General features: G+C 30.3%; 120 protein-coding genes, 3 long non-coding RNA genes and 1 other non-coding gene across 241 annotated transcripts in view; 59 read left to right on the top strand and 65 right to left on the bottom strand.

Moving 5' to 3' along the window:
* Positions 1-12,962, top strand: part of LOC130677753 (synaptic vesicular amine transporter) — a 22,221-nt gene extending 9,259 nt beyond the window's left edge. The window contains exons 3-12 of the mRNA XM_057484608.1: positions 2,172-2,396; positions 2,483-2,651; positions 3,813-3,955; positions 4,034-4,216; positions 4,305-4,406; positions 4,473-4,647; positions 4,741-4,792; positions 5,083-5,266; positions 6,000-6,133; positions 6,247-12,962. Of these exons, the coding sequence (XP_057340591.1) occupies positions 2,172-2,396; positions 2,483-2,651; positions 3,813-3,955; positions 4,034-4,216; positions 4,305-4,406; positions 4,473-4,647; positions 4,741-4,792; positions 5,083-5,266; positions 6,000-6,133; positions 6,247-6,315 (1,436 nt within the window). The 3' untranslated portion in view covers positions 6,316-12,962. The remainder of the gene's footprint in view (positions 1-2,171; positions 2,397-2,482; positions 2,652-3,812; positions 3,956-4,033; positions 4,217-4,304; positions 4,407-4,472; positions 4,648-4,740; positions 4,793-5,082; positions 5,267-5,999; positions 6,134-6,246) is intronic.
* Positions 1-19,895, bottom strand: part of LOC130677854 (uncharacterized) — a 72,525-nt gene extending 52,630 nt beyond the window's left edge. Inside the window, exon 1 of the long non-coding RNA XR_008991724.1 lies at positions 19,715-19,895. This is a non-coding gene — a long non-coding RNA (uncharacterized LOC130677854). The remainder of the gene's footprint in view (positions 1-19,714) is intronic.
* On the bottom strand, positions 13,851-14,934 carry LOC130677789 (putative gustatory receptor 28a). The gene is made up of 4 exons (XM_057484652.1): positions 14,480-14,934; positions 14,216-14,287; positions 14,047-14,136; positions 13,851-13,955 (listed from the first exon to the last, which is right to left on the bottom strand). Exons 1-4 carry the CDS (start codon positions 14,930-14,932, stop codon positions 13,893-13,895), a joined length of 678 nt encoding a protein of 225 aa, XP_057340635.1. The 5' UTR covers positions 14,933-14,934; the 3' UTR covers positions 13,851-13,892.
* A 2,179-nt stretch (positions 19,896-22,074) lies between the features above and the next one.
* Positions 22,075-24,950, bottom strand: LOC130670041 (uncharacterized). The gene is made up of 5 exons (XM_057473216.1): positions 24,855-24,950; positions 24,226-24,350; positions 23,744-23,907; positions 22,947-23,172; positions 22,075-22,375 (listed from the first exon to the last, which is right to left on the bottom strand). Exons 2-5 carry the CDS (start codon positions 24,301-24,303, stop codon positions 22,235-22,237), a joined length of 609 nt encoding a protein of 202 aa, XP_057329199.1. The 5' UTR covers positions 24,304-24,350; positions 24,855-24,950; the 3' UTR covers positions 22,075-22,234.
* A 1,184-nt stretch (positions 24,951-26,134) lies between these two features.
* On the bottom strand, positions 26,135-28,894 carry LOC130670355 (neuroglobin-like). Of its 2 annotated transcripts, XM_057473738.1 has the most exons (5): positions 28,681-28,894; positions 28,398-28,521; positions 27,589-27,752; positions 26,642-26,870; positions 26,135-26,413 (listed from the first exon to the last, which is right to left on the bottom strand). In XM_057473738.1, the coding sequence occupies exons 2-5, from the start codon at positions 28,473-28,475 to the stop codon at positions 26,273-26,275; spliced, it is 612 nt and encodes a 203-aa protein (XP_057329721.1). In that variant the 5' UTR covers positions 28,476-28,521; positions 28,681-28,894; the 3' UTR covers positions 26,135-26,272. The 2 variants fall into 2 exon arrangements, with proteins under 2 accessions (XP_057329721.1, XP_057329730.1); XM_057473747.1 differs by lacking the exon at positions 28,681-28,894 and having other exon boundaries at positions 28,398-28,628.
* Positions 28,895-49,470: 20,576 nt separating this feature from the next.
* Positions 49,471-59,651, bottom strand: LOC130674198 (phospholipase B1, membrane-associated-like). Its single transcript, XM_057479469.1, has 8 exons — positions 59,487-59,651; positions 57,862-58,180; positions 57,397-57,506; positions 55,868-56,072; positions 54,231-54,567; positions 53,995-54,154; positions 51,593-51,744; positions 49,471-50,223 (listed from the first exon to the last, which is right to left on the bottom strand). The coding sequence occupies exons 2-8, from the start codon at positions 57,979-57,981 to the stop codon at positions 50,042-50,044; spliced, it is 1,266 nt and encodes a 421-aa protein (XP_057335452.1). The 5' UTR covers positions 57,982-58,180; positions 59,487-59,651; the 3' UTR covers positions 49,471-50,041.
* A 14,392-nt stretch (positions 59,652-74,043) lies between these two features.
* On the top strand, positions 74,044-83,544 carry LOC130678334 (S-adenosylmethionine synthase). Of its 2 annotated transcripts, none has more exons than XM_057485519.1 (8): positions 74,044-74,468; positions 74,814-74,891; positions 75,166-75,288; positions 77,693-77,805; positions 79,368-79,511; positions 80,392-80,610; positions 80,873-81,189; positions 82,372-83,544. In XM_057485519.1, exons 1-8 carry the CDS (start codon positions 74,348-74,350, stop codon positions 82,475-82,477), a joined length of 1,221 nt encoding a protein of 406 aa, XP_057341502.1. In that variant the 5' UTR covers positions 74,044-74,347; the 3' UTR covers positions 82,478-83,544. The 2 variants fall into 2 exon arrangements, with proteins under 2 accessions (XP_057341502.1, XP_057341503.1); XM_057485520.1 differs by lacking the exon at positions 77,693-77,805 and adding an exon at positions 76,455-76,567.
* Positions 83,545-86,710: 3,166 nt separating this feature from the next.
* On the bottom strand, positions 86,711-91,851 carry LOC130678332 (zinc finger and SCAN domain-containing protein 30-like). Its single transcript, XM_057485516.1, has 3 exons — positions 91,510-91,851; positions 88,402-89,185; positions 86,711-87,358 (listed from the first exon to the last, which is right to left on the bottom strand). The coding sequence occupies exons 1-3, from the start codon at positions 91,672-91,674 to the stop codon at positions 86,997-86,999; spliced, it is 1,311 nt and encodes a 436-aa protein (XP_057341499.1). The 5' UTR covers positions 91,675-91,851; the 3' UTR covers positions 86,711-86,996.
* Positions 91,852-93,425: 1,574 nt separating this feature from the next.
* Positions 93,426-99,141, bottom strand: LOC130678331 (protein draper-like). Its single transcript, XM_057485515.1, has 7 exons — positions 97,626-99,141; positions 97,475-97,559; positions 95,368-95,490; positions 95,036-95,281; positions 94,706-94,957; positions 94,382-94,633; positions 93,426-94,122 (listed from the first exon to the last, which is right to left on the bottom strand). The coding sequence occupies exons 1-7, from the start codon at positions 97,722-97,724 to the stop codon at positions 93,860-93,862; spliced, it is 1,320 nt and encodes a 439-aa protein (XP_057341498.1). The 5' UTR covers positions 97,725-99,141; the 3' UTR covers positions 93,426-93,859.
* Positions 99,142-99,335: 194 nt separating this feature from the next.
* On the bottom strand, positions 99,336-103,774 carry LOC130678333 (zinc finger protein 667-like). The gene is made up of 3 exons (XM_057485517.1): positions 103,415-103,774; positions 100,855-101,560; positions 99,336-99,861 (listed from the first exon to the last, which is right to left on the bottom strand). Exons 1-3 carry the CDS (start codon positions 103,586-103,588, stop codon positions 99,509-99,511), a joined length of 1,233 nt encoding a protein of 410 aa, XP_057341500.1. The 5' UTR covers positions 103,589-103,774; the 3' UTR covers positions 99,336-99,508.
* A 2,211-nt stretch (positions 103,775-105,985) lies between these two features.
* Positions 105,986-112,680, top strand: LOC130678702 (DNA-directed RNA polymerase II subunit RPB1-like). Of its 3 annotated transcripts, XM_057486117.1 has the most exons (8): positions 105,986-106,140; positions 107,016-107,217; positions 107,882-107,985; positions 108,774-108,917; positions 110,407-110,486; positions 110,715-110,921; positions 111,005-111,094; positions 112,195-112,680. In XM_057486117.1, exons 2-8 carry the CDS (start codon positions 107,090-107,092, stop codon positions 112,471-112,473), a joined length of 1,032 nt encoding a protein of 343 aa, XP_057342100.1. In that variant the 5' UTR covers positions 105,986-106,140; positions 107,016-107,089; the 3' UTR covers positions 112,474-112,680. The 3 variants fall into 3 exon arrangements, with proteins under 3 accessions (XP_057342100.1, XP_057342118.1, XP_057342109.1); XM_057486135.1 differs by lacking the exon at positions 108,774-108,917 and having other exon boundaries at positions 105,987-106,140; positions 112,195-112,654; XM_057486126.1 differs by lacking the exons at positions 105,986-106,140; positions 107,016-107,217 and adding an exon at positions 107,505-107,660.
* Positions 112,681-114,630: 1,950 nt separating this feature from the next.
* On the bottom strand, positions 114,631-124,394 carry LOC130678685 (probable E3 ubiquitin-protein ligase HERC4). 4 transcript variants are annotated; one of them, XM_057486085.1, is made up of 10 exons: positions 124,197-124,394; positions 122,956-123,406; positions 121,350-121,625; positions 121,125-121,276; positions 120,675-121,058; positions 120,463-120,590; positions 119,648-119,816; positions 118,852-119,148; positions 115,966-117,228; positions 114,631-114,854 (listed from the first exon to the last, which is right to left on the bottom strand). In XM_057486085.1, exons 1-10 carry the CDS (start codon positions 124,197-124,199, stop codon positions 114,702-114,704), a joined length of 3,276 nt encoding a protein of 1,091 aa, XP_057342068.1. In that variant the 5' UTR covers positions 124,200-124,394; the 3' UTR covers positions 114,631-114,701. The 4 variants fall into 4 exon arrangements, with proteins under 4 accessions (XP_057342068.1, XP_057342086.1, XP_057342078.1 ...); XM_057486103.1 differs by having other exon boundaries at positions 124,208-124,394; XM_057486095.1 differs by lacking the exon at positions 124,197-124,394 and adding an exon at positions 123,899-123,917.
* A 1,456-nt stretch (positions 124,395-125,850) lies between these two features.
* Positions 125,851-133,601, top strand: LOC130666656 (PHD finger protein 14). Its single transcript, XM_057467846.1, has 11 exons — positions 125,851-126,009; positions 126,091-126,231; positions 126,298-126,462; positions 126,520-126,759; positions 127,745-127,956; positions 128,651-129,533; positions 129,603-129,891; positions 131,299-131,821; positions 132,023-132,348; positions 132,450-132,558; positions 133,431-133,601. The coding sequence occupies exons 2-11, from the start codon at positions 126,189-126,191 to the stop codon at positions 133,449-133,451; spliced, it is 2,811 nt and encodes a 936-aa protein (XP_057323829.1). The 5' UTR covers positions 125,851-126,009; positions 126,091-126,188; the 3' UTR covers positions 133,452-133,601.
* A 32-nt stretch (positions 133,602-133,633) lies between these two features.
* Positions 133,634-137,658, bottom strand: LOC130666668 (methionyl-tRNA formyltransferase, mitochondrial). Of its 2 annotated transcripts, none has more exons than XM_057467870.1 (6): positions 137,196-137,658; positions 136,308-136,508; positions 136,071-136,193; positions 134,676-134,854; positions 134,330-134,524; positions 133,634-133,947 (listed from the first exon to the last, which is right to left on the bottom strand). In XM_057467870.1, the coding sequence occupies exons 1-6, from the start codon at positions 137,429-137,431 to the stop codon at positions 133,769-133,771; spliced, it is 1,113 nt and encodes a 370-aa protein (XP_057323853.1). In that variant the 5' UTR covers positions 137,432-137,658; the 3' UTR covers positions 133,634-133,768. The 2 variants fall into 2 exon arrangements, with proteins under 2 accessions (XP_057323853.1, XP_057323862.1); XM_057467879.1 differs by having other exon boundaries at positions 136,308-136,504; positions 137,200-137,253.
* Positions 137,659-140,459: 2,801 nt separating this feature from the next.
* LOC130666666 (uncharacterized) lies at positions 140,460-142,974 on the top strand. Its single transcript, XM_057467859.1, has 3 exons — positions 140,460-140,734; positions 140,852-141,356; positions 141,428-142,974. The coding sequence occupies exons 1-3, from the start codon at positions 140,618-140,620 to the stop codon at positions 142,576-142,578; spliced, it is 1,773 nt and encodes a 590-aa protein (XP_057323842.1). The 5' UTR covers positions 140,460-140,617; the 3' UTR covers positions 142,579-142,974.
* Positions 142,975-146,377: 3,403 nt separating this feature from the next.
* On the top strand, positions 146,378-149,214 carry LOC130670755 (uncharacterized). The gene is made up of 3 exons (XM_057474246.1): positions 146,378-146,748; positions 146,869-147,373; positions 147,451-149,214. The coding sequence occupies exons 1-3, from the start codon at positions 146,629-146,631 to the stop codon at positions 148,596-148,598; spliced, it is 1,773 nt and encodes a 590-aa protein (XP_057330229.1). The 5' UTR covers positions 146,378-146,628; the 3' UTR covers positions 148,599-149,214.
* A 5,422-nt stretch (positions 149,215-154,636) lies between these two features.
* On the top strand, positions 154,637-157,489 carry LOC130668068 (uncharacterized). Its single transcript, XM_057470102.1, has 3 exons — positions 154,637-154,906; positions 155,024-155,528; positions 155,597-157,489. The coding sequence occupies exons 1-3, from the start codon at positions 154,796-154,798 to the stop codon at positions 156,742-156,744; spliced, it is 1,764 nt and encodes a 587-aa protein (XP_057326085.1). The 5' UTR covers positions 154,637-154,795; the 3' UTR covers positions 156,745-157,489.
* A 3,197-nt stretch (positions 157,490-160,686) lies between these two features.
* Positions 160,687-163,577, top strand: LOC130670340 (uncharacterized). The gene is made up of 3 exons (XM_057473714.1): positions 160,687-160,972; positions 161,090-161,594; positions 161,667-163,577. Exons 1-3 carry the CDS (start codon positions 160,856-160,858, stop codon positions 162,809-162,811), a joined length of 1,767 nt encoding a protein of 588 aa, XP_057329697.1. The 5' UTR covers positions 160,687-160,855; the 3' UTR covers positions 162,812-163,577.
* Positions 163,578-169,083: 5,506 nt separating this feature from the next.
* LOC130670947 (uncharacterized) lies at positions 169,084-170,750 on the top strand. Its single transcript, XM_057474593.1, has 3 exons — positions 169,084-169,346; positions 169,465-169,969; positions 170,043-170,750. The coding sequence occupies exons 1-3, from the start codon at positions 169,227-169,229 to the stop codon at positions 170,669-170,671; spliced, it is 1,254 nt and encodes a 417-aa protein (XP_057330576.1). The 5' UTR covers positions 169,084-169,226; the 3' UTR covers positions 170,672-170,750.
* An 18,912-nt stretch (positions 170,751-189,662) lies between these two features.
* Positions 189,663-192,249, top strand: LOC130669541 (uncharacterized). Its single transcript, XM_057472499.1, has 3 exons — positions 189,663-189,862; positions 189,990-190,494; positions 190,567-192,249. The coding sequence occupies exons 1-3, from the start codon at positions 189,731-189,733 to the stop codon at positions 191,715-191,717; spliced, it is 1,788 nt and encodes a 595-aa protein (XP_057328482.1). The 5' UTR covers positions 189,663-189,730; the 3' UTR covers positions 191,718-192,249.
* Positions 192,250-200,892: 8,643 nt separating this feature from the next.
* LOC130678182 (glutamate-gated chloride channel) lies at positions 200,893-275,011 on the bottom strand. Of its 19 annotated transcripts, none has more exons than XM_057485234.1 (15): positions 274,702-275,011; positions 243,452-243,655; positions 233,253-233,423; positions 232,646-232,734; positions 226,308-226,454; positions 219,778-219,842; positions 217,993-218,213; positions 217,822-217,904; positions 216,024-216,164; positions 214,253-214,345; positions 213,697-213,849; positions 211,321-211,535; positions 207,528-207,578; positions 205,688-205,813; positions 200,893-204,089 (listed from the first exon to the last, which is right to left on the bottom strand). In XM_057485234.1, exons 3-15 carry the CDS (start codon positions 233,411-233,413, stop codon positions 203,955-203,957), a joined length of 1,680 nt encoding a protein of 559 aa, XP_057341217.1. In that variant the 5' UTR covers positions 233,414-233,423; positions 243,452-243,655; positions 274,702-275,011; the 3' UTR covers positions 200,893-203,954. The 19 variants fall into 19 exon arrangements, with proteins under 19 accessions (XP_057341217.1, XP_057341218.1, XP_057341215.1 ...); XM_057485235.1 differs by having other exon boundaries at positions 205,688-205,804; XM_057485232.1 differs by having other exon boundaries at positions 200,893-204,104; positions 274,702-275,010.
* Positions 261,229-263,186, top strand: LOC130678184 (trypsin-1-like). The gene is made up of 2 exons (XM_057485252.1): positions 261,229-261,388; positions 262,311-263,186. The coding sequence occupies exons 1-2, from the start codon at positions 261,343-261,345 to the stop codon at positions 263,039-263,041; spliced, it is 777 nt and encodes a 258-aa protein (XP_057341235.1). The 5' UTR covers positions 261,229-261,342; the 3' UTR covers positions 263,042-263,186.
* Positions 266,164-270,910, top strand: LOC130678553 (polyserase-2-like). Its single transcript, XM_057485836.1, has 5 exons — positions 266,164-266,284; positions 266,627-267,357; positions 269,429-269,522; positions 269,599-269,861; positions 269,928-270,910. The coding sequence occupies exons 1-5, from the start codon at positions 266,236-266,238 to the stop codon at positions 270,405-270,407; spliced, it is 1,617 nt and encodes a 538-aa protein (XP_057341819.1). The 5' UTR covers positions 266,164-266,235; the 3' UTR covers positions 270,408-270,910.
* Positions 275,012-277,511: 2,500 nt separating the features above from the next.
* On the top strand, positions 277,512-281,357 carry LOC130672112 (trypsin-3-like). 2 transcript variants are annotated; one of them, XM_057476424.1, is made up of 6 exons: positions 277,512-277,668; positions 279,240-279,331; positions 279,525-279,613; positions 279,730-279,979; positions 280,932-281,003; positions 281,161-281,357. In XM_057476424.1, the coding sequence occupies exons 1-6, from the start codon at positions 277,632-277,634 to the stop codon at positions 281,308-281,310; spliced, it is 690 nt and encodes a 229-aa protein (XP_057332407.1). In that variant the 5' UTR covers positions 277,512-277,631; the 3' UTR covers positions 281,311-281,357. The 2 variants fall into 2 exon arrangements, with proteins under 2 accessions (XP_057332407.1, XP_057332399.1); XM_057476416.1 differs by having other exon boundaries at positions 277,513-277,668; positions 280,932-281,087; positions 281,161-281,349.
* On the bottom strand, positions 281,307-285,153 carry LOC130672089 (flavin-containing monooxygenase 5-like). 2 transcript variants are annotated; one of them, XM_057476368.1, is made up of 6 exons: positions 284,806-285,153; positions 284,594-284,735; positions 283,445-283,584; positions 283,151-283,354; positions 282,781-283,066; positions 281,307-282,562 (listed from the first exon to the last, which is right to left on the bottom strand). In XM_057476368.1, the coding sequence occupies exons 1-6, from the start codon at positions 285,030-285,032 to the stop codon at positions 282,278-282,280; spliced, it is 1,284 nt and encodes a 427-aa protein (XP_057332351.1). In that variant the 5' UTR covers positions 285,033-285,153; the 3' UTR covers positions 281,307-282,277. The 2 variants fall into 2 exon arrangements, with proteins under 2 accessions (XP_057332351.1, XP_057332360.1); XM_057476377.1 differs by having other exon boundaries at positions 284,825-284,914.
* Positions 285,154-287,028: 1,875 nt separating this feature from the next.
* On the bottom strand, positions 287,029-305,942 carry LOC130672030 (serine/threonine-protein kinase 10). 2 transcript variants are annotated; one of them, XR_008990610.1, is made up of 12 exons: positions 305,716-305,942; positions 302,890-303,370; positions 301,599-301,763; positions 300,085-300,283; positions 299,885-300,015; positions 299,483-299,806; positions 296,070-296,154; positions 295,829-295,986; positions 295,312-295,754; positions 291,685-294,280; positions 289,873-290,715; positions 288,583-288,719 (listed from the first exon to the last, which is right to left on the bottom strand). XR_008990610.1 is itself a non-coding variant. In XM_057476234.1 (11 exons), exons 2-11 carry the CDS (start codon positions 303,046-303,048, stop codon positions 288,564-288,566), a joined length of 4,416 nt encoding a protein of 1,471 aa, XP_057332217.1. In that variant the 5' UTR covers positions 303,049-303,370; positions 305,716-305,942; the 3' UTR covers positions 287,029-288,563. The 2 variants fall into 2 exon arrangements, 1 of the variants encoding a protein (XP_057332217.1); XM_057476234.1 differs by lacking the exon at positions 289,873-290,715 and having other exon boundaries at positions 287,029-288,719.
* A 23-nt stretch (positions 305,943-305,965) lies between these two features.
* On the top strand, positions 305,966-329,487 carry LOC130672149 (uncharacterized). Its single transcript, XR_008990643.1, has 3 exons — positions 305,966-306,054; positions 329,097-329,210; positions 329,356-329,487. It is a non-coding gene; the product is annotated as an uncharacterized LOC130672149 (long non-coding RNA).
* Positions 307,117-311,846, bottom strand: LOC130672078 (fatty-acid amide hydrolase 2-like). The gene is made up of 7 exons (XM_057476340.1): positions 311,374-311,846; positions 311,084-311,286; positions 310,337-310,563; positions 309,300-309,629; positions 308,662-309,209; positions 307,568-307,750; positions 307,117-307,482 (listed from the first exon to the last, which is right to left on the bottom strand). The coding sequence occupies exons 1-7, from the start codon at positions 311,395-311,397 to the stop codon at positions 307,393-307,395; spliced, it is 1,605 nt and encodes a 534-aa protein (XP_057332323.1). The 5' UTR covers positions 311,398-311,846; the 3' UTR covers positions 307,117-307,392.
* Positions 313,316-314,830, bottom strand: LOC130672104 (uncharacterized protein DDB_G0288805-like). The gene is made up of 2 exons (XM_057476401.1): positions 314,717-314,830; positions 313,316-314,402 (listed from the first exon to the last, which is right to left on the bottom strand). The coding sequence occupies exons 1-2, from the start codon at positions 314,771-314,773 to the stop codon at positions 313,485-313,487; spliced, it is 975 nt and encodes a 324-aa protein (XP_057332384.1). The 5' UTR covers positions 314,774-314,830; the 3' UTR covers positions 313,316-313,484.
* On the bottom strand, positions 320,673-323,601 carry LOC130672086 (uncharacterized). Its single transcript, XM_057476353.1, has 3 exons — positions 323,470-323,601; positions 323,218-323,390; positions 320,673-322,237 (listed from the first exon to the last, which is right to left on the bottom strand). Exons 2-3 carry the CDS (start codon positions 323,367-323,369, stop codon positions 320,962-320,964), a joined length of 1,428 nt encoding a protein of 475 aa, XP_057332336.1. The 5' UTR covers positions 323,370-323,390; positions 323,470-323,601; the 3' UTR covers positions 320,673-320,961.
* On the top strand, positions 324,069-325,445 carry LOC130672124 (NADH dehydrogenase [ubiquinone] 1 alpha subcomplex assembly factor 2). The gene is made up of 2 exons (XM_057476437.1): positions 324,069-324,219; positions 324,874-325,445. Exon 2 carries the CDS (start codon positions 324,920-324,922, stop codon positions 325,352-325,354), a length of 435 nt encoding a protein of 144 aa, XP_057332420.1. The 5' UTR covers positions 324,069-324,219; positions 324,874-324,919; the 3' UTR covers positions 325,355-325,445.
* Positions 325,520-340,989, bottom strand: LOC130672043 (poly(U)-binding-splicing factor half pint). 10 transcript variants are annotated; one of them, XM_057476273.1, is made up of 12 exons: positions 340,764-340,970; positions 340,494-340,548; positions 339,989-340,180; positions 337,334-337,401; positions 335,693-336,580; positions 332,027-332,187; positions 330,063-330,121; positions 329,462-329,675; positions 327,842-328,328; positions 327,533-327,744; positions 327,067-327,457; positions 325,520-326,003 (listed from the first exon to the last, which is right to left on the bottom strand). In XM_057476273.1, the coding sequence occupies exons 6-12, from the start codon at positions 332,081-332,083 to the stop codon at positions 325,894-325,896; spliced, it is 1,530 nt and encodes a 509-aa protein (XP_057332256.1). In that variant the 5' UTR covers positions 332,084-332,187; positions 335,693-336,580; positions 337,334-337,401; positions 339,989-340,180; positions 340,494-340,548; positions 340,764-340,970; the 3' UTR covers positions 325,520-325,893. The 10 variants fall into 10 exon arrangements, with proteins under 10 accessions (XP_057332256.1, XP_057332271.1, XP_057332262.1 ...); XM_057476288.1 differs by having other exon boundaries at positions 340,026-340,180; XM_057476279.1 differs by having other exon boundaries at positions 335,693-337,401; positions 340,764-340,811; positions 340,886-340,906.
* A 1,098-nt stretch (positions 340,990-342,087) lies between these two features.
* LOC130672130 (uncharacterized) lies at positions 342,088-343,900 on the top strand. Of its 4 annotated transcripts, none has more exons than XM_057476457.1 (4): positions 342,088-342,383; positions 342,639-342,902; positions 342,966-343,125; positions 343,474-343,900. In XM_057476457.1, exons 2-4 carry the CDS (start codon positions 342,807-342,809, stop codon positions 343,614-343,616), a joined length of 399 nt encoding a protein of 132 aa, XP_057332440.1. In that variant the 5' UTR covers positions 342,088-342,383; positions 342,639-342,806; the 3' UTR covers positions 343,617-343,900. The 4 variants fall into 4 exon arrangements, with proteins under 4 accessions (XP_057332440.1, XP_057332454.1, XP_057332450.1 ...); XM_057476471.1 differs by having other exon boundaries at positions 342,628-342,902; XM_057476467.1 differs by having other exon boundaries at positions 342,609-342,902.
* A 1,087-nt stretch (positions 343,901-344,987) lies between these two features.
* Positions 344,988-347,911, top strand: LOC130672096 (histone-lysine N-trimethyltransferase SMYD5). The gene is made up of 4 exons (XM_057476390.1): positions 344,988-345,144; positions 345,411-346,019; positions 347,308-347,485; positions 347,547-347,911. The coding sequence occupies exons 1-4, from the start codon at positions 345,100-345,102 to the stop codon at positions 347,873-347,875; spliced, it is 1,161 nt and encodes a 386-aa protein (XP_057332373.1). The 5' UTR covers positions 344,988-345,099; the 3' UTR covers positions 347,876-347,911.
* Positions 347,912-349,177: 1,266 nt separating this feature from the next.
* On the top strand, positions 349,178-487,016 carry LOC130668516 (neurotrimin-like). 6 transcript variants are annotated; one of them, XM_057470877.1, is made up of 11 exons: positions 349,178-349,302; positions 481,658-481,747; positions 483,095-483,204; positions 483,625-483,832; positions 483,905-484,060; positions 484,318-484,446; positions 484,937-485,074; positions 485,403-485,573; positions 485,679-485,747; positions 486,001-486,069; positions 486,700-487,016. In XM_057470877.1, the coding sequence occupies exons 1-11, from the start codon at positions 349,284-349,286 to the stop codon at positions 486,828-486,830; spliced, it is 1,290 nt and encodes a 429-aa protein (XP_057326860.1). In that variant the 5' UTR covers positions 349,178-349,283; the 3' UTR covers positions 486,831-487,016. The 6 variants fall into 6 exon arrangements, with proteins under 6 accessions (XP_057326860.1, XP_057326853.1, XP_057326866.1 ...); XM_057470870.1 differs by lacking the exon at positions 349,178-349,302 and adding an exon at positions 366,978-367,171; XM_057470883.1 differs by lacking the exon at positions 349,178-349,302 and adding an exon at positions 450,380-450,398.
* On the bottom strand, positions 382,491-384,924 carry LOC130668504 (uncharacterized). Of its 3 annotated transcripts, none has more exons than XR_008990033.1 (3): positions 383,379-384,924; positions 383,086-383,296; positions 382,491-382,721 (listed from the first exon to the last, which is right to left on the bottom strand). XR_008990033.1 is itself a non-coding variant. In XM_057470836.1 (2 exons), exons 1-2 carry the CDS (start codon positions 384,834-384,836, stop codon positions 382,718-382,720), a joined length of 1,755 nt encoding a protein of 584 aa, XP_057326819.1. In that variant the 5' UTR covers positions 384,837-384,916; the 3' UTR covers positions 382,491-382,717. The 3 variants fall into 3 exon arrangements, 1 of the variants encoding a protein (XP_057326819.1); XR_008990032.1 differs by having other exon boundaries at positions 383,086-383,278; XM_057470836.1 differs by having other exon boundaries at positions 383,086-384,916.
* Positions 487,017-488,099: 1,083 nt separating the features above from the next.
* LOC130668557 (uncharacterized) lies at positions 488,100-489,600 on the bottom strand. The gene has a single exon (XM_057470902.1). The coding sequence runs from the start codon at positions 489,488-489,490 to the stop codon at positions 488,351-488,353; it is 1,140 nt and encodes a 379-aa protein (XP_057326885.1). The 5' UTR covers positions 489,491-489,600; the 3' UTR covers positions 488,100-488,350.
* An 8,829-nt stretch (positions 489,601-498,429) lies between these two features.
* LOC130666111 (protein atonal-like) lies at positions 498,430-500,191 on the bottom strand. Its single transcript, XM_057466826.1, has one exon. The coding sequence runs from the start codon at positions 499,486-499,488 to the stop codon at positions 498,754-498,756; it is 735 nt and encodes a 244-aa protein (XP_057322809.1). The 5' UTR covers positions 499,489-500,191; the 3' UTR covers positions 498,430-498,753.
* Positions 500,192-508,071: 7,880 nt separating this feature from the next.
* LOC130666859 (DNL-type zinc finger protein-like) lies at positions 508,072-508,939 on the bottom strand. Its single transcript, XM_057468175.1, has one exon. The coding sequence runs from the start codon at positions 508,719-508,721 to the stop codon at positions 508,212-508,214; it is 510 nt and encodes a 169-aa protein (XP_057324158.1). The 5' UTR covers positions 508,722-508,939; the 3' UTR covers positions 508,072-508,211.
* A 1,001-nt stretch (positions 508,940-509,940) lies between these two features.
* Positions 509,941-512,512, top strand: LOC130673744 (ubiquitin-like domain-containing CTD phosphatase 1). 2 transcript variants are annotated; one of them, XM_057478926.1, is made up of 2 exons: positions 509,941-510,208; positions 511,030-512,512. In XM_057478926.1, exons 1-2 carry the CDS (start codon positions 510,055-510,057, stop codon positions 511,872-511,874), a joined length of 999 nt encoding a protein of 332 aa, XP_057334909.1. In that variant the 5' UTR covers positions 509,941-510,054; the 3' UTR covers positions 511,875-512,512. The 2 variants fall into 2 exon arrangements, with proteins under 2 accessions (XP_057334909.1, XP_057334900.1); XM_057478917.1 differs by having other exon boundaries at positions 509,942-510,214.
* Positions 512,513-513,287: 775 nt separating this feature from the next.
* Positions 513,288-513,359, bottom strand: Trnad-guc (transfer RNA aspartic acid (anticodon GUC)). Its single transcript has one exon. It is a non-coding gene; the product is annotated as a tRNA-Asp (tRNA).
* A 949-nt stretch (positions 513,360-514,308) lies between these two features.
* LOC130666605 (MICOS complex subunit Mic60) lies at positions 514,309-522,122 on the top strand. 2 transcript variants are annotated; one of them, XM_057467762.1, is made up of 15 exons: positions 514,309-514,530; positions 514,879-514,958; positions 515,036-515,083; positions 515,464-515,679; positions 515,745-515,812; positions 516,081-516,188; positions 516,996-517,206; positions 517,667-518,075; positions 518,146-518,280; positions 518,386-518,614; positions 518,886-519,044; positions 519,275-519,378; positions 519,465-519,652; positions 519,738-519,933; positions 520,024-522,122. In XM_057467762.1, the coding sequence occupies exons 1-15, from the start codon at positions 514,477-514,479 to the stop codon at positions 520,033-520,035; spliced, it is 2,217 nt and encodes a 738-aa protein (XP_057323745.1). In that variant the 5' UTR covers positions 514,309-514,476; the 3' UTR covers positions 520,036-522,122. The 2 variants fall into 2 exon arrangements, with proteins under 2 accessions (XP_057323745.1, XP_057323754.1); XM_057467771.1 differs by lacking the exon at positions 516,081-516,188 and having other exon boundaries at positions 514,310-514,530.
* LOC130666617 (fumarylacetoacetate hydrolase domain-containing protein 2A) lies at positions 521,168-525,196 on the bottom strand. 2 transcript variants are annotated; one of them, XM_057467785.1, is made up of 7 exons: positions 525,040-525,196; positions 524,668-524,828; positions 524,431-524,592; positions 522,792-523,008; positions 522,402-522,736; positions 522,248-522,335; positions 521,168-522,123 (listed from the first exon to the last, which is right to left on the bottom strand). In XM_057467785.1, exons 2-7 carry the CDS (start codon positions 524,781-524,783, stop codon positions 522,061-522,063), a joined length of 981 nt encoding a protein of 326 aa, XP_057323768.1. In that variant the 5' UTR covers positions 524,784-524,828; positions 525,040-525,196; the 3' UTR covers positions 521,168-522,060. The 2 variants fall into 2 exon arrangements, with proteins under 2 accessions (XP_057323768.1, XP_057323777.1); XM_057467794.1 differs by having other exon boundaries at positions 525,139-525,157.
* A 1,634-nt stretch (positions 525,197-526,830) lies between these two features.
* Positions 526,831-531,528, top strand: LOC130666590 (E3 ubiquitin-protein ligase UHRF1-like). 3 transcript variants are annotated; one of them, XM_057467734.1, is made up of 9 exons: positions 526,831-527,057; positions 527,711-527,802; positions 527,874-528,481; positions 528,552-528,900; positions 529,899-530,081; positions 530,201-530,357; positions 530,424-530,631; positions 530,752-531,174; positions 531,249-531,528. In XM_057467734.1, the coding sequence occupies exons 2-9, from the start codon at positions 527,719-527,721 to the stop codon at positions 531,469-531,471; spliced, it is 2,235 nt and encodes a 744-aa protein (XP_057323717.1). In that variant the 5' UTR covers positions 526,831-527,057; positions 527,711-527,718; the 3' UTR covers positions 531,472-531,528. The 3 variants fall into 3 exon arrangements, with proteins under 3 accessions (XP_057323717.1, XP_057323726.1, XP_057323734.1); XM_057467743.1 differs by having other exon boundaries at positions 527,670-527,802; XM_057467751.1 differs by lacking the exon at positions 526,831-527,057 and adding an exon at positions 527,599-527,605.
* On the bottom strand, positions 531,203-534,199 carry LOC130666624 (NADH-ubiquinone oxidoreductase subunit 8). 2 transcript variants are annotated; one of them, XM_057467808.1, is made up of 5 exons: positions 534,037-534,199; positions 533,623-533,878; positions 532,223-532,415; positions 531,937-532,152; positions 531,203-531,379 (listed from the first exon to the last, which is right to left on the bottom strand). In XM_057467808.1, exons 1-4 carry the CDS (start codon positions 534,080-534,082, stop codon positions 532,021-532,023), a joined length of 627 nt encoding a protein of 208 aa, XP_057323791.1. In that variant the 5' UTR covers positions 534,083-534,199; the 3' UTR covers positions 531,203-531,379; positions 531,937-532,020. The 2 variants fall into 2 exon arrangements, with proteins under 2 accessions (XP_057323791.1, XP_057323799.1); XM_057467816.1 differs by lacking the exon at positions 531,203-531,379 and adding an exon at positions 531,533-531,677.
* A 716-nt stretch (positions 534,200-534,915) lies between these two features.
* LOC130666589 (uncharacterized) lies at positions 534,916-538,059 on the bottom strand. The gene is made up of 3 exons (XM_057467718.1): positions 537,492-538,059; positions 536,825-536,882; positions 534,916-536,425 (listed from the first exon to the last, which is right to left on the bottom strand). The coding sequence occupies exons 1-3, from the start codon at positions 537,617-537,619 to the stop codon at positions 535,160-535,162; spliced, it is 1,452 nt and encodes a 483-aa protein (XP_057323701.1). The 5' UTR covers positions 537,620-538,059; the 3' UTR covers positions 534,916-535,159.
* A 2,040-nt stretch (positions 538,060-540,099) lies between these two features.
* Positions 540,100-555,834, top strand: LOC130666529 (uncharacterized). 4 transcript variants are annotated; one of them, XM_057467653.1, is made up of 10 exons: positions 540,100-540,597; positions 541,423-541,604; positions 546,442-546,558; positions 546,656-547,018; positions 547,074-547,301; positions 548,181-548,574; positions 549,223-549,681; positions 550,087-550,188; positions 550,282-552,111; positions 553,708-555,834. In XM_057467653.1, the coding sequence occupies exons 2-10, from the start codon at positions 541,428-541,430 to the stop codon at positions 553,779-553,781; spliced, it is 3,744 nt and encodes a 1,247-aa protein (XP_057323636.1). In that variant the 5' UTR covers positions 540,100-540,597; positions 541,423-541,427; the 3' UTR covers positions 553,782-555,834. The 4 variants fall into 4 exon arrangements, with proteins under 4 accessions (XP_057323636.1, XP_057323619.1, XP_057323627.1 ...); XM_057467636.1 differs by having other exon boundaries at positions 540,103-540,597; positions 550,087-552,111; XM_057467644.1 differs by lacking the exon at positions 540,100-540,597 and adding an exon at positions 540,839-541,093 and having other exon boundaries at positions 550,087-552,111.
* Positions 555,835-559,970: 4,136 nt separating this feature from the next.
* LOC130666553 (aurora kinase B-like) lies at positions 559,971-562,543 on the bottom strand. Its single transcript, XM_057467671.1, has 4 exons — positions 561,769-562,543; positions 561,557-561,691; positions 560,308-560,698; positions 559,971-560,233 (listed from the first exon to the last, which is right to left on the bottom strand). The coding sequence occupies exons 1-4, from the start codon at positions 562,245-562,247 to the stop codon at positions 560,159-560,161; spliced, it is 1,080 nt and encodes a 359-aa protein (XP_057323654.1). The 5' UTR covers positions 562,248-562,543; the 3' UTR covers positions 559,971-560,158.
* A 1,216-nt stretch (positions 562,544-563,759) lies between these two features.
* LOC130666509 (helicase POLQ-like) lies at positions 563,760-582,239 on the top strand. Of its 5 annotated transcripts, XM_057467613.1 has the most exons (18): positions 564,302-564,426; positions 564,751-564,882; positions 565,992-566,164; positions 566,239-566,515; positions 566,606-566,802; positions 569,076-569,221; positions 569,282-569,519; positions 569,578-569,718; positions 569,884-570,301; positions 570,366-570,523; positions 570,586-570,681; positions 570,765-570,938; positions 571,065-571,178; positions 571,311-571,445; positions 578,200-578,550; positions 580,046-580,555; positions 580,637-580,906; positions 581,881-582,239. In XM_057467613.1, exons 3-18 carry the CDS (start codon positions 566,090-566,092, stop codon positions 582,010-582,012), a joined length of 3,432 nt encoding a protein of 1,143 aa, XP_057323596.1. In that variant the 5' UTR covers positions 564,302-564,426; positions 564,751-564,882; positions 565,992-566,089; the 3' UTR covers positions 582,013-582,239. The 5 variants fall into 5 exon arrangements, with proteins under 5 accessions (XP_057323569.1, XP_057323577.1, XP_057323585.1 ...); XM_057467594.1 differs by lacking the exon at positions 564,751-564,882 and having other exon boundaries at positions 563,761-564,426; XM_057467586.1 differs by lacking the exon at positions 564,751-564,882 and having other exon boundaries at positions 563,760-564,426; positions 569,076-569,519.
* On the bottom strand, positions 572,155-574,104 carry LOC130666561 (ribosomal RNA-processing protein 8). The gene is made up of 3 exons (XM_057467680.1): positions 573,401-574,104; positions 572,481-572,717; positions 572,155-572,406 (listed from the first exon to the last, which is right to left on the bottom strand). The coding sequence occupies exons 1-3, from the start codon at positions 573,937-573,939 to the stop codon at positions 572,193-572,195; spliced, it is 990 nt and encodes a 329-aa protein (XP_057323663.1). The 5' UTR covers positions 573,940-574,104; the 3' UTR covers positions 572,155-572,192.
* A 375-nt stretch (positions 582,240-582,614) lies between the features above and the next one.
* Positions 582,615-587,434, bottom strand: LOC130666572 (beta-1,4-galactosyltransferase 7). Of its 3 annotated transcripts, XM_057467696.1 has the most exons (7): positions 587,032-587,430; positions 586,750-586,952; positions 586,448-586,671; positions 585,691-585,837; positions 583,916-584,536; positions 583,668-583,751; positions 582,615-583,002 (listed from the first exon to the last, which is right to left on the bottom strand). In XM_057467696.1, the coding sequence occupies exons 1-5, from the start codon at positions 587,138-587,140 to the stop codon at positions 584,296-584,298; spliced, it is 924 nt and encodes a 307-aa protein (XP_057323679.1). In that variant the 5' UTR covers positions 587,141-587,430; the 3' UTR covers positions 582,615-583,002; positions 583,668-583,751; positions 583,916-584,295. The 3 variants fall into 3 exon arrangements, with proteins under 3 accessions (XP_057323679.1, XP_057323687.1, XP_057323672.1); XM_057467704.1 differs by lacking the exon at positions 582,615-583,002 and having other exon boundaries at positions 583,598-583,751; positions 583,916-584,066; positions 587,032-587,434; XM_057467689.1 differs by lacking the exon at positions 582,615-583,002 and having other exon boundaries at positions 583,598-583,751.
* An 837-nt stretch (positions 587,435-588,271) lies between these two features.
* On the top strand, positions 588,272-598,381 carry LOC130670973 (dynactin subunit 1). 3 transcript variants are annotated; one of them, XM_057474623.1, is made up of 18 exons: positions 588,272-588,549; positions 588,639-588,790; positions 588,881-588,913; positions 590,138-590,282; positions 590,499-590,561; positions 590,916-591,077; positions 591,146-591,283; positions 591,344-591,583; positions 591,691-591,948; positions 592,050-592,166; positions 592,232-592,475; positions 592,558-592,840; positions 593,196-593,620; positions 593,694-593,933; positions 594,021-594,324; positions 594,438-595,044; positions 595,136-595,297; positions 595,629-598,381. In XM_057474623.1, the coding sequence occupies exons 1-18, from the start codon at positions 588,382-588,384 to the stop codon at positions 595,845-595,847; spliced, it is 3,960 nt and encodes a 1,319-aa protein (XP_057330606.1). In that variant the 5' UTR covers positions 588,272-588,381; the 3' UTR covers positions 595,848-598,381. The 3 variants fall into 3 exon arrangements, with proteins under 3 accessions (XP_057330606.1, XP_057330614.1, XP_057330623.1); XM_057474631.1 differs by lacking the exon at positions 588,881-588,913; XM_057474640.1 differs by lacking the exon at positions 590,499-590,561.
* LOC130671009 (casein kinase I-like) lies at positions 596,737-603,998 on the bottom strand. 3 transcript variants are annotated; one of them, XM_057474699.1, is made up of 6 exons: positions 603,302-603,983; positions 602,915-603,024; positions 601,945-602,167; positions 601,561-601,854; positions 601,256-601,487; positions 596,737-598,380 (listed from the first exon to the last, which is right to left on the bottom strand). In XM_057474699.1, the coding sequence occupies exons 1-6, from the start codon at positions 603,428-603,430 to the stop codon at positions 598,370-598,372; spliced, it is 999 nt and encodes a 332-aa protein (XP_057330682.1). In that variant the 5' UTR covers positions 603,431-603,983; the 3' UTR covers positions 596,737-598,369. The 3 variants fall into 3 exon arrangements, with proteins under 3 accessions (XP_057330682.1, XP_057330673.1, XP_057330666.1); XM_057474690.1 differs by having other exon boundaries at positions 598,302-601,487; positions 603,302-603,665; positions 603,777-603,998; XM_057474683.1 differs by having other exon boundaries at positions 598,302-601,487; positions 603,302-603,998.
* A 917-nt stretch (positions 603,999-604,915) lies between these two features.
* Positions 604,916-612,492, top strand: LOC130670993 (egalitarian protein homolog). Of its 2 annotated transcripts, none has more exons than XM_057474657.1 (6): positions 604,916-605,214; positions 607,272-608,724; positions 609,074-609,154; positions 609,415-609,659; positions 609,783-610,288; positions 610,459-612,492. In XM_057474657.1, exons 2-6 carry the CDS (start codon positions 607,327-607,329, stop codon positions 610,767-610,769), a joined length of 2,541 nt encoding a protein of 846 aa, XP_057330640.1. In that variant the 5' UTR covers positions 604,916-605,214; positions 607,272-607,326; the 3' UTR covers positions 610,770-612,492. The 2 variants fall into 2 exon arrangements, with proteins under 2 accessions (XP_057330640.1, XP_057330635.1); XM_057474652.1 differs by having other exon boundaries at positions 604,917-605,214; positions 607,269-608,724.
* Positions 612,493-612,695: 203 nt separating this feature from the next.
* Positions 612,696-618,257, top strand: LOC130671000 (pickpocket protein 11-like). Its single transcript, XM_057474671.1, has 8 exons — positions 612,696-614,189; positions 614,468-614,668; positions 615,178-615,426; positions 615,705-615,816; positions 616,150-616,426; positions 617,649-617,805; positions 617,878-617,978; positions 618,041-618,257. The coding sequence occupies exons 1-8, from the start codon at positions 613,969-613,971 to the stop codon at positions 618,166-618,168; spliced, it is 1,446 nt and encodes a 481-aa protein (XP_057330654.1). The 5' UTR covers positions 612,696-613,968; the 3' UTR covers positions 618,169-618,257.
* A 58-nt stretch (positions 618,258-618,315) lies between these two features.
* On the bottom strand, positions 618,316-630,207 carry LOC130670957 (huntingtin). Of its 2 annotated transcripts, XM_057474611.1 has the most exons (11): positions 629,957-630,207; positions 629,640-629,867; positions 629,383-629,566; positions 628,212-628,490; positions 628,011-628,152; positions 627,474-627,833; positions 626,687-627,195; positions 619,668-626,300; positions 619,212-619,375; positions 618,974-619,061; positions 618,316-618,446 (listed from the first exon to the last, which is right to left on the bottom strand). In XM_057474611.1, the coding sequence occupies exons 2-11, from the start codon at positions 629,720-629,722 to the stop codon at positions 618,333-618,335; spliced, it is 8,556 nt and encodes a 2,851-aa protein (XP_057330594.1). In that variant the 5' UTR covers positions 629,723-629,867; positions 629,957-630,207; the 3' UTR covers positions 618,316-618,332. The 2 variants fall into 2 exon arrangements, with proteins under 2 accessions (XP_057330594.1, XP_057330586.1); XM_057474603.1 differs by having other exon boundaries at positions 629,640-630,207.
* A 3,069-nt stretch (positions 630,208-633,276) lies between these two features.
* On the top strand, positions 633,277-634,818 carry LOC130663001 (speckle-type POZ protein B-like). The gene is made up of 2 exons (XM_057462022.1): positions 633,277-634,520; positions 634,619-634,818. Exons 1-2 carry the CDS (start codon positions 633,512-633,514, stop codon positions 634,633-634,635), a joined length of 1,026 nt encoding a protein of 341 aa, XP_057318005.1. The 5' UTR covers positions 633,277-633,511; the 3' UTR covers positions 634,636-634,818.
* A 1,036-nt stretch (positions 634,819-635,854) lies between these two features.
* Positions 635,855-637,895, top strand: LOC130663010 (peroxiredoxin 1). Its single transcript, XM_057462033.1, has 4 exons — positions 635,855-636,013; positions 636,285-636,437; positions 636,509-636,817; positions 637,519-637,895. The coding sequence occupies exons 2-4, from the start codon at positions 636,304-636,306 to the stop codon at positions 637,661-637,663; spliced, it is 588 nt and encodes a 195-aa protein (XP_057318016.1). The 5' UTR covers positions 635,855-636,013; positions 636,285-636,303; the 3' UTR covers positions 637,664-637,895.
* A 1,161-nt stretch (positions 637,896-639,056) lies between these two features.
* On the top strand, positions 639,057-642,069 carry LOC130662994 (probable metabolite transport protein CsbC). Its single transcript, XM_057462010.1, has 9 exons — positions 639,057-639,214; positions 639,277-639,439; positions 639,519-639,640; positions 639,704-639,942; positions 640,008-640,186; positions 640,310-640,545; positions 640,875-641,034; positions 641,102-641,217; positions 641,342-642,069. Exons 2-9 carry the CDS (start codon positions 639,279-639,281, stop codon positions 641,398-641,400), a joined length of 1,272 nt encoding a protein of 423 aa, XP_057317993.1. The 5' UTR covers positions 639,057-639,214; positions 639,277-639,278; the 3' UTR covers positions 641,401-642,069.
* A 7-nt stretch (positions 642,070-642,076) lies between these two features.
* On the bottom strand, positions 642,077-651,127 carry LOC130662981 (phosphatidylinositide phosphatase SAC2). 2 transcript variants are annotated; one of them, XM_057461990.1, is made up of 12 exons: positions 650,577-651,127; positions 649,870-650,501; positions 648,877-649,031; positions 648,408-648,580; positions 648,017-648,209; positions 647,633-647,960; positions 647,508-647,578; positions 647,140-647,364; positions 645,511-645,732; positions 645,116-645,429; positions 644,814-645,023; positions 642,077-644,300 (listed from the first exon to the last, which is right to left on the bottom strand). In XM_057461990.1, exons 1-12 carry the CDS (start codon positions 650,677-650,679, stop codon positions 643,474-643,476), a joined length of 3,453 nt encoding a protein of 1,150 aa, XP_057317973.1. In that variant the 5' UTR covers positions 650,680-651,127; the 3' UTR covers positions 642,077-643,473. The 2 variants fall into 2 exon arrangements, with proteins under 2 accessions (XP_057317973.1, XP_057317982.1); XM_057461999.1 differs by lacking the exon at positions 647,140-647,364 and having other exon boundaries at positions 650,577-651,124.
* Positions 651,128-652,060: 933 nt separating this feature from the next.
* On the top strand, positions 652,061-655,968 carry LOC130671143 (docking protein 2). The gene is made up of 3 exons (XM_057474867.1): positions 652,061-652,502; positions 652,578-652,751; positions 653,705-655,968. Exons 1-3 carry the CDS (start codon positions 652,431-652,433, stop codon positions 655,265-655,267), a joined length of 1,809 nt encoding a protein of 602 aa, XP_057330850.1. The 5' UTR covers positions 652,061-652,430; the 3' UTR covers positions 655,268-655,968.
* A 1,313-nt stretch (positions 655,969-657,281) lies between these two features.
* On the top strand, positions 657,282-661,449 carry LOC130672252 (anaphase-promoting complex subunit 7). 2 transcript variants are annotated; one of them, XM_057476819.1, is made up of 6 exons: positions 657,282-657,764; positions 658,049-658,378; positions 659,091-659,500; positions 659,562-659,976; positions 660,057-660,331; positions 660,429-660,556. In XM_057476819.1, exons 1-6 carry the CDS (start codon positions 657,696-657,698, stop codon positions 660,436-660,438), a joined length of 1,509 nt encoding a protein of 502 aa, XP_057332802.1. In that variant the 5' UTR covers positions 657,282-657,695; the 3' UTR covers positions 660,439-660,556. The 2 variants fall into 2 exon arrangements, with proteins under 2 accessions (XP_057332802.1, XP_057332714.1); XM_057476731.1 differs by having other exon boundaries at positions 657,285-657,764; positions 660,449-661,449.
* A 1,050-nt stretch (positions 661,450-662,499) lies between these two features.
* LOC130672358 (rab effector Noc2-like) lies at positions 662,500-666,576 on the top strand. 2 transcript variants are annotated; one of them, XM_057476942.1, is made up of 6 exons: positions 662,500-662,966; positions 664,099-664,253; positions 665,088-665,244; positions 665,391-665,891; positions 665,963-666,203; positions 666,381-666,576. In XM_057476942.1, the coding sequence occupies exons 2-6, from the start codon at positions 664,165-664,167 to the stop codon at positions 666,407-666,409; spliced, it is 1,017 nt and encodes a 338-aa protein (XP_057332925.1). In that variant the 5' UTR covers positions 662,500-662,966; positions 664,099-664,164; the 3' UTR covers positions 666,410-666,576. The 2 variants fall into 2 exon arrangements, with proteins under 2 accessions (XP_057332925.1, XP_057333012.1); XM_057477029.1 differs by having other exon boundaries at positions 662,501-662,966; positions 666,302-666,576.
* On the bottom strand, positions 666,265-673,252 carry LOC130672188 (uncharacterized). The gene is made up of 4 exons (XM_057476615.1): positions 673,093-673,252; positions 667,596-671,293; positions 667,340-667,508; positions 666,265-666,873 (listed from the first exon to the last, which is right to left on the bottom strand). The coding sequence occupies exons 2-4, from the start codon at positions 671,274-671,276 to the stop codon at positions 666,650-666,652; spliced, it is 4,074 nt and encodes a 1,357-aa protein (XP_057332598.1). The 5' UTR covers positions 671,277-671,293; positions 673,093-673,252; the 3' UTR covers positions 666,265-666,649.
* Positions 673,253-673,974: 722 nt separating this feature from the next.
* On the top strand, positions 673,975-675,309 carry LOC130670033 (uncharacterized). The gene is made up of 4 exons (XM_057473209.1): positions 673,975-674,197; positions 674,285-674,346; positions 674,420-674,531; positions 674,810-675,309. Exons 1-4 carry the CDS (start codon positions 674,163-674,165, stop codon positions 674,871-674,873), a joined length of 273 nt encoding a protein of 90 aa, XP_057329192.1. The 5' UTR covers positions 673,975-674,162; the 3' UTR covers positions 674,874-675,309.
* Positions 675,310-675,592: 283 nt separating this feature from the next.
* Positions 675,593-678,014, bottom strand: LOC130670023 (uncharacterized). Its single transcript, XM_057473199.1, has 3 exons — positions 677,857-678,014; positions 677,481-677,740; positions 675,593-677,415 (listed from the first exon to the last, which is right to left on the bottom strand). Exons 2-3 carry the CDS (start codon positions 677,697-677,699, stop codon positions 675,766-675,768), a joined length of 1,869 nt encoding a protein of 622 aa, XP_057329182.1. The 5' UTR covers positions 677,700-677,740; positions 677,857-678,014; the 3' UTR covers positions 675,593-675,765.
* Positions 678,015-678,723: 709 nt separating this feature from the next.
* On the top strand, positions 678,724-680,830 carry LOC130664001 (thioredoxin domain-containing protein 9). The gene is made up of 3 exons (XM_057463627.1): positions 678,724-679,037; positions 679,409-679,610; positions 680,244-680,830. The coding sequence occupies exons 1-3, from the start codon at positions 678,861-678,863 to the stop codon at positions 680,513-680,515; spliced, it is 651 nt and encodes a 216-aa protein (XP_057319610.1). The 5' UTR covers positions 678,724-678,860; the 3' UTR covers positions 680,516-680,830.
* Positions 680,831-682,118: 1,288 nt separating this feature from the next.
* LOC130671734 (vacuolar protein sorting-associated protein 37B) lies at positions 682,119-684,342 on the top strand. Its single transcript, XM_057475799.1, has 4 exons — positions 682,119-682,423; positions 682,491-682,662; positions 682,732-682,814; positions 684,073-684,342. Exons 1-4 carry the CDS (start codon positions 682,292-682,294, stop codon positions 684,331-684,333), a joined length of 648 nt encoding a protein of 215 aa, XP_057331782.1. The 5' UTR covers positions 682,119-682,291; the 3' UTR covers positions 684,334-684,342.
* Positions 684,343-684,403: 61 nt separating this feature from the next.
* On the bottom strand, positions 684,404-685,557 carry LOC130671725 (dnaJ homolog subfamily C member 30, mitochondrial-like). The gene has a single exon (XM_057475789.1). The coding sequence runs from the start codon at positions 685,258-685,260 to the stop codon at positions 684,556-684,558; it is 705 nt and encodes a 234-aa protein (XP_057331772.1). The 5' UTR covers positions 685,261-685,557; the 3' UTR covers positions 684,404-684,555.
* An 839-nt stretch (positions 685,558-686,396) lies between these two features.
* Positions 686,397-689,295, top strand: LOC130671636 (copper chaperone for superoxide dismutase). 2 transcript variants are annotated; one of them, XM_057475673.1, is made up of 7 exons: positions 686,399-686,547; positions 686,663-686,832; positions 686,899-687,097; positions 687,340-687,596; positions 687,669-687,850; positions 687,927-688,038; positions 689,141-689,295. In XM_057475673.1, the coding sequence occupies exons 2-7, from the start codon at positions 686,821-686,823 to the stop codon at positions 689,189-689,191; spliced, it is 813 nt and encodes a 270-aa protein (XP_057331656.1). In that variant the 5' UTR covers positions 686,399-686,547; positions 686,663-686,820; the 3' UTR covers positions 689,192-689,295. The 2 variants fall into 2 exon arrangements, with proteins under 2 accessions (XP_057331648.1, XP_057331656.1); XM_057475665.1 differs by having other exon boundaries at positions 686,397-686,547; positions 687,340-687,850.
* A 294-nt stretch (positions 689,296-689,589) lies between these two features.
* On the top strand, positions 689,590-692,121 carry LOC130671645 (omega-amidase NIT2-like). Of its 3 annotated transcripts, none has more exons than XM_057475694.1 (7): positions 689,590-689,757; positions 690,403-690,443; positions 690,524-690,670; positions 690,832-691,016; positions 691,118-691,286; positions 691,351-691,584; positions 691,816-692,121. In XM_057475694.1, the coding sequence occupies exons 2-7, from the start codon at positions 690,437-690,439 to the stop codon at positions 691,911-691,913; spliced, it is 840 nt and encodes a 279-aa protein (XP_057331677.1). In that variant the 5' UTR covers positions 689,590-689,757; positions 690,403-690,436; the 3' UTR covers positions 691,914-692,121. The 3 variants fall into 3 exon arrangements, with proteins under 3 accessions (XP_057331677.1, XP_057331685.1, XP_057331669.1); XM_057475702.1 differs by lacking the exon at positions 689,590-689,757 and adding an exon at positions 690,214-690,296; XM_057475686.1 differs by lacking the exon at positions 689,590-689,757 and having other exon boundaries at positions 690,222-690,443.
* A 3,029-nt stretch (positions 692,122-695,150) lies between these two features.
* LOC130675639 (omega-amidase NIT2-like) lies at positions 695,151-697,821 on the top strand. 2 transcript variants are annotated; one of them, XM_057481443.1, is made up of 7 exons: positions 695,151-695,227; positions 695,388-695,428; positions 695,509-695,655; positions 696,548-696,732; positions 696,835-697,003; positions 697,080-697,313; positions 697,545-697,821. In XM_057481443.1, the coding sequence occupies exons 2-7, from the start codon at positions 695,422-695,424 to the stop codon at positions 697,640-697,642; spliced, it is 840 nt and encodes a 279-aa protein (XP_057337426.1). In that variant the 5' UTR covers positions 695,151-695,227; positions 695,388-695,421; the 3' UTR covers positions 697,643-697,821. The 2 variants fall into 2 exon arrangements, with proteins under 2 accessions (XP_057337426.1, XP_057337417.1); XM_057481434.1 differs by having other exon boundaries at positions 695,201-695,428.
* A 199-nt stretch (positions 697,822-698,020) lies between these two features.
* LOC130675679 (small nuclear ribonucleoprotein Sm D3) lies at positions 698,021-699,246 on the bottom strand. Its single transcript, XM_057481504.1, has 2 exons — positions 698,756-699,246; positions 698,021-698,265 (listed from the first exon to the last, which is right to left on the bottom strand). Exons 1-2 carry the CDS (start codon positions 699,069-699,071, stop codon positions 698,153-698,155), a joined length of 429 nt encoding a protein of 142 aa, XP_057337487.1. The 5' UTR covers positions 699,072-699,246; the 3' UTR covers positions 698,021-698,152.
* A 491-nt stretch (positions 699,247-699,737) lies between these two features.
* On the top strand, positions 699,738-702,925 carry LOC130675629 (uncharacterized). Its single transcript, XM_057481423.1, has 4 exons — positions 699,738-700,191; positions 700,514-700,793; positions 700,874-701,365; positions 701,451-702,925. The coding sequence occupies exons 1-4, from the start codon at positions 700,019-700,021 to the stop codon at positions 701,466-701,468; spliced, it is 963 nt and encodes a 320-aa protein (XP_057337406.1). The 5' UTR covers positions 699,738-700,018; the 3' UTR covers positions 701,469-702,925.
* On the bottom strand, positions 701,399-702,797 carry LOC130675669 (histone RNA hairpin-binding protein). Its single transcript, XM_057481493.1, has 2 exons — positions 702,412-702,797; positions 701,399-701,684 (listed from the first exon to the last, which is right to left on the bottom strand). Exons 1-2 carry the CDS (start codon positions 702,795-702,797, stop codon positions 701,531-701,533), a joined length of 540 nt encoding a protein of 179 aa, XP_057337476.1. The 3' UTR covers positions 701,399-701,530.
* Positions 702,926-703,645: 720 nt separating the features above from the next.
* On the top strand, positions 703,646-704,725 carry LOC130675690 (anaphase-promoting complex subunit 13). 2 transcript variants are annotated; one of them, XM_057481524.1, is made up of 3 exons: positions 703,681-703,798; positions 703,934-704,166; positions 704,487-704,725. In XM_057481524.1, exon 3 carries the CDS (start codon positions 704,489-704,491, stop codon positions 704,723-704,725), a length of 237 nt encoding a protein of 78 aa, XP_057337507.1. In that variant the 5' UTR covers positions 703,681-703,798; positions 703,934-704,166; positions 704,487-704,488. The 2 variants fall into 2 exon arrangements, with proteins under 2 accessions (XP_057337498.1, XP_057337507.1); XM_057481515.1 differs by lacking the exon at positions 703,934-704,166 and having other exon boundaries at positions 703,646-703,798.
* Positions 704,726-704,744: 19 nt separating this feature from the next.
* On the top strand, positions 704,745-706,286 carry LOC130675648 (AN1-type zinc finger protein 1-like). Its single transcript, XM_057481456.1, has 2 exons — positions 704,745-705,188; positions 705,866-706,286. The coding sequence occupies exons 1-2, from the start codon at positions 704,745-704,747 to the stop codon at positions 706,235-706,237; spliced, it is 816 nt and encodes a 271-aa protein (XP_057337439.1). The 3' UTR covers positions 706,238-706,286.
* Positions 706,287-708,091: 1,805 nt separating this feature from the next.
* On the bottom strand, positions 708,092-717,463 carry LOC130675565 (inositol polyphosphate-5-phosphatase A). 4 transcript variants are annotated; one of them, XM_057481352.1, is made up of 13 exons: positions 716,655-717,463; positions 716,484-716,525; positions 716,301-716,401; positions 715,104-715,191; positions 714,976-715,039; positions 714,686-714,906; positions 714,449-714,589; positions 714,211-714,372; positions 713,493-713,669; positions 713,356-713,421; positions 713,113-713,155; positions 711,569-711,605; positions 708,366-708,464 (listed from the first exon to the last, which is right to left on the bottom strand). In XM_057481352.1, the coding sequence occupies exons 1-11, from the start codon at positions 716,709-716,711 to the stop codon at positions 713,123-713,125; spliced, it is 1,152 nt and encodes a 383-aa protein (XP_057337335.1). In that variant the 5' UTR covers positions 716,712-717,463; the 3' UTR covers positions 708,366-708,464; positions 711,569-711,605; positions 713,113-713,122. The 4 variants fall into 4 exon arrangements, with proteins under 4 accessions (XP_057337327.1, XP_057337321.1, XP_057337312.1 ...); XM_057481344.1 differs by lacking the exon at positions 713,113-713,155 and having other exon boundaries at positions 708,092-708,464; XM_057481338.1 differs by lacking the exon at positions 713,113-713,155 and having other exon boundaries at positions 708,322-708,464; positions 710,409-711,605.
* Positions 717,464-717,610: 147 nt separating this feature from the next.
* LOC130675608 (alpha-sarcoglycan) lies at positions 717,611-722,902 on the top strand. Of its 2 annotated transcripts, XM_057481391.1 has the most exons (10): positions 717,611-718,091; positions 718,163-718,299; positions 718,369-718,544; positions 719,286-719,387; positions 719,480-719,654; positions 719,721-719,965; positions 720,427-720,507; positions 720,882-721,025; positions 721,305-721,373; positions 721,476-722,902. In XM_057481391.1, exons 1-10 carry the CDS (start codon positions 717,917-717,919, stop codon positions 721,498-721,500), a joined length of 1,329 nt encoding a protein of 442 aa, XP_057337374.1. In that variant the 5' UTR covers positions 717,611-717,916; the 3' UTR covers positions 721,501-722,902. The 2 variants fall into 2 exon arrangements, with proteins under 2 accessions (XP_057337374.1, XP_057337382.1); XM_057481399.1 differs by lacking the exon at positions 720,427-720,507.
* A 416-nt stretch (positions 722,903-723,318) lies between these two features.
* LOC130675662 (39S ribosomal protein L35, mitochondrial) lies at positions 723,319-724,658 on the bottom strand. Its single transcript, XM_057481481.1, has 4 exons — positions 724,483-724,658; positions 724,171-724,351; positions 723,703-723,846; positions 723,319-723,628 (listed from the first exon to the last, which is right to left on the bottom strand). Exons 1-4 carry the CDS (start codon positions 724,514-724,516, stop codon positions 723,397-723,399), a joined length of 591 nt encoding a protein of 196 aa, XP_057337464.1. The 5' UTR covers positions 724,517-724,658; the 3' UTR covers positions 723,319-723,396.
* A 1,131-nt stretch (positions 724,659-725,789) lies between these two features.
* Positions 725,790-728,434, bottom strand: LOC130675622 (probable 39S ribosomal protein L45, mitochondrial). The gene is made up of 6 exons (XM_057481411.1): positions 728,185-728,434; positions 727,790-728,110; positions 727,268-727,419; positions 726,691-726,739; positions 726,424-726,573; positions 725,790-726,346 (listed from the first exon to the last, which is right to left on the bottom strand). Exons 1-6 carry the CDS (start codon positions 728,233-728,235, stop codon positions 726,044-726,046), a joined length of 1,026 nt encoding a protein of 341 aa, XP_057337394.1. The 5' UTR covers positions 728,236-728,434; the 3' UTR covers positions 725,790-726,043.
* Positions 728,435-730,257: 1,823 nt separating this feature from the next.
* LOC130675655 (CDP-diacylglycerol--inositol 3-phosphatidyltransferase) lies at positions 730,258-733,382 on the top strand. Its single transcript, XM_057481468.1, has 5 exons — positions 730,258-730,416; positions 730,528-730,628; positions 731,778-732,066; positions 732,219-732,382; positions 732,485-733,382. Exons 2-5 carry the CDS (start codon positions 730,583-730,585, stop codon positions 732,637-732,639), a joined length of 654 nt encoding a protein of 217 aa, XP_057337451.1. The 5' UTR covers positions 730,258-730,416; positions 730,528-730,582; the 3' UTR covers positions 732,640-733,382.
* Positions 733,383-733,544: 162 nt separating this feature from the next.
* Positions 733,545-736,416, bottom strand: LOC130675589 (pseudouridylate synthase 1 homolog). 3 transcript variants are annotated; one of them, XM_057481371.1, is made up of 6 exons: positions 736,219-736,416; positions 735,752-736,123; positions 735,334-735,673; positions 734,926-735,181; positions 734,402-734,547; positions 733,545-734,025 (listed from the first exon to the last, which is right to left on the bottom strand). In XM_057481371.1, the coding sequence occupies exons 1-6, from the start codon at positions 736,250-736,252 to the stop codon at positions 733,803-733,805; spliced, it is 1,371 nt and encodes a 456-aa protein (XP_057337354.1). In that variant the 5' UTR covers positions 736,253-736,416; the 3' UTR covers positions 733,545-733,802. The 3 variants fall into 3 exon arrangements, with proteins under 3 accessions (XP_057337354.1, XP_057337346.1, XP_057337362.1); XM_057481363.1 differs by having other exon boundaries at positions 736,201-736,415; XM_057481379.1 differs by having other exon boundaries at positions 735,752-736,151; positions 736,219-736,410.
* Positions 736,417-740,597: 4,181 nt separating this feature from the next.
* LOC130664621 (charged multivesicular body protein 7) lies at positions 740,598-744,102 on the top strand. Its single transcript, XM_057464659.1, has 3 exons — positions 740,598-742,020; positions 742,357-742,546; positions 743,573-744,102. The coding sequence occupies exons 1-3, from the start codon at positions 740,962-740,964 to the stop codon at positions 743,635-743,637; spliced, it is 1,314 nt and encodes a 437-aa protein (XP_057320642.1). The 5' UTR covers positions 740,598-740,961; the 3' UTR covers positions 743,638-744,102.
* A 36-nt stretch (positions 744,103-744,138) lies between these two features.
* LOC130664467 (modular serine protease-like) lies at positions 744,139-748,785 on the bottom strand. The gene is made up of 7 exons (XM_057464425.1): positions 748,145-748,785; positions 747,688-748,083; positions 746,852-747,270; positions 746,516-746,737; positions 745,112-745,413; positions 744,445-744,778; positions 744,139-744,380 (listed from the first exon to the last, which is right to left on the bottom strand). Exons 1-7 carry the CDS (start codon positions 748,222-748,224, stop codon positions 744,139-744,141), a joined length of 1,995 nt encoding a protein of 664 aa, XP_057320408.1. The 5' UTR covers positions 748,225-748,785.
* A 1,242-nt stretch (positions 748,786-750,027) lies between these two features.
* On the top strand, positions 750,028-755,812 carry LOC130664546 (uncharacterized). Its single transcript, XM_057464537.1, has 2 exons — positions 750,028-750,302; positions 751,841-755,812. The coding sequence occupies exons 1-2, from the start codon at positions 750,216-750,218 to the stop codon at positions 753,548-753,550; spliced, it is 1,797 nt and encodes a 598-aa protein (XP_057320520.1). The 5' UTR covers positions 750,028-750,215; the 3' UTR covers positions 753,551-755,812.
* Positions 755,813-755,856: 44 nt separating this feature from the next.
* LOC130664768 (probable small nuclear ribonucleoprotein G) lies at positions 755,857-756,999 on the bottom strand. Its single transcript, XM_057464896.1, has 4 exons — positions 756,876-756,999; positions 756,754-756,776; positions 756,526-756,650; positions 755,857-756,125 (listed from the first exon to the last, which is right to left on the bottom strand). Exons 1-4 carry the CDS (start codon positions 756,905-756,907, stop codon positions 756,075-756,077), a joined length of 231 nt encoding a protein of 76 aa, XP_057320879.1. The 5' UTR covers positions 756,908-756,999; the 3' UTR covers positions 755,857-756,074.
* Positions 756,912-759,380, bottom strand: LOC130664693 (anaphase-promoting complex subunit 10). Its single transcript, XM_057464783.1, has 3 exons — positions 759,128-759,380; positions 758,460-758,712; positions 756,912-758,214 (listed from the first exon to the last, which is right to left on the bottom strand). Exons 1-3 carry the CDS (start codon positions 759,150-759,152, stop codon positions 757,926-757,928), a joined length of 567 nt encoding a protein of 188 aa, XP_057320766.1. The 5' UTR covers positions 759,153-759,380; the 3' UTR covers positions 756,912-757,925.
* Positions 759,381-760,063: 683 nt separating this feature from the next.
* Positions 760,064-761,591, bottom strand: LOC130666427 (uncharacterized). Its single transcript, XM_057467417.1, has 2 exons — positions 760,326-761,591; positions 760,064-760,211 (listed from the first exon to the last, which is right to left on the bottom strand). The coding sequence occupies exons 1-2, from the start codon at positions 761,341-761,343 to the stop codon at positions 760,177-760,179; spliced, it is 1,053 nt and encodes a 350-aa protein (XP_057323400.1). The 5' UTR covers positions 761,344-761,591; the 3' UTR covers positions 760,064-760,176.
* A 937-nt stretch (positions 761,592-762,528) lies between these two features.
* LOC130666090 (protein roadkill-like) lies at positions 762,529-765,353 on the bottom strand. The gene is made up of 2 exons (XM_057466759.1): positions 763,747-765,353; positions 762,529-763,649 (listed from the first exon to the last, which is right to left on the bottom strand). The coding sequence occupies exons 1-2, from the start codon at positions 764,747-764,749 to the stop codon at positions 763,600-763,602; spliced, it is 1,053 nt and encodes a 350-aa protein (XP_057322742.1). The 5' UTR covers positions 764,750-765,353; the 3' UTR covers positions 762,529-763,599.
* Positions 765,354-765,710: 357 nt separating this feature from the next.
* On the bottom strand, positions 765,711-768,712 carry LOC130671683 (speckle-type POZ protein-like). Its single transcript, XM_057475734.1, has 2 exons — positions 767,181-768,712; positions 765,711-766,019 (listed from the first exon to the last, which is right to left on the bottom strand). The coding sequence occupies exons 1-2, from the start codon at positions 768,163-768,165 to the stop codon at positions 765,985-765,987; spliced, it is 1,020 nt and encodes a 339-aa protein (XP_057331717.1). The 5' UTR covers positions 768,166-768,712; the 3' UTR covers positions 765,711-765,984.
* Positions 768,713-769,029: 317 nt separating this feature from the next.
* LOC130671672 (vacuolar protein sorting-associated protein 33A) lies at positions 769,030-774,531 on the bottom strand. The gene is made up of 8 exons (XM_057475724.1): positions 774,221-774,531; positions 773,873-774,066; positions 773,304-773,797; positions 773,110-773,230; positions 771,864-772,024; positions 771,242-771,784; positions 769,985-770,107; positions 769,030-769,904 (listed from the first exon to the last, which is right to left on the bottom strand). Exons 1-8 carry the CDS (start codon positions 774,323-774,325, stop codon positions 769,810-769,812), a joined length of 1,836 nt encoding a protein of 611 aa, XP_057331707.1. The 5' UTR covers positions 774,326-774,531; the 3' UTR covers positions 769,030-769,809.
* A 1,194-nt stretch (positions 774,532-775,725) lies between these two features.
* Positions 775,726-778,470, top strand: LOC130664636 (phosphoglycerate mutase 1). Its single transcript, XM_057464642.1, has 3 exons — positions 775,726-775,994; positions 776,108-776,605; positions 778,087-778,470. The coding sequence occupies exons 1-3, from the start codon at positions 775,895-775,897 to the stop codon at positions 778,251-778,253; spliced, it is 765 nt and encodes a 254-aa protein (XP_057320625.1). The 5' UTR covers positions 775,726-775,894; the 3' UTR covers positions 778,254-778,470.
* Positions 778,471-779,371: 901 nt separating this feature from the next.
* LOC130664627 (uncharacterized) lies at positions 779,372-790,571 on the bottom strand. Its single transcript, XM_057464630.1, has 7 exons — positions 790,259-790,571; positions 785,961-786,177; positions 785,784-785,887; positions 785,524-785,715; positions 783,817-784,077; positions 783,281-783,736; positions 779,372-782,974 (listed from the first exon to the last, which is right to left on the bottom strand). Exons 2-7 carry the CDS (start codon positions 786,127-786,129, stop codon positions 780,356-780,358), a joined length of 3,801 nt encoding a protein of 1,266 aa, XP_057320613.1. The 5' UTR covers positions 786,130-786,177; positions 790,259-790,571; the 3' UTR covers positions 779,372-780,355.
* Positions 790,572-791,055: 484 nt separating this feature from the next.
* On the bottom strand, positions 791,056-796,808 carry LOC130678227 (alpha-N-acetylgalactosaminidase). The gene is made up of 7 exons (XM_057485324.1): positions 796,236-796,808; positions 793,400-793,574; positions 793,107-793,281; positions 792,693-792,787; positions 792,037-792,396; positions 791,799-791,963; positions 791,056-791,393 (listed from the first exon to the last, which is right to left on the bottom strand). The coding sequence occupies exons 1-7, from the start codon at positions 796,385-796,387 to the stop codon at positions 791,202-791,204; spliced, it is 1,314 nt and encodes a 437-aa protein (XP_057341307.1). The 5' UTR covers positions 796,388-796,808; the 3' UTR covers positions 791,056-791,201.
* A 2,479-nt stretch (positions 796,809-799,287) lies between these two features.
* On the top strand, positions 799,288-802,011 carry LOC130678228 (charged multivesicular body protein 2a). The gene is made up of 5 exons (XM_057485325.1): positions 799,288-799,470; positions 799,546-799,751; positions 799,842-800,017; positions 800,081-800,215; positions 801,299-802,011. Exons 2-5 carry the CDS (start codon positions 799,584-799,586, stop codon positions 801,519-801,521), a joined length of 702 nt encoding a protein of 233 aa, XP_057341308.1. The 5' UTR covers positions 799,288-799,470; positions 799,546-799,583; the 3' UTR covers positions 801,522-802,011.
* A 1,241-nt stretch (positions 802,012-803,252) lies between these two features.
* On the top strand, positions 803,253-808,795 carry LOC130678226 (DNA topoisomerase 3-beta-1). Its single transcript, XM_057485323.1, has 9 exons — positions 803,253-803,496; positions 803,580-803,722; positions 804,165-804,359; positions 804,460-804,627; positions 804,697-804,944; positions 805,065-805,265; positions 806,050-806,254; positions 806,317-806,709; positions 807,730-808,795. Exons 1-9 carry the CDS (start codon positions 803,406-803,408, stop codon positions 808,645-808,647), a joined length of 2,562 nt encoding a protein of 853 aa, XP_057341306.1. The 5' UTR covers positions 803,253-803,405; the 3' UTR covers positions 808,648-808,795.
* Positions 806,050-809,997, bottom strand: LOC130678229 (uncharacterized). The gene is made up of 2 exons (XR_008991774.1): positions 809,877-809,997; positions 806,050-809,800 (listed from the first exon to the last, which is right to left on the bottom strand). It is a non-coding gene; the product is annotated as an uncharacterized LOC130678229 (long non-coding RNA).
* A 59-nt stretch (positions 809,998-810,056) lies between these two features.
* LOC130678225 (lutropin-choriogonadotropic hormone receptor) lies at positions 810,057-820,621 on the top strand. 5 transcript variants are annotated; one of them, XM_057485321.1, is made up of 12 exons: positions 810,057-810,132; positions 810,746-810,911; positions 815,326-815,394; positions 815,622-815,765; positions 815,843-815,983; positions 816,107-816,172; positions 816,283-816,426; positions 816,829-816,900; positions 817,072-817,364; positions 817,451-817,630; positions 817,804-817,998; positions 818,846-820,621. In XM_057485321.1, coding segments are annotated over exons 1-12 (2,904 nt in total). In that variant the 5' UTR covers positions 810,057-810,131; the 3' UTR covers positions 820,279-820,621. The 5 variants fall into 5 exon arrangements, with proteins under 5 accessions (XP_057341304.1, XP_057341303.1, XP_057341301.1 ...); XM_057485320.1 differs by having other exon boundaries at positions 810,131-810,249; XM_057485318.1 differs by lacking the exon at positions 810,057-810,132 and adding an exon at positions 810,146-810,249 and having other exon boundaries at positions 810,678-810,911.
* Positions 820,622-823,543: 2,922 nt separating this feature from the next.
* On the bottom strand, positions 823,544-836,232 carry LOC130669226 (receptor-type tyrosine-protein phosphatase beta-like). 2 transcript variants are annotated; one of them, XM_057471977.1, is made up of 18 exons: positions 834,208-836,232; positions 832,284-832,819; positions 830,997-831,278; positions 830,597-830,863; positions 830,235-830,519; positions 829,833-830,159; positions 829,441-829,761; positions 828,600-828,932; positions 828,251-828,541; positions 827,819-828,016; positions 827,387-827,492; positions 827,038-827,264; positions 826,890-826,966; positions 825,947-826,204; positions 825,711-825,859; positions 825,034-825,169; positions 824,878-824,944; positions 823,544-824,478 (listed from the first exon to the last, which is right to left on the bottom strand). In XM_057471977.1, the coding sequence occupies exons 2-18, from the start codon at positions 832,804-832,806 to the stop codon at positions 824,339-824,341; spliced, it is 3,987 nt and encodes a 1,328-aa protein (XP_057327960.1). In that variant the 5' UTR covers positions 832,807-832,819; positions 834,208-836,232; the 3' UTR covers positions 823,544-824,338. The 2 variants fall into 2 exon arrangements, 1 of the variants encoding a protein (XP_057327960.1); XR_008990143.1 differs by lacking the exon at positions 823,544-824,478 and having other exon boundaries at positions 825,034-825,164.
* Positions 836,233-836,325: 93 nt separating this feature from the next.
* LOC130669238 (uncharacterized) lies at positions 836,326-838,043 on the top strand. The gene has a single exon (XM_057471993.1). It carries the CDS (start codon positions 837,006-837,008, stop codon positions 838,002-838,004), a length of 999 nt encoding a protein of 332 aa, XP_057327976.1. The 5' UTR covers positions 836,326-837,005; the 3' UTR covers positions 838,005-838,043.
* A 351-nt stretch (positions 838,044-838,394) lies between these two features.
* Positions 838,395-851,414, bottom strand: LOC130669245 (uncharacterized). 2 transcript variants are annotated; one of them, XM_057472006.1, is made up of 20 exons: positions 851,284-851,414; positions 850,770-850,954; positions 850,606-850,641; positions 850,509-850,535; positions 850,266-850,301; positions 850,167-850,193; positions 848,890-848,925; positions 848,793-848,819; positions 841,883-841,918; positions 841,777-841,812; positions 841,680-841,706; positions 841,442-841,477; positions 841,345-841,371; positions 839,655-839,690; positions 839,558-839,584; positions 839,322-839,357; positions 839,216-839,251; positions 839,119-839,145; positions 838,952-838,987; positions 838,395-838,881 (listed from the first exon to the last, which is right to left on the bottom strand). In XM_057472006.1, exons 2-20 carry the CDS (start codon positions 850,842-850,844, stop codon positions 838,804-838,806), a joined length of 702 nt encoding a protein of 233 aa, XP_057327989.1. In that variant the 5' UTR covers positions 850,845-850,954; positions 851,284-851,414; the 3' UTR covers positions 838,395-838,803. The 2 variants fall into 2 exon arrangements, with proteins under 2 accessions (XP_057327989.1, XP_057327999.1); XM_057472016.1 differs by lacking the exon at positions 851,284-851,414 and adding an exon at positions 851,079-851,259.
* A 1,521-nt stretch (positions 851,415-852,935) lies between these two features.
* On the bottom strand, positions 852,936-857,773 carry LOC130666478 (uncharacterized). Its single transcript, XM_057467504.1, has 17 exons — positions 857,511-857,773; positions 857,347-857,382; positions 857,250-857,276; positions 857,016-857,051; positions 856,919-856,945; positions 856,671-856,718; positions 856,574-856,600; positions 856,341-856,376; positions 856,244-856,270; positions 855,998-856,045; positions 855,901-855,927; positions 854,876-854,914; positions 854,780-854,800; positions 854,329-854,367; positions 854,226-854,252; positions 853,257-853,292; positions 852,936-853,186 (listed from the first exon to the last, which is right to left on the bottom strand). The coding sequence occupies exons 1-17, from the start codon at positions 857,583-857,585 to the stop codon at positions 853,160-853,162; spliced, it is 603 nt and encodes a 200-aa protein (XP_057323487.1). The 5' UTR covers positions 857,586-857,773; the 3' UTR covers positions 852,936-853,159.
* A 1,249-nt stretch (positions 857,774-859,022) lies between these two features.
* LOC130668956 (protein trachealess) lies at positions 859,023-944,696 on the bottom strand. 7 transcript variants are annotated; one of them, XM_057471561.1, is made up of 15 exons: positions 944,548-944,696; positions 944,158-944,457; positions 932,878-932,910; positions 922,843-922,890; positions 921,891-921,920; positions 880,454-880,692; positions 872,976-873,055; positions 871,082-871,171; positions 869,633-869,825; positions 869,084-869,205; positions 868,474-868,667; positions 867,567-867,673; positions 866,987-867,134; positions 866,448-866,572; positions 859,023-862,392 (listed from the first exon to the last, which is right to left on the bottom strand). In XM_057471561.1, exons 1-15 carry the CDS (start codon positions 944,580-944,582, stop codon positions 861,011-861,013), a joined length of 3,126 nt encoding a protein of 1,041 aa, XP_057327544.1. In that variant the 5' UTR covers positions 944,583-944,696; the 3' UTR covers positions 859,023-861,010. The 7 variants fall into 7 exon arrangements, with proteins under 7 accessions (XP_057327544.1, XP_057327524.1, XP_057327535.1 ...); XM_057471541.1 differs by having other exon boundaries at positions 859,024-862,392; positions 944,158-944,696; XM_057471552.1 differs by lacking the exon at positions 922,843-922,890 and having other exon boundaries at positions 859,024-862,392; positions 944,158-944,696.
* A 4,233-nt stretch (positions 944,697-948,929) lies between these two features.
* Positions 948,930-950,252, top strand: LOC130674801 (uncharacterized). The gene has a single exon (XM_057480227.1). It carries the CDS (start codon positions 948,974-948,976, stop codon positions 950,144-950,146), a length of 1,173 nt encoding a protein of 390 aa, XP_057336210.1. The 5' UTR covers positions 948,930-948,973; the 3' UTR covers positions 950,147-950,252.
* A 1,198-nt stretch (positions 950,253-951,450) lies between these two features.
* LOC130663031 (klarsicht protein) lies at positions 951,451-1,001,049 on the bottom strand. Of its 2 annotated transcripts, none has more exons than XM_057462072.1 (20): positions 1,000,873-1,001,049; positions 1,000,127-1,000,202; positions 999,631-999,760; positions 997,968-998,097; positions 997,711-997,875; positions 997,435-997,633; positions 996,081-996,205; positions 978,717-978,974; positions 978,199-978,444; positions 976,981-977,745; positions 975,750-976,165; positions 975,541-975,655; positions 973,899-974,501; positions 973,666-973,809; positions 972,676-972,775; positions 970,890-971,071; positions 965,744-965,907; positions 963,537-963,738; positions 958,656-959,017; positions 951,451-956,669 (listed from the first exon to the last, which is right to left on the bottom strand). In XM_057462072.1, exons 2-20 carry the CDS (start codon positions 1,000,146-1,000,148, stop codon positions 956,405-956,407), a joined length of 4,593 nt encoding a protein of 1,530 aa, XP_057318055.1. In that variant the 5' UTR covers positions 1,000,149-1,000,202; positions 1,000,873-1,001,049; the 3' UTR covers positions 951,451-956,404. The 2 variants fall into 2 exon arrangements, with proteins under 2 accessions (XP_057318055.1, XP_057318063.1); XM_057462080.1 differs by having other exon boundaries at positions 1,000,877-1,001,049.
* Positions 1,001,050-1,002,873: 1,824 nt separating this feature from the next.
* Positions 1,002,874-1,006,043, bottom strand: LOC130674294 (phospholipase A2 inhibitor). 2 transcript variants are annotated; one of them, XM_057479597.1, is made up of 4 exons: positions 1,005,085-1,006,043; positions 1,004,392-1,004,967; positions 1,003,945-1,004,315; positions 1,002,874-1,003,478 (listed from the first exon to the last, which is right to left on the bottom strand). In XM_057479597.1, exons 2-4 carry the CDS (start codon positions 1,004,964-1,004,966, stop codon positions 1,003,231-1,003,233), a joined length of 1,194 nt encoding a protein of 397 aa, XP_057335580.1. In that variant the 5' UTR covers position 1,004,967; positions 1,005,085-1,006,043; the 3' UTR covers positions 1,002,874-1,003,230. The 2 variants fall into 2 exon arrangements, with proteins under 2 accessions (XP_057335580.1, XP_057335574.1); XM_057479591.1 differs by having other exon boundaries at positions 1,002,875-1,003,478; positions 1,004,392-1,004,973; positions 1,005,085-1,006,042.
* A 2,265-nt stretch (positions 1,006,044-1,008,308) lies between these two features.
* Positions 1,008,309-1,016,779, top strand: LOC130670137 (eukaryotic translation initiation factor 5B-like). The gene is made up of 4 exons (XM_057473356.1): positions 1,008,309-1,008,626; positions 1,010,403-1,010,645; positions 1,010,761-1,010,913; positions 1,012,193-1,016,779. The coding sequence occupies exons 1-4, from the start codon at positions 1,008,516-1,008,518 to the stop codon at positions 1,014,242-1,014,244; spliced, it is 2,559 nt and encodes an 852-aa protein (XP_057329339.1). The 5' UTR covers positions 1,008,309-1,008,515; the 3' UTR covers positions 1,014,245-1,016,779.
* A 3,456-nt stretch (positions 1,016,780-1,020,235) lies between these two features.
* LOC130678144 (cytochrome P450 4g15) lies at positions 1,020,236-1,024,734 on the top strand. The gene is made up of 8 exons (XM_057485136.1): positions 1,020,236-1,020,392; positions 1,020,515-1,020,779; positions 1,020,857-1,021,054; positions 1,022,476-1,022,728; positions 1,022,850-1,023,054; positions 1,023,131-1,023,319; positions 1,023,388-1,023,625; positions 1,024,159-1,024,734. The coding sequence occupies exons 2-8, from the start codon at positions 1,020,548-1,020,550 to the stop codon at positions 1,024,521-1,024,523; spliced, it is 1,680 nt and encodes a 559-aa protein (XP_057341119.1). The 5' UTR covers positions 1,020,236-1,020,392; positions 1,020,515-1,020,547; the 3' UTR covers positions 1,024,524-1,024,734.
* A 1,132-nt stretch (positions 1,024,735-1,025,866) lies between these two features.
* On the bottom strand, positions 1,025,867-1,028,879 carry LOC130678147 (ubiquinone biosynthesis O-methyltransferase, mitochondrial). 2 transcript variants are annotated; one of them, XM_057485142.1, is made up of 5 exons: positions 1,028,734-1,028,879; positions 1,027,279-1,027,463; positions 1,026,656-1,027,145; positions 1,026,168-1,026,348; positions 1,025,867-1,026,045 (listed from the first exon to the last, which is right to left on the bottom strand). In XM_057485142.1, exons 2-5 carry the CDS (start codon positions 1,027,332-1,027,334, stop codon positions 1,025,927-1,025,929), a joined length of 846 nt encoding a protein of 281 aa, XP_057341125.1. In that variant the 5' UTR covers positions 1,027,335-1,027,463; positions 1,028,734-1,028,879; the 3' UTR covers positions 1,025,867-1,025,926. The 2 variants fall into 2 exon arrangements, with proteins under 2 accessions (XP_057341125.1, XP_057341126.1); XM_057485143.1 differs by lacking the exon at positions 1,028,734-1,028,879 and adding an exon at positions 1,028,682-1,028,705.
* Positions 1,028,880-1,029,229: 350 nt separating this feature from the next.
* On the top strand, positions 1,029,230-1,036,420 carry LOC130678145 (RILP-like protein homolog). 5 transcript variants are annotated; one of them, XM_057485141.1, is made up of 7 exons: positions 1,029,231-1,029,491; positions 1,031,622-1,031,964; positions 1,032,219-1,032,360; positions 1,033,136-1,033,263; positions 1,033,338-1,033,708; positions 1,033,772-1,033,870; positions 1,034,187-1,036,420. In XM_057485141.1, exons 2-7 carry the CDS (start codon positions 1,031,659-1,031,661, stop codon positions 1,034,239-1,034,241), a joined length of 1,101 nt encoding a protein of 366 aa, XP_057341124.1. In that variant the 5' UTR covers positions 1,029,231-1,029,491; positions 1,031,622-1,031,658; the 3' UTR covers positions 1,034,242-1,036,420. The 5 variants fall into 5 exon arrangements, with proteins under 5 accessions (XP_057341122.1, XP_057341120.1, XP_057341121.1 ...); XM_057485140.1 differs by having other exon boundaries at positions 1,029,232-1,029,491; positions 1,034,201-1,036,420; XM_057485139.1 differs by having other exon boundaries at positions 1,029,230-1,029,491; positions 1,032,219-1,032,351; positions 1,033,338-1,033,870; positions 1,034,201-1,036,420.
* A 512-nt stretch (positions 1,036,421-1,036,932) lies between these two features.
* LOC130678143 (microprocessor complex subunit DGCR8) lies at positions 1,036,933-1,044,588 on the bottom strand. Of its 4 annotated transcripts, none has more exons than XM_057485132.1 (6): positions 1,044,354-1,044,588; positions 1,041,864-1,042,322; positions 1,041,150-1,041,233; positions 1,040,477-1,040,864; positions 1,039,659-1,040,370; positions 1,036,933-1,038,651 (listed from the first exon to the last, which is right to left on the bottom strand). In XM_057485132.1, coding segments are annotated over exons 1-6 (1,977 nt in total). In that variant the 5' UTR covers positions 1,044,355-1,044,588; the 3' UTR covers positions 1,036,933-1,038,318. The 4 variants fall into 4 exon arrangements, with proteins under 4 accessions (XP_057341115.1, XP_057341117.1, XP_057341116.1 ...); XM_057485134.1 differs by having other exon boundaries at positions 1,044,305-1,044,587; XM_057485133.1 differs by having other exon boundaries at positions 1,041,864-1,042,310; positions 1,044,305-1,044,587.
* Positions 1,044,589-1,045,582: 994 nt separating this feature from the next.
* Positions 1,045,583-1,057,456, bottom strand: LOC130666335 (CD9 antigen-like). Its single transcript, XM_057467212.1, has 4 exons — positions 1,057,036-1,057,456; positions 1,049,217-1,049,528; positions 1,048,868-1,049,131; positions 1,045,583-1,047,640 (listed from the first exon to the last, which is right to left on the bottom strand). The coding sequence occupies exons 1-4, from the start codon at positions 1,057,099-1,057,101 to the stop codon at positions 1,047,488-1,047,490; spliced, it is 795 nt and encodes a 264-aa protein (XP_057323195.1). The 5' UTR covers positions 1,057,102-1,057,456; the 3' UTR covers positions 1,045,583-1,047,487.
* A 1,663-nt stretch (positions 1,057,457-1,059,119) lies between these two features.
* Positions 1,059,120-1,068,324, bottom strand: LOC130666269 (stromal interaction molecule homolog). 3 transcript variants are annotated; one of them, XM_057467096.1, is made up of 10 exons: positions 1,067,603-1,068,324; positions 1,067,379-1,067,518; positions 1,066,929-1,067,161; positions 1,066,348-1,066,463; positions 1,066,074-1,066,243; positions 1,065,693-1,065,836; positions 1,065,379-1,065,546; positions 1,063,203-1,063,467; positions 1,062,650-1,062,727; positions 1,059,121-1,060,823 (listed from the first exon to the last, which is right to left on the bottom strand). In XM_057467096.1, exons 1-10 carry the CDS (start codon positions 1,067,820-1,067,822, stop codon positions 1,060,381-1,060,383), a joined length of 1,977 nt encoding a protein of 658 aa, XP_057323079.1. In that variant the 5' UTR covers positions 1,067,823-1,068,324; the 3' UTR covers positions 1,059,121-1,060,380. The 3 variants fall into 3 exon arrangements, with proteins under 3 accessions (XP_057323088.1, XP_057323079.1, XP_057323097.1); XM_057467114.1 differs by having other exon boundaries at positions 1,060,685-1,060,823; positions 1,062,606-1,062,727; positions 1,067,603-1,068,320; XM_057467105.1 differs by lacking the exon at positions 1,062,650-1,062,727 and having other exon boundaries at positions 1,059,120-1,060,823.
* A 1,677-nt stretch (positions 1,068,325-1,070,001) lies between these two features.
* Positions 1,070,002-1,074,202, top strand: LOC130666238 (uncharacterized). The gene is made up of 7 exons (XM_057467047.1): positions 1,070,002-1,070,252; positions 1,070,588-1,070,846; positions 1,071,219-1,072,438; positions 1,072,798-1,073,118; positions 1,073,192-1,073,563; positions 1,073,694-1,073,804; positions 1,073,874-1,074,202. Exons 2-7 carry the CDS (start codon positions 1,070,657-1,070,659, stop codon positions 1,073,982-1,073,984), a joined length of 2,325 nt encoding a protein of 774 aa, XP_057323030.1. The 5' UTR covers positions 1,070,002-1,070,252; positions 1,070,588-1,070,656; the 3' UTR covers positions 1,073,985-1,074,202.
* A 396-nt stretch (positions 1,074,203-1,074,598) lies between these two features.
* On the top strand, positions 1,074,599-1,076,926 carry LOC130666321 (ETS-related transcription factor Elf-5-like). Its single transcript, XM_057467187.1, has 7 exons — positions 1,074,599-1,074,847; positions 1,075,309-1,075,440; positions 1,075,513-1,075,767; positions 1,075,850-1,075,930; positions 1,076,012-1,076,095; positions 1,076,426-1,076,621; positions 1,076,708-1,076,926. The coding sequence occupies exons 2-7, from the start codon at positions 1,075,320-1,075,322 to the stop codon at positions 1,076,823-1,076,825; spliced, it is 855 nt and encodes a 284-aa protein (XP_057323170.1). The 5' UTR covers positions 1,074,599-1,074,847; positions 1,075,309-1,075,319; the 3' UTR covers positions 1,076,826-1,076,926.
* A 2,035-nt stretch (positions 1,076,927-1,078,961) lies between these two features.
* Positions 1,078,962-1,082,316, top strand: LOC130666326 (ETS-related transcription factor Elf-5-like). The gene is made up of 7 exons (XM_057467200.1): positions 1,078,962-1,079,173; positions 1,079,633-1,079,764; positions 1,079,837-1,080,091; positions 1,080,244-1,080,324; positions 1,080,403-1,080,486; positions 1,080,821-1,081,016; positions 1,081,102-1,082,316. The coding sequence occupies exons 2-7, from the start codon at positions 1,079,644-1,079,646 to the stop codon at positions 1,081,211-1,081,213; spliced, it is 849 nt and encodes a 282-aa protein (XP_057323183.1). The 5' UTR covers positions 1,078,962-1,079,173; positions 1,079,633-1,079,643; the 3' UTR covers positions 1,081,214-1,082,316.
* LOC130666287 (uncharacterized) lies at positions 1,081,070-1,086,912 on the bottom strand. The gene is made up of 7 exons (XM_057467124.1): positions 1,086,467-1,086,912; positions 1,085,567-1,085,799; positions 1,085,285-1,085,437; positions 1,084,980-1,085,167; positions 1,084,034-1,084,260; positions 1,083,590-1,083,949; positions 1,081,070-1,083,174 (listed from the first exon to the last, which is right to left on the bottom strand). The coding sequence occupies exons 1-7, from the start codon at positions 1,086,804-1,086,806 to the stop codon at positions 1,083,065-1,083,067; spliced, it is 1,611 nt and encodes a 536-aa protein (XP_057323107.1). The 5' UTR covers positions 1,086,807-1,086,912; the 3' UTR covers positions 1,081,070-1,083,064.
* Positions 1,086,913-1,087,025: 113 nt separating this feature from the next.
* Positions 1,087,026-1,095,988, top strand: LOC130666247 (protein asteroid-like). 4 transcript variants are annotated; one of them, XM_057467077.1, is made up of 9 exons: positions 1,087,026-1,087,210; positions 1,087,564-1,088,066; positions 1,088,145-1,088,230; positions 1,088,363-1,088,490; positions 1,088,563-1,088,669; positions 1,092,207-1,092,367; positions 1,092,450-1,092,578; positions 1,093,306-1,093,494; positions 1,095,628-1,095,988. In XM_057467077.1, the coding sequence occupies exons 2-9, from the start codon at positions 1,087,964-1,087,966 to the stop codon at positions 1,095,889-1,095,891; spliced, it is 1,167 nt and encodes a 388-aa protein (XP_057323060.1). In that variant the 5' UTR covers positions 1,087,026-1,087,210; positions 1,087,564-1,087,963; the 3' UTR covers positions 1,095,892-1,095,988. The 4 variants fall into 4 exon arrangements, with proteins under 4 accessions (XP_057323060.1, XP_057323050.1, XP_057323068.1 ...); XM_057467067.1 differs by having other exon boundaries at positions 1,087,026-1,088,066; XM_057467085.1 differs by lacking the exon at positions 1,095,628-1,095,988 and adding an exon at positions 1,093,697-1,093,748 and having other exon boundaries at positions 1,087,035-1,088,066.
* Positions 1,093,763-1,125,515, bottom strand: LOC130666305 (annexin B9-like). Of its 2 annotated transcripts, none has more exons than XM_057467174.1 (7): positions 1,125,506-1,125,515; positions 1,098,025-1,098,074; positions 1,096,951-1,097,332; positions 1,096,412-1,096,564; positions 1,096,082-1,096,255; positions 1,094,868-1,095,049; positions 1,093,763-1,094,303 (listed from the first exon to the last, which is right to left on the bottom strand). In XM_057467174.1, exons 2-7 carry the CDS (start codon positions 1,098,049-1,098,051, stop codon positions 1,094,250-1,094,252), a joined length of 972 nt encoding a protein of 323 aa, XP_057323157.1. In that variant the 5' UTR covers positions 1,098,052-1,098,074; positions 1,125,506-1,125,515; the 3' UTR covers positions 1,093,763-1,094,249. The 2 variants fall into 2 exon arrangements, with proteins under 2 accessions (XP_057323157.1, XP_057323149.1); XM_057467166.1 differs by lacking the exon at positions 1,125,506-1,125,515 and adding an exon at positions 1,098,977-1,099,092 and having other exon boundaries at positions 1,098,025-1,098,080.
* Positions 1,109,625-1,127,693, top strand: LOC130666294 (palmitoyltransferase ZDHHC15B-like). 3 transcript variants are annotated; one of them, XM_057467134.1, is made up of 10 exons: positions 1,109,625-1,110,247; positions 1,110,331-1,110,357; positions 1,110,438-1,110,532; positions 1,111,275-1,111,395; positions 1,111,530-1,111,753; positions 1,111,856-1,111,985; positions 1,112,456-1,112,582; positions 1,119,700-1,119,783; positions 1,127,137-1,127,193; positions 1,127,384-1,127,693. In XM_057467134.1, the coding sequence occupies exons 1-10, from the start codon at positions 1,110,127-1,110,129 to the stop codon at positions 1,127,448-1,127,450; spliced, it is 1,053 nt and encodes a 350-aa protein (XP_057323117.1). In that variant the 5' UTR covers positions 1,109,625-1,110,126; the 3' UTR covers positions 1,127,451-1,127,693. The 3 variants fall into 3 exon arrangements, with proteins under 3 accessions (XP_057323117.1, XP_057323126.1, XP_057323137.1); XM_057467143.1 differs by lacking the exons at positions 1,127,137-1,127,193; positions 1,127,384-1,127,693 and adding an exon at positions 1,123,566-1,124,072 and having other exon boundaries at positions 1,109,626-1,110,247; XM_057467154.1 differs by lacking the exons at positions 1,119,700-1,119,783; positions 1,127,137-1,127,193; positions 1,127,384-1,127,693 and adding an exon at positions 1,123,566-1,124,072 and having other exon boundaries at positions 1,109,626-1,110,247.
* LOC130666342 (putative hydroxypyruvate isomerase) lies at positions 1,127,675-1,130,071 on the bottom strand. 2 transcript variants are annotated; one of them, XM_057467233.1, is made up of 6 exons: positions 1,129,884-1,130,071; positions 1,129,530-1,129,799; positions 1,129,194-1,129,305; positions 1,128,945-1,129,117; positions 1,128,309-1,128,428; positions 1,127,675-1,128,018 (listed from the first exon to the last, which is right to left on the bottom strand). In XM_057467233.1, exons 2-6 carry the CDS (start codon positions 1,129,723-1,129,725, stop codon positions 1,127,831-1,127,833), a joined length of 789 nt encoding a protein of 262 aa, XP_057323216.1. In that variant the 5' UTR covers positions 1,129,726-1,129,799; positions 1,129,884-1,130,071; the 3' UTR covers positions 1,127,675-1,127,830. The 2 variants fall into 2 exon arrangements, with proteins under 2 accessions (XP_057323216.1, XP_057323208.1); XM_057467225.1 differs by having other exon boundaries at positions 1,129,530-1,129,756.
* Positions 1,130,072-1,131,106: 1,035 nt separating this feature from the next.
* Positions 1,131,107-1,135,129, bottom strand: LOC130674092 (serine hydrolase-like protein). Of its 3 annotated transcripts, none has more exons than XM_057479369.1 (2): positions 1,134,813-1,135,129; positions 1,131,107-1,132,571 (listed from the first exon to the last, which is right to left on the bottom strand). In XM_057479369.1, exon 2 carries the CDS (start codon positions 1,132,558-1,132,560, stop codon positions 1,131,658-1,131,660), a length of 903 nt encoding a protein of 300 aa, XP_057335352.1. In that variant the 5' UTR covers positions 1,132,561-1,132,571; positions 1,134,813-1,135,129; the 3' UTR covers positions 1,131,107-1,131,657. The 3 variants fall into 3 exon arrangements, with proteins under 3 accessions (XP_057335352.1, XP_057335355.1, XP_057335353.1); XM_057479372.1 differs by lacking the exon at positions 1,134,813-1,135,129 and adding an exon at positions 1,134,166-1,134,188; XM_057479370.1 differs by lacking the exon at positions 1,134,813-1,135,129 and adding an exon at positions 1,133,847-1,134,105.
* Positions 1,135,130-1,138,743: 3,614 nt separating this feature from the next.
* LOC130669255 (monocarboxylate transporter 12-B) lies at positions 1,138,744-1,147,150 on the bottom strand. Of its 2 annotated transcripts, none has more exons than XM_057472027.1 (5): positions 1,146,855-1,147,150; positions 1,146,097-1,146,787; positions 1,142,579-1,143,635; positions 1,141,592-1,141,812; positions 1,138,744-1,141,485 (listed from the first exon to the last, which is right to left on the bottom strand). In XM_057472027.1, the coding sequence occupies exons 2-5, from the start codon at positions 1,146,719-1,146,721 to the stop codon at positions 1,141,310-1,141,312; spliced, it is 2,079 nt and encodes a 692-aa protein (XP_057328010.1). In that variant the 5' UTR covers positions 1,146,722-1,146,787; positions 1,146,855-1,147,150; the 3' UTR covers positions 1,138,744-1,141,309. The 2 variants fall into 2 exon arrangements, with proteins under 2 accessions (XP_057328010.1, XP_057328019.1); XM_057472036.1 differs by having other exon boundaries at positions 1,146,921-1,147,150.
* Positions 1,147,151-1,148,821: the final 1,671 nt, after the last annotated feature.

The following is a 1,148,821-nucleotide window of genomic DNA, read 5'->3' as shown; positions in this document are numbered from 1 at the left end:
ATCAATATGAAGGGAAAATATTTATCGGGCAATAAACACTCATATTGTTCCGATCAGTACCACTGTAATCGTATATAAATATTTGGAAAAAATATTTAAGAGTATAACGTATGGTCAATCACTTTTAGTTCAGGCTTTTAACTTCCAACATTGATATTCCCTCGTGCTATTTTTCCCCCTAGTACAATCTTTAATTCAATAGCTACTCATTCATGGTGTATGAGATCTATCCAAAGCACTAGGGGAAAATAGCAACCATGTGTCACGACTGTACCAATTCCGATAAGTGGTCATGCATTTATGGAAGATCTGAGAAAGATATATAATAATATATATATTATTTAACTTTTTGTAACCCGGGAAATGCAAGTGTTAAATCTTTAAAAAATTTAAAATTTATGAGCAATATTATCTTTTATTTATACACTAAAAAAACCCATATTAGAATCTTATAGCGATCTTGACTAAGCCTGGTCACCAGTAAACTAGTTGTCTACGTCTTTATATAACTATGGATGCTGCTGAAAACACTGTAGCAAAAATGGATGGATCTGATTATATATAATTATATCTGAACGGTTGGATACAACTAAGGTACCCGCGGGTAATAAGGCCTGTCGGGTAATAAGGCCTAAGTGACAGAAATGATATTTAAAATAACCGCCTCCGCTAAAGGCTACTCTAGTAGAAGGGTCTTGCATAGAGATGTTACGACAAGTTTATAGAGTCCCGATACCACATTCCCTATCTTCTATATTTCATCATCCGTCATTTGATGTCGTAGCGCAGAAGAAATTATAAAAAACAATCTAGTCTTTTGACTCTTAAAAAGGATACTGATAGTTTCAAGTGCTGTTGAACAAAACAATCTAGTCTTCTGTCTTTAAAAAGTATTGTTGCTAAATTTAAGTGATGATTCATCTCTAATACCAATTTTATTAAGTATAATTAAACTATTCCAATTTGTTTAACCCATAGGCCTTATTACCCTACCGTAGTAAAATAAGGCCTATTCGTATGGTTTTTGTAAAAGTTTAATTTTTTGTTCGTTTGTAGTATAAATTACCATTACTTCATTATATTCTATGGCTAATGTATTGAAATAGAGATTTATGATACATTTCTATAATTAAATGCAAATTCTATTCAAAATCTCCCTTAGCGAGGCCTTATTACCCACTGGTACCTTATTATGCACCTATATATATAATTAAACATATATTATGTATAGTTTTCATATCAATGAAGCCTGATCGAATCTAATAACAAATAGAGTCATACATAGCTATACGTAAGTGCATATCAGTCATGTCTGATCAGATCTAATTATATATAAGCCTATATATACCCCATATATAATCATAAGTAAAAAGTTTTAAATTGCAAGTCTTGTCCAAGACTTGAAAAAGACCATTGTGTTATGGTGTACTTGAAGAATTGTTCAAGAATATTGTGTATATCTTGCCGAAAGAACATTAGTACATTAACTTGAGCTAATCTTGCGCCAGAACTTGCATGTACAAACTCATATCTTGCGTAAGACCTGCACAAGAAGTGTCATATTACACTGTCTATCTCTTCTGTATCTGCCACTTTATCCCCTCCATTGACATACAATACAGAATCCCAGGATGAAGTGACAGAGATGGAAGTGAGATATATAGGCAGTGTAATATGAGACTTCTTGTGCAGATCTGCTGCAAGATATGCGTTAGTGTCTGCAAGTAATTTCTGTTGCAAGACTCGCACAAGATACGCGTAAGTAACTTTACTAACAAATCTTGAGCAAGACATCTTCAATGTTCTTTTGTACAATATCATGTGCAAGTCCTGCAACAATCTTGTCTTAGAATCTCGCATCAATATCTTGTGACAAATTGATAGGTATATAAAGACGTAGACACCTAGGGGTCTTCCGTAAGATACTTTCATAAAAGTAGTACAAGACCATCACAAGATTGTCTTGTGCACATCATCTTATACAAGTTCTTGTAGTATATATCAAAGATTCTTGTGGTCAGTGCGTTGACCGGCAACTTGTGATGGAACTTAACTTTGATAGCAAGAAAACTTGATGGGGTTAAAAAAATTGTTTTACAAGAAAAATTTAAGATTAATGAAGTGAAATATTTTCAAAAAATTGATATGATTGATTTTTTTCTTCAATGCAGTGCCGATCATTCCAGAGTTTCTTTACGATATCAAACACCCCAATAACACTTTAAGTCAACACTTAGATGGACCTCACTATACAACTCGTCCAATGACCATTGCTAGCATCATAAGTACTCCTATTCCACCAACTAAATGCACCTGTCCTCAACTGAATGCTTCAAATAGCGGGCAACTGGAATTTCTTCAACTAGTAACGAGTACTTCGTCTCCCATCGCGAATGGTTAGTAATTTTTCATGTAAAAAAAAATTATTTATACTTCAATTCTTTCTTTCACTATGATACAACTTTTTCTCATTTTTTTTAAGGTTCTATAGCTAATGTGCCCACAACTAATGCCACGAGTTTAGAAAATCTGGAAAAAGCTCAAAGACATCGAGAATTGCTAGAGGAAACTGTCGCCGTAGGAATAATGTTTGCGTCAAAAGCTTTTGTTCAGTTACTAGCTAATCCTATAGTAGGACCTCTGACTCACAAGTATACTCAAAGATATATTATATAAATATTTTTTTCCCGGATGTGAAGCAAAATCATATTATACTTCCAAATTCAGTAGTCTTCTTGCCAAATTTATTGAAACAAATTCATATTGCTCTTTTATATGATTAATAGGGTGGTCGTTAAAAATTAAATTTTCTCAGTCGCCCCATAAAAAGCTTCTTTTTAGTGAAAAAAACCGTGGGAAATTTGTTTTTTTTTTTTAAGTAAAAAGAACACATGCCACAGGACGATCAAAGTTCATTTTTCGATACAATCGCGGTTTTTTTTAAATATCTCATGAAATATGCAGATTAAAGGATAAAATCATAGAAACAATTTTGTAGGAAATTAAATTCTTAACAAAAAAGGTCATCTTCATTTTTTTTATAAAATGTATATTTATGAAGATATTTAAAAAAATTTTTTTTAGATTTGATGAATTGAGCGTTTTAAGGATTACAAATTTTGAAAATAACATTTTTCTAAGTATATAGAAACTACAACAAGCATTAATAATTGATATGTTACGAATTACGAAGTTGTCTATATTTAAGGAAAAAACGTGATTTTTAACATTCGTAATCCTTAAAATGCTCAATTGATAAGATCTAAAAAAGTTTTTTTTAAATATCTTCATAAATACACATTTTATAAAAAAAATGAATATGACTTTTTTTGTCAAGAATTTAATTTCCTACAAAATTGTTTTCATGATTTTTTCCTTTAATCTGCATATTTCATGAGATATTTGAAAAAAAACCGCGATTGTTTCGAAAAATGAACTTTGATCGTCCTGCGGCACGTGTTCTTTTTACTAAAAAAAAAAAAAATTTAATTCCCCACGTATTTTTTTTCTAAAAATAAGCTTTTTATGGGGCGCCTGAGAAAATTTAATTTTCAACGACCACCCTAATGAATAATAATAATTAAATAAAGTTATAAATAAGTATATTAAAGATATTCTTCCCTTATTAACTCCAATATAATTTTTCGCAATAATTTTAAGTATTAATTTATACACAGAAAAAAAACGATTTTTCGCCGCAAGAGTTTTTCGGCCCACCCTAACAGAATTGATTTTGTTTCACTCAATTACTGAATAATCAAAAAACTCTCAAAATTTTATTTTGATCGAATTTGGTGTTAAATTTTTTATAGAATTGGATACAGCGTTCCCATGTTTGCTGGATTTGTCATTATGTTCATCTCTACTTTGGTTTTTGCTTTTGGTCGGAGCTACAGTGTCCTTTTTATCGCTCGGGCATTACAGGGTATAGGTTCTTCTTGCTCAACTGTTTCCGGTAAACATTCAAAATTCACACATTTAAATTTTGTAGACAAAATAATTCAAATAATTAATATTTTTAAAAAATTTCAAGGCATGGGAATGTTGGCGGAAAGATATCAAGACGATAAAGAACGAGGTAATGCAATGGGTATCGCACTTGGTGGATTGGCTCTGGGAGTTTTAATAGGGCCACCATTTGGTGGATTAATGTATGAGTTTGTGGGAAAATCTGCACCGTTTCTTGCATTATCGGTCCTGGCTTTAGGTGATGGACGTAAGTATAAACTAATGCGATTTCATATAATTTTATACAATTATTTAAAATATATATATGAAAAGTCATTACATAATATATATTCTAGTGCTTCAACTTCTGATGCTGCAACCAACTGTCGTTTACACTGAAACTGCGTCACCATCATTGAAAGCCTTAATTACAGATCCTTATATTATCGTAGCTGCAGGTAAGAATCTCAGATGATGTCAAATCATTTGAATTCGAACCCAATTTAATTAAAAATTTTCATCAGGTGCAATCACGTTTGCCAACATGGGAATTGCAATGCTGGAGCCCAGTTTACCGATTTGGATGATGGACACAATGGGCGCAAGTCGATGGAAACAAGGCGCCACTTTCCTTCCAGCCAGTATTAGCTACCTCATAGGTACTAATCTATTCGGGCCACTCGGCCATCGAATGGGAAGGCAAGTGATCACCCAAACATATTTATCATATTATATAGGCTTCAAAAGCTATTGTTCCTAAGGAAATTATTAAATTTTCAAATGTAAATACAGGTGGCTGGCAGCATTAGTTGGATTAATTGTTATTGGGTTTTGCCTGATGCTCGTAAGTATTTTTTTTATAATTTATCATGAGTTTTATAAATTTGTATACAGTCGAATTCCATTAACTCGGACAATTAGTCTACGAAGGAGCGGAAATTTCCTGGAAATTCCGACTTATCGAATACCCTTTCTCCTTTCAAGAGTAATCTACAGCGCATGCGCTCTTACATCTTGGGTGGGAGACAGCGCAATTAGTAGTGGGGGTCAAGATTGAGGGGAAGTCCCGAGTTAGTGGAATCCGACAATCGACCGACTGTACTTATAACCTAATTGTAAATGTTTTTTACGTAGATACCTCTAGCAACGAATATCAATCACTTGATAATGCCGAATGCTGGTTTAGGCTTCGCGATTGGTATGGTCGATAGCTCAATGATGCCAGAGTTAGGATACTTAGTTGATATAAGACACACTGCTGTTTATGGCAGCGTTTATGCGATTGGTGACGTTGCATTCTGCTTGGGTTATGTTGTTGGTACGTAATAATCAATCAGAAAAAAATCGATTAACAAAAAATATTGGTATCTATTAGCCAAAAAAATCCTCTGTATTTATTTATGTTTACTTTTTTAAAAAACAATTGAGACAGAGGTCTAAATATTTTTGTCGTGATTTTTTTAAATTATCCTGGATGCAACTCTCAGTAATCACTGCATTTAAATGTTGCATATAGATCACATTAGAAGACTATAGTTAAGTCCGCAAATGAATGGGCTTTACTCCGACCATTTTTCTACAATCTAGTCATTACTGCGCATGCGCGTTAGTGCAAAGTCGTAGGCTTGATCATAGCCAAGTAGTGGGAGAAAAAATCATTCTTTTGCGGACTTAACGATAACTTATAGATTTATTTTTTAGTGATTTAATTTAGTCAGAAAAGTTTAATCCGTCAGCACTCACGTGAACTTTCTGGTAATTTTTACTCTCGTGATGAGAGATTTGCTCACGCTCTATGCGCATGCGTCTAACATCTCGCGCGCTTTGGCGCACTTGTAACGGAGGATAAGTTTAAAAGTTACGAAGTATACCGAGTGCGGCCGAACAGCTATTCACTTACGAAAAAAAAAAAGTTATCATTGTTTTAAATTGAGCGTGAGCAAAATGCTAACATGAGTGATGACGGGTTAAAAGATGAAGCTTAAAAGTTTAATCACTACAATTGTTAAATTTTGTAATTTAATAATCGATATTATTGAATATATTTTAAGGTCCTGCTTTGAGTGGAACTCTAGTCAACACGATTGGTTTTGAATGGATGCTCTTTGGAACCGCAATGTTATGCTTTTTATATGCACCTCTCATGTACTTTTTGAAAGCCCCTCCAACGAAAGAAGAAAAAAAGGTAAATTTATTATTTTTGATAGAAACCATGACGACAATCAATGAAACTCAAAATTAACATTTCAAATAACTTGATTGATAGCTTTACTAAATTATAATTATTTTTAATTTTAGTCTCTAATCATCGGGGAGAAGTCATCAGTTCGTTACGTCTCTTACGAAAATGATGAAGAGGAACAATAAAGAGTATCGCAATCATTGAGTAAATTTTTTTTTTCCATATTATGTTCATAAAATCTATTATTTCTTCATGGCCCGCTTCGCAGGAAAAAATTCAAAATAACCCACGTGTTAGTTTTATTAATTTCTTAACATAAATTATATTAATTTATAGTACAAAAAAAATGTAAGCTTGTGGATCTGGTTTTGCTTTTTTACTACACAGAATAATAATTCAGGGTCGCAAGTAGATATTTAATAATTATGGATACGATCTAGTAATGAATGATTTACTTTAATTGGAGAACAATTTTTCTCCGTGTAGTTGATAATTTATTCTAGTAAATGAGTGATTAATAATTGAGAAAAATTCGCATAGATGGCGGCCTGACAAATTACGGACATTGTTTAAAGACAACCGGCGATCATGGCCGAGCGGTCTAAGGTGTAAGACTTAGATCTCTCGAACATGATCACTGGCCAGGCGTGGGTTCGAATCCCAGTGGAAGCCGAAAGAATTTTCCACGCATAAAGTGTGAGGTCTTTCGGACCTGAGATTCGTCCCGATGCCGACATTTAAATAAGATCGGTATAAAGAAAATGAATTTGATTTGATGTGAGGTAATCTGTGGACTATGTTTTCTTAAGCTCAATGGAATTGTGTTCCTGAGCGTTCTTGTAACTTTAGAATGACCAGACTCGCTTTAATTAAAAAAAAACAATTGGTTAATGACTTTATACTTGACTGTTGTAAATCTCTTATTAGATAGTATTTATATATTTAAAAGAATAGTGAATTCCTAGCAAAATCAGTCGTGAGTCCAGAAAATAAAATAGTTTTTCTATTTTCGGTTATTTTCCTTACTATTGGCTCTAACATTGAACTACAGTAGAGCTTTGATATTTTTAAAAAATAAACGTTTTAGTAGGTTTCGCATATCTTGATAAGACAAATCAATCGGACAGGAAATTAAATTTTTTAAGGTCAGGATAAGGACGAGCTATTATTTAAACACAATGAATACTTTAAAATTTGAAATTTTTCTTTCAACCTAACTTCAATTCATTGATTTTTGAATATCATCGAAATATAAATTCGTAACCTAACCCAACTATAAAATGACAAATGTATGGAATTTTCGAACCTAGTTCTGTAAAATGCATGTTGAAACTTATGATTTAATTTTCTTTTTATTCAATTTTTGTGCAACGATTTTTCTAAAATTCGAAGGACAACGAAAGTATTTACATGATTTTATTTTGAAATATTATACCCCCTCAATATATTGTGTTGATCATAATTAAGTAAGTGAAAATTTTCCGTTAGTCATTTGAGATAAGTGTGCGCAGTGGGTAAGTATGCGCAAAACCATGCATTGATGTCCGAAAACGCACACTTGCCCCAAATAACTCTAACACTTTATTGGTAAATTTCTTGAAGTCAGAGGACAAGAAAAATTTTATCATAATTAACGACAGTTTTCATTTCTTTTTATGAAATTTTCCACTCAGGAATCTAGGTCATAGTTTTTATCACAATCAATCACATTTTTTTTCAATGCAATCAATAGTATTGTAGTAGAAAAAAATGAAAGACATTTTTCATTAGCCATAGCTTAGCTAATTAGGGCTTGGGTTTGTCAGCTGATCATATTTCTTGAAAAAAAAAAAAAAAAAATGATTGATAAATATATAAATACTATTTTTGGGTAGAAAACGTTGCTTTGGCCGAGTTTATAATTTTTAATTCCTTAATTTCTTCGATTACAAAGAAAAAAAAAATAGATTCACTGTAACGATGCATATTCTTGAAGTTGAAAGAAATTTTCAATATATTATTGAAAATAAAATGTTTTTTCTTAATAAGATATGCATGATGCATGTTGTGAGCTACTTGTACCGTCTGTAATATACATTTTACTTTTGAAAGTATAAAATATTAATAATTTATGCTAAACGTGAAAGAAGACATGATAATTTTTTTAGGTTAACATTTGAGGTTTTAATTTTTTAAAGATTATATAGTCGACCCATAGAAAGTTCGGGATTTTGCCGTACCACAATTATTCCTTCTTTACCACAATATTTGGATTGGCACATGCGCAAAATATCTTTTTCAGAATGTTATAGTGGAGGGACAAAGAATAATGGTAGGGAAAAATCCCAGGCTGTTTCCGGGATGACTATAATTAGTAATTGATAATATTGATTAATCAAAATATAATGTTACCTAAATGGTTAGAAATTAACCCCTTAGCGTTTGGGAGTCTCGAAAAGTCTCGGGGTGTGTCGAGTGGGGGAGCGCGAATCAAAAAGCATCGTGGATTCGTATGCGTGCAATGTGAGAGTAGTAGTGTTACTGTGTGTCCCTTTTCACTCATTTTAACCCTACTTTGTGTACAACGACCCGCTTGAACATGGAGTTAGGTTTCAAAATCAAGCGCTAATGGGTTAATTATCTAAATCATTACTATTTTCAATTATGATGAACGTAATATAAATTTAAGTATTAGAACTCATTAAAAAAACATGAGTTGGGATTGGCGAATTAATTATTACTAAAAGTAGTCTATTTTTCTCGTGTAACAAAATTATATTGTAATCAAAATTTCGATATTTGAAGAAAACTACCTGGTCAAGATTCTCTGAATGGCTGCAGAGAAACTGCGCAATAAAAGCAACTAGGTTTTATGAAAAGTTTTCAAATTTTGGATTTAAATTAGTAACTATTGTAATTTTTATATCTTCAATTAATTATGAAGAAGAATAATCTGAGAAAATGGAACTACTTTTGGAAATGATTAATAACGATATTTGATACTGAAATTATTGCATTTAAATGAAATACGGAAGTATAAGTTTTGAAATGGAGTATTTCAGCGAGGTGTTTGTCAAAGTGCCAAAAATTAAATGAAAAAGTATTTAAATACATTTGTAATGATCTAATGATGATAAATTTGAAGCGAAAATCTTTCTATTAATTAATAATATTAATAATGCTAATAATAATATTTGTCTAGTTACATAATAATGTTGATAAAAATTTTTGAAAAATGGAACCTTGAATAGAAAATTCGTAGAAGCAATACAAAGTTTCATGTACGCACGTATACTTTTCACTTCAGAAGCTTCACTTATATAATACACTAATTAGCTTTATTGTAGAATGCATACAATAATAATACATATTTTAAAATATTTACTCTATTGTAACTGTAGTTATAAAATTAAGAAAGTTGATGTTGAAAAAAATCGTACTGTGGCTGAATAAATTTTTGACTCGGAAATTTATTTTTTAGACGAGGGAGGTTTTTTTCAAAAAATTTTACTCGTCTAGAAAATATGATTATAAGAGATCAAATTTTCTCTATATAAGATGCATTAAAACAAGTTTAGATATCATCAATATATATATAATAATCTGTACTGGCGTGTATTTTATCTACTTAAAAATTAATTACATCTTGTTCAGATCCTAAATTACTATTGAAAGAACTAAGCGCTGATTTACTGTATTGAGTTGGGTGGCCCGAAAAAAACGACTACTTTTTTTTCGAGGCTCATATGAAAATTTGTTGGCTCAACATTTTTTAAAAACCCTCTCGAAAAATCAGCTCGATTCAAAATTTTAAGGGGTCACTAAAAAATTTCAAAATTTCCAAAAATGATTGAACTTCGGATTTTGTTCTTCTAGATTTTTTCTTTCTCGTGGCAGAAATATTTTCTAAATGTAAAATCAATACCATGCTGAAAATTTTTGCTTGAAATATAGACTTTTGAACGTCGCTCAAAAATTATGAATATTAACTCATAATATTTTATTAATACTTTGAATTATTTTTCGTACTTTTTTATGACTCAATTGTCATTTTACTAATTTATAATTTTGCATAACTAAAAAAATACTGGACAGTTTCAAACAATAAAATTGGCCAAGATTAGAATTATCAAAAAAACCAAAAATTGAATTAAAAAAAAAAGTATATAAATAACTAAATTTTTTTTGTCTTGGGTTCTATTTTTACTCATTATGATACAAATTAATGGTAAAAAAATCAAGAAGCTTTAATATTAATATTCAAGGGTCGCTCAAAAATGTCCAAAAGTCAGTACTCGGAAAAATTCAAAATTCCTAAGCGACAACTAAATATTTAAATTTTTGACTAAAATTTTCAGCATATTCGAGATTTGAAATAAAATAAATTGCTGCCATGGGAAATAAAAAATTCAGAAAAAAAACTGAATTTCAATCATTTTTGGAATTTTCAAAATTTCTGTGCGACCTCTTAAAAATTTTTTATCAAGCTGATTTTTGGAGAGGGTTCTTAAAATTCGTTAAACCAAAAAATTTTAATACGAAGCGCGAAAAAAATAGTCGGTTATTTCGGGCCTCCCTACTATGAAGTGAATAAACACTTGATCAAACTAGAACATTTATTATTAATAATTATTTCGTAACTCTCGATATATATCTATGTGTGCATTTGAATGAAAAAATGATCTAGACTTAACGAGATTCAATCAAATCTACTCAATCTAATTCTTGAGCAAATTTACTTTGCATATATAAAGAAAAATACATATATCTACTTAAATAGAGGTGAAATAAATATATATGAAAGATTATTAATAAAATTGGATTTATATGAATCTAAATATTAAATAACTACGTAAATCTAATTCATTATCTTTCTTGGATCATACATATACTTAAATATATATATAATAATATGACATGAAGAATTTAACTCGAATTATGTAGAGCTTTATATCGTTGATGTTTATCTCATATATATTAGAAATAATAGTAGAATATTATAAGGGTTCCATTGAAGATAAAATTCTTAAAACCAAAACTATTTGTCAGATTTTCGCTGCGAATTTACTTAAAAGCCGCTTGCGGCTACTCCTTATACGCAACGCGAGTCAATTTAATAAAAGTGTTTGAAATCGAAAAAAAAACAAAAATGATGATCACTGACACATTGACAAACACCTACAAATACTGCATGAAAAACAGAACAACGTAAAGTACTTCCGTTATAAAATTTTGAATGCAGATAGTGCCAAAAAAGATGATTGAAATTGTATACATATAACTCGATCATATCGTAAAATATTTACCAAAAATATATGATTGTAAACGAAAGTATGAAAAAAAGTATTGATAAATGATTATTTGTAAAATTAATGATAGTTTATGAATATTATATACAGTCGAATTTCATCAACTTGACAGTTAGTCTTTAGAAGAAGGGAAATTTCCTGGGAATCCCGACTTATCGAATGCCCTTCCCCCTTTGGAGAGTAAACTACTATCGGGTGGGGGCAGCGTAGCTCATAGTGGGGGTCAAGATTGAGGGGAAGTTTCGAGTTAATGGAATCTGGGTTAACCCTTTATCGTTTGGGAGTGTGAGTATAATCGAGTGCGGAAAACGCGAATCAAGGTCGTGGGTTCGGATGCGTGCAATGTGAGAGTAGTAATGTTACTGTTTGTCCATTTCCACTCATTCTAACCCTACTTTGTGTACAGTAACAGTGCCGTAGTTACATAGCTAAGTTGAATATGGAAAGAAAAAATTTTTTTTCTATACTACGCCCCTGCGGATGCTACGGGCCCACAGTTTCCTAACGACCCGCCTGAACATGGAGTTGGTTTTCAAAGTCAAGCGCTAAAGAGTTAATGAAATTCGACTGTATACTGTTTTATAGTTTATTTATATTGTATATTGGTATACTTTTATTTCATCTTTATGTGAATAACATCAAGCTTTCATATCTAGTAATTATATTATATCGGTATTATAAACGGCCGACATATAGTTGAATTGCCAATGCAATCAAGACAAATAAAATTTAATTATAGATAAATGTTATTGAAAAAAATGAAAAAACAAAAAAAAATTGCTATGGAAATCGGTTAGCGTACATTAGTAGAAAATAAACATCTCAACGGACATGGATATACATAAATATATATAGCTTCTTTTTTTTTTCATTACGTATGTCCAATACGAATGATAAGAACTTTAATTAAAATTGGATGATATCTGAAATAATGAAGAAATTTCAAACATATGATGAAGTTTGTGCGATGATTATTATATGTACTTAACTTTCGGGCTGCTATTGTGAACAGACAATAAGCCATGATAATGAGCTCGACTCCCCCAATCTTATATTGATTGGAATGTAGAGTTTTTTTTTTCAACAAAATATACGTCAGTTAATGATTTCGTTTATTTGAACTTAACTGTTTTTATTATCGTCGTTCTTTCACGTATGCATAGAAGTCAAAAAGTATGTTATCAAATATCATATTAATATATAAGTATTAAATCAAAAATTACATATTAAATAATATATTGAAGTGTAAAATTTATTGAATTAAAGTTTTGCGTGGATGCGTAATTTATTATTTATAATATTATTGAAAAAATGATCTATGTTATTAAATATATTTATATTGTGATTTGTGATGAGATTTTAAAAAAAATTATTGACACAAAATATATTTCCATTATAATAAAACTAATGAGCTGGTGTATGGGTCCGATTTATGTCTGTTTTAGTAAGGGATAACAAGAAAAGAGGATTAGAGTATATATTCTCTTCTTTACTTTATTATACTTGATTGAAGAAAAATAATAATTAAATAAACATATTATAAATCAATGATATAAAAAAATTTAGCTAAATTGAAATTTGTCAAAAATACATATATGACATCTAGACAATAAGTTAAAATATACATTGGAGATAATAAAAGTATCTATATTGAGTATATATATATACTATGATTACCAGACGAAGTATTTTAAAAAGTACACTAAGTAAAATATTTGTGATGTTCAATTTATGTATTATATTTAACTGATGTACTAATTAACCAAATAAAGTGAAGTAATCATTAATAACTTGTATCTATTTAACTAATTAAATTCCCTACCGGGTCAAACTTGCGTTAAATTACGATTTTATATAAACCAATTTACGGCAAAACTACACAGTAAGAAATATTTTGCATCACTATGCCAGTATAGGCCTGAACGCCATACTGTATGGTATTGAAGATTTTTATAGGTTATAAAATTTTATGCATAGATGATTCAACCATTGCGGGAATAGTAACATTGGCAATAGTTGTCGCGGACGCCGCAATGTCAGTTTGGCCGTCAGGCCCATACTGCATTGCCGTATCCACATTGTTTCTGGCCGATAAACCTAGTCTAACGACATCTATACAGTTTTGGTAGTAATACTATAGTATACATTGATTGACACGCCAGAAATTATGGCGGAAAAAACTAGTAGCATTGTGCCTTTGGCATTGAAGTATGGGTCTCAGGGCCATGCTGTTTCGCCGTGGCTGCTATGCATACGTGTGAGCTTTACAATCGCTCTAGTACTATACAGTATAGTAAATACGCCATATTTCTGGGACTCGTTACAATACTGTCTTGGAATTTTTCACATACTATTTTAGTATCTGTCTTGAGACCATACCAGCATGGTGTTGAACGCCATGCATTTGTTACCGTGTACAAATAGTCAACTATAAAATGTTACTGTCCAAGTAACAACTGCCACAACAATTTCAATTATTTACTTGAACCATAGAATTGTAATAGAAGAATAAGATATGTTGCAGTTACACTAAATATCTAGAAGCAATAATTAACACCAATCAATCCTACTATATTAATACTTATCTATATAATTGTTTACTTGTTATACTGGTAAAAAATTATTTACCGATCCCAAAAGTCCACAATCTATCGAAAACATACTGCAAGCCTGAAATGATATCTCCCGGTGTGATACCTCAAGCGCAAAAATTTCCAACTGGAAAAAATAAGTACAAAAAAACTACGATTGTACGCTTTCGTTTTATTAGAGCCAAGATCCAAATATAATATATTACCTCTGTTTTAATTTCTCGATGGAAATTACGAACATTTAAAAGCTGATAGATAACATCTATGACTTTTCTCATCTTAAAAAAAATATAGGCTACAGCTATCAATAAGAAACTTAATAGTATATTACGCACCTAGGAAGAAAAGTAAGACATTCCGACCCGCACGCATAAGTGCCTACCAAACCATTACGTAACAAACACGCGGATTAGACAGTGCTACTTTCCTCCCTAGGTGTATAATTTACTATTTTTTGTTTAGTAACAAACCTGAGCTATCACATCATTCGCCAGAACACAAATAGCAGTGACAGCAAGTACGGCTCCGATAAGTGGTAATACAGCATCGATTGTATAAATGAAAGATTTTTCATGTATATCGATAATACTGTTCGATATTGCCAAGTATGAGTAGTAGACAATTATTCCAAAAGCATAAGTTAGTGAAAAAAGAATTGAAACTCCATATAATTGGGAAATATCATCACATATATCGGAAAGAACCGCATAGTTACGACGAATCGTTGTCAACTGTAGCAATGTTCTACTGTACTTATTTTTTCCAGTAATTACCGTCGTATAAACTTGAAGCCCATTGTAAATCTCCGTAAGCTCTGATAATTTTGAATACAGGTTTTCATATTTTATTTTAATTATCGCTAATATGAGCGCATATTGAAAAATATGCAAACAGATAACAAAATCGAATATATTTGGCAACATTGATAAATTGATTCCTTCGTTTGACAGGTAAGTAGTGAATAAATTTGCTATGTTAATAATAACATGTACTACAATTAGTACGTAAAAATTTATATATTTAAGTTGAGATTGATCGAAATTGTTATAAATTTGGTTTATGTCTTCGTTCATAAATATGAAAGTATTCACTGTCGTCACCATATTTGATTGTTTCCAACAATAGTTAGCCCAAATGATGACTATTGTTAACATTCCAGCGATTTTCATTGATATTCTTATTTTACGTGTTAGTTGACTTTCGTTAGGAACTTCGTGATAATATGTATGAAGAAAATACGCAATACTTAGTCCCAAAATTAGAAGAATTAAAAAAATAATATAAAAATAACCGATACGAGAGCATGAGTATTTAATATGAGCTTTTTTTGACATCGATCGGTGATTTGGTTGCGATTTTTTAAGTTCAATCCGAAATGGAGCCAATCCGAAAATTCCGAAAAAAATTAAATAGACTGATTCAGTCATCATTTCTTAATTGGTTCTTTAAAAAAACTTTGATAATATGAACATGACTTCCGAATGAGTTGCACTGATAAAGATTCAGTAGTTAGATTTGTTCTATTTGAAAGTAATTATTCTGCTGTAGATTTAAATTATTTACAAGGAACAAAAATAAAGATTGAATCTCTTTTTCAAAATCATTTATGAAAATGGGTCACCTTGAATTTTAAGTGTTTAATCGATTACCGCTGATTTTAAGATAAATTTTTATTGTATTTTGAAATATAATCTGTGACTGAATATTTAATGTGACGAACAAAATACTAAAGTATGTTTAGAATATTTATTACATAGTTAAAAGTTTTAAAACAAGAATATATTGTTCTAATGCATTGTAAAAAAACGGTGTAAGTCCACGCTATCGCGGTGTTAAGGTTATCGGTGTTAAATTTAACCCCGAAAACGGTATTAATAACACCGGATGTGATGTTAAAATTTTTCCAGTGTTGAGCGGTATTAAAATAATTAGTTTTACTTTTGAAACATCGGCCTTCGTATAAAAAACTTAGCATTATAGTTTGCACTGTAATTAGTGTAACTTTGTGTAATAAAATAATTACAATTATAAATACCAAATTTTACAGTTTCTAATGCATATTTAGTTAAATGAAACTTTATTATAAACGAAACGATAAGGGACTGAAAAAAGTCTTATATAAAACTGTAATAATTACTACGTCTCAGAAATGATGTAATTTTTACACCTTCGAAGTATAGGGACTTCTGATTTTTGAAACTATAATTTTTTAACTATATTATATTATATTTTCGTGTATGACTAGTTTTTTTAGTCATGTAAATCTTAAAACACTTATACCCCCACTCTTTTACTCGATCGGAGTTTATTTACTCTGTATGTACACCGTTTTAACACCGGTTGGATAATACCGTTACGGTGTGTTCATTTTAACCGCACCAGTGTCAAAATAAGTCCATTATAACACTGATTTTTTCAGTGTATAAATAAAAGTTCGTAAAAAGAGAATATATTAGTCTTCTAATAATGTCGGAATATAAGTGTTTAATAATGTTGTATATATTTTTCAAATTTATTGGTTTAGCGCCATTTGCAGTTGAAAATGATAAAAAATTACGAGTCTATCAATCAAAAAACGGCAATATATACAATTGCATATTGTTTTTTTTCGGGTTATACTTGAGTTTGATTGCATATCAAAAATACATGAATTCTGAATTTCCGAGTAGATCAGATCTTGGCGCGAATTTGATATTTACTAAGACTTTAATAGGCAATTTTACTTTATTGTATTTGTGGACAGCCATGTGCTTCAAACAAAACACAATAATAAGGATTTATCATAAATTGATCGATATTGATCAACTGGAATCTAAAAAACTCAAATATATGACTTTTTATGATTCAGTAAGCAATATCATTGTTATATATTTCGGTATTAATACACTGTTATGGATTGGTATCATGGTTACTGATAAGTTACGATTTGACACAATTGATTATTTAATATGGCTAATATTGGCTCTGCCGCGATTCATTGAAAGTTGGTTTATAATTCAATATGGATTTGTAGCAAACTTACAAAGAAAGAGATTTCGAAAGCTCAATAATTCATTTCAATGCTTAGCTAACAGTGTCAGGGCATTAGATGAAGTAAGAATTACAGATGATTTTCATTACTTGAAGGACTTATATAATTTACTTTACGAAATGACTCAAAAACTGTCAGATTTTTATTCCTTTCCAATATTAGTAATAATAACACACTTTTGCGGAGCTATTGTTTATACGACGTTTTATTGCGTGCAACCGTTGATTTACCACCCTAAAAATTACACATTTTTGTCGTCGATTAATTCAATTACATGGTTAGCTATGGAGATGTTTCCATTGATTGTTCTAACCATCAACATTACCCGTCTCACAAATGAGGTTTGAATCAATCAGTACATGACATTAATTGGCTTTAATCAAACATAAATTATATATTGTGTATTTCTAGATGCGAATGGTAACTTCAATGGTCAATAAACTTATTAATCGCTGTATTGATTCCAATGAATTAGTGACAGAGGTAATGTAATTTTTTCTCAAAAACTATGCATACTTTAATAGTATCTTATACATCTTGTGGGAGGTATTGTGCTCGAGTGTGGGTTTGGCAGCACGAGCGAATCGAGTGTTGCCAACACACGAGAGTATAATACTCGATGTCACTAGATGCATACAATAGTTTATGTAATGAACGCAGAAAGAAAAACGCCGATAGATGTCTAAAGTCAGCGCCATGTAGTCGGAGTTATAAAAATAATTTACTTTATTATTATTAAAAAATATATATACTTTATGGAATTGGATAATTTGTTTAATACTATTCACTTAACAAAACTTAACTCAATAAAAAAAACGTCAACTTTGGTGTTATGTCGTATCAATTAATAGAGATATGTAAGGTTATAAAATTCAGCTGACGTTGCATTGATCTACACATGCGTGTGCTGATTAATTAAATGCGCATGTGCAGTCTAGAGATTTTGGTCACGTTAATAAGGCAGCTAAATTCAGAGTGACGTCATAAAAGAGGGGGGTAATAGATTCGTTAGTGGCTTGAATCATTGAGTAGGGATATACTCCGCCCATTTTACTAAAATTTCATGATTTAATATAAAAAGTAGTGATTTAATATATATTAAATGACACTATTGACCAATCAGAAAGAATTGTATTTTAATATAAAATTTTACACCGATTTTCTAATAACTCTAATTTATTTCTTTCAGCTGAAACGATTTTCTATGACATTACTTACAAGAAATTATCAATTTACGGCTTATAACTTTTTTCCTATTGATTGTACACTATTGCATTCCGTAAGCTAAAATTCATTCCTAAATTAGCCCCACTTGCATTAGTGATTCAAGTAAAACAACAAGTTGCGTCATGTCTGATCATGTCTGTCCATATAAATTCAAATTTGATGTAACATGAAGTGAGAAACGCTCAATCTACTTGATCAGATTCACTCATGTCATTAATGCATTGTTGTTTTGATAAAATGTTACATCTGGTTCAATCGCAAGAAATCGCACCAATAAATACCATGTTTCAAATTTTATTTTGAAATCGGTTAAGCTGTTCTTGAGTTATAAAAAATATACAGACAGACAAACGGGCAGACCAGTAGATTTAAATTGTAAAAGTAGAATTGGGATCACTAGGCCATAAGACTAATATTCGACTCAAAATTTGATGAATTGATTTTTTCAGATCATCAGTACTACTGCTACATACTTGATAATTCTGTTTCAATTTCAAGACAACTCTAACGAAGATGACAGCAATGATCTACAGAATCCGACTGAAAAAATTGATGAATAGATGATTCTCTTACTAAAGTACTGCATACGAATTTTCATTTACCAATTAACAAAACTATTCTTACAGCAATTGCACACCTCAAGCGCGATAAAATAAAATAAATTGATATCTAGATCCTTTACGCTTGGCAGTAGATTTGATACCTTCTAATTGAATGTAAGTTATTATTAAATGAAAAAAATTATAATCACTTTATAATTGTGAAGATATTTTTTAGAATAAATAGGTTTAAAAAAACCAGTATATAAATTTTTTTAAAAGAAATTCAAAGCTTTTTAGAACGAGTACCAACATGACGTACTTATTTTTAATAATTTGATAGACATACATATTAATTTATTTGGATGATTTAAAATATATGAACATCCATTAAATTATTGAAGATAAGTATGTCATGTTGGAACTCATTTGACAGGGATTTTAATTTCCTATAAAACCACATGTTCGAAAGTTATTATTTTTCAATTATTTATAAAAGATATATATGTATAAATCAGTATTTAAGCTATAAAAATTTCAATAAATTCTTCTTCTAACAAAAAACTACCGACATGCCAATTTTGTAAATTTTTTAGATGTACATATATTTATACTTGTATAAAAATATATATCTCTTAGAATATTTAAAATGTCATTATTAATTATTATTAAAATGTCATATTTCGTATGTCATATTGGATGATCCTGCAGTTAGCAGACAATTAAAAATTTTTTAATATTTTTTTCAACAAATTAATAACAAAAAAAAAAAAAAACTAAAAATATGCACTTGTAGAAAATTCAAAAAACTCAAAGTGCAATTTTTTAAAACGTTTTTTTTTTTTATAATTTATTGTTTTTAAAAAAATCAAAAAATTAATTAATAAAATTATTAAATAATAACTTACTTAAAATTTATCATAATTTTTTTAATACTCAGTAATTAAATAAATAATTGTCGCTAATTTTTCCACATATTTTTCCATAAATCATTAGTATTAATGCTTGTACTTGAACATTATTAATTACTTATATTTTATTACTTCCATTGATTCATATTTTCGAATAAATTAATAATCTTTAAGTAAAGAAATAAACAAACGTATCAGATTTGTTTACAATATCGCCATTTTGAATAGACCGCCCTCTATAAAATTACGCGGGAGGATTTGAAATTTAATTTTCCCAATAAATTAATCAAATATTTATATCAAATAAAATTTAAAAAAAACTATATTATTGTTAGAATTTTGATCCATAATTATAATCAGTGAATAAAAAACTTAAATCAATAATTTATTTTTCAAATTTACTCACGCTTCCCGCCATTTTTATTCTCCGCTGCCAGTGCCAGTACATTACCATCAAGAAATAAATATATTAAACACATAATCACTCACTAACACAATTCAATAATCACAACTAATTAATCACTTAATTATATTATTTATAATAAAAAAAAAAGACATTCAATTATTTTTATTCCCGTTTCAAAATTCCGACAGAAAACATGACGCTGAGTAACTTGAGAACCCGAGAGCTAAGCCGACACTAAATTTAATTTATTTAATAACTTACACTCACGGACACACATAAATTTATATCACAAAATGTTCATCACTTGATAACAAATCATTTGAAAATAACATTACAGTTATAATCGAGTGTCGCAATAATTAAAAGAATTATTTTACTTGAATAAAATGACAACGACAGTGAGAGAGCATCAGGCCGGAGACAAACTTACTCAGAATGCTTCTGCGCACGCGCGTATTAATTTTATTTCTACTGCGCAGGCCGTACCAACCGCTTCCACAACTGCGCAAGTGCTTCTGAGTGCAACTTCATACTGTCGCCATGGTAATGACGCCGGCATCGTCTAGCTCGTGATTTAATAAATAAATAATTTATTTTTGCAATCATATTTATTCAAATAAGTGTCTTTAAATATTATTTGACGGCCATTGAACATGTTGTGATAATAATTCAATCAGTGTGTAAAATATAAGTCGTAAATCAATTCATTTAAATAAATCGTATCTGTTTCCATTGTTAAGCTGTCGGTGTTCATTGTCATTTATTTTATAAATTTAAAATCAGTGAAAATAAATTGTATTAACTATTATTTATATGGACAAAGTATTGAAAACTTATCAGTGAGTGTTTTTGTGTGAGTGGAAAGTGTTTTTTATCAAGTGATGTGACAAGTTTTTTTTTTCTTTTGTTCAAGTTATTTTTTGCCGCCATTTTTAAAAACGATCCTGAAGTTAGCAGACAATTAAAGATTTTTGGATTTTTTTTGAACAATTAAATTTGAAGAAAAAAAAAATAAAAATATGCACACGCAGAAAATTCAAAAGATTACAAGTACAATTTTTTTTTTTTAATTTATCGTTTCTAAAAAAACCCAAAAATTATAAGACCTCAGCCAACTACTGTATCATTTTTTAAAATATACTTGTGTTGTTTCTTTTTTTTTTAAATAAAAAATGGTGGTTCATGAGTGAGTAGTGTTTTATTTTGTAAGTGGTGTCAGTGTTAAGTTAGTGTTAATAATTTATTTCAGTGTAATTTATTGTTGATGGTTATTTGATTGTGTCAACTACGTTTTTAAGTCGAAGTCCAATGAAGTCATCGAGAAGCAGCACTATGTGAGTTTTTAATTTTTTTATTCAAAAATTATTTATCATATTTAAAAAAATAAGCGATTATTTATGACTTTTAGTGATATATATTTAACTTATTACTTGTAATTATATATTTAATTTACGTCAAAAATTTATGATCCTGAAATTGCGACAGACAATCAACAATTTTTGGATTTTTTTTTCAAAAAATCAATTCGGAGAAAAAAAAACTAAAAATATGCACATGTAGAAAATGAAAAGAACTGTAGGTGCAATGTTTTCAAATTTTTTTTTTTTTATAATTTATTGTTTAAAAAAAATTCCAAAAATTATTAGATGTCGGCTAACTTCAGTATTAAAAAAATTTGAAAAACAAAAATCTTGCCGCCAAAAAAAAGCGACATCTAAAATGAAGGATATTTAAAAAAATTAAGATAAAAAACAAAAAAAGTAAACTGACAGTAAGAATTTAAACTTATAATTTGAAAGTTAAATAAAAATTCATAATTAAAAAAAACTAATATTAAAAAATAAAAGTAATGATTAAAATAAAAATAAAATGAGCGATTGATTTCTTTTAAAATAGAAATTTTATTTTATATTTCTTTATTAATTAAAATAAAGTATTAAATGTCCAAAAATGGAGCAGTGGCCGCAAATGGTCCTTTTACTCCCTACTTTGCTAAAAATAGTCATAAGAAACATTAAAACATATATAGAATGTATAGTAAAATTTACAGTAAACTGCACTGGAAATGACTAAACTTCGATTGCAGCCATTTCGTGGTTTAGATGTTTTCGTTAATCTTCATAACCTTTGAAAATATATTCCAAAATGACATCAAAAACTTTGTTCCAAACAATATTATCTTCTTGACTAAAATGATGTCCTGATTGATTAAGTCTCTTACGGAAAACAAAAAGAGAGCATTCTTTGAAATCCTAAGAGAATATTTTAAATAGAAAATAAATTAACTATTGAATATAGTGATTTAATAAATATACATATAACAGACATACTACCCGATCAGGGAACTAGTACCTGATTACTCATGTATTTTTATATCTATATTTACTAAATATGACTAAATATAGTATACACGGAGAAAAATGTTGGTTCAAAATCTACTAATTTTTATTATGCTGTCGACGAAACTTGAAACAGGAAGGGAAGCATCCAAAAAATTATTATGCTCATACGAAAAATTATTATGCTGTATCATAATACTTACTACGCGCGAGACACTTATCGATAAGATTTAATAAAAATTACTTCCATACATTATAATAGTTGTGATGCGGCATAATAATTTTTCATAAGAGCATAACAATTTTTTGGATGCTTCCCTTCCTGTTTCAAGTTTCGTCGACAGCATAATAAAAATTGGTAAGTTTTGAACCAACATTTTTCTCCGTGTAGATATACAAAAACATGGAAATTAGGTAGCAGTTCCCTGATTGGGTATTTAACTAGGTCTGTTGCCTTAACAGTAAATTTAAATATAAATCCTACTTCAAAATTATGTTTCTCTATTCCGAATCCTTTATGAAGTTTTCCAATGTAAGTAAGATAATTTTCGACAGCGTCAACGTGAGATAATGAATTAACAACAATATTAATTGTATCAACGGTTCTCAAAGATTGCTTTTTAATGTTTTTATCTTTCGGTATGTCGTTTCGTGATATATAGTGATCCTTGAGTACATATTGCCGAAACTCTGGGCTAGTATCGAATCCCCTGAATTGAAAAAATCCATAAATAAAAACATTACTTTTTTATTTGTCGATCATAATGAGTTACAATTATTTTGATTATATAGTATATTATTAGTTTTACGACTCAGCAGCATACCTGAATCGAAAAATTCGATCTGTTTCGAGTTAGTATTTACATAGTAAAAAAGGATCCATCAAAATCAACACATGTCATGTATAAAATGAACGTTTTACACTTATTTGTGTGTTATTTAAACATGTTGTAAGTGTTAAAAATAAAAGTTTTCCAAGAATCCAGTGATGGGCGACATTATTTTTAACATATTTTGTGTGTTGATTTGACAGTAACATATAAAAAATGTTACTTTCGAATAAAATAACATTTTTTTGTGTTAAAAATCAATCGATTGCGACAGTACAAACAAGATAAATACTGTGTTTAATTAACACACATGTTTTATAATTTTGACATACGCTTTTTTTTTTACACTTTGACGATTCGTTTTTTACTGTGTAAATTCAAACTAATTTTAACGAAATAAAATTTTTTGAAACCCACATAGAAATCTAGGATTTCTTTTATATGGTATTACCGTAAGAATATATCCATAGCAGTCTCCGATCGATTACTGTAAAGTAAGGCCCATGTACTTAGTACTCTTTTTATTTCTTCTGGAGTAAATACTCGCACAGCATCGTCACAGGCATCGTCATTGAAATTATTTGGTCTTTGTATCGATGGATATGTTGACGTACACTGTGGATTTATAAATATGTGAATTAAATTTTTGTTATTCAAGAAATTACTCGTTCTTTTTTACAATTTCTAACTGAAGAATTTATTTTTTATTTTATTAAAAGTATTTATTTTCCGATTCAAGTAATTGTAACCCTGGTGGAAATTTTCCGGAATTTTCTCTGAAAAACTTAGTTCTAAAGTTCTAAAGACTTTTTCAGAGTTTTTCAGAAAAATTCCGAAAAATTTCCACCAGGGAAGACAACCTCCCACCCCTACTCCCCAATTTTTATTAGCTTCATATCGTTAAATTTGATAATTTCTTAAATCAATACTTACATCAGCTGTGTCAGCAGCACAGATAAGAGTATTTGCTAGAATTCCGATTGAGGTAGTAATTAAAAATTTGACTTGCATTTTATTAATTTATTTGATTTCGTTTTTACGCTTAAACACTACCAAAGCTGGAAATTAATTAAATTATTTTTTTTTTTTTGTGGTAATAATAAAATAATATTTTAATATTGTAGCAGTATTAATTCATATACGCAATGAGTTCAAATATTGCACACCTCGAACGCGAAGCAGAGATGTAGTGCTCTATTGTCACCAAATTTCCGATTACTAATTCCGAAAAGACATAATTTTATACGCTCTTTTGGCTTTAAAAATTTTCTTAGAACCAAAAGGGCGTATAATTATTTTTCATGGCCAATTATTTGGTAGATTTACTTTAAAGCTAAAAATTTGAATCCAAAAGAGCGGGAATTTGAATTTTACGCTGTTTGAGCTTTCCAAATTTTTGTTTACTGTTTTTAGCTCCAAAATAAGTCCCCAAGATTGGTAATAAAAAAAAAAATTTAAGTTTTCAGCTTCAGAAAACTTTAAAGTTGAAAGAGCGTTTAAAAATTTGAGAATTAGTTACGTAAATTTAAATTTAAAAAATAAAAAAGAAATCAAATACTTACACCAAGTAAAGCTCGAAGCAAGAGCAGTAATGCGATACAGCCAATATAATATAATTAAAATTTTGAATTTGTATATATTAACGGTTCTTATATTTGTCTTTCATACTAAAAGTTTAATCACACATATTATTAATCGTTATTTACTTTTTTAAAATTTGAATAAAATAAATTATTGATTTTTTTACGTAACTGTCTGGGTCTTAATTTTTTCGAAATTTATTAATTTAAAAATAATATTATTATTTATTAAAAATGTTCAGACAAAATTCTATGAATATTTTTGTTCGCTTTTCTAATTTAAAAATAAAATTTTTCAAATTTAGCTTTTCGAGTTTTATAAGGACTCGAACTTTTTTTTTCTCATGATTCAACTATAAGAATCTAGGCTGGATTCCCATAAGGATTTTTTTGATAGGGTCATCTAGGACCGAGTAAGGGTTAGCAGAAGACATCTCGTTGCTTCGCCAATAAAAGTATTTCTTTCTTTCAATATTCAACTTAGCCATGGAGACAATCCTAACTACGGCACTGTTACTGTACACAAAGTAGGGTTAGGATGAGTGGAAAGAAATACACAGTAACACTACTACTCTGACATTGCACGCATACGAACCCACGACGCTTTTTGATTTTGCTTGTCTGCAATTTAAATGTGATTTAAATAGAGGGAGCTTTTTTTAGGCATAGGGCACCGCTGGTTTTTACTATAGTGAAGTCTCTCTAACTTTGACTGAGACGAATCCAAAATTCCAGGAATTAAAATTGTAGAAGTACCCCTTCTTTTTACTAGAAAGCGTGGCTTAAAAATAGTGTGTCAGTCGAAACGACTCACGAGTTTTTTAATTTTAAAGGTTAGGTTTTTCCAAAATTAATATGTCAATTTTATTGTTGTTAAACTTCTTAAATAGAAAATCAATTTTTCCAGTGAAACTCATTTTTCATCAAGTAATAAGTTTTTTTTTTTTTTAAACGATTTTCGCAATATTAAAGCTGATTTAACTTAAGTGTTTATTTACGTACACGAATTTAGGGTTAGAATACTCAGTTTACACGCAACGCCTATACGCAGAACCGCGCTTTACCTTTGCGCATGTACAGTTAAGTGACAGAGTGGGCACTTCCCCTACTGTCGGAGGAGATATGAAGGGAAGTAAAAGTTACAAAACGAAAAAGTTATAGACTCTACTGTATTAGATTTGACTATACTTAGACTAGGTCGTGTGAGTAAAAAAATTAACATAGGAATTGGATAGGTTAATTATAATTAATTATTTATTCAATTTCTATCATCCAATTCCTCACACTATCACTTAAAAATATTTGTTAAACTAAACTAATTATCCGACCAACTTTTAAATTTCCTGGACTCACAAGACGTAAATTTAATAAATCAAGATGAGTTTGACTCGGTATTATTTTTAACTTTTATAACCTTTAATCATAGGCTTAAGCAAAATGTCTAAGGCTTTATTCCATGCGATGTCATCTTCTTGGCTAAATGGATAACCAAGTTGATCCAGTTTTCGACCCATAACATAGAAAAGAGCTTTTCTGAAAGCCTGAAAAAATATTTGTAAACATAAATAGATCGTTAGATTATTACTTCATAAGTATAGTTGAGTCCGCGAAAGAATGATCTTTTCTCCCACCATTTGTGAGCAATTGAGTCATTACTGCGCATGCGCCTTAGTACAAATTCACGTACTTCATTATAACCAAGTAGTGGGTGAAAAGATCATTCTTTTGCTGACTGTACTACAAGAAGAGAATCGAATATGAAAACTTACTATAAAATCGTTTTGTCTCACTCCTAATTTTTGATGACGTTTTCCAACATAGAATAGAAAATCTTCGACTGTGTTGACGTAAGGAATTGATTTAATAAAAATATTAACTGTACTAACGACTCTCAAAGCTTGCCTTTGACACCTTTTATCTTTTGGTATGTCTTCTGCTGATGCTAGATTGTAAAAATCTAGTACAAATTGTCGAAATTCTGGATAAATATCACTTGCCCTGGAATAGAAACCCACAAATACCAGTGTTTTATTTATCAGTAATAGTGTGTTATCACGATTTCTATTTAACGCATGAAGGTGTATTTTGTTTTATCATTTCTGTAAAGCGAATCGTGTAGATAATCGACTATCATCTAGTGACCTGCGCGGTAAAAATGAATCACATATGACGATGCATGAATTATATATGACGATGCATGAATTATATATGGCATTACACAGAACATATAAGGGAGACCGAGTACGTTTGTTATATCGGTCATAAATGAAAAGTCGACGTCAAAAGGAGGTGAAACTTTTACGTATAGAACCAACCCGTTGATGATACCCGGTCTCCCTCATAGAGCATGTATGGACATATAGACTTTTGAATGATTTCGTATGGACAAACAATCGTTGCTTTAAATGCTAACATGACTTATAAAAACTATTCTAGTGAGCGTGCTTTCATTATTTTTTTCCTAATATCACAATATATCAGTACACAGAAAATAGTATATTGTACAACTAGTGCAGTAAGTTGTCGATAGCCCACGAGAGCAAAGTTGAGCGCACGAACGAAGTAAGTGCGCTCATTTGCTCGTGTGGGTAATCGGCAACACCGCACGAATTGAACATACTTTTTTTTAGTATTAATGTTCGAAAACAGCGGGAAGTTTTAGGGCTGGCCCGCAGGGTCAACCGATAGACAGATTTATATATGTAGATTTTATTACCTTGATATTATTCCTATAGCAGTTTCCAACGGATTACTGAATAATAAGTCCCATATATTTTGCACTCTTTTTATATCATCTGCTGTAAGTTCTTGTGAATCAATATAACACGCATTATCGTTAAAAAAACTCGTTTGTTGCGTTGATGGACATGATGATGTATCCTGTGAGTAATAAATATTTGTTTTGCATTATTTAAGTAATTGGATAATTTATCTTTAATTAATCGAATTTATCATGGTTTGAAAATCTTTTCAAATAAGTCTTTTCAAATTTATCTTTTCAAATAAGCATTTTTTAAAAGCGAAAAATCGCCTCGCTAAATAATTTGAATATTAAAAAAAAAAAAGAGGTTATTAGTTTCGACCCGAATTATGTAAATCATATTTCCAACAGATGTCTACCTTTTAGGATCATATAAAGGTTTCTTTTCGTTGCCCTTGCTCCGCAAGTAGTCGATTACCGAACATCGGCTTTACCGTTTCCTTTACCGGCCTAGGTTGCAAAGTATTCAGTATGTAACCTTTACACTTCACTAATTTCATTTTACTTTACGAACGGTAGAAAAAAGTTATGAAAAAAAAAAATTAAAAAGGTATAGTATCCGGTAGGACACAGCGTAATTTATAGTGGGGGTACTGGGGGTCAAGATTGAGGGGAAGTTCCGGGTTCCCATATGGATTTCCTACCTGGGAATCTAGATTCCTATATTCCGGCATGAATTTTTTCGATAGGGTTTTCAAATAACCCGTACTATAATTTACCACTTTTTGAATTGTATCATAAACAGCTAATAAATAAGTACTTACACAATTTGCATCAGCGGCACATATTAGAGTAGTCGAAAGAATTCCGATGTAGATAATAAATAAAAATTTGGCTTGCATTTTTATTAACTTGTATAGTTTATTTTTCGGTGATACGGCACGAAAACTGCAAAATAATTAAATTTATTACTTCAGGATGGTAATGATGGAATTTTATATTTAACTCTGAACAATACTAGATTAACTGGCCGCTTCGCGGGCTAAAAGTACTTCTAAAGCATAGTTAAAATTAAAAAAAAATTAAGAAGAAATAAATAGTACTTACGACCAAGTAATGTTTCAATCACGAGCAATAATACAATGAACCCAAAATGATCAAAAATTTTAATTTATAGATTATCTGGTCTTTATATATTTGTTCTTTATATATCTATTATTTAAATATCTGTTCTTATATTTATCTTTTACTTAAAAAACCACAAATAATTAAATTGAATATATTTATCTTTCGTTATTTACTTTTTTTAAATTAAAATATTCAATCTGCAATATTAGTTATTGACATTATTGCTTAATTTTTTCAAAATTTATTAAATTTAAAATAATTTTATAAAAAGAATCCAGATGTAGGGGAAGGGAGGGGAGCAGAACAAAGTACTTAAAGAAATACTAAGTTTTCGAGGACTCAAATTCGTTAATTTATTTTTTTTAATGATATTGAAAGGGAATAGAAAAAAATTTTCAGCTGCCGTTAAAAAAAAATTCATTTTTTTCAGGCAAAATGAGGTACCCCCTAATTATACTCTTTTTTTATTATAAAAGTGAGTTAGTGCCTTCTTTTTCTATATTTGAGAATAAACTATCCCTAATGAATAAACTGTCCTTAATTTTTAAATTTTCCATTGGCGATTTTTGAAGATTGATTTATCATGATCGAAAAAAAATTTTATTGTAGTATACTCTGAATTCGTAAATTATCTCGTGACTGATCAAATATTCTGAAATTCATGGCCCGTAGTCTCTGCAATTAATTAAGACACATAAAATTACAAAATTCAAACATTTCGAGCATAAGTGCACATGTGAGGTAGTGATGAAATGTCAATATAATAAGTATTCATCACTGTTTCCCAGATATTGTGTCTTCTTAAATAAATAATATAATATCTTAATTAAATTTATACATATTAATGGTTCTGGCAGCAGTAAGAAAGTTATCATTAAACTAAGCATTGAATGATTAACAAATTTTAAAAAATATGTATGACTACTCGACAAGAAATTTTAGTTAGGCAGTGATTAAGCCCGAATAAGGCATGCCAAAATCCAGACTTGCGTCGAATGAGGCAACCAAACTAGGTCGTTCCCGAAAGTAACGCAGTTGCGAAGCCCTGTCTAATTTGGCTTCCTTCTTAGGCAGCAGTTTGGAAACCATATTTGCTGGTGGTAGCTTAAAAACCGAGTTCACGCCAAATGAGGCAACCGTATAACGCTCGCATCGTATACAAGCCCTATGCTTATACATAGAAATTGGCAGTATATGGAATTCCAGTCGGGATATATATAGTATAGTTACCATTGCTACCTACCAATCAAGAATTCTAATATTAGGACTGAGTGTGACCTCACCGGAGACGTTCCTAGTTTCGTCTGTCATTGGCTTACCAAACATCGGCAAACCTTAGGTTTCGTGATCATACTCGAGTCTGGAATTTTTTCGGCATGCCAATGCTCGTTTTGCCTCATGAAAATCTGATAAGATACGAATCAGGCTTGACTTAGTTAGGCAAGCCTAGTTCGGGCCAACCTGATTTTTCGGCAAGCCTCACCAAAATTACTAGTCGGATACTCAATAATCAGAATAAACGACTTTAATTGCTGAGAATACCAAGAAGACGATGAAATGTTGACCGAATGGAAAAAGTTCCACGAGCCTTTCACTGAACGTGTACGAAAAAAACGTGAAGGCCTTGAGCTGGAATTCATCGCGGACATGGGACGATATGCCCATGCACTCACAAAACCAAAATAAAGTCATGCAGAGTAGCTATTTCGCGGAAAAAACTGCACGTCAGTCATACTCGCAGTGGGCAGGTTACTCGCGAGTTAAGAAAGTCACGTGCACAAGACTACCCTATCAAAAAAATCCATGTGGGATTGCATGGGAACTCATAGGAATTCATATAGGAAAGTTCGGATTTATATAAGAATCCATGTAGGAAACCATGGGTACCTGGGTTCCCATGTACGAACATCACATAAGTACCTGGATTCCCATACAGGAACTTCATACAGGAACCTGGGTTTCTATATAAGTAATTTTTATAAAATGCGGGGTATCTGGATTTCTATGTCTATCGTCTATTGATACGCGTATATTAATAGAAAAATAGATTAATTTTCCTATGGAAAAACCATATGGGAATCCATCCGAAAACGCCATTTAGGAACCCACATAGAAATCTAGGCTTGACTCCCACATGGATTTTTTAATAGTAAGAGGGAGTATCAGAGAGGAAGATAGCCTTAATTACTTAAAGTCCACTCGACATTACTGTCAGCAGACAGTACATATCTTGTCGGTAAATTTTGTACGGGTAAATAGTATTTAAAATTCAGCTCAATAACTGTAAATCTAGTCGAACATCAACAGATGTCTACACATATCATTAAATTAAAAATTATAATATATCGATAATGTAATTATTAAAGTATACGATAAAACTAGGTCATTGACGCGAACAAGCGTACTGTCACTTATTGAACATTAATATATTTTATCATTTTAGTTACAATAGAATCAATTTTTCAAAAATCTCGGTTATTGTTTATCAATCGAACTTAATGTTGCAATTATGGTGTCTATTTATAACCCAAGAAAAACAATTATATAGAATCCCATAAAAGTTTATACGATTTTATCTAATTATTTGAAATTTTTCATATTTAATTATATATGAATATCATATTAATGATGATAATAATCATTAATGTCACAACTATTGCCCGTCTAAAAAATACTAGGGAAAACAAATGCGACACCAAAAATTTTCATCAACTTCATCTTTCAAGTTTGTAGTTTAGCAAAGTAATTAATACCTCAGACTTCAAACTCGACCCACCCTGGTTCGAGCCCATGACCCGGCGGGATTTTTTTTCACCCAATATTTGTTGTATATATAATTTTATAAAATTATATATAAATATATAAAATTAAATCAAACGAAAACTCATATATAATTTTATATAACCATTAATATAATCACAGATATTTTTTTTTGTTGAAAAATTCATTATATTTAAATGAAAAAATCATTAAAAACTGCGAAGAAGAAATTTTTATATTTTTCTGGCTGTTCATTTTCTATGCGTTTACGCGCCATTTATTTAAAATACAAAAATCTGTTAAAAAGTGAGAAAGTCAAAATAATAACACCTTTTTTTCTGAAATCTTGCAATATTTAGAGTAGGAGATTTAAAATGCATGCTTGTAATCATTATAATAAGGGTATAAAATTATATTAATGATAAACTTTGGAGATAACTGAATGAAGGCCACAGATGATAGCTAGTTTTTTGTTTCACACATAAGATATCTAAGTATAGATTGATAATTATGAACATAAACATGGGTGTGGTTAAGAAATAGTCCGTTATATTTAACTTGACACTATGACCTTATATATAACATAAATTATCGAATATTCCGTTTTTTTCAGTACTCTTCGAAAACTGATTAATTAATTGTTATTGTTCACATGCTTGTATATATTTGATACTAATGGGTTTATAACCCTGAACCAAATGTTTGGTTTCTTAAAATAACTACGCATGTTAAGATCATCGACACGACCTTGAACGGTCGTTAAAACTTGAAAGTCTGACGTAAAAATAATCCTCTCTATTTGGGTTCAGTCACCGAAATCGCATGAATTTTTTTGGCTATTAATATTAATATCTTTTTACGTGTTGTGATTAATAATTTAAAAAAACTCGAAGTATTAACCTTTTAGTAGTCAGCATGATTAATGATAGAAAATTATATACAATTGAGTTATAACCTACTAAACAGCTATTTTAATTTCTTTAATTATTATTCAGCAACATATTTATACCCAAACTGGAAATAAGAATTCTGCTAATATCCTGAAGTTTCGATTGATTGATAAATGGTCAGTTAATTTCTCGTGATGTGACCAAACACAAAAATGACGGTTCAATTGGTTGGATCTGATTATATATAATTATATCTGAACAGTTAGATCCCTGCTTAAAAAATCCGATAGATTCTTATAGCTGTATGTATGAGGCCCTATACTTAACTGTAGCACTTTTCATAGAACTCATTCATTCTTATAAAATTTCTATAGGAATTTATGAGAATCTAATGGATTCTATGAGATTTTCTAAACAGGGATAGGGGAGACCGGGGCAAGACGGCCCACCTGGGGCAAGAAGGCCCACCTCAAAAATTAACCAAAATTTTTTTTTTCTTGTTTTCTTTTGATTATCACAAATTTAGATTATTTACTCATTTTTAGCCCGATACATGAAACTTGGGGCAAAATGAACCACTCAAAAATTCTAAAAGAAAATGTATTTCATAGTATTATAACCTAGTCATGATTAATTTAATAGAAATATCATTTTTTGGTTAATTATATGGATTTGGATTAAAATAGAGCATTTGAAAAAGTTAAAAAAACCAATAATCAATTTTCTACAGAAGTGAAAAAATGACTCGTATTATATCAAAAAAGGTTATTTCGAGTAATATTAAAGTAAATACAGTTGTTAAAGAGAAAAATATACACATTTGTCACGCGGGAAATTTTTTTACAATTAAAAAAAAAAAAATTTTTTTTTTAATTTTTTTTCGGAGGGGCCGTCTTGCCCCAAAAAAAAAAAATTTTTTTTCAGGAGCTTCACCAAAATTTTGGTGAATTGAGTTCAAGTTGGACAAGAGTAAATCGACTTGATGGTTAAAAGCCACAAATAATAATAACCGGCTTAGGTGGGCCGTCTTGCCCCGGTCTCCCCTACTAGATCTAAATATTGGCAGTATCTAGATATATATGACTATATATGATCATGCATAACTATATATAATTTTGCATAGTTATATATGATTAGATAAATTGAAATAATAAAATTAATTTCATTAAAAAATGAATTTATATCACCGCAGTTATATGTCGTAATGATCAATAGTTGTAATTTTTCTTAACAATTTACTTCTTTTGTTAATGAAAACTTGAAAGAGAAAATAATTATTTTGTCATGCATAGATATGTATAATTATATATGACCAGATATGGTTACACTTAATTCGATATAATTATATATTACTACGTATAGCTCGAATAATTATTGAAATCATACAGGAACTTTAGATATAATTATATATCGCTGTATATAATTATATCCGATCATGTATAGTTATATATAATCATTTTCCTACTTCAAGTGTCATATCTGGTTATATTTAATTAGAAATAATTATTTATAACTAGACTTCACTAGATATAATTATATATAATTATACAAAAATTTGGATATAATTATATAGAACTACATAAGATGATAGTATTTCATTAAAAAATTCGAATCAACATATTTGTTTATTTCTATAAAAATATTGCTAAACACATTGATATTACTGAAGATTATAATTATCCAATACGTAATTAATTTCTCAACACATAATTAAACAACAAAAAATAAATTCCACTTATTCGCATTATTTAAAAAAATTTCTGTAGTGCCCACAAGGTTGAAGAGAACTTATCTACCTTCGATAACAATATTTAAATAGGCCATAAAAATAATTGTAAATTTAAAAAATACATATGTAAGTCATGGTTTGGACTATCCAATGTTATGCGAGAATGTATATAAAGAGAGATGTAATTATTGGTCGGCCTCAATTAGTTAGAGACTGGGTCAATGATAGAGAAAAACAATGATGACAGAACAACACATCCTTCAAGATTTTTCTATTAGTTATATAAAAACTTCAATTTCCAGTGTCAGAGTAATTTTATTTTGATAGATGAGAGAGAAATTTATTCCATTCCTTTCTCGATTAATTTAATACAACTTTATTTTTATAAATTACTTCTTCTATCATTATTTATCTTCTCTTACAGTCACCAGTTGGGAAAACAATTTTTTGTCGATCCTGACTCATAATTTAATAGTGAAAGTGGAAAAAAATTAGACGCCTATTCGAGGGCTTAATTTTGATTTTAAGACTTTCCTAACTGAATTTTTACCCCCCCCCCCCCAATTTTCGAAAGGGATTGAACACCACATTAAATTTTTCAAATTTTAACCCGTAACTCGGGTTAATTAGAGAACATCCTACTAAAGAAAAATGATTGGAAAAAAACCCTGAAAAAATGATATTGCATCCCCACTAATTAAAGACTTGTGCTTTAGAGGTACACATTTTTCATAAATTCATGCACGAAAAAAAAAACTTGCTGCAAAAGGACTATCCTGTTGCAGCAACATTTTTTTTCCGTGTAGGAAATGTCTGTTATAATTTTTTTTTCAAAACTTTTCGTGATTTTAATGCAAAATGTTATCCTACAAGATATTTTAAACTACGATCGAAGCAGTGTGCGCACACTTGCCCCACATGACGCTATATAGTAAATAGTGTTTTGATTGGAATCTCAAATGCTGGAAGTACGTTACGAATTTTTCAGTATTTTTTCGATACATGTTCTTTTTTTTTTTAAATAAATTCCTCAAAAATACCGGTCAATGTTCCTGACTGACTAATAACCTGAATCTTCATGATCCAAAACACCTTGTAAATTCCGCAGGAAACATTTTTTTTTTTCACGGGATTCCCGTTTTATGCAATTAAAAGATCGTCTATTCATAATTTATTGCAATATTTTTTTCGACTCATTAATTATTGCCTGAACTATTGAATACATAATTAGATGTATATAAATCTTAATTATACTCTATACTCTTATCACACATAAATATACGCGTGTCTTAGAGTATTAATTTATGCCAAGCTACATTAACTTTCATCTATTATAAGTAATATACTCTCAATATCAATTGAATATTCAAATTCATTCGTTCTTTGCATAAAATATGATAATAATTTATTTCTATTCTGAATAGCCAGACACATCACTCATTATGTACATACGTCCGTTATTGCATTTAAGTGGTTTTACATAAGATGCAAAAAAGTAGATACACAATTAACGAATTAGCTTCTTAATAATAATTATGACGTCTTTAGTTGTTTCTTCTGAATTATATAGATTACAAACTAATTAAAAATACATTTTTTTACTTCATTTATTTTTATTCCTGATGTCGTTGGGAATTTTGCTATATATTTATATTTATTTATTCAGTACCGTTGCATATTCAAAGGATTTGATCATCTCATTTTTTTTTTTTTAATCTAATATGAATTTCTTTGTAAGTTATAAATAATAACGACTATACTTCCAAGAAAGCCGGACAAAATATAATACTTTCTTGGTATCTCTGCTTTAAAAGTTCTATTTTTAAGCCTAATACACTATACCACTTATTATTTCACGATCTATAATCTAATGACCAGTGGGCGCCATCGTTTATTTGTACTGAAAAATTAAATTGCCATCCCTGATTGAAAGAAACGTTAAATACCCATAAGAAGGGTGATTTTAAAGTATTCAAAAGCATCAAAAAGTATTTTAAAATTTTTTTTTCTAATCATTTTAAATCGTTTCTTTTAATAAGGGATGAGCTGAAAGCGTAAGTTAACACTTAGGGACGGGACAAATGGCTGATAGCGTTTCCGCAGCTTGAATGTGATAAAAATAGAGCCATTTTTACGGGAATAAGGGGAATAAAGGGAATCCAGTACAGTCGACTCTGTCTAAAGGTTCTCTGCTTAAAGGTTCCCGCTGTCTATAGGTTCCAGGATACATTGCGTAAAGGTTCCCGGATATTCCCCCACCCGCTTTCTTGAGTGACGAATCACAATTCAGTTTTCAAGCGCTAACTTTAAATGCACGTTTTTTTGAGGTTATGTTTACTGCGCAATGTGTTCGTTTTAGCGTGCGTCTCGGCGCTCGAGGGGAATGTATTGTAGGGGAAGTGCTGATGGTGGGGAGGGAACCTTTAGGCAATGGTCCTGTCCCGATGTGGAACCTTTAGACAGAGTCGACTGTAAAATCTCCGTAATGTTAACAAATCCTGCCGTCCCCACCATACTAATACTCGTGTCTTATGTGCGCAGGTCTGCGCAGTCAAAATGCGTGATGTACGAAAAAAAGGCATTTTTAGGTTAGGATTTAATCGTATAGGTGCAAATAGGAAGATTTGAATTACCTGCCACTTAGGTTTTTTTTTATTGGTTGCGCGAAAAAACGTAATGGGAGACAGGATTGTTAACATTAGGCAGAGAATCTTGTTAAATTTAGAGACAGTGTAACATTACGGGGAGTCACATTAGGGAGATTCTACTGTACCCCTAGTAACACGTGTTTGAGCAAGATTCTAGAGTAAGTATCTTGAGCAAGACCCCTAGCTGCTAGTGTCTTTTTCTACGTTATTATGCAAGATCGCGTATCAAGAAACCTATGTCAAGATTCGTGTATGTCTTGCTCATGGTATCGTATGCAAGAATATTCAAGATATCTTGAACACGTGCAATGAAACAGTGTCTGAAGCATTTCTTGCACCAGTAATTTACAGTAGATACTTACGCATGGTTCGCTCAAGATCTGATCAGGCTCAAGGTAAATTTCGAGCCTTGAGCAGTTTTTGAGCAAGCCATGTGCAACTATTTTCAACAATAGTCTTCCTCCAGAATTGATTTATAATCTATCACGAATTTATTGCGTAAGGCTTGCAATTTAAATCTAGTCATAAGTGTCTGCATCAAGACATACGTAGAAAAAGACACTAGCAACTATCGATCTTGAGAGCAGATTTGCTCAAGAATTGAAAAAGATTGTTATATGGGACATAGCATATGATAAAGACCACTGTCTTACTTTTCTGGTAGTGTTTACTATATGGTGGTATTTTTATTCGGTAGGCTTGAAAAATGGTAGAGATGCTAATGGTAAACATTTTTATAGGTAACCAATATTGTGGTAGAGATTGTTACGGTTGAGTTCGTTACTGGGAGGGTTGTAATTTGATAGAGTTTTTAAATGATAGAATTGTTGATTGGTTGAGATTTTCGCGGGTAGTTTTTGAAACTAGTATAGTTGCTTATGGTAGATCTGGTTATGGTTCGGTTGTCGAAAGGTAGAGATTTTTATAGTAGACCTATTAATGGGCCAGTTATTTTCTAAAGCTATTCAACAGTAGGTTTAACAACCTCTCTTCTTTTACTTAATACTTCTAGTTGAATCCTGAAGTAAACGAAACTGCCTTAAAATTATAAAGCACTTAAGCCTCATGACGTCAATGACGTCCTTTGACCGACTCAAGTACCTAAGGTTGTAAAATCCAACTCAAACTGGTTTATTGTACGAAAACACGATATATATTTTTTGGACCTAACGTCTATTTCTGTTACCAGATATATAATACTCCAACATAAATGCTATTTAAAGACAGAATAAAATATCGACTGAATATAAAAATAAGATAATTTTTCATAAATAATTTTTTAAAACAATCATCAAAGTTCCAATTAATCAAAGTATTGATGTTTTCCGAGTTTGAAAACAGCGGGAAGTTTGGGGTTAGTCCACATGGTCAACAGTTTCAGACGTTTCATAGTTTTTTCGATAATATTTAACTTTTTTCGACATTAGATTAATGAATTGTGGTTTGACCTACAGTTACCTCGATCGTCACGTTATTTACCAAAGAGGACTCTCTTCATGTACGTGTATGTTGATACATACGTATAATTTTTTTCATACCAGTCACGTCCGTTTTCTTTATAAATAGCATAACCTGAATTTTTGAGTTTATTACGATTTGTCAAAAATAGAATGCGGAAAAATTCCACAGATATTGTCGATATAATTATTATTTAAATTGCACACGTAATGTAAAAAAAAATCTGTATCGTCTCCTTTATTTAAATAGAATTTTTTTAATCTCCATATAAAACACGGAAAGAAACTTTTTGTAACCGGAAGATAAAAAAACTTACGGTAACAAATTTCTGTCTTCATATACAGATAACGAACAATTCGATATGATAACGATGTTCTTGTAACTCTAGCGAATTGATTACTGCACCTAGCAATGAACTGTAACTGCGAATTGTGTTACAGTAAAAAAATTTATTTGTAAATTAACAACTCATAGCTTTAATGAAATTTTTGTAGTCGTAAGCTAAAATTGCTTAGGGTAACAAATTAGGACTTGTCCCCATTGTCAACGGCAACAATTCTTTTGACAGAGAATCTATCGCTTTCCATAATTGCTAATATAATTTTTCTATCGCAGGGGGTCGTCCTTGACGCACCTGAGCAGTTATCGCCCTATAGCTTCATATTTTGATATTTTTTCCTAAGATTTTGTCGCTGAAATCGTCAATTTGGCCTGTTTTCGCCCATTTTCGAGGCCGATAGCTTTCCGGCTAAGACTCCATGGCTTCCATTAATTGCTATTATCATTTTTCTATTGCAGGGGGACGTCCTCGACGCACCTGTGCAGTTATCGCCCTATACCTTCATATTTTGATATTTTTTCCTAAGATTATGTCCCTGAAATCGGCAACTTAGCCTGTTTTCGCCCATTTTCGAGGCCTATAACTCTCTGGCTAAGACTCCACGGCTTCCCTTAATTGTTCTTATCATTTTTCTTCTTCAGGGAGTCGTAGTTAAAGCACCTAAGCAGTTGTTGCCGTGTAATTCCAATTTCAATATTTTTTTCTTACGACTAAATCGCCGGAATTACTTGCCTGCTCTGAAGTAATATGATATTGTTGTACAACGTAATGAATATCATGTGTTTTCGTAACCAATCGACTACTCAACTACGACATAAGTTTATTTGTAATTATAACAACCCCATTTGTTACCGTAAGCTTATTACGTCCGCCACTATAAATAAATTTTTCGTTATCTCGTCTTTCGTTGTGAGGACGAAACTCTCTTTCTTTGTGAATAGTAAAAGCTGAAAATTTATTCAGAAATACCATTTACCAACAATTTGTCGAAAGTATGACAGCTGAAACAAAAAGAAAATAATTAATTTTTTAAATTTAAAAATACTTTCAAATTACTATTTCCATGGAAAATATCCTTGGGTTTCGGGGACATCCAAGAAATAATTATTTATTACTATTTAATTCACCTTTGAACTTACCAGCATTACGTACCTGCATTAATCAAGGTCATTTATATGAGAAAAAAAAGACGTTCACATCGAAATATTAAATCTTTGCATGAATCGTCGTAATAAAAAATTGTCCCGTTGTCAATATTTTTATAATTTATTTTAAAAAGTAGTAAACGTGTATTCAAATAAATATCATTAATAAACGGCATAATAATGAAACCATAAAAATTTTTCCATGAGTTTTTTTTACTGTCAACAGAAGTCATTCATTAGCACGTGGAAAGTCCAAACTTCGGACGATGACATGCAAATGATAAAATTCCAATGCTTGTTTACGCATTGACGTCATAGGTATAATAAGCATAGTATAAAAAATTAGGGGAAACCCATACCGATGGTGTTCATATTTTTTGTACAAAACCATATAAAACACTACAGTACATCTAATTTATTTTCAAGTATTTACGCTATGAAAATACTCATTAGCTTTCACCTTTTTCAAGTTCATCCATTCCAAGGTCAGCGACATTTAACAGTACTTCATTTTTTTAAATCTTCCATATATATAATTTTTACGACAAAATTGTATAATCGGATACTAAACAAAATAATTAAAAAACATATTTTATTTTATTTTCAAGAAATGATACTTAAAAACCACTTGAAAGACGTCATAATTCTTATTATTCAAAAATTTAATAGAAACTTAAAATATTAATATACTGAAAAAAAAGCGGGGTAAGTCCAGGCGGTGTAGCCGCATGAAAATAACATATATGTCAAAATATATGATAAATATCAGAAAATATATGTAGCCGATTTAACTATATTTTCTGATATATTTTTTTTTATATTAAAAAATATAATATCCATCATATACGAGTCCGTATATGTTTAGCAAATATAAAATATATATGTCAATCATATACAAAAAATATATTTTTATCATATATGAAAATATATATTCTTGTCACATACGAAAACTATATTTTTATCATACATAAAAATATATATTTCTATCATATACGAAAAATATATTCTGGTCATATATAAAAACATATATTTATATTGTGTATGGAAAAAAAATTTTCTTATTCGTATGACCAACCCCAATTAAATTAGATCTAAATTTTAATATATTCTTTAAATTGCAGTTAAAATTTTCAAAATTAGTTAATTTGATGCGAATATATATACCCATATACATATACATACACCGAATAAAATATATGCTTAAATATAACAAACAAAATATATGGTGTCATGTATAATATAAATCATATGCTACCATATATTTCATTTCATATAAAAATTTTATAATTTTTTAATATAAAAGGAAATATATCAATACAATATATTATAAGGTAAATGTAAATGTATATATAGCTTAATATAAAAAACATATAAGTTACATATATGGAATACATATATTTTCTACTGTATATAATTTTATATTAAATCGGCCAAAATCTTTACATGATTTTTTATAATATACAATATAATATATCATATATTTTTTTGTTGCAAACATATATGATTTTATATATTTTAACCATATATTGTTTTTTCATGGGTAGGTGCTAAAATTTTCAGAGTAAATGTTCTCTACCGGTGTTAAAAAATTTTTTACACCTATTTAACACCGGTATTTTAACACCGCCGACACCGGTGTTATTTCATTTGAACACCGCTCTTTTTAAAGTACAAAAGAACATAATAAATTAACACTAATTTAGTTCAAGGTAATCGCTTTAGTTTTTCTTCCTCTTAAAGTTACTTGTCTCAAATGCAATTTATTTAAATGACAATTGCTTCTGACGTCGCTGACATTGACAATGAACTCAAATGAGAATTGTTTTTATCATTCAGTAGAAAAGTCCGCTGTCAGCATATAAATTTTTTTTTCATTGTTTTTGACCATCTACAGCAATAATTGATAAAACCACGTGATCTATTACGCAATTAGATTGATCCTGCGAGTTTTTAAATGTTTATAATTTATAAAATGACGTATTGAAAATAAAAATATAAACAAATATGTATACATATACTCACATACATACATATTTATGGTAATCATTTCACAGAGGTGGAAGAGGTACACAACACGTGAATACGATGGGTACCGAACCTTACCGAAGATAAATACCACAAGTTCGCAGGCTTTTTAAACGACTTCATACCGCAGTGGTCATCATTCGAGACCTAGATCTCGTAGAGTAAACATAACTACTGCTTACTTTAAACGAAGTTTATAATCGTATCTTAATAAACAGTTTTCCGAGTGAAAAGTGATATATATTGTGATCAGTAAAACAGTTTATTGAAGTCAAATAAAAATGTATACCAATCCGTTCAATCGAAAACACAGCACAATACGTCAAGTATTGGATCGTATTTTCGATCCATCGAAAAAACCAATCAGGCGATCCGAAAGTGTATCGAGTTCTGGAAGTGGAAGTTCAAAAAGTAGTACGAGTTCTTTTGGTTCATCAAACTCTACAAGCCACAATCGAGGAATTTTCAAATGGGGAAGAAAATGATCATATATATTTTCCCGAATTCGTTTTATAAACGAACGGAATCACATATATTGATTTTATAATATCATCCTACGTCTAATATCATCATTAAGTGAACTTGAAATAAATAATCGAAGTAAATAAGAAGACGAAAAAACCTTGACATCTTTTCGAAATTCATCCAAGTGAATATTGGATAGCCTTCGGTCTGTTCTCTATAATATAATGATGATATGAGGATGAGGATGACGACAACTGACCCTCAATTAAGTCCACGATGGGTTGCTGCGTCGTTCAACAGCAAATATCACGCACTTTATTATTACCAGACAATGGATTATTTATGAGTATAAAAATAGTAGAAAAATAAGTCTAGAATCATTATTTCAATTAATGTTTCATTTCATGATTAGTATCTATTTATTTTTTAAGCTACTAGTCAACAATTCAGTATTAGTTGTCATCTTAATCATTAATTTAAATATTTATATTTGCCTTTAAAGTTACTGATTATTTATTATTAACATTTTATTCAATGTAATCCTGCTATAATTAATTATTATAAACTGATGTAAGTAAATAATTGTAAGAGAAAAATTGTCTGAGAATAATTAAAAATATATTTATTTAAATGTTCATTTATTTGTGTACTTTCTTATTTTATTTATTTTTAAAATATGATAAGTTTATTTTTTTAATTTATGCTGAATATTTATTATAATATATATATATTTATCACTTAACTGTTGAATAAGTATTAGTGATAATATTTATGAGACAGGATAATATTTTTAAATATTTAATTTTTATTATCTAAAATTAAAATATCGCATCATGCATTTTGAAAAAAAAATGGTAATTACTTCTATCGTAACGAAGTATTTACGAGTATATGTATTATATAAATATATAAACCGAAAACAGTTGTTACTTTTCTTAATTGTTTTTTTTTATTTTAAATTGACGACCTCAGATTAAATGAGACTACCCACTGAATTTACCCCCATGAAAAAAATATATAAATATGTATAAAAAATATATTTTTAATAGCTAACTTTTGGCCGATTTTCGTATATATTTTAAATGCAATTTAAATATATTAAAAATACATCTTAGAATATATAAAAAATACTTGTATGAAAATATGAAAACATATATCTACAAAATTGTAAAAAAATATCGGTATGATATAAAAAAATCAAATATAATAAAAATATATATTTAATATATTTTTTTCATATTTTCATACATGTATTTTTTATATGTACTATGATATATTTTTTTATTCTAAAATTATATATTTTTCATACTTTAACATATATTTTTTTTCTGGGGGTAATTATTTCCATCTTTACATTTGAAAGATTCTCATTCTTTTATGTTAACTTTTCCTATCAGAGATGGTAACTAAAGTCACATTTTCTCGTTAGAAAATAAATTAAGTAATTTTTAATTGATTTTCTTAGAATGCATTATACTTAACACCAGAACGAACAACGACTGCGCTTTCCCGGCTGCAAGGTCTCTGTTTTCCGTATTCTATCGAAGATGGCTAAATTAAAACAATTTTACTATCTAATCGGTAACTATTACTATCGGCAATAATAAATTTTACTATACGATCATATGGAAAAAACTTGCGTACATATAACAATGGCACGAGATTAATAATTACAAACCACAACGAAATTTAATTTAAATCAATTTATTAAACTCTATAAACTAGAATGTAATTTAGTCACTTATATTGTATGCGGTCGTGAAATTAGTCGAGTAATTACCAGTTAAGAAATCGTTGACAAGTTCAACTACTATCAGCCTATTAGAAGTTCACGTGTTACGTACTGGCAACGTGACGTGTCTATCTAAGTCGAGTATTACTTTTTATACGATGTTTTTTTTTAGCGAAATGAATATTTCCTTATCGTAGTCAGTAAGTAGTTTCCTGATAACCATTTGTCTAGACTAAATAAATTCGCTTTTATTTATTTATGTATTTATAAATAACATAAATATATATATATATATAGAATACTACATTTTTTTTTTTACAATATCGTACGTAAGCCTAATTGCAATTTTGAAACATGTGACTGTTACTTTTAGTTAATATATGATTTAATTATGAAGACCTGAATACAAAAGAAATTGAGAACCATAATTATGATAACAAAAAAGCAATTTTCGTTTTCATAAACAAAACTTGATTTGTTATATACAGGACTTTTAAAAATATAATGTTGGATTCTCTCTACAAAAATCAATCTTTATTCCGATACATATTTTATTTAATATTTCTCTTCAATAAATATTCTGCTCGAAATATTATTTCGAACAGCGATTTAAGTCGTAGTATAGACATTATTTAAATTGAGTTCAAAATATGTTTTCGAGAAAAAGAAAGCTAGTATGGATCAAATTTTATGACCTTAGGTACTTGGGTCGACGAGAGATTGAGGCCCATGTTCTAAAACTAAGTAAATGCAAGGCAATATATTTTTCTTTATTTGCACTCATATATATATATATATTTTGAACTTAGACATCTTTGTTAAAAAGCGCGTATTTTAATAAAAAGAAATGATTTTCATTTGTCTACTAAATTGATTTGTTTCATTCACGATTAGCATACCTAAATTCCCAACATAGAGTAGAGGGGGCAGAGTGGGCCCCTTAAGGAAAACTTCTTTTCAGACCCTTGATACTAATTTTCACTTCATTATGCTGCGTCCATTAAAATTAAAAAATCGAAAATTAGGGGCAAAGTGGGCCCTCCAAAAAATTTTGGATTTGATATTTTTTATTCTTTACACGTGTGATATTTGCAAATAACTACAAAACAATTGTATTTTAATAATATAAAAGTCATTTTAATAGTCTGCTGCGATATAACTTTAAAACGTTATTTTATAATCTTTAACTTTCTTAGTAAATAATATTTAATGAACAGTTTTGATGGTCCATTTTAGCCCTCATTATAAAAGAAATTACGATAAGCTTATTATCCGTCCGAATTTATTAGCGTATAGAAAATTTTGAGGGGCCTGCTTTGCCCCCTTTCCCCCTATAATTTTTTATATGCAAAAATGAATACAATTTTATTGTTACGATAAATTTTTTCTCGATAAGCCCAATTATAATTTCGCAGCGATAAAAATACAGTTCAATGGTATCTAAAAATTCTTTATTTAATATTTCAAAAATAGCAAATAGATAATTGATACACGTAATTTTATTTGTACGATTTTTATCCAAATAATTTTTTATCGAAAAAAAAAAAAATATTCAAGTTATACTTTTACAATAACGTTTCTTCTAATCTTTGAAAAAAAAAAAATCACAATCCTATCTATCGTTAGAGATAATTTTATGATGAAATATCGATAATCAATTCCGCTAAAAAAAAAAAATAAAATAAAACTTATAAAAGTGATAATATTCTATGATTAGTGGGAATTTACGACAGTGTTACCTTGAAATAATCGAATAAAATTATGTCAATTTTCTAGTCAAAAAAAAAATTTACACCGATCTTCATGTCGATGACCGATAAGTTATGTATTCTTATTAAATGTATATGGAAGTAATGGTAATCAGTTCATTATCTATTGAGTTAATTGTAGGCTCTTAATTATTAATGCTTAATTTTTTTCAAAAATGACGTCGTTTCATCATCAGCATACGCAGTAAATCTTAAAAAAAAACAATTCAAATCAGTATATGATTATCAGATTAAATAAATTAATATAAGAATCGGAAATGCAAAAAAAAGTCCAGACGACAAGTCAAGGTTATCGATGCGTTTTATAACGCAATTAATTATTATCAATCATCATTAATAATTTCATTAATAATTAATATATATATTAATTATTATAACTGCGCCTTAGAATTTTTATTTATTAGGGGAGGGGGGGGGGCAAAAAGGGGTACCTAAGGAAATACTAAGTTTTCGAGGACTAAAATACGCTAAATCTTTTTGTTTTTAGTGATATTCGAGGTAAATAGACAAAATTTTAAGCTGCCGTTAAAAAATAAAATTTTTATTTTTGGCGGGCAAAACGGGGTACCCTTAAAAAAAGTTGAAAAAAAAAATTTCTGAAAATTGATCAAATTTTATTACTTGAATCTTTTATATGTAATATACATAAAGAAAAATTACATTTCACATCATTGGTGGACACGAAGGCAAAAAAAAAATTTTTTGTGGGGCAGAGAGGCCTCCCTCCAAAAAATGATATTTTTTTTTTTTTTTTTTAAATTGTTTTCATCATTAAGAATGTATTTCTTGCTCTTGACAACTATTTTTGGTTTTATAATACTCAAGAAAAATTTTTTTAAGTGTAATAAATCGTTTCCCCTCGATTAGCTTAATTACTAATTGCTATTTAATAAAAAAAAAAACAATTCTGTATTTCTTATTTGTCATTATTTTGAACCCAAAAAACGTGTTTTTTGATTTTTTAGATTGCAGATTATTTTGCATTATTTAAAATATTTTATCAATAAAAAAATAAAATATTATTTTCGAATATTTTTAGCGGCCAAATTTGCCCCAGCTATAACAAATCAGCCGAAAAATGGATTAATGTATTATATTTTTTTTAATTTGACGATAAAAATATAAAAGAATCATTTTTTCAAAATTTTCGGCTGGTCCATTTTGCCCTAGGTGTTATGGGTAAGGCTAAAAATGTGGAATTATAGCAAATTTTTTTTAATTTAACGATAAAAATTTGAAAGAATCATTTTTTCAGGATTTTCGGCTGGTCCATTTTGCCCCAGGTGTCATGCGTAGGGCTAAAAGTGCGCAAATATATCGGATTTATTGTTTAGCATTTTGTCTATATCTGCCCAGATCAAATTAGATCTTTTCAGATCTAGACAGGCTGATTTTTAAGCAGAAAGTTATGTTGGCCTAGATCTACTTTGATTTGAACAGATCTGTTCATACCTATTCATACATAAAATTTGATCAGACTTGATCAAATTTTATAAGATTTGATCTAAGCAGATCTAACTTTTTTCGCGGGATGTCATTGTGGACGAATATTTTTTTGATATCTCCATAAATTGATAAATCCATCGTTCCATTAATTTTTTAAAAAAGTAAACACTTTTTTTTTGTATTTGAAATTCAGTTCGACTTCTGATACTCAAAAAACAAAACAACTTTTTTTTAAAAACCGCTTAACACCGGAAAAAATTTCAACACTACTACCGGTGTTATTTAAATAACGATAACCTCAACACCGGGATAGCGCGAACGTATATCGGCTTTTTTTTCAGTATAGATATGAATATATATTACACTGAGAGAAAAGTCGATAGTCATTTTAACTAAAAAGACTTCAACTATTTAAAATTAGTTACTGGTACTAATGCGTTAGTAAGGCTAACTATTCAGTAGTTGCTCAAACTAAAAAAAAATTAATTGAAGCAACTAAAATTTTTCAGTCTCCGAAAATTGTTGTTTTAACTAAAAAAATTTAGTTGATAGTATATGAATTTTAAAATTAACGATAACTTAATTTTTTTAGTGTATGTAAATAAAAATTGTTTTTATTATAACTGCTGATTTAAAGTTAAAATAAAATAGTTGTTATAAATATAAATCTAGTTAATGGAACTAAAATTTTCAAGTTACTGTAATTGAGTTAAATTGAGTAGGCAGGAAATGGATTTTTAATTTTTTTTTAAAACTTAATGATTGAGTAAATAAATGTTTTTAAATCGCCAAAAAGTTTTTATCAAAAACTTTTTCTCAAACATATTTCTTTTGCAAGATTATTTTTTTCTAAAAAAATTATTTTTCAAAGAATTTTTTTTTCCAAAAAACTTGTCATCTTAATTTTTTTAGAAAACTTTAGTTGTTAAAAATATTTTGAAAATAGAAATACATATTTATATCAATTATTTAAGATAAATTGGAATACTTAAACTGAACTGTCGTACAAAAATTTTCGATTTAAGCATAAAAATATGTTGACTTGAGAAAAAAAATTTTGATTCAAGATAAAAATTGTAAGATAATTATTTACTTGGTGCCAGAAGATTTTTCTTGAATCAAGAACATTTTTACTTGATTCGAGTTAACTTTTTTTGATGTAGTTATAATTCGCAAAAATATCGGATAATTTTAAAAACCATTTAGGATCAATATTAATAGCTGACAAAAGTTTTTCCTTTAGCTAATAAGGTTCTTCATTTGTACGTTATAAAAACCTAAATGCGTCTTTCAAATTTTAGTTTGTCTACACTGTAAAATATTATTGGACTCGGTGTAGTGTAAATGTCTGTGTAAAAATTGTGGTGTGAAAATTACACTAAGTATTGTATTAAATTGAAGCGGTGTGAATTAGAAATTTTTCCTCTGTCAAGCGTGTATATGTGTAATTTATGTTTAAATTTTGCGTTTAAGGCAAATAATCATAAAAAAATTAAAATGTTCAAAACACGAGTTAATATCTAAATAAAATTGCTTAAACCAAGAGAAAAATTTCTTGAGAGAAAACATATGTATGGAGGAGAGGAAAGTCACCGGTACCAGACAGCAGTAGCGGGAGTAGTTCGATGCTCGCCACGAGATCGCGCCCAGCCGCTGTGTAGTGTCCCTGGCAAGATATATATCTCAGAACTGTTAAATTCCAAAGTTAAAAACAATTTCGGCATCAGTACAACTCTGTCATTTGACAAAGTGATACTTACATTTTTGGATTGTATTATAGTTTATCCTATATTACATCAAGACATTAATATTTATTATTGATGGTTCAATAAATAATTTATCTTTAAAATTTAACTTGAACTTTCAAAAAAAAATTAATTCTACTCAAAACTCTATAGAGTCTCTACTTAATAATTAAAACCATGTGAATGGTATATTTGTGCGAAAAAAAATTATTTATTTAATGGATTTAACTAAAAAATATTCATTGAATTAACTAAAAAAAACATAGTAATGATACTTAATATTTTTGTTTGCTTTAATGAAAGAGTTATAGATGAATTACCTACCTAAGTTCAGTTTAAAAAATTAAAAATTATTAATTGAATACAAGTTTAAAAATCAGTTACATTAATTATTTATATAGTTAATTGAACTAAAAAATATTTAACATAACTACTTAGAGATATTTATAATAACTATCTATTGGTGTTGTAGTAACTCCGAAAAAATAGTTAAAGCGCTATTTAACTGTCATTTTATAGTTAGATTTACTGGATTTTTCTCTCAGTGTACACACAACTATAATCATATCAAAGAAATGTATGAGAAATAAATATTTACTTGTTTTTTATGATGAAATTATACTTTTATTTTTGTCAATAATATATAACATTATTTATCTACAGTAAAATTTAAAATTATCAACAAATTTAATACTTCATTCATAAAACAAATACATGCTTAAAAATAATCATTTGATGTTCGCGGTTTTTTAAATTCATAATCGTATCGTATGTTCACATAAATTAAATATATATTTATCTATTTATATTAACTCGTAATCCAACCACGTGTCGCAACAAAATCTTTCATAAAATACTAGTTTGATTGCTCTCAAAATTTAACTAGATCTAATTCTTGATTATTAATCAGCTTCTGTTGCCGAAGCTCTGTTTAGAAAATCTCATAGGATCCAATGGATTCTCATAAATTCCCATAAAGATTTTATAAGAATGAATGACTTCTATGAGAAGTGCAATAGTTAAGTATAGAGTCTTATACACACAGCTATAAGTATCGGATTTTTTAAGCAGGGAGTAGATCAAAGTGATCAATTTTCCCAACAATTATTCGACCCCACATATTTCTTGTCGAAAACTATTGCGTTTCTTATCAATTTAATAACAAAATGGTCATTGAAGTCGACTAATTTAGTCATTAAGATCGTATCCATCTTGACTTCCGGTTTTATAATAACGTTTTGAATTAACATTTGTGAAAATATAAGGATTTTTATTAGTAGGGCACAGAACTTCTTCCATTACTCGTGGCATACGATCGTGACTTTTGTTTCCGACTGGTTGAAACATATTGTTCCACAACATATTAGCAACTGTAAAAATAAATCAAGTTTTTAATGAAATACTTACTTTCTAAACATGAATTAGTGAAAATAAGTGAATATTCGCTAATTCAAAGTGCAAACCGAACCACTAATTTCAAAAAGTGGTTCGGTTGGCACTCAGAATTAGTGAATATTCACTTATTTTCACTTATTCATATTAGAGCGTAGTTTTAGTCATTAAATAATTATTGTGACCTCGTGATGAGACTCAAAATGCATAAAAAAAAATAATCTAAATTCATCTATTACCCTGATTAAAAACTCCGATTAAAACCGCTGAATCCCGATTGAAATCCGATAGACTTTCAATCGGAATTCATTGGTTTCAGTTGGAGTTTTAAATTAGGGTAGAGAGTAACCTATCAAAAAAATCCACCTGAGATTGCATGGGAACCCTAAGGAATCCATAGAGGATTTATGGTATGGATTTATGTAAGAATCCATGGGAATTAATGTAAGAGTGTATAGATTTATATGATAATCCATGGGTTTCTAAATTCCCATATGGAAAATCCACATAAGAAACCATGGGAATCCGGATTCCCATAAGGGAAACCCACATAAGAAACCATAGGTATCTGGATTCTCGTATGGGACATCTACATAGAGTTTCTATATAAGTAATTTCTATAGAATCCGGGGTATCTGGATTTCTATGTCTATCGTCTATTGATACAAATATATGAATAAAAGAACAGATTAATATTCCTATAGGAAACCACATGGGAATCCATCTGAATACACTGTATAGAAATTTACGCTGGATTCCCATATGGATTTTTTTGATAGGGTACAAAACAACAAGATTTCAAAATCATATGTTTGTTTCAGGAATTTATAATACAATAGTTGACGTATAATGATCACGAAAATTGCATACATTACAAAGATAAAAGAAACAAAAAATTGCAAGTCAAAGAAATATCATAGTCACGTTTTGCGTCATTCATATATACTATGTTCGCGTATATATTTAAAGCAAACTTTTACAGAATCATTGTACAAACAGATAAATAAAACTTTTTTTCACTAATAATCAAGTCGAAAATCATGCTGACGTAGATAATTATTGACGTATGATATTAAAATTATAAATATGCGTTAAAAAAATATTGTTTCAAAATTAGACATAAGTCATTCAGAATAACGCTAAAGTCTAGCCGTGCGGTTTTTCCCTTTGCTTTTTATAACTATTGACATTATAAAAAATCTGATAAATATTGACTTAGATTATTTTATTATTTTCAAAAACTCACTCAGTTTTGGTGCATTTTCAATACAAGTGAAATGAAAAAGTATAAATGTTTAAATAGACTATGTTTGAGTTAAAAATATTGTTTATAGTGTTTTCCCTTACCTAAAGCATGGCCTTTTTGACTAAAATGGAAGCAATCATATGTGATCATATGTGAGTGAAATGGCGGAGCATTAACAGGATCAGCATTTGGTGCATTAAAATACTCGATGAATGGCTGCAGAACAACTGTAAAATCTGGCGATCTATCGTACCTGAATCCAGAAAATATTCATTTTAAAATCTCATTGCTAACGTATAATACCGTACTTTTGTCGTAAAATCCCGAGTCGAAATATTAGACGTAATTTGAACGTTCTTAACGTTTTAAACGTAAATTGAACGTTTTGAAAATAAATTGAACGATTTTTTTGTATTTTGGTTCATAAAAAAGTGGTAATTTCAAGAGTTGTGATTTTAGTTTAATGATAACATCAATTAAATTATTTCAATATTTGTAATCACAATTTTCATCACCTTGATATCATAATATATGAACAGATATCAATATATAGTGTTAAAGATAGAAGTATGAAACTGAAAAAAATTTTTTGTCAAAATACGAATTCTTTATTTAAAAGCCAGAAAATCGGACGACAAAATTTTAGGGAATTGACGTGATTATAATCCAGGAGTACAAAATTGATGAAAAAAATTTTTTGTATGCTTATGTTTTCTTATTGTAAGTCTAAATAGGTTTTAGTTTTATGATAAATATGTTTTCAATTTATGATACTCCAATCTACGTTCAAAACGTTAAAAACGTTCAATTTACGTCTAATATTTCGACTCGGAATGCTATACGTTCACCGTAAAATACCTTAATTTATCGTAACTATTTCAAATACCGTAATTTGGGCCCGCCAGGGAGGCATTATGATAAGTATCTGCAAAACCTTTCTATGCACAGCACTGGAAAACCAAGTGTGTAGTCGAAAAAGCCATAAGTGAATTATAGATACTTAACACACCTTAAAACGTGTTGTAAGTGATTACACACAAAAAACTATAGTTTTGCTTACGGCTTTACACATAGAACACATTTAATGTGTATTGAAAGAATACACTAGCAACACACTTGGTTTTAGAGTGAGACAAATATATAGCATTGCTCTACCTAAAACATATCTATCGTAAAATAAAACTACCTTTCCGAGTAGAAATTTTTTTTAACTTAAACTCTGTTTCAACCTAGTATAGTTTTTAGTCTGAACGTCAGGGTGAAATGGGCTTTAGAAGATAGAGAACTCCATTGAAATTAAACCCTATTTCAGTCCAATAGCGCCTAGATACGTTCGTTTTCAGACGAGCTAGGTTGAGAAAGGTTTTAAATTTGAACTGAAACAGTCTTAAATTTCAAATTAAACCCTGGTTCATTCTTTTTCGAACAATTTTGTTCAATCATTTTAGTGATGCAGGGATTATTAGATATGTGAGCTTGAAAATAAGCTCAAAGCTTAAGCTAGTTATGAACTGAATAGCCTACCGGTTATTCAGCTTGAATTCAGTGTCTTTTTTATACTATCGTAGGCTGTTCAGTTTTAAAACAGCTTGAAAATTTTACGTCAGTTTGAAATTTAAGCTTGTTCAGGTTGAATCGAGCTTCAATTTAATTCCAGTAGCAGGCTGAACAGTTTAACTTAAGGCTCAATTGAACGCAGTCAGTTTCAATGAAGGTTCAGTTCAGCGCAGTCAGCTTCATTTAAGGTCCAGTTAAGCTTACTCAATTTGAAGTAATGCTGTAACTTTTCTATTCGATGCCAAGACTATCCGAAATAACAATATTCATTATCGATTTAACTAGAAAATCATCGGTAACTGAAAAAACACGTGAATTTCCATGTTAACTAATATGTTTTCTCAGTTACCGATGATTTTCTTGTTCAATCGATAATGAATAGTATCATTTCGGATACCCTGGCGGTTTTGAATCACCCTGGAAACACCCTGGAATCACGGTGGACCCACGGTGGTTACTCGGTGTACCCACCCTGATTCCACGGTGGTTACACGGTGTACCCACCGTGATTCCCGTACACCGCGTAATCACCGTGGATACACCGTGGAATCTCGGTGCATACACCGTGGAATCATGGTGGCTACACCGTGTCACCATCGTGGAAACACCGTGTATACACGGTGGTGAAATGGCACAAACCCACCGTGTAACCACCCTGGATCCACCGTGATTCCACCCTGTTTCCACTCCCAGGGTATTTCCAGGCTGTTTCCAGGGTGATTCAAAACCGCCAGGGTAGTCTTCGCATCGAATAGAAAAGTTTCGGAATAAAGCTTAAGCTTGAGGAGACTTGTTCTGGATACAGATGTTTTGGGGTAATCAATTTAAGGATAGTTTTACTTTACGATAGACGTGTTTTAGATAAAGAAATTCTGTAGTTGTCTGTACATAGAGAAATTTTGAAGCGACGTCATAATGCCGCCAGGGATGATATTAATAATTTTACCTTCCAGATGAAATCAAAGTATTTACTGTTTGCTGGTACTGCCGAGCCATTTTTGATGCTTTAATATCTGGTCGTTTACCTTGATGAAGGCAGGCACAATATAATGGATGTAACAAATTACACATAGTACTCCGTGCTACTCTGACTGATACAGTTACATCTAAATTATGAATAACCAAATTATTAAGTAAATAAAACGTGAATAATTAATGTACTTATTTAGAGGTATAACAAACCTATTGTTGGCACCAAGTTGACTAAAGTTCTAGGTAAATGTAATTTTAAATAGTCTAAAGCTCTTCTTAAATGCCATGAGTACTTTGCTGATGAAAATTCTTTGGGATTGTAGCATTGTCCTGAGCAGATATCATTCGCCCCAAAGAATATTGTTATGAGCTTCCAATGTTTCTTAATGTCTATTTTACGATTACTTTTTATTCTCTTTACTAGTATCTTTGCTTGATGTAAAGCATCCTCAGTGGCTGCGACCGGAAACGCGACATTTAATTTCGCTTTTGATGAAATAAACTCACCAGTTCCGATCGCGTATCCCGTTAAATTTTTATTGAATTCCTTGAAAAATATGAGGAAGTAATTAGAGTGATGTTCGTTCTGTTCATTTTTTTCAGGATTTGTCTTGCGCCAAGATATCCTTCTTTTCTGTGCGGTTCCATACCTAATGAACTTCGAAAATTTGAAGTTTTACACTTTGAACTTGGAAATTTGAACTTTGGTAAATTTGAACCTTGAATAATGTAGTATTTCTTTCATCAAGAATAATTTTTTTTTCATGATCATGAATCAGGGCCTGACAGTTGGGGCCAACAATTAAACGTAAAAAAGAGAATAAAAACAAGTTCGAAAGCAATAATAGAAAAAAAAATTAACGAACGCATGCAAGTTCAGGTGAATGAATTCGTACTATAGCCTCTAACTCAAATGTCAAATATTAAAGAGGTTGACAGATGATTCATGATCATCATCAATTCATTCATAGTAGTTCAAATTTACCAAAATTCAAATTGCGAAAGTTCAAATTAGTAAAGTTCATTAGATCGGTCCCTTTTCTGTGTACGAAGTGCTGACCAATTGTTAATAAACTGCAAAGAGTATCTAAAATTTTCATGAACTTCTTTAAAGAACTGCTATGAAGTCACCAACAAATCGTTTTGAATAACAAAAACACTTAAGTTTATCACAGGTCAGGTGGCATAATAAGATCTGGACACTATGAAACATCTGAATACGTGAGACAAATGATGTAATATGTCCTCATTACACAATCTGTCAAAATCTCATAGCAATTCATAAAGTGGATAAAAATTTTAGAGAGTTTGTGTAACTATATATGACACTATCAGTCAGCATTTCGTGAAATGTCTAGTTTCATGATTTCGTTTCGAAATATAATTATATAGAAAAGACCAAAGCGCAACTACATAATAGGATTGCCCGACAAATTTAGAATCGCTGTATAATTTTTTTTAATTTTTAGGATACGTAGGTTCTGTCACAAGAATAAGATCCTGAGAGATTCCAAATTTAAACTTGAATTGAATCTAATACTTAATGAAAAGTTGAAGAAGTCTTTCAAGCATAAAATAACCCGTTCAAAAAAATTACAGTTATAGGATTGCGTAAAATTTTTACATAAAAAAATTCAAGTTTTTTGCGTGACTATGATGTCATTCGCATACAAAAATCTCTTTGTCAGATGATTTTCAAACCTTAAATTAAATCTGTGAGTTTTGTATTATTTTTCGTTTTTTACTCTCTTAGGTAACTTGTTACAGTACGTAACATGCCTCGGTCTTTTCATATGTATGTATGTATATATGTGTGTGTATGAGTTCATTATTATTTATTTTATTACTTTAATTAAATTTGGTAGCGTTAAATATTTTCGCCAGCTATCTTGACCACCAGCACACCAACTAACACCTCGTGCTTCAATGAATGTACCAATAGCAAATTCTTCTAATGCGCCACTAGCCGCAACTAATGAATCACCCAATCCACCAATTACATCAATATCACCCGGCCGCAACCTATGGACATTGTCAGGTGGTATTGATGATCTAAAAAACATACTTTATCATTAAAAATATACTATAGTACACAAAAACGATTCGAATTTGCTTAGTCATTCATTAAATAATTTTTTTGAAAATATCCCGAGTCGAAATTTAAGGCATACTTTGAATCTTAATGAGCATTGAAAACCTACATTTGACTTTTTAGGACATAATCATTAGAAACGCTTGAAATGAATCAAATTAAAGGCTTAAATTGAACCTACTTAGACTTACAATTGCCTGAATTAGACCTACAAAGACACATATCGTAAAACGAACGAACTCAGAAGTTTTTAAATCGACTCTCTATTGGTCCCAGACTGCTTCTAGGTCCTATTCCACTCTTAGGTGTCATTAATCGACTGATAAAATCGCTGGATCGTACCAATTTTTTACTAGCCTTAGAATTTTTTAAATCGAGCCTCTGTTAGTCCCAGGCTGTCTGTGGGACCTAATTCACCCTTGGGTGTTATTTGCCCATTGGAAAGATGGCTGGATCACTTGTATCAATTATCCAGTATTCAAATTCTGCAATTCATGCCTTCATAAGACTAAAGAGGTTCAATTCAAGCCTTTGTAAGTATAAGTAGGTCTATTTCAAGATTTCACAATGATTATGCCCTAAAAAGTTTAATACAGGTTGGCTGCGTAACATTTGACCCGACGATATAATACCCTCGACAAAATAAACGTGAATCAAAACACCCGACGACACAATACCTGCTGCCAAATTAGCCGTGATAAAATAATCGCAAGCCAAAATATCTATAAATAAGATACTAATAGATGCGGAATATCATAAAAAATCAAAAAGATAATTGAATAATTGTGTGAAATTAACGAAATGTGATCAAATTTAGAAAAAGAGGCAAACTGAATTTTTCGATCGTAAAGCACTCTAATGCTTCGCATTAAGAGTCGTGCAAAATAATACACAGACTTGTAATGGTATTGTGCCAATTTTCTACGAGTTTTGTGCGTGTGCAATTACTGAAATATATTAATGCACACGCATGCAATAGTACATGCCCTTTTTTCACGCGTTTTGTGTGTGTAAATATTTTATCTGGTGATATTAACGCGTGTCACTTCCCAACAGAACCATGGATAATTCAATTTGAGTATATTATCAAGTAATATATGCATTGAAAATGATAGATACATTGATTAATAACGTAAAATATTTCAATTTGCGGTTATTTTGGCAGTGGGTATTTTGGCATTAGGTCAATTTTCGTGTTACCATACAGGTTTCCAATGTTGATTTAGGTTCAAAGTATGCCTTAAATTTCGACTCGGGATATAAGAAAAATTCGAATTATGTTACCTTCCTATACTAGTATCACATGGAAAAGGTACAGCTTTTGAAATACTTCGTTGTCTTCGAACGCCATCTCTCAAAATTGGATAACTGATCCCAATATAATCGATTTCGCTCTAATTAGAGAAAACAAATGGAACATTTAATTTCATTTTGCCATTTCATTTAACAGTCAAGGAATAAATATAAATATATTTAAATTCTTTAGCTGTGAATAGTATGAAAAAATAACGCACTGAACAATGTACAGTAATTAAATTCACCGCACGGTTTTAAAAACTTTTGCTTTCATTAATTTGCATTCGAAGATATTGCATTGAATAAAAATATATTTTAATAGCATTCATACGTTTTATGAAAGACAAATTTCTTCGCTAATTATTTAATTTCATAATTTTAACATAAATTCCAGTTAAAACACTTAATGATATGTATGTAGATTAACAATTTGTTTTTTAATTAGACACTTACCCTTCCGCTTATGAATAATTTTCTTATTGTTTCTACAAATTGCCAATTTTGCGGTAACACGTAAGGCAGTAAAATGACAATTATAAATAATTTATTCTTTAACATCCTGATGAATTTCATCTTAACTTTCTTTCATGTAAATTCTAATATATTATATGTAAATCTAATCAACAGTAAAAGTTACTTGAAGGTTCTTCCATTTTCGAGTATGCAGTTGGCTTTAAAAAATAAACTTTTATATGATATTTTAATTTTGGATATCATTTAATTATTTATTTATTTATCTTCTTATATAATCGTAAATCTTCTGGAATTTAATCTGTAAATTAATAATAATTATAATATATATTTTTTATTTAGGTAATTATAGAGAGTTCGATAAACGAGAAAGTTGTTAGTGAATTTTAAAATGAAAATTATTTTTTTAAAAATATTGTGATAATTTTTAAATTATTTTTATTACGTTATATTATAATATTTTATGTTGGCTTTCTAATTTGCAATTTAGTTCATGGTAAACACGGAGAAATTTGACGATTGTCTCGTAGACGGTATATATCTGTCGTATTTAGCAACGAAATTTGCCTTGAGGGGTCATTGGTTTATGATTCGAGGCATCGAATATATTACTTTCCCCTAAGGTCGAAGTTCTTATTCTAAGCAACTTGCAGACAGTGAAAATAATAAGACATTGTGATAAATTCATTGTCACTACAGTAGAAATTTTCTTAATTGTCGATAAATTACTCAATATTTATAAAAATTAATTTTTTGTTTGAACCCGTGTTCAAAAAATTCGTTTCAAAAATTTTCCTGACAGTGAACTTCAAAATTGCGACAATTTTGAACTTTGAGATGAACAGTTTTGGAAATTTAAAATGATTGGAAGTGTGAAAAATTTTTAACGGGACTTCTTGCGGGTTTTTTTTTTTGAAATTTTTTAAACTAAATTGATTTGAATTAAAAAATTTATGAGTTCGTAATTCTAATTATTCATTTTTTAGACGTCAAAAATTTAAAAAAACCTCCAAAAAATTCTAATGAAAGTCAATAAATTTTGTTCATAATACAAAATTAAATTTTTTTTTTTGTTTTTCAAACTCAAAAAATTGGCAAATCAAATTATTTTTGCTCAAAAAAAAAACGCGCGGAAACCCTGGTGGGAAATTTTCGGAATTTTCTCTGAAAAACTCAGTTCTAAAGACTTTTTCAAAGAAAATTCCAAAAAATTTCCACCAGGGAAAGCCTTTAGTTGAAAATTGATCACTTTCTATTTTTTAAAAATTTCACAAAAGTTATAATTTTTTTTTTGTTTTTCAAACTCAAAAAATTTTCAAATCAAATTATTTTTGCTCAAAAAAAAACGCGCGGAAAACCCTGGTTGAAAATTTTCGGAATTTTCTCTGAAAAACTCAGTTCTAAAGACTTTTTCAGAGAAAAGTCCGAAAAATTTCCACCAGGGAAAGCCTTTAGTTGAAAACTGATCACTTTCTATTTTTTAAAAATTTCACAGAAATTCAGAATTGTCTCAATTTTTGAAGTTCACTGTCATGAAAATTTTTTTTAAAAAAATTTTTTTACACGAAATTTCTAATTTCCAAAAATTCTGACATTTCCATTCTTACCTGACATTTAAATTTTATTATGATATCAAGAATGTCATATTTAAAAATATCAACATTTTCATATTTGCAAAGTATATTTATTTGATATAATAATTAAAATAAATAAAAACAAACACTATTTGTCACTATTACGGAGACAACCGACAGTCTTAACGAGTATTCAACAAATATATGAATGAAGCTAAGCAGGAAGAAGAAGAGGTGATGTCTCTGCACGCATCATATGGCTTATTCCCCCTCCTGAATGTTTGCCTGTAATGTATATTTGACTCACTCTTTATATATACTCGTTTGACATACTGACAAAGAAACTAAACATATTGATCGCTGAGAAATATTTATTGATTTTATTTAAATATTTATTGTAGGGTAAGAATTTTCAGGTGCATTCGGTTTATAACAGTAATTAATTTAGTACAAAGTATTATTAAATGTCAATTATCGGTGAAAAGAGAAAGAAATTTATACCATACATTTATTCGAGTTGATCTTTTCTGATTAAGTAATAATGGCATAGGCTTGTAAAGACTTTCATCTGATGTTATTTATTTTGCGGAAAGTTTCTTAAATTTATTCCGGTTATAACATAAGTGACTTGTGGTATGTACAAGTGAGACAAAGAAACGGCTGTAATTTCTTAGGTATCAATGGTTGGAACACGAGTCAAAAATTTTTTTTCGTGAATGTAACTTATTACCAAATAGACCCGAATTACCTAGATATGATACCTTGTAAAAGTATGTTGTTATTAATTATAGTCATTTACTTTCTCTAAAAATCCATCCCAATGGTCGTCAATGTGAAGATCTGATACATAGTCAGGATTATTATTATTTTTATGAATGGTTGAGTATATGGAAAGGTAAATAGGTACTCATAAATAAATATGAAGGTTTAACCATTTGCCCACGAGCGGGCCTTTGAACGTCCCGCCGCTCGGGAATTAAAAATTATTTTTTCTTTGATTTTTCATTGAGAAAACATATATGATGTTCCGCGGCTGTTATGGGTTTCTACACACACTGAAAAAAATTATTTCTTGACGCAAGAAAAATTTTTCATTATCACATGAAAACAAAAATTTTCTTAGGACCAGAAAAAATTTATTGTGCCAAGAAGTTTCTCACTCTAAAAAGTTTTTTCTTAGCTCAAGAAAAATTTTTCTCGCCCCCAAAAATTTCTTAATGCAAAATATTTTTCCCGTTATAAATTGAAAACAAAAATTTTCTTGGAGCGAGAAAAAATTGTTGCGCATAGAAATTTTATCCAGTCCTGAGAAAATTTTTTTCTTCAATTCATAGTGCAAAATATTTGTTGCGTCAAGAAATCCTTTTTTTTTTCTGTGTACAAAAACATTTGTCAGCGCTATCAACTTATCAAAAATTTCTTGGGTCAAATAAAAATATTTTACGTCAAGAAATCCTTTTTTTCTGTGTATCAGTTAACTACTAAAATTTAGAAAATTACAAAATACGAAATTATCGTCTATTAAGATTTATTTCATTAGATATTTATTGAAGAAAGGAACCATGTTGACGCTGCGACTTGACGCTAAACTTTTTCATTTAGCGGAAAATTTAAAATTGCACCACGTGGCCTAATTTGATGCTAAAAAAACAATCGTCGAGCGCTGCCATGAGGCCGCACTTTTATACCGATGCAAGGTAACACGAATGTTCGTCCATACACAATGTTCGCTGATCAAGAATCAAGACTGTTAAAAGCTATAAACTTGCATATAACTTTATTCATGAATATTGTTAGTTGCTTCTGATATTTTTGTACCTATAATATTTTTTAATTAACGTATAATTGTAACGCCGTAACAGCTGCGAGTGGATGAGTTATTCTGAACCCTAATACTCTCATTTTAAATGCAATAAAAAAGCTATAGTTATGTACAGCTTGATTCCTGCTCTATGAATTTGAAAAATCGAGGAGTGTTTCATATTTTTCATTGCAATTAGTTGAGCAGCAAGTTGTTAGATGGCAGGAACTGTATCGTAGTGTAGGTTAGCCCCTACACTCGAGATAATTCTATTATCTACCCTGATAACCAAGCTGGTAGCAAGCTATCGACAACTACTGCAGCAATTTATCATCAATTTGGTCACAAAAAATGGGATTTCTTTAAGTTGACGGCAACTAGTTGCCAACTTTCTGAAAAAGTTGGCATTCCATCAGTTAACATAAAGTTGTCTTTAATTTTCTCACAAAGTTGACAACAAATTGATGTCAACAAAGGCTGATGTTGCTGACAAGTTGTCGTCAACTTGTCAGCAACTAATTGACACCAACTTTCTGACCAGAAAGTCACGCTATCTAATCAGGGCACAGATTATTTCAATTCTGCATTACTAAGTACCGTTGACAGTCGACATAACTAATTATATGTATATAAATATACATATTACACATACTTTCCCTTCCACTTTTTTTTTTTTTGATAACATTTTGTTTCGTAAATTTAAACTGATTAATTTCAAGTCATATACTTTTCGCTTATTCATTAATTTTTTTTTTTTAATCTATTCGACAACTTGTCGCATATCGAATATTTTACTTCGAACCCTTCGAACAGATGTCATTTAGACGACTCTAACCCCCCGGTAATTTTGAACTTCTTTAATAAATATTCGAAAGAAATAATCTCTGCATAATGACGTATTTTTTTATAAAATATGTCATACCTTGACTAAACAAAAAAATTTTAAATCATTTAGTTTTTGCATTGAATAGATACATAAAAACAATATAAATTTTTTCGAGTTGACAGAACGTAACAATCATTACTTACAATGTAATTAATGTGTAAATTATCTATACACATTAAGTTAACTACAAAATTAATTTAATAACATACAATTAATTTTGTTTTATTGAATAAAAAGATCACGCATAATAAGTACGTAGACGATAATCAATATCAATACATATTAACATTATCACATAAGAGGGAGAGTAAAGTTATTGCTCGAATAATTAAATTAGTTTTGTTTAGATGAACGATAATATCAGGAAACATTTAAATAAAAATAATCTTATAAAATAAAAATATTAACCACATAGAAAAAAAAGAATTTCTTGGCACAAGAATTTTTTACTCGCCCGAAGAAAATTTTTTTCCAGCCCAAGAAATTTTTTGCATTATGAATTGAAAACAGAAATTTTCTTACGGCGAGAATTAAATTTTCTCAGAGCAAGAAAATTCTTTTTGAGTCAATAAATTTTTTCTCGTCCCAAGAAAATTTTTGTGTTCAATTTATAATACAAAAAAATTCTTGCGCCCAGAAATTCTTTTTTTCTGTGCAGAAAGTGGAATAAATTTGACAACTTATTTATCTAAACACGCGGGAAATTCAAAAATTTTTAAACTATAGCATATCGTCAACTCTTATTTTAAATAAATAAAATTTCAGTGGTTACTCTAAATTGTAAACGAAATAAGAAGTGAATTCAATTTCAATGAATTATAAGAATCTACAAGATTTTGGGAGATTCCATAAGCAGGGAAAAATAACATTAAGAACAAACAAAAGCGATTCAAAATGGTTTCACTTGAATACTTAACAATATGAAATCTTATAAATACTAGTTTTTATGAGCAGTCAACTTTTTAAATCTTTTTTTTTCTTAACTAAGGAAAATATATCCAACAATAACAAGCAATAGTATAAATAAATTATTGAAACCGTACGTACCAATAATGTACGCATGTATTTTCATTTAAAAACGAATTTAAAAAATATTTATTGAACACAAACATTTGCAAGAGCAAAACAGCGTAGTGAGGTCAAGATTAAATGAAGATACTGATGTACCAACATGGTATGCAATACACATGACATAGCATATGTCAGAGATCAAAAAATTATTTTGATTCCTTGTAGAAGTATTCAGGAAAACTAACTAAAAGTAATAAGATATTATTCATACGTAATTTTTTTTTTTTTTTTTTTTATTGAAAATTATATGACACACCCGGGTAAAAAAAATTATATGCAATTCATATGTAATTATATATAATTAGATATAATAATATGTAGGGGAGGGTGGGGCAAAGTGGCCCCCCCTAAAATTTTCTTTACTTATTATCTAATTTATGTCTTACAAAATTACTTATTACTAATTAAGTTTATTTATCTTTTCACATATGCGAAAGTTTTATTTGTCTGAAAGAAAGACGGACTGAGAACTGTAAGAATTCGCTAAAGAGCATTGTTTAAAAAATATTAATTCAGCATACATTTAAATAAACTTAAAAAAAGTAAAGCAAATGAAGAACAATTTTATGACAAAATTTTTGGAGGGGCCCACTTTGCCCCATATTTAAAAATTCGTAATTTATTATGAATACAGCTTATTCATAACATATTTAAAGTGAAGAATTTAAAAAAAGTCAAACGAGCAATAAATTTGTCTTACACAATTTTTTTAGATGGGGGCCCACTTTGCCCCTAATTTTCGATTTTTCAATTTTAATGGACACAGCTCATCAATGTTAAATAACAAACAAGGACCTATAAAGTAGTGTTACGAGTCCCACCCTCCCCTAATTATATATAAATATATATAATGGTTTTTTTTATATAAAATATATTTAATTGTATGTAATCATATGCAATTGTATAGGGAAAAATGGGGGGGGAGCAAAATGGGAAACCTTTAAAATTTTATAACTAAATTTTTTTTTTAAATGTTTTTTGAACATTCCAAAATCCGGACAGATACAACCTCTGTATTTTAAATACAAATTATTTTTGCCTAAGCTATAAGTGTTATGATGCCTTCATAAACCATCGTAATTCAGTCCCAACACCATAATAAAATCTACCTGAAATATACAAGATACGTTTGTAATTTTATCAATGAAAGTTTTCGTTCTCTATACAACCATATAATAAAACTTCGTGTCACCCTTCATAATCTGAAGAGATCTTTACTAAAATAATTTTATGTTTTTGAATAGACAAATATTTTTTTATTTACTTTAAATTTACGAAATATTTTTAACAAAAGACAGATTTTAGAGTTTTAAAAATATTTTTTCTCCTGTACAGTTAAATGTTCAGTGAAAATTTCTCATTCAGTTGACAATCATCATTTTTGAAGGCAGACAGTGTAGTTTGTAATCCATTTTCTGACTTTTTCTTAAAATATTGATGTTAACTGGAACGTGAAAATTTTTTATTGTTTATTTGTTCGTTTGTTTATGGTGAATTAATAGTTAATAGTGATGGCAAATCAACAAAAAAATGATCATTCATTTAACGTAAAAAATCAGAAAACCAAAGGTTCAAAAAAACAGATTTCGATAGCGGATAAACTGAAATTGATCGAAATGAAAAATACCGGTGTTAAAACTAGCGAGATTTGTGAAAAATTTAACATCACTGAAGGCGCGGTGCGTTACATAGTAAAGAACCAAGAAAAAATAGTAACTTATGCAGATAAATCTTCAAGTTCAGTTTTAAACTGCAGAAAAAATATCAAAGCACCTCATCACCTTGAGTTAGAGGAGCATTTGATAACGTGGTTTAATGCAACGCGAGCTTTGGGATACCCAGTGAGTGAACAATTAATAAAAAAAAAAGCACTTGAGCTCAATAAAGACTTAGGGGGGTCACCTGAATTCACAGCCAGCAATGGTTGGCTGGAAAATTTCAAAAAAAGACATGGGATCAGGCAAAGTTCGATTCAAGGTGAAAAATCGTCGACAGATTTTGAAGCTGCTGAAGATTTTCGACAAAATTGTTTGTCTAATACTCAGGAAAATAACATAGAACAGGGTGAAGATGATCAGGGCTTTGATGTCAAGGAATTTTCGGAAGATGCTGCACCAAATAAACCTAAAGTTGCTCAATTCAATTCTACAACAACGGAGGAAGCGGCAAAAGCAATTCAAAAAATCGAAGATTGGTTAAAAACTACAGAGTTTTCAAATGATGAAAGTAAAAAACGCGTTCAATTTGCTGTGAACTATTTAAAACAGAGAATTGTGTCAAATACAAGTACTAGTGCTCGAAAATGAAATAGTGGTGATGAGACTTATCATAAAAATTGACAAATTTATTGTATACACACTGTAAAAAATCCGGAGTGAATTCGGATTGAAATTAAATCCGAATTCACTCCGCCACTCGGAGTTCTGGAGTTTATAAAAAATCACTCCGCATGCGGAGTGAATTGGGAGTTTTTTTTAGCGGGGTGATCTCGGAGTGACGCGGATTTTATTTCACTCCTAATTCACTCCGGTCCGGAGTTTCAATACTTAAATAAATTTATATTAATTTATATTAAGCTGCTAAACAATGTGTGTGTGTGCAAGTGTGTGTTTGGGTGTGTGCAGGTGTTTGTGTGCGTGTGTGCAAATGTGTGGGTGCGTGTGTGTGCGAGTGCGCGTGTGTGTCTAAATATGCGTGTGCATATGTGTGTGCGTGTCAGCTGATCAGTAATTTAATTAGTTAGTTAATTATTTAATTTAATTAATTAATTTTTTTCTAATAACAAAAAAATTATTTTGAATCATTGTTGCAAATTGTAGAATTAAATAATATTTGATTGGATGATAATAATTTATATGTATGTCGAGAAAGAAAATATTAAATGTTACAGATAAATTTTTTTTCTGCGTTTATAGACACCCTCTCACCCCTTTCAAGCGCAAAATTTTTTATTTGTCACACTAAGATTATGATATTAAAAAAATTTTATTTTAATAATAATAGCCCGGGTAAAAAAAATGATATATAATTATATGCAATTCATACGTAATTATATATAATTATGTATACACGGAAAAAAAATATTAGTAAATAATACTCAGATTCTCATCAACAGTGCGCCTAGACCGAATATTAGTAAATATTATGGAGTAGAACGTAAGAAATTAATAACAAATGCATTTTTTTGACAATTGTCAAAAACTCACTTAAGTGTCTTGTAGTTTTTTAAGTTTTGAGTAGTAATTTTATATAGTCAAGCAGTATATATTTCAACGATTAACTGTTAATTATATGTAATTACATATACTTATCTTGGGCCATTTTTCACATATAGGGAAGCCTGGGGCACGAAGGCCCCCTTAAGCCGATTTTTTCTTTTTGTGGCTTTTAACCATCAAATTCGTTTATTTTCCGTCTATTCCGGAAGAATCAGTCGAAATTTTGCAAAAAATCGAAAAAAAAAAATTTTTTTTCTGGGGCACGAAGGCCCCCTCCCCAAAAAATTATAAAAAAAATTTTTTTTTTTCATTTTCCGTCAGGTTATGACCTTTATAATGTTTTTATTATATTGAAGGCCAATATATGATATGTAGGGGAAAATAGACTACTCAAAAAAAAAAGTTGTAACGAAGAAATTAACTTGACGGAAAATAAAAATAAAAAAAATTTTTTCGTTACAATGTTTTTTTCGAGTGGTTCATTTTGCCCCACATATCACACATTGGCCTAAAATATGATAAAAATATTATAGAGGTCATTATTTGACGGAAAATAAAAAACAAAAATTTTATCTAATTTTTGAGGGGGGTCTTCGTACCCCAGTGGTCTTCGCGCCCCAGGCTCCCCTAATCATATTTAATTACATACAATTTTTTTACCCGGGAGCAAAAATCTAAACCGTTGTAAATCATACAGCGAAAAATGAGAGAAACAATTATTCTTAAAATTTCTCGCCAATGATATATCTCGAGCGAATTAACCGATTCAGATATATTCTGCAGTCGTCAATTAAGTTCATTGACTTTTGAGCTGATTAGATTGTTTAATCAATCGGTTCAATAATTTTTAAGTAATTCAATTTTTTATTTTTTTATTTGTTGCTTAAATGTCTCAAAATCTACAGTTCCTATTGATGTTACATTCAAATAAAATCTAAGTTGTAACAAACGCTTCCTATTGCCTCCATGCCTCTATCAAAATCGGTTTTTTTTGAGAGACATACATTTTTACATATTTTAATGGACACACACACGCACACACGCACAAGCAAAAACACACAAACATCCGGATATCATCTTAAAAATGAAGAGTAATTTAATAAGATTTAAAATTAATAACTTCCCGTTTTTTGATATATTTACAAAAATTAATTTTATCTTTGTGTTGAATTTCATAATAACCGATTAAATATTTAAAAATATAATTAATGTTTATCAAAAATGACAAACGGCAAGCAATATTACAAGTGTTCCATTACGGACACATTTAAGTGTAAATATACACAATGATTTTGAATTTTTTTAAAAAAACCGCCGTATCAAAGTCACTTTTATAAACAATCAATATTTTTAAATCAAAAAAGCTTTCAATGTTCATAATAAATTTATTTTCCCCCGGTTTTTTGAATAGTTTTTTATAATTTTTAATTAGTCTGAGTAAATTATTCTATATTTAACATATTTTTTTGGCGTAATTGCTCTTGATATTTAAATTTATTCATGCAATTATTTTTATTAATAGGAATTCCTTAATATATTCATAGATTTTCCGCACAAAAAAAAACGATATAATAACATATTTAGAAACTCATGTTTCGAGATCAACTTTTCTTATATTATCTTGCAGAGAGAACAATGAATTGAAAGATACATTATATTATTAATAACTTATGACAGAATAACCTATTGACCTCAACATTTTTAGATACGACGAATGCTCTCAAACGGAAGTAAATTAAAATTTTAACAATGGAAGGGTCATAGTGTAAATACTGAAATATATTTTTTTTATAACAAACTATTAGTATGAAAATAATGTTTTAAAGTACTCAAGGTTTTAGATTTAATATTTATGATATCAAAAATAGAAAACAATTATAAGACTTTATCACGACATTTGGTCTTGAACGATAGACAAAATAAATAATATGTTCAAGTTTTCTGTTTAGAACAGAATTAAATCGCATAAATAATTAATAATTTATTATTTTTTTTTTTTTTGCAACCAAACAAAACACGAGTGTGGATGTAGCAGATATCAGACAAATTCAAAATAATAAATAAATAGAAGAAATAATTTAAAAAATAATATTTATAAAAAATGCACTTATTAATTTCAAAATTTTTTAAATGCGCATTTTTTCAAATTTTATTTTATTGATTATTTACTCTATTTATTAATAATTTTAAATTTGTCTGATGTCTGCTACATTTACACTCATAACGAAACGAGTTATAAAAAAAAATCTTTTGACAGATAAGCAAAGTTCAAAATTTTTTATTTAAATATAAAATACTTTTTATGTACTCGTGTAAAAATGAATATTATTGCATCATACTAATGTCAAATTTTCGAAAATTAATATTTTTATTTTTAATTTTAGAAATTGAATTTATTGATACAAATAATGTTTCAATTTTATTATTAATTTGTTACTTCTACTAATGAAGTCTTTTTTATTAATTGACTGCAAGAAGACGTAACTCATTTGCGAATTAGGCCAATAAGAGTCGATCTAAGTTGATTCGATTCAAATCAGGTATAATTACTTTGGCTATAGATCAATTTTTGAAAGGGAAAATTGAATTTGTTTGAATTCGTTATTTATATTGTTCTTGCTTATTTGATAGGGGGGGGGGGGGGGGGGGTAAGTATCTCTTCTATACTATGAAAATTTGTATTCATAATATACAAATTAATATTCAGTATCTGATGATCTGAAAGGTGAAAAAATTCCCGGGTCAAAAAAATTTCTTTTTTTTAAACTTTATTTATTTATAATTTCAAATTTGTCTGATGTCTGCTACATTCACACTCGTATCATTTTATGATCCTGAAATTAACTGACAGTTAAAAATTTTTTTATTTTTTTTTCAACAAATCAATTTTAAAAAAAAATAAAGTAAAAATATGCGTATGTAGAAAATTTCAGTACGCGGATTTTTGAAAATTTAAATTTAAATTTATTTAAAATTTATAAAATTGTCTCATGTCTGCTACATTCACCTGAGTGTGAATTTAACTGACAAGTGATAATTTTTTAAATATTTAAATAAATAAATAAAATAAAAAAATTTTAAAAAATTAAAAAATACGTTTTTAAATAAATGAAAAATTAGTTCGCGCCTTTTTAAAAATTCAAATTTAAATTCACATGAGTGTGAATTCAACAGACAAGTGAAAATTTTTTAAATGTTTAAATAAATAAATAAAATTAAAAATAAAAAAATACGTTTTTACATAAATGAAAAATCAGTACGCGCATTTTTAAAAATTCAAATTTAGATTTATTTAAAATTTTAAACTTGTCCGATGTCTGCTACATTCACACTCGTATAATAATAACAGTATTAGGAAATAATTTTGTTATCGTTTTTGACAGAAGATTAAAATACTGAAATGTCATGGATTAATCAGAAAAGATTGCATTCCCCTTTATTGTATTTATTATTATTTCCTCGTAATATTAATTTTATCTATAAACTATTGATAAATTTATTTATTTTCTTAATACTTGTTTGTTATTTAAATACGAGTTTGTTCTTCCTCAGATATTTAAAAATTTTAAATTGAAAAATCAGCAACGAGTAATTTCCTCGTACAGAAAAAAGTTTTAAAAAATAAATAATCAAATTTAAAAAATAAGATTCAACATTTCCAAGTAATTGCATCAGAATATATTTTTTGAAACATAATATAGTTAAAAAAAGAAACTGATAACAGCGCCAACTGTACAGCTCTCATTTGTAACTCCACGTGTCCGACATAAAAAAAGAGATTAATAATTAATAAAAAGTCAAGTAGTTACAGTGAAAAATTAACTTCTTTTATTGATTTAACAAATATTAATATTGTTAATAATAATAATAGTTATCATAAAAGTAATAATATATCATATTATCATAACAATGAGTAAAAAAAATTCACTGATTTTTATCAAAATACGAATTAAATAAATTAATTTTTATTCACATCGATGATTATAGAAATTTTAAAAAGTGCAAAATAAAATTTCAAAATTACGCAGTGGTTATAATTTCCATTACGGGGTCAAATTAACAAGTAAAGAAAAAAAATTATTATTAATTTATCTTTTACTTTTTTTAAAATGTCATATATGTCAAAGTATGTTTGTAAATAATAAGATTTGATAGACGTCAAAAAATTTCTTTACACGATAAATTTAATGAAATTTAATTAATTGCTCTATTTATAACCTCTGGAACTACCGAGCACGTGTTTAATATGCGAATTAAAATTTCATATTTCTGACAATTTTTTTTTTTTTTTTTTTTTTTTTTTTTTTAAATGGAAAAGATAGTAAATTAATAAGTTAGAGTTACATAAATATATTATTTATTATTTCTGTTATAAGTCGGTGCATCGATGATTAGAATAAATCTCAGAATTATCATTATCAGTGACATGTGATATTTATCCTTATAACTGCGAACTGCGTAGTGTAGTTATGTAGTCTTGCGCAATAACGATGTAGATAGAGGAAAAAATCTATTTTTTTTTATAACTCAGTGACATATATTTTAAAATAAGTCACAGTTTATTTTAGTTGATATATTCTGAATTGATAAGTATTCTAAATTCGGAAACTAATTTACTTAAGACTACAAATTCTTATCAAAATCAAATTTTATAGAAATGCTGATGAAATTTTTTACAGTAATTACAGTAAATTTGAAATTATAATTTTTTTTCATTTTTTGTCGAATCAATATCATCTGGAAATTATTTATATTTCATATATATAACAACATGATCCTGAAGTATGATACTGACATTAACCGACGTCAGATAATTTTTGAATTTTTTTTAAAACCAATGAATTAAAAAAAAAAAATATTTGAAAAATTGCACTTATAGTTTTTTTAATTTTCTACATGTACTTATTTTTATTTTTTTTTATTTTTAATCAATTTGTTGAACAAAAAATCCAAAAATTGTTAACTGTCTGTTAACTTTAGGATCATTTCTGAAGTTAGCGGACAATTTACCATTTTTGAATTTTTTTAAAAAAAAAATAAATTCGAAAAATTGCACTTACAATTTTTTTAATTTTCTACATGTGCATTTTTTTATTTTTTTTTTTTTATTTTTAATCGATTTGTTGAAAAAAAAAATCCGAAAGTTGTTAATTGTCTGTTAACTTCAGGATCATTCCTGAAGTTAGCAGACAAATAACAATTTTTGAATTTTTTTTAAAAAACAATAAATTCGAAAAAAAAATATTGAAAAAATTGCACTTATAATTTTTTTAATTTTCTACATGTGCATATTTTTCTTTTTTTTTTCAAAAAAACACCGAAATTTTTCAAATGTCTGTCAATTTCAGGATCATAATCAAGAAACTAATCATGTAACTTTGAACCTTTATTAAACTTTATACTTAAGTCCGATATAATCTTTCATTGAATAAGTGTGCCAAGTTTCATGGGTGAGTCATATCTCAGATAATCATTTAATATAAATATTTTCCTTATATTCTCAAAACAAATCTGCTTTAAATAATATTACAAATTAAATTTTATCTGAAAACAAAAATGCCACTTTCGGGAGATCAAGTCTAAAGTTTACACTTACAGCTTTGCAAGTACCATTGGTTTAATGGAAGTAAAATGTCAGTTGCTTATTATTTTTCAACTGTTCTTAATTCAAAAATTTATAGTTGATAGAAGAAGCTGTAAAAATTTCCATTAATTGCTTATATATTTTTCGTTATATGAAAATAAATATATTCTTGTTTTAGTTAATGAATGTTACAGTCTACTGATTTTCTAATGATAAATATTCTGGGACTTATTGTCTGAAACTGTAATTTTTAAGCCCTTCTTCTTGAGTAAAACGCTACTATATCAAATAGTAAATTAAACTGGTGAGAATGTAAGCCGGTTTAAATGAATTTATAGAAAAAATTACGTCAGATATTAATTTCTACCACTAAATTTGAAGGTTGAAAATCTGTTGGCTATTAAGGGCTGGAAAAAGTCTTATATGAAACTCTAATAATTACTACGTCTCCTAACTGATATAATTTTATGTACCTGAAGATCGGAACGTTTTTCACGCAACGAAAATGAAAATAATTCATGAAATTTGTGTCTAATGGCGACTTAAGGGGTAGTTGGGGGTGACTTGTCATTTTTGGGTAATGTGCAAAACGTTTACGAAATCTAGATCCAGTAGATTTTTTACTTTTCATATCTTTTTTCTTATTTTCGTTCAGCGAAAAACGTTCCGATCTTCAGGGACATGTAATTTTTACAGTTTCGAAGTAGAGGAACTTTGCCTATATTTGAAACTGTAATTTTCCCGGGTTGAAATATCTAGCCTCATCGAACCCAAGTAAGCCTCAATCCAGCCTCATTGAGTAAAAAAAGTATTTTGAGCCTCAAATGATGTTCAAAAAGCCTCAATGATTCTCAAATAATACTAATCGAATTTAAATTACATAGTCGAGACTAGGTTTATTTGAGGCTCATCGAGGCTTCTTGAGGATCTTTGAAAATCATTTGAGGCTCATTGAGGCTTTTTTTACTCAGCGAGGTTGGATTGAGGCTTACTTGGATTCGATGAGGCTAGATATTTCGACCCGAGTTTGTCCACCATTTTTTTTCCGTGCATTTGAAATTTTCAAGGATAAAAAAAATTACATGCAACCCTAATAGCCACTTTAGCTTGAAATTGACAATAAAAATTACCGAAATTTGCTGCCTGAATTCGCCGACAATTTGACAGCAAAAGTTGGAAAGAAAAATTTCCAATTAATTTTTCCTCAATTTAGAGATAACTTTTTTTCAAAAAAAAAACCCTCCTAAAAGTTTCCTTGAGTTTTTCCTCAATATAGAGGTAACTTTTTTTTCCAAAAAAAAAAACCCTACTAAAAGTTTCCTTGAATTTTTCATCAAATTTCCGTCAACTTCGGACTTTTCTGTTTTTGACGAAAATTTTTATACAATTTTTGAAGTGAATTTGCATTGTAATTCGGGTAGTAAATTTACGTCAAATTGTATAGCAATTAGTATACAAATTTTTGTCAAAAACGGAAAAGCCTGAAGTTGACGGACGTTTGATGAAAAATTCAAAGGAACTTTTGTAAAGTAAACTGCGCTGTTAGGGTAATATAGAGTTAAAAAGAGAAGGGTAAAAATTTCCTACGATCTGTTACATTAACAGGGTGGGGATCAGTTCGTGATTTTCAGGGGATACGCTACCGGACCTCTTTCTCACACTCAGAAAAATAAACGGGACTATCTTTGTTGCACTCGTTAAGTAAATGAGAATTTTAAAACAATTTTTCTCGGAGACGAATTAGAATTTTTGAAAAAACGAAATTTCTAGCCCTCTGTTAAGGCTTTAAAAAACGCAAAAGACTCTCTATTTTAGGTTTCTAGTGTTTGTCCGTAAATTAAATTGAATTGAAAATCGGTTACCGTTACCCCTTAAGTGCATACTGTAATTTAACTACATCCCCTTCCCTAAAATCCCACGCTGAGTATTAAATTTTTGGCGGGAATTAGCCGTCACGTGACATTCGAATCTCGCCGAATAAACCCGAACTCACAGAAGTCGGTAAGTAGTCCGAGGTTATAAATAGCTGGTATCAACTGGCAGAGAGTCTCTTACATCTAAAACGTTGGCACAGTGAATTCATTGGTGTATTCATCGTTAGCCTTGTCGGTGGGTCAAGTAGTGTATCGGTCATCAGTTAATATAAAGTTTAAATTAAACAGACGTCAATTAAAGTGTTTAAATATTATAACATCACCAATTTCAAATTCAAATAATAGTAAATTAATTGGTGTGTCAAATATTTATAATAACGTGTACTATAAACAAATAAGACACTTTGAATTAAGTCGACTCGTGTTACTGGCTAGAAAAGGAAAGGATAAAGTAAAAAAAATGCCGGAAACTACACCATCACATCATGTTAATGGATACGCTAATGGACATGCTCCTCCAGAGCTACAACAGGCTGGATCTTTTCTCTTCACATCTGAATCCGTTGGCGAGGGTCATCCTGGTATGTTTTATTTATTTTATTTCATCATCCACTTAATTGCCCCAGTACTTTTTGGGAACGCCATCACCCTCGTGCCGCCATCGCGTCTTTTCTCATGCGCATGCTTTTATTTTTTTCTTTACGTTTTTACTTTTTACTGTAATTATTATTTTTTCATTCGTTATTTCAACTATTTTATGTTCATACTTTTTATATGAATATATACATATATTTTTTTTACTATAGTTAATAAATAAAAATAAGTTTTAGTTGAATTATTCAAATTTTTTCGGCTACCATTTACCTTCGCCATGTGCTCGCACAGTATTTCCGGTTTTGGATGATAAAAAATATTTATTCTTTCAGATAAAATGTGCGATCAAATAAGCGACGCTATTCTTGATGCACATTTGGAACAGGATCCAGACGCTAAAGTTGCCTGTGGTAAGTTTTTATTTGAATTTGAATTTGAATTTTTTCTGTAAGAGAAATTTATTATGATCCTGTAGTTAAGGATTTTTTTTTTTTCGACAAGTCGGTGACAAAAAAAAAATGCACATGTAGAAAATTTAAAAAACTACAAGTGCAATTTTTTTAAATATTTTTTTTCTTATGATTTACCGGTTTTAAAAAAAATCTAACAATTATCAGACCTCGGGTAACCAGTATCGTAATTTATTTGAAAAAATTTAATTTAATTTTTTTTTTTTTCTGTTAGAAACGGTGACCAAAACTGGTATGATTCTTTTGTGCGGTGAAATAACATCCAAGGCGGTCGTTGATTACCAGAAGATTGTAAGAGACACAGTAAATCACATCGGTTATGACGATTCTTCCAAAGGTAAGAAAATTTTTATTTATTCTGAAGTTAGTAGACAATTTAAAATTTTTGATTTTTATTAACAAATCGATTACAAACAAAAAATAAAAATATGCACATAGAAAATTTAAAAAACTATGTGCGATTTTTTAAAATATTTTTTTTTATGATCCATCGTTTGAAAAAAAATTCAAAAATAATTAGGCGGCTAAATTCAGTATCTAATTTTTTTATGACACTGAAGTTGGGAAACAATTAGAAATTTTTGATTATTTTTAAACAAATCAATTATCAAAAAAAAATACACAGGTAGAAAATTTAAAAAACTATGCGCGATTTTTTCAAATATTTTTTTTTTATGATCTATCGTTTGAAAAAAAAATTCAAAAATAATTAGACGTCGGCTAACTTCAGTATCGTGTTTTTTTGTGCCCTAACGGATCCGAAAAATCTTCAAATAAATAAATTTGAAAATTTTCGCGCCAGTTTTTCAAACGGTTTGAAGAACTGACTTTCCTGTAAAAAAAAAAATAAATATTAATTTGAAATTAATCAGTTTCAAATTGAATTTAATGCAAATCTTAATAATCGGGATTTCATAAACCGAAACTACATATTTCCAAATAAATTTGCTACAAAATAATATTTACTTTCCCACAAATTAATTCTAGACCATAAAATTTTAAAACTAAAATTTAATCCGGTCTTAGTTCAAATTCCCTTGTAATTTTTTTTTGCCGCTTAATTCAGTATTCAAAAATAAGTTTATTTACATTTTTGTAAACTAGTATGATAATTCTAAAATATTCTATATTTATTTCCGCATATTTCAAGTCTTAAACCGGAAATAAACTCAACTAAAATAAAATATAATCCATAAGTTAAATAAAATCAAAATTTCCACCCATGTTAGAAAGTTTACAAGATCCGCTAGGGTTATATTTATTTAAATCTAAGTATATTTATAAGTATTATGTCATTCAATGATGTTTTATTCATAGTATTTGCTACTCTTGAGTGCCATGATGTTAATAAATAATCCTGAGAATGACATTAAATTATAAAAAATATTTTAAATTTCAATTTTCCATAAAATATTTTAAAAAAATAACGAATGTTATTTAAAAAAAAATATATATATATATATAAATAACTGTAACGTAAGAGTATGAATTGGGTGGTGGCAGGATTTGATTGGCGTACATTGAACCTTTTGGTGGCACTCGAACAGCAATCGCCAAATATCGCAGAAGGGGTTCATGTGGACAGGGACGAGAAAGACGTGGGTGCCGGTGATCAGGTACATAATCCATTCTCAGCCTGTGCCACAGAGCAAAAAAAATATATGAAGCACAGAAAAGCAAACCAATAATTACATCTCAAATTTCAATTAATCAGCGATTACATTTTTTTTTCTTTTTTTTTTTTTTAATCGTCATCTTTATCATTGAAATGGAATTGTGTGGATGTGATCAAAGAATGATTATTGCGAGAAAAATTATAAAACAGACCTTGTCCCATGGAATATATTAATGGACACTTTTTTTAACAGCATCATTTTATGGGGTTGTCATTTACTAAATAAGAATCATGCTATGCTACCAACTAATAATACAATTGCTTTCAAATTACGAAATATCAATTGAAGGATCAACGGGTGGGGACAATAACGATACGGTAAATTATTGGAAAATTTTACGACGTTTCGTATCATCTTTAGTAGATCATCAGACAACTGAAAAAATTGAAATTAATATAAAGTCAATCACCTGATGATGTACAAAGAAAAAAAAGTATTTCTTGGTGCAAAAAATTTTTATTTGACCGAAAAAATTTTTTTCATTATGAAGTGAAACGAAAATTTTATGGGGATAAGAAAAATTTTATGTAAGGAAATTTTTATTATCCTGAAGTTTGCAGACAATTAACAATTTTCAAATTTTTTTCAACAATTTAATTTAAAAAAAAAAATGAAATACCAAAAATATGCACATGTAGAAAATGATAAAAACTATCGATGCATATTTTTTTTTTTTTAAATTTATCGTTTTCAAAAATATTCAACAATTATTAGACGTCAGCTAATTTTAGTATCATAAATTTTTACTTGCCCTAGGGATGAAAAAAAATTTTGTAGAGCGAGAAAAAATTTCATACACCAAGAAATTTTTTCTCTTCCTAAGGAAATTTTTTTTTCTGTGTACTAACGGGAATATGAAACATGGCAAGATTTTAAAATAATTTAACGTGAGTTATTGTCCACATACCCGCTAACCCTTCAAATCATTTTATAATTGGACGTAATCACAATGGATAATTACAAGATATTTGATAAGGAAAAATAAAATACTTAAAATATAATTGTGTAATGATACTTTGGCTGTATATTTAACTCATTGGGTTCATATAAAACGTTATTCAACAGGTTTTGACTATAAAACTTGCAACGTCTTGTTGGCAATCGATGCACAGTCGCCGGATATCGCTGCGGGAGTACACGTTAATCGTAGCGATGAAGAAGTCGGTGCAGGCGATCAGGTCAATTATAAATTAATCAACACAGTAGTTTGTTTATTTAATTGTTGTTCTATTAGATACTTCTGTAGATTTTATTCTTTGTTTCTTTATTATCATTTTTAGCTTTTGCACTGTTTTAAATTTTTATTTTTATTTTTAACTGACAGCTCGAATCAGTCAAAAATATTAAATTACAATGTCATTAACAGGGTACAGAAGTTTGTGCTTAACAATGAGAATGAAAGAAGAGAATTCGCCTAAATTTCTCTATATCAAAATTACGATCTCGAGCAAACTCAAGTGAATTAAATTAAAAGATATATTCAAATATCGAATGCCATAAAAGAATGTTTTAATTGTTGTGAAAAAAATATGTCAATAAGACAATTTTAGCAAGACTACCAGCAAGACAAGCAGCAAGAGCACCAGCAAGACAAATAGCAAGACCGTCAGTAAGACAGCGAGCAAGACAATTGTCTTGCTGATGGTCTTGCTAATTGTCTTATTGACATATTTTTTTCACAACCTTAATTTCGACGGCTTAAATGACACTCGACATTTGGATATATCTTTTAGAAATTTACGTGAATTTTTTTTCTTTTATTCTTATTATTGAGCACAAACTTCCGTACCCTGATCATTAATTATAAACTTTTTTTTACATTACTTTCAATTTCTAAGTCGTAAAAATTATCACAATTTTTTATTTCATTTCAACTCAATAATTTTTTTTTGTTCATCTCAATTAATTTTAAAACTGATAATTATTTGAAAAATCTGAATTTTAATTAACAATTAATTTTTTTTATGGTTAATTAGATTTTAAATTCGAAAAATTTCATAGCAAGTCTTTAGTAAACTCACGAGTATCAAAAATTAATTAAAGTTGAAAAAAAAAATTATACTCAATTTTAAAAATTTTTTAATTAAAATCCGACTCAATATTTTTATTAATCACAGAAAATAAATAAAATCAAAAATTTCTTTAGGACTAAAAAAATTTTCTTTCGGTATTCATAAAAAATCAATAAATTTTATCAAACTTCCATGACAATTGTCCTTGGAAATTGATAAAAATTTTAACAGTGTAATTATAAATCAATTAACTAAGTAGTTTATTAATTAAATTTTTATTTTACTAGATACTATATCAGTTTTTACTCTTTATCTCCATTTTTATTTTTTTTTTAAATTCCTATCTTATCGCACATCAAGTTTTTCCACTCTAAAATCCTTCAAGTGTTTTCTATACATTTTATTTATTTAAAAAAAAAAAATTAATATTTAATTCTGGCGGTATTTGAAAATTATAAATTTTATATGTTAATACGCATTTATTACTTGCACTAACATGGGTATATTTAATATAAAAATGTTGGTATACTTCAATAAAAAAAAAGGGAATTCTGCATGACTTGGTTTTAATTTTAATATTTTGCTCTGTAAAGAAGGCACAATTCTTTTTATGCATGTAATTTATTTTTAATAATTAATAATTCATATATTTTAATTCATTTAAAATCATATATATTTAAATTCATATCAAATAATAATAATAATGTTATATTTTATTTCAAATATAGGGATTAATGTTTGGATATGCAACCGATGAGACTGACGAGTGTATGCCACTGACTGTAGTTTTGGCGCACAGATTAAATCAAAAAATTGCTGAATTAAGACGAAGTGGTGAACTTTGGTGGGCTCGCCCCGATTCTAAAACACAAGTAATTATTTTATATTATTTATATTTTATTAAATAATCATATTTGAGGTAAAAGCCCTTACCCGCTCACTTTTCATTGGAGTGAGATTAAATCACTCAATATAAATTAATAAATAAAATGAAAAATCATATTTTTTTTTTATAGTTATTTTTTGAAGTTTCGAGTATTAGAATAAAATTTAAGTTTGAAGAATAATCTTGATAATTATTATTAAATTTTTAAATAAGGTCCTTGAGTGTACCCATAGTCGCTCACTAAAAGTTGTGATGTACCATTACTCGACCAACACATGGCCCTATAGTCGCTCAAAGACAATATCAATTAAACTATGATAAGTTTATTGATTTGGACAAATAATTTATAAATAATACTACTTTATTCTTTCGTAATATAAAATTTCATGAATTTTAAAAATGTATTTAATAAGATATAGTTATAAATATTCGAAAAAAATTTGACGTAGCCTAAATTTAATCTAACGAATGAACGTTAAAGTAAAAAATGCCCGGCTTTGCGCGATTTTGAAAACAGTCATTTAATTTAAATTTATAATCTATTATAAAATAATTTGATACATCATATTTTAATATATTTAGATTCACAAATAATTATTTATCAATAATAATATTTTTAGTTGTAATTTTTTTTTATAAAAATTATAAAAAAACGCTTTAAACAGTTAAAGTGAGCGACTAATGGTACTGAGCGGGTGTAGGGGCTTTTAATTTACTTAGATAATTATGATGTCTGTTTATTTGCTACTATTGAATGCCGTGATAATATCAAATAATCTGAATTATTATTTTTAAATAAATAATTATTTTAAAAAATAGTTTCTATTTTTTCTTTTAAATTCAAGTAATGGATTATATTTTTCTAGGTGACCTGCGAGTATACTATGGAAAATGGTGCATGTGTGCCTATTCGGGTTCACACTGTCGTGGTATCACTTCAACACAGTGAGAAAATAAGTCTTGATGAATTACGTAGACTTGTTATGTCTGACATAATTAAAAAAGTCATCCCAGCTAAATATCTTGATGACAAAACTATTTTCCATGTAAATCCTTGTGGTAATTTTATAATTGGTGGCCCACAGGTAATTTATATTTTTTAATTATCGTAGAAAAATTCATTTTTGATCCAAGAAATTAATTTATTACAAAAAAATTTTACTAATTACACAACAAAATATTTAAAAAAAAAAAAAAATATGAAAACTTAAATTTAGAAACCAGTAAAATTTCTCCAGTAAAAAAAAAATATTGAAAATTTACAATAAATTAATTTCTTTAATCGAGAATTTTTTGCTGTGTAATTGAGAAAAAAAAAACTAAATAATTTTTCAAAATTTTTCTCAGGGTGATGCTGGACTCACTGGTAGAAAAATTATCGTCGATACTTACGGAGGATGGGGTGCACATGGTGGCGGTGCCTTTTCTGGTAAAGATTTTACTAAAGTCGACAGATCAGCAGCATACGCAGCAAGATGGGTGGCCAAGTCTTTGGTGATGGCTGGACTTTGCAGACGTTGTCTAGTACAAGTATCTTACGCTATTGGTGTAGCAGAACCTCTTTCTATAACTGTTTTTGATTATGGCACATCAAAGTTATCACAAAATGAATTACTGGGAATAATTAACAAAAATTTTGATCTTCGTCCTGGTAAAATAGTCAAGTAAGTTATAAAAAAATTTATTTGTTAATTATAACAATAAGTATTTATTTATTTACGCCAATCGGCTTTGTAAAGATGACGAAGGATCTCCAAAGAAATTTATAGAAGTGCAATAATCATTAACTAAATTCGCTATCCTGTTCCTCGGCCCATAGTACCCACAGTTGCTTGGTGATTGAGTTGTACTCAATAACCTGTATAATTTTAAACCCGATTTATTACAGACAAGACCAAATTGTTCCAGTATTTCTATGTACCTGAAGATTGGAACGTTTTTCGCGAAACGAAAATGAAAAAATCTACGGGATCTAGATTTCTGAAATTTTTCGCACGTCAGCCGAAAATTGCAGCCTACCCCATTTACTTCTTAAGTAAAATTACATAAATTTTTTTCATTTTCGTTGCACGAAAAACGTTCCGATCTTCAGGTACATGTATTTCTGGGGAATCAATCTGGCCACTTATGGTTTTGTAGAAAAATATAAGATCTGTGTTTTTTTCACCTTGTCGACAAGAAGGTGAACAAATTACAAAGCAGTACTCTGGTATCGAACGAACCAAAGCTGAAAAAAATCGAAGATTCCCTGGATTCTCTCCCCGACCTCCATATAAATCCGAGTATCTTGTATGCCTGTCAAGTTATTTTGTTAACATGACTAGAGAAACTCAACTTCTTATCAATAATGACACCTTATAAATGACACCTAGGTCTTTTGACCCAACTTTTACGAGCTGTTATTGGTTTAGTTGGTAGACATCAGACCGCAAGTGTGGCGAACGGGAAAAAAACCGCTACACATTTCTTTACATTAAGTTTATTTTTATCTTTGTTGATTATTCTTCTGAATATTTTCAAGTTACCAGCAATTTTCAGCCCCTACGGGATTTCTCGAGTGTCGATATTAAATTTATTAAATTGTTTATCAAATCATCTACTTATTTATATCTTTAGCTTTTGATTATCATTAGGAATCATTGCAACAAAAGTTCTCATCCGGCGCTTAATTTTTTTTTTCAAAATATTTGAGATGGTGACAGACACAAAAAAATTGATTAAATTTTTTTGGTTTGCCAAATAAATATCACTCGTAATTAATAGAAACAAATGCAAATTTTTTATTAATTAAAATATTGTTATTTGTGAATAAAAATAAATTATTTATTTTTTTTTTTTTTTTGCAGAGAATTAAATCTACGTCGGCCAATTTATCAACAGACTAGTACATACGGACATTTTGGACGAGATGGTTTTTCATGGGAACAACCAAAACAATTAATTGTCGATTGATGAGAGAAAAAATATAAAATTTAAAAACAAAAGGAGAAAAAGATTTTTAAAAATGATAAATATATATTAATGTATAAACATTTACTATACTGGACTATAATAATAATTGACAGTAAATATTATATAAATTACTTTCAATAATCATCGAAATTATTATTTTTTCATTTAATTAAAATTTTCTCATTTACATATTTGTCAATTGAATGAAAAAATAAGGATATGGAATAACAGTTTTTTATATTTTAGTTTAAAATTTTTTTTTCTTTCATTTCTTTTGGCCCTAATTTAGGGAGAGTGAAAAAATAACTTAGCACTTGTATAAATTTATTTTTCTCTAAAAACAAAAAGTCATACATTCATTATTTCTATTTTATTAAATGAAATGTAAGTCTATGTACATATATAAAAAAAAACTAAATTATCATTATTGTCAATTTCATCTCATTTTTAAAATATTTGAACAATTGATAAAAATATAAATAATGAATGACAGAGCGTACATGTGAAAATGTACGTTTCCATGTAGAATTGAGTGGACAAGTAAAAAATTTAGTGCCCGTGTAAAAAAAAATTTATAAGAAAAGTTTGAAAAAATGTTTACGATTCGAAACTTCAAAACATGACGATCAATTTTTTTTAAATTTAAAAAAAACGTTCAGAAATTTTTCAAAATCAAAATTTTCTGAACGTTTTTTGCCGGGAAAAAAATGATAAAATTTTGAACATTAAATAGAGAGACAAAAAAGTCAAAAAAATTTTCATTTGTAGTCTTGTCAATTTTTTTCCCGAAGGTTAAAAATTAAAAAAAAAATTGTGTCACATTTTGAAGTTTAGAATACGCGGGTTTTTTAAATTTTATTCAAAATTTTTTTTTTACACGGGTGATAAAGAATTTTTGCAAAAATGAAACAAAAAAAAATGTATGAGAATGTGTGCGCAAAAAATATGATGGGTTCCCATTTAATTTGTACTGTTAAATTAATTAAAATAAATTGACGTTTTTCAATTAAAAATTTTTTCTCCATATCATTAATAGAAAAAAAAAAAAACCTGAAGTTAAAGTCAAACTATAACTATTTATTTTTTAGAATAAATTATTTGTAATAAATAAATAAGAAAAAAAATTATGATTTTATAAGACTTGAGTATATTACTTGCTTGTAAATTTTTTTCAAGTAATTGAATGCACAATAAAAATGCTGGTAAATATAAATGCAAATAAATAAAAATATTTTTCAATATGAAAAAAAATAAAAATTATTAAGAGTTTACTTATTTGTTTAAAAAATAAGTCGAATATCTTAAATGACATAAAAAAAATTGACTTAGTTTTTAGATTATTGAATAATACTTTAGAAATAAATTTTGTGCATAGCAAAAATAAATAATAGAGTAATTTTGAAAAATTGTAATCATCCTTAAATATTATACTTTATTATTAAATTTATTATAAATGTATTTGTATGCGAGGGAGAGAAAATGGACGTCGGTAATTGAAATAATTAAGGAGGCAAATTTGAAAATTTCTATAATAAATAAAATATGAAAATAATAATTGAAGAGGATGATTAGGAAAACTTATTGATAGAATTATTGATTAAATGTAGTATCAATTATGATTATATTGTAATTAAATTAAATATAAATATAATAATTAAAAAAAAAAATTGTGTGATTATAAATTTTTTTGTATTTTAAGGGTGACACGATCGTTAAACCGAAGACAATTGATCTGCGACAATTCGGCTGCCCAATTTCAAAACACAGTAACTGACAAAAATAAAATTTTTAAAATATGCATCGAATCACGTGATTCTACTGGAACTAAAAATACTAAGAAATCGATTTTGAAAAATTTGTCACTTACTGTGTTTTAAAATTGGGCAGCCGAATTGATCCATTGACAATTGAGTGACACGACTGTTGATCCGAAGACAATTTATCCGTGACAATTCATTCGAGCGATAATTTATTTGAAAAAGTTTTATTTGTATTAATAAATGAAGGTCATCAAAATTACACGCACACAAAATAAGTGAAAAAAGAGCTTAATTTTTCACGTTTATTTGTGTGTGAGTATATTTTTAAAACTATACACACACACATATAATTAGTGATGAGAAAATAAATACATATATATATATATATTAGACTGGGCCAAAAAAATCGGTTATTTTTTTTTTTAACGATACTGTGAAAATATTATTTGGGATGAGAAAAAAAAATTATTGTGAAAATTTGAGCCCTTAATAATGAAATTGAAAGGTGTGTCATCGCAATTTTTGATTTTTTTTTAATGAGCGGGTTTTTGTCTCATAACTCTCAAACCATCGAGGTAATCCAAATCGACTTAGATACATTTTTTGAAAGAAATTTGATGCTCTACAAAAAAAGGTTGATTGAAATTTTTCGTCAATTGAACCGTTTCCTTATAATCATGCTTTGAACATTGGTATGATTTTAAAATTTGATTGTTCAACTTTGAAATTTTGTAATATATGTAAAAATAAGTTTCCGGAGAAAGCCAATCAATATTCTTTAAGGAAATTGAATGCTCTACAAAAAAGGTCACTTAACAATTTTCGCTAAATTCACTCCTTCAAAAGTTATTCAAGGTTGAAGTTAAGCAAAACGACTTCAATAATCTTGAATAACTTTTGAATAAGTGAATTTAGCGAAAATTGTTAAGAGGCCTTTTTTGTAGAGCATTCAATTTCCTTCAAGAATATTGATTGGCTTTTTCCAGAAACTTATTTTTACATATATTACAAAATTCCAAAGTTGAACAATCAAATTTTAAAATCATACCAATATTCAAAGCATGATTATAAGGAAACGGTTCATCTGACGAAAAATTTCAATCTAACCTTTTTTGAAGAGCATCAGATTTCCTTTAAAAAATGTATCCAAGTCGATTTCGTTTATCTCGATGGTTTGAGAGTTATGAGACAAAAACCCGCTCATTAAAAAAAAAATCAAAAATTGCGATGACACACCTCTCAATTTCAATATTAAGGGCTCAAATTTTCATAATAATTTTTTTTTGTCATCCCAAATAATATTTTCACAGTATCGTTAAAAAAAAAAAATAGTCGATTTTTTTGGCCCAGTCTAATATATATATACATATAAAAAAAAATTTGGTAGTATTATTAAAGGAAGTACGAAATGTTGCATGGATCAATTATCGCTGGGATCAATTGTCCTCGGATCAACGGTCAGGTAATCGGATAATTGATCCTAGTGACAATTCATCCAAGCGATAATTGACCCGCCGATAATTCCTCCGAGCGATAATTGATTTGAGACGCAATTGATCTGAGTAACAACAGACCGAATGATATAAAATTTGGTGGTAGTTTATCCTTAGAGTACTTGATTCTGGTGTGAATTAATTTCACTAGATAATTTTTTCAGTACCATTGCAAGCATGGGTGTGTTTACATACTTTAGTAATTACACACACTCAAACCTTTGAAAAAAGGCGCATTGCCATTGCACACGTTTGTGTTTACGTATTTATGGTTCTTCCTGAAAATGAGTCGCTGTCAATTTCAACCTCCACTCTTAGAAAATGAGTCAGATCTCTCGCTGTTACTACGAACTATCATTGCAAACTGAAATTTTCGACGACGACTTTCTCTCTGAAAGGACTTTAACTGATATTTTATCTGGGAATATTAACTTGTGTAACCAATAATATTATTTGCATTATTATTCAGATCAATTGTCGCAGACAAACTGTCAGATAACCATTTTAAGGCCAACTTTTGACGGATTAAAAAAGTAGTGATTTATAAATTCATTAGTGACAATATTTTTATTTTAAAATCTACAATAACTGAATAGTTTAATCTACATTTATATCTGAAACTTAATCAAATATATATACATATATATTAGGGACGTGCGAATCGTATAATAATTTGTAACTTTTGAAATTTTTCGACTCAAAAGAAAATTTTGAATCATTCGTAAATTTTCAAGAACTTAAAATGTTTCGAATAATTACAAAAATTTCAAATTGTTCGATTCACTTTCTTCGATACGAATAATTTGTAAGTTCGAACTATTTACACACCCCTAATATATATTTATATTTATTCATAATATATATAAAAAAAAAGTTTTAATTCATGTAATTATACAAATATGTTTTTCTTTGAAAAAAAAAAATATATGAAATTATATCTAAATTGCGATTTGCTTGAATAAATTTGTTTTTTTTTTAAATTCTATTGCAGTAATAAAATAAAAAATGTAAAATTTTAGCTCTCTCTTAATTTTATACATTATAATTTACAAACTGATTAAAAGTGTCGATTGTTATTAAAATAAATTGTGAATGACATACTTTTTCAATTGATTTTTTAGATACTAATATGTATTTATATATATATCTCAAGTTATGTATTACTTATATATAACATTAAACGTTACAATGATTATCAGTTGAATTAATAGTGGATAATATAAAATGAAATAAAATAAAAAATATCTTCAATGATTATAATTAATATTACATTTTTTTGGGTGCATGAATACGACTGTGTCTTAGCAGCGAACTTTTATCAGTGAATGATTTTTCGCATTCAACACACTTGTAAGTTCTGCCAGTGTGGGTCACCAAGTGTCGACTTAGACCAGACGCATGACAGAAAGCTTTAGGACACAACTGACAATGATGCAGTTGAATGTCATTGGGGTCAAGTTTTTGATGACGACGCATGTGAACTCTTAATGCTTCACGTTGAGTAAAACTTTTATCGCAGTCCTGACACTGGAAGGGTTTTTGTCCTGAATGAGTCATCAAGTGCCGCAGCAAAATTTCTTTTTGAGCGAATGCACGGTGACAAATATTGCACCCAAATGGTTTTTCACCTGTAAAAATATTCAATTTTTTTTTTAATAAATAATAATTAAGGAAGGGTGGGGGGAGGGGGGTACTTAAGATAATAGGCAATTTTTGGGGGCTCCAATACTTTTTTTTTTTAATGATATTCAAAGTGAATAGAAAAAATTTCAGCTGCCGTTTTTTATTTTGGAATTTTTTACCTCGGCAATGGCTTATTGTACGAATAAGCCCGACGTACATTTTTGTCGGGAATTTAACGCTCTACAAAAAAAGTCTCTTATTATTTTTTGATAAATCCATCTGTTCAAAAGTTATTGGACCTCGAAGTCAAGTCAAAGTAAATTTCGAGATCTTTTTACTTTTTCGGCGAAACTATTGGACTTATCATAAAATGTCATGGAATCTTTTTTGTAGACAATTTTATTTTCTACAAATTATCATGAATAAATTTTTTTTTAATTCTGCACTGTTTTCTAGTTATTTCCATTTTAATGCCAAGCTCCTAGAAAAATAGTGTTCTGATCGATTTTAAGAGCTTGGCATTGAAATGGAAATAACTAGAAAATAATGCAGAACTGAAAAAAAAATTATCAGAGATAATTTGTAGGAAATAAAATTGTTTACAAAAAAGATTCTATGGCATTTTATGATAAGTCCGATAGTTTCGCCGGAAAAGTAAAAAGATCTCGAAATTTACTCTAACTTGACTTCGAGGTCCAATAACTTTTGAACAGACGGATTTATCAAAAAATAATAAGAGACTTTTTTTGTAGAGCGTTTAATTCTCTACAAAAATGTATGCTGGGCTTATTCGTATAATAAGCCATTGCCGAGGTAAAAAATTCCAAACTAAAAAAAATTTTTTTTCCATGTTATTTAAATGGGAAATCGAATTTTTTTTGTTCTATAAATTGTTCGTTTTTCAGGTAGGACAGAAAAAAAAATATCGCCTAATTATGAAACATCCTAGTAATGATATTCGAATAGACAATTTGGTGCACCATGTTTTTCTTTAAATAAATAGGATTAAATTTTTGTATGGCGTAAATTGAGTTAAATAAATAATTACCAGTGTGAGTACGTTCGTGTCTAATAAGTGCAGATCGAGTTGGAAACCATTTTTCACAAGCCTGGCAAGTGAACCCTCTCTGAGTTGAATGAACAGACTGATGGCTCTTAAGCATTATACGTCTAGTAAATGCTTTTGGACATTTGTCACATTTGAAAACTTTCAATTCTTCATTAGCATCAACCATTGTGTCTTCAACAGGTTGTAGCTTCATCGATTCAGTTTGTCCAGCACTGTGACTAGTTACTTCCATCATGTATACATTTTTTCTGTCAGCATTAGCAATTGCTCTTTGAACCTCATCAGCTTCGTCATCAGACTCGTGCTCCTGTTTGATACGAGTAGCGCGAATTGTGCAACGTGCTTTGGCTGCTTTCTCTTCTGATGGTACCAGAGTTATATTTGATGGTCCTTCGGATATATTTTCTTCTGCATCCAAATTTTCAGCGCCCATTCCTAGTATGTAACCGCCAACTAATTCTTCTTCTGTAACTTCTATTGGGTCGCCGTCGATTTGAGAACCGTCGCCTTTGGTTGATACCAAATCAGCAAGAAGTTGTTTTACTTGTCGTGATTTTCCTGATACTGTGTCACCTTCCGAATCTTCAATGCCCTCTTGCTGCTCTAATTCGTCCTCTTGACCAGTCAATTTTTGTATCATTTTCATGTGCTTGCGTAATTTTGTATCAGCAGCTTCACATTTTTTTTTAAATTGATACGACTTCTCCAGTTGGTATTTGCACGGGTGACATATCATGTTTGGTAGACCGTCTTCTTCATAAACCTGGAAAAGTTAAATTTCATTATTTTAAAAATTTTAATTAATAAATGATAAATTAGAGGATAAGATCGTTAAATGAAAATGCTAATTAGCAAATTTAAATTGCAACGTTTCGCTGTAGTTTTCAGCTTCAGCTAAATTTTGATTATTAAAGAAATTTTTGTATTTTTTTTTTAAATTTATTTAGAAAATTATTTATTTTGAATTTTAGAAATTGTTCTGTTACGTTCTGGCTTCAATTATATTTAAATAAAAATTTTAAAATTTCTTTTAGTAATATATAATAAAACTTTGGTCGATAAAAAATTCTTCGTGGCCCGTAGTCTAAACTCGTGACGAGGCATGAGACTCGGACCTCGACGACGTTCTCTAGGGTAATCTGAGATGCGACGTTGAACGATTTATAATTTAATAATTTTTTTGTACTGGATCTGCGGAGACAGAATAGTTAGTCAGCTGACGAACAACTAAGTCACCGGACCGAGGTCCGACTGACTGACTCAACCTTTAATTTTATTAATTAAAACATACCTAAGTTTAGTAAATTTGGTGTACCATTTATTATATAACACTAATCAAATATTTATAAAAAAATTCTTAATCACTGATAATCGACGACGGACACGCCTGAGGTCTATAGACATCCTAATGATGTCAAACCTGAACATTTAAATTAATAATATAAATTTACTTATATTTTTAATCAATCTGGGATAATACTCCAGTATGTGACAGTTCAATGATACTTAAGTTAGCAGACGTCTAATAATTTTTGGATTTTTTTTGAGACGATAAAATATTTAAAAAAAATATTAGAAAAAATTGCATCTGTATTTTTTTAAATTTTCTACATGTGCATATTTTTAAATTATTTTTTTGCAATTGATTTAATGAAAAACGAAAATTCAACAATTTTTAAATGTCTGCTAACTTCAGGATTATAACAGTTCATTATTGTCATTTACTCAAATTTTTTTTCTTTTATTTTTTTAATTAAAATGAAAAAAAAAATCAAACTGTAGATTAATGAGATGTGATTTTAAAAATGACTTTTTGTTTAAACTAAAAATTACTTTTAAAAATTATTTTTAAACGAACAAATATTTATTAATAAAATTGCAAGTAATTAATAATCAAATATTTTATAAGATTTCAATTATTTGAAAATAATTAATAATTCAAAAATGTAAATTACCAAAAAAATTTATCTAAACCCTCTCGAAATTTTAAAAAATTTCGCGCATAATTCAAACTAATTTTTTTCACAAATTTAATTTATTAAAAAATTTTAAAAATCAGATTTCTACTTTGAGTTTCTTCAAATAAAATAAATTTATAAAAAAATTATTTAAAAAAACTGGCCATGATTTTTAATCAAAACTTCTAATGAACTGAAACATTTAAAATTTATGACACTGAAGTTAGCCAATGTCTAATAATTTTTGGATTTTATTTTAGACAGTAAATTATAGAAAAAAAAAATTGAAAAAATTGCACCTGTAGTTTTTTAAATTCTCTACATGTACATATTTTTATTTTTTATTTTTTTGATTGATTTGTTGAAAAAAAAAATCAGAAAATTTTTAATTCTCTGCTAACTTCAGTATCATAAAAATTTAATGTTCAAGAAGTTAGCAGACAGTCAACAATTTTCGAATTTTTTTCCACAATTTAATTTAAAAAAAAAAAAAAAAAAAAAAATGCACATGTAGAAAATTAAAAAAACCATAAGTGCAATTTTTTCAAATATTTTTTTTTCCAATTTACCATTAAAAAAAAAATCCAAAAGTTATTAGACGTCGGCTGATTTCCACATCACAAAATTTATGAATCATTTTCCTTCAAAAATTGAATACTATTTAAATTATCAATTTTCAATTCTGGTTCCCGGAGTTTCCTGTAACTGTAATAAAATAGTCATAAAAAAAATTACAGCATCTCAGAATAATATAGTCGATAACTCGGTAAGGACGGTAGTTGATAGTCATAATTACTAAAAATTTACTCGTATAACAGAGTACAGAGTACGTAAATTTTACAGTTTGATAGTAAACTGTACATCAGCAAAGCAAGACAACAAATACGTGAAATTTACAAGATGAAAAAAGACGTAAAAGTACCGCGTCGATGTCGATATCCATACAATACCTCGGATGCTCAGTAGCGTACGCGGGAAAGGGGAAAGGGCGAAATCAAGTTGAGGTAAACTAGGTCCCTCCTATTCAAAATAACAATATTTTAAATAATAATAATAATAGCACTGAAGGATTTAAAAACCAAGTAATTGAACAAAATAAAATTGCAATAAATAAAATAATAATATTTACCTCGAGATTAACGCAAGCCATAATTCGTAGTGGCATAGGAACGGCGTCATCATCGTAAATCGGCACCATCTCTTCCTCTTTGGCCAAGCACAGTCGGCACAGCTCATTTACGTGAATTATTACATTACTTGGACTGTCGCCCTTCTTTCTACTGTACGTTTTCATTATTATATTTATATAAACACTTAATATTTAAATATATATATGTTATTAAAAATATTCAAACAGTTATTTTATTATTTATATATTTTTTACGAGGGAGATTGTTTAGTAACTGGAACTGCAACTCGGTCACAACGGAATCTATAATGGCAGCCGTAGTGGCCACTTTTACGTTAACAATATGGCTGACAGCGTCGTTTTCTTTCTTTGTTTATGGTGTAGGGTAGAGAGAGTAAAGCGGATGAGGCAACAACGATCCCGGTGGAAAAATAATGTGGCAACATGGTCGATACTAGCGACTCTATCGGAAATGTCGATAATAGCGAAAATATAATATTTATTTTTGTGAGTGTGAATGTCATGTGTGAATGTAGCAGACATTGGACAATTTTAAATAAATTTAAATTTGAATTTTTTAAAAATGCGCGCACTGATTTTTCATTTATGTAAAAACTTATTTTTTAATTTTTATTTTATTTATTTATTCAAATATTTGAAAAATTAAATTCACACTCATGTGAATGTAGCAGGCATGAGACTAATAAATTTTAAATAATTTAAAATTTGAATTTTTAAAAATGCGCGTACTGATTTTTCATTTATGTAAAAACGTATTTTTTAATTTTTATTTTATTTATTTATTCAAATGTTTAAAAAATTAAATTCACACTCATGTGAATGTAGCAGGCATGAGACTAAACTTTAAATAAATTAAAATTTGAATTTTTAAAACATGCGCGTACTGATTTTTCATTTATGTAAAAACGTATTTTTTAATTTTTATTTTATTTATTTATTCAAATATTTAAAAAATTGTCACTTGTCAGTTAAATTCACACTCATGTAAATGTAGCAGACATGAGACAATTTGATTAATTTTAAATAAATTAAAATTTGAATTTTTAAAAATGCGCGCACTGATATTTCATTTACCCTGATTAAAAAAAATGATTAAAAATGATTTCACACGTTAAATGTCCATAAGAGACAAGATTAGAAATGATTTGAAGGATTAAAAAGTATTTAAAATGATTAAAAAACAAATCATTTTAAATACTTTTTAATCATTTTTTTTAATCAGGGTATGTAAAAACTTATTTTTTAATTTTTATTTTATTTATTTATTCAAATATTTAAAAAATTGTCACTCGTCAGTTAAATTCACACTCATGTAAATGTAGCAGATATGAGACTAAACTTTAAATAAATTAAAATTTGAATTTTAAAAAAATGCGCGTACTGATTTTTCAATTATCCAAGTACATATTTTTTTGGTATTAAATATTTCTATATTAAAAAATTTTTAAAATTACCAATCGTCAGCTACTTCACTCATTTTTGTATGATACTGAAGTCAGCCGACGTCTAATAATTTTTGAATTTTTTTAAAAACGATAAATTATAAAAAAAAATATTTAAACAAATTGCTCCTGTAGCTATTTTAATTTTATTGAAATTATATTTTACTTTTTATAAAAAGTTATATATAATTATCACAGATAAATAATTTATACGAATTACAGTAGTTTGACTAAAATGGCGCGATTATTTGAATTTCTAATAAATTTTTAGTCATTTATATAATGATTTTTATAAATAAATAGTAGAAAATTAAATTATTTATAGAAAGTAAATTTGAGTTCAAAGATAAAAATTATTTTAAAAAATTTTAATCGGAAATGTCTTATAGGTCTCGCATTAGGTAGAAAACTTGCCAGCTGGCAGACAACCGGATAGAGTCGACGGCAGCCGAATAGATACAACTTTAGCGCGGGAATTTTTAAATTTAAAAATTGTCAAGTCAAAATATGAGTAATCGAATGCTTTGCTCAAGAAATATGTATGTAAATACGGGACTATATATGTGGTCTGTTCTACACTTTTTCATATTATGGCGAAGGAAAATAAGGAGAGGAGGAGATTGGACAGGATAAGAAACTGAAACTCAGTATTTAAAAATAATTTGTAGAAATAAATATGAAAAGAAAAAATGTAAAATGTCTTCAAGTCAGCTCTCTAATTTCTACTTTCAGTAGCTCTAGTTTTTGACCAGAAATTTATTACAAAAACCTTAACATAAGGAAACAATTTTTATTAGAAATCATTGCAAAGCCTAAAATACACAAAAAAAAACTCAATGGTCGACTTTTGGCACAGGCCAAATTTTTAAGCATTCACCCAAGAACCATTATATGTTTTCAACAAATTCACAATGATTTTTTGAGACAGCAATGAAATCCCGTTTGCATTCACACCGAAAATTAACACAAATAGAATTTTCAGCCACACACTGATCGTTTTTCCAACAATATCCATCTAAAATCGGTGAACATGATGATGTACTTAATGCAACATTATTCGATTTACAAACACATTTTTTATCCTTTGAACAAAGTGCATGCCATGGTTCACTACATTCTGAAGTATCATTGCAGGAGAATAGCAACTGTTCTGTAAGAATAATTTATTTTTATAAACTCAATAAAGTTAACTCTACCCTATCAACAAAAATCCCTATAGGAATCCAGCAGATTCATATATTCATATCAATAGACGATAGACATAGAAATCCAGATAACTCTGATTCATATTTTTCTTAATTTCCATACCCAAGTTCTTTATGGATTCCTATGGGTTCCCGTTCAATCCCTTATGAATTTTTTTGATAGAGTACCAATGAAAAAAATTGTTGACTTTAAATCATACATACTTTTGACACAAGTATCAGGAGATAGTAATAAAAAATTTGGTTTACATTGACATTTATTTTCAATACAAGTAAATCCATTAAATTCACATGATTCGTCACTCGAACAAAATCCATTTATAACTGGTGTACATGTCGATCGGTTGAATGCGAAGTTATCGTCATTACAAACACAGACATTATCCCCTACAGAGCATTTAGAATTCTTGAGATCTTTACAGTCTGCATTTGATACACAAAATTTTCCTAATGATCCTATCAAATAAAAACCCAATGTTCGATCACCTGGCAAGTATTTCTTACTGGTTATTTTTTAAAACAACTTACTGCGAATACAACGATGTTCTTCGAGTAAGGAACTATAACCAATAGTACATTGACATTTGTTTTCAACACAGATTGAATGTTTGATAACACATTGGTCATTTTTAAGACAAAATCCACCTAAACTCGGCTGACATTTAGTTTTACTCAGTGCAAGATAATTATTACTGCAAATACATTTTTTATCTTTTGAACATATTGCAAATCGAACCCCATAACAATCTGTGTGATTTTCGCAAGACTCACCCAAGTCTTCTGTAAAAGAAGCGCAACATTAAGACAAATAATACAAATTTTTATTTAGCTTTTGCTCTAAAAAGCAATTAAATTTACTTGATACACATTTAAAATCGCGAAAGACTTGATTAGGTTTGCATTGACATTTATTATCAATACAAAAACTGTCGTTAGCGCACGGTTCATTGTCCAAACAAAATGAGTTGTGTGCTCGAACGCAGATGTCTTCTATTGTTGGATAATAATTATTACCACACACGCATCTTTTATTTTTAGAGCATACAGTATTATTTAATAATGGCTCACAATTGGAATTGTCATAACACAGTCTACCCAAATAACCTGAATAAAAATAAGAAAAAAAAATTTACAAAAAAGTAATTAATGTTAATAAAAAAAAAAAAAAAAAATATTTCATCGAAACCTACGTCTTTTACATTTATTATTAGAGGCAGGTACATGTAGTGAGGTACATTGACACAAATTATCAATGCACTGAGAATTGCGCACCGCACATTCATAAGTAGAACGACAGGATACACCCAACATCGCTGTTATCATAAAAATAATATATTAAAGACAAAATAGAGGTAATCTATAGTCAAAATAAATAAATTAAAGGTGACTGCCTAAATATCACTACTAAATTTATAAATACGCAGAATAAAAGGATTTCTTGCCGCAAAAAATTTTAATTTGCACCAAGAAATTTTATGCATTATCAATTAAATACGAAAATTGTCTTGGGGCGAGAAAAGATTTTTTTGGTCAAGAAATAATTTCTTGCGCCAAGTAATTTTTTCTAGTTCTAAATAAATTTTTGTTTTCAATTCACAATGCAAAAAATTTATTGGGGTAAGTAAAAATTTTCTTTAGGCGAGTAAAGATTTTTTGTGTCAATGAATCCTTTTTTTTTCTATGCACACTTTTTTGGCTTTGAGAAGCTTCCTAAAACCAAAAGGGAGTAGAAAAATCTGTCATTTTGGAATAAGTAACGCGATATAAATAATATAGCTATATATCCAGTGACATTAAGTCATATTTAGTGACAGAATAATTTAAGTATTAATTTATTTAAAGAAAATAAATACGATCGTCTTTTTTCTCACGTAATTTAAATGTAATTAGAATGATATAGATAAATTTATTTATCTCAATACGTGACAATTAAAAAAAATTTTAAGTATGAAAAGGCACAAATTCAAGTCAAAACCTATCTAATAGGGTGGGCCGAAAATCGGCTTTTTTTAAATTTTCATTATTAATACCAAAAATATTTTTCCTTGTAGAAAAAAAAAATTTTTTCGGAAATCAAAAAAAATTTTAAGTCGTTATCTTAGGTTCGCAAAATCCCGCTAAAGTTAGAAGTTGTTTAAAATTTTTTTCCAACTCATTTTGATCGGAAATTTAATTCTCTACAAAAAAAGGTCCTATAACAAAATTACGTTAAGTTGATAGTTACTCAGATAATTGCAATTTTGCTCTAAAAAATGAAATTTTTCAAGATATTATTACTTTTTCAGGGTAAAAAATAAATTTTATCATAAAAATTTCGTAGGAAATTCAATTTTCTACAAAACAGACCTAATAAAAATTAATTCAAAGTTGATAGTTACAAAGATAATAGCAATTCTTGGTGAAAGCCACCAACTAACGAGTAATGTGACTATCTAAACATAAAACTGCCCGTTTCTGAATAACTATAAATTTCAAATTTTTACCAGAAGACCAATTCTGTAAGAAATTTGATTTTCCATGAAATTTATATGATAAAATTTATATTTTACCCTGAAAAAGTGATAATATCTTGAAAAATTATATTTTTTAGAACAAAATTGCAATTATCTCAGTAACTATCAACTTTACGTAATTTTATTATAGGACCTTTTATGTAGAGTATTAAATTTCCGATCAAAATAAGTTGGAAGAAAATTTTAAACAACTTCTAGCTTTAACGGGATTTGGCGAGCCTAAGATATCAACCTAAAATTTTTTTTTTGTACAAAGAAAAATATTTTTTGTATTAATAACGAAAATTCAAAAAAAGCGGATTTTCGGCCCACCCTATTATCTAATGATACCAATTTCAATAACATTAACATTCTATCATATAGATATGGCGGGAACAAAATTTTCCTTATTCTCTTAATAATATAGATTACAGTATTTTACGGGAAAAGTAAGTTACTGTAAAATTGCGACAATCCTGCGGTATTTTACCATAAAGTGAAGTACTGCACTGTAAAAGCTGTAAAAATGAAAAAACCATACGGTGCTCACGGTAAAAATACCGCAAAATTGCCGTATTTTACCGTAAATGACCGTAAAATATGGCAAATACGCCTTTCTTTCTGCTAAACAGAGCAAGAATTTAGACTTTCAGTGCAAGTATGCTAAAAAAACACGATTTTAGACTTCGGGTGTTGGCAGCCCTCACTTTCAGCTCGAGTAGCCAACTTCAGCTTCGTCTATAATCGTATTGTTTTATCCCTTGCCATACAATATACCATTTAATATTTTTTTTGTGTACTTAACCTTGACTTATACATGAAAAATACCCTCCCCCGTACTTGCAGACGTCATTGTCGTTACAGCATGCTTGTATTTTATACGGGCTACACTATTAATGAAAATATTAAATAAAATTTACTGTTTCCATTCAAATGTCTAGATTTTAATTACTTACTGGAGCCTCATGATCAGCGCACTGGTGATTACTTTCGTTTCCACTGGCACTTATTGAATTTAGCGGAAATAAAATTAAAATGAACAAGTAATCAATCATAATAGAGATTTCTAAATCTTGCGACAATCAAAAACTTTTATAATTATCAGCAATGACAATTAAATAGACAGAAAAATTTTGCACTCGAGTTTGGAAAAATAATATTTTTCAAATCAGCTTTTTTGTTCACAGCAAAAGAGCCTGACTTGAAAAACCCAATGATTGAACCGAGTTTTTTAATTGACGACTGATAATTAAAAGTAAAAATAAATGTGATCAACACTTAAAATTTAATAGACTTACGTTTGAAAAAATAACAATTATTTTTAATGATTTTCTACGTAAAATTTAGTGACATACAATAATTTGATATCTAGACTCGTTTTTTAGTTTTCATTTCAAGGTCGCTCAAGAATAGAAAAAAATATTTTTTATTTTTTTATTTTTTTCTTGCTACGGCGAATGTCTGAAGACTTCATCTCCCTGGTAAAAAAAGAGAATTAAAAAGGATTAAAAATATTGAAAAATTAATCCTTTTTAATGCTTTTTGATTCTCTTTTTTAATCAGGGCTCAATGCACAAATTATTAAGTCCGTAAAAAAAATCAAAAATCCGAAAAAATTACAAAATTTTTGCCCGTACTCTTAAAATTTCTAGGATATCTTCTATTTTCTAAACAATAAAATTTGCCGTAGCAAGAAAAAAAGTTTTTATATACAAACAGCCGATTCATTTCGTTTCTGGTGATAATTTTTCTGACTCTTCTCTGAAAAACTCTGAAAAAGTCTTTAGAACTTTGAAAAAGTCTTTAGAACTTGAGAACTGAGTTTTTCAGAGAAAATTTCGAAAAATTTCCACCAGGAGTTCCTAAAATTATCAACCCTGTTTAGAAAATCTCATAGAATCTATTAGATTCTCATAAATTTCCATAGAGATTTTATAAGAATGAATGAGTTCTATGGAAAGTGCTATAGTTAAATATAGGGCCATATACATACAGCTATAAGAATCTATCGGATTTTTTAAGCAGGGAAAATTCTCGAGTGACTTCAACAATTTTTTTAACCTCAAAATTTGGTGAAAATTTTTTTACCACACTAACATTTCAAACGATAAGAAAAACGTATTTTTTTTGCGAACAAACATATTTTTCAAAAAGTGTTCATGCGAAATATTTATCTTCCAACAAAACAATTTTTCAGTCATACTACCAACTTGAAAAAAAAAGTACTAATTTTTCAGCGCCATTTTAATGGAACAAAGAAAAAATGTCATTGTTTTTATACTTCTTTAACTTCACACAACGGTTTTTATTTTAGAACCTCAACATTTACACTTTTTTGAGAGCTTATTTGAGTAGAATTTCTCAAATTATTTTAATTATTTATTTAATTAATCAGTAGAAAAAATTTATAAACACATGCGACAATTGCACGTTATAAATTAACCAACCATTTTAATAATATTTGACCTTAATATCAATTGAAAACTATTAAGATAGTAATTTATAATTTTTTATACTCAAATAAATTCAAAATTTTTAAATTCTGTTTAAATTTAGTTTTAATTTTAATCATACGTACACAGAAAAAAAATATTTCCTGGCGCGAAAAATTTTTGATCAATAAATTGAACAAAAAAAAATTTTTTTGCGCCAAGAAATTTTTTTTTCTGTGTACTCTTTTATAAACTTTGTGACTTTAAAATAAAATTATCGTCTTATTAATTGCCATATAAAATTAGAATAAAAGAAATAAATATAATTATTAAATTGTACATAACTATATCTATGTATATAGTATGGGTTTCGGTAGAGCTTAGATACTCTTAGAGACTGTCGAATACTATAATGCATGAATCCGACTGTGTCTTAGCAGCGAACTTCTATCAGTAAATGACTTTTCGCATGTAACACATTTGTAAGTTCTGCCAGTGTGGGTCACCAAGTGTCGACTTAGACCAGACGCATGACAAAAAGCTTTAGGACACAACTGACAATGATGCAGTTGAATGTCATTGGGGTCTAGTTTTTGATGACGACGCATGTGAACTCTCAATGATTCACGTTGAGTAAAACTTTTATCGCAGTCCGGACACGGGTAGGGTTTTTGTCCTGAATGAGTCATCAAGTGCCGCAGCAAAATTTCTTTTTGAGCGAATGCACGGTTACAAATATTGCACCCAAATGGTTTTTCACCTGTAAAAATATTTAATTATTAAAAAATTTTTTTAAATCTCTCCCCGTCTGAATGATCCTGAAGTTAGCAGACAATCAAAAATTTTAGGATTTTAGTTTGAATAATTAAATTTGAAGAAAAAAAGAAACTGAAAAAATGCACATGTGAAAAATTAAAAAGACTATAAGGTAAAAGCCCTTATACCCGGTCAGTACCATTAGTCGCTCACTTTAACTGTTAAAGGCGTTTTTTTTATAATTTTTATAAAAAAAAATTACAACTAAAAATATTATTATTGATAAATAATTATTTGTGAATCTAAATATATTAAAATATGAAGTATCAAATTATTTTATAATAGATTATAAATTTAAATTAAATGACTGTTTTCAAAATCGCGCAAAGCCGGGCATTTTTTACCTTAACGTTCATTCATTAGATTAAATTTAGGCTACGTCAAATTTTTTTCGAATTTTTATAACTATATCTTATTAAATACATTTTTAAAATTCATGAAATTTTATATTATGAAAGAATAAAGTAGTATAATTTATAAATTATTTGTCCAAATCAATAAACTTATCATAGTTTAATTGATATTGTCTTTGAGCGACTATAGGGCCATGTGTTGGTCGAGTAATGGTACATGACAACTTTTAGTGAGCAACTATGGGTACACTCAAGGAGCTTATTTAAAAAATTAATAATAATTAATTATCAAGATTATTCTTCAAACTTAAATTTTATTCTAATACTCGAAACTTCAAAAAATAACTATAAAAAAAAAAATGGTTTTTTATTTCATTTATTAATTTATATTGAGTGATTTAATCTCACTCCAATGAAAAGTGAGCGGGCAGGAGCTTTTACCTTTAATGCAATTTTTTGAAATATTTTTTTTTATAATTTATCGTTTTTTAAAAAATCCAAAAATTATTAGACGTCGGCTAACTTCTGATATCCCCTAAATAATAAATAATATTTATATATATTTGTTATAAATAAATAATTACCAGTATGAGTGCGTTCGTGTCTAATAAGTGCAGACCGAGTTGGAAACCATTTTTCACAAGCTTGGCAAGTTACTCCTCTCTGAGTTGAATGAACAGACTGATGGCTCTTGAGCATCATAACTCTAGTGAATGCTTTTGGGCATTTGTCACATTTAAACACTTTTATTTCATTATTATCATCGTCGTCTAGATTCTCTTCAACAGGCTGTAGTTTCATTGACTCAGAATCTCCAGTACTGTGACCAGTCACTTCCATCATGTAAACATTTTTTTTATTTGAATTACCAGTCGCCTTTTGACTCTCAATTATTTCTTCGTACTCTTCTGATGACATTAAGATTATATTCGATGACTCTTTTTTCATACTTCCAATGTCCATGAGCTTAGTCTTCATTTTTGGATCGTAATTACTTTCACAGTCTTCTTCTGGAGCCTCAGTTGGGTCATCGATACTTTGGTGATTTTCAAATGATACTGAATTTGAATTATTCTGGTTGCTGTCCCGGGATTTTCCTGATAATGAATAACTTTCAGAATCTTCATTACTGTCTGCAGTTTCTATTTTGTCTAATTTTTGTACTAATTTCATGTGCTTCTGCAATTTGGTGTGAGCATCTTCACTTTTTTTCTTGAACTGGTATGCTTTGTCCAACTGATGCTTGCATAATATACAGATCATTGATGGCAAACCGTCTCCTTTATAAGCCTGAAATAAAATTCATTAATTTAAAATAATTAATAAAGAAAATTACACATATTTTTGATAGATTTCAAGTGGAAAAAAATTTTCTTTGTTAAAAAACACTTAATAGGTTGAATAGTTTCTATGGTTCGTATTATAGAATATTGTCTTCTATTTATTATTCAAATAAAAATTTCAAAATTAGTTATGAATTTCAAAAAGCGGTTCTATAAAATAATAAGGAAAAGTGGATTTAATTGGTCAGAAGTTATAGAATATTCACATAGATGCATATGTACGTGCGTACTAGAGCCAGAATTTTTACTTTGATTTAAAAATAACAATTAATTAATAATGCTGTGAAATTTTTGATATTACGGCGGAAATATTGGTCGTATAAAAAAATTTTTCAAATGAAAGTTGTTCATAATTTAATTTTATAAAAGAAATGTCTCTTATAATTTTTTCTTAGAACTAATAAGAAAGCTGTGATTTCAAAATTAAGATTTTCGTAATTAATACAAATTTGAATCACTCATTATGAATCTTAATTTTGGAATCACGGTGAAAATATTGGTCGTATCAAAAAATGGTAAGAAAGATTTTTTTTATAAAATTAAATTTCCCACAACTTTTGTTTGAAAACTTTTATGATAAAATCAATATTTTGGCAGTTATATCAAACATTAGAACCATTCATTTCAAAATTGAGGCAAAAATCTTGTCCCTAGTACGTACACACATTCATACACTCGGATGTTATTTTGAAAATAGTCAGGCCTCAAAACGTCAAGATGTTCAAAGTTCGGCTTTCGAAAATCGGAACGAAACTTAACTTCCTTTTTTTTTTTAAATTTCAAATTTTTTGGCGGGAAATTTAAAAATTGAAGTTGCCGCACTTTGCAAAAAATTTTAATTAAAATTTGAAATTTAAAAAAAAACGGTGAAGGAAAGAAATCAAATCTATCAGAAGTTGATTTTTAAATCTTGTCAAACCGCCATTTTTTGAAATTTTAAAAAATTATTTACTGAAGAGCTTTCAAATATTAAAGGCGAAAAATTAACAGATATTTCTTCCAGTGTAGGAAAAAAAAAAAAATTAATGAAATTAGAATATGTGAGATACGAAATTAGGTAATTTCGTGAGGGATGACCTAAAGTTTTATGAAAATTCCAATATGAGGACAAATTAATTATCAAGATTTCTATAAAATCAACAAAAATACGATTGCTATAAAACTCCAATAAATTCCCTGATGACCAGACTTTCTCTTCAGTATTTTTAGTCAAGTTAACATCAAGTTCTGCTGTTCTAAGTCTTGACTTTCATATGAATACAACATGAACTACAAGTTTTCAAAAATCTACAGCCTTAATAGGAATGCAAATTGACTCAAAAAGTTGCAGAAAAAAAACTTTAAGAGCAAAACTTTGCTTCCAAATTGACTTCAAGTTACCGTCAACTCACCACGAAGTTTTCGCAGTCAAAGTTGACAGCAAGTTGGCGACAATTTACCGCCGCAACCTGTCGCCAAGTTGATGGCAAAAGTTTACGGAAAGGCCTTCAATTTTCTCAGAAAGTTTTCGACGGATTGCGGCAGTAGATCATCGCGAACTTTCAGGGAAACTTGTAGTCAAAAGCTGAAAGTTGTCAACAACTTGGACGCAACTTACGTACACCAACTTTCTGATCAGAAACTCTGGCTACCAGGGCATGGGTTTAAAATTGGCGCTGGTAATAAAAAGATGAAATCCAATAGAGATAAACTAGATTTCTCTCATTTGAAAATAACCTTAAAATTCAAAAATTATGAAACCAGATGGCAACAATAAATAAACAACATTATTATCTAGTACATGAATATATAAATTAATCACCTCTATATTAACGCAGGCCATTAATCGAAGAGGAATAGGCACTTCGTCATCATCCTCTCCATCGAAAATCGGCACCATTGTTTCCTCCCTGGCCAAGCACAGTCGGCACACCTCATCAAAATTAACTGATAAATTACTTGGGTTATCAACTTTCTTTCTAATTCTCGATCCCATTTTATTATTATTTTTATCAACACTTATATTATTTAACTTTGTGATTTATTCACTGGTAATTTATGTTCAAGTACACAAAAGATTGGTTAGTAACACACTGCTATTCGGTCACATGGGGATCTATAATCGTAGTGTAGCCAATTACATTTTATTCCTAACAATGCAGCTTGAAAATGCGTCTGTTCTTTTTCCCCTCTCTCTCTCACTCTCACTGTCTTCGTATGTATATTTAAATGTATATACTATATAATGTATACTCTGTGTATGGATAACAACGATCCCGAGCCAGGAAATAACTTGGCAACATGGTCGATATCAGCCCAATCGAAGGAGTCGTTATATTATCTAAGTATGAAAAAATATATAAGATTTATGAGTATAAATTGTTTGGATAATTTTGAATTTATTTTATTTTCGCGGTAATTCAAATTTATAATTTTTAAATATAGAAAAATTTAGTACTTAGTTTGAATTTCAATTTTTGGCATCATCGTGGAAATGGCGGTAAAAATTTGAAATAGTTTTAGAAATTATGAGTGTGGATGTAGCAGACATCATCTTAACATTAGTTAATTAAGGGGTAACAGTTCATGAAGGTGATGACATTTAATTATTTTTTTTAATGTAAATTAATAGGGACAGATTTATGTCATGCTGAGAAAAATAATTTAGATCTACTCCTACATACAGTTAAGATCTACGGGGTTCTAATGTTTTTCATTTTTTAAATCTGCGAAGATTAATAAGAGACAATTCGGGAAATCACTGGAAAAAAAAAAATCAAAATTCCGATTTTCTATGGAGATTTCAAAGCTTTATAAAAAAAATTTTCACAAATTGTAGATCTTAAGAGATTTTGGAAAGTGAATTAATTTAAACGGATCTAAGTAGATCTTGATTATTTTGAAAATTTTTTAAATTATAGTGTAAGTGATAATTTCTCCGGTAGACAACATTGAGAATTTATTTATTTATTTATTACGCCAATCGGCACTATACATCATCTTAACATTAGTTAATTATAATATAATATACAATATATGAGATAATAGGGCTAGATTGTTATACAATATCGAATTTAACTGCGTGAAAGAAAATAGAGAAGATTGGTTGCTTGAAAGTTACAGTGTGTGAGCAGCTAGTATTTTAATAATCGTTTTCTAATGCAAGAGCGAAAATTCTGATATGACCTTTGGAAGAAGTTGACATCACTATGCAGAGAGTTGATTAGATTGCATTTCCGATTCTTAGGTCCATTTATCACATAGATTTGGTGGTTTTTAGGATCCTGCATTGCCTGAGATTCAGCGCGTTTGGTATAAACTCGAAATCATTCATGATTTCCGGGGGATCTATTAATCCATTGAATAGCTTGAAAAAGAAGGTCAGGTCAGCTATTTGCCGCCGATATTTCAAATTAAAATTATTAAAATATTACAAATTAAAAATTTTTAATAAATATAGTAAATTATTAATATAATACAATTTTGAAAAAATGCGCATTTAAAATTTTGAAATTAATAAATGGATTTTTTATAAATATTATTTTTTAAATTATTTACTCTATTTATTAATAATTTTAAATTTGTCTGATGTCTGCTCCATTCACACATAGAAATTTATATTCTGGTCTGGTAATTATTTTTATCAGACGGGAAAAATTTTTGTTATTATCAAGGATCGCGTGTCCGCGATAAAAATAGGCGAGGAAAAGGCCTCCTGTTAAACGGAGGTGGACTTCGATTCCGTTACATTAATTAATTAATTAATTATCAAGGATAATTACTGGGCGTCTTCTCTGGAAGACAGGGAAAGAATCCACGTTCCCAATTGATTGCTTAGGATTCTATGAGTATGGTCTCGTATTATGGTAAAAAAGTCGGGACAAATATTTGTAGCTCATGTACGTCTGAAATAGGTGAGGAAACGAACTTCTGTAAAAAAGAGGCAGACTCTGGTCCCGTTACATTACTTAATTTTCAAGGATAATTGCCGCGTAATATCCAACTTTTTGTTTTTTAAAATCTGAAGGACTTTGTCTTCCATCTCTGCTAATACTGACAAATTTCTCATTAATATCAAATACTTTGCGACTGAAAATGCAAAAATCTATGGAATATAATGACATTTATTTTTTTAGGAGACTCACTTTCTTCCCCTCCCTTTTTTTTCAAATTTAAAAATTTCCTATCCTTGATACCCTTAAAATTTAAATACCGATCAGACTTTTTTTATTCGAATGCTAATAATTGTGAAAATTCATATTTTGTTATAAATTATTTACTATAAAATAAGAATAAGGTCACGAATAATGTAAAAAAAATGAAGTTTGATGCTAAAAAAAAAAATTATGAATATAAATTACGCAGTATAAATAAGAAAGAAGCATTTATAAGTAAATATCACAAAAATAACTTGCGAAGAAGACGTAAGAGAATTGGTGGAGGAAACTTAAATCTCGAGGTTCCAGCTTTGAAGCTTTTACAATTGAAATTCAGTTACATTTTAACAATCTTCTTCTCCGAACAAACCACGCAAACACTGTAAACAATGTAAGTAATTACTTATATATTAATCAATACCTTTATTATTTTTTAATTGTTTCGCTATAAAAATTTGAACCTTAAAAATTTAAAATAAAAAACAATTTTTCTAAATTTGATCATTTATTTAAGAAATAATTATTTATTACATGCAATTGTTATAAATATATCGATGTTTTTGAATTTCGGTACGTCGCCATAGTAAAGTAGTAGGAAATTATAAATGAAAAAAAAAATTTTTTTTATTCTCGAATATGAATAAATTATTAAAATATGAAATCAAGCGGGGAAAGGGGGAAGAAAATTTTGCGCTGGATGTTGAAGATATATTTGGAGGAATTTAGTATCTAAAATAACCAGAGGCAGTAGGCCACGCTCTTATACTTTGTCGACATATTTGAATATCATTCTCTTACAATCTTACATAGTTTTATTATAGATACACTTATATACATATATACATGCATACATACATAAATATATACATTAATATATCTTACGAAAGTTAAAATCAACTTGTAACTCCTTAGTGTTGGCATAAACATCCTTGCAATCTAATACGTACTCATAATTTTATAAATATTATAAAAAAAATTCATAAAAATATTTTTTTTAAAGAAATATTATACAGAAAAAAATTATTTCTTGACACAAAAAATTTTTACTTGACTCCAGAAATTTTTTATTTGTCCCAAGAAATTTTTTGCAGTACGAGCTGCAATCTTTTGAGCCAAGAAAATTTTTTTTAGATCTAAGAAAATTTTTTTCTACATTTGATAATGCAAAATATTTCTTACATCAAAAAATTTTTTTTTTCTGTATACAATTAAAATTATTTGACTTTTTTTTAAATTTATAAATATATTTTATATAAATTTTTTCAGCAACATAATAAATAAGTGACATCACAGTCAATATTTTACGTGAAATATAAAAAAAAAAAAAAATTTTTGACAAAATGCTGGCAGGCCAAGCGCCGAAGTTTGTGAACAGACAATTTAATTCTCCTATAAACCTGTACTCACCTCAAGCAATTCAGGAGTCATTAGAAAAACAGACAAAATTATTATCCAATGGTGCTGTTGGGTGAGTACTATCTAAAAATATTATTATATATATAAATATTATAAAAATAGATATTATAAAATATAAAAATAAAAGTATTAAGTAAAATATAAAATGAGACATGGAAAGAGAAGAAATAAAGTACAGTTATAGTACATCTGTTGGCAAGGAAGAACAAGTGTAAACCACCTTGCGTCAAAAATTTCTTCCTCAAAGTGTGACCAAGAGATTGTTAATTGAAGAGCTTTGGTATGATTCATCAAGATTATTTTAAGAGGGGCGAATCATTCAACGCATAAATAAACGCTGAGGTTTATTTGGGAATTGCGCAAAAGTATTACGTGTACTTAATTTAATTTAATATATAATACCTTTTGTTCCGATCATTAAATATTTAACGGCTCGAGTAATAGAACTTTAATTATTAGCAGTTTCTCTATCGCAATGAAAGCTTCAAATCTAAGGTTATTTTTTTCTTCAGTATAAATATGAAGAAGAAAAAATTTTTATATTTTTTATTTATTTATTTTTTACATTTTTTTAAATTAATTAAAATTTTTTATTAATTTTTTTTAACTGTAACTGTGACTTTTTATTTCATGTTTCTTCTTTAGAAATATTTTAGTATTTAAATAAAATTTTTTTATTGATAATTACAATTTTGTGAGCTCGTTATTTTTTACAGAATTGATTTCAACCAACTGGCGAAGCCAGCAAACTTACAAAACAGCGCGGTGCTAAAAATGCTGGAGGAAGAAGAAACCAGGCGACGAAATGGAGGACAACCCGGTAAGAAGAAATATTATTTGTAAGGACAAGATTTTTGCCTTATTTTTTAAATGAATAGTTCAAATTTTTGATATTACGGGGAAAATATCGGTCTTAGTAAAAAAGTTTTCGAACAAAAGTTGTAGAAAATTTAATTTTATTAAAAAAATCTCTCTTATGATTTTTTGATACGATCAATATTTTCACCGTAATTCAAAAATTAAGATTCATAATGTATAATTCAAAATTTTGTTAATTATGAAAATCTTAATTTTGAAATTACGGCTTTCTTATTAGTCCTAGGAAAAAACTATAAGAGACATTTTTTTTAGAAAATTTAATTTCCTACAACTTTTGTTTGAAAAATTTTTTGATATGGCCGATATTTTCACCGTGATTCAAAAATTAAGATTCATAATGAATAATTCAAAATTTTGTTAATTATGAAAATCTTAATTTTGAAATTACGGCTTTCTTATTAGTCCTAAGAAAAAATTATAAGAGACATTTTTTTTTAGAAAATTAAATTTCTACAACTTTTGTTTGAAAAATTTTTTCATAAGACCAATATTTTCCCCGTAATATAAAAAATTTCACACCACTAATTATTCATTATTTTTAAATTAACGCAAAAATCCTGGCTCTAATTATTTGTTTTAATATTCTCTTAATTACATTTTTCTGCTTATTTTGAATTTATTTAAATAAAAAAAAAATAACAAAAATGTTTTCGCTTGACCACTTGCTACTGCAACTTTTATTTCTTCTTTATATTCTTCCTGCTATTACTCTAAATTGGAATACTAAAGACCTCATAGAAAATAAAATTTCTTCTTTAACAACAATGGAAGTCCGAGAAATAATAAGACCCAAAAATCGTTGTCGCGAATATTGGCCTCCTTTATGTCCACAGGACGGTCGGCGATGTCGTTTGCTTTTTTGCCCTTCTTCAGGTAAACAATAAATTTAAAAAAAAATAATATTAAGTGATGAATAAATAAATTTAAATGTTTGTTATATTAAATATATAACATAAATTAATGATCCGAAAATAAATCATTTTAACGATTCGATAGTTAGCTCCTCATTATAAAATTACATCAGTATATTATTAATCTATAAATTTTCCTTGATCGTTCCCTCTCCGTTTATTTTATAATATATCAATCTTACAAAATCCCCACCTTGATTTTATTACTTGTCCGACCCTGGTGTAAGCTCTAAAATCGTTCGCCGGGATCGTTACCGTGATTATTTGTCAATCCAGGGTAACAAGCTGGGATCTAGATTTTGAGTTAACTTCAGTTGTTGGCGAGATTCCTGTTTGGCAGAGCTGAATTTACATCTAATCATTTATTGTTTTCATTATAATTAAAATTAACAAAGTAATTGAGTCATAGTTTTTTTCTTAATTATATTTTTATTATATTCTATTGAATTAATATATAAATATATGAATGTGCATGTGTGTAATTATCAGTGTAAATTTTTTTACAATTGTAATTAAATAATTTTATAAAATTAACACAAAAATATTTGAATCATAGTTTTTTTTTTTTATATTCTATTGAATTAATATATAAATATATATGAATGTGCATGTGTATAATTATAAGTGTGAATTATTTTAGTATTATAATTATAATTTTGCAAAATTAACACAGAAGTAATTAAAGCATAGTTTTTTAAAAGATATTTTTAGTATATTGTATGAAGGGGGACCACTAGTGTGAAATTTTGAAAAAATAATTTTTGTTTTTTGCATATTTCGATAGTCTATATCTTCAAAAATAATATAATAAAATTTCTAATGCATCGAATAGTTTTTTTGAATCACAGCCATGTGAAGAGCAGCCGCTTATCGGTTCTCGAAAATCGATTTTTCAAAATTGCAGTTATAACTCAAAAACAAATCATCCGATCGATTTTATTCAAATTGCAGCTTCTTTTTTAAATGTTTCTGCGTACCATGAACCTCCAGTTTTCTGATCGAATCAAAAATATAATTTTGCCAGGCCAAGGATCATCAAATTTTCGCGGAAAATTTGAAATTTTTTTTAAAAACTCCGCCATTTTGTTAAATTTCAATTTTCTTCTTAGCCCGAGGGTCATGAGACGGGAAATACCTTCTAGTTTAATAAAATTTTTGGTTTTTTTTATTTCCGATACTTTGAAGGTCGCTATCACTGCAGTGGGGGCCTTTTTTTTAGAGCCTTGAGAGATTGTGAATAACTCGCTAAATTTTGAATTTTTGTGTCCAAAAATTTTATCATGTATTCATTATATATCTACAAATATATCCTTAAAACATTAAAACATTCTATGCAGTAGTTTTCTTTAAAAAAATTCCCAAAAATCATATTTTTTCAGGTCACACTAGTGGTCCCCCTTAAATTAATATATAAATATAATTAACTTTTTAATATTTCTTCTTTAAAAAAGGTTTGAAAAGAGTAGCCTGGCCACCACCGCAGGATTACGACGAAGTTGATTATATTGAACAGTCTCCAGTTCAAGCTAAGGTATAAATTACAACATTAAATTTAAAAAATTTACAGTAAACTCTTAATTAAGTTACGGAGTTTTTTTTTAATTTCGAAATTGGCGGGAAGAAATTGAGAAACCCCTAAGATATTCATTACGAATTTACTGTATTTTGGTCTTATGAACATTTAACATAAAATTAATAGCGAATTATTTTGAAAAATACTTGAAACTAATATGAAAAATTTAAATATTTTTAAAAAAAGACACGTGGACTTGGTGACTACGTTTCGTATCAAAGTAGTCCTGTATCAGGGCCATCTCCACAACCAGTCAGCCCCGGTGGGACATTGAAACAACCCTCACATTTTCAACAACAACCGAATATTAAAAATTGGGCGCCTGTTACACCGCCGACAACTTCGCCAATTCCGCCATCTTGGAGTCAACACTCCAATCAATCGCCATCACACGTAAGCAGAGAAATTATTTCCCAAAATAATTAAAATCTTTATCGTTTAGTTTTTTTGTAACAATAAATTGAATTTTATTTCAGTACCAATCATCGCAACATCATCAGTCTTCAGCAAATTTTGAACCGCCTCCAACGACAATCACTCTGAGACCAAAAGCGCCATTTTCTCAAGTAAATAATATATTTTAATTCGCCTAATTTTATTTTATGTATTTCTATTTGTTTCATAAATTTATGATATAAAGGTATTTTATTTATGAAAATAATATTGGCGGTTTTTCAAAAATAAGTATCAGTGTTTACGCATTGGCTGTAATATTTACAAGATCATAGTGTTTTATTTTTAAATTTTTACTGTGGATTTGCGAAACTTAAATATCTTACAACACTAGGAAAAATTTATGATAAAAAAAAAAGAAAAAAAAAAGTGGGCATGCGTCCAAAATTATGTATCGCTAAACAAGCTGGGATTTGTTTTCAAACGCGTCTCCAGTTTAATATATTGTCAAGGGAACTCGATTAATACATCAAGTTTTAAGCATCCGAATTCTTAAGTCTTCTAAAAATAATTTACAATATTTTTTTCAAAGACTGTACTCATGGTCAAGTGGTTAGCGAGCTGGTCTTTGAGTACTGAGACGTGGGTTCGAATCCCGGGGTCGCTGAAATAATTTTTCCGTTGCCGAAAAATTAAATAGAAATAATCTATGAAAAAATGACCTAGGGGTCAGTATGCTTGCGACTCGAATTTAGTTACCGGACGGACGTGGGTTCGAATCCCAGTAGTTGCTTAAATATTTTGTTAGCAATTTTTTGTTGGTTCTTTGGTTGCTGTGTCATGATGGAGTATAGACATAGCAGTACAGTATTAAGTCGGTCACAGCAATAAGACTCGGGTTAATAAAAATTCGGTTGTATAAAAAAATAGTTAAGAAACCCGAAAAAATCAGACGATCGCCATTAAGTCGGATTCCATTTACTCGGAACTTTCCCTCAATCTTGACCCCCACTATGAGCTACGCTGTCTCTCCCTCCTGCTACTACAAATTTCTGTGCGTTTGTATACATTTTTATGTAAATTTTTCACGTCATGTAAGAGCGCATGCGTATAGTTCACTCTTTAAAGGAGAAGGGGCATTCGATAAGTCGAAATTTCCAGGAAATTTCCAGTCCTCCGTAGACGAACTGTCCGAGTTAATGGAATCCGACTAAAAATTTTGCAGCTCGAAGGATCTCTGGCGGATAATAATAATAAATATTGTTTTGTTCAGGATCCAAGCCCAGTTTATCAAGCCCAGCCAGCAGCAACCATGGCGCCCATGAGTGGAGTAATGAGAGGAGACTTAAAATGGCCACCAGAGTCGGTGAAATATCAAACAGAAATGGAAAATCAAGCGAGAATGGCGTTAGCCAAAGGACCAGCTTTCAGACCACGACGTCCTAATAAAGACTACTCACAATTTTTTGCTCAACACGCTCTTAATAGTACTTATCCAGGTTACCGAGCACCACCTGGTACTCAATACTTTACGCCTTCTTATCAGCATTAACTCAACTAAATTTAAATAGACTATTATTTTTATCTATTTATATAAAAATTATATTTTTAATTTCATGATTTTAATTTTAATAACTATTTTAAATAAAAGTTCAGAAATATTTTTTTTTTATTTTAATCGAGAAAAAAAGCTTGAAATTTTTTGACATCTGGTCGCAATTATTTCGGTCTTCAGATTAAGTTTAAAATTTTAAAAATATATAATGCACGAAATATTTATAAAAAAATATATATATGTTTTTATATAACGAACGAAAAAAATCGAGGATATGATTTTTAAAAAACGACTATTTTAAAAGTAAATGTATTTTTTTATGTAATTCTCAAGAATAATTAACTATTGTTCTGATAATTATTTTACTAATAAATTTGTAACGAAGTAAATTATGATTTTTTTTTGTTGATAACTCAAAATATTTCCCGATTTGTTCCTTTTCCAAGTAACGAAAAATATGTGAAGAAACGTTGGAACAAAGTATCCCTATAAAAAAAAAATCTATATGGGAATCCAGCCTAGATTTCTATATGTGCTCCCGCATGGCGTTTTCGGACGGATTTCCATATGGTTTCCATGCCAAATCAATATGGAAATCTATCGTGGATTTCGACGTGGATTTTCACGATGATTTCCCAGGAAAATTTGCACCATGTCAAAATTTATATGAGAAATTTGCAGAGATTAGGAATCAGGAAAACCTTAGAAAAAATTTCTTGGCGCAAGAAATTTTCTCTCCCCTCAAAAAAATTTTCGTTTTAAATTTATGCGAAAAATTTCTTGTACCAAAAAATCTTTCATAACAATATTGTTTTTTTTATCATATATTTCTACATATGAAAATTTTTTTGTCATTTTCCACTGGTAGAACTTTTAATTCTTATTAAATGATACAAGAAACCTGCAGTCACTACGTGACTGTCCAACTATCACTACTAAATTTATAAAACACGCAGAAAAAACGTATTTCTTGCCGCAACAAAAATTTAATTTGCACCAAGAAATTTTATGCATTATCAATTAAATACAAAAACTGTCTTGGGGCGAGAAAAAATTTTTTTGGTCAAGAAATAATTCCTTGAACCCAGTAATTTTTTTTAGTTCTAAATAAATGTTTGTTTTCAATTCACGATGCAAAAAATTTCTTGGAGTAAGTAAAAATTTTCTTTAGGCGAGTAAAGATTTTTTGTGTCAATGAATCCTTTTTTTTTCTATGCACATTTTTTTGGCTTTGAGAAGCTTCCTAAAACCAAAAGGGAGTAGAAAAATCTGTCATTTTGGAATAAGTAACGCGATATAAATAATATAGCTATATATCCAGTGACATTCAGTCATATTTAGTGACAGAATAATTTAAGTATTAATTTATTTAAAGAAAATAAATACGATCGTCTTTTTTCTCGCGTGATTTAAATGTAATTCAAATGATATAGAAAAATTTATTTATCTCAATACTTGGCAATTAAAAAGAGTTTAAACTATGAAAAGGCACAAATTCAAGTCAAGACCTATCTAATGATACCAATTTCAATAACATTAACTAATTCTATCATATAGATATGGCGGGAACAAAATTTTCCTTATTCTCTTAATAATATAGATTATGATAAGAAGTTAAAGTCTACAATAAAATAAGAAAGTTTATTAATTACCACCAAAGTTACATAAATTCATATTCTTCACCTCTAGATATCTCGAATATTCGCACATTGATTATAAATTAACAAAAAAATAAATCATGCTTTTCTATGCTAATTAAAATAATTTTAAAACAAAGGCTTCACAAATGCAAATAAATTGATAATTTTTTTTTTTTTTTTCGTAGTAAAAGGCACGCAAGTGATCAATTTTCTATGAAAGAATTTATATATACATGTATTAAATATTGCTGTACATTTTTGATGTCAAAATAATTTTATTTGATATTTTTATCGTTGTATGATTGACAAAACTCTAACAAAAATAGCAAGTCGCTACTATACTTATGTGTGTACACATCAATTTTTATTGGGCCCGCCCAATTAATTTGAGTATTCTCTTAATCAAGCAAAAAAAAAAAGAAAAGAAAACCAATTTACAAAAATATGTTTATAACAAAGAAAAAATAAATTAAGAAATAATTTCATTATTCCACTATGATTTTTTTAGTGATGGAAATAATTAAAAAAAAAAAAAAAAATTAAGTTGGGCAAGGACATTAATAGTACTAGAAGTAATCTTCAATTCTATACCAATGAAAATCCCTGAGTTTGTTGAATTGCTTGCAACAGTTTATACCGTAATCTTTCTCTTGTTTGATAGCGCGGCAAATCCAATAAATTAAAACATGTGTGAGCAACTGGCAAAAATTTTTCATCAGTCATTGGTTGTATTGTGATCTAAAGAACAAAAAAAATGACAAATAATAAATATAACATATATTGAAAATTTTATAAAGATTTCTAGACATCAGGTGACTGCTGGCACTTACGGTAAATTACCGTAATTTGCGGCATTTTATCGTAAGTACGGTAGAATACTTCACTTTAGGGTCAAGGACTGTATTTTCGCAATAAATCTGCACATTTACGATGGAATACCGCAATTTTATCGCACTTAGACCGTAAAATACTGCAGGATTGCCGTTAATTTGCGGTAAATTAACGCAGCTTAATTAAAATACTACGAGTTACCGTAAAATACCGCAATTTACTGCAGAATACCGTATTTTACCGCAAGTTTTCCGAATACCGTAATTTGTATCCACCAGGGTAATGATCGACCTCATGGTGGATCCGAAATAGAGAAATTACCGTAATTTGTGAAATTTTTACCGGTGACACGACCGTTGAACCGAAGACAATTGATCCGCCGACAATTCCTCCGAGCGATAATTGATTTGAGACACCATTGATCTGAGTAACAACTGACCGAATGATATAAAATTTTGTGGTAGTTTATTTTTAGAGTACTTGATTCTGGTGTGAATTAATTTCACTAGATAATTTTTTCAGTACCATTGCAAGCATGGGTGTGTTAATTAATTGTCCACGGATCAATTGCCCTTGGATCAACTGTCAGGTAACCATTTTTACCGTAAGCACTGAATTTTATTTTTACAGTTTTTATAGTGCAATACTTTACTTTGCGGTATATTACTGTTTTTTTACTGCAAATTTACGGTAAAAATACCGAGCTTTTGCCTAAAATGCCTTATGTTTACCGTAATTCTTCTAAATACCGTCAATTTCGGTAATTGCCGTAATTTACCGTAATTCGGATCCGCTAAGGCGCACAAATAATTACCGTATTTTGATCTTAGTTCTACCGTAAATTTACCGAATTCGTACATTCATGCTACGGTAAGATTACTCTCGGTTACGTTACATTGCCCTAGTATCGTAATATCCGGTAATTTACCGTAATATTGAGCCCGCCAGAGATTTGATCTTCGGGTAACCTAACTAGAGACATCTTTTGTAAAAAATAATATTTAAAATAACTACTTACTTTAATAGCTTTCATTCCTTGTAGAGGTATCCGATCGCTACCAGTTAAGAACAAAAGAAATTTCTTCTTTTCTTCTAACGGCAATTCATGAAAAACTTGCCAAAACATAACAATTGTCGGATCATCTTTACTGTAACCTTCTTTGTACGTCGCATTTTCTTGCAACTCTTTCCAATCATAGTTTTCATGTCCAACAACGACAGCCATCAATTCATGACTGTGAAATAGTTTCAATATACGCCCGCCACAAACTTTATGAAACCCGTTATAAAATGCTTTGAAATGCGACTCAACAGATTTATTAAATATATAATCAACATACGAATTAACAAATTCCTGTTTGTTTTCTAAAGTAACCGGAATTTTACTTCCACCCGGTATCAGTTCATAGACTTTTTGCTCACCATAAACTTCCCGAGTTACTTCAAAATTTAATGAAAACACATCCGCTAAATCTGGTTCATTGTAATCTAATATACTTTGCAAACTTTTAGCAAGAACTGGCGACAAATCTTTGAGGTCTGCAAGATTTACTGGCTCGTGTAACAATTTTTTATACAACGCCAATGGAAACGGTAAATTTATTATAATAAAATTATAAATAACGAGTCCGCAGAGTACGCCAATTAAAAAGTACATCATTTCATCTTCAAATGAGTCTTCGCTGAACCAAATAGTTCTCGTTTCTTCGTATTGTTTGAACATACCGTATTTGGGATCTAATATTTCTTTTAGTAGCAGCATAAAAAATTCTTTCTTAACCCCGCCGGCATCTTCAGCCTCTTCACCATGAAATTTAACGCGCAATGGTTTTTTTAAATCGCTCGAATCTTTTGACGTCAATTCACGGAGAGTATCAACGACAATATTTTCACGCGATACATTTAACATTAAAAATTGTGATGTCTGATGGGGGTCATTGAGCATAAATGCATTGAACATAACGTTCGTAAAGGCTCGTGTTGCAGCTTCATTCATTGCCGAATGCATTTGAATCGCTTGATCAGTTTGGAGTAACAATAGCTTAGCTTCCGCGTCAAATATGAATGAATAATTACAAACTAATGCTACGCCAACGGAATTTGAATCTGCGTTGTGGAGCCATTTGAAATAATCGGATTTTATGTCGATCATTTGAGTTAATTCTGGCAAGTGGAATACATCGTAAGGCACACGAAGCCCTTCGTTTTCAGTTTGATTTAATTTGTTTATAAATTTTAATAGTTCAAGACTTAATTTCAACGTTGAATCGGATGAAAAATGCTAGTGATGTAAAACAAATTTGTTTTAGATAATTTTTACGGAAAAATTATATTTTTATTGTAAAAAAAAAGTAAGTCCAGTTTCTGATTTTTTAGAGATTATAGATGATATTCAATAAAATATATATATGTGCAATATATGTTTAGTTTTTTCTGGGTTATGATAAAATGTCATGAATTTTTTAATCATTGAAGGGTGGCCTCAAACCGGGAAATATAAGGAAATGTCAGGGAATTTCTAAAAGTATCCAAGAATTTAATTACAATTCGAAATTTTTAAATTTTTCAATAATACACTAGTCAAAAAATTTAAAAATTTTTAAGTTATTTTCAACATCAGGCTATAACTCGAAGGAAAACGGTCATACAAAAAAAAACAAAAAAGACAAATTATAGCTTCACGTGTCTGGTTTTCAGATTTGGTATTTGAATTTTTTTATTATCCTCCTCAGTCCCGAGGCATAATTTTAATTGCTATTTGAATAATTTTTTACGAGCAACCTGCAGTCACCACGTGATTGCCCCAATATCACTACTAAATTCATAAAATACGCAGAAAAAAAGGATTTCTTGCCGCAAAAAATTTTAATTTGCACCAAGAAATTTTATGCATTATCAATTAAATACAAAAATTGTCTTGGGGCGAGAAAAGATTTTTTTGGTCAAGAAATAATTCCTTGCGCCAAGTAATTTTTTCTAGTCCTAAATAAATTTTTGTTTTCAATTCACAATGCAAAAAATTTATTGGGGTAAGTAAAAATTTTATTTAGGCGAGTAAAGATTTTTTGTGTCAATGAATCCTTTTTTTTTCTATGCACACTTTTTTGGCTTTGAGAAGCTTCCTAAAACCAAAAGGGAGTATAAAAATCTGTCATTTTGGAATAAGTAACGCGATATAAATAATATAGCTATATATTCAGTGACATTCAGTCATATTTAGTGACAGAATAATTAAAGTATTATTTTATTTAAAGGAAATAAATACAGTCGTCTTTTTTCTCGCGTAATTTAAATGTAATTCGAATGATATAGATAAATCTATTTATCTCAATACTTGGCAATTAAAAAGAGTTTAAACTATGAAAAGGCACTAATTCAAGTTAAGACCTATCTAATGATACCAATTTTAATAACATTAACTAATTCTATCATATAGATATGGCGGGAACAAAATTATCTTAATGATATAGAACAGATACGTATTATAAAGCTGTAACAATAATTATTTTCATGATTCAGCAAATAGCTGCTCCTTGCCGAGCCTGGCAAAATTGTCCCCTATACGGGGCGTCAGGATCGAGGAGGATACGGTTCCGGAGTAATCCTTAGATAACCATCGAAAAAAAAAGTTTTACAAATTTATCCTCGTCTTAGAAACTGTCTACAGGCTTCAATAATTTTTTTTGATAATTATGATTGATTTTTTATCACTACAAAATTTAAAAAAATGGGAGGCACTGCCTGAGAATGCCCTTAAGTGTCAAAGTTGTCCACAGTAACGTTAATTGAGTTTGTTACATAAAATTTCCATTCGTAGAATTAAAAAAATTCTTAAAAGATCAGAAACTGGAGGTGAAATTACTGATTATTTCACTTAAAGTAAATTAATAAATTAATTACTTACCATAGTGTCGATATTTTTTGTTTGTTTCATAATGAATAAAATAACAGCTTTGTACGACCTGATAAGTCTATAAAATACTTGTACAGGCGCTTTACTCCACCAAATGCCGACTATTTTTCTAGCTTCAGGCTTTAAATTAATCAAAGCTTTGGCAAAAGGTCTTTGGAGTGTTTCGCAGTGTGTTGGCTCCGGAAATCTATGGTACAGCGGTAAAGTGAGATAAACTCTCAAAGCTTCAACATCTGGCGGTGAAGCAGCAAGCGATGGTACCAAGCCCTCAGTAATAGACATAAAAATCTAGAATATTTAAAAAAAAATAATAAATAAAGGCGAGGGTGCAGGGAACTGGTGCTACGGGGGTTTCTCCAGGCCTACATCGACCAGAGTCTCTATTTCCTGAGATGGTAGAGAGATAGACTCGTAGTAACTGTGGTTAGATACCACATCAATGAGGATTTTTGATTATACTTCCGGTTAATCTCCACCCTTAGTCACTTGATTATAGCTTTCAATTAAAAAAATCTTCTGGGGAGGAAGTAGGGGTCACGCAGCCCGTGTTTACCCAAGAGGGTGAGGAAACAGATCCCGTAAAACGGGTGGACTTCGGTTCCGTTACATTAATAAATTCTACGTACATATTTTATTAACTTATAAAAGGACTGCAGAAATTTCTTCGCGACAACCGAAAAATTTCATTAGTGGAACTGAAGTAAGGGAACAATTTTGAGACGAGCGAAAAAAAATAGAGGGGAAGTAACTTATAACCAGGTTGTACTGTATATTAAATTAAACCTACTAGTTCTTGTATCGTATTATTTTGGATGTCCGAAATAATTCCAAAGAGTCTGGAGGCTTGTTCGACGTTCACACCAGAATGTTTACTTGAACAGCCATAATGATTATCATTATCAAGTAAAAACGATGCATTCATACATGATTGGCTACGGAAAACAGTCTCTAAATACCTGTTTTAATTTGAAAAAAAAATTAATTATTACTTTTATTAAATAATTTGATTTTAATAGTCAGAGCCCGCCCCAGTGTGCATTCAGATTTTGACAAAAAGTCAATAGAAACAAACCTACTCGGCATTTAATCATTTTTTGAATTTCTATTCGTTAATTAACGATTTTCCATTAATTTTAATAACGACAATATTTTTTAGATTTTGTATTAATTATTTTGAAAAAATTTCCGGCTGACTGGCAACGCCCAATTCTATGATACTGAAGTTAGCAGACGTCTAATAATTTTTTGATGTTTTTTAAAACCACAAATTCAAAAGAAAAAAAATTGCACCTGTAGTTTTTTCAATTTTTTACATGTGCATATTTTTATTTTATTTTTTTTGCAGTTGATTTGTTGAAAAACGAAAATTCAAAAATTGTTAAATGTCTGCTAACTTCAGGATCATCCAATTCTTATATTTTTACATCTTTCCTAAGACCAAAATTATAAGAAAACTTCTAAAAAATAAAATACGTCGATTTGTTTCTAAAAACTTAGAAATTTAATATAAATACCCAAGTAATTTTGATATTTTCTTTTTTTCAAAACTATTTTTTTTATAGAGCATACACTGGGGCGCTCTGTTAATTTTACTGAACTTACATCATAAGATCATGATCTAACGGTGCCCCCATAGGCACTTTGTGACAATTCAATAATTGCTCTTCAGTAACAGTAAGAATTTGCGTTGATAAATCGAATATTCTAGAATCATCTGGTGGAATATTGTGCTAAAAATAATTACAATAAATTGACATTAATGATTTACTATTTGTACATACAATTAAATAATGAAAAATAATATAATAAAAAACCTCTCGTTTGGTAACGGTAACGAAACAATGATCGCCGCCAGTAAAAATATGTTTGACAACACAATCAACACTATATTCACTTGACGGTGCATCACTTTGATAAATTGATGTACCATTTGGTGAGACCCAAGGCCCGAGGACAACTTGAGGAGTCGTAACTGTTCGCGTTACTCGGATTCCTAATTGTCCAGCACCGCCGAGACCCCAAGCGTATACTCTACCTCGTGAAGGAATCAAAGCCAGCATATGTCGTTTGCCACACGATATTTGGGTGACAATACTTCCCATAAGCTCCATTATTTGACGAGGAAGAATTTCATTCGACACTGATCCATGTCCTAGTTGCCCGTACATACCAGCGCCACATGTAAATACACCACCATCCTGTTAGCAAATTACGTAACTCAGTTTAAAAATTTTAAAATAAAATAATTAAATAAAAAAAATTACCATTGTGAGAAAAGCTGAAAAATCTTCACCACAAGACACGTGTCGTACTTTTGAGTTTCTTAAAGTCCGTAATTGACAGGGCAAGTAAACACTCTGAATACCATTTACTCCCAATTGCCCGAATGTGTTTCTACCCCAAGCATAAATAGCACCTGCGAAATTTAAAAAATGATTTGATTTGATATGAAACATAAAGACATATTTTTTAAAAAATTATATATTTACCAGATTTCGAAACTACTATTGTGTGGTATCCTCCACAAGCGATGTAAGCAATCGGAACAGCTCCGAGGCTTTTTATTAGTTGCGGCTTATGTTCAATTTTGACTTCTGGACCGAGACCAAGTTGACCTTCGTCATTTAAACCCCATGAGTATAGTTGGCCATTATTAGTAAGAGCTATCGCATGTTTATAACCACAGGATACTTGAATTACTGTACTAGTTGCCAGTGATTTTACCATTCGTGGTGTTTCTTGAATCGGTACATACGAACTTAAACCTATTAAACGAATAGCAAAACTGTATATATACTATAAATAAAAAGGTAGACTTATTATTTAATTCAATGCTCTGCCGCAGCCGTGGATTAAAACATTAAAGGGGTTTGGTTACAAATAAAGGCCTAGGGTTCAAACCCAGAACTGGGCGCTATGTTGCATTCATATGGTAGTCAGAAAACCAAATAACAAAAATTGATGTATATTTGCCATCAATTTGAAGGGGAATCGGACCAACAAAATTGGATTTCAGTTTGTCCGAAATCTACGACCGGCATTTGGCAAAATGAAAGCAAACTTTTGGTAAGCAACCCTGGCTATCTGGGAAGGTTATTTTTGGAACAGAAGTCACTCGATTTTTTGAGGGATATTATGGCAAAATTTTTTAAAAGTTGAAACTAAGCACCTGGATTCTCATGTAAGAACTTGACATAGGAACTTTGATAAACGGATTTCTTTGTGGGAAGTTCATCCAGGAATCTGGGCTGGGCTCCATATATGAATCTGTTAGATTCCTATAGGGATCCATTCGAAAACGCCTTATGGGAACCCATATTGGAATCTAGGCTGGATTCCCATACGGATTTTATTGATAGGATTCAAACGAGAATAATTTCTCCGTGTATATTTCTATGAGAAATCAACCTAAAAACCCTGTCAAAAAATCCATATGAGAATCCAGCCTAGATTCCCACATGGCTTTTTCAGATGGATTCTCAGATACCCCGGATTCTATAGAAATTACTTATATAGAAACCCAGATTCTTATAAGAATTTTCCACAAAGAAATCCATGTATCCAAGTTCCTATGCCAAGTTTCTACATGGGCATCTAGGTACCCAGTTTCTTATATTGATTTCCCATATGAAAATCCAGGTATCGTTTCCTAAATAAATTTCCCATATGGGAATCCAGGTACCCACAGCTTCCTGAATGAATTTCTCATAAAGAAATCTAAGTACCCACAATTTACGATGTGGATTTCCCATATGGTTCCCAGGTACCCACGGATTCTTATGATCCAGAAGTTAGCAGACAATTAAAAATTTCCGGATTTTTTTTTAAGCAAATCAATTACAAAAAAATGAAAACTAAAAATATGCACATGTAGGAAATTTTAAAAACTACAGGTGCAATTTTTTCAAATTTTTTTTTTTTGTAATTTACCATCTAAAATAAAATCCAAAAATTATTAGACGTCGATTAACTTCAGTATCATTGGATTCTTACATAAATTTATACTCTTCTATTTAAATTTCTATTGGTTTCCATGCATACCCATATAAATTTTGTTGATACGGAAATGATTAAATAAAATAAAGTAAAAATTACCTAATTGACCATCAGAATTACATCCCCAGCTGAATAGCTGACCCCACTCATTGATTGCCAAGGTATGACTAGCGCCACATACTGCTTTTTTAAATACAAAGACACCGAGGTCTGATACTAACTGCAATTTTTTTCTCGGCTTATCGTGTCCCAATTGTCCACTGTCATTATTACCGCATGAGTAAATTTTACCGTCATGTGTAATAACTATCGTATAATTATTACCACAAGCAATGTCTTTTACTTCAGTTGCTTTTTTAAAATCAGTTACTTCTCGAGGTACGTTTATTATTTCCTCCTCGATGCCGCCTAATCCCAGTTCACCATGAACCGTACTGCCCCAACAGAACATATCGGCGTCAATTATAAACTGATCACTTTCTAGAATCAATTTTTTTGAATCTGACAAATCAATGTCACTATTGCGCTTACGTTTTTTTGATAAATTTGCCTGGAAAATAAAAATAAAAATTATTTTGTTATCCAGTATTAAAAATTGCGACTATTATTTTATTGATGCATTAAAATTTTGAATAAAAATGTTCATATTTATATATATTTTAAAAAGTAGTGTTAAATATATATATAATTTATTAGTAAATGCATAAAGATGTTGTTTTTTACATTCCAATTTGAAAAATAAATTACCGTATTTTTTTGTTGCTCCATTAATTTAAATTATTATTTTTTTTTTATCCTCACAAATAATTTACATTTAATTTTAAATTAAATTTAAAATTTACAGTAACCTATAGAACAAATCAGCGATTAACTAAAAATATTAGTGTAGTAAATTACAATTTTTTTTTACAAAAAAACAAATTTACGACTTAAAATTTAAATAAATTTGAAACAATTTCTGTTTATTAAACAAAAAAAAAATAAATAAATAAATAAAAAAAAAACTTGACTGAGTTTAAATAAAAATAAAATTGCGACCTACCATTAAAAACAATTAATTGTAATTGTAAATTACAAAAATTATAATTTAGGTTAAACTAGAGAGTAAAAAAAAAAAGAATTATCGGGTAATTTCGTTAAGAAAATAAATATTGTGTAGAATAAACTAGAACAATAAAAAAATAATAAATGCAAAAGCAACAAATAAAAATAAAATAAAAAATTTGAAATATTATTTTTATATAAAATTTATTTGTTTATTATTTTGTAAATAAATTAATTGAATATAAATGTCAGTTTTTTTATTTATTTATCAACAATTAATTATATTAAATACACACCATACACTAACCTATAATTAATTTAATTTGATTATTAATGTTATAAGCACTACGATGATTAATCACTATTATTTAAACTTATGTATCATATATATAAATATGTAAATTGATAATAAAAATTTTAAATCCCATAATGAAAATTTTTTCATTTGGTTAAAAAAGTGACATTTCATTCGTTAAAAAAAAAACTCACTGTTTTATATACACGTACATATATGTGTCATGTGTATGTGTATTATATACATATATATGTGTAAAAAAAATATGAGTGTGAATGTAGCTGACAAATGGTAATTTATAGATTTTTAAAGAAATAAATAAAATGTAAGGAGTAAAAATAAAAAATTGCGAATTTAAATATTTGAAAAATTAGTGCGCGCTTTTTTTCAAATTTCGTTATTTTATTTTATTTATTTATTTAAAATTTATAGTCTTGTTGCTACATTCAGGATCATGAAACAATAATACTGTAGCCGAGGTCTAATAATTTTTGAAATTTTTTTCAAAACGATAAATTATAAAAAAAAAAAACTTTAGAAAATTGCAACTGTGGTTTTTTAAATTTTTGTTTGTGAATGTTTTTAGATATTTTTCTTTTGTAACTGATTTGTTAAAGAAAATAAAAAAATTTTGAATTGTCTACTAACTTCCTGTTCATAACAAAATAATACGAGTGTGAGTTTAACTGACAAGTGTCAATATTTTAAATTTCGAAATAAATAAATAAAATGTAATGGAATAAAAATTAAAAAATGCGTATTTAGATCAATGAAAAATCTGTACGCGCATTTTTTTAAAATTTCATTATTTTAATTAATTTATTTCAAATTTATAAATTGTCTTATATCCGTATCAAAATGGCACGAGTGTGAATGTAGGAGACGTCAGACAAATTTTAAATTATAAATAAATAAAGTGAATAATTAATAAAATAATATTTCGAAAAAATGCGCTTATTAATTTCAAAATTTTTTGAATGCACATTTTTTTAAATTTTATTTTATTAATTATTTACTCTATTTATTAATAATTTTAAATTTGTCTTTGTCTGCTACATTCACACTCACAAAAATTTCTGATACTGAAATTAGCTGACGTCTAATAATTTTTGAATTTTTTAAAAAATTGAAAATTATAAAAAAAGTTTATTTTAAAAAATTGCACTTATAGATTTTTAATTTTCTACGCATATTTTTTATTTCATTTTTTTTTGTAATTGATTAAAAAAAAAAATTCAAAATTTTTGATTGTCTACTAACTTCAGATCATGACAAAATCATCGATTATTAATAAATATATTTTTTTATTATCACTTATCAGATGATACTGAAGTTAGCCAGCGTCTACTAATTTTTGAATTTTTTTAAAAATCGATACATTGAGAAAAAATATATTTAAAAAAATTGCACATGTAGTTTCGTAAAATTTCTACACGTGCATATTTTTAGTTTTTTTTTTTTTGTATTTTATTCGTAGAAAAAAAAATTCGAATATTTTTAATAGTCTGTTAACTTTAGGATCATACTTATCAGCTGATGGTTAAAAATAATCTACTGATTTTAATTTCTAGATGAACAGAGATAGCGCTGGTGACTTGAAAAAGCCGGCAATGTATATATATATATACATATATACACACATATAAAATTACATTTACTTGACTATTACTTCTAAGCTGCTCCAAGCTTTGGTCTACTCCAGTCTACTCTGTGTCTGTGTTACGTTCATATTTAATATCACTGGTAATAAACTTATTTTGAGTTAATGATAAAAAGCCGCAATAAAAATGATGAGAGCCACAAAAATAATAACCGTAAATTAATATTTTATTTATATCCAAATACTCCACTTTAATTCGTTGATAAATTTACAAAATATATATTTTTGTTTGCAGAATAAATCACGCGGTTTGTTGTAACATTTTTTATATTTATTGTAGATTATTATTAGATAAAAATATATATCTATATTGATATATTTTGTGTGATAAAAATGTCTCAAGAAGACGACGTGGGGTTTTTATATAAAACTATGAGTAAGTATGAAAATTTATATTATTTTTAAAATTCAAATTTACGTTCATTTGAAATGAAATTTTCAGTCGAACGAGATCCGAAAAAACGTCGGGTGAAACCAGTCGAGTCTGCACAGACTTCGCTATTAGATTTTGATTTAGGGGAGAGCTCAGATGACAGCGACTTTCGTATTGAAGATCATTGTGAAGAATCTGATGATGATTCCGTTGACTCCAATGATGATGGCAAAGGTGAGTTGAGGTGTAGGTCCAAAAAATTATTTGTTCTGATGGTGAATCTTTTTTTAGGCAACGCGAGGTCTGAAGAGTCTGATGACTCAATGGGAGATCCATTGATGGTTGGAAAAAAGAATGCTGACATTACGGTCAATGACATCATTGAAAAAGCAAGACAACAAGCAGCTAGAGGAGAAAATTTTGATGAAAAATTGTCTAAGATGCTCATCTGCTGCGGCTGTTTGGGGGATAGGAGTGATGACATCAATGAAATTGTCGAATGTGATGGCTGTGGGGTAACAGTCCATGAAGGTGATGACATTTTATTATTTTTTTTTAATGTAAATTAACAGGGACAGATTTATGTCATCCTGAAAAAAATAATTTAGATCTACTCCTACATACAGTTAAGATCTACGGGGTTCTGATGTTTTTCATTTTTCAAATCTGCGAAGATTGAGAGAAAATTCGGGAAATTGCTGGAAAAAAAAATCAAAATTCCGATTTTTATGGAGATTTCAAAGCTTTATAAAAAAAATTTTCACAAATTGTAGATCTTAAGAGATTTTGGAAAGTGAATTAATTTAAACAGATCTAAGTAGATCTTAATTATTTTGAAAATTTTTTAAATTATAGTGTAAGTGATAATTTCCCTGGTGGACAACATTGAGAATTTATTTATTTATTTATTACGCCAATCGGCACTATACATCATCTTAACATTAATTAATTATAATATAATATACAATATATGAGATAATAGGACTAGATTGTTATACAATATCGAATTTAACTGTGTGAAAGAAAATAGAGAAGATTGGTTGCTTGAAAGTTATAATGTGTGAGCAGCTAGTATTTTAATAATCGTTTTCTAATGCAAGAGCGAAAATTCTGATACGACCTTTGGAAGAAGTTGACATCACTATGCAGAGAGTTGACTAGATTGCATATCCTATTCTTAGGTCCATTTATCACATAGTTTTTGATAGATTTGGTGGTTTTTAGGATCCTGCATTGCCTGAGATTCAGCGCGTTTGGTATAAACTCGAAATCATTCGTGATTTCTGGGGATCTATTAATCCATTGAATAGCTTGAAAAATAAAGTCAGGTCAGCTATTTGCCGCCGATATTTCAAGTCATTTAGTCTTAATTCAGAATTAATTGAGTTTTCATACAAAAGAAAAATAGTAAAATATTACCCATCAAATGAAAATATTCCGTTCATATATTTTATCACTAATGTAAATCTGATTGTCTGGAATTTTATTTTTCAAAATTTTTTTTTACAAATTTCAGGATGTTATGGTGTATCGGATGTTGAAAGTTTTTCAAGCACTGATTCATTGTGCCAGTCCGCACCGTGGTTCTGTGAAGCTTGTAGTGCAGGAATTGAAAATCCATCATGTGAATTGTGTCCTAATAAGGGAGGAATATTCAAAGAAACTGATGTAGGTAAATGGGTACATTTAGTATGTGCTCTGTACGTCCCTGGTGTTGCATTTGGTGAGGTAAATTAATTTTCGTACATATATTATTCCATTTTCTAATTATTAAAATAGCCAAGTTGAAGGCAAGCTTACTGCTGCAACTTGTTGTCAAGTTGAACGCAAAAATTGTCACTTCCATAAGTTGACGACTACTGGACACCAACTCTGAGAACGTTGGTGGCAAAAGTTATCATCCATTAGTTGACGTTAAGTTGCCTTCAATTTTCTGAGAAAGTTGACAACTTGTTAACAGTTTCAAAGACTGAACTTGTCGTCAACTTGACTGCAACTAATTGACACCAACTTTCTGACCACTTTTGCTGTCAAGACTAATATACATATATTTTAAATATGAGGTTTATTAAAGTATCATCTTTTTTTAAATTTGACTTCGGAAAGTTGCCTTCAATTTTCTTAGGAAGCTGGCGTCAGTAGATTGCGATTGACGACAACTTCAGCGTTTCGTAACTGTGACTACAAGTTGTTGTCAACTTTTGCTACCAACTTCCTCACAAAATTATCTACAGACTACTGCAGTAGATTGTCGCCAACTTACTGAGAAAGTTGACTAGTCAACACTTACAAAGGCTGGAGTTGTCGTCAATTTGATAAATTAATTGACACCAATTTCCTGACTCTTGCCGTTAGATTTAATACACATATTTTAAATATGAAGTTTATTGAAAAGTATGACCTTTTTTTAATCCAACTTTAGGTTGATCGCTTAGCCAGTGTCACTCTTTTTGAAATGGCGTACAGTAAATGGGGTTCAAAACCTTGTTCATTGTGCGAAGATGCTCGATATGCACGCACTGGTGTATGCATTGAGTGTGACGCCGGAATGTGTCATACATATTTTCATGTAACCTGCGCTCAGAGAGAAGGTTTACTATCAGAAGCACACAGTGAAGAAGTAGATCAAGCAGACCCATTTTACGCTCACTGTAAATTGCATTCCGATAAAACATTAGTCCGAAGACGTAGACGCAACTGGTTGGCGCTACAAATTCGAGCCCAATATCGCCAGGAATTATTGAAACAACCAGGTCATTTAGACACTGAAGAACAACGACGAATTCAAAGGAAACTTGCCAAGCACAGACACAAATATTTGGCTCACAAAGCAGCGAGACAGCCGCCGTGGGTTCCGACTCAAAAAATGCCCCGTTTATTAACAACATCAGCATCTGCTTGTCGTCAGTTATCTCGAAAAGCCGAACTTATGGGTATCGATACCGCAGCATTGGAAGCTCAAGAAGCTCAACTTGTTGCGCTGGTTGATGTCAGAAAAAAATGGCATATTCCCCCCGCTTTTAGTGTTGAATTTATTGGATATTATCTTGATCGTAATTTACGTGTAATATCGATGAAACGTAGACTCCAAGAGCTATTGGATGTCAACTCCCAATTATTGACAGATCAGCAAAGACTTGACAGAAAGTATGACGAAGTTATGAAAGATAATGAAGAGCAAATTAGAATAAATGTTACATTGAAAGAAAAAATAGAACTATACCATCAAGTTATCAGACTTGCTGGTTATGTTAAACCATTACCGCTTATTGGAGATCTTTCAAAACCCCGAGTACCTACTTTAGGTAATAATAGTAATTATTATTATTATTTAAATTTATATAAGAAATCTATATTTGAAAATTCGTTTTCAGGTACCGGACTCGGGGTTCCAACTGCAGCAGCTCTTAAAATGGGTGTCGGTTTTCCACTTCCTGTTAGTAAAGGAAGTGAAGGTGGACGTGAAGGTCGAGTTCTTAGTAGCCAGGCTATGGAATTGAGTCATAAACCTGAGCTTACACTCAGACATCAGTGTGGAATTTGTCGTAGATCGACAAATCAGCATCTGCTTGCTAAATGCGACACGTGTCATCTTCATTATCATCTTTCTTGCTTAAGTCCTCCGTTGTCTCGTATGCCGAAAAAAACAAAACTCATGGGCTGGTACATATTATTGTCATTATATTTTTTGCAACACCTGCTTTGAAAGTTCAATTTCCGAGCGCTGTAAGTCGTGTCGGAAGCGCCAAATTTATTCAGTCTTGCCTATACATTTTACTTAACCGCGCGTGCGCAAAATAGCCTGTAACTTTACTATACTAACGTAGTAATAAGATGTCACGACCAGTGACTTTATTTAGGGTATGTTCTGTTACGGACTGCCAGTGTACTGTCACAGAACCCTAGGAAAATATATGACGTCATAAATTGCCGCGATTTTTGAACTATTAATACTGAAATTTTCGAGGTACAGTTTTACAGTTTGCATCGATTGTTAAGTCAAAAATTTAATTATAACTATATTCAAACAATTGTGTTTTCGTTGAATGAAAAATTTTTAAATAAAATTCATTTTCGCTTGTAAACGACGTCACTGGAAGGGAGGCAGTATTTCCTGATTAAACAACTGAATTCGACCGAATTAAAAATTTTAATTCTGCTCAATTCTGCAAAACAGAATTTAACAATTGAAAATTTCAATTCTGTTATATTCTGTTAAATTCGGTAAGACAGAATTTAAAAGAATTCAAGGATAATTTTCGAATTAAATAGAATAAAACTGATTTAAAATTTTTGAATTGGTTTCAATTCGATTTAATTCAGTCAGAACCAGAAATTCGAGGATTATTTTCGAATTAAACCGAATAGAATTATTTAAATTCGTTTTAATTTGGATAGATTCTTGTTTTCCTGCCGAATTAGACAGAATTAATTTTTAAGTTAGGTACCGAATTAACAGAATTTATCTGAATTAAATAGAATTAAAAATTTAATTCTGTTTAATTCAATCGAATTCAGTTGTTTAATCAGGGTTTTGAACTACGTTCCGTTTTAAACAGTAGCCAGTATAGCTGTCTATAAAGAAACGGTTTTACAGTATTCTAAATTGACGTCATACCACACAGTGGTCACAGTGCAAATCGGAATATAACCTTAATTTTGCTCTGTAACTAACGACGTGATTGTACTTGAAGCGCCACCACACGTTGTGAAAACGCATTACTTTTTGTCACTCATGTGATATGTATCGCATATGATAGACAACTTAATATCCTTGAAAAATTTGATTTAGAATAAAATTTTAATTTTTTACTTCTCGAAAGTTGAACTTTCATAGCAGAGTTTGCAAAAAATAATTTATCCTACAGGTGGACTAAGAAGCGACCATGACAATTCTGATCACGCCATTCGCTTTAAGGTTATGATGCATTGACATGAGGACACGTCAAGCCTTACGCTCATGTAGCGACATTATGATTGTCAAATTATTCGCTCCTTAGTACACATGTAGCATAAATTACTATTTTTAAAATTATGATTGCTATTTTTAATCAAATCTATTAATTATAGGCAATGCTCAGAGTGTGATAAAGAGTCTTCGGGATCTGAAGTTGAAAATGTCGACACTTCCGCTCCACGGAAATTACGTCACTGTAAAGATGAAGTAACGGCAAGTGAAGAAATTCAATTGCCAAGTACTCCGAGTACTCCTACATCATCAAAAAATATTGTGTCGAATGTTGTGACTCCAGAACCCCACCCAATGCCCAAGTTAACTATCAAGCCAATAATTACACAGCCGCCGGTTATTGAGCCTGTACTGGTTGATAATTCGTACAATCATCCGACGAGTGTTAACCCTGTACCGATTACACCGAGAGAAGGTTCTCCGCAATACATGGTGGCTTCTACTGACGGCACTGAATCAGTTTCTCAACGAAGCGCGAAAAAAAGGCGACGAGAAAAACATAAACGATACACCCCGGATCCTATTACGGGAGTAAAACAACGGAAGCGGAAGCATAAGAGGAAAAGTTTGGATGTTGAAAACCCAGAGACTCATCCAGAATTTCATAGGAGAATTACAATCAAGGTATTATATAACTACTTTACTACCCTAGCGTCTTTTTAAAGTCAAAACAGAACTGAGTACTGTTCTGGAGGTTAATGAGAACTACGAGATCTTTTTTATTTAAATATTGAGATCTCACTTTTTAAAATAATTTTAAATGATACAAATAATAGCAGTATAAAAGTTGGCTAAGATGAAATCTTATATTTAATTATATTCTAGATTAAACCGATTCCTCGACCAGAAGGTTCTGAAGTCTCAGACTCGAGTCCACAAATGTTTGTAGCAACTTCGACGAGTACAGAAATAACAGCACCATCACCGGTTCATGTCTTTCCGACTCCGATACCTCCGCCACTGCCTCCACCGCCAGTTCCTCAAACTTCTCCACTTCCGCCACCGCCTGTAGTTAATAACCCCTTGACTCCAGTAGTAATTAACACCTCCAGTAATTCTCGACTATCATCGGGAAAGAAAGTTAAAGATGCCGAACTTCTTACTCACTGCACTGTCTGCAGCTTAACTGGAACTTCACAAAATATTGTTATGTAAATAAATCATTTTTCTTCTTTATAAACAAACAGAATTGAAGCTCATTCTACTGTCTAAGAATATCCTTAATCTATTTTATTAAATTTTTTTCTCTCAGGTGCGACGAATGCAAAAAATGTTATCATTTTACTTGTTTGGATCCACCAGTTAAAAAATCACCTAAACGACGTGGATACTCTTGGCATTGTGCAGATTGTGATCCTAGTGTAAGTAATAATACTTTTTAAATGCACAAAAAAAATAAATATTAGCTGTTACATACAGGTACTAGGTCTTTTACCTTAATAGTGAAAAAATGTCTGCAGATTTTAATAGTATATTATACATCATGTGGAATCGGTATTATACTCGAGTGTGGGTTTGGCAGCACGAGCGAATCGAGTGTTGCCAACACACGAGAGTATAATACTCGATGTCACTAGATGCATACAATAGTTTATGTAATGAACGCACGAAGAAAAACGCCGCTAGATGTCTAAAGTCAGCGTCATGCAGTCGGAGTTATAAAAATAATTTACTTTATTATTATTAAAAAATATATATACTTTATGGGATTGGATAATTTGTTTAATACTATTCACTTAATGAAACTTAACTCAATAAAAAAAAAACGTCAACTTTGGTGTTATGTCGTATCAATTAATAGAGATATGTAAGGTTATAAAATTCAGCTGACGTTGCATTGATCTACACATGCGTGTGCTGATTAATTAAATGCGCATGTGCAGTCTAGAGATTTTGGTCACGTTAATAAGGCAGCTAAATTCAAAGTGACGTCATAAAAGAGGGAGGTAATAGATTCGTTAGTGGCTTGAATCATTGAGTAGGGATATACTCCGCCCATTTCACTAAAATTTCATGATTTAATATAAAAAGTAGTGACTTAATATATATTAAATGACACTTTTGACCAATCAGAAAGAATTGTATTTTAATATAAAATTTTATGAGCCTGACTTTAGCCAGTGAGCGGCGTATTCTTCGGCATGAGTTACATAAAATAATTATTCAGGATTCGATTATATTTTTTCACACAAATTTATTGCCCAAATAAATAAATCTTTAATACTTTTTACAGGCTTCAGAAGCTGAGAATTAACTGACGCAAATTTATCATTAAGAAAAATCGTTTTGCTTTTAAATATTGTGTAGAATTAAGTAATTTAAATTTAATTATAATTAGCGTTTTTTCATATATTTCAATTAATTAAAATGACGCAACAAAAATGATTTGTATTCTAATATAAGATGTATACATTTATATATATATCGATGAAAAAATCGATTTTTTTTATTAATATCTATCAGGATAATAAAAAAAATATTAAATACTAAGTAACAATTATACATATATATAATTATTTATACAGCAAAATATTTTAATTGATAACTGACGAGGAAAATGTTGTTGATTAATTAACTGTTTAAATATTTTAAAACCACTTGATTTGATTTTTTTGATAGAAATCCATTATAAAATTCTTTTGCCGACATTTTTTTTCGGTTAGCCATCGATACTTGATCCACAGATATCCAATTGCCATCTTTACATTGAATTATTAGCAAACCAATTTTTTTATCATACGACATAAGTCCTAGACATAACAAAAAATATGTAAATTACTTAAATTTTATTAATTACATCAGAATAAAAAGTTCATTTTATTATTAGAAATTAATTTCAAGGATGAAAATGAAATTTTTTGACGATTAAAATTACAATAAAATTTGAATGTCTACACAAAAAAAAAGAGAATTTCTGACGCAAAAAATTTTTACTCTCCCCGAGAAAATTTTCCATTATAAATTGAAACCAAAAATTTTTTTTTAGTCTTAAGAAAATTTTTGTTTTTATTGCAAAGTTCAAAACATTTCTCGCGCCAAGAAATTCTTTTTTTTGTGGGTTTCAAAAATTTCAAAATTTGTAACTTTTTAAATTTAATTAATTTTAAAACAAATGATTTATTGAATAGAAACCTGGTATAATTTGTGATGTTGCAGTCATATTTGTTCGATGGTTAAATAATTTAACTCCAAATATTTTTATCTTATCACCTTCAAAGTTTGTTATCAATGGATATATTCCTGTCAATGCTCTTTGAATATTATATACATTTTTTGCTGTCATTTCGTCCCAATTAATTGATGATATTTTCCGTGTAATTTTAGGTGCTTTAGTTAAAAAAAAAATTAATAAATAAAATAAATTGTACATATTTTTTAATATGAAAATATTCATTAATTAATTAATCAAATTTCTGTACCGAGTCACAGACTGCAAGAAATTCAAATATTTTTAGATAAATTAAGAAAAATTTTTTACCATAAGTCGCATTTACTTCAGATTGTGGTTTTCCAGAGTAAAGTGAATCTGGTAAATTTTTTATCGTCTCTATCAGTAAATCAGCCCCAATTTTTGATAACTTATTATAAAGTTCTGGTTGCGTTTCATCAGGATTTATATCAACAACTTTTTGTGCTAAAATGTCACCAATATCAAACCTGTAATTATAATTATAATAAAAAATTTTATCTTTAATTCTAAATAAACCTGCGAACTTGCTAATTTTAATAATTAATTAAATATATAAATTTTTAATTAAAAATACGACAAATTTAAGAAAAAATCTCATAAAATTCATCGATTTTCACTGATATCTTTCAAATGGGAGAGTTGGTTGCTGATATTTAACCCATCAGCACTCCCGTTATAAGCATTTTGTTCACAGGACACTATTCAAATTTTAGGATGTCGCTGTAGTGCAAGCGAGACACTAAAAAACACGGTAGTGCTGACGGGTTAATAGGGTTTCTCCAATGGATGAATGACAACTTCTACAACAAGAATTAAGTCGATTCACTCCTCATAGCGTGAAGGGTTAATCAGCCTCTAAAGTTTTCTAAAATTATTAATAAGTACACAATCAACTGATCCTTTGAATTTTTTAAATTACTTCAAGATTTAAATTTATTATTTGAAAATTTCAAAAATTGTCAGATGTCCGCTAACTTTACTGTCATATTTTTGTATGCGTGAGCATGATCAGATACTTTTTCACTTAACAGAATTATTTAATAAGTTTATTAAAATCCTCAATTAATAAACACAGGGGAAAAATAGCCACCGTTTCGATAAATGCTTGCATAACAGGAGTTATCAGATATTTTCGGAAACAAAATCTCTAAATACAAAATACGGACCGCACATTGATGCATTACTGTCTAATCTAGCGAAGTGCGCTTCAATTATTTGATAATATTTGTTTGTTTAAGAGAAAAACTCGGCCAAAGTTTCCATTTACTGCACAAGTGCAACAAAGATAGTTCCGTTCGTGGACTTGAGTGTAATAGAGAGAGAAGTCCGAGCCCCTGTTAATGAAATAAAAATAAAAAAATTCATGTTCACACATGTATTTTTTTAAATTTTATTACTTCAATTATTTAATTAAAAAATTGTCGTATGTCTGCTTCATTTACACTCATTACAAAAATATATACAAGACTGTGTTTGAATTATTTCGAAATTATTTTTATTAAAAATAATTTCAAATATTTAAATGCTATTTTTTTTTTTACGTTGTTTTAAGTTGACGAGTTATCGCTTATCTACGTCTGTATTTTGCGGTAAAAATAATTCATCTGATAATATTTTATCAGGTATACTAATAAATTTTCAAAACCTATCATATGTAATAATAAATGATAAATGAAAATTTACTTTTTTGGCATTATTTTCATGATTGATATTCCAGTTTGAGTATCACCATTCATCAGTGAATAAATAATTGGTGCAGCGCCTCGCCACCGTGGTAATAAACTTGCATGGACATTAATCATGCCCCTGTAATAAAAAAATTTTTACTTATTACGTTTTTTTTTCTCAATATCAAACTTGTAAGTGTAAGAAAAAATTGAATGCCATCTTGAATTGAATAAATAGGCAGTAATTACTTACAGAGGAAACGTATTTATGATCCATGATGGAATTAAATGACCGAATGACACAACAACTCCGATGTCAAAATTCGACAATGAAAAATCGATAGGCCAAGAATGGATTTTTATTTTGTGATCTTTACAAAATTTAATAATTACGTTTTCATATCCATTGTAAGAACATACGACCTCTAAACGTCTTAGTAATTTATTGGACTTGCTAACAAAAATTATCAGTTTTGTTATTTGATAAATTATGAAAAATTAATGACCCTGAAGTTAGCAGACATTTAAAAATTTTTGAATTTTTGTTCTCCAACAAACCAATTGCAAAAAAATGAAATAAAAATATGCACATGTAGAAAATTTAAAAAGTTACAGGTGCAATTTTTTCAAATATTTTTTTTTATGGTTTATCGTCTAAAAAAAAAATCCAAAAATTATTAGACGTCTGCTAACTTCAGTATCATAAAAATTAATGATGCGAAAGTAGCAGGCATGTAAAAAATTTATTTATTTTCTATAAAAAAAAGTCAATGACAGGCAAAAATAAAAAAAATTAATGATACTTAAGTTAGCAGACGTTTAATAATTTTTGGATTTTTTTTTAGACGATAAAATATTGAAAAAAAATATTTAAAAAAATTGCACCTGTAGTTTTTAAAATTTTCTACATGTGCATATTTTTATATTATTTTTTTGCAATTGATTTATTGAAAAACGAAAATTCAAAAATTTTTAAATGTCCGGTAACTTCAGGATCATAAAAAATGAATGTAAAGAATTTTCAGAAATTTTCTTGTTTAATTTTAGAAAGTTTTTTGACAATTTGAAAATTAAAACCAAAAAATTTTCAAATGCCGGCTACTTTTAGCATCGAATTAATACCCACATATATTTAACTTACTAACAACTTTCAAGTTTACGAAGACTTTCCAATGCAAATTCATCTGTACCAAAAAATAAAACATCAAAAGGTTCTTTTTTAGTTACTAATTTTATATTTTCACTGTTTTGTGTCTTATTATGTAAATATGAATATTTATAAATAAATCTTTTGTTGTCTTTATTGATAAATTTTAAATTTCTTGTTATTGATAATAATTTCTTTAGTTCATATCTTAGACTAGCACTCACTAACATTTTAAATTTTAAATATAAATATATAATATAAATAATAATTGTTTATTTTATATCATGTGTTTTTATTTTTTTCGTAACCTTTAAAACTTGACATTTTATTTTTAGTCTAATGCCTAATGATTTTAATAATTGCCATCAAGAAAGATTTTATTACACAGATTTAAATTGTTGAAGTCATTGTTAACTCAGTATTAAAAATATTTGAATAAAGAAAATTTGAAATTTATTGCAAGAAAAATATGTAAACATATATAATATAAAGGGTTCTATAATTCAGACTTGGCAGATTATAATAATAATTGTAATTTACAGAAAACAGTTTTTACGACTGTGGTAAAAAGTTATCTGAGAAAGTTTGTAACAGAAGTTACCATCAATTAGTTGCAGTCGAGTTGCCTTCAATTTTTCTCAGAAAATAGGCGACAGAATACCGCAGTAGATTGCTGTCAACTTTCTGGGAAATTTAGTAGCGAAAGTTAGCATCCATTAGTTGCAGTAGAGTTACCTTCAATTTTTTTAGAAAATTGGCAACATATTGCTGCAGTAGATTAACATCAACTTCCTTGGAAATCTAGGGGCAATAGTTAGCATCCATTAGTTGCAGTAGAGTTACCTTCAATTTTTCTTAGAAAATTAGCAACATATTGCTGCAGTAGATTAACGTCAACTTCCTGGGAAATTTAGTGGTGGAAGTTAGCATCCATTAGTTGCAGTAGAGTTACCTTCAATTTTTCTTAGAAAATTGGCAACATATTGCTGCAGTAGATTGACGTCCACTTCCTGGGAAATTTGGTGGCAAAAGTTAGCATCCATAAGTTGCAGTAGAGTTACCTTTAATTTATCTTAGAAAATTGACGGCAGGCTGCTACAGTCGAATGTCGTAATCGTTTTGGGGTAGTTGGCAACGACTTGAAGTCAAAATTTACAAAGTCTAAATTTGTCATCAATTTGATCGCAACTAATTGACACCGACTTTTTGACCAGAGTCTTGCTATCGGGAAATACTTAAAATGTGTATTTCAATTTTGTTTTGTAACTGTTGACTACAAGTTGTTGTCAACTTTCTCAGAAAGTTGACGAAAATCTACTGCAGATCAAAATGGCTATTAGGGTACATATAAAAATTTATTAGTAATATTGTTTATATTATTCAATTGTAATATAACTTGTACAAAGTTACCGTTATAAAGGGATCAATAATATTCGAATCAATTTTCTCGCTTCTAGGTCACGCTCATATGCACAAAGAAGAAATGGCGCTGCGTCAAGCTAAAAGCTAAATTATGTAACGATACTGATCTTTTTTCCGTATAAATGTTAAAAAAAAATCGAAAGTATAATTCAACGGATGATCATTAAATTAAAAGTTAATTGAGATAAATTAACTCTATCCTAAAATTAATGACAACTCTACGACTTGGCGACTAAATCTTTCCTATCTCAATTTTCTCTCAATTTATTGATTATCTTTTGAATTATACTTTCGATGGCTAATTTTATTTAACATTTATACAGAAAAAAAGATCAGTATCGATACATGATTTAGCTTTTAGCTGAACGCATTGCCATTACTTCTTTTTACATATGAGCGTGGCCTAGAAGCTGGGAAATTGATTTGAATATTATTGATCCCTTTATAACGAAAACTGTATAACTTATTAAAAAAATTAACTCTCATATAGGGGAGAGTGGGGCAGAGCGGCCCCCCTGAAATTTTGATCAAAAAATAAATTTTTTTTTTTCGACTAATTACTATAAATCCGATATGTTTGCGCATTATTACCCCTACGCATGACATTTGGGGCAAAATGGACAAGCCCAAAATTTTGAAAAAGTGATTTTTTCATATTGTTATCGTCAAATTAAAAAAAAATTATTATAATTCCACATTTCTACCTCTACGCATAACACCTGGGGCAAAATGGACCAGCCGAAACTTTCGAAAAAGTTATTTTTTGACATTTTTCGGCCGTTTCTCTATGTAAGAGGCAAATTTGGTCACTAAAAATTTATAAAAATAAATTTTTTTTTTTTAGTTGATAAATTTTTTTAATAAAGTAAAACTTTAGAATTGTTTTTTATTTTTTATTAAATAACAATTAGTAATTAAGGTAATCGAGAGAGAACGATTTATTACACCTTAAAAAATTTTTTTCGAGTAATATAAAACCGAAAATAGTTGTCAAGAGAAAGAAATACATTCTTAATGATGAAAACAATTTAAAAAAAAAAAAAAACGAAAAAAAAAATTTTTTTTATCATTTTTTGGAGGGGGCGCTCTGCCCCACAAAAAAAATTTTTTATTTTCAGAATTTTGGCAAAATGTCCACAAATTTGTTCGAAATAGGACAAAAGTAAAGTGATCTTATGGTTGAAAGCCACAAAAAGTAATAATTGGCTTAGGGGGGCCGCTCTGCCCCACCCTCCCCTACGTGAAATTATTGGCCCCTGTAAGCATTAATGAAAAGTTATCAGAATGAAAACTCACAATAAATTAGAAAAATTAATGCGTTTTCATTTGCGACAGTAAATTTTAAGTTGGTTTAATAGTACTAGGGAAGTTTTATTGTTTGAAATTGATTATATTGTTATGTATATTCTTTTTTTTTCGAATTTAAAAATAAAATTAGTTTTTTCTGAATCATAGCAAAATACGCTAATAGCATTTCAGATATGCGGTTCGCAAGATAATTTTTTTTTCATATATCAATATCATTCAAAGTAATTATGGAACTTGCAGTCTACAATTGTTTAGAAGAAGAAATGGCGGTGTCACAAAATAAAGCGGAAATGGTCAACAACATTGATTGAACAATGTGCGCACGCTCTTTATATTTCACCACGTAACCGCACGTTAGCCAATAGTTTTGCTCATTAGTCCCTTCTACTCGAACAAGACTTTCCTGAAAATGGGAAACTATACAGATATTTTATTTGCGCAACTCACAATGTCGACAATTTATATAAACCATCCCACCTCCAAGCAAATATTCATTCAAAAAAGACCGTCGAATATAGTCATCACTATTTAATAAAATTACTCTCTGTTAATTTTTCGATAAATGTGATCAGAAGTCTGTCTTTCAAATATCGGCAACTTTCTTCATTCAAATATTATCACTAAAATCAAATAGTTTAGTTATTTCAAAATCTATTTTTTGTTACAAAAGTTTTATAAATTTATTCATGATGATATCAATAAAAAATATTATTTTGAGTGTATGGTTTGCAAGTGTTTCTTGTTATAAATTCGAAAACTTCAATTTACCAGTAACAGATACTCCAATCACACACATCAATATGGTAACTACATTTTTATATCTTTAATAATTCCATCATGACCGTTATGAATTTTTTTTTTCCACAGTTTTTTTATATGTAATAATAATAATGAGAAATCTTTTGTTTGTTTTCTAACAGGCTCAACTTTTTGAACTTTGTTATGCAAATACATCAAATCCTATAGTCATCACTAAAAACTTGGCAACGAGTTTGCACAAAAATTTGGCCGATACGATAAAGGCACCTGTTATTGTCATAAACGATGAATTTATATCAAAAGACATTCAACTGTACTATCCAACCTATCCAATGTATATTTTATCAGTGTCGACTCAAATGGAACTGGGTGCTCTATTGAGCAAGCTCATGAGTTCACCCTTCTGGAGTATTCAATCAGCGTTTTTCGTGATCATCGAACCTATAAAATCATGTGAAAACGCTTCTATTGGAGTTTTGGGATTACTGTGGTGGTATGAACTGTTATCATGTGTCGTGGTGTGCTCCTGCACCGGCACTGAAACTACTCTCTATACTTACAATCCTTTCACGAAACGAGCTCCCGATCCTTGGATTGAAATTAAGAAAAATTGGTTTGACCACCATCAACGACCAGTGACCTTCTACAAGCAATCTTTCACTAACGGTAAATACCTCAGCCATCAAATATATTATTATTCATTTTATAATTAATACACCATGTTTTTTTTTATTCAGATCATAACATATGTGCGAATCTAACTTTTGATAAAATTAACCTTCTTGATGGTTATCCTGTTAAAATGGCCGAGGTGATACCGAAAGATACAAAGTTTTACTTGACTCAGACATTTGCTTCTTTGAATACAACTCCGCAAATGACTGCCTTCGAAGGAGATTCTGTTTTACTCGCTTTATCAATAATAAATAGTGAACAAGACATTAGTGGAGATTTGTATGCTGATTATGCAGCTCAATTTGGAGACGCAGTGCCCGTGATTTTCGAAAATTCTTATGTCATAGTAACACAAAAGCGAAGTTTTCAACCAGCATTTTATGAAACTGAAAGTGTGTTCGATATTAATGGGGCTATAGGGATAGTAATTATTCTTCTTCTAATTACCGTCCTGATTATATTGCACAATGGGTATCAAGTCAGATTGGCTATTCTGGATGTCTTGAAGCTGTTGATGAGTATGGGAATGGATGCACCTCTTGATCGGCTCACCATGAAATTAACCTTCTTCACTGCTTTTTTGTTCGTTTTTATATTTGGTCCAGCGCTTGAGGGACAAATATTCGCCTCACTGACTCGTCCGCCATCTCAGAACGTGGAGTCTCTTAAGGACTTGTATGATCAAAAGTACCACGTATATTATCTTCAATCGGTCCATAATCGTGTATTAGAAGAGGAATTATGGAAAACTGAAGAGGAAATGAAATATTTACATCCCCGTCTAAGACCTTTTCCCGTAAAAAGATGTTTGATACTAATGATGCGCGATCCTGAAGTTGCGTGTGTTATACCAGATTTTGCCATGTTATTTTGGACTAAGGAATTTCATTTTCACGCGTCCAAAAGATTTGTGTTTAAAACGAATTTTTTCTATCATAATCGATTAAATTGGGCCCTGGGCAAACGATTTTATCAGAGATTATTAAAATTCCAAGAATTAGGTCTCACACAATTTGACGCACCAACGTACGTACGGATTGCATCAAACAAAATGAAAAAAGAAAAAAGAAAAGAAAGAATGTTAAATCATGACATAATTGACGCTGAAGATTTGACAAATTTATATCTATTCATGGCATTTTTTCAGCTTTTGGCAGTCATCATCTTTGGTATTGAACATATTTTCGCATATTATCGCCGTCAGAGACGATAGAAATCAAAATTCAATAACATTGACAAAATATGCCTATTAACAAAAACAGATGCGCTTGAGTCAATAAATTTGATTGTGTAGATTTCCTCCATTCAACCAATTCTCATGTTTTTTATTTAAATTAAGTTATTTATTAACAGTCGACTATCATATTTTGTGAGTATTTGGGCAAAAGCGTCTTCATTAGATGTGATTTTTACAATAATAGTTACGCAAGTAATCATAACATCCCTCGCAGATTTGAATCATGGTGGAAACACGGCGGGTTTGTTCTATTTTACCACTGTGTATACCCGGTGGTGAAATGAAACAAACCCACCGTGTAACCACGGTGGATCCACGGTGTTTACACTTCTACGGTGTTTCCACCGTGATTCAAATTTGCAAGGGATATATTACGAGAATTTCAAAATAATAGATATAATTCTAACTACCATAGTTATAATTAGATGATAATACATATATATATATTTTTTTTTTCAGTTTCCCTGACTAAAAACTTCTATTGAATCTGATTCTGATGAAGAAGAATTGCGACTTTCCAAATGAGTCCGGTTAAATCTAATTAAATAAATTTCAATCAGATTCTATCTGAGTTTTTAACAGGGTTTCAAATCACCTTTAAATGTGTTATCAATTTAACTGAATTTTCGATTTTACTAATAAGATTCAATTATATTTTACAAAAAACAAAAAAAAAAACAAAATGGAAATTTTAGTGAGGCACCGTGTGATTAAATTGTGCAAGTTTTCATCATCTTTCCAAGTAATTTTTTGATTTAAGTCATGAATCATAGTTTATAAGTAATGTCTAACGTTTAATGAGGACTTTTAATGTATATCAATTTGTAATTCAAAAAAATTAAAAATAATGTGATTAATTAATAAAAATAACAAATAATTAAAAATTATTTTTGCAATTACTTATCTAACCTTATGATATAAATGTTATTGTTATCAATTTTTGCAGCATTTAATTTTTTGTGTACCCGGGAAAAAATGATTAGATATGATCATATCTGTTCATGTATGATGTTCATGTTTATAAACATTTTTTCCATCATTGTAAAAATCTGAGGTTTTTTTTCCGCTGATCGATACTTCTGATTGTTATACTAAAGGGTCAAGGTCACAGTCACATGAAAGAAGAAATGAAAATGCGTTGAAACAAAAGTACAAACATGTAACACTATTGATCGTATTATATTTCATAACTATATTTATTCAACTTACTAATAACTTTCAAGTTTTCGAAGACTTTCCAATGCAAATTCATCTGTACCAAAAAAGAAAACATTGGAAAGTTCTTTTTTAGTTATTAATGTTATGTTTTCACTATTTGGTGTCTTATTATATTGGTGTCATATTTATAAATATGAATATTTGTAAATAAATCTTTTATGGTCTTTATGAAGAAATTTAATGTTTCTTGTTATTGATAATAATTTCTTTAGTTCATATCTTAGACTAGCACTCACTATCATTTTAAATATGAATCTATAATTAAAAAATTGTTCATTTTATACCATGTTGTTTTTTTTTTTGTAACCTTTAAAATTAATCATTTTATTTTTAGTATGATTCTTAATGATTTTAAAAATCATCCATTAGAGAAGATTTATTACACAGATTTGAATCATTTAAGTCATTGTCAATTCGTATTAAAAATATTTGAATAAATAATATTTAAAATTTATAGTAAAATAAATATGTAAACATAAACGTTACTATAATTCGGACTTGGTAAAATATAATAATAATCGTAATTTACAGGTAGAAGTTTATACGACTGTGGTTAAAAGTTGGTGGCAACAGTTAGCATCTGTTAGTTGACGCAGAGTTGTCTTGAAAATTTTTAACAGAAAATTGGTGACAGGTTGGCGCAGTAAATTGACGTCAGTTTTCTGAAAATTTTGTTGTACAAGTTAGTAGCCATTATTTGGCGTAAAGTTGCCTTTAATTTGTCTTAGGAAATTCGCAACAGGTTACTGCAGTAGATTAACGTCAATTTTAGGGGACATTTGCTGTACAAGTTAGCAGCTATTCGTTGACGTAAAGTTGCCTTGAATTTTACCCAGAGAATTTGCGACTGTTTACCGCAGTAGATTAATGTCAACTTCCTGAGAAAGTTGGTAACAATTTGTAGTCAACAGTTACAAAGTCTACAGTTGTCGTCAAATTTATTACAACTAATTGAAACTAACTTATTGACCATAAAGTCTTGCTATCAGGTAATACTAAAAAGGTATATCTTCTCAAATATCAAGACTTTTTGGTCAGAGAGTTGGTGTCAATTAGTTGTAATCAAGATGATGACGATTCCTGTCTTTTTAAATGTTGATTAAAAGTTGATGCCAACTTTCCCAAAAAAGATGACCATCTACTGCAGCAATATACTGCCAATTTTCTGAGAAAATTAAAGGCAATTTACGTCATCTAATGGATGCTAATTTTTGACATTAATTTTCTCAGAGAGTTGGGGTCTAGTTTTCGTTAGCTTATGCGAATACCAATTTTTATGTTTAAGCTATAAGTTGCGGCAGTAAGTTGTCGCCAGCTTGGCTGTCAGCGCTAATGGCCAGCCTTGATATTCAAAAAATTGATGCTCAGAATTTTCGGTCAGATTAACGTCAAGTTTATGTTATATTCTGCTGTTTCAAGTTCTGACTGAAATAAGAACACAACATGAGCTTCAAGTTGACGTGAATCTACAGCCGCAACAGAAATGGAAGTTGACTTGAATTTGCGAAGCAAAAGTTAATTTCAATTTGACAGAAAGTTATGAGAAAGAATTCGATTCGAATAAGCTAAATTTTACTTCCAAATTGAATACAAGTGACCGTCAATGTTGCACCATTAATTCCCGTATCAGGGTACACATAAAAATTTATTTGCAATATTATTTTTATTATTCTATTGTAATATAAATTGTACAAAGTTACCGTTATAAAGGGATCAATATTATTCGAATCTATTTTCTAGCCTCTAGGTTACGGTCATATGCAAAAAGAAGAAATAGCACTGCGTCGAGCTAAAAGCTAAAACATGTAACGACATTGATTTTTTTTTCTGTACAAATATTAAATAAAATTAGTCATCGAAAGTATAATTCAACGGATGACCATTAAATTAAAAGTTAAATGAGAAAGATTTACTCTGTCCTAAAATTGATGTCAACTCTATGTCTTGTCGACTAAATCTTTCCGATCTCAATTTTCTTTTAATGTATTGATTATCTTTTGAATTATACTCTCGATGGCTAATTTTATTCAACATTTATACAGAAAAAATGATTAGTATCGTTACATGTTTTAGCTTTTAGCTCAACGCATGGCCATTACTACTTTTTGCATATGAGCGTGGCCTAGAAGCTGAGAAATTAATTCGAATATTATTGATCCCTTAATAACGAAAACTGTATAACTTATTAAAAAAATTAACTCTCATATACTTTAAATTTTTGGGTCCTGTAAGCATTAATGGAAGGATTTTATTCCGATAAACTTACGATCAATTCGATAAACCAATGCGTAGCATTTCAGATATACGGTTTGCAAAACTTTTTTTTTCATATAACAATATCATTCGAAGTAATTATAGAACTTGCAGTCTACAATTGTATAAAAGAAGAAATGGCGGTGTCACAAAATAAAGCCGAAATGGTCAACGGAATTGATCGAACAATGTGCGCACGCTCTTTATATTTTACCACATAATCGCATATTAGCCATTAGTTTCGCTCATTAGTCCCTTCCACTCGAACAATACTTTCCTGAAAATGGGGAACTGTGCAAATATTTTATTTGCGCAACTCACAATTCCGACTATTTATATAAACCATCCCACCGTCAAGAAACTATCCATTCAAAAAAGACCGTCGAATAAAGCCATCACTGTTTAATTACGCTCCGTTAATTTTTCGATGAATGTGATCAGAAGTCTGTCTTTCAGATATCGGCAACTTTCTTCATTCAAATATTATCACTAAATTCAAATAGTTTAGTTATTTCAAAATATATTTTTTGTCACATAAGTTTTATAAATTTATTCATGATGATGATATCAATAAGAAATATTGTTTTAAGTGTATGGTTCGCAAGTGTTTCTTGTTATGAATTCGAAAACTTCGATTCATCAGTAGCAGATACTCCAATCACACACATAAATGTGGTAAGTAAATTACTATATTTTAGATAATTCCATCAATACCATTATGAATTTTTTTTTCTACAGTTTTTTTTTTCATGGGTAATAATAATAATGACAAAACTTTTGTTTGTTTTCAAACAGGCTCAACTTTTTCAACTTTGTTATGCAAATACATCAAATCCTATAGCCATCACTAAAAACTTGGCAAAGACATTGCACAAAAATTTGGCCGATACAATAAAGGCACCTGTCATTATCATCAACGATGAATTCATATCAAAAGACATTCAACTGTACTATCCAACCTATCCAATGTATATTTTATCAATGACGAGTCAAATGGAATTAGATGCTCTTTTGAGCAAGCTGATAAGTTCACCCTTCTGGAGTATTCAATCAGCGTTTTTCGTGATAGTTGAATCTGTAAAATCATGTGAAAAGGATTCTATTGGAGTTTTGGGACTACTATGGGAGTTTGAGCTGTTATCATGTGTCGTGGTGTGCTCCAGTACCAGCACGGAAACTACTCTCTATACTTACAATCCTTTCACGAAACGAGCGCCCGATCCTTGGATTGAAATTGAGAAAAATTGGTTTGACCACAACCGTCGACCAGTGACCTTCTACAAGCAATCTTTCACTAACGGTGAATACCTTAGCCATCATTTATATAATTATTCATTTTATAATCAATACAACATGAATTTTTTTTTTTTTTTTCAGATCATAACATATGTGCAAATCTCACTTTTGATAAAACTACACTTCTTGATGGTTATCCTGTTAGAATGGCCAGGGTGAAATTCGAAAGAACCAGTTTTTACTTTAATGAAACATTTACTTCTTTGAACATGACTCCGCAAATGACTGACTACGATGATATTTTTTTAGTCGCTTTATCAATAATATATGGTAAACAAGACATTTGTGTAGATTCGTTTGCTGATTATGTAACTCAACTTGGAGACTTAGTGCCCGTGATTTTCGAAGTTTCTTATGTCATAGTAACACAAAAGCGAAGTTTTCAACCAGCATTTTATGAAATTGAAAGTGTGTTCGATATTAATGGCGCTATAGGGATAATAATTATTCTTCTTCTAATTACCGTCCTGATTATATTGCACAATGGGTATCAAGTCAGATTGGCTATTCTGGATGTCTTGAAGCTGTTGATGAGTATGGGAATGGATGCACCTCTTGATCGACTCGCTATGAAATTAACTTTCTTCACTGCTTTTTTGTTCGTTTTTATATTTGGTCCAGCACTTGAGGGACAAATATTCGCCACACTGACTCGTCCGCCATCTCAGAACGTGGAGTCTCTTAGGGACTTGTATGATCAAAAGTACCACGTACATTATGTTGAAGCAATCCATGCTAGTGTATTAGAAGAAGAATTATGGAAAACTGAAGAGGAAATTAAATATTTACATCCCCGTCCACACCCTTTTCCTTTAATAAAATGTGTGAAACTAATGATGCGTGATCCTGAAGTTGCGTGTGTTTATGATAATGCAATCACGTTAGATTGGAGTAGGAAATTTTATTATCACGTATCCAAAAGATTTGTGTTTAAAAAGAATTATTTCTATCATTCTCGATTAAATTGGGCCCTAGGCAAACGATTTAATCAGAGATTTTTAAAGTTTAAAGAATTCGGTCTCACACAAGCTGACGAGTCAATGTACGCACGGATTGCATCAACCGAAATGAAAATTAAAAAAAGAAAAGAAAAGATGTTAGATCATCAGATAATTGACGCTGAAGATTTGACAAATTTATATTTATTCATGGCATTTTTTCAGCTTTTAGCAGTCATCATATTTGGTATTGAACATATTTTTGCATATTATCGCCGTCAAAGACGATAGAAATAAAAATTCGATATCATCGACAAAATATGCCTATTAACAAAAACATGCGCTTGACTCACTAAATTTGATTGTGTAGATTTCCTCTATTCAACTAAATTTCATGTTTTTTATTTAAATTAAGTTATTTATTAACAGTCGACTGTTATATTTAGTGAGTATTAAAGCAAAAGCTTCACTATTAGATGTGATTTTTACTATAATAATTATGCAAGTAATCATAACATATATTACGAAAATTTCAAAATAATAAATATAATTCTATTAAATCTAGTTGAATAAATTTTGATCGGAACAAGATTTTTTTCCGATTGAAATTCGATCGATTATTTGTTCCAAGTGCATTCCGATTGACTGCTTTCATCCGACGGTGTTTTAATCAGATTCTATTTGAGTTTTTAAGCAGAGTTTCAAATCACGTTTGAATGTGTTATCAATTTAACTGAATTTCCGATTTTACTAATAAGATTCAATTATATTTTACATAAATAAAAAAAAAAATGTATATTTTAGTGAGGCACCGTATGATTAAATTGTGTAAGTTCTGATCATCTTTCCAAGTAATTTATTGATTTAAGTAATAAATCTTAGTTTATAAGTAATGTCAACATTTAATGAGCACGTTTAATGTTTGTCAATTTGTATTTAAAAAAATAAAAAATATTGTGATTAATTAATAAAAATAAAAAATAATTAAAAATTATTTTTGCAATTACTTTTCTAAAGTTATGATATAAATGTTATTGTTCTGAATTTATGCAGCATGTAATTTTTTGTGTACCCGGGAGAAAATGCTTAGATATGAACGTATCTGTTCATGTATGATGGTCATGTTTATAAACATTTTTTCTACCATTGTAAAAATGAGGTTTTTTTTTTCTGCTGATCGATACCTTTGAATGTTATAATAAAGAGTCTAGGTCACAGTCACATGAAAGAAGAAATGGAAATGCGTTAAAACAAAAGTACAAACATGTTTCGCTATTGATCGTATTATATTTCATAACTATATTTAGTCAACTTACTAATAACTTTCAAGTTTTCGAAAACTTTCCAATGCAAATTCATCTGTACCAAAAAATAAAACATTAGAAGGTTCTTTTTTAGTTATTAATGTTATGTTTTCACTATTTGGTGTCTTATTATATAAATATGAATATTTGTAAATAAATATTTTATTGTCTTTATGAAGAAATTGAAAGTTTCTTGTAATTGATAATAATTTTTTAGTTCATCTTAGACTAGCACTCACTATTATATTAAATGTAAATCTGTAATATAAAAATTGTTTATTTTATATCATGTGGTATTTTTTTGAAACCTTCAAAATTAATCATTTTATTTTTAGTACAATTTTTAATGATTTTAAGAATCATCTTTGAGAGAAGATTTATTACACCGATTTGAATCATTAAAGTCATTATCAATTCGTATTAAAAATATTTGAATAAATAATATTTAAAATATATTGTAAAATAAAAATGCAAACATAAACGTTACTCTAATTCGGACTTGGTGAAATATAATATTAATCGTAATTTACAGATAGCAGTTTATACGACTGTGGTTAAAAGTTGGTGGCAAGAGTTAGCATCTGTTAGTTGACGCAGAGGTGTCTTGAAAATTTTTCACAGAAAATTGGTGACAGGTTGGCGCAGTAGATTGACGTCAATTTTCGGAGAATTTTGTGGTACAAGTTAGCAGCCATTATTTAGCGTAAAGTTGCCTTTAATTTATCTTAGAAAATTCGCAACAGGTTACTGCAGTAAATTAACGTCATTTTTCGGGGACATTTGCTGTACAAAATAGCAGCAGAGAAAGTTGGCAACAACTTGTAGTCAACAGTTACAAAGTCTACAGTTGTCGTCAAATTTATTGCAACTAATTGACAACAACTTATTGACCAGAACGTCTTGCTATCAGGGAATACTAAAAAGGTATATCCACCCTAATATCAAGACTCTTTGGTCAAAGAGTTGGTGTCAATTAGTTGTAATCAAGATGATGACATTTTCTGTCGTTTCAACTGTTGATTATAAGTTAATGCTAACTTTCCCAAAAAAGATGACCATCTACTGCAGCAATATACTGCCAATTTTCTGAGAAAATTAAAGGCAACTTTACGTCAACTAATGGATGCTAATTTTTGACATTAATTTTCTTAGAGAGTTGGCGTCTCGTTTTCGTCAGCTTATGCGAATACTAATTATTGTGTTTAAGCGATAAGTTGCGGCATTAAGTTGTCGTCAGCTTGGCTGTCAGCGCTAATGGCCAGCCTTGATATTCAAAAACGTGATGCTCAGAATTTTCGGTCTGATTAACGTCAAGTTTATGTTATATTCTGCTGTTTCAAGTTCTGACTGAAATAAGAACACAACATGAGCTTCAAGTTGACGTGAATCTACAGCCGCAACAGAATTGGAAGTTGACTTGAATTTGCGAAGCAAAAGTTAATTTCAATTTGACAGAAAGTTATGAGAAAGAATTCGATTTGAATAAGCTAAATTTTACTTCCAAATTGAATACAAGTTACCGTCAATGTTGCACCATTAAGTTCCCGTATCAAGGTACACATAAAACTTTATTTGCAAAATTGTTGTAATTATTCTATTGTAATATAAATTGTACAAAGTGACCGTTATAAAGGGATCAATATTATTCGAATCTATTTTTTAGCTTCTAGGTCACGCTCATATGCAAAAAGAAGAAATGGCAATGCGTCGAGCTAAAAGCTAAAACATGTAACGACATTGATTTTTTTTTCTGTACAAATATTAAATAAAATTAGTCATCGAAAGTATAATTCAACGGATGACCATTAAATAAAAAATTAATTGAGATAGATCTACTCAGACCTAAAATCGATGTGAACTCTATGTCTTGGCGACTAAATCTTTCCGATCTCAATTTTCTTTTAATTTATTGATTATCTTTTGAATTATACTCTCGATGGCTAATTTTATTCAACATTTATACAGAAAAAAAGATCAGTATCGTTACATGTTTTAGCTTTTAGCTCAACGCATGGCCATTACTACTTTTTGCATATGAGCGTGACCTAGAAGCTGAGAAATTAATTCGAATATTATTGATCCTTTAATAACGAAAACTGTATAACTTATTAAAAAAATTAACTGGCATATATTTTAAATTTTTGGGTCCTGTAAGCATTAATGGAAGGATTTTATTCCGACACACTTACGATCAATTAGATAAACCAATGCGTAGCATTTCAGATATACGGTTTGCAAAACTTGTTTTTTTTCATATAACAATATCATTCGAAGTAATTATAGAACTTGCAGTCTACAATTGTATAAAAGAAGAAATGGCGGTGTCACAAAATAAAGCAGAAATGGTCAACGGAATTGATCGAACAATGTGCGCACACTCTTTATATTTTACCACGTAATCGCATATTAGCCAATAGTTTCGCTCAGTAGTCCCTTCCACTCGAACAATACTTTCCTGAAAATGGGGAACTATGCAAATATTTTATTTGCGCAACTCACAATTTTGACAATTTATATATCCCTCCGTCAAGAAACTATCCATTCAAAAAAGACCGTCGAATTTAGCCATCATTTTACAATAATAATTATGCAAGTAATCATAACACATATTACGAGAATTTCAAAATAATAAATATAATTCTAACCACCATAGTTAGAATTACACAATAACGTATATATATTTTTTCCAGTTCCCCTAACTAAAAAAACTTTGATTGAATCTGATTTAATCGAAGAAGAATTGTGACTTTCCAAATGAATCCGATCAAATTTAATTGAATAAATTTCACACGGATTCAATTGGAAAATAAAACAAGATTTTTTTCCGATTGAAATCCGATCAATTATGCGGAACCGTTCCAAGTGCATTCCGATTGACTGATTTCATCCGACAGCGTTTCTATCAGATTCTATCGGAGTTTTTAAGCAGGTTTTCAAATCACGTTTAAATGTGTTATCAATTTAACTGAATTTTCGATTGTACTAATAAGATTCAATTATATTTTACAAAAATAAAAAAAAAAAAAATGAATATTTTAGTAAGGCACCGTATGATTAAATTGTGTGTTTTGATCATCTTTCCAAGTAATTAATGGATTTAAGTAATAAATCTAAGTTTATAAGTAATGTCTACCGTTTAATGAGGATTTTTAATATTTATCAATTTCCCTGATTAAAAAAAATGATTAAAAATGATTTCACACGTTAAATGTCCATAAGAGACAGGATTAGAAATGATTTGGAGGATTAAAAAGTTTTTAAAATGATTAAAAAACGAATCATTTTAAATACTTTTTAATCATTTTTTTTAATCAGGGTTGTAATTTAGAAAAATAAAAAATATTGTGATTAATTAATAAAAATAACAAATATTTGAAAATTATTTTTTCAACTACTTTTCTAACCTTATGATATAAATGTTATTGTTCATTTGGTTTTTTTTAAGATAGTTAATTTAAAAAACTGTCAGAACGGTAGGTGATAGTATCTTTTATGTGACTGCCTTAGTTAATTAGTAAAAAGTAAATATTAACTGATTAAAAAATCAATTTATTTAACTAAAGTCAGGGACCAAGATGGCGGCGCGCATGAGTTGCAATTGTAATACAGTGCAGGGGTAATTATAACACGGAACGAAATAGACATTTTTCATCAAATTGCTTTTATTATTCATTCTTAATACGTACTATTATACTTTATTAACTCTTAAAGTCAATTATTTAAACTTATAGTATCACATTTATTGGGATCGTTAATAGAAATTATTAAACTTTTTATAAATTGTGAAATGATATGAAATTTGATTATTCAATACTCTTGATATGTCTCTTAAAGTATCAATACAAGTATCATATCATAACATTAGAAAACAAATTTGTTATTAAAAAAATTGTGAAGCGTACAAAAAAAAGTTTTCACGCGTTTTTTCAACAATTCTCAATATTTTGATATCAGAACAAAATTAATAACTGAAACTTTGATCTAACCAATAACTTACTATTTTGAATACGTTAAAAAAAGAATAATAAAAATATTGAGTTTTTTTAATAGATTTTTATTGAGTGTTACAATTTTCCCTTGTTACGATTGCAGCACCTCTCCCCTACTTATCCTCAGAATATTTGTAGGCACATAATAATGAAGAAACAGATGGAGGTATTGTATGAGTGATAATATGTTTGTCAACGAGTGGCCTCGATAGATTTAGAGACTTTAAAAAAATATTTATAATGCTTTCCGAGTTTAAAAATGCATTATTTGTTTCTGTAGAAATCAATAGAAATTACAGCAATTATTTAACACGAAGGCCAAAGTCAGAAGCACCCGAAGAAGAAGTACCCGATCGTAACGTATTTTAATTTGAATTCACTTTCAAATTATTGAGTTTTATTTGTTTGATAATAAGAAACTAATATGATATCTATCGCTGGTATCTTTTTCTCTTCGAACGATATGCTGTAAAGAAAAACCCAATCAATGAATATTCACTGCACAAATTGTTCCAAGTATATCACTGATTAAACAAGTAATATTTTTATAAGATCGATTCGCAGTGATTATTCACTGATTTGTAGGATTTTTGAACTGATTTATTATATGAAAGTACGAATCGATGCTGGATTTTTGAAGGAAATTACATTGGATTTTTCGGATGACGCAGTAATATTAGATATACGGTTTGAACGGTAGTTGTTTTCATAAATCAATATCATTTCCTGCAATTATAAAACTTGCAGTCTACAATTGTATTAAAGAAGAAACGTCGATACCACAGAATAATGCGGAAATGGTCAACAAAATTGATCGAACAATGTGCGCACGCTCTTTATATTTCACCACGTAACCGCTTATTAGCCAATAGTTTCGCTCATTAGTCCCTTCTACTTGAATAATACTTTCCTGAAAATAGGGAACTATGCAAATATTTTATTTGCGCAACTCACCTTTCCGACCATATATATATTCCATCCCGACGTCGAGAAACTATTGATAAAAAAGAACCATCTAATATAGTCATCACTATTTATAATAAAACTCTCTGTTAATTTTTCAATAGATGTGATCAAAAATCTGTCTTTCAAATATCGGCGACTTTCTTCATTCAAATATTATCACTAAATTCAAATAATTTTATAATTTAAAAATAAATTTTATTGTTACAAAAGTTTTATAAATTTATTCACGATGATGAAATCAATAGGAAATATTATTTTGAGTGTATGGTTCGCAAGTGCTTCTTGTTATGAATTCGAAAACTTACCAGTAACAGATACTCCAATCACACAAGTACATGTGGTAAGTAAATTTTTATATTTTTGATAATTCCATCATCACCGTTATGAACTGTTTTATTTATACAGTTTATTATGGGTAGTAATAATGATGACAATACTTTTGTTTGTTTTCTAACAGGCTCAACTTTTTAAACTTTGCTATGCAAATACATCAAATCCAATAGCCATCACTGAAAACTTGGCAGAGACATTGCACAAAAATTTGTCCGACACAACAAAGGCTCCAGTCATTATCATCAACGCTGAATTCGTATTAAAAAACATTCCGCCGTACTTTCCAACCCACCCAATGTATATTTTATCAGTGTCAAGTCATAGGAAATTGTTTGCTATTTTCAACAAGTTGAAATTTGCACCCTTCTGGAGTATTCAATCAACGTTTTTCGTGATAGTCGAATCGGTAGAATCATGTGAAAAGGATTTTATTATATTTTTGGTAGTACTAGGTCAGTTCACTCTGTTTTCATGTGTTGTGCTGTGCTCTAATACCGGTGGTGAAACCACTCTCTATACTTACAATGCTTTCACCAAACGAGCTCCCGATCCTTGGATTGCCATGAATGTTAGTGGGTTTTTTCAACGTGGTCGCCCAGTGACCTTCTACAAACAATCGTTTACGAATGGTAAATACTTTTTTTATCATTATTATTATTATTTTCCGATTAATACAACATGAATTCCTTTCATGCAGATCATAATATGTGTGAGAGTCTCACTTTCGATAAAACTGAAGTTCTCGATGGTTATCCTGTTAAAGTTGCTAAAATGAGAGATTTAAGAATGCCGTCTTACTTCCCGTTTCTGTTTTCATTTTTAAACATTACTCCACAAGTGACTGTCTTCCCAAATGATCCATATTTAGTTACTCATTCACTAAGGGAAAGCCATGAGATCAGTACATTAATATATGACGATAATTCAGCTAGATTCGGAGCCACAGTGCCGGTGACTTTTGAAATACTTTATGTCATAGTAACACAAAAGCGAAGTTTTCGACCAGTATTTTATGAAACTGAAAGTGTGTTCGACATTAATGGGGCTATAGGGATAATAATTATTCTTCTTCTAATTACCGTCCTGATTATATTGCACAATGGGTATCAAGTCAGATTGGCTATTCTGGATGTCTTGAAGCTGTTGATGAGTATGGGAATGGATGCACCTCTTGATCGGCTCGCCATGAAATTAACTTTCTTTACTGCTTTTTTGTTCGTTTTTATTTTTGGTCCAGCGCTTGAGGGACAAATATTTGCCGTATTAACTCGTCCGCCATCTCAGAACGTGGAGACTCTTCAGGACTTGTATGATCAAAAGTACCACGTCTATTATATTGAAGCGATAAATTATAGTATATTACAAAAAGGATTATGGAAAACTGTCGAGGAAAAGGAGTATTTACATCCCAAGCCATCCTCATTTACCGAAGATCAATGTTTAGAACTAGTTTCCGAAGATAATGGAGTTGCGTGTATATTTGATTATAGCCTGATCTTATATGAAGCTATGAACAAAAATTTTTACATATCTAAAAAGTTTGTGTTTAAAAATAGGTATTTCTTACAAACTTGTAAATATTGGATGTTGGGAAAACGATTTTATGAGGGATTATTATACTTTAGAGACTTAGGTATCGCAAAAAGAGATCAGACAATACCAATACGAAATGCATGGGCCAAAATAAAAATTGAGAGAAGAAGAGAAAAAATTTTCGATTATCAAATAATTGGCGCTGAAGATTTGACAAATTTATATATATTTATGGCATTTTTTCAGCTTTTGGCAGTCATCATATTTGGTATTGAACATATTTTTGCATATTATCGCCGTCAGAGACGATAGAAATCAAAATTCGATAATATCGACAAAATATGCCTATTAACAAAAACATGCGCTTGACTCAATAAATTCGATTGTGTAGATTTCCTCTATTCAACCAATTACCATGTTTCTTATTTAAATTAAGGTATTTATCATAACAGTCACCTGTTATATTTAGTGAGTATTAAAGCAACAACTTCACCATCAGATGTGATTTTTACAATTATAATCATGCAAGTAATCATAACATATATGACAAGAATTTTAAAATGAAAATATTATTTTATAACCACTATATTTATAATTACATAATAATGTGTATATATTTTTTTCAGTTTCCCTGACTGGAAACGTCGATTGAATTTGATTCAATCGAATAAGAATAGCGACTTTCTAAATGAGTCCGATTAAATCTAATTGAATAAATTTTAATTGGAACAAGATATTTTTCCCATTGAAATTCGATCAATTATTCGGAACCGTTCCAAGTGCATTCCGATTGACTGATTTCATCCTACAGCGTTTCAATCAGATTCTATCGGAGTTTTTAAGCAGGTTTTCAAATCACGTTTGAATGTGTTATCAATTTGACTGAATTTTTGATTTTACTAATAAGATTCAATTATATTTTACACAAATAAAAAAAAAAAAATGAATATTTTAGTGAGGCACCGTATGATTAAATTGTGTAAGTTTTCATTATCTTTCCATGTAATTTTTTGATTTAAGTAATTAATTTTAGTTTAAAAGTATTGTCTAACGTTTAATGAGGACTTGATATTTATGAATTTGTAATTCAAAAAAATTAAAAATAATGTGATTAATTAATAAAAATAACAAATAATTAAAAAATGTTTTTTCAATTACTTTTCTAACCTTATGTCGTAAATGTTACTGTTATAAATTTTTGTAGCATTTAATTTTTTGTGTACCCGGGAAATAATGCTTCGATATGATCATATCTGTTCATGTGTGATGGTTATGTTTATAAACATTTTTTCTATTATTGTATAAATATGAGGTTTTTTCCGCTGATCGATACCTCTGAATGTTATAATAAAGAGTCTAGGTCACAGTCACATGAAAGAAGAAATGGAAATGCGTTAAAACAAAAGTACGAACATATTACACTATTGATCGTATTATATTTCATAACTATATTTAGTCAACTTACTAATAACTTTCAAGTTATCGAAAACTTTCCAATGCAAATTCATCTGTACCAAAAAATAAAACATTGGAAGGTTCTTTTATAGTTATTAATGTTATGTTTTCACTATTTAGTGTCTTATTATATAAATATGAATATTTGTAAATAAATATTTTATTGTCTTTATAAAGAAATTGAAAGTTTCTTGTTATTGATAATAATTTTTTAGTTTATCTTAGACTAGCACTCACTATCCTTTTAAATATAAATCTATAATTTAAAAATTGTTTATTTTATATCATGTTGTTTTTCTTTGGTAACCTTTAAAATTAATCATTTTATTTTTAGTATAATTCTTAATGATTTTGAAAATCATCCATTAGAAAAGATTTATCCCTGATTAAAAATATTGATTGAAAAGGATTGAGAAGCGGTCACTCCATGCAAACTGTATATCTATATATACAAACAGAAAAATTGAAATCAATTGAAATTATTGAAAAGAATTCGAATTTCATCACTTTTAATTCTTTTCAATCAATATTTTTAAACAGGGATTACACATATTTGAATTATTTAAGTCATTGTCAATTCGTATTAAAAATATTTGAATAAATAATATTGAAAATTTACTGTAAAATAAATACGTAAACATAAACGTTACTATACTTCGGACTTAGTGAAATATAATAGTAATCGTAATTTACAGATAGCAGTTCATACGACTATTGTAAAAAGTTGGTGGCAACAGTTAGCATCTGTTAGTTGACGTAGAGTTGTCTTGAAAACTTTTCACCGAAAATTGGTGACAGGTTGGCACAGTCGATTGACGTCAATTTTCTGATAATTTTTTGCAAAAGTTAGCAGCCATTATTTAGCGTAAAGTTGCCTTTAATTTTTCTTAGAAAATTCGCAGCAGGTTACTGCAGTAGATTAACGTCAATTTTCGGGGACATTTGTTGTACAAGTTAGCAGCTATTAGTTGACGTAAAGTTGCCTTCAATTTTACCCAGGAAATTCGCGACTGTCTACAGCAGTAGATTAATGTCAACTTCCTGGTAACAACTTGTAGTCAACAGTTACAAAGTCTACAGTTGTCGTCAAATTTATTGCAACTGATTGACACCAACTTATTGACCAGAAAGTCTTGCTATCAGCGAATACTAAAAAGGTATATCTACCCTAATATTAGGAATCTTCGGTCAGAGAGTTGGTGTCAATTTGTTGTAATCGAGATGATGACGTTTTCTGTCTTTTTAACTGTTGATTATAAGTTAATGCCAACTTTCCCAAAAAAGATGACCATCTACTGCAGCAATATACTGCCAATTTTCTGAGAAAATTAAAGGCAACTTTACGTCAACTAATGGATGCTAATTTTTGACATTAATTTTCTTAGAGAGTTGGCGTCTAGTATTCGTCAGCTTATGCGAATACTAATTATTGTGTTTAAGCGATAAGTTGCGGCAGTAAGTTGTCGCCAGCTTGGCTGTCAGCGCTAATGGCCAGCCTTTATATTCAAAAACTTGATGCTCAGAATTTTCGGTCAGATTAACGTCAAGTTTATGTTATATTCTGCTGTTTCAAGTTCTGACTGAAATAAGAACACAACATGAGCTTCAAGTTGACGTGAATCTACAGCCGCAACAGAAATGGAAGTTGACTTGAATTTGCTATGCAAAAGTTAATTTCAATTTGACAGAAAGTGTTATGAGAAAGAATTCGATTCGAATAAGCTAAATTTTACTTCCAAATTGAATACAAGTGACCGTCAATGTTGCACCATTAATTTCCCGTATCAAGGTACACATAAAACTTTACTTGCAATATTATTGTAATTATTCTATTGTAATATAAATTGTACAAAGTTACCGTTATAAAGGGATCAATATTATTCGAATCAATTTTCTAGCTTCTAGGTCACGGTCATATGCAAAAGGAAGAAATGGCAATGCGTCGAGCTAAAAGCTAAAACATGTAACGACATTGATTTTTTTTTCTGTACAAATATTAAATAAAATTAGTCATCGAAAGTATAATTCAACGAATGATCATTAAATAAAAAGTTAATTGAGATAGATCTACTCAGTCCTAAAATTGATGTGAACTCTATGTCTTGGCGACTAAATCTTTCCGATCTCAATTTTCTTTTAATTTATTGATTATCTTTTGAATTATACTCTCGATGGCTAATTTTATTCAACATTTATACAGAAAAAAAGATCAGTATCGTTACATGTTTTAGCTTTTAGCTCAACGCATGGCCATTACTACTTTTTGCATATGAGCGTGACCTAGAAGCTGAGAAATTAATTCGAATATTATTGATCCTTTAATAACGAAAACTGTATAACTTATTAAAAAAATTAACTAGCATATATTTTAAATTTTTGGGTCCTGTAAGCATTAATGGAAGGATTTTATTCCGACACACTTACGATCAATTAGATAAACCAATGCGTAGCATTTCAGATATACGGTTTGCAAAACTTGTTTTTTTTCATATAACAATATCATTCGAAGTAATTATAGAACTTGCAGTCTACAATTGTATAAAAGAAGAAATGGCGGTGTCACAAAATAAAGCAGAAATGGTCAACGGAATTGATCGAACAATGTGCGCACACTCTTTATATTTTACCACGTAATCGCATATTAGCCAATAGTTTCGCTCAGAAGTCCCTTCCACTCAAACAATACTTTCCTGAAAATGGGGAACTATGCAAATATTTTAATTGCGCAACTCACAATTTCAACAATTTATATAAACCATCCCACCGGCAAGAAACTATCCATTCAAAAAAGACCGTCGAATAAAGCCATCACTGTTTAATTACGCTCCGTTAATTTTTCGATGAATGTGATCAGAAGTCTGTCTTTCAGATATCGGCAACTTTCTTCATTCAAATATTATCACTAAATTCAAATAGTTTAATTATTTCAAAATCTATTTTTCGTTACAAAAGTTTTATAAATTTATTCATGATGATATCAATAAAATATATTGTTTTAAGTGTATGGTTCGCAAGTGTTTCTTGTTATGAATTCGAAAACTTCAATTTATCAGTAACAGATACTCCAATCACACACATAAATATGGTAACTAAATTTTTATATTTTTAATAATTCCATCATCACCAGTATGGAATTTTTTTTTCCACAGTTATTTTATGGGTCATAATAATGATGACAAAACATTTGTTTGTTTTCCAACAGGCTCAACTTTTTGAACTTTGTTATGCAAATACATCAAATCCTATAGCCATCACTGAAAACTTGGCAAAGACATTGCACAAAAATTTGACCGATACAACAAAGGCACCAGTCATTATCATCAACGATGAATTCATATCGAAAGACATTCAACTGTACAATCCAACCTATCCAATGTATATATTATCAATGACGAGTCAAATGGAATTAGATGCTCTTTTGAGCAAGCTGATAGATTCACCCTTCTGGAGTATTCAATCAGCGTTTTTCGTGTTAGTCGAATCTGTAAAATCATGTGAAGAGGATTCATTTCAAGTTTTGGGACTACTATGGGAGTTTGATCTGTTATCATGTGTCGTGGTGTGCTCCGGTACCAGCACGGAAACTACTCTCTATACTTACAATCCTTTCACGAAACGAGCTCCCGATCCTTGGATTGAAATTGAGAAAAATTGGTTTGACCACAACCGTCGACCAGTGACCTTCTACAAGCAATTTTTCACAAACGGTAAATAACTCAGCCATCATTTATATTACTATTCATTTTATAATTAAAACAATATGAATTCTTTTTTTGCAGATCATAATATATGTGCGAATCTCACTTTCGATAAAACTAAACTTCTTGATGGTTATCCTGTTACAATGGCCGAGTATTTACCGGGAGGTACAAAGTTTTACTTGGCTCAAACATTTGCTTCTTTGAATACAACTCCGCAACCAACTGTCTTCGGGAATGATGCTTTTTTAGTCGCTGAAGCAGTAATGCAAGGTAAACAAGATATTAGTGGAGACTTGTATGCTGATAGTGTATTTCAATTTGGAGACGTAGTGCCCGTGACTTTTGAACTTTCTTATGTCATAGTAACACAAAAGCGAAGTTTTCAACCAGCATTTTATGAAATTAAAAGTGTGTTCGACATTAATGGCGCTATAGGGATAATAATTATTCTTCTTTTAATTACCGTCCTGATTATATTGCACAATGGGTATCAAGTCAGATTGGCTATTCTGGATGTCTTGAAGCTGTTGATGAGTATGGGAATGGATGCACCTCTTGATCGACTCGCTATGAAATTAACTTTCTTTACCGCTTTTTTGTTCGTTTTTATGTTTGGTCCAGCACTTGAGGGACAAATATTCGCCACACTGACTCGTCCGCCATCTCAGAACGTGGAGTCTCTTAAGGACTTGTATGATCAAAAGTACCACGTATATTATCTTCAATCGGTCCATAATAGTATATTAGAAGAAGGGTCATGGAAAACTGAAGAGGAAATGAAATATTTACATCCCCGTCCAATCTCTTTTCCCGTCGGAAGATGTTTAAAACTAATGATGCGAGATCCTGAAGTTGCGTGTGTCATTCAAAATTTTCACATGCTATTTTGGACTAGGAAATTTGATTTTCACGCGTCCAAAAAATTTGTGTTTAAAAAGAATTATTTCTATCATTCTCGATTAAATTGGGCCCTGGGCAAACGATTTTATCAAAGATTATTAAAATTTCAAGAATTAGGTCTCACAGAACGTGGCGGCGAGCCACTGTACATCCGGATTGCATCGAACAAAATGAAAATTGCTAAAAGAAAAGAAAAAATGTTAAATTATGACATAATTGACGCTGAAGATTTGACAAATTTATATATATTTTTGGCATTTTTTCAGCTTTTGGCAGTCATCATATTCGGTTTTGAACATATTGTTGCATATTATCGCCGTTAAAGACGATAGAAATAAAAATTCGATAACATCGACAAAATATGCCTATTACCAAAAACAGATGGGCTTGACTCAATAAATTTGATTGTGTAGATTTCCTCTATTCAACTAATTTTCATGTTTTTTATTTAAATTAAGTTATTTATTAACAGTCGAATGTTATATTTTGTGAGTATTACAGCAAAAGCTTCACCATTAGATGTGATTTTTACTATAATAATTATGCAGTAATTATGCAGTAAGTAATCATAACATATATTACAAGATTTTCAGAATAAAAATATAATTATATAACCACTATAGTTATAATTACATAATAATGTGTATATATTTATTTTAGTTTCCCTGACTAGAAACTCTGATTGAATCTAATTCAATCGAATAAGAATTGTGACTTTCTAAATGAGTCCGATTAAATAAATAAATTGAATAAATTTTAATCGGAACAAGATATTTTTCCGATTGAAATTCGATCAATTATTCGGAACCGTTCCAAGTGCATTCCGATTGACTGATTTCATTCGACAGCGTTCCAATCAGATTCTATCGGTGTTTTTAAGCAGAGTTTGAAATCACGTTTAAATGTGTTATCAATTTAACTGAATTTCCGATTTTACTAATAAGATTCAATTATATTTTACATAAATAAAAAAAAAAACTGAATATTTTAGTGAGGCACCATATGATTAAATTGTGTAAGTTTTGATCATCTTTCCAAGTAATTTATTTATTTAAGTAATAAATCTTAGTTTATAAGTCATGTCTAACATTTAATGAGGACTTTTAATGTTTATCAATTTGTAATTCAAAAAAATTAAAAATATTTTGATTAATTAATAAAAATAAAAAATAATTAAAAATTGTTTTTGCAATTACTTTTCTAAACTTATGATATAAATGTTATTGTTCTGAATTTTTGCAGCATGTAATTTTTTGTGTACCCGGGAAAAAATGCTTAGATATGATGGTATCTGTTCATGTATGATGGTCATGTTTATAAACATTTTTTCTACCATTGTAAAAATGAGGTTTTTATTTTCTGCTGATCGATACCTTTGAATGTCATAATAAAGGGTCTAGATCACAGTCACATGAAAGAAGAAATGAAAATGCGTTAAAACAAAAGTCAAACATGTAACACTATTGATCGTATCATTTTTCATAACTATATTCATCTCTATATTTATTCAACTTACTAATAACTTCAAGTTTTCGGAGACTTTCCGATGCAAATTCATCTGTACCGAAAAATAAAACATAAGAAGGTTCTTGTTTAGTTATTAATTTTATATTTTCACAATTTGCTGTCTTATTATATAAATATCAATATTTGTAAGTAAATCTTTTATTGTCTTTACGAAGAAATTTAAAGTTTCTTGTTATTAATATAAATTTATTTACGATGATGAAATCAATAGGAAATATTATTTTGAGTGTATGGTTCGCAAGTGTTTCTTGTTATGAATTCGAAAACTTAACAGTAACAGATACTCCAATCACCCACATACATGTGGTAACTAAATTTTTATATTTTTAATAATTCCTTCCACCATCACCCTTATGAACTTTTTTATTTCTACAGTTTTTTTATGGATAGTAATAATGATGACAATACTTTTGTTTGTTTTCTAACAGGCTCAACTTTTTAAACTTTGCTATGCAAATACATCACATCCAATAGCCATCACTGAAAACTTGGCAGAGACATTGCACAAAAATTTGTCCGACACAACAAAGGCTCCAGTCATTATCATCAACGATAACTTCGTATCAAAAAACATTCCGCCGTACTTTCCAACCCACCCAATGTATATTTTATCAGTGTCAAGTCATAGGAAATTGTTTGCTATTTTCCACAAGTTGAAATTAGTACCCTTCTTAAAGATTTGTATGATCAAAAGTACCACGTATATTATATTGAAGCGATAGATGATAGTATATTACAAAAAGGATTATGGAAAACTGTCAAGGAAAAGGAGTATTTACATCCCAAGCCATCCTCATTTACCGCAGATCAATGTTTAGAACTAATTTCCGAAGATAATGGAGTTGCGTGTATATTTGATTATAGCATGATCTTATATGAAGCTATGAACAAAAATTTTTACATATCTAAAAAGTTTGTGTTAAAAAATAGGTATTTCTTACATACTTGTAAATATTGGATCTTGGGAAAACAATTTACGAGGGATTATTATACTTTAAAGACTTAGGTATCGCAGAAAAAGATCAGACAATAGAAACACGAAATGCATGGGCCAAAATAAAAATTGCGAGAAGAAGAGAAAAAATTTTCGATTATCGAATAATTGGCGCTGAAAATTTGACAAATTTATATCTATTCATGGCATTTTTTCAGCTTTTGGCAGTCATTCTATATGGTATTGAACATATTTTCGCATACTATCGCCGTCAGAGACGATAGAAATAAAAATTCGATAGTATCGAAAAAATAAGCCTATTAATATTAACAAAAACAGTTGCGCTTGGCTCAATAAATTTGATTGTGCAGATTTCTTTGATTTAAAGTTTTTATTGAAACTAAATTATTTATTAACAATCGACTTGGATATTCTGTGAGTATTAAATTAAAAGCTTGATGATTGGATGTGTTTATTATAATAATCATAATGCAAGAAACCATTACATATATTTCAAGTATTTAAAATGGATCAAGTATTTTAAGTATCTAAGATATTTTTTCATGTTCTATTAAGACAATTATTAACACACTTGCAAAAATAAATCAGATCTAATATGATCCTTTTTTTTTATTATTTAATTATAAAGGTCACAAATAATTAATTATTAGGACACGGAAAATTTCACAATGTTTTGTAAAGCAGGAAAGAAAATTGTATAGAGATACTTTTGAGTTTTATAGATTTTGACATAAATATGATGATTTAATTTATTAAAAATTTTTCTTAAAAGAATAAAATTAATGAAACATTAATTCATTTGCTGAGAAATCAAATAAATTTTATAATCAAGCAAATTGTGACAGTTGAAAGACGACAATAGAAATAAAAACATTTTACTTATTTATGAAAAATATTTTATGTAAGCGCATGCCGAATAATACGCCGCTCATTCATATATCATGTGTTTTTATTTTTTTCGTGACCTTTAAAACTTATCATTTTATTTTAAGTCTAATGCCTAATGATTTTAATAATTGCCATTAAGAAAGATTTTATTACACAGATTTAAATCATTGTAGTAATTGCTAACTCGGTATTAAAAATATTTGAATACAGAAAATTTGAAATTTATTGCAAGAAAAATATGTAAACATATATAATATAAAGGGTTCTATAATTCGGACTTGACGAATTATAATTATAATTGTAATTTACAGATAACAGTTTTTATGACTGTGGTCAAAAATTATCTGAGAAAGTTTCTGGTAGAAGTTAGCATCCATTAGTTGCAGTCAAGTTACCTTCAAATTTTCTTAGAAAATTGGCAACAGGTTACGGCAGTAAATTGCCGTCAACTCTGCAAGGAATTTGCTGCAAAAGTTATCAGCCATTAGCTGACATAAAGTTGCCGTTAATTTTTCCTAGCAAATTGGCATCAGGCTGCCCAAGTCGATTGTCTTAAATTTTTTGGGGATGTTGGAAACGACTTGTAGTCAACAGTTACAAAGTATGAAGTTGCCGTCAACTTGATCGCAACTAATTGACACCAACTTTCTGACCAGAGTCTTGCTATCAGAAAATACTTAAGATGTGTATCCTCCCTAATATCAATAATTTCGATAACTTTCTCAGAAAGTTACATATACAAATTTATTGGAAATATTGTGTATATTATTCTATTATAATATTACTTATACAAATTGTCCGTTATAACAAGATCGATAATATTCGAATTAATTTTCCAGCTTCTAGGTCACGCTCATATGCAAAAAGAAGAAATGGTGATGCGTCAAGCTAAAAGCTAAAACATGTAACGATATTGATTTTCTTTTCTGCATAAATATTAAATGAAAGTAGTCATCGATAATATACCTCAACAGTAAATCATTAAATTAAGAGGTAATTGAGATATGACAACTTAATTCTGACCTAAAGTTGATCAACTCTATGACTTGGTAACTAAATCTGACCTATCTCCATTTACTTTCAATTGGATGATTATCTTTTTAATTATATTTTCGGTGACTAATTTTACTTAAAATTTATACACGAAAAAAGATCAGTATCGTTACATCCCGAGTCAAAATTAAAAAACTAGATTCAGCCTCCAAATTCTACTCGAGGGTAAGGAGGCTGAAATTAGTTTTTTAGATAAGCCCAAGCTGTACAACGAAACCTTAATTTCAGCCTAAACTTGGTATTTTTGTCCGCTTTTACCAAGTTTAGGCTGAAATTAGTATTACAGAACCCTAAAATGACCCTCCAAAGCCTACAATTTGAATCAGGTGCGGGGAAAGAAGGGAAAGGAGAAGGAATGGAAATCAAAATGGCTGCCGGGAGCGGGAAAAATTTAAAATTTTAAAATTATTTTTTTATTTATTAATTATAATTTTCAGAAATTTGAACAAAATATAACTAAAATTATCAAATTACTTTAGAAAGAGAAGACGCGAAAATTGAGCCATTTCTGTATTTTTTTTTTTTTTTTTTTTTTTTTGATGATGCATCAGATTTTCGATCATATTAATTTCTACCCGAGTAGAAATTTTTAATTTAGGGAAAAAACGCTATAAATATCAACCGAACGCACACGATTCAGTGGGATTCGAACCCGGGACCTAACGAACGAAAGACCGACGCTTTAACGACTAGGCTGCGCTACCAACAGTGACTGCTAAGTTTACTTGTGCTATATGAGATTGTAAGAATAACTCACTTTTGAAACAGCAAAATATAATTGAAAATCTATTATTAGTAATAACAAAAAAATTTCTTATTTTTTTTTCGTGTGCTATATAATCCTGCGTGTAAGTAATTGTGATATGTGTAATTTTGGTTATATAGTTATGTATAAAACTATTTAAAAAATATATAGGCTCTATATATGGCCATGTACCCCCATGAAAAAATTTATAGAAAAAATATATTTTTCATATTCAAAAATGTATTAAAAATATATCTTAGAATATATAAAAAATACATGTATAAAAATATATTTGTAAATATAACAAAAATATAGGTATGGTGAGATAAAAAAATATATTCGTAATATATTTTAAATTTATAAAAAATATAATTATCAAAATATCAAAAAATTATATAAAAATATGTTTTTCTGTTAATCAACAACATAGAAAAAGAAATATAAAAAGTTTATGTAAAAAACATATTTTTTATATGTTTTTCCTTACATTGTTGATCAACAATTGTAGATTGACGAAATTCTATGTTCCATGAAATCGTAAAATTAACCTACTTATACTCTTAGTAGGCTGAAGTACCGAAAAATAGGGTTTTAAAGCGATCTTAGGTTTTGGAGGTTGAAAATATTATGCTAAAACACGAATTTCGGCCTCCATACCCTATTTTGAGTATAGTGAGGGTCAAAATAGTATTTCACATTCAGCGGTAGGTACAACATCAAAAGAAATGAGGTTTTTGAGGCTCGAATTAGTGTTTTAATTTTGACTCGGGATCATTTATCTTTTATTTTAAAGCAATGTCATTACTTCTTTTTGAAAATGAGCGTAACCTAGAAGCTGAAAAATTGATTCGAATATTATTGATGGCCCGAAATGGATCGAATATTGATCTCTTGATAACGAAAACTTTGTATAAGTTAAGAGAAGTAATATTTCATATGCTTTAGACTTTTAGGTCCTATAAGCAATAATGAAAAGTTCTTTTTCCGATAACATACAATAAATTAGTCAAATTAATGCATTTTCATTTGGGACAGTAAATTTTAAGTCCGTTCAAAAGTACTAGGACGGTTGCATTGGTTGAAATTGACTATACTGTTATTGTTTTTCTTCGAATTTAAAAATAAAAGTATATTTTCCTCGATCATGGCAAAAATACACTTCAGGTATACGGTTTGCAAGATAGTTTTTTTTTTATAAATCAATATCAATTTACGTAACCGCATATTAGCCAATAGTTTCGCTCATTAGTCCCTTCTACTTGAATAATACTTTCCTGAAAATGGGGAGCTATACGTTCCTTATAACTATAAATATTTTATTTGCGCAACTCACAATATCGACCATATATATATTTCATCCCATCGTCGAGAAACTATTTATAAAAAAAAAACCGTCAAATATAGTCATCACTATTTATAATAAAACTCTCTGTTAATTTTCCGATGAATGTGATCAGAAATCTGACTTTCAAATATCGGCAATTTTTTTGATTCAAACATTATCATTAAATTCTAATAATTTTGTTATTTAAAAATCTATTATTGTTACAAAAGTTTTATAAGTTAATTCATGATGATGATATCAATAGAAAATATTATTTTAAGTGTATGGTTTGCAAGTGTTTCTTGTTATAAATTCGAAAACTCTAATTTACCAGTAACAGATACTCCAATCACACACATACATGTGGTAACTAAATTTTTATATTTTTTATAATTCCATCATCACCGTTATGAACTATTTTATTTCCACAGTTTTTTTATGGGTAGTAATAATGATGACAATACTTTTGTTTGTTTTCTAACAGGCTCAACTTTTTAAACTTTGCTATGCAAATACATCAAATCCTATAGTCATCACTGAAAATTTGGCAACTAGTTTGCACAAAAATTTGGTCGATTCAACAAAGGCACCTGTCATTATCATCAACGATGGATTCATATCAAAAGACATTCAACTGTACAATCCAACCTATCCAATGTATATTTTATCAGTGTCGAGTCATAAGGAATTGAATGCTCTAGTTCGCAAGTTGATATTTTCACCCTTTTGGAGTATTCAATCAGCGTTTTTCGTAATCGTCGAATCTGTAGAATCATGTGAAAAGGATTCTATTGGAGTTTTGGGACTACTATGGGAGTTTGATCTGTTATCATGTGTCGTGGTGTGCTCTAGTACCGGCACTGAAACTACTCTCTATACTTACAATCCTTTCACGAAACGAGCTCCCGATCCTTGGATTGAAATTGAGAAAAATTGGTTTGACCACCATCAACGACCAGTGACCTTCTACAAGCAATCTTTCACTAACGGTAAATACCTCAGCCATCATTTATATTATTATTCATTTTATAATTAATACAACATGAATTCTTTTTTATTCAGATCTTAATATATGTGCGAATCTCACTTTTGATAAAACGATACTTCTTGATGGTTATCCTGTTAAAACGGCCGAGGTGATACCGAAAGATACACATTTTTACTTTAATCGAATATTTGCTTCTTTGAACATGACTCTGCAAATGACTGCCTTCGAAGGGGATTCTACTTTACTCGCTTTATCAATAATAAATGGTGAACAAGACATTATTACAGATGTGTATGCTGATTATGTAACTCAACTTGGAGACTTAGTGCCCGTGACTATTGAACTTTCTTATGTCATAGTAACACAAAAGCGAAGTTTTCAACCAGCATTTTATGAAATTGAAAGTGTGTTCGATATTAATGGCGCTATAGGGATAATAATTATTCTTCTTTTAATTACCGTCCTGATTATATTGCACAATGGGTATCAAGTCAGATTGGCTATTCTGGATGTCTTGAAGCTGCTGATGAGTATGGGGATAGATACACCTCTTGATCGACTCGCTATGAAATTAACCTTCTTTACTGCTTTTTTGTTCGTTTTTATATTTGGTCCAGCGCTTGAGGGACAATTATTCGCCTCACTTACTCGTCCGCCCTCTCAGAACGTGCACGGAAAAAAATTAATCGTGAATGCAACATGATGCAGTCATGTTGCATTCACATGATGAAATCATGTTGCATTCACATGATTTGTCATGTTGCATTCACATGATAGTCATGTTGCGGTAACATGAGAAAATCATGTGGCATTCACATGATTTGTCATGTTGCATTCACATGATAATCATGTTGCGGTAACATGAGAAAATCATGTGGCATTCACATGATTTGTCATGTTGCATTCACATGATAATCATGTTGCGGTAACATGAGAAAAATCATGTTGCATTCACATGATTTCTCATGTTGCATTCACATGATAATCATGTTGCGGTAACATGAGAAGATCATGTTGCATTCACATGATTATCTCATGTTACCGCAACATGATTATCATGTGAATGCAACATGAGAAATCATGTGAATGCAACATGATTTTTCTCATGTTACCGCAACATGATTATCATGTGAATGCTACATGACAAATCATGTGAATGCCACATGATTTTCTCATGTTACCGCAACATGACTATCATGTGAATGCAACATGACAAATCATGTGAATGCAACATGATTTTTCTCATGTTACCGCAACATGATTATCATGTGAATGCAACATGACAAATCATGTGAATGCCACATGATTTTCTCATGTTACCGCAACATGACTATCATGTGAATGCAACATGACAAATCATGTGAATGCAACATGATTTCATCATGTGAATGCAACATGACTGCATCATGTTGCATTCACGATTAATTTTTTTCCGTGTGGAGTCTCTTAAAGACTTGTATGATCAAAAGTACCACGTACATTATGTTAACGCGATCCATGATAGTGTATTAGAAAAAGAATTATGGAAAACTGAAGAGGATATGAGATATTTACATCCCCGTCTAGTCCCTTTTCCCGTAAAAACATGTTTGGATCTAATGATGCGATATCCTGAAGTTGCGTGTATTATACCAGATTTTGCCATGTTATTTTGGACTAAGGAATATCATTTTCACGCGTCCAAAAGATTTGTGATTAAAAAGAATTTTTTCTATCATCATCGATTAAATTGGGCCCTGGGCAAACGATTTTATCAGAGATTATTAAAATTCAAAGAATTAGGTCTCGCAAAATTTGACGCGCCAACGTACGTACGGATTGCATCAAACAAAATGAAAATTGAAAAAAGAAAAGAAAGAATGTTAGATCATCAGATAATTGACGCTGAAGATTTGACAAATTTATATCTAGTCATGGCATTTTTTCAGCTTTTGGCAGTCATCATCTTTGGTCTTGAACATATTTTCGCATATTATCGCCGTCAGAGACGATAGAAATCAAAATTCGATAACATCGACAAAATATGCCTATTAACCCTTCGTCACACGCACGATGAGCGCCGCGCTGCCTTGTTAACCCTTCATGCTCTTTTCGAATTTTCTAGAAGGGATGAATATTAATAATAATTTTACAGTTGTCTTAAAAATTTAATAATTATATATTTTTGAGAATCATCTCGTGAATGCGACGCCGCGCCGTCCGGTGCGTGTAAGCGCCAGATCGCAATTCAAATCGCGCTGCTGCCTAGTCGTGTTTCCGCCTTGAATATACAGCAGTACACAAGGTAACCTAGCCTGTAATTGTTACTCATTGATTATTATTAAAAAAACAATAAATTTCAATTTTCAAATCATATTTATATTTTTTAATCATATAATCATAATAGTCAAATAAATATTATTTTTCAATTTGTACCATTAATAAAATACGTAATTATCTGTATGATCCTAAAATTAGCCGATACTTATAGCAATTTTTTATTTTTTTTTCAGCATAAAAATTTAGTTTGAAAAAAAATTGGCACTCGCAGAATTTAAAAAAATTATCCATAAATTTTTTCTAAATTTCCCTTTTTATTATTAATTATGTAAAGAAAATTAAATAATTGAGTTTGATTGAGTAGATTTCCTCCATCCAACCAATTTTTATTTAAATTAAGTTATTTATTAATAGTCGACTATTATATTTTGTGAGTATTAAAGCAAAAGCTTCACCATTAGATGTGATTTTTACAATAATAATTATGCAAGTAATCATAACATATATTACAAGAATTTCAAAATAAAAAATATTATTCTTACCACCATAGTTATAATTATATAATAATGTGTATATTTTTTTTTCAGTTTCTCTGACTAAAAACTTCGATTGAATCTGATTCAATCAAATAAAATTGTGACTTTCCAAATGAATCCGATTAAATCTCATTAAATAAATTTCAATCGGATTCAATCGGAACAAGATTTGTTCCCGATTGAAATTCGATCAATTATTCGGAACCGTTCCAAGTGCATTCCGATTGACTGATTTCATCCGACAGCGTTTCAATCAGATTCTATCGGAGTTTTTAAGCGGAGTTTCAAATCACGTTTAAATGTGTTATTAATTTAACTGAATTTTCGATTTTACTAATAAGATTCAATTATATTTCACAAAAAACAAAAAAAAAGAAAATGAATATTTTAGTGAGGCACCATATGATTAAATTGTGTAAGTTTTGATCATCTTTCCAAGTAATTTATTTATTTAAGTAATCAATCTTAGTTTATAAGTAATGTCTAACATTTAATGAGGACTTTTAATGTTTATAAATTTGTAATTCAAAAAAATAAAAAATATTATGATTAATTAATAAAAATAACAAATAATTAAAAAATGTCTTTTCAATTACTTTTCTAACCTTATGTCGTAAATGTTATTGTTATAAATTTTTGTAGCATTTCATTATTTGGGTACCCGGGAAAAAATGCTTAGATATAATCATATCTGTTCATGTATGATGGTCATGTTTATAAACATTTTTTCTACCATTGTAAAAATATGAGGTTTTTTTTCCGCTGATCGATACCTCTGAATGTTATACTGAAGGGTCTAGGTCACAGTCACATGAAAGAAGAAATTTAAATGCGTTAAAACAAAAGTACAAACATGTAACACTATTGATCGTATTATATTTCATAACTATATTTATATAATATTATTCAAAAAAAATTATAATTATGCTGACAATATCAAGGGTGAGTAAAATTTATTATAAAGCATTCGATTACTAACGAATTAAGCAGTTGTCGATTTTAGAACATTCAAAACAATTTGAAATCTCGTTATGGTAAAATTGTATTTTAATCTGAATGTCCTCTGTCACTCGGAGTTTTAGGGTTAAACAAAAAAACTCTGTAGATGGAGTGAATACGGAATTTTTTTTTTTTCCAGTGGAGTGATGTGGATTTCATTTTAGTGACTAAGCAAAGTCTAATGCAAAGTTTAATGATGGTTAAATTTAGCATACAGAGAAACTATGGTTCGTGTGTAAATTTTATTCCATCTTCTAGTATGTTAAAACTGTTTAATGTAAAAATGTATGACTTTAAAACTACTGACACTAATGAAGAACAAGCAGCTCATGAGTTCTTTAAAATTATTATTGAGTTGGGAATTAACATAGTCTAAATATTTATAATTATGAATATATATATTTTATTTATTTATAAATTACACGTACTGATGCCTATTCAGTAAATATAATAACTTTTTCCTATCGATTTCGTGTACTAATTGAATAAAACCTATTTACTTTTAATTTTCTGATTTAACATGAAAACTTATGTAAGTAAGTTAATTTATCAAATTTTAAACAACTAAAAATATTTGACTAATTTTTTTTTATTTAATTAATTCTATTAAGCAAAATAATATAAAATGAAACTGTCAATTCAAAAAATTTTTTCACGTTCGAGTTTAGGGTATTTTGGTTTGAATTCAGGGGATTTTAAAATAAACTTGGGGGAAAAAATTTCGACGAGTTGGCATCACTGTTTTAGTCCGCATCCACTCCGATCCGGAGTTTTAATGTTAAAATAAATTGCCCTCCGTAGAAAATTTAATTTCGATAGGAATAAATAAAAAATAAATTTTTTATCGTGAAGAGCTTTTACAGAATTACAACAGTAGAATGAATAATTTTCATGAAATCCAAAAGTGAATATTTATTATAATTTCATTTAAAAAATCTATTATTCAAAAGAAAACAATTTTCGGATAATTAAATCAGGATAATATCATCTGACAAAGTGATATATTTTGTATTCGTTTAGGTAATTTATTACTTAATTTATATTAATCGTACAATTATCAAACACAGCCGAGAAAAATGAGATAATGAACTTAAAAATTATAACATGTATATTCCTATTAAATTTATATAATGAATTAATTGATAAGTTTGACTTGTGATTTAAGGAATACATAATTGTATAAATTACTGTTATATGCATATTATTATTTTTCGCGATCGAGAAAATCCGTCACTTGGTATATTTTGTTATATTTTTTTAAGTACACAATTAATCTCGTTAATATTAATATATAATACGAGTATTCACTTGTCATATTTTAATATTATAATTTAACTTACAATGCAATATATCAATAACTATTAATTGTAATTGCATTTCCAGGCTTAATAATTAACCTGAAGGCATAATAATAGATGTAACTAAAAATTAGAAAGAGAGAGAATAAAAATATTTAATTATGCATTTCCGTAACTATTTTTCGTTTTTTTTTGTTTTTATTTTTTTTCTTATAATATATAGCAAAAAAATTATAATTTTATATTGATCACAGGCTTTTTTTTTTTATGTATAATTTAAAATTTCACTTTTTTAAGTAAAATTTATTTCCGAATTTAATATTTATTTGAAATTATTTTATAATTCACTTATTTTTTATTTATACATTTAACTGCACATCAGAGATAACATAAAATAACTATTAAATATAATAACGCTAATATAATAACAATAAATAGTGCAACTATACGTCGAAATGACAATAAAATCAATTTTCCATACATAGAGAAATTATTGTTGTTGAAAATTCTATGGTGATACAGTAAAACCAGACCATGCTGACTACCTGCAAAAATTAAGATAAATATATGGAAAAATCGTTATGGTCGTAGTAAAATTTACCATTACATCGCAATTTATTGTAACCATTGTAAATTTTACTAGGCATGGAAATTTTTGCATGGGTTTATTTCAACCTCCGTCAGGTGGCCAACATAGTCCGGTTTTACTGTAACACCATAGCATTTCAAACAAGTATAGTTTATTCGTGTATGAAATACACGGAAAAAAATAAATAGAACTGGCTACCATGTCAGATAGTAGTCAGTGCCATCTGTAGAAAAAAAAAATTGAGATAGCAGTGGGTCCTATCTACGTAGTACTGGCTACTCTCTACATTGTTCTCAGCGCTATGTCGGATGTTGCTCACTACTATCCTACATATTACACTCTTACATATTGCCCAGTTCTATGTACATAGCAGCCAGTCGTATGTCAGATAGCAAAGGTTACTTTTTAAACATATTACCCACTGCTATCTGCAGATAGCGCCTGCGTCTATGTCAAGATATTACTGGTTACTGTGTAACATAGTAGAGAGTTCTATGTAAGATAGCAATGAGTACTATCTGAGATTTTTTTTCCGTAAGGACTTAAATAATTTTCTTAGGGATGGCGCTAGTATTTATTATTGACAACGAACAAATAAAATTATTATCATAACTAAATTAATTATGACTTATTCAACTACGTTTCTGTATTTAAATATATAATTATTAATTATATATGATATTCTTTTTTATTTGTTTATATTTATTTATATTACGTATTAAAAAATATAATGGAATATAATGGAAATAAATAAATTATAATAATAACAATTATTATTATTATAAATTTACTACCGTAAATGAAAAAAACTTAATTTATAAAATAAAATTCAAAATTCAAGTGTTCATTAATTATAATTAATGATTGTAATTGTATAATAATTGTTGTTATAATAAATTTATTATCATGAATGAAAAAAACTTATTTTATAAAACAAAATTTAAAATTTAAGTGTTCAGCAATTAACGAACTCATATGATTTAATTATATTTTTTAATACGTAATATAAATAAATATAAACAAATAAAAAAGAATATCATATATAATTAATAATTATATATTTAAATACAGAAACGTAGTTGAATAAGTCATAATTAATTTAGTTATGATAATAATTTTATTTGTTCGTTGTCAATAATAAATACTAGCGCCATCCCTAAGAAAATTATTTAAGTCCTTACGGAAAAAAAATCTCAGATAGTACTCATTGCTATCTTACATAGAACTCTCTACTATGTTACACAGTAACCAGTAATATCTTGACATAGACGCAGGCGCTATCTGCAGATAGCAGTGGGTAATATGTTTAAAAAGTAACCTTTGCTATCTGACATACGACTGGCTGCTATGTACATAGAACTGGGCAATATGTAAGAGTGTAATATGTAGGATAGTAGTGAGCAACATCCGACATAGCGCTGAGAACAATGTAGAGAGTAGCCAGTACTACGTAGATAGGACCCACTGCTATCTCAATTTTTTTTTTCTACAGATGGCACTGACTACTATCTGACATGGTAGCCAGTTCTATTTATTTTTTTCCGTGTAGATTTCAAATTATTGTTCTAATCTTAACTGTATAACTTCCGTTTTCTACAGTTTTTACGCTTTACAAATTTACATTACATAGTTTAGGTTGCCGTAAAGTTGCCTTTTATTTTTCCTAGCAAATTGGTGGCAGGCTGTCACAGTCGATTGTCGTACATTTTCTGGGGAAGTTGGCAACGACTTGTCGTCAAAATTTACAAAGTCTGAAGTTGTCGTCAACTTGATCGCAACAAACTGACATCAACTCTCTGATCAGAGTGTTACTATCAGGAAATACTTAAAATGTGTATTTCAGCCTTATTTTTTAACTGTTGACCACAAGTTGTTGATAACTTTCTCAAAAAGTTGATGATAATCTACTGCGGATCAAAATGGCTATTAGAGTACATATAAAAATTTATTAGAAATTTTGTTTATATTATTCTATTATAATATAACTTATACAAAGGTTCCGCTATAACGGGATCGATAATATTCGAATTAATTTTCCAGCTTCTAGGTCACGCTCATATGCAAAAAGAAGAAATATACCCTCGCGGATTCGGGGTTACTGTGAAATCACAGTGAAATCAATTTTACCGTAAGTTTACTGTGTATTGATGGTAATTTCATAGTGAATTCACAGTCGTTTTGTGCCATTTCGTCACTCTGGTTATATAGTAATTTTACAGTAATTTTATGGTAGTTCCATAGTGATTTCACTTGTGATTCTTTTGTAGGTTTACAATTAAATTACCATACTTTCTTGATAATTTTACTGTCGATCAGCTATCGATTTATGGTAACCCAACAATGGTAACACTGAGGCTTTATCATGGGTTCACAGTCAGTTTATCGTGATTTCACTACGAATTCACTGTGATTCCATAGTAATCTGATAGTGTTAACTCTGTGACTTTACAATAGTTTCACAGTCAGTTCATAGTGGTTTAACCATGAATTTACCGTGATCCCATGACAACCTAGTAGTATTAGAACTGTGACTCTGTGATATTTTCACAGCAAATTATTAGCGTTTTCTCCATGATTTAACTCTACTTTGATAGTGATCTGATACGGTACATCTATCATTAATCCAATTTCAAAATCAAAATTCGAATTTTTAATGTCATTAATCGATAGAAATGGAATTAAAAAAAAAAATAATATCAATTATTTCATAAATGCTCCTATAATTATTTGTAAGTTTAGCAAATATTTGGGCACATATGTATTTTATTTATTATAAATTTAGCTATTTTAGGAATTTCCGAGCGAAACTTTATCTGTAATTATCTAATTTAGTTAATTTTATAAAAGCTTAAGACGGTAAAATTCTTCAGAATTATGAAAAAAAATAAATAAATAAAAAAATTGAATAACTTTTTTTTCAAAACTGTATAAATTGAATTTAAACTACTGCAAAAAATAAAGAGAACATCATTTAAATTAATATTTCAATAGTAAATATTTATTATTTATCATAATTTAAAATAAAATATTCTTAAATTAAGAAAACTTGATGATTTACAAATGAAGGCAAAATTTTTTTTTTTATAAATATCGAATTCTTTTAATTTTATAGTATTTAATAAAATAATTTTTCTTATAGCTTAGTCTTGAGTATATATAGTATTGAATAGCATGAAGTAACAGATTAAATATTTGGTTCCGAATGCGTTTTTTTTTTTCATTTTAAAAAGAAAGTTTATTTTTAAATTTGTCCTTATACATAAGTAAGTAATAAATTTTCTTACAACAACTTATTTTGTAACGTGAGAATTTTTAGTGGTGGTCTTCTCTATGAAGCTTCTCTCCACTAGACTTTATGAACATTTAACAATAAAAATAAATAATAAAAATTTAAATGTTAATTAAATACATACATTATTGAACTTATGCTATGGAAAAAATAAAATTAATTTAAATTAAAAAAAACCATTGCTCATATAAGTTGTCCATTGGACATGACAGAAAAAGGGGGGGGGGGAGGAAAGAGGAGGGTAAACGATGGGAAGGAAGGAATATGTAGGCTCGTAACTATTATTTTTATGTACATTTATAATATTAGCCTATTAATACTTGTAACTATAGTATAACTATTAATGCTTTGGTTTTATTGAGTTATTCGTCGCTGTTGTTGTCGGGTTTTTTTGAGCCTCGCTCTTTTACGTAACTCATCCATATGTTTGGCGTCAGGATGTAGCCACCAGTATTTTTCAGAGAGCCTCTCAAGGCTTTCCGAGTCATTTCTCGGCAGATCCATGGAATAAACCCAGCGATCTCTGGGGATATTATCTGTGTCGGTCCAAATTGCTTTTTTTGCACAATTCCTTCGGATGTGATAGATAATTGGGATGTTATTCTGGTCTTGGATACATCCCATTTTGTCGAGGTTGGTGAATATTTCAGGCGCCGAATAATTGCTTCGAGCCATTCGACGGATTTGATGTTCATTATCAATTTTCAGACCTTTAAGGTGTTGATTATCGATACTACCCGGGAAAAAATGTTTTTATAAAATTTTATAAAATAATGTAAAATTTTATACAATTTTATAAAATTTTGTAAGATTTTATAAGATTTTACAGCAAAACTTTATAAAAATTCATACAATTTTATAAAATTTTATAATATTTTATACAATTTTATAAAATCTTATAAAATTTTATAAAATTCAATAAAATTTTATAAAGTAAGCTCTGAGTAAGGAACGTAATAGATGAATGTAATTTTATAAAATTGTATGACATTTTATAAAATTGTATAAAATTATATAAAATTTTATAAAGTTTTACACAGTTGTATAAAATTATATCAAATTTTATACAATTTTATAAGACTGTACAGCGAAATTTTATAGAATTTCATATGATTTTATATAATTTTATCAAATTTCATAGAATTTTATAAATATTTATAAAATTTTATGTGGCAAGATCTTAAAAAGGAAGTAATAATTAGATGAAATTTTATATAATTTTACGAAATTTTATAAGATTTTATAAAATTGTATAAACTTTTATATAATTTCATAAAATTATATAAATTTTTATACAATCTTATACAATTTTATAAAGTAATTTCTTAGTGAGGGAAGTAATAATTAAATGAAATTTGATATAATTGTATGAAATTTTATAAAGTTTTATACGATTTCATAAAATTATATAAAATTTTATACAATTTTATAAAGTAATTCCTTAGAAGGGAAGTAATATTTAGATGAAATTTTATAAAATTTTATAATGTTTTATACAATTTCATAAAATTATATAAAATTTTATACAATCTTATACAATTTTATATAATTTCATGAAGTAAGTCCTTAGAAGAGAAGTAATATTTAGATGAAATTTTATAAAATTTTATAAAGTTGTAGACGATTTCATAAAATTATATGCAATCTTATAAAATCTTATACAAATTTATACAATTTCATAAAGTAAGATCTCAAAAGGGGAGTAATAATTAGATAAAATTTTATATAATTGTATGAAATTTTATAAAATAATATAAAATTTTATAATATTTCATAAAACTTTAGAGAATTTGATGTCACTATTGCATCTAGTGTGGGGTAGCATTTTGTAAAATTTGATAAAATTTCACACAATTTTATAAAGTTTATTACAATTGATTATAAAAATTGTTAGAAATTCAAAGTAAATAGACAAAATTTTCAATGGCCATAAAAAAAAAATTTCATTTTTGCGGGCAAAATATGGTGATAAACAAATATGAAAATTACATTATCAAAAATATAATTGATTACCTAAATATATGCAGGGTACCCCCAGAAAAATGTAGAAAAAAACAAATTCTGAATATTGAATAAGTTTGATTTTATTAAATTTTTTTGTAAGTTATTTACATTAAAAAAAAATATATTTTACACAATTATTGGATGCAAAGGAAGATAAAAAAGTTTTTAATAGTTTTTATCATAATACAAAATTCTTTAACGTTTTTCGACCGGCACTCGATTCTTGAAAAAGTTTAACGAAAGAAAATTCAAAATAATGCTCAATTATATCTACAAAAGTAATTTTGGGATGGTTATAACAGATTTAAAAAAAAAAATTTTTTTTTCATAAAATTTTTGAAGTACCTCGTTTTGCCTACCCCCGCCGCCCCTTTCTCTTACATATTTATATATATATATATTACAAAATGTGATAATTTTGAATTTAATGTTTTTAAACTTTTATTTTGTCAACTATCAATTAAAATTAATTCTTCATTACTCAAGGAAAAATTCAAAGGTTTCGCCATTAATTCAAAAATATAAATCATTAAAAATCAATAAATTTAATTAATTTTAAAATTTTATGTCCATTAAACAATCGATAGTTGAGTTATTCAAATCTTTTTTTTATATATTATTATAAATTAATACTATAAAATATGACTGATAAGAATTCATGAGTAATCATAAATACAGCCACGAATATTTCTAAGCTACAAGTGACCAATAGACGAGCGTAGCAGACAACGATTCTTCGATAACTAAAGTTAAACAGCATCGAGGGTGGCCATAAATTGGATGGGTGACCCGTCCCGGAAAAAAAAATCATTTTATAAAATTTTACAAAATTTTATAAAATTGTATACTGAAAATGGCCTGGTAAAATTTTATGAAATTTTACAAAGTTTCATAAAATTTTATAAATTCTTATAAAACTTCATAAAATTTTATAAAACTTTATAAAATTTGATAAAATTTTACCAGGCCATTTTCAGTATAAAATTTTATAAAATTTTATAAAATGTTAGTACTAAAATTTTGTAAAATTTTATAAAATTTTATAAAAACATTTTTTCCCGGGTATGCAGTGAGCTGAAGTAGTTCCTCGTCAGCGTCAGCACAAAAGTGTCAAACCTGGGAATGTTCGCCAGGTTATATATCGTCTCGTTGTCAATCATCTTCAAGTAATTTGATTCTGGTGTACGGTACCTGCCTAGGCAGGCTCTGAGGCATGATCTCTCAAACTAGCGGTATTTTTCCATTACGGAGGGGCCTACATTCCACCAAATGGGTGCGGCGTATGCAATAATGGGTCTTATGAGCAGCTGATAACAAATGATTTTAGCTTTGGACTCCAAGTGATGGTTGTAAAATATCTTGAAGTTAATTCTTAGTGCTTTCTTTGCCTTAGCGAGCTGGATGGCGTGGTGTTTGTTCATCCGCAATAGGTGGTCGAAATTAAGTCCAAGATATTTTACCAGGTTCTTGTTCGGGACTTCAGTGATCTGCCCAGTGTCTAAGTCATGAATGCTGATTTTGAAGTTTTTTATGTGCGGTACCGTCAGTGAAGTGATTTCGTTCACAGTTTTACGGAAGAGAATTGTTTCACTTTTACCTGGATTTATCTTCAGATTCCATTGCTTGTAGTATGCATATATTTTGTTTACCAGTGTTTCCAATTTATTCTGGATTACTGGGATTTTTTTGTCGGCGACATATATGACCTGGTCATCGGCGTAGGCACCAGAATGTGTCTTGTTTCCGCTATTTAGCTCAAAAAGATTAAGAACCTCGCTGTTATATATATTGAATAGTATAGGGGCAGTAACGGTACCCTGGTTCCGAATGCGTGTGGTGGCCGAGCGGGCTAAAGTACATGACTTAAGCTGCTCTCAATCGAAGGGTCGGCAGTTCGAGTCCCATCATGCGTTAAAAAAAAATAAAATTCCTTCTTTACCGAGAGTAAAAAAATGGCATTTAATCCTCCAGAGGAATTACATGAAGTCGTACAAAGGGTTAATAAATAATTTTTTTAAACAAGAAAAATTATTTATTGAAAAACCAAGATTAGGATTATTGTTGCTATTATAATATTATTATTAATTTTATTATTATTATCTTTGAATCAATAAATATAGGATCTCAATATTGCCCCTAAATCTCGATGAAAACTAAGCAGATCCAGGATTAAATGATTAAGAAATCACAGTAATATTACTGTCAATTCACAGCGATATTATTGTGATTTCACGAAGAATCTATAGTAAGACTGCTGTGAAATCACTATATGATGACGGTATTATTACCGAGAAAGCATGACTGAAACACTGCAGATCCTGGATAAACTGATAGTGAAATCACTGTAAATACACAGTAATACCACTGTCAACTTACAGCTATACTACTGTAAATTAACTGTAATGCTATTGTGATTCTACTATGAATAGATGGTGAAATCATCATAAAATTACCATCGGATGATAATTATCACACAGTAAGCAAATGGCACAAAGTTACAGTGATTTCACTGTCATTTCACTATGGGTTCACTATCTTTCCACTATGATTTCACCGAAATTTCACCATGATTTCGGAGTAATCCCGAGTCCGCGAGGGCTGGATTATAATGGGACAAGCATAAGTGATTTGGAGTGAAAACCATATTTTCAACATTTTTTGATTCCATTAAAATTTTCAAGGTTATCAAATTATTGGAAGAAATGGTCAAAATATAAAGTTATTAGTCAAGCTTTAAAATACTTTTTACAGGAAATCTCTATGAATTTTAGTTTGAAAGTTATATGGACTTTAAAAGGGACTAAAAACAGATTTTTTCGAAAAATCGTTAAAATTAAAAACAGCCATAACTTCTAAACTAATCGACCGATTCAGCCCATCTTCGAACTTAACCGTGGTAATTACACATAAAATAAGTGTAGAAAATTTCATTAAGATCGGATAAGAATTGTAGACGCAATCGTGTCCTCAAAAGTCCGTTATATTACATATATATATATATATATATATATATATATATATATATATATATATATATATATACATACATATATAAATTTTTTAACGAATGGTATTTTTGAACTCCACTCAACTAATTATGATAGTTTATGACGAAATCCCTTGAAAAATCGACCATGAGGACAAATACAATAGTTAGATTTTTAAAAAAATCTACCTAATAAAATTAGTCATCGATAATATACTCCAACAGTTGATCATTAAATTAAGAGTTAATTGAGATATGACAAATTTAAATTTGTCAGAATAATATTATTCTGACCTATCTCAATTTACCTTCAATTGGATAATTATCTTTTAATTATACTTTCGATGACTACCAGCATGGAAAAGCTATATATTGTTAAAAATATATATTGCGAACATGTGATAAATATATGGCGGCAAAAATATATATATTTATGAATATATGTTTTTTAGGTAGATTTTTCTAAAATCTAACTATTGTATTTGTCCTCATGGTCGATTTTTCAAGGAATTTTGTCACAACCTATCATAATTAGTTGAGTAGGGTTCGAAAATACCATCCGTTAAAAAATTTATATATGTATGTATATATATATATATATATATATATATGGGATATAACGCAGTTTTGAGGACACGATTACGCCTACAATTCTTATCAGATCTTAATGAAATTTTTCACACTTATTCTATGGGCGATTATCACGGTTAAGTTCGAAGATGGGCAAAATCGGTTGATTAGTTTAGAAGTTATGGCTTTTTGAAATTTCCATGATTTTTTGAAAAAATCAATTTTTTTCCACATTCAAGTTCATATAATTTTAAAACTAATACTCATAGACGATTTCCGTAAAAAGTATCTGAAAGCTTGTCTAGTAAGCTTTAATTTATGACCTTAAACTTTGTATTTCGACCATTTCATCCTATAATTTGATGGCCTTGAAAATTTTAATGGAATCAAAAAATGTTGAAAATATGGGTTTCATTCCACATATCTTATGAATTTCCCATTATAATCTAGTTTCATCAGTTGTATTTTATTGTGCACAAAATATCCTGTAAATTTTACTGCTATTTTATATTCTAAAAGTATTTCTTTTATTATTTATGATGTATCAAATGTACCTCTAATCCCTATGATTATCACTGCCCTGGTGGAAATTTTCCGGACTTTTCTCTGAAAAAGTCTTTAGAGCTTTGAAAAAGTCTTTAGAATTTTAGAACTGAGTTTTTCAGAGAAAATTCCGAAAAATTTCCATCAGGGTGGTCTTGCCATCGTAATAGCGATTACAATTATGATCTCATATTAATTAAATTTTCTATACTTCGTTTACGTGAAGGTTAGTTTAATACATTACCTATGTAATGTTTTGTCTAATACATTACCTAACTAATGTTTTGTCAAATCAACTATCTAAAGTTCTCTATCGAAAATAGTCGTTGTCTTTTTTTACCCTCACTCTAAGAAAACGAGCCTAATATCATATCATGTCTATACACTAACATGTATCACAAGATATGTATGTATGTAACTTTTTATATAGATTGATTGGCAAATCTACCTTCCATTTCGGCTGCCGAATGGCCTTTTTTTTACATATATTGGTATATATATTTTTAATTATATATTTCTTTTTATGTAATGTTTTATATTACTCTATATATATTATCTCATATAATGCTTAATATAGTTTTATCATATATGGATGATATATATGTAATTTATAAAGTATAATATAATATAATTTATATATATTTTGACCTACGTAATTAATGATATATTGTCTGTATATAATTGATCATACATGGAAGAACTTATATGTTTAAATCTATGGTTTGCGGTATATTGTAGTTATATTTTTCCAATATATTTATTATTTTATTTATTATTTTTACTTGTATCACATCGCATGCATCGCACTGCTCAAGTGTGTTTTACAAGATATTGTCAATATTTGTCCCTTTTATGTGTTTTTTTTTTTTTTTTTTTTTTTTTTTTGTGGCTGTGGCCCGACTTGTGCTTATGACTGTACTGCACACTGATCTCTATATAACTGGATAGCGCATCCATATGGCGTAAAATAAAAAAAATAATTTTCATTGAAGCATACACTAGCGCCGCTAAATGAGTGGTTGGAAACTAAATAAAGGAAATGAGCGCTTGCGCGAATTGTGGCTATATCAGTAGGGATTGTCATTTTACCGTAACGAAGTTACAAAAAAAAATGTTTTTGTAACAATAACCATAATTTACTAAGAACTGTCAAAATATTTTAATAATACAATTAAATGTAATTTCTTACGAGTGATTTTATGATAGTCAAGTTAGCGGACATCTGACAATTTCTAAAATTTTGAAATAATAAATAAAAATGTTTGTAAAATAAAAAAAAATCCATGTTTTGAAAATTCTAAACTCAGTACATGCAGTATTCTTAATTTTATTGTATTAATTATTTAATTTTCTTATATATCTTAAAAAAAACTTGTCGTATGTCTGCTACATTTGCACCAATCTGATTTTATTGTACACTGAGTAAACAAAAGTGTTGTCAATTTTCATAACAAACGCAAGTTTCAAAATTAAATATATGCCGTGTTCGAATTTTCATCACTAAAATTTTTTTTTTTTATTAGTTCAATACAAACTAGAATAAAGTTATAAAAAATTGTCTTGGAAGAAAAAAACACAATTAACGAAATTAAACATGATCTGTTTACTCTTTATAATGTATTATAAAAATTAATTTATATTATATACAATTAGAATGAGTCATTACTTAACTAAATTAATTTTTTTTTTAACAATAAAAAATGTACAATTTACGCAAATTCATTCCGTCGTGGGAATATTACACGGCAACCTAATGTCAGATGTTTAACAATCTGTTTCATTGAAGCGATTTTCTTCTTACTGCGTTTATGCTTTTGAGACAAAACTTGATTTTTGACTGTCAGCTGATGGAGTTTGCTTTTCGCTGCTATCAAATTGCTCTTCAGTTTTTCTGCAGTTCCTACACATGAATGATCGTGGTCAATAATGCGACTGCTAGCTACTGCATCTAAAAAAAAAAAAGAAATAAAATGATTTCATTTCAATTCTCATCACTTCTTTATTTTAACCAGTAATGTTGAATAGCGGTTTCAAAACTTATTATTTATAAAATTACTAGTGTAATTGAAAATAGTGTACTGTTTAATGAAAAATTTCCATCGACAATTTTTTTTTATGCGGTACTTTAAATTATATTACAATGTACATATTATGATGTACACTGATATATATGTAGAGAACAAACTTTACAAAAAATTTATAATTAACCACGTGTTTTCTTGAAGATGACAAATTTTTTGATAGAAATGTTAAATTAAAACGACTTGAAAGAAAATTTTATTTAAAAGAAGTAAAATAATTATGAAAAATTATAACCTTTAATTTTTGTGGTACTTACTTAAAAAAAGATAAATCGCTTGATTTTGTATCTTTTTTTTTACAAAACACGCACGATCGCAGTTTTCCAGTTTTATATATGAACTCAATTAAAAATTTCACTGTTTTTCACAATAATCACTTTGTTTTATAAATTTCACTTGCACAATAATAAACTTTTTGGACGAGAAACGTGAACGATATGCTGCATCTGCGAGTATATTTTTTAGGTTAAATTTTAAAATAGCAGGTATGTTTACGGTTGAAAAATGATCATCCCTACTTCTAATAGCTACGTTCGCGCATGGGCCGTATGACATAATTTAGTTTTAGCCATTCATTTGGTGGCGCTAGTGTATGATTCAAATATTTTCATTTCTCAACTACAGGATGCTCTATCCAGTTATATAGAGATCAGTGGTACTGCATCATTACGGTGATGCCCTGCTACCTCCCTTGTGCAATGGAGGTGCAGTGGCTAGGAAAACCACAGAGAAAACCTAGCCAGTACAGTTTCGGTTTGGGTGAAGCTCCAGTGGTCGATAAAATTCCCATTTTACCGATCACTGGATCTTCATCCCGCGCCTAACGATCAGAGACCTTCGTTCGAGCCCAACGCGTGGCTAAGCGGTCACCCAGCCAAATAGTAACCATGCTCGATGCTACTTAACTTCGGTGATCGCCCGAGCCACACGCGTGCCGAACGGCTGCCTCAGCCGCTTATTTTTCCAATATATTAAAAATTATATTTTTTTCGACATATTGCAAATTATAGTCTTTATATGCATATATTTTTTGAGAAGCTGCCCAATAGCATAGAAATGAAAATTACAAACTAAAATGCATGGTTTTTGTTATGTAGCATACCATAGTAAAAAAAATATGTATACACAGAAAAAAAGGATTTCTTGGCGCAAAAAATTTTTTCTTGTTCTAAGAAAATTTTTACTTGACCCAAAAAATTTTTTGTATTATAAAGTGAAAACAAAACTTTTCTTGGGATAAGAAAAAATTTTCTCGGAACAAGAAAAAAATTTTTTAGGCGAGAAAAAAATTCTTGAGCCAAGAAATTCTTTTTTTCTGTGTAGTACCATATATTTTCCAATATATTAGACGTTATATATTGCAAAATATATGAAGTAACATGTATATTTTGCAATATACTGGTAAACTTATATAAAAAATATACATCATACTGTATATTAATAAATATACTACTTTCAATACAATATATCAAGTATATAATAAAATATACCAAGATATATATGCTAAACATACATAAAAAAAGTTATATTGACAAATATATAATTAATATATTGTAGCAATATATTTTTATTCAATATATTAATACGGCGGAAATATAAATATTATTTTATATATTGTGCAATATATCACATTATAATATTCATATATTTTATAGTATATACTTTCACATATAAAGTTTTGTTATGCGGGTAATTTTATTTAACGTTTAGACGGAACAAAAGGTCAGTTTCGTTACATATTTTAGCTTTTAGTTTGACGCGATGCCATTTCTTCTTTTTGCATATGAGTGTAACCTAGAAGCTGAAAAATTGATTCGAATATTATTGATCCCTTCATATCGAAAACTTTGTATAAGTTGAGAAAATTAATATCTCATATATTTTAGACTTTTAAGTTTTACAACCAATAATAAAAAGTTCTCATTCTGATAACATACAATAAATTAAAACAATTAATGAGTTTCATTTGGGACAGTAAATTTTTAGTCCGTTTAAAAATGATGGGACAGTTTCATTGGTTGAGATTGACTATACTGTCATCGTTTTTCTCCGAATTCAAAAATAAAATTATATTTCTCTCGATCATGGCAGAAATACAGTTCAGGCATATAAAGTTTGCAAGATAGTTTTTTTTTTATAAATCTATTTCACTTCATGTAATTATGAAACTTGCAGTCTACAATTGTATAGAAGAAGAAATGGCGGTGTCAGAAAATAAAGCCGAAATGCTCAACGGAATTGATCGAACAATGTGCGCACGCTCTTTATATTTTACCACGTAATCGAATATTAGCCAATAGTTTTGCTCATTAGTCCCTTCTACTCGAACAAGACTTTCCTGAAAATGGGGAACTGTGCAAATATTTTATTTGCGCAACTCACAATTTCGACCATATATATATTCCATCCCGCCGTCGAGGAACTATTGATAAAAAAAAAACCATCGAATAGTCATCACTATTTATAAAAAAAACTCTCTGTTAATTTTTCGATAAATGTGATCAGAAATGTGTCTTTTAAATATCGGCAACTTTCTTTATTCAAATATTATCACTAAATTCAAACAATTTTATATTTTTAAAATAAATTTTACTGTTACAAAAGTTTTATGAATATACTCACGATGATGATATCAATGAGGTACATTATTTTAAGTGTATGGTTCGCAAGTGTTTCTTGTTATAAATTTAAAAACTTCAATTTACCATTAGAAGACACTCCAATTACACACACAGATATGGTAACTAAGTTTTTATGCAATTCAATATTTTCGATAATTTCATTATCATCATTATTATTTTTTTTTCTAAAGTTTTTTGATGGGCCTTTTAATATTGATAAGAACCGTATTATTTGTTTTCCAACAGGCTCAACTTTTTCAATTTTGTTATGCAAATAAATCAAATCCTATAATCATCACTGAAAACTTGGCAAAGACATTGCACAGAAAGTTAGCCGATTCAATAAAGGCACCTGTCATTATCATCAACGATGAATTCATATCAAAAGACATTCAACTGTACTATCCAACCTATCCAATGTATATTTTATCAATGACGACTCAAATGGAACTGGATGCTCTTTTGAGCAAGCTCATGAGTTCACCCTTCTGGAGTATTCAATCAGCGTTTTTCGTGATAGTCGAATCTGTAAAATCATGTGAAAAGGATTCTATTGGAGTTTTGGGACTACTATGGCGGTATGAAATGTTATCATGTGTCGTGGTGTGCTCTAGTACCGGCACTGAAACTACTCTCTATACTTACAATCCTTTCACGAAACGAGCTCCCGATCCTTGGATTGAAATTAAGAAAAATTGGTTTGACCACCATCAACGTCCAGTGACCTTCTACAAGCAAATTTTCACTAACGGTAAATACCTCAGCCATCATTTATATTATTATTCATTTTATAATTAATACAACATGCATTTTTTTTATTCAGATCATAACATATGTGCGAATCTCACTTTTGATAAAACTAAGGTTCTTGATGGTTATCCTGCAAAAATAGCCACAACAGAAGCCCAATTGACACAATTAACTTTTTTTGAAGTATTTACTTCTTTGAACATGACTCCGCAAATGACTGACTTCGGAAGTGATCTTTTATTACTCGTTTTATCAATATTAAATAATACACAAGACACTAGCACAATTACGTTTGCTGATTATGTAACTCAATTTGATGACGTGTTGCCCGTGATTTTCGAAACTTCTTATGTCATAGTAACACAAAAGCGAAGTTTTCTACCAGTTTTTTATGAAATTGAAAGTGTGTTCGATATTAATGGGGCTATAGGAATAATAATTATTCTTCTTCTAATTACCGTCCTGATTATATTGCACAATGGGTATCAAGTCAGATTGGCTATTCTGGATGTCTTGAAGCTGTTGATGAGTATGGGGATAGGTACACCTCTTGATCGACTCGCTATGAAATTAACCTTCTTCACTGCTTTTTTGTTCGTTTTTATATTTGGACCTGCGCTTGAGGGACAAATATTCGCCTCACTTACTCGCCCGCCATCTCAGAACGTGGAGTCCTTTAAGGACTTGTATGATCAAAAGTACCACGTATATTATATTGAAGCGCTCCATAATAGTATATTAGAAGAGGAATTATGGAAAACTGAAGAGGAAATGAAATATTTACATCCCCGTCCACTCCCTTTTTACCCATTAGAATGTTTGGAACTAATGATGCAATATCCTGACGTTGCGTGTATTTTTGAAGAGTCTTTCATGTTATATTGGAGTAGGAAAATTCATTTTCACGCGTCCAAAAGATTTGTGTTTAAAAAGAATAATTTCTATCATTATCGATTAGATTGGTCCCTGGGCAAACGATTTTATCAGAGATTATTAAAATTTGAAGAATTAGGTATCTCAAAACGTGACATGTTAGTGGACGTACCGATTGCATCAAACAAAATGAAAATTGCAAAAAGAAAAGAAAAAATGTTAGATCATCACATAATTGACGCTGAAGATTTGACAAACTTATATATATTTATGGCATTTTTTCAGCTTTTGGCAGTCATCATATTTGGTATTGAACATATTGTTGCATATTATCGCCGTCAAAGACGATAGAAATGAAAGTTCGATAACATTCAAAAAATCAGTATTGTGAAAAATAATCATGCGAGACTTAATGAATTTGATTATGATAGAACAATTAATATCAGAATTTTCAATCACGTTAAATTGTTTTTTTAAGTTATTTGAGTTTTCGAGGTTAACAATGAGAGTTAATCGTATTTTATCACAAAGAAATGAATATTTTAGTGAAGCACGATATGATTAAATTGTGTAAGTTTTGACCATTCTTTTACTTTTTAAACATGAATTAGTGAAATTAGTGAATATTCACCAATTCCAAGTGCAAACCGAACCACTAATTTCCAAAAGTGGTTCGGTTGGCACTCAGAATTAGTGCATATTCACTTATTTCACTTATTTACGTTTTGAGAGCAAGTAATTTATTTATTCAAGCAATGAATCTTAGTTTATAAGTTATGTCTAACGGTCAATTACTACTTCAAATATTCAAATACATAACAATTTGTAATTGAAAAAAATTAAATTTCAAAATATTATGATTGATTAATAAAAACAACAAATAGCCGAAAAATAAATTTCTCAATTACTTTCCTAATTCTGTTATCAATATTATTGTGATCAATTTATTCAGCATTTTACTTTTTGTATAAACATTTTTGCTGTCATTGTAAAAACGAGAGTTTTTTTTTTCTGCTGATCGATACCTTTTAATGTTATAATAAAGGGTCTAGGTCATAGTCACATGAAAGAAGAAATGGAAATGCGTTAAAACTAAAGTACCAACATGTATCACTATTGATCCATACGAAAAAATTTATAACCTAAAATATAATCGGTTATAATTATTATAATTTGAAATATATTGTCGGAATATATCCACAAATTTATATCCACAACTTATAAGCAACTTTATAATACATTATAATCCAAAATATATTTTTGAGGTTACATTCGCTGATATATTCGCAAATTATAACCGGAATTATAATAAATTATACCCTAAAATATATCTTTAAAGGTGTACCCTTAGATATATACGAAATTATAACCGAAATTATAATAAACTATATCCAAAAATATATTTCTAGAGTTATATTCTCAGATATATCCGCAAATTATAACTGGAATTATAATAAACTATATCCCAAAATATATCTTTTGAGTTATATCCTTAGATATATCCAAAATTCTAACGAGAATTATAATAAATTATACCCCAAAATGTATCTTCAGAGTTACATCCTTAGATATATCCGCCAATTATAACGAGAATTATAATAGATTATACCTCAAAATATATTTTTAGGGTTATATTCCCAGATATATCCGCAAATTCTAACCGAAATTATAGTAAACTATATCCTAAAATATATCTTTTAAGTTATATCCTTAGATACATCCGAAGTTATAACCAAAATTATAATAAATTACACCCTAAAATATATCTTTAAAGGTGTACCCTTAGATATATACGAAATTATAACCGAAATTATAATAAACTATATCCAAAAATATATTTCTAGAGTTATATTCTCAGATATATCCGCAAATTATAACTGGAATTATAATAAACTATATCCCAAAATATATCTTTTGAGTTATATCCTTAGATATATCCAAAATTCTAACGAGAATTATAATAAATTATACCCCAAAATGTATCTTCAGAGTTACATCCTTACATATATCCGCAAATTATAACGAGAATTATAATAGATTATACCTCAAAATATATTTTTAGGGTTATATTCCCAGATATATCCGCAAATTCTAACCGAAATTATAGTAAACTATATCCTAAAATATATCTTTTAAGTTATATCCTTAGATACATCCGAAGTTATAACCAAAATTATAATAAATTACACCCTAAAATATATCTTTGAAGTTCCCGGGAAGAAAAAATTATATATAATAATATATAATCATATATAATTATATAATTTTGTATAATTATACATGATTATATCTCATTATTTTAAACCTTTTATTTTTAATTATATATAAATATACATAATTATATAAATTTATATATAGTCTTATATAACTGTATATAATCATATATTTTCATATAAATATACATAATTCTGTTATTTTAAATATAATCATACATATTTTTACATTCGGTCGAAAAAATTTTATATAATTATATAAAATTTTATACAACTGAGTTCTAAAAAATTTTATCGAATCGCAATTTCTGAGTGAATATCAAGCTGTGCGGGTGTTTGAATCATAATATTTTGTGAAATAATTTAGATACAACCAAACAACGTAAGCCTATTCATAAAAACTGCAAAATGATTTAGAAAACAAAGTCTATAATAGTATATTACACACCGAGGGAAGTAAAGTAAGAAATGTCTCAGATCACATGTAATTGTTGGCCGAGGCGAAGCCGAGGTCAACAAACATGTGATCTGAGACATTTCTTACTTTACTTCCCTCGGTGTGTAATATACTATTAATTTATTACCGCATTCATAAATGTTATAAAGAAAAACTTTTTTTTTAATTCTTGGAAATAGACTAACAAAACCCAAAGCGGGATGACAGCTAAAAAATTTTGAAGTTCCAACGATTAATTATGTTATAAAAAACTCAGATATAAAATTTAAAAAGTTTTAGTGAAGTTTAAAAGATTTTAACTTCTCATTTTTTTTTTTGATTTGCCAAAAGAAGGAATTATTGCCCCGCTATCAGTGGGTATACCACTATTGGTCTCTTTACCCTATAAACAATAACATAATTGAATACAATACAAATAATAGAATCAATCATTTATTGATGTCTTCAATTTTCTAAAGTTGATTTGTATCCAAATAAATACAATTAACTTCTACTTTCAAGTGGTTCATTCAGCACAGTTGTTAATACATCCGACTTCGAATCAGAAGAGTTTGGGTTCGAGCCCATGACTCGGCGAGATTTTTTTTTTTTTTTTTTTTCATGGCTGTTATTGTATATGTAACTTAATAAAGTTATATATAATTATATATTTATACCTCGATTAGACTTTAAAATTGTATTTGAAAATTTAGAATTTAAATTCTAATTTAGAGTTATAATCTATGGTTTATAATTTGGATTATAACTTAAAATTATATTTGAAAAATTACAATTTAAATTACAATTTTGAAATTAGAATATGATTATTGTAATCTCGATTATAATTCTAAATTATATCTCACGGTTATAATCTTGCGGCAAAATGTCATATAATCTAGGATATATCCAAGTTATAATCATGGATACATATTTGACTACATTTTCGGTTATAAATATTTTCGTATGGGCGATCGTATTACATTTTATAACTATATTTATATTATATTATTCAACAAACATTATAATTATGTTGACAATATCAAGGGTGAGTAAAGTTAGTTATAAAGCATTCCTTTACTAATGAATTAAGCAGTTGTCAATTTCCGAGCATTCAAAACAATATAACTTGAAATCTCGTTATGGTAAATTTGAATTTCAATCTGAATTTATTCCTTCACTCGAAGTTTCAAGGTTAAAAAAAATTACTTCCTACATGGAGTGAATAGGGAGTATTTTTTTTCAGTGGAGTGATTTCGGAGTGATGTGGATTTCATTTTAACACGCATCCACTCCGATCCGGAGTTTTAATGTTAAAATAAATTGCTCTCGGTAGTAAATTTAATTTCGATAGGACTAAATAAAAAAAAATTTTTTTATCGTGAAGAGCTTCTACAGAATTTCAACAGTTGATTGAAATGAACACTGCATGAAATCCAAAAGTGAATATTTATTATAATTTCATTTGAAAAATCTATTATTCAAAATAAAACAGTTTTCGGATAATTAAATCAGGATAATAAAATCTGACAAAGTGATATATATTTTATTCGTTTAGGTAATTTATTACTTAATTTATATTAATCGTACAATTATCAAACACAGCCGAGAAAAATGAGATAATGAACTTAAAAATTATAACATGTATATTCCTATTAAATTTATATAATGAATTAATTGATAAGTTTGACTTGTGATTTAAGGAATACATAATTGTATAAATTACTGTTATATGCATATTATTATTTTTCGCGATCGAGAAAATCCGTCACTTGGTATATTTTATTATATTTTTTTAAGTACACAATTAATTTCGTAAATATTAATATATAATACGAGTATTCTCTCGTCATATTTTAATATTATTATTTAACTTACAATGCAATATATCAATAACTATTAATTGTAATTGCATTTCAAGGCTTAATAATTAACCTGAAGGCATAATAATAGATGTAACTAAAAATTAGAAAGAGAGAGAATAAAAATATTTAATTATGCATTTCCGTAACTATTTTTCGTTTTTTTTTGTTTTTATTTTTTTTCTTATAATATATAGCAAAAAAATTATAATTTTATATTGATCACAGGCTTTTTTTTTATGTATAATTTAAAATTTCACTTTTTTAAGTAAAATTTATTTCCGAATTTAATATTTATTTGCAATTATTTTATAATTCACTTATTTTTTATTTATACATTTAACTGCACAGCAGAGATAACATAAAATAACTATTAAATATAATAACGCTAATATAATAACAATAAATAGTGCAACTATACGTCGAAATGACAATAAAATAATTATTTATTTATTAATTTTAACATATAAATTAATCATACTTTTTATATTTACTTGTTCTTTGGTCCGTAGAGCATTAAATATATTTATTTTTATGCAATATTATATTATTTTTATAAATTTAGCTTTTAGCCTATTTTTTAAAATATATGTTAGGGTGGTCCTTGATAGAGATTTATTTAAAAATCAATTTTCCATACATGGAGAAATTATTGGTGTTGAAAATTGTATGGTGTTACAGTAAAACTAGACGATGCTGACTACCTGCAAAAATTAAAATAAACATATGGAAAAATCGTTATAGTCATAGTAAAATTTACCATTACATCGCAATTTATTGTAACCATTGTAAATTTTACTAGGCATAAAAATTTTTGCATGGGTTTATTTCAACCTCCGTCAGGTGGCCAACAAGGTCCGGTTTTACTGTAACACCATAGCATTTCAAACAAGCAAAATTTATTCGTGTATGAAAAAGATTTTAAATTATTGTTCCAATCTTAACTGTATAACTTCTGTTTTCTACAGTTTTTACACTTAACAAATTTACATTAGAGTCCCTATTTTCTTAGGTAAATATTTTGCTCTATTTCTAGCAAATTACTCTAAACTTTTTCGGACTGTCTTTCCCTGGCCATTTTTCTTTTCTTGTCTTACTATTCCTACCCCTTAAAAGCTGTCTTTCCTCATTACTTTTCCATATTCGTTTGCAATCGCGAAGCGAATTAGTGGGCAAGATCGCAGATAGGTGGCAGTCTGGCGGCTGTATGGAACGAACCTCAAAAGGGCAATGCATTGTATCAACTTGTGAAAAATGATTAATTTGCTCACTGTGGGATTCGAACCTAAGCCTGGTCGGTACTTGAGTTCGAGAACAAGAGTGTTGTCCACTCGACCACAGCACTGGTTTAAATTTGATAATATTAAATTCTTTGAATCATATTTTCTTAACTGTTCACTTGTAACTAAATTTATAAACTGTAATTCAAATTCCAGAAATACCCTTATCAAGGACCATCCAAATACATATATTTAAACATATATATGTATAAACATAACTTTAGTTAACTTGACAGCACATGAGGTATACACAGTATAAAGTAATTACTGCATTACTGATTATTATTAATTAGTCAAAATTTTTTTTTCTTCAATTTTTGTATGCATATATCTTCGTTGTGTCAATTATAAGAGCGATTTTTTTTTCTCCATTAATTTTAAATTTTATATTTAATAATTGTTATTAATTATTATTATGATAATTACTTTTATTTTATAATTATTTATATATATATAATATATATTAAATTTTTTTGGCGTTTTAATATGTGGTGCTTATTAATTAATCATTGACTAAATATAAATTAGTGCGAGAAAATAGTTTAAACTTTTTTTCATTTTATTTAATAATGTATTATATACTATAAATATTTTATTAAAAACAATACGCACGTCAAAGTAATGTCATGAAAATTCAATTTCTATTATAATTAAGACTTTAATACTTTTATTTATTTATTTTAATCAATGAATTTATTGTTTATGTTTATTAGATCATTTTTTTTTAACTTTCCTATACCGCGGCGACGTATCTTCTCGTTTAACGTGTATGTGATGTATAAGTTAATTTATTAAGTATTTCTTGCACAGTTTTCATACAAATTTAATTACCTATTTTTTTTTTTTGACATAATAGTCTACAATAATATTGCAGTGCATTTATTGAAAGTATAATACAATTTCTTCTAACTATTTTGCATAAAAAAATTTAATGAGTTAAAATTACGTTGCCAAATTTTTTTTCATGTTCTATTAAGACAATTATTAACACACTTGCAAAAATAAATCAGATCTAATATGATCCTTTTTTTTTATTATTTAATTCTAAAGGTAACAAATAATTAGTTATTAGGACACGGAAAACTCCACAATGTTTTGAAAAGCAGGAAAGAAAATTGTATAGACATACTTCTGAGTTTTATAGATTTTGACATAAATATGATAATGTAATTTATTAAAAATATAAAATTAATGAAACATTTATTCATTTGCTAAGAAATCAAATAAATTTTCTATTCAAGCAAATTGTGGCAGCTAAAAGACGACAATAGAAATGAAAACGTTTTACTTATTTAAGAAAAATATTTTATGTAAACTCATGCCAAAGAATACGCCGTTAACTGGCTAAAGTCAGCCTCAATGAAATTTTATATTAATATACAATTCTTCTGATTGGTCAAAAGTGTCATTTAATATATATTAAATCACTACTTTTTATATTAAATCATGAAATTTTAGTAAAATGGGCGGAGTATATCCCTACTCAATGATTCAAGCCACTAACGAATTTATTACCCCCTCTTTTATGACGTCACTCTGAATTTAGCTGCCTTATTAACATGACCAAAATCTCTAGACTGCACATGCGCATTTAATTAATCAGCACATGCATGTGTAGATCAATGCAACGTCAGCTGAATTTTATAACCTTACATATCTCTATTAATTGATACGACATAACACCAAAGTTGACGTTTTTTTTTATTGAGTTAAGTTTTGTTAAGTGAATAGTATTAAACAAATTATCCAATTCCATAAAGTATATATATTTTTTAATAATAATAAAGTAAATTATTTTTATAACTCCGACTGCATGACGCTGACTTTAGACATCTATCGGCGTTTTTCTTCGTGCGTTCATTACATAAACTATTGTATGCATCTAGTGACATCGAGTATTATACTCTCGTGTGTTGGCAACACTCGATTCGCTCGTGCTGCCAAACCCACACTCGAGTATAATACCGATTCCACAAGATGAATAAGATACTATTAACAAAATGTAAGTATTCAGACGTTTTTTTTTAATTATGTGTAGTTTTACACTATATACTAGCAGATTGAATAGTTTTTTAAATAACTTAAAAAAGCTTTGATTATGACTTAGTTTAAAAAAATACTTTCACATGTACAATAGTATAAATAGTATAAAAAGAATATAAATTAATATTCAAGTTTCTAGAATGTTCAATCTTAATACAAAAGAAAAATAAATAATTAAAACTAATGAATTAACTTTTTTTTGTTATCATAAAAATATGTGGAAAATCTATTATCTAGATAATTTAAGTCTGTAAAAGTGATTCTTGCAAAGCTGTTTATTTTTAAAAATCGACTGATATTATGGCTTTATAATTATTAATAACAAATTATATAAATAAAAATAAATATTATGTTCCTAAGGACCAACAATCTAATAAACTGTAGTTTAATATCATTGATAATATGATATTATATTATAGTTATGTTAATATAGATGTAATATTACATAAAAAAAATTCATCTCATCTACTGAATTTTTTTTGGCAGTCAGTTTCAGATGAGATTTCTGAAAGTGTCTAGATATAGTTTTATATATATATTTATATATATAAAAAGGGTGGCTCAAAAAAAATATATAGCTATTTTTTCATTCTCACTGTAAGAAAAGTTAACGTATGGTGAAAAAAAATTCCAGCAATTTCTATTCAAAAATTCAAGTTTGAAAGGTCATTCAATAATTTTGAAATTTTTTCAGATATTCAGAAAATTAAGTATTTTTTTTTTTCAAAAATTTTTTCTTATGGCAAATGTTACTACATAAGTTTTTCCCATTTAAATCTTATATAAAAAATAATCAGAAAATTTAACCCAAGATGAATTTTTTAAAGGCTGGTCGAAAACATCGAAAATTTTGAAACTATTCCGCGTCCTTATAAAATTCAAATTTTGAAATAAAATTTCTAGGAGAATATTTAGACCCTATTTAGTCAAGATTCGATAGCAAGATACAAAATTTTAAGAAATGTTCTCTTTAATAATGGTAAACTCATAGGGAGGTGGACAATAATACAAAATCAGAATTTAAGTTTGACCATATATTGTTCTCTTTAATGTTTTTTATATTTCTTAAATTTTCAAATTACTTGAGAGATCTTTCAATTTTAAGTTTTTGAGCCTAAGCTGGACAAATTATTTTGCCATGCATTGACTTTTTGAAAGATAAGACCGGAAATAATGAAAATTTTCTTTGAGTCACCCTAATTTACATATATTTTTGCAGTGATTGCAGTATTTTGGTAATTTTCTGATAAAAAAAAATGTGGTTATTATTCACTTCTAACAATTTTAGTAATTAAAATTTCAAATACAAAGATGTGAATGCTGTGTAGAAAAATTAATATGTTTTTTCTTCATAACCAACAATAATTATACAAATTTCCCAAAAAAAATTCAATTGTTCTCAAATATTACCCATATGAAATATTTAATTTTTCTGTTTGCTTTAGTAGACCCATACTTAAATTCAAAAAACAAATTATATATTTTATGTAACAAAACAGAATAGAATTATATAAATCATGTATTCATTTCTTATAACCTCAATTGGAAAAAAAAATTTGTTCAATCATTAATTGCTTGTTTTTTTTATTACTTATGATAGATATTGCAGTATATATGTGATAAAAAGTATGATGAAAATTACGGATATATAATTTTTGATAAATTTCAAGTATCAGTTATTATTTTTTTTGTTTATCATTTAACACTCAATTTTTAACGTAAGTGTTGGTTTCACATCAATTATACACAAGAAAAATATTGGTCTGTTTTTAATATTGCTGAATACTTTTTTTATATTTTTCACACTTAGCGTAAGCTTTGTTTTTTTTTTTTTTTTTACGTATTTATAAAATATCTACCATTTACTATTTCGCTTTAATAATATCCCACATAAAATTACAATATAGTTGAGTCTGCAAAAAAATGGGCTTTTCTTCCACTACTTAGCTATAATGAAGTCAATGATTTTGCACTATCGCGCATGCGCAGTAATGACTTAATTGTAGAAAAATGGTGAGAGAAGAGCCCATTCTTTTGCAGACTCGACTATATATGTTCAAGTACATAATGAACATATTATAAATATGACTATAATCTTTGCAACTGAAAAATAGTAATTTTTGCACGACTGACGTCACAAATCGAACAATTGGGTATCTCTATTATCTGCTGTATCTTTCCAGACAAAAGAAAGGTCGGGTAAAAAAATTGTCATATATTTCGAGTGTTACAAAAATGAGAATATTATAAAACTTGAGTGTTACGTCGGATGTTTTTATTTTTACTGTAACACACGTGTGTTGAGGCTCGGCCGTACCCAACGAAATCTCGAATTTAAGAATTCTAATTCATTTTTGAATATTTATGGGACTCGGATGTTGAAAATCTTCCGAGGAAGTTCGTCTTCTGCTTTTAGTCGGAAGCTAAGAAAATTGCTGTTATCATAATTACTTAATCAATAATTAAAATTCTTAAATTCGAGATTTCGTTAGGTGCAACCGAGTTTTAAAAAAATTTCAAAGGGTGCTAGAGCTAGAGCATTAGCGAATGCACTCCCTTGTTAAAAGAATCGATTTAAAAGAATTAGAAAAAAAAAAATTTTGAGTACTTCTTAATGTTTTTGAATGCTTAGAATACTTTTGAATTACCCTTCTTATGGGCATTTAACATTACAAATCGTTTCAAATTGTTTATTTTAATCAGGGCTCTCAGTAAACTATAAATTTAAGACAGTTTTGAATGTTTACTGGACTTAAAATTATGAATAGAAAAAATGATCAATTTTTAATTATAAGTGAATAAATATCAAAGTATACATTATACTTGACCATATATGACTTTTTATGCGGGATGCATTATAATAAATCAAAATAGCAATAACATTGAGTATCTCGTTATTCTCTCATCGTAAAAATTACAGTAGCATGTTTATAGATTATTCAGTAATATTTAGTTTTAATATTAATATTAATATTATTATTATTATTATTATTATTATTATTATTGTTATTATTATTATTATTATTAAGATCGCAACTGACATAATAGCAATAAATAATTCAATGATTTTCCTTTTTTTTTTCTTTATTATTTTCTTCTTTCTAATAACAGATAAAACATTCGGTACGAATTATTGTTACACCAAGAGTTCAAGTTAATTCTATTATCTCTCTCTTTCTTCATATTGATGTTTTTTTCTAGATACGTATTTATTACTTTCATATAATCTCATTACCCATTTTGTATCATCATATATATATATATATATATTTTTTTTTTTTTCGTCTTATGTAAATTTATACATCGTTGGTTATATATAATGATAAAAAATCAATGAATTTTCAATATGTTTTCAATAAAAAACGTAACAACATATAATTTATATAATTATAATTGATAAATACCAATTTGGTAATTCTCAAATTTCAATGTTTTTGTAAAGAGGAAGGACGGGCAGAACGGGCCAGGTGAGCAAAATGTATCATCCCAAAAATTTTTGTTCGATTTCGAGTGTTTCGAAATTGTTTTCCGGAAAGTTTAGTTTTTAAAATCATTTTCTAAATTGAAATCCATTTTTTTTTAAATAATTTTTTTAGCATTGAAACTTAAAAGAATGTTAAGCTTTAAAACTAAAAATCAAAATAAAATATCGTCTTCTTTCTGGGTAAATCTCGTAACTGCAAAATTATAATTTTTTCAGAAATCGGTCAAAACATATATTCTGTTACACGTGCGTTAATGGAAATATTAAAATTCAAAAGTCTCTCGAACATTCTGCTATAATTATTAAAATTTGAAACTTCTTTTACGCAATAGCAGTACTAAAGAATGTTTTTCACTCATAATTTGAACTATGAAAAAAAAGTAGTTACGAGGTTTACCCAGAAAGGGGACGATATATTAGTAATCACAGATAACGTCAATTTTGGCACTGAATCTACTATTCAGCGGACTCGAAATATCGCTGGCCACAAAAAATATTTACGATGTCTTCCCCCAATAATTTTTTGTTTTCGGCATTTTTATTTACTAACTGTATTACAAATTTTTTTTCTCCTCGACGGGCGGAAAGCGTCAACTTTCGTCCCGCTGTGCAAAACGAAGTTGCCGCTTTCCGCCTCCGTCGAGGAGAAAAATAGCATACACTCCTCGGGAAGTAAATAAGAAAGCCTCAGATCACATGTTTGTTGACCTCGGCTTCGCCTCGGCCAACAATTACATGTGATCTGAGACATTTCTTACTTTACTTCCCTCGGTGTGTAATATACTATTTTTCACTTAGATTACATGTAAACAATTTAATTATAGTCATTTTTTGAAATGAAAACCGAAATGTTTTTTTTTTTTACCTTTTTTCGGGGGTGGTCTGTTTTGCCCGCCCGGAAAAAATTTTTTCGATGGCAACTTCAAATTTGATTCAATTTTTTTAATTGGAAATCACAAAAAGAAGACCCAGCGAATTTGAATCTAATGCCCGCCCTTCCTCTATACGCAATAATTGAATTCGATATCGTACAGAATAAAAATAAAATTTCATAAAAACATATTAAAAATTTATTCATTTTTATGTACAATTTTATCACTGTAGAGATCTACACTTATCCTGTTATCCCAATAAGATTATTGGTCACCTTGGCATACAACAGATCATGTTTTTTATTTATACTTAACAATATTTTTTAAGAGTTTCTTTTTACAACAATATATTAAACAAATTTTATTTCTTCCCGTTGATAATTATTATGATGAGTTGATCCTTAGGAAGTCGCTCCTTTGTAGTGGATGAAGAAAAAAGTGAGGAACATAAAGTAAGCAACTGGAAACGTTATTCTTGATATTACGTCAATTGTTTTTGCCACCCGAATTGGATGCGGTGGTTCTTTCTTCCTGACCTGAACAAAGCAACACTACTCAGGGTCATTATAGGGTCATCCCACGCATGCATTGCATTCAAAACGAACTTCGTTATAAAACTATTTTTTTTTACACAAATAACGTTCATGAACTAAATATGAGACTCTAAATAAAAACATCTAATATTTGGGCCCGTCTTCAAAAATCTGGTAGCTTTGAGCTCGAATTTGAATAATAACTTTTATTTTTAATTATGATTTTTTGCAACCCCGTGTAAAAAAGTTCGATATGTAGAACTTTTAGATTTGAGGCAGATTAGAACTTAAACTTTTGGGATTTTAATAGTAAAAAATATCGTAGGATTTTTGCATTGCTTCTGAATGAGGGAAAAAAAATCATAAAAAGTTCTACTTGAAGTTCTAATCTGTCCCAAATTTGGAAGTTCTACGTCGAATTTTTTTAGAATTTTCTGGAACGAATTTTCTTTACACGGGATGTTTTTTTTATAAACAATGGGTTAGTTCTATTGTACTTCGAGGGAAGTCATATCATCTAGTATTTTATAAAAAAGAGTTTTTAAAAAATTAGACCAAGGAGCTAGCATGCTTCCAAAAAAAGTAACGAAAAAGATAAACTCGAGCATGAAATAAATTACTCTACATTTAGTTTATAATATTTGTTATCATACTCATATAATTCTAGTATTCATTCAAAATGCACAGGCAAAATAATGAAATAAATCTAGTAGAAGTCAAAATATATATCGATGAAACAAAGCTACCTGATTTTTATAGAATTAGTCATTTCTAGAAATATTTCTATCATAAATAAAACAATATTTCATGTCATAGTCAACTAAAAGACGATTAATACAGGCATCATTCAACCAAAAATTTTCTTAAAAAATAACAGAAATAATGTAATGCATTTCTTTCTGATCCACGAAGAAATGGAAACAGTAACCGTTGCTTCGCAGAACAGTAATTCAGTCAACGTAATATACGAAATAACGAAATATTTTGTGGAACTATGAGGATTACTCGGAATATAGCGATTTTAATAACTTTTTTTATAGTGATGCGGAAGAACGCTAGCACATAGAAGTATAGGAAAAAATTTTTTTCCCACCACCAGGCCCTAACTTTAAATTTTCTATAGAATTTCTTAGTCGGTGATCCTGATCCAAATTAAGGCCAATTGACCCCCGAAAAAAAAGTTGGTGCTGGGCCATTTTTGTGTTGTGAGCCACTGTGAGATGTTGTAACCCATTTCGGGCCGCCTAGAAGTGATTGAAAATTCAAACCCAAAGACTTTAAATTTAAAACCTTGATTGGTATATTACTCAGGCTGCAAATTTAAAACCGTTATTGGAAATTCATATCCTAGATTTTGAATTTAAAACCGTAATTTAAAATCTAGAAGCCAACGACTTAAAATTTCAAACCGCGATTGAGAATTTACTTGAGAAATGTCGATGTTCTGAACATTGACAGGATTATTGTTCTATGCAGTGACGGTTACTGTTTTTATTTTTCTATACATTTTTAACAAAAATATTAACCACAGAAACCCGATTTCTATTATTCAAGAACATTCATGCTAAACACAAATGATTGACTTATAAATTTTGGCCTACCTCTGCTGCACAGCCATTGGTTGCTGTATGTGTACAGGGATTAGGACCACAGTTTGTGCAGGCGATGATTTCATTTGGACCATTACTGCCAGTTGTTGCATTGCCACCTTCTCGTTTCTTTTCACCCTACGACAGGGTTAGGGTAGCAGAAAATATTTCTTTTATTGCTAGTTAATTATATTTTATAAATAACCATTTTCTAAAAATTCACTTTTTTCATATCTTTTAAAACACTTATTTTAAAAAATATAAAAAAATGAATTTTATCGTCAAAAAAAATCACGTTCATTGTTGATGAATTCTCGTTCATGCTTTTGTCAAATTTAATCCATGCGGCTAAATTTAATTGCCTACATTATTTTTAATTATAAAAAATCGATTAAATGTCTTTAGAAAATTTTAATATTTTCTTTTTATAGTCGTGATGAATGAATGAAAATATCGGCCTTCTTTGTTAATAATTTAAATTTAATTGATCTCATTATTATTTTTTAAATATATTATTATTTATTTAGTATTTATTATTCATGCAATGGGCGCCATATATTTATATTTATGATACAGCAGTAAAAAATAAAATTCAATTGTAAATTATTTATCATATATATTTTAACTTTTCCATTTTATTATAAATTAGTTTACTTAAAAAAAAAAAAAAAAAAAAAAATATATGTATATATATTTTACATAATTTTACTCGTATCCCGATTGTGATATGGAAGCTGATGTGCTCCTATGCTTATATACAAAATGATTTATAAATTAAGCTGCTATTGTTTGTTACAATGATAGATACGAGCTAGGAAAAAAAAAAAAAAAAAAGAAGTATTTAAAATTAAAATTTAACCATTTCTTCTAAATTACAATCAATTCATGCTAAATTACACATAAATAATTAACATTTTTTTCTAGTTTAATAAAAAAAAAAAAAAAAAAAAAGTAGAAACGGAACTTTACTAGCTAGGCTTCTATCATTAATGTCTGATGTGTAATCGAGTCCTGTCGAGACAAAAGAAACTTTTTTTTAACGTACCAACAAAATATGCAATTTTCTTTATTTAAATATGACATTTTTATATGCCGTTTATTTATAAATACGCAATGAAAACGGAAATGATGAAAGAAATAATTAAATGAGGATTTTATAACATGCAATAAAGTTTTGAATTTTTTTGTAAGAATTTTTAATTCAGTAGAGGCAAAGTGGGCGCCATAATAAAAAAATTTCAATAGTGAGTTTATTTTTTATGATCGAGGGCTAAAAAAAAAATTCAACATAGAAGACACTCCTCCCCCCTTAAATATTGAAACCGATTAATCGTTTTCACTTGACAGATTTAAATTTGTTTTCATTGAGAAGCGAATATTTGATAAAAATATTGGACGGCCATAAAAAGAAATCAATTTTCTCATGATAAAAATAATCCTGACATGAAATTTTGCATTGAAAAATTAGTGTGTAGAATTGATTGTTAATAATGAATTGTAAAAATTTTAGTTACATTATTTGCATTGAAGTTTGTAAACAAATATAATAATAGTAAAATTAATAGAAAAGAAGCATGAATCAGCATGACATGCTCATGTGCAATAAAATAAATGAATTTTGAGATAGTAAAATGTTAATGGAGTATGCATATATAAATTGAATAAAAAAGCCGGATATTTAATGCATGTTTGGTATCACTAATACTCTCTTGTAACTAATCAAATAATATATTAAATTATATATCGTATCATATGTGTGATATAATGCTAATTAAGCGACCAAATTGTTAAATTAAAAATTTGATGAGTTACAATAGTTTTAAGTGAAACCAAAAGCGAAGGGGGATCTTACCAAGGGGCTGGCCAATATTATCCCTATCCTGCTGAGCACCGCTGGTAGCCGCTGCAACATCACAGACACCAAACAAAGAGACTTACTCTCCGCAACATTCCGTCAACCAAATTATTATCAAAGATAATACTCAGATAAGCTTGTGAAAATTGTCTCTTTTCGAATTTCAGCATAATTTTGTTAATATAGAGTCAGATATAGCGAAGTGTATAATTAGAAAATGAAATTTGAATTATGATCCTGAAGTTAGCAGACAATCAACAATTTTAGAATTTTTCTTCAGCTAATTAATTACAAAAAAAAAAAAAAAAAAATGCACATGTAGAAAATTAAAACAACTATAGGTGCAATTATTTGAATTTTTTTTTTTTTGTAATTTACCGTTTTGAAAAAAAGCCAAAACTTATTAAACGTCGGCTAGATTCAGTATCATTTTAAATTAAGAAAAAAGAAAAATAGTATATTGAGTGACAAGGGATAGAAAATTATGAATGCAGACCAGAGTGAAGTTGCCTGCATGAGTCGAAAGCGAGAATCGACATTGCCCGTGACTGCATTCATGTTTCATTTTGGTCTCTCATTATATTTTTCATAAGATCTGCTCGAAATTTTAAGTTTCAATGTTTGACGTCAATCGAATCAGTTAATTTCGAGTTAATGTGGAAAGCTATTAGCGTATGTTTAAATCATGAATGACGATCACAATAAATTTAATTGACTTATGAATAGAAGCTGTCAATTATTGTGACATTTTGAATATACTTAAGTGGTCGAAATTATTAACAAATAATTGGCATGTTACTAGTAACATATATTTTGCAAAATGATAATTTTTATCGAAATATATGTATGCTATAATCAAAGTAAAAATAAAAATTCGAACAGGAACATTTTTCTAATGCTTACCTGAGTACATAAATTGAAAATTTCTTACGTGATTAAATTTTTTTTTAGTTTTATAACAAAATAATCTATTATTTAAAATTACTTCATAAGCATAATTTAATAAAAATTTTTTCTAAAAATAAAAAAAAGAAATATTCTCTCTATCCGGACTTGGTGCTTTTTTTCAATTATCAAGGGACAGTAAACCTATTATAGAAACTATTTAATATTTGTGTAATGTAACGAATATGTATGAATGTTATAATGGCTACAAGGCACAGAGTATTCTCACGGTACTTTTCATCACCTTTTGAAATAAATTTAATAGTATATTATACATCACGTGGAATCGGTATTATACTCGAGTGTGGGTTTGGCGGCACGAGCGAATCGAGTGTTGCCAATACACGAGAGTTTAATACTCGATATTACTAGATGCATACAATAGTTTATGTAATGAACGCACGAAGAAAAACGCCGCTAGATGTCTAAAGTCAGCGTCATGCAGTCGGAGTTATAAAAATAATTTACTTTATTATTATTAAAAAATATCTATACTTTATGGAATTGGATAATTTGTTTAATACTATTCACTTAACAAAACTTAACTCAATAAAAAAAACGTCAACTTTGGTGTTATGTCGTATCAATTAATAGAGATATGTAAGGTTATAAAATTCAGCTGATGTTGCATTGATCTACATATGCGTGTGCTGATTAATTAAATGCGCATGTGCAGTCTAGAGATTTTGGTCACGTTAATAAGGCAGCTAAATTCAAAGTGACGTCATAAAAGAGGGGGTAATAGATTCGTTAGTGGCTTGAATCATTGAATAGGGACATACTCCGCCCATTTCACTAAAATTTCATGATTTAATATAATAAGTAGTGATTTAATATATATTAAATGACACTTTTGACCAATCAGAAAGAATTGTATTTTAATATAAAATTTTACGAGGCTGACTTTAGCCAGTTAGCGGCGTATTCTTCGGCATGAGTTACATAAAATTATTTTTGTAATAATCAAGGTGATAAAAAGTTTTAAAAAATTATCATACCATGCAACACTTTGTTTATGATAAATATTTATTTGTTCGTAGAATATATGTTGACTAATATAATATCGTTATAAAATTTGAAAAAAAAATAATAATAAATAGATAATTCCTAAAATCCTAATTTAAAAATCTACGCGAGTACTCACGATTTTTTTTTTTTTTTTTTGGAAAAACTAATTCATTGATTGATTGATTTTTTTTTTTTTAATTTGATGAGTATGTTCTTTAGATACAAAAATGAGTGTTTACATTCGTTGTATAAAAAGATAAATAAAAAAAGACAGAGAGAGAGAGAGAAAGATAAAGAAAATAAAAAAATAAATAGACATGCAAAGTCTGCAGCCAATTAATATCATCAACTCTCTATTTATTTTTAATTTATTAAATTAAGTACAGTTATATTAGCAAAGTGGTAAAATATACAGAAATAATATTCGCGTCTCGTGGACTCGACTTTTATAGGAATTCAAAAAATCTAAGACTGAGGGTATTTTTTTAAAAATATTATTTGAAAAATAATAATAGTAATAAACAAAATTTATTTATCGTGATTAATATAAATAATGTACTTTGAAAATAACTAAATTAAATGCATTATAAACAGTGAAGAGGTTTTAGGAATTAATAAATTCAATCAATTTATGATATTTTATTGATAGAACTATTAATAGTCAATATACTCAATCACAAAATCTAAATATAGTTTAAATCTAAAATACCTATTATTGGTAAATGCGATGTTCAAAGTCTCTGAGATGCATTGAAGTCATATATGTATATATTAAAGGTAGTTGGTGCAATTTTATCACGCAAGAATCACAAAAAAAGTGTGCGTCGTCAAGGAAGAATTAATTAACGTGATAAAGAATGAGTTTAAATTATTTAGTAAAATTTAACACTGAACGAAAATAAATAATCAGTAAAGACTATGGAGGGTAGAAGTACTAGTCATCTACCCTCTATAGTTGAGATTGGTAGAAAAAAATTATTCGTGACGAGTCAATTAATTCGAATTTACAAATTATTAGAAGAATTGCAATTATTCGTAAATTTGCAAATTCTTTGAAAAATTTGAATTATTTATAAATTTTTTTATAATTTATCGCTAATTAGATAAAAATTTTAATTTTGAAGTTCGAATTTCATATTCGAAATTTTATCGATGAATGCGAAAATTTTCTGATAATTTTAAAACTTTCAAATGATTCGAATACTAACGAATGATTCGAACTTTTCGAATAATTAGAAAGCGCGAATAATTTAAAAACTGACGGATAGGCCGAAAGCTTACAAATAATTCGAATGCTTACGAATAATTCAAAAACTAATGAATACTTTGAATTCATGGAATAATTCGAAAACTTACGAATAATTTAAATTCTTTGAATTATTCGATTCGAATACTATACGCACAGCTCTAGTCAGTAGTTGTTAAGGATCAATAATCTGTTATCACTACTGATTATAATTTTCGCATGTGCTTTATAATTATATTTAATAATATTTAAAATAATTACTCATCCACAAACTTTATCGCGTTAATTTGATTAATGACAGGTTATTATAGATAACTAACGAATGACATGTGAAGTTGAAAAATGAAGTCACCACTTTATTTTAAAAGTATTTATAACGAAATTGAATACACCCTAGCTTTGTTTATCAGACACGATTATGTAAATGAGAATAAAAAAAAATTGATTTAATCACATCAATCTACATAAATAGTTTAATTTTTATTTTTTAGCGCCTTAACTATTTACTGTACTATAAAATAAAAAATAATAAAAATAAATATAATAATTTTATCAATATGAAAATTATGATATCAGTAGGAGTAAAAGTACCTGGGTGACAGGATTCTCGCCTGGGCGATAAACAACGTTATGAAGTGGTCGTTTCCGGCCCACATAATTGACGCACACGAACTCGAGTAGGCTGGCATAGATAAAACACATGCATACTCCATCCCATACGTTCATGGCAGTCAAGTTTGAGACAACTGGTAGTGTTGAACGAAATCCATTAGATGTAGTGAAAAAGTTGAGCATTGTTGTCACGCCTACAATCATTTTTTTTTTAACTTTTCAATATTATTATAAATTTTATATTCTACCGTAAATGGGGTGAATAGAAATCGTCTATTTGAAAAATAATTTTGCATTTCATTTTTTTTATTAAAAACTTTTTTTACGATCACTTTTCTATTAACATTTAAAGTGACATTTTTATTTTTTTTTTCAAACTTTTTTTCTCTTTACATTCAATTTTTTTTTTTTTAAATAAATTTTAGGATTCCTTTTTTTTGTGTAATTAAATCGACTGAGTGTTGGACTATTTTCTATACAATAGATCATTTTGTCAGAAAATTTCGTTAGCGCGTTAATTGCTACTAATTGGTCAACTTTTTATATGATATTTGTTCATTAATGAAACTAATTAAAATATACCTTAATTGACCAAAATGAAATTAATTTCGAATAATAATTTAATTGACTGCGTTTCTATTCAGTATTTCTGTTACTCATTAACTTGCAATATGTGTAATTAAGAGAATTATACATGTACTCTCATAAAATATATTTATTTATATATATATATAGGGGAGGGCGGGGCAAAACGGGGTAATGGAATCAAAATGGCGTACTCCCAAAATTTTATAAAAAAGTTTGTTTTTTAAAATGTTTTCTAAAAATTCCAAAATCACTTTTGTAAATATAATTGAGCATCATTTTGATTGTTTCTGTTGAACTTTTTCATTTAATCAATTTCATTTAACCCTTAGCAGTCACACGGGGTAACTAGTTACCAAAGACTCAGAAAAAGTGAAATTAGAGGTCTAAAACCTTTTGTTTTAGTAGATATATATGTATATTAAGGCCTCAACCAAACCAAAGTCAATTTTTAAACCAGATCAAATTCATGGATCGGCGACGGGACGAACCTCAGGGCCGAAAGACCTCACACTCTTTTTGTGAAAAATTCTTTCGGCAACCGCTGGGATTCGAACCCACGCCTGGCTAGTGATCAAGTGGTCTAAAACCTTTGAAATTGATACAAGTAATGACATCTGCCGGTAGTAGACAAGTGTGAGATATGACTCCATTGCATAGGAAGTCGAAAAAAGTCATATATGACCAGTTTTTAGAACACCATTTATAAACAGACCGATAAAAATCATTAGAAATGTTGAAGAACTCTTCAACAAACATCAAGCAATCGGTTAGAAGTCTTAAAACACCCATGTGTTTGTACAACGAAATTTTCCATCGTAAGGTTATGAGTTACCCCATGTGATCTGGCTGAGGTGTGGCCGCCAAGGGTTAATTTCCAAAAATTTTTTTTTTTTTCCTTTTTTGTTGATTTTTTATTTAAATAATATAATAAATAAGTGTGAAACAGTTACAAAAAGTGTATTGGAGAATATAAAAACGTTAGAGAACAATTATACGTTTTAACAGCTCAATGGCTTAAGAACTACTGACTCATTGCAATAATCCCTATTCGCTATGAGTGTGACTGCAGCGCCAGACAAAATATGAACTACGGGAGGCTGTCAGAGTATGTTTTTATACGTATGTCAATAGCAAGAAACAAAAATAAATGAATATTTTAAATAATAGTAAAAAAAAAAGTTATAAAAAATATGTGACAGTTTTATAGTAATTGCAGTTTTGTTTTTTAGTTAAACGAATCAACAACAAGTAAGTATAATGATAAAAAATAAAAAAGAACGCAGTAAACATTTAGGTTAAATTGTTTGAAATTCATATCAGAGTCAAAAAATCATACTACGGAAAAAATCAAAATGAAAAATAAATAATTAAATAGTTATCTCAATGTAAGATATAAATATTTATTTAATTATAATTTAGTAATAATAGCCTCCCGTAACGCCGAAAGTAACCACTACGAATGCTTCAGTCGATTTAATTTCCCCTACCATGGCTTCACTCAGAGCGAATTGGTATCTTTATGAGTAACCAATTAACTAGAATAATTACACAGAGAGATAGAAGTGTGCATGTTTGCTATAATTATTAAATTCTCAACATTATCTAAGAGATACCCCATTTTGTCCGCGAAAAATGAACATTATTTTTTTTTTAACAACCGCTGAAAATCTTTTCTATCCACTTTGAATCTCAGGTCCCCAAAAATTTAGTATGTCCTATAGTACCTCATTTTGCCCCCCCCCTCCTATATATACACATAAAACATACCAATCATGACTCTTGCGGGTACGGCATTCCACTCCAGCCAAAATGTTATAAACGAGCTTGTCACCAAAATAATTCCCGGAATAAAGACTGTGGTAAAGTAAAAAGCACGATCCCTCGTGAAGATAAGATCCACCTTTAGACAGCTGTAGTTACCTAGATTATTTTATGAAATAATAAGAATAAACTGGTATTATTGAAAAAAAAAATTTTTAACAATTTGACATCAAAATGCTTTTCTACTTCATCACTTGGGTTAACTAAATCACACGTTTATAAAATTAAAATTTGTTTATTTGTTGTAAACTCTGGATTTTCCTATGACATTTACAAAACTCGTTGTACTCAGTGACTAGCTTGCAAGCGACATTAAAGCTACAATTATAACAATTAACGGTAATCAATTTTTATAGTTATAAGCTAAGAAAAATTTATTTGGTAGTCTTGGTTCTGTCTCCTTCTTAAAATCTTCTTCCTTCAAATTGGCAAATTTCACTGTATTTATTATTTATTTTTTTTATTTTTTCACACTAATCAACATTCCAAAATGAATTGTTACCTTGTTCTTCAAACCTGCGCTGGCACAGTGAACACTTTGAGTCTCCGAATTCGTCAAACTCGTCCTCGTAGTCGACAATCACGTGTGCGCCAGCTGCAACAGAACAGCCACCGATCTGCTACCAATTTTACTCACGTCCCCATTGCATTATTTACTTTTTTATTCGTTAGTTATAAGTATATTTATAAATTCCCTACTTCTAAAAGACCCTCTATATAACTTTTTTCAAAAATTTTTTTGGAAAGCGAGACAGAATCCAAGATTGCCAATGCAATTTCTATTATTTATTACAGCAATACTAAAAAAAAACTATTATCATGCTTCTTTTTGCTTGGTCATTTTATTTTTATTTAATTGCACTCAATTTACTCATGCTTTAATAATAATGCATGCGAAAATATATTACAAGGTTCTTTGCAGTAATAAGCATCGATTTTTCATTGTATGCAGTTGCGAGCAAATAATATGAAACAATTAAAAGTTATTATTGTTACTGATAAGTTGTTATAAATTAAGAATATTTATATATACGTTTATATTTTATGAATTGTGTGTAAGAAAAATTAGTGTATCACACACTTAGGGAAGAAAGTAGGACATTCCGACCCACGTGTAAAATTTTGAATCCCGACCTCAGAGTGATTTAGATTTGGAATTTACTGCAGTATTTAAAAATATTAATTTATATCGAGCCGTAAGATGGAAGGTGGAGTATATGGTCCGCAAAGGTCATGGGGAATACGGAAAATTGTTTCCATGGTCTTTTTATTGCGTTATTGCGATCTCAAGTGGAGGAAAATTCATTTTGAATCCTAACCTAAAGGTGGTTTAGATTTAGAATTTACTCTAGTATCTAAAAATATTAATTTACATCAAGTCGTAAGATGGAAGGTGGAGTATATGGTCCACTAAGGTTATAGGAAAGACGGAAAACTGTTCCCGTGGTCTTCCTATCAGTTTATAGCGATTTTAAGTGAAGTAAAATTCTACTTCCTACCTTCCTCCGTAGTATGTATACTATTTTTCACCGAATCCGTACCTGAAAGTTTAAATTTTTGCCTCTGTTTGTGGGAAAAATGGCGCATGCGCTATTCTTTCCACAGTCAGAGGTACAAATTTAAACTTTCAGGTATAGAAATTATAAATTTTCTTCCTTGGCGTGTAATGTACTATTTTTTGCATAATGATATTCTTGGTTCAAATGAGTTTTCCTTGACTCAAATTAGTTTTTTTTTATCTGTATACAGAATCTACTATTCCCTAGGAAGCAACATTAAAAATCACAAAACAATTTATTACTAAACTTAAAAATTTTTCACTAAAGCGAACTACCATTCGCATAAAAACTAAACTTATTAATTTACACAGCTTCAAAAAATCTAGTCTACTCTTACTTTCTTAAACATTTAAAAATGATAATTATTAATTAACATAGTGGTTAAATTTATGTTATTGAAAATTCAGTAAATTTTGGGTTAAAACGATTCACTTTAATAAAAAAACAAAATACTTTCATTTTACAAAACAAAAAAAAAATGAAAAGTGTGTACGTACAAAGTAACAACATAAATACAATGGAAGTGATAGACGAAATAACTTTTTTTCTTAAGCTTTTGTAACAACCGACTTTCAGGGGATAAAGTACAGTGGATCCTCTTTTTTTGTTTGAAAAAAAATAATGTTGAAAATAAATTTGTAAAAAAAAAAAAAAAGAAATCATAAAACAAAACTAAAAAGCTTAAATGAACAACTAAACAAGCGTTTTACTTACCACGCCAACTAGCTTTTATCGGGCACGTTATTGTCTGATTCCGGATAAGATACGCATTTAGGGTCGTGAGACTTGGGCTCTTTCGTAATGTTGCCTCGTCATTCTTCCAGACGTAAGTTATTGCTGTTTGTTCATAAGAAACTGAAAAAAGTCATTTTGTTATATACCTAATTATGATGAGATAAAGTATCTAAATAATAATTAATTATTAATTATTTTTGTTGCAATCTTAGTTGTATAACTTCCGTTTTCTACAGCTTTTACACTTTGCAAATTTATATTAGATAGTCTTGGGTTATATTGCAAGTAATTCGAGTCCCTATTTTCTTGGGTAAGTATTTCACTGTATTTCTAGCAAATTACTCTAAACTTTTTCGGACTGTCTTCTCCTGGCCATTTTTCTTTTCTTGTCTAACTATTCCTACCTCCTAAAAGCTGTCTTTCCTCATTTCTTTTCCATACTCATTTGCAATCGCGAAGCGTTAGTGGGCAAGATCGCAGACAGGTGGCAGTCCGTTGGCTATATGGAACGAACCTCAAAGAACAATGCATTGTATCAACTTGTGAAAAATAATGGGGTTCCGTTTTTGTCAAGCTAAGCCCAGGGGGCATCATAGTTCATTCGATGGCGCGCAATAATTTAACGTTAAAAATAATTTCTTAACTTATCTAACAATATGGATACAAACAATAATAAAAATTTCACATGGAATGTTGCACAGTTAAAAGAAGATAACTCAACTATTTATTTACCTGTGTAATAACTTTCATTTTTTTCAACAATAACATCCTTCGCGAAATGGTTAGGACATAACCTCGACGATTTTAAAGACCGAAAATTAACATTTATAGTCTTTTCTCAAAGGGCTCGACGTTTTCCATCAGTGGGAAAAGTGAAAGTTGCTTTTCCTTCACAAGAACGAATACAACACTTACCTATATTCTGTATAATTTTTTAATTTTTCTGATATCGAATATATATGATAATCATGCAACACTTGTAGCTACTCCAGAACACATATGTAACTGACAAATATACTGTATATTTATTATGGTCCGACATTTACATTATTTATCGAAAACATCATATAATTGATTGTAAATTTGAAAATTTCTTAGATTTTTTTTTCCTAAATCACTCTAGAACAAATTTTTTATGTCTTTTTAAATTTGACGTTTGGCAAAACGGAACCCCATTAATTTGCTGACTGTGGGATTCGAACGTTATCCATTCGACCACAGCACTGGTTTAATTATTTAAATATATATGCTGAGGTAGTTATTGGTATACTATAATAAGAATTAAAAATTTATTTATTGCTACTAAAAATCAATAACTTTGAAGATAATTTTTCTCATAATAATTACAGTGCTAATAATATGAAGCGACTAGCGTTAACATATTTGTTACACTGTTCTTTGTAAAATGTAAAATATCTAGAGCGTATAAAAAATCTACGCCGTTATTAAATTACTTATTGGCGCAAGATGAATATGAAGTTTGATTTTAAAATATCTGAGGTGTGCAAAAAACTTTATTTCAGTAATTAAGTATTTTATGTTTTTTTTTCAATAGTAAATCAACTAAAATTATTAATTTCATATCTAAGTTGAAGAATAATTTTTTTATGGAAAAAAATCGAAAATTTTCTTCTCCGAGACAAAGTTTTCATTTACTAGATCAGTTCAGTTAATTTATGAGTAAAAAATTGCGAGTATTGGCTAGTTGGTAATTAATGTGAGTAATAAATTTTAAAAAATTCTATAATTAATATAATAATAATTATTGAATACTAACTGCTTTCGATAGCGAATGAACATTGCGGATCATCAAACGGAAATATATTGAGTCTACCTTGACATGAAAGAATAAGATGACGTCTGTAATTAAAACCAATAATTTTATTTAATAAAATCTTAAATTTAATAATTTTTTCAATGTTAGCTTTCGGAATAATTGTATTATTACCGCATAAGATAGTTGACAGTGCCATTACGATAAATCCGTAATGCAAAATGTACCGGAATTAGAGGATCTTTGAAGTCACCATGCATGATAAAATAAGTATCTGGCAGCCAGATGTCATTATGATGATGAATCGCATTTAAAAATTCGTATCGCGATCGATTGCTATAACGTAGCCGTGGATCGTACCATTGTTGTTGCAGAAGAAATTCAACTTCATATTTCTAAAAATTTAATTACAATAATAGAAGTGATTTTCATAATACCAGCATCGAAACTTAGTTTCAGTGCCTCTACAACCAGTCAAAAGAAGCTTATTTCAGTCCAATGCCGCGAACGAATACTAGCAAACGCGCAAATTGCAAATGCCAGTCAGCGGGCAGAAACAAATGTGTTTTGTCCATAGGGAACAAACAAATAATGTTTTTGCTCGCTGACTGAAGGCATTCGCAATTTAAACTGATACTTGTCATTTGTTTAATAGTAATTTCAGACTATTAATTATATTTACATAAAAGACAGTTCTGAGTGTGATTAAGTTTTATAAAAATTAGTGTGAATAATAAACAGTATTTATAGTTTCTGCTTAATTATGAATTGCAAATGACTATTCACGCTTACGCTAATAGTTGATCACACCATTGGTCTTAAATTAACTTGTTTCTGACTGGCTGCTGACACTGAAACTTTAAGTTCCAATGCAGGTAATCAGGAAAATTTAGTGTGTGACTCAGGATGAAACACGATTTCAGACTGCGGGTGATGTCAGCCAACTTCACCCTGGTCTAAAATCGTTTTGTTTCATCTCTCGTCACACAATATACCATTTAATATCTTAGTCTCTTAGAGTGAATTAGCGAAATTAGTGAATTATCGAAATTTTCACTAATTCCCAGAGCCAAAAAACAAATTCTAGTTTGGACCTCAGAAATTTCAATTCCTTTGATCTTTTATTTACCGCACGATAAATGATAGGATATTGGCCCTCTAAATCCTCAATGAGAATTATTAGGTCTAAATTCAAACTCTTCATCGGTTTTAAATTCTAACGAAGCTCTCAAAACCCTCACAAAATAAATTACCGTTTTTTGGACTTAAAAAATTTTTGAGTTGAAAAAAAAAATGGATCTGAAGATCGGAACGTGTTTCGTGCAACGAAAATGAAAAAAATTTATGTTATCTTAAGAAGTAAATGGGGTAGGCTGCAATTTTCGGCTGACGTGCAAAACATTTCAAAAATCTAGATCTAGTAGATTTTTTATTTTTCATTCCTTTTTTTTCATTTTCGGTTCGCGAAAAACGTTTCGACCTTCAGGTACATAAAAAAAATCCATTTGTTATACTTTATAGAGGTTCCAATAATTTTTCCGCAAATTTATACTTAATTATTTATTTTTGGGTCAATTATACTGAGGTTCTTAGTCTTAAGTATAAATTTTTCATAAAAAAAAGAGGGAGAACCTATGTACAGATTACGTCATTTGAGAAATTGAGGCCTAAACCTGGAGTAATCAATTTTATTATGTTATGAGGATTATAAGGCCCACGCTAAATTTATTGAATACCATTTTAGCCCTCAATTATGTAAAATCGCCCGTAAGGACAACATTGAGGCCTAAAATGGAATTACTTTCTACACAGTTCTCAATCTCCGAAGTCCAACTTGTCCCTCAAAAACCTCACGTAGTATTTTGAGGTCCGGACTGGAATTTGTTTTTTGACTCGGGTCAGCTTTAGAGAGTATAATTAAATACAAATATAATTGTTAAGATAAATATTTTTATTTACCAAACTTGATTCGTCAGGTGAAGCCAGACTTAATAACAATACGCTCACATTTACTGTTAAGGTTCCTGCAACAGGGTAAACAAATAACCGATTACTCTGTATTGAATATTTCAGTTGATTTTTCACAATCAATTACACTACGTTAGTAATTCAGTAGCAATCTACGGTGTTTTTTTTTAAGCTATCATTGGTGTTCCGATTTCAAATTTCGATCAATACAACTTTTGTCTCTTTATTATACAATGTGTTTTTTTTTAAGACATTTACTAATAATAATCTTATTGATCCTTGATTGATTTGATATAAATACCTTTTTATAAATATAATATTGCCTACTACGTAGACATAATAACATTTCTTATTAATTTTGCTTGGCGCTTGCAATACAAGTAAAAGCTAATTCTTGATATATAAATAAATAATCAATTTTTGCGCGACAATATAATATCATTTCCGGATCAGTCTATACAACTGTGCCTCTATTCTTGTAATCAATAATAATAATAATAATTTTTTTACCATCTGTTATACTTTTCATTTTAAAAACTAATTTAGATAAATTACTGTATGAAAAATTAGCGAAACTTTTACACAGTAACCAGAGTTCACTACAACACATTTTTTCGTTAATCCCAGACGCATTTTTTTTAAATTCATAAATAAATTAATCAAGTACAAAATTAAATTTCTACGCGTATAAACAAAACAAAGTTCTAGAGTTTTAATTTTAATTAAAATTTGCTCTAATTTTTAATTATTACAGAAACTGATTACTCACGTTGGCTGTATTATTTAATACTATACAAAAAAATTAACTTTGACAATTAGTGTTTGAAATAGTAATGATGCGCCCGAAATTGATGTCATCGTTCTCATTAACAAACTGCCTCACATTTTTTTTTTATTTCACAAGAGCCAAAAAAGTATTTTTTTTTAATTTAAAAATAATAAAAACAAATTGTAAATAAACCCTCTGTCAAACTTCATTACATTTCATCTAAAAATACGTTTTTTCTATCGCGGAGTATAAAGGTTTCGAAACATCAATTTTCGGATCACATGAGAAAACACTTTGGAAAGATAAATAATAAAAAATTAATAACTTTTATATTTTTAGAAAACATTGGTAGCAAAAAAGGTAATTCTAGACTTTAATCCCATTTAATTTCGAGGTAAGAATGAAATTAAGCTGAACAAACAACAGTATATTGTATGGTAAAGAATGAAACAGGACGATCTCAGACGAGGGTGAGCGTGTGATTGCCCGGGATGAAAGCGAGGGCTGGCATTTACGCGGTCTGCAATCATGTTTTATTCCACGCACACACTATATTTTTCATAACTAACCGCATTGACGATTCAAATTTGAATATACAGAGCAAGTCAAAACGGGACAATTGAAGACTAATCGCGCATATAGAACTCTGGTTAAAAAATGCGACTCGAAATGATTTAAACTGAACAATATTTACACTAAAGAACTTACGGAGTGGATGAATTTTCTAGTTTATTAAATTATTAAAGTTCCACCTTGCCCCGGTAAAATATTTTGCGTCGGCAGATGACTATACCTTCAAGAAATATAACAATAGAAAAAAAATAATTATCGAAATTTCCAAATTTACTTAAGGTAGTTCACTCGCGACCTATAGTGTGTCCTATTGTTTACTCTCTCACTCGCTATTGCTTCCTCTTTTACTTGATATCGCTAACTCGCTTTTTCTCATTTGAAATTGTGAGACAGATTTTTTTGAATATTTATAACTTTTTTACTAATCGGTAGTATGATTATTCTAAAATTTTTTTTTTCTATTATCTGTTAGTTTTTGGAAAAATTCTTGAGCAAAATAATTTGAAATATACGTGAAAATATGATTTTTTTTAGGTTAGTTCGAGCTACTAGATGTTAACTGTGCGCACTTTGATTATCAATATCTCGCCTTACAAACGATCAAAAATTCTGATTTTGCACACCTCGAATGCAAAGCGGAGAGGTAGTGCTTTACTGTCGTCAAATGTCAAAGCAGGGTTGTCGTCATCTTAAATCACCTCCACTATTTTATATTTTAAAATTACATGCAGGACATCTACCTTGATATCATATTTCAATTACATGAAATTCTTATGAAAAGTCGGTTTGCGAGTGAACTAACTTAAGGACGTTCATCCATGAGGACAGTAGATAAAAATTTTTATTTTTTAGTTTTGATAAGTTCAAGTATATACTAATTTTTCCTAAAAATTTGGAAGCTCGTTATGGATCATTTAGAAAAGTTATTAACGATTGAAAATTAAATTTTTAACATACAGTCTTATGGCAGATCAGATTTTTTTTTTGTTTTAAATTTTATACTTATATTTTTTAAGTAGATACCATAGTAAATATTGTTTTAAAATATTCTTTGAAATATATAGTTTAGAGATTTGTTATAAAAAGTTAGTGTTATCGAATGTTTTAATTAATTATTAATTTTTTAAACTGAGATACTGAAAATAATTTAGGTGAACTTTCCACCATATTGAAAAATGGCAACAGCGCACTGCACCGAAAGCTACACATACACATATAAACATATTGAAAGTGTCAAAATATTACATAGGTTATAATCAGAGCTGTAAGAAACAAGTATACACTCTCCAAAAAATTATTTTAATAACTTTGAATGAAATATATAGTCAACTTAGATAGTTCCGTTACTGAAAAGTTGATAATGAGTTAATTCATAATCCAAAAGAATTCTTTAATTTGTCAACAAAATGACATTACTTAGACTCTACAGGATATATGTGTGTTTGCCAGCTGAGAGAGGCGTTGTTGCCAAATTTATTTAGTTGTTAAAATTGAGTCAAATCAATCATCAATTTAAATTTACTGATATTTGCAAATAAATACTTGAAAAATATTTGATATACATTAATAAAATTGATAAATCATTGTAATATTTTTAATATATATTGAAAATTTTTTCAAATGCTAAATAAATTTCATAAAAATCTAGTACTCATTTGACTCTAGCGTAGCGAATGAACGTCCTTGAAGGGTTCGGTTTTGTTACAACGTCGCCTGTTAGAAATGTTTCATGAAAGTTTGACTTATACTACTTCTTATACTGAAATATATAGAAGTTTTCCGAAGTAATGAACTCTGTTTTCATTTGAATCGCTAATTTTTTACAGTATAAATCACTAAAAAAATCCAATGAGAAATTTTGAATAGAATCAGACAAAAAATTTCTCAATCGAATTCAATCGGAGTTTTTAATCAGGGCTACCATTGAACGGCGGTAATCAATCAAGAATTAATAACTTTATTTTTTAAATATTTGTATAAAAATTATAAATTTTTCACCATTTTATTAAAATATTAAAATCACAACGTCGACTATTACTATTTCTAAATTGTACTCATGTTTTATTGTTAGTATTTCTTATAATTATACATAAAAGCTAAAGCTTTTTAAAGCCATGCTGTGCACATGCTGCAGCTGTTTAAATAAAGTCACATTATTTTTAATTATTATTTTCTAGCTGTAATAAAAAAAATAAAAATAAAAACATAAATTAAAATCTAATACAATTTATCTATAATTTATTGATAATTTTATTTTGACGTTGAGTTACTGTAAAATATGATGTTCGATCCAGTGTTAATTATAGAAAAAAAAAAATTTTTTTTCAAAAATAGTGCAGGGTTAAAATAAAAAGTTTGTGTTTTAGTCACAAACAAAGAAATAATAATTGTTAAATTGATTTTTCTTACTGGTAATTATATTAATAATTAGTAATGAAAAATGTTGATGTAATTTATGTTATATTTTAATTTTTTTATACCTTGTTATTCATTCGATAAAGTATGAAGTATAAAGTAGTTAATATAAGTTAAGAATATAAAACAATATTGAGTGTCACGATAATATTGTTATTGTAGCATACATTTGAATGTATTTCAATACAAAAAACACGCTCTAGCTTTCTACAAAATCCTAACACGAGCATTACTGGGAAGTGACTTATAAGAAATAAAAACTTTTTTTTTATCAAGATATAAAGTTTTACCATAACACGTAATATAAGTTAAGCCGTATTCAGTTCGATAAATAACTGAGTAGTTAGTTTTACATTTGAACATGTAATTTTTTTTTTTAGATGAAACAATAAAATAATAAATTAATTATAACGATGAAAAAAAAATTTTATATAACTCATGCCGAAGAATACGCCGCTCACTGGCTAAAGTCAGCCTCGTAAAATATTTTATATTAAAATACAATTCTTTCTGATTGGTCAAAAGTGTCATTTAATATATATTAAATCACTACTTATTATATTAAATCATGAAATTTTAGTGAAATGGGCGGAGTATGTCCCTATTCAATGATTCAAGCCACTAACGAATCTATTACCCCCTCTTTTATGACGTCACTTTGAATTTAGCTGCCTTATTAACGTGACCAAAATCTCTAGACTGCACATGCGCATTTAATTAATCAGCACACGCATGTGTAGATAAATGCAACGTCAGCTGATTTTTATAACCTTACATATCTCTATTAATTGATACGACATAACACCAAAGTTGACGTTTTTTTTATTGAGTTAAGTTTTGTTAAGTGAATAGTATTAAACAAATTATCCAATTCCATAAAGTATATATATTTTTTAATAATAATAAAGTAAATTATTTTTCTAACTCCGACTGCATGACGCTGACTTAAGACATCTAGCGGCGTTTTTCTTCGTGCGTTCATTACATAAACTATTGTATGCATCTAGTAATATCGAGTATTAAACTCTCGTGTGTTGGCAACACTCGATTCGCTCGTGCCGCCAAACCCACACTCGAGTATAATACCGATTCCACGTGATGTATAATATACTATTTTATACTTTCTATTGCTTAAAATTTTGATGTATTCATTACAAAAATATAATAATAAATATGTAATAAATTAAATTTCTTGTAGATATTATTGATAAGTTATTAATTAGATAGTTTATGAATCCGTGCAACAATCCGTATTTTTAAATTAAATTTTCTATAAAAGTTATAAAAAGATTGAGTTAAAAAATGTGTGTGCTATATTATTTAATGGCAAAGTTACAAGAATTTGAGAAAGAATTTATAAGAAATATGAAAGAAATGTTAAGAAACGAAAAAAGTATAGATAATAAATGTAAAAGTATATATAAATAAAAGTAACAACATACATTGAATAATTTTTGTTGGGTATAAAAAATTCTGTATAGGTGCCAGTGCAATTCTATTAAACTTGACTGAAAAACTCGAAATGTAAATGTGTATTATGAAAAGCTTATTTATGTATTTAACAGAAAGAGGAGAGCTTTTGAAATAAATATTCATTGGAAAAAGGTTATTAAATTTGATGATAGTTTTGGAATAAATTATTAAACAAAAAAAAAAATTATACTTGGTTTTAGTTAAAAAATATGAAGATATACATATAAATATATATGTGCTATTTTTTAGTGTTTTCCATTTAATATTAAATATTCAAAATCGTGTTATAAAAAATGCATGGATCTTTAGTAATATGTTTGAAAAAATAAAAAATTATGACAACGGTTCATTTATGACAACAAAAATAATTTGATTGCGAAGCTGAAAAATTTTTTGAATTTATTTATTCTTAAATTTTTAATACTTTCAGTATTAAATATAAATTATAAAATAATTAGAATGATTTTTTTTACTGTAAATAATTAACACAGAAAAAAAATATGTCTTGACTCAAGAATGTTTTTTTGCGATCCAGAAATAAAGCTAAAATTTTCTTAACCCAAGAAAAAATTCCTTAGATCAAGACAAAAAATCTTTTTTAAATAAATTTTCTTGAGCGAAGAAAATTTTCTCCTCGAACAACCGGAATTTAGGTTTTTCTTTTGGATTACAAAAAAATATTCTTATATCAAGAAAAAAAGTTTCTTAGTTCAAGAAGAAAATTTCTTGTTTCCCAAGAATTTTCTTGAGCGAAGAAAATTCTTTCTTGAACAACCGGAATTTCAGTTTTCCTCTTGGATTACAAAAAAATATTCTTGTATCAAGAAAAAAGTTTCTTAGTTCAAGAAAGCAATTTCTTGTTTCCCAAGAATTTTCTTGGGCGAAGAAAATTCTTTCTTGAACAACCGGAATTTCTGTTTTCCTTTTGGATTACAAAAAAATATTCTTGTATCAAGAAAAAATTTTCTTAGTTAAAGAAGAAAATTTCTTGTTTCCAAAGAATTTTCTTGAACGAAGAGAATTTTTTATTGAACATCCGGAATTCCGGTTTTTTTTCTGGATTACAAAAAAAATTCTTGGATCAAGAAAATAAATCTTAAGTCAAGTTGTCTTCTCTTCTGTGTAAAAACGAGTAAATTTAAATAATATGGCGTTACTTATTGTTCAGCTTCTTAAAAAAACGATAATTTTGTGAGACGAGGATTATTCTAAAACAAATATTAAACTTTTTTTTTTTAACGACAAACAGTTATTTTGTTAGGTTGTTACAGATAAAAATTTAAGGACGGACCGCGAAGGTGAGTGCGAAGGTGTTGGTGCGGCGTATAATGGTTATTGTTCTGGTTGTTGTTCTGCGTAAGGTCGGTAAAGGTCGCTGATCGGTTAACTGGCCTGCTCGTGTCGCCAGGCGATCGCAATCCACAGCAGAAATCCGCATCTGTAACACCCAATAGCCCTTGCCTACGTCTCATCCATCAGAAAAAAAATAAACGAAATTTTTTTTTAAAAAAGTAGGTGACAATGCAAAGTTTATAAGAAGAAGAAGGAAGAAAAAAAAATCAGGCAACTTTTTATTGATCCAAAGAAATCTTAAAACTTCAAGGAAGCTTTGCACTATCGTTGGCATTCGGGCATTTGTTATTGATGGAAATTATATTTGTTTCTTTGAGTAAGTGGTAATTTTTGCATTCATGTGTGGGCAAAGTAGATGAAATTTAATTGCAAGGATAAGAGACTCTGTGGTCAATTTTTTTTTTGTCTAAATTCAATTTATTAAAAATATTAAAGACAAATTTAAAAATTTTTAACTGTAATAGAAACCTTTTAACGAGTAAGTAGGCTAAGTGTGAGTAATTGTCAAAAGAACAATGGAAAAGCTTAAAGCATTATTCTTGAAACGCTTTTAATCGATTGTTAAAATTCTTCTTTTGAATATTTGAATTTTCATTGTAATATATGAGAAATGTCAGAATATTTCCAGATATAATTTTAAACTGCGGTTTTTTAAATATTATACCCTATCAAAAAAATCGATGGCTTTTGGATGGATTCCCATATAGTTTTCTAGAGGAACCCAGCATAGATTCCCACATGAGTTCCCTATGGGAATTCACACCATGCCAAATTCATAAGGAAATCTCGTATGGATTCCCATGAGGATTTTTACGATGATTTTCCATGAGAATCTGCAGTAAAAATCCATATGGGAATCCAGCATAAATTCCTATATCTATTCTTACGTGGTTTTCCAAAGGAATTCATGCCATCCCCAATTCGTATGGAAATTCAGAATAGATTCATATGGGGATTTTTACTATGATATCCACGGGAATCTAGACCATCCAAAAATCCATATCGGAACTTAATTTAGATTCCTTGGTGGATTTTCTATATGAAAATCCAGGTACTCACATCCTCCTACGTAGAATCCCTACGAAGGAATCCAGAGATTTAAGTTCCCATACGCATTTCTAGTATGGGAATCCAGGTATCTATACTTTCCCACATGGATTCCTATGTGTCCTAATTTTCCTGTATTGATTCCCATGGATTCTGGTAAGCAAACCCATACTTTCTTACATAAATTTCTATGGATTCTCATACAATCCTACATGGATTTTTTTGATAGAGTATTAGCTACCTTAGATTAAATTCAAATATTAGAGAGACCAATAACTACTTTAGTCGAAAAATCGAGCCACATTTGAAACCCTAAGGAGCAACATCAAAAATAAGCGCGGCTTAGAGATTCAAATGAAGTTCTAAAATATTGATATTGATTTTGCATCACGATTTTTTTCCGTATAGTTAATGTCTTTTTCAAAAATTTATTTTCCGCGCTTAGAACTTTTTTAAGATTCTACTCGTATAATCACTATTGCCTTCTTAATCGATTATTAACATTCGATAATTTCGATAAAAGCTAGAAAGTTCTTCCCAATTGTATTAATTATTTTTTAAATAATCAATGAAAAAAATTTTTTGACCAAAGAGTTTCTCAGAAGAAAATAAAAAAAAATGAAACTGAAAAAAATCTGATAGGTTGATCTGCAGTATGAAGAAAGAAGAAAAATGTAATAAAAATGGCCTCGCTGGGTGTAAAAAGTCTAAAGTCTACCCCTTAAGATACAGGTAGCAACATCCTGAATGTTTTTTTTTTGTCGTTTTATGAAATTAGGTCGACCCTCAGACTCGCCGGTATGTGAATGTAAAAGCTTTCGCCGTTCTCGTGACAGTTAATGAACTTTGAATTATGCAAACTACCCTTTTTTAATTGACTCTGATAACCCTCCTAGCTGTATTCGTGTTTTCTTTATAACCGTTTTCGCTTCTGTTTGCAGCCAGACCTCGTTATAAGACTACCTTGTGGCGGTTAAAAATACTAATAACGTTTTGCTATTTTTAGTCTTGCTCTTAATCGATTCTTTCTATTGTCTGTACATAAATAACTTTATCATAAATACCGTCAAAGACCTGCATAATTTAACACTTGATGGTATTTAATTGTCGTATTTTAATACTTGTTATTTTATAATTTATCGGGAACTTTGTTCTAGAAAAATTTGTAAATTAGTTTCATTTAAAAAGAATTTGTTGGTTTTTGATAAATAATCTGATAGGAAAAAATTAATTTCCTGTCTAGGAATTTTATAACCAGATTAAGATAACCGTCGTAACAATTACTTGAGCATATTTTTATAAAATATTTCGACGTAGATAAGCGATAACGTGCCAACCCATAAAAAATTAATTTCTTTAATTTTCGTACCGAATAACTTCTTAGTGATAAAAAAAATGGCTTTTGAGTTGTTTACAGTTGAAAAAAAATTTTCTCAATGATAAAAAAAAATTGATGATACAAATTAATTATCCGGGATGAAACTTTTTGTAAAATTGAGTCAAGTAACCAGTGAAAAATTTTATAGAAGTTTCCTGTAGAAAAATCTGTTTATAAAATTTCATGAAATTTTCCCGAGAAAAAAAAACTTTTTTCAAAATTTAACCAAATTTTCCCGTAGAAAAATCTGTTTATAAAATTTAATGAAATTTCCCCGTAGAAATATCTGTTTATAAAATTTTCCCGCGAAAAAAATCTTTTTTCAAAATTTCATGAAATTTTCCCGTAGAAAAATCTGTTTATAAAATTTCATGGAGTTTTCCCGTAGAAAAATCTGTTTATAAAATTTCCTGAAGTTTTCCCGCGAAAAAAAACTTTTTTCAAAATTTAACGAAATTTTCCCGTAGAAAAATCTGTTTATAAAATTTAATGAAATTTTCCCGTAGAAATATCTGTTTATAAAATTTCCCCGCGAAAAAAATATTTTTTCAAAATTTCATGAAATTTTCCCGTAGAAAAATCTGTTTATAAAATTTCATGGAGTTTTCCCGCGAAAAAAATCTTGTTTCAAAATTTCATGAAATTTTTTTCGCGAAAGATTTTTTTTAGAAAATCTCGTGGAATTTTTCCGAAAAAAATCATTTTAGAAAATTTTATGAAAATTAATGAAATTTCCTACAGTTGTACGGAATTTTATAAAGTTTTATAAGAATTCTAGAAATGTTGTTAGAAATATATCGAAATCTTTAAACGCAATTTTCTAAAACGGCGTCTCTGTTCTGATATGTTATCTCTTATCTACGCCCAATCGTTCTTTTAAATTTTTCCAATTTCTTTTATGACTCAAGGGTTTTCACTTTAATTTTCCGCATCGAATAAAGAAAACGTAATTAGTTGATAAATATATGAAAGCATATTTTACCTTAGTCAAGAAATGTCTCAGTCAAAAATGAATTTTTTTATCAAAGAATTCGATTATACTGCTAATTTTTCATTGATGATAAAAAATTTTCAGTTACTCAGTACGCTCGGAAAAATTTCAAGTAATCGGAACTATATCGCTTCTGATCGTAAGTATTCATATCAGTCCTTTTAAGAGGCATCTGATGTTTAATTACTATTAAAAATTTCTCTCAGTGTATCCGATATTTTGATTTCAATTACAAGTAATAAATATAAAATCAAAGAACGAAATTATAATAAAAACAAAAAAAAGAATTAATTCATGTTTCTAAAAATAGAATAATATTCGAGAGAAATTTTAAAAATAATAAGAGATTTTACTCTATTACTTTTTTTATACATAGTTGACTAAACGAGAAATTTTTCTAAGCGAGTGAGTAACTGGAATAATTGAATTAGTTTTTTATTACACGTATTAATTAATGAAATTTACTCTCGTTCTTTTCACTGCAGCAAAACTGCAAAATTCAAGTAGAAAAAAAAGGCAACTTTACGGAGTACCAGGCCTTAATTGGTTCCGAAAATTAAAAAATCTATTATAGATAGTGGTAAAATAAAACTGATAAGAAAATATAATAGCGCAGTGTTAAATTTTTTCCCGATAATTTTCTATATAGATATACAAACTACAAAATTTTATTTAGCAAGCCCTTTTATTTTTACTCTGTGGTGCTCCACTTCATTAATCCGACAAATTTGCCAAGCCTCGAGTTGTATAGCAAAAGCTCAGAGAGGATTATCCGTAACCAAGTGCAAAGTGTATTGCGTTGCCAGAAACGTCCTGATAGTCTTGAGAATCTCATTGACCTAAACAGAATCCACCATTAAATCCATTGTTAACCCTCATTTAGTTTCAACTTTTAGTGTTTATCTAAATCTTGTTCCATTAAAATAAATAGAAAAGGAGATAGATGGTTTCTATACAGTTGCATCACTGATAGAAGGATTTATTAGAGAACAATGAACCAGATTTATTGAAACTTCTTTAAGAAGCTTATTTTAAACGATTGAATATTCATTACAATCCTGACTAGAATTTTTTCTGCTTTCCCTGAAGTACCATGAAGACCTTATTAGGTCAACATAAAGTCGACCTTAATAGGACAAACCTGATGAGTTCCTTATCAGGCCAAAGTTACTCTAAATTTTATTCTTATCGGTTGACTAGAATTTTTCCGGATTTCCCTGGTACCGCGACGACCTTATCAGGTCAACATAAGGTCGACAATAGGACAAACCTGAGAAGGTCCTTGTCAGGCTGAAAGTTAATCTAAATTTTATTGCTATAGCCTTGATTAGAACTTTTTTTTGGTTTCCCTGAAGTACCATGAAGACCTTATTAGGTTAACGTAAGGTTGACCTTAATAGGAAAAACCTGACAAAGCCCTTATCAGGCTGAAAGTTATTCCAAATTTTATTGTTGTGGTCGACTAGAATTTTTTCCTGGTTTTCCTGGTACCACGAGGACCTTATAAGGTCAACATAAGGTTGACCTTAATAGGAAAAACCTGGCAAAGCCCTTATCAGGCTAAAAGTTATTCCAAATTTTATTGTTGTGGTCGACTAGAATTTTTTCCTGGTTTTCCTGGTACCACGAGGACCTTATCAGGTCAACATAAGGTTGACCTTAATAGGAAAAACCTGGCAAAGCCCTTATCAGGCTAAAAGTTATTCCAAATTTTATTGTTGTGGTCGACTAGAATTTTTTCCTGGTTTTCCTGGTACCACGAGGACCTTATCAGGTCAACATAAGGTTGACCTTAATAGGAAAAACCTGGCAAAGCCCTTATCAGGCTAAAAGTTATTCCAAATTTTATTGTTGTGGTCGACTAGAATTTTTTCCCGATTTCCCTGGTACCACGAGAACCTTATAAGGTTCACATAAAGTCAACCTTAATAGGGCATTCCTGATCTAATTAAAATTTTCTTATTTTTTTGCAATTTAATACTTATTTAAAATAATTATTAATAAGAAAATCCTGATAAGGGCCTCATAGGCCATTAGCGTTACATCATTATCAGTACCTTGGCCTTAAGGTTAACCTGATAAGGTTGCTGTCAGATCCTTATAAAAAATTCTAGGGATAGTTTCGACAGTTCAAGGTCATTGAATATTTAAAAAAATTGGAGGTGGGGCTACTGTCTGAAAATGCCCTTAAAAAATCTTAAATTCAAGAAAATCCTTCTATCAATGAAAAGTAGAGAGTAAACAAATAGATTTATACTTCCGAATATTTCGTCACGATTCGGATGTACTTATATACGTCAATCAGCAATCATACTGTCAGTATTACTAACAGACATTCAAAATCACTTTAGATTTGAACGCTACTAATTAATCTTAGCCGACACTATCATTTAAATGTCAGCACATTTATGTCCCGACATAAACTGAATATCAAATTATGAAGTAACTTCTATCTGAGACCATATCTACCGTAACTAATTCGAATACTTATTAACATGAAAATATTAATAATTTCAAGATATTCAGAACGTTTGTAGGCTCGCGCGCGTGCGGGTTTTTGATCTACGTATACGTTAATCAATTTGCGCTAAGAATGTCTTTTTTTTTTTTTCGTGTATACATGTTGGCCGTCATCAACTTTATCAGCAGCATTCGCTCTGCTTTTTCATCAGATTCAATGAGGTACCCTTTCGACGAGACGTAAGCAGTGAACTGTGGTTGTGTCGTGCTGTGTGATGGTTTTGGTGCCGATGGTGTCGGAGATGGTGCTCGGGTTGTTGGTTAGGTTGGTCATTGGGTGAATCAAGATGGTCAGGGATGTAGTCATCTTGACGAGTATGGGGTGGGGGCCGTAGTGTACCTTGGACCGGCGGTAGAAGCCGCTTGTCATAGCGTGTCGACAGCAGCAAATTGTCCAGGATTTCCTTGTCCGATTTTCCTTCCTCAAAGCTGCAACACATTCGTCAAATAACCAACACACCCTAGCCCATTTTATTTAACCCATTTTACACTTTCATTATTTTATATCTCATTTATTTTTACCCGACTGCGGCTCGATTTAAATAATCTGTAGTTTTATATGTGTGTACATACTAATTACGGTGTATATTTTAACGAATCATGACTTGACCACTGAATCGATTTTGGTTCATTTTAAAAGTCAAATTTCTAGTAAATTAATAAAATATCGCAGTCGGGTTTTTTTTCTTATCATCAATAAATTCAAATCTTCTTGCTATAAATTAATTATCAACTCTATATATTATTAAACTATACTTCATTATGTATATGCAGAACTCTATTTCTAATTTAAATCATTTCCAAAAAAATTAAATCACATTTTGCTATAAACTATGTATAAAAAACTCTATTTTATTTTGACTTAATTATTATTATTGTTATATTTTTAGTAAATAACTATATAGTAATTCATAATTAACATAAACAGAATATATGTTCATACGTACATGTCCTCGGAATTTACGAAGGTGGCAAAAGTTAGAGCTAGGGTGAGGACACAGAGGGTAGTAAATAGTAAGGATCTTACGAGGGAGGCGAGAGACAGCGAGAGGATGGGTGATAAGCGGCTGCTACCACCCGCACGCCGCCCTAGCGCCACCCAACCCATTCTATGTCATCTGAAACACAAAACATAATAATCTAATTTATTTTATTTATTCATAATACATAGGGGAGACCGGGGGTTGATTGTTCCGATCAGTTTATTAAAAATAAAGAAAAATTAAAGTATTTTTTGAACCTCTGTCAATACGCGAGTCAATCGCGCAACTCACCTGTCATTGTTCGATTAACGTCAACGGACTGTGTAAATGTAAACAAGGGTTTAGTTTTGTATCAACTAAGTAAATATGCTGTCATTGATAGTTTTTGGTCTAGGTCTGGTATTTTTGGTGATCATAATCTATTCGGTTTTTATATTCCTTACATCATTCAAAGAAAAGAAACAATACCGTTTATTACTTTGTTTTACTACACAAATTAACAATTTGGTTAAATGTCTAAGCCGTTGAGTTGGGATATGTTCCGACGTTTCTTTACATGGTTTAGATGATCTCTTAAAATAAGATTATTGTGGTTAATACTCTTAAAAGTAATGATTTTAAGATACTCATCTAAAAGATTCTATAATTGCTATCCCTATAAAAAAATTCATGTAGGAATACAGCTTAGATTCCCACATAGTGTTTTCGGATGGATTCCTTTATAGTTTTCTAGAGGATTCCAGCATAGATTCTTGCGTTATTTCCAATCGGAATCTACGCCATCCCAAATCCGTATGGGAATCTAATGTAGATTTTTACACAGATATCCACGGAAATCTGCCCCATGCATTCATATGGGAACCTATTTCAGACTTCTACGTGAAAATCCAGGTACTCATAGCTTCCTATGAGAAATCTCTACATGGGAATCTAGATATCCAAGTTCCTTTATCCATTTCTTGAATGAGAATTCCGGTTCCTATACTTCCCTACATGGGTTCCTATGTAAGCCCATATTTTCCTATGAATATCCCCATGGATTCTTATGTAAACCCGTACTTTCTTACATGAATCTATACTGAGATTATAATTCTGTGCCAGGGCTAAAAGTTCCGTTTCGACTTGCCATAGAAAATCCACCATTAATCTATTAAAAAAATATCTATTTTTTATAAATTATTTAGCATTTTCTTAAAATCGGAACTTTCAGCCCCGGTCTCCCCTACTATAATCTTACATACTTTTAGTAAATCATCCAGACACAATAGCATATTAACATTAAATTACCATAAATTCACTATCTAATCAAACTATCAAACTATTTAACCCCAATAAATATTTAAATTTATATCAGAAAAAGAAAGAAATAACTTCCTTGATAATATGATATTCCGACCGAAGAATTACTTAAAGTTTATCGAGAAAACTTCTCGACTACTTATATATCAAACCTTTTAAAACGGGAGGTAATTCTCGCATTGTTGAACCGTTAACTCGACGTTGGATGTCAAGTAGAGTATAAAGAAACAAGAGGGAAGAAAACTTGTCGGTTAAATTTTCTCTAGTGTCTGTAAGTTCACCAAGCTCTTGGGGGATTGATGAAAGACTTAAAATTCATAGTTACGTATATAGATATATATATACATAATCTATTGTATACAAGTTGGCGTAGATTCATTGAAGCGAAAATTTCTACCAGCCTTCATTTACTTTAAACCATGTCGAACAATTTACCTTAGCTTTTTGCTTGACTTCATTCAGCGTATTAACTAGTTATCAGGGCGGCTTTTCCATTTGTTTGGATTTAAACATTCTTAAGGTTTCTGCTTTGAGTAATACTAATAATTGTGCTCGATAATGTGTATGAACAATGATTAGCTATTACAAAGCAATGTTATGTCACCTTCGGCGAGAAGACCTACAACGCATTGACGTTTTTCACTATTTTTTATTCTACATGTGGTCAAAAAGTCAATGTTTCAATAAAATTTGAACAAATGGGTCGCAGATACAATGGAAGATTATGTGGAAGTTAATTTTTTGATAACGGATCTTTTTGAAAATTCACGGAGAGAAGAGAATGGTAATAATTACCATTCTAGATGGTAACCAGTCCTATTTTTTAAAGCATAGGAATCGATACTACACTGTAAAAAGAGCGGTGTTAAAAATGGACTCATTTTAACTCCGCCCGGTGTTAAAATAAAATTACACCGGTGTTAAAAATACCGGTCTTAAATCGGGGTAACCGGTGTAGAAACGGAGTAACATCGGTGTAAAAGCGGGATAACCGGTGTAAAAGCAGGGTAAACTGCGACCGCTTGGATTATTAACTTTTAAGATTATTAAACACAAAAAATGTCAGTTCTTTATGAAAATTAATAAAGAATATCATTTATTAACAAGTATAGTGATCGAGTAAGTAAAAATATTCACAAAATAAAATATTTTAACACCGGTAAAGAATATCTACACCGGCGGCGGCGTTATTTTAACACCGGTCTAGAATATTTACACCGGTGGCGGCGTTATTTTAACACCGGTCAAGAATATTTACACCGGTGACGGCGTTATTTTCACACCGCTTTCAGGGGTAAATTTAACACCGATAATTTTAACACCTACACCGCTTGGACTTACCCCGGTGATTTTTTACAGTGTATGTAGCATGGGAATGATTACCATTCTTCTAGTAATATTTACCATGCTACATAGTAATCATTCTACTGGTAAATATTGCTTTTGTAGCATAGTAATCAAAGCCATGCTAGAATGGTACTGAGTCCCATGCTGTATAGCGTGAAAGCAGTTTAAATATTAATCGCTGCTATATAGTATATACGTCCAATATAACCTGTACATATATTAATCTTAATTACTTCTTATATCAATGAATATTATTTTAATGAACATTATCAATCATACGAAACTCAAGTATTATTTGGCAAGTATCATTGTCTATTGTATTCTGATTTAAAATGTTATTCTACCACACGTATCGTCACTGCTGCAGACGGAAAAATGTATATTCCAGAGCGCTGGATTTAATATTTTTAATTTAGATAATTGCATACTCTCTCTACATTAATAATTCATAATTAATAATTTTACTTACAATAAAATATTAATTAAATGCTCTCTAAACATGAATTAGTAAAAATCAGTGAATATTGACTGATTCTAAGTGCAAACGGAACCACTAATTTCAAAACGTGGTTCGGTTAGCACTCAGAATTAGTGAATGTTCACTTATTTCACTTATTCATGTTTAGAGAGTGTATTTTCAATATATAATAAAGTATTATAATTTTTTTCTAATAAAACTAGCCCATGTTAAAATATGATGATGTTAATATTTACTGTTTTATTTAAAAATTTTTTAAATCAGTTAAAAATTTATTTATTATTAATTAAATAACCTAATTTTTTAATTATAAAACCTTATTTTAATATTAACCTTACTACTTGAATTGGAAGCAGCTTCATCGAAATTGTAATAATTCCAATGTCGCATAGGAATGATTACCATGCTAGCATGGCTAGCGTTACCATTCAAAATCGGACAAACTACTAAGTCAAATAAATAACTCGGCTAAAAAACTTGCGTTACCATGCTACATGGTAATAATTACTATGTTACATTGGAGAATATACCATTCACTTCTCTCCGTGTGTTAATTTTCACAGTTGGTATTGTAATTTACAGCAAAATTTCGTGTCCATATTTCACTTAAATTTGTAGGTTAAAAATAATCAATTTGATTTTAGCAACCAATTCGCTACTGAAACTTTTAAATTGATATCTCATGGTAGTAAACAAATATGATTTATGAGATTTCCAATGAAAATTGATTTGTCGATTGTTATTGACGGGTAAATGTACACACGGGCCAATTCGGTTATTGGTTATGTGTCATTGGTTTTATTAATGAACCAAAAATATCAACAGTATTTTTAAGTTTTATTAGTTTGAAAATGATCATTCGAATTTCATAGATAAAACAAGTATTTGATTGAACAATTATTAATTACTCATGATACGAAACCGAAACGGTTTGTTGGCTATAAAAGTTTGAACTTTATTCAACTGATTACATTAGAGGAAAATTGATAGTATGTTCGTCGATTCGCAATGTGGATGTACATGTAAATATATAGGTATAGTTGAATGTAAGTATGTTGTGTTTTGTTCTAGAACTTTAATGAATAAATCAATTTTGATTAATGAGTATTCAAAAGATACAATTCAATTGCACGACTGATAATGAATGAATGAAAATTCGAAATAATAAAAACAATACCACAGATAACTGTAATTGTAATTTGAGTCAACTTGGATAATTTAAATTAATTGTAGTCTAACAGAACATCATTACATTTAATGATATTCGTGTTCTACTTTTTAGTAGGTTTCTATAAATCTACACTGAGAAAAAAACTCTTATCGTATTTTCTCACCATAAGAAATTATGCTACTAAGAATTTTTGATCTAATCTATTTTTGGTAAAAAAATTTGAAGACTTCATACAAAATCATTTTCTTAATGGAAAAAATCCGAGTTTATTTCAAGATTTTCCAAGTTTTTTTTTCAGTGTAACTATTGGCTTTGTTTTCATGGCGAATTTTGCTATAGTCTATCATAATTAGTCGAATAGGTTTCAAAAGTACTATTGATTCAAAAGTTTATATATATACATATATGTAATAAAAAGATGCTGTAACACCCATAGTGCCCACAATTCTAAATGGATCTTCAAGCAACTTGGCACAGTTATTTTATAAGCAATTATCTCAATCGAGCCTCGAAAATGAGCCAAATCCGTCAACTAGTTCAGAAATGGCTGACATTAATAATTTAAAAACTCACAAAAAATGCGACTTTTGAATACATCTCAAATAAATTTTGAATAGAAAGATCTTGCTTATTCCCGTAAAACGACCGTTAAAGCTGATACAATAAACGTCAACTTCCTTTCTTTTTTATTTAATCATCGTTTTTACCCATTTTACTAGAGTTTTCAGTTGATTTAATAAGAAATCTACTTCTATTTCAGTTACCAGACGGCACTTTAATATTCAAAAATACATTAAATTTTTTAGTAAAGTATTTGGTTCAAAAACGTTAATTCAACTCGTCTGAAATTTGCTTGCAATGAATTTTTTGTAGGACAAAAGTGTTTCAAACAATGGATCGTTAATCAAACGTATCATGTTAAAGAGATCTCTTCAAAGCTCTCTTGGTATACCATTAAAACACGAATTCCCGATAGGGTATTGAATTCCTGATGTTCATCGGTCTCAAGGGTGCGATTAATATAAATATAATCAAGTGATCGCAAAATAAAGGGTTCAAATAGTTAAAGTTATGATAATTTATATCGATCTATTGTTTTTATATATATGAAAACATCTTTTGAAGTATACAATCATTATAATGAGTTAATTTAGTTGGGTTTCTTTATGATTGATATGAATTCAAGGAATTTACAGCTGAATAGTTAGCGGTGAAGCCTTATCCCGCCGCTTCGCGTTTGAAGTTTGCAATTAACCAAAAAGGTTAAAATCGAAGTGTGCAATAGACAGAAAGTCTTACTCAGCATTTCATAATTTTTCCTGTATAGTCGATAGTAAAACGACAAATTAATGATTTCTTGAACCGCATTTCCGCTCGACATGAGTGTCAAAAAGACATCTTATTGGTATCATAAAGTTATCTAAAAAATGACGTCATCTTCCTGATGTCAAAAAGATATCTGACATTCATGCCGAGCGGGTTAGTATTTTATACTGAAATATATCGAACATTGATAGTATTTCGACTCGTTTTTTCCGTGCAAAAGAAATTTTGTGGCTCAGGTAATTTCAAATTTAAAAAAAAAAGCGCCAAAAATTATAACTTTTCTACTATTGGTTACAAAAAGAAGTTGTAAATTACCCGAACAATCTAAATTTTTTCATGTACGATAACTCATATCACAAGTTTTCCTGATGACGTTTACGGAAGGATAATCTTGAAAGCTATAAATCTCAGAAAAAAATATATCTAATCTGAATATGAAACAACTTTTTTTTTTTCGTTATTCGAAATTTTTTTCTTATATTTTGTCATGATGTTTTCTTATTATATTTTAAAAAATTATCTTCTGCGGCTATTTATTTGACCCGAGTGTCCTCTCAATAAAGATTATTCTACTTCATGAAGTAGAAAATCTAAGAGATTTTAAAATGAGACCGCAGGAATGCATTTTACACTATTTTATCATGCGCCGTCGGTGGTTTTATGCTTTGAAACCCCGTACCTTGAGGCATTTTTTTTTTCATATTTTCAGAAAAGAATTAGTTATCTCTATACTTAAGATAATTTATCGTACTAGTTAACGTGAAATATATAATTTTTTTTCTAGATAACGATAAAAATAAATACGGCTAGAAAATGACAACCTTTCATTTCAATAACTTTATCTATATCTATATCATATATATATATATATATAATATGGTAAATAAATATACATATATATTGTCTTATTACCACCATGACATAGTTTGTCATATAAAAATATCAATCTATATTAACCCTATCAATATCGATTTACTCTTTTTCTATCTCTCTTTCTTTGTATTTTATTTTATATATTTTTTTTTTTATAATATTTTTAGAACCAGAGAATATGTAAAAGTTGTAAACTAGAAAATTCGATAAATTCAATCAATTGTAAGTTGAACTTTGTTTGCGTCTTTGTTTTTTTTTTTTTTATAAAACTTTTAAAACCAATATTTGTTGTAAATTTGATGAAAAGAAAAAAAACGGAATATAATTTTTTTTATTTCTGTACTTTCTAAGAGAAAGTGAGGCAAAATGACACCATATTTTTCTCACGTGTGGGGTAAAATGAATTCTGATCAGGATTAATATTCAAAGTTAAAATTCATGTACAATAAATTTTCCAAAATTTTCACTGCATTCTATTTGCAATTTTATAAACACAGAAAAATTTTTTTTGCAGTGTAAATTACTCGGTGTAAAAATTTTGGTGTGCAAATATGTACCTGAAGATCGGAATTATGTACCCGAAAATGACAGGCCAGCCCAAACTACCCCAAAATTTGCCTTTAGACACAAATTTCATAAATTATTATCATTTTCGTTACGTGAAAAACGTTCCGATCTTCAGGTACATGTGTAAATTACACCAAATATCGTGCTAAATTTGCATGGTGTGAATTAAAATTTTTTACACCATCAAGCCTGTAGACGTCTAATTTATGATACTTTTGCGTTAAGAATACTCATAAAAATATTTAAATGCTCAAAATTATAACAAGTAACACCGAATGGTGTAAAAAACGTAAATTACACCATGTTAAAATTTCACGGATTAATAATCTGCATCATGACTTTTCACTACACGGCCGTGTAAAGTTCTCGGGCCATTTTCACACCAAAATTTTTTGCAGGGCATGAAAAATATGGTGTCTAATTTGTCCCCACAGCCCATCGCAGACTGAGGACTCCTATGAGATGAAAATCAGTAGGATTTAATATCCGGAAGTGGCATTAATAAAAAATGAATATGGCTAAAGCAATCTATTAACACGCAAACATATTATACCATTGAGTTTCCGTGATCCGTTGGCGCCTATAGGTCTAGATTGTAGTAATGGGTGTTAGTGTAACGCCGCCAACCCATTGGAGGTCAGTGGGGTAAGCGGTTAATCCATCGTAAACCAGGAGTTTGTCTGTTTAACCAACATGTTTTGATACTTCAACTTCTACGTTGATATTGTTACAGTATATACGACGATGACGTGGAAAAAATTTATATTAGCTTGTATGACAATTGATCTTCATGACGTCCTGTTTATCTTTTGTAATCACTGAAGAGCTTATAGCGTTTCGAGCTTAGTTTCAATAGTAGGACGATGCTTTTCTAGTGGTAAAGGCAACACTGTTAACGGTACAGCTGATGCCGTACGATCAATACCAGGCGTTGCGGCAAACTCGCTATAGTGTAAGGTCACGTGGCTTCATCTCGTCCTAGTACTAAAGTCATTCCACTTCCTGCAAGGATTCTTTTGTCCTCTTTTAATAGCTTATATATTCCATTTTTTACTGCCGAATGTACGATATTGTTTGTACGAAACATGAAAAGAACCTTTATTCTTTTCAACTCAATTTGTATAATTGAAGCTCGCTTGGTAATTAGATTAAAATCTGATTATTTAAGTGCAGTATAAACATCACTCTGCTTATTTTTTTTTGTTACGGAAAATTTATCTCTAAATTTTAAATGTTTTCTACCTCTGTCGTTATATTCTATGAATTTTTCCGCAGACATGGCGATTTTTTTTCAAAAATATTTTATTTGAACGTAAGTAGGGAGGGGGGGGGGAATTTTTTATGAATATTTTAGTCCAGAAAAAATATGGGATAAGTTGGTCCTCAATAGTGCGATAGTTTTAGAATTTCGACCGAAAAAAATTTCGTTTTTACGAAATCGGAAATAGATGCAGTGAAAATTTTTTGAGTATTTCTATAGAATGAATTGTAACTTTTTTGTTTGAAGAAACGGGACTCAATATAGATTTTTTTAAAAAAAAAAAAAAAAAGGTTGTTCAACTATTCTTTTAAATTTTTCATAAAATTTAAGATTGTCTAGCGCAATGTACCTTTTGAAAGTTTAAAAATAAATCACTGGGGAAACAATCGTAAAAAAGACAGAGAATTCATGATCCTTCACTAACGTAAATCCTATAATGTGACCTAGATGTCTTTGGATTTAGATAGTCACAGAGTATCCTGTAATCCAGCGTAAACCTCATGGAATCAGGTATAATTTTTATTTCTACACATGTTTACATTCCAAGATTCACACGTACACAGAAAAAAATAATTCTTGACTGAAGCTCGCATGAAAATACCATATATGGAGAAATATATAATATATAAGTGGCCAAAAACGATATATATTTTCTTATGTATAATATAGTAAGTTCTAATATAATTAATTATATACGTAAGTTTATGAGTTAATACATGTATTATATATATTTATAATCATATATGTAAACTTATAAGTTAGTACATATATGTATTACATATATTGATAATTATATATGTAAATTTGTAGGCTAGCACACATATATATTCTGAACACAATGTTTGAATCTTATAACAGAGAGAGGAAGGCAGAAAAGAATAGATTTTATTTATTCTTACATATATGGGGAGACTTATATGGTTCTATATATCGAAAAATATACAAAAATTTATAAAGTTAAATACATGGTACATATATCGCGCCATATAATGATGAATTATATATGTATTCTTACTTGTTTCCATATATAAATAACATTTGTTTTTGAATATATTAAAATTATAAGTTTTCAAATATATAAATAATATATTGAAGTTATACGGAAGTATATGAAATCATATAAGAGAAAACATATATAGAAATATAATAAAATCGGCCAAAATCTATATATAGTTCTATATAAGATTTCATGTATTGTCACATATATATTTATATCTGTAACATATATATTTTAATACATGTTTGCCATATATGATATTTTCATGCCGGAGGAAAATATTCTTGATTCAAGAAAATCTTGACTTGGTTCCCAAAAACGTTTGTCTTCCAAAATATTTTCTTGACCCAAGACGTTCTGTGTACGTACACAGAAAAACAGGATTTCTTTGCGCAAGAAATTTTTTCTCACCTCAAGAGAATTTTTTCTTGTCTCAAGAAAATTTTTGTTTTCAATTCATGATGCAAAAATTTCCTAGAGACAAGTAAAAATATTTTGCGTTAAGAAATTTTTTTTCTGTGTACAATAAACAGACAATTATTCATTTTAACGATGAAAAAAAAATCTTATAGTGACATTAAAACCATATTATTATATTTAAATTTATGTGCACCATTATAATAACGATAAAAATATATTTTCAAGGATGAATGGAGTCAAGCTGAATGGGGGGTCAGGGTTGATTCTAAGAATAAATTTATAAGAATGTTAACGACGATTATAATGCAAGAATGGCTAAACTATTTTACCATACAGTAACCAATAATCGATAATAAAAAAATAAAATGAAAAATAAATGATTTTTTTCTTTTTTAATATCAGTAATTAAACAATAAGGTCGTACCTTAGCTTGAAAAATGTCACTGGCCGCAAAGGACGAGGCAGATTGCCGATGCTTTGTTGTATCTACTTCAACTTTTATGCTCTGCCATTTTCATTGTTCTTTTACACTTTCTTACCCTTTACCTTTATTCAAAACTTGTGATCGATGGAAGAAAGTTTTCTAAATTTTCATATCGTCGATTTCCCGATCGATTTATTCCAGGATCTGTAAAAATAATTAATATCTTCATTAGTCCTCGTAAGAAAACTGTGTCATTTTTTAAAAATATTTATTTATATGACGATGCGATAAACGTTTTATCAATTTCATTAATTATCATAAAATTTAATAAATAATAAATTGAACACTAAAGTATATTGTATACACACTGCAAATTCACTCTAATAATAACAAGTGTGTTATTTAGACGTGCATTGAATACACGGAAAAAAGTGATACTAGAATTGAACCTACTGAACAAATTTTATATCGATACTGTTTTCAAATATAATGATACTGAATTGGTATCGCTTTCTGATACACAATCTGTATCTAATGTATTTTAAATGACGCTTAGCATACTATATATTATATATATAGTTTAGTACACATCAATAGAATGAATAGAATGTATATATTAATATAGTTATAGCCTAAAAACTTTTTTGGTCTTGTTCCCTGTTTAGAAAATCTCATAGAATCCAATAGATTCTCATAAATTCCTATAGAAATTTTATAAGAATGAATGAGTTCTATGAGAAGTGTTATACCCTTATTAAAAGAAGAGATTTAAAGTGATTAGAACAAAAAAAATTTTAAATACTTTTGAATACTTTGAATACTTTCAAATCGTCCTTCTTATGGGCATTTAACATTACAAATCGTTATAAGTTACTTCTTTCAATAAGGGTAGTTAAGCATGGGACCTTATACATACAGCTATAAGAATCTATCGAATTTTTTAAGCAGGGTTGTTACATTATATACATAATGAAAACGCCTTCAATTTTGTTGGTGATCAAATTTCAAAAAAATTCTATTCTTAATATTTTTTTCATTACCGAGACTCGAACCTAGATCCTTCTGCACATCAGTTGAAGTCTGGCAGCACTCTGCCAAACCACGAACTAAATAGTTATGAAATCTTGACAATGCAAATGATAGCGATGATTGAGCTGTTTATAAATTTTTACTGTATTTATATAGAGATCAAATGTACAATTTTGAGGTCAGAGTTTTTTATTTGAAAGATAGTCGATACTGATACCACTTTCAATAGTGATGTAGACTTACTAATTGGACTACTTATCAACACTATTAAGAGCCTGATCAACACTAATCACTTTTAATAGTGCTGTAGACTAATCGGACTGCTAATGATCATAAATAAAGGACTTATCAAGGCTCATTATAAGAATAAGGCTCCAATACTGTTGCAAAACTGACTAGTGGGAGTAATAATGATCATTAATAAAACACTATTCAACACAGAGTTTATTAAATGAAAGTTTTTAAATTAATTACACTAGTGATACGAGTTTTTGAATATTTTTTAAGCGACAAATCATGTTTCTTATTATCATTTGATTGTACAAAACTGAAACATGATACACTAGTCATAACACAGCAATGTTTGCATGAATGAGGACATGGGGCCAAGGCCGATGGGGTTGCAATAATCAACAACTCGCAACCACATTCAACCAATAACGTTACTTCCCTCACTCCTCAACCCTTAGTCGTCTGGCTGTATAATATATTATGAATGCGAAAAAACTAGCCTATTATTTTAAAAACTCAACAGTGGTAAAATATTATAACATTATAAATAACTATTATTGATTATATATTATACACGATGAGAATTTTATGGTAACAGTTACAATATATTATAGGAATAGTTCCCATAAAAATCATGATTACCATTCCTATCTATATGGGTTTCATTCCTATATAATATCGCAATAGTTCCTATAAAATTATAGTAATAATTCTTATGTCGTTATGGTAATTGTTCTCATACTACTACACTGAGGAAATTAAATAATAGGAATTACTATCAAGTTATGATAAAATTTTTTACCATTAATCCGATAGTAGTGAGTACTATCTAGATGATTGTATATATTATCTAGATTGTAACATTCACCATATTTATAATAGTTGTTACAATCTAGATGATTTATGGAATCATCTGGATAATATTCACTACTATCGGATTGATGGTAAAAAATTTTGCCATAACTAGAGAGTAATTCCTATTATTTAATTTTCTCGGTGTATGGTAACAGTTACCATAATATTATCGTGGAAACCTAAACATGCAAACCTCTCAATAAGACAATTTATAGATAAATTGAGAAAAATATAGATAGCCCGAACTGGGAATCGAACCCAGACCAATTCGGTATCGCGCCGAGTGCTCTACCAGTTGAGCTATCCGGCCCTATACTATATTCCGTTCAATTTGATCTATAACTTATTGAGCCACACCGTCCATCGTACGGTAATACACCATTTAAATATAGTGGAAACCTAAACATCTATCATAACATCTATAAATTTCTCATATTATGATAACAATGATCACAATATTACGGTAATGGTTACTATACTATCAAAGTAATCGTTACCCTACTACTATGGTAATAGTTACCATACTATCATAACAATCACTACCACAATGTATGGTAACAATTACTATAATATTTAGAAATTCTTCATGTTATGGGAATTATGATCATAATTTTATAGTAATGGTTACCATACTATTATAGTAATCGTTACCATACTATCATAGTAATCACTACCACAATGTATAGTAACAATTGCCATGACATTTAAAAATTCCACATGTTATAAGAATTATGATCATAATATTATAGTAATGGTTACCATACTATTATAGTAATCGTTACCATATTATCATAGTAATCACTACCACAATGTACGGTAACGATTGCTATAATATTTAGAAATTCTTCATGTTATGGAAATCATCACCATAATTTTATAGTAACAGTTACCATACATAGTAATCGTTACCATACTACTATGGTAACTATTACCATAGTGTATGGTAACGTTTAGCATAGTAGCATAGGAACAATTACCATAGTAGTATGAGAACGATTACTATAATACTATAGGAATTTTTCACATGTATTATGGGAACGGTTACAATTGATTTCTCGGTGACTATGGGAACTATTGCCATGAGTATGGTAATAATTACCATAAAATATGGAAACTATAATCACAATTATAGAGATTGTTCCTATAGCTGTGGAAACTTTTCCTAGTAATTATTACCATAACCTTATGGGTTGATATTTAATAAACGTACTGGGAAGAGTTACCATAATTTTCTCTCCGTGTATCATGTTATCGATAACCCCAACTATATCACAAACTTAATATTTTTTAATGTAGACTATACCGTAAATCTATTTAAATTCTATTAGTAATAATTAATTACTAATATTTATTACAAAATAACTTCGATTTTTACGTCAAACAAATACAATCATTAAATGTTTTATTTTTTACTCCATCGAGAATACTTATAAGTATACTCGAATATTGATTCTGGAATACTGGGTTCAAATACTGTTATAAATTTCATAAAACTTTTTAATTAAATGGATTAAATTATGGTAAGTTTTAATTTATTTTGAAATGGCATTAAAAAATTACAAGTTATTATTTATACAGTAGGAATTATTAAACAAAGGCATAATAATTATTGAGAAAATCTATAACAAGGAACTACTAATGTAAGTTTTAATGCATTAACGAGTTTCTTGGTGCAAAGTTTATTGTATAGTGAAATTTGAAATGCAGAACGCATTGTTAGTGAACTGAGAAGTATTATTATTATTTTTGTTTTTGAAGTAGTTCGCAATGAAAAGTAGTTTTAGTTTGCATTGAATATTATTTTTAGGTGGATTTCATAAAGATTCGGGTAGGATATTTATCCAAATGGTCGATTTTCATAGAATTTCGCCTTAATATATCATAATTAGTCGAGTAGGTTCCAAAAATTTATATGCGCATATATTTAGCGACAACAATTTAGGATTGGATTCAAAAAGTCCCCGTCTAAGTTACCAAATATCAAAGAGAGCGGAAACGTTGTTTTGTGTGAGTAAGAAAGCTTATGTACACATGGCAATATTTACAAATGAATGAGTAATGTACAAATAAGGGAATGTGAAAACAAGTTTTCATTGTGTGAAATATATCTTAATTTATGAAATACGCTTTAAATAGTGCTACTATAACTCCGTTGGTAAATGCCTTTTGTTTTAAAAGGAGTTCAAAAATCACCTGTATAATTAGCGTAATAGCTCAATAGCAATTTTGGTGGTATATACAAAAAAATATATATTCGGGAATATATACCAGCAAAATTGGATACATATGAGAATACTAAAGATATAAGCTGTATATATCTTTTCTAGCGGGCCCGAGAAAAAATGGTTGGATCTGATTATGTTGGAATATGAGGAACTGCGTGACCTATGCAAAGGGAATTAAAAGGTTTTATTAATCACTGTGTTACTTTATTAAAAGATAATCAACTATTACGAGAGAAATGTTTAAGTGTGTAACTGAATCTAGAATATTTGTAAATAGCAAAGTATGAATGAATTTAATATGACGTATTGAATGGTCGAGATCTTCCTTCAGACTGATTTGAGTGATGGTCATCGGGTCATCGGAAAAGGTCGCAGGTAACAAAATATTACCCTTACCCTCTATGTTTCCTCTCTACAGGCCTGTGGGTTACCAGTCATTTTTCGTTGCTTATTTCAACAGATGATATATAATCATCTGTTGAAATAATAATATCTGAACGGTCAGATATAACTAAATCCAAATATTGGCAAGATCTAGCTATATATAATTATATATGATTATGCATAACTATACATAGCTTTGCATAGTTATAGATGATAAGACTTTAAGTATTATATCTGGTTATATATAATTAGATATGATTATATATACCTAGATATGGTTAGATATAATTATATATGACCATACAGAAATTTGGATATAATTATATAGAACTATATATAGTTAGATATAATCAAAATAAGCTTTAGGTCCATTTTTAATCATTTTTACCAATTTTATAAAATATGAAGATTCAAAGTTAAAAAAACTGTTTTTTATAAATCTACTTGTCGCTTTCGCAGCCAAATGGCATCTTTTCAGTATGATGGCGTATCACAAAAAAATACTCTCCGGAAGTTCTCTGAATATTTTCAATGCTCTATTTCATTGCTCGATGTTCAGTAAACATTAATCATAAAGTTTGATAAGAAATATTGAAATTAAAAAAAGAAAAAAGTTTCTGATTGTTTCACGAACTCAACTCTCATAAAGATAAACACATTGGAAATTCATATTTTTTAATAGTTACTCATTGATGTGTACTTTGGTTTGTTTTATTATTTAAATGGAGCGGAAGATCAATAAAACAAAAAATTCGGTATAAATATAAAAAAAAACATTAACAATAATAATAATAAAGTGCAGTGAAACTGAAGTACAATAAACGAGCAAATAGTGAACATGTGAAACATATAGACCAATCGATCGCTCCGCTATTTTTACACTCGAGGCGTTTTACATAAGTGTGTGGAAAATAATAATAAAATGTCAATGATGGAATAAGAAAAAAAATATACAAACATTTCACTTTTTTAATGATAAAAAATAATGTTACTCTCTTTTTAAATCAAATTCAAATTAATTTCTGAATGATTTTTATTACAATCTGTTCAGTAAGAAGTAAACAGTAAAAACCAATCACATTTGAAAGTAAATATAAAGACGTATTCATTAAATTGAATTCAAGGATTTAAAATAGATTAAAGTGTAAACGATTGAGTGAGTAAATTTATCCTGATTGAAATTAAATTTTTATCAGCAAACAACAAACGAAAAAAAAAATTAATCAATTATTATTCCGTATTAATTTTTTATGTTACGCAAAACAGTAAATTGAAATACTTTTCACAAAAGATTCATATAAAATATCACATACAAATGAACTAATCAATTTTTGTATTGAATTGTTGGAATTTGTATAATATAACCTACTATTGTTAGTTTGAATATCAATTTATCAAAAATTGGCTCGTTCATTTTTTTGTTACTCCACAAATTGGCTGCCCAATTTCAAAACACAGTAACTGACAAGAATAAAATTTTTGAAATATATATTGAATCATGTCCCCGAGACTCTACTGGAACTGAAAGTACCAAAAAATCGATTTTGAAAAATTTGTCCCATACTGTGTGTTTTGAAATTGGGCAGCCGAACTTTGGGTGGCTCAAAAAAAAAAATTCATATATTTTTTAGCTCTTACCATTTGAAAAACTCACTGATTTTAGGCTTAAAAATTTAAGTTTTGGAAGAGACAAAGTTCAAGAATTTTGAAAATTTTGGAAATATCAAAAACATTTATAGTCTTTTTTTTGTTACGGTGAATGTATATAGAGAGCAGATGGTCTCCTAAAAATTCCATATTAAAATATGAATTTTGAGAAGAAGCGCAAGAATTACGAAATTTCACACATTTTTGATATTTTTGACTTTTAAGAATTAGAAAAATTCTTTAATTTTTGAGCGACCTCTTAAACTGAACACAAGTTTCTGAACTCAGATTTAGTTAAATTTTTTTTTATCATACATCAACTTTTCAAGGGGCAATGGCGAAAAAGAAAAAATCAAAATTTTTTTTGAGCCACCCCAATATACATGATAATAAAGTAATTGTGAGTTAAATTATGTAAAAAAATAAACTATCCAGTCTTAGTTACTTCCGAAGATGTATAATTAATGAAGTTAGTGATCGATGAGGTAAAATTAACAGCAATTCAAACTTAATACTGACTGCATATAAATCGCAATAAAATTTGACGTAAAGAAGTGTCTAATGACATTTATGTAGGTATTTGTTGAATGTATATAAGCCTGTAATATCGATTTATTTTAATAGCACTATAGAGTTTCCTCCTTCTTTACTAACGTCTTGTTCTATAATCACTGTTTCAATGGTAACCTTCACCTAGTCGCACAACTATTTAGATCGGTAAAAACTTGGTCATGTAAAGCATGACGATGTTAAGAATGAGAACAGAAAAACATAGGCTTATATATTTATCCATATCTATAGCCTTTGTCGTAAAAGATACTTTAAATCAGCGCGTTTATTGACCGACTGAAAAGTCTAGTCGACTAACAGCTTTAGTATCGACAATTTTTTTTTATGTATCTGAAGAACGGGACGTTTTTCGCACAATAAAAATGAACAAATTTATGTAATTTGACTATAACTCATACAAAAAAAAAAAAGAATCGGCCCATTACTGGGTCGTGAGTGGCTGCCAATTTTCAAGCATCGGCTGAAGATCGGCTAAATATCGGGTGATAACAGTATGCCAAGCATTGGCCAATCATGGCAATCAATCATCGGCCAAAGCTTGGTATCAAGCTCGATCAAACCGTTGGCCAACGACCGGCGGTTAATTGTGCGCCGTTTTTATAAGCAAAAATACGGCTGCCAATGATTTACCATGCACGGGCCAGTATAGTTAGCGATTTATTGACCAATCATTGCAAACCAGGCATCGGCCGATCTATGGGAAAATTTCTAAGCTCGGCGACTTTATATGGGAAGTCAAAATACCTGTGATATTTTTACATAAATAAGTAATAAGTGAAAATTTTTTTAATAATCGATAATTTAAATTAACTTTCGTAGATAGAAAATAGTGTGTGTTTGTAAAGAGTAAAAACAGTAATGTATAAAAAAACAACTTTTCCATTTATGGATATTTTCCAATAGAGAGATGATGAAGTTTTCAAATTTAATTAAAAAATTGAAATTGAAAATAAAGTTATTCGTTTTTTAATTTTTTTAAATTTCGCTTGAATAACTCAGAAACTATTCCATCAATCAACCCTTTAATCCAATCAACTGGAGATGCTGGTAAAACTTTTCGAATGTTACTAATTCTAATTCGTCAATATGTAATTCCTTCAACAGATGTATGTTAGAAAAAAAAATTATTTTTTCCATTTTCCTCTGAGCTTCTACAGTTCAATAATTCGAAAAATCAAATGAGATTCAAGTTTTGTGAACCCTATCAATTGCCTTGAGCTGCATTGAAATTAAAGGAGTAGGTCAAGAAGAATAAGGAACCGGTGAAATAAAACGAAATCAATGCCCGTCAACAGAGTTCAAATTTTCTGTACGGAAATAAACGTCGTCCTTTTTTTTCAGTGCACAATACATTTAAAAAAATTGATGAAATTGCGTAATTTGCCAAGTATTTCAGAAAAATATCTAAACTGTCCAAAACTGACCACGAACTGCAGATCTATCTTATGGCTTTTTTGTGTGGGTGAAAATCGATATTTTTAAATTGATGTTGAATTTCCCAACATATTTATTTCTGATAAGATTTAGCTTGCGAACGCTATCTGTTGAACTTTAAAGTTTATAAATTCAATTTATAAAAACTAGAATCTTTTTATGTGAATTTATAGTTTGCGCTTGAGAAATTTTTATTTTTTATATATTTTTTACGAGCGATCCGCAATCACAATATGACTGCTTTAGTACAACTATTAAATTTATTTATTATTGAGTTTAAACGTAATTATCCATCTATTAAATTACTCACAAGATTTTAAATTACATTTTCCGTCCAGTTCTCGTTATAAGACTACAGTAAAATTTTTACAAAATTAAAACGCTTCTGCGCAGGGCCATTTCCTGACCAGGAAATAAACTGATTTAATACCCGCATGGAAAAGCTATGTATTATTGTTAAAAATATATGAAAATATATATGGTGAATATGTGATAAATATATGGCGGCAAAAATATATATATATTTATGAATATATGTTTTTTACATATATCGGATTATATATTTTTAATAATATATTTCTTTTTATATAATGTTTTATATTTCTCTATATATATTATCTCATATAATGCTCAATATATTTTTGTCATATATGGACGGTATATATGTAATTTATAAAGTATGATATAATAAAATTTATATATATTTTGACTCATATAATTAGTGATATATTGTCTGTATATAATTGATCATACATGGAAGAACTTATATGTTTAAATCTATGGTTTGCGGAATATTGAAGTTATATTTTTCCAATATATTATAAATTATATTTTTCTCGATATATTGAAAATTATAGTCTTTATATACATATATTTTTTGAGAAGCTTCCCGATAGCATAGAAATAAAAATTTTAAACTAAAATGCATGATTTTTATTATATAAGATACCATAGTACAAAAAATATGTATAGTACCATATTTTGCAATATATTGGACGTTATATACTGCAAAATATATGGAGTACCAAATATTTTGCAATATACTGGAAAACTTATATAAAAAATATATATCATACTGTATATTAATAAATATACTACTTTCAATACAATATATCAATATATAATTAAATATACCAAGATATATATGCTAAACATACATAAAAAAAGTTATATCGATAAATATATAATTAATATATTGTAGCAATATATTTTTTTTCAATCTATTATCATATATTAATACAGCAAAAATATAAATATTATTTTATATATTGTGCAATATATCACATTATAATATTCATATATTTTGAAGTATATTTTTTCACATATAAAGTTTTTTCATGCGGGTAGATACTATTTAATGATTATTGATGATATTTCATTTATTTTCGTCGCAAATTAATAAAAAAAAAAAGAAAAAAATGTTATTGAATAAAAATAGATAATTAAAACGATTACTCTATTCACTACATTCACATTGACACTTTCAATCGACAATCCAAACAATAAAAAAAAAGTACAGAGGCCATAGAAACTATTGTTTCCAGGTAGGAAGCGTAAAGTTTTATCAAAAGCTGTCAAAACCAAAGAGGAAAAACAAATAACAAATGGCTTCTGCGTTTCCTCTTCAGCTTTGAGTACAAGCTTCTTTTCCAATGTTTCTATGAATATGAGCAAGCCATTCAACTTATTTTTTCTCTATTTGGCCTTCAGTATCCATATATGGCTTTTATAAGTTTTTAGTCCTCCATTTATTTTAATATTTTCTTGGCTGTAAAAATGAATGAGCGAAAATTATATACATGTCGTTTAAAAACAATCATCAATAATTTGTATCGGTTATATAGTTTTTTTGTAGCCTATTATTCTTTATGTTGTTTCTATAAAAAGATTATATATGTCACTGTAAGTATATAGTTATAAAGACAATGATCAAAAGACCTGAATTGAACTAGTTTTTATTTGTTTATTTTTATTTTTTTTTTACAACACGCGATCTCTAAATCTCAAAGAAATGATTGATCATGCGATCAGACATCGAGTTTAAGTTTCTTCTCTTCTGCACATAAAATATTCAAGAATCATAAGTTAAGAAAATAGAAACTGTCGAACATTAATTGAGACGGATTCGGTGACCCAGTGGTAAAATTTGATTATGCAGATAAGTTTTATCAGGGAGATCAAGAACGAAATTTTGCCAAAGAAGATTTCAAAAGTTCGAGTGGAAAACGTATGTCGTTATTTATTTCTGTTCATAAATGACGTGAAATTAGAGAACTGGCCTTCGGGAGTTGATTGTTGCGTTTTTTAATGAATTGGGTTCTCGTGAAAGTTGTGAAAAATATGCAGAAAAACTTTTAATTTTCATATATCACGATTTACGAGGTTCATTTTTTACTGAGATATTTTTTTCAGGGAGTAGGAATATTAAATTAAAAAAAAAAAACTCGTATGGAGTCAAGAATATAATGAAAAAATTCTCTTTTTTTCATTCATTAAAATTTAATCCTAATGATATTTATTTTAATTTTCTATAGTAAGTGAATTAATAATTCCAGCAATTAAAAAATTCAAAATTTTTATAAAAATTTATTAAAGAAATACGTGGAGAAAAATACCCTCGAAATTCTATTAATATTTGATATATTTCAGTATAAAATACTATTGCGTAGTGCGTTGAAGACGATTCTAATTTTTTTTTAAAATATCAAGTCCCGAGTATAGATTTTATATGGGACTTGGATGGGATGACTATGGGATTTCCTTAGAAGTAATTTGAAGACGATTCTAATTTTTTTTCACAACACCGAGTATAGATTTTGTATGGAATTTGGATGGAATGGCTATGGGAAGTTCTGAGTATGGATTTTATATGGAATTTGAATGGGATGACTATGGGATTTCCTTAGAAGTAATTTGAAGACGATTCTAATTTTTTTTCACAACACCGAGTATAGATTTTGTATGGAATTTGGATGGGATGATTATGGGAAGTCCTGAGTATGGATTTTATATGGAATTTGAATGGGGTAACTATGGGATTCATAGGAAAATATTTTACTTTGTAAATATTTTTACTTACTCGATGACTAATACAGCTAAACAGTCTTTTTATTAATTAATTAGATTATTGGTGATTGAAATGGTGGGCGTAAAATTGCGTAATTTTTAAATAAATTACGTATAACATAAATAATTATTCAAAAATGTACACTGCAAAATTTAAATTCCCTCCAGATAATATTTATTAAATTTTTAAATTTTTTTACATGCAATACATTTATTTTCTAATTTCTATACTTGGAATTTTTTATTTTTACACCAATTTAACGTCGGTATTTAAACACCGCCTACACAGTGTTTCATTTTAACACCGCGCGGTGTTTAATTGAGTCCATTTTTAACACTGTTAGAAACTTCATATGGGCTAAATGGAACATTATGTGGTGAAACTCCAAATCTATACTACATCGTGTAAGAAATAATGTATGGGAAGAACCTCCACCATCTAACAACCGTACGAATCAAGTAATTGTTACACGGTTAAAAATTGGTCACACTAATTTGACACACAATCATCTCTTGACACGAGCACCCGCCAATAAATGCTCAAAATGTGAATCAACTCTAACAATCTAAAATCTTCCAGTAGAATGTAGGCACCGCAAACAGGACCATCAAGCTACCAACGGAAATAACAGAATGTTTAAATGACAAAAACAATTTAATTACAGTTCTAACCCCGCTAAGAAACTTAAAATTGCTCAATAAAATCTAATTCTCATCTTATGTAAACTGTACCATATGTACACTACTGAAGTCGCTCATGACCTTTGTTGTTTATGCGACTTTGAAATAAATAACAAAAAAAATAAGTGATTCTTAAGTACATAAATAATTTAAATTATTTTCGTTTCAAAAAGTGAATTTATTAAGCCAAATCCTGATCTACGCTTTGATACTACGTCTGAATTTAAACAGTATGAATACCTAAAAAGATGTTTGATTACGAGTCTTGTGAATTTAATGACACGAAAATATCTTAATGTAAGCATAATACGAAAAAAAAATTCTTATTATCTTATCTTGGGTGGAAATTCGTTCTATGAATAATTTTCCTCTTATATTGTCCCAGCTCATTGACACTTTACTCAGACGATCATTGTTGTTATCACACTTTTCAACACTCTACACTGTATTAATATATTATTTTGAAGTTCATGAATTATTCATATACATACAGGGGATGAGCCGCATGTATAATTTTGATTGACGAACATTGTTCGAAATTATTCATAATTAAAAAAATGTTAAAACAGTTGTAATGTAAAAAATGTGATTTTTTCAAATTTTCGAAAATGGATGATCATAAAAAATGTATCTTTGTTGTTTAAGTACTAGGGTGGCTATGACAGATAATATCATAATAATAAAAGACAAAGAGCAGTATCAAGATGACGCACAAAAGTAATATCGGCACACGGAGAAAATTACAGTTTTTTAGTGCAAAAACATGACCGTCGTATGAAAACTTCGAGTATTATAGTTTGCATTGTACACCGTAAAAAATTTGGAGCCAGCGTATATAGAAGATATAGAGATGTAGTTTTCAAATTTTAATTTTTTTTGTTCTTTTTATGATGTGAAGCGATAATGAGTCAGAGAGTAAGCAATAGTGCGATAGTAAACATCCTAAAATGGACGGTCTGAGTAAAAAGTTCAAAATGGCGGGGTATCAATACCGCATCTAGTATTCTTCGTGGTTAAAAAAAGTAATGACAATAAAGTCACTGCACTATTAATTTCCCAAAATAAATAATTTCCAAAAATTATATAATTATTTACTGTTGTAAAATGGCTGGTGGGGTGTTAAAAGATTTATCTCAAGTTAACAAAATAAATTACAAACTTCAAACAAGCTGAAATTGAAATACTTCAGTTACCCGGTGCACGGGGTTAAGTAGGCTACTATTCGCCTCCGGGCTTAACCGGGTGAATACAATGGATCTCACTAGTGTTTTGGTTCTACTCGTACTAGTAGAAATGGAGTCTTGGGTGGGTATGTCAACATCAGCCTTTCTGAAGAGTTCGTCAGCATTCTTGAGACGAAACTATCGCAATTAAGATGCCACTATGTCATTTTGTACACAAAAGACATTAACATTCGTCAGCAAACGAAGAACTAAAAAGTTGACTACATTACTTGGTAATTATTAAGTTACGTTGTCTCGGCATCGTAAAAAATAGAATTTTTATTGCACTGTTAAAGAAAATTATATCAAGTACAAGGCCAAGGAAACTTTTTCCCTTCTTTGAATGTACATCTAAAATAAATGAAAAGGTGATGAAAAAAATAGTATTTTTTTGATCAACTTTTAAAAGTTCCCGCCATACTCTGTCCTTCTATTCCCTGTATACATTTATAATGTTGAGGTATTCATACATTCAATAAGCTAGCCCCGGTCTCCTTTATATGTAGGTTAATTGATTTAATGCAAAACACGAACACAATGGTTGAGTTTGAATACAATAGGATTGTATGTATAGTTCAAAAATTTTCTGTAATACACCGGTTACGTAAAACCCCAAAGTGATATAGACTTTTTAACTACACAGAAAAAAAGGATTTCTTAGTGCAAGAAATTTTTATTTGTCCTAAAAAAATTTTTAACTGCCTCAAGAAATTTTTCGAATTATAAATTGAAAATTTTAAATTTCTCGGAGCGAGGATAAATTTTTTTAGAGCAAGAAAAAATTTTTTGAACCAAGAAATTTTTTCTTGTCCTAAGAAAATTTTTGTTTTCAATTTATAACACAAAAAATTTCTTGCGCCAAGAGATCTTTTTTTTCTGTGTATGAAAATAACGTTAAAAAATTATAGTTTAAAAGTATATATATATCGCATAGTACTTCGTAACCACAAAAGATAGAGGCATGAAAAATATTGTCAAGTGCATGTTTCAAGGTACGTTGAGAGTAAAAGCTTCGCATTGCAGTACGAATCACTCATAACGATTCGAACAATAGTGCAATTAAGGTTAGTGAAAGAACAAGGTATTATTCGATAAACGAATCAAACTTTAAAATAATTGTCCAGAGTATGATAGAATGATATTTACTTATAAGTAGTATACTATAGTTTTCCGCAAAAAAATACCTTCAGTTGAATTTTGAAGCTGATTAAATTTCTAAATCTATTGGAAAAAACTTTTTTCTGCCCTCCGGCCGGAAAGTGGCAACTTTCGGGCCGCTGCCCCAAACGAAGTTGCGACTTTCCGGCTTCGTCGAGCAGAAAAATAGTATACGCACCTTGGCCAGTAAAAAAGAAAGCCTCAGACCACATGTTTGTCAGCCTCGGCTTCGCCTCGGCCAACAATTACATGTGCTCTGAGACTTTTCTTATTTTACTGGCCTAGGTATGTAATATACTATTTCATTTTAACTGAAGTGGAAACACGAGTTTCAATTTATCTCAAGTTATTTTGTTTCGAAGAGCTTTGGATATTGATATTCTGTTTCAATACAAATAATTACGAAAAATATCATGTGCGACATGGTATAAAACACGATTTCAAACCATGTAATGACAGCCTACTTAACATGGACAGCCAATCTCACCCTCGTCTTGCTTCATCCCTTGTCACAAAATACATTATTTTTTCTATTTCTTGAGTAACTCGAAACTTATTCGACCGACTGATGTCAAAATATCTTTAAATCTAATTCATAACATATTTCGGTCTCTCTAGAACTATTATCTGAATTTATTGATTCATTCAAATCAATTTTCCTTTTTTGTATTTAAAGTATTTTAAAGTAAATCATAAAATGTCAAGATTGCAGAGAGTGAAATCGGAAATTCCACTCATGTGATAAGACTGCGTACATAAGTACCCAAGTAATAATTAATTAAAAAACCTCACTTATAAAATCTATATAATTATTTTTGCTTATAAAAACTCAGATAAAATCATTCGATATAACATTTGATAAAAAAAATTAAATGATAATGCACATAGTGTTCAGAAACTACACTTTTTAGATACTATAATCTCAAGCAATCATTTCAATTATCTCAAACTTACCCTGGCCAGAACTTAACAGAGCAATCCTGACCAGGGCTTCATGCGATAATCGTTACTAGGGTCTTATACAACAATTCTGGTCAGAACCTAATAAGACAACCCCGGTCAGGAACCTAATCAAGTAATTTTGATCAGAACCAGATCCTAAGATAGTCCGTGACGATAAATTATAAATTATAGCAATAATTTATAAAAATAAAATTTTTTTTTTTCGTGAATTCTATTCGGAAAGGATCCACTATACACAAAAAAAAACAGTGTAGCAACAGAACAATTATTTACCAAGTTATAAACAATCAAAGTTGGTGCTTGAATTTATACCCCTCAAAAAGCACGTTTTTCAACCTTCAATTGTTTATACCTCGCACAAAAAATTTTTTAGGTTCATGAAATTTGGGATAGGAGTAGAAGATACTTTAATCTAACGATCTATGTGTTTCACGTTCTAATGCGATTTTTTTAAACACAAGTTGTTCATGTTTTAAATTTAGGGCCAATACTTTATGACCAGATAGTAATAAGGTAATCCTGACCAAGGCCTTATAAGGTAATTTTAACAAGAAACTAATGAGGTCACCCTGACCAGGACTTCATAGGGTAATTCTGACCTGGGTTTTGTAAGGCAATCCTGACTAGGTCCTCATACGGCAATTCTAACCAGGTTCTCTATAGGTAATCTTGATAAGGGCCTCATGGATCTTCTGTGTTACATTCCTATCAAACTTTTTTGCAATCCTGATCTAATACTCTCTAAAAACAAATTAGTGAAAATCACGTGACAATCGCTATTTGGCAGTGAATAGTCACTTATTGCCAATGAAAAGTAAATCACTGTTTAAATTAGTGACATACTTTTCATTAATAAACAGTGAATACACTGTAAAAAGAGCGTTGTTAAAAATGGACTCGTTTTAACTCCGCCCGGTGTTAAAATAAAATTACACCGGTGTAGGAGGAGTAACTCACCGGTGTTAAAAATACCGGTGTTAAATCGGGGTAACTGGTGAAAAAACGGAGTAATATTGGTGTAAAAGCGGGGTAACCGGTGTATAAGCGGAGTAATACCGGTGTAAAAGCAGGGTAAACTGCGTCCGCTCGGAGTATTAATTTTAAAGATTATAAAACACAAAAAATGTCAGTTCTTTATGAAAATTAATAAAAAATATCATTTTTTAACAAGTATAGTGATCGAGTAAGTAAAAATATTCACAAAGTAACATATTTTAACACCGGTAAAGAATATCTACACCGACGTTGGCGTTATTTTAACACCGGTCTAGAATATATTTACACCGGTGGCGGCGTTATTTTCACATCGCTTTCGGGGGTAAATATAATACCGATAATTTTAACACCTACACCGCTTGGACTTACCCCGGTGATTTTTTACAGTGTAGTCACTATTTTCACTATTTTAAATTTAAGAGAGTAGTTCTGCATGAAATATAGAATTTAACCTATCAAATTTTGAATTTCTATTGTAGGAAAAAGGGATTTTGGTACTGTAGTAAGCATTTGTTTCAATAACACACATTCTGAGAATATTTATTAAATAAAAACATCAATGGTATTAATCTACGATTACCCGTATGATAACATATATAATTTTTTCCGCTTAATCTTCTTGATTGAGATATTCTCATCGGGTATTATCTAATCAATTTTATTGTACAGTTAAATGAGATTTATTTATTAAACGATATAAAAATTATACCTATGATAAATTTTAAAAATATCTACTTCGGATGTATAAAAAAGTTCACCGAAAATACTTCAATTTTTTATTATCATCGGAAACAAACAAATTCAGATAACAAATAATAGATTTTTTTTTCATTTTCGTTAATAGCTAGCGTTTGAAAGTTCGTTGTTATGAAACTTTTTAGAACGAATTTGTGTAACACAAATAGGGTCAATTAAAAAGTTCAACTTTTTGAAAAGTATCATTATTTTAACAGATCAAGTGGAAAGTCTTCAAATAGAAATTCAAGAGATCAAAAAATAATTCAAAATAAAAAAAATGATTGGCTTTTAAAAATTATTTAGTCAAAGCTGATTAAATATCGGGATTAATCCAGTCAAGTGGTTTTGAAGTATAATTCAAAAAAAAACTTTCAATAAATAATAACTGTCTGTTTATTTATCAATTGTTGGAAATAATCTTTCACGTTGAAAAATTTCATCGCTTTCAAATAATCAGCTTCGATCTAGATTAAATAAATTCACAAATTGACTGCGTCATAATATCTGATAAGGCTTTAAATCATCCTCTTGAAATCTTGGAAATTCCACCGTTTAAATAAATCCGAGGAAGTAGTACACAGTAGTTAATTGTGATAGAGATAAATACATTAGATTTATCATCCTGCGGATATATATATAAATCAATATTACGAAGAATTGATTACCAGTACCGATTGTGTGAGAAGCCAAGATGTACAAACTTTTTATTTCGCTTGTTCTTTGTACGGTGGTGGCTGGTAAGTTTGTAAACATTTTGTTTTATCTTACCAATCAAAAGTAAATATTCTTTTAATTTAAAATTTTAAAAACGTTTATATTTTCTACATTAGAATAGAAGTTATTAAGAGTCGTATAAAACTGTGTTGTGGATTATTTACTCAGTGATTTTGAGTATTCTAAAATTTTTTGAAAATATTCAAATTTATAGAATTGAAAATATTAGGGTACTGTTTGTGGCCACTGTTATATTTTTGGACATTTCATACTTTATTTTAATTAATAAAAAAGTATAAAATATAACTTCCATTGTAATAGTGTGATAAAAATGTCTCCGTACACATTTGAAAAATTAATTGTCATTGCGACTTTTACAAATGATTTTATCTACATTTTTGAAGTGTCCAAAATTGGCCAAAAATGGCACCTCTACCCTATACTAAATTCCTTGAAGTCATCAAATTAATATTGAGTTAATTATATGATTGTATTAAAATAGTTTTCTATTTCAAATTTGAATTACGCGGGCAATCTGATGTTAGTTTTAAAAATTGCTATGTTCCATTGTAATTTAAAAAAAAATAGCAACTAAGTCTACCGTAAGATGCGTTTTTGTGACTGATGCTGTTCGTTTGAATAACTAACACTCTACATGATTGTAAGCCTTTCAGTAACCGTAACTTTTATTCAAAATTTCTACATCGAAATTTGAAGTTTTAAGATGCGGCATCATAATTTATACTAAAGAGCTTAGGGTTTAGTGTTATTTGTCCGTAGTAAAAATTGTGATTTTAAAAGTAGAGTCCACAGTGAAAATGATTATTAAGAAAAATTATAATAACATCATAAATTTAACTGGATTTTTTTTCCGTGCAAGCTTTGAAACAGTCAATAAATAATGTAATATAGAGCACTGGATTAATAATTAAATATTTTTTACAGCGGATCCATTGAGGGATTTCCCTTTCAATCCTCAATTCCACGGTCGGATTATAGGAGGCGAAAATACGACAATTGAAGATGTTCCTTATCAAATAAGTCTACAAATCTACGGCGGCCATAACTGTGGTGGCAGTATAATCTCAAAAGAATGGATTATTACAGCGGGTCATTGTGTGTCTCAAAGTACTAGCACACATACAGTTCGTGCTGGTACGACTTATCACAATATAGGAGGCTCTCATCACACAGTTGCTGAGATTATTCGACACGAAGGTTATGGTTCAGATGAATCAGGATTTCCGATAAATGACATTGCTCTAATAAGAGTAAATGAAGTGTTTCAATTCGATGAAACCCGACAACCTATTCCGCTTTTTAATGCCGATGAAGAAGCCATACCGGGATCAATTTCCGTTATCACCGGATGGGGAAATACCTTTAATGGGTATCCTGATAATTTACAAACTGTTGATGTGCCAATCATTTCAAAAGCACAGTGCAACGATAATTATTCCAAGTACGGTGGGATTCCGGATAATGAAATTTGTGCGGCTTATCCAGAGGGTGGTAAAGACGCTTGTCAAGGAGATTCTGGCGGTCCTTTAGCTATTGAAGGACGACTTGCTGGACTAACATCTTGGGGAATCGGATGCGCTCGTCCAGAATACCCTGGTGTTTATACTGAGGTTTCAGCTTTCCGATCTTGGATTAAGACAAAGACTGGAATTTAATTATTACTTCGAATAATCTATTTATTTAATTAATTATCATTAAAATTGTAATATATTTGACTTTAATTATTATTTAATGCTAAATAAATTTATACATAAGGACCAAAAGTATTGGAATACAATAAGCAATAAAAAATTATTTAAATATAAACCCTTTGGTCAAATAAAATTTTATTTTTTCAAAAATGTTTTATATGAGGTAATGAGATAAGTTGGGAACCCCGGGAAATTTAGGGCAAATTTAAAATAAAAAAAAATTCTTCTGTTACTGGAATTATTTCTTTTGAACTCAAGAGAAATAGAACAATATAATACTAGGGGTTTAAATGAACTGAATAAGGAAAAGAAAAAAAATATGCTGGTAAAAATATTTAAGTGACTACACTGCTCGGGGTGATAAATTTGCCCTTCCTGTTCTAGACACCGTAAATACATTTGCTAACAAAAAAAAATTGATTACAATTGTCTCACTTCCCTGGAGCATTACCGACTTTACCCGGTTCTCATATATATATAAATGCCATTTATAAAACTTTGAATAGAATATTTATACTTAAAAAACTTAGGGATTCTAGTAAGAATTTTACAAGATTCCTGTAAGGATTCCAAAAGATCATGTATAAAATCCGTTCCATTTTCTTACAGGGTTTCCTACATAATCTATATCAGTTTTTTTAACAAGAATTAGCGGGTGGGGCTTTTCATAACGTGTTAGTACAGTATAAAAGTAATAAACACGATTTAATTTGAGTGAGTTGCCTAACCTTGACAGGTCGATAGTAAAGCTCAAGCTCTCCGCTTGGCATTTGAGGTGTACAAAATAATCATGAATTTTATAGGATTAAAAAACGATGAAAATGTCAAATAAAGAACTAGGATTTTTTTTATGAATAGACTGCAGAAATGCATATTTTTAATGCTGGGGTATTTATCTCATCATTAAATAGTTAAGCCATTAGCTAGCAAAAATATAAACTGTGAAGATAATGATGAGCCTTGATAGTAAGTAGCAAAAAGTATGCAAGTCCAATATCACTGTATCCTAGTACGACGACTCTCATTACAATACTAAAGTTAAATGCAGCTTACGGCTTATCATTATCGTGTCTAGTGGACTATGATAGCGAAGTCTTGCTATTAGATGCCACTCAGAGTATCATGATAATATTTTACCTGGGACCTAGAAATATGGATACTATATAGGGTAAGATACCCGATTACCAGCTTCCTATGAGTATCCAGTACCCCTGTATATTTCATTAATAAAATGATTTTGAGTCAGTTATTATTTTTTAAATGAGACACTATTTTTTAAACAAAACATTATTTTTTTTTTAAAAATTGCCTAGCTGAACTTCGGAGCAAATCATGAGCGAATGAATCGGCATGTATGATCATGCTTGATTATGCATAATTGAGACAAGGCCGAGCATTAATCATGCATGGTTCATACGAAGCTATGCATGACGAGGAAAGTTTGATCAAACGTGATTCATGCAAAGTCGTGCATAAGCGGATATAAATTATGCATGATTATATATGACTACGCATGATTCATCTAAAGTCGTGTTTGATCACGCAGAATTCATGCGAAGTCATATTTAATTATACATGATGATACATTTTCGGGAAAAAATCAGCATGTTCAGTGATGATCATACATGATTTATTCAGGCATGCTTATACACAATACATGCAAAGTCATTTTCGACCATGCATGATCATACGTAATGACGCAAGAATGACGCACATGATTCAAGCGAAGTCATAATATTTCATTTTTTCATGATATAGGCTTCAAATTTTAAGTTAAAATGTTTGAGGTCAGTTAGAAAAAGTTAATTTCAGGTTAATGGTGCGGAAAACTTTCAGCACATGTTTAAATCATGAAATACGATCAAGATAAATTTTATTTATTTATACGCGAATTAACTTTAACCGGCAGGAATCAAAATTGCGTGTATCCCTTTTATTTTAGCCCTTGGCTATTATCAGTCTTTTACAAAAAGTTTACACTTACTATTTTTGCATTTTTTTTTTTTTATCACAATCATTCATCACATATTTAGCTGTCAATATTTTTATTTTACATATTCTTTTAATGTTTTTCTAAAATACTTCATTCTATCTTCACTTCTTACATTGATAGGCAAACTGTTATACCATTCATACCATTTACTTAATACTGAAAGACTCATATTCATTTTATTTTTAATCTCCTTCAAGTCGTCACTCGCAAAATAAATCTTTGTATCGTCCGCAAATAATCTACATTTGACACCTAAATTTCTTATTAATTCAAACATATCGTTAACACAGCTTATTTATCGAATTCGAGATTTAAGCATACACTGTAAAAAATCACCGGAGTAAGTCCAAGCGGTGAAGGTATTAAAATTATCGGTGTTAAATTTACTCCCGAAAGCGGTGTTAAAATAACGCCGCTGCCGGTGTACATATTCTTTACCGGTGTTGAAATATTTTACTTTGTGAATATTTTTACTTACTCGATCACTATACTTGTTAATAAATAATATTTTTTATTAATTTTCATAAAGAACTGACATTTTTTGTATTTTATAATCTTTAAAGTTAATACTCCAAGCGGACGCAATTTACCCCACTTTTACACCGGTTCCTCCGATTTAACACTGGTATTTTTAACACCGGTGTATTACTTCTCCTACACCGGTGTAATTTCATTTTTACACCGGGCGGAGTTAAAATGAGTCCATTTTTAACATCGCTCTTTTTACAGTGTACACTACACTTTGCCGGAAATCTTTCTGTCTGATTGAATTGAAGATATTTAATTTTCCCAGTCGGAAATTAAAAATAACAATGAAACCTCCCAGAACTACTTAATTTCTAGAAGTAAAATATAAAAATTTAAAATTCTAGAAAATCTCATCGGAAATTCCATTAATATGATAAGGCTACACGTGGTAGTAACTAAGATATAATTGATTAAAAAATCCCACTATCAAATTCTATACAATTTTTATTTACAACTCTGATAAAATCATTTAACATATTATGTAAAAAAAAAACGATCAAATGATAATAAATGGAGTATTGAGATAAAAATAACGAAAATAAGTTAATCTAAGTATATTATTTAGTGACTTGGAGAAGTATAAATAACGATTGAGTTTAGCAGCGAGACCAGTGTAAGACCAGCTTTAATTATAAAAATGATCAATTATCCTGCGTTAATTTTTGGCTTGGCTGGCTTAGCAGTAGGTAAGCCTATATTCAAAACTCTATTTTTTATTCACACACAAATTTTGCTACTGATATATGCGCTAAAAAATATTCCGTGACTATGAGTTAAAATAATAGTACTCCGATATTTCCTATTCTGAAAGCAACTTTTGCGTCATGTACCACAAATTTTATTAGATAGTAAAGTAAATTTTTTATCGTGAGTAAAATGTTTTTTTTTTGTTTTTTTAACTTTTCCACGCCAACAGTATTTTCATCGTCTATTGAACTGACAAGAATGACAAACAAATATTTTCCCAAGAGAAATTCTTCCACGAAAAAACATGAAGAGGAGAACTAAATTTTTTTCATCGTTTCCAGTAATAACAGGGTATCCAAATAATTTTCCACGGGATTGGTCAGATAGCCGTATTGTTGGTGGAGAAGATGTTAATATTGAGGAAGTACCTTATCAAGTTAGTGTTCAAGTTCGAGGGCGTCATTGGTGCGGAGGCAGTATAATATCGGAGAATTGGGTTCTTACTGCTGCTCATTGTACCCGACTTCCTCAACGCAAGTATTCAATTCGTGCTGGTTCTGTGTGGGATGATCGTGACGGAAACGTCTACGACGTTGACAAAATAATTAATTATCATGATTACAGTGATCATCATGATGTGCCAGAAAATGATATTTCTCTGGTTCATGTGAGGGAACCATTTGTCTTTGATGAAACTTGTCAGATTATAGAGCTGCCTGATCAAGGTGAAAAAGTTGAAATTGGAGCGTATTCTGTTGTCACTGGCTGGGGTGTGACGAAGAAATTGCCCATCAGTGGCCGACTTCAAGCAGTATCCGTTCCTATTATTAGTATTACAAGTTGTCAAAAGGCTTACGGCGTTGATGTTATCCCAGACCATGGAGTAATTTGTGCAATGGTACCAGAAGGTGGCAAAGACAGCTGTCAAGGTGATTCCGGTGGACCAATGGTCGTTGAGAGACGACTTGTTGGTATTGTATCTTGGGGAGTCGGATGTGCGCTACCAGGAAACCCTGGAGTTTATACGGAAGTTCAATATTACCGCGATTGGATTAAAACAATTACTGGAATCTAATGTTTACTTTATGTTGATAATAAAATAAAAAATTTTTTGAATATTTTATTTTGCTTATTCTGATATTTTTTTAAAATTTCAAAGATATCATAAGGAGATAAGTTTATTATTCATAGCTCGGTTGACTCTCGAGTTATCTGATGATTATATACAACGACGACGACAAAAGCGGTAATGTTTGCATTGGAAAAAATATTGGTACACTTCTAAACGATGCGAATTCAGTATTCTGAATAGTAATTTTTATCAAATCATCGCTTCTTCTTGCATATTTCTGCTCGTTAAGATATCGATCGACAGCGCAAAAATGTAATAAACTTTTGTGATTATTTGTGTAGTATATAATGGTATGAATATTATTATATAAACCACAATAAAAAGATATGGAAGTTGAATAATTTAAATTTTAAGTTTAGAAGTAATGGTTTCGAAATAGGCGGTAGTTTTAACAAAAGAAAAAATATGAATTTTTCAGAAGTTTCATTAGGAAATTAAAGTGTAAAATTTTCTATTTTTATTTCGATCGATTTCTGAGTAAATGAAAGGTATAAAAAAACTGTTTTTTAGAACCGACCCCGCCAAAATTAAGATTCCGTAATTCGAAAGAACAATTAACATAAAAAAATAGCGAGTAAACTTCTAATAGAAAATAAACGAAAGATTCTACCGATAGCTATTTGAAATATTCGTGAAAATATGACTTTTTTTTAAGTAAATCGGACCTACTACATATTAATTACGTGCACTGAGTATCGATATCTCGCTTCACAATCGGCCAAAAATTCTTGTTTTGTTTTTTCAATTAAATTCAGGACATTTATCTTGATATCATATTTCAATTTCATGAAATTCTACCGCTGAGACCTACACTGAAAAAAATTTGCGACGGAACGCGGATTAAATCCGCAGTGAATTCAAAGTGGATGATTTTTTATTTATTTTATTCCATCGGAGTGAAATTCACTCCGAATTCGACAGCCGAAATGGAAGTAGATTTCTCATTACTTATCTATCTATTGTCGAACTTTCACCCGAGTCGAAATATTAGACGTAAGTTGAACGTTCTTAACGTTTTAAACGTAAATTGAACGTTTTGAAAGTAAATTGAACGATTTTTTTGTATTTTGGTTCGTAAAAAATTGATAATTTCATGAGTTATGATTTTAGTTTAATGATAAAATTAATTTATTTATTTCAATATTTGTAATCACAATTTTCATAGCCTTGATATCATAATATATGAAAAGATATCTAATGTTAAAGATAGAAGTATGAAACTGAAAAAAATTTTTTTTCAAAATACGAATTTTTATATTCAAGAGCCAGAAAGACAGACGTCAAGATTTTAGGGAATTGTTGTGATTATAATCTAGAAGTACAAAATCGATGAAAAAAATTTTTTGGTATGCTTATGTTTTCTTATTGTAAGTCTAAATAGGTTTTAGTTACGTTTTCGATATATGATACTCCAACCTACGTTTTGAATAAGTTGAAAGTTGTCAAATTGAGTTTTTAATGTCCAAAACGTTAAAAACGTTCAATTTACGTTGAAAACGATCAATTTACGTTTAAAACGTTAAGAACGTTCAATTTACGTCTAATATTTCGACTCGGGCAGATTCAAATTAATTTAATACAGATGTTTGTTGAAATAGAAACTGTGGTGATTTGAAAAATTGTATAATAAAAAATAAATCCAAATTTATTAACGCATCTTTGAATTATTAATCAATTGTCTTGAAACTTTAGTATTTATACACAAAAAAAATGATCTTTAATCTATTCAAGCATAATCACAAGATATACTATCATCATCATTGCCTCGCCAAGATAAGATTTTGTTTAAAAAACGCAATTAACGAACGTCAATTAATTAACATTTAAATTTCTTGTGTAACGTTGACTAATAAAATTGAATATTTTCTTTGTTTGATTAAAAATAACTCATTAAATGACCTGTGATTTATCATATTTTATCACCGAAAATTATTCTTTGATACCAATCAACGAGTTATCGTATTTCAATAAGAAAATTAGGTCATATCAATTCATAATTTCATATAAATAGGCTATGAAATCTTCGAAACAGCAAACAGTAAGCCGACCATCGAAGAGAATGTTCAAGTTTTTCTTCTCTGCTGCCTTATTGGCCATTGGATTTGGTAAATATATATTGGTCAGATATATAAAAACGTATTTTTACAAAAAATCTTATTACATTAAATGGATTAATTCCAGCAAATGCATTCCATTGGTACCCGATAATTAACCCTTTCACTCCTAACGGGCGTATTGTCGGTGGAAAGCCAACGGATATCAAAGAAGTACCTCATCAAGTATCTCTTCAGGTTTACGGTTTTGCTTTCTGTGGTGGTACAATCGTTGCCGAAGATTGGGTACTTACTGCTGCTCATTGCGCAGTTTATTCTGCCAGCGCAATTGAAGTTCGCGCCGGAACAGCAACAAAAGGTAGTGGTGGAACTCTTCATGGTGTTTCAAAGGTAATTTATACCGCGTTTTTTTGTCTTCAATGTTAACAGTTTCGTTTATTTAATTCATCTTATCAGATTATAGTTCACGAAAATTTCAAAACGAATCGCTATGGAATCCCAATAAACGATGTCGCACTAATGAAATTATCTAAACCTTTTGATGTCGATGAGTTCCGTCAACCGATTGATCTTTTCAAATACCAAGAAGAAGCTGCCGAAGGAATTCATTCGACAATCACTGGATGGGGTGCTACTGTAGAAGGTGGCTCTACTCCTGACGTTCTAAATACTGTCGATGTGCCAATAATCAGCAAAACAGAATGCCACGATGCTTACCTTTCATTTGGAGGACTTCCAGAGGGACAAATTTGTGCAGCCTATCCAGAAGGTGGCAAAGACGCTTGTCAAGGTGACTCTGGTGGCCCTTTGACTATCGAAGGTCGTCTTGCTGGAATAGTATCCTGGGGAAATGGATGTGCTCGGCCAGGATATCCTGGAGTTTACACTGAAGTTGCGAGTTTTCGTGATTGGATAGATGATAAAATGGCCATGTAAATTATTGTATAATTTACCAATTGATAGTCTAGTTTTTTTACTGTTGGTTCTATTAATAAATTTTTACTTATGTGAAGTTATGGATTATTTCAATTAATCAAATTAATTATCAAATAACATCCATATATATAAGTATTACATATAAGACTTTGGTCAGTCGGGTGAAAAAATTCTTCAACAGTTACTAAAGTAGATGAGCGATTCCGTGGACACATTCGTGGATCGAAGTCTAAGCTTATGACGAGGAATGAGACCCGGGTTTCGACGACGTTCACTAGGGTAACCTGAGATGTGACGTCGAACGATTTATAGTTTTATAATTTTTTTCTACTGGATCTGCAGAACAGGCAGTCAGCCGAAAAATATCTAAGACCCCGGACAGTGACATCACAAGAGGACTATCGACTTTCCCGGGTTAAATTAATGAACCTACCAATCGTTGAAGACAATTGTAATTTCTAAGTTTAACGAACTGCAAATCAATATAAATACTTCACTATTCACTACATTGTAGATTTTTTTTAAGCTTTTTTCTATCTACACTTTTTTTTTGACTGAGTTGTAAGGAATGTCTCACCAACTCTCTCAATTTGACTCACGTATTTTGGTCTCTTGTAAAAATTCCTATCACGACGACATGGCTTTATCTGGAATAGAGACTGGAACTCGGCCAACTGATGCCAGCGTCTCAGTACTTCGAAGTATTTTCGTAACAATTTCTGAATCTTAAATTCTATAAATTTCTTGCTCCAAAAGACTGATGTAGAATCGATTTTCAATTAAATATTTTCCTTTGGTTCATTACTAATGGCAACAATATTTTATGTACTACGATAAAACGTTTTGTCTTAACTTTTGATTAACTGATTATATTTTTAGTGAAATGGGGAAATTTCTGATTCATTAATTGATATAATAAAATATTTTCAAATTCAAATGTAATAGAAAAATTTGAAATTTTCAAATCAAAATTAAGGCTATGAAAATTTAAATCTATCTAATATATGGTGTGACAAGGGATGAAACAAAACGATTTAAGACTAGGGTGAAATTGGATGCTCGAGTCGTAGGCGAGGTCTGACATCACCGCAGTTTGAAATCATACGGGAAACTTTGACTGCTAATTTATTAAGATCCTGTAACTTTGAAACTACTCAACCACTTCTCTAATTAGTTATCTACTCGACATAAAAACATTAGAAACTGTAAAAAAAAAACATTTCTCACCTCCGATCGAATCGATTTTGTCTGAATTTTCAAATTTATTTTTCTAGCGCCAATTAAAAAAACAAAGAATTCAAATTTGAAATTTGAAATTTTAAAAACTCTGTATCCTCTGTCACCTGAGACAAATTATGAAGAATAAAAAATTTTTTAAATTTCATATCGTTTTTGATAAAATAATTATTCAAAAAAATATAAATTCCAACAAATCATTCATTTATATTTTAATAACATCCATAAAAATTGAACGAGATTGACGATGGTGTCATGACCCATAAGCAATTATCTGACATTTAATGTAAAAAAAAAAGTAACTACGGTACGTCACGCCGGACTATACAAAAGCTTTTTCTACTGTGAACCAACTTGTTGTTGTGCTCAAAAGAAAAATATTATAAAAGGATTGTACTGCACGAAATATATGATACTTTTTTTAAAGCAACTCCTTGTGTCATTTTTCACTTGTCTTAAAAGCCTCAAACAATTAAAAAAAAAATAATAATAATAATAATAAAGAACTAGAATAACAATCTGTTGAATATAAAAAATTTAATGAGTACCTAACAATGAAAAAAGCTACAACATAAAGAGCCGTTAGACTCATATGTGTGATGATATAAAACAAAAGGACAAAGCACTTTAACCTCGCGCCATTTGTCAAGATATCCTAGTGCACTCATTCTGTACCACCATTTATTACTATCACATCTTATCCGGTTAGTAGTATTTTTGTTGTTGTACGCAGTAAAATATACTGTGTATCTATGTGCTGAAACGGTCCACCCAGTAAAAAATTTTTCGTATTTGTGTAAAGAAACAAGTCTGTGTTAAAAACTTTATATTAAATTACACTGTTAGAATTTTCTATTGTAAAGTTACAAGAAATGGATTGGAATTTTTTATCAAAACTTTTTTGTTATTAAATTTCTCATACAATTGACTGTTAAAATTTGAGACCGACTGTTGGAAATTTAAGCCTGTGTTTGGAAATTCAATACCTAACTCTTTAATTTTAAAATCTTTATTGAAAATTCATATCCTTCAGAATTTGAATTTGAAACCGTAATTGAAAATTAAGAAGCCAATGACTTTAAATTTAGAACCGTGATTGAAAATTCATTTTTAACACAAAAATGTTAATTGAAACGAAAGTAAAATTTACTAAGTGTTATTATCCAAAGAAGTGTTAACACTTTTAAACTAGAATTTTAACTAACATAGAGCGCGTAATAATTTTATTAAAGTAACACAAAGAATATGTTAAATTTACCGTAATCACTTGTAAGCTTATAAATACATAAATTTTAGATAACACTTGAAAATTGTTAACACATTTGTGTTTGTGTTAAAAAAAACAAATATTGGGTGGATTGTTTCTAACATACAGATGATGTTGGCTTTAACTTTAACAAGAATTTCGTATTGGAATTTTAACACAAATTTTGTGTTAAAATTTTAACACAAATAGTCGGTGTGTAAAAAAACAAATATTGTGTGAATTGTTTTTAACACACAGATTATGTTGACTTTAACTTTAACACAAATTTTGTGTTAAAATTTTAACACAAATAGTCGGTGTTAAAAAAAAACAAATATTGTATTGATTGTTTCTAACACACAGATTATGTTAATTTTAACACAATATTTTTGTATCTGTGCATAAAAAAATTACACACTAGTAATTTATAAAACATTAATGCCTGTAATTTTTTAAAAATAGATTATTGTTAAATCAATAAATGTCATCTTCATATTTTTTTTTTAAATGTGTGTCATAAAACAATTAATAAATATAAGTTTAATAAAAGCTTACATATTTTATAAAGTTTTTTTTCTGTCTATAAGTTCGAGCGGCCTTTTGTTAAATCGAATGTTCCAGAAAATAAAAAGAGAAAACGTTTTTTATTGGAATTTAAATAAATGTTTAAAATGGTAAACTATATAATTTATAAAATTCGTGTTAAATATTTTTTCCTTTAAATATTTAAAATTCAGCTATTTCGTGATATCATTTTATTTTTTTTTAGTATTTGAGAAAAAAAAAAACGAAAACTAAATTTCACCCAATGGAATTGCTTCGAGTTAAACGAGATGTTATAAAATAAATAATTCTAATGTAGAACAGTTTTTATCTCACGAGTTTAAAAAAGTTGGAATTTCATAACTTTTGTAAATTAATAATTTTCTCAACTCGTATCGTGACAAAAAATATATAAAAAATTTTAAAATTTTATGATGCTGGTAGCAAACATCCGATAATTCTTATGTTATCATGCACAAGTTACTTCTCATTAAAACAAATTTTTAAAATTATATACAAAAAAATTTATAAAAATTCGTGATACTGAAGTTTGCCGAGTTAATAATTTTTGTTCTTTTTTAAAAAAGATAAATTATAAAAAAAAATTTTTCAAAAATTGCACGTACAGATTTTTTAATTTCCCACATGTGCATTTTTTTTTTTTAATTTTGTTGAAAGAACAGACCGAAAATTATCGATTGTTTGCTAACTTCAGTTTCATTAAAAATGTGATCCTAGAGTTAGCAGACAATCGATAATTTTCAGTTCGTTCTTTCAACAAATCAATTTAAAAAAAAAAATATGCACACGTAAAAAATGAAAAAAGCTACAGATGCAATTTTTAAATATTGTTTTTTTAATTTATTTTAAAAAAAATTCAAAAATTATTAGACGTCGACTAACTTCAGCATCATAAAAAAAAAAAAAAAATTTAACCTAATTTATAAAATATGAGTGATCTATTTAAAAGTAATAAATTAAAAGTAAATAAAGTGAAATCGATTGATCAATAAATTGCGATCTATGTAAAAATGTGCGCATGCTTATATATAAAAAATGAATTTAAAGTTAAATTAAGTCAGGTTGTATTAAAATTGTATTTTAACTATTGATTTTTCTATTTACTTTTGAATATTATATACTTTTTACAATACCCATATATATACATATATCTATTGTTTAACATAAATATGACGTACTTGCGCGTTAACCATTATGTAAAACAATCGTATTAATTAATTAATGAATTATTTAATTATAAATACTTACCGATGCTGCTTAAAAATTTTTATCGAATCCTGTGACACTAAAATTTCAAATTATCGTTTTTTCGCATTATCGATTATTTTCAATACTGTTTTTATAAAATTATGTAAAAACTAAATAAACATACAAATTCACTTGAAAACTATTTTTTTTTTTTTTTTTTAATTATATGAGTATGAAAACTCGAGCATAATTATAACGATAATTGTCTTTACTTAATTTTTATTTATTTACGTATTTATTAATTAATTAATTAATTTTTTTTTTATTTGAATTTATAATACGCGTAACAAATAATACTTTAACATACGAGAGATCCTCAAAGGTTCGCGGTGAGTGAAACACTGAGAGGGTGAATTCTCATAGCGAATCTACACCACCGCCACCCTACGGTCGGTTTATTCCACCTCTGTAAAATATCAGACCAATAAGCAACTAATTCAAATATCAATAATAATAGAAATGTTTTAAACATTCAAACGAAATGTTATCTTATTTATGGTAATTTTTAAATTTGAATTTTTTAAATTATATATATTTATGTATAAACATACATTATTTTTATTATATACCTATGCTGGAAAAAAAACGTAATATAAAATTTTATCTCATCTCGTTGATAAAATTTAACGATATTTTATAACGTTTTATACAATTTTGTAGAATCTCATAAAGTTTTATGTAATTTTCGAAAATTTAATACTTACCGAAAAAAATAAGGTTATAATATTTTATTAAAGGTAATAAAAGTTTACGAAATCGATTTTAAAATTTTGAATTTCCAAACGGAAAAGTATAAGATATAAAGTAAATTGAGAAAACGGTTGACTTTGGGAAATAAACGCGAAACTTTTAGCTGTTGCTGAATTCGATAATATCATTATGAGTGTGTGTTTTCGAAATCGCACGCACACACACAGATGCACGCTTGCATACAAATTGAGCTGAGAACATTAAAGTTTATAATTTTTGAAAGTTTTCAAATTTTTCGCGGGAAGTTAAAAAAATTGACCAACAATATTATTTGATAACCCTGATTAAACAACTGAATTCGACCGAATTAAAAATTTTAATTCTGTTATATTCTGTCGAATTCTGCAAAACAGAATTCAACTGAATTGAAAATTTGAATTTGAATTAAACAGATTAAAACCGATTTAAAAATTTCAAATTCGTTTTAATTCAGTTTGATTCGGATTCAGAACCAGAAATTGGAGAATTACTTTCGAATTAATCAGAATTAAACCGAATAGAATTATTTAAATTCGTTTTAATTTGGACAAATTCTGGTTTTCCTGTCGAATTAGACAGAATTCATTTTTAAGTTAGGTACCGAATTAACAGAATTTATCTGAATTAAATAGAATTAAAAATTTAATTCTGTTTAATTCGATCGAATTCAGTTGTTTAATCAGGGAAGTAGGGGAGAGTGGGGCAAAATGGGCTGAAATTTATATTACATGTAAGCCCTCATTTCTTAAGGGGCCCATTTTGCCCCACTCTCCCCTATACTAAGTTTTTTTTTCTTTTTTTTTTTATAGATAGAAGAAAAATATTGATGCGAAAAAAAAATTCACTCATGATATGCTCAAGTATCTGTTGCTGCACATCTTGACATCGTGAGTAAGATATCTTTAATGTTCATTTGTACAATATCATGTAAAAAGGCCTACTATAATCTGGTGTTGGAATCCTGCAGTAATATTTTGTGAGATTCATAGGTGTCTAAAAAAGTAATCATGGAGGCTTCTTCTGCAAGAATTTTTCAAAAATAGTGCAAGACTACATGATTGTCTTACGGCTTTCCGAGATATTCTATAAAAAAGGAAATTCTGCCTTATCAAAAAATTCATGTAGGAATCCAACTTAGTTTCCCACATGACGTATTTAGATGGATTCCCATATAGTTTCCTAGAATAATCCAGCATAGATTCCTATGTAGATTTTTACACCGATATCCTCGGGAATCTTTATATAACTCCAGACTTTCCTACACGGAAAAAACAATTTACACAGAAAAAACTAATTTCTGGGAGCAAGAATTTTTTTGTATTATAAATTGAACACAAAAATTTTCTTGGGACGAGAAAAAATTTATTGACTTAAAAAGTTTTTTCTTGCTCTGAGAAAATTCATTCTTGGGCAGGGAAAAAATTTACTTGGGGCGAGTAAAAAATTCTTGTGCCAAGGAATCTTTTTTTCTGTGTAGTAGTGGCAACTCTCTGGGATAGGACTGAGTACTTTCTGAAAAAAAAAATATTAGACAGTACTGTATGCTATCTAGACTGTATCCACTACTGTCCGGGATAGTACCTGGGTACTATCTAGAATGGATACGAGTCTAGATAGCATACAGTACTGTCTGAAATTTTTTTTTTACAGAAAGTACTCAGTAGTATCCCAGAGAGTTGACTCTACTATATTGTTTTTTCCGTGTATGTTTATTCCCATAGATTCTTATGTAAACCCATACTTTCCTACATGGATTTCTATGGATTCCCATACAATCCTACATATTTTTTTTTGATAGAGTGATTAATTACTTGAAACTACGACCAATAAAAAAAAATTCAAATCTTCTTATTACACTGATTTGATTGTTCGGTTGAGAATACGAATATTTAAATACCAAATACACACGTGAGAATAGATTATTATTTATGACCTATAAATTACAATATGACTTTTAGGAAATTATTGTAATAATTACGAAATAAAAAAAATAAGTATCAAAGACATACATGTGTTCAGCATTGATAAGACTAAGCTATGTACGTCAAACACGTTATATTATTTTTTTATTATCAACATTTGTAAATTTACTCTAATAGTTACTTCACAACACTTGTGCCGGGTAAAGTATCTAAAAAAATTATGTTAGTTAGTCAATAGTTGCTTGATTAGAACAGGTCATAAAATTCGTTTATTTAATAATGAAAAATGTTATAATATTTTATTTATTAATTACTCGTAAGCAATTTATAAATTAATACATAACACACTTACATATATATCTATATACACATTCACAATTATTTTTTATCAGCTTAGTGATAAATAAGTTGTTAGTTTGTTTAAGAATAACTACTCGACGGTGAATGATTTTTTGTTGACGAAGACTCATACATTTTGGAAATATCTAATCTATTTAGATATTTATTAGTTCTGCACAAGAATTCTAATTTAAAACTTTTTTTGAGTGTCAGCAGAAAGATTGATAGTCATATAATAAACGTAGACAATTAAAAAAGTGGTGACCAGGTTTGCGCAAGACAAATCAAATTATATTGGATAATACTATCGCTGTACGAAACTCTAGTACTTCTTAAGATTTATTGTTCAAATATAAATTTTATTTTCATGAAACCAGCGTCGAAATTTAAAGTTTGAGTGCCTGTACAGCCAGTCGATGGAAGCTAATTTTATTCCAATGCCGCGAATGAATATCAGCAAACGCGTAAATTGTGAATGCCTTCGGTCAGCGGGCAGAAACAAATGTCTTTTGTCCTTCGAGAAGAAACAAATAATATTTCTGCAAGCTGACTAAAGGCGTTAGCAACTTAAACTCTGATACTTGTCATTTTTTTAATAGTAATTTCAGACCATTAATTTTATTTACGTAAATGACAGTTCTGTGATTAAGTTTTATAAAAATTAGTGTGAATAATAAATAGTATTTATAGTTTCTCCTTAATTATGAATTGCAAATTACAATTCACGCTTGCGTTAGTAGTTGATCACATCATTGGTCTTAATTAACTTGAATTAACTTAATTAACTTGAACTTAAATTAACTTGTTTCTGACTGGCTGCTGACACTGAAACTTCAAATTCCGATGCAGGTAATCATGAAAAATATATTGTGTAACTCGGGATGAAACACGATTTCAGACTGCGGGTGATGTCAGCCAACTTCACCCTGGTCTGAAATCGTTTTGTTTTATCCCTTGTTACACAATATACTACACTGAAAAAAAAAAAAAAAAAACATTTTTCAAGTATCTGCGTGGTTGTATCCCCCGAGAAAATTATTTATTTAATCTTAGTAAAAATGTACTCCAACCAAGAATATTTTCTTAAAATAAGTATACAAATTCTCAAATCAAGGAAATATTGCTCGGTTGGAGTATATTTTTACTATGATTAAACAAATATTTACTCGGAGGGGATACAAACACGCAGATACTTAAAAAAAGTTTTTTTTTCGGTGTATTGTTTACTTTTTTATAAAAATCTTCAAACAAATTAACATTAATATCGATGAACAGTCAAAATATCCATCATAAAAATATCCATCGCAAAAATATCCATGAAAAATATCCAACGCAATAATATCTATTGAAAAAATTATCCATTTATGCAAAAAATTAATGACTTATGGATATTTTTTCCACTGGATATTTTTGCACTGGATCTTTTTACATTGGATATTTTGGCCTAGAACCCTAATATCATAGTAAGCTGATAAAAATAAGTTGTGAAAACTATCAATTTTTCTTTGTTATTTTACTATTAATAAAACTATTCATTGTCTTTGACAGTTATTTCTGAAAGCCACTTAATAGTAGTCTCAGAAGATGACTTGAGTAGTGGAGAAAATAACATTATTGACATTGAAATAGCACCTTATGCGGTAAGTAGTTCTACAGTAATTGAAAAATTAGTGTTTTAAATATTAATATGCATCCCTGATTAAGAAAAATGATTTAATTCATGCTAAGTGTATATCTATATATATTACCTAATTCAAATTATTTGAAATAATTTCAAATTGTTTTGAATCATTTTTCTTAAACAGGGATTACAGTAAATACTGTTGTTTTTAGTTATCGCTAAGGCTGAATGATGATCATATTTGTGGAGCCGCAATTATAAATTCTGAATGGGGTATCACAGCTGCGCATTGTGTTACAACGTAAGGGAAGCAAAATATACTATATTTACACAAAAACATTTTTCATCGGGTTTAGACCTTTAACTCGCTTTACTTTCTTTTTCATATATTTTTAATCAATGTCATAATGATTTAAGATTTATCGCATCAGCAAGTAACTACAGCGTACGCAGTGGATCAAAATACCGTAAATCTGGCGGGTCAATTCATCAACTAACAGAAATAATTCCTCATGAAAATTTCAGTCAGGTAGATTCTGATTATGATGTAGCTGTATTTAAAATTGAACCAATGTTTCAATTCAATGCTTTATCAAGGCCGGTAATGTTACCTTCAGATGAAACTGACAATAGTTGGGGAGCTGCTGTTGGCTGGGGAGCATTTAATGTAAGAAAAATAAATTTAAATTGACGTCAACCTGCTTTGACATTTCGCGACACAGTAAAAAATATTGTGTATCGGTGTTAAAAACGGTCCGTGTTAAATTTTTTGTGTTGATTATTTTGTGTCTAATCAACACAATTCTTTGTGTTACTTTAAAATTTTCAATCGATCTCCTATTCAACACTTTAAAAGTGTTACCTAGTACAAAAATCGATATTATCAACATTTATTCAGTGTTACTTTAAAATCAACACAAAAAAGTGTTGAAACGACAGTTTAATTGTGTTAAAAAAAATGTCTTCCTTCTATTCACGCGAGAAGCGCCAGTAAGCATCAGTTTTGCTTGGTTAGTTATTATTTTTGTGACATTGATTTTATTTATTTTTAATTGGACATAAAAAAATTAAGTTGACAAAGTTCATGATTCGTATAGTTTAAAAAAAAAAAATATTTAAAAAATTGCATCTGTAGCTTTTTACTTTTCTACATGCGCATATTTTTATTTTTTTTTCGTAATTGATTTGTTGATAAAAAAATTCAAAAATTGTTAACTGTTTGCTAACTTTAGGATCATGTTTACTATCACAAAATAGTTTAATGTTAAATAATAATTGTTGACATTTTTGATAACCTAAAAAAAATCCATGGTACAAATATAAAAGTTAACATTTTTTTTGTGTCACCATTAACATTTAAGAAGTGTTGAAGTTATTTCTTATATTACTCGATTTTTTTGTTGAAATTTTAACACAAATTTTGTGTTGAAATTCAACACAAATAGTCTGTGTTGAAAAATAACACAAATATTGTGTGGACCGTTTCTAACACACAAATTGTGTTGATTTTAACACAATATTTTTTACTGTGCAGTAAAGCGCCACCTCTTTGCTTCGCATTCGAGGTGTGCAATATTTTAAAAAATTATGAAACATCGTCTGACTTTTTTTATTAACAGATTCGAGATGAAAATATCTTGTCAAACATTCTTAGAATTGTCGCTTTGCCGAAAGTTGATTGGAATGAATGTGTAAGTGACTACATTAGTGTTTTCGTTGTAACACCACGACAGATGTGTTATGGTTTTAAAAATGGAGGCCGAGATACATGCAAAGTAATTGAATAACTTTTATATATATTTCGGTAAATTTCTTTCGGCTTAATGAGGATTTCATTTTCTATTTTAGGGAGACTCCGGTGGTCCATTAGTTAATAAAGACAATATTTTAATTGGAATCACATCTTGGGGAGACGAGTGCGCAAGGCCAAATTCACCAGGAATTTATACTGATGTTCATCTTATCAAAGATTGGATTAATTTACACATAGAAACGTGAAACAGAACTTTAATGAGAAAAGTTTATTATTTTTTTAATAAAAAATTTTATTTATAACTTATATGAATAAAATGAGTTATTTTTTTAAATAGTATATTATACATCTTGTGGAATCGGTATTATACTCGAGTGTGGGTATGGCGGCACGAGCGAATCGAGTGTTGCCAACACACGAGAGTATAATACTCGATGTCACTAGATGCATACAATAGTTTATGTAATGAACGCACGAAGAAAAACGCCGATAGATGTCTAAAGTCAGCGTCATGCAGTCGGAGTTATAAAAATAATTTACTTTATTATTATTAAAAAATATATATACTTTATGGAATTGGATAATTTGTTTAATACTATTCACTTAACAAAACTTAACTCAATAAAAAAAAACGTCAACTTTGGTGTTATGTCGTATCAATTAGTAGAGATATGTAAGGTTATAAAATTCAGCTGACGTTGCATTGATCTACACATGCGTGTGCTGATTAATTAAATGCGCATGTGCAGTCTAGAGATTTTGGTCACGTTAATAAGGCAGCTAAATTCAAAGTGACGTCATAAAAGAGGGAGGTAATAGATTCATTAGTGGCTTGAATCATTGAGTAGGGATATACTCCGCCCATTTCACTAAAATTTCATGATTTAATATAAAAAGTAATGACTTAATATATATTAAATGACACTTTCGACCAATCAGAAAGAATTGTGTTTTAATATAAAATTTTATGAGGCTGACTTTAGCCAGTTAGCGGGTATTCTTCGGCATGAGTTACATAAATATGTATATAAAACTGATAGTATAAAAATAGGATCTATAAATTCTGTGAAAAAATTCATAGATTATTTGAGTCTTTTCTATAATGACTTTTAACTATAAATTCTAAACTTTCCTAATAGAAAAATATGTGCTCTGTTGAAACTTTGATTGACGCCCAATGCAGAGTATTAGAGTATTATATAAATCCAAAAATCAAATGAAAACATTAACCTTTTCATTGTTCACGATTTCAATTCTTGAATCTTTATATTTTAACAAGTTTTCTGTTTTTTTAATAGTCCATACACTATATCCATTTTTGTAAAACGCTGGAAGTTTATCAATTCCTGCAGCATTGGCTAAGTAATCATTATACTCCCACTGAAGATCTCCCAAAGCATGAAAATGTTTATTAGTTTTCGGTTTTGAATCTTCCATCATAATTTCCATAGGCGGTAACGTCACTTGGCCTTTTAGAAGCCGTAGAAAATATTGAATCTAATTTTTTTATATAATATATATATTATACATATACTAAAATAGCTCAAAAAACGAATTTTGATTTTTTTACGCTTTTACACTTCAAAAAGTGTGTGAAAAATTTCTTTATCAAGTCTGGGCTTAAAAAATTTCTGATTGAAAACCCATTCAAAAATTTAAAAGATTTTTTTATACATAAGTATCTTTTTGAGCAAAAAATTAATTTAAAATTTTACCTGGATATGAAACAGCGGAAACGGTATAATCCGGAACGGAATTCCTACTATCGCCATTTTGGGATGTTTAACGTTGATCAATTGTTTATAGAGGGACTCAACGTGATCATTGTTCACCTTAATTTGACAAGCTTCGTCCAAAAAAGGAAATGAAAATTTATATCCAGTACAATATAGCAAAGCGTTTGCAATAATGATCGTTCCATCCGTTAAATGAAATTCATTTCCGTTAATGAATTCCACTCTTACAGTCTGAGTCATGTTTTCCGGTAAAGAACTGGAGAGCCTAAAAATTCAAAAAATTTTACGAGTACTCTCATTGAATATTTATAAGTTTATAAATTTTTTATTGTTTTATTCTTCTCATTACCGAGGACCACTGTGACTTAAATAAACATGAGCTGCTTGCCCGGTTATCTCAATACCGATATCAATACCAGATGGACCTGCTCCCAGAATAATTACTGTCTTTCCATAATATTTTTCTGGGTGTCGATAATCATGACTGTGCATTACGTCCCCTGAAAACGTCTCTACACCCGGAATCAATGGAACTTTTGGTTCCGAGTAATGTCTATATGAAATTAGAAATAATAATTATAGTCTACAGACTTTAAAGGTCACGATTTATTGACCTAAGAAAATATTTTATATAATTATTTACCCATTACAAACTAAAACAGCATCGAAAGTTTTTTCTTCAATAAGATCAGTTTTCAAATTTTTTGTTTTTATCTTCCATATTGTTTCGCGCCAATTTTCGTCATTGATTATAGGTTGAACACTTATGATTTTCGTACTAAACTGTTAAAAGTTCATGGAAAAAAAATTGTAGTTGCTACAAAAGCATCTGTAGTTGAAGTTACTACAAGTTGGAGTAAAGAAATGTCAACTCCAATTTGTATCTCCAAGTATACGGAGAGAAAGGTCAAGTAAATATGCCTATGCAGCATAGTAATAATTACATTACTCTATAGTTTGTACAAGCAGTCATATAAGAACGGCGTGACATAAACTATAGAGTATTGTAATCATTACTGAGCTGCATAGGCATATTTACTTGACATTTCTCTCGTCCCTGGTTAAAAAAGAGAAATAAAAAAGATTGAGCCATGTAACGTGGCCATTTAAGAGAGGATTGGCAGTATTAAAAAGGATTAAAAATATTGAAAAATTAATTCTTTTTAATCCTTTTTAATTCTCATTTTTAACCAGGGGTGTAGTGTCTTTTATTGTAGTCCCAGACTGGGACTCCCAGTAAGAGAATAACCTCGGAAACAGTCCCCACTACCGAACATTTATGAAGTGCGCATGCGTACAGAAAAGTGGGAGAATATTTCCTCAATTCAGAGGTAACTTTTGTTACTAGAAAAAAAACCCTAATAAAAGATTCCTTGAATTTTTCGTCAAATGTCCGTCAACTTCGGACTCTTCCATTTTGACGACAATTTGTATACAACTTTTGACGTGAATTTGCATTCTAATTCGGGTAATAAATTTATGCCAAATTGTATAGTAGGTTATAGGTATAAAAATTGTTGTCAAAAACGGAAATGCTTGAAGTTGACGGACATTTGACGAAAAATTCAAGGAAACTTTTGTAAAGTAAACTTTTGCTAAGCAAATTGTACTATTAGGGTATGGAAAATTATATATAGTCATGTATAATCATATATATTTATATATAATTACATATAATTTTTTTTTTACCCTGGTTATTATATTTTTTTGCACAAATACAAATCTGGCTTTTTGGCGGCAACTTATTTGTTTTTTAAAAGTTATCAATAATAATAATAATAATAATAATAACCTGAATATATTGGTAAAGATTAAAATGATGAGCATAATCTTGTAAATATTTTAAAACCTGTTCATGAGTTCCACAACTGGGCTGAGTTTGATTCATTTGTGGAAAATCCGGAAAATTCATCAGTTGCAATGGAAAATTAGTTCTAACAATAAATATATAAAACAAATTAATGAAACCTAAACTATTTATCATCAAAAACTCAATTAAATTACCTGAGGTTTTTATACATACTAGAATGTATTGGATGTCCATAATCAATTTGAGTTTTGTCAACATAAACCCAAGTTCCGCCGACCACCTCAGTCTGTTCAAATACCGCGGGTTCGAAAGTTTGTTTATCATTTGATAAATGTCGTACCGCACATAGCCCAGCTGCGCCAGCACCAATAACACACACCCGAATTTTTTCTACTTCTACTCCCTCAATATTTGAACTCATTTTTATATCTTTTAAATATTTCAATGCGTCCTATTACTTAATTCAAAATATTTTTAAAATAGAATAGAAAGTATTGTCAATAATTACTATACATTTGTGGTTATTTTGTCGAAAGCAAATGTAAACTACTATACTGCACAACACGAGTGTCAGTTTTTATATCTTGATGCGAACCCACCAGAAATCACGTGCATGTAAACCACAAAATTTTTAAAAATCCAAGATAACAATTGGGCTTCTAGATAAGCAATAATTTGTCAACCATAGACGTCATTTTTTAAAAATTGCTATATATATATTTTTAATAAAATTTATCTAGAAATTATTCGAGCACAAATTTTTTTAATGTGTTTTTGTTAAATCAACGTTTAACAAAATAAATATAATTTGAAGATCTAAAATAACGAAGTCCATAAAAAATTAACTAAAATTTTGTATTACAAAATATAAAATAGTCAACGTAATTCTCAAAAACGTTCCCTGGTGGAAATTTTTCCGACTTTTTTCTGAACAACTCTGAAAAAATCTTTAGAACTTCGAAAGTCTTTAGAACTGAGTATTTTAGAGAAAATTCCGAAAAATTTCTACCAGGGTTGAATCAAATTTGACAAATGCAAAATTACAAATGATACTCGCTTATTAAATCTCATTAATTCGAACCCTATCAAAAAAATCAAAATCCGTATGGGTTTGCATGGGAACTCATAGAAATCCATATAAAAAAGTATGGATTTATGTAAGAATCCATAGGAATTAACATAGAAAACTGGGTACTTGGATTCCCATATAAGAACTTGGCATAGGAGATTTAATATATGGACTCCTTATGGGAAATTTATATAGGAATTTGGGTTTCTATATAAGTAATTTCTATAGAATCCGAGATATCTGGATTTCTATGTCTATCGTCTATTGATATGCTGGACTCCCATAGGAAACCATATGGGAATCCATTCAAAAATGCCATGTGGAAACCCCCATAAGAATCTAAACTGAATTTTCATATGGATTTTTTTGATAGCGGGTTTTGCTAAAATTATTACAGCAGAAATGTTGTTCCGTAAAAAGTCGACTACCCGAAAATTTTTAACATGTAATAGAAAAACTTCATTTATTATTTTCACAATAACGAAATTAAACGAAATATTCAATTATATTTTTATGGAGGGAATGAAAAAAAATTTTATTTTATAAAAAATTATCTTTAATTATTTTTTTAAGAACAGTTTATTTTTAGTTTTATTAAAATTAGTAATAAAATGTATCAACTTACATAATTAATTAATTAAATTATTAAATTTAATAGTATCCAGTTCTGAGCGAATTATATTGTTATATATTTCAATTAATCATTTTATTATTATTACATAAACTTATTGGGTAATAAAATACATAACATAAATCATTAAATATAATTAATATGAACTAAAATTAATAATAATAATAATAATAATAATAATAATAATAATAATAATAATAATAATAATAATAATAATAATAGTCATTAGATGTTAATGAATTAAGGATTTTTACCTGACATCTTTTGACTTTATCTCTTGTTAATTTAAATTTACAATGTGTCTATCATATTTATATATATATTTATATAAGAAACTATTATTAAATAACATCGAATGATGATAAGAAACAAAAATATATGAGTACCGACTGAATATTATTGATTTTAAAAATTCAAAAATAATTGAATTTACAAAAATAAAGAAAAAAAAACATAATACGAATTTAATTGAATACCATTTTGTAAAAATCACCTCATCAATTTAAAAAAACTGATATTTTTTTTTACTTTGCAGTAATAATTAAATTTCAAATAAATCGATGAACGAAAGATTGTTGAAATTAATCATATAATTTTTAAAAAATGGAATGGAAAAATAATAAATAGAAAAAAAATTTTTATTTTTTTTGTATATTTTTGATAACATTCTGAGATTAAAAAGACAACTGAAATTTTTTTACCACTTCCGCACTTTTATCGAAAAATAATCAGCAAAAAAAAAAAATTATTTTAAAAATCATGTCCTAATTTATTAATAATTTGATAAATGAATAAAATTTAATAAGAAGCTTAATTTAAAAATATATTTACAAAAAATACGTTCCGTTTGTTTTATTATATATTTATTTTATAAGAAATTCTACTTATATATATATAAATATATATATATATAAAAGAATTTCTTGACACAAAAAATTTTTATTTGCCCTAAGAAATTTTCCGCAGTATGAATTGAAGAAAAAAATTTTCTTGGGCCGAGAAAAAGTTTTCTTGACGCAAGAAAAAAGTTTTTGCATCAAGAAATTTTTTCTACACAAAAAAAAAACGATTTCTTGGTTCAAAAAATTTTTACTCAACTCCAGAAATTTTCCGTACTTTGAATTGAAAGCAAAAAATTTCTTAGAGCGAGAAAATTTTTCTCGCCAAAAGAGCAAAAAAAAGTTTAAGCCGACAAATTTTTTCTCTTAAAAAAATTTTTGACTTCAATTTGAAATACAAAAAATTTCTTATGCCAAGAAATTCTTGTTTTTTGTGCACATATATATATTTATATGATATACTGAATGTAATCTAATGATTTATTCAAAAACATTCACGCATCCATTCATTACTCACATTAATCACTTTTCGTCTTTTATTTATTTTTGTTGTCTCATCGTCTACGTATACATTGAAAAATAAATTTCTAAATAAACAAAATGATAATGCATCGTAATCATTCATATTAATATTACAGTTCATATATAGCGTTAGTAATTAATTAATTTATTTATTAATATAAACAATCAAAATTGTTTATTATTAAAATAGATAATAAATATTAATATTCATCTATTTAATTAATAATAATAATATATTATAAATGCTCAACTATTTATTTTTGGATTTTAATACCGTACAAAATTTAATAATCGAACATATATTATTTTATTTATTCTTAAACAGTCAAAGTTATTTTACGAATTCGTCGCTATACGAATTACCACTAAAGTAAGTAATTTATTTTATTTATTACTTATACATTAAATAAGCCATATTTATTTTTTTTAGTCTTACTTATTATGTTTCATTGACAGTTTTAAGTTAAAAAAATTTTTTTTCGGGCGGATTATTTTTTTTTTGTACCCTAACTTACTTTCGATTTTTAAAATTCAAAAAAATTATTTACAATTTTATTTGCATAATTAATAATTGCAAAGTCTTATTAGATTTTTTTAAACGTATTATTTTTAAAAATATGAGGAAGAACATTTTTTTTTTAAATTAATTTTTTTTAGACCAAAATTCACTTTGTGAATTAAATAAAAAAATAAATAAATCAGAAGACTAACCATTGAATAATGGAAGAACAATGTGATTATAATGCCATTTAATTTTATAGATTATATATATATATATACATATAAAAATTATGTATATATATATATATGAAAATTGTGTATTATAATTAAATTTTTTGGTGAGTGATTCGTTAATAAAAATGTATTATTTAGTATTATATTTAAATATTTTCAACCCTCGCTTACGGAAGACAGTGAACTTCGTGTCGAACCGGCTGTATGATGAGTCAAATCTGGAAGATCTGATGGTAGGCAAAGAGGAGTTGCATTTGGACCGAATATTGCCTCTTGTTCTTCCAATTGTAATACGAATATTTCTTCTAGTCTCTGTAAGAATTTCAAATTTTTTACATTAATAATTAAATTAAAAAAAAAATTCAAATAATAGATAAAATATATATATGACATTAAGGGGGGGGGGGGGGGGTCTGAGATACGAAACAAATAAGCATCATTCCAAGAATATCCTGCTAAATTTTTATAAAAAAATATTGAAAAATAAGCCAGTGGTAGCGGGGAGAGACGAGTTTCTTAAAAAAAAAGTCTCCATGCCGTAGGCAGGACAACTCATGACTGCCTCATCTGAAATAAAAAAACCAAAAAGATTTCTTGCGTACAGGAATTAATCTTAGATTTGAACGAAGGATTTTTTTTTCAATTACTTATTTTTTAATCAAACAAAAGGAACAATTTTTGGCAAAAATCAGAATTTTTTTTGCGCCTTTACAAAAAATTCAAAAATAAATATTTTGTTTGTTCCTTCGTTCAAATCCATGATAAACTTGTGTACCAAAGAAATCTTTTTGGTTTTTTTATTTCAGATGAGGCAGTCATGAGTTATCCTGCCTACCACATGGAGACTTTTTTTTAAAGTGACTCGTCTCTCCCCGATGCCACTGGCTCAGTTTTCAATATTTTTTGATGAAAATTTAGCAGCATACTCTTGGAATGATGCGTAATAATGTCTGAAATTTAAAAAATGTTAATAAAGAAGGTACAGTCGAACTCCATTAACTCGGACAGTTAATCTACGGAGGAGCGGAAATTTCTTAGAGTTTCCTAGTTAACGGATGCCCTTTCTCTCTTTAAAAGTTAACTATGGCGCATGCGCTCTTACATATACATGTATGATGCAAATATAACCATATACAGTCACATACAAATGTATAGCATCGGGTGGGAGACAACGTAACTCGTAGTGGGAATCAAGATTGAGGGGAAGTTCCGAGATAATGGAATCCTAGTTAATGGATTTCGACTGTACTCTGAAAAAAAAAAAATCACAAAAATATCCTCTTCTGTTTGTCTCTCAGACCAGCTTCCGCCTTTAATGTCATATATATTTAAATCATGTGATCTTCACTTTGGATAAAAGATAAAATTTTTCCTATAAATGTAAATAACAAATAATAATAAAAAAAAAAGTATTTTTGTGGATCAGAGATGATGAAATAATTTTGAAAATAATTATTTAACTAACCTTCAATACAATCGTTTTATTTTAAATTCACTTTATTTGCCGATTCCGTTGTTTTTTTTCTTATTGATTTTTTATAAGGGAGATTTTTTTTAAATTTCATGTAATAATGGATGAATTTTTCCCAGGACAAAAACAAAACATAAATAAGCATGACGATTGTTATGACAAACAAATGATCTTATATATAAATATGACTTTTATTTAAATTTGTAAATTAAAAATATGAAATATACTTCAACTAAATTGCGATTTCCCTCTAATCCACAAGCGATTTTACTAACAATTATAAAAAAATCCAATTTTTAACGCGACACTGATCACGCGAATGGATTTAATAACAATAATAATAATAATAATTGACATAAATAATATATGAAGTAACAAATATACATATAAGTAAGTGTATGTGTGTTTATGTTTAACAAATAAATTTTCAAAGCACAAGAAATGACAGGAATTAGCAAAAAAAAATAAAAAAAAAAAAAAGCTCAAAATTGGAAATTGACATCATCGATGGAGAAGACGCAGACGAACACAAAAGCATGCAGATAAAAATTATCTGCGAGATGGTGGAAAGACAACACTAGCTGGTCTAGACAATGTCCCAGTGATGGAACTAGAGTCCGAGCCACCGTTTCTGAGAGTCACTCTGGGGATGCTAATAGGAGTTGGTGAACTAGGAGTGGAACGTGTAAGCTTGGGTGACTGTTTCCAGATGTCTGTTGCCGACATCGTTGTGTGTGTGAGAGTAGCTAGAGAAATACGGGAATGCCAAGACTTTAAGTAATCTTTGTAACGTAACTCCAATGCTTCGAATTCGCTCGCCAGCTCTGCCTCTAAATTCTACAACAGGTTAATTTTTAAATTAACTTATTTTATTGGGATTTATTATTATTTGAGTCGGTGATTATCCTCCGAGTAGAGTTTGGTGAATAACGATGATGATTTTTGGACTAAAATTGTTGTGTGAAATTATTTAAAAAAAAAAAAAATGGGTAAATATTGTGATGCGAAATGGCTGTCATATTTATGATCAGTCAGATCGGAAAAATTCAATGACAATTGCTCGTCAATTGACGTCAATAATTTGGTCAACTTTTCGGTGTTTTATAAATTTTATGGTCAAAATAAAGTTGGCGCGAAACCGACAATAGATTAAAAAGATCATTGGTTAATTTTCCGCTGGTCAATTGACGTCAAAAATAATTGGGTAAATTTTACGGTCAATTGTTTATAAAAATAATTTTTTAGGCAAAATAAAATAGGCGCGAAAACTGACGCTAAATTAAAAAAATAACCGTTGGTTAATTTTCTGTTGGTCAATTGACGTCAAAAATGATTGGGTAAATTTTTCCGTCAATTGTTTATAAAAATAATTTTCTAGACGAATTAAATTGGCCCGAAAATTGACGTTAAATTAAAAAAATGACCTTTGGCCAACTTTCCGCTGGTCAATTGACGTTAAAAATGATTTAGTCAACTTGGCAGCCTAATAATTTCCTAAAAAATATTAAATGAACAAGTACTTGAAATTTCAAGTAAACTAAACCCCTATCATTCAAGAAACAACCGATTTGTTTATTAAAAAAAATTTATCTTCACTTCTATTCAAAAGCGAAATGACGTTAAAAATTTTTTCATTCAATTATCGATAAAATAATTTTCCGCAAAATCAAATTGGCGCGAAACCGGCATTAAATTTAAAAAATGACCGTCAATGTTTTCTAGTCAATGGACGTCAATTGTCATCAAATTTCTCAGCCTTACACTACCAATTAACAAAAAAAATATAAAAATAAAAAAAAATGTTACCTGCTTTCGAGGTTTCAACTGAGCCTTCCATTCTCTTAGCTCTTTAGTGTAAGTTTCCTCTTGCTCTTTAAGTTTCATCGTTTCATGCTCCATAAGCATCTTCCTCTTCTCATTCTGCAACTGCTCAAGCTCTTTAATCGTAGCATCACTCTGTGCTCTCATTTCTTCCAGTTGTCTCGCGTGTTTAAGTTCAAATCTCTGCTGTTCAGCACGATAACGTTTCTTCTCATTTTCCTGAAATTTCTTGAGTTTTTCCCTCTCAGCATCTGGATCCGGAGTGAGAGTCGTAGAAATCGAAATCCTCATCGATTCTCTGAACATCATTTCTCTAGCCTTCATTTCATTTCTTATTCTCTTGGGTAAATTTCTGCGCTCAATCGTTTGACGTTTAATTAATTCTTCTTCTTTCCTCAAATTCATTCGCTTCATCTGCTCCAATTCTTTGTCATGCCGTATAAGCATCTGATGACGTTGCAAAAAAAATATATCCTTCAGTTGCTTTTTTAGTAGCTGTTGTTTTTCATGAATCTGACGTTCCTCGAGTTCCCAGATCGCGGACTCACGCGCGCGCATCAGTTGCTGTTTCTGCTGTAAAAATTGACGTTCCATCAGCGCGATTTTTTCCCGATGCGAATCCGAGAGTCTTCTTAGTGACATGTCGTGACTTTCGTGTAACTTTTCAACGAACAATTTTTCTCTCTCCTCATGCTCTGCCTCCAGTTTGTCTTTTCTCACTTTGAATGCATTCTTTCGCTTCTCCTTTGGCATTAAATCAACTTCCTGTTTCAAAAGTCTCAGCTCCTGTTTCAAACCTTCGCGGAATTGTTTCAAGTCACGGTCCTGCTCACTGCGAATTTTTCTCGACGCTAAGCGAAGATCCGCTTCCTGCTGAGCCTCCGCTCGCTCTATTTGTTGCCGCTGATTTTTCGACAAATTATCAAGATCAGTGTCCGCGCCGCGTTCCAACATCTGTCTCTCCTGTTCGAATTTTCTCTCCTGCTGGTCTTTAGTAAATTGCGCCTTTTGGGTCAAGTCTTGGAACTGTTTCTGCTCCATTTTCTGCAGCATTTTCAGTTCTCGCAGTTCTTGTTTCCGGAAAATTTGATCGTCATACACGCGACCGTTTTCATCATCACCGTAAATAACTTTCGAAGTCGTCGTCGTCACAACAATCCCGTCTATTTCAAATTTCCTTGTTCGCTTTCGCGTTTTCTTCTTCAAGTTCATCAACTGAATGTCTTCTTTCGTCCTAGTGCGCGTTACCTCACGTGTATACTCGGGTTTCCGTCTCAAAACCACAGTATCAACTTCTTCAGTCTGACGAGACTCCGCATTATTTTCTTTATTTGACCCCCGACTGTCCTGACTTATCGTCGTCGAAATCGACTCGGCATCCGAACGATCGATACTTTTATTCGGAGTGTGAGATCGCGAGCTGGAGTCGCTGTGAGAACGAGACCCGTCGTAACATTCTGATGAAATTCGTTTTGTTTTCAAATCTTTTGGTTTATTTGTGATCCCGTTTAGTTTTTTCGTACTGATACTGAACTCGTCAACGTCCGTTGACTCTACGGTCGTACCTGAAACGACCATTGAATTTTTACCCGTAGTTTCATCTCCACTTAATACTTCCGTTAAATTACCGTGAGCTGGTCCAGATTTTCCAGGATTTTTAGGTGAAATAATTGAGGAATCTTTGACTTGTTCCTTCTCGTCGCCGACAGTCACCACAGACACGTGACTGGTGTCCTGTAACTCGTCGACGATTGGACTGACGATGATTACCTCGGACTCGTCTAATTTTTTCCCGATTTTTTTAGACGATTCTGTGACGACAATCGGCTGTTCCTGGGGCGTGTACTCTAGTGAATCCAAACTCGTAAATCCGTCGTCGTCTGTTGAACTTTCGTTGACTTGGGTCTTGTTTGTTTCGTTAGCGACGATCACTACCTCAGATGATGACGGAGGTCGTAAGTGAGGTGGCGTTGACGTCGCGTCGATTAAAACCGGCGGGTGAGTTGTCACGACCGTCACCTGACTTATATTTGAAGCCAAACTATTTGACGGGTCGGGAGACTCTGACGTTATGCGGACGGTTGTCGACGACGGGGACCGGATGTCTAGATCTGAAGGCTTTCCTGTTATTACTACGACGTCTCCACTGTCTCTCCTGGCCGTGCTGCGATTTACGACACGATTTGGAGTTGATGTTATGACTGACACGTTGACATTTGGGTCGCGATTGTCGATATTACGATCGGTGGTCAAATCGCCCTGAGAGAATGGACTTTTGGTGAACTCGGGAGTGAATTTAGAGTCTGACGGATCTAGTCTTGATGAGTCTATACTGCGGCTTTTGGTCAATTCGAGTTTTGGAGATGATTCGTAGTCGGTTTTTATATTTTCTACGGAACTCGCCTTGACATTTTTTTCAATTATGACGGGCGGCTGGTACTTGTCTGACACCATGGAAATACGTTTCTCTAATACTGCGGTGAGTTTTTCTTCGACTGACCGACGTTTCGCGTCAACGTTCTTGCGGCTTTTTGGTTGATGTTTGTCATCTTTTGAAGCTTCTGGTATTTTTTCCTGGGATCTATTGTTAATTGAACAGAAAGAGGAATTATTTTTATTTTTGTTAAAGAGTTTAACTGGACGTGGATATGCAATAACGTGTCGATAGAAAAAAAATTTATTTTAGCACCTGATGTGAACTAGTACCCGATCAGGGAACCAATAAAATAAATTTTTTTAATCTCCACCCCATGTAACAATCTTGTAGCAATCGTGCCCAAGCCTGGTCACCAGAACACTAATTGTCTACGTCTTTACATAACTATGGATCTTGCTGCAGACACTGGTACAAAGTTTTAAATTCCAGGTCTTGACCAAGACTTAAAAACAAACTTTGTGTTATGTTGTACTTGAAGAATTGGACAAGAATATTGAAGATATCTTGCTCAAGGTGCATTGGTACAGTGACTTGAGCTAATCTTGCACCAGAAATTGCTGGCATATACTAACGCATATCTTGCGCCAGATCTGCTCCAGAAGTGTCATATTGCACTGTCTGTCTCACTTCTGTCTCTGTCACTTTTCCCCTCCATTGGCATACGATACAGGATCCTGGGGTAAAGTGACAGAGATAGAAGTCAGATATATAGAGAGTGTGATATGACACTTCTGGAGCAGATCTGGCGCAAGATGTGCGTTAGTGTCTGCAAGTAATTTCTGTTGCAAGACTCGCTCAAGATACGCGTAAGTAACTTTACTAACACATCTTGAGCAAGACATCTTCAATGTTATTTTGTACAATATCATGTGCAAGTCCTGCAACAATCTTGTCTTAGAATCTCGCATTAATATCTTGTGACAGATTGATAGGTATATAAAGACGTAGACACCTAGGGATCTTCCTCAAGATACTTTCATAAAAATAGTACAAGACTACTACAAGATTGTCTTGTGTACGTCATCTTGGGCAAGTCTATGTAGTATCTATCAAAAGATTCTTGTGATCAGTGCTTTGACCAGCAACTTATGATGAAAATTTTTACATGGGACGTTATTGTAAAAATACTTTCCATCTTATAATTATAATATTTCAAATAAACATATATATCTCACCTTTTAGATTCTTCAACAGAATCTTGTTTTGTGGTCAATGGTATCTCCAAGTTCTCCCCATCGGATTTAGGAACCAATGGTTCTACTTTATCTTCAATATTAATGTCCTTTGTACAGTCAACTTTCTTTATATTCATATTCGTGTCTGCTGCAATGTCTTCAATTTTGTCTGTTACTTTTTTATCCGTCGATACTGAAGGTACAGCAGAAACGTTATTTGAATTATTTTCTAATTTAGCTTTTTCTTGGTCTTTAGTGTCATTTGAAGATGGACATGAACGCTCGTTCACTTCTCCAGAGTTAGATTTCTCTACGGCCTTTGACGTAAACTCAAAATCTTCATTTTTACTATTTCGTCGGGCCGAAGGTGGAGGTGGTGCTGGTCCTTTATCACGAGAGGAACGACGTTCATTTAATTCAGATGGTGCTGGAGGTTTTGGTGCCTTTTAATAAGAAAAAAATAAATAATTATTTCAATAAATTCATAATTAAATTAAGTATTAAATTAATAGCTTACAGTTTTCTTATCAACAGACGCAGGAATATTTTCTTTAGATTCTGTTTTACGAATTTTTTTATTCTTTTCTTCATTCTCGCCGTCACGATTTATTTCACGTTTGTTACTCTCTTCTTTCTTCGGTGATCCCGGCGACACAAGATTCTCCCTTTCAACAACTAAAAAATATATAAATATATATATATATTACTTATATTATTTATTTATGTAATTAAATTTAAAAATAATATAAATATTTTACGTTTAATTTCAGTGTCGCTGCGCATCGATGCTGAATCATCTCCGAGTTGGTCCAACTCCAGAGGTAACTGCGATGTGCGTTGCTCCTAAAATAATAATAATAATCATAGTAATGATAAATTATTGATAAAAAATAAATATGATTGTCATAAATATGCAACTAATGCAAAAGCAAATTTTAAAAAAATTAAGAAAAAAATATTAGATATCCAGCTGCATTAACATCAATCGGCCTTGAGAAAATTTGCTAAAAAATTCGTACAATTAATTTATATTATAATTATTATTAGTAATTAATGATCAATAAATTTTAATAATCAAATTACATAATATCCCTGATTGAAAACTCTGATTAAATCTAATTGACAATCAATCGGATTTCTATTAGATTCAATCGGAAACATTTAGTCGGGGTTGCTCGGAAGTGTTCCAAGCATTTGATTGAATTTCAATCAGATTTTATCGGAAAATAATAATTTTTTTTCCGTCTAAACTTCCAGTTTCCGATTAATTTTTAATCGGATTAATTTAAAACTTACCGATTAAAATTAATTGTAAGTAAATTTGAAATTTCCTATTGATTAGAATTTTTTAATCAGATTCAATCGGAGTTTTTAATTAAAGATTTTAATAAATTATTGTTATTTATTTATTTTTGTTTTTTCAAATTTATATATTTATAATATTTTACATAAATTTATATTTTTTTAACAGTTCTGGGTTTAAAATATATGTATCTTATATATGTCTAGATTGATAAGACATCTAAAAAAATAAATTTATAAAACAGCTGAGAAAATTCCAAGAATAAAAAATAATTCACTTTTGACAACAAATTGTGTCAATAAAAAATATTGTGAATAAAAAAAATTTTTTTTTGTAATTATGAAGATTTAAATTTTCAAACTTTAAATGGGAGTAAGCTACTAACCTGATGACATGAGTATGGGTGATGGGGCTGGTGAGGCCCGGGAGAGCCGCATGCACAACCAAATTTAATAAATTACGACATAACATTCAATATATTATTTAAAAATTTTCCACTGTAATTTATGTATTCTTAAATAACTTAAAATAATAAACGTAACCAAGTATCTAATATGCAGCCTACAGGAAAAATAATTAACAACTCAGTTAAATATAATTTTTTTCAGGGCAAACATTCTATTTAAATTCAGCTTCAAATTATTTTTATTTGTAAAAAAATATATTTTTGCAATTGTTTATTAAATTTATGATTAAATAAAAATTTTACAATTTACAAAATTAGCGGAAAGATATAAACTACAAACGGATTAAAAAAAAATCATTCGCAATTTCCAATGCAAGGTGTAGCAATAAAGTAAAATGATTTTTTTAACATCGATGCTACATATTGTTGTCTCGGGAGCAGCTTACCAATCCGTTGATACTGTTCTCTGTGTTTTTTTGCCTTCTTAGCCTTCTATTATTTCGCAAGCGTGTAAAATAATTTACATGAAAATAATTTATTTAGCAACGAACTTAAATTCATTTAATTACAAGTCTACTTCTTTTTTTTTTTTTTTTATTTTATATAATTAATTTTCATACTTAAATTTTTTTTAAAACTTTATCTCTCGCGTTTATATTTCATCCTAACATGCTAATTTAATTGTTTAAATATTTTACAAGGGCAAATGGACGTTATAAAAAATTTAATTAATAAGACCTACTTTGTCTAATTTAAATAATTTTAGTCAAGATCAAACAATTTCCTTGTGTTCTTTTTTTTTTATTTTGCAAATAGTAATTTCTTTTTGTAAAAATTATTTTTAAAACTTTTTTTGAATTGAGGGATCTAAAAATTAGCGTACTAAGCAAAGTTAACTCAAGATAAATAAATAAAAAAAATGACCATATGAAATGTCAATTTGTTAAAAAAAATTGTATTCTGGCCGGTTTTAAATGCGAATAAGGTAAAAGCTCCTGTACCCGCTCAGTACCATTAGTCGCTCACTTTAACTGTTTAAGGCGTTTTTTTATAATTTTTATAAAAAAAAATTACAACTAAAAATATTATTATTGATAAATAATTATTTGTGAATCTAAATATATTAAAATATGATGTATCAAATTATTTTATAATAGATTATAAATTTAAATTAAATTACTGTTTTCAAAATCGCGCAAAGCCGGGCATTTTTTACTTTAACGTTAATTCGTTAGATTAAATTTAGGGTACGTCAAATTTTTTAAGAATTGTTATAACTATATCTTATTAAATACATTTTTAAAATTCATGAAATTTTATATTATGAAAGAATAAAGTAGTATAATTTATAAATTATTTGTCCAAATCAATAAACTTATAGTTTAATTGATATTGTCTTTGAGCGGCTATAGGGCCATGTGTTGATCGAATAATGGTACATGACAACTTTTAGTAAGCGACTATGGGTACACTCAAGGACCTTATTTAAAAAATTAATAATAATTAATTATCAAGATTATTCTTCAAACTTAAATTTTATTCTAATACTCGAAACTTCAAAAAATAACTATAAAAAAAAAATATGGTTTTTCATTTTATTTATTAATTTATATTCAGTGATTTAATCTCACTACAATGAAAAGTGAGCGGGTATAGGGGCTTTCACCTTAAGTGAAGAATTTAAAAAAATTTCGGCTATTTAGTGCTGTCTAAGATAAGTCCGATAATTTCTTTGGAATGTCAAATAATACTAAAAAATTTACTGTGAATTAAACTTTGACTTTGAATAACTTTTGAAAAATTAAATTTTTGGAAAAATAATAAGATACCTTTTTTGTAGAGCGTTCAATTTACAATAAAAATATCTATTGAATTTTTCGAAACACTGATTCGCTGAAGAGTGATGAAATTCCAGTTTAAAAAAAAATTTTCCCATGTTTATTAAAAGGGAAATTGAAAATTGCGATGACGCGGTAGTAAATATTAATATTAAGAGCTCAAACTTTAACAGTATTTTTTTTCTCGTCATCTCGAACAATAGTTACCGTATAATTTTAGTTGTATACCAACACAATTTTGTACAATTCTATTGACTATTTAAAATTAGAGAATGCATCAGTTGATGGCATTTTTTTTTGCTTGAAATGTTTTTTTAATGTTTTTTAGTAAAGTCGAAAAATCCTACTCCTAAATTTAAAATATCATGACAATCATTGACTCGTATCATTGAAATTGTAAAAGTTTAACGTAAATATTATAACGTCCATTATTCCTGAGTACAATTAAACTATCAGTAGTAAAATTATTGGGAGACTCAAGTTGCAAGGATGAATTTTATTTGTCATTTTTAAATTAATAAAAAAAATGAACGTGCGAGGAGTTGATATTTTAGTTTAAAGGATGACTAATATTTTATAGTTAATGAAAGTAATGTAAACAAATAAATAAAAAAATAAACTTACTTCAGCCTCCTCATCAACGAGCTCCTCTTCAACAACATCAGCTTTATACTCTAAAAGAAGATCACGAATAGGTTTTGAGTCAAGTGTCCGATTAATGAATGGATGCTTGAGAAGTTCATCAGCAGTTGGTCGGGTCTGAGGATCTTTTATCAATGCTTTAGCAATAAAATCATTAAATTCTTTACTCCACTTTCCCGGTTGCTCTAATTTTGGCGGGTCACTTTTTTGAATTTTTAAAAGTACTCGCATTGGTGACATTTCATGATTTGGCGGTTCCATTTGAGCAAATTCAATTAATGTTATTCCAAGTGACCAAATGTCAACCTTTAATTTTTAAATTCATTTAATAAATATAAGAATATATATAAATAATTATAAATATATATTTTTTTTAGTAATTACTTTAAAGTCATAGGGATTGTCACGAAATGTCTCACACAAAACAACTTCCGGAGCCATCCAATACGGGGTACCAATAAAAGTATCGTGTTTCTGCAACGTGTGTTTATTCTTTGCGGATACACCAAAGTCAGCTAAAAATAAAAAAGATAAAATAATTAAATGGTTAAATAAGATGGTCGTTAAATAATTATTTAGCTCACCGATTTTAACACCACCGGCCATTGTCAGTAAGACATTTCCGGCTTTCAAATCTCGATGGATTATTTTAGATTTGTGTAAAAAAGAAAGGCCTTGGGTCATTTGTTGACATACATAAGATACTTGTGGCTCAGTCAATGGTTTTTCTAATTCAACCATTATCGAATCGACAGCACCACCATCGCAGTATTCAATTAACATCTTAAATTATTAATAACAGAAAATCAAATTATAATAATCTTGACTACAGTGAAAATTTTTGTGTCATTGTTAAAAAAATTTTAAAAATATACATGTGTCAAATTTAATGTAAAAAATTTTATTTACTAGAAAAATAAAATTTTCTAAATGTTACGGTCAAATTAACACAAAATTCATGTTAAAAATATTATCAACTTTTATGAAATAATTCTTAGAAAACTAAAATTAAAAATGATTTCTTGGCGCAAGAAATTTTTTCTCATCTTTAAAAAATTTTCGTTCTCAAATTATAATAAAAAAAAATTCTCCGGACAAGTGAAAATTTTTATGATACTGAAGTTAGCCGACGTCTTATAATTTTTGGATTTTTTAAAAAACGATAAATTAAAAAAAAAAAAATATTTAAAAAAATTGCACTTATAGTCTTTTTAATTTTCTACGTGTGCATTTTTTCAGTTTCTTTTTTTCTTCAAATTTAATTGTTCAAAATAAAATCCTAAAATTTTTAATTGTCTGCTAACTTCTGGATCATAAATTTTTGGTAATAATCTAGTAGTGAGGCTCCACATATTTTTCCAAGTTCCAAGTGCTTACACCTTAAATATCTATAATCAAACTTTTTTCACGTGTTCAGCTACACGACGGATTAAATTTTCTGTATGTGTTTTTGTCTTTAACACTAGATATCTATCCGGACCTTGCAGTCAAAGTGTACAAAATTTTAAAAAATAACATAAATCATGCTAATTTTCAAAATTAAAAATTTTTGAAATTGGTTTCAAGGCAATTTGTCTATATTTGGATTTTTGCTTGATATAAATAGGTGAAGCCCCGATTATAGACCATTACTAAATTTTCTTGGGGTGAGTAAAAATTTTTCGCGCCAAAAAATACTTTTTTCTGTGGACATTTCAAATGTCAATTCAAATTTAAAAAAATAAATGCTATTAAATTCAAATTTTATAAATTAGTAATTAGAAAATATACAGTAAGTTTTTAAATTCGAGTTAATAAAATAATATTTCTCATATATCAATATGATTTTTGCAGATCAATAATTTATGAATAAGTATGAATATTGAAAATACAAATTTACGTGTCATAGTAACATGAAAATAAATATTAAATCAATATTCTATTTATGTTGCAAATAACTTTAAAGTATTCAAAAATCTATGACTTGATTGTACAGAAATTTGATACTTATTTGCGTTATTTTTAACATACATAAATATTACTTATTTTTTACAAAAAATTTGTGTTAATTTTGTTGTAAAATTTTTTATTATACAAGTTGATATTTATATTTTTTTACCCATAATTTTCCATCGATAAAATAAGCTTCGTGCAGCTCAACGACATTGACATGTTTGCATTCAGATAAAATATCAATTTCTATCATAAAATCACTTAAATCATCTTCGCCTTCTAATGCGCACATTTTTGCAGCAGCCAGCTGTTGCGTCTGTTTATGCTGCGCCTAAATAACAAAAAAAAACATATATAATTATCTACATATATTTTAATAATAGATTGTGTATAAATTATTTTATTCTAAATAAAATTCACAGGAATTTATTTGTAGGTGACACAAATTTAAATCTTTAATTAAATAAATATTAATGACATAGAAAAACTGATGCGAGCTTGTACTAGATAGGGTTTCAGAAAGTATCGATCTGAGGTAATCCGTTTGATGAACTCGATAGCGAATTAAAAAAAAATACAAATCTATACTTTACAGCAAAACGCCGTAATTATGCAGTAAGTATGCACATTTATCATGAAATACCGCAACTTTGCCGCATTGGTAAGGTAAAATACCGCCCTTTTACTGTAAAATATCGCAGGATTACCGCACATTGACCGTAAATTACCGCAGCTTGCCGTAAAATACGGCAATTTACAGTAAAAAAAAGACCGTAATTTGATTCTACCAGGCCATAAGTATTTAAAAAAGATGGGAAACAGACAATATGCCATACAAAAGTTGTTAGTAAATATTAATAATAACACTTATTATCCAAAAAACAACTTATTCCTACTATATGTAAAAATGGGTATGACTCGAAATAATTTGAACATTTTTTACATTTAAGGGGTAACGGTAACGGATTTCCAATTAAATTTAATTCACGGGCAAACACTGGAAACCTAAAATAGAGAATCTTTAGCGTTTTTTGAAACCTTAATAGGAGGCTAGAAATTTCGTATTTTTAAAAATTCTAATTCGTCTCCAAGAAAAATTGTTTGAAAAATGCAACAAAGATAGTCCCATTTATTTTTCTGAGTGTGAGAAAGAGGTCCGGTAGCGTGTTATCAGGCGTTTTGAGCACCTGACAGAATATCCCCGACAAAATATCTCCGGACAAAATATCCCCATGAAAAGAAAGCAAAAATAGTGAAAAAAGTCAAAAAAACTGACACAAAACTGGGGATATTTTGTCGGGGATATTTTGTCAGGTGCTCAAAACGCATGGAACCCGGTAGCGTATCCCCTTAAATTATGGATATTAAGAATTTGCTAATTAACTAAAAGCTTTGAAATAAAATTACTCGTGTATTAGTATTTAAATTTTAATTAAAAATACTGTAGATTTATTTACCTTGTAAACTTTACCAAAAGCACCATCTCCAAGTTCGCCAATCATGTCCCAAAATTCAGATGGATCGCAGTCCATTTTAATATTATTATATATTTTTTTCTTTTTCGCATCATTGCCACCGAAGTGAAATGCCTTCTTCAGATTCGACAGAAACGACATTTTGTTTTTCTTTTTTATAATTATTTATATTTTTAAAAATTCAAGTGAAAGTAATGAAAAAAAAAAAAATAAATAAATAAATAAGTAAAAAAATTCTCTTTACTATTTCTCTTTTTTTGCTTTTAATTATCAGTTAAAAAAAAAAAAATAATTTTTTTTTTTCATTATTTTAGATCCCTGGTAGCCTCCAAGGGATCACGTTGAACACCTCCCGCATCTTGATACCAAAATCGACAATATTATTCACATAAATGTCGATAGGTCAATAAACTTGATATCGATACTTGAAGAATCCATTCTTTAATTAAATAATTAAATTATCCTGAAATAAATAATTATAATTAATAATTATAACTAAAAAATAAAGAAAAAGTTTTTATAAAAATTTTAATTTATTACAGAATTTAAAAAATTTCTATTTCTTTATGGAGAAAACGAGGGCATAGAACATCAACATTCCAGTAAGAGAGACCAGAGAGTGCATTTACTTTTCCTATTAGTTCGTTTCGTATTTTAAAAATTTAATTTTCAAATTTATTCAGCGTCAAATTAAAACAAAATGTAATACGTCTTGTTTACGTAAATTAATTATCAATTAAATTTAATTTTCAATTATAAAATTTACCTCTGAATCATTACAGATAAGAAATATCATGTTTATAATAGATAAGGATTTATTAATAAAACTACAAAATAAAACTATAGTTTATAATAATTAATTATTAGAGACTATTGTAAAATTTTGATTAATTAAAAATTATGTATAAAATAAGTGTAATTAAAATTTATAGATAAAGTAATAAATTAAATAATATTTTATTTGTCAATTATTTTTAACTTAAATTACAACTATGGAGTAGTGATAAAATTGTTGAGTTTAATTGATCGAACCGATGTCAAAATTGTGTACAACTTTTTGACAAAAGTATTCAACTGTCATTATTTTATTACCCAGTAATGTAATGTAATTTACACACAGAAAAAAAGTTATCAGATCAAGAAAATGTTTTGGAAGACAAACGTTTTCGATAATCAAGTAAAGATTTTTTTGAGCCAAGAGAATGTTCAGAGGAAATTTATACTTTATCAGAGAAAATTATGTACCTGAAGATCGGAATTTTTTTCGCGGAAGGAAAATAAGAAAAAGAAATGAAAAGTAAAAGATCGACGGAATCTAGATTTCGAAAATGTTCCGCACGTCACCCAAAAATGATAGGCCCCGAACTACCTCTAAATTCGTCTTTAGACACAAATTTCATGAATTATTTTCATTTTCGTTGCGTGAAAAACGTTACGATCTTCAGGTACATAGAAAATTGAGATTTTCAAAAAAAATTTATTGAATCAAGAATATTTACTTTGTCAAAAAATTTTTTTTCTGTGCGTGTGTAGTTTTTTTTAAATCCCATGATTATACAATTACGGAAACTAATGAATATACGAATTAATTACTTGTCTTACTAAAATTTAATGATTGTGAAAATGAACATAAATATATGACAGTATGTATCTGAAGATTGGAAGGTTTTCGGAGAATGAAAATAAAAAAACAAAATGAAGTAAAGAGTCTACTGGATCTAGATTTTGGAAATGTTTCGTATGAGTGATAATATGTCAACCGTAAATTGCAACCGGCCTCAATTACCCCTCAGGCCAGTTTTAAGCAGTAAAATTACATAAACTTTTTTCATTTTCGTTGAGTGAAAAACGTTCCGATCTTCAGGTACATCTGACAGTTAACTGTCAGGCTTTAAAAAAAATTAAATTTAAATAATATCCAATAAATTTAGTAATGACAATCGGGCTGTCACGTACTGACTGTTGATTTCTCGTGTTTTTAAATTTAGCAAATCGTAATTTTAAAAACTGCGGGAATTTCTCCTTTTTTTTAAATTATTAATTTTAATTTATTAATGGCGCCAATATTCAATTTAATAAAATTCTCTAGCTCTATTTTGAAAATTTAAATCTGATTTTCACTTATTAATTAATTATTTAAATCCCTTATAAACAATCGACTTCTCTGAATGCGTTCTCGTGTGCAATTTTTAAATTTAAGCACAAAAATTATGATCCTGAAGTTATCAGACAATTAAAAATTTTCAAATTTTTTTTAACTAATTTACAAAAAAAAAAATCTGAAAATATGCACACGTAGAAAATTAGAAAAACTAAAGGCGCATTTATTTGAAATATTTTATTTTTATAATTTATCGTTTTAAAAAAAATTCAAAAATTATTAGACGGCTAAATAATTCAGTATCATTAATAATTACTGTGATTAGCAGGTGGTTCATTTTTAAAAAATTAAATTAGTATTTTTTTGAAAATTATAAATGAAAAAAAAATGATAATTTATAGTGTATGTAGACAATTATAAATAATTAAAATAAATTTAAAATTTCAGTAATAATTTTAGCGGATTAAAATCGGGCGCGTCCTCAAACAACTTTGAAAAAATAAATTCGTGGAAAAAAATATTATATCATTCAGCAATAAAAAAAAACAAAAGTATATTGTGATACCATAATTTGAATAGTAGTAAATTTAAATAATAAATACAATAAAAAAAAAAAAAAAAAACAAATGAGAGTTTTAAATTCAATAGACAATTTTTTATTTTATTTTTTTTTTTCAAGTGAAAGGTTGCAGGAATTGAAATCATACCTTATTCTTATCTAGTGAGTGTACCGTTTAATTTTCACATCACTTGTTATTTAAATCTGCACAGTAACAATTATTTTATAAACAATTTATTTAAAAGAGTAATACACTTATGTCACTATATATGTATTTAAATAACTATAACGTAATAAAATGACAAATAATTGGGTACTAAGCACATAATAAAACAAATTAAAGTTGTGTCGTCTGCTTAGGCACGGCCATTTTAATGGTAATCCATACACGACCGAGACGACACGCCTGGATACAGAGAGAAGTCTGATGTTGAGAAGGCTGAGCTTCATGGAAATTTCAGTTCCTTTAAAGTAATGCCATCTTTAGGTAATTTTTCATTTTGACGTTTCATGTCTGCGCGTCAAATTTTATCACGTGATTGATTCATAAATTTCGCGCCATGTGTAAAGAAAAGTTTGACAGATCAGGTTTTGTTTATGATTGTGAATGTAGCAGACATGAGACAATTTAGAAATTTGAATTAAAATAATGAAATTTAAAAAAATGCTCGTACAGATTTTGCATTTATCTATGAGTTCACTCCGAATATTCTGCTGCCATTTTATTTTGCGATTTTTAAATTTTCTCCAATTTCTAATCATTTATTTTTCAAACATTTAAATTTACCGCGCAAGTAATAGGAGTAATTAATAAATTCTTGATGAAAAAAAAATTTTCGAGTATATTTTTAAGTCTAATCAGTATAATTTTTGATACATATAAATTTTAATGAAATTATTAAATTTCAATTTTGAAATTTCGCGCCAAGTTGGCGCTACTGCGCGTTGCTGTTTTCAGCGTTCAAATTTTTGCCAAAGGCGGGGACGGTCGATGGATCGCAAAATCGATTCCTTTGTTTCAACTGACGGTTCGATAGCGGCAGTCAGTATCATCGACGCCAGTAGTAGTCCAGATTCTTCTTTACGTTTGAATTTAAACAGTATTGCGGTTAATTGGCAGAATTATCAATAAAATTTATTGCTCATAGCCATTGTTTAATTAAAATGTGCAGTGTTTGTAAAATTTAAATTGTGCAAAGTGTATATGGTGTCAAGTGTTGAGTGTTGAGTGCTAGTGAAAAGTGTTGCGAATTTTTGATGCTGATAACTTCCAAGTTCAAATCATCTGGCATCGTCTGGTGGGAAATAGCAGTTAAGTGACGTTTTTTAGCTGAAATACACTTGGAGCAATTTAATTTAAATCTCCAAGTGTATTAGGACACCCTTCTGCATATTATTTTCCCGCCAAGGTTTGTTCAAACACTTGCATGTTTTTTTTTAAATATTTTTTATCATATTCTGCCGCCATTTTATTTTAACTTTTTTTTTGAAAATTTGAATGATTTTAATTACCAAGTTGTCATCATAAATAATTTTAAACAACACAAAAAAATTTTTATATAAATTTTAATAAATATAATAATTATTTCTATTAGGAAGAAAGTTAATTACAAATCAGTTATTTAATTAATTACATATTTTATGAATAATGTTAACAATTGTGATAAATTTAAAATATGAAAACACAGTAAAAAAATATATCCACCAATAAAACAAAAACAAGGAACTAAAGGCTGTTTAATTTCAGAACCCAGTGAAAATTTATTTTTTTACAAGGGTTTTAAATTAAGCAGCCAATTTTTCATACACGAGTAATTATAAATAATTACGATGGTGGCACCCATCCACCGAATGATTTTTCAAGTTCTTGTGCCACTGCAATACATAAATGATCGTGATATGGAGCAGCAACGACCTGATTATAGTAAATATTTAAAATTAATATATATATTTTTTGAAACAAGAATAAATAATAAAAATAGTAAATGATAATAATTTACTTGTATTCCAACGGGTAAACCGTCTTCGCCTAATCCGAGTGGTATTTGACAAGTCGGTAATTTTAAAACATTAAATAATGCCCAATACGCAAAATTGTAGGGTCTAAAAAAGTATGAGTAGTGATAGCTTGCAGAAAAAGGAGATGATGGAAATAATAATACTCCGTCGTCTCCAAGTTTTTCCTAAAAAAGTATTTAATTGAATTCATAGAATAATAGTATATTGTGACAAGGGATGAAACATAACGATTTCAGACCAGGGTCAAGTTGGATGACACCACCCGTAGTCTGAAATCGTGTTTTATCCTGAGTCACACACAATAAGGAACTATTACCCAATCAGACAACTAAAAGCCGACCAGGGAACTAGTACCTGATCACGCAGGGTACGGAAGTTTGTGCTCAGCCATAAGAATAAAAGATAAGCATTCGCGAAAATATCTCTCAATCAAAATGACGATCGCGGGCAAATTCACGTAAATTAAATTAAAAGATATATTCAAATATCGAATGTCATAAAAGAACGTCGAAATTGAGATTATGAAAAAAAAAATTTCAATAAGACAGTCAGCAAGATAATTAGTAAGATGATTAGCAAGACAATGAGCAAGACCGTTAGCAAGATCACCAGCAAGACCATCAGCAAGAAAATGAGCAAGACAGTTAGTAAGATCACCAGCAAAACAATAAGCAAGACAATTAGCAAGACCATCAGCAAGGCAATGAGGAAGACATTTAGTAAGATCACCAGCAAGAAAATGAGCAAGACCATCAGCAAGTCAATGAGCAAGACAGTTAGCAAGATTTCCAGCAAGACGATGAGCAAGACAATTAGCAAGACCAGCAGCAAGACGTGGATTTGCTCGCGATTGTTATTTTGATATAGAGAAATTTGCGCGAATTCTTTTTTTTTATTATTACTGTTGAGCACAAACTTCCGTACCCTGCCGATCAGAGATCTAATGCCTGATCAGGGAACTAGTACCTATCCAACCAGAGAACTAGTACTTGATCAGGGAACCAGTACCTGATCAGGGAACTAGTTTTCTAATCGGGTACCTGGGGTAGGTCTTTTACTTCATTTATAGACTCACCAGTAAGTATTTTTTCATATTATTAGTAACACTGTCCGCCCATGATTTACTATCTTTAGGAAAAAAATCCTCATCAATAAGTTTTAAAATAGCAGCTAAAGTAATATTTGATTTATTGGTAACAAGATTAATAATTTCATTAGTGGCACTTGTTCTCGACTTTCGGTTCATAATATCCGATTTAAAATCAGCTTGTTCTTGACTCATCCAATATCTCCATAGTCTAAAGCTATATTCTGAACCCGGTAGTTTTATTTTTTGCACAGATCCAGTCAAATTTTTAAAATGTGTTACCACTTTGTTAAATGTGTTTCGCGTATCATCAGTTACTTTGCTGACACGAAGATCTCCCAATGATTCTTGATAAAATATTTTCAACTGCTTAACATCCACAGGGAGATCCAAATTTTTTTTCAAGTCAGAGTTTTTAGTCATTACTTTTAATAACGGCAGTAAATCCTTAGCATGTTTGCATATCGGTCCAGCTTCAGCCATCGAATCGGTGAAATCAACTGACCGCAAGCCAATACCTTTTAATGGTGTCGCTTCTATTGGTAAAATAATTGAATATAAATTAAAATAATTCAATTATGAATTTTATTATCATTAAAAAAACTAATGATAAGACGAGTAATTACTTGCGCTGGGTTTTAAACCAAATACGCCATTGAAAAATGCAGGCATTCGTATCGAACCCCCAATATCTGATCCAAGCGCAAACGGGATACCGCATGCGGCTGTTATGGCTGCATCTCCACCGCTACTTCCACCTACAGTGCGGGTGGTATTGTATGGATTATTTGACTGCCCATACACCAAATTCCTAGACTCAACCCACAAATTAAGCTCAGGGATATTCGTCTTGGCGATAATTATGGCACCGGCATCTTTGATGTAACCAACGACAGTTGCATCTTCTGTAGATCGATAGCCTTTCCTGGCCATCATACCCACGGAGTGAAGTAAACCTTATCGTAAAAATAAGTGAAATAAATAGATAATAAAATACTCTGATTAAAAACTCCGATTAATTGCGAGGGAAAGTCAATTGGATTTTTTATTAGATTCAAACGGAAATAAAAATTCAACCAGAATTACTCGGGTGTTCCAAGTGTCCGATTGAATTTCAATTGGACTGAATTGGAAAAAACATGGGTCATTTTCCGATTGAAATTTTTCAATCAGATTTAATTGGAGAATAATAAATTTATTTTTCGATTATTTTCCGACTGAATCGTTACGATTTCTGATTAACTTTCAATCGAATTATTTCGGAACTTTCCGATTAAAACTGATTGAGAGTCAATTGGAAATTTTCCAATCGGATTAAATAGGAGTTTTTAATCGGTGTAATAACTTTGATTTTTAATGTGAATTAGAATGGCGATCGATTTAAAAAACTTGGAAATGTCAGGATATTCTGCCTTGGTGGAAATTTTTCGGAATTTTCTCTGAAAAACTCAGTTCTAAAGTTTTAAAGACTTTTTCAGAGTTTTTCAGAGAAAAGTCCGAAAAATTTTCACCAGGGTGATCATGGATTTTAGTCTTAGTCGAATTACGAGACTTGGAAAATGATCAGAAATTTTTTTCCTTTAGTAGAAAAAGTCAAGGAATCATAAGGAAATTTTGTGACAGCATTTCGATCGCCATCTAGTAAAAAAAACATCCAGCGAACCTTGAGCTTCATTGCTTTCTTTAGTAGTAAACGGTACACCCAAAAATGGTTTTTCTAATTTCAATTTGTCCACATCAATATCGCTCGCCAAAATTTTATCAACATTTTTCGCTTCTTCTATCGCTTGGTCATATCTTTCATCGACAATGACATTCAGTAAACCATTGACTTTCTTACATCTTTCAATGAACGTAGAAACAACTAATTCAGAAGAAATTTGTTTCTTTCTAATTACAAAAATTCAAAAATATTATTCTCATGTGCTTAAATATCATGACAGTAAAGTTAGCAGACATTTGAAATTAAAAAAAAATTTTTAACAGATAAATAATGAAAGAAAAATATTTCTAAAAAAATGCACATGTAGAAAATTTGATAAACTATATGTGCAATTTTTCAAAATATTTTTTTAATATTTATTTATTTGTTGTCTGCTAACTTTATTGTCATTAAATATCACAGGTAAAAATAATGATACTGAATTTAGCCGACGTCTTTTAATTTTTCAATTTTTTTAAAGCGATAAACTATAAAAAAAAAATATTTCAAAAAATTGCACCTATAGTTTTTTTTAATTTTCTACGAGTGCATTTTTTTTTTTTTTTTTTTTAATGATATGTTAAAAAAAAATCCGAAAATTGTCTTCGAACTTCAGGATCATGTAAAAATAATTTAAAATATTTATATATATATATATATATATATATATATATATATATATATATATATATATATATTTATGTAAACCTTATTTTTTCTGCTAGATCTACAGCACTTTCTAGTAGCAATTTATCATCAATTGGTGAAACTTTTTTATCTTTTCCATGGTAGTAAATCCGAAAAATAAAATTAATAATACTGTCAAATATACAATGCACTTGTACAATAAAACAACATAAGAATGAAGCAAGAAGTTTTTTTAATTGTTTAAGTAAAGAATTTGATTCCTCCTGTCGAAAAAATATACGAGTATTACTCTTTATTAATTTCATAATATTAATGATAAATATAACGAAATTATTTGTTTATTATTTTACCTTTTGAGAAGTAAAAGTACACATGATTTTTATAAATATTCCACTTTTTTATGGTTTCAATTCCATGGAATTTTTTACTCTTAAAAATAAAAACTACTCTGTAATTTTAAAAAATTACCAAGATGTTGATCGACGACTGAATAAATTAGTCATGACAATGATAAGGCAAATTGAATAATTGATCAGCGGTCAGCAGGTATAGTACGTTCATCTACTGAATCTGACTGCATCAACTGTTCCTCCACTCCATTTCCATGAACACATAAAAAAAATTTTACGGTAGTAACTTGAAATCGTGTGTGCATCTTTTGATGCGCATGGAGTATAGTAGAGTTTCAAATGAAATTTAGGTGCTTCAATGTATTTAATTGATAAAAAAATTGTATCGTAATTGAAATTCATAAGTATATGACATACATTATCATTTTGAACAGTTTTATAAAAATAAATGAGATAAAGACATAGATAACTAAGAAATTATTCTCAAGTTTATTCTCACTACTGTTATTTAGAGAATTGTCAAGCATGCGCGGAACGGACAAAATGTCTTGTAAAAGAGAGAGAATAAATATAGTCGGTATACTGTGGAGTTGGTACATTCTTTCCTATACTGATTGGCCATATAGGAGTACTACATATATGGACTTTTATAACAGGAACCCATAGAATCCATATAGAAAAGTATGGATTTATGTAAGAATCCATAGGAATTAATATAGGAGTGTATGGATTTATACAAGAATCCATATAGGAAACTGTGGGTATCTAGAGTCCCATGTAGAAACTTCTCATAGGAAACTGTGGGTACTTGGATTGCCTTATAGAAACTTGGATATATGAATTTATTTGTGGAAAATTTATATAGGAATCTGAGTTTCTATAGAATCCAGGGTATCTGCATTTCCATGTCTATCGTCTATTGATACGTGTACACGGAAAAAACAATATAGTAGTGGCAACTCTCTGGGATAGTACTGAGTACTTCCTAAAAAAAAAACAAGCCGCGTCGAATGACACCTTGACGATCAAAATCGGTTCATCCGTTTAAAAGTTACAGATATTTACATACGCACATACATATACTCGGACATCATCTTGAAATTAGTCAGAATAGCTTCCTAGTACCTCAAAACGTCAAGATCTGATAGAAATTCGATTTTCGAAAATCGGACCGAAACCAATAACTTCCCGAATTTTTGAAAATTTTCAATTTTCTTTGCGGGAAGTTAAACAAATTTCAGAAAGTCCCGATGAAAAAAGATTTTATACAATTATACATAGACTATATATAATTATATATAGACTATATATAATTGGATAGAAAAAATGGCCAGATCCAATTGTATACAATTTGTATAGAAATTGTATACAATTCTATACAAATTGTATACAATTATATACACTGAAAGAAAAAAATACTGTTTTCAAGTATCTGCGTGTTTGAATCCTCCCGAGTAAATATTTGTCTAATCATAGTAAAAATATACTCCAACCAAGTAATATTTTCTTGATTTAAGAATTTTTATACTTATTTTAAGAAAATATTCTTGGTTAGAGTACATTATTACTAAGATTAAACAAATAATTTTCTCGGGAGGATTCAAACACGCAGATACTTAAAAACAGTATTTTTTTCTTTCAGTTGTATACAATTGGATCGGGCCATTTTTTGTATATAATTTTATACAATTGTATAAAATCTTTTTTCATCGGGGTACTGTATGCTATCTAGACTGTATCCATTACTGTCCGGAATAGTACTCAGTGTATGAATAAAAGTACAGATTAATATTCCTGTAGGAAAACATATGGGAATCCATCCGCAATTGCCATGTGGGAACTCACATAGAAATCTACGCTGGATTCTCATATGGATTTTATTGATAGGGAAATAAAAATCAAGGATATAAAATGATAAAAAAGAAAAAGACGAAAATTATGTTTATAGAAAAACTTTTAATTTCAAATTACAATTAAAACCTTTTAACCAATGGCGTTTTTCAGTTGCTTTACTCTTGACTGTTCGGAGTAGAGCCGATTAATTTATTTTAAAAATTCATTGACAAATAAGATTATTATTAATTATATTCAATGTATGTAAATAATAATTATTATTTGTCATTAGTAATTACATTCTTATTATTATCATGATTATTATTTATAACAATCTTTCCCCTTCTATGTTTAACAGTAATTATATTAACATTATTTTCGTTGTTATTAATAGTTATAAGTTCACTATTACCATCAATAATAATTTTATTAACATTATCATTATTGTTATTAATAGTTATACTTTCACTATTATTTTTAATGTAAATAGTATTTTCATTTCTATCAAGATTATCAATAGTAATCATATATTTATTATTATTCATAAAAATTGTATTTTTATTATTAGTTCTAGCATTAATAACAAGTATTTTACTATCATCTTCAATACTACATGTATTAATATTATTATCGTCACCATGAATAGATATTCTATCACTATTTCCATTAATGGATATTGTATTCATATTATTACTATTAGTATCAATAGAAAGAACATGATTATTGTTATTAATAGTAATTTTATTTTTATTATGTTCTCTATCGCTAATAGTGAGTTCTTTACTATCATTATCAATATTTATTGTATGAACATTCTTATTATCAGCATAAATAGTAATTCTATTACTATTATGTTTTACTAATATTTCGTTCGAATTATCACTATGAGTATCAACAGTGATAATATTATTATCATTATTGATATTAATGGTGTTTTTATTATGATCTCTATCATAGATAGCAATTAATTCATTATTATTATACATATTCCATGTTTTAACATTATGGTCATCATTATAAATACTTATGCTTCTACTGTTGTTATTATTATTAGTTGTGACATTTAATAAGCCGAGATTATAAAAGTTCTTGTCAATGTAATTTTTTAAATTTGCAGAAAAAAATTCCGATGTACTTCCGGGCTCATTGAAATTAACATTTTTTCCCACTGAATTATTGTTTTTAATTGTTCGCCCCTTTAATGAAGAAATATAAAATTTATTATTTAATTATATTAGAAATATAATGAGGGGTTTGCAAATACATGAATCGACAATTTATTCAATTTCAATTAAGTTATAACCCAATAGTTGAAATGATTTGAATGAATTAAAATCGTTCGAATGTTAGAATAGTTAATCCTGATTAAAAATTCAAAATGAATCTGACTGAAAAATTTTAAACTGTTTGCATATTTTATTTGAAATTCGTATCAAAGAGTATTTGCATACTCCTTTACTATAATATATTTAAAAAGTATTATTATTATTGTTGGTTGTTAATTAATTACCTTTATTTCGGCGAACGATATTAAGAAAATGAAAATCAATAAATTTTTCAGACACATTTTTAATATTTTTTAAATGAAAAAGAAAAAAATTAATGGATTACTGATCTGCTGCTAACTGTTTTGTAAACTGTTTATTTTTTTGATATATATTTATATAAATCGATGTGATTATCTTCATTAATATCAGAGATTTAAAACGATATAACGAAATTGTGTCAACAATTTTCCAGAAATCTTTGATTTGTAATTTTTGTTAAGAATCTTAAGTTTTTACGCCCGTTTTTATTATAATCTTAAGATTAAATTATTTTTTTAACACGTAGATTCAAAGCTACGGATATTAACATTGAGATCGCAATGACAGATTCGAATTATTGCAAATAAATAAATAAATGAAATAATACAAGTTATACTATTGCTTTCATATCTCGAACAAATTATTCGATTTTGATGACTGTGGAATTGTAGAATCAATCAGTTTAATGATTTTGATATTAATAGGTAAAAACATTTTTTATGATCTCAGCACTGAAACTTAAAGTTTCAAAGTCTCTACAGCCAATCGGAACAAGATAATTTCACCCCAATGCTGCGAGCAAACACGGAGAGAAGTGAATGGTATATTCTCCAATGTAACATAGTAATTATTACCATGTAGCATGTTAACGCAAGTTTATTAGCCGTATTATTTATTTGACATAGTAGTTTGTCCGATTTTGAATGGTAACGCTAGCCATGCTAGCATGGTAATCATTCCTATATGCTACATTGGAATTATTACAATTTCGATGAAGCTGTTTTTAATTCAAGGTAATAAGGTTAACATTAAAATAACGTTTTATAATTAAAAAATTAGGTTATTTAATTAATAATAGATAAATTTTTAACGAATTTAAAAAATTTTCAAATAAAACAATAAATATTAACATCATCATATTTTAACATGGGTTAGTTTTATTAGAAAAATTTTATAATAATTTAATTATTTATTGAAAATACATTTAATTAATATTTTATTGTAAGTAAAATTATTAATTATGAATTATTAATGTAGAGAGAGTTAGCAATTATCTAAATTAAAAATATTAAATCCAGCGCTTTGGAATATACATTTTTCCGTCTGCAGCAGTGACGATATGTGTGGTAGAATAACATTTTAAATCAGAATTCTGATTAAAAAAGTGAATTGAAAAGTATTGAAAAAGATGAGAAATGAATCCTTTCGAATACTTTCTATACCCCAAGGTTTTCATTTTGACATAAAATGAATACTTTTTAATCCCAAAATAATAAAAGAATTTCTGAACTTCCGAGGAATTGAAAAAGATTCAAATGAATTGATATTTTTAATCTTTCTGAATCCTTCTCAATAACTAAATAATCCGACATTTCGGATCAAGTGTGGGATTGAAAAAGATTGAAATGAATCGAAATTTTTGAATCTTTCTGAATCCTTCTCAATACCTAAATAATCCGATATTTCGGGTCATGTGTGGGATTGAAAAAGATTGAAATGAATTGAAATTTTTGAATCTTTCTAAATCCTTCTCAATACCTAAATAATCCGATATTTCGGGTCATGTGTGGGATTGAAAAAGATTGAAATGAATTGAAATTTTTGAATCTTTCCGAATCCTTCTCAATACCTAAATAATCCGATATTTCGGATCAAGTGTGGGATTGAAAAAGATTGAAATGAATTGAAATTTTTGAATCTTTCTGAATCCTTCTCAATACCTAAATAATCCGATATTTCGGGTCATGTGTGGGATTGAAAAAGATTGAAATGAATTGAAATTTTTGAATCTTTCCGAATCCTTCTCAATACCTAAATAATCCGATATTTCGGATCAAGTGTGGGATTGAAAAAGATTGAAATGAATTGAAATTTTTGAATCTTTCTGAATCCTTCTCAATACCTAAATAATCCGATATTTCGGGTCATGTGTGGGATTGAAAAAGATTGAAATGAATTGAAATTTTTGAATCTTTCCGAATCCTTCTCAATACCTAAATAATCCGATATTTCGGATCAAGTGTGGGATTGAAAAAGATTGAAATGAATTGAAATTTTTGAATCTTTCTGAATCCTTCTCAATACCTAAATAATCCGATATTTCGGGTCATGTGTGGGATTGAAAAAGATTGAAATGAATTGAAATTTTTGAATCTTTCCGAATCCTTCTCAATACCTAAATAATTCGATGATGAAATGATGAAAGATTGAATTCTTTTCAATACTTTCGAATTCCACTTTGGAATTGGAAAGTATTCAAACGATCGAAATTTCAATTCCATTCAATACTTTCCAAAACCGCCGAGGGATTGAAAGGAATTGAAATAATTTTCAATACTTTTCAATTCACTTTTTTAATCAGGGAATACATGCAATAGATAATGATACGTGTCAAATAATACTTGAGTTTCGTATGATTGATAATATTCATTAAAATAATATTCATTGATATAAGTAGTAATTAAGATTAATATATGTACAGGTTATATTGGACGTATATACTATATAGCAGCGATTAATAATTAAACTGCTTTCACGCTATACAGCATGGGACTCAGTACCATTCTAGCATGTCTTTGATTACTATGCTACAAAGTAATATTTACCGGTAGCATGATTACTATGTAGTATGGTGAATATTACCAGAAGAGTGGTAATCATTCCCATGCTACATCGTATCGATTCCTATGCTTTAAAAACTAGGACTGGTTACCATGTAGAATGGTAATTATTACCATTCTCTTCTCTCCGTGTAATATTAGCGTATGCCTAAATTGCGAATTACCACCCAGCGGACAGAAACAAACTTGTTTCAATCTCTTAGAAAGGGATTTAAATAAATTAGTTATATATACTGATAATAATAACTCGTTTTATTTCATACTAATTAAGACAAAAATTAGTAATAAAAATTTAATTAATTATTCATTTTTTCACAATTAAAAAATTATAAATTTAAAAAGCCAACATTATTTTTATTATTTAAATTATAATCGTGGTAATTTGTGATAGTATAAGATAATTTTTCATTACATTTAAATGTAAAGGTCGAAAATATAATTTGTCACAGTGATCAAATTGTCGTTATCCATAATTTATTTTTGTTGTTAAAAAATATGTGTAGCAAAAAATGAATTGATAAAATATTTGCTCACAATATCCCAAAAATAAAAATATTATTAACAATATGATTTCATATTCAGTATATAAGTAATAATTTTTATTTGTCATTAGTAATTATATTAATATTATCATTATAAACATTATTTATAATAATCTTTCCCCTTTTCTTGTTAATAGTAATTATATTAACATTTAGTTGGTTGTTATTGATAGTTATAAGTTCACTATTACCATCAATAATAATTTTATTAACATTACTATTATTGTTATTGATAGTTATATTTTCACTATTATTTTTAATATAAATAGTATTTTCATTTTTATCAACATTATCAATAGTAATCATATCTTTATTATTATTCATAGAAACTGTATTTTTATTATTACTTCTAGTATTAATAACAAGTACCCTACTATTATCTCCAATAATAAATGTATTGATATTACTATCAATAGCATAAATAGATATCATTTCACTATTTCTATTAATGGAAACTGTATTTATATTATTGCTATTAGTATCAATAGAAATAACATTATTGTTGTTATTAATAGTAATTTTATTTTTATTAAATCCTTTATCGTTAATAGTAAGCATTTTACTGTCATTATCAATATTAATTGAATGATCATTATAATTATCAGCATGAATAGTGATTCTATTACTATTATGTTTAATTAAAATTTTGTTCGAATTATGATCATGAGTATCAATAGTGATAATATTATTATCATTATTAATATTAATAGTGTTTTTATTTTTATTTCTATCGTGAATAGCAACTACTCCATTATTATTATACATATTCCATGTTTTATCATTATTGTCTTCAGCATAAATATTTATGGTTTCACTGTTGTTATTAATATTACTTGTGGCATTTAATAAGCCTAGGTTATTATAAAAATTATTGTCGATATAATTTTTCAAATCTGAAGAAAAATATTCCAATATATTACTTCCGGGCTCATTGAAATTACCATTTTTTCCCACTGAATTATTGTTTTTAATTGTTCGGCCCTTAAATAAAGAAATGTAAAGTTTATTAATTTAATATATTATAAATATAATGAGGGGCTTAACCAAATAGTTGAAATTATTTGAATGAATTCGAATGTTAGAATTTATAATTATTCGAAAAGTTAAAATTTTATGTCGCGTTACTATTTCAAAAAGACAGATTTTGACTTCCGGGAGCTTCCTTGAGCCGAGAGAGAGTATAGTTTTTTTTTTTCATTGCCAATTGTTTGGTAGACTTATTTCAGAGCTAAAATAAGTTAACCAATTAATTGACAATGAAAGAAAAAACGTACGCTATTTTGGATTTAGGAAGCTTCTTATGGCCACCCTGATTAAACAAAATGATTTAAAATGATTTGTTTTTTAATCATTTTAAATACTTTTTAATCCTTCAAATCATTTCTAATCCTGTCTCTTATGGACATTTAACGTGTGAAATCATTTTTAATCATTTTGTTTAATCAGGGCGAAAGAGCGTATGAAAATGTAAGTCGTTGTGGAATTAATAACGTGATGTCAGTAGCAGGAATTTATTCGAATTTTCAGAACTATTTGAACATTTCAAAGTTATTCTAATAATGAACTAGATACCCTGATTAAAAACTCCGATTGAAACCAATGAATTCTGATTGCATGAAAGTCTATCGGATTTCAATCGGAACCAATCGGAATTCAGCGGTTTCAATCGGAGTTTTTAATCAGGGTATATTCGAATTGTTTGAATATTTGATTTAAAATTCGAATCAACGACTATTGCATACTTCTTTATTATAATATTTAATAAATGTATTATTATTATTGTTATTATTATTATTTGTTAATTAATCACCTTTATTTCGACGAACGAAACTATGAAAATGAAAATAGATAAATTTTTCAGCCACATTTTTATTATTTTTTAAATGAAAAAGAATAAAATTAAAGGATCACTGATCTGCTGCTAATTGTTTTGTACACTGTTTATTTTTTTGATCAATATTTATATAAATCGCTGTGATTATCTTCATTAATATCAGATATTTAAAACAATATAACGAAATTTAGTCAACAATTTTCCAGAGATCTTTGATTTGTAATTTTTTGTTAAGAATCTTAAGTTTTTACGCCCGTTATTATTATAATCTTAAGATTAAATTATTTTTTTAAACTCGTGGATTCAAAGTTATGGATATTGACATTGAGATCGCAATGGCAGATTAGGATTATTGCAAATAAATAAATAAATGAAATAATACGAGTTATTGCTCTTATATCTTCAAACAAATTATCCGTTTTAATAAACAAAAACATTTTTTACGATATCAACATCGAAACTTAAAGTTTCAGTGTCTGAATCCCAATGTAATTACCACAATATCCGGTATTCGGAAGAATTACGAGATTTTACGGTAAGCGTACGGTGTCTCACGGCTACAGTGCGGTATTTTTTACCGTAAATTTGCAGTAAGAGGACGGTCATTTGCCGTAAAATTGCGGCAAGCATGCGGTATTTTACCGTAAAGTAAAGCATTGCTCTGTAAAAACTATAAAAATAAAAAAGCATATGGTGTTTACGGTGAGAATATCGCAAATTACGGTAAATTGCCATAAATTGCGGCAAATGTGCCCTAAATATACCGTATTTTACAGTAAATTACCGTAATCTGGATCTGCCAGGGCATCTATTGATCACTTACTAAATAAGCAAGTGACTTATGCATATTTGGATTTCCCAACTTTTAAAATCTACTAAAGAAAAAAAAACGTAGCAATTTTTTTCAATGAACTTTTATTTACATATACATACATACTTACATACATGACTTTGAATAAAGACAACCCCACAGCTCTTGGACTCAGTTAGAAATTATTTATAAAAAATATCACTCATATTTTTTAAAATTAGGAATCTATACAGTGACTAAAGTTATAAACAAAATAATTATTTTTAAATTATCTTCTTAAAACGAATATTTTCTAGAACGAATATTTTCTAGACTCCAAACTCTCAAAGAATAATAAAAACCCCAAAGAATTAAAATTATCCAATAGATTCAGAGTTTTATTTATCCGGAGATTCAGTCAAAATACGAAATTGGTTCATTTTCATTCAATTTTATTTACAAGTAAACAAACTATCAGCATTATCTGATCTACATCTGAAAATGATTTAGTGTCCAAGTGATCCATGATATGATATTGTTTTATTTTAGTCAATATTCTGTCAATAAATATCAATATCAGCTCTGTATAGGAATCAATTTTTTTACTACCGTCCGCTGAACAATTTCTGTCAAGGGCAATAAATGTAAACTTAATTTTTTTTAGGTCTTCTGTAGGCTGTATTCCAGGCAACTCTTTCAGAGTAATAACTTCATCCCCAGCTTTTAAAAAATTTAAAAGTCCACAGTCTTCAACGATGTAAGAATTAGAGGCTTGAACGTCATAACTATGAGATAAAAATATTATCTGGCCATTGGTTCCAATGCCTACTAAAAATTTAACTACGGAATAATCCTCGTAACTGGAATGTCTGAGTGCGCGCTGTTCAATCGACGGAGTTGTGTACAGTCGATACTCGAGAAAATCGATTACCACTCGGCAGTTTAGACGCAGATTAAAGACGGGAGACATGGTCAGCTTCATTCTTTCTTCGTTGGGCCAATCAACAAATTTCTTGGCTCTCGGAAGTAATGTCTCTAAAATGCTGTGGAAAATTCTAGACGTCGTTCTATTAGCGATTTTGAAAATCCGCCCGAGCGCTCTAAAATTCAGCCCCAGTTTTATCCTCATAAGAAACAATAATAGTCGATTTTCACTCAAGACTTTCTTTATAAACTTTCCATTACTGTTATTCGCCTTAATATCGTTCAGCAGAACTTGGAAAAATGATGACGTGACACCTCCGAATTGTTTCATTGCTCCGTTGTCTTTCATGTCCTCGAGTGTCAAAAAGCTGGCATCATTTTTGTCATTTGATAAACTGTAATCGTGGTCACTTGCAGGAGAATCATCAGAAGTCTGAGTCGATTGTTCACAAGTTTGTTTTTTTTCAACTGGTATTTGAGTCGAGGCCACATTTTCTAATGGGTCATGCGGAAAAGAAATTTCGGAAACTTCGTCATTTGAAGAATTACTGAGGTATTCAATTTCGAACTCGATTTCGTTTGCTTGTTCCGAGGAATTTTCCGTAATTTTCCTTTTCTTTGGTAGTGGAAGTGAACTATCTTCCGACGTAGAGTGGACTGCGCGTACTTTTCTTGATGGAAAAACTGTTGGGTTGTATCCTTCCTTTCGTGGATCATTTGATCTTTCACCGCCGACGAAATGTAAGTTGCAGATTCGGGAGTTTTTTGTTGGCATCCAGGAATCATCTTGATTGCTGAAAATATTCATAGAATTCGTTCAATAGATTGTAAATTTTTTATAGATTCAATACTATAAATATGAGGGGTGTGCGAATAATTCGAACTTTTGAATTATTGGAAAATTTACGAGTAATTCAAAAATTTTCTTATAAGTGACTTAAAATTGTAATATTTGTTCCAATGATCCAAATTTTTGTCAGAAGTATATAGAGTTCAGACACGAATCCACGAAAGAATTATTTTTGGTTACTTTAAAAACTGGGCTCTCTAGTAAATAAATATTGAATATTTGAATGCGGATCAAAATTTTGTTGTTTCAAATCGAGTAATTTAAAAAGTTACACAGAAAAAATTTTCTTGGAGCGAGTGTAAATTTTTACGCCAAAGGATTCTTTATTTTGTGTACGAAAATTCGAAAATTTGAATTATTCGATTCGAACACGATTAGCAAATCCCTAATATATATATTGCAATCCGAAATAAGTTATTATTGTTTTTTTACGAAAGTCACTGAGAAATTTCAAGTCCGTACTTAAAAATCAATTTTATCTAGATTAGTAAATTTACTTTTATGAAATATTTTGAAATTAAATTCCGGCTGTTTATTCCTATAAATTTATCTTACACTTAAGAAAGGTCTGTAATAATTTTTATCAAAACTTTCCCTAGTGGAAATTTTTCGGAATTTTCTCTGAAAAACTCAGTTCTAAAGATTTTTTCTGAGAAAAGTCTGAAAAATTACCACCAGGGTTTCTTTGAAAAAAATTCTCTGAATCCAAAATTGAAAACAAGGCTCAATGCATTGCTCTATAATCCAGCAATCAACGTTTTCATTTTTTAGAAATTTTCATTTGTTAAAGAAAAAAACGCGGGCAAAGTTTCCATTTACTGCGCAAGTGCAACAAGGATAGAACCTTCAATGTAGTTTTCAATATGAGTTTAAAATTCATTTCGAATTTTATATTTTCACAATACAATGATATTTTATACGTACATATTTTCTCGCACATTGGCAATCCATGTAAATTTTCGCTCTTTTTCCCACGAGCGTCCTGGGAAACAGTAGTACTTCATATCATCCAGGTTCTGGTAATTACTTGTACATCCAACCACACAGCATTTACGGTTTAAATATTGTTTGTCCATATTAAAGAATTATATCGATATCTATTAACAAAATATTGAAGCTATGGTAATTTTTCAGATATCGTTATCAAAATTAAAGTTAGTCTGTAATGCACATAACCTGCGAATGTGAATTGAAATATTATGCCAATAGGTTGTGGTTCTGCTCTCTAGTAGTGTTGCCCTCTATTTGATATCAAGTGTAATAAGATGGAAAAATTAAATTTTCCATACCGTCGGTGTTTAAGATTCATATCGACCATGGTTACAAACTTATAAGGCAGAAGTACCATTTGTGGCCACTGATGCTACTGCTCTATTCTCGGGAATTTAAAACTTTCCCTAAAAGCCACTTTTCCTTGAAATTGACAGTAATTTGATAATTGACATTAACGAAATTTGCCAACAGTTTGACAGCAAAAGTTGGAAAAAAAGTTTGCGGTTAATTTTTCCTCAATTTAGAGGTGACTTTTTTTTACTAGAAAAAAAACCTAACGAAAGTTTTCTTGAATTTTTTGTCAACTGCGGACTTTTCCGTTTTTGACGACAATTTGTATACAACTTTTGACGTGAATTTGTTGCATTTTAATTCGGGTAGTAAATTTACGTCAAATTGTATATATATTGTCGTCAAAAGAAAAAAAGCTCGAAATTGACGGACATTTGACGGCAAATTAAAGGAAACTAGCCAAGAAAACTGTGGTAGTAGGGAGGGAATTCACATATGTAAAGTTTGTCTTTTAAACCCTTTCAATTTGAGGTTATATCAGGTTATAATTTCATAACATTAGATAATTAATAATCTACTTGTTAAAACTTGATTAATTGTTGGAAAATTCAAAATGTTTAAATAACTTACCTATGTTCGTTGGTAAGTCAGTTTTGATTGTCAATTTGCGGTTATTGTTTATGATAATAACCTATAGAAATAATTTTATGAGTAAAACAAATAAATTTAAGAGCCGGCAATAAAAATTGAAACAAAATTTTCTTGGGTTTTTTGCGTATAACTAATAAACCACTTGCCCGATTCGCCTCAAAATTTAATCAGTTATAAGCCAAGGTGAGCTTTTTCGATTGCCGCCAAGAACATTCATCCGGAAATAGTCGGAATAACTTTCTAGGATCTCAGAATGTCGATATCTGATGAAAACTCGATTTTTGAAAATCGGTCCGAAGCTAATAACTTCTCTTTTTTTGAAAATTTTCAATTTTTATACCGGGAAGTTAATAAAACAGGCTTATAACGGGTAGTAGAGAACAAAACTAAAGGCACGGTAGTAGGACTGAAATTTCAAGAATTTTTCCTAGGTCTCCTAGACCAGGCTTATGATGGATAGTCGACTAAAGAAATTTTATTTTACTTTTTCATTAATTAAAATAAAGTATTAAATGATAAAAAACGGAGCGGTTGCCACAATTGGTACCTCTACCCTACGCTAGCAACACTAATTTAAATCAGGATAAAAATAAACCCGGTTTTAAAAACTGGCCCTTAAGTTACTTTCTAAATTTGTACTTGCAGGTGACTAGTCTTCTTTTCTTCATTCTTGCGATAAAAAAACGAAATCATGGTAAAAGAACGCGGAGTTATTATGCCGATTATCCGTAATTTTATAAATTCATTGAAACCAAAAGCAAGTAGACGACATTTTGTAGGCGAAGACTATAATGGTACAAAATATTACGAAGATTTGAATCAACGAAATCGACGCGGGCGATCATTTGAACCGAAAGATCCTGAAAATTTTCAAGAAGAAATTCCAGCTGAGTGGGAGGCTTGGCTGCGATACCGAAGACTTGAAAGACCTTCTGATGAAGAAGTCCAGGCTAATTACAACTTAATGATTATGAAGAGAAGAAATGCTGCTGAGCTAGAGAAGAAATATAAAGAAAATGCTGGTAGAAGAGTCGAAGACAATCTTCCTAAAGAAAAATTAAGTTTTCCTACTTATGAGGAATACAAAGACTTTGGTCGAAATTATGAACCGAAGTCAGATAAATAAGTTGTAGAAATTTATCATAAAGTAAATATATATATCGAATAAATAATAAGCTTTGTAATATAAAAATTGTAAATGTTTATTATAACAAAAAGACACTAGTACATTAATTGTTTATTTTTTATAATTAAATCAAATGATCACTTAGTTAAGTGAATCGTAATATAATACCCCGAATACTATAGAAGTTATATATTATAATTAATATTTTTTTTTACAGATTTTTATATATATAAGTTGATGTATCGCTATGATTTTTTTCTAAATCATACTTAATTTATATAATTTCATTTCATTAACTTAGTTGACTTTTCTTAACTTAAGAAAAAAGATCGAAAAATAAGTTATGTTTTGTAACGTAACTCAATTTCAAATCAACATCAGAATCGTTAAAATTACGAGATTTTGTTTACGGAACTAAATTCATTTTTTAACACAGTCGAGTAAATTTTTAAATGAATCGTCGGATTTATAAACTAATTTGTTTTTTTTTTTGTAAATGTCTGAGTAACAGTAGATATTAATATTAACCCTTATAAATCCTAACCAGAATAGTCGCTATGGTCAAATAACGCCTGGTCATAGAGTTCGCCTTTTACGAGTCGGCCACCAAAGTAGCGACCATTTAATGAATCTCTTGCCCGTTCCGCTTCTGAAAAATAAAACAATGAGAAAATTAATTGGTAATTTTTTTTTGATTTTAAAGTTTTTTTTAACAATTAGTAGCATGAAGATATAATTTAAGTCATGCGCTCTCTGAACTTTCAAAATTTTTTTTTTTAACCAAAGGGACCAATAAAAATATACCCTCGAATTAATAACGCGATATAGATGTATCTGAAGATTGGAACGTTTTTCGCGCACCGAAAAAAAAAAAAATGGAAAGTAAAAAATCTACTGGATCCATATAAGAATCTTATAGCAATCTTGCCCAAACCTGGTCACCAGTACACTAATTGTCTACGTCTTTACATAACTATGGATTTTGCTGCAGACACTGGTACAAAGTTTTAAATTCCAAGTCTTGTCCAAGACTTAAAAAAAAAACTTTGCGTTATGCTGTACTTAAAGAATTGGGCAAGAATATTGAAGATATCTTGCTCAAGGTGCATTGGTACAGTGACTTGAGCTAATCTTGCACCAGAAATTGCTTGCATATACTAACGCATATCTTGCGCCAGATCTGCTCCAGAAGTGTCATTGCACTGTCTGTCTCTCTTCTGTCTCTGTCACTTTTCCCCTCCATTGGCATACGATACAGGATCCTGGGGTAAAGTGACAGAGATAGAAGTCAGATATATAGAGAGTGTGATATGACACTTCTGGAGCAGATCTGGCGCAAGATGTGCGTTAGTGTCTGCAAGTAATTTCTGTTGCAAGACTCGCTCAAGATACGCGTAAGTAACTTTACTAACACATCTTGAGCAAGACATCTTCAATGTTCTTTTGTACAATATCATGTGCAAGTCCTGCAACAATCTTGTCTTAGAATCTCGCATTAATATCTTGTGACAGATTGATAGGTATATAAAGACGTAGACACCTAGGGGTCTTCCTCAAGATACTTTCATAAAAACAGTACAAGACTACTACAAGATTTTCTTATGTACGTCATCTTGGGCAAGTCTATGTAGTATCTATCAAAAGATTCTTGTGATCAGTGCTTTGACCAGCAACTTGTGATGGTTTAATATGTAAATAAATAAATTACTAACCACTCATTTGAGAAAATTCAACGAATATTTTAACAATAACTTCAGCATCTTCATCATCCTCAGACTGACGTTCATTATAAATAATGACGCGTTTGACGACTCCGAATTTCGAACACTCATCTTGGATCTCTTCTTGCAGAGTTTCATCAACATCTTCAGGCGCAACCATATTCCTGAGTATTACAACACGTGATTCAACTTTGCGCATTAATTTTTGCATTACCAAGTGCCGAGCACTTTGGCCTTTTATTGACATATTTTCTTGCTGCTGCAAAGTCTGGGGTTCTGTTTCTTCAAGTAACTTCTTCTGCAATTCTTCTTGTTGTTTTTGGTGGGCTTGTTCTTGTGCTCGTCTAGTAACGTCAACGATTGGTGCAGTAGCTACTGGTATCTAAGCACGGATAATTTATTGTTAAAATAACATAATTAAATTATATAAAATTGTAGTAGTATTGATATTGCATACCACTGGTGCGCCAACAATCGTAGGAGCAACAACTGCTGGTGGAGGAATTATGACAGGTTGTCCAGGGATTGGTTGGATAATTGCTGGGGGTCGGGTCAAGGTTTGAGGGATAGCTATCCCAGGTGGGGGAATTATTGGTGCCACTGTTGCAATTGTTGGAGGTGTCATGATTGCTGTTGGAGACAAAGTTGGTCGAACTATACCAGGAAGAACTAAAATAAAATTAAAATATAAATTATTATCAATAAAATAGAAGTCGAAATTTTTTGTATACCACAAAGAAAACTTGATAAGCAATAAATATTTTACCAGGATTTAAAATTGGCGAAGCAGAAGCTCCTAATTTTGTAAGCCCAAGAGCAACAGCATTACTAGCGACGGCATCCATTGCTTGAATTTTAGCGGTAGCGGCGGCAGCAGCAACAGCTGCGGCTGTTGGCATCATACTTGTGCCACTTGGAGGTCCCATCAAAGCATTGGGAGGTGTAATAGCTCTTCCTACTCTTAAATATTGCCCTCCAAGATCGAACAGATTCATCGAAGCTATCGCTTCGAGCGCTGATTGCATCGTTTCGTATTCGATAAAACCGTAGCCCTTGTGACGATGGGGTGAACTTCCTTGAGCTAATTTGCAGTAAGTTATGGGACCGAAGGCTTCAAATACCGACTTTATATCATCTTCTGTTAAATCTTGATGAATGGATGCGATGTAAATGCGGTTGTAATGTTTACTTTCTTCTGTTATTTCATCAATAACTGACTGAGCTTGCGGCATATTTGACGGTCTTCCTACGACCTTTGAAAAAAAAAAATTGTATGAACATCTAATTGGAAATTTTTATCTTCTAACATTATTTTCGTTAATAAGGGAATTTTTTTGAGGATTGAATTGGGAAAAATAACTATGGGATAAAATTTTACCGTGTAAAAAAAATTCGTTACAATAAAATTATAAAAAAAGTACGTAGAAGAAGACACTGGTGGCCAGGGGTTTTGCTCAAGACTGCCACCAGAATCTTGCTTAAACACGTGTTACTTGGGTACATGATTGATTTTTGTGTTATGGTAAAAAAATTCATTATTACATCTTAGAAAGTTTTCCACGGATGATTTTGAAATTTCATATACTTGTTCTTTAGTCGATTATCTTGATTGAATTCAAAAATTTAAAAGATCGGTTTAGTATTTGGAAAATGGTGGTAATTTAATATTTTCAAATTAATGAAAATTTTCTTTTTTAAAATCTTCTTAAGACGAGTTTTCATTCGCACTCAAGTGGATGAACAGTACGATCTTTGTTGCACTTATACAGTAAATGGGAACTTTGTCCAAGTTTTTTTCGTAAACAAATGGAAGTTATAAAAAAATTGAAGTGCACTTTGCTAGTTCATAGAGTAAAGCATCGGTTCTGTGTTTTTATTTTGTGTTTAGAGCTTTTGTTTTAGAGAAAAGCGTGGACAAAATTATCTGATAACCGTTCTTAATTCAAACATATCTGTATTATGTATAAAGAACGTCAAAGCAGAGAAAATAAGTTTTACTTTCCTTTTTTACTTTGTTTTAGGATAATTGATCGAATTGTAATAAAGGTTCAAAGTCACATTATTAATTTCTGAGTTATGATTAAAGTTCCATTATTCGATCGTTGGTGGTCGCGACCTCGAAATTCATTAAAGATGTAAGTAAAAAATTAATTTTTAATTAAATTTCATCTTGAAACTTTAAAATAAAGAAATAATGAGAAATCTACTTCCATTTCGAATGCTGAGTGGCCTTTTTTATAATAATTTTGTAACGAATTTTTTCAACACGGGAAATCGAAGGTCTAATACTAGAATGAGGATAAATAATAAAAATATTGCCGACCTCCGGCGGTGAGAAAGGATCACGGGAAGGCGAGGAATTCATTATATGGGTACATCCAGCTACCTTGATGTTACGGCCACCAATCATTACACCATTCATTTGTTCAAGCGCCAATTGGGCAGCTTCAGGTATCTCGTATTCCACAAACGCAAAACCCTTGTGTTTTTGAGTCACTGGATCCCATGACATGTTGATTGATTTTATTGGTCCAAATGGCAAGAACGCCTGACGAATTGTGTCTTCTTTAAGTTCAAAACTTATACTTCCCACGTAAACCCTGCGTAATTAATAAACTTTAATTTAAAGTAATTTAAATTTTACTATCATTTTTTTTTAATGACAATTTACAAAATACTGTCATTTAAATAAATATCAAAATTTTAAATATACTATCAAAAATTTTTGTTGGAAAAAAAAATTCATTTCTTATGAATTTTCGTCTATGAAACAAAAGTTTTTTTTTATTTTATTGTTCAAAGATAAATGTACTGATTTTTAAAAGTAATTTGAATTTCCAATTATGGGTAAATTTGAATTTAAAAAATTAATGAAAAATGATTCCAAAAAAATTTGATAGCGTAAATGAGATTTGAGGCATAGGTGAAGATCTGAAGATTTTCGTTTGTCGAAATTGGTAGGAGCTTGAAGCAAAGAACAAACAAACCTGCACATGAGGGCGAGAGCCTGCTGTCTCTGCACTTGATTCCGTTGACTAGCCATTTGCTGTAACACAAAGGACCACAGGCCTTCTATTGATTTCCCTCCCCATTTTTTTTTAAATTTTATTTTATATATTTCATATAAAAAACTACTGTTTAAAAATCCCAATTGACGTTTATTAAGTGACCAAAGTTAATCAGTGATCAGTGAAGTTAATTAATATATTTATCTTAATGACAAAAACTCAATTAATATTTTGATCATTTAAAAGATCAATGGAATTTTTTAAACAGGTTCGTCTCGTTCACATCTCATGTATATTTTCCCTTAAGTTCCATTTGTAAAAAATAAAATTCGATTTGAATACAGCTCAGCTCCCGCCGGTTTTAAATTATGGCTCTTTTAATACAATGCGTAAATTTAAATAAAGACAAAAACGGAAATTGTTTTTCCTTCATATTTATATATATAAATACAATATACATACAAATCTTTTACACTAACCTGCACATTAGTAATAAAACTTGTTGCCGCAGGACCAACTTATTCTTCTGCAGGAAGAAAAAATCAACCAATCAGATTTTTTTTTTTTTTTTTTATTTGTGAAATATTTTCTTGAATAATTTTTTGAGCCGAGCTTCTTTTTATTTGCAATAAAAAACTTTATTTTTTTATATAAATATAATTTGAATATTTGAATGAGAATGTGACGGGACTATTCATACAAAAAAAGTAATAAAAAGTTTTTGCAATCTTTGTTGTACCGTATATTTAATTTCAAGTTTATTCATATAATATTTTTTATGATATCAGCAACGGAATTTCAAGTTTCAGTGTCGGTGCAGTCAATTGAAGAAGATGATTTCAGTCCAATGCCGCGAATTAATGTTAGCAAACGCGTAAATTGAGAATGCAGTCAGCGGGCAGAAACAAATAATGTTTCTGCCCGCTGACTGTAGGCATTCGTAATTTAAACTCATACTTGTCATTTGTTTAATAGTAATTTCAGACCATTAATTTTATTTACGTAAATGACAGTTCTGACTGTGATTAAGTTTTATAAAAATTAGTGTGAATAATAAATAGTATTTATAGTTTCTGCTTAATTATGAATTGCAAATTACAATTTACGCTTACGCTAATAGTTGATCACACTATTGATCTTAAATTAACTTATTTTTGACTGGCTGCTGACACTGAAACTTCAAGTTCCAATGCAGGTAAATATGAAAATTTAGTGTGTAACTCAGAATTAAACACGATTTCAGACTGCGGGTGATGTCAGACAACTTCACCCTGGTCTGAAATCGTTTTGTTTCATCCCTTGTCATACAATATACTATTGAACGAATAATATTTGTAAAACGTATTCAATTATTCAAGATATAAGGTAAATCAGGTACTAGTTTCCTGATCATTTTTTCATACAATATCAACAATTTTTATTTTCTTCTTTAAAATTTTAATGAAAAACTGACTGGAGGGTTATTATTATCATTATATCAATAAATCTATTTATCTATCTATCTATTTAAATATATGGAACAATAGATTGCAAAGTTATTTATATATCATCCAGATAATAAAAAAATAACTTTTTGAATTTTAATAATAAAAATCACAGTAGCAATAATAATAATTACTTTCAATGAATATCAATTACTATATTTTTTAAATTATTTAATTTGAATATATATGAAATACAATTGCGTAAGTTTAATAAAGATTCAGTTAAAAAACAAATAAAACATTGTAATTATGCAACATTTTTTTAAAAATCTCCCGAAAATAATTTAAATTGTGACAAAAAAATTGAATGACCTATTAATTTTCATTTATTTAAAAATTGAATGTTGTCCAGAATTTAAAATTGTCCAAAAATAAACAATGCAGTAAATTATTTAAAACGATTAAAAATTCAAAAAGATATTTTAAATAAATGATATTAATTTGAAGTTTATAAAATACCTGTTGTTGGTGGGCCAAAGTTTGTTTCATTAAGACCATCTTAATACTTTGTTCCATCGCATACTTTTTGGCTCTGTTGATTGCATCCTGTTGCTCCGATGATATCTTTGGCAAACCGGCACCAAGAATCCCCGGAAGAGAAAGATATTTTGCTCCAGGGCCTTAAGCATAAAGATACTTTTGTTATTAAAACTATTTTGCTTAAAATATAAAAAAGAACTGAATAATACATGAAGCTATAATCAGATCTTATCAGCAAAAGCTCATTGATTTCTTGGAGACGGCTGTCAACTTAACTTAAATTGATGCGTCTCAACAATAAAATTCACTTTTTCAAATATTTCATCACGTATACATGTAAAGAAATAATCTATTTAATTTTTGAAAGACAAATTTTGGTTTTAAATACTTGACAACAATTAGTTAATTTTGAATACGATTAATTGCGCGCCTCGAACGCGAAGCGGAGTGCTTTATAACCGACTTGTTAAGGGGTTAGGGGTAGTCAGAATTTTCAAAAAATCGATTTTTTTTTTTTTGCATTTTCTTAAAGTATAATATTTTAAAAATATTGTGTGAAAATTTGAAGTGAATCCGACAAATTCTTTTCGAGTTATTTAACAATGACCAAAGGACGCTCGGGTGCTACGTGGCATTCGAGAGCAGGTAGCTAGAAACAGCTGCAAGCAACCGACCTTTCGGGTTTCATTGTCATGAATATCTCCCCATTTTAATGTATTTATTATTATATATATATATATATATATATATATATATATATATATATATATATATATATATATATATATATATATATATAGGATATATAAATATATATATCCTTCTATATATATATATATCCTTCTACATATATTCACAATTTGTAGGTAGTACAAGAACTGAAAAATAATTTTTGGTTGCCAGTATACCTGTAGTCGTTGCACTGATCAGTCGATAGTTTTGTGATAAATTATTTCTCAAGTGAATTAAATTATTAACCATGGGACGTGATTCTAGAAAGGTTTCAAGAGAACTTCGGAGTTCTGAAAAAATTAATAAGTCGCGTTCAGTCAAAAGAAAGAATGTTTTTAATCCGAAAACAGCCGAACGTGATGAAAGTATTCAGAGTACATCTTCTAAAAAATTAAAACAAAACACTGAAGATGATGTACCTGAAGACAGCAGTACTGAATTTCGAATAATAAATTTTATTCAGGTATTCACTGCAATTTCTGCTCTTATAAAATGTAAAAAATGTGATGGAAATGTAGTGTTTCAAACAGCAAGTACACGTGGGCTGGGATTCAAAATTGTAGTTGCATGTAATAACTGTGGAAATGAATATATTCCTTCCTGTTGAAAATATGAAATCTGCTATAATGGCAACCTTTTATCACTACGGCTCGAGTGATGAAAAACCGAATCATGATATGTGTCCAAAAGGCGAAGAATCTTGGTGCTCTTACCAGCGCGCTGAAGCAAGAGGAGAGCTTGATACCTTTTCTCACGATTATTCTCCTTTACCTTCTGATGTTTTAAAAGCTATCAAGCCTATATACGAAGATCTTAGTAATGAAAATTTACTTTCAAGATGTGTAGGTGGATTCAATCAGAATAATAATGAAAGCTTTAACCAACTAGTATGGAAAATATGCCCAAAAACGGTAAATACTAGTTTTACTATCGTACAAATAGCTGCATACGTTGCTATGTGTATATTTAATGAGGGTATAAATTCATTATTAGTCTTGATGAATACACTAGGACTTAATTGTGGGCCTAATTCTCATCGGTATGCAGAAAGAATGGATGCTGCACGTATCAAAGTAGCAGATAAGCGCGCTAATGATAACACCCGAGAAGGTCGATTGCAACGTAGGCACCAGCAAATCGATATTTTGGAAGCTGCTATGTCGGCTGAAGAGCTATTATATGGTCCAGGAATAGATGACTCAGTGTAAGTTATTAAATAATTCTTATAATTCGACATAAATCCATAGCAAAACTTTAAATGCGTTTTTCTCAAAACTATGTTTTCTGAACTGGTGATCACTGTAACTTAAAAACTGCTCGGTAGATTTCAATAAAATTTATTGTACTTTTGAAATACATTAAAAACTCGTGCCTGATCGAAGGATTTTTTTTTTTTTCAAAAATTTCGATTTTTTTTTAACAATAAACTGTCGGTTTTTTTCTCGAAAATTTGAAAAAAATTTCCTGAGGCCGCCATTTTGTTAATTTCGAAAAAAAAAAAAAAAGCTTCGATCAGGCACAAGATTATCTATTAATAAAACTAATTTTTCTTGTCCGATTGATTTTAGATGAATCTCCAAGGACTTATGATGATCACCGCAAAGGACTTCGGGAGGAACGGGCTCTACAAAAACAGCGATAACTTTTTGAATTATTAATTTTTTTTTTTGAAATTTTCGTGAAGTCAAATCGAAACGTGTTCTAATAAAGCTATGTTTTTATTTTTGTCAAATAAAGTAATTAACTACAAAAAAAAAATTATTGAAAATCATCATTTTTTCATACCCCTGAGTACCCCTAACCCCTTAAAGTCACGCGATTTCTTCATATTAAACTGTATATATTATTTTTATATCAGACTTACACGTAACGAAAAGCACATCAATATCAAGAGAGAACTCTAATGAACAAGTCTGATACTTTTTTCAAGTTGTCCGAAATGTGTTAATATAAAAAAAAGTTCAACAAAAAGAATTTATCGTCGACGTCAATTAGTCTGTGGTTCAAAAAAGGTCTAGGTACGGATATCTCGCGAACAATTTGACGAAACGACTTAATTTTTTTTTTCACAATCTTCAGAATTATGCAGAGAAGGTTCGTTCAAAAAATCCCTACCGTTCTCGTTTTTTTATAATAAATCGTTGCTGTTAAAACCGGCAATTTCACATGTTAACAAACGCACACTGCCATTTTTATTATGAATGTTCTCCTTATCTTACTTTTTTCGCTAACTTTTATTACCGTATATTTACCATGGAAATTTCTATAGAAAAAACGAGGGCGATTCAAACTTTTTTGAAATTTAATTTTTTAAAACATAACAATAGCGTTCGAGTCATGCAATTTTGGATTTTTCAAATGATTTTTTTTTTTGCGCGAAAAACATTCCGATCTTCAGGTACATTTACAGGTGGAAAATTATAACTAAATGATCATTTAAAATCAATAATCTATCCACTCGAAGACAAATAACTGGCCTGATCTTCTTCTATAAAATAATCAATGGATTGATAGATTCGCCTGATATACTAGGAGGCTTTGGTATAGTCTGTAATAAACTGTGTCTCAGGAGTAATCGAATAATTAACACGCCAAGATTTAACAAAAACTACGTAATTAATAGACCGTACAATAGAATAGCTAACCAAGTCAACGAGTTCAATTCGGACATGGATTTTTTTGGTGGATCTCTATCAGTTTTTGACTCAAATATTAAAAATCTTCTAAATAATTAATCAAGTTTTTTCTCTCCTCAGTCAAAAAAGTCAAAGTTGAATTATAATTGAATATGTTTCTCCGTTCAAATCATAGTTTTCCTTATATTTGTAACTATATATTTTGTAACCAGTTGTATATAGCCGATTGGCGTATGATATTAATAAATAAGTAAATTATTATTTTATATCAACTTACCAGCAACCACTTGACCCGTTTGATTGAGGTCATAAATTGGTCCTGCCAAGAAGTCCGACGCATTTCCTATAAAAAATAACGAATTAGATCCCACTGTTTATTACATATGTTGTGTTTTATACCTCTACCATTACTCAAAAAAATATTATTTTTACGATCTTGTTACAAATACAGTAAAATAATAAATTTTTCCGTGTATTGTAATGGTAAAGATTATTTTAAATGTATTATTTATAAATAGTTTTATAAAAATTTAAGGATGAAATAATAAAATATTTTTTCTGTAAAAAAATCCCGTTTTTTTTTAAATTTCAAGTAGACTTTTACAGTTGAAAGAAAAAAAATAATGAAATAACATATGAATAAAGTAATAAAAAGCAAAAAATATCAAAGAGTATTGATAAATTTGAGATAAAAAAATATAAAAAAAAGAATCTATTGAATTTAAATAAAGTAATTGATAAAATTTTGATACTTCTAAGACTGATTTTAAAAAATTGAATGCAAAAAAAGAAATAAAGTAACGTCGCCATGCAGCAGCTCCCGACAGACAGGATCACCCCTCAGTACTGAAAGTTTAAAGATATTAAAATAATCAAGACATATATATGAAGAAAACAAATATCCTTTGGTTGAAAACCAAAAAAAAATTCTTTCTATAAATCCATCTCAAAATATGAAGTAAAAAGACGAACTTTTTTTTGAATATTTATAATTTATAAGATTTATTCAAGTGAATTGAATTAATTACAACAGTCAACATTTAACCGTAACTGTTTTGTTCGATTATATATTTAATTACTCTTGATAATAAACTCATTACTGACATCACACAAAAGCTTGATTGGTAACAATGTTATTTTCACGATAATTCACGACCATTAGTCTCTGGAACAGAAATCAGAACACGCTAAAACGTATTTTTGATCGATATCTATTCAGTTTTGCGTATATATTAGACTGTGCCAAATAAACTCGACATTTTTTTATCCCACACGGAAATTACGTCGTATGTCACACAAAAAAATTGGGTACCAAGTTGGACCCTCCAACTTAATTACAAAACGCGCGCTCGTTTAAATAAAATTTTCTATTTAAATAACAACGGAAAACTCTTTTTCAACTGTAATTTTATAACTCGTTAATGGACCAATAAATTTGAACGATCATGAGATATTTTCGTATAGAATTGAGTGCTGTACAAAAAAGGTCTCTTATCATTTTTTGATAAATCTAGCCGTTCAAAAGTTATTTGAGCTTAAATTCAAATTTAAGATGAATTTCTTGTTTTTTTTTACTTTTCCAGCAAAACTATTGGACTTATTAAAAAATTATAAGAGACCTTTTTTGTAGAGCATTAAATTCTTCACAAAACTATGTTATGGTAAGTTCAATTTATTGATTGAGTCATAAAATTTCAAAGTAAAAAAAAATTTTCCCATGTTATTTAAATGGGAAATTTTATTTAAACGAGCGCGCGTTTTGTAATTGAGTTGGAGGGTCCAACTGACCCAATTTTTTTATCTGACATACGAGGTAATTTTTATATGGGACTGAAAAAAAAATATCGATTTTATTTGGCACAGTCTAGTATATATATATAATTTAAGTCATTAAGTTGAATGATTTTCAACACCTAACCGTTCATTGGGGGTTGAGCAATGATTGGTTGCACACAAATAATCCGAGACTTGTTGCAACGCAGAAATCTGTAAGCACAAAGCAAAGGAGGATACGCTCAGTGCATTTTCTGCGCCAATTTTAAATTTTTTGCCTCTCTCAAATCCTAATCAACGAAACTAATCCCTAGTAATTATTTCTGTAATTCACTTTATTTAAATCATTATTTTTCTTTACTTTTTTTTTATTGATGTTGATTTCAGGTTTTTCATTTCTTTACATTTTTTATTCAAAACTTACCTGATATATTTATTATTTAATAAACGAAATATTTTATTTTATTATATATCATTATTTTTTTATTTCGCAATTCCCACAACTGATTATAAATTTCTACTTTCATTAGTAAATTTAAATTTCAATACTCGTTTTTTTAAATTTTATTACAAAAGCAATTTAATTTTTTAATTTAATTCTCGCAATTAATAGTTTAAATTATCAAGAATATAAATGTGTTGTATTATATTTTGATAGAACTAACGACTTAATACTCTCTTATAAAGAGTTTACCAGAACATTATATTGAAATTTAACACGTAATAAAGCTTCACACAAAGTAACATATTTTTTAGTTTTATTTGCTGAAAAATATTTAGTAGTATATCTGCTATGTGCAATTTAATTTTTAAATATATGTATTGATAAAAACACTAAAAATATGTATACTTCAAAGTACTAGGTGATAACATCCCCGACAAAAATATCTCCATTGGAAACTTTACTACTCATTAATATTGTGAACTTTGGAGTCTTTGGGTTGATAGCCAACTAATAATTTGTTTTTCATGTATAAAATTATGTATCTGAAGATTTTAACGTTTTCGGGGAATGAAAATAAAAAAACAAAATGAAAAGTAAAGAATCTACTGGGTCTAGATTTTGGAAACGTTTCGTATAAGTGCTAGTATGTCAACCGTAAATTGCGACCGGCCCTAATTACCCCTCAAGTCACTTTTAAGCGGTAAAATTACATAAATTTTTTTCATTTTCGTTGAGTGGAAAACGTTCCGATCTTCAGATACCGATAAAATCTTTGCTCTAGGTTACTTTTCTATTGGTCCTACACAAAAAAAAGGATTTCTTGGCACGAAAAATTTTTACTTGCCCCAAGATAATGTTTTCATTATATATTGAAACCAAAAATTTTCTTAGAGCAATAGAAAAAAATTTTGAGGTGAGAATAAAAAATTCTTGCGCCAAGAAATCTTTGCCAGTTCTGACAAAATTTTGTTTTCAATTCATAGTTGAAATATTTCTTGCGCCAAGAAATTCTTTTTTCTAAGTATTTAAAAACTCAGAATCTAATCAACTACAAGATATTAATTTATTTAATGCCGTAAGATATGCAAGGAGTGAAATGAAGATTTAAATATTGACATCTATCATGGAAAATTGACTATTAATTTTGCTACAAAAAATAAAACTTTCGATTTACTACTTCAAGTCAAAAGAGAAACAAACCTAACGAAACAGTAACTTACTTAAGAAGTCGGAATCAAGTCAACTCGATGAGTTAAGTTTAGCCAAAATTAAGTTAAACATTTAAAAAAGTTATAAAAGTCTGTCATCTAGAATTCATTTTAAACTTCAAAAGGAATAAAGTTAAAGCCAGCCAAAGGCAAGTTACTTTTGGACCTGAATACTTATATATTATTCTTCACTGGTAAATAATATACCATTGCTCGTAAATTTTAATTTTTAAAATCCCGCAATTAAATTGCGATCCTCAAATAGACCTCATACTCACTTCCCATACTACGATAATTAATAACAATCGTTATTCGGTGTCGTGTACTTATTTATCATTCATTAAGTAGTTTGAATCGTAGGTATGTGGACTAAAGAAAAACTTTTAATCAACTTTTTTGTGTGATATTAATTATAATCATTACGCAGCTATTTGTTATGATAGCAAAACTATCTTGGTTAACGCAACGAAGTGACATTTGTTGTGGTAAGTAAAGTGAAGTTGCTGTTGTAACAAATGATATGTGTTGAGAAAAAATTCTTTGAATACGCATAGAATTTTGTGCTTTAATTAGGTGAACAATATCATTAAGAATTTATCACGAGTTTTGGATTTTGGACATAAATTGTGTTTGTAAATTATGGCTAAAATATTAAACGCTATTTATTTTGAAAAGTATACCAGTATGTCTAAGTATAGTTAAAGGCGGGCGCCTTGAAGAAGTGATTTTCTTGACTCAAGAGAATATATCGAGGATAGCAATTTTTTTTTTTCAGTGCAGTACTTGATAACGGCTAAATAAATAGACGAAACGTCTTACATTGGTACAACCCAACATCTAAAAGTTTTTCTTTAGTCCACATACCTACGATTCAAACTACTTAATTAATAACAATAATATAATTTAAAATTATTCTGTCTAACTGATAACACAAAAGTATACGGGCCGTTTTTTTTCAGCAATTTTAGGTGAAAATTTAAAGTCAGTTGTCGTGATCTCGATTCTACCACGTGGTTATTTACTTTTGATATTTTTGTCTGGATTATTTTAGCTGGATATTATCACCGAGTACAAAAGTTAAGGAAGAAGTAAATAGAAATTTATAATCAGAAGTGAATCTGTAGGATTGACTACCCTAAATGCTGACCTATCTAAAGTAAATAAATCGAGCTAATTTTTGGTACTCGATATAAAACTGCTGTGTCAGTAGGAGTTCGTAATAAACTCATATTCATTTCAGTTCGAATTGTAGCGTTTCAGTTTCATTCGTTTGGCGCACGCTCATGATCACAGCTCAGATGAAGGCCACAGATTCTGTACTGTCTCCCTGCTGTAACATCTCAGAACAGAAGGATAACCATACATTAGTTTTATTTACGGCCATCTTAATTCCTTTTTATTTTCTATACCTTTTATAACAATTAGCCTATTATTATTATTATTATATTTGCAGTAACTGCAACCATATTAATGTTTAATTTACTTTTTCATTTAACAAATTCCTCGTTTGCTCCCTAACTAAATTATACTTATTCTTATAAAAAAAAAATTTTTTTTACTACGCACTGTAATGCGTAATGTCACAGATCAATTGCTTTGATTTTTTTACTCTAACTTAAATTAATAGTAATATTTATATGCTGGCAAAATACCTTCTATACGAGCTTTCTTCATTGGTGGCTCCGAGATATTTTGATTTGAAGAAGCCTAGAAAATTTTAAATTCTAGTGTTAATTTTTAAATTTTTTAAATTTTTTTATGCCTTACAATTAATTTTAATCAATTGGAGTAAAATCAATAATTAAGTGAAATTTAACCATATATACATATATATACATATATGTACACACAGAAATGTATATGTATATATATATATATATAGAGAAATGGCGGCATAATAATGTAATTTTTTTGAGACTTACCATTGCCATTGTGCCATTCATTTTATACAGAAAGTTACAAATAAATCACTAAAAAATATAATAATATTAGTTATTAGTTAATTAATATTTATAATTAATGATATCACGATAAAATAACACACAGTAGCCGGTTACAATTGTATTGAACGAAAAATGTCTGATGGTTAATGTCTGAACTGGGAAAGCGACAAACAGCGACAGCGACTATTAGGACAAAATTTGTTGGTTCTTTGCGGAAGTCTACGGAAGTCGTTTGAAACAAAACGAACTGTAGCCTTTACGTATACTATAGGATGTCTACTAGGGACTTTTGGTGACTAGGGTCTGTCTAGGGAAAAGTTACTTACAAGGTACTGGTTAGTTTTAAGTGGTTAGTTTTAAGCGGAGGGTTGCAGAGTTGAGGCAAGCGCGTAAGAAAATGGGAAATAGAAAATTTCAAAAATATAAAACGCTGCTGGTGGAAAGTGAATTAAAAAGAAAAATTAACAGCTTGGTCGAGGAAAAAATGTATGTATGAATATATGATATATTATTCTGAATTTTGTAGACAAGTATAAGTTTTAGAATTTTTTTTTTCAATGAATCAATTAGGGCCAGTTTTTTAAGTGATCCTGAAGTTAGCAAACAATTGACAATTTTTGAATTTCGTTTCAACAAATGAATTCAAAAAAAAGAATAAAATTAAAAATGTGTATATGTAGAAAATAATGAAAGTTTCGGGCGGGATTTTTTAAATACTTTTTTTTTTTTTTATAATTTATTACTTTTAAAACAATTCAAAAATTATTAGATGTCAGCTTACTAAATATTTTTCACGAGACTACAAAATGATTCTGTAGTTAGCAAACAATTAAAAATTTTCAAATTTTTTTCTAGCAAATTGTTTACCAGAAAAAAAACAACCAAAAATATGCACATATAGAAAATTTTAAAAACTGTAAGTGCAATTTTTTCAAATATTTTTTTTTATAACTTATCGTTTTAAAAAAAAACAAAAACTATTAGACGTCGGCTAATTTCAGAATCCCAAGTGGCCAGCTCAGCTTTTTGTTGGCTTTTAGTTATCTATTCCAAGTCAACTTTTTGCTATTTCTAAATGTTATCAAAATGGTAACAAAAAGTACTTTTGAAAAAGATAACTTTTAAAAGTTGTCTTAAAGTTAACATAAAAATGTTAACAAAATATAATATGAAAATGTTAGCAAAATGTTACCATAAAATGTAGTTATAAATGGTGACTTTTTAGAGATAAATAAAAGTTACCAATTTAATGTTGATAATTTATCATCGCTAAAATGTTACATATATGTTGACTTTTTAGTATTATTCAAAAGATAGCATTTTATTGTTAACATTTTACTAACAATTTTGGGTTAACATTTTGCTAATATTATAGTATTTCATTTTGTTATCAATTTGTTGACATTTAGATGTTTTCAACCACAAAAAAGGCGGTAAACGCTGTACAAGCCGCCATTTCGGATATATATATATATATATAAACGCTCGAGTGTGATGTGAACAACATAACCTAATATTATTTTGTCTTTTAATTACTGTGAAATAATTTATAATATAATTTATAGCTATTGATTAACAATACTCAACGGTTCATAAAAGGTAAAATTTTATATATAAGTATGGAAAATTTTCGACAGCGGATACGAAAACCGCTTGATTTGCTTGGACCACGACAACTAAAACGACGTACGCAACAAATACTTGCACTGGAATATTTGTTATCTAACTTAAATAATAATAATAATAATAACACTAACATTAATATTTACAACAATAACAATAACGACAACGACCATGACGACGATAACAGTAGCCGCGATTCAGACGTTTCAGATGATCCTAGCCGTTTTTCAGGAGCTGTCGATCAAGCTAATGATGAGCCTTTGCCATTGATTGATGGGCTTAACTTTTTTGATCAACCAGTAACCCGATCAGAGTATTAGTTACTTAATTTCCATGTGAACAATCAAGTTGCTAGTGGTGATAATGATTCGATTCTTACTGAGTTCATAAAAGAGTGGCATGTTAAACATAAAATCACACGTGAAGCGACTGACGAACTTTTACGCAAACTTCAATCATAGTCTCAAGAACAATGTTTCTATGCAAAATGAATTTGTAAGTACTAATTAGCTGTTGATATTTCATAATTTTTGAATAACTATCATAAAAATATTACAGAAAGACATGATACGGAAAGCTGGTGGTCGCAATGTACAAAAAGCCACTCGTTTTGCATTGGAATCATTCATTTCTGATGAGTTGGCAAAACAAGTGACATGGTCCGGATTACACAGTGAGATTAAAATCTCAGCATGTTTCTTCGTAGAAATTATTAGTGGTAATAGAGCGATAAATAATATTGTAAGATTAACTATCCTGCTTAAAAAATCCGATAGATTCTCATAGCTGTAAGTATAAGGCCCTATACTTAACTATAGCACTTCTCATAGAACAAATTTATTCTTATAAAATCTCTCTAGGAATTCATGAGAATCTATTGGATTCTATGAGATTTTTTAAGCAAGGTATCTACTCTTCAAGTTCTAGCAATAACTTGCTTTTTGAAGCCTTTGATTGATCTTTCTACTGTCAAAGTAAAATAATTTACAACCAAACAAGCTATAAATAAATGCTGTATTTAAATTATTATGTTCATTAATTTTTCTTCGTTTTTTTTCTTTTTTAGAAATTTTATTAAGCACTTTGAACGTTACAAAACCTGATGTTGAACATCAAATGAAAGCCTGGTTTCAACGCGGTAGTGACCGAGCCAATAAGAATACCGATCCTACAAATGGTTCTGTCAAAAAGCAAAAAGTTGCCAAATAATTTGTAGTTACGATCTTTATATTTACAAGTTGTTTTCAAAAAACTTTTTTTTAATAGTATAAAGAGTTTTCTGTTCTCTAAGCCTAAATTAATGATCTCAAAACATAAAAGTAAGCTTATCAGATAAAAATAAAACTATAAGTTAGTGTCACCAGTGCGCTAGTCACAACAACTAGTCTTGATATTAAGCTCACAATTATTATTACTATTATTGTTATTAATATAAAACCTATGAATGTTGTAAAGAAATTGTTAATAAATTTAAGCATTCCAATTATAAAAAATTGTATATTTGTCACAATAAACTGCGAGTGATTACAATTTACAAATAAATATAAACACAATTCTAAAAATATTCTATCATGAAATGAAATATTTATTTTTTCTTGTTTAATATATGTATATAAACAAGAAAAAATAAATATTTCATTTCATGATAGAATATTTTTAGAATTTATGTTTGTTTATTTGTAAATTTTCAAATTTCCCGCGGTTTATACTACCCCTAACCTCTAATGATCCTTAAAATTGTTAACATTAAATCAACTAAAATAAGACTGATTTGTTAAATTAAAGTCAACTTTTTTCCATCAACTTGTTACCAATAAAAAGTTAACAATTTGTTATGTTTTTGGTAACCAAAAACACATTGTGATTTGTTAACAAAAAGTTGAAAAATGTCAACATTAAGTTATGAAAATGTCAATAAATAGTTAACAATTTGTTACCAAAAAGTTATCTTTTTGAGACAGAAAAAAGTTAACATTTTGCTGGACATTAGTAGTGATATTTGTTGATAAAAATTTGCCTTTTTACATCTCAATATAAATGTTAACATTTTTTTTGTTAACTTTTTCGATACGAAAAAGTTAACATTTGGCCACTTGGGATAATATTAAACCAACCTCTAATACATTTTTTTTTCTACTTTTTACTAACTAATTTTTAATGATAAATTTTGACACAAGCATCTAATTTAATGCAAATGTCAAAATTTGTAATCATTTAAAATGTGATCGTGATTTTAGCAACAATTAATTGAATTATTTTTAGTAAAAAATTCTATTATATGCAAATAAAGAAATTCATGACCGTTTAGAACGCGACAGTCATTTTAGCATCAATAAGTTTTTGTTTTTTCAAAAAGCACAAACAAGACGGTCATGTAACCGAAACACAAAATGGCGGCCATTGCGTTTCTTATCAGACAATTTCTTTTATTCAAAACTTAAATCTTCTGACGGTCATAAATCGCTGCAGCAAAATATTTACAAGTGTGAAAATTTAAATATAGATGGCACTACTGTAATATTTTAAAAGGAATGTCAGTCCTTTGTGTCGACGCTCTATAATATTCAACGCAAGGTTAATTTTCACGTTGCAATTTTTAACAATTTGAAATAATTCAATCATTTGTTTATTAATTCTTTTAAATAAATTAACAATCGAACCAATAACAAAAAAAAATTTGTATCTTTCGATAATGAATAACGAAAGTTTTCAAGTCCGCATCATAAATAAAGAGAAAGTGCGTTGTTTAAAAATTCTACAACAAATACATTAAATAAAACAAGTGACTGTCACTCGCAACAATTTATAAATTTTAAATAAATAAATAAATTCCAGTAATTAAATTTTGAAAAATGCGCGTACTGATTTTAAAATTTTCTAAATTCGTATTTTTAAATTCTTATTCTTATTATTAATTTATTTAAAAATTTAAAAACTGCCAACTGTCAGCTGCACTCAGTCATTAAATAAAAAATTAACCAAAAAAATTATTTTTAATTTTAGGGTAAAGGAATTTTTGCTTTGCGGGCTTTCAAAGAAGACGACATAATATTCGAAGAAAAACCAGTAGTTTGTTGTCAATTTTCATGGAATTCTGATTACGGTTACTTGGCATGTGACAACTGTATGTATCCCCTAGAAAATGCAGAAGAAAACGCGCGCCGGTTGACTGGAAAAAATGATTTGATTTTACCGCATCCAGAATGCTGTGAGATAAAAAAAGAGTCAATAGTTGAATGTCCAGCTTGTGGTAGCAAGTATTGCAGCCCTGATTGTTTGAACGAAGCACTTGGTAAATACCACAGAATCTTATGCAGTCAAACGCGTGAAAAATGTGAAGCCCATCCGCTGGAAAAATTAAAAGAAACCTGGAAACAAATGCATTACCCACCGGAAACTGCTACAATCATGCTCTTGGCAAGAATGGTAGCTTATGTCAATCAAGCTGAAGATAAATCGAGTGTTTTATCTGTTTTTAATAATTTCTGTCACAAGACAGTTAATGAGGTCCATGAAATAGCACACAATTTACTTGGAGAAAAATTCATTGGGCAAATTGATGTGCTGAGACAATTGATGGAGCAGACGTTTAGTAAAGAGAACGTTCCCCAGGTATGTTTTTTATTTATAATTTTTTTTTTTTTTTAATACTGAGAGTAAAACGAATTGTGATACTGAAGATTAACTGAAAACAAGTTGTATTTTCATGTATATTTCAAATAGTTGTCGGTAGAATCTTTCCAAAAACTCAGGTTGTAGAAAAAAAAGTTGTAAATTAAACCAAAAAACATGAGATAAAAATAGGGATGAGAAAAGTATAGCCAAATTTTTTTTTATCTTGAAATCTACTGTGGGGATAAAGAAACACGAAATCGTTTTCATAAATTTTTTGACTTCGAACATTTAAAATTTTCGTATCAAGGAGAAGCAGAGACCAGTATAAAAAGAAAAATTTTATAATCGAGTGATCGTGTGAACTATCAATGAACACAATTATTTGAAATACGATTTAGCTTTGGGAATATTTTAGAATCGGTCGCTGTAACTTTTAGATTATCGAAAAATAATTGGTTGATAATTTCTTTTAAAATGTTTTCAATGAACAAAGTATGATGGATTTGTCACTACCCTATCACAAAAATTCTTGTGGGATTGCATGGAAATCCATAGAAATTCATATAGAGAAGTATGGAGTTATAAAAAAATGGATATCTGGATTCCCATATAGGAAATCCGCATAGGAAACTGGCCGTCTCAATTCCCATGTAGGAACTTCATATGGGAAACTTAGTATCTGGATTCCCATGTAAGAAACCCACATAGAAAACTGTAGATATCTGGATTCCCGTCTAGAAAAATGGACTTCTGAATTTCTTTGTGGGAAATTTATTTAGGAATTCGGGTTTCTATTGTAGTCCCAGTAAGAGAATAGACCTCGGAAATTGCGCCCACTACCGAGCATTTATGTACATCGCATGCGTTCAGAAAAGTGGGAGAACATTTAGCACATAAAACATCCAGAGTGGGAGTAAAAACCGACGACACCCGAAGTCCAATCTCTTGTTGGGATGTCAATAATTAAGTAATTTTTATAAAATCCGGGAAGTCTGGATTTCTATGTCTATCGTCTATTGATACGCGTAATTAATTCTATGCAAGATTCCCATAGGAAACCATCCGAAAATGTCGTGTGGGAACCGACATAAGAATCTAGGTTGTATTCCCATATGATTTTTTTGGTAGGGTAAAACTTCTTTAACTTTTTTCTCTGAATTTCGTAAATTTCAATGCATTCAAAAATTAGACTCTTTATTTATTAGTAGTAAATTTTATCCATTTGATTTAAATTCGTACAAATATAATTGTCTTAATTAATTCACTAACTAGGTTTTGATTTCAGTGGTTCACACCTGAAGGTTTTAGGAGTTTATTAGCACTAGTAGGCACAAATGGTCAAGGTATTGGTACAAGCGCATTTAGTAGATGGGTGAAAAATGTATCAGCTCTTGAATTACCCGATGATCGAAGGATTCAAATCGATAAGTTTGTCGATCAGATTTACGATGACATGGACGAAGGTAGTTAAATATTTTAGGAAAATAGATTACATGTTCAGTGTAATAATAATTTTGTTACTAGTGGTAGGAACTTTTCTGAATAATGAGGGATCTGGTTTATACGCACTTCAGTCAACTCTCAATCATAGCTGCTCACCAAATGCCGTTGTTGAATTCCCTTACTCTAATAGTACTTTGAGAATAAAAGCGACTCGTGATATTCAGCCTGAAGAAGAAATTTGTATTGGATATTTAGATGAATGTGAATTAGAGCGCAGTAGACATTCACGACAAAAATTACTAAGTTCCTTGTATTTATTTGTTTGTCAATGCGACAAATGCATTGCGCAAGCTGAGGATTCAGATGTTACTTCTGATGAAGATGACTATGATCATGATATGTCAAGTTAAATAAATAAAATATATAAGAATTTATATTGAATATAAACCGGGTGTTTTTCTTGAGACATCACAGTCGAATTATTTCACCAAATTCTTTATCTGATTCTCTTCCACGAACGTCCCAATTTATCCAGTGCGGAACCTAATCCAATTTCCAGAACTCAGAATATGTAAAACTTCCTCTATATTTTTATATTTGCATGACAAGTTTCGAATAGGCGATACAGGTGTTCTTAGTACCTATGGTTCATAAATATTTAATGGGAGATATAATGGAAGACACCCTGATAGTTGAGTTGGCAGCAGGCTGGTGACAACGTTCTGCAGCAGTTTGAAGCCAAGTTGGCCCCAAAAAGTGGTATTTCCATAAGTTGACAGCAACTTTCTGAGAAACTTGGTGGCAAAAGTTGTCATCCATTAGTTGACATAAAGTTGCCTTCAATTTTCTCAGAAAGTTGGCGACATGTTGCGGCAGTAGATTGTCACCAACTTTCTGGGAAAGTTGTCAACAATTTGTAGTCAACAGTTACAAAAGCTGAAAGCTGTGGTAACAAATATATGAGCGCAAAAAATTTCCTGCTACAATCATCCGAATACGATGCTCGCGCTGATTAACCTTTCGTTACTCGCGTCCACTCGCCCGACGATTTTCATCGCGTGGCGAGCACTGTGCCGCCCATGCTAAAGGAACTGCGACGTTGCCAAATTATAATGCTATAATGAATTATTTCTTACAGTAACAACAGTAAGTTTGGCAACGTGGTCACAAAAATTGAATCGACGATTTAACTCTCATAATGAGCACTGTGCCGCTTTTTCACATTCTTGTAATACATAAATATACTTTTTTTATATTTAAAATATATATTTATCAATTATAATTATATTTAACAAAAATATAGATTTCAAAAAGAGAATTGGTTAAGTATAAAGTCACAAATACCCATACAGTAATTTTCATTGTAATTTTAGTCAAAAAGGCGGCGTCACGCTCATAGCGCGAGTAACGAAAGGTTAACAAAGTCTTCGTAAGGGTGAGAATCAACACCTATTCCTTCCTGTTGAGTGATTTGCATTCTCCCTACGTTTTTTTATACTTTTTGAACAATATCCTTTTGTATCTAGTTCTTTTCAATTAAACCATAGTTTGTTCTTCGCTTCCTTTCGGTTTTTTAGGTGCGCGTAATCATGTCATTACTAGATCCCTGTAATAACTTATATCTCGACCCTTCTGATAATCCAACACTGTCTCGAATCCAGTATCCAATACTGTTTTCAAATCCAATATCCAATATTGTTTTCTAAATCTTTAGGTAATGCCATGGGACTTGAACATCATTTACGCGTTACGCCACCTAACGTATTCACTAGTATTCACGTCAACGTTTCCTGCGGAACCAACAATATTCAGTAATGGATGAAGATGAACGTAGCGGGTGAGTACTATATTAATTTATAAATTATTTAAATTGATACTGACTCGCCAATAGCGGCGTCACAAATTAACGTTTAGTCAAGAATTTTGTCAGTCACAACCAGCTAGATGATTGGACGCAATGTTTTTTTTAAATGATTGAAAAATTTATTTTTCCCTTCGTATTCTCATCTCAAGGTATTTTTAAGAAAATACTGGTTTCAAAATTTTAATTTATATAAAAGTTACAAAGGCGTTTGTAAGATGTCGCCACGATTGTTATGGTTTGCTCATGAATGTATTATTAATCATGATACCGTATTTTCTGTACCATGCACGATCTCGTGATTTTTTAATTTTTTTAAGAATTATATGAAAGTTTTGAATATTAAAGTAACGGCATCTAACAGATGTAACAAAATTGGAAAACTCTTTACTACTATCGTCATTGAAAATCACGGAACTATTAGCCATCGCTCTGAAATACTACAGACAAACACGATATTATGGTAGTGCTTTCATAGAAAAAAATGGCATGCAATAAAAAAAGGGACCAGCGACACAAACGTCCCAGCCTTCCTATTCTAGTAATCTTGGTCAAGATCACTCTCTAAAAAATTCTATAGAAAATCGAGACTCAAAGATCTTTGCGGAAAAAACACTATTTTTTCACACTTCTATGAGTAAACGTTGTTCCAAAAGATTCACTGATACTCCCGAGGTCTATAGACACTCAACGAACACCATTAATTTACTCAGGATTCATTCCCGATTTTTCACAGCGTCCCGTGTCTGTAGATTGATTACAAATCTTATTAATTTTCGTCCAAAATTGATATACATATAAAAAAATTTTATAAATTAAACTAAAATTGAAGCTGGTTTTCGGTATTCTGGTCCGAAAAATGGCAGTATTTTATGTTTCTCAATTCTCAGTCGTATTTTCGCCAATTAATTACCCAGACTTGAAAAATTCGGTATTCGAGGCCTGTGTTTGTACCTAGTTCAATCTGCCAACTGAAAAAATTGATAGCGTTTTGTCTCTTAATAAATTTCATTTTAACCATTTTGGGAGAAATCTCAGTCATATGCAGCTTATACTTGTAAAGTAGAAAAAGCGCAGGAAAATATGATGTTATTATGCAACATCGCAGGTAATATATAACAGGAAGTAGGAATATCGGAAAAAGTACATAGGACAGTTAAGAAATGAAAGCATCAATTTTCACTAGAGACCACGGGTTTTTCTAAAAGAATTGCCCAGATTTTCCGGAAATACTTAACGGCCATTTACTGCTGATTGTTAATAATCTTGTAGGTTTAAAATTCGTTTTAGTCTGATTCGATTTTTTCCGAAGGTACAAGGAAAAAAAGTTGCCATCTGCTACCAGAAATATATTATCAAAGTCTAAATCCTCAAAAGTGTGAAATGCTTTATGGCAGTAAGAAAGAAAGTAAGAAAACTTAAAGTATCGAACATTGATTTATATCCACCTGAGGTTTAAGTCAGAATTAATCGATGTTATCCTCGTTCATATTCACTAAAGAAAAAAATATTTAGACACTGACGCGTTTTTCTCTTTTCTATATATAATTTCAGTAGAATTACGAAGTCATTTTTTTTTTTTTTTTTCACAAGACTTATATACTATTTATCTACATATGTTTTATTTCGGGTTTTAAATCGAGATGAGCTACGGTACAAAAAAAATGTATTTTTTGTTATGAATGAACAGATGAATGAGCACGCATATACACGTCATCAAGATCAATAGTATCCCAATCAGTTACGGTTTATCGTCAGAAATAAAAATTTCACGAGGATAAAAGTCCTAAAAATGTGAAAAGTTAATAAATACTTGTTTATTTGATACTTTGTGATAAAAAATTCCGTGTGGTCTCGTTTGTAATATTGAGACGATAAATTTTTCATTTAATGAATTATTACCGATTTTAGTTATGGGTAGATATCTTTTATTCATTGTGATGGCCATTTCTTTAATTTATAGTATGAAATTTCTTGTAAGGATAGTATTGGTCAGGTTATTTCAAGGAGAGTCGGGCGAAATGGGGCATCTTTCAAAATTTGGTACGATTGGAAATATTTTATTCCCATTTTTAAAGTGAATGGTTATTTTCAAAAAACGAAGATCTTGAAAATTTAAACTGTCGATTTGAAATAGTTTTGGCGGGAATAACTAATAAAAATTGGAAATTGAATAATAATTTATATCGTAGCGGAGTGAATTCGGCTAAAAATTTAGCAAAACATAAATTTGAAAGATATTGTGATATTTTGAAAATAGAAAGTTATCTTACTTATACTGATAAAGTATAATCAAGTATATCAAAACGGCAAAAATCGTAGCATGAAAATATATTAAAGAATACTTTGGTAATCTATGATTTTTAAAAATTTCGGGAAGTTTTTGTTTTCACGCCGATTTAAGAAAATCGGCTTTGAGGTCTTAGGAAACTGTTCTGACTATTTTCAAAATGATGTGTGTGTGTGTGTGTGTCTTGAAGCATTCGTAAGAACTTGTCACCTGTCAACTTTCATGTATATTTTAGATCATTCGATCAAATAGATCGAAATTTTGAAAAAATATGAAAATTTTTCTTAGTTTTATTCTACTAGTCCTCTTCTATAAGTTTGCTATTTTTAAAAAAAGTTGTAGAACTTTGAACAATATGACCAAGAGCGAACACTCATATGCAGTCAAGTCTATTCGAGGTGAAAGATTACAAATGATCATAATAATTTTTGAATCTTGATTTTTGTTGCATAGAATAAATCGTCGCACAGGTAGCTTTATATCTTTATTCAAAGTGGAATTTCCTCCTTCTGACTCAAAGCCGAGAGAATCTTTTATACATAATATTTCAGGATTTAATGTAGTATATGATTTTCTATATAAATAAAACCAAAAGTTATAATTTTTTTTTATTCAACTAAAGATTCCATTTTTGCAAAAGCAGATACTCGTAAATGATTCAATTTCCGATTCGGGCTGGAATTTAAGTTAGTTAAGTTTTCTTTGTTTAAAAGGAGTTCGAAAACCGCGGAAAGTTTTAGGGCTGGCCCGCAGGGTCAACCGATAGACAGATTTTTTTTTTATTTTGACTACTGATTGTCATCTTGCATTATTTTTGAGGCTTTCAAAATGTAAAATAGTAGAAATTACAGGAGGGAAAAAATTTTTTGAGCCCTAGAAGATTCACGGGAACATATGTCTGGGTCAATCGGTATTTTTTCTTATTCTATTTTTGTTAATGACTTTCACGCGACTAGAAAAAATGTTTTAGTTCCCATTGAAAAAAAAAAAATTGCATTTTTTGCGAGCAAAATTTTAAGAGTACCCCATTTTGCCCCTCTACCCCGTTTTGCCCCTCCCTCTGCTATTAATAGATATTTTTTTTTAATGGTCGAAACTATTAGTATCCAATGGGAACATAAAAAAGTGACACTCATAAAATTAATTTTGAAGTATTTTTATTGTATTTTAAAATGAAAAAGTGTACACCGGGTCATGTTCTGTCAACGATCAAATTTTTTCTGTTTCTTTCTATGATAAAAACTGAACGAGAATAAAACGGTGAAAATATTATGGAACGACGCAATATTCGTAGCTCGTATTCAACGTGTCCTATGAGTTGGCAGTCGCGCTCCCTTCAGCGACAGCTTGACAGGACATACTACCGTGGCCTCTTTATTTTTCTTTCCTTCATAGATTTACTTTCTTTCTCGAGCCGTTAACGGCTTTTCGAAAATAAAAGTTTATAAGGTGGCATCTGTGCGGGTTGTGCTTGACTGTTGGTGGCACTATCGTTTTTGAAGAAGTGAGGGGAATGATGAGCATCGAAAAGAAAAGACAAGTAGTTTAAAAGTATGAGAATGAAAAAAGGGTGCAAGAATATGTCGTCTAAGATAAGTGGGCGACACGTGTGTGAAAACCTTTTCTTATTTTTGATTTGAGGCACGTAAACGAGGTATATTGAAATTGAAAGAAAACTTGGACTCTAAACTTATTTTTCTCTATGTCATATTTTATTTTGTCACCCCAACAAAAATAAAGTAGTAGATCATTATTTTAACTTTCAATAATCATTTTTTTTTGCAATTAATTTTAAAAAAATAAAGGATTTACTACTTAAATAGGATTAAAAGTATGAAAATTTCCACGGATAAACCATGTACGTTTTCACAAACCGGTAGCAATAGCAGTGGTGGTGGTTTCGATCGGATTACTACTAGCGGTCGACTTATTTCCGTCGTACTCGGATTATCTTTCATTCCCTACGGCATTTCTAATATCCGTATAATCTCATTCCCTGTATCCCTAACGCTGGAAACACTTGCCAAATATGTATTAGCCAAATGTGACAAATTTCATCCTTTTATCATCCGATGGATTAAGATGATCGAAGTCTATACTAAAAATAACATCTCTCGAAAAGAAATAACCATACATGAGGAAAATTTCTTGTATCGAGCTGAATAATGTTATATTTTAAGCATCAACTAGACAGTAAAGACCACAGTTTTAGTAGAAATATTTTTAATAATGAAATTGAAGTCACGCATTCAATGCAGTGAAAAGTTTTAATTAAAAATAACGAACTGTAATTTGTAAAAAGTATTCAATTATCCGGTAAATATTCATCAATTTTTCACCAAAGTGATTTTAATGACAATAAATATTTTTTTTTTGTTTTTCGAAAAATTTCAGACGATAGAGTTTTTTACAATAGTATAAATAGTTTTTGTTAGATTGAATCTATTGTTTGATTTTTTTGAGTAATAGTAAGATTCTGAGCCATGAATGAATCCCGCGGCGAACCGATGATTGGTTACTACTACTAGACTGGTGGTTATATCATGATTTCGGTCGGGTCGATTATGAAAAGCTATAGTGGTAATATCCGTATTGAACTTAATGAAGTTTCAATTTTTGATTCTACCCGAGGAAAAATGATTACGTCTAAATTTATGCATAATTGGATATGATCATATATAGAGATATATAATTATATCTAACGTTCGTGTATGATTTCAATAATTATATCGAGCTATACGTAGTAATATATAATTATATCGGACTAAGTATGACTATATGTGATCATATATAATCATATATATCTATGTGTAATAATATAATGATTTTGATTTTTAAATTTTTATTGAAAATAAAGTGAATTGTTAAGAAAAATTACGATAATTGATCATTACGATGTATATCATTGCGAAAACTTATATATGGTTATGCATAATCATATATAATTATATATAGCTAGATCCTCTCAATATTCGTATCTAGTTATATCGAACCTTTCAGATATAATTATATATAATCAGATCCAACCATTTTTTCTCGGGAAACGATTTCGAATTTGTTTTTAAACATCAAATTATTAAAATAGATAAATAGCAATATTGAAAGTAGAATTTATTACCTACCTTACGATTTAAGGGTTCTTTATTTAAAAAGAAATTATAAAACAACAAATAATTCTTTATAATCGTTTTTTTTATTTGTCACCATAAATTTAATTACGGTAATAATTTTCATTTATCTCAGTAATTTAATATACAGAAAGTTCTTACTAAAATTACAGCACTTTATTAATTATTAATTAACGATAGCGCCACTGAGAGTTTGCTACCAGTGTTTATAGCCTCTTAGTAGTAAAGAATAGATATGTACCGGCTAGCTGAATTATTCTAGAGCAAATCGTCCCCATGACTGTTCTACGCCACAGTGGGAAAACTTCGAAAATAGATGTATAAATATTTTAGCTATGAATAATTACACGATATTGGCATAATCTAAACTAGTAGATTTCGTTTATGAGAACAAATCAATTCAGTCACTTTACTTTAATTAATTTCCAATAATCTCTACATGTATATTTGATTATTTTATTATTTTAAAAATAGACTTTTACATCAATCAGGATAATTTAAAATGAGTGAAAACGAATTTGTTGAGAATTTTCTTAATATTAACACGAGCATACGAGCTTGACTTTTTCCCTACTCAACTAACACGTGTTTTTGATATATTTGGGAATTTTTATTTCCCTTGTGTTCTTAATATTTTATAAATATTTCGTGCTTATAAGTCTGCTGTATAAGCAGATAGTGAAGTATTAGAGCAGCTTAAAGTTATTAGTTTATTATATTTAATACATATGTAATTGAAAGTTATAAAAAATGACACAGGGGACTACGAATACGGTGATTCTAAACTCAGTGGACATTCGATCGTATTTTGAGGATACATGTAGGTTATCTTAATATACGGATATCTTGAAAGTTTTAAACTTTTATTACCATCAGTTTCTGGGTAAAAAAATATTAGTGATTCCTTCTTCCGGATCAACTCGGCTGATCTGTTTAAAAATTTAATGTAAGGCAGGGGATATATAAAACTTTTCCAAACACTAATAATCTTATGATTTCGATTGTTTTATAAACGAAACAAAAAGTATAGAAAACGGTTGACCTTTTGGGTCAGACCTAAACCTTTCAGCTGACAATACTTTCATACCTTTTCGAGCTCTTAAATTTTCCACATGGTCTGGGCAGATCAAATTCTCTGAATTTTTTCCAAAAATTCATTTGCCTCCCTCCCCTTATCCCCAATTTTTAGGATTTTTTATATTAAAAAATGTCATTTTCTAAATTTGTGGAGCATTTTTGCAAAAAAAAAAAAAAATAAATAAATAATTTCGTATCATTTTTCAAATTTAAAGAATTTCATGATAAAAATAACTAACATTTTTGTATGGGCTCGCATGCAATCCTAAATGGATTTTTTAGATAGGGTCCATTGTCACAGATCTATATACTACTCAGTTAATTTATCTGAGACAGTAGATTATTATTTAAAAATGGTTATGTTTACTTTACATAAATTTATTTTAATGCTTTTTTTTATATGGTTATGTTTTTAATATGGATGTTTATTTTCATGGATTTTTTTTTCTGGTTATGTTTATTATTTGTAAGTTTATTTTGCTCGGTTTATTATACAGATGTTTATTTTTAGTGTTTCTTTTTGTCATTTATTAATTTGTTAATGAGTTTTATATTTATAGATATATTTATTAGTTCATTTATTTTCTAAACGTTCTATATTTTAGTTTGTATTTTGAATTATTGGTATTTCATTATTCATTTATTTAACTATATTCAAAATTTATTTGGTATATTTATAGTAATGCGTTTATTTATTTTCATATATTTTTATATATATAGTATTTTATTTTAGGAAATTAATTTTTATACCGTTTTTTATATGAACTGATTTTTTTTTTCGATTATTTATTTATGACTTGTGTGTAAGTAGATGTTTAAAATGCAGAAGTTTATTTTACAGTGTTTTCAAAAATAGACTGGGATTAATGACGGCGATAGTACATATAATAGTAGAATTAATCTATAGAACAATTATAACAATGAAAAATTTTATAATTCCGGCGGTATCATATAATACTCAATTATGATCCTAATAAATTTATTTGCTAATCCCACCGACCATAAATAAATTTATAATTAATGAATAGCCTTATAAATTTCAATATAAATATCTTTATCTAACATCAAAAATCCTTTAGTTTTACAAAGAAGAAATTCTTATACTACGAATACTCTACAATGTTAAATTTATGAAAAAATATAATTCCCTTCAACTCTTCGCTCCTTAATTCTACCAATTTATCGTAATGGCGCCCACTTACATTTACAGACTTTACGCCTCATACTCCTTGTTCTCAGACACCTTATAATCTCCACCCAGAATCTGCCTTCCATTCCACCAATCCTACTTACCCCAAACCCAATGATTCCTCAGTTTCACAACCAAGCGAAGTTAATTAATTGAAATAAATGTCTTTGACTATCAAGTCTCTCCTTTTAGCCAGCTCTCACGTACAGCATAGAACTACGCAGTAGATAGATAGTAGAGCGTCATAGAACGGCAGTTGATGTTGAAACTATTTGGATAGAACGATTTGTACATGCTGTGCGGTTCGGTGGTCAAGAGAAAGACGAAATGATCTACATGGACTCGAGGCAACGCAACAGCAAACTCAAACAACCGAAAACTCCTTACTCTAATTTGTGTCGGTATAGTAACTGGATATTCGGAGACACTGGAAACAAGAGTGATTAGAATAATGGCGTATTATTAATATGCGATATTCATTGGGTGGATAATTCATTGCAACTGGGATCGGGTTGAATTCAAAGATTCCTCTTAGTAGTAGAATTACTAATCAAATTCTAATATAACAATTCAGTTTATTGTTGGTTTTCGTTAACAACTGAATTGATTTTTTCTATTGGTGGGAAAGCATTTATGATTGGGTAAGTTTAGTAATAATCGGTATGATATATTGATTCACGCTGCTGTAGAACTGTTGATCACGATCGGTTTATTAAGTCTACATGACAGAAACTAAAATATGAACTAAAGCTGGGCAAATAGCAAATAACTTATCTGACACTGATTGACTTTCTCACTTACCGACCGTAGATCTTGAATCGAAAATGAAATGTTGAATTCAAGAATTTCTATAGCAGGTCTAGAGAACATCTGGACGGTCACCGTCGAAGAAAATCTATAGAAATCCATAGAAAGTATGTAGAAAACCAGAACTTGTTATCGTCTAAGAATGTCCTCTAATGATTCCTATATAAATATACACAGGCACAGACAAACGCATAACATGGGGGTAGGAGACAACGTAGCTCGAAGTGAGGGTCAAGATTTTGGGGAAGTTCCGAGACAATGGAATCCGAGTTAATGGACTTCGACTGCACATAAAAGTATTGAAAATTCAAATAATCTACCTGACTTTCTCGCACAATATAAAAAATACCAAAAAACTGATTCATTTCAAACAATAAAATTATAAAAATATCTAACTGAAGACGATGTGATTCAAAAATTTCTATTCACACTAACATTTAAATAATAAAAGTATGCGCCAAAAGAATACCAAAATTAACTCTAGAAAATTCTCAGGTCAATGAGGAGACGATTACAGTAAATGTAGATCCACAATGTCTATGGGTAAGCGTGATGAGAGTAATATATTTAGTCGTAAACCCCAAGCATTCACAATCAGTGCTGAGAAAATATGCAACGTTTGCAAGAAAGATTCCTACAATTTATGTTTGTGTTCAAAGTTTTATGAGATGAATGTTGAAAAACGGATTGAAACAGCTAGAGAGCAAAGGCTATGTCTCAGTTCACTTCGATCAGGCTATACAGGGACAAGGAGTACACAAGAAATAACAGTAAATTTTGTGACAAGAAACGTAGCATTAAATTATATCGGGAAACATCTAGCGAAAACAATACAGCCAGACTAGATTTTAGTACACTTTCTCAAGTGACAGTAAAATTCTTCTTCTCAGACTCCAAAACGATCGAATGATTACTGCTATTACCCATATATTTATCTACAAAAACGAACTTATAGCACGACGACACTTGTTAGAAACTAAGGATTGACAGGCAAACTTCGTCGTTGACGTAAAAACACATAATTTCAGTAAAAAAACCCATTACGTAGTTAAAGCTGGAGCTAAATTACAAATCAATAATTATACGCATAAGTTTATCTTTTACACCATGCCTTCAATATTAAATAAAATTCCTCATCATCAGTTTGATAAAAATCACATAATAAATAAAAATCTCGAGTAAAAAAATATATGTATAATTATATTCAATTTATATATAATTATATATAATCCCTATATAATTGGATATAATAATATGTAATTATATATAATTATAAATAGAACTGACCAAATGTAATTATATAAAATTATATATAGTGGTTTTTTATATATAATCATGTATAAATTATATATAATTGTATGTAATTATATTGAATTGTATATAATTATTAGGTTTACTGCGTCACACAAGAACGTTGCGATAATCAGATGTCAGGTGATTGACAGATGTCCAATTTGCGTTGGTCTTTGGCTTCTCCCGCGCAATTTTCAGTTCTTCGCAGAGCGAGGCTACAACCTTTACTTAAAACTAATAGACAATTAGTTACTTCTACGTTACGAAATATTGAGTACTTTTTCCTTTTACAATTTTTGACATCCTCTCAAATAATTAGTTAAGAACTGACGTCAATAATTAATTTGATGAAAGTGATGTTATAACGCCATCTATAGTCACGATGTAATCCTACGTATGCATACAGAATTAGAATGAACAGATAGCAGTTCATCCATAAAGTTGTGATGTTTCTTCATATGTTACAAAAATTAGTGTACAATAGATCGAGAATCGCTTGTAGCTTTCGATGGTTTTCTATTTTGCTCATGATTTATATTCTACAGAACAGCAATTGAAAGAGAAATTTATAGTAATGCTGATAACAATTAGTCTGCGGGTCCAGTTTATTCGATAAGCTGCGTGATCTACGCCAAGGCCTGAGTTTCTCGACAGTAGTCGTGATTCGCGCTTATGAAGCTCGTCAACTGAGGCCGTCTACGCGAAGACTTTACTAGCGAACGTTGTTATACGTTGTGTAAAGCCTGAGGGTGTAGCCTTCATCACGTCTGGGTCACCAATATGGTGACTAAGGTGAGCGTTGTGTCTGATGTTTAGTTAGATACGAAGAAAGTCGTTGTGAGTGAGTACAAGAGAAGAGTGAGTGATAAGAAATTGTAGAGGAAAATACTTTTCATCACATATGACCTCCGACTCATCAGCCGGGTTCTCATTTGTCTTACTCAGAATGCTCGGGAAAATAGAGATGGAAATTTTATATTATATTCAAACGTGCTTAGTAACAAGTAACTATGGACGAGAGAAGTCCTTTTTTTTCATGAAAAAATTAGGGTAACGAAAGTTAGAAATATATAAATATTTTTAGTTTTACCCAAGAAAATTGAAAACTTTTGAAAAATAGAGAAGTTGACTTCAGTCCAATTTGCCGAAAGCTCCTTTTCATTAGATGTTGACATTTTTGTCAGATATCCTGACAATTTAAGAGTGTCAGAATCGATTTATGTGCGAGTGAGGGGTGGGAGGGATATGAGTGTTTATGAATATTTCATAGCTTTTGAATAGATCGGCTGATTGACATCGGACTAGCAACATTCGAAATTACTTTTCAAACATCAGAATTCGTGAAAATTTGATCTCAATCTTTCTAGTCGATTTTGAGTTACTCAAAAAACATAACTGTTGAAAAAATACTTCTCAAAAAATTTCAAACAAGAGTTCAAAACCTAATGAGCTCAAAAGTCCTAAAAAACAAATAAAATGCCGCAATGAGCATCCGAAGCGATCAATTCGATGGAAGGGTATCAGGGACAAAATAAAAACGATTTCCTTTATTTTTTTTTAAGATTCATAATATTACTGTCGACATGTTCTGAAAGCCCAGCAAATCCTTGTCTCTGCAGCTTTTTCGATCGCTTCAAGAATTATTTCAATCGATTTCATTCAAAATTGAGAATCGAATATCCGATCGATCTTATTAGTATTCTATATCGGCACACTAAAGATGACGTTAAAAAGTAAGAGTTGAAGTTTTTTTTTAGGACGATTTCAATTTTTATTACTGTAATTAAATTTTCAATCTAACCATAAAAATATATATTTAATCATTGGCTAAATTAATACAAAGTTATATAGAAATCACAATTGCTGTTATCAACAAATCTATTGTTAATTATAGCGAGAGCATCTCATTCCCAAAGGTGTTACTTGTGATTTTTAATGCAAGACGTATAATAATTTCAAAAATGTTTTTTTTCTCAGTCATTTATTTATTACGTTGACACTTGAGGTCTTAGAACGATCCAGTCACCCATTGGATTTTCATCCTTCTCAAGCCGTTACGGTACTACGACTTCCCCTTCATCATCTTGCCCTCTGCCGGCGGCGTCACGAGTTGCGCCATATTTCAAATGTCATATTAGCAAAGACCATGCATCTTCCACAAGGAAAATGTCCATGATGGCATAGCAGCCACTCCACTTCTCCACATCACTGGATGTGTTCTCTTCTACTCTTACTAACATTACATAGGTATCGTGTCACCTTTCCACTCAGCTACCAATTAAAAATTAATGTCCGAACACGTTATACGACCACTTGTCTAGGGAATATGCCGTTCGCAGTCAATTAACCCACTTCTCTATACTGTCGACTGTGACTTAAGTGCCAAGTTAGACGTGAAAGACATTTACCAATACCCTCTATCAAGGTCTTACATCACCTTGGGAGTTATCGGCCAAGTAAATGAGTCTCATGGGGGTCGTTATTGCTTCCCGTAATAGTGTCGATGGTCGTTATTAACCAACCATATTCATTAGCCATTCATATTATTCTTGATCTCTTTATTATGATAGTAAAAAGTACATTAGTTGAATCCCGATCGCTTTTTCGTATCAACAGTATTCTTTTTTTTGACTCGATTCGACAAAAGAAGAAATATTTATCTCATTGGAATCAAATGTACAATTCACATAGAAAATTTTCGATTCCGCCATTACTATTTTTTTTTTTTATCAAATTTATTTACACCTGACTTATTGACACGATCTATATTATAAAAGTTATCATCGAACTTTTCTGTTTCCATTCACGTCCTCAATTATTCACACTATTGATTTTTTTTTAATACAGTTATTGTGATCATATAGTAATAGAGTGAAAGGCTGCATTCATGTATTTCATTAAATTTTACTTTTTCTAATAACGCACTAATATCTATATTTTTTTGTCATACACTGAGAGAAAAAAATATTAGAATCATTGGATTTTCTTACGACCAGAAACTATGCCATTGGAAATTTTCAATCTAATGCATTTTTGGTAAAAAAATTTCTTGATTTTATTCAAAATCCTCTTCTTAATCGGAGAAATCTAAATTCAGCGCGAAAGTGCTGATTTGCTTTTTTTCGAAACAGGGTAAATATTTTGATTTTTTTCTTCTATTACTTGAGAAAAATTTTTTTTAACAAGTTATTTTTTTTTCATAAAGTTTGAAACATTGTCGATTAAAAATTTTTTTTGGTGGCCTCTGTTGCCCTGATAAGAAATTTGATATTTATAATTTGTTGATCTGCATAAATAAAAATAGATCATTGATATTATTGTGAAATCTTCGAATATCTTATGAAATCACCGTAGGCTTAAAATCATCTTCCGAAATCATTAGAGGTCTTCTGAGATTTATTCCAAATCGAGTTGTCATCAAATTTCGACGCTAAGGTCCTAGGAAGGTATTCTGGTTATTCGGCATGCAAGCGCATGTCTGTGGGAGTGAGTGTAAAAGTCTGAATGAAAATATAATTTGAGGTTAAAACTGAAATTAATTATAAATAAAAGTACATTCACATCCTGAATATTTTAACAATTTCCAATTATATAATTTTATGAATAGGAATGAATATATATGAAATTAATCTTTAGCTGGAATCGCTGAGTAGGATCAATAGATAAAGCTCCGGCTTTTTGGATATGAGGGTATAAATATCGTCGTCTATTATCAGTATCTACATCATTTATACCAAATGCACGTTATATTAAATTTTCTTTCACTAAAAATAGTTAAGATATAACGCTATAAATTTTTTATGAAACGCATTCATGCAGGTTAGAATTGTAAATAATCAGTAACAACAAAATGGCGCTGAGAGCACTTGGAATTCTTTCCACACTTGAGAAGAATTATGTCAAAAAATTGAAAGCTAACTTTACTATTTTTCAGTCATTGAATACGCGAATTTTTACTGCTCGTCTTCTACTACGTGTAGTTTTTTTTATAAATAATATAAATGAATTCCCTCCGGAGAAAAGTGTACTCCAAAAGGATTAAATGAATAAAAAATCACCCGTTCCGCAGTCACTCCGTATTTAATCCTCGATTACCCCGCAAATTTTTTTTCAGTAGATATTTATTTCAGTTGAGATTTATCATCTACTGACGTATATACTTTCACGTATTTATATCCGCTGTAATGATGTAAAAATAACATAGTAGTTGAAAGATGTCGGTTTGTCGGTTGATCCGTTGGTCTGTCGTTTTGTCTATTCAATAAGCTCACACTGTAATCTCACAAACAACTTGATGAAAAAATCTAAAACTTTTACATGGCTCTACGTTCAGATTACCAGCTTTTAAAATCGCGACATCCCATTCAATTCGGACTTACAGATCCCCGTGAGAAAAGTTCGATTTTTCCCAGTCTCTACAGTTTCTTTATTTTTAAACCCGAGCTGATGTTCTTTAGAATTTAAAGTACTATGAACATATTACTTAATACGTTTAAACTTTTATTTGTAAGCTTTTAACTTAGAAAAATAAAATTATCCTTGAGTATCATAATAAATGCATACTAAATAAAAATTTACCCGAAAAAAATGGTTATATCTAACTATATATAATTGGATATGAACACATAGTTCTATTTACTTATATCCAAATTTCTGTATAATTATATATAATCATGTCTAATTATATCTAATCATATCTAATTTACATAACCAGATATGACACTTGAAGTGAAAAATATTATGATATATAATTATATATTATCCGATACGATTATATATAGCGATATATAATTATATATAAAGTTTCTGTATGATTTCAGTAATTATATTGAGCTATAAGTAGTAATATATAATTATATCGGGTTAAGTATAACTGCTCGTATGAAAAAACTTGATATGTGAAAAAATATACTTTAAAATATATGAATATTATAATGTGATATATTGCACAATATATGAAATAATATTTATATTTTTGCTGAATTAATATATGATAATATATTGAAAAAAAATATATTGCTACAATATATTAATTATATATTTATCAATATAACTTTTTTTTGTATGTTTAGCATATATATCTTGGTATATTTTATTGTATATTGATATATTGTATTGAAAGTAGTATATTTATTAATATACAGTATGATGAATATTTTTATATAGGTTTTCCAGTATATTGCAAAATATATGGTACTATACATATTTTTCATACTATAATATGTTACATAATAAAAACAATACGTTTCGGTTTGTAATTTTCATTTCTATGCTATCGGACAGCTTCTCAAAAAATATATGTATATAAAGACTATAATTTGCAATATATCAAAAAAAATATAATTTTTAATATATTGCAAAAATATAACTTCAATATACAAACCATAGACTTAAATGTATAAGTTCTTCTATGTATAATTTATTATAGAGAGACAAAATATCACTCATTATACGAGTCAAAATATGTATAAATTTTATTATATTATACTTTATGAATTACATACATACCATCCATATATGACAAAAATATATTGAGTATTATATGAGACAATATATATAGAAAAATATAAAACATTATTTAAAAAGAAATATATTATTAAAAATACGTATATAATCCAATATATATAAAAAACATATATTCGTAAATATATGTATTTTTGCCGCCATATATTTATCACATATATCCACCAGATATATTTTTAACAATATATAGCTTTTCCATGCGGGCGTATCTAATCATATATAATTATACATATCTAGCATGACAATATAATTATTCTCACATTCAAATTTTCATTGACAAAAGAAGTAAATTGTTAGGAAAAATTACAATTATTGATCACTACGACATATAACTGTGGTAATATAAATAAATTATTAATTTTATTATTTCAATTTATCCAAGAAAAAATGAATAGACCTGATCATATATAACTATGTAAAATTATATATAGATATGCATAGTCATATTTAGTTATATATAGCTAGATCCTGTCAATATTTGGATGTAGTTGTATCTGACCGTTCAGATATAATTATATATAATCAGATTCAACCATTTTTTCTAGGATATTAGTTTTAAAAGTTAGTTTACTATTTAAATATTTTAACATTGTCACTAAAAAAATAATGATTTAATATAAATTTTAATAACACTATAAATGTTTGAAAAAGCGATATTCATAACAAGTGCCTGTCTATGTAGAGAATTATGGTAAAATATATAACTTTATAAGAAAGTAGATAGTAGATAACAGTGAGACAAAAGCAAACAAGAGGCAAAGCACTACAGAATTTCAAGATAGGCGAAATGAGTAGGGATTTTACTTGGTGAAATTCGAGACTGCGGGCCTGACATTCGTAAGATAATTTCTATCCTCGAAATTTCAACTTCTTCAAAGGAAGCAATTTGATGTTCTATATATACATATATACATATATATACACGTTGTCTTTGGTACTTTCCTCGAAAAAAATTGTGTTTGCACTAAAATCAAGTTCTTCTTTAGCACTTTATTCTTGTTGGGTTTTTTCTTACAAAATTTAAACTAAAGCTTTTTGTCTCATTACATTTTTATATTTATCATTTTAAAGAACTTTTGCTTACGCTAAAAATATTTTATTATAAACATATTTTATAAATTATACTGTAAAAAAAAATCGGTGTAAGTCCACCCTATCCCGGTGTTTAATTTAACCCCGAAAACGGGGTCAAAATTTTTCTCTCTCTAAAAATGAATTAGTGAAATTCACTGTGAATTAGTAAATATGCACTGGGATCCAGCTATAAGTATACCACTGGTTGAATTAGTGGTATACTTATAGCTGTAGACATTAGCAGTGTTACGCGGTGTTAAGAAAAAAGTAATTTTATTTTTTAAGTATCAAAAATCAAATTGTATTTCGAATATAAAATAAAATTTTTTGTATTTTGATCTAAAAATCCTTTTACTCACACCCTCATACTTCGATCTGAGTTAATTTACACCTTATGTACACCGTAAAAAATTTTTGAACTCAGTACAGTGTAAATCACTCGGTGTCAAAATTTTGGTGTAAAAGTATCGTATAAAGTTTAGCCGGTGTAAATTAAAAAGGGTGTAAAAAAGTAGATTACACCATGGTCAAAATCACACGGGTGGGTAATTTACACCGCGGATTTTTTACACCATTATGTCACACCACACGGCGGTGTAAAGTTCTCCAGGCCATTTTTACAACAAAATTTTTTACAATACACCGTTTTAACACCGATTGGATAACACCTCTACACCGGTATTACTTCATTTTAACACCCTACCAGTGGTGAAATTTCAATTTTAACACCTCCCTTTGACTGTATTTTTAATCAATAATATGATTCTACTATAGTACTTTTTATTTATTGAAGTTCTGTGGCTTCGTACGATAATCAGCGAATCTGTTTTATACCATCGAAGTTTTCGTCAGTTCATAATCGATTATACTGAATAAGTGATAAAATTTTTACGAAGATAAAATATTATTTAATTTACACGCAAAGTTAAATATTGTTAAATGAAATTAAAATGAAATTTAAAATGAGTTAATGACGTACTTGCCGACACTGTGAAACTTTCTGATTAATCTCTGAGCTAATACCTTAGAGATTTCCCAGATTGAGGTATAGTTATACGTATATATTAGGCATTTTGGGGTTGGGAAAGAGGCTATGGGGAGTGAGACAATGGGTGCGAAGAGTCGGCGCGATGTCTCTTGGATGTATAGGATAGGACCAAGTTTCTAAAGGAATGAGAAATAAAGAGGAGAAATAGGCACGTGGAAATTCAGGACGCATGCGTTACGTTGTTGCTCCTGCAAGAGTCTCCTCCTGTCAGTCAGTACCTAGAGCTCGATGCGAAACGAGTTTTTACAACAATCCGATGGTTAAATAAATTTCGGGCGGTCCAAAAAAAACGACAAAAAAAGTGAAGTATCCTTGGTGCTGTATCTAGTTAAAAGTTAATCAAATGAATAATAAAATGACTCTGGCCAAACTTTTCCCAGCTCTGTATTTTGTGATTCTCATCGTCCATGCAGAAGGTTCGTATTTAGCAGTAAATCTCTTGTTCGCTGTTTCTGTGGATGCTTTAAAATGATTTTGCATAAAATTTTACCCAGTTTTTATAATAAAAAGTATGATGTTGAATTCATAATACGAACACTTTTTTATTTATAATGTCGGTATACAATCAAGAGTAGACCGAATAAAAAAAAAAAGTAATTCGATTAAACGGAAGAGAAATTAGCATTGAGTAGAATGAGTGTTCAAGGGTAAAAAGATGAGAATTTAAGTGGAAACGTGATGGTGTCAACATGAACACACACGTGCTTTCGTAAGTGGATATGAAGGGTATTCAGGATTAACGTTGGATGTTCATAGCTTGTAAAAAAAAAGATAATTGTTTTACGATAATTCCGGTTATTTACTCCATTATCATATTAAATTTTTTTATATCATTAACCGTTTTAAAATACATTAGAAATATTACGTCCTGTGAAGTTTATAACTGAATTCGATTAAACATTCGGCTAATGAATAATTACATTACTCGAAATGATTTAAAGGAAAATTTTATTAAATGAAAGTATCAATATTAAAATTTTATTTTTTTTGAGGCGGGAATTATTATCAGTGAATACAGCCTGCAGCGTGGTACAGTTAGGTAAAATTGAACGGTCGTTAAAGTTCAATTGGCTTGCTAATTAATTTTCACGTGGATACTCGTTGTTTCCCCGTGGGGCGACTGAACTATATTTCTATCTACATTTTTTCTTTATCATTTTCATTTTCTGCTAAATTTCTTTTATGTTTTTTATTACTTGATTATGAAATAATATTCTTTATCTATTACCACAAGAAAATTATTTTTACTCCCCTAGAAAATTTTCGTTGGCCAAGAAAAAATTTTTCGGGGCTATAAAAAATTTTTTAATACTGAGCAGACGTCTAATAATTTTCGGATTTTTCCTAAAAATTGCACCTATAGTTTTTTAAATTTTCTGTGTGCATATTTTTTTTTTTTTTTTTTTTAAATTAAATTGTTGAAAAATATCCGAAAATTGTTAATCGTCTGCTAACTTTTTAATTCAGGGTCATAAATTTTTTGCGGTATAAAATTTTTTTAAGTTCTATGGAAATTTTATTCAATTCATAACGAAAAATTTTTATTGCGTCGAATAATTTTTTTCTGTGTACTATAGATGCCAGTGAAGTAGATAATTGTCATTTATTTTTAGAACAGGAAATTATTTTTCAGAACTTTTTTACATGGGTTTTTAAAGAGGTATTATTCCATAAGCCAAAAAAAAACGCAAATGGTCAAGACAGGGATTGAATTTTTTTGATGAATAATTCTATATGATATAGACATCTATTTTAAGCTGCTAAATTAACGGAATTAACATTTTTTTATTTCCAACTAAAAACGAAGTATAGACGAATTAATCCATAAGTATATCTTTTTGATCTTTTACGCAAAGAGAATTTATATTTTATTTTTTTTCCGCACTCTGCATTCACACTAAAGTTACTGCTTCCGCGACTAAATAAGTATTTAAATGATCATGTTTTGAAAGTGTCCTATTATAACATCATAAAATTTCAGTAATGAGCTCTTAGGAATATTTTTGTGTGAATTAAATTTAAACGAAATCGTTTTATTCATTAATCTTCATAACTTTTTATATAATTAGCTGCATTAAAAACCTGCTTTATTATTCAATTCATTAAAACTCATTATTGAATAGGAAAGGGAGGGGGGGCAAAACGGGGTACTTAAAGAAATTCTAAGTTTTTGAGGACTCAAATACGTCGAATCTTTTTTTCAATGATATTCAAAGTAAATAGAAAAAATTTTCAGTTACCGTTAAAAAAATTTTCATTTTCGCGGGCAAAATGGGTAGCCCCTAAAAAAGGCGAAAATAAAAATTTTTGAGGTATACCATTTTGCCCACCCTACCCCATTTCGCCTCTTCGTCGCCATATGATTTCGCCCGAAATAACGCAGTGAAATTTGACGGAATTTTATTTATAGATGACGGTAAACACCGAATCAGTAAATTTTGTAAAGTTTATTAATTTAGTAATTGACCAATGGTCTTGCCGAGGGTATCCCCACGTGCGCATACCACACGTAACAATAATGGGTAGTCTACCGACAGGTCAATAGCATCGAGAAACTCGTATTTACTAACCGCAAAGTATAAAACGTCAGTTGCACGTGGTGTTTTGCGCACCTCCGATGAAATTGCAAACACAACCACAACTATTTCTCGCCACTTGTGACATTCTCTACCTCACTCGGCCATTACTTACGCTTCGATTCTCTCTTCACTTCCAGTGAACCACTATATTTTCGATAGCTTAAATTCGAATACACTACCATAATTTAAATATAATAAAAATACACAGGTATATTTTTAAAAATATCACTTTTATTATAAAATATATATTTATGAATTTGGAGATATTATGAATATGACAGAGATACTGAAAATATATTTCAGTTGCTTTATATTACATTTATATAGAAGGACGAGTGTTGAAAGTTTTAGATTGCTTGACGCGTAACATAAATATAAAACCACTGGGCGTATTTATTATAAATGTAAACTTGACAGAAATTATGACTCTACTATTACGCTATCTTCTCTTATTTACTATAATATTCCTGTTAGCTTTGCTAGAATGTCTATAGAAGATGTTAACTGAGGAAAGTTGATTATATTCAGAAAATAAAAAATTGTACATCTCAATTGCGAAGCAATGAGATGTGTTCTTCTAACGTTTACTCGGTCCCAGCTGCTTCACTTGGGTAAGAAATATATTTATACTCGTTCAAATTTGCTCAACTAGAACTAAATTTGAATCATTTTATAGAAAATTTATTAATTAATAAAACGAATACAATTTTGGTATAATGATTGAAAAAAAAAAATCCAAACGTGCACAATTCACTTGCTCATTCAAAAAGCGATCAATAGATGGCGCTCCTATATGCAAGAAAGTATTTTAAAAAACTAGAGTAATAATCATAATGATGAAAAAAATGGCAGCTGAATTTTTTCATGAACTGCCAGTTTTAAGTTTTTATTAATTATAATTAAACCAAAAGGATTTGAATAGTAATTTTCCACACGGTCCTTTTATTTGAGAATTCAAGTGTAATAAAAAATAAAATAGATCAATCGATCGTGTATTTTTCAAGTTATTGTGTTTACCAACATCCGTACATACTGACGACATCACAGGTTTTTTTAAATTTATTTTTTTTTTCAATCATTATTTTTAAGAATAGTGACTTGAAATTGTGTTCGTTTTATGCTCTGATGAATTGTGTATAAAATGATACGAATATTGTTCTAGTTGAGCATATTTGAAATAGTATAAATATGCCCCCTCCCACCCTCAAGGTGCGAACATATTTTATGAACGTCCCCTCCATTGTAATTTCTAAAAACTTAATGCTGGCAATTTATGAAAAAATTTATTTATTTATTTATTTAAAGTGATTTTAGGATACAATAGTCCTTAATACACTAACAGAGAGATTCCATGGTTGCGTAGATATGTAAATGGAAAAAAAGTAAAAGTAGCAAAAAAACAAAAAATTTTATATAACTCCAGCTAAAAAAAGTGCATGTGCACCCACACGTCGAGGTTGATTAGCGCTGCGCACTCTTTCAGGAAATTGTAGAGCGCCTTTGAACTAGCCAACGAGAAGTCATCAAGTATCAGCAGTAAATTCATTCTCAGGCTCGAATCAGGAGTCACCTGCAGAAGTCTTGTCCGTGGATCAGTGAAATAAGAACATTCCAGCAGGAAGTGTTCAACCGATTCACTGACAAGATTGTAACAAACGGCTAGGCTGCTTGGGGTACAGCTTGATGATGGAATTGTTGACAGTAATATTGCAGGTTAACCGATTGGCGAGTCTTAGTTGGATTCTTGAGAGTAGTAAGTGCGAAGTAGATAGCCTGGTAGTTCATCAAACGAATACTTATAAAAGATAGTCTAGTATGAGCTCGATCGGTAATATCTAGGTCCTTGCTACGCAGAATACTCGATATTTTTTAAGAATCCTTGTTTTGTTGGTCTTCCAGAATGTAGGTGATAAATTATCAAGAATGCCGTCTTCATTTCTAAGCAAAAGGATGTCCTTCAGTAATACTTGCAATTTATGAAAAAAATTTAGCTGCCATTTTTTAATTATTATTAATTTAATTTTTTAAATGAGCAAGTAAATTGTGCACATTCGGATTTTCCAACTTTTCAATTATAACATTGATAAATTTAGATTTATTTTTATGTCAATAAACGAATTTCGATTTAAATTATATAGCTGAAGGTGTCAAAGAGAATTTAATGTCTAGTATAAAGCAATGTAAGAAGGTCTCACATTATCCTGACCAGGAGGATTCAGTCTTTGAAACATTTGCGAATAGTAGGGTAAGAATAAGATAGAGATTAGAAAACGAGCAAACAGACGAGGGTGGTATTTCTTTGGCGGCCGCGATTGTAACGTCGACATCCGAAATCCTTTTGGCCAGTCGTTTCCACCCGGATGTATCTCTAACTCCAACCCTGTCTTCAGGTCTTTTCTTTTCTACGGGCCGACGAATAAATCTATTACAGCAGAGAACGTTCTTTGTGGAGTTCTTGGTCGTCTAGATAGTTGGATGCTTGGGAGTTTGGGTCGAGGACCTGGAGAAAGACGCGAAAGCCAAAGAAGTAAAAGAGGTTTGGTATGTTGGCTATTGTTCAAATAGTCTATCTGACAATAAAAACCTATGCACGTTTTCTCTAACATTTCTCTATTTCCAACAGCAAATTCAAAGCCTAAAGCTTAAAAACATAAAAAGGATTTCTTTTTTTCTGTACATCTATAAATCCATTTATCTATCTTCATATTTTCTTAACTTTCTTGTAAGTCTATATAGTTAACTTTTTTCTTTTCATTTTTTCTTATTTGTTTTTATCTTTCGTCTCTTTTCAATCTATGTCTTCTTTGCTTGCAAACCCTCTTACTATCAGGCTGCAGTTACAAATGGAGCAAGAAACGTGTTTGTATTTGGAATCTGGCCAGATAATCCGCAGTAATAAATATCTGTGTGTACAGTGCCGTGTGATTGGTTTTATCTCATCGTGTAGATGTAACCCCCGCTACTTGCCAAAAGCTTTACCAGAATGAACCGAAAGAAATATCTCGCTAAAAATAAGAGACCACTGAAGCATAAGGTGTTAATGAAATACTATAACAATAAAAACATACATTTTTTTTTATTATATTTTATTCCACTAAAGTGTATTTAACGAAACGTTTATTGGAATTATCTTGATTCAATACGTTAATAAAACTGCGATAAAAATTTTTTACCGGTTAAATATAAGAATTGCGGTCCTGAGTCACGATATCTGAACACTAAAAAGCGGCGTTAAAATGGACTTATTTTAACGCTGGCGCGGTGTTAAAATAAAATAATATCGGTGTTATCTAATTGGTGTGAAAATGGTGTACATAAGGAGTAAATTAACTCTGATCAGAATATGAGGATTTTAAGATCTAAAATACGAAAAAAATCACAGTAGTTGAAATAACAAAATTATTGTTAATTGAGATAAAAAAAAAATTTATTACTTATAAAATAAGAAATGTCACTTTTATTGAACTGAACAAATTGCATAAATTTTTGATCATTTTTGATTATGAGGTAATAACTGATTTAGAAAGTAACAATAAAATTTTTTTCTCGGTCGAAAAGTGGCCGATAAGTAGGTCTAAAAAAAACCAATAATAAGCCGACTTAATTTATTGGTGAAATTTTAGGCCTCTTGAACTCAAATTGTATTATTTCGGTGTAATTTCGGCCAAGTATTTTTACCCTGCTGTCGTATTATTATTTATTGAAACAACAAAAATTTTTTTTTGTACTTGAAATACAATTCGACTTTTGATACTTGAAAAATGAAACTACTTTTTTTTAACACTGGGAATAATTTTGATACCACTACCGGTGTTATTTTAACACCGGGACTGTAAAGCATTGCTTTCAAAATTCCATCAATGGATTGTAGGATCTCATTCCGACGTCAGCTTATCACTAAAGTTGCTTGGTATCACATACTCAACCACATTGTACTGTCGATATAGGTATAATATTCAACATAAAATAGTATACTACTAAGCTAAAGCTGGACGTATAAAGCTTAAGAGATGAAGGGATCCACGAGTGAATTGAGTCAAGCTAAATTTTCTCTTTCATGCTAAAATTTACGTCTCTTTGTCTCTCGTAACTAATAAAATAAAATTTATGAGCTTATTTAATATCCACTGTACAGCATGAGTAACATTATCTGCAGCACTCCGTTTTTATATGTACACTGTTGAGCTTTGAAATTGATATTCTATTATTTGTACAAGAACGAGATATTGATTTATGGTCTTTTGAAAGCGATCTTTTTTGAATTCAAGAATATGTCGTTCATATTCCTAATTATAAGTTTTTTTAGCTTAGAAATATTACTCTATCAAAAAAAAAAAACCATATGGGAATCCACCCTAGATTCTTATGTGGGTTTCCACATGGCGTTTTCGGATGGATTCCCAAATGGTTTTCTATAGGAATCCAGTATAGATCCCGATATAGATTCTCACATGGGTTTCTATCGGAATCCACACCATGCCAAATCCATATGGGAATCTAGTATGGATTCCCATGTGGATATTTACCTCGATTTCTCATGGGAATTTGCACCATGTCAAAATGGGAATCCAAGTACCCACAGTTTTCTATATGGGTTTCCCATACGGGAATCCAGATATTTATGGATTCTTATATAAATCCATACTTTCCTATATGGATTCCTATGGGATCTCATGCAATCCCACATGGATTTTTTTGATTAGATATGATAATATTTTTGAATTTCGATACAAATATTTCTCAAGTTTTTCCTTCAAATTCTCATATCGATCAAAATTATTATTTCTCGAAATAGTTCAATTAGACGTCTTTTTACTCATTGTATAAGCGACGTCCTGTCTCATAGAATGAAAGAACATGAAAATATTAAAATACTTCCGCTATTCTACAAATCTCTCATATTATGTATCGATATGACCTACATGGACTTTTTTTTACTCCTTTCAAGTTGACATCAAATAATTACATTACTTCAGAAAATTCAATTTTAAACAATATCGTGCTTACATAAGAAAATTTTGCTGTGTATGTTTAGTCACATTATATTGTCATATAAATATTCATGTATGTATGAATATTTATCTGACAATAATGCGCGATTTGTAACTATTTGTTTTAATTGAAAGTTATATTTATGACTATTAATAAAGACATCTAATAAATAGGACGACTTGTGAAATAAAAATTAAAATTATCATATTGTCCATTCATGTATCGGTTGATTTGTTAACAACTGAGTATTGTACGAGAGTTTATCGTTGGAATAGGTTATTAGTTGAATCGCTGGCCATATCCGAGTTTAATTTATGTTTCTCTTAATCTAAAAGCCGTGGTTACATGATGTTATTAAACTAGGTCGAGTTGTTGAATATTTTCGTAGGTAATTTATTCACTTTTCATTGTTTTTTTTAACTATCTATTATTGAACAGTTCTACATTTTTGTACTTGAATTCATTATCATTTATTCATTGTTAAGGGTTTTATGATGCAATTTTGAATTCACCACAACATCTTCATTGCGAAGTTTTTTTTTAAAGTATGGTATTAAATTAGTAGACAATTAACAACTTCCGTGTTTTTTTCAACAAATTAATTACAAAAAAAAAAAACTGTAGGTGTAATTTTTTAAAATGATTTCTTTCTTATAATTTATCGTTTTGGAAGCAACACAAAAATTATTAGACTTTGGCGAAATTCAGTGTCATTTTTAAATGTCAATAGATCGAAGATGAATGACCTAGAGAAAGTTTGGAAGTATCTTTGTTGTAATTGAATATAAGGTAAAAGGCCTAATATCCGATCAGGGAACTAGAACTCGATAACTCCATTTGTATATCTATGTTTAGTAAAATTTAGTGATTATAGATATAGGATATAAAATTAGATTGAAACAATCACTGCCTAAGTCGCCAAATACCAAAAAGTAAAACGTTGTGAGTGATAATGAGAGTAAGAGAGGTAGAAAAATGAATTCGTGGGGTGAGATTCGTTTTGTCCAAGTATATGATAGCTGAGACTCCTCAGTTAGGTTTGTCTATCGTATACCTGCCTTAAGACGCCGTGTTGGAAATGTACATGTTGAAATTGTTATATATATAAACAGTCATAGGGACGAGTCACTGCGAGAGACGTGCGTCGTACAATGCCATCTCGCGGAGTGGATCCGCACCATCACCATGTAAATATATATATTTATATGGTGAAGGGATAATTATTTGAGTCATTTTTTTAAATTTATGTCAACATAAAATGTCGTAGTTATTTTCTAAAAATAGAACTTTCAATAATTTGAGTGCTATCGAAAAGTTGTTATAGATTGTTAGATATTTTTCAAATATCGGAAGTCAAAAGCTATGTCATATATTTACATGATTACTTCTTTCATGATAAAATATTTTTGAGTAAATACTCCTGAATAAACTCACTTACTAAATATGAACCATTAATATTAGTATTACGCTGGCTTTTTAGATTATGCGAATATTAAATTGAGAGACATCTTCTTTCTCTGTGAGCGATCTTTTAACGCTCATTTAAATTAAAATGAGTTTTCGAATAAAGCTAACGTTTAATTATAAAAAAAGTAATGCATTAAAAATCACATCGCTACCGAAATTCAAGAGTCTTACGGTACCATACTTTAAAATTACAGCGTATTACATTATATAACGTACTCTCTCAAGATGAATAAGTGATATAAGTGAATATTCACTAATTCAGAGTGCCAACCGAACAACGTTTTGGAATTAGTGGTTCGATTTGCACTTGGAATTAGTGAATATTCACTTATTTTCACTAATTCATGTTTAGAGAGTAGAATGCCATACTCTGTGGTACGATGTCGCAAAAAAATCGCGTTCTTTACCGCTAAATACGGTATCCTACTGTAAAGATAAAAATTTACGGTATAAGAAATATAACTTATCGAAGTTCGTCCTTTTCAGTAAAAATACCGCAATTACGGTAATTTTTAGTAAGTTACTGTAATCCGGATTCTCCAGGAAAGCTATAAGCCAATAATAGTTTTTAGCAGTAACTTTTAATACATTTTAAAGTATGTTATTTGCTTACAGCGTTTTAATGTTATTTGCTAAGTGCGTTAATTCCAATTACACACTTGTTTTTAGAGTGTACTACGCTTGATTCAATTCCTTTATTTTTTTTTTTTTTTCGTTTACATTATTAGCTTTGAATATTATTATGGTTCGTTTTATGAATTATTAATTATTAATGTTGGCATTAAAATTATCGAATAGATTATTGAAATTTAATATTTTATGCGCGATACTTTAAAACATTGAATAATAGCAATATAATAATTGTTCCATTTTATATCTATTTATGATCAGCTATCCAACATGTTTATTTTGTATTCAAATTCGTTATTTTATACAATAGCGATTCAATTTAACAATAATTAAACAAACATTACATATTATGAATATAAACTTTTATTCATTCAATAAAACTTTTTTATTTGAAATCGTTATTTTAATAATTGAACGATGAATTTTTCATATTTTAATTTCTATACAGCCCAGTCCTGTTATAAGCAACTTCACTCTTTGGCCGCTAAAATTTCATTTCATGACGCTCGTTATAAGCATCACTCATAATTTGTTGAAACCAGAATTTTAAAATAGTAAATTTTTGTAAATGCATAATAATTAGATTAAATAACAATTGCAGGCCATGACCTTTGATTTGTAGAGAATTTATCACTGATCATTAGTTTTTTTAACCTAATTACAATCGTTGCTTACAACGACCGATTACCAAGGATTCACATATCTAACGCACATGTTTAGAATGCATGCTAGGAACTCAGGTATAGGGGGAGCCTAAATCGGAGTTTTGCAATAATTATTTTCCCTGCATTTCCCTACCGTTGCTTATATCGAGCTTAGACTGTATTTAAATAACACGGCAGGCTCGCGCCATGACACTTCACACATATACATGTGTGTTTAAACGTGTACTTGGCGCGAGACACTACCGTGTCTCCTGATTAATACTCCAAGAAATTCTTCTTGACTGTATTCTTTCGTTTATCTAAGTATGAAAAATGATTATCAGAATGAAATAAAATAAATCTGATGGTTCAATTTTTCAAATTACGTCTTCATGTAATTTTATTAATCAACAGCTTATTTTATTTTATAAATATGATGTAGTCTCAGAAATCTACTTTTCCATTCTGGTTGCCAGATGGCATTTTTTTTTTTTTTTATAAATTGGTATAACATGTCTTAAAACCACATATTTCACTAACATATAGATACTTCAACCCTTGGCTATCATCCAGTTATATTGGGTTGGATGTTCTCATAACGCTTGCTGGTTAGTATAGAAAAACGAATAAAAAAAATATATAAAAAAGAAAAGTATGAAAGCAACAGTTTTAGTTTTCTATGTTGGCACACATGCTCGGGTGATTTTGTTCATCGAAATGTTACTGACAAAAGAAAATAAAAGTCTAGTAATCACAGTAGTATAGAAGCTGTAGCTAATGCTGCTATAATTTTAGAAATGAGACTTTAACAGGTTGATCAATAATTAATGGAGGTAGAGTTGGTTTTAAGGATTCCCCCAATGAGTTATGGGTACACGGTAAGATAAACGGCGTCTTCGGAAAATCGACCACATGCCTACCTAAGATTTATTTCACTGATCGTCTTTGAAGAAAGAGCTCAGTGATCTAAGACCAAATGAGTGGTTTAATCGACACTCTAATTTAGAGTAACAAGATTAACCGAGACCACACGATACTGCTACCACAACGACAATAAACCAAGTTAACGGATCTTTCACTGCAACTACTCTTGCTTCAACTATAGAACCTTCTTCTTCTCCCTTTAAAGTCCTAAGCTGCAAGAGTTTTATTTATCCTTTACAGTTTCTCTTACTACGGATTTTCTTCTTTTACCAACGAAGACTATACACTTAAAAAATATCCGAGACAGAGTCACCATTATTATTTTATCGGAAAGTACAGTCTATTATTGAGGTTCAATCTAATTCAATTTATGACATAAGATAAACCTTTGAAACTTCATTCGGATAGAAAGCTCTTCCAAGTAAAAAATATTTCTTCAATTTCGAAAAAATAAAATTATAAAATGCTATTGATAGAATTATCTTACAAATGGACTTTAACAATATAATATATTTTTTTTAAACTTGTCAACTTATGGTAGTAAAATTACTGAGTTTACTTCTAATCGAGGGCGAAGGTTTTCTTTAATTTTGCTGTTAGGGATGTTATTTTTTAGTCCAGATATATATTTTGAAGCCTTGAATACTTTCCATAATCATTTTCTGACGGCTAACTCTAAATAGTATATTACACACTAAGGTAGCAAAATAGAAAATTTCGACCCAAGTGTGTAAATTGCCTAGCCGAGTTAAAAGCGAGGGTGGAAAACATGGGGGTTGAAATGCCCGAGCTTCCTCCGTAGTGTGTATGCATTTTTTCGGCTTGGAATGTCCTAATTTCTTCCCTGGGTGTATAATTTACTATTTTACTCAGAAATCGTCTTATTGTGATTGATTGTCATTAGTTTTCTATGAATGAGAAAATTAGTAATTAGTAAAAACCTCACCTTATTTTCAACAAGAAATTAGATTTAAAAAAAAAAACGTCTAATTTAAAATAATTATTCAATATAATTTTTTAGTCAAAAGGTTGTATACTTTCTGATATTTATTTTTAAGCTCTTTCTGAAATAAAGGATACACTAAACAAAATAAATACAACAATAACAATAGACATAATTTTATTTATATTAAAATCTATAAATTACGATTATATTAAATCTTTTTAAGATCCATCTAACACGTGAATATAGCTTTGAACGACTTAACAAAATAGATATCATTTTTCAAACAATTTCATTCTAAAAGCCAATTTATATCTACGGCTTCTATTTTCATTAAACGTTATTAAGAAAGTTTTATTGAAGTATGAAAAAAGAAAGTATAAGAATTTTTTTTTCTTGTGTTTTATACTGCACATTCATTTTTCTTGTATACCAACTTATTTCTCTAATTTATGTGAGGACAGAAAATGTTAAAAATTTGCACTGATTCTGTTATTTTCAAAAGCAAACTTGCATAACCACACATTAAATATATCTATATACATCGATATATATAAGGAATATTTCTCAGTACTGCATTTTTCAGCGACGTTGACAAAGGCCCTATTGATTATCAAAAGAGCTCTTAATTAATATTAAAAAAGTAATATTAATTTTAATTTATTACCATCATAAACAATTAATTTATTCAATTAATTAAATTTGAATAAACCAGAATTCATAACTGTTTGAAAAATGCCGTAAAATTTGAAATATTACAATACTTAAAAAGTTTAAATTTATACCGTTTGAAAAAATTATGATTTCTGAAGAAGAGTAACTATTATTCATATAAAAGTTTATTTATTAACTCAAATCTATTTGAATGTTTCATCGATAATTCTCTCTTGTAGGTTCATTAATTTCATTAATTATACAGTGAAATAAAGCGACCCGAGAAGAAATAATCATATCTACCTAAATATAATTGAATACGACTATATATAGCTCTAGATAATTATATACAAATTTCTGTATGATAACATATAATTATATATAATCGGATACGATAATATATAGTGATATGTATTATATAGCGATACATAATTAGATCTAACCATTTTTTCACGGGGAGAACAGTAGATTCTGTATATAAATACATATATATTTATATATATTTATATACATAGCAGTTTTTTTTTCATGAGCTGCTTAAGGATGGAACAAAAAAATCGTAAATTTAATACGGAGCATAGTATGTAAACGGTGAATAAATAGAAGCATTCGATAATTTTTTTTATCTACAAATTCAAATTTAAAATTAATGGTGATATAATGATATAATTAATAGCTTCTTAAGCTGCTTAAGTTTTTCAATAAACCGGAATAAGGATAAAAATAAATATTAGTTTTAAAGTCGTATTGATTTTTATTTGTTTCATGTGAAATAAAATTAATGACATGGAAATATTTTTATTGCTTACGATGGGATATATTTACCAATAAACGTTAAAACTTTCTGAATGTTATTTCAAACCTTTTTTTTTATTAAATATAATTTTTTATATCACTTTTGAATTTCAATGCCTGTTTAGCCAATCGAAACAGCCCAATTTCAGACCAATGTGATCTAATAGGCAGAAACTGATCAGACTTCATTTTACTCCTGCCAAAATCGTATTTGTTTATTGTAAACCTTTATGTTTGTTTATGTCATTCCAATAACCAACCAAACTGACAGTTGCATTCAAAAAACTGGAAACATAAATCATTGCAAATAATATATATTCCAGTTAAAAAAAATTGTTAAGTTTATGAAAAACTATATATGTCCGTTTAAATGACTTGAATTTGCATATTAAAAATACAGACTTATTCCATAGCGGGCTATCGGTCAGAAATTAATCCGCTTTGGCTGCCTCCAGACATTAAAACTTTCAGTTTCAATGCAGGTTATATTAGATGTAGTGTTTGGTGTGGGGTAAAACACGATTCAGAATTCGGGCGATGACAGCTCTCGCCTTCGGCTTATGTAGCCAACTTCACCCTTGTCTAAAATCATTCTGTTTCACCCCCTGCCACGCGATACTACAATTAAACTTTAAATTTTTTACCAGTTCGTTGTAAATTTCAGATAAAAAATCTAAAAAGCAGTGGCTTTGCAGGCCAATCCTAGAACTTTCTCTTCATCGAAATAATAAGTATAATTCTGAAAAAGTTCACTTCATCTCCCGAACAAGTCGATTGATTGATACTATTTTTGCTGTTATCAAAAAGGTTCGCTAAATAAAAGAGCTGATTGAATTTTGAAATTGGAGTGATATTTTTGTTATCTAAAAATAGTAGAATTTAGATATTTTAGATTCCATATGACGTTTTCGGATGGATTCCCATATGGTTTCCGATAGATTTTCAAGTGGATTCCCATGGAAAGTTACACCATCCTAAATCCATATGGGAATCTAGTATGGATTCCTATGTGAATTTTTACAATGATTTCCTATGGAAATCTAAACCATACAAAAATCCACATGGAACCTAGTTCAGATTCCTATGTGGACTTATCTATGGTTTACCACCTATATAAAATTTTTATACATAGCAATCCAGGGACCTAGGTCTCTATGCGTATTTTTTGTACGGGAATCCAGATATCCATAGCTTCCTATTCGAGGTGGGTAGTTCCGAGAACATTCCGGATTGAACCTGGAACGTTTTCGGAGCGAAAAGGAACTAGTTCCTGGAATCATATCCGTGGAACTATTTAATGTTTTTAATTCTCATGAAGGTTTAGTATTTAGAACGTAGATATACAAAATATTCTAGTATACACAACATTATGCTTTGCGACCTATGTGTTTAAAACGCATTCACGGCGAACTATACTATTTTATACTAAATAGGGAATGAATTATGATTGGTATTCAACTCAAAGTTCCATAAGAAATCACCAATTATAAATTATTCTGCTGCTTTATTGCTTGTTGGTAATGACGGCAGTGGTGGACAAAAAAGAACTAGTGAGTATACTAAAGTGAATTTTGAGGAACGAACGGATACGTATTCGACAAAAGACATAGTTCATAGAACTATACAGGTCCGGAACTACCCTCTTCTACTTCCTATATAAATTTCTTATATGTACGGAAAGATTGGAACCCGACTGGTTACTGTTCTGCACCTGACTCAGCACGGTGCTGGGAAAAAATGCTCGATTGTGAGGCAGCACCACACTGATTACTGTGCGGAACCTGACTGAGTGATTTGCGCACACGACTCAGTCAGGTCCCGCACAGTAATCAGTGTGGTGCTGCCCCACAATTGAGCATTTTTTCCCAGCACCGTGCTGAGTCAGGTGCAGAACAGTAACCAGTTAGGTTCCAATCTTTCCGTGTGGGAATCCAAGTCTCCATACTTTTCTACATAGATTACTATGAATTCCTATATAATCCTGCATGGATTTTTTTGATGGGTTGATACCTACAGTTTCCTATGTGAATCCTTGTATTGGAATCCAGGTTTCTATAATTTCCCATATGGATCCCCATACAATCCTACATAAATATGTTAAGGGGTTAGGGGTACTCAGGGGTATGAAAAAATGATGATTTTCAATAATTTTTTTTTTGTAGTTAATTACTTTATTTGACAAAAATAAAAACATAGCTTTATTAGAACACGTTTCGATTTGACTTCACGAAAATTTCAAAAAAAAAAATTAATAATTCAAAAAGTTATCGCTGTTTTTGTAGAGCCCGTTCCTCCCGAAGTCCTTTGCGGTGATCATCATAAGTCCTTGGAGATTCATCTAAAATCAATCGGACAAGAAAAATTAGTTTTATTAATAGATAATCTTGTGCCTGATCGAAGCTTTTTTTTTTTTTTTCGAAATTAACAAAATGGCGGCCTCAGGAAATTTTTTTCAAATTTTCGAGAAAAAAACCGACAGTTTATTGTTAAAAAAAAATCGAAATTTTTGAAAAAAAAAAAAATCCTTCGATCAGGCACGAGTTTTTAATGTATTTCAAAAGTACAATAAATTTTATTGAAATCTACCGAGCAGTTTTTAAGTTACAGTGATCACCAGTTCAGAAAACATAGTTTTGAGAAAAACGCATTTAAAGTTTTGCTATGGATTTATGTCGAATTATAAGAATTATTTAATAACTTACACTGAGTCATCTATTCCTGGACCATATAATAGCTCTTCAGCCGACATAGCAGCTTCCAAAATATCGATTTGCTGGTGCCTACGTTGCAATCGACCTTCTCGGGTGTTATCATTAGCGCGCTTATCTGCTACTTTGATACGTGCAGCATCCATTCTTTCTGCATACCGATGAGAATTAGGCCCACAATTAAGTCCTAGTGTATTCATCAAGACTAATAATGAATTTATACCCTCATTAAATATACACATAGCAACGTATGCAGCTATTTGTACGATAGTAAAACTAGTATTTACCGTTTTTGGACATATTTTCCATACTAGTTGGTTAAAGCTTTCATTATTATTCTGATTGAATCCACCTACACATCTTGAAAGTAAATTTTCATTACTAAGATCTTCGTATATAGGCTTGATAGCTTTTAAAACATCAGAAGGTAAAGGAGAATAATCGTGAGAAAAGGTATCAAGCTCTCCTCTTGCTTCAGCGCGCTGGTAAGAGCACCAAGATTCTTCGCCTTTTGGACACATATCATGATTCGGTTTTTCATCACTCGAGCCGTAGTGATAAAAGGTTGCCATTATAGCAGATTTCATATTTTCAATAGAATCACAATGCCGGCGTATTGCTAAACCATAGTACACAGTTAGTTTGTCTATTAATTTTCCTGTGAGCTTACCTCGACCACCAAGACCTTTTTGTTTACTCTTCAGCGTACGTAATCGACTCCCCATCCGCTTTTGGACATGCCCTATACATTCCTTTTTATTTACAGTTGTATTTTCGTAAGGATCTGATTTTATAATTCCTGAATAGGTCTTGGAGTCACCATCACCAATATAGTTGGCATACTTAACTCCATATTTAGTTTCAGAATACGAAAACATTTCGACCATCGCATCCACCTCCATTTTCCCAGAAGACCCTTGATGATTAGCAGAACACACATCTTCATGCGATTGATACCATTCCTCGAACTCAACAGTATTTGTTTTTTTTTTCCAATACTCACATAGCTTACAATATGCACTTTTAATGTTTATGTCAAGAATCTTTCCAGTAAAATAGCCAATTATAGAAGAAACTCCAAATGACGATGTATATCCCCGTTTTTGCCAGGTTCCATCTCCCGATACAGTTAGATGATTTATATCTTCATTTTCAGTTGTTGGCATTGCTTGCTTTTCTTCATTCACAGCTTTCGTCATGAAGGTTTCTGCGACGGCTTTACTACAATTCAAAATCTGTTTCAGTAAAATTGTATGCGTAGATTTATCTAAAAAAGACGGCATGTCCATCAGGCCGCAAAACTTGCACAATCCTTCGTATCCTATTCCTAGTATTCTCATTACAAAAATGAAACGTCTGTTTATTTCATAAGAATGCCCAACGAAAGAACAGGAAGGAATATATTCATTTCCACAGTTATTACATGCAACTACAATTTTGAATCCCAGCCCACGTGTACTTGCTGTTTGAAACACTACATTTCCATCACATTTTTTACATTTTATAAGAGCAGAAATTGCAGTGAATACCTGAATAAAATTTATTATTCGAAATTCAGTACTGCTGTCTTCAGGTACATCATCTTCAGTGTTTTGTTTTAATTTTTTAGAAGATGTACTCTGAATACTTTCATCACGTTCGGCTGTTTTCGGATTAAAAACATTCTTTCTTTTGACTGAACGCGACTTATTAATTTTTTCAGAACTCCGAAGTTCTCTTGAAACCTTTCTAGAATCACGTCCCATGGTTAATAATTTAATTCACTTGAGAAATAATTTATCACAAAACTATCGACTGATCAGTGCAACGACTACAGGTATACTGGCAACCAAAAATTATTTTTCAGTTCTTGTACTACCTACAAATTGTGAATATATATATATATATATATATATATATATATATATATATATATATATATATATATATATAATTATAAATACATTAAAATGGGGAGATATTCATGACAATGAAACCCGAAAGGTCGGTTGCTTGCAGCTGTTTCTAGCTACCTGCACTCGAATGCCACGTAGCACCCGAGCGTCCTTTGGTCATTGTTAAATAACTCGAAAAGAATTTGTCGGATTCACTTCAAATTTTCACACAATATTTTTAAAATATTATACTTTAAGAAAATGCAAAAAAAAAAAAATCGATTTTTTGAAAATTCTGACTACCCCTAACCCCTTAATAGAGAAGTAATTACGAAAACTATAAAAATAATTTCAATCTATACTTAAAGTTTGCCAAAGTGTCAAAACATTAGGCACTTACTGTGAATAGCACAGTAATTTTTAACGTAAAATTTTCACCGTATATATTATCATATACATTAAGTGATGGAATCTTATTTATACACCCTAAAGAAATGTAAAAGTAAGCTACTGTCAATCCATTGGCTTTTTTTTTATTCATACGATAAATGTGGATGAAAAGAGAATGAAATTTTAAGACTTAAAAGCATCTGATTGTCTATACCGTGACACTGTGTGCCAAGACGAAGTAAAAAAAGCTTAGTGAGAAGTTCGTACGGGCAAAGAGGAGTGTACTTGGTCGATTAATCTCGCAATCTGGATGGGGTAGCTACGATAGTCTCTATGAATAACTCATGAGCATCACTACCTTCCTTTCTATCTATATTTTCCACATAGAAACATTTAACCATAATTCAGATACTTCATTTGTCTTTATTATTATATTTGATCGTTAAATAAATGATGATGTACCTCATAATAATATGTATATATGTACGTAATAGATTTTTTTTATTATACAAGAAAATTCAAATGTCAGTAAATAGTCGCTCGTAAAAAACAAAATTTTATCAACTTAAAATTTGATTTAATTTTTTTTCATATAAATTATTTACATATTTACATATATATAATCAGCTTTTATGAAGACGTACAAACTATGAAAGCAATTGTGGAACATGGAAATATTATACATACTTAATAATGAGCTTTTGTGCATACGCTTACCGCATATGGGATCGCGTGCACTTGTAAGTAATCCCATAGCCATTGTTCCGGACTTATTTCCTTGGTAATGTTGTCCTGTGTAAATGGAATTTTCTCTTACATTTCTGCATACTAAACGAAATTGTAAAAGTGCCTAAACATTATTATAACAAAGCAGCTATGTACTACATTTATACTAATTACTTTTAATGAAATTGAAATTCATCATCATGAAACCTCTAAGGGAAAGGGAGGATGGGCAAAATGGAACTCCAATTATCTCATATTTTTCTCGCATACAATTATTCATATGAAAAGTCACAAAAGAAACAATAGCGGCCCTAAAAAGTAACGAATATCTGTAAATAATAGACTAAAAACATCAATTACGTAGCTCGATAACACTAAACCATTTCACACTGGGGTTAAATAACCCCCAAGACCCAGAGTCATAATGGTTATAACACAAAGTTACGGACACGAATAACGTCATTTAAGATATAAATCATCTAGACACTCTCCACTCCCAATGTAATCGATAATTAAACATTCTACTTCAGAATACTTGCTGGTCCATAGACATGAAAATTACTTGGGGTGCGCCGTGTGGGGTTACACCGATCTGGGGTTCTACGGTTAAATTAGCCATGGGATCAAACCTCTTCATTAACAGAAACATCACGTGAAATTATTAGATTTGTTTCAGATTCATTTGTTCTATCACTTATCACTTCTTACAGTTTATGATCCATCAAAACTTTCCATTAAAAAAAAAAATTGATGAATTTCTTACTTGCTCTCTAAATATGAATTAGTGATTTTTCACTAATTTCAAGTGAATATTCACTAATTGTCAATGTTACAATCGTACCCCGCAGAATTAGTGAATATTCACTAAATTGAAAAGTGAATATGGGAATCCACTGATTTCATCGGTGAAAAAAAATATCATATTGCGAAAAAAAATATAAGACACTTGTAATTAGATCCGAAATGTAATTAATGTATTAGAATCATTACTTAGAGGAAGTATACATGATTTTGATTGATGAAAAAATTCCGGTGACTGCTGGACTCGAACCTGCATCCTTCCGATTCAAAGTCTTTGATGCTATCCACTGCGCTGACCTGCGCATGTGATCGCGTGAGTGTAAATATTATATGCGTTATGATACCAAACAATAACAGATGAAGAAATAAAAAATCCGTGATGTTATGATTGACGTACTCTTCATATAAATATCTTATTGTTCTGTACTTCTATTTTTTTTTTTATTTTGAAAGTTGTTTATTAAAATTTTTTAAAATAGCACCATAATTATTAATTGTATTTATATCTAGTAAAATATTTAATTATTTGCTAGTTCAAGTAACTAGTGAAATTGTAAAATTCATAAATTAAGAAGTGAATAACAGTTTCACTTGTAGAAATTATGAAAATATCGCTAGTTCAGTAGTGAAAATCACTAATTTGCTAGTGAAAATTATATTACTAAATTTATTAGTGAGAATTCACTAATTTGTTATTTAAATACACTGATTATGAAGTGAATATAGCTTCACTAACGTAATTAATGAAATTTCCACTAATTCATGTTTAGAGAGTATCAACCTACACATTTAGTCCGAGTTCGTTATAAGCAACAGTCAGGGATCGTAGGGGAAAAAATTCTTTGAAAATCCAAGATTTAGATTCCCCTCTATTTAGTTCTTGGCACGCATTCTACATGTGTGCGTTACGTATGTGAATTGTTGCAAGTCACTCGTTATAAGCAACGATTGAAAGTGCGTTGAAAAGACCAATGATCAGTGATAGATTCTGTTGATCACCTAAAAAAAATTAAAAACGAGTTAAAACATCGATAGTTATTGAGAACTCGAGTTCCAAAAATCGAAAAAAAGTTCACAACTTAAATTCTTGTAGTAAATTTTCATTTTGGAACAGTTTCGGGGGCTGTAAGAACAGTGACAGTTACGAGATTTTTTTTATCACTTATGCTACGAGTAAAATAGAAAAACAAAAAAAATCATTGCAGTGTTTTAATTTTTAATTAAAGTTTGAGAAGTTTCAAGTGTGAAAATAAATTGGAAAATCAGTTGCAGTGTCTCTGAGCGTGAAAATCTCAACGGTCTGCCGACGGATCGTTTTTCAGCTTTTAAATCGCTCTAACTTACTCATCACAAGATTTTATTATTTCTATTTCGTTATTGCGTTAGATAAAATAATTTATTAAAATAATATCTCAGAAAAAAGCACAAGGAAAAATACTTATTTGCTAAGATAAATGAAGCTCCATTCTCGCATAATTACTGCAGTTTTTACTGTCAGATCTAAAACCATTTTAAGAGTTTATCGACCAGAGAACAAATGAATGGAAAAACATCGTTAAAAACCTCTTAATCTCTTCTACACTAAAACCTTTCGAATATTCTCTCATGGTTTTCAATCTCTTCAACATTTCATTTTCTTTGTCTTATTATCGTTGAACTCATCAAGCCTATTATCGATTCTTAACTTTGCATAAAAAAAAAGAAAAACTATTTTAATAATTTATCATAAAAAAATATATGATTTTCAACAAAACTGAAAAATTAAAGAGCAAACAAATTTTTTTTCAAATTGTTTTAAAACAATTGTCACTTGAGAATACATTAGAAAACAGCATAAAGCGTAAATACTTATATAAGAATATTCAGTTAAAATAGTATCTTAGATAACTAGTGCCATCTAGTATAGTACTCGCGTTCAGGGCTTGGAACACGAGCGTCAGCTTATAATTGTTCTTAAATAATAGAAATTGGGAACCTTGGAACCGAGCTTTGCCTCGTGATAAACAATGTAACTATTCACAGTAGTCAACAGTGTCAATGTTACACGTAATCAACTATCAATTTCAGTTTGTTTAGATATTATTTCTTGTTAGCAGTACAAAATAGTACATTACACACCTAGGAAAAAAATAGGACATTTCAACCCGGGTGTGTGATTCTCTACCCGAGCAAAAACCGAAGGTTATATGAATACTATTTTTAAAAAATTCAAATTTCTGCCCTGTTTAGCGGGAAGAAAGTCATTATTTTCCTTTATGAGAAAACAAATGATAACAGTCAGCGCATGCACGATTCTTCCCACAAGCAGAGGCAAAAATTTGAACTTTTAGGTATAGATCTGGTGAAAAATAAAATTCACCTTACAAAGATAGGTATTGGATGTTTCAATTCGGGTGTTTGGCACCCTCGCCTGGCTCGGGTAGGCAATTGAACACAAGGCTTGGGGTGCCCGTTTTCCCTAGGTGTATAATATACTATTTTTATTAACTGTTATGAAATTATAATTTTTTAAAATAGAATTTTCACCTAAAAAAAGTATAAGTAACATAAATTGCTATGTATAGATATAAAAGTCATGTATATAAAAATGATACAGTTAGTTTTTATAATTTTCTACCAAAGAATGGAAATGTTATCTGTCAAAATAAATTAAATCAAGAAGAAAAACTGGATCGTTTTGATGCTTGGGTTGAAGTTTTGGAGCAAAATTGTTACCAAGTCTTGTTAAATTTTCACCACCAGTAAAATCGTTACTCTGCGGTGTTTGAGATGCTAATTTTTAAATTTCGAATCAAAAAACGCATTATATATATTTTGATACACGAGTATTCGTAAGAATCCCAATAAATAATTAAAACTTGAAACATAAAAAGACCAGCTGACTTCTTAACCTAAATATCAACTGGTTACTTTGCTTAGTTTATTTTTTGACCACCAGATGTCTAACATTTAAGCCACGCCTATTCCCAGGCTCCCGGTAACTTCTGTTTTTAGCTATGACCCTGATACTAGAAACACACGAACTTATTGGTCAATCTGAAGCAAAAAACAATTATTTTTGCAAGGTACTAATGACTATGTGCAGGATCATCCCACGTTCGGAATTATTTCACTCCAATGATACCAAAGCTTTAGTGCATTATACTAATGACATTGAATACACTTAGAATATGCTAAGTTCACTAATCATATTAAACGTTCTAATGACACTAATCCCACTAGTGCGCAGAAATACTACACTGAGAATAATAATTTGTGACTTAAATGAGTAATTTACTTTATATACATTTCTGTGAATTAAGAAAATTTTTGTTGCGTTATACAGTATATTTATATTGGAAATATATAATTATATGTAATTACATACAATCGCATATAATTACATACAATTAGACAAACCATTATATATTTTTATATAATTACATTAGGCCATACACTGTAAAAAACTTTTAAACCCAGTGTAGTGTAAACGTCTCGGTGTGAAAATTACACCGAATTTGGTGTTAAATTAAGGTGGCGTGAATTAAAAATTACACGCCAAATGTATAATTCATGATATTTTTGCGTTAAGAAAATTAATCATAAAAATATTGAAATGTTGAAAATACTATTTAAAATCTAAATAAAATTAATATAGTTATTGAATAAGTAGTTAAAAATATTCAATGATCGTTTGTTGCTCATTAATCAAAATTACAACAAGTAACACGGAATGGTGTGAAAAAAGTAAATTACACCGTGTTAAAATTACACGGGTGGAAAGTTTACAACAAGAAAATTTTACACCGTTATTTCACACCACACGGACGTGTAAAGTTCTTCGGGTCCATTTTTACACCGAAATTTTTTACAGTGTATTCTATACATAATTATATATAATCACATGTTATTTTGTGTTATAAGGTGAGAATTGAATTTTATTGAGCAATTTTATCTTTCTTAGCAGGTTTAGAACTGTAATTAAATTGTTTTTGTCATTTAAACATTCTGTTATTTCCGTTGGTAGTTTGATGATCCTTTCTGTGGTGCCTACATTCTACTAGAAGATTTTGGATTGTTAGTGTTGATTCACATTTTGGGCATTTATTGGCGGGTGCTCGTGTCATTAGATGATTGTGTGTCATATTAATGTGACCAATTCTTAACCGTGTAAAAATTACTTGATTCGTACGGTTGTTAGATAATGGAGGTTCTTCCCATACATTATTTTTTACACGATGTAGTATAGATTTGGAATTCCTCCACATAATGTATCTGTATCTGTCTTATTATGTATAGATTCTAAATAATTAGATATGAATGGAATATAATTATATATAATTTTTTTTTTACTCAGGTAAATATTTTAGTAGGTATGATTAATAATTATTTGAACTTTATTCAACACAATAAGTCATTGCCACTGTAACCGTTATATATTTATTTTAGGAGTGTTCGGATAGTATCTAAATCGAATCGAATATTATTATCTGAGTAAATTTAACTGCATTTGAGTTGCTGAATAATTGAAAATTTATATTTTTGTGGAGTAATTTTACTCTTAAAGGAATCTTGACAATCTATTAATATTCGAAATTATTTAATCATTTAAAATTTTAATTTAAAACATTACATTTAAGATTCTTGTATTTTTGAAACAATCAATGACGAATTAATTTTAGAATACTCTGTTCTGCTATAATTATTCACCAAAAAATAATTACTACTCTTTCGTTGATCGACCAAAAGAAGAACTCCCGTTCTATTTTCTTTTCACAATTGATTGCATCAACCGAACTAAACATTATTACACTGTAAAAACTTTGAGGAGCTAATGCAGATTAACGGTGGCGCTGATGATTTTTGATTTATTGAACCTTCTTTTCCGCTAAGTTGAATATAGGAGTACAAATTATTAATATTCCTGAGTAAAAGAATTTATCGATAAATTTGCGGCCTTAATCAGGCCTTATTAGTCTTAATATCTTTATAAATAATAAAATTTCGAGGTGTTTTCGGCAAACTTTCGACCTCTTCTAATAAAGTTCTATGGTTTCGGCAGAATTTCGGCCAAATATTTGTATTGCATATAAAAAGAAGGAAATGCAGATTGAAAATAAACTCTGGATTGACTTTCCATTTTGAACGGTTTAGCCTTCACCAATTAGAGCATTCCTGTATTCAAATTCAGTTTAATAATTTTTCTAACCGCAGTTGTTGTTATTTTTAACATGAAAAATTATATCCTTTATTGCGCGATTAATTACGTCAGTAAAATACAACGTCGACTATTACCACACTTGATCTTACGTCACTTAAAATCTCTTCAGCTTTTTTGATTTTGGCGACAGTCCAAAAAATTAACATTGGAGCGATTTCCTCGTCTTGCGATCAACGACGCTCAGTAAAGGCTACACGACCCACGAAAGGTCAATATATCGTTCTCAGAAACCGGCATTGTAGCTAACCCGTATGATGTTTTTTAAAGTACGTTTGTTTTTTTGTCTAAATAAACAATAAATCCGAATAAAAAGTTGTTTCATAGATTTCATGTATTCACTAAATCGAGAATTACCTCTTATACGAATTTAAATCCTCGTGGTGATTTATTAAGAGTTTCGATTGTATATTATTATCATGGCAAAAGCGTTTAAGGTGTACACTGTTCAGAAAATAAATAAATTCCAATTGATGTTTTGTAGATATCCGGGAAAAAATTATTTTGCCTAATCATATATATTTATATATGAATACATAGGGAGAATATAATTATATAGAGGACCAAATATAATTAGATCTTATCATAAATTATTGATATGAGCTCATATATAGTTATATATAAGACCAAATATAATTAGATCTGATCATAAATGAGTGATATGAGCTCATATATAATTATATATAGGACTATACATACCTACAGATATGCCTATATATGGTTATATACAAGACTGTATATAGTTATTTACAGTGCTATATATAATTATATAGGACTATATATAACTAGATCTGATCAAATCTGACTAATGAGTCCACATTATTCAAAAATTTTGTAGTAATTTAGAAAACTAATCTTTGTCCGTAATTTTATCAATGATTATACTGAATATAATTACATAAATTTATAATTTATTAATCACATTGGTGTTCAAATTTTCACTATACTATTGTAAAATTGCAACATGTACCTGATTCGTACTAAAATAATGTAAAATTACAATTTTATCTCGTGATTGCACGGCTTGAATATCATTTTTACGATAAGGCAATATAATTTTACCAATATTGTTCACTGTTTTGTTTTACGATAAGCTAATTTGTAAATTTCCATAACATATGTTCGATAAACAACTGGAAATTCACAATATTTGTTAACAGTCGAGATTTTTTAATTTCTTAAACTATTCAATTCACTCAAATTTATTGATTAAAAATTATCAAAATAAATGTTAAAACTAAAATTTTTAATTATTTTGTTTAATTTGAAAATAAAGTCGGCTTCAAAAATATTTCTATTTATATTAAAATTAGAAAAAAAATTGTAATATCGTCATAATTTTTTTACCGTAAAAAATTTCAAAAGTGTCGTGTAAAAATTTCAGGCGAAAATTCCAAAAGTATTGATTTTATGAGCCGGTAGGCAACCTGTGCCGGAGCAGCAGCCAATCAGTTTAGAACTTTATTTTCAGAGCGGGTTAACTTGATTAATTAGTTTTTTTTCCAACATTTACATTGCACAATAATAACAATCATAATAAAAGGCGAAGAAATAAAAAAATTAAAAAAAAAAATTGAACTACTCATGAGTTATAAAAAAAACGGCTGGTGATCTAAAAATGTAAAATTCAAGAATGCATTTATTATTGAAAGAAAAGTGAAAAAAAACATCGTGAAAGTGGTAGCAGGATCAGCCCATCTGATCGACGTTGAGGCTTTTGCGATAGAAGAGAAAATTTCATCTGACTGAACCGTGATCGATTGCCTGAGCATTCCGTTCTACTGGTGGAAGTAACTCTATAAACGATCAGTCTTCATCCGCAACAGAGAGACAACAGATGATCTTTTAAAGTTATTAACAGTAAATTAGCAAACAAAGAACTTACGATTCTAGTATTTCATTGTATTTAAATAAATTACCAATACAATTTTAAATTGGGATTTTATAGTTTTAGACGGTTCTACACGGAGAAAGAATATAGGGAACTTTACTTAAAAATATGAGTTAAAATTATGATATCAAATCCCGGATAAAAAAATTTTATGTGTTTATATCCGGTTATATATAATTATATGCAATTTATATCTAATTATTTATAATCTATACACTGTAAAAAATTCGCGGAGTGAATGCGGATTAAATCCGGAGTGAATGAATTTTTAATTATTTACTCCCCTCAGAGTGAAATTTACTCCGGAGGGGAGTTTTAAAAATATTATTAATAAAATATAACTCCACTAAGTAAAATCGACATAAAAATTCGCGTATTACAGTACTGATCAACCGATACGCACACACCCGAAAACACACCCAAACACACACACGCACACACATCCACAGACACGCGCACACACAGACACTCGCACTCGCACTCGCACACACACGCTGTTTAACAATTTAATATAAATTAATTTAAATGTTAAAACTCTGGACCGGAGAGAATTCGGAGTGAAATAAAATCCACATCACTCCGCTAAAAAAAAACTCCCAATTCACTCCGCATGCAGAGTGATTTTTTTTAAAACTCCAGAACTCCGAGTGGCGGAGTGAATCTGGAGTGAATTCGGATTTAATTTCAATATGGATTCACTCCGGATTTTTTACAGTGTATAATTAGATATCATAATATATAATTATATATAGAAATGGGCCTAATGGTACTGTATAAAATTATATATAAATATATATAATGCCTTTTTATATGTAATCATATATAAATTATACATAATAGTGTATAATTATATGCAATTGCATGTAATTATATTGGACCATTTTTATATATAATTATATATAATTGCATATAAGTATATATAACTTTTTTTACTCGGGATATTATAATATTTTTGAGACTCGTTTTTTCTGTATGATAGATACGATCTATTTTACGAAAAAATGTATGTGTTATCGGATCGAAAATAAAATATTGATTAGCAAAAATAAACTTCTGGATTTGAATAGAGCGTGAACACTGTAGTGTAAAAGTTGTATATTTTAGTAGACATATATGAAAAAAAGTAGTAGCTGTGTTGAATTCGAAAACGATGAGATGTTCTTATATCAAATGATGTCCTAATGAATATAAACCTTATAAATTTATATAATAAATAGAAATTACGTTAGAAATAACGAGATAGTATGTATGGAATAAATAAAATTTATAGAGAATACAGGTAAGATTTGCCGGAGGATAGTGAAGGCGAGTGAGGGCAATTGGCTGTGCTCACGCGGATAGAATAGGGCTCGAAGGCAATTTCATGACAGGATCTCAGGATGATTGGATCACTGTCCGCATGTGTGGTCTATTCTATACACAATCACCTTATCAATATAACTCTATTATCACACAAGGTATGAAGAGTCCAATTATCCAGATATTGCGAGTTTCCTTATATTAGTAATATGAGACTTCTATTGAATTTTCAATTTTCATTATTACGTTTTTATTTTCTCCAATTTCTTCTAGTCTAGTTTATCAATATTCTTATCTTTATAATAAAGTCTTTACATATTGAATTTCAGAATAAAACAAAAAAAAATAAAAATAAAACAACTACTGTTTCTATTCGGGAAATGAATTGTAAACACATGGCAATTGACTTTCCTTTGTAATCACAATATTGACGTATGCAAACTTTCAGTGGTCAAAAATTGATTTTTCTTTTCGCGCATTTCAAAATATTATTTGAAAATGATCTTTTATTCAAATTTTATTGCGGTGTAAAAAATGACGTTGCTTAGAAAATTTTTATGAATTAGGAAAATAATCCAACGACTTAATTGTTGTTGTAATAAATTATTTGTCATTGATACTTTGTAACCTTGACTATACGACAAGTAAAATAAAAAATTAGGCCCAATTTCCTTTTTGTTAATTTTTGAAGTGGGACCGGGAGTGTTATGTGTCGATCGTTGGATGGAAGGGCTCGGGTTTGTTTGCACATCATCAATTTTCTGGAGATCCTTCTACACAGAAGACCACTTTGATATGTGGGGTGTAATATACCTCTTGTGTACTCTAGGTAATTTTTCTGTAAATTTCTTTATTTTTTTTCGTGAGGTTTTATATTGTCTTTTATATAGAAAAATTTATAAGTATTTATCTAAATAAAGTCTAAAATAATTGGTAATGAAATTTGTATTGTCTATTTTTATTTTTATAATTTTATTTTAAAACAGTTAGTTTCAAAAAAGTACATTCTAGTGAATTTCCAAATTTGAGACGATTCTAAACTTTGAATTGATTACTTTAGGAACTTGAAAAGACTAGAAACATTTTCAATTTCCAAACCTCGTTGTGGATAAATTCTTGTAAGAAGTCAGAAAACATTCATAATTGGTTTTAAAGTCGTTTTTTTAAACGTTTTTCAAACCAGCTAAATTTTCAAGTCGACTATTTTTTGTTTAAATAATTCAAAAAAACGTTCCTGAAAAGTACTCAGTTGAAAATTATCTTTACATGGAAAAATTATTCTTGTTTGAAATACTATGGCGTCATAGTAAAGCCAGACCATGTTGGCCACCTGACGGAATTTGAAAAACATACATGCGAAAATTACTATGACCACAGTAAAATTTTCAATGGTTGCAGTAATTTGGGATAAATTCCTTGTCAATTTCACTGTGGCCATACTAATTTTTGCATGTATTTTTTTCATATTCCGTCAGGTGGCCAATATAGCCAGGGTTTACTATGACTCCATAACATGTTCATGTACACTGAAAAAAAAATTTGTTATCTTAACAAAAGTCAGGATTACGAAGTTATTTGTTAAGATAACAAATCCTTCTTGGTCAACGCAACGAAGTAACATTTGTTATGGTAAGTAAAGTGAAGTTGCCGTTATAACAAATGGCATGCGTTGAGCTAAATATTAAATTAGGTTTTATAAAGATTTCTTGACTCGAGAAAATTTTACTTCACCTAAGACATTATCGCTTCTCGATATATTCTCTTGAGTCAAAAAAATCACTGCTTCAAGGCGCCCGCCTTTAACTATACTTAGACATATTGGTATACTTTTCAAAGTAAATAGCGTTTAATATTTTAGCCATAATTTACAAACACAATTTATGTCCAAAATCCAAAACTCGTGATAAATTCTTAATGATATTGTTCACCAAATTAAAGTACGAAATTTTATGCATATTCAAATAATTATTCCTCAAGACATATCATTTGTCACAACAGCAACTTCACTTTACTTACCATAACAAATGTCACTTCGTTGCGTTAACCAAGATAGTTTTGTTATCATAACAAATAGCTGCGTAATCATGACTTCTGTTATTATAGTAATTTTTTTTTTTTTCAGTGTACTCTCGAATGTTTTCAAATCTACAAAAATGATCGACTCAAAATTCAGAATTGTCTCAAATTTGAAAGTTCACGGTCACGAACCTTTTTGGAACAATTTTAGAACGAATTTTTTTTTACAAGGGTATAGTTTGTATAGTTCAAGCATTTGATGGGGGTCAAACAATCATATACTGGTTAAATAATATTCAAGGGAGGTCAGATGAACAATCTTTCAATAGCGTAAAATAAATATTACTTCGACACACGTTATTTCAGCAGCATTTGATAGTCAATCAAGTAAATAATATTGTAATATGATGAAACGAATGTTAGTTTTATCTTTAAAAAATCTATTTATATGTTGAATGTTTAATTTAACAGAATTTAGTTCTGTTACTGACACAAGTTTATTTTCCACGTAACGGAATGATTTGAATTTCGACTGCGTAATTTAAAGATACCCCTGAATCCATCTATCTCGTTGTATTGTCCATTTTATCACTCTCTCCGGTTTACTCGAGCCCCACGAGAGGATTGCTGGTTCTCATTCTCAATAAACTATAGACATGTAGAGACCCTAGAGAAATTACTCCAATAGGCGGCAGCTCGATAGCAGTTACGCGATTCCACGCAGCTTTTACATAATTAGAATAGTTCTATAAAAAAAGCTAATCCACTTTCACTATTAGAGAACTTAGGCCGTAATCGTCGAAATGACAACTCACTATTCACATACTATTCGGCCGTCTTCATAGCAGGCAATTCTGCACTGAAAGCATTGGGACGAAATTCTGTTTATTTTAGATTTAAAAGCTGCCATTGCATGAGAACTGCACTATTGAGTGCTTAATGTCAATATTGGTGAATTTGATTTATCAACACGAGGTTCTAGTATTTTTTTTTAAATTTGTTGTCGTTCACAGAGGGAAAAACTTTTAATTTTGGTAATAGTTTTGTAGAGAAATGTGCAAACTGAGTTATGATGTTTTTAGTCCGCGATGATTATTAATTATTCAATCGATCCGGTAAAATTCGAAATGAATAATAAAGTTGTATTAATTATAATTGTAAATATATTGACTACAAAAATAGAAAATCTAATAAATTAGTTACGTCATCAAGCCATTGAGAACCACGAATATTTAAGTGAAAGGAATTATTGAGCGCGATCAATTTTATTATCCATGAGTAAGTTATGGATCATCGTGTTAATAATTGAAGAAATTATTAATTTGTAAAACACTTCAGAAATTCGCTGTTGCTTGTATTTAAGATTGAAAATAATCCTCGGGAATGATAAATGAGAATACGTTTGCTTATGAATATCTTTTGTTGATTTATTAGGAGATGTCTTGCTATTAGTTGTATTATCTTATGACAGTGAAATTCATCTAAAACTGTGTCATAAGACCTTTTGCAACAGATTCTATTCTTTTTTTGTGGAAATCTACTGAAACGATGCAAAAAATAAAACGACGAACCGGACAAAACTTTTTTATGTATTCAATACGTTTTCGCAAAGCTTGATTTAATAAGTTTGGTTATTGAAAATACGTCAAATTGTTAATAATTTAGATATCCGGTTACCAATAACTTTGTTTACATAGTATCGGTTTCGACATGTATTCAATAACGACATGTTTTAATGAAGTTGTTCAAAATAGATTTTGAAGAAGTTACCAGGATCGCATTTTTATTGTCCCAATGATCACGATATATACAAAAAAGTAAATGATGAAAAGTAACAATTTTTTGAAAAGAATGAGTCATGTCTAGGAGAAGAAGCTTCACAGCTGATTTTATACAAACAAAGACATAAAAGTTAAAATCTAAAAATAGATGATTGCGCATTGCGACTGGACTTTTTGATGTCTATATTATGTAAAATAAAAGTAACAGGTCGTAAACATTCAGTGTCTTCATTTTTTAAGGAAAACTGAAACCGTTGAAAGTGACAGATAACAATAAGTAACAAAAATATTTTATAGATAGGATGAATTTTTCCCTACACGGAAGATAATATGTAGTTTCATTTACTACAAGATTGCAGCAAATGTTTTTGTAGTTAAAAATATTATATAAAGGATGACAGTTATTAAATATGCGTCAAATTTTACTAAGTTAATAAGTTGAATTTACTCCTATCTTGCGGTTAATTCTACTGCACATTGCAGTAACAAATACTCTAGGCGGGAGTTGAGAGTACTACAGAAGGAACAGTTCCCGCTATTTCGCCAATTTAAGGTTAATCTGTTGTATATACTCGTATTTATGATAAAAAATGTCGTGAGAAAAAAAAATAAAGATTTCGATAGCTTTTTTGCCTTTAAAAATTGGAAAAAAAATTGGCTTTCATATTTTTGGATAGAATTTCCATTTTATCTTTTTTGATGTTTTTGATATATTTTTTTTTTGAACAGTACATGAACAAACGAACAATTCAAAAGAAAAATTGATCAATTGGATCAAAAAAAATTTAACATGGCTCAGCATAGGTGGACTTGAAAATAATTACCATGTTTAGTATATATAAATAACTCAGTAACTTATTTTAGCTCGAAGAACTCGAAAATGTATTCACAACAATATTTTCGAGCTCAAGGAGCTTTTGGGGCTGGCCTGCAGAGTCAAGCGATAGACCGATTTTTTTTTTGTGCAAAGAAAATTGATTATTATAGTCGATCCAAAATAATTCTTGAATCAAAAATATTTTCCTTCAGCTTTAATCAAAATAATTTTTTAAAAGTTTACATATACGTTAAATTGGCTTGAAATGTTGTCTGTATTAATCGTTATTGAGTTGTAATTATGATAGTATATCATTATTATTCTATTTTTAAATGTTCAAAAGAGTGTAGAAACGATTTAGCGTGGAACAGTAAAAAATATGATAGAGTAGAACTCACTCAGTGCTTTTGTGCTCGAGGTGGGCTAAATGGTGCTAAATATGTTGGGAAATATATCATGAGCATCAAGCTCAATTTTCATAATTGATCTATATATACATTTACAAATATATACTTTCAATTTACTATAAATGATCGACTATTACATACAATAATAAACATTATCAACAAATGCGGTAGTATTTCACGTCAAGTTTGCACCAATCTCATAGTAGGAACCCGAGAAACTTTATCGTGTCGTTAGACCTGAACAAACTATCAGTTCGTTAAAATTAAAACTTCAAACTTGAATTTTAATGGCATAGAGTAGTCGATGAAATTAATTTTAGAAACTCTATAAATCAATAATTAGCTATCAGTTGCCATTTAAATCACAGTATTTTCTTTAGTACTTAAAAAATTACGCTAACAGAACTATTCATAGGCTAAATGTGGATATTTTACTCCTGTTAAATTTTATATTATTCTCATTGGTATAGTTAATTTAAATGCATTCGAGCGTACAATTTAGTAGAAGAGACAGATAGAGAGATAGCATCACTCAGTTAAATTTAAAATTCTGTTAAAATTTAATTGTCTATACTGTCATTCAATTAATTAACTTTAATTTTGGTTCAAGAGACTAAAATTTCAATAAAAGTGTAGTATAGACAAATAGAGTGCCCGGTCCAGTCAATGATCATGTCCACTAAATTGATATTAATTGATTTTTATTTATATCATTTATATTTGAATCATAATTACGTAAAAACATACTCTATTGGTATTAATTGACCACTTTTAGCTTTTCCATTCTAATTTTGGAGAATTTTTCTGAATAAAAAGATTTGAAAATACAGTCGAATCGCGTTATAAGTCCGCCTACAGGGGTGTAGGGGAATATAATTCTAAGAATTCCTGTACTCCCACTTCTGCTCAGCAGTTGAACGCCGTAACTCACACTTCCTTTACTTTGCAAGCGTGTGAGTGTGTACATGATCATTTTCGTAGTCATAGAGGGGGAATGTCTTCCAAGAAATATAAGTCGGCGGACTTATAACGCGACTGGACTGTATAAGCACTCATTTACTGGCTCAGTCACTTAATAATTCAAATTTTTGGAAAAGAGAGAGGCTTGAGCAAGCCTAGTCTCAAGTTCGATAGACGTTAGTGTCTTTTCCTATACCTACACAGAAAAAAAGGATTTCTTGGCACAAGAATTTTTTACTCGCCCCAAGAAAATTTTTTGCATTATGAATTGAAAACAGAAATTTTCTTACAGCAAGACTGAATTTTCTCAGAGCAAGAAAAAACTTTTTGAGACAATAAATTTTTCCTCGTCCCAAGAAAATTTTTGTGTTCAATTTATAATACAAAAAAATTCTTGCGCCCAGAAATTTTTTTTTTCTGTGTATGTGTCTTTCTGCAGATACTTGTGGCTAGATTTAAGTAGTAAGTCTAGTGGAAGCCTTACACAAAAAATTCGTGCCAGATCATAACTAAATTCTGGAGGAAGACTATAGTCGAAAATAGTTGCGCATGGCTTGCTCAAGATCTGCTCAAGGCTCAAAAAAGACCTTGAGTCTTGAGCAGATCTTGAGCAAGCCATGCGTGAACCTGCCGTAAGTTACTAATGCAAGAAATGCACCAGAAACTTTTAAACTGTACCGTAGCTAAGATATGTTCAATATTTTTGTGTACAATGCCTTAAGCAAGTCTTGCGCAAGTCTTGATGACGATTTCTTGCTACATGATTTTGCGCAAGACCTATACGTAGAAAAATACACTACCCAAGCGGCACAAAAAAAAATTGTTGACTGTATGTTAAATTTAAAACGACAAATTGTTATCATGAATTTAAGTTAATCAATTGTTAACTTAAATTCAACAAAAACTCAACAATTTTTTTTTGTGCGCTTGGGTAGTGATGAGAGGTTATTGCTCAAGACACTGGCACCAAAATCTTGCTCAAGCATGTGTTACTTGGGTAGTGATGAGAATTGAATGGTTAGCTTACTTTTTACCTTCACGTCATGGTCATAAAACCGCCAGCGGGCCATTTTGTGACAAACTCAAAATGGCGGTAATTCTCCATCACTAGTTATATCACTTTTTATACTCAACATATTGAAAAAAATCATCAGATAAGAGTATATAAAATTTTTATTGAATAATTTGAAAATATTAAAATTTTTATCTATTTATGTTATTTTTCTTTGCTTATTTTTCAAAAAAATAAATGGGAAAAAAATTTTATTGCATGATAATATACTAGCGATCAACTTTTATTGAGAAGTATAATAAAACGAATTGAAAAATTTTTAAATTTAAAAATGACATTTTCAAACGCACACGCCCCAGATATGTGCTCGTATTGATTCCACACTGTCCTTTCACTACATTAATTTTTTATTTTGAAAATGAACTCGGCAGTTGTAATGATTTTATACACCCGAGTAAAAATACATCCCCAGCGTACTTATTTACAGAACTTTGTTTTTTGGCTAATGGAATTAGAGGTGAAAATAAATAAAAATAACAATTAAAATATATCTTAATAATGAAATTTTATTTATTATTAAATAATGTTTTTGCCGTATGCTAAATATCGTGTTAAGTTAATGTACACAAGGTGCACATCATTCCTCTAGCGAACTGGAAATTAGCATTGGGAGGGTGACAAACACGAGGGTTGTTGGCCACTGCAGTTGTCTGACCACTGGTCGACATATCCACTGTGGAATACAACCACTTACGTAGAACGTGGTTTCACTGAGGCTTAGTATAGAAATCCGTTGTTAACGACCAATCGCAATGATTCATTACTAGTGGCCTTAAATTTCTCTTTGTTCCTGGCATGAATTTTCCCTTTTCATCCTTTATGAGACCAATCGATTCTTACGCAAAATCACACCATTGTAGTTCCCACTTCCATATATAATTACTTCATGGACTGTGCTACATTTCAGCAATTCCATTAGTGGAGTCCTTTGTTTTGATCTCATTTACTTGATCCTTCGTTCATTGATTTTTGCATGGTCATGCAATAATCATACTGTAATTACCACCCGACAAAAACAGATTTCGTAAAAAAAAAATATGTAAAACCGTAACTGAAATTCACAAGTACTCAATAAATAATGACGACAAAGAATAATTTAAATAGTCATGCACTCAAAATAATTGCACTTAGCGTGATTATTGTAACCTTTAAATTTTATTACAAAATGGTTGATGTTAATTACGATTATTTTGAATTTATTATTTACTTTCTGTATAATTACTCTACGTTTTTTGCCTTGAATGAAATAGAATCAATCATTTACATTAAATATGCCAGCGTTATTTATTATAATAGTAGAGGTATTATTTTTCAAAGCAGACAAGTCAAAGACACGGTTACTGAGTTAGAACATGAGCTTAAAAAAAATAAATTCGCTTCAAATATATTTATTTAAATAAAAAAAATCATTATTTACCATTAAACATTATCCTTAGTGTGATAGTAAGTTTAATGAGAAATAAAACGCTGAAGGAATCATGAGCATTACTTAATAATTGAACTTTTTACACGAAATAAAATCGCTTTGAAGAAAAATGATCCACTGTTGCTAGAGTTCTATTAACTTTTACCCGTGCTCTGATCTCTTTAAATCTTTATAATAAGAAATTCAATGCGTATTAAAAAATATACACAGAGGAAAATAAATCGTAGATGCATGTAAATATTACTTGATTCAAGTAAATATATTATATTAATAATAAAATTTTGATGTTTAATCTCTATATAAAAACAGTGAAAACTTATTAGAGTCATGTAGGACAAGTGTGCGCTGTAGGTAAGTGTGCGCAAATCCATTCATTTTGGACTGAAATGCATTGGTTTGCGCACCCTTATCCCTAATGACTCTAGTTGCTTAATCATCATGATTAATATCGTTTAGATTGTTAAGATTATTGAGATTTCTATGATCTTCAAAATAATCCTAACTAATGAGTCCGTGGTTTGGCAGAGCGGTACAAGGCTTCAACTGATATGCATAAGGATCCAGGTTCGAGCCCTAGTAATGACGAATAATTTTTCATCGATATAAAAATTAATAAACATCAATTAGTCAGTACAAATAGTAATTCAAGTATATATCATTGGCTTCAAATTTTTTTTTGTCACGTTTCACCATAGATACTATGAAATAAGTGCATTACGCTTATGACATTAAAAATACCGAGAAGACTAAACGCACTACAGTAGAATCTCTCTATATTTGACTAATCCGTCCAGGATCTCTCTCTGTATTTGACTCGTCCTTTTGTCCCCACTACAGGAACACTATTGTCTCTTATGCGCAGGTCTGCGCGGCTAAATGCGCAGTGTGCAAAAACAGTTTCTATGATATTATCTGTATATAACCTCAATTACTAAATAGAATATTGTACTGTGCAATAAAAAATGTCAAATAATTCAGAAAATCGTAAGGCGAGATTAAATATTACATATCTTCAAAGTAAGTGATTAAAATTTATTAGATTAATACAACTTAATGTTTATATTCACAGCCCAAGAACATTCAAATCTACCCGCCACTAAGTTTTTTTTTGATTGGCCGAACGAAAAATCGTAGTGGAAAACAGGATTGTCAAATATAGAGAGAGAATTTGGTCAAATACAGAGAGCGGTCAAATATAGAGAGATTCTACTGTAATTACACTAAATCAACTAATGACACTAAATCATTAGTCCGCGAAAATACTAGACCATTAGTTTTTCATTAGTGTTTTCCAATAGTGTTCATTAGTATTTTTCCGTAAGGGATGTAAACAATGATTCGCTCCGCAATCATTCCGAATTCACTTTAGATTCAATCCGCGTTCACTCTGAAAATTTTTTACACGATAAAAATGATATTTCTGCTTAAATAAATTTTTAAATAAATATACATTCAATCCCATAAATATTTTTCAATTCAAACAATCGTCAATAAAGTGAATTTTTGATTAAATTTATTAATTATTTTCTACAGTGTATATATATATTAAGAAAAAGTTTTATTTTCATAAAATCACTAATGATTTAGTGAGTATATAAAAATCTTCCGAAAATTTTAGTTGGCTATTGTGAACTTAGGATGATGGTGTCGTTACGGTTATAATGACGGCAGAAGCTCTAAGAGTTTGGTCTTTCGACCCCTTGTTATCGTGTGACGAACGATCGATCTGGATGTTCCCACTTTGTGGTAATAGGGTCACAAATAACTGTGTAAGGAAGAAAAGAAATCAAGGCAGAAAATGAAGGCTTAAGGATCACTAAATAAGTTGAAAACCCACAATCTACAGGCTGTGGTAAGATAACTTATCTGAAGAGATATAATAATAGACCCTGGTCATATCATCAATCATTTACTTTTTAAAAGTATTTTTGAAAGCTGGTAAATAAAAAATATTATACGTTATTACGCAAATGTATTTTTTCACCAATTTCGGAAATGAATTTTTGAATAAATTACTAATTTGAAAAAAAAGGTCTCAAAACATCTTATGAGTAAATCAACGTTAATAGTTATTATGATAATCAAAAGTTTTAATTACATTTTAAAGTTAATGGAGCATTAAAATTAGTTGCACTTGAAAAAATAAAAGTTTGAGTAAAATAAACTGATTTATTTCAGACTTTTCGTTCAATACTTTTTTATCATAAATAAATATAATTGACTCTACTAAATGTGCAGTTGAGTCAAGTACTGTGATTACATGCTTGAAATGAATGATTTATTTGCGGTAAACTTTAAAAAGGGCGATGATAAAGCATCAAATACAGAAGGTTCGTACTAAAGTAAAGGTAGTTGTTGCGTGGGAAAATTTTCAAAAGACTTCGACGAAACTTTTCTTGATTGATATGTAATTAATTATGAATATTATGAGCTTATTAGTCCATCACCTGATAATTCACACCATGAAAATCTCACACCGTCGATTCACACCAAACAAGACGAGTCAAGTCCTCGGAGAGTATTTTCACACCAAAAATTTCATACAGTGTAATAACACCGAACGGTGTGAAAGAAAACACTCATATCGTATTACAACACACCGTTTGATATTTCACACTAAAAAAATTTCACACCGTTGATTCACACCAAACAAGACGTGTAAAGTCCTTGGAGAGTATTTCTACACCAAAAAACTATTGCAGTGTAATAACACCGAACGGTGTGAAATAGTATACTCATACCGTATTACAAGCACACTGTTTGATATTTCACACCATGAAAATCTCACACCGTCGATTTACACCAAACAAGACGTGTAAAGTCCTTGGAGAGTATTTTCACACCAAAAAACTTTTACAGTGTAATAACACCGAACGGTGTGAAATAATATACTCATACCGTATTACAACACACCGTTTGATATTTCACACTAAACAAATTTCACACCGTTGATTCACACCAAACAAGACGTGTAAAGTCCTTGGAGAGTATTTCCACACCAAAAAACTTTTACAGTGTAATAACACCGAACGGTGTGAAAGAAAACACTCATACCGTATTACAAGCACACCGTTTGATATTTCACACTAAACAAATTTCACACCGTTGATTCACACCAAAGAAGACGTGTAAAACCCTTGGAGAGTATTTTCACACCAAAAAACTTTTACAGTGTAATAACACCGGACGGTGTGAAAGAAAACACTCATACCGTATTACAAGCACACCGTTTGATATTTCACACTAAAAAAATTCCACACCTAGCGGACTGTGTGAAATTTTCAGGGGCTATTTTCTCACCAAAAATGTGTTGCACTGTACATCTCATCAATCGGTAATTTTTTTCTTTATATAGAAGGCTTCTATCAACTTTAAATCAATTATATTCTGACGCTTGATTTGACAAACTCCATAAATACTTTAATTTAGAATTTTACTTGAAGAATATATTCCTAAAATTTTGAAACACGCAGAAAAAAACATAATAAATCAGCTTTTTACGATTTGTAGACTAAAATACTCCCTTAACTGGAAACTAATTACCTTAACACATTTGATTTACTGCTAATAATATATATATTAAGAGTAATAAATGTTCTAAAAGAAATCGTTTATTTTACCATTAGTTTCCAATATTTCACGTGAGCTATTTCAACTGCTATCGGAGGTTGGCGGAATCTTCGCTCAGAGTATCGTGTCGTCGAGTTAAAGCTAACCAGGTTTTTCGGTACTAAAAGACCGGATTTCTTTTGTAATTCTTTATCTCAGAGGTGTCCATATATAATCAACTGGCATTTAGATGTTAGCTGTGGGATTTACAGACACATAAAAATTCTACTCTACTATTATGACTTGAGTAGATTTATTTATTAAGACAATTCAGTGGGATAAGCAAATTATCCACGTGTAGAATGTTATTGTATTAATAAATAGTTTTTTTATGTTACTTGTATTAAAACACGGTTACGTTGTCTGAATGGCCAGCAGAAAAAAGCTGAATTCAGACCAATACTGTGATCAACTATTAGCAAATGCGTCAATTGCAAATGTCTTCTGTTATCAGATAGAAACAATTCTGTTTTTTCTCTAGAGTAGAGTCAAGTTTATGTTTCTGCTCGGTGTAAATCATATCCAATGTTTATTAGATAGAAATCAGTGCCGTTGGAATTGTCGTTCCCCCAATGCACGAAGGGCTGCATTACTAGTCAAATCAATAGTGCGTAGAGAAAAGTTCTGTCGCAAGACTACCCTAGGATTCAAAACATTTTTTTTCTTCATTGCTCTCTATTATTTGACATTGAAACAGCCTCAAAAAAAGTGGGATGGTAATTAGAAGGTAGAATGAAAAAAAAAATATCCGATGGACACATAGAAGAGATGGCCATTGCTTACATTTGTGTAATAAAAGTACAGCATAATTTTTTGCCACATGTACGTGAAGATCGGAATGTTTTTCGCGGAACGAAATTAAAAATCTACTGGATCTGGATTTCAGAAATGTTTTGCATAAATGCTAGTTTGTCAGCCGAAAATTGCAGGCCACCCCAACTTCCGGAAGTACCCTTTGAGCAGTGAAATTTTTTTCATTTCCGTTTGGCGAAAAACGTTCCGATCTTCTGGTACATTTTACCGCGCTATTGGTCCGAAAATATATTGAAGATTTTCAGTTGAAACGTAGAACGATTTTTTTTTACACAGTAAACTTTTGAAAGATGAGAACGAAATAGAGACAAATTTTAATCAAGTCAACGGAACATATATATTGTGCTCAAATTTAATTTGTGATGAATTTGAAATTTTAAAATTCATAATCCATCAATTATTTGAATAGATTTTTTTTTTTTAAACGGAAGAGGCTTGATCATTCATAAAAATTTCAACTGTCACGATTCCTGATAAATTTAATAAAACGATCAAAGTAATGGAGTCGCAATAAAATCAATGTGAGCATTAATTAACTAATTACTCGCGATAACAGTATTACGCAAATTACCATTTCACAATTTATTTTCAACTTTTCGCTGTGTAAATTAAAATGTTTAAAATAGGCAAGTATCGATTTCAGTCCGATTTTCGAATACCGATTTCTCTTCATGTGCCAGTAGATTTAAATTGATTTGTTTCGAAATTGAAAGAGTTTTCTACGGTTAAGGTTTTGATCAAATTTAGAGACCAATTGGTTCAGTAGACTACGGGTTATTCAATAAATTCAATTAGAAAAAATATTTTTTTTCATCTTCAAAACTAATCAGCTTGAAAACTCGACAAATCCCTTCGATTTCCACAACATCCAGCTAAATCGGTTTACTTGTAAGAGATTTATCATTGACAAAAGGTTTAACTATTAAAAAATGAAAACTTTATTTTTACTGAACGTATGGGGAAGAAGAAAAATTTACTATCCTCTAGAAGAGATATATAATTGAAGTTAAAATCCTTGAGATTCTCTGATATTTAGGTAGTAAGCAAGTGTTGGCTTCATGCTCGTGAATGGACTTGATCTAATTCAATGTAAGAGAAAAAAGTTCCATAAAAGTTTTATTTTCCCAATTAAATTTTATTATTATGAAATTCAATAAAATTTATTCATAACTACTGCACGAAAACCATTCAGAGACAATATTTCTGTGCTTAAAATTTATTTTCCCGAAAAAAATGATTTTATATAAGTTTATACAATCAATAATCAGATATGACCACATGTAGTTATATATAATTATATGCAAATTTTTGTATAATTATATATTACCAGCTATGACACTTGAAGTGAAAAAATGGTTATATATAATTATATATAATCAAATAGAATTATATATAGCGATATACAATTATATCTAAAGTTTCTGCATGATTTCAATAATTATATCGAGCTGAATGAGTAATATATAATTAAATCGGATTAAGTACACTGATGGAAGTATTTATTTGATATTGATAAATGTATTTATTTGAAACAGTTTTTCAGCATTATTTGGCTGAAATAAGTATTTGTTTGCCTCAAATATAGATTTATTAATAGTTATATAGTTAATAAATCTTATATTTGAGTAAACATCGCTGCGATATTTGACTACCGTGCAACTTCATGTTTAAAATCTCGAATGGAATAAGCGAGATCGTTGGTAGAGATTTATTGTAATATTTCATTTTTTTATATATTTTGTACAATAATTTTCATCCTCAATTCAAATTAATTGTGTGTATTATTTTCTTTAAAAAACTAAAATTAAACAGTCCTATAAATTATTTGTCATGGCCTTGCTTAATTAACTTGATGTGTCATTTTTTTCGATTTAAATAAGCCATTTATTAACTATTAATAAATATTTATTTGATTAAGCTGTCAAATGAATCATTTATTAATTATTAATAAATCTTATTTGGTTCAAATAAATACTTCTATCAGTGTATAACCATATCTGATTATATAGAATTATACATATCTATGCATGACAATATAATTACTTTCATTGACAAAAGAAGTAAATTGTTAAGAAAAATTACAATTATTGATCATTACGACATATAATTGCGGTAATATAAAGTAATTTTATTATTTCAATTTATCCGAAAAAAAATGATTGGATTTGATCATATATAACTATGAAGAATCACAAATAGTCATGTATAATTATATATAGCTAAATCCGTACGTAAAAAGTATATATTCGGGCAAATCTGAATATATGCCGCATATATGAGACATATATTTAATTTTTCCCATATATATCCCGGTTATATACTTTTTCCGTACGGGAATCTTGCCAATATTTGGATCTAGTTACATCTAACCGTTTAGATATAATTATATAAAATCTGATTCAACTATTTTTCCTCAAAAGATCATGGCAATAATATGTACTTATATTATTATAGACACTTACATATGCACTTATCCGGCGTTACAAAGCCCAGTTTATAAAGTCTTGTTGAGCTCAGTAGTTTAAATGATAAAAAATTTATTACTTGCATAAGAGCCAGAGCTACAAATAAAAAAACAAAAATGTTATTATTCAGAACGATGAAATTTTTTTTATCATCGATAAATTATTTTTCCTATTCCATTAAAACTAGAAATTTTTTATTTTACGAATAGCACGACGTTTACTTAGAGCTCAGCCCGTTGCGCCAGTCTACAGTGACTCTCATAATTCGGTAACTTACACAATGCAAGAATGAATGCGCTTTTATTTAACACTGTTCAAGTCGCTGAATTATGAGAGTCACTACAATGAACGATGGACGATGAATAGTTTATCTTGTGAAGCCATTTGTTTAATACGTTGCTTGGTTAATTACATTTTTTAGTTATCACAAGTCGACATTCATGAATTTTTGCAAAAAGGTTTATTTTTTAAATATTGTTATGCATAATAATAATATGATATAATTTAATATAATTATACAGAAATTCAGATATAATTATACAGAACTATATATGGTCATATACAATTATATATAGTTAGATATAATCATTTTTTCTCGGGGCTACTATTGGTAAATTCACTATTTTTATTTGAAAACTTTATACCTTGGAAAGATTATAATTTAAAAGTTTGATGTTTTGCATGCAGTCTCGACATTTTTTCCCCTTTTAAACGAACTATTAAACTACTTCATACAGAGGATAGTTCATTTTTTTAGAGCAATTTGTTTGATAGGTCGCGCAGTTAAATCTGTGCTTTGGTCATAAAACAGAAAAACACTCGCGGTTTTTTAATGAAAGAGTTTTTTTAGTATTTTTCTAAAAACAAATCTGGTTTTATTTTGCAACAAATAAGTTAGCTTCAGTTTTTTTTTTTATACTTCTGCGCTGTATTATGCTGCAAAAGCATATATTGATAAAATGTTCACTTTGTATCTTTGTAGTCCTTAATCCGAGACGCTTAAAATTCACATATAAATTATGAGTGGAATTATTATATTTTTAGAAAGAATAGGGTATTAAGTTGTAAATTATTATCAGTAAAAAAATTTATTCATCACAGCCGCGTCGACATTAACATTTCTAATGGATGTGGTGATTAAAAGTTTTTTTCTCACGTTATTTTTTTGTGAACTACAAAATTAAATAGAAATATTCTATGACTACACTGAAAAAATCGGGAGTGAAACAGATGAAAAAAATTTTTTTGTTGAAAAGCGATGACTCATTTTGCCCCACTCTCCCCTACTTTTCATTCGATAGTAAGAGAAAAAGTAATTTTCGATGCAAGCAGTTATTTTCTTAAAGATCATCATCAAGCAAATATAATTTTATCTCATGAATTTTAAATGCTATTCAAGAAAGTTTTCTTAACAAAGATAGAACCTGATTTTGAATTAAGTTATACTTTTTTTTTAAATCATAAAAAAGAACATTGATTTTTTTACGCTAAGAATGTTTTTTTTTTTTTTTTATACAGAATCTCTTTAGTTGAATTAATTAATTACATTACTTTTAATTCGAGGAAATGTCTCATTAATAAAAAAATTATATATAATTGAATTGTCAATATGTCATAATTTTTTTTTTAATTAGAATATTTTTAAATTTTTAAATTGAGATTCATGTTTTAGTGAAAAAAAATATTCTGAATGAAGAATTGATTCGATATTGTAAAGAACCGATCGACATTCATTATTTATTCAAAATGAATATTGTAAAAGTGTTTTTTGTATAAAAACGCGAGTTTACTGTTTGTTGTTGCTAAGGTTCGTTTATATTAAAAAAAAAAAAAATATACTAGCAAATATAAAAAATCGTTTCATTTTTTTTTTTTTTTTCATTTCAATCCTCTAAAAACATAAAGAAGTGTTGACAAAGTTGTTTTTTCAAGTCCACAAAAATGTTTCTTTGCACTGTATATACATAGGTCAAGTAACACTTTTTTTATTTATTTTATTTCAATGCTTTACCCCTTGACAAAAACAGTGAAAATACCATGGGAAAAGCTGAGCATTCGTGGATTTACGGGTAGAGAAGCGGATTGTCGAGTTTTCGTTATCCGACGTAGCCAAGTTTTGCTACTGTATGCTTCTATCGCTAGCAAAGCCACGGTTAAAATAGGGTGTGGAACTACTGCTGGAACTATACGTGCTGGGATGAAAAGCGTTTGGAAAACTCTCCTTTATTTTATTTTATTTTTTATTTCACTGAAATATCTTTTCAGTATCACAGCAAAAATTAAATTCATCAAATATTTCGTTTTATTCATTTCATTTATATGTTTATTTTTTTTTTAACTTATAAAAGTTAATTGAAATAGTTATTAAATTATTAAATAAAAATTCATTAATTACGCGGGTGAAAATATTCGACCGAAATCACTACGAAACCATAGAATTCTATTCAATGAGTTCCATATTTTGCCGAAATCACGCAAAGTCGTAGAAATTAATCGAAAAAGATCGAAAGTTGGCCGAAAATATGTCGAAACCGTAAAATTTCATTCATTGAGGCCTAAATTTTGCCGAAATCACGCAGAAGTCGTAGAAATTAATCGGAAGACGTCGAAAGTTGGCTGAAAAAACGTCGAAATCATAGAATTTCGTTTCACAAGGCCTAAATTTCGCAGAAATCGTTGAAATTAATCTGAAAAGGTCAAAAGTTGGCCGAAAACCCGCCGAAACCGTAAAATTTCATTCATTGAGGCCTAAATTTTGCCGAAATCACACAGAAATCATAGAAATTAATCGAAAAGGGCCGAAAATTAGCCAATAACACTTCGAAATTCAATTATTCTTAACAAACAGGCCGAAAATCGGCCTATACATAGAGTCGGCCTGTTTTTGACCAAATTATCGTCCATTTTTCGGCGTAGGCTTTTTTTCGGTCGAGAAAAAAAAATTAAAGATTATTTTGGCTTTAAATTTTTTCACCCGGATAATATCATTAATTATTAATAAGATTATAAAAGATCTTGTCAAAAAAACGATATCCTTATTCGAACAGTTTACAAAGTAACTCGTTAAAATTTACCCATTTCCATTTTACCGACGACGATCGTTGTCCTGTTAAGAAGCTTGAAAGAAAGTAATAGAGAATAAAGTAAGAAGAATAAAGAAAAAAAATAAGAAAAGTAAGAGAGACAAAGAAATGAGGTAAGTGAAGAGTAAGACACCACCACGGACTATCATTAATATTCAACAGTTCAGTTATGAAAGTAAAGTGAAAAAGTAATACTCCCTTTCTGAGTATATAGACTATACATATACAATCGTCAGATGGCATATTTAAGTAAATTATATTTAAGTGAATTATATTATTTAGTAATGTTCGTGAATAACAGCTTAAGGAAGTCAATTATTTTTTATTATTAACTATTTTAAAATGCAATTCTATACTTTATTCCCAGTTATCTTCTTAAGTTCTTTAGTACGTTAAAAATAATGCAAATTCTAGTTACTTTAAAAGCATTTAAAATCGTTTTATATGAAAAAAAAATTTTCATAGAATCAAGAATAATACGAGAGAAGATAGAAGGAAAAAAAAAGAGTTTAAATGTACACTTGTGACATGATAACTTGAATATTAAAAATTGAATTTTATTATCATCATTATTTATATCCGATAGCTATTGAATTATAAATGAACATTATTATTGTATGTGTTCTACTTTCCATCGCAAATAATAATAGGTATTTTCGATACATATGACTAAAATAGGGCTTGCGGTATGCTTGTATTGGCGTACAAGTCTTGGGTTATGCCGCATTGTCTACGAGAATGAGTACTTACGTCTGTCTCGCACGATCGAAGTGAGTGCGAGAAAGACGTAGGTAAAAGTTTTTGTTGACAATGTAACGTAACCTAGGAGGAGTGTTGACAATACAAGTATATTGGATTTCTCATTTTAAACATATGTATACATAGAAAAAAATATCGTAGTTAATACTACGTCCGAATCGTAATTAATGACTAAAATTTTAACTGTAGAGCCCTGTGGGTAAGTGTCCGCAAATACATTTATTTCAGACTGAAATGAATGGGTTTGCGCTCACTTGCCCCACATTACTCTAATTTTCTTAATATATTAACAATTAGACCGGTTGGTGACTTGCACGGTCTTGTTATTATTATAATAAAAGCAAAACTTTTAGATGGTACAATTCACAGGTTAGAATATTGGACTGAATAAGAATCAGAATCATATGATCCCAATGCGCTTGCGAGAGTGAATAAATAAGATGGTAGGAGTATACAGAGACAAGACTTCCACTATCTTTTGCTATCTAGAGTGAACGACTGACGATCGCTCAGTGATTTGTATACATTTCCTATAGCAAATTACTTTGCGGCACAATAAAATCGTGTCGAAAAATCACACAGCTGATTTTTCATGCACTGTTCTATAGTTTGGTCAGTTATTGAGAGATAGGCCTCCCTGATTAAAAGAAACGATTAGAAATGATTCAATTTTAATACTATATAGATATACATTCATCACTGAGTGAATCATTTTGTGAAATCAGGGCTATTTTATTCGCGTCACAAGACGCTCGAATATTGAACTTTAAAAGTAGGAGTTATAAAAAAAAAAGTGTATAGTAAACTATAAGTTAGAGATGAATGCAGTGAATGAAAGATAGAGAACCGCATAATAGTTTTCATTATTGAAAAATTTCATGCTCAACTTTTCGATAGATTTTTTTTAATTAACAGTCTTAATTAACTCTTGTTTAAATTACAAACTAATGCAGAAGACTGTAATAGGCTTATTCTAAGCTTTCCGTCATCTACGAGCTACAAATTGAAAGATATGACGAAAAGATTTTTTTGAGCTTAATAATGTATTCTGTTTGATAAATTTCATATGAGATTCGATCCGATCGCTTCAGAATAAATTAACCGGCGATTATTCAGCCAAGAACTTCATCGAGATTATTGTTATCAAAGCTGCAAGCTGTAGATATTGGTTTAATTTTTAACATAAAAGTTGTCAGAATATCAAATTGATCTAATTTGAGAATGAAATTCATCTCTATGTGAGAGTCGAAAACCTGATTTGGATGACAATCTCATTAAATTTCAAGTGATTGGTTGTGGTTCCCGGATGACGGCATTTTTAAAAGACGATAATTTTCGGATAATAATATCTCTTTAAGTGAATACATTTTAACCAATATCGATTAACTACAGAAATCGAAATAATTCATCAAGTCGAATAATTTATAATATATTGAAAAAAATCGTTTTTTCAAATTCGATTTCCTATACAATGTGATAACTATTAGACCGATTGATTGTAAAAACTATGATCATAATTATGTTTGTCTTGAAAAACTCTTATCGATCAGGTAGACTTTATTTACGTAAAAAATAAAAAAACACTCACACTTATTCGGACGTCACTCTAGAATGTTCAGAATAACTTTCTAGGATCTCGAGATCTCGATATCTGTTGAAAGCCCAAGTTTCGAAAACCGCAGCGGAAAGTTTGAAGATAATTTCAGTTTGCGTGAGTATACAATATAATTGTGAAGTTTACTCTTTTCTCTTGACGAATTTCTATGTAATCGATGTAAGCAGTTTGCCGTCGATTTTATTTTGTATTATAAACTGAAAACTTAAGTGTTGTAAATTTGAGAACTCGTTCAGAGTTAATTACAGATAAGGCCCCTTATGATTCGATAATGGAAAGCGGTGAATTGATTAGGATTCTAAATACCACTATCTCAGGTATTGAATTTCCCAAACATAACTCTTGAGAGATTTTCAGTTTGACGTCCAGTTAAATTAGTTTCTGAGATGAATGATGTTCATATTTAACGTCTAAAGAATTTCTTTTCCCAGTTTTTGTTAGTACATAAAATAATAAATTCCTCAGAATAAATTTATATAAATTATTTGAATTTTATACTGAGAAAAATATAAGAATACCTGAACCTAGTTGATGTTAATTTTAACTTTACATTGAGAAGAAATATCAAATATTTTTAATTTCTGCCACAGCTATTTGAATAAAAAGTTGAAAAGTCTTAAAATACACGAAATTATTCTGGTTTGAAACACTATGGTTTCATAGTAACGCCAGACTATTTGGCCCAACACAAATTAATAGAGCGCATCTTGTTCGAGATGCGCAATAAATGTACTTGTGAAATCACTATAGGCATAGTGAAATTTACAACAATTATATTAATTTCTGATATAATTGTAAATTTGCTATATATATATTTAGAGACTATTTGATACTTCTCTGACCTTTCGTTACTCGCGCTACGTATGGGCGCCACCCTGACACTTCTCAACTTATGGTGATTGCTCGAGCTCAAGTGAGATGTTAGCCGTAGCGATAGTAACGAAAAGCTAATCGAGCTTTGAGTGAATACAATATCTATAAAAAACCGAAAGAATTTTTAAAAAAAGTAATAGACATTCTATTCTTATTAGATGGGAAAACTTTCAATGCAGTGAGCGATCTTAAAATCAAAGTTGAGTGCTAAAATTTAGTTGAAATTTCTTTTTTGAAACACCTTTATATATACAACGAAGACTGGGGCACGATGGCCCATCCCTAAAATATAATTTAAAAATAGTACATTATGCACTGAAGGAAGAAAATGGGGGATTCCAACCCGTGTGCGTAATATACGGTTGCCTGCGTTTTCATCCCCAGACAAAATATCCCCGGACATAATATCTCCAGACAAAATATCCCCGGACAAAATATCCCCAAGACAAAATATCTCTAAGACAAAATATTTTCAGAAATAAATATCCAATTAAAGATAAATACTTATTTTCAACAAATTATTAATTTTCCAAAAGTCATTAATTTTTTTAAGTTAGTGTTTTTTTTTTTTTTTTTTTTTTTTAATTGACAATTAAAAGAATATAAGCTAATGAATATAGATGAATTTTTTTTTAATTCCTGCGTAATAGTTCATAATTATATATATTTCTTAAGAAATAATAAATCCCATTATGCATCAACATAATAAACTTTATTTGTAATTATGGAATTGTTTAGGATATTATACACGATATCTCACGGCACATAATATTTTGTGATTACAAAAATGTAAAAACATCCACGCGTGCAATAGTACATGCCTTTTTATTCACAGGTTTTGTGTATGTGTAATTACAAAAATATTATAATAAACACGCTTGTTTTTAACTCAGGGATATTTTATCTTGGGGATATTTTGTCTCGGGTTATTTTGTCTGGAGATATTTTGTCCGGGGATGAAAACGCGTGTTACCTAATATACTGCCTGAGCCGAAAGCAAGGGTGACAATCACGCAGATTGTGGTATTCTTATCTTCTTCCGAGGTGTGTATACTATTTTTCACCTTATCTACTCCTGAAAATTTGAATTTTTGTTTGAATAACAAAGAAATCATTTTTTTAAATCTCATAGATTCCAGTAGATTCTCATAAATTCTCATCAAATTTATATGAGCAGACTAGAGCTTTTGAACATATATAGTAAATCATTGTGTTCCATTAGATGCATTGATCAGATGTACGCATTCTTAATCATAACTTACTGTCAATACAATTCTGAGGGAACATAAGAATTTTTCCACCAGTTCATAAAAAAAATATTAAAACTTCATGCTCCATTTACGTTATTATTCTCTTCTTATTAAAATCTTTATAAATAAATTAAATGTCAGGTTGTGATAACATGAAAACAGTAGGATACCAAGCTTTTGATCAATATGTCTCATAGACTTGTATGATGACAACAACAATACCTATTGTATTCATAAAATCATAGATTCGTATACTTCTATTTAAAGATTTAATATATTATTAAAAAAACAGATAAATCAATAGAACTGAAGAAACTATTCATCATAAATAGTAATGCTGTTTGTTGATGATTCGATAATATTAAACTTTTCAAAATTAAAAGACACAACAAAGAAAAATATCGAGTCTTAATATATTGATCAAGATTATTCTTGACGAAACGAATGGATTCAGACAGAAATAAATAGGTTATTAGATGAAAACTTGAATGAGTTTTGAATCAGATCAGACTATTAAAGTATGAAATATTCGAAAAAAACAACATGAAATATAAACTTATTTTGTGAATTACTTCTCGATAGTAAATAATTAGTATTTCTCTAGAAATAAAGTATTTTTTCCTTTGATTAAGAACTTTTTAGTAACAGTTTTTTTGGCATTTAAATTAAATAAATAAAAAACGTCACATGGTAGGGAAACAATAGATTTTTTCTTAGATATCCTAGATAAATAAAAGGTTGAAAAACTCCTTAAGTTATTTTTTAAATTAAGTTTAAGTAACTAAATTATGAAAAACTAATTTTAGAGGTAACTCTAAAAGTACTTTTTCCATCGACTTCAATCAGTTATCTAATCAGCTTTTGCATTAGTGGGACCAACATTTTGTCCGTCGAAAACAAGAAAGATCGGATTTCTTTATTAGTTTACAAAATATTGTCTCAAAAGAAAAACCGACAACATGCTGACCCCATGTGTTATATCTATATCTATATATGTTGTATTTATTCTTTCCTATCTCGTGAGCTATTTGTTCAACCGATCTTAAATTTTTATAAAATTTAATTCTCTATAAGCTCTTCCAACTGTCGTACGATCTATACTAGTCCGTTGATTAAATCCAAATAAATTGTTTAAAAATAAAGTTTTTTTCAGATATGTTTATACACACGCACATACACCCATATGCAGCGAAAAAAATATCGCTCTCATCACTATATGGTATTGTGATGATCACGATACTCTGTTGACTATGCTTTATATACTGAAAGCGTCGGCTTACGGTATCGTGACCATCAGTATCCAGACGGATCTCGATATCAAAAGGTTTTTTTCTATAGTAGCCATTCTGTTTCATTGCAATGAATGTCTAATAATTATGTCTTAAATTAGTAAGCTTTCTAACGCATCGTGAAAATCATATTTCAGTGCCAATTGCAATCCTACTTTAGCGATCGTTAGATTGCTACCAGTGAAATATTTTGGTTTTCGTGTATACGCCCCGGGTAAAAATATTTGGCCAAAAATACGCCCAAGAAACTAAGTTTGGCCGAAAACATAAAATTTTAGTCAACGAGGTCTTAATTTGGATAAAATTTCGCTGAAGCCGTAGCATTTTATTGGAAAAGCCAAAAGTTGGCCGAAAACACGACGAACTTCTACTATCCTTAATAAGTAGGCCGAAAACTTTATTATTATTTTGGCTGCAAATTTTTTCACCGTACACGGTAAGAAATATTTTGCGCCGTACTGTATGGTATCGAAGATTTTTATAGGTTATAAAATTGTATGCATAGATGATTCAACCATTGCGGGAATAGTAACATTGGCAATAGTTGTCGCGGATGCCACGGTGTCAGTTTGGCCGTCAGGCCCATACTGCATGTTCGTTTCCACATTGCTTCTGGCCGATAAACCTAGTCTAACGGCATTTATATAGTTTTGGTGGTAATACGATTGTATACATTGATTGACACGCCAGAAATTGTGGCGGGAAAAACTAGTAGCATTGTGCCGTCGGCATTGTAGTATGGGTCTCAGGGCCATGCTGTTTCGCCGTGCCTGCTATGCATACGTGTGAGCAATACAATAGCTCCAGTACTATACAGTATAGTAAATAATGCCATACTTCTGGGACTCGTTACAATTCTGTCTTGGAATATTTCACATACTGTTTTAGTATCTGTCTTCAGACCATCCCAGCATGGTGTTGAACACCATGCATTTCTTACCGTGTACGTATATTTACTTGAAAACTCTTTCAAATTCAGTGGAATAAGACGCCTGAAACCTTAAAATATGAATTTCTGTTTAAAAGACAATTTTTGAAAATCAAGTTAATTACTACTTTTTTTCTGGTTTTTTCTTTATTAACTCAAGAATGGGATAGAGTATTATTTGCTCAATAACCACAGTGCATACAGCTTATATTTGAAGTTTGCAATTACTTTCATATTGATCGTAATGTTAATAATAATCAATAATCAAAATACTAATAATTATTATGACGACTAATTTTTTTTTCTACAATTTCTTTATGATTAAAAACCTCAAGGAGTATTGATGTGATCCACAAAGAATAAAAATATAGCTTTTGTACGTTTATTTCAAAGACGATTAATCTTCATGAAAAATTAGTATCAGCTTTTCGGGCGGAATTAAATTCATATCTCGATTAAAATAAAAAAGTGAACAATTTGTTCATGTTATCTGAACATCTACAATATAACAAAAAAAAATTCTGATGGATATTTAAATATGCGGTAGAATTTGATTATGACAACCGACTTTTGATAAGTCGTAATTTCGAATTAATCTAAGCACGATATTTATTCGTCGGCTGTTCAATTGATCGATGGACATCTTAGGTTCTATTGTTAAGTTTATTGAACTGTAATCATTCGATAAAGAGAAGTATATAACGCGGTCCGCATATTTTCTGTAAGATAATTTATATTTTTAATTGGGTACTTAAGAAATATTGGCGTTGCGACACATTTTACTATAAGAGCAAGTTGGTGATCAAGGGCTGAGTAAGAGTGAAGGACGTCAGTTTTGTGCCAACATTTCACGTAGGCGTTTCTGGCGTGCGAACTAAAATTAATTAAGCTTGAAAATCTATAATGATTTAAAAAGTAGTTTTCGATATAATTTATACTAGGATTGGAAATGTCGAAGTAAAACTTGTATGATCTTGCGGATGTTGTTTCCGTATTTTTTTATTGTCATATAGAATATTTTTCCATTAGAAAGAATATATTCATTGCTTATGAAGGTTTCCTAACTTTTTTCCTTTTCCATCTCCAAAAGTCATATGAGATGTGTGTGTTTTTTTTATTTTCTTATAGATTTCGAGCTCTTTACTTTCGCCAGAAAGTAATCTCTCTTTATATACGGATAACGACGATCGATAATAATCGCTTGGGAAGATTCCGATGGTCGTATAAGAGGGAGCAAAGGTAGATTTGGTGAATGTGCTTGAAATGTGAATTGGTTTAAGCAACTAGCTGAGTCAACGTTCCCATTTCCAAGCTATTCACGTGCCAAGAAATTTCATATATCGCATTAATACGAGGATTATACGCAGACCGAGTTATAACAGTCGATTCAAGGAGGTGTGGTACCTTCGTTAGAAGTGAACGTGACTTTGTCACTAGCGCTTTTCAGTCACATGCCAAATTTTCATTCTGTTTCTCTAGAACATCTCATCTCGAAATATTCAAAATCATTAAAAATTGACAATTAACTTTTAAGATACGTCTAAATAATGCTTATAAATTTATTTCAAGTCTTGATAGAAAAAGTACAGCTATTTACGCGTATGGTTAAACGTACATGTAAATGTGATGCAAAGTATGGTCGGAGTTGGTTCAAAGTGGTACGGGGACGTGAATCGCGTGACTACACTACCCCTCTCATTGAAGTCTTAAGCCCACCCCTGTCACTCTTAGCTTCTCCAATCTATGAAATGCTTCTTTCTCTTCCTTCAAACTTTATAGCTATTTCTCTCTTCTTTGTGCGCTAGGTTACCTTCACTTTTCCTTCCTTCCTCTCTTATAAAGGAAGGAGAATCGTCCACCGATAGGGTGCGCAACTTCTTAAACCTTCCGCTTGTCAGGCCGCATGTTTATCTTGGAATATTTATGCGAACCACGCGCCACGTGGTTTTATCCTTTTCTAACTGTTCATTAGTGCCACTCACGCAATTTCTTTAAAGCTTCGATGGGTTGCCTATAACCATACAGATTCAGCGTAAAGTTTATTACGGAAATAGTTTTTTTTTTTAAGTGACTAAGAAATTTCAGAGCTAAAGCTCACTATATAGACAGCTTTTTTTGCAGATGATACTGTTAGTGTCAACTTGATGGGGTGTGGCTGTGAGGGTACACTTTAATTCAGTTTTTTTCTGATTTCTTACTCCTTCTCCGATAGGTAAGGAAACATCGATCCCACTTAATTGAACCAGCCACCGAAGTATCGATTTCAAGTTCATTCTTGCGTGACCAGAGATTCAGTAATCCTCTTTTTTTTATTTTTTATTTTTGTTCGGTGTGTTCTAAACGTGAAGATGAATTTTATGCCAGTCCGGATGTGCAAGCTGTTCGATGGAATTAGTGAAACGTGAAACGAACCTAGGGTATTAAATGACCTGGCTTCGATGGACCACTGGCCAACCATGCAAATGTATTTTATTCCGATTTCGCTTACAGTAGACCTTTGTTATATTATCGAGTAAGGTCATATTACTTGAAATATATAAAAGGGAAGTTATGATTACAATCATCATTAACATCAAAAGCGCAATTAAGAGTAATTTGAATTATTCGAAATAGTTAATAATAGTTTTTATTATGTATTTGTCGAAGTAAAGAATTTATATAAAGCTTCCAAGGAATTCATGATTCTTTTTTTAATACTGAAAATATCATGAAAATATTTCAAACATTGGATGACCTCGAGAATTCAGCAGATACTGCATTTCATAGTTGGTAACATCGCTGGAGCGTTGAAATTTTTATTCGTTCGTAGGTAGTACAATAGCTTTTTGCACGTCCACATTTCGGCCGGCAGCACTTGATACCACTAGGGACTATAATAACAAGCTTTCTCTTGGGCATCCCACTAAATTTCGAATCTCATCTCTTTATTATTATTTCAAAACTTACAAATATTATATATTCAAATTTTTATACGCCAAGTATGTTGTCTAACAATTTTTTTTAACCGAGAAAAAAATGATCATATCTGACTATTTATATTTGGATATGACTAAGAATAGAGCTCTATATAATTATATCCAAATTTCAGTGTGACGTTTGGGTGGGTCATGTGTGTGTGTGTTTGTGTGTACACAGTAAGAAATGCATGGTATTCAACACCATGCGGGTATGGTCTAAAGACAGATACTAAAACAGTATGTGAAATATTTCAAGATAGAATTGTAACGAGTATGGCGTTATTTACTATACTGTACAGTACTGGAGCTATTGTATTGTTCACACGTATGTACAGCAGGCACGGCGAAACAGCATGGCCCTGGGACCCATACTACAATGCCGACGGCACAATGCTACTAGTTTTTCCCGCCACAATTTCTGGCGTGTCAATCAATGTATACAATCGTATTACCACCAAAACTATATAAATGTCGTTAGACTAGGTCTATCGGCCAGAAGCAATGTGGAAACGACAATGAAGTATGGGCCTGACGGCCATACTGACATTGCGGCGTCTACGAGAACTATTGCCAATGTTACTATTCCCGCAATGGTTCAATCATCTATGCATACAATTTTATAACCTACAAAAATCTTCGATACCATACAGTATGGCGTTCACGCCCATACTGGCATAGTGATATCCGCAAAAAATTTCTTACCGTGTGAGTACACGTGTGTGTGTGTCGGTATTTTGTAACATTTTGAATTAATCAATCGATTTGACCGATGAAATTGAGATTGGCCAATCAAGTAGATTCCGAGCTATTTGAGAAATAAAAATAATTAAATTTGGTTCTAATATTTCAAAACTTCTTTGATTAGTCGATCTTAAAATCTAAACACCTGAAGAATTTAATGAAAGTTCTCAACTACGATTTCGAGCTCGGATATAAAAACGTACTCATAATAACGATTAAGTGCTTAATTTTTGCAGAATATAGCTATTCAGTAATTCTTGATAGAGTTATTATATTATTAAATTATTTGAGTTATTGGAAATTAAATTATTGATTAATAACAGTTTTTTTCTTATAAGGTTAAGATTTGTTTCTGAGAATTTTGTTATTTTTTTTTTTTAGCAAAAATAATTAATCTAAAATAAAAACAATAACGGTTGTAATATTTCATTTTCACTAAATTCATAAGTCAATATTTTATCTAGTTTGCTTCATAATACTCTTTGGCAAGTTGCCCCGCGATACTATAATAGCACATATAAGCATAATATACCTCAAATATGGGATTAATTACCCAGTGGCAGGTGTGTTAAAACAATATCTCAAATATTTATCAATTTTTACACTGGATCAAAAGTCCTATCATTTTAAATCTATGTGAACATATATGAAGTCATGTGTGACAAGTGTTTACAAACCCATGCATTTCAGTCCAAAATGTATGGATCTGCGATACTAAATCCGATATAACTATACATTACTACGTATAACTCGATATAATTATTAAAATCATACAAGAACTTGAAATATAATTACACACAGCTATATATAATCATACAGAAATTTGGATATAATTACTTAGAACTACATACACAGAAAGAAAATTCTAGCAAAATTTACGATGTTAATATCGTAATCGTGGACTAGACTTTCATTAGCGTCAATTTTAAAATATCTTATTTCAAAATTTACTATGTGGGTTATATTTTTCACTATTTAACATCGTAATTTTAACAAAGACTTTTAGGATTAAAAATTACTTTAAAAATTACAATTTTACATCGTAAAAGAAAAGAAATAAAAATTACAATTTAAAAACTGTATTTATTCCTTTATTTATCTTTCTATGTACTTTTGAGTAAAATAAATATTACAGTGCTGCTTCTGTTATAATACGATGTAAGCTATAATAATTACGATGTTATACCGAGTGGTCCAAGGCGTCGGACACTTCGCACACGAAAGGACTTGGGTTCGAATCCAACATCCGAACGATTATTATTTTATTCTTTTATTTAAAATTTCTCTTCAAATTTTACGATATTCACATCGTAATTTATATCAAAGAGCTTAAGGCTTCGTATTATTTGTCTGAAGTATTATTTCTTAAATAAAATTTCCAACGCTACATCGTAAAAATTATGATTTTGAAAGTCTAGTCCACCACTACAATAATCAATAGGACAAATTACGATATTATTATCGTAAATTTAATTAGAATTTTTTTTCCGTGTATGGTCATATCCAATTGTAAGTATACATATAATTATTTTTTCGCGGCTATATGTATATGCATGCACTTACCTGTTCCGTTTATTAAATTTTTTAAGATTATATGTTCTCTTATTCATATATTTCATTACGACGAAGTAGTAAAAGTATAAGAATTTTTGAAGTAAAGCAAACCTACAAATGCATTAATATTTCCTAAGAATACTTCGCATTATGCAGAGCAGTCAAGTCATATATTTTACCATTTTTAAAGTATTATTCATTAATTTAAATTGATGTAGCAGAGAGTCACTTGACCACATATTTATTTCTACCCAGTAAACTTAGATTATAATTGCAACACAATAGAAATAGAAGCTTGCTATGTTTCCTACTGCGAAAAGGGCTTACCCAGCTAGAAACAGAATTATAATAATTGTTGGAGTGTACACCAATGTAAACCGAGTTATTTGATGGAGAAAGCAACAAATATAATATCCTTCTGCGTTATACATGGTCGTTATACAAGCTTTATACACGATAAGCTTACCTTTGAAGTCAGAAAATACGGAAAAAGAAGAAAAGCGAACAAGTAAGAGCTTTATATCTTTAAACTCACGAGCTAACCTATATTTTAACGGACTAGTACAATTTATTGTATTTTCTTTTATTTGTCTAGTTTTAACGTATTAGTGAAAGAGTTACCGAAGTCCCGAGGGTTTGCGGTCTTTTTCTCTAGCCGATTAACGTTCTTACTTAGCTTAACGTTCGTTAAGGGAGAGAAAAAGAATTTAAAAAACTGAATAGGTCGACGCAGAAGGAGTCTTCTCTTGACTTGTGAAGCGAGAATACTTTTTTTTTAACCTTTACTTAGTTTTTCTTACACTCTTGGATTTTTTTTTACTCTATAAAGTTATATTCATTTCCTTTCTTATTGAGTCTTTTTTTTTTCAACTGTAATTAGAAGATAGAGATAAAAAAAAAGTGAAATAGAAGCTCTTTATACAGTTGAAACACTTTACATATTTTCTATTCAAATTTCGCAATGCTGCTAATTTTTGGTGAATGAGCTGGAATTATTTTCATTTTATACATAAGTCAAGATTTATAAGAAATCTATACTGTAGGGATATAAAAAAGCAATAGATAAAAAACGTACAACAAAAGTAAAGTAAAGCCAAATAATGCCGACCAATGAAATATTATTGAATAGTAGAGAAATATTGTCAAGTTAAATTTATCATGGACTTGGTATAAACTGTTTCATTCAAATTTATAATGCGTTTTTAGATTCGACTATTAACTTGACTTATACTAAAAAATATGAATATTAAGAAAAATCGAGTTGCGCTTGATATGAATCTCGCCGCGAGGCTATACAAGTATAGCGAACAGCAGAATAGAATCTAAAGAATGAGTCAACTATAAGGTTGAGTGAATTCCTTACGGCAACATTATGAGCAGTTAAAACAATCACATTTATCTCAAAGGATGTATAATATACAATGGAATTAATAAATTAGACCCGGGTAGAAAAAGTTATGTATAATTATATATGATTATTAGGGACACGATTTTTGCCTCAATTTCGAAATGAATGGATCATATGTTTGATATTACGCCGAAAATATTGGTCTTATAAAGAAAGTTTTAAAACAAAAGTTATAGGAAATTTAATTTTACAAAAAAATGTCTCTTATGATTTTTTTATACGACCAATATTTTTACCGTAATTACAAAATTAAGATTCATAATGAATGATTTAAATTTTTGATAGTTATGAAAATCTTAATTTTGAAATTACGGCTTTCTTATTAGTTCTACAAAAAAATTGTAAGAAACATTTTTTTCATAAAATTAAATTTTAAATAACTTTTATTTGAAAAATTTTTTTATACGACCAATATTTCCGCCGTAATATTAAAAATTTAACAGCAATAATTATTACTTGTTATTTTTAAACCAAAGTAAAAGTCCCGGCTCTAATGATTATATCTAATTATATACAAATCATATCTGAAATCTATGTATAATTAGATACATCGACGGTCGATATGACGAATAAATTTCCGTGTTGTTATTCAAATACGGAAAAGTCTAAAAACGACTGGTTACTGTCCAGCTTACGACCGAGAAAAAATGGTTGTGCACACGACTGGTTCATGTGCTCACAGTAAAAGTTAATGTTTAGAACCGTACTTAGTTTGGTGCAGCACAAGAATATCAGTACCAGCGTTAGTTGTGTGAAGAGAATACTGATTTACGTGCGCACACGAATGAATAATGTTCTAGGCAAGACATTACCGTATGTCACAGCAGTGTTGTCTAGCACAAGAACCATCCATGTGCTGCCCACGACTTATTCTGGTTTACACCGTAACCAATCGAAGTTACCCGTTTGTCGAAACAAAATTTTGTTTTTACGGATATAGTTCGTGTGTAGCACAAGTATCAGTTCACACGACTGATTCGAGTGCCGGAATTCTTGTGCTGCACCAGACTGAGTATGAGTCGTGTGCTGCACAGTAAAAATTTCTTCATATATATTAAGATTTGTCCAGATATGGTTATGTTCAAATTCGATACTTGACCTCATCTTCTTTCACTGGCAAGAAGAATCATTATTTCTTCCAAACTGATACTTCTTTATATTGATTTCCTCGATAAATTTTTAATAGTAACTATTAATTATGTAGTGAAAAAGCCATTTGCACCTACGTTAAAAGTATGTAACTGTAAAAATAACAGTAGGTCATAAAGTATACCTATTTCACAGTCTCAAGAGCTAATACTGGAAATATTTTATAGATCAATATTTTTCGCAGTAAGGCGGACGTCGTAGTAAGAGTACCAGCATACAGCTTAGATATCTAGCGTGTATAATAAAAAATATGATAAAGGAAAGGGAGTTAGGATGTTTTGCTGATAGGTCAGCTGGCACACTTCGCCCAAAACTGTTACCTTTTATGGTGCATTGTCGGCATTATTCTTGAATCAACTTATTGGTAATTTTATTTGAAATTAGAAGTTGATTTTTTCTTATAGTACTTCTAAAACTATTTATCGTACTTTATTGTTACACTGTTTGGCTTTCCGGTTGATTCAAACTTCATCTACGATTCACGGTTTTAAATTCTAGTGCTAACTCCAGGAATTAAAGAACTCAAAAATCATCGGTTTTGGTTTAAATGACATTTGGGTTACTGCCACATCAGCAGGATAACATATATTCGGTTGGCTGACTGTTCACTCACATGGGCTCAGCTGTCGACGAGACAAGACACGTGTGGGAATCACATCTGATCCAATCGGCTGTGTATGTGGTAACAGCACTCAACATAGATGACGCCCTATTTTATGCTGGACAAGATTCTACGGCTCATCGATTACATTCACGGACGGAATCCGTGGCACGAAAGCTAGCAAAAGTTATGGGTCCAAAAAAAAATTATTAACTGACTGGATATAAGCCTTCAATAGTTTCGCAAATCTGAGTAGACAACTGAAGCTTCACTAGTCAGAATTTATTGAAATTGGGTGTTTTGAATTTGGAAAGATTTCATTGTTTTCAAAAACTGTATTTTGGACAAATAAAACATAAACATTATAACAGTATCAATATCTATACTGCGCTTATTTCCGTTTCTGCTCTATAGACTAAAAAAACGCACTAACATTTGATAAATTGATTTATTAATATTCGATAAATTATTTGTATTAAATATTCGACTATATTTATTAAATACTAGTCCGTATGTATATATCAAATATTGATCTTTTACATCGAATACATATTACTCTACTGATATTAACATTTAATAGGTCGCTGATAAATATTTGGTATAAATTCATTAATATTTGATTAACTTGTATTAACTATTAATATGTGAGATTTGTACAGCAACCATGACTGTGGTCGCGTTGTATCTTCTAACCTAATAGACGTGATCATTTTTGCTCATAAAACCTCTGTGAGAATTTATTGGATTCTATGACAGTTTTTAAACAGGGATATAATCATCTATAGATATGTATTAGCATATCAAATTTCTGATAAAGTCATGCATGGCAATAACAATTATTATCCTATTTCCTTTCGAAATTCCACCTAACCTATATTAACCAAAGAAACCATTCACATCCCGGGTAAAGAAAAATATTATGTAACAATTATATATAATTATGTATGATTACTTATATTTACATTTTACACAGTTTTCAGAGATTAAAAAGAAATTAAAGTGACTCTTTGTCTATTGAATTGCATCTATTTTATTGCTCATTTCTGCAGAATGGTATGATGATATATAATTGTACACTGAGAGAAAAGTCGATAGTCATTTTAACTAAAAAGACTTCAACTATTAAAAATTAGTTATTGGTACTAATGCGTTAGTATAGCTAACTATTCAGTAGTTGCTCAAACTAAAAAAAAATTAATTAAAGCAACTAAAATTTTTCAGTCTCCGAAAATTGTTGTTTTAACTAAAAAAAATTAGTTGATAGTATATGAATTTTAAAATTAATTATAACTTAATTTTTTTAGTGTATGTAAATAAAAATTGTTTTTATTATAACTGCTGTTTTAAAGTTAATATAAAATAGTTGTTATAAATATAAATCTAGTAAATGGAACTAAAATTTTGAAGTTACTGTAATTGAGTTAAATGTAGGCAGGAAATGGATTTTTAATTTTTTTTCAAAACTTAATGATTGAGTAAATAAATGTTTTTAAATCGCCAAAAAGTTTTTATCAAAAACTTTTTCTCAAACATATTTTTTTTTGCAAAATTATTTTTTTCTAAAAAAATTATTTTTCAAAGAATTTTTTTTTCCAAAAAATTTGTTATCTTAATTTTTTTAGAAAACTTCAGTTATTAAAAATATTTTGAAAATAGAAATACCTATTTATATCAATTATTTAAGATAAATTGGAATACTTAAACCGAACTGTAGTACAAAAATTTTCGATTTAAGCATAAAAATATGTTAATTTGAGAATTAAATTTTTGATTCAAGATAAAAATTGTAAGATAATTATTTCCTTGGTGCAAGAAAATTTTGATGTTCCGAATCGTTAAAAAAAAAAGTGTTCTTGAATCAAGAACATTTTTACTCGATTCGAGTTTACTTTTTTCGATGTAGTTATAATTCGCCAAAATATCGGATAATTTTAAAAAACATTTAGGATCAATATTAATAGCTGACAAAAGTTTTTCCTTTAGCTAATAAGGTTCTTCATTTGTACGTTATCAAAACCTAAATGCGTCTTTCAAATTTTAGTTTCTCTACACTGTAAAATATTATTGGACTCGGTGTAGTGTAAATGTCTGTGTAAAAATTGTGGTGTGAAAATTACACTAAGTATTGTATTAAATTTAAGCGGTGTGAATTAGAAATTTTTCTTCCGTCAAGCGTGTATATGTGTAATTTATGTTTAAATTTTGCGTTTAAGGCAAATAATCATAAAAAAATTAAAATGTTCAAAACACGAGTTAATATCTAAATAAAATAGCTTAAACCAAGAGATAAATTTCTTGAGAGAAAACACATGTATGGAGGAGAGGAAAGTCACCGGTACCAGACAACAGTAGCGGGAGTAGTTCAATGCTAGCCACGAGATCGCGCCCAGCCGCTGTGTAGTGTTCCTGGCAAGATATATATCTCAGAACTGTTAAATTCCAAGGTTAAAAACAATTTCGGCATCAGTACAACTCTGTCATTTGACAAAGTGACAATTACATTTTTGGATTGTATTATAGTTTATCCTATATTACATCAAGACATTAATATATATTATCAATGGTTCAATAAATAATTTATCTTTAAAATTTAACTTGAACTTTCAAAAAAAAAATCAATTCTAATCAAAACTCTATAGTCTCTACTTAATAATTAAAACCATGTAAATGGTATATTTGTACGAAAAAAAATTATTTATTTAATGGATTTAACTAAAAAATATTGATTGAATTAACTAAAAAACATTGTAATGATACTTAATATTTTTGTTTGCTTTAATGAAAAAGTTATAGATGAATTAACTACTTAAGTTCAGTTTAAAAAATTAAAAATTCTTAATTGAATACAAGTTTAAAAATCAGTTACATTAACTATTTATATAGTTAATTGAACTAAAAAATATTTAACATAACTACTTAGAGATATTTATAATAACTATCATTGGTGTTGTAGTAACTCCGAAAAAATAGTTAAAGCGCTATTTAACTGTCATTTTATAGTTAGATTTACTGGATTTTTCTCTCAGTGTATGTAATTATATACAATTACATATAATTTTATGTAATTGCATTGGGCCATTTTCTATATATAATTTTTTTACCCGGGATATTAAAACAGTATATAATATATCTAAAATCATTGACTATATATCGTTCAAAAGGCCCTGGGACGATAAGAATACCGAATCGGCCCCAGAAAGGAATCGGGCTCATAAGTTGAGGAAATATTCGTACCCATGAAATACTTCGATACAGCAAGTTTCAGATTTTTATCTACTACCACGTCTGAATAAATCAAAAAATACTGAAAATTAGTAAAAATTGTTATTCTCTGCGTCTTGTTAATCGAATGATCTAGTAACCGGATATGTTTTGGGGCATGATGGTAGCGTTTTGGAAAAAAAAATAAGAGCCATATTTGTCCGTATGAACCTAAAAAAAATGAGGTTTATTAATATTTGATTAATTCTTCTTTCAGTGTAAAGGTTCGAACGAGGTTCTATTTTTCCACTAAGATAGAGCCTCAATTTAACTTTTTCAGCCAAAATTTGAGGTTGAAATAAAGTTCAATTTTTCGACTCGGGAGAGCTTAGGAACGTATGTGTAATAACGTCTTCGAGTTCATTGAGCTTGAAACAACGGAAAGTCTTAGGGTTAACTCAAACACTATTTAATAAGGTGTTCATAAACCTTCATAAATTTTTATTTCTCTTAAACCCTATCTCGCTTTAAGAACAATATAAATCAGTCCGTTATTGCAGTCATAATTAAATTTCATAAAAATATTTGAATAATTCTGTATTTAATATTTAAACTCACAAGTTTTACTACAGTGTTTTGACGTTAGTACGAACATGATTTAAAAATTCATATAACTCTCAAGTCGGTACATATGTGCACGTACTACTTTTCACTTTTTACTCATGACCAACAGGAAGGAAGAGCTTGTTGAGCTTGAAAATCAGGTATAAGGTTAGATCATGCATTATTGATGTATCCATTCACACAAGAGCATCCCAGCGCTTCAGATTAAATAGCATCAGAACATTATTGCTTCCGGTTGATAGTTTAGGATATATCTCAACTTTCAAAAGGAAAAATTTTCCATTTTATTGTCATAAGATGATATTATATAGAATGAAACTGATATACTTATAATATTAACAAATGCATTTAGAGGCATTGATAAATAAAATAAAATATAATAGATAGCAGATGTAAAATGGAAAAAAGTTACGGATGATAAAAATTGAGAAGAGTTTGCCTAAGGATCATGAATAGCAAAAGTTTGCGCTATATCCATGAGAGACTGAGAATTCAAGTGGGAGCATGAGGTAGAGCAAAAAGCGGTTAAAAGTACCAGGTTAGGTGCATGGAGAAAAGAAATAAAAAAAAAATTGCTTGAAGGATCGAAAAAACTAGCAAAAGAGAAAGAAGACAAGATACCACCGGTCTGATGGGTAAAAGCTTGGTGAGGGTGGGAAGTGGTGTCTTACATCGGTGCAGGCGTTTCGAATGATTTACTTCCGCTGTGGGGTTAAATCCGCAATTTTGTTTGGAACATTCATGAAAAATATTCCTCCTTAAGAAAAAGGACTTGGCGTTTAAAAAATTCTTTCAAAGTAAGATTTACACTTTTATTAGTGTTTTGTGAATTACTGTTATTATTATTTTCACTTTTAAATATCGCATCACATTTTACATGTATGTATTTAAATATTTTAATGGGACACGTTTTCTCATTCATGGAAAGTCTATTGAAAACTGAAATAGGCAGTCGATCGTTGTACGATTCCTCGTGAATCAATCGTCATGTATATATTCTTGCTTCGTGTTGCATGACAATACCAATGAATTTCGCTGTGTAATACTAACATCAAAAGCGAAAATTCATCCCAGACATAAAAGTCATGCATATTTAAGAGCCCAGGCAAAGTCGGAGCATTGAGAAAATAGGGTATTTTCATTGATTTAAATAAACTAAACCGCTTGCTCTTTACTTTCCTTTCTTATTAGCCTTTTTCTTGGGTGCATTTACTTTAAAAAAAACAAAAAAAAACTTTTAGGAATACCATTCTAGAGTAGGCAAATCACTATGATTATTTTGACATGTGTCACAACCCTAAAGTTTATTATTACCCCTAAAATGCTTGGCCGAAAAGGCTAGGCTTGACCGAAATCACGCCAAAACCATAGAATTTTATTCAACGAAGCCTAAATTTGTCCGAAATCAAGCTGGGACTGTAGAATTTTATTGAAAAAGATCAAAATTTGGCCTAAAACACGCAGAAATTTTATTATTCTTAATAAACAAGCCGAAAATTGGCCTACAAATAGAGTCGGCCTGTTTTCGAATTTTGGAAGTCTAATTATTGGCCATTTTACGGCCTAGCTTGTTTTCAGCCCTGTATTCACTTCCAAGGCCTATTTTCGGCAAACTTTTCAGCCGAGAAAAAATTTTATAATTATTTTGGTTTGAAATTTTTTTACCCGGGCAATTCAAAAGAATGACGATTACATGAAAAATAGATATGATTTAATAGAAAAATAGTAAGTAATGGTTTTCTCGATAATTTTAAATTTTTCAAGCAATATTGCTTACTTTGAATACGTATAAGTTGCAGATAGCATATCGAGTTGCGTTTTTCGTATATGATATCAGCGAAAGTTAAAGAAAGCTAATTTAAAAAAAATCAGAATAAACATTCCTGCGAACCTACTACCCCCAAGAATGTATGACGAGTGACTAAAATATAAGGTTTCCGTAATTTATTTCCTAGTTATCGAAAGTCCAAAAAAGGAGACTTGATAGCTCTTTCCAAAGTTAAACGTGTATTCCATCCATTTTTGATATGGTTGTGGTTTAGTTGACTTAAATTTAAGTAAAAAAAGTCAAATTTAAGTTACTTTTTTGACCCGGGAAAAAAGAACCATTAAATGTATTTTTTTGTAGTATTATGAAAAGTTCAAATATAGAGATTTATTGATTAGTTTCCATAAACGACAGCATTCATTAACTGTAATATGAAATGTTAAGAAAAAAAGCACGGTAAGAAGACTTAAGGAGAAAATTGAAACTTACTTCATAAGCTTGAAGACACACTTTACAAAAGTATGAGGAAGAAGAAATAGGATAGGAGATCGGACAAGATAAGGAAGGAACCTTCTCAATGAAAAGTTTATAAATAAATTGAGAAAAATACGGATGGTCTGAACTAGGAATCGAACCCAGACCATATCAGGTATGCGCCGAGTGCTCTTCCAGTTGAGTTATCCGAGCCTATGCCATATTCCGTTCAATTTATCTACATCCATTGAGCCACGTTCATCGTGCGGTAGCATTTTTAAATTAATTTAATAATGCTGTTAAGCACGAAAGTATTTGTTCATGCACACACTTTGCCACAGGGCAAAGTAAAGCATGTTAACGTAAAAATTTGTATACACATAATGGTAACTTTTAACTGCATTTTGAAAGTTGTTTTTTTGTAAAAATAATTATTTTTAAAGCTGCTGTAGCTGATCTCCGGGAGCACCTGCAAAAAAGGTGTCTTGCGGTGAGCCGGATATCTCTGGACTGGATCATCTAAAATGAAAAAACCATAAACATTTCGTTAATATAATGAATTATCTCGTAATTAGTCGAAGGAATAAATAAAATAAAAAATTTCGACAAAATGGCGGCTTCTTAAAAAAATCGATTTATGACCCAATTTTAGGCCTTACACTCTTTATAAAATGGAGAATATTTATCGGTGAGAAAAAACCTTCGATTAATTGCTAAAAAAAGTACATAAAGAGCTTGTATTTAAATTCGAGACTATTCACTGCTAAATAGTGATTTTCACTAATTCGTTTTAAGAGAGTAATGCATTTAAAAATTAAATTGAAACTGATTATTGAAGGAATGTATAAATTTTTTAGTCAAGTATGATAATCATTCTCGTCGGAGCCAATAATAGCGACTGTATGTATAACAATGATGACGAATACAAGATAATAATTTTTACTATTAATGCATTGAAGAAGATATCAAGTGGTTGTAATATTTATCACGTGATATAACAATAGCTAGTCGTTTTGCAATAGTTACTAATAGATCGATTTACCAGTCGGGACGATAACTATTGCCATCGTGTTTTACATATTAATATATTGTATTGTTGGAACTACAATAAATATGTGATTAATATGTCTCGCATAACAAAAAATCGAATTTTACCACAATGTGATGAGAATCATTACCATTAAAGTATGAACGTGCATCATTTCAATTAAATAGAATTTCGTAGCTCACAATACCAGTGCAGTAATAACTATTAGGGAATGTTGTGCTGTACATTTTATAACTCCATAAAACAATAAAATAATTAATGCTGTATTTTTATAATGAGTTTAATTATATTTTTTTTCGAAAAAATAAAGTTTGATTCATTACAAGTTATTATTTCATTCCGTGTTGAAATTACAGCTGAAAATTCGATATCAGATAACACGCAAGCAATGTTTCAAATTTTCATGAGAGATTATTCTCGGAGCGATTAATCGATTTAGTAAATCCTACGATAGCCAAAAGAGTGTATTGAAATAAAAAAATTTATAATTCTGGAAAATTATTTAAATAATAAACAATAATCGTTGAAAACTGCCCACACAACTATGGGGACCTATCTCTTCATGTAGAAGATCGTATCCTGTGATACAGAAATAATTTCCATACGCTAGGGGAATAGTCACCATAATTATGAAAGTAGATTCCATAAAATATAAAATTATTCCCTCTAATGTGAGGTGACCTGAGGCAAAATAAGACACTATTTTTTTCATACAAAAGAAATGGTTTTTCATTTGAAAATGCTGAGTTACGGTTTGTAGACAAAGGGAAATTATTATAATTTTTTTTGAGTGTTTCTTATATGAATTATTTTACTGGGCAATAATTATTGTTACAGACCATTTTAAAACCGCCATTCTGTGTCCGAGAGTAAGCTAAGAGATTTGAATCCAACTAAATAAGCTATCGAACAATAGATCCATGGTATAGATCAATTTATTAATACTTTTGTGATAATTATATAATCCGTCGAAATAGTCATTATGAATAAGTACGTGGGTCAGCCTAGTAGTAGGCTTTCACTGAGGTGCAGATGGACCCAGGATCGAGCCCCAGTGACAGCAAACGAATTTTCATTAATTAAATTATTAATTTCAAAGAGATAATTACTTTAAACGACTACATAATTTTGAAAAATGATAATTTGTGAAAATTTATATTAACTTTTTTTTTGAATTGATATTTTCCTAATTCTGTATATCTCCCCAGAATAAATAGATCGAATTCGATATCCAGATTCTGGAATGTCAGCAATATCTTAGTGTCAATCTGTATCCTCTTAAAATTTTAAATAGCTTTGGGGTTATTACATATTAATAATACGTCATTAAGTAACTGAGATTGGAAAAAATCAACCTGGTTACCAAAAAAACCTTTGTCATGCAGGATTGACAAAGTTTATTCATTTAAAAATGTAATACATTTTTAAGACCTGAAAAGAAAACTCAGCAGTCGAGTTTTTTGGCATCACAAAATTCTTAAAGAAAAAATTATTTTTATCTAAATTTATTCTACTTTTCGTTGTGAAAAATTTCCGGGAGAGTAAAAAGTTGTTTTAATTAATCAAATTTTTGAAAATCATATTGTTAATAAATTACAATATTTTGATGTATTAGAAATCACGAGTTGTTTTATTTTTAAAGGGAATAAGTGTGAGGTGCGTATGTTTCTTTTGTAAGCGGAATAATGGCTCACGATATCTTTTCAATTGATTGATAGCTTTGGCAGGTTCTTATGGTAATCGAAAAAATTTGTCAGAATTGATAACCAATAACCATTTGTCATAAATCAATCGAGTAGTTTAAAGCTACTCACAAAACATTCATTTTTTTTGTTTTTTTAATATAATTTTCGAAAAATCAAAAAACGAGTAAACTATCAGTTTATTGAATTAAAAATTTAATAAAAGCCCAAATTTATGTCGTTATACATTTCAATTGTCACAAGATTCAATTGAATCAACTGATTTATTCTGAAGAAATTTTTGGACAAAGTTTGAATTGAAATATTTAACGTTTCATTTTTTGTTGGGCTTTTTCTATAGGATCATGTAAAAGTTCTGAAATCTATGGCTAGTAAAGTAATGAGTTATTTCAAGCTCTTTTTTTTGCATCTCATTAATTTAATAAAATTCCACTCAATAATGAAATTAAATAATTTTTATATTTATGAATGTTAAGTATAAAAGCGAGACCCTTCTCGCAATTTTTTTTTTTAAATTTATATAAGTGACCCAGTTATTGACCGCGGTACGACTCTGACCCCCTCAGCGTTTATTTTCTTTAAAAATAAAATATTAAAAAATAACAAATTAATAGTTTATCACAATGAACCGAATATTTTATAAGTCGGAGTGCTTGTCGGCGCCTCTTTACAATCGATGTCTCAAGAATATTAATTAGAGTGTACTCGAATAGAGTTTTGTAAATTTAAATCATTTAAATATGAAAATTACATTAAATTAACATTAATGAGTGAAATTGATTGTATTTCTGTTTGATATTGTTAGAATACATCATGTACCTAAAAATCGGAACATTTATCGCGGAACGAAAATAAAAAAAACGAAATGAAAAGTAAAAATTCTACGGAATCTAAATTTCTGAAATGTTTCGCACATCAGCCGATAATTGCAAGCCACCCCCAGCTACCCCTCAAGTCACCTTTAGAGTCAAATTACATGAATTATTTTCATTTTTTTTGCGTGAAAATCAAAAAGTGTACATCTCGATCGTTTCTTTTAGTATATTACACATCAAAGGAAAAACGAAGGACATTCCAACCCGCATGTATAATTGCCTTCACGGAGAAATTATTTTTGTTTGAAACGCTATAGTGTCATAGTATAGCCCCGGATTATGTTGGCCGCCTGACGGAAATTGAAATAAACATCTAAAAATAACTATGACCGTAGAAAAATTTAAAATAGTTATAGTAATCTGGGATATAATCCTTGTCAATTTTACTATGGCCATGGTCATTTTTCCATGCGTTGATTTGAATTTCTGTAGAAAGCCACCATGAATCGTCTTTACTTTGACACCATAGTATTCCACATAAGAATAATTCCTCCGTGTACCTAAGCCGAAGGCATGAGAGGAAAACACGTGGATTGGGGCGTCCGATCTTCCTCCGTGGTGTGTATACTATTTTTCACCAGATCGGTACTTGAAAGTTTAAATTTTAGCATGCATAACTCATGACTTGACTAACAAAACGTTAAACTATCCATTAGTACCATTGATCTTTTCTCTATAGACAGAATTTATACTCTGTTAAAAAATGAGTAGTGAGTATCGTTTATTTTTAGCGTACAATTGAATACCAATATTGTCGACTACTATAACGATTGATGTACTTTATAAAATATGTTCTATCTTGAATACTTTTTAGCGTTCAAGTAATTAACTAAAAAAGCCATTGCAATTTTTTTAATTATCACGATGACCATTATTGAGAGTTAAATTATTTTCTCTACACGTTGAACTAAAAAATGAGAAAATCAATTTCCATTGCATTATAATGTACAATTTATATTGTTAAATTTTATTCATTCAGTTGAACAGGGCAAAAATTATGACTGACATAAAATGAAATGGCTTTTAAATGAAACAATAAAAGTATGAGTGGTAGATGCAATTAAATTATTGTGTAAATTTAAAAGTCATGTTCTATTGTGTTACTACTACAATTAAATCTATCAAAAAAGAAATTACAAAATGGAATCATGAAATGTATTATTATACTTGTTAAGCTAAAAAAACACGAAATTTATTTTTAATCATTTTTTTTTAACCTTTTGTTGTAAGAATTTGACGTTTCGTGAAAAAGTATGCAATGGATGCTGATATTCCGAAGACCGGGGTAAAAAAACAAGTACTTGAAAATTTTATTGAAATGAAATTTAGTTGCGCCCAAAAGCTAAGATGTATGAATCAGCAATAAATGGTAAAAATAAACGTAAAACGAATAGTATAGCATCAGAAACAAGATGAGAATGAGATGGTACGTATGTATACGGGTAAAGTTTCAACTCTTGGGGTTTCGAAGATGTATTTAACCCAAGAGAGATACAAATCGATAGCTTTCGACTTTGAACACGATCTTCTAGAGTGAAAGCCAGCGGTTTCTCTGATGCATTGGTAACCTTCAATGTTCTGAGTATTTTATGCTGGGGGTAAAAGAGGCAGAGATGAAAAATTTTTCCTGGCAAATAACAAGAGTTACATGCTGGATTTTCTTGATCTCATGGGACGGAAACTTTTGCTAAAACGTTTTCCTATGGATAAGTCTTGTTTACAAATAGCTCGGTTCAGGTGATGGCTTTAAGAAAGCCATTGCTTTTTAGTTATTTATGAAAGTAAAAATATCTAAGATAAAGTTTTTGTTTTTTCATGACTAAAATACACGAACTATGGGTAATAATAACTACCGTTTTAAATTACAAAAAAATAAAATAATAGAAAACGAAACAAAAAAGATCGGAAACTTTGTGGTTAACTTTCATAGAACTTCTTGCTCTCTATGGGCTCCGAAAAGCTCATAACCATTATTAAGGTCTATTCACTGCACATAAGCCAATTGAAGTAAGATATTAAAAATTTAAAAAAATTTTAAATTATAAAAAAATTCTTTATTCATGTCACCTGCATTAAAAATGCGAGTTTCAATGTCCTTTGGGTCATACAAAACAAGACAATTTCAAAGCAATACGATTTAGTATACAGAAACTGATCAGTTTCTTCCCTAGGGAAGAAAATCATTAGTTTCTGACTTCATTTCATCCCTGTCAAAATTGCATTTGTTTATTGCAAACCTCTGAATATTTATGTTATTCTAATAACCAATCGAACTGACAGCTGCGTTCGGAAAATTGAAAAAACAACATGAGTTTACTATTTTTCGTTGCGTTAAGGCAGTATTCTACTTTAAACGCTCGAAAAAAGGCTATTTTTTATGAATTTTTAATGAGATTATGGATAAATATATACATGTTGGGTTTGTTAGGCTCAATAAATCTAATCATTATATAAATCAACAATGTGTTGTACTTCATATAATACTTTTTTCTTTTTCATTATGATTTTAACATAGCTTAAACCGCTTAGTACTTGATGACGAATTCGGTGAAACCGAATTACAGAATATAAATCATATTATAAGTTATAGAAACCAGATGTCGGAATTTCTACCCAGAATTCAGATCGGTAATTTTAGAGCTATAACGATACCGACGAATCTCATTAAGTACTTTTTGTCGCTGAGAAAATGGCTCATATTATTAATAAGATGCGATGAGTTTCATTGATGGCTTACTCTCTAAATTTGAAACAGTGATTATTCACTGTTTCACAGCTATAAGTATACCAAATAGTACACTTATAGCTATGGAATAGTGTACATTAAGGTGCTTCAAAAAAAAACTTTAATTTTTTTTTTCGCTCTTACCCCATAAAACGTTAGTGGTTGTCGAGAAAAAAATCCTCCCAAAAGATGGGCTCTCTAGCTCAACTCTAAGAGGTCGCTATTTTAATTTTAATTTCCCATCTGATTAACATGCAAAAATTTATTTTTTTATTCAAAATGCAATTGCTTGTAAGCTGCTCAATATTTTTCTAATTTATACATAGAGCTTTAAAGCTCAGTCCTCAAGCTTTCCAAAACCCTATGACAAGTCGTAATTAACATTATCCAAATGTCAATTAAAGCTATCTGAAAAGTATCGATTTTGTATTTCAAAATGAAATTGTTAATTTTCCATTTTTTTTTTTTGCTAGCTTCAATTGGGGATAATTATGACTTGTCATAGGGTTTTGGAAAGCTTGAGGAATCAACTTTGAAGATCGATGTATAAATTTGAAAAATATTGAGCAGCTTACGAGTAATTACACTTTGAATAAAAAAATAAATTTTTACATGTTAATCAGATCGGAATTTAAAATTAAAATAGCGACCTCTTAGAGTTGAGCTAGAGAGCCCATCTTTTGGGAGGATTTTTTTCTCGACAACCACTAACGTTTTATGGGGTAAGAGCGAAAAAAAAAAACAAAATTTTTTTTTGAAGCACCCTAGTGTACATACACTATGTTTCAGTGGTTTTCACTGTTTCAGATTTTGAGAGTATCCCTGGACAGTTAATGAGTTGTTTGACTGTAACAATTTCATTGAATTTTGGACAGGTTGCAGGGTTAGATTTGTTCATTAAGTGGCCATGTGAGAGCTAAGTGTGTCTTATAATATTATATTGTTGAATATTCAAAAGATTGTAAACTTTTAAATTTCTATTACGGATACTTTACCATGCGAATTCAAAATAACAATTAAATACGGGAATAATAATAATAATAATAATAATAATAATAATAATAAAAATAATAATAATAATAATAATAATAATAATAATAATAATAAAAATAATAATAATAATAACAATAATAATAATAATAATAATAATAAAAATAGCCTTGGAACACTGACTAGTCACAAGAATCTAGAGAGGATAACCTCGAAGCTTAGACAGCTGTCGGCGGGCAATCCCTTGGGCTTTACTTCTCTTCTCCTTCAACTCCTTTTCGCCGATGTACTGTGAATTTGAGATTTGAAGATTGAGGACGCGGTTGAAAGCACATATGATATTACATGGCAGATCGATAAATTTCAAGTGTTATATGCTTGAAAATACAGAAGGCTTAAAATCGTATTAGTTATGACAATTCCTATTGGAAAGTTTGTAAAGTGCGAGGAAACAATGAAAGATTTCTCAAAAACATCATTTTTTAAAAATCTTTCAAGAGCTTTTTTTTATCCTCAATGAACTCTACATCCTTTGATTCAACGCATATAAACAACAAACCTCACTGGTGTATCAATATTACCAAAACCGTTCTATCCTGGCAGGATGACCCTTATTCTTACATAAAAAATAATAATTTTGACAAGAAACAACTTTTATTTTTCGTGTAATTCATATAATTGAATACAATATATATGATAAAACCAATCATTAGATTGATGTCTTCTAATTTCCTAAATTCATTTGTTTCCAAATAAATACAATCAACACCGGATACTCTCGTACGTGATTTGACGCAGTAGTTAGCAGCTTAGACTTGATCCCATACAACCCAAGATCGAGCCCAGAAGAGATACTGCGATTCTTTTATCAGTTAAGACTGCACGAGCATTAGATATAGGTACAATTTCTTCACGAAATTTGATTTCAAGCATTGAAATTTAATACAGTGGTCTAATGGACTAGACCCCAAATATCGATACATTTCAATATCTTTTAGTCTTAAATATAAAAGAAGTACGAAAAGAACTATGGGATTGAAAGAAGATTTATTAATGGTGATTTTAGCAAAGAAAAAAAAATGATCGAAAAAAACTAACCCAAGTCATTAATAAATTATAATTAAAATAAACTGAAATGCAGCCATAAATCTATACTACATCTGACTATATATTGTTAGATATCACGTGACTGTCTCTCCTTTAACCGCGCAACAGCCACTGCCTATCCCTACTCTGATACCGTGCTCGTTAATCCTTAAAACGAATAATTATCTGTTGCAAGAATCCATCTTTGTCAAATAAAATTCGTATACATCTCAATGTAATTATCTTCAGTTTTTTTCGTAATTTTATAGATTTTTAATACAAATGTGGAATATAGATTTTTAGATTATATTAATTAAAAGAAATTACAGGACGAGACCATATTTTCAAAAAGTATTACTATACTATATAGAAATAGCTTTATTTGCAAGGAAAGTAGTACACAACTGCTTACTAGCCTGGATGGTGTTAGACTGACTTAAACTACCTCTTGAAATTACCTGGGCCTCTCGGTCCCTATTAGTTCTATGTTATTATCTATAGCCATAATATATTATATTCAGAAAAAATTGAGGTATCATTGAATATATGATTGTATGATTGAAAAAAAAAAACGCTCATCATAGTTCTCTGTCAAATTCTGTTTACATACATAATCAAATAAATTAAAAGTTTAATGTAGTGACGCTAATAGTTACCATACTTACTTCTCGTGCATGAAAAAATGATAATAATACTTATGCGTTTGAAAAATATTAATTGGACAAAATATATTTATGTCATTTAACTGAATATCGTTGAAATAAGTAACAATCATTCTTATATTTGTCACAGTTGGAATAATATAATAATTTAATGACAGAATAAAATAAATTATACTAGGCTATTTCGTATAATAAAAAAATAAAAATTTTCCGAGACTTGAAGAATAATGTACTACAAGCCATCTTTTCGTTTGCATTTTCAGCGTTTTCTTTTAGCTTTTATGAATATAACGATGTCGTTATAGTATTATCAAATGTAAGTGACATTCAGGTTCACTTAAGCATTTTTTCTTTTTTTTACAATTATTATAGACGTCATATTCATTATTTAACTATCTCGGTATTAAAATATTTAATATCTTGATAAAATATTATCCTTCTAATAATAATTTATCTATTTTATATTAAAAATCAGGTAAAATGTAGAAATAAGTAGAAAATATAAAAAACTGATCAACTTTATAATTTCCTGCTGTCTTAGACTGCAAAGAGCTCAAGTTATTATTTCTTAGTTCTTTGAGGTAAAAATAAAATATGAAAAATTTATATTCTTAATACTGTGTCGGGTTAAAAATAGTTTTTCATCATAATACAGCTTTACGATGTAAAAAATTTACAGAATAAACCTGGACTCAATCCGGAGTGAAAGCCGAGATTATTTTTTATGTGATTAATTCCTTCGGAGTAAAATTCACTTCTCGGAGGGCTGAAGAAAAAAAATTCTCATTCACTTCGTACACGGAGTGATTTATTTTTAAACTCCTGAACCCCGAGTCGGAGTGAATTTGGATTCAAATAAAATGCACATTTACTCCGAATTCACTTCTGATATTTCATAGTTTATTAATATGCATTGTAATGAAAATGAATAATAAATTTAAATATTCTAATGAATATAAATATAAAGTAAACGTAGAAAATGAAGTGTTCTCTTCTTATCGTACAGCTACGGCATTCAACTTTTTTATTAAAATCAATAGTGAGGTACAATCTGACATTAAAAATAAATGCGTCCCTCTATATTTCGATATACGTTCATACTATTTGATTTTTCCAGTCTACATACAAATATATTTTTGTCTTATAAGATTTGGTCATTCTCTAGAAAATGAGTAAAATAATAATATTACATAAACGATAGATTTTTTCTAGCATCGAGATATTTTATGATTTTTCATTATCATTCGAAAACCGAGAGATCACTGTAATACTTGAAATAAAAATAACTTTAACGAACATTAGAGTTATTCAATCTCTTCAGTTATCACCTTCTTTTTTGATCGCTATAAAGGACCATGATTTGCTGTTAGTGTAATTACATTTTGATCTCCCAATTGAACATTTGATTCTATCCACGATCCACGACGCATGTAGACTCCGATATAACCAATTGACCATCCAAATGGTGATCGTGTTTCGTCGAATGCAATGTAGAGTGGTCATGAAGTGAGAGAAAAAGAATATATAAACCTGCAACAAGAGAATGAAACACTGAGGGGTGGCTTTTGAACGCCCAGCGAATTCGATCCGTGAGATATTCTCGTTATTTCATGGATTTTTTGTTCCCACATTGCGCCTGGACAATAAAATGATAGAACACAAAAAAAGTGAATGAAAAAAAATCTGAAATAAAAAAAAAATTGAAACGACAAAAATGATAGGATGTGCATGAAAGGGAAGATAACATCAAATGTATAACACAATTGCACTCTAGTATAAGTGGAACTTTTGTTTTCGCCATCGTTTTGTGTTAATTTGAAAATTTTTGTTATCTTAGGTACAAAGCTTTTGATTTATCACTTTGTAAATTATCTCTGAAATGTTCCAATAATAATCTCAAACAAAAATATACCCGATAGATTATGTCTCGGAATACAAAAGTCGTTGATAGTAATTTGACACTTGTAATTCATATGTTCCGTGAACCGATTTCATGAAACTTCTTGATCCGAACCTTAACATTATCAAGATAAAAAATATGTCCATTCCAACCTCGTTATAAGACTCGTCCCCCCGAGGTGTTCTAAACTTTGATTTGACTTGAATAATCAGAGCGCCTATAGGCTTGGAAAGTTAAAAATTCAACCTGATCACCAGTGCAGGGAGACTGGTACCACGGGGGGAGGACCTTTTCAAGCCTACTTTGACCAGAGTCTCTTTATTTCCTGAAATGGTAGTAGTGTCTGTCCTATGAGAGGTATGGACTTGTGGTGGCTGTGGTTAGATATCACGCGCAATGAGGAGTTTCGATTATACCTCCGGTTTAAGTCCCCCTTAGTCGTCACTCAATTATATTTTTCGGCTAAGAGTGTCGCCTGGTGAGGGGGTAGGGACTATCCCATAATGCGTGTATGCCCAAAAGGGTTAGGTAACGGCCTCCCGTAAAACGGAGGTGGACTTCGGTTCCGTCACACTAGTTTAGTCACTTTTCGGCACGACTAAAAAGTAAATTTGCTATAAGACACTTTACAAATCATCGAACATCGTTCACTTCCGCCACGTTGGTTATATACAGGAACTTCAATTGGAAATGTAATATAAAAATAAATAGACAAATTTCAATATAAATCATAGATATCTTGTCAAACTTCACTATGAAATGATCTTCGACATCATGTTTTTTCTTATTTAAAATTGAACTTTGTCATATTGAATATTAGATGCTGTCGTTAGATTAAAATATTGATTGATGTACATATGTTTAAAATGAAATATCTTGTAGAGTTAAATTGACAACACTCGTCTATGTTAATGTTACATTCTCCTCAAGTACGAGTATGTTCACTAGTACCTGCCTACGGCTCGTGTGCGTTCAAACATACTCGTTCTCATAGAGAATGCGTCATAACCTCAGACTTGTTAATTCAAGCCTTCGGAATACTTCGCTTTACACTCATGAATTGAAAACATATTTTACTCGAAATTTCCTTATATTTATTTACTCGAAATAGAGAAACTTTTAATACAGGTCATTAATAAATTTTTATTTATAGCAATTGAAATTTTCGCTAAAAATCGTTATTATTTTAGAATTGAAGCGCAAAAACTTAAAATTGTTTTCGGAAAAAGGGATTTACGAGTTTGACTTTCCTCTAAAAAAAGTGGAAAATTATTGAAAATTTGAATTTTATAGTTTGCAATGCGACTTTCAAAAATCAATTTTTTATTAAATGTCGGGTTCGCGCGCGTGTGAAGGGGGTCGGGGTGTAGCCGATTGGTCAATCATTTTCAAAACTTTTACGACAGTAGAATCAAAATTCCAAAATTTATAAATAATTACACATGCGTATTTATTGTCAAAATGTGTATTGATTCAAAAATTGAACTATTGAATAGATTTATAATTTTTTTTACTTAGAAGCTATTCTATAAATTCATTCTAATAGACAATTGACAATCTTGCGATACAAACTTGCTTGCGGACTTATTTTTCAAAATTAATCATTTTTTATCGTTCAGCACTGAGAGCTTATAAATTATATACTTGTGTCATAACTTCTTTTTGAACTATAAAATGATCAATAATACTTTATAAATTTATTTGTTCCATAGGTGCAGTGTATCTATATGATGTATCATAGTAAATATGATTATTATATCTATTGATTTCTTCCATTACTTGCCACGAGATGATACAATTTCATAGAAGGGGTTTAATCAAATTATATTCACATAATAAAAAAATATTTTAGAGTTGTATCATCAATAAATTTCTTGCAGTTAGCTGAGAAAATTTGTTCTATCTCAGTTGCTTTTTATGCTCCTTAGGGATTTTTTCATTTCTTGAAAGTTCATCTGGGAAATCTTGGGATGGATCAAATATCAGATTTACTTTTCTATAATAAATTTTTCACTCCGTAATTTTATCAACATTATTAATTTTAATATTTTTGTTATTATATATGATGATAAAATATTAACTCCAATATCTCACCCAGGAAATACTTTTTTTTATATAATCAGATATATCAAATATTCATGATTATATAACGTTATAGACATTCAGGCAAAAAAATATCTATAGTCTTATAAAATTTTTTACCATACCTGCGCCAAAAGTTTTAATTCCTGCCCTGCTTGGAGGAAAGAAAATCGTCAAAATTCTTCCCGAAAACAGAGGCAAAAATTTCAACTTTCATGTATAGATCTGGTGAAAAATAATATACCTATCACGAGGGAAAATGGGACGTCGCAATCCTCGTTTTCGGCCTAAGTAGGCAATTGTACACACGGGTTGTAATATCCTACTTTTCTCCCAAGGTCTGTAATATAGTATGTTGAAAAATATTTACTGCATATATAATTTTACATAATTATACAGATTTCTTTTTCTCAGAAAGTTACAAGTTTGGTAAAAATTTATCAAAGAATAGTAAAGTTTCTGTATGTGAACGATGTAGATCTTGGCTATCGGACAAGATAAAGTAGATATGTATGTTTCAATGGCATTTTATTCTTCTCGTCTGAATTAAATTGAATGCCAAGCTCTTTTCCTGCATGCCAATTTTATACTAAACATTTACGAGATTTATACGTTGACGTTGAATATCGTTGACTTTCACCTGCTGCCGCGGTTCTCGGCATCGTTCATACTCATATCGAATTCTTTGGGTAAGAAAAAAAATTACATTCCTATAAATATTCTGAAAATTCCATGACATAAATTTATATGTTCACAACCATTTCATCTTTATTGTTTCAAAAAAAAAATTTTTTTTTTTTAAATCATTATCAATTTATTCATTTTAAAAAATTCATTTTATATTTTTTCTATACGTTAAAAGTAGATTATCTTGAGTATAAAGCTAGACATTCTACCGTCTCTAATTGAAGTGACGTAAATGAAGGTGGAGACGTGGATTCTTTCACGGCTGGAGTTTGAATTTTTTACGAGTAAAAAATAAAAAGCAAGAAAACTTGAAACCCAGTAATCGAGTTGACGGGAATTCCTAGATACGGAGTGTCGGCACGTTTCACTGGCTTCAGTTTTTTTTTTTTTCATTTTTTTTATATCTTAAGAAAAATGTTTCAAGATACTTCGACTTAAATTACGATCAACAAAATCAATAATAAACAAAATTGTTTTCTCATTCTATTATCATTTGCTCTTTCAATCATAAAAAAATCAAACGTCTTGGTCTTAACAAATTTGTAATAATTCCAATAAATCTCTGAAGTCCTGAGCTTTTATTTTATTTCTATATTTCAACAATAGGAATATCCCGGGAAAAAACTTTTTATATAATTATACAGTAAAACCTGTACAAATGAACACCTCTGTAATCTGACCACCTCTCTATATTGACCAATATTTCTAGGAACCAGCTTAATTACGCTTACATTACCCATAGTAATACCTCTCTACTCTGACCGACTCTCTATTTTGACCACTTGACTAGTATAACCTCTATTTTGAAGTTGTTTGAGCTCCAATTGACCTGTGTGTATTGACAGATTTACCCCTGTCATTCTTTTTCGCCTTATCTATGAATTTTTTTTCGTTACTTTTGCTTTTATTACTCATTGTTCGTACGCTCTTAGTGCCGTTGACAGTTTATTAAGGTTTAGTTGTTATAATGAGTGTGAAACAAAATTAAACTGAGTTAGATGTAATTCAAAAACAAAACTTGACAATTATTTGAATAAAAATGATATCATTTCCAACTAAATTTTTGTTTATGTTGTTAAATCTTTCCTTACATTCTTGGCTTTATCATTTCTCCCCACCTTCCATTCTCTGTACAATGACCACCTGCATACAATGACCACTCTTATCGAAAACCGTAAGTGGTCAGTGTACACAGGTTGTACTGTATACTATTATATACAATTATATGCAATTCATATCTAATAATATATAATTATATATATTATTATGTAATTATATAAAATTATACATATTAATTTATATAATGGTTTTTTATATATATAATCATACATGAATTATATATAATTGTATGTAATTTTATGTAAGCGGAAAACATTACATATAATTATTTTGGTGACGTATATACAATGATATATAATTCTATATAATAACATATAATTTTTTTACTCGGGTAATTGATTTTAAATGTCTTCGGGCGTGAATGAGTGTAACCGAAATAAAACTTGTTAGTATCTAAGAAAGTTGAAGTGAAACATTTGAACTCACTTGAATAAAACTGTAGTTTTCTTATTTTAATGTTTAATTAATTTTCATAATATTTTCACTACTGCAAGAAGCAATAGGTGTTCAAAATGAGCACTTTGATACCTTACAACTTTTATATAGTATATTATAATAAGAAATAATCTATAGACATCAAAAAGTTAAATCAAGTTTCACAGTTAAAATTTCGTAAGTTACTAGTTAGTTATTAAATTTTCAATTCATTCATTTTATTTTAATTAATACTTTTTTTATTCTTACTGAGTATCGCATGCTAAAAAATAAAGAACTATATAAATGCTCTGCTGTTATTTGAATTTCATTAATTTTTTATTGAAAAATATTCAAAAAACTTTGTCCTCGAGTTACTTTTTTCAGATAAAAAAGATTCGTGTAGAAGTCGATTTTCTGAGTAGCTAAGTTAGAATTATACATTCAAATGACTAGTTGATAACTATACATGAGAATACAGCGTTTCTGTAGGGTAATGCGACTGACATTTTTCGGTTCATTCAAATTTCATAGAGTGTTTTTGCTGTAATCATGATTATATTTATATATGAATGGTAACGATTTCTTCTACTGTTACTACATGGAGAAAATTTACCATAAAATATACCGTGCTAGTAAAGTAAACTTAGAACCAACTGCGCTTACAAAAAAAAAACTAAGGAACTCTATTAAAAATTCATTATAGTGTTGGTTAATTATTTATTAGTGATCATTAGTACTCTGATTAGTCAATTTTGCATCTCTATTGGGATTGATAAGTATTTTGACTAGTCAAAATTTGCAACACTGTTGAAAATGATCAGTATTGAATAGCGTTTCTATAAATGATCAATAGTATTCCAACTAGTCAATTTCGCACTACTATTGGGAGTAATGAGAGTTGAATAGTGTTTCATTAGTGATCATTAGTATTCCATCTAGTGTGTCTTGGAACACTATTGGGAGCGATTATCATTGAATAGTGTTCTATTGGTGATCATTAGTACTCTGATTAGCCAGTTTTACAACTCTATTGGGATTGATTAGTATTTTGACTAGTCAAATTTGCAACACTATTGGAAATGGTCAGTATTGAATATTGTTTCTATGAGTAATCAAGAGTATTCCGACTAGTCAGTTTTGCACTACTATTGGGAGTAGTTTGAGTTAAATAGTGTTTCATTATTGATCATTAGTATTCCATCTAGTGAGTTTTGCAACTCCATTGAGAGAAAATAGTAGTAAGTAGTCTTTTGTTAGTGACCGTTAGAATCGTTTGATTCAGATTTTTGATATTAAAATAAGCATTATGAATTTGAATCATGTTTACTTCCGTAAATTTTTTACGCTGTCATATTGACAATAGATATAAGGATTCATATAACTTTAGACAACAACCCGCTGTTCTTTGAATCCAGTAAAAATTTCGAGTCCTATAATTTACATGTGCATCCAAACTACACTTAATTTAATTACATGGCCGATTATAATAAAACAGACGGTAACGACCCGTTCGTATAAAACCATAACCATAATCATCTGATTGCGTTGGTAACTTATCGGCAATTATTGGTTTATTCTATAGTCTCTTTAATAATTAATATTTTACTCACGCCTATCTCATCAACAAATGTAATTTAATGATAATAGCAATACTAAATCAATTTAATCGTATGTGTATACTCGGTCTCTGACTAGAATAATTGTACATACGGCAAACAGAAAAAAACAAATAATGAATAAGCTCGCACTGCCCTAATTCAGAAAAATTATTGTAAATGATTCGAATTCAAATCAATTTAAATAATTTCAAGTACTCCAATCATTTTGAATCATGTTTCTTATGGAAATTCGACATTCATTCTAAACCATTGCAAGTTATCTTTCTTATCAGAGTGTGACTAGAACAAAGGATTAATACAATCTACGTCTCTTTGACGATAACTTTTTAAACGTAATATTTATATCATTTTTTTTTCTGCAATGATTGAGCTTCGAACGATTGTACGATTCTATCATCACGTTTTTCACCATTCGCTTGATAATGCGAGGTACATCTTGTTAATTGTTTCAAACCGTATCTCGTGATTAATTCAATGAGATTGCGTAGGATAAAAACCTAATAGCTTCCGTTAACTCTAATTCACATTCGTAATTTCATTATGATTCGCAATACCAATTAAACACTTTGCTTGAATTTAAACCAAGTTACTGTTGTAAAAATTTGCAACTCACGTCTTTCTTTTCCTTGATTTACCGTTACCAATTTTCCGCGTTCTGACTTCAATTCCAGACAATGAATTCCTTTAAAACCACTAGAAATGTACAATCAACTGAACGTTGATTTTTACGCTGAAGGCCCATTGCTTCTTTTGGCTCTCATGCCGTGTATTTTTTACAAAACATGTAAACATTTAACCTTAGAATTTAACTCGAAAGAGAACAAATGTTCTCGATACTGAATATCGATTCCACGTACAGACGCTTCCAATTGAATGCGAAGTGACGATTCTACACGCGTTTTTTTTTCATCGAAAGTCCGAACTGAAATAAAACAAAGAAAAGATAACTCACTAAATATATGTCCAATGTTTTCTGAGACCGTCAATTTTCTGTTTAATAGCTTTTACGACGTAGTAAGAAAACAAGTAGATAATGACAAGCCCTGATCCAGACAAAGAGAAAGAAAGACTATTAGTAGATTCACGATTACACACTTGATTTGCATGGCCGAAAATTAAAACTTCTCCGTCGGTCACGAAAAATGAAATGTTTATATTCTCGAAAATGCTCAAAAATACTTTTTTGGAGATATTTTTAAGCACAAAGAGCTTATTGACACCATTAAGTTCAGGAGAAGGTCGATTTTCACTCATTACTTATTCAAATAACCCGAAAATAGCTCGGGCTATATATCTCAGAATCAATTCAAAGCCCTAAGAAGATATTATGAAACGTAACGTTATTACTGGTATTGTGAAAACTATTTATCTAACATGGTGTTTAAGTTCTTTTACTTTTTTAGCTAACAATAGACAATTATTGCGGCATGACGTGATAAAAAGTATTGGCAAAATTTTTATACGCTTTATTCCTCTTATTCTTGTTTTTCTTAACAAAACGGTAATCTCTATAAACTCTATGAGATGAAAAAAAAGATTTATTACTTTGGTCACGACTTTTAAGAAGAAAATCTAAAGCCAACGCTTACTAGCAATATGATATCTTTTGTTAAAGTCAAGAGTCTGCAGTGATCCTTGGGATTTAAAAGTATTCTCTTGATTTTCATTTGCTCCTGGAAATATCACTATGTCATTTTGCTAAATCTTATTTTTTTACCAGACGATTCAAGTATTAAAATAAAAATTTTATTAAAGATTTATGGGGAAAATGAATTGTTACCTTAACTATGGAATCCTTATGATTATGGTAATAGTTCCTATATCGTATGGGAATGACTACCATACTTATGGAAATAGTTTCTATAGTCACATAGGAATAAGTCCTATACCCACGTCGAAACGATTCCTAAATACGCATGGGAATAAACCTGGTACATCATGGTAACCGTTCCCACAATAATTGTGAAATATTTCTATAATATTGTGGTAATCGTTCTTATACTACTATGGTAATCGACCCTATGGTTTACATTATAATTTACTATAGTAATAGGCCAGTAAAAATAGAATTAAACTTTGCACTAAATTTCCGATCCAAATTTTTTTTTATAAGATTTAGGATCACTTACTGAGCATAAAATCACAAAATGCTGACAGATCTAGGTGGCGCTACAAGTGCTATGTTGAAAAAACGTTTTCAGCTGATATCTCAGAAACTATGCTTTTTAGGGAAAAAGTCACAGAGACCATTATTATAGAGAATAAAATTTTGCATCTTTTGTTTTCATTAAACTTTTTTGTAAAACTTACCGCTTACGATTTATGGCCCATTTAATGAACCGGTTTTTCTATCGCGGCCAATAACTTTTGAAATATTTGATTAATCAATAAAATGTATCAATCCATTTTTAAAGATCAGTTTATTCTCTACAATTTTTGTTTCAAACTTTTTTTTTTAATATCCATACTTTTTGAGTTATAGGACGTTTAATGTAGAAATGCCGACGCTCGGCGGGTGACGCGACAAACCTAAGGTTTTTTCCTAAAGCAGGTAACCGTTTCTTTTATATCTCTACACGGAAGCCCGGAATAATGATTCTCATAATATTATGGTAACCATTACTACGATAGTATGATAATTATTACCATAGTACAATGAGAACGGTTACTATTATGACATAGTTATTATTACCATAAGTTAATAGGAACTACTCCTGATAAATTCCCATTCTTAAATAAATTTACCGCAAAATTAGCGAGAGCAAAAAGACAAATAACCTAAGTTGTAATAATAATAATAATATTTCCACAGTGAATAATATCAATGACAGTTTCAAGAAGGCTAAAGTTTAATGTTATAGTATTGTCATTTACTAAGACATTGTAAGCAAAACGGCTGGCCAGTTTAGATTCCATGCTTGAACTTATAAGAGGATACAAACAGTTTTGTGAGAAACAACGGACCAACGTAAGCTTTATATACAACTACTTGACAACTTGTAAAGTGACTATATTTCACGAATCGCATGTTTGTCAGATACAGCTGATTCTTAGACGAATATCCATTATCCTCTTCTAGTATAAAACAGATAAATTCTCAAGTATTGTACTTTTTTTTTAGCATTTTCAACATATTTTTTGTTGCTGCATATTTCAGACTACAGAAGTCGAACTAAGTACCAATAGAAAAAATATAAGAAGTGTTGAAAGTCTAAAGTAGACACTTCAAACGCGATGTTGAAACATGAATAAAATTAACAAATCATTTCAGTGATTGAGAAATTTTTTTATTTTCATTTCTTTTCTACTTGAACTCTAAATTTTCTATCTACTCGGAACTTGTTTCGGGCGCAAGCGCGTGCGTATCGGTTTTCATACATTTACTGTAATGAATATTGTTGTCAATTGTGTACATTTCTGTGCCGTATTTAGCCAATTATGTAACGACTAATTTCGCTTCATACATATTTCGTTTACTTTTTATTTCTGGATAATTTTTTCCTAATTTGATCTCGGAGTAAAATTCACTCCAAATATAGAGTATAAGACCTATCTAAGATATATCATTCATACGTAAAACTCCGAAAGCGAAGTAGGAGTACAAATCGCGGATAGATAACTGAAGTATAGTAAGATTATATTTGAATGTTTTGATATTTTCATTGAGTGCCGAAATAACTACGAGTGTCATCTGAAATGTCTTAAAATTACAGAACATTATAACAGAGTGAAATAAATTTCGATTGCTCTAAAAATAGAAAAATTATTGATATCTGCCAGCCTTTGTAATCAGTAGAACATAATTACCTTCAGTAATAATCTTCATGGTTCTGGCGTTAAAGAAATAGAATCTCCATTTTCTTATATTATTCCAGTATAGATTCATTGAACTACAAACTGTTGTATAGTTTTCGATAAGTATATTGTGAGATAACCTTTTATATTGTACCAAAATATCAACTAATTCCATAATGATGTAGTAATTATAATTATTATTGTACCAAATTATAATTTAGTAAGTTAATAAAACATGTATGAGTTATAAATGGAATATATTATGTTTAATTATTAATATTTGAACCAATGATTAACATGAATGTGTAATTTTAATGTTGCACAGGAAAACTGTTCCGGAGTGAATCCGCATTAAAAATTCATTCCAAATTCACGCTCGTTTTACAGTAATATGAATTTTTCTGAGTATAATTATAAAGTAGTATTTTTTAAATCTTCAATTACCCCAAAAATAACACTATTGATTATCCTTTCATTTTTAACTCTCTGAAGCATTCAGTTGCGCAATTAAATTACAAACAACTCCGTTTCATTTTTATTGAAGCCAATTATGGAGATAAAATCTCGTTCAGATCTCTAAATCTTGATCTTCCGTAAGCAAGATCTACCCAATTATACTTAAATTTCAAATTCGTGCGAGTGTAGTCTACTTGAGTCTGAGCCAAACTTTAAATTTTCTTACGGAGTTATCATTTTTCATTGCAGTCTTTTTTTATGAGTACATTGTTTGAGAAATTACTTTATTAAATGCATGCACGGTCATCCTGTTTTGTCATAACTGTAAAACAAACCCTAAGTGGTCGTTTATCGACCGGTGTACTATAATAAATGGAAAGGCAATGCAGATTTCTAGATTTTCCACCAGCGTGACACAATGAGCTCATAATGACACTCTCTTGAAGCCATTTTTGAATACCTTTGTTGCACATACTGTACTATTACACAGTGTTAATGCCAAATAGTTTTAGAATGACGTACACTAAAACATTTATGACCTTTTAATTAGTTGTTTATATTTTATGTTAATTTATAGTTCCCACAAAATATTTTTACGGTGAAATTCCAAATATCTAATGAGCGCCAATTAGCACGGACTGAAAACTCGCCTATGGCTCTTGTGTGCCCGCCTTCGGCTTGTGTTGAAGCCACTACGCTTCACCAATAATGGCTGACTTAGTTCACTAGTTGCACAATGTACTAGTTTAAATTTCAAGTACAATATGCAATAAACCGCTTTTTAATCTTTGTAAAAACATTATATTCAACAGAAATTTACGGTTACATATTTTATTCATAAATATAAGTCTTCCTTTTCTGATAACGAAAAAGTTAAAAGCTTTTATTAATAAATTACATGAGAACGTATTGTTGTAGAACTTATAAAATTACGTAGTTTTAATATCAACTTTATCAAAACGTTCGCTTTTGTCGAAAACTTTTCTTCTCTTGTGATCTTTTATCGGTAGATTTAATTTACAGAAAATTCACAGGCGCCTTCATTGAAACCACAGACAGATTCTTAGACAAACCCAAGTGAAAATCACCGTTTTCACCAAGTGTTTAACGCTGTTCGTGCTCGTACGAAACGTGTTCTGCCCTAGAGGTAAAGTTGATTTACATATTCCTAACAGCTGCTTTCATCTGCTGCATCCTTTTCACCTTTGAATTTTCACTTCTCTTTATAATGATCTCTTTTTCATTTACCACCCATTCGCTCTTTTTTTTTTCTCTTAAGTCTCAAGTATTATTATTTACTTTTGAATTTCGTAAAGAAAACTTGAAATTATCATACCATATATAGTGTGATTTTTTATCCAAGTATTAACAACTATATGAAACTTCATTTCACATGAACTGTTATTTCGCTTAGAAGATCATTATAATTTTTCACTATTATTATTCAGTCAATTAAAAATTATCTTTTTGTCATAATTATATTTATTGTTGTTGTTGTTTATAAAGCTTATATATAGATAAAAAAAAAATAAAAACAATTAAAATAGCCGTGTACTAAAACTTCCAATGATGTTACCACTATATCTTTCCAGGCGTCAAATTGGAATCTCTTACATAAATCATACCGAAACAATGGTTTCTCGAGGTAAGCTCGCGGTTTTAGCCTCAGTGGTTAGTGAGCCGCATTGCAGAATGGCCAGACTAGCTTTTAGAATATTGCAATAGCCTTCGCGTGTAGGTATCTTTCTGGACTCCATTTGTTTTCCTACAATTTCCCCTAAGTCTAACTAGCGTTAAACCTATGACGTAGTTTTTCAGGGTTATGGTGTTTGCACAGCTCTTAATTATCTTATGGTTGTTAATTATTCACAATTAAATCTGTTTCTTACTGAAATTTTGATAATGTTATCTGTATAAAATTAATGGAACGGTTGTAAGTAATCAGAGGCAAATCCATAGCCGCAATCGATTCATTAAGAAAATGATACTTGACTAAAGTGAATAAGTTATTGTTGTAGTAGTAATGACGCGTTTTCTTAAATCAAGTATACAGAGATAAATTTACAGTAACAATTGCAATATAATATGGAAATAGTTCATATATCGTATGGAAACGGGTTTTCTTGAAACATCGATTATAGGAATGGCGCCCACATAAATTATGGTAGTCATTTCTATCTATATGGGATTCAATCCTATATGGCAAAGGATTAGTTTCTAGAAAATGGTAATAATTCCTACGTCATTATGGTCACCATATATTATGGTAAACGTTATCAAATATTATGAAAATTATTAGCATAGTAAACAGTAACGTTTACCATAGTAGTATTGAAATATTTCACATACATTATGGAACGGTTTCAATGTGAATATAGGATTTATTTCTATGTGAATATGGGAACTACTCTCATGAGTATGGTAATCATTACCATAATTTAGTTACCATACGATATAGGAACTCACCATAATTATGAGAATTGTTCTCACAGTTATGAACCTTCCCAGAAATTATGGGTGTATGCCATAATTCCGAGTAATTATTACCACAACATTATAGGTTGATATTCAAAATATACTAGGAACGGTTACCATAATTTTCTCTCCGTGCACTCTCGTAAATTTGAAATATTAAAAATAGTAACCATTCACTATTTACTAGTGAGAAGTATATCACTAATTCGAATAGCGGAATAATTTTCTCTAGCAATAAGTTAATATTCACTTTGAAGTAGTAATTTTAGTAATTAATTTTTAAAGAGTAAATTCAATAATTATTCCTACTTCAATAAACTTACTTGAATTAAATAGATATGCATTTAACCTAACAAATGATCTCGTGGTATAAAATTACCTATAAACTAAACGGTTTATTTGAATTCACAAATAATTATTCTTAGAGTAAACGAGTGTGTTTATAAAATTTAAAAGTGCACACCTCAAACGCTCATGTTATATTTTGAATAATTAAATAACTTTTGTGAGTAATCGAAGCGCGTATTTGTTCTGAAATAGTTTATAAAACGTTTTATCTATTTAATTATCACAAAATATCTTTTGACGATCCGATGACGTAATCGATGTTTTTTCACTTACCGAAACGATTAAACAAATTGGATAATAGTAATTATAGTTTTTATACAAATCTTGTTTTTCAGATCCCTATCGATTGAATAATAAATTGCACTCACAACAGTACAGGTCCGTTACTAGCGACCCATCGATATAAATACTGTACATAAATTATTCAACTCGGTTTTAACTGGAATTGAATCATATATTTTTATCGCATTTCTCAGCAGAACTTCATTAAAAATGCTAGTGTGTTCTCATTCACAAATATTCTCTTCCTAAAGCCTATAGTTTCAAAAGCCAGAGCTATGTAAAAGAAGTATGTAGGATTATGTGAGAATCCATAAAAATCCACATAGGAAACTATGGAATCTACGTAAGAATCTATGTAGAAATTAATGCTGAATTTCTATAGCAAACCATACGGAAATTCTTCCAAAACCGCCATGGGGAATCTTCATGAAAATCTAAACCGGGTTTCCACCGAATATTTGATAAGGAAGCCATAAATTCGTATGAACAATAAATTGCGTCTATTTTTTGAACAATCGATTCGAAAACTTCAATAAAATGTACACTTTTTTAAGGTCAAGAAACTTTTCCACAGCACAAAGTATTGAATGACTGAATAAATTAATGAGGGATGCCATTAAACTTGTAAATCGATAGAAAAAATCTGACAATTGACGAATATGTGCGCCACGCCTAAAATGTTCCGCCGTCTACGAGTTTGACGACATAATTATGAGAGGAATGTTTGTTAACATTTCGCGACAAAAAATAAAATTTAAACAATGTAAATTGTAGAACTTTACGACCTTTAGAGTATTGATTTTTCATATTCATATCAAAACGTTGTGAGAATGAAAATAAATCGAAAGCTAATAGTTATTCAAAACTATGTTTAATGATAACTTATGTTGTACATCCAGACACATAAAATAGATTTTTTCAACTTCCCGCTAGAAAAATTGAAAATTTCCAAGAAAAAGCGAAGTTATTGGTTTTGGTTCGATCTTTGAAAACCGAGTTTCGAACAGATCTCGAAGTTTTGAGGTCCTAGGATGCTATTCTGACTATTCCTAAGATGATAAGCGAGTGTATGTGTGTATTTTGCAAAATTTCATATAAAAATTTTTTCACGGGAGTTTAAACTTAAACAAACTGTGATTGTGATTTCAAAGTATGCTATGTAAATAACGAAATTATATGATTTTTGACAAGTTACGAATAAATTTAGTATTGAGTAATTTAGAATTTGGATTATCTCGTTCAGTTATATACCGACCTGTCTATCATAGTCCTCCAGGTGGTCGCATCGTAATTTGTAAAGCGACCATCCTCTGCTTTCTCTACCCGTTTCGTATACACTGTTAGATCTGTCAGGCTAATGGACTGAGATTCAGACAATACTGCTAGTATAATCTATTCATAGTAACCTTGCCTTTGTCGCTCAATTTACTAGTACATAGGTGTATAGACGTTAATTACTATCTCGAAATTATGTGACAATAAATTATTTTTGTCGATGTCAATCCGTTAATCAAAATTAAAGTAGGTCTCGTTTCGAAAATCATTCGTAACTAAAACTACTACTAAAAATATTGGTGTAATAGTTTCAATCAATTGACGGAAAAGTATTAAAATTGATTGGAAGAAGGAATTTAATGATCAAAATTAATTATGTAATTTTACGGAAAAGTTTATCAAAATTTCCATGATTTTATAATTGATTGAATCCTATGAGGGTGAGAAGGCGGGGAAAGAGTGAAATCTGATGAAACAATTGAGATTATTGTTCAGAATTATTGATGTATTTTTGATGTATTCTCTAAAATCGAGTTTGTGAAAATCAGTATTTGGCAGTGAATATTCGCTCATTGCCAGCATGAAGTTTGCCGCCAATATTTGAATGAATAATATATTTCTCACTACTCAGTAGTGAATGGTCACTATTTTTACTACTTCAAATTTTTTAGTGAATAAAACAGCAGACTTTATGACCAATTTATCATAATTTTAAATAGAACAGTGAAAGTAAGTCAACAGGGCTAATAAAAGAGTAAAAACTATTGATTTTGCTAATAATACTAATATGAATTTTTAAATATCCCACTTAATTTTAAATATACTTTTATCAATGGAACGGTGATACATTTTATTTTCATTTTAATACAGAAAATTAACTCGAAAAATTTATCAAGTATAACCAAAAAAAAAAGTTATGAATTTTATTCAAATCATACTTTTACCCTCATTAAAACACTGTAGTAAATCACATGACGGTTATGAGTAATGCTTGTAGGTTAACTTTTTTTCTTTGTAAGTAGTTGACCTTTGCTACTATTATCACCAATAATAATCATTCAGAGTCTGTGTGGGAGAATGAAACCAACGAAATAGAGTCGGGCACGATGATGTGACGTGTTATCAACAAAAGTAAAATAAGTAAATTGTAGCTGTTAATCGATAACACCACATTGCAGTTTCTGCCATGACAAGAACTGCAAATTGATCGATGTGAGAGAACACTGCATAGTTTATAGAAGCGAGTAAATGGCTTCTAACATCCGCAAATAAGTTTAATCTAGAAATGAAGATTTAGAGGGAAAAAAAGTATTGCTGAGGAATCGATAACAGAGAACCCGCTACTATTGGTTCGTTAGAGTAACGAATTTGATTTGTTGGGGTAACAGACTTTAATTTGTTGTAAAATTATGGTCACTAACTTTTCAGTGCGTTCTAATTATTTATTTTAATTCATCAAATTTTTATATATTATAATGCCCGAGTAAAAAAATTTCAAGCCAAAATATTAACGAAAATTTTTTCTCGTCCGAAAGAAGCCTAAAATAGGCCGACTCTATGTAAAGGCCAATTTTTAGCCTGTTTATTAAGAATAACAAAATTTCGGCCAAATTTTGACCTTTTCCAATAAAATTCTATAATTTCGGCGTGATTTCGGTCAAATTTAGTGTTTTCGGTCCATTTAAACTTAATATTTTTACGTGGGTAACAACTGAAAATTGTATGCGTAGAGATACTTATGAAAAGATTAACATGAGCTTTAATTTAAAATTTGAATCGATAATCATACATCTATAGTGATCAAGCTGTTCTTTTTCAACCAGTGCTTTAATCTCAATGTTGTGAAAGTTACAAATGTTTCAATGAGGACAGTATTGGCTCTAATCCGACTTTCGGAACTCGAGAAAATGACAGATTTAACGCTTTGTAATCTAAAGTATAAATTTTAACGATTTTTGAATAGACATTAGAAATTTTAAAAGGAAACACTGGCAGTGAATTTATTTTATAGAATAGAGTACCATTAGCTATCATCAATTAAATTGATTAACTTTTCGTTCATTGCGATGTGAGCTCTGTGCTTCAAAACACTATTCAATATACAGAGCATCGCTATAATGGTAGTAAATTATCTAAACGACACATCGGGGGAATAGTGAAACGATCTATGAACTTTTTTTTAAAAATTTATAGTTATCCTAAAGCCATTTATAGAAAGTTGAACAAAAATATTCGGCATTATAACAAATTTGATCAAAATCTTACAATTAATTCATATATATATCATATATATAATTATTTGTTTGAAAATGATGATATCTATGTATTTGGTACTAAAAAAAGTAGTCTTACATAAGAAGTATATATTATGATTGACAAAATTGTCAGATTATCCTGTATTATTTTTTTCAAGTTATAATACACCGATGCCTTCACTGCATCGAATAATCTCGTAACAGCTGTGGCAGGATCGTGTGAGCGCATATTGCACACTCCAAACGCGAAACGTTATGGGTGTGTTCTCTAACTCGGGCGATGTATTCGCACCAACAGTTGGACATATGGACTACGTTTTAACGTAAATGTTTTGTTATAATACAGTAAAATATAACCTAACTCGATTTTGTTTCACAATTTCTGAGCAACGTTGCCCTGTATTAAGAATACTAAAATATTTAAGGCATTTTAAATCAACAAAAAATACAATGAAGTAAGTGACAAAGCTGTAGTAAATTTACTACATGTTGAAAAATTTATATAAATTATGAATATATTATAATAATTTAATACCACAATTTTAACCGAATATGGTAACTTTCGAGTTTTAGTAACTTCTTCACAAGATTTATCAAATTTGATAAATGGAAAACGTCATTTGCTGATTTGTTTCCAGTTATGTCTGTTGTTATGTAAATTTATTTTTATACCCTGGGCGTTTGTGCAGAATTTTTTTTTTATATTATGTCTTTATAGTCTGTCAAAGTCAAAAGTTCAGTCTTTGCAACGACTCATCATTATTATCGAGTACTTGTCGAGTAACACAGAGGTAGCTTGTAATGTCCAAGAGGATGCCTTTGTCTCCTCGTTAAAACTAAATGGAGAACCCAGGCGTTGACTCTAGAGCTTCGGTATTAGCTTTGCACCATTGCTGTCTACATCAAACACTGATGAGAGAATCAGAGTGAACGCGTGGGTCGTATACCTTCCTATTCGTTATCCAACATGTCACGTTAACTGGAGTAGTATATAATATCATAAAATAAAGGCATAAAAATAAAGCCAAATGTATGTAAATTGTATTTCCATAAAACATATTAATAAAGCTTGTAAATTAGAAATTCGAGCTTTGCGAGTTTAATTATGTAATTTCAATTTAATTGATGCAATCATGATTTGAAAATTAATTCAAAAGCTTTTGCGAATTTTAAATTGAATTAATGGTGTAAAAAATCTTCGGTGTAAATTCTCCATCCATTACATATTTACTTGCTAGATAGTGTTGAAATTTTTAATTCACACAGCATAAGTTTAAGATATTTGGTGTAATTTTTACACCCAAATTTCTGCATCGAGTCATTTACACTAGACCGAGTTCAAAAGTGTAATGATCGATGCGTTCGTCGTATACTAACACACTATAAAATTTTTTGGCGTGAAAATGGTCCTCTTGGACTTGACACGGTCTACTTGGTGTAAATTGACGGTGTGAAATTTTCTTGGTATATATTTTCCTACGGGATATATCTAGCGACAGATATGGAAATCGTTTTTCAAAGCATAGCAATACAAGTAAATGAAAACAGCGACTAATTTTAGCACAAATTTTTTAATTCAAAATAATTAATTGTATATGAAATTAACATCAAATAGCATATTTCCAACTTGTATAGTACATTCTGAAAAAAATTTCAGGTAATAGTTGTCGAATAAGTTTTAGTGCTTGTCAAATTCTCGGTAGAAAAGCCAATTTATCCTGAGGCAGGTACAAACGTCAAAGCGATGCACTAGAATAATGTCGATGGTGGTTAGATCGACGTTGGACTGGCGTTTGCTTCGCTAACCTATGATCTTTGATGGTCTCCGAGCACGTTCCAATGTTAGAAGCTACTTGGAAATCTCTCTCCTCTGGCGAGTTCATAGAACTGCTTATACAATTAATTAGATTTCCTTTTGCGCTGCTCATTCATCGAAATTCTATTTATGCTTTAAGACTTTCGTGATTTTAGCTCGCCGACTTCTGTTGGTAATTGGTAGTAATACCAATTTCTAATATGCTTTGCATCACGAAATGTTGACTTGAATGACCCATTTGATATGATGAATGTGATTTCAATTAATGCAAAAATTATATAAAATAATGGACTTACAATTTGATTTAAGCGGATCGAACATCGTATGTTTAGAGTCAAAAGTATTGAAAATTTTATTGTTTACTGGAAATTTAACACCTTGAAGAAAATGAAGATAAGAAGAGCATTGGGCAAAGATAAGGAAGAAACCTTCTCAATAGAGTCAAATTCTATTGAGTCGGATTCCATTAACTCGGACTTTTCCTCAGTATAACCCCTCCCTGATTGAGAAACCTAATTTGAAATAATTCAAACACGATCCGAAACAATTCAAAGTCGGCAAAATTGACTATATATAGATATACACTTTAGCATGGAGTGAATCATTCCAAATGAAATTTCTGAATCAGGGCTACTACGAGCTACGCTGACTCCTATCCGAAGCTATACATTTGTATGTGTCTGTGTATATTTATCTATGCATCGTTCATTCAGATGTAAGTGCGCATGCGTGTAATTTACTCTTTCAAGGAGAAGGGGCATTCGATAACCCGGAACTTCCAGGAAATTTCCGCTTCTCCGACTAAAGGTCCGAGTTAATGGAATTCAACTGCCCATAGTTTCCCAAGTCGATAAATTAAAATTTTGACGTAATTTAAACATAATCGTCTTCACTCTGTGTTCGGCAGCCATTCGCTTTACTTTTTTCATCTGCTCAACCAGTTACTGAATCGGTTACTGAATCGGTTACTATTTTACAAAAATGAGTCTGATGAAATTATGAAAATTTTTATGTCAGAACAGATCAATTGGTAGATTTAGTTTTTGCCTTTGGAAAAGTTTCCGTTAGCCCGGAAGGTTTGCTGGCATTATGGTAGGAAATTTCAGTATTGGCTTTAAAAAGTCAACTAAATTAATGGCTTGTTTCCGCGCATTAAATATTTGGTATTCCAGACTGCGAACTTAAATTTGTCTCTCATAATTAAAAAATGTTTTCATACATTAATTCTCAATTTTCCTAGAGGTCATTATAAAATACCTGTCCTTTGATAAAATAAATCGTAGTTTCGGTTGTTTATATTTAAGTATGAGTAAATTTTTCGTTGGAACTATTTATTCTTTTCAACTCTAACGAGTTTTCTACGATAATAATTTGTTGCATACATCTGAAACTTAATTATCAGATTACTTTGGCGCGAGCATTGACAAAAGGAGAAAATGTACTAGAAGACCGAGACAGCAGAGAGATAGTCGATGGAATAGTGGAAATCTAAAATGAACTTAACCTTATCTCAGTTTATGAAAAACATGGAAATTCTTTGCTTTTCTCTACTGCTTTGGTTGACTGGTTCTAATGCAAATTTTGCGGCAAATAAAAATCTACGAATAAGAGTTTTATAGAATCCTCTTTTGAATTTAAGAAAAGTGGATAACATTTTTTCAGAAAATATTCGCAGACTTTCTTGCGATTTCACATTTGTAATGCACTTTTTCAATTGACTAAATATTCAGAAAAGTTTCTCTTTATTACACAAAAAATTATTTCAAATTTAATAGACAACATTTCTAAGGATTAATTGGCGTTTTGGTCAGCCTCGAAATTTCTCGCTATATTCTCAAGCTTTCATGTTAACTCTTAAGCTTGTCATGCTTACCAATACGATACAGTAATTTTCGATGATTTTATTCGAGAAGTTTCCAATTTGGTAATAAAAATAATCTCTATGTACAAACTTTTTGGTCACGATCTGATAAAAACAAACTGGATAAAGCGACAAAATTACCATAAAATTGCTTGAAAAATTTCGATCAATTTTTGGTATTAATTTTTAGATTAAGTTCGTGATCCATACATTTAGCGAAGCAAACACGAAGACATGAAGTAAATATATCCGTACTATAGTAATGCTAATTCTGTTTGATATAATCTTCTATTCTAACTTTAACTTTAAAACTGGTACTATCTTAAATAAAATCACTTAGAATAAAGCTGAAATCGAAGGATTCACTTAATGATCCATTAAAACCCATCAAATATGTATGAACAATTTTATTTTAATCGTAATTTTGAAATATAAGAGAAAGCCGGACAAAATGGGCGCACTGCGAAAAAAACTGTGTTTTAAAGAAAACGTTAAATTTATTACTTATCACTTGTAATTGGAAGAATTAAGACAAATTTTCGATTAGTGTTATTTCTTATAGTTTTTAGAACTCTGACCTTATAAAATAATAATGGCTGAAACTGTGCAGGTGTGGAATTAACAGAAAACAGAAAGAGTTTGTGCCTTAGTGCCATAAAATCGATTGCATTATCCACAGCGAATTTATTTGTGAAGTATTTGTGTGTAAATATAAAAAAACCTTTTTTACTACCTGCCTGATTTAACTTGAGCATGACTGCACAAAATACAATATCCTAGGTAGCAACGGACCATAACCGAGTCGAAAAACTTTATTTGACCCTTTGAATCCTGGTAGAACCTCAATCCAACCACCACAACCTACTCTGAACTTCGAATAAACTTCCTTGACCTAATTTTGTTAGTCATCTTTAATCGCATGGCATAGCTTCACTTAAACTTTGCCAGCGTCATCGATAGTTTAGTAAAAATCCTGACACAAAAAAATCAGCTTCAATTGAACTTTCCTCGCCTCATTGTATTCTACTTTTGTTTGATCTAATAATCAAATTTCGCGTTTCGGAAGTGCAGCTTTAATTCAAGTAAAAAGGATGATTTTTAACATAATTTATGAGTCAAAAGACATGGAACGGCTATTACATTTTTTTAAAAATAATCATTCAAGTCCATTTACCGAGGAAATTTCGTTGACTAATTTTTTAGAAATGCCCGATATTGTCTAGGGCACAAGGGAGTAGTTTTCAGAAATCTAGGTACCGACAGTTCCGTATGTGAAATTCCTACACAGGAATCCGGGTCACAGTTTCCTATGTGGATTTTCTGGATGAAAAACCAGATAACCAGTTTCCTATGTGAAGTTCCTACATGAGAATCCAGGCACTCACGGTTTCCTATGTGGATTCCCACATGGATTTTTTTGATAGGAACATCTCTAGAATGTCATGAAACCTTAAAGAATCAAATAATGGAACCAAAATTTGTGTTTATCACACTATTCGAACTTAAATATCCCGTTATACCCCACCAACCCTAATTTGTGAATACGTATAAGCAGTGGAAATGCATTAGACTTGAGTAAAAATACTCGGTAAATCATTTAATATTTATAGGAGTGCTTTTGTATTTTAAAACGGCTGCATAAGTTTTGTTTCGGCATTGATAAAATAAGATAAAGTATTTCTTTTTCACCTTTTTTATTGGTTGTAATCAAAAGAACCGAACAATTGATTTAATTTTTACTGAGAAAGAAAAAAGTATAAGCCAAAAAGTATTTTGAGTTAGTGTTACTAATTTTAAACTGCCAATGGCACGATATAAGTTCATGAAAAACTTTAAAAACTTTTTTCTTGATCGTGTTTGAATGGTCGCTGGATACTGAAGAAAATGGTAGAAAGAAAAGTTGGTTGGCAAAAAAAGTCGTACGTGCTAGGACCGTTAGAGTACAGAGAAAAAAACATGTAGTGAATTGCGAGAAATTGCTATAACCGCAAGCAAAGAAAAGAAGCGCTGGGGACGATCGTTGCGTGGACTGGATAGAAAGACAGACCAAGTAAAGTTTGAGAATAGCTGTGAAGTTGCTAAGGCCTAGGTGGTTTATATCAGCCGTGTACTTCGATTCAAAAGCGAGACGACGTAGAAAGGGAATTTAATAGGATGAGATGGTGCCAGCCAACAAGAAAGTTTACTTGCGCGCACCAGTATTTCGGTCATTGTTTCAAATGCTCGTTCTGCACTACTTACCTAACTTAATACTGAAGTTGGCAACATTTCCAATAATATTTTAATACTACTGAAACTATATATATATACATAAATATTATATGAGATTATTTATACGAGATATAACAGGCCTTGTCATCACAATAACTTTCGTAAATCTTAATGGATCAAAATGAAATTTCATATGCATATTCCTGAGATTGAAGTCTGGATGACGTTCGAAGATGAAAATATTCCAAAAAATTTTGATAAAATTGACATCTATTGATTCGAACATTTGTTTTTTTTTATTAAGTTTCGATTTATTTGGTCATACGCATGTTACACTGTAAAAAATCGAGAGTAAATACGGATTTTATTTCAATCCGAATTCAATTGGAATTCAGGAGTTAAAAAAAGAATTACCCCCCCCCCCCAAATGGAATAAATAGGGATTTTTTGAGCGTCGATATTTCTCATCATTTTCAGACTTTTACTTTGCGTACTAAACAAACTTTCGTTTCTGTACTTATAATAGTACATTACGCAACGAGTGGACCAAGTCAGCCATTATTCGTTAAGCGCTATGATTTTAGCATGAGCCAAAGGCGAGCACACAAGAGCCGTAGGCGAGAGCTAAAGAATTTAATATTAAATATAAACACCTAATTAAAAATTCATAAATATGTTAGTATGCCATTCTAAAACTATTTGACGTCAACGCTTTGTAATAGTAGAGTGCGTGTAAGAAAGGTATTCAATAATGACTGCAAGAGAGTCATTATCAGCTCATTACGTCACGCTGGTGGAAAATCTAGAAATCTGCATAACCTCCTCATTTATAATAGTACACCGGTCGATTAACGACCATTTAGGGTTCACTTTACAGCTATGATAAAACAGGATAACCGTGCACGCTTTTAATAAAGTATATATCACACCATATTTTGTTGTGATTAATTGTTAACTTTTTTTCTGAAAAATCTCTTTTATTCTGGCTACCGGGTGACATTCGTTTCATTTTTAATATAAAAAAAAATTGACTTTTTTCATCGGGTTGATCAATCACAAATATTCTGTCGTGAAGTAATTGGAAATGCGAACAATTTAAAAAACAAACAAAAATAAAATTTTATAAGTAAATAGGCGACGTTATAACATATTCAATGCAATTTTTATACACGATAATATTTATTTAAAATAATTATTTCCGTGGTTCTGAAAATCCTTAAAAAATAAATCCTATCAATTTATTGATTAATCTATTATTATTATAATCATCACCTATAGGCTAAATCGAAATCTATTCAAAATTTCTTTCTTTGTATTTTATACTCATTTATAGTAATTTTCAATTTTATAGTAGTTTTTTCTCTACATCAGCCAATCAACAGTATATAAAGCTTTTGATTTCAAAGTATTAGAAATGCATGAGATTTGTAATGACTTTATAATGTCCTAGAATTCATTCAATTTAAATGTAAAGATTAACCGGAATCGAAATTTCAGGGCTGTCTTATTCGTATTTTTTTCTCGTGCATTCAAGACACAAATACGACAATTACGGATTTCCATAGACGTCAACTTTCCAGCAATACCCCGGGTAAAAGTATTGAACCGAAAATACGGCGAGAAGGCTAATTTTGGCCGAAATCAGACCAAAACCATAAAAATTTGGTCAAAGAGACCTAAATTTGGCCGAAAACACTCCGATATTTCATTGTTCTTAATAAACAGGCCACCAGTTGGCCAATAAATTGAGTCAGCCTATTTTCTGTTTTTTTGAGGTCTAATTAATTTTCCGTCATGTGTTCACTACCTAGGCCGATTGTTGGCCACTCTTCGGCCGAGAAAAATTCGAAAATCCGAACGCGCTATTATTTAGATGAAATTACGTTTTCAAAATGAATTATTCAAATACTAAAAACTATGAAAAACAAACATTTAAAACTAATTCCTTTTTCGAAACGTTGGTTTAATTATTAATTGGAAATCCTTGAAATTTTTTACAGTTTCAAGCATTAAGTTACGAAGCTTATTTAATAAATATTTAATAAGCTTTAGGAAATGTTCAACATAGCAGTGAAAAGTGAACTTTCGTATGATTGTTCTATGGTCAAAATACACTTTTAAGTTCGCCTGGCTATATTCATCTCCGAGGATGTATCACGGTAGGACAGGCGGCACCCAGGGTGCTGGTGGTGAAAGGCACGTGAAAGCACAATCGAGCGCATGCGAATTGAGAACTATCTTGATAATCCCGCAGGAGGTAGCGATAGCTCGCTGCATAAAGGGGATGAGATAGGACATAGTAAGCGCGCGGGACGAACCCCTGGCGTGAAAATTGTCAGTTCGCACCGAGATTTCGGAGCGAAGTGTTCACGTTGTGGTGTTATAAATTATAATAGATGGATGTCGCTGATTCACAATATCATCATCGCTTTTCATGTGGTTGCGGTTATTTCATGGGTTGTGAAAGGTCAGTGACAAGTTAATCAATATCAATACGTCCATTGTTTATTGAACATTTTCTTGTGATTTAACAATAATTCACTGCACGGCTTGTTAGATCTTATAGATAAATACTTCACTAATTTCGTTTTTGACGATTAATTTAGAAATGACACCAATAACGTAATCAATCTTTTAAATACGTAGTCAGAGGTACCACTAGACCTCGAATTGTTGAATAAGAATGACACCAACCAGGAGATATTTAATAGTTGAGGTTTCCGAGCACACTGATGAATGCTTCTATGTAATTTCGCGTATAAATACTTGAATAAATTTTAAAAATTACTGCGAAGATCGAGATTTCATAAATTTAGTAATTAGTCTATCACTTGGACGTGATCTTTCTCTGGTTTATCAAAATTATGAAGCTCAGTAATTATTAATTTTTGTAAGTAATTTGGAAAGCCTGGATAAGTAATTGTGATTCGTGGAAAATTATACGTCATTCAATCTAAAAATATTAAATATACCATTCTACCGTCTTTAAGTATCTGCAGTATAAATATTTTTGTGGCATTTACTATTCTTGTCATTTCTCACAGTTGTATATAGGTTTCTACCAGGTACTCAAATAAGAATTCTCTAATATACATTCTTAAATAAATTTATACGAAATTGCTCGTACTTACATTGTTGAAAAATTCATCCTTTTCTTGACTATTTAAATTAAGTATTTTTTGGCGACAACTCAAATTTAATTAGAATTTGAAGAAATTTTCATAGAAAATATCTTGTGTATTGTTTTTTTATATTGATGCTATATAGCAATAAAAAAATCTGAAATTTTGATTAAATACTTTTTTCTTTAGTAGACAAGAATATAATACGCTGGAAAAATTTCGAGTCTGTGGTGTGGTCTGAATGATTTGGTGTTGAAATTTTCAACACTGTCGGTGTGGAAGTTACATGACGCACGGGTTCAAACTTTTTACCGTGTAAATTACAATGTTCACACCACCAATGATGTAATTGTATAAGTTCTTTATTGAAACTCGAGTACTTCTACACTAAGTATTCAATTTTTATTTGAACTTTAGAACTTTACACGGGCGTGTAGTGTAAAATAATGGTGTAAAAAATAATCGTTGTAAATTATCCGTCCGTGTAATTTTCACATGGTGTAATCTACTACTCTTGTAGAAGTTCTACCTTTTTGATCACGGGAATACCCACACCCACTCTATTCCGTACTGTGATTCTTGAAGTCCCGTACGAAAAAAGTATATATCCGGAATATATACGGGCAAAATTGAATGTATGTCTCATATATGCAGCATACATTCAGATTTGCCCGAATATATACGGATGTATACTTTTTCAGTGCGGGGTAACAATATAGTAAAACTATTTATTTTTTTATTTATTTATTACATGAAAACATTGAGCTTATAATGCTCTCGATGTTTTAAAAGATGGCTTAGTTCACTCTTAGACGATTCGTTACGAAAGATTACGTCGGTCGTAAATGTAGCATGACCGTGGATGCTATCGGACTGAACGCCATTCTAGAACCTAGTGAAGAGGGTCACAGATATAGTTAAACATCGTTCATAGATCTCAGACTGTAGTACATTTAGGGTCGTAAATTTTTAAAGAGTTAAATCGTTAACGTCAGCTAATAAGAAATGATTTCACTTAGGATATTTATTGCGTTAAAAAAAACAGCTTTCTTTTTCCATTGAGACTATGGACTAACCCTAGAAGTTCCAGTTCTTTAGAAGTAATGGATGAATATCTTGATATTGAAATAGTTCTTGCAAATTCAAAAATGTTGAGCATACATAAAACCATCTTTGAAATTTTCGAAATCAAACGTAACTTGAACTTCAAAACAGGCTTTTTTTAATAGTACCAATGTCAACATACTTATCACGTTATCACCAATAATGCAATGCGCAGCAACCTCTTGAGAAAAAATGGTTGGATCAGATTATATATAATCATATCTGAACGGTTAGGTGTTACTGTATCCAAATATTGGCAGGATCTAAGTATATATGACTATATATAATCATGCATAACTGTATATAATTTTTTATAGTTATATGTGATCAGATCCAATCATTCTTTTTCGGATAAATTGAAATAATAAAATCAATTGAATTAAAAAATGAATTTATATTACCGCAATTATATGTCGTAGTGATCAATAATTGTAATTTTTTTTAACAATTTACTTCTTTTGTCAATGAAAATAATTATAATGTCATGCATAAATATGTATGCTTATATATGATTAGATATAATTATATATAATCATACAGAAATTTGGAGATAATTATACAGAACTATATATGGTCATATTCAATTATACATAGTTATATATAATCATTGTTTTGGACTCCTAAATGTGTTACCAAAAATAGTTATTTTTGATTCTAAATTCATCAAAATTTTGAAATTATTTTACGAAAGTACTGTAAGTGATATATTTATATCACCCCTCGGGTACTTTTGTAGGATCACCTTCAGTAGAATTGGCGAAAAAATCTCTACACGGAGAAAAATGTTGGCTCGAAACCTACCAATTTTTATTATGCTGTTGACCAAACTTGAAACAGGAAGGGAAGCATCCAAAAAATTATTATGCTCATACGAAAAATTATTATGCTGTATCATAATACTTTCTACGCGCGAGACACTCATCGATAAGATTTACTAACAATTACTTCCATATACATTATAATAGCTGTGATGCGGCATAATAATTTTCCATAAGAGCATAATAATTTTTGGGATGCTCCCCTTCCTGTTTCAAGTTTGGCCGACAGCATAATGAAAATTTGTAGGTTTTGAGCCAACATTTTTCTCCGTGTAGATTGATTGATTTCTCCATATTTATACTTTGCTTGTTTAATTAATTGTTAATAAAAGAGAATTAGCACAAATTTTTGAAGCCACTTTTTTTTGCAAGTAAAAAGATAGTGTAAGGCTATGTTACGAAAATAAAAAAGGTTTCGGAACAGTGGAAGATCATGTCATGAGTGGAAAGGTCGATGTCAGCTTATCGCCCGTGAAACTTGCTTCGAACGTGCCTTGCTCTCTCGCAATTTTCGCTTATCCTCAACTTCTAGTTATATCCCCTCTACTTTCGGTAGACTGTAAAACACCACAATGCACTCTCGGCTGTATATTTTCTTTCTTCACTAACTCGGAATCTTTTACAGTATTTCCTTTTCCTCTTTCTTACACTTTTTTTATTCAGGCTAAGAAAATCTTATAATTAGAATAGCGAAAATGTTTCAGGAAATATTATCAATCACTTGTTTAAATTTTTTACTGGTTTGCCTCTAGTAATTCGTGATCTAATTAGTTTATTATTTCTCGTTCTATGGAATCAAATTGGTCTAGAATCCCAATTATTTTTGCCCACTTTAAGCGGTGAAAAATATTAAATCGTTAGTTGTATCTGGGTTGAAAAATTTGATCAATCATCAGTTTGATAAATCGTTTTATGGCCTCGTTAATTAATGGTTGAACTTCCCTAAAAAATTAAGTTCAGTCTGTCTGTTTGAAAAACGTCTTTATTACATGAGGACATCACGACTAAATCTCAAAGAGGCCAAATACGGACTAGATAAAATAAATGTATTCATTATCATTATTTTATGTCAAAAACTCTGATTTGTTCCTAGAAGCGACTAGATAAATAATATAAATTACGAAAGCGAGGTCGCCATTAGTCTGTATAAGCTCAGTATGTATAGCAAGGGTGAAAATTCAAGTGAATTTGACCGTTTTCATGACATATCTAAATATCGCAATTATATCAGACGGCAAAACATCAGCAGCCAAAAATTTTTATTTAAAAGTAAGTTTTTACGTATTCAATTCTAATTACAAACTGAACAAAAAAATTACACTCATAGTTCTTCGAGATTATCAACACACGTTTTCCTCTGTATCAGTCATTGATTTTACAATGACATTCATTGACTTCAATATTTCAACCTCAAATAAAAGTTTTTTATGGCGAAGTTGAGCGTACTCGAATTTACGCTCTACGAGTGAAATGTAAAAAAAAACTTCAGCTTTTAGATAACTTACGTCAGCATGTAAATTTACCGCGCTTAGATTTGCAGTATTCATATTGTACTATTTGCCTCATTCAATGCGTCATGCAGATCCGGATTACCAGCCTTTAACACAGTTACGTCTAAAGCCTAAATAGCAAGTAATTGAATATCGCGAAATGCAAAATAGTATGCCAGTTAATTAATGATTAGTTGTCATTATAATTACCCCAGCTCTTCATGCAACCAAAAAGTCATTACCAAAGTCCTCATTCGCTATGTACTGTTCAATTGTAAAACCAATAACGAATATAGTCAAGCATTTAAGCGACTGTAAAGTTTAATACTAAAAAGTACATCTCATAAAACTCTTTTTTAAAACCGTGACTTTTGCAGAAGTATCTAAAAATTGTCTAGTTTCTTATTCCGAGTACCGCGCTACTGATAATGAGTCTTTTTCGAATTTATCTTGGAAAATTTAAAAGATTAATTAACGAATGACTAATTCTCACATTTAATATTGTCACTCGCTTACATAAATATATATCACTTCTAAAAATTTTTGGTGAGCAATATCAAACTGTGTGCTTGTAACACGGTTGAGTATTTTCATTTACGCCTTTCGATGTTATTATCAAAGTAATCGAGAGTTTTAAATAAAGAACTTACATATATTTACACCATTGATAGTGTCAAGTTCAAATTTACACGGTCAAAAATTTAACACAGTCGTATAACTTCGACACCGGCAGGATTTAAAATTTTAACACCAAATCGTTCACACTACACCTCGAACTCAAATTTTCTTGCAGTGTACAAACATATTTACATACACACTGCAAATATTGACATCTGATAAAAACTTAATTTTCGAAAATCGAACTGAAAACAATAACTTTCAAATTTTTCGTTTTCTTAGCGGAACGTTGAAAATTTATGAAATTATGTTTATTTTTAAGTTAGCTTTCTGGATAGCAGCATAATAAAAGTTTAAATGATTTAATACACAATAGTTGCAGCAGTTAAATTAGTATATATTGTAAGCGTTTTTAAAAATGTGAAATGAGGTGATAGGTTAATTACACGCTAGCGCGTAACGTGGCCTAAGCAAGGTTAAACTTTGGACACCATTGATTTGTGGGCAACTACTACGGACGGAGGAGAAGCAAGAGTGAGCAAGAGTAAGAGAAAAGGAGACAAGAAAAGGGAATGAGAGTCAACTACTCTTGGGTGAGATCGTGTAGGTGATCAAGAAACTTCTTGAGAAGCCGGTTCTCTCTCATCTCCGGAGCTCCAGGCTAGAAGAGGCCAACGTTTCGTAGTACCAACGTTAGTGGTTTCAAGTCCATAGGAAACTTTGTTGTACCCTAAAGCAAGATTACGCAAGCTACCACTTGCTACTCCGACATTTCGCACGTTGTCTTATTATCCTTAGGTATTGGCAAACGTTTTTTCAAGTTCAAATCTACTTCAATCACGATTATAGTAGTTTTATCGAGCGCATTGATTGATGCATCAATTTTCAGCCAATATTGATTATATAAATGATAATCAAGTAATATTAACATATAGCGAACGCCGTATTTTCATTTCATAGCAAATATTGTCTACACTAAGATATTGGGCTCTATAAATTATATAATCCAAAAAATACGACTTATTAACGAATAATTTCAAGGTCTTCCAAATTATGCTAATAAAAGAAATATTTCTTTGCTTCGATGGATTGCTTTGTTAGAAAATTGGAATCGAATATATTTATCTTTCGAGAGATTTTCGATGTTATTTATGCGAGTCTTTTAAACAGAGATAGACTATTTTCATTTTAAGATATGTATATTTATGTATTTACAGTCGAATTCCATTATGACCGAAAGTCAATAGAGGAGCCGAAATTTCCAGGAAATTGATACTTCTAGAAGCCCTTTCTCCTTTGGAGAGTAAATCAACGCATGCGCTGTTACATTTACATAAATGATGCATATATGTATAGAAAAATATACAAATGTGTATGTTTCCAAAATCCGAGAAATTATTTCTGTTTTGGACGGGTTTTGTGCGTTAAGTACCTGCGTAATAAAAATTGTCTCATCTATTTGAGATCCGCAAAACCGTAAATCGAATTTACGAGCTTAGTAGGTTTCAAAATGAATTAATCAGGTACGTGTGATAAGTGATTGTAGAAAAACAGAATTTGTCAATAAATTTTTTAATAATCTTTGAAATCGCTTGATTAGTTCATCTGAGAATTCGCCTTAATTTATTATTCGATTCGATTGCCGCGAAATGCAATTGAATTAGCTATTTCATTAAAGAGATCTTGTAAACGAAAAGTTTGAAATCGTAAATTGTGTAGCGGGGGATGAAACAACGTGACTTCAAACAAGTTCAGTGGCTTCAGGTACCATGTAGCAATAAAAGGTAACCACCCGACTCATCTGAAATCCTGTTTAATTAGGCAGTAGGCATTATATTTTCAATAAATATCAGCATTAAAATTACAACTATTAACGTCTAACATTAGAAAGAACGATATGATTAAATACTGATGGCGCGTGTTCACTTTCAAGAATCAATTTGAGGCTGATTTCTTCACTTATTACTATCCTAGGGCAAAAGTTATATTTTTTTGTTGAAAATACAAAATTACCAGTTTGAAATTGAGCCACTTTAGAAAATCCGATGGTGTTGATAAGTGTTTATTAGTACTCCGATTAGTGAATCTTAACACAATTAGCAATGTTTAGTTTTGAATAGTGTTTTATCAGTGATCATGAATAGTCCGATTAGTGAGTTTAAATTAGTATTGAAATTTATATCAGTAACAATCGGGTTTCTAATCAAAAAACTCTAATCTCAAAATTTTGTCTTTAATCTCTGTATAAATACAGTACAAATTTATAAATTGCTCAATCATCACGATTCATATCATTTGCATTATTAAGATTTTTATGGTGAGTACATAGACCTTCAAAATAATTCTAACTTATGAGTCCGTGGTTTGGCAGAGTGGTAACAGGTTTCAACTGATAGACAGAAGGATCCAGGTTCGAGCCCCAGTAATGACGAATAGTTTTTCATCGATAAAAAAAAATTAATTAACATCAATTAATCAGTACAAATCGTATTCTAAGTATATATGATTGGATCCAAATTTTTTTTGTCGGGTTACACCTCCATACCATGGAATAAGTGCATTACGCTTATGACACTAAAAATACCGAGAACACTAAACGCACTAATGACACTAAATCATCAGTGCGGGAAAATATTAGATCATTAGTTTTTCATTAGTGTTGTCCAATAGTATTCATTAGAGTTGTCCAATAGTATTCATTAGTATTTTTCCGTAAGGGTTAAAAGTTCAAATTAATATTAAAAATCCAATTAGTGAAATTTCTCTAATTTATTTTAAAAATTACTAATTCAGCAGTAACAAAATGAGCCGCGACCTGAATAAATGAAAATTTAATTAATTCATTTGTAGAGAGCAAGTTATCAGGTGTACTTATATTAATTTTCCTTCTACTTTTATAGTAGAAATTGATAAACGAGTAATTGACTGTAGCATTTTCAATGGCGAATCGCTTAAGAAGTCGAGAAGTCGTTAACTAGAGGTCCAACTGGTAGAACAAAGAAAAAGTAAAATAGATAGTGTTGGAAAAAGACGGGAGACTTAAACTAAGAAACTTGTAAGTGTCCAGAAGGAGCTGAAGATGTAAGAATTACAAAAGTACAAGAAAGGAGAAGACAAAGACGTAGATAACGTTCAAAAACTTTAAGAGGATCGACATCGAATCCCGTCTTAATAGGGACGTCATTTTGGATAAATTGCAGGGTATCGTTGTGACGAGGGCGCTGCTCAAGGACCGTGAGTAGACGTGAGCAGAATTTGTTTATACACGCAAATCCACTTAGAAAATTTTTCGTTTCAAGATCTATGTTTTTTACGATTATTTAAGTTAACATTCTCATATGATGTTTCATTAAGTACAAAGGAAAAAGTATTTATTAATTTTAGTATATTTTTAAAATGTAAAATTTTGAATATTTTAAGTCTATTGACTAAAGTAGGGTAAAATAAGTAACTAACGGAACTTTTTATAAATACTTCTTAGGTTTCAATCTTTAACGTCTACTAATTCATTAACAAACTTCATAAACGAATTTAAATTTATAAAGGTAAATACTTGAACAATAGATGAGGCAGTCACAGATACCCAAGAAAAAAAGAATATTTTGTTGACAAAAATATCTTACTTTACTACTGAAAAATTCCATCAACTATTTATTCATTAGTTAAGTAATTGTTGTTATTTTTTAGTCCAGTATTATTAGAAAGAATATTAATAACTCTGATGTCTAATACGTTTTTAACGGGAAAACACACCAAGAAAAATAACAGAAAATAAAAAATAATGCAATAAGAGAAGATAAAGATTTTTCAACGAGAACATGTTGAACTTCATCAAAATACCCCTTGGGGTATATAAAACCATATTAACTGGTGCATAGCGTGAGCTTCGCCATTGCTTCTTCGTGGTTTCTTAGTTCTCAAGAGTATTCTTCCATGGTTACGTACTTGTCATTAAGTTCAGCTAAGTAAATATCATTAAAATACGTTTGTCAGTTGACATTCATCTTATATAATTATTATTGATGATAAAATTAAAGTACATACTATAAGTACTCAAGACGTAATAGAAATGTTTTACTATCAAAATATTGAATTGAATGAAAAAAAACTACAATTGAAGTCAGATTCAATATTGCGTTATCATTAACTTAGTAAAATATCAAACCCAGTTTATTATTCGTGTATTCAGTGGCGGATTCACTTTTAACTAAAGCTTCCCTCGAATTTTTGGAATTATTGGATTGTTTAAATACTTTATCCTGGAAACTTGTCCTAGACTGGATATCCTAATTTTATCACCATACGGAATTGAAATGATTTTTCCTCTTCTTATTCTGCATATATACGGAAAAATACTAATGAACACTATTGGAAAACACTTATCAAAAAATTGTGGTCTAATATTTTTCCGCACTAATGATTTAGTGTCATTAGTATTCTCAGTATTTTTAGTGTCATAAGCGTAATACACTTATTCCATAGTATCGTTGGTGTAACCCGATAAAAAAAATTGGACAGTCATATATACTTAGATTACTATTGAACTGACTAATTGGTGTTAATTAATTTTTTTTATCGATGAAAAATTATTCGTCATTACCGGGACTCGAACCCGGATCCTTCTGCACATCAGTTGAAGCCTTGTACCACTCTGCCAAACCACGGACTAATTAGTTAGGATTATTCTGAAGAGCATAGAAATCTCAATAATCTCAACAATACAAATGATATAGAGGAAGGAGGGGGACAAAAGGGGGTGCCCCAAAAATTTTGTAAAAAAAAAAAATTTTTTTTTTTCGTCTAATTAGTATAAATCCGATATATTTGCGCACTTTTAGCCCTACGCATGACACCTGGGGCAAAATGGACCAGTCGAAAATCCTGAAAAAATGATTCTTTCAAATTTTTATCGTTAAATTAAAAGAAATTTGATATATTTCCGCATTTTTAACCCTACCCATAACACCTAGGGCAAAATGGACCAGCCGAAAATTTTTAAAAAATGATTCTTTAATATTTTTATCGTCAAATGAAAAAAATATAATACACTAATCCATTTTTCGGCAGATTTGTTATAGCTGGGGCAAATTTGGCCACTAAAAATATTCGAAAATAATATTTTATTTTTTTATTGGTAAAATATTTTAAATAATGCAAAATAATCTGCAATCTAAAAAATCAAAAAACACGTTTTTTGGGTTCAAAATAATGACAAATAAGAAATACAGAAGTGTTTTTTTTCATTAAATAGCAATTAGTAATTAAGCTAATCGAGGGGAAACGATTTATTACACTTAAAAAAATTTTTCTTGAGTATTCTAAAACCAAAAATAGTTGTCAAGAGAAAGAAATACATTCTTAATAATGAAAACAATTTAAAAATTTTTCTTACTAATAATCTCTTAATACTTATTAACACTAATTCATTTTTATTAGTACTCACTAGTTTTTGTTCTAAGGTTGTATTCAATCCTACTTATGAATATTGCTAACTTTACTTCATTAACATGACTTTGATTATGGAGATTTTCCTTAATGGAACCAAAAATAAGTGATTTCCGTTGAAATTTCACATGACTGCTATCCAATATTGTTGAATTTACGGATGTGCGACTGAGATTGATTTTGGCATTCGATCCAGCAGTTATTAAACTAAATATTTCAACTTCAAGGGATATATAACCATTATTCTAGTCACACTTTTATTTCTCTGACCCTCATATTTTCTTGCGGCTTTTTCTAACTATGTACAAGTCACGTAAAAATTTCAGGTTTTAGTAATTGACTTAACGTCCTACCACTTGTACAAATCTGATTATCCTAAATTGCAATTAAATTTTAAACCGCTCTGCATCTTAAATGTAAATTTTTACAATTTATGACTTCAACTTAGTTTTTTTTTTTTTCAGCACTCTCGATAAGGAATTTCGATATACTGGGAGAATTATCAAAACATCATCTACTATTACTTGACTCCACTATCGATGACCATAAAAATTGTAAGTTAAGGAGTAGTCAAATATCAACTAAAATTTTTGTATAAACAATAAATTAATCATAGATAATTTGAATGCCAAAGTTCATTATTAATGAAAAATTTAACCAAACACTCATTACTCGCGGGAAAACAGAAAATGAAGACCAACAAATAAATAAGAGGATGAATGAATACAAACAAAATCTGTGTCACGCTAATGACCAAATATCTGCAGTGGAATTCATAAAATGGACCGTTCCATAGCCTCATCGTCATGCTACCCATTTGTTGGATCTTTTACTCGTCTCTTTTGTTTTTTCACGCCAACCATCATGAGCGCAAGAATGATTCAACCGCACCCTCTTCGTTTACACGCTCGTAGATTCTCACGGTCTATTTCCGACGAAGGAAAATCGATTTTTCCACCGACTTACCAATTGGAATAAAGTTTATATGTCTTAGTGTGCAATCGTGCATTGATAAAAAAAAAAAAAAAACACTGAATTCACCCTTTTTTTTTCTTTTTTTATTGATGAATATTGAAGAGTATCAAATGCTTCATATTTTATAACTATTTCACAAGCGTTTCCACTTCTTACGCTATAGGTGGACGTAAATCGTCAATTTTAAAGTGCAAAAAATTATTTTTCAGAGAATGTAAAGCTTTTAGAAACCTTATTCGGAATTGTAAATAGTATATTGTGATACAAGGGACGAAACAAAACCATTTCAGACCAGGGTGAAGTTGGCTGACATCAACCACAGTCTGAAATGATGTTTCATCATGAGTCACACATTAGATTTTTCATGATTATCTGCATTGGATCTTAAAGTTTCAGTGTCAGCACCCAATCAGAAACAAGTTAATTTAAGACCAATCGAGTCATCAACTATTAGCGTAAGCGTAAATTGTCATTCGCACTTTATAATTAAGCAGAAACTATAAATACTATTTATTATTCACACTAAATTTTATAAAACTTAATCACAAAGTCAGAATCGTCATTTACGCAAACAAAACTAATGGTCTGAAATTACTATTAAAAAAACGGCAAGTATCAGAGTTCAAATTGCGAAATCCTTCAGTCATCGGGCAGAAACATTATTTGTTTCTTCCCAAGGGACGGAACAAGTTTGTTTCTGCCGGCTGACTGGAAGCATTGACAATCAACGCGTTTGCTAATATTTGTTCGCAGCATCGGAGTGAAATTAGCTTCTTTCGACTGATTGTACAGACACTAAACCTAAGTTTCAATGCTGGTATCATGAAAAGAATTATTCTGAGTTTTTGAAGAGAAACGTTTTTACCAGGGTTACAAAACAAATTTCTTCAAAATCAGAAAACAAATAATTAAAATTTGTATTTCAGTTGCAGATGATCCTGTTCCTATGTTTGCTGAGCCAATACCGAACGTGACTGTTAGTATTGGTCGAGATGCGTTATTGGCGTGCATAGTGGATAATCTAAAGCGTTATCAGGTATAATAAAAAACTAGTATTGTCTTTTCAAGCAAACAATATCTTATCGACCGTCGAAACAAACTTTGTTAATGAAACAAGAGTAAAAATTATCTATCCTTTTATATTCTTGAAAGCTACAGAAGCATTTTTCATCCGATAAAATCAATTTTCTTCAAGAATTCTTTATGCATGACAAAGAGTTTTCGTTACGAAAAACATGATATGATCAACTGAAAAACTTTGTTTTTTTTCAACACAATAAGTGTTGGGAAGTTTTAGGGTTCAGCTTACAAATTGGAACGTTTTTCAAATTTTTCAGAGTTGAAAAGCTTAATAAATTTACAAAGAATCCCCATAAAAATTACCGATGTTCAAATTATTTAAAGCTACATATATTTGTGTAATTTGTCACAGTGCTAAAATATATTCTCTGTTAAGGTGGCGTGGGTTCGAGTTGATACACAGACGATACTCTCAATTCATGATAACGTTATCACTCAAAATCCGCGAATATCATTGTCATACAATGATCATCGATCGTGGTATCTTCATATAAAAAATGTACAGGAAATTGATCGAGGATGGTATATGTGTCAAATTAATACTGACCCGATGAGAAGTCTTCAAGGTTATCTTCAAGTTGTAGGTAAGTCGTATGATTGCTATTGTTTTCATTTGTCGATTGAACTGTCTAATTTTATAATTTCATTTTTTTTAGTACCGCCTAAAATTGTTGCAAAAGAAACAAGTACTGATATGGTTGTGAGAGAAGCTTCAAATGTGACACTAGTATGCAAAGCAGTTGGATATCCCGAACCCTACGTGATGTGGCGCCGAGAAGACGGCAGAAATATAAATTATAATGGCGAAAGTGGTAAGTAAAAAATCAGGTGAATGATTGATATTTTAGTACAATTATAAACCCAAAAAAATATAATAGAAGGTGTCTCAATGTTTAAATTTTTGCGTCTATTTACGGGAAGTATGGCGCATGCGCCAATTTGTATCATTTGTTTTCTCATAAAAGAAAAGAACGACTTTCTTCGCTCTAAGCTCAAACTTTCGGTTTAGGTATGGTGGAAAAACTATCTCTACATTAAGATCTAAGAGATATGTTTTCTTTTCTTGCAGTGAGCGTCGTAAATGGTGAGATCCTTCATATTGTAAAAATCAGTCGATTACATATGGGTGCTTATTTATGTGTGGCAAGCAATGAAGTGCCACCTTCAGTGAGTGCACGCGTGGATGTTCGAGTGCAATGTAAGTTATTTTAAGCAGATCAATTATTCTTTCTCAATAATCACTTTCTTAGAATAATAGTAAAGCCATAGCAATTTCCTTGTGTCCTGTTATTGGAAATCGCTTTAATCATTAAAAACATATGTCATAATTCTGCCTATTGAAATACGAATACAAGTAAAATCTGTTGTTAATTTAATATTCTAAATACTTTACGTATTTCGAATGATAGCGAGAAGTTCAACACAAAGACTAGAATTAGCATGAGTTATTAACTAAAAGTTTTTCGCCGAAATCGCACAGATCAAAAGCCTAAAATTGCAGAAGGGGGGGGGGTATATTTTGAAACGATCTGTTACTTAGTGAAGGTAGGGGTCAGAAAGTGATCCTAAATGTATGACGTAATTTAAGAATATCTTCTGATGAAACAAAAGTCCGGGAGTTTGCGAATTACAAACAATTGATCCTAGAACCGGACATCACGATACAGTGGATATTCCTTTTTTTCTAGTTCCGCCAATGCTGTCAATACCAAATCAACTGGAAGGAGCTTATATTGGCCAGGATGTCATTTTAGAATGTCATACAGAAGCTTATCCTACGTCGATAAATTATTGGACAACAGAGACCGGTGACATGATCGTTTCAGGTAAATTTGTTAGTTTACTTGAATGAAACATCTCATAAAGATTCAGTTATTTCATCAATATCTTGGGTGATTATCACGGAGAGACATCGATTTAGGACTGTCATATAATATTGATATACACACTTTCAATAAAAAGTCATGATTTAACCTAAGAAACGAATAAAATACGTATACTTTTAGATACTTATTCTAAAAATTCAAATGATATTTATGTGATCACTAAGGTAATGAAAAATATCCAGAAAGTATGTATATTATTATAAGATTTGTAGAAATGTATTCTATGTTTACTTAAGTTACGAATAAAGAATTGATTTTACTTGCCCAGGCTATTACCATTCGATTGCAGGTGAAAAATATGAAGCGCTTTACACCGACAGCGGTTACAATAAATATATGATGCTAAAAATCCGTAACGTTGGACCCAATGATTTTGGATCGTATAAATGCGTGGCGCAAAATTCACTTGGAGGAACAGACGGAGTTATAAAACTAGATGGTGTGTATAATTTTGAATATGTAAAGAAGCAACCAAAAAATTTAGAAAGCTTGAAGGATATAAAATCACTCAGTGATAATATTTACGAAATATTTACTGTTTCAGAAATTCCTGCGCCTTCGACTACCACAACGCAAGCAACGTACTACGTTACATCTTTAATAAAAAAGAATGGTAATATACATTTTCTTAAGAAAAAAAAAATATAGATCAAGCTTTTTATATGACGAGTCAATATTTAGTAGATGATGGAGTCAATAACTCCAAAAAATAAAATAAATTTTCAGTGACCTTTGTTAAAATCGGAACCAATCCAATCAAACATATCCTTAATTTTTTGAAGAATGATTTCTGTTTATCTTCTACACTTGAACTTTCTAATATTACATTAATCGAAACCAAAATATATTGGGTTTTATTATTGCAGCAAAAAATGGAAATAAAAAATATAGACAACGACCCAACGATTATGAAGTAGAAGAGTGGCGAGATACCGGTAAGTGAATTTTTATAAAATAGAGATAAAAAGGGTATTCAGGTGCTAATTAACCAATACTCACTGCATTAGAGCAATAAATTCGTATTGTAGCCACAAATCATGTTTGGATACTGTAGCTTCAAAAGTCTGAACCAACTGAAACTTTCATTCTGATTCACAAAATTTGAATAGGAACTAAACTAGACCATAACCCAGAAGCATAATTCGAATCTCTTATCACATTTCACAGCATAAGTATACTGTGAACTATGACTGGAATTCGATTAAAAAATTTTTTTCGGAACTTTTTTGAGTTTTTTCTACTAGAGGACATCATAATGAACAAAAAATGTTGATATTATGAAGAGGTATTTCCAACAGGTTCAAAGTTACGTTCCTCTAAATTAAAATACAGGAACAGTGTTCTCATCTATCCTTATAGGGGTCATAAGTGAAGAATATTTTCTTTTTCAGACATTTTGGAGTTAAAATCTTCATAGGAATTAATGACGATCTATCAGATTTTATGAAATATTTATAGCAGGGTATCATTGACTGTTAATTACCGAGTTTTGTTCTTGTCGATAGTTACATCTTTGCTAAATACTTCTTTTTCGGCTTTCTGATACATTGCTGTTGTGTTTTCAGATTACGAACGAGACTACGACTCGACGAAAAAGTCAAAACTCGATACTGAAGGCAGTGGATCTATAAGGTTTTCGGGCCCATTAATCACGTGGCTTCTATCATCGTCACTACTAGTTACTGCAGGAAGATGATAGTTTTCAAATGAATGGGGCTTCCAGTCGATGTTTTCTCCATAACAAACACCAATTGTTTGAATCTGGCCGACGGCCATTTAATACAAAACATTTGTGAACTAAAATTATTTTCATACTGAAAGCAACCAACCGAAGGTGAATTCACATAACAAGCATGTTTGTATGTAATTTAATGTATTAAAACAATAAATAATAGATAGAGAGATAAAAATAGATTAATGCGAAAGTGGCAGATATTTGTAAATGTATGGATAAATTATATGTACCTATAATACAAGTTAAAAAAATTTAGTAGAAAATTTTATATGTGATACAGCTTTTTATTGCAATAATTATGTTCTGGCAAAATATATGTATAATGATACGGTGCAACTGGTTCCCCACATCGAGATGATGAAGAACAAGTTACACGTTCAAAATTTCTTTATTTAACTCAATCTCTTCCCAATTAATTCACTCAATATCATAATTTACTCGTTTATCAGTATACTATTTATATCTTGACATTCAAGCCTGAGGTAGCCATAGTTCGGGGTGGCTGAGGACCCAATAATTATTGTAATTAAACGGGAAACTCAAAAAAGAAGAAAAAGGCGCAGCAGAAATCCACTGCATAGGTCATTTGAGGACAAAAGAGCTAGAAAACGACGAAATCTATATGAATATTATCGTCATACAGAAAAAACTACTCTATCGTGATTTTTATCTGTTTTTTGAGTCTTTCTCGAATTTTCATTGGAAGCGATATTAGAATTCCCTGGTGGAAATTTTTCGGAGTTTTCTCTGAAAAACGTAGTTCTAAAATTCGAAAGACTTTCAAAGTTTTAAAGACTTTTTTAGAGTTTTTCAGAGAAAACTCCGATATATTTCCACCAGGGTTTGCATAACCAGTCGTGGGATACTTCAAGACGGTTATAAACCGAATACAATCTGTAGAGAAAACGAAATATTGTGCGTAGAGAGAAATTAAAATGCATATCAAACTCTTTAGAGTCGTATAGAAGACCGGATACTAATGAGTCACAGCAAATAGAGGGTAGTTGGGACTTAGCGGCTCGCTGCGGGCGGTGAGGTCTCAGGGCCCAGGGCCTTTTTTTACTAGGATCGGGGTCATCTCCCATTGCTATTCTTTGAGTGCCAGGTGATCGATTTTTTGCATGGTGGGCAATTAGAAATTTTGGTATCAAACCTTCTATGCTAGAACTTAAGATGCAGTTAACGAAAAGAGAGAAAAAAAAATTTACTGAGTAAGAATTTCTTTGTGCGAAGACAAAAAATTTAACAAGTACCCAGGAAAAACCTGCATATTCTTTTTGGCTAATGCTAGATGGCATTTTCACAACTAATTTTATTAACATCTTTGGTATTTTACGATTGAGTTCAAAAGTATTGTAACAGCGCATGTGCTTTTTTCTTAATATAATATTGTTTTGATCTGATAAGTTAATAAAAAATATCTGCGTGTCAAATTGCACAAATTGTTTTTTCAACAATCAAAATCTTCGATTTGTGAAACCTCATACTATTGTACAAATGCTTGTACTCAAATCAACACCTAAATCGAGAAGAGTCTCGAGCAATGTCGCTCTTTTGACACACAACATAGTCATATCAATGGGCAATTTCGATATATTGACATAATTTATCGAATTCCTTGGAGCACATGGAGAGCAAGAAATGCATGCATCTTCTTTGTTTGTCTTGAAAACATCATTGCAAAGAGAAGGTATCAATTCTTCAGTAGATGAATTTTTCAATAGTTGAGATTTGGAATAGTTATTCCAAAGTTGTGACTCATATTTTGATATAAGATATGGTATATTTTCCAGCTTACATACAGATTCGACCAAACTCAAATTCGTTTTCAAATTTTGTTTTTCCGATCCGTTTTCTTTTATGGCTTTATATAAATACACTTGTAAATTGTATTGCAATGAATTTGCAACAGGAGTAATTTCATCAGGAATCTTTCCATATAGATTATTCTGCGTACAAGATCGATTTATTAACTTAAAAGATGTTATTCCAGTTGCATCTTTTTTTACCAAGTAACAGCCTTGGCGTGAAACTGAAGCTGTAGCAATATTATCCTCTAAATTACCATCAACTCGCATTTTCGCGAAAAGACCATGAATAATTCCATCATTTGACTTCAAACCTCGTATAAGATTCAAATATATGTCAAATTTTTCCTTAGCTTCATCTGTTAATTTTCTTTTTATCTCATTATATGATGTCACAAATACATCAAGATCTGGATGTTCTATTTGCGCTTGTCTATATTTTTCATTAAACTTAAGAATATGAATATCAGGAACTTCGGATAGTAACAAATTTTGAAAACTTTTCTCTTCACGAGCGGTTACCTCATGAGATAAATGTAATAAATCATTAAACTCCCGCAAATTCCCTTTCCGTAAAAAACACTCAATGTCTTTAATCAATATTTTGTTCATATAAACTTCTCCGTCGTCAATGTGGAAGTCCGCGTTTGTAAATATTTCTTTGAGTGCATTTAAACCTGGATTATTTTTTGGATCGTCTAAAATTTCCACGATTTCTGTTTGAAATTTCAACTCTAAGTTTTTTTCGGGGTCTGGAAAGTGGTCACTAAGACTGCGCAATTTCGTCAACAACTTTTTTATGGTTGACGACATAGCATATAGTAATACAGCTAACAATTAATATAAAATGGTATCTGTCGGTATGACTCAGAATTTAGGCAGCGTCAAAACTAATGATTCAGTGATAAATTCTAGTATCGCTTTAGTTGTCATCTACATTACAATGTTGTATATAGCATGCACACTTTGTTATAAATAATCGCGTAGATTATCTAATCTATAGTCACCTCGACAATATAAAATTTACATTATAATTGAAATGATAATTTTAAACATAGTCATAAATGAGCCATAGAACGTAGTAAATCTCAGTCAATGCAATTTAGGGTAGTTGTTTGGAAGTGTGCCATGGTGGAAATTTTTCGGAATTTTCTCTGAAAAACTCGGTTCTAAAGTTCTAAAGACTTTTTTAGAGTTATTCGGGAAAATTCTGAAAAATTTTCATCAGGGGGGTCAACCACATATTTGGAAAATCAATATTTTCGAATGTTTTTTTTTGTTTAATTGTTCTTTTTTACGGCGGATTTATGAAAAAAATATATCGATTTCCAAAAATAAAAATAAACATTTTTTTTACAATCAAAAGTTTAAAAAATAATATTTCACTAGTTTTTCATTGAAATTTAATTAATGTTTATGTTATCGAACATCGCAGTAATTTTTTTCAAAAAGTACATAAAAAAATGAATAAGTTGAATAAAAAAAATTTAGTTCCAACTATCGTGCATAAATTATTGAGTGTACGTCACTCTCGATTAATAGTACATTACACACCAAGAGGGGAAAGTAAGACATTCCAACGCGCGTGTGCGATTTCCTACAAACACGCGAATTGGGACATCCTACCTTCCGTGGTGACGATTTTTCACCTGATCTGCACCTGAATGATTAATTTTCGCTACTGTTTGTGGAAAGAATGACGCTTGCGCTGATTTTTATCATCTGTTTTCTCATAAGAGAAAAGAACGACTTTCTTCCCTCTAAAAAGGGCAGGAATTGGAACTTTCGGTGCATTAATAGTGGAAATTTTTCGGACTTTTCTCTGAAAAACTCTGAAAAAGTCTTTAGAACTTTAGAACTGAGTTTTGCAGAGAAAATTCCAAAGAATTTCCACCAGGGTATGTATGGTGAAAAATTTTTTTTCACTAATTCATTTTGTAAACTTTACATACAATTTATATACATTACTAATATGTGTAATTTTTCATATAAGAATATCCATCACAGGTTACTGATCAATGCACTTATCATAAGAATAGAGATGATGTACAGAAATGAAGAATTTCTTAGCGCAAGAAATTTTTACAGGCCCAAAAAATTTTTTGAGGCGAGAAAAAAATTGTTGCGCCAAAAAATTCTTTTTTTCTGTGTAGATATTTTTTGGACTTACCCGAGAATTCCAATGGTACTGAGCTCCGCAATTGCAGTCTAGTATTGAATCTGCGCCTCTCAATAATTATTCGCGACCTTGGGTCATTAGATTGTGGTTTAGTGTAATTTCCTTTACTCAAGCAATTTTAAGGGCCAAAAAATTAAACAAGGTATCCATCACCGACTCGTTTAGAAAAGACAAAAATGATCGAATTGAATATGATTTTAATATTTGAAGCAAGGGTTTGATAATTTTAAAGAGTTTAAGTGAAATCAAACATGTATCTAAAGTTCCGAACGTTCGAACATAAAAAATCTAAATTCTATGAAACTCTATGCCGTATTTCAACTCGAATTTATTTCTCCAACAAAATCTAATAATTTACGTATAGTTGCTAGTGCAGTGCCGGGTATTACTACTCTCCCATCTGTTATTCGAAATTCAAACTTCTTTGCCGTTCTCATGTGACGGTAAGTTTTATTTGATAGCCAGACTTTCTAACGTCAAGTTTATGTCTAAGTTCTGCTGTTCATATTTTTGACTGCAAGATGAGTACTACATAAATTACAAGTTGACGTGAATTTACAGCCACACTAAACATTCAAAATGAATCAGAAAGTTCCCTGATAGCCAAAATATACATATAATTGCTCAGCAAGTTTCTGGCAAGTCTCAGCTGGATAATACTTGCGTGCAAATTGATGCAAATCAACTGCCGTCATCTAAATGTAATTTGACAAAAAACTTGCCGTCAATTTCAAGTGAAACTTTCAATCAACTTAACGTCATTGTCTGACAGCAACACTTGTAATTAAATTGAATTCAAGTTACAGACAATTTAATGTCAACTTAAAGGTAACTGTTTGCTCTCCATCACATTCCTTTAAGTTGACTTCAGAATACGGCCGTAACTTGAAGTTAACTTGCAGTTAAGGTGGCTATCAGGATAAAATTTTTTTTTCAAATTAACTACAAATTACCATCGACTACATGCACTTTCAAGATTGCGCAGTCAACTTGACATCTTATTTTGGCTGTAGATTTCCGTCAAGTTGCGATCAAGTTGACGACAACTTCTGCCTTTGTGATTATTGACTACAAGTTGATGCCAACTTTCCCAGAATCTTGACGACAATCCATGCCGCAACCTGTTGCCAACTTTCTGGAAAAATTGAAGGCAACTTTCTCAGCAAGTTGGCGTCTAATTGTCGTCCACTTATGGAAATGCCAATTTTAGAATTCAGCTGGCGATGATTTCAGCAGTAGGTTATCGCTAGCTTGGCTATCAGGGTATACAAGTCAGAAGTTGTCATTAATTTGTTGTCAAGTTAATCATAACTATTTGACACCGACATTTGAGCAAAAAGTCTGACCACCAGAAATTCGTCCAGTAAAATGAAATCACGAGTGCGAATGTAGCAGACATCAGACAAATTTAAAATTATAAATAAATAGAGTAAATACTTTAAAAAATTAAATTTCTAGAAAATGCACTTATTTATTTAAAAATTTATGAAATGCGCATTTTTTTAAATTTTATTTTATTTATTATTTACTCGATTCATTAATAATCAACCGAGTGTCGTGATCATCATGAAACCGTCTAGTGATGACAGCAGTATTCAAAATATATTTTTTCTCCGTGTAACGTAAGTTAAAAAAAATTTAATAAGTAATACTAAGAAAGATTTTTTAACTCATATCTTTATAAATAATTTCTGGGCCGTGCTAACCGAATATATGAATAATACTTTCCCTGTAAGAAAAACTTTCGAAAGATTTTCATTATTTGAGTGTCATAATTATTTAAGACGTAATTAGAAAAATAAAACTTGAAAATTTGGTTATTAATGCCCACCCTTAACTACTTAAGTGGAGAAAAGTAAACCCTGATTAAACAACTGAATTCGATCGAATTAAACAGAATTAAATTTTTAATTCTATTCAATTCAGATAAATTCTGTCAATTCGGTACCTAACTTAAAAATTAATTCTGTCTAATTCGGCAGGAAAACCAGCATTTGTCTAAATTAAAACGAATTTAAATAATTCTATTCGGTTTAATTCTGATTAATTCGAAAATAATTCTCCAATTTCTGGTTCTGAATCCGAATTAAACTGAATTAATATGAATTTGAAATTTTTAAATCGGTTTTATTCTGTTTAATTCAAATTCAAATTTTCAATTCAGTTGAATTCTGTTTTGCAGAATTCGACAGAATATAACAGAATTAAAATTTTTAATTCGGTCGAATTCAGTTGTTTAATCAGGGAACATAAAAAAAAAAATAAAATAAAAAGTAAAGAATCTACTGGGTCTAGATTTTGGAAATGTTTCTTATAAGTGCTAGAATCCCAACCGTGAATTGCCGGTTCCATTTACTCCTCTGTCACTTTTAAGCAGTAAAATGACATAAATTTTTTTCATCTTCGTTGAGTGAAAAACGTTCAGAACTTCAGGTACATCAGAGCAGATGGGATTTGAAAATTTTTTCATTGATTTTATATCTCAAAATGACCTGATATCATGAGAATATTGATCGTGCAAGTAGTGATCGATTTATTTTAAAAAATTTCTGGGTAATTATTATCAATGACTTGTATTACATTGGACGATTTGTAACTTACTGCAAAAATATGTGATCTCAGCGAATAAATAACATCAACATTGTGGTAGTATTAAATATCATCAGATAAAAAAAGAGATAAGAAAAAAAAACACATGAAAGACAAATGGAAAGAGAGAAAATATCCCAGCCACCATCAAAAATTTGTAGCTAAATTTTTTTTCTCTTCTCTTTTTTTAGATCATCAGATTGCTTTATTCAAATTGACTAAACATTTTACGGTGGCGCTATGTCTGGTCTTCGGACGTGAGAATAATGTTATCTTAAGTTAGCCATCAGAACAATAAATACTATCATTTGTTGACATTAGTCCTTAAGTCGCACCTGGACTTGAATGAAAAATTACATTAAGAATATAAAATATAGATTAACTATTTTTTTTACTAATAGTGATTTTTTAAATCATAGAAATTAATTTTCAAATTATAAGCGTCACTTTTTTTGAATAATAGAGAATTAGCCTTTTTGAAAGTCAATTATCGAAACAAAATTACAAAAATTCTTTAAAAATACTCAGAAAAAAAACATTTCTTGGTGCAAGAAAAATTTTTCATTAAAAAATGAAGATAAAAATTTTCTTGAGACTAGAAATAATTTCTTGACGCAAGAAAATTTTCATTTTCAAAATAAAAAACAGAAAAAATTTTATGAATCCATTTTTTTTTAATTCGACATTGAAATACTTATAATTATCTAATTAATAGTAAATTCAAACAAACTCTCCTTCAAAAGAGAAGTCGCTGATCTTATATTTTTCTACAAAACCATAAATGGCCACATTGACTCCCCAGAAATTTTAGAACAATTTGGTCTTGTCTGCAATAAACCAGGTTTAAGATCATACAGGTTGTTGAGTACAACTCAAATATCAAAAAGTTGAGGGTACTATGGGCCAGGGAACAGGATAGCGAATTCAGTTAACGATTATTGTGCTTCCATAAATTTTTTTGGTGATTCTTTATCATTAAGGACAAGATTTTTGCCTCAACTTCGAAATGAATGGTTCAAATGTTTAATATTACGGCGAAAATATTGGTCTTATAAAAAAACTTTTCAAACAAAAGTTGTAGGAAATTTATTTTCACAAAAAAATGTCTCTTATGATTTTTTTATACGACCAATATTTTCACCGTAATTCCAAAATTTAGATTCATAATGAATTATTAAAATATTTGTTTATTATGAAAATCTTAATTTCGAAATTACGGTGAAAATATTGGTCGCATAAAAAAATCATAAGAGACATTTTCTCTAGAAAATAAAATTTCCTACAACTTTTATTTGAAAAATTTTTTTATACGACCAACATTTCCACTGCAATTCCAAAATTTGACACCATGAATTATTAATTGTTATTTTTAAATAAAAGCAAAAATCCGGGCCTATTTATCATGTTTTTCAACAAAAATAAAAAATATTGTACCACGTCACTAATATAAAATAGTACATTACATTATATTCTCGTACTGTGCAGTTAATGATTAAACACTACTTCTGTAATAGTTAAATGAAATGTATAAAGCCGATTGGCGTAAATAAATAAATAAGTAAATTCTCAAATAGATTTTTTAATAGGAATTTCGGTATAAATTTTTAACTTATCATTACATTTCTAATCTGATAATAACAACCTTGATTTCTGCTTTAATCATTAAATTGCTTTAAACGATTAAAGATAATTGATCTTAAATTTATAAAAACAAATAATTATGGGAAAAAGCGAATTGGAAGAAAGAAGTTATTTAGGAGGAGGTAGTTTTTTTGTATAGACTTTTGTTGGGAATAGATTTACTTTGCAATTTGTTATTTGAGGCCTTCGATACATTCTTCGTACGTATTTAAAGCCGTTTGAGGTATAATCTTTCTTTGATGCACTGAAGTGGTCCTTTTCTACAATAGACATTCACTTCTCTTTTCTTCGTGGCTACAACAGAAAGCGCATTACGTATTTTTTGTTGGTAAAATAACACGCTGTCAGACTTTTAGTGGATATGCTAAATATACACTATTTGGAGATGAGTTGGATTGATCGTTTCGCTTTCGAGTGTTATTTTACAAATCAAGTAACACGCGATAGCTCTATAAATTTATATATACTTATGTACAACACATACGTGCGGGTCATTCCACCGAACAAAATTTTAATCAAAGCGTGACCCCGATGGATTTTTTTGAAATTGCACACCTCAATTTTTTAAATATTTAGTCCTTTCGTAGAAATCATTTTTTGAATTTTGACTCGGACATCATTTTGAAAATAATCAGAGTAATTTCTTAGGATTTCAAAACGATATATATAGGCTTAGGATTTCAAAAATATATATATAGGCTGTAGAACTCTTGCTGTTAGTAGAAAATATCTGACATTATGTTGTTGTGCTGATATTATTAATAATCGATTGGATGTCCCTGAATTAGTTAGTCTGTTCAAGTTCATGGTGCCTCACAATTGACGAGTAAAATTTATCAGATAATTCTTACCGTGTGTGAATTTGAATGCATTAAAGGCAAGAAAAACGCACACATTTACATTCAAAATTTATACAATAGGTATTTTATTACTAGTAATTATTAGTAATTTCAATTTTCAAATTTACTGAAAAGATTTTGATTTTTCATTAAAAATATTTCAATCTTGACCAAGAAAGTTGATAATTATAATTAATCTGATTTATAACAAAGAAATAAAACCAAGGTATCGAGTCTTCTCAATTTAAATAATCTTATTATAGCAAATCATATTAACATAGAAGATGATATTCTGGTCAAAATCATTTTTGAGATCGAATATTTATCATCTTGAAAGTCTTATTTTACTAAAAAAACTTGGAGAAATTGATCCTTAGAACAGTCAAGGACTAGATCAATGAAAACATTATTAAAAATAAAATACTATAGTAATAAATAATGGTATAAATATTATTAAAAAAATGAAAAAAAAATCTGGACCGTTTGTTGATTTACTCTCTTTGACCAATTGGCTGATCAAACAATACAAGAACCGATTAGATCCCGTTTAGACCTACATAATTAAATGGGGTATAATAATTATCCTTTTTGCTTCCTCCCTTTCCGTCGATACTCAGATTAAGTTAATTGCTTTATTAGATTAGATTCACCTCAAAATTGAGGCGAAAACCTTAGAATGTTGTTCGCACCAATAACCTCATTAATTCAAGACTTTTATTATTATGTGGCAAATTTATTAATTATATTAAGTATTTAATTTTTTTTAACGATATTTTTTTCCCGTATTTTAATCTTGTACTGAAGGGTTTTGATATAGAAATAATAATAATCGCCCGTCTGGACAGGTAGTGACGAACATACAGTATAACACCACAACTAAAAGCGGTCAGGACTTAGCAAAGGTCATATGAGATCTCCATTTCATGTCTTGGCACATACTCACTTTATTGTGGGTCAAATGTTGTAGTAACAAACGGCTGACGTAGGCGGACATCCGAGGAACGAGTGGTATCAACGATTAAGTAGATTGAGGTAGACATTCAAGATATTTTTCATTTATTACTGATCTCAAAATTAGATATTAAACGATTAACAATATTTTTTATTTCTGTCCTTTTTAAATGTCAGAAGACAAACAGAACATATTCTTCAAATTACTAAAAGTTATGATTAGGACCAGGATTTTTGCGTTAATTTAAAAATAATTAATAATTACTAGTGTGAAATTTTTTATATTACGAGGAAAATATTAGTCTTATTAAAAAAATTTTTCAAACAAAAGTAGTAGGAAATTTTATTTTCTAGAGAAAATGTCTCTTATAATTTTTTTATACGACCAATATTTTCACCGTAATTTCAAAATTAAAATTTTCATAATCAACAAAAATTTGAATAATCCATTATAAATCTCAATTTTGGAATTACGGTGAAAATATTGGTCGTATAAAAAAATCATAAGAGATATTTTTTTGTAAAAATAAATTTCCTACAACTTTTGTTTGAAAAGTTTCGTTATAGGACCAATATTTTCACCGTAATATTAAATATTTGAACCATTTTCATTTCGAAGTTAAGGCAAAAAGCTTCTCCTTAGTTATGATTATCTATAAAGTTGATTCTAAAATAGTTGATAGTACGACTTTTGACAATAAAATACAGGCTTTTGATTATGGTTTATACTACAGATCTAATCATCTTAGTATTTTACCTCTGAACAGAGTATCTAATTTAATAGGACCGTACTCCTCAAACTTTTTGTTTAATTATTTTGTATCCTTTATTCTTCAAAACGAAATAAAAAGATTAAGAGAAAATTTTACCAAGTGAAAACTCATGTTGACACTACATAATATTGTCAAAATCGTATTAGGTGTTGAAATAAATAAAAGTTTGAGCAATTAAATTGTTTATAACAAAAAAACTGACTATATTTACAAAAAATAAACCATAGATTCGAAATCCAAAACCAAAAGACATCCAAAACTGACATCAAATTCCGACCTTAATATTTTTAACTTGAAGATAAGATCAATAAGTGGCGTATGGACTCACAAAAAATTTTTTAAATCATGGAAAGGCCTGAATTGAAAAATAAAAAATAAACGTAAGGTACATTGTCATTTTTTAAATACTTTAGTATCAGTATACTTAATATATTATTCAACAGTTCATTACACTAAATAATTTGTTTACAAAAAAAGGACAATTTCTTTTTTAAAGTATCAGTAAATTTTATCTAATGTAAGCCTTTGTAGTTATCATACAGAAAACATTTTTCTTACTATAGTAATGTCCAAATTTTTGTTTGTGCGGTTTGCATTTTTTAATGACACTAGTATTAATAATCAACTCAAAAAATCATATACTTTAACAAAAAAGTTTATTTTTTTGGTTTACTTTCTTCTGATAGTAAGCATTCACTAAAATAATTTTTATCAAACACAGATAATATTCTAAAAAAAATATTCTTAGTTATTAATATTCATAACAAGTGAGTGGTTTGAATAAGCCCTAAATAAATAATAATCGAACATTTTTTAGATGTTTATTTTCTAAAATAGTAAGTCATTAAAAATAATCACAATGCATTTCAGTCTGAGATCAATTAATTTCAAAAAACATCAACTATTTTAAAGTCCAATAGTATTACATATAGACAATTATTGATATCATAGTTTATTAAACTGATAATTAAAACAAATTATGATTGTCTGCAAGAAGAAAGAAAAACTCTCCGTGATTTTTTTCACTCTTTCCATAAATAGTAAAGTTCAATCGAAAAAAAGTTTTTTATTTACACTAATAAATTATTTTTATAATCATTAAATTCACTGGAGTAGATCATAGAGAGCAGTAATGTATGATTGCGCCATTTGAAGTGTTTCATATTTTGACAATTGTCTATCGTTACCCAAAGATGGCAAATACGCTCTAAGCCTATCAAAAGCTTTGTTAAGATTCTGCATTCGTCTTCGTTCGCGAGCATTCGCGGCAAGTCTTCGTTTTTTTACTATCGTTGAATTCACATATTTACCACGTTTGCTAGCCTCTTCTACATCACTTGAATTTCCATCACTCTCGAGTTCCATATCAATATGATCAGAAAGCGAACCAGAGCTCCCGATACTGTCGTGACTTAATTTTTCTTCACTTTGGTTTCCTTGGTTTCCTCCTTCGCGGTCTTCGTCAAACCTACTCATTTGCACATGAATTTTGAGATAACTTGATCTTTTTGATTCATCTAACTCACAAGGGACACTTTGGTTTTTTTTCAACTGTGAGTAATAGTGATTACTACTGTTAGTTACTAAAGTAGAATGATCTTTCGATGTTACTGAGGCCATTGTTGAAGGACTAATTGACCTTAAACTTGCTGGAGAACTCGGCGTATTCCAACCGTCACTACTATTATCATAAATAATACAACGAGATTGAACTGTAAGCACTGAACTCACTGGTGGCAACAGAATACTTTTTTCTTTGAGATGAGAATAGTCTGATAATTCAAAGTATGTTGGTGTATTTTTTTCTTGTGATGCAAACATATAACCATAGTGAAACATTGTATTTACGCAAAAAATGGTAACATTCAAAACTTAAAAATTTTCACAACATTTGAACTTTTATTTTGAATATCTTAAGATTTTTAAACCCCGTGTGAATTTTTAGAGAAATATTTGACGTTTAAACTTTTTTGCGATTAGTATGAAAATAAAATCTCATTCGAGCTATGAGAAGACTCTGAGGTAGCTAAGTCTAGAGTTTTGGGATTTATGTGTTTGAGAAGCGAAGAAGGTCCGTATCGCACGTGCCTCACGACCAATAGCAGAAGACGACTAGCCCCCACCGATTTTAAACTTCTCACCCTACGAAACGATCTTACAACAGGTGGCCCAGGCGCCCGCATCCAGACTTGCTTTTTTTATTTTTTCGATGCTCGAAATCTTATAATTATATCTATTTGAACATTGGCGTGACTAAAAAATGATCATCCTTATACCTTTTTATTTTTTCAGTCTTGTTTAGAAGTATTTTATTCTGAATTCGTAGTTTATTATTTAAGTACCGTAAAATTTGTTCATATTTCGATGGTTGCATGTCTAAATATCAGTCATAATATCACACGACAAAACTTCTTATAAAAAAATATCACATGCCAAAATATCATATAATGAATTACCACACGTCTAATAATCACTTTCTCAAATATCGCAGTTTCAAAATCATATGAAAAAATATGATGCTTATTAACATAAGATATATTAGCCATTGAATATCTGTATGTACACGATGTTCATAATTTTTTTTACGCATGATATTACTGTGCTGTGATTATACGATAATGAGCTCATTGGAAAATTTGAAAGTAAATCACGATACTTGGTAGTGTTTTGGCTCATGATTAGTCTAATCTCCAAATCAATATAATTACTTTTATTAAAAGTCATTCGACTAAGTAAACGTACTTGTAATAATTTATTCAGTCCATTTTTAATATGTTAAAAGTGAACCCTGTGTAATGTACTGTTCTTTTAATGTTACCAACATTAGAGATTTCTATTAACCGCCAAATTAAATTTGATCAAAAATCGAAGCAAATATAAATTCCAAAAAAATGTATACTATCGAAATGTTATCAAAAAAGAAATTGTAATAAATATATGAAAATTGTTGATTTATTGAAAAACTGTACAGTAATTTTTTTGTATGCATTGAAAATGAAAGTTTAACAGCAAATTTATTAATGAAAGAACAATATTGAAAGTGAATTTTATGCTGAAGCTGGTTTTTCTCCATTCATTTATTTTCAATGCTTATACATACTCTTTTGCCCTGGTGTATGCTTAAAAAAATTTGTAAGTGTGTGATAAGTATAACAATATAAGAGTAAAAAAACGATGTATTAAATGGCCAAAAAGTCTCACAAATACCCCATGAAAATAAGGTCCAGTTACATCTTTTCTCGTTCAATTAGCAAAAACAGGTAAGATAAAGTTTACGGTGGGCGCGAAGGTGGTCCAGTCAAACTTGTAATCCAATCTCTCGTTCTACGACTTTTTTCTCTCTTGTCCTACGCTATATCTCTGTCATTTGGGAATACAAGGCCTTAGGCTCTTTACAATAGACCTATATATTTATTCAGATTTTCTAAATACAAATAGAGTCGATAAACTTTGAAGATACTGAGATGATATTGGTTCAGTTTCTAAGATTCATTTAGTCGATTTCTATTTGCCATGACTATCACTCTAAATTGGTGAATGTTCACTAATTTTCACTCATTCAATTTTAGACAGTATCGTATTGACTGTCGAAGACCGTATCAATTCAAATCAATACACTAGAATATAGAGAAGAATTCGCCAATAAATATAATAGAATTTTTTATGTCCGATCAAAATGAAAAAAAGTGACTTGCAGTACACTTAGTAAATAAAAACGTCGAAAAAAAAAATTATTGAAGGTAAGTAACTTTTCTAAAATTTGAATTTGGCGATGAAGACATTCTTTATATTTTTTATGACTAACGATATATTGAGTCTGCTCAATTTTTATGATTTCAAATTGAAACTAAGGAAAAATTATAAAAATACGACGCAAAATAAGCGTTTTAATAACTTATAAAATGAAAAATAGTCATTTTTAAACATATACATAATAAAAAAGAAGTATTGTACTTAATAAAAATACTTTTTCAAGCTGTTCCCATTCAGTAATTTTGATGAGCCATGCATAAAGTTGAGATTAGTATATATTAGCATAAACTACTTTGAATCTTTGCAGTAACCTTTGAGTTGAAAGTGGATTCGTAATAGTGATCAAATAAAAAAAAAAGCAGCAGACATGTATCTACAGGGTTGGAGTTTCAAAAAAACTCTTTAAACAACTCTTTAAATTCGTCCATTTTATAATGATCACTGCTTAATATTCAATATTGAAATTGAATATAGTGTTGTCGATCGCTGTCCGTCCAGTTTATGGATTTAAATAAAATGATGAGCTCGTTGTGTGGTCTTAGTTTTGAGAATCGTGAAAAAAATATTTTTCGGGATAATATTTGCAAATGGTTATTTAAATAAAATTTTCTATACTTCCCTTTTTTTATTAATTGCTGTATAGATATAAGAGTTTTACACTAGTGTTATATATTTCCTATCTAAAGCATTGTCGGCACTTTTTAAGGACTTACTAGACCAACGAAATCGGATCATTCCTTGAGATATCGTTTACGAAAAAATTTCAAAAGTGCAAGGGGCTCAAAAATAGTTCGACTTTTTCGGGCTGGCCCGCAGGGTCAAGCGTTTTTTATTTTTTTTTTCTCAGGTTTTGACTATATCCTTTTTTTTAGCATTACAGAAAGACTGTAACAAAATTAGAAGAGAGCAATCATCCCCAGTTAATCGACTACTAATTTCACTGCAGAGTCATTTAGGGCAAATGTGCGTACACTTACCCACTTTTTGTATACATAATTTATAAAATTTTACGGACCATTTCCGGTATTAACTTTTCTAAATTCATATCGTATCTTTTTTTGTATCAACGCTCTCCTGAAAATGACAAATTCCCTCGTACTTTTTTTTGTAATAAATTTGATGTTGCAATAATTTCATTTTGAGAATTATCTTATACATTACAGACTTTATTAGATGTAAGACTTGTTTTTACATCGTATCATTGAAGTTTTGATCGGTAATTCTTTGATCCGAAAAATCATTGCCAACAATTTCATATGCCATCAGTTAAAAATGATTATACGAACCTTTTTTTGTATCTAGTTTTTTTGAGATAAGAGATAGTGTCATTAAATGAAAGAAACATAGGTTGTTAAAATGATGCGGTCGTAAGACTATGATCTCTAACCGATGTCTACTCGGGTGTAAGAAAATAAATCACCTGCAGCTTACAGGTGTCAACTAAATTCCAAAAGACTCTAAAATCCCTTTAGATATTTGATACTGATTCAAATTCTCTGGGTGGTCTCCACAAGTACTTGAATCTTATAAACATATATAGACCATCGTTTTCGATAAACGGTATTTTATATCGTAACTATACTTTTGCTTTTCTCTCACACCTGTATTTATTCATTTATTCAATTATTTATTAGAAGAAGAATATTCTGCTGATCATTCAATGTTTAGTTTTGCTCCGAGTTATAACGAGTAGCTACCAAATTCTTAATTAGGATCCATAAACCGCCTTCTAATATTGCCAACAAAAAAGTTAAGTATCCAAATATTAGTTTCCTTTGTTGGGCAACCGTAACAACCAATTGGTATCATTTGTGGTGGTTCGTCGAGAATCTTAATCTTATTGGAATCTATTTCCAGTTACTTCATAAGTGCTGCGTTCATTTTTTTGACCACCTTGAAGTGCAGTTAGTAGAAGAAGTTCCCTCCAAGAATTGCGACACATTGGTGACTTTGCTAGTAGATATACTACTATTTTCTCAAAAAAAAAAAAAAAAAAAAAAAAAAAACATAACTCATTTACCTTCAGTTACTTGATTCGAAAAACAAATTAAAAAACTTGTTTAGGCTTATTCTTGACACTAATTTTTGTACTGATTCAAGAAGAATGTATTCAGTATCGAAACGCCGACAAAGAAAAATTTAAACCATGAATTGCTGGCTGTAAATTGCAAACCATCGGCGTAAAGTTTTTTATGAGATCTTCAACTGACTTTTATTTATTCTACATCAATTGTATATTCAGTTATATTACTTTTTTAAAAATATGTTATGACCTAACAGTCATGACTTATTAATAGATGAAACTAATAATCTTATAAAAATTATTATTGCAACGACTTAGTGTCAGCTGTAATTATAAAAATAAAGTTAATTTCAATATTTTCAATTCCTCGATTTTTTCTCCGCATCGATGAAAATAATTTACCTCTATTCATTTCAATGACTAAATAATTCTTGAATTTCCGGTCTCGTAGAAAATTAAAAAAATTAAAATATATTAAAAATTCTGAATTTTTCTGAATTCATTTCTGTCAATAAATAAAACTAAATTTTTGATCCCGTTTATAGTTAAAAAAAAAATTAAAATTAATTCACGACATCGAATTCTTCTCAATTCATTCTAATCGGTAAATGCTTTGGGAATTAAAATGAATTCAAAAGTATTAAATTAGTTTCAATTCTTTTCAATGAATTTTTTTAATGACGTTTAAACGTCATTAGAAAAAAAGGTATATCTGATAAAAAAAGTAGGAATTATATCTATGTTTCGATTACTGCTGTGCTGCTTATACGAATATCTCAGGCAAATTACAGAATAGATTGCAGCGTAAAATAAATTTATGTATTAGATATATTTTTAAAATTTCGAGATTTGAGCACACTACTCCATATTATAAAGAATTAGGCTGGTTAAAACTTAATGTGAGAAGAGATTATTTCATAGCTTGTTTATTTTACAAAAAAATCAACCTAAATTATAATCAATTATTTAGATCAAAATTAGAATTTCTGCAGATTGCATTAAGGAGAGGTGATGTCAGACATGACTATCTGCGCTTACCAAGAATTCTGCTATTTATGAAAATTCTTTCCTAATTTATGGCATAAAAATTTGGAATTCATTACCGGCTGATATTACAGTAATTGACAACTTCGAAAATTTTAAACAAGCTTGTTTTAACTTTTTCTTGCAATCAAAGTAATTACGATTAATCCTGTGGTTTAATATGTTAGTGTTATTAATTAGTATCGGTCTTTCAAATTTTATTGCGAACAACGTATAAAATGTGTACCTGTAAAGTATTAACTTTATGTATTGTTGATGGCCTGAAGGAGCTTAAAACTCCAGGATCAAATAAATATTTGTATCTATCTATCTATCTATCTCTGTTGCATTGTAAAAATCTCTGCGTTCGCATAGAAATTATTTGAAGGCGTTTTTCAACTATCAGCCCTACAGACTTGTTACGTGAATAGGAAATATTAAAGAAGAAATCGCAATCGGCAACCTTCGACAGTATGATCAATTACGCAATCGGAACATTCAGGTGTTAGCTCACACGTACATAATAATCATTAAAAAATAAGTATGTGTTATTACTTAATAAAGTAATAACTCATTACATTGTATCGTAACATAATAAAATTAAAAGCCCTATCTGAAACTAGTCAATAAATCAATCGAGGTTGAAATTTTTTTTCCACTCATGACATACAAACACATCCATCGAGGTATATAATGACTTTTGTATCAGTATAAGAAAAGTAAATATTAGCGACGGGATAAAAACGGATGTGGGCGGCTCTCGATATTTTGATGGTTGGGTTTTAAGAAATGGGCTGAACGCAGTTACCTTTGTGATTAAACTACTATCGACTTTCATCTCCGGATTTTCGATGGGGCCCTAGGGTTTATGATACTTTTTAACGTCTCTTTTCCTTAATTTTATTACAAATTTATATCCAAAAGACGCATCTTTAAATTAACAGGTAAAATTATCGAGACAGACGAAAGGTTTTTTTTGTTTATTGTAAAATTTCAGATTGAATTTTCTTTCCATAACATAATACCGGAAATTAATATATTATCATTTTATAAAACCATTTCGACTAATTTTAAGTATCAGTATCTTTTTGTTCAGAATTTTTCAAACAACTTTTCTTACCCAATCATAAGAAAAATCGCTAGAGGAAAAATTTCAAAATTACTTTGCTGCTGTAACGTAATCTGTGGATTCAAAAATAGTATTTTACACACCTAGGGAAGTAAAGTAAGAAATGTCTCAGATCACATGTAATTGTTGGCCGAGGCGAAGCCGAGGTCAACAAACATGTGATCTGAGGCTTTCTTATTTACTTCCCGAGGAGTGTATACTATTTTTCTCCTCGACGGAGGCGGAAAGCGGCAACTTCGTTTTGCACAGCGGGACGAAAGTTGACGCTTTCCGCCCGGAGGTGAGAAAAATATTTTTTTGACTGAACCAGTGACAGGGTCATTTATCCTGATCATTTAACTCAGTATTGTCGGTAATAATTTAATTTAATAGAACATAGGCTGGTATTTGCACAAATATATTGACTTGGGAATCCTTGAAGATCGAGGTTTCAAAACGATCTTAATTTTTTGGAAATATTGTTTCCATTAATTAACGGAAGCATATAAATATATGTCTTTATGGTCTTTGATAGAAATGAAAAAGTCTGTCTTAGGAAAGTCACGGATAGAAAGAAGAAAAATTACGATTGTATTGTATATCCCGCTTGCCAACTGTCTCAGGTGTATCTAAAAGCACCAGACGTGTGCTAAGTCGTGTGGCTGGCACGTGCTAGCTCGTTGCATTAAACTCTTCCGACAATTTTGAATGCGAACCTTTACGTTGCCACATATATACTCGTCTCGAAGAAAGAATGAGCTTGGGATTCGTGCCGAGAGTATGAGAATCGTTGGTTTAATTAAATAATTTATTCTCCTGCTTTCGTCAAATCAACTATATTGAGAAAAATGATTCGTAAATTCAACTAAATCATTAGCTCTATAGAAAATTTTTATTTTAAACGTCATTGGAAATAAAATAAAAATTAGGGGTGGGCGAATATCGTTCGAATCGAATCGAATATTAATATTCCCAGCACTCGGTGTTGTAAAAAAAAATAGAATTATCGCCAGTTAAATTCTCTGGAAATCCCAGAGAAATCCCATAGAAATCCCATCGAAAATATAGACCCAGCACTCAGTGTTGTAAAAAAAAAAATAGAATTATCGCCAGTTAAATTCTCCGGAAATCCCAGAGAAATCCCATCGAAAATATAGACCCAGCACTCAGTGTTGTAAAAAAAAAAATAATTATCACCAGTTAAATTCTCTGGAAATCCCAGAGAAATCCCATAGAAATCCCATCGAAAATATAGACCCAGCACTCGGTGTTGTAAAAAAAAAATAGAATTATCGCCAGTTAAATTCTCCGGAAATCCCAGAGAAATCCCATAGAAATCCCATCGAAAATATAGACCCAGCACTCAATGTTGTAAAAAAAAAATAGAATTATCGCCAGTTTAATTCTCTGGAAATCCCAGAGAAATCCCATAGAAATCCCATCGAAAAGATAGACCCAGCACCCGTTCAAGAGTTATGGATATTTACATACATACATACGTACGTACGTACACACATACATACACTCGGACTTCATCGTGAAATTAGTCAGGATAGCTTCCTAGGACCTCGAAACGTCGACATCTGATGGAAATTCGATTTTCGTAAATCGGACCGAAACCAATAACTTCCCGAATTTTTGAAAATTTACAATTTTCTTAGCGGGAAGTTATAAATAGAATTATCGCCAGTTAAATTCTCCGGAAATCCCAGAGAAATCCCACAGAAATCCCATCGAAAATATAGACCCAGCACACGGTGTTGTAAAAAAAAAATAGAATTATCGCCAGTTAAATTCTCTGGAAATCCCAGAGAAATCCCATAGAAATCCCATCGAAAATATAGACCCAGCACTCGGTGTTGTAAAAAAAAAATAGAATTATCGCCAGTTAAATTCTCTGGAAATCCCAGAGAAATCCCATCGAAAACATAGACCCAGCACTCGGTGTTGTAAAAAAAAAATAGAATTATCGCCAGTTAAATTCTCTGGAAATATGCTCCAAGTTCGCCTCAACTCGAAAATCAGCGAATTTTCGTGAATTTATGCTGTCAACAATTACAAATTTTCAGGTACAAATGTACCTGAAGATCGGAACGTTTTTCTCGCAACGAAAATCAAAATAATTTATGTAATTTGACTTTTAGGGTGACTTAAGGGGTAGTTAGTAGTGTCCTACAATTTCCGGTCGACTTGCGAAACATTTCAGAAATCTAAGTCCATTAGAATTATTACTTTTCATTTTATTTTTTTCATTTTCGACTCGCGAGAAACGTTCCGATCTTCAGGTACATGCTTCTAATATGTCTTGGTAATTTTTAAGTTACCAGTTCATACTTTTTAGCGTATAATTAGCAGCTAAGAAAATGAAGCAAACATTATTTTTATTTTATTTAACAGTAAATAATTCGAGACGTAATTAATTACACCCACTTTTCGGTTCATTATTCCGATCTGCAATACACCCGACAGCTGGTCATTAACTGGAAAAGGCGGGAAAATTTGAATTCTGCTTAAATCAAAATCATAAGTTTATTTATAATAATTTGATACTCAAGAATACAAAAGCTCAGCTGGATTTCTATGAAATTAAAATCTACAGATAAAAAAATTTACAAAAAAGTATCACATGTATATTTTATTTATTCAACAGTATTGTTATTCTTTATTTACAGACTTAGTATCTAATACTTCTTGATTCTCAACTACTTCCAAAGTGTCATTGCCATATTTCGTTATTCTTCTGACAGTTTCACCTTTCATCGCCATAATTTTCTCAATATTCTGAGGTTTGTCGTTGGTGCCAAACCAGCCCAAGTTGTCAGCAATAAGATGATTGTTTTGACAGCCATCGCACCGAATAATTACGACACCTTTTTTGTAAGCTAACTTCGTAATTGTTTTAGATGATCGGAAATTACATTTTTTACAAGTGAATTCAACCAGAAGTCTGCCTTCTATTTTACCAATTTGTTGTCGTGATGGTGGATTTTCATTTTCATATTTATTAGCTGTCGTATCTTCACTAAAGTGACGAAATTGATTTTTGACTAAATGATGATGGCACTCAACAGTAGGAAATTTTCGCAGTGAACTTGTTAAGGGATACCCAGTTTTTGAAATTAATCGAACCGGTATTCTAAACAACACTTTCAATCCCAGCATCATTAAGGTTATGATTAGAGTTGTAGATAATAAAGCAATTTTTCATGAATACTATGAATTTATATGAATATATTATAAGTTATGCACACAGAAAATATTCAAAAATTCAAATTATATCCAATTCAAAATATTGATATAAATATTCACAATAATTTTACAGTAGAACTAGTAAATCGAACTGACTTCGACTTTCAATTATCTATTTCGTTGGTTAGCCTAAAATGCTGTTACTTAACTGCAAGATAACGGAAATCTACGGCCGAAATTTGACGTCAAATTGCTTGCGAGTTGACCCCAATAGCAGTTTGCAAATGTTTCCTTGAATTTTTCGTCAACTTCGGGGCTTTCCGTTTTTGACGACAATTTGTATACAGCTTTTGAAGATGAGTGTAAATGTAGCAAACACACCACAATTTTTAAATGACATATAAAAAAATTAATTAAAGTAATCAAATTTTTAAAAAATACATGTACTGAATTTTGAATTGTCTAAACATGAATTTTTTTATTTTTATTTTATAAACATTTCAATTCATTATTTCAAAAGTTTTAAAAATTGTCAGATGTCCGCTAAATTTACCATCATCTTTTGAAGTTAATTTGCATTCTAACTCGGGTAGTAAAATTACGTCAAATTTTATAGCAACTTATGATACTGAAGTTAGCAGATGTCTAATAATTTTTGGATTTTTTTTTAGACGATAAATAATAAAAAAAAAAATATTTCAAAAAATTGCACCCATAGTTTTTTTAATTTTCTACATGTGTATTTTTTTAGTTTTTTTTTTTTTGTAATTTCTTTGGTGAAAATTCACCAAATTTTGTTTCACAAAATCAATTACAAAAAAAATAAAAACAAAAAAAATACTCATGTAGAAAATTAAAAAAACTATGGGTGCATTTTTTTCAAATATTTTTTTATTATTTATCGTCTAAAAAAAATCCAAAAATTATTAGACGTCTGCTAACTTCAGTATCATATCATAGCAACTTTTATTAGAATTTTTTTCTAGTGAAAAAAGTTACCTCTAAATTGAGAAAAAATTAACCGCAAATTTTTATTTCCAACTTTTGCTGTCAAATTGTCTGCAAATTTGGGCAGCAAATTTCAGTAATTTAAATTGTCAAATTACTGTCACTTTCAAGCTAAAGTGGCTATTAGGAATAATACTTACGCATGCGCATTTTCATAATAACTATAGAAGGGATAGAAAACGAACGGAATGTAGTGTATATATTTATATATAAAGTAAATGTAACCTGACATATGCATTTTAACCAACTTTAATTTGTTATTTAAACAAGCTAAGATTTAAAAAAGTCATAACTACACACAATGGAAAATGGGACAACTATTATTGTTAAGTGGAATGGACAAGAGTACGAAATTAAAGATCTTCAAAATGACACTACTATTCACTTATTAAAAGCAAGAATTTATGAAGAAACAGGAGTTAGACCTGATAGACAAAAATTGTTGAATTTAAAATGTAAAGGTAATACAGGTTATTGTTTAGAACTGTGGCTGGTCATATTTCTTAAGTTAAAATGCAAACATTTGAAATAAATGTGTGTGTGTAATGTATCATTAAAAATTAGTATTATGTTACAATGATCAAAATACGAGACATTTGACAGTTTTCTTATGAGTGTGAATGTACCAGATATGAGACAACGTATAAATTTTTAATAATTAATACAAATTTTGTATTCTGCCTTAGACTGTCTCATTTGACAAATTAGATGCCACAACTGTAGTTATTTTTACTACGCACTTCGTTAGAAAGATTAATTTCATTAATTAATATTCAAGTTCTCGTCCATGATCAAAATATTTCAAATATGAGTGAAGATGTTATAAAATTTGCAACGTTTCGTTGATTTATTCTAGCTTCATCAGACGAATCTTATGGTTAACATCCTCGTCTAGTTTTTACAAAGTCCATAGATGTAATAGAGTAAAGCAGCATATTCATAATCTCAAACATTTCCTCAAATTACAATATCAACAACTTGCTTAGATTCCTCTCAAATACCATTCAAATTAATAAATGAATAAGATAAAATAAAATTCAGCAACATCTGTCTATCAAGTGTGATTACAACTGACTGAAATAAATCAGCGAAACGTTGAAAATTTTATAACATAACATCACTTATTGTCCAAATTCCCAAGATTAAGTCATTTGAAAAATTTCATTAATGTTCTTAAAAATTGCATTTTATAACTTAAGAAATGTCGGCAATTATGATTCTAAACTATTATCTAATATTTTCTCGTAACGCCTAATTTATTTATTATTTTTTAAAGACAAAGGACTGGGTGATGATCAGACCATCGGTATGCTGAATATTAAACCTGGCTTCAAACTGATGATGATGGGTTCCACAGAAGAAGATATCGCAGAAGCAAGCCGAGCTCCTGAAAATGTATCTGAAGTAATCAATGATCTCGATGTTGAGCAGGATGTTGAAGATATCGAAGTTGAAAATGCAGAAGTATATCTGGCTAAAATACAGAAAAGAATTGAGAATTATAAAATAGAAGAGTTGAATGCCCCAAGGGAAAATAAAAAATTATTAGTTCTTGATATCGACTACACATTATTCGACCACAGGTCCGTCGCGTCCAGTGGTATTGAATTAATGCGACCATTTCTTCATGAATTTCTCACAAGAGCTTACAAACATTACGACATCGTGATCTGGTCAGCCACAAGTATGAAGTGGATCAACGAAAAAATGAAACTTCTGGGCGTAACGGATAATCCAAACTACAATATAACTTTTCATCTTGACTACCTTGCAATGATTACTGTCCACACCCCGAAATATGGTCTCGTTGATGTGAAACCACTTGGGGTTATTTGGGGAAAGTATCCAGGATATTCGCCAAAAAATACTATAATGTTCGACGATATCAGAAGAAATTTCATAATGAATCCTGGTTCTGGATTGAGAATTAAGCCTTTCAAACAGGCTCACTTAAATCGAGACAAAGACAAGGAACTGCTCAAGCTCGCTGATTATTTGGAAGCTATTGCTGAGGTTGACGATTTTCAAACACTCAATCATCGTAAGTGGAAAGAACACAAAAATAAAAAATCTCATCGCAAACGTCCACACAGGACTGAAGACAACAGTCAGAATATATAGTTTATATATTTAAAAAAAAAAGCTTTAAATTATCGACGTTTTTCTAGCATTTTTGTAAAGAAATTTTCTTAATTTAATCTTACTTTAAAATTTAATTGTCAAATTAAACATATCTTCATTAATTGACTTCGTTATTATTGTCTGGGCTTTTTTCAAACTCAAGTTGGTTCTAAATAATTATTATATATTTGCAATGCAGACTAGTAGAAGTTGTTACAGTCGAACTCCATTAACTCGGATTCCAATAATTCGGAACTTTCACTCAATCTTCACCCCTACTACGAACTGCGTTGTCTCCAACCGATGTTATACATTTGCAAGTGTGTTTATTTATGTCATCATTCATGCAGATGTGCGCATACGTCATAGTTTACATTTTAAGAGAGAAGGGGCATCCGTTAACTCAGAAATTCCAAGAAATTTCCGCTCTGTAGACGAACTGTCTGAGTTAATGGAGTTCGACTGTAATTTAAAAAAAATGTCATCCCTATGCCCGCAATGAAAAGGTATAACTCTAATTAATTAACGGGAAATAAGGACACATATGTGCAATTGTTTTTTTATTTCTCGCCAACGTTTCGTCACAATTTGTAACTTTCTCAGGACTAAAATATTAAAATTTACACATTTGTCAACAAGTTTTATTTTTTAATAATTACTAAGTGAACATTTTTTGCACTTCTCATAACGCGAAGCGTTTGAGGTAGTGCTCTACTCTCGACACGTCAAGGTCAAGCAATTTTCTGGCCTTAAAATGACTCTATTACGTTCATATTTCATCGATAGGATAATATGAGTACACGTGTATCAAGAAAAGACTTGAGAAAACTTATTTTTAAAAAATATATTAGACATAACTATAACGTTAATGTTAATAATATTAAATTTCAATTGCAAAATTGACTTTTTGTTATTAACGTCCACTATGATATATAATACTCTTATAAAAATATACTTCTTATTTTAATAAATTTAATAATTGAGTTTTTATATAGATTCCATACAGAAATCTACTTATTGTATTTCTTATTCTAATACAGAAATTTAATTTCAAATTGCCGGATTAAAATTCAAAAAATTTTTAAATAGACAAGGAAACAAAACTATCAATAAAAGTATACAATTCCCAGTACAATATTGAAATAATAATTAATGAGTACCATTTTTTTTTTCAAATTTTAAATTTAGTAAAGTCACTACGTGATCTGTTAATCTTTCGAAAGTATTCGCAAATATTTTTATTTTTGTGCCTCTCTGGAGAATGTTGTAACTGGTAATAAGGTAGTGTAAAAATCAATTTTTGTTAGCCCCGATAGCCCGCTAAAGGTCGGACTTAGGAAAAAAAAAATTTTCATAATTAGCTGGTATATTTTAATTTTATAAATTGTGTTTTAAAAAAAGAAAAAATAGAGTCTCTCTGGCGGGGAATCGAACCCCGGTCTCCCGCGTGACAGGCGGGGATACTTACCACTATACTACCAAAGAATGGACATATTGGAGTAAATTTTGATGACGGATTTAAATACATGCACTCTTCCATAGACTAGTAATATAGTGCATTATTTTATGACAAAAAAAGTATACAAATGTATAGAAATATAACTTATTTATGACGTAATTGGTTAAATAGTAGCAATTTTGACTAAATGTTATGTAACAGAAAGGTATAGCTAGAATTTGACGTCAAGTTGACATCAAAAGTCCTGCATACAATCACGTTCGATCAGCAAAAAATTTCCTTAAATTTGACGTCAAGTTGTTGCCAGCTACGAAATATTTCAATGTTTGACTGTAACTTAACCCTTAAAATGATGTCAATTAATACCCGCTTTTGAAAGGGAAAAAAACTGAAAGTTACAGGGAAGTATCCGAAAAATAAACAAAAGTTTCTTTTAAATTTACTGGAGTTGTCTGAAAATTTGCGCCAACTTACAAATATCAACTTTTTGTAGTTAACATCGTGATGTTCCACTGAACCTCTGATAGTCACTTTAGTTACAAATTGACGTCAACTTATAATTTCAATTTGCGCGAAATTTAATGCCGGTATCAGATGTCAAATGCCAGCAAATACTGAAGAGTAATTGCAGTCAACTTCCTGTAACTTTGCACTTTACGTTGCACTCATTCTGTTGTTAGGAAATTAAACGTCAGTTGACGTCTCTTTACCACCAAATCGCAAAGAAGTCTAATCATTAAAGGGGATTCAGTTTTTCTGAATTCTACTGCCGACACCAGAGGACAAAATGAAAGGAAACTTTTTGCTGAAAATTTTTGTCAATTTACAGGTAATCTGTCTCCTATTAATCGACTTGAGACTCTGCGATTCTGTCCTAAAAAGTCGATTCTTAACTAAAATCGATTTTCCTTCCCTACTCTGTCATTCGTACCATGCAAAAAAAAAAAAAAGAATTGAATCAGCTGTTTTCAGTTTAAAAGAAAGAACAAGCAGCGAAACGCGAATATTAGTAACGATGAGAATCATTTTTAAAAACTATCTAATATAATTTTTCAATCTGTTTTTCAATAATTTACTAAAAAAAGGTTTAAAATTTAACAGGCATTACACTATTCACTAATTTTGATTTTCCTACAAAAAAAAATGTATCGAATCGGCTTAAAATCTTCAAATAATTTTATTTATCAAATCTATAAAGTGAGTATTAATTATACGTCAAAATAGAGTATTTATATAACATTAAAAAAACATGTTTTGATGAATGATTTTTACTATAATTATTTATGATAACATCTAAAAAATTTACAACTAATTTCCCATAATTTTTTACTGCCAAAAAAAATATTTTTTAAAAATTAAAGCCATAAAATATTAATCTAAACATCAAAACGTCAAACTTAACCTCTTACAGTTACAAACTTATAAATCCGAGTAATTTATATTATTCGCTAATTGATAATGACAGAAAACTTGTTCAAATATTTCACTATTCTGTGATCTATTGCATGTAATTTAGTTTCAATACATATGTTATGGATTTTTCAGATTGAAAAATTTGACACTTCAAAGTTGTATTCTACAGTCAAGTGTAAAACGTTGCAGAATTGTGCTAATAATGGGAATAAGTAATTAATTATTATAATTATTATTAAATATTGAGTTAAAATTTATTAATTAAAATTGTTAATAAATAAATTTTTAGATTATCGAATCGTCTAATCGTAAGATATTCATCACAGAACACACAAAGGTATCAATATATTTTTATACGATTACCTAACCGTTGATCCGAAGACAATTGATCCAAACACAAACCTGTGCCCTTTTTTATAAAGGTTTTGTGTGTAATTACAGTAGTATGTTAACACACCCACGATTGCAATGGTACTGAAAAAATTATCTAGTGAAATCTATTAGCTTCAGAATTAAGTACTCTCAGGATAAACTACTATACAATTTTATATCATTCAATCAATGGTTACTCAGATGAATTGCGTTTCAAATCAATTATCGCTCGGATCGATTGCCGGCGTATTTATTGTCCTCTGATCATCGGTCGTGTAACAATCTTTATACATTAATGAATTATAATTTGAGTAAAACAAAACTTTATACTGTTAAAATTTATAGCAATAAAAGCGGCAAGAGCAGAATCGGTGTCTTGGCTATTAGTTCAGTCACTTTAGGAACGTTTGCGATATTGGCGTACGCAAAAAATAACACGGATTTTAGGAATTTTCTTGAAAAATGGATTCCTGGAACGGATAAAACAATAAAACTTATATTTTTTGAAGAAAATTCTTTTATTGCTAATATTCAAGATTTCTTCAGTAATTTGAAACAAACGTAAGAATTTTAAAACTTTCTTTATGTTGAATGTAGTTTGATCTTACAGAATTTATTTTGTATAGCCTGACTTTCGGAATTTTTAATACTGCAAGTGAAACTGAAAATACAAAAGTGAAAGATGAAAAAAAAGGTAAGAAAATAATATTTGAAAATTAGTATCAATTGTAAGTATATATTTACTACATGAAAAATTTTTTTTACTGACATTTTCAAACTTGCTAGATGTATTTATGCATAAAATGTTTAAAAAAAAATAATAATTTATAACAATTTTTTGAATAATAACTTAAAATTATAAAGGAATGAACTTAAAGTAAAACTAATACTCACATTATTGCATGCTTACATAAATAATCTTACTAATATCATTCATTAATCATAATAACTAAAATTCTTAGCTTCAAAGGCAATAATTGAGGCGCCAATCGAATCTAAGAAAAGATCCGAGAATTTGGTCAGCACTGATAGTAAACAGAAAAAAACAAAAAGCGACGGAGTAGAAGTTGGTAGGTAATTTATTTTTATATTTTACTGCAATAGATAAAATAATAATAAATCAAAAGCATCATTAATGTACTGGGGAATTTCTACTCCAATCTCGTATTTTTTTATACGTTTTATGGCAGTGTTACAATTCTACTCACAACATCTCTACTCAAGGGAAGTAGTTACCACTCTACTCATTCACAACTTTACTCAGCCCCAACTCTACTCACAGTTTTTTTTACTCAGCCTCAACTCTACTCACAGTTTTTTTTACTCAGCTTCAACTCTACTCACTCGATCTTTACTCAGCCTCAACTCTACTCAGTTATATCTTTACTCAGCTTCAACTCTACTCACATTTTCTTTTACTCAGCATCAACTCTACTCACAGTTTTTTTTTACTCAGGTTCAACTCTACTCAGTTATATCTTTACTCAGCTTCAACTTTACTTACATATTTTAGCCTATTGATAAAATACCAATTCTTTGTGAGTAGAGTTGTCACTGAGTCTAGTTGAAGTTGAGTAAAGTTCGTAAAGATATAACTGAGTAGAGTTAAACCTGAGCAGAAAAAACTGTGAGTAGAGTTAGACTGAGTAAAGTTGTTTTCCCTTGAGTAGAGATGTTGCGAGTAGAATTGTAACACTGCCCGTTTTATAATAGAATCAACCACTAGAAGAATCTTTACTTATTTTAGAATTTCAATTGACCTACAGAATCATTAAAAACACCGGTTTCGGAAACTGTGTCTCAAGTGGACACTTGAAATTTAATTGTAATTACAGTGAATACGTCGAATAATTTGTTTTTCTTTTTTTTTTTTTTAGGCAACGACAATTCTCGTTCATCTCCTAAAACTATCAATGAATCGAAGACTACGAACCTAGAAGATTTCAAAAAGTCTTGTAGCCAATTAGCTGCAAAAGCAATAAGTGATTATGAAAATGCTATTCAAGTGATACACAACTACAACAAAAATGTCGTAGAAATTATTGACGCAAATGCGTCTGCTGTTCGCTCATCGTCAATATGGGAAAGGTTATTTTTTTATTTAATAAAAAATTTTTAAAATGTAGAAAATTTTCCAAGTCCAGAAAACGATAATTCATTTTTTGAGGGTTTCGAGAGCTTCGTTAGAATTAAAAATCGATGAAGAGTTCGCACGTAGACCTCACAATTCTCACTGAGGATTTAGAGTGTCAATGTCATTTAATTTTTCGTGCGGTAAATAAAAGATCAAAGGAATTTAAGTTTCTCGGGGTATCGCTCAAATATTGAACTTAAAATGCTTGAGTTGAAAATTTAATTTCGAACCAATTGAACTTTTGTTTCCCTAAATGCATCTTTTATCTTTGCGCTAGTATCTAAATAGTATAATATACTTCAGATCTCCGTTCAATTCATGTTTTATATCACAGCGTGAACGGAATTCTTCAGCCAAACATAACGAGGCCCGCAAAAAATATTTTATCTGTTATTTTTTCTTGCTTAATTATAGATTGAGAGAAGAGACCGAAAAAAAGAGAAAAATTACCCAACAAGTTGATAAGAACGCAGCCGATGTCATACAAGAAATAAAAAAATTCTTAAGTCTTGTGAATTCCAAATTTGATGTACCCGAGGGACTAAAGTCAGATGCTCGCAAATTTGCAGACAATATTTTGAATGAAATTGAGAAACGTAAAAAGCAATTCGAAGAAGAACAAAGCACCGTAAAGATTGCTGAGAAATACTGGGATAAGATAAAAACTGCCAGGGAAAATTTCCACGAGGAACTTCAAATATTATTCCCGGATATAAATGTTAGCGATGGACTTTTTCCTATTAATGACAAAGCATTTGATCTCTTTGTACTTTATATGTATAATAAAGTCAACCATCTGGAATCAGAATTGAGCAAACTTGAGGTTAGCAAAGGGTTAAATTATAATTTTTTAAGGCTCAATCTATTTTCAATGAAAAATTTTTTTTGTTCAGACAATTGGAAATGAAAAATTAAAAGCTGCATTACGATCGACAGGAGAGGGAGCAAGTGAAAGTAAAATCGATGAAGTTGTCAGCCGAGAAATAGAAAAAGAAAAACGAATTCTTCAAGAAGAGTTCGCTAAAAAGGTTAATATTCAAATTTCCGATGTTTTAGAACCGAAAACTGAACTCAAACCAGAAAGTTTTATCTTAATCTGAACATATTTTAATTAACATTGATATTTTTTGTAGCTTTTAGAGGAAAGAAAAGTTTTTATGGAAGAGCTTCGGAAGCAACTGAAGCTTCAAGCGCAGGTCAATGCGGATCAAATGAAAGAAACTCTTGATTTGAAAGAAAAAGAAACTCAGAGATTAATAAATCATACTCTCGAAGAACAACTGGAGAATGAATCGAGCAATTATAAGGCTCAACTTGGAGTTATTGTCGGTCGATTGCGTGGATTAGATGAAGCTCTTAAGTGTAAGTACAGATTAGTAATTAATGATAATTTTTTCAACGGTTTTTAATTTATTTATTTTATTCAGATGAAAAAAATCGGTAATTCTTTTCAAAAATTATATGAAAAATATTGTTCGAGACGAAAAAAAAATACTGTAAAAGTTTGAGCTCTTAATCAGACAAAAATTTTAAAAATTGTGTGTTTTTTTTTCCTACACATTCAGTAAAAATCTGTTACTTTAAAATTACAAACAGACACTGCAATTTTATTTATTTGATGTTTTATCTTTAGTGCGCTTGTCAGAAGAAAAAGGAGCATGTGAAGTACAGGTACTTTGGGCTGCTTGTCAATCATTAGTAAGAGCAGTAAAAGCTACTCCACACAGTATTTTGGGTGATCAACCATTAAGACCACTAGAGTTAGAGATAAAAGCAGTTTTAAAAGTTGCTCGTAAGTTTTTATTTTTTTTCTTCTTCTCACCGAAACAAATGCACCCAATAATTTCATAAGGGCCTTGATCTACTTATTTTAAAGGCATTATAGGTACAAAATATCACTCCTACTATAGACATTATCGGGATTCGCTCATTAAAATAGAGTTTTTGAAAAATATTTTTAGGAAACTGATTATAATTTTTGTATTTCTGTGTGTTCTCTAATTTCCCGCACTTTTTTGATAGCAAAAGAAGATACTCTTGTCCAAGCAACTCTTGCTGCGATACCCGAGGAAGCTGTAAAACGAGGAGTTTTTCCAGAAAATGCTTTAAGGGAGCGATTTTTGAAGGTTAGTTAAAGGAATATATTTTTTGTATCTATTAACAAAAATTATTGTCTTATTGCTAAAAATTTTTTGTAATTTAAAAATTCCAGGTTGAGCATATGGCGAGACGTCTCGCCCTTGTTCCTGAAGAAGGCGCATCTTTACCCATTTACTTCTTGAGTTATCTTCAGAACTTTTTACTCGTCAAGGCTGAAACTCCGATAACAAAAAAAGAGTTATCTGATGAACCAATTGATGTCAATAAACTCGATACTTACGACATTTTGAACCGTGCGAGGTAAAACTACATATTTTATTGTTTTTGTTGGTAGAAACCTGAATTTATATTTTATGTACAATATTTTTTTTTGTTGTATTTTCAGATATTGGCTAGATCGAGGAAATTTTAAAATGAGTCTTAAATATATGAATCTTTTGAGCGGAGCACCAAGAAGCGTAGCTAAGGATTGGATGAACGAAACAAGAATTTTGTTGGAAACACAGCAGGCAGTAGACACTTTGATCGCCTACACCGGAGCTATAGGACTTTTATTCCTGGGTAGCGATAACCAAAAAAAGGTTTGTTAGTAATCAGCTTTCTGCAATAATTATACTTCTAAAGAATCATTACCTTGTGATCTAATTCAAATTTGTCTATTTTGCTTACAGGTTGAACATTAGTGACTTAACAGAATACCATCCAGTTTTGTGCTTCACTGTATTGCCAACGACAAGCGCAGGCATCAATTCGCTTTGAATTTTCCACACATTAAAAAAAAATAGACATTTGTATAATTTAAAAAAATAGTAATGTATATTTGAATATAATGTTGAAAACATAGTTTATTGTTGCGACTAAATTTTGAAATTTTTACTGTTCACTAGTAGCAATTCATCGTTGATAATTTTTTTATTTATATTGTGGAATCACTATTTGAACCATGTATAGTTTCCTTGTACTAAAATTTTACTTATTTGTAGAATATTTCATATTCCAATACTCTTTCATCGAGTCGAATATAAGTATTTTAATTATAAATTGAAATAAATGTATTCTATCTACTCTCTTTCACTCAAATACTCCCCAGTATCTTAGGTATTGTTACGTTCTGGCTTCAATTATATTTAAATATAAATTTTAGAATTTTTTTTGGCAATATATAATAAAACTTTGGTCACTCCGATGAAGAAAAATTCTTTAACAGAGTAACTAAAGCAGATAAGCGATTTCCGCGAACACCGTCGTGGCCCGTAGTCTAAACTCATGACGAGGCATGAGACCCGGGCCTCGACGACGTTCTCTAGGGTAACCTGAGATGCGACGTTGGACGATTTATAATTTTATAATTTTTTTTGTACTGGATCTGCGGAGGCAGAACAGGCAGTCAGCCGACGAACATCTAAGGCCCCGGGCCTCTGTCCGGTGACCGACTGACTTTAAATTTAATGTTTTATTTAAGAATATACTTAAATTCATTTAAAATTTTGTATTATTTAAATTTAAACCCTTCAAACAAAATTTAAAAACTATGAGAGTCGAACAGTGACATCACAGGAGGTCTATAGATTTTCCAATGATGTCTACCTGGGAAATATTTAATTCTTATTTAATTAAATAATGAATAATATGAATTAACATTTAGTCAGAATGTTACAGTATTTAATTCCAACATTTTAGAAAGAACTACAAATAAATTAGCATTTTTGACAGTTAGTAATCCAGTTAACTAAACATCCAGTGTACACGTAATAAATTTTGTTTTTACGTGAATTATAAATTTTCTTAGGGAATGATGAAAAAATAAACATGGAATTATATTAAAAATTATATTTTATAACAACATAATATAATACAAAAATTAAAATAATGTAATATTCCATTTATCCACAAAACCATACTGTATAAAATGTTCATCTTTTTAGAAAATTATTATCAAAAACAATTTTTTAAATTTATATAAACGTACACTACCGACAGAAAGTTTAGAAGCATTTGTAATACTCTGATTAGGAAAATTTGCAGCCGAATTTCATTAACTTGACATTTAGTCTACGGAGGAGCGGAAATTCCGACTTATCGAATGCCCTTTCTCCTTGAAAGAATAAACTAGAGCGCATGCGCACTTTCATCTACATGAAGTACATAGGAACATAAGTACAAATGTATAGCATCGGTGGGAGACAGCGTAGCCCGTAGGGGGGTCAAGATTGAGGGGAAGTTCCGAGTTAATAGAATTCGACTGCAAAATGATTTGAATTCGTCAATGAATTTTAGGAATGCTCTGACTTATTATTATATAAATGCATTAGTGAATTATCATTATATATTGTATGGTCCACTGCGATTGATTAAAATGTAGTAAAATAATTTAAAACGATAGTGAGGTAAGAGACGCAGTACCCGATCATTCCTGTTGAGAAAATTTCATAGAATCCAATAAATTCCCATAATGATTCTATAAGAATGAATGAGTTCTATGAGAAGTGATACAGTTAAGTATTAGGCCTTATACGTACAGCATAAGAATCTATCGTATTTTTTAAGCAGGGAGCGAACTAATAACCGATCAGGGAACTAATATCCGGTCAGAGAACTAATCGGGTACTAATTACCTTATTGGGTACTAGGTCTTTCACCTTATATTGACTTACAACAAAGATAAAACTTTCTGTCGGTAGTATATATCTATACTATACAAAATTTTATTACTTAACGTGATTTACTAAACGGCCAATAGATTGGATTTCTGTTTCCACAACATCGCCTTTCTGTAACCAAAAAATTTATTTAATATTTTTCGACTCCTACTTAGCAACAGTATCAAAAAATTTATTCTGTTATTCGTACTTTCATTACTGATCAAAAATTAAATATTATAAATAATTATATTACCTTAAGAAACTCTGGTGGATTACGAGTGAATCCTACTCCTGCTGGAGTTCCCGTCAAAATAACATCTCCGGGTAGTAGAGTCATGAATCTGAAATTCGTTCCATTAATGGAGAGCTCAACTTTTAAATGAGAGAAAATCTAAATCAATATTTACTGAGAAATGAATGCTACGATATCACGAGGCTTGAAGATAAGTTCACTTGTGTTCCCGTCTTGCTTGAGTTTTCCGTTAACCCAAGTTTGAACTGATAAATTATTGATATCGCTTATAGTTTCTTTAGTTACCACAGCAGGCCCAAGAGGACAAAAAGTATCCATCGCTTTGCCAAGAAGAAATTGTCCGCCATTACGTTTACCTTTTTGCCAATCACGAGCGCTAACATCTTGAGCTACAGTGTATCCAAAGATGCAATTTTCGGCATCTTCAGTACTCAAGTTTTTACCGCTCTTACCAATAACTATCGCTAACTCTGCCTCCCAATCAACTTTCTGATAAAGTAATTACATTAAACAATTATAAAATTAAATATTATATTCTACTCACATCAGAGATTGAAGGCAGTACGATATCATCTGTTGGGCCAACAATATTACTGGGAAATTTACTGAAAATTACTGGGCTTGTCGGTGGTTCAATGCCTTGTTCTGAACAATGCCCGCTGTAATTAAGGCCAACACAAGCTAATTTGTCCATTCGATTTATAGGAGCTAATAAATTTACCTCTGCTTCTGGAATAACGCTACGACTTTCAACAATAATTCTGAAAAAAGGAAATTTAAATAATCTATCAAATTATGGCCGGTTTTTTCCTCAAAATATATAGACATAGAATTAACCACTTTGTGAAATCTATAAGATAGCAGTTTTGCCTTTTTTGACCTATCGATAGATACTATGTTGACAAAACAATCAGAAATGTATGACGTCAGCGCGTATTATCAGAGATTTGGTTGGTAAAAGTTAAAAACCAAGAGAGACTTTTATTGCTTGCTTATTTTACAAACAAATTTATTTGAACTGTAATCAATTATTCAAATCAAAATTAGAGTTTCTGCCTGTTTTGTTACGTAGGAGAGATTATTTAAGAATACAAACATGTAGATCAACAATATATGAAAATTATTTTTTAATGCATGTATGGAATTATTTACCGCCAAAACTGACAACGCTGCAAAGTTTTTAAGAGTTTAGATGCACCTGAAGATCGGAACGTTTTTCACGCAACGAAAATGAAAATAATTCATGACATTTGTCGACTTAAGGGGTGGTCGGGGATGGATTGTCATTTTCGGGTAATGTGCGAAACGTTTACGAAATCTAGATCCAGTAGATTTTTTACTTTTCATTTCTTTTTTCTTATTTTCGTTCAGCGAAAAACGTTCCGATCTTCAGGTACATGAGTTTAGAATGGCTTGTTTTGATCATTTTTTTAATGTAAATTCAATGAAACTTTAAAATGTCAGTTACTTATTATTTTTCAACTGTTCTTAATTGAAAAATTTACAGTTGATAGAAGAAACTGTAAAAGTTTCCATTCATTGCTAATGTATTTTTCGTTTCATGAGAATAAATGTATTGACAAAAACAACTGAATTCGATCGAATTAAATAAAATTGAATTTTTAATTCTATATAATTCAGATAAATTCTGTTAATTTGGTACCTAATTTGAAAATGAATTGTCTAATTCGGCAGGAAAACAAGAATCTAGCCAAATTGAAACGAATTTAAATAATTCTATTCGGTTTAATTCGAAAATAATTCTCAAATTTCTGGTTCTGACTTCGAATTAAGCTGAATAAAGACAGATTCAAATTTTTAAATCGGTTTTATTCTGTTTAATTCGAAAATAATCCGCGAATTTCTGGTTCTGACTCTGAATTAAACCGAATTGAAACCAATTCAAAAATTTTAAATCGGTTTTATTCTGTTCAATTCGAAAATTATTTTTGAATTCTGTCTTAACGAATTTAACAGAATTTTCAATTGTTGAATTGTTTTGCAGAATTCAACAGAAGTGAGCAGAATTAAAATTTTTAATTCGGTCGAATTCAGTTATTTAATCAAGGTATTCTTTTATTAGTCAATAATATTGAAAGTTAGTGATATTTAAAACTGTAATAAATCTTGTATATGCATTTAATTTTCCCACAATTTTCAAAAGTCTATTAATATTAACCTACCGCTTGGCTTTATTTTGAATAACTTCTCCACCTTCCAAAAATTTTCTCAAGTTATTCGGTATTCTAGAATCTATAGACGAAATAGCAATAATGTCACCGCCAGCTTTCAATTGTACACCAAGATGTTGTGGTCCGCCTTTTTTATTCGTAAACTGTACAAATCTGTTAAGTAAAAATAAATTTGAGAACAATTATTATCAAGGTCACTTGTGTTTTGTGAAAAATTTGAATCTATACCTCATCTTTTGAACTCCTGAAGTTGAAAAATTTTTCGACAAATTTGAAATTGAAGTAAATTTAGATTTTATAAAGTACTTTTGACCCAGTCTTTGTAATGTTCCGCAGTAAAACATATTTACAAAATTTTATTGATGTTTGAGTTAAAAAATATTTTTTATCTATAAAAATAATTAAAAATTTTCAAAAAATTTATCATATTTTAAGAACTGTCTTGAAATTAAATTGTTCAATTAATTTTACGAAAACTTTTTTAGTATCGAAAGTTTTATCTCGTGAATTAAAAATTTTTACGCAACAAAATAATGGATAATATAAAAATAATGATATGATAAATATGTTACTACATATGTATGATAAATATAATCTTACGATAATGATTTAATTGATATCGTCCAGTGTTGAATTGTTATCTATGTAATTATCAGTGTAATTGTTTAGTGTTACTATTAATAAATTGTATATTTTTACTATTTATAATTTTTTTTTCGTAGGCAGTGTATCAGGATCAGAACTCCTTAAAATTTACTTTAGGTGGCGCAATAAAAAATTATGAATTAAAATGTTCCATGTCGGTAAAAAAAATTTTATTTGTACCATTTCTAAAATAACATGAAAGATGATACCGGAATAAAATTAGCGGCGAATGCTTTTTTTTTAAATAAAATGATATCTCAATTAATTGCTCCTTAAATGCTTTTTCAGAATCTGCAATTGCTCCACTTCTATAATTACTAGTTAATTAACAATTAATTTTTTGAAAAATTAATTATTAAAAATGTAATTTTGCTATAGTTTGAAAAATTTTCATATTTTATACATTTTTTTTTGCTAAAAAAATTGCTCTCGATTTGCTCTATCAATTAAGTAATAAAACTAATTAATTTTTACAAAACTTTTAATAATTAACTTAAAACAATTTGAAAGATGATTCAAAATTTTACAGTACGATTTTTTCTTTTTTCTTTTTTTTAAATAAAATATGATGCCTTTGATAATTGATGTCTGTTTTTGAATTCGTAAAGTAAAAAAAAATTGCCACCTTCATTCAATTGTTAACTTCAGGATCATAAAATTTGATTTGAAAGTAACAACTGTATTTCTGTAATTAATGACAGAAGATTTAATTTACTGCAAATAAAGGCAGGTCAATGAGTATTTCAGTTGAGGAAATTTAAATTTAACCGGCTGATTATTCTTTTTATTTGAATCATAAAAGGATTGATTATTTTGCAGTGTCAACAAAGTTAGGTGGTGTGAATTTGAAATGATACTGAAATTAGTTAAGATCTAATAATTTTTTGATTTTTGAAAAATGATCAATTAAAAAAACGTAATTATGAAATTTGCAACTGCAATTTTTTTCATTTTCTACATGTGCATATTTTTAGTATTTTAAAAATTGAATTGTTGACAAAAAATTCAAAAGCTGTCAATTATCTGCTAACTTCAGGATCATAATTTTAACTAATTGTTGATTCATTTTAATTACAAATTTTTTTATTTAATAACTTTAGTAATTTTAGAAAAAAATCAGTTTTTTCTTTCGTATAAATTTGCTCATAATAGCACAGTTTGCTTTAGCAGAAGTTTACTTACAAAAGTTTCCTTGAATTTTTCGTCAAATTTCCGTTAACTTCGGACTTTTCTACATTAGGAAACTTACCCCAATAACCACTTTATATAGAAATTGACAATAATTTGACATTGGAATTGCCTGAAATTTGCTGCCAGAATTTGCCGACAATTTGACAGCAAAAAGAAAGAAAATTTCTCTGATAGCGACACTCTAAATATAATTGCTCAGCAAGTTTCTGGCAAGCCTCGGCTAGATAATACTTGCGTGCAAGTTGATGCAAATCTACAGCCGTCATCTGAATATAATTTGACAGAAGAACTTGCCGTCAATTTGAAATGAAACTTTCAATCAACTTAACGTCATTGTCTGACAGTAACACTTGTAGTCAAATTGAATTCAAGTTACAGACAATTTACTGTCAACTTAAAGGTAACTGCTTGCTCTCCAACACTTTTCTTTAAATTGGCCAGAATACGGCAGTAGATTGAAGTTAATTTGCGGTTAAGGTGGCTATCTGGGTTCTCATTACTTTTTTGAATATGCAAAAATCTACGGCAGCAATTTGAAGTCAAATTCCGGTGTAAATTTCCGTGTAGTTGCAAAGCTGACTACGGATCCACTTATTAGATTTCTTTTTAAATTGAGTCCACAAAAACAGTTAATAAAATTTTCAGTTTTAATCACAACATCAACATCTTACTACCAGACTCCAAAATAATACAAAAAACTCTTAATAAAATGATCCCAATTTCTTTATAACTTACTCAGAGAAAAATAACACTACGATATATATCTTTTTTGATAGTTTATGGTACAAACAATTTTTTTTTCAAACTAAAATCTCTGTTTACTTTAGTAAATAACAACATTGATTTTTAAATACACCAACAATAGTTCAGTTTAACCGTAATTGTTTTTCCAGGAAATATCTAAATATGAATGCGAATGTAGCAGATATGAGACAATTTATAAATTTAAAATAAGTAACTTTAAATAATGAAATTCAAAAAAATTCGCATACTGACTTTTCAATTATCTAAGCGCATTTTTTAATTTCTATTTTACTTATATTTTATTTATTTATTTAAAAATTTAAACAATTGCTGATTGTCAGGTACATACGCACTCATGCTTAAATACATATGTATTTATTTATGAGTGTAATGCAGCTGACAACTGTAAATTTTTGAATAAATAAATAAAACGTAAGTAGAATAAAAATTTGAATTTTTTAAAACTTTCATTATTTGAATTATTTTCTTCATTTCAAATTTATAAGTTGTCTCATCTGCTTCGTTCACATGATCCTGAAATTAACACACTTTTTTTTCAACAAATCAATCAGAAAAAAAACTACAAGTAGAATTTTTAAAAATATTTTTTTATAATTTATCGTTTTTAAAAAAATTCAAAAAATTATTAGACGTCAGCCAACTTCAGTATCACTCATTTTTTTTTCTAAAGATCTCATCATGTTCGTTATCATTCGGACAATCGATGGAAAAATCGAAAAAAACTTGCAAATATCAAAGACTCTCAGCATTCGTGACTTCAAGGTATTTAATCATGCCTTCAAATATCATAATAATTATGACTTAAAACTAAATTTCACTTTTTAAATTTCCAGGCACAAGTAGCGAAAATTTTTTCCATTGGAATTCCATTAATTCAATTATTTTATCGGGGCAAACAGTTAGAAGATTGTTACCGAGTACTCGATTATCATCTAAATCATCACGAAGTTGTCCAGTTATTAATTAAACCTGAAAAAAGTACCGAAGAAACTGAGAGTCCAGAAGATCTTGAGCCCAGTGATGAAAAATGTCATTCAGCATCCGTACCTCTAGAGGAAAACGTGTCTATTATAATCAAACAACCAGAGACTTGTCAGTATCAATCAGGTGATCCAGTTGATTGCATTAATGAGGACAATGGAGCCTGGTTTGAAGCGATAGTCAAAAATATTTACCAAGACACTAGCAGACAGTCTCTAATTTATCGAGTTCAATGGAAGTTTTTGGCAGATACTGAACCTTTTGACGTAAGGGAACATATGATCAGACCACGGGCTAGACACTGTCTCAGTATGGATCAAATAAAAGTTCATGATAGAGTTATGGTCAATTACAACGTAGACGAGCCTAAAAAAATTGGGTATTGGTACGATTTTACAGTAACGAGTTTGAATAAAAGCAGACGTGGTATAGAATTAGTAGGAATTCTTCATGTCGGCAGGTAAAAAATATGAACAATTGAATGATAGACAGCAATATAAATTATTATTTACTAATTAAATTATTCTTAGTGGTGCCACTGAAGTGAGGATTGAAAACTGCAAAGTTGATTCAAGAAAAAAAATTTATAAAGTAGAAAAACTATTGAGCGGAGGTTTAAATTCATCTTTGAATGAAGTAGATGACAAGCAAAGACCCATTGCGATAATTTGTAAAGTTTGTAATGACGATATAAATCAGAAGTGCAAAACATGCGGTTGCTATGTTTGCTTAGGAAAAGAAAACAGTCGTAAAATAATATTGTGTGATGAGTGTGATAAAGCTTATCACATAAAATGTTTGAATCCGCCCCTTGACAAAGTTCCTGAGGATGATTGGTACTGTCCAGAATGTAAAATACCCGATAATCTAGTAATTAAAGTGAGTGTTCTATTGTATTAATGCTGTTTGTAACATTCTGACTAAATGTTAATTCATATTATTTATTATTTAATTAAATAAGAATTAAATATTTCCCAGGTAGACATCATTGGAAAATCTATAGACCTCCTGTGATGTCACTGTTCGACTCTCATAGTTTTTAAATTTTGTTTGAAGGGTTTAAATTTAAATAATACAAAATTTTAAATGAATTTAAGTATATTCTTAAATAAAACATAAAATTTAAAGTCAGTCGGTCACTGGATAGAGGTCTGGGGCCTTAGATGTTCGTCGGCTGATTGCCTGTTCTGTCTCCGCAGATCCAGTACAAAAAAATTATAAAATTATAAATCGTCCAACGTCGCATCTCAGGTTACCCTAGAGAACATCGTCGCGGCCCGGGTCTCATGCCTCGTCATGAGTTTAGACTACGGGCCACGACGGTGTTCGCGGAAATCGCTTATCTGCTTTAGTTACTCTGTTGAAGAATTTTTCTTCATCGGAGTGGCCAAAGTTTTATTATATATTGCCAAAAAAAAATTCTAAAATTTATATTTAAATATAATTGAAGCCAGAACGTAACACTGTTACAAACTGAAAATCTCTGTTTTCATTTGAATTGTTTTTATATTTTTTAATATGGCCGATCTAATCGTCATATTTTTTATAAGGATGAAAGATTTAGAGGATCCTGGGCAGTCGGTCCAGACCAATTCTCATCTACGTAGACACTGTTTTGTCTCCATTTGAACTGCGTCAACGTTATAAAAATTCTCAGCGATATTTCGGTTCAAAGTTTTTCAAATTTTTTCTGGATGATTTTTAAAAATTTCTCGGCTATATTCTATTATTCCATGGCTTCATCTTATAGGAGAGAGAATCCACATAATTATTGATTCTAATTATTTAAAAAAAATAAATTTTCGTTCCTGAATGTAGCAGCAGATGAAGACGCAAATGTTTTAAAAATAATGAAAGAAGTGTTTGTTGTTCTTTAGATGGGAGAAAACTTAAAGTCGAGCAAAAAGAAAATTATAGTAGACTTAAAAAAAGGTCAGAAGGATTGGGGTCGAGGAATGGGATGCATGAGTAGGATAAAAGAATGTACAATAGTTCCAACAAATCATAAAGGTCCTGTTCCAGGAATTGAAGTTGGGATGAGTTGGAAGTATCGTTTACAAGTATGATTTTTATCACGACCACTTTTTAAAATTTTTAATAGATTTAAATTCTTAGTAAAATTACAATTCAAAAAGTCGTGGGCGGATTGAATTTTATAAAAATTCAGGTATTTCTTTAGGTATCAGAAGCTGGCTTACATAGACCTCACGTAGCAGGAATTCACGGCAGAGAAAATGAATGTGCATATTCGCTGGTTTTGTCAGGCGGATATGAAGACGATGTTGATAATGGAGATGAATTTTTATATACTGGATCCGGTGGTCGAGATCTTTCAGGTAATTTTTAAACAATTAGTTAAAAATAAATACTTGTTTTGCTTTACAACAATGAAATAATTTTAGGAAACAAAAGAACTGCGGCACAAAGTAGTGATCAGAAATTAACAAAAATGAACAAAGCACTTGCGTTAAATTGTAATGCTCAATTTAACGATGTAGAAGGTGCTACTGCAACAGACTGGCAAAAAGGAATTCCTGTTCGAGTTATAAGAGCTGCGAAAATGAGGAAACATCCACAATCTCGAATGTATGCACCCGAAGAAGGTTTTCGGTTAGTTGATGATCTGTACAATTTTCTATCGAAAGAAATTTAAAAGTACCTGGAGTAACGACCAGTGCATTATTGTAAATTTTAAATAAATTTCTTTAATAGTTTTTTCATTTCTTATAGATATGATGGAATTTATAAAGTAGTAAAATATTTTCCGGAAAAAGGAAAAAGCGGTTTTCTTATTTGGCGTTACCTTTTACGCCGAGATGACTCTACCCCTGCTCCTTGGACCTCTGAAGGAAAACAAAGAGTCAAGAACTTGGGCTTACGAATGATTGACTACGATTCATCTACTAAGATATCGATGACAAAACCAAAAGAAAGCGAAATAAATCCCCCGAAAAAACATTCAAAACGCAAGAGAAATAAATTAGCGAAAGAAGATGAAAAAAACGATTCAAAAAAACCTAAAATTCATTATGAATTGGAACAGGATTTGGTTGAGTTAATTAATGGCGATAAGCTTAACAAGAAAGTTTGGAAAGATTGTTGCTCTCTACTTCCTGAAGGAAAAGTTAACTTTATAAACAACGTCATTGACAGGTAATGATTACACTGAAAATCACTTAGATAATGAATAATTTATGTATGATTTATTACATATTTTATTTTTATAGATTTACATGTGTTTGCTGTCTAGAAATAGTATGGAACCCGATAACAATCAAATGTTTGCATAATATCTGCCAAAATTGTATGCAAAGAAGTTTCAAAGCTGATGTCTACACATGTCCTGTTTGTCGACATCCTATAAAAAAAACTCTGTTAGCGAATGTAAATAAACCACTTGCAAAAGCTCTTGAAAATTTATTTCCAGGATATGGTAGTGGAAGAATCTAGTAATTAATGACACTAGTATTTATAAAATAAAATGATATTTTTGTTAATAAAATTAAATTTTTTATATTAAAAGTTCAAGTTGATTATTGGTAATGCGCGTTTACATCCCCCGACAAAATATCTTGAGATATAATTTTCACAATTTTCCTGAAAAACTAACAATCTAAATAGGTAGTTATTTTTTATTCATAAATTCCCACCGTTTCCTGAAAAACAAGCACCAAATTAGTTGTGAATAGTACAAATATAACATTTAAATAACAAAGAGAAATTTTGCTGATAGGATATTTTGTCGGGGATATTATGTCCGGAGATATTTCATCGGGGGGTATTTTGTCGAGGGATAAAATTTAATTTATTTGATGCATGAAAAATAAAATGAACGCATACTAATTGATGATATATTAAAAAATATGATGAATTTATTTAACGAAACTTTTATTTACTTTATATACATTTTTTTACCTGTTGTCATCGCCGACAATGAAATGTAATACTAAGTAGTTTATACTCATTGAAACAGAATAACTAAGACCAGTAGTAATATTTTTATCGGTACAAATGATCAGCTTGAATATTGCTAGCAATTTCACTTTCCCATCTATCTCCATTATTCAATAGCTTTTCTTTGTTGTACAATAATTCTTCATGCGTCTCGGTCGAAAATTCAAAGTTGGGACCCTAAGAAAAATATCAAACATTAAAAACAAAACTAATTAGTTTAACCACATTAATTTGCAACAATAATTACTTCGACAATCGCATCTACAGGACAAGCTTCTTGACAGAATCCACAGTAAATACACTTGGTCATATCAATGTCATATCGAGTTGTTCTTCTAGAACCATCTTCTCTTTCTTCTGCTTCGATTGTTATAGCCTGAGCAGGACAAATCGCTTCGCAAAGCTTGCATGCAATGCATCGCTCTTCTCCTGATGGATATCTAATTAAATAAAATTAACTGTATGAAAATACAGATCAAGCTCTGCAAATATATTACATTGTATATGCGCTCTGAGGTATTAAATATGAAAGTCGAAGAAGTGTAAGATCAGTAAATTCTCCCACAGAAGACAAGGAGTCGTTCATAAAATACGTTCACACTTATGGGGGAGGAGGAGGTGTCACTTACTGTGACAAGAGGGTCGGGAAGTCTAAAGAAACGTGACATTCGCAGCTCATCAAACAATTTTGCAAACGTTTCTCTCGGTTTTTTTTTAATTTAATTTTTTTTGTTACGATAGAATGTCATTCGCTTCATATTTGTAAATATATAAATGTTTCTATGTATATATTTCCGCCATAACGGGAGGGGGGTCTATCAATTGTGCGGCAATATTGATATGGGGGTTGCAGAAAATGTGACATAGCATGACGAAGGAGTGGGGGTTCTAAAAAGGTAAAATTTTGTGTATTTTATGAACGGCCCTCAAGTTACTGATCTATTTTTCTACAAAACCATAAATGGCCAGATTGACTTCCTAGAAATACTGGAACATTTTAGTCTTGTCTGTAATAAACCGGGTTTAAGATCATGCAGGTCAGCGCACAGACTGCTGACCAAATTTTAAATCGCATTGACCATTTAATATCACCTAATTTCTATTCTAACAGTATGTTCCTGGAGTTTGAACGTTGAATTTCCTGTGCTAAAATTTTTACATCTCAATTTATATCTCAATTATCAAAAAGCTAAGTGTACTATGGGCCGGGGAACAGGACAGCGGATTTAGTTAATGATTATTGTACTTCTATAAATTTCTTCGGAGATTCTTTGCTATCTTTCTCCACTCGTTCATGTACAGTTTTAGACTAAACACTACTTTTGTAATGGTTGAGGAGTAAAGTCAACTGATTTTCAATCATATTTAATTCACGGACAAATACTGGGAACCAAAAATAGAGTCTTCAGCGTTTTTTGAAACCTTAATAGGGCTAAAAATTTCGTACTTTCAAAAATTCTCATTCATATCCGAGAAAAATTGTTTCAAATTTCTCATTTACTCTACAAGTGCAACAAAAATAGTCTCGCTTATTTTTCTGAGTGTGAAAGAGGTCCAATGTCGTTTTTCTTTAAATAAGATGTATAAAGTCGATTGGCGTGAATAAGTAAATAAAATTAGAAATTCTACAATTTATGTTTTGAATACCTTCTGAGAGCATGTTCACCTCGGAACCTGGGACTCAAGGGACCTTTTTCAAACGGATAATTTATTGTCACAGGCTCTTTGAAAAAACATTGCAATGAAGTCATCATTCCATTAACTAACTCTCGAGCATAAACAGTGTCCGCTTCACCAGGTAAAGCATCAGGCCAATGGGGATCATCTTTTGGTGTGATAATAAAATATTTACTCCTCGATGGTTGTACAGCTGTTGCTCTCGGTACTAACTTCGATATCGGTGCTGAAAGATAATTATAGCCAATGTTATCAACATTCATTATTTAATTGTACTACTAATTATATTTTCGTTCAAATTCAAGTAATCCGAAATAGTTGGAAAAAATTTATGCAAAATTAATGCAATGTCATACGAATATGTTACAAAAATGTAGTACTTACTAAACAAATTAGTGCCTACACTTCTTAGAATTCTAATGCTCGCCATTTTTTGTTGTTTTTTTAAATTAGTTTAATTTTTACGATCCACTTCTAAGAGATTTTGATTGTGTTCTTTGATGTAATTTTGATATATATATTCATGCGCAGTGGTTCGTCGTCAGCACTATCCCTAACCTTCAGTAAAAGCTGAAACAGGACGTCAAGTTGACTGCAAATTGTTGGTGTACAATTAGCCGCCAAATTTTTGGTAACTTTCTGTCAATTTAAAAGTAACCATTTTTGAAGTTTTTTCCTGTAACTTAGAGGTAATACTTTCTGTAAACTTTTTTTTTTAGAAGTAGGCGTAAAATTACGCCACCTGTAGTTCATGCTGTACAACACACAGTCGAATGGACAGAAACTGGCCGCGAAAATTTTACTTCAACATTCGCTGACATTATGCCGGCCGGTGCTGGCGATATATAAATATGAAATGATTAAAGAAAATTTATAGAACATTAGGACTTGTCAACTTTCAAGAAAATCAGATTTGGCTCCTGAGAAAATCCGAACTTGTCTCATTTCAAAAAAATTTCCAGAAAATCCAAACTTGTCATCTAAGCAAATCTACAGAAAATCAGAACTTCTTACATTCCAAGAAAATCTATAAAAAATTTATAAGCATTTAAGTTTAAAAAAAAAAAAATTTTGGATTTTCTATCAAACTTTGAGCTTAAGAAAATCAGTAGACAGTAAACTTGTTATGTAATTTGATATTTACACAGAAAAATTAAAATAGTTACAGTACTTATTTAAAAATAACGAAAGAATAAAACGATTCCTCAAATAATAAAATTCATTAATCATTTTTATTTTTATACAATGTAAGGTATAAAATTTAAACATAATCTAGGTCATAATATCACCTATATAAAACGTACATATAATAATTTTTAGGACAATAGTAGACAATATTTTAAAGAAAAACTAATTTATTTACGCATGAAAGTTTGTAAATGAATCAAATGTGAAACATAATCTTAGTGTAATCTTTAAAATCGATTATTTAAAAATATCAGTTTTATTTAAATTTTACAAACTTATATTAATAGCGTTTTTATATATTAATAATATATATTTTGTCTCACATAATAAGACACCACTTCTTAGACTCAGTAGCTTCTTCCGCAGTATCAGTTGTGCTATCACTGATGGTAGTTCTTTTATCATAATGGAATTTGTAACCTTGCGTATTAGGAGTGGAAACTTGAATAGGTTTCCTAAGATTTTTAAGATATTCAAGTGAAGTATTTAATAAACTGTAGCTTTCGTCGATCTTTAATTTTTTCACAGATCCGTCATCTTCTGTTATTTTGCGTTTTCTATCCAACCGACTGATATTTTGATCCGGAGAATTGAAATACTCTGATATGTACGTCGAGCGATCCTGAGACAAGGATACATTCGAAGTGTTTACAAAAAGTGAGTCATTAGGGGACATTTGACGTTGGCGTAAAGTCACATGTTTCAATCGACCGATTGAATTTCTTCCGGAAATATTCCGCAATGTGCGACCGAATGAAATATCTCTGAATGATTCAGACATAGAAGCATTTGGGTCGGTACTGTCCATTAATTTTGAATTGTCCTTAAGACAATCATTGAGTTTTATCTGCACATCTTTCAACATAATGTTTGAATTGTAGGAAATGAAAGATACGTCATCTTCTTTTAACTGCAGATTATCTTCAGTCGGCTGCATTTTATCTTTGTCTGGAACAGACTCTGAGGTCGTGGATTCGACAGTTTCTACCTCTGATAAATTTTCACTGCTATGAGGGATTTCAGTAGCTGGCGAAACTGACACAGTACTGAGTTCTGTTTCCACGACTTCTTTGTTCTCATTTATTTCAGAGACGGGCTTGTCTTCTTGGATTTTTTCTTCAGTGCTATTGCTCGTTTCGTAACCATTTGAATTTTTTTTCGAATCCCCCTTAGCTTCAGTTGTTGATTTAGTCTCCTCTGGCGTTTCTACTGCATTCAACTTATCCTCCTTGTTGTCTTTCGGCGAGTTATCTTCTGTTACCTGTTGCGATTGCTCTGAAATGATCTCACATTCAACGGCACCGTTAGCGTTGGATGTTGCTGTAGCTTCATTTGAAGTAATTGGCTCTTTTTCCGCATTTTCCTCATGTTTATTTTTTTGTTTAGACATATCTTTTTTGCTCCCTTTGCTTGGAACTGACTCTTTTGTCTCTTGAGTTTTCATTGCACGATGTTTTGAATTATCGGTGGAGGATAAGGACAGTGTAGAGCTTTTATCATTTTTAGTCGTAGTTTGAGCATCCATGTTGCTGGATGTTGGTAATGTTTTTGACGATTTGGGCTTCGAGGCACTCGGTAGTTTGCTCTGTAGAAAAATTTCAATATTTTTATTTAATTTTATCAAAGTGGTTTTAATATTTTCAGAGTAAAGCAGCACAGGAGAGACTGATGCGTCTTACTTTGGATTATAGAAAAGTTATGTTGCAGTTTCAAAGATTTAATTTTTTATGATTTATCCAACTTGGAAGATTGATAAAAAAAAAAAAAATATAAACAAAACTAGAATAAAATAAGATTCAAAATCGATCAATACATTGATATATTTTAGCTCGAAGAACTTATCTCTGCAAAGGGTTTTGAACATTAGTTTTTTTTTTCTATTAATCGTTTAGTCGAATAAAAAAGTAGAAGAAAAAAAAACGAAAATGTGTTTATGGGCAAAAATAGCAAAGTGCATTTTTATTATTTTATATTTTATATTTACCTTAAAATTTTTTGTCAAATTACTGCTGGCTCGTTGATTAGACTCTGCAGGATTTGATCTGCAATACAAAAATTCGGGTACATTAGAAACAAATTTAAAGACAAAAAGAAAAAGCCGACCCGGCTTTTTTGGTGACTGAAACCTCTATTAAACTAATTTATTTTATAAGATTTGAGCTTCTACTTATAGAGTAATCTCTAGGCTTCCCCATTAAAATGTCGTTAGAAAATTAGCAGAAGCAGAATTTCTTTTGAAATTTAAAATGACCGACAATTGTAGGATTTTTTTCAAAACGATAATTTACAGAAAAGAGAAATTCTTTTGAAATTGCACCTGTACTTAGATTTTGTAATTTTCTACAAGTGCATATTTTTATTTTTTTTTTTATGTAATTGATTTGTTGAAAACAAGAATCCGAAAGTTATTAATTGTCTACAATTCTCAAAATCATTTTTTAAATTGAGACCAATTCCACGTGTTTTAGAATTTGCTAAAAGTAATTAGTCTTCATACGTCTGCCATTTCATTAAGATCAGCTGAGAAATGTGGACGCTATCCAGGTACAGCGCATTATACTCTATATAATTATATATCTTTGTACGACTTAAAATTATGAATTATAATTAAAATAATTAATAATAATAACCTCCAAAAATTAAATACTAACCTCGTTGAATTTGATTGTTTCAAAACCAATTGTTCATTTGCACCAGCGTTTTTCGAGAAACAACTGGTAACCTGTACGTCCGAATTGTTTTTGTCGTCCTCTTGATGAGGTTTGGAAGATTTATGCATGACTTTTAATAACTTACACTTTTTTAAATACAATAACTTTTTAAATCACAAGATTTAATAATTTTTTTAGTAAAATGTGAAACAGAACCGGCTACTGCGGCGTTTGAGTAGAAATTATAAGTATAACACTGAATAATCAATTATATACATATATATATTTATATATATATATGTTTATATATTTGTATTTATGATTATTATAAATGCACAACAATATTCATAGAAACCCGTTCTTTTTATAAAATATTCAAAAAATAAAAACGAAAAAAAAAACGTGGTGTGGCTTCGTTTAGGTGAACATTGAAAATGCTTCTAGTTGTTGAGGAAAACTAGAACTGATGCTTTACATAAGAATATAAGATTTCCCGACACTTGCAATTTAAACTCTAATTACCCAAAAGAACGCTACGACCAAACACTCCAATTATTGAAGCCTAGATTTAGTTCACACCGAGCGGCGCATTGTCGTTTAAATAAATTCTGGAACAGAAATAATTATATAGTATGTGGTCCTGGGTAAACAAAATGAGTTAATGGGATTAAAATGATTAATATTCAATCCTTACAAATAATTTCTTAAATTTCACGATTCATTTCAACAAATTATTCTTAATACTGTAAAAGGTCAGAATATTAAATGATTTAAAAGGGTTTCAAATTTATAACCATGACTAATGCTTTTAAACCCTGAAGTAATATTCGAATTTCTGTTACCGGTTATGATATGAAATGATTTAGTCAGTAGTTAAAATTTTTAGGGGCAGTTTCTCAAACCGGGTTTATTTTTATCCGGGTTTAAATATTGCTAGGATATTTGGGCCAACAATGATAATTTAAACCCAGATTTTAAATAAACCCGGTTTGAAAAACTAACCCTTCATCATGGCTAATACTTTTTAATCTTAAAAATACAATAAAAATATTTAAAAGTTTTAATTATACTGAATACTTCTTTACAATTCTAGAAATATGATTAAAATTTATTTGAAAGTATTAAAAATTGTTTAATCATTTCGTTTAATTAGGGTATCCTGATAACTGCAAATTGTTGTCAATTTGGGAATTTTTAACTCTGAGATCTACTCCCGGGTGAGCGACCAAATAAAAGCAAACTCTAGCTCAAAACACCCCTGGCTATCTGGGTATTGAAAAAAAAAAAAAAAAAAAAAAAAAAAAAACTAACAATGAGACCCAGATAACTAGGTTTGCTAGCACCCTAATAGCATAGTTTACCCTGATAGTCACACTCTAAATATAATTGCTCGACAAGTTCTGCAGTGAAACACGGCTAAGTTAATGACAAGTTTCTGGCAAGCCTCGGCTGGATAATACTTCGGTGCAAGTTGATGCAAATCTATTGCCGTCATCTGAATGTAATTTAACAGAAAATCTTGCCGTCAATTTGAAGTGAAACTTTCCATCAACTTAAGGCTGGGCCGCACCTAACGAAATCCTGAATTTAAGAATTCTATATACTTTTTAAATATTTATGGGACTCGGATGATGAAAATCTTCCGAAGAAGTTCGTCTTCTGCTTTTAGTCGGAAGCTAAGAAAATTGCTGGTATGATAATTATTCAATAAATAATTAGAATTCTCAAATTCAGGATTTCGTTAGGTGCGGCCCACCCTTAATTCAAGTTACAGACAACTTACTGTCAACTTAAAGGTAACTGTTTGCTCTCCAACACTTTCCTTTAATTGGCTTCAGAATACGGCGGTAGCTTGAAGTTAACTTGTGGATAAGGTGGTCATCAGGGTATATACAACTTTACTACCCGAATTAAAATGCAAATTCACTTCAAAACCTGACTAGAAAAAATTTTTCGTCAATTTTCAGGCAAATTTTTACATCAATTTACTATTAATTTGACTTTAAAAATTGTATATTTTTTTACCCCCAAATTGTAGACATTTTTAGGTATAATTTTCTTACCTCCTGAAATGGTAAGAATGAACATCACCGACTTTTTTTTCTAGTAAAGTTTACCTCTAAATTAAACACAAATTAACCGTAAATTTTTCTTTACAGCTTTTGCTGTCAAATTGTCTGCAAATTCAGGCAGCAAACTTCAGGCAATTTCAATGTCAAATTACTGTCAATTTCAAGCTAAAGTGGCTATTAGGGTTAATATAAGACTTTAATCTGTTGACAGAGTGCGTTACTTGAGCTACTAGGGATTAATCCCAGCAATAATCGCAAATGGTACAAGAAAAATTGTTAACTTTTTGTTACATTTAAGTGAACAATCAGTAATAATGTAACCAATTGTCAACTTATAATTAACAAAAAGTAAACATTTTTTTGTGTTGCTTAGGCGACTAGTGTAAAAAATCAGCATTTACATTTCTAAATTTTATTTATTTATAATTTATATTATGAATATCATTAGTATTAACTTGTATTATATTAAGGTTATGAAACTAAAATAATCTCGCTAATATCAGTCATGATATCGCATCATTTTATTGCTAAAAAATGCTCTTTTTATGCTTCTAACAAATAAAAAATTTGAATTTAGTTCCCACTATTTCAAATCCAAGGGTTTCATATCTTTGCGTAGTTCTCTTTTAGGGCAAATGCCAAATTACTGAACATAAATATACATGTGTGTGTGTGTGTGTGTGTGTGTTTGTGTAGCTCCATAAGTACACTACTGCTCCGTATTACGTTGATTTCGATCTGCGCAAAGGTGAAAAAATGATTTATGTTCCGCCAACTCGAAATATTAATGTCCTGTAAATAATTTTTAAGTGACATCAAAAATGATTGACTAAAAAAAATATTTAAAACTTAAATTTAAATAAAGTGCAGCTCCAATCCATTTAAAAATCTAAAGTGTGGGCGGTAAACTTGTCGTAAAGTGAAAATTCCATCCAAATGTGTCTACAAAAAAAATAGTACGTTTTGACTGAACAAAAAAATTTAATTTTTCGTCATCCAGACAGAACCCTTGAGCAAAAATGTTATAAAGAAAGGTAGTTATTTAATTTAAATTTTTGAAAGCGCGGGCTTATTTAGTTATTGTTTATACAGTAACGTTTGCTTTTCTTTCTCTTTCTCTCTTGCTATCTATGATTACACACATATATATTTTATATCAATGTATATGTATGTATAAATAAATGTATATATGTAGCCATCGAATAGAGAGAGTAAAAGAGAAACAGAGGCGCGCGTGTGCATGTGTTGTGTAGAGATGTACTGAGCGGCGAGTTTGTGCAGTCATCGGCCCAAGCAAAAAAAACTAGAGCGACAAGTAATTCTTAAGGATCGATAACTTGTCATGACAATTTGACATTTTTTTGATCCTGTTATTATAATAATTAATTATAATACGCAAGTTCAAGAAAATGATTAAAACTTACAAAAAAACAGTGACATTTGTAATTTAAAATTTTAAACGCCAGTGCGTGACGATTCGCACTTGATAAAATAATAGTTACTTCGGTTAAATGTAATATAACCTAACATGTACGCAAGTATTATATACATTAAGGGAATTATTTTATTTTTTACTAGAGCAATCAGAAAAATAGATACTAAGTTAAAAAGTAGCATTAGATTACAAGAGATAAAATTATATTTATATTCGAGTATTAAATTACTTTTGTTCAAAATTTTTAACGTACACAGTCATACATTCATACATACAAATGTATATATTTATATGTATTGTAAGTGTATGTGTGTGTGTGTGTGTGTGTGTGTTTATGTATACAAAGTTCTTTTTTTTATAAGTTCGATTTAAAAAAAAAATAAAGCAATAAATATAATGTGTTATATGGCGCTGTCAATTTCAGCGAAAATGGCTCCAGGGCCGGATAATCGACAGGACCTTACGCCACTTGATCAAAATCAACAAGAAACCAGCAGTCGTGGTGTTATGAATGATACTATTGATGGTGCCACTGAGGTTCCTACGAAAGATGTGTCTAGTGTCGTGAGTTCATGTTATTCGATGATTGCTTCTGTTGGAAAACTGGTGAGAAAGTCCGCATGTTTACAAATATTTTACTAAATATACCTGATACATGTACCTGAAGATCGAAACGTTTTTCGCGCAACGAAATTAAAAAAAAATTAACGTAACTTGACTGCTTAAAAGTGACTTGGGGTAATTGGGGGTGGCTGCAATTTTTGGCTGACATACGAGCATGCGAAAAATTTCCGAAATCTAGATACAGTGGATTTTTTACGTTTCATTTCGTTTATCTATTTTCGTTATGCGAACATTACGATCTTCAGGTACATAAATATATACATATATAATTTGGTAAAATGAATTGTCATCAAGTGCATTAATTACTTGATTAATTAATTGATATATTTCATTATTATATTTAATTCTTAAAAGTTTTTTGTTTGAAAATATAAATTTATAAGTATGCATTTTTTTACAGAAATTAGGTTTTTTTTTTGTAAAATTGCATCAGTCAAAACGTTTTATGTTTTATTTACTTATTTATTTATTTACGCCATTCGGCAATTATACATTATAGAAACAATAGGTAAAAAATAAATGATAAACTAAAATTACAAATTGAAGAAACAGATAACATCACATGGATGATAAAAAAAGATGATCCTGAAGTTAGCAGATAATTAAAAATTTTTGAATTTCTTTTTCAACAAATCAATCAGAAAAAAAAAACAAAAATCAAAATATGCACTTGTAGAGAATTTAAAAAACTACAGGTGCAATTTAAAAAAAATTTTTTTTTTCTATAATTTACTGTCTAAAATAAAATCCAAAAATTATTAGACGTCTGCTAACTTCAGTATCATTAAAAAAAGTTATAAGAGAAAAATCTAAAATAAAAGTAACAGCAAAAAATAACAAATATCACTTATATATAAATAATATCCAGCCGTTTTGTAACCAAGGACAGGACAGTTGATTACATTACTAAATTTCTAGCGACACTTTTAAATTTTTTTGCCGAAATACCAAAAATATCAATCTCAGATGCAAATTCGTTGACTAACTTTGATATTCTATACAGCGGAGCTCGCGTGGAGTAGCGCGTTTTCTAACAATAATTAGTATTTTCCATGTTAATTTTCGTTTTAAATTTTGGCAACTCTTCAATACATACTTGACAAATTTTCCAAATTTACTGTAACCATTGTAAATTTTACTGTGGCCATAGTAATTTTTGGATGTGTTTACTTAAATTTCCGGCAGGTGGCCAACATGGACCGGCATTACTATGACACCATAGCATTTCAAACAGGAATACTTGTCCCATCTATTAATTTGTTAGTAATAATGAAATTCATCAAAATTACTGATCATCTTGAAGAAGTAAAGTCTAAAAAGTGTAATCGTTTATTAGTAACCAAAATATTTATTCATATATTCATTTTGGAAACTACCAATTTGTATAGATCCTCATGGTAATCGGAAAAAATAGACCCGGAAAAAATAGATCTATTTTTTCCGGATCTATTTTTTCCGGTCTATTTTTTCCGGGTCTATTTTTTCCGGGACCCGATCCTCATGGGTTATAATATCATATTTCACACTTTAATTTTTTAAATTATTTTCCAATAGGATTAAATACGCAATTCTAGATGAAGTTGAATTACAGGGTTTTATTTACTACAAAAAATTATTAAGTATTTTTAACTGCAACAAAATGAAAGTACGTTTAAGGACTTAAGTATTATAATTTGCACTGCAATAATCGAGACTACATCTTGTAATAAAGTAATTACAATTATAGATACCAAATTTTACACTGTCGTGCTTAGGAAGAAGGCAGTAACTTCACTTACTGCCTTTATATCTTCCCAATGTTAATTTAACAGTAAGTGAAATTACTGCCTTCTTCCTCAGCACGGCAGTACAGTTTCTAATGTATTTTTAGTTGAATGAAACTTTAAAATGTCAGTTACGTATTATTTTTCAACTGTTCTTAATTGAAAAATTTTTAGTTTATAGAAGAAGCTGTAAAAATCGTTATTTATTCCTAACTCTCTAAACATTAATTAGTGAAAATGAGTGAATATTCACTAATTCCAAGTGCAAAGCGAACCGCTAATTTCAAAAAGTGGTTCGGTTGGCACTCAGAATTAGTGAATATTCACTTATTTCACTAATTCATGTTTAGAGAGAATATATTTTTCGTTGTATGAGAATAAATGTTTTCTTTTATTAGTTGATAAAATTTAGTGTGAGCTACTGATTCTCGAGAATGATGAATGTTCTGTGAATTATCACATCTCAAACTGTAACTTTTAAACCCTTCTGCTTGAGTAAAACGCTACTATATGAAATAGTGAATTAAACTATTGAGAATGTAAGCCGACCTAAATGAATTTATAGACAAAATTACAATGTGGGTTAGTAATTTTTATCATCAAATTTGAAAGTTGAAAATCTGTTTACTATTAAGGACTGAAAAAAGTCTTATATGAAACTGTAATAATTACTTCGTCTCCTAACTAATGTAATTCTTACAGTTTCCAAGTATAGGGGCTGATATTTGAAACTGTAATTTTTCCACTATTATTTTTTCCGTGAACAAAAACTATTATATTTTTATATGAATTATAAAAAAATAGATTTATCAATAAACTATTTAAGGCCATTCTCAGAAAGTGCCTCCCACTTTTTAAAAAGTTTCAACGACTTTCAACCGTCATGAGTCTCAAAATTTAATCAAGTAATTAAAAACAAATTGAACCATTAATTGAAAAAAAGACAATTCTGAGACATAGATTTTAAAAAAAATTACTTACAGTTGACATCAATTAGGAGTTGAACGAAATTTGGAAAATAAATTTCAGTAAATTTTATAATTTGGATTTTAAAATTTTGTAGGCTAAAATTTATTCAACAAATTTCGTTAAACTCCTGATTGACGTCAACTTTAAGTAATTTTTTTTTAAATCTATATCTCAAGATTGTCCTTTTTTTAATTAACGCTATTTTTTTTAATTAATTGATAAAATTTGATACGCTAATGACAGTTGAGTCATTGAAAGTTTTCAAAAAGTGGGGGCACTTTTAAAGTTTATAAATATAATTTATTTTTAGTAATCATGAATAAAAAATGACAAAGTTAGCAGACATTTGGATTTTTTTTAACAAAAAAATATTTTGAAAAATTGCACATATAGTTCATTAAATTTTCTACATGTGCATTTTTTTTTTTAAATAATTTTTTTTTATCATTTATCTGGTAAAAAAATTTATTTAAATTTAAAATGTCTGCTAACTTTACTAATGAATAAAAATCGTTTTCGCCGTTGATATTCTCCAGGTGTTGATTGACGGATTAAGTGATGAAAATAAAGTTAAATAATTTATCAGGGCGATTTTCGTTTTATCTACGTTACTGCTCAGCTTGTATTCTTAGCAGTATAATGGTGACAGCCATGCCGATTACTGAGAAGAGTGCGCCCGCGCCGCGCTCGCTTCCAGTGATAGCCTTTCTATTTTAACATTTATTTAAAACCACTGCTTTTTAAAGATATATTACAACTTTAAATATATAATACGTGAATTACAAATCTAGTTAATATCACATCCACTTATTGACCTATATTTTGTTTCAAAATAAACCGGAAAAAAACAAAAAAAACTTCCCAGTAAGTATAAAAATTAAGCTTCTGCTCATTCGATCCGGGTGCCCTCTAAAAATATAAATTTTCTACCATTACTTTATATTTTGTAGCTCATTTTTTTATCTTCGCTTACTGATTAATTACTTATACTGAGTTGCAATTAAGAGGCTTATAAATTTACATGATCGCCACTGCACTGGGAATATCTGTTTTACTATCAGCCAACAAAACTTCATTTTATATATATATATGTATATAAAAAAAATTAGGTAAATAGTGATAAAAATGAATGCTAAAAAATTATCGGGAACAGAAATTTGTGACATTGAGTGGAGAAAACTTAATGATTGCCTTTGATAAGTAAATAAATAATCAAAGTTATGTGTCCACTGAATGTGTACTTTGCCAGTTCGGGTATTTCATCATATAACGTACTATGATATACTTGTGTCGTTTCATAACCGTAATACCCAGTCAATACCCTGTGATTAATTAATTACAATAAATAACTACGATAAAGTTATTGATAGCATTGTTATCATTTATCAGTTATAAATATTTTTAATTCTTATAGTAATTAATAATTTTTCCATTGGTGACATTTTTTTCCTTTCGACAATTTTTGAAAAAATTACATGTAAATATTTCTATAATTTACTTACAAATAAGTAAATTTTCTGTCAGTGTAAATTAATTTAATTGATGATTAAATAAAATTGATTACTCTGTAATCACAAAATTCTATTTATTGACTACAAAAAAAAGTTTCGACATCGGTGCGTTTATCGGTACTAAAACGTGTTTGTTATTTTGTTTTATCAAATAAATTGAGATTTATTTTAATCGGCCTATTTGTTTACTAAAAAATAAGATAAAATTTAAATATAAAATATTTTTTACTTCAATTTATTTTACTTTATTTTATTTTATTTATTAAAGTGAATTATTTTTTATACGTTTTGTAATCAAAGTCTATAATATTTTGAAAAAAAAATAAATGAATAAATAAAATAATAAAAAAAGATCAAAATTTGCTTTTAGAATCTCGTACTATTGTAAATTTTATACATAAGCCATTATTACGTAATATCTTTTTTTTGCTTCGTAATCGCGAACGTTTTTATGTTAAATATATACTTATTGCAAAACACTATAGGCTATCATACAATTAAGTAGGAACAAAATTTTTAAATTTTTTGTTTATTAATTTAAAATGTTAATTGTTTTATTTAAATTAAATATTTTAGGAAGAACCAGCGACACTGTCCACTTTAAATGAAAGAGAATTACGAGCACTGTTAGATGAAGCTATAACCTATACAGGTTCAACTAAAGATCGTGAAGGAAAGTCAAATCTTTTTAAAGTAAATATTATTTTTAAATATTATTATTATTTAAAACTTTAAATTATTTATTTATTTATTTAAATTAATAAGCAATTGTAATAATAATTTTTTTCAGGAACTTCTGCAAGAAGCAGAAGTTGATGAAACCGAGGAGGGTCGTCGAGTGGTAACAAGTTCTCGAGGTATACCGGGGTCGAATCGTCGCAGACACAAAAGAGACTCTACTTGTGAACATTTAACTCACGGTGGATCTTTACAAAATTTAGCCCAACCACTTAACAGTGAATTCGATAGCAGTTTTACTTACCTTACGTCTGGTTCTAGTCATACTTACAGTGGGGGCAGAAGAAAGAGTAAAAAGCATTCGGGATCTAATGTATCTGCTCGTCAACGAGAAGGTGGCTCTTTACCGTCCAACGTAAACGCCTCGCATAGTCTCGCTTCTCTTGTTAGTCTGGACCTAATTTTCGACAAAAAGGTAAATGGTATCTCGTTAACGTTTAATTGCTGAAATAAACAAAAGAATTTTTTAGAGGGATTTTTGCGAAGAACGAACTGTCTACTACTGGGCGAATAAAGAGAAGTCAAGATCCTTGGATAAACCGTCTTATGGCTGTGTAACTAAAAAAGATGACAAAGAGAGCGTGGGTGCAAGCATCGATGCTGATATAAATGATAAAAAATCTCCAAAAGTAAAGTATGTCACTAATGAAATGATTGAATCAGATTATTCATCGTCCAGTTACAAAGATGATTACATGGTAATTTTAATTAGTAAAAAATACATTTTTTAAGTCTTTTAATCTTTTAACAGGGTGGCCACAAACCGGGAATTTAATGCAACCGGGAAATGTCAGGGAATTTCGAAAAGTATTCGGGAATTTGATTATGACAGTTCAAATTTAAAAAATTTTTTAACAATACACTAGTAACAAAAATTATTAGTGTGTTTTGACCCGCCCCAAGGCACTGTGACGCCCACCAGATACCCGGGAAAATTTAAATTTATAAAAAATTTTTTAGAACAAAAGTGAATAGCCAATAAAAAAAAATGTATGAGTTATCAAGTGTACTGATTAAAATGAAATTCAAGTGAACAAATTTTAATGTAACGATTACGAATATTCTTTATATATAGTATCGATTTAAATAGCAAATAAATATCAATTTCATCATACTGCATGCACACAAAATTGACACACACACATTTAGTGCAGACAGAAAGCATGATAAACTTGATTTTCATTTACATTTTTTACTGATTTTGTTTTACTAATGTTCACTTAAATTTCACTTAAATCAGTATACTTGATATTCATACATTTTTTTTTAGTGGTTATTCACTTTTCTTCTACTAATTTAATTATGAATTTAAATTTTTTCGAGTAGATAGCAGGCGCCATAGTGCCTGCAATCAGGGAAAAATATGAAAAACTTTACTAGGAAACCGGGAAAAATCAGGGAATTTTGAAATCATTGTTTTGTGGCTACCCTAATTTAATGATCTGTCAACTTATCATAATTATTTCAACATTTTTCACATATATTTTTATTCTTATTCAGTATTTGAATAGAAAAAGTAAATCAAAAACAATTCGGAACCCCAATATTATATTCTAATGTCTGGCAATAAATTTCAGGTTAATGGACTAAATGATAAAGATGCAGTAAATAGTAACGATTCTATAAATTCACCACGAATTATCCAATCGAATATAAATGGGGAAGACACAGAGGGTACTGAGATGAAAATAATTGAACCTCGACGACCAGTTCAAGTAATATCGTGTCCTACGTTTGATACCGAAGAAACATCAGTTGATTCTTCCATCGAATTTCCTTTACATGAGTATAATTGTAAGCAAGATAAACCCAAGTTTACCATAAACGGTACGCTCCAGCTGACTACTTATAACAATGCCAAATGTAACGTCACCAGTGGCACTGTATCCGGTGTTCAACAAAGCAAGGTCACTACTTCTAATTTGCTTCCTATAATGCACGTTACTGGAACGCAACCAAATATAGCTATGGGTATGTAACCTCATTGTTATTCTTAACTTTTCTCTTGATGTTTTAAACTTACGTATTAATAATATTTTAAATATCTCCTAGCAAATCACCGAAAAAATATAACTAATCCGTGTTGATTCTGCTTATTTATTGTTATCTTGTCTATTACTCAAAAAGACGGGGTCAAACAAATTTTGCTTCCCTACAAATTGATCCCACCGACATCTGATCCCATCGACAATCGACAATAATTTTGTTGTCATCCCGAAAAAAAAGGATTTCTTGGCGCAAAAAATTTTTACTTCTCCAAGAAAATTTTTTCATAATGAATTGAAAATCAAAATTTTCTTGCGGCGGGAAAAAATTTTCTTAAGCGAAGAAATCCTTTTTTTCTGAGTATGAAGGGGTAATTTGCTCCGTGCGTGACAGCAGCGCTGAATTATGTATGAATTAAAGGGTGATATTTAAGGTATATTAAGAATATAATTCAATAGGACTTTACAATTCAAAATTTTAGTTTTTGGTTTTAATAAAATTCTATGGATCTATAAAACAAGAGAAAAGTTTTATTTATTTTTAAGTTGAACGGAGTCTAAACTGTATGTTTCTAAAATAAATTAATAGCTGAGACTTAAAAATTATCAAAGCATATTTTCTTTTTTTATACAGCTGTGTCAAGACTAACTTCACAAACTAATACCGCTAAAGATTTTTCTGTATCAATTGATAAAAAATCATTGGATGAAAATGGTAATGCTGTGCAGAGCCATAATCCTGAGCGTAAAAAGTCACGAAGAAAGCACACCCAGGAGCCAAACGTGATTGTCTACAAAGCCGAAAATGTGGAAGGCCATCGTAATGAAGACATCGATAGCCTTATTAATTTCATCGAAAATAAAGATGCAAAGAACAAAAAAGGAAGAACTACTAATGGAAATACTATGAAAGTTAAAACAACAACAGGCCCAAAATCCAGGAGCAGAGACAAAGATTCCAAAAGAGATCAACTTTCTTCGAAGTTACAAAAATCAAATTCTCTTGAAGAGATATCCAAAACTAAGTTAGAGGATCTAACTGCTGAAAAAAGTTTGAGTTCAAGTGAAGCTAGCAGTTTTTCCTGTCAACACGGTAATATTATTTTGTAGTCTTTTCATTTAAAATAGTATATACACACCAAAAGAATTGATCTTCTTATTAACGAGATCCATTGCGTTTTGATTTCCTCCGCCAAATACTTCTTATAATCAATCCACTTATTCGCACTTATCTTCTACCCGATATATTTTAAATTCTTCCCTTCAATCGTGTGAAGAAATTTTTTTTCTTTCAAAAATCATTTTCAAGTTTGGTCGTTCGTTCGCTTTATCCCAATAAATTAATGATCTACTTACCAATAACTTTTTCATGATAAATGTGGTCAATTAAAACCAACAAATTGATGATACATTTAGTGATACACCAAAAAATTAAATTAAAATTCAAACTCAATCAAAACTTTTTATTTATATTTATATTTATCTATCCCTTTCGTAGGTACTATCAACGGAGGATTATTGAAGAGAACAAAACAACGTAGTGCCGGCGATTCAGCAGTTGATAGTCGCCGAGATCGGCATTCTTGGGGAACAGAAGAAGGTCAGTCAATATATTGCAATGAAATAAAAAATGAATTCAGCAGTAATACCGCTTGTCCACGGAAAAATTCTAAAAAAATAAATATTGATGTAGAACCTGAACCCGAGTTTCTGGTCGTGACAAAGAAAAAAAAAAGCAAGAGGCAACAAAGAAGTTCTAGTGGTAGTAGAACACAAAATTTAGTAAACTCTTCATATTTATCAAGGAGAAGAGATTTTGTGAATGACTACACAACTTCTCATTCACCAGAATACAGAAGAAAGTCTGCTTGCAGTGTTCCGCCCAGTGATAAATCAGATAGTAGTGACTTAGATTCCGTGCACTCACTTCCTGTTACTTCAAATATCAAACATAATGTGTCTCTATCATCTGTCGGAGTACCGCAAGCAAGTTATGCCGACATTGCGCGCATGGCAACCATTAATTTGCCTCACGGTCCTGCTCTCCATACCTCACCCACGGTACCGGCCATGCTGGTCGCTGAAAACTGGGGAGTTGTACCCGCGAAATCACCCTCCGAACCGGATAAATTCCCTCAAGACTATTATCCTAGTCTTGACGAACTGCAACAGTCTGACAGAAAAATAAAACAACACAACTTCTCAAATTCCAATTTAAATCAGTTCAGTTTAAATTTCGACAAACACTCGTTACCAGACAATTTAAAACTAAAAAACACAACTGAGTCCAAAAAGGCCGAGGCACATGAGGAAGCTATCAACAAAAAAATTCAAGTTATGAAATACGTACAAGAACAAAAAAATCTAAACGCTAATTCTATTTACGTTACTGATCAAAACGACACTAATTTTTCTAAAAAATTAAGAAACTTTGGCAACAATTCTGTAGAACAATCGAAAATTAACGTCTCTTGTGTAAAAGATACCACTCCTAATACAAATATTTCAAGTAATTTTCAACATTCAGTCAGCAAAAATTGCCAACAAGTTCCGTCGAATACAGGCGGCGTAAATCATTTCGAACCTGGTGATTTAAAAAAATCGGGTAATGTACAAGAAGAGTTTAAAACATTTAATACGCAACACAACCAAGAAAGTAGTAGAAAATTAACGAACTTGAATGTCATTGATTGCTCTTCTACTTTAATAAATGTCAAATTGGATTCGAAATCGTTAATCCAGCAGAGTTCAAGTGAAGATAACCTGAAGCCGGTGGTTATTAAAATTGAGAAAACATTGAAATTAACTACTAAAGATTATCCGCGAAATGCTAAAGCAACAACGTTCAATAATATAAGACCTACTTGTATTACATCATCGCAGTGCGAGAAAGAAGATTTAGAAACAAAAGATTTATATAAACGTCAAATTGTTACCAAAGAAAAGGATTCAAAATGTGGCTCTAAAAGTTTTCTAAAGCAAAACTCAAGACCAGCAGTCATACTAATGGACGAATCTTCATCAGATCCAACTAAAAACAAGGAAGATGTTTCGAGCGAACTGACATTTGGTTTTGAAATAAATGAGCAGTTGCTACAATCTGAGGATAGTAGAGTTAAAAAACTTAAAGACAAGTCAATTTTAGCATCCGAACCCTCACAATATTCAAACAAAATAGCAATCAATTTTGAGAGAGCGCCACCTTCGATGTTTGACAAACACACAAGATACGGAAAATTTCCGTCAGATTTCCATTTGCATTCGCCGCATTTATATCAACCGCAACCTCGTCAGATTCCTCATACCCAGATGATCGTTTCATCGACTCCGTACTTCGGATATGCACCGAGATTTCAGCCACCAAATAATTACGTTCCACCTTCACCGTTGCTTACATCTTCAAATATAATGGAGAAATATAATCAACCTAAAGAAGATTTTTCTGCGCGTTACATCGCACCTGAAGAAGCTGTCGATGTGAAAAATTATAATCACGACAAAATCGTTACATTTGTTGGTTTAGGTGAGTCATTAAAATTTTATTATTACGATTTTGATGTGTGTGAATGTAGCAGACAGAAAAATTTAAAATTATTAATAAATAGAGCAAATAATAAATAAAATGAAATTTTAAAAAAATGCGCATTTAAAAATTTTTGAAATTAATAAATGCATTTTTTTAGAGTATTTGCTCTATTTATTTATAATTTTAAATTTGTCTGATGTCTGCTACATTCACAGTCATACGATTTTGAGGTTAGCAGGCATCGTCGTACGTCTTTTTATCTTTGTATAGAAGTGAGTCTGCACACATTTTTCAAAGTCCAAGTGCTCACACTTTTAATGTCCATAATTAAATTTTTTTCACGTGTTCAATTACACGGCGGATTGAATTTTCTGTGTAATTTTGTGTTTAACACTAAATACTTATCCGAGCCTTGCACCTTGAGGGTAAAAAATTGATGAAAATAACATGAAATCTTATGGAAATCCAAAAGTTCACACCTCAATCGTTCATTTTATTTTTAATCATTACTTTTATTTATAATATTAATTAACTTTTTTTATTATAAATTTTTATTCAACTTATAAATTATCAATTTGATTTTTTTATTTATTATTTTCAGTTTAATATTTTTCTGTTATCATTTTTTTTAAATATCCCGCCTTTATGTCTTAGATGCCTCTCTTTTTTTCAAACCTTTAGGTTCAAACTGTTCCTCAATAAATTCTCTGTATGCTAGTATACAATTTTACCTATTTTGGGGTAATTAAAAGAGTAGAAATATTTTTGTGTGAGTAAAATAATCGAAAGAAAAAGGTCCTTGAAGCAAAATTTATTCACACAGAGAAAAAAAGAAACTTTTAAAACTAGTGTAACATTCTGACTAAATGTTAATTCACATTATTTTTTATTTGGTTAAATAAGAATTAAATAATTCCCAGGTAGACATCATTGGAAAATCTACAGACCTCCTGTGATGTTACTGTTCGACTCTCATAGTTTTTAAATTTTGTTTGAAGGGTTTAAATTTAAAGAATACAAAATTTTAAATGAATTCAAGTATATTCTTAAATAAAACATTAAATTTAAAGTCAGTCGGTCACCGGACAGAGGTCCGGAGCCTTAGATGTTCGTCGGCTGACTGCCTGTTCTGCCTCCGCAGATCCAGTACAAAAAAATTATAAAATTATAAATCGTCCAACGTCGCATCTCAGGTTACCCTAGAGAACGTCGTCGAGGCCCGGGTCTCATGCCTCGTCATGAGTTTAGACTACGGGCCACGACGGTGTTCGCGGAAATCGCTTATCTGCTTTAGTTACTCTGTTGAAGAATTTTTCTTCATCGGAGTGATCAAAGTTTTATTATATATTGCCAAAAAAATTCTAAAATTTATATTTAAATATAATGAAGCCAGAACGTAACACTAGTGTTTAAAATCATAACCCGGAACCTGGGTGTCAATGTAGGAAATCTTAATATTCCAAACAATAAATTGTATAAATACGTGTCATAAATTTTTAATGCAAGTTACAATTTTTAAATTTGAAATATTAATTTTTCCTCTTCTTACTTCACATTCATATATATTTTAAATTAACATATTTTTCATTGCAGCGTGGGATGCGGTGATGCGTGAAATTCCAGTGACTGAAGCAACAGGCCGAGTACAATATTACAGTGGCCAATGAGAAGAAAGTGCAAAACAAACATTTGAATATTGAGTTTTTAAAATTTTAATAATCATAGTGGAACCTAAAGTTTAATTTAAAGCTACGATCGAAATTATTTTGATGCAGTGTAAAAAGTGAAAAGGTGACTAAGTGTATCAACTAATTTACGTTATTATTGTTTATATCGTAACACTGTTTAATATATGACTCCATAAACTATAGAAACATAAAGAAGGATTTCAAATGTATATACCCATGAAATCATTCACCGGGCAATTAATATTAATATGAGTTAATCTTAAGCGAACAGTTTAAAAGCTGAACAGTTAAATTGAATTTAAACAACGAACTTCACTAAAAACGGAAGAATGTAAATAATTCATAAAACAGAGTGAAATATTTAGTGCGCTAAAGTGATATTTATTAAGATATTTATCACTTATACACTAATTTTAATCGAGATATCAATTGTTAGTATATATTGTGCGTACATTCAGGCAAATGTAACAAAAAATATAAAGTTGTGTCACATTGTGAATTTGTGAGTTGATTAAAAACTATTATGTAGATAAATGATATTTAGTCTTTGAGAGATTTTCATTTCTCAAACAAGAGGCCATAAAACAATTATGATTATGGATAGACGTGCGTGTATATATGTGTATATAAATATAAAAATATAATAAACGTAGATGAAAATAAGTGATCGAACACTCTATAAAGTATAATACACTCACACGCACGCATGCGAACTCGTAATAAAATTCAAATTATATGGCATGTATAATAGTCAGATTATATTTGACTACGCAATGCAACAAAAGCTTCCAGCTAAGGCATCATTTCAAATATTCAAATGATATAAACTAGTATGTGTTGTAAAAAAAAAATCTTCAGCTGAATGAACATGAGAAAAATACTTCAAAAGGATATTTTATTCAAAGTATCAGATTAAATTATTACGGTAAAAGACCTAATACCCGATCAGGGAACTAGTATTCGATGGATTTGTAGTCATCGGGTACTAGTTCTTTGATCGAGTACTAGTTCCCTGATCGGGTACTGGGTATCTTACCTTAATATCTAGATACTACACGGAAAAAAATAGAGTACTGATTACTGTTCTGTGCAGTAATTGACAAAAAATCTAGGGAAAAATACATTTTAACATGAGTGATTCATATTAGAACAGAAGTCATTGCTCAGTACGTTCTAAGTACAGTCCAATTTTACTTTAACACCATAGCATTTCATACAGGAATAATGTCTCCGTGTATAAAACTCTTAGCATAGCTCTTGTTGCTGTATACAATACGAACACTTACAACATTGCGATAATGGTTCCTTAGATATCATTAACATCGAGAACAGTACTCAGTTCTGTTCTGACATGAACTATTATTAAATTCCTGCCTTTACTATTCTTGACACTAGAGACATGAATTTAGTGACAGTTCATATCAGAATAGGACTGAGTACTGATCTAGATGTTAATGAGTACGAGATCTAAGTAACTATTCCTCTCACTATGTAGTAAGTGTGCATTATATACAGCAACAAAAGCTGTGCTGAGAAGATTTACTCTCCTAACCATCAGCGCCGACTGTTTTAACAGTAACCAGTCATATTTCATGTACTTTATAGCACAGTACTGATTACTGTTTAAAAATTAATAGAATGTAGTAGGCAATGACTCACTTCTCTTCTAATATGAACATATTTTTCCCTAAATTTTTCGTCAGACTGCGCAGAACAGTAACCGGTACTCTATTTTTTTCCCTGTATGATTGTGAATATTTAATACTCACAGCGCAATTGGTTTTTAAACGAAAAAATAAATAATTAAAAGTGAAAAAAAAAGTTTTTTTTTTAGTTAGTTTAATTTATTTTAAACAGTCCTCGAGTGTCCTGAACATCTATTTAAATTTCAGCATTATGGTACTAGTTAATTTAAATGAATCATTTCTTATATATTTTTCTTTCTTTAATTTATTTTTTATTCAAAGACTAATGGGGGCAGAAATTTGAAATATTTAAAATTGTATTTTAAAAGTGCCTGGTTATTTTAACATTAAATTAAAATATATCCTCCTGAGATATTTTTTCCATATTTATCTGGCTGCAATCTTTAGTTTTACTGACAATATTTGAACAAATAAATTAACAATCATAAACAAAAAAAGTGAGTTTAAAATATATGGTTTTTAATTTTTACTGCAGACATGATTGATTACTCGTGGAAGGATTTAAAATTTAAAAACTTTAAAATGAGGAAAAAAGTTTGAATTAATTTTAAATAAATGCTTTGAATCTAATTATTAAAGTGAATTATAAAAACCAATTATAAGCACAGCTTAGTGTTTAAATATTTAAGAGATATAAAATAGCTTTTTTTAAGTGAGAAATTGTTGCTTGAACAAAGTATGTTATCTAAATTATGGCTAATTATCACACCGAATGTTTAATATTAAAGTAAATATATATTTTAATAAATTTTATGTTCTATTATATTTTTTAAAATTATAGAAACAATAAATTTTAAAGCATTATCAAGTTAGTTCAATTTTTCAAAAAGCAATAAATTGATTATTTAATTATATTATATAAAATATAAAGCTCTGCACAGAATAAATCATTTCTTGGTACAGTAAATATTTTGTATTACGAAATTGAAAAAAAAAATTTTCTTATGACTAGAAAAAATTTCTTGTTTCAAGAAAATTTTCATTTATCCTAAGAAATTTTTTTTACGAAATGAAAACAAATTTTTTTAAGACTTGAAAATATTTCTTGGCGCAGGAAATTTTTTCTTGCCTCAAAAAATGTTTTCTTGCCTCAAAAAAATTTTTTCTTTTTTGAAACAAGAAATTTACTCTAGTCCTAAAAAAATTTTTGTTTCCAATTCTTAATGCAAAAAATTTCTTGGTACAATTAAAAATGTTGGTGCCAAGAAATCTTTTTTTTCTGTGTATAATTTTTATGTTACTAGAAATATTTCGAACTCTATCATTATTTTTTTTTATTTTATCTGACTCCCTATGTCAGTAATTGGTGTTAACTTTGAAATTTATTTGTTTTCTCGATACTTAATTGATGTTTTAAAATGAATTTAATAAAACTTAACTATTATTCAAGCAGCAACTTGAAAAAACAATATAAAAAAGTAAAATACTTTACACTGAAATAATTTATCTTTTGAAATAAACAGAAAAATTAAAAAAAAAAAAAAACAAAAAAAAAATTATTCGTATGCGAAAGCTTAAGTAAGAAGTGTTTTGTTTATTGTTATGATAATATAAATATGTGAGGATGAATGTGATATTTGTCTGTTTAGTATTAAAAATTAATAATTATAATTTTGAATTCTGAAAAATAAGCTATTATATTAATTTCTCTCGTTTACTTATATTGTCATTTCATATATATATCTATATATATACTTTTTTTTCATTAAAACAAAGAATAAAATTAAAGGTGTATTATATAAAATAATATATTTATTTGAGTGATGATTAAAAAATGCCAAATCGACAGAATATCATAAAGTTATTCAGCAAAAGTTAAAAAAATTTTAAAAAATTTATTCTTTTGGTCAAGTTCTTGAATATTTAAAAAATTTAGGATTAATGTATGCTTGAGCCTAAAATAATATTAAATAATTTATGTTAATATTTAAATAATTTTATAACTAAATTTATTATATTAAACTTATTTATTATTTTAAATCCAAATATCCTTTACTAAAACAAGAAAATTTTACTTTTTTCGTCAAAAATTATTTATTTTTTTCTTATTCATTTACAAAAATTTCTTTTCCTTTAAAAATATCATTTTGTTTAAAGAATAAAATTACTTTAGAACACAATAGAAAATTTAAAAAAAATGTCTTTAATTTAAAATAAAATTTATTATTTCAAAAGTCTGCTACCAGAAAAAAACTAGCTTATATTGGATTAAGGAAATGAAACTATTTATTTTTTGTTGTAAAATAAAACACTTTGTATTGTATATAAAAAAAAAATATATAATAATAATATTAATAATAATATGTAGCAAAATATATAAAAACATCTATAAAAAAAAAATAATTGTGGGTATAATGAAATAAAAAAAAATTAATGTAACTATTAATACATCAAATTAATCATTTTGCCATGATGCTTACGTATGATAAATAAGCAAATAAAAAATGGAGAGTTAACAAATAATTCCTTCAATGTTAACTAATAATATTTAAAAAAAATTAAGGCAGGTAAAATTTTGTTTAATGACAAATTTCTGCATTCACTCAAAATCATGTTTTTTTCAGCTTTATTAATAAAGTTTATCAAAATCATTTTCAAAAAATAACTGCGTTTTTTTATATTTTATATAATTTAATATTTAAAATTAATTATTAATCTTTTCGGATTTAATCAAAAAATTGAATGATGAAATTACAAATGTACTGAATTCCAATACGATAAATTTATCATCAGAAAAATTATAATTTAATACCAGTACGTGACATTTTTATTTTATTCAAAACAGAATTTTTTTCTCAATTTTCCTACGAAAAAAAAAATGAAATTATGATTTTATAATTTTTAATAAACAAAATTCAATAATGGTCATATATATAAATATATATATTTGCTTTGTTTAATTATTGATATTTATAGAGAACTCTAACAAAGTTAATTTACGTACACAAAAAAAAAAATTGAACAAAAAAAAAAATCATTCAAGCTCGTTACGTTTACATATAAATATTTGTTGAAAAAATATACTGAATAGAGCATTTTTTATGAAATAAAAAAAAAACGAGTATTGAGAATATAGCGATAAAAAATCATTCTCAGATATTTAAAACAAATAATTACGTTTTTACGTTATTATAGATTTGTAGAGCGCATTAAAACATTTATGTAAGATACTGTGATATATCATTGTTTATTATTTGTTTTGATTGTATTTGATCAAATAAAACCGAGACAAGAAACTTTAAAAGTCATTATTACCTACAAGTAAAGAGTACCATAAATTACTAACTAACGATATTATGATTTACGAGCAATCTACAGTCACTACGTGTCTGCCTGAGTGTTACTGCCAAATTTATAAAATATGATTTGAATTTAACTGTTTATTAAAATTTCTACTGTAAAATCAACTTAAGAATCTATTGTTTATTTCTATTATCATTTAAATTTAATGAGACAAATCTCACCATGAATTCGCACTTGATTTCGATGTACTGTATAATCATGGGATTCTTGAAAAAAAAATCTACACACGGTCAAATTTTGTTTTATTAGTCGTCTAATATATTTTTTTTACTGATACCAAATTAAATTTTTTTAATTTTTATTACGATAGAAGACATGGCATAGACTAATTTTTTCTTATTTTCTCTTAATTATATATATATATATAATAGATGTGTATAATCATTCATATTTAGTAACAGAATAATTAAAATATTAATATATTTGAAGAAAATAAATACGATCTTTTTTTTTCCCGTGTAATTTAAATGATAGAGATGAATTAATTTTTCTAGAAATTTGGCAATAAAAAAGAGCTCAAACCATGAAAAGGCACAAATTCAAGTCAATACTTTTATAACCATACCAAATTTGATAACATTAACTGATTCTATCATCCCACACGGAAAAAGTAAATATCCGTATACATGCGGCATATATTTAGATTTGCCCGAATATATACGCATATATACTTTTTCCGTGTCGGATATAGATATGGCTGGAAAAAAATTTTCCTTATTCTCTTAATAATATAGATAATAATTGTTTAGAATGACGACTCCACCTAATTTCGACCGCAATAAATTTAAAAATTCAGTTAATATTTTAAATGAAACATTAAATTGAAAGTCAGTCAACGGACAGAGGACCAGGACTTCAGATGTTCGTCGGCTGACTGACCTGCACCCAGATCCAGTACAAAAAAATTGTAAAATTATCAATCGTCCAACGTCACATCTCAGGTTGCCCTAGCAAACGTCTTCCAGGTTATATCTCGTCATGAGTTTAGACTACAGGCCACGACGGTGTTCGATTCCCAGACTAAACTACCATCGTATTTTCTCACTTCCTTTTTATGATAACATTGAATTCACTTACAAAAATTAAATATAATTTTTTTTTTATTTAGAAAACTGACGGAAATAAATTTTGCAAAATAAATTAAGACTATAAGTCAATATAATTTTTTATAAGTTTTATTTATGAACTTATAAAATTATAGAACTTATAAAACATGAGCTAAATTTACTAAAACAATACATAATCGTCAAATCTGTGAGCATTAAAAGAATAATTCGTGATTTTATTACTTTAACAAATGAAAAATTATTTTTTTTTAGGATAGTAAACAAGTATAATAAAACAAAATTAATGTTTTAAAATCCAAGGGTGCGCAAGAACATCGTCCCAAGGCAATCGTTTTTCAGGTTTGACGACAATCAACTAAAGAAAAAAAATAAAGATATTTTAATTATGATTTTTTTTCAATAGATAATTTTAATATGACTTGCAATTACCTTTGAAATTAAATCACGCGCTCCATCACTGACATAACTTGGGAATGTATATTGAGCGTTTACTATTTTAGAACGAGTTCCTTCATAAGTTTTGGCTATAAATGGCGGATTACCAGTCAACAATTCATAGCATAACACTCCAGCCCCCCATAAATCAACAGTATGATCATGCGACTTTCCAAGAACCATTTCAGGTGGTAAATAGTCAAGTGTACCACATAAAGTTTCCCTTCGAGAAGAAGGAGCATGAACGGACCACCCAAAATCGGCAATTTTCAGCTCACCATCTCTTCCTAATAGCAGATTTTCAGGTTTTATGTCACGATGAATTACTTTTTTACTGTGACAATATTTCATGGCATCTGCTAGCTGACGTATGTATGGAGCAGTTCTGAAATAATTTTCGATCTTTTTATACACAACCCTCAAAATCTTATACGCTTTTTGTATCTTTCATCGTAGTTAAGATATTTAAGGCCCAGTTTTTCAAACCGGGCTTAAATTATTATTGCTGGTATATATATCCATATAACAATCTTATAGCAATCGTGTCCAAGTCTGGTCACCAGTACACTAGTTGTCTACGTTTTTATATAACTGTGGATCTTGCTGCAGACACTGGTACAAAGTTTTAAATTCCAAGTCTTGTCCAAGACTTGAAAAAAAACTTTGTGTTATGTTGTACTTGAAGAATTGGACAAGAATATTGAAGATATCTTGCTCATGGTGCATTGGTACAGTGACTTGAGCTAATCTTGCACCAGAAACTGCTTGCATATACTAACGCATATCTTGCGCCAGATCTGCTCCAGAAGTGTCATTGCACTGTCTGCCTCACTTCTGTCTCTGTCACTTTTCTCCTCCATTGGCATACGATACAGGATTCTGGGGTAAAGTGACAGAGATAGAAGTCAGATATATAGAGAGTGTGATATGACACTTCTGGAGCAGATCTGGCGCAAGATGTGCGTTAGTGTCTGCAAGTAATTTCTGTTGCAAGACATACGCGTAAGTAACTTTACTAACACATCTTGAGCAAGAGATCTTCAATGTTCTTTTGTACAATATCATGTGCAAGTCCTGCAACAATCTTGTCTTAGAATCTCGCATTAATATCTTGTGACAGATTGATAGGTATATAAAGACGTAGACACCTACGGGTCTTCCTCAAAATACTTTCATAAAAATAGTACAATACTACAAGATTGTAGTGATACTCGGGCCATCATGTAGTGCTCGTTAATATTACCTTTTCTCATCGAATCGTCCATCAGGTGCTGCTTTCAAAGCCTTGTACAGCTCGCCATTAGGTGCGAATTCCAAAATAAAATAGACTCTTCTATCATCGTAAAAGTAACCATACATACGTAAAATATTAGGATGTCTGTTGAACAAACATAAAAATTTCACTTTCTGTTATGAATAAAAAAAAATAAATTTAATAATAAAATAGTACTTTACCGTAAATGTGTTTGAATTTCGATTTCCCTGCGTACTTGATGTTCAATTTTGCCTTCTTCTATTTGATTAATAAAAAGTACTTTCATTGCGATAATAAACTTTGTTCGTTTTTCTCTAGCTAAATAAACATTTCCAAATTTTCCTTTACCCAAAGGTTTTCCAATTTCGAAATCAGTCAGGGTCCATTTTTTTGTTTGATTTGATTGCTTAATTAACGGACGTGACTTATCATTGTGTTTTGTATTTACATCGTTTCCATTGACTGGTTTAGCTTCAGAATTCGGTTCTCGGCAGTACTGAGAGTTGACAGTTTTTTTTTCTGATAGTACTTGAGACTCACTTTTAGTCTTTGAGTTTTTAAAACCGAAAACTGCGTTGTCAGACTTCGCATCATTGACACATAAATTTTCTTTTAATTGATTGGATTTTGTTGGTTTATTTGACTGCATTAAATTATTGTGTTTTAAATTGGGATCCATCACTTCAAATGTAATAAATAAAACGTGCACAGAATAATTGCCAGTTGATTACAATTTTATTTTTTCAAATTCATATATTATGACTCGTGTAATAAAAAAATTAACTGAAGTAACTGATAGAATTTTCTATTTCATAGAATTCAAATAAAATCAGATAATTGTCAATAAATTAATTGTGAATATGTCGAAGTATTCAAAAATTTTAATTCATAATTCTGATCCCTTGACAACAGAAGCTAATGAATAAATAATTTTAACAGGATATCAAAATAAAATCTTCTGTTTTAATATTCACACTTAGAGACTTCAAATGTATGACAATTATATTAATAACCACTAAAATTATTTGAATTGATATTTTAAATCTATTTTTGAATAAAATTTATGTGAAATATTTAATTTATGATTGAAACGTGATTTCAACAGACATGTCTAAATTTTAAATTCTTACAACGTATTTTTAGTTTATTATATTTATTGCAATTTCTAATTTGGGCAGAGACCTCTATACTTCGTAAAACAAGTCACAAAAAAGTTTAATAACAAGCCTATCACATTCCTAGAGAGAGCAGACTTCATGGAAATTAACGGAAATATACCGCGAATATTTGACTTCAAATTGCTGTCATTCATCCCTAGCCACTTTAGCTTGAAATTGACAGTAATTTGATATTGAAATTACCTGAAATCTGCTGCCTGAATTTGCCGACAATTTGACGGCAAAAGTTGGAAACATAAATTTGCGGTCAATTTTTCTTCAATTCAAAGGTAACTTTTTACGAAAAAAAAAGTCTGTGATGTTCATTCTTTCCATTTCAGAAGGTAAACAAATTTATACATAAAAATGTCTACAATTTGACGGTAAAAAAATACTAACAATTTTAGAAGTGAATTTGCATTTTAATTCGCGCAGTAAATTTAAGTCAAATTCAATAGCAAGTTGCATACAAATTGTCGTAAAAAATGGAAAACTCCAAAGTTGACGGAAATTTGACGATAAATTCAAGGAAACTTTTGTAAAGTAAACTTTTGCTAAAGCAAACTGCGCGAAGGGATAAAAATGTGTAAAAGTTGACGTTAATTAATTTTGAATGTCAAGTCAAAGTTCGGCCCTTAATTTTCTGTCAACTTTCCACTAATTGGATTATTAGTTAATTATGATACTGAAGTTATCAGACGTCTAATAATTTTTGGTTTTTTTTTTAGACGATAAACCATAAAAGAAAAAATATTTGAAAAAATTGCACCTGTAGTTTTTAAAATTTTCTACATGTGCATATTTTTTTGCAATTGATTTGTTGAGAAGCAAAAATTCAAAAATTTTTAAATGTCTGCTAACTTGAGGATCATGGTTAATTGATAATGTTGGTAAAGTTTTGTCCTAGAGTATAACTGTTGTGACAAAAGTCTTATGGTAGACCTGTTTATATGATTATTGTTTATGTTTATGATATAAATGCGGTTCAGTAGCAATTTTTGTAGTAAACCTATTGTTGTACCATTCTTTAAATCGATCATTCATAATTTAATTTAACTTCTTAGTAAGCCCAAGATGTTTTGTTTTTAATAATTAATTCAGCAAAACTTAAAATTTATCAAGATTTTCATAAAATGCCGCGTGTATTATATCGTTACCAAGACGTATCAAATGAAACAGTCATAGTTTGATTGTTTTGAATTATCACTTGATATTTCTATCGTTAGAAAAAAATTTCAAATTCAATTGGTCGTTAATTTATTTTGTAAATAAAAATAATGAATAACAAAAAATTAACCATAGATTTGAACGCAACACTTGAGGAAGAAATTTATGTGCCTGAAGATTTTCAGTGGAATGAAACATCTTGGGTTGATCACTCGATAATTTCTGAATCAAAAATCATTGATTCTGATGCACTGAACCGTAGTATAGAAAGTTTTGAACATTTAGCAAACAAACTTGACAGCAATGATGATGAAATGTTAGACATTCATAAAAATGAAATAAATAAAGTAGACATAATCGAAAATGATGAATTATTGACACAAGATTTTAAATCTACGATGTCTACTGATTTAAATCAAGAACCCGCTGAAACAGAAAAAAATTCAAATGATTTGAATCAGCAAAATTTTTATGGCCTTCCAATACAAGTTGAATCTTTAATTAAAAAAACTAAAAATATAACTCAATTGTATGGTAAGTAAATTTTCGATGTCAGCCTAATCACAAAAATTGAAAATTAAAATAAAACATGAACTATATAATAGCAAATTGACAAGAAAAATACTGACGTGTCTAAAACAATGACAGGTTGTAGAATCCTCTTAAAATGATAATTTATTTAAAAAAATTCTTGAACTCGCTGAGTAATAACAGAAAAAAATATTTGTCTTAACTATTAACTCTCCAGCTTTGTTATTTTTTTTATTTAATATTCTTACTATGGAACTACAATGAAGATTTTTCTCATGTAGGTTCATATCATACTCTAGTAGAATCATTATTTATTTTAAATTTAAGGTAAATGACCTCTGTGCAATGATTTCTCGCCAATGCATCTGCTCTTAGAGAAAATTTCTACTTTTTACTCATGAATCAATGAGCGTACAACAATCCGAGACATTTCTACACTTTCAAAGTATTTTCTTTAAGGTCTGTTTATTGCTTTTTTTACTGAAAAATATTTTTCATTATATGATGCTAATTTCGGTAATCAGAGGAGCATTGAATTCATAACTGCATTGATAGTAATTATGGAAATCTCCCATGTAAAAATTTTCATCATAAGTTGCTGGTCAAAGCACTGATCACAAGAATCTTTTGATAGATACTACATACTTGCCCAAGATGACGTACACAAGACAATCTTGTAGTAGTCTACTATTTTTATGAAAGTATCTTGAGGAAGACCCGTAGGTGTCTACGTCTTTATATACCTATCAATCTGTCACAAGATATTAATGGGAGATTCTAAGACAAGATTGTTGCAGGACTTGCACATGATATTGTACAAAAGAACATTGAAGATGTCTTGCTCAAGATGTGTTAGTAAAGTTACTTACGCGTATCTTGAGCGAGTCTTGCAACAGAAATTACTTGCAGACACAAACGCACATCTTGTGCCAGATCTGCTCCAGAAGTGTCATATCACACTATCTATATATCTGACTTCTATCTCTGTCACTTTACCCCAGGATCCTGTATCGTATGCCAATGGAGGGGGAAAGTGACAGAGACAGAAGTGGGACAGACAGTGCAATGACACTTCTGGAGCAGATCTGGCGCAAGATATGCTTTAGTGTCTGCAAGTAATTTCTGGTGCAAGATTAGCTCAAGTCACTGTACCAATACACCTTGAGCAAGATATCTTCAATATTCTTGTCCAATTTTTCAAGTATAACATAACACAAAGTTTTTTTTCAAGTCTTGGACAAGACTTGGAAATTAAAACTTTGTACCAGTGTCTGCAGCAAGATCCATAGTTATATAAAAACGTAGACAACTAGTGTACTGGTGGCCAAACTTGGGCAAGATTGCTATAAGATTGTTATATGGGCTAGTACTGCTGGGTTTTTTTTACTTCAAAGTGATGCACATAAATCTATAAAAATTAAAACCTCTCTGGTTTTAATGAAGTAAACTTCTGGATCATCTTTAATACCTTTCGAACCATGAAAATTTCATTTTTGTTTGCTTTATGTATTTTTTCATTTATCACACAATAATTTAAAAAAAAATAAAATTACATATTTATTTTAAAGATTGGCAAGATGAATGTCTGAAAGCTGTTGATAATCGTGAAAATTTAATTTATGCGCTTCCAACAAGTGGAGGGAAAACTTTAGTTGCTGAAATACTCATGTTGAAAGAAATTTTGTGTCATAAAAAAAATGTTATATTTGTGCTGCCTTATATTGCTATTGTACAGGAAAAAGTGTGTAAGAGATTTAGAAAAATTTATTATACGATTAGTCATTCACTAAAATAATCTGGGAATATAATTAACAGATTCAATCAATGGCACCGTTCGCTATAGAATTAGGATTTTTATTAGAAGAATATGCGGGTGGTAAAGGTCAATATCCGCCAATTAAAAGACGGCGGAAAAATACAATTTATATCTGTACGATTGAGAAAGCGTCTGGATTATTGAACAGTTTAATAGAAACGAATAGATTAGAAGAAATTGGGCTTGTTGTCGTTGATGAGTTGCATTCTCTGGGTGAAAACAGTGGCAGAGGTGCAACTTTAGAAGGATTTCTAACTAAACTCATTTTTATAAATGGTAAACTTATTCTCATATCCTATCAGAATAGTAGATTGAAAAAAAAAATCTTAATTATTTATACTATTAAATTTACTTTACACTCATCAGAAAATATTCAAATTGTCGGAATGAGTGCAACTATTGGAAATCTCAATGAAATAGCAGAATTTTTGAAAGCAAATCTTTATACAAAAAATTTCCGGCCTGTGCAACTTAGAGAATACGTTATGTGCAATGATCATTTATGTCAAATCGATTTGAATCATGAAAACATAATTACACATGGAAAGAAAATTAATTATTCCGTGAGTACATTGTAATTTTACCTATATTATTATATAAAAAATATTGTGTATCACGGTTCCACGACTTGTAATTCGCGGATAAAATATCCGAATACAAATTATCCGATAGACAAAATATCTCCGAACTAAATATTCAAGAGAGAAAAATTCGTGACAAAATATCCTGTTGATAAATCTTATTCAGAAAAATATATTTTAAGTGAAAAAATAATTAATGGTTTTCGATAAACGGGTACCGTACCATTCCAAGCATATGTGTTGACCTATTTACAAAATAATACCCACCCAAAATCTGTGAAAAAAAGGCACAGTACGATTTCAAGCATATGTGTTGATCTATTTTTAATATCACACTCAAATTTTATGTGCAAATATATTTAACATTTCTGATAAAAGGGTACCGTACTATTTATATTATAAGATATTTTGTCGGAGATATTTTATCTATCGAGTATATTAGGGTGGTCCTTATTTTGGACATTTTCGAATTTTTATGCTCCCAGAGGCTTATGTGGTTCGAAATGAATAAAAAAAAATATCCTCAAAGTTTCAGGTCTCTATCTCAATTTTAACCCGTGCCGCACAGCGATGTAAGTTTCCCATTTAAATAACACGGGGTTTTTGGCATTGAACGATTAAGTTTTTATTCCGGCTAAAGTAATTGTTCGAAAAATTTCAAACTCTGTAGACTGTATCCTCATATTAGCAGCTACTCCTCAGAATTTTTACAGATTTTCAGTTACTATCATTTTGGGAGTACAGCATGATGTAAAAAAAGAAAAAAATTATTTTTTTTATTTTTAGCTAAAATTTTTTTTCAAATAACATATCAAATCAGTCTGCATCCTTATCAGAAGTTCTTCCTTTTTTCCATTCTCGCACCTAAGTGGGTGAACGGTATATCTTTGCTGCACTAATACAGTAATCAGGAACTTTGCATAAGTGTGCAGTAAAGTGTTCCTTAAAAGTATTTTTTAAATTTATTACGATTACCTTACAAACGGTTTTAATTACGGCAGAAAACAATTCTCTTAAAGTTTAAGCTCTTAATTCCAATGGAACCACGTGTCGCAAATTTTGTTTTTGTGATTTTTTAAGTTCATTATATTTATTTATAAAAGCGATCTATCTTATTAGTAGTTTATTATAGTTAGAAAATTGTAAAAAAATAATTATTTCGATATTATAATGCACAAAACTATCAACCTTTTGTTTATTATTTATTGCTTAAAACAAATAATAAACTAAAAGGTGACCAACTTATTTAAGCAAATATTGAAAGAAATTTAATCTATTGATAATATTTATCAACTGTTAAACTGAGACATAATATGATTAGTGGCATTGATATACCGATCTCAGATATCAATTGAATGCATTATGTATTTTTGAAAAAGTCACATTGTCAAATAACATAAACAAAAATATTTCTTGAAAAAATCACAAAAAAAATTTTGCGGTAACTCTTCCCGTTAGAATTAAGAGCTTAAACTTTAAGGGAATTTTTTCTGTTGTAATTGAAAAAAAATGCTCCTGATTACTGTATTAGTACAACAAAGATAGGCCGTTCACCCACTTGGGTGCGAGAATAAAAAAAAGGAAGAACTTCTGATAAGGATGCAGACTGATTTGATATGTTATTTAAAACAAATTTTAGGTAGAAATAAAAAATTTTTGTCTTTTCTTTACATCATGCTGTACCCCCAAAATTATAGTAGCTGAAAATCTGTAAAAATTCTGAGGAGTAGCTGCTAATATGAGGATACAGTCTACAGAGTTTGAAATTTTTCGAACAATTACTTTAGCCGGAATAAAAACTTAATCGTTCAATGCCAAAAACCCCGTGTTATTTAAATGGGAAACTTACATCGCTGTGCGGCACGGGTTAAAATTGAGATAGAGACCTGAAACTTTGAGGATATTTTTTTTTATTCATTTCGAACCACATAAGCCTCTGGGAGCATAAAAATTCGAAAATGTCCAAAATAAGGACCACCCTAGAGTATATAGTCCGGGGATATTTTGTCTATCGGATAATAAGTGACGGTACCGTGTATCACACTGTTGATTTTAACACAAAATTTTTAATTATGTAGTACACAATATAATAAGATTATGAAACCGATCCGTTGAGAATTTTGAGATATTAGACAAAAATGAAAGTAAAATTTCACTTCCATACAACAAAATGTTAGATTGTAAAATATTTCCACCTCTATACAATTAAATGGTTTTTAATTTTCAATTTATAATTATATTTATAATATATCTAGTATCCAGTGGCTGCATCTAAATTAGATCCTGACAAAATTGGTTGCTTAGTTATGGATGTCATCCCCGAACACAATTGTTTGATATTTTGTTCAAGTCGAAAAAATTGCGAAAATGTTTCACTATTATTGACGCAAGTCCTTCATAGGTATGAATGTTTCCTCTTAATTATTAAAACCTATTGCAATAATTATTTTAACTGTGTTAGATCTTTAATAGAATATAAAAAGAATGACAAGAAGAAACTTTTAGAAAATTTGAAAGATGACAGTAGAAGTCTTTGCCCAATTTTGTTGCAAACTGTTAAATATGGAGTAGCTTACCATCATTCTGGGTTAACTAACGATGAGAGACGATTATTAGAAGAAGCATTTAAGGATAATATTATTTCCGTAATATGTTGCACATCAACACTGGCTGCAGGAGTAAATTTACCAGCTAGAAGGGTAATATACTTAATTAATAAATCTTGAATGGTTTTAATTATTACCTATCGGTTTTTAGGTGATTCTGCGAAGTCCATACATAGGAAATGAATTCATAAATCTGAGTAAATATAAGCAAATGATTGGTCGCGCTGGACGGACTGGAATGTCTGAAATAGGCGAAAGTATTTTGCTGTGTAAGCAATCGGAAATTCCGAAGGTATTTTAATTATTATTATTATTATTATTTGTTTGTTTAAATGCTCAGGGGCTTATCCCTGGTAGTCTGACTCTATCGAGGGCCGCTTCTGAGCACTATCCATTACTGCTGCAATGCTTCATCAACAATTATTATTATTATCATTATTATTGTAATTATAATTAGGTCCGAGAACTTTTGAGATCTAGAATAGAAGACTGTGTAAGTTCTCTAGGTACCGAAGAAAATCGTGGAATAAATAATTTAATTTTAAGTTCTGTTATGCTGTCAATCGCAACAACTCGAAACCAATTACATAATCTTGTATATTCATCATTACTTAAAGTACAAGCTTCTCAACTTAACGTAGACATAAAAAAGTTCACTGATAAGGCCATAAAAAACCTCATTAAAATTCAAGCCCTACAAGTTGATAACAAGCTTTGTATGAAAGCAAATATGACTGTTACCATCCAATCACAGTCATCTGAACTGATGGCTGTAGATGAAAATATTTCAGACGTAAATGAATGTCAACGGTCTATTGTACTGACAGGATCGAGCTGTCTGAAATTATCTAACATAGGGAGAGCTGCTATGAAAGGTACAATACAAGCGAATTTTTCACTTTGAAATATAAACTAATTGGGGTCATTTTATTTGTTAAGGATGTATTGATTTAAAAACTGCGTATATTCTTTATGAAGATTTGAAAATTGCTCAGAAACACTTGATACTTTGCAATGATCTTCATATTTTGTACTTAGTCACGCCCTATCAATTGGCAGATCAATTGACGCCCATCGGCCTAATTTACTATGAGACGGTAAGCCGTTTATTTGTCTTATTGTTAATTTTCAGTTTATTTTAAACAAATATTTATTCAAGATTATTAATTTGCCGCCATTATCGATGAATATTGCGAGATTATTAGGAATTAATGAAATTGTAATTATGAAATTAAGAGACGGAATGGTACCAAAGGTAAAATACCTCTTTACTATGATAATTACTATTGTAGTATTAAAGTGTTGTTTGATATTCTTCTTTTATGTCTGGTTTCAAAGAATGTTCCCGAAAGAGTTATCCGAAAATTTTATTTGTCTCTAATTCTAAATGAACTGAGACAGAACCGATCATTGTACGCAGTCGCTGATAAATATCAAGTAAATCGTGGAAAGATACAAAATTTATTGTCTACTACAGCATCATTCGCTAACTCAATTATTAGATTTTGCGAGGTATTCTTTATGAAGACAACTTGGAAAATAAGACTTAAAATTTATATTTCTCTATTTCTTTTAACTATACCATATTTATTTTCACAGTTCTTTGTTTAAATATTTTTCAAATTCGATTTTTCATAGGAACTTCCAGAGTTTTGGGCATTTACGGAGTTATTTAAAACATTCTATAAAAAACTCGTTTATAATTGTTCAGTTGAGCTGGAGTCATTCATGGAATTACCTGCAGTGAAAGCCGTATGTTCAAATTTATTAATTGTTATTTTATTTAAATGTAATGATAATCAATGTATTGGTGAGGGAGAGCCGCATAAAACAATATAATTTATTTTTTTTTTTCTTATATATTATTATTTTTTAACGAAATAGGCTCGGGCGAAACAAATATATAACGCTGGATACAAAACATTGCAATCAATTGCATCAGCCGATCCAAAAGAATTTCAAAAAAATATAAACCATTTATCACGAAAAGACGCTGAACGAATAACAGTTGCAGCCAAGGTAAGTTAATGCATTCAAATGTTTAAGAATTGTTCATTCAGTAAAACAATAATTTCAGCTTCTATTAATTTCCAAAATGGAAGACCTAAAAGAAGAAGCTGCCGAAATGCTAGATGGTTTGGACACTGAAATTTTCCTTAATAATTAATTTGTTGAATTTTTATGAATTTTCTAATTTATTTAATACAAAAGTATTTACTTATAATTATTTATTGGTTAAATTTATTTTGGAATTAGATAAGTTTAATTTATCGTTTATTTATGATTAGAATAATGAATATATAATAGATTCATAATATATAAAAACACTGTGCTCATCAGATCGATATGTTTGAAGAACGACATGCTCGTTTAAGCGAGCACAAAAAGCAATATATCACATTTTGATGAATGAATACTTAATTCAAAGTTTCAATCATATCAAAATTTGTGATACACAATTTATAGTTTTTTATCAATAAGCTTTAAATATATAAAATTTACTGTTAGTTTGAATATCATCATAAAAATAGTTTTAAATATTAATATAAATAATCCTGATCAAAAATTCCGATTAAATCTATTTGAATTGGATATCTATCAGATTCAATCGGAAATTTTCAATTCGAATTCACTTGGAATTTTTAATCAGGGAAAAGTGGTCATCACCCAAACGATATTTCATTGCTTTCTTATTCATAAGATGTAACTTTTTACACATGAAAAAAAAAAAGTACAGTTTATTCATACATTTAAAACGGAGTATATTTATCTTTTTTTATACAAACAAGGTTTCAAAGATAACTGCGGTAAATTTTTACATTTGATATCAACATTTTTAACTTTCTTAAAATCCATAAAATAAAAATATTTATGAGAAAGATCTTTCCATGTATATTTAAATCCATAGAATGCTAGTGCATTTATAAACTCATTTACGTCATCAAATCTACTGGAAATTTCAGCTATTTTGAGAACACCACTGAAAATATAAATAAAATTTTAGTGAATCAGTTAACGAATTTTATTTCAATAGTTGATAATTAATGTACGTACTCGATTTTTAATACTCGATTAGCTTCTAAAATATAATCGTGTAGATTGGTACCCATGAGGGAAAGACAAAAAACTACAACATTGATACCATTGGTAAGAAGTGGAGTATGAGCCATATCACAAGCTGTTATTTTATCGTTAATCGCAACCAGATCTAAAGAGTGTACTTTTTGTTTGACAGAATCAGCTAGTCTTCCTTCTCCACAACCAAAGTCTGCAATGACATAATCTTTCGGCCTGAAAATATAAAATGATATTAATTATATATAATAGTATCTTACACATCTAGGGTGTACTACTGTCGTCCCTAGGTGTGTAATATACTATTTTATGATACCAGAATCGAAACTTGAAGTTTTAGTGTCTCTACAGCCAGTCGAAAGAAGCTAATTTCAATCCAATGCCGCGAATTAATATTAGCAAACGCGTAAATTGCGAATGCCTTCATTCAGCGGGCAGAAACAAACTTGTTTCGTCCCTTGGGAACAAACAAATAAAGTTTCTGCCCGCTGACTGAAGACTTTCGCAATTTAAACTCTGATACTTGTCATTTGTTCAACAGTAGTTTCAGACCATTAATTTTCGTTACATAAATGACAGTTCTGTGATTAAGTTTTATAAAAATTAGTGTGAATAATAAATAGTATTTATAGTTTCTGCTTAATTATAAATTGCAAATGACAATTTAATAGTTAATGACACCATTGGTCTTAAATTAACTTGTTTCTGACTGATTGCTGACACTGAAACTTTAAGTTCCAATGCAGGTAATCATGAAAATTTAGTGGGTAACTCAGGATGAAACACGATTTTAGACTGCGGGTGATGTCAGCCAACTTCACCCAGGTCTGAAATAGTTTTGTTTCATCCCTTGTCACAATATCCTATTACATTTATGATAATGTCTTAATTTCGCTCACATTTTTTTAATAGCTGCGATTATAGTGTTGAGTGGATTCAATGACCACTGTTCTAATTGATACTGATAGCCTTCATGATACGCTTTGAAAGCATTTGGATCTTCTTTGAACATCTTACGTGATTCTGAGCTTTCATTATTATACAGAGTATCATTCAAATATCTAAACCTCGAGGCCCTTAACTGTGAAACTATTCGCTCTCGCAACTGCTCAGATGAACTTGGAATATTTAAATTATCTTTCTTTTTCAACTTGAGTAATTGCTGTATTTTTTCTGTGTTTATTTTACTATGAGTTTCATATTTGTTACTATTATCATTTTTTTTTATTTGATGTAATGTAGTTTTAGTACTTGCGACTTTGTTATTTTTTAAGTGTTCTAAATTAATTTTATTTCTTTTTTTTTTATCACTGGCACTATTTTTTGAACTTTTCTTTGAACTGCTATTATTTAAATCGGATTTCACGACAGATTTTTTCTTCTGATTTTTAGAAATCGGTTTTTTATTTTTAACGGGATTTTTTTTATTAATTTTCATTGTTAATATCCTGAACTTTTATGTATAAATTGTATGATCTGTAGAATAATTAATTATAATTCTAAAGTTTAAGAAAAAATTGTTTACTCCACGTGCTTTTAATCAGCCGATCACAGTAACAGCTGTAAGCAACAACAATAATAAGTACAGTAATTTTTAAAATTGCGCTAGTGGTGTCACAATTTCTCTATAAATCACTAACAAAAAAAAAATATTACTATGAGCCTGTGTTCAGGTTGAATTTTCAAGTTGACGACAATTTGAAATTTGTCATAATGAGACACTCCACTTTTGGCAGTCAATTTGGAGGACAGAATCGGAAAATCAGTCGGAGGAAAAGCTTGAAACGGGTGACAATCTCAGATACTCTGAATTGCTCAGCAAAATTTTCCTTCAATTTGACAACAGGCTGCTGCCAACTATGAAATATTGTCACGCATTCAGACTCTACAATTTGAGCCACAACTTGGCGCGAATCTACTGCTGCTTTTTGAAGGCAAGTTGACAGAAAATTTCAGAAAAGTAACCAACATGTTCAAGTTGCTGGCAATTTGACCAAAGTTCTGTAGAAGTTGGCATCAATTAATTGATGTCAAATTTCAGCAGTAGCTTTCAGTAAATTTGCAGTCACTAGTTTTCCCAACTATACAGTACACGATACTGTACATTTAATTTTTTCTTGACCTCCTTACATCTCCATAGCAGTACATACCCAACAGTCCTCATAGATTTTTTTCTTCTAACTTACTGTCAAAAATTAAAGTTAAGTTCTAGTACTCAACAGTTTAAATTATTTATTTATTTATCAACTTTCAATTGAATTAATAAATTTAATTCAATTGAAATCTATCAATTAAATTTTCTTTTGACATTATGACTCATCAATCGTGATTTTTTCTTTACTATGTGAGTGCTGTAACTTTAACCTAAAAGACTTAATCTTATTTATATAGTGCCATTAAGGAATAGTTACATTCTTCACAAATACAGTTGAGTAAGAGATTTTATATTTTATTTAGATGATGTTTTATTCTCATTTAAAGTCATTTTTATTACTCAAGTAATTTCAAATCACTTACAATTGAAAAACGATGGATTCATTTACCTATGACGTGGAATGTTTTAATTTGTTTAAGCCGTGATACTGTTGACTGTCGCTGTCATAAAGATTTATTACAAAGTAGTAATTAGTCATGGTATGAAAAAACTGCCAGTTGAGGGATAAATCGCGCAAGTAAAACTCTTACTTTGACAACTATATTTGAAAATTCAAAATTTTAAATCCTGTTTGACATGTCAGCACTCCCGTCATGAGCATTTCGCTCACAGGACACTACAGTCCAGACGAAACTCCAAAATAGGAGACATTCTCGAAAGTTGGTGTAAATTTAGTTGAAGGTCTATGGTGTGTCCCACAAATTTCCAAAAATAGAAGTCATTACCCCATGGGTTGATGAGAAAAAAAATAAAAACAGATTTTTCGCAAATATTTCATAAACAACAAAAAATTTTGAAAAAATTTTCAAACAAATCTTGTAAGGAAAAAAAATTCACATAAAAAAGTATAAGAAAATTTTTTTGTATCTATAAAAAATAACAAGTAATAGATTTTTGAAATTTCGAACTCCAAATTTACTGAATTTTTATGATGAGTCACTGAAGTAGAAAACATTTGGACATTTAGCTGCGGTATGGCGATACTTTATTGAAAAAATAAATGGATGTTATTTACGTACATCTTCAACATTGGAAAGAACAAAGTATTTAAAAAGAATGACAATTTAAAATGACTTATTAATAATAGCACAGCAACAACATCTTTTTTTTTTCATTATCGATTTCCTAGAAAAAAGATTTATCAGTAAGAGACTCGACAGTATCTATCGCTGAGTACACATTCAAATATTTAAATTATGAGGGTGTGTATGTACATATGTGACGCGAGATAACGCGTTATTGTACCCGAATCACATGTCTATTTAACCTCTTATAACTTCATCTGTTAATTTGATGTTGACAAGCATTTTTTTTTTTTTATTTATTTATTATTCAGTTTTTAGCAAATTTTTAAACTTACGCTGATTTTCTCTTTTTATTAAAAAAAATTTCGTTTCTTGTTCAATTTTTGTTTTATTGTGACAAGCAAAAATGAAATTTTTACAATCGATCAAAACATATATTTGATTTTTGACAGTTGGATATGGGTACCAATAAAATCTTTGGATTAAAAACTTTATGCAAACGCAACTTTTTTTAAATAATTTCTACTTAATCAACCACTAATAAAAAAGAATATCGATTATTTTTATTGTGCTGCCATGCTATGACTTGCTTGCCTTTCGCGAACGTACATTCAGAAAATGTGATATGAACATACGGAAAAATAAGTTTTTGATTTGATCATTATGATTATAATTATGAGTGTGAATGTAGCAGACATCAGACAAATTTAAAACTATAAATAAATGGAGTAAATAATTTAAAAAATAATATTTGTAAAAAATGCACTTACTAATTTTTAAGTTTTTTAAATGCGCATTTTTTAAAAATTTTATTTTATTAATTATTTACTCTATTTATTTGAAATTCAAAATTTGTCTGATGCCTGCTACATTCACACTCATTTATAATTAATCAATTTGAAATACGGTCAAGCTTATTCCTTAGATCCCTCAGCAAATAGGCTTTCATTGATAATACTTTTCAAAGCTGAAGAACATTGCATTGATTTTCAATGGTTTAAAATTTTTATTCTGCCTACATATTATTATGCTGTATCACAAAACTTTATACGCGCGAGAAACTTATTGATAAACTTTAATAACAATTATTTTGTACATTATAATAATTGTGATGCGGCATAATTATTTTTTACAAGAGCATAATAAATTTTTAGATGCTTCACTTCCCATTTCAAGTTTCGTCGACAGCATAATAAAAATTGTTAGTTTTTGAGTCAACATTTTTTTCCGCGTATAAAAAAAGATGCGGGTTCCTCTACGGTGGGAATAAAATCTAGGGAATCCAATAATTATTTTACCGTAAAAATCTTGTTGATAATTGAAAGAAGAATAGTTTACAAGTATGATATGGCTAATAGTTGAAATATAACTATTTTGTTCTTAAAAATTTTAAAAATCCTAAAAATTAGACATTTGATACGAAATCGGCTTGAAAACTTTTCAAAAAAACATGGCTGTTTATTTCCGGATTGATATCCCTGATTAAACAACAGAATTCAACCGAATTAAAAATTGTAATTCTGTTATATTCTGTCGAATTCTGCAAAACAGAATTCAACTGAATTGAAAATTTGAATTTGAATTAAACAGAATAAAACCGATTTAAAGATTTCAAATTCATTTTAATTCGGATTCAGAACCAGAAATTGGAGAATTAATTTCGAATTAGTCAGAATTAAACCGAATAGAATTATTTAATTTCGTTTTAATTTGGACAAATTCTGGTTTTCCTGCCGAATTAGACAGAATTCATTTTTAAGTTAGGTACCGAATTAACAGAATTTATCTGAATTAAATAGAATTTAAAATTTAATTCTGTTTAATTCGCTCGAATTCAGTTGTTTAAATAGGGATACTGATTTTAAAATTCAATTTATTTTATTAGTATTCATTACTGTTAACTATTTTGTTCTGCAATTATTCTATTTTTTTTAACTTTCTCCTAAGAAAGTTCAAAATTTTAAAAAAATTAACAAGTTATTGGTTTTGGTCTGATTTTCAAAAACTGAGTTTTTGTCAGATGTCGAGCTTCCATTGAATGATAAGTAATATATATCCATCCTGCATTTAGTATAAAATTGAGCTCCCGCATGATTGAATTAAAAAGAGGGGAAATATGTTTGAACTTTGACACCAATGACTTCGTGCTCTTGTTTTCTTCTGTTGTAATGGTGATACTGATAAAATCTTTCTGTTATATCTCTTGTTGAAATTGTAGATCAATTTCGCGCTAACATTAAATAAATGAATTGTATTGTATCTTCTACATCTAATTCCAATAATAATCATGCTGTACATGACGCACTCGAAGGTCATATTATCATTGATATGGATATTGAAGTTAATAATAGTCTTTTTATTTAACTATTTTAGCCGACATTTATGTAGATATACGCGGCAAAGTGCGCGCGCATGTGTGTGTGTGTTTTGTTTTTAATACAATGAAATAGAAAGTTAATTGGATTAAAATCCAAAGTAATCGAAGTATGTATTTGAAATATTTGAATTTATTTTACAGATAGTCCAATTGGGAGAGAAAGTAATGGAAATGAAACAAACTACTCAACGAAGACAGAAAGATTCAAATCAATCCAACGGTATTCAGCGGACATCGAAAAAGAACCATCCCACAGCAGATGCCCGGTCAAAAACTGCTGAAACAAATGATAAGAAAATGACAATAGATGCTGACAGTTTGACGATATGGCATCATCCTATCACAACTTTTAGCTACTTTATACAAGAATTAATTCTTAACTGTATTAATTTAACTAAAGAAATATTGAGGTACAAAAAGACTGTATGGGGTGTTGTATTCTTAGTTGCATTCTTTATCACTCTCAGGTCTTCTTCAGGTCCTCACCAACAAGTGAGTTTTTACTAACAATTATTAATACAGTTTTGTAACATATGCTCAAAGAATATTCGGCTATGCATCAACAGATAACACAGTAAAAAAATTTGTAAAAATTAACACAAAACTGTGTTTTGGAATGACATTTCACACACATTTTTATGTTGTTTTAACATTATTAATTTGTGTAAAAAAAATAACACAGAAAAAATGTTAATATTTCTCTGCTACCGGTTCTAAAACATTTACACTTTCTACGGTAAACTCACCACATTCTTAGTGTTTCTTTTATGAATTAACACGCGACCTACACAGTAAAAAAGGATTCGTCAAATTTAACTCATACCGTGTGTAAAACGAACGTTTTACACTCATTTATATGTTACTTTAACATGTTGTCGACATTATTTTTAACATATTTTGTGTGTTGATTTGATAGTAACATGTAAAAAGTGTTACTTTCGAATAAAATGACATTTTTGCGTGTTAAAAAATCAATCGATTGTAGCAGTTCCAACAAGATAAATACTGTGTGTTAAATCAACACACAAAAGTGTTAAAAATTCAACACTCTAAATTTTAACACACGTTTTTTTACACTTCGACGATTCGTTTTTTTACTGTGTATGTTAAACTTACATTTCAAAAGTGTTAACACTTGTTTGGACAGAAACACAGTAAAATGTGGCGACCGTCTCTTTTTTCTCATGCAATAATTTCTTGCGACAAAATTTCTCAGCAATAATTTCTCAAGGCATAATTTCTCTTTGAAATTACACACAAATATGGTGAAAAAAGAAATTTTTGTGTTGGATCAATTTTTGTTTGAGTAATTATTGCTGAGAAATTTTTGCATAAGAAATTATTCCGGATTTATAAAGGCAGGGAGCCAGTAAATATTACTTTTGTTTAAATTATAATTTTTTTGTGTTAAAAATGAACTGATCAAACAACACAAAAGCAGTATATTAAATTAACACAAAATTGTTGAATTTTTAACACAAACTTCTTTCTTTACACAATTACGAAAAATGTCTTACTGTGAAATTTTAGATAATGTATACATGTACTCGGAGATCGGAACGTTTTTCGTGCAACAAATTAACACTCATTTTTTTACACTTTGACAAATTCTTTTTTACTGTATAGTGGCGTCACAAACATATAAAATATTTTTACAGAGAACACGATTAAAAAATGTCTGAGATATAAATTAGTTGCTCAGTCTCTTTAAAAAAAATGTCCGTTTGTTAAAGTCACTTATTGACACCGTAGCCTTTAAAAAAAATTCGTTCAATTTTATTGTATTAACCGAAGCTATCCTCTGTGGGTACATCCAGGGTATTTCCTGAGCACTGTTTACAATGAGTATAGTATACATCTAGTATAAATGGGGATAAGACAATACCTGTAAGGTATTTCAATCCTCACACGTCTTGTTTTACATTTCATTCATTCTAGACATCCAATAAATTTTTACGAAAAACGTTAAAAATAATATAATTTTTAGGTATTAAAAGTTTGGGAAAACATTCTATTATGGTGGCTCTATTGGGTTGGACTTGGCGTACTGTCAAGTGTGGGTTTGGGAACAGGTTTACACACATTCGTGCTCTATCTGGGTCCTCATATAGCAGCTGTTACAATGGCTGCATATGAATGTGGAGGATTGAACTTTCCAGAGCCGCCTTACCCTGATTCTATTATGTGCCCTACAGTTGTAGACCAAGCTTGGGCCGCAAGTATTTTTAATATAATGAGAAAAGTGCGCGTAGAAGCGATGCTCTGGGGCGCCGGCACGGCTTTAGGCGAATTACCGCCATATTTCATGGCTAGAGCCGCAAGAAACAGCGGAAAATTCGATAAAAATGATGAGCACGACCAAGAAGATCTCAAAGAATTGAAGGCACTTGAAGCACTTGAAAGTGGAGAGAATGTTCCTCTAATAATGCGGCTCAAATTAGCCATGAAACATTTTGTTCAAAAAGCCGGATTTTTCGGAATTCTTGCTTGTGCTTCGGTATGTTTACAGTTTCCTTCATTATTATTATTATTATTTATTTGAATCTAAATATATCATAACATTTATAACCAATTGTAGATACCAAATCCGTTATTCGATCTTGCTGGTCTTACTTGTGGCCATTATCGTATTCCATTCTGGACATTTTTTGGAGCTACCCTTATTGGCAAAGCCATAATTAAAATGCATGTACAACAATTGGCAGTTATTATTGCCTTCAATGAAGAACTATTGGATAAAGCCATTGGGGTATTAGCTGTTGTACCATATTTTGGTAATAAATTTCAAGAACCATTGAAGAAATATTTGGTTGAACAAAAAAATAAACTTCACAACAGTTCTAGTGTGGTAAATATGAAATTTTATTTTATTTTTAATGCTTGCACCCACTAAGGTAAAAGCCCCTATACCCGCTCAGTACCATTAGTCGCTCACTTTAACTGTTTAAGGCGTTTTTTTATAATTTTTATAAAAAAAAATTACAACTAAAAATATTATTATTGATAAATAATTATTTGTGCATCTAAATATATTAAAATATGATGTATCAAATTATTTTATAAAAGATTATAAATTTAAATTAAATGACTGTTTTCAAAATCGCGCAAAGCCGGGCATTTTTTACTTTAACGTTCATTCGTTAGATTAAATTTAGGGTACGTCAAGTTTTTTAAGAATTGTTATAACTATATCTTATTAAATACATTTTTAAAATTCATGAAATTTTATATTATGAAAGAATAAAGTAGTATAATTTATAAATTATTTTTCCAAATCAATAAACTTATCATAGTTTAATTGATACTGTCTTTGAGCGACTTTAGGGCCATGTGTTGATCGAGTAATGGTACATGACAACTTTTAGTGAGCGACTATGGGTACACTCAAGGACCTTATTTAAAAAATTAATAATAATTAATTATCAAGATTATTCTTCAAACTTAAATTTTATTCTAATACTCGAAACTTCAAAAAATAACTATAAAAAAAAATATGGTTTTTCATTTTATTTATTAATTTATATTGAGTGATTTAATCTCACTCCAATGAAAAGCGAGCGGGTATAGGGGCTTTTACCTTAAGTCATATTATATTTATTTCGCAAACTTTTTCTAACGTAACTTTAAAGTTGATTGAATTTTTTAATACAGCTACGAAGCTAACTAGTGCTTTTTTCATAGAATAACTTTTTTATCAGTGGTTATAAAATTTCTTTTACTTAAATTATATTTGCACTTTCTTTGTAACTATTGATACTTAAATCCACTGAATTTATCCTCATTACAGCATTGCTAATTTTTTTTTAATTCATATTTTTGTAGGATAGTACTACAACTATATCATGGCTATTTGACAAATTCGTAATCTTAATGGTGTGCTACTTTCTTATAACGATAATTCACGCTTTGGCGCGCAATCATCATCGCAGGCGAACTAAATCGTGTGTTGATTGAAATAACTGAAATTTAAAATTGGTAACTTGCGTGTTAATATAAAAAATTAATACGATAGCAGCTAAAAATATTTATACAAGATGTTTTTGTACATTGGAGTTAAACTGAAATAAGTGTGAATCGATTAAGTGTCAATGTAAATATGTATAATCAATTAATATACTCTTTTAAAAAGAGAATATTAGATAATAATTTTTGCATAAAATAAATTTAAACATTTTACTGTTTCTCTTTTTAATGATATTTATAATTGTTTTATGATTATAAATTCAATATTGTGTATTATACTAAATTTGACATGAAGATTTCGAAACAAGATCCATTTTTGGAGACCAAATAATTGAATAAAAATAAACAGCCCACACTACGAATTTTGATTTTAAATTTATTATTTTACCTGTTAATTTAAACAAAATATCATCACTTTACTTTATATTATTAATTAACCGTGAGCATGACCAAATATATTTAAGGGGCCAACGCAATAATTTGAAAATCACGAAACTTGACTATTGTTCATTCATAGTATTGGTAAAAAAAAAAAACGATAGTATTCTGAATAACCAAAACAAATTTTATTTAATGTATAGAATATTCCTGAGTTGAATTTGCATTTAAAAAAAAATGGATTGAATAAAAATATATAAAAGTACTTTACAATACGTTTTTATTTTGGAAATGATCTCAAAAAATTTTCAGCCAATGGAAAAAATTGAACTGGTTTGTGAATTCTCTATGAAACCCAATTTTTTTTCGAAAATTTACTTATTATTAGCAACCAGAATGACACCTGGATCGAAATAGGGACAAATCAAGCTGTCACCTGAAACTTTAGCATTGTTCTCACGACGAAAGAGACGAGGTGTGTGTTGAAAATTATGCCTCTTGAAAACCGTAGAAAATTAATAGATTTGTGATTTTTCCACAACATCATCAATAATAGAATAGATTGTCCAGAGATTCTCAACGAAATAAAATTCCTAGTACACCCTAAAATTTTGAGAGAGAATAGATTATTAGATTTACCTCAAGACAAGAGGAAATTCATAATGAGTGGTTTTAGGAACAGAATATTTGCTACAGTAAATGAATACGCCAATAATCTAAACTTTTTCGATAGTAGCTTCACTACTTTTAAAAAAGCAGTAGCAAAAATGTTGAGTGATTTCTGAATATGGAATTTTGTATTATTAAACACATTGAGTTAATTATATTCGAGCAATTTTTTTACACTTACATATTATTATTATGTTAAACTATTGTAAATTGCAGATAGCGTTAAAATAAATAAATAAAATAGCGCTATCTCGCGACCAATAAATGGATGGCGCCCAATGATGAAATGAAAAATATTTTGAATTCCACTGAAATAATATTATCAATTCTTATATATAAAAAGTATCAGATTTCTGACTTGAAGTATCGTCTCAGCGGTTTTATTTTTTAAAATCGTGTTAAGCAGAGACTAATTTACAGACTGGAATCTGGAAGATTGAGGTTGTGATAGCAGGACATTAATCATAACGAGAGTGCATGCAATTAATAAGAATTAAAATGGGTTCAAATTAATTGTGAGACGTAGAAATCGGATGTAAAAATTCCAATTTTTTTATTGGGACATGTACAGTTGATACAAAAAAAGTACATTTGTTAACCTTTATGACCAAACTCGCTGATATTCTTCACTCGGACGACCTTTAATCTAAACGTATAAATCTCAATATAAATTGGCCAGACATCTGAAATTTCAAAATAATTGTATTTAAATATCTTATGATTGTTATTTAAATCATAAATTTTCTGGTCAACACAATTTACTTGTTTGATATAATAAATTAATGATTAATTTCTATGATTAGTGTTTATTGTGGTCTATCTTAAAAAAAATGACAGCTGTACTTACATCTGGTAATTAACGGATTCTTTCCAGATTATACTTGTGAAAATGACGGCGTAAATTTTTGAAAATTATTCTATTATCATCAATATGAGCATTTCTGGTGTGTACTTTTCATTTCCCAAATCTTTTATGTCATTCATCGATCAATTTTACTCTGAAGTGTGGAATTGTAAGCTTTGATTCATTTAATGAAAAATTTATTTTCAACAAATTATGTTCTAAAGTCCGATACAGATTTTATTAGATAAACAATTTATAAAATGCAATAATTCTGTTTGCGTTTTTTTTTTCTTTGTAGAGATAATTTTATTAATATTTGCATTATATTTTTATGGAAATGACTTTAGTCGAATTGAAAGAAAAATAATTTAAAAAATTTTACATTATGGAGTTTTTTTTTCATTAGTTTTTGTACAGTCACACCAAGGTGTGAGTGTTTTATCACAATTCAAGGCAATATTCAAAACAGTTAAAGGTACATCGGATATCGTAACATTAATTACTTGTTCTATTTTATATGATACATTATTTAAGCCTGTTTGCCGATCTCGTTTTCTCGTGATTTCCCGCTGATTAAAACATTTGATTGTATCTCTTTTTCGAGTATTTTTGTCATGAATATGTCTATAATATATATAGAATACATTTATATGGTTAATGTTCTCAACGTGGCTTTGGTCTACATAAGTGGGACAACTCTTATTAATTTTATAAAAATTAATTAATAAATTCTTGAAATAATGGTGATGATTTATTCTCTTATCCAAAAAAATAATTTCTTTCTCATTGAATACTTCATACGTACTTATGTCTTATATCGGTCCAAGAATAACATAAAAATATTAAGATACTAAGGTACTAATTGAAAATTTATTGCAGTTATTATGCGTGATTATTTCAATCACGCCCATATAATAATTTTCATCATAAGTTGCTGGTCAAAGCACTGATCACAAGAATCTTTTGATAGACACTACATAGACTTGCCCAAAATGACGTACACAAGACAATCTTGTAGTAGTCTTGTACTATTTTTATGAAAGTATCTTGGGGAAGACCCGTAGGTGTCTACGTCTTTATATACCTATCAATCTGTCACAAGATATTAATGCGAGATTCTAAGACAAGATTGTTGCAGGACTTGCACATGATATTGTACAAAAGAACATTGAAGATGTCTTGCTCAAGATGTGTTAGTAAAGTTACTTACGCGTATCTTGAGCGAGTCTTGCAACAGAAATTACTTGCAGACACTAACGCACATCTTGCGCCAGATCTGCTCCAGAAGTGTCATATCACACTATCTATATATCTGACTTCTATCTCTGTCACTTTACCCCAGGATCCTGTATCGTATGTCAATGGAGGAGAAAAGTGACAGAGACAGAAGTGAGACAGACAGTGCAATGAGACTTCTGGAGCAGATCTGGCGCAAGATATGCGTTAGTATATGCAAGCAATTTCTGGTGCAAGATTAGCTCAAGTCACTGTACCAATGCACCATGAGCAAGATATCTTCAATATTCTTGTCCAATTCTTCAAGTACAGCATAACACAAAGTTTTTTTTCAAGTCTTGGACAAGACTTGGAATTTAAAACTTTGTACCAGTGTCTGCAGCAAGATCCATAGTTTTGTAAAGACGTAGACAACTAGTGTTCTGGTGACCAGGCTTGGGCACGATTGCTACAAGATTGTTATATGGGCGAACTTTTATTGTTGTTGCACACGAATGTAGAACAAAGCTTTTTTTATTTCATGCAATTCTTTAAGTACTTACTTGAAAGTATTTTGTGATCCAGTTAATACATTTTGTGGCCTATATACTTTTAAGTTAGCTTCTTTTAACCTTACATAAAATTCATCATCTTCTAAACCCCAACCCCAATATTTATTTGACATTCCATTAACCGCTAAATAATGTTTTCTAAAAAATATGTAAGTATTTATTAGTTTATAAATTTGAGTATAAGGTTTTTTAAATCAAGAACTTTACTTAGAGTGGGAATATTTCAAATTATCAAAGTTAAATATATAAAATTAAATGAGAAATATGAAACTACGATCAACAGAATAGCCAATTCAGTGAATGTGCTCCGTTCAGATGTGAACTTCTTCAGTTGTCTCTACACATAATTTCGTACGAACGTTAAAAAGCTGGTACTGGATTACAACCAACTAAATGTCAACCTTTTACGTGTAATTTATTGTTTTTAAGTATCAATTTATTCTCTTTTTTATTCTTTATGGAACTTATAAAGGCCTGAATAATTCTTAACATTTTCCGTAAACAGAGGACTAAAAATTTCGTTATTTCAAAAATTCTAATTCGTCTCAAAGGAAAAATGTTTTGAAAATCTTCTTTAGCATACAAGTGTCATAAAATGCTCCATTTATGTATTTGAATGTCAGAACGAGAGTAAATGGGATTTTTCCTCAAGAACATGCATAGAAAAATTATATATTAATAAAATTTATAAAATCTTGACTTATCAATCGTACATAAGACTTTTTTACAACAAATATCGACTACAAACCTTGAGACGAGTAAAATTCCTCCAATAAAAGTTGGATAATGATAGCGGGGATGTAGTTCTGGAGAAGATATGTGAAAAGGTCCATTGTCAGGAAACCCATATGATAAATTATCATTCAGAGGTAATAAATCTATGTCATGCATGGCAATATAGTCGTAGTCATTTTTAACAAAAATAAATCCTACATTAATAAGAGAGGCTCTATTAAATCTAAACTTATCTACCTAAAAAAAATAAGACGTACGTTAAATATCCAGTTTACTTTCCATGTTCTTAGATATTTTTTTAAAAATTTCCTTTACCTGATGCAGTATAAATATATGATAATCAATATTTTGTTTATCTAAAAATTGTTTCATGTGAGGGGCAAACTGCAACAATTCTTCGAAGCGATCTCGAAATGGTACGAGAACTGCGAGCTTATTCTGTGATATTTTGTTTCGTTTCACAACATAGTCCGATACTTTCATAGAGCGATAGGTTTTTTCGTAACAGTTACAGTTATCTAGAATATAGTTTTTATTAATATTAATTATATTTAATAATTAAGCAGAGTTATAAATAAAATATTTTTAAAAATATACCTGAGTTTAAAGGCAGAATACTTAAGATACAAGAAAAAATGAATAAAATAAAAATACTGAAGAGTAAATATCTATAAGGAATTTTCTTCCAATAATTCCAAGTGGCCATAATTCAAATTTCATTTAAGATACATTATTATAAACTATTTCATATCTTTGTTATCAATCATGTTATGGATTCAACTATACCCCATAACCTAAACATGCCTGTATATATATAATTTGAAGACAACCTCCAACGTTGTTTTATAACTGTGGAGAATCAGGGTAGAGGTCTAGGTCTACCCTCCATTCTTGTAACCATGGAGATTTCCTGTCAGTTTAGCAGCAAGTTCTCGTCGAAAGGGAAAAGACTCGACCTGACCCAATTCTGGGACCGGAATCAGACTGCAAATTGTCAGTAAAAGTTTAAGAGGAAATTTTGCGGCAAACTTTCTGTCAATTCTGAACAACAGTTGACGTATATTCTGCTGATAAATTGAAGATGACTGAGTGTAGCAGATATAAGACAGTTTAAAAATTTGAATTAAAATAATGAAATTTAAAAAAATGCGCGTACGGATTTAGCTTTCATTCAAATACGATTTTTTAAATTTTTACTCTTCTTACATTTTTCTCTTCTTTATTCATTTATTCTAAAATTTAAAAAATCGCCAATTGTCAGCTACATTCAAAATTGCAAATTTTTAGATTTTTTTCAACAAATCAATTACAAAAAAAATAAAACTGTAAATATGCAGATGTCAAAAATTTAAAAAACTATAAGTGCAATTTTTAAAAATATTTTTCTTATAATTTATTATTTTGAATGAATTCAAAAAATTATTAGACAGCCGCTAACTTGAATATCATGAAAAAATCGCTGTAATGAAAATCAATTAATAAATTAATTAAAAATTTTAAATTCGAAAATTTGAGTACGGACCTGCTTTAATTACCACTAAATCTGTCAATTAATTTATAGGTAAAATAAAATCGAACAAACGTTAATTATAATTGAACATCAAACAGACAATAAAAAACTGATAACTTTACGATATTTGGCGCGAACTTCAAAGCCAACTTTTAATTATTAATTTTAAAAAATTCTAGTATCGAACAAGCAATAATTTTAATCTAACAATCAAAAACAAACGATTTATGTAAAAAAAAGTTGACAAACAATCAATTTGTCATCGACCTCAATTTAAAAAGTTTTTTTTTTAATTACAGCTTTCTCCAGTTATATAGAGATCAGCAAATGGTATCCCTGGGTAAAGATGGCGTTGAATTGAGAAATTTTAAGCAAAGTTATTTCACTACCGATGTAAATGTCAAATCTAAAAACAATTTTGAGTCTAATTAGGAAAAATGTCATGTAAAATTGGAGCAAGAGTTGAAATTGTTGGAAAAGATTGTCAAGGATGTATTGCTTATATAGGCCACCCGTCTTTCGCGACAGGGAAATGGATTGGAGTGATATTGGATGAGCCAAAAGGGAAAAACAATGGAACAGTTAAAGGTCAATCGTACTTTAAGGTTAGACGATATTACTAAAAAATTTTCATTCGAACTGTCATAAAAAATTTAAATTGAAGGAGTGTAAAAATGATATATTATTATAATAGTGTTCCGAAAATCATGGAATGTTCGTCCGCCAAAGTCAGTTGATAATTCTTGATGACTCAGGAAACAAAGTAGACACAGGCCTGTCAACCAGTACTAATATTTCTACTCCAGATGAAGCTGGTGCTGCTAGGGCTCGCAGCCGACTTACCAGGTAAATAAATTAATATAAATTAATTTTTACAATTTAAAAATTACTATTACAATTACTATAACTAAGCGCTATAATAATATTTCATGCTAGCACAAGTGTACGTAGAAGAAATGAATCATCTGTGTAAGTTACCGAATTTATATCACTACAGAAATTGACACATAAATGAGCGTGAATGTGACAGATATAAGACAATTTATAAATTAAAATAATGAAATTTAAAAAAACGCGCGAAATGATTTTTCAATTATTTAAATACGGGTTTTTAAATTTGTATTCTACTGACAATTGAATTATTTATAGAAAATTGAAAAAATTGCTAAGTGTCAGTTACATTCACACTCATATTTATATATATATTTATCACACTGTGTTTATTTGGCTACTAGAAATATATTGCACACAACGCCAACTACGATATAAAATCTTTCGCTCAATACGAAACAGAAAATTCGTCGATTATTTTAAAAATTTACGTGCTGTTATAAAAATAAGAATTTTTAAAATTAATTTCAAATACTTGTACGAATATCAAATTCAAATAGCTATTTGCTTAAGAAAACATGAACAATTATTACCATGTTAGTGTTTTTGAAATTGAATAATTCAAAAATTTTATGGCGTAATAATTCCCCGCTGTTTGACAGTTTCTTTTAGCACTCGAAGATCCGTAACTCAAAAAAAATTTATGATTGTTTTTATACAAAAAAAAAAAAAAAAAAAAAAAAAAAATATACATATGTAAAAAATTAAAAAAGTTCCAGATGCAATTTTTTGAAATATTTATTTTTATAATTTATCGTTTTAAAAAAAATCATTAGACGTCGGCTAATTTCAGTATCATATTTAAACATAATAAATTCAAATTGATGTTAAAAATAAAATTTCTTTTAAGAATAATAAAAAAAAATCTGAAAAACAGTTGACCCTGCGAGAAAACCCCAAAACTTCCCGCTATTTTCGAATTCAGGGAGCTGAGTCTAGATTTTTTATAGAATTTCTTAGACGGCCTGATCAAAATTAAGGCGTCCGATGAATGCTTGAAGGCCTCGGGAGCCTGACTCTGAACTCAGCTAAATCTCTTATTTTTTTTCTTTAGGCAATTAAATGTAATCTAAAAATTAATATTAGTAATAATTGCAGTATATTTTTTTCATAGTAAAGTTGGAATTTGGGTAACGTATGAAATTCACATAAACTGAGTACTCAAATATGATTCCCGTCTGGCTTTTTTTCTGCCCTCAGTATTCAGTTTGCTAAAAAAAATTCTGTTTTATTTTTTTTTCATCTCTTACAATATTCGAGTTCCTTATCAACATAAGTAATTTTTAATACTTTTATTTACAGTTCTCGTTTGTCATTAACTGGCAGTCGAACACAATTGAGTTTTCCCAGCCCAGAAAGTTCAGCAGGATCACAACATGAACGTAAAGAGACTAGTGAATCCGGAATACCTGTTCCTACTACAATTAAACGTGCCTCTTTTGTTGAGGTATAAATATAACATTTACTTTTCACTTGTCTATTTTTTTCTCCACAATTTCGACTGTGACCTGACGTGCTTATCCTTTTACCATAAGTGTTAATTAAATGAACATGGTATCAGTGCAGTTTTTATTACCACTATCATAATAAAAATCATATGATAAATTATTAATTAAATGAATAAAAATATGGGATTCATTAGAAATACACGTGCGTGTTTCAGAAATCCCCTAGCAAGAGTTTGTCTCCTGGCAAAAAGCCAAAGGCTGAAGATGATCGCAATAATGTAATTAATTATTATAGTAATATTTAAATTCATCAATACATTTTTTTTTATTAATTTTGTTTAATTAGATCATAAAACGTTATCTTGGTTATAATCATCATCCATGTAAACCCGTATGAATCAACCCGATCAACTGACATTTCATTATTTATTTTTGACTACAACTTAATGCAATCTAGAAATTCATTAATAATTGAATTTATTTTTTCAGTGAAGTCTCCGCATTCATTTTTTGTACTTCATATTTATTTTCCATTAAATCTTTAAAATTTTATTAAAAAGGAGAATAATTTGAAAATATTTTAATGTTTAAATAAATAATAATAATAATTGTATTATTTAATTAAAATTTAGACCGGTTTTGTGGAGACACTGAAACCAAATTTTGTACCTGGGCAAGTCATGGCCGGTTCGATATCTTCAACTTTGGGATCATCAGGTTTCGGGTCAAATACCGTAGAAGAAAAACTCAGTCATTTGCAATTAGTACAGGAAAATGACAACTTGAAAGCTCAGGTAATGAAAAATTATATCTCGAAATTAACTTTCTTGCAGTCAAAAATATTGATGTTGTTTCTATTCAGGTAAATGATCTTAATGAAAAAGTTGAAACTTTACGGGTTAAAAGAATGCAAGACAAAGAAAAGATGAAGGAGTTTGAGAAAACAAAACTTCAAGTCGAGCAACTGTTGGAATTCAAATCTAAAGTGATGGAAAGTCAAGTAAGTCCAGGGATATTTTTTATAGAAATTGAGCAAAGTAATAGAGTGTTCGTTTCTTAGGCAAGTCTTCAAAGAGAACTCCAACGTACTAGGCAAGAGTTACGTGAAACGCAGCTAGCAAAAAGTACTTATCAAGAAGAAATGGCTGATCTTGCGGAAACGGTTGAAATGGCGACGCTGGATAAAGAAATGGCCGAAGAAAAAGCCGAGACTCTGCAAATTGAATTGGAACAATTGAAAGAAAAACTAGAGGAAAAGACACTCGATCTAGAAATTTTACGTAACGAAATGTCTGAACAGGTAAATTTTTTTAATTCATCATAAATTGAAATTAATTTTTAAAAAGTTGGCGCTAAGAAAATTCAAATTTCATTGGTAAGAAAATTTTACATTTTTTTGTATTTTAGATTAGCGGAAGTAGTGCGTCTGGTGGGAAAGGACTTTCATCGTATGAAATGAAACAGTTAGAACAGCAAAATATTCGACTCAAAGAAACTTTGGTAAAAATGCGAGATTTGTCGGCCCATGAAAAACACGAGTTTCAAAAAATTCAAAAAGATCTCGATCAAAAGAAATCTGAAATATTGGAATTGGGAAGAACTAAAGAGAAGTTATCTGCTAGGGTTGAAGAAATGGAACATCAAATAGCAGATCTACAAGAACAGGTGATTAAATAAAGAAGAATAATTAAAAATATGACGAGAAATTCAAGCGCTGTAATTATATTTTACTTATACATATATTCTATATGTAATTTAAAAAACAGGTTGATGCAGCTTTAGGCGCTGAAGAAATGGTTGAAATGCTTGGTGAAAAAAAAATGCTCCTTGAAGAACGAGTTAATGATTTAGAAGAAGCAGTTGCTGATTTAGAAGCTCTTCAAGTAATAATAAAATATACTGTCAAAAAAATTGATAATTTAAAATAATAAATTAAAATTTCTTACAGGATATGTCTGATCAATTGGCAGAATCTTCAAAAGAATTAGAGCTTGAACTTCGAGAAGAATTGGATTTGGCATTAGGTTCAGCTCGAGATGCACAGCGGCATCGCGATGCTGCATTAGAAACTCTAGCAGATCGTGAATTGACCATCGCCAAATTTAGAGAACTTACTAACCGTTTACAAGAACAGTATCAACAGTTACAAAACCGTATGCAGTCAACTGAATCCGTATACTCGGGTACTCGAGGTATTTTTTCAATTGACTTATTGATTGTATATATTTCTTAAGTTGTAATAGACATTTTTCTATAAATTTGTATTTGATTTAGGAACTGATCAACAACTCGCTGAAATTTTGGACTTCCAAAAGACATTTGCAGAAACTCGTGCCCAAACTAAAGCAGTCGATCTTGAATTACGTCGCTTAGACATTGAGGAAGCTCGCACTCATGTTAAATATTTACTTCTATTTATGCCACCAGCTTTTCTAACTCGAGGAGGTGATCATGATGCGATAATGACACTTCTTCTGATTCCTAGAATGATTCAAAAAACTGAAATTTTAATTTCACAAATGAGGGATAAATATCAAACTGTTGATAATGTTGATAGGTACAGAAAATTTCCATTTATTAAATTACACTTTACAATAAGTATATTTAGAGTTTCTACCAGCATCATACAGACAGTAAAAAATATTGTGTTAAGATCAACACAATCTGTGTATTAAAAACGGTCTACACAATATTTGTATTATTTTTTAACGCAGACTATTTGTGTTTAAATTTCAACACAAAATTCAGGTAATACGAGCAGTGAATTCAACTTTTTAAATGTCAGTAGTGACACAAAAAAAATATTAACACAAAAAATTCAACACTGACCGTTTTTAACACATACACAATATTTTTACTATGCCAGTAATAATTACTCCATTAACAAAACAAAAATAAATATTTGTTTCTAGATCTTCATTAGTAAAAGGCCACTTGGTCGCACAGTACATATTCAGATCTTCTCTTTGTGGTCATATCTATGCTTTGCAAACAGTGCTTGGCGCTTTCGAGTCAACTCTTAACGTCTGCTCACCAGAAACTTTGTTGAAAGTCGGTGCCGCGTATCCAGAGATGGTGGCCCAAGAGAAAGCTGTAGACTCATTAATTTATCTTGCTAAGAAAGATCAATTAGATGAAAACGTTTCAACGGAAGCTATAGAAAAATGCTGCGTTTATTTCGGAACCATGTTTTCTGTTCTGTTTGATGATAGTTCGGTGGCCAATCAACCGAAAATGGTCGTCAATGGAACGAAAACACTTGGAAATATTTGTGATGCTTTGACTGTAGAAGCAATTTCTATCAAGACACTTTTAGACGGCGACGGTGGTGATATTGGTAAAGATTTTTTTAAAAATTATTTTTTTAATTTATGTCAAAGCAAAAGTTCATCACCGCCGTGATATTTCAGGCCTTTTGTGTCAACACATTGAAACAACTTGCGAAGTTATCCAACAACATTTGAGTTCAGCAAGAAGGCGCGTTCCTCGTGATCAAATATCTAGTAGTGGAACATGCGCTGCTATAAATTTAGGGCTAGACAAAGATTGGCTTCGTCAGTTTGTTAATTGCTATCAAAATGCTGTCAAAGTCACTAAAACACTTCAAGATTTATTAAAGAGTGCAATCCAAACAATTATTGCCAATGGAGGTAACATTTTATATATAATACAATTTATTTTGAACTAATATACGATGGACGTTTTATTATTCAACTCGCAATTAATTTTTTTTTTAGACTTAGATCACGGCATCAATGCACATAAATTTAAAGAAATGGCTGCAATGTCGAGTGAAAAAATTTATGACACTGATGATTTAGGGCCGATTTCAACATTAAAATCAAGCTTAGTAATTGTCCAACAAATGGCAGCTGATTTGGCTCAGAAAATGGTAGAGTGTGAGAATGAAATAATAACAGTTCGACAGACGTCAGTTAATCAATCATCAGCAATTGATGGAAACCCAGAAAGTGCATCTCCAATCAGCTTACGAGCTCAGACTACTCGAAAAGAATTTGAAGAAACGAAGAATCTCGCAAGGTAATATTTTTAACTTGTAATAACTAGTACACTAATATCACCTACCGAGTCATTATTTTAATTCTTCATGACTTTTTATCACCAATAATATTCAATGCTTATGAATTTTGCAGAAAATTAGAGACAAAAGATGTTGATATACGGGAAGTAAAACTGGCGCTCCGTGAGAAACAAGAAGAACTTTCAGAGATGTTGTTAAGAAAAGAATTGGCTGAAAAACGTCTCGCAAATCAACAACATGATCACGAGCTTACTGTTGAAAAGCTCAAAAGAAAGTTAGAAGAAGCCTTGAATCAATTGAAACGCAAAGAAAAAGAATTCGAAGAAACTATGGATCACTTGCAGACGGACATCGATAGTCTCGAATCTGAGAAAGGTCAATTGAAAGAGAAGTTAAAATCTCTTGGTAAAAAGGTCACAACACCTGTAGTTGGAATCCCTTCACCAGGCGGTAGGTCAGACAATAACTTCTTGTCTGGAAGCAATGAAAATAATCTTATGTCGGGAGTTCCAATCGCTTTTGACAACAGATTATTAGTGCAAGAGATTTCAGCATTAAAAGAAGCCCTGGTAAATGAAAACCGATTGAAAAGTAAACTTATAGCAGAATCGCTTAAGAAAAAAATGAATGATTTGAATCCTCTTTCTAAGCCTTTCGCGCATGAGTATTCTGATTCCAGTATCGAATCATTACAAGAAAAACGGCTTGAGTTGCTCAAGGTAATATCAGTTTGTTATTAAATTTTCTGCAAAATAAAAATTATGTTTCGCATTTTTTTCATTAATATTTATATGGTGAAATTTATTTCAGGACCTGCACAACATTATGTTATATAATGCGATTCCAGACTTGAGTAAGAACTCACAATCTGACACGAAAAATATTATACTTGAAAAATCAACTCCTGCATATGAATTCATAAAACGTAAACTACTTCTAAAAGAGTTGACTGAACGCATGCAGAATCTAACGGTAAATATATATGTATATTATACAGTAGTACAGTCGAATTCTATCAACTCGAACAGTTTGTCTACGGAGGAGCGGAAATTCCGACTTACCGAATGCCCCTTCTCCTTTAAGGAGTAAATTACAGCGCATGCGCACTTACATCTACATGAAGTAAATACACATATATACATATTTATTGCATCGGGTGGGAGACGGCGTAGCTGGTAGGGGTTAAGATTGAGGGGAAGTTCCGAGTTAATGGAATTCGACAGAATTTGTAACAAATTTTATTTTATAAAAAAGTCTTAAGTATCAATAGACGATAATATACTTAATTATATAAAATTTTCAGAATGAAGTTTATCAAACAAGTGTAACAAAGGCAATGGGCGCAAGAGTTTCGACAAACTTTTCAGTATTTCCCAGCCGTAAAATGGTTTCCGCAATGCAAGAGAAAAATAGTGTACTTGCAGCCCAAGTAAATATCCCATGCTCTGGACCAAGTCAAGTACATAATATCAAAATAGGTACCGAAGACTTACGAAAAGTCCATTCACTTCTATGTTATTGATGAATATTTATTATTATACTCTTATACCGAAGAAATATTACAATACTTGATCTTAGATGCTGTTATTATTATTAATTATTTATTTAAAATAGACCTTAAAATTTTTTTGAGTTTTAAATTTTTATGGAAACTAATTAATTTTTAAGGCGACTTTATATTTTTTGAAAACAAATAAATGTATCATAAATAATATTTCATATTTTACTTGATATTTAATACTGTCATGTAATCATCACCCGATCACTCCATGTATTTATGTCTATATTCAGTAAATATATATATACAAATATGAGTGTTCGGGTACTAGTTCCCTGATCGAGTCGAAATTTTTGGCATCGAAATCTCCAGACAAATAAACCGATTTTGATTTGAAAATCGACGCGGATTATAGAGTTCTGAAGATGAAATGAGGCACAGGACAAACACGATTGATCAGCCGAGAGATGTCAGCCCTTGCCTTCGCAGTCAACTTCACTCTTGTCTGAAATCGTCGTGTTTCATCCCTTGTCACACAATTTACTATTTACTATTGTAATTTTGATCCTGGATTGAAATTTACCAGGATGGCAAAAGATTCCTTTATAAATTTTAGTTATAATGCAAAATATTCTAGCACTCGTATTATAGATACAATACCGGTAATACTTAATAAAAGAAAACACTTTATAAATAAAAAATACATCACTTGCTTCATTATAAGTAATTATTGCTTATGATTATTGTAATAAAAAAAAGGTATGATTATTATTGTTTTTCAAGAAAGAAAAAGTTTTTATTCTATTGAAACATTTCATGTTTTTATAAAATTTTAAATTTAATTTATAAATAATGAAATGAATGAAAAGATGAGTTTGAAGACTTTAACTCATATTAATTTCTAGCTTATAAATAAAAAAAAAATTGTATATATATTTTAATATTAACGTAACAGTGAGACAAAAAACAAGAAGAATGCGAGATAAATGAAAATAATACAGAAAGATAAGGAAAAAATATGTAAATATATCAAATATTCTATGCCAAATTAGATACCATTCAGAAATTCATTTTTCATTGCACCCGAAATTCTTACACTATGTCGGTAACATCAATTGACGTTCTTGATTCAAGAAATTTTTTTAAAACCTCAATTTTCTTGGATCAAGTAGAAATTTACTCTGACCAAGACTAATTCTCTTGGCTCAAGAAAATCTTGACCTGGTTTCCAAAAACGTTTGTCTTCCAAAATATTTTCTTGACTCAAGATAACTTTTTTTCTGCCTATGATTATTTTTAAATTTATAATAAATAAATATTCTGATAAAACTTATCCGTAACCGAACTAACAGTCATTTTTTTTGTTGGGAAGAAACCGATTTTCTGTCCTGTTGACTCTCATTAAACTGAAATTTTCCTAGAGATTAAAACTTGCAGTTTCAATGCACAGTATAAAAAAAATAATTTTAAGAATTATGTCTCTTATGGTTAATTTGACTCACGACAGTTTTAACTTGTTTTCTACGGCAGGTTTCGCTTTCTCCTATGAAAATTCGAATGTAAACTAAACTGTTTTGGAGTTGTTTTGAGTGCAGCAAAACTAAGACGAGTATGGTAAATAAATGTACTTAGAAGCGCTACCAGACCGAACTTACCACAGTATTAGCTCGGGAAATTATCCTCAGTTTATAAAATTTAAAAAAAAATCCCTGAGAATTTCTCGATTGGATCACTTACTAGTTATGAAATGGGCAAAAGTTGATTGGAAACAAAAAACAAAAATTACTTATTACATTTATTCTGACAGAAACGATTTAAACATAAATATCAAAAATTAAAAATACAAAATAATTTTAGACATATTTTTTTTAGGTACTTCGAAAAACTGATATTTTGAAGTTCACATTTCATAACTAATTACATGAAGTACACAGAAAAAAAATATTTCTTACAAGAAATTTTTTCTCGCCCCAAGAATTTTTTTTTTTTATTTTATAATGCAAAAAATTTCTTAGGTCAAGTAAAAATTTCTAGTGTCAAAAAATAATTTTTTTCTGTGCAAAAAAAAAAATGGAAATATTTTCAATGTATACTGCAATGCAGAAAACTCCAGCGTAATGAAAAAAAGTAAATTTCAAAAAAATTTTCTATTTGGCATAGACTACCCATATATATACACATATATACATATATTTATATATATATCTATATATGTATATTAGTAATTATGTAATAATGAAATAATATCAGTGAAGAAGTCTTACAACTTTTTTTAATAATTATTATTTAATCGATAAACCTTAAATCTATCCGTTATCCATTGATTGTTTGAATAAAACAAACCTAATGGTTTGCTTAATTCGTTTATTTACTTATTTAGTATTATCTCTAAATCGTCCTTGAATGATCTTCTCAAATCTTAATGAGTCGCTCGCACTTGAGACTCGGGCTCGCACGGTTGTTCGTTGGGTTAATTGGGTTATGTATCATGATTGAGATACCACATTGATCGCTTTCGGGTTTGGTGCTATCACGGAGTTAGTGTTTTAAGGCGCTCCTGTAACAAATTCGAAGAGATGTCCCAATCACAAAGGATTATTACTAATGTAATGATCAATCAGAATACGTTCAGTTTAAAACACCAGAATTTTTAGCTGGATTCAGTCATTGAGCAAATCCTAAAATACTTATAATTATTTATGATATTAAATATAAGTCATATCTATAATAATAACACAGTAAATAGAGTGGCAGGTATACGACTCAGCCATAAGTGACCCTACGAAAAATAAAACTCTACCTAATTTAGGTCAGCCGCATCATACCTACCAAGAAAATTCCCGCTCCGATAAAATATCTACCATCTCAAAATCTCTACCAATGAAAAAATCTACCATGATATAATCACTACCAGAAAAAAACACTACCAAGTTGCATTTATGAATAAACTCTACCGTTTGAAATCCCTACCATCAACTTTAAAATGTATATTTTGCAGACAATAAATTTATTTTTAATTACTTGGGAATTATTTGGGAAGATTTAGGAATATGACTCTATTATTTAGGACTAATTAGTTAATGAGTAATTAGCATTTGGGATTTTAAAACTAAAACAATGCATAACTTTCTTCCCAAATAGTTTACTATTAGCTAACGAAAAAGTCGTGTTAGTTATATTTTCTAACATGCGCACTAAACGCTCAAACAATATTAAATAATTACCCATTAATTAATTAGTGCTGAATAATAAAATTATATTCCTAAATATTCCCAAATGATTCCCAATTAATTAAAAATAAATTTATTGTCTGTAAAATATACATTCTAAAGTTGATGGTAGGGATTTCAAACGGTAGAGTTTATTCATAAATGCAACTTGGTAGTATTTTTTTCTGGTAGTGATTATATCATGGTAGATTTTTTCATTGGTAGAGATTTTGAGATGGTAGATATTTTATTGGAGCGGGAATTTTCTAGGTAAGTATGATGCGGCTGACTTTAATTGGATAGAGTTTTATTTTTGATAGGATCGCTTATGGCTGAGTCATATACCTGCCAATAGAGTAATTAAAAAAATCAATTAAATTATAAGATATCTTAAAATTTTTACAATGACTGCCAGCGTAAAATAATTAATCCAGAGTAGGGGGTAAAGACTAAATTGTATTTGTAAAAGAGAGACAGAAAAGAATTTACTTCATTTTTTATAATTAAGTTTTTTTTTTTTTTTTTTTTTTTTTTAAATAGAATATAGAGTTTTATTTGCCGCACTGAGAGAAAAAAATAAGTATTCTAGTTACTTAGTGCCAAGTAATTATTTTATTCAATTAATTTAAATAATTATTTTATTCAAGTATTTTATTTACTCAATTCTAAGAAAAAAAAATTTTATTTTATCAAAAAAATATTCGTAGACGTTTTTTTTTTATCTCATGTTCAGATTAGTTTTGTACTTCATTTTTTTTTTTAGTAAATAATTTAACGCTCCCTAAGATTCGAACCCAGACCGATCATGCGAGACTTACGACCTACGCACGCCCAGCCACGTCAGCTAATCGGGAATTACGTTTCTCTATCAATATCAATGAAAAATTTCATTTTGTTACAAAAAAATTTTTTTCTTGATGCAAGAATTTTTTTTCTAATTTTTAATTATCTTTCTTCAATTTATTTTCATTTTATTTGACCAAATAATTGCTTTGTTTTTAATTCTAATAAATTTGAGACCGTACACTCAAAAAATATTTTTTCATATTTGAATTGAAGAATTTTCTTGACAAAAAAATCGAAATTTATTTACAGTACTCCAAAAAAATAAAATCAGCAGATCTCGAGCTGAGCTCAGATTTCTTCGATTAAGAAAATGATTTTGAAATAAAATTTTTGCACTAAAAATATATCAGATTGAAAATTTCCAATAGCATAATTACTTGTAAGAAAATACAAGATTTCCGTTTTTTTTTTCTTTCAGTGTATCAACTTAAGTAAATATTTGCTTGCCTCAAGTAATTGATTTTTCTATAAATTTAAATTTATTACTAAAGCGCGGCAAGTTTTTAAAATAAAAACTATCAATTTAATTTCCAAAAAAATGACTTATTTTGAGTATTTATAAAAAGAAAAAAAATTACTTGAATTTAATTTTTTTCTCTCAGTGCGGCTACGAGTTGGGGCAACGTAAGAATCGGTTTAGAAAGAGCCAGAAAATTCATAATTTCCACTCGATGATTTACTATTTTAATTAAAATAAATACCAATAACCGGTTGAACAATAACACGAAAAATTAATGGCTGTGATTGTTTTTTATTCAAGAAAACACTTTATTGCTGGATCGATCTTCTTTATTTTTTTTATTCAGCCTTTTTCAATAAAAAAAATCAACAGCTTGTTTTAGTAAAATTATCGTGGCGTGACGCGCTGTTTTTTTTTGTCATTTTCGACAGTTAGTAATTAAATCAGGAAAGTTTAAATTAAAATAATCTTCGACCTTGATCCATAAATTTTCAAATAATTATTTCACATGACCGCTAATCTATCCGATAAGTTTTTAAGTGCAGCATAATTTCGTAATCATTACTACTCTTTTGAATGAGGGGTTAATTAAAAAAAATTTTTTTTTAATACTATATATATACTATCTCGCTGGACCATTGACTCAACTGAAGGAGAAAAATTACTTCTGATTAGTTTCAAAAAAAATAAATAAATAAAAAAAGTCAAGGAATTTAGATGTGATAACAAAAATGAATGGTCCTGCAGACTTTTAACGATATTGTAAACCAAAATGGCTCGATAGAAGAAAAGATACCAGAGAATAGAAAGCGAAGAAAAGAAAAAAAATAAAAAACGCATAATCTAGAGTAGATCGAACGTCTCTGGATTTCTCTGAGTGCTTGTCTGTGCGTTGGCTATAGCAGTTGTCTGCTGACCTTGGCCTTGTGGTCCAGGAACAGCTGTACCGGTGACTCCAGATACTGCTCCAGGGAGGGCGATTCCTGCTTTCTGTTTCAGCATGGTCCAATCAAAAGTGTAATCGTACTGATGATTTAAAGTACGGAAGAGAATTCTAAAGAGCTGCCGTAGATACATGTAGTCAGGGCTCTCGTCAAATCGCAGACCCTTGGTGTAATTTATATACATTGCAAATTCCGCTGGGAAGCCCTGAGATAAAAAGTGAACGTTAATTTCATGCGAAAAAATTGTGTACTTAAAAGAAGAAATGAAAAATCTTTACTTTGCACAAAACTTCAACAGGAGTCGACATCTTTTTCTCACTAATTTTCTCGTACTTCTGTTTTTTTGTTGCTGCTTTCAACCCTTGCCAAGGAAGTGATCCTCTATTGAAATACATGAGGACGTATCCCAGTGACTCCATGTCATCACGACGACTTTGCTCAATACCAACATGCGCGTTTATTGATGCGTACCTCGCAGTACCTGTTAAATTTTTATCTTCTCGATATAATATATGACACCTCGTGCGAGTGTCTCGATATTTTTTCGCTAACCCGAAGTCAATAATGAATAACTGGAATAGCAGAAAATTATTCATTTAATTTTTTTCGATATAAATAATATTTAAATAAAATTAGCAATCAGTAATTAGTCGATGGCTTACTTTATTGCAATGACGGCCAATGCCCATTAAAAAATTGTCTGGCTTGATATCTCTGTGAATAAAGTGTTTACAATGGACAAACTCAATTCTACCAATCATTTGGTCAGCCAACATAAGCACCGTTTTAATTGTGAACCTTCGCGAACAAAATGTGAAAAGATCCTCGAGCGAAGGACCCAGTAAGTCCATTACCAAAACATTCCAATCACGTTCTTGTCCATACCTAGATTTTCAAAGTAATATAATAAATTTCAATAAAAACTTTTTTTTTACCTAAAATAAAGGTAAAAAAATTCAGTACTCGATCACTATTTCCCTGATCGGGTATTAGTTTTCCCATTAGGTACTGGTTGACTGATAGGATATTAGATTCCTGATTGAGTACTAGTTCCTTGATCGAGTACTAGATCTCTAATCAGGTACTAGTTTCCTGATCGGATACTAGTTCACTGATCGAGTATTAGTTCAATGATCGAGTACTAGATCTCTGATCAGGTACTGGTTTCCTGATCGGGTATTAATTCCTTTATCAGATACTAGCTCTTTGATCGGGTACTAGTTCACTGATCGAGTACTAGCTCTTTGATCGGGTACTAGTTTACTGATCGAGTACTAGTTCAATGATCAAATACTAGATCTCTGATCGGGTACTAGTTCCTTTATCAGATACTAGCTCTTTGATCGGGTACTAGTTCACTGATCGAGTACTAGCTCTTTGATCGGATACTAGTTTACTGATCGAGTACTAGTTTACTGATCGAGTACTAGTTTACTGATCGAGTACTAGTTCACTGATAGGATACTAGTTCCTTGATCGGGTACTAGTTCCCTGATCAGATACTAGTTCACTGATCGAGTACTAGCTCTTTGATCGAGTACTAGCTCTTTGATCGGATACTAGTTTACTGATCGAGTACTAGTTCTCTGATTGGGTACTAAGTCTTTTATCTTATAAAAGTTGTATAATTACCAGCGAATGTGTGGAATTCCGATGCCTCCGTGTAATATTTTGTATAATTTTGATTCGTAAAGTAATTGGGGATGACGTGCTCGTACATTTTCTAGTTTGACAGCGACTTCCTGCCGTAAGACAAAACAAAGACAGAGGGTATAAATGAACTATCGTTACTTTATTTGAAATATGTATGAAGACTCATTTAATTACGCATTTCTATGCATATATATATACACACATATATACATACATATATGTATTATATATATGTATATATACGCATACATGAAAATAATTTTAGAATAAAAATTCGTTGCTGATATTTAAAATAAATTCAAAGAATACGGATTCCTAGAAAAAATAAAGTGAAAAAAAAAAAACTAAATTGAACGGTATTCTCACCTCGCCATTTGAAATGTTGATGCCAAGATAAATATCACCAAATGAACCAGATCCAATTTTTCTCATAAGTCTATACTTCCCACCAACAATAAATTCGCTCTTGCCGAGCACACCACCGAGCATCGCCATTATTTATCTTGTAATTTAGTCTAAACAGTAAAACACACCCGTAGATTCTCTTTTCTTTTCACTCGTTGTCGTTTTCACTTGTTCTCTTTTTTACGTTTTTTCTCTCTCTTGTCTAAACGCAAACATACACAGATATTCGTTTTAATATTTGTTGATAAATTTACTGATAAATTTTGATGGCCCGTTAAATTTGACAATTCCGTGATTGGGAGATTTTATTAGTCACGGGAGAGCACTAGAAGGTACCAAACATTATTACGGATATATCAATATTGTAATGAAAATAAAATAACCACAACACATATCAGAATTACATGTGATTCTTAACGATATAGAAAATTTTTACATTTAATTTGTTTTGTAAAGCCAAATTGTGGTGATTATTCTTTATATTACTGAGTTGTTGGTCGAAAATATGGATAAAACGGTTGGCGAAAGTCACTAGTGGCACAGCGAACCCCACCAATTCGTCGACATTTTCATTCTCTGCAACCTCAGAGAATGGTGTAAAAGGACAGTGTGTTGAAATAACTCAAAAACTATAAAGATAAACCAATCAGAGTTAACATTGATCACTATGAAGTCAGCAACACGAACAAAAAATTAACTAAAGTGGGGATTGGCCGGAAGTGATGCGGCAACTGCAGGCCATACCAATTTTTTTTTCCTTCTTCTCTCTTTATACTTATATATGAATGTTTGTTGAAAATTTTTAATTATTTTCAAGAGGATTTTACGTACATTTCAAAATTTTGATTTTTAAAATTTAAAAAACTACTGATTTTGGCGGAAATAATTAATTATGTCGGAACGGAAAACGAGAAATTGAAAAATAATTTCAATCTGAAGGTGAAAAGTGTTTGCGTCATTGACCTTTATTATGTTTCAGGGGAATACATACGGAAATTACTGATGACAACTTTAGCTGCTGACATTTAACGTTAAGTTGACTGCAAAGAGTTGATGTTCAATTAGTTGAAGCAAACTTTCTATAATTTTCTGTCAATTTAAAAGTAACTTTTGTTCTTTGGATATTTCCCCGTGACTTTTGTTGTTGAACTTGACTTCTAAAAGCAGGGTGTAGTTTTTTGACAACTAATAGTTCGGTTTTACGCAACTTTCAAGACTGTCAAGTTTCTGGGCAAATGTTTGATCAGCAAAAGATTTTCTTTCAATTTGACAAGAAGTCGCTGTCAATTATGAGATATTCTGACAGGTGACAATTAGAACCACAAATTGGCGCCAATTTACTGCCTCTTTTGAAATGTAAGTTGACAGTTTTTGAAAAGTTTGCGTCAAATTGAAGGAATTTTTTACCAGCAACTAAACGTCAATTTTCAGCAGAAGCTTTCAGTCATTTTGCAGTCAATCGTATGTAAAAAATTTGAAATGTCAAGTTGGCAACAATTTGTTATCAAATTGAAGGAAACTTGGCAAACAAATTTTTGTTCAGCGAAAAAAACTATCGGGTAATTTGATTACTATTTACTGAAATGAAAAAAAATCAATTATCTAAAATAAAAAATCTCGTAGATCAAGAAATGTCCCTAGACTAATTGCTGGATAGAAAATTACCCCAGAATCTAATCAAAATCTGATCAGATGTATTGAACTGTGTTGTCTAATTAGAATAAATACTTAGCAGTAACTCATATATAAAAATGTCATCCACAAGATAACGAAAAAATTATGTTTTCGCCTTCATTAATTTAATATATTTTCGGGCTAGTTTATATTTAACTATTGCATAGATTCGAGAAGAGCGTAAAGAATCACCTGAGAAGGTAAATTTTCATTTATTTTTATTATAATTTAGATTTTACAGACATACATTCATAGTTTTTTACAATTACATTTTTTTTTTAATATACTCTACATACTTGTTGATTTCAGAAGGTTTTATTCTATTTTTACTGAACACTAGAAATCAGAGAAAGGAATTCTTTCAATGAACCTAAAAATTATAGAAAATATCCGTGGCCTGTTTATATAAGAATACCAAAAATATATGCATAATTTTAACTGTAAGGTAAAAGACCCAGTACCTAGTTCCTGATCACTTCATGTATTTGTATAGATATATCTAGTAAAATTTATTAAATATAGATATACAAATATATGAGTGATTGGGTACTAGTTCCCTAATCTGGTACTGGGTCTCTTACCATATATGGGCCATTTTATGGCGAACGAAAATTTTCTCTGGCTCCTTAATTTTTTTGCAAATTTTTTTCACAGTCCATATTTAAAAATCTAATTTTGTTACTTTTTATGTCCATATTTAGGGTCTAAGTACCATTTGTGGCCACTACTCCATTTTCGGGCACAATACTTTATGATAATTAACAAAATAGTATAAAAAAAAACTTAGATTTCAATAGTGTGATAAAAGCATTTCTGAACACATTTTAAAAATTAGTAATGTCATTGGGTATTTTACAAATTATTTTATTCAAATTTTGAACGAAATAATATTCCACGAGAAAGTGACAAAACGTGAAGCAGAAATAGCTTTGGAAACTTTACACAAATATTTTGAACATTCAGCTATCGGTGATAAAACAAAATTTGACAAGTTATTCGCAATTGAAAAATTAGGCAGATATACGACTCAGCCATAAGCGATCCTACCGAAAATAAAACTCTACCCAATGAAAGTCAGCCGTATCATACCTACCAAGAAAATTCGCGCTCCAATAAAATTTTTACCATCTCAAAATCTCTACTAATGAAAAAATCTACCATGATATAATTACTACCAGAAAAAAACACTACCAAGTTGCATTCATGAATAAACTCTATCGTTTGAAATCCCTACCATCAACTTTAGAATGTATATTTTACAGACAATAAATTTATTTTTAATTAATTGAGAATCATTTGGGAAGATTTAGGAATATAATTTTATTATTCAGCACTAATTAATTAATGGGTGATTATTTAATATTGTTTGAGCGTTTAGTGCGCATGTTAGAAAATATAACTAACACGACTTTTTCGTTAGCTAATAGTAAACTATTTGGGAAGAAAGTTATGAATTGTTTTAGTTTTAAAATCCCAAATGCTAATTACTCATTAATTAATTAGTCCTAAATAATAGAGTCATATTCTTAAATCTTCCCAAATAATTACAAATAAATTTATTGTCTGTAAAATATACATTCTAAAGCTGATGGTAGGGATTACAAACGGTAGAGTTTATTCATAAATGAAACTTGGTAGTATTTTTTTCTGGTAGTGATTATATCATGGTAGATTTTTTCATTGGTTGAGATTTTGAGATGGTAGATATTTTATTGGAGCGAGAATTATCTAGGTAGGTATGATACGGCTGACTTCAATTGGGTAGAGTTTTACTTTTGGTAGGGTCTCTTATGCCTGAGTCGTATACCTGCCAAGTATTATTATTTAAATTTTTATACATTAATTACAAATATTTAACTTTTATTTATTATGCTAATCTTGCCTGTCTGACTGTCCCTCTATAATTAAAAAACCTCAATAAGTGATTCAAAAATCTTAGCCCCTCCGAGTCTCACTTATCCAGGTTTCACTGTATATTTAACTAATTTTGAATATCTTCAAAAGTTCATTATTTACATCAACCAAAATTTATTTTCAACAAATGGATCATTTCTTTGCCACAAATAAACTACTTATTTCACACAATTAAATTCCTCAAATATATCACATTTTTCTCACAATTGAATATTTATTTGGCCATATCCAAATATATGTCTTTGGCTCAAATAAATCTTAGTCGGCTCATATAATTTTTTTTTTAGTCTGTAATACTATTACATCAATTGAAATAACGGAAACTAAATTTTGCTTCCAGAAGCTGTGATCAATATCAACTTCCTTTTACTTTATTATATTTTATCCTCTAATCAAAAATGGACAGTTCGGAATATGAATTAGTCCGGAACCTCACACTCTTGTTCTTCTTCGAGCGTCTTATGGACAAAGGCGGTCCACGCACACTGCACGATCTCAGTTGTCAATTCGGGGCCAAAGGTTTTACTAAAGAAATGCGTCAAATAGCAGGTGGTTCGCAGAGCGGCTTGCGTAAATTTTTAGCTCAGTACCCTACTCTCTTTGTCATCAACGGTGATTACGTATCCGTAAATACATTCGAACCAACTGTGGAACATGATGCCGGTATAAAAAAAGTAAACAAACGTGATTACGCAAAGGAAGCTGTTGAGTATTTTACAAACAAACTCGTGCAGTATGGAGTCGGAGCAGAAGTACCGATTAAAAGTTTGTTAGGACATAGATCGCAAGCATCACCTGAAGTGAGACACATTTCTGGTCAACACTATCGCGAATTTCGTGATTTTCTTCTCAAGTATTCCGATGATTTTATCGTGTGTGACGATAATGTCAAACTGAAGCAGTTTGAAGGCATGGAAGGAGTTCCGTTCAAGGAACTGGAACCTGAGGTTCCTGTTGACCAAGAAATGACTTCAAAGTTATTGGATTTTTTTTGTCAAACTATTAAACAAAAGGGTCCGCTTTGTGTCGAACAACTTTTGAGTCTAACTGCGGAAAAGTTGCCTGTTAAAATGTGGACGAATATGTTCACTACTCCACAAGATTTGACGACATTTCTGAGGATGTTTCCGGATGCATTTAATGTTCAGAAACAAATCGTTTCTTTACATGACAAAATAAAATTGCCATCGGATATACATCAAAAATCTGAACCCACACAGATTGCTTATAAAGAAAATATTAATTCGGAGAGTTCTGGAGCGCATCATTATTCTCACACCCCGAAAACTTCCATCAGTGATCAAATCTTGCCGGTAGATCAGAATCCGGTTATCAATCGGAATAGTGACACAGAGAGTGCTATAGACAGTCTTTCATCAATTGAATCGAATCCCCATTCATCACCAGTTAACTTACAGCAGCAAACTTTGAAACAGAGAATTAATACTCTAGTTATGAAAACTCTGGCGGCTAATACTGAAAAAGACAGAAATTTGCACACCCCTCAGGTCGGCGAGGCGTGGAAATTAAAAATATTACAAAAAACAAAAATAATTGTCAATGTGAGAGAATGCGGGCGTATTATTGATGAAATTTTGAACCCTCCGCGATTGCCAGCGGGTGAAAAAATTGCTGTTTCATTTGATTGCGAGGGTATCAATGTTGGATCGAAGGGTCAGCTGACACTTATACAAATTGGCACAATGGAAGGAAATGTTTTTATCTTCGATTTATTCACATCACCAAATCTTATAAATATATTACGTAAACTTTTAGAAGATCCCACAGTGATAAAAGTGAGTTCATTTTTTAAATTTCATATATACTCAGTTATGTAATTAAAATTTTGATCTTTGGCTTAAAATAATTTTTACTTCAAGTTTATTAAAGTTACACAGAAATAAAAGGATTTCTTGGCGCAAGAAATATTTTGAATTATTAATTGAAGACAAAAATTTTCTTAGGACTAAAAAAAATTTATCAATCCAGGAAATTTTTTTTTTCGTCTTAAAAAACTTTTATTGCGCCATGAAATTCTTTGTTTCTGTGTAAATATACAAATACATGATCGGGTACTAGACCTTTCATCTTATGGACTATTTATAAATAGTTTTCTTTCATTTATATGTACTTTTTAATCATCAGGTAATTCACGACTGTAGATGTGACAGCGTCAATTTATACAATCAATTTGGGATCACTCTCAAGAACGTATTTGACACACAGGTAAATATACTAAATTAAAAAATAATTATTAGTTATCATTCGTGTTCTATGAAGTGTTGATTAAGAAAATCCGATTAAAAATCATGTAATTTATTAATTTAAAATGAAATTAAAAGCTTAAGTCACTTGTACACATCCAAATATCAGGAGCATAAAAGAATATTTTGATTCTCCTCTATTTTGGTCATTATCGTTGGGTTTTTTGATAAAAGAACTTATCAGCTGGGAAATTTTGACGTCATATTTAATTATTTTTATAGGCAGCGCATGCAGTCATTCAATTTCAAGATACAGGGAAGCCTGTGGACAAAGTGAAAAACGTTAATTTCAATACACTCTGCGATTTGTATGGAGCGCCATGTAATCTTTTAAAAAATCAACTGAAATATATTTATCGTAAAGATCAAAAATATTGGTTGCGCCGACCAATGTCTCGAGATATGCTTATTTATGCCACAAGTGATGTTCTTGGACTTGTACCTCAAGCATTCACAGCCATGTCGAAGTAAGAAACTTATCAATTTTATGTCTATCAGTATTCACATAACTTTCAAAATTTTTCGCTTTTGAGCCTTTAGCCAATCACGTTACGATTAATTTATCCTAAACATTTTATTATATTTTCTAGGCGTATAAATCCTGAGATGCAAACGCTTTTCAATAATCTGTGTGAAGAGGCAATACTGACACATATATCTCCTGTTGAAATAAAAGCTCGCAAAAGGCAGCGCAAAATAGAAACAGAGGTAATAGATCTTCGTAAAAAAATGGATGAAGCTACAGAAAAAAATATTGTACTGAGTAATAGAGAAATAAGGCTTCTTCGTTACTTGTCTCTTACCGAAGATGAGAAGGTGAAGTTGAAGTGCAGCTACAAAGTTGCCAAAAAACTTGAAAAACTCAAAAGTTTAACTCATGATAAAAACGAGAGCACTGATGATGATAATGATAATGATAATGACGATGATGAGAATAATGATATTGACGATAAGGATGATGACAATGATTATGACGAATACTATGAAGATGATGATAATACTGATGACGATTATGATGATGACAACCACAATAAACCAAACCAAAAATCTGTATATACTAATCTAGATAATTGTATATACGATAATACTTCATACGGTAACTTTTATTTAATAAATTAGCAGTATAAAGAGACTCAGTACCCGATGGGGAAACTAGTACCTGATCAAGGAACTAGTATTCGATTAGGGAACCAGTTTCCTGATAGGATACTAGGTCTCTTACTTTACTTATGAATTAAAATTTTTAAATTTTAAAATTTTTTTCAGATTGTTCATCATTGAGATTAAATCCATTAACACTTACAGAGTCTATGCAAATGGTTGATGAAATTTTATCAGATGAAAATATGGACAGATTTGAAAAAATAGAAAAACTAGAGAATATTCTCTCATCTGTTACTAATTTCACTCCAGACAAACTGTCATCTAAAACTATGTATTCTGGTTCCGAAAAATGTTCATGTCTGTGTCATGAAATATCTGATCAACGACCCCAAGAACACATGATCGCAGCGGACGTAGGATGTCAAACTCTGAGTACTGGTGATATTGTCATCACTAGCTGTTATTTTTTATAACCATATTTCTTAATTAATTATTATAATTGTTATTGTTGTAGCGAGTTATGACAAATTATTGAAATTGTTACTGTTGTTATTTCTTAGGCATAAAAGGTCTTCAATTTTAACTCTTTATATTTCGTTTGATGAATTAGAATCATCTTGTAACATTTTAACATTTTTTAAGATAATTTTGGCTGTAGAAAAAAATTTTTAAATCAGAATACTTCCGTTAAATATCATAAAGGCTTCTTATATAATTTACATGTGCTAGAAATTTTAAACTCACTTAAAAAAATACTTGATAGCAAAGAAATTAAAAGCTGGTGCTACTCCCGGTGCAAGTCGTGAACAAACAGCCATCGGTTTAATTGCCATGTCGTCAGACCTATTACTAGTCCAATCATTTTACTTTTATTCGCTATTTCAACTAATAGTGGAAAGCTAGTGTAATTTTTTTACTGTAATAAGAGAAGTCTTCTTTTTTTTTCTCTATCACTCGTGAGTTGACGAGCAGTACTAGCCTTGTCATCTAATAACTACTGGGTACTGTACTAATTAATGAGTGATACTAGAAAATGTGATCGACTAATTTCTTATAAATTTTATCAATATTAAGGCGACAAGTAAGTAATGATAGTTAGTTATTAAAGCAGGTCTGAAAATTAAAAATTAAGCACAAGCCTGAAATTATTGTTTTATTTATTCGAAGGTCATACGATAAAAATTAACCGAACTTTCAGTTTGTCAAACAATAACTGCCTAAGAGTAAAATGATAGACTAGTACTCCTTTTTTTTTGCTAATAGTTTACTATCAGGAGCATTGTTCCAGCTTTGAAGGGAAAAATAGTATATTACACACCTAGGGAGGAAAGTAGGTCACACAAACACGTGTAATTGCCGACCCGAGCCGAAGATGAGGGTGGCAACTGAGGATTTTGACATCTTACTCTTTTCTGTGGTGTGCATACAATTTTTTACCAGATCTATACCTGAACATTTCAAATTTGCCTTTGGTTGTGAGAAGAAATGCGCGTGCGCAAATTTTTATCGTTTGTTTTCTCGTGAAAAGAAAGAACTTCTCTTTATCTAAACAGGGGAGGAATTTAAACTTTCGGTGCAGATCTGGTGAAAAACCTCATGCACACCACGAAGAAATGTAGGACACTTTTATCCGTAGTGTGTACATAATTTTTCACTATATCTGTACCTGAAAGTTTAAATTTTTGTTTTTGGTTATGAGAAGAAATACGCATGCGCTAATTTTTATCATTTGTTTTCCCATAAAAGGAAAGAACGATTTTCTCCCTTCTAAACAGGGCAGGAATTAAAACTTTCGATGCAGATCTGATGAAAAATCTTCTGCACACCACGGAGGTGTGTAATGTACTAATTTGGTAAAAAAAAATTATTATGAATATAAGCTATCTAACAAAAATGTATTGTGAAGTAAAGTATTAAATGTATGAAATTACACAGTAAACGAGAAATTTTTTCAAAAAATTTAAAGAACTATTTCTGTATCACGATTTGTCACGGCGGAAATTTCATAATTAGATAATAACTTTGTAAATTTGAGTAGAAAAAAAAGTGTAATATTAATTATAATGACAATTGGATGAATTAATTTTCGCTAATTACAATATAACAGCCTTATATACAGTAAATTATAATAATTGAAACTATTTTTTTAATATTTTTAAATACTGCCAATTTTAAATTTAACTAACCCTGCTAATAATTATTATATAAAAGCAATCGCAAAACATATCATGTAACAATCTAATTTAATGTATTATATTTTGATAATTCTAATGATAATATAAATAATAATTATGGCTTTTTTATTTATTCGATGTTGCTTACAAGGAGCAAACCTCTAGGTAATTAATGTCGACAAAGAGTTAAACTGTACGACAGTTAGCCAGGGTTGCCAGAAGTGTTCAACAGAAAGTAACGTGACCTTACAGAAAAAGCGCACACTAACAATAAAAACCGCCCGATCCCTGATTAAACAACTGAATTCGACCGAATTAAAAATTTTAATTCTGTTATATTCTGTCGAATTCTGCAAAACAGAATTCAACTGAATTGAAAATTTGAATTTGAATTAAACAGAATAAAACCGATTTAAAAATTTCAAATTCGTTTTAATTCAGTTTGGTTCGGATTCAGAACCAGAAATTGGAGAATTACTTTTGAATTAATCAGAATTAAATCGAATAGAATTATTTAAATTCGTTTTAATTTGGACAAATTCTGGTTTTCCTGCCGAATTAGGCAGAATTCATTTTTAAGTTAGGTACCGAATTAACAGAATTTATCTGAATTAAATAGAATTAAAAATTTAATTCGATCGAATTCAGTTGTTTAATCAGAGATGTTAATAATTTTAAATAAATAGACATATTTATTTTTAAATAGTTTATCTCTGAAAATATATTGATAAACAACAAATGACGAATATTATATCTTAGTCAAGTTGATCGCAATTCACAAAAATTAACTTTTTGGTGACCAAATTTGGCTATTGGGAATTATAGTAAATTATGAAGACGTGGGAAGAAGCCGAGAACAGAGTAAGAAATTCAGAAAATATTTTTTTCCATTCTTAGATGATTAGTAATTATATAGACGAATTTCAAAATAGCCCAAATTGTGGAAAATCGCCTAATAAAAATTCTAGTTCAAGGCACGTCTGAAATTCGCCCAAATTGCGGTAATACGCCCAATCTGGCAACCCTGCAGTTAGCTCCCTGACGGCCCAAACTACTGAAATTTACTGTAAATTACGATAGTTACCGTGTAAATGCGGTTACTTCACGCAGTATTTTGCGGTAAATATAATTTACAGTTAATTTTCGTAAGCCCAAACTTAGAAGCTAAAACGTATAAATTGGAGACGAAATATTGAGTCCGTTTGATTGACTTTCGTTAAATCGTGATAAAAATGAAATATATGTATCTCATTAATAATCATGTATTTTTTATGCTGTTGACTTTAGTATCGTGCAACATGCAATTGCAAGTTTATTTCTATTCAGTATCTTATCTGACAATTAGATTAAACGTTTCAAATATTTATAATCATAAATATTTATGTTACTGTTATAAACTATCTTTGCAGTCTTGGCTTTCGCCAGGCATTGAATTGCAGATTTTTACTTTAAGGAGTTAATTGCTCATTAAAAAAAGTTTGAATAATAGTTTTTAAAAATGAAGGAAAAAGTAAAATCATCAAAAATATTTTATATTAATGATTTCCATAATATAAAAAAACTGGATCATTCTAAACAACTTCCAAAAATAAATGTGATAGGCATGAGTACAATTCAAGCTAAAACGCTGTCTCAAAAATATTTTATAGATTTTGCAAGTTCGTCGAGTATTCATGGCTTTAATCATATGACAGCACCTCGACGGCATCTTGTTGAAAGGTAAAATTGAGGTGAAAAAATCACTAATTTACTACTTTGGCACTGAGAAAAATATAACAAATTGCAAGTAACCCTAGTGGGTTAGTTAAGGATGGGCCGTATTAAAGAAATTATCAAATTTTAGATTTCTACTGATTTATTAATCGATTTTTTTAGCTTACGGAAAAATGCATAAGACGAACTTCCGGAAGAATTTTAGAATTCGAGTCTCATGATACAAAACTCTAAGAGTTTTTGAAATTTTTATATAATTCAACACTTTTCTATTGATTTTATAGATTTCTGGCTGCGTTTTTCGTTATTGGAGCTTTTGTAAGCTTGGTATTCTTATCGTTAACTTTTTGGCAACGCTACCAAGATTATTCTACCGTTATCGTACTAGATCATGAATATCGACGATTTACAATCACTAAACCAGCTATAATAGTTTGTCCGATCGTTCCCATAAATGATGAAAAATTTCCAGAAGTTTTTAAAAAGTATGAGTATAATCATAATTCTTTCATTTAAATATTTATAAATAAAGTATATTTTACACTCCCTGCTTAAAAAATCCGATAGATTCTTATAGCTGTGTGTGTAAGGCCTATAGTACTTCACATATAGAACTCATTTCTTCGTATCCCTGTTTAAAAATATTGATTGAAAAGAATTAAAAGTGATGAAATTCGAATTCTCTTCAATAATTTCAATTGATTTCAATTTTTTTGTTTGAATATATAAATATACAGTTTGCATGGAGTGACCGCTTCTCAATTCTTTTCAATCAATATTTTTAACCAGGGATAAAATCTCTATGGAAATTTATAAGAATCTATTGGATTCTATGAGATTTAGTGTGTGACCCCTACGGATCTTTTTTAAATTTTGTGCACTTATTTTCGATCAAAAAGTAGATTGAAGATCGAACTTTTAAAGACAATCAGCGACCGTGCGCACGAAGAGAGATAGACATGCTCATGGTTTCAACTAAATTTTTACTTTACAGATACGGTTTAAAAGACACTGACGACAATCGGTACTTTTTCCATTTTATTTCTAATGCAACGTATTTGACTTTCAATGAAACGCCAAAATTTACGAATGCTGATCCTACAAAGTGGTTATCAATTTTAAATGATCTCAAACCCTCTGTTAGCTATTTCAGTTCCAACGGATATCAGCCTACATGGATTATCACTGAACGAGGTTTTTGTTTGGCATTTAACAATCACGCAAGTTTATACTCTACTATAGAGTGAGTATAGGCAATGAGTAATATTTCTTCTTTCGTAATTCTAAAATGTGGTGATCAACATTTATCATCTTTCTTAAAGATCATACTAGACCTGATTCATATTTATTTCTTTTTAATTCGTAATCAATAAACTTGAAAGAAATCAATTTTAATTTCATTCAAAAACATCACGAGTTTTCGCAGACTGAAATTCAAATATTACAATTCATGACCATATTCATTATGACGTTATAATTTTTGAGGAAAGTTTGACGGATTACAAGATTTTGAATTTTCAGATATTGGAAAAGTGATAACTGGACGATTGAACCTGTATCTGATGTTCCATTTTATAATTATCAAAATCGAGAAGTACATGACACCGTAAAAATGATATCACACGACGTTATGGTAAATTAAATATCATTCATTGTAAAACTCAGCGTCTGTATGGTAAAATTATTATCAAACATTACGCCAAAATAGCAACCAACGATTATCTAACTGAGCTTACTCTAATTAAAAATTGATAGAATATCAAGACACTAAATACATTAAAAATGCAATCATTTTTTTGCACATCTCGAACGTGAAGCGATCTTGGGCTCTACTGTCAACATGTCGAAGTCACGCGATTTCCTCATTTTAAATCATGTTTAGAATTTATATAATGCACTGACACGGTCCCTCACCACGCAAAATACTATTATATTTATTTTTTTATTTAAAATTTTTTTTTCACAGTTCAGCATTTCCCACCCTGGTGATATGGTAACTTTTAATAATAAATTTTACCAGTGTATGCGACTAACTATGTCACAATTATCGCTCTTCGTCAGTGAGATAAGTAGTTCCGAACAAGTGAGAGAACTATCCTTAACTCAACGAAAATGCATGTTTTCTTATGAAGGTAGACTAAAAATGTGGCCGATTTACACTAAATCAATGTGTTCTCTTGAATGCAGATTCAATAAGATATTAAAAATTTGCAATTGTTATCCACATTTTGCTAGACCTATCCGTAAATATTATGAAATATTACTTTTTTTAAATTTACAGTCGGATTCCATTAACTCGGACAGTTAGTCTACGGAGGAGCACTAAGGTGTTTCAAAAAAAAAAAAAAAAAAAAAACAATTTTTTTTTTTTATGGTATCCAAAAATTGAAAGTATAACTATAAATAAAAATTTTGGTACCATTCCGAGCTCTTAATAATGATATTAAGGTTTGCCTCAATCCATTTTTCTATTTTCCATTTAATTAACACGGGAAAAAAATTTTTTTTTTTTTTAGAATTTTCCAGCTCATAAACCAATCAACGGATTTTAATGCACAACAAATGTTTTTGTAGGAAATTGAACGCTTTACAAAAAAAGTCTCTTATCATTTTTTGATAAATCCCACTGTTCAAAAGTTATTTAAGCTTCAAGTCAAATTTATTGTAAATTTTGAGATTTTTTAACTTTCCCGGCGAAACTATCAGTCTTATCAAAAAATATCACAGAACATTTTTGTAGATAATTTTATTCCTCACAAATTATTAAAAATAAAGTTTTTCGAAATTCTGCGTTGTTTTCAACTTATTTCCATTTCAATGTCAAGCTCTTAAAAAAATAGATTTCTGATTAATTTTAAGAGCTTGACATTGAAATGAAAATAAATTGAAAACAATGCGGAATTTCGAAAAATTTTGTTTGTAATAATTTGTAAGGAATAAAATTACCTACAAAAAAGTTTCTATGACATTTTGTAATAAGACTGATAGTTTCGCCAGAAAGTGAAAAGATCTCAAAAATTACTATAAATTTGACTTGAAACTTAAATAACTTTTGGACAGTGGAATTTATCAAAAAATGATAAGAGACTTTTTTTGTAGAGCGTTCAATTTTTTACACAAAGTTTCATTGCGCATAAAAATCCATTGAGTGGTCTGTAAGCTAGAAAATTCTAAAAAAAAAAATTTTTTTCCTGTGTTATTTAAATGAAAAATAGAAAAATGGATTGAGGCAAACCTTAATATTATTATTAAGAGCTCGGATTGGCACCAAAATTTTTATTTTTAAGTATACTTTCAATTTTTGAGTACCAAAAAAAAATTTGTTTTTTCTGAAACACCCTAATGCGCACTTACATTTACATGTATGAGCGTAGCTCGTAGTGGGGGTCAAGATTGAGGGCAAGTTCCGAATTAATGGAATTTAACTGCATTCAATTTCCAGAACTTTATGATTATTTTTTTCAGGCGGGATACCAATATGTAATTTTGAGCAGCTGCAATGTATTGGTAATAATGTAGATAAAATTGTTTTATTAAATGAAATCGACTTGAAGGAATGTGGCTGCTATGGAGATTGTGACACAACACAGTATGTTGCAGAATCATTCTCAACGATCGAACTGTAAATAATCAAAGAAATTTTCAAAAATCTAATGTTCTTAAGTAATGATGACCTGTTTTTTTTCTTTTCAAGAAAAAAAGGATCACCATTCGAAGCAGTAATAACAGCTCCAATTATCTTTCCTACAGATAAATATAAACGCGAACAACTATTTGGGTTTAATGATTTCTTAGGTAATTTAAACTATGATTCACTAAAACAAAACAACTAAAATTTATTTATTGTCACTATTTAGCTTCCGTTGGAGGAGCTGCAGGACTATTTTTAGGAGCGAGCGTCATATCCTTCGTGGAAATTTTATACTTCGCGACTTTACGTTTATGTTGGTATAAAAAAAAATTCAATGGAAAGAATAAAAAATAAACCGCTTAGATGGTTGTATAAAATGAAATTAGTCAATCGTTCAAAAAATAGTTTTTATTATTTCTGATATATTGTAATTATTAACAAAATAATAAATTAAAATAAATTTACTCTTTACAACTATACATAGAAGTTTTATATACAAATAATTATCATTGAAGATTTTAATTATTAATACTTTGTAAAGATGTCACAATTTCTCTAAAAGGAGATGTTAGTTCTGTATCAGCGGTTGAGAAGCATGAAATGAAAGCTTCTTTCTGTGATTCATTCGATAACTGAAAAATATTGATAATAATTATATTTAAAAATGTTTGGGAAATTCAAAAGTGCACGACTTTTAATGCTCATTTTATTGTCAATAAACAAAAAAAAATTTCTACGAAGAAATAGTTTTTTTTTCTTTCTGTCTCTGTTTACATTTACTACGTGCCCAAAGGCGAGTCACCTGTAATGTGCGCATACGCATCTGGTAAGACGAGAGTTCATATAAATGTAGATATAGAATTATTTTATATACAAATATTTTGTTTAAATTATAATTAAACCACACAGAGTTAGGTGGCCATTTGCAATAGGGATCTTGCTTTTGACAAAATGAATCTTTTAAAAAAAAAATGACTTAATGGAATTTTTCTCAAGATACCTTGTTATCATAAAAAATTTCATACATTTTTTCATTGATTAAAGGAAAAGTTTTTTAGTTTGTTTGGTGTTTTTTTCGTTTCTATTACACTAAATAAATTATTAAAGCTTAGACAAAAGTTACTACAGATCCTCCTTAAAGAAGAAAGACTTGACTTACCTTTTGAAAAAAGTCCAATGATGAAATAAATAAAATGTTTCTATCTTCACACTCGTCTTTGCCTATTCTTGATTGTATATAAGGAAATCTAAAAAATCAGTTCAAGAAAACACTCATTTTTTGTACTACTAAACCAGTTTTCTAATCAGCTAATTGGTTGCCGACAAAATAGAAAATCGTTGCCTGGTTTCATTTATTTTTATAAGTTTATTTTACCGTTTAAATAATCAAAGGATACAATGCTCTGAGCCATGGATTCGTTGATGCGCTGATGAAAAAACACGACAAGCACCAAGTAAATGTCTGCGCAGGTAAACTCTGAATGAAATTGGGTAAACTGAATATAACCCAATCTTGAAAAAATGTTAGTTGATCGACATTGCTTGCAACCCGTTCACAAATCTGCATAATGAAAGTAGATCTCTTGTGAATTGTATGAGAATTAAAAATTATTCAATATTCATAAGGAAAAACTACAATGAAACAATGGTACTACAGCCGAACTCCATTAACTCGGACAATTAGTCTACGGAGTGGAAATTTCTTAGAATTTCCGAGTTAACGGATGTCCCTTATCCTTTAAAAAATCAACTACACGCATGCGCACTTACATACATATAGCTCGGAGTGGGGGTCAAGATTGAGGGGAAGTTCCGAGATAATGAAGTTTGACTGTGTCTACAACTAATCTTACCTTAGAAACAATACTCGCAATCAATTTTTGATGTGGCTGCTGCGGCGATAAAAACTCACTTATGACTTTCGTAAGTATTTCAAAAGGTGGAAAAAAATCTTCAAGAATTTCTGTTAAAACATAGCAAAGTATCTTTACTTCGCCCGGATAACCTCTTTTTATCCTATCAAATATCGCTGATGTTTTTTCTATCGTCATCATGAGAGTTTCAGGATTAATGTTAAGAAGTAATTGTTCATTTGTTGAAGTGGTTGTTTCATTAATACGGCCTGCTGCTTCAGTATACATGCAGGTCAAAAGAAGTCTCAGAGCGGGTATGACAAAGAGAATATTGGGCTGCTTTAATCTTTCTAAAGACAACTTAACTATTTGGTCAGCTTCTCGTCCTGTGACATTTCTCGTCGCGATGAGTCTTTCGAAACCCTGAACAAGCGTTCGATGAAGCGCGACAGGAATCCGGGGAAGAGTGGTCAGTGTTGAAGCCAATTCTAAAACCGCTAACGATTCTATGTCTGATGTAGTTTCTTTTATGTGTTCATGAAGAAAATATATCAGTGCCCAAACTATTTGCTGATGCTGCTCACATTGATTTAGAGTGACATCGCTAAATTGTTTAGCGTCTACATAATTTTGAATGTAATTAACAGCAATAGGATGAATCACGTTAATCGTTTCTTCACATTTCGCTTGCACTGCGCTTTGTAATAAATACAAAATTCCGTGAAGAGTCGCGACTTGACAAGGAAAATACGTCAATTTCAAACCCTGATCAATTACTTGTTTAATTTTTTCCAAACTCTCAATATCTAGCGGAATCAAAACAGCCGCAGCTTTACAAATAGCAAAAATCAATGAGTGGTGCAAAATTTCATCGTCAATTGGATGAAACTGTTTCATTTCCCAGCATGTATCAAACATCCATTGAAATTGGTTTCTTTCGACAAAAAGTTCAGAAATAGCAACAATACTTTTTACTACTTCATTCAATAATCTAGGAAAAGTATTTGCGTATGATAACATCCATCGGCTGTAAAATTCAATTAGAAATCTGACACATGAGTCTAAATCAAGATAATTACTATCGAGTGACTGGTTCCTTTTATCTTTAAGTTTGAGAACTGATGCTGAAAGTTTGTCTTCGTGAAGTGAACATGAAGACCACAAATACTGGACTGAAAGTTGGCTGTAGGAAAAATAATCATATCCATTATTGACCGTGTCCCGTTCAATATTTCCTCGTGTAAATAAATGTTCGCAATCGAGAGGTTTCGTGACGTCTTTAAACAAACAGTCGGACATATTGAACTCCTTCATGTACTCATACTGGCATGAAAGAAGATTTTGCACGACATATAATCTTTTTGATGCTGTTTTTTTTAGAGATAATGGCCGATCACGAGTGTGATGCATTATACTACTATTTATTGGATACCCTGGATAAAGAAGTAGTAGTGTCTGCATTAATAATCTAGTGATTCCTTGCACTGCAAGAATCGTAGCTTCATTATTCGCTACATCATCGATTCCATTTACTAGTTTATTTTCACTGGACGATGCACTCAAAACGCTGAGAAGGGCCATCCAGATCTCCTCAAACTGATGACGAGATGTCCATCCAAGCAACGTAATCCGATGAACAAACTGACGTAACACATTCATTTCTTGTAAGAAATTTGATTCCGTAGTAGAAAGTAATAGAGGAAAATGGCACATTGTGGCACCGGACCCTTGAATATGCCAGCCATGTTTCCACACAAGTGGAGGCGTAAGGGCAAATGAGTTCACTAATTCTTGACGACTAATTATCACAACCAGAGTAATTATAGAATTTTTAACAAAACTAGGAATGACTTTCTCTTTATTTTTAAACTCGGTTTTTTCCACCCAAGTAATTAGACTAGCCATCTGAAGACAGGCATCGGCAAAAACTTTTGTAGATTCATTTTCCAAAGCTGCTACCAAACTGCCCTTGTCTATTTTTGGCAAACATTCTTGTTTGCTCAAATAACTGCTGGTTGAACTGAATGACTTTTTCGGCGAATGCCAAAACTCTACTAATTTTGTGAGAACATTAACAGCAGAGCAGACCCAAGTGTAGTGATTCGCGTTGCCAAATATTTGGCAAATATCTTGGTTCTGAAGAATCTTGATAGAACAATTCAAACAAAGATCTAAGTAATGAGGCTTGAAACAATCGATAGACTCGTGTTTGCTGTGAATCATCCAATTTATAACTTCTAGACAAAGGGTAGAAAATTTAACAAGTTCTTGATTGAACGTGGCATCGATACACAAAATGTCTTGATCACTGAACTGCCGAAGAGATTTCATGTACATCGTAACAGCCGGAATGATTTCGAATAGTTTTTCTCTATAAGTTTTATCTTTCATTAACGCTCGGAATTTCATTGCGTACTGTACCGCTCCATCTTTAACGTTATCTTCTATAATAGGATTATATACTACATGGGGGTTTGGAATTGATTCATTAATAGACTGAACATGACGAAATAAACATTCTTTCGTAGACAGATAAAGGGAAGATAAACATTCGGAATATAATTGGTCCCCGTATTTTGGCTCAGGAATATTATTATCACCTTTTATAAAAACAATATTATTAATATAATCTTTTAATGTTATTTGTACTCCAAGTTTTATACATTCGCGTAAAATTTTCAAATTAAATTCTTCAGACATTACAATTTCATCACAATTTTCACGACTAAGATTACTCAGTAATTCTGCGCATTCAGAAAATTCTACAGGTTGGCTGGCCTGACTACACCTGAATCTCACTTGCGAAATGAACCATTTTTTATCCAACGGGATTTGCTTACAAGTTTGAGAATCGAAATGTTGATGATCTTCTTTTATCGGAAAAATATCATAGAACTTAACATCCAGCACGTTGACAAGATCAACTAGTGTCCGATATTTTTTGATAAACTTTTCCGAGTTGAGGATTTTTATTAAGCCCGAAAACTTTTCCCGCGACAATTGTTCAAAAACTTGCCCAGGATTTAAACTTAAGAGAAGTTTAATCCTTTTACGTGAAATTTGGGCAGACATTTTCGCAAGAGTTATGCGAGAAGAAGAAAGAAATGGCAGCAAAGTTAAAACTACTTCTCCACTTAGACTTTTATGCGCACAATCTAATATTTGTAATAATTTCTTAATGAACGATGGGTCAGAACGATATAAACATCTTGCAGAAATTTCTTGTACGAATATTTTACTGACTTCGGAATTTTTCTGTATCACAGCCGTCACGAAGTCGCTCATCGGAGACTCATTTCCCAGATGTACAATTTCTTCAATGTGATTAATTATCAACCAAGATAACGACTCGACGTCATTCGTGTTTTCGCAGATGTAATTACAGAAGAGTATGATCGTACATTGATGTGATAATTTAGAATCAATACTTATTATCTCGTCATTATTTGATCTATGGATACTATTATTAACATTACATTCATCAGGGGATTTTATTTCTAAAAACTTTGACCAAAAACTCATTTCATTATATTCCAAAATGGCCATCATCTGAACCCACTGAATTGCCAGAAACGGGTTGTGCCTTTTTGAAACATCTAACATGAATTGGTTCAATTGTTTTACGGGATAAATAGTCTTCACTTTAACCATAGTCTTAGCCGCGCTTGTAATTTTACAGTAAGTTCCAGATTCAAATATATGAATGCATAATTTAATAAAAAAAACAAGCTCGTGAAAAAGGCAACTGTTCTGTTGGAGTTTCATAAACTTGTCACAATATTCCATGGAGTTTACGATGAGGTAAATCTTCATAGCGGAAATTGACATAACCTTAAAAATAAACAAAACAAAGATTTCTTCTGGGGAGAGAAGACAAGACTCGGCATCAAATGGATTTGAAATATCGGAGTAAATTGTTGGGAAATCAAAAAGATTCAGGTTGTCAATGATATCTTTCATAGACGCAGTCAACTCAGATAATCTTGTAAGAATATTTTCTTCTTTGTTGTACGATACAAGGGCCAAAAAAATGACGTTAACTCTTCCTAACCATCGTTCAAATTTAATTAAAGAGTCTTCCGTTACCGGTGGTGCCATGAAGAAAATTTTTAGTAGAGGATCTACTGGTCGCAAAACAACCGGAGATATTACGGAGAATAATTTTATGAGAGCAGTCATCACACTTTCGCATTCGACTTTTATATTTCCAGATGATAACGCTGGTAAAATTGCGTCTATGATCATCCGCGACCATTTCTTCCATTTTTCTTCACCATTTTCACTGTATCGACATTTCTGAAGACATCGAGCTAAAAGCTCAAGTATTTTATCATGTTCTACAAGTCTTAGCATCATTGACATCAAATATTCTCGCGTTGTGTCCAACTCAGCGTGATCTGTAGCACTTGTCAAGAATTTGGAACGCGTTAAGAAGATATCTTCAACAACTGGAATTAACGCAGGAATGCAATGAGTCGCTGGAGGCTGACCACTGGCCATTAATCCGTCGCAAAGTTTTATAATTTCTCTGATTTCGATCACCATTTTGGTGTGAAATTTTTCGTACGACAGATGAACGAAGAAAGTAAAAATTTTCGGCAATAAATTATCAACTTGTAAAATTTTTGATTCTTCAATAAAAGAGAATTGGCTCAGCACGAAATTAATAAAAGTCTTATCTGTATCCAAAAGACAGTAATTTACATGAAACTGTACCAGTTGGCTCAGCAAACTTAGAACTTGACATTGGCAAGACACTGAGTTGGTAGTCGTGTATAAATTGAGAGATTTTATAACCATCGGTTCGAAAATACGAATGAAAGTTGCAAAAAATGCCTTCTGATTATTGGATTGAGTGAATGATTTAAACAACATCGCTAATTTATGATGCGAATCTTTTCGTTTCGTTATCGAATTTCTTGATTTTTCTACATCGCACTGATTATCCTGGCAATTATTTCCAATAGATTTTATGAATTCCGCCATCTGTTTTGATGATTTTTGAAAACACCGATCATACAATCTTCTGATATCTTCCGGACTTCCTTTCGTTAATTGATCTACACTTTTGATGTCCTCGAACTCACTCCATCGGACACTGAAGTTCATTTCAAATAAACTTTTGAGTAACTGCCGGACGCATTGAATCGTCATTGTGACGGAAAGGGAGAGCGTACTCTCAAGACACCGAAGAATTTCTTCCGCGACTTTTCGAGCTTCGTAGGTGCTGGAGATTTCCAGTATCTGTGATAAAACCTCTAGCGCTGCGTTCAATAATCCTAGATACATTTGACTCGCGTCGGTGTCAATAGTGGAGTTATAATTCAAATGCGCGGCTTGTAAAATGTCATACAATTTAACGTAATGAGGAGTATCGTAAAAATAACTTTCGGACTCTTTGCCAAATTTTGAAGAGTTTGCCGGACCCTTTTCACTTCGGTCTTTAAGTTTGTGGTCTACTTGGACTCCTAATTTTTTTCTTGGTGAAATTGACTGTATCGTCGGAAACGAAGCAAAAGTTGACTTGTTGTATGAAGATGGAATTTGTATATCGTTGATAACATGAACGTAAATCTGTATAAGTCTCATTATATGTTTGAATAGAAGTTCAAAATAATTATTGATCTCAATACTATCAAATAAATTCCACATTTTCAATCCATTATCTACTGTTTCTTTTCTTTCATTTACGTTAATTGTCTTTATTTGTTTCAACGAAATTCCTGACAGCAAATTACCAGCTAAAGTAATCAAATGTCTGTGAGTCGCTAAGTCTAAACTCACTGGATCTGAAACCACCAATGAAAGAATGAGAGACAAAAGTTTTACGCTGATTGGCGATAGAGGGTCGTCTAATATCGAAATATCGATATTGTTATCGTTGTTGATGTTTCGATTACTTGAATATAATATTGAGTTATTTCTTTTACTCAAAATTTTAGGGAGTTTGCAGTCCCATGCGCCAGAGTACAAAGAAGTTGGATAACTTTGACTTAACTGACATAAAGTCTGAAAGCAGCCGTAGGCCAAATACTTTGACGAGTGCGCGGGTAATTTTTCAACCAATAGACTGATCACTATGGATAGAGAGTTTTCGACTTTTTTTCGACGATACGGACTGCAACATTTGTCCAGATAAAAAGAAGAGTAGGGCTCTATTAATCCGCTAACGAAAAAATTATACTCCACATTATAAGTTGGAGTTTCCATTTGATTTGTCGAAATAACGCGATTCAAATATTGTTGCTCTGTGCAGTATGAGGCCTTACGAATTACTTCGTCTTCATATGGGTTTTTATAGTACGCAACTTCTACAAACTTAACAATTGCATCACTTGCTGCTTGTCGGACCCGCGGGTCCTGGTCACTCAGTAGTTTTATGAATGTCGACAGAACGTCCTCTTGAAATTGAGAACTTGAGGTAAGATAGTTTATTGTGATGTAAGGTAATTCACTTAGTACCTGAACCAGATTCATTTTTACGAGGAAATACAAATTATCTGACAGTGGCAATAGTCTGTAAATTAACGTAATTCCTTGAATGCTGTCTGGAGATTCAAGAAGAGATGATAGGCAAATGTTAAGAGCTACGAGAGCTTGACGACAGGTTATTGCGGATTCATCATCTAGAGCCTAGACAAATTAATTTATTTTAAAAAATGGATTTCTAATTTGAATAGTTATTTTGAATTTAGATGGTTGTGAAAAGATACTTTTACTGTGCATAAGTAATCTTTTTCTTATCGACGTTCTAATTAGCAAATTGTCTTAATATTTTTTAGCAGGTGATTCTGTACTACTTTCAGATGATAGTAATAGTCAGAAAAAATATTATTTGGGTAACCTAGACAAAGATATTATACATATACTAGATATGGAATTGATTTTTAGCTGAAAAAACATTTTAAATTACTTTTTTTCGCATAAATGGAGGATTTTCTTAGACAATTTGCTCATTAGAACGTCGTTATATTGTCTAAACAAAAAACCATCCCTTCCTTTATACGTAAGAATAATACCTTTGCAAAAATTCCAATTAAGTATTCCAACTTATGAAATTCTGTTTCTTGACCTTGTGAAATTCGTGTCCTAAACTCATTATACGAAACTCGATACTTTATGTAAACTGTGTTCAACAAATAAGCAACAATCATAGAAACATTTCCGCGCAACTGTGGATCACAATGTTCAGCATACAATAGAACATCTGAAACCATTTGGTCATCTGTTTCGTTTACATTAAATTTTTTTTCCAGTCTTTTAAAAAATATATCTGGATAAAGTCTAACTATAGCACCGATACACGTCAGAGCAAGTGATTTAACACTAACTCGGAACACCTCATCAGGAACCAGCTGCCCTGGTGTTCCTCCAAGTAAAAATGTCGACGCCAAATAACGACAACAATATTTCAAAGGCACATCCGAATCATTGAAAGATCCAATATTCAATTTTGTTTTTGTCTCAGTTGTATCGTTCATATGATTCAATTCACTAGATTTTGATAAATTAACATCTTTTACATTTTCTGAAATCCAAAATAATTTCGATACATACAATAAGTTAGCAACTTTCTAAAGAGCTTTAGAATTATTCGGATTTAATAAGTGAATAAATTATGGAAAGCTGATGATTTGGAAAATTTAGTAAAATACGCACATGAAAATATTGATTTTTTTTTTCATCCGCCCCTAGAGCTAATGAAGTTTTTAAAAAAATATCAAGCTTGGAAGCCACTGGAAATTTTTTCCGAACCGAAAACTTAAGTAGTAAATTTAAATAATTAATTATTTTAAAGACTCTTACCATTACTCGTACTATCATTTGAAGGCAATCTAATAGTTTCTTGAACAGAAACAACTTTACTGTCACCGATGGGAATCCCAGTGCGAGAAGTAAGTAAAGTAAGTAATTCTTGATTGTTGGTACGGAAAAGTTGAGCTAAAGTTTCTAAACCGGCATTCACAACATTGTGGTCCGAGTGCCATTGGATAAAGCGTAAACATAGTGTGTATATTTGAAGAAGACTATCGAATTCATGAGTATTAAACTCTGAATCATCGTTATATAAATCATCTATATAAGGTAACATTATTCTAAAACAAATTAAAGACCCTACGACAAGATGGGATTTTTCTTCAACATTTGATATGGTTATCAGTGTATCTGCAAGGAAAGAATTTAATGGAGTTTTTTTATAGTGTAATAGTATATTATGTGACGAGGGATGAAACAAAACGATTTTAGACCAGGGTGAAGTTGGCTGACATCACCCGCAGTCTGAAATCGTCTTGTTTCATCCCTTGTCACACAATATACTATAGTTGTAACACATATAATTACCTATGAGATAACGTAGAACATAAAACAAAGATATTTTAGGCTTCGGACAATAAATGCACGTCGTTAAAATCATATTAGCCGCATTCCGCCGGAAAAATGCGTGCGGCGAAGACAAATTTGGATAAAAAGCTTTAAGTAGAGTCTAAAAAAAGTAACTCCCTTGACTTATTGATAAATTTATAGGTTTTTCTTTACATATACCTTGACATCCCTATCAGTCATAAATATCCCCAAGCTCTTGAGGATCCATGGCAAAGATTGAGACAACGTTTCTATTAACGACTCTTCAGTTCTTCGAGAAATAGCTTCAATACACGGAACCAAATTTGAAATGTACGGTTTCCCTTTGGCAGGTTTTATTGTATGACTTAGAAGACCAAAGTGACGTAAAGCTGCACGTAGAGACAGACAATTTCCATTTCTATGGATTTCATTATAAAATTCAAACTGAACTTTTAAAATATTCCCATCAGATATCGACTGAAACAAAGTAGTAGTAAAAATAAGTCTTACAGTTCATTCTGATAGAGATAAAAATTCAGTCGCATGAACCCATATAACAATCTTGTAGCAATCATGCCCAAGCCTGGTCACCAGAACACTAATTGTCTACGTCTTTACATAACTATGGATCTTGCTGCAGACACTGGTACAAAGTTTCAAATTCCAAGTCTTGTCCAAGACTCAAAAAAAAAACTTTGTGTTATGTCGTACTTGAAGAAGTGGGCAAGAATATTGAAGATATCTTGCTCAAGGTGCATTGGTACAGTGACTTGTGCTAATCTTGCAGAAATTGCTTGCATATACTAACGCATATCTTGCGCCAGATCTGCTCCAGAAGTGTCATATTGCACTGTCTGTCTCACTTCTGTCTCTGTCACTTTTCCCCTCCATTGGCATACGATACAGGATCCTGGGGTAAAGTGACAGAGATAGATGTTAGATATATAGAGAGTGTGATATGACACTTCTGGAGCAGATCTGGCGCAAGATATGCGTTAGTGTCTGCAAGTAATTTCTGTTGCAAGACTCGATCAAGATACGCGAAAGTAACTTTACTAACACATCTTGAGCAAGACATCTTCAATGTTCTTTTGTACAATATCATGTGCAAGTCCTGCAACAACTTGTCTTAGAATCTCGCATTAATATCTTGTGACAGATCGATAGGTATATAAAGACGTAGACACCTAGGGGTCTTCCTCAAGATACTTTCATAAAAATAGTAGACTACTACAAGATTGTCTTGTGTACGTCATCTTGGGCAAGTCTATGTAGTATCTATCAAAAGATTCTTGTGATCAGTGCTTTAACCAGCAACTTATGATGAAAATTGTTACATGGGAAATAGTTGATAAAAAAATGAAATTACTCTGATTATTTTATTGAGACATTCGTCAGCGACAGTCCTAACATCTGAATCTGCATCAGCACAAACATCTAGTAATGTTTTTATTGACAAACTGAGGACTTGGGAAAAATTACGTGCGCTTCTGACGGATGGACAACTGATCCCATAAACTATAGCTGAGCAGTAACTCATCTTTTCATCTTTCCTGTCATCAAATATTAGTTCAATTAATTATCTTCGGATGAAAATAAATTTATAATTCAATTATTATTATTTACCTTAATGGCTGATCGATATTTTGACTATCCTGGTGCTGATTAAGACTCTCTATAGCCTTCATAACTCCGTTCAAACTCGACATTTTTAAATTATTGGTATCGCAATTTTCACAAAAATATTTTTATCATCATTTAGACGACTTTTAAATTAATACGATGACTGGAATGACTATTTGTCAAAGAAAAATATCGCAATTGAAATCATTATGCGCCCACAGTCGTCTCAGTCTAAGAGCCGTAAAAAATTAAGTGGGAAAAAAATTATGTATTGAATTATCATAGTGGGGAGATATATTTTTTTAAAAGGTTTTATTTACTTTGTATTAAAATATTTGCGGTAATTATTTTGTAACACTGAGTATTTATTATTATCATAAAAAGATAACAAATATTTTGATAAACTTCGAGCTTTAATATTTTTATCAGATATGTATTTTAAAATATTGAATTAAATAAAATAATATTATGGTCATATTGATAGTTTGTAGCGGGTAATTTTAAATAGTTTTTTTTTAAAGATTTTGAGGCTAAATGTACTCTCTAATGAATTACGTCATAAACTAGGCATGTAAATAGTGAATTACAATCAATTCCAACAAGTTCCTGTGCAAATTTATTGGAAAATTGCATACAAGTGTCGTAAAAAATGGAAAAGTCCGAAATTGACGGAAATTTGACGAATAATGCAAGGAAACTTTTGTAAAGTAAACTTTTGCTGAAGCAAACCAGTGATGACGATTCATCGAAATTTTTTCATGATCCTGAAGTTAGCAGACAATTCAAAATTTTTTGATTTTTTTTTTAACAATTAAATTTGAAGAAAAAAAAAAACTAAAAATATGCACATGTAGAAAATTTAAAAAACTACAGGTTCAATTTTTTCAAATATTTTTTTTCTTCAGGTTTATCGTCTAAAAAAAAATCAAAAAAATTATTAGACGTGTGATAACTTCAGTATCATAATTTTTTCCCCCAAGTCTATTTTAAAATCCCCTAAATTCAAACCAAAATACCCTAAACTCGAAAGTGTTATGTCCTGGGAGGTTACTAGGATCGGAGCTGACGCCACCTCCTGGACAGTGGGCAGTTCGTTGTCACGCGGGACCAATTTTTAATTTGAAAACAGTGATAAATTTATTGTTGACTATGATGATGATGATGATGATGATGATTATGATTATTATTTAATGAAATTATGGATAAGGATAGGTGTAATTGATGAAATAACTTTTATCTGAAGACTGAGTTTTATTATAAAGTATAGATAAGATTTGATCAGTAATAACAGTTGTGCTCGTCAATAGTTCTCGGAGAGAAGTGAAGTTACATCAGACGGCAGAAAGATCTCTGACTCTCCACTCTTCGACTTCTCCCACCATTCTCATACTCACACACATACTTATGGAATATATGTACTTATACATATCAACGTTCTTTCTAATTATATACTTATACATTTATACTTCCTACTAATACACATACGAGATATGAGCTTACACATCTACGTTCTTTATTTATCCGTTCTATGATTTTACTTATTACTTATATTATTTATATTCCATTTTCCTGTACCTAAATACAATCTTTTAGTTGATTATTCTATATTCAATTATTCAATACGATTGACATTATTATTTATCATGAAACACCATTATAATTATTCTAATGCTATATTTCTATATTTCTATTAATTTATTTATTATACGAGTCACTCTGTATTTAATATGTATATATATTAACAATAATAGTTGAGTTCTTGTGATATGGTTTTCATTTATAAGTAACATTTATTTATTAAATATATCCTTTTCTTATTTGTTTATAGAGTATGCATTTGTTTATAACCATATTTACTGTTAACTATAGAACAAGAGCCTATTCATGATTTTTATGCGTGTGTTTTGTTTAGGTTTTAAGTATCGGGTGACAGGAAACGTTCCAAAACCACTCAAACTGTATTTATATTTCTCTGAATACAAAATAAAGATTTATTTATCTATTTATTTTAAGTTTCTTATAATAAAAATATATAATTTAATAAGTATGTGCCACGACGATTTATTATTTAAACTATTGACTAAATATTGATAAGACGCAATAAGTGTTGTAAGATATTAATATATAATTTCAAATGAAATTTAAATGCGCGCCTATTTATGGATCTCAAGTTCACTAATTAATTAACAGGTGAAGGCACCTGAGGCCACTGAGGACATAACAAACGTGAAAAATTTTGAATCGACAGTTTCATTTTATAATATTATATTGCTTAATAGAATTAATTAAATAAAAAAAAAATAGTCAAATATTTTTATTCGTTTAAAATTCGATAAATTAACTTATCGACATAATTTTTCATGTTAAATCAGAAAATTAAAAGTAAATAGGTTTTATTCAATTAGTACAAGAGATTTATAGGAAAAAATTATTATATTTATTAAACAGGCATTAGTACGTGTAATTTATAAATAAATAAAATATTATATATTCATAATTATAAACATTTAGAATATGTTAGTTCCCAACTCGTTAATAATTTCAAAGAACTCATGAGCTGCTTGTTCCTCATTAGTGTCAGTAATTTTAAAGTCATACATTTTTACATTAAACAGTTTTAACATACTAGAAGATGGAATAAAATTTACACATGAACCGTAGTTTTTCTGTATGCTAAATTGAACCATCATTAAACTTTGCAACAGTTCAAGTGTCAACTTATTCCTCAGTTTAATTTTGAATGATACTGAAATTAGCCGACGTCTAATAATTTTAGGATTTTTTAAAAAACGATAAATTATGAAAAAAAAAAATATTAAAAAAAAATTGCACTTGTAGTCTTTTAAATTTTCTACGTGTGCATATTTTTAGTTTTTTTTTTCCTTCAAATTTAATTGTTCAAAAAACAAATCCAAAAATTTTTAATTGTCTGCTAACTTCAGGATCGTAATTTTGAAAATATTATAAATTGAAAACGCGCGTTCCACACTTACGTAGAAAATTGGAACCGTTAATAAAACCATAGCAAACTTTGCAATGTTTTTAAACCGTTTATATCCTGCAGCATCACTGGTGGAAATTTTTCGGACTTTTCTCTGAAAAACTGAAAAAATCTTTAGAACTTTATAACTGAGTTTTTCAGAGAAAAGTCCGAAAAATTTCCACCAGGGATCACAATCGTCAGATACTTTAGCATAGAAGTCGGCCGAATGACTCGATGTCATTTTCATTGCCATATAAATCAGTTCTATGAATCTGAGTTAGAATATTATTGAGACTACCCTGGTGGCAAACGGAAGCGTGGTCATAGCGACAAACCACTATAGTAATCATATTTTATTGTCACGTCATTGATGATTTATCCAGTTCCGATAATACGTTGTAGATTTGCTACGTGGCCTTACAAACTTATTTGGTCACTCAAACAATTGCATCGGTAATAATCGATCTTTTTAAAACAACAATCAGATGTTACTTTGTGGTTTCGTAAATGTAGCGAGTGCCAAAATAAATTCTGAGAAATTTCAGATAGGTCTTTGTTTTACGTTACCAGTTATAATATCGACTGTTACTTTGATTCTTTGACCTTTGATAGCCAAGTTGGCCGCAAAACGTAATTAGAAAAGTAAAATTCGAAAATTCGTTTAGTACTGCCGACCCTTAAATTTGACGCTGAACGCTATAACTTATCGCTACATTTTTTCTGGGTGGCGCATATGTTAAATTCTCATCACGTGACCAAATTTGATGCTAAAAAGCACCTTTCCCTTATAGTAATTATACCTTATTGCCACGTTATTGATAATTTGTGTTAGAAAATTACATTAGTTGTGTTCATCGCAGGAATCATAAAAGAAAAGTTGTGTCAAATTAAAATGCCTATACAAAAAAGAAAACGAAACCTTCATAGAAATGCTCAACCTTGGGAAATAAAGGATATAAATCAACTACTTGAACGTGCAGACCGTAACGGACATGAGGACCCCGTCACTCTGAAGAATGATTTTTCTCACGAATTTAGAGGACACAGAATCGAGTGGGAGGTCGAGTTGAAAATTTCAAGTTCAAAGTTATTTCCCGGCGGACTGAGTTTATCATTCATCCCTGGAAGCGGAATGGATGATGACACCTGTAACTTTTACCTGGTTGATATCGACAAAAATGATCTTTACATTGGACCGAGTGACCAAAGTACTTATACTAATCGTGAAGACCCAGATTTTGTTCCTGACCGTTTCAAAAGAAAAAAAGGAGATCTGCTTCCAAACAATACTATGACACTGCTCGTAGAAGTTTATTCTTACTGGGATTGGGATCGTTATCCGATGATACCTCGTCCGGCATTTTCATCAACTATAGTTCCAATTATCGAGGTACCAATTGATTACTTTGGGTTATATAACAGTCGAGAAGATAGCGGTGATATTGTTGTCATACAGGTGCAGAATACTAAATTTCAAGTGCATAAAAATGTTTTAGAAAAAGGGTGTCCTGTATTGTACGAAGAAGTTGTTCGTCATCAGCAAACATCCGACAGCAATGACAATTCTGAATTAACTCTTACGGGTATCAATCCAGAGATATTTGAAAAAGTTGTGGAATATATCTATACTGATAAGGTCTGTAACTTAGACGATCATTCAGAGTATTTGCTAGAAGCTGCTGATAAATATGAATTGATAAGACTGAAATTAATGTGCGAAAAGTCGCTTGTCTCTAAATATCTCGACACGTTTAATGCTCCAGCGATTTATGATTTAGCTATCCGATGTCACGCTCCTCGATTAAAAAAGGCTGCCGTGGTTGTTCGACCGACTATTGAAGACCCCAACGCACCCACGCCTCTTCCGACCATCAGCACACATTTAACCGAAGACGGATATGGTATGTTTTTACTTCCTTCATTGTAGCGAAGCTTATAATTTTTTTTACTCTATCAAAGTATTAGATTTAAATTATTTACTCATTTTTAACTTTTTCAGAATTAACGAGAGTATAATAAGTTTCTCTAACGCGGAGTAGATGTTTTTTACATCAACAGAGATCATCTTGTTCATTCGTAACGATAACATTTTTGGTCTTATTAAATTCTATTATTATAAATTCAAGACTGATTAATTACATTTCTAATTCGTTCAATAAATTTGTTCATTGAACTTAACTTCTGTTTGCGTTTTTTACTTCCGCTACATTCTTTGATAAGAACTCAAATTTACTTCTAGTAACTTATGATCTGAATTTCAATTGAATATATTTAGAGGTATTTATTGAGTCATTAATCAAGGTATCGTATGAAAATTGTAATTTTTCAATTACAAACAAAGAAATAAATTAAAGTCTACTTATATTGAAAAGATTTATTTATTTCATAATCCAGTCTATTACAACAAAACTTTGAGGAAATTTTAATTATACAATTAAGATATTGTACTATTGAGATCAAATGGTATCATTAGCTGGTAAGCATTTTTTTTTATACACTATTAAATGTACCATAGCGTAAAGTAAATTTTCCATTTCATTGTTCACTTCTGAACAATTACGACGAAAAAACGATCTGTTAATAGAAATAGTAAATTACACACCGAGGGAGAATAATAAGACATTGCGATCCATCCAGTTCTGATAATACGTTGTAGACATACATAAAATTGTCAACAATTTGACCGTAAAAAAATACTTTACATTTTTTCAAGTCAAATTAACAATAAATTGATGTAGAAATCTGCCTGAAAATTGAAATATTTTTTTTAGTCAACTTTTGAAGTGAAGCTGCATTCTAACTCGGGTAGTAAATTTACGGCAAATTGTATAACATGTTGTATATAAATTGTCAACAAAAACGGAAAAGTCCGAAGTTGACGAACATTTGGCGAAAAATTCAAGGAAACTTTTAGAGTTTTTTTCTAATAAAAAATGTTACCGCAAATTTTTCTTTTCAAATTTAGCTGTCAAAATGTCAGAATTCCAGTAATTTCACCTGTCAAATTTCTGTCAATTTCCAGCTAAATTGGCTGTTAGGAAAAGTCTATCGTCGAGTTCTACAAAAATCCATGGTCGTATGACCGTAGACTTGTCATCAACATGAAGTCAAATAAAAGACGTGAATTTCTGTCAACTTACAGTCAGGTTGGCTATTTCAGTAAATTGATGTCCATTTATTTCAAATCTTCCCGGCGATGAGTCGCGCCATCGATTTTATCCCCCACTCTTCGAAAACTAGTCTATTCCCAAGTCGGAGACGGGATTGAGATTAACGGAATTTGCGACAATTCCCCGCGGCAATTTATTCTCTTGAAGGACTTTACGTAAGCCGGTTGTTCTAGAAGATTCCCATTCCGGACGCTTGCACAATTTCTGTACTTACATTCGTAAAGGTAAAAAAATCATTTAACAATGAAACCATTTTTTATTAAATTAATTATTACATCAACTCAATAACAATTAATACAAAAACTCAACTATTTTTACTATTATCAAATATATTTTTGTTTCGTCATCGTATTTAATATATAGACATACATTTTTTTGAATATTCATCGTATGCGTAATTGATAAGGAATTTTATTATCACCGTTATTACTCAACATCTACTTTAATCATAAAATATCAAAACTTTTAGTAATTAATTCCTATTTGTTTGAACAGAACATACATTCTTACCACTATGCCTGTGCCATCACTTCAAAAACCCGCTCCTGCCTTCAAAGGTACCGCCGTTGTTAAGGGACAGTTCAAAGATATTTCATTATCAGACTACAAGGGAAAATACGTCATCCTATTCTTCTACCCATTGGATTTGTAAGAGTTTCAGCCAAACTTTATTATTTTTAATTAATTAATTGTATAATAATTGTGACGTTTTTTTCCAGTACCTTTGTGTGCCCAACAGAAATTATCGCCTTCTCTGATCGCGCAGATGAATTTAAAGCAATCGATTGTGAGCTGATTGCCGCATCATGCGATTCTCATTTCAGTCATCTTGCTTGGGTCAATACTCCTCGCAAACAGGGAGGGTTAGGAGACATGAACATTCCTCTGCTGGCTGACAAAAGCTGCAAAATTGCTCGTGACTACGGTGTTCTTGATGAAGACTCTGGTATTCCATTCCGTGGGCTTTTTATTATTGATCCTAAGCAGAATCTCCGTCAAATTACAATCAATGACTTACCAGTTGGCCGGTAAATATATCAATATCTTTTTATTCTAATCCACAAAGAATACAGAAGTCGCATGAATTTTTTATTATCACAAATTTATTTGTGGATAAAATAAAAAATTTTTAAAAATATGTTTTAATTAACGATTCTGAAGTTAGCAGACATTTAAAAATTTTTTGATTTTTTTTGAACAATTAAATTTGAAGAAAAAAAAAACTAAAAATGTGCACATGGAGAAAATTTAAAAGACTATAAGTGCAATTTTTTTAAATATTTTTTTTTTATAATTTTTTATAAATTAATTAAAAAAAAAAGTTTTGCTGCAAAAAAAATGACTTATAATTAGATATGACGTCATTACATTTGTTGGAGCTGAGAATTAATAAAAATCGCACTGTTCTCTTGTATTTTCTTTGTTGTGATCATGGACAATAGAGTCTCTATTCTCTATGGCTGTGATTCTCATAATGTAAACATGGATAATTTTGTATTTCTGTGCGATGGCGCCGGAATCTATACAATGATGTCACTCACGTTTGAATTTACAAATTTAAATTTAAAAATTAACCGAGAAAATTATTATATTATTTTCCCTCAATTTTTCTTAATAATTTTTATTGGATTTTTAAAAAAATTTGAATTATAAATCATGCAACTTCTCCACTTTTAACTCTGCGAGTGTGAATTATTTTTAGATATCAAAAATAATTATTTTTTTATAGCTCTGTCGACGAGGCTCTGCGTCTAGTCCAAGCATTCCAATTTACTGACAAACATGGTGAGGTTTGCCCAGCTGGTTGGAAACCTGGAAAGAAATCAATGAAACCAGATCCAGTAGGATCCAAGGAATATTTCGCCAGTTCTTAAATTATTCATTTTTTTTCCATTGAACTTAAATGTCAATGATTTTTTTTTCTTAATTTCTTTAATTTTTTTTTCATTAGAATATGAACCTCATTGGTTACTTTTATACTGGGAAAATTAAATGGTTCTTACTTTTACATGGAAATATACTATTTTTATAACGACATAAATTGTCGAACAATTTTGTATTAATATTTTCCATTTAGAATTAATAAATTGGTGATTTTCAAAACAATTCAAATTTTTAAAAACCTTTGTTGTAATTTAAATATTTTAAATGTCATCACTTGGTAAGATGGAAAGAGCGACTTGACACTGAGCGCATTCTCTTACTACACAATTGCGTCTTTGTTTTTTTGCTCTGAACTTGGCTCTTAAAAAAATTTTTATTCATGAGCGCATCGCATTTCGCTCAAGAAGTCGAACTTTTCAAAGTAACCAATTTCTCATGTTTTATTGTGATACGAAAACGTATAATTTTTTTTTTCTAAATTATAAAAATTAATTTTCATGGATGAAAGTTGTGAAATTACAATAACAAAAACAGGCAAGTCTAAGGAAAATTATTTCATGATTGCTACCTATATAAGAATCTTGTCCAAGTCTGGTCACCAGTACACTAGTTGTCTACGTCTTTATATAACTATAGATCTTGCTGTAGACAGTGGTACAAAGTTTTAAATTCCAAGTCTTGTCCAAAACTTGAAAAAAAAACTTTGTGGTATGTTGCACTTGAAGAATTGGACAAGAATATTGAAGATATCTTGCTCAAGGTGCATTGGTACAGTGACTTGAGCTAGTCTTGCACCAGAAACTGCTTGCATATACTAACGCATATCTTGCGCCAGATCTGCTCCAGAAGTGTCATATTGCACTGTCTGTCTCACTTCTGTCTCTGTCACTTTTCCCCTCCATTGGCATACGATACAGGATCCTGGGGTAAAGTGACAGAGATAGAAGTCAGATATATAGAGAGTGTGATATGACACTTCTGGAGCAGATCTGGCGCAAGATGTGCGTTAGTATCTGCTAGTAATTTCTGTTGCAAGACTCGCCCAAGATACGCGAAAGTAACTTTACTAACACATCTTGAGCAAGACATCTTCAATGTTATTTTGTACAATATCATGTGCAAGTCCTGCAACAATCTTGTCTTAGAACCTCGCATTAATATCTTGTGACAGATTGATAGGTATATAAAGACGTAGACACCTAGGGGTCTTCCCCAAGATACTTTCATAAAAATTGTACAAGACTACTACAAGATTGTCTTGTGTCCGTCATCTTGGGCAAGTCTATGTAATATCTATCAAAAGATTCTTGTGATCAGTGCTTTAACCAGCAACTTATGATGAAAATTGTTACATGAGTATAACAAAAAAATTATAACAGGATGGGGATTATGCAACTATTTTCTCATCGGACTGTGTGGCTTATGCACTTTAGTCGAAGCTGCTGCAGTGTCAATAATTTTCATCGCAATTCCTCTAGTCACATGTGATCTTCTCTTTAATAAAAGACAGATAATAACTTTGAATGCTGTTGGCTCCTTAGGTAGAGTATACTTTGTACGATTAGACAAAAATTTAAATTAAATTTTTTTCATCACCTACCAGGAATGATCGTCGGTGGATTGTTATTTGGTACCATAGCCGACCAGGGTGGACGTAAAAATTTAATTCCCATTTCTATGGTTACAATATTTTTGGCTTTACTTGGATTTTCATTCTCTCAAACTTATTTTTTAATTAATTTTTTTGTTTTTGTGTTGGGAGTTGGGTACGGAAGCTACTAATTTACTTATTTTATATTCAATTCATGAAATTCGGAATATATGACCTATTTATTGAATCATTAGGACTGCCGGAAGTAACACAATAATCAGAGTTTATCTGATTGAATGTGTTCCCGCTAAAAAGAGAGGAAGTTCTTTAGTAATCATTGACATTCTATGGATTATTGGCTGTGTACTATCACTAGGTACATAATTATTTTATTTATAATAATCCTCGGTTTAAATGAATTGAGTTACAAATCTATTAGGTTTATCTTGGATCTCAATTCCATCAATTATAAATATACTCGGTAATGAATTTCGTCCGAACTCCTGGCGAGTTCTTGTTGGATTAGGAAGTGCGCCATGTCTCATAATGGCATACGCTTCTAGTTTACTTCCTTATAGTCCAAGATATTTGCTGTATCGTCGCCGTCCACAGGAAGCTCTGATTATACTCCAACAAATGTTTTCTATCAACAATTCTCAGCATGTTAATAACTTCCCGGTAACGATAAAAAATATTTAAGTGCTAAAAGTTGAATTATTATTTATTAATATATTTTATTGCAGTCATGTAATTTAAATAATTGTGTCAGACCAGATGATGACGATATTTACACTAAATATTTTTTTGAAGTTTTAAAACAGTTTTTGTTAAAAACATGGAAGAGAATATCACTAATTTACTCGCAAAAATTTATAAAATATACTTTATTATTTAACATTATTCGACTTTCCCTTTTCCCCAGGTAAAATTTCTTAATATTATTAAAAAAAACGATTTCTAGAGGCGAGTATAAATTTTCGCGCCAAATCTATTTTTTCTGTGAATAGTTTATTTAATAATGTTATTAATTCAAATATAATTATAGTTTAATATGGATCACAAAATGGGCGACTTACTTGTCATATGAAACAATTTACGCGTCATCTTCTAATAAAACTTGTTCGATTGATGTTGGAAATATCGCTCTACATATTTTAAGTGATTGCCATGAAATTAATAATGTGTATTTTGAGTACTCTCTTATTTTTTTATCAAGCTTCATTTTAGGTGAAAGCTTGCTTTTTTTTTCAATCGATACTATTGGCAGACGAATTTCATTAGGCAAGAAATATACTTACTCTATTTGTTCTCATTTTTTTTTAAGTTATAAACAGAAATAGTTTTTTAATATAATACTGAAGTTAGCCGACATTTAATAATTGTTGAATTTTTTAAAAAATGATAAATTATAAAGAAAAAAATATTTTTAAAATTGCACCTGTAGATTTTTTAATTTTGTACATGTGCATATTTTTCTTTTTTTTTTTGGCAATTGATTTGCTGAAAAAAAAAAATTTTTTTAATTTTTGTCTGCTAACTTCAGGATCATTTTTTAATTAACTATATTACTGGGAATTTATAACTAATTTAATTATGAAAAATTTAAATAGTTGTTTCTGGATTAATTGGTGGGATATCAATTCTTGTAATGATCTACGGTAGACATCAAGACACCAAAAATATTTGGTTGATGATAGTTTTAGCATCTTTCTCGGTTATTTATACAACTACTAATATTGAGTTATTGGAGAATTATCCAACATCTGTAAGGTACGTCTAGATTTAAAATGTTTTAAGTCTTTGATTTCATAAATCAAAATGACAATTTATATTACAGAGGAACTGTATGGGGTTTCACGTTAATATTGCCCCAATTAACGATATTTTTTTTAAATTCTTTCGCTACAATGTCATGTTGGATGATAATTTACGTACTACTCGGTTCGCTAATAGGTAAGAAATGAAAGACAAAGTTTTGAATCTCATATATACAAAACTTATCTGGTTTGGAAAAAATTCGACATTAATTATGGTATTCTTAAGTATCGTATGTATGATAAATAGTTTTATTTCGCAGGTGCAATAGTAGCAACTTTACCTATACCAGACTTGACGAATTCCTCGATGAAAGAGTAAAGATTTGAAAGTCGTATACTCGTTGTAAGAATGACCGGAGAAGAGACGATTTTGGAATTAGTATAGAAAGTATTTAATACTATAAGGTAATTTCAAACGGTTTAAATCGTTGGGTTGGGGTTCATATTCACTTTGAAATTTGTAAGTCTGCACTTAAATACTGGGATTAGTCGTCGTGGGCTAAAGAGGGAAACCACCGACTACAAACAATTAAATGAAACAAATCTGATTTAGCTCAAATAAATTGTTCTCTGTGTGATTATTAATTCTTTTAAAAAAAGCGATCACTAAAATTTGAGACAAATGTTAGAATGACGTTCATACAAAATGCCGTCCAATTACCCCTATCTTCTTTTAAAAACGTTCATAGTGAGAAGCTATGAATAATTACTGTGATTGTAATCAACTTTAGGATAGTGGTTTGTTTGATATAAAATTTATAATATACTCTAGAAAGCATAGTAAATTTATTTTCATAGGTACAGACGTATTAAATCATAAATACATTGAAAAAAAAATATGCTAACAAAGAAATAAATTGTATAAGAAATAAAATAAATAATGAAGATTTTTTTTTATCTTCACTTTAAGTCAAAGTTATCACAGGTTGCACTGTTCTATAATGATAATACTTATCAATAATAATTTATAATATTTTAAAAATACTAACATCGAGATTCGGTTCAATTCATTTTTTTTTATGTATTTCAAATATATTCAATTTTTTTTTTTTTCGTTATTGTTAATACTTAAAGAATAAGTAATGAAATTAAAAAATTTCGTGTGGTTTCATCAGTTTCAGAGTATGACTTCTTTTGTAATATATATATGTATATATATAGATTTATAAAATGATAATAACTGGTTGTGATAAAAAATTATATTTACCATAATGAAAAAATATTAAAATAATATTTTTTGGTAATTTAATTCGAATAAATAATTTAAGTTTAAACATAAATTCGATTTTATTCTTATCTGCAGACCTCATTAATTTTTACTTTGGCAATAAAAATCTCATTTTTTTGTTCAGTACAGATTTCAATGAGAGCTATGCATCGATAATGTTTTTATATTTACACATATTACAGTCCAATTATAAGAGCACATGAAGAGTAAAATTTGAGTCCATTTCATATTTTTATTTTGAATAATCCAAATATTTTAAACCGTATTCATAATTAATTGTATTGCATTTTTCAATGAATGAATTCTATTCCCAACAAAAATTTTTTTTTGCTTCAGTAGATGGAATTTTATAACATTTTATGTAATTGAGTGATAACTTTTAAAATATGAAACAGCTCTGAATTTTTTTTCTGACTTTTGCATTTTAAATTCTATTTTTCTGTACTATAATTTACTATGATACTGAATTTTTTATATCACCTGCATTGAAACTAAGAATTTAATACCTGTTTTGCCTAACGAACTACACTAATTTCAGTCCATTAGTTTGTCTATAGCAAAAAAAAACGTCTAGTTTTTGTCCACTGGATAAGATTTTTACTTCTGGTAATTCAGTACTGTCAGAACCGGATGTAAACTAACAGTAAAAGTGATACGTATACAATTAATCTTAAATCGTCTTGTGTCGATTAGCACTAAACATTGAAACACTAAGTTTCAATCCAGGTAATTATGGGAAATATAGTGAGTGACGTAGGATAAAACACGATTTCAAACTTCATGTGATGCCCGAAATCGTATTGTTTAATCTCTTATCACACAATACACTGTGACAGGGGATGAAACAAAACGATTTCAGAACAGGGTGAAGTTGGCTGACATAACTCGCAGTCTGAAATCGTGTTTCATCCTGAGTTACACACTATATTTTTCATGATTACCTGCATTGGAACTTAAAGTTTCAGTGTCAGCAGCCAGTTAGAAACGAGTTAATTCAAGACCACTGAAGAAACACTGAAACTTAAAGTTTCGATGCTGGTATCATGAACACATACATGTGAGATTACATTACAATGATCTAAATTAAAACATATTAAGCACTTTATTTACGGTTACCTACTGTTTCTAAAACACAGTGGTTTCGCATACTATAATTAATACTAATTACAAAGCAATCAACATCGACTTACACCCTTTCCAGCGTTCGATTAATTTTTCTCGTTGATCCAAATGGTGATCCGACAAGGTCTTGGTAACCGTACCTTGATTCGATTTAAGTTTTCTCGGATCGAAATTCGCACCGAATGTTTGAACTCCTTTGGCAAATTTAGAAAACGGTGAGAGAATTTCTTTGGCCGTATTAGCGACCGGGCTGGTTGCATTTGTGATGTTCGATTTTATTGACTTTATTGCGGATTCACTTTGTGAAGACGTTATATTATTTTTTTGCGGTAAATCTTCACTAAGACTACTGTGCTTTCTTTCTTCTGATTGATCAACTTCTATCAAATTATAAGTATCAGTTTTACCGTCAACTTCACTTGATGAGTGACTGATATTCTTTACAAGATTTAAAGTCGATGGTGGTACAATTTTTTCTTTCTCATCTTTTTCCTGAGCATCAGTATTTTGAATAGTTATTGTAGGATTCGGATTTACAGCTTTTGTATTGTCACCTTCAAAATTTTCTTGTTTACTACCGACTTTATCACCATCTATATTTTTGTCTCTCCTCGAAAGTTCAAAGGATGGACTATCGCAGCTACTGCCGTCATAGCTGTTGTTATCGAAATCAAAATTTTCAGCTTCAATAGCAGATTCACACTTTTCAATAGTGAAAACTATTTTCGACTGTACATTTTGTTCCACTTTATCATTCGATGATTTTTTTTCTGCCTGATTCAATGGCAGTTTCTTCGAGCCACTGAAGCTATTACTTAATTTATTCAACTTACTAAATTGTTCAGACATATTATTGAACGCTTTGGTACCTGAAAAAAAAAAAAAAAAATGGCAAAATCCAAAAGTGCACACCTCAATCGCTCATTTTATTTTTATTTTGTAATATTAATTTACTTTCTTTTTAAAAATTAATTTTTATTCAACTTAAATTATTTATTTTGGATGTCCCGCCTTTTTGTCTTAGATTTCGCTCTTTTTTCAATCCTACTGTTACACTAGTGCTGCTGCCAGTAGTTAATGGAGAGTGAAAAAGAAAAAATAACAACAATAGTAAAAATAAAAATGGCAGCTAAATTTTACGTGAATTACAAATTTTTGAATTTTTATTAATTACAATTAAACGCAATAGAGTTGGGTAGTAATCAATGATAAGTTTCTTGTAGTCACCGAATTAACGCTAGTAAAAAAAAAAAGGTCCGTAATTGAAACCGATTAATTCCGATTAAACTCAATCGGAATTCTTAACCGAGGACTAATGGCACTGATCGGGTTTAGAGTTTTTTTACCTTAAACTATAAATAAAAATATATGAAAATAAATACCTGCATTCTTAAGAGCATGAAGCTGAGTTTCAGAAATATTTCTAGTTAATTGTGGAAATGATGATATGTCCAAAAGACCAGTAGACTCTTTAGTTTCTACTTGTTTACTTACTTTTTTAATTAAAGAAGTATTCATTACTATCGGAATTTCTGGTAATCCAGCAATTTCGATTGCTACTGAAAAAGCTTCACAAATTGCTTTCATCGATTCTAAAAAAATATTTGACAATAACTCAAAATTACCAGAATATTAAAGATTTTTCCAAAGGAAAATTTAAATTTTACGATTTTACTCAACCCACCTAATGCCTCTTCGTCTGTTTTAATAACGACTGCCATATTATTGAAAAACCTCAAGTTTGTAGATCGGAACATATGAAAATATCCGCTTTCATTGTTTAAGCGATAATTTATTCGAATGCAGTGATGCTGTTTGTTTTTAAAAAACGATGCACTAATTTCTGGCTGACCAAATTCAATTATTTCAATTTCAGACAAAAGAACTTGTTGGTAATTCGTAACTTTGTCTATTTGATCATCATAGTCTGCGATGTAATAGTTGTCTTTAGTTAAAATTAAAATAGTGTCCATTTCCGTCTCGTTGGGATTTCCCGTTCTGTGTTTAAATATTTATCAATAACTTTTTTGAAATAACAGATGTGGTATTGAATGAACAATAAAAAAATTAAAAGCTCACACTGGATCTGCATCAATAAGTCCCCAACTTCCTAAAACAGCTTCAGGATTTGAAATTAAGAGTTTTTTGCAATCCTCAATTAGTAATTTAACATGAAGTGCGGTAGCAACATTATCTTCTTCTTCAGTTCGCTCTTGAAATATTTCTTCACTGACTGATTTTCCTAACATTAAATCAATACTTGCTTGTCTATATACATCTTTAAAGCGATTTAAATAATACCTAAAATATTGATTTATGTAAATCAACTTATTATGTTACAATAAAATATTTAAAATAAAAATAGTATACAGTCGGATTCCATTAACCCGGAACTTCCCCTCAATCTTTCCCTGCTACGAGCTACGCTGTCTCCCACCCGGTGCTACATTTGTATGTTCTGTGTATACCCATGGATGTATAATTCATGTGTTAGTGTGCGCACGCGCTGTAGTTTATTCTTTTAAGGGGAAGGGGCATTCGACAAGTCGGAATTCCCAGGAAATTTCCGCTCATCCGTAAGCTAACCCTCCAAGTTAACGGAATTCGACTGTATAACTTTTAAAAAATAGTTATTGCAGTCGGATTCCATTATTTTGGAACTTGTCCTCTAGTAGAAAATTCAGTAGAAAATCCTGAGAAAAATTTATTTTTTGAATCTAGACCCATGTGAGGATAAATGAAGATAAATGAGGATGACACTTTTCATGCCTTCCTATGAAGAGTGGCCCGTAACTTTGCTCCTGTTGGGAATAACCCATCACAATATAAACGTTTTTTGTTCATTATGATGTCCTCTAGTAGGAAAAACCCATAAAAGTCCTAAGATAAATTTATTTTCTGAGTTCAAACCCATATGAGGATGGGTGGAGATGGGTGTAGATGATTCTTTATGAAGAGTGGCCTGTAACTTTCCTTCTGTTGGGAATAACTCATCACAATATAAACGTTTTTTGTTCATTATAGTGGCCTCTAGTAGGAAACACCCAAAAAAGTCCTAAAATAAATTTATTTTTTGAATAATCGACGTCGGGCAGATGCAGGCAAATGACACTATCTACGACTTTTTATGAAGAATGGCCTGTAACTTTCTTTCTGTTAGGAAAAACCCATCACAATATAAACTTTTTTTGTTCATTATGATGTCCTCTAGTAGAAGAAACCAAAAAAAAGCCTAGAAAAAATTTTATTTTTGAGTTCAGACCTATTTGAAAATGGGGGAACATGGGTGAAGATGCCTCTGTCTACGCCTTTTTATGAAGAGTGGCCTGTAACTTTCTTTCTGTTGGGAAAAACCCATCACAATATAAACGTTTTTTGTTCATTATGATGTCCTCTAATAGGAAAAACCCAAAAAAGTCCTAAGATAAATTTATTTTTTGAGTTCAGATCCATATGAGGATAAATGAGAATGACAGTGTCCTTGTCTTCTTATGATGAGTGGCCCGTAACTTTTTCCCTGTTGGGTATAACCCAATACAATACAAATATTTTTTGTTCATTACAATGTTCCCAAGTAGAAAAAACGCCAAAAAGTCCTGAGTGAAATTTATTTCCGAGTTAATGGAATTCGACTGTAGTAATAAAATGAATATTAAAAATTAAAAGGGGAAAAAATGTAAAAAATTATTTAACTGAGGATAAACAAACCTCGTAAATTTAAAAATATTTGTCACAAGTAAAATGTCAGGGTGATTTAATAATTGAAGCTCTATATTTGGCGGTTTAACAGGTATGAGTTCAATGCAACAGTTATCAAGAATATGTAAAGTATGCAAAAAATTGTTCTTGAGATTTTTAGTATCGATAGGATAACCGAGGGTAATATCTATCGCTGCCTGATAAGTCTCATCCAAAAAGTGTTGATGATAATATCTACGATTAAAGGAGAACCGAAAACCGGTATGAATATTCCAACAGTTTAATAAAAAATAATTAAAATTAAAAAAATGGATCTTTAATCTGAATATTAAAGTGATGTCAAAAAATTACGGAAACAAATACAATCTGTATGTTACCTATTTGCTGAATTGACTCCATCCTTCATAAGCCCGGTAATTTTTCTCTCGCCGGTTCGCGTATAGTCTCCCTAGTAAAGAGAAAAAAATTATAATAACATCAACAACAGGCGGATATTTATTACCTTCAGAGCATTCGTTCCCGCGTACTGTTTACTGATGATATCACCGTTATTTGCCCATAGTGACTGAAATGTCTGTCGTATATTTGACGGAAGCGACCCATCGGGCGGTATCAATCCGAGCTTAGAAAATTGCATTTCCATCACAGTTTTTGCTAACGCAGTCTGCACAACATTCGTTCTGTCTAAACAATCCATACAATTTATACGGAATACACCTTTTTGAGAGCAAATTGATCCTTGAGAATCACGCCAACAGTATCCCATTTCTCCTAGTACGTCTGACAATGCGTTAACTAAGATCGTCACATTTTCAAAATGCATTCCTCGGCTGAAAATTATTTTTGTTGAAATCAGTTGTGACTTTGACATAGTTTTTATGCTTACCAATATTCATGAAAATCAAATGTAGTGTAAATAATATCAGGACTGTTATATTTTATCACGTGATCACTGTATGCATCCCAAATTATTTTTTCTTTACCGGATTGTTCTACGAGATTGACAATACAAATGGGTCCGTAACATGAGGTTTCTTCAGCGAAATGTTTTTCGAATGCAATTTGAGTTTCGCTTTCATCTGCGATAAAATCATTACAATAATGGTGTTATAGTATGTAACACTCAGGGAGAAAAGTAGGGCATTCCGACCCGCGTGTATAATTGCCTATCCAAGCAGAAGATAAGGGTGGCAACAAAGGAAGGACGTCCTACTTTTTTTCCTGGTGTGTATATAATTTTTCACCAGATCTACACTTCAAATCTTCTATTAGATTACCTTTATCAATTCGAGGGGGCGGTTTGTATTTATAACCAGGCTGGGACCAGTATACAGGAACACTCCCACGAACTTGAACAAACGATACTTGATGATCGTGATACCAAATCAGTTGTTCAGTCTCAACATAATTTGCGCATTTACCGTCATCGTCAACGCCTCTTCTCTTATATCTGGTTCAAATAAATAGAATTTAAAACCGGGAGAAGTTTTGAGGCTGACCCGCGGGGTCAACCGGTTTCCAGATTTTTTTTAGACTCGGTTTCAATTCTCTAATTTACTAATCATGTTATTTGAATAAAGAATTTCAAATGAATTTTCTTAAAATATTTTTTAGAAGAATTTTCCTTTTGTGTAGAAATTTTCCGTTAAGTTCAAGTCCATGATAAAAATTATTCAGAACTTACTTCCATTTTCAAAATTTGTGTCTGAAAACTACAATCATTATTTACTATATGAAAATTCATACCTCGTCCCAGCTCGGAACCGGCTTCTTCTTGAAATTATCGCAAGGTGAAATATTTCATAAATGGGTTGCTGATCATAACCCGTTTCAACTTTGCACTTTTCAATCTGTACATAACCCTGGATTATTGGTAAAATCCAGTGATCCGCTAATTCAGTCTGTAATAAAGAAGAAGATAATCGTTATCACTTACGAAATTAAAATAATGAACAGCAAAAGTAACACATAAATAATAAGGCTGTGCGAATAATTCGAAACTCTACTATTTTTATGAAAGTATCTTGAGGAAGACCCCTAGGTGTCTACGTCTTTATATACCTATCAATCTGTCACAAGATATTAATGCGAGATTCTAAGACAAGATTGTTGCAGGACTTGCACATGATATTGTAAAAAAGAACATTGAAGATGTCTTGCCCAAGATGTGTTAGTAAAGTTACTTACGCGTATCTTGAGTGAGTCTTGCAACAGAAATTACTTGCAGACACTAACGCACATCTTGCGCCAGATCTGCTCCAGAAGTGTCATATCACATTCTCTATATATCTAACTTCTATCTCTGTCACTTTACCCCAGGATCCTGTATCGTATGCCAATGGAGGGGAAAAGTGACAGAGACAGAAGTGAGACAGACAGTGCAATATGACATTTCTGGAGCAGATCTGGCGCAAGATATGCGTTAGTATATGCAAGCAATTTCTGGTGCAAGATTAGCTCAAGTCACTGTACCAATGCACCTTGAGCAATATATCTTCAATATTCTTGCCCAATTCTTTAAGTACAACATAACACAAAGTTTTTTTTTGAGTCTTGGACAAGACTTGGAATTTAAAACTTTGTACCAGTGTCTGCAGCAAGATCTATAGTTATATAAAGACGTAGACAACTAGTGTACTGGTGACCAAACTTGGGTGAGTAATTCGAAAAGTTTCGAATTATATGATTCGATTCGAACACCATTCGCCACCCCTAGTAAATAAGTAACATTGAGCTTACATTTAAATTTATAATATCACGTAACATATTTTTGTTCCAAAAAAATCTATCGTCTACAGTTTGCCACAAAGGTCGTTTATTTTTTCCACTTTGTAACTCAGTATAATTACTTTGTCGTTGTAAACTGTTTGTTATATCGCCAGTATGGCAGAAAAAGAACGAACCAGTCTCAGAAAATATTTTACTCAGCTCTTCGAGTAGCCGTTTTTCAAGTTTTTCTTTGTCTTTTCCGCTTCTTCTGATCATTGTTGACTTAACTTGCGAAGTTGCAAGTGTCGCTGCTTGTTGAGTCGTACTTTTTATTGTGTTCGTCGCACTTTTTATGGTACCCCAAGTTTTAGCAAAGCCCGTTTTTTGTGAATCATCCAGAGGTCCACCAAGAGACTTGTTGTTCATATCGCGATGTTTTTTACAAGGAAGGAGATTGATATTTACATTCTTACTGCCAAGTTCAAGGAATGCCACTGATTTTATTTGGTAAATTATATGGTTTCCATACAATTCACCAACATTGCATACGTCTTTTATTAACATTATCCTTGACTCCATAAAAGATGTTTGGTCGATTTTACCAATGATTCCATAAAAAATTCCCAGGCATTCCAAATTATTAGCGCTCACCCACTCCCAATCTAAAAATCAAAACAAAAAATTTGAATATCGACTATTTATTTTTATAAATCAGTAAAATTTATTTTATTACAAACCAGATTTTACTGAAAATTCTCCAGAATTTTTATCCCACCAGAGGCTGTCTTTTTCTTTAACAAAAATAAAATGTGTGTCGCATCGAAATAATTCGAAAGCCATAATTATTTTTCGGACTTAATTATTCAGCATAAAAACAATAAACAGTAAAATTAAAATTTACTGCAAAACATTTTCTCTTGATTTTCTTCTAATTTTGTTCATTTGTATATAAATTACTCCAATCTTATATATTTAGTAAGACGTTTGACATTAAGGGATTGAAACAATGAAGTTTTATTTTTATTAATTGTTGTCTCGTGTAACAAACTTGAAAATTGAAACAAAGAAAAAATTATATCAAAATATTTAACTTAACTTTCCGTTTATCAAATTAATTTTCTTTAGTTTATTAATTTGAACCACATATTGACATATTTGTTTTCAATTTCTATGACGGACTGTCATTTTTGTTTAAAAATAACTAGTTGTGTAAAAAGTAAATTTTTAGTTCAAAATACATAGTAATACTAAAGTGGTTATTAAATGGTTGTCAATTGTCATTACAGGCCAACTCCAATAAGTACCCAGCCAATAGCAATTCGATTCCTTAATTTGCATCCCCACTAAAAGTTAAGTGTCTCCTACTAAATGTCACATTTCTGTCGCTTTCTTTTCAAGAAAATTTTTTCGCGCGCGCGCAGATGTGGATGCGCACTACCTCTGTGCGCAATTGTTTTAAGCGCGAATATTTAAAAAGTTGAGTGGATGTCAATGACAGATCCCAAATATCAGAATTTCCATTAAACAGATTTTCGATGATACAGATAATCGATCATCGAGATCTTGATGACACAGATTGATTTTCTTACTTACTGACGTAAATCTTTAATTAAAAAGAAAATTTTGAATTCGAAATTTCTGTAAAAAGACTACAGAGAATCAGAACTTGTCACCGTCTAAGAAAATCCATAGAAAATCAGAACTTGGCACCGTCACCTAACAAATGCGCATATGTAGAAAATTCAAAAATCTATAAGTGCAATTTTTTAAAAACTTTTTTTTCAAAGTTTATATTTTTTAAAAAATCCAAAAGTCATTAGACGTCAGCTCACTTCAGTGTCATAAAATATTTCTTTATGAGTGTGAATGTACCCAACATTACTAAAATTTTGAATGTTCAAATAAATAAATAAAATACAAGTAAAACAAAATTTTAAAAATGCGTATTAGATAATTGAAAAATCAGTACGCGCATTTTTTTAAATTTCATTATTTTAATTTATTTATTTAAAATTTATAAATTGTCTCGTATCTGCTACACTCACACTCATATTTTTTAAATTTTCGTTCTTATGGGTATCATTTAATTAATAAACTCAATAGATATTGAGGATGTTGAGGTTTAGTGCAACCGCTATGAGTAATTGTTTGCACAATCATAGATTGTAAATATATATATATGTGTACACATATGTATTCAAAAGATAAATTTTTTGCTCAGTAGATAAGTCGTTTTTGTCCTGGAACGAAATATAGCAGCTTATAAAATTATTAAGTTCTAATTGGATGTCATTGTCGTGATTGTTTTTTCCTTCTTAAATTAGAGTTCAATTACATGGACCAAACTACCAGTAATTGTAACAGTATTTTTTTTACAACTAAACATTTTCATATACAGACAGTTTATTAAAATAAATGTTTAATGATTTTGTGATTTTCGCAGTAATTTAATTTTTTTGTTAAACGTAAATTTTTTTTAAAAGTTAATTTGTTGTTATTCAATTTTTACGTTTATGTCAGGTAATTTTTTGAAAGTAAAAGGTCAAGTTATGGGTTGCAAGTAAAAAAAACAAATAAGTTTTAGTGTAGTCATGGAAATTGAAGAACCTATTAAACGAGGACTTTTACTTTTTCCTCCCCAAGGGGTTCTGAGTCAACTTAAGGTTTAAATTTAAAAAAATATATTTAAAAAATTAATTTAAACTGTCAGAAATATTTATTTAATTCATTTGTTTTAGAAAACGTGGCATAAACGATACTGTCAATTGTTCAAAGCGAGCAAATCTGGAATTGCGAGGTTAGAAATATGGGATTGTAAGGAAGATTTTGTTAATAAACAAAATTCGCCTAGAATTATTACGTTAGAAGCGTGTATTAAAATTGGCTTGAGTAGTCAACCAAAAGTATTTGAAGTTAGTATTTATTTAATATGTTGTCATGTATAAATTAATTGGTGACAGGACTAAATATCCACGACAAAATATCCATGAGACATAAAATCTACACTAGATTCCTGAAAAAAGTGTAACGCGACAAAAATATCCACGTCAAAATTATCCTCAAATCTCAAAATCCACATCAAAAATATCTACGAGACATAAAATCCACACAAATTTCCTCTAAAAAGAGTTACACGACAAAATATTCAGGTCAAAATTATCCGCGATTTTTAAAATCTACATAAAAAAAATCCACAAGACATAAAATTCACACAACATTCCTGAAAAAAGAATTACGCGGCAAAATATCCACTTAAAAATTCTCCTTAACTCTTAAAATCCACATAAAAAAGTATCAACGAGTCATAAAACCTACACAGAATTCCTGAAAAAGGGGTAACACAACAACCCTATCAAAAAGTTCCCATAGAATTCACTTAAATGGATCGAAAACCGCAAAGAATCCAATATTGTTTTTCGTTTTTAAACGATTTTTGACCCATTTGATTGGGTCCTATGGGAACTTTTGGATGGGAAAAAAATATTCACGTAAAAATTACCCACGCATCGTAATATTTACATAAAAAATATCCATGCGACATAAAATCCACAACACATGTAATATTTTACATGTATTTGGCCCGTTTTTCGGTGACAGGACTAAATATCCACGTCAAAATTCTCCTGAACTCTTAAAATCCACATGAATAATATCCGGTAGATATAAAATCCATACAAAATTCCTACAAAAGGGTACACGACGAAATATCAACTTCCAATTTAGTGTGAATTTTATCTCATAGATATTTTTGATGTAAATATTTAGATTCGCGGATAATTTCGACGTAAATATTTTCCCATGGATATTTGGTCGTATAACCAAATCAATTTCTTTGCAACTGTTTTAATAATTTATTTTAAAACAGGTGATAACCAAAACAAATGACTATCATTTTGGTTGCTTTACTGAAGCTGAGACTTGTGACTGGATAAATGTCTTCCAGCAAGTTGCGTTTAGAGACGATGCTTCAATTCAAACAATCGAAGAAGACAACGATTTATATTGTGCCAGTAATGAAGGAGTTTTTTCAGTGAAGCTCGTGGAGACTGAAGCATCGAAACGATGTCGATTAGACCCTAAGAATTACACTCTCGTGATTTCTACAACAGACTTGAAGCTTATCGACAACGACACAGTTCTTTTCGTCTGGCCATACAGATATATTAGAAAATATGGATACAGAGATGGAAAATTTACGTTTGAGGCTGGACGAAAGTGTCTGTCTGGCGAGGGATCTTTTAAATTAGAGCACAGTAACCAACAAGAAATTTTCCGATGTATTTCTTCCAGGATGAAATACATGAAAAAATTGTTGAAAAACAACGAGATTCCTGAACACGGATCTCTTTCGCTTGGATTAGATTGTAGTGACGTTCAGTATCAAGCTGCTTTGACGATGGAAGCTGGTTCAAGATCTCCGCTCCCACTGTCTTCTAACTTTAGCTCATTAAATTTAGGCGATGATGATCTTCCAGAATCACAAACTTCTCAGAAGCCTCTAGTATTTTACTCGTATTCATCAACATCCAGTTCGAATTCTGTATCCTTAATTAGATCTCCGCCAATGGTTAAACCGAAACCTACTAAACCTCCTAGAAAATACATCGATCCTAATTTAACACATGAAAAATTTGCCGACACGGAATCTCTGAATACATCTGACGTAAAATATAAAAAACAAAATTATTGTTCTTCTTCAAAGTTCGAGACTGCGATCGCTAATTTAGAATCAAAAGATGACGAAACAAATTCTTATGATTTAGTTGAGGTTCGAAATAACGCATGGAAAACTCACGGACTTGATACTATTCCTCACAATGAAAAACGAGATTCAAACTATTTATTGTCTGAATCGAATCCTGAGCAAATAAATTCTGTTATGAAAAATCTCGAACTTGCCAGGAAGATGAAAAGTATTAAAGAAGATCATAGTAATAGCGATAGTCACTACAATAATAATGAAACTGATGAAGACATAGGTATCGATTGTGAAAATTTTAACGATGATGATAAAAGTTATGATTTTCAATACGAAACGATAATTACTGAGAGCAGCAGCTCATCTACAATAGCATCAGTATCAACATCTGACCATAATCTATCCCTGAACTTGGAATCTCCTGCTGATTATGACAAACTCCAGCATATTGGATCTTTGTACAAAGGAAACAATAATTCTGGGTACAAAGTTCCATCTGTAGCGTCTAATAATTCGGAAAATTTTTTATCGTCTTATAATAGTAACTCGACTTCAGTAGAAAAATCGGTTCCTTCATGGAATGATTATGATGTTGTTGAAGATGTTCTTGCTGATAGCAGCAGTCGAGGGTATGGTGTTATAAGAAAAAAAGCTGCGCAGCCTGAACCCAAACATAAAGTTTACAATAATAGTGAATATGCCATTGTTTCAAAACCTAAGAGGGTATAAAAAAATATCATGATTTTAAATTACACATCACGTGATTTTAATTTGGTAATAAGATAAAAGATCTAGTACCCGATCAGGTTCTAGTTCCCTGATCGGGTACTGGATCTCTTACCTTATCTACATTCTGCGATAAGTGTATGGACTTCGAATTTTTTATGCTAATTTTATAAGTTATCGAAAATCGATAAATGTCAATAAATCCAGTGCTTTCATCAAAATTTTTAAATTAAGGAAAAAACCAAAACGCGGTAAAATGTATTCTATTCGCGTTGACCAAAAAATTATTTAAAAAATAGCAATACGTGTTTTTTACTGTGAAAAGATAAAGTATTTTCTATAAAGTATGACGTGAATATTAAATTGTAAATTTTATTCGATTAGGAAAACACTCTAACTAATAGGCAAAGCAAAACTGCTATGGAATTTAAATATTGCATTGTCAATTACTTTCAGTTAGTTGTTACATCAAGTTTAATTAAGAATGTATAATAACTATGATTCATACCAAAAATCTATTTTAAACAAAGTTAAAAAAAAATTGAACAATCAAACAAAAAACTTTATAAAAGCTTTTAAAATTCGATTTTATATATCCTGTTTGTGGGATTAACGTTATTTTTTTTTACAATGTAAATATTTTTATAAAATATGTATGTATAGTTTTTCATGAATTAACATTTTGATAAAAAAATTACAGTATGTGACAGAATTTTATCTAGTGGTTAACCATTTATTGTACGACCTTTAATTTTTTATTTAATATTTCCAGTTAAAACAAAATTATTATTTATATATGTATATAAATTTTTGCCCCAGGTTCTTTTATACCCTCTGCCTATCTTTAGTACAAAGTACTTGAGGATGGACAGTACTAATCGAATTTTACTTTTTTAATTACGTCTTGAATAATTATGAGACTCGAATGATAAAAATCTTCTGAAAAAAATTTTTTACACATTTTTTTAGAAGCTACAGTAGGACCTCGTTATAAGACTATTAAATTCTCTCAAACTATCGCGATACCTGGTTTATAAAAAAGACAGGATGATAGTCTTATAGCGAAGTCGAACTGTATAAAAATTTACTTAATAATTCATTAATAAATTAAAAGAAAAGTAAAATTCAAAAATTCAGTTAGTCCGCCTATGATCCTGAAGATAGCAGACATTTAAAAATTTTTGAATTTTTGATTTTCAACAAATCAATTGCAAAAAAATAAACTAAAAATTAATACATGAAGAAAATTTTAAAAACTACAAGCGCAATTTTTTTTCAAATATTTTTTTTTTTGTAGTCTATCGTCTAAAAAAAATCCAAAAATTATTAGGCGTCTGCTAACTTCAGTATCATGTCCGACTCCTGAAGTTAGCAGACAATTAGTAATTTTCGGATTTTTTTTTCACCAAATCAATTACAAAAAAAAAAAAAAAAAAAAACTAAAAATATGCACATGAAGAAAATTTTAAAAATTACAAGTGCAATTTTTTCAAATATTTTTTTTTTGTAGTTTATCGTCTAAAAAAAAATCCAAAAATTATTAGACGTCTGCTAACTTCAGTATCATATAATTTTTATGTATTTTTGAATTTAAAATTTATTTTTCTATAATTTATTAGTTTTTGGAGAAATTTTTAAGTCAAATAATTTAAAATATACGTGAAAATGATTTTTTTTTTCGATTAGTCTGAGCTACTACATGTTAACTGTGTGCACTTTGATTACTAATATCTCGCTTAACAAACAATAAAAAATTGTGATTTTTCAAAATTACATGCAGGACATCCACCTTGACATCATATTTCAATTGCATGAAATTCTTATAAAAAGTCGATTTGCAAGTGACCTAAGAGTGTCAAAAAATTTTTCATACTTAAAAAATTTCCCGAAACTTTAATATTACCGCTCATTTAAATGCGCAGACACGCTTGCGCATAACTCATTTGAATGTTATGCTAAAGGCCTATTTCCACCATGTGTGCTTTCAGTTTTCTATACTAAGTGCACAGGACATTGCACGTTGATGTAAATAATTTAGATTTGGAGATTTTTGCAGGAATGTGTGTTCTATTAATGAAAAACATTCCAGTCAATTCCAGTATAGTGTAAACAAGGAAAACAATTGATTTGAGTCAACAGTAATTACTTAGTTAATTAAATAGTTCATGTATTTTTATCAGTTCATCATAAAAAGACAACTGAAATGCAAAGTGACTGTAAATTTGTTGTTTTTTAGTGACTGTACGGAATTATATTAAAAAATACTTAGGTTCTAATAATTTAAAATTTAAAAATATTACTACGAATTTAAAACCAAACGTCAAAAAGTTAAATAACTTTTTCAAAATTTTGAAATTAAATTCAGACAGAATTTTATGTGTATAAAAAAATAGTTGAATTTTTTATTTAAATACGTATTCTACTCGCAAATATGTCAAACCTTTATGATCAAATTAAACTTATTTACGACCAGCAATTATACTCCAATGTAATTTCACTTGTAAGTAATTATTTTTTATTATTATAAATAGAAGGTCAGATAGCGATCCTGAAGTTAGCAGACAGTTACAAATTTTTGGATTTTTTTTTCATCAAATAAATTACAAAACAAAAAAACTAAAAATATACACATGTAGAAAATTTAATAAACTATAGGTGCAATTCTTCAAAATATTTTTTTTTTTATAGTTAATCGTTTTTAAAAAAATTCAAAAACTGTCAGACGCCTGCTAACTTCAGTATCATGGTCAAATAAGTATTTTTAAAAAACTTTTATGTTGACAGGCGAATTTAGTCCTATCACTGAGTGATCATAATGGTGATCTCTTACCTCCAACCGCAAAATTTCTTATTTATGTGCATTGTGCTGATTCGCATTTCCACCTTGGAGAGTATCGTAAAGCAGAATCATTGTACAAAAAGTCTTTACAATTTCGTAAGTTCTTATTGAAGTCAAAGAGCACATCAAAGTCAAATAATCAAGAGAGCTATAAAGATCTTCTGTCAGACATAGACATCAAATATCAAATCCACGTTTGCTTAATGAAAACTAAAAATCAACTGGAAGCCCTTCAAATTTTGCAAAGTATACCAGGAAAACAACGAACTGCTAAAGTATATTGATATTTTATTAATTATGATCCTTAAGTTAGTAGACAATTAACAATTTTCGGATTTTTTTTCAACAAATCAATTTAAAAAATAAAAATCTGAAAAACTGATGACCCTGTGGGCCAACTGTGAACTTTTAAGTTCTTCGAGGTCAAAAAAATTTTAATTTTGCTCAAAAAAAGTCATTTTTGTCAGACGATATCTTTGGAACAAATCGATCGCTCTGCGGTAATCGAAAGATCTTGTGGTGAATTAGATTTTATCAAACTTAGTAACAAATCAGTCGAGCGATTTACGAGTTATGCAACAAAAACTTTTGTAATCATTTTTATTTGTCCTACAACTTGTAAACTATTTGACTGATCGACTCCAAAATCTTATCAGTTCTAACTCTTAATGAGCCCTTTCAATTGCCGCGAAAATATTCAAATCGATTGATTTGTTCCAAAAATATCATGAGACAAAAAAAGTCCATCCGGAAATAGAATAGCGGGAAATTAAAAAAAAAATAAAAATATGCACAAGTAGAAAATAGAAAAACCATGGGTGCAAGTTTTGAATTATTTTTTTATTACAATTTATCATTTTGAAATAAAATCCAAAAATTATTAAATGTCGGCTAACTTCAGTATCATTATTAATTTTACGATTATATAAAAAAATTACAGATATTTGCGTAAACCTAAATAACATAAATATGTAAATTCTTCAATAGGTAAATATGGCATTGGCTAAAATATTTCATGACCAAGGAATGGAAAGATCTGCCATTACGACCTACAAAGAAGTTTTGAGAGAGTGCCCTTTAGCTTTAGAAGCAGCAGAAGGTCTTCTTTCACTGGGAGTTAAAGGGATTGAAGTGAATTCTCTGATCGTCGGATCTACGGCTATTTCGCCTAATCTAGATTGGCTGAACACGTGGATAAAAGCGCATGCCCACATGCATAATCGGGAGTACAGTCATGCAATTTCAGCTTTTAAAATATTAGACAATGTCAATTATCTTCGTGACAATTTCAATTTATTAGTAACTATGGGAGAGTGTTATTACTGCGCAGGAGACGATAAAAATGCACTAGCTTGTTTGAAACGAGCGCGTGCTATTGAGCCGGATACTATCAAAGGGTAAGCGAAATGAAATACTTTTTATAATATCCTCGTTATTGTTTGTAATAAAAATTTACAGTCTGGATCTGTATGCAGCTGTTCTGTACAAAGGCCAACATACCAAAGACTTGGAAAAATTAATACCCACCATAACAGTAAACGGAGAATGTTCAGCTGAAATTTATGTAGCGATGGCTTATACTTTATATGCAGCAAGGAAATTAAACCGAGCAAATACTTTGACTGCACAAGCGATAAATCTTAATCCGATAAATTTAGAAGCTATTATTTTACGCGGGAATATTCTTATCGATCAAAAAAAATATCAAGATGCTTTGCATCAATTTAGAGCAGCGGTTCAAATTAAACCATACAGATATGAACCACATAAAGGTTGCGTTGATTGTTACATTGGTATGCATCGTTTACGAGAAGCGTTAAATATTGCGAGCAGTGCTTGCAAACAACTGGGTCATACTCCAAGGGTTTTGTCTGTATGTATAAAATATATTTTGTCTGATAAAAGTAGAAAATTATGAAGTTAATTGACATATTTTAATTGTTTATTTTAAAGTTGTACGCATCAGTTTTGATGAAAGATCCGGTCTCTGTAGGAAAGGCTAAGAATCTTTTAGATAAAGCGTTGGCTCAAGATGAATCATATTTACCGGCGGTTTATTATTTAGCTGAAATATATGAACAGGAAATGAATTTGGAATCTGCTATTGATTTACTCGAGAAACAAGTTGAAATTCAGCCGAATTGTAAATTACATCAAATGTTAGGTGATCTTTGTGCCAGGGTCCACAATGAAGAAAAGGCACTAGATCATTATGCAATAGCTTTAAGGTTAGTATTACATAATATCAGAAGACACGGTAGTGTCTCGCACCAAGTACACGTTTAAATCATATTAGAAATCTTTAAATGAAAATCTTCCTAATAGACATGTATAATATTTTTCAGTCTTGACCCAAGTAATAGAAGAGCACTCGAAGGTATGCATCGCTTAGATAGCACGGCTACTAAATTTGAGACATCATATTATATGACTGTAAGTGAAGAACATGCTGATACAACTTATGATGTCGGAGATGGTTTACCTGACTCTGATAATGATGAAGCAGTTGAAGAAAGTGAAACTGAAGCGGTCTGGTCTGATATGGATTTAGAAGCAAATAGTCAGTGAAACATTTTCAGTCGGTTTACTTTTAATTTATAAGGTGTCAAAATAATTTATGAACTTTTGTAAAAAGTTTTCCTACAATCCGTTCGATAGGATTCGTCTGCTGAAAAATGTGGCAATGATCTAGAAATAAGACTTCACTTCTTTAAAAAATTCTTAGATCTTAATCAAAAATCTTAGTACGTTTTGAATATTAAACGATTCAGTTATCTCATTTTAGTTAATAAGTTAATCAATTTTTTTGCGTTGCTGCAGTAGCGTTAAAGTTAATACACGTAAAAATTATTGTTGTTTAAAATGATATTGTGTCATGGTAAAGCCGGCATGTTGAACACCCGCAGAAATTGAAAATCGTATACTTGGTGCGAGATACTACCGTGTTTTTGCATGTTTTTATCCAGAGACGTGGTAGTGTCTCGCGCCAAGTTCACGGTTTTAAATTTCTGCAGGTGGCCAACATGTCCGGCTTTACTATGACACCATAGCACTTCAAACAAGAATAATTTCTCCGTGTATTGACGAACCATCTTTTTTTACTGTGTAAAACTACAGAGCAACGTCACATTATTCTGATCCAAAGTTTTGTTCAAGTAATTAAGGAAATCTTTCAAAAGTTAATGTACTGTCTTTTTCCATAAAGGTTCTAATCATGTGGCGACAAAATTAAAATTCTAATTTATGTATATACTAGACAATTTCATCAATTTATATATGTATTTCATGAATAATACAACAAATACATCGATACGAACGGGGAGAAAAATAATTTACGTTACCTTTAATCATGTTGAAAAATTTTTTTTAAGTATACAATATATTTTTTTTTATTTTTTACAAAGTTAATTTATGTGTTTTTAATTATTTTAAGCTCCTACCCTACTAGGTAGCTCAGCAAATTTTATGAAATTCTATACAATCATGATTTTTGGCATTAGATTTAAATTTTCCTTTTAATTGACAATCAAGTCACCGTCATCAGTCTATCGAGTGCCGAAGAAACTGCAGTGAAGTGACGAAAGATTTACCAACAACTTCTTATTTTAATGAGAAATTTATTTCCATTCCAGCTCCCGGAATATTTGCGTGCATCTACATATATTCGGATATATATTACTGTATATTCTCATTTTATTAGTACTAGTACTAGTACTAGTATTCAATAAGTCTTTAGTTACCGAAAACTATAAATTCTTTCGTAGTCAGCATCAACTGAGTGTGTCGTTAATAATTATAAGAATAGAACTGAAAAATGAGCAGAAGTATTTCCTATTAATTTGTAAATTTTTTCAATGAGAAGCCTGCACTCTTCGGTTTATGTAAATTTTGAATTTAGAGGCACATTTTTGAATAATCGAGAATTTAAAGAAGAACTTCTGCATTATTGAGAAATGTAAAAAAAATTCATGATACTGAAGTTAGCAGACGTCTAATAATTTTTGGATTTTTTTTAGACGATAAAACATTAAAAAAAAAATATTTTAAAAAATTGCACCTGTAGTTTTTAAAATTTTCTACATGTGCATATTTTTATATTATTTTTTTGCAATTGATTTATTAAAAAACAAAAATTCAAAAATTTTTAAATGTCTGCTAACTTCAGGATCATAAAAATTCATTATATTTTTCGTATTATTCTGAAATTTCCAATTCAATCCAATTATTAAAAAATATTGTAATAGATATTTTATAAGTTGATTTAAAAAACTGACATTTAAACAAAATAATATCAGTAACTATTTTAAAATATTGTATATTTCAATTAAACATGAGAAAATAGTACACTTGTAAATAGTCTATAATTTATAATAATCAATGAGTTATTTTATTTATAGTAAATTCAGGACATATGTGTAACAATCTGTACAATATCAGTATCAGTAAAGTATGCGTCGACAGTGCGAGTGCGCGTTCGCATAGAAGAGCATCCATGACATCGTAGTAATAACAGCCACCTGTCGATCCGACCGTATTCCGATGGCTAGACAGTAGTTAAAAGTAGGCTTCTCATTGAACAAAACATGTTAAAAGTATTACATGCACTCATCGTTACTCAATAATATTACGATCAATAGTTATAAGATCATATGATAATACCGAAACATTTTAAATTTCTAATTCGTTACTGAAAAAAAATATATGAAAAACTTCTTATTTAAAAACATGTTAAAAAGTGAATGAATTTTTTATTACATACAAGAAATCATTAAAATAAAGTAGTGAAAAAAATACTGGCTTAGTCATCGCTTTAAATATTTTTTGATATCAAATACAGTTCATTTACTCACAGGAAACTGACTGGTATGTACGATTTTTGTTTGAAACAAATTCTTGACCCACGTTCGTATATAAATATATATATCTTAGTTTTTTGCACAATATGTATATACAATAAGTATACAATCGATTTGATCTAAGCTATAAAAGAGTATGTATAAAAAATATATGAGAGATGCGCCGATAAGTTAATTCACAGCGCGATTTAACGTAATAAATATAAGACGATGTTTTTATCAACAGGAAAAAAAATTTTAAGAGATGAAACTAGAGTCTAATTTCTGGGACATAAAATATTTTTTCAATAGTTTTTAGGGCGTGAAGGAAACCTGAGAAATAATATCGTCTTCCTGTGTTAAGTAAAGTCGAGATAGACAGAAGGGTATTGATAATTGAATAGCAAAGAAAGTAATATTAGACTATCAATGGATAAAAGAAAAATTCATCAGTTACAATACTGTTTAGTGCAAAAAAAGTATTGTAAATAAAAAGTAACAGCTGTTATAGTGTGTCACTAATTTTCAGTATTAAAAGGATATATAAATTGATAAGTAAACATAGATACTATACAGCGAATAAAAAAAAACCGGAAATACAACTTTTTTTATTGCTTAGATAGGGAGAGAAGTCATAATAATGATTGTGTGCTTTAGTTGTAAAACTTTTTAGTTTTTTACAATAACAACATTTTACCCTCTGTCACCCTAAGCTTTTTTTCCGCTTTATTTATTTGTACTCCCTAATTTATACTTCCCCTTTATTTATACTCCCTAAGCTTTTTTCTCCCTTTATCTTGCGGCTGTGACCCGACTTGTGCTTATACTGTACTGCAACATCACGACGTTGCCCTACTTACCTCACCTTGCCGTGGAGGTGTAGTGACATAGGGAAACTTCAGAGAAAACCTATGCCACCCTGATTAAAAGAAACGATTCGAAACGTCAAATACCCATAGAAAGGGTGATTCAAAAGTATTAAATTTTTTTTTTCTAATCGTTTTAAATCGTTTCTTTTAATAAGGGCAGTATAGTTTTCTCAGTTTGGATAAAGCTCTAGTGATCGATAAAATTTGATAGAGAGATAAAGTACATATATACCCAAGTAAAAGAAAAATCATTTTATATAAAGTATAATGAAGTTTGTGTTTTAATTACAGGTATAACATTTTTCATCTGTTGATCACTCGATTTAATTTAAATGGAATGCTAATTTTCACTCGAAAATGGAATCCCAATATCTTTCGAATAACTTGAGGAGTAAAACTACTAAGTGGGTCTGTCCAAGTGATCGTCAGTTGGCGCTGCGGGGAAAGTAAATATTTTGATTATTAATTTCACGATATTAACTTTCAACTTTTAGCAGAAAATTAAGAAAAGAAAGCTATGGATTTTCATCTAATGTGAAAGTTCTTTTTCTTACATATTCCACTATATATACCCCCAGTACATGATTCAGCGCAGTAGTTCGCCGGTCAAACTTTGAATCTAACCGACCCAGGATCGAGCCCAGTACATTCCGCGATGTTAAAAAAAAAAAAAATTATCTATTCCAGAATTGATGCTTAGTCTGTTATAACACACAGGATATCTGATTCTCATTATGTTCTTTTTTTTTTCATTATTATGGCACGTGACCCAATTGGGACGATAGCCAAAAGGAGAAAAAAAAACAGTATGCGATTTGAACAAATTTTCCCTTTATTTATCGTATATATCGTATTTATTTATCGTATTCCAAAGTAATCTACCTGTTTACGGTGAAAATTACAAAAAAAAAAATCATTGAAAACAGTAACAGTTAATTATTAACTACTGTTGTCTTGTAATTTTATACGCCCATTCTAAAATGATTTATAGAATTTACCATCGAACTGTAACTTACTGTAACTTTTATACAAATGAAATACGACGAGTAATTAATATAAAGTTTGACTACATCAAGAACACATATTATGAACGCCTGAAGAAGTGTCAATAAAGACACGAAACGTCGCGAAATAATAAACAATCTTGAGCTGTTATTTTGATCCTACAACCTCTCAATCAATAATATAATATTTATCTACGGATCTTACTCTACATAAAGTAAAAGTTAATTAACAAAGTTCAAATGTTAATAGTAATATTATAATCCATTATATTATAGATTAAAAACTGGATGGTCAGTGAAAAGTGTAATTCTAGATGGTGGATATAACGATCATACGTTACATTCATCCTGTTCTAGAAGTCTTTCTTCACTTAATAATGTATCTCAAAGCTCAATCGGCTTGACATCTGAGGAACAAAAACGAATAATTGAGGTATTAATTTTATTAATAAGCAGTAATGGATGGTCCTCGGTAGAGTCGGACTCCCAGAGATAACCCCCTGCGCATTTAAACAAACAAATAATTATAATGATAAGTAATCTTATAGAAGAATTTTTATAATTTCCTTTTTGAACCAGGTTATTAAGCGGGCAGAAGTCTTAGATCTCTCTGAACAAGAACGAGTTGGTAAACTAGTTGAACGCCTGGATAATATGAAACGCAATGTTTCAATAGTTGCCTCAAGATCAAACAATAAAAGTTGTGGAAACAGGTGTATCCGCGACAACAGATGTGTTTGTTCTTGTGCTTTATGCAGTGAAAAATTTTCCGTTCTTGGAGCTGGATCGGTTTTGTGTAAAGATTGTTGCAAATACGTTTGTAAAAAATGTGGTGTCGAAACTACAACGATATCAGCATTAGTATTAACAAATGAATCACGAATGAAGTACAAGAAACCAATCGCTGCTTCTTCAACACCCAATATTTCATTAGCTAAAACTTTCAATGATGATGAGCCAATAAAAATATCCACTAAAATTTTTCTATGTCGTATTTGTACTGAGACACGCGAAATGTGGAAAAAAAGTGGCGCTTGGTTCTTTAAAAGTTTACCCAAATATATTTTACCGGAGAAAAAGGTATTTGTGTTTTCGTTATCATTCATTTTAAAATAATAACAAAGTTATCAATTTTAATAATTAACTTTTAGAAAATTAAAAAGGAGCCTGAAAACGTCAACTGTGGGCTAAGTACTTCTTCAGAACCAATTGAACAAGATTCGTCCTCTGACGATGATGTTACCCCAATTTCAACTAAAACTCATTCATTTCTTTCGCGCAGTTTGTCTTCAAGTCTCACTGGGTTTCCTCAAAAACAAAATGTCGATATTAAAGCAGAAGTTGAAATCGAGCATGATACCGAAACAGTTACTGAGATTAATGAGATGAAAAGTAATTCAAATAAATAACATTTAAAATTTTTACAACTTTATTTTTTCTCTCATCATCACTTAATTGTAACACAGAAATCTTCATCTTTCGCTTTTTAGACTAATGATAGAAAAGTTGTAAGGGACAATAAGAAAATGAGTGATTGGATTGTTACTTAATTTTTAATTAATTTCACAGAAATCAATCAAACGAAGTTAGAAATCTAAGGTATGTAATCGCCAAACATATATATAAGCGTTCAACACTTTCGTGCCGAGTGAATTATTCGAGCCTATGCGATATTCCATTCAATTGTACGGTAGCATTTTTAAAGTAAATAAATAATGCTGTTAAGTGGGGAAGTATGTGCTCATGCGCACACAAATACGGGAATATATACGTGATTTTGGTTTTGAAAATAAAATGTTACCTTATTTCTATTTAATTTTATTCAATTAAATTTTTCTTTATAAGTTAGATATTACACTACTGCTCTGCGACAAATCAACTTGTCCATTAAGAACTTTCTGTTGTAGTTTTTTACAAAATATTTTTGCCATAAGATGATTTCTTCTTACTCGTTCGTCTTTTTCTTGTTGTTTGCGTTTACTCCTAATTTCATTTAGTCGCAAATGCCGTAAACGAAGCCTCATTTTCATTTCGTCATCACCGATTTTTCTTAAACTTTTAGCTGTAAATTGTTCAAAAAGTGATAATATTATGAGTAAGAATACATATTCGAGTCATTATACTAATGAATAAATTAACTATGCAGGCACTTTCTGATATTAACCTTCAGTCAATCACGCAATGAGAGAACTGACGTTAATGGAGAACCAGAAATTTTGCATACGGAAAAATTATTCTTGTTTGAAATATGCTGTTATAGTAAAACCGGACATGTTGGCCACCTGCAGAAATTGAAAACCGTATACTTGGCGCGAGATACTACCGTGTTTTTGCATGTGTTTATCCATAAACACGGTAGTATCTCGCGCCAAGTACGCGGTTTTCAATATTTGCAGATGGCCAACATGTCCGACTATACTGTAATAGCATAGCATTTAAAACAAGAACGATTTCTCTGTGTAATGATTGGGAAAAATTGATTGTACAACAGGTATATGATGAAAAATTATAAAAACATTTAAACTTACTCGAAAGTTTTGGTTTTTGGTTGACAGCCAAGTTAGACACTTGATCGTTTACTAGTAGTTGCATTCTATTTTTCTTTTTTAATAATCTTAGCTGTGAAATTTCAGATATATAACGTTTCCTCATCTCTACATTATCTACAAATTTTGGTTTGTTCTTTTTCAAGTAGTCCTGAAAAATTCATATTATTTGTAAAAATTGTAATCATCCTGAGTATTTTCTTATATTTAGTTTTTTTTTAATCTAAATAAAACAAACCTTTAAATGAAATTGAATCGAATCGCAATGAGAATTATCGCCGCTATCTGACTTCGGCGAGCCGGGTGAATTTGATGTGTTTTCGTATGATTGGTTCACATTTGAACCTTTTTTTACATTTTTCTTCTCAAAAGATAATTCATAAGCAATAGGCTTTATATAAATTGAATTACCTGATAAATTCGGATTAATTTTACAATGAAATGTTTTACAATCTTCACAAAGGATCGTTTGATTTGCCTTTACACTTTTTTTACCCTTCTCTTTATCCTCACTACGTTTTTTCTGTGACTGCCTTTGATCATCTTCACTATTTCTTTCTCTTTCTACATTTTTGTGACAACATTTGTGACAGCATTTCGTTTTATCAATTCTTTCTTCATTTTCACCTACAAAATCACTCTTGCATTGATCATTCAATCGATTTTTCGTTTCTTTTTTAGACCCAATTTGAGACTGACTCCCTCTAGATGTTTGATCATCCGTTGATTGTTTAGCTTCTGAGGTTAATGGACGTCTATTACATTTGTGTTCGTCACTTTTGACTTCCTCATGTTGAAAAACTTCCGGAGATGACGATGACACTCCAGCCAATTGGGATCTCGCAGTCTGTACTCTATCACTCAACTCATTCTTTGTAGCATCATTTGAACCGTGTTTCTCATGACCATTTTGCCTCTCTGAAACCTTGTAATTTTCATTACATTTCTCAACAAGATTTCCATGTGAAGACCACGGTTTATTTTTAAAGTATTCGCTCTTAGGTAAATTTTCTCCCAAACGTTTCGACTTTTCTTCGATATTCAAAAGTAATTCTTCCCTCGAATAGTCATTTTCATTTTTTTTAATAGACTTTACCGATTCTTCGAGCAACTTTTTCAAACTTGACAAGTGATTGATTTCACTATTGATCCACATAAGCTGATTTTTCTTTTCTACTTCAACATAATCTATGAGTCGAGTTGCCGATGCTATTCTAGAAGTGCACCACTCATCTGCAAAACGTCTCTCTGACATTGTCGAGGGTAATCTCCAATCAATTTTTTCCCGCCCAATGTTCCGCTCAATCTCACTTTGTTTCTTCAAATTTTTAAGTGAACTATTAATTGAAATAGGAGTTGTAGTGTTAGTAGTAGTAATAGTATTAGTTGTGGTAGCAGTTGTGATAACTGTCGAATTAATAGAAGCATTTGGTGTAGTAGTAATTGTAGTTGTTGCAGTTGATGTTGAATTTTGGATGATTCGGGCAGATGTCGTGGTTGCAGTGGGTGCTGATGAGATCTCCCTCATACCGTTAAGTGATTTGATCATTAGTTTTTCTTTGTAATTCAAATTTTTTAATTGCGGCAAGAAGCTATCGGAGCTTTCGTATTTGTCAACATCAAAAACTTCACTGTCTTTCTGATGATTTGATTGGTTATGTCGGTAATGATGTAATCGGCGCTTATCATTTCTCAGGCCCATTCGGGCTTTTCTTCCATCTAACATGTAGTCTGTCCGATCTGTATTTCTTTCTTCAAAATTATCGCTACTTTCGCTGTTTACAAACTGATTTTTTCCTTTAATTTCCCTGTTGCCTTGATTTTTACAATTCGACGGAAAAACTCTTTTATTTAATTTAGAATCCTCGGACGATTCTTCCGTACTGTTTTGTTGGTTTCTTTTCTTCGCAAATGCTTGAATCATTTCTGTACAATAGATCTTATTCCTCGCATTATCTGGGTTCCATGGTACGTTATCTTCTAATTTGTACTCTATTTTATCGTCAGTGTACTTGGCTGTGACGAGCCTTTTGATTACGTGATGAATTAGCCGCTTTTTCACTTGTTTGTCGCATTTATTAGCGTTAACAAGACTCCTGAGAATCGTCAAACTCCGTTCGAGATCATGAAGAAGACTATCGGAGTGACCCCAAAGTTTTTCATCTAAACTTGAACTAGTATTCGGCATCGTCGAACAAGATCTTTCAGATTCAAAAGAAGATGTGCGACTGGCGTTATCACCGTGAGAAAAATTTCTAAAAGTATGACCGGGAAAATATTCAAAACTATTAGATGTTCGACCGCCTTCTGTCTTTTCTTGATTTTCTGAATGAAAATTTTCATTCATATTTTGAATTTCTCCTTTTGTTTTACTGTATTTAGTAGCATTAGCTTTGACTTCATATTCCGAAATCGACTGTGGACTTTTTAATGGATTCATTTCTTCTTTTATCAAAAACCTTTCATTTGTTGGTTTGTTTATTTCATCAGGTAACTCAGTTTGCCAATTTTTAACTTTTTCTTCCGCATTTACTTTCTTAGATTCATCTAAATCTGCAGTTGAAGAAATTTTAGTTCCTTTTAACTTTTGTTTGTATCCATACTCAGGAGTAGAATTTATTTGGATAGATTTGTCACATAAAATTGGTTTATTTTTTACAGCGAATGATGAACTAGATTGAAACTTAAAAGGTACTGAGAGTTCTTTATAGTCATTACTTATAATTTTTCGTAAGTCCAATTCACTTATACTTCGTTTAGAAGAATCAATAATAGGGGTTATAATAATATCATCTACTGATATATTTTTTTGCGACGGATTTGATTTGCCGGCATCGGATATTTTTGATTTATCAATTTCTTCAACATTTGAAGCTGGACTTTCTTCATCCTTTTTAGTAGGGACGTCACTTTTAAGTGATACATCTTTATTACCAGTTACATCCCCAACAATAATATTTGAATGACTAGTTTTTATGATCGGAGTGATTTTGATCTCATCTGAGTCTAAAATACCGTCAGTTAATCGGGTAGAGTGAGCGTCAGGTTCTGAGGAATGTTGGCGAGTTTTTAACAGTGAGTTATTTGTCTTGTCGTTAAAAGACTCGACATTTGAAGCAGTCGTTCCTTCGGGATCTAAACGAAATGATGTGGAACATAAGCTTTGAGTTGAAACTTTTTGTTCAACTGTTCGAATCATATTTAAAGATTCTTTTTCTGTCAACGACAAAACATTATTGTAACCAACATCTGCCCAACTATCCCATTCTAGTGGTTTATGAGATGTATTACTAGATGATGGAGATAAAATTTTTAGGTCTCGGTCAATTGTTTCAAAATTTGAATTTACGGACTTATCTAATCTTTGACTATTTTCAGTTCCTTCTGTTTCTAAAAAGGTATCGGTTTTTACAGGAGTTTCTACAGATGTTCTTGGCTCTGAAGAAATTCGTTCAATATATGAAGACGGAATAACGTTACCGGAAGATCCAGATAATTGTCCAATAAGAGGGGGTCTAGTCCATTTCCGTCGTTCTTTAGGGGCATCAAGAACACTCACAGTTTTGTTTTCATTTGACGAAGCAACGGTTTGTCGTGATCTAGGTATTATTTGGTCACGAGCTTTCCAAGAATAGCCATGCCGCTCAGCGTTGGCATTAGGCAATGAAAAAAAACGATTCAAGTTTGAATTTTGAGAATATTTATGATAATACTCCATTACTTGAGAAGAAAGAGATTTATTAATTTCATAGGATACACCTGACGAAAATTTTTGTAACGGTTTTATAGATATAGTATAAGGTTCTAAATTAGTACCACTATCCAAACTTTTTGTACTGTTATGAGGAAATTCAAATTTTTTAGTTTTTGTAAGATCTTCAATTCGCTCATCACAACTGGACTCGGAATCATCTTCCATTATGCATTTTGTTTTGGCTAAAATAATAAATATTTTTAAAAATTTTTAATTAACAAGACCGCTGATAGTATTCAATAAAAATTCAAGTCGTTCTTTAGAAAGTCAAAGTTAACAGACTCAACTTTTTTTTTTCTTTCTTCAATTAGTGTCAAAAAAACTCTAATTTATACTTGAAAACAATAACAATACTATTTATCATTATTATCACTATATATTATAAAAGAAAGTCCCCGCGCTGGTCTGCCTGTACGCGGCAAATTCAAAAACTACCGAACGGATTTTCATACGTTTTCCACCAATGGACTGAGTGATTCATAAAGAAGATTTAGTTGTATAAGTCATTGAGATTTAGTGTAAATTGGCTGAAATATGACGATGATAGTTGAAGAAGTAGGAAATAATCATGCGACTGGGAGCTTTTTTCTGGCGCACGCCGCGTAAAGTAATAGAGTTTGAAGAAAACAATGTATTAAGGTAAAAGCCCCTATACCTGCTCACTTTTCATTGGAGTGAGATTAAATCACTCAATATAAATTAATAAATAAAATGAAAAATCATATTTTTTTTTTATAGTTATTTTTTTAAGTTTCGAGTATTAGAATAAAATTTAAGTTTGAAGAATAATGTTGATAATTAATTATCATTAATTTTTAAAATAAGGTCCTTGAGTGTACCCATAGTCACTCACTAAAAGTTGTGATGTACCATTACTCGATCAACACATGGCCTTATAGTTGTTCGAAGACAATATCAATCAAACTATGATAAGTTCATTGATTTGGAAAATAATTTATAAATTATACTACTTTATTCTTTCATAATATAAAATTTCATGAATTTTAAAAATGTATTTAATAAGATATAGTTATAACAATTCTTAAAAAATTTGACGTACCCTAAATTTAATCTAACGAATGAACGTTAAAGTAAAAAATGCCCGGCTTTGCGCGATTTTGAAAACAGTCATTTAATTTAAATTTATAATCTATTATAAAATAATTTGATACATCATATTTTAATATATTTAGATTCACAAATAATTATTTATCAATAATAATATTTTTAGTTGTAATTTTTTTTTATAAAAATTATAAAAAAACGCCTTAAACAGTTAAAGTGAGCGACTAATGGTACTGAACGGTGATAGGAGCTTTTATCTTACAGAGTTATTTCTCTTATAAAAAGATCTATCAAACTGTGGCAATACTGTATGTCAATCTTCTAAGATTAACACACAATGATTAAAAAATACCCGTGCGAAGCTGGGGCTGGTTACCAGTAGTAATATTCCTGATTATACAAAATGATGAAAAATTTTGAATGCTGGCCAAGTCATTTCACATGATAACCGGTGACAGAAATTCAAATATTATTTCAGGATTAAAAAGTATTCGGAATGATTTACATGATTTGGAAGGATTAACAAATTAATCACTTCAAATCATTAATCATTTTTTTAAATCAGGGATAAATTATCAATGAAAACTTAAGTTTGAATTGTGAAAATTGAACACAGTCGAAGTATTGGTTACAATTACACGTGAATTAATATCTATTAGCTCTACAACGTGGGAATTTGAATCAGGTAAGTTTTAATTTTGAAATAAATTTAAGATGACATCAATCATAACCAATTTGACGAAATTCGAACCATAAAACTGAAGAAGACCCCATGGAAATATTACGTTTTGTTAAATTTTTGAAAGCACATTCGAACCAAATAACGAAAAGAGTTTATAACCTAGAAATTTTTACTTTACTATTAAAAGGAATATTTATTAATTTAACAGAACTAAACAATAAACATAATACTCACTCAAAAAACATCGTGTGAATAAAACGTTCCTTATTATTTTTTAATATTAATTAAATAATCAGTTTCAGAATATAACGATAATCAAAAATTACTTTTTTTTCCTTAATGTTCAATGTATTTAATGTTTACCGAGAATTGTTTTGGTAATTATACTGTACACTTATGTTTAATAATACAGTGTACAGTCAAAGCCCGCTTCTTCTCCCTCTCAAACTTTACCCCCACCATCATCGACGTAAACTATGGGTTGAGTACTAGACTCAGTTGTCATCAATTTGTTGCACTGAGTACATTTATAAAAAAAAAAAAAACGAACAACGAACAAACAATAATTTTGGGCAGACAATCAAGAACAAAAGACGAACAAACGATTTGTTTATAGAAAAGTAGAATAAATTGAATTGCTTCCGTCAACTTGAGACGTGATTTGATGATCCTGAAGTTAGCAGACAATTAAAAATTTTCTGATTTTTTTTTCATCAGATCAATTACAAAAAAAATTTTTTTCAAAAATGCACATGTAGAAAATTTTAAAAACTACAAGTGCACTTTTAAAAAATATTTTTTTTTTTAATTCATAATTTTGAATCAATTCCAAATATTATTAGACGTCGGCTGACTTCTGTATCATGTGTATTATAGTGATGCAAAATGAACGTCATTTTGAGTTACGATCCTGAAGTTAGCAGACAATTAAAAGTTTTTGGATTTTTTTTTAACAATAAAATTTGAAGAAAAAAAAAACTAAAAATATGCACATGTAAAAAATTTAGAAGACTACAAGTGCAATTTTTTTAAATGTTTTTTTTTTTTTATAATTTATCGTTTTTTTTTAAATTCAAAAATTGTTAGACGTCGGCTAACTTCAGTATCATTTTTGAGTTCCGGTCACAAGACGGTCCGCTGACGGTCACAAATTTTTCAGTCAAAGTTCGTAGAATTTTTGTCAGAACTTCTTAATGACACATTTGTTTGGGGATGTAACCCAAAAAAATATACATTTGAGTTTGACAGTTCAGTAGTAGAACATTAATTGGTCATAATTACAATAAATAAATTGTCGAATTACAATGGAGCGTAATCTTGAAACAACAATGGAAGATGCGTAAGTTAAATAATTTAAAATTTTTGTAAATCTTGTTTTTAAAAATACATCAAGTGCTAAAGATTATAAACTTTTCTATGATTAAAGAGTAAAAGCAGTAGGAATAACAGGGTGCATTTTGACGGACAAATCTGGGCTCTGCCTTGGAGGTAAAAAATTCTAACTCACGAATTGATGTAAAAAATTATTTGTTTAAATATTTACGATTATTTTTTTTTATAGCAAAAGGAAATATTTCTCCAGACAGCGCAGGAATCATAGCTGCTATTGCCAATCAAGCTGCGAAATTAGATCCTGAGGATGCTCCTATAGTTTCTCTTCAAAGTGACTCTAGGTATGGAATTGCATAATATTTTAAAAATAAATATTTTTTGTTTTTCCAGCAAAAATATTTTTTATTAGAACTTCAAGTGATTACTGGCTGGATTCATTTATTATATTAACAATAATCGTAAAGAAAAATTTAAGAATTTCTTACTTGTTTATAATTGGCGACTTGAATTTTCTTGGTTTGATTAACAATATTGTTATTCACTACACTTTTCTCTAATCGATAATTTGTTTTAAACTTTTTAAAATTTATATTTATTAAAAATTTATACAATGTTTCAGACAATGTTTAATTCATCGACATGGTCCAGTAATAGGAGCTATATTTAAAAATTTACCTCAATGAAAATCAACGTACGTTCTTGAGTTATCAAATTTTACAATGGATTTTTAAATTTATAAATTTTAATTTTTATATTGAAAAGAAAAAAAAAGGAATTATTTATATCGTGATATTTGTACATATGTTAAAACAAAATTAATGCATTTAATAATGCTCGATGGATGTATAGTATTTAATAAATTTGAATCATTTAAAATATTGGAGTAACGTTCGCCGAATTTCAAAACTTTTTGATACGCAAATAAATATTGGAAACGTAAAATGGAGATTCTTCAGCGTTTTCTAGAATTTGAAGGGCTGAAAATTTTGTATTTTTGAGAATTTTAATTCGGCTCCGAGAAAAAACGTTTTGAAATTATCATTTACCAAAAATATATATAAGGCGAGATACCCAGTATCCGATCGGGGAACTAGTACTCGATCACTTATGTATTTGTATATCTATATTTAGTAAATATAGATATACTAATATATGGAGTGATCGAGTACTAGTTCCTTGATTGGGTACTAGGTCTTTTACTTTACATGAATAATTAAATTACTTTGTTTATAAACTTTTTAAAAAATTCAAAACATAAATCTAAGATTACAAAATAATAGTAAAATAAAAGTAATGATTGAAAACTAATATAGTAATAATAATAATAATAAACTATTAAATATCTATTAGAAATATTTTTTCAAAAATCTATACCTGAAATAACTCGAATGAATTAAAAAAAAATATTACTACGATTTATTGATTAAGTTTCGAAGTCTTTATTTATTAAAAAAAATTCTTTTTACTTTAAAAAATAATTATAGTTCTTATTTGAATTATTTTTTTAATATTTCTTAAGTATAGGAAAAAGTTATATTTATTTATTTCTTCTATTTTCTTTCTTCAATACATAACTCACGTTATTTCTTTGTCATCAAGCTTGTTGTACTGAAACGGCTCCACGGTTTGTTGGAATAACTTATAGAATTGTGCATCAGTTTTTATTTGATGAAGGTATCGACGCATAACTTGAATACTCGGTAAATTCATGTACTGATTCAACAAGAGGAATCTGTACATCCGAGGTGACTCAATGTAAATCAAAAGGGAAAGAAATAGCCAAGTTTGTGTAAAATTAACATTATCATTATTCGCATCAACGTTCAAAGATTCTTTTATCATCAACTTTTGAAGCTCTGGAATATTCAATGACTCAATCATTTTAATGAACATTTGCGGGCTGTCTTTCATAGCTTCATACTTTTCGTTGCGTTTCGTCATCTTCGAAAGAAGTTTGTGCAGTTCGTATATTGTCTGTTCTTTTTTCACAAGCTCTGTACTTTTTTCCGGGTCGTCATATTGACCTGGCTTTCGAATTTTGCGTCTAATAGAAGGCAAACTCAACGAATTACATTTTGAACAGCGAGTTCCGTTATTTTTCATCAGAATCGGGCACTCATTATGCCGCCACTTTACATCTTGACGATAAATTATTAAATTATCAATATCAGTAGATGGTAATTTTTCTAAACCATCACATATCACACGTTGATCAAACTCTTCTATAAATTCTTCAACGTCACGTAGCGCATGAACGATAAGACTTCGTCCGTCTGGGAATAAATTGTGCTCTCGAGGATCGAGTGCATTTCCTGCAGCAGAGCATTGCAGAGTCATGTCACTCTTCAAAAAAACTTGTTTCTGGACGTAGGGTACACCAGTTTGCGTCATGTTCATACGAGCATAGATTACAGTTGTTGCTCTACCCGCAGAAATTACCATCGTGGACCATCCCCGTGGTAAAGGGACTTCAGTATAGCTATCCAGGAGATCTTCAAATAGCAGGGGATCTTCATTTTCATCACGAGGATCCACAATATCAACTGTCATATCTTCGTAACTGGATCTACGATCTTCGAAATTGGATCTCCGATCTTCGCTTCCATTATTTGACATTTTTTCACTTTCCTCTGAATCCCAATCGATTGATTCTTTCAATGATTCCTCGTCATTAGAATCATAAGTTTTTATTTCCTGAGGAGATTCATTGGATTCATTGGTTTCTTTATTTTCTTCACTTTCTTCAACTTTTTCATTATCTCCAGGATAATTTACTTCTTCAACATAAAGAATCTGAGAGTTGTCATTTGTTTTTAAATAAATAGTGTTATCATTGTCACGTACGCCGTAAGAATTATCAACTTCGAGTGTTCTCAAGTCTTCCAACTGATCATTGGCGACAACAATCATGTCGCCATGTTCTTCAAGAGTCGAATTAGCTTCGTTTATTGTTTGCGTAATGTAAACTAGCTCATTATCCTCTTCTTTTACTTTACCAGATGCATTATTAGGAGCTTCGGAATTTGAATAAGTTATAAGATCTGCGCGGGGAATCAGAAATACTTGCTCTTTACCATCAGTAAAAGTAACTTTTTCTTCATTTCCCCACGTGCGGTTTACTTGAAATATCTCATATTCGTCATCCGCTTCCACTTGCATGTTTTCCATATCACAGTTCACACTGGGAACTGCGCCAGGGCGTAGTCGGCATTTTTTGTATTTTATCTGTTAAATTTTTACGTATTAATTATCAATAAATTACAAGACTAATTAAATAGTTAATTACTTACTGTTACTACATGAGGCGGGACGCCGCTAACCCAGTGAGTGATGATGTCCCCTGGCGTAAAATGTCTACTGCACACAAATGTCTCATCATTAACAACATAATCCTTTATTCCGATGGCTTCTTGCCATTTTTTACGAGTTTCCGCATCCTTTGGGGCGGAAAAAAAGCTGTAGGAGTTTTTGTAGTTCGTTTCTTTACACAAAACGCACTTGCGAGTCATTTTGTTTCGCTGATATTTATTTATTTGTGGGAAACTTTAATCTGTAATACAAAAAAGACGAATGATACTGATTTTTAAACGAATGTTTGGTTATTATACAAGTTAACTAATTTTTTCATAGTTACTCGGCGAATTTTAATTAAGTGGACAACTTTACCTGTAATTATTTAGTAAATTTTTAATTAATTAACATCACAATAAATATTATTACATACTTGGACGTTCAACGCATATATTTACACTGCATTTGTTTTACTAACTCATTACGCACATTTGTTTTTTTAGGTACTTTTCGGCCATTTTGAGTAGGGACTTTTTTTCTAGTGACATCTTCCTGCGACCCAAGCGCTAAAAGTTTACTCTGTGGTAAAATTCTATTTCTGTGAGGTCGCTAGTTGCTGAGGGCAAGTTTTTCAAACTGGGTTTATTTATAAATTTTAAGTAAATAAATAAATTAAAATAATGAAATTTAAAAAAATGCGCGCTGATTTTTCAAATATTTAAATATGCATTTTTTAAATTTTTACTCTGCTTACGTGTTATTTATTTATTCAAAAATTTTAAAATTTCTACTTGTCAGTTACATACATTGATAGTATATATATAAATATATACCAGCAATAATAATTAGAATTCGGATTAAAAATAAATCCGGTTTGAAAAATGATACTGTAGTTAGTTGACGTCTAATTTTTTGAATTTTTTCAAAAACGGTAAATAAAAAAAAAATATTTAAAAAAATTGCGCGTGTAGTTTTTAAAATTTTCTGCATGTGCATATTTTTAGTTTTTTTTTTTTTTAAATTCAATTGTTAAGAAAAAAATTCAAAAATCGCCTGTTAACTTCAGGATCATGTCAATTTCAGGATCATTGCTGGTATATCTTACGGCAGTCAACTTGACATCAAATTTCAGCCGTAACTTTCTGTCAACTTACAGTTAAATTTTCCACTGAGTTTACTATCGGCTATTTCCCTAGACGACATTTCAAACTTGAATTGTAAACAGGGTCGGATACGTGTGACAGAACATTCAAAATCTTGCATAGTAAATTAAAATTTCTACCTCCGCCCCTGCCTGAGATCTTAGCACCATACAAGGTATTGCATTGGCTAATTAAAAGTACATACGTAATTTTTGTTTAAATATTTAACAACAAAAAATGGAGGCTTTGATACAACAAAAGGTATTGGAAGTAGCGAATCATGTCGAAAAACAATTAGATGCTGAATTAGAACAGCTTGAAAAACTTGACACCGATGATCTTGAAAAATTGAGAGAAAAAAGATTGAAAGAGTTGAAAGAAATTCATCATCAAAAACAAACGTGGATCGCCGCAGTAAGTTTTTTTTTTTTTTAATAATAAATTTCTTATAAAGATCTAGAAGTAGGGTCTCACTTATTTCGGTTTCGACGAATACTTTTAAGATATTTCCTCATTTCTTTCATCAGCTCATTCATTTGTCAGCCAAAACAGTAAATTGTTTTAAAAAATGGAAAAAAAAAAATAATAAATAAATCTGACATTCCTAATTTTTTAAAGAATTATCAGAGCTTGGGATATAAAAAAAGTTTTCTTGAAATCTACTTTGAATTACAGTAAACTTTTTTACAGTCCAAAATAAGTGCTGCGCAATTTCTAGACCTCAGTGTAATTTTTAATGGTTGGATAAAATAAATGAATTTAAAAATATATTTACTGTGAAATAGGGCCATGGAGAATATAATGAAATCTACAACGAAAAAGAATTTTTCGAAGTATCAAAAAAATCTCAAAATATTGTATGCTTATTCTATAAAGATGACTCTCCTAGATGTAAAATAGTGGACCAACATTTCAAAATTCTGGCTAAAAAACATGTAGAAGCACGATTCTGCAAATTAAATGTTGAACGGGCTCCATTTTTAACAGGTGCGTTAATACTTTATGTTCATTTACTTTTTCCTGGGAAATCACGAATGGTTTGTGACAACAAAAGATGATTTTTCTGTACGTCAACTGGTTTCAAGAGTATTTTGTTTTAAAAATACTCTGAATAACAATTAAAAATAAAATTGACCGGATACAAAATTCGGCTGACTGTCAGTTTTGAAGATTCATTTTTTTATATTTGATTTGAATATCCGTAAATTATTTGAAAATCTACAGGTATATCAAAAAAGTCGATAAAAAAATCAGAAATCTACGATTTATTATTACGGAGATTGTTTTTTTTTTTTGATAAAAATGAGCGTTATCACAAAAACTTCAATGAGCTATGGATCATAATTAAGTAAATAATTTATATGCCTGAAGGGCAATTTTGTAATCAAGTATTTACTCATAGTCGTCTTGAAAAATGACTTTCTTTTTTTTGAGTCTAACAATTTTGATAACATTTCGTCTACAGAACTTTTTATCGTAGCAGTAAAATAATTACTGATACCAATTGCGCCTTAGTTGTGATTTTTATACTAAACTATAACTGTTTTTGTGCCGAATATTTTCAAAAGAATCATATTCTTGACTTAAGTATTTGATTAATTAGAATTTTTTTAATTCCAGAACGACTGAAAATAAAAATAATTCCAACCATGACTATTGTCAAAGACAGCAAAACTGTAGACTATATAGTTGGGTTTACTGATGTAGGAAACTGCGATGATTTTTCAACTGAAATGTTAGAGTGGCGTATTGCTCGTTCCGGAGTAATTTCATACAATGGAGATTTATTGCATCCTCCTGAGGCAGGAGGGAAAAAGAAAATTTCGATCGTAAAAAAATCAAAAACCATCAGAGGTAACAATGACTCTGATGACAGCTGTGATGAAATTTAAATTTGAAATCATTTCATTCATCTAAAGATTTTGCATTAATTTTCATTTTTTATATCCTTGCCTTACATCATATTATTTAACAAAGATGTCAATTTATAACAAATTTCTCGGCGGATTCGTCTCAAAAAAATCTTTAGTATTATAAGAGTTAATGAATCACAAGTTGCATTTAATATACTATAATTTTTTCCCATTTATCTACACGCTGCTAATTATCTCTAATTTTGTAATGTATCACAAATTATTTTGTATCTTTATATTGTCAAAGGTTTAATGAATTTTTCACGGGCTTTTATACTCATCAATTAATACTTAGAAATTTACCAAATTATAAGTATATGTATTATAATACGAAATATATTTATCGCATATGCATTTAAGAATTTCGTAATTGTGATTTTTGATAAAATTAAAAGTACTTCCAGTCGAATTCCACTAAGGCTGGGCCGTACTAATTTTATTTTTGAATTTTACTTTTTTTTTAATTTATTAATCATCTGATGTCACAGAAAATTTTTTAGTACTCGAAAAAATGTGTAAAACATTTTCGGAAGATTTTCATCATTCAGGTGACATAATTATTCAAGACGTAATTAGAAGAGAAAAAATTTGAAAACTCCCACCCGATAGTCCAGCCAGGTATGAGTGTGAATGTAGCAGACATCAGACTGATTTAAAATTATAAATAAATAGAGTAAATAATTTAGAAAATAATATTTATAAAAAATTCACTTATAAATTTGAAAATTTTTTAAATTTTATTTTATTAATTATTTACTCTATTTATTAATAATTTTGAATTTGTCTGATGTCTGTTACATTCAGTCTCATCAGCCAGGTCTGATTTTTTGAAGTTAATTTCAGAACATGATTGCAAAACATACCAAAAATTCATGGTAAAATTTCAATTAGACAAGTGAAAAAAAAATAAACACTTTTAATTAGTGTTTTATCGAAGAATTAAATTAAACGAGTATGAATGTAGCAGATATCAGACAAATGGAAAACTATAAATAAATGGAGTAAATAATTAAAAAAATAAAATTTTTAAAAAATGCACTTTTAAAAAATTTCGACATTAATAAGTGCATTTTTTTGAAATATTTTTTTTTTAATTATTTACTCTATTTTAAGACTCGTTAATGAATCAAGTCTGACATCTAGTTTATGGAGAGCAGAAATTTCCTGGAAATTCAAACTTGTCGAGTGCCCCTTTTTCTCTAAAGACAAAACTACGCGCACGCGCTGTAATATCACATGAATGACAGTTATATGACAGCTATAAAATATGAAGCATGGAGTGGGTGTAGGAGTCGACTGATAAGTTCAGCATTAGAATTTGACTGTACCTAGAAGTTGCAAAAAAAAAAAATATTTGAAAAAATTGCAGCTATGGTTTTTTTTTTTACATGTGCATATTTTTAGTTTTTTTTTGTCATTGATTTGTTGAAAAAAAATCCGGAAATTGTCTGTCAATTTCAGGATCATTACTTTTTAGTTGACAAGCTGACGTCAATTAACTGTAGGTTAACTTTTTGCAGTCAACTCTGCGTCAATTCTGGCCGTAAATTTCCGTCATCCGTCAACTTGCAGTCAAGCTGATAACGAAGAACTTGACACACATGATTAGTCATTTTTTATGATGAAATAATAATAATAATAATAATAATAGTCAACAATTAAAGTGTTTTATTTATCATATTTTGGGGTATACGTTCATGACAGTTTCATACAAGTGATATTTTTAATTCAGTTAAGGAAAAAAAGTACGAAATCATGTTTAATTCTACCCAAGAACCTGACATTCCAGCAGCTCTTGCTATGCTCAACCATTTGAGTAATGATGAACTTAAAGAAATACTAAACAATGATGGAAAATTTGAAGAAGTTGTCAAAGATATTAAGCAAGTAAGTTTAGAAAATTTAGTAGATGAAAATGTACATGAGTAGATATTAAATTCATCTGAATTTTTAGTTCAAAGAGCTGGAAACAGAAAAAGAAATGCTGATGGCTAGCAATCGTTCACTGGCTGAATTCAATTTAGCGAAGCAACCAGAACTGGAAGAAAATAAAAAAATACTCCTGGAACTTGGAGAAAAGGGCAGTGACTTGTGTATAAATGTACAAAAAATTATGAATGATATAAGTACGTATCCATAATTGATATATTATTAAATAAAAAGTATAACTGACAACTATATTTTAATTTTTATAGAGAATAAATCAGAGTCATTGTCTATTGATACGGCAATGGAACTTTTGCAATCTTCTGCTACAGAAATAGAAGAAGAATCTGAGGTAATGTATCAGATGTTAGACTTCAATGTCACAGTGATTGAAATTCATTACTGTGCCTATATTATGACTGCAATATTTAGACGTGTACTCATGAATTAATAGGCTGTAGCGACTATTAATTATTCAGAATTTATTAAATTGTAGACTTAATAGTATATTGTGGAACAAGGGATGAAACAAAACGATTTCAGGCCAGGGTGAAGTTGGCTGACATCACCCGCAGATTCATCCTGAGTTACACTCTATATTTTTCCTGATTACCTGCATTGGAACTTAAAGTTTCTGCTGCAGAGACACTGAAACTTCAAGTTTCAATGCTGGTTTCATAAAAAAAAATTTTTTTTTCACGGAAATTTGTGACTCATATATATTGGGGTGGTCGTTAAAAATTAAATTTTCACAGATGCTCCATAAAAAGTTTCTTTTTAGTAAAAAAATACATGGGGAGTTTGGTTTTTTCGTTTGAAGGAAAAAAAACACGTGCCTCAGAACGATCAAAGTTCACTTTTCGATACAATCGCGGTTTTTTTTAAATACCTCATTAAATATGCAGATTAAAGGAAAAAATCATAGAGACAATTTGGTAGGAAATTAAATTTTTGAGAAAAAAGGTCATATTCATTTTTTTTATAAAATGTGTATTTCTGAAGATATTTTAAGAAAACTTTTTTAGATCTTATCAATTGAGCGTTTCAAGGATTACAAATTTTGAAAATAATATTTTTCTAAATATATAAAAATTATAACAAGCAGATTTATGTTACGAGTTACGAAGTTGTTTATATTTAAGAAGAAACGTTATTTTTAACATTCGTAATCTTTCAAATGCTCGATTGATAAGATCTAAAAAAGTTTTTTAAAAATATCTTCATAAATACGCATTTTATAAAAAAAATTAACATGACCTTCTTTCTCAAAAATTTAATTTCCTACAAAATTGTTCCTATGAGTTTTTCCTTTAATCTGCATATTTCATGAGATATTTAAAAAAAACTGCGATTGCATCGAAAAATGAACTTTGATCATCCTAAGGCACGTGTTATTTTTACTCAAAAAGAAAAAACCAAATTCCCGCGTATTGTTTCACTAAAAAGAAGCTTTTTATGGGGTGCCTGAGAAAATTTAATTTCTAACAACCATCCTAATATATATGCTATTATTTTTTTATTTTTTGCCAACATTTTGTCACCATTTTCCTTCAATAAATTAGAGTTACTGAGTATGGACGTAAACAACATTAATTTTTTTTATTTCACAGAAACACGCGGAAAATTTTCTCGCAGGAAATTCAGATGTTGACGAATTTTTAGACCAATTTCTTATCAAACGTAAACTTATGCATTTACGTAAAGTAAAAATTGATAAAATGAGAGAACTAAGAAAAAAATCAAGATTTTCAAAAGGTGGTTCGAGTTACCCACCCGGCAGGAATTTCCCTGAAACTAATACTTCAGTTCCATATCCAACGGGTCCTGTTTCAATGCCAATGCCAGTGTCATCATGTTTTCGACCCTACTAAACTTCTTATATTTATTTATATAAACTTCAAATCAAAAGTAAACTTTTATCTTTTTAGTTTTAAACATTACTCCTAATATAATTTACTTTTTATTGAGTTATGCTAATATTTACATTTATAATGTCTTATTTATTATTTACATGAATAATAATTCGATACATTAATAATTTACTATGGTGCAATAGACTTTTATTATTGGCCCAGCCAATGATCCTCTTGCTATCACGTTGAATCCTTCGGTTTTTTTGAATCATCATCATCACTATCATTTTTTTTCTTGTCTATAACTAAATCGTCCAGTATATCTGACTCAGATGGCAACAATAATCCAAAAACTACCATTGAAAATGTTGCCGTGATGAAAACCATCAAAAGTGCAGACTCTACACCAGCAGAATATGAATTTTTCGCAGCTTCTTGTTTCGCATCAGTATACATTTTATATTTTATTTTTGTTTTACGCGTTTTAGCAAAAGTTTGACCGTAATGAGCTTTAGTCCAGGCATCGAAATCAAAAATTGGAGTTCCATCATGCTGAGTTTTACGTCGCATTATCTCCATATGAGCACGATGAGCTTCCTTGCTAATATCTGCCGGCTTATATATTACATGTTCCCGTGGTTGATCAACTGGTGATCGAACTTTTATTTTACGGTCATACTGCTTACGAGTATCGTAATTTCCTAAAACTTCGTAGGCTTCTGATATATCGCGAAATTTTATCTTAGCTTCTTCACTACTATTTTTGTCCGGATGATACTGCATTGATAATTTGAAGTAAGCTGATTTTATTTCACCTTGAGTTGCCTTCGTTTTTATTTCCAAATTGTCGTAATGAGTTTTGACCTTGGAACTAAATAATTTATTATCGTAAAATTTGAAAATCCACCGCATTCTCAAATTATATGCCATGTTTCTAATTTTCATTATTTTCACTTGTACTATTGTCTGAATATTATCATTGGAATAAATTTAAATTTAAAAATATTATTAGTAATAACAATTTTAAACATTTTGAATTATTGCAAAACATTAACAGTTTTTGGGTTCTTCGAATTTAATTATCATTCAAAAGTTATTCAACTCCAATTGACATTTAGTTTTTACAATTTTACAATGTCGATATATTTATTATTAGAAAAACTACATATATTTGTTTACTACATTTTCATGGTTAAACACTCAAAAATGTATAGAAAAACTGACACAATTAATGGAATTTGTTGGGGTTGATTTCAATGTAAAATTGATAAATTAAAATTTTTATACCGCTAGATGACGTATTGTCCTGCTATGCATTCCATACCCTAATAGCCACTTTATCTTGAAATTGACAGTAATTTAACAATTCAAATCACTGAAATTTGCTGACAATTTGACAGCAAAAGTTGTAAAGAAAAATTTGCGGTTTATTTTTCCTCAATTTAGAGGTAATTTTTTTACTAGAAAAAAACCCTAATAAAAGTTTCCTAGAGTTTTTCATCAAATGTCCGTCAACTTCGGGCTTTTCCATTTCTGACGACAATTTGCTTACAACTTTTGAAACGATACTAAAGTTAGCAGACAATTAAAAATTTTTTGATTTTTTTTTTGAACAATTAAATTTAAAGAAAAAAAAAACTAAAACTATGCACATGTAGAAAATTTAAAAGACTACATGAGCATTTTTTTTTCATAATTTATCGTTTTTTAAAAAATCAAAAAATTATTAGACGCCGGCTAATTTCAGTACCATACTTTTGAATGGGAGTAGTTAGCAGACATTTGAAATGAAAAAAATTTTTTTTAACAGATAAATAATGAAAAAAAATATTTCTAAAAAAATGCACAAGTCGGAAATTTCATAAACTATATGTGCAATTTTTAAAAATATTTTTTTGGTAAAAAAATCCAAACATTTTTAAATGTTTACTAACTTCATTGTCATAACTTTTGAAGTGAATTTGCATTCTAATTCGGGTAGTAAATTTACGTCAAATTGTACAGCAAATTATTACAAATTGTCGTCAAAAACGGAAAAGCTCGAAGTTGACGGACATTTGACGAAAAATTCAAGGAAACTTTTGCTAAGCAAACTGTGCTAATGGGGTATATTTACAATTACTAAGAACTATATTAATATTGAATCAACTTAATCTTACGTTGGAAAACTGGCCCTAAGTTACAATTACATTTAAATGCGCTTCAGATAATTGACGTAATTTACTATTGAAAGTAAATATTATTAAATAATAACGAGTATTTTTTTTTATAATTTTGAATTTTTAAAATACTAATCTATATAAATAATTTGATCGGGTCTTATTAATTTTAATCATTTAATTTTCAGATTCAGTCAATTGGTTCCTATTTAAATTGAAGTACTTTTTTGGTATCTGGTATCGGCAAATTTTTTGAAAAAGGCTACCTGTGTATCATATTTATTTAAATATCTTGACAAATCCATTATTTTAAAAAAATATTTGTTTTAGTCAATTATTCAATAAAATGGCGTCAAAGGTTAGACTTGTATAATTAAACTTTTTTTTCAATTGACTATTTTTATTTAAATTTGATTTAATTCAGATTGAATTTGCTGTGAACATGACTTGCGAAAAATGTGTTAATGCAATAAAAAATTGCCTTAGCGATAACAAAGACATACATAAAGTAGATATATCACTTGATCGAGGAACTGTTTTAGTTGAAACAAAACTTCCGTATACAGTAATCCAAGAAAAAATAGAAAGTTCCGGTAAACGGGCTGTCTTGAAAGGCTTCGGAGGTAAATGAATTTTAAAAATACACAGAAACAACGGATTTCTAGGCGCAAAAAAAAATTTCGTTGCCCCAAGAAAATTTTTGTATTACAAATTGCAAACAAAATTTTCTAAGGGCAAGAAAAATCTTGGAGCAAGAAAAAATTTTTTGAGGCGGGAAAAATATTTTTGCGTTCAGAAATTTTTTCGAATCCAAAGAAAATTTTTGTCTTCAATTTAAAATATGAAATAATTATAATGATTGTAGATAATTCGAGTGCAGTTTCTATGATTGGCGGAACTTCTGGTTTTTCTACGAACAAATTAATCCAAGGAGTTGTCAGATTTATTGAAACTCAGAAAGGTTGCATAGTTGATGGTACAATTGACGGACTAGATCCTGGAGATCATGGGTTACATATTCATGAATGTGGTGACATTTCTAATGGTTGTGAATCAGTAGGCCAACACTTCAATCCTTACAATTGCAGTCATGGAGGCCTAGAAGATGACATTTCTAATCGAGTAATTATTATCACTAACAACAGCATCCTAGGATTAAATATTGTATTGTTTTCTTTTGTCTTTAATTTTCAGCATATGGGAGATCTTGGGAACATAACTGCAGATACAGCCGGGCGAGCCCTGTTCAGATTTCAAAATAATGATTTGAAAGTTTCAGATATTATCGGAAGATCTCTTGTCGTTACAGAAAATGCTGATGATTTGGGAAGAGGGCAAAATTCAAATTCTAAAATTGACGGAAACAGCGGATTCAAGTATTTTTTCATTCTAAATAAAATGACAATTAGTATGGTTGTGATTAAATATTAATTACTAATATTATTATTACAGAATAGCCTGCGGAATAATAGCAAGATCGTGTGGGATATTTGAAAACACAAAAAAAATTTGTAGCTGTGATGGAAAAACATTATGGGACGAACGAGATGAATCGAAAAAAAAGGTTTCTCAGATAATTGCCATTCATACAAAAATATATATTTAGTAGGGTGTTTCTAAAAAATCGATTTTGTGATTTCTTCAAATGGCCAGCAAATTTTTTTAGAGAATGCCAAAATAAGGACCTCGTCAAAGTAAGAGTTCTTAATTTGAAGATTTACAGGTCGCGGATCGTAATTTTCTATTTCCCATTTAAATAACATGGGAAAAAAAATTTTTTATTTTTTTATTTTTCTAGCTCGGCATTCGCACCTCATATGAATCAGTCCATAGCATATTCTTGTAGAGAATTTAACGCTCTACAATCATTTTTTGATAAATCCATCCATTCGAAAGTTATTGGAGCTGGAAGTCAAATTTATAATAAATTTCCAGATCTTTTTACTTTTTCAGTAAAACTATCAGGCTTTTCGAAAAATATTATAAAATTTTTTTTATAGACAATTTTATTCCCTAAAAATTATTCTTAATAAAATTTTTTGAAATTCTGCATCGTTTTCTAGTTATTTTTATTTTAATGTTGAGTTCTCAGAATAGATTAGAAGACTATTATTTTTACGAGCTTGGCATTAAAATGAAAATAACTAGAAAACGATGCGGAATTTTAAAAAACTTCATTAAGAATAATTTGTAGGGAATAAAATTGTCTATAAAAAAAATTTTATAATATTTTTCGAAAAGTCTGATAGTTTTGCTAAAAAAGTAAAAAGATCTGGAAATTTATTATAAATTTGACTTTCAGCTCCAATAACTTTTGAATGGATGGATTTATCAAAAAATGATAAGAGATCTTTTTTGTAGATTGTTAAATTCTCTACAAGAATATGCTATGGACTGATTCATATGAGGTGCGAATGCCGAGCTAGAAAAATAAAAAAATAAAAAATTTTTTCCCATGTTATTTAAATGGGAAATATAAATTACGATCCGCAACCTGTAAATCTTTAAATTAAGAACTCTTACTTTGACGAGATCTTTATTTTGGCATTCTCTGAATGAATTTGCTGGCCATTTAAAGAAATAACAAAAGTCGATTTTTTTGAAACACCCTAATATTTAGTTATATTAAACTGAAGACTTTATCGATTGTATTTTTTTTCTTTCAGTACACTCAATTATTGGACTACAAGAATATTAATCTAGATGAAAAGCGATGATTTTTTTTTGCGGTTTAAGGCCATAGTTTGTAAAAAGGCAAACTTAAAAATTTGTAATGATTTTATGTGATAGTTGTTTTTAAATAAAGAGAAAGTTTTTTATTTTAATGATTTACTTTGAAATTACCAGCTGTTTAAACTTGTACTCAGAAGTAAATCATCTAAAGCAGTTTAACTATTGGCTACAAGTTGATTTCAACTGTTGCGCTCGCAAAGAAGTTGCAGAAATGGAGTCAAGGAAGTTGTAATACCGACAGCTACTACCATGAACATAAATTTTTTCGATTATTTCAGTAAATAATCGATCACAGATAATCGATTAGTAAAAACTACGATAACGTTGTTCACCATCGCGCGTTTCTAGATTCAACAATTCCTGACGGGTAGGGGGGTTTGTTATCAAAATATCACGTCAGGGTAGAAGTTGAAGGAATCTGTCACGTGACGTTGGAATAAGAATTAAAAATTTTTGAAACATATTAAGGCCACGATAAATTGAAAATCTTGAGAACAAAGATCTGTCATTACTTGAAGCATAATTTGATAGCTGATTCCATCATTCTTAAGTAATTATTTGTTTTTTTATTACAATACGTAAAAAATGTAAGCCAAAGAATCAGTTTCTCCATTAACAAATTTTTTCATTAACTTTTAATAAAAAATTATGAGAAACAGCGCAAGAATAATTTAAGACTTTTTTTCAACTTGCAAAAATTTCAAGGTCTTGAATAGAATTTTTGACGCATTTCTTGTCACATAAATTCTTCGATTGCTTTCTTTTTCCTATTAAATTTAAATAATTTTACGAAAACGCGTAAGTCTTCAACTGTAAAGATTAAGGGGATAAAAATTTATGATGCATACGAGCTCATATATAAATCGCGCATCTCGTAGACCTGGTAGAGGGGGTAGAGTGATAAAGATAACACTTGACACAAACTAGTACAAATGTCATGTAATGTGCAAATCTATAGCATTATGAATATGCACTTTTTTTTAATTTCTTGCGCAAGTTTCTAACAAAAACTGCGTACATGATTTTTAAATTTAGTCAGATATAAAACATCTGCGGTATACTTGCGAACACTAGCAAGTGCAAGTGCAAGTAAATACATAATATCTGCACTTGAATAAAATAGTAGATTTGACTAAGAATTTTTTAAATTCGAAGTATTTTTCATACATTAATCTGCTGCAATTTTTTTCTACAGTTTGATACAAGGCTTCAAATAAGGAATTCAAACTATGACGAGTAATTTGAGTTTATTATAGAATAAATATCTAAATTAATAATAACATAAGTATATTAATTTATGTAATTTATTGTAATAGCACTGCGGCTTGCTTTGGTACAGCTATTTGTCAATTCCAGCAAACGTGCGAATATAGAAAAAGCTGTTTCATTTATTGAACGAGCGAAAAAACAATCTGCTGACGTTGTCATTCTTCCGGAATGTTTCAATTCTCCTTATGGCATACGTTCGTATAATATACCATTTCTTTTTACTTATTTTTTATAAAAAAAAAATCGAAGTATATCAGAAGTACTGTAACTTCACCGAAATAATGTAATTTATAGTTTTGAAGTAAAGAAACTTTACTGATTAAATTTTTTTTTATAAATACGGTTGTTACTGCAGAACATTTTAGTAAGTATGCCGAAGACATCCCTTCGGGAGAAACAAGCTTAGCCCTATCAAATGCGGCGAAAAATTTCAAAATAAATGTTATTGCTGGTACTATTCCTGAAAGAGATAATGACGCATTGTACAATACCTGCACTGTCTGGAATACTGATGGTCATCTTATAGCGAAACATAGAAAAGTATTTATATTTGTGATTTAAACTAAAAGTTACTGTAATTACAACAAAAATGACTAAACTGGTTTTTAATAATTCAAATAATTTTTTTGAAATTTTTTAAGATGCATTTATTTGATATTGACATAAAAGGCAAGATACGATTTGCCGAGAGCGAAGTTTTGAAGGCGGGAAATACTTTGACGATGATTGACCTGAATGATTTTAAAATTGGTATTGGAATATGTTATGATATCAGATTTGAAGAAATGGCGCGCCTTTATCGTAATAAAGGCAAGTTTATTATTGGATGCCATTAGAAATAAATAAGTGAAATGTTTATTATATTTTATATTAGGCTGTAGTTTATTGGTGTATCCAGCTGCATTCAATATGACTACCGGACCATTACATTGGCAACTTCTCCAACGTTCGAGAGCTAATGATAATCAGTGCTACGTTGTTAGTGTCTCTCCAGCACGTGATACTAAATCAGAATATATCGCGTGGGGACACAGCCAAGTGACTAATCCATGGGGAGAAGTAATTCATGACTTAGATATTCACGAAAATATGATAGTCACTGAAATAGGTATGAATAATTGGCAATGGTTTATGATCGGGGCTCCTGTTTATTGCGTCTTTATATAAAAATTATAATTATATATTTCAAAAATTTGTAATATTTCATGTTTAGAAATTTCAAATGTAAGCACTTGGAATCTCGAAAAATGTGTGGAGTCCAACTTACAAACTATTACCGAATTACTTTCAAAAGTAATTTAAGTATCGCTTATGAACTCTGTGTACTTTTTTTTTATAGATTCGTCTATTGTAAAAGAAGTAAGAAGTCAAATTCCAACTTTTATGCAACGGCGCACTGATATCTATGATACCGTTTACAAGCATGATGATAAATAAGTAAAAAAGAACGTTTTCAATATTTAAAACACCTTGAGGTCTTTCAAAAAGACTCATAGTCAATTGGCTATAATTAATTAACTATCATAAATTTTTATAAAAAATTGAAAACGAAATCCGAAGTATACATTTTTACTAATTGTTATGTATTAAAATGTCTATTAAAATTTTGTACATCACACTGAAAAAATTTTTTATTTTTATTTCATTAAATTAAAAATTTAAAATTAAGTTAAACTAAAAATTACATTAAAAAAGAAAAAAACAAATTTTCTACAAAAAAAAAAAAAAAAATGCATCGTTGTTTTTAGTATTTAAAAAAATAGTAGTTCCTTAATACTAATAATGAGTAAAAAATTTGCTGCGGAAGAAGATATATATGGAGGAGGAGAAAGTCACGCCCAATGAAGTTGATGTATCTATGATAATACTGTAAATATAATATTCATTTACGGAATCTATAAAATATTGTTTTCATTTATGCAGTATTTACTCTGACTAATGCCACGAGGATAAAGTTATTGTCTCTAATGATTTCTTGAACTCGACTGTAATTCCAAATTGCTCTCATCCTTGAGTAAGGAATCTCGTCATCATAGATGTGAATGATGCTGAGGCGTGACAGCAATATTCGATTAATGACATAGTGCAGCATTATTATTGAACATTAACAATCTCAATACTTGGTCATTTGCCAATATTGCCATGTGCAACCGAAAATCTGCAGCTGGCTGTATTATTACGAAGTCTCGTGTTCTGACAAAATTTTCTACGTTCACAATAGGTATGTTGCGGAAATAATGAAATGACCACAAAAAGCACATGTTAACTGTTTTCTTATCTTTATTGTTTTTTTTTTAAGAATTCAATTTATGCTTCTTGAATTAGTAGTTTTTTTATCGTTTTTTTATGAATAAATTTATTTTATTTAAATTAAAGGTATGTACTTTAGATGCCAATGTATATAATGTATATCTATACATATATGCTGATGACAGCACGTAAGGGCCCAACGCGAATGCATCCTTAGTGGCAAACAGCTAGATTACTATTATAGATTATACTAGTTTTTCTTGGCAAACAGAAGTAATAAAAGTGCGACCAAGGTGACTAAGCTACCATAGTTGATACACACTATTAAATGTACGATAGTGTAAAGAATTAGTACATTACACACTAACGGAGTAAAGCCGAACATTTCAACCCATATGAGCAATTGCCTACCCGAGCCGAAGATGAAGCTGGGAAATGCAGATTGGGACGTCCTATTATGCTCCGTAGTGTGTATACCATTTTTCATAAGACCTACACCTGAAAGTTTAACTTTTTGCACATGTTGTCATGCGCGCATATCACTCAATCAGGTTCTGCACAGTAATCAGTGTGGTGCTGTACCACAATCGAGCATTTTTTTCTAGCACCGTACTGAGTCGGGTGCAGAACAGTAACCAGTCGGGTTCCAATCTTTCCGTGAAGATTAGGAGGATAAAAATTGATGATCCGTAGATCTGGTAGAGGGGTATAGTCTAGTCAACATGTGCCTTTTGGGTCAAAGTTTTTTATTCGCCTCGGAAAATTATGATCGAGGTGTCATTCGATTCGTCATCGCATCTAGAAACTTTTTGAAAAATTTGGAGTGGGGCGCGAAAAAATTACAAAAGTTATAAACAATTTAGTAAAAAAAAAATAAGGGGGTTTTGTTTTTTGCGAATATCTCAAAAAGTATTCAAAATTTTGAAGCTCAATTTGTTTATGAACTAATGCAGAATGAAAAAGATATGAGTAACTTTTGTCGTATTTGTTATAGTTAATGAGGTATTTCGATTTTAAAAACAAAAAAAAAAATTTTTTCTCAAATTTTTATAAATAATTGCAAAAAAATTATATAAATAATTAAGTTAGAGCTTTACTTTTATTATAAATTTGTTGAGTAGCTAATTTAGAAAAAAAAAGTCTTGATGAATTTGTTGTATCTGCAATAGTTTATAAGTAATATTAATAATAAACAAAGAAAAGCAGGCTCGAAAGGTAAGTTTGAATATACAAAAGAACTAAAAATGAAATAAAAAATCGAAAAATCAATTTTTTTACAAAAGTTAATATTGGGCTGTTATTGTTTTATTTTTTAGAGTAAAAAAAAATATAAATTAAACATTCAATTGTTTATAACAAATTGTTTATTATATAAACAATTTAAATTTGAATAAAATAAAAAAAAATGATTCCTTAATTTTCGTAACTAGTGGTAGAAAAAAATAGTTAATTAACAAATGCGTTTTTAAGTAATCAAAAAATTTTTTTAAGAAATGGTTTTTTTTTTAAAATCATAATTTTCATCAAAGATTATGTTATGAAAAAAAAATTTTTGATTATCTTATAAACAACGCATTTGTTTATAACATTTTTTTAAACAATATGGGATAAAAATTATTAAAAATCATTTTTAAGTGGCTTATGATCATAAGAAAACGGACCAATAGCAATATTATAAAAAAAAATATTTTTTTCAATGTTTAATCGAGGTTGATAATTTTTTACTTCAGTAAATTGTTAATAACAAAGTGAAAATTAACAATTTTTTAATTTTTCCAGCGGGAATCTATTCTATAGCCTTTGAAAAATAGCTCCATGAAAGGGAAAAAATTCCAGATTAATAGTTTAACAATTATTGCACTTTCAATGTTGATGTTCATGCTACAAAAAATTGTTAATTAATTAATGGATAACTAATTGGGAAATCGCGATAAAAATTTTTGATCGCCGGATTATTGTTCATTGATCTATCTTGTAGGTTGCTTGCATTTTTTCATTCCTTAATTTTCGTATTTAATTAGTTTAAATAATATTTTTTTATTAAAAGTCCGAAGTTGGCGGAGCTTACGCTAGCGAGAGTTCCCGTTTTCGGCCGTATTTTTAACCCTCTAGAAAAATTATAAATATTGGTCCTAGAGTTTGGGATGGAATGACTTTTTCTAGGAAATTTCTTCCTCTTTTTGGATCTTTTTTCGAATTTCAAAAATTTTGAATACTTTTTGAGATATTCGCAAAAAACAAAACCCCCTTATTTTTTTTTTACTAAATTGTTTATAACTTTCGTAATTTTTTCGCGCTCCACTCCAAATTTTTCAAAAAGTTTCTAGATGCGATGACGAATCGAATGACACCTCGATCATAATTTTCCGAGGCGAATAAAAAACTTTGACCCAAAAGGCGAATGTTGACTAGACTAGTAGAGTGATAAAGATAACACCTGATACAATACTAGCACAAGTGTCATGTTTAAATTTCTTATGCACGTTTCTAACGAAAACTGCGTACGTAATTTTGAAATTTAGTCAGACATAAAACATCTACAATATACTTGCGTGCAAATAAATACATAATATCTGCACTTGAAAAAAATAATAGATTCAACTAAGAATTTTTTAAATTCGAAGTATTTTTCATACATTAATTCACTAATTTTTTCCACAGTTTGAAACGAGGTGTCACATAAGGAATTCAAACTATGACGAGTAACTTGAGTTTATTATACAATAAATGTCTGTATTAATAATAACATAAGTATATTAATTTATGTAATTTATTGTAATAGCACTGCGGCTTGCTTTGGTACAGCTACTTGTCGATTCCAATAAACGTGTCAACATAGAAAAAGCTGTTTCATTTATTGAACAAGCGAAAGAACAATCTGCTGACGTTGTCATTTTTCCGGAATGTTTTAATTCTTCTTATGGCATACGTTCGTATAATCCATCATTTCTTTTTTACTTATTCTTTATAAGAAAAAATTGAAATATATCAGAATCACATAAATGAAACAGAGATTTTATAAATAAAAAAACTTTTGCAGTTACAAAAAATTTTGATTGAAAGTGAAATCCTTATTTAATTTATTTTAAGATTAAATTTTTTTCAATAATCAATAAGATTTTAATTTTAAATTAAATGATTAAATACACACTAAGAGAAAAAAGTAGGATATTCCAACCGCGATGCGTAATTGGCTAGCCGAGATGAAGGCAAGGGCGGCAAACACGTGGATCAGATCTGCACCTGAAAAGTTTAAATTTTTGCCTCTGTTTGTAAGAAAAATGGCGCATGCGTTGATTTTTAAAATTTCTTTTCTCAAAAGACAAAACTACTTACTTTTTACCCTGGATGTATGATGTACGATTTTATTGATAATTTAAATTATATTCGAGGGTTGACATGTCCTACTTTTCGCCCTTGGTGTGTAATATACTATCGAAATACTTTGTTATTATGAAAGTTTTTTGTTAAATGTTGACACGGAAAAAAGAGCAGTGGAAAAATTACAATTTTTAGTGTAAAAACAGCCCTCGTATAAAAAACTTATATTATCGTTTGCACTCTAATAATTGACACTTTTTGTAATAAAGTAATTACAATTATAGACCTCAAATTTTACAGTTTCTACTAAAACATTTGAAAATCTGTTTGCTATCAAAGACTTAAAAATGTCTTGTATAAAACTGTAACTTCACCGAAATAATGTAATTTTTACTTTTGAAGTAAAGGAACTTTAATGATATTTGAAACTGTAATTTTTCCGCGTAGTAATTAAAAATCTGTCATTAAATTTTTTTTTATAAATACGGTTTTTACTGCAGAACATTCGAGTAAGTATGCCGAAGACATCCCTTCGGGAGAAACAAGCTTAGCCCTATCAAATGCGGCAAAAAATTTCAAAATAAATGTTATTGCTGGTACTATTATTGAAAGAGATAATGACACATTGTACAATACCTGCACCGTCTGGAATACTGAAGGTCATCTTATAGCGAAACATAGAAAAGTATTTATATTTGCGATTTAAACTAAAAGTTACTGTAATTACAACAAAAATGACTAAACTGGTTTTTAATAATTCAAATAATTTTTTTGAAATTTTTTTAAGATGCATTTATTTGATATTGACATAAAAGGCAAGATACGATTTGCCGAGAGCGAAGTTTTGAGTGCGGGAAATACTTTGACGATGATTGACCTGAATGGTTTTAAAATTGGTATAGGAATATGTTATGATATCAGATTTGAAGAAATGGCGCGCCTTTATCGTAATAAAGGCAAGTTTATTTTTGAATGCCATCAGAAATAAATAAGTGAAATGTTTATTATTTATTATGATTATTTTTATATTAGGCTGTAGTTTATTGGTGTATCCAGCTGCATTCAATATGACTACCGGACCATTACATTGGCAACTTCTCCAACGTTCGAGAGCTAATGATAATCAATGCTACGTTGTCAGTGTCTCTCCGGCACGTGATACTAAATCAGAATATATCGCGTGGGGACACAGCCAAGTGACTAATCCATGGGGAGAAATAATTCATGACTTGGATATTCACGAAAATATGATAGTCACTGAAATAGGTATGAATAATTGGCAATGGTTTATAATCGGGGTTCCTCTTTATTACGTCTTTATATAAAAATTATAATTATATATTTCAAAAATTTGTAAGATTTCATGTTTAGAAATTTTAAATGTAAGCACTTAGAATCTCGAAAAATGTGTGGAGTCCAACTTACAAACTATTACCAAATTACTTTCAAAAGTAATTTAAGTATCACTTATGAACTCTGTGTACTTTTTTTTTATAGATTCGTCTATTGTAAAAGAAGTAAGAAGTCAAATTCCAACTTTTATGCAACGGCGCACTGATATCTATGATACCGTTTACAAGCATGATGATAAATAAGTAAAAAAGAACGTTTTTAATATTTAAAACACCTTGAGGTCTTTCAAAAAGACTCATAGTCAATTGGCTATAATTAATTAACAATCATAAATTTTTATAAAAAATTGCAAACGAAATCCGAAGTATACATTTTTACTAATTGTTATGTATTAAAATGTCTATTAAAATTTTTTACATCACACTGAAAAAATTTTCTATTTTTATTTCACTAAATTACTTGCGATTAAAGCAGATGGATTAACCCTGGAAATTTATGGGGAGGGGGAGGGGTCGTAGAAAATATAACGAAGGGAGGTGAGTCTAAAGTACAATTTTGCGTGACGTTTTTGATGAAGGATCCCTGGGTTAAAATGTAAATTTAAATAATATTCATCCGGATACTATTAAACTTATTAATTATTATTAATAATTCTGATACAATGTAATTATATAGAGAATTAAAAAAAATTTTTGCAGAAATCAATGACATGATAGGTGTTAAATAAGTGTGGAACGTAAAAGAGTATTTGATTATCCCCTTCCTCTACCAGCTTGAGATCCACCTGGTTGAGTTTGTTGATTGAGCCACGGTGCAGAACCAGTACCTCGACCCCTTTGGTTTTGTCCTCGACCTCTGCCTCTTGCTAAAAAATATCAATTGAATTAATACTTTAATATTTTCTAATTTTTCAAGTTCGATATGTGGAATTTACATAAATAAATTTAAACTCTTTATAATCAGAGAAAAAATAATTGCAGTCTGATATCTTTAAACTTTGAAATATTTTTTTATCACAAAAGAAATTTAATTTTTTTCAAAGAAAAAAATTTTTCACATGCGCTCCCCTCGAACAATAACAGAAATTTGAATTTTCCATTGTAGATGTGATGAAATCTTATAGTTTTTCATTAAAATAACTTTCGATATTAACAAAAAAAACTCAGATATATTTTGCCGATGTAAAAATTTTGATTTTTACATCAAAACGTTAAAAATAATAAATGACTTCTTAATATTTATGTAAAAATGTTTACATTTAAATTACGCGCTAAATGTGTTTTTGTATCTGACGCGTGTATCATAAAATTAGTCATATATTTCTACGAGAATATGTAATTATTTATTCAACAAACCTTGAGCTCGGAGAATCGCCGACTTTCCACGACCTGCTGTTCCTGATCCTTTCCCACCAGGTCTTTTAAACATTGGCGCATTTTTCAACATGTCCGGCAGTATAAGAAATCTTATTTTGGACCCGCGAATGTATACATTTTCTAATTGAGCTACTCTACCATCTCTGTAGGTTACAGTAATGTTTTGCATCTGACAATTCATGTTGTCCTCAGCTTCAATCAATATTCCACGATAAACCTCGCCGGTATTTGTTTCACAGGTTATGATATGACCCTCGGCTTCATGAAGCACTTTTATTGGTACTCCAATTGACATTTTTATTTAGTTTTGTGTTTTGTAAATTTGAATTATAATCAAAGTATTTGTATCTTATACGAATAATAATTATAATTATTCGTAAAAAATTATTTTATTTTTAAACAAAATGAATGTGTATGAAATCACAAACTGAATGTGTACGAATGTATACGAAAACTGTCGGCATACAGTATAAAAATTGTCTGTAATAAAAACTCAAGTAAATTTTCTTGCTGATGAGTTTCGCGCAATTAAATTCCAATGGATGGCGTTGTCAGTCCAGAAAAAATGGCCGTAGAAGCGCGCGTCAAAAATATGAGTGAATGCAGCAGACATGAGACAATTTATGAATTTTGAATAAATATAAAATTGAAAATAATGCGAGTACGGATTTTCAAAATTTTATTTATTTATTCAAAAATTTAAAAAATTTACAATTATCAGCCACTTTACACTCAAGTAAAAGTAAAAGATTAATGGAAATTAACGTCAAACTACTGACATTTTAAATTTTCACTTCACAGGGACGACATGAACTAAAAATGGACAAGACCTTCAACCGTAAATTGCGGGAAAGAATTCCAAGATTTGAATAGGCCGCCAACTTTTAGCAGTCAACTGAGAGTCAATATTCGGTCGTAAATGTCTGTCAACTTGCAGTCAAATGAATTAGTTATCTAAGTATCAACATTGAAAGCACATCAATCAGATTGATGGTTGAAACTGTCAAAGTTAATTTCTGTTCAGATACATAGCAGTTTTATAAAATCAATCACAACTTTTTTACTTTTTTAAATTAGAAAAAACAACAACATCATCATTGACCGTAAAATTTTAATGATTGATGCTTCTAGAAACAAGTTAACTGATGTTCAATCTTTGAATAAGAAGTTATGTGTAAGGATATGCTTGGAAAATAAATTTAAATACAATTGATTGTTGGAAATTCGTGATTGATCAGAAATATGATGAATCAAATTCAAGAAAAATTCATGTGTCCACCAGATGATTATCATTTGAATAATAATAAAACCGAAATGGGTTCGTTTGATGTATCATCAAATTGGGACTTGACTGAAAGTACAAAAAATTTTAGGAATGTAATTTCCATTGGCTCAGTAAATGATTGCTCTAACAGGTATAATTTGAATTGTATTATTTACAATCTATTTTCGCGGGAAAAATTGATGTGAATCTGTGCTAAAAACGGTTGATTTGACAGTTCTGTTACAATTAAACCGAGGACAGTTAAACTGCGACAGTTCAACCGTGCGACACTTCAACTGAAAATAATCTGGACCCCCTATATTAGGTGCCCTCTTATCAGGAATTTTCTGTCAGGGATTAACTGTCATTCGGTTGAAGTATCATCGGTTGAAGTGTCGCGGGTTGAACTGTCTTCGGTTTAATAGTCGCGGCATCGATCTTGACACAATATTTTTTATGTGCATGAATTTTAGAATGACCCTCGAAGATATTGTCGACGAAAAAGGATGCATAGAAGTCAAAAGAAGATCAGATGACAGCGGACCCTGTACACTAGACATAAAATTAAAGAATAAAGACAAAAAAATATCACGAATAGGAATAGTTTCAGAAGCCTCGGTCTTAGAAATTTTTCAGGACTTTGGCGAGTACACGACAACGATATTCGCTGATTTTATTGACGAATTTGAAGATTCTTCTGTCTATTACGCAGAGGTTGCATTCGAACGTCCATCGTCTGAAGTCAGCATAAAGGTAAAATTGAACCGTTTCATTAATTTTAACCATTCAATTAATACTATTAAGTTTTTTTGAAATGTTATTTCAATTTCCAGTTCACAAGAATTAAAAACAATCGACCCACTATGTTTCTTTACGGAGTCCGACTTCTTCTCCAGCAATCAGAGGTTTCAAAGACTGCGGAACACTTGGATTTAAATTTTGTCAATGAATGTCTGAGAAAATTACTAGATAACAGAAGTAACGAACTAGAGAAATTATGTCCTTCAATTAATGGAAACGATGACAATGTCAGTAGCAGGGATGACTTGACTGTAAATAATTATGCGAAAAGTTTTACACGGAATGCACATGAGCTTTTAAAATCAAAGGATTTTCTAACAAATAGGAATTATGGGCAAGAAGAAAAACCAAATATGGAAAATCAAAACACATCATCTTGTAATGGAAAAATTGAAGCTCTGCTTGATTTAAAAATTACAGAAATGGAAGAAAGACTTTCGAAAAAAATAGATTTGATAGAAAGCAAAACAAATGAAAAACTGGATAAAATTTTAAAATTATTGGAGTCATTAAATAATTCTAATGTAGCGCAATAAATAACTTAATTTCACTTTAAATATTTTTTCTCACAATCAAAATATATTCATTTCATTTTTTGAATTATTTCAGGAAACCAGAAAAAAATGACAGATGTAAAAATTGTCTTCGATACATAACTTAAATAAATGAAGTAAAAAATTAAAGCCACGTTAAGACGAAGTATCTGAATCATCATTTGCTTCTTCTGATGGATCCCATTTGTGCAGTTGTTTGCGCCAAAGTCTCATCATACCGTCCCAAGCTCTTCTGCTGTACTTAGCATATTTGGGTGGAGTTTTTGGATGTTCTTTCGTTCTTTCATGTCTGTAATATAAAATACATTGAAGTGTTATTTTTATAAAGATTTCAAAGGCATTCTCAGACAGTGCCCGCCTTTTTTTTTTTCAAATTTTCAATGACTTTCTATAATGACCGTATTAGAATATTAATAATTAATTGAAACCTTAACTGAAAAAAAGACAATTTCCGAGATGTAGAATTAAAAAAAAATGACTTAGTTGTTAGCAATTAGTAGTAAAAAAAAAATTGTTAAATAAATTTATGAAACTGAAGTTGGCCGACATCTGATAATTTTTGAATTTTTTTCAAGCAATAAATCATTTAAAGAAAAATATTTGAAAAAATTGCACTTATAGTTTTTTGAATTTTCTACATGTGCATATTTTTAGTTTTTTTTTTTTGTTATTCTCCGGTAAAAAAAAATCCGATCGTCTGTTAACTTCTGGCTCATGTAAATTTTAGCCTTACAAATTTTTAAATTTGAATTACAAAATTTGCATGAAGATTTTACTGGAATTTATTTTGAAAAATTCGTTGTGCTCCCAATCGGTATCAACTGTAAGTAATTTTTTTAAACCTGCATCAGCGAAATTGCAACTACGTCCCTTTTTCAATTAATGTTTTAGTTTTTTTAAAAATTAAGTAATAAAATTTTTATACGCTCATGACAGTTGTCATTGAAAATTTTTAAAAAGTGGGGGGCACTGTCTAGAAATGGCTTTGATACAAATATGCAAACTAAGAAACGTACTTGGGAACCGCTTGTAGATATCTGTCATAACCTATGGTATTTTTTCCATAATCAATTTCTTTTTGCCTGCGTGCTATAATACCAGGTTCAGTTTCATATTCTATTTTTTTTTTCTTGTGATCAGATGAGGTGCTGGAGTTCGATTCACTGTTTTCGCTGATTTGTCTATCACGTAAATGCCGTTCGGATTTTGAATCTGGGCTCGCATTCCGGATTCTCTTACGCGTTACATCAGAATCTTCAGATACGTTTGAACTTGTAAGATTTAAACTATCATCTTTTTCTATTTTAATTGAATCTATGATGCAGTTTTCAGTATCGACATTTGATTGTTTATCATTGGAACCGTAAAACCATTCCTTGGAATCACTCTCTTGTGTTGTCATTTTTTCTGGATGATACAAAATACTACCAAGAGTATTTTACAATTAAAAAAGTATATAATAGTAAATATATTTATATTATACTGATGTAAACAACATGATAGAACGTATTAATAAACAAAAGTCAAAAATTTGACAAAAAAAAACTCGTTGGCTTACAACTAAACATTGTTTAGGGTTACAAGCATCCATCAGGGCGCGCTGTTTAATCTCCCACTCCGATAGCCGGTTTAACTTCAAACTGATGGAAAGTTGCTGCGGACCTTCACGTCAAGTTGACTGCAAAGTTGATGTTCATCCCTAATAGCACAGTTTGCTTGACACAAGTTTCCTTAAATTTTTCGTCAACTGTCCGTCAACTTCGGGCTTTTCCGTTTTTGATGACAATTTGTATACAACTTGCTAAACAATTCGACGTAAATTTACTACCTTACTTAAAATGAAAATTCACGTTGAAAGTTATTAGAAAATTACATTAAGGGTCGGCAGTACTAAACGAATTTTCGAATTTCACTTTTCTAATTACGTTTTGAATAATTACGTCACTCGAATGATGAAAACCTTCCGAAAAAGTTTGTCTTTCAAATTTTTTCGGAAGCTACTACAATTTCTGTAATAATAATTGATTAATAAATTAAAAGAAAAGTAAAATTCAAAAATTCGTTTAGTCCGGCCCAGCCTTAAGTGTTTCACTGCAGAACTTGCTGAGCAATTATAATTTGTGTGGCTATCAGGGTGCTGTCAATTTCAAACTAAAGTGGCTATTAGGGAAAGTTCAATTTCACTACAAATCTGACAAAGATTGACGCCATTTTTTCTATTCAACTTGACATCAGTTTCTCGCCATAGATTTCCGTCAATTTGCAGTTAAATTCGCTCCTGGGTAAGTTCGTTTTCCTGTTATTTTCAGAGACGACAATATATTGAGTATAATAATAATATTGTGGGTGAAAAATAAAAGTCAAAGTACTAAGCGGTTACTTGAATAAAAAATCAATTCTTGTGTAAGTATAATTATGTTAAATTCATTACACTAACTGAGATTCCTTACAGTCGTCCTGATAAAATAAAGGGTTTTTATTTCCCGAGCTGACTTGTGATTCTCATACTTCCTTAACCTCAATCCTCTTCTGTCTTAGGGACGACTGAAAACTCTCCTGCAAGTTTAAGGATCGGCAGTACTCTCTATTTAAAAAATCTCATAGATTCCAATAAATTCCCAGAGGTTTTATGATAATCAATGAATTCTATGAGAAAATTCTGTAGTCAAGTACAGGCCTGACATGTACAGCTATGAGAATCTATCATTTTTTTAAAGCAGAGAACCGAATTGCCTAATTTCAGATTTCTAATTACGAGTTAAGGCTGGGGGGTAACTAACAAATTTTAAATTTCAAATTACGTTTCAAATATTTATAAGACTCGAATGATAAGAATGTTCGTAGGAAGTATGATCCTGAAGTTAGCAGACAATTAAAAATTTTCGGATTTTTTTTCTAACAAATCAATTATAAAAAAATAAAAACTAAAAATATGCACATGTAGAAAATTAAAAAAACTACAGGTGCAATTTCTTCAAATATTTTTTTTTTATAATTTATCGCATAAAAAAAAAATCCAAAAATTAGTACACGTCGGCTAACTTCAATATCATGGAAGTTCGTCTTATGAATTTTGTGTTGTAATTTTTAGCAATGGATAGTCAAATTACTGGAGATGGCAGACTTTTAGAATTAATTGATGAAGCTTGGAGAAAAGAACGACTACCTATTGATGATATAGTCGTTCCATCATCAGAATTACCAGATCCTGAAAGTGATAATGGAGATTCGCATATGACTCTGAGAGAGTTAGAACAAAAGTGGAGCAATTTAGCCCTTGGCACATTTAGTGAAAATCATTTTCACTCACCTACTCCTTCACACAATTAAAAAGTATACTTTTAATATCATGGAATTACCACAAGTAGGCAAGCAGTGCAGCATAGAATTTTGCAAACAAAATGATTTTTTAATCATTACCTGTGCGCATTGTTCCTCGTTATTTTGTAAAAATCATCATCATATATCATCACACCACTGTCCTAAATATAAAGACAATGTCGTTGAAAAATTAGATGATTCAGTCAACAGTACGACTTCTAAAAATTATATTTGTACACACGAACAATGCAACAGTACTTCAATTATTGAAATGATTTGCACAGAATGTAAGAAACATTTTTGTGTAAATCATCGACACCATGGATGCTTTGAAAAAACGGATGAAGAAATTTCTAAGGAATTGAAAGTATGGCAGAATTCAAAAGATCAGTTTTTAGCGGCTAAGAGTGTCGTAGATACTGAAATTACTGAGAATTCTAAAAAGTCGAAAAATTCTGCATTAGCAAAGAAGGTAAAATGATATTCTTTTTTTATTATCTAACGTTATGCGTTATATAGTATAACGTTAGATAGTATAGTATATTGTATGACAAGGGATGAAACAAAACAATTTCAGACCAGGGCGAAGGTGGCTGACATCACCCACAGTCGGAAATCGTGTTTCGTCCTGAGTTACACACTATATTTTTCACGATTACCTGCATTGGAACTTAGTTTCAGTGTCAGCAGCCAGTCTGAATCAAATTAATTTAAGACCAATAGTGTCATCAACTATCAGCGTAAGCGTAAAGTAAGAAATGTCTCAGATCACATGTAATTGTTGGTCGAGGCGCAGCCGACATTTTTTACTTTACTTCCCTAGGTGTGTAATATACTATTATTATTCACAATAATTTTTATAAAACTTAATCACAGTCAGAACTGTCATTTGCGTAAATAAAATTAATGGTCTGAAATCACTGATAAACAAATGACAAGTATCAAAGTTTAAATTGCGAAAGTCTTCAGTCAGCGGGCAGAAACATTATTTGTTTCTGCCCGCTGACTAACGGCATTCATAATTTACGCGTTTACTGATATTCATTCGCGGCATTGGACTGAAATTAGCTTCTTTAGACTGGCTGTAGAGACTGAGACTGAGTTTCGATGCTGGTATCATGGAAACTGTATTCTCAAATAAAATTCTAGGTACAATTAATGAAACTAAAAGGACGCGCGACAGGTTCAAAGGAAATACCTTCAAATCATAGAAGATATTTTCTGATTTACCCGCCTCTTAAAGTCCAGAAAAAAGAATCACGAGCTGTATTTATTAGTGACAGCTGGACGATTGGAAAAAGCATCGATTCCATAGCTGATATCATGGGAATAAACAATACAAACAATACATCAAATTTAGTAAAACTGAAATTATTCAATCATTCAAATGGTAAAATTATCACTGATAAAATGGACGTTTTAATATCAAGTTTGCTGGATGATTCTCACTTGACCGATGGCCAAAGTTTAATCTTAGAATATTCCAAAGAAGATACTGTTGATTGTACTGTATATAAATAATTTTTTTCATGGAAAAATAAAGGTCACACTGTTGATAGTTGTTCTTAAATATTTTTAAACATTTCTTTATTTTATTTTGCTGAAGTTGTACTTTTTATTGAGTAAATATTTATTTTTGTTTTACACAATATAAATAGTATTACAGATTTAAATTCAAACACAATCATTTTCATTTTCTTCTGCTTTAAAAAGTAGAAATATTTCCATGATTCTGTAAATTTTTAATTTCAAGTTTTCGATTAATTCTTTTAGGTTAAAATATTTATAGTAAATTGATTTGTAAATAATTACTCGTAAATACTTATTGAGTATTTTTTTTTCTCTTAAAAATAAGGACATTTTTATAATTATTTAAGTTCATTCTTTAATATCGAATGAATTTCTTAACTTGTAAATGTTGATGACTTATTTTTCGATTGTTTAAAATCGTATTGAACAATGGGTAAAATTAGTTTTTTTTTTTCCATTAACATAATGGGAAGAACAACAATTTTAATAGCAAATATTATCAATTATTTTTTAATATACATTCAGCATAATTCTTATATTATGTAAGTACGTTCATTGTGATAATTCTTATAAACATTTAATGTTCTTGGTTATTTTTCATGATTTTTAGTTTAATTTTAGCGACTCCCAATTTATTGGGTCTGCAACGATAAATATCTTCAGTGATATGTAATAATTGAATAACTTTTCAAATGTTTAAATATTTGAACTGTATTTATTTGATTTTCATGTTGCGCACTTCGAACGCGAAGCGGCGAGGTAGTGCGCTACTGTCGTCAAACTTAAAAGCCGGCTTACTTTTTTCTAGCGTGCGAAAAATCGCCGGTTAACACAATGTACTATTGTTTACTTCTGGTCGGAGTTAACTTTCGTCAAAAATAATAATATTTACGTACTTCGCAAAACTAATGGAGAAGACTTAGTCTTCTTTACATCTATTGTGAAACTGTACACGGAAAGAACAAGATGATACTGGCTACCATCTCAGAGTATACTCAGTTATATCTGAGGTAAAAAAAAAATTTCAGATAGTACCCAGTATAATCTAGATTATACTGAGTTGCATCTAGATTATACTCAGTTTCATCCCAGATTTCACTCAGTAACATCTCAGATTATAGAGCGCTAGATTATACTAGTTTTCATCCTAGATGGTAACCACATACATCTGGATTATACCCAGTACCATCTCAGATTATACTCAGTACTATCTGAGATTTAACTCAAATCTCAGCCATTTTTTTTCTAGCGCATGCGCGTGTGGTATACTAGATACGCATGCATGAAAAAAAAATGGCTGATATGTAACAGAGTTAAATCTCAGATGGTACTGAGTATAATCCAGATGTATGTGGTTACCATCTAGGATTAAAACTAGTATAATCTAGCGCTGTATAATCTGAGATGTTACTGATTGAAATCTGGGATGAAACTGGGTATAATCTAGATGCAACTCAGTATAATCTAGATTATACTGGGTACTATCTGAAATTTTTTTTTACCTCGTAGCCAGTATCATCTTGTTCTTTCTGTGTATGTAGAATTATTTTAGTGGAACTCTTAAACTAAGCTTCGGAGTTCAATGAAATACAGACTAACTCCAGATAGAGTAAAATGAACTCCGGAGTCAAATTTTCTTTATACTTTAAATAGTGTATATTTCTACAATAACATTAATAACTATTATAATAGTGTTATAATATAATGACTGTTATAAATTAAGTACTGACTTAGTGTCTTGTCTTCTCGAGATTATTAAAGGGATGATAATCGTGATTTAAAAATGCATCTTACTCATACGTTTTTAAATAAGGAATCTTATTTTTGAATTATTCATAATTAAAATTTTGTATTTATAATCGAGCCAAATTTTTAATAGAATTTTTTTCAAAATCTTAACTTTCACTGTTGAAAATCATTGACTATTTTTAAAAAGTGGGGGTGGGGGCTGTCTATGACTGCCCTTAAGAGAAAATGAGCGGTCATTTGATGTCCAAAATAACAAGAATAATTTCTAAGGTAATCTAAAACAAGTTTTTAAAATAAATAAAACATTTTATTTATCAAATAGTTGTTTCTCGAAATATCTTGACTGATGAATCAGCGTGTTTTATATGGATGTACCGTGTTATTGTTGCCCCGCTGTTGCAGCATGTCAATTTCTTCATGTTTTTCAAAAGATTGACATTACTTCCGCGCTTATTAGATTCTATCGGATCTGTTATAAGCAATTTATTTAAAGTTAATATCATTTGTTAGCAGAAACTTGTAAAAAAAACAAAAAGTCATACAATCGGGCCTTGTTAAAATAATTTATAATCTAACAATCAGACAATATTTCTAGTGCGAATAAGACATAAATTAAAATAATGTTTTAATGAGGTCCAATTGTATTCAAATGACTTAATACTGTTGTGAAAGTTATCAAATCAAACAATTTTCAAAAAAGTAAAAAATATAAACAGTGAAGCTAAATAAAGCTAAGATGCTCAAATTTATTAAATGCACATGCGATGTTCCAACGACAAATACTGATGTTTTCCGTTCTATAATTAATACATTATAATACATTGTTCATTTCTGGTAAAACTATAACGCTATTGCTAAAAATGTTTCAATAAATTTTAAAACAATTATAAATTAAATAACGTAACATCATCGATATTTTTAGTTACCCTTGACAAGTATACGTAAATGGTTAAAATATCAACTTGGCAATTGAATTTTTCCTTAATGCCATTATTTTTTCTTTTAAATCACTCAAGTTTGCGTATACTTAAGTCTGCAAAAGAATGGACTTAATCCTATTACTTTTCCATGAATTTGCACTAGCGCGCATGTGCAGTAATGACTCAATTGTAGAAAAATGGCGGAAGAAAAGATCATTCTTTTACGGACTGTACAGCATTATTTTTGCCGCGCTATTGGTCCGAAATCGGTCTGTTTCAATTGGCTACAGATATCAGAATTTCCGATTTCTACGCAGGTGATATAACAAAATATAGCGCGTGGCGCGGGATTGAAGACTATTTCAAACGTGGGGTTATGTCAGCACTCGTTTTCGGCTCACAGTAAATTTCGCCCTCATCTGAAATCGTGTTTTTACCCTTCGCTTCGCAATATACTATTTCGTCAATTAAAAAAAAGTCTTTGTCATAAATACTATATTAGCAATAAATATGAGATGAAATACAATGAAAGGCTGTTTTGTTTGGTTAATTTATCAAAGATTTCACAAATTTTGTATTGTTTCGTTATGCCTTATTGTTTTATTTCACATTCTGCTATTTGTCATATTAAATTACTCTATTCACATACGCGAATTATTACAAAATTACGAGTTGCAATATTTCAAAATCATTTGAAATTTCATAGTATAGGTTACGAATATTTTCATTAATTTTTCTTTGTTTTGAATTATGAACAATAATCGTAGTCACTTAAACTTTCTCCATATTATCAATAGATTCTTTTTAAAGTAAACTTCGGAGTACAAAGATAAATTTTTTTAAATTATTAACATTTTTTTTACAAACATTACAATGATGTAAAAAAATAGGAAAATAAAATGATTAGTAAAAACTCATACTCTCTTACTCCTTATACTATAAAATTTTTGGCTAAATTGTATGTTCTCTCAGTACTTGTCAAGGGTTTATATTTTGTATTTGAGGTAGAAGATTTAAAAATGTATCTCGAAAAAATATTTGCATATGTGACTTAAAATTCATATTTTATTCATGCATTGATATAGAATTTTTATTATTTACTTGCTTTGACTTTATTTTCTTTGGTAGTATCTATCAAGATATACGTAAAGATAGTTTGTACATAAAATCATTTTCAAAATTTAGAAATAGTAATTTTAAGAATACACATCATACTGGGACTCCCAGTAAGAGAATAGACCTCGGAAATTGCCCCCACTGCCGAACATTTATGAACTGCGCATGCGCACAGAAAAGTGGGAGAACATTTAGCACATAGAACATCCAGAGTGGGAATAAAAACCGACGACACCCGGTCCAATCTCTTGTTGGAATGACAATAGATCAACCCAGATCTTATTTATGTTTTTCAGGATATTAACACACATTAAATCTCTCAGTGTAACATTAAAAATAAATAAATTTAATAATATAATAACTGAAAATCAACTTACAACGCAGCAACACTTTTTACACTTATGTACATTAATTAAATTTTTCTGAGTAATTTTATTCGACTTTAATTTACTTGGGTTTAGATTTTCATTATAACTATTTTTGCTATTTATCGAACTACTTCTGTTGATATTTTTCGAAGTAATGTTCTGTTCAGTAGAGGAAATTAAATTTTGAATATTCGTAGTTAATCCGGAAATTTTTTCCAGCTCGTCAATTTCTATTTCAAATTCACTATTTTTATTAATGACATCTTCAAAGTGATGATAATCTTTGTTTAAATCTAAGGAATAACTAGAAGTTGTTTCATTCGAAGAAACTATAAGTGGTTTTGTCGGCGAAAAAACATCATCAGCATCCAAAGTATCAACTCCACTGTCTTGATTACAAGAGTATATTTTATTACTGTCTGATTGATACTCTTGTTTTTTATCTGATAAGTCAAGTTCTAAACTAGAGCCTTCACCACTAGTCGTGTCTTTACCAATAGATCGGTCTTTGATGAAACTAAACAATCTTTCTTCTTGTAAATCTACTGAGCTCTCCTTTGATTGGAAATTACTTGCATTGATAATAGCGATTTTTGGTATCACAATATGACTAATTGATTTCCTAACAATACTTGAAGTAAGCGAAAATATTCTAGATTCTTCAGAACTTTCATTGCTTCCGCACATTGAAGAAATGTCACTACTGCTCCGATGTTTCTTCATCTTGTACTGGCGTTTGGATTCACGTGTTTTCGGCCAAGAATTACATCTGGATTCGAGTACATTCTTATGATGTTTTTCCCGTTGCGCTTTTTGTTCATTCTGAATAAATTCTAACTTAGATTTTAGAAGAGCCGGCGATACCGCCATCTTGAATGTTTTTTCATTAGATGGTTTTTTTTTAACAAAATTATTTATTTGTTCGTAATCTTGATCTGGCTCCGCTGAGGTCGGAAACGCACTGGGACTTGGACTATCCATGCTGTCCGGAGTGTACGGATCATGCTCAATCATTAATGCGTGCAAAAGCTTTGGTGATGAGTAATGGTCAGTATGTTGTAAATTTAAATAATTACTACGATAGCCAGGCAACATTGATAATAACTCCAAATAATGCTTGGGCACTTTGAAACATAAGTGCGGACATGACAAACAACAATTTATCGTACCTGCATTCGAAGTAATGAAAATCCGTAGATAGACTGGCTGCAATTATGGGAAAAAAAAAAAATATAAAAGATTTATAACTTATATTATGTTATGTATAAACGGAGAGAATTGCGGAGTAAATACTACTCTACTAATACGAGTAATCCTGGGTCATGATAAATTTTTGTTATTTTATTTTTGAATACCATCCGCTTGCGGAGTAAAGTTCGTTCTATTGAAAGTACACGGAGAAATTATTGTTTGAAATACTATGGTGTCATAGTAAAGCTGGACCATGTTGGCCACCTCACGGAAATTTAAAAAAATACATGAAAAAATTACTATGGCCATTTTTTTTTCTTGTTGGCTATCGTCCCAATTGGACCACGTGCCAGTTTCTGTACTGGTTTGACTTTAATAGCGGTTCCCGCTCCAATTTGAATTTCAGTTTTCCTGTTTTATTTATTTGCTAACTATATTGGTTCTTATGATGAGATATCAGTTGTAGTTTTTAATTAGTAGCAAAAATCTATACGTGGTACAATGTTTCTTGTATCCTGTTTTTGATTTCTGACTGTATATGTAATTAAGTGTAATTGTGTGTATGTTGATTGGTATGAATGTGAGTGTATGGATGACTTTTTTTTTCCTCCGTGAGTTATTAGCTGGTTGTAGATTTTAGTACATGTAAGGCGTTAACAATTTTACTGTGGCCATAGTAATTTTTGCAAGGGTTTATTTCAATTTCCGTTGGGTGGCCAACATAGTCCGGCTTTACTATGACAGGGGGCCTGAGCTATTGTCTACTCGACAACTTGTCGCATATCGAATATTTTGCACTAAACGAATGTTTTTTAGACAATGGCTCTGGCCCCCTATGACACCATAGTATTTGAAACAAGAATAATTTATGTGCGTATGGTGTCATAGTAAAGCCGGGCCATGTTTCCTATCCAAAAGTTTCTATATTTTTTTCTATTTTTGCCCAAAGCAAAATGAATGAAGAGAAAAAATTTCCTTTTGTGAAAAAAAATCAATCCCATAAACCGAATATTTTAGGACGTAGATAAAACTTGTTGATAGGGAGTTCAATTTACGAGATGAAAGAGACTCAATACTCAATCGAATTCATGTGACATTTAACTGGTATACGAACAGAAAATTTTAGAGTAAACTCCTGGGTTCGGGCTATTCACTGTGGGTAGATAAGGAATAAGCTTTGAAAATGTAATTAATTATTTTATATCATGAGAACAATAAAAAGAAAATGAAAACATTAAAATTGTCGGTTAATCTTTAAAATCACTGTAATAATAATATATGTAAAAGATAACGATTATAATGAAGAGGAGGTACATAATACAGAGGGAAATTAAGTGAAATTTTAGTTCAAGATGAAAAATTAATTATGAAATAAATTTTTCATAATGGCGATGGATAAAACAAATAAATAAGATAAATACAAAAGAAAACTTAACAAATGCAATAGGTTTAAATATGAAATGGATAAAAAAAGAAAAAAAATGCGTAGAATAAAATTAGATAGAGAAATTGTATTAGGTACCTTTAAATATTTAGATATTTATTCGAAAGTCCAGAAAAACAGGCTGCATCATAATCATTAATTGTTTTAATCAGAATAAAAATCAGACGCATAAGAAAAAAATTTATAAAAACTTTATGAATTAATTTGGCGAAGTAAAATTAAATAAAAAATAAATTAAAGTAATGTTCTTTCATCATTTAATTCTGTGTTTATTTTTTCCGAGAAGTAAATAATAATAATAAAATAAGATTCAAATTTTACCTTATGATCACCCATGCATGTGTTGGCTCCAATAATTCCGTACTTGACCGTGTCAGGAGATGAAATCTAATATAAAGCATTAAAGTAAAAAATTATTTAATTAATTAATAAAAAAATATTGCTAAGTATTTACTTACAAGAGTTTTTGCAGTCGGGCTTAATAGAATTCGGTCACACCAAGCAGGTACTCTGGTCTGCATAAAATTACTTCCTTGACTAACGTCTTCTTCAAAGGGGTAACTTGGCACAAATTCGATTGGGAATTCAAATAATCTACCTTCAAAAACTTCAAGTTCACGATCGTATTCTTGTAACTGTATCAATTAATTAGTAAAAATTTTACAGTCATTAATAGGAGATATAAATTAACACAGTAAAAAATATTGTGTATCTGTGTTTAATTTTTAGTATTAAATCGACACATTTCACTGTGTTACTTTAAAATTTTGAATCGATCTACTATTTAACACTTTAAAGGTTAACATTTTTTTTTGTATCGCCAATGACATTCAAAAAGTGTCGAATTCACTTCTCGTAGGGTAAGAGCACCAGTACCCAGCCCCAAACCAGTAGCCAGCCACCTCAAAAAAATTATCTATATATATTTTGAGCCAATGTTAAAGTACATGACCGGCTGGCCTCTGGTTAGGGACTGGGTGCTGGTGCTCTTACCCTATTACCCGAATTTTGTGTCGAGATTTTAACACAAAATTTGTTGACATTCAACACAACTAGTCTGTTTTAAAAAATAACACAAATATTGTGTGGACCGTTTCTAACACACAGATTATGTTGATCTTTAGACAATATCATTTACTGTGTAATAAACAGGAAAATAAAAAAAAAAATATTTACCCATCGAGCACTATTTTCTGTAAAAACATTTTGATGCTCACAATGAGTGAATTCTTTTTTGCCTAGTGTTAATATCAAACTGTCATCCTTATTTCGAAATTGCAACTTTGAAAGACTTCCTTTGTTAGATAATTGACTTTCTTGAGTATCTTCAGTAAGTTTCTATTAAATGATAGAAACAAATAAATAGTTTAATAAATTATAAATTATTTTACAAAATAATTTATCATATATTTACTTTTATAACACCAGATGTGTCGGTACGAAAATTGAAATCACCAAATAAAAAATATGGTACATTTGGATACTGATCATTGTGGAATTTATCGAGTGTATGCTCCAATGCCTTCCGTCGTGTTTTGCTGTATACTGATGGAAACTAAAAAAAAAAAATAATTAAATTATTTAAGTGTAAATTGATTACATTAATTTTGTAAAATACTTTTTTAAAATTATTATGAAATTAAATACTTACAGTTTCCATAGCAATAAAATTACTGGCATCATGAAATAAGTGTATGTTAATAAGATCAAATACTGTCCCATTTATACTCCATCGTGTACGTAAAAATCCCTTCCTTGACCACTTGCATTCAGGGAAGAAATTTTGAGGAAATTTCGCTTTCTCTTTTGTTGAAACTGATTCAATATTTCCAGAATGCACTTCTTTGCCAGCAACGACGACAAATTTATATGCTAAAAATTAAATAATGATAACATAAAAAATTTCACGAAATATATTTACAGAAATCTAATTCACTGTACCTTGAAAATCCCAAATGAACACGTCCTTTAGTGACTCATGAACGAAATAAAAATTTCCAAGGGCCTGAAAAATTAATTTATATAAAAAAAAATCATTAAAAAATAAAACTTATATTTGTTTGATGTACCGTGAAGTGTTCAGCAGATGAAAAATCTTCATCCAAGAAAACAGTTACTTTGTCGAATAGTCTTAGTTCTTCCGAAGACATAAGTAATCTATAATATTTTTAAAATGATATTATTTATGATCAAATTTAAAACAATGTATGTAATTATTTAATTTTATTATTTTAATTTATTCGAAAAAAAATGATTGGATCTGATCATATATAAATGTGCAAAATTATATATAGTTATGCATAATCATATATAGTTATATATAAATAGATCCTGCCAATATTTGGATCTAGTTCAAATATAATTATATATATAATCAGATCCAAGCATTTTTTCTCCGATATCACCATGGCTTAATACAACAATAACTACCAGATAAGATTATTGATTTTTTTAGTTGACAAGACACATTAATAATATGTTTTAAAAATAGTCTTCCATGGTCATTTGCTACCAATGTGTAATCTCTTTGAAAGCATTTAATAAACCGTAAAATTATGCACTTCGATATCCATTTTTGTAACAACTATAATATTTTCTTATTAATTCATATATATACATGTGTGTAATACATATACATGTATGTGTGTGTGTATAATGAAGAAAAAAACATAATTTTGAATAAATGCAATAAACAATGTTCAGATTAAAGTCTGAAAATTAAAGAACGTTTTGATAAGCATTCAAAATTTATACGAGAGGGAAAACGTAAAATTTTGAAAAAATTTTAACCGATGACCTTTTACTTGATAGTGCGAGTATCAGTTGATTTTCTTCCATGTGTACTTTCATTATATACCGACATATAAATGCAAACTCAGTTCCAAAAAGTTCTATTCAATTTTAAAATTTAATATCAGATCCTGAGAACTTCAAAAATCGAATAGTTGGAGCAGAATTAAAATTAAAAAACGCGACATTTTTACTGATCGATCAAACTTATAATTCGATAAAATTATGGAAAATGTTCTTACGATTAAATTTTATTTTTCAATTAAACATTTAGTGTTAATCAAGATATCTTATTTCCGGTTACACATAATTTCCGTAATCTAATTTAATTATTGGCTGTCATTAGTATTTAACGTCATAGGTTTTTACAAACGTAATTAAAAATTAATTAACTGTTTTCTGATAAACATCAAAATTAAAAATTCTAATCAACGTTGCATGAAGGATCAAAAATAGAAAAAAATTTTGATAATTACCTGACAAAATTTTCTACATGCCGCATACTTTGTTCATAATTTTTTCCACCTACTTCTTGGCAGTGTAATGCTATAAATTTTGGATCCAGTCGAGATATAGTCTAGAAAATAAAAATTTAATTCACTTTATGAGTATAATAATTTTGTTTTAAATTTTTTAGTACAATTTTTCATTTTTCTCACTGATAAAAATTCTTCTGTCCATGTTTTCAACATCAGTCCAGGCTGAAATTTAAATAAATAAGCATTATTATTATTATTATTATTATTATTATTATTATTATTATACATATTTATAATTATATTATAGCTGTCATAATTGAATAACTGGAGTACGTAAAATAAAAAATTTACCTCTTCAAAAATACTGCCAACATTGGCAGTAACGAGAAGAATCGGAATTCCTGACATGTTGATCACAATAATTAAATATATAATCTTTTAAAAATATCTGATTAAATATTAATATAATACAATATATTTATATAAATAAATATTGATTAGCTCGCAGATTATTATTATTATTTTAACATGATTAAATTAAACGTTTTCACAAAATCTTTAAATTCAATTTCGTCGAAGATTTTTAAAAATCTTTTTTTTTTTTAAATTTGAAATATTATTTTTTGCAATTAATCCGAAAATGAGAGCAGATATTTTTTTGCAGTAACGTTTGTATTTTAAAAAAAATCACAAATTCCTCAGTGAGTTATTAAAAAATAATTTTCCCTTCGAGGACGCGATTCCTCACTTTCATCAACTTGGTTAGTAATAAGTAAGCGCATTACTAATTGGTTAGAAAAAAAATATTTTACGAAAACAGTGATATCTATTTACTTGTATTGCTTACGCGACGTGAATCAAAATATGTATATACAATCAAATCTCGATATATACCCGCTTCCCCTCAAATTTTCCCCCTATCACCATCATGCCCGCTCCCACTTCGTATTAATTACACACTCACATCCCCGTACATTTTTTGCATAACCTATCACTTATTACTGCAGTTAAAATACGAAATTCCCAATAAGACCCATGAAATTTCAAATTCAAAATTCAAAAAATCCAATAAATTGTTTTATAAAAAATTAACGTTAATTATAATCACTTAATAAAAGTTTGTAATTAACTTTTAATTCAAAATTACATGGATTGCACTAATAATTACACATAAATACTTTTACGTGTATTTTTACTATGGAGTGCGCATGCGCGGTCATTAACTTTTGAAAAGAGAAGGGGCGCGAAATAAATACCCGTTTCTAAGAATTTTTTCCCCTACATAACTTGAGGCGGGTATTTAACGAGTTTTACTGTAAAGAGTACAGAGAAAAACGGAACGCGCACGAGCTCAGAAAATATTATTTATCATATTTATATAAAACACTAACATACTTTTGGTTTCAAAGATAACAATTTTAAAATGTGTGGGTAAAATTACAGAAATATCTGCAAATAGAGAGGGAAACCACGCCTACTTTTTCCGTACGTCAATAGTTAATGACGTAAAGTTGTAGCTTATCACCCTTCTATATTTTTTCGACATGTAGACAGAGATTGCAACAAACAAGAACAAGAAAATTGTACGGATTTAAAAATATAACCTAAGAAAAATGATAGAATTCCATTGTTTTGATTTAAAATGCAAACTGTCAACAAAATCATTTTTAAAAATGATTGTTATGCTTTTTTTACCATTAATTAATACATGTTTTGCTGAAACAATTGTCACCTGTAAGGTTTTTGTGATACCCATTGGACCTGATTCATTTAACTGGACATCTGATGGTATTTTGAATATTTTAAATACTATGGTCTTATCTTTACCTCAATGATTTTTGAATTTGAATTTTTTGAAGGTAAAAATGATTTTTCATATCAAGCATCACTCATAAACGCTCCTGATTTGCCACCATGGATTCATTATGTGTATAGTAATCACCATCACAAGGGATTTTTGTATGGTGTGGCGCCCAAAGATCAAGGAGATTTCAAGGTTTGTAAAAATTAACATTTGTTTATTTGAATTTTAAAATGATTTTTTTTTTACTGCATTCTTGTATAGTTGGAAATTGCTGGGCTAAACAAAAAAACTTATGAAACAAAGTATAAAGTTATTAATATAAATGTCAAAGAAAAAAAAAATTTAACTACATATGAAGTGTATTTAAAAATAGACAATTTAAATATCGAGCAGACGTTTGATAATTATCGAATGGAAAGACTTTTAAACGTTTTTCGGTAAAATTAAAATATTATTGGTTTTTCAAAGGCTAGAAGGAAATAAGAATAGTGGAAATGCCTCGGGCGAGTATTAAATTTGAATTCTGATGTCAAATTACTGGAGTATTAAAATTCTACAGATTTAAAGTTAGTAGTAATGATGGATTCTCGTAAATGTAAAGAACATTTGTATCAAAGTTTAAGTCTGTAAGCCTTATAGTTAAAAAAAAGGGATTATTTTAATTATTGATCCCACCGCGACACTCTTCGGAGTTGGATTTCGAAAAAAGTTCCAGTATTGGCGAATTCTTATGAATATAGAGAAAATTTGGTGTAAGATTCAAATCTGTAGGTCTTATAGTTAAAAAACGGAAGTATTTTTATCTTTGACTCCACTTTGACCTTCTTCAGAATTAATTTTCGGAAAAATTTCAGTAGTAGATGCTTTAGGTCGCATTGTTAAAAATCGGGAGTATTTTTATTGACGATTCTGCCGCGACCCCTTAAAAGTTTGATTTCGAGGAATTCCATAGCAAAGATTTCTAAACCACCTGAAAATTTCAGGTAATTTAGGTAATTATTTGCAAAATTCTAAGGATGCGATACTATAACTTTTTTTCACCGCAATCAGCAATTAAGTTTTCAATATTTCTAACGAATACTCACTGAAGCATTTTCACGATTTTGATTCTCTCATAGCCTTTAATTCATTCTTGAAAAATGAAAGCATTAGAATTAATTTAAAAATTATTTTCTTAGTACCGAGCTATGGACTAAAGCCAAAGATTTACATATAACTTATTTAGCATCAGCAGTTGAAGAAGGCGCACGTCTTCCTTTGAATCCAATGGAGCCTGAAGGGTAAAATATACTTACTCACTTTAATTATTTTTAAACCATACTTCAATTAACCCAAGATATATTACGTCTATAATTATATTAATTAATTGCAGAGTTGTTTTAAAGCTTGGCAGCACAATACCATTTTCCCATGACTTGAATCATTTTGAAGAAGAATTAAGGCCATTAAAAATAAGATCTCCGTGTCCGAAAGATTTTAAACGGAGCTCTAGAGAAATAGTTTTTCGTAATGCTGGATTTTTATTGGATTGGTGTTCTTTTAAATTAGTAAAATTCCATTGTATCTTATCAATAAGAAAATTAAAAATATGAAATTAATGATTACATTTTCAGATTTCAGAAAATCATAGTCTATTTCAAGAAAGTGCAAGACGTGAACCAAGTATGAATGTGATTGGAAGATCATCAGTAGAAATACCAGAGCATGTAGAATGGCAGTGGGCAAGACCAAAGAAATTACTTCTACCGATGAGAAGTTACGTTAAAGAAATTTTGTCAACTGTATTTATTTCATTGGTTTTGCTCTTGATATTGTCTTCTTTATTGAGCACAACATTTTGTTTTCATCATGATAAAATGTAAGTATTTTTTTAATGTCTTTAAATTATAAGTTAAGTTTTAGATAAAAATAGTTAATTAATAATTTAGATGAAAAGCGACATCAAGCTGTACCATGTTGGCCACCTGACAGAAACTAAAATAAACAAATTTCAAAAAACACTATGGCCATTGTAAAATTGGAATGGAAATTTTGTTACGGTCGTAGTCATTTTTTTGCGATATATTTATTTTAATTTCCGTCAGGTGGCTGACATGGTTCGGCTTAACCATGACATCATAGCATTTCAAACAAGAATAATTTCGCAGTAGTGCTAAAAAAATCTACTTGCCCTGAAAGCTAAAAATCAATTTTTGAAATTAAATTATCTAAAGATTAAAACGTTCAAAATATTTGTAAGAATTTTTCTCGGACATATTTCGTCAAAGAGATTCTATTTTTGTACATATAATTTTTTCAATGTTTAAATTAATTTTGTAGAAAAGATCCGGTATCCAAAAAATATTTTTATGAACTATTCAATATTTATGAGTTGGATGATAATCGACAAAAAAGCATGAGGTAATTCGCCAAAGTATTGTTCAATAAAATTATATCCATTTTTCGACATCTAAAAAATTAACAATATTTTGAATGAACTATTATTAACTTTATTAACATATTATGCATGGAGAGAATTTCCACCCTGTACTGCTTAAAAAAAAATAGTAAATTACACACCAAGGGAGGAAAGTAGGACATTTCAACCCGTGTGTGTAATTCCTACCCGAGCCAAAAGCCAGTCACGAATGAACGACCGTATTGGGTTCTTACAACATATTAAATATTTCCGTGCCCTCTGAGATCGAAGACAGCACAAATAAATTAGAGTTAATCCTCTGAATCAAATAATTTTCGCATTGTTTAAAAATTATGTTATCGTTGTTTTTTACCAGGCCGACAAAAAAATTATCGTTGGTTGAAAACAATGAAAAAAATGGAGTGCAAATGGTTCATTATGCAACCACGCAAAAAGGAACATTACGTTCATCAACAGGACTATCAACGAATCCGGATGATTTATTGTTACAAAATTCAAGGTATACTTAATAAATAATAGTAGTCCAATTCCACTAACTCGGATTCCATTATCTCGGAACTTCCCCTCAATCTTGACCCCCACTACGAGCTACGATTCATGTATATGCAAGTGCGCATGCGCTGTAGTTTATTCTTTAAAGGAGAAGGGGCATTCGATAAGTCGAAATTTCCAGGAAATTTCCGCTCCTACGTAGACTAACTGTCCGAGTTAATGGAATTCGACTGTATATGTCCAAAATTAACTTTTTTTTAACATCATATATAATATTATTACTCAGAATCAATATAGAACGATGCAATCCTTACATTCGGCCGAATCCACCTCCATACAATGGCCCTAATAACATGTGAGTTTATTCACTTAAACAATTGAAATTTTTGAAAATATTATAACTTTTTTTGTGTTCTGTAAAACAATTTTGAATACTAATATGCTTTTTATTTTTCAGTGGAACTTTGCGTGTAAACTTTTGACTTCACGAGGAGCCAGCTAAGACGTGGTTTTGCTGAGTACGGTTCAGTACAATTAACACAACAAATTTCGCGCTTGAAGTGTACAAAACGCAATCAAGTATTACAGTAATTCAGGGCCAGTTTGTCAATCCAAGATTTTTAACACGAGATTAAATTACTATTGCTAGTATATTTATGTATTCAAAATATGTGGAGATACTTGCAATAATTTAATCCCGGATGAATAGAGATATTGAGAAACTGGCACTGAATATTGAAGCGAAAAACAAATCACGAAGTTTTGATACTGGCTCCAAAATAAAATTTTGAAAATACATACAATGGCGCGTTCAAGTTTACTAAGTCAATTAAGTTCTTAGCAGAACTAATATGAGACTTGTGATTATACTCACTAGTAAAAGTATTCATAAGAAATGAGTAGAGAAGAGTAAAATATACTCAGCACTGTTCAAAACTTAGTAAACTTGAAAGCCATTGATTCTATTATACCTACAGGTATAGGTATAGTAAAATATGTTTCTACTTAATCTTACTTAGTTTACCGAGGACTTAATTTACCAAAACTCGCAAGATAAGGACTCGGTGCCTAGTCGACTAATACCAAAGAGAGTGAAACTTTGTTTAGTGTAAGATATTATTTACAATTAATGAGTGAATGTGAAGACGAGTGAAAGAAAAATAGATTATGGGGTCAAGGGTGTTTTGTCTTCGTACACTCGTTGTGGTGTGCCGTCAACTGATCCCAATTTTATACCACGACAAGTGATACCTACAAAGTGATTCCACTGACATCTGATCCTTTAAATTTTCCTGGGGCGGGTAAAAATTTTTTGCGCCAAGAAATCCTTATTTTCTATATATATATGAAATTCTAACTATTCTGTAAGTTATAAAATTATACAAAAAAAAGCTTTTAGAAATTTTCATCTTCAATCGTAAAAGAATTATTCGAAGTTTTTGAAGAGAAAAGTTTCCACCAGGAATTATATATTTGGAAGTTCGAAATAATAAAAATAAAATTGTAGGAAAAACTAGTAAGTAAAAGTAGTATCTATCAAATGGTTTTTTTAATCTTTTACGAATTCAAAAAATATGTACGGTAATTCATAAGGAATTCGATGGCGGAGAAAGAAGCTTCAAAGCTATTCGACAAGCTTTGTAGTTTGTTAATGGCTTGGTATAATGCTACAGTTCAATTAGCGAGAGACTAAGATTCGGGAATCTTCGTTTCAATGTAAAACAGTTGAATTCTATATGTTCTTATAGTAACATGAATCTCAATCTCTCGCTAATCGAACTACAAGAATAATCCAAATAAAGATGATTTTGTCAGAAGTCTAGTCATATTGAAACAAAATAAAGTAACGATCAATTTTTTTGACGTAATTGATTTTGTTATTTAATATATTCCATTCCTTTTTCTTTTGTTCCCTTTCTAAACTATATAAGATAAGACCCAGTACCCGATCAGGGGACAAGTATCCAATCAGGGATGATGGGGTACTAGGTCTTTTACCTTAAATTTTGTTATGATTCGCTCAAAAAATATCAATTTTTAAAAAACTAAAGAAATAATTTTTCAGTTTTAAGAAAATATGTAAAGTCGCTGACCCTCGAGCCAAGTTTCAAACTTTCCATTGTCTTCAAGCTCAAGTTGCTCTCAAATATTATTACAGAATCTATGAATTTAATTAAAGTTAGCAATTAGTTGGTAAGACTGAGGAAATTTTAGTAATCAGTTAATTAAATGTTGGATAAAATTTAATTTGAAGCTGGATAGGGCAGCCCAGAGTAATTTCAAATAAAAATCCTCAACAATTTGGTAATATTTAATCAACTTATTGTATTATACCTTTGAAAATCTTAATTTTAATTGCCAAGTACAATAGTATTAAATCAAGGCTGCGGTTTTGTTCTAGTAGTCCAATATTCTTCTCTTTTATGGTACGGTTCGTACGGATCATCAACGTAATACTTTGGTTTTCTCCAGTATGGACATACCATTTTGTCTAACATCCATGATTGCTGGGAATTAGTAAATATATGCTGGCGTAACCGTGTTATCCTAGACTGTCTTTTTGTCCATATCTTTCTGTGTCTTCCGGCTCTAGTTCTTATCCATATACCCCTGAATTATTACAGATTAGTGATAATGTTAAGATGCAAAACATTAAAATTTTTAATAATTTAAATTATATTTACCAATTCAATCGATAGAAACGTTGTAAAACTTCTCCAACAGTTTCACGTTTTCCAGTTGTTCTATTGAATCTGACATAACTCCGTACCTGTGATTGTAATTTTAGGTCTGTGTTGGGAGAATTAAGAATAGGAAAAGTTGTTGAACTGAAAAATAAAAACCAAAATCAATATTTCAATTCAGATCATAGTAAAATTTAAAATTCAAGTGCTGAATAAAATCGATATTTTTTTTTCTCATATGAAAATTACGTTGCATGCAACATAAAAAAATAGATGCCAATTAAATCTTCCAACTTAATTACAAAACGCGCGCTCGCTTAAAAAAGATTTTCCATTCAAATAACGGGAAAATATTTTTTAAATTTGAAATTTATTTTATTAAATCGTTAACCGACCAATAGATTGAAACCATAAAAAGTTTAGCGAGATTATTATCCCCCCTAATTGATAGACTTGTAAATATATTACTTGGACGATCTGATTTTGTGACTGAGAGGAAAATTCATCAATGAGGAAAGTGACGAGTTAAGACGTGAATGTTGAACTGCAGAACAGTTGACAGAAGACTGAGGTTGAATACATTTTAAACTACTTGCAACTGATGCATTAAAGTTGACTGCACTACGTCCAATGTCATGAGTTAACCTGTCTAGAAATAGAATAAAATAAAATTTAACTTTTCATTCTCTCATTATTATATGGTAAAATTATATTTAATTAACTGAACTTATGTCACTTATAATAAATACATTTTAATATAAGGAAAAATTAATTAATTACTTTTGAAAATGGCACCAAAAAAACGAGACATCATTTTTACGGTGTTATTGAAGAATTTTCATCTGTCAATGCGTATTTTATGTTATTTTCTATTGATACCAGATAAATGTTGATCAAAAATTTCTAAATAGAGGTTAAAGAGAGAAAACCATAAAAAATGACTGATGTGAAGTATGTACTGAGTCAAATTTGCAGTGCACGTGCTCTGAGATCGACCCTGACGGAAATCTTCAGCACTACATAGATGTCAAGTTGACTGCAAAGAGTTAATGATCAATAAGTTGATGTCAATTTTCTGTCAACTTGTCTTTAAAAAGCAGGCGTAGAAATTTACAACATAATTTTATGATTACGCAGCAGTTGATCCAAGCGACAATTTATCCGCCAATTGATTTCCAGTGACCATCAATTTGCGTCACTTTCAGGAAACTGATGTTTTAAATGAATCAAACCAACAAAAAAAATGTACGCGATATTATTGGTTACCTGTTTTAATTTCCCTGGACAGAATATCAATTAAATTTATAAACATGCATTTATTCTTACCCGCTTTTTTCACGGGTTCTCCCTGATTCAAAACAATTAGAAGTTATTCAAAACATGGGTTCCTACATGACGTTTTTCGGATGGATTCCCATATAGTTTTCTATAGGAATCTAGCATAGATTCTCACATGGGTTCCTATGGGAATCCATACCATGTCAAATCCATATGAGAATCTAGTATAGAATCCCGTGTGAATTTCTACAAAGATGTCCCATGGGAATCTGCACCATGTCAAAATGGGAATCCAAGTACCCACAGTTTCCTACGTTGATTTCCCATATGAGAATCCAGATACCCATGGTTTCCTACATGGAGTCTTATATAAACCCATATACTCCTATATTAATTCCTATAGATTCTTACATAAATCCATACTTTCCTACATAGATTACTATGGGTTCCCATGCAATCCCAGATGGATTTTTTTAATACACAGAAAAAAATAATTTCTGGACATAAGAATTTTTTTGTATTATAAATTGAACATGAAAATTTTCTTGGTACAAGTAAAAATTTATTGACTCAAAAAGTTTTTTCTTGCTCTGAGAAAATTCATTCTCGCCGTACGAAAATTTCTGTTTTCAATTCATAATGCAAAAAATTTCTTGAGCTGAGAAAAAATTTTCTTGGGACGAGTAAAAATTTTTTGTGTCAAGAAATCCTTTTTTTCTGTGTAGGGTAAGATTAAGTGTTGAGTATAAATAAGAAATTTTAACCGACAAAATAATAATAATAATAATAATGAAATAGTCTACAATTAATTTCACTTTTTACCAATAAAATTCTTCGCTCAAATGAAACAGAATACATTTGATTATGTACAATATATAATAATTGCCTGTCCTGATTCCGATTCCCACCTTACGTCTACTAATACAAAATTCGTACTTTGTTAATTTTAGCAGCATGTATAAAATGTTATTTAAATAAACAGTTGATAACAATAATTATTTAATAATAACTTCGTTTCTTTCGATTCGAATTAACTCATTTTTGTTTCTTTAACATAATTCTATTAATTATTTATTTGAGGCTGTACATCATTTTGTGAACTGGCGACAGTTGGATTTATTGGAGGAGTGGAATCTTTTACTGCAGTATTACTTTCCTCTTTCGGAGGTTCTTCCGGTTTTAATGTATAAGTTCTGTTAGCATATTCTCTTTCTGGCATCCATGGCGGAATTATTTTAGCATGAATTCTCCAAGTTCCATATTGATTCGCTAAATGCTTTTCAAAAACTACATACTCTAGGACGTCTTTTTTCACAATTTCACTGCCGTGCATTAGACGACCGAAACGATCATAAACCGCTAAAGTCTGAAAGAAAATAACATGTTTTAGATTCTTATACAATCAATGAACATCATGAATATTAACAAAACTTTATACTAAACTTGTTGATTGTGAAAACGAACAGTAAGCTGAGCGAAAATGTTTTCTTTGGTTATTATGTGAGTGCAACGTGCGTGCACTATACGGGGAAGTTCCAATGATTCATTGAATCTCCAGTGTATTGTCTTGTCAAGAGTATTGTGTTGGACTTCCTGAAAATAAACCCAACATCATTTTTCATCTTATGAACCAGTAGAAAATAATTATCAACTAATTATACATATTATTACAAGGGATGAAACAAAACGATTTCACACTAGTGAACTTACCGGATACGCCTTCTCAGTAACGTATAGGCGCAGATTTTCTTTGTCTTTCCTGCAAAAAAAAATTAATTAATAAGTAAACAAAAATTTAGTTTTATTTATAATAGAGTGGGTGCCGTCAACTGATCCCAACAATTTTATACCACAAGTGATCCCATCGACATTCGGTTGAAAATGATGAAGATAAAGGTTTTGAAGAGGATGATAATGAAAATCTTGATGAAACTGATGAATTAGATCAGTTGTTTGTTGGACCAGTTGTCAATTGGATCTAGTCTGTTGGATCAGTTGCTTGCGGGATCAATTGTCGTGTAATTATTTGTCGGGGATCAGTTGTCATGGAACCCTGATAGCCCTGATTAAAAAAAGCGATTTAAAACGATTTGCAATGTTAAATGCCTATAAGAAGAGGGATTCAAAAGTATTCAAGGTATTCAAAAGCATTAAAAAGTATTTAAAATTTTTTAATTCAAATCGTTTTAAATCGCTTTTTTTAATCAGGGAGAGTGTCGTACAATCTATTGATGACTGTTTCACATTCACGCTAAAATAATCAAAGCTAATGAGTTTTAATAATTACTTTGCTATCGCTTCGTGTGCTTTCAAGTAAATTTGTTGGGCTTCATCTTCAAAGTCTCCGATAGAAAAGTCTTCATCAAAGGTACGTATTTTTCTGACTGCAAGATATGACGTTCCTTTTTTCTTCATAAAATCAGCTTTTTGTTTGACACCCTAGAATTTTTTATTTATAATTAAAAAATTTTTAGTTTCAGTCAATGTGAGTTTTAGGAAAGAATTGAATTTTAATTAACCAACTTAAGTTCAATTTGTTGATTACTCTAAGTCGTTTATGCTAAATTAGAAACTGTGAAGTTACGATAAAAAAATATTTTCAAAAAACTACAATATCTTTTATGAATAAATTTTTAAGTTCTGCAACAGCCTCAAATAATGGAATTTTTGGATTTCTGACATTTTGCTTAACCAGAAGTTGTTTCAAATTAAAATTTTTGAAAAATTACAATAAAAAAACGCTCTTTTTAAGTGAAACTATTAATAAATGTCATAATTTTGACATGGAAACCCATAAAAAAATTCTTACCGTAGTTGTTATGACCGAAAATTTACCATCTCCTTCTGGAGGTATGTACGGTTCAAAAACAGCACCAGTGCAACCTAGAAATATTTGTTTTTCGATCCAAGGTCTGCTGGGCATCAGTCCTTGTTCCTTCAATTTAGATCGGATTTTTTCTTGAGATAATTCTTCGTCTTCGGGTTCATTATAATTCGGCAACTTGACTTTGATAACTTTTTCTTTTCGGAATTTTTTCCATTTTGGATTCCAATGTTTTGTATGACGGAGTTTCAGTTGATTTAAAACCACTGATTTTTGTGTAGTTGACAAAAGCAATAATGAATTTTTCTAAAATTTATATCATATAAATTTAATAATACTGTCACATAATTAAATATACAATTAATAATTATTTTACTAACCGGCGTAAATCGACCAAAGTAATTCAACGCATGGAATACAAAATTAGACATCGCAATAATTCACTTTTTGTTTAATTTGTATTGTGTTGCATTTATTTTTTGTGGTTAAAAATTTTAAAATATAACTGTTACTGTAATTGCAATAATAAATCAATGTAATTTTGATAAATGTTATGGGTAACCAAAAATTAATTACAATTGCGGTACAATAGTTACATATATATATATAAATATATACGTTAAGTACTCCTTTTACACTTTTCTTGAAGTGCGCCACATATTAGTAGAAAAAAATATTCAAAACTACCAACGTTATTTTAAATGCCGGCCAATAGCGACCTTGACTGCAAATTTCCAGAAAACTACGTCCGGTATTTAAAGTCAAGTTGATTGCGAAAAGTTGATGTTCAAATTAATTGACGCAAACTTTACCAAAACTTTGTGTTAACACTTTCTGTCAACTTGTCTTCACAAAGCGGACGTAAATTATAAACTTTTAGTTTAAGTTGTGCTCAAATTTTGCAGTCAAGAGTTAGAATACTTTGTTGGCAACAAATTGTTGTCAAATTGATGGAAAATTTTGATAGGCAAAACTGGCAATTCGTCATCAAGTTGACAGCAAAAATAGGCACTTCCAAAAATTGATGGCAACTAGTCACCATTTTTCTAAGAAAGTTGGTGAGAAAAATTGGCATCCATCAGTGTAGAGAAAAATTGCCTTTAATTTTCTCAGAAATTAAAGGCGATTAATATTTGATTATTTTTTCTAGTGGAAATACCGCAGAGACCAGGGGTACCGCTATGGTTGTCTACGAAGATATTTTCGATGCTAAGAATGCTTGTGATAATCTCAATGGGTTCAATGTTTGTAACCGGTACTTGGTAGTCCTCTACTATCAAAGCAACAAGGCTTACAAACGTGTAAATGTTGATAAGAAGATAGAAGAAATTGACAAACTGAAGACTAAATACAATCTCGATTATGATAAAAAGTAAATAATTATTCTTAAGAACAAAAAGACTGTAAATACTTGCTATTTATTTAATTATTCGTAAGAACTAGACTGCAAATAAATTATAATTTTATTAATTCTTAAGTACTTGTATTACCTCTAATTAAAAATCATTTATATTTAATATTTTTAGTTATTTGTATTTTTAATGTAAACTTGTTTAAAATTTAGTTATTGTATTCGTCTGTATGGTCAATTTTACAAGGAATTCATTAGATAACTTATCATAATTCGTCGAGTATTATTTGAAAATACCACGAGTTAAAAAAATTGATAAATGTACACGATAGGCATTTTAGTCGTCACGATAGCGCCTACAATTCTTATCGGATCCTAATGAATTTCATGAATTTTTGAAAAAATAATCTCCCTGATTAAGAAAAATTATTGTGAATGATTCAAAACAATTTGAAATGATTTAAAACAACTTGAATCGACTAATATATAGACTACAAGTGTTACTGTCAGAGAATGACGTTAAGTTGATTGAAAGATTCACTTCAAATTGACGGCTAGTTTTTTTGTCAAATATTTGACGTAATATTTGACGTAATATTACATTCAAATGACGGCAGTAGATTTGCATCATATTGCACGCAAGTATTGTCCAGCCGAGGATTACAAAGTGTACTTATAAAAATAAGAATATGTATGATATTAAAGTTAGCCTTTCAAATTTTTGAATTCTTTTAACTTCTACATGTGCATATTTTTGTTTTTATTTATTTTTTAAATTAAACTGTTAAAAGAAAATTCGAAAATTGTTGATTGTCTGCTAACTTCAGCATCATAAATATTTAAATGACATAATGGTAGTGAGTGTGAACAATAAAATAGGAAATTATTTAATAGTTTGAGAGTAATTTATTTATTTACAATAAAGTTCGTCAAAAGTTTTTTTATCCAGCCATCGGAATTAAATTTTTTTTTTTTAAACAGACCGACTGAAATCGCACTTTCGATAAAAGTAAACCCATTGTTACCATTACCAATTATTTTTATTATTTAAAATTTAAATTTCCCGCTCACTTATTTTAGTGACACCTAGTGGATAGCAGTATTGACAAAATAATGTAATTGATTATTGAATTACTATTATTATTATTATTATTATTGTTATCATTTTCCTCATTATTGTGACGTGAGTAATAATAATATGCCGGGTTCAAAGTAAACCATCAAAGAATTGGAATCCGCATCAGTTCATTTAATTCATCGGGTAACTATTTTTTTTTAACTTTAATCGATTAAATACCAAATTGATTAAACTTTTTTTTTCAAAAATTCAAAACAAAATAACATTAATAATCTATTAATAAACATATTGCAGAACAAACTTTCCTAGAAATTTCCTCTTCATTGGGTACTTAGAAAAAGTTTATACAATGACAGAAACAGAAAATATTTTTTTGTTTGTTCCAAATTTAATCGGTGAGTCATATGATAAACAATAATAATTATTATTTATATCTTACATAAGTTAATTTTAAAAATATAGACAACTTATTCTTATATTATACGAGCACTTGTTGGTTTTCATTTATTCAATAAGTCATGATTGATTATTCTTTTTGCAATTAATTACCATTAATCATCACTAAATTAGGCAGTGTTCCATGTCCTCACAATATCTCTACTCAAGAGAAATGGCTACAATTCTACTCATTCACTTTTTTACTAAACCTGAGGCCATGCCTGAAAATTTTAAAATTTTGACTTTATTATAAATAATAAATACTTTTTTTTAAATATTTTTGGTATAATACCTTTCAAAATATACCAACGGAAGTGCCCATTGTTGATTTTTATTAAAAAATAATTTCGAATAGATTTTAGAAAAGGTTTTTGAAAGTGAGTTTTTCAAACGCACCGCGCCCAACCTGAGTTTTCGAGAGACGCTCGACGAAGGGTTAAAATATATTTGAGTAGAGACTGAGTAAAGAAGTAAATGAGTATACTCTATAGAGTTATAAGCCCCGAGTTACTCAAAACTTTGATTTGGCTTGAATAATTAGAGTGTGTCTCAGCTCGGGAAAGTAGAAAATCTATCAGGGGATGAACAAGTGGATAATGGCTTGTTGGGAATCCGAAAAAAACAAGTGGAGGAAGCCCTTTACATAGGGTATGGGAAGAAGTTGCACTCCACCACTAATCCTACGCGATCATGTTGACCAGAGCTGGGAGTCTGGTACCACGGGGGGTCTTTTCAAGCCCACTGCGACCAGAGTCTCTTTATTTCCTGAGATGGGAGCAGTGTTTGGCCCGAGAGAGGTAAGACTCGTGGTGGCTGTGGTTAGATACCATGTGCAATGAGGATTTTTGATTATACCTCCGGTTAATGTCCACCTTAGTCGTCACTTGATTATATTTTTCGACAGAGTATCGTTTGGGTAGAAGATGGGGATGCTACGCAACGCGAGTATGCCCCAAAGGGCGAGGAATCGGCTTCCGGTCGGCGGAGGTGGACTTCGGTCCCGTTACATTAAAATTAATTATAGAGTTATAAGCATTTTCCTAGAGTAAAGATTTTATGAGTAGACATGTAACACTGCCACTAAATTATCATTTATTTCCTTTAAGGTTTTGCGAGAATAATACTAGCTGTTATTTCGTTTTATTTTATGCCAACAAATTACGTTATTGCTGGCTGGTGCTACGTAATAAGCGCACTGTTGGATGCTGTTGATGGTCATGCTGCTCGATACCTTAATCAAAGTACAAAGTTTGGTGGCATGCTCGATCAGTTAACAGATCGAGTAGGCACGATGTGTCTTCTCGTTAATCTCAGTATGTTCTATCCAGCATATGCTTTCTGGTTCCAACTGAGTATGGCTATTGATATATCTTGCCACTGGATTTATTTACATACGTAAGTAGAGCAACTTACTATTAATATATTGTATTATATAGAAATTATATCGAGAGCAGGCTTATGCAAGCTTTAAAAAAAAACTGATATATGGGAATTAATTACAAAATCACAACATATCATTCTATATACAAATGTATTTCTGTATACAGGACAATTTTGCAAGGAAAAACCAGTCATAAATTTATTGACATGTCTGAAAATCCGATTATGAGTATTTATTACACGAATCGTACGGTTTTATTTTTAATGTGCGCTGGAAATGAAGCGTTTTATGCGGCTCTGTATGTTTTGCATTTCACCGAAGGACCCATTTGTAAGTTTTATTAATATTCGTTTAGCGCAGCGGCTTGAAAGTTCCCACTTTCCGGAGGGAAAAAAAAATCATTATTTATTTATATACTTTGTTTTTTTTCAGTGTTCGGGATAAGTTTATTCAGAGCAGCGTTATTCATATGCGCACCTATAGCAATAGTAAAATCATGCATTTCAATACTTCATGGATATGTCGCTGCTATAAATCTCAGTATAATTGATGTTAAAGAACGTCGAGAATTAAATAAAGCAAAATAATCATGTGTTTAGAGTTTTTAAATTTGAAATTTTATGACTGTTATGTGAGTTTTTTTTATTAACGTTAAGCAAATAGTTGTTATTTTATTTAATCTTTGATGATGTGAATAATAGATGTATTTTACTATCTATAGTCAAGAAACCAAATGCGTTATGTCGTGCATAGAAAAAAAGAATTTTTTTGGCGCAAGAAAAATTTTTATCGTACCAAGAAAATTTTTGTTCTCAATTCATAATGCAAAAATTTTCTTGGGGAGAATAAAAAATTTTCGCGCCAAAAAATCTTTGTTCTGTGTAAAAAATTTAGATATTTTCTAAAAGTGTCGATGTTCTATTTAAGTTTTAAATTAGTCTACAAAATAGCCATTATTTTTGGCATGTTATGATGAAGTGAAATACAAAATAACATTTAACTTGTAGATTTCGTTTAGTCTAATAGCATATGATTTTACAAAAATTATATTGACCTTCCCAAAATTTAAAGATAAAAAAAATACTCAATTTTTAGGCGATTATCAAGCCGTAACTTAAAAATAAACTCCTAGAGTAATTAAAAAGTTGGCAATAAAAAATTACGGCTTAAAGCCACCAGTTTTGAGCTCCAGCATTCGAAATTTCGAATAATAGACAACTTAGAAAAATATTTTGGTTTGTCTTTCTTTTTATTACTCTACGATAGTTTTTGCTAAGTTACAGCATGTAAAAAGTCGCCTAGATCGATATTTCATTCCACAAACTTCCATTAACATAATATATAATTAATTAAGTAACTAAAATTTTAATTGTTATATTTATCTTATCATGAAATAAATAAACATATTTAAATCTGACATAATGTTCTAATTTAAAAAATAAGGAAACCTAGATTCTTACAAACTTTTTTTTACTGTGTACATGTAACTTTTTTTACACACGATATATGTTGATTTCGATCATAAATTTTTGCTGTGCATTGAAGTTGGCCTTAAGAGTAGCAGTCCCAAGGCAAAATAAATTTTTTACAATATAATACAATAGATTCTTCGTTGTTTACACTTGCAATTTATTTATACATAGAAAAGTCAATATAAAAAAAAATCAAATAAATTTTACTCAATTTTTGTTGTCACTGTTTTTTTTTTTTTATTATTGTATGAAATAGCTGAAAGTAACAAAAAATTATATTATGATTTTACTTCTAGCTTTTCATTTTGTTCTTCTTCTAGCTTTTCATTTCCTTCTTCTTTTAGCTTTTCATTTTGTTCTTCTTCTAGCTTTTCATTTTCTTCTTCTTCTAGCTTTTCACTTTCTTCTTCGTCTTCTTCTTCTTCTCCTTCTTCTTCACGATTAAGAGCGATTCTTTGACCCAGTCTACAGCGAGCTAGTTCTCCCAGCCAAAGTAACATTCTATGATAAAATGTTAAGGATCAACTAATAAAATTATTTATATAAATCTAAACATTCAAATGCTAATAGAATTAGCATGTTATAAATTTACAGTAGACCAAGTAATTTTAAAAATGCTGAAAAAAAAAAAGATAACAAAACTTATATCATATTAAAGTTACAAAATAATAGAACAATTTGAAAAACGGTTGATCGGAGGTCAGCTTTCAAGATTTAAAAAAAAAATATTTGAATTTTCTAAAAAATAGTAAACTGTTACTCGGCCTTGCAGACTACAGAAAGATCTGGGCCTAGTTTACGGTATCAGCCGGATTTGAACTTTTCCGTTGTCTCCATTGAGATAACAGACAAAATTTAAAAATAATTGAAAGGATACGATCGATCATTGATTTCAGTTTCTTCAATGTGTTGTAAAATAAAATCTTTATGAAATTTTTTAATCTGATCATCACATTCATCCCACTCTAATTTTTCATGAATTCCATCAGATCCGTATCTTCTATTATAATTATCATAATGAACCTAAAAATAGATATAGATTTTTTTTACTACGAGCAGCAAAAGGTCAATTTTCTAAAGGTGTTAGGTACAAGTGTGACAATAATGTTGGTTAGTTCTATTGCTTACACAATAAAATTGCGTGGTAAAAAAGTTTGATTTCCTACCACCCAATTGGTCAGTTCCCAATAGTAGGAACACTTCAGCTGCCCAATTTTGAAACACAGTAACTGACAAAAATAAAATTTTCGAACTATGTGTTGAATCAAGTCCACAAGACTCTACTGAAAATAAAAATACTAAAAAATCTATTTTGAAAAATTTGTCCCGTACTGTGTTTCGAAATTGGGCAGTTGACTCTATACTGAGTGGCTAAAAATAATATTTAGATAATCAACTTACGTGATTAAGAACTAAACCTAAACTCGGAGCAATGGGAATGTCAAGTTTCTCAGGCTTAAAACATTCTTCGATAGTACTTTCTGGTACGATATTTCTAATTACGCCGATAGCGAGTGCCATCATTTTTCTGATTTGATGAAGCATAAAACTTTGTCCTTTAATTAAAACAGTTGCAAACTCAACATTATTTGAAATATGAGTTTCCAAACAATGACATTTCATTATATATCTCATAGCCCTTGGGTCAAACGGTCTCCTGAAATAAAAAGAATTAAAATTCCATCAATCATTAGTAATTTTGAAAGTTAAAATATTTACGAAACAAAATATAAATCAGTGCATTTTCTTGACTCAAGAACTTTTTTTTCCGTGTATATTCAAATCATATTTTTGTATTCGAAAACTTACACTTTAGAAGTAAAATTATGAAAATTGTGAGTTCCCTCATATATTTTCAAAACCGTATTTACTTTGTCAAGCAATTCCTGTGTCGCGCGAAAATCAGTATAAGGCTTTCCATCAATAACTGAAAGCTGTTCGATCCGTTTTAGAATGTCTTCATCACTCGCAGTTCTCGTAACAACCGAAGGATCATCTGGCGCGAATGCATACGTCGGAAGTGTGTAAGTATAAGTCCTTGCATTACATTGCGATTTACTATTAAATCCTTTTGTCACTCGCTTCAGCCCAAATACTCGTATTTGTTTTGGCAAAAATTTATTGATGTCTTCTATTGTTGAATACTCAGCTGTAACCGTAAATTCATGCAATGAAATACAAATAATTTGATTGATTAAATCCAAATATTTAAAAATAAATTACATACGCAATTTAACAGAACAAATTTGACGAGTAGCAGACACTCCTTTGTCGGTCCTCGCGGCTCTTTGAAAGTGAGTGTATTGAATTGTTTCGAATGACTCCTGATCAATCAGCTCAGCTTTGAGCATCGCTCCTATCAAATCTTCTTCTATCGTTCTCATTTGTGGATTCCGTTGCATGCCATAATAATCTTTACCTAAATACCCAAGTAATAGAGCGAAGTTTCTTTTTTTTATACGCTCTGTTTTTTTTAATTTTTTTGGATCGTTATCGTCGTCGTTATCCGTCAAATGTCTTTTATTATTCTCCTGTATACTTCCATCTGATGATTTGATGGTTTGTTCATTTGGAAACATTTTGTTTACGTGTGTCGAATCTAACGAAATTATTCAAAATATAATTCGCTGAAATTAGCAGGAATATTATAAACAGATAAATTGTTCCGTCACTTACAAAACGAATGAAATTTACTTTTCAGATCAAAATTTTTTACTATACGAAACATTGATTTACTTTATGTTTTTATACTTAAATTATTGTATTCCTTTTTAAGATACTGGACAGATAATTTACACGGCCCGCATGATTTTAAATTGAAAACATTAATGCTGGTTAACCTCAAAGAAAATTAACCTAAACGTTAAAATGCATTGGTTATAAGATACTCAAAGATGGGAAATCGATGAGAATTAAATTGACGTCAGGTTTGCAAAAGAAAAGTTTGCTTTAATTTGATGACAAATTGTACCAACTATGAGATCCCTAGCCCAGTTTTTTTTTAGCAAAAGTTTACTTTTCAAACGTTTGAATTTTTCAAATGTCCGTCAACTTCGGGCTTTTCCGTTGTACGAAAATTTGCACACTTGCTATACAATTTGACGTAAATTTACCACTCGAATAAGAACGCAAATTCACTTAAAAAGTTGTATACAAATTGTTGTCAAAAACGGAAAAGCCCAAAGTTGACGGACATTTGACGAAAAATTTTTAAATTTTCGGATTTTTTTTTCAAAAATTCAATTTGAGTAAAAACAAAACTAAAAAAATACACAGGTAGAAAATTTTAAAAAACTATAGGTGCAATTTTTCAAATATTTTTGTTTTTAATTATGATACTGAAGTTAGCAGACGTCTAATAAGTTTTGAATTTTTTTTATTAGGCGGTAAACTATAAAAAAAAATATTTGGAAAAATTGCACCTGTAGTTTTTCAAATTTTCTATCAGTGCATTCTTTTAGTTTTGGTTTTTTTGCAATTGATTTGTAGACGAAAAAATCCGAAAATTACTAATTGTCTGCTGACTACAGGATCATTTTTAATTTATTGTTTTTAAAAAAATTCAAAAATTATTAAACGTCAGATAACTTCAGTATGACCGTGAAGTTAGCCGACACCCGCCATTTTAAAAATAAAAAAGCTTATAACTTTAGAAAAAAAAAAAATTTTCAAATTTAAAAAAAATGCTCGTGTAGATTTTTCAATTTTCTGGACGAGTATTTTTATAAAAAGATCAAAAAATAAATACTCGAGGTACAATTTGAAATTAAATTTTAAGATTACTTATTTTGTATTCAAAAGGTTTTACAAACCTCATTACTTTTTGATTTTTATATATATTTATTTTTTTTTATTATTGTTAACAGTGTATAGCATATTTATGCCTTTTACACTTCTTGCCTTTAATCGCAATCGCTACCTTTTTCTATTCCCTCCTCTTTTTTTCATGCGGCTGTGGACCGACTTGTGCTTCTGTACTGCATCATTACGTGATGCCCTATACCCCACCTTTTTGCCGTGGGAGTATAGCGGCAAAGGGAAACCACAGAGAAAACCTTTTGCCAGTACAGCTGTCATTTTTCGGAGCAGGTGAAGTTCCAGTGATCGATAAAATTCCCATTTTACCGATCACTGGCTCTTCAGTCCGCGCCTAGCGCACAGAGACGTCCGATCAAGCTCAATGCATGGCTAAGCGGTCACCCAGCCAAACAGTAACCACGCTCGGTGCTGCTTAACTTTGATGATCGCCCGAGCCACACATGAACCGATCGGCTGCCTCTGCCCCTGATTTTTATATATAATTTTTCGAAATCTACACGAGTATTTTTTTTATTTTTCACTTTTCCAATTTTTTAATCTGGAAATTAACCGTTTTCGAATAAAATGTCTTGTAATTTAAAAGAAAACAAAAATTTTGAAATTTCGAAAAAATACTCGTGTAGAGTTTTCAATTTTCTAAACGAGTATTTTTTTTAAACGATCAAAAATACTCGAATTGTTATTTTAAATAAAAATTCATAAATTTACAATTAATCAAAAGCTAATTGGTTTTTAAAATTTATAGTCGGAGGCTCCCGTATTTATGACTACGAGAGTGTACTTAGGACAGAATTAAAAAGCTTTGACGCTGTTTACAAATTTTGAAATTTCCACTTTACATGCTAAATGAAAGGAAAAATTTCAAATTCAATTAGCGAGTTCTTAAAATTAAAATTAAGGGCTCAAATTTTGTGGGAAATTTTTTTTTTATGTCTAGAACAATATTCCGTCAATGGAGCAAAAAAAAAAATAGTCGTTTCAAATGAGCCACCCTACACGGAAAGAAAATTATGGGAAGTTTTGCTATGCATTATGGGAATGGTTCCCATAATGGTATGGGAATAGTACCTACACTACTATAGGAATGGTTCCCATATATTATGGGAACCATTCCCATAATAGTATAAGAATAGTTCCCATACCATTATGGGAACCATTCCCATATCATTGTGGGAACCATTTCCATAATGGTATGGGAATCATTCCCATAATGGTATGGGAATCATTCCCATACTATTATGGGAATGGTTCCCATATTGGTATAGGAACTATTCCTATAATATTATGGGAACTATTCCCATAATGTTATGGGAACCATCCCTATAATATCATAAAATTTTTTTTTGCACAATAGTGTAGAAATTTCCCAAAATTTGAATTTTCTTGAATGTTTTGTGCTGACAAAAAATTCTTGTTAAAAATTTTAATGTTTTTTTGCCAAATACGATTTTTTTTTTCAATCTTTGAAATTTTGTTTTTATGTTTAATAATATTTCTGTGTATTGTAGAAGTGATTGCCACGCACTTCTTTAAAATAATTTTTTCATGATAATATAGGAACCATTCCCATAAATTATAGGAATGATTCCCATAATATTATAGAAAGCATTCCTATAATTATAGGAATCATTCCTATAGTATTATGGGTATCACCCCTATAAATTATAGGAATGATTCCTATAATTATGGGAAACATTCCTATAATTATAGGAACCGCTCCCATAATTTATGGTCGTAATTCCTATGATGGTATAGGAAAAAATTTCACAAAATTATGGGATCCGCTGCCATAATTTTCTTTCCGTGTAGTCTATATTTTCTATGGGATTTTTATGGGATTTCCAGAGAATTTAACTTGCGATGATTCTATTTTTTTTTTAAACTCCAAGTGCTGGGTCTATATTTTCTATGGGATTTCTATGGGATTTCTCTGGGATTTCCAGAGAATTTAACTTGCGATAATTCTTTTTTTTTTTTAAACTCCGAGTGCTGGGTCTATATTTTCTATGGGATTTCTATGGGATTTCTCTGGGATTTCCAGAGAATTTAACTTGCGATAATTCTATTTTTTTTTTACAACTCCGAGTGCAGGGTCTATATTTTCTATGGGATGTCTCGGGGATTTCCAGTGAATTTGACTATGGGATTTCTATGGGATTTCTCTGGGATTTCCAGAGAATTTAACTGGCGATTTCTGAGACTCTTTCAATCGAAAGTACTAGAGAATACTGGAGGAAAAAAAATATTAGAGTCCTAGATTGAGCAATCTTCATCGAAAAAAAAATTTCTCACCATAAATATGAGCTCTTAATTCCAATGCAAAGTACTTGCCATTAGATTTCAAAGATTTCTCATTTAAAATACACGTAAATTAAATTACTTTTTTTTGTAACTTTCTAATACTCAGCTGCGTTTCATGATATCAAGGCGGTTTTGGTCGCAAATTGTAGGGCATTTGGTGTTCTTCAAAAGTGCCCATAGTTACTTAGCTGTAATTCCAGCTGTTTCACTTGTGTCCGTTGCGGAACTCATTTTTCGTATGAAATTGACCTTTATTGGCTTGCAGAACATAAACCAATGAAAGTACATCAAAAATGTTGATAGAAATTTTATAGGAAATTTTATTCCCTTCGAAAAAAGTCCTACGAGTCAAGTCGCTAAAGTCCGAGTTATAATCGTGTTAATAATTTGAAAAATATAATATAAAAAAAAAATTATAATTGATATTTTCATTAATTAATTTTTATTTAAAATAACAATTCGAGTATTTTTGATCGTTTAAAAAAAATACTCGTTTAGAAAATTGAAAACTCTACACGAGTATTTTTTCGAAATTTCAAAATTTTTGTTTTCTTTTAAATTACAAGACATTTTATTCGAAAACGGTTAATTTCCAGATTAAAAAATTGGAAAAGTGAAAAATAAAAAAAATACTCGTGTAGATTTCGAAAAATTATATATAAAAATCAAAAAGTAATGAGGTTTGTAAAACCTTTTGAATACAAAATAAATAATCTTAAAATTTAATTTCAAATTGTACCTCGAGTATTTATTTTTTGATCTTTTTATAAAAATACTCGTCTAGAAAATTGAAAAATCTACACGAGCATTTTTTTTAAATTGGAAAATTTTTTTTTTTTCTAAAGTTATAAGCTTTTTTATTTTTAAAATGGCGGGTGTCGGCTATCTTCACGGTCATAACTTCAGTATCTTAAAATTGACAGCAAGTTGGCGAACTTGCTGTCAGGTTGGCTACTGGGGAGCTCAGCAGTTCAAGGTACAAAAATAAAGTGAAGTGGAGTAAACCTGTGCCTTTTGTTATTGTTGCTCAGTAGCTTTAAATTGTCAAAATTGTGAAAGTGCGCAGTTGGAAAAAATAAATGAATTTAAATTCAAATATACAAACACAAGGAATTTAATTTTATCATCATTCTCAAATATATAAATATAAGTATAAGTAAGCAGAGGTTAAGTTATTGTTCTATACAACCCATTTTATGTCAATGTCATGAACACTACGAATTAATACACATCACTGTTGATTTTCCTCTGACAGCTCAACTGTCATTCGCGAAGCCGCGAAATTTTATAAAATTTAAAAACAAATTTATTGTCAAGATGAATGTTTCAAATTCCGTGGATAATTTTCCATTGCCCATCAAAGATATGCCCGAGTCCTGGTTCAGAGATGAGCAAATGAATGCGATGTTCGCAGAATTTCGTAGTCGTTCCGTAAATCCCCAAGATTGGGATTCTAAATATAAATTTTGGCAGGAATTAGTGTCAAAGTGGCTGAGCTTTAACAATAAATGCAGTTTCACAATGACTGATCTTAAATCGACATTTAAAAGAAAAGGATGTACGCCTCTATGTTTAAAAACTGTCCTTGAAGAATTACACAGGAATCGGGAAATTGTCACGGAAGATGAATTTTTGTATGACCAAAATTCTTGGACCTCTTGGCTAGTCGACACCGTTGTTAAGAAACCAGTAGTCTGGTCTTTTTCGAAACTTAAAAATTATTTTGTCACCAGTGTTCCTCTCAATTCAAATATCCGGTATATTCATTTGAAAACAGTCAAAGAATTAGCAGATACGATACTTGGTTTGTCATCGAATGAAAATCCAACAATTTTGTCAGTTCAACAAATAACGGAAAAATGCAGAGTAATTTGTGATAACAAAAGTTTGTCTGAAGAAAATGTTAAATTGGCTTTACTATGGATTGGAAGATACAAAAGTAGTCAATTAAATATTCAAGGCAATCATGTGTGGGATTGTCTTTTAAAAATAACGCCGACTGGCATCAGTAATTTGTCTGAAATAGAGGAGGGTTTGTATAAAATAAGAGAAAGTGAGAAAATTATTTTAAAAAGGATAGAGGAATTAGAAACTGAACGTAATGAAAATTTAACGAAGGTAAAGTCTTATATAAGCAATGGACTTAAAGAGGTGGCGAAAACTTACTTGAGAAGAAAACATGAACTTGATAAAAGAATAGAGAAACATTCTGTTACGCTACAGAATCTTCAGAGCTTGAAATTAAACATTTCTGACGTGCACTCTAATTCAGAAGTTCTACATGCTTATAAAAAAGGCAATGAGATACTGAAAAACTGCGAAAATACTGGACTATCTGCGACGAATGTTCAAGATACAATGGATGATATGCATGAGGTAAGAAGACTTAGACTCATAATGTACCTGAAGATCGTAACGTTTTTCGCGCGACGAAAATAAAAAAAATTTATGTAATTTTACGAGTAGTTTCGGGCGAGGGTGGCCTAAGATTTACGGCTGACATACCAGCATTTGTAGGCAAAACATTTCAGAAATCTTCCAGTACATTTCTTACTTTCCTAATTTTTTTTTGTTGCGCCAAAAAAATTCCGATCTTCAGGAACACGATTCATAATGATACAAATTTTACTCTATTGTTCAAACAAGCGGACAAATAGATGATTTTTAAAAATAAAATTATAAATTTGTTTTAATAAATATTTTTTTTCTTAGATAATTGAAGAATTGAATGACATTCAGAAAGTACTGTCGGAACCTGTAAAAATTGATGAATCAGATCAGGATCTAGAGGAAGAATTAAAAGAGTTAATGAATTCTAATTCTGATAATGAACCGCTGCCTTCAGTGCCTACTTCTGAAATCTCTGATCTTGAAGAAAGATTATCGGATTTGCGTTTTCCAGGTTTGTTTATTTTTAGGAGAATTAAATTCATATTACTGTGAATAAAAATATAAATTTTTACACTTATGGACTCAAATGAAATGAAACTCGATTGTAATTCTTACTAGGGTAGTTTGGGATCTAAAACTTTCAAACCTAACTCTATTTTTAGTAGATTTCATAGAAATCTAACTTTTGTATTTGTCTTTATGGTGAATTTTCCAAAGAACTTTGTCATAGAGCTAGGAGTCTGGTACCACGGGGCCTTTTCAAGCCCACTGCGACCAGAGTCTCTTTATTTCCTGAGATGGGAGCAGTGTTTGGCGCGAGAGAGGTAGAACTCGTGGTGGCTGTGGTTAGATACCACGTGCAATGAGGATTTTTGATTATACCTCCGGTTAATGTCCACCTTAGTCGTCACTTGATTATATTTTTCGACAGAGTATCGTCTGGGTAGAAGATGGGGATGCTACGCAACGCGAGTATGTCCAAAAGGGCGAGGAATCGACTTCCGGTCGGCGGAGGTGGACTTCGGTCCCGTTACATAAATTTTTTTTTTTTTTTTTCATTATCACTCACAACTCTCCGCTTCTTCGTATTTGATGACTTAGTCAAGTGAAGACAGCTGAAAATTGAACTAGTCTACATGTTCAATTCGGCTGCCCGATTTCAAAACACAGCAAGGGACAAATTTTTCAAAATCGATACTTTAGTATTTTTAGTTCTAGTGAAGTCTTGTGAACATGATTCAATACATATTTAAAAAATTTTACTTTTGTCAGTTACTGTTTTTTTTTTTTTATTGAGCAGCCGAATTGCTTTTGCACAGTTGATTCACTCACGCAAAAGTCATATTTACATTTTATATTTTTTTTTTTGCGTTCATCAACATTTAAAATATACCTACATAGTCGTTTTGCCCCACTGTTGAATCTGTATCAAATTCTTCTCATTTTCCTTAAAAAATCTGAATTATTTAAAACAAAAATACAGTTTATTAACTTCAGCACTAAAAATACATTTTATTAATGTTATTTCTATTTATAGAATATCCCGTGCCTCCACAACCAAAAGTTTCTTCTACGAGCCACAGTGTCAAGACTTTATTGTGAATGAATTATTTTCTTCGTTAAAAAAATGAAGTAATTAACAGTTCATATTTAAATATATTTTTGTATACTAACATAGTCAATTATTAAATATTAAAATTAGCTGTAAGTTTATTCAATTAATATATATTTGATGCATAATTTACTCAATGAGTGGACTTATTGATATTTATATTAAAATTGGACTGGGATTTTTTCCCGTGTACTTTATTTGGATTGAAACAAAGAAAATACATAAAAATAATGTTTGTTTTTTTAAATTAATGGTCAGTTAACATGATGCGCGATTAATATGAGACTTACAATAAAAAAATGTAATTCTGACAAGGATATAATGAAGTCAAAACAAATTCAGTTGATGAAAACCAGGCGTTTCTGTTTTGAGTAAAAAAAACTGATGATTGTCAAGCCGCTCATGCACAATAGTCTGAACTTGGCTTGTTTTTGTTGGCTGAACAGGCGTTAAAACTCATAATTTCTATGCAGGAGGAACGGGAAAAGTTATCAAGATGTTACTTTACATGCCGGAATGTTTTTATTAGTTTCAAGTTTGAAAATGATGTCTTGTATCCACGATATATGACTAGAAATTTTAGTGTAGAGTGAATAAAGATGGCTGTTGCAAGTGCGAGAGCCTCCAGATATTTTTGAACCGATGCCTACACTAACAATGCCTCGAATATACCAAAGTCCTCGTTCATTGAAGACTAGACCACCACCACTATCTCCATCACAAACCGAGGAGCCTTTTAAACAAAATTTATTACAAAAATAATGTAGTAGGATATCCTGAGAAAAATATTCACATACCATTTGTATATCCGGCACAAAATTTGTCAACTGTGATAAATTTTTCAGCATCAGACGACACACTCGCTGACTGACATTGACTTAGAGGTACAACTGGAAGAGTTATGGACTGTAAAATACCACTCGACGGACCCATTTCCGTCCTCCCGAATCCTGCAACGCTTCCTAATTTCCCAACATCTATAGCCGCATGGTCATAAACTGTAGTATCAAGACAAATCGGTACTAAAATTGATGTAAACGTAAACGGTTTATCAATTTGTATGATGGCAATATCGCGCGCATAATTTCCTTCGAAACCCAAGTAATTACAATCGATTAAAATCTTTTTGACCTGAAATGAATAATTACAATTATAATTTAAGATTCTTACTTTCAGTAACGGATACAATTTTCGATAAATTCTAAGCTTATATCGATTCACAGTGGGAATTCCCGTAATATATGGCGAAAAGACCGCAAAATTGAAGGTAGAAAAACTATTTTACAATAGACCGTAGTTAAATCCACGATAAAATAAGAAAAATTATACCGCTAATTTAATTAGAACATCAGTTAATTAACTCTTTTAACTGGTACAGCAAACTCAGATACCGGACATTTAAATAAATGAGTTTTTTTATAAAAGAAAAACTGTAAATTAATATTTGTTTGATGAATTACTTACATTTCTTTTCTGTACAACTCGTGAATCATGGAGTAGACTATTAAAATCTCGAAAAATATTTCCTGCGGCAATAGAAAATTTTCCGGGATCCTCGACTGTTTTTATGACTTCATCGTAAACGCAATGAGCGGCTGTTATTAATAAATCATTTTGTATTATCGTTGAACCACAAATAAACTTTTTTTCCCCGTTAGCAGAATCAGATTTATATAAAGACGCATGCCAAGGGAATTCTGTGATATTGGGGCGTCTTCCATTAACAATTAAAGGTTCAAGGCTTGAAGGAGCCCGTACACCGCACACTATAATACGGACAAAAAAACACGATTTGTTAAAAGATTTTGAACTTTCGGGGAAAAATACTTAAATTTCATCATATTATCTAGAAACTATAATCCTACACTAATGTTTTACATAAAATCTTAAAGTTCCCTATCCAAAAATTCCCATAGATTCCAATCGAATGCGACAAAAACCGCATAGAAACCAATACAGTCTACATATAGGATTCTATGCGGGTTTTGTCGCAGTTGAGTGGATTCTATGGGAATTTTTGTATAGGGTTTGATAGAATAAGGCATAAAAATAAGTAACTACAGTTTCAAAACGTATAATGTATTTTAGGCCACCGATTTTAAACAGTTTTCGATGGTTTTATAAAAACAGCTGACTATTGAACGAAAATCTTCGGAAACCAGAGTTTTCAATACGAAATCGGGTAATATTAGATTCTAATAAAAACCTAAGGCTGCTTTTGATACTACAATAAATTATAAGGAAACAAAAAAATGCTCCTCGCTCGGCATGAATGTCAGAAAGATGACATAATTTATTTAGATTGTCTGATATTCATGTCGAGCGGGTCGCCTTCGGCTCGGGAAGACAATTCATCCTGGCCTGCATTCAATTGTTTCGTCCCTTGTTACTTAATATACTATAAAAATATAACTAAGAAAAAAACAAATGAATAAATTAAACATTTTCGAATGTATTTTCAGCTTGTAAATGATTTTTTATATTTATAATAATTAACATAAACTTCTTTTATAACAAATTTATAATTAAAAAAAATAATATTGCTAATATATATACAAATATTATTATTCCGTAGATATGATAGAAAATCATCAAATAGTATTTCCCTAATTTCTAAAATATATAATTCTACGCATTACAAGATTCGAATGAAGAAATCGGCTTTTCTTCTATTAAAAATTTAAAAAAAGCCGCGTTTACTAATTCTTCTATCAATTTGATCATCATTGGCAAATTGTATATCAGTATTAATTATAATTCTATCTCTTAAAACCGTAATAGTGTTCGATATAGAATTATAATTATATTTATCATTACTTTCATACTTTACTACTGTACCATTAGCGAATATATTAATAACAAGCGAACCTGGGATACAATGGATTGGTTCAGGCTCCCATTGGCCTCTAGCATTACATCGGACAGAGTCCCTTTGGAGACCAAGTACTGCCGCATCTTGACGATAACTATTACGGCATGATATCTTAGCAGTGGTTTGTGGAGGAACCGGTGCTTCACAGGATATCCATCCGTCATTATAAGTACATTCTGCAATAGTTGATGCTGAACTCAACGGCTTACAACGAATTTCTAGTAACAACAAAAATATACAATAATATAGTCTGTAGTTAATTAAATTAACTTTGAGTACAATGACTATCCCCGTGGGAAAAAATTAATTAGTCGTTTAAAAATTATACAAACCACCACACTCTGGTTCGCCGGACCATTTACTTTTCAGGCCACAAAAAATATCACCGGAACTTTTTAACTCGTATCCAGGGTTGCAAGTATAAACTAAATGTGTTCCAGGTACCATAGCAATACTTTCGTTTGCATCGCAATGGTCATTACTTTGACACTGTGATTTATGTAATTTCCATCTTCCGTTTTGCGGTTGTTTTGGTGGAACACAAGGAGATTGCGACTGAGTCCAAGGCTGTGAAGTTGTACGAACTGTTTGTCTTATCGGCTTTTCAGTTGTTGAAGTACTTATTGGTTTTTCTTCATTACATAAAATGAAATCTTCATCAGAACCATCTACGCAGTTTCGGATTCCATTGCACTTCATATCTCCATCAATGCATGCACCATAAGCACATCGGAATGTAAATTTCGGGCATCTAGATACGCGAAAATTTGATTCTTAGTTACCAGATTTGAAACCGAGCTTACTATCCTAGTTAAATACTATGAGTAAAAATAATGATTTGAGATACTCAAATCTATGTCTCTTGCAAATCTTACAAAACTGATATTTTATTTTTGCAAGATTCTTCCCTAAAATTTTCTAACCCTTATAAGATCTTACATGATTATAATTTTATTCTTGTATTATTTTTTGAATCCTGGCTCAAAAGCATACGAGATTCACGTGCGAAACTTACAAGACTTTTACATCATCATCTTTTTTGTAAGAACATACAAAATCTCATAAGTTTTCCTATAAGATCTTACATAAGAATCTCATTTGCTTAGAGGGCATAAGACCCAAAGGTCTTACTGTTACTAAAAAATAAATTTATACAATAATTCTTTACTCATTGGAACTGCAAGCTGTCGAAGTTTCATCAGATCGATCGCTACAATCAGGAGAACCATCACAAGCCAATGCTTCATCAATGCACTTTCCATTATTGCATTTAAATTGATTGACTCCACAGTTTGAATTCACCACAGACGTATTTTTAGTCGAATCATGACATCTTGCTAGTTGTTCATCAGTCTTGTCTACGCAGTCGTTTATTCCATTGCATACTGCATCTCCGTCAATGCAGGCACCATAACTACAGCGAAACGCGTATTCTGGGCAAATTATTTCAGGTTTTAAACATTCAAGTTGAGTTTCATCACTTCCATCTAAACAATCCTGTTTCCCGTCACATAAAAATTCTCCAGCGATACATTGTTGGTTTAAACAACGGAACTGATTGAGTCTGAAATTTTTTCGAATACTCGAGATTAAAGTATTTTGCAAAAATTTCGGTAACTACTTACGCACAAGGCTCTTGACTACCATGAGAAAATTCAAATAGTCCCCAGACTCTTATAATTACTAATACACAAATCAAATTCATTATTTACTTATCATTAGACAGCTTTCAAGTGATTCGGGTCAAGCGACAATATTTATCAATGGAATGCTCTTCGAGTTCAAGGGCGTATGATAAACTCACTTAACTCGTTTTACGAGTCGTTTTTAGACTTCACTATGCAGTATTCTTAATGTCGTTTAAATTAATGATTTGTTCAATTTTATGAATTTTAAAACTATTCGAATAATCTAACTTTTAGAAGAATACGATAAATTTCTTAAATTTTTTCTGAGAAGAAATAAAGTTTAAAAAATAAATAATGCGCGCATTGTCTTTTTTCTCAGTAGTATTTTTAAAAGTGATTTTTTCTGAAGTGTTTTATCAGATATTTAAATAATGAAAAAACTTAATTAGAATAACAGTTTCGCGATAAAAATCTGTACGATACCTGATTATTTTAAGAGTTTGTCATATGGCTTTTGCGCTGATATAATTAATGACTGATAGAATATCTATGATACGAATTTTAAAGCAAACTCTGCTAATGTCAAAAACAAGGAAAAAAATTGCAAAGACGTCATCATGAAGTGGATGAGATAATATCCTGTATGTATACATATACGTGTGGTGTTGCCTCAGAGGATGATCGATAATCGATTCGGCAACTTTCGTAGCCGGATCGATTACAGTCGATTATCCTTTATATTTATTTTTTATTTATATTCATTCATTAGTCATTCAGAGTTTACAAGTGAGACTGAGTACACGCACCCTTGCTTTGGATTTCTACTCTGTACTAAAATTACTTATCTCTGTTGGTGTTATGTTATTTGCTAAATAAAATAGTATTTATATAATATGTTAATTTAATTTATTTATTAAATGACTTATCCTTTAAATTAGTGACCCTACTTGATGAACCTATCACGTGTTTGATGTCTTCCGCATTCATATTTAGTGCGCAACATCGGCTTTGTTGGTTGATGAGCATCACTATACGAAAGAAGAATGCGCCCATTTAGGTAATTTCTTGAAGAAAAATTAATTGAAGCTTTTATTTTATTAATTTAAATAATTATTATTCGTGATTTAGGTCCAGTTGCATGCGCAAGACCCTAATGGAATATTTTGGACACCATACGTTACCGAATACAGGGATCTCGACAATTTCGAAAACCGAAAATTTACATTTATAGACTTTTCTCAAAGGGTCCGACGTTTTTCATCTTTGGAAAAAGTGAAAGTTGCTTTTCTTTTACAAAAGGGAACACAACGCTTACCCATATTCTGTATAATTTTTTAATTTTTCTGAAATCGAATATATATGATAATCATGCGACACTTGTAGCTACTCCAAAACACATATGTAACTGACAAATATACTGTATATTTATTATGGTCCGACATTTATATGATTTATGGAAATCATCATGAAATTGATTATAAATTTGAAAATTCCTTGGGTTTTTTTTTCTAAATCACTCTAGAACAAATTTTTTGTCTTTTTAAATTTGACATTTAAAAATGTGCGCTCGACCAAATTCGCTACTATGCTGCTCTCAAGCGGAGAAGTTTGGAAAAACGGAACCCCATTGGATAAGAAATTACCGGCTAAATTTACTAGCAAATTTTGCGGTCAACTTTCTGTAAATTTGCACTAGGTATAGAAACTTATGCAGTTGAAAAACTGAACGACTCAAGTTGATGTATATTTGCCATCAATTTGAAGGAAAATTTTTTGAGTCTGGAAAGTAAAATTTTCCGGCTGTGGTCATGCAATTGTGTAGAGTTTCCAAGAATGGAAAATTCTTGTACCAGGCATTTATGGCGCCATAATGTGTAAATCAGACGAAGATAACCAATGTCACTTTCTCGGTAACTTAACTATCTACGAGTGATGAAAGTCATTATTTGTATATATTATGAATTTCGTTCTTAACCAATAAATAAGCGAATTTAATTGTTTTATTTACTTTACTCGGAATATCAACAAAACTAATTCAAAAATTTCAATGGTTATTTAAATTTCAATAATGGCTCATGAACCTGTATCAAATTTCGTTCTTAAAAATAATTCAGCGCTTAATCATGTGGATATAAAACCAAATATTTTACAAAAAGTAAGTGAATTTATAAGATAAGAAAAATTTTGTGTATATTAGAAGTGTTAGAAAAATTTTTTTGCATGTCTTTCGATATTAACATTCGCACAAAAAAAAAAAACCTGAAAAACAGTCAACCTGGAGACCGGCACCAAAGCTTTCCGCTGTCATTGAACTAAAAGAGTTCGCCGTTAAAATTGTTTTTGGGGTCCAAAATAAAAGTTTGAAAATGTACACTCTAAATACTGTTCTGTTACTTAAAGAAATAATATACAAATACGAAAAGTAGATGATAATAATTCATAGTCTTATAAGTTTCGTTGAGACCAGTACTGTTAATTCAAGGGTCAGCCCCGCCCGCTAATTCTTGTAAGAAAAATTCCTTAATGGATTATGTAAAAAACCTTGTAAGAAAATAGAACAGGAGTCCTATAAGATCCTTACAAGAATCCCATTATCTTCAACTTACTCCTTACAGAAATCCTGTAATATCTGAACAGGAATCCTATAATATTCTCACAGGAATCTTATAAGATCCTTATAGGAATCCCATTCGCTCAAACTTACTCCTTACAGGAATCCTGTAATATCTGAACAGAAATACTATAATATTCTCACTGGAATCCTACAAGATCCTTACAGGAATCCTCTAAGTTCCTTGAGTTTAAATATTGTTTTCAAAAAAGTTTTGTAAATGACAGTTACAAAAACTTTTCAGCATCATATTGATTTTTCTTAAGATTTTCCATGCAGATTTATAGATAATCATTTAGTTTTGAGCATGATCAATATACATTTTACACTGATCAGTTTGCTAAATAATACTGACCAAAATCTGATCCCTGGTGGAAATTGTTCGGACTTTTCTCTGAAAAACTCTGAAAAAGTCTTTAGAACTTTAGAACTGAGTTTTTCAGAGAAAATTCCGAAAAATTTACACCAGGGATGAAATCCTAAAGGTCTTTTAAAATCAGGTCCCTACATATTTATAACATATATACGAGTGCAGCAGACATCAGTCAAATTTAAAATTATAAATAAATAGAGTAATTAATTTTTAAGAAAAATATTCAAAAAAAAAATGCACTTGTTAATTTTTTAATTTTTTAAATCCGCATTTTTTTTTTAATTTAATTTTATTAATTATTTACTCATTTATTTATAATTTTAAATTTGTCTAATGTCTGCTACATTCACACTCATACATATATCCGTATATATGTTTGTGTAAATTACACACACATACATGCAGTATATGTATATTTAATACTGCTAGTCCATAAACGGATTATAATAAAATAATGTGACTTTGTAACGTTCTATTAATTCATGAAATCACTTCACCGTTAATCCCAACCAAAATCTGCGATAAGAAGTTTCTCTTAAAAAATTTCTATTATATGATTTAGATAATAAATGTAACATCCTAGATCTCCAGTGTTATAAATTACGTTTTCTTTTTGGAAAAATTCTAATAACTTCTTTTGAAGTTGAAGTTGTAGAAAGAATATTTTTTTTTCCCATAAAAATCCTAAAAAAATATGTCTGTTTTACAGATTCAACCATTGAAGCGGATCTTTCACCAGCCCAATATCCTAATTACACTCATGCCGAATGATTCGAGTGACGTTTTGTCAGAAAATTATAAAAATAGTGAGAATTCTGAAAATATTGAACAAAATGAGGAGGCAAATTTTTTGCCATCGAAAAAATTTGGAAATTCTGAAATAACATTACTACCAATAAAACGGGAACAAAAATCTTGTGGACACTATGAACCCTGTGAAAATATTACATGTGATGTAAATGTCCAGCAGTATGTAGATCATCAGGGATCATCACCAATGTTAGCTACTAGTATTGACGACTCAGAAATAAATGCCAAGGTTTCAAAACATTGTGATAATTCACGATGTGATGCTCTAAGTATTGAACACAATCGTTGTCGAAGAGCGATAATATGTCTGTATCGTTGTGATAAATCTAGTGCATGTGATATCTGTGGGGTGATTTTAAAAACTCGAAAATCTCGATTACATCACGGAAACTGTAAGCGGAAAAACGAATATCGGCACAATCAAGTTGATGGCGCCCAGATATTGAGAGAAAGAATGCGGGAACGAGAATTGCAAATAATGGAAGCGGTACGAGCCAGAAAAAATGATTACAGTGATCCTATCACTGGTCCCAACAAAGCTATAGAAACATTAAAAAATAATTCTGAGCTTATTGTGATACCTAAGAAGATGGCGCCCATACATCAGTCCACTATGAATCAACAAATTACTACTAATCTAATGACAAATCATTTTATGAATGGAACTCCACAAACTTTTGATGATTTTCCGCCAAATATTCCCATCATATCAATCCAGAAGCCTCATTTGCAAAAGAATACTTCGAACAAACAATCGGACGCGGGTAATACCAACGATACTTTGAATCAGTCGAAAGTGGGCACGAATGACGCGGGAAATAATCAGTACATAATTACTACAATATCTCAACCAAATGTGTCTCAATCCTTTACAATAAACGACTGGGTAATGGGTCAGCCGAAAATAACTTCCGGAACTCAGTTGCAAAACCCGTACTTTGTGCCAGTCAGAGTTATTCCCATTACTAAACTTAAATCTGAGCCTTCTCTGCTTCATCAAACTCAGGGAATCCCAAAATTTTGTATAATTGCAGACAATACTTCAGCATCTCGATCATTGTTCAATGGATCGGCTATTACGAGTGTCGACTCATCTCTTGACCCGAAATCAAAATTACTACAAAAGTCTCTATCGTTAAAATCCACTCCGTTAATTACAATTAAGCCAAAAATAACGGATGATACATTGTTGAATAACTCCTTCAAAACTTTTCACAATGATCTTATTCTTAGTCGCAGAAGAAAAATCGAACAAAAACCTTTCGAGTGTCAATACTGTTCAAAAAGATTTCTCACTGATTGGTATTTTAAATTGCATATAAGTAAACATAAAGGTGAATTAAAAGTTAAGTGTAGTACTTGTGATATGGCTTTTACGAATAACAATGATTTGAAAAAACATATAAGTAATGAACATAAAGATACTGTTGAAACGTGTAAAAATTCAGACAGTGATATTGAAAAAGATAAAGAGGACGAACAAACTATTACTTGTGATGATTGTGAACAAGAATTTGACTCTAATATTGAGTTGGAAAAACATGAGTGCGGAAATTTTGAAGAAATAGTTTGTACAGAAACAAATTTAGATATTAATAGTAAAAACTGAAACACTAAACTCAAGTTATTGCAAAAAAGTGTAAGAAATTAAATATGTAAAATTTGGGAAATGAAATTTTTTGCAGAATATTAATTTTGTTAATTCCTAAGCATTAGGAAATGCAGGACGCCAGTAAAAAATCATGTTCAATTATTTTTTTTAATAATTTTGTAAATTATAATATTAATTCCCGGGTGGGAAAATTTGATCTGATTTTAGTCTAAGATTTTATTTGGACTAATGAGTCTGTCTTTAAATTTTTATAAAAATTTTAAGCTGTTTTTTGTCTAAAGATGACCGAAAACAGACTTAGAAAAATAATAGGCAGTAAGAGTCGGATTTTGATGTAGAGGTGACCAAAACCAGACTAAAAATGATTGAAAACAAGTCTGAGAATAGTCTAGATAACGAGTAGTGCGGGTAAAACTCGGTTAAATTTTACATGTTAATCGAATGCAAATAAAAAGTAAAATTGAATAGAAATGACTTAAAATTTTTATATAATTCAAAACAGATCAGTTTTCGACCCGGTTTGGTAAATAGACAACGAATTTTCATGAAAATATTTATAAATAGCGACTCAAATGATAAAATATATTGTAAATTCAGTCACAAAAATGTTATTTATAATGATTTGTTATTATAGAAATTTATTTTCATGATACCAGCATCGAAACTTGAAGTTTCAGGTTCTCTGCCGCCAGTGGAATCGCGTAAATTTTGAATGCCTTCAGTCAGCAGGCAGAAACAATTTTATTTACGTAAATGACAGTGCTGACTGTGATTAATTTTTTTTTAAATTAGAGTGAATAATAAATAGTATTTATAGTTCTGCTTAATTGTAAATTGCAAATGACAATTAACGCTTACGCTAATAGTCGGTCTTTAATTAATTTGTTCTGGCTGGCTGCAGACACTGAAACTTTAAGTTCCAATGCAGGTAATCATGAAAAGTTAAATGTGTAACTCAGGATGAAACACGATTTCAGACTGCAGGTGATGTCAGCCAACTTCACTCTGGTCTGAAATCGTTTTGTTTCATCCCTTGTCACACAATATACTATTACTTAACTAGTAACTTCATTAAATAATTTGAAGCTCAATATTTCGCCGACACTGCGATATTCGATGAGAATTTAAGAATACAAAGTTTATGTAAAAAAAAGTTAATTGTTTTCAATTCAAATTATATGGCGCCAAATAAAATTTTGTACGGTGTGCTGCTTTTCTATGCATTTAAGTGATGAAAAAGTTGAACAAAAGAAGTTACGAAAGTTTTCCACCATTTATTAATTAATATTATCCAACCTAGGCATTAATTAAGGGCTGGATTCTACATTCCTTGATTAGGAAAAAATACTAAAAACGATTTGAAAATTTTTTGAATTGTATTAAATATATTTTGATTGTAAATTTACGATATGGAATTATCCATTGAGGAAAAATTTTTGAAAATTTTACCCATATTGACAATTGCTAAAAAAATGACAATTAAAAGAACAAATTTTTGTAAATCGTGTTGTCCAGTTCCTTGTCGTTATTATGAATACGTTTTAATTTTTTTGACTTAAGCCAACCTATTTTGCTTATTCGTTCAGACAGTGGTCAATAGTCACCATTTAATATAATAATCATACCAAGAACTAAATCTACCTGTCGTCTCTGGCTACTGTCAGAGATAATTTTTCTTGTCACTGTAACTTGTATGGGGTAGAAACACCATTTGCGGACACTTAAGGCTGGGCTGTACTTAACAACTTCTCGAATTTTAGATTTCTATTAAATTATTAATTGATTATAATGACAGCGATTTTTTTTGCTTCCGAAAAAATGCATAAGACGAACTTCCTTGGAAGATTTTCATCATTTGGGTCCACAAATATTTAAACCGTAATTAGAAATCTAAAATCCGGAAATTCAGTCAGTACTGCCGACCCTTAAGGAAATTGATAACTTTAATCAAAATTCAAATATAATGACACATCACATAACGATAAAAATGATCACATAATGATACATCACACAATAATACATCACATGCAAACTATTATTGGTAATAAAACCATATGTTCATAAAAAATGTGATAATTACATAAACAGAAATATATATTTTAATCATTTGAAGAATATTTGAAATTAATAAAAAAAATTTTTTGTATACAACAATTTTGGGCAGCCTCACAAAGTGATCCATCAAATGTCTAAAATACTTATAATATTTTGCTCATGTGTTAAAAAAAATTATCAATTATCCACTTAAAGACTTGAAATAAAAATTGACGTTTCTACCTCATAAATTTATAGTTGAATTAACATTTACATACTTAAACAAAATTTATTATTTATTTCTGCAAACGTTCACAAATACTTTCAGATGTCAATAAATAAATGTATGAAAAACCCATCCAGTTATTAAACATTTTAATTTCCTTCCTCAATTGATGTACAAAATTATTGATATAAGAAACAAGTAATTGAATTTATACATTTCTTCAAATCTATTGGTACAAGTGTTTACATCTTAAATTAAATTTTATATTCGATCTAGGGCTTCGAGCATAATGACACTGTTTCCTCGAATGACCTAAAATAAATAAAATATTTTAAAATCATGGTTAATTTATATAAAATATTACTTTGAAGACATTCTCAGACAATGATCTTCACTTTTTAAAAATAGTCAATGACTTTGAGCTGTCAATTGTATCAAAATTATATCAATTACAAAAAGTTTCTATAATTTTAGTTGCTTTATTTTTTTTGTAAATTCATGTTAATGCGAATAAATCATGGAATTCCTGGTGGAAATTTTTGGGACTTTTCTCTGAAAAAGTCTTTAGAACTTTGAAAAAATCTTGAGAACTTTAGAACTGAGTTTTTCAGAGAAAATTCCGAAAAATTTCCACCAGGGATCCCGGCAAATATTTGAAAAAGTAGGAAGTACTGTCTGAGAAACCCCTCAGCTAACGATATTTGATACTTACCACCATGCCAATATTATTTTTAGACCCATCTTTGCATTCTTCTATACTTTCATCTATCACCATATTCATAAACGGATCAAAACCGCGAAGTATCCCAATCACGTGTCTCCCACCGTTCAATTTAACTGTAAGCAAATAAAAAATTTTCGTTGAAAATAATAATTCTTAACTTACCTACAACTTTAGAGCATACATATTTATATATATTTATTTTTTATCATGACTTACGTGATAATTTCTTATCCATGTATCTGAAAACAGAGTAAAAAAACATTGAGGTTAACCGGTAAAATAAAATTGTAATTAATAATTTGAATATTAATTGTAATTAATTGAACTTCATAACTTACTTTTTTAATTCTGGCGGATGTGCTTTACTCATTGTGTTTTCTTTGTATTTATTGAATTAACAACAAGACGTATCGTTTGAAATTTTTTCAAAACGTAATTACGAATACGATTACAAATTTTGTATATAAACGGATGTGTATACACACATAAATATAGCAAACCACAAAACTTTTCCTTTTACCCTAGATAACTAGATTTACTAAGCAAATTTTCTGTTTAAAAGTTTCGGTCAAGTTGCCGGCAATGATGTCAATTTCAGAATTTTTTTTCCACTAGACTTTCAATGGCCGTCTTGACTGTAAGTTAACAGAAAGTCATGGCCGAAATTTGACGTCACATGCCTGCGGAGTTGATGTTCAATTAAAGGAAAATTCGCGCATAAATGGTGCGCATCTGCGCATGCTCAAAAAAGAAAGCGACCAGTGACTTCTGTTTTCTCCAGATTTTTTGCCGCAACTTTCTGTCAACTTGTCTTCAAAAAGCAGCTGTAGCTTTATGACAACTCGAGGTCAATTGTACCCATATTGTAATCAAAAGTTCGAATATCTCATATTTGGCGACAGTTTGTCGTAGAGTTGAAAATTTTTGGGAAGTAAACTGGGCCTTAGGGGTAACTCGTAGTGGCGAATAAAAAATTTGGTAAAAATAATGGGAAAGCGGGTAATTATTGGACGGGTACTTATTTCCTAGCGGGTTTTTTAAATCGATTAAAAGGAATCGAATATGGGTTTCGGTTTAAATGCGAAAGAAAAACTTTTTAAAAAACCGTAACTGCACCAGTTTTTTTTTGGTTTACAAAATTTTTTTCTATTTTCGTATTTCAAAAGATCACATCAACAAAATCACTGAAATTTAAAATTCAAAAATAATAAAAACGCGCTTTTTTTCAGGAGACATAGAATTTTTCGAGATTTATAAAATGATTTAATTATCGATAGATTTTTTAATCGCCCTGCGTATAAGTAAAACTAATGATAATATATATAGAAAACAATTTAAATCCTAATATAGAATAAATAATTCTTTCGTTATCTAAAAATTATACATATTTATCTAATTACTGAAAAATATTTAAATTCATTTGTAACAAACTTTTCAGGAAAATATAAAGAAGGCCTTAAAATATCTTGTGCCGGACTATGAATTTTGATTTGTCTCATATGTGTATCCCTTCCATTTTGATGATTGCTGATAACTGCAATCTGAATCATGAAAGTACGTATTGGACGATCATTGATGTCTTTTATTGGTATGACTATCCATCCACTAGGTTCATTCAGATCCATTATTTCAACCTCTTGTAAATCATTGAAGTTTGTTCCAGCTCTGACACTTATTCTATTGGAAAATAATTTATTAGAAAATACTCGAACGGTTCGTAAAAGTTAATGAGTATGATTGTAGCAGACATGAGACAATTTATAAATTTTAACTAAATAAATAAATCAAAGTAATGAAATTTAAAAAAATGCGCGTACTGATGTTCCATTGATCAACTTACGCTTTATTTATAAATTCAAAAATTCAAAAAATTGCCACTCGTCATTTACATTCACACTCATAAAAGTTATTGTAAAAATTACCGGCTTGGTGTATAACTTTCATCCAATTTATAATCAGTGTATATACAAATGTCTTTAATGGTAGTTTTTTTTCTAAACTGAATATTTATAAGATGTGGTAATTGACCATCCGATTGCCAGTAAGTCTCAGTGATATTATCTCGTAATTGATCAACTCCGAAACCGGGTTTGCAACTTGACAGACTCCAAATTGCTTGATTTCCTACTTCACGAATTCTGCCAACTAATTCTTCTTGTACAGGATCGATTTCCCCTGTTGAATATAATTTAAATAAATTGAATATTTTAATAAATAGATTAACTCAACTTCAAATGTCTCATTTTATGATGATGCTGAAAGTAACTGACATTTAAAAATTTTGGTATTTTCAATTATCAAGTGAATTGTAATCATAAATATTTTTAAAAAATATAGATAAGAAAAATCTTCGTGATTTTTCAAATGGATTTTAAAATTTTTCCGTTAGTATTTACTTTGTTTATTAAAATTAAAAATATATAAATTTTTTAAATGACAGCTACTTTCAGCATCATCATTTATTTCATGATTAAATACGATCTCTTAATTTAATTTATTTGCACAGAATATGCAAAAATAATTAATTGAATACGTGAACAAAAATCAATAATCTTAGCAAAAAATTTTTTTTTAATTTCAAATTATTTACCTCCACTATTAGTTTTTGTACTCATCGTGAGGTTATGTTGAAAACTAGTCAAGAATTATCAGTTTCGAATTAATGTTATGATGTTCTCCTCATTTGAACACTCGGAATCAGTCTTGGGAAACAAAAATTGATTTTTAAATTTTTACTTTATATAAATAACGTTTTTTTTTTTATTTAAGAAATTATTTTCATCTGTACGGTCATGGAGAGTTTTAAAATTATCAGTGTTATTAAAAATTGTGATACGTCTAGGGGTGGACGATATCTATCGATATTTCAACTATCGATGTTTTCTATCGATATTTTTTGGACAAGATGTATCGATACTCGATAATAAAAAACTAAAACTATCGATGTCATGATATCGATATTTTTTTTAATATCGCTCATCTCTACCCTACTTTTAATTTGAATCCTACGTCTTATTCTTAAGGGGTAACGGTAACTGATTTTCAATTCAATTTAATTCACGGACAAGCACTGGAAACATAAAATAGAGAGTCTTTAGCGTTTTTTAAAATCTTAACAAAGAGCTAGAAATTTCGTATTTTCAAAAATCCAAATTCGTCTCCGAGAAAAATTGTTTTAAAAATCTCATTTACTTTACGAGTGCAACAAAGACAGTTCCGTTTATTTTTCTTAGTGTGAGAAATAGGTCCGGTAGCGTTTCCCTTTAAAATGAGAGAGCTATAGTCTGTTTTCTAGAGAAGGGGCCAAAAAAATGGTAGAAGGAAGCGCTTGTCTACACTACCACAACTAAACTTTCACTCATACAGCCTTACAACGGACTTTAATCGTCTCTATCCCCAGATGACTCACCGATACTCCGAGCTGGGAAAGGGTTAAATAGATTTAATTGAAATTCAGATCGTTAACAGGAAGTAAATTCGAGTTTTCATTAAAGGATGTAGCGAAAATGAAAAAACGCAAACAGAATTCAAGTTTAATAAAAAAATTTATTAAATAAATCAGTGACTTAATTAATCAGTCTTGAATTACAATAATGGAAATTTTCATGATAAAAAATGTTATCGTTGCGAATGAACATCTTAACTTCTGGTTTGGTAACCTGCAGACCATGTACCTGAAAAAATAATAGATGGATAGATAATTTGAACTTGATACTTTCATTGAGTAAATAAACCATAAGCTAATTAATGAAATAAACCATAAGCCAATTAATGAAATAAAAACATACCATGAAAATTGAAGGTAAAATGAGGTGAAGTATCACGACTGACTATAACATCCTCTTTATTTTTCGAAACAGTCTCGGCGGCGAATTTTAATCCTCTAGTGTTACAACGAACAGCTAAATCTAAAAGCTCAGAAGAACTTTCGAAAGTGAGGTAGTTTTCGATGAGCGACATTTCACACATTTCTTTCAGGTTCTTCAAGTTGTATTTATCAGCAGCTTCTAGCAAATACTCTGAATGATCATCTAGGTCATTGACCTTGTCAGTATAGATGTATTCTACAACTCTTTTAAATATCTCTGGATGTATATCCTCAACAGTTAATACATCACTGTTACTGCTGCCAGATGTTGGTCGATAACGAGCAACATCTTCGTACAATGCAGGACATCTTTTTTTTAAAACACATTTATGCACTGGAAATTTAATATTCTGCACCTGTATAATATCATCACCGCTATCTTGCCTACTGTTATATAACTTCAAGAAATCATTTGGTAAATCGACATTCAGATCGCTAGTTGAAATCATCTCCAGAAAAGGAAATGTAGGATTATCATCCAAGTAAGTCAAGAGTTCCATGCGCAGTATCATGGAATCGTTTGGAAAAAATTTCTTGATTATTTTTGATGAATTGGCATATAAATTCAAGGAACTAAGAGCTGTTCGAGGATTAGCAAAATTGGCTCTTTGGTTACTTCGTCCAATGAAACGTTGATTTTTGTCGATGTCAACCAGGTAAAAGTTACAGGTGATATTATCCACTACGTTTATAGGCATGAATGATAATAACAGTTTGAATGAAGGATCATCGACAAAAGCTTTAGTATTCATTATACTCAACTGGACCTTCCACGAGCTTACTTTACCTCTAACTTCTGATGAAAATTCATGATCCAAAGTGATGGGTTTCATCCCATAAGGGCCGTGGCCTACGTTATAAATTAGTTGGTTTATGTTTTTTATTACCCATGTATCAACAGTTTTATGAACGTTAGGTTCTATTTTTCTGATAGGCATTTTAACTTGACACAACTTTAATTAATGCAACTTTTCTTTTTTTTTTTTCTTGTATTGAACACAATCAATGTAATTTTTTAATGCACATCGACAATGAAGTTACAGTAAAAAGTAATAATAACTATGGTGGGTTACTCGCCTTGGCCACGCTTCTTTTGCTGTTGCTTACAAAGAATAACTTGAATGAATGAATGAATTTAGTTGTAACCTTGCTGTTCGCCACGAGGGATATGATTTTTCTAGTAAAATTTATAGTTTGCCCTCTTTACCGATATACTGCAGGTAAATTACCGGTCATTTAACCAAATCCATTTCTTAGGCCATCTACCCTACTAGCCACTTAAGCTTGAAATTGACAGTAACTTGACAATTGAATTACCCAAATTTACTGCCCGAGTTTGCCGACAATTTGGCAGCTAAAGTTGAAAATAAAAATTTGCGGTCAATTTTTTCTCAATTAAGAGGTAAATTTTTTTACTACAAAAAACCCTAATAGAAGTTTCCTTGAATTTTTCGTCAAACTTCAAGCTTTTCCATTTTTGAAGAAAATTTGCATTCTAATTCGGGTAGTAAATTTACGTAAAATTGTATATAAATTGTCATCAAAAACGGAAAAGCCCGAAGTTGACGGACATTTGACCAAAAATTCGAGGAAACTTTTGCAAAGAAAACTTTTGCTAATCAAACTGTGCTATTAGGGTAGGAAATCTACGACCTAAGCTATAGCACTGCATAGGGGTGGGCCGTATTTAGAAAAATATAGATAGTCGACTATCGATTTTCATTTTAAATGACGGTCGATAGCCCGAATTTTCCAGGCCAAAAATATTGATTTATTAAATTTATATAATGGCGCGGAAATTTCAAAAATTTTTCAATCAATTCTTATGATAGTATAACAAAAGGTAAAACATTCACTTTACGAAGAAGAACGTTTGATTACCATTTGATTCAAGTCATGAAATAACTTATTTGTATAATTAAAATTTCCATATAATTTTATTAAAATAGACTTGATTATTAAATAAATAAATCGTTTCAAAATAAGTAGACTTTGATTTATTATTTTGACTTACAGTTGAAAAATTACAATATTCACATGATCCATTGAGTAAAGACTCAAATAAATACCTAAATATATTCAATTGAAATTTCAGATTGTAAGTTAATAGAAAGTAAATTAGAGTTTTCATTCAAGGATGTAGCAGCAATGAAGAAACGCAAACAGAAGTTAAGTTTAATCACCCAAATTTTGAAAAGTCTATCATATAATAGATTTTGAATTTAATTTTATTTTATACTCTCATTGAATTAGAGGTAATTAATGAGCCCTAACGTTAAAAATTAATTACTTATTAATAATAATTAATAAATAAAAAATTGATCGACTTTTGATCAAAAAGTCAAGGACATCATAAGGTTTTTTTTATATATTTTACAAGAAAAAAAAGAGCTTATAATTGATATGTATATAATCTACAGACATTTCTTCCTCCATTTTATTTTTTATAAAAGTATAATTTTCAATCCTTTTTTTTTAAATTCAGTTTATTTTCTCAAAAATTAGTTGGGGTCGTACCGATCAAAGTTACGGGGTCACAACGGTCAATTCATTCACTTGTTTTTTTTGTCTGACAATTCGTGTGTTTGTTTAATAAAAATATTAACCAATATCTTATTCAATAAGCAATTAATCAATTAAGGTAAGCTTTCTTGAAATTTAAGCTAAAAATTTTTTTATTCATCAGGGGCATTTTCTTCTACAACATCGTAACATTTTTGTTACAATATTAGTGGACAAATAAATAAATTATAGATACCTCGTAAGCGAGTACGGAAAACGGAAAAAAAGTTAAATGTTAATTATTAATTTTACATTTTTTTCTTTACTTCTTAAGTTTCAGTTGACCAAATAAAATTTTAATTTGATGAAATTTCAGCAATACGACTTTAGATTCTTAATTTTTGATTTGAAATTAACAGTGACCGGGATGACCCGCCAAATGACACGTCGGGTCGCCCGGTCAAACTTACAATTTTTTTAATTCATCAAATATTTCTATTTACTTTTATACTTTCATTTTTAAGTATGTGTATTTGGTTCTCTATACTCCATAGAATAAGATAACGACCGTTTTATGATCTAATAAGGATAATTCGAAAAATTTTGAAGGTTTATTTCTTAGGTGACCGGGGCTCCCCTAATCAGTCATTAATTTATAATAATAAAAATTTTCATGACCAAAAATGTTATCGTTATGAACAAAAATTACGACTTTTGACTTCGTAAATTGCGGACCATGAATCTGAAACAATAAAAGATGGATAGATAATTTAAACTTGATACTTTGATTGAGTAAAAAAACCACAAGCTTTATTATAATTAGTGAAGTAAATACGTACGACTGAATTCGAAGTTATAATAAGGTAGAGTATCACTACTGACTATAACATCCTCTTTACTTCCCGAAACAGTCCTGGCGGCGAATTTTAATCCTTCAATGTTACAACGAATAGCTAAATCTAACAGCTCAGAAGAACTTTCGAAAGTAAGGTAGTTTCTGATGAGCGACATTCCGCACATTGTTTTCAGCTTCTTTAATTTATATTTATCAGCAGCTTCTAGCAAATACTCTGAATGATCATCTAGGTCATTGACCTTGTCAGTATAGATGTATTCTACAACTCTTTTAAATATCTCTGGATCTATATCCTCAACAGTTAATACAATACTGTTACTGCTGCCAGGTGTTTGTTGATAACGAGCAACATCTTCGTACAATGCAGGACATCTTGCTTCTAAAACACATCTATGCACTGGAAATTCAATATTCTGCACCTGTATAATAACATCACCGCTATCTTGCCGACTGTTATATAACTTCAAGAAATCACTTGGTAAATCGACATTTAGAACTTTAGTTGAAACCAAGTTTAGAAAAGGAAATGTAGGATTATCATCCAAGTAAGTTAAGAGTTCTATGTGCAGTGTCATGGTATCATTTGGAAACAATTCTTCTTTTGTTCGCAATGTATTGAGACAAATAGAAACGCCGAAATGCGAGCGATAGTTATCTTCTTGAATATTGGCTCTCTCGTTACTTCGTCCAACGAACAGATGATTTTTGCCGATGTCAACCAAGTAAAAGTTACAGGTGACATTATGCACTCCGTTTATAGGCGTGAATAATAATTCCAGTCCGGATAGAGATTTAGAGTTTATACTCAACTGGACCTTCCACGTGCTGACTTGACCTCTAACTTCTGATGAGAATTCATGATCCACAGTGATGGGTTTCATCTCATACAGGCCGTGGCCTACGCTATCAATCAGTTGATTTATGTTGTTTATTACCCATGTATCAACAGTTTTGTGAACGTTAGGTTCTATTTTTCTGATAGGCATCTTAACTTGACACGACTTTAATTAATACAACTTTTATTTTTTTTTTTGCAATGAACACAATTAATGTAATTTTCTAATGCACATCAACAATGAGATTACAGTAAAAAGTAATAATAACTATGGTGGTTTACTCGCCTTGGCCACCCTTCTGTTGCTTCTGCTTACCAAGAATAACTTGGGTGAATGAATGGATACTATTGTGACTTGTCAACTTGCTGTTTGCCACGAGGAATACGATTTTTCCAGCCAGTTTAGCTTATTTGACAGTAATGTGACAATTGAAATTCCCAAAATTTACTGCCCGAATCGCCGACAATTTGACAGCACAAGTTGAAAATTAAAATTTGCGGTCAATTTTTACTCAATTTAGAAGTAAATTTCTTTACTACAAAAAACCCTAATACAAGTTTTCTTGAATTTTTCGCCAAACTTTAAGCTATTCCATTTTTGAAGACAATTTGCATTCTAATTCGGGTAGTAAATTTACGTAAAATTGTATATAAATTGCCGTCAAAAACGGAAAAGCCCGAAGTTGACGGACATTTGACGAAAAATTCGAGGAAACTTTTGCAAAGAAAACTTTTGCTAATCAAACTGTGCTATCAGGGTAGGAAATCTACGACCTAAATGACAGCACTGCATAGAGATTGGCCGTATTTAGAAAAATATCGATAGTCGACGATCGATTTTCATTTTAAATGACGGTCGATAGCCTGATTTTTCCAGAATAAAAATATCGATGTATTGAATTTAAATAATGGCGCGGAAACTTCAGAAATTTTTGAATTAATTTTTATGATAGTTTAACAAAAGGTAAAACAATAACTTTACGAAGAAGAACGTTTGATTACCATTTGATTTACGTAATGAAATAACTTATTTGTATAACTCAAATTTCTATAAAATTTTATTGAAATAGACTAGATTATTAAATAAATAAATCGTTTCAAAATAAGTAGACTTTAATTTATTATTTTAACTTACAGTTGAAAAATTACAATATTCACATGATCCGTTGAGGAAGGACTCAAATAAATACCTAAATATATTCATTTGAAACTCAGATCGTAAGTTAATGGAAAGTAAATCCGAGTTTTCATCAAAGAATGTAATTTAGAGAACTTAAATTTAATGAAAAAATTTATTGAAAAAAATAGTGAACTAATTAATTAGTCTTGAACTTATAATAATAGAAATTTTCATGACTAAAAATGTTATCGTTACGAATGTACATCTTAAGTTCTGGCATCGAAACTTCCGGCCCATGAATCTGAAACAATAAAAGATGGATAGATAATTTAAACTTGATTCTTTGATTGAGTAAAAAAATCACAAGCTTTCCCTCGCAAATTTGAATCACGGTGGAAACACCGTGGATCTACCGTGGTTACACGGTGGGTTTGTTCCATTTCACCACAGGATATACACAGTGTATCCACTGTGATTACGCGGTGTATCCACCGTGATTCCACGGTGGCTTGACCACTGTGTATTAGGGTGCTTCAAAAAAAAACTTTATTTTTTTTTTTTTTGCTCTTACCCCATAAAACGTTAGTAGTTGCCGAGAAAAAAAATCCTCCCAAAAGATGGGCTCTCTAGCTCAACTCTAAGAGGTCGCTATTTTAATTTTAATTTCCCATCTGATTAACACGTAAAAATTTATTTTTTCATTCAAAGTGTAATTACTCATAAGCTGCTCAATATTTTTCAAATTCATACATAAACCTTTAAAGCTGAGTCCTCAAGCTTTCCAAAACCCGATGGCAAGTCATAATTACCATTATTCAAATGTCAATTGAAGCTATCTGAAAAGTATCGATTTTGTATTTCAAAATGAAATTGTTAATTTTCGATTTTTTTTTTGCTAGCTTCAATTAGGGATAATTATGACTTGTCATAGGGTTTTGGAAAGCTTGAGAAATCAACTTTGAAGATTTATGTATAGATTTGAAAAATATTGAGCAGCTTATGGGTAATTACACTTTGAATAAAAAAATAAATTTTTACGTGTTAATCAGATGGGAAATTAAAATTAAAATAACGACCTCTTAGAGTTGAACTAGAGAGCCCATCTTTTGGGAGGATTTTTTTCTCGGCAACCACTAACGTTTTATGGGGTAAGAGCGAAAAAAAAAATTAAAGTTTTTTTTTGAAGCACCCTACTGTGTATACACGGTGTTTCCACTGTGATTACGCGGTGAATCCACCGTGAGTCCACGGTGGCTTTATGCTATTTCACCACCGTGGTTCCACGGTATATCCACCGCGTAATCACAGTGAAAACACCGTGTATACACAGTGGTCAAGCCACCGTGGAATCACGGTGGATACACCGCGTAATCACAGTGGTAAAATGGAACAAACCCACCGTGTTTCCACCGTGATTCAAATCTGCGAGGGAATTATTATAATTAGTGAAGTAAATACGTACGATTGAATTCGAAGTTATAATAAGGTAGAGTATCACTTCTGACATAAACAGACCGTTTAGTTTCCGAAACAGTCCCGGCGGCGAATTTTAATCCATCAGTGTGACAACGAATAGCTAAATCTAACAGCTCAGAAGAACTTTCGAAAGTGAGGTAGTTTCTGATGAGCGACATTTCGCACATTGTTTTCAGGTTCTTTAATTTATATTTATCAGCAGCTTTTAGCAAATACTCTGAATGATCATCTAGATCATTGACCTTGTCAGTATAGATGTATTCTACAACTCTTTTAAATATCTCTGGATCTATATCCTCAACAGTTAATACATTACTGTTACTGCTGCCAGGTGTTTGTTGATAACGAGCAACATCGTATAATGCAGGACATCTTGCTTCTAAAACACATCTATGCATTGGAAATTCAATATTCTGCACCTGCATAATAACATCACCGCTATCTTGCCGACTGTTATATAACTTCAAGAAATCACTTGGTAAATCGACATTTAGAACGTTAGTTGAAATCAAGTTCAGAAAAGGAAATGTAGGATTATCATCCAAGTAAGTTAAGAGTTCTATGCGCAGTGTCATGGTATCATTTGGAAACAATTCTTCTCTTGTTCTCAATGAATTGAGACAAAAATGCGAGCGATAGTTATCTCCTTGAATATTGACTCTATGGTTACTTCGTTCAACGAAAAGATGATTTTTGCCGATGTCAACCAAGTAAAAGTTACAGGTGACATTATGCACTCCGTTTATAGGCGTGAATAATAATGCCATTCCGGATAGAGATTTAGAGTTTAGACTCAGCTGGACCTTCCACGTGCTGACTTGACCTCTAACTTCTGATGAGAATTCATGATCCACAGTGACAGAATTCGTATACTCCGGAGGGCGTACGCTATCAATCAGTTGATTTATGTTGTTTATTACCCATGTATCAACTGTTTTGTGAACGTTAGGTTGTATATTTCTGATAAGCATTTTAACTAGACACAATTTTAATTAATATAACTTTAAGGTTACAGTAAAAAGTAATACAATATGGTGGTTTACTCGCTTCGGCCACGCTTCTTCTGCTGTTGCTTACCAAGAATAACTCGAATGAAGAAATGAATATTGTCGTAACCTTGCTGTTTGCCACGTGGCATACGATTTTCCCAGTATAATTTATAATTTACCAACTTTACCAGTATACTGCGGGTAAATTACCGGACAATTAACCAAACAATTTTTTAGGCTATCTACCCTATTGTCATCCCAACAAGAGAATGCACTTCGGGTGTCGTCGGTTTTTACTCCCACTCTGGATGTTTTATGTGTTAAATGTTCTCCCACTTTTCTGTGCGCATGCGCTGTTCATAAATGTTCGGTGGTGGGGGCAATTTCCGAGGTGTATTTTCTTATTGGGACAACTTTAGCTTGAAATTGACATTAATTGAACAATGGAATTAACGAAATTTGCTGCTCGAATTAGGGCAGGGAATCTACAATGTATTGCCAGAACTGAATAGTGGACATGATGGTCCCACTTTTCCACAAGTTGAAAATGGACGTACGATCGAGCCACTTTCTTACAAGTTGAAGGTGAGCTGACTCCGGCTTCCATATTTAACGACAGGTTGACAGAAAATTGCAAGATAAAGAAAAACGAAAATTACTTTCGATTTTACAGAAAATTGTAGAAAATTTAGCGTTAACTAATTGAATATCAACTCTTAGCAGTCAACTAGACATCGAATTTCGACTGTAGTTTTCCTTCAAATTGTAATCAAGCTGACTATTAAAATTATTGAAGTCAAGTGGCAGCGTTTGAGTATATGGAGGTAGAGGTAAATGAAAAAACTATTATTTATGGAATAACTTTTTGTCTTTTAATCGTTTGATAAAAAAGTAGCGAATAAATTGACTATATTTGTATGTATGATCATAATTTCATACTGATAATTAAAAAAAATGAACTGACTTTTTATTATTCGCCAATTCATGTTTTTTTTCACTTTAATTTTTATTATGACCAATTCTACCCTTTTTGATATTTAAATTAATCAATAATTTTCTTTAATGTTTGGAAAATAAATGTTCATCAGAAGATGAAAGACCATCAGATTTTTTAAGTCAAATATATTATTTGTCAGCTTTCTGCTAACTTTATAGTCATGTTTGTAAATGTACAGAGGTAAAAATATTGTTTGCAATATTCAATAGCACGAAAACTGAGTAAAAATTTGAATAACTTTGTAAATTAAAAAAAAAAATAAATACATTGCTGAAGAGATTTCAATAGTAAAAAATATACTGAAACCATCTCCAAAACAAAATAATTCTTATGATAAGTTTCATTTAAATATATTCAGTAGTTCCCACGGTTCGTGCGAATATAAAAAAACTCATTTTCTGTTTTACCGCGTTGTGATATTCCAGTTAATCTTGTTCATGATTTCGATCCCGATAAAGCAAAAATAAATTTGCGAAACGTTGCGTAAAATAATAATTTGTTATTAATTTACCACATGGATCCAACATATTCCTCGGAACCTTCAACCTCAGTAATTAATCACTTATAAGAATATTTAAACATGTTCTTCTGCTTTGATATTTAAATTGAATAGGCGATAAATAATTTCTTCATTTTTGAGGTGTTTGCAGATCCTCAGTCAAAGACATAATGAATGAATCTCCATTAATTAGTTTCGTGGTTGCAATGATGAACTCGACGTTTACTAAAATATTTTATAATTAATCAATTAACATTTTACTTGATTCATTAGTTCAATTATCATTAACTTCTCTTTATACTTACGATCTTCTTGCTGAGACAAAAATCTCAATGCTGATATTTCAGCGTAAGTGCAACCACCGATAAAAAATACTAAAACAAGCCGTGATGGCTCTGAGTTTGAATCTTCACTTGTAATCGATTGTCCTAAAATTAACAAAAAAAAAAATATATTGAAGATGACGATTTGCAAAAATATACACAGCAAAAAATTTTCGTATTCGTGTAAAGAAAAGTCTGTGTTAAAAATTTTGTGTTAAATATTTAACATTTTTGTGCGTGAAAGTTTTAGAGCCGGTAACAGAAAATATTAACACTTTTTTGTGTAATTTTTTTTACACATATAGTGTTAAAATTACATAAAAATTTTTTGTAAAATGTTGTTTTAACACACAGCTGTGTGTTAATTTTTGCAGAATTTTCTTTACTGTCTACACAGTAAAAAATTATTTGTATTTTTGTGAAGAAAAAAGTCTGTGTTAAAAATTTTATGTTAAATATTTTACCCTTTTGTGTGTTAATTTAACATACTGCTTTTGTGTTGTTTGATAAGTTCATTTTGACCCAAAAATATGTTAATTGAAACAAAAGTAACATTTACTCAGTATTACTTTTCAAACAAGTGTTAACACTTTTAAAATGTAACTTCAATATAGAGCGCGTATTAATTCATTAAAGTCACACTAAGAATGTGTTAAATTTACCGTAATCTCTTGTTAAGCTTATATATACATAAATTTTTATAAGTATCAAAATAACACAAGTAAAAATGTTAAATTAACACTTGTCGTGAGTTGCAGACAACATTTGAATGCGTAAAATTTTTAGAGCCGGTAACAAAGAATATTAACATTTTTTTTACACACATAGTGTTAAAACTACATAAAAATTTTTTGTAAAGTGTTATTTTAACACGCAGCTGTATGTTAATTTTTACAGAATTTTCTTCACTGTCTACACAGTAAAAAATTATTTGTATTTGTGTAAAGAAAAAAGTCTGTGTTAAAAATTTCATGTTAAATATTTAACATTTTTGTGTGTTAATTTAACGTGTGTTGCAGATAACATTTCAATGGGTTAAATTTTTAGAACCAATAGCAGAGAATGTTAACATTTTTTTGTGTTATTTTTTTTTATACACATAAATAGTGTTAAAACTACATAAAAAATTTGTGTAAAATGTTATTCTAACACACAGTTTTGGGTTAATTTTTACAAAATTTTTTTTACTGTGTATGAAAATTCATTACCATTTTAAAAAATATAAAATGTTAGACATACTTCTGAGATTGGATATTTTCTCCTGAGAATCATTAACTGATGGGCCCGGTAATAAACCTAGAATATCATTCAAACCTTGCCACCCACCCGGTTGGATCAATCGTTCTGCTAGTCTTATACTTAAAGGCGCGTACACTGAGTGTACATAGCTGATATCTTTTGGCGCGATTTCGCTTTCATCTTCAACAGTGAGCCTCAAAGCTTTTCGTAAAACTGCATACTGCCTGTTAGACTGCTGAGCTCTCAGTAAATTTGCTTTTTCAAGATTCGACAGCGTCAGAATATGTTGATAACCATACGTTTGAATAATCTCCCGCTTATAATAATCAAGAAGTTTTGGTTTTAAACCAGAATTTGTTAAAGATTGAATGCAAAGAAGTCGAAGGACTGTGATCAAAGGTTTTTTCTGTGATATACAATCTTCGATGTACGCATTTGGCTTATCAGTATCAATACAGTTCAATAATTCTTGTTCTACTTGAAGACGCTCGAGGAAACTATCGGAATCTGTTACTTCTTTCACCATTTCAGCTATGGTCGTATCTAAACAATAGTTTAAAAAGTACTTGTTATAGTAATTGATGTCTACAATAAAACATTAGTGTAAATAATTCAGTTTTACGTCGTGCTAAAGATTGTTTTGTTGCGAGCATGTAAGGCAATCGAGCAACAAATTGTTTTATTTCTTGCACACTTTTATCCCCGTGTCTTTCATCAAACTGGGATGAGATAATTTTGGCTTTTTGACTTAGAACAGGCCCAACGCCATTGAAATTTTTATCTCTGTAACATGAATACAATAAACAATAATTTTTACAAAATATTCGTAGTATGAAATAGATTCTGTTTGATTTTCTCATTCTTATAAAAGGAATTACACAGAAAAAAAAATATCTGGCGCAAGAAATATTTTGCAGTATAAAATGACATGAAAAATTTTCTTAACAGGGGTTATCAAATATTTTTGGCTGAGTTTTTTTCGCAAACAAAATCTCTAAATACAAAATACAGACTGTACATCGATGCACTACTGTCTAATCTAGCGAAGTGCGCTTCAATTATTTGATAATATCCGTTTGTTTAAGAAAAAAACTCGGATAAAGTTTCCATTTACTGCACAAGTGCAACGAAGATAGTAGCGTTCGTGGACTTGAGTGTAACAGAGAGACAAGTGTGAACCCTGTTAAGACTAAAAAAAATTTCATGACACAAAAATTTTTTCTTTCCCCAAGAAAATTCACTAATAAATTTTTCTTGCCTTGAGAAAATTTTTGTTTTCATTCCCTAAAAAAAATAGTCTATTACACACCGAGGGCAGCGAAGTAAGAAATGTCTCAGATCACATATAATTTTCTCCTGGGCGGAGGCGGAAAGCGGCAACTTCGTTTTGCACAGTGGGACGAAAGTTGACGCTTTCCGCCCGGAGAATAGAAAATTATTTTTCTGCCCTCCGGCCGGAAAGTGGCAACTTTCGGGCCGCTGCCCTAAACGAAGTTGCAACTTTCCGGCTTCGTCGAGCAGAAAAATAGTATACGCACCTTGGCCAGTAAAAAAGAAAGCCTCAGACCACATGTTTGTCAGCCTCGGCTTCGCCTCGGCCAACAATTACATGTGCTCTGAGACTTTTCTTATTTTACTGGCCTAGGTATGTAATATACTATTTTTCTGTGTAAATAATTGTTTGTTTTAATTTGAAAAAAGGACTATTTAGATTTTGTACATCAGTTTACTGATTGAACAAAAAATAAATAATTAATATTTTCCAAAAGAAAATTACGTTTTCGTCGGCAACTGACATAATATCTGTACTTGATAATCAACTTAACACTTAATTTCATAGTATTTCTAATTTATTTTTATAACTATACCTGATTTCAGCAAATAATTCTTCACCTGAATTCAGTATAATTTGTTCTTTTTTGTCGATTGACATAACAGTAGGAGAGCTCTCTGAATCATGAAATTTTTTAGCCGGTAGTTTGATCGTAGCTGTAGATCGTAAATAAATTAAAAGAATTGACCAGCAGAAAATTAATATTTGATTCCAAAAAAATAAACTTACTACAGTGAATGTTATATATTTCATCAATCAAACCTTCATAGGTCAGTTGGGTGACAAGAGGAGAAAGCAGATCGATGCTTCGATCAATTAAAAGCAAATGGTCAATTCTTACTGGTGTAGTACTTCCTCTGTATGCTTTTATATCTTTTTCTTCTTCTTCTCGATCTAATCTTTTTAATAAATTCCAAACTTTACTTGCTGCTGGTCCGCGTCCAGAAATTTTAGATATTTTCCCATACAATTTCTGTAGATTTTGAATAGCAAGCGCTACTTGATACAGGCAAGTCGGGTCATTTTCTAAATGAAACTCTTTGAATGTTTCATTCAATTCCATTGATATCAGGTCATTATCAAAAGGAAACAGATCACAGACGAATTCTTCAATTAAAGTAAAATTACCAAGAACTCCTCGATTTTCTAATTTTTTTTTACACAATAAACTTTTCCGAGGAACAAAAAATAAATGGAACTCTTTGGCAGATCGATTTTGCTCTCTGTACAAAAATAAGTACGGGATTTTATTGTGATTTAGTTGATCAGTAGATACAATAAATTAGGCATTAATTTACCCATGAACATTCTCGGCAATTAAATCAATTAAGTCCAAGTGTGGCCGAACTATAAATATTATGTTTGTAACATTAGTAAGAGGAAGTTGGCCACCAACTAACTCGTACATTTTAACGACACCATATTCTTCTAATAAATTATATTTAGCGATAAGACCAACCGGGCCAGCGAGTGATTGGTCCCAAACGATAGCCTGTTGTAAAATAAAAATATTATAGATATAATTTACATACATGTCGGAAATTATGTACCAAGTTAACGATACCCTGAGTCATTTTTAGTAGAATTCATATATATGGTGGCATTTTTAGATTTTTTTAAAATTCCAATAAAATCTTAGTACTTACTTTTGGGCCATCGCATTTTTCGATAAGACATAACAATTGTTTTCTCGCTTGTTCCTGGAGCAGACCGATATTCAGTCGTCCTCCAGATAAATGCGCTGATGACATTTTGTCGAATTAATTAAATAATTATAGATAATGATGATAGCAGTAGAAAATTATTTGTAGTTGGAGTATAATAAGATAGTGTCATAATTCGGGAGGTTTTTATTTAAAATTGTTAGAAGTCCCTCCAATTATAAAATATTAGAAATCACACACTACATAGTGTGTATATGTCAAAAATATTATTTTTTTTTTAATGTCTCAAAATTTTTTAATCTTTCCTGAGGCTCATGGTTTTCAAACTACGGTACTGGTTATGGAGACAACATATTGATGGCAAATTTTTTTTTTCTTGTGTGTAGACCGTAATAGCCACTTTAGCTTGAAATTGACAGTAATTTGACAATTGAAATTACCAAAATTTGCCGCCCGAATTTATGATCCTGAATTTAGCAGACATTTAAAAATTTTTGAATTTTATTTTCGATTAGTTAATTACATAAATTAAAAAAATTAAAAATATACAGATGTAGAAAATTAAAAAAACTATTAGTGCAATTTTTAAAAATATTTTTTTTATAAATAGTTTAAGATTTTTAAAAATTATAAGAGATCGGTTAACTTCAGAATCATCCGAATTTGCTGACAATTTGATAGCAAAAGTTGGAAAGAAAAATTTGCGGTTAATTTTTGTATAGCAAGTTGTTTACAAATTGTTGTCAAAAACGGAAAAGTCTCAAGTTGACGGACATTTGACGAAAAATTCATGATCCTGAACTTAGCAGACAATTCAAAATTTTTGGATTTTTTTTTCAACAAATTAATTACGAAAAAATAAAAAATAAAAATATGCACATGTAGAAAATTTAAAAAACTAAAGGTGCAATTTTTTCAAATTTTTTTTTTTCAAACTTACCGTCTAAAAGAAAATCCAAAAATTATTAGACGTCTGCTAACTTCAGTATCATAAAAATTCAAGGAAATTTAGTAAAATAAACTTTTGCTAAGCAAACTGTGCAATTAAGGATAAAATTCAATTTTTTTTCTGTAAGATGGCAGTAGTTTGTGATGATACTGAAGTTAGCTGAGGTCTAATAATCTTTGGATTTTTTTAAAAACTATAAGCTATGAAAAAAAAATATTTAAAAAAATTCCACCTATAGTTTTTTTAATTTTTCACATGTGCATATTTTCCGTTTTTTTTTTATTGCAATTTGTTGAAAAAAAAATCCAAAAATTGTTAATTTCCATTGACTTCAGGATCATTAGTTTGTTAAAAATTCTGTACATCTTTAAAAAGTAGCAAAAGTTGCTGTCTTTGACGAGAAGTCGTAGAAAGTTGGGGTCAACTATGAAATCTTGCGGTCAAGTTGACGTCATATTTCAGTCAATTTATCCTTCAGAAAAACGCGCAACTTAACAGCAAAATGAAAGCAAACTTTTGCTTTTGCTGAGCAGCCCTGATCTAGACAGTTTCCAAAAGTGAGGGAGGGACAGAACCTTACGTGACTCGTGAAAAATTTGAATTGTATCTAATCTATACTTCAAGGTCGTACGCCGTAAGGGATAAGCTGAAGATTTATTACGTAAACTTGAGACTAGATTGTTTTGATTATTAATTATTATAAAATCATGGCCAAATATAGAATTGTTATGGTTCGTCATGGCGAAAGTGAATGGAATCAATTAAATTTATTTTGCGGTTGGTTCGACGCAGGATTATCTGAAAAAGGTAAGCAATGCGATGTAACAACAATTTATTCAAGGACCAATAGCCGTATACTGCTGATAAAAATTTATATCAAATTTTCACTAAATCTTGAATTACTTTTCATCCTGATACAGGAAAAAATGAAGCCATTGCTGCTGGAAAGGCCCTCAAAGACTCAGGTTATAGATTTGACGAAGCTCACACGTCTGTTTTAACTCGAGCTCAGGTTACTCTTCAAACAATTTTGAAAGAAATCGGCCAGGAAAATCTTCCAATTTACAAAACCTGGCGATTGAATGAACGTCATTATGGTGGGCTCACTGGTATGAACAAAGCTGAGACTGCTGCTAAATACGGCGAGCAACAAGTACAAATTTGGCGAAGATCATTTGATACTCCTCCGCCACCAATGGAACCCGACCATAAATATTATGATACGATTGTAAAAGATGAGCGTTACAAAGACGGTCCTAAAGCAGATGAGTTCCCTAAGTTTGAATCTCTCGAATTAACTATTAAACGAACTTTGCCGTATTGGAATGATGTAATTATTCCTCATTTGAAAGAGGGCAAGAAAATTATCATCGCCGCTCATGGAAATAGTTTGCGAGGAATCGTTAAACATCTTGACCGTGAGTATATTTTAATAGTTTTCTATATAGGTAAAAATTTAAAGAAAACATTTGAATAAAGTTTCCCTGATTAAAAATACTCATTGAGAATGAGTGTAAATGTAGCAGACAAGACAATTTTTGAATTACATATAAAAAAAATTAAACAATTAAATTGATATGATAAAAAAAATGCATGCACTGATTTTAGAAGTTTCTACAAGCCCATTTTTTAATTTTTTTGTTTAAAAAATTTGATTTTAGGATTTTTAAATTTTACAAATTGTCTGATGTCCGCCAACTTTACTGTCATTCATTGAGAAGTATTGAAAAAGATGAGAATTGAATACTTTTGAATAAATCCTATTCCACGAGGTTTTCATCTGGACATAAAATTAATACTTTTCAATTATATTGAATCTACAAATAATATAGAATTTCTAAACTTCCAAAGAATTGAAAAAGATCCGAATAAATTGATATTTTTAATCTTTCTGAATCCTCGTCAATAACAAAAAAGTTTCGAATCTTAGGGTCACGAGTAGCATTGAAAAAAATTCGAATAAATTGACAGTTTTCAATCTTTCTAAATCTTCCTCAATGCCAAAATAGTTCCATATTTCGGGTTAAGAGTTGAATTGAAAAAGATTCAAATCAATTTACATTTTCAATCTCTGAATACTTCTCAATAACAAAATAATTTCACATTTCGGGTCACGTGTGAGATTGAAAAAAATTCAAATGAAATGACAGTTTGTAATCTTTCTGAATTTCCCTCAAAACCAAAAAAGTTCCATAATTCCAATTATGACTTGAATTGAAATAAATTACAATGAATTCACATTTTCCAATCTTTCTGAATCCTTCTCAATACCAAAATAGTTCCATATTTTGGATCGAGTGTAGGATTGAAAGAATTGAAAGAAATTGAGGATTTTCAATTTTTCTAAATCTTTCTCAATATTAAAATAGTTCCATATTTCGAGTTATGACTTGAATTAAAAAAAAATTAAAATGAATTCACATTTTCGACTCTTTCTGAATCTTTTTCTAAAATGATGCAAGATTGAATTCTTTTCAATACTTTTGAATTCTATTACAAGAATCAGGAAGTATTCAAATGATCGAATTTTCAATTCCATTTAATATTTTTCAAAATCTCCGTATGGATTGAAAAGAATTGAAATAATTTTCAATTTCTCAATGAGTATTTTTAATCAGGGTTCTCAGCTTCTTCATTAAATGGCGAAAATTTATGACACTGAAGTTGGCCGATGTCTCATAATTTTTGGATTTTTTTCAAAATTATAAATTTAAAAAAAAAAATATTTAAAAAAATTGCACTTATAGTTTTTGTAATTTTCTACTTGTGCATATTTTTAATTATTTTTTTTTTTTTTGTAAATCGATAGTTTCTTTAATTTCGAATAAACCGAAAAAGCAGCAACTAAATTTACTCGTGTTTCGGTGTTTAATTTAATTGATGTTAATTATTTTTTCAGAGTTGAGTAACGATGAAATCATGAGCTTGAATTTACCCACTGGAATACCATTCGTTTATGAATTAGACGAAAATTTCAAACCTATTGTCTCTATGAAATTCTTGGGAGATGAAGAAACAGTCAAAGCCGCTATGGCTGCAGTTGCAGCCCAAGGAAAAGTTAAATAAAGTAATTGTAATATCGTCTATTTTGATATTATTTAAAGTAACCATTTAAAGTAAGTAGTTATTTAAAGTCATTGAGATTTAATCCAGACAATATTTATTTGAAAATCACCTCAGTCTTATCAAAGAAGCTAAATAATTATTTAAATTATCATAAATATTATAAACAATGTTAAGAAAGCCATTCTTGTATTCTAAATAAAAAGCGGCTTAGAATGTTTGAGGATTGTTAATTATTTAACCTCCGTTGGAAGCTGTAGTATAAATATATATGAATATATACAGTCGAAGTCCATTAACTCTTGAATGCGTAATTTTTTTTTTTTATTCTTAAATATATTTTGTTATCTCTACAAGGGTTTATAGTTTTGAAATTCAAAATTGAACCGCCACTTCCGTTGTCAAAAAGAAAACAAAATTGTCTATTATTTGTGTGAATGAAATTCGGATGTACGTCACTAGAGTACGTTCAATCGATTTTCAGTATATTGCAGACTGCAGATATGCAACAGCGAATTAAAGGGTTCCATTAACTCGGAACTTACCCTCAAACTTGATACCTACTACGAGTTACGTTGTCTCCCATCAATACTATCCATTTTTAGGTGTGTGTGTTTATTTATATATGCATCATACATGTGATGTAAGGGCGCATGCGAGCAGTTTACTTTTTAAAGAAGAAGTGACATTCGATAAGTCAGGATTTCCAAGAAATTCTCGCAGCTCCGTAGAGTAACTGTCTGAGTTAGTGGAATTCGACTGTATATACATAATATGTATATGTATAATTTAATATGTGGTATGTTAATGTCTTTAGCAAATTAACGAACCAATTACAGTTACTTATGAAGTGATTATAAAGACCGTAGAGCGTAAGGTCTGGTATAATTGTTTAAACAAAACACCTTTCTAAGACCTAAAATCCCCGACATTCAATGAAAACTCTATTTTTGAAAATCGAAATGAAACCTAAACTTGCCGAGTTTTTCGACAATGGATTTCTCATGATTCCACTAGCCGTTGCTCAAAAAATTCTTCATCAGATCTTGGAACTAGAGCTTTTAAGCTTAAATTTTTTTTTTAATACGATCATTATTTACAAAGATACAGCCTTCAAAAAATCACTAAAGAATTTATAAATTTTTTCTCTTTCCTTAATTTTTTGTATCTGTGTATTCAGACGTACATTTGTGTTGATTTACATAAATTAACTTAATCTAATGATAAACAAAATGAATCGTGTTTTGGATTTGTATGGATCTATTTGGTTCTATAGTCCTTTCGCCGCTATTCTTATGGCTGTGTGCAAAATCAGGTCGATTAGATTTTTCTACGAGTATTTATGTAATTTGATGCGAGGATTAAAAAGTTCTACGGTGGTCCAGCTTTTTTGTTATAAACAATTTAATTGTTCAAACTTAAATTACAAGAAATTTATAATTGATATCTCTCAAATAATGACAAAATAAGCTTCCATGTATCAAAATACACAAATAATGACTCAATCATCTTTCGTCTATCTCTATTATTTATTAAGATAGCATCTTAAAAAATACAAACATTTGTCAGATCCGTTTGGCTAAAAATTGCGCGCGCATCCACAGCAGCGAAAGGACTACTACGAGGATGAATGAATGGAGAGACGTTTTGAATCTCACTAAATCTAAAAAGGTTTAAATAAAAGATAAATCAGAAATCGTGGTCTTGAAAAGATTTTTTTTTAACGGGGCTTAGCTTTTTATAATAATAATATTTAGTTACCAGCGAATATTAAGTTATGAAATACATAAAATTTTCGATTTGATAATTTTTTTTTCTATTTTCTAAATTTTTTTTTATTAATACTTTTGAAAAAAATTTATTTCCAATACTTAATTTTTTTTAACACACAAATGTATAATTGCTTTTAATTAAAGGGTTGCATTGTAGGCTATGTAATACTTATTTTTACAAAAGAAAAAAAAATCACTTTATTTTATTTAAAGGTGGATTTTTATGGCTTTATTAGTTCCTCTGCATTTAATTTATGTCCTCAACTTGATAAATTATTAAGCAAACTAGAATAATAGCATATAAAATAGCTAATTTTTACAAGATATAAAATGTTATATAGTCCAAACTTGAACTTTTTCAGCGACAATACACCAATTGGCATGGTCGTAATACGACGAAATAATATGTAAATTTTCAACATACGTATTAATCAACTGATCAAGTTCCCCCTCCCTAAAAACGTGATAATATTGATGATAAGTAATAGCACCACCTTCCCGTTCAGACAGAAGTGATTCTTGCGATGATGATTCACTGTAGTCATCATTTGTTGGTGCATTGGTCCGGTTGTTATCTTCAACCATTTCTTCAGATACTAATCGCTCGTTATATTGACATATTCTCTTGTCTTTTTGATGTTTATATTTATCATTAGATTCTAAAAATTTCGTCGGTGAACTTTGTGTTGTTTGCGAACTACCGAAATTATCAGAATCCTCATCATTAGGCTCTAAGAAATTACTAAAGATATTTGAAACTTTTTGTTCCTTATCGTTTTTATTGACTCTGGAATCCAGTATAAACTTATCATCTATACTTTTATTTTCCTCGACTTCTCCATTTTTTGACACTATAACAAATCCCATTGTATCTTCAGAGCTGATTCCGTAGAGACACTCGTTTCCTTGACACTCTCTTTTGATTATTAAGTTATCAATTAAGTTTAATTTATTGTCTGATTTTGAAAACTCATCTATTGAATTTTTCAACCATAGAACTGTATTATCTACTAGCAATTCATCGGAATTTGATGTTCCTTCTAATTCATGATCACAAGCTTGTGATGAAGAATTATCAGAATTCAAAGTTGTTTTGCTGCTGCTTGTTATGTCATTCAAAAGCTCCAATTTTCTCTGTTGGCAAAACTGATCAATATCTTTAAAGAAATTTTCTGTTATGCTGTCGCTGAAATTGATCAGATTTTCCCCTGATTTCTCGTTCCAATTAAGATCATTACTCAGGTTTTCATTGTTTATCGACGATGATTTAGAACTTTCCGTACACTCTGAAACCTGGGAACACGTTTCTGATTCAGACCGCGATCCAATTTTTGAATCCGCTGTGTTTCCGACACTTGATAGCTCGGCAGATGGCTCGCGTATCCTAAATGATTGCGTTGATGACGCAATAGAAAAAATTATCGATTCATTCGTAGGCTCCTTGTCGTTATTCTTAACAGATTCTGCAGTACTGCTGGGATTTTTTAATTTTTTCGATAGTTCTAATTGTTTTGATTGGATAATTTTGAATTTGTCAATGCGACGTTCGTCGGAAATTACGCTGACGACGGAATCAACTGAATCGGGCGAAGAAACGCCACTAGAATCACTGTCTAAATCATCTGTTTCCGGATTGAATAACTCTAATGACAACAGCCGTGGCAATGTCTTCGCTACTGCTTCTAGTCTTCCTGTCGTTGCTGTGGACGCTCTTCGTACTAATGGGAACGACGGTTTTGAACATCTGGTCGCGAATCCTGGCTTTTGTTGCAATAATTCTTTTATTTCGTTCAATCGACACTTTCTGTTGTCTTCATCATTCGAAATTTCTTTGTGAGATTTTTCTAGTGATTCGTTTGATTCTGAGCCTGGTTTTAAATTTTCTACTATCGGAACATCATCAATTAAACTGGACGGTGATGAATAATCTTTCGGTTTTCCTACACTCCATTTATTTATAGATATTTTTTTCTTACTATCGTTTTCTTCGGCTGAAGGTGAACTTTCTGAATTATGATGATTTAATTTCAAGACGTTTGGTTTTGAATCATTTAATTTTCTAATGTGTTCACTGTGAGAATTTATCTCAGAATCACCAGTTGACTCCTCGTTTGATTGTTTGTTTGTAAGCTTATCAAAATTGTATGGTACATTTTGCTGATGAAAGAACGATTGTGTAATAAAAGAATTAAAGGTTTTTGGTGAAAGTCCAGGTGGACTGGGGGGCGGTAGTGATTTGCTAGCAGCGGGGAACTGTTTCGATAAAGGCAAAATTGACATAATTTTAATTTTAGGCTTGTGGAGATCTGGCGGATGTTTAACTCTCGGTGACGGTGGTGCTGAGGTTGTCCTCAAGTGGGAAACAGAAGGCATTGCGTTGATATCAACAGGCGAAATTTGTTTCTTTGGCACATAAATAACCGATGCAAAACTATCTTCAGAATCTAAACTTGTATCACTTTGCAGACTACTGTCTTTAGAGGAATCTGAGCCGTCTTCTTTAGACAAACATCGTTCGACTTCAGGTTCTTTCTTAAAAGTAACTGGTAATGGAATATCTTCCTCTGTTTGAACCATAGGTTCTTCTAGATATTTATTGTCTGTCTGATCATCAAAACTAGAATCTAATGATTTCCAATTTTGAAATATTTTAACTAATCCGTTTTTAAATGATATCGGAGATACTTTATCCATATTTGTTGTTGATCGCTTAATTCGGTTGGTAAGGCCACTTTTTAATATTTGAAATCTTCGTGCTGTTAAAGATGAATTATCTTCTATTTTGTCTAATGTTATATTTTTACAAATTATATCTTCATTCAATGACATTTGTTTCATAAATTTATGACGTACGTAATCACGTTCCGCTAAACGTTCCATTGACATGAGTTCTTCATTCATAGATAATTGTTTGAAAATACATGGATGTTTTCCAGACCTTCTATTTATGCTCTACAAGTAAAGTAAAATTATTATAGTTTTTTTTTGTGAGTAGAGTCATGTCTGGCAAGTGTGTGCTGTAGATAAGTATGCGCAAATTTATTAATTTCGGACTGAAACGCATGGGTTTGCACACACTTACCCACTGCGTATACTCGCCACACATGAACCTAAGAGACTTAGTACCCAATCAGGGAACTAGAACCCGATCAAGGAACTAGAACCCGATCAAGGAACTAGTACCCGATCAGGGAACTAGTACTCGAGTTCCCAAGTTCGCCCTTCTATTTCTTTATTGAAAATCATAAAAATACTTACGTTAGCCTGTAATTCTGTAAGATTCTTAGTAAGTTCTCCATTATCAGTAATTTGAACAGTTTTTTCGAGATAATTGTTTTCTAAACAGTGATTTTTTTGTTTAATAAATCGCGACTTGGATTTTCCTAACGGCTTTTGTAATGAAGATCGGTCACAAAATTCTTCTTCCAAAGCTACTGTTGACCATAGATCTGGAATACTTGAACGCGATCGTACTAAGTCTAGGTGTTGAATTTCCAAAATATCACCAAGACTTTTAGATTTAATACCGAAAGTATTGTCCAGTTTGTTTAATCTTACATGTTCATCTTCCAACCTTCGTAATTCAATAGGGATATCATCGACATCAGAATTTTCATCAGAATCGAATTCGTGATGACGATTTTTACAGCTAATATTGTGGAAAGAATCAAAAAACCATGGGCGATGGCTAATGTTTCTTTTTCCTGCTAATTTCTGTAAAAGAAGAAATATATTTTGTGAAAAGTATTATACCTACAATAAGATTTTAGTGGAGAATTGCAATATAATATTACCTGTATAGCGCGGCGAACAAAACTATAACATGTTTCGTTAGGACTTGATAAGCTACTTGTAGATGGTGATGAACTAACAAAAGGATCATTCCTGTATCGTCGGCATTTATACTTTTGTTGTTCACGTTTTAATGGTAAAATAGATTTCCTTGTTAGGTGATAACGTTGCTCATCATCACATGGAATCTTTGTTCCACAGTAGCATGTAGCATTTAAGCAATAAGCTTTAGGCCAAGGAATTAAAACATCTTGAGATTCGAACTGTAAAACAAAAAATATAAGACAATGCTTTTTGTATCTAATAAGTATTCCCGTGGAAAAATTTTCTGATCAGCTCATATATAGTCTGGTTTGCCCGTATATATGTATATGGTCATATCAGAAAATTATTTACATCTGAACTAAATAGACCCCGATATCCTCATATATTTTTTAACTGGGAAATTTGAACTATTACGACTGCGCACGCGGCTTTGAAGTTGGCAGTATTTTAGTTCTCGGTAACTGACTATACTAAGGTTGCCAACTGCTAGAGTCAAGTTCCTGGGAAGGCCAAAAGAGCGCAGGCGCTGATTATAGAGGGCGCTTTACAACGTTATAAAACGAGATGAATATGAAGTCATGTTCCCTTTCGTCGGCCAGACATCGGTCCGAGTGCGTCTAATAGTAATTTTGTATTAAGGGCATTATCAGAAAGATCTCCCCACTTTTTAAAACATTGAATGACTCAACTGTCATAACTATTAAAATGTCAATAATGAATTGAAAAAATAAATTTAAGTATTGCTCAAAAAAAGGACAATCTATTTACACATGTTCACATTAGCTGTGTAACAAAATTTAAAATTTGAATTATAATCTTCACATGAAGATCATACGGAAAACTTATTTTATAAATTCCAGTACACAGCTAATCATAAACAGCTGCCAATAATTTTTTTTAAAACTATATCGCGGAAATCGGACCTACATTGTCAGTTTTCCAATTAACGCTTTGTCTTTTATGTTAATCAATAAATAAACTTTTAATACGGTTTTGACAGTTCAATGTCATTGAATATTATAAAATAGTGAGAGACATATTATTCAAGAACGGCCTTAACCTATATAAAAACACTATAAATCCAAACTAATCTAACCTTTACGCTTCATCTGTCTTTAGCCTAAACCTTTTTAACTCATCGCCACTTGTTCAATTGTCAACTTGATTCATGATCTGTCTTTTATCTATTCTATTTTGTCAAACAATTTTAAACAATAACTTTTCATTTTGTTTTAATCGAAATGTATAGTTAGTAGTATCGTATTGATAAAAAATAATTAATCTTACGATTCTTGTCAAAAAAAAAAAATCGTTGTTGATAAAATATAAAGATTTGACCCTTTTGACCCTTGAATTCGCTCTGTTGCATATCTGCAATACCCCGAAAATCGATCGAACATACAAACTCTAGTGACGTGTTTCCTATTTCATTCACAGATTATAGACAATTTGGTTTTCTTTTCGAAAACTGATGCGGCGGTTCAATTTTGAATTTTGAAACTATAAATCCTTATGGAGGTAACAAAATATATTTGAGAATAGTGAAAAAAATCGCACATTTAAGGGTTAAATTTTGAAATTGGATCACACGTGTAAAGTAAGACATAATGGCGCCCAAAATTTATGGAAAAACTATAGGAAAATAACTTATTCTTATGAAATACCTTTCTATGTCTTTGTTCCATAGCCCAAACTGATATTACTAGTTTTCCGCCGATTCTTAAAACACGTGCAAGTTCTCTCAATGCATTCACTCGCCTCTCGGTTGTTGCAAAGTGATGAACAACGGCGATTGATAAAACTGCATCGAAACTTTCGTCTCGAAATGGTAGTGCTAAATTGTCGCATATTAATACCTGTAAATTAATTGAATATTTAAACACTATTTCAAACCATATAAAGATCCATAAAGAAAAAAATTTACTTCGTTATTTTTTCGTCGTGCAATGTCTGTAAATTTTTTACATCTATCCGCACCGACTTGAAAAATATTATTATTAATACTCAAATATTTGCCATTTCCACAACCTGAAGTAAAAAAATTATTGTGAAAAATCAAAGTAATGAACACAATGTTAGAAAAAATAAATGTGAACTTTACCTATATCACAAACTAGAGCTCCAGGTTCAAGTTCCTCGAGAAATTTATAAATTTTTGGCCAATGACGATTTTGAGCGGTTTTTTCAGCACATTGCTCATAGACTTCATGAACATATACTTGTTCTAATGCTATGGATCTAGCTGTTTGTTCTCCTTCGCTTTCAGACATTACTGTCAACTATGATGCGTCGTATCTTCCACAGACGTGGTAAAAGTACTGAAATTATGTTATCATCATTAAAATAGATATGTACAAGATGATTTTTTAAAATACTCCTTTAACTCTAGTTTTCAATATCCTAATGAATAAAAATTTATTTGTTTATTAAGTTGATGAAAAACTTAATTGCTTGAAAGACATCCGCAGTAAAATAATTCTTGTATAGCTCGTAAAATTCGCGTTTCCAAACACTTTTTTTCATTTTTCGGGATACTCTTTTTTTGTTTTTGTATCTCATTATCTTGAGATCCTCTCAAATGTTTCACATTACAAGCTCGGCACCAGCGTAAAAATTCAGCGGAATCTTCATTGCGAACGAAAGTTATTATCGCCCAAAGAGTATATAAGTCTCTCATATTTTTTTTTCGTGTTTGAAGATACACTTGGCACACGTCTAAAAATAATATAAGATCGACAACTCTTTTCCTATCCATAATACTTATAGATTTAACGCAACCACTTGTTTGAATTTAATTTTTAATGACCCAATTTCAGAGTTTGCTTTAATTATGAACTACTTTTTATATTAAAAAATTAAAATCACATGATAATACGAAAGATATTCCTCAATAATAAATATTTAATAGAATTAGTTTGTACGTTGTAATTTACTCTAGTGTAAATAAGAGGATGATCAATCTAGTTTTCTTCTTTCCATACTGGAAAGCTACCCTATAAATATCCCTCTGTACTTCTACATCTCAATTATAACATCTAGACCATGCTTGCATAGTGACATTGGTGAGACATTTAACTGTTGATTTCATAATGTAGACAGACCAGCGACTGCGCGATGAATTTATTCAATACATTTCTTCTCATACATTACTGGACTAATATATGTACACTACAATCTACTAACAGACTTTTGTGAAGAGGACCCCATTATTTTCTACGTTCAAAAAATTAATATGTCGAAAAAAATTCGGTTTTGTTAAAATTGAAACTTAGATATTTCTGAAAATTTGGGTACTGCTAACGTTTTCTTCAACAAGACGCACATTTACAGGGAAGAAAATGAGCTTAAGAAATTTACGAATTTTTAGTATGATGTCGACCGAATTTCAAACAGGAAGTTGAGTCATAATTATCCTAATATTACAGACCTAGATCTCTGCTTCTTCCATAAAGTAATCAATGTTATGATTGACTCACCTGAAATATTAGCAAACGTGTGTCTTAATATACCGAACAAAACCTCATGGGAAAACAGGCTGTTATGAATACCAACCACAAATAAAACTACGTGTTGAATGGACCCAAACACAGAATTTTTAAACTAAACGAAGTTTCTACAAAAGTAAGATTTGATAATTGATTTAAAAAATTAAAATCTTAAGTCTTGAAGTATTTTCTCCGTGCAATAATAATTATAGTACAGCATAGTCATTTTTGGACGACTCAATTTCCTGTTTCAAGTTTGGTCGGCAGCATAATAAAAATTCGGACATTTTTTGTCTCCATTTTTTTTCGTATACTTCTAAGAGAAGGTTATGAGAAAGAAACGGTCCTAATTTATTTAAGTTTTTGAGTTTAGTTTTGAAATTAATCATCGGTAAAATTATTGTAAATTTTATTATAACCATAGTTATTTTTAAATAAAATATTTTTAAGTAGTTTGCATTATTTGGCAATAAATAAGCCCTCGTTATTTTATTTCTTATTTCTAGTTAACGCCCGTGATTTCTTACCGGTATCTCTTCCTTATTTTCTTACTAGATGTAATTAAGTTCAAGTGATTAATTCAAATTTAATGCTTTCCGTATTTAAATATTCCGTGAGGTGGGTCAGAATAATTTTACCGTGATATTGTTAATTTTATTCGAGTGCGTATCCTGCTTGGCAAGAACCGGTCATTACTGTAGTTGTCGGTAATAAATCAGTTTTTTTTAGGCCAGCCTGTTACTTGAGTTTGCCAAAACTAAGGCTGCTGGTTATAAGTTTTAAATAATTAACTTTCTTAATATCTACCAAAAAATAATACTACAACTATACACTAGACTGATTCAAAAAAATCAACTAATTTTTTTTTTTTTCATTATATCGAAAATATTGTTGGAAATGACGAAAAAAAAATGCTGTGAAAGTTTGAGCTCTTAATATTAACAACTGCCGCATCGCAATTTTCTATTTCCCGTTTAAATAACATGGGAACATTTATTTTTTAAGCTTTGGAATTTTGTAGCTCACGGTGGGACCAATACTTTTGAATGTTCAAGACATATTCTTATGGGAAATTTGACGCTCTACAAAAAAGGTCTCTTATAATTTTTCGATATTTTTATTTCTTCAAAAGTAATTCGAAGTTAAAGTTAGATTGACAATAAATTTTCACATTTTTTTAATTTTTTGACGCAACCATCAACTTTATCCGAAAATTTTAGAGGACATTTTTAGTAGAGCATTTTATTTCCTACAACTTATCTCAGAGAAAATTTTCGATATTTCATTTAAGTCGTATGTTATTTGCAATTAACTGAAAATTTTCTTAAATAATCTAAATTTTGATGCTTAAAATTAATTATATTAAATTTTCAGTTAATTGCGAATAACTTACGACTTATGAGAAATATCGAAAATTTTCTCTGAGATAAGTTGTAGGAAATAAAATGCTCTACAAAAAATGTCCTCTAAAATTTTCGGATAAAGTTGATGGTTGCGTCAAAAAATTTAAATAATGTAAAGATTTATCGTCAATCTAATTTTAACTCCGAATTACTTTTGAAGAAATAAAAATATCGAAAAATTATAAGAGACCTTTTTTGTAGAGCGTCAAATTTCCCATAAGAATATGTCTTGAACATTCAAAAGTATTTGTCCCACCGTGAGCTACAAAATTCCAAAGCTTAAAAAATAAATGATCCCATGTTATTTAAACGGGAAATAGAAAATTGCGATGCGGCGGTTGTTAATATTAATATTAAGAGCTCAAACTTTCACAGTATTTTTTTTTCGTCATTTCCAACAATATTTTCGATATAATGAAGAGAAAAAAAATTAGTTGATTTTTTTGAATCAGTCTACTATATACTATACGAAAGTGTTTTATATTCGGCAGGAATGTGATAAGAAAGTATCACTATTATTAGAAAAAAATTTTTATTGTTAATCAAAATTGTTTTCTCTTTCCGTATATCCGATGTTATATAGAAAAAATGTTAATCAATTTAAAACCCTGATTAAGAAAAATGATTTTCTCCATGTTAAGTGTATATCTATATATTAGTCGATTCAAATTATTTTAAATAATTTCAAATTGTTCTGAATCATTCCAAATAATTTTTTTCAATCAGGGAAATTTCAAAGTATGATTGGCCATTTTTTAAAAAAATTCGACATGCATAAAATTATTTTATTAAAACCAAATATATTATAGTTACGAAAATCTATAAAATATTTCTTAAGCTTCCCAATTATTTAAGCGATAGAAATAATAAAATAATCGTTTATAAAAATAAATAACAATCAAAAAAATTTCTCATTATTATCAGTACTTAAAAAGAAAAATAAATTTTGGTTCTAAAAATAGCAATATGCCTGTGATAGGGAGTTAACCATGAATGGTAGTTCGTATCGATTTACCCTATTGTCCTAGTTTTACTACTTGAAAACAGTAAATTTACGTTAGCTAGATAATAATGTCGTGGTTCGGCTTATGACGAATAAAATATCAGTTTTGTCATAAAAAATTTAGTATCTTCTACACTAATTATAATTAATACACAAAACAAATTTTTGTGACAGAAAAATAAACGTAAAATCGCGGAATCGAGCGTCGAAACAAGTCAATGAAATGCATATATTAAGTATTTATAAGACTGTATATTGATTCTAATATGAGTTGGATGCCAATCTACCCCTAATTTCGAAGACCATATTGAAATACTTTTTACTTAAACAATATGACCTCTGATTAAGAAAGATAATTTTGAATAATTGACGATATTGAATGTCCATAATAGCCATGATTTTAAATTATTTGAATTATTTGAAATTATTTGAGTTAAAACCATTGATTTATGATATTTTAGATAAATTATTAATTATCACGATATCTGAAGTTAAATTTTTAACTTACCGTGGTCATAACAGTGTTTTTAGTTTCATTTTTAAGATCTATTAAATTGGAACTGACGAAAAAAATCACAGAGAGTATAAACTTAACATTATTTTCGTTTAATGCTAAATCTAAAACACATTATTTACTACAAGATTTTTTATCTATTATAACACACTAAACTATGATCATAGTACTGTTTTTAAAACTAGGACGTGTTTTTGTACAAATAAACATTTCGGTTTTATAAAAATCGTTTACCACAAAGAAACAGCCATATTACTACTGCCCCTAAAGCTTTTCTCACACGTTCGAAGTTTTGTTGGATGGGAGGGTTCGATAAGGGGTTGATGGGCTAAGCTTAGCTGCACTGAAACGAAACAACCACGGCGATAAAAGGAGTATACTAGTGACATCTCTCTATCATGTACGTAATTAGATCGCGACTTTTTTTTTCATTGTTCAGAAACAAACTTTGATTCATATTTTAATTAAAAATAATTATATGTACTCTGTAATTAAGAATTTAGGGTTGACTAAATAGAAGATAATATAATTTAATATAGTCTTCATTATTCAAATGATTTATTGTTCATAAATTTTGATACACAGAAAATGAGAATTTTTTTGCGCAAGAAATTTTGTATCTCTTCAAAAAAACTTTCGTTCTCAATTCATAGTGCAAAAGTTTTCTTGGGGCAAGAAAAATAAAAGTACCCAAGTGAATGGGGAATCCCCTTGATGATAAATTTTCTTTGACACAACTAAAAAAAAATTGCAACAAGGTATAGTTTATGACAATAATAAGTCTTGTAGAATTTTGTTAAGTTTGTTTTACTTTATTCTAAATTACAAAATGTACTCTGATCTTATAACATAAAATCTCCTTATATATATAATATTTATTAAAATTTATTTAAATGAACAATCTATAAAAATTAGTGAGTAAAAAATCTACAGTCGATTATTCAAATGAATTTTCTTTGCCATTGAAAACTGGATGCAAAGGCAAGAATGGTGACAGTAGATGATTTCGAGCAAAGTATTGTTCACGTTGAACATCACAGCGAAGAATAACAACACCTGAGGGATTGACTTTCACTTTGATCTTAGTTTCAGGTGTTAATATTCCATAATTGACTTCTTCATATAAATCCTTGAAACAAAAAAAAACATTTATTTTCAATGTAAATCCGTTTATTACACTACTGCCAAAAATTAAGGGATAAAAAAAAAATCCAAATTTTTTGGCGATTTTCAACTTAGAAAAACCAGTGACAAGAAAATTTTCAAAATTTTGTTTTTTTGTCTACAGGCGTGGAAAATTTTTTTTTGCTTAACTACTATGAGGATCGGATACTTTTATTATTCAGCTTTAATTTATTTTTTTATAGACCTTGATACGTCCACTTCTCGCCGAGATATCAGTCTTCAAATGGAAAAGGATCCTTTTGTCTTTGATTATCGATATCTCAGCAACCAATGATCGCACGGAAAGTTAATGGTGGGTTTCAAAATCTTCAAGTGTATTTTAATAAAACTTAGTGATTATTGAACTTACTTCTACTGCATAACCTTTCGGGTATTGGAGTCCCAACTCTTTGAGTGTAACTGATACATCCGAAGGTGTTCCGTCTGTTCTTCTATTCAAAAATGCAATAGCATAGGAATAGTAACTTTGATAAACGGGAGTGATTGGTCTCGCCCATATTTCAATGCCTTTATGCTAAAGTTCAGATGAAAACTTAGTAAAAAATAAATATTTTATAGAGAATTAAATAAAATGTCTATGAGCTAACTTTATAAATTCTGCGTCCTTGAATGCCGAGAGGATCTTGATCAACAGCAATAATTTTTTTATTTTGTAAAATAGCCTTGTACTCTGGTCGGATGGTTCTCAAATCAACGGACATCAATAGAGGGGCAGCTAAAATAGCCCACAATGCCATTTGAGTTTTACTTTGCTCGTAACTAAGTCCGAAGTTGCCAACGATCAACATGTCGGGATCATTCCAGTGACCTGGGCCGGCATTAGGTATAATGTCATCTTGATTGTCACCGTAATAATCAATGATAGTCTCTAAGCTCGCCCATGAATCTTGAATATCATTGTAATTTCTCCAGAGATTGCAGTGTGAGATGATAGAAGAGAAATTGGGCTACATGCGTATAAATAAGTAGATAAGTACATAAATATATGAGGTCGAGACAAAAAAATCATCTATTTTTCATGACTGGTCTCAAAATTTCGGCAGAGGGCACAATAGATCCAGATGAAATTTAAGTCCTTAATATTAGCATTGATAGGTCGCGCAACGTAATTTTTTATTTCCCATTTAAATAATAAAACAATCAAATTTCCCATGTGATTTAAAGAGGAAATAAAAAATTACCTTTGAATATTAATATTAAGAGTCTAAATTCGAACTGGATCTAGATCTGGAATTTCACTTACTTTTATTCCAGCATAAATTTGATAAACAGGCCAACTACATGAGTAAATCATAGGTCTTCCAGTACGATTTAAATGTATGCCGAATTCTGGATAACCTGATAGTCAAAAAATTTAATTACTATCAAGACATAGTCTTGTGCCTGACAATGGAATTACTTTAATAGTATCTTAGATAATTAGTGCCGAGTATAATATTCAAGTTAGGGGTTGGGAATACGAGCGTCAGCGAATTGAATGCATTCTTTAAAATTTCAAATATTTATGGATCTATTGTATAGATCGCAAGGAAGAAAAGAACGCATTATAACATTTACCGAATTTAATTATTACATTAACCAAACAAAAAGGAAGAAAAATTCCGGGAAAAACGGTATTATTAAATATGGTTGTATGAGTAGTGTACAGTATGTTTACCACGATCCATTTCAGACGGATCTGCATAGCAGCCATCTAGTTTTACGTAATCAACATTCCATGCAGCGAAAGACGCCGCATCATTTTTCATGTAACCTAAAATTCCTGGATAACCAGCACAAGTATAATTTCCATAGTCGCCATAAATTCCAAACTTCAATCCTTTCATATGAATCTAAACAAATGAGCGTTTTATTTATTGAAAAAGTTTGCTTGACTAACCACCGGAAGAAGAAATATAAAGTAACGGATATCAGAAGATTAAAAAATAAAAAGTATAAATATTATGTTACATAATCGCTGAGGCTTCTTAGTCCATATGGAAATCTCTGTCGGTCAGGCACAACATTTCCATTACTAGCACGATTTTTTTCCATCCAACAGTCATCAATATTTATGTATTCATATCCAGCTGCAGCATAACCTTCAGATACAACTAAATCGGCCATTGTTCTAAATAATTGATCACTGAAAACATAAACGATTAATAATGAGTGCGTAATTATTCAATTGAAGTAATTCATAGATTAATTAATGAAATTGTACTTGTATTGATCATACTGCCATGATAAGAGAAAAGTGGTAATTTACTATGATATTTTAATACAAGTTACAGCTTTTGCGCTTAGCACGGCAATATGTCCGGGAAATATTTCAATAAAAATGTTTGCATACTCAAGGCATTGAATGCGCTCCCTGTTTAGAAAATCTTATAGAATCCAATAGATTCTCATGAGTTTCCACAGAGATTTTATAAGAATGAATGAGTTCTATGAGAAGTGATATAGTTAAGTATTGGCCTTATACATACAGCTATAAGAATCTATCGGATATTTTATGCAGGGCTATTACGATCATTTTCAAATTTTCGGCTAATTTACTTGCACGAAATTGTTTCGACATTAGGTACACTGAAATAGGGTAAATCTTAAATGCCCTCGCAGATCTGAATCACGGTGGAAACACCGTGGATCCACCGTGGTTACACGGTGGCTTTGTGCTATTTCACCACCGTGGTTCCATGCTGCATCCACCGCGTAATCACAGTGGTAAAATGGAACAAACCCACCGTGTTTCCACCGTGATTCAAATCTGCGAGGGTGACTAGATCTGTATTAGTGTCTGCAAGTAATTTCTGCTGCAAGACTTGCTCAAGATACGCGTAGGTAACTTTACTAAATTATTTTGAACAAGACATCTTCAATGTTATTTTGTACAATATCATAGGCAAGTCCTGCAACAATCTTGTCTAAGAATCTTGCATTAATATCTTGCGATAGATTTATATATAAAGATGTAGATACCTAAAGGTCTTCCGTAAGATACTTTCATAAAAATAGTACAAGATTGTCTTGTATACGTCATAGGTAAAATATCAGTAGTCATATTCTCATACAGCAGAATCTAATTTCTATACTCCCTAACTTTGAATTCCCTTTCTCCATTGTTTACAAAAAGTAGTAGCAAATATTGAATATAAGCCTCAAAATCAAGCAGGTTTGAGAATAAAAACTATTATAACTTGATTGCGATCAAAATTAGGTATTTTATCCAACATTTATTTACAAACTGTAATAATTTGGAAATTCAATTTTTTTTTTCATTTTAAAATTTGAGCGCTATTATTTTTTGAATTAGTCGAGAAGAGGCATCCCTTACATTCAAAGTCATTGCTGAGCTTATTCTTGTAATAACACGAAATTACTATAGAAATCTAGTAACTATGTTTCGTTTTATAAGGTTAGTATTGATTTGACCAGCTCCTGACGTAATGTAGTCCGATAAGCACTGAGTGAACGGCCCCTGAGCGCGACGGTTGTAAAAAAAAATAACTATAGCTACATCTAAAGTTACTTTTTTTCGAAAAAACGGCAAGTTAATTTAAAAAGAATTAAACTTCATTAAAAATTCAGTTATTATTACATCAAGACCACTGTATATTTATATATACATATATAAAAAATAAATAAAAACTAAAATGTAAATACCGTATGTACATATTAGAGTTATTTTTATAAAAAAAAAAACAAAAGTTAATTAAAAAACAATTCAATTTCATAAAAAATCCAGTTATTATATCACAGCAGCTGTCTATATATATATATATATATATATATATATATATATATATATATATATATATATATATACAGACGTAAAAAGTAAATAAATATTAAAATATAAATATCTTTATGTACATATTAGAGTTATTTTTATAACAAACAAAAAAACTGCAAGTTAATTAAAAAAAAATTAAATTTAGTTACAATTATATCAAGGCCACTGGATGTATGTATGTAAGAAGTAAATAAAAATTAAAACGTATATATACATATATATATATGTATTAAAATTTTTATCTACTTTTTATTAACATGATTAATCGACATTTGCACTTTTGGCTTTCCATTTTTTTTTTCTTTAATAATTTAAAATGATCAAGCTGAATATATATTCAATTCCTAAGACATAATAATATTAATAATAATAATAATAATAATCATGTACATAAAATCATTTTAAAAAGATGTATGTTCCTTTGCATTATGCTCTCATTTGAATAAATTTGAACTTGTTCATTTCAAATTATTGAACTAAAATCATTTCGTTCTTCATAATTGTTAATGAAAGTCAGAGATCGTTAAATTATTCATTTCTCCCATTCTTACTGCTATTATTATTATTACTATTTTTTTTCAACTTACTGCTTTTTTCGAATTAAAAATAAAAATGTTGATAAAATTATATTTTTATATAAACGATTTTTTTTTATGATCCTGAAGTTAGCCGACGTCTAATAATTTTTGAATTTTCTTTTAGATGGTAAATTATAAAAAAAAAATTTTTTTTAATTGCACCTGTAGTTTTTTGAATTTTTTACATGTGCATATTTTTAGTTTTCATTTTTTTGTAATTGTTTTGTTAAAAAAAAAATCCGAAAATTTTTAATTGTCTGCTAACTTCAGGATCTTTTTTTTTTCTATTATTTTAATATTTATAAACTTTCCAATATTTATTTATTTTATAACAACAATTTTCTCAGGCATTTTACCACTCAAGTTACTCTGGTTTATTTTTCATTTCTGACAGTAAATATATTTATATAAAAGAAGAAAAAAAACCACTTACCTAATACAGTTATCAGGATCATTTTCACAGTCAGTATTACATCGAAATCGCTCCCAAGCTAACCAACCCATGGGTGGTGTTCTAGCAAGCCCATTTTCTAGGGCTGAAGTTCTACTACTAATTATTAAAAATAACGATAAAATCATAAACATTTTACCAGCTTCGAATCCTACCACTTTGATTAATGTTAAAGTTTAACAATTGACTGAACTATTGTCCAACAAACGACTAAAATATTACGAGCATAGTAAAAGTATTTATTTTATGAGAAGTATACAGATGTGACACAAGGAGGGAGAGATAAAGCAGCGAAAAATTTCGATCATTGGACAACGTTAGTGATTATTTATCTTGTATTTTTTTCAATCATGAAAGTAAAAACAACTTGAACTGATAACTGATTCACCTTTGAATCCCCTGAGTAAAATGGAACTGATAGAAGCCTCTGTTTAGTTGGCGTATCAAGATGAGAAGTTTACTTTCACCCAATGCCTCATTTCATTTTTTACACTCGCTTTTAGCTATAGTTGAGTTAGCGAAAGAATTACTTGTTCCCCCATCATTTTTTCTACAATTAAATAACTGCGCATGTGCTTCAGTGGATATACCTGTGATTCATAATAGTTAATTTGTAGAGGAAAAAGTTATTCTTTCGCTAACTCAACTATATACTGAAATAGATAGCAAACCGTTTCCTTTTTACCAATACTTTTAAAAGAATGTAAACACAGTCTTATCTACATACATAGCGAATCGATCTAAAGTTCCACTCGTTCTTTTATTGTTGATACTGAACTGATGTTTGATATATCTTTAAATCAGTGTCTCAATCCTATGAGTTGAAGAACAAAACCAGGGACGTGTGATTACACACAGAAAAAAAAGGATTTCTTGGAGCAAAAAATTATTACTCGCCCCAAGAAAAATTTTACTTGCCCTGAAAAATTTTTTGCATCAGGAATTAAAAACGAACAAAATTTCTTGGAGCGAGAAATTATTTCTTGCATCTAGAAATAGTTTTTAATGCTTTTGAATACTTTAAATACTTTTGAATCGCCCTTCTTATGAGCATTTAATTAATATTTTAAAACATAAAATTAATAACGATTAAATTCGTAGGAAATAGGACTAGGATATAAATAAATTATTTTAAATGAATTGGCGAAAACGTTGTGGCATAGAGCAAACCTTAATTGTTAAATATTTGAGTTAAAATAACAATAATTAATTTAAAGTCAAATTTTTACAAGATTATGGCAATAATTTTAATATATAAAGTCATTCTTCATAGTTTCTGTGTATTAGACAATTTAATTATAAGAATAAGTTGCTGAGGACGTCATAAATAAATGACGAAACGTCCAATTTATTTAAAGTAATTCATTTGTATCCTAGTCATATTTCCTACGAATTTAATCGTTATTTTTAAGTATGGGCACGAATGTTAAAATATAAAATTAATATTTTAAAACAATGAATTTGAATATTTACTATTGCTACGACTGATATGGATGGAAGAGAATAATCATAGAATTTCATGTCCATTTCCATGATTATTTTCCGATATTGAAATTTTGGAAATTGCAAGTAGCAAATAGCGAATATTAAATTCAACTCCACCGTCCATCTTACGGCATTGCAAATCGTTTTAAATCGCTTCTTTTAATTGGAGATCGTTATTTAAAAAATAAAAAAAAAGCATTTAATTCGAATAATTTCGGAATTTTTGAACTGATTAATTCTACAAATTTTTCAGCGTTAGAGGCAGCTAAACTGCGTCTCATATCGCATTAGATATTCAAATCCGTTGCTTAGTTCGAAAGATAACAAAAAAAAGTCAAAAAATAACAAGTACCCCAATTTTTCGAATTTTTCATTTTTCGAATTTTTGTAAATCAACGAGACATAAATTTTTTCAAGCTCGAAAAAAATTATAAGTAATTACACAAAAAATTTCAAATTAAGTTTTAAAAAAAAACGGAAAATTTTTTATAATAAAGTTTTACAAGTTTTAATGAATATTATATATTATATATATAATGTTATATATTTTATCATATATTACATGAGTAAGCTAACTGTGTACTTTCTGATTTTATGATTTTTTTTACATTTCCTTAGTAAATACAAGAAGATATTACTGAATAAATAGTGTATCAGTTAAATTTACTTTGAGCGATTAAAAAATCTATGCGATAAAACGATTAAAGAATAATTTAAAATAAAATTCCCAATCAAATATTAACGAATAGAACACGACGAAAAATATATTGATTGTGAAATCATTTGACGATAGTAAAGCCGTATTTTTTTTTTTTTTTTTTTTTCGTGATTTACTGTACAGAAAAAAAACATTTTCGTGATAGAAGCTTGAAATGTATGACATTTAGCGCCTAGTCGGCAGCTAAGAATATTACATAAGAAACAGCTGGTAAAAAAAATACATAATCGTTCTAATAGTGACATCATCACAGACAAAAAAATAATTTTTAGTTACTACACATGTGCGATAGAAAACGACCAAAATATCGAAGTAACTCAATGAGTCATCTTGTGACGAAATTTATCATCATATTAATTCGTACGCTTACCGACTTCTTTCTCATTTTTAACAATTACTCAAAACAATGTTACCAAATTAATGAAATAAAAATTCCTAAATTAGACATGCGCACAAAGTGTAAAATAATAATAATAATAATAATAATAAATGTGATTTACTATGATTTTGTCTAATGTAAAAAATTATAATTTGATGTATATTCTTTTTTTAATCCTCATTTAAATAAACGCGGGAAATAACCTGACATTTATAGGCTCTAAATCTAGTACATTTCAAATATCTGTCACAAAAAATAATAAACTATTACATATTCTACTACAACTATACTGTACGTCATCGAGATGTCAAAAGTTTGATTTAAATTTCTGAGCAGAAACTCTAGTTTCCTGGGTTGCTTGCAAACTATAGTGACTATAAATACTAGCCCTAGTTATTTTAGCCGAGAAATAATTTTACTAATACAGATTTAATACAGCACAATACCAACCTCTATCTAGGGATTCTTAGTACACCTTGAGGAAAAATGTCACGGATCCTTGTTATTTATTGACTAATGCTAAAGGAAAAATAAAGTTATTAATTTACAAAAATTTGAAACTCGATTTACCATAACAGTGATCAAATTTTGACATTTCGATTTTCTCAAGTACCGTAAAATATTTTATACTTCAGGTAAAATAATAACATTTAATTTTCGTCATTTAAAATTTCGTATTGAATAAATTCAAAACATATATATTTTTTTAGCTGTTGAAATAAATAGTATTTGAAAATAATTTATAACAATGGAATTATTATTTGGAAAACGTATAACACCGGAGGAAATGCTTCGTAAAAATCAACGAGCATTGAATAAAGCAATGAGAGATCTAGATCGTGAGAGAATGAGAATGGAACAGCAAGAAAAACAAATAATAGCCAATATTAAAAAATTGGCTAAAGATGGACAAATGGTACTGTCATATTGTTGTGTCATGCAGAGTTTGACTGTCATTAGTTTTAAATTTTCCAACCTAAATAATTTTCTGTATTTATTTTTCTAGGATTCTGTTAAAATTATGGCTAAAGATTTAGTAAGAACCAGAAGATATGTCAGAAAATTTATGCTGATGAAAGCGAACATTCAAGCAGTGTCACTAAAGATTCAAACATTAAAATCACAAAATACTATGGCGAATGCTATGAAAGGAGTTACCAGAGCGATGCAGAACATGAATAAGTGAGACATTGATTATATTAATTAATAATTGTTCGTTATTTTATACTCATGTTCACTTTTCAGACAACTAAATTTACCTCACATACAGAAAATACTCCAAGAGTTTGAAAAACAATCTGAAATAATGGATATGAAGGAAGAAATAATGAATGATGCCATAGACACTGCAATAGATACTGAAGACGACGAAGAAGAGAGGTAAATTTTACTTTTATTTAATTTTTATATTCGTAATTAAGAGTAACAATTTTTTCTATCATAATATTGAACTGTTTTAATTTTGTGTTGTAAGTTTTACTCAATGAAATCTACTGTTTTTACTGAAGATTTATGATATTATTTCTATTACACATAAGAAAAAAGATCTAGTACCCAATCAGAGAAGATGTTCTGTAAACTGATCCCAACAATTTTATACCACGACAAGCGAGCCCTACAAATTTATCCTACAATTGAATTTTAATTACTCATGTCATAGTAATTAATTAATTTTTTTATGAAGTTGTCCGTGTGATCAATTGTCGTGTGAAAACTTGTCAGGGATCAGTTGTTTTCGAACTCAAGTAGCTGACTGTACTGGCATGGATTTTATCTGTGGTATTCCTATTCTGTTATACTTCCACCGCAAGGTGACGATGTAGTGCATCACGTAATGATACAGTACAGTAGGCACAAATTAAAAAGAATAAAAGAGTCAGGGAGCATAAAAATGGAAATGAGCTAGGGAGATAAAAAGTAAAATTTTCGACGTTCTTATTAGCAGATTTTCTAACTTCATTTCAGAAAATTCTCCATTTACGCGAAAAATTTTCATCTAAAAACCAATTCCATATCTAGTATATATATATTTTTGTCTAGGTTACTCTAATAATATTTTTTCTTACTATTACTATCTGAAAATTGCACAGAATCACCTACTAAAAAATATTAGGTTAGACAATTTGCTAATTAGAACGTCGTTTTCTAAAAAACTGAAAAAATTGTACAAGTAAAAGACACTAATAATAATATACAAATACATGAGTGATTGTGTACTAGTTCTCTGATTGAGTACTGGATCTATTTCCTTACATCAAATATTTAAATAGAGAGCACAGTACAATTCTAATATTAACAGTGAATGTTAATGCGATCGACGGCTTATTCGTCATATTTTTGTCTTGGAAGTTTAGTCATATAACGGATAATAACTTCCCGACTCATGCAGTTGCATCAAACGATACTTTTGCTCTATTGATTTATTTTGACTGTGTATAAAAATTGTGATTATTTTAATTTTAGCGATGCGGTAGTAGCCCAAGTTTTAGACGAACTTGGTCTCCAATTAACCGACCAACTATCGGGATTGCCCTCAGCATCTGGCTCTTTGAGTGTCGCTGGTTCAAAACAACCAATAGCAACAGCGGCTGGTGCCGGTGGAGAAGATGCTACGAGTCCAACTGGAAATGTTCCAGATACAGATGCAGATCTTCACGCAAGATTGGAAAACCTTCGAAGAGAGTAAAAAGTTTACGAAATGATATTTTGAAAGTTACATAGTAATTATATATTTTTTGACGCTGCTTTATAATATTTTTATTCTTTTCTAATCTAAGAAATTCTACTAAAATTAGACATAGATTTTTTTTTTTTTATCATAATCCCTACATTGGATCCAAGTTTGAGCGCCTTCTTGGCCTGTAAGAAAGATTTTATTCTATACCAGTCGTAAATACTAATTGTTACAGTTAACGAGTTTAATGCTTGAAAATTTAACGTTTCCAAAGAGATAAAGTAAATAATACAGTATGGGTTGAGAAGTCAAACACCACAAAAGCAGAAGAGCGCAAAATTTATTGCGAATAGACAATGAAAAAAAGTCTGGCAACGTATTAATAAATATAACTAATGCTTAACTTTTTTAATTGAATTTCTCTTTATTATAAACTTATAATTAAGAAAAATGTATAGTTGGATTAAATACTGCAAATAAAGTTTATTAATTTTCATGGTTATTTAAATATTTTCATTAATTATTTTTCAATTAACACATACAGAAAACTTCTTCCGATGATTACCTCTATATGTTTACAAATATGATAGAGTAGAGATACCATTTTTGACCACTAGAGTCAGTTTTGGGCACGAAAAATTTAAATGTGATATTTTGTAAAAGACGTAATTTCAAAATGTTTGTAAAAATTTTATGTTTTTTCATGATACTAAAGTTAGTGGACGTTTACAAATTTTTGGATTTTTTTTCAAAGCAATAAATCATAAAAAAATTATTTGAAAAAATTGTACCTATAGTTTTTTAAATTTTCTACATGTGCATATTTTTAGTTTAGAATAAGCAAAACACACACAGATTACTAGAGTCTCGGGATTCTACCTTTGAACTAAACCCATTGGCAACATTTGTTAGGAAAGACCAAGTAGTACTAACTCGGCTACGTATAAGACACACGACATTGACTCATTCCTTCTTAATATCTAAAGAACCTAAAACAACATGCCAATACTGTGGTAACGAAATCTCAATAAAACACATCATAATTTACTGTCCCAACTTGTCGGCCTACAGAGAAATCTCCAAGCTACCCAAATCCTTAGAAAAATATTTTAACACCGTATCGGGATGCAAAAAAACCTTAATTTTCTTAAAAAAGTCAAAATTGTTCAAAGAAATTTAAATATAAATGTAAATGTTACTATGTAGTTAAGGCTGGGCCGTACTAAACGAATTTTTGAATTTTACTTTTCTTTTAATTTATTAATTAATTGTTATTACAGAAATTTTCATAGCTTCCGAAAAAATGTGAAAGAGAAACTTTTTCGAAAGGTTTTCATCATTCGAGTGATGTAAATATTCAAAACGTAATTAGAAAAGTAAAATTCGAAAATTTGTTTAGTATTGCCGACCCTTAAATATGTAGAACCTGTGGTCGAAAATGACCTTGTAGTTTAAATGCGACCTTTAAATAAATAAAAAAAAAAAAGAAATATTTTTAGTTTTTGTTTGTAATTGATTTGTTGAAAAAAAATAAAAAAATTGTTGATTGTCAGTGTCATTTACATAAATTCTTGCTCGACTCGTATCCCAGTGCAACCAACAAAGTATTTTTGGCTTCAATTATACATTTCAATAGATTTGCTACCACTGAAAAATTTCTTACCAGGTAACTGGCTCCCTCTGTCAGGTTTCGATTTTTGAAATTGGGGGACCAGGCAATAATGACAACGAGAGTCCACCACCTTGTTGACAATTATATTCTAAGAGGGTTGGTGTTAAAAACAAATTCAAATGTTAAGTGTTAAATTACTTTACTTGAACAATAACCTGATGGTTACTTAGATGAGGAATGATAACAATTATAACATAAAAATAATAAATAAATAACTAAGCAAAATGAAAACAGCTTTCATGGTGGCGGAGAAGCCGTCTCTAGCCGCATCTTTAGCGGCGATTTTAAGTAATGGACACTGTTCAACTAGAAAAGGTAGGTTAAAATGATGTCTTGTTGACATTGACAGATCATTTTAAAATAAACAGATTCATTCAATCTGGATTACATATTTTTAGGGATGAATGGATCATGTTCAGTACATGAATGGGTCGGACCGTTTAAATCAGAAACTGTCAATTTTAAAATGACTTCAGTTTGTGGCCATGTTATGAGTTTTGATTTCGTGGGTAAATATAATAGTTGGGATAAAGTTGATCCAGTAAGTATTTACTACCAGATATGTTTTTTTTTTGTCTTTTAATGATATTCTCTGCTTCAACCGATTGGTCTGGAAGTAAATTATCCTCCCATTTTCATCCCATCTTGCTTACCCTTCGGCTTTGGACCGACTTGTGCTTCTGTACTGTACAGTGACATGGGGAAATCACAGAGAAAACCCACGTCAGTATAGTCTGTGATAGACAAAGTCCCAATGATCGCTGAAATGTCAAATTTAAACAAATTACTGGACCCCTTATCCATAAGTTCCTATAAAATCCACTCAAATGGGTCAAAAACCGCATGGGAAACAAAAGACTTTCTATTTTTTACTTTACTGACTTTAAATTTTACGAGAGAGTTTTTGTGAACACAGAACGGCGCATTTTCTCGAACATAAGGTACAAAAATTTATTTAACTAATGATGATTTTTTATTTGTAGGCTGAATTGTTTACGTGTCCGACAGAAAAAAAGGAAGCCGTACCAAAGTTGAAAATTCCAGCATTTCTTGTTAAAGAAGGGTCAAATTGTGATTATTTAGTTTTATGGTTAGATTGTGATAAAGAAGGTGAAAATATTTGTTTTGAAGTTATACATGCTATTCAACTAGGGATGTCACGGCCGCTCAATCCGAATGTAATAAAATATTAACAGTGAATCTCTTCCACTATAAACTTTGCAAAACACACTTAAAAATCATTATATACTCTCTACTTTTCTGTATTTTATTCCCCAGAATATATGGAGGGCGCGTTTTTCAGCAATTACTGATCGCGATATCAAATTCGCGTTAGCCAATCTCGTTAAGCCAAACGAAAATGAAGCTAAAAGTGTTGACGCACGTCAAGAATTAGATTTACGAATTGGTTGTGCTTTTACTCGATATCAAACAAAATTCTTCCAAGTATGAAATGGAATATTTATATTTAATTCATTGAATATTCAATGATTTTACTCCATATAAAAATTTTAGGGTAAATATGGTGACTTGGATGCTTCATTGATATCTTACGGACCATGTCAAACACCAACATTAGGATTTTGTGTCCAACGACACGATGAAATTTCCACTTTCAAACCAGACCCCTACTGGATGTTACAAGTGACTATAAAATTATCAGATAGTCTAGACTTGGTTCTTAACTGGGATAGAAATCGTTTGTTTGACAAAGAAGTCGCCAATTCATTTCTTAATCTCGTCAAGGAACATAACGAAGCAACGTAAGATTAATTTTCTTTGAAATATTAAGTCATGATAAAATTTTCGCGCCTAATCATATGATGACATAATTATTATACTACTCTGAAAACATAAAAAAAAATAACTACATTTTTTTGCAGAGTCGTCAGTGTTCAAAATACAGAGAAAACAAAACCTCGTCCAATAGCATTGAATACTGTCGAGTTGATGAGAACTTCGAGCTCTGGATTAGGTATGGGACCGCACTACGCAATGCAAATAGCCGAGCGTCTTTATATTCAAGGCTATATTAGTTACCCACGTACTGAAACTACATCTTATCCAGAGAACTTTGATTTGTTGTAAGAAAAAATTTCCATTTATTCAATAGTAGATTGTAGATTATAATAATTTATTTATTTACGCCATTCGGCAATTATACATTATTGAAACAATAGGTAAAAAATAAATGATAAACTAAAATTACAAATTGAAGAAACAGATAACATCACATGGATGATAAAAAAATTATGAGAGAAAAATATAAAATAAAAGTAACAGCAAAAATAACAAATATCACTTATATATAAATAATATCCAGCCGCTTTGCGACCAAGGAAATTACAGTTGATTACATTACTAAATTTCTAGCGACACTTTTAAATTTATTGGCCGAAACACCAAAAATGTCAATCTCAGATGCAAATTCGTGACTAACTTTGATATTTTATACAGCGGAGCTCGCGTGGAGTAGCGCGTTTTAACTTTCGGGACGAGTGCTCTTGATGTTCTCACTCTAATGTTAGACACTACGAACTTGAACAGACTAATTAATTCAGGAACATCCGATCGGTTATTAATAATATCAGCACTACAACATAATGTCAGATATTTTCTTCTAACAGCAAGAGGCCCACAGCCTATATATTCATAGGCCTGCTGCCGACTCATGAAAATATTCCTTTCGTTATTTCTGAACCTTATGTGACTGACAAACTTTTTTTGAACCCTTTCTAGCTTCTCCACCTGATAATTATTACCGGGTCCCAGATTAGACATCCATATTCAAGAATAATACTGTTTGATTAGAAACATAATGTATATCCTAATGACCAAGTTCTTCTAATATAATTATAATTTTCCCAGAGCAACATTAAAGCAGCAACGGAACTCTCCCGATTGGGGTGAAGATGTAAGAAAAATATTAGAAACTGGAATAAACCACCCGAGAAAAGGTCATGATGCTGGTGATCATCCCCCAATCACGCCAATGAAATCTGCTACAAGGAATGATTTAGATGGAGATAATTGGAGGGTCTATGATTATATCACTCGACATTTTATTGCAACGGTAATAATTATGATGACAAAAAAAATTAATTGTGATTAATAAACGATTATTTTCTTTTGTAGGTTGCGCCCGATTGCAAATATTTAAGTACAACTGTTAAATTTAAAATTGGAATAGAATCATTTTCAATCGTCGGCCGAACGATAATCGATCCTGGCTACACAAGTTTACTAACATGGCAATCGATAAATGACAAAAGTAACCTACCACAATTCTATCGTGGTGATAAATATAATATCAGTGATGTTAAATTAGTAGAATGTTTTACACAACCACCAGATTATTTAACGGAATCAGAATTGATCACCTTAATGGAAAAGCATGGTATTGGTACTGATGCATCAATTCCAGTCCACATCAATAACATTTGCACAAGAAATTACGTGACGGTTATCACAGGCAGAAAACTTGCTCCAACATCTCTTGGAATCGTCCTTGTTCATGGATACCAGAAGGTATTTACATTTAGGTTTTTTTCGTATAACTCTTAAAGCACTCGCTCGATTCACCTCGAAATTAAATCGGTTCTAAGTCTTAGTAAGCTCTTTTGATTGCCACCAAGAACGCTCGTATCAGTTGATTCGTTCCAAAGAAATCGTCGGAAAAAATTAGTTTTGTTCAGTAAAATGTATGTTCCATTCGCTTCTATGCACTAGCGTTCTTCCTGAAGACTTTCCTGATACCTCCGAGGCCTCCAAACATCCCACGGATACCTTAATTTTGACCAGGGTCCCGCCTAAGAAATTCTATAGAAAATTTTGCTCTGTAAAATTATTTTTCTCCAAACTATCAGCCATTCATAAGTCGATCGTTTTATATTTAACTAATAACACCGGCACACAAAAAAAAAATTGTCTGTACACTGGGCGCCACCTATTTACGGGCATGTTTTTCGACCCACTGAATACGAATTTCAAGTCAGTTTAGGCCGTCCAGCCTTCAATTTCGAGTAAATTGCAAAAAACCCCAAAATATAGCGAAAATTCGATGTTTTGGCAAGAAAAAAAATTTTGAGATCTAAAGCAAGCATAATTTTCATGTATTTTGATCTGTTAAATACTAATTTCGATTGTACGTTAATCATAAACCGTTTTAAATCTAAGAAAATTGTAAAAAATCATAAAAAATTGTAAAAATCGAAGAAAATTGGGATTATCTTGGTACAAAAAATTTTGTGGACCCGGATTGACGAAGATTTTCATGTAATTTAATCTGCTTGATCTGATTCTGCAATAAATTTGGCCTATAGTCCCCTCAAACATTCATAAAACTGCAAAAAACCGATAAAATAGCAGAAAATTGCTGCTGAAAAAATGGAAAAAAATCTTTTAAACACAATTAAACAAATTTGTATTCAGCGGGTCGAAAAACATGCCCGTAGATAGGTGGCGCCCGGTGTACACACAATTTTTTTTTTGTGTGCCGGTATAATTCAAACTGTTATGCAAGTTCAATAATGAGAATAATATTTTTAGATTGATCCAGAGCTGGTTCTACCAACCATGAGATCAGCAGTTGAAGAACAACTTAATCTGATAGCTGTAGGACAGGCAAATTACAACGCAGTCCTGGATCATACCGTAGAAATATTCAAACAAAAATTCCATTACTTCGTATCAAACATTGAGGGTATGGATCAATTATTTGAAGTATCATTCTCTCCTTTATCAGCAACAGGGAAAGCATTATCTCGGTGCGGTAAATGTCGGCGTTATATGAAATACATTCAAACAAAGCCATCACGATTACACTGTGCTAACTGTAACGAAACTTATAATTTGCCGCAAAATGGTAATATTCGTATCTACAAAGAATTGAAATGCCCATTAGATGACTTTGAGTTGCTATCATGGTCAACGGGTACACGAGGCAAGAGTTTTACATTCTGTCCTTATTGTTATAATAATCCACCATTTCGAGATATGAAGAAAGGTAATTTAGGATGTAATTCTTGTACTCATCCCACTTGTCCACATGGATTGAATTCTAATGGGGTGTCTAGTTGTTTGGAATGTGATCATGGTATATTAGTGCTGGACCCTTCGTCGGCGCCCAAATGGAAATTGGGATGCAATCGCTGTGATGTTATTATCCATTTTTTTGAGAATGCTCACAAAGTAACTGTAGACCCTGGCGTTTGTTGTGAATGTGGAGCCCAACTAATAGCAGTCGAATATAAATCAGATAAAAGTAAATTACCTAACGATGCTACAGAAATGACAGGATGTGTATTTTGTACTCCAGTTTTTACACAATTGATTGAAAAACATCGAGCTGTTGCATCGAAACCTGTCATAACACGATCACGTGGTCATTCCACTAAAAACCGTGGCAGAGGCAAATCTAGACCGCCGAGAGATAAAATGGCACAGCTAGCAGCTTATTTTGTGTGAACGGTTTACCGGTTTTACAAATTTACTTGTCTTTCTACTTTTCGAATTCTAATGTTATATTACTGTGCTTAAAAAAAAATGAAATATTTAATCTGAAATAAAAATTGATACTGATAAATATAAAAACCGAGACAGTTCACTATAAGCCTCATTGTTATAGAAAAATTCAAAATGCTGTTAAACAGCAGCTGTTTATAAATATTCTAACCTAAAAAAGAAGATCATGTTTAACTACAAATATAAATTTAACAAAATTTGAGTTTCTCATTTTTGTAAAGTAATTCTTTCTTCGCGATTGGTGGCCATACTGATATTGGTCTTGTTACCATATGCAGAAAAAAATTATCGACTGCAGGTAAATATTCTTGATTCAAGAAATTTTTTTTTAAAACCTCAATTCTGTGATAAAGAAGATATCTCCTCTGAGCAAAAAAAAATTCTCTTGGCTCTAGAATACGTTTGTCTTCAAAAATATTTTCTTGACTCAAGATAACTTTTTTTCTGTGTAGGTACAATATTGTAATTGGACACAAGCCTAATAAGTTTTTTAAGTTAGATGTAAGTTCATTAAGCTTATGTAAGTTCTATAAGTTAACGTAAGTTCAATATTTCGACTCGGGCTCTTTCATCGGTCGTTGCTGCCGATCTCTCAATTGTTTCGTTTTCCATTTGACACCAACTACTACACAAACTGCCAGTAATGCAAAAGCCGCTGCAATTATCGGCATTACCCTAGTATCAATATGAAATTTTTTTGTATTCAAATAAAGACTTTTCATTTAAAAATCGGTGGTTTTCTTGGATTGCAAAAATTTTTACTCGCCCCAAGAAAAACTTTTGCTTGCCCTGAGTAATTTATCTCATTGTGAATTAAAACAAAAATTTCTTGAGCCAAGAAAAATTTTTCTTTTCATTTCATAATAAAAATTTTTTTTGCGCCAAGAAATACTTTTTTTCTGTGTATTAAATATCAAAAATCGTGAGTATTACGAGTATTCAGACCATTAATAAGTATCGAAAATTAAATCGTCTTAATCCTCATTCATATTTTCTAATCAGAGATTATGTTTACTTGCATCACCAATAATTATTCTGTTTTTTTTTTATGCTCCACATTCCGTCGTCTTCCCTTCTATTCTCGTGTCGTAATGTTCTATTTTTAAAATAATATTTGAAATAAAAGAATAACTAAAAACCAACTAAAAAAATTCATTGCAATTTTCTCTTACTGATTTGTCACTGAGGTTTATTGCGATCGATTCAATCAGACGACTCACTTACTTCTGAATTTCCCATTAAAGCTCATGCTGAGGTTCAACAATCGAATGTATGATTTTTGCTTGACATCGTACATACTCATGTGTGATTCAAGTGCGTATGCGTGTCCATGGGTAGTGATGGCGGCGATTCATGGAGTCAAGAGCAAGCAGATTAGCAATAAGAGGGAGTTGAAGAAAAGGGAGGGGTCGTAGTGATTGTATAGAAGTCAGTATTCGCAGGATTATTGAACTTAGTGTACATACTCAAAGTATGAGTAGTGTTTTTAATGTAACTTTGAGATTCTCATGGTTAAGTGATGCCTGCAGTCCGCTGAAATTTAAAGTGGCTTTCGAATTAATTTAAATTATTATTAGAATTTAATTTTATTTATAACAAATAAACTATTCAATGGAATTCCAAAGAAGTTTAAAATTTTAAATTACTAAACAAATTAATTAATGTTAGTAAATATTTCGCGCAGTAAATTAAAATACTTTATTATGGTTACGTCCATCGTCATGATTTCACAATAAATTTATGTCTGGTCATAAATCGTTTGAATAAAATTACTCCGTTTTATATAAATTTTCAAAATTAACCTCTTCCACCAGATGACTCAGTATTTTTTTAATTAAAAATGTTTGAAATAAATTTTAAATTTAAAATTTATTGTATGGAAATTTGTAAAGTATCCAGTTTTGAATAAAAACATTTTTGATTAAAAATGACGTAAAGAATGATGACTTTTTATTAGTCAATATTTATTGAAGGATGTACAAACCGTTTTGGATTAAGCAAACAATAATTTATTATATTTTTTTCGGATGTTTTCAAATAGTGGTTAATTCTGACATTTACTCGAAAAACTTGGGTAGTTTTAAATCACTTTGCAATATCACCAATTATGCTAAAGAATTAAATTGTCGTGGAATCGGTCTTCAAAGTGTCGATGAAGTTTTTAAAAATCGTCTTTCGCCATCGTCGATAATTAATATTACTAAAGTGTAAGTAAAAATTTACATTTAAATTCATTAACTATAACCTTAAAAAATTCAAATCAAACTTTCGTTTAAAATAATAAAAATAAATAAAAAATTTAAAACCCAACTTGTAAACAGAAACTAAAATTATTTATGTTTAGTTTTTTTTTATTTCTTCTTGAAAAATGAGAAAAAAGTGGATATTGATTTCAGATTTATTTTTAAGGTTAGACATTTAAACAGTAAATTTTCTTTACTTACTTGGATTTTAAGGAACTGAAAAACTTGACTAATTTTAAAAATTAAATAAGATTTCACTTTCTGTCAGGGAAGTCGCTAAATCAGATTTCAAAGTTTGAAAAAATATTGAAAATTTGAAATTTTAAATAATTTTATAGTCATTTTATAAAATTGTGACAGGGCAGACTGGGCACGATGCCCCCTCTCCCCCTCCTAAGCCGCTAATTTTTTAACACCGAAATTAGCCGAAGTCTACTAATTTATAGATTTTTTTAAAAACGATAAATTAAAAAAAAATTATGGAAAATTGCACCCACAGTTTTTAAAATTTTCTACATGTGCATATTTTTTTAATTCATTTGTTGAAAAAAAAAAAAAAAAACGAAAATTGTTAATTGTCTGCTAACTTTAGGATCATAATTTTTTTTCGGGCATGACGAATTCCCTCCAAAAAATAATAAAAAGATTTTGTAAAATTTTTTTTTTTAAATATCTGCATCTTTTAATTTTACCTGAATTGAATAAATCATTGATTATCTTCTGTAAAAGTGATTGCTTAAATTTTTATAATTTTCCACAAATTTAATTTCTGATTGATTATTTTTGAATCTACGTTACATTTCCTTTCACATTATCATCGCTGCTTCTTCTAGCTTTTTCAGTAATAAAACACAACTATTTCAAAAATCTACATCCATTGATATTTTTTAGCTCGTTGATAATCGAAAATTCTAAGGTCCATATTCACAGTCAGTTAAGCTGATGACTGGAGTTTATCTTAAATCCTAGTTGCAGTGTAGTGATGAATGAATCTCTAGAGTATTTAATATATACTAGTATATATCGGAATCTCTAATCTGTCATCCTGCTGTTTTATTTGTTTCATAAGCAGGAAAGTAGGGGATAGAAGTCCTCTCACTACTTGATCCAATGAAGTGAGAACTTTATGCGCAATTATGTATACTAAGATAAATAAAGATATACAATCATATATTATATTTCTCTGTTTTTAATAAGACATCCGTTAATTATTATTTTTTATTCGACGCCCCTTGGAATCATAAAAAAAAACCTACCCTAGGATTAAATATCCAAGTATTACCTTTCGCAGTTTTTATGGATATTTTATGCTCAAATTGATATGGGCTTATATTATATACAAGATTTCAAACCATTGAAGCGAACCGAATCATTAAATTTTTTTACAATTACCAGTGAAAAAATGATTCTATAAAATTTCACACAATTTTACTCGATGGATTCAAAAACTTCAAGCTCATCGGATCCTTATCTTTGCGCATATCATATGTGACATATGAATAGAAAAATAGTAATGTGTAACGTTACATTTTTCAACAGTTCCAAAAGTACTGAATACTTAAGTAAACCCTGGTACAAATTTTTCGTACTTCTCTCTGAAAAAGTCTTTAGAACTTTAGAACTGAGTTTTTCAGGAAAAAATTCCAAAAAATTTCCACCAGGGAAGAGTTAAATATCGATCGAGTGATCCCGAATCGAAGAGAGTGAGAATAAGTTGAAGTATGGATACTAGGTAAGTTTCGAAGATATGGATAAAATAAGATGTCTGGTAAGTGTAAGTATGCTCGTGAAGCATGCAGCAAGTATGAGTCTGCGAGTTTTGGTACATGGTGCATGGAGTACATTTGAGTTCGTATGTAAATACAAGTGGTGTCATATGACCCTAGCGGATCCGAACTACGGTAAAATACAGTAATTTACCGCAATTCGGATCCATCAGGGAAGATATCTGGCCAAGTCATGGATATTGGCCAAAGTATCGTGCCTCCTGATTTGTGATGATAATTGAGCAGAAAGACTAGCCCTTCAGGTCTCGTCCGCGATGCTTGGGGAAGCCAAAAATTAAAGCTGATTCTGGGTTTCACGAGGAGTGGCACCAGAAAATCTTTGATAGTACGTTTTGTCACGAGCCTATTTGTTTGTTGTCAAGATCTGGATGAGATAAGGGAAGTATTCCACGAACGACAAGTAACGTGTTCTGATTTAGATTCCCTAATTTAATTGATTTGATTTAGGCGAGGAGTTAAATTCTAAGTCTATCAGTTTATTAACTCGTCAGCACTCCCGTTATGAGCATTTTGCTCACAGGACACTATTCAACTTATAGGATGTCGCTGTCACGCAAACGAGACACTAAAAATCACGGGAGTGCTGACGGGTTAAAGAAATATTTTTGACATAATTTACAATCTCGTGTTGTATAAAGTCTAAAAAAAAAAATTTTATCATTATTTTTAATCTTTGTACTCATTTATATATAGTCAAGCTCATTCACACTTCCGCCAAATCTATTTTATTTTCATTTTACACGTTAAAATTCGATATCTTATCGAAAGTTTTCGATAGCAACAATAGAATTATTGAATAAATACTTTTTTTCAGTAATCATATAATAAAGAGTAACAAAATAAGGATGTAGTTATTATACTTAATATTGTTACAATTATTTTAGATACGTATGTTGATTTGGAGTAACAATCAATTAAATTTGGAGTTTAATCTACAACTCAGAATTGGTTTCAACGTACCATTGATTTCGTCAAATATAATTTAAGAGGACACGAAACTTTAATTGTCAAGAAAATGAAGAACAAAAGCAAGTGAGGATGGCGTGTGAACTTGATTCTTGTGACCGTCATAAAAATATGGATTTTTTCCGATATCAAACCCATAACTATAATGTACTGTAAAAATTAATGTACTTAAAATTTTACTTCTGTTGCTAATAAAAAACTATCATTCTCATCATGAATAAAATAATTTTGTTATTTGTTATAACTTGTAAACCTGGGAATTTTAAATATCTTGTGATATTAGAATCATACATTCGAACACCGATGCTGAGATTGTCATATTACTGTCAACTCGTTAACGATGTTTAATAATGGCTGCAAATTTCAATCGTTTTGTACTAGATGTACAATTTTTTTTGGAGGCTTCATTTAACAAAGCAACAGATATGTTTTCTTGATACCTGACATCATGATTCACTTCCAAACTGCGAGCTATGATGCGCTTTAATCGAATGTATGAAGAATACCGATTTAGAATACTGTAGTCCAGTTGTAACTTTAAGCAAATGAATTCACGTAGTCCATTTTCTTTTAGCTGTTTGATTATTGGTTGCGAAAGCCAATCTGGATCTTTTTGAGTTAACCAGACTGGACTATGTCACCAAATTTTTCAGGCAAAGACTCTATGGATACTAAGTCAGCTGGGTTGTAGTGGGTTCTTCCGTATTGCCATGTGACATTGGTTTTGGTTTAAATTTCAGAAATTCTATTGGGTTCAAACGTTTTCAGTAAATGAGGAGTTGATCTATTGTAGTGCGATCATCTAGTTGGTCCAGAAGCGACTTCTTCAGTTATTTTAAGAAATTTCTTCAGAACGTTTTAGTAGATGTAAATAATTTCCGAGGAAGTGGATGGAAAAATCAGAATCTCACCCACTTACTAACAGAGAATATCTGGTAGATGAGAAACAAGTCCGGGGAAAAAAGTTCAGGGAAAATATTCGTGAGTGGATTTTGAACGTAAAAGTAAATGCAATTTTAGCTTTAGCAGATACAGAGAACAGCAGAAATGGGCCTTAGTTTCACTAGGTACACAAAGTAACAGCAGTAACGACATATCTTATGTTAGAATTTAAGTCCCCCTAATTACAGTACATTCTTAAGACATTAAGGTCAATTCTACGGTGTTATTACTGGCCAGCTCCCGGCAGATCTGATTTTTCCGTATTTCACTGTATAATAGTCGTGTATTATGGTAAAAATACCGGAAATTAGTACGGCTACGCTCTGGTAAACTACGAAGCATTTCGCGGAATTCACCGTAGGGTTATCGTATCAGTTTTCGGTATTGCCACCGTCATACAGGACAATGATACTGTAAAATACCGCAAAACCAGATTTGCCAGGGCGATATAAACTACATTTTGTATTGTAAATACTGTGATATCTTTAAAACTGTTACAAGAACGCTATTGTAATCTTAAAATTGAATTGAAATTGTCTGAAAAACAATCACTTTTTTATAAGGAGTCAAATTTAAAATAAAAAGTGTGATGATAGATATTAAAAAAACGATAATATTTTGCTCAATTTTCTATCGATTTTTTTTCACTGCAGCAAATAATGCAATACTTATTCTATTTATAGGGAGTTGGATGATAATTACCTCACAGAGCTGCCAAGTATTATCAAATTTCTGCAAAATTTGGAAGATTTGTAAGTGATTATGTATTTTACAACAACTTATGCTATCCCTATCTAAAAATTCCCATAGAATCCACTCAACTGCGACAAAAACCGCATAGAAACCAATACAGCCTGTAGGATTCTATGCGGTTTTTGTCGCAGTTGAGTGGATTCTATGGGAATTTTCGGATAGGGATGTTTCAACAATGCTTAATGAAATGAATCACTTTGACCGTTAAGTTTTTAAATTTTTACAGATCAATTGCCAACAATGAAATCCAGCAACTCGATTCAAAAGCCTTTAGTGGTAATCCTAACATTACTTCGATAGATTTAAGAGGAAATCCCATTAAAAAAATTCATACTCAAACTTTTCAAAATCATGCTAAATTACGTAAACTGCAAGTATAGACAATATGTTCACAATAATTATTGCCAGCGGTAAAAAGGTGGAAATTCTGATTTATTTACCTTTTAGGATTCTGTCAAATGTCAAAGAGCTAATGAACTTTCCAAATTTTAATGGAACGAAATCTTTGGAAATATTGAAACTAGATCGTGCATCTCTTACAACCGTTCCTGATTATCTTTGCGTCCAGTGCCCTAATTTGAAAAGTTTGTAAGTAATCGATTGACTTATTGAACATTTACTGACTTTTAACAGTTTTTAAAAATTTCACTTATGGAATGCCGCAGAATTTTGTTTTTAAATTTACTAATACGATTCTTTTGACATTTTTAGGAATCTTGAATCCAATCTTCTGACAGCAGTTCCTAATTTAAAAGATTGCCGAAATTTACGAGTGTTGTAAGTAGCTTAATTACGAAAGAACTTTTACATCATTCTATAACGTTTGCTTATTAATTGCTACCAGGAATTTTTCATTGTTATCATTTACAAACTCTTTTTTTTTTTAGAAACTTAGCCCACAATAATATTTTCGCTATAACTGGCAACCAGTTCGCAACTTTGAAGTTACTGCATGATCTTCTGCTGTCTGCGAATAAAATTAAGATTTTACCATTCAATGCGTTCATTGGATTGGAAAATCTTCAAGTATTGTAAGTCATATTTATTTACTCAAATCATATTTTTGTTATGCACTCTATTTTTGTATGATGCGTTAATGAACTTTGAATCATAATCAATTGTTTAAAATTCGCGCCAATGATATAGATTGGCAGCGCCTATCGAACTATAAATTAGTGATTCCCTCGTTTCCATTTTTGTAATAGTTCACATCGTGGACGGTTTCATGTCATAGACGGTTTAATACTGTCTAATAAATTACGGTTTTATAACGAATATAAGTATGAGAAACCTTGAAATCACTTCTTAGTCTCCGTATATTTCAGTTAAAGAGTTTGTCTAAAAATAATTTGTAATTAATATTTTTTTGAAGGGAGCTATCTAGTCTTTGGACACTAATTGGATTATGAGATTAAATTATATTATATTTTTAGGGATTTGGAGAGTAATGGGATCGAAACGATTGATCCTAACGCCTTCAGCAGTTGTGGAAAACTTAAAGACTTGTAAGTTTTAATATCCATAAAATCTTAATCATCAACTTCCTTATCCAAAAGTTCTCATAGAATCCATTCAAAAGGCCCAAAAATCGCATAGGAACCAATAGACTTGTATTGGTTTCTATGCGGGATGAATGAGAATTTTCAAGTATATTAATATATCTAGAATTTTTTCAGGAATCTGGGAAATAATGTGTTTTCTACACTACCTATCAATGGTCTCACAAATTTAATGCATTTGAAAACATTCAATAATCCAAAATTAGAAGAATTTCCACCAACAGATTCATTTCCCAGCATAAAAACGATGGTTGTATCATATGCTTATCACTGCTGTGCATTTTTGTCAATAAAAACGAACGAATTCATAGAACGGATTCCAATACATGAATCTGTTCTTTTTCCGACTAACACTGCCAATGAACCTTTGATTTGGAACTCGAGCTTACTCAATGCTTGGATTCAACTACGTAAGTACTACATACTTAGTACACTTCATTTATCGCAAATTAATCTGCCAAGATGTATAGGCATTATTTATAACTCATCATTGCAGAGAATTCCAGTGCCAAGCACAAAAGTAATATTAATAAGTATTGGAACGATATTGATCTGAATTTTACGCTGAAAAGTGGGATATTGTCGAGTAGTGAAGATTACTTGAAAAATCAGAAAGAAATACTAGCTATCCCGCAAAAAGAAACGTGGAATGCCGTCGAATGTTTACCACAACCAGGTATACGAAATATAAAAATATAATATCATATTTCTAACGATTCCATATTTTCCCTTGCGATATCTAGATGAAAAATCTATTTATTGTAAACGGAATTTCCATCCTTCAAAACATGATTGCGATGTTGATGTAGGCTCTTTGAAAGAGTAATCGAATTATTTTACAATTTTCAGGACCTTTTCTACCATGCAGTGACTTATTCGATTGGTGGACACTACGCTGCGGTGTATGGGTAGTTTTTCTTTTGGCATTGCTTGGTAATGGAACTGTAGTTTTCGTCATAGTTTTCTCTAGAACTAAAATGGATGTCCCAAGATTCCTTGTCTGTAATCTTGCTGCCGCAGATTTCTTCATGGGAATATATTTAGGTAATACAGTTTTCTATAATATTTTTGTGTCATTCTGTATGAAAACGTCGAAAAATGCCAAGAAATTGGAAAATTACCAGGAATTACCGGTGTCCGCTCAAAATATCACAAAAAAAATATCCCATACAAAAATAACCATGCTAAAATACCATAAAACTAAAATATCCAATGACAAAAATAACCTGATACAAAAATTACTAAATACAAAAATAACCATAAAAATAAAAACTATATACTAAAATATCTAGTTAACAATATCTGCATACATTAATATCCAATCGATATGATATAAATCTGATATGAATAAATAAATGAAAAAAATTGATATGAAATGGTGGCAATAAGTTTTTATTACCAGGTTATTTTTGTATCTGGTTATTTTTGTACTTAGATATTAATTACAAGGATATTATTGTGTCTGTTTATTTTTGTATGAAGTCATTTTTGTAAATAGTCTTTTTTGTATCAGGTTATTTTCGACTAGTAGTTATTGTGATGGTTATTAAAAACAGGGTATTTAGGACTGTAACCGAAATTACCGTAAAATGTAGTAAATTTGCCGCGGAAATTTACGGTAAACATCGTAATTTAGCGTAATTCGGATCCGCTAGGGCTAATAAATTCAGTACACAACAGAGAATTTGAATTATTCCAATACTATTGATTATATTCCATCAAAAATTACTCGTTTACACGGAAAGATTGGAACCAGACTGGTTACTGTTCTGCACCCGACTCAGTACGGTGCTGGAAAAAAATGCTCGATTGCCGGGTTCCAATCTTTCCGTGTATTTTAGCTTTTCCATTTGAAATTTTACTTAAAAATGTAAACATTTTGTTTTTTCAGGTTTTCTGGCGGTTGTAGACGCATCGACTCTAGGAAAATTTCAAAAGTACGCTATCCCATGGCAAATGTCGTCTGGTTGTCAACTCGCTGGCTTTCTGGGAGTTCTAAGTTCGGAATTAAGTGTCTATACATTGTCAGTTATTACATTAGAACGTAATTATGCCATAACACATGCGATCCATCTAAATAAACGTCTGTCTTTAAAAAATGCTGGCTATATCATGACTATTGGTTGGATATTTTCTCTGACAATGGCCGTCCTCCCTTTTCTGGGTGTATCGGACTATCGCAAGTTTGCTATTTGCCTGCCATTTGAAATTGATGGAACTGCCTCGTTATCCTATTTGTTATTTTTGATGCTGATTAATGGTATTGCATTTTTAATTCTCATGGGATGCTACCTAAGAATGTACTGTGCGATTCGTGGATCTCAAGCATGGAATTCAAACGATTCAAGAATAGCGAAACGAATGGCTCTGTTGGTATTTACAGATTTCTTATGCTGGTCGCCGATTGCATTTTTTTCACTTACTGCCATATTCGGACTGAAATTAGTATCTCTAGAACAAGCAAAAGTATTCGCTGTTTTTATACTACCGTTCAATTCTTGCTGTAATCCATTTCTGTATGCCATTATGACGAAACAGTTTAAAAAAGACTGCGTATTAATATGTAAAGCTATCGAGGAATCGCGAGTCACTCGAGGGATCGGTAGATGTCGCCATAGTTCTAATTTCAGCAATCGCCAAACTCCATTCAATACCAATAGTATTGTAGATCGATCATCACGGGATAATCAGATGTTATGTGTCTGTAGTTCACGACACGCAGTAGTAAATTCTTCAAAAAGATGGTGTGGGTTAGAAATATTCTGGTCATGTGGTAAAAACAAACACCAACGACGGAATAGAGCTGATCACTACGCATACAGAATTGCCGAAATCCAACAGAAACAACATAAAAGAGCCTGTTCGATGTCATCTAGTGAAAATTTTTCATCTTCGCGGTCTGATTCCTGGAGACAAGCAAATCATTGCAGCATCCCACTGAGATTTATAGACTCGAAAAAACACGGATCTTTGTGGCTGATAGCGCGTAAGTCTTCTCATGACTCCAATCTGAGTTCGTCAAGAAATGACTCGTCTAGTTCTGGAGTAACTGCTAGCACGAGTACATGGAAAATTTCGAGATCGAGTACATCTTTGGATGTTAGCACGCCGAGACTCACTAGATCTAAGCCCAGATTAACACGACAGTCAGCCATTCAAGAGCCCGATTCTCTGTTCAGTCCTTCGCGATTCGCTGTGAGACTTCTCGCTGGGATTCCCACAGCTGCTGATATCAACGAACAGTTTAAAGTAGATGCCGAAAAGAAAATTGAAGAAAGTGAAAATCAAATGAGAAACGATAAAAGAATTATCTATACTACATAAAATTATATCCAAAAACTAAAATTAAAGTTATAATGATCATATTAGGAATATATTCGCTGTACAGTGTCAGTTTTTTATATTTCCCGCCGTTAACGATTGAATTTTTAATAGCCATAATACTGTTACAATATGTATTTATTTCCTGTAAAATTTATATACAGAATTATATACTTTGTAAGCGTTTTGTTGATACTCCGAAAAAGTTTAAAATAAATATCAAATTGTTATATTACAAAAATCCAGATCTATGAACTCTTAAGCAAAAAGTGAAGCTCTTTACTCTCGTGTGATTGTATTTTTATCACACCTCTTGTATTACGACTAAATAAATTAAATTTTATCATATCATGATATTTTTTATTACAGTTTCCCGAAAACGATTAATTGCATGATAGTAAAGTTAGCGGACATCTGATAATTTTTAAAACTTTGAAATAATAAATTAAAATGTTCATAAAATAAAAATAAAAAAATACATGTTTAGACAATTTAAAATTCAGTACATGCATTTTTTTAAATTTTATTGTTTTAATTATTTTATTTTCTTATGTGTAATTGAAAAATTGTCGTATGTCTGCTACATTTATACTCATATTAATTGCCAAGTTTATGATCGTAATTTTAACAGACAATTCAAAATTTTTGTATTTTTTTTTCAACAATTCAATTGTTTTTTTTATTTATTGAATTTATATGCCAAGGCTTAAAGCCAGATGGCAAAAACATGAAAATTATAAAAATATAAAATTAAAAAAAAAATGAATAAAAATATCCACATGTAGAAAATTAAAAAAACTACAAGTGCAATTTTTTTGAATATTTTTTTTCTTATAATTTATCGTTTTTAAAAAAATTTGAAAAGTATTAAACGTCAGTTGACTCTAGTATCATGCCAAGTTTATGATCCTAAAGTTAGCAGACAATTTAAAATTTTTTGATTTTTCTTTCAACAAAAAAATTCCAAAGAAAAGAAATCCAAAAAAATTCACATGTAGAAAATTAAAAAAACTACAAGTGCAATTTTTTTAAATATTTTATTTTTATAATTCATTGTTTTGAATAAATTCCAAAAATTATTAAACGTCAGCTAACTTTAATATCATGCCAAGTTTTGATAAAAATCTGATAGATATTAATTAATAAAATTATTAAATAATATACTTACTTAAAATTTATCAATTTTTCAATAATCAGTAATAAAATAAATAATTACCGGTAACTTTTCGACATATTTTTTCATAAATCATTAGTATTAATACTTGTATTTAAATATTATTAATTATTTATTTTTTTTTCATTTCCATTGACTCAGATTTTCGAATAAATTTATTATCTTTAAATAAAAAAATAAACAAACGTGTCAGATTTGTTTACAATGTCGCCATTTTGAATAGAGCGCTCTCTTTAAAATTACGCGGGAGGATTTGAAATTCAATTTTGCCAATGAATGAAATATTTATACGAAATAGAATTACAAAATTAATAAAAAAATAATATTATTATTGTTAGAATTTCGATCCATATTTCTAATCAGTGAATAAAAAACTTTAATCAATAATTTGTTTTTTTAAATTTACTCACGCTTCCCGCCATTTTTATTTTCCGCTGCCAGTGCTAGCACATTACCATCAAGAAATAAATAAATTAAACACATAAACACTCACTAAACAATACGATTATCACAACTAATTAATCACCAAATTATCACAATCACTTAACTATATTATTTATAATAAAAGAAAATACATTTAATTATTGTTATTCCCGTTTCAAAATTCCGACGCTAAACATGGCGCTTAATAACCCGAAAACCCCGAGAGCTAAGCCGGCACTGAATTTAATTTATTTAATAACTTACACTCACGGAAACTCATAAATTAAAATCACAAAATGTTCATCATTTAATAAAAAATTAATTAAATTTAAAATTACATTTATAATCGAGTGTCGCAATAATTAAAAGAATTATTTTATCTGAATAAAATGTCAACAACAATGAGAGAGCATCAGGCGGGAGACAAACTGACGAACGCTTCTGCGCACAAGTATCTCTATTTTATCTCTACTGCGCAGGTCGTTCCAACATCTCCCACAACTGCGCAAGTGTTTCTGAGTCCAACTTCATACTGTCGCCATGGTAATGACGCCGCTTTCGTCTAGCTCGTAGTTTAATAAATAAATAAATAATTTTTTCAATCATATTTATTTAAACAAGTATTTTTAAATATTGTTTAATGGCTTTTGAACATTTTGTGATAATAATCAAATCAGTGTGTAAAATATAAGTAGTGAAACAAGAAAATATAAATAGTGATAAGAAGTTGGCGCTACTACGCGTCGCTGTGTTGAACATTCAAATTTTTACTAAAGTGGGGGCAGTCGATAAAATGAGTGTGAATGAAGCAGACGTCAGACAAATTTAAAATTATTAATAAATAGAGTAAATAATTAAAAAAAATTTGAAATTAATAAGTACATTTTTTGCAAATTAAAAATTTTGTAAAAAATTATTTACTATATTTATTCATAATTTTTTATCTGTCTGATGACTGCTACATTCACACTCATTCGATGAATCGCAAAATCGATTGCTTTGTATCAACTGACGGTTCGATAGCGGCAGTCAGTATCATCGACAACTTCAGTAGTAGTCCATATCCTTCTTTGTTCTTTACGTTTGAACTGAAACACAGTATTGCAGTTAAGTCGTGTAAAATTGTGCAGTGATTGTAAAATTTATCTTTTTTTAATTTAAATTGTGCGAAGTATCTGTGGTGTAGTTAAGTGTTCAGTGGTAGTGTAAAGTGTTGCGAATTGCTGATGCTGATAACTTCCAAGTTCCTGAGCAAAATCATCTGGCATCGTCTGGTGGGAAATAGCAGTTAAGTGACGTTTTTTAGCTGCAATACACATGGAGCAATTTAATTTAAATCTCCGAGTGTATTAGGACACCCTTCTGCATATTATTTCTCCACCAAGGTTTGTTTAAACACTCAAGTGTTTTTTTTTTAATATTTTAAATATTTTTCGATCATATTCTGCCGCCATTTTATTTTAACGTACGAATTTTAATTTTTCTCCAATTTTTTTGGATTGAATTTCAAAAAAATAAAAACTTATTTTCGAATAGTCGAAAATTAAGAGTACATTCTGTCGTTCTGGTGATGATACTGAAGTTAGCTGACGTCTAATAATTTTTTTTTTAAATTAAAAAAAAAACTAACATTATGAAATAAAAATAAAATGAGCAATTGAGGTGTGGACTTTTGGATTTTTAAACTTTTTTATTTTTTATTATAACTTATTTAAATTATTTAAAACACTTGATTACATTTTTTCATATTCATTTTCTAACTATTTAATTACTAATGACTTTTATTTATTCTAATTATAATTCTCTTTTATTTATAATTTTTATAATAATAAATATCATTTCATCATTTAAAACATCTGCTGTAATGGTGACTTTTTTAATTAGCTAACTAATTAATACGTTGCCAGATGACATTACATGTACGGTTCTTAAATACAATTGTCCCTAATCAGTTACTTTAGCCAGAAATTGACAGTAATTTGACAATTAAAATTACCAAAAATTTGCTGACCAAAAATTGACAGCAAAAGTTGCGAAGAAAAATTTGCGGTTCATTTTTCTTCAATTTAGAGGTAACTTTTTTTTTACTAGCAAAAATACCCTAATAAAAGTTTCCTCGAATTTTTCGTCAAATGTCCGTCAACTTCGGGCTGTTCCGTTTTTGACGCAAATTTTGATACAACTTCTGAAGTGAATTTGCATTCTAATTCGGGTAGTAAATTTACGCCAAATTGTATTACAAGTTGTATGCAATTGTCGTCAAAAACGTCAAAGCTTGAAGTTGACGGACATTTGACGAAAAATTCAAGGAAACTTTTGCTGAGTAAACTGTGCTATCAGAGGTAAGTCGTCTATGACGTTACAGTATTAGGCCTATACAGATCACCCTGTCAGTACTTAATTTTTTGAGGGTTATATCAAACAACAATGATATTGTTCTGTATTGTTTATATTGATTCAAATTTGCTAATCAATGTCGGCTTCAGTACCAGGTTCAGTACTAGGTTTCACACGGTCGACATCCTTGAACAAGTTTGACACAGACGAGTCCAGATTGTTCTTCTCGGTATTATCATCACGTATTGGTCTCAGGTATGGCAGTTTATCTAAAAAAAAGAATAAATACATATTAGGGTGGGCCAAAAGAACGATTAATTTTTTTTCTTCAAAGTTATAACAAAAATGAAGGTGCAAATGACAAAAGCAAGCTCTAAAAGTATAACCTCTTAATTTTAATATTAAGAGTTAATATTTTTCTCCTCGACGGAGGCGAAAAGCGTCAACTTTTGTCCCGCTTTGCGAAACGAAGTTGGTGCTTTCCGCCTCCGTCGAGGATACAAATAGTATTGACACCTTGGGCAGTAAATAAGAAAGCACCAGATCACATGTTTGTTGATCTCGGCTTCGCCTCGGCAAACAATTACATAAGATCTGAGACATTTCTTACTTTACTGCCCTAGGTGTGTAATATACTATTTCTAGTTAAACTTAATGTATATACTTACAATTTTTCGAAAAGTGAGGATTTTTCAGCACTTGTTTGATGCAGTTATAAATAAAAGTATATTGACTCTAAAATGAAAAAAAAAAATCAAATATTTAAAATACCATCTCAACATACCGTTGAAGTTATCTATTGAAATAGAATAGGGAAATCTCACTTCACGCTGAACCATATTGATTCTTTGTTGTCTCAAACGATAAACGGTACCAAACACGTCCAACTTCCGATTATCCTTCAGGTGTTGAAGTATAATATCTATAGCTATCAGTGTTCCAGTTCTGCCGATGCCTGTGCTACAACAATAATTTTTACAATTGAGGGTTTTTTCATGTAACACTACAAAAAAATATTCATAAATAATCATCAAAACTATCCGGCTATTGAGCTGTGCTAATTAAATAATTTGATTCTGAAATTCATTGAAAAATGTGTAAGACGAACTTCCTCGTGAGATTTTCATCATTCGAGTCCATAAATATTTAAAACGTAATTAGAAATTTAAAATCTGGAAATATTAAAATACAGTCGAAGTCCATTGAGTCCGATTCCATTAACTTGGAACTTCCCTCGATCTTGACCCCTACTAAGACCTACGCTGCCTCCCTCCCCCAATGTTATACATTAGTATGTGTCTGTGTGTATTTATATTATCATTCATGTGATGTCAGAGCGCATGCGTTGTAGTTTGCTCTTTTAAGGAGAAGAGGTATTCGATAAGCCGTAATTTCTAAGAGATTTTCGCTCCTCCGTACACTAATTGTCCGAGTCAATGGAATTCGACTGTATTCAGTTAGAAAAAGAAATATCCGTCCGTGTAAAGTCTTCAGTACTCACCTGCAGTGAATGATGACTAAATTTCTACTACTGTTTATATTGCGTCTCATAATCTGACAAAAATTGATCACAGCATCAAAATCTTCGGGTACGTCGTGATCAGGCCAATCTTTGAATTGTAAATGGTTTAATATTCTTTTCTCTTCACCCTTTACAAATAAAAATATTTGAATAGAAAAATATTGTATCTACGGTAGATACTAGTTTCTTTGTTTCCAAATACAAATGATTAGAACCTTTTGAAGAACTAGTGTTCTCTGAGTGTAAGATCTATAGTCAAATTCCATCGAACACCTTATCGACATATTTTCATAAGTAAAAGTTTCACGAATCGTTGGAAAATATTGATAACATTTTTCTTTGTTTTTTTCTATGAGCAATGTGAGCATAACTATGAGCTTGATGTTATATTGCTCGACCATACGCCAAAAGTCATAGGTCGTTTCTTCTTTTGGTGCTTGACATGCGATATATTCTTCCTCATTACTAAATCCCTGAAGAAATAGATTTATTACTTAGTTAAATTATTTAAAGTATCTAATTACTAGGAATATATCTGACAGAAATAGTATATTGAGTGACAAGGGATGAAAGAAGACGATTTCAGACTAGGGTGAGGTTGGCTGCCCAAGCCGCAGGCGAGGGCTAACATCACCCGCAGTCTGAAATCGTGTTTTATCCCACACACTATATTTTTCATGATTACCTGCATCGGAACTTCAAGATTCAGTGTCAGCAGCCAGTAAGAAACAAGTTAATTTCAAGCCGATGATGCGGAGAACTATTAGAGAATGAGAAATATGTGATTTACAGTCACTTATTAAATAGTAAATAAGACAAAAATATTATTTTCACTCATTTTTTAATAATTTTATTTGGTTAATTAAAACTGTCACTTAAAAAATGAAATGAGTAAACTGAAGTGACAAGTTAACAAATGAGAGTAAGAAGGCTGCAAATGAACATTAAATATAACTGACACCGGGCAGAAACAATTGTGTTTCTTCCCGCTGTATGAAGGTATTTTTAAATTACGAATTCGCTAGCAGTTGTTTGCAGCATTGGATTGAAATTAGCTTGTTTTGACGGGCTGTAGAGACACTGAAACTTCAAGTTTCGATGCTGGTATCATGAAAAATCTTTTTGTTGTGTTTCTACTTTCCATTAACTTTCTATTACCTTTATAAAGGATGCATTAATATAATCACTATTCGGATCGTTATCGATTATTTCTAATTTGACTCTTGAAAAGTCATCTGAAATCATGTAAAAGTCAAATTATAAAACAAACACAATTTTATACTCATAAAAAATATAACAATCATACACGGAAGAATATCAGTGTATCGATTTTTCTTTCTATTCGCATGAAGACATCCCGCATTCGTTGGCATTTGTAAGTCTAAGCTTAGAGTTTGTAACAACTGGAATTCATTACTAAGTTTTCCAGGATTATCAGCCAATTGCTGGCAATGAGTAATAAATTTTCGTCGATTTAATGGAGCAGGTACTGGAGATCCTGGCATCTTTGAATTTAATAAGCGTCTGATTACTCTAATAATGTAGAGATACCAGAGTATAATATAAAATTTCACAATGTTTGATGAAATTTTCATACTTAGTTATTAATGCTAGAGTCAGATGTTAACATATATGGTATAATTACATACACTTACGTTTGAACTGACCACTTTTTCATCAGAAGAAATAAAGTGATTAATACTCCCAAAGTTAGAATACCAACGATTGATCCGATTATGGTAGCAATTTGTAATTCTGCATCTGTAAGTAATAAATTTACGAATGCTGGTATAATTTTTAAAATATTTGGTGCAGTCGAATTCCATTGACTCGGACAGTTAGTCTACGGAGAACCGGAAATTTCCTGGAAATTCCGACTTATCGAATACCCCTTCTCCTTTAAAGAATAAACTACAGCGCATGCGCACTTAATCTACATAAATTATGCATATATGTATAAGTATGCACAGCCATAGACAAATGTACAGCATTGGGTAGGAGACAGCGTAATTCGTGTTAAGGGTCAAGATTGAGAGAAAGTTCCGAGTTAATGAAATTCAGTTACAGATTATTATTTTTTAATTTACTTGTTTTAATTGTGAATATTTCCGAATCTCGATATCCACCGTCAGTAAACGCTCTCATTCTTATATCATACCAAGTATCAGATTTCAAAGGACCATTGCAATATGATCTTTTACTTTTTGATAATTCCGGGCAAGTTTCCGTATCTTCCCCAATTTGGAATTTCACAGCTCTCAGTTTCCCATAGTCTACTACGTATGCTAAGTAAAAAAATAAAAAATATTAAATCACCAATTTTTCATCAATCGAGGAGGGTCGGTAGTAATTTTTCTCAAACAAAAACTCTAAACGCGAAATGAAAAACGAGGCTCAATGCATCAGTCTTTTATCTAGAACTAGACATTTTTATTTTTTTAAAAGAAAACCGGGCAAAGTTTCCGTTTACGGAGTGGGCGCGACTATGATAGTACCGTTATTATTTTTGATCAACCTACGGTGATATGAATCGTTGCAAAGTTTTGCAGCTTGATAAGGAACAGTGAAATCTTTTTGAACGGATTCAATCCATGAAGCGATTTGTGGCCACTCTCCTTCTTTTAAGTCGTTTCGAGAAAATCGTTTATTATTATACCCAATTTTTGAAACAATAATCGCATAACATTTTATTTCACCATTGGTATTAGGAAATAATGGAAGTAAAATGAATGCTGAGTATGTTGTTCTTCGTGCTTTGAATGGATCAATCGTAATCTGATTGATGTAGGCAGCATCCGGATCTGATGGAACTTTATAAAAATACTATAATTTATAAAGTATTTAAACTCTTATTACTTCTGTACTTACTTCCGGCTGGATACAGCGATGTTATTCGTTCCACAGCTCCTAAGGGCTTAACATCTTTAACTCTTCCAGCCACAGAAAACTGATACGTATATTCTTCTTTCAATAACAGCTTAATGGTACAGATATCATCAATGCATATTTGAGACTTGATTGTTTCATTAACATGGTGATTCAAACAACTTGTTCGAACTCCAACTCCTGTCAATTCAAAAACTTCGATTTTCAATCCAAAAATGTGGCATGGAAGCCCCCATGATAAAAACGCATCTGGAGGACGAATGTTATCTGGATTCTTTTTCAAGGAATATTTCAAATTTGACACGGGTCCTGGCGCTGATAACAATCAAAATAAAATAATATTAAGAAAACTTATCCATAAATCGTAAGAAAATCATTGAACTCTTACGAGTTTCGAAATTCTATAGACAACAAAAAATATGTCGTGTGTCATATGACGCCCGAGAGAGTTTTTCTACTAGAATACGTTAAAGCTAACAAACAATGTGTGTAGTTATTTTCAAAAAAGGCAGAGTAATGGACTACTGTGGATAGGAATGGTCACAGAGTGTCAAGAGGACGAAACTCTGACTTCCGTCCACCAGAAAAAAAAAAATTTCTGTTCCTCTGTAGACTAATTGTCCGAGTTATAGAAATTCGACTGTACATGATGATCAAATTTAAATTCATAAGGAAAAATCAATTCCAAGGAAGATCGTGGCTGGGTCAAAGCTAAAAATTTCAGTTAGCGTCCAAATTTTTAGTTACAATATATATAAGTGTCATAGAATTTACGCAGCCGATGCTGCGGGTAATGGCTAGTATACCATATAATCAAACTTACCACCAGGTAATGTTGAAAACGATATACTCTCACTAAAATTGCTCCAACCTGCTGAAGTTTTTGCTCGTATTGACGCTCTGTGATTTGAAAAAGGGACTGCACCCTCGTATAATAATAGCAATGTACTGCCGTTTAGACGAACGGTATTCTCACTGATATCCGAAATATTTTCGCACCATTTTGGTTGATGAAATTTGTAATACCATGTGAAGTTGACTTCAAAGTTAACTATATTACCCGGAAGATAAAGTGGTGATTTCCATGCCAACTCAAATTTTTTGTCGGTTATATTGAATACTGCCAATGATGGGGGACTGGGTACTGAAACATTGATTATTTAGGTATACTGCATGCAAATTATAAATTTGAATTAAGAGGCATCAAATTCTTACTGTCTTCTGAAGTCTGTAGTAAAATATAATTGCTTTTACTACTGTTGTAGTGAGCATTAGAAGTAATACTAAAACACTTATACTGAGTATAAGGTGTAAGATTTTTTATTTTAGTAGTGACTATTGTTTGAATACATTCTTCAGTTATATGCTTAGTAGAGGTGCTGTTCGTACAGTTGTATCCTATACCAAGAACTTTATTGCAATAACAAAATGTTATTACTTTCATGTTTTCACAATTATTGGATTCATTAATTACTAAAATCCATGCGATTGAAATTTCATTTCTTCCTGATATAGAAGACATGTAATCAGGGATTTCTGGAACTAATTTCAGGCATATACATTTATGAAATTGGTGTCAACAAATAAGAAGTTAAAAAGCACTTAAAAATGTTTTACCAGGAGCTAACGTTTTGTTAGAAAAGAATAAATAAGGATCACAATCATTTCCAAATTTATCTACCGGAACAATAATGATATTATAAATACTGCAGGATTGCAAATTATTGAACTTTATATGGTATTCAGTTGTTGAATTTGTTTCAAATGTATCGTTGTATGGATGATCTTGATAAATTGTTACTTGATAGACCATCACACACGATGCACCTATTGGTGCAGTCCAAGTTATATTCAAAGAATCATGCTCAGCTATAGACCAGGCAAAAGATGGCGCGTGTGGTTCTGAAATATTTAGAACATAATTGATTAATTAATTCCGTATTAGATATATAAAAGGTGAAAAAATTCCATTTCATTACTCAAATATCCAGTTACTCCAATTATGCCAGTACTGCCAAATTCCTCACTTTCTCCATAAAAAGTTACTGTGAAATTATATGTCGTACAGGGCAACAGATTCGTTGCATTGTAGAAAGTTTGTGTAACGTTAGCTTCCTCACACTGGTATTCACTGCAATATTTAATCACAGTTTTCGTCACACAATCGCTTCCTGGGATACTCCAACTGATTTTCAACCAATCCGTACCATTATCAGCGATTTTTAATTTCAGGGAGTTTGTTTCGACTAAAAGAAATGTTTAGTAATAACTTTACTTTATTTAAATTTCACAGTGCTGAAGTAAATACCGTGATTAGGATTCACTATGGTCGTGTTATTTAATTTGAAAGAAACATCCAAAAATACTGTTCTAACTTACCAATTAATCCAGTTGTACCAATTACGACACGTTCTTGTCCACAAGTACCATTTCTAGCCGGTAAAACATGAATGTCGTACTTAGTACAAGATTGTAGATGTGTAATTGTATAATTTTCAGTTTCTTTATAAGTATAGCATTCGCCTTCAATACTTTGTCCACGAAACCACTTAACAACATAGTATTCGAAATCAGTATCTTCGTTTGGAGGCTTCCATACTACAGTGAGCGATGAATCATTTGGGTTTGTTATCCACAAATCTCCGACGATCAAATTGTATTCTGAAAAATATCGAACACAACGATTATAGAATACAAAACACCAACCGCTTACAAGAAATGGAAATGTTTGATTGGAATTGAAACGTTGGAATGTATTTGAGCTGGTAAGTGTGCTAAAACAAACCCAAAAAAATAAATAAATAAAAAAGCGTGCGAGCCTTACACATAAGCTCACGGAAGAAGTAAAACTTCCATAGCAGTTCGTGTTAGTCGTCTGGTTTTCGAATTTATACGTTTTCAGTCTGTAACAGGATGGATTTTGTCTGGTCTTTAGTATTCGACACGTGGCTTGGAAGCAAGGAAATCCAACTTCTACCACCGACATTCTAGGAGAGGCATAATATGGTGACTGAAGACTTAGGATACACGATCTGATTCATGTTCATGACTTTGCGTGTCTTGATATCGAAATCTCTAAGCTCCTTCCGGTCCATTTCAGGGCCCTGAAGCAGAGTAGTTCTGGGACAACAAGTATGTTTGTTGCGGAGAATTTTTTCTTGCCAGAAAGCTCTGAAGACCAGATCATTCATGTAGCAGGTGTATGATCGAATGTTTTTGATCATTTGGAGATCCACTGGGTATTCATGGGTACAGCGGATGGTATCAGAAATAGACAGCAGTGTAATGCGAAAGAACAAAACTCAAAGTCACTTTGAAAAACGCCTCTTTTGTAGTGAACAACTTCGGTCATTCGTTCGTTCCACTTGTAATGTAGCTAACTTATTCCAATAAGATAGCTTTAACTAACGATTTGGCTTCGACAAAATAAGAAAATTGCAAAGATCTATATTTTTATTTTGTAGAAGGGTTAATATTACCCGCTTTTCCAAACATTCGAGACCTGTCAAATAAATTACGGTAAACATATTTTTTTGTCAATCGTCAGTAAAATGTGTCGATAGTTTGATAATGAATTTATTGAATGCTCAAAGCGTCCCTCCCCCTCCAAGCCATCAAGCAGCAATGAAATTTTCATAAAAAGTAACTGCTTGAATTAATTCATACCTGCACGAAATTGTGCGATCAATATGTGATCGTTAGAGCCTGCTTCAATACTATTAGTCTTATTCTTAGGATATATAAAATCATTGACGCACAACGCAATCTCCCGTTCCAATGTTGCTCTATTGATCGATTTATGAAATACGCTGTTATTAAAAGACATATCATTGGTATGAGATATGAACTTTGTCATCTTTGTTCGATATTCTGGTAGTGATAACGCTATGTTGTTTTTGTTATTTTTCAAAAACAAATCGTGGCTTGTTGGATCCATAGAATTAATGATATTTTCAGTCTTGCTCAACGTTGTGTTATCTAAAAATTTTCCATAACCAATCGCTTTTGATTGATTTGAATTAATTTTATGGATTAATGGATTTTCGCGATGAATTATAGTGTGATTAAACAGTTTTTCTGCAGAATCATTTTGTTGCAATGAATGCAAAGCTTGTAAATGAATGATATATACTAAGAACATCCAACAAACGTACGGGGTTCTAATCCAATTCCAAGTTATCATAAACATTTTCTGCACTACTCTGAAAAAAAAATAAATCAAGTTATTTACATCGAAGGAATGATCACATTTATATAATTGCATATTATAAAAAAAACAAGACGTATGTAGAATGGATATTTCACACAAGCTTTGAAAAATAAGTCCTTATACAGGCAGATACTACAAATTTATAAATACATATATTTGGGTCATTCCACTAAATAAAATTTTTTCTAAACTGTGACCCCCGTGGATCTTCTTCAGGAAGCGATACAAATAGAGAGAACTTTTTTAACAGTAATAGCACGAGGTCGTGTTACCATTTTATCTCGGGACGGCCTGTTAACCAATTCAGGGAAATGTTGACACGAACGGGCCTTGCGAAGTTCACGTCTTCCAGTCTCTTTATTTCTTGAGGAAAGGAATGTTGGTCCCACAGAGGTTTGGACTCGTGGAGACTGTGGTTAGACACCACGCGTCTATGGGATGAGTTCTTTGAACTCACCTTCGGTTAACGGCCACCTTCGGTCACTCGATTATATTTTTCGACTAAGGGTGTCATCTGGAAAGGAAGTAGGGGCATCGCAACGCGTGTATACCAAAAAGGGTGAGGAGTCAAATATAAAGACGATGATTACAATCGATAGATAAGTTTCGCATCCCGAGACAATGACTAGATGTACCGGGTATAAAGTCAATGATCGTATCAAGTAAAACAACAATGAAAACGATGCTTATAATCGATAGAGTGCCAGTTGCTATACTCAGAATAGCAGCAATGACTCGTGTTTGGTAATGACCGAGAATTCGGATTATCAGTTATTACCTTGTGTAGCCACATAATAGCAGCACTTTTCGGTCTCATAGTCATAATTCAAATTTTAACTGATCAGAAAATTCGATGTATAAAGTCAGCTACCACAATTAGCACAAGAAGACTTCAAGTAGACGTCACACGTTCGTTTAGCCAATCAAATAATTCATTCATACGACAACTCACCACGTGCTTGACGCCATCTTCTCATCATTCTTTCTGTTTGTCCACAGCCTACACTCAACAAGTGCACTTAGGTTTGCTACAGATCGACGTATTTAATTAATTTATTCGAGATCAATACTCAATATCTATACTCGTTACTCAGTTAATTACTACTTACAGAATTGTAGCTCTGTGAAATTTAGAAATCAACAATAACTGCTATGGCTTTCTCTCAAATAGCTTTCGATTGCAAATTTTTAGATAGTTTTTGTGAAAAGAACTTCAGAGCCTACAACATTAGTTTTAAGTAACGTTATTAACTTTTAATCGTATGATTACTTCTACCAATTCGATTGAGATTTAACGTTATTTTAGTGAGATTTCCACTTTTATTCTAAGGGCTTTATGGCATTTTTATTATTTGATTTCTTTTGAACACTGGTACTTACAAAAAAGTATTCTGCGATTGCTTAAAAAGAAGGATTTATCTTAGACGAAATATCTTGAGATTTTATACTGCTTGCAAAATTTTCTTCTTTTAAAATCAGTCATTAGTAAAACAGTTTAAAACGAAATGATACATCACATACATTAGTACAGTAGCAAAACATTGATACACAATAGAGATACACAATATTTAGAGAATAAATGACGATTGGATTGAACGTTAAAATAAAAGACACCGATGTCTGTCGGAATAACTTCATAAACTGATGGAGAACTTTTATCACATCAAAATAAAACTGATGAGATAGGCGAATATCTACCGACATATTTTACTTGTTTGATGATTTAAAATATAGTCTGACACTTCTCTTTTAACTGATAACGTTGATAACAAATAATGGTTTCGATATTATTATCGCTGTTCTGGCTCCTTATTCTCTATTCTTTATGAATACTTTTGTAGCCTTGCTTATAAATAATTCTTAAGTTAGTAATCAATCTTAGTATCTAATATAAGATATGGGAAAAAATCAGATTGAAAAATTAGTACTGTCGAATTCCATCAAGTTTGAACTTCCCCTTAATCTTGACCCCCACTACAAGTTACGCTGTCTCCTACCCGATGCTATCTATACATATATATGTACATACATATATATATGTACATACATGCATTTCTACGTCTCTATCGACTAGCTGTCAGATTTAACGAAATTCGACTGTATTTTTATCAAGACAAGCATCTCCGTACGAAAAAGTGCATATAGAGTCTAAACATCTCATACCTGCGTCAAAAAATACTTTTAGATTAAATGGATGAAGAATAAAAAAATTATTTTATTTTTAACTTCCTGCTAAGAAAATTGAAAATTTGTCAAAAAAAGAAAAACTAAAATTTATTGTTTTTAGTCTGATTTCCAAAAATCGAATTGTTATTGAACGTCATTATTTTTTATTCCTAGTAATCTAGATTATATCTTAATTTTTTGTTTGTTTGGGTACACAAAATTGATTAATTAGAAAATAAATATCATAAACTATATTCTTGTATTGCCATTTCGAGAATATTGTTTTTACTATCATTTCTAAAGCCTATTCATTTGGTTATCGAGTTGATAAAACCAATTGTAATTATTAAATACGTGCTCTACGTGTGGTTTAATAATATACTTAGTTGAATCAACCAGTGACAATCAGCAGGATAAAATATAAATATATTTAAATTTAAATTTATCAACCTGTATGAGCTTTGTATTGTTGTGTTCACTTTTACTAGTACACTTTGCAATTTGTTCTCGAAGAATATTTCTGAATCAGCAAAGTTCCAAGCTCTGTAGAAAAAGTGTCAAGTTATAATTGTTTCTGGTAATAGACTCAAAAAATAAAATTGGAGTACTCATATTTTTCTGTATTATTTTCTATGAAAAACAATAAATATAACTGGTAAAATGTGTAACAGTTTTTGAACGATTTTCACATCAACTGTGAATTTGATCTAATTGCAGTTTAATTTGTTGAGTGACATTGTTTTCAAAAATGAAAAAATCCAAAAATGAGTCAAATACGAGCGCGAAAAATAATTGCAGACCTCGACCAGTGGAAAATAACAAATTGAATATATTGAGACAAATGAGATCAAATAATTTATTTCGTACGAGCAGATTTGATTACAATCATAATGGATCATCGGAATCGACTTCATCTGATACGATACTCTTAATGGATAACTTTGTGTGCCCTCTGTTTGATATAAATATTTTAAGTGATAGTCAACTACCAGAATATCAATTCGATTCCGATATTGATCATACTTTTAGTGAATTTTCAACTTGTAAACATAAATTTGAAATTATATCTCATCAATCACGTGCGGCTGATGAGCTTTCTTCTATTATGAAAATCTGTAAGAAATGTAATGCGGTATTTGCTGATAAAAGTTAATACAGGGATCACGACTATACAAATTAGGTTAAAATATTCCTGGAGAAAATCATCAAACATTATTCATAAATCTCAAAGTAGTAGTCTGTCGCCAAAGTTCGCTTATTAGACATCGACGGCTTTGAGATCCTATTTTGTATATTTTACAACTGATTCATTGTAGAAATTCTTCAGAAATTTGACATATATAATTGGATAATAAATTTATCTTCATATAGTGTTGAACTTCCAATAACCTCTAAATCACTAGTACTGAAAATCTAATGATACCAGCAGTCTTTCTTACCGTAATTAAATATTATTTAAGCTATGTACAATATTTTGACAAACTACAGCTTAAACAAAATTATAAATAAAAAAGATGTCGACTAAACTATCTTACCAATAAGAAAATTGTAATAAGTTCTGAACTTGTAATTGTAAAAAAAAATAATTAATAAAAATTACTAGAGAAACAGCCGTCTGTAAGTTATTGAAATTTATGAAATCGTTCTTGCAATGATTAAACTCATGAATGAACTATATAGGCTAGGATAGCTTAACTGGAAGACCACTCGGTACGTAATCAAAATGGTCTGGGTTCGACTCCCAGTTCAGACCGTCGTTATTTTTCTCAATTTATCTATAAGCTTTTCATTGAGAAGATTTTTTCCTTACCCTGTCCCATCCCCTCCTATCCTAATTCTTCTTCGTCATAACACGAAAGTGTGGAATGCTTCATATATATATTTTCATATATGTGTGTAAGTTACCTTGACTTAGGTTTCATTTTAATAATCAAAAAATAATTTAATTTTCTTGAAACTATATTGTAGTTGAGAATATTTATCATTAGACTTAGGCTTAGTTACAAATCGAAATGAATATGAATCATAATTCAGATGCTCGAATTTTGATGCCAGATTCTAAACCTACTGGTTCAAGTGTAGACCAAAATCCGTATGTGAATGAATTAATTTATCATAAATCAACATTAAAAACGCATAATGCCCATCTTAAAAAGCTCAAAAAGCTCAATATCGATCCTTTGTCTCTGACAGACAACAGTATTTTGAATAAATTGATGGATATTAAAAAATCAGGATCTAACGGAAAAGAGCTTTCAATTCATTACATAAACGGAATTTACGCCACCATAAAACGCATCCAACCGTCTTTGACAAAATCACGTCGTGATTTAGGACTCAGGTCGAAAAATTCCGGAAAGTCAACTAAACGTACTACAGATGTATTTATTGGCACGAAAAATTTGTTGACTACGATTGTAGAAGATGTGAAACGTCTGAATACTGCAGAATCTTATAAAGCAGAATCAAGACGGATAATCGACACTAAAATCGCAATTGTGTTGACTTTATTAACGAACTTGAGATCAAGTGAATTATTACAATTACAAATAAAACATATTGATTTGATAAAAAGAGAGCTTCCATTGTCTATACGGACGAAACATCGTAATACGTCAATTAAAATTTTGAAGATGGCTAAATTATTTGATGTTCTATACCCTAAAGTCATCAAAATGGCTTTAAGTCGGAATGGCTTATACACGAAATCATTGGATACTGATTTTGAAAATCAGATAAAAAACAATCCAGTAATTCAGAATACATTTTTAGTCTCATGTAAAATTGATACAATTAATAAAGTCATGCGTCAGATTTATGAGAAAGTAAACGGTCAGCAACCTTCCATGGCTTTGGGTCTAAAATCGATTCGCTCTCTAAATACGACTATTATGATTAACCATAAAGAACTATTATTAGCTCAAACACTAAATAGACACAAAGACGTTAATGTTACTCTTAAACATTACAATTGTTCGAGTTTCGAAGAAAAAATAGCTGGTGCATACTAGAAATAACTTAATGTGTCCTTTCTGTTGTCTTTTAACGAAGCAAAAATAGTTATTTTTACAATTAAGGCTGGGCCGCAGCTAAGGAAATCTCGAATTTAGGATTTCTAATTATTTATCAAATAATTATCATTAGAGCGATTTTTTTAGCTCCCGACAAAAAGCAGAAGTCGAACTTGTTCGGAAAATTTTAATCACTCGAGTCTCGTAAATATTCAATTAGTACCCAGATTTCTTAGCAATTACACAGAAGTATTGACATAAACTTATTTATTTACGATAATGAGTTCTAAGACATCAACGTAGATTCTGCTCACAAAAAATGTTTTATTCTTAGGAGAAAGTAAACAATAAAATTTCCTACAAAATAGTATTTGCATATACATGACATAATCTTCATAGTTTTTATTTTTTCAGTGTACAATAACTTTTACAAATTATATTATGCTGTAAGCCAGACTTGAAACAGAAAATTGCGAGTCGCCAAAAAATAAAATTTAAACATTCTACGTTGATTCTTTACTGAAGTATTATTTAATGATAAATGTTTTTATTATTATATTAGTCAAATTTTATTCAATGTTGAGAAAAAAATTTACATAAAAAAATTATTTGACAGTATCTCGTAGTTTTTAGGACCTGATGACATCAAAAATCTGAACTTTATAATGTTTTAAATATTTTATTTTCTTTAAGAGAATCTTAACTTAGCAATAATATTTTTTTTCAATTAGTTATATAATATTTAAGACTTCTCGTCTTTTAGAAAATATTTTTGCCTTGTCTCGACCAAATCTCGATATCAAATCTTTTTATCTCGTCTCGTCTTGTTATTTTCGACTCCGCGGCAACACTTCTCAGAAGCGTGTTCTTCTGGTCCCTGTAATAATAATTAAAAAGTTAATAAAAAAATCTATATCTAAAAAATTAATTATCTTTAGAATATTTACATAGCCAGTTCTATCGCGACTTAGTGGAGAGGGGTCCTGTAATGAGAATGAAATAAATGAAGTACATGCAATTAAATATACTCTTAAACAATTTCCCTTTCAACTCTGATTTTAGAGTGAAATTTATTTAAGAGAAAACGGCAATTAAATTGATAGTATTGACTTACTCTCCTAAGAGTGCTCGATCCTGATCCCTGTAATAATAATTAAAGAATTAATAAGAAAATCTATATTTAAAAAATTAATTATCTTTAGAATATTTACATAGCCAGTTTCATCGCCACTTGCTGGAGACTCGTCCTGTAATAATAATTAAATAATTGATAAAAAAATTTATATCTAAAAAATTAATTATCTTTAGAATATTTACATTGCCAGTTCCATAGCCACTTGCTGGAGACTCGTCCTGTAATGAAAATGGAATAAATAGTCTAATAATTATTAAAACAATATTTATTGAAGAACGCTAGTAGGATCCGTAAGTGACAAAACAAAAAAATGTAAATACAATTAAATATATTCTCAAACAATTTCTCTAGCAACTCTGGTTTTAGAGTGAAATTTATTTAAGAGAAAACGGCCATTAAATTGTTATTATTGACTTACTCCAATAGGAACGCTCGATCCTGATCCCTGTAATAATAATTAAATAATTAATAAAAAAATCTACATTTAAAAAATTAATTATCTTTAGGATATTTACATCGCCAGATCCAGAGCTAGTTGCTGAAGAGTCGTCCTGTAATAAGAATGAAATAAATAGTCTAATAATTACACCGGCACACAAAAAAAAAATTGTCTGTACTTTCGACGGGACCGGAATATCTTTTTGTATTTCGACCCGCTAAATACTTATCTGAAGTTTATTCAGACCATAAGACGTTAAAATTTTGAGTAAATTCCAAAAAAACCCTGAAAAATTGCAAAAAAAAGCAAAAAATTCTAGATATTGTGTTGAGAAATTTTATAAAAATAGATCAATCATGATTCTCATGTATTTTGATCCGCCGAATATAAATCTCAAACTTTCCTGGCCGAGACATCTCTAAAAATCTAAATAAATGGTAAAAAACCGCCGAAAATTAAAAAGAATCAAGTCTGCTATAATAAAATCAATTTTCAAATGAAAATAAAAAATTTTTAACATGTTATCCGATCTGTGGAATTTAATTTAAAATTCTACCAAGACACTAGTGTAATGAAAACAACATCAAAATAAGTAGAATTAACTAAAATTTTTTGAGGTTTTAGATCGAAAAATTTTTAATTTACATTCCAGAGATCGGATAACATGTTCAAAATTTTTGATTTTTATGTAAAAATTTATTTTTATCATAAAAGACTTGATTATTTTTTATTTTCAGTGGTTTTGTTTGCCATTTATTTTGATCTTTAGAGATTTCTAGGCTATAGAAGTTCGAGATTTATACTCTGCGGATCAAAGTACATGTGAGTCATGATTGATCTAATTTAAAAAAATTTTTCTTAACACAATATCTGGAATTTTTCGCTTTTTTTTGCAATTTTTCAGGGTTTTTTTTGGAATTTTCTTAAATTTTTAACGGCTTATAGTCTTAATTAACTCCCCAATGAACAAAGATTTTATACAATTGTATAGAATTATATATGGACTATATATAATTATATATAGACTATATATAATTGGATAGAAAAAATGGCCCGATCCAATTGTATACAATTTGTATAGAAAATTGTCTACAATTCTATACAAATTGTATACAATTCTATATAATTATATACAATTCTATACAATTCTATATATTGCAATTATATAGAAATGTATATAATTATATAGAATTGTATATAATTTGTATAAAATTGTATATAATTATATAGACTTGTATACAATTTGTGTAGAATCGTAGACAATTTCTATACAGTTATATACAATTGGATCGGGCCATTTTTTGTATATAATTTTATACAATTGTATAAAATCTTTTTTTATCGGGTCCAGATAAGTATTAAGCGGATCGGAATACTTGGAAATCATGCTTGGTTTAGGTCAAAAAAAAAAATTTTCATCACTTCAACTGCCGATTTTCGTCATTTTGTTCGGTTTTCCAAAGTTTTCGCAAAAATTTGACGGTATACGGGTCAAAAGGACCTCAGATTCAGATTCAGCAGGTCGGATAAATACATACAGATATACCGGTCCCGTCAAAAGTACAGACACCTTTTTTTTTTGTGTGCCGGTTAATAATTATCAAAACAATATTTATTAAAAAACGCTAGTAGGGGCAGTAAGTGATTAAAAAAAAAAATTGTAAGTACAATTAAATACATTCTCAAACAATTTCCCTTGCAACTCTAATTTTAGAGTCAAATTTATTTAAGAGAAAACGGCCATTAAATTGTTATTATTGACTTACTCCAATAGGAACGCTCGATCCTGATCCCTGTAATAAGAATTAAATAATTAATAAAAAAATCTATATCTAAAAAATTAATTATCTTTAGAATATTTACATAGCCAGTTCTATCGAGACTAAGTGGAGAGGGGTCCTGTAATGAGAATGAAATAAATAGTATAATAATTATTAAAAAAATATTTAGTAAAGAATGCTAGTAGGAGCAGTGAGTGACAAAAAAAAAAAAAAGGAAAATACAATTAAATATACTCTTAAACAATTTCCCTAGCAACTCTGGTTTTAGAGTGAAATTTATTTAAGAAAAAACGGCCATTAAATTGTTATTATTGACTTACTCTCCTAAGAGTGCTCGATCCTGATCCCTGTAATAATAATTAAAGAATTAATAAGAAAATCTATATTTAAAAAATTAATTATCTTTAGAATATTTACATAGTCAGTTTCATCGCCACTTGCTGGGGACTCGTCCTGTAATAATAATTAAATAATTGATAAAAAAATCTATATCTAAAAAATTAATTATCTTTAGAATATTTACATTGCCAGTTCCATAGCCACTTGCTGGAGACTCGTCCTGTAATGAAAATGGAATAAATAGTCTAATAATTATTAAAACAATATTTATTGAAGAACGCTAGTAGGATCCGTAAGTGACAAAAAAAAAAATACGGGAAATAAATTTTATTGTGAAGAAGTAAATGGAAAATATAAATAATTAAAAAAAAATCTGGGCGTCGGTTGACCCTGCGGGCCAGCCCCAAAACTTCCCGCTGTTTTCGAGCTCTTTGAGCTCGAAAACATTGTTGTGAGTACATTTTCGAGCTCTTCGAGCTCGAAAATACTATTGTATCCCATTCTTTTCGAAAAAAACCGTTTTTAGCATTTCTTTCTCCCACGATATCTCACGAACGAATCGACCGATTTCGATGTTTGAGGCGGCAATCGACGTGTTTTATTGAGTTCTAGAGCTGATCAAATTTTGAAATTGTTTGGTTTAGTCGTTTCGAAGATATTCGCAAAAAACCGTTTTTTGGCATTTCTTTTGCCCACGATATCTCACGAACGAATGAACCGATTTTGATGGTTGAGACGGCAATCGACGTGTTTTATTGAGTTCTAGAGCTGATTAGATTTTGAAGTCGATCGTTCGAGTCGTTTCTAAGAAATCAATAAATAACTAAAAAAAAAAAAAAATTTTAATTCTTATTCTTTGTATAACTTGTAAACTACATGACCGATTTACCCAAAAATCTAATCAAGACTAAGTTTTGGTGAGCTCTTTCGATCGCCACCAAGTACGTTCAAATCGGTTCATCCGTTCCAAAGATATCGTCGGACAAAAAAAAGTTCACACACACACACACACACACACGGACGTCCACCCGGGAATAGTCAGAATAGTTTTCTAGGACCTCAAAACGTCGACATCTGATGAAAACTCGATTTTCGAAAATCGGACCGAAACCAATAACTTCCCTTTTTTGAAAATTTGAAATTTTCTTAGCGGGAAGTTAAAAATAGAATTATCACCAGTTAAATTTTCTCGAGAAATCCCAGAGACATACCATTGAAATTATATAGAAAAAATAGAATTATCACCAGTTAAATTTTTTCGAGAAATCCCAGAGACATACCATTGAAATTCTATAGAAAAAATAGAATTATCACCAGTTAAATTTTCTCGAGAAATCCCAGAGACATACCATTGAAATTCTATAGAAAAAATAGAATTATCACCAGTTAAATTTTCTCGAGAAATCCCAGAGACATACCATTGAAATTCTATAGAAAAAATAGAATTATCACCAGTTAAATTTTTTCGAGAAATCCCAGAGACATACCATTGAAATTCTATAGAAAAAATAGAATTATCACCAGTTAAATTTTCTCGAGAAATCCCAGAGACATACCATTGAAATTCTATAGAAAAAATAGAATTATCACCAGTTAAATTTTCTCGAGATATCCCAGAGACATACCATTGAAATTCTATAGAAAAAATAGAATTATCACCAGTTAAATTTTCTCGAGAAATCCCAGAGACATACCATTGAAATTCTATAGAAAAAATAGAATTATCACCAGTTAAATTTTCTCGAGAAATCCCAGAGACATACCATTGAAATTCTATAGAAAAAATAGAATTATCACCAGTTAAATTTTTTCGAGAAATCCCAGAGACATACCATTGAAATTCTATAGAAAAAATAGAATTATCACCAGTTAAATTTTCTCGAGAAATCCCAGAGACATACCATTGAAATTCTATAGAAAAAATAGAATTATCACCAGTTAAATTTTTTCGAGAAATCCCAGAGACATACCATTGAAATTCTATAGAAAAAATAGAATTATCACCAGTTAAATTTTTTCGAGAAATCCCAGAGACATACCATTGAAATTCTATAGAAAAAATAGAATTATCACCGGTTAAATTTTCTCGAGAAATCCCAGAGACATACCATTAAAATTCTATAGAAAAAATAGAATTATCACCAGTTAAATTTTCTCGAGATATCCCAGAGATATACCATTGAAATTCTATAGAAAAAATAGAATTATCACCAGTTAAATTTTCTCGAGAAATCCCAGAGACATACCATTGAAATTCTATAGAAAAAATAGAATTATCACCAGTTAAATTTTCTCGAGAAATCCCAGAGACATACCATTGAAATTCTATAGAAAAAATAGAATTATCACCAGTTAAATTTTTTCGAGAAACCCCGAGACATACCATTGAAATTCTATAGAAAAAATATAATTATCACCAGTTAAATTTTCTCGAGAAATCCCAGAGACATACCATTGAAATTCTATAGAAAAAATAGAATTATCACCAGTTAAATTTTTTCGAGAAACCCCAGAGACATACCATTGAAATTATATAGAAAAAATAGAATTATCACCAGTTAAATTTTCTCGAGAAATCCCAGAGACATACCATTGAAATTCTATAGAAAAAATAGAATTATCACCAGTTAAATTTTCTCGAGAAATCCCAGAGACATACCATTGAAATTCTATAGAAGAAATAGAATTATCACCAGTTAAATTTTTTCGAGAAACCCCAGAGACATACCATTGAAATTATATAGAAAAAATAGAATTATCACCAGTTAAATTTTCTCGAGAAATCCCAGAGACATACCATTGAAATTCTATAGAAAAAATAGAATTATCACCAGTTAAATTTTTTCGAGAAACCCCAGAGACATACCATTGAAATTATATAGAAAAAATAGAATTATCACCAGTTAAATTTTTTCGAGAAACCCCAGAGACATACCATTGAAATTCTATAGAAAAAATAGAATTATCACCAGTTAAATTTTCTCGAGAAATCCCAGAGACATACCATTGAAATTCTATAGAAAAAATAGAATTATCACCAGTTAAATTTTTTCGAGAAACCCCAGAGACATACTATTGAAATTATATAGAAAAAATATAATTATCACCAGTTAAATTTTTTCGAGAAACCCCAGAGACATACCATTGAAATTATATAGAAAAAATAGAATTATCACCAGTTAAATTTTTTCGAGAAACCCCAGAGACATACCATTGAAATTCTATAGAAAAAATAGAATTATCACCAGTTAAATTTTCTCGAGAAATCCCAGAGACATACCATTGAAATTCTATAGAAAAAATAGAATTATCACCAGTTAAATTTTTTCGAGAAACCCCAGAGACATACTATTGAAATTCTATAGAAAAAATAGAATTATCACCAGTTAAATTTTCTCGAGAAATCCCAGAGACATACCATTGAAATTCTATAGAAAAAATAGAATTATCACCAGTTAAATTTTTTCGAGAAACCCCAGAGACATACTATTGAAATTATATAGAAAAAATATAATTATCACCAGTTAAATTTTTTCGAGAAACCCCAGAGACATACCATTGAAATTCTATAGAAAAAATAGAATTATCACCAGTTAAATTTTCTCGAGAAATCCCAGAGACATACCATTGAAATTCTATAGAAAAAATAGAATTATCACCAGTTAAATTTTTTCGAGAAACCCCAGAGACATACCATTGAAATTCTATAGAAAAAATAGAATTATCACCAGTTAAATTTTCTCGAGAAATCCCAGAGACATACCATTGAAATTCTATAGAAAAAATAGCATTATCACCAGTTAAATTTTTTCGAGAAATCCCAGAGACATACCATTGAAATTCTATAGAAAAAATAGAATTATCACCAGTTAAATTTTTTCGAGAAATCCCAGAGACATACCATTGAAATTCTATAGAAAAAATAGAATTATCACCAGTTAAATTTTTTCGAGAAATCCCAGAGACATACCATTGAAATTCTATAGAAAAAATAGAATTATCACCGGTTAAATTTTCTCGAGAAATCCCAGAGACATACCATTAAAATTCTATAGAAAAAATAGAATTATCACCAGTTAAATTTTCTCGAGATATCCCAGAGATATACCATTGAAATTATATAGAAAAAATATAATTATCACCAGTTAAATTTTTTCGAGAAACCCCAGAGACATACCATTGAAATTATATAGAAAAAATAGAATTATCACCAGTTAAATTTTTTCGAGAAACCCCAGAGACATACCATTGAAATTCTATAGAAAAAATAGAATTATCACCAGTTAAATTTTCTCGAGAAATCCCAGAGACATACCATTGAAATTCTATAGAAAAAATAGAATTATCACCAGTTAAATTTTTTCGAGAAACCCCAGAGACATACTATTGAAATTCTATAGAAAAAATAGAATTATCACCAGTTAAATTTTCTCGAGAAATCCCAGAGACATACCATTGAAATTCTATAGAAAAAATAGAATTATCACCAGTTAAATTTTTTCGAGAAACCCCAGAGACATACTATTGAAATTATATAGAAAAAATATAATTATCACCAGTTAAATTTTTTCGAGAAACCCCAGAGACATACCATTGAAATTCTATAGAAAAAATAGAATTATCACCAGTTAAATTTTCTCGAGAAATCCCAGAGACATACCATTGAAATTCTATAGAAAAAATAGAATTATCACCAGTTAAATTTTTTCGAGAAACCCCAGAGACATACCATTGAAATTCTATAGAAAAAATAGAATTATCACCAGTTAAATTTTCTCGAGAAATCCCAGAGACATACCATTGAAATTCTATAGAAAAAATAGCATTATCACCAGTTAAATTTTTTCGAGAAATCCCAGAGACATACCATTGAAATTCTATAGAAAAAATACAATTATCACCAGTTAAAATTTTTCGAGAAATCCCAGAGACATACCATTGAAATTCTATAGAAAAAATAGAATTATCACCAGTTAAATTTTCTCGAGAAATCCCAGAGACATACCATTGAAATTCTATAGAAAAAATAGCATTATCACCAGTTAAATTTTTTCGAGAAATCCCAGAGACATACCATTGAAATTCTATAGAAAAAATAGAATTATCACCAGTTAAATTTTTTCGAGAAATCCCAGAGACATACCATTGAAATTCTATAGAAAAAATAGAATTATCACCAGTTAAATTTTTTCGAGAAATCCCAGAGACATACCATTGAAATTCTATAGAAAAAATAGAATTATCACCGGTTAAATTTTCTCGAGAAATCCCAGAGACATACCATTAAAATTCTATAGAAAAAATAGAATTATCACCAGTTAAATTTTCTCGAGATATCCCAGAGATATACCATTGAAATTCTATAGAAAAAATATAATTATCACCAGTTAAATTTTCTCGAGAAATCCCAGAGACATACCATTGAAATTCTATAGAAAAAATAGAATTATCACCAGTTAAATTTTCTCGAGAAATCCCAGAGACATACCATTGAAATTCTATAGAAAAAATAGAATTATCACCAGTTAAATTTTTTCGAGAAACCCCAGAGACATACCATTGAAATTATATAGAAAAAATAGAATTATCACCAGTTAAATTTTTTCGAGAAACCCCAGAGACATACCATTGAAATTATATAGAAAAAATAGAATTATCACCAGTTAAATTTTCTCGAGAAATCCCAGAGACATACCATTGAAATTCTATAGAAAAAATAGAATTATCACCAGTTAAATTTTTTCGAGAAACCCCAGAGACATACCATTGAAATTATATAGAAAAAATAGAATTATCACCAGTTAAATTTTTTCGAGAAACCCCAGAGACATACTATTGAAATTATATAGAAAAAATATAATTATCACCAGTTAAATTTTTTCGAGAAACCCCAGAGACATACCATTGAAATTCTATAGAAAAAATAGAATTATCACCAGTTAAATTTTCTCGAGAAATCCCAGAGACATACCATTGAAATTCTATAGAAAAAATAGAATTATCACCAGTTAAATTTTTTCGAGAAACCCCAGAGACATACCATTGAAATTCTATAGAAAAAATAGAATTATCACCAGTTAAATTTTCTCGAGAAATCCCAGAGACATACCATTGAAATTCTATAGAAAAAATAGCATTATCACCAGTTAAATTTTTTCGAGAAATCCCAGAGACATACCATTGAAATTCTATAGAAAAAATCGGTCTATAAGTTGACCCTGCGGGCCAGCCCCAAAACTTCCCGCTGTTTTCGAACTCGTTGAGCTCGAAAACACTATTGTGAATACATTTTCAAGCTCTTCGAGCTCGCAAATACTTTTGTATGCCATTGTTTTGTAAAAAACCATTTTTTAGCATTTCTTTCTCCTACGATATCTCGCGAACGAATTAACCGATTTTGATGTTCGGGCGGCAATCGACGCGTTTTGTCAAGCTCTAAAGCTGATCAAATTTTGGATTCGATTTATCAAGTCGTTTTTGAGATATTTCAGGAAAAATAAAAAAATTTTTTTTTTTTAATTCTTTCGACAACGGTTTCTCTTGAACGAATGAACCGATTTTGATGGTTGAGGTGGCATTCGACGCGGCTTATAAAGCTCTAGAGCCCAGTCCATTTTGGAATGAATCCATCGAGCACATTAAAAGTTATCCAAAAAAAACATTTTTGAAAAAACTTTATTTTTGGAATATCTCTGAACGAGCCCTACCGATCAAGCTCAATTTCCTCTCGGCTTCAAGATATTGTCAATCCGCGTCGAATGGCCCATTAAAGTTCAAAATCGGTTCATCCGTTCAAAAGATACAGGGATTTACATACGTACGTACATACATACACTCGGACATCATCTTGAAATTAGTCAGAATAGCTTCCTAGGACCTCAAAACGTCGACATCTGATGGAAATTCGATTTTCGTAAATCGGACCGAAACCAATAACTTCCCGAATTTTTGAAAATTTACAATTTTCTTAGCGGGAAGTTAAAAAAATGTAAATTCAATTAAATATACTCTTGAATATTTTTTCTAGCAACTGTGGTTTTAGAGTAAAATTTATTTAAGAGAAAACGGCCATTAAATTGTTATTATTGACTTACTCCAATAGGAACGCTCGATCCTGATCCCTGTAATAATAATTAAATAATTAATAAAAAAATCTATATTTAAAAAATTAATTATTTTTAGGATATTTACATCGCCAGATCCAGAGCTAGTTGCTGAAGAGTCGTCCTGTAATAAGAATGAAATAAATAGTCTAATAATTACACCGGCACACAAAAAAAAAGTTGTCTGTACTTTCGACGGGACCAGAATATCTTTTTGTATTTCGACCCGCTAAATACTTATCTGAAGTTCATTCAGACCATAAGCCGTTAAAATTTTAAGTAAATTCCAAAAAAACCCTGAAAAATTGCAAAAAAAAGCAAAAAATTCTAGATATTGTGTTGAGAAATTTTATAAAATTAGATCAATCATGATTCTCATGTATTTTGATCCGCCGAATATAAATCTCAAACTTTTCTGGCCCAGACATCTCTAAAAATCTAAATAAATGGTAAAAAAACCGCCGAAAATAAAAAAAAAATCAAGTCTGCTATAATAAAATCAATTTTTTAATGAAAATAAAAATTTTTAACATGATATCCGATCTGTGGAATTTAATTTAAAATTCTACCAAGACACTAGTGTAATGAAAACAATATCAAAATAAGTAGAATTAACTAAATTTTTTTGAGGTTTTATATCGAAAAATTCTAAATTACATTCCACAGATCGGATAACATGTTAAAAATTTTTTATTTTTATCATAAAAGACTTGATTTTTTTTTATTTTCAGTGGTTTTTTTTTGTCATTTATTACGATCTGTAGAGATTTCTGGGCCATAGAAGTTCGAGATTTATATTCGGCGGATCAAAGTACATGTGAATCATGATTAATCTAATTTTAAAAAATTTCTCAACACAATATCTGGAATTTTCCGCTTTTTTTTTGCAATTTTTCAGGGTTTTTTTGGAATTTACTTAAACTTTTAACGGCTTATGGTCTAAATTAACTTTAGATAAGTATTAAGCGGATCGGAATACTTAGACATCATGCTTGGTTTAGGTCAAAAAAAAAATTTTAATTACTTCAACTGCCGATTTTCGTCATTTTGTTCGGTTTTTCAAAGTTTTCTCAAAAATTTGACAGTGTACGGGTCACAAGGACCTCAGATTCAGATTCAGCTGGTCGAAATACATACAGATATACCGGTTCCGTCAAAAGTACAGACACCTTTTTTTTTTGTGTGCCGGTTAATAATTATCAAAACAATATTTGTTAAAAAACGCTAGTAGGGGTAGTAAGTGAAAAAAAAAAAAAATTTAAAGTACAATTAAATATATTCTCAAACAATTTCCCTTGCAACTCTCGTTTTAGAGTCAAATTTATTTAAGAGAAAACGGCCATTAAATTGTTATTATTGACTTACTCCAATGGGCGCGCTTGATACTGATCCCTGTAATAATAATTAAATAATTAATAAAAAAAAATCTATATCGAAAAAATTAATTATTTTTAGAATATTTACATCGCCAGTTCCATAGCCATTTGCTGAAGAGTCATCCTGTAATGAGAATGGAATAAATAGTCTAATAATTATTAAAACAATATTTATTGAAGAGTGCTAGTAGGAGCAGTAAGTGAAAAAAAAAAAAAAAAAAAAATGTAAATGCAATTAAATATACTCTTAAACAATTTCCCTTGCAACTCTGGTTTCAGAGTGAAATTTATTTAAGAGAAAAAGGCCATTAAATTGTTATTATTGACTTACTCCAATAGGCGCGCTCGATACTGATCCCTGTAATAATAATTAAATAATTAATAAAAAAATTTATATTAAAACAATTAATTATCTTTAGAATATTTACATCGGTGATTACAATGCCACTTGCTGAAGACCTGTCCTGTAATGAGAATGAAATCTTTAAATAATCTAATAATTGTTAAAAAAAATAGTTATTAAATTTTTTTAATATTTGATGTGCAGATATTTTTTCGGTAAAACTAAATCCGCTAGTATTTTTGAACTTACGTCTTCAGCCCAGACATTTCCGATAACTGACAACAGTCCGACTATTACAATAAGAGCAATCAATTTAAAGTCCATTGTTGTAGAAATGCTTGATAATGTTTCGGAGTTCTAAGTTATTGATGATCAAAATTTATGATTATCAAAACAGTTAGAAATGGTGCAGCGTAAAAATTTGAGACTATACACTAAGAAAAAAAAATACTTTTATTAAGACTGTTTACTTGATAGAAAAACATATATTCTTGATAATTTTCGAGAATATATAATTTTGTCTCAAGAATTCGTAGTATTGATGAAAGTAATCTTTACTTAATTCAAGTAAAGCTATTCTTTAGTTTACTCATAATATAACATCAAATTCATATGATAACAAAAATAAATTCGATGCTTTTCTCTCAAGAAATTGATAATTAATAATAATAAAATGAATATTTTGAACGGATTTTTTGAACCAAGAAACTCTTGTTTGGACAATATTATTTTATTTTCTCAGAGTACTTTATAAATAATTTACACTTTTTTCTGATGATAACTTGCGTGTAAAACTCCACTGTTTGAAACGATCGATATTTATACCCACTTTTTTAGTTATTTCACGAAAATAAAAATAATCACAACATTTATTTTAACTTAAAACGAAAACTGTTTCGTGTTATCAAAATATTTTATCATCACTTGAGTAATACTCATATCACCTGAATAAATTCATTTTAAAACTCATCAGACATAAAAAAATCAATTTGGTGTTACTGAAACCTGATTGTTTTCTTAAAAGTTAATAATTTATACATGAAGTTTATATATATATATATATTTATGATTAAAATTTTTCTTACGAATTAATTAAAGCATACCAAATAGATACATTCTTGTCAAATTGATGAAGATCATCATTAAAATTAGATTTTGTTTCCAATTATCAATCAAGATTAATTTAACTGTTAATTTTGCTTGTACTTTATAACTAGAATTCGTTTTATTAATCATTTAAAAAAATTAAAATAACCAAATTGAGATCAAATTCAAATAATATTTCATTTTTTACATCCCTGAGTTTTCAAAAGATGTTTAGAATTGTCGTGGTTTGAACGAGATAGGTCAGCCTAGTGGACAGTGGATGTACTTCATAACACAACGGTCGTAGGTTCAAGACCTGTTGCGGGTAAAATTGTCAATGTACATTCCAGCCAGTGAAAATTAACTATACAACAGTACTGAGAAAATAAGTTAATTTAAAATTCAATTATCGTTTTTTTTTCTTTTTTTTTTTACTAATAATTCTAGGGATTGTGCTTGCTCAGGTCTGATCATGCCTGGTGAATATATCATTATATATCATAATAAAAAATTGACATATCTATTTTGTACCTACAATAATAACTTTAGTCTTGGATAATTTTTACCATTGGCTTTCTATTACAATCATTGAAGAAAATTTATACAAAAAATAGATAAATTAAAATTTAGCTCGAATGAAAATATTCAGCTTTGGGCAGAGTCATGTGGGGCAAGTATTTTGGTAAAATAAAAAAAAAAGTATATAAGTATTTACTACTAAAAAGCATTATAATACTAAACACTCAATTGAAATAGTATTTTTATAATTTTCTATGTATTCAATAAATTTATTTACTTCAAACTTCAAAGAAAAATTTTTCTTTTTTACCAGGTAAAGACTTATATAAAAAGATATTGTCCTCAACCTCTCTGATTTCGGTATAATTTGAGTATAAATCGTGCTTAAAATAGATATTTTTTCAGTATCATTTAAGTATGAAAAATTCAAAAACATAATCAAAACTTGAGTCGATTTGAGTATAATCTGGGTATGAATTGGGTATAATTCTTAAAGCATATCGAAATATTTATCAATTTCTACTACACCGGAAATGAACCCAAAAGAAACTTAAATTTTCGGTATAAACAAATTCGCTAGGGATAATCTTCATATTTTTTATTTTTTACAATAACTTTTACAAATTATATTATGCTGTAAGCTAAACTTAAAACGGGAAATTGGGAGTTACCAAAAAATAAAATTTAAACATTCTACGTTGATTCTTTACTAAATTATCATTTTATAATAAATATTTTTATTATTATATTAGAGTCAAATTTTATTCAATGTTAAGCAAAAAATTTACATGATAAAATTATTTTCCAGTATCTTGTAGTTTTTAGGATATGGTTGTATTAAAAATCAAACTTTATAGTATTTTAAATGATGTATTTTTTTTTTTTAAAGAATTTCAATTTAGTAGAAATATTTTTTCAACTAGTTTTCTAATTTTTGAAACCTTGTCTTTAAGAAAATAATTTTTGACTTGTCTCGTCGTCAATCGGAATGATCTCATCTCGTTTCATCGTTATTCTTGACTTTTGAGGCAATACTAATGAGGAGCGCGCCCATTTGGTCCCTGTAATAATAATTGAATAATTAATAAAAAAATCTATATCTTAATAAATAAGTATTTTTAGAATATTTACATAGGTGGAGTCATAGCTTTCTCTCGTCATAGGTTTCTGTAATGAGAATGAAATACTTAATTATTCTAACAATTGTTAAAAAAAAATATTCATTACAATACACTACACGGAAAGAAAATTATGGGAAGTTTTGCTATGCATTATGGGAATGGTTCCTATAATGGTATGGGAATAGTACCTATACTACTATAGGGATGGTTCCCATATATTATGGGAACCATTCCCATAATAGTATGAGAATAGTTCCCATACTATTATGGGAATGGTTCCCATATTGGTATAGGAACTATTCCTATAATATTATGGGAACTATTCCCATAATGTTATGGGAACCATCCCTATAATATCATAAAATTTTTTTTTGCACAATAGTGTAGAAATTTCCCAAAATTTGAATTTTCTTGAATGTTTTGTGCTGACAAAAAATTCTTGTTAAAAATTTTAATGTTTTTTTGCCAAATACGATTTTTTTTTTCAATGTTTGAATTTTTGTTTTTATGTTTAATAATATTTTTGTGTATTGTAGAAGTGAATACCACACTTTTTAAAAATAATTTTTTCATGATAATATGGGAACCATTCCCATAATATTATAGGAACCGCTTCCATAATTTATGGTCGTAATTCCTATGATGGTATAGGAAAAAATTTCACAAAATTATGGGAACCGCTGCCATAATTTTCTTTCCGTGTAGTAGGGACAATGAGTGTAGCAGAAATCAGTAAGAATAATCGAAAAATACTATTAAATAATTTGAAATCTATTTTTATTACTCCCTGATAACCAGATTCTATGGTCGGAAAATTGATTCCAATTAGTTACAATCAATTTGACGACAACTTTGAACTTTGTCACTGTCGACTTTAAGTAGCCATCGCATTAACTTTCCCAGAAAGTTGACACCAATCTACAGTCGGAATATGATGGCAAAAGAGAAAATGGCCGTTAAATTATTTTTATGAACTTACTCTCTTAGGAGCGATTGCATATGGTCCCTATAATAATAATTGAATAATGAATAAAAAAAATCTATATCTTAAAAAATAAGTATCTTTAGAATATTGTACTTACAATTTCTTTGTCGTATGCTGTAGGTGTTTGATAAGTGCCCTATAATAAGAATGAAATACTTAAATAATCTAATAATTGTTAAAAAAATATTCAATTGAATACGCTTGTAAAGGCAGTAAGAGTAGAAGAAATTTGTAAAAACAATCAAAAATATTCTTAAATATTTTAAAATTCATTTTAAGAGAATCCCTTATAGCCAGATTTTATAATCGGAAAACTGATGTCAATTAGTTATAAGTTATAATCAATTTGACGACAATTTAAAACTTTGTCATTGTTGACTTCAAGTTGCCGCTGTATAACTTTCCCAGAAAGTTGATATTAATCTACAGCCACAATATGATGGCAAATCGAACGAAAATTTAGCTCAACTTTCGACAACTTTTTGCTGGCCAGTTTGTGTGTTCAATTTGGCATCAAAGTTGCCATTCAATTATTTTTATCAACTTACGTAAGCAGGTATTGATGCAGACTGCAATATTAATAACATAATTAACAAAAAAATCTAATATTTACAAACAAAGTATCTTTTCAATATTTTATTTACTTTTTGTCTGTCGTCACCGTAACCTGCTGCAGAACTGGCCTGTAATGACAATGAAATATTTAAATAATCTAATAATTGTTAAAAACAAATATTTAATCGAATACGCTAGTAAGGGTAGTAAGTGTAGAAGAAATTTGTCAATAATCGAAAATACATTCAAGGGATTTAAAATTTCTTTTAAGAAAATCCTTGATAGCCAGAATTTATGGTCGGAAAACTGATGTCGATTAATTACCTGTTCCTGTAATAATAATTAAGTAGTTAATAAAAGTATCTATATTTTCAGAAATAATTAACTTAAAAATATATTTTATTTACATTTGTGGTCGCAGAGCTATCTGCTGGAGACTCGGCCTGTACACGAAAAAAACAAATTTCGTCCTGATAATAAAAGACGGGATAACGAAAGATTTTGTTATAATGACAAACATGATTAGCTTACGGTAACAAATCTATTTGTTATAGTAACAAATGAATTTGTGTCGTAATTAAGAAGTTGATTTGTTATGAGGACACATGATGGTTATTATAATAATATCGTCGTATTTTAAAGCCGACATTTGCTACTGTAAGTAATCTTAGCTTATGATTACAACAATTTTTGTTAATGCTTCAAATTCATTCTGTTACTTTAACAAATCAGTTTTTTTATTGGAACAAAACAGTTTTTTTACAGTTACAAACCATTCCTTGGCCCAACGAAGAATTTGCTAGCATTACAAACACATTGTAATCCCAACGAATGCTTCATTATCCTTATATTAAGGCAGAATTTTGTTACCGTAAGTTATCTTATCTTGTGGTCACAAAAAATTTTTTTCCGTGTAATGATAATGAAATACTTTAATTATATAATAATAATTAAAAAAAAATATTTATTAAAATACGCTAATAGGGGCAGTAAGTGCAGAAAAAAAATGTAAAAACAATTGAATATACTCTTGAATATTTTTTCTTGCAACTGTGGTTTTAGAGTAAATTTTATTTAAGAGAAAACGGCCATTAAATTGTTATTATTGACTTACTTCAATAGGAGCGCTTGATCCTGATCCCTGTAATAATAATTAAATAATAAATAAAAAAATCTATATTTAAAAAATTAATTATCTTTAGAATATTTACATAGCCACTTGCATAGGCAGCTGCAGATGCACTTGCTGGAGAGTCTTCCTGTAATGAGAATGAAATAAATAGTCTAATAATTATTAAAACAATATTTATTAAAGAACGCTAGTAGGGGCAGTAAGTGACAAAAAAAAAATGTAAATACAATTTAATATACTCTTAAATAATTTCCGTTGCAACTCGGGTTTTAGAGTGAAATTTATTTAAGAGAAAACGGCCATTAAATTGTTATTATTGACTTACTTCAATAGGAGTGCTCGATCCTGATCCCTGTAATAATAATTGAATAATTAATAAAAAATTCTATATTTAAAAAATTAATTATCTTTAGAATATTTACATCGCCAGATCCAGAGCTACTTGCTGAAGAGTCGTCCTGTAATGAGAATGAAATAAATAGTCTAATAATTATTAAAACGATATTTATTAAAGAACGCTAGTAGGGGCAGTAAGTGACAAAAAAAAATGTAAATACAATTTAATATACTCTTAAATAATTTCCGTTGCAACTCTGGTTTTAGAGTGAAATTTATTTAAGAGAAAACGGCCATTAAATTGTTATTGTTGACTTACTTCGATAGGAGCGCTCGATCCTGATCCCTGTAATAATAATTAAATAATAAATAAAAAAATCTATATTTAAAAACTTAATTATCTTTAGAATATTTACATAGCCACTTGCATAGGCAGCTGCAGAATCACTTGCTGGAGAGTCTTCCTGTAATGAGAATGAAATAAATAGTCTAATAATTATTAAAACAATATTTATTAAAGAACGCTAGTAGGGGTAGTAAGTGCCAAAAAAAAAAAATGTAAATACAATTTAATATACTCTTAAATAATTTCCCTTGCGACTCTGGTTTTAGAGTGAAATTTATTTCAGAGAAAACGGCCATTAAATTGTTATTATTGACTTACTCCAATAGGAGCGCTCGATCCTGATCCCTGTAATAATAATTAAATAATTAATAAAAAAATCTATATTTAAAGAATTAATTATCTTTAGAATATTTACATCGCCAGTTCCATAGCCACTTAGTGGAGAGGGGTCCTGTAATGAGAATGAAATAAATAGTCTAATAATTATTGTAACAATATTTATTAAAGAACGCTAGTAGGATTCGTAAGTGACAAAAAAAAAATGTAAATACAATTAAATATACTCTTAAACAATTTTCCTTGCAACTTTGGTTTTACAGTGAAATTTATTTAAGAGAAAACGGCCATTAAATTGTTATTATTGACTTACTTCAATAGGAGCGCTCGATCCTGATCCCTATAATAATAATTAAATAATTAATAAAAAAATCTATATCTAAGAAATTAATTATCTTTAGAATATTTACATAGCCAGTTTCATAGGCACTTGCTGAAGACCCGTCCTGTAATGAGAATGAAATTTTAAAATAATCTAATAATTATTAAAAATAATATTTATTAAATTTTTTTAATATTTTATGTGCAGATATTTTTTCGGTATAACTAAATTCCCTAGTATTTATGGACTTACGTCTTCAGCCCAGGCATTTCCGATAACTGACAACAGTCCGACTATTACAATAAGAGCAATCAATTTAAAGTTCATTGTTGGAGAAATGCTTGATAATGATTCGAAATTTTAAGTTATCGATAGTCAAAATTTATAAATATGAAAACAAGTAAAAATAGTGCTTAAAAATTTGAGACTATATTTTAAAAATAATTTGCACTTTCATTTGTTTATAACTTGCGTATTAAACTCGACTGTTCAAAACGACTGATATTTATACCCACTTTATTAATGGTTTCACGAAAATAAAAATGATCAAAGTATTTATTTTAACTTAAAATGAAAAACATTTCGTATTAACAAAACATTCGATTCCACTTAAATACTCATATTACCTGAATAAATTAATTTTAAAACTCATAAGACAAAAAAACGAATTGGCTTTAAACATTTTTGCTTTCTTAAAAATTCATAAAAAGAAAATAAATTTTATGTATGCATATATAATTAAAATGTTTTATATTTTCATCGAATTTAGTGAAGCGAATTGAATAAATAAATTCTTGCCAAATTGATACCAATAATAAATATAATTGCTTTTTTTTATCAGTTAATAATCAAGATTAATTTAACTGTTAATTTTGCTTGTAATTTATAACTAGAATTCCTTTTATTAATTATTTTAAAAAATTTAAATAACCAAATTAAGATTTAATTCAAATAATATTTCATTTTTTACATCCCTGAGTTTTCAAAAGATGTTTAGAATTGTCGTAGATTGAACGAGATAGGTCAGCCTAGTGGACAGTTTATGTACTTCATAACACAACGGTCGCAGGTTCGAGTCCTGTCACGGGTAAAATTGTAAATGTACTTTTCAGCCTTTTCAACTTTTCAAGTGAAAATTAACTATACAACAGTACTGAGAAAATAAGTTAATTTAAAATTCAATTATCGTTTTTTTTTCTTTTTTTTTTACTAATAATTATAGGGATTGTGCTTGCTCAGGTCTGATCATGCCTGAATATATATATCGTAGACAAATCGTGAAATTAGACAGTTCGTGACGTGTCTAGTCATTTCATGAACTGCAGCCAGATCATGTAATGGTCGATTAGTTACACGAAGTGTCGAAAATTTTTAAACAGTTCATGAAATGCAATTAGGCCTTAGACAGATCGTGTAATGTTCCAGAATTACATGAAATGTCTAAATTTTTTAGACAGTTCATGAAATGTCTAATAGCTGTTTTGCCGATCGTGTAATATCTAGGAATAACGGATTCCTAAAAAGGAGACAACTAAAAAAAAAAAGATATTAGTTGGAGCAGCCAATGTTATTTATTTATAGATAACATTTCATTTATTAATTATTTGCAAAACTTAAAATATATCGATGATTAAAATAAATTTAATTTATAATTTTTGATTCTACTAATAATTAAAATTAATCTTTTCTCCAAAAAAATAATTAAAATAGATTTAATTACAATTTTTTTTTTATTAATTGAAGAATTGAATAAATAAATTCTTGCGAAATTAGAAATATTTTCATTCATTATTAAAAAAATATGTAATAACCACATCAAGATTGAATTCAAATGATATTTTTTTTTTTACAATCGGAGTTTTTAAAAGATGTTAAAAATCGTCGTAAAATAAATGAGACAGGTCAGCCTAGTGTACAGCGGACGTGCTTTATAACACGACGGTCGCATGATCGGTCATGGGCATGCGTGGTCAAGCATGATTACGCATGTTAATGCCTGGCAAATATATCATAATATATCATACTAAAAAATTGGCATATCTATTTTGTACCTACAATAATAACTTTAGTCTTGGATAATTTTTACCATTGGCTTTTTATTACAATCATTGAAGAAAATTTATACAAAAAATAGATGAAGTAAAATTTAGCTCGAATGAAAATATTTAGCTTTAGTTAGAGTCACGTGGGGCAAGTGTGCGCAGTGAGTAAGTTTGCGCAAACCTATGTATTTCAGTCCGAAATAAATGGGTTTGTGCACACTTACAGCACACACTTGCCCCACATGACTCTAAATATTTTTCAAGTTAATCATTTTTATGAAAGTACAGTACTAGAATCTTTGTCCTTTTCGGATGTTAGTAATTTAAGATGATTAGAACATATGTATTTTCAAGTCGTAAAATTAAGCCTAAAATATTTTACATGAACTTACGTTGACGGTTCTAGTGTGTTCTCATTGAGAAAATGAACAAGGACCAGAAAAACAAATTTGAATCGTTGATGTACGCTCATGTAGACTTATTTACTCTCTAAAAATGAATTAGTGAAATTCTCGCGAATCAGTGGATAGTCACTATTTCTACAGCTATAAGTATACCACTAATTCAACCAGTGGTATACTTAAAGCTCGTTCCCAGTGAATATTCACTAATTTGAAGTGAATTTTACTGATCCATTTTTAGAGAGTAGATTGTATAGTCATCCTAGAGAAAGCTTGCGATTTTTCCCCACCATTATTCTTTCTTCCTCTATTTTAATATTCCGAAAAAGATATTCTGCGCATGCGCAAGTACAAATATAGTGGTAGAGAAGAAATAATTGTGGTAGGGCAAAATCCCAAACTTTCTATGAGATGACTATAGATTTATTAGGATTTGATTTTTCGACCTAGAGCACTAATAATATAACAACTAATCATTAAATTATTTAATTTTTCTACTAATAATTTAACAGCCAAAATGAATAGTCTATACGACATTATTCATACAGGTTATTGCAATATTATGAAGAGTCATACTGTCCATATGAAAAAAATATTTATCCGAGCAAAATTGAATATGTTTCATATATGCAACATATATTCAGATTTGCCTAAATATATCTAGGATATATATTTTTTTCGTGTGGGTGGTATGCTACAAATTACATGAAAATATGTTTACAAACCTAAACAATGAATTTGCTGCAATGATGATGGCTCCGAAGTAGTCAATGAAGCTTAATTTAACTAAATTTTTTAAAATATAAGATAAAATTTAAAACAGGAAATTATTTATTTAAAAATTCGATGAGTATTTATAATAAAGGTGATTTTATTTTACAAATATATCATAATAATCATTTTTGGCTAATTGCAATGTTGTTGCATCATTTTTTCGAATAGTAAAATAACGCTCTGAAAGTCATTATAATGAATTTGATTTTTTTATTCACAATGAACGATGATTTTCCATCGAAATGGTTTATAATCATAATTAAAATAACTAATTTTGATTAAACCTTACAATTTTTGAAAGCTTATTTTTTGAAACATTGCGTCATAATGACTTTTCAGACAGTCATCTACAATAACATTCTCACATTTTCAACATTATCCGCACCTCAAAAAATAACTAATAATACACATAAAATATGTAGCAATTAAAGTCAGTCGTTGATATGCACTTAAGAATATTTATTCCGTTTAATCGACAGACTTTGGGTTCGCTTCTACTAATTTAATTACGTTTTATAAATTAATTTTCTAGATATTAGGTTGTCGAACTGTACCAGCTACTTGCATTACTTTTAGTGTTAGGATGATACAAATGGAAACCGGGTCCAGCAGCGTGATGATGATAAAATTGCGATTGTTCACTAAGACTGGCAGATGCATAAACAGCCGCTGCATCTAGTGCACTTGGATGGGCACTTGCGGCATAAACCTGCGGTTTCAGAGGAAGGGGTTGCGCAGGTTCAAATTGATGTCGTAATACAGTGTCACCATAAATAGGAGTTTCATAATTGGCAACACTCGAAATATGTTGTTGCTGCTGCTGTTGTTGTTGTTGTTGTTGTTGTTGCTGCTGCTGTTGTTGTTGTTGTTGCTGCTGCTGTTGCTGCTGCTGTTGTTGTTGCTGCTGCTGTTGTTGCTGTTGTTGTTGTTGCTGCTGCTGTTGTTGTTGTTGTTGTTGCTGTTGTTGTTGTTGTTTATCTCTAGGCGATACAGAAGACGGCGGTGTTATTGCTGAGTTATATTCTATTCCATAACCACCAGCAGTTGAATACGATGACACCATACTAGTAAATGCTTCTGTCGCTGTTGAAGGTTTCTGACCGTGACCAAGTACAAACTGATTTTCTCCATAGGCTGATGATCCTTCTGAACTGGGAGTTGTAGAAAGTGGACCTTGATTAACTTCTCCTGTATAATAAGGAGTAGTAGAAGATATTCTACTCGAACTTGAAGTGATACCATGAACGTTGGCACGGATGACACTTTCTCTGTTAGCATACAGTTGGCGGAGAAGCGCTGAAGCAGGTAAAGATGATGTGCTTGTTTGTTGTGGGCTTAAATGACCTAAGTGATGAACACCAATCCATTGAATTGTTGATCTTTGCTGCTGTTGTTTCAAAAGTGTATCTGCACTAAAGTCAGTTGGCTGATTGGTAGCAGGAGAATCGGATTTACTTAAAGACGCATCAGGTAAATGCTTCGACATTGCTTGCTCTAAGTCTTTCACTGAAGCTCCAGCTGACACATCGGGAACATCAGGAGTTTCTAGTCTTTGAACTTTGGGACTTGAAGACCTTAGGACTTGGTCATTGGCATGTAAAGAATGATTCGACGATGCTGGGCTCAAGACATGGTTTCGCGGTGTTTTTCCAGGCTCCTTGATATCATCGTCTTCACCAGATGAACTGTCATCTTCATGGGAAAATTTCCGTTTCTTCCGAGTGAATGACTTTACTGATAAATTATCAATATTTGTGATACTTGTTTGTTGTTCTTGTGGTAATTGTGACAATTTGTCTTCATGATGATCACCTTGAGAATCGCCTTCAGATGTCCGACTGTCTTCGCGTTCTGCTGGAGAAGATTGATTCGGATTATCGGAATGCTGATTCGCTGAATCTCCACTACTTTGGCCAGCTATAAAAAAAAAGAAGTATACATGTAGATATATGTATAAATATATAGTTCATTGTTTAATGCAGTCATTCCACAGAGCAATCAACCAGATCTACACCAAACATCAAGATTTTGTAATAATTTATGCATCAAAACTTTTTGATTATCAAATTGAAATAACAATCCAATTATGACGTTAATTGAGATATCGCCAGTCGCCTGCACAAATATATTACATAAAGTCATAATTAACATGAGTGAGCACCTAAATAATTAATTCATTGCTTATAATTTTTCTCATAAAGTTTGAAGTTATTTTTTGTTAACTTTAAATTCATGAATTAAATTTTTTTCTTACAAAATCATTCACTTCCAATTGCTAGTCATTCACAAATTTAAGGTTTGTATCATAATACATTTTGCAATTTTCAAAGTGGATGCATAATATTCTTTTTTGTTGGCCAGCTTAATATTTATGTAGAAAGTTAGAGTAGATTTGCGAAATTTAAAGAAGACAATACATTTAACATCTTATTTTGGGGTCAAGGTCATAAGTGTAATAATTTTTGATACAAGTATTTATTTAAATTAAAACAGTAGTATGAAAGGCATTCGACTCCGTGACTAAAGACCAAAAGAAAGATGACAAAATGTTTGGATGTATTATTTATTTTTATACTGCTAAGAAAGCCGTTATTAGACATTCATTTTTGGAAGTAAATAAGCTTCATTTTTCAAAAATCAGGTGAAGTTATGACTTTTTATGTGATAGTTAATCGTACGTCCTTATAGTTGTTTTTATGGCATTCGGAAGAGCTTATAGCCGTCAGGTTTGATGTTAATTTCGTATAGTTAAATTAAATAGACTCTGAGGTATTTTTTATCATAAAATTTATTTGAAACATATTGATGTTATAGAAATGACACTTAAAATATCCTTAAGCTTATATAGGTGTTCTTTTTTTCTTTCAAACGTCTACAAGTTTTAATTCTTGAAGTTGAGGATGATTATTATCAATTTTGTTTCTTGCAGGCGAAGTAACTATTCAAAGTTGGAATTGATGTTTTCAATATACAATTCATAGAAATGAATAACTTTAATTTTATCTGATTACATCTGGCTGCATGCAGACAACTTGTAGTACTCATAAAGGTTGAAGTCGATTATTAATAAATTAATAGTACATCATTCTATGACGGGGCACTCGAAAAATTTAATTAACACCTGAAAGAAACAAATATGAAAGAATTAATTACAAATTGATTAATGAGAGGTAATGGCAGCAGGGTTTTAAGAACTTTTACATTTTAAACTTCTTTCTATTGTAAGACATCTTTTTTCATATGCGAAATACTAGATTAAGAGAAAAGTTTATTATAAGAATCTGATATGTAAATAAAAAATAATAGTAGACGTACTGAAAATTATATATCTTTGGAAAGAAAAAGAACACCTATAATAAATTCACCGGAATCTTAGTCAACGCATTGTTTTCATAATACCTATAAATTAATTTATATCATTAAGAATCATCTTCCCCGATTGTTGACTTTCAGTTAAGCATTTCGCAAAGATTAAAATTTGCGTAAGCGGAATTATTTATTAATGGTTCTTAAATAATTTACTAAAATTATTGTTGTGCGCGCCTGTCGCATTTCATATATATTTATAAAATTATAAATATTTTTAATTATACCAAGACAAAAAAAGTTGAAAAAGAGTGATTCAAGTAATTATTAGAAAACAAACAAGATAAGGGATGAGTATTTACCAGCATAACGTTGCTTATCGAAGAAATTGAACGTTGACATAGAAAAGCTGAAAGGACAGCCTTACATCAAAGGTCAGAGGTCCATATGTCTTATGGAATCTGTTCTTGATGAACCTGAGTCCTGAGAATCCAAGGCTACCTTCTGACTGCGACCTCTGTCCCACTGATCAAAGTAGTTTATTAAAGGATTATTCAAAAATCATTACTCAAATTAATATTTATGTATTGAAAAATATATTTTTATGCATAATGAAAATGTGAAAATTAAGATAGCAGCTTACCTTTGCTCCTACTGTTTTGGGGCTTCTCGTAAATATAGTAGAATAACTTCTTTTTTTAAACTTATAGCAGCTTTTCTTACCAAATGATCTATTTTCAGGCTCTTGTTTTCAGCAATTGATAAAAACAAGGAAAGCTATGCAACTTTATCTGATTTTTTGAGAATATATTTTGATGAGGTTTGAAAATAAATCGCTGAATATTGATAACAGCGTCCTTAGCAGTATTCAAACAAATATTACATCCATAGGCCGCTGAATCGTTCTTTTTAAATATCACTTGGCTAACAAAAATGAGTGTTTACGCATCTAAAATTTTTATCAGGATGACTAGCAATTAGAAGTCCATACTTTTGTTCAGAAAATGAATATAATTTATAAATCAGACATTCGTTAACAATAACCACAAACTTGAATAAAAAGATTGAAACGATAAATCGATTATGGCATCAATTCATGTTAATGATATGACTTTATTTACTATAGGCTACTTGTGTGGGATACTAGCGATATTTCGCAACTGTGATGTTTTACTTTGATTGTTTTCAAAACTTGGTAATTGTTTATTTAATTAATGAACGATCAGAACCGAAACTCTTTCTGTCAATTCATGCATTGGATCAATAGCTCGGGTAAAGTCGAAATTTTGAACCCCGGATGGCACAGAACGTTTTTCTACGGGTAATTCTCAATTATTCAAAAATAATTCAAAACCACGTGTAGGCGTCGAATTTTTCCGCATAGAAAATTACAATGCGAGTCCACCGTTACAATAATTAATAGAAAAATTAAGAAATTGATATCTTAAATTTATCTGGAATTTTTTCTCTGTGTAGTTTAACTTGATAAGATCTATTGTTAACTAGCTTCCATAAAATTATTAACTAAGTTCATTTGTATGACACATTTCAATATAAATATTTTTTATCAACAAACCATTATACCATAATAATACACACATTCTATATATATCCTAAAAAATATTAAAATAATTTGACGAGTGTCAGAATTTATCAATAGCACCAGTCATTTTACCACCACTTAAAATTTGATACGCTTTCGAAAATGCCAATAGTAACAGATAATAGAACAAAAACTTTTTAAAATACTTTTTAGTAATACTAATATACCATGAACTAGCGGTATAAGAAATTAGAATATTTAATAGTAAAAAAAATCTATTTTATTTTCGTCAATACACTTTAGTTCTCAAATGACAAAAAAACCTACGACTCATAATATATTACAAACTTAACTCATGACTGTAATTCTGAGATTTTCTATCATGTAAATATTCATTCCTCAAACTGGGCCATATTTACAGCAACAATTTTCTATGAAAACTATTCGGTATAGAAGTATACGACAATTGATATCGTAATACTGCTTAAATGTTTGTTGTAATTTTTCTTCGAAGGGCGTGGCCCGATCCGGGGGAGGGGGGGGGGTGCCTACAATAGTCTAATACAGTTATTATTTTTTTCATAAGTAAATCTTCAGATGGTTTGTGTTCCCTTATAGTTTGGGTCTTTGAAAAAATTAAAATTATATCAATCAATGATATCAGAGTGTTTTTAAATTATTTTAATTTTATTAATGTTAATAAAACAACAGATTTCTTCCATATGTGCGCATGGAGAATGAAAGAAATATAAAATATTGATTCAGAAAACGTAAAACTATAGAGGTTTTGTTTACACTTGAATTATCTAACAATCTTTAGCAGTAAGTAGTGAGTGTGCACTCTTGATGAATAGTCGGTGAACCAACCCTGAGGTTTAACTTTATTCTTCTTTCATAATGATTAAAATTATTTTTTTGAGACCAATCGTTCTTTTCTTATTTACATAAATCAAAAGTCAATTATTCAACTTCATCAAACCCAAAAATACTGTAATTTACTATATCTCATTTACGAGTATTTGTCTAACAAGAACCTTAAAAAAAAAAGTTATATAGAGTCGATACTTCTATACTTATGAGAAAATCAAAGTAAGCTCGCAATAACGAAAATATTTAATATTACCTCCTTTATCAGCATCAGGAGATCCATTTTCTGGGTCATTACCGGTTGCATCCTCCCTTTTGACACCAGAGACATTGTCTTCAAGTTGACAGCAGTCCATTATTAAATTTTCATACTCTCGACCACTATAATGTACAAAGAAAACAGATAAATTTAATAAATTTTTATCGTATTGGTTTATTACGAAAAATTACACACAAGATTGCCATCTTTCTCATTCGTAAAATTGATAAAACGCAGCGTAAGTACGCGCCCCCATTTACTTTTACGCGGTTTGACCAAAATATTGCAAAAGTAACGGACCAATGAACAAACGACAAACATCTTTTTTTACCAAGGGCATTAATTATTTACTCGCTATCAAAAGTTTTATCACAGATATAAAAACACAGCATTATAGCTTATGGTCATAGTTGTTGAGCGGGGACATTAACTCTCTGTATCCTTTGACCGGCGCGAATCGGCCATTTTTAGGCCACATGCTGTTGGCCTGAACGAGAGAATTTAAGTTACATATATATAAGTAGAAATTCTATTACCTGATAACATAGTTAACGCATATAACATTCTGCTCCTCAGCGTTTTTTGAATTACAAACGACGGTTGCACATGTCTGGAGCCAAGTATATCCACCTTTTTTATTCATCAATCTATAATAGTGTGTCAAGACTTGTCCCTTATTAATAACTGAAAAAATAAAATTAGATTCTAATGAAACTTCATATATTTTGAAACTATATCAATGCGCGAAAATAGGCCGTAAACGATATTGGTAAATAGAATTTAAGGTTGCTCGGACATAAATGCACTTTTCAAGATCAAAAGATAATTTTTTGAAATGTTATGAATTGCTATATCATACGTCTAAATTAATTTTTTGGAATAGATCTGACGAAGGGTTATCGTTAAATAAATTATTAAAAAATTGAATTGAAAAATGTCTGCTTTTTTTCACTTCGTTAAATCACACGATAACGGGATCCAGTCTAAAATCTTGAGGGTTATCGAGATCTATAGAAGGATCTCAAGACTCTAGTGGCTCTATGCAGATTGTATTTGAGTTCTTTAGTGTCAACGAAGGTTCTAATTTTCAATTGGAAAACTTAACTCAATACTTACGATCAAGGTGAGATTTCCGGAGTCGATGTACGTCTTCACCATGACATAAACCATACATACTCCTTCCTGTCAACTCCTCCGCCGTATAATCTAGTAACTCTGACACTCTGTAAGAAGATTATGCAATAACAATTTAGTAGTATAACATATTATTGAAAATATTCTAAATAAACTGACATCAGATCATCATTTTTATTCGCTTGTAATGAGAAAATAAATGTTTTTTGTGGAAAAATATATCATTTTTTTTAAGAACTACTGATACGGTTGGCCGACTACAGATACGTTTAGCGTCGTACTGTGACATTACGTCAAGTATGGTATAATCATACGTTCCAAAGCTGCTGATAAGAAAAGTATTCGACTTGCTACACACGTTTGCTCATCCTGGATTCAAAGGTTCATTAAAATTGGTTTCAAAACGTTACGTCTGACCGTCGATTAATAAAGATCGCCGAGAATGGGATAAATTTGCATCGAATGCCGAATAAGTAAAGTGCAGAAACACGTTGATTGATAATTGCCGATTGTAAGTTTTCAATCAATGTTTGACAATCATGGACCGATTCACTATGCAGTGCAATGGAAATGCAGAAGCAATAGCATACACTATCCCTGCGTATTTAGTTATTTAATTAGTCAACTTCGGCTTTAAGTACTCACTACAGTTTAAGGTGTCAATAGATTTTTTGCTTTTGTCATTCTTTCCTTATCATTTATTTATGATTACTGTGTTATTTTGCTCATGCTAAAATTTTGAAATGATTACATGCAATTGACTCATAAGATCACTGCGTAATTATGTTTCGACCGACGGAAATGTAGTCAATTTATTTATGTCATTTGATTATTTATTATTCTTTTTACACTTAATTGCATATATAAGTATATTCTGCAACATACTTACTTAGGTTCGCAGTGTGCTATCCGGAAATCAAAATTTATTCTAGTTACGAACATGTCAGCTTCCAGTCTTATCTCATGAACACTTGGTGGGGGTAAAGCGATTGCTAGTCCAACCATGCCCATTAGTGTTGGTGTCGATTTTCTGGTTGGATGAAAAGGGTATTGCGGCCTCAAGCGGCATAATAATAAAACGACCTATGCAATCAGAGAAAAAACTTTATTTAACAAAATTTAATAATCATCAATTATGAGGTTCACTTGTATTATAAATGTGAATCTTAATCATAAATATGTTCATTGCTACCAGCTGTCAAATAATCTATCCAGCCCTGGGTGCTGATACCGACTGCCCAGGATTATCTAAACCTTCATTATTATAAAAGGGCAAGTGGGATCGGATCGATAAATAAAAACGTGAAACTTAAAAATTAAAAAAATCGACGGCCAGGGTCCGCTGGGGGTCTATTGGGCCCCATGTTGCAGCGTCCACGGCAACGTACGTGAATATAAGCTACTAAAAATTTATCGTCACAATATTTTTTATTTTTATTAGTAAGATTGCCTATGAATTGATCATCTTTTCCCATTAAATCTACTATAAAAATACTTACTCGATATCCAGAAGATTTGAAATGACACCCTCTTTTTGTGAGCGTTGATTTCATTCTAATGCAAAATGCCCTATCATAGCCTTTATACAATCCTGTCGAGGTCAACGCCATGACTGACGAAACTAAAAATAATAAAAATATTGTTTTGAGGTGTTCATTACTTTTAACAGTACCAATAGAAATTGATTATCATCATAATTCAGTTATCAATTCTCATCGTCATTCAACCTACAGTCGAATTTCATTAACTCGGAACTTCCCCTCAGTCTTGACCCCCACTACGAGCTACGCTACCTCCCACCCGATCCTATGAATATATTTGTATGTCTGTATATATTTATATATACATCATTCATGTATATGTAGTACATATGTACTGAAAATTTGAAATAAAAAGATCAGTCGTCCTGCAGATGCAAACACCATAGGCTTAAGTGAACAAAATTTCGGAATAATCTTTGGTTGAAGAGGTTATTCTATGAAATCGATTACACGCTTGATGCACTAACTGATAACCGAAAAACAGTTGAAGTAAATGAAAAAAGTTACCATCGGGATTGGCTGTAGAGTTTGTACTATGGTCTTCCGACGCAGCACTACTAGGCGACGCCAATCCTGAATTCGACGAGTGAGGAGCTGATCCAGAACTGGTAGATGTTAAGCCTAGACCAAGCTGTTCAGCAACTTCAGCATGATCCTGTTGATGAACGTAGTCGAATACACTCGAACCAGTCATTTCAACCTAAGTAACAGATCATTAACTCAATCATTCATTTTGTTGCGAACAGTTCATGGTTAGAATATTTAAAGACCAATCATTTCATAGGTTTATTAATCAAAAGTGTTAGCTCCCTAACGATTGGCCCGTAGCAATGGTTGCTATGATCACGGTTGTTATGGTAACAGTTGATATAGCAACGATTGTTATGGTGATGGTTGATCCTTAGCAATGGTTGCTATGGTCACGGTTGTTATGGTAACGGTTGACATAGCAACGATTGTTATGGTGATGGTTGGTCCTTAGCAATGGTTGCTATGTCATCGATTGCCCAACAAAGCCGGCGGGTGACGGCTAGTATATATACAACGATGATTTATTTTTTTGAGTAACTATGAAAACATTGTTGAGAATGACAAAATAACGAATCCTGTTAAAGTTTGAACTCCGGTGCGTCAGTTGTTTTACATTTTAATAACAACATAACTTTATCTATGTCGACATTGTTTTTGCCACTTTTACAGACTAATATTTCTTCTTCTTACTATTTTGATAATGGTTTAAACCGAACAAAATTATGGACGAGCTGTATTGTGTAAAATATAAATTGAATTGTACCACCATCGAAATAATAATCTTTAGCTGTACGATAATTTAATAGTGGGTTGAAGTCACTACAATAAGCTATCGATTACTTATTTTTTTCCTTCCAAACGAGTGATTGGTTGTTCACCATGGCCTTCTGGTTTATGGCAAAACTATTTCCTCACCTATCCTTGTAACAGCGTAACACTTTCTTCAGATTCTCAGACATTCTACTTGTCGATTCACCACCCTGTCTCATACTCGACAAGCTTCCCAGACTACCTCTGCCAGAGACATTACGAATGGCGAACACGCCATCGTGCCAAGACTACGTGAGCGGCATACTACTACCCCTGTCACCTAGCTCTCCAGTTTGTGCTTACTTGGTTCCAGCCAACATGGCCGCCAACCTTTTCATTTTTCTCTTTCTCCACTTCCCTCTTGACCACAATTTCAATTTTTTCTCATGACTTCTTGTAGCTTTTATTTTTTATGTTTTATTATTTTTCAACGTTGACTATTGTACTTTGCAATTATACTGCCTTCGCTAATTATATTTTATCATGATTATTATTAATAAAATATGCAAGGGAGTATCGACAAAATATTGATATTTATTATTCAATAATTTCGTTTCCTTAAGACTTAACTACTCTATAAGAAGTATTTGTTAAAAAAAAAATTGCTTTACTCACTTGTGATAAACCTAGGTATATAGATACAGTTTCAGAAATATACAAAAATCGTCCATCCGCAGCCACGGCCATTGCGAATCCATCCAGTGACTGAAAAATTGAATAACAAATTTTAAAGGCGCAGCTATTTTTCATAGAAAAAAATTACTCTTTAGAAAAGAGCTTAAATCAACTAGTGAATTCATTTATCTAACATAAATATCTACGGAAAAAATTACTTATACTGCGTAATGGTACAAAAATTGTAAGAGAACAATTTCATGAAGTAGAAGCTTCCGCTTATAATGGAAAGTCCTACGAAATGTCTTAGTACGCAGAATATTTTTGATAAAAATAAGAATTATACTATATGACATTATGTTTTAATGAAAGATTACGAAAATCAACCGCCCATGTAATTTCGTGATATGAACATTCGAAAATACGTACATGGAAAATAAATAAGTTGGAATAATACAGTGTAATAGTAAACTCTCTAAATATGAATTAGTGATTTTTCACTAATTTCAAGTGAATATTCACTAATCGTCAATGCTACAATCGTACCACGCAGAATTAGTGAATATTCACTAAATGAATATGTGAATATTGGAATTCACTGATTTGATAAGTGAATATGAGAATCCACTAAATTGAAAAGTGAATATGGGAATCCACTGATTTCATCGGTGAAAAAAAATATTATATTGCGAAAAAAAATATAAGACACTTGTAATTAGATCCGAAATGTGATTAATGTATTAGAATCATTACTTAGAGGAAGTATACATGATTTTGATTGATGAAAAAATCCCGGTGACTGCTGGGCTCGAACCTGCATCCTTCCGATTCAAAGTCTTTGATGCGATCCATTGCGCTGACCTACGCATGTGATCGCGTGAGTGTAAATAGTATATTCGTTATGATACCAAACAATAACTGATGAAGAAATAAAAAATCCGTGATGTTATGATTGACGTACTCTTCATATAAATACATTATTGTTCTGTACTTCTATTTTTTTTTATTTTGAAAGTTTTTTATTAAAATTTTTAAAAATAGCACCATAATTATTAATTATATTTATATCTAGTAAAATATTTAATTATTTGCTAGTTAAAGTTACTAGTGAAATTGTGAAATTTACAAATTAAGAAGTGAATAACAGTTTCACTTGTAGAAATTATGAAAATATCGCTAGTTCAGTAGTGAAAATCACTAATTTGCTAGTAAAAATTATAGTACTAAATTTATTAGTGAGAATTCACTAATTTGTTAGTTAAATACACTGATTATGAAGTGACTACTGCTTCACTAACGTAAGTAATAAAATTTCCACTAATTCATGTTTAGAGAGAAAACGAACTCGTTGAACTGACGATTGTAAAGGTTGCAAGCTCACATCCCTATCAAAGAAATCTATGTGGGATCGCATGGGAATTCATAGGAATCCATATAGAAAAGTATGGAATTAGGTAAGAATTTATAAGTATTAATAAAGAAGTGTATAAATTTATCTAAGAATCCATGGGTTTCGGGATTCCCATATGGGAAATCTATATAGGAAACTGGGTACCTGGATTCCCATGAAGAATTATACTAGATATGTTCACTCTCTTATATAATGATCGAATTACGGATTCAGTGGCCTTGCAGAATTTAAATTCATTTCTAATCAATGAGATACCTAATTTACCCAAATACGAAAATTACAGGAAATGTCTTATTACCGGCGGTAGACTAAAAATTTAACGCTCGCAAGTTTTGCGAATGTCGGTATCTTTCGATCACATATTACTTCGATGTTATCTTCTGACGCGTGCAGTCACTTAATTTACTGTTATTAATATAATTTGTAGAGTCAGCCAATTATTGAATTATCTGAAGTATATACTTTTGAGCAGAGGGTATTTACCTGCAGAATGTGTGTCCCTTGGTGTTGTTCGAACATATCTTCAGCAAAGGGTGTCGATGACAATCTTGCTCTTTTAGTACCTTAAAAAAAAAATAGTTTTTTGTCATTAATACCTCAAGATACAAATATGATATTTGATGTTTCCAACGATTTAGGTGCGAATAGAATAAACAAATTATTTATCTTATGAATCAACTAGTAGTTCATTCAGAAAGAGTATAAATTTACATCCCACCTTACTTCGAGACAACTTTATCTACAAAAGAATCAAAACAAACGAGAGCCTGAGGTAGCTACCTGGGATTGAGCTGTTAAAAATTATAATTTTATTAGAAAAGGTAACGAAAGGTGAGTTTATCTCTATCGTCTGAATCCTTTCGCCCACAATATGGGCATCAAAGATTAGAAGGTTTGTGGAATACTATTTTTGGATTTCTAACGGAAATGATGAACGAAAGAAAATGAGTTTATTTTTTTTATTTCCCTTAAATTTAGTTCAGAATCTTGGTCCGATCGTCTTCTTATCGCTGCCATCAAGAGAAGTCTTCTTGATGACAGCATCCTGGAACATAACACTTCTGAAATTATAATTTCTAGTTCCTGTAATCCATTTTAGAGTTACGAAAATCTCGAAAATTTTGTCTCATTTTTTTCTACTTGTCTTCCTTTTGCCCTCCGTATCTCAATATGAATCAAACGAAACCCTTTTTTACCAAAAACGTTTATGTAAACAAAGTAAACTTTTCAGTGTTAAAAAAATCATTACTTATTACTCAATTCACCGTTCTCTTATTTTTCTCACGTTTTATTATCAGTTTTATTCGTAATGAAAGACTTAGAAGACTTAATCAAACTCACACAGTTCAGAGCCTGGTTAATCTGATAAAGTCCATTGGGATAAGTTAAACTAAGTTCACATCTCCCTACACAATCTTGAACTGACCCTTACATTTTCCCGGCAGCTTTTCCTTACTCCCTTTTTGGCTCATTATTTTTTTCGTCTGGCCAAATAAGTTTATTCATATATGTCTAACGTATTCCTGGAATAATCCTGTTTAATCCTATCTTCAATATTTCACTAAATGTTCTGATGAACCTTTTGTTCCTTGATGGTCACCCGAAAAAATTCACCCTCTGTCGATATTTCTTCATAAGCACAAATTTCATGAAACTCATAAATATTTAAGTACACGTGTTTACTTATCGTCATAGACAAAAATATAGTTGCTGGTATACTATAAGTAATATTGCCGTAGGTGTGTGTGCGTGTAATAATCAAGAGATCCTAAAAGTTCTATTATATTATTATATATATAATATATATAATATAATTATATATATATTATTATATAATATTGTATACAATGATCCGTATAAACTGTCAAAGGTTTCTATTTTTGATCAAATTTTTCATTTTTACAATTTCAGAAGTAAAATTAAAAACTTGAGTGGAATTCTAGAGAAAAACGAATTATATAGGGCCTTGCATACAGCATATATGCTTATGTAATCATATATATATACCCGAGTCGAAATATTAAAACCCGATATGAGCCTTGTAGAGCCTGAAATTTTAATGTGGGTATTTGCGGCCTCGATTTTAAAACCTTTTTCAACCTAAGTCGCCTGAAATTCGGGTATGGAGGCGTAAACAAGGGTTTAGTTTGAAGTTTAAAACTCTGTTTCATCCTAGTACGCCTTAAACAAGTTCGAAAAAGAACGAACCAGGGTTTAATTAGAAATTCAAGACTCTGTGTTAACCTATACTAGTCGAACCAGTAAATTTTTGTTGAGGATGAAAATAGGATTAAAACTTAAAAATTATTTTTCTTGTAGTATTGATAAGAATCTAACTCGCCTGGAAACGAACATGAGTAGGGCTAAAAAGGAGTTCAAATTTGAAACCCCTCTCAACCTAACTCGTCTGAATACGAACGTATCTAGGCACTACTGGACTGAAATAGGGTTTAATTTCAATGGAGCTCTATCTTCTAAAATCCATTTCAGCCTGACGTTCAGACTAAAAACTATACTAGGTAGAAATCGAGTTTGAGTTAAAAAAAATTTTGACTCGGGTATAGCCATATATGGAGTATATACGGCCATATGTAGAACGCGCATAGCCATATATTGGCATATAAACTTTTTAAATGATTTCATATATGACTATGTATAAATATACATTGACAAATCCCTGCTTAAAAAATCCGATAGATTCTTGTAGCTGTATGTATAAGGCCTATACTAAGAGGGGTTTGCACTTTTTTCTCTATTACACTCAAATCCATGAACGGTACTTCTTTGTTGCACTTGCGCAGTAAATAATAACTATGGCCGAATTTTTCAAACAAAATTAAACAAACGAAGATTATCAAAAAATCAAAGCGCACTTCACTAGATTAGACAGTAGTACATCAATGTGCAGTCTGTGATTGTATTTAGAGATTTTGTTTCCGAAAAAAAACTCATTCATTCTTATAAAATCTCTATGAGAATTTGTGAGAATCTATTGAATTCTATGAGATTTTCTAAACAGGGATATAACCATAGTTTATTCTCGAAGTGATTATGCAACAATTCCAACGTAGTCATTCAGCTTATCAATTTCTTAGTTTATGACACTTAGTTTTACTGCGTTTCTCACCCGAGATAATTGTCAGAGCTAGAAATATATTACATGAGGCATGATAGAAATAAAAACAAGCATAGAAGGATAGTGTATTGGCTTTGAGACTAAAGTTATCCCTATGGGACATATAGCAATATAACATTTCACTTGGATAAATAGAAACATTATAAGATGTGAAACATCCCAGGCCTGAAGTAAGTATTATTTTTCCGATGGACGTAACTTGCAAGGGGGCTATTCGATACTATTAGCCGTTTGATCATTCTTTGCAATACATCATTTTCGTAGCTGAAACTCACTAACGGGTTCTTTTTTCATCAAGAAATAGTTTTTTTTCAGGATATCTAACAAACGTTTTCTCTTTCAAATAATTAATAAAAAAAACGATTGTAAGTGTGCATCAATTATCAAATGAAATTGACTAATTCTCGTATATCCACCCACCCACACACATGCACACACACTAATTTTGAAGTGAAAACAATAGCCTCTCAAATTTTTCAAAAATCGTCGACTGTCACAACGAGAAATTCAAAAATTTAGTAGAAAACTACTCGGATGATGACACTTTTAGACTTAGGGACACTAGTTTATCATAAATTACTTATGTACACTCGACAATTGGCAATTCGTCCGTTACTTACGTACACACAGTGTAACATCCCGGTAAATACTGAAATCTCATGTATCAATAGTGAAATGAAGCTTTTAGATTATTCTTCAAATTGTATTGTCACAGCAGATTTTCAAAGAAATAATGTATTCTGTGCGTGGAGAAAGAGGTTAATTTGAAGCTTGTAAATGTACATAACATAACATTCATTATTTTGAAACTCAATTGTTGTCACTGAATTTTTCTTAAATTCCAACTGTCTAATAAACAGTGATTTTCAAGTAAACCTATATTTAACATAAGAAGATAAAAATTATTCTCAAGAGTTACCCTTCTAGCTTTGCGACGCTAACTAGCCAACAACTATGTTCAACACTGGTTTAACGTTCCCTTCATTCTCTGATCCTATTTAAACTTTTAACATTTTGTGGCATTTTTTTCCTCCTTTAGTATTTTCGGTAAGAAAAAAGAAAGCGAGAAAGATAAATAATTTATCGAAGCAGTAAGAGTAACAAAGAAAATCAAATCATGTAAGAAAAAAACGATAAGAATGGGAAATTATAGGCAAAGGGGATGAAAGAAAATTTGCGATGAGTTCTTCAGTTGGGGTAGATTTAACTCAATTCTGTTAGTTTAGTTACATTGGTGGTCGGGTAATGCGAGAATTGTGTACAAGGGCTGAGCTGTGATTAGATTTACATATGAGTAGAGACGAAACAAGAAAAAATTTGCCCCTCTAAGCCTTTTTACATGCGCACTTCAAGCTCATAATCATCGACAAATATTGACCCAACTATCGATCTATGAGAAGAATTTTTATCCTAGATGATGCATAATTATATATAACACAGCGGGTATAGACAGAAACCTCGCTTATAACCGGATTGTATTGTAACTTATTGAATCGTCTTTAAAAACTATGATTTATTTGAACTAGAACGTGTTTTTATTGACTAATTTACTGACGACCTTAGAAATCGTTGGCAGAATTTTTTTTTCTCCGAGGAGGAATTATTGATATTAATGAATTTCATATATATCTTGTATACATTTCAAGACGATTAGTGTTTCTAAAAGCTAGTTCTATTTTTTTCTGTCGATTTGGGTTATCGCATACCGGTGATGAAAATATGAAAAACAATGAAAACAGACCCTCGGAAGAGAAAGCTCCCTAGTGTCTATTTGATGGGACACCAATGTAAACTAGTCTGAAGTCGAAAGGGTGGAATTCTATTGAATACCACAGTCAACCCCTTTTAGTCTATTTGAATTTAATTAGTTTATATCTTTTGTGTCGAATATTTCTGTTCCATATGCATGCTAAAATTATATCAATTCAGATCATTTACATTTAAGGGTCATGAAAAAATAGTTTATTATTAGTTATCTAATACTTCAATAATGTCTGGTAACCATTGATCATTGGGTTAATGTATCTTTGACAATATGTGTACTGCAGATCCATGGTCTTATGAAAAAATCGAAATCTAGTTCCAGTGGAGTTTTGTGAATATTATTATTATTATTATTTTTTATTTAATTGGCCATGAAGTCAAAGCTTCTTGCGGCCATTCCTTAATATAATATAACATAATAATAGCATAGTATACAAAAGAGTAAAAGTAATTACATTATTAATTAATATAATATAATAATATCACACTCAATCATCACACAAATATAAACTGTAACAGTAATCATTCCATTTAACATTAGTTTAAGCTTAGGAAATATTCATAGCAAGAGGTACGAAATTCCGCAAAGGTAGGCTTTGTTGCACAATAATCAGACAATCGATTCTAAATTCTTATTGCAGATATAATAAATGACTTATCATACTTAGCACTATGACATCCCGGCAAAACAAGGTAATCCAGACGGACTTATGATTCAGTTCATAGTTCAAAAATTTTATTTTTGTTAGTTACTGTATTTTGACATCGGGCAGCCGACTTATCCGAATTTGTGCAGAAGAAAGAAATATAAATAAAAAATAAATTTTAAAATTTCTAATGAATCCATCGCAGTTCGGATATTAAAAATATTCTTCCATCCCGATATCAACTGAAAATAGTGACAAGTCAATTTCGGATGTTATCAGTTTGATTATTGTCCAAAAATTCTCAATTACTATGTATCTTAGATCACTCTTGGTCATCTAACATGTACGGATATCATGAATCACCATCAATGGACAGTCAGTTTTTTTCCTTCTAAAGTTGACCTCTTACTCTCGTATGATATTAAACCGGTCGGAAACAAGTGGACGCGTCGACCCTACCAACTTTTATCTACACAACATATCCAAAAATACAATATATTCTGCTTTAATATGCTAACAACTATCTTGTTATTTTGTTATCTCTCACAGAAGAGAAACATAAAAATGACATGAATTAGCAATGTTTTGATAATTAAATTACACAATGTTTCGAGCCAACTATAGTCCTCTTATAGAAGCCGAGCTTGAAGAGCTCGAAAAAACCAGTGCATGGAAAAGTATTTTCGAGCTCGAAAAGCCCGGAAATGTATTCACGATATTGTTTCGGTACAGCCGAATTCGTTATTTAAAAAAAAATGTTTTAACCAATTGATTGTATCATAATATGTATTATAGCATGCATTACATATAAAATCTCACGATTGAATTCCGACAAAATATTGCGAAAGAATTTCTATATCTTGAATACGGTGCGTGCACGTGCACATCGTCAAATTGATGTCCTGTACCAACCAACCTGTCATACATCTACTTATGAACATTCATTTTTACTGTCTGCTATCCGAGTATGGAATGATCTGCCTTCATCTATTGTGTCAATTACAACTTATAAAGAATTTAGATCAGAGTGTTATAATTATTTTTTACAGAAAGACGGATTGTTGATTAATGATTAGATATGTACTTATTTACTATTATTATATAATTGGAGTCTACCGACTTACCTACCTAACTTTCTGCCTTACAAACTTGATTAATTCAATTCATTTAATTTACTAAATTTATTTTAATTTTTGTATGTTTATATTTAAATATTTTTATACTATACTTTGTAATACTTTTGTATATTGCGGCCCTTAGGGAATCTCGATTCCAGGGTCGAAAAATTGTTAATAAAGAAATAAATAAATAATATATAATTCTAATAATGAAAAATTATGAATCAAAGCTAACATTAAAAAAATTGAAATTTTATAAATCATATATCTGCTTATGATTGAAGTTGATAGATTCATTAGAATTTCAATGAAATTTACTTTGTAAACTTTTTCTGAAGTTAATCGGTTGAAAAGCAACATCTCTTTTTTCGGATTTCTCCCTATAGGAATACTCTGTTGTAGACACATGTCAACTATTGCATGAGCGATTCGTATTACTTGAGACACTCATTACTTTATCAACTTAGTTATTTTTTTTATCCCAAAAACAGCCAGTACTTGTCATCATAATCATCATAATCACCTGTTGAAAATGTTTCATAAAACTCTAATATATTACCCCCGATATCGAATGCAAAAAACAAAATAGACTAAAAAATAACAATAACAGAAATCGAACTTAAACTACTGCCCTTACGGAAAAAAACTAATGATAACTATAGGATATTCATTAGTATTGATAAGTGTTTTATTAGTGATCATTAGTGATCATTAGTACTCTGACTAGTGAATCTTACAACACTATTGGATGTATTAGTATTCGTTAGTACTCTGGCTAATGAATCTTGCGACATTGTTGGAAGTGATTAATGTTGTATTTGTGAATTAGTACTTTAAATATTGAGTCTGGCAGCGCTATTGGAAGTGATTAGTGTTGAATAGCGTTTTATTAGTGATCATTAGTAGTCTGATTAGTGAATCCTACAATATTACGGGAAGTGAAAATGACCAGGTTTCAATAGTTTTCGTTAGTAACTTGAATAGTTGGTACTATACTTTACTGTGAAATTCAAATTAATGCCACTAAACACCCTAATGACCCTAAACCATTAGTGCGCGAAAAAACTGAAGCTAAACTTTAGCTAAGCATCGATTTGTGTGCGCTAAGGAACACTTCCCCTACGCAAAGTATCTCAACGGTAAACGGCAACTTACCGCACAGAATCGCGCGCACTAAGATAGGGCTTATCCCACATTAGTAAAAAAGAAAAATATGCATTTTATCAAAAAAATATTTTCTTCATTCAAAAAATTGTCGATTTTATAAATACGTTTTCAAATTATTATATCACTTACTTTTAACAATTTTGTTAGGTTGAGGTGCATCTCTGTTCCAAGGTGGCTCTCCATGCATTGAGAATTCTCTTAATTTAAGATAAGAAATTGTCAGCCTTATGATAGAAGCTTTGTCTAATTGTGAAGTAATTGCAGCTGGCAGAGGGAGCATTTTTGCTAGTTCATAAAATTCGAAGTTTTCTTTGCCGCGCCTTGATCGAGCTGCATCTCGACTTTTTTCTTTTCGCATCTCCAACAAACTGCAATCATAGGCTATTTTTAGTGACATTACAATTTTACAACGAATTATGATATGATACTATTGAATAATTATAATTCGCATATTACGCAGCTAGGACGAAAAGTAGGACATTGCAACCCACGTAATATTATTATCTGAGCCAAAAGCGAAAATATCAAAAACGCGAGTTGCAATGTCTTACTATGATCCCATTGAGCGTAATAAATTTTTTGTACAAAAAAATCGAGGTTAGAGAAGAAGTAAAACATCATTTTTTTCGTTATTTTTCAGGAGATTTTATAAAACTAATACCGAAATAGGGGTGCCGGCTTATAGAATGAATTGCCTTAATGTCTTAAGAGGATTATTAATAAATTTCAATGAATTATAAATACTGTAAGACACATGAATATGTAATACTATAAATTATACAATATTAAGTTCCTATCCTTATTGTTTGTACATTCATTGTGTCTGAAAATGTTTTATTAATTATTGTCTTAGAGAAGTCATTTTTCATATTCATTTTCAATCATAAAATTATCAATAAACGACTTCAGGAATAGATTTTTATAAGATTTAGTAATTGCATATTACACATCATGGGTGAAAAGTAGGACATTCCAACACTCGTATGTAATTGCGTACTCGAGCTGAAGGCGAAGGTGGCAAGCATCTGAATTTAGACGATCCACCTTTTTCTGTGGTGTATCCCCAGGCAAAAAATTACATATGATTAGATATAATCATATATAATTATATGTTTTTTTATATAAAATTCATATTTATATATTCGTAGAAAGTTATATTAGTAGAAATTACGACTGACTGCCAGTTCTATGCCTGGGAAGTGTCAAGCAGAAAAGATATGAAATAGTAAAGAAATTAATAAGATTATCGACGTAAATTTTCAATTGAGAGTTGGAATTCAAAACTAGAAAATTCATTTTTGTTTTAGACTAGAAATTTTGCATTCAATTTGAAATTAAAAGATACGGATATACATAACTATCAATTTAAATCAAATCAAAAATTAGATTTTGAGGGCAATGTTACAGAAAGTGGTGCCTGAAATCTGCAGGAAAAAACTTGAAGTTTTTGCAGTCACTTTGACGTCAAATTTTGGCCGTCGATTTGCAGTTAAGTCGGCTATAAAAAAAATACATTTGAAGAAAATTAAATTAAAGCCCATCGAAATGGTCGACTGACGTTGGCGTGTAGTTATTTGAGAAAAAAATATATATTTATTGTCATAATATTATTTATCAAAATAAAGTAAATTTTTCCGTTTGTCTAAAGATAAAAAGAAAGAAAATGCACTTATAGGTGGCAGAGGTGTAGTAGTGTAAACCGATCAAGCCGTGTTAATGTTAATCGAAGGAGTCCGTGAACCCGTAGTAACCTTATCATACTCCTACTGAATTATTGATGTCCATCACTTTCGTCCAAGTTCTCTACTTTTTTCGCACCATCTAATATTTCTATCCCTTTTCTATACAAGCTTATTGTATATTTTACCGTACACATACCAACACATAGTTGTCAAGGGGCACCTGGTTTTACTCAGAAATCCCCATGGGAATGTACCTACAAAAAGAACTATTGGCCTTTTGCCCAATTTCAACCAATTTCATCGAAAGTTCCGCTTAATTTTATTTTCACACGTTTGCGGACGCCAAGAGACTTATTCTGGCTGCCCTAGTAGACTGGCGAGGGATCAGCTTTTCTACGTAAGCTCTTTTATCTTTACAATCAGCATTGAGAATACTGAATTTTTATAGCTTCGAACAACTTAGAAAAAATGCAATAAAAATAGCGCTATTTTATTTTTCTTTAACAATTACAAAAGGTTAACTGCGCAGTGAAAACGAGACTCGAAAATATTATAGTATTCAATATATTTTAGCAAAAATTTAATAACAATCAATAAATTACTATTTTCATTATTTATTACTAAAGGTATAGTAAAAATCCAAAAAATAGTAATTATTACTTTGTTTATCTGAAAAATTACTATATCATTACTTTCATTACTACTCCAGTTTTATCCCTGTTTAGAAAATCTCATAGAATCTAATAGATTCACATAAATTAACAATTGGTCGAGATAGCGTTCAAAAATGTATACTACAAGTTCAGATCTTCTTTCAAAGGAGACATCGGACTGACGCACTAAGGACTGAAGTCGCACGCGGAAGATTAGGGTTCGAATCTCGGTCAAGTCAAGTGATTTTTCAAATATAAAAATTGACTCCGCTAATACGTTTTTCATAAATGGAGTCATTTTCTTTACTAGATTAGACTCGAACTTGGCAGAAATTTTATTCTCTGTCAACACTTGTTACGTAATCTTGTGTGACAGATAAAGCTTTATCATACTGTATATTTATTGATTACAAAATGATTCTTACAGTGCAAACCATTCAAACACTGTCTGCATGGCCAAAAAAGTAGAATTAAATATCATATAGTCACACTTTGAATGATTACGATCAGATCTATTGTTTATTTTAGAGTAACGTCGGAACTGTGTAGTCATGTGGGACAAGTGTGCGCAAATCCATTTATTTCAGACTGAAATTCATAGGTTTGCGCCCACTTACCCACTGCGCATAATTGCTCGACATGACTCTATATCAGTTAAAAAAAGCTAGTATTTTTTTATTCCAACGTTAAAATTCAAAAATTTTAACAAAATTTATAAAATAAACAAGTATCAAAAACAAAGTTAGGTATTAAAAATCTATTTTCTGTGACTTCTCTCTGTATAAAAGGGTTCAATGACACTCTTGAGTCCTTTAAAATCTAAAAGTTACTCTTTGCAACTTTGAAAGCTGTCATTATTCCACTGGGACAAAGAACACAACCAAAGTCGCAGTTGGAAAATACCAAATGATAGTAAAAGATGAAAATAATGTATTCAGTAAAATTACTTCAGACACGAAAGAATCATGTTCTTTGAGAAACTCTTTATGTATAAAAACACCATAATAATATTTACCCCTAATTCTTAATATTCCCTAGTGTCGAAAGCGACGGGTTATCTCCAAAACAGAAAACATCTTCTGACTTTAAAAACGTTTAAAGCTCCCTACAGAGGAAACCAAAGAACAGCCATTACAGTTATTAAGCGTAACTAAACATCACCATAACAAGCCATTCTCATTTCAATACCAGTTAATTCAAACAATGTACTTAATAACCATAAACTTTGATCGCTTTTAATTCTGACCAATTTTTCAGTCATTCGAATTTAACTATACTCTATCTTTTGATCATTCTATAAATACTTCTTTTTTATTGAGCCATAAACATTTACATACACGACTGATTAATTAAGAACCCGCAGCTATGGAAAGAATGGAGGTAGTCTCTCATTGGTGGGATCGGAGTAAGCATATGCATTAAATTGACCAGTTGAAAGTATAGAACTATAGAAGTATGCAAATTTGAAACGTGAAGGCGGAGTCGCGAGTTGCATTCACATCTCTATGGACAGCCGACATAATCGGATAGCAGTTTAATGTATAGCATTGAAGCGTTTGTGTTTTCTGCTACCATTACCATATATTTGTGGCGTTGCGGTCAACCAGATATCACAATAAATGATAATCATCCCGGGTCGAAAAATTTCATGTGTTTTGAATCAAAGCAAAATTTTAAGTTATTTCTATTCAATTTTACTTTTCATTTGTGTAAGAAGGACACTTTAATATATTTCACTTGCTAGTAGATAGAACCAAATATTTATTTAACAGTTAAACATTATTAAACCCGGCAACTAATCGTGTAATATGGACAGTTAATAATAAGTAATATCATAAGGGAACGGGAGAGAGTAGCTAGATGACGTCACGTTGGGTCCTCTCAGAGGGCCCCGTCGGAATGTCTCTTCTTCGTCAGCCTCAATGTCCATCTCGCCCTTCTCTAGTGGGGGTGAACCTTGTCAGAGGCTGCGGGCCTCAAGATGCCTACCGGGCTAAAGGTTCGGTATTCAGGAACGAGTAGCTTACATGTGTATTTAATTAATATAATTCATAACTTTTTTTCAATTCGGCCAATTCCCAGAACGTCTTCAAAATCAGCCTCTACATCTTATGAAAATTCTACTCCAGCTTAGACTCGCCAGTAAATGTGCATGCCACATCACTGTTGATGGCACTACTCACGCCTTATCCCCTACAAAAGCGTGCATAACATGTCACCTATACGCGCCGGACTCGGTTTCACACTTCATCGTACCTGCCCACTTCTTCATGAATGCAGGGTTAAGCACATAGGTAACTGGCTATCGTAGGAATGCCCTTAAGAAATTTCACTATCCATCTTTGAATCTATCAGCCTAAACAACTTGAAAAAACTGAATGGTTACTGCAGGGACTGTTTTAAACTTAAAACTCCAATACACTGAATTTTTTATGTAATAACCCCGAAATAATTAAAGAAGAAAAAAAAATTGCAAGGATATTTATGTAAATTAATATGCACAAATAATTCAACTTGAACTCCTGGCTAATTGCTTTGAGAATTGTATTCGGATACATGCAATGAATATTTACTACTACTACAATTTGGCCAATGACTTGTGGCTTGAATCTTGGATATTTTGTTTTAAAACACATTGGGGTTATGTTTTACTCTGGATTCTATCTGACGGAAGTATCAGTGTTTTAACGAACGTAAACGATAACTAAACTACTTTATTAATTTAAACTATGGTTATTAAGATAAGATTAAGTCAAATTATCAAAAGTAGTTTTTGTGAAAGTTTTGTGGGTAAATTGACAATCCAGTATAGAATGTGCATGAGCACAGGGGAAGAAAATTATGTCGAAACTGGAGCCATAACATTAGGAGCATTGTATTGTAGTGTAAGGATATGACTCTCTTGAGAGTACTGAAGTAGGGTTAGGGGAGTAGAGACAGCAGAAAAGCAAGGTTTAGCTATGTCTTTCTCTCTCTAATATTACACATCGAGATGACAATACTGAAACATTTTGACATTAGTACTAAGACTAGCCGAAATGAATGGAAGAGTAAAAAGCTGGAGAATCCAAAATCGAAAAAAATAATAATAAAGATGATCAAGTAGTGAGAACAGAACACACTCGCAGTCACGAATCTTCGTAATTAATTAAGTCAATTGATTAATTGAATTTCAATTACGTTACATGTAACGATATAACATCTATATTTTTCAAATTTTGAGTTGTATTTGAGCGACTATCGAGCAACTTAAGCGCGTTCGCACTCGAAGTATACAAAATTGTGGTCAGGTGAAGGCAGTACGGAAATGTATATTCGGTATTATTCTACATTTGCAATTACCCCACTTTTCCTTAAGTTTCAATGAACCCTTTCACTTGTAACAAAAAGATTTTGATCAGATGATTTTATCCGTAAGATATTAGACGAAGAAATTACTTTTGCCGTGTAACATAACTTAAAAAAAAAATCCAGCTAAAAGAGCTCTTTGACTAAATATCTAAATGACTAAATATCTCAAAACGTAATTAACATTAATATAAAATATTACATCACTGTTATATACTCTCTCGAAATAAATTCGTAGAAAATCGGGATTTGCAGTAAAAAGTATACGGCGACCACTTCTAATCGGTTGTAAGCTTCTCACTCCAAATTAGTAGATGTAAACTATATACTGTACAGTCGAATCGCGTTATGAACTCGCTCAAAGTAGTATAAAGGAATGTAATTCTACGATTTGCCATTCCCACTCTCACTTAGCGATCGGGATTCTTAAGTTACGTTTCTACTTTTTACATGTGAGTATACATGAATATTTTCGAAGTCACGTTATAAGTCCACTGATTTAAGCCTTTAATTTTTTTTGAAACTTAAACAGAATATAAAATCGCGTGATTCAAAACGCATAAACTATAGATACGTAAATTTGTATAGAAATGACGCTGACGAAAGTAGACTGAAAAAATGTATACCTATCAAATAAGTTAAGTTGGAATGAATAGGGTGTTCGGGTATGTCTCGAGGGAGCTCTGTTCTAGTAAGTCGATAATAGGAATGGTGATGTGTAAGTAGTATAAGGACATTGGACAGCAGTGCAGATGAATACGTCACGCTACAGTAGTAAACCTGATGCGATCATAGGATCACTTACGCTGACAGAGCAACCCTGGGAGCAGTCATCACCTTCTTTTAGCACTTTTTCCCTCCTTTACTCATTTCTTACTCACATTTTTATCTGCCCATATACCTTTTACTTCATTGCTAACCAAATTCTCGATAATTTTGTCTATATATCTTAGGGTGACCTAAAAAAACGACTTTTTGTTTTCGAGTCTCATATGAACATTTGTTAGTCTAACACCTTCTAAGAACCCTCTCCAAAAAAATTTCATAAAAAATTTTGAAAGGATAGTTTACGAATTTAGGAAGTTCTAAAAATGATTAAAAATTGGGATTTTTGAAGCTATACTTCTGTTGACGTAATGTAATGAGAGTCGATTCTACTCGCGCACAGGGTGGGATGAAAATTCTCACGTTGAAGTTGTTCGCTAAATATTTCCGTAAGTTTGAGGACAAGGCTACCAACGGAATAGAAGTAGAAACCGCCATTGAACGCGCATTTTGGCATGCGCATCGCGTCTGATAACTGTATTCATATTTATAGTATATACTATTTATTTGCATGTTTTTAGATACACAACACATGTTTTACTTTAATACGAATACAAATTATATATTTGCTTATTAATTATATAAAGTGGTCATTGATATTGACTACTGGAAGATATTATCGAAATCATTCAATAATTGTGGATATTAGGTAAACATTGTGATTATAATCTTTTTGGGTCTTCCGTTATAATTGAGGTTAATCGTCCGTGATTGATTGATATAATAAATTATTATGTTAATAGTTAAATAATTAATTAGAACTAGATTTTCAGTATCTGATATGTATACATATGGGGTATTCCATGCCAAATCACCGAGGTTTTGACCCGACCCCCTTCGATTTCGCTGGAACTTTTTTATCATTTACTACCCTACCAAAGACATTTTTCTGAATTTTTTCAGATTTTTTTACCCAACCAAAAAAAAGTTACAAATTTTTGAAAAAAACCGCTCTTTTTTTTTAAATTGCTATAACTTTCTCACAAATTAACCTTTCGGCATTTTTTTTTTTTTCAAAATTTGTGATTTTAAATGTAGTTTACAGAAAAAAAAATACAAAAGATTTTTCGAAAGTCACGATATATGAAATATTTCAGTTTTTTCAATGAAACTGTCATTTTTTCGAAGTCCGAAACCTTCGATTCTCAATTTTTTCGTCTCAAAAAAAACTTCAACTAAGACAGTATTTAACCCCGCTCGTCCCATTGTGTGCCTACTTTCCTTTATATTTTTTTTTTCGATTGAAAATAAAAAAATTTCTAAATTTGGCTTATTTTTTAAGACTTAGCGCTGAAGTTTTTTTGGATTGTTTTTAAAAGCTCAGTTGAATAAAATTGGACAAAAACAACCGTAAAGTGTAAGTATGCACAAACCCATTTATTTCAGTCCGAAATGAATGGGTTTTCGCACACTTGCCCTTTATGATTCTAAAGGATACCGAAATAGAGAAGTAATGAAAATTAATTTTTATGAAAATCAAAAAAAATTGCAAACACACACAACTTTGAAACTAATCGACCGATTTTGATCATCTTCATTCGTAAAATTTTCGAATTCGATATATAGAAATTTTTAATAAAAGTATACAATAATAATTGTTTTGGCGGATGTTAGATTCGAACACTGGAACCTTCGATCGAGAGTTAACTATTACTGCGAACGCACGTATATTGTTTTCTGTAGAATATTCAGAACCGTCGTCTTTCCTTATAATTTTACAGTTTAAATTGGTGTCGTCAACACTGTTATACTCATACTAATTTTTCTTATAAAAGTATAGATGAATTGAAAGCGTATGTTTTTACTATTGAATATAGGTTTCAATATCCGAAGACACGGTAGTGTTCATCATACCTTATGATATTAGTTTTATTTTGAAGCTATATTCGTTATATATATACTAATCCTGACAGCCAACTTGACTGCAAGTTGATGAAAATCTACGGCTGGAATTCGACGTCAAGTTGACTGCTAAAACTTGGTGTATAGTTAATTAACGTCAACTTTCTGTCAATTTGGAAATTACTTTTGTTGCTAAAGCTTCTTTCCCGCAACGTTCAGGTAACACGCTCTGTAAACAACAATTCAATTACTTGGTGATTTGTGATTTCAAACTTTTTTATAAGAAAAAATAAATTTCACACAGTAAGTAATAATAAATGCTTAACGGGTATGTACGTGACACGATTTTGTACAGAGAATGAATTTTTGAAAGCATTTATTTTATTCAAAAGTAAATAGATAGATTAATATAGTTTTTAAATTGTAATTGTTTTTAATTCTTTTTACGATGTTAACGTTGTACAATTTTGAATGATATGTAAAGAATGTGACCTAAATTGTACATTCCAAAATCAAACATTCGAAAATTGACAGTATTGAGAGTAATCTACGATTACAATGTTAACATCGTAAATTTTACTAGAATTTTTTTTCCGTGTACACCAAAAAAATCAGTGTTAATTTACTTCTTTTTTGCGGGGTAGTGATAATAAGATATGCTAATAATTTAATTTCTAATCGAATTAATATTTTTTAGCTCAAGGAAAAACTAGACTTATCAACGACCGCACGAGCTTTAGCGGGATTCGAACCCGGGATCCCACGCACAATAGACCGACGCTTTAACTACTACACTACGCAACCGGTTGTGGCTCTTAAGTTTAGTTATCTTCAATGAAATACTTGAAATAGGGAAAATAGCGACTATTCACTGTTTAGTAGTGAAAAGTATGGCACTAATTCAAATAGTGGTATACTTTTCACTGGCAATAAGTTATTATTCACTGCCAAGTAGTGATTGTCACGTGATTTTTACTAATTCGTTTTTAGAGTAGGTATCAGTCAGGAATACTAAAGGTGCACCTAACTTGAACCATATCACAGATCGTCCTAATAACAATAACTAAGTTTGAATTTTTTTTGGCATGTCGTGTTTTGGTTTTTCTTATGAGGACGAAACAAGGTTTGAACTAGGCTTGCCGTATTTCGGAAAGCCTCTTTCAGCCTGAATCGGTCTTCCAGCTTGTCGCACGACAATAGATAAATAAATTTATCTATTTATATATTAGGAAATTTCACGTAGAATCGAATTGTATGGGGGGATGAATTAAGATCATAAGAATCGAACCCACGCTCTACAAGTCTGATAAATTTACAGTTCATAGAGTACTCGCAACCTTGTACTTTATGAGCTGGTTGACACCCAATCGCCACCGTCCATCTTACGGCTTTAAATAAATTTATCTATTTATTTATTAGGAAATTTCACGTAGACGATTTTCTGATCAGGCAGCTCTTAAAACCTTTTCAAATGTTTCGTCACCAAAAGCTAATGAAAAATCATGTCTTCATATCATCTAGACTACTGTCTTAAAGTGAATCAACCAAAAAACTTGCAAGTCAGTGAATATTCGCTGCGAATCAGGCTCAAGTATGTCACTGATTCAATTAGTGTTATACTTGGGATTTGTGCAGTGAACATTCACTGATTAGAGTACTTTTCACTGATTCATTTTTAAAGAATAATATTTTATATAAGAACTAGTTTTATTTTGTCAACTGACAACGCAGCAGAACTGGATATTTAGAAGATGCATAATGATAGCAAAAAATCAGCATCGGGGTAGGATATTATTTAGGAAGGTGACCTCTAGAGATATGATTGCAATACTGAATAGTAATAGATTTTTTTCGTTTTATTTGCTATGATGCGGTGATTATCATGAATATTAGGAGTATGTTGACGCAGAACAAGTCTTATTTCGATCTCAGTATCATAATTAGAATATTCTGGACAAGACTCATTTACAAGTTGAGTAATTCGTATAAAATAAGATATCTACAGGCTCTTATAAATATCTTTTCAGAACGAAAAACGAAATTATTTTTGACTGGCAATAATTTCGACATAGAAACTCATATAGTTTCCATCTTGACCGAGTCAAAAATTTTATTTTTCTGCAAATTTTTTTATCATGAGCACGAAAACGACAAGCAAATTTGTTATCGATGCGGATCTCTGTGAGCTGAGAAACAGCGGGAAGTTTTGAGGGTGGGCAGAGTCACCGTTACAGATTTTTTTTTTAAATTTTTCTTATTTTCTAGATTAATCTAAGACGATTAAAAATATAAGATAAACAACATGCCCTGGCTCGAGGAGAGGACCCTGATTCTGTTTGTACGGGACACAGAGGTCCGCCGGTACGAACCAAGAGTGGGTGAATGCGGGGTTGATGTTGAGGGTACCAGTTGGACTCTGATGTGGTGTACCAACTCCGACCCCTACTGAACTTTGTCGCTGAAAGCCTCCATAGTCCATGGCAACCTGATATGGCAACATTTTTCTATAGTACTAATTCACTCACTAATTTTTTACTATAATTCCACTTAATTTGTTCAAACATTTCGCGTAATTGGCTCTTGTAGACCGTAGCCATATCGAAAGCTATTTATTCGATACATTTTGTTACTCAGTCACTGAATTAGTTTAGTAAATGTTTTTAATTCAACAACAATTTTTATGGTTCCTAGTATTAACTTTTCTGATGGCCACTTTTTCAAATCACTTGTTTGTCTAATAACCATTAATTTAAATATGAAAATTTAAACATAGCTATTAACTAAAAACTTAGAAGCTTTCTAAACTCGGTCCAGTATAAAATCTTTGGCTATATTTACTGACATTAAATTAAAAGAACATGTTTATGAAAAAACAGTGACACTTTTCACTACACAGATAGGAGCTGATATCCGACCTGGTGTGGTAAGTACGGCTGACTAAAGAATAAAACTGTACTCGGTTTCTTCTAACCAGCATTTTCGAGTGGGGACACAGGAGTAACTGAGTGAGGTAGATTGAGATGTAAAAGTGAGACAGAGCAACTGGTTTTGAGCACGCGCGGGTGATACAAGGCGTGTCTCGTTATGCACATCATGTGACGCCTCCCATATTAACTGGCGAATCCGAATTGAGGCTTGAAGTCGAAAACAATAATCATTGGTCTCTAGGGTAGTTGGGTTGCTGAACGTAAACTTGGATCTACCAACCGTATTTTATAGATAGGTCAAGAACACACGACAGTTTGTCAACATGTGACGCCTATCTTCAAATAGAGCTACAGTACTGAAGATGAGATAAATAAATTCTAACTTACCGTAGTTATTCAAGTCGCAATTGAGTTAAAATATAAGAGGATTATTTATAACATGATAAATATCGATTTCCATTATTTAGTTTTTTTATCTACACTGAAAAATAGAGTTCCTTCGTCATCATTACAAGAGTTGGAAGAAAGAAATGTCATGTAATTGCAATAAAATCAGATTACTAATGGTAACAGTACAGGTTTGTTAAAATAACAAAAGGAGTCGACTTGCCATTACATAGAGAACCCGTCAGATTAGCGGAATATAGTTCTTGCGATAAACGACATTTTGTTATCAAAACGAAAGATGTTTTCGGATAACAAATGATATTTGTTATGTTAACGTGATTGATTGCTATGAAAATCTGTTCATCATAATCTGACAACAAACTGAAATTTGTTACTCCACACAGAAAGGGTATTTACGTAATTTAGTCGCGAAATGATGATTTGTCGCCAGTCGCAATGTTGCGACATGAACTTAACGTTCGTGGCGCGTGTTTACGAAAACGAGTGTTAAGTTTGACGTGTGTTGAATTACGACGTTTTCGTAAAGAAGCACCACAAATCTTAGGCAAATGTCATAAAATTGTGAGTGCCTGAATCACCAGTTTGCAGCTAATTTGCATACAATATTTTTTGTGACGATTGTTCAGAAACTTTTATTTGAGACATATAAGAGCTTACACTCTAAAACCAAGTGTGTAGTCGAAATTAACACACTTGCCGAATAACATTGAAACGCCATAAGCAGTCTATAGATTTTTAACACATTGTGATGGTGTGACTACAAATAACTCTAGTTTTGTTTATGGCCTTAAACATAGAACACATTTAATATGTGTTAAAATAATACACTTGTAACACACTTGGTTTTAGAGTGTACTTAGTTCCTATTTTATATAGAAAAATAACTACTAAGGTACCTGCGGGTAAGAAGGCCTGTCGGGTAATAAGGCTTAAGTGACAGAAATGATATTTAAAATAATTGCCTCCGCTAAAGGCAACTCTAGTAGAAGGGTCTTGCATAGAGATGTTACGACAAATTTATAGAATCCCGATATCACGTTCCCTGTCTTCTATAATTCATCATCCGTCATATGCAGTCGTAGTGCAGAAGAAATTATAAAAAAAAATAATCTAGTCTTCTGACTGAAAAAGTATTGTTGCTAAATTTAAGTGGGTGATTTATCTCTGATACCAATTTTATTAAGTATAGTTTAACTATTACAGTTTGATGAACCCGTAGGCCTTATTACCCTATCGTAGTAAAATACGGCCTATTCGTATGGTTTTTGTAAAAGTTTAATTTTTTGTTTGTTTATGGTAAAAATTACCATTACTTCATTAAATTTTATGGCTAATGTATTGAAATAAAGATAAATGAGACATTTCGATAATTAAATGCAATATTTTCGATTCTATTCAAAATCTCCCTAAGCTAGGTCTTATTACCCACCGGTACCTTATATAAAAACCATAAATGTTGGTTACGGAAGAAAATAAGATGTTGAGTCGTTAAATAGGCGTAAAAATTAAAAACTATAAATACTCATCAGAGCGTATCATACTATAAAAGCTTGTTTAGTTCGATTCGTATGAGTATTTCCAAAACCCGACTTAAAATTTCAATTTATTTTTTATTAGGTCCGAATTGGGCAGGTCAAATATCTTAATATAGTGAAAATTGTTATGTTGCTAAATTTATTGATAATTTTAAATCTTGATTCGTAAAATGAAGAAATTTCTCTATTAAAGGGAGCTAACTGTCGCGTGACTTTTGTATAGTAGGTTGATTGGCCACAAAGATAAAGGACTTTGCTATGAAAAGGGGATTAAAAAGGAAAAGAAAAAGTACATATAGAATTGAATAGGTACCCACTGGTAAAGGGAAAAACTCACTAAACGTACACGATAGTAAACGGTGTCTAATCAACTGCAAAACATTCTTTCTTTTTCTATTCTGCATTGATTTTCTCTTTCTGTCTTTTACGATCGAAATCCCTTTCACCCGGATTTCAGGACAAGCAAAATTTTGCAACCCCATTGTAAAAGTTCAGTAAGATAGTCACAAACTCACAAAATGCCCCTCTGTGTACACTAAATTGACTATTTTGATCGCTCATGTCACGTGGAATGAAAATACATACAAATGTTAATAGTAATAATAATGGAATAATATAGTTCTATTCTTGACTACTCTTCGATTCTAAATGCTACTACTTGACTTTTCTAAAAGAAATGAAATTTCAAATACTCTGTGGACTATAGTTCTAAAGTATCTTGCTGTTTCCGAACTCAACAAATTCGAAATCTATATTTATACAAAAAAAAGAATGCTACCTGGCACCCGGAATGGAAGGTATAGATTTAAAGTCAATAATGTCCTCTTTCCTTTTTCGTATAGTGTAAATGGAAATTCAAGGTCATGTCGAAGAAACAATATCATTAAGATGTACAATGCGAATGACTGGTCCTTCAGACCTCAAAGTAACTGTAAAACACTTAAGAGAGTGAAATAGGTGATTTTCAAATGAACCGTTTTCACAGATAACAACCCAAATCATTAAATAAAATATGTCATTCGATGCGTAAAGTTATTATTTATCGAATGAAATGCATCTGGTTCGGAAATTTCAATTTATATCTGAGAACGGCTCATTTTAAATTTCTATTTGCTAATGTAAGTGCAACAAGGACCGTTTCATTTGTTCACATGTGTGAGAAAAAGAGAATAGATGGCAAATCCTCTTAAATGAACACGGAGAAAAATGTTGGTTCAAAACCTACTAATTTTTAGTATGCTGTCGACGAAACTTGAAACAGTACGGGAAGCATCCACAAAATTATTATGCTCTTATGAAAAATTATTATGCCGCATCACAATTATTATAATGTATGGAAGTAATTTTTATTAAATCTTATCGATAAGTGTCTCGCGCGTAGTAAGTATTATGATACAGCATAATAATTTTTCGTATGAGCATAATAATTTTGTGGATGCTTCCCTTACTGTTTCAAGTTTCGTCGACAGCATAATAAAAATTAGTAGGTTTTGAACCAACATTTTTCTCCGTGAAGTTGCAGTAAATTATTCAGTATTTCATACAATTACTTATCTCGCAAACAATATCGTCTGTATCGATATTATGTGACATTTTCAATGGAGATAAAGTGTCATCTTAAGGAGGGTTTGTAATTTTTGTCCAAATTTATCTCTTAAACAAAACCATTAAACGCAAAATTAAAAACGATGCTCATCATTCTATAAGCTAGCAATTTACGTTCTTATTTTTTAAAAATATTCATTTGTGAATAGAAAAACGTGGACATAGTTTCCATTTACTGCGCAAGTGCAACAAGGAAGTACCGTTCTTCGGCTGAAGTGTGAAAGAGAAAAAAGTTTGGACCCCTCTTAGCTTATTCTATAAATTAACAGAAAAATTAAGGTTCCGAAATATTCTTCTCCGTGTGAATTTCACTTTTGATGACTGCTAAATCGCGGATTATAATTGAAACGTGTGAACTCGGATAGCTTAACCGGAAGAGCACATGGTCTGGGTTCGACTCCCACTTCGGACTATCCATATTTTTCTCAATTTATTTATAATTTTTTGATCGAAAAGGTTCCTTCCTTATCCTGCCCAGTCCCCTCCTATTTGAATTCTCCTTTCTCGTAACACAAAAGTGGGGAACGCTTCTCGTATATACTTCTGTATGTGTGTGTATGAAGACACAAACTTTTTCGTATCCACAAGATAAGATAGCTTATGGTAACAAATTTCTGCCTTAATATTGGATAACGAATCATTTGTTGTGATTACAGTGTTTTTGTAATCATAAGCTATGATTACTCACGGTAACAAATTTCGGCTTTGAAATGCGATATTTTTGGAATTTGTATAAAAAAAAATTCTTATCAATTAACAGAAAACCAAGGTAGAGTCATGCGGGGCAAATGGGCGCTGTGGGTAAGCGTGCGCAAACTCATTTATTTTGGACTGAAATGCCCCACATGACTTATTGGTATTCTTATCATTTCAGTTTTTTTTGTAGAAATAATATATTTTATGCAATATATGATCACTGTTGAACGTGTACCTGCCGCAATTTTTTTACAGAGAATATGGTTTTGGTGAGATTATTCTCATTTTCATTCTAAGACTCCTGTGACAGTGAAAAGAGAATATAATTATAAAAAGACAAAAGAAATAAATACAGATGCGGCCATGATGGACATGCTCGTAAACAAATCGGTCGCACTTCATGGGAATGTCAAAGCATAATATTGGTATTCACGTCGGGAACTCCCCAAAATATGTAGACTCATGGGACGCATGCTAATGTGATAGAGGGAGCTCTCGTATTCACGCACCTACACTATTCTTCTTTATTTTTTATCTCTCTCACTATTTTTGACTCGCATCCGGTTCCCATCAACCGAATGATGTTTCATTGTCTACTTTTACAAACAAAAAACCATCTGATGAATAAAAAGTTTTTCGGTGAATTTTTATAAACATAAAAATAAAACTCAACAAAACTGCGATAGGTCGTCGACAAAAAAACTTTTACTTTAGCTCGCTTTGAAAAATTCAATTATGAACAAAACCGGTGGACAGAAAGCATCATCCACTTGCATGTTCAACTGGAAACAAAGACTTTATCGCTTATCAGTACAAAAATCCGTGACGATTTATTGATATCCATGCACAAGATTATGTAATCAATAAAAACTAACTGAATTCTCAATTTCTTGCAATGAAATCTTGTCTCTACTGTCATGTCAATAACTCAAGAGGAAAATCCTTCACTTTTACCAGAAAGAAATATAGACAAATTGAAAAGAAAAACAGTCTAACTTTGAAAAATTTTATTACTATTATTATTATTGTTGGAGGGATGATGGTTGGAAGGTATAGAGAATATAATATTTGGGATCGAAAATAGGATAATATTTGAAACACTTTATTTACACTGTGAAAAATCACCGGGGTAAATTCAAGCGCTGTAGGTGTTAAAATTCGCGGTGTTAAATTTTAACCCTGAAAGTGGTGTGAAAATGACGCCGCCGCCGGGGTAAATATTCTTTACCGGTGTTAAAAGAAATTTTCCGGTGGTAAAATATTTTACTTTGGGAATGTGTGTGTGTGTGTGTGTGTGTGTGTGTGTGTGTGTGTGTGTGTGTGTGTGTGTGTGTGTGTGTGTGTGTGTGTGTGTGTGTGTGTGTGTGTGTGTGTGTCAAAATATTTCTTGCGTTTTATAAGCTTTTCAAAGCTAATACTCTGAGCGGACGCAGTTAACCCCGCTTTTACACTGGTATTTCAACACCACTCCTTTTACAGTGTAACTTTATTTAATAATGAAATAACCATTGAAACAATATTTAATACAATAATAATAACTGAATGAGCTCGAATAAATGAATGTATATATTTGAGTGAGGTGATCATCACGAGAACTGGATTGACACTGAAGTTGACTATTGTTACTGGTAGACCCAAAAGTACAGAAAGTATCTGAGGTCATAAACTGGACCCTTTTCAGTTACTCTTCGACGCCTAAATTTATATTAGTGTATATGTTTTATGTAGATGTATTGGTGTCGTTGCTATATACCAACAATTATTATTGTTATTATTATTATTATTTAGTTGTGAATTTATGAAACGATCAGTGTTGGTTAATTTTTTAAATGAAGGGATTACGGCTTTCCTGATCTTGTTAATTGACTTTTTAGATTATATTCATCGTATTAATAATTACATATGGACTAATAATATTAGTGCGCACTGAAATAACATACATTTATTGAATAAAATCAAAGTCCTAAACTTACTATTAATAAACGGTTTCGCCCCGAATATACTTGCTAGGCTCATCAGTAAAGTTGATGCAAGTATATTCTAGTTTAGACCGTATTAATGATGTTAAAATTGAAAAAAAGAAAAAATTTGGAAAAAAATGGAGCGAAACCGTTTAAAAATAGTAAATTTAGGACTTTGATTTTATTCAATAAATGTATGTTATTTCAGTGCGTACTAATATTATTAGTCCACATGTAATTATTAATACGATGAATATAATCTTAAAAGTCAATTAACAAGATCAGGGAAGCCGTAATTCCTTCATTTAAAAAATTATTATTATTATTATTATTATTATTATTATTATTATTATTTAAATACCTTGGAGATACCTAATAGTCTGGTGTTACGATAAATCGATCAACCATAAGCTTAATTATTATATAAATTACAATACCGTTATATCTAAATTACGGAATATGTTAAGGGGAGAAAAAATATGTTCTTACTTTTAACCGTTATTAAAAAAGTCATCAGTACTGTACAATGGAACCTGTTGTGGAAAAATTGAGCCTCTCGTCTTATTCTAATGTTCAAGGACATCGGGAGAATAAGATCAAATGTAGATACAGAATCTTCTACAAGGTTTCTTACATCTTTAAATTATCCAATTGTATCGTTCTCAACCGGTGTTTCAACGAGAAATACTATATATTGTCTTACTAGGAAAAATACCCACTGATTGATATCGCCGACTTTTTCCAAAAAATAAGTGGTCAGGTGAGAAAAAAGAAAGGTAATAAACTGTTCAGGTAATCGGTCGGTAGAAATAGAAATGCCATCAATAAAGATTTCATTGTATTCAGTGATAGGTACAAACGATAGACCGATACAGATATTAAGAGAAATTTTGGGCTCTCGATAATTGAGAAAAAGTAAAAGATTTCAAACTTTTCTGATCTCGGAACGACAATAGCAAATATTTGACATAATAAATAAGTTTCATCACTAACGAAGGATTGTCTTAAAATATATAAATGCATCAGACAGTATCGGAAATATATTTTCAATATTTTTTACTTATCGCTATGAAAATAGAAAATTGTCATAATATCGGAAACTTTTTCCAATAGATAGTTTGGAAATCGAGTTTTCAAATCATTGTTTCTGAAAACAAAGTAAAGTTTAAAGTTCTCAGTTTTCAAATTGTATGTTTAAATATTGTCGATTGAGTTCACTTTTCACTACTTTTTCTAAAAACCAATTAATGAATAAATTTTTTAATTTTTATCCATTTTTCGAAGTTTAAAATGTTAATTTTAATGATAATTTCAATCCTTGTCAGCAGAACGGTAATGAAGTAAATGAGAATAAAATTGTTTTAAAAAGATTTTTCTTCAATATAATCAATACTACTACACATTCATCGATAAAATCGTGTTTTTTTAAACGCTGTCTTTTTTTTATCCCCCGTCACTACTTTAATTTAAAGCCCGAGTAAAAATGATCTTTCTAAACGTAACAGTGAAAACCATTGAAAAATAGTGTATAAACACTATTTCACAGCTATAATTATACCACTGGGTATACCTATAGCTGTGGAACAGTGAATAGTCAATGTTTCAGATTTAGAGAGATCATATAAAATTACAGATAACAAATAGCCCAATATAATTATTTATTATTATAGTAAATTATAAATACACTAGAAATACAAACAAATTACTAAACTTATGTTGAAAAAAAAAGACTTTTAAAAATTTCATTATATCGGTATTGACTTACAGTAAATGTACATTGATTGAAAAATATTTTTAGTCCCTTGAACCCTCGACCGTTGTGTCATGAAGCCCGTCCGCTATCCACTAGACATCTATCTTATTAATTTTAAGTGAATTTTGATGTTTATTTGAAGCATTATTGGCTAATCTCTTAGTATTTTTTTTTGTGATAAAAAGATCAATTCATAATGACTCAATTAAAATAGAATCATTTTTTTCTTTTGCTTCTTTTTTCAAAATTCGATAAAATTTTGAACAATCACAACTGTCAAACTAATCGACCGATGTCGTCCATCTTTGATCTTGATCAAGGTAATCATCCGAAGAATAAGTGTATAAAATTTCAGAGAGATCGGATAAGAATTGCAAGCGCTATCTTGATAGAAAGCGGGCTATACTTCATATATATATGAATACTTATCTGATTAGGAGAAACATGGCAAAATGAACTAAAATGAATACTAATAGCATAAAGGTCAGTGAAATGTATTCAAGTGTGAAGGTATTTAAATAAGGTGGAATGGATACGGTTGATCAATTTGAAGGGTAGCTAGAAAAGATGTGAAATCCTCGGAGGGTTCTCTGAAGATTTTAACAGCTAGAAAGGGAAAAATACCGTAGTCTTAACCCTGCATCACCTCATTTCCTTATCTTAACAGACCGTTATATACAGTCTTTCTGTATTTCACTCTTCATATCTTATCGTCAAGTTCATAATTTTATTTAAAAAGTAAATATATAAAAGTAATTAAATATTATTTATAACTTCCCGCTATGAAAATTTACGTTTTTCAAAAAATGTGGAAGGCTGGTTTTTGAAAATCGAGTTTTTATCAGATGATTCATCACAATAATTTTTTCGAATTCATAGAGCGCGAAAACAAAGGGAGGTTTTGGGGCTGGCCAGGGTCAACTATTTTCCAGAATTTTTATATTTGTATATAAAGTGTATTATTAAAAATGGTTTATAGTCACAAAGACAAGGTTAAGATAATTTGTCAGATGTAGAAAAATCATGTCAGTGAAAAGTCGATTTTTTCATCTAAGGGTAACGTGCGAAGTCCATTTAGATGTCTCCTATGCTTGCAAGTAATACTATCTAACCTTGAGTTTTTTCCATCCCTTACGAAATCCCCTCAAGCGATTCAAAGTCAAGCTAAGCCATGAAAAATGATCGTTTCTAAATTTCTCACTTATATGATAAATATATTCTGTTGCTTCTGTGCACAAAATTTCGACTTCCGAAATTTTATTGCCTTCTTAACTTTTAGTATTAGTCAACTTCAGTTTTTATCATTGATCTAAGATTCATATTATTTTTCACAGAACGTAATTTTTAATATCTACGGATATAGAACTATAGAGTCACCTGGGGCAAGTGTGCGCTGTGAATAAGAGTGCGCAAACCCATGCATTTCAGTCCGAAATGAATGGGTTTGCGCGAACTTACCCACAGCGTACACTTGCCCCAGATGACTACTTCGCATTATTTTTCAAAATATTCATTAAAATCGTGAAGCGATCGAATCTACGGCCCTCTACGTTTGACAATATTCTCTGCTCGGTTATTTTAGAGAAAATCCACTTCCCTTCCGGCAGCCGGATGTCATTTTTCATATTCAAATTCAAGTTGTTTCTCATTTTCAAGCTGCTGGCTATTTTCTTTCATAATGTTATTTATCATCGAAAATACTCTGTAATTAATTTCAGTAGTCATATAATAGTTTGAGAGTTAATTCTTATCTCTATAACCGCTGTAAATAAATGTAAAGCCGAAGGGAGTATGAGAAGTTGATAGGGCTGAAGAGGTTGCGGCTGGGAAACAGATAACTGCAGTAACGATCTAATCGTGTTGTTGATTTAACTCGCTTCATAATTTTGCTACCTAATCTAAATTCTCGTTCGTATAAGCATTCTCTTTTCCCCTCTCACCTTTTCTTGGCTCCTTATAATCCAATCTCCCTCGTAAAAATTTGCATATACATTTAATTAGCCAAGATCAAAGGATAATATTATAATAATTTTCTTCCACTTTTTCATAGATAACGTATATTCATATTACATTATAGAATTTAAGAAAATGCCATTATAATAGTTTTTTTTAAATTACATTTTTAATAAATAATGCGACTTAATCTACCACGGAGGTAATGCCAAAGTAAAAGGATCAAGCTTTTTTATTATCATTATGCTGCTATTAGCTAATGTAGAGAATTGTTCCGTGATACGACAAGACAAACAAGTAAATTAAACGATAGTTAAGTTTTAGAAATGGGAGCTGTGTCTAAAAAAGTATCATCGAATATAAAAAAGCTACGATTTTTAACCAACGGTCGTAATGTCGTTTTTTGAGAGCCCGCGATTACATTGCATAGAACAACAATTAATATATTAGGAAAACCTAAAATTGCATACCTCAAACGCTCACTGAGCGATCAATTTAGTCTTACAAATTAGCAACGCGCGTATTTATTTTTGAAGAAACGAAAAAAAAAATATGACAGGACGATATCGATTATAAGGACGGTACTCATACAAATTATGCATATGAGCTCTATATGATGTGTTCAGGACCCTCTAGGGATTTAAATCGACCCGCCGATCAGTTGTGTACTATTGGTGTCCTTATTTACCATCAAATGAGGAGTATACGCAGCCAGGTCGCAGGAGCGACATCGTGCGAACCTACACGGCGTAAGCCTCAGGGCAGGGCAAGGTAATCGATTAAGCGGTCGATAACTTGTATCGATGTCAGATCATAGATGGTGCTAAAACCATACATTACTATGTGGGAAGTTGATGGACAGCCACGAGGGTAACGGAAAGAAGAGACCTTCTTCTCTGCGCCACCGTTATAGTGAAAAGTCACGTTCATTTTTACAAAAGACAAATCTAATTATTTTGGTGAAATCACATTTTGCGCACATTTACCTACTGCGCACACTTGACCCACAAGACTCTATTTGTCATGTAAAAATATTAGTCGTTTTAACGACTTGTTGACAGATGTACTTTGCGAAATAAATTCCTTATCTTTGAAATAAGTTGTTGGACCCTTAGTCGCCGCGGTTCGTGGCTACCTCAGATTTAATAAGTCAAGTAACAAATAATTTAGTGATATAGAAGAGAAAATACGTAGAATTGAAATTCTATGACAATTTTTTTTAACATGAATAACAATGTTTTGCTCGGTAAGTGAATTAAAGAAAAAATTCACCAGAAATGAATCACCCCACGATATAGTATTCGAAGATCGATAATGCAATTTTCGTAACCCTATCTCGAATGCAAATTTTATGGTGAGGGTTATATCAACGGATTGACGAGTACAGTCGAAAAGCTATATTATGCATTTCCCTCTTATAGTCATGAAAAGCTATGTATAGTAGAAAGGAATGTTTAACTTTGGAAAGGATAGCACTATTTTCATAGTTCTTTCATTGTGATTCCTATTTCTCGAATATTTCTTTTTTTACACTCTCCCCTGATTAAACAACTGAATTCGATCGAATTAAACAAAATTAAATTGTTAATTCTATTTAATTCAAATAAATTCTGTTAATTCGGTACCTAACTTAAAAATGAATTCTGTCTAATTCGGCAGGAAAACCAGAATTTGTCCAAATTAAAACGAATTTAAATAATTCTATTCGGTTTAATTCTGATTAATTCGAAAATAATTCTCCAATTTCTGGTTCTGAATCCGAATTAAACTGAATTAAAACGAATTTGAAATTTTTACATCGGTTTTATTCTGTTTAATTCAAATTCAAATTTTCAATTCAGTGGAATTCTGTTTAGCGGAATTCAACAGAATATAACAGAATTAAAATTTTTAATTCGGTCGAATTCAGTTGTTTAATCAGGGTCATTTTTCAACTTCTTGCTAAGAAATTAAATATTCTTAGAGTGATGTGTGTCCGTCCGTGTGTTTGTCTGTTCATATATCTATATTGTCTTGAACTTTTTATATTTACTAATATTCTTCTTCCTAGTGTTCACTACCATGTAATTAAAACTTTGTTCAGCAAACAATGAACTATAAAAATATCATCGAATTTTTGTAGTCTTAATCCCCCTATGACACATGTCTTAGGCTCTATCTCTATCTCTCAACTCCACGCCATCTAGTCAATAGCTTATAATTCTTACGCTCTATATATATAGACTATGTATTTATTTATCTGTTCAAGAAAAAGGTACCATTTATATCTATTTCCGCAAGCCCCGGATTTTTGACTCACTTTTGTCTTATTTATGATAGAGGTCTTCAGTATATTAAACAAATTATGATTATTTTGAGTCACTTAATAATTCTGATACCCGTAATTTCTAAATCATTCTTTTGATAGACATTTAAGATTGTAAACCATTTCAAATCATATTTGTTAATCAGTAAGTAGCAATGCTTATTAACTACATGCTGTATTGCCACTGTAGAAATAGGGGGATTGGATACACGCTTCGCTCGTGCCATTTAACCTACACGAGTATAATACTGATTCCACAAGATGTATAAAATACTATTCCATTGTTTTTCATTTATGAATAGATGAGTAGTAATAGTTTGTGAATAGTCAAAATAATTAATAAATTATAAGTTAATTTAAATATATATCTTATGAATGTATATTAGCTTTTTTATACTCTGAGTATTGATAACAATCAGTATTACTGATCGGGGATCTAAGAAAGGTAGAAAATTTATTGGAAGAACGTGGCAGCACGTGGGAAAATTAAGAGCTCAACGGAAGGAAAATTTAAAAGAGTAGTTGAGTACTTACCCTCAGTATGAAGAACAAGCTCTGAAGTTGTATATCGTCAGTATAAGATAAGGGATATAGTGTAGTCTCATTATCGTGGAACGAGATAGTATATGGCCGAGTACAGGATGAAAGGGTTAAGGTATGACGGGTAAGGGGCGCGTAGGTATAGAAGGATATAATGGTTGAGATTCGGAATTGTTGCCTTAAGGCCGTGATATTCGCTAAACACTACCAGACCAATTAATTTTCAATTAGAGAACAGAGATAACTCCTTATCACTTTATAGGGTTGGATTTTATGGGCAATCCCTCCATTAAGTAACTGTGGTAGTTACGCTGCTTAAATATTTATGCATTTGATGGATCGCATCGTTTAAATTGTAGAAATTATGATAACGTTAAAGAAAACTAATGTTTCATATAACAGATTCCTGAACTCAAACTGGCCATAGTTCGAAATAGATTTTATCTATACTTCAGTTTTTAAATTTTTAATCAAAATAGTGGTCGCACCACTGCATCACTATTAGCTGCTTTGATTTGAGATTCAAATTAGTTTGCAACCTAATAAGTTTTTTCTGTTTACAAACAAGAATGTTTTCCAATTTTTAAAAAGTCACATATTTTGAGAACTGTACCCATGACAATTATCCGGGTCAAAATATTGATTTGGCCGAAATCATGGAATTTTATTTAATGAGGCCTAAATTTCGCCGAAATCACAACGAAGCCGTAGAATTTTATTGGAAAAGGCCAAAAACACGCCGATGAATTGGATCGTTCTAGTATTCACTACCTCGGCCTTTTGTTGGTCACTTTTCGGCCGAGAAAAAAAATGATTGTTATTATGGCTTGAATTTTTTTTCCCAGGTTGACTAATTCGTTAACTTTTTCAAAAAATTTTCAACTTCTAGAATAAAAACTCAAAACTGTGTAATTGAAAGTGTCCATTTAAAATTCTGTGTAAGATAAATGAACGTAACTTCCATTAAATATCAGATAAATTAAAAAGTAACGTAATATGCTGAAAAGACAAGATAACAGCCCAAAGCTCCATTTTTTCTCATACCACATCTTTCACAGTGAAAAATCTTTGTAACGATAAAACTGTTATTTATTAAACGTAAAGAATATTGCACATTAATCAAGATCGAAAGACACTATTCGCTGTGATAATTATCTAATTTATTATTCAATTTTATTCATAAGTATCATTTCCTTTGGATTTTTTTGATACAACTAAAAATTTCACTGTTCTAATTTGAAGGTATTTTAAACAGAGCTGCAATATTTCATAGTAAAAATAGTAAAAAAAGATGTTAATGAAGAATTAAGGGTAAGTGGGTATTTTCAGGATAGCGCCGCCATTACAGTACTTAAAACAAGGAAGATTAGTGAAACTTACCCGTTTACTTAGAACAAAAGACGCTAACTAAGGACATATATAGAATAAAATTGCTAAGCTAGTTTTCGAGGGTTTGTGGAAGTTTAACAAACAAGTTTTATTATAATCTAAGCTGTGAAACGTCTTAATACCGAATAAAGTATTTAATATAGGTTAATATAATTTATTTCAAAAGATAATGATGTCAAATTTGAAAACAATTATGTATAACGGGGATTCCTGGGATTGGCTAGTCTAGTTTTTTTTTACATGAATCTCAATAGACTTTTTAGGGAACTACGATATTATTATCTTTAAATATATCTTTCGTTGTACTCTAGTAGCCATTTTATTATTCAAAAGTTTTCGTGCAATTATTATTGAAAAATTAAGACCATTGACACCTAGAGCCAATGACTGAATAATTCTATTCGAGTATCATACGTAATCCAAAAAAAAAAATTCGTATAAATACCGGAAGCAATTATGCATTCAATCAACGATTTCTTTGTCAAAGGGAGACGTCCCTTGCATCCAATGTAGTATTGCTTCTGCTATTTTTACTACAGTTCATTCTCGCTATATACTTTTATGCTCCTCATATAAGTCCCTTTTATTCACTGAATAATTTCTCTTCTAGGTATATTATTTTTCGTCTATCCGTCTACTTTATAGTTAATTCTATTTCTGATTTAAGACAAATACAATAAATTAACTAGTGTTACGTTATTTTAATATTTATATAATCACTATTTCAATGAATAGATTCTAAGTCATTAGTAACGGGAATCTCGCAGGCATTTTAAGAACCCCAACACAGTTCATCTGTAGACATAACTACTGTCCACGTGAATTAGAGTTATACTGTCCCGACGTTCTCACAAGGACCCGAGAAGCAGCAGGATATTAATGTTTTAAGATATAATTAGTATAGTACAGAGAAAAGCAGTTAGTCAGAGGAAGAAAAAGTAATGTCCTGCTTTGATCTACGAATATTCAAAAAACCGAAAACAATTAGAAAATTTTGATTAATTTTTGTTCTTCGACTTTTTCGACACCGATATCTTCTGAATTAATCAACTGATTTTTATGTTCAATGTGTCATTCGATGCAGTTTTTCCTGTGACGATTTTCGTTAGCGATATCTTTCGAAAAAATGATCCGATTTTGTTAGTTAAGGTGGCTTCTAGTTGATCGATACAATCGTTGAAAATGATTTTGGGCAGTCGGTAAAGGAGGTGTTAAAAATATCTCTTGAATTTTAGAGTCGGAACCTGGACTTAAATTTTGGCAGAGATCTTCCGTATCATTTGTAGGCATTCGTTACATGCATGAACTATATTTACCATAGTTTTATAGGCCATTATACACGCGGCTTGGAATGCCCTAGTTTAGTCTCTAGGTATGTAATGTACTATTTCAACAGCTGCGCCGAAAGTTCAAATTCCTGCCCTGTTTGGATGAAAAAAAGTTGATATTTTCTTTATGAGAAAACAAATGATAAAAATTAGCGCATGCGCCATTTTTCCAGAAGTAAAGACAAGAATTTGAACTTTCAGGTGTAGTTCTGGTGAAAATTTGTATACACACCATGAAGGTCAGCAATTAAACACGTGGGTTAGAATATCCTACTTTTCTTCCTTGGTGTGTAATATACTATTTTTTCTTTTTCAAATAGAATTCGCCTTTTGCTAGCTTATAGGGGTAAGTTAATTATTTAGCATACATCATGAGCGTTTGAGTTGTGTACTTCTGATTTTCCAAACATGTTTTCAAAATTTTCTTAGAGTAAGGCAAAGCATAACTTTTTTTGAGCTCGAATAAGGAGCGCGAAAAATACTAATATTTAAAAAATAACAGTTACTATTATTTTACTGAAAACACTTCAATGATTCTCTTATTTAATTGTGATGATACATAAGTAAATTTGAATACGTTATTCTTATCGTATGTATTTTAATTGCAAATCTGAATAATAATCTTGTAAAACTTGAAATAAAATATCTCATAAGCATTCTACTGTTGGTTTCTTACGATAGCTATTGCAAGACGCGTCCATTGGTCGTGAACTCTCGCGGGCGAATTTCAATTATTAGGAGGAATTACTTGGAGCGCCCGTAATCATCCGCGATGGTTTTCTACCGCATCAGTGCTAAGAGATTTAGTTTCTGACACTGGTTATTCAGTGATGCGAATAAAAAATATCGAGAGAAAAAAATATACTTGATGAGGTCGGACGCAAATGAGAAAGATACGATGTGCATACAGACAGCTGGAATAGAAATGATCTCATGAGGTTATGTACGCGAAGGATTCCAAGCTTGTAGCATCAGAACGCATCATCAGAGTGGTGAGAGAATAGCCTTCAGTTGTGATTACACAGTCGGCTTTCTCTTGCCTTTGCTTTTTTAGTTTATTTTCTTTTCTCGTTCGTTCATCTCACTTGATCATTATTGCAATTTATATGATCTAGGGAGTACAGAAGTATTGCTTTTATACTCTCCGATTAAATAACATATTTTTAAGCTTCTTAATACACAAGTTTTATTTAGGACGTTATCGCGAAGTTAAGGTACTGTGTACCAGAGTCACTGCAATCGCATTTTCAAAACAAACCAAAGGGGTGTGCGCATCGTGTTCAAATCGAATGTTATCATTGGTTCAAAATTCGAATCAAATAATTAGAATTTTTGATAAATTCTCGAATTCTGTGTGAAAATTAGAATCAATTCTGTAGCATTGTAGACAAAATTAAACGAAAAATAAAAATTTGTCTTAAAGTTCATTTTACCCTCAATTTTTTGTCGATTTGTAATAAAATAAATTAGATAATAAACACGAAAGAATTTTTTTTTATCAAAATTTCGAAATGATAGTCATGTGGGCAGAGTGCGCACACTTGCCCCACATGACTTTACTATTTAAAGTGACCGATCCACCCTTACATTTTTTCTAGAGACTTTATTTAAATATTCAAAAAAAAAAGAAGTGTTTTATGCTAAAAAGTTGTGTCTCATTTTGCCTCACATACTTATGAAAAATATGATGTCTCGTTCTTTTCTATTGTCCCTTATTTATTTTATATGTTTTCAAATATGTAAAATATATGCTGCCATCTATATGACATCTATTTTATTGGCGTGAAATATACGGCATATATGACGCATTGAATTTCTGCATATATTTTTTGTCATGCGGAGTTGGCACTTTTCGGATTTTTCATGGCATAACTTCCTAATTTCCGGAAAAATTTACCTCAAATCGAAACAAACCTTTTTTTTAAGATCGAAGAACTCAAAAGTTCCATTTTTTTTAGCTCGAGTAGCTCGAGAATAGATGGAAATTTTCGGGGTTGTCCCTCAGAATCAACCGTTTTCGAGATTTTTATTTTAATAGATTAGATGAGTTTCCATTTATGGGTTAGCTACTTGACTTCAGTATAAATGACATTGTATAGATTAAAAGAGTAGGTGTCCAAACACATGTTTTTAAGATTCTTTAAAGGTTATACTTGAAAGACAAGCAAAAAATGTGATTGGATGAACAATTGAATTTTGTTAAATGACGAATGAAAGTTGGATCATGTAGGGTGAGTCCAAGCGATAGGGGTGATGTAGTAAGCGGATAGGTTTGCCAATATGCTGTCCATACATCACGGGGGTAGTCCGACAAACTGGGGAAACCTGACCAGAAATATGATGTCATTTATATGGTAATACATCGGAATCCCGTCATTTAGATACTTTAATGATTAATGTCCTCGACAAGACAACGCCAGCTGGTATCCCAGCAACCTTTCCTTCAGCCTGTGTCTTTAACCAGCTTTCTTTTTATTTTTGTATCGTATATTTAGAAAAAAAATTTTTATGTTGGTTAACTCGTTATTCCATCATGAGTTTTCATTTACAAAATTTTTTAAGATCTTAAGGCTCTTTAATTATTTGAATTTTGATGTCGATTTATTTCCGGAAATAGCATTCTGACTTTAGGTAATTCGGGGTCTGGATTACCCTGGTGGAAATTTTTCGGAATTTTCTCTGAAAAACTCAGTTCTAAAGTTCTAAAGACTTTTTCAAAAATTTCCACCAGGGTACTGTTTAAAAAATTTATACGGATAATTTTAGTTGATACCTTTGAACGTAGGTCATATCTCTGCGCATTTTTTGGCGCCAAAAATTTTCACTCACCTCCAGAAAATTTTTGCATTATGAATTAAAAACGAAAATTTTCTTAAGGCGAGAAAAAATTTTTTTAACCAGGAAATTTTTTCTAGTCTTAAGAAAATTTTTAGTTTCATTTCATAAAGAAAAATTTTTCTTGTGCCAAGAAATTCTTTTTTTTTGTATGGGATAATTTTAGACCCGGCCCACAAGGTCAACTCTTTTTCTTTACAATTCTTTGTCAATTGTACATTACAAACTACTTGTAATGTACTATATTATAAATAATGTAGGGAATGTATTGACATTCAAATAACCCCTCATTATACTTCATAATTGAATATGAAGTTTTCAAACAGTTCACTGCAATTTTTCTAATTTGCTATTTATAGCTGACCACAAAGATATTAAAGATATTTGTCAATTGAATCAATATACCCGACAATGAAGACACAATGACTTTTTGAATTTTCGAATTACATACTGAACTCAAAGAGCTAAAAGAGTGCAAGGCGTCTTAGAATAATCCAGCTAAGTCAGCCGGTTTTGTTTTCAACAAACCTGTCTACCTTTCAGCATCATAATTTTAATACAACATATGCTGAAGGACAGTACGTTTTAAGATAATATCTTCCGACGTCTTTTCATCATCATTAGCATCTCTCGTTTATTCTTAACCTTATATTTCATTTTTTTATTTTTAGACGCAATCTCAAGTTACCGAAATTATTCCAGAGAATATGTTTATTTTACCAACTTATATGACATGTTTTTAGAATTGCCGCATTTCTTAGAGACTTTCGAGTGTTTCTTTCTTTAACTCACTCCGTGCTTTTTCGACGAAATTCTCACTAAAACCGTAGATTTATATGCGTCCAATTTTACAAACTCTCGTGAAATATAGTTGAAAGAGAATAAAGAAACAAGGTGGTCAAAATAAAATGAGAAGAAAAAAATACAGATTGAAATCATACCTTCAAAACTTATTCTACTCCAATTACAAATTACTCAAATTATATCAATAGTTTATGTTTTATAAAAATCAAGTTGAAAAGCTGTTTTTTGAAAGTTTAGATCATACCTGCGCAAATTTAGCACCCCATTCATAGAATTTTTAGGTGATTAGCCTTAAATGATAGGTCACCGTGAGGTCAGTTTAGGTTACATCATTTTTTTGTTAGGTCACTTACGGTTTTTTTATAAAAAATTTTTTTAATTTTACTCCTAAAAAATTTGAACTTTAGCGCCCTATTCACAGAAATATGAGTGTTTTTTATCATAATTTAAATCTATATCGATAGGTCAATTAGTCAATCATAATAATTCAAATATTATTAATATTCAAAGTTTTATTCATAATTATAAATAAATCTGACCTAATCATAACAGTTCAGAAACTCACATGCTGATCGAAATTCACCTTACGGCGAATCAAAAGTTTAATGGACGCGAAATATTGACGAATATTCAACATGGCACCAGATTTTTTATTACCGGGAACCTACTCTCTAATCATGAATAAGTGAAATAAGTGAATATTCATTAATTCTAAGTGCCAACCGAACCATTTTTTGAAATAAGTGGTTCGGTTTGCACTTGGAATTAGTGGGTATTCACTTATTTCACTTATTCATGTTTACAGAGTATTGGAAGGGAAATCCAAATACAATTAAAGTAGAACCTAAAACGAAAAACTAAGAAGTTGGATGCTAGGTTAGACGAAAGAAGAACCAATTCGACCATCGATAACGTTGAGCAGTTCGGCAGCTCTGCAATCAGTAGAGGGGCGGCGGATCAAATGACGAAACACCTGACCAAAAGAAGCTGAAATTCCACGTTTGACAAAAAAAGAAATTAATTCGTCTGATAAAAAAAAATAACAATGAATGTATTCATATTGTTGGAATTGGAGAAGGATGCTGTAGAATTGGCGTATATAGAGAATGTACAGTATACTGGAATTTTTTAAATAAGGTTGATAATAAATACAATACTGATACTTTATTGAATAATTATATGATTAATGACAAAACTTAATGTCCTTATGAATGTCTATGTGTATACGGTACACTGTAAGTATGACCTGAACTGACCGGTACGAGGCTTAGATAGACACTGACTCTATTCATTAAAGAAGCACAAAGAGTAGCTAAGGGCTGTAAAGTTTCCCTTCTCTAGGTACACACTTTTTCGGAAACTGTATATTGGCACCGTGCACGAAAATACTAATACTATTAAATCATCAGTGTGAGACGTATACATGCATAATAACAGCGCCACCGAAAAAGAGGATCGGAACTTCTGGAGGATAATACGTATACACAATACACATTTACTTCTATAGTAGTATACGTAAGCGTACGGAGCCAATATGCAACTGTGTGGGTGTCTGTATATAGTGTAAGTATATGAGTATCGTTGTAATACACCAACACATATTGATAATTTCCTTAGTCGTAATTGACAATAACAAATAAAGCTGACCAGCGGCTCGCAATCAGAGATAACGAGCGACATAATAAAATTAACAATTGATCGACATTAACAATCTTCCTGATAACTCGAAATCACAAGTCGGTGATCACATCGCAGCCGAGCTCGACAATACTCACGCATACATTACAACAATCGTCACCCACAGTAGACATAACATCAGTCATATTTTACTCGAAATAACATTGTAAGAATGAATCCAGCGATTTACTCAAAGTGACTGAAGGTCACAAGTACGTACGGCTGTTTTAATAATGCGGCTTTCACCCGCTATTTTTACCACGTTTTTATGCTTACAGTAATCGACTCGCAGATTTTATTAAATTTGTAGAGCATTAAATCCTCGCGTAAATTAACGCAATAATACAATATTCAAATCGATAACATTTACAAAGACTCGCTCTGGATTTTAGCTCGATGAGAAAACGATGATTACCAACTTATTTATGCCGTACATCGGCTTCCATCACCGCAAGTAACCAGCTTCGTGTTATATTACATGTAACAAATATCATTGGACGTCTCCAATATCGAATTTATCCAATCGTGTAATCATTTATTCGCGTCCCAAATTACTAGTTGAAATTTAAGAAAATAAAACGTCCATATGCATAATACGAGATTTAATAATTCAATTGTGATAGTCGTGCACACACGTGCACGCTTTGTTGTCCTCCAAGCCGGGATCGTCGGTCGGCTCTCGTTCCTTCATCCGTGTCGACGATGACGCTGCAGTTGACTCGAGCTTTAGATCGATAATCGAATAGATAGACCGTCGAAAGTCAAGTGTCAGGCTCGTCAACAATCCCCCTGAACTTCAAATTACATTTTGAGACTAAATGATTTTCGAACTGGGTTTATAAACGCGTTCGTTTCGAGCTGCCCCTATTTTGGGCGCCATCTTTCTATCTCTCGATAATATAAAATATCAAATGGCATCATAAAGCCAAGTGATAAAGAGGTAAGACAGAATAATGCAGTCAAAATTTTTGACGTAAAGACGTAGTGCGAAGTGGAATTCAAAATAAAGAATAAATTAGAAAAACCGAAGAGAATGTCATAGACAGATTCATCAACCGACTGTATAATAAGATAAAAAAAAGCACGAGCCCTTCGAGGCTTCAGTTTTAGGATCGACTTACGTGAGAGCATTTGCCTTATTGCTCCCCGAGTGGCCGCAAAACTAAGTTTGATCAAATTCAACTGCGCTGGACATAAAACTGACCGGTCTATCTAGAACCATTTCTTTCCAATGTAGACTTACTTTTATATCTAAGTGCCTTACTAGCCTCTTGCTAGCGCTATATCGGGGATAAAAACGGATAAGGGAATTGAAGGCGGTGGTCAGGTTATGGGATCGATAAATGATTCATTCGCAATCGCATAATGTTGACCAAACAACCTTACTCTCCCTAGAATATTAATATTTATGTTAAAATATAATCTGAATGCTTAAAAAACATTGAAAAATTTATAGAAAAATCATTAGTCTGTTTTCCACGTGAAACTTATTATCATATTAAAGACTTCGCATTTGCTATGAACGCGCATGATTGTATTTTTTGAATAAAAGTCCTTACGCAAAGTGATTTTTGAAATTATACTGAGTAGATCAGAATCTTTTTATAACTTTTTTTCCTTGTTTTTTTATGATTGACGTCATATGGACATTGTTTTCAATAACTCGACGCATCACTCATAATTTATCAATCGTTAGAAAATCTATGACTTGGAGTAGAAAAAGAAAGAAGACTAAATAGGCATACAGATGTCTTAAATGCGAGTAACCTCTGGCTATCAAAAAGCTGAAATTACCGAACTGACCATCTTTTTTGCATAACGACAAGCAAGACCGGTTCTGTCCCTCGATGCAACGAATTCCATTAATGTTTTACCCTCTTCTGACCTCTGACCCGTGCGTCCTTCATAGAACTATTAGTTTATATCTATACATCTAAACAGTGAGGGAATCTTAAAAAAAAAAACAAATGAATGTCGACTGATTCTGCAATATCTTTTATATTAAATTTGATTTCTAAGCGATCACCTTCTTCTATTCTTAACGTCGGCTATAAAAATGCGATTTTCAAAGAACTCATTGTTTTCCTATTAAAAAAATCCGTATGGGAATTCAGCCTAGATTCCTCTAGGGTTTCCCACATAGCGTTTTCGGATGGATTTCCATATTGTTTCTTATAGGAATCCAGCATAGGTTCATATATTAGACACGCGTATCAACAAACGATAGACAAAGAAATCCAGATACTCCTGATTTTGGGAATCCAGGTACCCACAGTTTCCTATTATTATTATTTTTTATTTAATTGGCCATGAAGTCGAAGCTTCTTGCGGCCAGTCCTTAGTACAATATAATATAACAATAGTATAGTATACATAAGAGTAAAAATAATTACATTATTAAATAATTTAATATAACAATATCACACAATCATCACATAAATATAAATTCTAACAGTAATCATAACATTGACCGTTAATTAAAACTTAGGAAAAATTCATAACACGCCTACCTTTCAAATACGATATGATCCAATTTATAACTGTATTCTCGAATCCCATAGCTTTTAACTTATAAATCAAAATATCAAAGACAATCGAATCAAATGCTTTGCTAAAATCAAAGAAAACCGCAATAGTTATCATTGAGTTATCCATGCCTAGTCGAATATCATCACACAATTTTAGGATAGCATCTTGTATATTTAACCCTTCTCTGAAAGCAGTCTGATAATGATCAACTATCCCGTTAGTAATTAAGTAATCAATAATTTGATCATGAACACATCTTTCTAAAGATTTCGATAACGTACATGTCAACGAAATTGGTCTATAATCTGAATAATTAGTTGGACTGTGAACCTTTGGTAATGGTACAACATAAGAGCGCTTCCCGACCGATGGGAAACATCCTAAAGAGATAGAAAATTTGAATAAATCAGTAATATATTGCAAAAAGTACGGTAACAGTATTTTATACGTCTTGATATCAAAACCATCAGGACCCATCGAGCTAGAAGCTATCCTCATGATTGCCTCTTTGACAATATTACAGTTAATAGACTTAAATGTGAAAGAACTATGATATTTTGGCACTACTCTATGTGGATTTCCCACATGGATTCTTACATAAATCCATACTTTTCAATATAGATTCCCATGGATTCCCATGCAATCCCACATGGATTTTTTTGATTGTACTGATAATTAGTTACCTAGAACAGCTGGGAGCTTTTCGTGTCTTTTAGCTATTTTTTCCATTCTACTTTGCGTTGAAAGGAAGTTTCAACCCCTCAATTAGAGAAAATGAGCAATGACATAGAAAATTATAGGAAGCGTTTAAACCGCGGTCAATTTGAATATCAAAGAAAACTGTTTGATGATTTATTGTTAATAAAATTAGAAGGTGAAAAATTATATTAAATAAGACAGAATTCAAAATGTGATAATTGGACAATACGAATTGACAAGGAGCACAAGTTCAAGACAGTCTTTGCTGCGTTAGATTCAAGGGGTACATGGCATCATTTTATCCTTCTTCTATTCATGCCCTTTAGCTCTATTTTACATTCTCGTCTCTTGAGTTTAATTACACTGAGAGGCTTTTGCCCGTGTTGCAATAACGAAGGACACTTTCCCTATCGTGCACAATTATTCAACCCCAGTTATGAGATACAGATTGGGTACATAAGGGCAAAGCGATAGAAAAAAATTACGTCAAATAACAGCAAATTGCAGTTTAAGTCTGAAACTGAAACTTCTTATGAAATTCATGACTTTGCTAATTTCAAAATAAAAAATAGCTTTTTCAGAATAGATATTTTATCCACGTTAATAGAGAACTTCAGAATACGCGGGAAAAATTGGCTAGCAACTGAATGATTTAAACATATAATTTTACGTTACGGTCTTACCTCGTATTGAATTTTAACAGCAGCTTTACACTAAAAACTACAGAACAAGTCTTGGATGCTAAGCTAAAATCTAGCTAACAAATTTGAAACTAGTCCTGTTAAGCCGATTTCCTTTTTCGGAAAATGAGAATATAAAATAAGACGTCATTTTATTGATAACAAAGGAAAGCGGAATTTTCAAGATAATTCCGAAAAAAGTATTGAAAAAAAGCCTACGGAATTCTTTTCTTGTCTTTCTATTCATCTCTTCTTCACATTGAGGATAACTTAATTCTATTGAAAAGAAAATGCGTAATATAAGAATATGTTAATGTATGCAAATACACAACTGATTTTTATAGCTTTCACAGACACCAGCAAAATATGTTTTTGCATAAGTTTATTAAAAAGATGCAGCTTCATGAATAAATGACGCGACTTTATGAAATTTTTCGATATTTTTGTCTACCCGTGAAAAACAATTCTATAAAATTTAAATGCAGTATGAAAAATAAGGATTTCATAAAATGCCTCTGCTAAAACTTAACAAAGAGTAGCCGTCAATTTCTTAATTTAAATATTGCACACCTCAAACGCGAGGCGGAGAGGTAGTGCTCTACTGTCACCAAATGTCAAAGCTGGGTTTCTTAATATATGCATTAGTATCTTTAAGCAACTGCGTAAAGGTGTAGACATATAAGACGGTCATAAGGGTGCGCTTGATTAACTTGAATCACTTTAGAAGAGATGAAGTAAGAAGGAAATACATCAAGCCATAAGATAGACAGAGAGTAGATCAGAGAAAGATAATGAAAGAGTGAGAGAGGTTCAGAATAAAACCGAAGGCAATATCAAATCCCCGCGTGTCAATTCTCAGAGCAATCTGCCAATGCAGATTAGTATCTCTCACCCTTATGTTCAACCACTTAATTTGATTTCTTGCTACTTTGACTCTGTCTAACCTTCGTACAGTCCAGGGAATCTTATGTTGATTTGTTTAATGTTTAATTTTTGATTTTATAATTAGTTATGTTTTTTAAAATTTTTTAAATTTCATATTCATGGAAACGATACGAAATATTCGTATGCTTGATTCGGTTATTTTTTTTTCGGTAGCTAAGAAATGTTGAAGAAGGTGATGAAAAACTACTGCACACTTTTTTTAGTCCGAAAAAAGTGCGTTAGAACACATTTAAAATGTATTAGACAGTAGTGAGTTTCTTGCTTTTGATTTCTTCAAATCTTTTTATTTCAAGGGGAGAATTACGCACAAAGACCCTTTCTCGTGTAGGGTCGAATAAAGGGAAACATAAATTCCCAAAATGACTGTGATTTAATATTTTTATAAGATTTATAACAATAGCAAAAACTTATTTACAAAATATATTAAGTTTTGAAAATTTTAAAACAAAACAAAAAGTATGACTGATTTAAAGTCTGTTTGAATTTTTATTGCTTAGAAAATTTTAACGTCTACTCAAAAAAAATTTAATGGCGCTAGAAATTTTTTCTTCCCCTCAGAAAATTAAAAAAACAAAAGTAGTGTTGGGATCGATTTCAAGATCTTGACGTTAAAATAGAAATAACTAGAAAACAATGCGGAATTTTCAAAAATTTTATCAGAAATAATTTGTAGGGAATGAAATTTTCTACAAAAAAGATCGAATGACATTTTGTGATAAGTCTCATAGTTTTGCTGAAAAAGTAAAAAGATTTCGAAATTTACTATAAATTTGACTTCAAGCTCCAATGCCGAGGTATAAAATTCCAAACAAATTTTTTTTTTCCCGTTATTTAAATGGGAAATAGAAAATTGCGATGAGCGACCTCTCAATATTAATATTAAAAGCTCATATTTTCACAGGCATCTTATTTTACCTCCCTGCAACTTTTCCATGGGGGATTTTGAGAAAAAAACAATAGTCGATTTTGTTGAATCAGTATAATATATATATAAATATATATCAAGAAGAAAAACATAGAGTAGTAACATAATTGATGGCAAATAATTTTAAATAGTTTTGCACAAAGTTCAATCATTTTATTAATTTGAATATTTTAATTGTTAATTAGATCGAAAAAAGTTTGAATTAATGGACGAATGGTCATGTATTGACCAATAAATATCATCTCTATTGTCTGAGTACGCGATAAATTTCTTAATTTATAAATATTGTCTTAGATAACTACGGATGGAAATTTATTAGTCCTTCAAGTATTAGCCCAAGGATAGGATTAAACGCCTGTTTTCATGCCTGCAGCATTAATTTTCATCCCCTTCGAAATTCGTAATCTTATTGAATCTCATAACTGTTGATTTGAAAAAAAACAAAAACAAATATGAACAACTTGAAAGAAAAAAAAAAATTCAACGAGATCAAGAAGCGACTGGAAGAACAGAGTATAAAAATATAAAACGGTGAAAAGTAGAGGGATCGTATGGTAGTTAAAGAAAGTAGTGTTAGTGTTGGAAATGACTGTAGGCTATGAACCCTCAGTAAACCGCAAATTCAAGATCCGATAAGCTGACTATATTGGAATCTCCTTCTAGATATTGTTCTTTTTTTTTTCATAGCCCATTAACTAGGCCCGTTCTTTTATTACTGTTAAAAAACATTATCCCCAAATTATTGTGACTACTAATGAAATTATTATTCATAAGTATTTACTGAATTCTCTATCATTTATACCAAATGATTTCATCGACTCACAGCTCATTATTAAATGACGTTAAAGAAATAAAAGGTGTGCACACTTGCCTCACATGACTTTGTATATATTGTAACATGTGAAAAAATTCGACGCCGACACGTAATCGGTTATTACTTAAACATTTGAATAGTGACCCGCAGAGCAACGTTCTGCGCCATCCGTGGTTAAAAATTTGGACTATGACCGAGCTATCGATCCAACGCATGGATTGACAAAAGAGAGATTCGGTTCCGATTTCGAAGGTAACAATCGCCCCTGATTAAACAACTGAATTCGATCGAATTAAACAGAATTAAATTTTTAATTCTATTTAATTCAGATAAATTCTGTTAATTCGGCACCTAACTTAAAAATGAATTGTGTCTAATTCGGCAGGAAACCCAGAATTTGTCCAAATTAAAACGAATTTAAATAATTCTATTCGGTTTAATTCTGATTAATTCGAAAATAATTCTCCAATTTCTGGTTCTGAATCCGAATTAAACTGAATTAAAACGAATTTGAAATTTTTAAATCGGTTTTATTCTGTTTAATTCAAATTCAAATTTTCAATTCAGTTGAACTCTGTTTTGCAGAATTCGACAGAATAAAACAGAACTAAAATTTTTAATTCAGTCGTATTCAGTTGTTTAATCAGGGGCATATTACGTTTTGAACAGTTTTTCGATAATCTGATCAACGAACAATTAGGTTGTGTGATAGTAATTACGTTTAAACAATTACCCAAGTGTATTATTATTTTTTTTAATTCGGGTTCATACACTGTAAAAAGAGCGGTGTTAAAAATGGACTCATTTTAACTCCGGCCGGTGTTAGAATAAAATTACACCGGTGTAGGAGGAGTAATCCACCAGTGTTAAAAATACCGGTGTTAAAGCAGGGTAAACTGCGTCCGCTCAGAGAATTAACTTTAGAAAGCTTACAAAACGCAAAAAATATCTTGACACACGCACACACACACACAAACTCACGAGCGCACACACGCTTGCACGCACACACACTCAATCATGCAATCGCACACACTCACACACAAGAGCGCACGCACACACACAAGGGCGCACACACATGAGCTCACACACACGAGCGCACATACATGCACACACATGCACACACAATCACACAAACGCACACATATGTGCACACATTCCCAAATTGAAATATTTTAACACCGGAAAATTCCATTTAACACCGGTGAAGAATATTTACACCGGCGGCAGCGTTATTTTTACACCGCTTTCGGGGGTAAACAACACCGAAAATTTTAACATTTACACCGTTTGGACTTACCCCGGTGATTTTTTACAGTGTAGCTATCTGCAATATATTTGAATCTACTGTTAGATCTTACACATACGATAGCTGTAATAACTATCGCGTATGTTGCATCAATAAACTTAATTTTTCGTCATATTAATTGTTAGCGGACAACAACCAACTTTTGGGTTCTAAAAAATTCATTCTCTAATACACCTGCAAATACTAATGCAACAAAAAGTAGGAATGACTAAACCTTCTAAACATAACGACATTGTGCGATTTTAAATCAATCATAATCGAAATATAGACGTCCATTAACAAAACTCAATTGATATATTTTTTTAAGACATAATAGTCATTCTTTAAAAATATCGAGAGCAAGTTTATTGATAATAATTGGCTATCGATAAAACTATTATTTCTTATCAATTCAAGTATATATATACATATGTATGGTATATATATACATATGTATGGTATATATATTATATTCTAATCACACAAATAATCATTCAGTAATCGTAAAAATGATTATTGTACAAGATTCCACAACGATTATATATACCTACCGCAAAATGATTCTTATATTATTTGCATTTTTAATAGAATTATTATTGAACGAAACGAAACGAATGGAAGAGTATGAAAATATACAGGAGAATATGAGGCAGCCAAAAATAAAAGTTTTAAATTAAAAAAAAATATACCATAAGAGAATCAAGAAAAAAAAGTAAAATAAAAGAATAGATATACCTTAGACGGTTATTCGTTCGGAAGAATCTGGACGTTATTATATTTTCGCGATACGCACTTTCTACTCTTCTTTCGGCACGAAATCATAGAGTAGATACTACGGCTCTCCCGCGCTCAACTCTCCGACAAAAAGTTAATCGACGTGTGGCGCAATAATTAGTTTCGATGCAGCTTAACGAGTAAAAACAAGAATATATTTCTATCCATATGTTTTTTTCGTTGTGTACACTTGACTTATATCAGTATTAAAATTTTTGTTTTCACCTTTTAGTTCAATAGGAATTTTTTATATATATTAGGGTCCCTTGAAAAAACTATTATTTATGGTTTTTTTTTTCAAGCCTCACAGAGTTAAAAAGTTCATCTTAGCTATAGAAAAATTCTCCCGATAGGCTTAAAATCGTAAAGCCAGATAGAAAATTCTATAATCTAATTATCATTCTTCTATACCCATACAAAAAAAAAAGAATCGGCCCATTACTGGGTCGTGAATGGCTGCCAATTTCAAGCATCGGTTGAATATTGGCTAAATATCGGATGATAACGGTACGCCAAGCATTGGCCAATCGTGACAATCAATCATCGGCCGAAGCTTGGTATCAAGAGCACTCGATCAAACCGTTGGCCAACGAACGGCGGTTAATTGTGCGCCGTTTTTATAAACAAAAAGACGGCTGCCAATGATTTACCATGCACGGGCCAGTATAGTTAGGCATTTATTGGCCAATCATTGCAAACCAGGCATCGGCCGATCTATGAGAAAATTTTGAAGCTCGGCGACTTTGTATGGGTAACTCAGTAGAATCGTTTTTATTTGCTTACTGGTTATATACGATAAACACTTGAAAATGTTCAAGTAGTTCTCTAATTACCAATTTTATGACTTACCTTTCAAAAGCGTAGTGCCTTTCTTCAAATCTGTAACAAAAAAATGTTTACTACTTAAGATATTTTTTAGATTTATGAAACCTTAGAAAAATATGAGTAAGCGATTTTTTTTTCGACATGTCAAGCTGAATCGGGAATATCCTTGCAAATTGATAATAGTTTTGTTTCTGATATTTTTTGGTTGGTATCAGCTCACAAGAAAGGTGCGTGTGCTGCCTCACGCCGATTTCACGCTATAAATATGTTGTTGTTTTACACTCAAATCCCAGCTCACATATTTTTTCTGTTTGCTGACCAGCAAATTTTAGGAAAGACAGTTTGGATTTCCAATAAGAGATGACAGTGAATGGACAAATGAAAAAGAATCGGTTGCCTTTAAAAAATTAGCCAGGTGCTTTGATTCCTAAAGCCATCACCTTTAAATTATCAAGACACTATACGACCTCTATAAGAATAATTAGATTTTTCTGATAAAATCAACAGTTTATTCAAAATCATTTGTTAATTTTTGTTCTTAACTGCGCATGTCAATTATCTATTAGAATAAGAGTCATCATTATATTCGACAGAATAGACGCACTTTGAACATTTAAAGTCACCTCTGACGCTTTAAACTCATCCTTCAATTTACAAACTATTAATAAAATTCAAAAACTAGCCATAAAATTATGCACACGTTGAGTTTTTCAACAGTATTGTTTAAAGCTTCATAACCTTTATTCTGATAGCTTCGCGAAGAAAAGACATCAAAGATTATCGTTAGAAAATTTTGTTTCCTACAAGACTATGTTCTTAGGTCCTTGAAAAAAATCTTTTTGAACGCTTAAATTTTTTCAAAAACAATCGAAATGATTTTTGCCACAAATCTACTGAATGAAGTTTCAACTGTTTTTTAAGGAATAAAACATTCAAACTTTTCCGCTGGTCAGATTCAATATAAATTAAAACTCACCGAATGTTGGCTGACGTCACTGTGCCCAGGTTGTCCAAGGGTTGTTTCCTAGAATAAAACCACGAATGTAATTCGTTATTACTCGCTTGTAACTGCATTATTGCGGGATACGGATTGTATGTGTTGTAAAAGTTGGTGGTTGTTTCCCACATTTTATTATAACTTTTCACATTCACATTCATTTTATCTAGTCATATTGATAACTTTTCATTTGGAAGCACTTTTAATCGCTTGATAGACAGTCTAACTTAAAATAATTAAAATACTACATGGAATTTTTTCGATATTTTATCTTATTGTGCCGACCCAAGCGACCCTCACTGCTGCATATACGAAAACTGAGTGTCGAGTATTGTCGCGTGCTGGCCTCGTGGTATTTTAACCCTAGTGATCATTTCCCCACTTCTTAGAAACTCAGGGGTTGATCTTGAACTGCGCGCGTTCTTGTCTCTCCTTTTTCCTCTTTTAGATTCGTCCCTTCCAGCAAAAGTATATTCGCGTCATGGAACGTGCCACAGGGAATACTTCATCTTCATTTGCCTAGTAGAATGAGGTAAACAAGGGACACTAACTTCTTACTATAAAAAAAAAAGAAACCCCATGGTGACAATAAAAGCCTTGGTGTCCTGTGTCACGCGACCACTCAGATCTTACGTAATTATTTATATATTTCTTGATTTCTTAGCAGAAAATTTTTTCAAATAATAATAATATAGAGTCGGTTCACTAGAAAATTTACACTATGAGTAATAATTAAAAGAGATATTTCAAGTCTTATAAACTTTGTAGCTGCTGCAGACTCAGTAGCTAATGATCATTGAAAATTCTTTCATATAATGGACCTCTATTGCAGCCTACGAAAGTTCTATTTTCGGACGCTTTGTAGCAGAAGTAAAGTGGTTCATTTTGACGGATTATAGGATAGCCGCAGTTTCTCGCACTTGCATTAAAAGTGCGTCTTAAAATCCCTTCTTATTCTTCATTCTTATGCTGAAATACAATAGTATATTCAAGCTGTCTTTGTACTTTAACTTATTGCTGGCAGATGGAGCCACGTGTCATCAGAAACTAACGCCACTGAACAATATTCGGGCTACTCAAAATACTTATGTATAATTCGTAGTTTCTCGCGAATCGAACTGTCTCAGAGAATTAAAAAAAAATAGTCTGTGACACGGCTATAGTGTAGAAGAAGAAGCAACTTCTAATAAAAAGGGACATTATTTATTTCAGCATAGAGTACATTTTATATGAGTACTTGTGTAAATTGCAGCACTCACCTGCGGCGTTGAATTCTATGAGCGAATTCTATAGTCAAGTATAAGTCTTATCTATACAGCTATGAGAATCTATCTTTTTTTTTTATACAGGTATCATTCGTAGATAATAACTTTTTTTCTGTGTAAAACAACAAATTTTTTCTTTGTCTATGACAGAAGTATTTTCAACAAAAATAAATTCGTTTTTCTAAATTTTCGAAAGTGGGATATCATGTCTCTCTTAAAAATACTTGAACACATTACAGAAAATATACTTGCGTTAATTATTAAGTACTTTTGGAGATCGGTTTTGTAAAAATCAGCATTAATTTTTTTTTGCACCCCTTTTCGCACGGCCTTTTTTTCCACCCCCTCTACTTCAAAGACGCATAACTCAATGAAAAAAAATTTTTTTTTTTAAATTAATTTTGTGTACTCTTCAAATATAAATAAAAAAATTGATAGTAAAAATATCAAATTCTTTTTTTTTTATCAATTTCCAAAAAAACGCTCGAAATTCGGGCCTCTAGACTAGAATACCCCCTTAAACGAAATTTTCTGATTCTACTGTAAGATATATAGGCAGTTATTTAACTTTTAATACTAAGTGATTTCGATCGTGGAAAACGTTTAATTACTCACAATTATTATATAAATAAGTCACTCATGTATTATCTTATATACTCATCTTTATTTAAGATAAATAAAACTTTGATGGAAGCAACTTACTTATTTCTCTTTATGTTTACCAGTACACGACAGCATTCTATAGTCACTTCTTCGTTAACTTGTTTTTTTGGATACCTATAAAACTTAATAAATCAACAAGTCTGTAGACTCTATACATGGAATGACAATGACAAAAATAAAATTCAATGGTACTCGAAGGCCAAGACATTTGGATTAATAGTCAATCCGTACTAATTGCAAGTTGCCTGATCAAGGTAAAGGAATGAAAGATGGCAATGAGGAACCAACAAAAAATTATCAAAGAAGAACGAGTGATTAGCTTCTTCAGCGTAAGTTCTCCCTCTCGGCTTTTTTATTTTTATCAATGTTTCATCAAAGTTCCAGTAAAGATTAATCCAGTTCTCGAGCTTGGAAGAGCATTCTACATTTTTTTTATTCTTACATACGCATCGTTCTTTTCAACATTTTCAACAATCAATAGATTATCAGTCGCTTAAACTTTTTCATCGGCTATAAAAATTAAGATAAATATCACTCGTCCTAAATAATTTAAATACTATTAGAACTAAAAAAAAAATGAACTATTACAGTTCGTTTTGATCCTGAGTTGAAATTTAGCTTCACTTTAAGTACTCACTATATTTGAATAGACCTATTTTAGTACTTGATATTCATAAGTGGACCTAAGTAAGTATTTTTCATACACAAAAAATAATAATTTTCGACTGATTGTAAATATTTTATGAATTTTCAACTTCTTACTTAATGTTTCAGATACTCATGCATTTTTTCTCAACATTAGAGAGTAATAAATGAATTTACTAAGTACTTATTGCACTATACGCACTTATTAAGCCCTAAGGATTCATTGAGAAAAAAAGAGTTAAATAAAAATCTTGCAGAGTCTACACCATCGCCACTTTAGTCGAGTACAGTCACCTTTCTTGAGAAAAATTTTTGCGACGAACCGTGAGCACAGTTGCTGTTGGTTCAAACATCTCCGTTCACTTGCCGCAACACAACAAGAGACTTAAACTGACATTTGCTTACTCTTGAGTTGAGTACTTTTCATACTTTGCTAGAATCACAGGTCTTGATTCAAAATTAATTATTCTTAAAGTAGGAATTTTTTAATCTTCAGATGATTTATTTTATTTTTAGGCGGGAAATTTACTTTCTCTCAGTTTAATAAAATATTTTTTAATTCAAAAAATATAATTAAAAATATGAGTGTGAACGTAGCAGACATCAGACAAATTTAAAATTATAAATGAATAGAGTAAATAATTAAAAAAATAAAATTTTTAAAAAATGCACTTATTAAAAATTTTTTAAATGCGCATTTTTTAGAAATTTTATTTGAATAATTATGAGTGTAAATGTAGCAGACATAAGACAATTTTCGAATCACATAAAAAAATTTAACAATTAAATTGATATGATAAAAAAATGCATGTACTGATTTTAGAATTTTCTACAAGCCCATTTTTTAATTTTTTTTGTTTAAAAAATTTTATTTTATTATTTTTAAATTTTTAAAATTGTCTGATGTCCGCCAACTTTACTGTCATGAATAATTATTTACTCTACTTATTAATAATTTGAAATTTGTCTGACGTCTGCTACATTCACACTCATTCAAAATATTTTTTTTTTTTAAATTGATTTGTTAAAATAAAATCTAAAAATTGTTAGTTTGTTTACTAACTTCAGGGTCATGTCCATTAGTGCTAATCATCATTTTTTTTTTTTATATGTTTCAAATTTTAAAAAAATATTTATTTTCATCACTTTAATTATCAAATCCGCTACTCATTGACACATCAATTTGTACGAGTGTGAATGTAGCAGACGTCAGACAAATTTAAAATTGTAGATAAATTGGGTAAATAATTAAAAACAAAAGTTTATAAAAAATGCACTTATTCGTTTTTCAATTTTTTAAATACGCATTTTTTTTTAAATTTTATTTTATTAAATATTTACTCGATTTATTAATAATTCAAAATTTGTCTAATGTCTGCTACATTCGCACTCATCAATTTATTTACGATCCTATAAATAATAAAACACAAAATAACTAAACGAATAAACAAACCGTGACTTTATACTGATACAGACACTCATCATCATTTTTTTACTTTTTAAATTCACTTCACTCACGCACTAAAAATATTTCATTTACTTTACTATTATCACGCACACACTTTTACTTAATAATTTAATTTAAATACACTTGTGATTTTAATTCTAAGGAGTTTTGAAAATTAAATTCAATCAACCTGAGTCCGTAACACTGAGTTCCAACTAAAATTCATTTCCCCCTGAATTAAAAGTTATCCAGAAGACATTAGGATCCGTTCAAAATTTTTGACATCGAAGGCACGTTCTCATTCAAATTTTCAATAAAAATAACAACTCTCTAGCCAACTTCATATTATTGCCCATTGTTGCTAAATCATCGCCATTTTTTTTTTATTACATTTCCAATTTTAAAAAAATTTTTATTCTGATCACTTTAATTATCAAATTCACTAATTATTGGTCCATCAATTTATTTACGAGTGCAAATGCAACTGACATCAGACAAATTTAAAATTATTAATAAATAAAGTAAATAATTAAAAAAATAAAATTAAAAAAAAATGCGCATTTAAAAAATTTAAAAATTAATAAGCGCATTTTTTATAAATATTATTTTTTTAATTATCTACTCTATTAATTCATAATTTTAAATTTGTCTGTCTGCTACATTCACGCTCGTATTTATTTACGATAAAAAAAAAAATAAATAAATCGAATAAACAAACCTTGACTGTATACTGATAGACACTCACTATCATTTTTAAAAATTTTTTCACTTTACACATTCATTTACTTCACTCGCGCACTAAAAATAATTAACTCACTCAAAAATTATCGTATTCACATTTTTACTCAATAATTTAATTTATTTCACTTACAAAGAATTTAAAAAAAATAAACAATAACCAAACTCACGATATTGACTCTACACCGAACACCGAATCTAGTTCTCATCAAAATTTACCTCCCCCTAATTTAAAATTAACCCTAAGACACTGATAGATTTTAAATTTTTTAAATTTCATTGGCTCACAAACCATTCGTCGATTATGATCCTGAAGTCAGCAGACATCTAATAACTTTTGAATTTTTTAGAAATATTTTTTTTTTTCGTTATTTATCTGTTAAAAAAATTTTTTTTTAATTTCAAATGTCTGCTAACTTTACTATCATAATTTTGAAATATTTAAACCAATGGGAGACGGCGAAAATAATGAAGCTCTAGCTAACTTCATATTGATGTTCATTAGTGCTTCATCATTGCCATTGTTCACATCTCCGGTAATTTTTATTGATTTACTATTAAATAAATAATTAAAAAAGGCCATTCGGCAGCCGAAATGGAAGGTAGATTTATAAAAAGGCACATACAGACATATCTTGTGATACATGTTAGTGTATATAGACATGATATGATATTAGGCTCGTTTTCTTAGAGTGAGGGTAAAAAAAGACAACGACTATTTTCGATAGAGAACTTCAGATAGTTGATTCGACAAAACATTTTATAGGTAACCTAACAAATAACCTTCACAGAGAAAAAACTATAGAAAATTTTATTAGTATGAGATCATAATTGTAATTGCTATTACGATGGCAAGATCAGATATAATTTTAAAACTACAGGTACGATTGAAACATCATAAATATTAAAAGAAATACTTTTAAAATATAAAATAGCTGTGAAATTTGCAGTTTATTTTGTTCAGAATAAAGTACAACTGACAAAATTGTATTATAATGAAAAATACATAAGTTATGTGGAATGAAAACCTTATTTTCAACTTTTATTGATTTCATGAAAATTTCAAGGCTATCAAATTATTGGAAGAAATACTCGAAACATAAAGGTTACGGTCATAAATTAAAGCTTATTAGTCAAGCTTTAGAATACTTTTTACAGAAATTATCTATGAGTTTCAGTTTTAAAGTTATATAAACTTTAAAAGTGAATAAAAACTGATTTTTTCGAAAAATCGTGAAAATTTTAAACAGCCATAACTTCAAAACTATTTGAACGATTCAGCCCATCTTTGAACTTGATCAAGATAATCGCCTATAGAATAAGTGTGAAAAATTTCATTAAGATCCGATAAGAACTGTAGGTGCTATCGTAATGACAAGACCAGTGATAATCATAGGGAGTAGAGGTATATTTGATCCATCATAAGTAATAAAAGAAATACTTTTAAAATATAAAATAGCAGTGAAATTTACAGGTTATTTTGTGCACAATAAAATACAACTGACGAAACCGGATTATAATGGGAAATTCATAAGTTATATGGAATGAAACCCATATTTTCAACATTTTTTGATTCCATTAAAATTTTCAAGGCCATCAAATTATAGGATGAAATGGTCGAAATATGAAGTCTAAGGTCATAAATTAAAGCTTATTAGACAAGCTTTCAGATACTTTTTACGGAAATTGTCTATGAATATTAGTTTTAAAATTATATGAACTTGAATGTGGAAAAAAATTGATTTTGTCAAAAAATCATGGAAATTTCAAAAAGCCATAACTTCTAAACTAATCAACCGATTTTGCCCATCTTCGAACTTAACCGTGATAATCGCCCATAGAATAAGTGTGAAAAATTTCATTAAGATCTGATAAGAATTGTAGGCGTAATCGTGTCCTCAAAACTGCGTTATATCCCATATATATATATATATATATATATATATATATATACATACATATATAAATTTTTTAACGGATGGTATTTTCGAACCCTACTCAACTAATTATGATAGGTTGTGACAAAATTCCTTGAAAAATCGACCATGAGGACAAATACAATAGTTAGATTTTAGAAAAATCTACCTAATTAATTAAATGAGTATATTAATTTATAAATTGACATTAATTTTAAATTAAAGACAGACATAATTCATTATTTAATTATAGTGAAGTTATAATACAGTGTTTGAAACGAAGTGCGGGGCAACGACAATGAATCGGTCATTGTAAAAAAAAAAAATTACCGGAATAAAAAAACGTAGAAGTGACTAAATAAATGTGTTGTAAGATTTAGTCAGTGTTTAGTGCAGTGAGTAAAAGTAAAAAATATTCTATTTTATTTTTAACGACTAAATGAAGTCAAAAGTCGATCGATAATTTCTTGGAAAAATGGCAGGCTAGGGGTCTTGGAATTTCTTTGTCTAAATACTATCATATTTCTATTTTAATATTACATTTAAATGTTTTAGCCTGAGCTCAATTTGTTATTTGTTATTTTAAAGGTCTATTTAAATATTTAATTTTTTTTTTCCAATTAAAAATTATATTTTTTTTTTTGATTTAAATTTTATCATGTCGTTATAGAATATTCCGCCATTTTTTCACTAGGAATCTTAAGTTTCGATTCGAGATAAAAAATCAAGTGTCATAATATTTATATTTGTGTAATCGATAATCGAAATCGCGGAATTTGATTTAATTTTTTTTAGTCAGTAGAGAAGCAGTTGATCAATAAATGAGTAAGTGAGTGAAGTTTTATTTTAATAGTGAACGAAATTTTATTTTAATAGTGAGTGAAGTTTTATTTCAATAGTGAACGAAATTTTATTTTAATGGTGAGTGAAATTTTATTTTAATAGTGAGTTTTATTTTAATCGTGAGTTCAGTTTTATTTTAGTAGTGAGTTTTATTTAAATAGTGAAAATAAATATGTAAAGTGAAGAGCAAATATTTAGTGCCTTTTTGTCTTCGATTCCTTGACAAAATCACTGATTTTCTCCTATCATCAAAGACATCGTGACAAAAAAACCAGCGAATGGTGAGTCAATTTCAATAAAATTTAAATTTATTTCAAAATTGATATGAATTATCCGACATATATATTTTGATTCTATTGGTACCAGTGCCATTTGATTCTATTGGTACATAAACAATTAATTATTGCATAAGAAAGTATAAAATATATTGAACTAAGAAAATTTTTGTTTTCATATAAAATTGCGAAAAATATTTTTGTGGCGAGAAAAATTTTTTGTTTTACCAAAAAGTAATTCTGAGGCTTTTCAAATTCAATACCTTCAATTCACACGTTGAATATTCTGTATTTTAATATCTTTTTTTTTTTATACTAGCTTATAGTTTAGTCAAGTTATTTTAGTCAAAATATACAGTATACTTCTTTTCATTATTTAAATTTTTTTCAAATTGTCATTCAACTATAGATTTAAAAGTCCGCAAGTACTTAAAAAAAAAAAAAGAAAAAACATCAGTCAAAACATTCTGAAGATAATTATTTTCGTATCTTGTTGGGTGCGTATGCATTACTGCATGTCTGATGAGTATGCATTAAACTATTTATACGCTACAATTTATCACGACACGCTCGACGATGCAAAAAAAACCAAAAGTGAAATTTGTAAGAAATATGACTACTGATAAAAATTTACTCTTAAAAAAAAAAAATATAAAACAGGGACTAGAATTTTGGAATTTAAAAGTATGGGCAGAAAAAAATTAGCTATGCCTGTAGTCGAGAATATAATAGCATATATATAATATTACAGCATAAGTTTTTATCAATGAAATTTTATAGTTTCATACAATTTTATAAAAAAAAATTATCAAGGGATAAAATAGTCAAATATTTTATTGATTAAAATTTTTGAATAAAAAGAAATTTAAAATTATAGACCGGAAAATTAGATACCCTTTGGTCAGTATTTAAAAAAATGACCTTAATATTTTCAATAGTACTCAGTAAATATTTTTTTTGGACGGACAGTGTCAAGAAATAAATTAAAAAATGATAAATAAATAACACATACTCGAAGTTAGTCAGTAGTGATAAAAGGAGACTGATTTATGAAGCGTTATGAAGAGCCATAAACAGCATCAGCGCAATAGTGGGTGGTAGAAGATGCGAACAAGCCTAGTTAGGCCGTATCATGTCGGAAGTCGAACTTGTTATCAAAGTTGACTTTCCTTTAGGGGAGTTCCTGTGCTTAGTAAGTATAGTCCCTACGAACTTTCACTTGGGAGCTAATGTGAAGAGAAGAAAAGAAATGAAGTGAAAATTATTTTTAAATGACACAATATGTCAAAACTGTATTGGACATCATGAAAACTATTGTCACTCAAATTTTGCTGCTTATAAAAATCAAATAATCTGAATTATCATCAGATAGTCACTATTATACACATTGACGGAAAAAATGGAGTTCATATTTCAATTCTAATTGTAATGATGAGAAATACAGCCCCTTACTATCATACCCTTCTGCTCAATTTAGTCATAGATTTTATTAGTAGGATTTGACCCTCCCCAAGTGTCCGGCTCGAATCTGCCCACTGTGTAAAACTATTCGTGTATATATGCTATGTATGTATTTATTCGGTGGTTTGGCTCAACTCCGTGAGATGGCAGTGCACAACTCGCGCCTCTCACAGTGAGTCCCTATGTTTGTTTCAATATATAACATTTCCAATATGTACTTTCCAACAAGGCGTCTTAGGTAGAGTATATGGCAGACACACCTAACTGAGAAGTCTCAGCTGTCGTGTACTCAGACGAAACACCTCTCACTTCACAAATTCATTTTTTCATTTCTCTTCTTCGAAATTATTACTCACAACATTTTACATATTTGGTGTTTGCTAACTTAAGCAGTGATTGTTTCAATCTAATCCTATAGTGTTGTCACCAAATGTGTATATAAATTTTCATTTTTATAATCAATCAAATCAATTCAGGTTGTACACTTATTTTATATTATTATGTATTAATTTATAAAATAATTATATGTACCAGTACAAACACACACACGCACACACATGTATATATTCAGATTTATTCTTGAAAATTAATAAGCAGTGATTCAAGAACTTCGTGAAATTATATTTTATACATGGAATGAGTTTAAAAGTACTTGCTATAGAAATTAATAATCAATGAAGAAACAGCAAGACTGCACTATAAATTATCGAAAGTACTCATTGCCAGAATTTCTCAATTTAAATTAATGTATCGCTATTTACCTGTCAGTCCAGCAGAGAGCTTCATCTCGATACCTATAAAGAAAAAGAAAAAAAAATCATTTTTGCTTTTAAACTGGAACAGACTTTATAGTGAAATAATATAAATCGCTAAAAAAGTATCCAATGCGAAATTAGGAACGTTAGAGAATTACATATGATACTTTTGGGGAAATAAATATGTTAAAACTCTTAAGATAAAGAAATATTTTAAGTTGTTCAGACATTAATAGTTGTGATGTATGCATCAGGCTTTTTTGAAAAGCGTAAGGTCGGAAACAAAATAATAATTTGATCTTTATAGATTATCAAGTTCACAAAGAAAAAACATTTGAAATTTTTCCGTTTCTTTTTTCACGCATTATTCAAAAAATTTTTTTTGCAACACCCTAATACGTATATATATAACAAGGGAAAGTATAAAGAAGAAACGGAAGTCTTTTGATCAGGATTTCGCCGGAATCAAAATCCGTGTCGCGACTTACAGGAAAAAGCTTTTCTATAAAAGCTTTACCTACTGCATAAGATCACTGTCGTAAATTGTGCGCTACGGCTAATCTTGCGCTTGAATAAGTGCTTTTATGCTATTTCGACCCCCTTCAATTTATCATTTGTGTTATTTCGCTATTTTTTTCTTTTTTATTTCGAAAAAATTAATCTCAATCAGTACTTGGAATAAAAAGTAAAATTCTGTATCGAAGTCAATATTTTTTGGATAATTGAGTGATGGTAAATTTACCAAGTATGTGGATCAATTCTATAGTGTTCTTGTTAACCATAATTTATCTTCTGGTACTAAGTTCTCATTCTCATAATAATGAACTACGTGACAAAATGCACAACCGAAAGCTATTTTCATTAACTATTTGAAGATCTGTCACCAGAACATGATTTAAAGCTAAATATTACGATAAAGATCTCATTTTTAAGTGTTATGGATCTTTCTGAAAAGGGGGAGATGTACAAGTCGAGACTGAGGGTGTTATAGAAAACGTGTGGATACGACCAGAGTGGAGTTTATTACCACAAAGATACCAAAACGGCTGCACGAGGGTTGTCCAACATTGATTTAATGCAAAAGTAATTGGTTTGTTCGGACATCTTTATATGAGACTATTGCGACCTATTAGTTATCTTTTTTGTTAATTTGCTGAGTTTGAATCTTTCGTATATCAGAAAAAGTATACGATTCACTTCAAGCTAAAAATACTTCATCATGTATTGGTTTTTTCGAGTTCTCTAAGACCCTCAACACTTATACTGACCACTATTCCAGAAGTCCACTGAGTACGCAATGAGAGAAATCTCCACAAAACTGGTCCGAACTGTCCATCAGATTGGAAGACGGGAGAAAGGAAGACAAGGCATTTATGGTAGATATGAAAACTGCCCTTCTCTTAGAAATTCATTTAGTTAAATATACATGCACTCAGTCTATGGAAGCTTCGCGAATCAGTATTGCCAATGAAAACGACTCCTTGGAAACTAAAATTGCTGATACAAAATTGCACACAGTAGAAAAGCTGGAAAGACCTGACTCTGACGTGCTTCCAAACACCTGCAGCTGACCAATTCGCACGCTCGAATGAAGTACATACTCTTTTATCGAAATCACGTGAACCTCAATCTAGCCTAATTTTTTTCTTACTAAACTTTCACTTCTTTTTATCGATTCTTTTAGTCGATGCATCGACGCACTTACATGTATTACGTCGATTTTCCTACATATTTTTTCTTTGTTAAGTTCACCTCAGCTTTACTACCCTTCTTCTTTCTCCAGTTTGTTGTTCCGTGATTGGAAATCCCCTAACATCAAATTCCGCCTGTTACTGTACGGATTGTGTTATAGCTACAAATATATAACGTGTTCGGACATTTCGTGCACCCGGCGTTATTCCAAAGTTTGACTTTACACTAGATGATATCTGTGGGAGACTTTTGGTATGTAGGGTAAAACATAAGAGGATAATCGTACCACATGTTATATTTTGCAAACATGTAAATGAACATTTGTACAAGTTTTTAGTAGTTTTGTTATATTTATGCTTATCCTTACATAAACCTATGGTATATTATTATACTTTTTTAAAAACGATCGAACTCCTTCGAAATTTCTGATTAATTTATTCAATTCATCCAGCATCCAAAGCCGATAGTGCCATACTGGCACAACTTTGTCTATTAGCGAAGTGCTGATCTCTTTTTTTTTGTAGTACGTAATAGTAGTGATCCTATTTCTAAAATCAATCTCAGAATTCCCATATCGAAATCCTTATTCCTGTTGTATGACTACTAAGTCGTTTTTATTTTTCTCTGGAAGCTTCTCAATCATTAACTTCGACCACTTGCTTAACTCTGAGAGGTACGTAACCTCTGTAAGCACAAATTGGATCCACTCCGAACATCTTAAGAACGATATCTTTGGCTGATTCTTGCTCAGCTTGGACCTGGAGTTTTTTCTTTTGACTGCGAAGACGGACTTTCACCTGACGCAGTCTTGAAGGTCACTCTCGGTATCATTGTTTTTCTCATGCTCTGCAAAATTTGAAGAGAGGAAGAGAAATTAAAATAAGCTCTTATTGTGCAATTTGTGATATTTATGATTTTATTGAACTTAATCACAATTAATTTCCATAAGCTCGTATGAACCTGGTAATGCCATGTGGGCTTTATCCTTCAACTTTCGTGCAAATAGATGAGTATCCTGATACGAAGCGTATTTACTATTTATTTAATTAGCCCTATCTGCATTATTAGTAAATGCGCCCGAATAATAAGTGGACAATAATTCATTGAAATCTGATATGAATTTTAGGCCTTATCATGATGACAAGATTCGTTTTATTCGGAATGAGTCATATGCGCTTTCGATGCACAATCCGAAGGTGCGGACTCAATGTACGTTAAAGACAAAGATGAGACATTGTGTTTTGTGGATAAAGATTATCTACTTGAACACTACACTATAGTCAACTTATGTCTGGTTGTCTAGATTACAAAGCTATCAAGTGAAGTCTCATTAGTCATTAAGCGATAGCGCGTGATTGCCTTTGTGCGATTGAAAATTTTATGAAAATTGTAAATCAATACCCATTGAACACATCCTTTAATTGACATCATATGTAAGTCATGTGTTCACTGGGTATTAATGCCGACAATCAGCTAACAGATTCTGGAACATGATGTTATATTGAATCCTTCTACTATTTGTTCCCGGAATGTGTCAGCTCTAATGATAATAATATATAGTGACAATTAAGAAGGCTGTTTAATAATCGCATTAAAACTGTATCGTTATGAGATCATTATGTTACGCTAGTGAAAAATCTGTAGTGTCATTATTTATCGTAGGTCAGTTAGTAATCAGCCAGTCAGAGTTCACTTTGCAAGTTTGATTTAAAAAAATAACCATCTATCTGTTAAATCAATACTTTCAATAGGTGTGAAATACTTTCATACATGAATTTTTTGAAATTCTTTTTTACTAACATCAATCGAATAAAATCAAACCCTTGACTCAACCCGAGGGTTCGATATTTGACACATACTTTCAGCGTCTTCATACTGATGCTTATAGTTTACAGATATGTCTATATGATTAAGACTCAAGAACTAAAGAAAACTGAAAAAGTGAAGTATAAGATAATGAAGCCTACAAATCAAGGGATTAAAATTTGAAATAAGTAAAATGAAGATGGCGGCAATCGTTTGAAATGATTTAGGACGGGTTGACATTTATTTGAAATATGTATCAAGTCAAGATTATATTTATGTATGCGGTAAAGGCACTTACAGTATTTTCCTTTGATATGTCGTTCCCCTCATCTTAAAAGTTATATAAAAAAAAAAAAAGTGCCAGTGTAGATACTTCGTTGTGGATAAGATTTGAATAAAAGTATCCGTAGCCAATAGACTGAGCAGGGGAATTTTTCTCGCTCTCCTCACAACTGCGTGCAGCCTTATTAAATATGCATAGATTCGCACCCCTGTAACACCTACAACCTCCTTCTTTTTTTCCGAGCCGTAATGCAAAGCTCCCAATGAATGATTACGCGAAACATATGTTTTGCGAATTGGGCTTCATTTCCCTTTTAGACAACGTATATTTTTTCTTTGCTTCAGGCGCAGAATGATGATATTTACTTGTAAACATGCAAACACACACGCACAGACACATTCAGCTTTTGAATATGAAATCTCAATAAAACATAATTTTTAATATTTGAAATATAAAGAAGTTTTTTAAATGAAATTGTCTTTGAAATAAAATTATCATTTTCTAAAGTAGTGAAATTAATTAATCCATTATTACGGCCAATAAATTAACGTATTAGCATATTTTCCTTTTGATAAATGTGAAGAAATAATAGTACAAATAATTTGAAGTGATCAAACAACAATAATACTATCAATTTAAATCAGTCATACAGACAAAAATACAATAAATAATGAGAGATGTAAAGTTCAACGATCCACCGTTACAAATTTCGTTAATTAAAATCTAGATTTAGTAGAAAATCATACAACTTGTTCTTAAAGATCTCAATACTGCCTGATTGAATCAGATCTAAGGGTAACTCTTGCCAAAGTCATTATGGCATTTTAAAATTTACATTGTTCTTTTTAATAGCTAGTCTTTCAGAACGTCTTGTATCATTATCATCAATGAATAGCTTGTAATAGTGTGCATTTTTTCTTTGAGAACATTTTTTGGATAAACTTTCCCGTCAAATTACTTGTGAACATAATAAACAAGATTTTCGTGATCCCCGGTCCGAAATGTTTAATAAACTGTTGTAAAAACCCTTGGCCTCAACATTTCAAAGATTCGAATAGAAGATAAATTTTGTTTTTCGAAAATTTAAATGTGTAGTAGGGAGCTAAAATTACTGCATGCTCGTTTAAATTAAACGCTAATATATTATAAAAATTAAGGAACAGTAAAATAATCCTTCCTATTTTATAACCGTATCCCAAAAGGTTTCTTAAAGTGTAACTTAGCATACTTTATTTGATTTTTTTCCCTTGTATTTAATAATAGTCCCAGGTAATAGCGTTGGAGAGTTACAATAAAAAGTAGCACGTACAAATTTTTATGCCTTCTGTAGTGTACTCGATTTTTTTCCTTTCCTGTTGTTTCCCCTCTTTAGCATCTTTTTTTTCGCACCCTTAGCTCGACTCTACAACTGCTCGCATTAACAAATTTACATTTTTTAAATGAAGAGGGTAGCCACGTGTACTTACGGGGTGATAACTCGCAAGTCATTTATTCCATGAAGAAATGAAACTCTCGACTTAGTTCACACTCTTTCATCTTAATAAAGAATCAAAACATTCAAAACTGTAGACTCTTTAAAATGAATTTTTCCCTCGGTAGCAATATTTTGACGACACAGTCTTACGAACAATTAATATCCGTTCAGAGGGTACTTCACAACATTCCGACGAAACATCATTTTTTATACATTTGTAATAAAACTTTTGCAGAATTGCTAATACAATAAATGTGAGATTATAATTCATCCAAATATTCGATCATACTTTGAGTTATTTGTCGGAAAATTAGTTACGAACCAATAACTTTTCTAATACAATAGAATTTCAAACCTGTAATTTCGTGAAGACACTTATCTACTAATGAACTATCAATTATATGGTTCAATTTTTTTTTATCGAAATCTATGCACCCTTGTACAAAGAATCCGTAGGATACTATAATAAAAAGCGATAACATTTATATGCCTTTTTTATGCGTCGTACATTAAATCCATCATTTCGATTTTTACTTAAGATAGGGATAGCATCTAACTTATTGTTTTGGATATTAAACGTTTTCTACCTCAGCAAAACAATACTCACAAAATCGCTATGAATAATATCTTATAAATTTTTTACCTCCATGCAATTCGATGATAAATATATGATGAAAAAAATAACCGTGGTTTCAAATCTTTGTTTTGGGAGTCACCAATATCGAAATAAATACTTCAATTTATCAAATTAAACGTCAATATAAGCGTTATGAAATTTGACGAATTGAATATAGCACTCGTGCATAGACGTGCACGCTTCGTAATTCAAGAAATCGACGGTCGAATCTCGTTCCGTCTTCTTTGTCCGTGTCGGCAATGGCGCTGCCGTCGACTCGGATCCTTGGATCGATTGGATACACCGTCGACAGTCAAGTCTCAGGCTCGTATTGCTGCAGCAGTACTGACTTTTCGATATTGATATTAGAAGCGATGATCCACACGTTACCAAATAAGACTTTTGGTCAGTTTGTACAGTAACCGCCTATATAACCTCCAACTTGTCTTCCAGGCCCTAAATTATAAAGCGACCAAAATTCTTTTTGTGCCTCATTGTCAATAAATTTAGGACTATGCAATTATTTAATTTTGACATTTCATTATACTGTGGTCTCGGTTAACCCTTCTTGTCGCTGCAACAGCTATTTAAGTTCTTGCTTTCCCAGGATATTATAAACGACGTTATTAAAAAAAATTACTTCCGTTCATAGCTTCTTTCAATTTTTGTCCTTTAGTGTTTACGGTTAATGAAATTATTTTTGAATTAATTCTGTTTTTCCCATAATATTCTCTAAAGTTGGTCATCTCTCTGTATTTTTGAATTCATATATAGTCGAATTCCATTAACTTTGAACTTCCCCTCAATCTTGGCTCCTACTACAAGTGGTGCTGTCTTCCACCCGCTACATATTCTTGTGTCTGTGTATATTTATATATCATTATTCATGTAGATGTAAGAGCGCATGCGTGTAGTTTACTCTTCAAAAAGAAGGGGCATTCGATAAGTGAATTTCCAGGAACTTTCCGCTTCTTCATCGACTAGTTGTCAGACTTAGTGGAATCCGACTGTACCATCACATGCACGTAAGTCCGTTTGCAACCCAGCCAACTTCAATTAAAATATATAAATTACAATCGGAATTTATCTTTAATTAGAAACATCTCATAAGTGGAGATATTAATTGCTTTACATTTAACTCGCGAGCCAAAAAGAGCTTTCCAAGTATTTTGGCCAGGAGTTAGTTGAAGAATCACAACCATTTCTTTTTCCACTATTTTTTTTCTGCTAAACTTTTTTCTTTATATTCTCCATCACCATTATATTATCATCATCATCGTCATCATCATTAAATTTTACGTAATCTTCTCCCTTGCTTTTTCCTTTCTTTCTTCTTGTTTTTCTCTCCACTTATCTTTTTGGTTTTTTTAGTCAAGTCGAGATGGCTCACGATCGAACCTTTTCTCAAGACTTAAAGCCGCGCTCTGGGCCCGGTAGTTGGACAACTGACTTTTTTCTTGACTATCAGTGAGTGGATCGCACCGCGATTCGGGACTGCAATCAGAATTGATTATAGCCTGCCGAACGTTCGCCGAGGCAACTTTAAGTATAATACAACTTGCCTCCACCTTCATAGTAGCAACTTTCTATGTGATTTTTCATTTTATATTTGATCACTGATTCTTCCCAAATAATTAATATATCTTTTTAAACAGCCTACGTATTTCGCTAAGTTCTTCGATTACAATGCCTTTCATAATTTGGTAAAGTACTTCTTATATTTGTTATGGTAAACAAAAGTATTATTACAAAAAAGTACAAACTTTTCATATTTCCGAAGGTTGTTATTATTTTTGACTTCAAAAAATTCCACTAAAAGGTATGAATACACCGAAGAAAAAAATTTCTTGGCATAAGAAATATTTTGCATCATCAACTGTAGACTAAAGTTTTCTAAGAACTAGAAAAAATTTCTTTTCTGCCCTAAGAAAACTTTTCAGCCAAATTTCTCTAGCGGATTCATAGAATTTATATATTTATATGAAAATGATTGGAGTTTTCTTGAATAAAACGATTGAATACAGCCTCGTGCTATTCAACCTGACATGTAAAAAAAAGTAAGCGTTGGCTGTACGCTGGATTCAGCGAACTAAACCGAACAGTTTTTTGAATTTATCGGCGTCGTTGGAATTACGGCTTCTTGTCAATGACCGTCGCGGTTATGAGAACTAAACTGTCTTACATCCTATAGTATTGGGTCTTTCAGTGAATGGGTGTAGAATCTCGTAGTGAACTAATTCTGCCAGATGCCTACAATATTACTGAGAAAGGTAAACGCCCTGTTGAAAAATTTGATCTGATTATAGTCTAATAGATTGAATTTGGGCTAATTGGTCTGTTTTGAAATTGCTATCCAAATTTTAAGCTGTTTTTCATCTAAGGACGATCAGAACAGACCAATAAAAATGATAGGCCATAAGAGTTTGATTTTGCTCTGGATAAAAACAAAAGCAGGAACAATATTTTGAGAAAAAGTCGGATTTTCATCTAGAGGCGAACAAAACAAAACTAGATGAAACCGAGAGATTTTTCATATTTTTTACTAATCGTAATTTAGATGAACTGTCACAATGCGAAGAGTGAAGTACCGATGGACATTCAATTCTGTACCAATTTTATTTGAACCATTATATTTTTTATGGTTTCAAAAATGGACAAATTTTAACTGATTTATGTATCGGCTCTAAATCCAAAAAGTCTGAGAGTTTATCTTCGGATGAACGTGAAATCAAATCTCATATTCAAAACTGTGTTCGTTTTCAATAATTCCGAAGTGTCGGCGAATTTACCCGAAAATGAAACGTTTTTATTCTGATGAACTCTAAATTATTTTGTGCTGAATAAAAATATATTAAAATATATATAGAGTAAAAATGCACTAAAAATCGATCCGTTTTTTCCGTGTACACGTGACATTAAATTCCATAAATGTATATATGCATTACACAGAGAACTTTTGAGCTAACGGTATTTTTGAAGGTTCCCATACAAAATAGAACATAATGATAACATTTTTAAAAAGTTAAACAATGAGATAAAGTACAAGTTTTGATATTTATGGAGTCTACTGATCTTTTTTATCACCAAGTTCAATCGAGAAAAATTTTTAAATAGCAATAGCAAGAACTAAATTGAAGGAGTTGCTGAAGTTGGTCAGAACGATGGAAGAATGTATTCCGTGTCTCTTAGCTCGAATCAATCGCGCGTCCAACTGATGCACTCTGAAGACCTTGATCTGCCGCCGTCATACATATATATATATATATATATATATATATATATATATATATATATATATATATATATTCTCTTTCATCTTTCTCTCTTTCGGTCGCTTTTTACGTTCCTTTACGTCCGCACGTTCGGCCCCATTAGTAGTCGGCTGGACCATCATTCAATACTGCTCTCGATGTACCGCTCCGAGTTCGAGACTCTTCTGTCCTTATACCGGGTGTACTTAATGAATCTGGGCTTATCACTATCAAATCTTACATAACGATACGAAATCTGTCAGAAAATAAATCATCAGCGCTCCTTAAACTATTTGAATAATTCTATCTCCAGTATTCTCATTTACTAAGCACTGGTAATTAAACTTTAAAGTATATTATAATGTGTCACATAAAATGATCGTAACTTCAATTGAAGCGGGAATTTCTGAGCAGTTATTCTGAGTATTATACAGAAAAAAATGATTTCTTGGTGCAAGAATTATTTTTCATTATAAAATGAAAACAATAAATTTCTTGACTCAAGAAATTTTTTCTGGAAGCATGAAATTTTTTTTTCTTGAAGCAAGAAAATTTTTTCTTGAAACAAGAAAATTTTGGTTTTCAATAATTTTTAGTCTTGTTGTGTTCGCCTCTATATCAAAGCCCGAAATTTTTCTCAAAATATTTATTTTCTTGAAGCAAGAAAATTATTTTCTTGAAACAAGAAAATTTTTGTTTTCAATAATTTTTAGTCTTGTTGTGTTCGCCTCTATATCAAAACTTGAAATTTTTCTCAAAATATTTATTTTCTTGAAACAAGAAAATTTTGGTTTTCAATAATTTTTAGTCTTGTTGTGTTCGCCTCTATATCAAAGCCCGAAATTTTTCTCAAAATATTTATTTTCTTGAAACAAGAAAATTTTTGTTTTCAATAATTTTTAGCCTCGTTGTGTTCGCCTCTATATCAAAGCCCGAAATTTTTCTCAAAATATTTATTTTCTTAAAGCAAGAAAATTTTTTTCTTGAAACAAGAAAATTTTCGTTTTCAATTATTTTTAGTCTCGTTTTGTTCGCCTCTATATCAAAACCCGAAATTTTTTCAAAATATTTTTCCTCTTGTTTTTATCCAGACCAAAATCAGACTTTTACAGCCTATTATTTTTATTAGTCTGTTTTCGATCGTGTTTAGATCACAGCTCAAAACTTCAAAGACAGACCAATTAGTCCAATACAATCTTAGACCAAGATTAGACCAAATTTCGACCCGAGTCATCATTTTGCGACAATAGATTTAGCTTACATTAGACGCAACTCGATTTGGACTAGTGAAGAATAATTCTATCGCTTATTTTATGATTATTTCCATCACTAATAAATAAATTGTTAAATCAACTGTTTCAATGCTTGCGGCTATCAGCGTCGTCGGGCCGAGAGAATGAGTGACGAGAATACTTTAAACCTCAGGGCGGCAACAAGTGGTATTCGATACGCTGCTGTTCACGCTCAGTACATTACTTAGGGTGTGGCAATATTTATATTATTAAATAAACTATTTCTATTCCAAAATTCGAAAAAAACCCTAATTAGTTATCCTCGTATAAAACAAATCGTCACGAGTGCTGTCACTACCGTGTGATTATTAATTGAATTCCCACATATGTAAATACAATAAAAAATAATGATCTGATAATTTATCGAAGTCAATATTTATCGGCAGAGATGAATAGAGTGCGTTTACGAGGACTCTGATTGAGTCGATGATTCACAAAAATACAGTCGAGGGAACAGACGACACCGAAATGAGAGAACGAGATAAAAGAGAAAGGAAGAACCAGCATAAAAAAGACAGATTATGGGCTCGCGTGCCCCACTGAGAGACGTACAGCACGCGGCTTGTGGATAATTGATAGCGGAATGCTAATAACCTGTACGAGCTAGGAATTATAATACGTTTTTTCTGCAACTGATGTTTACAAACTTTTTTAAAGCTGTTATTTTAAATTAGCTACTGTAAGATTTATTTCTTCACACGTTAGTCTAAACACTTGCATTTTTTTTTTTGCTTCAAGCGTAAGAACCTTTTCTACATCAGATCAAAGCATTACGTCACCAACATTTTCCTTTTCCATTCATTAAGTCAAGTCTAAATGTGAACTTTTTTCGACACTATTGCGGGTGTATTGGAAGATCGAATAGAACTGACCTGTAGCAAGGAAATCCCTGGGACATGTGTAAATCCATGGGCATGGTAGTGTGAGCTGGACTGTGGGTCGTAGCAAGACCGTAATCAGCTGTGCCAGACAACGAGGGCTGCATCATACCAGCGGCTGCAGCAGCATGATGACCAGCAATCATGGCACCCCAGTGAAAACCCGTTGGTCCAGCTGGTATAGCTGGTGGATGCTCGAGCTCAAGGACACGTCCGGCGGCGGCTCCCGCACCACCGCCACCCACGACCCCGCCACCCCTGTGCATTAACCAGCCCTCCACCGCGAAATGCCTTCTGTAAATTTTGAACGTGGCCTTAAAATCTTTATACACTATCACTTTTTCACAAAAGCTATAAAAATGCCTGGTGATAGTAATCACTAACCCTCTTTTTACTCCACTCACTAGCTCACGAACCATAAATCTTTCATTATTCAATTCACTTGTTTCGAGTTTCGATTATAATCATCTCAGTATCCTATGCTGTTTCATCGCGACTGCTACGAACACGGACCGGTATGACTGATACGGATGCCAGCAAGAACGCAGTATGAACTTTAGATCTATCTACGGGTATAAGTCTGGAAGGGCAGAAGACCAAGGTGGGGGATATCGTGAGAGGCTGGACTCTGCTGAATATTGGAAGAAAATACAGGAGTAGGGTTGAGAGGTTGATACTCCATCTGTCAACATCGCGGTAGAAAGCTGTAGAGGCGGAGCCTCTATAGTTACCGAGTATTCACGTGACCGAAATGGAAGAACGAGAAGAGTATCATCTCTTAGCATTCACGACCGCCTACTGAGGACGCCCTCTCGTCTGGACCAGCTCCAGGAATGATAGAGGGAAAATTCTGCACTTTTAGTATATGGCTAAATTTACCACTTGTTGAGTTCCATACTTTGAGAATCTACTGAGTTCAATATTTCTTGTATCAGACGACAGCATGCCAGCGGTTTTCAATGGAAAATTGTTTGTTATTTTCTGGTAATTTTTACTACACTGTAAAAAATTGGGAGTGAGTTCGGAGTGATGACGGATTTTATTTAAATCCGAACTCGGCGTTCCGGAGTTTTGAAAAAAATCACTCGGAATCCGGATTTGCTCCACGTTCACTCGACTAATTTTTTAGGGGATCATAAAAACTAAGAGATATTTCAATTCGAGGGTTGACTTTATTCGGGCATTAATTCAAGGTCATTGTTAAGGATTTATAACACTCAGTCTTATTAATTTAACATACAGATAAATTCAGAGCCAGTCTTTTTAATTATAAAAAGAAAATGAAAGTAAAATAAAACGGTCGGCCGTTAAATCAACCCTCATCTCAACATTGAAACAATAAAAAATTTAATCAAAATGCTCTCTTGGTGATGTAAAGCATTTCTTAGTTTCTCATCTTAACCCTTTTTTCAAGTCACTGCATCTGAGATAGATTAGTGAAATGGTTAGAGAGAATTTACCCGTGGGAGTTTCAGCTAAGAATACACAAACCATTTGCTTTATTGCTTCAAATAAAAATAACACAGCGTGTCGACGACCATAAGCCTGCTGACCATAACTTCATCACAGCTAAAATTAGAAAAAATAAAATAAAAGTCACTTTAATTAGAGCAATTTTAAACGGACTGCGAGTAAAATCCATTTTGAATCCCAATGCAAAGGTGAATTAGTTTTAAAATTTATTCTACACGGAAAAAAAAGAACTGAGGCTGCAACAGGGCATGGCCAGTTTGTCTACAGGACAGTTCTGTTGTATCTACAGGGCAAGTCTTGTACCTGCAACAGGAAAGCTCTGTAATATTCAAAAGATCAATCCTGTTGTAGCCACAGGTATATTTCTGTTATAGCTACACGACTAGTCCTGTGGCTGAAACAGGAATATACCCATGGTTGCAACAGGGATAGTTTTGTAACGATTTACAAGAAACACATATTGAGTATTGAAAGAATCCAGCGTAGATTTCTAAAGTATTTGGCATTTAAAACATCTGGAGTATATCCCTTGAGGGTCTCTGAATACATCGGACTATGCAATGACGCAAAACTGCTCACACTTGAGGAAAAGAGAATGTTAGTGTCTATCTTGTTTGTTAAAAAAATTTGCAGAGATTATATCGATTGTATGCGTTTTCTGGCTCTATTACCGTTTCATGTACCTTCATGTAACACTAGGTCCGCGAACCTGTTCTATGTTCCGATAGCTAGATCGGCTTTTGCGCAGTCCTCACCGCTATATAGGCTCACATCCATATGCAATTTCATTCTGAGTAATTCTGATTGTTTATTTGATTTATTAGACTATAACCCAGCCTCTGTCAGCCAGCACAATTGCATCCATCCTGATCTCATTACGTTAAATAATTAAATAATTACACCTAATATCACTCAAACTTAGTTAATTAATTAATCTTAATGATTTATGAATTAAATTTACTTTCTTATATATATTTAGTTGATTGTATTCTTTAGCTATCGGTTATTGTATACCATTCTTAGTTTAGTCATCTTTGTATATTTATTCATGTACAACTATGTAGTGACCGTGTTACTGGCAAATTTTGCTATTGGGTCTAAATAAAGGCAATAATAATAATAATAATAATAATAATAATAATAACAACTGTAACAGAACTGATCTTGTAGCTGTAACAAAGCAGGTTCTGTTGCAGCCACAAACTTATGCTACAGGACGTATTCCTGATGCAGCAACGGTTCTTTTTTTTCCGTGAAGTATTTAAAAATATTAATAATTTTTTTTTTTCTAATTCTGACAATACAATGAATTCAAATTAAAAATTGACTTTTTCACTCTATATAAACTGAAAAAAATGACTAGTCAAAGATATTAAATTTCGGTTATAAAGAACTAATTTGTAATGGGGGTTATCTGTCAGGTAGCATCTGGAAGCCCGACACTAAATTGTAACTTAAGCTGAATAAAGTTCTATGAAAACTCAGTTAACTCCTGATTTATCTTGAATCGATATTCTCTAATAATTAGTGTGTGATTTTCGAACAATCATAATAATGAATATAAATTATAATTCATGTATATAGTTTACGTATATAAGTTTCTTTCAATATTTAAAAAAAAAGAAAAAATATATTCGCATAAAAGTGAATTTTTACGAGCTCTTGTATACCATAACACTGCACTTAGATTTCTCTCTCACGAGACATTTTTTGAGTAATTTGTACAATAAGTGTCAGACAATGGTCAATAAAAAAATCAATACATAAGAACAGCTAATATGGATGCCGTGTGTGTCAGATCGGCGAATTTCATCGAGAGGATAATCGGTCGAATCTCGCTTTAAAAGTAAGGATAAAGAAAAGCTAATATAAGAGAAAAGGAGAATAAGTGAAAGAGCGGCTACAGGTGTGAGTCGTAATAACATAGCAGAATTGACCTCTGACTCAATGGAACTCGTCATCAAATGTTGACTTCAGTGAGACCGCTACAATCAAGATAACACTGGCAATCATGAAACCTTTTTTGTATATCAATGGTTGAGAATGATTACCTTCGTCTGAATCCATGTCTAAGCCTTCATCCCTCCAATGTAATTTTTTTTTCTGTATATTGGATATCGGAATGTAATTTTAACCACTGAAAATAAAGTACATGATACTGTTAAATAGATAGATAATATTACAACGTCGCAATCACTGCTCTTTAATTATTCAAATGTCTTTATTATTCGTTTTCAAATAGGCTTAATAATTTTCTACAGCAAAATAGAACAAATCAAATTTGTGCTAATTTTTTTATAGATCTCAAATACGACCGCATAGCTCAAATAGATATAGATTAATTGAACGGAATATGACGTAGGCTCGGATAACTCAACTAAAAGAGTATATTTTTCCAAAGGTGCGCGTTCACTTACCGTAAGTGCCCGAAAAAAACGAATCATATGTGATCATATACGGAAATTGGCAATATATGGCCAGATATGACCATATGTGGCTATATATGACTATACGGACTGTATATGGCCGTACATGATCATATATATTTATTGAGGTATTCTATATTTAGTCATATATGGCCATGTACAACATGATCAAAAAATATGTAGCCATATATGGGCATATAGTTTCGAGTAATAAATTGGACTTATATATGGCCATGTATAGTCATATATGAAATCACTTGGAAGCTACATATGAGCCATATATAGCCTATGTGAGATATAAGACCTATATGAGCCATGTATATCCATATATGGCTCATGTAGGTCGTATATGACTCATATAGGCTGTATATGGCTCATGTAGGTCGTATATGACATATAGGCTGTATATGGTTCATATATGACCATGTAGGCTTAGATGGGCCATATATGGCCATTTGTGGGCCACATATGATATGTATATGGCCATATATATTTCGTTTTCCTTGGGTGGTGTTTAATTATCTCGAATTCGTCCAGGACTGTAAGCAACGGATACTCAGAATTGCAAAGCAATTTTGTCCAAACATAGGAAACTAAGACCCGAATGTTCGTGACTCACATCATTTTGTCGACGGTGACGTAACCAATAATCGTATGATAAAAAAGAATTCAAAGACTCGTCGGCGTCGAATCATCATAAAAATTCAAATGTCATAACATATGTATTCATTTATTTATCAATAATTGCAATTATATAACTCAGACTCGTACCGACAATAGTAAATTCATTAATTGCATTTTGAATCCTTATGATGTTTCATAATATGAACTATTTGAATTCAGTAATTGATAGAATTAGAAATTTCTTTCATTTAGAATACAAGGCTTCGATAACGCAAAGCATCGCAACAATGGACATAAAGAATTTTGAACTGGTATTAGGAGAAGATAAGCCGAAAGGTATTATCATAAAAGACCCGAACGATAATGTCATAGAAAACATAGCTATTTCAAACGATGATCAGTTTACATTCAACAATACTCAGTATATCGTATTTGAAAACTTGCTATCATTGCGTCAACACTACAGTACTTTTGAATATGATGATATGGCTATCAAAGAATTTTCAATAATGAAAAAAACCTCTGCTGAAAAAATCTTAACTTGGATCGCGACAATACACCAGCACTCATTGGATTATAGAACAGTGCCTACTATGTCATCAATAACCGATGCGTTACAGACAATAAGTGAGGAGTTAAAATTGCAAGCAGAAGATGCCACTGCCGACAGTAATTTAAAAGAAATGTTCAACGTTTTCTTGAACCTTCTGAATGATTTGATTAAGGAAATAACTTCTGAGCAATTAGCTATCATTTACCAGTACAGCAACATCGCTAAATTACATATTGGTGATTTGCCTTTATCTCAATTGCTGAAAATTTCAAGCGAATATCTTTATGACCTTCTGTTTTATAAGGAAAATATGCTCGAGCGGGTCAGCTTGACGTATCCGATGCAAATGCTTTCATATGTGATGCGTATTTTCCTTCTACTATTTTCCCGCTTCAAGATTCCGTTCACTGACGACGAATCGATATTAATCCATGAAATCACTGCGATATTAATTGATCTACTGTCTGATCGACTGACGACAAATGTATATTTGAAACATGGCAACAGTTATGCAACAGGAATAATGCAGCAGATAAATCGTAAATTTCCATCTTTAGCAAACGTAACCGATATCAACAAAGTCGATCAGTTTATGCAAAATAATCCAGACTTTAAAAGTTTCATTGAAACCAATTACCGGGATTTCAATTTATGGCCATTTGTGTTATCGATGAATATGACTAGGCAACAACGAATAATGTTTAATATCAAAGCATGCCTCGACAACTTCCGTTTGAAAGACAAAAATAAAATTGATATACAACCGAAAGAAGTCATTGAATTAGTCGAACAAATATGTGAGCCATACGTTCAGACAAAACAATATGAACGATACAACGAGGTATGCTTCAAACAGATTGTTAACTCAGGATTGTTTTCGAAAGTTTGTAATTTCATGAGTTCTTGAAATAATTACTTTTAGAAAAATCATATGCTCCAGACTTCTGTCATTTGTTTAAATTGATTAATTATCTGAATATTAATAGCTTTTGCCCCCACATTGGTTTTTATTATGTTAAATAAGTCTCTTTTTGTAAGATCATGTAATTGTAGTAAATAAAAAAAATTTTTTTTTCAATATAATTGACTACGACTAATGTCTTCTTGTGCGTCGACGCACAATAATATTTGGATAAGGGTGACAAGGGCTGTATGAGGCTCAATATTTTGCTATTTTACCCTCACTTTGGTATTTTGTCCGACAACTACACTGAAAAAAATAATCGCTAGCTGCTAGCGATTATTTTCTTCAGCAGCTAGCGATTAAAAATCGCTAGCTGCAAGCGATTATTTCGTTAGCAGTAAGCGATTATTTCGTTAGAAGTAAGCGATTTTTTCGCTATCAGGTAGCGTTTAAAAATCGCTTGCTGGAAGCGATTTTTTCGCTAGCCGCTAGCGTTTTTTTCGTTAGCAGGCCGCGATTAAAAATCGCTAGCCGGAAGCAACTTTTTCGCTAACTGCTAGCACGGTGTACTTTGAGTCGGTGTGAGTGTTTAATATATATATTTATTTTAATAATCAAAACAGTAATGGAGTAATTTTCAACTAATATACAGATCTCACGATTTTTAATCGCTAGCTGCTAAAGAAAATAATCGCTAGCAGCTAGCGATTATTTTTTTCAGTGTACTGCATTAAGGGTCAAATGAGAAGCAAAGTTTAATTGTCCCTGCTTAAAAAATCCGATAGATTTTTATAGCTGTATATATCAGGCCCTACACTTAACTACAGCACTTCTTATAGAACTCATTCATTCTTATAAAATCGCTATGGGAATTTATTCGAATCTATTAGATTCTATGAGATTTTCTAAACAGGAGTGTGATTTAGGTGTGTAATTTCATCCTCCATCGGCCCTGCATAACCTTACCAAGGTTGGCTATTTGAGGTTGAGGTCAGGGCCGAAATTTCAATGCGGGTCGTATAGTGGTCTTAACGAAAGCTTGGGATTTTTTTCCTACCAGTTTCTTTTCTCACCACCATAATATTAGAATGGGCGCATGCGTCGTTACATGTGCCCATGCGTTATTAAATGTGCGCATGTGCCAAACCAACATTTAAAGGGTGAGGGAAGAAACCGTGGTGGGAAACAATCCCAAACTTTCATCGGGATGACTATAAATAAAAGCAGTAGTAAAATCATACATAATTAATTACATATAATTAGATCCATCTATTTTTTATCAGGTTATAATGAAAAACACTTTTTACGATGATTTATTATTTTATTTTTAAAATTGCAAAAATACAATAATACTTATAAAATACAAATTGAAGATTATAGTCTAATACATATTTATTAATATGATAAACTAACATTTTAAATGACTAAATCATCAAAATATATCGATCATTTCACAGAAATAATTTTCTTACAGTGACTCAATTTTTTTCAGTTTTTCTTAAAACCTTATAAGAAATTATTTGAATCTATGCAAAAGTAAATGTAGTAAACCTCCTAAAATTTATTTTGGATACTCAGATCTTTTTCTATCTATGGAGGTATTTTTACATCTATGTAGACTAGGAATCAGAAGAATTCAAATAATTTATCACTATAAATTTTTAGTCTTAATTATAACTGGGATTTCAAAAAAATTTAATTTAAAATCTCGCAAATATTTCGAGTTTTTCATATTTTTATTTCAAATGTAAAGTTCTGCATTCAATTCAAAATATAATACTCTATCTTACATATAGATGAATATACTCAGAAACGCATGCGCAAAATATAGTATGTCCAAAATAATCAGAACAATAATAATAATTATACCTATTGTTGAAAAATGTATAATATTTTATTGATTAGAATGAATAAAATGCAATAAAATATTCAAACAATCTAAAACTATATTTAAAATCAGGTACTTTATATACATTATCATAACTATTGGTTGCTTTAAATTAAAAAAAATAGAGGCATAACCTCATTAAAAATTCCGATTGAAACTCAATCGGTCAATCGGAAACATAAAATGTTATTTTCCCATTAAAATTTTATTTTAAATCAGAATAATGAATAAAAATATGAATTTGTTTGAAATCTAAGTATCCGAAGTATACTTACAAGTATATATAATATAATTATAAAGATGCATCATAGCATAATAATATTAAGGCATAAACAATCCTAACTACACTGTAAAAAATTTACGGAGTGAACGCGAAGCGGGTGATTATTTTTTAAATCCCTTTGGAGTGAAATTCACATCAAAGGGTAGTTTATTTTCACATTAAAACTTTGAAGAAGATTGAAATAAAATCAGTAATCACTCCGAATTTACTCCTGATTTTGTTACAGTGTAGTTACCACTTTACGTAGGTATAAAAACTCCATTAACTCGATTCTCCTCGCTAATATATATGTGAGGTTAAATACATAATACTTAACCTCATCAGGCCTAAATTTTTATCCGTGCACATAAATTTGCTCATTCATTACTTCACACTAGAATATTGAACACAAAAAAATATTTTATAATGAACTGATTGATTTTTTTAAAAATAGAATATAATGTTTTCATGATTTACTTTTACTTATAAATATATATCATTATTTGTTATTTTATGTTCCATTGGAATACAAGTTCACCTATTCGGGGTCAGTGTTCATAAATTTTCTTTATCAAAATAAATAATATTCTAGATAAATTTTGATCTAAACTACTGAGGCACAAGTTTGTTTGATTATAAGTCACCTTATTTATTGTGCTTGTTCAATTGTATATTGAAATTATTTTAAATATCTATCAGTATAAAATATAACGATTATGGGAGAAATAAAAATAAAAATTATAACAATAACAATAATAATAATAATAATATTAATAGTATTTGCCACACACTATATTTTTTATTAAAATAGCGAATTAAATACAGTCGAATTCCATTAACTCAAAGCTTCCCCTCAATCTTGACCCCCGCTACGAGCTGCGCAGTCTCCCACTCATGCTATAATGCGCATGCGCCGTAGTTTACTTTTTAAAGTAGAAGGGGCATTCGATAAGTCGGAATTTCCACTTCTCCGTAGACTTACTGTCCGAGTTAATGAAATTCGACTGTATGTTTGTTTACAAATCTACCATTGCGTAAAGGCCAGAACAAGCCAAACTTTTTTTTTGTTATATTTTGCACTGCATTTAAGAAAAAATAAACAATAAATTTTTCAATAATCACTTAAAATAAGCTTTATTAAGTACATTTTCGGAGTTTTTTTTAACTATTAAGTAATAATAATGTATTCCATCATTCATAACCTCTGTAAAATTGATTTTATCATAGATTGCTTAGTACTTATTCTGTTAATGATGATAATGATGATTTTACTTACTAATCATGATGTAGGATATGTATGTATTAAAACTGTATAAACATCCGAAATAATTTCGAAAATAATCGTACAGAACTTACATTATATTTATTTGTATTTAATCAAAAAGAATCCCCCGTACAAAAAACCTGTACTGTTTGTATTTTTATGAGTGATATTACTACTCCTAAAAAATGAATGAAAAATTTTTAAAATCATTACTATAAAAGTACTTAATATTCGAAGCTCAAATTTTCACCACCATAATATTGGAATAAACGCATGCGCTATTGAATGTGCGCATGCGCCAAACATTTAAAGGGTGGGGGAAGAACCCGTGGTAGGAAAAAAATCCCAAGCTTTCTCCGGGACGACTATATAAATTTGTATATTACACGGAAAAAAAATTGTAGTTGCTGCAATAGCAGCTGTAGTTGAGGTTACTACAAGTTAAAGTAAAGAAATGCCTTCAACTTGGAATAACCTCAATCCCACGGGTAGTTACGCCAATAGTTGTCCTCAACAGAATGATTTGCTCTATCCCCACTTTTCTACGACTAAGCCATTGCTGCGCATGCGCGTTAGTGCAAATCCATGGGCTTTATCATACCCAAGTAGTGGGAGAAAAGATCATTCTTTTGCGGACTCAACTATACGATCAATGTTTACTACAATGTATAGTCATTACTATTTACATCGTACCCTTTACTATACGTATCGGAGTAGCCGCTACTATAATAGTTTATTATATTGAGGTTGGGAAAACCACAATTTTTTTTCCGTGTTTCTAAATGGATCAAATATTTCTTAATAGTAATATCCTATCTCTTAATTTTCTCGTTATAATTTATCAAAAATCCTGATTGATTATTGATTGTCAATTTTTCAATATAAATGCAAACACAACAAAATGCGACATAAAATATTTTAGGCCACTAAAAAAATATGCCAAGCTTTTTTTTAGCATGCAACACAATACAAAAACTCTGTTTCTAATAACAAACATAAAAATATATAAATTTATTTACAAATATGTATAAAAAAAACGATATAGTGTTCGGGTAGAATTATCACGAACAAAAATATTTAAAAAAATTTAAAACTTTATAACTTTCTTCTTCTTAACTTCAGATGCAATCGCTGATATAGAAAAAGGTGTAAAATTTTTATATCTATTAATTTTTTTTTTGCCCAATATTAATCACTAATTTTAATCATTTCCTATGACCACACTTTAAGTATTTAAAATTGGAGGTTAACTCAAATATTTGAAAGACAATTAATTTTGATTCAGTCTTGTATTAAGGCAGTTGTTCCGTACACTTTTTAATAAAGACCTCAACCAAATTTACTGCATTATCAGGAGACACGGTAGTGTCCCGCGTCAAGTTTTCCTAATTCAGTACCTACCTATTTTATGGTCTATTGTAAATTAAACTGCGTAGTTTATCAAAAACGAAAAAGATATTCATTATTTTCTTATGCATCATATGCACGAAGCGTGACGATGCGCAATCTTTGTTCATTTAAATTTGAACCCGAGTGTACTATTTTGGTTAAAATTTAATATTTTTTTTATCGTCAATAGAAATTAAGTACACAAATTAATAATTTTAACATCACCGCTACACGGAAAGAAATTTTCTTTAAAAATTACCGTTAAATTCACTGTAATCGTGGGACGAATGACACGGCCCAATCATTTGTCAGTAAGTAAGATAATTTTTAACTTTTTTCAACAAATTTTACCGTAGTCTACTGTAAATTTTATTTGGTTTTCGGTAAAGTTTATGAAGTCTAACCTCAAAATAAATAAATTTTTCCGTAATTTTGAATTGAAAAATGATAATAAATAAAAGCGCCGCATTATGTCCCACGATTTCAGTGAATTTAACGGTAATTTTTAACGAAAATTTCTTTCCGTGTATTAACATGCATTAAGTTATATATAATAACAACAATATTTTCTGAAACACGACGGAAGTTCATAATTTACATCCGTTTCTTACTTACTGAGATGGTCATAGTGATTTAATTATCTAAATGATACTTTTTAAAAAAAAATTTTCCGGAACAACTACCTTAGAAAATATTATAAAACATATTTACGAACATAATAGTTTTTTTTTTTTTTTATTCATTTGCTCTTTTTTTTTTACAAAACACAAGTAAAAATTTATCGGGCAGGTAATGTCAAGGATATGGTTTATACCATATATGTCATACTACTATATAGCCAGTCAGTATAGAAAATGATGCACCAGCTATATTTATTCTCTTTCTTTTCCAAGATACTTACCCCTAGCGGCTCTGAATTACGGTAAATTACATATTTTACTGCAAATTTGCCGCGCTTTACGGTAATTTGCGGTAATTTACGGCAGAATGCGGTAAGTTATGTCAATTTACGGTAATTAGCCGCAATTTGTGGCATTTTTACCGTAACACAGTAGAATAAATTCTTTTTTACGGTAAAATTCCGTAATTTTGCAGTAAATCTGCACGTTTACGATGAAATACCGTAATGTTACCGCAACTTTGCGGTAAGGGCCACACTTTTACCGAAAAATACCATAATGTTGCCGTAAAATGCCGCAGGATTGCCGCAAATTTATGGTGAATTACCGTACTTTTACTGTAGAATACCGCAATTTACTGTAATTTAAATCCGCCAGGAATTTATAGGGACTGACTATATAAAAGTATTACATATATTGTTTATACTACCAAACAAAATTGGTATTTTTGAAGCAAAGTCACCTCAACATAAAAATAACCTTTAGAATTCGCATTAGCGATTTTAAAAATAAATTTTTTATGAGCTATAAAAATAAATAAAAAATTTATATAAACATTTTATATCGGCGGTGGTCCACGAACATATCGCAGTTGCGGAGTAAATAAAAAATTAACATTATTAGAAGCCTCACAACAATGAGGTTCTAAAAGACATGCTGCGCAGAAAAGAGCAACAAGAGCTAACTGTAAAGGTAAAGCAGCCTTTAAAATTCTCCAAACCCAACTTTCCGATTTGTTGGATTCTTCATCAGGATCATCAGTTCCGGTCATTTTATTCGACTTACGTGATGTTTCCGAGTCGACGAACCGCTTTTTTCGTTTGCTGAAAAAATAAAAACAAAAAGTAAAGATAAGTGCGTAAAGTCGCCAACTGTGGAATAAAGATGATGAGCGGGAAAAAGAGAGTTTTTACAACTTTTTTTTACGACTGAATACGGGTAGTCTGTGTACTTTCAAGAACTAAACCTATTTCCCATACCATAAGCTAGTGATTAAACGTGGCTATAAAATGAAAAGGAATAAGAATTTTCAACATAGGGTTTTAAAAAAGAATAACGACGAATTCGGGAAAAAGTTAAATAAGACAACCGAAAACTTGTTGAGATATTATAGTATAATAACTACGACCAATATTTTCACCGTAATTTCAAAATTAAGATTTTTATAATTAACAAAAATTTGAATCATTCATTATGAATTACAAAATCTTAATTTTTTAATTACAGTGAAAATACTGGTCGTATAAAAAAATTTTTCAAACAAAAGTTGTAGGAAATTTAGTTTTCTAGAAAAAATGTCTCTTATGATTTTATTATACGACCAATATTTTCACCGTAATTACAAAATTAAGATTCATAATGAATGATTCAAATTTTTGTTAACTATGAAAATCTTAATTTTGAAATTACAGTGAAAATATTGGTCGTATAAAAAAATTGTAAGAGATATTTTTTTTAGAAAATTAAATTTCCTACAATTTTTGTTTAAAAAAATTTTCTATAAGACCAGTATTTTCACCGTAATTAAAAAATTAAGATTCATAATGAATGATTCAAATTTTTGTTAGTTATCAAAATCTTATTTTTTAAATTACGGTGAAAATATTGGTCGTATAAAAAATTGTAACAGACATTTTTTCTAGAAAATTAAGTTTCCTACAACTTTTGTTTGAAAAATTTTTTTATAAGACCAATATTTACGCCGTAATATCAAACATTCGAACCACTCATTTCAAAATTAAGGCGAAAATCTTGTCCCTATTAACAACTATAAAAAAGTATCTGGGAAATTGTTGACCTGTAGGCCATGGCTACTATACTAGATGGATTGTTTCAGTGCAATGTACGTAAATCGTATTAATAAGTATAGTCTTAAAAAATATCGATGATACTAATGAATATGTATATATAATTAAGTTGAGTGATTAAAAATATTTCAACTAGAAAATAAAGACACGAGAAATTCCTTAAACTTATTACGACGAGTGAGAATTCATAAAACGAAGGGATGAATATAGACTGGGGGTTAGAGAAATAGCTTAAGGCTGCTAAACGAGGTTATGAAAAGCTATAATTCATTTCTTTAGCGACAGACGACCACTCGAGGTATCTTAGTAACTCCATGTATGGCAGTATATTTTTTTCACTCACGCTGGATAAGTCCTATCTTAGTGCCGCTATTCTCTACAATAAGTTACCGTTTGCTATGAGATACTTTGCGCGGTAAGTGTTACCTAGCGCACACAGATCGATGCCAAAGCCACCTATTGATTTTTTTCTCAACCTCAAAATCTATTTGTAGCAGAGACAATTTGAAAATTCCATCAAACTCATAAATCCTCGTGCCCCGGCTTTCCATATTTTTAATTCCGCGCGAGAATTTGAAATTCGTCTGTTGATTTCGTAGCTATGTTCAATAATTTCTTAGCACTGAGTGAATTAATGGAGGGAAATTTGAAAACTAACGTACAATTACTTGATTGACGCATATCTTTCTATAAACATTTTCGGTAACTGGGCTCTATATTTAAAGAAGACCACTTAAGTTCGAGTTTAGGATAATTTACATTCAAATGAGAAGAATAGTCATCATAAAAGCGGCGTTACCCACCAACGCCTTCTCTAGTAGCGTTACTTGAACTAAATGGGCGCTCTCATTTCTTAACACCTTACATTATGGGAACATTATGTAAATGGCTTATAAGAAAACATCACTTTATTCGCAATCATTTTATAAGCAGTTGGGGAAAGAAATTTTATAAGCTTATATAATTTTTTATGATTCGACAAATTGGTTGTTATATACATACCTAGATAGATGTTTAGCCTGAGAACGTGTTGACACTTTGGCTTTGACACTGACTGCAGTTCTGACAATAAGTTCACGGCACTGTTTTTGTAAGCTACGCAGTTCAACTTCAGCGTCCTCGACCCTGCGCCATAACTCTGTGAGAGCTTCATTTCCTGGGGCAAGTTGACTCTCTAGGCTGCGAGTCAATCGACGGAGAGCCGCTAAACGACGTTCGCGTTCATTCAACTCTTGTTCACTTCCACTATCGGAAATTCCGGAATCTGAGAATGACCCACCCTCCTGACCTAAACTCATTAGGCCTGACTCAACGAAATTTTCACTTGATACTAGTGTTAATACGTCTTCCTTGATTACTTTGTTCTGTAACAGAAATAGCAACAACAATTTTTTAATCGTTGATTGATGAAAATTGAAATAATGGGGACACTAAATAAGAAGCATTCAGAACATACATTAATTTTGAAACAATGAATTTCAAATAATTAATGTTTATTCAAGCTCTCATTCGCAAATCCACTTTCATTAATTTCTAGATCTCACGTTTTCATGTTATCAATGCTATCAAATGTTATATAAGCCAGTGTGAGTATAACACTAAGAAACCCATCCTAAGGAAATGTGCAAAAAGAATATATATATTTGAGAAACTTGGCAACAGACAAGTCGAACTTACTTGAAGCAAAACTCACAGAAGCTAAAGGAAATGTAAGAGAGTAAGAGAGAACGACAAAGTAGATTTAGGCTGTTTTCGACGGGGACGCTGGGAAACGAGCCTCTAGTAATGAAAAGCGCGATCCGCATACCAAGTAGCAAGACTACAACCTAGACTAGTATGTAAGATGGTAGTAAAGTCCGGATGCTCTTGGGTCATGCCCTATCATGAAAAACTTATTTTAATGAAAAAGAAAAGACCGAAAAAAACTATTTTTTGTAATCTTATAGAACTATTTTTAAATTTTATAAGCTTTTTAATGATACACTAGAGTGACCCAAAAAAACCGACTATTTTTTTTTTCGAGTCTCTTATGAAAATTTGTTGGCTTACGATGTTTTAAGAAGCCTCTCCAAAAATCAGCTCGATAAAACATTTTCAAAAGGTCGCTCACGGCTTTTGAAAATATCAAAAATGATCGAAATTCGAATTTTTTATTTCAAATTTTTTTCTTTTTCGTGGCAGCAATCGTTTATATTTGTGAAATCATGACTACGCTGAAAATTTAAGCCCAAAATTTAAATATTTAAACCTCGCTCAAGAATTTTGAATGTTTCCGAGTGCTGTCTTTTGGACGTTTTCGAGAGGCCCTTGAATATTAATAATAAAGCTTCTAGATTTTTTCACCATCAATTTGCATAACAATGAATGAAAATATAACCCGAGAAATAGAAATAATAAGTTATTTACATACTTTTTTATTTTTTAATTCAATTTTTAGGTTTTTTCGCTTATTCAAAACTTACCAAATTTTATTGTTTAAGACTGTCCTGTATATTTTTGGTTATACAAAAGTTATACTTTAGTGAAATAACAATAATTGAGTTATAGAAATATACAAAAACTAATTCAAAGTATTAGTTATATATTATCAGTTAATATTCAAAATTCTTGAGCGCCGTTTAAATATTTAAATTTTTGGCTTAAATTTTCAGCGTAGTCATGATTTCTCAAATATAAACTATTGCTGCCACGGAAAGAAAAAATTTAGAAATAAAAAATCCAAATTTCAATCATTTTTGATATTTTCAAAATTCGTGAGCGACCTCTTGGAAATTTCCTATCGAGCTGATTTCTGGAGAAGCTTCTTAAAACATCGTAAGCCAACAAATTTTCATAAGAGACTCGAAAAAAAAAATAGTCGGTTTTTTTGGGTCACCCTATGATACACTTATTTATTTTTCGGACTGAAATGCATGAGTTTGCGCACACTTGCCCCCCACGAATCTAAGAGATGAAATAAAATGAAAAATCAGTTGCTGTTACTTTTTAAGAAAATCTTTGCGGGATAGAACCAATTCGACTTGCTGGTGTGAGATGATTATGTATAAAAGTCAAAAAGACTATAAAATTATCATATTTCGAATGAATCCACAAAAATAGAAAAAAAAATTAATATTGCGTAGCATTATTTCAAATATATCGATGAGTTTTCACAGGTATTGTTGGGCCATCAGTTTTGTACATATTGATAGCTACTAAATAAAATATTTTTGTGATTGTAGAGATATCTAGGGAAGGTGTTGGGGTCTAGGGTCAAGAAAGTAAAAGGGGATCACGTATACACACACGTATGGTTTAGATACTACAGTAGGGTTCTGGACGCTTCCATATCTTTCCTTCTCTGTTACATTAGAAACAAGAGAGAGGTTAGTTCATTCTCCCGAGGGAGACTGAGATCGTTAATCGCTCGGACGATTTCCTTTCACATCACGTACCAGAATAGCCCGTGGAATCAGCGTAAAAATACAAATTTAATATCACCACAATCTAAGCGCCTTTTTTTCTACTTTTGCCAACCATTCCATATGTTATTTATTATTTAATACAGTTTTCTTTTGTTTTTTCGCTTAATTAATATTCATTGAATAAATCTTCAAACCAGGAAGTTTTTATCTAAAGCCCCGCTAAAAAACTCGGAAATTTTCGGAAAATGGAAGTTATTATTTTTCCTTAAATTTATTAATACGGATTCAAATAACAATCGATAATTTGAAATATTTCGTAATATTAATGACAGTCGAATATACCCGGGATATTTTCCCGTGTTTTTAAAATAGAAAATTTTGATTCCAATTTTTTAAATTTTCAAGTTTATGAACCTCAAAAAAATTTGTTTCTCATTTCTAAATACAACTGAAAAGTTGTATTTTACTCAAAAAATACGATTCTGATAAAGCATGAGAGAGCAGCTTATTGAAAAAAACCATCTGAAAAAAGGTTGACCCAAAGAGCCTGCCTCTGATTTATTACTTGCAGCCTTAATGCCTAAAGAACACGAACGCTTGGAAAGAACATAAAACATTTCAAACGTTTTTTTGGTTTTCCAAGCTCAACTTTTCTTTAAATTTTCGAGATTTCAATGATAAATATATACACCTTCAAAACAATCATAACTATCGAGTCTGTGGTTTGACAGAGAGGTACAAGGCTTCAACTGATACGCAGAAGGATCCAGGTTCGAGCCCCAGTAATGTCGAATTATTTTTCATCGATAAAAAAAAATAATAAACATCAGCTAATCAGTACAAATAGTAATCTATGTAAATATCATTGGATCAAAATTGTTTTATCGGGTTACATCATCGATACCAAGGAATTGCATTACGCTTATGACACTAAAAATACCGAGAACACTAAACTAATGACACTAAAGTATTAGTGCGGGAATATACCAGACCATCAGTTTTTCATTAGTGTTTTCCGATAGTGGTCATTAGTATTTTCCTGTAAGGGCAGTCCCCCATCCCCTGTCCTCTTAGAAAGCTCAGTAATAGTCTTATATTCAGCATAATTTCAGTAGAATAGTTCTACTAAGTCTTATGTGTCAGTGTATTTAATTTCAATTACGACTGTATTGTGCACTTGTAAAACGTTTGAGATGTTATATTAAAAGAGCAGTTCAGAATATTTCGAATGATTCCCTAGTGCGCTATATCTTCAACGACAACAGAAATAAAAAAAAAATTACAAGCAATGTGTTTCACTAAATGTAATAGCATTGGCTTATTTTCTTTGTATAAAAAGGGGGAGTTGGTAGTAAAGGTGCGTAAGAAAAAGAACTTAAGAACGAAGCAATGCAAGAGTTTTTGAATATCTAAACCGTTCGGAGAAAATGGTACTATGTCTTCTTGACGTGCGAAATGAACACGACAGTACGATCGGAAGTCACGTAAGAAACCTAGGGGCGCTCGCTGGTGCGGAGCACAACCAATAGGGGGAGTTTACTTTATATGTAAATCACCGATCTGGGAAATGACGAGAAACGCTACGGCATTTAACCAACTCGCGGTTTCGACAACTAACCATCGATCAACTGCCAGCTCTTGATAAAGTAGTGAAAAATATATTCCGACCTTTAATTTACGAGTTATTTGTTGTAAATTTTATTTTGCTATTGAAATAATCTTCGGTTTCTTTATTTCTAACGAAGTTCGTAAATTTAAATTACAGATGGTTTCACACCTGATTAATTTTTAAAATTAAACATCGGTTTCAGTTTACGAAGTAATGATTCGATATTCTAGTGGCTCATATTTTCTGCAGTGAATTTTCTGTATTGGATACAGATGTTAGTTAGTATATTTTACTTACCAGGATATACAATATTCACATACGAAATGATACATATAAATACATGATATATAAGTATGTACCTATAGAGGCGCGTACACTTGTACATAGGCCTGGCAATTAATTTATACATAAAATTAAGCTTAATCCAAGTCATTCAATTTATATATTCGAGAAAAGAAAGGTAAAGAGTGAGAAATTAAGAAATATAATCTAAGTAGGTGTAGTAATTGTCCACCAATTTTTTAGCTTTTGCCTGATTGTTTTGTTATTATTATTCTGTATCGTTTTTAGCGCAACTGGTAGTTCATTAAAGTGTTTTATTGCAACAATATAAGAGTTTTTGAAAGTTATGGATTTGTTAACTTTGGGTAATGGAATACTTCTGTTTCTAGTTTTTCCTTTGTTATTCTCATACAAAAGTTGACAATTGCTATAATGATAACTCAAGGACTCAAGAATAAAGGTATCTTTTGCCTAGAACACGGTTGTCCTCAGAGAAGATATCAATGAGTTTATTTTGGATTCTTGCTAGGTTAGCAGTGGTATATTAGTAGATTATTAATATACTAATGAATACTTTTTTGCACATACCTGGCAATTCGTGTTTTGCTTTTCTGAAAGAAGCCTCGCGACGTCACGAACCGATGAGGCGACTTCTGTAATCGCACCGGCTTGTAGAGCTGCATCAAGAACTGCTAACGTATCTTTATCCCTGCGCAGAGCATTTTGTAACTCTGCAAGACGTGTACCAAATTGTTGAATAGCTTGTAGTGCGCAAAGCTTTTGATTTCCTCTGTGTAAAAACATATCAAAATGTTGGTTAGAAACTTTAGTATTTTTCAATGAAAAAGTGTTTTACTGTTTAATCAAACACTTTATTATATACGTATTATATCATAGTAATTTTTTCATGTGTTTATTTAAATTTCCGTGAGGTAGCCATCATGGCCCGGCTTTAGTATGACACCATAGCTTTCAAACGAGAATTTCTCCCTAATATAGAAAATTTGACATCCGAAGCTCATTTTTTAGTTTATAATTTGCAACTTTAGTCAATATTTTATCTACATATGACCATTCTCCTACGAGTTATTTACGAACAACTTGAGATTAATTCTAATTACGTGGCATTCTTTATTGTTTTTCGAAATTTATTGCAAATTGGGCACCCTCTTCGATTTGTGGAAATTAATGAGCTATTGTCGATATTACTACGCCCCTATTTTGATGGCAGATTCTATCCTGCTCAAGTTCAGGATTCTTTAGTTCATTAACTACAGTCTAGTATTTAACATCATATTGAAAGGTTTAAATGCCTCGAAAATCATATAATCACGAAAAAAATTTAAAAATAAATTGACAAATGAAAATATACTGGTTCTATTTCTTTATTTCCATAAATAAAAATGTCCGATTGTGCAGAAAAAGTAAATTACGAACGAGCTGTCGTGTAACAATCAACGCAAACGCACCTAAGCCGTAGTGCAAACATTCTCAGGGAGACTTTTCGAATTATTAGTAGAATCTATGTCCCCTTTGGCTCACGGCAAGAAAAACATTATAGTAGAAAGTCCAATCGTAAATGTCACCAAATGAATCTCTTCGATTTCTAAAGCTCAGTATCCTTTATTTTCCATGATATTAAAAGTTTTCTGTTTAACTAATAGTAAATTGATTCAAGTTGAAACTTGTTTATTTTCATGGACATGAAAAATTTATTTGCACAAATTGAGAAAAATAATTCGCAGTTGCGTTTTTGATTTTTTCAAAATGATAAATTATAAAAAGAACAAAATATCTAAAAAATTTGCACCTATGGTTTTTTTAATTTTCAACATGTGCATATTTTTAGTTTTTTTTTTTTCTGTTATTAATTTGTTAAAAAAAAACTCCGGAAATTATTAATTACTTGGTAATTTCCGAATCATAACAAAACTCAGTTTTTAAATTTCAGACAGTAGAGCACTACCTCCGCTTCGCGATCGAGGTGTGCAAAGTATAATTTAAAATTAGTAAGAAATAAGTTTGACTTGGAAAAAAATTTTTGCAGGTATAGAAATACTGGTTTCCTATTTTTGCGACTAGAACTTTAATTTCTTTTAGTATTGAATATAAAACATTTACTAAATATGACAGATAAAAACCGTAGAAAATATTTCTTAGATTAAATCAAACATGATATTGAAAACTCAAAAAGTAATTATGGTACGGTCAGCACGATAAATCTTTAATCCTCATTTTAATTTTTCCCTAAGCATTTGATTCCCCCGATTCTTAGAGATCCCTCTAGGGATATTAAAGAGATTTGAACATTGACCCAAAGAGTAAAGTATAGGTACGTTTGCTATGGTTATTTAGCAATTTATTAAACTTTTAAAATGAGTACAAATTAAAAAAAAATTACTAATTCAAGGATAAAAAGGTTGAATATTAAAGCAGCAATCTTTTTAAATTCTTAATTAATCTCTAAACCTACTCAAATATTTATAATGCTTACAACAAACATGTTTTCGGATTCATATATTAATATTTAAGTTGTACTTCCAACGAAACAAATAAAGAACCTGAAAAACAGTTGACTCTGTGGACGAATCCTGACACGCCCGCTGTCTTAAAACTCGAGCGTAATATATGAAAAGCTTTAGCGGTATATGTTTACAAAAATCGAAAGTTTTTAAAATCTGTCGACTCAAAATCACCCGAATAAAATTAAAAAAAAAGATTTGTTTGGTTTTCATTTCTCTTTCGTCATTTTGTAACGATTTTCATGTCTTCAAATTATGAAAAATAATAATTACCTCTGAAACGTTTCGTCCCATATTCTGTAAAGATCAGCAATAGCATCTTTCAGTGAAACTGACACGGAAGTTGCAGTAGCGCCAAGCTCTGTGATAAGTCTATGGGCAGATACATTCAGTGCTAGCATCACATTCTTGTGTTCTCTTAGTGTAGCCAACTCCGTCTGTAACATAAAATATACATCTTACTGCCTCATTCCATGAGTTAACTTGAAGGAATCGCGCCCACAGTAGAGCGAGGGGAATGAATTGATGGCCGTTTAAAACTGTACACGATCTATGAACCCCAATGTTGATTCAAGTTTCACGAATAATCGAAGAGAACCCACAGGCTTTACTTTAAATCATGATGCATATGATAATTTGAATAAATTTTAATAAGGATACTCAGGAAACCCAATCTCTTTAAATGAATCAGTGAAAAGTACTCTAATCAGTGAATATTCACTGCGCAAATAGTCCCAAGTAGATCACTGATTCCATCAGTGATATACTTGGGACTGATTCTGAGTAAATGTTCCCTGGTTTTCGATACTTTTCACTGATTTATTTTGAGAGAGGAAAAACTGAAGAAAGAGTCGGAAAATCCAAACGCGCACAAATCATTCGCTTATTCAAACAGTGATCAATAGGTGGCGCTGCCATATGCAAAAAAGTATTTTAAAAAATAACCGGTGATCATGGCCGAGCACTCTAAGGCGTAATGAAGTTTTTCAAAAGAAATCTTTTCCACAATATATAGAAATTTACCATTGAGACAAGTCACATTCAAAAATTTTTATATTAACTGTAACTAGTAAACAAACAACTCATAATAAAACTCATCGAGTTCATCGACTTTTTTTTACATAAGCTGCTCTAATCTAGGACCCTGATTAAACAACTGAATTTGACCGAATTAAAAATTTTAATTCTGTTATGTTCTGTCGAATTCTGCAAAACAGAATTCAACTGAATTGAAAATTTGAATTTGAATTAAACAGAATAAAACCGATTAAAAAATTTCAAATTAGTTTTAATTCAGTTTAATTCGGATTCAGAACCAGAAATTGGAGAATTATTTTCGAATTAATCAGAATTAAACCGAGTAGAGTTATTTAAATTTGTTTTAATTTGGACAAATTCGGGTTTTCCTGCCGAATCAGACAGAATTCATTTTTAAGTTAGGTACCGAATTGACAGAATTTATCTGAATTAAATAGAATTAAAAATATAATTCTGTTTAATTCGATCGAATTCAGTTGTTTAATCAGGGGAGACCAGACGTCAATTTAATAGGTTAAGTAATTAATCAAAACCTTCTGTATAGCTAGTTTGTAAGTTATGTTTGCGGCTAATTGTTATACATATTGTAAGAAAACGGTATTTTTCATATGCAAATAAACTTCTTTGAAAAAAAAAAAAAAAAAGCGCTCTAAGGCGTAAGACTTAGGGCTCTCGAACTTGTTCACTGGCCAGACGTGGGTTCGAATCCCAGCGATTGCTGAAAGAATTTTCACACAAACGTGCAATTTGCTACAAGTAGCTTCCACTTATTAGTAAATTACGAATCGGTTTGAATAATTCTAGGAGTAATAAGGAAAGACAATTACAATCTCACAATTATTATTATTATAATTAATTGTACCCGAGATTTTAGAGACATTCGAATTGACAAATTCGAGTTTCCGCATAATTTAAAAACCTTGTATACTTGATTTGGTATACAACAATCATGCCTATATCTACTATTTGTTAAATTTATAAGGGATGTGTGAGCGGATGTGCATGAGAGGGCTGAGTTACGTTGTCTCGTCTGTCGTCCTACTTGAGGGTGCAGAGACGAGGGCAGCATAAATAATCCCATGAGTTTATGACAACGAACATAAGAGCTACAAGGGACTAGTTACGATATAAAAAGTTTCCAGAGGTAGAGGCTTATTTTTACCCCTAGAAATACAAATATAAATGACTTTGAAGCTAAGAACGGTAAATTTTATGTCATCATTACGGAATGGAAAACTTTATTAGTAGACTAAGTAATGAACTAGCGCAGAAACTTTCAAATATTTTCCTTTAAATCGAACTAATCATCACTTCGTGATTCAAAAAATGCCCTCAAAAAATTTTCTTTTATAAATGCATTGCAAAAAAACTATGGGAAATCTCCAAAATAGGCTTCGATAAAATTTTTCAAAAGTATTATCGTTACACCTTTTGGCGCCAATTAATTTTTGAACCCTTCGGAGAGAATAATTCAGGTCGAAAAACCAAAAAAATGATTACTATTCAAAATATTGTAATCATAAATAAAAATAGAAGTTGACCGAAACTCAGTTTTAAAATTTGGTGACAGTAGACGCTTCGCGTTCGAGGTGTGCAAAACTTTTTCAAATTAGTTTCTGTAACTTAGCAAACTCAAAAATTTTAACTGCGTTTATGAAATAGACAAATCACTATAAATAATTTTTGAAAACTGATCACAATAACTTTTACCAGACTAAAAATTTCAAATTTTTGAAAACAAAAGATCTCAACTGTTGTCAAAGTTAATAATAAAGGTATTGAAAATATTAAAATATCACAGTTGAAATACAATTACAAGACAAAGAATCCTATCAGTGAGGTAGGTAATTGGCATTGATATTCCAATCACATTGCAGTACCAAAAGTACAATCGTGGCATTCCTCCCCTCATTATTCCTATACTAAACTTACTGTTATTATCTTTCTCCGTTTCCTTTCTCTCGCTCTTTCATTGTGGTGCCTATTACTATTGCTAACTTGCCAGAGAGACACGCACATTCTGATCTAATTCAATTTCCAATCAACAGCCAATCAATTGATTCGAATTCAGTATACAGAACGACCGCTTCGAGTTCGGGACTTGCATCTCTATGAGATGAAACCAAACATGGGAATTCAATAGTGCCCGAGATGATTTCAAAAAAAAGAAAAAAAAACTATACTCGGAATTGAATTTATTTTTTTTTAGTCACATCAAAATTTTCACAAACAAATCTGAAATTTTTTTTTAGAAATTTAAAAATTTGAATGGCATTTAATTTTTGTTGATTAAATTTCTATAAAATTTAAATTTTTAAATTTCCCGCGAAATAATTTTAAATTTTTTAAATAAATAGGAAACTATGATATTCAATAGGATTTTCGAAAATTGAATTTTCAAAAGATTTCGATATTTTGAGGTCCCTACCAGGAAACACGGTAGTGTCTCGCGCCAAGTACACGTTCAAATCAAACCCATGTTTGTTTTTATCAGACAAATAACGAAATTTTGCATCTTTTTAGAGCATAAACTAAATAAAGCTTTTGATCATAAGCTTATTGACAAATATTTGGCAAAGAAAATTATTATAGCATTTGAAATTCACAAATTTGACGAGACATCGTAACATTTCCTGCACTGTAAGTTTTTTGAATTCGTGCATAATGCAGAAAAAAGAGGAGTTTGGCTAACAAATGTTGGGTGCTAATATATCTTGATGATAGATAGACAACATGTGTTTGGTCTCAGCAATGAAAATGGCTTGGAGGGATACCCTCAGTATTGTAAACGTGTAGTGCCGGAGAGGAAGTACAGTTAAGACGAGAATATAGAGAGGAGGTCGTTAAAGAGGGAATAAGCACAGAGGAAGGGATACTAGAGACAGAGTAGAATAAGTTTTGTAAGGGGATAAAATTCACGGGGTTGGACAGTTTTACTCTCTCGCGAGTCTTGCGATGCTGAGCACGTCGTCCGCCAACGAACGTACGTGCAACATGACTACGCTTTTACGCCGCTTTCTCTCTCTCTCTCTTTTTCCCTCTTTCCCTCTCTCCTTCTTTTCATTTCAAGTGCTTCCTTTTTTTATTGTAAGTTCTTTCTCGTTCATTTTATATTTCCCAAGACTTTTTTTTGTTTTTTTAATAAATTTCGGATTATCTATTAAAAGATATTGAAATCTCAAATTTCATAAGTTATCTTATAGAAAAATTTTGATAATTTTTCTGTATTCAAAATTCTGCAGCAAGATTTTATATGAAAATGTCGCGCTACGAATGCGTCTCTCCGTAAGATATAATTCAGATTTTCTTCTAAAAAACGGTTGAAACAACAAAATATCACCGAGCATTATTATTTATTTATATTATTTTGTTTCTTCTGTCAAGTAGATGATATACGACAAAGTATATATCATAAATAATATATGAACATTGAAATTGTGAGTGAGACCGTAAATTTTATAAAAATTACAAAACGCCATGAAAACTACCCCTGGAAATTGCTGAGGTCAAGTTTCGATATAAGTACAGTACATAGAACTCTGATTTCCGGTGAATGGAAGAAGATCATTCTTTTGCATTACGCAGCCAAGTTGAGCTCTACTGGAAAGCCCTAGGTTTTTTAACTTCATTTGTCTTCTCATCTAAACGGTTATTGGTAAAAAAAAAATCATTACCATAAAAATAATCCATAGAAATATCCAGATAACCCGGTTTCTGCCCAACTAAGTTACGGAAACAGTTTCGGTCAATGTGTCGTCAAGTTAAGGGTAACATCCGACTATCCAACTATTGACTTCGACTTTTCCAGAAAGTGAGCGACAATCTGCGGCCGCAATTTTACGGAAAGAGATTCATTTCCTCAAGTCGTTCACAAAATTTTGCTCGCCTAATTCATTGTATTCAACTTAGTGACGAGTTACTATCAACTTTTGCGCACCCCTGCGAGTTATAGAAATGTTCGCGTCAAATTTCAGCTGCAAGTTTACAGCAAGTTGCTATGGTAGAACTGTGCGCTTGACGGTCGATAATAAAACTTTCTGTTCCATTCATTGTTTATTCCAATAATCAGTCGAACTGATACTGCGTTACTAATTCCAGAAGGACTTATAATTTTATGCGCTCTATTGGTTTAAAGAAGCTCCCGAAAACCAAAACAACGACGTAAATATGACGTTTCAAACTAAATAAGACAAAACTAAACGGATAGTAGTGAGAAGGCTGAAATTTCAAGAAAAATTTTCCCTACATCCCCTAGACCAGGCTTATGACGAGTAGTCAACTGTTTCCTTTCGGAACCAGTAACACGATATAACTTTTTTCTGAGTAATAGTCTAATAAGATATTTTTTTTTTATTAAATGAACAAATTGTGATGTACTTACTGTGATTTGATTGATATTGTCTTCAATCATATACGCAGGCTCCAAAACTATTTCATGACAAATTAGTCGTTCATGAATTGAACGAAGTTCCAAATGCATCGCGGCCATCTCCCGTTGAAGAGAACTAGTGCGCTGAGCTTCTTCAGCTTTATGGGATAAATTTTTCCATCTTTCTGCAAGACCTTGAATTGAAAAAAAATTTTTATTAATTCAGTGACTCAGATATTTCAATTTTAAAGTCAATATTTAGTGTGAAATAACGAAAAACACACGGCTTTATCTTATCCCTGGTGGAAATTTTTCGAAATTTTCTCTGAAAAACTCAGTTCTAGACTTCTAAAGATTTTTTCAAAGTTCTAAAGACTTTTTCAGAGTTTTTCAGAGAAAAGTCCGAGAAATTTCCACCAGGGATCGCCGTAGATTAAAATTTTAGCCCCAAATCAGATTGAAAACGATAACTTGAATATTTTTAAAACTTTCAATTTTCTTAGCGGAAAGTCAACAAGATGGTTTACAAATATATGTTACTTCAGAAATATATGGCCAGGGTATGAATTCCGGTTCAATTGAGTCGTAATTTTTTTGTTAAGTTTATCAAGACCTGTTTTTCATGCAAATTTAAAACTGAAAGGAAAGTTAACAACCTACGGATGTAATGGTCAGAGATCTAAAATACACTTTGAGATAAACTAACAAATTTCATAAGTCTATACACAAAAAAACATTTCTTATAATTTTTTTTCAAACCTACCGGGTTCAAAATTTGATCCGATTTTAGTCGAACAAGATCGTATTTGGACTAATTGGTCAGTCATTAAATTTTTAAGCTGTTTTTGATCGTCTCTAGTTCAAAATTACATTCACACATATTATGCGGAGCAAATAAACACAACAAGCAATTAGAAGTATCAGATAAATGAGTTTACAGTCAATTTGAAATTGAAATTTTAATATTTTTAATTCTTAATAGATACTATAGGTTGTAATAAAAGATTAAGATGAGAGTTCACCTGTATTATTAATAGTGAAAGTCTAGAAGATAATTTTTAATTAAATTCACTTGTTTTTAGTAAAATTATTCAACAAATAGTTAATAGCACTCGGAAAATTAAATAAATGAATAAATAGTAATGATGATTAGAACAATCTATTCTCTATAGCTTTGAACGTTTGACTGATTGAGTTTCTGTCGTCTAAGAAGTGAATGTTGTTGGTGAAAGCTTAAAAAGTAAAATCATCTGTCCGAAGTTAATAGCAGAAAAAGAAGCACTTGATGTTTTACTTTTTAATTGAGAAAGCGTACAATCTTATTAAAAATATCTAAGTTATTAATTGCCCGATGAACAATTGCTGAATAATTCACGTCTTATATTTTTGAATGGAAAAGTATTTTTACGGAAAATATTTTAGAAAATTCAACTTCGAAGTGCAATAAATATTTGAAAAGGAGTCAAATAAGAAGTTTTTTTAAGAAACTAACTTTGCAACGATTGTAAAGGCATTAGAAATAAATCAGAAGTTCTACTACGCGTCAATGTATGGATCTAATCATATTCATGTTTTTTGAAAGTTTTTTGCGTGATTGGATGATAATGTAAATTACTGATTACGAAATCGCAATAGAAAATCTGGAAAATGATTAATTCTGAACATAAAAAAAAAATTCTCGACTGAAGGGAAAGTAAATATTCATGATTCAAAAAAATTATTTTGAAAACCTCAATTTTCTCGGATAGATTTAACGTTCTTAATATCCACTGACAATTGGCTTGAAAATCGTACTTACCACTAATTTGTTTCATGCTCTTTTCACTCATTGAACAATTAGCTTCCACTAATGATTGTAGATATTTAATATTATCTCTGCATACATTTTCGAACTCCATCTGTAACAAGTTTACAAGTCTCTTAATATACAGAAAATCTACTATAAATTACGATTAATTATGATAAATCCACCGTAAATTGTAACTTTTGACTCGCAATATTTTTTTATTTATTTATTTAAATTTATTTGATGCCAAGGCATTGGGCGAATGGCAAACATATACATAGTAATTTCATTAAAGTGCAGGTAAGAGATTTGGTATTTAATTTATACTGTAATTCTGAATTTAATAAGAAGAACAAGGAAAAATTTATACGTGAAATAATGGTAGTAGGCACTAGACCTTATTCCATACAAAGAGATAATTCGTCATTAGTTTATAAATATTTTGCAAGAAACATCTCGAAATATAAATCAGAATATTAATTATATAAATCGGCTCATGTTACATCTACTTGTATAGCAAACTATTAACAGTAGTTAACATCTAATAAGTTAATTTGATGGTCTAGGTTCAGATTCTTTATTTGAAATTTGTAGTTAGCCTTCTCTTTTTTGATTCAAGAAGTATTTATAGGCACTAGTTTTAAAAGTATCATAGCTAAGTGAGTCTATTATCTCTTTAATTAGCGAGTCTATTATATCCTTCAATTTTATAATGATAAAATATAAATCCGCGCTTAATTGTCTTACTTAAAATTTTTGAACCGTAAGATGGAGCTTACTGAGATTTTCTATGACCATTTCATAACTCAAACCGAAAAAACGAAAGTTTCTAAGACTAATTTGCTGTCAATAATTCTTTAGATTGTTGATTACTGGTCTCACTTCTTCCCAGAAAAAAATTTCACGACTAGACTTAATGTCCGTAAGAGTGCATAGAGCGTTAAAAATTTCCGGGAAACGAATTGTACTGTATTGTAAGTAGATGTTATCTTTGGTACGTACATGGTCTTTTATTGTCTTCACATTAGCGTTATTACGCGTAAAATGATTTTCCATGACTAGCAGTTTTCTATATGACTTCTCCACAACACAACGACAGTCATCGCTGTCACTATCACTGTCATTTGAAGAATTAATTGATATTTTCTGTAAACAAAAACATTTAAATTTTAATAAAATCTCATGCATTTAATGAATACTATTAAAGGAACATAAATAAGTAAATAAATATTTACAGAATAAATGCGGTTAGTGATAAGTGGTGGCGAATAAGATCTTACGGCACTCAAACTAGATGCGCAATCCGACTGACTATCTAAATAATTACGATAGTCATCACCAAAGTCAAGAAGCTTACGGGCTGTTTCAACATCAGCAGCTTCGCTGTACGGCTCACTCATATATTTTTCTTGATAGCTGTCCCATGCTTGTTCAGAAAACGAATGATTGCCTAGACTATTTTTCTCTACATCACTGTCACCATTTATTGGACTTATAACTTCTTTCCTATTTATCAAAATATCCAGTGAAGTGTCATGATTTGCGAGAAAAATGTCTTCCGTGTTTCCTGAGGATGGATCTGGTGTGCAACAGGTCAATTTTATTGATGGCGACGGGTAACCGACAAAACTTTTGTCTATTCCATCATTATGTAAGTGACACGATATTGTAGATCCGTGTGTTACTAATGATACTAAACAACGATGACAATCTGGTTTCTTAAATCGCATTCGATGGTCTTGGATTTTTTGTACCGGGCGATTATTATGAGTTCCGCTAGCATCACTACCACCAGAATTTCCATTCAATCCGTCAGAACCGGACTCACTTTTACGGCTCTGTAAAAAAAAAAAAATATGAACGTAATTAATTAATGTAACGGGACTTAAGTCCGCCTCCGCCGACCGGAAGCCGATACCTCGCCCTTTCGGGCATACTCGCGTTGCATAGCATCTCTATCTACTGACCCATACGACACTCGGTCGAAAAATATAATCAAGTGATGACTGAGACATACTCTAATTATTCAAGCCGAATCAAAATTTAGAGCAACTCGGGGAAAATATGAGCACAATTTCGTGATATTGAAAGTTATATTTTAGCGGGGAAAATTAAACAGAAGCTGACATATCGCAAGTATTGCAGTCTACTCATTTTCGCGACTTTCGAAACTGTACTGAAGATGCAGTTGCTTCATATTAAAAATCTTAGATAAGTAATTTACTTATAAAACAGAAGATAGCAAAACGATGACTGGCATGTGATGATAATGACAATATATGACATAAACTCTGTTATAGAATATTGTGCAACAAGTGCGGTAATCTCTTCGTTCGTGCGCTCAATGTCTCTCTTGTGGGCAATCGACAAGACGCACGAGTTGCAGATACCATTTTTTTTTCACTAATGCGGTGATAAGATATATGTTAAAATTTATATAAAAATATTATGCGGGGTCCGGGACAGAGCTCCGTGAGGGATCCAGAGGTGAAGCTCGCAGTCAAAAAAAAAAAGCAAAATATTAAGAATCACGATAATTTTTTTTGTAACAATAACTGGAAAACTAAAAAAGGGAAATAATTATTTTTTTAACTTCCTGCTGTGAAAATTAAAAATTTTCAAAAAAAGGAAGTGATTTTCTATCAATTTGAATTTGAATTTTTTAATGAAAATCAATTTATTTGTCCCTTATACTTCACTTTTTGAATATTGATATTTTTTTTATATTCAATTTGCATTTTTTACTTAAATTTAGCGATTTTTATTGTCAATTTGCGTACGCGAAGCATAATTGTAAAGCGACAAATTTACCGCCCGAAAAAGCGGGCGCTAAAATAGAACTTATCCCGCATTATAAATTAATTATTATAAACTTACTAAATTTTTCTTTCTCAATTTTGACTTCTTCTTTCGTAAGAAACTATTACGGATTGAACGTCCAGATTCTTCCAAAAGCGTTGACGTTGAATTGTTAAAAGGCACTCGAGATTCTCTGTAATAATACAAATTATTGTTAGCAAAATAAAAAACAACTTTTTCTCAATACAGAGAAAATTTATCTATACTACGGCGAAATTGACACTTACGAAGCATCCAAAGAAACAGATTTAATCGGCGGAGAAGCAACAAGTTGATGTAAGGCAGTCTCGGAAATCGAAAATTGCGAGATAGTGGAATCGTTTGTTGAATTCAGTTGATCAAAAACACAGGATACGCTCCATGGTCGTGGTCCATTTGACTTTGTCTTCGAGCGCATCATCACTTTTGGTGTACTAGCATCTTGTGGGCCAATAGGATTGCTTACTTCATTTGCCGAAGTTTGGTCCGTGTCATTAAATGTTTCTTGAGATACTGAATGCATTACGCAGTCAATTCCTTCATACTGCCGGTAAGTCACGACACTGCTCTGTATATCATCTGAAGAATTAGATTGTTTTTCCACATCAGATTCGCCTGTTGTGTATTCACCGCTTGCGTCACAGCTGTCTAATGGTTGCCAATTCTGAAAATTCAAATGATCTTTGAATATAAAAATAAATTCCCCACGGAAAAATTTTAAATGACCATAAAGTAAAATACCCGCCCCTATACCCGCTCACTTTTCATTGGAGTGAAATTAAATCACTCAATATAAATTAATAAATAAAATGAAAAACCATATTTTTTTTTATAGTTATTTTTTGAAGTTTCGAGTATTAGAATAAAATTTAAGTTTGAAGAATAATCTTGATAATTAATTATTATTAATTTTTTAAATAAGGTCCTTGAGTGTACCCATAGTCGCTCACTTAAAGTTGTCATGTACCATTACTCGACCAACACATGGTCCTATAGTCGCTCAAAGACAATATCAATTAAACTATGATAAGTTTATTGATTTGGACAAATAATTTATAAATTATACTACTTTATTCTTTCATAATATAAAATTTCATGAATTTTAAAAATGTATTTAATAAGATACAGTTATAACAATTCTTAAAAAATTTGACGTACCCTAAATTTAATCTAACGAATGAACGTTAAAATAAAAAATGCCCGGCTTTGCGCGATTTTGAAAACAGTCATTTAATTTAAATTTATAATCTATTATAAAATAATTTGATACATCATATTTTAATATATTTAGATTCACAAATAATTATTTATCAATAATAATATTTTTAGTTGTAATTTTTTTTTATAAAAATTATAAAAAAACGCCTTAATCAGTTAAAGTGAGCGACTAATGGTACTGAGCGGGTATAGGAGCTTTGACCTTATTAAAAATAAAAATTCTTCAATTACTGATATGAATCATAATTAAAAAAATTTTACCTGTAGCGAGGGAATTTCTTCAGTGTGATGATGAGAGTTAAGTTTAAGCCACTCTTTGATTCTTGCGTACTTGGCCCGATAATTATTCTGACCGTAATTGTCAAAAATAAGTGACGGCAAATTTTTCGAAATCCCTTTCTGTCCTTCCTCACTAACAAGTTTTTCAACTTCCAATATAAGTTTCCTTATATCTTTCTTCGTTTCATCCTCGCTGTCACAATTGTCTATTTTCCCATTCTCAGTAATCGCTTGGTCGTGTTCTTTACCCTCCAGACATTCAATATCTTCAATCGCTGCCTCTCCGAAATCTAAACGGACAACTACATTAGTCTTATTTTTGTTCGATCCATTTTCCGAAGTAACCGTAGGTGATGCCATGTAAGTCCATTCTTCTTCAGAAGACTCATTCTGATCAAAATCGTTGTCATAAACTCTGTCAACTTCCGAGTCAGTATCGCGATGTTTGAAATAAAATGTCGCGCAATTTTTAGATTTCCGATCGGACGTATTGAAAGAGGAACTTTCGTCAACAATTTTACGCCGTTTCGATGAATCCTTGAGCAGCTTTTCAAGAGATGGTCCGTCAACTTCGTCTACAGTTGTCATGGTTGGATCTAAAGTCGGTGCCATGTCGTCGTCAGATGCTTCGCCTTCTTCGATATCACCGTCTGTACCTTGATCACCTGGTAGTGGAACTTCAATGCTTTCAGAGCTTCGAGAAATTTTATGTTTTGATTCCGTTACACAAAGCTGCTCTATGTCATCCTTAAATCACAAAGGCAAGAATGATTTATTGTTTTCCAAACTAGTGGGAAAATAAATAGTGTACTACACACTCAGAGAGGATCGTAGGACATTCCAACCCACGTGGGGGAAAACTCGCGAATTGGGATGCCCTACTTCGGGGTGTATGTAGTCGAAGTCTATTAACTCGGACAGTTAGTCTACGGAAGAGCGGAAATCTCTTAGAATTTCTGAGTTAACGGATGCCCCTTTTCCCTTAAAAAGTAAACTATAGCATGCGCTCCTACATATATGAATGATATATATAAATATACAGACGAACGCAAACGTATAGCATTGGGTAAGAAACAGCAGTTCGTGGTGGGGGTCAAAATTGATGGGAAGTTCCGAGTTCATGGAGTTCGACATATTTTTTACCAGATTTTCATTCTAAAGTATAAATTTTTGTTAGAATTTTCAATAGTTGATGTTTACCTCAAAATAAGATTCTTCGTCATTATTCTGAGTACCGGAGGACATATCGCTATCAGAAAAACAGCTTGGGATGACTCCAACTTTACGGTTTAGATGTCCAGACACCCCGCGTCTTTTGAGACTAGGCCGCTCAGAATCACCATAGGTTTTCTTCCTCGGTTCTCGGAATTGCCTTCTACTTAATCTTGGCTGCTTTGTCACAGGCTCTTCGTCACTGTCACTACTGCATCGATAAGATATGACATTCTGGAAAAAAAAAGTTTTTAAAAACTTTGAAAAGTACATAGTTTATATATAATTCTGAAAACTACATTTAAAAAAAATTTTTTCTATTTGGTCCGGTCCCAATTGGTCGATTATTGAAAAAGTTCTAGCACAGTTTAAAAAACTATATCATGTGTGTACCGATAGAAAGAAATTTTAAAAATCTGTGATACTGACCCGTGTAAATTGATAAATTATCGGTCGCAATAATCAGATTTACAATTGAAAAATGATAATTAAGAATTTTGACTTACCCTATTGCAAATACGGGTAGCAAGTGTTTCGATGTGACATTGCCATTCTAAAGCACGTAGAAAAAGTAGATGCCAACGTCTTTCTAAAGATTGAGCAACACGAACTGCTTGAAATTGACGGCTTTGCTGATTCTCCACAATTTCACCATTGTCAGTATGGTTTTTGAAATTATACTGCTGTTGTTTGAATACTCGCTCGCCTAATTTCACGATGGAGTTTACTATCCTGCCATGTGTTTCGATGTCTTTTTGTAGAACCTGAGAACAATTATTGTATTCAATTTTTTAGCTTTTCTTGAAAACAATTTAATAACATTCTAATTACAGTAATATTCAAAATTTTGAATAGAGATATACAATAGAACGGCCAACAAAAACTGATGCTGATTCAAAACTCTCATACAAAATATTTGAATTTTTTTATTTTCAAAAATTCATATGAAGGTTTATTAAAAAATTCTATGTAAGGAAATTAAAAGTGATACAAAATATTAAAATATCAGTTTGCAACTGAGATGTGCGGTGACACGCTTAGATATCCGTGGACAAAATATCCGTGGACAAAATATCCGCGACAAAATATCCGTAAAACAATTCAATTTCAGGATATTCTGTCCGTAGATATTTTATTGCACACACAAAAAATTCGTAAAAAAAAGGGCGGTATCTTTCACACCATTTTATGTGTGGGTATATTTTTGTAATTGCAAACACACAAAATTCGTGAAAAAAGAGCGCTATGTTTCACACCTATTTATGTATATATCAATTATATGTATTTTCGCATGAATTATTTAATTAATTATATGATAAATTTTTATAAAATATGATTTTAATAACTTTTTTCTACTGTTATTTTAACTATGAAAATATTGATCTGATGAATTCATATCTTTGGTATGTTAATTTTCAAAATATTTTGTCCGTAGATATTTTATTCATCGGATATTATTTCCGCGGATATTTTGTCGTGTGGTTATTTTGTCTGCGGATATTATCTCGCCTATATTTTGTCCGCGGATATGTTGTTACGAAACCGAGATGTGTAGTAGAAATAATCATAATTTCAACAAGTATAGCTTGCTAGCTGTATCCATGTCGACAAGCCTCGACAGTTATGAATCGATTGTATAATCATGATCTTGTACTTTCCCAATTATTTCTCGTATCTATGAAGTGTATTATTAAAATTTACTGTCGCCCTTAACGTTGGTTAGATAAGGGGAAAAAAATAAAAAAAACTGCCACTGCGGTTATTGACCTTTCGCATTTTTTCTACTCATTCATTTTTTATGATATAGTTAAGTACATATACACAAGGCACAGTTGAGTAAGTAAGAAAAGGGCGAAGTTGCAGGATTAATGAATGAGTGGATACGATTGGTACCTCGACATAAGACAAGCCCACGCGCATGTGAGGATCACTATAAAATTATGTAGTGATTGTTTCGATTATTACGTGGGAAGTAAGTTCATAAACTTTTATCGTTAAAAATTTCTTTTGTATGAATATGTCAATATATTGATGACTAAGCCTGATAAAACAACTATAGGGTTTTGATTGTTTAAATCATAGTACATATTTTCTAACTGAAAAGTGAAAATTTGAACTTAATACAGTCAATCAGAAAAACAATTTACTTAAAATTTATTATTCACTCGGACATCATCTTGAAAGAATTCAAAATCTGACGCTAATTCGATTTTAAAAAATGGCGGGAAGTTTAAAAACCATCGATTATTTAGAAAGGGCAGAAAAAATAACAAACACGCGTATGCATTGAAAAAAAATCTATAAATTTAGAGGATATATAACCGCTAAATAAGATTACATATATATGCATTGTTTGAAAAACAAAACAAGACAATTATTCCGGAAATCAATTAAAAGTACAACGACCTTATATGCACATGTATTTAGAATTTAACTCTTGTAAAATAAACCTAATGTCCAGTTATATATCCACTAGCTCTCACTTCCGCTTAATTTCGGTATAAATATTATGATAACTCATTTTTAACTTTTCCCTTTTAAATTCTTCTAGTTCTATATATCAAGTAATGTAAATATTTGTAATAAGTAGGAGTAAACCATGAAAAAATTTTGGTGTTTACTATATTTTATTAAATGCGATGATGGAAATTTAATGGAAATCATTAACGCTTACATTTTTTTTCTACAGACACTAATTAAAAGTACAGGCGGTAAAAAATGACCGAAATACGGCTAAGCTACCGAATACGATTGTAAACTATAAATATAATTAGCAGCAATTTATATCATAGTCATCAAAACCGATTTACTAGAATAGTAATGAATACCGTTTACACAGAGAAAAATAAATTGCGGTTGCAAGTAAATATGTTCTTGCACTAGTGACAAAGACATATTTTCATAAGTCAAGTAAATTTACATTTTTGCTTGATCAAATTTACCTGAACTGAGTAAATATGCATTTGATCCGTCAAATATATTCTTAATGCAAAGAGTCGTCCCTAAAGTAAATGTTACGTTTGAATTAATATATAATTTTTCTGGGTGCATAGCAAATGGCGTAGCGTATTCTAGTACACAGAAAGAGGGTTAACTTGAACCGGGGAGAAAATTTATTTCTTTAATTTTCTATCGTGTGAAAATCATGAGCTCTAATTACGAGTATCTATGAATTTCATCTTTGAAAACAAATAATGAATCATATTACAGATTACAAATTAATATAAAATTAGAAATTTTAGTTTTCGTATTGTGTACAAGCATGTTTATAATGGAATACCATGGCAAGAGTTAGATTGTATATTCGCTTATATGGTTGTACAAAGTGAAAGCCATCATCAACTCACGAGAACGTTTGAAAACTCCCTTTGGCCAAACGGACATTTGCTACTGAGTGCAAAGGGTCAGTGATTCGACACGCTTATGGCGCTCATGATGTATTCTCATGTCGCAATTACTGATAACTTTCATTTAAATTGTGCGACAGAGCAAGGAAAGGGGAACGACAAGTGTAATAATAATAATCCTGCTGATTATTGTTGAATTTAAACTAATATTCTTTTATTAAATTTTCAATTCAATGCCCAGGCGAGCCGACAATTATTTTTAAAACTAAGAACATAATTTTCTTGGGATGAATATTTCTTCCTCTTGGTGGAAGAGTAATTACTCTTTCTTCGAAGCAATACAATTTTTTAATCCCGTACTTGAAAATTTTTTATTCAAGAAAAAATTTGTTATTGCCAGTGTACTAATTCATTATTATTAGTGGGTTGCAGTGTACAGCCTCTGCAAAGACCTTTTACACTTTTGTCTATAACTGCCTTTTTCCATTATCTGCCTTTTTACGAAACAGGAGAGAGGGATCTTATCTTTCCATTAAAATCTACCTTTTTATTTCCTGCTTTTCTTTCCTGGCGTCCTGCCTACCTACGTTCTGCGGCTAGGGTCGTCTTACTACACTGTACTACATATGCCTGTGTTGAGCATGTAAACAAACTCACTACAACTACAACAACCCTAGAAATCCTAATCAAGTACAGACGGCCTCCTGTGGCGAGCACCCGAAGCGGGGGTCTGTCACGGTGGAAAAAATCCTGTTCTCGACGAGGTTCGAACCCATGTACCCTACGAAATGCGTCAAAAACTTTCTCAATCTTGGTGCCCAATCGTTAGGGTTCAAGATCGTTTGGCTTCAATGTTTCGGTTGATTTAATAACAAATATTTTGAACTAAAAATGGAATACTGATTAGAAAAATATTTCGGTTTTTCACGCAGAAATTCTAATGAATTGATTAAAGAATAATTTCATAATTTTAAAAAAACAGTGAACTTATGTAAAAATCTTAATATGAAAAATAAATTTTTCTTGGCCCGTTAATTTCTTTTTCTGTATATTTTTATTAGATAAGATAAAAAAATGAAAAAAAAAATCTTATTGCAAAATTTATACCTCGTGGATTGAAAGAAAATTTTCAATTATAATTCTATCAAATGCGGCATTAAACAATATCTTTATACATATTAGAAAGACCATTGAAACCTTCTCCCTTTAGTTAACACGCGATTCTTTTATCCCCACCATCAGTCAAAAGAGCACGCTCTCAGTAGTCCGGTGTACAACTGACATTTAGTAGTCGATGTTTGCCTAATAAAACAATAATTTTTCTGTTTCACTGTGTAAAAACTTGCTGACAATTGGCGAATAAAAATGAATGATATATTTGAGAATAAATCGATGTAATGAAAGATTTATCGTTTTATTGTTCTTCATTTCGATGCTAATCGGCTTGAGCCAATCGATAAATTTACATCTATTTTATTTTATTTTTTCTTTAAAAAATAAAGTGTAAATATTACTTTAATACCAGTAGGTTTCAATTATCATTTCAATCAGAAAAGGGAAATCAGAAAAAAAACTTTAATTATAGCTTACAAAATGGAACCTTTTTTTTTTAAGTTACCTATTAAATATCCATGAAAAATGAGAGCTCAGCAACAATCTAAGATACTGAGTTCACTTTTGTTTGCTGTAACAAACGTGACCGTTTGAATAACTCTTATACATTAGAATGTAAATAGATTTCATGATTCGTCAGAATGGAAAGTAACCATGGGACGGAAAAAGTCCTGAAGAAATAAGAAATAACGGACTCATTTATAACTCAAAATTAATGCACAATCTAGCAAACGATATTTCGTAATCAATTTTGCTGTAGTTCTATAGAATAAACCATTAAATCAAACGTACATAAATTTCAACAGTGATTCATTCTTTCAAACCTTCCGACAAGAAAATGTTACAAATTTTAAATATTATAAATGCGGTAATAGCAACAATCATAACTCAAATTTGGAGAGGATTCAAGTTCAATCGAGTAGACTTTGATTTACTTATAAAGTCGAATTTAAAAAAAAATTAGTTTTTTTTGCATTCGATACAAAAACGATTGCATGGTACTCACAGCTAACGGAATCCCAAGATTCGTGTATTTACCATTCACTACATCAATCGCCTGCGGCTTGTAACGCCGTTGCGCTCATCAATATATACAATTATGGTGCAATTTGTTTAAGAGGGTTTAGAATAACGTAATTTTTGAACTGATATTAACTATCAGAATGCTTCTATAGTTTATTTTGCATTGCGCATGGTCATATTGTTATTATTACATTTTTTGACCGAATTTTTATAAGACAATTTAATAATAAATTTGTTATTTCTGTGTGTAAATTCGATGAGTAACAGAATATACCTGAAAACAAATAATGACTTAATCCGGGAATCAAAAGACCTGGGTTCGATTCCTGGACCAAACCACTATTATTTTTTTTCAGTTATTTTCTGTTATACATACACTGAATGTCGTCACAAATATTAGAATACTATAAGACTAGTTTTTAGTAAAGCTCCTAAATCATTATTTATGTAGATCTATATTCTCAGTAGTTTTTTTTTATTAATGTTTATTTGTTTTAAAAAAAACAATCATACATAATTGGGTAAAATAAACAAAAAACATAAAACCATAATATTTTTATACATTCGTATTTTTGGAAAGTATCAAGCTAGTGTTATCAGCATCTCGTACTATATCATTCTTTGTCGTTCGTATTTATTCTGATTATTAGTTCAGTATTTGCGATAGATATATTTCTCTAGGCTAGTTCTCTTTTAAATTATTGAATGTGGAAAAAAAAAAATTTTGTATAAAAACCACTCATGTATTCATGATATTCTTCTCAGTAGTCATGAGGGACAGGTGTGCGCAAACCCATTCATTTTGGACTGATATGCATGGATTTGCGCACACGCCTTACATTACTCTACCCTGTTTAGAAAATCTCATAGAATCCAATAGATCCCTATAAATTCCCATAAAGATTCTTAATAAGGATGAATTATATGTGAATTGTCATAGTTAAGTATAAGCCTTAAACATATTAGTCAAGTGGATGTTCTATGATGTAAAAAGGAAAACAAAAACAACTCGTCAAATGATTTTGAAACTCAAACACTATTAATGGGGATAAGCACTATTGAAGATAAATACCAATTTGACTTTCATATCTCAAACTATGGTCACCATAGCTTATTTTTGAATATTTAAAAAAACACTTCAAACACAAAAGCCTAATAACTGAAGTATTGTTGTATAAATATTCATGCGAATGTTTCAAGTCTTTGTCCAAATAGAGAGAAACGATTTTTTATTTACTTTCTACTATACACATTATCTACTAGTGCATGAATCATCATATTATTCTTTGTCTTTAATATTTCAAGAGACAACTCTACTTGTACCCAAAAAACAAATTGAAAAATGGATAATGATCCTAATTTTGAAACCCTTATTCTATAAGTTTCAATTAAAAAGCATGACAGTTAAAATCTTGATCTTTCGGCCGACAATCTTTTCGGAACTTAGTTAATATCCTGTCCAAGTACCGTTATTTTCTTCTACTCTCCATGTAAAGAAAAAAAAGTATGAAAAAGTCAAAACTTTCACCTATTTAGACAAGCTGAAACAATCTTGATACACTATATCGCGTGTCTGCATCATACTCAGAGTTATTTTTATGACCTATATAAGATAGGGATAAAATCCGGAAAAGATAATTTGAGATAAACACTAAGTAATTTTACTCATGCCAGTAAAGTCTACATTTTATAATTAAAATTTTTGTGGTGAATACAAAATTTATAAGATCGCAATTTATAACGATGGATTTTTTAAGAAGATTTCTTATTAAATTCACTGTGATATTTTAAGGAACAATACCACCGTCGAAAAATATATGCCACATATATTATATATATGCGCGCAAAAAAAAAATATGTTCAACAAGTTTTGCGTATATGTTCACATATGTATGCTGACATATATGCGGTGACATCTATGTCGGAATATATGTCAGCATACAAAATATATATATAAATATATGTTCGCGCAAAAAAACAATATGTCGTATATAAATTAAATGTTTCTTCTTCGATTATTAACTTTTTTTTTTGGAAAGATTTTTCATTTTTGAAACTTACAAAGACAGAACTTTATTTATTGGCGGGAATTCATTTTTGAAATAAGAAAATTGACGCGGATTTTTATAAGTAAAAAAAAACTCTTCTTTGATAAAAATATCTTAGCAATTGAAACATTAATTCTTAATAATAAAGCAGACTGAGTTGAGTTTTAATACAAGAAATCGGTGAAAAAGTTTTGAATGGGAACTTGTCCGTTCAGATGTAAACCACACGATGTAATTTTTTATTATTTGCATCGATAGTTGACCGCATTTCATACTCAAACCAAGATTTTTTCTAATTTCAATAGCATTTAAGTGAATACCGATTATCGATAATCATTGTAGCGTTAAAATAATACCTCTTATTTATCTGTAGGCAGGGTGTCAAAGTTTCTCTTTGTCTCACGATCATCTAATGCCTTTAGATTACACAGTATTAAGCATCAATTATTAGTAACTCTCATCGTTGAAGAAAAAATTTATATTTCCATTATAATTACGAGTAATAAATCTTTATGGAAACAAAAAAACTATTAAATCGGAAGTATTTTTATCATAAGCATAAATATAATGAAGTCAAAATTAAATACCGCTAAAGAGTTTTGGAATTTTTATTAAAAAGTAGTTACTCGAATTACTGTTTACACAATTCAAAAATTTAATGCTGTACTTTTCAATCTAAAAAATTATGAATCTGAAGATTGGAACGTTTTCGGGGAACGAACATAAAAAAAAATGAAAAGTAAAGAATCTACTGGATCTAGATTTTGGAAATGTTTCGTATAAGTGCTGGTATGTCAACCGTAAATTGCAACCGGCCCAATTACCCTCAAGTCACTTTTAAGCAATAAAATTACATACATTTTTTAGGATCATGAAGTCAGCCGACAATTAATAAATTTCGGATTTTTTTCAACAAGTATATTACAAAAAAAAAAACTAAAAATATGCATATGTAGAGAATTTAAAAAACTACAGGTACAATTTTTTTAAATATTTTTTTTTTGAATAATTTATTGTCTAAAAAAAATCCAAAAATTATTAGACGCCGACTAACTTCAGTATCATAAATTTTTTTCATTTTCGTTGAGTGAAAAACGTTCCGATTTTCAGGTACATAAAAAATTCATCAAAAAAAAATTTGGAGTGATTGAGCAAATAGTTTTTAAATGATTCAAAAATCGCGGTTTAACAAAAAAATTTTATTGCATAATTTCTTTTCATTCTTTATGATTAATTCTTATTTATGATGAATATCAATGGCCACAATAATTGAGAATTCGTTTTTACATGACAATATTAATGAATTCGATCTACGCAAAGTGTTGACTTAAAAACTTTCAACCTATAGAATTATGACATCTGCTGTTAAATCTTGACTTTCACCTTGAAAAATAATAAGAAACGAATCCTAAAAGTAAAAACATTCTCGTTCTGTACACAAAATCAAAAAAGTATTATAGTTTTGAGATGACTTTTCGTATTGGAAACAATACTTTCAAAACATTACCAGATAATGACTCGGTAGATTTTAAATAAAAGTATGAATTAAATACTAGACTGTACTATACAATGCTATGTATAAATATTATTATTACTATTTGTACAGTAATTTCTGAAAGCAAGATGAATAGAATAGCATTAAGTATTACACAGCAACTAAAAACTGTCATGCAGTTTGTAATTTATCGAAAGCAGAGAGTTAAAAATTAATGGTTAGAGAGAGAGCATATAAAAATTAATATTACTTCAGCGGTCTTTGTCCGAAAGAGACATCGGAACGACAGAGTAGGATTCGCATGCAGAAGACCAAGGTTCGAATCTTGGCCAAGCCAAGTAATTTTTTAAATTACGATAGTTTGAAATTCTATATAGAAATCGACACCAATGATCGTGCCATAAATAGAAATCACATTAATAATAATGAAAAGTTTAAAAACCAATGAAGAATATAATTTGATTTTATTCAATTCTGATAAAGTAAAATTCACTACTGAATAGTAAAATTTACTACTCCGTAAAAAAAAGATCCTACGGTTTCCGTGACGCCGCTAAATGACCGTGAATTCTTACAGAACTCGATGAAGTAAAACTTTCTTAAAGAATAAAATTTTTCGATATCTCGCTTAGTTTTTGAGAAAAATTGATTTCGAGAAAGATGCGATTTTTTCAAAAAAGAGAAATATTTCATAGATTTTAATATCTTTAATTTTTTTGTATTTTTTTCCGGAAAGTGCATTTGAAGACGAAAATTTTGAAAAAAAATAACGTCTGAATTAGTCTATTTTTGAAGAAGTTATGACTATTTGAAAAAAAGTCTTATTTCGTCGAGTTCTACAAGAATTCGCGATCATTTGGTGGCACCACGGAAACCATAGACCCCAAAAAAAAAATTAATTACAAAAATTTTCAAGTTTTCTCTGCAGTATAAATTTTTTTTGCATACACAGAATAGAAATTACTAAAAATAAACAAGAACTGAATATTTATGACAGAAAAAATGATTGAATTTCATTAGCGTTTAAATATTACAGTAATTTCAACCCATAATTTCTATTTAATGTTCTCTATATTTTTCTCCGTATATCCACTGTTTTAATTTAAAATTCAAAAACTTAAATAAATAAGTATTGGCAACGGTCACTTAACATAATTACCCGCACGAAAAAAATATATATCCGGGCAAAATAGTATATACGCGACTTATATCCTTAGTATTATCATGTATGCTATTTTGCCGGCATATATTTCCGGATATATATTTTTTCGTGCGGGTAAGTTTTATAACCCAAGATTATTTTATCGCGATCATTATATCGGCTCAGAAAAATTTTCGTGGATAGTTTATCATTTTAACGTTTAATTTTATGTATCGGACTGTTGGTCTCTTTAAATTTACTAAAGAACACTTTATATATATAACATTTCTTATCTTCGCTTTTAAAATTGTGACTCCCTCTTAATTAGCGAATTAAATGAGTGCTTGTAGTTCCCTCTCACTGTTTACAAGAGAGTGTATACTAAAATTCATTGGAAGTGACGTGAAACCGCTTGAGATAAATAATCTTACTGACTTTCTCCAGGTTTGGCTGTATTACCAACGGTCTTATGATTAATGTGAAATAAAAATCTTAATGGTTGTATGCCTTATATTTTTATGGTTAATTTATATTTTAATTTAAACATAACTCAAAGATGATTGATCACAATGTACTTGCGTTAATTATTAAATCGTGGTTTCATTTTAAAATAGACACGATTTACGTGGTATACAAATATATACATCGGTTGCTTTTGAACTGTATTTTCCTTAACTATTTTGAAACTGGTTTCGTTAGATGAATTTATCAATTCAATCCATTCATGTATAGATACAAAGTACTTTTCTATGGAACCATAGATACGTGGTGTCACCATACCGCAGATGTAAACGTTTCCTTTGTATTTTAATGTTTATTTTATACAGAAGGCAACACTCATTGTATTCTATTAGATTGGAAGATCATTCGAAATTATTGAGCTCTTTATTTTTATTGATTTTAGTATCGATTTTAGTATCCTGTTGTAAAACAAAGTATCGTTCTAACAAACGTGTTCTTCTTTAAAGTAATCTCTGATATCGATGACATTTTAATACCACACTCTAAAAAATCGGTAGTGATTACGAATTTTTTAAAATCCGAATTAACTTCGTCACTTAGAGTTCAGAAGTTTTAAAAAAAATTATTCCGCATACGGGGTAAATAGTAAGTTTTTCTTCCAGAAGTGATTTCGAAGGGGTTTAGGTTTTTTTTCAATCCGCATTAACTCCGATTCGAAGTTTTAGTATCAAAATAAACTTCCCTTCAGAGTAAATTTCACGAGGGGATTAAATAAATAAACAGTCACCCGCTTCGAATTTATTCCGGATTTGATCCGCGTTCACTCCGCAAATTTTTTAGTGTTGGCAAAAATATAAATTTCTCGCATTATCACCCCGATTTTCTTTTTCTCCATTAACCTGATTCCCGCAGTAATTTTTTCTTAGTATATTCTATTCACTCGACGAGCGATACTTAGAATTTTATGGATAGTAGCCAGACCTCGTTATAAGACTATTTGCTGTCTTTTTTCAAAACCAGGTATCGCAATAGTTTAAGAGAGAAACTAATAGTCTTATAACGAGGTCCTACTGTTGTATAAAGACTATATTTTTACGAGACCTTTAAGCGCGCAACAAAACCCATCAAGAAACAAAGAGCGTATGCAGGTCATGTCTATCCTCAGGCACGCGTAGTTTGAATTCGATCAGCGCTTTATGCCTCATTATAAAACTCCCACATAATAAATATAATTAAACATTGATGTACTTTTCAATTAACATGTAAACAAAAAAATTAATCATTATTTCGATCTATCAAAAAATTTTATCAAAAAGAACTGATCAATTTTTTGATTCACTAAAGATTCACTAAATTTTGATTTTCTTATTAAAATTTAAAACTTTTTAATAGACGGAGACAAAATAAAAAAATTTCAATTAAGAATATAAAAATCCATGGAATTTCTTATGAATACATAATTTATTTTTTGACACAAAGATTGAAAGTAAATTCTTTAATAAAGACATCATTAATATTTGCACGTAAAAATACTATGAAGTCTTTACTAGAAAGTGAGATTTCGATTTCATCTGTAACTCTTATCTATTCGAATGTCAATCAGTTTAATAAAAGACGAGCTTTACATCAAATTAACACAAAAGAATATGCGGATACTTATATATCACTCACACTTAACGTCAGAAATTACCACCACGAAGCGGGATATTTTTGTCTTCAGCTATTAACTTTCTGAGAGTACACACTCTTGTAACATTCAAGAATTTAAATCCGTCATTTTTCTCCGTGTAAGAAACTTCACACCTTCACAACTCGAGCTATACTATTCGTTCGGTCATAAAGTAGATAACTTATCAGAACACTGAAAACTTTAAGATACTTCTCACAAGTTATATAGTAACAAGTTCTCTTGAATAATTGTCAATTAATAAACAAGTTCTAATCACGAAGGGCGATCAGCTATAAAACTTTTTTATGTTAACGAAAGCTAATGATTATTGAATGCATTATAGCTTCTACAAAAAAAAATAAGTTCTATCACTTAATCCAATTGAAAATTTAATGGCCTATCGACTATAGTCCATGTATCCGACACAAATAAGCACTTTATCAAACTTAGCGTAGATAAGGCTACTTGATGCAGTTAACAAACACTCATGTGATTGAGGTTCAGTGGAACAATTCAAGACTACCTTCAATTCCCGGGTCGAAAAATTTGATCTGATTTTAGTCGAACTAGATTATATTTGGACTAATCCGAGTCATAAACAAATTTTAGTTTAGTCTTCAATGCCTTAATTTCTTTGATTTTTTATTTGGCGCCCAAAAAGTAACTACTTTAGTACTCAAAATCCTTAATAAGAACCATGAGGTCTAAATGCGAATAATTTGTCGATTTTTAATTATAAGTAGACCTCAAAATCCTCAACGAATGAAAAGTTATATTTCGGATTTTGAAAAATTTTAGATAGAAAAGGGAGGGAGAGAATATGTCGAATGAGACTTTTGAGGTTCAAGTGTGGATACAATTATTTCTGTACGTTTTGAGTATTTTGAGGCTCTAATCTAAATTATGTTATTCCAGTTTAGTCCTCAAAGTCGTAAAATTGGTCTAACTACTACTTTGAGGACTAAACTAGGATAACTTTCTGTACTGTTGTCAATCTTAAAATTCTAAATTGATCCTCCAAATCCGAATTTGTTTTTTGTCTCAAGTGGTCAGTGTTTAAATTTTTAAACTGGTTGTCATCTAAAGACGATCAAAAACAGACTAATAAAAACAAAAGACAGTAAAAGTCGGATTTTGAGACCAAATACTGTTCTTATATTAATGATTGCCTTGTATCCGAATCATTATATAATTTTTTTCAAATTAGTTACAAATTGTAAGCTGCAGAAATGCGCATTGAGTAAATAAACATGAAAGATAGGAAATTGTAGCAAACAAAAAGTCCGTAAATAAATTCATAACCTTGTAAATTGGCGGTAGTTCTAAAAATGGATGTTTCATTTCATCAGGATACATTAAAGCCATCGTTTCTTGTTTTACGGTCTGGAATCGCGTGAACTCGCTCGACCTCAAGCGACCGACTTCGATAACCGCAAATGTCGCCTGACCAAGTTACCTGTCTCCACGTGCTCTAATATTTTACTACCAAAAAAACAAGTAACTTGTCTTTTTTTTCCTGCGCTTCACTTGTCTCATTAACGATCCCGAAGTAACCAGACAATCAACAATCTTCGGATTATTTTTTCGACAAAGCAATTTAAAAAAAAAACAAAAACTAAAAAAATGCACATGAAGAAAATTGAAAAAACTACAAGTGCAATTTTTCGAAATATCGTTTTTTTTAAATTTATCGCCTCTGAGAAAATCCAATGACTATTAGTCATTGGGTAACTTGTAGTACAGTATCAACCTTGTAGTGCAGATGACACTTATTTGAATTAGAGTGAATGAAACCCTTTATCATATTTTTTACCATGTTATAAGATTATATATTAGCATATGTCATAAGCGTACTCACTATTAAACTTTTAAAAGCAAACTTACCACAATTTTATCTACTGGATTCAAAATTCAAACGCATGGTATCCATAGTATTCGTAAAATAGCAAAGCAATAAATCCGATCTCCGCGATATATTTTATCTAAAAATCCTAGTGGTCATTTATAAACGATAAATGAATATAAATGAGGTCGATGCCCAGCCGCCAACGCATTTTCTTAAGATTTTAAAACTCTTGGCTTCAATCTGAAGTCTGAAAGTTCTCCACTTGTTCTTCCTAGAACGACTTGCTGCGCCGATCAGCACAATGTTTAAACACTAATATACTTAACTCTTTCGTATTGTATATCTTTTAAATATTTGGCAGTTAATAATTTTCAGTTCATTTTTTTCGCTCGACTCAGGTCGTCGTTCAAATTTCAGCGAATATCTACGGATTCTCCAGAATTAAATTCACATTTAAGCCAACGTTCGGTCTCATCTCTTTCAGTATTTTGTCCATTATTTATATTTCAGTTCACCAAAAAGTTTCTTCACATGTTTAATTGCCACATTTATTTAATCAAACCCAATAAAGTTAAATCAGATCAGATTATCGTTGATAAAAATTCCAGATAAACCGGCATCGTTTTGATACTTCTGAACAACTTTTTAAAAGATTATCAATACACGTCGGTTCAAATAATAATTACAAGTATAATTGATGTTTGAATAACTAAACTTTATCCCAGCGTGAATCATATGAACAAAGTAAAAATATTTTAACTAGATAAATTAGCTCACAAGCACCAACGGCCGCGAAACGGCTACTCTGGCTAACAGACTTTAGTTAGCGTCGCTCTACTCTATAACTGTGAGTAAAAACGTAGACAACCGAGCGGTTTGCTTCGGGAAAGATCGGCTGCAGACTTTGAGAATGCCTAGTAATCCTCCCTACTCTTTTTCCTCTTCCTTCAGTGAGATCATCATATTGTATTTTGTGCCCGGTTCTTTTATATATTTATTATATTATGTTTTAACGTAATGGGTGAACCTACTAGCCATCAACAAATGGGATGACGTCCTTGCACACACATGCTACCATCCTATAGAAAGGACCCCCGGGATAAAAAACTTTCGACATACTTTCGATGTAATCTGAGACAAAAGATCTATTCCCGTTAAAATTTTCGAAACGCGGATGGTTTTCTGCGAAACTTTTAATTGCGGAGAACAATTTTTTCAGAAATGGAGAAATTTCATTCTTTCTCTCCCCCGTTTTTTTTCAACAAACAATGAATTTACCCAATGGAAAAAATTTATGTAAAGGAATCACCTGCATAATATTCTTGCCCCTCTCGTCACACAGAAAACAAAAACTCTAAACATGTATGTGTGCCGTGTGCGCTTCAACACGCAAGATATGCCGTAGGTGATTGCCCACAATCGTGTGCCTGCACGTGCCTGGTTCCGAATTCGTTTTATTCGTTTTTTTCCAGCTACAAAATGTTCGAACAATAAAATCACGTATAAGAAGTATCCCCGGCCAGAAATAATTTTTACTTTTTCCAATTTTAACTTCGGTTTTTTTTTTCGATTCAGCAAAAATGTTATTTATTTGAAACATGTTTAGATTCGTAAATAACTAGATTAGCTTGACCACTTGGTTTATAAATATTTAAAAGTAAAAAAATAAATATAGTGTAAGTCAGAATTTGAAGATTGGTAAAAATATACATCTGCTGCTAAAGAGCAGCTGTTTAGCTCATACCCAATGAATAAAATTGAAGATTTGTTGGTGACTGGAATTTTACTTTGTAACTTTTTCCATTATTGTTACATATTTATATATCTAATGTACATTCAAGCTGGCAAAGCTGAGTAATGTGGAACTATAGACATGGTAATTTAGCGATTAGTTCAAGATATGAATACATATCTATTGAGTTTTTCATTGAATTCCGCACGTACGCTGATAGAAATGTTTCTTTAGATCAAGATAAATTTCTTCCAACCAAGAAAATATCATTCTCATACATAAGAAGAGATAAAATAATATACTAAAGGCAAAGAATATAAATTCCTTGATATTTACAGTCGAGAAAAAAAATATTCTTTACTTGAAACAAACTTTCCTACTTCAAAAAATATCATTTTTTATTCTAAAGAAAGAAAATTTTCAATCCCTCGAGTCAAAAATTTAATACCGAGTGTGTAATTTCATAAAGGGGTCGTATTTTTTTCTCTTTCGCACTCGAGTGGACCAACTGGACTGTCTTTGTTGCACTTGCACAGTAAATGGAGGCTTTGTCAAAATTTTTCTCGCAGCTGAATGAAAATTTTCAATGAATTGAACCGAGAATCGGTAGATTATAGGGAAATGTATTGAGCCTTGATAGGTATCTTGTGATAAGAGCTTTGATTTGTGAAAAAAATAGACAAACTTATTTGTGAAGCTTTTTTAAATACAAATAAAAAGTAAAAGTGAAGAGGAATTATTTAAAATTTTTATTTGATTTGAAACAGATCAAATTTTTCGACCCGGACTAAACATTTATAAGATATGATAATTAAGGAGATACGCTACCGGACCTCTTTCTCACACTCAGAAAAATAAACGGGACTGTCTCTGTTGCACTCGTAGAGTAAATAAGAATTTTAAAACAATTTTTCTCGGAGACGAATTAGAATTTTTGAAAATACGAAATTTCTAGCCCTCTGTTGAGGTTTTAAAAAACGCTAAAGACTCTCTATTTTAGGTTTCTAGTGTTAGTCCGTAAATTAAATTGAATTGAAAATCGGTTACCGTTACCCCTTAAGAAGGGTTTACTAATAACTTTGTCCAAATTTTTTTCGCATTGAATTATTTTACAACATAAATATATTTCACCATTTGGAGACAGGCCATAATTTTAAATTTGACGATGCAACTATTTTAGATTACGAAGAAAACTGGTACAAAAGAAATATTAGCGAAATGTTCCATATAAAAAATAACAACACAATGAATTTGAGAACTGATACACAGAATTTAAATTGTATCTATAAGGAAGTTTTCAAATTTAACGGACAGATAATTGAAAAAACTGCAGTTTATAAATATCAACATTAATATATTATGCTTTGATAATTATACACTAATTGAGAGTATATATATTGAGTGTCACATGAATTGGAGTTTATCTTTATTTCATTGAATTGTTATTTATTTATTGTAATTAAAATATCAAAAATGCTAATTATTCTTATATCATTAAATAAAATGACGGATGTCTCAAAAACATCTAGTAGACGACAGAATTTATATGATCAAAGTAGGTTGTGATCATATTTGAGATTGGTTATGTTGTACCTTGTGGTTATATAATTAATTGTTTTGTTTATTTATATAATTTTGTGTATCATTTATAATGACTTGTTTTAGTTGCTGAAGAAGTCCCAATAAAGGGACGAAACGTCCAATGTATGGTCAAAAATAAATTCTAATTTTGAATTATTGTCCACCTCTCTATGATTTTAATTTTTTATAAATATATTTCATATTGATATATTGGCATAGAAATCTATTTAAGAGAGTTGTGTGTTGGTAGAGTATTTTGCGTAGAGAAATAATAAGTGCGCTTGTAACCAATTACGGTACGAATACACGACGTTGACTGTACAGGCAACATAAAGGTCAATTAGAGAACTTGTTAGTCTCAAAAAACTTTTACCATTTTTACTTGGAAAAATAATTAAAACTATCGTACTTACCATGTGCTCGGTTGCCTTCTCCTCCAACTCTGAAAACGTCCAGTCAACGTTGAAACTCAAAGGCTGCAATCGTGATTCCATTTCTCGTAACCATTTTCTAAGGCATTTGACTTCGTGTTCAAAATCTAAAAAAAAGAATATAAAGTATATGTTTATACTTCACCATCAAATTCGATCTCAATAAATTTCAATCATTTTTAGAATTTTTTAAATCCGTACACCGCTAAAAAATTTTTTATTGAGTTGATTTTTTAAAGTATTTTAAGCCAACAAATTTTCATGTGAAACTCGAGAAAAATAATCTGGAAAATGGTTGAATCTGCAGGCCAGCAGTCATTATTTTACTTTTATTTGATTACTAATTAAAAGTTCCTATTTTTTTACAATTATTGCATTTTATTCGCTAAAATCACTTTTGAATATTCAGATGAAAACGTTGCCACTGAAATAGACCCACAGGTAGACCGTTTTCGCAGTTTTTATACGCGAGTTTTATTAAGAATTGATAGAAAAAAATAAAGTGCAAATTTCGAGAGATCGTTTTCATTTGTAAAACAATAAATAAACACGGAGAAAAATGTTGGCTCGAAACCTAGCAATTTTTATTTTGCTGTCGACCAAATTTGAAACAGGAAGTGAAGCATCCAAACATTATTATGCTTTATCACAATACTTACTACGCGCAAGAAACTTCTCTAGTGGCAATATTGATCAATTCTAGAGCAAATCTTGAGCAAGTCGACGAGAATACAGTGAAATATTATATCTATATAAGCTTCAAATAATTTAATCTTGGGAATTCGGACAATAAGTGAAGATGTTATATTATAAAATTTGCAACGTTTCGCTGATTCATTCCAGCTTCATCAGGCGAATCTTATGGTTAACATCCTCGTCTAGTTTTTACAAAGTCAACAGGTGTAATAGAGTAAAACAGCATATTCATTATCTCAAACATTTCCTCAAATTACAATATCAACAACTTACTTAGATTCCTTTCAAATACCATTCAAATTAAGAAATGAATAAAATGAAATCAAATTCAACAACGTCTGCCTGTCGAGTGTGTTTACAACTGACTCTATATATACTGTGATTTCAAAATCTTGACTAAAACAGCTACTAGGGTTATTGATACGTTTTAATAACAATTACTTTCATACATGTTAAGAATCGTAATGCGGCATAATAGTTTTTTATAAGAGCATAATAATTTTTTGGATGCTTCACTTCCTGTTTCAAGTTTGGTCGACAGCATAATAAAAATTAGTAGGTTTCGAGTCAACATTTTTCTCCGTGTAAAATCTCAAAATTGAAAGTAAAGGACCGTGTGAAAAAATAAACAACTTGTTACCAGTGAAAACATCCTGATGTTCAGAAGCGGGTTGAGCTGGGGCCATTATTTGTTCAACAAGTTCCCATTTGGCATTCAAATGATCGACTCGCCATGCAACTTCATCTCTAAGAGAAGGTGTGCGAGCCACAAGTTTAGCAGCTTGTTCATTGAATAGTCGTCGTCGATAAGCCTTACGTCGAAGCTCCTCCATGTGAGCCTTAATTTATAAAAATCAAATTTAAATTTCATAATTTTTCAAACATTTAAAAAGCTTTGATCAGTAAATTTACTTACAGCGCGAAGGCTTTTGTCTAGAAGGTTTTCTTCTTTGGAATAAACCATTTCTTGTAGAATACCTAGCCATGAATATAGTTCCGAAAATTGACAACTGACTTCTTTTAATCCCCAGGATAATGTTGAAACATCTCCTTCGTCCCATATAAGCTCTCCATCCGCTTCCTAAATTTATCAAAAATCGGTTTTTTAAATTAGAGGATAAATCTCATTTTCTTCAGGAATAAAATTAAGAAGTTAAGAAACTGATTCATTACCTTGCAACTATCAATGAGATTTGTATCCATGATGTAATCATAATTGGACCGGATTGCGGCCCAAAAATCATCTTTACAGTCATCTCGGTTGATCCAAGTTCGTTGATGATATTCTTGATTCGGATCTTTTCTATAATCATAATAAATATTATGCCATTAGAAATACTTTCAAAATATTTTTCTACTACGGTACAGAATATTGCAAATTCAAAAACTTGGAAACTAGTATATCCGTTCATGAGCGTGTGTGTATGTTTAGGTTGTGTAGCATTTACTGATACAAATTAAGTGTGTAATATATCCTATAAAAAGCAGATTTTCTGTAAAAAAAATCACGTCAAGTAAGATTGACATTTTTTATTATAAGAAAATTTATTTTACAAAAAAATCAAAGTCTTAAAAAATACTAAGCAGCCAAAAATAAAAAACTAGTATAGAGTAGAAAATGATTTTTATTAAAAAACCGCAGAAGTCACTAATAAATTAAATTACACAGTAAAAAAATTTTTTTAAAATTAACACAAAACTGCGATAGAACATTTTACATAAATTTTTATGCTGTTTTTAGAGTATTCATGTGTGTAAAAAAATGTTAGTATTCTGCTACGATCTAAAACGTTTGCACATTCAAATGTTATCTGCAAAAAACATAAAGTGTTGATTTAACAATTTTATTTGTGTTATTTTATGTAAGCTTAATAAGTGTCTCAGGTAAATTCAGCACATTCTTGTTACTTTAACACGCGCTCTATATTAAAGTGACATTTTTAAAGTGTTAACACTTGTGTGGATAGTAATACTGAGTAAATGTTACTTTTGTTTCAATTAACATTTTTTTGTGTTAAAAATGAACTGATCAAACAACACAAAAGCAGTATGTTAAATTAACACACAAAAATGATAAAAATTTAACATAAAATTTTTAATAGACTTTTTTCTTCACAAAAATACGAAAAATTTTTCACTGTATATGTTTATATGAATTTCGATAAAATTACTATTTCATAGAGAGATTAGTACAAAAAATTCTCAGTAAAGTATAAGACTTGGTACCCGATCCATACAAAAAAAATGTACATCCGGAAAAATCTGTATATTTTTATAAATGTCTCATATATGCAGATTTGCCCGGATCTATATTTTTCGTACACGGAAAAAAATGAACTATATAAATTGAGAATGATAAAGTGATCAGTAAATACCATCATTCTAAATAGTAATTTTTTCATTTATGATTAAAACGTGAATAATTGCAGGATAAGTATGAAAATTTATTGTCTATGTAAGAAAAATTACTATTTGAACTTTAAAAATCGTAACTGATACTTAGAAAATAGACGACACGTATTATAAAATTGACTATTTGAATGTTAAAATTCCCCATATTGACAACCGGGTTCCGGGTTATAATTTTAAATAGTAATTAAAAAAATTTTTTTTTTCGTGTATGGGGATCAGGGAACTAGTACCCGATCACTCCATGTATTTGTATATCTACATTTAGTAAAATTTAGTAAATATAGATATACAAATACATAAATGACCGGGTACTAGTTCCCTGATCGGGTACTGAGTCTCTTACCTTACATACACAATAAATTTCCTTAGGTCTTATTGGATTGTTTTATTGTCAGACTATTGCTTTATTCAATTATGTATTTACCTTTTCTTAGTGAGACTGTTGTATGGTCTATTGGTTCTTATTCTCGCTAACTCTGTGCTCTCAAGATTTTCGCTAGAGCGTTGTAGCGAAGTACACGAGAAACTCATCTTCATTGATTTGAATTCAGAAACTGAAAATTATGTTAATAATACAGTCACTTAAATTGCACTGCAACGAATTTTTGATGGTTACTGCTTAGGGCAACTGAATGAAATATTTACTAATGATGATTTTTTTTTAAATTACATGTACCCCATTAGCAAAAGAATTTAATTCCATTAGATACAATAAGTATAATATGATTAAGGTCTTTACATAAAATTATATGATAATTTATGTATCTTCATAATTGATTATCTCATTCTTGTGTATTTCAGTCACCTTCTGACTTAAACTACAGATAAAATCTATTTGTGACTAAGGTATTTGTAGAGAAACTAAGTACTTAATTTACTTTCCATAAAAATTTTTAAAACTATCGAATTATAATACTTACCGCTGTTAAATTTTAGTTCCATGTTTTCCCAGCTGTATTTTTAAATCACTCCATCATTTCTAACCTTTAGCTCCACCTAAATACATAAGAAAATTAACAGAATTAATTAACCGTTTATTAAAAACGATAAGATAAATATAAATAACTCTAGCTTAAGTTTTCGAATTATATGAATACTATTTTCCGCGTGGAAAATGAATCACGTTAGCCTGCGATGAATAAAAAAAAAATATTTAAAAACTAATAGGAATTTACAAGTTAGTCATCGTTAATTCTCGTGGCCCAGATGCCCCCGGAATCTCTAAAAGAAAAAAACGATAGAATTCTATCTTTAAGATCCCCTCTACTCCTGTACAATAGAACTCTAAAGAATCCAGATAGAGCATCATGAAGAAAAGAAATAAAAGGACTCTTATACTCATATTACTCCCACGATTGCACCTGCGACAAAGTTGTAAGCGCAAATAAAACAAATCTGTAAACCAGATAACCCTGAGATATCATGGCGCCGAGAAATGTCGCGGGATATTTTTACAATCATAACAAAAAGAAATTCAGTCTTATTGAGCCGGATTGCCATTGGCTAATTATATTAGTGTGCAATTATTCCGAAAATCTTGTATAAAATAGAACATTGTGTTTATTAACTATAATTACCTAAGCTAAGTAATGATGCGTGACACACCTGTAATGGCTTAATAAAAATAAGTAATGATGGGATTATTAAATAATCTTGTAATCATTACCTACCGTTTATGCTGTTCTATTGCATCCTAGAGAAGATCTTCGCGGACTTAGTCCACGTCTCATCGTTATTTAACGACATAACCTTACACTTAACGTAAGACACCCACTAATATAAAACGCACGACAACTTCAGCTATACTAGGATTTTGTCACTTTTTAACGCCTGCCATCGAATACCACTCCTTGCTTTATACAGCATATTTTCTTAACTTACGTTCTGCGCAGACGCGGTAATTCAACCAGCAAAATACTACCGATTTAAGATATTACAGTTTTGGCCACTTTAGGGCCAATTTCGGACACTGGAAAAATTTTGATACAATATTTTGTAAAATACGCAATAATATTACTAATTTTTTAACATGTGTTCAAAGATACTATTTAATTAGAAGCTTTTTTTTCATACTTTTTCATTAGGTAAAGGAAACTATTAAATGTCCAAAAATGAAGCAGTGGCCATAAATGGCACTTTTACTCTATTTTAGATTTGAAATATTGCTTTTATGGAATAGTTTCGCAAATCACCATAGGATCAAATATTTGTAATAAAAATATTTACAACATAAAAATTATAGTCATTGTGTTGAATTGTTATTCATTGGGTTTATTTACAACTTTTTTTATTGGTAAAATCCTAAAAAATCATATTTTAGGCTTTAGCATAGACATCAAATAGAAACAAAAAATTTTGTCACGTCTACACGGAAAAAAATAAACTTTAAAATTTAGTATTTAAAACTATAACTCGGAACCCGGGTGTCAATATGGGGATTTTTTAACATTCCAAATAATAACCCTATCCAAAAATTCCCATAGAATCCACAAATGCGACAAAAACCGTATAGAAACCAATACAGTCTATAGGATTCTATGCGGTTTTTGTCGCATTTGAGTGGATTCTATAGGAATTTTTGGATAGGGAAATTTTATAATATGTGTCGTCAATTTTCTAAATATCAGTTACGATTTTTAAAGTTCAAATAGTACCCTGATTAAACAACTGAATTCGACTGAATTAAAAATTTTAATTCTGTTATATTCTGTCGAATTCCGCAAAACAGAATTCAACTGAATTGAAAATTTCAATTTGAATTAAACAGAATAAAACCGATTTAAAAATTTCAAATTCGTTTTAATTCAGTTTAATTCGGATTCAGAACCAGAAATTAGAGAATTAAACCGAATAGAATTATTTAAATTCGTTTTAATTTGGACAAATTCTGGTTTTCCTGCCGAATTAGACAGAATTCATTTTTAAGTTAGGTACCGAATTAACAGAATTTATCTGAATTAAATAGAATTAAAAATTTAATTCTGTTTAATGGTAATTTTTCTTGCATAGACAATAAATTTTCATACTTATCCTGTAATTATTCACGTTTTAATCATAAATGAAAAAATTATTATTTAGAATGATAAAATTTACTGATCACTTTATCATTATACTACTTGTCATTCTCAATTTATATAGTTCATTTTTTTACGTGCATAAACTAATAGTTTTTCACGTATATTAATAATACTTTATATGTATGTATACTAAATTTGCGATTGAACGAATAATCAGAAGATTTACCTGAGTACTAATTCAAGAATGTCTTTTTTTTTATTTGTGAACGAAAAATTTCATTCTTAGGGTAAATGGGCGCCAAAAACGTTTGAATGCAATAACGTCACGGCTTACATAAAACGAAAATGACCCAAGTAATCGATAATAGAAATATAGAAAACTCGAAAAGAATTTTGAGAAACAGTAAAATCATCCGAAAAATTTCAAATTAGTTACTCTGCTAATCAAGTAAAATACTTTTTTATCGATAGTTTGTCACAATTGTTGGTAAGCAAGTAACAGTATACATTTTTTCAAATGGAAATATACTTTTTAAATAAAATCCTATTATAAATGCATTTATAAATTTACGAAAAAAAAAATAGTAATCCACTAATAATGAATTATTACGAATCGTATTGTTGTTGTTACTTAATTTTATTATTTAATCAAGTAAATTACAATAAAACATTGGGTAATTAAAATATAAACGTATGAAATCCAATTTATATTAATTTTTTATTAATAATAAAGATATTAAAATGGTAATCATACGCAGAAAATTGTGGCGTTTAACATAAAAATCTTTACGTTTTTTAACCAAGAGACCTACGGACTCAAAATTAGAAACAAACATCAGCTACGATACGAAAAATCATAAATACATTCAGGCTTACGATTAAAAAAACACTATATACTATGCGATATAGGAATGATCACTCAAACCAACGCTATCGTAAAAAACGTAATAAAATGAATACAATACAGCAAATATACATTATTTGTTCGATAATTATGATTTTTATGCTCAAACATCGTTTTCGCGAGAATTAGCCGTTGCGATTGATGTATATCTTACACGCTTATTTACTGAATCAATAACAGGGACGATTTTTTTGTATAAATCCTCACGTTGAAGATAGACTAGAGTACAAATTAATCCTACGAGTATTAAAGAAAGCATCGTGATGGCAACAGTCGAGCCCGATGATCGTGACGAAAAACGCACTTTTGGAACACAATTTTTCATTTCATGCAAATGTTTCTTATGTCCATCTGAAAAAATAGTATATTTTAAAACAAGGGATGAAACAAGATAATTTTAAGCGAATGTAAAAGATTTTCTTTAATAGACTTTTGAAAAAGTAATACAGGGGCGTTCATAAAATACTGCACGCTCAATTTCACCTTTTTAGATCCCCTTCCCCCCCCCCCCCCTGTCGCGTTATGTCACGCTTTCTGCGATCCCCCTATCAGTGTTGCGTCACAAATGACAGATCCCCCCCATTATGACGGAAATATTTATATATATCCACAAATATGAAACGAATAACTCTATCGTAACAAAAAAACGTCTGTTTCTTTAGACTTTCCAACCCCTTTGTTACATTTTGTCTCAGTAAACAACACCCCCTCCCTCATAAGTGCGAGCGTATTTTATGAACGGCCCCATAGCATTAGAGTCATATGGGGCAAGCGTGCGCACCTTACCCCACAAGATTCTAATTAGTTAAATACTTACGATCATTGCACATATAAAGATTTTTATTTCTCACAAAAATTTTTGTTTTGTTCATCCACTCAATAAAGGGATTGAGTTTGCATGAACACTCCAATGGATTATTCGATAAATCAATCGTCACAGATTGATTGTGTTTCGCAAAAGTATCTAGAGTTTTTAAATCCCGATCTAAAATTCTCGTGAAATTATTCCGCTGAAGATCTAAAAATCTTAGTTTGTGGAGACAAGATAAGTTGAAATGTAGCGCATTGAGAGTATTATCCCCTAAATGTAGGTCCAATAAATTTGGAAGATTACAGAAAACATTAGGATCTTTAAATTCGGAGATTTCATTCTGTTCCAAGTGCAGTTTTATCAATTGATTCAAATGGCTGAAACAATAATTACCAAATAATTTTGGTGTTAGAGCATTGGGTTATTGAAATTTGAATATTAATAAAGAATTACCTATTGAAAAAAATATCGTGCAGTGTTTCAGCGAGATTCTTTGGATTCCCGTCCTCAAAAGCGTCCGTAAGATGCAGCTCAAGTAGAGAAATGAAATTTGAAAATACTCTAGGATGATTACTCTGCGAGTCTAAAGACAGTTCATTAAAATCTAAATATAGACGTTGAACATTTTTTACATGATGATAAGCTTTCCCACTGATTTCAGTTATTTTATTGTTCGACATATCGATCACTTGAAGACTCGGAATCCGATCCAAAGTCCCAAAAATATTCCATTCCAATTTTCTCAATGTGTTGCCCGTGAAAATGAGTACTTGAGTTTTATTTGGAAGATGTGCGAGTGGTTGAGTAGTTGAAAATTGAGAATTTGTACAGTTTACGACATACTGATGTTTCCCTTCATAACAAATTCTGGAACAGTAGCACCGATTTTCAAATGCTGGTCCACATTCGAGATTCGCCGTTTGCTTGTTTTCCAAACTGTGCCAATTTTTCTGATCACAATCGGGAAAGTCTTCCATACGACATAGAGATATGAGGCTCAAAAACGACCACAGGATTTTCATTTTCATCCTGCAACTAAAGTATGATTTAAATATTGTCATTCAAAAATATAAGGCAGAAAAAACTATTCCAAATTCATTCAAAAAATCACGGGAAATTTCCATAATTTACCAATAGTTTACTGACCTGTTACCGAAGTAGAGTAATCGCGAGCCTTTGTTGAGTTTTTAAAAGAAATTTCCGTAATTTACCAACAGTTTACTGATCTTCAACAGAACTAGTGATCACGGGCTTTTTCTGAGTTTCTATAAGTAATTTCTGTGACCAACAATCAAATTCTGTGAATATCAATCGCATCCTCAAGAATCTTATCCCTTCTACTCCAATCCTCATATATAAAAAATCTCAAGTAACAGCAACAGTTCGTTGGTTTTGAATGAATCATTCACAATTTACATAATTTTCATTTATAAAAATGAAAATATTAAGGGAGACTAAGAAACCGACTTAGACTCAAAAAATCTTAATAAATAGATTTAAAATTTTTCAAAACTAGACTACTAAATCTTTGTAAAAATTCTAACCGTATATTTTGACACAAAAATTATTAAGTAACGAAATAGAGTTTTCTAAATAATTCTTAAATTATCTAGATCGCTGACTTATTTTATCATAACTCACTTGAGTTCTTGAAAGATTACATTTATGAATGATAATTTTTTTTCGAATTTAAATGCGAATTATCACAGCATCTTACGAATTTGACGCAAGATATTTTGAACAAAAGTAATGAATTATTTTAAATATTTTTGAATATCTTTTTTCATAGAAATTTTTATTTTTGAATGGAAAATTCACAAAATTATTAAGTGTTACATATAAAATTTGTGTCTTAGTTTGGATCTACAACCGTTAATTTAAATGACGGTATTATAATTATCGAAGTGAACTAGCGATTTTTAAATTTGAATCTCGGTACACAGAACACTAATTACTCGGGTTAAAACAAACTACTTGTAGGGAGCGTAAAAATACAAATATGTTCTTTATATTTTATCGAAACTACTTAATATAATAGCATTGAGACGTGCAGTGGTTCGTCTACCTGAGCCGCACCTGTGTTCCCACTCCAATTCAGGTTTTACCACTTCTCTGTTTACTTATTTCATTTATACCCATTCCGACTTTGTACATGATGATCTCACATCTTTGAGTAGGTGGCTTAGCTTTCAGCCGTTTCCACATGGTAATAAGACATTACTTTTATACCATTAAGCAACACGGACCATTAACTTACTTATATAAAATGGATATTTTCAAAAACAATCTTATTCTCTACGGTATAGATACACGGAGATAATTTTTTGATAAAATTTACCCTACAGTTTAGATTAAACCTGGGCCAAAAACAAAATAAATGAAAACTGGTGCCTATTGTTTTAGTTTTTACCCTTTTTTATTCAAAAATGACTCAAAATTGAGTTTTTTTACCCCATTATTGAACACTATCTTGAAACGAAAGAGTAATTATTCATCCAGGCCCACTTTTCCCCGTCTAGCATTCATATATAATTTATTTAATACATTTTGGGCTTTGATATTGGTCTCAAATTAATTCACTTTCCTTACGAATTTAAGGGCGACCGTCTCTTTTTTCTCATGCAATAATTTCTTGTGACAAAATTTCTCAGCAATAATTTCTCAAGGCATATTTTCTCACCACAAATATTTATTGGTGTAAAAATTTCTCCAATTTAAGGCCTAGCGAAATTGTTTATACCGAAAATTTAAGTTTCTTTAGAGTATATTTTCAAAATCATCTTATGTTCGGGAAATATTTTTGAATTTTTCATACTTTTAAGTGGTAGGGAGAAAATATCCATTCCAAGCTCGTTTTATACTCAAATTATACTGAAGTCAAAGAGGCTGAGGGCAGTAATATCTTTTTATATGAGTCTTCAGCCGTGAAAAAGGAAAAATGATTCTTTGAAATTTTAAATATATAAATTTATTGAGTTCAAAAAATTATAAACATATTATTTTTATTAAGCAGTAGCATTATAATGCTTTTTAGTAACGAATACTTCAATTAATTATGTTTACAATAATTCATCTATTGATGTAATTATTTACTTATTCTATCCGGGGTGGAAATTTTTCGAAATTTTCTCTGAAAAACTCAGTTCTAAAGCTCTACAGATTTTTTCAAAGTTCTAAAGACTTTTTCAGAGTTTTTCAGAGAAAAGTCCGAAAAATTTCCACCAGCGATGTTATTTTTTGAAACAAGAAAAAAAATTGCAGTTATAGAAAAAATGCTTCTAGTCATCCCTGGTGGAAATTTCTCGGACTTTTCTTTGAAAAACTCTGAAAAAGTCTTTAGAACTTTTAAAAAATCTGTAGAACTTTAGAACTGAGTTTTTCAGAGAAAATTCAAAAAAATTTCCACCAGGGATATTTGATAGATATACAATTATCATTAATTTATTATTTATATTTGATTCTATTGCAATAACAATATCGACAGTTAAAACAAACATGACGCATAGAAAAAGCAGACGCGGAATAATAAGTTTTATTTTTACTCATTAAGTTACAAGTTAATGGTGAAAAAATAGAGCAGCCTTAATATTATTCTAGAGTCGATTAAAAATCTCCAAAAAACATCATTCGGAAACATTCAAGATTTTTGAGCGGTATAAAAATTTATATTTTGAGCTGAAATTTTCAGGATATTATTCATTTTACATGCAGAAAATATTGCTGTCATGAAATAAACAAATTTTGAAAAACAAAATCCAAATTCCTCTGAGGAAGTTCATCTTATTAATTTTTCCGGAAGCTGAAAAAATCTGTAATGATAATCAATTAATAAAATAGAAATCTAAAATTCGATAATTTGTCGAATTCGGCCCTGCCTTAACATATTAAATGTGCCCCATACAGTATATATGTATATATATTTATATGACAATACGTCTAATCAACAGGTGGAAGCACCTGTAAACAGAAGACACAACAAACATAATATAAGACTTTAGTACATTTTAGTAGAGAGAATATTTCCCGAAATATGTCGGAATGAAACTTCAAAAATTGACAGAAAATTAACGTCAAATAATTTAACACAAATTTTTTATTTTTTACAGTCAGATTTTGACTCTAGATTTTCGTCTACTCGTAGTCAATTTGTCTATTTAAGATGACAATTCAATTGACTACAAATTGTCATCAATTTGCCCGAAATCTAAAGCTATAGTATTGGACGACAAGAAAACAAACTTTTGCCGTGAGACCCCTGCTATTTGAGTAACTATACTGTAGTAAAAAGTTGGTAACTTGACATCGAATTGCTAGGATCTTTTCCGAGCAACTCCAACTATTGGAGTATATACAATTACTTATTGAGAACAAAATCTTGGCCATGTTGTTAAATATGGACTAACATTGCCGCCAATTTATTATAGTGTACATTTTCGCTCATTATTTTTTTTACGAGCATCATAAATATTATATTAAATTCACAAAATTGTTGTGGCGATAGTTGCGAACTTATGTTGTCTGACTTAATAATTTACATTTTCTAAAATAGACATTTATTTTATCTAAATTTTATTACAATGTCGCGACAATGTTGTTTAATATGTGCGAGCGACGAAGGATTTTTTCTTGATATTTACCTCGATGGAAAAAATTTTCGTGAGAATATTGAAAAATGTCTATCAGCAAAGGTAACCCATTATTTTTTTACCATTTTAATTATAATTTAATTCCTCTACATATCATTTTTTATTGTTTGCTTTGAAATTTTGAGGTTATATTTATTTGTTTTAAGCAGGGGTTATCATATATTTTCGGCTGAGTTTTTCTCGGAAACAAAGTCTCTAAATATAAACTACAGGGCGCACATTAATTTCCTACTGTATAATCTAGCGAAGTGCGCTTTTATTTTTTGGCAATATTCGTTTGTTTAAGAGAAAAACTCGGCCAAAGTTCCTCCTGATTACTGTATGAGAGCGACAGAGATAATAACGTTCGCCCACTTGTGTATGAGAGAGAAAAAAATAAGAACGCCTGTTCAGCCTGAAAATTTCCATAACAATACACATACTCACCTATTTAAACTTACGAACCAATGGTATTTTTGAAACTTACTCGACTAATTATGATAAGTAACAGCAAAATTCTTTGAATAATTCGATATGAGGGCAAACGGAATATCCAGATTTCTAAAAAATCTAATAATGAAAAATTATAATAATAATAAGGCTCCAAATTGAGAATTATAAAGAAAAATTGAAAACTACCAACCAGCCTTGGGAATGCGCGTTTTCATCCCCTGGCAAAATATCCTACAGACAAAATATTCCCCGACAAAATATCTCCGGACATAATATTTCCGAGAAAATATCTTTCGATATAATTTTCACAATTTTCCTGAAAAACTAGCACCCAAATTAGTTGTGAATAGTAACAACCCTTATTAAAAGAAACGATTTAAAACGATTTGTAGTGTTAAGTGCCCATAAAAAAGGGTGATTCAAAAGTATTCAAAAGTTTTTTTTTTAATTGTTTCAAATCGTTTCTATTACACTGAGAAAAAAAATACTTTTATCAAGAACATTTACTTGATACAAGAACATATATTTTTGATAATTTTCAAGAATATATAATTTTGCCTTAAGAATTCGTAGAATTGAAGGAAATAGTTTTTATTTAATTCAAGTAAAGCTATTCTTTTGTTTACTCATAATATAATATCAAATCCATATAACAACAAAAAAAAAATTTGATGCTCTTTTCTCAAGAAATTGATAATTAAAAATAATAAAATAAATATTTTGAACGGATTTCTCGAACCAAGAAATTCTTGTTTGGAAAATAGTATTTTTATTTCCCTTATTATAATAAGGGAAATAAAACATGTAAATAAAAAAGATAAATTTTGCTTACAAGATATTTTGTCGGAGATATTATGTCTGGAGATATTTTGTCGGGGGATAAAAACGCGCGGAATCACCAGCCTTATAGATAGAGTAGAAGTGCCATTTTTGGCCACTGCTCCATTTTTGCAAATTTAATACTTTATTTTAATAAATGAAAAAGTATAAAATAAAATTTCTATTTTGACAGTGGGGTAAAAGTATCTTTGAACACATTTTAAAAATAAACTACATCATTGCGACTTTTACAAATTGTTTTATTTAAATTTTTCAAGTGTCCAAAACTGGCCCTAAAGTGGCCAAAAACGGTACCTTTACATGAACGCAATCGTGCACTTAAAGATCGGAACGTTTTTCGCGGAACAAAAATAAAAAACTGGATCTAGATTTCTGGAATATTTCTCATAGGCTCTATTGAAAGATCGTAGTAGTAATGAATGGCGCCCAAAAGCGGACCTTGATAGAGTCGGACTACTGGGGATCACTCCCTGAGCATTTGAAACAAACAAATATTAAAGGTATTGTTATTGTTGATGTTACTACTGATGTATTTCTTACTTGCAGATAAAAAAAGGAAAACTTCAATCTACAAAACTATGCCACAAGTGTGCATACGAAATAGACCAATGCTCCAAATTTGTTGATAAATACAAAAAAGCACGCGATTCAAATGAAAAACCCCAAAGAAAGCGTGGATGTTGTAATTTATGTATGGAAGCAGGTCCGAAAGGCCTAATTTTTTCACTCAGCGATGATGATACACTAAATAATCCACAAAAGAAATTACACGCTATATTTAATGATAACGTAAGTCTAAATATTTTTATTTATTAATTATCAGCGAACTTATGTATTTATCTTAATTTATTCATTTTTAAAAAATGTGATTTCTATAAATAATTAGAGGATTTATTGTTCGTAGTACAAAGCAGACAAAATGACAAATATTTCTATTTGTTTGAATTGTCGATATAATGTCGATGTGCTCTATGATCTTAAATGCATTTACGAAAATTCTGGAAACCTCCAACAAATCATCGATGAAGATAGTGAGCCATTATCAGATTCGAAAAAGGTAATTTTTATTTTTATTTGTCGTAAAATTTTTAGGGAAACTGGCCATAACTTTTTTTTTGTTAGGAATAACTCTACACAATATAAATATTTTTTGTTCATTATGATGCCCTCTAGTAGAAAAACCTCAAAAAGCTCCAAAAAAAAAATTTATATTCGAGTTACGATGACGCGTAAGGCGAAGGAAGATACCAGCCCATGTATTTTTATGAGAAGTGGATACAACTTTTCTTCTGTTGGGAATAACTTCTCATAATATAAACGTTTTTTGTTCATTATGATCTCTTCTAGTAGGAGGAACCCTATAAAGTCTTCAGAAAAATTTATTTTTTGAGTTCAGGCTCATATCAAGATACTTTAGGATGAATGAAGATAAATGAGGATGACACTTTCCATGTCTTCCTATGAAAAGTGGCCCGTAACTTTACTCCTGTTGGGAATAACCCATCACAATATAAACGTTTTTTGTTCATTATGATGTCCTCTAGTTAGAGAAACCCTAAAATGTCCTAAGAAAAATTTATTGTTTGAATAATCGACGTCGGGCAGATACGGGCAGATGACACTGTCTATGACTTTTTATGAAGAGTAGCCTGTAACTTTGCTCCTGTTAGGAATAACCCATCACAATATAAACGTTTTTTGTTCATTATGATCTCCTTTAGTAAGATAAACCCTATAAGGTCTTTAAAAAAATTTATTTTTTAAGTTCAGACCCATATCAAGATAAATTAGGATGAATGAAGATAAATGATGATGACACTTTCCATGTCTTCCTATGAAGAGTGGCCCGTAACTTTACTCCTGTTGGAAATAACCCATCACAATATAAACGTTTTTCGTTCGTTATGATGCCCTCTAGTAGAAAAACCTCAAAAAGCTCCAAAAAAAATTTTAAATTCGAGTTACGATGACGCGTAAGGCGAAGGAAGATACCAGTCCATGTATTTTTGTGAGAAGTGGATACAACTTTTCTTCTGTTGGGAATAACTCCTCATAATATAAACATTTTTTGTTCATTATAATGCCCTCTAATAAAAAAAACCATAAAAATTTCAAATCGAATTGTTGCATTCGATTTGAACACGACCCGCACACCCCTAGTACAAAACTATTTTCGTTCTTTAGGATTTTTTGTCATTCTGAGTTTAATAATTCCGTTCATTGTTTTTATTCTTATGAATTATCTTAATTCTCAATCACCAATTAAACTTCCGATATATTTACATTAATGTTCCCTATCATAATTTTGAATATAAAATTTTGAAATAAATTTACAGATAAAAACCCACGTTGTGAAACGTAAGACAACATTACCAAAGTCTTCAAAAGATATTATTGAAATATCAGATTCCGAAAGTTGCTCGAGTGTAACAAACAAAAAACCTAAAAAAGCAGCGTCGTCATTTAAATCAAAATCTAAAGGAGGTGATCGTGAATGCGATGAATGCCATGATGTTATAGAGGCTGGCGTCGACATGTATCGTTATCATCACACGGGGTGTAAAGTTTGCAAGGATTGTTGGTTGAAAGTTGACCCAAATGAGATGACAGTCGCTAAAAAACGTAGAAAGTTACAAAAACCCACTAGTACTAAACTCTGCAGTGTTTTTCTGGAAGATATTTTCGTCGGTCCTCCGGAAAATAAGAAGAAGGGTTCAAAATGCAAAACGAAGGATGCCGAAGTAGACTATGACGATTCTGATGATGTCGAAGACGAAGCAAAGACTAAAAAGAATCTAAAGAACTCAAAGTTGAAAACCAAAAGCGTCCAAAACGACCAAAAATCTCCTAAAAAATCAAAAGTCGTTCCCAAAAAACGATCCACAAAAAATAGTTTACAAAACAATGATCTGGACAAAAAAATTAAACAAGAAGTTTCTCCTAAAAGTCCAGAGGTTACAGAGAAAACTGATCGCACTAGAATAACCAAAAGTCGTTTGAACGCATTGAGAGATAAGAAAATCGAACTTTCAAAAGTCAAGAGCGAAAACCTCAAGAAATCTCAACAAGAGCAACGTCGCAAGAAGTTACAGAAAAAACTCCGTCAGAGCCGTTCGAGGGATTCGCCGGTTTTATCTCCGACAGATGTGGAAACTTCTGAGCCTCAAAAAACACAAGAAGACAAGGATCTATCGATGGACGTCGATAGTGATTCAGAAAGCGGGCCGTACACTTGCAATATTTGCAATACCGATTTTGAAAATCGCGTCGAAGGTTTGAAGCACGAGTTGACCCACTCTAAAAAATTGGGAGTCGTCTTAGAAAAATTTGCTGTCGCAGATGACGAAACAAACGAACCGCCAAGCGAAGACGTAACTGATAAGTCGGTTTCTGAACCTTCGACTCTCGCCGAAGAAAGTCACGTTTCTGACGTTTCGACCCTAAAAAGTAATGAGACGAAAATTGATGACGAAGCGGGAAATGCCGTTGATTCAAAAACTAACGAAGTCGACGGAAAACAATCAATGGAAACAAGCGACGATAAGGAAAATCCACCTGAAGATGTCAGCAATGATTCCGATAAAAAAGTAGTGGACTGTAATGAAGAAAATGACGTCACTGAAAAGCTAATTGGTGATGAGAAAAATACTGACGTTGATGAAAAAGATGTTAATGTTGATGTTGAAGGGAATAATATTAGAGCTGAAGACTCGAATTTCGAAACGAAAAATTCAGGTTTTGATGCTGATCATAGTGACGTCAATGAACAAGATGATGATGGTGAAAAAAAACTACGGGATAAAGAAACTAATGCAGAAACTGATGAAATCAATGAACCCTCGAAGAAAGAAAGTGATACTGAAAATATGACTAAAGAAAGCGAAGCCGAGGACAAGGAAAAAGATGATGACTCTGGAGGTGTATTGACAGAAAATGATTCCGTAGTAGAAAACGCCGAGAAGAATGAAAATCACGTGCAGCAAAAGGAAGAGACAAATAACGTTGATGAGGATCTAAGTGAGTCAGTTGCAGTATCTGACAAAAAAGTTGAAGAGCCGAACAATCAAATTCACGTTGATGATGACAATGATGAGGAGGAAAAAAAAAGTAGTCAAAGTGAAGAGGATGTTAATGAAAGTAGTAAATTAAGTTGCAATACAGAAAAATTAGGAATAGTAGAAGGTTGTGAAAATGATGAAAAATTAATTGAAAATAAGGCGGAGACCGAAAATAAATTAGTTGAGTATGAAAGTAGTTTGAAAGTAGACGAAAAAATAGAAAATTTAGAGCCATCTATTGATACTGGTACTGAAAAAGATGAAAATAATAGAGTTGATAAGTTGCAAAAAATTATTGATGCAAGTTTTGGAGACTCGCTTCAGGAATAATTCAATTTCTCTCTTTTCATTTCTATACAGAAAAAAGGATTTCTTGGTGCAAAAAATTTTTACTCGCTTTAAGAAATTTTTCACAATGAAAATTAGAAACAAAAATTTTCCTGGGGCGAGTAAAAAAATTCTTGTGCCAAGAAATTTTTTCTAGTCCTAGGAAAATTTCTGTCTTGAATTCATAATGAAAAATATTTCTTGCGCCAAGAAATCCTTTTTCTGTGTACATAAATTTTGATGTGATGTATGGTTTAAAAACTAATCATAATAAATTTATACAAATCAAATAGATATTTCGAAATGTTGAATTCAAAAAGCCTAGAAAAATAATACTTTCTAAAATTTATAGATTAAAATTTTTAAAAAATTGTAAAAAAATAATTAAAGTAAGATATCCAGTATCCGATTAGGGAACTAGTACCCACTAGTTCCCTAATTGAGTATTGGGTCTTCTCCCTAAAATTCGAACATAAATTTTTCTCTTCAATCAATACAATTTCTAATAATCAAATGTAAATAATCTTTGTAAATAGTTTTGAGTGAAAATTTTATCATATACTTTAATCACAGAGAGTAAAGTTATTATTGACAAGAAAAAGAAAAAAAAAAGATGTTTAAAACACGTTTGATACACACTTTTATAACATGATGCATAAATGGATAATAGTACAATTAAAAATGTTATGTAAGTCAAATATATAGTTAGTACCGTGTGTGTGTGTGTATGTGTGGATGTGCGTGTGTGTGTGTGTTCACAGATAACTTATCCAAGTAAGACGAATTCACTGTTTGAAAATAGTGTGTTATACATCTTGTGGGATCGGGATTATAGTCGAGTATTTCCTGATTAAAAACTTCGATGGAATTCGAATCAGCTCTGATCGGAAAGTTCCGCCGAACGAATCCGATTGAACGTTAATCAAAAATCGGAATGTTTGTTTCCGATCGAATCTGATAGAAATCCGATTGAGTTAATCAGATTTGATTGGTTTTAATCAGAGTTTTTAATCAGGGTTACCAACACACGAGAGTATAATACTCGATGTCACTGGATGTAGACAATAGTTTATGTAATGAATGCACGAAAAAAAACGCCGTAATGTCTAAAGTCATCGTCATGCAGTCAGAGTTGAAAAAATACTTGACTCTATTGTTATTAAAAAATATTTCATTCATAAAATTGGATAATTGTTTAATACTGCAGTTTAATTCCATTAACTAGGAGCTTCCCCTCAATATTAACCCCCACTACGAGCTACAGTGTCTCCCACCTGACGCTATACATTTGTATGTGTCTGAGTATTTACATATCAATCATCCATGTAAATGTAAGCGCGTATGCGCTGTAGTTTTTCTTCTAAGGAAAAGAGGCATTCGATAAGTCGGAATTTCCAGGAAATTTCCGCTCCTAGACTAACTGTCCGAGTTAATGGAATTTAACTGCATTCACTTAACAAAATTTAACTCTATAAAAAAAAACGTCCTTTAGTTTTATGTCGTATCAATAAATAGAGATGTGTAAGGTTATAAAATTCAGCTAACGTTGCATTGATCTACACATGCGTGTGCTGATTAATTGAATGCGATTCAAAGTGACCCCATAAGTTATAGTTGAATTAGCGAGACTGCGTTTCGGATATTTTCGGTTTTTACCCCCACCATCTAAATTTAATACCTAAGACATCGCGCCTTGATGGGGGGGGGGGGTGGTAAAAAACCGGAGCGCAAAGTCTCGCTAATCCAACTATAAATAATGTACATTAAATCACACTTTTGACCAATCAGAAAGACGTATTTTAATATAAAATTTTATGAGACTGACTTTAGCCAGTTAGCGACGTATTCTTCGGGCATGAGTTACATAAAATAGATTTTCTTCACTTATTTCTGAAAAAACTCTTCGGGTGGGATTTATGCATTTTATAAGCAGCGATTTTTCAGTCTTGTTTTTGTATTTAGTTGCCTGAGTATTGAAAATTGCACATAAAATTGCACTCTAATATAATTTACATTCTAACAAAAGGTAATAATTCTTCGATGCTTCGACATTTCGATTGATTTAAAAGTTATTTTCAATCATTCAATAGATCGAACAACTTCAGTTTTTCCGCAAAAGATTCATATTCATCTAAATTTAAAGATATGTAATTCGTATTTTTTAACATTAGCTCTGGAAAAATAAACATCGTTATTGTCAATAACATCGCCTAGTTATTTTTATCTAGAACTCTAATCTAACCTATTTTGTATCGATTGATGTATGATTATAGGTTACTAAAACTGTTTCGATTTATTTCTGTGGTCTTATCATCAGTTTTGTTCATTTACTGGCTTATTTAATGCGTAATATCTTTCAGACACTGTCTCGACAAATATTCTTATTTTATCAATAAAAAAAATTTCCACAAAAGTACTATTATGAAGGTTTATTTCTTAATAAAAAATATTGACAATTAATTCTGAAGCATAAGCCTTAACTTTATTATTAAGTAACTTAAATAAAGATACTAGAAAATAAAAAAAATGAGTAACAAAGAGTGAATAAGATCTATTTATTTTCATCCATTAAAACCCGCCATCCTTCCTTGAAATATTAAAACGATTCTGTTATATAACGCACTATTTAGCTCCCACTATCTAGCTCGTAATTCTTGGAAACTTGAGAATTTACAAGTAGCGCCATCATAGTCTAGGGGTCATCCATAAATTACGTCACACTTTAATGGGAAGGGGGCGGGGTATCACCAAAATGTGACAAGGGGCATGGGGGGGGGTCAATAGTTTTGTGACGTCACCTGTTAAAATTTAAAATACTAAAACGCGAAGTTCAGATGTGAATAAAAAACTTTAAAAATTTACGAACGTGATCTATATTTATTAATAATTTCGCATTCTCGCTATGAGATTATCTCCCATGTAACGTCATTTAACTTCTAGAGCGGCGTTGTAATGCAAGTGAGACACTCAAATAGCTGTTTTCTCTCGATTATTTTAAATTCATGCATAAATTTAAAAAATGTGTGACGTCACATCAGAAGGGGGTTATAAAAATGTGACAAGGACGGGGGGAGGGGTTCAAAAGTCCTAAAATTCGTGTGACGTAATTTATGGATGGCCCCCTACACCAGAACTTCATAAGTTAGTAACCAATTTTAAGTACCAACATTACAAATATGCAATTTTATTTTTATTATGTGTGTATCATAAAAATTAATAGCACATTACACACCAAGGAAGAAAAGTAGAACATTTTCACCCTAGTGTGTAATTATCTACCCGAGCTGAAAGCGAAGGTGGCAAACACGCGTATTGGACCATCCTACCCTTCCTTCCGGTGTGTTTACGATTTTTCATCAGATCTGTCCCTGAAAGTTTAAATTTTTGTCTTTATTTGTAGAAAGAATGACGCATGCGCCAATTTTTATCGTTTGTTTTCTTTCAAGAAAACGAATTTCTTCCTTCTAAACAGGGTAGGAATTCAAACTTTCAGTGCAGGTATAATGAAAGTAAATATTCGTTCAAAACGAAACACCCTAATAAATATTTTTACTTCTCTTTTTTCAATACGATAGCCTGGAAAACAGTTGTTTTATTTTTGAGAATACAAACAGCTTAAAAATATATTTAAATTTGCATACAATTGATTTATTTTATAAGGTCATTGATGTGGAACCATTTTTGGGTCACTTTATTTATAGCAAAAATAGCCATAAGAATGTATTGTTCGCCAAGTGTCGTGACTACGAGTAAAAAGCCAACTAATAAAAAATTTTCAGTAATATGAAAAACAGTTATAAAACCCGTGTTCATTAAATTCACTTGGTGTAAAATTTATCCACGTGAGATCATCTGAAAATGTCGTTTGTGTCATGCATCGAATGATTACAATCACCGGATATCCAGGTCATAACTGTCTCGAACCTCAACTTCAAAGCATCGTCATCACTACGATATTTGAGTCTTACTATTATCATTGTTTTCGAATATTTTATTCCCGCTTGCGTTAGTAGAAATATTTACGAATTAATTTTTTTTTATTCTCATCTCATAAAAAAAAGACGTATTCTCTATTTAAATAAACTATATCACCCAAATTAAATATATACATATTTTAAATCAGCCAAAAAATATACTACCCACTTAACGATACGCATTCACATACATATAGAAAGACACCCAGTCACCGTACTGAAAATGGCCTATAGGGGAGACCAGGTTGTCTCCCGGGTTAGTTGTCATAGCGGTCATAGTAGACATCAATGAATTAATCGGCGTCGAAGAATCAGCGTTGAAAGGAAGTGATTTCTTCGCGATTCTTCAACGCCGATCGCCACAAATTACCACTGTGACAACCCTGATTAAACAACTGAATCCGGTCGAATTAAAGAGAATTAAATTTTTAATTCTATTTAATTCAGATAAATTCTGTTAATTCGGTACCTAACTTGAAAATGAATTCTGTCTAATTCGGCAGAAAAACTAGAATTTGTCCAAATTAAAACGAATTTAAATAATTCTATTCGGTTTAATTTTGATTAATTCGAAAATAATTCTCCAATTTCTGGTTCTGAATCCGAATTAAACTCAATTAAAACGAATTTGAAATTTTTAAATCGGTTTTATTCTGTTTGATTCAAATTCGAATTTTCAATTTAGTTGAATTCTGTTTTGCAGAATTCGACAGAATATAACAGAATTAAAATTTTTAATTCGGTCGAATTCAGTTGTTTAATCAGGCAACCAACCTATAAGACAATCATACCCGGTCTCCCCTGATTAAGCAACTGAATTCGACCGAATTAAAAATTTTAGTTCTGTTATATTCTGTCGAATTCCGCAAAACAGAATTCAACTGAATTGAAAATTTGAATTTGAATTAAACAGAATAAAACCGATCAAAAAATTTCAAATTCGTTTTAATTCAATTTAATTCGGATTTAGAACCAGAAATTGGAGATTTATTTTCGAATTAATCAGATTTCAACCGAATAGAATTATTTAAATTCGTTTTAATTTGGACAAATTCTGGTTTTCCTGCCGAATTAGACAGAATTCATTTTCAAGTTAGCTACCGAATTAACAGAATTTATCTGAATTAAATAAAATTAAAAATTTAATTCTTTTTAATTCGATCGAATTCGGTTGTTTAATCAGGGTCTCCTATAACTGTCTAGGATTACCGTACGTTTTCTCAGGAAGGCGGGGAAAGAATCTACATCCTTTGAACTCATGACTGTTGGTTCAACCCCACATGCAAAAGCATCTTTGATCTGATCATCGATCCGAGAGAATACCTCTAATGATCTCTTGCTCAATACTTCACTATGACTATATTATGGTATAAAAGCCGAGACACCCGCAGCGCGTATGCCTGAAGTTGAAGAAACAGTCTCCTGTAAAAAAGAGGTGGACTTCGATTCCGTTACATTAATTAATTAACTCCCTAAGATCTTAAAATTTCAATGCTCGTTAGCAATACGATTTTTCAAAATCGGACTAAATTCTACAATTCTCTATTTTTTGAAAATTTGAACTTTTCTTAGCAAATGAAAGATTTCCAAACTAAAATACATCATTTGTTTATTTATTTATTTGAAGTTATTTCCGACTACTAATTTTTTATGTTAAATAATTTGACAATTATTTAAAATTTAATCCGATACAGTCGTTTGGAATTTAAATATTTAATTGAGTTTTATTTAATAAAATCGATATATTAATTGAACAATAAAATATACAAAATTTTAAACTATGTACGAGTGATGACTTTCCCTAAATGATGAGCTAATTCTCATAGATAATTTAAATGAGATGCGAATGACGACTTATCGTTAGATTTCAAAAGTTAATATCGTTTGAAATTATGGTCAAAAGACGTGATTTATAATTTAAAAATTGTGTTATGTCAACAATGAATATTAATTAAGTATTCGGTTATTTGCAAATGCATATCATTGAATATCTATTAATTACAATCGACAACCTCTGGCCTAGACGAAGAATTGGTGGGGAAAGAGAGTCAATCCAGAGACGAATGGACGAGCGATTTGTATTAGTATGAGTAACACTCTTATAAAAGGCCTGAGCACCCGCTTCAGAAAGTAGTTCAGTGGTTGTTGATCGGATGGAATTAATCTGTTCTAATTAGGTGGGTGTTTTTGGATTTATTTTGTGATTTACTTACTTACGAAATAAAATTCAACATCAATTGTTAAAAAATATTTATCGTAACAGTGAAATAGTGAATTCGTTCTTCTTTTTATTTTACAGAAATAAAGAAAAAAATAATTTTTAAAAATCAGGATGTCTGCAGCTGGCCCAGAAGTTATTCCTGGCACAGTAGCAGCCACAACTGCTACTGCTGGAATGTCAGCATTTACAGTGTTTTTGGCACTTCTTGTCCCTGCACTTGTTTTGTGGTACGTTTACTTCAGAATTTCACAACGGCATATGATTGAACTTGCTGAAAAAATACCCGGTCCTAATGGATACCCACTCGTTGGAAATGCATTGGAATTCATTGGAAGTTCTGACAGTAAGTCCGAAATTTTAAAAAATTACATTTCTTCTTTGGGCAGTAAATTAATCCAGTGATTAATCGAAATTTTTTAGGTATCTTCCGTAATATCATGGAACGTTCGAATGAATTCGATCAAGTAGTCAGACTTTGGATCGGTCCGAAATTGTTAATTTTCTTGATCGATCCACGGGACATCGAAGTCATTCTTTCCAGTCATGTTTACATCGACAAATCTGCCGAATATCGTTTCTTCCAGCCATGGTTAGGAAACGGTCTTCTCATTTCTACCGGTAAGTTTCGAGTTGAATAATCAATCACAAGAAAGATTTTACGTGAGCGAATTAGCTGAGACCGAGTAAGCGTTAACAGAACACATCTTATTGCTTCGCGATTGAGTTGTGCAAAATTTAAAAATATGATCAGTTATGTAACTTTTTTACGTAAGGCCAAAACTTCAAAAGTTTTCATTTATCAAATTTTTTTGATAAAATTTAGAAATTAATCGTGCTATGGAAAAACACTGCAATTTTGATAGCTAATCATTAAATGTATTGTGAAATTCTCTTCACTTTCCATCTTTCGGCAATGAATGATAGTTTTCTACGCGTAAGACATTATACGGACAAGTTTTTTTTTTTTTTTTTTAAGTAACGCATTAAGACGTAAGAGTTGATGTTAGTAATAAAAAAAAAACAAATAGTAGCGCGAAAAAAACAGGTGCGAACGTTCGCAGTCGATGCAATGCAATCTTTTAGAGAGTAAAATGCAGTTCAAACAGGAAGAAAACTTGACTGTAGCAGAACATGCTTTCTCTCGTCCCAGTAATTTCGTTACTCAATCTAACATTAAATTAGTCATCAAATTACTCCCTATGGATCGCTAATATCCTTAATAATTAAACTATCAAAGTAAATTATTTCCTCATACATAAATTATTATTTAAATTTAGATTATATATTTTTATAGAAACTGTTTTAAATTGGAAAAATCTTTTTGGAAAATATCGTTAGTCATAACTTTAAAAAAAGTCATTTTTCTTGTACGTCTTTCGGAATGTTATCGATTTGAATGCGCGCAGAAAGTGAAGGAGTCAAAGAAAACATTCACTGATTCATTATAAAAATAACGTTTTCCTAAAAATTTTTTTAATCACATACTTGCAAATGTTCTGATGTTCAGATAAAAATTTCGTCTTCGGCTCAGGTGCTAATCATCACAACTCGCGTCTTGTACATGAGATTCTGGTGACACGACCGATGATCCGCGACAATACATCCGCGATATTTGATCCGTGGATAATTGATCTACCGATAATTTATCCTTACGACAATTGATCCAAGTGACAATTATAGTGTGTAAGATCACCATTAACTCTTTCAAATATTTTAATTCCGAAATTTCTCTAATAAGTAATAGTTTGATTTGGTTACGTGTCACCGTCTGGTTTTCTTTGAAATGGTACAGTATTGCTGCAAGTGCATGGGCTTATATATTTTATCTGTCCACGCACACAAAACCCTGAAAAAAAAGACACCGTACTATTTCAAGCGTATAGGTTTATATATTTAAGAAATTTTGTCGATTGTTGATTTACATGTATGAGGTATTTTTAGATGAATTGTCTCAAGGATCATTTGTCCGTGGATATAATGTCGTGCGGATCATGTCTTTGGATCGATTGTTACGTAACCCATGATTCTATAAATTTTAGGTCAAAAATGGAGAGTCCACCGTAAATTGATTGCCCCAACTTTCCACTTGAACGTATTAAAGAGTTTCATTGACTTGTTCAATGCTAATTCACGTGCAGTTGTTGAGAAAATGCGTAAAGAAGGTACCAAGGAGTTTGATTGCCACGATTACATGTCTGAGACAACTGTCGAAATTCTTTTGGAAACTGCCATGGGTGTATCGAAATCAACACAAGATCGCAGTGGATACGAATACGCAATGGCCGTAATGAAGTATACAAAAAAACTAAACAATTTTCTTTCAATTTACATCATTATTCAAATTCGATACTCGATATTTGTTAGTGGTGTCATAGTTTGCAGCAGACAATAACTCTATTTTTTATTTTTTAAGAATGTGTGACATCCTCCATCTGCGTCACACCCGCGTTTGGTTGAGACCCGACTGGCTCTTCAACCTCACCAAGTACGGAAAAGATCAAATTCAGTTACTGGACGTAATCCACAGTCTCACCAAGAAAGTAATCCAACGTAAGAAGGAAGACTTCAAAGCCGGAAAACGCAACTTCATTAAAACCACTGAAACTAAAGACGCTAAAGTACGAAATATATAAGACGGTCTTTATTTTGAAAGCTTTAACTTTTATATATATTAACGAAATGTTACATTTACAGTTGACTAGTGTAGAAGGTCTTTCATTCGGTCAGTCATCAGGACTAAAGGATGATCTCGACGTCGATGACAATGATGTCGGTGAGAAGAAGAGACTGGCATTCTTAGATCTTTTGATGGAAGCAGGACAAAACGGAGTTGTCCTTAACGAACAAGAAGTCAAAGAACAAGTTGACACCATAATGTTTGAGGTAATTCATCAAATAATCAAACCGTCAAAACACATCAGTTCATATGTTATTTATGTGTCTCATTTTAGGGCCATGACACAACTGCTGCAGGCTCCAGCTTTTTCTTGTCCATGATGGGTTGTCACCCAGACATTCAAGAGAAAGTTATCCAAGAGCTGGACGAAATCTTTGGTGACAGTGACAGACCGTGCACCTTCCAAGACACCTTGGAGATGAAATATCTTGAGCGGTGCTTGATGGAAACACTGCGTTTGTATCCACCAGTACCCATTATCGCACGTGAAATCAAGACAGATTTGAAACTTGGTATTTTTATTACTTTATTTTTGAACACGCTAAAAAAACTACTATTACTATGGAATCATGTTAATATTCATTTGCTTCTTACGGATTCGTGATTTCTAATGACGACTTGGAAAAGTTGATCATAATGTTCAAGTCTGAATTTTAAATGTACGATTCCGCAGCTAAATTCACTCTATAAAAAAAATTTATGTGGGATTGCATAGGAATTCATAGAGAAAAGTATGGATTCATGTAAGAACCCATGGGTATCTGGATTCCCATGCAGGAACTTCACATAGAAAACTGGGTACCGGAATTCCCATATAGGGAATTCATATAAAAATCTGGGTTTCTGTATTAGAAATTTCTATAGAATCCGGGATATCTGGATTTCTATGTCTATCGTCTATTGACACGAGTATGTGAATGAAAGAACAGATTAATATTCCTATAAAAAACCACATGGGGTAGGGGAGAGACTAGTAGTTTTTTTAAAGGAGATTTTTTTCGTAGCTAATCACGATATTGAATTAATAAATTCTGTTTCCTTTTAGCATCTGGAGATTACACTGTCCCCGGCGGATGTACGGTTGTAGTCGGTACATTCAAAATGCACCGTTTACCTCACATCTATCCCAACCCAGATACATTCAACCCGGATAACTTCTTACCGGAGAAGACAGCCAATCGTCATTACTACGCATTTATTCCATTTTCGGCAGGACCACGTTCATGTGTAGGTCGTAAATACGCGATGCTCAAGCTCAAGATTCTTCTGTCAACAATACTGAGAAACTACCGCGTAAGATCTGATATTAAAGAAAGTGACTTCAGACTTCAAGCCGACATTATTCTTAAGAGGGCTGAAGGTTTTAGAGTACGTCTTGAACCAAGAAGACAAGTAGGTGTTACGGCTTAAAGTAAAAATTATAGTATATGTTGTAAAAAAATACACAAGAATAATTAATGTTTTGTTACTTTATTATTTTTGTCGTGGCGCCATTTTAAACTATGAAATATATTGTAACGTATTGTAGGAGGAATACATTAATCATTAACGTTGATATTTATCATTAATGCATTCAGTTGCATTCTGTTGTATAATAAAACAATTGAACAATCCTATGAAATTATATTTTTTATTAAATCTCTAATGAAATATAGATTTAGATTTTCATCTAAAAATTACTGTGTAAGCTGCAGGTACGTACTCTGTTAGATACTGGGTCATTCCATGCATCCGTTACCTCAGAGTAGCATTTAGGCAGCCGTATCCTTGCAATAGTATATTACACACCTAGGCAGGAAAGTGCCCATATAGTAGTTTTTTTTCAAGGTTTGCATAAGCCTGCTCTCAAGTTCGATAGTTGCCGATGTCACCATTTGCCTATGGGTCTTGCTTCAGATTTTTCTGGCAGATTTGAACTGCAAGTCTTATGCCAGCCTTACACAAGAATTTTGGTGAAGTTATTATTCAATTCTTGGGGGTAATGGGCGCCAGAAGCTTGTAGAATCTACCTTGCGCATGACTAGCTTAAGATCTGCTCAACTTAAAACTGGTGGGGGAAGGAATACAGTGCTCCCACCCCTAAGATATCAGACTCGGGGCTCTGGTTCCAGGAAAATATTAGAGAGGTACCCCTTCCTCTCTTAAAAGGTGAAGCTATTAAAAATAGAAGCATGCGCAGTCTTACTATCTATGAGTGTATCTATGTGTATGTAAACATCTGATTTATAGTCGTGGCTCAAACGCATGCGCAAGTAAATTCCACTGAGTATAGTGGGAAACTGAATTGAGGGGAAATGGTAGTAAAATGAGGGAAGATGATATCTTAAGGGGGGAGCACTGAAGTATGGGAAGTATCGCGCGTCTTTAGCAAGCCATGCGCAAGTATCTGCTGCAAGTTTCTTGGGCAAGAAATTCGTCAGAAACTTTTGGCTGCACCATGTTAGAAATATCTTCAATATTCTTGCCAGTGCAGCCAGATCGTGGGATATTTTTACCCCCTCCTGCCATTACATTCCATACTATTTGACCGCGGGAAGGGGTTAAAATATCCCACGATCTGGCAGCACTGATTCTTGCCTACAAAACCATGAGTAAATCATGCACAGTTTTTAAGTCAGTTCCTTGCTACACAATCTTGCGCAAGACACATACGTAGAAGAAGACACTAGTAACTATGGGTCTTCTACAAGAGCACTTGCTTAAGTATGTGTGACTTGGGTAAATAAATAATTAAAACATCTTATTTTCAAATGTAATATTTATTTTAAGAATTGAATATGAAATTTTGCAACTGAACATTAAATATATCGAATTCAATCATCAGATTTAATAGCATGTATGGCGTAATTGATTGCTTTTGATGATGTCCAATGCCATTTGTTTGATAGAGGATTGTAAATCATTCCATGAGTTAGTTTAGTAGTACATCCATCTAATAGACAAAATAAAAAGTACTTTTATTGTTTGGTCAGCAATAATTGGGATACGAGTTATTAATTATTAATCTAAACTAATAGCTTATTCAATTAGTGCATCGTATCATCAAATCCTTACATTGTTCTAATAGACGCTGAGTATTTTCAGGTGAAATAAATTTATCCCATTCATGAGTACCGATGGGTACGATATTTAATAAATATTCAGCACAAATAATTCCACCAATGAACGATGGGATTGTTTGATTTATTGTGGTGATAAATATGGAACCTCCTGGTTTCAAAGCCTTAGTGCAATACTGTTAAAAAAATCAAATTTATAGAGTCGATGTTGATTTATACTGCAGTCCAATTCCATTAAGTCTGACTAGTAGTCGATAGAGGAGCGATTTCCTGGAAATTTCGACTTATCGAATGCCCCTTCTTCTTTAAAAGTAAACTACACGCATGCGCTCTCACATCTAGATGTATGATGCATATATAAATACACACATATACAAATATATGGTATTGAGTGGGAGAAAGCGTAGCTCGTAGTGGGGGTCAAGATTGGGGGAAGTTCAGACTTATTGGAATTCGACTGCATTTTTAAATTTCATCACTCACGTTTATGAAAATATCTTTATTAGAAACATGTTCTAAGACTTCTGAAGCCACGACCCCGTCATAAATTTTCGCTTGGTTGTTAACGTGATCCTCGACTGAAGTATTGATATAAGTCAAGTTTTCAGATAAATTTGAATCTAAAGACGCGTGTTTTTTAGCAGTTTCGATCAATTGTTTCGAGGCATCGATTCCTGTAACATTCGCTCCGATTCTCGCCAAAGCCTCGGATAAAATTCCGCCCCCGCAACCAACATCAAGAATTTTTAGCCCGTCTAATGGATAACGAGGATTTGATTCAGTCCACCCGACATTTTGTAACCCGTCTCGAATAAATTGAATTCGTAGAGGATTGAATGCATGCAAGGCACGCATCTGTCCCTGTTTGTTCCACCATTGCTCTGATAATTTTTCGTGATGTTCTATTTCTTTATTGTCAACTGATGAGTTTTTATTTATGGTTTCAGAAGTAGATTCTGTTGCTTTCGTTGAACTATAGATTAAGAATAGATCCTATAAGTTTCAAAGACGGAATCTTTTGTGCTCAAGGGATCTCCGTAATTAAAAATTTCAATAATATTGTTTTTTAATTTATCAGAATGAATATGTATTGTTTAAAATTATACCTATAACGCAAAAATCTTGCGAGTATGAAAGAACGCTTTGTCATCGACAGTGACATTGTTGAATTTTTTCCAACTTTACTGAATAATCCAATGACTAGAATTGGTCACTATTATATGCAAATACTTTTCTAAATATATAACTTATTTCCATTTTCTATCATACAAATATTTTCATAGGTTAAAACCTGTAAGACAAATGAACAATTAAAACACAATAGAACTGAAAAAGTATATGATTATGAACGAAGTTTTGTTTGTTCAAAATATATAAGGTGTAATAATTGGAATTTTTCTTAATAACTAGAATGTATTGAAAATTTGTTGTTTTTTGTCTTCTCTTTTTAGTTAATTACGAAAAATTGTTAATTAAAGACGAAAAGCTTTCAAAAATTTTCTATAAAAATTATTGGAATTGAATATAGTTTGATGTTATCAGTAGTATGATGTTTTACACAAATATGATCGCGTGGAAATAATTTTCAAATTAGTAAGATGTTTCTTTTCTTAAGGGTCGGCAGTATTAACAGAATTTTCGGATTTTTGATTTCTAATTACGTTTCATATATTCATGGAATCCAAAAGATAAAAATCTTGCGAGGAAATTTGTCTTTTGAATTTTTTCAGAAGCTAAAAAAGTCACTCCCTGGTGGAAATTTTTCGGAATTGTCTCTGAAAAACTCAGTTCTAAAGTTCTAAAGATTTTTTCAAAGTTCTGAAGACTTTTTCAGAGAAAAGTCCGAAAAATTTCAACCAGGGCTGTAATGATAGTCAATTAATAAATTAGTAGAAGTATAAAATTTGATAATTTTTTGAGTATAGCCCAGTCTTAAAAATTTTACGAAACTGATGAAATTTAAACACAATGAAAACAATTAAGGTAATTGCTGTGCATATAATCTATACGGTTTTTGTCCCATTTCCCTGATTAAAAAAAATGATTTAATCCATGCTAAGTATGTATCTATATATTACTCGATTCAAATTGTTTTAAATCATTTCAAATTGTTTTGAGTCATTTCAAATTGTTTTAAATCATTTTTCTTAATCAGGGTTGAGTGGATTCTATGAGAACTTTTGGATGGAGACAGACCTCATCAGTAGAATTTTATGAAATTGGAATATGATACTAAGATAAATGTCCTGAATGTAATTTTAAAAAATCAGAATTTTTAAATTATTGTGAAGCAAAATATTGATAATCAAAGTGCACATAATTAATTAGTAGCAGGCCGGATTAACCTAAAAATCAAAATAATATTTTCACGTATATTTCAAATAGTTATCAGTGGAATTTTTTCCACAAACTAATAAATTGTGTGGAGAATAATAATAAATTAAACAAAAAAAAAATAATTGTTTTGTCATATTGTAAACTGTAAGTAATAATGCTGTAATGTTATTACTGTAAGTAACAATAATATTTTGTTATAAGTAATACGTCAATTCAAAAATTACCTTGGTAGCCATTTTGGAAATTGTCATCAACTTAGAAACTGAACTTGCTAGAAATTTACTGGTGGTATCAGATGACAAATGTCAGCAAAAGTTCAAAAGAATTTTTGCGGACAACTTTCTGTCAATTTGCACTCATATTGTAATTAGGAAACTGAACAAAAGTTGACGTATACTGGCTGTCAAATTGAAAGCATATCTGCTCAGCAAATTTTTAAATCAATTCACCCGAAATCTACGACCGCAATTGGACGTTTATATGAAAATATCCGAAAATTATTATTTTCTAGTTTGGAATAAAAACACTGACATAATAAACGCGCGCAAATTTGAACAGTGAATAAATAAACTTTAAAATAACAAATTTTCTAAAAAAACTTTACGAATCATATGATTTTCAATCGTTTAAATTTAATTACTATCACAATTAAAACGTCTTAATTAAGTCATAAACAATAATTTTATTGCTTAAGAGAAATTTCAGTGCATTCGTATTCTAATTGAAACTCACTTAGGAGTTCCACCATTTTTACTCTCGTGTCGTGATATTGTTTTCAACTTCACTCGATTTTTCTTCCAGTTTAGATTGAGCAGTAAATAATAAATTAATAGACGATTATGCGTAGAGTAATTCGTAATCATTTAAGCTGAAATGCAATTAACGTACCTCGGTTTTCTCCTGTAAAAATAATTATTATCCTGATAATGATTAATTTAAAACTATCGCTGCGATATTGTCACTGGTAAAATAATTTAAATTGGTGGGTGTAATTTATGTCAATTAAGTGTCAGAATTCGTCTCGGATTTCCGAAGATCTGGTAAAATATATAAATTTTGATAGCAATAAAATTTCAAATCCAGTTTTTTAAAAATTCTACATCATTCAAATATTATTCTAATAGACAACATATTGTTGTTGCAAAAATTACGTGATACAATTATTGATTTTTGTTCTCGATACATTTTATCTATTACTGTCACATTATTTCAAGTGTAATTATTATTGCAAGCAATTTTTTTACTTTTGCATGATCACAGTTTTTTATACACGAAAATTCATAATGATTCTGAGGTAGCAAACAATAAAAAAAATTTTTTTTAAATAAACAACTGAGTGCTTGTAGAAAATACTGTCAAAAATTGCATAGCAAAAATTTTGAAAAATATTTATGTTCATATTTTGAAAATTTTATTTTGCTTACTTTATTTAAAAAATTACAAAATTGTCTGTATTTGTCTATAAATTCGTGACAGTATTCTAGTATCAAATGATAGAGTATGTATTCTTATACATTTTTTTCTACCAATATCATGAATAATGAATGATACTGAAATTAGCAGACGTCTAATAACTTTTAAATTTTTTAAAAACGATAAATTATAGAAAAAAATATTTTAAAAAATTGCATCCATAGTTTTTTAAATTTTTCTACATGTGCATATTTTTCATTTTTTTTTATTGTAATAAATTTTATGCAAAAAAAAAAATCCGAAAATTATTAATTGTCTGTTAACTTCAGGACCATAATAATGAAATTAAAATGATTTTTCTCTAAGTTGTAATTGAAAAAAAAAACTGAGTTCTATATTTTTTATAATATGCAAAAAAAAAAAAATGAAAACAAGAAAATGTTTTATTGTCTGAAGCAAAAAAATATCAATAACTATTTTTTTAATATTCAGGAATAACCAAAATATGACTTCTGCTTTATTTAAAATAGTGATAAAAATTAGTTTAAACTTAAATTATTTGTCTAATAAACGGGGATGAATTGTTTTGAATTTAAATATCAATTTAAAATTTTAAATTTTTCTCTTAGAAACCAAGTTCTAAAATTCTAAAGACTTTTTCAAAATTCTAATGACTTTTTCAGAGTTTCTCAGAGAAAAGTCTGAAAAATTTCCACCAAAGTAATATAGTATACTTGACTATATTACTTTTTCATAGCCCTGATTAAACAACTGAATTCGATCGAATTAAACTTAAGAATTAAATTTTTAATTCTATTTAATTCAGATAAATTCTGTTAATTCGGTACCTAACTTAAAAATGAATTCTGTCTAATTCGGCAGGAAAACCAGAATTTGTCTAAATTAAAACGAATTTAAATAATTCTATTCGATTTAATTCTGATTAATTCGAAAATAACTCTCCAATTTCTGGTTCTGAATCCGAATTAAACTAAATTAAAACGAATTTGAAATTTTTAAATCGGTTTTATTCTGTTTAATTCAAATTTAAATTTTCAATTCAGTTGAATTCTGTTTTGCAGAATTCGACAGAATATAACAGAATTAAAATTTTTAATTTGGTCGAATTCAGTTGTTTAATCAGGGAGAACATTCATTTTCACAAAACCTCTATAAGATGAATTTCTATGAGTATAGGGCCGGATAGCTCAACTGGTAGAGCACTCGGCGCGATACCGAATTGGTCTGGGTTCGATTCCCAGTTCGGGCTATCTATATTTTTCTCAATTTATCTATAAATTGTCTTATTGAGAGGTTTGCATGTTTAGGTTTCCACTATATAAAAATAAGAATTTTTTGAATTCCATTAAATTTTCTGAACAGGGCATGAAATAGTTGATTCAACCATTGGTACAAAGAGAAATTAGTCTAGTAAACTTATAGATTAATCGTATTCTGATCAACTGTGTCCTATTTAACCCAAAAATGTTAACACAGTTGTTTTTAACACAACTATAGAATATTAATCAATATGAAATATTATGGTTTAATACTTTTGCTGATTCATTATTCCGCGCGTAAGTTTCTATCAGAAAATATCATTCGCGAATCCGATTCTATTTCTGACACTAAGTTGTAATAATTAAAAACACAGTTTATTAAAAACAAAACTAACATATATGTACATTAATACTAATAGCAAACACGGGATGATATAAAATAAATCCAGAGATTAAATGCCTCTTCATCTGAGAACGCGTGCCATCGATATGGAAGAATACTCAGGATCGGACATATCCGTAGTGGATGTCTACGACATCGCATCTGAAATAGGGAAAGAATGTGAAAAACTAATAGATTTGTTTGGGGCTGAAGCTGTTACTGGTCTTATGCCAAAAGTTATCAATGCATTAGAGTTATTAGAAAATCTTGCGACTAAAAATGAACGAGAGATAACAACAGTACAAGAATTAACATCACGGATTTCGCAGCTAGAAAATGACAAAATTGGCAAAGCAGAAGACCGGCAGAGATTTGAAAAAGTAAGTCATTTTAGTTCGATAAATTTATTGATCTATCAATGTAATGATGAATTAATGAAAGGGTTAATGGGTGATTAAAACTTGAGCCAATAGAAATTGAGTCACATCAAAGTTAGTAGATTTGAATTTTTTAATTCGTTTTCTCAGAAGTTTTATATTATTACTGAAATTTTTTTTGAGTCCCAAAACGTATTCGCAACATTTTTTTGGTCAATAGTTTATTTGAACTGGAACATGACGAATTAATATTTTAGGAAGTAGAGCAAACAGAAGAACATTGGAGACAGGAATCGCGAGATCTTGTTGGTATGGTCACCAGGCTACAAGATGAAAATCGCAGACTTGCTGAAGCTCTTCAAGAATCTCGTAATGACAGCCAGGACACCGGTAAACAATGTACTAACCCATTCCCTTATAATTTCATTATTGTTAAAACTATAAAATGGTTTTATTAATTACTAGCCTTATCGAAAAAATCCATAGAAATTTATATAGGAAACTATGGCTTTACATAAAGATCCATACACTGTAAAAAATCACCGGGGTAAGTCCAAGCGGTGTAGGTGTTAAAATTATCGGTGTTAAATTTACCCCCGAAAGCGGTGTGAAAATAACGCCGCCACCGGTGTAGATATTCGTTACCGGTGTTAAAATATTTTACTTTGTGAATATTTTTACTTACTCGATCACTATACTTGTTAATAAATGATATTTTTTATTAATTTTCATAAACAACTGACATTTTTTGTGTTTTATAATCTTTAAAGTTAATACTCCAAGCGGACGCAATTTACCCCGCTATTACACCGGTATCACTCCGCTTTTACACCGGTTACCCCGCTTTAACACCGGTATTTTTAACACTGGTGTATTACTCCTCCTACACCGGTGTAATTTCATTTTTACACCGGGCGGAGTTAAAACGAGTTCATTTTTAACACCGCTCTTTTTACAGTGTAGGGATCAACATAGAACAGTACGGAATTAGGAATCCATATGAAAAAGTAAGCTGGATTTCCACTGGGATTTTTTTGATAAGGAGTTTATTTTACAACAATTTTGATAATGCCTAGTCTGCGTTATCAAAAGACATTTTCATTCGATTTTCGAACTAAAGTGTTAACTTATTGCTTTTTAAAAAAATAATTAAAATTTAAATTTACGCTCTTAGCTTACACAGCTAGTCAAGAAGTTGATATTACTGTACTACAACGATTGAGAAGCATGATTGACAAGCAAAGAGATCAGATCCGTGCACGAGATCGTGAATTATCACAAAAAAATTTAGAAATTGAAAATGTAAATATCTTTTAAAACGTTATCCTTAATATTACCATATTACTGAGTAATTTCGTAATTCTTTAAATGTATAGTTAACAATCCAAGTTGAAAAACTAAGTGCAGTTGGTAGAGAACTTAAGCGCAAACAACGTCAAGCCCAAATGCAATCTCGTGGACTTGTTGAAGAACGGGCTGATTTTCTCGCCCAGTTACAAGACCAAAACCGTGAGTTAATTAATTTAAGAGCACGGCTTGGTCTTGCACGAAAAGAAAACGAGGACTTAACAAAATCACATGGATGCCCTGATCTTACAAATAAAGTTATCTATGATCTTGATGACCCCGACAGACCAAGATTTACAACTGCAGAATTAAAAGAAATTTTACATGAACGAAATGAATTGAAAGCTCGCGTTTCTGACTTAGAAGATGAACTGGATCTCTATCGCCCCAAACCGGAAACGTATGTTTTCATCGGTTACTTATATGAATTTCCGATCTATATAAAATATGTTTATTTTTATAGACCAGAAGATGATAAAGACGCTCCTGTACAAGGACCTTTGCCTCACGAACCGGACGATGCGCCGTGGAAGAAATCTTCCGAATCGGGGATTCGAAAATTGTAATAAATGAAAATTATTTTATATTGCAGCCAAATTCCATTAAGTCTGAACTTCCCCTCAATCTTGACCCCCACTACAAGTTACGCTCCCACCCGACGCTACACATTTTTATGTACAAGTGAATCATTCGACATAACAGCGCATGCGTTGAAATTTACTTTTTAACGGGGAGAGGGAATCCGATAACTGAAATCGTTCCTTCGTCTGCTAGTGGTCAGACTCAATGAAATTCGACTGTATTCTATTATTTTGTAAAATAATTTTAACTTTAAAGCAGGAATATTTATAATTATTCATTGGAATGTTTAAATTAAGTTTTGATGTTACAGCTTCCGGAAAATCTTTTCCGAAACCAGTGGCGGATTCTTAGGTGGAAGCAGTCCACGAAGAAGTCTATCAAGTCTTTCGAAAATGGCCCTCTCGGGCAATGGTGCCAATGATACATCGATTTAAAAATTATTACTAACCAAAAAAAGTCGCAATTATCAAATAAATGTAATTTTTTTTTTGTAATTGATTTAAACTTTAACAGAACAATTAGTATATTAGAAATAATTTATATTAAAATTATTATTTAGAACTAGTCGAATCACAAAGAACAATGAAATTCCATTAAACGCAAGTAAGGAAATAATCGTTTTTATAAACTTTGTAAATGATGGGAAATACTTATTTTTTCATTAAATAGTGTAGTTTTAATGATTGTTTTCCTAGATTTTTTTTGTGGATTATTTGTTAACCAAATATATAAAACAATTTATTGACAGTCATTAAGAAAATATAATTAATATTAATTAGATTATTTCATTAAAGTAAAATTAGTTTCTTTAAGGATAATAATTACAGTTGAACTATAAAATTTATTAAATGATTGATGGGAATTTAATAGACCGAGTTGATTAGTCAAAAATATAAATAACTTTTTTATCTATTGTTCAAAAAATTTAAGAATTTTCCATATTAATTTTCATCCTCGAATTGGAAGATATGAACATTTTTTTAAATCTTTATCTTTGCTTCCTAAGTATTATTTTGTATTATTAAACAAATGAACGGCGCAGGTTTTTTTCAACGGCTTCTAGAATTTTTTTGATGTTTAAAATATTTACAAAATTTTTAAAAGATTCAAATTTATAATTTTAGGTTTTAATATTTATGGTTATGTTGAATTGGAAAAATGAAAACTTTATGTATTAAAAGAAAAAAAAACAATACCTGTGATAATTATTATGAAAAGATTTTTAAAATGGCGACAGCTGAACGCTTCGCGTTCGAGGTGTGCAAAATAATTTGATTCTTTACGACTTCCTTATTTATATTTGCCAGATATGCGGCGTAAATTGTGGTCCCAGTAAGAGAATAGACCTCGGAAATTTCCCCCACTACCAAACATTTCTGAATTGCGCATGCGTACAGAAAAGTGGAAGAACATTTAACACATAAAACATCCCCCTGATTAAACAACTGAATTCGATCTAATTAAACAGAATTAAATTTTTAATTCTATTTAATTCAGATAAATTCTGTTAATTCGGTACCTAACTTAAAAATGAATTCTGTCTAATTCGGCAGGAAAACCAGAATTTGTCCAAATTAAAACGAATTTAAATAATTCTATTCGGTTTAATTCTGATTAATTCGAAAATAATTCTCCAATTTCTGGTTCTGAATCCGAATTAAACTGAATTAAAACGAATTTGAAATTTTTAAATCGGTTTTATTCTGTTTAATTCAAATTCAAATTTTCAATTCAGTTGAATTCTATTTTGCAGAATTCGACAGAATATAACAGAATTAAAATTTTTAATTCGGTCGAATTCAGTTGTTTAATCAGGGCCAGAGAGAGTAAAAACCGACGATACCCGAAGTCCATTCTCTTGTTGGAATGACAATATTTTTCTTTGTTTCCTTTTTTATTTTCACTTTCAATTCAAAAACTGATACATATCCGTTAGATTTTCCGATTGCCAATTAATCCTTTTCCTAATAATTTAAATTTTTATTATCAAACCTAAAAAGAACAATGGATGAATTCCGTGAAGGTTATTAACTAAAGGTTAATTTCTAAGCAAATCTAATTGTTCCAATCACGATTTTGAATGAATTTAAAATTTTATGAAATCTAGGATTTTAAAAATATCGAAGAGTCGTTGCCTATTTGGTTAACATAAAATAGTATTTTTACAGACGTTAATTAACTAGGTTATGACAAGCATCCAAGTCACCAGCTGACTTGGCCCGAGAGACCTAATTTTCAGTAAGAAATTTTTTTCGAGACAAAAAGATAGAAAATAAACAGAAAAATAATTTTTTTTCAATACTAATTATATTTCATATCATTACTAATATTGTAATTGCTACGATATATATTTATAGATTTAAAATTGAGTCCGTAAAAGAATGATCTTGTCTTCCACCATTTTTCTATGGTTAAGTTATCACTGCGCATGTGCGTTAGTGCAAATTCGAGGACTTCATCATAGTTAAGTAGTGGAAGAAAATAATTCTTTTGCAGACTTAACTTTTGAAAGAAATCTTTTCTTCTTTTTTTTTTTACTTCTACATGACTGCATGTAATCACTTGAGATTTAGTCAAAAGTAAAATTATTATCGTTGATCAGGGAAAGTAACAATAGTTTTATAATACGGTAATGTAAAATGTTTCAGAAATAAAATTATTAATAGAATTGTTTTTTAATGATAGCTTCCTTTAATTCTCATAGCATTACATTTATTAAAAAAATTAACTAATCTATTACATGACTATGGTAGTAGAAAAAAATTATTTTATTTTTGTGATTCATTAGGCTTTTAAATATTGGCAACTGTGAGAAATACATTTGCGTCACAACAAATTTCAGAGGCAGTAATTATTACTTTCTGTTTGTTTGTTAGTTAATTAGTTATTATAATGTGTTTACAATGAAGCACTTTTGGCATTAATAAAAAAATCAAAGACATCTTTTGTTTGTCGTGAATCGAAGAATCATTGTTTCGATTTTTTAAACGATAACTTAAACAAAGTAATTCGTAAATTGCTTTATTTTTTTCCTATTATTTTTAAATATAGTAATACATTCAATTTTAATTGCTATATATATTTATTACTTATAATATAAGAATGATATAAAAAAATAGTAAATTACACACCAAGGGAGGAAAGTAAAACATTTATACCAGCGGGTAATTGTCTACATGATCCGAAGGCGGGGGTGGCAAACATGGGGGTTGTAATTTCCTACTTTCCTATTTAGGTCTGTAATATACTAATTTGTAGCTTCATTCTTACATTGAAAGAAATATAGTATATTGTGTGACAAGGGATAAAACAAGACGATTTCAGACTAGGGTGAGGTTGGCTGCCTGAGCCGCAGGGCTGACATCACCCGCAGTCTGAAATCGTGTTTTATCCTGAGTCACACACTATATTTTTCATGATTACCTGCATCGGAACTTCACGATTTAGTGTCAGCAGCCAGTAAGAAACAAGTTAATTTCAAGATGATGATGCGGAGAACACTTATTAAATAGTAAATAAAACAAAATTATTATTTTCACTCATTTTTTAGTAATTTTATTTGGTTAATTAAAACTATCACTTAAAAAATGAAATTAGTAAAATCAAGTGACAAGTAAACAAATGATAGTAATAAGGCTGCAAATGAACATTAAGGCTCGGCCGTACCTAACGAAATCTCGAATTTAAGAATTCTAATTACTTTTTGAATATTTATGGAACTCGGATTATGAAAATCTTCCGAGGAAGTTCGTCTTCTGTTTTAAGTCGGAAACTAAGAAAATTCCTGCTATGATAATTACTTAATAAATAATTAGAATTCTTAAATTCGAGATTTCGTTAGTCGCGGTCCAGCCTTAAGTATAACTGACATCGGGCAGAAACAATTGTGTTTTTTCCCAAGGGAAGAAACACGCATATTTCTGCCCGCTGTATGAAGGTATTTTCGAATTACGAATTCGCTGTAGAGTCACTGAAACTTTAAGTTTCGATGCTGGTATCATGAAAATTATTTTAAACAAAAAAATTTCTTTTTGATTTTGTTTTTTAAATATATAATAAATAGTAATTTACCCAATTTATATAATCAATACTACATTCCATTATTATAATTTCATTTATAATAACAATAATAATAATAATAATAATTTTTTATCTAATACTACTGATTTGTTTAAAATGACTTCAAAAAGAAAAAAAATAAACATTATTAAAATAATCTAGAAAATTCCAGTAGTAAGAATACTGAGTACTACTAAAAATCTGGTAGAAAAAAAAATGAATAAATAAGACCTGCTCGATTTAAATTAATTCTAATACTGAGATAGATATCTCAACAATTATAAAAACGATCACGTGAATCACTCATACAATTTTTACCACACTATTAATGTATGTAGCTTAGTAATAAATTTTCTAGGATTCAAAATACTATAAATTTACATTGTTCAAATTGGCAGCAGATCCAGTGGGAAGATCCGATGATATAAATTTACCGATGGGTTGTACTGCTTGACGTTGTTCAGCCAATTTTCTCATTTCTTGTCTTAGCTTTTCTAGAATGGCGTGATTTGGCTGATTGACGGCGGCTTTACCTTGCAACAGTGTTATCTCTTGTTCAAGTTGTTTCTTTTCTTTAAAAGATTTGACACTACGCGAGCCATAGAGACGCAAAAGTGAACCCCAGGACGGGATACTAGGATGAAGAAGCTGTAAAATTGCTTGGGCTGCTCGCTGTTTCCCGTCTTTTTTATTTCTGCAAATCTAATTAAAGATTCAAGGTATTAATTATGAGTTAATTGATAATTACTTTCGGGAAATGGGAGCTAGGTCAGAAAAGTAAAATACTTTTTGAAAACGCTGGTAGTCTATCTGAATCTAGTCATTTTCATAAACGGTTACTGAAGTATACACGTGCAGTGGACTAATGGCCGATTTCTTCATGAGAGAGATAAACTGGAGTTTGTTATTCGGCAAATAAACTTATTCCGGGGTTAAAATTTCGATGGTTGTCTTCAACAGACCGACGGGTTAGCTATCCTATGGTCATGTATGTGTGACTGTGAGCTATAGTACCTACTCTCGGGGTCCTCCAGACCGAAATTTAATGTATGTACTTAAAAAATCTTTACCAACTACTTTTCCGTTCTAATAGAAGTTTATTACTCATTATTTGTTTACGCCAAATTATCTTAGGAAAATGGAACTGTTCTAATGATATTATTAATTGCATTTGAGATGAAAGTGTCGAATTTTGAATAATTAATTACAAATATTTTTCGAATGAATGAATAAGTAAAAAAAAAAAAATACTTTCAATAATAATTTTCACCAATGGGAAGGAAATATTAGTCATTTTATATTTGACATTCGAAGAATCGTTGTACAAGTATGTACAGTGCCATGTAAACTCTACACTGTAGAGATTTTACGCACACACTGACATCAGTAAGTTAACTGCCAGGTATAAAGTCAGCCCAATATTTATCCTTAGAACAAAAATATTCGGGAGTTATTTCTTAAACTAGTGTGAAGAAAACGAAATCTCCAGTTAACTCACGTTAACTAACGGATAACTTTAATCGTAGGATAACTACGAGTGAAGAAATTGGCCATAAGTCAGCCATTATTCGTTAAGCGCAATAACTTTGGCGCGAAACCGAGCCATGCGCGAACCGTCAAAAATTGTTTTTCGTCCAAAATGGAATCTTTTTGAATTATCGAGGTAAAAACAAAGAAAAATAATAAAAAATATCTAAATTTATACTTACAACTGTTGCCTCGTGTTTACCGACTCTCATAGTAAATTCATTTCGTTGATGCTTCAAAGTATTTACAGAATAATTTATGTGCATATCACCAAGTCCGAAATTCCTTTGCAAACATGTTATTAAAATAGCATGAGGTGACGGCTCAGTTGTTTTAGCGCAAAATTCAGCGACGCGTGGATCCGTAATAGAAATTTCGTCAAAAAATGATAAGTCAGCATCAGAATTATTGCGCGATGCTTTTATTGTTCTTCCGGCGTTAACTGAACTGTCTTCTGCCATTTCACCGGATATTTTATCACGCATCTGCGGTATCAATATTTCTAATGTTTTTCGAGCCGCGTTAGCCTTAGCCTGTTTTTTACTGCTGCCAAAACCACTACCGTACTCCATATCATTGATACAGACTATTGCAGAATATGGCGTTGCGGCATTTTCTAGTTCTTTGAATTTGTACGTGGGTTGTTTTTTCAAAGCGTGCTGTACATATTCGTGCAAAATGCACACAAAACTTTTGCCTGATGGGTTCATTATCCAATGCTTCGGTGGTCTTTGACTGACATTATCATCGCCGGCACCAGAGCTGCCACTTCCTGAATTTGTTCCGGTACCAATTGGAAATGTTATTAATTTGGTACCGTCTGGTAATGTCGGGCGTTCTAATTGTTTACGATTTTTTTTATTCTTTGTAAACTTTCTTCGCGCTGACCATGATCTGAAATTAAAAATTACACAAGTTTTTAGTATTTCAATAAACGGCCAAGAGATTCGTAATTTTTCTCCGTGTGTGGGTAAAAATAATTAATCGAGTTACTACTTACTGAAATCTCATGACTTTAATTGTTTTGAATCTGAAAAGTGACTGGCAATACTTCCGCAATCGTTCGCTATCAAGTGAATGATTGGCTAGATTTTCTTGAATAGTTTCTATTTTAGCACTCGGTAGTTTAGAAGCTTCGACGCCGCTTGATTTACGTTCTATTTCTTTTCGTTTTTCCTCTTCTTCCTCTTCTAGCGCTCGCCTGTATTGTAAACAAGGCACTGCACTCACTGGGACTTCATGTTTACGCACACTTCCTGGGCCAAGAAAATATGGCTTCGCTAAGGTACAGACTCTAGTTTGTTTATGCAAATACAAGGGCATTCCACTGTTGTGTGTCACTTGAACCCAACCTTCAGGTAAAGCATCAAAATGATTGTGCCCGATTTCTGTAAATTTTTTGAGTTAACAATCACGTAGTTTTGCAACAATGTTTTGAATTTTGAATCAAATAAGAGATTAGAAAACGAGTATATATATATATATATATATATATATATATATATATATATATATATATATATATATATGAAATATATGTATATATAATATAAAAAGAAAGTCATCTAAATTATTTTTAAAATCTATTAAGGAATAGAGTTCCACTTCTACAAGTTTACCGGATTTTAAATTATAGAAAATTTGAATAATGTACGAGCAGTATAAAAATTTACCATCTAAGACTAGTTTTTCCTTCTCTTCATAAGGCATACAGTCCCCTCGATCTTTCCTTTTACCTTTGAATTCATCTGGGAGACCTAAAATAGATAATGTCATTTTTTATATTAACAAAAAAGTTATATAACTTTGAAAGAGTATATTCATACTATCAATAATTATTATATTGTTATATATTGCATTAGTTAATAATTAATCATCATCTTCCCGGGAAAAAATCGGCATGCATAATCAGGCATGATCATAAATGACCATACATAATTCATGTAATCATTTTTTATCTCGCATATTAAATCATGTATGACTGAGTATGACTGCATGATCATACATTATCATGCATGATTCATATGGTCATTCTTAATCACGCATGTTCAATTATGAACGATTGAGTATGACTTTGCATGATCATGCTCGGTCATGCAAAGCTATATTTAAAGTCATGATTCATGTAGTCATTCTTTATCACGCATATTAAATCATGTATGACTGAGTATGACTGCATGATCATACATCATCATGCATGATTCATGTAATCATTTTTGATCACGCATTTTTAATCATGCATGGCCATGTACGAGGGAATAAAAGGTCATGCACGACTGGGTATGGCTCTGAGCTATGAGCAAACACGACCATGCTTAATCAGGCATGATTATGCATGGATTATGATCAGGCTTGATTTCTTCCCGTTATAAATTAATAACAAATACCTTCATCTAACATAGCTTCGATTTCTTCATCCGGAACGTCGGAATCCATACTGTAATTGCTATCAGAATCACACCTTGACTCATCTTGATCTGAATGATGGTCAATATCATCAAGTACATCAAACTGTCTTAAATCATCATGAGAAGGACCTTCATCAGTTTCTGAATCAGGTACATCATTGTCATCAAGATCATTACTATTATCCCCATCTTTTTTATTAGGAGACTTATCATTGTCTACTAACTCTCCATCACTACTGCATTGTTTGGACTGATCATCATCGATTCCTTCCCATTCGTTCGCTAACTCCACCGACTCATTTACTTTAAAATTACTTTTAAAAGGACATTCGGAGACTTTTTGTTTCTTCCGATTGGGTTCATCAAGTTCTTTTTCTTCTTCTGTCTGCATATCTACTACTTTATTAGATTCCATTGGTCGAATTTCTGTTGAAAACACTATATTAGACCGGTATATTAAATTCTGTAGCTTTATTTTTATTATCTTATCTTATCTTTGACGTAAATTCATAACAAAGTTATCATTCAAAGGTTTAAATTTAAAAAGACTCTGCTGTCATAATAAAGGTTTGAACATTAAACGAAACTTAAACAGGTAGAAGGTTTATGAAATTTATAAAATAATGAAGCGTGTCGTATGGCTACGTCACTTTCACCAATGAGCCCAAAGTCCAATCAATTTGGGACCATCCATATAATAAGAATGGCAACGAAAATTGGACATTTGCATTGATGTCAGCAGTTCGGAGCCTTTTTTATGTCCACGATTGTACGTAGATATATATATTTACAAATTTTTCCTATATATATATTGATAAATATGTGTTGTTTATAGAGTGTTTTGTTTAAAGCTGTGGCTAGTCCCAAAAACCAGACAAAAACGACATTGAGAAATCGTTCCTGACGCTGGTTGAGTCTAACCATGTATCAGATCATTTTTATTAAATAGAATTATATAATAAATTTATACGGAAGAATATATGCCGGCAAAATGGCGTACATACGACAATACTAAAGATATAAGCCGGATATATACTATTTTGCCGGGATATATTTTTTCGGGCGGGAAACTTTATAATATTTAATAATTACTAGAAAAATATTATTGTTATTTTTGAGTACAGACTCTCTCTAACTTTGCGTCTCCTACCCGCCATTTTTTTACAAACGGAAGAAATATTTCGGTGTATTCTGAGTTTGATTCCAGGAATATCAATTCGTTTGTTTTTAAGGCTGGGCAGTTAACAGAATTTTTGAATTTTAGATTTCTAATTACGTTTTAAATATTTAAGGGACTTGAATTCGGAAAATCATTCGAGAAGTTGATCAATTTTTAAATATAGTGGAACCTAGACACAACTACTCTTCGTAATAAGAAAATTTATAGATAAATTGAGAAAAATATCGAGTCTAAACTGGGGTTCGAACCAAACAAACAAAATTTTGAAAAACAAAATTCGAATTCTCTGAGGAAATTCATCTCATGCTTTTTTCCGGAAGCGGACAAAATCGTTGTAATCCCTGATTAAGAAACATTATTTGAAATGATTTAAAAAAATTTGAATCGACTAATATATAGATATACATTTAACATGGAGCAAATCATTTTTCTTAATCAGGGACGATAATTAATTAAGGAATTAATAGAAATATTAAGTTAGAGAATTTGTTGAATGCGACCCAGCCTTAAAGGTCGGTGGCACTGAGCAAATTTCTAGATTTTATATTTCTAATTAATGATCCAGTAATTAGCAGACAATTCAAAATTTTCAAATTTTTTTTCAACCGATTTATTTTAAAAAAAAACAAAAATCTAAAAAAATGCACGTGTAAAAAATTTAATAAACTATAGGTGCAATTTTTCCAAAAATTTTTTTTATTATCATTTATTATTATAAAAAAAAAAACCAAAAATTATAAGACGTCGGCTAACTTCAGTATCATTCTAATTACCCCTGTTTAAAAATATTGATTGAAAAGAATTAAAAATGATGAAATTCGAATTCTTTTAAATAATTTCAATTTTTTGTTTGTATATATAGATATACAGTTTGCATGGAGTGACCGCTTTTCAATTCTTTTCAATCAGTATTTTTAACCAGGGACGTTTTAAATATTTATGGAACTCGAATCATGAAAATCTTATGGGAAGTTCGTCTTTTGAATTTTTCTGGAACCTAAAATTCGCGTAATGATGATTAATTAATACATTAATAGACATATAAAACTCGAGACTTTGTTAAGTACGACTCAGTCTTCAAGTTAGAGAGAGTTCACTGTATAAAAAAACACTCCTCATAATCAGTTTCAGTTTTTCATATTGTGATAAATTTATCATTTATATAAAGAAACAAAACAGGCATGAAAGCTTGAATATCTGTTTTCCTTGCAATTGATATAAAATAAAATATGACGGTTACCTGATAATTTTTACTAATTTATACACTGAAATAATATTTACATACGCACTTTTCGTATTTAATTAAGTAATCCGTACATAAATATATATGTATATATTGATCTAATTGCTTAACTGATAGTAAAAATTATAATTGCGATACTAAAGACACCATACAAAAATAAATTAAGAGTGAAATTGTTTACTATTTTATTAACACGAAACTATGGAACAGGTTTTATACTTTTACTAGATCGTTTTATATTCACGTGACAATAGAAGACAAAGTCACTTCAATCATTCCGTTGTTGCAACCGTTCCAATTATTGAACACTAGTCTTTACTCTAGACTGCCACGTTGCCCAGGTTCGCAAACTTTTGCTCCTTTAATTCGACAACAAATTGCTGCCAACTATGAGAATTTCAAACTTTTGACTACGCCCTCACAGTTTGCTTTAGCAAAAGTTTACTTACAAGTTTCCTTGAATTTTTCGTAAAATTTCCACCAACTTCGGACTTTTCTGTTTTGACGACAATTTATATACAATTTGACGTAAATTTACCCCCCGAATTAAAATTCAAGTGAAACTGATGACAACTTTCCATCTACTAATGGGATGCCAACTTTTGCAGCCAACTTTCTCAGAGTTAGCAACCGATTGCCGTTAACTTGATGACAATTTGCTGCAATAAGTTGTCGCTAGTTTGCTGTCAACTTGGCTATGAGGAAATAAAAATTAAAATATATGTGTAATACTCCTACAGATGGTGTCTCGTACTCTTTTTCTTCCGAGTAACTGATCCCTTCTGCGCGTTTTTTGTGCGCATGCAGTAGAGTATTTTTCAAATGAAATATAGATGCAAATTTATATGATCCTGAAGTTAGCAGACATTTAAAAATTTTTGAATTTTCGTTTTTCAATAAATCAACTGCAAAAAAATGCACATGTAGAAAATTTAAAAAACTACAGGTGCAATTTTTTCAAATATTTTTTTTTTAATTTTTTATCGTCGAAAAAAAAATCCAAAGATTATTAAACGTCTGCTAACTTCAGTATCATTAATTTATTTAATTGATAAAAAAATTGTTACGTAATTGAAATTCATAAGTATACGACATATATTTTCAATTTTGAAACTTTTATAAAAATAAAACATTAAATAAATAAGACAAACACATCGATAACTAAGAAATTATTCTCTTTTATGTTCTCACTACTGTTATTTAGAGAATTTCTAAGCATTTTTTTAAATTTTGAATCGATAGGAAAAATAACTTCTTATAAACTCAGAGCCATACACTCATCGAAAAGATTATTTGTTTTTATTTAATAAAACAAAATGAAAATAAAAAAACAAAAGCTCAACTAACATACGAAATAAATACAAAAATATTTGGATAATTAATACATTAATATAATAAATGTATATACTTTTCTTACATAAATAATTAATTACGATTTTATAACTACATAGTTCTGGTAAAGAGAAAAAAATTCATCAAAAATTGCATCTTTTATAGAGATACTTTTTATCAGTTCAGTGGGTAAATTTATTAAATATTTTTTACCCTCAATAAAATTAATGAGAAGTACAAATAAATTTAAAAAAAATTTTATCAAACAATAGGATATTTCACATTTAAGAAATTTTTTTCTTATTATTTGTTGTTAAATATCTTTTTTGTAAATCTTTTGGCAAGTTTGTGCGAAAACTTGACTTATTAAATATTTATTATTTAATCTCAAAAGGAATGCAACTTTCGAGACTTCACAATCATTAATAAAATTTAAATCTTTGAATCTTTGGTAGAAAAATTAACACATTCAATATCTCTGATTAAAAACTCCGATTGAACCCGATTGGAAAATTCTAATCGGAAATTTCCGAATGAATCTGTTTGAAAGTTACTCTAAAATTGGAAAAATCACGATTCCAATTGAATCTGATTAAGGAGGTTCGACCGAATCTAATGTAAAAGGATTTTCCAAATTTAAGATTTGAAACTTAGTATACATGTAAAGAAGTACTTTATCTATGTATTCTAAAAATTTGAATGATCCACCGTCTAGTTTTTTAGAAAAAAAGATTTAAAAATGACGTTTTTAAGTTCTTATACACAGACTCTTATGGCGGACAAGCTTCCGTCATGACTTATTAGATTTTTTTCATTATTAACCTCCCGAGTTTAAGAAATAAAAACCCACATGCCATAAACTTGAATATTTTTAGAATATGATAAGATTTTAACAATATAGTGTTACTGTTGTAATTATTTAAATAATTTAAGTTAAACTTTATTATTTAATCTCGTTCATCGACAGAGACACATATTATTGAGGGTTTGGCATCGTCGCGGAAGCTGCTGAGAGAAAAAACAAAGATAGAAATACATTAATAAGAGAGACGAGATTAGAAATAAATTTTTCCCGCTTTAATTTGAATATCGATGTGTAAGAAGTTAGAACGCGCTGTTGCCAAATCTTTTTATTAAATCATATAAGTCAAAAATAACCAAGTAATTTCATTACTTTCTTTAATTAAATAAGTAATAAATATTAATTTATGAATTCGTTATGTTATTATAAATTAAAATAATGAATTTTTATAACTATTAGGAGAATTTAGCAAACGGAAAAATTCAAACACTACTTTGACTCACTAGTTTCGGTCGAACCTCCTTAAAAAAATCTTAGTCGGATTTAATTGGAATATAATTTTTAAAAAATTTTTATTTTCCGATAAAATCTGATTCAATCTCTCGGAAAAATTCCCGGATACTTGGAACGCTTACGGTCAATTCTGATTGAATGTTTATTTCCGGTTGGATCTGATAGAAATCCGATTGAGTTTCAATCGAAGTTTTTAATCAGAGATGATTCTCAACTCTCCTTTTTCCTCCGCCCGAAAAAAAAATTATTATTATTTAAATATTTTAAATTTTACTTTGTTCACTTATCTATTGAAGACAGGTACTCTTAAAGAAGTCATAAAAAATAATTTAAACAAATGTATAAAATTGTGGCTTTCAGTAAAAATAACTTTCGAAACTTAACTTTTTACGAAAAAAAATTTCATAGAAAAAATAAAACTATCAGTTGTAGTACAAAGACTACGAGTATTATACCGATGGTACGTAGGAGAGACATGGATCCATGAATGGTTAGTTATAATTTTTATAATATTATATGCACTTTTTTTGTTTCTAAGCTTTGTATCGATCAGATGAACCGATAGCACAGCAGAGAATAAGCGAAAATATCAGACCAATTAACTCTACAACACAGAGTATGATTATTATTATAAGAACAAAGAAGCCTTGGCTGCTGAAAACATCACTCAGCTTATCAACGCAGCCCTGAAATATAAATAAATAAGTAAGTAATGAAAAATGATTTCGTATTAATAAATGGTAGACAAAAAAAATACAATTTTGAATTTATAATTACAATTATAACGATAGGTTACAAAGAACAATTTTAATAAATGAATACTAAACTTTTCCACTTCTGTTTCAATAAAATTCCGAACAAACAAACAAACAAGCTGACGTTTGCTCGGGTTTTTACATGAATTTAATCTGCGACTTTCCGTACCTCTGATTTTATAAGACAAATCAAAGGGGGTGAGCAGTCACGTAAAAAAAAAATATGTACTATATAAGGTAAAAGCTCTTATACCCGCTCACTTTTCATTGGAGTGAGATTAAATCACTCAATATAAATTAATAAATAAAATGAAAAACCATATTTTTTTTTATAGTTATTTTTTTAAGTTTCGAGTATAAGAATAAAATTTAAGTTTGAAGAATAATGTTGATAATTAATTATTATTAATTTTTTAAATAAGCTTCTTGAGTGTACCCATAGTCGCTCACTTAAAGTTGTCATGTACCATTACTCGACCAACACATGGCCCTATAGTCGCTCAAAGACAATATCAATTAAACTATGATAAGTTTATTGATTTGGACAAATAATTTATAAATTATACTACTTTATTCTTTCATAATATAAAATTTCATGAATTTTAAAAATGTATTTAATAAGATATAGTTATAACAATTCTTAAAAAATTTGACGTACCCTAAATTTAATCTAACGAATGAACGTTAAAATAAAAAATGCCCGGCTATGCGCGATTTTGAAAACAGTCATTTAATTTAAATTTATAATCTATGATAAAATAATTTGAAACATCATATTTTAATATATTTAGATTCACAAATAATTATTTATCAATAATAATATTTTTAGTTGTAATTTTTTTTAATAAAAATTATTAAAAAACGCATTAAACAGTTAAAGTGAGCGACTAATGATACTGAGCGGGTATAGGGGCTTTACCTTAAATATGGGGAATCCCGTACTAAGTCTAAGTTTTGCACACGACCCTTTTTAATTATTCTCGATATAAAATTCGCACAAAATACGTGATTTTTCGTCGTTAAAATTTCGTATTTGCACTATTAGTTAATAAGTTTTTTTGTGAAGCAAATTTTTATGAGCTCAAAACCACTTTCAATTGATCAATTTTTTTTGTCACATATATTTTCATAAAATTATTGTTATACAAATTGACTTACTTGAGAGTAAATTTCTGGCGGCACAATACCGCCGATTTTGATTTTACGTGCGTCGTTGCAAAGTTTAGTGTCTTTTACTTTGCAGCAGGATTCAGGAACAATATAATCATTTTTCGGACTAGACACAGTGAGACTTAACGGACCATTTGAGTTACCATATTTTGAGCTGGTCCAATCACTAGGACCATTGGCACCACAACATTGCAGATTTTCTTGAATGGAATCGACAGTACGAGTGCGATCCTCTATTTCTCCATATTCATTCTAAAAATGGATTTTTCTTATAAAATTATATCTTATTTCTTCGGAAATATATTCAGTTATTAAAAACATCAAAATATTTACGCACTTTAACGGTACTCATAAAAGAAGTTTTAACCAGAGGTTCAATACGATCACGATTGGTATACAACCAAGCTCCAGCTGCAATCTGAGTTACGACAACGACAAGTAGGCAACTGAAGAAGCCAACGAGCATGCATTGAGATTCGCGAAAAGCTCCACAACATCCTAGAAATGCTACTATTAATAATAGAGCACCAGCTACCAGTGTAATGTACAGTCCTGCGTAATAATTATGCTGTTCTTGAGTCAAAGACAAAATAAATGTGTGGTCCACAAGCATCCATGTTCCGAAGCCCACTGCAGTCAAGCCAAGAACCTGAAATATGAAGAATCAAAACAGTTCATAAAAATTTTTGAAAATCAAAATGCGCACACCTCAATCGCTCATAATTTTTTCGCTTTTGATATTAAATATGGTAACATAGACGTTTGAATATACTGCAGCTGTATATACATATATGTTGATTTTATCTGAAAGACGTAGGTCGATATTTTTATAGAGCAAGTCCAGGTGCAAGTCTTTCTAGTCGAATGAAAGGAAATGACAAAACTAACTATGAGTCAGACACTATTAATAGATAAAAAAGAGACTGGTTTTACATCATATGTTTTTAAAAATTTATATTGCGTTATATATCAGAAGTATAGGCGGGAACCCTAAAAATTAAAAAATAATCGAAATTAATAACTAGCGATTCTTTGGTTACGTGCGTTAACATCCCGGACAAAATATCCCAGCGACAAAATAGCCCAGGAACATGTACCTGAAGATCAGAACGTTTATCGCGCAACGAAAACGAAAAAAATTTATGTAATTTGATTGCTTAAGGGGTAGTTTCGGAAGTTGGGGTTGGCCGAAGAATTTCGGCTGACATACCAGCATCTATATGCGAAAAATTTCGAAATCTAGTCATCCAGTAGGTTTTTTACTTTTCAATTTTTTTTCCGTTGTGCGAAAAACGTTCCGATCTTCAGGTACACCCAGGAACAATATATCTCTGTGACGAAATATATAAAAAAATAGTTTTATTATTAAATTTGGTCCATTGTCTTTTAGGTCCAAGATATGAAATTTCAGGGATAGCCTGCAAGGTATATTGCTTTCTCTTTGCCTATTAAAGCATATAAATAAAAAAATTTCAATTAATTAAAAACATTAGTAGAGAACATCAATTAGCTTATTATCGTGCTGTGCTCTTTTTTCACGGATTTTGTGTGTTTATTCGAAAATAGGCCAACACATAAGCTTGTTATCGTGCTGGGCCCAAATTCTAACAATGATATATTTACTATTTATTTATTTGAAACTTATTTATTAACATGATTTTTAATAGAAATTTTGAACTATTGTGATATTTTGTCGCGAAGATATTATGCCCGGGGATGTTTTGTCCGTGAATATTAACGCGTATCACCCAATTCTTTATAGAAATCAATAAAAACCCACACGATAATCTATGGGAATACGATCTACAGATCTCGTTAAGTTTCTTACTAGATCATTGTATGAATAAATGAAAAAAAAAAAGGAAAACTTTTTTTAAATTGTCGAAAAATGAATGAAAATGAAGTGACTGTCAGCGGGAATCGAACCTTTAGCCTGTGGGGGTAAGGAAGTACTTTACCACTTAGGCTACGCTATAGAGGATATAATTTTAAGGGGTAAACACCCTCAAGGTGTACTACTAATACACTGAGTCTTATCGCTAAATGAATTTCCCATGCGCTCTCCCCTAGATCGACATAAAATATATTCATTTGACTAAATATTTAAGTTTGTTTAACGATTGAAATCTCACATAAAATGAACTTATGCTGTACAAAATATTGAGCATAAAGCTTTGATTGATTTGTCATAACGGAAAAGGTGTCAGTCGTTTTCGGGACTGGTTCGAAATTGTCCAAGACTTGAAAGTCTAAATTATTATTAAAATGTATAAGTTTGTAATAACTTTTGTTGGTTTCTTTATACAAATTTATGTGGCAAATGGCAGAATAAACGTCACGACTGACAGTGGACTCAACCACTTTTCCAATATGATGGTAAATATTAGAAAATTTTTATAAATTTAACTTCAAATTCAAATAACTCTTGAACTATCAAGTTCAGGTAAAAAATCAATCAGACCGATTTTGTAGGGAATTAAATTTTCTATAAAAAAGATATCGATAAATTTTAACGTAAACTCAATAGTTTATGAGTTATGTTTATTGAAAATTGAAAGTTGCTGATATTGTTTCTCATTAGCGATACAAATTTGGTATATATATTTTTATTATTGACTTACTAGAGAGATATTGTGAAAAGCTGTGATAAAAAGTTCGAAATAATAGCCATTTATGGAAGTTGTGATGACGAAATGGTCCGTACATTGAGCGAAATAAACAGCAAAAATATAATTATGATAAACGATAAAAAATTGACGAATAGTTTAGCTGTCTATCGAAAAATAGATTTATTCATAATGATTATCGATGAATTTAATCCTGGTGTGAAAATTATACAAAGTAGATTGAACCCGTTTATCGAAATTGATACAGTGTTCGTATTTAATAAAGATGATTTATTCGTCTATGAGTATGCCATTGATCTCTTCGATACAATAAGAAGGATAATTGAAACCCCTCAAGTTTATTTCTGCTGGAAATCGCTAGTAAACAAAGAAATAATAATACACATCATAACACACAATCCCTATAAATTTTATGCACCATCAATATGGTCACCAACAAGAAGAGTTATTTTTCCAGACAATCGTACTGATTGGACATTTTTTTATACCAATTCTTCGAATGTTATTGGGAAAAATATAACTAGTAAGTATTCATTTCAATGACATATCGTCCCTATTTTTTTTCATCTTAAAAGTATGTCCCGGAAAAATTAGTACATTACACACTAAGGGAGAAAAGTAGGACATTACCCGCGTGTGTAAATGGGGACGTTCTGTCATTCTCTGTGGCGTGTATACGATTTTTCATCAGACCTACGCCTGAAAGTTTAAATTTTTGCCTCTGTTTGTGGCGAAAATGGCGCATGCGCTATTTTTTGGCATTTGGTTTCTCATAAAAGAAAAGAACGACTTTCTTCTCTCTAAAAAAGGCAGGAATGTAAACTTTCTGTGCAGGTATGGTGAAAAATAATTCAAATCTACGTTACTTCTAGCAGATCTACGGAGATCAAGGTAGATCTTGTGGTTGCGAGGGTTTTTTCTTTTAGGAGACCGACGAAAATTTGTGGAAATTCACAGAAATCGTGGGCAACCTCTGTAGCCCTAATAAGAAAAATTGATGTTTATAACTTCTTGGTCTGCGTAGATCTGCATAAATTTAAATCTCCATTGATATTAATTGAAGATTTGAAATCATAGGAGATCTTTCGAGATCATCATAGATCGAAATTATTTTTTACTACAATTAAATAATGAATTTTTTTTAAACAGGTACAGACTTATGCAATGATATGATATTTGATCGTACAAAATATATAAGCGGCTATAAGATTAAAGTGAGAGTATGCGCTCTCATTGAAAACAATACTCTTGAGATAAATGAACTAATGATTAAAGATCATTTCTACCCCGAGTATGGTGAATGGCAATCTCACCTCGGTCAATCAATAATGCAAGCTTTAAATGTGTCTATTAACATAACTTATGGTTTTTCTTTAAAAACAGCTATTTTCGCAGTGGACACATTGACTGACTTAATGTTAGAACAATTAATAGATTTAGATCTCTCTCAGGCCACTTGGGCCGATAGTGGGTATTTTGAAGTAATAAATTATTTTTATTTGTCATATCCAGTCGACGGTTATGACTCTAGAATAATCACCAACAATCGCGGACTATACACACCTTTGGAAAAAATTTTTAATTTCTATGGCTGGTTGACCATTATTGCAACAACAATAATTCTGCTGATAGTATTTCTGGTTATCTATTTATCAAACAGTAAAAAAAACAGCAAATTTTCATTCGCGAGTTTCGAATGCTTGAGACTGCTGATAAACGGCCCGATTTACACCCGGATGGATTCATCTAAGACTCGAATATTTTTTTTCGTGATATTTTTATATTTTTTGATAATACAGGCCACATTTTCGGGCCATCTGGCAGCATTTTTAACAAAACCCGAGTACAGAAAAAATGTTGAGACTCTAGAAGATTTAAAAGACCCGCGTTATCTTAAAATTTACGCAAATATTGGAGCTATTCGTTATATTAAAGATCCTTTACTATTAAACAAAACAATATTTGCTCCAAACCAATGTACTGAACATATTAAACACAATGAGTCTATAGCTTGTATTGACGAAATTGATAATGACTTAAAGCCAACGATAGCTCAATACAATTTACATTATTCTAAAATAAATTTATTTTCAAAATTTGTTTCATTGGCGATGAGGAAAAATTGGCCGCTCAAAAATCGTATTAATAATGTTATTATGTCGTTAATGCACTCTGGTATTGCTAACAAATGGAAAGAACGTGATGGTCGAATTGTTGACTACAAATTAAAAGTTATGGAATATCAGTTAACGCATAGTTATTATCGACAAATAAAATTTGAAGATGTTGCATTCGTATTTACTTTGTTGAGAGTCGGTTTGAGCTGCTCAATTTTTTGTTTTATTTTAGAATATTTTATCTTAATTTAAGATCATTCGTATAAATTTTAAATATAAAAATTATTCAAGTATTTATCTGCGTAAGAATGAGAATTAATTACTTATTGATAGATTTAACTTAAGCTAAAATGATGTAAATTACTCAATAAATGAAAAAAAAAATTCATATTATCTGCTCATAATTTTTATGAATCAACTTCCATTCCAGCTACCAAATGAAATTCAAAATTATCTGCAATTTTTATTCTTAATTCAAATCTGTTTTATGAAAATAAATTTGAACAAAATTATTCTTGAAAATTTTAAAATCGGTTGACTCTGCAGACCAGTCCCGAAACTTCTCACTGTTTTTAAGCTCTTTCGAAACAATTCTTAAGTTCATTGGTATCTTCGAGCTCAAAAAAGTTACATTTTATATTAAACTTTGAAAATTCAAATTCAAATTTTTGAAACATCTAAAGCTCGTCTCTAATTGGTCAATTATAATATTTAAATACTCCCCTAGTCATAAAAATGACCCGGCAACTAAATTCAAAATCATCATCATTATCTATTTCTGACCGTTGTAAAACTAATTTTGGGTCACCCTCTATATATACATATATAGTCACAAGAAAAAGGACTAGAAGTAAATTATTCATGAGCATGCATGTATAATCAGATGCCGTTTCAATATGAGTCACACATGGAGACATTATTCTCGTTTGAAATGCCATGGTGTCATAGTAACGCCAGACTGTGACACCATATAACGAAAATTCAAATAGACGTTTCAAAAATTACTTTGGCCGCCGTAAAATTTACAAGAATTCCTTCATAAATTACTGTAATTACTGTAAATTTTATTATGACCACTGGCATGAATGAAATAATAAAATGTTCACTATTTTTGCTGCTCTTGAGAAGCATTACTTAAGTATGTATTTATAAAATGCTGGAGAGATTCAAAGTAAATTTATAAATGATTCATCAGTGATCTCAATAGCATTGTCTAATACTAATGCATTAATAATAAATTCAATACAACGCATAGCTTTTAATAACAGCAAGGTAACAAGTATTTATGAAGATATTTACTGATCCGACTTTAAAATATCTTCATGAAATCACGGTTCAATTACTCTGTACCTATTGCATCATATTTATATATACATGTATGTACGTCTACGCCCGCACACGCGTGTGTGTGAATTGGGGGAGAGGGTGGAGTGTAGGCAGTATACAAAACAACATTTGGTTGTATTAGATATTGTCATTGAGTGTAAACTACATAGAATATTATTACGCAGAGTGAGTGCGCAGCTCATTTGTGGCAGTTATTGAATATTTAATTTTTATGGGAGAAATTAGAATGCATTAGAAAAAAATATGTCAAAGAAATCAGAAATATGGAGAGAGATAAAAATAATAATAATTTATTTATTTAATAGCTCTTAGCTAACATTGTATTACACTTCGGTATTGATATATTTTTATTGTTTTAACGTCATACTATATTTTAATTTCTTTCATTTCTTTTAAAACTTTTCAGATCTTTCGAGTTTTTTGTTTCTCTCGTCAATTGATTACATAAATTGAAACCAAAAAAAATAATAATAAAATTTTCAGATACTCGTTTAAAAAAATCTCAGAACTCAATAGATTCTTATAAATTCTTATAAAAGTTTTATGAGAATGAATAAATTCTATAAAAAAGTAGTATAGTAAAGTATAAGCCTCATACATACAGCTGTGAGAATCTATCATTTTTTTTAAGTAGGGTAGGTTGGTTCACAACCCCAGATGTGATCAATAGAGCTACTTTGTTTTAAAAATATACAATAAAGAATTTTTTTAATTGGCTAGATAAAAATATATTTTTAAACAAATTTATATAACAATACAATACTACATATCAATATTTAAATTTGAATCATTAAAAAACAATACTATTTGCGTCGATGACGTGATACGCAATAACTGAGATTTTATAACTTTTAAATTTTTATGACATTACAAAAGTAAATGACTAATTACGTATTTAAATTTTTTAACTCAGTAACAAAACAAAAAAAAAAATATTTGAAAGAGGAGCACGGGTCGGGAGAGCGGATGAAATAAATCTTATAAAGGAGATAAGTAAGCAGCAGACTAAGCAAAATGTCTCAGAGAAAAAGAAAGAGTTTTGGTATAAAATCATTTGATAAAAAATTTTTCTCACGAGTTTATCAAAAAATATTAATTTTTTTAATTAATATAATTTTAAGGATAATTGAAATTTTCTATCCAAGAAAACAGAAACAATCTTCCTACCCAAGGCTGGGTCTTTAATTATCGAATTTTAGATTTCTAATTACGTTTTAAATATTTATGGGAATCGAGTGATGAAAATCTTACGACTCTCTGGAAATGAATTAGTGGAATTCACTGCGAATTAATGAACGAGCCTTGATTCGCAGTAAATTTCATTAATTTATTTTTCAAACGCAGGAAATTCTTTTTATGCGTTTACTCGGAAGTTAAAAAATTGCTGTAATGAATTAAAGTAAGAGACCCAGTACCCGATTAGGGAACCAGTACCCGGAGAAAAATGGAGACAAAAAATGAACGAATTTTTATTATGCTGCCGACGAAATTTTAAACAGGAAATTGAATCGTCAAAAAATTATTATGCTGCACAATAATTATTATGAGCCTCTAAAAATTTTTTATTTTTTACTATAAATTCCTAATTTATACAAATTGTAGTGTAGCATAATAATTTTTTGGCGGGTCAATTTCCTGTTTAAAGTTTCGTCGCCAGCATAATAAAAATTCGTAACTTTCTTAAGCCCATTTATCTCCGCGTATTTATATATCTATATTTACTAAATATATCTATATAAATATATGATCAAGTACTAGTTCCCTGATCGGGTATTCGGTCTTTTAAATGCTAGTAAAATTACCCGACATCTAATAATTTTTGTATTTTTTTAAAAATGATAAATTATAAAAAATTGCGCTTATAGTTTTTTAAATTTTCTATATATGCAATTTTTTTTGTCGTTTATTAAAAAAAAAATCCGAATTTTTTTAATTGTCTACTATTTTCAGAATCATTCTACAACTTTAAAAAAAAGAAATTTAAAATTCGAAAATTCGTTAGGTAGAGTTAGGTAGAGCCCAGCCTTAAATGAAATTTAAAATTAATTAATTTAAATAAACTTACCCAAAATATAAGATTGACAAATACAAGGGTGTATTTTATTACACCGAAACATTGAGAGAGAACCATATTTACTTATAACTCAATACTTTTATCTTGATCTCTGTTTATTTTTTATTTAAAAAGCGATATTACGCTTTTAACTTATGTATTTATTTATTTGCGATCAATATATATATATAAATATATATATATATAAATTTATTGACATGAAAAAATGTCAGGGATATTGAAGTAAAACCGTTAAAAAAAATTTAAACAAACATTTTAAATAGAGGTAATTAGAATCGGTAAATTCTAGGAATTTACAATTGTCAGTAGGTTGTTTTTATGATCAATTAATCACATACAATCAATTTACAACTGCTTATTTACACTAAGCACTGAGTACGACGTAGGACTGAGAATCGAATATCGAATTATAAAACAAAAAGTAGAGAATGGTGATCTCCGGTGACGAACTCCACTACTTGGTGGCAGCTTCATAGCGAGTTTGAATGCGCGCGAGTTTTTAAATATTCTGTGCCAGATTTTGAATCAAAACGATATGCGGTTCAAATAATTCGCGTTGCAATTATACATACAAAAAAAATTCTAAAAAATAAATTTAAATGGTAAATTGATATTTTCTGTGAAATAATAAAAATCTTGAAGCAGAGTGTGCTATGTGTGTTAATATATTACGTCTGTGTTTTGGAAATGGCTACACCAGTATGAGAATTCAAAAATTAAGCCTGATTCCAAAAATATATGAGTTATTATGATTATATTTGATAGTAAATCAATTATCGTTAATGTTTTTCTGTCGACAATTCTATTAGAACACTTATTTACTTGGTTGTAGTAAAAATTACGTAACACTTTTCAAAATTTAATTTCGTAGGTTTTTTGGTTGAAAAACATTACAATTTCTATTTTTGACAATTCCTGGAACGCCCTGGTGGAAATTTTTCGGACTTTTCTCTGAATAACTCTGAACAAGTCTTTAAAACTTTGAAAAAGTCTTTAGAACTTTAGAATCGAGTTTTTCAGAGAAAATTCCGAAAAATTTCCACCAGGGCCATAAGAGTTTAAAGAGCGTTAGTCAAATCTTTGCCATAGCAACCGTTGCTAAGGGCCAACTGTTACTATAGTAACTGTTGCTAAGGACTAACCGTTGCTATAGCAACCATTGCTACGGACCAATCGTTAGGGGGGTATGATAATTAGACGAAAAATCCATTTGAAATAGAAGCTGCATAAAAATCCATTTTTAGTTGATGGCTGTCATAAAAGGAATATATCCCTGCGTAAAAAAAATGATAATTTTCATAGCTGTATGTATAAGACCTATACTTGACTATAACACATTCTCATAGAACTTATTCATTCTCATAAAATTTCTATGAGAATTTAATGGATTCTGAGATTTTTTAAACAAGAATATGTCAAATTTAAAGTCAATGGGACCTATAGTTTTGAAGATCTTGTGATGAATGAGTGGTATTTGCCTTATGTATATACATACTTATATATCTAAATGAATATGATTCCATGTAAAGAATAATTCCATTACCTTTCGCTTATTTATAATTTTTTCAAGTTTAATTTTTACAAGATTATTTTATGATGATAATGATTATTTTTTAGGTGCATATTAATTTATTTTATTAATTTGATTTTTTTCTTTCTTAATAGAAACTCAAAAATTTTATATTAATTAAATTATAACAGAGTTAATCAGTATTGCTTAGTACTTAACAATCAAATATTATATTGTAAATAATTAATATTTTTTTCTTATCTAGTTCACAAAAGACCATAATTATTTTACAAAACTCACTGCTATATAATATCACTAAAAAATTTATTTATTCCTATATTTATATTGTCATTTTTATGGAGATTACAATGTACAATTATCAATAATTTAATGTTATTATCATTTTGCGTTAAGTTTGCTTAAACCTACTTTATAATACAATCACTTTTTAATATCATTCAAAAAAATGTTGTTAATTAGCTTTTTACAAGAGAAAAAACGTTTTTAATTTCAAATAATTATAATTGTTTAAAAACAAATTTTTTTCATTGTTTTGCGAAGATTAATATTTAGGATAAAATATGAAGCCCTATATTATTATAACAGTTAGATATTAAGTCACATAAGAAAATAAACATTTATTTTTATGATACAATTAAAAATTGTATAAAAATATTGTGTACTTTCAATCTGATAAGGCTTCAAATTTGATTAAAAAGTTTAATAACAAAAACTTATTTTTTTCAGATCAATGGTTTAGTATTCAAACGAAAATTTTGTTAACTACAAAGCCCTGATTAAAAACTCCGATTAAATTCAATTAGAAAATTCTAATTAATGGGATTAATCAAAAATTTCCGATTGACTTTCATTCAGTTTTAATCGGAATGTTAATCGGAAAAATCAAATTCTTATTTTTCGATTTAATCCGATTAAAAAATTCTAATTAATGGGATTAATCAAAAATTTCCGATTGACTTTCATTCAGTTTTAATCGGAACGTTAATCGGAAAAATCAAACCCTGGTGGAAATTTTTCGGATTTTTCTCTGAAAAAGTCTTCAGAACTTTAGAACTGAATTTGCAGAGGAAATTACGAAAAATTTCCACTAGGGAATTCTTATTTTTCGACTTGATCCAATTGGAAAATTCTAATTAATCGAATTAATCCGAAATTTCTAATTGACTTTCATTCAGTTTTAATCGTAACGTTAATCGGAAAAATCAAATTCTTATTTTTCGATTTAATCCGATTGGGAAATTCTAATTAATCGGATTAATCGGAAATTACCAATTGACTTTCATTCAATTTTAATTCGATTTAATAAAAAAGTTCCGAATGAATCCGATTGAAAGCTAATTAGAAATCCGAAAAGTCAAAATTACTTTCCGATTGAATCTGATTAAAAAATTTCAATCAGATTCAATTGAAAAAAAATATTTTCCGATTGAATTAATTGAAATTCAATCGGATAATTAGCACGCTTCCGAGTAATTCTGATTGGACGTTTGTTTCCAATTAGATCTGATATAAATTCTATTGAGTTCCAGATTCAATCAGAGTTTCTAATCAGGGTAAACTCGATATAAATTCAAATAATTTGTAATAAGCTAATTCCACATTCTTTTAACTGAATCTAAATTAATTATTCCCTCACACATATAATTATGATTAATGTTCAGGCAATTAAATTTTTAAAAAATTCGGGTCGTTTTTGATTTATGTTCAGTATGAGAAATTCTCAAATATCGGAAAATTGCAATCGGAAGCTTTGATTTTATTATAAATTATTATTAATATATTGAATTTAACCATATTTTTGATAATCACGTATTTTTTCCTTTGTTCTTCCTGAACGCGGGAAACAATTTTCTTCGCCGTCGTTTAATTTCGTCATTATCAGCAGTTGAATTTGAATCTGTTGATAATGTTTCATCATCAACGGACATAACAGTTGGCAAATCACGTAAATACTTTCGTGTTTTTTTATCCGAAGATTCCATAAGTGAATTATCAGAAAGTGAAGTTTTTGATAATGATGTCGTGCTATTTCTAGTTTCATCGCTAATCATATTTGCGTCGTGACTAAAAGACCGAACCATTGATGATGATTTATCACGTGTTAATGATGCTTTGGATGATGGTTGTGTTGCAGGATCATCGTCACCTAACGTAAAATGTACTTCTGGCGGCGTTTCTTTTCCTGTTTCACTACTCGACGAATCTGGAGGTAAAGATGATTCCTTCCAACCAACATTCTCTAATGTCCCTGAAAATACAAATTAACTCACAATTATATTTTATATTTATTTAGTTTTTTTTAGTAGCAAAAACAAATGCAAAATCATTTTAATCCAACAATTATTATGCGAAATTCAAAATAAATAATTCGGATATTTTTTAATTACAGTCAATTGGGGAACTTAAGCTTTTAGTTTAGCATTAGTGTGTTATATTAGACGTTAATTATTTTTCTTTTATTAGTGATCGACACGAAACAAGTAACCAGCGGAATTTTATACGCAAAGATACAAAATTTTCCTTATCAAAGTAGAGAATCAGGAGACACGGTAGTGTCTCGCGCCAAGTACACGTTCAAACACATGTTTATGTGTGAAGTGTCATGGCGCGAGCCTACCATATGTCTATACCGTAGAGATAGTGGTTTTTAGCTCTCATTCTAGAGACGCGACGAGGCGGCAATTTGAAAAAACGTCTATTTAATAATTGCCAGCGAACTGGGACATCATCGAGGTGACATGAGAGTAAACTAGATTTGGCTGTTTCACTTGAGCACTGACCGTGACGCGTTTAAACACATGGGAAGGATCGTTTCATATTGTAGCCATGGACTCGGTATAAAATTTTAGCACCAAGGACTATTTCCAGAAAGTCTTTTTTGAGAACATGTTCTCTTTTATTTATTGAAATGTCTGTTGTTCTTGTAACTTCTCAGGAAGATTAAAAATCTTCGTTTTGAATTGAACTCTTGCCCTTCTCTTTCTTGTCTTCGCTGCAGATGGTTACAAAATTTTTGCTAAAATCATGCTACCGTTGAGTTTCCTATTACGATTTTCGGTGGCTCATACTTGAGCTTCCGTTGTCTCTGTTTAGTAGGGCTACGAACTTTTGTCCATGGGTCGGGTTGACTGTATTCCTCAAGGAATGTTGCGTTAATCTTTGTCTCCTATCGTAATTTTTTCGAAACGAAACCATTCCAGTATCAAATCTACAATCTGTTGAGATTTCTTCTCAATATCGGCTCGAAGGTGCTGCCATTTTAAACACGTTTTACAAAACACTCGTATTTTTTATCCCAATTTCTTAAATTTCTACTAGATTTTTAAAACTAGTCTTGGATATGAATGAATAAGGGAATATAATTAATAAAGAACTAGGTATGGAATGAAAAGCTATAGAATATTATATTCTTAAGTTTCAAGTTAATGTGGAATTATGTAGTAATTTAGTGTACTAATGGGATAATTTAATGGTACATCATGCAAACCATGATTAGAAAGTGCTGTTTTGTTTTCAGTTACGATCTATAGATTTAATACTTTATTTTGATGATTGAAAAAAATAACAAAGAACTTGAATTAAAAATTTTTTAATCTACTTATATAACAATTCAATTACTTCACTAGTTATAACAAATTAAATTTTACATCACAATAACATAAATTATCTTTTTTTAAAAAAGTTATCGATTATTAAAATAGTATTCTGTTATTTCTATCCAAACTCTAATTACGATTGTTGCACAAAGTTTAATCAGAGTTTACTTTTGTCATGTAAAACCGATGTATGAACATAAAAACTCACTCGAGTATTGAAAAAAAATTCAATTTATTGCAGTCACTCAAGGGATGAAAAAAAAATTAAACTTAACTTATCACAAAAAAAACATGTCTACAATATAAAATATTTTTCTACTAACAAAATTTAAAAAAATAAAAAGCATAAATACGTATTGTTTAATACTACAATATAATTGTAACAGAAGCGATTTTTCTTAACAAACAAATTATAAAAAATAAAAAAAACTAACTAAGGGTTAATCGAAGTGCTCATGGTTGTCCGTTTCCGTCTTACCTGCAGCACCAGAAACTGATTGTGCATACAATGAACCTCCGTCATCATCTAAATCATCTTGGCTACTACTCATTCGTCCTGAAAAGTACAAGAAATAAGGGTTTTTTTTTATAAATCAAGTGGCCAAAGACAGGCGACAATCCACAACCACATTTTTCGCTAAGAAATTTATGTAGTTAAGTCATAAATTGGAAATCCAATTGGTTTCAAAATTTAGTAGTTTCGAAATTTGTTTTAAATCGAAAAATTCAAAAATAATTAAACTGGATCTTAGTTTAATTTTTTGAAATCTATACTAGAAAAAAGAAAACAATTTTGAGCTGCCCAAGCTCGAAGGCTTGTCACGTAATTAAGTCACTAAATTATTCAATATATAACATGAGCGTTTGAGTTGCGCACTTTTGGATTTTCCAAACTAATGAAAAAGGCATTAAATCAATTACATATAATAGCCGAAAATTTTGAAGCGTTCCTAAAGCACACGTAGTACGTGCGCACTAAAGTGCGCACATTTTAACAAACACAAAGATGTATTGTATATATTATTAATTACCTCGTACTCCTAGGCTGCGTCCATTCTGTGCACTGCGATATAAAATATTTTCTAAATAATTAAGGCCGTTATTGTTGATTATATTGAATCCACACAGGAGTTCCATTTGTTTCCAACGATGCACTCGTTCTTGTAGTTCAGCTGTTACTTCATTTAATGCTGTTCTCGCTTCAACGATGCTTTTGTCTACTTCATCAATTGATTTTCCGTGAGTAGATACAAACGCTCCGACAAGACTTGATCGTTTTTTCCGTAATTTTTCACACTACAGAGAAATTAGTTTGTTATTTATACAGTTTTCACTCAGTTTTGAGAATTAACATCTAACAATTATGCAGAACAGTTGGTTCATTTTTTTTTTTTATACAAAACAATGGTCGCTTTCTTTGGAAAATTTTTTTATCGCAAATGTAAATGCGCACTCTTTCTGTGCATACTGTTTAAGGCCGTTATTTAAAAAAAAATTAGTGTGTTCTGGTTCTCTACACATTTTCATATACTGGTCCTGGTGGAAATTTTTCGGAATTTTCTCTGAAAAACTCAGTTCTAAAGTTCTAAATACTTTTTCAGAGTTTTTCGGAAAAAAGTCCTAAAAATTTCCACCAGGGGGCTCTTAAACAAAGTATGCGCAGAAACAGCGCACCTACATTAACGCATGTGCGAAAAAGTTTTTCCAGAGAAAACGACCAATCTCTAACATGCACATCTTCGAACATAACAGACATTTGGACGTTTTTGAATAAATAAATGAATTTGCGAAAACGGTTATCTACTTGGAATCAGACCCATAATGACCACGATAAAAATATATATTTAGTCAGATACTACTTTCTGTAATAAAAAATGTAATTCAAATGAAATGATAGAGAGGGTATTGCTTACTACGAATGCAATCGATTGTTTTTTAATTTTCTAGTCAATTTTTACTTCTAATCGTTAAAAACTTCGTAGAAACTGAGATGATTGAATATTGTTCGATTTTCGATTGTTAAATTCTTGATTGGTATTGACGTTGAAAAAGCCCTGAATTATTCTAGGGGTAACAGTTGCTACTGAATGAACATGGCTAAATGGGTGCGTGTGTGTGTGTGCATGTGGGTGTGTATGAAGTGAGTGAAAAACTAAGTGTGTTTATCGAAAACATATTGCATGCCTTAAGCGCGAAGCGCGAGGGCTATGCTCTATACTCGCCTGAAAATCAAAAAATACATTTCGTCATGTTAAATTGTATCTGAAATTCAAAATATATACTTAGATCGTATAAAAAATACACTTTTACAAAGAAAAATGATTAATGAACTGATTTTATACAATTTCAAGTCAATCAATTAAAATGTCAATATAAAAATAGTTGTTTTTAGTGACATAACCTAAATTTTCTCAGGAATTTATGGGTTTGAAAACACTGTAACTTTTTAAAACTATAATTTTCTAACTTAATCTTTTTTTTGAATTTCTTCATATAGTTAATGCGCAGAACCCTTTTCAAAATCGCAGCTCAATATCTTATGGTTTGTTTGTAATTCATATTTTTAGGCTGGCATTTATACCACAATTTCTATCTTTTGAGCAACTGTATTACTTATTTTTTTAAATATACGTTTTATCGTTTACTATAGATCGAGAGTATCAATAGATAGCACGGAGGAGGTTCTGTAACGAATTACCTTCGGACAAAACCTGAACTAGAATAACCTCGTAATAAAATAACCTGGATAAAAATAACTTTGCTATTAAATAATCTGCACAACATTACAAATTTCATCGTTATAGATTTATGTAAATTTTTTCAGGTTATTGTTATTCTGGTTATTTTATAACAGAGTTATTTTTTTGCAGGTTATTTTGTCGTAGTTATTTTGTCGAGGTTATTTTGTCCGATGGTAACCAGTCGCGGCACCGCAGAGAATACTTATAGTAAAGTATACATACTAGCAAATAGCGATTCTTAGGTAAACACGGAGGCTACATAAAAATTTCTTAATTCAATTACAAGCCACTGTACTGTAAATGGTAGATTTCCCATCGCAGCGAGTTTTCAATATTATTGCGCACTTCGTACGCGAAGCAAAGATTGCCCTCTACTGTCGAATTTTTTAAATCACGCATTTCACTCCCATAATGTCATGTTTTCTCAACAATATTATCTCAAAATTATTTAACCATTAATACTTACTGCTTCGCGCGCTTGTTGTAATTGTTTTTCCGCAGATATTTTTTTCTTCGTGTAAGATTTATTTTCAATTTCATGAGTTAATTGCAACCAATGTTGTAATCCAACGGGTGGTGACCAACAGCGATCTTCTAGTTCTCCTTCTGCGCGTTGAAGTTCCATTTTCAGCATCTGAAACAATAAATACACATCATTGTACCACAGCGTAGCTCATAGTAGGGGTCAAGATTGAGGGGGAGTTCCGAGTTAATGGACTGACTGTATTGCAGTAAAAAATCAACTGAAATTTTGATTTCTGTGTTTTTTATAAAACTTACTTCGATCTCAGCTTTCAATTGTGATACTTCCAGATCTGAATAAGACGTATGTAAGCCCATACTTTCGTCTTGAAGTCTTTTCTCTAGATTTTGTTTGGCTGTTGTAGCATTTTCTTGTTCTAATCTCGCCCTTTCAAGTTCTTTCTGTAATAAGAGAAAATAATAATTATAATAATCACAGTCTGCTGCAAAAATAAATATCCGTTGGCAAATATAAAGAAAATGTGGGCTTATTTTTAAGCGTATGAAGACAAATAACAAAAAAACATAAGTAAAAAATTTGAAAACAAAAAAAATAATTTAATAAATTGTAAGCTTGACTGTAATTTATACTCATCAATTTTTGCAATTCGTAATTAGATATTTATTAATTTAAAATACCTGTAAATCTTCTAACGCTAATTCGGCTTTATGAAGACCTTCCATATCCTTCATCATTCTTCTTAAATGCTTCTGCGAGCTTTTTTTTTGCTGATATGCATACCAACACCCGATTAACGCTCCAAACAATAACGTTATTAATATCAGATCTTTCAAACTATGACCGGAATCTACCAAACAATCATTTTTATATTAACAATTTGTAATGCATATCAAATTTTCAGTTAGAAATTCCTCAAGCTCTGGAGAATTGTATCAGAAAAATGAAATTTACCTTTAGGTGGCCCGAACAAGACCACATCCATAGCTTTCAGTGCAATTTTTTGTTTGTGAATAGGATCTTTGATACCCAAGACATTATTAAGATAGTGCATATTATTCACAGCCATTCTATTCCAATCAAAAAAATTTATTTTTTAGTCTTAAATTTATCGGTATGTAAAATTAGCATCCTATCAAAAAAATCCATGTGGGATTGCATGAAAACCCATAGGAATTAATGAAGAAGTTTATGAATTTATACAAAAATCCATATAAGAAGCCATGGATTTCTAAATTCCCACGTAGGAAATCTATATAGGAAACTGTGGATACCTGAATTCCCATATAGGAACTTGGATACATGAATTTCTTTGTGGGAAATTCATATAGGAATCTGGGTGTCAATATAAGTAATTTCTATAGAATCCAGGGTATCTAGATTTTCATGTCTATCGTCTATTGATACAAGTATATGAATCTACGGTGGCTTTCTATAGGAATCCATCCGAAAACGCCATATGGAAACTCACAGAAATTTAGTCTGAATTCCCACATAAATTTTTTTGATAGGACAGAACTTTATAAAAATAAAACCTAGGAAGTGTTGCTCCGGTAACACGATGTTGTATAAAATTCGGCACATATTGTGGAAGCTCAACGTTTGTGGTCAACCACTCGGAAGTCTGTTCAATTGTCCAATTATGAACTTCAGATCTCAGCCAAGCCTCCCATAATTCTCTAACACTAATATGCATATCATCGTTGTGATGAAAAGCACGTTGACGTCGTTCATATCCAGCCTCATACTGCAGCTCTTCCCTGAGAAACTAAATCAATACAAAAAAAATTAGCGATGATTTACCTTCACATCTACCTGCAGATCAGGACGTCTTTTGTCCAACAAAATAAAAAATCTACTGGATTTCTGACATGACAACCCGGCTTTTAAATTTGGAGGCAGTAGACTACCTCCGCTTCGCAATCGCAGTGTGCAATTACGTACTAATTTTCTCTTTAATTTTGTTAATTATTTCTAAGACTTACGTCATCAGATTCTGATAAATCGACATCACCATCAGCATCATCATCTAATTGACTATGTAGCGTTTTGATAGCTTCTAAACCTAAGCGATCGTGAGATGCCATTGTAATGCATGCTAAATCGTCATTGCAATTATCCACAGCTGTAATATAAATTATAAATAATTACAGTAAGAATATTTGAACTTAAATTTTTTTATTTATTTTTTAAAAATTTAAAAACTTACGAGACTGCAAGGTATCGTGTGCAACAGCTTGAGCGATACCCTCAGTAAATGTTGGTGAGAATGTTGTTGAACTAATATGATTTGATCCATCACTAGACCTCGTATGATATCTAGATGAAGCGTCTAATGCACCACCACTAGCAATTACTTCAGCGCAACACCAACAAAGAACCCGAAGTACATAAATTCCAATTAATTCGACATTCACTACTGATCGCATTATAATATATCACAAATAATTAACCTCCACAAAGCATTAAATTTTTTTTTTTCTTCTTTTTTTTATAAATTTTCAATTTATTGATAATGTACTCGTTTAAATTTAATTGTTTCTTATAGATATATTATTTTTATATTTTTTATTTTACTGTTATGTGAAAAATTTATTTTTAACTATTATTTTTTTTCGTCGTTTTCTTTTTAAGGAAATAATTTTGACGTATTTTTAAAAATTTATTTCGAAAACATTATCGTAGAAATGGATTTTTAAAATAATTAATTATATGAAACTAGTGATGGATTTGAATCTTGTTACTATTTTTAAAATTACCGTTACTGTCACCGATTATTTTTTTAAGTTAATTAAAAATATATTTTGTTTTCCGGAGTTAAATTTTCTAAATAATATATTATAGAATAATTAAGTACACTTTGCTTTTTACAGGAATAAATCAGATGTTATATCAAGGCCACTTTACTTTACTTCATCTATCCTTTTTTAAAACTATCAATCATAGAATTAAATTTATTTTAGATCGTAAACTCCGATTATGTTTGTTTTCTTTTTTTCAGTCATTTTGAGAACTCGACTACACTGACATCTACTGTTTGAATTTTAATCCAATTTCAGTAATTCGTGTATTTATTTTTAGTCTTTAAATTTAAAAAAACTCATTAAATAATTAATGAGTGTGAATGTAGCAAACAGAGAAATTTAAAATTATAAATAAACGGAGCAAATAATTTAAAAAAAATATTTGTAAAAAATGCGCTTATTAATTTTTGAATTTTTCAAATGTACATTTTTTAAAAATTGAATTTTAATTACTTACTCTGTTTATTAATAATTTAAAATTTGTCGGTCTGCTACGATCCTGAAGTTAGCAGACAACTAAAAATTTTCGGATTTTTTTTTGAACAATTAAATTTTAAGAAAAAAAAAACTAAAAATATGCACATGTAGAAAATTAAAAAAACTATCGGTGCAATTTTTTTAAATATATTTTTTCTTAAGTTTATCGTTTTTAGAAAAATCCAAAATTTATTTGACGTCGGCTAATTTCAGGATCATCTGTCTGCTACATTCACACTCATTAAATAATTATCTTATTACGTAATTTTTATATTGTTATAAATATTTATCATATTTTTAAACCAGTAGAATTAAAACTTTTTTTTTACATACTTGCCTATAATTTTATGAAAAATATCTAAGTAATATTTTATGCAATTTCGTGCTGTCAAAAAAATATGAGTGTGGATGTAGCTGACAGTTATCAATTTTTTTAATTTTTAAATAAATAAATAAAATGTAAGTGAAATAAAACTTTTAAAATGCGTATTTAATTAATGATATGAAAAATTAGTATGCGCGTTTTTTTAAATTTCAATATTTTAGTTGCTGCAGAAGTTCCAATAAAGAGACGAAACGTATGATACTGAAGTTAGCAAACGTCTAATAATTTTTGAATTTTTTTTTAGATGAGTGTGAATGTAGCAGACATCAGACAAATTTGAAATTATAAATAAATAGAGTAAATAATTTTAAAAATAATATTTATAAAAAATGCACTTATTAATTTTTAAATTTTTTAAATGCGCGTTTTTTTTAATTTTAATTTATTAATTATTTACTCTATTTATTTATAATTTTTAATTTGACTGATGTCTGCTACATTCACACTCATTTTTTTAGACGGTAATCTATAAAAAAAATTGTACGTGTAGTTTTTAAAATTTTCTATCACTGCATATTATTAGTTTTTGTTTTTTTGTAATTGATTTGTTGATAAAAAAATCCGAAAATTACTAATTGTTTACTAACTTTAGGATCATATGAAGTTTTACATAAATCCATACTTTTTCTCCTGGGTTTCCATGCAATTCTTCATGGATTTTTTTGATAGAAAAATTTTTAAAAAATATAAGAAAATTTTTTAAAATTCTACCCATGCTTTTTTTTTTAATTTTTGCCTGTCAGTATTTACTTCGTTTGTTGAAAATAAATAAATTTTTTAGTGACTGCTACTTCCAGTATCATATTTTTAGAGAATAATTTTCCATTTATTTATTTTTACTCGTAAAATAAAAAAATTAAATTACTAAATCTTATTTATAAATAATAGATGGCGTGACATGACAACATTTAATTGAAATTAAGAAAAGAACGAGAAAGAGAGCTCATAAAAACGAGCGAGACAGAAAGAAAGCAAATAGAAGTGAAGTTTTGACATCACGATAAGATAACCTCAATATTCTATTATTATAAGTGAATTTTTTAGAATGTATTGTTATAATTGGCAAAGATAATAATAGATTCATTTGAATAATTGTATAAGCAGTATTAAAATTTGAATTAAATGCCAGAATCAAATGTCAGATACGCTAAATATATAAATATCAACCAAAAAGATACCGTCAAATCTTTGACGTAAGTAAAATTTGATGTCCCTTCATATTATTTATAATATAAACTATAAGTAAAAATTATCAAAAGATGATCCTGAAGTTAACAGACATTTAAAAATTTTCTGATTTTTTTTCAACAATCGATTCAAATAAAAAAACAAACAAACTAAAAATATGCACATGTAGAATTTCAAAAAAAAAACTACAGGTGCAATTTTTTCAAATATTTAAAATATTTTATCGTTTTGAAAAAAATTATCAAACGTCAGCTAACTTCAGTGTCATTTTAAAAGAGCGTTTTTTTATCATACTGAAGTTAGCCGACGTCTAATAATTTTTGGATTTTTTTAAAAACAGATAGAAATGATAACTTGAACTCATGTGTATTTTTGAATACTAAAAGAAGGAAAATATTGAATGTAAACAATGGAGAAAGATAAAGAAAAAGATGAATATTTGACGAGTTTAATTGGTTCAGTAAAAAAAGATGAGGCAGTATTAACTTTGGAAAATAAAACAGCAACTGATGCGAAAAATTCGCAAGCTAAAATAGTCCGAGGAACGAAAAAAATGAGGGTTGATTCAACTGATTCTAATCAAGTTACTGATAAAAAAGGTAAAGATTTAATCATAATACTAAACATGTTACTCTATAGTTTTAATTTAATTTATAATTCAATCAGAGTAAGTAAATTTTAAAATATTTACGAAGAGATCCTAGAATTGAATTCTTTACTTTCATCTTTTCAATCTCCGGTTAAAATTTGTTGGCTTTCCAATATATATTTTTTGTTTAATTTCATATTTGACATAAAAAAAAAAAAACTCATTATTTTGCAATAAAATTCCGTAGTTTCTTCGTAGAAAATTTTGTCTAAGAAAATTATAAAAATTTCAAAGCTGTCAATAAAATATTTATTGGAATTTAAATTTTAATCAAAATATTCTTAATTACTTCTTAACACAATAATTGCTTGGCTATTTTTAGATACTAAAGATGATGAAGGCGAAGCAAAAATAGTCAGATCGTTGAAACGTTCATGCGAACTGTGGTCGCTAGAAGATAAAAATACATTTTTTAAGGCAGTAAACGAGTACGGGAAAGATTTCGACGGATTGCAAGGATACTTTTTAAATCAAGGCAAGAAAAAAGGTCTACCAGAAAATATGATAAAGAACAAAGAGCAAATCCGGCACTTTTATTACCGCACTTGGTTAAAAATATCAAAACACCTGAAGTTTTCCGAAGACGTTAAGAAAACGTCACAAGAAATTTACGGGTTAATTAATTACGGCGAATTACGACGTAAATTACCACGCATACATGAAAAATTTTTGCTAAAATTGAACGAATTAATTTACTGGGGATCAACCCAAGTTCGTTTGCGAGGAAAAACGATGCGGATTAAAACGCCGATATGTCGGGCTTTGAGAAAATTGAATCAACTTGAAGATTGGCAAGAAGAAATAAAATTACCGCCACGTGTTACCGTTGAATTACGACCGGGAAATAATTTAACTTGGTGGAAAGTACAAGCGAATGCTATGAATCCCCGAGTACGAACACTGGTGCCAATCCAACGGCGCTTGTCCAGTTTATTGGCCTTTTTGCAGCAGCGCTGGAAGCCGGTAAAATTCAAACCATCTCTGAATATCGATAGCGAATTGTTTTATGATAAAAAATTTAATGACAGTGAACTGCTGCGAGTTGCGCCAGTCGAAGGCGCCAAAATATCTCTACCAATGGTCAATCTCGGGGAATATTTAACCAGCAATAGCGTGTCGTTTAATTCCTACGAGCAACGTTTGAGCTTAAAAAGTTCGCGGGATGAATTACTGGGTTATGTCCAACAATTTAAAAGCGTTGGCAAGAAAACCATAAAGAAGAAAATCGACAAGAAACTGCCGAGTTTAAGAGTTGCTGGTAGTGGAGGAGTCGCTGGTGGGGATGATAACGATAAATTAAATGATAATAATAGTGATTTAGATAATTTAGATACGCATCTAAATTGCTTAGATAAATCTCTTTTTGCTAGTCATAGTGATAAAAATGCGGGAGATTCAAATAGTAACAATAATGTTAATGTCAATAGTAATTTCAGTATTGAACCCAATCGATTTCCTGGACGTGAAACAATTGATAGAATTAGAGAAGGATGGAATATCGATGAATCAAACACTATAACTATCGGTGATTTATTTTTAATGGTAATTAATTCATTTGGTAGTTCCCTGACGGATCCTAATTACGGTAATTTACAATAATTACTGCAATTTACGGCATTCGAAAAAATTGCATACGGCAAATTTACGGTATTTTTGCTGCAGGTTTGCAGTAAAGGAACGGAAAATTATCGTAAAATTGCGACAATCCTGCGGTATTTTATCGCAAAGTGAAGGATCGCACTATAAAATTGTAAAAAAAAATAAAAAAGTAAACTGTGCTTGCGGTAAAAATACAGAAATTACAGTAAATTGCGGTAACTTACCGTAATTTGGATCCGCCAGGGTTAAATTATTGAATTAACGTTTTTTTTTTAAATTGTTTCTAATTTATTTACTGATAGTTTGGACGAGAATCAAAAATAATATTAGAATACTGGTGGGATGTTCCGAAAAAAGATGACAGAGAGACAAATGACAATCCCGCGTTAAACAAAGAATTAAAAAAACAAGATGAAAGTCTTTGTCTGGCTTTACAAAAACTTTTATCGATCGCTAAACACAACTATGGTACAAGTAAAGCCTTTGACAATACGTCAAGTAGCAATGAAACTGTCGTGTCATCCCGAATGCCTTCGACTAAAGACTCGACATTTAGGAGACCGTTAATTCCACAAGTTTATCACAAAACTGGCAGCCAAGAGGCGTTCAAAACTCAATTGGACGTAAGTTAAATTTTTTTTTATTATAGATTAACAAGTTTCATTTTTTATTCAATAAATTGGATCATTTTTTCAGAAATTCACCACAAGATTTTGTAAACGTGGTCGTACTGTAAGACAACGGAACTTAATTGTACAGCGGGCAGTCCCATTAATTGGTAATTTGAACTGTGAGAAAAATGAAATTAAAGAGCCTAGTAATTTAAATTTGAATCCCCCAAGAGAAATAATTAGTGATTATAATAATGACAATAAACTTGAAGAACTCGGAATTGAATTACTGGGCGGTAATGAAAATATTGAATCAGAAAAAAATTTATTATCAACGTTGGCTGCTGCCAGTGCGGATCATTCTAATAATGAACTATTAGTACAACCTTCTAACTCTATAATCACGTCGGCAACTCAAATTTTAAAAGAAGGAGAAGGTCAATGGCTTAATAGTGAGGTAATGATATAACTTTTGTCTTCATTAGACTTAAATTTACTCAAAAAAAGGATTTCTTGACTTAGAAAATTTTTCCTTGGCCTAAAAAATTTTTTTTCTTTTATTTAATGAAATTTTTTTTATACTACAGGTTGCCGATTATTCTCTGAGTAGTTTTCTTAATCAATTTGAATCACCAATGAAAGGATCACAAAGAAGTCAAACAGGAAGTCAATTGGGGTCTATACGACCATCGTCTGATGTAAGTGAATAAATTTTTTATTTTAAATTAAATTTAATTCTTAAAAATTATAATTTTCGTTCTTTAAAGGTTCTCAGTCACATGCAATGTCTGATGGTCGAAAACAGTGTGGATTACATGGCAAAATTTGCAAACTTGGCATCGCAAATTGCATCTAATGATCAAAATTCAAATAAGTAGAGAAAGAAATTAATTTTTATACGATTGACAAAATTGTTTATTTATAAATGGCGTAGAAAAATAAGTATTTAATACGAGAAATTAATTTTTATAAATATTTTTGTACTTCAAATATTAATAGATATGACATAAAAGTAAATAAATTTTATTCCTTTAGTTATAATATCGCACCTTTACCCCTCAGAGTCAGATCTTAGCAAAAGTTTCCTTCAATTTGACGACAAATTACTGCCAATGAAAATTCCAACTTTTGACTGTGACATGGGTCGACTCGATGTCAATTTTTTTTATAATAAATCGCAATTTAAATTTTTAATAATCAAGACTGTGATTTTTTATTTAAAATTCAACTTTTTAAAGTCTTTCGGGAAACGCAACTCCCTGAAAATAATTCGCGGTGAAGTGCTAGATTAAATTTTTAATGAAAAATGCATGCTGTTATAATAATCAGCTCGTCATCCGAGTCCTGTGATTGGTAATAGTATATTACGGGGAATCCCCTTTTGACTATAAATGTATTGCTGCTGTGTGCAGACATCGTTGTTAGCGTGGTAGTAAACTTAAGTTGAACGTAAGACTAATGCATGACGTAAACGACAAATACATGTCCAATCCTGTGTCAGTGATTACATTTATTCATATATAGACGTACAATACAAAGATCTGTCTTTGATTGAGTCGTATATCGAATGCGCTTTTTTTTATCTTTTCCTATATTTTGCGATACAACTTTTGTACACTTTATACGACTTTTAGCAGTGCAATGTTTCGTGTACTCACTTAGTTTTATACAATTTTTTTTTACATTTAAAAGTTTCGTACGCATTTGAGTGATTTAATATTTAAAATTGAACAGAAATAATGTAAGTAGTACTGTCACTTTTATTCTAGTGTATAAAAATTTAGTGCTTAAATTGTCATTATCAAATTATAGTACACAGAAAAAAAGAATTTCTTGGCGCAAGAAATATTTTGCTTTATGGATTGAAGACAAAAATTTTTCTTGCTCCAAGAAAATTTTTTCATTAACAATTGAAAAAAAATTTTATTAAGGCGACAAAAATTTTTTCTCAGAGCAATAAAAAAGTTTTTAGAGCAAAAACAAATTTCTTGCATCAAAAAATTTTTTCTAGTCCTAAGATATTTTTTTTTTAATTCATGTAAAAACTTTTTGCACCAAGAAATAATTTTCTTCTGTGAAGAAATTGTTGAAAAATATATTTTTCAATTGAATTTTAAATCATTTATATTCTCATACTAATTTATATAACCATACATTGTTTGTTTTTATTAAAATTAATGTACGTAAGTGTTTTCTTTATAGATTTATCAACAATGAATACTATCATGTTCATACATGATGAAGATCACAGTCTCTTAGACATGGACGAAAACAACAAGAAAGACTGTGATTATCATCGGAAGAATGTAATGACTGAGAAGAAATTTATCCTCGGTAAACTTCATTTTCCGTAATAGAAGAAAGAGTCAGAACAAACAAGATCTATTACTTCTTTTATTATTTTAGATGACTATTGTGACGATGCCGATAATAATGGCTGGTTAAGTAAATTAATAGAGGAGTGGACTCAAGAAGACACAATTGATTGGCTGATGTATGCTGCATTGTATTTAGGACAAAGTTATTCTTCTATACAACACAGTCTTGCTATGGCTGGCCGAGATCTTCTATTACTGAGTAAACGTGATTTTAAAATGCATGACTGCAATTACGGTGATAAACTTTACGATCTATTGCATTCCCAAAGACATACTGGTAATTGTGAGTATCATTGTTATTTTTATTATGTATTACCAGTCATTCGTTTGTATGAATTTTTTTCACTGGATTGTTTTCATTTTAGTGCCGCGTTTTATGTCTAATAATCGAGGGTCCGGCGCAAGTAATGACACCAACACAACACTTAATTCAGTGAATTTATCAGGTAATAAAACTAAAATTTTAAAGTAATTCTTCATTATTTCAAAATTGTATTATCAGGTGTTTTTCTTTCCCTTTAATTTAGACGCAGAGTCAGACAGTAGTATTGATGTCGCAAGACCCAAAAGTTATTCTCAAACTTACAAAGTTACCAAAACGAAAAAAAACCGTAAGTTAAAAAGCACTTCGTTCCGTAGAAGTAATTTTTTTTTTTTATTTTAAAAATTTAAACTATACATCAATTTTGAAATTTTGAAAGCCAGATTTTTAACTATTTCCGGTTTGGAAAAATTAAAGCCAAACCCATTATCTATTTCATTTCTCAAGTGCTTACAGTAAACTTTGTTTTTATTTCTTCTTCAATTTCCCGCCATGAAAATCGATGATTTTTAAAAAATTCGTACAATTATTGTTTGCAGTCCTAATAAAATTTTGGTCTTCAGTTCATAGTGCAAAATATTTCTAGTGTAAACTTGAATCTTAACTTTTTTTTTCATAGAACCACCACAACGTAAACTATGGGAATTCATAAGAGATTTATTAAGGAATCGTGAAACGTGTCCAAGTTTAATACGTTGGGAAGATTATTCCCAAGCGAAATTTCGTTTTGTTAGAAGTGAAGAAGTCGCTAAACGTTGGGGTTCACGTAACGGAAACACTAACATGAATTACAATAAACTAAGTCGGGCTATGAGGTTTGTGACATTATTTTAACCACTTTAGTTCAACATTAATTTTACATAATGGCTTATTATATTTTATATTGTTGTTTTTGTTCTAGATACTATTATAAACGTAAAATATTTCAATCTGTATCAGGACCTAAACTTGTATATCAATTTGGTCCTAATGCCAAAGGTTGGCAAACAGACAATCCTAATTTCTCTAATAATAATTAACACTACTTGTAATAATTTTTACATATTTATTTATTTATTTAAATTATAATTTAACTGTAGTTCATGTAATTATTACATTTTAATAAATTCTCTTTGTAATTTGTGTAAAAAAATAAGTATTTGATACAAGAAATTAATTTTTATAAATATTTTTGTACCCTCCAGAGTCAGATCTCCTCAGCAAAAGTTTCCTTCAATTTGACGACAAATTACTGCCAACAAGATTTTCCAAGTTTTTTCTATGACATGGGTCAACTTGCTGTCAATTTTTTTTTATAAATCGCAATTTAAATTTTTAATAATCAAGACTGCGATTTTTTATTTAAAATTCACTTTTTTAAAGCCTATTGGAGAGACGCAACTTCCTGGAAAATAATTCGCGGTACAGTGGTAGATAAAATTCTTATCTATGAGAGGAAAAATTTCATTTTTTATAAATGATTTTACTTTACGCAGATCGATGGTAATCTATATTATTAAGAGAATAAGGAAAATTTTGTTCCCGCCATATCTATATGATAGAATTAGTTGATGTTATTGAAATTAGTATCATTAGATAGTTCTTGATTTGAACTTGTGCCTTTTCATAGTTTAAACTCTTTTTAATTGCCAAGTATTGAGATAAATAGATTTATCTATATCATTCGAATTACATTTAAATTACGCGGGAAAAAAGACGATCGTATTTATCTTCTTTAAATAAATTAATATTTTAATTATTCTGTCACTAAATATGACTGAATGTCACTGAATATATATCTATGTTATTTATATCGCGTTACTTATTCCAAAATGACAGATTTTTCTACTCCCTTTTAGTTTTGGGAAGCTTCTCAAAGCCAAAAAAGTGGGCATAGAAAAAAAAGGATTCATTGACACAAAAAATATTTACTCGCCTAAAGAAAATTTTTACTTACCCCAATAAATTTTTTGCATTGTGAATTGAAAACAAAAATTTATTTAGAGCTAGAAAAAATTACTTGGTGCAAGGAATTATTTCTTGACCAAAAAAATCTTTTCTCGCCCCAAGATAATTTTTGTATTTAATTGATAATGTATAAAATTTCTTGGAGCAAATTAAAATTTTTTGCGGCAAGAAATCCTTTTTTTCTGCGTATTCTATAAATTTGGGCAGACGTAGTGACTGCAGGTTGCTCGTTTTATTAAAAAGTTTAAATTTTTATGAGATATTTGTTTTCATGGGAGAAAAAAGTATATCTTCTATGGATAGTGAATGAAAAATATCAGAGATGTCAATAAAAAAAACCAGCAACGACTGAAAAAAAACTTACTTTTATGTAAAATATTTTTTTACTCAATAGTATAACAAAATTTAAATAAATATATAAATTAATTATGTGTCCAATGAACTGGAAATTCTTAACGATATTAATTAACATCGAGCGAAGCAGACAAAGCTGTTATTATTTTAATTAGTACGATAATATTTTAAGTGCAAGCGCACTTGTAAAAATACTTTTTTGTACAAAAGTATTTTTACAGTAATACCTGTTATATTTTTTTAATTCTAATTTTATTGCAGATGAATTTTTAATTAAATCAAATTTCTTCTTAAAAAAAAAATCAAAGTACTCAGAGAAAATGAATTTCAAGAAAAATCTTTTTAAGGCAAGAAATCCTTTTTTTCTACCTAGTATTTTAACGCAGCTTTATCAAAAAATAAACCAAAATTATTACTAACTAATTCAAAAAATCTAATTTTATGTTATTATTAATAGTATCAATATTTTAATGAAAAAAAAATTTAATTAATAGTAGAAAGGACATGGTATTTTCTACTCTATTAATTGTCCCTGTAAGTTTTAAGAGTTGAATTTATAAAATTCTCGCATCGCATATCCAATCCTTTTTCACACACAAATTTAATAATAAACTCATTCGTAAGATAAAAACCGCATGCTGTTATGATAATCAACTCGTCATCCGAGTCTTGTGATTGGTAATAGTGTATTGCGGGAAATCCCCTTTTGACTATAAATGTATTACTGCTGTGTACAGACATCGTTGTTACCGTGGTAGTAAACTTAAGTTGAACGTAAGACTAATGCATGACGTAAACGACGAATACATGACCAATCCTACGTCGGTGATTACATTTATTCATATATAGACGTACAATACAAAGATCTATCTTTGATTGAGTCGTATATCGAATGCACTTTTTTTTATCTTTTCCTTCATTTTGCAATACAACTTTTGTGCACTTTATACGACTTTTAGCAGTGCAATGTTTCGTGTCCTCACTTAGTTTTATACAATTTTTTTTTACATTTAAAAATTTCGTACGCATTTGAGTGATTTAATATTTAAAATTGAAAAGAAATAATGTAAGTAGTACTGTCACTTTTATTCTAGTATATAAAAATTTAGTGCTTAAATTCGTCATTATCAAATTATAGTACACAGAAAAAAAGAATTTCTTGGCGCAAGAAATATTTTGCTTTACGGATTGAAGACAAAAATTTTTCTTGCTCCAAGAAAATTTTTTCATTAACAATTGAAAAAAAATTTTATTGAGGCGATAAAAACTTTTTCTCAAATCAATAAAAAAGTTTTTAGAGCAAAAACAAATTTCTTGCATCAAAAAATTTTTTCTAGTCCTAAGATATTTTTTTAATTCATATAAAAAATTTTTGCACCAAGAAATAACTTTCTTCTGTGAAGAAATTGTTGAAAAATTTATTTTTCAATTGAATTTTAAATCATTTATATTCTCATACAAATTTATATAACCATACATTGTTTGTTTTTATTAAAATTAATGTACGTAAGTGTTTTCTTCATAGATTTATCAACAATGAATACTACCATGTTCATACATGATGAAGATCACAGTCTCTTAGACATGGACGAAATCAACAAGAAAGACTGTCACTATCATCGGAAGAATGTAATGACTGAGAAGAAATTTATCCTTGGTAAACTTCATTTTCCGTAATAGAAGAAAGAGTAGGAACAAACAAGATCTATTTCTTCTTTTATTATTTTAGATGACTATTGTGACGATGCCGATAATAATGGCTGGTTAAGTAAATTAATAGAGGAGTGGACTCAAGAAGACACAATTGATTGGCTGATGTATGCTGCATTGTATTTAGGACAAAGTTATTCTTCTATACAACACAGTCTTGCTATTGCTGGCCGAGATCTTCTATTACTGAGTAAACGTGATTTTAAAATGCATGACTTCAATTATGGAGACAAACTTTATGATCTACTGCATTCCCAAAAAAATTACGACAACTGTAAGTATCTTCTTTATTTTTACTATGTCTTATATATATGATGTTTACCACATACACAAATTGATAGATAATCGATTAGTTTCGACAATCGTCAGTCACAGTCGTCATTCGTTTATACAAGTGTTTTTTTCATTGGATTGTTTCCATTTTAGTGACGCGTTTTATGTCCAATAATCGAGGCTCCGGCGCAAGTAATGACACCAACAAAACACTTAGTTCAGTAAATTTATCAGGTAATAGAACTTAAATTTTCAATAAATTTTTCTTTGTTTCAAAACAACATTCAGTTGTTTTTTTTTCTATTAATTTAGACGCAGAGTCAGACAGTAGTATTGATGTCACAAGACCTAAAAGTTATTCTCCAAGATACAAAATTTACAAAACGAAAAAAAACCGTAAGTTAAAAATAACTTTATTGATTTTGTAAAAGTAATTTTTTATTTTATTTAAAAAATTTAAACTATACATCAATGTTGAAATTTTGTAAGCCGGGTATTTAACCATTTCCGGTTTGGAAAATCTAAAGCCAAACCCATCATCTATTTCATTTCTCAACTGCTTATAGTAAACTTTGTTTTTATTTCTTCTTTAATTTCCCGCCATAAAAATAGATTATTTTTAAAAAAATTCGCACAATTATTGTTTGCAGTCCTATGAAAATTTTTGTCTTCAGTTCATAGTGCGAAATATTTCTTGTGTCAACTGAAATCTTAACTTTTTTTTTCATAGAACCAACGCAAGGTAAACTATGGGAATTCATAAGAGATTTATTAAGGAATCGTGAAACGTGTCCAAGTTTAATATGTTGGGAAGATTATTCCCAAGCGAAATTTCGTTTTGTTAGAAGTGATGAAGTCGCTAAACGTTGGGGTTCACGTAAAGGGAATACTAAAATGACTTACGAAAAACTAAGTCGGGCTATGAGGTTTGTGATGTCTCTTTAACAACTTCAGTTAAATATAAATTTTAAACACTAGCTTATTATATTTCATATTGTTTTTTTATTTTAGATACTATTACAAGAGTAAAATATTTCAACCTGTGTTAGGACGTCGACTTGTTTATCAATTTGGTCCTAATGCCAAAGGTTGGCAAACAGACAATCCTAATTTCCGTCGTTAAAAAATGAACCCAAGAAATAACAATTAACACTATTGATAAACTAATTTTTATATTACTTAATTGTTTATTTAAATTACACTTCATGTACTTATTACATTTAAACAAAGCCTATTTTGGTGTTACTTAAATGCAAGAATTTAATAATTCAAAATCGAGCTCAATTATTTAACACTTAGTATACAGGAAACAAGATCTTTAAGATATAAATGCAAATAAATTTTATTACTAGGTCGTACTTCAATTACGTAAGAGGACGTTTTTCATGTCTGTACTTAATTTACTGAAATAATTACAAAACTTGATAATTAAGAAAAATTTTTAATTAAAATTAGCGTAGCATAATTCGCCTATAATTAAATGTAATTGATTTTACAATTACACGGAAAAAATATAGCGCTCAGAAGTATATTGTATAGTCACAGAAACAATACGCATAACCTATACACTAGATTGTTACTGTAACGATTTACTATATCGCTATGACAACAATACGCCAGATGGCTCTGAGAGCAACACGGTATCGTTATGAGAACTATACGTATTGCTGTGAGACCTTTCTGTAGTCCTGCATGTTGCAAATTATATGACATATTTTATAATGTTTATCATTAATAAATAAATAATTTTTATAAAACAAAAATAATTTATAAAACTTATTTACTAGTTATAGTCTACATAAAGGTTATATATAAAATTCAATATATCTTTTAATTTTGGAGGTTATTATACATGTATATATAATTTATCTCTAAATTTGACTAGTTTTTTTTTAAATTGATTTTTTTAATTAAACGTCTAGCAGCAATTAAACTTATCGCACTTGGCGCGAAAATAAATGTGAGGTTAGACACCGCCATGTGACCTGGCAACTATAAAAAGTCGTGTAGGTCTCGCAGCTATACGATAGATAGTTACAGTAACAATACGGTATCGTTACCATAAGTATACGTATTATTGTGGTTACGATCTACGAGTCGCTATACTTTAGATAGTTCAAGAAACAATATTTTTTTCCGTGTAAAAGGGGGGATATTTAATACGATCTGTTACATAAAAAGAGTAGGGATCAGTGATCCTAAATGCGTTACGTAATTTAAGTAAAACCCTAATTTATGTGATAAGAAATAGTATAGATTGTATAATTAAGAAGAAAAAAAACTATTTTCATAAGACGTTCTGAAGATCTTACTTATTCATATACTTTCAATTATTGTAATTGATACCTACTAAATATTTAAATGTAAAACTATTTTATTAAAAATACAATGATTTATTATTAGACTGAGAAAAATAATTCGTATGCAAGTAAATATCCTATATATATATATTGGCAATGATACATTTTATTTAATCTAGTAAAAATTTTTATACTTGAACAGACATACCCCTGCTTAAAAAATCCGATAGATTCTTATAGCTGTATGTATAAGGCCCTATACTTAACTATAGCACTTCTCATAGAACTCATTCATTCTTATCAAACTTCTATAAGAATTTATGAGAATCTAATGGATTCTATGAGATTTTATAAACAGGGACATTTGGCTCAAATGCTTGCTTAATCTAATAAAATATTATTCAAGTAAATGCATTTACTTGAACCTAAAAATTTTTTCTCAGTGCAGCGTAAAATTTACAAGGCTATAAAAATTGTGCTTAACCTCAAACAAATTGGAAAAATTACGCTTATTTAATTGTTTCAATGGAGTATTTATAACAATTTAATTGGTTGATTGATTGTCAAAAAGGAAGCTCAATAACAATAAGGCATAACAATTAATGGGATTATTATATTTGAAAAATTGAATCCTATTTAATATTCAGGCAGTTGTATATTAAATGTATATATATCTAATCAAGATAATATACTTGACTATGGTTTTTAATTGTAATAGTTATTATCAACGCACGATTATCTTTCGGATGTCGCTGACAAATTAATTTTCCTTCGATTATTTCATCTGCAAAAATTCAAAATAATTTAAATTTTAGTTCAAAAGATTTATAATTTTGTTACAACAATAAATATGCAATTGAATTTTTCTGATTTGTATCGAAATACAAAAATATTTTTAAAATACAGTCGAATTTCATTAACTCGGAGTATTAGTCTATGGAGCAACGGAAACTTCCAGGAAATTCTGACTTATCGAATGCCCCTTCTACTTTAAAGAGTCAACTGCGCGCATGCGCTCTTACATCTACATGTATGATGCAGATATAAATAAACACAAACACAGACAAATGTATAGGACGGGTGGGAGACAGCGTAGCTTGTAGTGGGGGTCAAGATTGAGGGGAAATTCCGAGATAATGGAATCCGAGCAGTTTTAGTTTGAAAAATAAAAGTAATTAATGTACTGTACTAATATTTACCTTCGGTAATGCTGATTGGTTCACTGAGGGAAAAAACTGTTTGTTTCCAATGAGTTGGCTGACTATGCGGCCCTGTGCTGAATTTTATCGGATTCTCAAGATCAAAGAACGTATCAAAATAGCCAACGATGGCCGTCAGTGAGCCCGTTTTTTTCACAGTAAATGAAAACGGTGCAGTGAAATTCATATAATTAGTATCAACTGTATAAAGATCAAAGTCTTGAATCAAAGCAACATTTGTAACGATGTCATTAACATTACAAATTTCTATGCTTGGTTCTTTTACAACTTTGGCTTTCATACAACTCATTTTAAAGCCGTAGACATTTGACCAGTAATCTACGAGATCAATGTAACGTTCTAAAAATATGAAAATTATTTTTATTAATAGTAATTAGAAAATAAGTCAAACATTCATCAATTTTAAATAAACTATGAGCTTACTTGTATCACCACTTCCCACGATACTTAATGTGCAACGATTGGGTAACAATTTACCACCGGGTTTTAAATGATGATCACGTGCGTATATTACTGTATCTAACATTCCTTCGAATAATAGAAAATATCCCATCCATTCTGATACAATGGCATCGACTTTATCAACCCCAAGATCAATATCTTCTAGTCGTCCTTTTTTTAATTCAATGATGTCACTTAAATTATTTTCTCTGCAATATATTTTAATTAATTGTAGAATGTTTCATATCAATTTCACTATTCTAGGGAAATTCTCAAGAAAAGTAATATTTGTAATCTGTGTGAAAATCTGCCGTAAAATTACCGCTGCGGTAACGTTACCAAAAAAAATCTGAAACGCGGCTGACCCTGCAAGCAAGTTCAGAAACTTCCCGCTGTTTTCAAGCTCTAAGCCTTAGAAATGATGGATGACAATCAGGAGGTAAAACGAAGAAAAAAATATTAAATGGACATACAGAGCAGATGCCAGACACATGGGTCTGAGACTGTTCCAGGTCTCTAATAATTTTTTATCTTCTGTATTTTCTATTATTTTACTTTAAAAGAGCCTTAGAAATGAAGTCAGATGATAATCAGAATGTAAAATAAGAAAAAAATATTAAATAGACAGACAGAGCGGGTGACATCGACAAAGATCTGTCGAAAATCTAGGGCTTTAATAATTTTTTTTCTCCAATGTTTTCCATTATTTTCTATTGAAAGAGCCTCAAAAATTGTGTCGGGTGATAACCAGAAGGTAAAATGAGCAGATGCCCAGACAGACACATGAGTCTCGGATTGTTCTAGGACTCTAATAATTTTTTTTCTCCAGTATTTTATATTATTTTAGAAGAGAAACTCAAAATTTGATTCGAAAAAAAATATATGCTAATATATGTTGTATTAATAAGAAGTTATTTTATTACAATACCTGACAATGTCCATTGCATGATAAATAACATCGGATTGATCGACACTAATTATCTTTTTACATCCTGATTTAGCAGCAAACATTGATAAAATACCAGTGCCACAACCGACATCTAGCATAGTACAATTATTAAACAAATGAGAATTTGTTAAAAGTGCATCACGATAACTTTCCGTTCGTACTGTATCCTAAATAAAAAAAAAAACATTTGTTTAGTTGCTAACGACCCCGGCAGTTAATAAGCGACTTTAAATCTTTCAAAAAAATAAAAATGAGTACGTGTATAGAAAATTCCAATTGATTACCGTTAACATTTCGTGATGAATTGCAAAATGACTGTAAGTATTAAAGTAACCCTCGTCATTAATAACTCCCTTATTATTCAATTGTCTTTTGGGTGTGTCTACATCATCATCAATAATGATATTTTGTATTTTTTTTTGCATCTCCTCGATTTGCTGAAAAAATATATTTAATTTATCAATCAATTCAAATATTAATTAACTTTTATTAACTATTTTTAATTGACATTCATTTTTTCAAACTAAGTAGCAGTGCATAATTGATTATAAAAAAAAATCTCATACCTCTTTGGCAAAATAATACGCTGCTTCGCGCTGCTTAATTTGCGACTTCAATTCTTTTATAGTTTTTTGTAACTCAACAAAATGTTGTTCTGATAATGTAACACAGCCATTTTCAGCATTAACTGGATAGGAGTTCAATTTTTCACTCTTTCTTGACGTATTGGGCTCATTGACTTCTTCAATCACGTCAATTGTACGTTGGTTCGTTAAGTTGTCGTCCAATTCTTCAATATCTTAAATCAATCTTTGATTAACAATCAATAAATCGCTCGTTTTATGCCAAAAATCACGAAGCGAAGTATACTACACACCAAGGGAGGAAAGTCGGACATTTCCACCCACGGGTAATTGGGTACCGAGCCGAAGACGATGGTAGCAAACACGCAAATTGGGACTTAATTTTCACCAGATCTACTCCTGAAAGTTTAAATTCTTGCTTCTGCTTGTGAGAATAAATGCGCATGCGCTAATTTTTCTCATAAAAAAAATGAACGACTTTCTTCACTCTAAGCAGGGCAAGAATTTAAACTTTCGACGCAGGTATGGTACAAAATAAATTAAAACAATATTCGAAATCAGGTAGCAAGTGATTGATCTACTGACATCAGTCTTTTTAATTCAAATATTGATAAGCAAATTCATACAACGGCGCCAAATTTTTGAAATCGATCGCACAGGATATTTTATAATCTGATCTACGATTGCTATGATTCAAAATTCTGTAAGAGTTTCTTACTTTTATTGTTAACAAAATTTATTGTATAAACAGCGAAAAAGTATTACGTTTATTGTCTGACATTTAATGAGAAAATATGACTTTTTATAAGATATTTAAATTCTAGTGTTAATTTAAAAAAAAAAAGTAAAATAATTTATTTGAAACAGGCAGTAAAAACTTACCGAACATCAACCAGGCATCATCTGGAATAATCGGCGTTAGATATTCGTCATTATTCCATGCATCATTTTTAACTGACCCAATATCATTTGGCATTAATTTATGCCGTCTGACAAAGTTAATAAATTTTCTGAAAGAATAATCATCTAGCTGATAATCCTTTATTAATTTTGGCATATCGAATAGATGGTGTAACTTGAGGTGATTCAAAGCCTCATCATAACCCCGAAATTCATCACTGCAAAATAAACAACTGACATTTACCAATTCATCTTCATTCAGTTCATCCCAATCACCACCACTGCCATCACTGTCACTATTATTCAGGTCCATTTTACTCATTTAAATTTAAAACTCTAATTCGATATCGTTCAAAATTTTAGTAGTAAAACCACGTTTTGTTTTTTTGTATTCAACAAACACGTGCGTACACTAAAAGGTCACTGTCAGTTTACAATAGACGACTGATGTCATTTTTTTGCCCGCAAATTGTCGTCACCTTGGAAATTCAACTTTAAGAAAATTTACTGCCGAGATCTGGGATCAGACGGATGGCAAATTGTCCAGCAAAAATTGAAGAGCAAATTTTGCAGAAGCCGTATGTTGAACTCATATTGTAGTCAGAAAACTGAACAACAAAATTGACGTAAATTGCAGTCAAGTTTAATGATACTGAGAGTAGCAGACAACAAAAATTTTTTTTTTAAATAAACAACTAAAATACTTATAGAAAAAAAAAGACTGAAGTTAGTAGACAGTTAAGAATTTTCGGATTTTTTTTCAAAGCAATTAAAAAAAAACTGAACAGATTCATGATCTTGAAGTTAGCAGACAATTAGTAATTTTCGGATTTTTTTTTCAACAAATAAATCGCGAAAAACAAAAACTAAAAATTTGAACATGTAGAAAATTTAAAAAACTACAGGTGCAATTTTTTCAAATATTTTTTTTTTAATAATTTACCGTCTAAAATAAAATCCAAAAATTATTAGACGTCTGCTAACTTCAGTATCATACATATTCACAAGTAGAAAATTTTAAAAACTACTAGTGCATTTTTTTTATAACATCATTTTTAAAAAATTTCAAAAATTATTAGACGTTGGCTAACTTCAGTATCAAGAAAAAACTTGAAATTAAAAATTGATTATCAAAAACTTTAAAAAAAGTTAGCGCATATTTCAAAAATTGTATTTACTTATAAGTAATTTATTTATTAAAATTACAAAATTGTCTGATGTTTGCTACGTTCGGGATCATCAAATTGCCGGGATACCTGTTCAGAAAAATTTGAAATCAACTTTAACTACTTGACGTTCTATAACCGTAATTTAAAATCACGTTGACATAAAAGTTGTCATTGTGTTTACAAAAAAATTTAAGCGCGAAACTTGTTGCTATTAATTTGACGTTACAAGTAGTCTGCTGTCCACTTGCCATTAAAGTATAATATAAAATTTGTTTGTTTAATTTATTGTAAAAAGTAATTATAATCTACAATGTTACGGCCGTTAGCAAGTTTGCATAATTTTTCGGAAGAAATAATTGATAACTTTCATAAAAATGGTTACTTTTTTGTGGAAGACATTAGTGATTCACCAGGTAATTAAATTACCAGCTGTCATAATTATTTAATTTTAAAAAAAAGTAACAATAATTTTTGTTATCAATTAATTGCAGAAGTTATTGAAAGATTTGTCAATATTGAGGTTATGAAAAATTCGTTAAAACCTCCACTGACATTGTCGGCACTAAGTCATTGGCAAGTGAGTCGAAATTTTTTAAATAAATATTAAATCTATTGACAGAATAAACATTTCGTAATTGCACATTATGAATAATAGTAAAATTTTAATCATATATATTTCGATGAGTTATTTTTATTATTTGATCAACAGGCGGAACTTCAATATGAAAAATTATCCACATCAAGTGAACTGTTAGATAAAATTCTCGATGGTGGATTTCAGTGTGGGACAATTACAGAAATTTGTGGTATGCAAGGATCTGGAAAAACTCAAATTTGGTACAAAAAGAAATATTTTCTTTATTTTAGAATAGAACTAGAAAAATTTTAAAATAAATAAATTAATTTTAGTTTTCAATCGTGTCTTCATGTACAGTTACCACTTGAAAAAGGTGGTTTGAATGGGAGAGCACTTTATGTTGACACAAGAAATGCATTTTCTCTTCAACGTATTAATGGTAAGTTTTTGATTGATAAAAATTCTATTTAAAAATAGGACTTCATCTATTTTGGTCTGTAAAAATTTTTTGGATGTTAAAAAAAAATTACACGTGTACGTTTAGATATGAGTGAAATTTAAAAAGCCCGCGCTTTTTGATTCTAAATGACGAATCTGTCACGACTCCTAACACGTACCCAGATACTAGAGTTAGGCTCTAACTTTCTCAGATGGTGACAATCAGCGGCTGCAATATGAAGGCAACTACAGAGAAAGTTTCCGTCAACTTGCAGTAGACTTACTAATAACTACTCTGACGCAACTTTACAGAAAGCTACGGCCAGTTTTTCACGTCAAGTTGACTGCAAAGAATTAGTATTCAATTAATTGTCGCAAATGATTTCCCACAGCTGCCAAATTCAAAGCAACTTTTGTCCTCCAGTTTTTCCCGCAATTTTCAGACATTACGTTCTGTCAACTTGTTTTCCCAACGGTGTAGATTTACAACAATTTTTATTAGTTCGTTGTACTCATATTGTAGTCAAAAGTTTGAATATCTCATAATTAGCAACATCTTGTCAAGTCATAGGAAATTTTTGTGTCTGGACTCCCAATTTACTACGCAGTCAAAAATAAAATTTCATTCACAATCATAGACCTCAAGGCTGTTGTACATCTTAACCTTGCTTTAAAAAACACTACCACGTGCGCATGTTTGAAAACAAAAGTAATGTTTATTTTTTTCATACTTTACATATTCGTAGTATATTAATTTAATATTTAAAAATTTTAAAATGGGAATACGCGGATTGACAACATACGTGCAGAATAAATCAGATTATTTTTTTGAACCGTACGAATTATTCAACACAAAATTAGTTATCGACGGTTGGAGCCTAAGTGCGCAGTTGTATTGTCATGCAACTTACAGTGACAGCATATTCGGCGGAGATTATGATCAATTTGCCCACTGCGTTACAAGATTTTTCGAAGACTTACTCCGTTGCAATGTTACACCTCTGGTTATCCTCGACGGCGGGTGGGAAGACAAAAAATATAATACCCTAATAATCCGTTTTAGAGAGAAACTACGAACCGCATCTTCGATGAGTTTCAAAATCCATGAACGCACAATACATTTCCCGTTACTGTTACCTGACGTATTCGTTGATGTCATGGACAAGATGGAGATCAAATATTTTATGTGTCCGTTTGAAGCTGATGAGGCTGTTGCTGGAATATCCAGAGCCTTAAATTGGCCGTTGCTCAGCTACGACTCTGATTATTACATTTACGATGTAATGTACATACCTCTAAGTACACTAGACCCTTACATTGTTCGCTACGCCAAAGGCTACGTCAAGAAGTGTAAAATATACAGGGTACAAAAATTACTAAACAAATTCCACGGGCTAGATGTTACGTCTCTGCCCTTAGCTTCCATTTTAATGGGAAATGATTACATAAATAATCATGTATTCGATGATTTCTTCTTTTCGCAATTGCGGATGCCAAAACAACAAGTTACCAATTACCGGCAATTGAAAATTGAACGTATCTTCAATTGGCTGAAGCATTACACGTTGAATGGAGCAATGAATAAAATTGTTCAATATCTGAGTAAAAATCAGTGCGAGTTCGTGATAAACCAAATGGAAATAGTCATCAACTCATATTTGAATATTTCTACTCATATGCTGGGTCCTTTAGGTTTAAACCCTGAGTTTATTGAAGATATAGAGAAGAATATATCAATTTTTAAATTTGAAGACGAAAAATCGAAGCTGAAAAATGACAGTAGGGACAATAGTGAAGATATTGACAAAGATGATGATAAGGAAGCTTACAAAATATTAATTAACGCTGCGGAAGATGAGTTTGCGGCATGCGTACCGAAGTGGTTCATGGAAAATCATTCAACTGGACGACTTCCAATATATTTTGTGAACATTATTACCCATCGTCGCTATATAATGCCTGTGCAAATAGAAGTGATGGATTACCCATCAGCGCATGACATAAGTATGCCGATAGTAAAGAAAATTTGTAGTTTACTAACTACAGTTAACGACAATATTGATAAAGAAGACGATGTAGTTATAGAATTGATCACTCGTGAAGATAAAGAAATGCGAAGAGTTAATTTACTTGTTCCGAAATCAACTGTTACGTTGGAAAACTTGCGCATGCTCAGTGAAAAAGAAAGAAGAAATATAATTGATGAAACAATCGAAGTTGAAGAGAGTTATCATTTGGAAGAACTGCCTTCAGCTTGGAGATTGTACGTCGCTGTAATTATCTATTGGATAAAGCAGAATGACGAACCGGTTAGAAGCCAACTACACTTGGATTGTCTGCTAGTGTCGATGTTCTCTGGAATTATTGATAAAAAACTGGGATTCCGGCGATCGAAGGAAAAATTTCAGAGAAAATATGCTGATGATTTGGCTCGGATACAAGAAGAAAGAAGACTGAGGAAATTAACAGCTGATAGGGAATCTTCTATTCTGACGAATTTGATAAATGAAATTAGTGAGGAAGATTGTATTGCTGCGTTACCATTTTTCTTAGAGCACTTTGAAGTTAGTAAAAATTTGAGAGTGTATCCTGGTAACTTTGATTTGAATATCGTACATGTTTTTTCACAATTTCAAAGCTGTCTGAGACACGCGATGCATTTAAATGCGTTATTGGGTTTTATTTATGAAAGAACGTCAGTTAGTAGCTTCTTTAATGGGATGTTGCTGTACAATTTTTATAATAATTTCAAAACGAGAAATGATGTTGAACGTTATGTCTCTACCCGATTAGAAAATGCGCCGGGAATTTTGAAAGTTTTTCAATTACTGAGGAGAAAAGTTATTGACATTTTGAACAGTTGTCAAGTTGAAGTCCACGAGGGCGCGAAGAATGTGAGAAGAAAGAAACGGCGGAATAAAAAAAATAAAACGGTCGAAAATGATGATGTTGATTGTTTGGAAGATAACAGCAGCAATGATGCTGATGCGCATGATTATAATGATCCGAATAATTCGTTTTCGATGCTGAAAATATCTTAAGTGAAAATGTAATGTGTAAATATTTTCATAACTAAGAGTTATTTTTATTTTTTGTATGTAATAATTATTTTGAAATGTATAAAATAATTGATTTTTAAAAAATGAGGTTTGCAGTGAAACTCTTTCAGTCTCGTCTAAACGAGAAAAATTTTTGAGCGGACAAAGTTGTAGGACCGAATTATACTCGCAGTTGACGAAAAATTATTAGAGCGGGAAAAACGTTTAGCTGAAACTAAAAGAGTTCTGCTGTTTATTTTTTGTTCTCTCAATTTAAATTTACACCTTCTAGTAATAATATGACGTTTAGAATCTAGTATAATAGTAATTCAAATTATTGAAACTAATACTAATTTTTTCTATTCTATGTCCGATTTCAGTTTCATTTTTCAGTCAACGAATTCCGTGGCGCCCAGTTTTAAAAATAATTTTATTTTCAAATTGATCAAATCATTAAAAATTTTTGTACCTCTTCACTCTTATCGGTATTTTAATTTCAGATTTAATAGAAGGGTACAAAAAATTATATCCAAATTTAAAAATAAGCAACGATTCAATGACACAAAATATTGAAGTTATAACACCAGGAAAGATAGAAGAACTGTCTGCAACTATCGAAAAATTTAAATATCATATTCGAACTCAAACCAAAGAAAATTTAGTAATTTACTTTATATATTTCTGTCCTTATATTTAATTTTTATTTAACTGACAATTCTAATGATCACTTTTTTTTATTTAAGATTCGATTAATTATTATCGACAGTTTGTCTTTTTTAATAATGTCAATAGAAGAACCATCTCTTCGTATTCGATTTTATTTAAATACATTAGACGAGTTACAGAAATTGGCATCGAAGTATAATATTGCAGTAATTACTAAATCAAATTTATACTATGATTTCTACATGGAAAAAAAAAATTGTTCCTCGAAATATCTGAAGTATAGCGACTCGTAGATCGTAACCACAACAATACGTATACTTATGGTAACGACACCGTATTGTTACTGTAACTATCTATCGTATAACTGCGAGACCTAAACGACTTTTTATAGTCGCCAGGTCACCTGACGGTATCTAACCTGACATTTATTTTCGCGCCAAGTGCGATAAGTTTAATTGCTGCAAGCCGTTTAATTAAAAAAATCAATTTAAAAAAAAAACCAGTCAAATTTAGAGATAAATTATATATACATGTATAATAACCTCCAAAATTAAAAGATATATTGAATTTTATGTATAACCTTTATGTAAACTATAACTAGTAAATAAGTTTTATAAATTATTTTTGTTTTATAAAAATTATTTATTTATTAATGATAAACATTATAAAATATGTCATATAATTTGCAACACGCAGGACTACAGAAAGGTCTCACAGCAATACGTATAGTTCTCATAACGATACCGTGTTGCTCTCAGAGCCATCTGACGTATTGTTGTCATAACGATATAGTAGATCGTTACAGTAACAATCTAGTGTATAGGTTATGCGTATTGTTTCTGTAACTATACAATATACTTCTGAGAGCAATTTTTTTCCGTGTATTAATTAAGAAGTTTTGATTCAATAACATTTCTTCTCAATTTATTTAAGGTCATAATCGTGAACGAATTGGTAACTCAAGTAGACTTCAAAGGTAAAATACTTTTCGAAAGCGCTGGTGGTCAATCTGTGTCTAGTCGTTTTCATAAACGGTTACAATTAACTAGAACAACTGGTTCGAAGTTTGCAGCTAAATTAATAAAGTCATCATTGATGGCCCAAATTACAGTCCCATTTTACGTAAGTATTTTATTTAATTACTAAATATTATAAGATCAGAGCCCTAGTATCCGATCACTTCCGAAAATTGTATATATATTTGAAATAAAAATACATAAATAATTTTGAACGGTCGCGATAAAAAATTTCCGTTACTGTTTTAATTTTTTTTTTTGTATCAATGAAGTAATAAAATTATTTAAATTTTATTTTCTGTTGTTAGATAAATATTGATGGAATACAGGATAAAGTGTAACCATTCCTTGAAAAATAAATAGATTGACTCATAAATTTCCATGATTCAATTGTTTATTAGCAGAATTGTGATGATATAAAATATGAATTTAAATCGATTAGATTTTCTATAAAATATAAAATAAAATATTTTTTTATTACATAATTATAACAATTGTTCAAAGAGCTTAAAAAATATATATTTGTATAAAACAATAAACTTTAATAGTGTGTAGAAACATTGCAGATGCAAAAATATAAATATATCATTTGCAATTAAATGTATACGAAAAGTTTATTCTTAGTGTTAAGGCTTCCATGGTCACATTAATTATCTTTTTTTTTTTGCTTAATAGAATATAAGATTCGTGCTAGCGCATGGTAAGATAGCAATACTTTTGCTGTGAATAAGCTTTGAACACATTCATGTAGATGATAATTTTTGGTAAAAATTATCATTCTACAAGCAAATTTTATGCAGGTAAACTTTAAGCATTAATATTGTTTTTGGATTCATTAATTGACTTTGTTGTGACTTTAAATTACGTTGATACTAGAGATAATAATGCTTTCTTATAGTCACCGGAGGTATCACCCTAAAAGTATAGTGAAAAATTTATTAAAATTAAATTCAAAGTTTAAGTAAAGAATATTTACACGAAAAAATTATTATCGTTTGAAGTTCAATGGGGTCATAGACTATGTTAGTCACCTGTAAAAATTACCATGGCCACAGTAAAATTGACTACTGTAACTACTAGAAATTTTAGTATGCTCACAGAAAGATTGGAACCCGACTGGTTACTGTTCTGCACCCGATTCATTACGGTGCTGGAAAAAAAGCTCGATTGTGGTGCAGTACCAGACTGATTACTGTGCGGAATCTAACTGAGTGATATGCGCACACGACTCAGTCAGGTCCCGCACAGTAATCACTAATCAGTGTGGTGCTGCACCACAATCGAGCTTTTTTTTCCAGCACCGTACTGAGTCGGGTGCAGAACAGTAACCAGACAGGTTCCAATTTTTCCGTGCATAGTAATTTTTCCATGTGTTTATTTCACTTTCCATTGATGGCCAACATGGTCCACCTTTGTTATGACACCATAGCATTTCAAACATGAATAATTTCTCCGTGTAGAAGTAAAATCTAAACTTACAGCAATCCAGCTTTCCAATGACTTGCCGTAACGTTCTTCGAATGCTTTCTTTATGTCTCCCAAGTCAATCTCACTTCTTGATACAATAATGCGTATTAATGTACGATCTTTGGTACCAATGCCTTGCATTGAAGCATGAAGTCTTTCAGCGAAAAATCCAACCTTAGATTTCACACACTTGACTGAGAAGAAACATTTCATTAATTTTATTATTCAAAATTCAAATACACAGAATACATTCTAGAGGTTCATCTTTATCCAAAAGTTTTCATAGAATCCACTCAAGTGAGTCAAAAATCCCATAGAAACCAATACGTCTATTGGTTTCTATGCGAATTTTGATTCATTTGAGTGGATACTAGGGAATTTTTGGACATGAATATCTCCAATTGGAGTAAAAATTTAAATAAATTAGCAATCGTTTACTTTTTATTCGATATGAACATGAAATATTAAAAAACAATTTTTTTTATTCATTGGAATTAAGAAAAATCGTGAAATCGGTACACGGAAAAAAGAAACTTTATAAATTAGCGTTTGAAATGATAACCCGGGGTATAGGGTAAGAGCACCAGTACCCAGCCCCTAACCAGTAGCCAGCCGGTCATATACTTTAACATTGGCTCAAAATATACATAGATATAATTTAACATGAGGTGGCTGGCTACTGGTTTGGGGCTGGGTACTGGCGCTCTTACCCTATTTATCAGAAATATATTGTAGTTGTGAATATATAAAAGTTTTCTTTTTAATAAAACAGACACTAGGTTCCTTGTATTTAAATCAAAGGTCACTTATTGGCAGTGTCTTACGTATTCGCGAGTCTCGTCTCCGAAGAGGTGATGTGCGTCAGGACTATCTTCAATTACCAAGTTGTCATATCACGAAATATGATAAATCTTTCATAGTTAGTGCAGTCAGAGTATGGAATCGGTTACCTGAACACTGTACGTCACAGCCTAATTTTCAAAATTTCCGTCAAGCCTGTTATGAGTTCATGTTGAGTGAAGAGAGTGTTTTTTAATGGTCTTTGGAGTGAATTTATGATGGAATGTTATAGCTAATGTCATTTAATTATTGTTAATTATATTTTGTTGAATATTATTCTATACATTCATAAAAATTTTGTATTACATTGAAGGGCCTCAAGGAGTCTCGACTTCATGGCCTTAATAAATAAATAAATAATAATAATAATAATACTAATATCTTACCAATTCCTAAAAGTCCTTTTTCGATACTTCCAGAAAATTCCTTTTTAACCGCGACTTCAATATCATGTCCCGATAATTTTTCATACTCCAAAAAAGTTTGACGTAACTGCTGATAACTGCGAGTTACCAATATCATATTAAATTGCGATTCTTCAGAGCCCCATTGCTTTTCACCTTTGAAAAAAAAAAAATGAACATTAAAATTAAATTTAAAAATTACATTCTTTGAATTCCTCATTGATCAGCTGATCAACTAAATCATTGTTCTATTTTTTGTAATCATTAGAATAAATTAAAGCCAATTGGCGTTAAATGAATAAATAAATATACCTGCTTCGAATAGAGCCTGAGCATCAGCTTGTGCCTGAGCGTAATCGACACCTTGATTTTCATCCCGATTAGCTTGACAAAGTGAGACTAATAATCTCTTGAAATGACCTGAGGTATCGTCTTTTAAATCGCTCTCCAAAGTTTTGCCGTAAACTGTCAATAGATTATTAAAATTAAGTGAGACAATAATTTATGTCATGATAGTAAAAAATATCATAATTTATATTATTAGTTATAATGATATGACTTGAGTATAAAAATGTTGCTTAAGGCCAATGATGACATCATTTTTCTTCGAACCTATGAAGTCATTATTCAATTATAGAATGCAGGTCATTATCAATAATCATAAATATAAAAATTATCAAAAGCATGTACAGGTGGCCCACTTTTTACGGGTAATTAAAAACATATAAAATTAAAATCTAATATTGTTAATTAAAATTTTTCTAAGCTTGACGTCAATTTATAACTTTGATGATTTCGAAACTAAAATTCTATTAAAAATGATTTTAAAAAATAATTGTGATGACACTTACGATTTTCATAGAATGCAGCAATAGTTCGAATTCCATAATTACTTAACGTGCATAGAATTTCAATAATAGCTTCTTCATCGGTACCAAGCCCAGCGACAGCATCATGAAGTTCTTTTGCGTAATAATGAGGCAATGGTGTCATCAATGCAATAATAAAGTCTTCAAATTTTCCAGACAATTCACTTTTCAAATCGTTTATCAAATCTTTGCCGTACAGAGTTTTGTAGGTTTCGGCGATTTCCAAACGCTGGACAATTCCACGTTTAGTCAAAACATCAATTATTGTTTTTTCGTCAGTACCGAAACCTTTCATAGCTTTTCGCAGAGTCGCAGCATCTGCATTTGCATCGAATGGCTCTGCTGGGTACACAGTTGGAGTGCACTAGTATTCAAATATTTATATTTTAAATTTAATCATTTCTGTGTTCCATTCAATTTCAGAAAATTATTTGAAATATTGCGGGAATAGAATCAATTTATGACATATTTTTTTAATGAATAAAATAAAGTAAAAGAATATAAATCAAAATTTTGCAGTTATAAAATTTGAAGTTTTGCTACACAATAAAAATTTAACACATAAAAATTTGAGTAAGATGTTGATTTAAGAATGATATTGAAATTAGCCAACGTCTAATAATTTTTGGATTTAAAAAAAAAAACGATAAATTATTAAAAAAAAAATATTGAAAAAAATGCACTTGTAGTCTTTTAAATTTTCTGCATGTGCATATTTTTAGTTTTTTTTTTTTCTTCAAATTTCATTGTTCAAAAAAAAAATCCAAAAATTTTTATTTGTCTGCTCACTTCAGTATCATGATTTAAGACTCAGTCTTGTGTTACTTTTTACAAAATTTTTTTTACTGTGTAATAATAGACTTTTTAAACAAATTTTAAAGCAGTATAATAAATATATTAAAGAAATAACTTTTGAGATTATAGCTGACCTACCCAGAGTCAAATGAGTTGATAAAAACAATGCGAATAATAATAAAGATTATTAATTAATACAGCGATTGAAGTTAAAAATTTTCCACTATGATATGCTTATAAATTAAAGTATATTATATTTACCTTGAATGGGTAGTACTGCTGAGACATGATTGTTATTTATTCCTAAATTTATAAATCTGTAAATTAAATTATCGATAAATAAAACTGATGATCTTCAAAATCAATTTGAATTTGAATTATTTAAAATTTTAAAATCTTAATCTAATGGCGCCCGGTTGCTTGTTTTTCTTTGAAATCAAGTGTGAAGACGAAAATAAGCAAACTATGAATGTCTAACACACTATAAAATGTGACTACAAAAAACTATAGTTTTACATGGAACACATCTGATGTATGTTAAAATAATGCACTTGTAACACACTTGAGTTTAGTGTTGGAACACCTACTCTCCATATATTAGATTATTTTAGAGCAAAGTTCAAAACAGAAAAACTACGACGTAAATTCCTAAATTTACGTCATAGTTTTTACCATAATAAATAAATATGATCAGAGCAAGCAACCGAATACCGAATACGCCATAAAAGTAATGACTATTTAAAAAATAAGTTTATGGGAAGGGAAAAGAAAATTTTTGAATTTTTGAATTTATCAAGCAAATTAATACTTTTTAAGCCAAGATATTTTTTTAAATTTTAATCTTATGGGTATGATAGTTTCACTCGAGCTTGAAAACTGCGTTTTAATTGATAGTTAAACTATTTATACACCGCGACATGCGATACAATCAAAACACTCTGGGGATAGAGTTCTATCGATTTGAACGTTTTTTATTTATACCAGTAACAAAAATACCCGCAAAATTTTAAAAACAGACAACAAAAAAAAAAATGTTTTTATGATAATTTTTTTTAAGATTTCATTGATTTTACGAAACTGACCTCGAAGTCTAGATCAGTTTTGAATAAATGAAAGTTGTGAATCTCATAATTAATAAATTCATATAACGGAATTTGATATTGAGTATATTTAAGTATGAATACAAATAATATAGAAATAACTGAGAACTTACCTCTTGGGCTGTCGATGATTCAATGACAGCAAAGGTGAGGACTGAGGAGAAAACGTCAACCACACCCAATATCTTTATTCCTCGTTCTTTTTTATCAATTGAGCTTCAATTCTAGTCGGCCTTTTTATTTATCAAGTCTTATTTATTATTGTACTACTAAACTACTATACTATGGAGATTAAAGAGAAGGTCATACAAGGTCTGTAGTTTACATTATAATATAAACACCTTGGTTTGTTTATCTACCGACTTCTACGTCTTTCGTTTTGCAGAAAAAATATTTGTTTATATAGACACAGCTAATAGATAATAAATAACTTTTTGCGAATAGCGCGCATGTCTTTAAACAGGATAGAAATTTGAAATTTTCGGTGCAGGTATTGCGAAAAATGATGTTATTGTTTTAAAAATATTTGCGCGCGTATTTTGTACACGAATTGTAATTGAAAAAAGAGAAAAATATTATTTTTTACCATTGTATCAAAAGTTTAAATTCTTGTAATTTTTGGCGGGAAAAAATTTGTACTTTTCTCGTGTGAAAAAACAAGTGATAAAAATTAGCGCATTACATTCTTCCTGCAAATAGAGATAAAAATTTAAACTTTTAAGTGCAGATCTGGTGAAAAAATTAGTATATTACACACCTAGAGTGGCAAGTAGGTGCCGCGTTTGGTTCGGGTAGGAAATTACACGAGGGCTAGAATATCCTATTTTCTCTCTAGGTGCGTAATTTACTATTTTTTTTACTACTGCACTGCGAATTTAAATTCTCGCCCAGTTAAGCGGGAAAAAAGTTGTACTTTTCAATTATGAAAAATCATATGATAAAAAGTAATGCATGCGCCATTTTTCCCGTAAATAGAGACAAAAATTGAAACCTTTAGGTATAGATCTGGTGAAAAATATTATACACATTCCAACACTCGTGTGTAATTGCGTACCCGAGCCGAAAGCGGCACTAAGGATGTCCAACTTTTATCCCTAGGTGTGTAATATACTATTTAAAAAATTCATATTATTGCAATAATGAATACTATGTTTGCATTACCGGTGATAGTTTTCTCTTCTGTAATTGGCTGAATTATAAAATATAATTTTTCCGAGACCTAAACAAAATTACGATCCTGACGTTAGCAGACAGTTACAAATTTTCGGATTTTTTTTCAACAAATAAATTACAAAAAAATAAAACTAAAAATATACACATGTAGAAAATTTAATAAACTGTAGGTGCAATTTTTTAAAACATTTTTTTTTTTATAGTTAATCGTTTTTAAAAAAATTTAAAAACTGTCAGACATCTGCTAACTTCAATATCACTTTATACTGAAGTTAGCCGACGTCCAATAATTTTTTGATTTTTTTTTAAACAATAAATTAAAACAAAAAAAATTTTTGAAAAAATTGCACATACAGTTTTTTAAATTCTCTACATGTGCATATTTTTACTTTTATTTTTTTTTTAAATTAAGTCGTTGAAAAAAAAATCCGAAAATTTTCAACTGTTTGCTGACTTCAGGATCATCAAAATCATAACAAAAGTCACTTGAACAGAACTAAGTTGGTGTTGTTATGACCTCCACCTATCGGGAGGTCGATTAATTAATTCTCTATAAATTAATTCGCGTATACTAGGGCCACTTCGCCCGGGAGTATTTAAATACTCAGCTCTGGTAGGTTGATTATGAATTGGTGAAAGGCTGTTCAGAAAAAACGAGGTTTTCTAAGTTGGTTGAACAATTTTTAATTGTAAGTATATCTTTGCTTAGTACAACGACGTTCGCGCTCGAGCTTCTGGCTAATTCTGCCTTACAAAATCAATCTTAAAATTATTCTAAGTTAGAAGGGGCGTCAGCCCTGGAGACTATGGCGGGGTAAGGTTTTCTTATTGGCTGATGTGGGGACGTAGTCGGGGCCTCATGACGTCACAGAGTATCTCCGCCCCTCGAGGTTGAATCCTCCGTTCCGTGGCTTGGTCGATCCTTTTCTACAGTTGCTACGTTGTCTGGAGTCATGTGGTATTTCCCGCCATTAGGTCCAAGGCTTTCACCCTTACAGATGTTTGGACCGCTCGAATTTTATTGCGGTCTCTAATCGGCTTACCCTCCATTACTCAAGTTTTTTATACATAACAGTTTTAAGAAATTTTCTTATTAAAATTTATGGCAGGGTACTTGAATCTCTAAAACTACTTAAATACAAAATACACGGAATTTTTATAAATAACTTACAAATGTCTACAAAACTTTCTCTTAATTTTAACGAACAAAGGATTTCAAACATAAGTTCCTTTTATGGTTTTTTCGTTTATAATTTTATTTTAAACAAGCTTCGAGTGACCAGATGTTTTATTACTCTTATTTATTACTTCCGAAAAACCCAAGAATTTCCCACGATTTATTTAAATATAATTATATTTAAATAACCCGCGTAAGAGATTGTTTGTTAACTCCGCGAGGGGTCATTTCGATCGGGCAGGTGGATCGCGATGGGACATCACACCTTCCCCCTTATTTTAAAGGTGTTACATACAGTAACAGCTTTATACTCTCTCGAGAGATCAAAACATACACATGTACTTGACATTAGAATTGATCACAAAAGCACATCCATTTAAAAAAATCACAAATGAAGATTAAATGTATATCTTAACATTACGTTTCATGTTCTAAAGATAAGGTTAGTACAATTAATTTGTTTTTAATTACAATGTTGTTGTCTAAATACCATAACCTGAACATTTGTTTACATTTGTCGAAACACCTAGCTTATTTTAATTTTAAGATATTGCTTTTTATTAATTTCCTACTTTACTTAGGGCTAAATTAAATTAATTTTATTTTTTAGGTCGCATCAAAATTGCTTTTTATCCCGTGTATGATGAATTACATTTAACTACTTTGCACACACAGATACAAATGATATCGCTCAGGCACTCAGAACAGTTTATTCCTAATCTACGCGAATTACAATTTATTTTATTTTACGCTTCGTCATTGCTCTCGTCTGAACTATTTGGGTTATCCTCGAGGCGGATATGGGCAAGTTTTAATTTGTTGGTATGTACTATTTTCGTTCTATTATTGTTTAAAGCTATCATTACATTTAAGTCATCAAATACTTCAATTATTTCATAGGGACCGTCCCATTGGCGATCGAACTTCGACAGTCTCGGCTCTTTTAATAAATATACGAGATCATTGACCTTGAAGGTTTTCGGATTTTGGTTTCTGTCATAATAGGCTTTGGAACGATTTTTAGCGGCTTGAAGGTTTTCCGCGGCAGTGGCCTGCGTAATAGTAATCTTATTAAAAAGGTCGTCAAAATACTGTATATATGTCTTTGGGATCTTTTCTTTGGCGAATTCTGAAGGAATACGAGCCTTTTTCCCGAATATTAATTCATGAGGTGTAAAACCGGTGGATTCGTGAACTGAGGTATTGTATGAAAACATACCAAACACTATCCATTGATCCCAATCTTCATCTTTACAATAGTGTTTTAGATATTGGATGAATACGTGGTGGGCTCGCTCGAGAGACCCTAGTGATTGCGGGTGGAATGCCGTGGACTTAATTTGATTGATTTTAAAGATTTGGCAGAAGGTCTTCATCATCTGACTGGTAAAATTACTACCTTGATCAGTATGGATAGCTTTTGGGCATCCGAACCGTGCAATAAAATGTTTCGCAAAGGTGGTAGCGACCGTTACTGAGTCCATTCTCGGGATGGGGATCGCATCAGAGTACTTTGTCAAGTTATCCTGGATAGTTAATAAATAGCGGTTTCCGTCAAGGGTTACAGGTAGGGGACCCACTATATCCATTTGTATTTTATCGAACGCTTCCTCTGGGGTGTCGGTTATCCTCATTGGCTGTTTAGTTTTTACGCGTACTAGTTTGTTCGATTGGCAACTATTACAAGTTCGGACGAAATTTTCTATATCATTCTTCATATTTTTCCAGTAGAAATCTTCCCGAACGCGATTGTATAACTTCCTGACTCCAAAATGTCCTCCGACTACCGAATTATGATATTCTTTAATAATATTCTTTTGCTCGTTTACCGGCGGGAATCTGATTTCGCCCGTACAAATCGTGAAATTATAGTTTTCATTCGCGAATTTATCTTTGAGGTTTTGTTCTAACAATTTCCAGAAAGGCTGAGAGTGTTCATTTTGTGCTTTAGAAAGACTTGCGGTTTTCACGTTTACATGCTCCATTAGATGTTTTAAGGCTGCGATACTACTTTCTACGTTACCAATATCCGCGCGCTCGTTTCTAGTGTTTTTAATTATTAAATGAAAAATGTAATTTACATTCCACCGAGTGGCAAGAGCTTCTCCCACGTTTCTCGGGTGTTGGAGTAGTTCTTCCACAGTAAACACGCCTTGCTGGAGTAACTCTCTACTCGATTTAGGTATATGTGTACAGTCTGCTGATATAAATTGGATGATGTTATCTTTACGCAAAATTAAACTGTCTTTAGTATAGGAAAATCGTAATGGGACTATGGCTAAGATCTTTCGAATCTCCAGGTAAGTATTTTTCGTCTGCTTATGGTTTGTACTGTCGTCAATTACGTCATCTAGTTTTCTTTTTCTATACATTGCCTGGCAAACCTCCAGCGTGCTCTTATCACTTGCCTCGCACCACCGTACTCCGCTGTTACAGACTTCTGTGGCCTGAGGTTCCGGATGTACGTGCAAGGTCTTATCATATGAACCTGGTTCACACCACATTCCGCTGTTACGATCTCTGCTGTATCGAGGTTCCGGATATGTGTGTAAACCATCTTTACTTAAATTTGACTTCCACGAGAGCTCGCTGTTACAGTCTCCTAAGAGCTGAGGTTCCGAACGAACGTGGAGAGCCTTATTACATGAACCTGGTCCGCACCACATTCCGCTGTTACGATCTCTGCTGTATCGAGGTTCCGGATATGTGTGTTGGACCCCTTTACTTAATTTCGAGCACGTTGGAGTTGCACTTAAACTGTTTTTACTCGTTATCTCTATGTCTACATCAGTCAAAAGGGGTTTCTCCGCGAGAAAAATTGAACCAACAAATGCCTCTGCTAAAAATGAATTCTTTTCTGTCTCGACATTTTCACTCGTGGCGAGATCTACAACTGGTATCTTGTCTGCGCAGTCAAGTACCGATTCCAGACCTCTAGAGCTGATTTTAAGTATTTTATCTGAATTAATTTGTGCTTTTAAAGTTTCGTCTGTTATGCTGTCAACTGGATTACGTGAAAGAGAGTCAGCATTTGAATTAATTTTACCTGGTTTGAAAACTATTTCGAAATCATATTCATTTAATTTGATTCTCCATCTTAACAATTTAGAAACGGGATCTTTAGTATTGTGGAGCCACAGGAGTGGCCGGTGATCGGTTACTAAAGTGAATCGACGTCCATAAAGATACGGTCGGAAGTGTCGAACGGCGTAAATTATCGCGAGAAGTTCTTTCTCGGTAGTTGAATAATTAATTTCCGATTTTGATAAGGTCCGTGACGCGTAAGAGATCGGGAGGTCTTTACCTATTGGCCCTTGGCTCAATACGGCACCGAGTGCGAAATTTGACGCATCGGTAGTTACTACGAACGGTTGTTGGAAGTCAGGATATTGGAGTACGGGTTGAGTACAAATTGTGTCTCTGAGAGTCTCGAATGATTTTTGCTGGGCATCGCCCCAGTCGAATTTTATGTCTTTCTTCAAAAGACGCGTTAATGGTTTCGCTACTTTCGCGAAGTCTTTTATGAATCGTCTATAATAACCCACTAATCCCAAAAATGATTTGATATTTTTTCTGTTTTTAGGGACACGAAAATCTTTAACTGCACGAATTTTTTGCGGATCAGGTTTAACTCCTTCATGTGTGATAAGATGACCCAGATATACTATTTCCTTTTGAAGAAAGTGACATTTTTCTGGTGATAAAGCGAGACCAGCATTTTGTAGACGAGCTAGCAATTTTTTTAGTTTCCGCGAATGCTCTTCCAGAGAAATGGAATATACAACAATGTCGTCCATGTACACGAACATTTCGACTCCTTGGAGCCCGGTGAGTACACGGTCCATAAGCCGTTGGAATGTCGCGGGCGCGTTTTTCAGCCCAAATGGCATGCGATTGAATTCATAATGACCGTAGGGGGTAGAAAATGCTGTTTTATGCCGTGAGTCGGGGTCCATCAGTATCTGATGAAACCCTGAAGCAAGATCGAGGATGGTAAAATACTTCGCGCCACCCAGCTGGTCGAGGATATCGGTTATATTTGGAAGTGGGTACGCGTCACTGATCGTTTTATCATTTAACCCGCGGTAGTCAATTACCATGCGCCACCGCGGATTACCTGATGAATCGGGTTTTTTAGGAACAATCCAAACCGGTGAGTTGTAGGAAGAGTCTGAGTTTCGAATTATATTAGACGAGAGAAGCTCGTTTACTTGTTTCTGTACCTCATTTTTGAGTACCTGCGGATTCCGATATTGTTTTGTATTTATTGGTACTTCGTCCGTCGTAATAATTTTATGTTTCGTCACGTCTGTAGCCTGAAGTTTATCGCCCGGAAGGTGAAATTGGTATGAAAATTGTTTCACTATTTCTAAAATACTTATTTTTTCTATTTCGTTTAGATTGTCGAGGTTAAGAGATTCAGTTAACAAGGCGAATCGTTGAGCTGCTGCTTGGTCAGTTACGTTCTTGGGAGATCCCGTACGCGCCGTTCGAGGAGACGGGGGCAACGCTTCAAAATCTTCGATTTCTACCGACGGAATTGTTAGATCGACTGCGCTGGTCAAGGTATTGATCGCAAAAATTTTGACGTATCCGTCTTTTGGCGTAGCTAGAACTTCACCTAGATGAACTCCAGGTCCAGCATTTATTTTTTCGATATAACCAGCTTCTTTCCTGTCATTTTTTATTTTAATAGTTATTAATTTTTTTGTTCTAGGAGGTAAATAATGTGATGTATGTCCGTAAAAGTCTATCTGTTCGTTACCTAATATTAAATTTCCCGATAAATCGTTTTTAAAATTTAATTGAGCCTCTTGTTTTCGTAGGAATGGAGTACCGAGTATACCGGATTGTTCGATCGGGAACGTGCTCTGAACTACCTGGAATTTTATCGGTATCTCACGTACCATGAGCTCTGTCTCGCCGACGGTACGTATCGTTCCGGACCCGATCCCGGTGAGATTATAAATTATATTAGAATTAATGCGTATATCCGAGCTGATGGCATTTGTTTTAATTAGATTTAATTGAGCTCCCGTGTCAATAAGAAAACAAGCTTGATTATTTAAGAGATCATTATTATTCAGAGTGATTACCGGTAATTCTGCAGTTTGATCTGTTTTTAGTTGGTAATTAATCCGGTTGATTGTGAACGCAGGATCACTTCGCCGTTCCGAGTTGCGTTCGTCCGCGGAACGTTGTTCGCGTTTAAATCATTTTGTTCAGTGTTAGGTCTATAGTATTTACTGGTCTTGCGTTTACTCGGATCTTTCTTAAAACAATTGTCTTCGATATGACCGCGTCTAGAGCAAAAGTCACAGTATACCTGGTCTCGCGGTTCACGCTGTTTCTGCTGCTTCCAATCAGGGCAGTTTATTTTCAAGTGACCCGGCTGATCGCAATGAAAGCATTTTAATATTCTGTTCCCGATAATGGAGTTGACTCTAGCTCCCCGGTTATGAGCTCTGATATAAGGTGGATGTTGATGTTGATTCGAACCGAATAAGGATTTTCGATTTTCTGCTTCTCGTTCAAGAAGTGACGCGATATTCATTGCTTTAGCTAACGAGTCCGGCTCATCCCGAGTAATAAGCGAACTTAAAAGTGAACTCTGAAGTCCGCGCGTGAATCCCGTAATAGCGGCGTGATTTAAAAGAACCCTAACACCGACGGCTTCCGAAGTTTTATATTTTTCTTTTATGGCTTCCATACCACGGCCCAGAATTTCACTGACTCGAGCTCCGTATGACTCGATAGTCTCATTGTCTCTTTGTTTTAAACCCTTTAGTTCATCATGTATATGTTCTACGTCAAATGTCCGTGAGAAAGAGTTTTTTAAGAGGCTAATCAGTTCGTCAAGATTTTCAGGGTCGTTTCGATTCGCGATCAACTGGTCTGCTTGACCCTCAATTTTATTCCGGATTAACGCGAGTAAATTAATTTTATCCCGGGGGTGGATTAGAGAATCTGCAAGTTTGCTTTGCTTAATAAATTTTGACAATGTACTAGATCTACCGTCAAATCGCGGGACAAGATCGATAGCTAGTTTCAAGTTCATATATGATGATGAATTAGCGGTGATTTCAATATCTGAAGCATTCGATAGGACATTATAATTAGACGAACCCGCGTCTGAACTGGTCGATGCGATTGATACGGCAGCCGGCGCAGGAGGTGGGGGGACAATTACCGGATCGTTATTTAATTGATTATCTGGTACTTCGGCTCTATCGTTGTCGTTATTACGATTTTGCCGACGCGTGACTCGAACGGGTGGGGTAGCGACGGGATCGTTACGACGACTTGCTCTACGTGTACTACGTGCAGGTGGCATTTTGATTGGTAAATATGTATATATATATCTATGTATTTATATGGGTTGAAATTGATTTTACGGTAAATTACTTATTTACTACTGGTCACTCAAGAGAAATTTAAAATTACGACAATTCTTATATCTATGGTTTACAATATTTAAGGTACTTATGTTAATACTGCGATGGAAATTTATTCTGATGTAGTAGATGTGGCACTTGTAGATCGTTGGATGGTGGTGAACTCCTGCTTGTAGATATTGTCGGTGGCGATGAACTCCTGCTTGTAGATATTGTGGGTGGCGATGAATTCCTGCTTGTAGATATTGTAGGTGGCGATGAACTCCTGCTTGTAGATATTTTGATGGTAATTGAGAATTGCCTATAGAAGCTGAATACGGATGTTAACATTTAAATATTCCTTCTCGTTTGACTTGGATTTGAAGTGTCTAACTCGATCAAAAATTTTTACTCCTTTTAAATGCCCGTGATTCGCAGAGATTTACTTGTGCGACAACTGGAATCACCCAACTCCGACATCTGTCCTTCGCTCAGAGGGAAACGCACAAAAAACCCCTGAGAGAGTGGTGGCTGGTCAATGGTAACTGCAATTTTGTATTGACGTCACTGATGATAAAATGTTTTACAATGAAATTGATAATTTATCTTCAGATTTATTTCTCACTTTTAACTTTTCACGATAAAACTAATTATTTTTCACTTTTCAGTTTCAAGAAATTATATTTAAAAATTGTTTTTAATAAGTACTTAATTTATTTATTCTATTTTAGCAGTTCACTGATCTAATGTACAAATAAATGTTGATAAATAAACTATTTGTCTTTAATATGAGTCCGCAGTAATTTATTTTAAAACACTCAAAGTTTATTACACTTATTCACTTCCACAGTCACTGATTTAACTTTTTATTGTTTGTATATTTTCACCAACTTGATTATTTTATTTATTCACCAATTTGAATCGCGTACCAAAGCCGGCGAATCCCACTTCTGACACCAATTTTGTTATGACCTCCACCTATCGGGAGGTCGATTAATTAATTCTCTATAAATTAATTCGCGTATACTAGGGCCACTTCGCCCGGGAGTATTTAAATACTCAGCTCTGGTAGGTTGATTATGAATTGGTGAAAGGCTGTTCAGAAAAAACGAGGTTTTCTAAGTTGGTTGAACAATTTTTAATTGTAAGTATATCTTTGCTTAGTACAACGACGTTCGCGCTCGAGCTTCTGGCTAATTCTGCCTTACAAAATCAATCTTAAAATTATTCTAAGTTAGAAGGGGCGTCAGCCCTGGAGACTATGGCGGGGTAAGGTTTTCTTATTGGCTGATGTGGGGACGTAGTCGGGGCCTCATGACGTCACAGAGTATCTCCGCCCCTCGAGGTTGAATCCTCCGTTCCGTGGCTTGGTCGATCCTTTTCTACAGTTGCTACGTTGTCTGGAGTCATGTGGTATTTCCCGCCATTAGGTCCAAGGCTTTCACCCTTACAGATGTTTGGACCGCTCGAATTTTATTGCGGTCTCTAATCGGCTTACCCTCCATTACTCAAGTTTTTTATACATAACAGTTTTAAGAAATTTTCTTATTAAAATTTATGGCAGGGTACTTGAATCTCTAAAACTACTTAAATACAAAATACACGGAATTTTTATAAATAACTTACAAATGTCTACAAAACTTTCTCTTAATTTTAACGAACAAAGGATTTCAAACATAAGTTCCTTTTATGGTTTTTTCGTTTATAATTTTATTTTAAACAAGCTTCGAGTGACCAGATGTTTTATTACTCTTATTTATTACTTCCGAAAAACCCAAGAATTTCCCACGATTTATTTAAATATAATTATATTTAAATAACCCGCGTAAGAGATTGTTTGTTAACTCCGCGAGGGGTCATTTCGATCGGGCAGGTGGATCGCGATGGGACATCACAGTGTAAACTCACGTTAATTTTTCGCTGTTAACTTGACATCAATTTATGGCCGTAACTTTCCGTCAAGTTGACTTAGACTATCTGGTAAAATGGCAGCTTATGTCCATTTGTATTTTCATCTATGGTCTGTTTTGGTGACTCTAGACTTCTGCCCGCCATCTTGAAATGTTTTTAAGTTTAGTAATGTATATATTTATATTCAATCGAAGTATCAATAAATTGATTTAATTAACATAATTATTTATAAATGAACTAAGTAATTAGCTTACAGTATATATAAATCATACATATATATTCTATATAAATCATAATTAATGTTACATAAATAGAAATTTTAAAAAATTAACCAATAAAGTTTAGTAGACTGTATAATTTATTTGTACATATATATAAATATATACATATACAAATATCTGTATATGTATGGAATACTTTGTATGTAAATATATTTTAAATAATAAATTTATCAAAATGTCGATGAAATTTAAGTTTTGTTGAAATACTTTTTGTAATTTTGTGTGTCGCGTACATTTGAGTGACAAAATGATGAAAGGGTGGACCTGACTTTGAATGTAATAATAAATACTGCAGTTAGTGATAATTTTACATTTATTGTAAGATAACATCTGATAATTTATTAAAAATGGGCAAACAAAATGGATCATGTTGGTGGTGCGTTAAAGCATTTAAATGGGTACCAGTTATATTTATTCTTACAATTGTGTTCTGGTCTTACTATGCATATGTAGTACAGTTATGCTACTGTGAGTATTTTTATATTTATATTTACATATATATATATTTAATGGAATACTGTAATCATTGATTTATTTTTTTTTTTTTTTAGATACTATTGACAGCTACATTCAAAAAAGTAAATATTTTAAAAACAATACTTGTATACATGAAATTTAATTATATAGATTAATTATTAATTGTTTTTTTTTTTTTCAGCTTTTTATTTGATATTTTTCCATGTATTCTTCGCCATGTTTTTATGGTCTTATTGGAAAACAGTCTTTACAGATTTAATTTCTGTTCCCGAAGTGGTAATAAGAACAATATTCATCCCTGGTTAAAAATACTGATTGAAAAGAATTAAAACCCTGGCGGTTTTGAATCACTCTGGAAACACCCTGATTCCACGGTGTATACACGGTGATGAAATGGCACAAACCCACCGTGTAACCACCCTGGATCCACCGTGTTTCCACTCCCAGGGTGTTTCCAGGGTGATTCAAAACCGCCAGGGAAGTGATGAAATTCGAATTCTTTTCAATAATTTCAATTCTTTTGTTTGTACCCAAGTAGCACAGAGTCAACTTTAAGATGTCTTAAAGATGTCTTTTAAAAGGACAAGACAAATTTTTTTTTTGTCTCAAAGTCATCTTTTTTGGTATGAATACGACATGCAAATGTTGGTTCCGGAGACAGAAACGAGTTGTGTTGTTTTTCCTGTCTTATGTCAGTTGAAAAGTCGTTTAGATGACTTATTTTACCACTATTTGTAATTTACTTTTTGTCGTCACTTGTGTTAAGTCTTTTAATTTTCGGTGACATAAATTTCTGATCGTTTTGTCAACATATCGATGCCTTATCGACAAGTCAAAAAGTAGCCTAAAAATTGGTATCTTAGAGATGTCACAAAGGCAAGTGTGCTACCTGGGTATATATAGATATACAGTTTGCAAGGAGTGGCCGCTTCTCAATTCTTTTCAATCAGTATTTTTAACCAGGGATTGTATCATCAATAATTAGTTGAAATTAATGACAATAATTTTTGTATTACAGTTCAAAGTTCCTCTATCAGAAGTGGAAAAGTTGCAACAAGCACAAAGTGAAGAAGCGCAGTGTGCAATACTCGAAAGAATCGGACAAAATTTACCGGTTACTAATCGAACAATCAGAGGAGGTAAAGTATTTACTTATGCACAAAATAGAAGCCGCGAGTTTTATTATTTTTTGTTTGACATGAAAAAAAATTTTGTTAATTATGATTTTATTAATTTAATTACTTAACGTATTTCTCTTTGTTTGTACTTTCAGCGATTCGGTTTTGTGATAAATGCCAGTTAATAAAACCCGATCGTGCCCATCATTGTAGCGTGTGCCGCGCATGCGTACTGAAGATGGATCATCATTGTCCTTGGGTTAATAATTGCGTTGCTTATCACAACTATAAATTTTTCATATTATTTTTGGGGTATGCGTTAATTTATTGTGTCTTCATTGCCAGTACGACTTTACAATATTTTATTCATTTTTGGAAGGTAATTTCATAAATAAAGTAAATATACTACTGTTATTAATTATCAATTATTATTTTTATATTAATAATTCCATGGTATAAATAAATGCTGATATATTTACAGGGTGAATTGGATGGCATGGGAAAGTTCCATATACTATTTTTATTCTTCATCGCACTGATGTTTGCAGTCAGTCTAAATTCTTTGTTCTTTTATCATTGTTACCTGATTTTACACAATAGATCAACCTTAGGTAAGTTTGGCCTATATATTTATATCTAAATATATGTATATTGGAATTAAATACTAAACAATAATTATGTTCCTGAAGATCAGAACGTTTTTCGGGCAACGAAAAAGAAAATTGGAAAGTAAAAAATCTGCTGGATGACTAGATTTCTAAAATGTTTCGCATATAGATGCTGGTATGTCAGCCGAAAATCTTAGACTACCCCCCAATCCTCCGAACGACCCCTTAAGCAGTCGCATTACATGAATCTTTTCATTTTCGTTGCGCGAAAAACGTTCCGATCTTCAGGTATATCAATAATTTCTATTCTACTGAGGAAGTTTAATTAATAATAAATAATAAATTGTGTATAAATACCGAGTCCTGATTTTCTATAGATTTCCTATAGAATTGATCAATATTACTCACTCTCTCTAGTGAATAAGAATTTATAATTTTATATTTTAAATAACAATATTCTATTATTATTATAGAGGCATTCAGACCGCCAATGTTCCGAATGGGCAAAGACAAAGATGGATTTAATATTGGAAAGTATAATAATTTCCAAGAAGTCTTTGGTGAAAATAAAAAGCTTTGGTTTCTTCCTGTATTTACAAGGTATGTTCATCACTAAAATTTTTATTTATTTATTTGATTATATATATTCGATAAATTTTTAAAATCAGAAATAATTGTCAACTTTAAAATCGTCATTATAAATAATATTTGCAAGTACATATGATATCATTTTGAGTGTTCATGGAAATGATAGATATATTTATTCTAACAAATGACAGTAAAATTAAATATAGAAGCGCTTAATATTTAAATAGAATATTAATTCTTAACATTTCATATAAATATATGAGCCGACTGCACAATACCTTTTTATAAGTATTTTTATACAATATATTAATAGCTATAGATTAATTATTAGACCATACAATTAACTATCAGAACAATTGTTTGTGGGAAAATGTTTCCCTTTTTATTAAACGTTATTTTTTATTGTCTAAATTTATCTGTAAATTAATTTAAATTAGTAATTGGAATTTGATTAATTTATTGTAATGATAGGTAGGATGTGATAGGTATTGTTTAATAAAACTCGTGGTTTGGGTATATCAAAAATGAAGAATATATTTTGACCCAAAAAATTGAGGGAAAGCGCTACGGCATAAAACCCTTTGAAGAAGTACAATGAAAAAGATTGAGAATGTTAAGATAATGAGAATGAGGGTAACTCGTTGAACAATTGACACAAATGAAATATAGAGATGTGTGTGTGTGTGTGTGTGAATGTGTACTGTGATGATAGAGAGTCCCCTGCGGGACAGTTAAATAGTACTTGGTACTAATGCGTTGGTAAAGAGTCCACTGTGGGACAGTTAAATAGTACTTGGTACTAATGCGTTGGTAAAGAGTCCACTGTGGGACAGTTAAATAGTACTTGGTACTAATGCGTATGTAAAGAGTCCACTGCGGGACAGTTAAATAGTACTTGGTACTAATGCTAGCGAATGAATGGGTGAAAGCTTTCGGTGCGCTGAGGCGAGTCTACCGATTGATCAGATCGGCGATATAAACTATCAAATTGTAATGGGATATTCCAAAGACAATATGACGCTGAATTATTATTATTATTATTATTGTTATTTTGCAACAGAGGCGATTGGTTTAACTGCAGTTAATTGAAATCTCATCAATTGGATTGATGGATGCTGTTAGCACGTGGCTATTGCACGAATGAGGTTAGATATGATATCTATATGACAACGGCTAAATGCGTTGATAATAATTGAAGCGCGAACAAATCAAATTTTAGTTTTATGTGTATTATGATTATCACGTATGTATGATAATTATTAATGCTTAATTATTGCAAGGTAATTAAGATGTAAACGAACAGATCGGTGAATTGAATGAATTTAATGTAAGATAATAATTATTAAACATTCAATATTATTTGAATCGATTATTATTTGATATTAATACGAATATTAATATTAAATATCGAATTCAATCCTATCGAATAATTAATAGAACACGATTAAGTATTTGAGATTTAATGGGTGAGACCCACGCGCAACAAGTCCCGGCGTGTTTTTACTACGACGTAATAAAACACCCGGTCTTTATTTAATTCCCGAAATATTATTGAAACTCAACGAAATAATGAATAAAATTTATGAAACCGTATTAATTAATACTTATCTCGACACGATGGCACGAATTCGTAATTGATAATCAATTAATTAACAATTATTGTTAACTTTAATATTGGCTTGGCAATGTAGCGGATAGAATGTTCACAGCGAGTGTGTACAGTATGAAGACTTGTGGTCAACTGACGAAAAGACGCGGTGACGCCGGGTCGTCGTTTCGACGGAACGGAAAAATTCAGACACCCAAACGACAGAGATATACTGAAGGCGTGAGTGCAACGAAGATGCACTGAGAAACCGACGCTATGTTTAGCGCGCGCGTTCGCGATGCGACCCGAGTTGGCGACGAGATGGTTTTTAACACCGCTAGATGGAGACCGGTTTAAATGTTTTAAATTTTAAATATTATTATGATGACAATTGTCTCCGGACTTCCGTTTTCGACGGAACACGCTCCCGCCCGCGAGATGCGAATATGAATGAGTGAGAGTAGTGTAAGTAGTGTAAATAGTGTATGAGTGTAAGTAGTGTAAATAGTGTATGAGTGTTTACAATATGTTATAATTTTAAATAATTTATGGCAATTATTATTAAGTAGTTCAAGTATTGGGTATTAATGAACAGAATCTCCGAGTGTTTCATGTGTAAATTCCTCGTGATGTTTGACCCCGACGACTCGTATGACACCGTCGCTTCCTGGATGCACCTCAGTAATGGCTCCATTTTTGACGTTTGCATTCCATGTAGATACTCGAATTGTCAGCACTTCCAGACGTTCTGGATAACCTTGGTGAGAAATCTCCAAGTAGAGGATTATCTGGTACAGAAAATAAATCAGGATCAGGTAGAGATGTAATTTTTACTGATTAGACTGTCTACAGTAGAAAGAGTTATGACATCATGTTGATCAGTAGTAAGAGTCTAGAGAGGCTTATAGTTTAAACTAATCGCGATGTCTAAGGTTGACGGAGTTATTTCCTCGAACGTTAAAGATTGAAGTCGATCACGCGTTTGAAATATATTTGAGAGAAGTCACGGTCATTTCCTATACCCGACTCAAGTAAAGTGAAGGAAATGGATCAAATTCTTATTTACCGGACTGTAAGAGAGAAAACTCGCAGAAGGTATTTCCTTCTGCTGAAGTGACAAATTCTTCAAATGATCTCGAAACATCAACAACAAAAATGGATCCTAAAGCCAATAATACGAAGAGAAATAAAAGAAAAAGAAGAAAATTTCAAAGGATCTCTCCTTCTTCAACAGAAACGAATTCGTCTGAATCCCATCAATCATCATGGGACCCCCAATATCGATCCGTAACTAGCCTATATGAAGATCGTGGAAGGAAGTATTCAATGACTTTATGGAAATTGAATCTTTACAACAATGGGATTCTACATTACAAAGTCCAAATTATGGATTACTTCCACATATCCAAAGATTATAATCGCTTCTATTTTGATGGACACAAAGAATGTAATTTTGAATGATGGAATCGTTGACAGTGTTTACAGCGCGCCTCGGATGTACACGGGGAATGATATTTGCTAAGACAATTTCTACAGAGGTTACGTTGTTTTACGAACTCCCATCGTTTAGGTACAGTTAATTTATCGAATTCTCTACATTGAAATAAATAATGCTCTGTGGCTTGACAATATTCACAATTTTTTGATGCAGTAAAAAAGACGCGATTTCCTTCAACGTTTCTCCATGCCTTGGATTCATTTGAAGAATCGATAAAAGGTCGTTTATTAATATTACTCTTGTTAGAATTAGACACGGATTTAGTGTGCATGCGCGAAATAGTTGCTTCCAAAAACTTGAACATATCGTCAACAGTAGGGGAATCGTTCGGTTTGAGAGTATCCTGCCATTTTTCAGCAATGGGATCCGGTAAAATCCTTTCGATGTGCCAAATAAAGCATTCATGATTTGGTGGGCATCTAAGAGTTTCGAGGGATGTTAAATTTTGTCGTACAGTGTTGAGTATATGTCCAAGGGTGGCTGGGTTAGCCGTTTCCGGTTTTTTGAGATTAAATATCGCCCCGATGTGTTTGCTTCTCAATACCCTCTTAAGTTCATAGGTTCCCTTAAGGATGGACCAAGCCACCTGATAATTGGCATCCGAAGCCTGTAAATGTATGATCCGTTGCGCGGCCTCTCCCTTCAGACTCGTTTTTAAATATTGAAATTTTATAATATCGGCAATATCGTCGCGTCGATCAATAATACTCTGAAACAAGTTTGAGAAAGATATCCACTCGTTGTAATCCCCGGAGAAAGTGGGTAGTTGCGGTACCGGTAGTCTTTGCAAAGTTTGTTTTTCAGTTTGAGTTGAATTCCCGAGAATTGTACTGTTCGCGAGAGGGCCGTCTTTCGCGAGATGTTCAGCAATTCCGTAATATCCATCGGATACATTTGTGAAGTGTTCTGATTCATCTGCCAGAGGTTGACCCGCGATCAATTCGTTGAAAAGCTCTTCGTATTCGCGAAATGCAACCGTGACGCGTTCGAATCGTAATCGTGCTCGCAAATCGGATATTTGTTGTTTATTTATTGAATCGACTAATTGATCAACGTAGCATGCTGCTATGTTACGTTTTCTCTCGATCGGCGGAATGATCTCGTCTCCTTCCTGGTCCGTCATTTCAATAATTAGATATTTAAAACTGGGTATTGAGATTCAAGTTATATTGATGACAATGAGATTGAAAGAAATTCGACTGCACGACTCGCGAATCACCGTAATTAGCTGATAAATTCAAATAATTTAGGCGATCCCAAGAGTCAGACAGTCCAAATCCCCAATTGATCGCGAAAAATTATAATATAATTAATTAACGTAATCGATTGACCCCGATGATCACTACAATGAAATGATCCTCAGATTAAATAATTGACGGGATCAGATTAGTCAAACGACTTAGCAATTTTAATTTTAATAGATACTCCAGTTATTTGATACTTCGAAGACTTGAGCAATTCACTGATCGCAACAATTAAATGGTCTTGCGACAAATAATTGATGTAATCCCAGAATTACACAGCTCAATCCGAAATGAGACAATAACTCAAATATAATGAAATCAAATATTAAATATACTAAAATTGAATAATTAGATATTAATAGTAAGATTCACTCGTGTATGATGAGTTGAAAAACTCAGTAAATTTATGACAAAAATTAAGTATTGTGATCCGATTGTCCTAAGAATTAAATGATATTAAATTGAAATCAAATCAAATTATAGAATCAGTGTTGAATTGAATGAATGATAAGAATGAAAAATACTGCCAATGGCAAATAAATGTTTAATAAAATTTGAACTTAGCTGGATTTCACTGCAGATGATCCTCCAGATGCGGCGGTGTCAACGGTCGGTAATATATGAATGACGTTTTGAATCAAATTGTATCCACACTTGTTATTGATATTTATTTGAATATATTTTCTCTGAATATATTTTAATTGTCCAATCGAGTTACCTCACAGGAGGCACCAAAATGTTTTGTGGGAAAATGTTTCCCTTTTTATTAAACGTTATTTTTTATTGTCTAAATTTATCTGTAAATTAATTTAAATTAGTAATTGGAATTTGATTAATTTATTGTAATGATAGGTAGGATGTGATAGGTATTGTTTAATAAAACTCGTGGTTTGGGTATATCAAAAATGAAGAATATATTTTGACCCAAAAAATTGAGGGAAAGCGCTACGGCATAAAACCCTTTGAAGAAGTACAATGAAAAAGATTGAGAATGTTAAGATAATGAGAATGAGGGTAACTCGTTGAACAATTGACACAAATGAAATATAGAGATGTGTGTGTGTGTGTGTGTGAATGTGTACTGTGATGATAGAGAGTCCCCTGCGGGACAGTTAAATAGTACTTGGTACTAATGCGTTGGTAAAGAGTCCACTGTGGGACAGTTAAATAGTACTTGGTACTAATGCGTTGGTAAAGAGTCCACTGTGGGACAGTTAAATAGTACTTGGTACTAATGCGTATGTAAAGAGTCCACTGCGGGACAGTTAAATAGTACTTGGTACTAATGCTAGCGAATGAATGGGTGAAAGCTTTCGGTGCGCTGAGGCGAGTCTACCGATTGATCAGATCGGCGATATAAACTATCAAATTGTAATGGGATATTCCAAAGACAATATGACGCTGAATTATTATTATTATTATTATTGTTATTTTGCAACAGAGGCGATTGGTTTAACTGCAGTTAATTGAAATCTCATCAATTGGATTGATGGATGCTGTTAGCACGTGGCTATTGCACGAATGAGGTTAGATATGATATCTATATGACAACGGCTAAATGCGTTGATAATAATTGAAGCGCGAACAAATCAAATTTTAGTTTTATGTGTATTATGATTATCACGTATGTATGATAATTATTAATGCTTAATTATTGCAAGGTAATTAAGATGTAAACGAACAGATCGGTGAATTGAATGAATTTAATGTAAGATAATAATTATTAAACATTCAATATTATTTGAATCGATTATTATTTGATATTAATACGAATATTAATATTAAATATCGAATTCAATCCTATCGAATAATTAATAGAACACGATTAAGTATTTGAGATTTAATGGGTGAGACCCACGCGCAACAAGTCCCGGCGTGTTTTTACTACGACGTAATAAAACACCCGGTCTTTATTTAATTCCCGAAATATTATTGAAACTCAACGAAATAATGAATAAAATTTATGAAACCGTATTAATTAATACTTATCTCGACACGATGGCACGAATTCGTAATTGATAATCAATTAATTAACAATTATTGTTAACTTTAATATTGGCTTGGCAATGTAGCGGATAGAATGTTCACAGCGAGTGTGTACAGTATGAAGACTTGTGGTCAACTGACGAAAAGACGCGGTGACGCCGGGTCGTCGTTTCGACGGAACGGAAAAATTCAGACACCCAAACGACAGAGATATACTGAAGGCGTGAGTGCAACGAAGATGCACTGAGAAACCGACGCTATGTTTAGCGCGCGCGTTCGCGATGCGACCCGAGTTGGCGACGAGATGGTTTTTAACACCGCTAGATGGAGACCGGTTTAAATGTTTTAAATTTTAAATATTATTATGATGACAATTGTCTCCGGACTTCCGTTTTCGACGGAACAACAATAATTTATTTATTTACTTGATTTTCATTCCTACATTATTGGTGTCTACTCTATTTTATATTCTAACTGTAGAAATTTGATTTTCAAAAAAAAATAAGTTACTTATTACAATAATTTTTCGGGCTATAAGTGAATAGTTTGGACCAGAGGCAGTATCCAAAAAAATTCGTTCAAAATGCGATGTTCATAAAAAGACAACTCGTTAGGTTGTCAACAGAACACCGTAACGAGAAACATAACTATTAAATTTATCTGTGTTTTTTTTTTAATTACCTCTACATGAAAAAATAAGAACACTATTGTAATATCCCATAAAAAATTTTTTATAATTACATTTTGAATTGAACAAACATTTAAAATAAAATAAAAGTAGATAAGAAAAAATTTTCGAAATATAAATTCTAGTCTTGGAAATGGAGTGGTCTATCCAGTACGCGCACAACATCAAGTTCCGAATACTTACAACTCAATGGGCAGTACGCAAAACAGGTTAGCATAATTTATAAATTTAAAAAATAACTCGTGCTTTTTGGTTTCATGGTTCATTTTTGTTTTTTCTTCTGTTTGTGAACTTTAACCAAAATTTTTTATTTTTAATAAATATATACTCGAAAGTTAATTAATAATCATTACAAACTTCTTCAGTATTAACTAGTATTCCATTACTTACAAATATACAAAAAAATTTAGTTAATTTTCTGGTTGACTTTTAAAGATTAGGGTTATCAAGATAAAAATTAAATATTTAACATAAATTTAAAAATTATGCTAGCATTGTGCTTAATTTACTTAAAAGTACACGGAAAAAAAATATTTTTCCTCCCCCGACGGTTTTGAATCACCCTGGAAACACCCTGGAATCACGGTGGTTACACGGTGGGTTTTTTTTCATTTTATCACCGTGATTCCACGGTGGTTACACGGTGTATCCACCCTGATTCCACGTACACCGTGTAATCACCGTGGATACACCGTGGAATCATGGTGGGTACACACCGTGATTCCACTGTGTTTCCACTCCCAGGGTGTTTCCAGAGTGATTCAAAACCGCCAGGGTCGAACTATCTGAAGTATAGCGACTCGTAGATCGTAACCACAACAATACGTATACTTATGATAACGACACCGTATTGTTACTGTAACTATCTATCGTATAGCTGCGAGACCTACACGACTTTTTATAGTCGCCAGCTCACATGACGGTGTCTAACCTGACATTTATTTTCGCGCCAAGTGCGATAAGTTTAATTGCTGCTAGACGTTTAATTAAAAAAATCAATTTTAAAAAAAACTAGTCAAATTTAGAGATAAATTATATATACATGTATAATAACCTCCAAAATTAAAAGACATATTGAATTTTATATATAATCTTTATGTAGACTATAACTAGTAAATAAGTTTTATAAATTATTTTTGTTTTATAAAAATTATTTATTTATTAACAATAAACATTATAAAATATGTCATATAATTTGAAACACGCAGGACTACAGAAAGGTCTCACAGCAATACGTATAGTTCTCATAACGATACCGTGTTGTTCTCAGAGCCATCTGACGTATTGTTGTCATAACGATATAGTAGATCGTTACAGAAACAATCTAGTGTATAGGTTATGCGCATTGTTTCTATAACTATACTATATACTTCTGAACGCTATATTTTTTCCGTGTAATCTATATATAGTGGAATATTTATGCATGGGCATGATCACTCTTTTTAAACAATATCACATTATTTTTTAGTGCTAATTTTCATAACTGCTTTGCGTGCTTTTGAAACAATAACTATCCTTTTATCAAACAAACATTCTTTGGTACTTAACTTACCTGTCAATATTGTAATATATTTATTATATATTACGAACGATTAGTAATTTAATTGCAAGAATAGAAACCTGAAGTAACTCAAATAGAAAACTATAAAAAACCTTAAATTCCTATAGTTGCAGCGAATCAAGTCCTACACGACATCATACTGATTTAAATAGAGAAGTCTAATCATCAACAAGAACTTAGTTTTGTTTTTCCAAATACTGTAGATGGCTCTATTTAATTATTAGTCTTTTAAATTCTAAATCTCTATACGTATTTATTTATTTATCTTCTAACTGGCAGAATGTAAAGAAAAATTCCATTTATGTAGAAAATATCCATTACGATTTCCGATGCATGTGTGTATTAATTATTATTATCCTAAAAAAACACAGGATAAGGTAATTTTTCATACGACTTATGTATAAGAATAAATATCTTTGCGCTTATGGTCATTATTCGATAGGTATTGTGCATCTGGTTCTCTATTATATTATAGAATCTAATGAATAAAATATTTCGTATTTTATTTGTCTATTTTTTTTTTCAACTGTATTACCATCATATGAATTTACATAAATAATTTAGTATGTAAATTTAGTACATGAATTTTATGAGCACGATATTTTTAAAATTGTATTAATAAGTAAAGTATTTATAAATTTAATTAAAAACACAATATTATTTATGGGAATTAATAATATATTATATATTGTACATCTCAAGCGTGAAAAAAAAATAGTATACACACCTCATCTGCACCGAAAGTTTAAATTCCCGTCTTGTTAGAGGGAAGAAAATCGTTCTTTTCTCTAATGAGAAAAATGATAAAAATTAGCGCATGCGCCATTCTTCCCACAAACAGACGCAAAAGTTTAACTTTTAAATACAGGTCTGGTGAAATAGTATATTACACACCTAGGGAAGAAAGTGAGTAGTTTCATGAGACAAAAGAACGAGTTTCTTCCCTCTAAATAGGGAGGAATTTAAACTTTCAGTGCAGGAATAGTAAAAATTATCATTAATATTTAGAAGTTTACAATAAAAAAATGCGATTCTAAAAAGAATAAAATGAAATCAGAGACTAATTGAGCGGGAAGAAACTAATAACTTTTCTCTAAGGAAAAAACTGATGAGTATAGCCAGGATTTTCGCGTTAATTTAAAAATAATTAATAATTAGTGGTGTGAAATTTTTGATATTACGAGGAAAATATTGGTCTTATGAAAAAAATTTTCAAATAAAAGTTGTAGGAAATTTACTTTTCTAAAAAAAATGTTTATTATAATTTTTCTTTAGAACTAATAGGAGAGCCGTAATTTGAAAATTAAGATTTTCATAATTAAAAAAATTTTGAATCGTTGATTATGAATCTTAATGTTTGAATTACGGCGAAAATACTAATCGTATAAGAAAATTATAAGAGACATTTTTTTAATAAAATTAAATTTCTTACAACTTTTGTTTGAAAACTTTTTTCATGAGACCAATATTTCTCCCGTAATATCAAAAATTTGAACTATTGATTTCAAAAATTGGGCAAAAATCTTGTCCCTACTGATGAGTTTTTGCCCGCGAAATCGCATTGGTTTGAAATTGGCCTGTTTCGACTGGCGGAATTCACAGTTTTAATGCAAGTGATATGGAAAGTTACTGTTCGATTATAATTTAGTACTTGATCACTTCGTGTATTTGTACAGATCGTTATGCCTTGGGAATTTTTTTGTATCTTCTTGAATAATGACACTTGAATTTTAATTTTAATAAAGTTTCACTTATTTATTGAGATATAACACAGAAAACTTCACTTTAAGTGTATTACAAATTTAATAACAGTAAATTGATTTGAATGTCTTACAACTATGATATAAATATTTTTAATTATAAAAACTAAGGAATGATTCTTCTATTCTATTTAAATCAAAGTTATTCATAATTAATAATTCTGTAATTATTCTTAATTCTTTCGGTCCTTCTTTCTGACTAACAACCGGCAGTCAGCGATTGCAGATGATGCTACAACTGATATTATTATGCTCTGAAAAAAGTTAAACAATAAGTAGTCATGCGACCGATAGCGAACGTAAGAACATAACTGTCAGCACTTTTGGAAGTGACCGCGAAAATAATATACGGAGGCATAACAAGATATATTTAGTCAAATTTAGTAAATATAGATATACAAATACATGAGTGATTGGGTACTAGTTCCCTGATCATGTATTAGTTTCCTGATCGGGTAACTAATACACGAAGATTTATCTACAAATATGAAAATTTTTTACTTTTGTAATCTAAAGTATAGTTTTAAAAAATATAAGCAATTAATATCGTGCACATAAAATTTATCAACTAAATTTTTCGAACGGTAAAATGCTGATTTCAAAAATAAAACTCGACAATTGTAATTAGAAAAATATTTGAAAAATCGGTTTTGAATATTCGGGATTACAGTTTCGGTGATGGAATCAGCTTCCCTGAGAGGACTTACGATGAAGATACTCACAATCTACTTGGTGATAATGGGCCTTAAAAATGATTTAATGAATAAATACTGGAACAAGGATGTAATGAAAATACTTATATATATTTTTCTCTCTCCTTTTATCTTTATCTTCAAGTCTTACATGCTCAGGTATTTTAATAGATTTATTGCCATTTATTGAATAAAGAAACCTCGTCGTTCATAATTATTCCATTGTTGTAGAAAAAACTTCAGATTTTATACAATAGATATTTTAAATTGAAGATTTAAAAACAAAATTATATAGTGTAGATATTTATAATTTTACTAGTTATTTATGGTTGTAAAATTGAGTAGTGTAAATTTTCGCGCTTATTCATGTCAGTATTTCCATCTCAATTCGCTTAATTTATTAATTATTCATTAATTTTACGGTCGTTAATTAATTAAGACAATAAAACAAATGGAGTCACGTAACTTTTAACAGTTGATGATAATGATGATAAAATAAAAAAGCAAAATTATGACACAGGAAAAATACCTTTCTTATATATAAGTAAAAAATATATATATAATTAACAAGTTGATGAAAATCGTCTGTGTAAAAAAATTTAATGAAACAAAAAATAATCAAAACTGATAAGAAAATAATACATTCCATTATACATAAGTAATTATACACAGAAAAAAATAATTTCTTGGTGCAAAAAATTTTTACTCGCCCCAAGAAAATTTTTTCTTGTCCCAAGAAATTTTTTGAAGTACGAATTGAAAACAAAAGTTTTCTTATAGGACAGGAAAAAATTTTCTTGAGGCACAAAAAGAATTTCTTGATGCAAGAAATTTTTACTCAACCCAAGAAAATTTTTATTTGCCCTAAGAATTTTTCAAATCGAATCGAAAACGAAAATTTTCTTGGAGCGAGAAAAATTTTTTGATGCAAGAAACTTTTACTCGCCCCAAGAAAATTTTTTCTTGTCACAAGAAATTTTTTGAAGTATGAATTGAAAACAAAAGTTTTCTTATAGGACAGGAAAAAATTTTCTTGAGGCACAAAAAGAATTTCTTGATGCAAGAAATTTTTACTCAACCCAAGAAAATTTTTATTTGCCCTAAGAATTTTTCAAATCGAATCGAAAACGAAAATTTTCTTGGAGCGAGAAAAATTTTTTGATGCAAGAAACTTTTACTCGCCCCAAGAAAATTTTTTCTTGTCACAAGAAATTTTTTGAAGTGAGAACTGAAAACAAAAATTTTCTTGAGCCAAGAAATTCTATTTTTCTGTGTATATTTTGTGGCAAAGAGAAAAACTAAAAAATTGTAAGCCAGCTTAACTCTTGTTTGCAATGGCATTTAATCCCGAATAACACGCTGTACTTTTAATAACCACCTACATCGATGCTTAAAGTATTAATATTTGCAAAGCTAATCGATATGGGTTTATTGAAAACAAACTTATGGAAAATCCTTGACGTGTGTCCGAATCAGTCTTAATTATTCTGAAATTCGCTCGTTCCGACAAACCGGACGGTCATTTAAATTTGAAATTTAGATGCAAGTTCTGTAAAAATAAATTTATCGTTATATTTATTAATTGATGTAAATAGTGTAAGTAAATAACATTACAATTTCATGTATATTTACATATCGAACCTGATATAAATAAATATATCATAAAGTACTGAAGCATTTTTATTGAAATTTATGTTTATGATTTAAATTTCAAAAATTTTTTAAATCCAACGGTATAAAATTCCTCAATGTTAAGTACTTTGAAGACTAAAGCTAACAAGTTTATTAAATATTAATACACTAATGCAAAAAATTAAAGGAGCAGAAAAATTTTATAAATTTTTTAGTGATTTTTGGAAGGCTGTAACTTGGTGAGAAAAAATCGTATCGAAAATTTAAAAAAAGCATTTTATAGCTTGAAATCTCTAGTTTAGGTGTATTTTTTTCAAAATTTTTTAAAAGCTCCAATTAATGCGCAAACATGAGAAATACCGCGAGCCAAAAAATTTCTAAATTTTTTTTTTTTTTCCGAAGAGCCCACGGACCGCGGAAAAATTCTTTCAACTAAACGAATGCATACATCGTTTAGCAAATTTATTTAGCTTCAATTTGGTTTTTTTTTTAACCTCGTAGGACGATTTGTCGCAGAGATATCAGCCTTCAAACAGAAAATGATCCTTTTGGCTTTGATCTTCGATATTTCAGGTACCAATGATCGCACAGAAAGTTGAAGGGTGGCGTTGAAAACTTGAATAAATCCTCTACAAGACCCTGTCATCATTTTTTGAAAAAAAAAATTTTTTTATTTTTAACATCCATTAGAAGAAAGTACAAAAAAATGACTTTTTTTGGTTTTTTAGTAAATCAACCGCTACTCTGCAAATATCGATAAAAAAAATAATGTTGCCAGGGACTTTTTTAGCTTAATGTACCCCCAAGACCCCTGTAAATTTTTAAATTGATCTATCGAACCGTTTTTTGGGAATCATCAATCAAAGTTTAGCTAAACAATTAAAGGAGCACGTTTTGTTCCTTTAATTGTGTAATCATAATCAAAATGAAAAAATTTTTTTTTTTCGACTTTTCTCAAATTTTTGCGTCGGTAACTCAGCAAATGCAAGGAAATGACAAAAAAAAATAAAAAATTTCCAAAAAATGTCAAAAAAAAAATTTAGAACACAAAAAACAAGTTTCAATTTTTTTTTTTCTTCGATTTTTTTTGACATTTTTTGGAAATTTTTTATTTTTTTTTGTCATTTCCTTGCATTTGCTGAGTTACCGACGCAAAAATTTGAGAAAAGTCGAAAAAAAAAAATTTTTTCATTTTGATTATGATTACACAATTAAAGGAACAAAACTTGCTCCTTTAATTGTTTAGCTAAACTTTGATTGATGATTCCCAAAAAACGGTTCGATAGATCAATTTAAAAATTTACAGGGGTCTTGGGGGTACATTAAGCTAAAAAAGTCCCTGGCAACATTATTTTTTTTATCGATATTTGCAGAGTAGCGGTTGATTTACTAAAAAACCAAAAAAAATTTATAAAATTTTTCTGCTCCTTTAATTTTTTGCATTAGTGTATTTTGTATGTTGGTTTTTTTTTTTTATTTACGACTTGAATCCTGACGGATCCGAATTACGGTAATTTGTCGTAATTTACGGTAAATTACGGTATTCTATGACAAAATTACGGTATTTTACAGCAACGGCGCGGTATTTTTACCGCAAATTTGGGGTAAAAGAACAGTAATTTACCGTAAAATTGCGGCAAGCCTGCGGTATTATACCGTAAAATAAAGTATCGCACTGTAAAAACTGTAAAAATAAAAAAGTATACAGCGCTTACGGTAAAAAAGAGCCGTAAATTATGGAAAATTGCCGCATTGTACCGTAATCTGGCGTAAAATGTCGTAAATTACCGCAAGATGGGGAAATTGACCGAATAATTACCCAACTTTGCGGTAAATTACTGGGGGTAGTTTACGGTAATTTACCGTAATTTGAATCCGTCAGGACAATGAGCACTTCTACGTATCTTTTTATCTTAGGTGTGACCTTGAGATGAGTTTGGTAGAAGAAGCAACTATTCTTGCATTTGGTGCTGGGTAACTAATTATTGTTATATTTTTTTTTAACGTTTATTTATTATTTTATTAGCAATAAAAAAAAAATATCCTTATTCTTCTATAAAATACTCACTTTTTATTATTTCACTAATAACGAACTATAAAATATAAAAAGTAACAATGATTTATAAAATTGATTGTAATTTACTAATTATTTAAAATTTTTTAGTACTGCTGTTGTAGGACCTTTAGTGGAAGCCAGCCAACCTTTGGTGAATTCGATCGAAATAGTTTGAAATTCATTTTAAATATTCAGCAATAAAAATATCAAATTTTTTTTCTGTGTATCATAATGAAAATTTCCTATAGCAGATAATCAATTTATATTTCTTAAGTTAAGACGTTATTTAACAGTACGATTATTATTAATTTTATTTGTAAAAGTTTTTTTTTAATTGAACAAATTAATTCTTAATTTGTTTTTTTTTTTTTTTACTTTCTATAGAAAATTTACTGCCATTTCATTATTTCCAATTAATCAAAAATGTATAAATTAAAAAAAACAACTGAAATGATTTTTTTAATTGTTATTTGTATTAGATTATTTAATTCTCATAAAAAGTTATAATTTTATAAAATATTTATTGATAAAATAAAACGTTTTTTTTTTTTTTTTTTATAAATTTTCACCAAAATTTTTAACCCACTTCAATCCTTCCATTGTTGTTGTCTTGGGTTTGTATTCTAAACCAATGTGACCATTGTACCCAATTTCTTTTATTAATGAAAAAATATATTTATAATCTAACTCCCCCATCGTATCGGGCTCATTCCTATTGGGAACTTGTGCAATTTGTATGTGTCCTAGAAAATTAAATATTAATAAATGGTTCCATGACAACTGATCCCAGATAACTGATTCCCGACAAGTGATCACAAGTGATCGGAAATATATGTGAGTACATATTATATGCGATCGGTGGGATCTATTATCAGTTGGACCAGTTGTCATTGGGATCAGTTGTCGGTGTGATCAATTTGTAGGGATCATTTGTCGTTGTATCAAATTACTGGGATCAGGTGACTGTACACCTTAATAAATGTACTTTGTTCCTTATAATATATTTTAGAATCATATTTAAATAATTAATTACCAATATACTGCAAATTGTCTTTCATAAAATTTGTAATATTTCCTTGGATGTGTTGCAGATGAAAAATATCACACATTAATTTTAAATGTGGGCTATTAATTTTCTTTACAATTTCAATACCTAATTTAGAATAAGTAGCGAATTAATAAATTGATTTAAAAAATGGATGAAAATTTTATTACAAAAAAATGATAAATAAATTTGTTTATTTTTGCGTGTCTTGCTACGACTTGTGTGAGGAATTTGCACTTGTCTAAGTATATTTCGTCAAAGTATGGGGCTAAAATAAGTTCTACTGTTTACATACCATATATAAGTATAATTTCTGATCAAATTCTGTTGAAGTGAATCAAATTTCTCAATCAGGGAGACAACATAAGTTCTTAAAATGAGCTTGTGGAAATTGTTACAAGGGAATTTTACGGTAAATTATCACAAATTGTGGTTTTATATCGATTTACGGTAAATGCCTACTGTAAGATAGGTATCCTATCCAAAAGCTCCCATAGAATCCACTCAAATGGATCAAAAACTGCATATTAACCGAAATAAGTCTACTCAGGGTAAATTTACCGTGAATAGGATCCGCCAGGAAAATAATTTTACTACCAAATAATTTGCGTATGACTAAATTACCTTTATCAAAACAGTTCAAATAATAATTTGAACGCGCGTATTTATTGATAGGCTCAATGATACCAATAATTCCTTCTTCTTTAAATTTTTCAACTGCAAAACGTAAATTTGACTCGTAGACTGTATCGTTTTCTGCCGTAGGGTTTTCAACGATTCCTGCCATCACATGAATTCTAAATTACATACCAAAAAATTTTAAACTGTAAAATAAGACTTTTTTTTTATAACTAAAAATAGATCGGTATTAACTTTTTGCAATTTAATGCCTTAGCATAATCGATAGTAAGTTCAATACTATTTTTAAATTTCGCTTCATCACCAGGAATAGCAGCGAAACCCATTTCACCTTTAGTGACATCTCCTAGAATATTTATTCAAATATTATTTTTTGTCCCCACATAGAAAAATATAATTTAGTATCCTGGTGGAAATTTTTCAGACTTTTCTCTGGAAAAATCTTTAGAACTTGAGAACTGAGAATTTTCTCTGAACTGAGTTTTTCAGAGAAAATTCCGAAAAATTTCCACCAGGGTAATAAATTTTATTCGCACAATGATCATATTTTTAATAGTTATGAAAATTTACCAGTAAAAACATTTATCAGGACTTGCTCAATATCTGCATTTCTTTTTGCATTTTGAACCTGCTGAACAGTGTAACCAAAAGGAAATCCACTTTCCACTGCATGAAACCCAGCTTCCTTGGCTAATTGGTAACGGCTAAGTAAATTAGGGCACTCAGTAAACATAAAGCTGAGGTTAGCTGCGAATTTTAGTGCCATTTTTACAAATGAATTGTCCGTACAGAAATTCCTAGAGAAAAGGAATCGAAGCTTATAATTCACTAATCGTATCACTGTGATAAAAATATATGAAGTTATACAATATTTGTTATCTTATTTTATTTTCAATAGATAACAGCAATAATTTATCAATTAACCTTCAAAGTTTTATTATTTCCCAATAAAAGCGAATGACAGCAGATTTTTTCTAAAATAAATTTAAAAGCAATAGGAAAAAAATTCAAATCACAGTATTCGATATATTATAAGGTATTTCGTAAATTAATTATCTGAAAATATTTGCTAAGATTGAGGCGACCGCTAACGTAAATGCAAATGGAAAAAACGCTACTGATTTACCAACTCGGTCATTAATTTCAATCACATGGAAAATAGAGTTTAAAAAATTCAAATTTGAAAGCTCCTGAATGTACGGCAGACTCAAGAATTTTCTGAAGCATAAGATGTAGAAAATCAAAAAATTAGATGGCGAAGGAGAGTTGGTTTTACTATTTTTTTTATATTTCTAATTATCATAACAGAAAAAAATAATATTAGTAAAAAGTATTTATATTATATATTCAACTCGCTCGGCATAAATGTCGGAAAGACATCTTTTTGTTATCAGACAGATGACATAATTTTTTAGATAACTTTATGATACCAATAAGATGTCTTTCTAACACTCATGCCGAGCGGGAATACTTCTGAATACTCTCAATACTTTTCAATTCCTTCTCTTATCCCTGGTTAAAAAAGAGAATTAAAAAGGATAGAGACATGTAACGGGACCATTTAAGATAGGATTGGTAGTTTTAAAAAGGATTAAAAATATTGAAATATTAATTCTTTTTAATGCTTTTTGATTCTCTTTTTTAGTCAGGTAATAGCCCTGGCGGTTTTGAATCATCCTGGAAACACGGTGGATCCAGGGTGGTTACACGGTGGACTTTTTTTCATTTTATCACCGTGTAACCACCCTGATTCCACGGTGTATAAAATGGCACAAACCCACAGTGTAACCACCCTGGATCCACCGTGTTTCCACTCTCAGGGTGTTTCCAGAGTGATTCAAAACCGCCAGGGAGAGCTTTAACATTGTAGATCGTTTTCAATTATTTTTTTAAATCAGGGATATGTACTTATGGTTCTAGCTCAGAACATCCAATGTAAAAATATCCAGTGGAAAAAATATCCATGTCATTAATTTTCTGCATAAATAGATAATTTTTTCAATGGATATTGCATTGGACATTTTTCATGAATATTTTTATGATGGATATTCTGACTAGTCACCGTACTTACATATTGAATAGGGTGGAACAAATTACTATAGACCCTCTTTAATACTTTCTACTGATAAAATTAAAATAAACTGATGCTGATCATTGAACAAATTTTATTTTTACATTTAACATGACAAACATAACATCATAATAGTAATTGAACCATAAACACATACTGTATTTTTTTAGTTTAAACAAAAATTTTGTCTTAAGAGATGGTTTCATCTCATTAGCAAATACTTCACGATTATAATTATAATAACAATGTATATGTTCATATATAAATCCAAAACCGGTGCTTCTACCCTTCATGTGCATAATAAAATGTTTGAAAATATAAAATAACATTAAAGTATTAGTATTTGTAATAAAACTTCGTATAAAATTATAACATAATTGCATTTTTTAAAAATAACTCATACCTAACATTTACACACCCTCTTCCCACAATAAATATTTACTCTACAACTACATTGTACTATAAATACTTTCATTAACTTTTATCATCTGGAAAAATCACATTTAGAATTTTTTGTTTCAATTCAAAATGTCTTAAGTTTTGATATTTTCCGATGATAAAGCACTTAATAAAATTACTTAAATACAGACCGGAAATTAATACCTCACAAAAACCCTCGAGTATTAATTACAATTTACTTTTTGTACTACTGTCTAAATACGCAGATACAATTGACGAGACTCTTTCAGGATTATTGTTATGTAAGTCATGATTTCCCTCAACGACTTTGATAATCCAACTGGCTGGAATTATTTTTTTGAAAAACTCTAAATTATTGACCAATTCTTTCGTTAAATTGAACCAAGAATTGCTGGACAGAATTACTATCGTTGGTACTTTAAGATGTTTGATGAATTCCAAGTATTGATCTTGATTCAAATTCGGGTAGACCATTGGCTTCATTCTAGAATCTCGATTATATTTATATTTATCACCGACTTTAGTTACCGCTCGTTCAAATAATGCTTGGGCAGCTTTTTCATTCAAAGAAAATTGACGGCGGTTTTGTAATGCATCTAACACTTGATCTTTTGTGTAGAAACGAACCGGCGATTCGTTATAAAATTCTGATAACGTCGCGTCATTTATTTCTTTGATTCTTGATACTAAAAGTTCTTCATTAACAATCCGTGGGAATATTGCATCAAAACTGATTATTTTTTCTAGTATATCTGGAAACAATATACTAAATATAATTCCTAACTGTCCTCCAAAGCTGTGGCCAATATATGTACAAGTTTTCCAATTTAGTTCAGTCAGAACGTATTTGATAGCAAGAATGAAATTAAAGAAATCTAAATTTATTCCTGGAGGAAAGTGACTAGACAGTCCATGACCTGGTAAATCTATGGCGATAAAGTAGTATTCGTCTGGCAATAACTGGATAAGTCTTGTGAATGATCCAGCGTTGTCTAGAGTTCCATGAACCACCAGAACAGGTTTTTTTTCAGGTGATCCCCAGGCTGTGGCAGCTATATGACCCCAAGGCATTTGAAGTTTCAATTCCGTACATTTTTTCATCATTTTCATTCAACTGAATTCTAAAAAATTTGAATATTTTTATTTGTGTTAATAAAATAAAATATTTAGTACTCGATCAGGAAACTAGTTCATGATCAGGGAACTAGTACATGATCAGGGAACTAGTAGCTGATCAAAGAACTAGTTCACACGGAGAAAAATGTTGGTTCAAAATCTACTAATTTTTATTATGCTGTCGACGAAACTTGAAACAGTAAGGGAAGCATCCACAAAATTATTATGCTCTTATGAAAAATTATTATGCCGCATCACAATTATTATAATGTATGGAAGTAATTTTTATTAAATCTTATCGATAAGTGTCTCGCGCGTAGTAAGTATTATGATACAGCATAATAATTTTTCGTATGAGCATAATAATTTTGTGGATGCTTCCCTTACTGTTTCAAGTTTCGTCGACAGCATAATAAAAATTAGTAGGTTTTGAACCAACATTTTTCTCCGTGCATGATTAGGGAACTAGTTCATGATCAGGGAACTAGTTCATGATCAGGGAACTAGTACATGATCAGGAAACTAGTGCCAGGTCAAAGAACTAGTACATGATCAGGGAACTAGTAGCTGATCAAAGAACTAGTACATGATCAGGGAACTGGTACCCGATCAGGAAACTAGTACTTATCAAAGATCTAGTACATGATCAGGGAACTGGTACCTGATCAGGAAACTAGTACATGATCAGGGAACTAGTAGCTGATCAAAGAACTAGTTCATGATTAGGGAACTAGTTCATGATCAGGGAACTAGTAGCTGATTAAAGAACTAGTTCATGATTAGGGAACTAGTTCATGATCAGGGAACTAGTTCATGATCAGGGAACTAGTACATGATCAGGAAACTAGTGCCAGGTCAAAGAACTAGTACATGATCAGGGAACTGGTACCCGATCAGGAAACTAGTACTTATCAAAGAACTAGTACATGATCAGGGAACTGGTACCCGATCAGGAAACTAGTACTTATCAAAAAACTAGTACATGATCAGGAAACTAGTGCCAGGTCAAAGAACTAGTACATGATCAGGGAACTAGTACCCGATCACTTCATGTATTTGTATATCTATACTTAGTAAAGTTGAGTAAATAATTGGAATTCAAAATTTTAGTGTCAGCAGCCAATCAGAAACCAAAATCGGTACCTCTGCCCTATTTATTAGCAGCCTTGGACAGAAATTAGTTTGTTCTGACTGTAGGCACTGAAATTTTAGATGCTGGTATAATGAAAAACAAAAATAATAAAGAAAATTTAGATATTCAAAATATATAACCGATTTACCAAAATTTATACTTTTTTCTTTATTTTCACCTCCAATCTAAAGCACTTTGTAATGAATTTATATTAAGTAGCAAAATGTGTTATTATACACATGCATATATTATGTAAATATATGAAAGTCCAATGGTCAGTTTGACAGGACTTTTTTTACTGGAATAGTGAGAGAATGCGGTTCGAGTACCATCGGTTTTGTAGTAAAATATCCGGATTTAATATTCAATGTCATTTTATGTCAACTCGAATCGCAATCTTTCGCTAGTTCACCTAAACATGATAGTTGATTGGTATGAATTGAGCAACGAGTGGTTCAATAACATACTTTTGCTCCAATCGACGAGGTCCAAGTAAAATATTAGACATGACTTCTTGCCAAATAGTTTTACTTATTTCGATAAAATGAAAAATTTCTTTAGGGAAATTTTTACAGAACTAAATATTTAAAAATGAAACTATATAAATATGAACGTAATAAAATAAATATATGGCAATAGTAGATTAAATAATACGCTACGATAAAAGAACTTGAAAAAAAAATTTTCCTGGTGAAATAACTAAAGAAAATTGAGTTAAAAAAAAAGAAGGAAAATTCAATGGAAAACTAATTTCTGAAACGTATAAAATGATGTGAAGATTAATGTTTTATGTCATATTTTATCATTGTGCAAGTACCCTAAAGTAATGTATTGTACTAAGGCTAGATTATTTATTTGAATTTACAATGACATAAATAGTCATATCATGAGATAAAATATTTTTTTTCTTGATTCAATAAATTGGACAAGAAAAAATAAATATTTCATTACGTAATAGAATATTTGAGTTTTCTTTTTTTAATGTTTGTATTTTAAATTTACCGCGGTTTACTCCAGCTTTAACCTCCAATAATTTTTAGCAATTATTTAACAATAATGAGTTAGTTAACATTAAATTAACTAAAGTAAAATTAATTTGCTAGATTAAAATTACCTTTTCTTTTATCTTAATGTGTTGTCATTCAAATATTATTGATTTGTTAACTTTTTTGGCTTGCAGGCACACCGTCAAAAGTAAAAATTTCAGAAGTATACCAACTTCAGAAACTCACAGTTAGGAATGTAAAAAATAAAGATGGTTCATAATTCAGAATGACAAATTATCACCTTGTCAAAAACATCGAATCTCTAATCTTTATATCAACACATACTCAGAATTTACAATATTCATTCTTTCGTAATAAAGAATTAACAATATTTAGAATGACAATATTTCAGAAATCCAATACTTCCGAAATTTCAAACTACGAACGCCAATTCTTCAGAATTACATTTTATACGAATGACCATTTTAGTAAAATTTTCTAAGCTTTGCTGACAGTCGGTATTACAGACTTTCCCTATGAATTTACCATTATCATGTGAGTGCTTTGGCGGATTGATTGGGTTTAAAAAATTTGTATGACTCGTTATGTAATAATTATATATGAATTTTACGAGTTTAATTTGTATGAAACGATTATATTGAATGTACTGAATTAAGATAGAAGTGCTATTTATGGCCAGTGTTTTATTTTTAGACCTTTAATATTTCATTTTAATTAATGGAGAAGTATAAAAAAAAAAAAATTCATTCTAATACAGTAAAAAAAATCGGTCTGTCAGTTGACCCTGCGGGCCAGCCCCCAAACTTCCCGCTGTTTTCGAGCTCGTTGAGCCAATTTTGTATACAATTACTATCACAATAATTATTAGTATAAATTTTATATATAATTTATATACAATTACTATCACAATAATTATTAGTATTAATTTAATATATAATTTGTATACAATTACTATCACAATAATTACTGTCATAGAAAATCGATAGAAAATTGACAGAAAACAAAAACTTGTTGCTGTCAGAGAAAATCGATAGAAAATCAATAGAAAATCAGTCTGTCAGTTGACCCTGCGGGCCAGCCCCAAAACTTTCCGCTGTTTTCGAGCTCAGCGAGCTCGAAAACATTATTGTGATTACATTTTCGAGCTCTTCGAGCTCGCAAATACTTTTGTATGCCATTGTTTTGTAAAAAACCATTTTTTAGCATTTCCTTCTCCCACGATATCTTGCGAACGAATTAACCGATTTTGATGGTTGAGGTGGCAATCGACGCGTTTTATCAAGTTCTGAAGCTGATCAAATTTTGAAATTGATTTATTCAGCCGTTTTTGAGAAATTTCAAAAAAACCAAGGAAAAAAGTTTTTTTGAATTCTTTCGTTAACGGTTTCTCTTGAACGAATGAACCGATTTTGATGGTTGAGGTGGCATTCGACGCGACTTATAGAGTTTCAGAGCTGATTACATTTTGGAATCAATCCATCGATCAAATTAAAAGTTATCCAAATTAAACATTTTCGAAAAAATTTTATTTTTGAAATATTTCTGAACGCACCCTACCGATTAAGTTCAAATTTTCACAGCTTCAAGACATTAACAAGCCGCGTCGAATGACACCTCAACGATCAAAATCGGTTCATCCGTTCAAGAGTTATGAATATTTACATACATACATACGTACGTACGTACGTACGTACACACATACATACACTCGGACATCATCGTGAAATTAGTCAGAATAGCTTCCTAGGACCTCGAAACGTCGACATCTGATGGAAATTCAATTTTCGTAAATCGGACCGAAACCAATAACTTCCCGAATTTTTGAAAATTTACAATTTTCTTAGCGGGAAGTTAAAAATTCCCTTTAAATGAATTAAAAAAAATTCATCATATCATTACGTACTTTGCGTATTATTTTATTAAAATTTTTGAAGTAACCAAAACTGGTACTAAAGTGGCCAAAAATGGTACTTCTATCCTATATGAATTATAAAATAAAATTCAAATAAGATATTGAAAATAATACACGGATCAATGTCCAATAGAATGAATCAATTATTCTTGAATTATAATTATTATTTAAAATATTGGACCTAATAAAACATAAACATATATGTTAATTATAAATTTATAAATAAAAAATGCATCTGGATTTGATTTAGGCTGTATTTTTATTCATCACACAAGCATTAATAATAATTAAGTTACAATAATAATAATCCGAAAATTCCCATAGAATCCAATCACATGCGACAAAAACGGCATTGAAACCAATACAGTCTATAGGATTCTATGCGGTTTTTGTAGCAGTTACGTGGATTCTACAAGAATTTTTGGACAGGGTATATACTGATATACATCAAGATTAGTTTCGATTAAAATTTAGTTTAGTTAAATTGATAATATTTAAAATCTATAAACTATTTTTAAACAGATGAGATTATATTGTTTATTAGTATGTGTTAAAAAAATTATGTCACTAATTTTACGATTTTATGTTGAAGCTTAAATAATTATAACTCAACTATTCTTTCTAAACATGAATAAGTCAATATTCACTAATTCTGAGTGCCAACCGAACCACTTTTTGAAATTAGTGGTTCGGTTTGCACTTGGCATTAGTAAATCTTCACTTATTTTCACTTATTCATGTTTAGAGAGTTATTAGAACTTAATTATTACTGGCCACAAATAGCACTTCTATCTTAATTCAGTACATTCAATATAATCGTTTCATACAAATTAAACTCGTAAAATTCATATATAATTATTACATAACAAGTCATACAAATTTTTTAAACCCAATCAATCCGCCAAAGCACTCACATGATAATGATAAATTCATAGGGAAAGTCTGTAATACCGACTGTCAGCAAAGCTTAGAAAATTTTACTAAAATGGTCATTCGTATAAAATGTAATTCTGAAGAATTGGCGTTCGTAGTTTGAAATTTCGGAAGTATTGGATTTCTGAAATATTGTCATTCTAAATATTGTTAATTCTTTATTACGAAAGAATGAATATTGTAAATTCTGAGTATGTGTTGATATAAAGATTAGAGATTCGATGTTTTTGACAAGGTGATAATTTGTCATTCTGAATTATGAACCATCTTTATTTTTTACATTCCTAACTGTGAGTTTCTGAAGTTGGTATACTTCTGAAATTTTTACTTTTGACGGTGTGCCTGCAAGCCACTTTTTTTTATAGTAAGTCCACGTCAGTCGATGGAGAAGCGGGAAATTTCTGCTGAAATTAGATACGATACTGAAGTAAGCCGACGTCTAATAATTTATGATACTGAAGTTAGCAGACGTCTAATAATTTTTGGATCTTTTTTTAGACGATAAACTATAAAAAAAAAATATTTGAAAAAATTGCACCTGTAGTTTTTTAAATTTTCTACATGTGCATATTTTTATTTTATTTTTTTGCAATTGATTTGTTGAAAAACAAAAATTCAAAAATTTTTAAATGTCTGCTAACTTTAGGATCATTAATAATTTTTGAATTTTTTTAAAAACGATAAATTATAAAAAAAAAAAAAAGTTGCCTGTAGTTTTTTAAATTTTCTACATGTGCCCATTTTTAGTTTTTTTTTTTATGATCCTGAAGTTAGCGGACAATTAATAATTTTTGAATTTTTTTTTCTACTAATTAATTACAAAGAAAAATAAAATCCAAAAATATGCACATGTAGAAAATTAAAATATCTATAAGTGCAATTTTTTAAAATATTGTTTTTTTATACTTTACTGTTTTTAGGAAAATCCAAAACTTTTTCGACGTCGGCTAACTGTAGTATCATTTTTTTTGCCATTGATCTGTTGGAAAAAAAAATTCAAAAATTTTAAGTTGTCTGCCAACTTCAGGATAGTGAATTAGACGTCACTTAACTCTCAGGCTGGGCTGAAAACAAATTTTCGAATTTTCCATTTCTATTAATTTATTAATTGATTATCAATACAGGGATCTTATGCATTTATTAATATTTTGTTTTTTGGTTTTCTCCGTCGAAATAAAATAGACAAAAGTTGATTACGTTGTTAATTTCTTATTTATTTGTTTATCATTTATATGCGACAATCACAGTTTGTCATGCGATCGACAATTTAATTTTATACAATTATTATTTATATTTATAGCTATGATTTATCACTAAAAATAAACATATACTTATCAAATTGAAAAAAATACTTAGTAATCGAAAAAATGATCACTTATCGTTACGAGTCTTTTGGGTAATCATTTTTTTTACAGATGATAATTTAAAATTTGAATTTAAACTCAATTCAAATAATAAAATATGAAAAAAATAAATAAATAAATAAATGTATGTTAAACAATACGGTAGAAAAATATAAAAAAAAAAATCGTGAATAATTTTTACATTTTTTTTCTAATTTAATTTAATTACACTGTTAATTTTTAATCGTAACTTTTTTCTGTTCATTTACGATAAGTTTTGTTGTAACTTATTGTAGTTAACAATTATAATTTTTCTTTCTCTCTTTCTGAAGCTTTTCAGTTGAAAACAAAAAACAATTTTTTTATCTTTCATGCCAGTAACCAAAGTTATGATTCCATGCTTTGATATTTTTCTATAATTTCATACCTTTATGTATTTTTCATGGCAATTTTTCGGTTCTTTGGTGGAAATTTTTCGTAATTTTCTCTGCAAAACTCAGTTCTAAAGTTCTAAAGATTTTTTCAAAGTTTTTCAGAGAAAAGTCCGAAAAATATCCACCAGAGCTCGCAAAAACTTTTCTTTGATTTGCTATCGTTTTATAATTTCATATTTTGTGTTTTATTATTTTCATTTCTAAACAAGGATCCATTTGATTGAAAAATGAATACATTTTCATAAAATTATTAATTTTTATCACCCTGATTAAAAACTCCGATTAAATTCTATGGAATCTGATTGAAACTCAATCGGATTTCTATCAGATCCAATCGAAAACAAACATTCAATCAGAAATTCTCGCAAGAGTTCCAAGTATCCGTTTAAATTTCAATCGAATTTACTCGGAACTTTTCGATTTTAATCCGAGTAGAATTTTCCAATCGAAGTTTTTAATCAGGACACATGTGGCATTTTCATTTGCGAACTCTGGACGACTCCAAGTAAAAATAATTAAATATCACCGATTTTTACTCAACACTCAAATAATTTACGTTCTAAAATCCGACGAAAAATGAATGAAATTTTAAAATTTCTATTCAATTTTATGAGTGAAATCATTTTTCGTTTCTCTTCTTTTTTCTACAGCTACTTCAAGAACTGATAAATTTTTCGCTAATTACTAAACATTTCAATTTTTATGGATCCTTTATTTTTTGTTGTAAATTTAAATTTTAGTGCAAACAAATTTATTATTTACAATTTTTAAAAATCAACGTCTCACTGGATAGTCGATCAGAATTAAAGATCTGCTAGATTTGTAAAATATTGGCTGTTTTCCTAATCTTTGATCAGAGTAGCTCAGAGTGAACACCTGAAAACGTCATTAATAAACAATATGTTAAAATTTCGTGTTTCAAAAATCTAGTATTAACTTTCAAATTTGAAATCTCCTTCTCATTTTCCATCGAAAAATTTTCCTACTCTTACACAGAAAAAAAATCACCTGGGCCAGAAAAATTTTTCTTGAATATGCGATTCTAAGTTTGAGTCACTTTGTTTTTTTTAATTCAAGAAATTATTCTGCATTTAATTGTTAGAACTCATGAAGAATAAAAAATTCTTCATGTATTTCACTTTTAGTAAAAGAATATTTATTCTTGGATCAAATATTTTCAAGTTTTTAATAAAAAATGTTATTGTCCTGAAGCAAGAATATTTACTCTCCAACCAAAAAGTCGAGAAATTTATCCCAAGAAAATCGGTGACACGAATCGTGTCCGCGGCGTAAAATCCGGCGACTTTAAATCTCCCGCCCAAATAAGTCGCGGGTTACGTCTTCGCACACGAGTGACGGAACCAAAAAATCATTTTTTTATTTTCAAAAAATTTTGTTTTGGTTCGAGAAGTCAAATTTTTTATAGAAAAGAATTCTTGGCTCAAATTTCGATTCATAATTAAAATCCACTATTTTTTTAGAAATATTCTGCCCGAAATTTTGATTATAATAAAAATTTTTCAAATCCAATTTTTTACTTTGATATATTTATATACTTGAAATAATTTTCATTTCAAAATAAAGTTACGTGACAATGAAAACTCAAAAAGAAAAAAAAAAACATTTCAAAATAAATTTTCTTGAGTGAAAAATTTTTTTTCTTCATAATAATTTTCTATTGGGACCAAGTTATTTTTTTTTCTGTGTGTGCATGAGCACAGACGCGTCGCTTTTTTCATATTTTCATATTTCTGTTCACTTTTCAAATTACAGAGTCAATTTCATTGATTACAAAAAAGAAGAAATGATAAAATTAAAAAAAAAGTTTAAATGAAGTTAAAAAACTTTTATATTTCTTATCACGAAAACTAAAATTTACTGATAAATCAATAAAATGTAAATTTTATATTAGAATGATTAAATTCATAAAACTTTTTACTTCCTTTTTTTCTTCTTATCATCAGTACAAAAAGGAAAATTTTTTATTCTTGATCTTGATTTATTTGTGTAGTTTTAATGTCTGACGAATTGTCTTTTAATTTAGTCAGTTTTTGAGTTTCGACAGGCACAAGTAATAAAGGTAACCCCCCGAGTACCATGCAAGTGCCCATGCAAAAAAAACAAACTTTATAACTTCCGGTGATGTCCCGAAGATAACCTAAAAAAAATTTGCATTAATAAAAATTTAGAGTAATGTAATGAAATTTGAATATAAAAAACGAAGTAAAAAAATAGGAACGTAAGTAAAATCAATATTAAGTTACCAGCAAGTGGTGGAACTGAAATTGCCCCAATACTTTGAAACATTCTAACAAGTCCATAACTTGAAGAAATTTTGTCGGTACCGTATTGATCAGCAAGAAGAACTGGTACCAATAAAAACCAACATCCGAGGCATAATCCGTACATTCCAACTGAGCAAGCCAGTACGTAGAACGAATGGGCCATTGGAATTGCCAAGACAGCAACTCCGGCGCCAACGATGCTAAAAAAAATGATGTTTTCATGTTTAATCTGATAAAATATTTCATTTCTAACGGCTGTAATTATTTTTTCTATTCCTGATTAAGAAAAGCGATGAGAAAAGATTTGAAAAATTTGAATGTTTTTTAATTTTTTTAAATTCTCAATGAAAATTAAAAAGTATTCGAAGCGATTAAGAATTTTTGTGATTGAAAAGTATTTGGAAGTATTCAAAAAAATTGAGTATTTTTGAATCTCTCTAAATCTCAAAGAATGAAAATTTAAATATTATTTAGCGATAGAAAAATTTGAAAGTATTTGAAAATGCTCATGATTTTGAATCGTTCCAAAATTTGGTACAAAATGAGACCCAGCTATTACTTGATGATTTAAAAAATTCCATGTCAACTGATCCCCAAAAAATGATCACACGACAACTGATCCCACAGACAATTTTATAAAATGATTAATTATTAATTAATTAATGACATCAGTAATTAAAATTCACTGTTACAAATGTTACAATTTTTTATGGGATCAGATGTCGGTGGGCTGAAGGTGTAGGGATCACTTGTGGTTCAAAATTGAAGGATCAATTGACGGCACACTGATTTAAAAGTATTTGGATTTGAAACTTTTCAAAATAATTCAAATATTCAAATATTCAAAAATTTGGCGGGCTTTAAGTTTATGGAAGAATTCAAATTAAAAGTTTTTTTCAATCTTTCCAAATCGCTTTTTTCAATCAGGGTTTATTACAATGTCTATTATAAAATTTAAATATTAACCTTCCAATGTAACCTTTTCTTCGGTCAAAAAGTTGTAAATCTGATAGCCAGCCAAGCCCAAGTCGCCCGCAAAGATCAAGCGCCGCAGAAATAGCAACTAAATACCCAGCTTCTGATTTAGTGTAGCCCGCAGCATGTACATAAGCCGGCAAATAATACAACATATATGGGCTGCCAGTGCTCATTAAACTAACGGAGAGACACATCATGATAAATTGGGGATTCTTCAACAGACTAATGTCCAAATATCGCATTATTTTTTTGTATAATTTTCCATTCTGTTCAATCTTTTCATCATCAGGAACTGGTGGTTCTTTAGCACATGGTGAATTCACAGTAGGTGCAGATGATAATTTCAAAGATTTCAAAGATACGCGGGCTTTGTAAACACACGTTGAATCAGTTGACAAATCTTCAACGCTGTGTAAAATACTTGAGCTTCGTATTTTTGATATTGGTTTCATTTTCAAACCTTCCCCCATTATGTCTTTTTCTTCTTCGCTGTCAGTCAACTCAACTGACGTTACGTTTTGATGAAACAAATCATTCAAAATATTTTTTTCAATCTTTTCATTCGCAAAAATAAGCTCGAGTTTTTGTTGCTTTGGTATCGATGACGCAATTATTTCTTCTTTGATTTCAAGACTTTTTGATGGCAATATCGCAGACGGGTTGTCTTCTAATGGCCGATAAAGGGTCGCCGATACACAAACGTGAAGCATACAACCACCCAGCAATAAAATAGTCCCATGAAATCCAAAATTAGCCACCAGCGTTTCAATCAATAATGGAAATACGAAGCTTCCAGCAGCTGTACCGGAAACGCAAACGCCGTTTGCCAACGCACGATGTTTGTCAAAATATTGTGATACTATTATTATACCAGGAGTTGTAGACAGACCACCTCCAATTCCGGTCAACACTCCAAATGTAAAAAATAGATGAATTAAACTTGTTGCAAAGTACGTTATTATTAATCCAAGGGCGCAAAATAAACCGCCTATAAATACTACTAAACGACAACTGTATTTTTGGCATAGTACACTCGTTACTGGAGCTGCAATGTGAAAAAATAACGATTATGTTCAACAAATTTGATAAATTTTTCATTTAAAACTAAGATTGGGTTGGAAGTTGAACTCTAGTTTCAAAGCTGATAGTAAGATCTGTAAGCAAGTGGAGATCGATAAAACAAAAGGAAAATTTTTAGTGTATTTTGAACTATCCCTGGTTGAGAAATTGGATTCACTTCAAAAGGATTTGATCGGAAATTTCTGACTGAATCCTATTGGAGTGAATCAGAAATTTTCAAAAAATATATTATTTTCCGATTGAATCCCATTCAAAATTTTTATCGGAATGAATCGGTTCCAATCGGAAAATAATAACGAAATAAAAATATTATTTTCCGATTGGACCCGATTCATTCCAATTAAACTCAATCGGATTTCAATCGGAATTCTTAACCAGGGATTGAATGAAAATTTAAATGGAAAAAAGAAGTTCAAAAATTTTAAACTGGCAGTCAGGCAGTTTTTGAATTTAATTAAAATTTTGAAAAAAGTATAACAAGATTAGTAAGACCTATCAAAAAAATCCAGGAGTATATGGGGATCTATAGATATTTATATAGGAAACGATGGATTTATATAGAAATCTATGTAGGAAAGTATGAGTATTGGATTCTCATAGAAAAACTACATTTAGGAACTTGGATACCTGGATTCCCATGCTAAAATCCCTATAGGAATCTGGGTGCTTGGATTTCTATGTAAAAATTTTATATCTATGGTAATCTATGTATGTCCACATAAGAATCTAGGCTTGGTTCCCATATAGATTTAGGATGGTGTAGATTCCTATGGGAATCCATGTAAAAATCTATGGGTTCCTATAGAAAATCATATAGAAATTCATCTGAAAACGTCCCAGAGATCTAGGCTGGATTCCCACGTGGATTTTTTTGATAGGGAAGTAATGAAAGTTTTTTTGAAAATTATTAACCCATAGGAATCCATACAGGAAAGTATGGATTTATAGGAGTGTATGAAGTTATATAAACCATGGGTATATACTATGGATTTCTATAGGAACCCATGTGGGAATTAATCCGAAAACGCCATGTGGGAACATAAGAATCTAAGCTGTTTCCATATTCGGATGTTCCCAGATATCGACTTGACTACAAGTGGATAAAAATCTACGGCCTTGTCAAGTTGACGAAGACGTGAGTTGACGCCTCGTTATCAACGAAAGTAACTTTTGTTCCGGAAGTTTCTTTCCCGCAACTTTTAGGCGCCTCTATTCATATACGTGCACTTGTAGTCTTTGTACCCGCGTTATATCAAGATAGCCTGGTAAAATTTACACTGTCATAGCTCATCGATCGCATTTCAAAACTGACAATAAATATGAAAGATCAAATAAGATAATTGAAGTTTCGTGGAATTTGAAATAATCAATGAAATAGAAAGAACGAGACATACAGGCTATATTTAATGAGGACTCATGCGCGGCAAGAGCTTCAATGCCAGAAAATTATACGCAAATCATTGGTTTAAGAACCTTGACCTTCACCAAAATAACCTAACTTATCAATAACTACAATAAAACCTATGATTTACTGATCAATTTTTAAAAATAAATAAAATTTCTTAAAATAGAACAGAAATTCTATTGAAAAATATGACAATATCGAAAAAATTCATGTAGGATTGTATGGTTTTAAAAAAAAAATAATAATAATATTTTAAACAAAGGAAATAAATATTTACTGTTGCTAACAATGAAATGAAATGAAGAAAACAATCATGGAAAATCATATCCATTTCCATAATTTTTTTTCCGATATCGAAATTTTGAAAACCGCGAATAGCAAATTCTAAGTAGCAAATATCAACTTCGACACCGCCGTCCATCTTACGGCATTAAAAGAGCGAAGCATTAGAAGAGAATTCATAGAAATCCATATAGGAAACCATGGGTTTACATTAGGATCCATGGGTATCATAGGAATGTATGGATTTGAATAGGAGACCATAAGTATTTGGATTTCCATAGAAATAGGAACTTGGATATTTAGATCCCCATGTTAGAAATCCATATGGGATTCTAGGTATCTGAGTCTTAATAGTTTGGGTTCCTATGGGAGACCATAGCAAAAATCCTATAGGAATCCATACTAGATTCTCATATGGATTTCGCATGGTGTGGATTTCCATAGAAATTAGATAAGAATCTACACAGGAATCGCTACTGAATTCTTATGGGAATTCATCGGAAGTCATATGGGATCTAAACTAGGTTTCTACTTAGATTTTTTTATGGTTTGGATTCCTATTAAAATGCCGTAGATTTCTGTAGATTTAGGATGCAGTGGAATCCCATGGGACACCACAAGAATCTACAAATTTCTATAGGAAACCATAAAGGAATCGTGGGGATTTTTTTGATAGGGACTGTCTTTAGTGTCAATTACTGGAAATTGAGTAAAAATGGTCACAGGTGACGTAACTCACCTAGAGCAAGACAAAGGCAAGAAAGAATAGCGGGAATCCACGAAGCGACAGCAGCCGTTGAGTCTTGAAAGGTTTCCATGACCTCAACATACAAAACACCATAAGATTTAACCAGTCCAGCGACCCAGAATTGTACAAAAAAAGCTCCTCCGACAACGACCCAACCATAGCCACCATCCAATGGCACCAACGTGGCATTGTTGGGTCTCTTGTGTTCTTTGGATTTCTTCCTATTGGCAGATTTTTTCGAGGATCGAATTTCCCGAGATTTGGCAATTAGAGGTCGCGCCGTAAGACTGGAAATGGTCAGCAAATTGTCATTGTCTTCCTCATCAGCGTCTGGACTCGAATGTGGCGGAACTACTGGTGTAGAAATAGCTGTCGCTTGGATTAATGACGCAGACGGTCGGGTTGGCGAATCTTTGTGGGCATTTAAATCATAGACTGGCGCTGAATGAATTGAAAGCAATGATCCCAGTAAATTTTGATTCAAATTTTCGTTGTTGACCACCGCCGATGTACTGCCACTGATATTATACTCCTGTGATCCCATTTGAGAATTTCGTACATCCACTGAGGACCTCGCTTCCTGTTGAAGGAAGCTCCACTCCCGGGGTAACGACATACTTTCGTTCTCGCCTCGTAACGGCGACCGTTATACATTGGAGCTTATGGGCTTTTTTAGCTTTAACTTTATCAAATAATACAGTTGATTAATTTATTTAATTATAACTTTTATTAATACTAAATTCGTTTACTTATTTATTGACGACTGATAATTTGATTTTTTTTTTTTTTCTAATAATGTGACGTAAGTTATATACTTAATTTGTGTGATTGTTGTTCTTGAAATTAAAAATTATACAAAATAATTTATCTTGAAGTTTACTATTGTACTTTTTATTAAATAGGAAACTAAACACTTGGAACTCTAATAAATGACTGAAGACAAATGGTGAAATGTAGGTAAAAATAAACTCTCACGCAGGCGTAATCGCTGCTTTTTAGCCATATTAAGCAAGAAATCGATTGCTTATTCCGTAGGTTGATATTATGACGCTACATAAAGTTTGGAAAAAAAAACTTAACGGAATTATTTTTATTTAGAACGATTCGCAAACCGAAAGCGATTTTTTTGAAATGTAAAAAGCGCCATCGGTATTTTGAGCCATAGAGGAGGGTGGGGCAGAGCGGCCCCCCTAAGCCAATTATTACTTTTTGTGGCTTTCGACCATAAAATCACTTTACTTTTGTCCTATTTCGAACAAATTTATGTACATTTTGCCGAAATTCTGAAAAAAAAATTTTTTGTGGGGCAGAGCGGCCCCCCTACAAAAAATGATAAAAAAATTTTTTTTTTTTTTTTTTTTTTTAATTGTTTTCATCATTAAGAAAGTATTTCTTTCTCTTGACAACTATTTTTGGTTTTACATTACTCGAAAAAAATTTTTTAAGGTGTAATAAATCGTTCACTCTCGATTACCTTAATTACTAATTGTTATTTAATAAAAAAAAAAAAAACAATTCTATAGTTTTACTTTATTTCAAAAATTTAACAACTAAAAAAAAAATTTTTATTTTTATAAATTTTTAGTGACCAAATTTACTTACATAGAGAAACGGCCGAAAAATATGAAAAAATAATTTTTTCGGAAGTTTCGGCTGGTCCATTTTGCCCCAGGTGTTATGCGTAGGGCTAGAAATGTGGAATTATAATAATTTTTTTTTAATTTGGCGGTAAAAATATAAAAAAATCACTTTTTCCAAATTTTGGGCTTGTTCATTTTGCCCCAAATGTCATGCGTAGGGGTAAAAATGCGCAAACATATCGGATTTATAGTAATTAGCCGAAAAAAAAAAATTTTTTTGTTGATCAAAATTTCAGGGGGGCCGCTCTGCCCCACCCTCCCCTATTATAAGATATGGCGGCAAAGTACTGGTATTTGTTGCAGGAAATTAAAATCCTGAGAAAAATATATGATTATTGTTACCGAATTATAGGCAACTAGGGCCGTTGTCTATTAGTTTATTTATACGGAGCTGAAGGAAAAAATAAAACCCCTTAGACAAGGGGCGCTGCCCGGGAAAATGGTAATGTTTTTAAAATGTTTTTAATATCTTGCACCGTTAAATAAACAAAAATAGGCGCGTAAATTTGCTCAGTCAAAGAGGCTCTAATGTCAATTATTATTCACCGTAAACGTGCGGTAAAATTGCGGTATTTTATCATAAATGGTAATTTACCACAAATTATTATCGGTAAAGTTTTTTCAAATTCTGCATTGTTTTCTGGTTATTTTCATTGTAATTTCGAGTTTTTAAAATCGATCAAATAGTATATTACACACCTAGGGAAGTAAAGTAAGAAATGTCTCAGATCACATGTAATTGTTGGCCGAGGCGAAGCCGAGGTCAACAAACATGTGATCTGAGGCTTTCTTATTTACTTCCCGAGGAGTGTATACTATTTTTCTCCTCGACGGAGGCGGAAAGCGACCACTTCGTTTTGCACAGCGGGACGAAAGTTGACGCGTTCCGCCCGGAGGTGAGAAAACCACTTTTATCAGAGCTTGAAATTAAAATGAAAATAACTAGAAAACAGAGCAGAATTTGAAAAAACTTTACTGATAATAATTTGTAGAGAATAAAATTGTCAACAAAAAAGACCTCACAAAATTTTGTGATAAGTCTGGTAGTTTCACCGGAAAAGTAAAAAGGTCTTCAA

Source organism: Microplitis mediator, chromosome 1 (genome assembly GCF_029852145.1).
Source record: "Microplitis mediator isolate UGA2020A chromosome 1, iyMicMedi2.1, whole genome shotgun sequence".
Lineage (NCBI taxonomy): Eukaryota > Metazoa > Arthropoda > Insecta > Hymenoptera > Braconidae > Microplitis > Microplitis mediator.
This window is presented reverse-complemented; position numbering and strand designations above follow the sequence as displayed.

Excerpts from the sequence above, each read along its gene's own strand:
- LOC130677789 (XM_057484652.1), bottom strand. The coding sequence starts at position 14,932 with ATGTTGCCAAATATATTCGATTTTGTTATCTGTTTGCATATTTTTCAA. Across the intron at positions 14,288-14,479 it reads CGAATGATGTGATAGCTCAG|ATGAGAAAAGTCATAGATGT; the intron begins GTTTGTTACTAA and ends ATTTTTTTTAAG. Across the intron at positions 13,956-14,046 it reads ATTGTGGACTTTTGGGATCG|ATATTTAGTGTAACTGCAAC; the intron begins GTAAATAATTTT and ends TATTGCTTCTAG.
- LOC130670041 (XM_057473216.1), bottom strand. The coding sequence starts at position 24,303 with ATGCAAGTCAAATTTTTAATTACTACCTCAATCGGAATTCTAGCAAAT. Across the intron at positions 23,173-23,743 it reads GCTATGGATATATTCTTACG|GGGATTCGATACTAGCCCAG; the intron begins GTAATACCATAT and ends TTTTCAATTCAG. Across the intron at positions 22,376-22,946 it reads TAGAGAAACATAATTTTGAA|GATTTCAAAGAATGCTCTCT; the intron begins GTAGGATTTATA and ends ATATTCTCTTAG.
- LOC130670355 (XM_057473738.1), bottom strand. The coding sequence starts at position 28,475 with ATGCAAGCCAAATTTTTATTTATTATCTACATCGGAATTCTTTCGACT. Across the intron at positions 27,753-28,397 it reads GTGCCGCTGATGCAAATTGT|GATACATCATCATGTCCATC; the intron begins GTAAGTACTTAT and ends TATTACTCACAG. Across the intron at positions 26,871-27,588 it reads GCTATAGGAATAATATCAAG|GGCAAGTGATATTTATCCAG; the intron begins GTAATAAAATCT and ends TTTCTATTCCAG.
- LOC130674198 (XM_057479469.1), bottom strand. The coding sequence starts at position 57,981 with ATGAAATTCATCAGGATGTTAAAGAATAAATTATTTATAATTGTCATT. Across the intron at positions 54,568-55,867 it reads CGCTACCAAATTTAATTAAA|GAATTCAATAAAAATTTAAC; the intron begins GTAATAAAATAA and ends ATATTTTTCAAG. Across the intron at positions 51,745-53,994 it reads ACTTTGATTTCATCTGGAAG|GTACGATAGATCGCCAGATT; the intron begins GTAAAATTATTA and ends TTCTGGATTCAG.
- LOC130678334 (XM_057485519.1), top strand. The coding sequence starts at position 74,348 with ATGCCGGAAACTACACCATCACATCATGTTAATGGATACGCTAATGGA. Across the intron at positions 79,512-80,391 it reads GCCCCGATTCTAAAACACAA|GTGACCTGCGAGTATACTAT; the intron begins GTAATTATTTTA and ends ATATTTTTCTAG. Across the intron at positions 81,190-82,371 it reads CGTCCTGGTAAAATAGTCAA|AGAATTAAATCTACGTCGGC; the intron begins GTAAGTTATAAA and ends TTTTTTTTGCAG.
- LOC130678332 (XM_057485516.1), bottom strand. The coding sequence starts at position 91,674 with ATGAAAACGTACAGTAGAAAGAAGGGCGACAGTCCAAGTAATGTAATA. Across the intron at positions 89,186-91,509 it reads TGGCTTGCGTTAATCTCGAG|GTTTATGAAGAAGACGGTCT; the intron begins GTAAATATTATT and ends TAACTTTTCCAG. Across the intron at positions 87,359-88,401 it reads ACACGAACGTACTCACACTG|GTGAAAAACCATTTGGGTGC; the intron begins GTAATTATTTAT and ends ATATTTTTACAG.
- LOC130678331 (XM_057485515.1), bottom strand. The coding sequence starts at position 97,724 with ATGATTGATTACTTGTTCATTTTAATTTTATTTCCGCTAAATTCAATA. Across the intron at positions 95,491-97,474 it reads TTTTTCATGTATAAGTCAAG|CGATGTTGGGTGTATCCTGT; the intron begins GTTAAGTACACA and ends TTATGATAACAG. Across the intron at positions 94,958-95,035 it reads CGATTTTAAATGTGTATCAA|AAGACTTGGGTGAGTCTTGC; the intron begins GTAAATTTAATT and ends CTTCTTTTACAG.
- LOC130678333 (XM_057485517.1), bottom strand. The coding sequence starts at position 103,588 with ATGGGATCGAGAATTAGAAAGAAAGTTGATAACCCAAGTAATTTATCA. Across the intron at positions 101,561-103,414 it reads TGGCCTGCGTTAATATAGAG|GCTTATAAAGGAGACGGTTT; the intron begins GTGATTAATTTA and ends ATTTTATTTCAG. Across the intron at positions 99,862-100,854 it reads ACACGAACGCACTCATACTG|GTGAAAAACCATTTGGGTGC; the intron begins GTAATTATTTAT and ends ATATTTTTACAG.
- LOC130678702 (XM_057486117.1), top strand. The coding sequence starts at position 107,090 with ATGCTGGCAGGCCAAGCGCCGAAGTTTGTGAACAGACAATTTAATTCT. Across the intron at positions 107,218-107,881 it reads TTATCCAATGGTGCTGTTGG|AATTGATTTCAACCAACTGG; the intron begins GTGAGTACTATC and ends TATTTTTTACAG. Across the intron at positions 108,918-110,406 it reads GCTTTTTTGCCCTTCTTCAG|GTTTGAAAAGAGTAGCCTGG; the intron begins GTAAACAATAAA and ends TCTTTAAAAAAG.
- LOC130678685 (XM_057486076.1), bottom strand. The coding sequence starts at position 123,624 with ATGGAGCAACAAAAAAATACG. Across the intron at positions 121,059-121,124 it reads TTTCAGCTTTTCTCACAATG|GATGGTGGTGTATTTACATG; the intron begins GTAATTTTTTTT and ends ATTTGCTAACAG. Across the intron at positions 120,591-120,674 it reads TTACCGTTACCAAACGAGAG|CACAATATTCCACCAGATGA; the intron begins GTTTTTTATTAT and ends AATTATTTTTAG.
- LOC130666656 (XM_057467846.1), top strand. The coding sequence starts at position 126,189 with ATGTCTCAAGAAGACGACGTGGGGTTTTTATATAAAACTATGA. Across the intron at positions 126,463-126,519 it reads CTCCAATGATGATGGCAAAG|GCAACGCGAGGTCTGAAGAG; the intron begins GTGAGTTGAGGT and ends ATCTTTTTTTAG. Across the intron at positions 132,349-132,449 it reads ACTTCACAAAATATTGTTAT|GTGCGACGAATGCAAAAAAT; the intron begins GTAAATAAATCA and ends TTTTTCTCTCAG.
- LOC130666668 (XM_057467870.1), bottom strand. The coding sequence starts at position 137,431 with ATGTTAGTGAGTGCTAGTCTAAGATATGAACTAAAGAAATTATTATCA. Across the intron at positions 136,509-137,195 it reads CGTAAACTTGAAAGTTGTTA|CAAGTCCAATAAATTACTAA; the intron begins GTAAGTTAAATA and ends AATTTTTGTTAG. Across the intron at positions 134,855-136,070 it reads ATGAAAATAATGCCAAAAAA|GTTTGATATTGGTGACATTT; the intron begins GTAAATTTTCAT and ends TTATAATTACAG.
- LOC130666666 (XM_057467859.1), top strand. The coding sequence starts at position 140,618 with ATGATGATATCAATAAAAAATATTATTTTGAGTGTATGGTTTGCAAGT. Across the intron at positions 140,735-140,851 it reads CAATCACACACATCAATATG|GCTCAACTTTTTGAACTTTG; the intron begins GTAACTACATTT and ends GTTTTCTAACAG. Across the intron at positions 141,357-141,427 it reads CAAGCAATCTTTCACTAACG|ATCATAACATATGTGCGAAT; the intron begins GTAAATACCTCA and ends TTTTTTATTCAG.
- LOC130670755 (XM_057474246.1), top strand. The coding sequence starts at position 146,629 with ATGATGATGATATCAATAAGAAATATTGTTTTAAGTGTATGGTTCGCA. Across the intron at positions 146,749-146,868 it reads CAATCACACACATAAATGTG|GCTCAACTTTTTCAACTTTG; the intron begins GTAAGTAAATTA and ends GTTTTCAAACAG. Across the intron at positions 147,374-147,450 it reads CAAGCAATCTTTCACTAACG|ATCATAACATATGTGCAAAT; the intron begins GTGAATACCTTA and ends TTTTTTTTTCAG.
- LOC130668068 (XM_057470102.1), top strand. The coding sequence starts at position 154,796 with ATGATGAAATCAATAGGAAATATTATTTTGAGTGTATGGTTCGCAAGT. Across the intron at positions 154,907-155,023 it reads CAATCACACAAGTACATGTG|GCTCAACTTTTTAAACTTTG; the intron begins GTAAGTAAATTT and ends GTTTTCTAACAG. Across the intron at positions 155,529-155,596 it reads CAAACAATCGTTTACGAATG|ATCATAATATGTGTGAGAGT; the intron begins GTAAATACTTTT and ends CCTTTCATGCAG.
- LOC130670340 (XM_057473714.1), top strand. The coding sequence starts at position 160,856 with ATGATGATATCAATAAAATATATTGTTTTAAGTGTATGGTTCGCAAGT. Across the intron at positions 160,973-161,089 it reads CAATCACACACATAAATATG|GCTCAACTTTTTGAACTTTG; the intron begins GTAACTAAATTT and ends GTTTTCCAACAG. Across the intron at positions 161,595-161,666 it reads CAAGCAATTTTTCACAAACG|ATCATAATATATGTGCGAAT; the intron begins GTAAATAACTCA and ends CTTTTTTTGCAG.
- LOC130670947 (XM_057474593.1), top strand. The coding sequence starts at position 169,227 with ATGATGATGATATCAATAGAAAATATTATTTTAAGTGTATGGTTTGCA. Across the intron at positions 169,347-169,464 it reads CAATCACACACATACATGTG|GCTCAACTTTTTAAACTTTG; the intron begins GTAACTAAATTT and ends GTTTTCTAACAG. Across the intron at positions 169,970-170,042 it reads CAAGCAATCTTTCACTAACG|ATCTTAATATATGTGCGAAT; the intron begins GTAAATACCTCA and ends TTTTTTATTCAG.
- LOC130669541 (XM_057472499.1), top strand. The coding sequence starts at position 189,731 with ATGAATATACTCACGATGATGATATCAATGAGGTACATTATTTTAAGT. Across the intron at positions 189,863-189,989 it reads CAATTACACACACAGATATG|GCTCAACTTTTTCAATTTTG; the intron begins GTAACTAAGTTT and ends GTTTTCCAACAG. Across the intron at positions 190,495-190,566 it reads CAAGCAAATTTTCACTAACG|ATCATAACATATGTGCGAAT; the intron begins GTAAATACCTCA and ends TTTTTTATTCAG.
- LOC130678182 (XM_057485232.1), bottom strand. The coding sequence starts at position 233,413 with ATGGGTTGGGTGGCGCTAGGGCGGCGTGCGGGTGGTAGCAGCCGCTTA. Across the intron at positions 218,214-219,777 it reads CACCTGACGAATCAAGTTTG|AAATATGAAGTTGAATTTCT; the intron begins GTAAATAAAAAT and ends TTAAATTTTTAG. Across the intron at positions 207,579-211,320 it reads GCGAGAATCCTGTCACCCAG|CGGCTACCAGCGGTGCTCAG; the intron begins GTACTTTTACTC and ends GTGATGTTGCAG.
- LOC130678184 (XM_057485252.1), top strand. The coding sequence starts at position 261,343 with ATGTACAAACTTTTTATTTCGCTTGTTCTTTGTACGGTGGTGGCTG. Across the intron at positions 261,389-262,310 it reads TCTTTGTACGGTGGTGGCTG|CGGATCCATTGAGGGATTTC; the intron begins GTAAGTTTGTAA and ends TATTTTTTACAG.
- LOC130678553 (XM_057485836.1), top strand. The coding sequence starts at position 266,236 with ATGATCAATTATCCTGCGTTAATTTTTGGCTTGGCTGGCTTAGCAGTA. Across the intron at positions 266,285-266,626 it reads CTTGGCTGGCTTAGCAGTAG|TAATAACAGGGTATCCAAAT; the intron begins GTAAGCCTATAT and ends CATCGTTTCCAG. Across the intron at positions 267,358-269,428 it reads TTAAAACAATTACTGGAATC|GCTATGAAATCTTCGAAACA; the intron begins TAATGTTTACTT and ends TCATATAAATAG.
- LOC130672112 (XM_057476416.1), top strand. The coding sequence starts at position 277,632 with ATGAAAAATGTTATAATATTTTATTTATTAATTACTC. Across the intron at positions 277,669-279,239 it reads ATTTTATTTATTAATTACTC|TTATTTCTGAAAGCCACTTA; the intron begins GTAAGCAATTTA and ends TGTCTTTGACAG. Across the intron at positions 279,614-279,729 it reads GCTGCGCATTGTGTTACAAC|ATTTATCGCATCAGCAAGTA; the intron begins GTAAGGGAAGCA and ends TAATGATTTAAG.
- LOC130672089 (XM_057476368.1), bottom strand. The coding sequence starts at position 285,032 with ATGAGTTCAAATATTGAGGGAGTAGAAGTAGAAAAAATTCGGGTGTGT. Across the intron at positions 283,355-283,444 it reads GCTGTTTTAGTTTGTAATGG|ACATTACTCGGAACCAAAAG; the intron begins GTAAATAATTAT and ends AATTTCATATAG. Across the intron at positions 283,067-283,150 it reads TTAAGTCACAGTGGTCCTCG|GCTCTCCAGTTCTTTACCGG; the intron begins GTAATGAGAAGA and ends TTGAATTTTTAG.
- LOC130672030 (XM_057476234.1), bottom strand. The coding sequence starts at position 303,048 with ATGTCGTTTCTGTCGAATCTGAAGAAGGCATTTCACTTCGGTGGCAAT. Across the intron at positions 300,284-301,598 it reads TTATCGATGGAAAATTATGG|ATGTTAATTGAATACTGCGA; the intron begins GTAAAAAAATAT and ends TAATAATTTAAG. Across the intron at positions 294,281-295,311 it reads TCTGTTGAAGAATCTAAAAG|ATCCCAGGAAAAAATACCAG; the intron begins GTGAGATATATA and ends AATTAACAATAG.
- LOC130672078 (XM_057476340.1), bottom strand. The coding sequence starts at position 311,397 with ATGTGTACTTTTACTTCTCAAAAG. Across the intron at positions 309,210-309,299 it reads TGGTTTAAAACCCAGCGCAA|AAGCGACACCATTAAAAGGT; the intron begins GTAATTACTCGT and ends TTTTACCAATAG. Across the intron at positions 307,751-308,661 it reads ATATGAAAAAATACTTACTG|GAAAAACTTGGAGACGACGG; the intron begins GTGAGTCTATAA and ends ATACTTTTTTAG.
- LOC130672104 (XM_057476401.1), bottom strand. The coding sequence starts at position 314,773 with ATGTGTCTGAAAAATTTATTGATTTTCATTTTCTTAATATCGTTCGCC. Across the intron at positions 314,403-314,716 it reads TATCGTTCGCCGAAATAAAG|GGGCGAACAATTAAAAACAA; the intron begins GTAATTAATTAA and ends TCTTCATTAAAG.
- LOC130672086 (XM_057476353.1), bottom strand. The coding sequence starts at position 323,369 with ATGGACAAACAATATTTAAACCGTAAATGCTGTGTGGTTGGATGTACA. Across the intron at positions 322,238-323,217 it reads GCCAATGTGCGAGAAAATAT|CAATCAAGATGATTCCTGGA; the intron begins GTACGTATAAAA and ends GAATATTTTCAG.
- LOC130672124 (XM_057476437.1), top strand. The coding sequence starts at position 324,920 with ATGGTAAAAGAACGCGGAGTTATTATGCCGATTATCCGTAATTTTATA.
- LOC130672043 (XM_057476255.1), bottom strand. The coding sequence starts at position 340,784 with ATGAATGGCACAATGGCAATG. Across the intron at positions 335,759-340,493 it reads GAAGAAAGCTCGTATAGAAG|GAAATGCGTCGGACTTCTTG; the intron begins GTATTTTGCCAG and ends TATTTTTTATAG. Across the intron at positions 326,004-327,066 it reads TGAATTTTCTCAAATGAGTG|AAGCGGAACGGGCAAGAGAT; the intron begins GTTAGTAATTTA and ends TTTATTTTTCAG.
- LOC130672130 (XM_057476457.1), top strand. The coding sequence starts at position 342,807 with ATGTTAAACATAAAATCACACGTGAAGCGACTGACGAACTTTTACGCA. Across the intron at positions 342,903-342,965 it reads TTTCTATGCAAAATGAATTT|AAAGACATGATACGGAAAGC; the intron begins GTAAGTACTAAT and ends AAAATATTACAG. Across the intron at positions 343,126-343,473 it reads CTTCGTAGAAATTATTAGTG|AAATTTTATTAAGCACTTTG; the intron begins GTAATAGAGCGA and ends TTTCTTTTTTAG.
- LOC130672096 (XM_057476390.1), top strand. The coding sequence starts at position 345,100 with ATGAATAACGAAAGTTTTCAAGTCCGCATCATAAATAAAGAGAAA. Across the intron at positions 345,145-345,410 it reads GCATCATAAATAAAGAGAAA|GGTAAAGGAATTTTTGCTTT; the intron begins GTGCGTTGTTTA and ends TTTTAATTTTAG. Across the intron at positions 347,486-347,546 it reads TTACGATGACATGGACGAAG|TGGTAGGAACTTTTCTGAAT; the intron begins GTAGTTAAATAT and ends TTTTGTTACTAG.
- LOC130668516 (XM_057470870.1), top strand. The coding sequence starts at position 367,099 with ATGAATAATAAAATGACTCTGGCCAAACTTTTCCCAGCTCTGTATTTT. Across the intron at positions 367,172-481,657 it reads TCTCATCGTCCATGCAGAAG|CACTCTCGATAAGGAATTTC; the intron begins GTTCGTATTTAG and ends TTTTTTTTTCAG. Across the intron at positions 486,070-486,699 it reads AGAAGAGTGGCGAGATACCG|ATTACGAACGAGACTACGAC; the intron begins GTAAGTGAATTT and ends TTGTGTTTTCAG.
- LOC130668504 (XM_057470836.1), bottom strand. The coding sequence starts at position 384,836 with ATGGGACGTGATTCTAGAAAGGTTTCAAGAGAACTTCGGAGTTCTGAA.
- LOC130668557 (XM_057470902.1), bottom strand. The coding sequence starts at position 489,490 with ATGTCGTCAACCATAAAAAAGTTGTTGACGAAATTGCGCAGTCTTAGT.
- LOC130666111 (XM_057466826.1), bottom strand. The coding sequence starts at position 499,488 with ATGTTTCACTATGGTTATATGTTTGCATCACAAGAAAAAAATACACCA.
- LOC130666859 (XM_057468175.1), bottom strand. The coding sequence starts at position 508,721 with ATGATGCTGGGATTGAAAGTGTTGTTTAGAATACCGGTTCGATTAATT.
- LOC130673744 (XM_057478917.1), top strand. The coding sequence starts at position 510,055 with ATGGAAAATGGGACAACTATTATTGTTAAGTGGAATGGACAAGAGTAC. Across the intron at positions 510,215-511,029 it reads GTTGAATTTAAAATGTAAAG|ACAAAGGACTGGGTGATGAT; the intron begins GTAATACAGGTT and ends TATTTTTTAAAG.
- LOC130666605 (XM_057467762.1), top strand. The coding sequence starts at position 514,477 with ATGTATCGAATCGGCTTAAAATCTTCAAATAATTTTATTTATCAAATC. Across the intron at positions 515,084-515,463 it reads TCATCACAGAACACACAAAG|CAATAAAAGCGGCAAGAGCA; the intron begins GTATCAATATAT and ends TAAAATTTATAG. Across the intron at positions 515,680-515,744 it reads TTCAGTAATTTGAAACAAAC|CCTGACTTTCGGAATTTTTA; the intron begins GTAAGAATTTTA and ends TATTTTGTATAG.
- LOC130666617 (XM_057467785.1), bottom strand. The coding sequence starts at position 524,783 with ATGTTTTACTGCGGAACATTACAAAGACTGGGTCAAAAGTACTTTATA. Across the intron at positions 523,009-524,430 it reads ATTCAAAATAAAGCCAAGCG|AATTATTGTTGAAAGTCGTA; the intron begins GTAGGTTAATAT and ends TCCTTTTTTCAG. Across the intron at positions 522,336-522,401 it reads ATCGTAGCATTCATTTCTCA|ATTCATGACTCTACTACCCG; the intron begins GTAAATATTGAT and ends AACGAATTTCAG.
- LOC130666590 (XM_057467734.1), top strand. The coding sequence starts at position 527,719 with ATGTTCGTTATCATTCGGACAATCGATGGAAAAATCGAAAAAAACTTG. Across the intron at positions 528,482-528,551 it reads GGAATTCTTCATGTCGGCAG|TGGTGCCACTGAAGTGAGGA; the intron begins GTAAAAAATATG and ends AATTATTCTTAG. Across the intron at positions 530,082-530,200 it reads GTTGGAAGTATCGTTTACAA|GTATCAGAAGCTGGCTTACA; the intron begins GTATGATTTTTA and ends GTATTTCTTTAG.
- LOC130666624 (XM_057467808.1), bottom strand. The coding sequence starts at position 534,082 with ATGGCGAGCATTAGAATTCTAAGAAGTGTAGGCACTAATTTGTTTA. Across the intron at positions 533,879-534,036 it reads TGTAGGCACTAATTTGTTTA|CACCGATATCGAAGTTAGTA; the intron begins GTAAGTACTACA and ends ATTATCTTTCAG. Across the intron at positions 532,153-532,222 it reads CTGTAGATGCGATTGTCGAA|GGTCCCAACTTTGAATTTTC; the intron begins GTAATTATTGTT and ends TATTTTTCTTAG.
- LOC130666589 (XM_057467718.1), bottom strand. The coding sequence starts at position 537,619 with ATGCATAAATCTTCCAAACCTCATCAAGAGGACGACAAAAACAATTCG. Across the intron at positions 536,883-537,491 it reads AAACAATCAAATTCAACGAG|ATCAAATCCTGCAGAGTCTA; the intron begins GTTAGTATTTAA and ends TTTGTATTGCAG. Across the intron at positions 536,426-536,824 it reads ATTTGACAAAAAATTTTAAG|AGCAAACTACCGAGTGCCTC; the intron begins GTAAATATAAAA and ends ATTTTTCTACAG.
- LOC130666529 (XM_057467636.1), top strand. The coding sequence starts at position 541,428 with ATGGCTCCAGGGCCGGATAATCGACAGGACCTTACGCCACTTGATCAA. Across the intron at positions 548,575-549,222 it reads GCAACCAAATATAGCTATGG|CTGTGTCAAGACTAACTTCA; the intron begins GTATGTAACCTC and ends TTTTTTATACAG. Across the intron at positions 549,682-550,086 it reads CAGTTTTTCCTGTCAACACG|GTACTATCAACGGAGGATTA; the intron begins GTAATATTATTT and ends TCCCTTTCGTAG.
- LOC130666553 (XM_057467671.1), bottom strand. The coding sequence starts at position 562,247 with ATGGATCCCAATTTAAAACACAATAATTTAATGCAGTCAAATAAACCA. Across the intron at positions 561,692-561,768 it reads GAAATTCAAACACATTTACG|ACATCCTAATATTTTACGTA; the intron begins GTAAAGTACTAT and ends TTTGTTCAACAG. Across the intron at positions 560,234-560,307 it reads CGCGTGATTTAATTTCAAAG|TTGATTGTCGTCAAACCTGA; the intron begins GTAATTGCAAGT and ends TTTTTTCTTTAG.
- LOC130666509 (XM_057467586.1), top strand. The coding sequence starts at position 564,003 with ATGAATAACAAAAAATTAACCATAGATTTGAACGCAACACTTGAGGAA. Across the intron at positions 570,302-570,365 it reads AGGGAGAGCTGCTATGAAAG|GATGTATTGATTTAAAAACT; the intron begins GTACAATACAAG and ends TTATTTGTTAAG. Across the intron at positions 578,551-580,045 it reads CTTCAGGTCCTCACCAACAA|GTATTAAAAGTTTGGGAAAA; the intron begins GTGAGTTTTTAC and ends TATAATTTTTAG.
- LOC130666561 (XM_057467680.1), bottom strand. The coding sequence starts at position 573,939 with ATGAAAATTAATAAAAAAAATCCCGTTAAAAATAAAAAACCGATTTCT. Across the intron at positions 572,718-573,400 it reads ATCGCAGCTATTAAAAAAAT|GCCGAAAGATTATGTCATTG; the intron begins GTGAGCGAAATT and ends TTATATTTTCAG. Across the intron at positions 572,407-572,480 it reads AATCGAGTATTAAAAATCGA|TGGTGTTCTCAAAATAGCTG; the intron begins GTACGTACATTA and ends TTATATTTTCAG.
- LOC130666572 (XM_057467696.1), bottom strand. The coding sequence starts at position 587,140 with ATGGCCACTTGGAATTATTGGAAGAAAATTCCTTATAGATATTTACTC. Across the intron at positions 586,672-586,749 it reads ATATATTTATACTGCATCAG|GTAGATAAGTTTAGATTTAA; the intron begins GTAAAGGAAATT and ends TATTTTTTTTAG. Across the intron at positions 584,537-585,690 it reads GGATCACAAAATACTTTCAA|ACATATTCATGACAAAAATA; the intron begins GTAAGTACTTAA and ends TATATATTATAG.
- LOC130670973 (XM_057474623.1), top strand. The coding sequence starts at position 588,382 with ATGTCATGTAAAATTGGAGCAAGAGTTGAAATTGTTGGAAAAGATTGT. Across the intron at positions 588,550-588,638 it reads AAGGTCAATCGTACTTTAAG|TGTTCCGAAAATCATGGAAT; the intron begins GTTAGACGATAT and ends TTATTATAATAG. Across the intron at positions 595,298-595,628 it reads AACGCATGCAGAATCTAACG|AATGAAGTTTATCAAACAAG; the intron begins GTAAATATATAT and ends TAAAATTTTCAG.
- LOC130671009 (XM_057474683.1), bottom strand. The coding sequence starts at position 603,430 with ATGGCGATGCTCGGTGGTGTGCTCGGCAAGAGCGAATTTATTGTTGGT. Across the intron at positions 602,168-602,914 it reads GGAATTCCACACATTCGCTG|GTATGGACAAGAACGTGATT; the intron begins GTAATTATACAA and ends TTGAAAATCTAG. Across the intron at positions 601,855-601,944 it reads TTGGCCGTCATTGCAATAAA|TTATTCATTATTGACTTCGG; the intron begins GTAAGCCATCGA and ends CTGCTATTCCAG.
- LOC130670993 (XM_057474657.1), top strand. The coding sequence starts at position 607,327 with ATGGACAGTTCGGAATATGAATTAGTCCGGAACCTCACACTCTTGTTC. Across the intron at positions 609,155-609,414 it reads AGAACGTATTTGACACACAG|GCAGCGCATGCAGTCATTCA; the intron begins GTAAATATACTA and ends TTATTTTTATAG. Across the intron at positions 609,660-609,782 it reads GCATTCACAGCCATGTCGAA|GCGTATAAATCCTGAGATGC; the intron begins GTAAGAAACTTA and ends TATATTTTCTAG.
- LOC130671000 (XM_057474671.1), top strand. The coding sequence starts at position 613,969 with ATGAAGGAAAAAGTAAAATCATCAAAAATATTTTATATTAATGATTTC. Across the intron at positions 614,190-614,467 it reads CGACGGCATCTTGTTGAAAG|ATTTCTGGCTGCGTTTTTCG; the intron begins GTAAAATTGAGG and ends TTGATTTTATAG. Across the intron at positions 615,427-615,704 it reads AGTTTATACTCTACTATAGA|ATATTGGAAAAGTGATAACT; the intron begins GTGAGTATAGGC and ends TTGAATTTTCAG.
- LOC130670957 (XM_057474603.1), bottom strand. The coding sequence starts at position 629,722 with ATGTCGAGTTTGAACGGAGTTATGAAGGCTATAGAGAGTCTTAATCAG. Across the intron at positions 628,153-628,211 it reads TGACTGATAGGGATGTCAAG|ACTCTACTTAAAGCTTTTTA; the intron begins GTATATGTAAAG and ends TACTTTTTTTAG. Across the intron at positions 626,301-626,686 it reads TAATTGGAATTTTTGCAAAG|GCTCTAGATGATGAATCCGC; the intron begins GTATTATTCTTA and ends TAATTTGTCTAG.
- LOC130663001 (XM_057462022.1), top strand. The coding sequence starts at position 633,512 with ATGCCTATACAAAAAAGAAAACGAAACCTTCATAGAAATGCTCAACCT.
- LOC130663010 (XM_057462033.1), top strand. The coding sequence starts at position 636,304 with ATGCCTGTGCCATCACTTCAAAAACCCGCTCCTGCCTTCAAAGGTACC. Across the intron at positions 636,438-636,508 it reads TTCTTCTACCCATTGGATTT|TACCTTTGTGTGCCCAACAG; the intron begins GTAAGAGTTTCA and ends GTTTTTTTCCAG. Across the intron at positions 636,818-637,518 it reads AATGACTTACCAGTTGGCCG|CTCTGTCGACGAGGCTCTGC; the intron begins GTAAATATATCA and ends ATTTTTTTATAG.
- LOC130662994 (XM_057462010.1), top strand. The coding sequence starts at position 639,279 with ATGATCGTCGGTGGATTGTTATTTGGTACCATAGCCGACCAGGGTGGA. Across the intron at positions 640,187-640,309 it reads CGACTTTCCCTTTTCCCCAG|TTTAATATGGATCACAAAAT; the intron begins GTAAAATTTCTT and ends ATATAATTATAG. Across the intron at positions 640,546-640,874 it reads TGGCAGACGAATTTCATTAG|TTGTTTCTGGATTAATTGGT; the intron begins GCAAGAAATATA and ends AAATTTAAATAG.
- LOC130662981 (XM_057461990.1), bottom strand. The coding sequence starts at position 650,679 with ATGGCTTTCGAATTATTTCGATGCGACACACATTTTATTTTTGTTAAA. Across the intron at positions 647,961-648,016 it reads TTTGATTTTCATGAATATTG|CCGAGGAATGCATTTTGAAA; the intron begins GTAAGCATAAAA and ends AATAATTTTCAG. Across the intron at positions 647,579-647,632 it reads CGGGAACGAATGCTCTGAAG|GGAGACTATACGCGAACCGG; the intron begins GTAATAAATATC and ends TCTCTTTACTAG.
- LOC130671143 (XM_057474867.1), top strand. The coding sequence starts at position 652,431 with ATGGAAATTGAAGAACCTATTAAACGAGGACTTTTACTTTTTCCTCCC. Across the intron at positions 652,503-652,577 it reads GGGTTCTGAGTCAACTTAAG|AAAACGTGGCATAAACGATA; the intron begins GTTTAAATTTAA and ends CATTTGTTTTAG. Across the intron at positions 652,752-653,704 it reads GTCAACCAAAAGTATTTGAA|GTGATAACCAAAACAAATGA; the intron begins GTTAGTATTTAT and ends ATTTTAAAACAG.
- LOC130672252 (XM_057476731.1), top strand. The coding sequence starts at position 657,696 with ATGTCAAACCTTTATGATCAAATTAAACTTATTTACGACCAGCAATTA. Across the intron at positions 659,501-659,561 it reads GAGCCGGATACTATCAAAGG|TCTGGATCTGTATGCAGCTG; the intron begins GTAAGCGAAATG and ends AAAAATTTACAG. Across the intron at positions 659,977-660,056 it reads ATACTCCAAGGGTTTTGTCT|TTGTACGCATCAGTTTTGAT; the intron begins GTATGTATAAAA and ends TTTATTTTAAAG.
- LOC130672358 (XM_057476942.1), top strand. The coding sequence starts at position 664,165 with ATGGAATCCCAATATCTTTCGAATAACTTGAGGAGTAAAACTACTAAG. Across the intron at positions 665,245-665,390 it reads AACAAAAACGAATAATTGAG|GTTATTAAGCGGGCAGAAGT; the intron begins GTATTAATTTTA and ends TTTTTGAACCAG. Across the intron at positions 665,892-665,962 it reads ATATTTTACCGGAGAAAAAG|AAAATTAAAAAGGAGCCTGA; the intron begins GTATTTGTGTTT and ends ATTAACTTTTAG.
- LOC130672188 (XM_057476615.1), bottom strand. The coding sequence starts at position 671,276 with ATGGAAGATGATTCCGAGTCCAGTTGTGATGAGCGAATTGAAGATCTT. Across the intron at positions 667,509-667,595 it reads CGATTCAATTTCATTTAAAG|GACTACTTGAAAAAGAACAA; the intron begins GTTTGTTTTATT and ends TGAATTTTTCAG. Across the intron at positions 666,874-667,339 it reads CCAAAAACCAAAACTTTCGA|CTAAAAGTTTAAGAAAAATC; the intron begins GTAAGTTTAAAT and ends AACAATTTACAG.
- LOC130670033 (XM_057473209.1), top strand. The coding sequence starts at position 674,163 with ATGGAGCGTAATCTTGAAACAACAATGGAAGATGC. Across the intron at positions 674,198-674,284 it reads GAAACAACAATGGAAGATGC|AGTAAAAGCAGTAGGAATAA; the intron begins GTAAGTTAAATA and ends CTATGATTAAAG. Across the intron at positions 674,532-674,809 it reads TCTCTTCAAAGTGACTCTAG|ACAATGTTTAATTCATCGAC; the intron begins GTATGGAATTGC and ends ACAATGTTTCAG.
- LOC130670023 (XM_057473199.1), bottom strand. The coding sequence starts at position 677,699 with ATGACTCGCAAGTGCGTTTTGTGTAAAGAAACGAACTACAAAAACTCC. Across the intron at positions 677,416-677,480 it reads TCCCGCCTCATGTAGTAACA|ATAAAATACAAAAAATGCCG; the intron begins GTAAGTAATTAA and ends AAAATTTAACAG.
- LOC130664001 (XM_057463627.1), top strand. The coding sequence starts at position 678,861 with ATGGAGGCTTTGATACAACAAAAGGTATTGGAAGTAGCGAATCATGTC. Across the intron at positions 679,038-679,408 it reads AACAAACGTGGATCGCCGCA|GGCCATGGAGAATATAATGA; the intron begins GTAAGTTTTTTT and ends ACTGTGAAATAG. Across the intron at positions 679,611-680,243 it reads ACGGGCTCCATTTTTAACAG|AACGACTGAAAATAAAAATA; the intron begins GTGCGTTAATAC and ends TTTTAATTCCAG.
- LOC130671734 (XM_057475799.1), top strand. The coding sequence starts at position 682,292 with ATGTTTAATTCTACCCAAGAACCTGACATTCCAGCAGCTCTTGCTATG. Across the intron at positions 682,424-682,490 it reads TTGTCAAAGATATTAAGCAA|TTCAAAGAGCTGGAAACAGA; the intron begins GTAAGTTTAGAA and ends CTGAATTTTTAG. Across the intron at positions 682,663-682,731 it reads AAAAATTATGAATGATATAA|AGAATAAATCAGAGTCATTG; the intron begins GTACGTATCCAT and ends TAATTTTTATAG.
- LOC130671725 (XM_057475789.1), bottom strand. The coding sequence starts at position 685,260 with ATGAAAATTAGAAACATGGCATATAATTTGAGAATGCGGTGGATTTTC.
- LOC130671636 (XM_057475665.1), top strand. Across the intron at positions 687,098-687,339 it reads TGTCTTGAAAGGCTTCGGAG|ATAATTCGAGTGCAGTTTCT; the intron begins GTAAATGAATTT and ends TAATGATTGTAG. Across the intron at positions 687,851-687,926 it reads GACGGAAACAGCGGATTCAA|AATAGCCTGCGGAATAATAG; the intron begins GTATTTTTTCAT and ends TTATTATTACAG.
- LOC130671645 (XM_057475694.1), top strand. Across the intron at positions 690,671-690,831 it reads CAATTCTCCTTATGGCATAC|AACATTTTAGTAAGTATGCC; the intron begins GTTCGTATAATA and ends TTGTTACTGCAG. Across the intron at positions 691,585-691,815 it reads TATGATAGTCACTGAAATAG|ATTCGTCTATTGTAAAAGAA; the intron begins GTATGAATAATT and ends TTTTTTTTATAG.
- LOC130675639 (XM_057481443.1), top strand. Across the intron at positions 697,004-697,079 it reads GCGCCTTTATCGTAATAAAG|GCTGTAGTTTATTGGTGTAT; the intron begins GCAAGTTTATTT and ends TTTTTATATTAG. Across the intron at positions 697,314-697,544 it reads TATGATAGTCACTGAAATAG|ATTCGTCTATTGTAAAAGAA; the intron begins GTATGAATAATT and ends TTTTTTTTATAG.
- LOC130675679 (XM_057481504.1), bottom strand. The coding sequence starts at position 699,071 with ATGTCAATTGGAGTACCAATAAAAGTGCTTCATGAAGCCGAGGGTCAT. Across the intron at positions 698,266-698,755 it reads GGCGATTCTCCGAGCTCAAG|CAAGAGGCAGAGGTCGAGGA; the intron begins GTTTGTTGAATA and ends GATATTTTTTAG.
- LOC130675629 (XM_057481423.1), top strand. The coding sequence starts at position 700,019 with ATGATGAATCAAATTCAAGAAAAATTCATGTGTCCACCAGATGATTAT. Across the intron at positions 700,192-700,513 it reads GTAAATGATTGCTCTAACAG|AATGACCCTCGAAGATATTG; the intron begins GTATAATTTGAA and ends CATGAATTTTAG. Across the intron at positions 700,794-700,873 it reads CGTCTGAAGTCAGCATAAAG|TTCACAAGAATTAAAAACAA; the intron begins GTAAAATTGAAC and ends TTCAATTTCCAG.
- LOC130675669 (XM_057481493.1), bottom strand. The coding sequence starts at position 702,797 with ATGACAACACAAGAGAGTGATTCCAAGGAATGGTTTTACGGTTCCAAT. Across the intron at positions 701,685-702,411 it reads TATCTACAAGCGGTTCCCAA|ACATGAAAGAACGAAAGAAC; the intron begins GTACGTTTCTTA and ends TTTATATTACAG.
- LOC130675690 (XM_057481515.1), top strand. The coding sequence starts at position 704,489 with ATGGATAGTCAAATTACTGGAGATGGCAGACTTTTAGAATTAATTGAT.
- LOC130675648 (XM_057481456.1), top strand. The coding sequence starts at position 704,745 with ATGGAATTACCACAAGTAGGCAAGCAGTGCAGCATAGAATTTTGCAAA. Across the intron at positions 705,189-705,865 it reads ATTCTGCATTAGCAAAGAAG|GTACAATTAATGAAACTAAA; the intron begins GTAAAATGATAT and ends ATAAAATTCTAG.
- LOC130675565 (XM_057481329.1), bottom strand. The coding sequence starts at position 716,711 with ATGTCAGGAATTCCGATTCTTCTCGTTACTGCCAATGTTGGCAGTATT. Across the intron at positions 716,526-716,654 it reads TTGGCAGTATTTTTGAAGAG|CCTGGACTGATGTTGAAAAC; the intron begins GTAAATTTTTTA and ends TTTAAATTTCAG. Across the intron at positions 715,040-715,103 it reads CATCTGCTGAACACTTCACG|GCCCTTGGAAATTTTTATTT; the intron begins GTACATCAAACA and ends TTAATTTTTCAG.
- LOC130675608 (XM_057481391.1), top strand. The coding sequence starts at position 717,917 with ATGATAGAATTCCATTGTTTTGATTTAAAATGCAAACTGTCAACAAAA. Across the intron at positions 718,300-718,368 it reads AAGATCAAGGAGATTTCAAG|TTGGAAATTGCTGGGCTAAA; the intron begins GTTTGTAAAAAT and ends ATTCTTGTATAG. Across the intron at positions 719,388-719,479 it reads AATCCAATGGAGCCTGAAGG|AGTTGTTTTAAAGCTTGGCA; the intron begins GTAAAATATACT and ends AATTAATTGCAG.
- LOC130675662 (XM_057481481.1), bottom strand. The coding sequence starts at position 724,516 with ATGATGTCTCGTTTTTTTGGTGCCATTTTCAAAA. Across the intron at positions 724,352-724,482 it reads TTTTGGTGCCATTTTCAAAA|ACAGGTTAACTCATGACATT; the intron begins GTAATTAATTAA and ends TTCTATTTCTAG. Across the intron at positions 723,629-723,702 it reads CGTTTCTATCGATTGAATTG|GGGTATATGGATAAGAACTA; the intron begins GTAAATATAATT and ends GTAATAATTCAG.
- LOC130675622 (XM_057481411.1), bottom strand. The coding sequence starts at position 728,235 with ATGTCTAATTTTGTATTCCATGCGTTGAATTACTTTGGTCGATTTACG. Across the intron at positions 727,420-727,789 it reads TTTCGGTCATAACAACTACG|GGTGTCAAACAAAAAGCTGA; the intron begins GTAAGAATTTTT and ends AAAAAATTCTAG. Across the intron at positions 726,574-726,690 it reads TTACTGAGAAGGCGTATCCG|GAAGTCCAACACAATACTCT; the intron begins GTAAGTTCACTA and ends GTTTATTTTCAG.
- LOC130675655 (XM_057481468.1), top strand. The coding sequence starts at position 730,583 with ATGACAGAAACAGAAAATATTTTTTTGTTTGTTCCAAATTTAATCG. Across the intron at positions 732,067-732,218 it reads CACTGGATTTATTTACATAC|GACAATTTTGCAAGGAAAAA; the intron begins GTAAGTAGAGCA and ends TTCTGTATACAG. Across the intron at positions 732,383-732,484 it reads TTTCACCGAAGGACCCATTT|TGTTCGGGATAAGTTTATTC; the intron begins GTAAGTTTTATT and ends GTTTTTTTTCAG.
- LOC130675589 (XM_057481363.1), bottom strand. The coding sequence starts at position 736,252 with ATGTTTCGTATAGTAAAAAATTTTGATCTGAAAAGTAAATTTCATTCG. Across the intron at positions 736,124-736,200 it reads AAGTAAATTTCATTCGTTTT|ATTCGACACACGTAAACAAA; the intron begins GTAAGTGACGGA and ends TAATTTCGTTAG. Across the intron at positions 734,548-734,925 it reads TAGGTTTAGTTCTTAATCAC|GTTCATTATGATAATTATAA; the intron begins GTAAGTTGATTA and ends ATCTATTTTTAG.
- LOC130664621 (XM_057464659.1), top strand. The coding sequence starts at position 740,962 with ATGAATGTTTCAAATTCCGTGGATAATTTTCCATTGCCCATCAAAGAT. Across the intron at positions 742,021-742,356 it reads CAATGGATGATATGCATGAG|ATAATTGAAGAATTGAATGA; the intron begins GTAAGAAGACTT and ends TTTTTTTCTTAG. Across the intron at positions 742,547-743,572 it reads ATCGGATTTGCGTTTTCCAG|AATATCCCGTGCCTCCACAA; the intron begins GTTTGTTTATTT and ends TTCTATTTATAG.
- LOC130664467 (XM_057464425.1), bottom strand. The coding sequence starts at position 748,224 with ATGAATTTGATTTGTGTATTAGTAATTATAAGAGTCTGGGGACTATTT. Across the intron at positions 748,084-748,144 it reads GGTAGTCAAGAGCCTTGTGC|ACTCAATCAGTTCCGTTGTT; the intron begins GTAAGTAGTTAC and ends AAAAAATTTCAG. Across the intron at positions 747,271-747,687 it reads ACAGCTTGCAGTTCCAATGA|ATGCCCGAAATTTACATTCC; the intron begins GTAAAGAATTAT and ends TCGCGTATCTAG.
- LOC130664546 (XM_057464537.1), top strand. The coding sequence starts at position 750,216 with ATGGCTCATGAACCTGTATCAAATTTCGTTCTTAAAAATAATTCAGCG. Across the intron at positions 750,303-751,840 it reads AACCAAATATTTTACAAAAA|ATTCAACCATTGAAGCGGAT; the intron begins GTAAGTGAATTT and ends TCTGTTTTACAG.
- LOC130664768 (XM_057464896.1), bottom strand. The coding sequence starts at position 756,907 with ATGAGTAAAGCACATCCGCCAGAATTAAAAAA. Across the intron at positions 756,777-756,875 it reads CATCCGCCAGAATTAAAAAA|ATACATGGATAAGAAATTAT; the intron begins GTAAGTTATGAA and ends CTCTGTTTTCAG. Across the intron at positions 756,651-756,753 it reads CATGGATAAGAAATTATCAC|TTAAATTGAACGGTGGGAGA; the intron begins GTAAGTCATGAT and ends ATTTGCTTACAG.
- LOC130664693 (XM_057464783.1), bottom strand. The coding sequence starts at position 759,152 with ATGAGTACAAAAACTAATAGTGGAG. Across the intron at positions 758,713-759,127 it reads TACAAAAACTAATAGTGGAG|GGGAAATCGATCCTGTACAA; the intron begins GTAAATAATTTG and ends TATATTCAACAG. Across the intron at positions 758,215-758,459 it reads GAAAGTTATACACCAAGCCG|AATAAGTGTCAGAGCTGGAA; the intron begins GTAATTTTTACA and ends ATTTTCCAATAG.
- LOC130666427 (XM_057467417.1), bottom strand. The coding sequence starts at position 761,343 with ATGCCTATCAGAAAAATAGAACCTAACGTTCATAAAACTGTTGATACA. Across the intron at positions 760,212-760,325 it reads TTTTACCTTCAATTTTCATG|GTACATGGTCTGCAGGTTAC; the intron begins GTATGTTTTTAT and ends TTATTTTTTCAG.
- LOC130666090 (XM_057466759.1), bottom strand. The coding sequence starts at position 764,749 with ATGCCTATCAGAAAAATAGAACCTAACGTTCACAAAACTGTTGATACA. Across the intron at positions 763,650-763,746 it reads TTATAACTTCGAATTCAGTC|ATTCATGGTCCGCAATTTAC; the intron begins GTACGTATTTAC and ends TTATTGTTTCAG.
- LOC130671683 (XM_057475734.1), bottom strand. The coding sequence starts at position 768,165 with ATGCTTATCAGAAATATACAACCTAACGTTCACAAAACAGTTGATACA. Across the intron at positions 766,020-767,180 it reads TTATAACTTCGAATTCAATC|ATTCATGGGCCGGAAGTTTC; the intron begins GTACGTATTTAC and ends TTATTGTTTCAG.
- LOC130671672 (XM_057475724.1), bottom strand. The coding sequence starts at position 774,325 with ATGTCATCAGCGCATTTATCTGGAGGACGACTGAATATCGGTCTGCTC. Across the intron at positions 774,067-774,220 it reads AAAAATGCGATGGCCCAAAA|GCTATCGTTTGGGACCAATC; the intron begins GTAAGTACTAAG and ends ATTTTACAACAG. Across the intron at positions 770,108-771,241 it reads GAAAATATCCAATCTCAGAA|GACAATCGATTACAAGTGAA; the intron begins GTATGTCTAACA and ends TGTTAATTTTAG.
- LOC130664636 (XM_057464642.1), top strand. The coding sequence starts at position 775,895 with ATGGCCAAATATAGAATTGTTATGGTTCGTCATGGCGAAAGTGAATGG. Across the intron at positions 775,995-776,107 it reads CGCAGGATTATCTGAAAAAG|GAAAAAATGAAGCCATTGCT; the intron begins GTAAGCAATGCG and ends ATCCTGATACAG. Across the intron at positions 776,606-778,086 it reads AATCGTTAAACATCTTGACC|AGTTGAGTAACGATGAAATC; the intron begins GTGAGTATATTT and ends TTATTTTTTCAG.
- LOC130664627 (XM_057464630.1), bottom strand. The coding sequence starts at position 786,129 with ATGTCTGAAAGCGAAGGAGAACAAACAGCTAGATCCATAGCATTAGAA. Across the intron at positions 785,716-785,783 it reads CACGACGAAAAAATAACGAA|GTATTAATATGCGACAATTT; the intron begins GTAAATTTTTTT and ends ATTAATTTACAG. Across the intron at positions 782,975-783,280 it reads TTACAGAATTACAGGCTAAC|AGCATAAATAGAAGGTCTGG; the intron begins GTAAGTATTTTT and ends CTTTACTTGTAG.
- LOC130678227 (XM_057485324.1), bottom strand. The coding sequence starts at position 796,387 with ATGTTTATGATTTTATCGTTATTTTTAATAATTAGTAGTAGAACTTCA. Across the intron at positions 791,964-792,036 it reads AAGGACGCAGAATTTATAAA|CATAAAGGCATTGAAATATG; the intron begins GTTAGCTCATAG and ends TCTGAACTTTAG. Across the intron at positions 791,394-791,798 it reads CGAAAGGTTATGCAGTAGAA|GATTTATATGAAGAAGTCAA; the intron begins GTAAGTTCAATA and ends TTTTGTTTCAAG.
- LOC130678228 (XM_057485325.1), top strand. The coding sequence starts at position 799,584 with ATGGAATTATTATTTGGAAAACGTATAACACCGGAGGAAATGCTTCGT. Across the intron at positions 800,018-800,080 it reads GCGATGCAGAACATGAATAA|ACAACTAAATTTACCTCACA; the intron begins GTGAGACATTGA and ends TTCACTTTTCAG. Across the intron at positions 800,216-801,298 it reads GAAGACGACGAAGAAGAGAG|CGATGCGGTAGTAGCCCAAG; the intron begins GTAAATTTTACT and ends TTTTAATTTTAG.
- LOC130678226 (XM_057485323.1), top strand. The coding sequence starts at position 803,406 with ATGAAAACAGCTTTCATGGTGGCGGAGAAGCCGTCTCTAGCCGCATCT. Across the intron at positions 803,723-804,164 it reads GTTGGGATAAAGTTGATCCA|GCTGAATTGTTTACGTGTCC; the intron begins GTAAGTATTTAC and ends TTTTATTTGTAG. Across the intron at positions 806,710-807,729 it reads TTGTTCATGGATACCAGAAG|ATTGATCCAGAGCTGGTTCT; the intron begins GTATTTACATTT and ends TAATATTTTTAG.
- LOC130678225 (XM_057485317.1), top strand. Across the intron at positions 810,912-815,325 it reads ATAATTAATATTACTAAAGT|GGAGTTGGATGATAATTACC; the intron begins GTAAGTAAAAAT and ends TTCTATTTATAG. Across the intron at positions 815,984-816,106 it reads TGCCCTAATTTGAAAAGTTT|GAATCTTGAATCCAATCTTC; the intron begins GTAAGTAATCGA and ends TGACATTTTTAG.
- LOC130669226 (XM_057471977.1), bottom strand. The coding sequence starts at position 832,806 with ATGTTTATGATAACTTGGAATTGGATTAGAACCCCGTACGTTTGTTGG. Across the intron at positions 830,160-830,234 it reads TAACAAAACGTTAGCTCCTG|TTCCAGAAATCCCTGATTAC; the intron begins GTAAAACATTTT and ends GCCTGAAATTAG. Across the intron at positions 827,493-827,818 it reads AATATTCACAATTAAAACAA|ATGCAGAATTACAAATTGCT; the intron begins GTAAATTAAAAA and ends TATTACTTACAG.
- LOC130669238 (XM_057471993.1), top strand. The coding sequence starts at position 837,006 with ATGAATATGAATCATAATTCAGATGCTCGAATTTTGATGCCAGATTCT.
- LOC130669245 (XM_057472006.1), bottom strand. The coding sequence starts at position 850,844 with ATGGACTTTAAATTGATTGCTCTTATTGTAATAGTCGGACTGTTGTCA. Across the intron at positions 850,536-850,605 it reads GTGGCATTGTAATCACCGAT|GGATCAGTATCGAGCGCGCC; the intron begins GTAAATATTCTA and ends TTATTATTACAG. Across the intron at positions 839,585-839,654 it reads CTAGCTCTGGATCTGGCGAT|GGATCAGGATCGAGCGTTCC; the intron begins GTAAATATCCTA and ends TTATTATTACAG.
- LOC130666478 (XM_057467504.1), bottom strand. The coding sequence starts at position 857,585 with ATGAACTTTAAATTGATTGCTCTTATTGTAATAGTCGGACTGTTGTCA. Across the intron at positions 854,368-854,779 it reads CTGCATCAATACCTGCTTAC|GGCACTTATCAAACACCTAC; the intron begins GTAAGTTGATAA and ends TTCTTATTATAG. Across the intron at positions 853,187-853,256 it reads AAAGCTATGACTCCACCTAT|GGACCAAATGGGCGCGCTCC; the intron begins GTAAATATTCTA and ends TTATTATTACAG.
- LOC130668956 (XM_057471541.1), bottom strand. The coding sequence starts at position 944,582 with ATGGTTCGTGAGCTAGTGAGTGGAGTAAAAAGAGGGTTAGTGATTACT. Across the intron at positions 922,891-932,877 it reads GCTCTCTGCTGGACTGACAG|GAAACAACCCTTGGACAACC; the intron begins GTAAATAGCGAT and ends GTTTTATTCTAG. Across the intron at positions 866,573-866,986 it reads TGCGTTAACTATGTTATCAG|TGGTCGAGAGTATGAAAATT; the intron begins GTAATAGAATTT and ends TGTACATTATAG.
- LOC130674801 (XM_057480227.1), top strand. The coding sequence starts at position 948,974 with ATGGACATAAAGAATTTTGAACTGGTATTAGGAGAAGATAAGCCGAAA.
- LOC130663031 (XM_057462072.1), bottom strand. The coding sequence starts at position 1,000,148 with ATGGAACTAAAATTTAACAGCG. Across the intron at positions 999,761-1,000,126 it reads GGAACTAAAATTTAACAGCG|TTTCTGAATTCAAATCAATG; the intron begins GTAAGTATTATA and ends CATAATTTTCAG. Across the intron at positions 973,810-973,898 it reads TCACTAACCGCATTTATTCT|AAAATATCAATTAATTCTTC; the intron begins GTAAATATTTAT and ends TTTTGTTTACAG.
- LOC130674294 (XM_057479597.1), bottom strand. The coding sequence starts at position 1,004,966 with ATGAAAATGAAAATCCTGTGGTCGTTTTTGAGCCTCATATCTCTATGT. Across the intron at positions 1,004,316-1,004,391 it reads CACGATATTTTTTTCAATAG|CCATTTGAATCAATTGATAA; the intron begins GTAATTCTTTAT and ends TTATTGTTTCAG. Across the intron at positions 1,003,479-1,003,944 it reads TCTTTATATGTGCAATGATC|ATGGACATAAGAAACATTTG; the intron begins GTAAGTATTTAA and ends CTATTTTTTCAG.
- LOC130670137 (XM_057473356.1), top strand. The coding sequence starts at position 1,008,516 with ATGTCGCGACAATGTTGTTTAATATGTGCGAGCGACGAAGGATTTTTT. Across the intron at positions 1,008,627-1,010,402 it reads AAAAATGTCTATCAGCAAAG|ATAAAAAAAGGAAAACTTCA; the intron begins GTAACCCATTAT and ends TCTTACTTGCAG. Across the intron at positions 1,010,646-1,010,760 it reads ACGCTATATTTAATGATAAC|TACAAAGCAGACAAAATGAC; the intron begins GTAAGTCTAAAT and ends TATTGTTCGTAG.
- LOC130678144 (XM_057485136.1), top strand. The coding sequence starts at position 1,020,548 with ATGTCTGCAGCTGGCCCAGAAGTTATTCCTGGCACAGTAGCAGCCACA. Across the intron at positions 1,021,055-1,022,475 it reads CGGTCTTCTCATTTCTACCG|GTCAAAAATGGAGAGTCCAC; the intron begins GTAAGTTTCGAG and ends TATAAATTTTAG. Across the intron at positions 1,023,626-1,024,158 it reads CAAGACAGATTTGAAACTTG|CATCTGGAGATTACACTGTC; the intron begins GTATTTTTATTA and ends GTTTCCTTTTAG.
- LOC130678147 (XM_057485142.1), bottom strand. The coding sequence starts at position 1,027,334 with ATGTCACTGTCGATGACAAAGCGTTCTTTCATACTCGCAAGATTTTTG. Across the intron at positions 1,027,146-1,027,278 it reads GCAAGATTTTTGCGTTATAG|TTCAACGAAAGCAACAGAAT; the intron begins GTATAATTTTAA and ends CTTAATCTATAG. Across the intron at positions 1,026,046-1,026,167 it reads TCAGCGTCTATTAGAACAAT|ATGGATGTACTACTAAACTA; the intron begins GTAAGGATTTGA and ends TTTGTCTATTAG.
- LOC130678145 (XM_057485137.1), top strand. The coding sequence starts at position 1,031,659 with ATGCCTCTTCATCTGAGAACGCGTGCCATCGATATGGAAGAATACTCA. Across the intron at positions 1,031,965-1,032,218 it reads ACCGGCAGAGATTTGAAAAA|GAAGTAGAGCAAACAGAAGA; the intron begins GTAAGTCATTTT and ends TTAATATTTTAG. Across the intron at positions 1,033,264-1,033,337 it reads AAAATTTAGAAATTGAAAAT|TTAACAATCCAAGTTGAAAA; the intron begins GTAAATATCTTT and ends TTAAATGTATAG.
- LOC130678143 (XM_057485132.1), bottom strand. Across the intron at positions 1,040,865-1,041,149 it reads GGAAAAACTAGTCTTAGATG|AAATCGGGCACAATCATTTT; the intron begins GTAAATTTTTAT and ends AAAAATTTACAG. Across the intron at positions 1,038,652-1,039,658 it reads GTAAACACGAGGCAACAGTT|ATTTGCAGAAATAAAAAAGA; the intron begins GTAAGTATAAAT and ends ATCTTTAATTAG.
- LOC130666335 (XM_057467212.1), bottom strand. The coding sequence starts at position 1,057,101 with ATGGTTCTCTCTCAATGTTTCGGTGTAATAAAATACACCCTTGTATTT. Across the intron at positions 1,049,529-1,057,035 it reads TTGTCAATCTTATATTTTGG|GTTCTTGGCTTGACTGCAGT; the intron begins GTAAGTTTATTT and ends TTCATATTTCAG. Across the intron at positions 1,047,641-1,048,867 it reads CGCCAGAAATTTACTCTCAA|GGCTGCGTTGATAAGCTGAG; the intron begins GTAAGTCAATTT and ends TTTATATTTCAG.
- LOC130666269 (XM_057467096.1), bottom strand. The coding sequence starts at position 1,067,822 with ATGCGATCAGTAGTGAATGTCGAATTAATTGGAATTTATGTACTTCGG. Across the intron at positions 1,063,468-1,065,378 it reads TACAACAAGCGCGCGAAGCA|TGTGAAAAATTACGGAAAAA; the intron begins GTAAGTATTAAT and ends ATTTCTCTGTAG. Across the intron at positions 1,060,824-1,062,649 it reads ATCAGTTTCTGGTGCTGCAG|GGACATTAGAGAATGTTGGT; the intron begins GTAAGACGGAAA and ends TTGTATTTTCAG.
- LOC130666238 (XM_057467047.1), top strand. The coding sequence starts at position 1,070,657 with ATGGAGAAAGATAAAGAAAAAGATGAATATTTGACGAGTTTAATTGGT. Across the intron at positions 1,070,847-1,071,218 it reads TCAAGTTACTGATAAAAAAG|ATACTAAAGATGATGAAGGC; the intron begins GTAAAGATTTAA and ends GGCTATTTTTAG. Across the intron at positions 1,073,805-1,073,873 it reads CTATACGACCATCGTCTGAT|GTTCTCAGTCACATGCAATG; the intron begins GTAAGTGAATAA and ends CGTTCTTTAAAG.
- LOC130666321 (XM_057467187.1), top strand. The coding sequence starts at position 1,075,320 with ATGAATACTATCATGTTCATACATGATGAAGATCACAGTCTCTTAGAC. Across the intron at positions 1,076,096-1,076,425 it reads TACCAAAACGAAAAAAAACC|AACCACCACAACGTAAACTA; the intron begins GTAAGTTAAAAA and ends TTTTTTTCATAG. Across the intron at positions 1,076,622-1,076,707 it reads AAACTAAGTCGGGCTATGAG|ATACTATTATAAACGTAAAA; the intron begins GTTTGTGACATT and ends TTTTTGTTCTAG.
- LOC130666326 (XM_057467200.1), top strand. The coding sequence starts at position 1,079,644 with ATGAATACTACCATGTTCATACATGATGAAGATCACAGTCTCTTAGAC. Across the intron at positions 1,080,325-1,080,402 it reads TAGTTCAGTAAATTTATCAG|ACGCAGAGTCAGACAGTAGT; the intron begins GTAATAGAACTT and ends CTATTAATTTAG. Across the intron at positions 1,080,487-1,080,820 it reads TTACAAAACGAAAAAAAACC|AACCAACGCAAGGTAAACTA; the intron begins GTAAGTTAAAAA and ends TTTTTTTCATAG.
- LOC130666287 (XM_057467124.1), bottom strand. The coding sequence starts at position 1,086,806 with ATGAGTAAAATGGACCTGAATAATAGTGACAGTGATGGCAGTGGTGGT. Across the intron at positions 1,085,800-1,086,466 it reads TGATGCCTGGTTGATGTTCG|ATATTGAAGAATTGGACGAC; the intron begins GTAAGTTTTTAC and ends GATTGATTTAAG. Across the intron at positions 1,084,261-1,084,979 it reads CATGCAATGGACATTGTCAG|AGAAAATAATTTAAGTGACA; the intron begins GTATTGTAATAA and ends AATATATTGCAG.
- LOC130666247 (XM_057467058.1), top strand. The coding sequence starts at position 1,089,445 with ATGGGAATACGCGGATTGACAACATACGTGCAGAATAAATCAGATTAT.
- LOC130666305 (XM_057467174.1), bottom strand. The coding sequence starts at position 1,098,051 with ATGTCTCAGCAGTACTACCCATTCAAG. Across the intron at positions 1,096,565-1,096,950 it reads TGCTGCATTCTATGAAAATC|TTTACGGCAAAACTTTGGAG; the intron begins GTAAGTGTCATC and ends ATCTATTGACAG. Across the intron at positions 1,094,304-1,094,867 it reads CATTGGAAAGCTGGATTGCT|GGTGATACCTCCGGTGACTA; the intron begins GTAAGTTTAGAT and ends CTATACTTTTAG.
- LOC130666294 (XM_057467134.1), top strand. The coding sequence starts at position 1,110,127 with ATGGGCAAACAAAATGGATCATGTTGGTGGTGCGTTAAAGCATTTAAA. Across the intron at positions 1,111,754-1,111,855 it reads ATTTTATTCATTTTTGGAAG|GGTGAATTGGATGGCATGGG; the intron begins GTAATTTCATAA and ends ATATATTTACAG. Across the intron at positions 1,119,784-1,127,136 it reads ATGGGCAGTACGCAAAACAG|GTGTGACCTTGAGATGAGTT; the intron begins GTTAGCATAATT and ends TTTTTATCTTAG.
- LOC130666342 (XM_057467233.1), bottom strand. The coding sequence starts at position 1,129,725 with ATGGCACTAAAATTCGCAGCTAACCTCAGCTTTATGTTTACTGAGTGC. Across the intron at positions 1,129,306-1,129,529 it reads CCTGATAAATGTTTTTACTG|GAGATGTCACTAAAGGTGAA; the intron begins GTAAATTTTCAT and ends TAAATATTCTAG. Across the intron at positions 1,128,429-1,128,944 it reads TTTGAACTGTTTTGATAAAG|GTATTGAAATTGTAAAGAAA; the intron begins GTAATTTAGTCA and ends ATTCTAAATTAG.
- LOC130674092 (XM_057479369.1), bottom strand. The coding sequence starts at position 1,132,560 with ATGAAAATGATGAAAAAATGTACGGAATTGAAACTTCAAATGCCTTGG.
- LOC130669255 (XM_057472027.1), bottom strand. The coding sequence starts at position 1,146,721 with ATGTCGTTACCCCGGGAGTGGAGCTTCCTTCAACAGGAAGCGAGGTCC. Across the intron at positions 1,143,636-1,146,096 it reads TTGCCTTTGTCTTGCTCTAG|CTCCAGTAACGAGTGTACTA; the intron begins GTGAGTTACGTC and ends TTCACATTGCAG. Across the intron at positions 1,141,486-1,141,591 it reads TTCAGTTCCACCACTTGCTG|GTTATCTTCGGGACATCACC; the intron begins GTAACTTAATAT and ends AATTTTTTTTAG.